The 1,153,433-nt window shown below is 37.4% G+C and overlaps 1 non-coding gene and 2 pseudogenes across 1 annotated transcript; all 3 read right to left on the reverse strand.

The window, feature by feature from the left end:
• Positions 1-283,741: 283,741 nt before the first annotated feature.
• On the reverse strand, positions 283,742-284,526 carry LOC143408826 (adaptin ear-binding coat-associated protein 1 pseudogene; annotated as a pseudogene).
• Positions 284,527-360,655: 76,129 nt separating this feature from the next.
• Trnaa-ugc (transfer RNA alanine (anticodon UGC)) lies at positions 360,656-360,727 on the reverse strand. The gene has a single exon. It is a non-coding gene; the product is annotated as a tRNA-Ala (tRNA).
• A 158,334-nt stretch (positions 360,728-519,061) lies between these two features.
• LOC143407893 (cell division cycle-associated protein 4-like) lies at positions 519,062-519,750 on the reverse strand (annotated as a pseudogene).
• Between the last annotated feature and the right edge of the window lie 633,683 nt (positions 519,751-1,153,433).

The following is a 1,153,433-nucleotide window of genomic DNA, read 5'->3' on the forward strand; positions in this document are numbered from 1 at the left end:
ATAAGGCTTTTCTCAGGAGGGGAAATTGAATATGAGGATTACAATAGGACTGGGGGTTGGGTGGGAGGTTTCCAGGAAGAGGAGAGAGGATGTGCAAGGTCCTGGGGTAGGAGGAAGTTAGGCTTATTGGGAGAACTTGGAGAACACCAGTGGCTTAGAGCTCCAACAATGAGGGAGGGTGATATACCCTGAAAATGCCAGATCCTGCAGGACTCTGGGGCCATGTTGAGTATTGGACAGTTGGCTGTTAGTGACAATGTGAAGCAAGGGAGAACATGATCAAGTTTAAAATTTGAAAACCACCCACCTTAAGATATTTTAAAGTGGAACCTGTTGCTGGAGGAGCACTATTGATATGCACAGGTTAAATAACTGGGCTGCTGGCGCTGGGAGGAAGGGTGGGAGTGAAGTTAGAGAGCTGACTTGGCATGAATTCTAGATGAAGAGTGAGAAAATAAGGTATCGGGATGTCTCCAGGGTTTCTGTTGCGAATGACGGAGTGTCTCTCACTGAGATAATAAATGGCGGAGAGGGCACAGATCTAGGAGAGGAAACTGACCCTAAAGAGTTAATGCAGGGCTGGGGTTGTGGCTCAGAGGTAGAGCGCTCGCTGAGCATGCATGAGGCACTGGGTTCGACCCTCAGCCCCACATAAAAATAAAATAAAGATATTGTGTCCACCCATAACTAAAAAATAAATATTGAAAGAAAAAGTTAATGCAAATGGTTCACCAATGAGTGAACACATTGACTTTCACCCAGCAACAGAAACACCAACATCCTCTGATCTCTTGAGGCAGAGGGGTGGTTATTATCGCTGATTCGTAGCTATTCAGTCAATAACATCTATCGGCACATACTTGAGTATTTGCTATCAATGCTATCAGCAAATGCAGACGTGCCATATAACTCAGCCTTCAACAAAGAGACTCCCTTGGGTCTTAGGTCTCACTAGAGGAAGTCATGACATTCAGGATTCAATTAGTAGAAGAATTTTAATCTCATCCTGAATAATTATCACCTCTGAGCTGTGTTTTCTGATATCAACTTCCATATATTTTTATATGGGCTCCCTTAAATCACCTGGCATAAAGCCAATAGTCTTTTTCTGTTTTTCATATTTGTAATTGTTTTCAGTCTGTTTCCATCCCTACTTTGGAAGCTTCTTGAGTACAGAGACCATGACATGTGTGCCTAGTATGTGCCAAGCATATGTCATATATTCAGCAAATGATTGTTGACTGAATGTTTAATATCATCAACAAGCTTTAAGTTTTGTTATTCTTTAGTCCTGTTTTTGATCCCACTGACAATGTTCTGTAATGAACATTTCCTAAAAAGTAACAAGGAGGAAGTCTGAGTTTTAAGCTGAAATTCTTTAGACTGTATTTGCTAAAATATAAAGAAAATATTTTTAATCCTTCCCTTCTGAAATGCATACCTGAAACTATTTAAGCTGCCTGATGTGGAGAAAGAGTATTATTTGCCATAAAGCCATTGGAATGTTTGGTTACAGAATTTGGGAGAACAAGACTGGGTCTTAGTGCTTCTTCCACGGTTGCTGTTCCTTGGTGAAGCTGGCAGGTGATCTTTTATCTGTGGCTTGTGTAATTACAAGTCACGCTTCATTCACCATTGCTTTAGCCTTTCAATTCATTTAAAATATTTAACATTTTGTTTTTCTTTCAAAAATACTTTGTGAGCATTATTGCTCTTCTCGACTTTTCAAGTTATTTTTGATGACTCTTCATGGTGATCATTTGTGTATTTTCAACATTTGTCTCCACCTAAGCTCCTTTAGAAGCCCTTCTTCTAAAATTGGTTACCCATTCTGAATGTCATCCAAATCGATCCATCAACCTGGTTACTGCGTGGGCCGCAGAGGGGAATGAGCCTTTGGTGTTGTGTCAGGTGTTTCTACAGTTCCTGGGGCTTGGTCCTAGATATTCCTATTTAGCTGCTGAAAGGCAAGGTCTAGAAAGGAGAGTACAGATGGTTCTTTGATAAGAAAGACAGAAATCCCTAGTGGGCAAGAAGTAGGCAGGAGTTTGAGTCTAGCAAAAGGAGCAGAATTTAGAAGCTGGCCCTTTAAGATGTAAAGTCAACATTCTGTGTGGCCCAGCATTTAAATAGTTAACTAACCTTTTAGATAGGCTATGTTTTTAAAACATTAATTGATATATATTTATATGTAATTGACAAACAAAATTTATGAGGTACAATGTGATACGTTGATCTATATATACATTTCAGACGCAGTGAAGCTTATTGACATAGTTGTCACCTCATCAATTTATCTTTTTTTTTGGTGCTGATATTAAAATCTATTTTAGCAATTTTGAAATATGCAACACATTATTATTAACTGTGGCTACCATGCATGCAGGAGATCACTAAGCCTCAGTACAACTGAAACTTGGTTCCCTCTGACCAACCTCTTCCCTTTCCCCATCCCACTCCCTTCTCCTTAGCCTCTGGCAGATTATCTTTTGAGTAATGTTATTATGTCCTTTTACGTGGCATGAAAACAGATTAATCAAATATGTTTATTGATTGAAAGTTATCTTCTTTGCCATACTGGGAAGGCTAGTTTCAAGGAATTATGCTGTTTTCAAAAAGGCATTTGTTCACTGGCCTGGTGTCCCAGCACAATCCTCTTGATTCCTCCGAGCCTCAGGCATGTGATGAGGAGTAGAAGGGGAAGGTGCGCAGCGTGCCAAAAGTGTCACAGATAACAAATGGGAGGTTTTATTTGTACTCATATAAACATTTTACTGGACATCACTGAATCATCTCTGATGGTGGAGTTGCCTCTTTAAACCTTCCTCTTTGGTGATTAACTTAATACTTAATTCTTGTATTCCAACCCCCTCCATTAATTCTCAGGCTCTTAGTTTGTGGCTCTCAGTTAGAGCCTGTTTCTGGCTTTTTGCTTAGGATAATAGACACAAAAATAATTCAAGAAAATTTTTCAATTTCATTTTTTTTAAGGATTAAGTGTAACCAGTACTAAGTCTAACATGTCAATCATGTCACCTAACATATACAATGCTCAGAAATAGATTGACTTTAGATATATGCCATGTCAGATGCACCATATTAAGATGTGGAAACAGGTTCAAAAGACCCAAAATCTCCACCAGAAAACTTCTAGAACTCATAAATGAATTCAGTAAAGTAGCAGGACATAAAATTAACACCCATAAATGAATTTCATTCCAATACACCAGTGACAAATCAACTGAGAGAGAAATTAGGAAAACCACCCCATTCACAATAGCCTCAAAAAAATGAAATATTTGGAAATCAACCTAACAAAGGAAAACTAACAATGAAAACTACAGAACACTAAAGAAAGAAATTAAAGAAGACCTTAGAATACGGATAGATCTCCCATATTCTTGGATAGGCAGAATTAGTATTGTCAAAATAGCCATACTACCAAAAGCACTATACAGACTTAATGCAATTCCTACTAAAATTCCAATGACCTTCTTCATAGAAATGAAAAAGCAGTCATGAAATTCATTTGGAAAAATTAGAGGCCCAGAATAGCCAAAGCAATCCTCAGTAAGAAAAAGGAAACAGCAGGCATCACAATGCCAGACCTTAAATTATACTAAAGAGCCATAGTAACAAAAATGGAATGGTATGGCACCAAAACAGACATGTAGACCAATGGTACAGAATAGAAGACACAAAGACAAACCTACATAAATACAGTTGTCTCATACTAGACAAAGGTGCCATAAACACACATTGGAGAAAAGATAGCCTCTTCAACAAATGGTGCTGGGAAAACTGGAAATCCATCTGTAGCAAAATGAAATTAGACCCCTTTCTCTCACTCTGCCCAAAATTCAACTTAAAGTGAATCAAGGACCTAGGCATTACACCAGAGATCCTCCGCTTATTGGAAGAAAAAGAAGCCCCCAATCTCTATCATGTTGGCTTAAGAATTGAATTCCTCAACAAGACTAATGTGCAAGAAGGAAAATCAAGAATCAACAAATGGGATGGTATGAAACAAAAGCTTCTTTACAGCAAAGGAAACAATCAATAATGTAAAGAGAGAGCCTTCAGAAAGGGAGAAAATCTTTGCCATCTGTACCCCAGAGCATTAATCTCCAGGATATATAAAGAACTCAAAAAACTTAACACCCCATCAATAAATGGGCAAAGGAACTGAACAGACACCTCACAGAAGAAGAAATATGAATGGTCAACAAATATATGAAAAAATGCAAATCTCTAGCAATTAGAAAAAATGCAAATTAAAACTACACCGAAATTCCCTCTCACTCCAGTCAGAATGGCAATTATCAAGAATAAAAGTAACAGTAAATGTTAGCAAGGATGTGGGGGAAAAGTTCACTCATACACTGCTGGCGGGACTGTAAACTGGTGCAATCACTCTGGAAAGCAGTATGGAGATTCCTCAGTGAACTTGGAATAGAACCACCATTTGATCCAGTTATCCCACTCCTTGGCATATACACAAAGGACTTAAAATAAGCATACTACAATGACACAGCCACATCAATGTTTATAGCAGCTCAATGCACAATAGCTAAACTATGGAACCAGTCTAGGTGCCCTTCAACAGATGAATGGATAAAGGGAAATGTGATATATATATATATATATATATATATATTCAATGGAATATTACTTAGCCATAAGGAATAATGAAATTATGGTATGGAACTGGAGACTATCATGCTAATGAAATAAGCCAATCCCAAAAAACCAAAGACCAAATGTTCTCTCTGATATGCGGATTCGAACACACAATAAAGGAGTGGGAGAATAGAAGTTTATTGGTTTAGACAAAGGAAAATGAGGGGAAGGGAGGGGAGGTAGGAATAGGAAAGATAGCAGAATGGATCAGGCATAACTTTCCTATGTTCATGTATGAATACAAGACCAATATAACTCCACAGCATGTGTACATGATTTCCACAAGAAATTGGAAGTTATACTCCATGTATGTATGATATGTTAAAATACATTCTACTGTCATATATAACTACTTGGAAAGGTCAAGCTGTTACCCTGTGAGGTGTGAAGGAGCCCCAACCTGCACTCACAGTTTAAACTGGACTCTTTACTTCTAAGCCAGGACTCCCTGGAGGGCATTTTGGCCCCCACACATGGGTTGAAATGGACATTAGGCAGACAATCTGCTCTCATTTATATTCAGAGAGCAACTTGATTTGCAGATTTTAGTTCTTCAATTGTCATTTTCATTCTTGCTGGCTTTCCTCCTCCCCTGTGTTGGCACACTGGAGTGACATGTATGTTGGTTTGAGAACTTCGATCCAGGCCATCTCCTGGGCCATTTGGTTCTGCCTAAATTCTGCAGGGCTGGCAGGCATCAGACTGGATGCTGCACAGGTGTAGACTACTTGTCTCCCCTAATGTGGCTTCCCCATCTCTCTGCCATATTGCCATGCAATAGGCACTTTTCAACCTTATTTGAGTGGTTTTTCAGAATGATACTCAGGTTTTTGGGGAGTGACATAAACAGGCATCTTGTTCAATTCAGACAGGAGATTCACTAAGAAGGTAAACTTAACCCCTGAATTTTAATCACTATCCTTTGATACAGAGACAAAACTTGAAGATGATATTGAATATCACCATATCACTAATATCAGTGAAATCACCAACAAAAATTATAAAAAATGCAAAAAAATGTGGCACTAAAAAGTCTGTGAAAAAGATATTGATTATAGCACAAAGGCTGAAATAAGATGGCAGAGTGTTGCCCAGTTGAGCCTGGGCTGGGAATGTGTACTTCAGGAGACTCAAGCTCTTCACCTCTCTGCACACGCCCTTGGGTGACCCTGAGAGTGCTTGGAGCATGATTTTAAGATCACAAATAAATTTTTAGCAAGCTGGCAAATTTGTAAATATAGAATCTGCAAGTAATAAAAATCTACTGCATTTTATTATCTACCTCCAACAGAATCTTAAAAATATAAGAATATTATTATTTCACCAAAAATTTAATAATTGCTTTATTTTTTTGAATACAATCATATAGTCATCATTGTATTTTACCAATTGCTGTATTTCTCAGATTTCTTTTAATCTCTATCATCCCTTTTTGTTCTTCTTTATCTCTGTCTTTTGTTTTTACCTTGAAATCCTGGGTTGAAGAACTGATATTTGTTTCCGACAGTTTGGTTTTTGCTGATTGACCCTCTGGTGTTATCAAACATGGACCTCTGTCCTCTGCATTTCTTTAATATTGATAGATCTGTAGGCTTAATCTGATTCAGGTTTTATTTGTGTTTATTTTTTGGCAAGACTACTTTATGGGCTGTGTTTTGTACCTTCCCCAGAGAGCACATAATGTCTGTCTGTCTCTCAGTCATATAAATTGCCATTGCTGATCATTTTCTAAATCAGTGGCTTTCTAGCAGGGACAGTCCTCTCCCTGCAGGGGACATTTGACAATGTCTGGAGACATTCACCTATATTGATAGACCAGAGATAATAATCCACCATTGTAACATAGAGTAAATACTCTACTGATGGGGCTCAGAATGTGAATTCTCACGGCCCAGTGCCTTGGTTTGCTGAGTATTTTGAACTTTCTCCCATCCACATATCTCCTGCCTCTTAAACAAGTCACAGAAGCCAGAATTCACCAAGTTAGATCATAGAAACTGGAACTCCCCTCTCCCAAAGCAAGTCACAAAACCTAGAAAGGTCACTCTCTACCTTCCCCCTTTACAGAGGATCCTGCCCCATATATGAAGAGAGGCCAGGAAGCCCCTAAGCACACAGGCCTTGCTGGATTTATCCTCAGTTTATTGCTATTGCATCATATCACTTTTTCCCCAATCACATTTCTATATAGCTGTCCATTATTCATTGAATCTGAACATAAAAACATACATTTTTTTCCCCTGAGTTTTTGGGTCTTTATTTCTGAAGGCTCCTGTGTCACATAAATTTTTAATTAAATAAATGTTATGCTTTTTTCTTGTTAACCTGTCTTTTGTCATAGGAGTTTCAGCTGTGACCCTCAGGATGGATGAGGAAGTATAGCTCACACCTTTCTGCTCCTGCATTACAGTGTACAGGACAGCACACCCACCACCACAAAGAATTTCCAAAATGTTGGCAAATTCTGTCATTCATTTTTCACTGATAAGCTGAAATACTTTTATATATATATATATAAATTATCTTAAAGTTTAATCATAATCTTCTATAATCTTGAATTAAAAATCATACAGAAGTGGCAACCTTAAACATGGTGATGTTTGCTACTGTCCCATATTCAAGTAAGTGTCCATCTGGGTCTGTCTGTCTGTCTGTCTCTCTTTCATATCCACTCTTTCTTTTCCCTACCTTTTCTATCTTTTTCCTTTCTATCATTTAACAAAATTATGTCTTTTAACTAAGCATACAACAATATATGTATTATATGTTGTATGTCTTCCCTCACTAAAGCAGGAATACTTGATTATCTTTTGATGAATATACTTAAATGTCTGAAATAGTGTCTGACACTTAAATATTTGTTAAGTGAATGAAAATAAGTGAGTGACTTGAAGTTGTGGTGCATAATATAATGCAGATGGTGAATTATATAAAACCTGAATGATGAGGAGGTAGCAGTCATGTGAAATTTGGGGAAAGAGTATTCTAAGCAGGGGGGAGGCTGAATGCATAGGTTCTAGTGCAGGAAATCATTTGGTTTATTTGAAGATTAAAACAAGGGCCATTGTGGCTGGAGAAGTGTGGGCAAGGAGACATGTTACCAGGTCAAGTTGAAGAGGTAGGTAGGGCTGAGATGCCATAAACTAGGGTAGAGAGTTTATATTTTATTTTTTCATGGAAAAAATTGAAAGGTCTTAAGTAGAAGACTTGATTTGATTTACATTTTGAAAAGGAGCACTATTGATGTTATGTGAAAAAATGACCTTTGGACGCCACGGGTAGAGACAAGGAGACCTGTTAGGAAATTATTGAAGTAGTTGAGATTGAATGGGTGATGTATGTGTGTGTGGTGGGGAGAGGGTAGTGACAATAAAGATAGAAAGAAGCAGATCAAAAGATGAGAAAACTGAAAAATTCAGATATATTCTGACTTAATAATGCAGTTATCATCAATGTCTAGTAGGTTATTGTAATATGCACTTTTCTTATGGGCAAGGTATGCAATTTGATAACTTTTAGATAGTATGGAAACATCAAAGTACAAATTTCCATACCAACACATGATTGTCATTAGCATTGTTCAAAATATTTTCAGTTTCTAACTTTTTGGAACACGGTAGGTTTGTCTTACTGGTTTCCGTGTGGTTGGTGAGGACCATAAGTTGTGAGTGGAACTGTTGTGTGTCACACTGAGCTACAACATTTAGTTGTGGATGAGAGAGTCTATAGAGCTCTCTTTTCTACTAAGATGGTGAGATAATGGCTATTTATCTGACTGTATACCTTTATCAATGACTACAATAAACAAATCTATCAACCAACAACGCCTGTTCAAGGAATAAATTCCTGATATCTTAAGCCAGTGAGATTTTTTTTCCTATAGCATAATCTAATCTACTATTATCGATACATGACACAAAAGACAAAGGAAATGGAGCAATCTTGCAGGAAATGTCTGGAAGTAAACATTATGCAAAGACAATCTCCTTAGTCTGTTGAAATACATACAACTAACAAGCTGGAATGAAGCCACTTGTGAAATGTGCCTGGAAATGGGATTTTAAAAAATACAGTTCACTCCGAAAGTGGTAATTTATTAGGAGAACTTTTTGAAGGAATCTTTGATCTGGTTGAATTTTGCCCAATATTGACCTAGTTGAAAAATCTCATCACACAAAATACAAAAGTCAGGAGAGCAGGAAGCAAGCAAGAGAGTGGCTGAAAAAGATAAAGGATTGCAAGATCATGAATTGTGCTGGAGATTAAAATTAAAAAAAAAAAAAGTAAAAGAAGGTAGAGAATGAATGAAATACTTGGCTGGATTTTGCGCGGTTTGCAGCTGCTGAACCTAACTCTTGGAGGGTACAATCATTTCAGCCATCTTCCTAATCAATACTGTGAGATGGGATCAAATTGATTGTACGGTACACGAAACACAATCTAGGAGAAGCTGCTGAGACCTGGACACCATGATATATTTGGTGTGACTCTCTTATTTACTCTGTTCCACATTCTGGTCAGTTTCAATAAAAATACAGTACTGGGGAACTTTTCTTTTTTTCCTTTCCCCATGCCTTAGCATCTCCTTTGTTAGCAAACCTGACTAGCACTTGTTTTCTTTTACAATGCTTGCACAAGGTTTTCTTACCTGGTACCACATTGGTAACTTCCTGTTTGTTTACTCTATATTTGACCTTTGGGAAATTATATGATAGGCCAGAACACCACACATTTCTCCTAAAGAGTTAACCATGGCTATAGATGCATTTACAGACCAACACTTGATCCCTTGATTCCCCATGCTGAGAACAGGAGATTAGGTAAGCTTTCAGGAAAATGAGATAAGTGCAAATGATGAAATAAGATAGCATTCCTGAGTAACTTTCCAGGAGTGAAGAAGTTCTCAGATTAATGCAGGGTGAGATACCAAGTTGGAAGTGTATACACACTTTTAAAAATGTGTATGGAGTGTGTCCCTATAGAAAAGGTCACTTCGAGGAGCATAATTGTGACTTGGAGGGAAGGTAACCATCCTGTACATAAAGGCCCACGCCAGGTAGAGGAGAAGGTGGATGAGAGAGTGGAAACCTCCTAGAGCTGATGCCAAAGGGGATGGGTAAGTGCCTCTTGCAAAGAGCCAACAGGAACACAAGTTCATCCCAAAGTCAATCTCATTTCTTTTGTTTCTTGGACAGACAGTGCTAACATGATTCATAACTTGGCTTAGAAATAGTCACCCGTTTGATGGTGTCATGAGCAACATTGCTGGATGCCTCCTGCATGACAATCCTTGGGTGAAAAATAAGCAATTGCATTTCCTTTCTGCAGTTGCTTCCCCTTCTCCTTGGCCCATTGTATTTCCTAAAATAACCTCACTGATTCAATGGAAACATTTTGTGGATACAAATATGTCTCTAATGTCCTCTGACTGCCAGATCTAAAGATTATGAATGCTGTTAGGGTCCATGTCTAGGTCACTCATTTTTATTATGTCTGATACCCGTCCAATTTCTTTAATAAAAATCACAGTCAGGAGACTGATTGGAATGAAAGAGAAATTTTAATATGCACTGATGTTATCAGAGTCTATCCCAGAGCCTGGTGGGAAGTGATGACTCACTAACAATTATGGGTGATGAATGAATGAATTCACACTTTACCAGTTCCACACATAAGACCTGTACTTGCTTTCCAAGTACTAACAGCAGACTGCAAGAAGCAGACACATTATTACGGGGTATCAGCATGCTATGATAAGTGCTGTGTATCTATTGTTAGCAGTATATGTAAAATGTAATAAGAGCTTATAAAAGTGGCATTTAACTGGACCAGAAAGGAGTTGGATTAATTTCCTATGGCTACCATAACAAATTACCACTGAAAGTGGCATAAGAGAACCTAAATATAGGGGGTAGGGTTGTGTCTCAGTGGTAGAGCACTTGCCTAGCACGTGTGACGCACTGGGTTCAATCCTCAGCACCATATAAAAATAAATAAACAAATAAAGATATTAAAAACAAACAACTACAAAAGAGAATATAAATGTATTCTCTTATAGTTTCATTGCTCAGAAACTTGATATGGTTCCTATATGGCTAAAATCAAGTTGTCACCAGGGTGCCTTTCTTTCTAAAGACTGTAAGAGAAAACCATTTCCTTGTTTTTTTCCAGCTGCTAGAGGTTGCCCACATGTTTTGGTTCCTGGCTCCCTTCTACCATTTCCAAAGCCAGCGACACGGCATCTCTATGAGCCTTCTTCCTCAGTCACGTCTCCCTCTAACCACAGACAGAAAAGGCTGGGGACTTAAGGACTTATGCAATTAACTTGGATCCACTGAATCACACAGAATAATCTCCCTAACTCAAGATCATTAACTCAATCATTAACTTGCAGAGTTCTTTTTGTCAAATAGGGGAACTTATTCTCAGGTTCCAGGGTTAAGATATGTACCTCTTTTGAGGCCTACTATTCTGGTTACTGTAGTGATCAAAAATGACATGAAGAAAAGCCTCCCTAAAGGGGGCAACATTTGTTTGGAGTCCTAACGGTTAAACTGGTATTCTTGAGGGGAAGCGGAATAGAGGAAAGATGTAGGGAAGGAACTCTTGGCCAAATAGGAAACTCAGGTTTGATGGGGCAGTATGTACTGAGGCCAATCTGAGACTCAAGACATTGGGAGTTAGAATAGGCATTTACTTGGTATTTCAGAAGTATATGGGTATGTCCTGTTACTTCAGAAACACTTCCATAGCCAAGAGTTTTTCATCATTATCTTTATTAATTATTGTTTAATCAGCAGCCTAATAAGGGAGGTAGGTGGCATTATTAATGACAGTAGAGATTGTAATTAGTTTGATTTGTACTTTCCAACCTGTGGCTGCTAGCCAGTACAGTGATGAAGGTGTGATCATGACAGAATGGGAAAGTCAAAGGGAAAGAACAACTGGAACTGTAATAAGAGAGACAATCCATCTTTTCAGTTAGTTGTGGGAGAAATTAATAAAGTAGTTGTAGGCTGTAATCTTGAACTACGTGGGATCAACATCTCATATTATCATAAGTGAACATTTTATGTTTGGTATGTAACAGTAAGGTTTATAGAAGCCTTTCAACTTTGAAATTTTGAGTCAAATGCAAAAGTGCTAATAAGTGTCTGTTTCATGGTATCACTTGTTATCATAAAAGACCATATAATAGACTCTGGTCTTTCGTCTGTGGCAACAATTTCAACGTTCTTCAGATTAGGTGTATTATAAAAAATATCGATGGAAATATTTGAAGAAAAACCCCTACCAACAGAGAATTCTATAATCAGTGAAATATCTGTCAGGAATGAAGTAAAATAAAAACATTTTCAAATAAAAGAAAACCATAAGAATTTGTCTCTAGCAGACCTGCTCTAGAAGAATCAGTTTTTTTTTTTTTTAAATCTTCATTTAGAAGGACAATGATACCAGAAGGAAATATGGACCATCAAGAATGAGGAAAGAGCAACTGAAATGGTAAAATAGTAGATGATTCTTCTTTTTATGAATTCCTTAAATATGTTTAATGGTTGAAGGCAAAAATTAGAATATTATCATTGAAGTTTTCAATGTGTGCAAATATAATATGTCAATAATTGTAAAGGGGAGGATAAGGAGGTCCATTTGGTATTATGGTGTTTACATTTCATTCAAAATGGTAAGATATTTGTTCTATATAGAATATTTAAAGTGTATGTATATTGTAATTTCTAGAATAGTGACTAAAATTGTATGGTGTGATATAGTTTAAAAAGCACATTAGATGTATTAACGTTAAGCACTAAACATGTTTAAATATCTCGAAAAGAGGCAGGAAATAGAAAACAAAGGAAGAGATGTAGAGGAAGCAGATAGAAACAAACAATGATAGATGTAAATTCATAATTATTACATTAAGTGAAAATGATCTAAGTATGTCAAATAAAATCCAGAGAATGTCAGGATAGATTTTAAAAATGAACCAACTACATGATGTCTACAGGAAACTCACTTCAAACAAAATGATACAAGTAGGTTAAAAGTCAAAGGGTAGAAATTAGATGTCATGCCAACAGGAATCATAAGAAATTTGAGGTGGCTATATTAATATCTGACAAAGCAGACTCCTGAGAAAGATTAATTACCAGCACTAAAGAGCTGTGTATTTCATCCTGATAAAAGGGTCAGTTCACTAAAAATAAGTGATAGTTCTTAATGTTTAAGCACTTAACAACAGGTTTCAAAATATATAAATCAAAAAATGAAATTGATTTGACATTACAAAAAATGAAATTGATAAATTCATAACTATAGTTGGAGATTTTGAAATTCTATATCTCAGTGATTTATAGAAATAGTAGACAAGAAATCAGTCATGCTACAGGACACCTAAACAACACTATCAACCACCATGATCTAATTGACACAGATCATCCCACTCAATGACAGACTGGAGCACATGAGGTCTTCCTGTTTAAGTGCTCATTGGAAATTCACTAAGATAGGTCATGTTCTGGGTCAAAACAAATGTTAATAAGCTGAAAAGATCTGAAATAATACAAATTATGTACTCTGACATACTTTCAGAATTAAAGCAGGATATATCTAATTTGAAGATATTAGGGAAAAAAAAACCCTATAAACACTTGGAAATTAAAAGACTCTTCCAAATAAAATTTGCCTGTTTTATAGGTTGAGAACTACAAAACACTGATGAAAGAAATAAGAGAAGACAAAAATAAGTGAAAAGACAGACTATGCTCATAAATTGGAAGTCTAAATCTAGTAAAGATGTCAATTATCTCTGAATTGATTTGTTTAGTGCAGTTCCAGTCAAAATTCTGGTAGGAGATTTTTAAAGATAGAGACAATCTGGCTCTAAATTTTATATGGAAAGACAAAGAGTAGCTAAAACAATCATGAAAATGAAAAATAATTGGAGGAATTATATTACTGACTCACTATAAAGGGATAAAGGGATATAAAGGGATAAAGACTCACTATAAAGGGATAGTAATGAAAACGGTCTGATGTTGGTGAAGGAATAGACACAAAGGTACATGGTACTGCATAGAAGGTCCAGAAGCTGATCCATGCAAATATTAATATAGCCAAGTGGTTTAGTTTTACAAAAGTATAAAGACAATTCAATGGAGAAAGGATAATCATTTTAACAAAGGTGTTTAGACATCAGAGGAATATATGCATGTATATTTTTAAAAAGCCAAAAACAGAACCTCAATTTAAATCTCAGGCTCCCTTGTACCAAAATTGACTCAAAATGGATGGTAGGTTGAAACTCACAACATTAAATTGTAAACTTTTAGAAAAATAACTCAGGGAAAAAAATATTGTTAGCTAGAATTAGAGTTCTTAGACTTGACACTAAACTGATAAATTACATTTTATAAGAGAAGGAAAATACAAGCTACAGATGGAGGAAAAATATTTGTGAGTCACATATCTGACAAAAAATTTGTATTCTGCATATATAAATAACTCGAATTTCAATAGTAAGAAAACAAACAGCTTAATTTTTAAAATGTTCAAGCAAAAGGCTTGAGCAGACACTTCAAAGTAGATATAAAGATGGAAAATTAGCACATGAAAAGATAAGTCATTAGCCGGTTTGGAAATATGAATTAAAAACCAAGTTGAGATAGTAGGACCCATCTGAAAGGCTAAATTTGAAACATACAGACCTGATAGTTGAAAGGATATGAAAAAATTGGAACTGTCATACATCATTGGTGGGAATCCAAAATGGTACACCTCTCTTTTACAAAGTATGGCAATGTCTTACAATGTTAACATATAATTAATGAACCACTAATTGTGTTTCAGGGCCTTCATTTCTAAAAAAAAGGAAAGCTTATGTCCACATAAAAACTTATACACTAATGTTTATAGAATAGTACTTATAATAATCATAACTAGAACTACCCTCATATCCTTTCAGGGATGAATGGACAAACCAAAGTCATACATTCATTTAAGGGAAAACTATTAGGCAACACAAAGGAACAAACTATTTACATATACAACAAATCAAATGAATTACAAATCAATATTCTATTTGAAATAAGCCAGACTCAAAAAATTGCATACTCTAGGATTTCATTTATACATCATTCTGGAAAAGGAAAAGCTACAGGATAGTGTTTGCCTGATGTTTGAGGGAGGGGCAAGATTCCGGTACCAAGGTCAGAGGGAGGAAATCTGGGGACCAGAGGGAATTCTGTATTCTGATTATGGTAATTATATGCATCTATGTATGCATTAAATTCATAGAAAACATCCAAAATAAATAAATAAATTAAAAAGTCTATATTACCATATTATAATTTTTTTATGAGAAAAAAATATTTGGTTAAGATGGTAAAACTGACACGTCTGCTGCATGTCTCCAGTTTACAATGGTGTTTTTAATGTTGCACAAGAAGAAACATAAAAATTGTGAACTTGTTCCACTTGAAAACCATAAGCGTTGCTCAGCCAGGTTTTGTAAGAAAAGAAAGAAAGAAAGAGAGTCAAAAAGCAAAAGAAACCGTACTTGGAGAAGGAATATGGTGAAACCAAATACTGCCCACTGCCCATGATAGCACGATTAATAGCTTTTGAAGTGCCTGAGAAGCCCAGAGTAGTCATAAAAACATAAAAGCTGTCATCTAAGTGTTATAAGCAAGGTCCTCTCTACCTGGCTCCTAGGGATCAAAATCAAATGTTGCATCACCACAGACAGAAGAGAAGAATCTTGAAATGGAGTCCCCAGGAATGTTCAAAGCTCATGCAACTCCCTTGTAGTTAAAAGACTCAAGTGAGAGGCCAGCCCTGACTTTAGCCTGCTTGGAAAAATGCCAGCCTCCCCAGTGCAGAATTTGGTAGGCTGAAAGGAGAGAGTGTTGATACTGGGTCATTGTGAATGAAAGAATAAGGCATCTGTTGGAATGCAAGAAGCTGGATTAAGCTGTAAAACATTGCGCTTCACAAACAGCCTTCGTGCAGAGGGAACTGATGAAGTCCAGCCTGCTACAGTGATGCTTATGAAAAAGTCACTGGGCTGGGCTGTAAGCTATAAGACAGCACTTCAACTCAGGGGTCCACACAACCTTTAGACGTCCAACTTTCACATCCAAATGTCACATTAAATTCACTCTCATTAACACTTGGAAGGTGGCCTGCCTTCATGAAAGAACAGATAGCATTATACTGAGGACCTCAAATCTGTAGCTGTAAGCTTGGAGGTTTGCATTCCTATAATGCTAGTAGGACCACATATTCGGTTAGATCTGTAAAATGCCTAAGGGATACAAAGAAAAAAAAAATCAGATTAAAGCATGCTGTGGTGCCTCACGTTACAACTCCCTGAGATGGTGTGGCACAGTGGAAAGAACCTGTGAATTGTTCTAAGTCTTTCCTCTTTTCCCACCTAACGTGGCTTTTGAGCAACCTCTTACTGTATTCCAATTTATAACTCAGCTAATCTGTGTTACTTCTGATCTCATATCTGGAAATCAAGGCCCCCAAAAGATGAAATGAATTGCCTGGGGTAACACAGTCATTTTGGGCCATAATTAGCTTTAACTCAGATCTGATTCTAGGCTCAGAGAACAGATGAGGAAGGGATCTTGATCTAACTAACTTCTGAGAATAAAGGTTACTTCCTTAAGGGGAAAATGAGACAGATTTATATAGAGAAAAATTAAATCTCAGGTACTTAGTTAATTTTTTAAAATCTGAATGTGGAATTATGCAATAGAATGATACCTACTAGATAGGAAATTATAAAAAAAAATATATTTCTTAGGCACAAAGCAAAATGTCACTACTATATCCGAAACACACGAGTTGGAATTTGCCAGGTACTGTTGTGACCTGCTATTTCCACAGAGGAGATCAGAGTTATATACTATGGGGCTCAGATCAGAGACTTCTGTTAGAAGGATAGCAAATGAGAAACAATAAAATTACTGGGAAGGCAAACTCTATTTACAAATGGATAGAGCATATCTATTTATCATTGATTAAAAAGAAATTGTTGTCAATGTTAAAGTCAAATAGATGAAGTCTGGAAGAGGACGAGAGTTTAGGAATGATGGTTTCACTTTGGAAGTGTCACTAAAAATAAAGAAGCCTTTTTTTTTTTTTTTTTTTTTTTTTGGTAACCAAAGATTTCAGATCCAACAAAACTTCTGAGTCTTCTTTTGCTTCCTGGGTAAGTTTCCATCACTAGCCCAGTTGGTCCACACTTTCCCCAGGTTGTTCTGAGTCTGTCTTACTCATCTCTGTTATCTTTTCGACTAGTAGAGTGCCTGATGAACAGCAGGTGCTCAATAAGTGCTTACTGAATAAGCAGATAATGTGGTTTTTGCAAGCTCTAAAGGGCTACAGAAAGGGATGAGATGATGCCTCTCTGAAGTTGCTGTAATTTCAGGGTCAGGAAGCTATTATCATGCATGATGTGAACGGATATTTCCTTCTCTTTCAAAGAGTTGAAGCAAACCTAGGGGAGCTTGGACTCTTAGGCTATTACTTGGACAGTCTCTGAATTGTAGTTGTAGGTCTTACATCATTATTTGGAGGGACTGGGAGCGCATTCCTGGCAAATCATAGTCATGGAAGGGAATCAATGTCAGCTTGGAGATACATGATCAAGGAGCCCAAGGTATGCAGGAAAGGTGCTGGGCAGGATGTGAGGAGGTCAGAAACGGAGAAGAATGCAGAGCAAGGTCAGATTAAGTCAGTAGTTCATGTACACAGTGAAGTTGGAGGCCCACAGTGGAAGCAGGTTGCCAGCTAAAAGTTCAGATGAAACTAGATACAAAAACTAAAAACGTGATAGGAGCATGCTGGGTTTCTTTCACCTCAATTTTCCATTTATACCTGGAAATACCTTGATGTTTACATCTGTATGTCATATGTATGCATGCATATAATATACACATATATAAAATATACATGTTTATATATGATCGCTTATATGTATTAGGAATATATATATATATATATATATATATATATATATATATATATATATATATATTTAATATATATGAAATTTACCCAAACATAAAAACAATATAAGCCTAGCAAGCTGATAATTCAATTTATTCCAAAAAGTGATATTTCATGTTTTTAAAGTAATACCTAGAGAGAAAGACTGACTTTATTTGTATGAGCCCCCCTTGCTAAATGAACCAGTTCTGAAGGATGAAGGGGGTGTCCCTGGAAGGTCTTCAGACTCTGACCTGGGATCAAATACAACCTTCTACAAAGAGTTCTGGGCACTGTACTAACTGATATGCCAGTGTGTGGGAGACGTATGCCCCCGAGATGCTCCCAAGGGCTGTGGGAAAGCTTATTATGCCTGGGGCCCTTTGTTAAACCATGTAACTAGAACTGGGGATGACAGGAAACAAACCTCCATCAATTAAATACACACAACATCTGAAAAATGCCAAGTGTATACAGTGTTTAATCAACAATCACCAAATGAATAAAGGCAATTCCTGACTGAGTATGAGAATGAATTCAACTACAGTAGCATGGTGTTCAGATAAACTACATTTCTAACAGTACTGTCTTTCTGACAGCCATAGTGATACAGGTCTTAACTTGTCCTTCCTTGAAACAAATGCTGATCCTAGCTGCAAACCATTTGCTCAAAGACACACACAGACTATATAAAAAAAAAAAAAAATGGGCTTCAAATGAATGGTGTGTGCAAAATTCCACATGAACCCACAAAAGAGATCTTTCACTATCTGTCTCCAACGACCACCAACCTTCTGAAACAGACAGACAGACAAAGCTGTATTTCTGCTCTTTCACATCTCTTCTACCCTCACGAATGGAACCGAGTGTTTAGGAGTTAAACTCTCTTCTGTGGCTTTTGCAATCCCCCTAGAATAGAGCTCTAAAAGGAGACAGACAGCTGTTTCAGAAAAGCATGAGGCAATAATCAGCCAACATTGCTTACCAAAGCACAAAGCTCTTGGGAGCACAAACCGTTATTCAAATCAGCCCCAAACTCCTTCTCTCTCTTTTTTAAGCCTTCAAATTGGAAAAAGTAGGCTGGCACCTTCAAAATCTCTGTAATTTACTTCAAAAATAAACAAGATAATCTTTTTTTTTTTTTTTTTTTTTTGTAATACATACTTGCCAGGGCGCACATATCTTATTACCATTTAGGATGAAGAACTTTGGAAGGCAGCAGGTGTTTTTGTTTTGTTTTGTTTTGTTTTCTAGAAAGAAGTGTAGTTCTGCCATGATTTCCATGGTCAGTCTCTTTTCAGTTTCTCAGAGATCAGATCCAGTTTCAGGGCAAAAATGTTGCCAAAAGCTGATGTGCTATTAAAATGAACCTGAATTTGACTGCCACACTACCAGTTGAAGCTTTGCTGGAGCAGAGCTGCCTACTTGCTGGTTAACAAGTGCAAACTCTGAATTGACTCCCAAGGTCCTTTTTATTGTGACTGTAAAGGACAGTCCCAAACTTGGCTCACTCACTTCCACCTGCCATGCTTCTCACCGTTCACTAGCTACACAGTGCTTTGTCCTGGATCCACTGTCTGTGCCAGCCCTTTTCCCAGGTGCCTCCCCCACTCTCACCGGTCCTCCCAGACCTAGTGCAAAGCCTCTTCCTCTGTGAGGCATTGTCTGGATATCTTGGGAGGAGATGGCGCCTCCTTTCACTCACCCCCAGGTCCTGATCTCCTCTGCCCTCTAGGGGGCACTCGTGCCTGTCTGAGGGTCTGTCTGTCTCCCCAGTGAGCTCCTTCAGGGCAAGGACTGGAGCTTATGTCCTCGCAGAGGATGGAATACATGGCAAGTCACAAGAAATATTCACTGGATGAATAAATGAATAGATGTTGAAATGAAATACAGAATAAGTCTACAAGCAGTAAGCAGTGAAGAAGAAATAGTTTGCCTGGTGTTCCGTGTGTGTGTGTGTGTGTGTGTGTGTGAGAGAGAGAGAGAGAGACTAAAGAAAGGAAGAGGCAATTTAAGCATAATCATGAATCTTCTTGGAAAATTAACATCAAGTTTTTCTGGCTAGCAGCTAGTTTTTTGGAAGAGTTCCATTTCTCATGAACAATAGAAAAATGTGTGGAGACCTTGAGAGTTCAATGAAATAATTACAAGAATTTCATATACGAGGAAAACTTTTATTTTTCTTAAAAAAGATAAGCAGACTGTCATAAGGCACAGAGACAAATGCTTCCTCCACAGGGTTAATGAGTACTCTGCAAGCTTCAGGGACTCTCTCACTTGGGAATGTCCATATAGGTTTGCCCCACAGAACTAAAACGTTTATAATGAGGGTCATTCTCAGACCACACCAAAAGGTAGCTTCCATTAAGTTGTATCACCTGGAGGCAGTGTTGCCTGAAGGTATGACAGAGTGTGATTCTCAAGTGGCCTTACATGGTACCACTGCGAGCCTGGGGGAGTCAATCTAAGTGGTGCAGAGCCTGTGTGTGGGGTGGGGTTGAGACAGAGGGCAGGTGAATGAGCAGGAGGAGTCTATCCCAAGTATGTTGCCCCCAGCTGGATGTGAAACTTTGGACAAGGCAGTTGATATCTGTGATTTGTTTCCTGTGGCTCTCTAAAGTGAGCTCTAAGAACTATTTTTTTTTTTTTTTTTGTCTAAGAGTAGGTCACTTTAGGAGTAGGTAAACCCTGTCTTTAATTTTAAGCTGCAATATTACTTTCCTTATTTTGTCTGCCCATGGAACACTCATATAGATCAGCTTTACAGAGCTTGTTCTGTATTGCAATGAAGACTAACTTGACTCCACAAGTTTCCCAGGAACAAAATGCAGTTTCTCTGAGTATTTGCCCATATGCAAAGTGAAAGAAAAAAATTACAAATCAAGAACTGCAAAATGAAGAGGCACTAGCATTCACAGAATAACCATTCCATGCTGATCACTGTAGATTCTTCCAGAGCCTGTACGGTAACTACAGCTTTATCCTGATTGTACGAGAGACTGAGCATTAAGACCACTTAGCTCAGTTCATATTTGAACAACCTCTTCCTCTTTTGTCTAATTAATGTGTATGTGTATGCAGTGGAAATAATGCTAAAGAATATAAAAATGTTTAAAAAAATGTGGTTTCTTTCCATTCCCACTAGAACCGAGTCTGCCAGTTGCTTCACCTCTAGTTACAGTTTCTAAAATGGTGACTTTTACTATTTGCTATTTCTGAATCAGAGATGTTAGAGAGTTCATATAATAAAATATAAAATATCTCTGAATAATATAAAGTAAACCACTCAAGGCTCCAGGTTCTATAGGAAGGGAGTTGGCACTGTGATGAAGGCAGAAATCTCCAGAGCCTGAATCTGGCTCTGATACTTATCCCATGTGTGCCCTTGGGAAAATTACTTAACCTCTTTGTGCTTTAAGTTCCCCATCTGTAAAATGGAGATAATCAGAACAACTGACGCTGTGGGGTTCTTAAGGAAATGGCATGCATCACAAACACCTAATCCTGCAGTGCCTTGCATAGCATGCATGCAGTACTGTCAGTTTCCATTAGTAGTATTTCCCTAAAGGATTGAAGTGCCCTGAGATCAAGGACCCCATCTGCCTTGTTCAATATCATCAGTACCCAGACCACCAACAGGCACTTGGGAAACATTTAATAAATATGTATTGAGTCAATATGGCATCCAAACTTATTCACGTCACCACCGCCTCCTTCTACTAGACTGTGCACACTATTAACAGAGCCATATTCTGAGGCTCTCTTGTGATAGATTTCCAAAACAACATGTGAATTTTTGATCAGTTCCAAGTTCTATCTATTATATATGATATCTATAGATTATGGCCTCTAGGCAATTAGGTCCCTTAATAAATATGCTAATTCCATTATTTTTTTTTCCTCCTCTTGGAGAAACAGGACATGAAGGTGGCAGATCCACTATTCAACCCCTGGTGTGAACAGGCAGGCTAAGGTTGAGACATTTTAAAACTTACTTGGCACTGTCAAAGGGTTATACTGACAACATTGAAGAAGACAACACAGATCTGAATTCTTCCTCACAGTGACACCAGCAAACATCTGACGCAGAAAGGATGGAAATGAGGGAACCTACATTTGTTGCCTGTCACCAGAGACTGGATAACTGATCTTAGCTAACAGCCAGAGCAGCACAGCATTTCACATCTCCCATTATACAGACACTAAATCAGAGGGTCAGAGAGATTAACTCACTGTCCCAAGGAAACATAAGATGATTTGAAAGGAGGTCATGTCTTATCTGAAAACAGTGTTTCTGTATGAAATCAAGCGTGACACATAAAATATTAAAGAAAAATTGATTTGAACTCCATTTCTTCCGTTTGATCAGAGATGATGGTAGAAGTGATGTTTGGCTTATGTTTCATTGTCAGGTGGAATAGGTCTGGACTATTCGGAAGACTCGGTTTGCTCTTTGGGATGAATGGGTTCCCTGGAGGAAGGGGCTTTGCTGGCTGAGATTCCTCCCAGCTCCATGCGAGCCGAGCAGGTTCGCAGCCCTTTTGAGTTCGTATTCTTTGTCTTCCGACAGGCCTGCCCTCGTGGCTCCTAGAGGATAGGTGGAAATCTCTCTGGAGGATAAGAAGGACAAGGCCAGGAGGAAGATGGTCTAGGACCATACTAAGGGGTCTTGGGTATGATAGAAGTTTCGGGAACTCAGAATTATTAGGTTCTGTCTGTGTGGAATGGGAGAAAAAAGCAACGGTGGCAAGTTCAATATTAAGAATTTTGCTTGTTTTATGGTATTTAAGCTTCACAAGTCAAAGGCTTGCAAATAATACAACAATTTAAATAGAGGCAGTGTGGCAGGGTGGTATTTGCACTCTGGAAGACGTAGTTTGGAATTTTTACTCACTTTGCCATTTCCTCACCGGTTTTGCTGCCCATAGAAAGGATTTCATCACGCCTTGTTGATTGCTTTGAGAATTGAACGCAATATAAGTTAATAAGCTCATGATGGAAAGGTATTAGTGGAGTTCTGGAAATAAAGTAAATGCTCAGTTCATGTCCTCGTGACAGCAACTTCTACAAGGGCTGGACGTGTGTCCACTCAGTTCATTACATAGGAGGTCATGCAATTCAGCTCCTTACATAGTAGACACTGAACAAATATTAAACATGGGTTGAATAAATGAATGAATGTGTAATAGACGCAACAGAGGATATATTAGAAGGGCAGGACCTCAGACCGAGAGGCTGAATCATAACATCAGTACTATAAAGCCATCTAAATAAAATTAATAAGATTCTCAGGGAAGGCTTTACACTTTCAAAGTTGGCTTCCTCCTGTAGTTACTACTGGGGAGTATTTAAGTAGGTTGATGAGTTTCATGTGCACAGTGGCTCTTCTTGGGTTCACTCTCGTACACACACACACACACACACACACACACACCCCTGATTTGGGAAACCTCTGAAAACAACCTTAGTTCCAGACCTTGGTCCCAGTCATAGCCCCAGAGAACAAAGCTGTAGGCAAGAGATCAGGAACACACATCTGATTTCCTCCAGCTGAAGGCAAATCTTGAATTGGGGATTATTTGGAATGAGGCACCTGAGAATTGTGTCCTCCTGATAAGTTTTCTCCAAAGTCCTGGACTGCCCTCCATTCCCTCGCCTGGTCTGGACATGAGTGGTTCAGTGATTAGATGGGGAAAGGAGAAACCTCAGGCAAGTCTGGAAGTGAATGTAGTTCTGGAGTCTGAGAAAGGTGTACGCCGAGCCTGTGCTGGAACTGGGCTCTGCCTGACATCTATAGCTAGAGGTGTCTTTTAATTCATGCCTGGGATTCTCCTTCTAGTGGTGTTTTTGGTGAACTATATTCTGTCAGACCCTGGAGGCCACCTTCCCTGACTGGGAGGGGACCTGGATGGGAGGAGGAACCATGGTGGCCAGTTGAATAGTGAGGCTCTGTCAGGCTACAATGTTTAGAAGAAGTAAGTATGCCAGTCGATTGTATGTTTTCTTTTGAGAAGTGTCTGTTAGCCCATATATTATTATTTTTTTTTTGGTGTTAAGGTTTTGTTTTTTTTTAATTTATTAGTTCTTTTTATATATCCTGGAGATTAGTGCTCTCTCTGATGTGTATGTGGTAAAAATTTGCTCCCATTCTGTAGGCTCTCTCATCACAAGAAGATATACATCAAAGCTACTCTAAGATTTCATCTCACTCCAGTCAGAATGGCAAGCATCAAGAATTCAAGTGACGATAAGTGCTAGCAAGGATGTGGAGGAAAAGGTTCACTGATTCATTGCAGGTGGGACTGCAAAATGGTGCAACTACTTTGGAAAGCAGTATGAAGATTCCTCAGAAAACTTGGAATGGAACCACCATTTGACACCAGACATCCCACTCCTTGGTCTATACCCAAAGGACTTAAAATCAGCATGCTACAGAGAAGCAGCCATTTCAATGTTTATACCAGCTCAATTCACAATAGCTAAATTGTGGAAATAGCCTCGATGCTCTTCAACAGATGAATGGATAAAGTAACTGTGGTATATATACACATGGAATATTACTCAGCCTTAAAAAGAACAAAATTATGGTATTTATGAGTAAAAGGATGAATTAGAGAGTATCATGCTAAGCGAAGAAAGCCATTTCCAAAAAACAAAAGGCCAAATGTTTTCTCTGATAAGTGGATGCTGATCCATAATGGGGGGGGGGGAGAATGGAGGACTTTGGATTGAGCAGAGGGGAGGGAGGGGAGGGGAGGGGAGGGTGTATGTGTGTAGGGTAAGATGGTGGAATGAAACTGACATTATCACCCCTACATATGGGTATGATTACACGAATGGTGTGACTTACATCATGTACAACCACAGAAATGAAAAGTTGTGCTCCATTTGTGTAAAAAATAAAATAAAATTAATTCTAAAAAAATGTAAGTATGCACTTCTAGGGCTTAGGCTGAGATTTAAGCACAAGGTAGAAATCACTTTTATCCAGCGTTCCTCTGAAGTCTTTGGTATATAACTAGGAATTCCAAGCAGTAATCATATTCTCACAATCTCAGATGCTTTATCTGTAAGAATGATGAAAATACTTTTCTCTCGGAATTGTGCTGGGAATGAAACAAGATGTACGTGAAGTACTTTAAACGAACAGTACAAATAAGATCCTGGGAAGACTGGTAAACAGAATGGCTTAAACTGGTGTATCCACCTGTCAATCAAAAAAAAAAATCTCAACTTCCACTAAAATATCATTTTCCTTGAAAATTTCTACTTGAAAATTTTGTTTGAAGTCACTGAACAACTGAATGAACAAAATTATATTCTTTAAAAATATTCTGCAATTTATTTTTTGTACTACTTCAGAAGTGCCCTCTCTGATGTTGAAGGAGAGAGTTTTATTGTATAAAAAAACTGAGCTTCTAAAATAACCACATTGTATTAATCCATCTTTGGCTTTTGACCCAGCACTGACAGTGATTGCTGCTGGAGGCAAGTGTCAGTAAACCTGTATAAAATCAAATGTCCCCTCCATGGTTCTGTTTCGACACTTTGTCACAGCCTGTGTCTGGAAGTTTAATTCAAGACCTCCTCAGAGCACAAACCCAGGTGACTTAGCCTTGGTGCCTGGGAAAGCAGGAAGACTGTTGCCTAGCAACCAGAAACATTCAAAAAGACCCAGTCCATCTTCTGTTTAGTATGTTCACAGCCCTCTTGATTTTCCAATACACATAGCAGATGTTAAGCCTCCTGTTTGAATTTTAAAGGCATGAAACCGAGTGGTGAAAAGTGGAGACAGCATTTTCATTTGCAAACTAACAAATTGGCTTTAGCTCCAAATCTTCAGGAATTTGCAGAGGTTCATTTCCTTCATGGTGATTTTTCCCCTCTTTTTTTTCCTCCCCTGAACAGAGCTGGTACATGGTTATATTTTCCTCCTTTAACCTGTGAGAGGAGTTTAAGCTTCTTATGAATGAGGGACACTTGCTGAGAATGTTGATTTTATAAAAAAAGACAAGTATAGAAAAAGACATCAGAATGTCAATTCATTTATTCATACTTTCTTTCACTCATTGGTAAAATAAGAAATAAGATGCAGTGCTATTTAATAATTATGAGACAGAAATCGGAAAGGCTTTAATTCAAATGCATATCCTCAATCTGAATGGCCATGTTTGAAATTGTTTAAGTGCTGTGTTTTAATTTTTTTCATAAAAAAGGAAAAAAAAAAGGTCCTTAGTCTTCCTTTATAGGGACTTTATGGATGAGAACTCATTAGAATAAAGTAAGTAAAGAGATCAACATAGCTCATGGTGCAAAGTAAGCTCTCAATAACTTGTAGGTGGTACTGTTGCTGGTAGATGTTGTCATTTTTGTTGGTAAATGCCCACTCTGAGACATGGAGGCTTCCAATACTTAATGGAAATGAGGGTTGACTCGCAGTTAGACTACCTATATATCTGTAAGCAAACTTTCTCAGGTATAAAGTGAGATGAACAATAGCATTTTACCCCACAGATTGCTGTGAGAAGTAAATGAGAATTAAAAACAAAAAACAAACAAGCAGTCTGATTCCAGACACATATTGTTAGTGCTTTGTCAAAGTTGGCTACCATCAACGTTATCACTATTAGGCATCAATGTCACTGGGGTTACCATGGTGGATAGATCATGGCCCCTGTCCTTGAGGAGTCTTGTGGAGGTACAAATGTTTGTTGGAGCACCCCTAAAAGTAATTACTTAGAAGAAACTGGTGTGATAATGGAGGTATAAACAGAAGCCTGCAGAAGCCTCACTGGGGCATTACCCTCCTTAGGCAGCCATTGGACTAGAGTTGTATGGAAAGATAGACTTTCACATGTGAACATTTCAGCAGATAGTGAAGTGGTTAGCTTCTAAGTGGGAATAGTTAGGGGCTCTGTCTAAGGAGAATGAGCAGAAGGCTTTTCTAGAGTAAATGCTAAGGCAAAGTAAAGAAAGGATCTGATTGGTAAAAGTTTAAGCAGTTGCCTTTCTTGGACTATCCCAGTGCAAAATGCAAGATAGTTTAACTGAGGCCTGCTTGGCTGCCTGCGATTGGCTGAGCAGAGTTTCAGTCTCTTTTAAATTAGCCACCTGGGTTTCCATTTGCTTAGACTGGAGTCCAGGACATTAGAACCACCTTATTCTGTTGGCCTCCCATTTAACTATTTTAATAGTCTTCTCACTTGGCTACACATTAGAATCACCTTTAAAAATTACTGATGCCTAGATTGTCCTCCCAGAGATTCTGAGAATTGGTGCTGGGAATAATGGGGCATCAGGAGTTTCTAAGGCTCTCGGATGACTTTAGTGTGCAGCCAGGTGTAGAATTACAGCAAGGTAATCACCACTTACATTGATCATGTTTACTGCAAAATTAACACAAGTATTTGAAGAGAGCCATGAGGTTCTCCTCTTTGTCATCCTTTCCTATGCATTTTAGAATAGGAACTGCAATAGCAGCACTATAATTTGTATCTGGAATGTCCCCCAAAGGCTCAGGGATTAATGGCTTAGTTTTCAGCCCACAGTGTTACTGGGAGGAGGAACATTTAAGAGGTGAGGCTAGTGACAGGAAGTTACGTCATTGTACTTTTGAAGGGATATTGGGATCCTGGCCCTTTCCTGTGTCTCTCTTTTGATTCCTGGACACCATCAAGTGAGAAGCTTCCTCTGCTATGTGCTCCTCCCATGATGTACTGTGCTGCCATAAGCCCCAAAGCAACAAGCCAACCTTGGACTGAAACTCCTGAAACCAGGAGCCAAAATAAACCTTTCCTCTTTATAAGTTGATTCTCTCAGGTAATTTATCACAGTGATGGAAAACTGACTAACACAAATAGCAATACCTGATTTTCCCAGGTAATCATAATGGCATTAATACTAATTCTGACAATACTTTATAATTTTCTTGAAATATATTATGTCATTTAATCACCTAACAACCCTTAGAGTTAGGTACTTTTATCTTCTTTTTTAAAAATTTGTTCTAATTAGTTGTACATGATAGTAGAATGCATTTTGACACATTATACATAAATGAAGTATAATTTCTCATTTTTATGGTTGCAAATGATACAGAATCACATTGTCATGCAGTCATATATATAGTTAGGGTAATATTGGTCAGATTCATTCTACTACCCTTCTTACCCCTATACTCTTCCCCTCTCTTCACTCCTCTCTACCTTCCAAAGTAACTCCATTCTTTCCTACCCACCCCCTTTATTGTGAATTAGCATCTACTTATCAGAGAAAACATTTGACCTTTTTTTTTTTTTAGGGATTGACTTATTTTGTTTAGCATGATATTCTCCAACTCCATCCATTTACCAGCAAATGGCATATTTTTTTCTTCTTTAAGGTTGAGCAATAGTTCATATATATATATATATATATATATATATATATATATATATATATATATATCTCACATTTTCTTTATGCATTCATCTATTGAAGGGAACCTAGTCTGGTTCCATAGTTTAGCTACTGTGAGTTAAGCTGCTATAAACATTGATGTAGTTGCATCACTGTAGTGTGTAGATTTTAAAAAACAAATAGCCCAACATAGTACTCAGATCTTCTTTACAGATATGAGAAGAACAATGATAATATCATTTAACTAGATTATCTGGGATCTTACAGATAATAAATGACTGATGTCTTTGTGCCCGTCAATTCAGCTCTAAGTCATCCCTTCATACCCGAGCCCTGAAATGGGACCCTGTAAATCAGTACCGTTCACTACTAGTCACATGCTCCTGCAGGCCTTTCTCCTATAACCACTTGCAAATGACAAAGACTAGGTTAGTTAACTTAGTAAGATTCCAGAGCTGGGTTTTATGTGGCTAGGCTAAATAAGTCAAGTTAAGTGTAAGACATTTTTGGTGGGACAGAGCCTGGGATCTCGCTGGGGATGTAGGAGAATCGGTGTGGACTGCAGGATGGACTTGCAGACGACAGGATGGGGGATGGGCAGGTGCTGAGAGCAAGTTACCATCAGAGTTGGGGAAAATCTGGATGCAGAATCATTCTTATGTATCATGAGAAGCAGTTGGGGCCTGGCAATAGAGACCATGAGCCAGGAAAGAACAACTTGCCCCTTTCTGGAAGTTTCTGAGAGCTCAGAAGTGCTGGCCTGGGTTGGGAGTTGAAGACTAGGAGGTTAGTAAGATAGAGGAGATGGCACCAGACTTCTTATTTAGTCAAAAGTCCTCTGCACCTCTTTGTAAGTAGTGTAGGCCTGCTTCGTGCTTCGGATTATTCCTGCACTCTCAACAGGTTGGGCCAGTGAGAGATGGCTGATATGGCCTTACTATACAAGGGGCTTCTGATCACAGAAAGGAACCACAGCTGTTGTGTGAGGAGGTCCTGCTTCTGCGCCAGGCATTTTGCATATGTTATCTCACTTAATTATAATATTCTGATGCACTTTGAATCATCATTGGTCTTGCTACAAACAAAACACATTGACCCACGAAGAATAGTATTTTGCAGAAGATGAAGCAGATGGAAATTTCAAAACTAGAGAAATGCCTCCTGCCTCTAGCCTGACACCAAAGACAGAGATTGGATCATATATATGGGCGATCCCAGTGTGTATCTTAGAGTGGGGATGATTCCACCTCAGGGGTCTAACGGTGAGATCCTAGACTGAGGCTTCCCTCTCTCTCTAAACACTTATCCTGGGTCTGATGTGGTAGTGGAAGCAGGGTATACATAAATCTAAGATCAACACATGTTTCCCATGTTTGCAGCCTTCCCCCTCTGCAGCATTGCCTATTTTTCCATTTAAATTCTTTTTATCAAGAGGGAATGATGCTGTATTCTTCCTACCAGTAATTCCCAGGTACTCAGCAGCCTATTTCTTGGAGGAGTTTGGACTCTGATTTTAGTGTTTCCTTTTAACTATAATTATTTCAGATGTGCTTATTCTAAGTGGCAATTCAAAATCTTAGGGATGAATGATAATAATAATGTTTTGTTAGCAAAGACAAGACTGTCATAGACAACTATAAAAAAAAAATTCTGTTTTTAGTCTTTCCCAAAATACAAACATCATAGTCCTTCTGGGGTGTGCGTGTATCTAGCACTCAGTCTCCAGCCTTCTTTCCTGTGTGATTAAGCTCTAATTTGAGTACTTCTATAATCATTGATTTTATGAAAATAAAACCTACTCATAATTTCATATCACTTGGAAGTAGACAATGAATCATCTATACACAATGTCACAGACTCTCTTACATGTCTTTGCATGGGCTAGTCTCAGTGCATGGAATGACTTGAGGGGAAGGTGATTACTGACGGGTGTCTGCAATGCCTGGATGATACCTCCTAACCCCATGAAACGGCTGCACAAGAAAAGCATGGCTTTCACAGACCTGGGATACATTCTCTTCTTTGCTGCTTGGAACAGGAAGTGACTGCGGAGGAATGTGTCTAAGGAATCACCTGTACACAGAGAATGCTGGGAGGAAGGGCCAGGGTCTCAGGGTGGGTCACTGCTCAAGTGTCTGAGGTGGAATCTCCAGGGATCTGTATAGGGATCTAGTTAGTTGGGTTGGTTCCCAGAATGTGGGTGGTTTAGGATCCCAGCTAAGGTGAATCTCTTAAGCAGTAAAGGAAATGCCTTTCTTTATAGACCAATCAGCCTTAGACCTGGATCTAGAAGGGAATTCCTTCAATGCACAGCACTGAAATTTGAGATACACAGCTTTAGTAGTTGACAAAGTATTTTATGTCTAGATCATTTTATTAAAATCTCCATCCTCCATGGAAAACAAGTAAGTTCTGAGTGCCCTATATTTAATTTGCTGTGTAAATTACACTCCCAAACAGATATTCTCTGGTGGTTAAAAATAGTGGTGGTAGCCCCCAGGGAGAGAGTTCATCTAGTAAAGGATAGTTTCTTCTCAGTTTTATGCTAGCTGTCAAATATTTGAGACATCTCCCTTGCACACATTCCACATATAAACACATGCTATGTGTGTGTTCATAGGTATTCAGGGCTGTCCAACATGGTAGTTATTAGTGTCACTCACTACATCCAAGTACTGAATAACATGCGTTTTAGTTTTCCCATCATAAAATTAACTACTGGAGAGTTCAGAGCTGGGGAACATTTTCATCACTGCAGAAAGATTCTCCTGGACAACACTGCTCTGAACCAGTCCCCTTGTGAGAATCAAGAGACAAACTGACTTTCTCACGTCATAACCAGTTAATGAGAGAATCAAGATTAAACTCCCCCTCCTTTGCATCCTGCGCAGCCCCAGTCCCTTCACAGGTTCTTTTAACTGAATGGTATTTGAATGACCAGAGCATCTTACCACCACCATCAGCTCCTAACTCCTGTAAGATGAAATTAGCCTATGTCTGTTTGCCTGTCTCTCTCTCTCTCTCTGTCTCACTCATATTTTTGATAAAGTTGAAGAAACCAGCTTTGACAAAGCTACTTAAGCAGAAATAAAGTAATAAAGGACACCATGCATCTGCTTTGTAGGAGGCACTGGCGTTAGATACTTTTAGTAAGGGAGGAAGGTGTGGTGTATCTATCCTAATTCCATCTGCTTTTGTGATCAGAGATTTGACAGGGATGGTCTCAGGCTGGGTTTATATCCCTTGATTAACAATTTTTAGCACTGACATTTATGTAGAAGGGAATGCCATTGGAATTTAAAGAAAAAAAAATCATCAGATGGAATCTATTTTTTGCCTTGAAAATCCCCCATCGATTGTAAACAGCATTACATGAGCTCAGATTGGCTGTCACAGTAAAACCCTGTGAGGGAGGACCTTTGGCTCTCATTTCATACTTAACCAGGAAAGCTCTCTCTATTGCTTTAAGACTTTGTTTCAAGTATTTTAAATCATGAACGTTTCTAGAGTTTCTTTTTATAACACTTCTCATCAAGAGGATGTTATTGGTTAGGGATGAGTTGCAAAAAGAAATGAGTTCTTATTTCTGTGTCTTGAGTGCCATTTGCTGCAAATATCTTCTCAGAGCTCTTCCTACATCTCAGTCATGTCGGCTGTGGAAGAACGTCTAGAATTCTTATGTTCTGTAAGGAAACGGCCATGTAATGACACTGGGCACGTCTCTTTATCTTGTTGGACTTGTTTTCTTTTTCAGGAAAGGAAGATGTGGGACTAGCAGTGCCTGATGGGGTAGCCTGAAAGTCCTTTTGCTGAACCTGAGTTCCAGGATCTAGTAATGTAATTACCCATCCTGGGTGGGGGATGAAAAGTTGGAAGGGAGCTTGTTCATATATTTTTCAAAATATTAGTCTACTAATTGAGGATTTATGCTTAAAATGGAATATCAGGAATTTGATAAATGTTATAGATAGAGAAGTGAAATTATTTAGTTGGTAAGGAAAAAAGTACTCAATTGGGTGAGAGAGGTATCTGTTTTTTTTTTTTTAAATCTAGTTTTTATCTTCAATTAACATGTGCTCTAGTTTTTCTGATTATAAATTAATTATATATGGTCACTTTGCCAGTATGTTTTAGAGGAGATCCTATAGACCACCTGCAAGTTGGTAGAAGAATGGCCTTTAAATTTTATTACAACTTTAAGCCTACTATGAAATCAAATCTTCCTTGGGTGGACTATCCAAAGTGCTGAATCAGAGTGCATTAGTTTATGAAGGAAGACCATATTTTGTGTTAGTGGTCAGATTTTCCTTGCTGTGACAAAATACTTGAGAAAAAAACTTAAAAAAGAAAAGATTTATTTTGTTCAGCCTCAGCAATGATGTGGTGTTAAGCAACTCAGTGAGACCCTGTCTCTAAATAAAACAGAAAAGGGACTGGGGATATGGCTTAGTTGTTTAATGTACCTGAATTCAATGTCCCTTGTTCCAAAAGGGGGGAAAAAAGAAAAAGAAAAAAGAAAAAAAAAGAAAGTACCTTGTAAAAGTGTCGAAATTTACATCCACTGTGGCAATTCCTTCCTGATTTCCTATCTCTCCCTGCTCCTTCCTTCTCCTTCTCTTCTTATTTTCCTCCTCCTCCTTTAGTATTCTTCTTCCTCCTGCACTCTGCCCCTCATTCTGTCTTCTTCTTCAAAGATGACTTTATATGTCTGGGTTGAGAATTAGCTACTCTTCATAAGATCTTATTCTCTCTCCTAAATCAGCAGCTCATTATTTCATGGCATTGATTTGTTCTTCTTTGAAGTGTTTTATCATATCAAACCTTTGTTTCAAAATTATTCATTTCAGGGATTTCTTTTTACACTAGTACTGTGATTTGATAAATGATTAGAAACTTTGTTATAGAGTATTAAATGGCTGCATATAATCATAACAGTGAGTGTTAAAATAATACCCAAATAGTCACCAGAATCATCTGACAAAGTTTTTATACCTACAACCATATGGTTCCCATAATTCTATCAAGCATAATAGTTATTGATGCCATTTATTGATAACATAATATAGTTTATCATTCACTTGGTTTGCTAACTTTGAAATTATATGGTTCTTGGTTTAAAAACATAGATTTTAATTGTGTAAAATTTTCCTTTTTTTTTTTTTGTATCAGGGATTGAACTCAGGATCTCTTAACCACTGAGCCATATCCAAAGCCCATTTATATATATATATATATATATATATATATATATATATATATATATTTTATTTTGAGATAGGGCTTCACTAGGTTTCTTACAGCCTCATTAAGTTGCTAAGGCTGGTTTTGAACCTGTGATCATCCTGCCTCAGCTTCCTAACCTGCTGGGATTACAGGCAAGTGCCACCATGCCCAGCTTCATTAATATTTTCTATATTATGCTATTTAAAATTTGCACAAAATATCGATTATACTACATTCTAAGTAATATGTGCGTGCGCTTATCACTCTTCTAATACAGGTTTCTTCTATTGTCTGCTAACACTGATTTACAGAAACTTAGTTTAGTTAAGCTTAATACTTTATAAAAATAACAAATGCTATAGCATCTAAGACGGTAAGTGCTAAGTAAATAGATTAACCTGATTTGTTTTATTTGTGAGCTTAATATGATGTCCAACTACACATAAGCTAATAATTTAACTGCTGTTGGAGTCCCTGATGTATCTACCCTCTTTTCCTTTGGCGAGTTTCCTGGTCATATTTCAACTTTTCAATGGAGCTATTGTGGAATAGTGGTAGGAGCATGTGACTTGAGAGAGTGGGCCCAAGTTGAAGTCACAGTTCCATTATTTATTCCCTTGAGGACCTTAGAAAGATTCCTGACCATGCATCATATGTTTTCTTTCCAGACAAAGGTAGGGAGAGAGAGGTATTTCCCAGATGTCATGGTCTGGATATAGAGAGTTCTTCATACTGTGTTGAAGATTTGGTCTCTAATGCAGCAATGTTCAGAGATAGGGCTTTTGGGATATTATTGAATCATGATAGTTATAAGCTCATCAATGGATTAATCCATTGGTTGATTAATAACTTGATAGCATTATTGACAGGTGGTAGAAACTGTAGGTGGTGGGGGCTAGTTGAAGGAAACTGATCACTGGGAGCCTGTCCCCCAAAGCTCTATCTTGTCCTGGCCTCTTCCTGGTTCTCTTTCTCAAGTTTTCAGCTACCATGAAATAAACAGTTTTCCTCTGCATACCCTTATGTCATTGGACACTGCCTCACCTCAGATCCAGAAACAATGAAATCAGCTGACAATGAGCTGAAACCTCTGAAGCTGTGAACTAAAATAAGTCTTTTCTTCTTTAAGTTGTTTTTCTCAAGTATTTTTTCATAGCAAGAAAAATCTAACACCAGAATATCTGAGCATTAAATGAAGTCGTTTGGATGACTTTGTTTTATAATTCCTAAAGTACTACACAAGTTGCTAGGTGATTATTATTACCAGTAAACATATTTTCTTTGATTACTATACAGAACATGAAAAATAAGAGAAAATTTATTAATATGCTCACTATTATTAGATCAGCATATATAGTTGAGTATCTGAACCCTTGGAATATGCATCCAGGGGTTGAACCAAATATAGATGGAAACTATTTGTAAATTTTGCATCTTTCTTCCTGCCATTATTCTCTAAATAATATAGTATGACAGTTATTTACATAGTATTTGCACTTTATTAGGTTTTATAAATAATATGAAGATGATTCAAACTCTATGGAAGGATGTGTATAAGTTATATGCAAATGTTTTGCCATTTTATATAAAAGACTTGAGCATGCACAGGCTTTGTTATCCTTGTAAGTTTCTGGAACCCACCTCTGTTGACTAAGAGGAACATTATTTATTTATTTTTGTAGTGCTGAGGATCAAAACCTGAACCTTGTACATACTAGACAAATGCTCTACCACTGAGGCATCTACCCCCCTCCCCAGCCTGTATTTAATTTTTACTATCGCTTTTGAGGACAGAATATCACAAAGTCACTATAATAATAGAAATTTACATTATAATGTATTACATGTAGCATTTTCTTTAAGGATTTTCTGTCACTTCATTTAAAACTGCATATGTAGAAATTGCTCTGAAGAAGTGATTTGACTTAAGCATTTGTCATAATGATTTAAGGTTTATTTTTATGTCTTATAATTTTAATCCTCACAGAGTATTTTTTTTTACAGTGAAGTACTTACTGAAACGTTTACTTTTCAAATAAGAATAAGCACTAATAGCAAATCAGGTACATAGTGATATTCAAATTCTTTGATAGGAATATAAAGAGGGTTTACCACATTAACTTAAATCTTATTTTATTTTTCTTATATTTATCAACTTTATTTTGTCCCTTTTACAAGAATTGATTAATATATAAATATTAACAAATAAAAGTTCACAAAATGAGAAATTTGAGCTAGAAGTTCAATAGTAAAAAAATTAAGTCTTACAAATTCTATATTTAGGGATAATTTCTTTTTATTTTTTCTTTTCTTTTTTTTTTTTTTTTGCTTCTCCTTTCATTGTTACTGAAATTGCAGACAGTATCTGCAATAGTATAAACATAAAAATATAATTTTTTTCAAGTACAATGAACAAATTGTAAATAAAAAAGCATGGTTGTGAAATCTTCAGCCTCAAATTAGCACATTTATTTGCATTTATGCTAAATGAGTTCTATATCTTTGTATTCTTTCCACTGTAAATTCATCATCATCATCATTTTTTTTCATCAAAACAATTGTTATTTTCTGTGTTCTCCCTTAATTTAGAGCCCATGATATCATAAATCAATAATATTTGATGACAAATTTTATAAAATTGTCATAAAAATACGATCATATACTTGCATTGTTCAAAATTAAGGCTACAACTTCTATAAGCAGCTTTATCTAGACTAGAGATGAAGTAGCAAAATTTGTGTCATAAGATTAAGCTCAAATTACTGTCCTATAAATGTCTGTCACCTAAGCCCTCAAAATCTCATTAGTTTCTCTATCTTTCCAAGTGGCTAAATTCTGAGAATTCTTAGTAGAAACAAAGCAAAAGAAAGAGTTGTCAGTAGCAATTCTCCCACTTTATTCTTGATTCCCAGTTTTTCTCACCCTACCATAATATTTTTCTTCCCCTCATATTTTATTAATAAGTTCAGGAATGTTATCCAAACTTTGAGTTACCTCAGCAACAGTGGGCTTGCAGTTGAAGATGTCAGTTGTGTCAGGCAGACGTATTTTACCTTTCAAAAATATTCCTCTGTAGTTTCTCCTTTAGGAAGAAAGCCTATTTAAAATGAGTACTTTATCAAAGTCTTCTGTTTCCAAAGGCTTTTGCATTTTCCCCTTTCTTCAAATTTTTAAGAGTATTTTTAGAAAAGAAAAAAAAATTATGAAAGTAGTGAAAATTTCAGTATTCCTGTTATATTTTTCTAATAGTCTCTAAATATCTCTAAAACATCATTCTAGTATAGTGCTTTCCTAATAGTCTTTATTGATTGTTTAGGAACAAAAACAGCAATGAAACTATTTTGGAAACCTCTGGCTACTTCTACAATTTTTGAATCTCTGCTTTGCAGTGCTATTGGCACACCCTCCTAATTGTTTTACTCACATGATTCCTGGGCATTATGCTAATTCCCACAAACAGCAGGACACTTGAGCATTCTGCTAGATGCATGCCTCTCTTGCTATCTTTGCTAAAGTCTTTGTTTAGTAAAAGGCAGTTGATTCCCACTGGGCAGCTGTGTAGATACTTGGACCCACAAGCAGGAGGTATATTACAAAAGTATGCTGAGACTCAGTGAGGAAATTTTTGGATATGAACATTAATCTTCCTTTCATCAGGAGATGAACCGAAAAAAATCTGATCTGACTTTCCAAATTGGTATTCATGGAGTTCATTCTAGTCTCGTGGAAGTAAATCAGGGTCAGCCCTTTTGAATGGCCCTGCCTTCATTTTGGAAAAGGTTATGGCTGAAGCCAGAGATATAGAGGTCTCCTTAGTTCTCATTTCCAAGATCATCCTTGTGCAGATTCCTGGAGGGGAGTGAAGGACTCATCTGTGTTTTCCTTAGTCACCTCCATGGTCACTTTGTCCTTGAATGATGTTTGTTTTCCCAAGTTCAAGAGAAATTCCACATCCATTTAAATCTGTTCACAGATTCAATAGAGGGATACTTGCTAATTTTCTTTCATGGTTAAAAAACAAATAAATGGAAGCTGTCTGCACTTTGCAGAAATTTATGATCCACAGTTGGTTGGGACACGATTTGTTCCTCTCTTAAGTGCAAGGTTTCCCGAATTAAGCAGATATAGAATATCTAGCTATCACCCTGATCCATCAAGGACTCTTGTTAGTAACTAGCTCTTCTTCTTTGATGATTTGGGTTTTGTGAAGTTTTACAATTAAAGGAAAACAAAGTTGAAAGTGTTACACTACATACAGATATGGATGTAGGGACATTCAGACAAAATGATTTGAGGGACTCAGGGCATTCTGTCCCTAAATACAACACCTTGATATTTGAGAAATGGCAGAAACAAGAAGGACCCTCTCATCTTCCCTCTCCTCTCATAGAACCCAGGAAGGATTTTTCTTCTCCAGAAGTAGATGGTAAGACTTGGAGTTGAGAGAATAAACCTTACCATCTCTGAAGATACAGAGACACAGAGAAGAATCTGAACAACAAACCTGTGATGTCTACCCTAGTTTATTACACTAGACTACTTATCCGATCATACTTCTCCACAACTACCCATTTCTTTGCCAAACCTAGCATAAAAAATACATAGGTTTATTTATTTATTTGGGTCTTCATTTCTTTATGAAGGCTCCTCTATCATGTAAAGCTTGAATCAAATAAATTTTCATGTTTTTCTCTTGTTAATTTGTTTTGTGTTGTAGGGGCCTCAGCCATAAATCTAGGATGGGTGAGAAAAGATATTTCTCATTCCCTATATATTAAAAGTAGTTTCCTATTTGCAAAAGTGTGAGACCATCAAGGATCTCTTTCCTTCGCTCTCAATAAAATGATTGGGAATGAGTTTTGGAAGAATACTAGTTGAATTTGTAAATAATATTTTGTAATAATTTTGTGAGTGTGTGAGTTTGCAGTAGTCAGTGCTTTTTATTGATGCCTGGGGGCATTTACTTTGAATAAGCAGAATTTGCTACTTGGGTGGCACTTATCTCTAATTTGAAAGGGTAAAGAATATTTACCCTTTAATATTTAATATTTACTTAGAAATATTAAATGGAATATTAGATGCTTCACTAGGTTTTCTTCGTTTAGGTTCTACCTATCATGCTTATGTTTTCAGAATGAAATTGTTTAAAAGAGGCATCCCTGGCTGGACTATGGAGGCATTATTAATAGCTTTGTGTTGAGGGGGTAAAAACTGTACAGTTTTGGAGTTAAAAAGTTCCTAAGAAAAGACTTCCTACCTGTATATCAACAGTCCTGCTAGGGAATAGGATGGTGTTATACAAAAACAAGGTTAATAAAATATTAAATATTAATTTCTTAAAAATGGAACCAGTGCTGATGTGGCTGGCTGATTTGGCAAGGATGAGCAATAATTAGCAGCCTTGATCTCTGGATGCCTTTTGATGGTGCTTAGACCCACAGGCTAACATGTGCTAACCCCATGCCTCAATGTCAAAGGCACTCCTGGAGTCTGTGAAAGCTTTACTAAAAGAATCATCATCAACTATGGTTTCTTTGGGCTAAACTAGGGCATTATCATTCTTAATTATGTCATGTTTCATGGGTTTTTTAAAGATACTGACAACTACTGTTCTTAATCCCATGTCCACCCCTATCTATTAAGGACAGCTAGTGACAGTCTGCACATAAATATAAACTCAGGCTTACCTCACTTCAGATCCCTTATTCCTTATGAGATCACTCACTATCTTGTTATCAATAAACCTCTCTTCTCAATCTGTGACCTCATACCCAGATAGAATTAGGTAGAGGCAGCTAAGTCTGCCCAACACTCAAGGTGCTGTCCAACATTCAAGGTGCTGAAAAAGTCTTTCAAATGGATGGAAGATCTGGGTATATGTTTAAGTAAAAAGGGAAGAATATAGCAGCTGAGTGTTTTTGATAAGTATTTGATAAGGCTGATAAATAAGAATCATTCAGAGAAGTTGGTGGATGAAGGTTTAACAAATCTGGGCTGCACCATTCAATATAATAGTCACTAGCCACATAAATCTATTGTGCATTTGAAATGTGTCTAGTGTGAGTTGAGATATACTGCGAGTGCAAAATAATATATACCATAATTTAAAGACTTAGTATAAAAAGGAATGTAGCATATTTCATTAATAATTTCCACATAATTACATGTTAAAATGATGTTAAAATATTTTGAATTACATAAAATAAATCATCAATATTAATTCCAGCTATATTTTTGCTTTACTTTAATGTGGTTATTAGACAATTTAAAATTACAGCTATGGCTCACATGTTTGGTCTTTATTTCTATTGGACAGTTTTGATATAGCATTTAAACTTAAGGGGACTACTGCTTAGGAGATACCGAAGGAAAGATTTGAATAGGTAAATGACAAAATAAAACTTGTGCTTAAGGATTGTGTTCTTGTGGCTGTTGTAACAGAAAAGAATTGCAAGAAAAAGTCAACAAATGAAGGGCAGATATGACCAATAACAATTATTGTGCACTGACTATGTACCAAAAATGCTTGTCTATTTTCTCTCTTAATCTCCACCACAACCTTGGCATGTAAGTATTCTTTCTATTTCACAGATGAAAACCTGAGGTTTAGAAATGGTAAGTAACTTGCCCCAAATTACTTAACCTGGTGAAATGAGATTTGAGTTTCAAACTCAGATCTCTCCAGGTTTTTCCATTTGACTAGGAAAGTGGAGAAAAATGGTAGAAGTTGCTGGAGACAAGACTCTAAGGACAGGAACCACCTAGAAAACACTCCAGCTGAAGCTTGGCAGGCTCTGAGGAAAGACTAACACAAACAGTTAAGAATAATGATTTAAGCAAACCTTAGACTCAAGACACCTGGGGATATAGAGAGGAGTGAGATAAAGTCCTAATTCCAAAGTTAGGGTTTTGCTGATGAAAAAACAAGGCTCCCCCCAAAACTATTCATGAATTCATTCCAATAGAACATGTCTAGTGAACTCCCACTGCACACAAGGCACTGTCTAGGGTGGGAGGAAAAAAGAACTACAAAATATAGTCCATAGTCTCTTTTCTACTTGGGAAGGTAAGAAATAAGCCTCTAAAACTGCTGAAAGGTTATAAGTCTGGGGCAGTGGAAATAATGGTACCTGAGTAGATGTTAGGTCTAAGTTATTTCTGACCCTGGGTCTTCAGTATGGCTTTGTAAAAATTACTTAACTCTCTGCTAAGTTTTCTTATCTGTAAAATTGGCATACTATTATGTCACGGTTGTTTTGAGGACAGAAATCCGAATGGGATAATATGCAGGTGATTCTGAATTTATGATGAGGTCATGTCCTGATAAACCCTTTATAAGTTGAATATAAGTAAAAACAATGCATAGTACACCTAACCCATTGAACATCATAACTTAGCAACACAGTTCAGAGTGGAGTATGATTGTTTACTTTTGTGATTGATTGACCGTCTGGGAGCTGTAGCTAAGTGCCACTGCCCAGTATCACAAGACAATCCCACTACATATTGCTAGCTCAGGAAAAAAAAATTGAAATCCAAAACTCAAAGTATAGTTTCTACTGAATGTGTATCACCTTCATACCAATGTAAAATTGAAAAATTTTAAGTCCAGCCATGTAAATTGGGGAATTACTGTGTATGAATAAACTTTGCAAATTGTAAAGTGTCATATCAGATTTGAAAACCCACTCATTAACTGTTATGGGGCTAAACAGATATAGGACCATTATTTCCAGGGGACCACTGCTAAATCCACAGATGTTGTCAGGCTTCTATAATTCATTCCTGGTAGCACCCAAATGTGAATTCTATTGACTAAGTTAGTTATTCAAAAAGTTATTGAGCACATATAATTAAGCCATATTTTATTAATGAGAACACCATAATTTTAAGTGTGAGTCACTCTATCAGCAAATGTGAGAGGAGGGTCTGAAGTCCATGTTCTTGACAGGTTCTGTGCTGTCTTCCAACCTCCAGAGCCCAAGTGACTGTGTATTTGTGAAAACTTCAGAGATTGCAACAAGCAGGTACGCTCAGGAACTGCTGCATTCAATGAGCTCTTGAACATCTCAGGTGTCTTGTGAGACAGCCCAGGGATCTGACTGTGAGAACATTCCCAATTTGCATCCTGGAGCTTCTACTGATTGGCCCCAATCTTATCCTGCCAGAACACAGAGGTAACCTAAAAATCTTTCAGTGACAGCCCTTCAGCCACTTGAGATGTTTTTCAGGGGCATTTGTTGAAGAGATCTGTTGAAGATACTCTAACAAAGTCTTCAGACTCTGAGGCTATTCTTTCTTCACTGGGACACATTTTGCTGAGAGAATGGGGAGGAAAGGCTTAGAGACTGTGTTGCTGAACAAGGGGAAGGATGCGACTGAGGAGTTAAGAAAACCAGGAGAGAGCGTTGTGCCTTGTGGATGCCTCGACTAGGTACAGGTACGTATGGAAGCCAGAAGAGAGCCTGGTGGGAGATACCACAGCAGAGACTCCAGCAGCTTCGAGAGTCACGAAGCAAAGTTACAAATTCCTTATATTAGGATTAGATTCTAATATTTCTTTATCCAGGACATTTTGTTGAAAGTATGGTAATTGTGCTCTTATGTTCTTGCATTTTCACTTCTCAAAATGCTAAAAAAAAAATCTTCAAAAATAAAGAAAACCAAAAAAAGATTGGATAAAGAGCTCTTGTGAATAACAGTCAACTTCCAGATAGCCCAGCGAGGAGGTGAGAAGCTGTCCACGCAGCTAGAGGAAATGGGAGATATGTGCTTCTAGCCAGACAGACCTTAAAGAGGCCTCTGGGCCTCACTAGGCAGCTGCAGGTAGACTTAGATGAAAGGAAAAGGCACAGCCCCTCCACCCCTCCATCTCCCCTCACCTTATCTCTCTCCCACAGGCTTTGCGGCAATGTCACTGGGATTAGGAAAGCTGTGCACAGTCTCATCCCAAAAGAAGAGAGAGTGGGAGGCAGAAACAATCAGCTGCTAATTTGTGTGCAGGGGGATGCTGCAGGGCTCTCTGAGGTTTCACGATCTATCCACTTGCAACCCTGAAGTCTGTCTCCTCTTTCTTACTGTTACCGGCCAAGGTCAGACTCCATGCGTTCGCCCATCCATATGGGGACAACCCCTGAAATGTGTCTTTAGATGACATTTCCAATGACAGAGGAATCTTGTGAATGGAGGCATTTTAATCCACCTTGTCTCAAATCTTTCTTGGAAAGGAATGAGGGAAATATATACCCAAATAAAATGGTAGATGCTCTGGAATGGTGGTTATACTGCATTACACTGCATTAGGGAGCTTCCAAATCTCAAATCTCTGCAAGTACTTGTCAGACTATTTGTTCTGGATTTTAGTCATCTTTATTTTAACTGGCATCCCCAGAGGTGAAGAAGGGTAGAATGAAGTGGGCTGGGCATAAATTTGGGAATATATTACCTTTGCTTCCAAAAGTCCTTGAAATATATATATGTGATCTCTCCTAGCAGACTTGGAGATCTCTCTTGAACATAATCCTTACCACCAAATATATTTTTCCTCTGACCTAAGTCAGCATGCACTCAGTGTGCCTTGTGTAGAATTATGTATCCGTGTGTCCACATCCTCCAATATCCTGTGGGCTCTCTGAGTTGAGGGAATTCCTACTTAAAATCATGCACTGTGTTAGAGATTTTAATACTCATTAATTTCACTGATATAAACTGAGCTTTTCCTTAATAATATACCACACTTGTAATATGTGCTAATGTATCTTTTCTTTTTTGGGTGGACCCAAAATGAACAAAGTGAACAAAACAATTACAGCATTGTTAAATGTTAAGAAAGGTATAATTAGGGTGCTGTGATGGAGAGTAATGGAAGGTCAGGGAAGGTCTGTAGGCCTCTTCTAAATTGATTCTTGTTAAGTGGTGAAAAGGTCACACATATGCTAGTGACAGAGGGAAGCCAGGATGCTATGTGTTTCCACAATGTTCCAGGACATGTTAGTGTCTCTCCTGAGCTAGTTCAGTGCCTGACACATAAGAATACAAAAGAGTTTGCAAGTATCTCTGTCCTTTCTGATACAGGTGGTTAGACGAATGTCCAAGGGATGAGGTCTTCTAAGTCTCTGTGTATAGGTGACTCTCAGTGTTGTTGTGGATACTGACTGGACCATGTCAGAAAAGAGATAATAAGACCACATAAAATGTTTTGCAAGGTAACCTCATTTAAATCAGCCATTCCCCTAAGATTGAAGATGATGTTCTGGTTTTCTCCAATAGGATCGCCAATTTTTTCTCCCTTCTATTACCTTCTTCCCATTTCTATGACTTTGTGGCTAATTTCTTATAAGCCAAGGTTCTCTTACATAGCATAGAGGCTCTTATGTTCTTGCATTTTCACTTCTCAAAATGCTAGTGGCACATGAACTCCTAGAAATGAAGCACAGAGCTCCTTGTGGCAAGAGGAAGCAAGTAGGACCAGGGAGGAGGAGGAAGAAGGGACACCAGTCCTCCTACATGTCTGTGTGTGTCTCCTCACCCGTCTCATCTCTTGATCTCTCCATTATCTTTATTCTCTATTCCATCTTGTTGTTCAAAGTCTAAAGTTGTCCTCTGTGTAAATATTCTTCGTATGGCTTCCGTTATTCTTGGTAGGGAAAGTCATGTTATTTCCTAAGTGATAAATACATCTCTAGGATAGGGAGAAATCCCTGATTCTGGAGGCTCTCTTTGGATCGATGTCGACATGGGAGGGTTGGACTTTTCACTTCCAGAATCCTGGCAACTGTTTTTGTTTTAGTTTGGTTTTACATATATCAACTGCAAAAGTTGCAGCATGAGAAAATGAAAAGGCTAAAGAAGCCTTCTCTTCTGGGACAAGTTGAACCGTTCTCTTTTGCTGTGATGAAAGGGCCAGGGCAAGAAGAGGGACAGCTGTCTCCATCCAAGGCTGAGACTTTCTGCAGTGCAAGGGGGGACACTCACCTCCTCTCTGTCTGTTTCCTCCTCTGACCCAGACCTCTGCCTTTAGCACTCTTGAGAGGATTCAGGGAGGGAGTGCTGCTGAAATCGGTTTGTGACCTGTGAATCACTCAGTGAATGGGAGGTATCATCTCCCCGTGTTAGGGAAAGGTCAGGAATAAGTGAGTGTCGGGCAAAACATGAGGAAATTGTGTAGAGTTACAAGTATGTCGGCTCTTCTAGCCAGGATCTGTGTCAGGCCTCAGAGAGAGTGTTTTGAGGACATTTACTGTGAGAGGTGACTTTACTGTCAAGTGGCTTATTTTTCTGCCTCTTTATGGCTTATATCACCTGGGTGCCAGTGAAAAACTCAGGCTTATGGTTGAGCGGCAACCTCGGGCGGAGGGGGTTGGTGTAGCAAAACCCAGTAGGCCAGATGCTCCTTTGCCGAAGAGCCAAGTTATGCTTTGAGAGAACATGGAAGAGAAAAGTGGAGGCTGAGGAGGGAGTGAAGACAGACTTTGGATATCAGGGAGAAAGGAGAGTGAAGAAGGATCTCCTTCTGGTCCCACCTGGTGTTGTTCCTCTGTGTGTCTGTCTCCATGTGTCTGGGCCTCTGTCTGCCTCTCTGTCTGCCAGGAACTGGACTAAAGCCCTACCCCTGGTGTGACACCTTTGTCATTTGTGCCTACAAGTTGGTCTTGAGATTCATGAAAATGGGCATGTCCAGGCTCTTGGGCTGGAATTGTGCCCTGGGTGGCCTTTGGTTCTTCTTAGGGCCTGTGCCCGGCCATGATGCCAGCCTGCTACCCCTAACCTGCTTTCGTTCCCAAGTATGAGCGCTTCCTCTGAGCCTCTGCTTCAGTCTGACATAAGGGCATTAGCATGGGCTGGGGTCAAGGACACTGGAATTTGGATACTGACCTTATCCGATTCTCTCTGGGTGACTTTAGGCAAGCTGATTTACCATTCTGAGCCTCAGTATTCTTATCTTTGTAATGGGGATAAGTGTTTTGAGCACTTATGAGATAAATATGAAGTACCCAACAAACCTGACACAGAATACATGGCTAAAAAAATAGTTGATATTATTATGATTATTCCATATGTCGAGATTTCTGAGAATAAACATGCTCCTATCTGCCTAACAGAGGCCAGAGACTCCTCCATCTACTGGATCTGAAATTTTAGATATAAGCCCTCATTTTATAATTATGCCATGGACCTTATAATTCATACTCTCGCCTGTGTTGCTCATGGCTATTTCTAAAACTGTTCTCCTGTGTCCAGAAATGGTCTAGAGCAGAGCAGATCATTTTAGGTTTGCTTTTCCAAGAAATGTGTGAACACTGACTAGAGATTCCCATGTTTGTCAAAGCAAACTCTTCTTCTTTTTTTGATGTCTAAGGAAAAAGTGCTCAGATGCTAACTTGCACTTTTTATGTACCTGTGCTTGCCCTGGCTCAGGTTCTGTCCTGAGTCTACCCCAAGCAGGTGTGTCAGAAGTTCTGACATCTACAGAAATCAAGCCCTGTGGGAAAGCTGGCAAGTCATCCTTCCAAACTGAACCTCACCTTGGTCTCCTTGAACTGTCCTCAGAAACATGGTAAACACCTAGCTTGATGACACATCATTCCATTATTTTAAACCCCATCATGTTCTGGAAGTCCTGGCTGATGATTACTGCTCATTTAAATATATCAGACTTTTCACAAAGAATTATTAAATTGATCATTAGCCTTTTAAATCCTGAATAGCTTTTATAATAGAACACGTTGATGAGTGAATTAAAAAATGAATCAAAATAATAGTTTAAAGTTATATTATTTTCCATTCAACATTTAACAAATATTTACTGCTGGACACATAGTGCTGAAGATTTGAAACAATAATTAAAGAAGACATCCCTGCCCTTGTAGAGCTTACTTTCTATTGTAATAATTACAAAGGAAATACACAAGGTATGTGTTGTATTTGAACATACTATGCACTATAGGGAAACATTAGGCAGGGACCGAGGATAAGAAGACTAAGAACAGTAATTATGATTTAGTGATCAAAGAAAGTCTGGCTGAGAATTTGAGAGCGAGTCACATGGAATTATGGGAAAAGAACATTCTAGGCAAGGAAATGTAAGACCCCTTGCTAGCCAATGCTCATGTTGTTGCAGGAATAGACAGGGGATCATTGTGTCTGATTGGACTGAGCAAGATGAGAGCAGTAGATGAACTCAGATGGTGGCAGCCAGATCCTGAAAGGCTTGGGAAGCCACTATAAGCAATTCAGCTTCAATTCCAAAAATAGGTGAGTTTGGGGAAAAGGAGGACCATGATTTGATTTGCCGGTCAACAAGGTTACTTTGACTGCTTTGGTGGGAATCGACTGTAGAAGGTTGAAAGGGAGGAACAGAAAGACCTGCAGTAATCAAGGTGACAGATTAGGGTAGTTTGGATTAATGTGGTAGACAGGGTGGTGTCAGACTGTGGCTCTATTTTAAAGTGAAGGTCGATCTGACTTGCTGATGAACTAGATGTAGAGAGAAATCAAGGATTCTTCCAGACTTTTGGCTTGAGCCACTAAGGAATTATAATGAATTGAAAAGATTATGAATGAAATTGGTTTGGAAGAAAAAAGAATGAAAGAAAGAGACATTCAAATGAACCTGCTGAGTTTACCATACATAGTGGAAAGCCAAGTGGAGATGTTGAGGAGGCAGTTGGAACTATGTACCAACAGTAAAAATGTAAGGATGTGAGAGTTCAACAAAATTATTTAAAACCATGACATTAGATGAAGTAATCCAAGGAGTGAAGGTAGGAAAAGAGAAGAGGTAGTAGAGGTGAAGGGGAAAGAGAGACTGAGAAAGAGTACTGGCTAGTGGGACGAAAAGAAAATCAGAGGAGCTTGGTATTCTGGAAGCAACTGGAGAAGGATTTTGAAGGCCAAAGGGAAGGATGGAATCAGCTGTGTCAAAATAAACTAGGGTAAAAAAAGTGAAGCCTGAGAATTAATATTATGTTCTAATAAAGCCAAATTTTGACAAACTTGGTAAAAACAATTAGTTGAGTTATGTGGGCAAAAGTCTAATTACAGTGAGTTTAAGAAAGAAGAGGAAAGAGAAGAATTGATGAGTGATAAAAGGATCTTTTTTAAAAAAGCATAAAAATGAGGCAGTTCCTATAAGGGAGCAGAATCAAGAAGGCAGGTTGGAGAACTGTTGCCTAGCTTTATGGGAATGGTAAAGGGTCCATGGGGAGGACAAATGTACTAATGTGGCAAATCACCAAGACTTTGCTCCACTCCCAAGCAGGTCACTCAGCTGCTACCTATCCACAGCACAATGCCATCGCCTGGCTCCCCCAACCTCACCAGACACCCTTGCGCTGAAAGCAGACCAAGCAGACCTCTGCCATTTTGGTTCAGCATTCTCACCATATTAGGTGAGGGCAGTTCCTAGATCAGATCTCCAGGGGCCAATGAATTTTCACATAAATCACCAGCGCTGCAGACCACTCACACAGAAATCAGAGCCTCTGGGCTCAAGTAAATCTCCAGACTCTGGACCCAACCTGCAGTTCTAGCTGACGCATGGCTCAAAAGCGGCTTAGCAGAAACACCTATCAGCACCTCTTCAGAACTCTGGACTGTGCCCACTCCCACGCAGGTCACTTGGCTGCTACTTATCCACAGCACAAGGCCATCACTCAGCTCCCCCCACCTCATCAGACATCCCAGCACTGGAAGCAAACCGACTCCATCTTGGAAAACCTTCTCACCATTTTGTGGTGGGCATGGCTATCAGATCGGATCGCCATTTGAGCAGGTACCTGATTTCCATTCCTCCCCGTCCCCAAAGTCGTTAACTCAAAACAGTGGCCACCCGACACAGATCAGCTCTCAGTTGGACAGGAGTGCAGTGCGAACAGGGTGCCGCCCACCTGGTGTGAGCCTAGGGGTGAGAGGTCCCACAGTTGGGATTTGATAAATGAGAGAGGGGAGGGAACTAAAGTCTGGAGCATAACAGAGAGATTAGGATCTGGGAAATCTCCAGGCAAGAGAGGGAGACGATACTGGGGGCTCAAGTCAGACAAGTGGTCACAAAAAAAAAAAAAAAAAGAAAAAAGAAAAGCCCCGTGAGGCGCTATTTCCCTGCTGGGACTGGTGGGCAACACTCCCCGCTTCCAGATGCTCCACACCAGGCCCAGTCTTCACACCCTGGTTATCTACACCATCCTGAGGGCAGAGACACCTATGGATGGGACAACCCCACCTATTGGGTGAAAAGAGAAAGAAATGGATCTCTAAGAATTTTTTTTTCTTTTTCTTTTCCTCTTCTTCTTTCTCTTCTACCCTTCTATCCTCTGGCCCTCACATCCCCAACATGTGTAAAACCAAGAACTTTGCATGAAATAGGACTTTGAGGACTGAGTCACCTGAATAATATTATATAAAGGAATTGCACAAACCCTTTCTTTTCTTTCTTTCTTTTTAAATTTTTCTTCTCTCTTTTTTCTCTTTCTTTCCCTTTTTTCCTCTTTCTTCTTCCTTCACCCTCCAAATTATACTATTTTAACATCCTGTAATTTTCTAAAAACATATGTGTGTTTGTTTTATGTACTCTATTGTCTTCCCACATAACTGTCTACCCCAAATTACCTACCTATTTTCCTGCTACCAACCCTCTTTACTAGATTTCTCCTTCACATTTCCTAAGATATATTAACTCTATATCCTCACATCTTCTCCCCTCAAAGTGTTCACCACCAGAAACTGTAAACCTTTTGATGAAACTGCTGATTGTATTTTAAATAATAATCGAATCCACATTTCTGGACATTGAGACTAAACTGTAATAACAACAATTTGTTCATAGGTGATATATTGTTGATATTGGGATCTGTTAACATTCTCCTTTTCCACAGAGGAGACATCTTGGAACTCTACAAGGGCACTACAATTCTACAGGGTAAAAACAATAGCATATCATAACCACAGAGCTGGAAAGGAAGACACATGAGTAATATGAAAAGACAAGGGAAGAAAATATCACAAACAATTCAAGACAACACATCATTAGAACCATTGGCAGCTACAGTAGAAAAAATGAGAGAGGAATATTTCAGGATATACCTCGTTAAAATGCTTTGTGATCTGAAAGAAGACATAATATAACAAATACAGGCAGTGAAAGATCACTTCGACAATGAGCTACATAAACAAATCCAAGAAGCAAAAGATCACTTTAACAGGGAGATAGAGGTTCTATAGAAAAAAAAAAAGAAAACAACAAAGAAAAACAGAAATCCTTGAAATGAAAGAAATGATAAACCAAATTAAAAACTCAAATGAAAGCATCACCAACAGAGTAGACCACTTAGAATATAGAACATTAGACAATGGAAGATCAAATAAATTATCTTGAAAAGAACATGGACCACACAGAGAAAATGATAAAAAACCATGAGCAGAACATTCAAGAAATATGGGATAGCATCAAAAGACCAAATTTAAGAGTTATTGGGATAGAGAAAGGTATAAAGGTCCAAGCCAATGGAATGAACAATCTATTTAATGAAAAAAATATCAGAAAATTTCCAAACACGAAGAATGAATTGGAAATCCAAATTCAAGAAGCCTACAGGACTCTGAATATACAAAATTACAACAGAACCACACCAAGGCACATTATAATGAAAATGCCCAACATATTTCATAAGAAGAGAATTTTAAAAGTGACAAAGAAAGGATCAGATTACATATAAAGGAAAATCAATTAGGATAACTGCAGTTTCTTCAACATAGACCCTGAAAGCAAGAAGATCCTTGAACAACACATATCAAGCTCTGAAAGATAATGGGTGCCAAACAAGAATCTTGTATCCAGCAAAATTAAGCTTTAGATTTGAAGATGAAATAAAAATCTTCCATGATAAACAAAAGTTAAAAGAATTTATAGCTAGAAAACCAGCACTACAAAACATCCTTGGCAAAATGTTTCATGAAGAGGAAATGAAAAACAGCAATGAAAATCAGTGAGGGAGGTAGTACACTAAAGGAAAAACTAATGGAAGAAGAAAATCAATTCAAGTAAAATAATAAAAATAAACAAATATGGCTGGGAATACAAACCATGTCTCAATAGTAACCTTAAATGTTAATGGCTTAAACTCACCAATCAAAAGACATAGGCTATCGGATTGGATTAAAAACAACAACAACAACAACAATATGCTTCCTCCAGGAGACTTATCTGATAGGAAAAGACATACACAGACTGAAGGGGAAAGGTTGGGAAAAGTCATACCACTCTCATGGATTGTGGAAGCAAGGAGGGGTTTCCATCCTCATATCAAATAAAGTAGACTTCAAGCCAAGGTTAATCAAAAGGGACAAAGAAGGACACTACATACTGCTCAAGGTAACCATACATCAACAAGACATAACAATCGTATATGTATATTCCCCAAACAATGGTGCAGATATATTCATCAAACAAACTCTTCTCAAGTTCAAGAGTCAAATTGACCACAACACAATAATCTTGGGTGACTTTAACCCACCTCTCTCACCACTGGATACATCTTCCAAACAAAAGTTGAATAAAGAATCTATAGAACTCAATAACATAATCAATAACTTAGACTTAACTGACATATACAGAATATTTCAACCTGCATCAAGCAGATACACTTTCTTCTCAGCAGCACATGGATCCTTCTCTAAAATAGACCATGTACTATTCTACAAAGCAACTCTTAGCAAATACAAAAAAGTAGAGATACTACCATGCATTTTATCAGATCATAATGGAATGAAATTGGAAATCAATGACAAAATAAAAAATAAAAATTTCTCCAACACCTGGAGACTAAACAATATGCTACTGAATGAACAATGGGTCACAGAAGACATCAAGGAGGAGATTAAAAAAATTCTTAGAAGTAAATGAGAACATAGACACAACATATCAAAATCTCTGAGGCACTATGAAAGCAGTACTAAGAGGAAAATTTATTACATGGAATTCATTTCTTAAAAGAAGAAAAAGCCAACAAATAAATGACCTCACACTACATCTTAAAGCCCTAGAAACAGAATAAAAAAACAGCAGCAAAAGCAATAAAAGGCAAGAAATAATTAAAATTAGAGCTGAAATCAATGAAATCAAAACAAGAAAAAAAAAACTATTGAAAAAGTTGACAAAACAAAAGTTGGTTCTTTGAAAAAATAAATAAAATTGCCAGACCCTTAGGCACACTAATGAAGACAAGGAGAGAGAAAACTCAAATTACCAGCATATGTGATGAAAAAGATAATATTACAACAGACACTACAGAAATACAGAGGATAATTAGAAATTATTTTGAAATCTTATACTCCAATAAATAGAAGATATTGAAGGCATAAACAAATTTCTTAAGTCCTATGATTTTCCCAGATTGAGTCAGGAAGATATACACAATTTAAACAGACCAATATCAAGTAAGGAAATAGAAGAAGCCATCAAAAGCTTACCAACCAAGAAAAGCCCATAACGGGATGGATACACAGTCGAGTTCTACAAGACTTTTAAAGAAGAACTGATACCAATACTCTTTAATTTATTTCAGGAAATAGAAAAAGAGGCAGTAATTCCAAACTCATTCTATGAGGCCAATATCACCCTGATCCCCAAACCAGACAAAGACACAGTGAAGAAAGAAAACTTCAGACCAATATCTCTAATAAACATAGATGCAACAATTCTCAATAAAATTCTGGCAAATTGAATACAAAAACATATCAAAAAGTTTGTGCACCATGATCAAGTGGGATTCATCCCAAGGATGCAAGTTTGGTTCAATATACAAAAATCAATAAGTGTGATTCATTACATCAATAGACTTAAAGATAAGAATCATTTGATCATCTCAAGAGACACAGAAAAAGCATTTGACAAAATACAGCACCCCTTTATGTTCAAAACACTAGAAAAACTAGGGATACAGGAACATATCTCAACATTGTAAAGCTTCAGGCCAACACCATTCTAAATGGAGAAAAATGAAGGCATTCCCTCTAAAAACTGGAACAAGACAGGGATTCCCTCTTTTATCACTTTTATTTCACATAGTTCTTAAAACACTGGCCAGAGCAATTAGATGAAAGAAATCAAAGGGATGTGTATAGGAAAAGAAGAACTTAAATTAGCACTATTTGCTGATATGATTCTATACCTAGAAGACTCCCCCAAAAACTCCACCAGAAAACTTCTAGAACTAATAAATGAATTCAGCAAAGTAGCATGATATAAAATCAACACCCACAAATGAAAAGCATTTCTGTATATCAGTGACAAAGCCTCTGAGAAGGAAATGAGGAAAACTACCCCCATTCACAATAACCTCAAAAGAAAAAAAAAAGATACTTGGGAATCAACTTTACAAAGGAGGTGAAAGATCTATACAGTGAAAACTACAGAACCCTACATAGAGAAATCAAAGAAGACCTTAGAAGATGGAAAGATCTACCTTGCTCTTGGATAGGCAGAATTAATATTATCAAAATGACCATACTACCAAAAGCACTATACAGATTTAATGCAATCCCGATCAAAATCCCAATGGCATTCCTCATAGAAATAGAAAAAGCAATCATGAAATTCATCTGGAAAAATAGGAGACGCAGAATAGCTAAAGCAATCCTTAGTAGGAAGAGTGAAGCAGGCGACATCACTATACCAGAACTTAAACTATACTACAGAACAGTAGTAACAAAACCTGCATGGTATTGGTACCAAAACAGACTGTTAGACCAATGGTACAGAAGAGAGGACACAGAGACTAACCCAAAAAATTACAATTGTCTTATATTAGACAAAGGTGCCACAAACATGCACTGGAGAAAAGGTAGCATCTTCAACAAATGGTGTTGGGAAAACTGAAAATGCAAATGCAACAAAATGAAATCAAATCCATATCTCTCACCATGTACAAAACTTAATTCAAAATGGATTGAGGAATTAGGAATTAAACCAGAGACTCTGTGTATAATAGAAGAAAAAGTAGGCCCTAATCTTCATGATGTGGGATTAGGCCCCAACTTTCTTAATAAGACTCTTCTAGAGCAAGAATTAAGACCAAGAATCAATAAATGGGATGGAATCAAACTAAAAAGTTTTTTTCTCAGCAAAAGAAACAATCTGTGAGGTGCACAGAGAGCCTACAACCTGGGAGCAAATATTTACCCCTCTCACATCAGATAGAACACTAGTCTTTGGTGTGTATAAAGAATTCAAAAAGCTAAGCACTGAAAAAACAAATAACTCAATCAACAAATGGTCCATGGACCTGAACAGACACTTCTCAGAAGAGGATATACAATCAATCAATAAATATATGAAAAAATGCTCATCATCTCTAGCAATCAGAGAAATGCAAATCAATACTACTCTAAGATATCATCTCACTCCAGTCAGAATGGAAGCTATTATGAAGACAAACAACAATAAGTTTTGGCGAGGATGTGGGGGAAAAGGTATAATTATACATCACTGGAGGGACTGCAAATTGGTGCAGCCAATATGGAAAGCAGTATGGAGAGTCCTTGGAAATCTGGGAATGGAACAACCATTTGACCCAGCTATCCCTCTCCTTGGACTATACCCAAAGGACTTAAAAACAGCATACTACATGGACACAGCCACATCATAGTTTATAGCAGCACAATTCACAATAACTAAACTGTGGAGCCAACCTAGATGCCCTTCAGTGGATGAATGGATAAAAAAAAAATGTGGTATATATACACAATGGAATTTTACTCAGCAGTAAAAGAGAATAAAATCATGGCATTTGCAGGTAAATGGATGGCGTTGGAGAAGATAATGCTAAGTGAAGTTAGTCAATCCCCCCCAAAACAAAGGTCGAATGTTTTCTTTGATATAAGCAGGCTGACTCATAGTGGGGTAGGGAGGGGGAACATGGGAGGAATAGATGAATTCTAGATAGGGCAGAGGGGATGGAAGGAATGGGAGAAGGCAGGGGATTAGCAAGGATGGTGGAATGTGAGGGATATCATTATCCAAAGTACATGTATAAAGACACAAATTGGGTGTCAACCTACTTTATATACAAACAGAGATTAAAAAAAACCACAAATGTACTGATATGCTGTTGAAACACTGTTTTGGTTGGGCATGGTATCTAGTGCACAAGGCAGTGATGCTTTTGCATGGGAACTGGACAGTTCATGCATAGTAAGAGGAGGAAGGTGGAATTTATGGGTGGGGATATTGGTTGGTGGGCGAGCATGATAAATGGGAACCTGAAGGAGCTGTATTATTGTTGCTTTCATTCCCCCCCCCCCCAGTAAAATTGGAATTAAAGTCATCAGGTTAGAGTGGTGATACACAAATGGGGCTGGAAATAAGAGAAATAGTAAGATACAAAGCAGGAGAACATTACATTTTGCAATGGACCAGGGAAATGTAATGTGTTTGCCCTTAGGCCTGCTTGAAGTTTATGGTTATGAATAAAAAGAGGAACTATTTTCCATTGTATGCTTGTTTCCAGCCAAATCCAACTACATGGGCATAAGTGCAAAGTAAATGCAGAGTTCAATTTAACCAGGGTTGAGGTCGTGCCATACGAGTGTGATAAAGCATGGAAGGGGCAAGGGAATTAAAGACACATGCAAAAATATGACAAAAGAAAAACAAGCAAACAAAATAATTAATACAAACTCTAAGGGGCAGGAGAGAAGGTAAAATAAAGACAAGAAGCAGTGGAGGACCATGAAAGGTAGTATGATGAATGAATGGTGGATCTTGGTGCCATCACCGGTATTTGGTAAGGTGAAAGAGAGAATGGGCCAGAGACATAGGGGATGGTGGTTTGAGAGTTGGATGCTGCAAATTTAGATTCTGGGTATGTTGCAGACTTTGGAGGACAAGTCAAATCCTGAGAGAAAGAAGCCAACACAGGGAAAAGAACAACATCATTGAAAGAGTTGCAGGAATTGAAGGACCAGGATTGTGGAAGAATCAGTAATGTAGGTATTGAAATTACTAAGAATTTAAGAAATGCCCCTAATTTAGGTAGAGATATCAAGGCATTAGTTTAAGATGCATTATTGACTTCTTCTGCATACTCAAATCAAATGTTGTTCACAATGGAATTTTACTATGGGTATATGAAATCAAAAAGTCAGCATTACACTACAATCATCTTTTTTCTTATCTGCTCTCCCGACTCAACTACAAGCTCATTAAAGACAAAGAGATTATGATTTGTCATGTTGAACTCAAAGGCCAGCACAGTGTTCCCACTGGTGCTCAATAGCTCTTCGTTACCTCTAGCACATGGAGGTCAAAAACACGGATTCTGAAGCTCAGCAGACCTGGGTTCTAGCACCAACTTCCTCATATTAGTTATGTACCCCTGGAATTGATATGTGAGCCCATTTCTTCATCTGTACAATGGACACCATTACTCCCCATATAGATGTGTTGAGGAGCCAGAAAGATAAAGCTTTAGATGCAAAATGTTAAATATAATTCTGGCATATGGAAAAGGCTTAACAAATGATAGATGCACAAAGTAACAAAACTTTATTTTGGGGTGATTTCCAGTGTGGTGCCCTCTTCCACCAGCCAGCCTGGGTTTCATTTAGTTCTTTAGAGAAAAGAGGATTGAGAGGAAGCTCTCTAGTCTCCAGTGATCCTGTAACATGTCCAGGGAAAGTTGATGAAAGAATAATTCTGATTTTTATTAGTAGAGCAGTCTTCTCCAGTTCTCTGAGCCAAAGGTATACCCCTCTCAGTTATTACAGCCCAGGACTGTAGTGTCTCTGTCTCCATGGTTACCCAATGAACTGCAAAAATGTTGGTAGTTCCTGCTTCATGATTACATGATTATATTACATGTCGATTAAGTCAGAACACAGAGATATGATAAATCCTTATTTATAAGCATAGAAACTACTATTTCATGAAAGTGTACTTAAAGAATTATTCCAAAGCTCCTTCTTCTCGGGAAAACAAGAACAGACACAGACAGGATGCAGTGCGCTAAAACATACACTGTCTCATGAAATGTATCCTTTCTCTCCTCCTTATTAAGCCCCTCAACCTTTGACTGACCAGGAAACTGTGCTGTGGATCATCAGTTTCACCTCCCTGTCTGCATTTTGTATTTCCTCCCTAATCTCAGAGCTCACTGCTCTGAGGCTATGGGGGCTAGATAATGAGCCTAGACTGCTCATTTTCTCTGCCTAGCAGACGGGAGCACCTGTTTTGTGGACAGACGGCCTCTCTAGAGGTGGGGCAGTGGTGATGTATTCAGATCCTCTTTCTTTTTCTAAATGCCACAAGGTTACACAATTAAGGGAGAGCTTGAATCAAAACATCTCATGTCAACTCTCAAAGAAACTGAAAAGTGCCTCATCTTATACTCTAGGTTGGAATTTTAGAATTACCCTGAATTGGAAACTCAAATCACAAGAATCTTTCAGCAGGCTTAGAAGTTTGAGCTTAAAAGTTTTGGGAAATAATACACGTGTTTTTGATACTCTGTAGATCTCTTCACCCTCAACCCACATAATCAAGTGCTCTATCTATTTCCTTGCAACCTGGTGGGGTATGCGTGCAGTCTTCAGGAGTTAATTCTTTGAATGTAGGAATCAGATTGAATATAAAACTGTTTTCTATTCCACAGCAGATTCAATTGGCCCCGGTTATTTGCTCCCACCTCTCTATACTGGAGGATCCAAGTATAGGAACCAATCTCCTTTCTGCACATCCCTAGAGGACTGTAAGTATTGGGGAAAGCATCTGCAATGTGAGTTAAAAGACTTGGACTTTGGCCCCAGAGCAGTTATCAACAAATTGATGGCCATGGGCAGATCATATCACCTCGATCAGCCTCAGCTTCCTACTTAGCAGAATAACCAAATTGAGCTGATTTATAGCAGAAGCTACCAGTGACTAGGTCTTTTGACTAGAAGCCAGATTACTTGGTTCAAATCCTGTATTTAAACCAAAAGAGCAGAATGACTTTGGGCTTCAGTTTTATTACTTGTAAAATGGGGATAGTGACAGGCACACTTGCTTTTTGAGGAATAAGGTGATCTGCTCTACAGCCTTCCCATGGGTTTAATAACAGGCCAAGTTCCTCAAATAGGTTTAGTCAGCCCATTTTAAATCCACCCAGCACCAGTACAATAAAGACTTTAGAACACTGGCATGTAGCATGGAAATCACTAGCTGTTTGTCATTATTGTTTTTATTAGATCTGTAAGGCGTTTCCTAGTTTTAGATTTATCTTATGTTTTATCTAATATCCCTCCTTTCTTTAATCCCTTCTCTCTACCAGGTCTTCCAGAAGCTCTTTGGTTGTCACAGCTGGTGTTAGTGAGAGGCTGTAAGACATCCTGCAGTACACAGGACAGCTGCTCTAGATTGGATGTGGAAGGTCCCCCAAAGCCCATATGTCTGAGCTTTGGTCCCCAGGGTGGCATGACTGGGAGGTGGTGAACCTTGAGAGGTGGGTCCAAATAGAAGGTTTTAGGTCATCTGGAAGTGCCCTTAAAGGGGATCCTGGTATCTTGCTTTCTTCATCTCCCATTTGCATCAAAGTCATGGGTGAACAGTTTGCTTTGCCATGTGTTCTGGGCCATGCTACCTTGACACAGATCTAAGAGAAACAGGGCCTACTGAAATCTCAGGCCACAGATGGAAACAAAACTAGAAGCCAAAATAAACCACTTCCCATTATCAGATTATTAGTTCAGATATTTGTTACAGTTGTGGAACACTGACTAACTCAACAGCTGATAAAAATTACCCTGCCCTTGAGGAATGCCATGGGGGTGGGGGAGGATTTGAAAGGCTACTTTGAGAGAGTCTCTTTTATTTTCTTTACTGAAGGAATCTCTATTGGCAGTGGTTGATGACTCTGGTTCCATGTGGCCAGATGTGGAGGAGGGCAATGATTCCCATTTTGCATCCTTAACTTTTCAATGGGAAAGTTCAACTTATGTTCCCCTTCTTCAAATCAATAATTTTTCCCTCTAGTTTAGAAGAATTACCAAAAACGTGCTCTGGCTACTTACAAATAAAACTTTTTTTTTTTTTTCTTTTTTGCTACATTTACATTTCTTGCTCTTTTCCTCATCTCCTGTGGTTTCTATTACAAACGAATTCAGCCTTTAAGATGCATATCAAATATGACTCCTTTCATGATGCTTTTCCAAATCACCTGTTTCCTTTGAACCTCTGCCTTCTAGAACCTGGTGTTTTTATGGCTCATGATGTATCTCATACCCTTGCCCTGTATTATAGGTATTGATATATTTGTGCAATCACTTCTCCCTAACAGCCCCTGGAACACAGGGATTGACGTTGAGCACAATATGTTGCATACAGGGAAGGCTCAAATAACACTGGTTGATTTACAATATTGTACCTGTCACAAAATTCCACTGCCCCAGCCCCCATGGGCATTGCAGTTGCCCATGAGGTCCCTAGATCAGCATTAGGACTCTGTTGTAATGTTCCTAGCTATTACCGTCAACCCCCACACCCCTCCCCTCCCTTCTGTCTCCTCCCTGCTTTTTTGTTGAAGGTTAATTGTTTTCATTGACAAAATCTGCGGTGCTACACTTCATTTGTCTGTTCTCTTCTGTTAACGTGTGAGCTATTTTAAGAATGCAATAGAAGGTGGCAACTGCTATTTATAAAACAAGAAGCAGTCCTGAATTCCCCTGTGGGTCACATGCCCATCTATCTTCATTTATGTTTGAAAGAGGTGTTTCCTACAAGCCTGTGAGATTTCCTTTTTTTCCTGTCATACCACCCACTCTATTCATTTCCCAATCATTTTATTTTTACTCTGGCTTTAATTTTACATTTGATTTGGATTCTTCTCTTCTTCTTCTTCTTTTTCTCATAAGAAGCAGAGGAGAGGAAAACCCAACTAAGCTACATAAATATCCTTTTATGAATTGGAGCTCTAGAGATGAGAGTCTCGTTACTAAAGAAAAAATGAACATTCTGCTCCTGTGATTTGGTAATAGAAATGTGCCATTTTATAAAGTCTTAGGTGCTTTTTAAAAATCATGGTAATATATAAACCACTTAATATTATAATCATTTGTTATGAAAGGACAGAATATATGGGCAATGGCACTAAATTACTAAAAATAAAAATAGGTTTATTTGTAGTGCTGGTGAGTTGGATTAAACTTGGGTCTGCTATTATATGCTGGTGTCTACACACACAGATAACAGTTGTAATTTAACCTCATACACTGTGGTATTGCTATTAGACTGACACACAGATTCATAACTTCAGGATCAAGAGAGTAATGAGATTCATAACTTGAGGACTTTAAAGAACTTCCAAATGTGGCCTCTTGACACTTTTCCTTCCTTACTACTGAGCAACCTCACTTTCAAGATAATCCCATGTCTCACTTCCTCAAAAACTTTTGTAGATTCTCTGTTATGTACAGCATGGGGTCCAAAACTCATCATGGTCTCAGAAAAGATGCTCATACTCCACTCAACTGTATCTCTAAATTCAACACACATTTACTTGAGGCATAGCAAAATTCTTCCTCTTCCTTGAACACATCATGGACCCCTCTGTGCCTTTGATCCTTTGAACAAAAGCTTCCTATTTCTTGAAAGGCTCTGCTTGTCCCTGTCCCCATGACCTCTTGACATAATCCCTACTTCCTTCTGTGAAGGGATAAATGTGAAAGGGACTAGCAGAAGTTGATGCAGATCAGAACTCAGTAAACAAATGCTCAGTGAATGACTAAACAACTGAATTTGCAAATTCCAAGGTCTTATGAACAGATTCTATTCTGAATGTTTGAGTCAGTTTAACCCAGTAGGACTAATGATATAGAATTTCGTTTTTACATGAAAATAGATGCATACCTTCTCCCCTTAAAAACTCAGTGACAAGAGAAGGCCCTTTTCCTACAACAATTCTTACAGTAATCCTCCCCTGCCCCTGAGGCTCCTGCTCTATCAGAAACTCCAGAATAGGGGAAAAAAATGGAAGTTTGGGCAAGAGAGCTGATTCTAAAGAGGTGTGGCTTTGTGTGGCAGAGGCCTGGGATGGCAGAGGTTTTGTTGGGGTGTTAATTTATAAAGGCTACTATAACAAAGTGCCACAAACCAGATAGCTTAAATAGTAGAAACTTATTTATTCACAATTCTAGAGTCTAAAAATTCAAGACTAAGTTATTGACAGGGCTGGTTTCTTCTAGGGCCTCTCTCTGAGGTGGTAGATGGTCATCTTCCACCTATGTTTTCACATGATGTCATGTGATAAGCTATACAACAAAATACTGAGACTGGGTGGTTCATAAACAATAGAAATCAATTTTCTCATGGTTTAGAGATTTGGGAAGTCCAAGTAAGTGCACTAGCATTTGGTGTTTGGTGATGACCTGCTTGCTACATCCACACATGGTGGAATGTGGAAGGGCAAAGGAGCCCAACATGGCGCGGAGGACTCTTTTGTAAGGACCTTAATCTCATTTATGAGGAAGGAACTCTCATGGCCTAAGCACTTCCTCAAGGCTGACACCTCTTAGTTCCATCACACTGGCAATAAGACCTGAGTTTTGAAGGGAACACATTTAAGCCATAGTAATTAGTCCCCTCTCATTGGTGTCTGTGTCCTGATCTCCTCTTCTTAGAAAGACACCAGTCATATTGGATTAGAGTCCACCCTAAGGACCTCATTTTAACTTAATTACCTGTTCAAAGACCCTATCTCCAAATATAGGTTGGAATGTAAACATATGAATTTTTTTGGGGGGGGGCACATTAAACCTATAGCAAATTGGTACTTGGTACAGCAGTGGCTACTCACAGGAACCCTTGGGAGGCAGGAGTTGTGAAAGCCTTGACGTTCTTTCACAGCAGCTCATTCTTGGGGGGCATCTAATAGATGTTTTGGAATTGAATGACAGACTCTTCTTAGAAATGGAGTAAGATTCTGGTTATGTCCCTTTAACACATGAGTTTTCCCTCTCAGCCTTATTTCATATGTGAGTTTTCTCAGCATTTTATTGATGTGGTTATTGAAATAATTGTTGAAAATACGGCCCAGGATCAAGAATTGAGGGCTTCCATTGTATAGCCCTCTTGTGAATGGGCAATAGCTATGATTTTGGGAAGGTTTATTTAGCTAATTTTAAATTCATTTAACTATATTGCCATACAGGCTACCTTTCTCTACAAAGATTTTTTTTTGGAGGGGGTGGGTACTAGAGATTGAACCAGGGACACTCTTTACCACTGAGTTACATCCAAGCCCTTTTCATTTTATTTTGAGACAGGGTCTCAGTAAGTTCCTGAGACTGGCCTTGAACTTGTGATACTCCTGCCTCAGCCTATCTGGTAACTGGAATTATAGGCATGCCACTGGCCCCAAGTATGAACATTTTTTTTCAGTTAAATATTTTTTCTTTCCTGGGCATTCATGATATTTTTATTTATATGTTTATTACCAAAATAATTCCTAAAAAAGATTTTTGGCTGCTCTTAAAATGCAGACACAGTATATCTATACCATCATCTTCTCTATGCTTTCATGACCTGGTTGCAAACCTAAGTAGTGTGGATCTGCTGGCCTTTTTTCCAATGAACCAGGCTGGGCCCTAGAACTGTCATTTTCCTAAGTGTCTACAAATTTCATTTAAAAGTGATATTCCATGAACACTGAAATCTACTGTTGCTGTTGATCTGCAGCAATATCACACATCTATCAGCAGTGGCTGAAGTTACAACAGAAAGAGATAATGGGGAATGTTGCTACAGGACAACCACTCAGTAGTTTTTGTACTCACAGGAAGATTCTAGTGAAAACTCTGAGAGATCTGAGACAGTTGACTTTCGTGGTCTCAGTCTCACATTTTTTTTTTTTTTGGCATTATATTACATGCTTGGGTGTTCACATATTCAGCGGTATCTCATGTAGAAGGCAAACTCTGTGATGGTAAGAACTTTGCTTATCTTGTTTGCTGCTTTATCGCCAACAATCAGAACAGTTTCTTATACTAAGCAAGTTGGTTAGATTCTCAGAGGCTAAAATTGCTCATATGTCAGATGATACCACTAATATTTGTTTTTGTATAATGTCAAGGTCATTGAGAACATCTAAAGAGCTGTGAAAGCAATTTGTAAGTTGTAAAGTGGCTTGTAAAGATTCAGTCAACAGTTATAAAGGTAAGTGGTTTTTAAATGACAGGAAACAGGAATAGAAGACACCATATAATGAAGGGCCTTAAAGTTACATAAGGAGCACAGTCTTGTTGGAACACAAATCTTTAAAGCAACCAGTTTATTCTCTAGACCACCAATTCAGCATTTTTAATTGTTTTTGTTGTTTTTAAAACAAATTTGTTTATAGAATCCTAAAATAAAAAAAAATTATATTTGAAAGGGCAACTTTGTTAAATTTAAGCGTGATGCATGTACCTGTTTTCCCTTGTTAATATACTCTCCCCAACTTTTGACACCCCCTCAGATGAATCCTTTCTATGAAAGTGTCCTTTGGTGAAACCTTAAAGGTTGCTGAGAATTCCTTGAAGCCTTTGTTTAAATAATCACATGAAAAGATCCCTCTTAAACTCCTCTGTCGGCAAACAAATGCCACAAAGCAGAATGAATTTTATACCTTTTGGGAACCCATTAATTTACTTTCAGTGGCATTAAGTAATGAACAGTCTTATAGCAAGGTCACAGTTCCATTTTAAATCAAACAACTATCCTTTCTCATGTATGATACATGAAGCACATTTCTCGCTCAGGGCAAAATGTTTTATTAAAATTATTTCCTTTGTTCTTTTTTTTAATAGATGGTCCTTGTGACAATAAAGATTATCTGCATGATGTCTCTTTAGGACATCCATTGTGTAATTATAGTAATAGAGCTTCATCTAATGCTACATTAATTTTCTTCCATCATTTGCACTAAGAAGCTTGCCTTTAATTGCTAACACAATTTCTTCCTTCCTCTTTCCTTCTTTACTTCTCTCCCTTTTCTTTCATTCCTCCCTGTCTTCCTTCCTTCTTCCTTCCTTTTAGGTATAGGAGATTTATATAAAGGACAGTAGAAAAAATAAATTTCCTGCATGGGGAAGCCTTTCTCAATGCTCCCAGTACAAAGGATCCCTGATAGCCATAGATCCTACAGAGAAAATAGGCCAATCTTCATGCCCCGCCCCCGTACTATGATTCTGTTATTCAGTCATTATTGATAGAAGGAAAAAAATCACATGTGGTAGCAAACAGGAGTGAATCTTGCCTCTCAACTAGATGACCATAAAAATCTCTCAGTTGATCTCCCGCTTATCTTTGCTTCCTGTAACCCACCTTCCCCTCTGTTGCAAAGGAGATCTTTCTAAAATGCCAATCTGATCATGTCATTCATTCTGTAATCCTAGTAAAATTCCAGTCTTGGCCTGCCTTCCCCATCTCTGATGTTTACAAGACTAGCTGCAGCATGATGCAGAGGGTCCCAGCGTCCACGTGGAGCTTCTCTGAATAGAAATGAGGATCCTTGTTCATCAGGAAGTTCTGATATGAAAACACTATGTACACTGAAAGGTGACACTTAACAGGCCATACAAAGTCATCAAGGCATTACCTTGAACACCTCCCACTTTTTCTTCCCATTCTACACAGTCACCAGGACAAGTGAGATCATTTATCTTGGTCTTCTCTTATCTTTTTTGGTGGTTGTATCAGGGATTGAACTCAGGGCCCGATTTCAGATGCCCATTGGGAAATCCCAAATGCACAAGTTTTATATTCACTGTGACGGTCCTGCATTGACAGTAATGTGTGACACAAAGTGAAGTAGTACTGCTTTCTTTGAATGCAGTGATGCCACTTTTGCTTTCATGTAGGTTCATGGAGACAGTTTATATCGAGTTCAATCTTTTTAATAATATGAATGACCTAAGGAATGAAAAAAGAATTTGCCTTCAATTTGTACTTTGTTAAGTACAAATCCATGAACCATAAGGTTCATGGGATCTTCTGTCAGAATGAAATCATTTGGAGATAAGATTAGGAATGGTCTTGCTTTTCCAGGAGGCAGCAACTTTCAACTCTTAAAAAAGACAGCGTCTAGAAAATATTAGAGGAAATTTCCTTGGTGGTGAGGGTGGTGTGGTGGCCAAGAGCCTGGGCCTAAATTCAGGTTCCAATTTCAAACTCTCTTTACCTGAGAGCTTATTACAATAATGAACCTCAGGGAATCACACCTCTTGAATCATACCCTTGTTGATTTCTTTCCATATTGATCCTAGACTTGAGACCTGAGGGGCATGACACAAGCAGTGGCTTGAGAAGTGCTTCTTCACTGAGAACTGCCCTTTTATCACCAAGTGAAGAAACCTGGGTTAGCCTCCATGAAGGGGAGAAACCACATGGAGAGAAAGGCAGGGCTGTCCCAGCCCTCCAGGATTCCAGGGAGCCCAGCCATACATGGAACAGAGGCGAACCATCCCAGGTGAGCCTAGCCTACTTGATGACCAAAAAGCTGGGAGCAAAGAAATGATCATTGTTTTAAGCGACGATTATCATTTATTCTGTTTCAGGATGGATGTGTACATGGCAATAGCTACCTGATAGACTAGAGCGACTTAATTGCTCTTATACCTGTTTTGTCATGTCCAAATAGGGCTAGTGATTACTTGAGTTTGGGAAAGGGTGGGAAGAAGAGAGAATGGAGAAGTTTCAATGATAAGCCTTAAAATGAAAAGAAGGAATACATTCTACTGTTGTACAGCACAGTGGGCTGATATAAATCAAAGTAACCTAGTCATATTTTATAAGAACTAGAAGAAAAGAGCTTGAAGCCTTTAAACAGAAAGAAATGCTAAGAAGATGGGAATTGTGATTATCCTGATTTGATAGGCACATGCTGTGTGCATGTATTCAATATCACCTTGTACTCTGTAAATATGTACCATTGTTACATGTCGATCAACCAATCAATGGTGCTCATTTTAGTAATTTAAGGTTGTTGTAACGATGAAAGGAGATAATCCATTCAATGATCTTGGTATAACAAATAATAAGTGTTAGTTATTATATTATAGTATAAAATCATCATGTTATAGTATGCTAAAAACCATTAAGTTTGAGGTGAAATAATATAATCTTTTATGTTTCTGGATTAGTCTTTTCCTTTGTGGTGCTGGGAATTGAACTGAAGACCTCACAAATGCTAGCATATGCTCTACTACTAAGTTAGAATCCCAGCTATGTTTCATACTCGAGAGTTCTCTGTTAGATATTATCATCCACATTTTATATACTTGAAAAAAAGCAGAGATTAAATTGTATGTTTCATAAGCAAGTGTTTTCCAAATCTGGGCTCTCTGTATCATTAATAGATGATCCAAATTCTGGTTATATTTTTAAAGTAAAATGTCACAGAAAGAATAATAGACCTCTTGGTGTGCATTTTGTATATGGCCCTCATCCTGGACCATGGTTTAATAGCCTTCAATAATCTGCATCATTGTTTATTTCATTTTTATCTTGCATTTTACATGCGCCTCTAAGTTACTTCAAATCCTTTAAAAATTTTTTGATGAGAGCTGGGTGCAGTGGCACATGTGTCTAATCCTAGCTACTGGGGAGGCTAAGGCAGGAGGGTAGACAGTTAGAGTTAATCTTAGCTACCAGGGAGGCTAAGGCAGGCGTAGAAAGTTGGAATTCAGCCTTGACAATTTAATAAGACCCTCACTTAAAATAAAAATATTAAAAAGCCTAGGGGTATGTCTTGGTGTTAGAGAGACCCTGAGTTCTATCCCCAGTATTTCAAAATAAATAAAATAAATAAAATAAAATATTTCTATAAGGCATTTAAAACAGAATATAAAAATATAAAATATACTTAAGTAGTGACCGACCCTTGAAGAATTTATGATGTCAACTTTGAATAAATGGCAGTACATGAAGAGAACAGTTTGGTAAAGGATATTGTACCTTGAAGATTATCTACAAGAGTAGAAATTTATTTCTGCATTTCTGTGGCCATGTAATGATTTTAATACTTTAGGATGGAAACACCTATGTTCATGGTTATGAGAACAGTACAGGCAGAGTTAGTGCTTCTGGAATATTCTGTGTATATTGGGGCTGAATATTGAAAACAGATTATTTAATTTGCAGCTAAATCTCAGTACCATTGGTCATCTTGATTTGTTTCATGCATTTGAGTTTTTGTTTACTCATCTGTAACGTGGCATAGGAACAGCTACCTTGTTTCATTCCGAGGATTGTAGATTTAGTAATACATACTGTGCCTGGAAAATGCTTGGAGTAAAAGAGGTGTTCAATGAGTCAAAGACAAATAAAGCAGAACAGATTAAAGTTCAGTGTATGTCTGCATCACCTGGGAATGTTGTTAAAAGTCAGCTTCTGATTCAGCAGATTTGCAGTAGGGTCCAGGATTCTGCAGTCCCAAAAAACTCCCAACTGATGGTGATGCTGCTGGTACATGGGCCACACTTGGGGCAACACAAAGAGCAGGATCTGGCAAACTATGGCCCATTGGTCAAATCCAGCTGGTGGCCTAGGCTCATTTCTTTATGTATTGTCTACATCTGCTTGCACACACAGTGGTAGAGTGGTTGCGACAGAGTGTACAGTCCACAAAGCCTAAATTAGTACCTGACTCTACAGAAAAAATACAGATATAGAGCACTGTAGGTTTATAACATCTTGAAGGGCCAACGCAGTGCTACTAAAGGGAGATGAAAGGATCTATCAGAGCCATTATGTTATTTTAATGGAGCCCACAGGGATCACTAAATAAGGAAAAGAAAATACCAGGATTGGATGGAATGTGGTCTGTGTAAGGCTCTGTGCATGTGAAGCAATAGGGAGGGGGGATAAGTGAGCAGCTTTAGAGTCTTGGCCCTGCTTTTACCAGCTCTGTGATCCTGAGCGGGTCATTTTTAACCTTTCTAAATCTCACTGTGCTCATCTATAAAGTGGGATTCATCAAACTAGCTTTTGGTTTCTCTTGGAAAAGAAGGGATCATGTGTAAAAGACATTTAACCCACAACTTGCCACAGTAGATGATAAAACAACTGTTATTAGGACAGGCCAAGAGAAGGGGGTTTTGCCAGATGTGAGAGGCGTGATACTCGGAGTTAAGTAGGTAGCTGTTTCCTGGTTCCAGATGGTCCTCCCTGGGAAAAAGCCTTGGTGAGAGCCTGGTCCCAGCCAAATGTATTAAGCTTCGTGGCAGCCTGCCAGTCCTGATGGTAGCGTTCCAGAAACCAAGATGTAAGCCTTATCACAGAGGGAATATTCATAATAATAAAAATAATGACTACTCTTCGTTGATTGTTTACCTATTGTCAGGTGCTTTTTGTAGACATTACATTTTTCTACAAATTCCGCAGTGTAATTACTATTTCTCATATCATGTAGGACATGAGAAAACTACTGTTTGGTCAAATTAAATAATTAATCCAAGGGTATTCATCCAAGGTCAACCAGGTACCAGTGGCAGAACTGTCTTCAGATCCAGGATGATCTGATTCACACCTATGCTCTTTCTACTTGGCCACAGGGTTCTGAAGCTGTAGGCTGGAGCTTCAGCTGGGATGGCTGAAGCTTAGTATAGAGAAAAGTGCTCAGGGGCTCACCCTGGACCGATTGGGGAACTAGCCTATTGTAGGAACCCCAACTTTGCTCTATCTGCTGTTGGAAAGTGGTCTCTTAGAAACACAGCCAGGCTCCTTTGTGATTACATGGGAAACTGTGTGAGGCTTGGACTGTAGATTGGATGGCAATAACAGTGATGAGGGTGTTTATAGCAAAAATTACCATGTATACCTTGATGGGCCATGTGGCACACTCACTATCTCATTTAATTAACTTTCCTATGAAGTAGGAGCCATTCATTTTAAAAGTAGTTGAGTAGCTTGCTCCTGAAGCCCTTGTGCTGTTCATTACAGATCAGAGCACATATGTAAACTGAACTATGGAGCACAGCATTTGACCAAGTCTTTCTTTCCATACATTTGATCGGGATGGGATTCTAATGTGCCAGTTCCAAGATGCAACTAATAGCAATAGCGTTTGACCAAGTCTGTCTTGGTTCTGATATTAGCTAATTGAGAAAGCTTGGATAAGTCCTATATGCCTCTAAGTTTCAATTTCTTTATCCCAAACAGGAGATTGTACCAGAAAATAGCTTGTGAATATCCAAACGCTAACATTGTGAAATTGACATCAAAGTTGAGTAATATTGCTATTTGGGAGAATATTTAACTTTACATAAATTACAGTGTTAAGGAAGGTGTTGAAGGCTCTAACTTTTAAAGTTCATCACATTCATACAAACATTTGAAGGTGAGGGACCTTCATGTCTAAATGTGGGTTTGTTCTTCACAGATGTTTTGTCTGGCTGGCAACCTGAGGATGTAGAACATTCTGCTTTGAAGTCAAATTGCATAATATTATGCTTCTGTGATTTTCACCTGGCAGTTGTCACATTGGATCTGGCCTCCGTTTTGGAGACACGCACAGAATTCCAGAGTGACTGCTTCACGGATGAGCTGAGTTTGCTATTTGAAATGTTGAAAACATCCTTAGCCTATTGCTTTGGGAATGCTCCTTTAGCAGAAGAGAGGCCAGAGGGAAATGTGTATCTTTTTGGAACACCTTCACTTTTCTGTTTGGATTTCTGTCAAGGCTCAAACTCAGGCATCTGCTTGAAGAAATCACTTGATATTCTCAATGGTCTGATGGAGGTGGGAACTGTCTCCCAAGAATGTCACTCATGCTCACTAAGCACTGTGCATTCCAGGTTAGTGAGAGAATCCTAATTCAAGAAGAAAACATTCTGGGCATGTTGTAAGCCTTTGGTGTAGTCATCTGAGCAGTCCTTTAAGTGTGTTATTATTCTGGGCATCGTTTACTGAGCAATACATGCTATGCATGGTATGGTACTAGCTACAGGGTGCTTGAGATGCAGTAAGGAAAGTGAAGGCATGGCCATCTGTGTTCTCTGTCCATTGGACAGCATGCACTCCATCTAGGGTGGGAGGCAACCACCATACATTAATTAGTCAGCAAAGAAATTCAGTTGTTAAACCAATGCAGTAGAATGGGATGCAGATGTCTTAGCTCAGAGAAAAGGAAAGTAAAGGAAGAGAAGGATCAATGCAGGTGTTAGGAACAGCTTCTTAGAGCAACTGTTTCAACTTTCCCAGAGAGTATAAAATTTGGGTGCCAGAGAAATGGGAGGAAGTTATATTAAGACAGGTAATGTTACCATGATTCAATAATGAAGGTCTATTGTCTTTCATGAGCAGATGGTTTTGACTTCAATCCCTCAGTGATGAAAGGCCAGCAGCTGGTTGGAGCAACAATTTATTATTATGGAAAAAAAAAACTCTGTTTCTTAAAGTGGATACTTTGCAATTTTGACAAGTGGGCTGAGAAAATGGGGCTGAAATAATAGCATATTTTTGACAAGATCTTGGTGACTATTATGTCTGCTTCCTTCCGGTCTTCTTTCTTTTTCTTTTCTTTCTTTCCTTATTTCTCTTTCCTGGACATTTCCATACATTTGAGCAGGATGGGATTCTAATGTGCCAGTTCCAAGATGGAAGTAATAGCAAAATAGGGCTAGGTCAATGTCAGAAACTTGGAGGGTGTGCAGCAAAACATTAACCATGGGACAAAAGCGTAACTGGTTACAGGTTGCAGGCATGGCAATCATTTCACCCCATGATGCAAAGAAAGCTTGCTATGTGCTCAGTTATTTCTTTTAAACTGAGTCTCTGGGAGGTAGATGTAGCTATCCCCATTTCACAGGTAAAACCCAAGATTTAGAGAGATGATGTAGCTTGATCAAAGTCACATGGGAGTAGAGGTGAGGTTTCCCAGGTCAGTCCATCTCCAAACACTAAGCCCTATTCTGAGAGAGAGACCTTGAATCCAGGCTGGAGTAAATTCAGAACCAGTAGCTAAAGACAATGACTGGCATCTTTCAAAACAATTAGAAAAGAACACGGTCAGCCTGGAAAAATGAACTCAGAGACCCGTCCTGTGTGGCGCAGGACCTCTTTGGGGGTAGCATAGCAGAAGGAAGAGTATGTGGGCTCTGGAATAAGACTAAAATTTGCTATCACTTCTGTCTATTACTAGATGTGGAGCTTTGGGCAAGTTGCTTCCACCAGATGAAGCTTATTTTCTTCTTCTTACAAGGATATGGTGACAACAGAGGTTCTGAGAGACAGAGCAGCTAGCAGACAAGCAGTAGAGGGCCAGCACATAGTAGGTACTCAGAGAAAACTCTGAAAGGAATGCTGTACATATTGCTCGACTGAGGGACTCTTTTTTTGGGTTTGTTTTTCCTTCTTTGTTTCTTTTACTCCAAGGGAAGCACATTTGAGTCATTTTGATATAGGCTATTTAAGCTTCACACAGGAGACTTAGGATCTAGTCTGCCACGAGTACAGCATCCTTAAGATGGTTGAGAGAACACCTTGTCACCTTTTTTATTAGACTGATTAACGCATTCCTGACATATGCTATACTACCGTTATTCAAGATGAATTCTCAGGTGTTAATTCCCACTTTATAGGAATGTCATTTCAATTCAGCATCCATTAGCATTAATGCTTATTAATCTATGAAAGAAAAGAGCTTGCCTGTTCCTGGAGAATAATTTTTGAAAATTCCTAGCTTTCATCCTGCTGGGGTTTAGTTATCAGAAAAAGACTTCTATTTGCATTTAAGAGACTGAAGACATCTCAGTGGAAATTTAACACAAATTCTTATTTAGACTAATGTAATATAATTGAGGTCTTATTTAGCACTTTCTAGGTGCTATTTACATGTAAGAATGTTTTTTCATATTTACATCAATTTACATGTCTGACTAGGAAATGGTTGTCATTTTCAAAGGGAAATCATTTGTCCTTTGTGGGCTCTTTTTTTTTTTTTTTTTAATGTAGAATATACACAGCTCCACTTAGTTTCATTACCATTATGTCCCTAGTTGAAAGGGGATTGATGTTGCTGTGCTCAAACCTCTTGTTCTCCTGGGAGGAAGGTCAGTTCTGACAGCAAGACGCAAAATTCAGGAAGTCTGAGAAGCCCCCGACGTTACCTAAATTACTTCCCAACATCAGTTTTAAAGGAATCCTCAGAGGACAGGGTCCCGGGTTTAGGAGGTGTGGGTCCTGAGACAGGGGCAGGCAGGGCACTATCAGCTGGCCCACAGGAGCCAAGGGTCTGATCTCTGCCGCCTCTGGAAACCTTGCTCTTCAGACCAGCAAATAATACCACTATCGCCACTTCTGTGCGTTACTCCTCTTCCCGAAGTTTCTTTTCATCTCATTTTGTCTTTCCTTGGGAATACTCTTTAGAAAATATTGGGGAAACCTGAAGGAAAAGCAACCAAGGGAGGGTCTTTACTCTTCTTGCAGGTGTTTTGCTCTTTCTCGTTACTCTGAAAGGCTTTCCTTTTCAATTTCTCAGCACTCCATCTGTGCTCCAGCTGCGATATTTTATTTCCAATTCCTCTTTCTACTCCTTGTGGATGAAATCCAGAGACCATTCTGCACCAGCCATTTGTCATTGAATTTCTCACCTTTGGTTTGCAATTTCCTGACACCACTTTAAGTCTGGAGTTGGGTATATCCTTATTTATACAGAGCTATCATATTTATAGGAGAATTAAAGTTAATACTCTGGCATGCAATATTAGTTTGTCCAAGATTTTATTTCCCATGGGAGTATTTATATAAAATACATTTTATTAAACCCTTCCCTCTGCAAGAGAGCTAATATTTAGTGAACATTGTGCCGAGCACAATTATATACTTAATTGTACCCCATTTAATTTTCTCAAGTGCTGTCTGAGATAGGAAACACTGTATTCCCCATATTGCAAATGAGGAAACGGAGGTGTAGAGAGCCTGTGAGGTCAAAGCAAAGGGAGTGCAGGGGCCAAAATTGAACACATTCTGTCTGACTATAGAGCTGATCCTGAAATAAGTGTGCTCCAACACCATTCAGAAAGACCAGCAATAAAGCTCAACTAGTTTGCTAGTTAAAATATTTTTGCCTCTCTATGGTTTTTCTCATTAAAACTCTCAACTTTTAAAGAGAAAACCAATACAATCAAACAAATGAAAATCCTAGCATTTTTTTCTTTTATCCCAAGTACTAGAATACAGTTTAAAGTAATATCCCCAAAGATACTATGTATATAAATTGCTTTGAAAAGTATTAATGGTCAATTTTGGCTTTTTGTTGCTATTGTTGTGGTTCTCTATCTCATTGATTTTTGCCATTTTAAAAAATCATTCTCTTCTTTTTATTTATTTGGGTTTATTCTATTGTTACTTCGAGTTGAATATTCAGTTCAAATTATTGGACTTTCTTGTTTTATGCTGAATATATCTCAAACTGTAAATTTCCCTGTAAATTCTATTTAAGCTGGGTCCCTCATATTTGATGTGAGGTGCTTTTATTACTCTTCAGCTTAAAGTATTTAATAAATATGCCTACATAAAATCAAAATCTTTGAAAAGGCAAACTATAGGTATCAATGTATAGCAAGACTAATTTGAAAGAAAAGGTGGAAATACATGATTTCCAGAATGAAATAAGGGAACTAGTCACTGATATAAAAAGAGTTGACAATATAATTAAAGGAGTAAGGTAAATCATTGCAGGCCAACAAATTGGAATAGAACAGAATAGACGAATTTCTAAAAATGAACAGAATGCTAAAACAGGCCCAGGAAGAAAGAGGCTTATCTAGATCTGCAAGCTAAAGCTTCTAGATGTTAGTGTATATTACAGAATGAGCTGAACCAAACTTACAGGAAATAATTTCAATCTTACAGAAAAATTTACAGATATAGGAAAAAAAGTATAAATTTGTCTAATTTCATTAGGCTAGAATGATATTGAGACCCAAGGCAGATAAGCACAGCATACACATACATACACAAATTATAGGCCAATTCCATGGATAGTTATTGATGCAAAAGTATCAAAAGAAATAATAGGTAGCCAAATTCAACAATGTATTTTATAAAACCTATTATCAAGCATGGCTTAATCCTGGAAATATAAGGAAGATTTGATATTAATAATATATCAATATAAACTCATACATTAATATAGAGAGGAAAATTATATAACCATCTAAATTGTTACTTTTGCTCAAGAAAATACAAAACACTTGATAATTTTGTTTATGCTATATGGAAATCTCCTAGAGAGTGAGGCCTTCCTTAACTTTCTAGAAGCTGTCTGCCAAAAAGATGGAGCAAACATCACATGTAATGGAGATGCTTCAGAGTCAGGCACAAAGCAAGCAGCTCTGTCTACCACTATTCAGTGTAGAGCTCATTATCCTTGATGTGCAATAAGAGATAAGATAAAAGGAATAAAGGTTGAAAGGAAGAGGAAGAACTGTTATTTGAAAATGGCATGAACATTGCCACCAGACATGTAGAAGGATTCATAAACAAACTAAGAAAACTAATGAGGGTGTTTAACAAGTTTACTGGAAATGAGAAACTTAGTATTTTTTATATTAGCAAAAAACTCAAATATATAATATTATATTATCAAAGGGCTGTTTATGTAAAAATATCTCTATATAAAAATTATCCTAACAGAATGCATAGACTTATTATGGATAAAATATAAAATTCCACTAAAGAATATGAAAGAAATCTGGATAAATGGAGTGACAGAATTATATTTATAAATGAGATATTGTAATAAAAGGTGTCAATAATTCTAAATTAATGTATCAATTAATCTATTAATGTAAATTCAATTAAAATGCCAGCAAGATTTGAAGGGGAATTTAACAAATTGACTTCCAAAAATATATGAAGAGGGATGGAGATGTAGCTCAATGGTAGTAGACTGCTTACCTATCATGGGTTCAATCCCTAGCATAGCAAAATAAATAAAAAAGTAAAATAATGAAAAATTAAAGGTCCAGGGAAAGTTGAGAGACTTAAAAATAAATTAAATACAACATTATTAAGTTAATTAAATCCAGACATTTAAACCATATTCGTGTAACCACAGAAGAATACTATAAGTAACTCCACAAACCACTAGAGAAAGGTTACATTATTTTATAGATAATAATGGGATAATCATTTCATTATTTGGAAAAATGAATTGGAGCTCTACCTCATATCATATGTAAAAAGTCTCTAAATGAAAAAAAGTTCTAAATCTGGATGTGGTGGCATGTATCTCTAGTCTCAGCTACTCCGGTGACTGAAGCAAGAACACTGCTTGAATCCAGAAGTTGGAGGCTAGCCTGAGCAAAAAATAAAAAGAATCCTCTCAACTCCCTCATCTCCAAAATAAATAGCAAAATAAAAAAAGAATTTCTAAACAAGAATAACAAAAGTATGAAGATTATAGAAGGTGATGTTTGAGAATGTCTCCAACTTTTAGGTGGAGAGGAGTTTCCTATACCAGTCCAAAAGTGCTCAAAACATAAAGGGCAAAGGTGACAGATTGATTTATGTTAAAGTAGATTATATACAATAAGCAAAGTTATCAGAAAATGAGCAACTGAGAGAAGTTTCTTGTGAAGTGCAAAACAAATGAAGAATTGAACATCTAAACAACATAGAGGATTGCAAACCAGTAATAAATGGCAGAATACCTAGGAAAGATGAGCAATGCTATGATTAGGCAATAATGAGGACGTGTCTATGTGCCATGTGCTGAGGACCATGATTAATCTCATAAAAATATTAAAATATGAGTGATATTGCAATTATTTAGACAAATGCAAATTTTAAAAAACAATGAAATAACACTTCACATCCACTGGATAGAAAGCACATCAGCACATCAAATAATGCCACGCCTTGACAAAGATATAGAGAATTGGAAAATGGCTGCAGCAATTTATCAGTGACATAAGTCTGCAATTCCTGGTGCCTGTAAACATATATAAGCCAAAAAACTAACAGATTCATAATGAGATATGTGCAGTGATGTTGATTTATTTGTTATGGTAACCAACAAGGAAGGAAACGACTTAGATATCTACTGTTAGAAAGACAGATAAATAAAATGTAATCTGTGCATATAATGGAATGCTAAGTGGTGTTTGGAAGTAAGTCAGGTTCAGATGGAAATAGAATGCTTCACTTAAGAGCACTGTTAAGAGAACAAAGAAACAATTCATTTATAACATAATACTTTCATATATGTCACATACTGTGTTCATCAGCTTTCCGCTACTGTAACAAAGTATCTAAAACAATCAATTTAAAAATAGAAAAGGCATTTTGGAGGTTTCATGTTTAGTTGTCCCCCTAGCTTTTGGGCCTGTGGTGAGGCAGTACATCATGGAGGGGAGAAAGTCAGTTCACACCATGGCCAGAAATGAAAAAGAGAGGAAGGGACCAGAGCCACACCGTTCCCCTTGAGAACTCTCCTTCAATTACCTAAAACCTCCCACTAGGCTCCTTCTTCTAAAGGTTCCAGCACATTCCAATAGGGGCATGGACTGGGCACCAAGTCTTCAAGACATGGGTCTTTGGGGAACATTTCAGATTGAAATGATAGCAAGCACAACGCAACATCTGTTAAAGAATACATATAGTCCTAAATGAGTGTAAAAGTAGAATGAATAAACTTCTTTTAAATTATTTAAAGTAGAAATTCCCAGGAGTATGGGAGTATTGATAAGATACAAGGCAAAAATAGAAGAAAAATGTATCATATGCTGAGAAATGTGAATTATTCAATTTGTGGCACTTGAAGTAAAAAAAAATTAATACTGTAAACATGAAATAGTTTACATATTATTATATCAGAATACTACTGATGCATATTTAGAACAGTAACAAATCATTCTTAATCATTTGACTTAAAATGATTTACTCTTCATGAATTATTAGTAAATAATTGTTTAATGATTATTTTCCCTACTATATTTTAATGAGGACAGGACTATATCTACATCATTTACTTCTACATTCTCTAAAGTCAGGACTATGTCTACATCATTTATTTCTATATTCTCAGGACCTAAAATGTTATTGCTGCCTCATGATACTGGTTCAATAAAGTTTACTGAATAAATAAATAAGACTGACATGTTTATCCCAAAGAACCCAAAGTTAAGTCTCTTTGATGACGAGTCCTTAACGTGCTGTAGGTGAAAAACACATTTTCGTGTGATCATCAAAATATTATGCTGTAGGCTTGCTTTCCCTTTTGGATATTGTAGATGATGAAACTGGGGAACCAAAAATTTAAATAGCTTTTCTAGGCTTATAAATTATGGAATCAGGAGTTTTAATACTGATTGTTTTGACTCTATAGTTTTTTAAAAATTACAATATATTGCTAGATTCTGCTAGAAAACAGCTACACATTTTTTCTTGTATATTTGAGTGTCCAAATTTTGCTGTGAGTGCATTTCTAGAATATAAGAAAGGAAAGATAGGTGAAAAAGAAAAACAACCAACCATACAGGTTGTGAGCTTCAGCCATCTGATAGAAATCTGCTCCCTTTACTTATCCTTAACAACTAGCATTGGCTTGCAGGAGAAATACAGGAGACGTTAAGCTAGGAGTTAGCTTAGAATTGGAGAGATTATAAATTGATGCAGGAGGATCAAAACATAAACATACTTTATAGCTGTCTTTTTTATTACATCTATTTTCAATTACAGTATAAGATCACGTTTGTGTTCCTTAAAGATTTAAGCATTTATCCAATAATAATACTTAAAGAGAACTTGATTCAGGAGTATTAATAACGTGAATATGTAACAAATTTTACTACTGAAAATGCCTTTGTAATAATAATAATAATAATATATCTGTGGAGCTGGCATAGTTTTTATTGAAGTCATTTTTCTCCTTATTGAGTGGAGAATAAATGTTCTCTAATGAATTCTGTCATCACGGCCAGACCAAGTTCATTAACAGTGTGACACACTATTAACTTACTACCCAGAGCTGTGGTGTGGGAGACAGATGCCACTGAGTGCTTCTTCCAATCTCTTTTCTGCAGTCCTGATTGGGTCTTAGAGCCACTGTCCCGAAGGATGAACTTCGACAGTGCTTCCAGTAGTAGACCCTGACTTCTTGACAGCAAATGTCATGCTTTCCCTGGGCTACAGCATCGACGCCCCTTGTCCTATAATCGTTTCCTTTTTACTCTTCTTTAAGTCAAACAGACAGATGCCATTTTCCCTTTAGAGATTCTAGTCTACTACTCTTTTCTGGCGAGCATACCTAAATTATACTTAATCTAGGCCCAAATGAATTAAACCAAGCTTTATAATGTGGAGGAAACAAATTAACATCCCCGATTACTCATTACAACCTGTGTCACAGATATTGAGCCACAGCCAGGGACTTGCCTGTTTTCAGAGCCTTTAATAGAGTCTATAGCCCTGTGCAGGTGGTAATGTGCCTTGGGCTCCTCCCTACAGCTGTTTGATTTCCCTGTGATCTTGAAACTGTCTCTGCAGTACTATCATCTAGGCAGGGACACAGATGCCCTCAGGAAATAAATGTTCCCAGGCCCACTTCTCTGAACACTGTCACCTTTTGTGATCCAAATCAGATTTTCTTGTGTTTAGATCAGAAGTTTCTCTTTTGAAAGTGATAACTTTGAATGCAGGATAATGAGTGCAGGTGGATGCCTATTTAACTCCTACCTGCAGAAAACGTGTCTTTGGAGTATGGTTCCAAGAGGACCCCATAAACAGTGTGTACCTCTTAGAAGATGACAAAAATTCTCTTAGAGCTGTTAATTGCTTAGTACTTTTTCTTCTGTTAAACATTAAATATATACACTAAGATACTGACATTTTTGGCATATGTGTTTCTCAGGCCCTTTCCCCATCTTAGAGAACACCTGCTATCTAACTGTCCTGTATACCTGTCCATCTTGCCTGGAGTTTGCATGGGCCCACAGAGCTACCAACTCAGCAGGGCAAGAGTACAATTAATGCTCCACCAGGAGCATGTCTAACTTGTGATTAGATAGATGGTTCTTCTTTCTCTAAGCTGTCCCTTCACTTGGTCTCCTGGGCTTCCCCAGCTGCACTCCACATCCAAGGTCTGTGCTGGCAACTGGGCTTGATAATGCTGCCTTTGCTGGCTGCTTTTTTCTTCTGGGTCTTAATTATTTCCCTCTGGTAGGTGTTTCTTTCTCCTCCCCAAGAAATGGCTGGCACTGGAATTATTGTCTCAGAACTTTGCTTTTGGAGAGATTCCAAATAGGAAAGGCAGGGAGAGAAAATATGAGAATCTTGGAACTTGAACAAAAGAGAGGAACTACCATTAGAAAAAGAAAATGTTTTTGAAACAAGAACTTAGCTCTTAGGGGCTAAGGTAATAGGAATTTTCACGTGTATTTCTCCATTTAATCTGACAACTCTGTAAGGTGTATTATCATCCCCACATTGTAGGCAGGTAAACTAAGGCTTTATAAAGTGAACTTGCCTTAAATGCACATAGCTTTTATGGGACATAGAACTTTTGTTCACATGGAGATCATTTGGTTCCAAGTTTAGAACTTGGAACTAATCTATAAGACCCTGTTTATCTGCTACCAACTGACTGGGGTAGGGTGCACATCAAGGGGGACTGTCTACAGCAGAAACTGACATAAAGACAAGTGATGTGCACACATAAGCTTAAGGGCAGTCTGTAAGCAGCCCCTTCCCAGCCTTCCCCCACCAGCTCACTGCTGCACCACAGATGAAGAGGGCCTGCCAAGCCAGGCAGGACAAGTTCCAGGGTGCCTCAGGAGGGCGTAAGCCTTAATAGGACAGGGTGCTGTGGTTCTTGTAAAGGGTGTCTGAGCATGCTCCACACAGTCACATGGCACCACGGGGGCTCTGGACCTCAAATGTTGGTAAGGTGAGTGAGTAGTGCTCATCCCCACCACCCACCTCACTTCAACATCAGTAACTCCAACAATGAACTACTTCTGTCCCTTGGCCACATGTGCTCCCTCAGCGTCTTTGCACAGAGTTTTCCTTTGTCTGGGATTCTCTCCGGGCTCCTTTCATCTGGAAGTTCCTCTTTTACCTTCAGTCAAGTACTGCCATCTCAGGAACTTTCCCTGATGTAGGTCTTTTTGGTTAAGTACTTTTTTCTGCCTTGCTTATCTGAAGCCTCCCAGAAATAATAGGGGGTGATTCTGAGGGGATTAGGCTGGAGGACATGAAATTTGAGGCATTTCTTTGGCTGGAACCTATTGTTTCCATAGGCTGGAGAGATGGAGGAGACTTTTTAGTTCTTCCATCTGGAGGGCATGGACTTTATCTTCTTTGAATTTGTTTTTTTAAATTTTGAAATAATTATAAATTCTCAGAAGATTGTAAAGAAATGTGCAGGAAGTGTTCATGTAGGCTTTTCTCAGTATCCTCCAATATTAGCATCTCACACAACAGATGTACAATGTAAAAACCAAGATATAGATATTGCTACAATCCAGGGTGCACTCCAGTTTCAGGAGTTAATGAAGCACTTGTGTATGTGAGTATGTAGTATGACCTTATCACACACGTTTAACCTTGTGTAAATACTACCACAATCAAAGTACTTCACTGTGCCATCCCCCCAAGACTCTCTTAGGTGATATCTTTAAAGTCACTGCCACATCCTCCACTTGCTTCCCTAACTCTTGGCCACCACTAACCCATTCTCCATCTCTAAAATTATGTTATATCATTAATGTTCCATAAATGAAGTCATGTAGTAAGTATCCTTTTGAGATTGGCTTTTTTTTTTTTTCACGCAGCATAATTTCCTTGAGGTTCATTTAGGTTACTGACTGCAGAGTGTATCCCTTCTTATTGCTGAGTACCCCAGGACCTGACTTTCTATTTATGTATTACCGACGTGGTACATGATTGGAGCTCAGTGTCAGTTATGTGAAAGGAATGGACTCCGCAAATAACTCACTATGTCAAATATCTGCACAAGTGGTGAAAGCACAGCTGGTTGTTTTCATGCTATTTAGAACAGGCAATATTTTGACCTTCTGATTCAAATCCACCATCATGAGTCCCTCTGAATCGGGTCACCTCATTTGACTTGATAAGAAGTGGATCACATTAGGCAAACTTATTTTGTATGCAGGCATGATCAGGACAGGTTTTGAATTGGTGATATCACTGTAAACCTCAGTCTTGGGAGTCTTGTTCAACCCACATTATTTTTATCTCACCCATGAAGTTGAAAAAAACCTTGAAATTCCAGAAAATTAAATTGTATTAGTGATGGAGTTTAGTCATGAAAATCTGATGATAGGGTCTCAGAGCATCTCCTTCTTAACTTATACTTCTGATAACCATAATGCTTCCATTTCTATTGCAGTTTTGCATCTATTATTTTAGTTAGCCAAAATAATACCCTCAGGTGGATGAGGAGTACATGGTGATGGTGGTGGATGGTATAATCGTCATTGCACTTGATAAACCAGACAACAGAACTACAGTGGTGTCATCTAATTTCCCCCAAACTATACAAGTGTTTGATGAATGAACGTGGTTACAACTCTGATTTTTATTCTACATTCGCCCGATTAGACTGCTATTTCTCATGGGCAAGTGAACTATTTTTAGAAAGGAAAAAAATTTTTTTTTCTTGGAGACTATTGTCATCATTTGACATTCACAAACTCAATGTCAAAGAATCCCATATATGTATTTCTGCAGTCTTCACTTGCTGAAAGTCGAGCTTGTTAAAAACAAAGGCTCTCTCTATCTTGATTGTTTTTCTCCAAACAAATCTTAGAGACATTAAGAATAAACTACTGCATGTTATTTCATATGATTGCTGTAATTTATTTTACCTGGGGGCAAAATCTTAGCTATTTAGGAAGACTTCAAAAATTTTCCAGATGGCTTAATTATAACATTTTAGAAATGAAGGGTACAAAAATAAAATGGAGAAATAAGCATAATTTAGAAATAGATGAAAAATAAAAGTTACAAAAAAAGTTTGAGTCTTTAAAAATGAGATCTTCTCATTCATTATAATAACACTCAAAAAACTAGGAATACAAGTGAAATTTCCTCAGCTTGATAAAGAACACATATAGTTAACATACTACTGAGAAACATAACACTTTCTTCTTAACATTGGGAACAAGACAAGAATTTTCTTTCTCACTACTCTTATTCACCATTGTGCCAAAAGAGTTAGCTACAATAGTAAGACAAGAAAAAGAAATAAATTACATTTAATTTTATATAAAAAGAGAAAACTTTATTTGTAGATATTATGATTATGCAGAGAATCCCAAAGAATCGATGAAAAAAAAATCTCTGAAATTTGTAAGTCTCTATAGCAAGAGCACATGATACAAGGCTAATATACAAAAGTTAATTTCTTGCACTTCTACTGATGAACAAGTGGAATTCGAAATATAAAGCAGTACCACTTACAAATGTACCATGAAAAGAGAGAAAGACATGTAGATGAGCTATTTGTGGAAAGAAATAAAAGATAATATAAGGAAACAGAGAAATAGTTCATGGTCATGGGTTAGAAGATATGATATTGTTAAGATAGCAATTTTCCCCAACTTAATGTATGTGTTCACTTATCAAGTTAACACAATCCTAGTCAAAATCCCAAAGTATTCTGTATATATTGATAAACTGATTCTCATATTTATATGGAAAGGTGAAGATCCTAGAGTCTTAACACAAATCTGGAGAACAAAGTTGGAGAACTCACCCGACCTGATTTCAAGACTGCTGACAAAGTTATCAAGACAGCACTATATGATGAAATAGTAGACACACAGAGCAATAGAACAGGATTGAAAGCCTGGAAATAGACCCAAATAAGTACAGTGAACTGATCTTTAGCAAAGGATCAAAGACAGTTGAATGGAGAGATGGTGGTATTTTCAACAAATGGTGCTAGACTAACTGGACATCCAAGTGCAAAGTCCAACCCATGATAGAAGAACCAATATGTTAGCTTTTGTTAAAAAATAAGAGCTTTGGTTTCATTATAAATATGCTCTTAGCTCTTGGGTCTAACGAACATATCCCCAACTGCTATCTAGCCTTTTTGCTGATAGTTGTGAAACTTGCCCCAGGATATGGTCCTTTTCTTGCTAGCATCCCTAAGGCTCAATAAATCTTTTTTGTTTCAGAGAAAAGAAAAAAGAACTTTGCCTTATAAGGCGAAAATTAATTTTGATTGTAAGTAATGTTAAATTTCAACCCATATGAGTTTTCAAAAATATATAAACAAGAGAAGGAAACATTTCAAGGCATTGAGACAATAAAGTAAGATTTGTACCTATTACATTGGGTTGAAAAATGTGGTGATATGTAAAGTCCACAAAAGCATGAAGCTTTTTTCCCTTAATACATGGTGCCATTTTCCTTCTGGGGCAAGGAAAATAACTTTAATTGGCTGAGCACCTGTTCTGTGTCAGGTATTATGCTAGACCTACATAACTGCAAGAGGAAGAATCTTCCTCTCCCACCTTCAGTCACGTGGTTAGTACATGCTCACACTGCGCAGTGATCCAATCCCTCACTCCATACAGAAATAATAGGAGACTCTTTTGCAAGTCATTCAAACCAAGAATTTGGTCAAAAAATGGAGAAAACCATTAGGTGTAGGTGTATGTGTTCTAGTGCCTCCCTTTTATCAATATTCTGAGAGACCTTAGGAGTGAGTGATGACTAAGAGATAATGGAAGAATCAGAAGGAACATGAAAGAGGAGAATGAAGAACCAAGGATCAGTTTGAGAAAAGTCCGTTTTTCTCCAAAATGAAAGCTATTTCTGAGGGTAAGGGGTTGGGTAGCTTAGGGTTGGGTTATACAAATATTATTTAATTTATTTCTATTAAAAACTCTGACATACAGATATGATCTTAACCATTTTATAGAGGATACAAGACTCAGAGAAGTTAAATAATTTTCTCAAGGCCATACAACTAATAATAAACAACAAAGGAAGAATTGAACCCTCATCTAACTCCAAAGTCACTGTTCTTTCCTCTTTACCAGAGACAGTATGCTATAGTGGTTATTTGGGTAGATTCAAGTGTCAGGTTATTGTGGTTCACTTTCTGGGATTTCCATTTGTTAACTGTGTAACTCTGGATAATTTGTTCAACGTACCTGTGCCTTAACATTCACATAGGAAAATCATATGAGATAATTAATGTAAATGAGATAATTAGTGTAAAGCTTTTAATATATTACATAGTGTTTAATAAAGGATCAATTATCCTAACAATTATTGCTTTTTTCATAAATGCAAACAATATTTTAAGATGTCTTCTGGATTCAGAAGACCCAAATAAGTACAGTGAACTGATCTTTAGAAAAGGAGCAAAGACAGTTGAATGGAGAGTTGCCTCAAAAAATATCTACCCAGAATTCAAATCTTGAAAGGTCCACAAGGAAATTGTTCACTAATGCTATTATAAAAAAACTTGCATGGAAAATATTCTAAAGTAGCTTCGTGGTTTTTACCAGAATAATCCATCCAAAACATCCTCTATTCATGTGCTCTTTCTACTATCTGATGAAATGTATTTTTGTTGTTGTTGTTGTTGTTTCACGTTGGTCTCCTTTGATGAGACATTCATCAACTTGAAATAGTAATGATTTGGGGCCATACGATATACAAAGGACTACATTAGTTACTCAAGAAGCTTGCATTCTTTTCAAGTGTTTTTTAAAATAAATATTTTAACATAAAAAGTGAGAAGTGCATAAGAGAGGTGTAGATTAAGCACCGTGGGTGTCAGGAGACAGAGGATTGCTTCCTGCAGGAAGATGTAGAAAAGCTTTAGAGAAGAGAAGAGGTGGCAATTGATTAGTGTCTTGACACAAGAGTAGATTTAGGCACGTGGAGATAATGGGGAGGCAATCTAGAGGGGAATAAAAACAGGAAAAAAGTATAGTGGAAGGAAAATAAAGTTCAGTTAGTTAGGAGTGTGTGTGAGAAGAGATTAGAAGGAAATGAGCAATAATAACAACAACAAAGGTTGGTTGGCATCAGGCAGTAAGAACCTCAAAAAGCAGTCCAGGGAGTTTGGATTTTATGCACAGGTTACTACGAGGTACAATTGAATGTGCTTAAGAGAGGCTCTGATCTGCCCTTTGGGAAATGACTCTGGTGGCTATTTACAGAATGGGCTAGAAGTCAGAAGAGGTGAAGAGGTGAATTAGGTATTGTGAAAATCCACAGCGAGGTCTGAAGTAAGGTGCTGATGGTGAAGAGGACATGTCTGCAATGAACTGTGGGAGTAGGATCAACAGAATCAAGCAAACCCTATTTGGATGGGTCTCTGAAGAGGAGTTTCTAATATACTTTGAGTCTGTAAAGCTAAAAGGTTCTGGGAATCCTCTGTAGAAAAACAGTAGAAGAGGCAGAATTAGCAAAAAAATATTGAATTATTATGGAACATAGTAAGTTTGAAGTCCACTTTATAGAACTTCTACAAGTTGCTGGAAAGTGGGAATTGTGTATCAGAGATGGAAAATATCTACCATATATAGGCTTCATTATGAGCCTTGAGTTTTTTTCCTACCATTTTTATGGTAGAAAATTCACCTTGTGAACTTATCAGTGGTTTCTTCCTAAGCCATCTCTCCCACGTGACCTACATTTTACTTACGTTAGATCCTTTCTGTTCAATGACCCACGGGGTTAGAAATTAGAAAATTTCTGTGGGATCTCAGAACTTTTCTCATCCTATAATTTCACCTTATAGATGAGGAAACTAAAGATGTCACTAAGAAGCCCATAAAGGTTATTAGATATTGATGAAGACTTAACTTACCACTCTTCTGCCAATATCCAAGTTCTGCTGTGTCACAAGATACCTTGCTCCAAAGATCCTATGTGTCATAAGATACTTCTGCCCACCCCTGTGTCACTGGACACCTTTGATATCAGGGAAAGAAAGAAACAGTAATGCTCAGAAAAGACCTAAGATAGAGAAAGATGGTTCTTGGAAAGAGGTCCCAGGTGACCTGCTCAAGTTACCAGGCTGGTTCTGCAGATTTGTTCCACACAAAGATGAACAGAACACTGGAATCTTCAAGGTACCAAGAAGCTAAGGGAGTGGACTATTTCTTCTTCTTCTTCTTCTTTTTTTTTTTTTAAAGAGAGAGGTGAGAGAGAGAGAGAGAGACAGACAGACTTTTTAATATTTATTTTTTAGTTTTTGGCGGACACAACATCTTTGTTTGTATGTGGTGCTGAGGATCGAACCTGGGCTGCACGCATGCCAGGCGAGCGCGCCACCGCTTGAGCCACATCCCCAGCCCTGGACTATTTCTTCTGAATACGTATTTTTAAAGTTTCCAATACACAGTGTATCAAAAGGCATGAATTAGAGCACAGTTTCCTCTATTTACTTTCTCTAATGATATGCCTGTAAAACAAATTCATCTACACTGAAGAAATACGTTGTGTGAGAAGAAATTTTCTGTGATACCTGGATGGGGTTGGAAATCTTGGAAGAAATGAGACATTGATTTATTGTCATAGCTGAGTCACAGATTTCAGCCATGCTAAGTACTCAAAAATGAGTTATATTTATTATATCTAATTTAAAAATCTTAGGTCCAAAATTAGTTTGGCAAAAAGGAACAAATCATATGCAGTACGAGCTATGTGGACTAGACCTTTCGGGTCTCTAATAACTGTGATGTCAATTAAATTATGAAACCCCAGCTCTTCAGTAATAACAATTGTGTTATTATACAATTAATACACTAATGATTATGAATTAGTAGGTAATAAGCAATAATTGAATCATTGAATTTTTATAATTGTAGTAATTTATCACTCATTAGGCAGTGAAGTTGATAAGGATAAACTAAAAGATAATTCTGTGATCAAATTTTTAAAAATGTGACCATACACACTCGAAGGTAAATGAAGAGTGTTTGAAAGTGACACAGAATGTGTATCTGGTTATAGATTTTTTTTTTTTTTCAGCTCTCTGCCTTGACTATGCAGCCAGGATGAAGAAGGAATGTGACAGAAAAGTGGGCAGAGATGTGCAGGGACACTGTTGGATGCCAAAGATCCTCGTTTTAATTTATAGAAATCTGTGACATGAGGCCTCTCAGTGCTACTTTACCGTAGCCTTATCTAACTTTGTCTCGTGTTTATCTCCCTACCTGGGGTGAAAACTGAGCTCATTGTGAGGAAGGTGTGTTTTTGAATGTGTGTAAGCGCATCTAAGGGCTATTATAATTATTGCAAACCAGAATCCCATGTCTGTTGGAATCTTGGCTTTGTAACCTGTGTGTCCCTGCCACCCCACCAGCCTACTGGTGGGGAAGAGAACAAAACAGTATTTTTGTGTCCAAATTGTGTTCATTCTTTGTTGTTTCCCATTCGAGCAGAGTAAAATTTCCTCTTCTGGAAGGCTCTTGGCTCACTTCCAGGGCTGCTGAACACTTGCTCAACCAAGTCTTTCTAGTTGGCACTGCTGGCTTCCCTTCAGCCTTCCAAGTTACCAGGCTCAAGTAGGCAAGAGTCCTATCTGGCCAAGCATGCCCTCTCCTGCTATGTCCCAAAGCTGACAATTCATATACCAAAACAATTTATTTTTTAGTCACAGTCCAGGCACCTCAGTGCATTGCTCACAGGGAAGGAAGAGGGTACAGTTCCTCTCAGTCTGCCCTCTGTATTATCTCCATCTTTCCAATTTTTTTCCAACTCTGGGACACCTCTTCCTCAGAGCTCACAGTTCAACAGAAGCCTGCAGGGTCACAGATATTTATAAACTTAACCTCAGCCACTCGTCTCCTGCCTTCATAAACATTTCTCCCTGAGATTGCACAAAAGAAAGATGGCAGCTATGTATTTAGTCTATTGAGGGAGTCTAGCACTGTGTTCTGTACCCTGGAGACAGACTATCCTCTCAGTTTAATATAAAGAGTTGAAAAGCATACTGCCTGCTGACTTTAACTTGATCTACTCACTCTTTTTACTACAATGCTATTGTTTGTTATGGAGATAAAAACAGAGAGACACACCCAATAGTCAGACAGAGCCCTGTGTTTTCAGCCTCTTGTTGAGATGTGTACATTTCCTGAGGCATCACGCTATTCCTGTTTCCAGAAGAAACAAAAGCAGCAGAAGAGCCAGGTCTTGCCTCCCAGATGATGCAGAATAATTCATAGTTCAATTAAACTGCTTCCAGACCTGTTGCACTGTCTACCTGTTGCAGTGAATGCAAATTAAGTAGCCCATATTTTTATTTTAAGTGAAAACATTTCATAGGAAAGCTGAAACAAGGCAGGACATGACGCTGTGGCTAGAATTGCTGCTTTTCCCACATGAGAATTCACATCTAGATCACCTGTACTATGTTTACATGGTTTGAGAATGGTATTAGCACATTTAACTCAGGAAATCCAAATTAGTTAGCCAGAGGACTGGCAAGATAAACTGAAAGCAATAAATTAAATTTTAGTTAATTGTTTTTGACTCACTTTCCCTCACCAAACTTTTCAACATGGAACAAACAACACAACTGAGATGTGAGTTTCTCTTTCTTACTTTTTATCTACACTAGGTCTGTTTCATCCATCCAACCAAACATCATCCATCCATCTACTGTTTGCTTTGTGCTAGTTGAACCTAAACATGAACAAAAAAGAAAAAAAAAATTAAAAACGTGGCAGGGGCACAGAAAGAAGCTGAGTAGTTTTGTCACCTTGAGACCTGGGTCCCCTAACCTTTTCTCTCACGGTGGCTGTGATTAACAACAGTAATAACCTGCCAGTTCCTTTTTGGCCTGTGTTAGGCAGGCATCACCACAGTGAATGACATCCTTACCAGAAATCTCAGAAGGTACCGAGAGGTTTATCAGTCACAGAGAGGAAGGAATTGAAGTGAGAAGATGACCAAGGGGGCTGAGCCTTGAGCGAGAAGTAATTTTCACCTCCAAGGGCCACATTAAGAAGATTGAAAAGGGTCTCTGCCTTATCTGAAACTTTTGAAAGTTAAGCTTTCAGCAGGAGACGGCGGAAACACCTCCTGTGTATTAGGGATGCTGTTTTACTGAGTTTTATGATTATTTGTAGTTTAATTGAATTTTAGGTTTATTTCTTTGGTCATGACTAATACCTCATAAACTGAGCATTATCCAAAAAGGTGTTTCACATAAATTACTTTTCCTAATAATTATCATTTGCTTCCTAAAACACTAAAGCTAATTAGGTTCTGGTGAAATCTTCCTGAAAACTGTTCAAGCATTTCTTTTCTCTGCTTTCCTTCCTCCCTTCCTTCCTTCCTTCTTTTTTATTTGTTTTAAATATATACCAGCCTTGCTATATGCCTTTCTAAGCATTTTATTGAATCTTTTTAAAAAAATTTTTAGTCCAGCATTTCTGATTTCAAGAGCAGAGTTCACTAAAGTAATAGAACATTTTGTTTGGAAGACCTGAAGCTCAGACCCCCATTCCCCTATCAATTTCCATCTACATCATACATAATGGCTTTTTCTTTATACTTGGGAAGAAAGAGATAGGAAAGGAGAAGGATGGGGGAATGGTATGGAGTCTGTTAACCTCTTACTTCCTTGGATTGACTGTGGGGCAGCCCATAGCATGGTCCTAAAGACCAAATGCTTGCAAGTCTTACTTCAAGAAAGAATTTTTGATATTTTAGACACAACCTAAACCTAGTTGAGGTTCAGGTGACAAAGTGTAGCCAAAATAATGGAAGAGGTTTTTCCCTCTGACTGATGTCAAGAAAACTCAACAGTCTTTGACTTTGGCATTACTTGTATTTCCAGAATTCTTTTCCAGGCTGGCTTACAGGTGGCAATCTTGTTGAAAGAGATGTTGAAACACTTGTTTTGGAGTTGACATTTTGTTCAAGCATATATTTAACTTAGATTGTATGTTTCTTTGGCAGTGAGTAATAGGAGAGTTCTGATATAAATTGTGGGGAAGAGATGGGACTGAAACCCACTCAAATAATTTTCTGACACCATATTTCTGTGATGGTCTTAGTATGAACAGAAATGACTCACTGTCATAAAGACTCTTAAAAATAGATTTGTGGAAGTAGACTTTATGGCCATTCATACTATTGGCATAACTATAGCCAGATCCTTTCTCCACCTTCACTTTATGAATACTGTTCTTATTCTCAAGAAATAGGAACTTGCTGGTCTCTATTCTCTCCTTGAGAGATAAAGACTTACCCTTCTCTGTTCTCAAGAAACAGTAACTTGCCTTCCTCCACAAAAATCAGGTGATGCTTGCTATACCGGTAGAAAGGGCTAACTCTGCCCCTAATGGGCGGCCATGATTCTGGCCTATAAAAGGTAATGCTCCAAGGGGAGTTGCTGCTGCTCTCCCTCTTGTGCTGTTCCCTCTGTGCGAGAAAGCCTTCTCAGGTGCCTGACAACAAGTCTGCTTCTGTCTCTGTCGTTGGTGAGCCTGTGATTAATCCTGCACCGGTTTTCTTTCATATACATGGAAATAAGGACAGGAGAGAAGCAAAGCAGTGGACACTGGGATTGGATAAGATCCTCCCTCACCACTGGAGACTCAGAACTCTCATGCAAATGGGAAACTGTTGCTGAGGCTTGGGAGTACCAGCAATATATTATACATTATCTCATCTCTCCAGATTGCTCACAACCATCACCCATATACCCTGGCTACTGCACACCAGTGTGTAATGCAGAATTGCCTTTGAAAAGTACAGAGATTTGGGGGCATTTAGACCCAATTCAAAATGGGTTCTGATTTAATGAAGAGGTTCAGTTTGGAAACTTCAGGTTGACTATTTCCATGAGCCTAAACTTATCACTTCTCCTCTATGACCTTTCATTTGTTTCTTGAATTAATTGTGTTTTATGCATATTTCTTTGAGGTCAAAGGATTTGTTGGTTCAAGGATTTGTTTGTCTTATCAATCTTTGTATATGCATCAGTGTCTGGCAGAAAGCGTTTCCCATAGAAGATGCTCAGTAAGTGATAAATCACAAAGAGTGGGATGATTGTGATTTAGGATGTTGACAGCCTTGTTCCCAGGGCAGGGCCTGTTTGCATGGTTTTGGGCATCTCTGATACAAGACCAGTCCCATCGGGATTTCATTGTCTGTTTGCATCTCAACCCTCCCATCCTCACCCCCATCAAATCACCCTGTAGATAGGCTTGGTGCCTGTGATTGCTTTTTAACTTGACCCTTCTCCTTAGAATGTTTTGATATTGGATTAGCCCTTCACAACTCTCCCTTTTAAGCCCCTGTGCTGATTAATGTTTCCTACAGAATTGCTTTTAGCTCACCCTTGCTTTCTCTATGCATAAACTACTATTTATGATAAATCCACAGGGAGGAAGTGTAGAAGTGTTAGGAAAATTTAGGACTACATATACAGAGAAGAGTAACTCAATGTGGATGGAATTAAAACTGCAGAAAGTGAGTCCCAAAATAGAAGCTTGGGAAGCTAATTGGGGCCTGACATAAGGAGTTTGAGGTCATCATGCAGATAATTAGGAATCATTTAAATTACTGGGGAATAGAAGTAATCTGAATGAAAATGTTCACAACATACATTAAATTAAATTAATTAAGTTTACTTCAGTTAAACAAACACATATTATATTGGTAAGATAATGTTAGAAAAAAAGTGCTTAGGTAGACAGAGATCTTATAGTGAAAATAGTCCATATTCTTGAGCTATGAGCAATGTAAAACTGGGTGTGTATTTTCTTAGATACAAACATGATGGTTGTGATATACACACAATTGGAAGTCTTGTTCCAGAGCAACCCAACTAGAATTTTTTAGAAAAAAACATAGTCATTTCATCACCTCCTTCTATCTGGAACAATTTACCTTCTCTCAGATTCCAGGAGGCTACCATGTGCCTTAATACAAAAATAAGAATGTTCTGCTGTGGTAGAGTCTGTGACATGTGCTTCTAGAATCTTTTGAGGTTGCCTCTTCCAGGAACCTTTCTTTAATTCATTTGAATCATATCCTGTACTGGATACTTGAAAACTCCCCATCATTTCTGTATCATTTTAAACTATAATTCCTTGAGAAACTCGCTAGATGACAATCATCAAATCTATTCTTTAACAGAAATGATGGCTACTCTACCCTCTGCTGCATGTTGATTACATTTATTCTCTAATTAGCCTTCCATATTGTAGGAAGTTAAATGACAAGTTAAATGTACTTTAATTGGTGGAAACCAGAATCATTAGTTTTCCTTTCATAGGGTTTCTTTTCAAGAAATATTTACTTTCAAAGTCAAGTGGGAATGGAGTCTGGTATTCACAGAGGAAATCCAAGTGATCTTGACTTACTGGGCTCAATGTCCCTTGCAGCAGAGACCAAGAACAGAGCATTTTTGGAGAAGGGAGCAGAGAAGAAGTTCTGGGGCAGGGCTAGGAGAAAGTTGCAGTTTGAGACATAATGACCTAACTCTAAAATCACTCACGTGAGAAGTTTGGGTTATGAGTATATTTTGCAACTGTTAAAAATAGGAGGAAAATCTCATGCAGTTAATTTAGGGATAAGTCATTTTCTTAATTAAAGCTGGGCTAAGTGGTTAGTTTGTACTCATCGGCATTAGCCAGAAGAGTCATGCTAGTCACTTCCATAGGATCACATCTGGCCTCTTTAGCATTTTCTGGATGTTCAAGTTTCAGTTTGCTCCTTCCATCAAAATTTATATTCTTAGCTCTTCTTTGGAAAATCAGTGACTGAAATACAAGAGCAGAATATTTGATTGCACAGGTTGCTATCTCCATAATATCATTTGCTTCTTGGAAAAGCAACAATGTATTCAAATACAATGTTATCAGATTAGCACCATCAGGGTTGAAATGGCTCATAAAATACAGGGGGTGATAGAACAGCATAATCAGCAGCTGCAAAGGCCATTCTCTCCCACCTGTGACTGTAAATCAAATGGTCACCGTGACAAAAAATATTAACAAAAGGTTTTCAGGGACAAAGTTGAGAAGGTGGCTGAACATTTTGGGGGAAATTTGTTTCATGAAGAATGTTATTACAAAAAATGAAAGAAGTCAAAATGAGGTGTCATTTCTCTGATGGCCTGATGAGAATGAATGTCAAAGTTCCCTGTTAAAAGGGGACAGGGGGGACTTTGGATTTCAGCATCAATCCAGTAGTGAGGCTCTAGAACCATAATGCCTTCTGAGGTTATTAATTCTAACTCCCTAAATGGATATTCAGAGCCACATATCCGACTTCAAGCTTTCTTTTCAAGGGCAAAATGAATGTAATAATATAGCATAAATCAGTCTTAGAATTTTCTTTCTAGTTGTACACTTAAGAGAAACTATTACCAGACAGAAAACCAAAAGATAAAGGCTATCATGAATGAATATTAAGAATTGCAATTTTTCTTTTTGGTCACATCAGAAATTTTGGCTTTTAACAGAGAAAAAAAAAATAAAATAAATTTCAGAATTTAGAAATAATCTAGACAGCTCAAGCTAGTAAGCCTCAATGATACTATCAATAAGAGGGGATTCATTTTACAAAAGAGACATCAGATTTTTACTCTCATAATTCACTTTTATAATCTTGGATTTTGCCATTCGACAGTGTAAGGTAACACAATTATAGTAAATTATCATTGTTGAATGTTTACCATGTACCATGGCCCTTTGCAAGGTATTTTACTTACACAGTTTGTTTAATTCTTCTCACTCCCCTCTGAGGGAGATTTTATTATAATGTTCACTTTACAGATAAGAAGCCAATGATCAGAAATGTTAAATGAAATCAAGTCTGACAGTTAATAGGTGACAAAACTCGTGTTTAAGCTCAAGTCTCTCTAATTCTAGGACTTCTTTGCTTTTTTGCAAGATCTCTTACATTGTTGAGCATATGTTGCCAGGAAGAAAAGTTTACCAAAGCATTTTACACTATTTTCTACTTTCCTCAGTGGTATGCTAGATTGAACTCAGGCATCAAAGAGTCTTCAATTGGGTGTCCATCAAAATAGTTTTTCTGGGGCTGTAGCTGTAGCTCAGTGGCAGAGCACTTGCCTAGCATGCATGAGGCACTGGGTTTGATCCTCAGCACCACATAAATATAAAAAAATAAAATAAAATAAAGACATTCTGTCCAACTACAATTACAATAAATAAATAAATAGAAATAGTTTCCCTGACCAGTTTCTTTTAAGAAAACCATTCATTTTTTGGCAGGCCTATATCACAATCTGATAAATGAGGGGGAGGAATATCTCCATAACACTAATATTTGTGGTAAGATCAAGTCTTATTTTATAGGACAAGACATGTCAAGGTTTCACATGTCAAGATTGATACATTTGAAGGGATATGAACAGAACATTCGTGATTTATGTGAGAAGAGGAGGAAAAATGCATACTGAGTGAAAACTGCATACTGAGCACATTCTCTGTGCCAGGCCTATAGGCACAGTATCACTTTTAATCCTTGTGATGGTCCACCGTGCAGACCAGGAAACAATGCGGAAAACTGAAGTCCACCTATGGAGTAGGTGAGGCATTGGGGTTTGAACCCTGGGCTGTTTGACTCTGGACTCCCTCCCTTCTCCTCCCTATTCCATTCAGTCCTAGGCCACATAATAACTCAGCACTTCCTTTATGGCAATGCCTGCTTTTTATCTTCCAAGTGGAGACTTTGTTATGGATTAGAAAGTGAAAAGCTGCTCAATCCTTCCAAGACACCCAAATTCCAGACATTATGGAAATTACTAACATAAAGGTCGAGTGGATCAAACCTGATAAATGATGTATTGTCTCAATGAACATATTTGAAATGGAGACATGTTAATTCTATGCAACATTACACATCACCACAGTAAGATTCAGCCATTTTCTTCAGTACAGACATTTTAGTATAGACATTTTGCAGCTCTAAGAAATAAATTTCTGTATTTGCAAAAATCCAAGGCAATAATGAGAAACATTTTTTTTTTTTTAAGAAGATGACTTGTTCATGGGCTGGGTGTTAACCAAGCAAGAGGCACAAAAGAAACAGTTACCCTTTCAGCAGAATGGTTTTTTGTTTGCTTGTTTGTTTGGGTTTGATTCTCTGAGGCTTGATTAAAGAAAGGCTGGGATCTGTTCTCCTTGAATACCCTGGCATTGTTTAAGTCTCCTATGGATTAGGGGCCTTGGGTTAGCTAACAGCCCAGAAAGAAACCAGTAGGTGCAAATCCAAATAAAACTTGAGGGACTAAAGGGGCAGCTATGTCTGATGTAATTTCTCATCCTGCAGTGCTGTTGTTTTTAAGGCATCTTGTGAGCAGGACATCTCTCAAGACAGCTCCTGGGCAGGTATTCTACCTTTGAGATTACAGCTGACTTTGTCCTGCACTCAAGGAAAGGGCTAGATGGGGTATACCCTATCACATGGTTACAGAGCTGGGGTCTTCCAAGAAACCAAGGCAGTGTGAAGACTCCCCTTCTTCAAACCCCAATTCTTGCGACCAAGTCAGAAAGATTCCAGACATGTCGCTCAGAGTAACAGGAATGAGTTTATCTTTAATAATAGGAAAAAAGGGAAAGAGTGGGTCCTCTCAGACAGAAGAGAGATAATGTGCTTCTCCTGCATCTAGTCTTATTGGGGACTCCAGAGAAGTTTCCAGAGAGTTCCGCCCAGGTCCATCTCTTGACTATTGACTGACAGCAGGGTGATGTCGACTTTCAAGTCCCCACTGTCATGGTCACGTCTAGGTCATCTTGGCCCATGCTGATTGGTTCTAATTGTGTTTGTAACCATATGTTCTTACAGATTTTGTGGAGGAACTATCCTTATCTCCCAGATCAGGATATTGTCTCCTCCTTCAGGGCAACTTGAGTTCCTCTTATCAATATTATTTTGGGCCTGCATTTCTCCTGCAGAGAACAGGTAGTTTGCTGAGGAATGTAACATAACCTGTCCACTGAGGCCAAGCAGGGCTGCAGGTAAATTGCTTCTTGGCAAAGAAAGCATGTGGAGTCAGCACAGTGGGCCCATTTTATAGAAGTATTCTCTTAACCTCATGTCCCCACCATCCTCATCTGTTTGTTCCCTAACAACATCTTAACAACATCCTGGGTAGCTCTAACATGTTGTTCTACATTGAAGTCTTCAATACAATCATCAGAAGCAATTTGTAGAAATCTCTGGGGCACTTTTCCAATCAGGAATTGGTGTAGAGGCAAATAAAGAACAACAACAACAAAAAAAAAAACTGGAATGAATTAAATAAACTTGCTTAATTTTAAATCAAAAGTACACATTATTATTTTTATTTTCTAATGAACTGAGAAATGAAACAATGTTTTAGAATTATCATCCTCATATCCACATGAACAAGTTTGAACTGGTAACTGATCTATTGAATGGGAAGTAGTCTAAAAATCAAACTGTTTTCTAAATCATACATTAGTAAACTGAATGTTATTCAGATAAAATCCTTCATGATGAACACTTGTTCCCTATCAGAAGCTTTCCTAAAAATGTGATTTGGAGATGATGGAGATTAATTTGTTTTTGTGGCTCTTATTTTCATATGTAATTGTGGATTGATTGGCTTTGGACTTTTCTAGCCTAGATATTCTAAGCAGAAGTAGCTTTGGGTTAAGTTTTTCATACGCTGATAAACTTTCATGTAAAATATATCAGAGGTGCTCTTATTTTATGCCATTATTTCCAATATAAATATTTTTTTTTAAGAGAGAGGGAGAGAGAGAGAGGGAGAGAGAGAGAGAATTTTTTAATATTTATTTTTTAGTTTTTGGCGGACACAACGTCTTTGTTTGTATGTGGTGCTGAGGATCGAACCTGGGCCGCACGCATGCCAGGTGAGCGCGCCACCACTTGAGCCACACCCCCAGCCCTCCAATATAAATCTTTAACAATCACATATAACAAGTCATCTTTTACTAAGAGTTCCATGTTTAGGACTTTGAATGTTACTTTAGGTTCTTTTTTTCCTTGGTGACAACTGAACAGCCTGTTTGGGGACACCTCTAGTCTCGTCATTTCAATATCCACATGATGTCTCCTTTTAAGAAAATGAGCATTTCCTTATTATAAATATCTGCTGTCTTTGCTGTTGAGGGAGAATAGGATCTGAGGCCCTCTAGCTTTGCTATCCTTCCCCCACTGGACTGCAGACTCCAAAGCAAGAGCCATAGCTCCACATAGCTCCACATAGCTCCACTCTGTCACCCCAGAACCTAAGCTGTGTCTGACACATAGCAGCTGCTTAGAATGATTAATGAGGACTATATTTTCATCATCCTGACTATTAGAGAAACATTTTTAGGATGTGGAATTTGAGATCCCATTATAGCCTATATGTTCCTGGACAGGCCATCTGCCTCCTCATGTCCCGATTTCTTATCCTTACATTGGGAAAATGATTTTTTCCTTTTCATAAGGACTAAAGGTGATATATGTGAGAGGTCCTGTCTTAAAATCAAAATTAAAAAGGGGATGCAGGGTAGCTTCGTGGTAAAAGTTGTGTAAGGCCCTGGGTTCCATCCCATGCACCACAGAAGAATTATCATCATCATCAACATCATCATCATTGTCGCATGACAGCCTGTGTTTTCCCCTAAGTACTTATCATTTCTGTTGTTTTCCTTACAAGTTTGTTTTTCTTAAAAGTTTTTCTTTTACCTCTCTGTAAAACTCTATCCTGTATCTTACTTTCCCATCATTGTATATTTTCGTGTTTGTTTAGGGTCATGTGTATCATGGGCCTATGCTTTAAAGTATTTCTAGACGCTGTGGACTCTCTGGGCTCTCCCAAATGTTAAATTTTTGTTTAAAGGAGAACTTTCGGGCTACCACAAATAGCATTTATGCTAGCTGAGTAGGAACACAGATCCCATGCACTCTGGTTTGCTCTTGCTCTTTTCCTTCAAACTTTTAAAGCAAGTCTGGTTTTCAAGGGTTGTATTAACAACATAAGAGCATAGAAGGAAATTACTCATGTTAGATATTCTCTAGTTTGACCTGAGGAATTATGAACTTGAGAGTCATGAACTAAGGATTTTTTTTCAATATTTGCTAATAAACCAGTGATCCTGAAATATGAATTTGTGAGTGATTATGAGCATACTCTCTCTCTCTCACACACACACACACACACACACACAACACACATTTTCCGTGTGAACTTTGATGGACTAAAAATAGCTGAAGTGATAATCACATTGACTATTCACTACCTTGACAACTTGATATATAAATTTTCAGATAAAATATCCCATTACTGAGATTGAGAAACACACAGCTCTAATGTGGTCTTCAAATTTGGGCACTCCAGAACAAATAGTTATTAGGCTATTATAACCCAAAGCTTGAAGAGGTTTGAAGGCATTTTTTTAAACAAAAAACATTAGTTTTAAATGGGCAATAATCCAAACCTTCTTGTCATTTGACTTTTTAATTTATTATCCATTTAATGTTCCATATGTTTCAAACTTTTTAGAGCTCAATCCAAATATCTCCCCCCCTCCCCCCGGGAAATCCATCCTGTCCGCCATTGAGCTGTTTCCTTCCTTGCAGCTGATTCATGCCCAAGTGTCCTGGCTCAGTCCTTACTGCCACCTTCTACTCTCTTGAAGAGGCATACACTCTAATGGAAATAGTGCTGACCTAAACCTGACTCTGGAACTGGTCCTATCTTAGTCTGTCCAGGCTGCTGTAATAAACCACTATAAACGGGTAGCTTATAAACAAGGGAAGTTATTCTCAGTTTTAGAGTCTGGGAAGTGTAATTCAAACACTGCAGATTTGATGTCTGGTGAAGGTTCACTTCCTGGGGCACGGACAGTCTCTTCTCACAGTGTCTTCACATAGTATAGGGGAGAGGGAGCCCTTCAGAGCCTCTTCTATAAGCACTGAATCCTACAACCTAATCGCCAACCTCCTGATGTTACTATATTTCAGCAAATGAATTCTGGGGGCACACAAACTTTCAGCATAAAGCAGGTCCTAAGAAAATGATTTGACCTTAGATAAGGCATTAAATATTTTGGGAGCTTTTAAAAAATTGATCAATAAAACACATGTGTTTAATTTGTTAACACCTAAACTGTCATCGACTTAACGATTCCTGAAGTCATAACTATTATATTATAGTTGTCAGCAAATATGTTAAGCTGATAGAATTTTTAGGCTAGCCAGGAATTCAAAGATTATTTAATTAAATTGAGTAGTTTTATTTACTAGGAAACTCATAGATTAAATTATTTATGTTGTGTGAAATAAGTTAGCCAGCAATAGAATCAGATAGAATCAGACTCTGGGCCTTCATATATATGGCAAGTAACTTCAAAATATGTGTAGTTCATGACCAATAAATTAGGTGAATGATTTGGTAGGGGAAATGCTAGCAGGTATTAATTAAAATGAGATTTTCTGGATTTGTGTACTTAAAAAAAATCAAATCTTATCATTGCAAACTTTTAAATTACATCACATATCCTTAGTTCATTTAAAAAGTATCCATAGGCCATTTAATATTGTATTTAATGCTTGAACTTATTAAGGTAAACTTTGGTTTTGAAGAGAAAGTGGTGTCAATTTCAGACATTTCAAAGTGCTGCTAGCTGCAAGTTATAAAAAATTCATGGTTACACTTTCAACCAGGTTTAAATGTTTCTTTCAGCAGGTTTTCTGTAGAATAGCACTCAGTTAACCTCCACTTATGGCATGGTCTTTTTTGTTTTGGGATTCATTCTATAATGCCTTCTCCCTGTATGACTTTCAGGTTCCATTTCTGTTGTTGCACGTTGGTCCTGTGGTTGAATTTCCTCTCCCCAAGCCCTGAAGAGTGCTTATATTTGTCAAGGAACAGCATCTTACTTCATCTCAGCGGGTGAGACTATTGAGAAGAGAAGGGAAGGGAATGAGGACATGCTGACGATGAAGTGATGAGGGGAAAAGATCAGAAATGGGATGCCCTCTGGAGAGAGAAGTGAGCAGAGCTAGCCTGCTGGGCTTCTCTAGAAAAATGCTACTTCAGTTGCCTTGGGATTGCTCTGTGTCTCCTTGGCGTGAGGACTTGGGTTCCAGGGCTTTGAACTGTGTTACTGTCACTCTTCCTTTTAGACCAATGTAAGTGCAATATCATTTTCACTTACCTGCCTTCTTGGTTGCTTCTCCACAAAGAAACATGTACATGAAATTAGGGTGCTTAAAGTAGAGAATCAGCAGTAGAATTTTCCATTCACAATAGAATTTCCAGCACCATCATGCTGGTACTGCATCCGGTTACTCTTCTTATCAATCACTCAAAAGCTTTCCCTAAGGTCATATAGTACCACCTTGTTTCTGAGCCAGGTAATCCTTTGACCTCTCTGGTGAGTCACCTCTGCAGGTGCAGGACACTTTCTCCTGGAAAGGTTCACCCAGTCTGTTCATTTCTTGGGCACTTCTGACTGCCTCTATGAATTTTTTTGTCTTTTTTTTTTTTTTTTTGTCTTTTTCTTTGCCTATTCCTCAAATTATCTTTCTTTCTTCCCCAAGATTTTGGTCTGGGGCTTTTCTTTCATCTGCATGTTCTCTCTGGATCAATTCTGCAGCTGTGATCTCTATCACTATACCCTGCCAGGATGTGAGCCTGTGCCTGCAGCTCATTTTCCTATTTCCTTTATCTCCTAAATAATATACATTTGATTAACTACTTTAAACTCATTTGATACATACATTTGAAATAATGTCCGTTTGATGATTACTTTCTACTTCTGAGTTTCATAAATAATATCCTCAGGACCCAAATACCATTTTCTTCCCCCAATATGCTCCTCCTTTGGCCCCTTGCTTCAGTAAGTAATGCAATCCTTTTGGTTCTGTACTTCGACCCCCACTTCGTCACCCTCCAGACCCAGCCAGTCATTGCGAACTGTCAGTTATACAGCGTGGCTCACTCTATCATCATCCCAACTTCTCATCTAGGCCATTACCACTCTTACTATTAACTGCCACTTGTTTTATTTTTGGTGGCAACAGATTCCAATATGCTCACTGCATGGGTGGTTAACTTCAATCCTATCTGACCTCATCTGCCTTGGCCCCACACTGCTTTCACACTCCACTTCCAGTGCACGCCAGTCCTATGGTTTAATTTCCTCTCTCTCCCACCCCTGAACAGTGCTTACATTTATCAAGGAACAACATTCTTATCTGCTTTGTCCCAGAGGGGTGAGTCTATTGAAGAGAGGCAAGCAGCACACTTCAATATACTCTCTGCATTGGCACTTCTTAATATGTGGTCCCAGACCAGCTGCGTCAGCATCATCTGGGAGCTTGTTCAAAAAGTGCGCTCTCCAGCAGAGCGTCAGAAACTCGAGGGGTGGGCCCATCTGTCGGTGCTTTAGCTAACCTTCCAGGTGGCTCTGGTGCTTGCTAAGATATGGGAACCTCCCCAACCTTACCTGACTCACTCCACAGTTGTCCTACTTTACTGAGGGCTTTGCCCAGCACATCAGCCCCTCCTGCCACAAGGCCCCATGCATGCCATGTTCCCGCTCTTCCTCTTCACCTGGAAGAGTCCTTCTCCAACCTCAGGCTCTGTTTAGATGCCAGTTCTCCTGAAGAGCCTGTAGCTGTGGTAGGATGTGTCCCAAGTGTCTCACTGCACTCTGAGGATTTGGACCATGTTTATTCATGCACTAATGTTTGATTTCACTAAAGCTATAGAAATATCCTCAACACATAGTAGAAGATGCACAAAAAAAGATTTTTTTTTTTTTTGATGAATGAATTAGTTGGATCCCCCTATATTACTCTGGCCTCATGCTGCTCTCTAACCAAAACCTGTACCTACCCTAGGCTGACAATCTCTTCTCATTCCTCAAACCCACACTTCCCTGTATTCCAGGCCTTGGCTGCACCACTGAGCTGGTGGCCAAGGTTTTATCTCTGACCCATTCATCCCTTCTTCTGCCTCCCTCCTTTTCCATATCAAGACTGTCAGGAAGACTGTTGAGGAAAAGTCAGGCAGAAGGCTTTGTTGTTTTGTTTTTAGGTCTACATGACTTTTACCAATACCCAGAGGTCTGGTGATTCAGGCTCTCAGAGGGCCCTTTCAGTCAACCACTCTCCTCCATTCTTCCTGGAAGTCCTCAAGGTTTGAGGGCAATTTCTGGCCGGATAATTGCATAATGGCTTTTCTTTTGTTGTCTTTGTTCCTTTGTGGTCCCAACTAATTGCTTTTGAGTACCACTGTTAGCTCTTAACTTCTCCTAGGACCCCTCTCTACTGATGTGTAAAACGTAGTAACTGGCTTTTGCAAAGCACAAGTCAGAATTTATTGGTGGTGCTCTGACTTTTGGAATATTAGAGGAAGAGAAGACTTGGCCAAATAGAAGACTTCTTTAAACTTTCTTTACTCTGTGGTTTAATAAGAGGACTCTTCCTGAGAAGAGGCTAGGAAAAATGATGCAATTTTAAGTTTTTCTATATATTTTTAGAATCTTTCCCTGAGTTAGCTATAGACAGGGACATTCATTGACCCCAAGATGATGCTATCCAAAGAGTTTTGTGTTGTATTTTCCTACACTTTAAGAATCCTCCCAGGTCCACCACATTTTAAAAGAAGCCATGGTAGGGCTGGGGTTGTGGCTTAGTGGTAGAGTGCTTTATTTTTTATGTGGTACTGGGTTCCATCCTCAGTACCACATAAAAAAAAAATAAATTGAATAAAGTCATTGTGTCCATCTACAAATAAAAAATAAATTTAAAAAAGTCATGGTATTTGGGGTGAGATGTGGGGGATCCCTGAGGCCTTAGCAAAATCACCAGCTCTGCCTCTGATCCATCCCTATCTCTGTCATCATTTCTACAGTCCTTGCCCTGGAATTTCCAGTTTCCTTCTCCTTTTTTTCCAGAGCAGCAGGACCCTCTGCACCCTTTGTGAAATAAGTTCTTAAACAGAGTCCTGTTTAATAAAATAGATAAAGCTGCTTTTTTTTTTTTTAAAAGGGTACATTTTTCAATGTGTAACTTTTGCTCATTAAGTCAAAAATTAAGTCAAAGTATTCCTCCACAAAAGGTAAAAATAGAATTACCATATGATCAAGCATTCCCACTTCTGGGCATATGAATATCCACAAGAATTGAAAGGAGGGTCTTGAAGGGATCTTTGCCCAGCTGTGTTCCTAACAGTGCTATTCCCAATAGCCAAGAAGACCCCATACCCCAGTATCTGTCCATGGATAAATGTGTAAACAAAATATGAGCTATACATATACAATGGCATATTCAGCTTTCAAAAGGAAGTTCTGACCCATCCTACAACCTGCAGAACCCTTGAGGACATTTTGCTAAGTGAAGTAAGCTAGTCACAAAAAGACTAATACTCTCATTTGCAGAAGCTAAAAGAAATTGACCTTAAGTACAGCAGTAATTACTACTAGAGACTGACAAAGTGGGGAAGGGGTGGTGGAAAAAGGGAGGTTAGATTTGATCAGTGCACATTGTGTATACTTGTATGAAAATATCACAACAAGCTCCATTAATTTATATATTTAATGTGTTAATCAAAAATAGATTGATAGAATAAATAGGCAAATAGATAAATAAAAATGAAGCATGTTATGCATGCTATTTTTAGTTCAAATCATTAAACTTTTTATAAGAAAAAAGACAATACTATATGATTCCAAGTGCGTGAACTCTTTAGAGTAGCAAAAGGCACAGAATCAAGATAGAATGGTCATTGTCAGGGACTGGAGGAGAATAGGGAAGTGGAGAGTTGTTGTTTGGTAGGTACAGAGTTTCTGTTTTGCAAGATGAAAAAGTCCTGGATTGGCTGTATATTGTGAATATTCTTCAAACTACTGAATCTTACACTACAACATGGATAAGATAGTAAATTTAAGTTATGTGTGTTTTATGACAATTTTTTTAAAGTAAATGCAAAAGATAAAAAAGAAGTCAATGTCTGAGAAAAATTAGTTTGGAGAACTCAAAATATTTGAAATCTGGGGTTATGGGTAGCCATTTATTTTCTATATTCCATGTGTGCTGTTTTCATCACACTATATTCTTAAATACTCCTCTTATAATCTACTGTTCATCCTTTTCCTTTTAAAAAAATATAGCTTGCTGTATAATTCTAGGCTACTCACCACCTAAAATCTCAGAAGAATTCTTATTGTATAAATTAGAAACATAAAGTCAACCATTGTTGATGTGTTAAAATTTGGTCTATATCATATTCAATATTTGTAAGGCATTCTTTTTAAAAAAATTTCTTGTTTTAGTTGTAGGTGTACTCAATAACCTTTATTTTATTTTTATGTGGTACTGAGGATTGAACCCAGAGCCTCACGTGTACGAGGTGAGCGCTTTACCACTGAGCCACAATCCCAGACCCAAGCATTCTTTTTAACAAAAATTAAATGGATGTTTAAAAAGAAAATATTTTATAACCTTGCAAAAACGCCATAAAATCTTAGAGTTTTGATGAATCACAGTTTGAAAACAACCCACTTGAGTAGACTATGTTAATATCCTACCTCATTTCCATCTCTCTCCATCAACTCTCCACACATCTGCTGGACTTGTCTTTGTAAACACAGAGCTGACCTTGACATTTCCCTGCTTAAATACCTTCAGCCTAACTCCATCCCTCTAGTGCAGTGCTCTGTCCCAGCTGTCCCTGGGTAGCATTGAAAATTCCAATCTTGAGAGCTTCTCAAAACAAACAAATCCAAATTTCTTGAGATGGGGTCTGAGTATGTTTCAAAAACTACCCAAGTGAATGAAATGTGAAGCCAGAACTAAAAATCACTGACTTAAAGGAAAGAGCACCAACTCCTTAACATGACACACAAGACCCACGGGCTTTGATCTTTCCACAATTATGCTTGACTTCAACATGGTCCCATGCATTCCAGGTCACTGAGGTTTCCTGAGCACTTGTGCATGTGACCCCTTCCTCCTGCTCAGGCTGTTCCCTTTGGCTCTGTCCTTTTTCATTCAATTCCCTGATAGATTATAACTTCACTTTGACAACATAGCTCAAATATCACCAATTTCATGTTGCTTAGTCTATATTCCTTTCCTGACTCCTTCTCTCTTCTGAGAAATTAAGTAATTATAATCATAACTTTTCCCCATTGTCTCTCCTTCACTAATGTCTGACTTATTATTGATGTTTATCATGAGTAAGTTTCCTTGCCAGAACGAACGAATGAATGAATGAATGAGTGAATGAATGAATGAATACAGCATCCTCTAGATTTAGGAAGTCTGAGTATTCTAGTACTACATAATGATTCATATTCTGTAGACATTTATTATCTATAATTTGCCTCAGGAAAGTATGGCTCTATAGCTGCCTCTCAGATGGACTCAAACTCAGAGAGTCCTCTCCAAATCCTCAGCCCAGGCCACCAAACACTTTCTACGTGAAATTTGTTCCAGATTCAGATGGTGAGGTTGTAGTGAAAAGGTGAGATGATCTGAGTTCAGGACTGTGTCCTAGGGAGAGATTTGGAAGCTGGCTAAAATTTCAACTTGAGGTTTGTTTACCTTGTCTTTTGTCTTGTGTACCCCTATCCTTGCTGTCAAATTTCCATCTAAAAGTTTAAAAATCCTAACTCCTTTTAAGGCTCCATGATTCACTCTTCTTGCTATTTCTACTCCTCCAACATTTTATCATTTGGAATATTGTAGAGTCAACAAAACAAAGGGAGTTTTCACTAGTATAGCTCCATTGGAGAGGGAAAGGTGAAAATCACTATCTAAGTACCTTGCCCATAACCACGTCAATCACAGCCCATGGCAGGTAGGAGAAGTGGCGAATGGCACATCATTCAGGTATATTTATGTGAGATTACCGACACTGTGGTACTCCAGCACCTCCATTATTTCTGCTTCAAGAGTCTTAATGCAATGCACGGTGAATGCTGTTTGTTATGTCACTGTGTCAGTAAATGGAAATGACAATGTGACTTTGTCCCCACTCTCATGCTTTGCATGCCAATTTTTTTTTTTCCAATCAAAACTTTCCCTTTGATTATTCAGTAGGTCTGGCTGTGCCAACTCAGCGCTATGCCCATGTCATGAGAGAGGAAGCTAAAGAGAGGCCAGCACACTTAGAAGTCAGAGTTACTCTTCCCAGCCCATGTGTCCTATGGGTCATTTTCTCCTTCATAATGATAATATAGGAAATCAACTTTAAACTAGATGTTAATGGAATGGTTACTGAGCTGTACATTGTGTGTCTTTGTACCTATTAACATCCCAATCAACATAACATTCTAAAGTGCCCCTGTAATCATAATGGATTCAGCAAGGCAATGATTTCCAACCAGCTGAGGAGCCCCTTTATGATGTGATAAAAATCCATAATGGGCAGGAGCCCTAAGAATGTCAGCTTGTGACTTTAACTTCCCCCCTATGTTGCCTGCTTAAGGAAGGTAGCTTCAGATTGTCTGACTCCTCTTGTTGTTTTGTGAGTCCCCTCAGGATTCGTGGCATCTGTGCAGAGAACAGTGTCAGGGACACCTGGGAAGATGGGGCCTCAGGAATGGAATCCCCACTGCTGCTCTGCTCTTTTCTCCAGCCATCTGCCATATAGAAACCTGGACTTGAAGCCGACAGTGAGATGAATGTGTTAACTGAAAGAGGCTCTCCAACAAGTCAAAACTTTGTATTTTGGTACAAATTTATGGGATCTGCTTTAGAAACAGATTTAGTATCTGGTGCAAAATTGGAAGTTTTGCCTTTTAGACACATGGAAGTTCTTTTCAATCTGGGTGTTAAGATACCTGCTTCATTCCTGATTTTTACTAATTGTACCAAGTTTTTCACAAATTCCCACAGTGGCAGAAGTGGGGAGGTACGGGGAGAAGAAGGTAGAAGACCAGGGAGGGTTTTAAATCTTTAAGGCAGAAACAAGAAGCAATGGAACAAATCCAATGGAGAAAAATAGACTAAGATTTGGTGATGTTGGATGAGGATGACTGGGTCATGATGAGGGGAAACAGTTTAGGGAAAGAGCAAGTCTTTGGAATTATAGAGACCTACATTCATACCTCATTTCCTCCAATTATTCAGATAAAACAATTAGACCTTCTGAGTGTGTTTTCTCATTTGTAAAACAGAAAAATATATATATTTCTGGTATGGTTGTTGTTCAGCCTAGATTAAAAAGATAAAGGTCAAGGGTGTAGGTAATATAACATCAATGGGAGTTGTTCTTATTCTGAACTATCAATTGTTGAGGAGAGGTCATTGAAATTGCAAACAAGTCATGAGTCTGGGTGCAGAGCACTGTGTGAGTAGGTCTTTGAAACTTAGTTCATAAAGGAAAAATGTCTAAGGGGTTAGAATGCTGTGTCAGGTCGAGGATGAGATGCCATCTTCAACATCTCTCAAACAAATCTAAGCTCCAAGGCAGCAAGGACTGAGAAAGGGGTGACTGGACATTGAGTGTAGACACATTCTCAGGGTCATGGCTCCCCTCCTCTATCATGCTTCTTTGGAAAGTTCAAGATCCAGTGTCTGGTGTGACGTACTTCTGGGAATTAAACCCAGATCCACAATACAGTCCAGTTCCCATACTGAATGGTTTCCAATAAGGAACATTTATTTTCTGCTTCACTTAGAAATATAAAAAAAGACTCACGCTACTTGTCAATCTGTGAACATTTTATTGGCACCAAAACTAAGGAGGGTGAGGACTCTAGGCTCCTAAGGGAGGTGACAAGTGGAAGTGGGGCCAGTCACTCCGACTACCATGATTCATTCAATCCACAGTGACCCATTCATCAGCTCAAGTAAATCGCTTCACCTCTTGAGCCTCTGATGATCAAAAGTTAAATCAGGCCTAATAATGCCAAACTGCCTATTATGTGGGTCTCATGATCAACAAAGTGAGAGAGATAATGGATGATAAAGCACCCTGGGAACTGGAAATCATCGGGTGAGGATGTGAGAAATTTTTAATGTGCCCAAACACCTCTTAGCTGTGATATCCATCTAAAACCTGACAGCCTCATCAGATTGATGTATTGATTTTTGTGTCTTTTTGCAAATATATGACCACTAAGGCACAGAATAAGAAGACACGATATGAGTAATTCAATATTACAAGCAATTGTATTCACTGTGTCTGTATTATCCTAGTAAATAACTCCATTATCAGTGTGTCCTTGCAAAGAGAATTGCCAACACATTTTCTATAAGAGAAAGTATTGAAGATGAAATTTCCCAAATGGTATTAAAAGAGACTTGTATTCATTTTACTGTGCAAATCTTGGTCAGTATCATTCATTCATTTATCCATTCATATCACTTAAAAATTTTTTTAATGTGTTCACTTTCCTCTTTTATAGCTATACTCACTTATAGATAATGTGTATATGTTAACAACTTTCAAATTAATTTCTCTAGATAAAACTTCCTTTCTCAGTTCCAGACTCAAGTACCCAATTGCCTTCAAGGCATTCCTTCTTGAACATCCAACGGGCATCTTAAATTCAACACCCCCAGGTTTGAAGTTCTCATTTGCTGCCATCCTTACCAACATGCTCCTCCTTCTGTATCACTCAATGGATACTGCAATTTCCCAATTGCTTTGAGCCAAACTTTGAGTATTATCCATCATCTCTTTTTCTGTCTCATTGTGCATCAGTTCATCAGCAAACTCTATCGACTGTGGTTTCAAAACATACACAGAATCTGTCAACTTCCCATTATCTCCACTAATTCCACACTGATTTCTCACTCAGATGAGTGTAATTTCTTCCTAACTGCTCTCTCCACTCCTGATCTTCTCATACTTCCCACTCATACAAACATTCTTACAAGGGCAGCTAGAATGACCCTTGAATACAAAACAGACCATTCCAGTCCTTTGCCATCCCCCTTCCACTGACACGCCATTCCACTCAGCATAGGTCCTACACCATCTGCTCCATTTGCTGCCTCTGTTCCTATCCACTAATATTCTGCATTTTATTTTTGCCTCAGTGTCTTTCCTGCTGTTGATCAAATGATTCAGACAGAGTGGGTAAGTAAGGAGGAAGAGGAAAAGGGGCATGGGAAGAAGAAAACTGTATCTTCAAAGACATGGTTCTCAAAAGAAGTTGGCATGCACACAATTCCCGTGCCTCTGGGGATATACAGACATTATTATGAAGATCAAGTTTTAGCCAGTGAATCTTAGGTCATGGTCAGGTGGTCAGATTTTTAGCTAATAGGTAATCAGTAGCCAATGAAGAGATTTAAGTACAGGAGTGACATCCATCAGATTTGGATTTTAAGAATTTAAGGTGGAAGATGCATTGAAGGAGATAAGAGATAGAATTAGAAGGGTAGTGGAATGACATAGGCAAGCAGTCTATGGTAGGGGCATATTGGTAGCAGAGGGAGGAGGATGATCAATAGTTTTTCAGGATGTAGAGCATGACACACTATTGGCATTGAATGATGGTTGGTTCGAAAAATATGGTCAAAATCAATAGAATAAAATTTTGTTGCCAGTTGAATTTCAGAGTAAATTGCAATGGGGAGCATTCAAATCAGTGATTCAAAAAACTACCTAGAAATAAGTTAAAGAAATGTAAGTTATTCAATGAAATTGCAGAGTCAGAAAGAGCTGAATTATGTCTGATACAGAATTCTCTGGCTAGACTCTGGCATATTTAATTGTGGATTTCAGGGCAGGAACTGATTCAGGTGATACATGACTTCTTACTGGTTTGCTTATTTTATTAGGCCCTTTTTCATTTCTGGTACTTGTTCCCAGATGTATCGTTTTCCATTTCACACATCATAAATATGTACATAAATATTTTAAAAGTTTCTGTTTCTCCAGGTTGAATATGTGTCACAAAATTGATAATAGCTTTAACTGAAAAGTACTCTGGTAATAAACTACTCTGGCTTCCAAGTTTAAATTAGTACAAAACTCAGGAACAGTATATTGAGGTTGGCAGGGACTTCAGAGATTATCTATAAAATCCTACCCCAAACCAGAGTCTCCACTGTCCCCACCTCATTTTAAAAATAAAGAAATTGGGTGATGAAGGGACTTGCCAAGCCTCATATATTTGGTGGCCAAAATATTTAGAATCTATCAATGATGCTTTCTGAGACCATGATGCAGCAAAGAAGCCCGCCGCCCCCCCCCCAAAAAAAAAACTTTGGTGAGCTTTAAAAACCCTGGAGAGCAGCTAAGTTTATCCAAGCCCTTCTCCCAGAGATTCTGATTCAATATAAAACATCATTTCTCAAGAATAACTCCTTGCCAAGATGCTAATACAGCTGGGCTGCCTACCATACTCTGAGAATGACTTAAATGAAGCAAAGCAGACAGGTACAAATGAGTTTACCAAAACATCTAGTCCTGCCATTAAAAAAAAAAAAAAAAAAAAAAAAAAATCTTTTTTTACTAAAAGCTCCTTTTATGGAAAACACATATAAATCATCAGAGTGCCCCTTGTGGCTGGGACCAACATAGCATGATCATAACAAATCCAGCTGTATATTTTCAGCAATTTGAATCAAAATTCTCCCAAATTTGATGCATTTCACGTAACAATCATTCCTTAGGAGAGTTTGGAGTAAATCAATATTAAATGGTTTCTTTGTCCTGATGACCCTCTGCCTTATGTAGAGTCATGGTGGCTCTCTGGTGGGAGGCAGAGGCTGAGCAGTCATGGTGGCTCTCTGGTGGGAGGCAGAGGCTGAGCAGTATTACCTGTGATTACCTGTGTTCTACATACTACTCTTGCTTTTTCATGGTCTGAAGTAATATGGCCAATCTATGTCTTCAGAAGTGTTTTACTTGAGAGGTGATGCTGGTGTGGTTGAGATAATTCTTCTGACCCCACCCCATAAATATTGCCCATAATTGCCCAAAAAAAAAAAAAAGAAAGAAAGAAAGAAAGAAAAGCCCATGGGGGAAAAAATACATCCTGCTGATATGCATTCTTTGGCTGTGCATGGAAAGATACAAACTTGAATTGGGTTATTACAAAAAATTGCATAGGGATGAAACAGACTTTGGGAATCATCTAATCCAGTAATTTTTACAAAAAAAAAAAAAGTAGTGGCAGAATCCTTTTTTTTCAAACAAAGTTTTATATAGAACCTCCAAATATAAAAAGATAAAGGCAGAGCTGCTCTGAATGAAGCTAGAGGGGAAAGAGAGAGTTGGGCTTGATCTTCTCAAAGGGCTGACGGGCTGACATGATATTCTACCTCAGAGCCCCAGGGATTCACAGGAAAGCACTGTGGGAGACCTATCCCATCATTTTAAAGGGCAGTAACTATGCCAAAAGAAGTTAAAGGATTTGCCTACAGCAGAGAAAGACTGGAGCCTTCAAGTGAGATCAGAGTCCAGGACTGGAGGCCAAGCTGCCCCATCCCGGATGGGGACACAGGATTATTGCAACACTCCCCCCACCCCAGCAGTGGAGGCCCAGGTTGCATGGGTAGCTTTTCTGTTCTCATTAGAAGAACTGGCTTCAACGTAGGTTTCCTTAGAGGAGGATTGGTCCAAAGCAATGATAGATGAGGATTGTTATGTGCTTCCCTAGGAAGATTTAGGAGTGAGCTCAAGGAGCCCATCTGGGGAAGTGGGAGCCTATATGTTCCTCATTTACGTCTATCTTCAAGCTCATTGAGTGAAGTATTTGGTTGCAGAAATAGATGGAATGAGCCCTGAAAAATGGGAAAGCAATGACAATCTGGGGACTTTTGCAAACAAACACAAGGGTGGTAAAACATCACGGTCATCTCTTCCTTTTGGCAGTTCCATAAGTACTTTGATTCTTCAAATGAACATTTAATTTTAATTATTCAGTATTAATCACATGTGGAGAGGGCCAGGATTTTTCTCTGGTGGTGTCAGTTCTTATGGACTGACAGTGAGAGGATGAGAATGAGTTTACATGAAGACTCGTTAAAAGGTGATTTATGAGATGTTAATTTCTTCTCTGTCCCAGATTGCACCAGGCCTTACAATTTTCCTGGGTAAAATTCTGAAGAACTTGATTCAGTCACTAATCAATGCTTTGTTTATTTTAGTGGCTCATGGCTCATGCAACAGTATAGGACACTTTGAAATAAATTTAGTAGACTTGTTTTTTTTTTTCTTTTATTCAAATAGTGACTAAGAAAATCTCTGCTTGGAGAGAAGAGAGTACACCACTCCTGTTCGAAAATGTCAAGAGCAGTATAATTCTTATTCTATTTTAAAAAGTATTTAAAGTGTTAGAGGAAAATATGGTGTCAGAGGTCAGGAGCACTTGAATCAGATACTCTGGGTTTGGGTAATGCCTTCACCAATTATAAATTGTGTGGCTCTAGGCAAGTTACTTAATTATTCTGTGCCTTAACTATACAAGGGAGGTCACAGTATTCCTACTTCCTAATGTGGTTGAGGATTAAACAATGTAATACAGACAGTGCTTGGAAAAGTGACTGATTCATAATGTTGTTGGTAGGATGTGGACATGGGAAGATTATATGAACTCTAGATAGGGCAAAGGGAGGGTAGGGGAAGGTGGGAGGCATGGGGGTGGGAAAGATGGTGGAATGAGATGGACATCATTACCCTCAGTATATGTATGAATACACAAATGGTGTGACTCTACTTTGTGTACAACCAGAGATATGAAAAATTATGCTCTATATGTGTAATAAGAATAGTAATGCATTCTGCTGTCATATATAACAATTTTTTAAAACATTTTTTTAAAGGAAGAGAGGAATTGAAAAATGCATAGTAGAGCTGTTTTACCCACTTCTCTTGCAAACACCCACCTTTCCATTCTGCCTTCTCAACTGACCATTTGTCCCTATGATCTTTTAGCACCAAACAAAAGAGAGAGAGAGAGAGAGAGAGAGAGAGAGAGAGAGAGAGAGAGCTAAAAGAAGAAGAATGAGAATGTTTAGATACAGTTCTCTGGTTAAACCTTCCCAAATCTTACAGTGTTGACATTGTCATCTCATGATAACACCTCCCTCTCACTGTCACCCTGCTGGGTCAGTAAATTTCAGTGTATTGTTATAGACACAGATCTGTCCTGATCTCACCTCTTTGTAGGATACTCAAGGAGATTATACAAAAGATTATCTGTCCTGGATGAACAATTAAAAATGTTATGCCTTTCACTAGGGAAAAGCAGCAAGGAGTTCTGAGACCTAGATTTCTCCTGGGCCCTGTCACTTCTATCAATTAACAACAAGGATTTGATGACTGGTTACTTGGGCCCAGGCTGTATGGAAGGACAGTTCACTGCCCTTCCATATTGGGTTCCCACAGTCTCTCTTCAGATGTGAAGGGATGCTGTCCAGGCTTGGGCTGAAGGGCCACTGTAGTCTGAGTCCCTCTGATCTGTCTGCTGTTTCTGAGTCACTGGGAGCATCCATGGGGATGAGGAGGTGGAATATGGAGGCAGCGCCCAGTCGAGTCAGCACAAGCTATGGCACATGTTGATGGACTCAGGCAGAACCCAAGGGGCTATGGAAATTTAGTGATTTTTACCAGGTACTGTGTGTTTCTGTCAGAAATCTGGGGTCTGGAAATGTGGCATTTTCTGACTGGAGTGCTTAGAAGGAGGAAGGTGAGCCGTTGGGATTGTGGAGTAAAACACTCATTCCATTTGCTGCATAGTAAGTGTTTGTTTCAAATAATTTTCTTTTTAGATAATCTAACCCTTCTCTTTACTAAAGGGTTTCTTTTAAGGCCATAGAAGATGGTTTAAAACAAATCCTAATAAGTATTTAGTGTTTGATTTGAGCCTCAGGGGAATCTCTTAATTCATATTGGCTCAGTTGGGCCACTTAATAGTTGTGTGACCTGAATATTTATTACTGGTTGAACACTGTCTATGTGCCAGGTCCTTGCTATGCATTTTATAACCATTATATTGTAAATTACTCAAGATATTCCTTTGAGTGCATCTTCAAATTTTCTCCACAAGAGGAACACGAGGCTTAGGACCCTGAAGTCATTGCCAAAGTCCTGGCAGTGGTATGATGTTGGTGGGCAGCTGAGCCTTGGTGTCTCAGGTGTGAAATGAAAGTCATAATAGCTACCTCCCAGGGTAGCTCAGGAATAAACTTGTATGTGTGCATACATTTATTTATGCAATATAAAATGTGTATATATATATATATATATATATATATATATATATATATATATGATGGATAATAGATGTACATAAATAAAGCATTAAATTAAAATTTTAAAATTTTATGTACATGTGTATCTGGTCCATATGAAACCTCTGACAAATAGCAGTATCTTTGCAGGGATCACCTTTCTACAAAAACCAGCTTGCTTCTATAAAGCAATAAGAGGACATAGGAAAGGTGAGAAGTAAATGAAGAAACATTCATTTGAGATTTGCTTTTATAGCACTCCTAGGGCAGAGTTCTGGTTACTATCTACCATCTTCCTGCTTCATATTCCCTGAAAATTGTCTATCTCCTGCTACTCAAATGAATCATTCACTAGTAAGAGTCTTCTACTTTTATCCTAGCTTCTGGTGATAGGACTTCTTACGTCTCATTGAACTCAGAGTTGAAATGGGACTCTTCACCTCAATGGGTGCCTTTCCTTGTTAGGCCAAGGGCTTCTTAAAAGCAGTGACTGACCTGGTCAAGAGTATGTCCCCTGGTCTGCCACAGTACTGTTGTAATGCAGGTGCTGTTCCCAGCATCTCCTCCTGGACCCAGGTACAGTGCCTTGGATACCTAATAGAAAGATCACCGAGCCAGGCATGGAGGTGCACATCTGAAATCCCAGTGACTCAGGAGGCTAAGGCAGGAGGATTGTGAGTTCAAAGCCAGCCTCAGCAATTTAGTGAGACCCTTAAGCAACTTGGTATAAAAAGGCTGGGGATGTGGCTCAGTGTTTTAATCCGTGGTACCCCCCCACCCCGCAAAAAAAAAAAAAATCACTGGAAAACATGATTGACCCACTGAATCGTTTTTATTGAGGGAGAAAAATCCTTGAACTTTAGGGGTTCTTCTTTTACCCTCGGTTCTTAACACTTCCCAGACTTTACTCAGCCTGAGATAATGCTCTGCCGAAAAATTTATTAGGGGTTATCTATCAAAAAATGGATAAATGAAGACACATAAGGAAGATTTTCCCTAGTAGATAGAAAAATATAGTATAAAAACTGAAGTCGGCACCCATATAATACCAGTAGGGGAATAGGTAGAAAGACCAATGGAGCAGAAGAGGATTGAGATTATGCCCTGTGTCCCAACTATTGTTAAACATGATAAATGTGGCATTTCATATCAGTAATGGAAAAAGAAACAATTCTACCATATACATTTGGAGAAAAATAAAAGAGTATATTCCTCTTTGATATAAAAATAAAATTTAGGTAGATTAAAATTCTAAACATAAAAAACTATGTTGTACTATAAAAAGTATAGAAGAATAGTTCTATAATTTTGATATTAAACCCAGAAACCATAAGAAAGAGATTGGCATATTTCACATTATACATATGTAAATATAGAGAGAAAATTACTCATTAGCATCCTAGCAGTGGTTAACTCTTGTGAATGTAATAATGCAAACAAACAAACAAAAAGACTCCCATATGATTATATGTTATGCCGGGTATTAGAAAAACATTTTAAAAATATCTAGAGAAAACATCTATGTATTTATCATATCTATGTGTTGATCTGTTCATCATCCATCTCTCTCTGAAAATAGGGTGGAATCTTTAAACACTATATAATTTTAACTTGCTTCTGTCCTATTTCTTTTATTCCTAGTGATTACTTGTTTTATCTTTATAACTTGCTTCTAGAAAACTCCCTTCTTCCATTCCTTTTCCCTTTTGTGAAAAAGATAATAAGAAACTGCCTTTAAAAATTGACTTTTAAAGACAGATTTTATTTTAAACTGAAATGTAATGCTGACTCAGCACATTTTTGGTCTCCTTGGCAGGTGTGATTTGTTGCCACAATTACTATTTTGTTTTTTTCTATTTGGTGGCATATCACAAAATTTCTTTAAAAATAGTTGTTTTTTTTTTTTTTGCTGGTGTTTATGACTGGAAATTATTTCAAACTTCTGTTTCAGAGAAATTCAGGATTGGAAGGAACCTTAAAACCTACGTACTCAAATCTCCCATCCCAAACTTGAAAATCCCCTACAAAATCTCTCTATAAAAATCCCCTTTTTGATAGACCACTGCTCTTCTATCATCTGCCCCAGCTTTTGTGAATGAAGCAAAGATCAGAGAACAGGGCAGAGAAACAGGGTGAGGGGGAGCTGTGACAATCTCCACACCCCAGAATCCAACTAGCCCTACTAATTTTCTATAGCTCAATACCTTACCAAAATAATAATAATAAAAAGTCAGTTTAGATAAGTTTTATAAAAGGCCCCACTTTGGAGTGAGACTGATGTTCTACAACGCACACCACGTCATGAACTTACATGAACACATAAGAACATTTATGAGAATGAATTATTCCTAAATTATCAGCTCACATTATCCTAAAAATGATTGCTTTTGCTTTCTCTCCCAATAGTGCAATAATCTCTAATAAAGCAGTTTATACACGTTTTAAGTGGGACTATAATGCCCCAGAAAACTATCATTATATTGCCTTAATAATACAAGAGCAAAATTATTCAGGAGTCTTTATCAGACACCATGATTTCTGGATTATATCCAAGTCAGCCCACCCTACATCTATAAAGGAAAGGAATCAGGACCCCCAGGATTGTGTTGTATGAAGTATCCCAGGCTTGACATATTCAAAGACCCAGATCAGATCATAGAATCTGTTGCCAGTCTCTGGCTCTTATTTTTTATTAATGCAAGAAACAATTTCTATAAAAATCAGGGTCCCTAACAGAGAAAATAAGGGGGAAAATAATGATCCTACCTTTGATGCATGGTGCTCATGATACGGAAAATAAAAAAAAAAGGGATGAAAGGGATGGTTAATATAATAGTTTGTATTTAAATGAGGCAGATTGGCTCTGTGTGGAAAAAGAGAGAGAGAGAGAAAAGAAATGACCCTGAGGGAAGAACATAGACCATCAGTTTCATCACGCATCATGTGGGATGGAAGAGCCATTGAAATTAGAGTTTGTGGAAGTATGTTATGCTAATGCCGTTTGCAACAAGTTCTGCCCAGGTCTTAAAACCACAAGCACTTTCAGAGTTGATAATTGCCTGGAGAGATAATCTACTTTCTGTTCACTGAAATCTAAGTGAAGGAAAGAGGATCCTGTCCAGAGAGTTTTAATTTGCCTGGAAGCTTTAATCAGATGACAATTCTTTCCTCTGTGGACCCCTCTCTAAGTCTGTCAAAAACAGCTGGGTTGTTGAAGTCAAAGTGTTGGCAGACAGATGCTCCTTGTTAGAAGAGAGTGTCATAGGAAGGTGCACACAATATAATATACCTTGGATGGTTTCTGTTTGTTTTTTGAGGGTGATAGAAGGAGGTTATCACAATCTTTGCCAGTGAAAAATGGCAGGTATGATAATACTTAAAACACCCTTGGATCAAGAGAGTGAGTTTGAATGGGTGCCTTTTTATCTGTTATTCATATAGTATAAATCAAACTATTTGGTCCAAAAATCAAGAAACAGGGATGATTTTTCATTCTTACTGGTTCTTGGGGTGGGAGGGAGGGAGGGAGGGAGGGAGGGATTGTGTACAGGAGACTGGGCAAGATCTGTCCTGTAACATCAGAACAACTATTGCCTGCAGCAAAGTACCCAACAGTGTCTCCCACTAAGCCTCACCAATTTATCTTAGTCTATAAATGTAAGAATCCTTTTACACTCCAGCCTTGGACCAGTTTCTCATTCTTGTTCAGGGATTTCTGTGGCAGACAGTGGACTGCTCTGGAGCCACTAAGCTGTCTGTTGGCTGAGATGTCAAAGCCATGCCCAGATGCCCTGAGCCATCCCTTTCCTGGCCTTTTAAAGTAGAGGTTAGCACCCATCATCCAGGGCAATCCCTTGACCAGCTGCCATTTCTCCTCTGCACATCTTTGTCCTCTTGGAGAACTTGAACATCACAAACGAGACAGGAGTATACCTTTTTTGATTAAATAAATAATTTTAACCTAGGTTTTTCTGTGTGGGTCAGAAGGTTTAGGCTGGGACTTGATAGACCCCATTTCTTCCCTTCCCCTTACCTTTGTATCACTTTGAGTCCCCAAGAATAAATAATTATGCAGCATATTGAACGGCCTGCTTTGAACTCAAGGGAAGGAGCTGCTAACTCTGGCCAAGTCCTCCTTTCCTTTCCCTTTCAATGTTTCAGAGCTTTTTCGGAGTGCTTTTATGTGCATTATCTCATTTGTTCTTGAAAGCAGCTCTGTAAGGAGAGTATGGTAGAAATATTACCCCTACTCTTAGAGAGGCTGAGCCTTGGAAAGTTTAAGTAACTTGTCAGGATTACATAGCCAGTGAGTTTCAGCCAGGGGAAGAAAATTTATCTACTACTTCCAAATTCTGTCCTCTTGGTAAAAGATCCAGTCAAAGGCAAATCCTTATTGTTCTACTAACTCAGTTGTATTTGAAATAATTTGAATATCTCTATCAAATATTCTGACTTCAGAATATAAAATCTCTAACTACTGAATTAAATGACATTTTTAATAAATTCCCAGTCAAGAAGAGACTGAAACTTGCTTATTATTAAGTTTCCTTTTAAATATCTGACTAACTTAATTCTGGTATAGATGAGAAAATAAAATTTACTCAGTAATTAGTATAACCTAATGCTCTTCCTTCTGAAAGGCAAAATAGCAAATGGATCATATTTTAAATAGCCAATTATCCTATAAGTACAATAACATTTATAAAAACTTTTTTTTATTTGTGGAACATGAATTTTAATATGTAGTAATAACTTCAAGATAATCCTTTTTTTTCCACTGAGTAAATAATGTGTACTTTAAACCTCTTCACTTAAAAATCCTAAACCATACATTGTATTGATCTCAAAACAAACATATATTTATTTCTTTCTACAATCAAATGAATATATAGAAAATTATTCTATTTTAAGAGGACTAATATCATTGAAACAGTATATTGTGCAGAATCATCCCTTTCCATCTTTAATTTTATATTTGGGGACTTAGTCTCAGACAATTTAAGTAACTTGCTCATGGACATACAACTGTTTTAGTGGTAAAAGCGATATTCAATTCTGGGTCTTTTTTTTGCACCATGCTGCTTCACAAAGTGAAATAACTGTTTAATTCTTACAAATGTGCACATAAATAAATTCATATACAAAGTCTTCCTATCTTGGGGAGACATAGTGGAAATATAGAAAGTGGATATAGAAAAAAGTTCATTCTCCAGGGGAAATCTCAATGTAAATGAACTTTTAGAGAGGAGTTAGTGATGGATGAAGAAAGAGATCAATAAAAAAAAATATGACCTATTGAATGTTTTCCACCTGGTATTTGTAGACCATATAATTCTTTATCCTTTTATCATGTGACCACGGTTACAGGAAATGAATTGAAATATTTGTCATGCTATGTACCTGATTTTATATGATATAGAAAAAAATGTGGCAAGTCTTGAGAATGGAGCTCAAAATATAGGACAAACATCTGACTTGAAAAATATATTTTTGTGACATCTTGTTGTGGAAATTATAAAGTAGTTAGGCTAAATAAGCGGTGAAGTGAAGAGACTTTGATTTTAAATAGTGTTTCAAACAGTAACATAAATATATGTATATAAATGTTCCAACTCCCCACCTCCCCTGTCCCCAATAGAATTCAGGCTTGGTAAGGTGCTTTCTACTGAAAATCACTAGCACTTTTGGATTACTCAACATTTCTGGAAAATAAGATTGGTGACTGCCTACCCGGACTGGGACTCACTGTGTGTCCCTTTACTCTAGTTTATACTAGTCAAATAAAGTCCTGCTTATTTATAAAAATTCCTTTGGTTCACAAATGCTTTTATATCTTTCATTTCACATTGGCTTTTACCCTCTGAATAATCCTATGTAGTAGGAATTGCAGCAAGTTAGTGAATTTCCTCACTATCAATTAATAATCTGTTTATTTTCTCAGTTTAATGCCTTCTACATATTTGGAAGGTGGTTATTCACAGCTTATACTAGATAGCCCGTACAGAAAATCCCATGGTCACTCAATTTAGGATCTTTCTAACGTATGATGATACGAAAATGAAACACAGTCAATAAAAACCCACATTTCCAATTTTGAATTTCAGTTTTTCTCTGGGAGAGCAATCATCAGCACCATATCCTCTCCCCATGCTGGGCAGCAGCAGTGAACCAGACCTCCCAATCAACCTTGTGAACAAAAGTAAACAGTCAGTACTCTACAGGGCTGCCAAGCTAGGTGAGTTGTACTAAATGCATTGACTGACAGTATTTTTAGTTTATGTGACGGGTTTATCTGGGTATAACTCCGTGCATTGAGAAGCATCTATGTATTCTAAGCATGGTATGTTAATTTTAACCTTAGCTTGGGGAAGTATTGGTGTAATAATTCAGCAACCTTGATACATTTTACTTGTGGTGTTATGACATAAACCACTCCCACAGCACCCTGCTTACTCTGTTCTCCTTGCAGGGTACCCTCTATTCTGTAACCATTCAGCCAAACCAGCATCTTCTTCTCTCTGCAATCCTAGTATTTTAATATTGTCTATTTTAATATATCTAAAGCATTTATTACCTGCTGGATTTGTCTAGTTTGTTTATTTTTGTCTCTCCCAACTGGAAGAAAATAGCAGTAAGATACAGACTTAAAAAAAAAATCTTGTTTGCATTGTATCATCCAGTGTGCAAAGCAACAGTATTTGCATGAGTGTGTGTGTGTATGTGTGTATGAGATAAAAAAATCTAAGTTGGCCCTGATTTGAATTTTGTGATCCTGTCTGTCTGATCAAAATGGATAGACCAACTGTTGAGGATCTGACTCGAGGGAAGGCATTCTTAAACCTAACAGAGTTGTCTAATGTGGGCTGATATAGGGGAAAAAATAACAACAAATAAACAAAAACCTGTTACAGTTAAGTTACCTACCATGGGAAATTGAATCAAGACAAAAAAAAAGAGGATCAGCATCGTGTGATGCCTATGGAAGCAAAAACATAGAGAGAGCAGTCCTCAGATAGAATCTGGGGTCAATGAGGGTGAGGATGAGTTGAATATGAATAAGAAATGATCCAGAACCAGAGAGCACAAATATACGCAGGGGATGAAAAAGCTCACGTGGTTTTGTAGCAAGAGAAGGAAGAGCTATTGGCGGAGCCAGAGAATGAAGAGGTGCCAGCTGGGCCATCTGGGTGTTCAGTGTAGCCCCAGCTCCAACTAAGCTTCCATGTCAGGCGCTTCCTCCATGGGGACCTATGCTGCTTGGCATTTCCTTGTTGCTGATATTACATGTTTCCCTGGTTCCACCAAGAAGTGGACTGCTGATCTTACATCTAAAATTGCCTAGTTCTGCTACCCTTCTTAATGGCTAATTCAGAATGCAACACGTTCCATTCTGTTCTTAGAAAAGTCATCTAACATTAGAAAAGAATTTAACAATTTACACATTATTTTAATATCTGTTATGGCATTTGCTTCTTGCAGTGCCCCCTTCTTTCCATGAAGTGGTTCATGAATTCCTCTAGGTGGGAAATTTCTCTCTTATGTACTTGGCTATAACTGATCTCTCCTTTAGCATGCATCATAAGCTTCATTTGTGCAAATGCCTTTACTTTTGCTACTGACTCTGAGCACTTTGAGGCAGTTTCTATCTCATAATGTTTAGTTTCACATCTTATGCAACTTTGTTGCTAAATAAAATCTTTGTTCAAAAACTGAAGCTGTTTGGAGCCTGAATGTGAAACAGTTCTACAAATTCAGAATGCAGTTCTCTATACTACAGAATTAGACCCCCAATTATACACTTTTAGAACTGTTATTTAAAACAAATTTTCCCAAAATATATTTGTAGTTGTATGTGTATTTGTCCATAACAGCCTCTGGAGAATCTCTTTGTAATACTCGTATGAATTTGTAAGTAAAGTTTTAAAATCCACCTAAAACAAGAAATCAATTATAAAATTAGTAAACTTAGTTCCAGATATTACTTTTAGTTATTCTGTTCCTTTACTTAGGTATTTGGTCTTTTGAGTCCTGACCTCTCATACTATCTCCACAAGGTTCTTTAGGTTTGGCCATTGCTTTCCTTCCTATGTAAATGATATTCTGAGGACTGGGTCTGGAATGAATACTGTCATTATCCAGGGGATCTCCATTAGCCTAAAAAATGCTATATTTTTCCTTTGTTTCATATTGTAGTTTTATTTTTAAAGATGCAGAATAGCAGGTAAGGGGGTAAGCAAACCAACAACTAAAATGCACAAAGTTCCAAGTCTTCCTCCAGGGCAGTAGAAATAAGTCTAGAATTCTGCATAAGATTAGTAAATCTCCTCTGTTATTCTCAATAGATATAAAGTTTCAAGCAACTTTGTACCCTTAATCTAAGGTGATATGTGTGAGATCTTCAGTAATCTTATATTAATATTAATTGGGAGTAGGGTCAAGAGAGAACCAGAAAAGACAGCATTTGGTCTTTGGTTCTGTCCTTGAGAAAATCTGATTTTCTATTTCTTTAGCTACTCTGGTAAATGGGTGTTCACACTTTCATTGCCATCTAGTAATCATGTATCGAGCACCTGCTTTATCTTGCTATGCACTGTGCTAGGAAGAGGGCAAATAAGATGACACATTGAAGGGGACGTAAAACAGTTGATTGTAAAATCTTGTGGTAGGTGCCAAGGTATAATCTAATAATTAACTCTAATTACTACGTGCATAAAGGAGAGAATCGTAAACCTGTTTAGTGGAAGAGTGGGAAGATACTAAAATAATTTTATAAACAGATGTCCAAGCTGGGTTTGATATAAAGAATAATGTTCAGACAGAAAAAAACAACAACCACAAGATGGTCTTTTATAAAGAAGGGAGATGATGGACTGAAGCTTAGTGATGTATAATGAGCAATTGCAAAATTATTGTGGATAGCTGGAAAGAAAAAGAAGAGAGTTGGGAAGGAGTTTAGAAAGGACAAAGGGAAGGTCATCTAAAGCATACCTTGTCTAACCTAAGGGCAACAGGGAGCCATTGGAGGGGTTAAAGAATAGAACAGCAAGACCAGAGTTTCACAGTGAGAATCCCAGGAGCAGGTTTGGGACAGGGAGAGATGTTACAAGTTGATATGTGTTGTGAGGGCACTTTAGAGCAATGCTTGCAAATGAAACAATATTGTACTATTATTAGCCATTATATTCCCTGACACATATACTGATTTTGAAGTTCAGAAATTCAATATTACTGGCCAAATCAAGTTTAAGTATATAGTTAAATATATTCTAGAAAGCACATTATGCCTTCCTGTCAGTCTGCCTGTTCATCTCTCTATTTCACTTTGGCAGTGGGAAAACAAAGTGAAGATACACTGCAGATTACAGCAACACAAAGGATAGAAGAAGCAAGTGGATTAGGACCCAGGTGCATGGAGCAGGTATGTCTGACAGGTATGTAAGGAATGGTGGTATAGAGCATGAGTCAGAGGAATGGGTTGAGACCTAGTTCTGTTATTCACTATTCACATGAAATTTAAAACAGTAATTGATTTCTCTGAACCCTTGTCTTTTCATCTTTAAAATAGGGTACTGATTCCTGCCCTATTTTATACATTTTCCATGAGAATCTATTGAAAATAGTAACTTAACAACAATTGCTCAATTTATGTGTTCTTTAAAAGTCAAAGTATTCATGAAGAGTACCAATAGAAAGAAATCATAAAACAATTAATTATATTACTATTGAGTCTCCAAAATGCCCTAACTACAAGCATGAATTCTAGAAATCATCTTACTATCTTCAGGTTTTCTCCTGTCTGATCTGTTTTCCATTCTAAATTGGTATACAAGTATAAGAATTTACTTTTTGGATTAAATTTACCATTCTGAATATTATACAGTGATCATTTTCTCCAACGAAAAACCCTCAGAACTAAGGGCATAGCCATACACAAAGGAAAAAACATGGTTGGCCAATGTGTGTGTGTGTGTGTGTGTGTGTGTTAGTGATAATAACTTAATACCAAGGAAAGAGAATTTTAGGTAGAATCATATCGTTTTACTTAACTATTTAAGTTTATACTTAACTATCAGTTTACTTAACTATTGCAGTTTATAAAATTATATCATAAGGTAAAGGTCGATCCACAGAGGTTGCCTTACTTACAAATATTCCTTCAACATTCATTCTCCAAGTCCTTTGTAATGCATTACTGGACGTTTCCTGGGAGGATACATTGGCAATATTAGAATTGTGACCTCAATTTCTGGGCTATTTCAGGGAACTGAAATGTATACCTTTAGACCAAAACAGGATGGGAGAAAAGGGTTGTCAGAAAAAGGAAATTCACACAAAAAAATTCTTTTTCTTTTTGTTCTTACAATCCCAAGATTTGAAATTCCAACTACTGCACCATGTTCCTGGCCAGTAGATGGCTCTCTCTCTTTTTTTTTTTTTTTTTTTTTTAAACCAGTGTGCTGTCCAATGTACTGAATTGAGCAATTCAGAGTGGCCTGTATCACTCAGGATGATTGTAATAATCATACTTGTGACAGGTAATTATGGGAGTAACAACTGTAGATTTGAAGTTACTTCTTCTCTAGTTAAGCAAAACTGGAATGGAGAGATATCTTGAATCTTTCTAGTGCATTTTTTTTTCTTCATAATTGAGTTGCAAGCTTATGGAAGTCTCTTATGCTTGCACGTCTACACAGGACTTTGCTTCTGCCCTCAGTTCCCATCTATATTGCAAGTTGCTGGTAGAGCTGTGTTAGAACCAAATTGCATGACTGTAGGCAATGCCTACAAAGCTCAATGAATAACACACTTTATCAATGCCTTTTAGGCCTGTTAAACAACCAACCCAAGAAAAGACTGGGCTCACTTTATCTCATACAAATAAATTTACATCTTGTTCCAATCCACATTAAATAAGTTATTTGATGTTTTATATATATATATATATATATATATATATATATATTCATAAGATGCTGGTTAGAGGGAGAGTTATAGAAAAATGATTAAGGAGTAAACTTATAACTTAAGAATATACAGTGGGGCATCTAAAAAAAGTAGAAGCATAATATTGTGATGAATTAGAGATTATATTTAGAGGACACAGTATTTAAGTGATTTAAAAATAATGGTTAATTTGTCAGAGAAAATAGGAACAGCTTTGGCATTATGTTAAAACTTCAAAATGCTTAAATAAGAAGACAGCTAGCCTTGCTCTCTAGGGAAAACCTCTTAAAGTCTAAATCTCAGTTTCCCAATTTGAGAAGTGATGAAAATATAATCTCAGAGTTTTGTAGAATGGTTAAACTCTGTGAGGTAATGCAGGTAAACTTTCATGTAAATTATAAGGTAAAATAGCACTTTTAATGCCAAAGCTCCTTTTCCAGTTACCAGACTCCATGGATTCTTATTTATTTCCCTTTCACTTTGTAGAAAAGGAAATTGCTGTATTTCATATTATTCTTGACAAGCAGTTCTTTGTGAAGTTTGGGCTGCTTTAACTGTCACCTTTGCTCATTTTTCACTTGTTCTTTGCTCTATATAGAGTCAAGTGTTCAGTCCCCCACCCTTCCAAAAGCTAGTGACAATTATGTGGAAAGAACCGAGAAATAAAAGCCTTTGTTATACTGAGTTATTAACAAAGGAAACTTTTATTTTAACAAGAGCAAAAAGGCATCATCATTGCTATTGGTCACTGTCCAGAGAGAGCTTGGGAATATTTTAATTACAATGAACTTCTATTGTAGCAGTGTTCATTTTAATGAGATGACTTTCTGGTCTTATCTTCCCTGAAATATTGTCACATTTTGTCCTCTCCTGTTCTCCCTTTTCAGTCTTAGTAAAACACATTTTTGGGAGTATTTTTTGAATGTGGGCACCGTGAATGATTAATAAAGGATGTGTAAAAGCATAGTCCTCCTTTGTCATTTTTCTCCCTAATAATATTGCAAATACAGGAAAACCAGAAAATCTTAAGGAAGTCGCTTAGAAATGAAATTTTAGAAAAATGGATGAGAGACATAACTTTCAAGATAGTGATAACATATGACTGCAAATAGATTGGGGAGCATTGACGCAAACTACTTCATTCTGAGTAGACCAAGAAATAGCATCTATAGGGGAAAGAGTCAGTGCCGACCAGATTAGATGTGATAACTAACAAAGAAAAAAAACTGTTGTGTCTAAATTCCAAGTGTCTTGCTCAGTGCCAGGAACAGAAAAATCACCTTACGATGGGTACGATAGGAGTTATACTTCAAGGTGGTACTATGATTCCTCATTTCATCTTCAGCCTCTTGTGACTTGCATGGCTAGGGGGAGGCTGACAATAAAAAGATACATGTTGAAGAAAGCACTGGCTCAGAAGTCATCACAGGAAGAAGTCCTGTGTCATTCTCAGGATCACTGATTTTTACTTATTTTATTTTATTTTTTTATTTTTATTATTATTTTTTTTGGTATCACAGATTGAACCCCATGGGTACTTAACCACTAAGTCACATCCTCAGCCCTTTTTAATATCTTATTTAGAGACAGAGTCTCACTGAATTGCTTAGGGCCTCACTAAGTTGCTGAGGCTGCCTTTGAACTCATGATCTTCCTGCCTCAGACTTTCCAGCTGCTGGAATTATAGGCATTCACCACTGTATCCAAATAGAATCATTGGATTTTGAGATAGGAATTTTGAAGTTTTTAACTCTCTAAGAAAGTCAAATACAACTAAATCCATTTCTCCAAATATTTACATGTATAAATTTTTACAGGTTACAGAGTGGTTTTGTGTAAAGTATTCGTTTACATCAACGAGTGCTGTGGTCCTCAGTGCATCACATTGTGAGGTAAAAGCATGATTTCCTATTCTGAGGGTATTTAAATCCTGAGGAGGTCTAAGGCATGTAGACAACTAACTACAATATTATGGAGGCTCAGGGAGGCATCAACAGAGGATGTGAAAGTAATGGACAGTAGGGGACTACAGGTGACATCTGTTATTTTGTCTACATTCTTTTCTTTGGGAAATTGCTCCTTTCTTTCACCTAAGATCCCCATGTGACTATCAAAGGGCACTACTTCCCTCCCCTGGACATGTTCATGTGAATCAAGGTGGCAAATCAGAATGTGCTATCCTTCTAAGCATTGTGAGTGGTCACAAGGTGAGATCTTACTGGTCATATTGAGGAGTTTGCTCAATATTCTAAGAGCAGTGGGAAGCCGTCAAGGTAGTTATCAGGACAAGACATCTGCTCTCTGTAAGGGAATCTCTGACTCCAGTGTTGTGATCAAAATAGAGAAGAGCTGTAGAGGATACCCAGAAGCCAGCTGCAAGGTTGTGGCAGCAGTACAGAGAATGGCAGCCTGGATGGGCAGCAGCGAAATGGCAGACAGGTGGCCAGAAGGAGACATGTTTAGATGGTGATGAAGTAAATGTGAGACTGTGGACAAAGCAGAGGGGTTGGCAAGGATAAATGTAGATGTCTGGCATGAATAACCAGCTAGATGGTGAGGTTCTGGAACAGGACTAGGATTTCCTTTTCTGAAAAAGTCTTTTGAAATTACAGCCTATAATATTCACTGCTTCCACAACTACCACCAACCCCCACATGTTTTTTCCCCTTGACATCCTCTTCTTTTTTGATTTTAATTATGTTTAACTGTTTAACTTCCCACCTCCTACCCTTTAGTTATTTCCTATTGTTTCTTTGCTGGATTCTTTTTTCCCTCTCTTATTTTTCTAAATTTTTTTTTAGTAATTGTGAATATCATCTGTTGCACTAGAATCCCCAGTCATGTCTCCAGCTGTGACCTTGTTCTCCAACTTGAGTCTTGGGTTGCACTTTACTTAGTAGACATTTCCTGGTGGCCACCACATTTAAAGTTTGAAAGTCAGTTGACAAAACTAAACTGTTGTCAAGACCTAAGAATTCTACCCCTGTCTTCATGTGGAGCCAATCAGATCCAAGTAGGGTCACTTGAAACCCCCTTTAAGGTAATTATTTGGATGTTTGAAGAGAGAACTTCTCTGCCCTTCTGAGGGCCCAGTCTGATGCTGCTGGTGGCTATTTTTTCCTTACATCTGGAGAAAAACTTTAGAAAATGTAATTGCTCCAAAAGAAGAGCCAAGAAGTGAAGAGAAAATTCACAAACAACTGGACTTAGCTATGTCAAAGCAAGTCAACTTCTGGTATTTTTTAAATTTATATTTGCCAATATATTTCATGTCTACTTGGTTGTTTTTGAGTTGTGTTTCTGTCATTTGTAATCAAAAGGATGGTGGAATGTGATGGACATGATTATCCAAAGTACATGTATGAAGACACAAATTGGTGTGAACATACTTTATATACAACTAGAGATACGAAAATTTGTGCTCTATGTGTGTAATAAGAATTGTAATGTATTCTGTTGTCATTTGTTTTAAAAAAAATCAATTAAAAAAAGAAAAAAAGAGTTCTGAATAAAACAGAAACTCAATTCTTTTGAATCAGTGCCTTGATTTTATATCTCTATCAATCATCAATTTACCTATCATCAAAGAATTCTCTGTGTATACCAGTTAGGAAAATGCAGTGATTGGTTCAATAGTTTGCTCCTTCAATTCTTTGAAACATTGAAGAGGCTACTGGTTATTCTGTACTTGTCTCCCTTACATTTTACCATTTCTTTACAGAGCTCTAAAATATTGTGAATATTAGGCTGTTTGGAAATCCCCACCATCACAGTATGAATCTCATCAGAATATTTTGTATTTTTCCAAAGAGGGATTCCTTTCTCTGACATTGTGGGTTTTCAAGATGTCACTGGCATTTATGAGGATATATTCTGGAGGCATCCACATTTTGTCTGTGATTTCAAATAGATAAACAGGCAAGTGCCATTAAAACAATGCAGCAGAAATATATTTTAAGCTGTGTAGTCACACGTAGAGTGGAGTAGTGACTGGTTGGTCCTGTTTCAACAATTACTCAGTAGCTGGGCTTGAACTCAGATCTTCCTGACCCCATAGCTGCTACTCACAACAGTGTCATCATTAAGAACATAACGTGTGCTTTGCAAAGATTAAATAATGCTTTGGCTGGCTACAAAGAGTTTGAATTATCTGTCCTGCTGCAAGAGTTTCCACATGGCTCTTTCTTTTGAATTGTGTTTGCCTTTTAGTATTTTTCCTCTATTTTACCCTTATTATTAGAATGAGAAGTATAACTCTTTGCTGTTGTAAGGGGGAGTAAAATAGGCCCTGTGTTTCTTGGTTGCTTCTTATCTGCTTAAATGCTAAATAAATGTGCTGGGATAAATGATCTCAGGCCTTTGTGTAGCCATGTGGAGACGATAACGATTATGATGATATTAATACAGTAATCACTCATTAAATATCTTCTAAGAAATACCAGATGTGGTCTACTTACTCCTTGTAACTTTTAGATTTTTCTATTGTTTGCTCAGGACTTCACCCCCACTTCTTTTCTAGGTCTCAGGTAAATTTCAAACAGGTGATATTGACTGATAAATAATACCATCCTAAATGAGTTACTTAGACATACACAAACACACCCATACACATGCACATTCACCCATTGACATACCCAAATATGGGATACCCAAGGACAGATGTCTATCAACATACAAATGAATAAAAAAAATTGTGGCACATATACAATGGAATTTTACTCAGTCATAAAAAAGAATGGAATTATGGCATTTGCTGCTAACTGGATGAAACTGGAGAACATCATGCTAAGTGAAATAAGCTAGACCCAGAAATTCAAGCATTGAATGTTTGCTGTCATATGTAGAAACTAGACCAACTAAGGGGGCGAAAAGCAGGGGCAGGGGAGTCCCATGAAAATAGAGATCAGTGTAGTAGAGAAAAGAGATTGAGAGGGAGGAAGGAGGGACATGAAAAATGGAATAATGGAATGAAACTGATAAAATATTCTAAATACACACATGAATATACCTTAGTGAGCTTTATCTTTATGCATGTCTATAATGCACTAATTTAAAATAAGTAAATAGAAGAAATACTGGTAGAACAGAGAAAGGAGAATGGGCAGGGAGGAGGAGAAAGAAAGGAGAAGTACTGGGGACTGAATTGCAGCAAATTATATTCCATGCTTGTATAATTATGTCAAAATGAACCCCAACATATGTATAGCTATAATGCACTACTAAAAAATAAAAATAAATATTGACAAGGATAAAGATGGGAATGAGAAAATCCAGGATGGTGATGTGCCAAGGGTGCCTTTGATAGAGTCACAATATGCTGGTTTAGAAATAATTTAACTACTTCCATTAATTGCCAGAAGGTTTGAAGGCATCTTATTAATTCATGTGATTACTCATTATTATGCATCCTCAGTGCCTAAAGCTACAAAAGATAGGAAGTTTATCTTTAAACAAATGCTTCTCAATTATACCAGCACCAATGTGTGTTGCTGTAATAGTTCCCTTGGTGCCATTAGGTGGCTAATCTGTAGAATATGAGTACACAATTTAAAGCACAAGGCTACCTGATAAATCTAGGAAAGTTTTTCGCTTTAAATGTATTCTTAGTAAAGTGTATTCTTTTGCTTAAATATTCCCATCTGAGAAACATTAATAGGAAGTTTTGTACATTTACCTAAATGCAAAGTAAGGGAATGGATTTTGGGGATGTTTGTCTAATTTTCAAAAAATAATTGGCGGGGGATGGGGGGAGCCTGCAGGTACAACTCAGAGGTAGCGAGCATGCTTAGTATATGCAAGACACAGGGTTCAATTACAAAAAAAAAAAAATGTTTACCTAATACTTTTCTCCTTTCTGCTGACTTTGAGTTCAAAACAGAAAACTGAGATTGGTTTTTTAGAAGGAGACAGGATGTACTAGCCAGATAGACTCATTTATTTGTTTTGGTTTGGTTTTGGAGAAAGTTTTTTTAGTGACTTGTATGTCATGATCCATGTGAATTTTCTTTGAGCCGAAACTTCCAAGCAGGCATGTCAAGTGTATGTGCTTGTGCGCATGTGTGAATGTGTGTACATCATGCATATGTGCTTGTGATGAAGCTAGAGACTTCCTACACAAATGCTGAGATCACTGAACTTTACAAATGTGATTCAAGTTCATATTTAGATCTGAAAGTATCTAATAGAGAATTAATATTTAGTGATGTGTATTTTATGGATTATTTTCTTTTGCCTTTTAGGAAGCAAAATAAAGGTTTTAACGAAGACTGCACCTTGGGAAGTTAAATGACTACAATAAGGATTAGCAAGTAAGCCTTAAGTATTTTAATTTAAATACTCCATATATTACTATTTGGATACTTTGAGAGGAGTGCTTATAAGAGAAAGAAAGACCTTAAAGAAAACTATTCCGACTCTCTTTAGGTGCTTCAATTTATTCTCATGATATCCCTTCTACCAGTAAGCATCTGCCCTGCTTCAAGGAGACAATTTATTATCACTTAGTTTAATTTGTCTACTTCCAGTATTCTTGGAGCTTTTGACCAATTTTTTGAGTTTCTTACTTTTATATCCTATTCCGTCCTGATTACCTTGTTTCAAGATCTCATTAATGACTATAATCAACAGTCTTACTATTAATTGTAGTATTTCCAAAAATTCAGCTCTTCCACTTGCCATGAGATTCATACTGTGAGGGTGTGATTTTTAGAATCCCAATTCTCAGGAGAACAATACCTGAAGAGATGCTGAAGGTTGGAATTTGGATTTTCATACTCATCAATAGAATCATTGCAAATGATGTCACCAATGGTAGCTGTTTGAACAGGACCCTACTTGCCGAGCTAACTAAACTGAATCGTGAGAACTGTGGTGAAGGGCTACGCCTTTAGGAAAACAAACTGATGTGACACAACCTTGTTTTGTATCATCTTCATGTCTAGTGGTGACTGTTCCCTCTTTGGCAGAAGAATGTGTTTACGGTTGCTGACATGGCCTCCATCCATGCTTTAATTGATTTTCCTTGGAAAGCTTTCACTGTTTTTCTCTCAGGTAATTCCATTATACATCACTTTCCACCCTAAAGGGAATGAACTCATTTTGGGAGGGAAAACTCCCAAACTATAACTAAGAATTAGATTCTGGAATAAGAACTGTGGCAAATCATGAGAGCCAGTGGCTGCTTGTGTGACTTTGGGTTCATTATGCCCTTCCACCCTTTTTAAATGGAAAGTACATATTTACTTGGAATAGTTGAAATAATACAGAAGAGCAGAAAGTAGAATGTGGTGTCTCCCACTCCAGCCCTTCAGTTTCATCCTCTGGATGTAGCTACTGTGAAGCTCTTTCCAGATGTTTCCCTATATTCACACACACACACACACACACACACACACACACACATATATAATATTTATTTTATATATATAATATTTATTTTATATATAAAATGTTTATTTTATATATATATAAAATAAAAAGTTGATTTTACTATATATTATACTTTTATCTTGCTTTCTATATTCAAAAATATTTCTGACATGAGTTTAGTTTTGTACATTTCAATAGTTTTATTTCAAAGTATTCTAGGATATAGACACATCATAAATTATTTTACCCCAAACCTTTAGATTGTCTCCAAACTTTTACCATCACAAATAATGCTGCAATAAAGAAAATTGCACATAATATCCTTGAACATTTGTGAAAGTACTTCTGAAGGAATAAGTGGCAAGAAACAGAATCGCTGAGGCAATAATTTTGGTCCTTAAAATTTCTGATAGATTCTTCTGAATCACTCTTCAAAACGTTTTTATTGATTTGCAATTCATCAAGTTTATGAGAGTTGAGCAAATTTATTAAATTGATCTCTAATTTTCTTGTGTAGAAATGGGACTAAATTACATTTTTTTTCTCAAGGTTAACATGAGAATTGGATAAGGTAACACGTGTAAAGCCCCAGCCCTGTGTGGGACCAAGAATGGGTGCTTGATAAATCTTCATTCCATCTTTTCACTTCTCCAACTGCTCAGCTCTACTCAGACCACCATGATGGAATTGTCAGTTGTGTCTATTTTTTTTTTTTCTATTTTCCAGCTAGATTAAATGTACTGTTTACCACACTCTGATATTCAAATTGACATCAGTACTGAGTTTCTCGTTAGTTAGTTTTGGTCACTGCTGTCTTATATTGGTCATTATCCTTTGGTGACATATGGCACCTATCATAATCAGAATCTCAAAATTTTTTTTTTTTAAGAGAGAGTGAGAGATGGAGGGAGAGAGAGAGAGAGGGAGAGAATTTTTTAATATTTGTTCTTTAGTTCTCGGCGGACACAACATCTTTGTTTTTGTATGTGGTGCTGAGGATCGAACCCAGGCTGCACACATGCCAGGCGAGCGCGCTACCACTTGAGCCACATCCCCAGCCCAGAATCTCAAAGTTTTTAACAGAACTTGGAAGATGTCTACACATTTTTCTTATTGTGATTATTCATTTCCCTGTTTTTTTGTGGGGGGGAGGGTGGTTAAGACATGGAATTCTATCCTGAATGATTCAACATTAAAGTCTCCACATCTACTTGATCTGACCAAAGGCTGTGAAGGTGTCTCTGAGAGCTTTGCAGATCCTGGATTCTGGTGTTCTTCATCACCATACCCATGTTGCCCACTCCTTTCTTGGAGGACTCCAGTGGCACTCTGATATTTCCTTTTCAAAGTGCTCACATTTCCAATGGCACCACTCTTACTTTCTAGGATTGTATATACCTTCCCAATACTTTCTTTTTTCATGAGGACTTACTTCAAAATGTTGTGTGTTACCTCAATGCTGGGATGAGTTCCTCTGAGAACTGAGATATTATATACAGGACCATTCAGTAAAGGAGAAATGTCTTTTGCTTCAAATATTTGATGCACTACAACTGATTCCCAGTAGTACAGGTATTCTTAGGGAGCCATCCTGGAAGCTCAGAGTCTGGGTCGGCTTTCTAACCACGAGAATGCTGCCCCCAAACCAATTCATGAATGCTTCCTTTCCAGTCACTCACCATAGAGACAACTCATTTAAGCTTTGGACAGCATGGAATCCGAAGTCCATTTCATTTTATTTGATGTACAGTTCTGTAATGCTTACTCTGTGCCGACTGTTCTGTGTGCTTTACAAATATTTACTCGTTTAATCTTTAATGGCTGCCCTATTTTTCTGGCTCCACTCATTAAAGGAAGATAAAGCATTTCTAATACCTTTTCTGTATAACAGTATTCACATACCTTGAAGATAATCACTAGGTCTTTTTCTGAAATTATAGACCCCAGTTTATAAGTCATTCCCCATGCTACTGGGTAGTGAGTTATTTCACATCCTGACCACTCTCTTCTGAATGTCCTGTGATTTGTTGATGTCTCTTTTAAGAAATTCTGGCCCAGGTGTGTTTTGGTTGGCACAGTGTCTTTTTAATTTGTTTTGCTTTTAAATAAATAAAAAAGAGAAAAAGAAATTTGAATGCCTTTCTGCAGGGCATGCCCTCTCCAGTCCCGAGTTTTCATCAATACTCATTGTCTTAGTTCTAGCTTCACTAAATTTAATCTGCAAAGGTATCAGAGTTTGAGATCTCTGTAAACATGTCCAGAACTGAACCTAGATGCAATCTGTTCAGCCACCGTCCTGTTAAAGGGGCTTTTAAGGCTATCATGCTATCAATATTGCAGAGTCAGATCTCTCTTAGTCTGTCAACAATTCCTTGCAGTGCTGTGGTGGGGAGGAACAGAGGACCAAACCTAAGACTTTATCACTGAGCTTACAGCCCTTTTTTCTTTTCTTTTGAGGCAGGATTCTCTTCTCAGAATCCTCTCTCTGAGGATCTCTATTTTCTCCTTAATTCTGCAGAAAACTTAATACTGGCTTCACTGTGCCAAACTGGTGGTCATACCTATCATCTCCTTAGCCAACAAGATACTCTCCACTTATCAGGAGCTATGTTCCATAGAAGGCAGCAAGTGATCATAGTAACTGGAGCATGTTTTTTCCTATTACTATAAAACCACTTGTTTTGGATCTAGGCAGCAATTTTGACCCAACTCTCCCTTCTTACAGATGAAAAAAAATTCAGATCTAGAGAGATCATACTAGTTAACTAAGATAACACAATTAATAGAGAGGTGGGCAGAAGACCCAGAACTGGGGCTTCCCAGGTGTATATACAAAAATTTGTACCATATATGATGTTACTAGAAGCTCTGTATATACACAAGCTCTCTCTAATTGTAAGTGTGGTAAGTTCTGGTGAACAGTATTTAGATTTGACCTTTTGTACACCAAACTGGATAACTGAATTCAAGGAAGTTTAATCAAGATTGTGACTGTATAGGAAAGTTCTAAAAAATGCCTGAAATTCCTCTGATTCAGTCTATGGATCTTATCATGTTCTTTATCATGTCCTCGCTGGTCTGATGTTGTGCACTGTTGATGGTTTTCTCTTTTGTTAGTGTCATTGGTCCTGCACATATTGTGTGCATCCTAGAGATTGTACCTAAAAGGAACTGTATTCCTTTCCCTGCTGAACATTGTTATAAAGAACCTTTTGGCTCTTCTGACACAGATCATTTGCAAAATTTATTTCAAAAACGTGCAGTGAGCATTTCCAGCTATTCTAATATAGGAATCTATTGCACTGATATTACAAAGTAGATTTTAGAGAGGGAAAGACCTTATGAATCATCTAATCTGATCCTCCCTTACTTTTAACCTTGAGGAGATTTAGACCTGAAGAGGTCAGCCTTTTGCTAAAAGTCATAATAGAGCCATTTTGTTTCAGAACCAAGAACAGAACCGAGCTGTCCCAACTCCGGTCACACAAGTCAGTACAGCTTTCATGTAAAAGCAAATAAAAAGCCTGTTTCTCAGCATTGTTTTGTTTTTATTGATAGGGAAGGGGATCATGCACCACTTACAGTAATCTCTTAAGATTTTATAATAATCCTTGCATTATCCTGTTAAACTGTTGCTGTAGCTCTGTGCTTAATAGATTGGAATCTATTATTCATAATGCCATCTTGTTCCTGTTCAAATAACATTATCCTTATGACTAAATTTTATGGATTCATACTTAATTTCATAGCAGAGTGAGATGATAAATCATTAGAACAAATAGCTTTTATTTGTGTATTTATTTCAGAAGTATTTTTCAAGTACCTGCTTTGTGCCTGGCATGAGTAGGATTCAGAGGCAATACAGGAATGGCTTTTAGGCTCAGATCACTGATATCCTGTTGTGAGTTTTGGAGAGTCCATGAATATCTGGGAAATAAGGCAGTACTGTCCCTCAGGAGGTAGTATAGTGTTATGGACAAGGGCACTAATTTTGAGGTCAGACAGTGCTGGGTTTGCATCTGGTTCTGTTATTTACTGACTGTGTTCTCTTGGGCAAGTAACTGTGGTCAAGCTCAGTGTTCACATCTGAGGATAAAAATAGCACTTACTTCATCGAGTTATTTTAAAGACTGCATGAAAAGACAAGTCAGAAATCACTTAGCACATGTCTGACACATAATTCTCAAAAATGTTAGGGAAAGTTTAAATCCTTTATCATTTTATGTCACTGACATTTCTATCTCCAAAGAACACTGCAGAGCAAAGCCAATTACCTTAATATGTTTAGGGGAAGAGAACTTTGGCTTTGGCTCTGAAATACATAGATTTTATAGATTGATGGACTATTGGTTGATTGACAGATCTGTTTGTGTGGCTCAGTGGAGCACTTTTGCCTACAATATCAACCTCAAGCTTTGAAGAAGAGACCTAAGGGTGAGATAGGGAGGGTCAGTCGGAGGATAGCTAGTGGCTTTGGCTGGGCGTTATCTTCCATTTAATGAGAAGTATCCTCGGATGGAAGTCACCTCCCTTTGACTCTCAGTGTTTCCTATTCATCTCAGGTTCTCAGACCAAGGCCTCCTGATTGGTTGTCCTACCTAGACAACCTCTAGCATACTGTTGTCACCACTGACTTAACCCCTCAGAGAAAGCAATTGCACCAAGGGTCTGTAGTATTTTGGAGAGATCTGAAATACTCTATTGGGTGATCTAAGAAAATCAAATGAACTCATTACTTGCCAAATTCTTTCTCTTTCTCTCTTCCTTCCTTCTTTCTTTGTGGTTTTCTGTCTTTCTTTACATATATATTCCCTTTTTGAAAAACAGGGAAAACTAAATATGAGAAAAGAAAACAGCCTAATGCATCTGTATAATCTGAAAAAATAAATCATGGCTAATTTGAAATGAAATGTTTCTTAAACAATTTTGCAGTCAGGCTATTAATAATCATTTTGCAAAGCGCTTGACATACACCAGAGCATATTGGAATATTAGGGGTCTGTGAATTGCTGTCAGTTTGAATTTGTATATATTTTCTCATCACTAAAAATATTGCGATCTAATTTTCAAAGGAAGAAGAAACCATGCAAAATAACAGCGTTGTTAAATGTTTCTGTGAAACAATTTCTAGGCCTGCAAAATTAATTAGAGATCTAAACTACATATTGTATTTGTATAATTAAGATCAGTGAAGACTCAGGGCTTGTTGACTAAAGTAGTCAATTAAGAGGATTTTTTTCCTAGAGTCATCTAGATCTTCATATCCATTCTCTCATGCAGTTCGCATGTCTAGACAGAGCTTCTTTTAGAAAATTTATCAAACAGAAGAATATTCTGACAGTAAAATAATTGAGAATTTGAGAGGCTGAGAAAAATCACAAGACTCAAATATATTAGAGTTGAAACAAAGACTTGTGAATTACCACTGCTCCATTTTTTAAAATACAAGAAAATGTACACTAGAATCAACAAACAACCCTAAGGCAAGTGAGACTTTCTTTCCTTATGAAAGAAAGCACTCCCACAAGTTCTCATGTACCTCTGCTCCTGAGTTTGCAGTCATGCAGATTGTCCCAAAGCCAGGAAACATTGCATTTTGTATGATTTTCCATCTTACAGCCGTATTTTGAAAAATCCAACTCAGAATCACTCTCTTTAAGAGTAGCATTTGTCTGCATAGCAATCACCAAGCCCTTTACTAGTTTAAAAGGAGGAATGTAAAACATCCACAGTGCTCTAGGAGATTCAGCCTACCTACAGTGCTTTACCTTTCAGCGTTGTTGTGCTCACTCTCTCTCTCTTTCTTGGCATGTCCCTGGGCTCCTGGGATGACCGCAAGAGTACATCGTACACTTGGATAGGAGAAACGGATAAGTGAAGGTTGCCCAGCCACCTTTGTGCCATGATACAAAGTTCATTGGTCAGTGCCAGTCCTGGCACTGCAAGGCATAGGGACAGAGCATTCAATCGTGCAAAGTAAACAGCAACTAGCCTAGTGTAACCAACCAAAGGTAGTGAAAAGTCCATTGAAGCGCAGAGATTAGTTTAGAATATTTATGTCAACACGTTCCCATTTTGCAGGTAAATCATCTGAAGCTGAGACATAAATTCACTTATAATTGAAAAAAAATTTTTGGAATTATAATTCATGTGATTGTTTTTACCATTTTAGAAATTTTGGTAGAAGAATGATGGCAAAAACTAAAATATAAAAAGTCAGACATGAAAGGGACTGAAGAGGTGATCTAGTTCATTCATCTTGTTTTGCACAGTTAAATCACTGTCCTTGCACTCCTGCCAGGCCGGGGCGGAGACCCAGTTGATGTTGTCCCCATATGCACTGCCACTTCTTAATTACCTAGAATAAATTCTTTTACAGGTTTTCCAGGCTCTATTTTGCTGGTATTGTAGGCTTGAAAGTTTTCATTTTTCTCTTTGTTAGGATTTCAAACAAGTACTGAGTGTGGCAACTGAATTATTACAGTCGATTATCTGTGTATTCTATAGGCAATTTAAAATTGGGTTAGCTTAAAATGGGAAACTTCACACTAGTCATAAGAAGTTTTTAAAAATTCATTCCAGTCCACAAGTAATGGCAATAAAGAAGAAATTGAACAATTTTTTTTTCTCTCTTGCAAAGAGCTCAAAACAATTATGTATTTTCTTATTAATCCTCACAGAAGAATGATGGCCCTTTTGTTAACCGGGAGCCTCCGTCACAGAGGTCAGGAGCAGAGTGTGTACAGGAACTAACTGCCTGGGTGTGGGAATCAGAAGGCTTGATTTCAGGGTCTCTGGGTGCTACTTGCTGTTTGGTGGTGGTAGAATTTCAGCATTTCTTTGAATCTCAGTCTCTTCATAATTTAAATGGAAAGAATTGGGAGAGTGATCTCCAAGACCCCTCCATGAGCCAGTTCACAGAGATATGAATCCACAGCTGAGATTTTCTTCCTCTTGATAACCCTGCTTAAAGTTTTCCCTAAAGCTCTATAGCATTTTTCCAACTCTCCTTGATTATACCTTTTCCCTTTCTTTTTCTAAGAGGAACAAAGAAAACAGTAATGTCCCCCCTCCTTTTTTTTTTTTTTTGGTCAGCAGTACCACTCAATAAAGGAGAGAGAATAAAGCAGTGATTGGACACTTGTCTTACTTATCCTGGTGGAATCCTAATAGTTTTTGTTTTTCTTCTTTTTATTTGGCACTATGGCCTCTTGCATGCCAGGCAAGTACTCTACCACTGAGCTACATCCCCAGCCCAAATCCTAATAGATGGCTCAGAATGTCTGATGTTTCTTTTATGACCCAACCTTACTCCTGCTCCTCACTTTAAACATCTCACCTTCTACTTTATCAGATGGAAGCCATCCATAGTGAGTTCTTTCAATATCCCTCCTTCAAAATGTTTCAGCTTTTATTTAATCTTATCTCTACTTCTCCATCCTAATTTGGATGTCCTCATCTCAGAGGAAGAAGGTAGTCTTTGTCATCCCAAGAAAACCTTCAATAATGGCCTTAATTCAATGCCCAATTCTTCAAAGTTGGTGATTCTCAGATCTAGATGCATGGTAGAATCACCTGGGGAAATTGTTAAATAAAACCAATGCCCATCCTAACAAAAACTGTAATCTGAATCTCTGCAGATAGGGACCAGGAATTAATATTATTTTAAGTATCCTAAGGTGAGTCTTATATCAAAGAACATCAATAACCAGTGCTCTAGGGACCTGAGTCATTAATTAACCTTTGCTTATTCTTTAGTTTTAATCCATTTTTCTGGCTTCTTCCCTCCAAACTATGAATGTACTCATCCTCCCTTATTCTTATAAAACCCCTTCCCTTGTCCCTTAGGCTATGATTCTGTGCATGTTTTTCCTTCTCACTTCACCTTCTCAATGGTTCTGCTCCTGTCAGTCCTGAAACTGTTCTCCTTGCTATTACCACATGTCCAACAAAGTCTCCAACTCTTCATTCTCCCTGAACTCTCTTTAGGGCCAGATGTTCCTGTTCACCTTTGCTTTTGTGAAATTATCTTTTCTTTGAGCTTCTGTGATTTTGCAGCCTGTTGGTTTTCTTCCATGTCACCAAGGTTTCCTTAAAACGATGAGTTCTCAGAGTGTTAGTTGCTTCTCACTGTTCTATCCTATATAAACACACACACACACACACACACACACACACACACACACACACACGGAATTGAATCCAGGGGTACTTAACCACTAAGCTACATCCCATCCCTTAGGGTCATGCTAAGTTGCTGAAGCTGGTTTTGAACTTGCAATCCTCCTGCCTCCGCCTCCCAAATTACCGGGATTACAGGTGTGCTCCACCCCAAAGTGATGGCCTAAGTTGAAATGATCACATCTGTGAAAATAGCTGTGAAATCTGCATTCCTCTGTATTGCAAGTTACACCTCACCAGGGGAGACCTTCATCTGGATGTCCTTCCTCCACCTCAAACTAAAAACATCCCACACTGAGTGCTTCATCCTCTGTGGATTCTACTCCTTCTCCTAGAACTCTGGTCAATACTGTTCTCCCAATTTTCTGGACTTCCAAACTCTGGTTATCTTTCATCCTTCTCTCTCCATATCCCCCATATCTGTGGGTTTTTTTTTTAACCTTTGTAACTTTTAACACATCTCTTTCCTTCTTTGTAATTCTTATTCAATCCCTGCTTCAAGCTAGAGATCAAATATTCAGTCTTTCATGAAGCCATTTCAAATTCCCAGGCAAAATTAGTTTTCTCCTCCTTGGTGGTCCTTAAACACTCAAGTATAAAATTTAACACATTCTACTTTTTAATATATCATGACGTATGTAGTCTCCATCACTGAATTGCAAAACCTTCAATGTCAGAGACCAGATATTCTTCATTGGTGGGGTTAGTATCAAGAACAAGGGGCTTATAATCTACTTGAGGTTATGGTTTGGATGTGAGGTGTCTCCCCAAACTCCTATGTTAATGCAGGAATGTTCAGAGTTGAAATGATTAGAAATAAGTGCTGTAATCTAATCAGTCCATTCTAGTTTGAAGGAACTAACGGGTGGGTAACTGTAGGAGATGGGGTGTGGCTGGAGGAAGTAGGTCACTGAGGGAGTGCCCTGGAAGGGTTCAACTTCCCTGTGGCCCCTTATCCCTTTTTCTTTCTATGCTTCCTTGATCCCTTGAGCACAGCAGCAGCACTCTTCCACCATACCCTCTGACATGGTTGTCTGCCTCCCTTTGGGCCCAGAGCAGTGGAGTTGGCCATCAGGGACTGAATTTCTGAAACCATGAGCCAAAATCAACTTTCCCCGCTCTAAGTTGTTCTTGTCAGGTATTTTGGTTAAGGCGATGAAAAACTAACAATCATACCAAGTAAACAAAATTATCTTCCTTTCCCCCTGGCCCCCTGCAGCTATAATGTAGTGGAAATGGGTATTGCCATATAGTACAATAGTGGCATGGGGTTTGTGAACATAGAAGATGCTTTTATAGCAGTGGTTAGTTTTGATTGGTCACCCATCATATCAACACACATTTTTCATATGCCATTTTGTTAAAACCTCCCAACAAATATGCAATATTGGTATTATGAGAACCCATTTTAAAGATGGGAGAAACTGATGCTCAACACATTAAGAGACTTGCTCAAGGTGACAGTACTGGAAGAGTAGGGGACAAATTCAGGTGTGAAAGCTTATGCTCTTAACACCAGGTGATTGCAACAGATTAAATCAGATCTTGTGTCATATGCAGGAAGTTGGTGGGACAGGGAGGAAGATTCTTTGGTAGGGGACGTTTTACAGACAGCAAAGAACTGTTTTGTTGTTGGAAAAGAATAGAATGTTCTGTCCAATCTTTCTTTGGATTCTCATTGTTCTTGGAACTTTCCACCTGCAGAGCCAACCTGATCAGCAGGCAGCAGGTAACTTCCAGTTCGAACACAGGAGGACACTCTTCCAATGTGCCAGCTCCTCTGTGGGTCTACCATTTGTAGCATCTCTCCATCCTGAAGGTGTTGTCTTTAAGAAATCCCAGATAAAATGACAAGGACCTTGGACTTGGTCACATGTTCTCACCAGCTAATTGCTAAGGAAGGGTAGTTAGAGGCTTCCAAAGTCCTTTTACAAGACTCCCAACCATGAAAAGTCCCCTGCAGAGAGCAGAGACCCATGTCCTTACACAACATCCATATGCTTTTAGGAACTTGCTGCTTTCTTTTGAGCAGTAATCAATACCAATTTGAAAGCAACTTGAGGGCAAGAGAGCATGTCTTCTAATCTCTGGTATCAACTTTAGAATCTCACTAGACCACTGACTCTGAATGTAAATTGTACTTATTTCATAAAAATAGTGTGAATTTAAGTTCTTTATTTTTAAGAGAAACAAAAAGCATAAATGCTTTCTCATGAAAGGGGCCCAGCAACTGGTTGTTAAAAAGAACAGAGTTAAATTGATTTTTATTTGAGTTACTTGTTCACACATCAGAAAATTAAAAAGGGAAGGAGTTGTCATGTGTGAAAAAGGTTCTAGGTTATTCTGATAAGATGAAAATCATTATTTAATTTTAACCATGAATTCTTTGGAACACTCTCAATGTCACTGTGAGTTGAAGTTCCATTCTATAATAATGCATAATAAATAGGCATGGGGTTTTGGTATCATTCGTAGTTTCAAGATTTGTCTCATAAATATGTCAGGTTTGAATTCTTGTTAGATGTTCATTCAAGAGCTGGGGTTGTGGCTCAGCAGTAGAGGGCTCACCTAGCGCGTGAGAGGCCCTGGGTTCAATCCTCAGCACCACTTAAAAATAATAAATAAAACAAAGGTTTTGTGTCCGACTACAACTAAAAAATAAATATTAAAAAAATAAGTCCATTCAAATTTAATCATAGTCACATAATTTGAAGATTATTATTTTATATGCTTAGTGTTTGGAATTTCTTTGTAATTGTGATTTAGAGTACAGACTCTGGAATCAGAATGAGAACAATGAGTTTGAATCAAGGTCTTTACACTTAACTCTGTAATACAGGACAAGTTGCAGGAAATCTTTTTGTTTCAGATTTCTCATCTGAAAAAAAATTGATGAAAATAAATGATCTTAAAAATCCTAGACATTACTTTGTCATCAGGAAGAGATAAGATAATAATAAAGGGTGCTTAGTATAGCATCTAACACATAAATAAGTGACAAAAATATTAGCTTTCATTTTAATACTTTTGTTGAAACAATTGGGCTCTGGTATATTGATCTTCAATGATTTCTCCCAGTTACCTAGCCTATTTTTTCTGCTTAGGCTCATTGCCTCTGAAGGTTTTGTTTTGGGGAAAACCAACCTGAATCATTACACAGTACCACAAGAATCCCTGAAGCTGGTCACAGAATGCTCTGTATGGAAAGACATTGCTCTGCTCAACCAAGAGCTGTGTCTCCTTCCCCCTCTTTTCTGGCACCCCAGTGGCTTGCCCATGTGTCTTATGGTTTTCAGTAGGCATTCCTAAAAGTCTGTGTTGGCCGATACCTAGTTCATCTTTCAAATTTGTTTTTCATCAAATCTTATAAGCGCATCCAGATCGATACTAACCCCAATAAGGGTTTTCTTTTGTTTTTGTTTTCTTATTTTATTTTTCTTTAGCATGATGCCAGATGGTACTTAGGTAAGATAATAAAGGAAATCTGTTTCCTTGCATTTTATATATCTTTCATAAATCTTGACTTGAAATAAATGGCAATTTAGAAGTTCAAGTTTCAGGTGAAGGTTCAGCTTGAATTCCACTTTCATGTTTTTATTAAAATTGATTTACTTGCATGAATATGAATTACTGCAGTATCATTATAGGAAAAGTTTTTTTGACAAACAGAGACAAAAATCCAACCAAGATAACACTTCACAGGACATTTCTTTTTCTCTGCTTATCTTTATTGAAGCACTACCAGTAATAAGCCCTTAGGTTTTATTATGCCTTTGAAATATGGATAACATCTAACTCTCATCTACTTAGCAAAGAAGAAAGAAATATAAACACCATTATGGGTGCTGTCAGAAGTGACTGTGGTATTTATTCACAGATCTAGCAGACTACTGAGGCTTAAAATGTGTAATGTATTAAGTCATTGCTTTTGAATACAAATTATAATAATTTCAGCATAATAGGGTGTTTGAATTTCTATAATTTAAGGAAAAGCAAAAGCAAGGGTAATTTTTATATTTGCTTGAGTTAAAGCAACTACCTAAAACAAACACTCAAACAAACAAACCAACCAACCCCCAAATATTGTACAGAAATGGAAACAACTGTGATCCAAATTCTACCTAATCTAGGGAAAGATGATTTTATAGGAAAGCAGCCCATATATTACATGGAAGAGATAAAGACTAATTTTGGGAAAATGAGAGGGAGAACATAAATTTTATTGTGCCACCGATATATAGGGGGTTATGGGAAAATATTGGGCAAAGAGCATTGGGACATATTAATATTTTATCTAAAATGGGTTTTCAGCCTGAATTTTAGAGATTGGTGGCAGACGAGCAGAATATTCTTTGTTTTGTTTTGTTATTCAAAAGATAAGACTGTAGAAAAATAGAGAAACAATTTAAGGATATGTTAAGGAAAAATTGTGAAATCTGTTACAAGACATTCTGCTTATCTGCCTAAATCTTCTTTCTCTTTCACTGTTTCTCAGTGTGGAAATTTGTGCTAGGAGCATTGTTAAATAAATCATTCTTCACTGGCGCCATTTAGAATCATATCTGTAAACCTTGGTCAGCATCTGGTAAGGACCAGCAGCATGCATCCGCAGTTTGCTTCGTGGGTATGGAGAGAGCAAAGATAGAGGTTAATCCATAGGAAAGCAGATTGCCTGGATCAGCTGCCCAAAATTTTTGTGCACTCGTCCTGTTACTTCTTTCATTCCTCAGAGCTCCGGGCATCTCCTCGTTGGGATCTCACAATCCAGGTCTAAACAGCTGGGGCATGTGCCCCCGGGCACCTAGCCAGAAAGTGGGTCAAATAACCAGCAAGTGTCAAATGTGATGTTTGAAGGCCTGGAGGTCAAGTGGCCTTTGCTCGAACCCCAGCTTGACCACCAATGAGTTGTGTACCTTGGACAATATGATCACACTTTTGGAGTGAGAGTTTTAGGGCTGTTCTGAGCATTAAACCAGAGCATGCATGCAAAGTACTCAATGCAGTTCTTGCATTTAATAAGGGTTCACAAGCTACAGGTGATATTGTCATAGAAAGTGACTTTATCCATACAGTGCTCTATAAATGTGTACTATCGTTGACATTTTCCAGGTCTTATTGATAATGAGTAACCACATGAAAATGAACAACTCTTTCCCCCATGGTTTTGGCTCTACATACTTTCTGGAAATGTGAATGTCTTGGTGAATCAGGTTCCAAAGGCAGAGGTCATGGGTCCCTGGTTAGGCCAAGCAGTGTGGTCTGCAGTTGAGGGATAGAGAAATTGGGAAAGTGGTACTGGCTCTGGGACTTTGAGTGTCTTGGGTTTCTCTACTCCTAAAAGGGGGGTGATGATGTCCATCATACAGAGTTGTGAGAATGGCAGGTCAGGAAGTAAAGCAATTCAACTTGAAATCTACAAAGCAGGGTAAGATGCAGCTCATCGACTACCAAGAGGCCCGCTGCCAGGCTCCTCAGAGAGCAGCTGTGCCATTCCTGTGTTCTTACTGGCCATGTGTCAACTGTCCTCACTCTTTCTTTTGGGATAAAATGTTCCTTTGCACCTGCTCAGTCCTTTAATGCCATTGCACCCCGTTTTGATTTTTTTTTTTTACTTTGATTCTGAGAATTGAACCTGGGGGCACTTTACCACTGAGTGACATCCCCGGCTTCTTTTATTTTTATTTTTATTTATTTTTTTTTTTTTTGAATTTTGAGACAGTGATTCTCTACGTTACTGAGGCTTGCCTCAAATTTTCAATCCTCCCATCTCCGCCTCCTGAGTTTCTGGGATTACAGGTGTGTGCCAGGATGCCCTGGTGGGTTTGACTCTCAACTTCTTTGTGCAAAATGATTTCCCACATTTGCCACTGGATTAGTAAACCCCCAAAATACAAAATCCAAAGCCCTTCCTCTTTAAACTCTATAAGATTTGACAAGATGACCCACTCCCTCCTTGACAATGACAGGCTCCCTTACCGATCAGCTCTTCATGCTGCACTGTGCTGGCCATCTTGTGTACATGATTTCACTGAACTTGCACAAAGCTCCCATGTGCTAGGGATTACAACCTTGTTTATCAGAAGGAGAAACTGAGGCACAGAAGTGTCAGTGGCAAAAAAAGAAACTCAAATCTTGTTAGTTCTGAGACTCCTTCTTGGACTTTTCTCATTTTTTTACTTTCTATTTGTAATTTTTCTCATCTCTTAAAATATCCAAAGCATGTGGACCTTTGTTAGGGCTTTTGTCCCATTCCTAACTCATAGGAACTTGATACACCTTATGAATACTTTGTAAACACTGAGGACTTCTTTCAGCTTAATATCGTGGTGGGGCAAAGTGATTTTTTTAATAAATGAAGCATTAGACAAAAGAGTATTTCCTTGAAATGGCAAGTTTGAAGTGTTAAAGTAAAAACACAAGAACAGCATGGACTCCTTCCTGTCTCATTTACCTTTAATTCAGCATAACTCTGACATTCTGAAGTTAAGAATTTCCTTTTGAGCCAGGTGTGGTGGCACAAATTCAAGGCCTCAGCAATTTAGTGAGTTCCTAAGCAACTTAGGGAGACCCTGTCTCTAAATAAAATATAAAGAAGGAATGGGGGTGTGGCTTAATGGTTAAGCTCCCCTGAGTTCAATCCCCAGTGTCAAAAAAAAAATAGAATTTCCTTTGGGTTCATTGGTCATAGTTGTTTAATTTTTTTTTTTTTAATTAAAAACAAGGGAGAGAAATGAAGTACAGTAGATGAGGTAGAGAGAGAAAATGGGAGGGGACGGGAGGGGGGATAGTTGAGGATAGGAAAGACAGCAGAATACAACAGTCACTAGTATGGCAGTATGTAAAAACGTGGATGTGTAACCGATGTGATTCTGCAATCTGTATACGGGGGAAAAATGGGAGTTCATAACCCACTTGAGTCAAATGTATGAAATATGATATGTCAAGAGCTATGTAATGTTTTGTTTAATTTTTTTTATTTGTTTGTTTTACCCTAGTACAGGGGAGAGAAAGATAGATGGACACAAGATATATAGACTTTTCTTAAAAGTTAGAAGAAAAACCGATGTGATTCTGCAATCTGTATTTGGGGTAAAAATGGGAGTTCAATAACCCACTTGAATCTAATGTATGAAATATGATATGTCAAGAGCTTTGTAATGTTTTGAACAACCAATAAAAAATAAATAAAAACAAAAAATAAAATCCATCTTATAAAATCATATCATGAAATAATCCAATGATAGTAGAAGCTTATTTCATTTTGCCAAATAAAATATTTAATGTTTTCTAAAAAAAAAAAGTTACATTTGAAAACATCATTGGTATTCAGATTAATGAGAATGAATCCTACCAAGGGTGGAGTGTAATGTGATTTAGGTAAACTCTTAGTAAGGCAATTCACAGGAGAGAAATTTGGGAGATTTGCATGATGCCCGGGTGGAACATAAACAAGAAACAATGAGTGTTGCTGCTTTTCCTGCTGACCTTTATTTAACAGAACTCTCTCATTAGAAAACAGCTTGCTTTAGCTTATTGTTAACATTGCTGTTTGTTCACCTGCTCTGAAAAAAAGAACAGGCAAGGATCAGCAATGAGATAGATTGATTGTTTGCTTGCGTGGTGTCGTTGCTGTTCTCTCTCTAATTCAAATTCTCTCTAATTCTTTTCTCTCTGCAGGGCAATAATTGATACCATTGTTAAATTCAGATACAAATCCAGTGGGCAAGGGGCTGCTATGCAAAGTCAATACAAAACACAGTATGGGATGCAACGATATTTTAAAGGAAATTGTAATAATATTAGAGCATAGCTAGATATAATAGAATGGCCAACTTTGTAGGTGAAAATAATTAAACATTAGTCATTTCAGGTGATTTATATTTTTGTAAGACTCCTCAACTTATACTGTCCAAAATTCTATAGGATAAGCAACACCATCCCAGTTAACAAAGACAGATAGTTTGCCCAAAGACACATATTAGGTGAATTTGAAACCCAGCTCAACATTCCATCAACTCATTATTTTATAAAGTATAACTCCTGTTTTTAATATGTAATTAGAAGAAAGAAAAATAAAAAAAATTATTTGTGTATAGTTGTGTGATAAATTAAGTAGCAAAAAGTAAAATTGATAAAAAGAGTTCAAAGATTGGAGAGGTCTCTTCTGTCCTGGAGGGCAATCAATAGAATGGGAAGAGGGAAAAGGGGAAGAGAATGAAGGAAGGTTTTATTAGGAAAGGACCACTGAAGGATAGGTGGGATTTTTACAAGTGGAAATAACAAGGGAATGAGACAATGTTAGTCAGCTTTTTGTAGCTATGACAAAATGCCTGAGAAAAGCAACTGAAAGGAGGAAAGATCTGTTTTGGCTTATGGTTTCAGATGTTTCTGTCCATGATTGACTGGCTCCGTTGTTTCTGAGCTTGTATTAATGCAGTACATCATGGCAGAAGGGCATGACAGCTGGGAAGAAGCTAAGAGAAGGAGAGAGGGGCCAGGGATAAAATATGTCCTTCAAGGACATGCCCCCAAGACCTACTCCATCAACTAGGTCCTGCCTCTACAGTTTCCACCACCTCCAAATAATGTCATCAAATTGTCAATCCACTGATGAGGTCAGAGCACTCATGAACCACTCACTTCCTGAAAGCCTCACCTCTGAACATTGCTGCATTGGTGACCAATCCTTCATCACATGAGCCTTTGGAGACATTCCAGATTAAAACCATAATGAAACTTTCCTGAATGTGTGAAATCCATGGGCAGAGGGACAGAGGTGTGAGTATGTGATGGATGTGTTTGAAGGGTGGCAAGTGGTGTCCTTCAGTTGTAACCCAGGGCAGGAGAAGTAGGTGGAATAAAGAATAGGCTGGAAATTTATCTGGACACCAGAAACTGGAGGATCTTGAGAGACTTTATGTGCTTGGTTCAGTGAAAGCCAAGGGTCTGTGCTCAGGGAAGATCCACAACCAAGGTCATGCTTTGAAACTATTCATGTGAAAGGTCTGTGTAGAAGAAAAGGATTGCAAAACAGTTTTTCTCAAAACATAAAGATGATGGATCTATCTATGGTGTTTGGTAATTTTCAGGCCTACTCCAAAAGCTTCTTATTAAATAGAGGCCACACGAACTGATCTTTTTTTAAAAGTTCCCCTGATAATTCTTGTGCAGTTGATTCAAGGACTATATTTTGAAAAATATCAGACTAGAAGTGAAGAGGTCAGTTAGCAAGCTATTTTATAGTCAAGATGTGCAATCAAAGGGGTTTTATTTGGGAAATAAAAGGGACCAGATACAAAAAAAAATATTTTGAATGAAGAATCAACAGGACTCAGTCTAATTAGTATATAGTTGGAAGAGGAGTCAGCCACTTTAAAACCTGGGAGATTGATGGCATAATGAATAGAAGGATGAGACATGGCTGGAAGTATCAGGTCTTGACAAGAGTTTAGTTTTGTCAACTGCCTTTTGAAGTCCAAAGATGGTGCCCACCATGAAATGTCTACTAGGTAATGTGCAACCCAAGATTCAAGTTGGAGAACAAGGTCACGGCTGGAGAGATGGCTGGGGATTCAAGTGCATCAGATGATATTCACAATTACTAAAAAAGTTTAGAAAAAGTAAGAGAGGAAAAAAAAGAATCCAGCAAAGAAAAGATAGGAAAGAACTAACAGGTAGGAGGGGGGCTGGAAAGTTAAACAGTGAAACATAATTAAAATCAAGAAAAAAAACAAACAAATAATAAAAATCTAAGAGAGAGAGAGAAAGAAGAGAGAGAGAGGAGTGTGTGTGTGTGTGTGTGTGTGTGGGTGTGGGTGTGTGTGTGTGTTGGGGGGGATGGAAAAAAATTAATATAGACTGCAATTGCTAAAGGCTTTTTGAAGTAAGGGAACTCTGGTCCTGTTCCAGAACCTCACCATCTAGCTGGTTATTCACGTCAGAGATCCACATTCTCCTTGCCACAGTCTCACATTTAGTTCATCACCAGCCCTATGCTATGGCATCTAAACATGTCTCCTTCTGGCCACCTGTCTGCCATTTCGCTGCTGCCCATCCAGGCCGCCATTCTCTGTACTGCTGCCACAACCTTGCAGCTGGCTTCTGGGTATCCTCCCGGGCTCTTCTCTATTTTGATCATAACACTGGAGTCAGAGATTCCCTTACAGAGAGCAGATGCCTTGTCCTGATAACTACCTTGATGGTTCCCACTGCTCTTGATATTGGGCAGGCTTCTTCGCGTGACCTGTAACATCTTACCTCGTGGCTCTCTGCTGCCTTTCCAGCCTTCCCTCCAATCACCATCATCTGCTGTGATCCTCTAGCCACCCTTGGTCCCTGCCCTCAGGGAACAGTCCTCATCTTTTCTCTGTGTCCAGATTTCTTTTCAATCTAGTTTATTATTATTATCAATATTTGTAATGACTTCTCTCTCTAACAGTAGCTCCATGAGGGCACGAAACTCTGTGTTCTCTTTTCTCCCTTCCTTTCTGTCTCTACCTCTGTCTCCCCATCTCTGTAAATAGGTAGACATGTCTGCTTGTCTCTAGCACGCAAACATGGACTCAGATACAGCACTCTTGGTAAGTGCCAAGCCAGTGTGCCAGGGTTTGGGTCTGGCCTCGGCACATGCTTTTCCTTGGCCTGGAAAGCTTCTTCTCTGGCGCCTGCTCCTTTTATGCTTGCTCTTTTTTCCACTTCTCCACTTTACCACTTAGCATCTCCGTCATCTCTTCCTCGGAGAAGCTTTCCCTGACACCCTTGACTACATTAATGTCTCCAATTAAAAAGCCTCTCAGCGCTTATTACAGCTGTAATTGTATATTTATTTGGGAGAGTATTTGAATAATGTCTTTCTCCTCTAGGACTAAGACTCCATCACTGGAGGGGGCGATTACTTCTTATGTGGCTCAGTACTATAAGTCCAGTACTCATCATGGTTCCTAGCCCACACTGGATGTTCAATAAATATTTATTGAGCCAATGAATAAGTAAATGCAAACGTGAAATGAGGACTATCTTCAAGTATAACAGGTTGGAGAATAGATTAAAATAACAGGCATCTGAGCACATTCACAGGCAGAGGGGAAGAATCTTAGCAAAAATACTAACCACCTTCGTATGCCTGAAATCAAAATTACACACAAGACAACTTGTCACACTGGCATATAAATCAGAGCACATCTGCCTCCTTTATATCTTTTTTTTTTTTCAATTTCAGTTCAGCAGATACTTAAACCACTTATCAATGGGGAAATAGACCTAGGAGATTGAGAAGTAGATTATAATAGACATTCTCTGCCTAGTTTTGTCTGTACCAGGGATACTGTTATTTTTTCTACCCTCAAAAATAATTTCTTAAATTTAGTAATATGTCATCTAAACCATCCTCCTTTAGCTATACACTTTCTCTCTCTCAACAGTTCTTTTGATTCATTCCAACAGAGAAGTGGCTCCTATGCTGTTCTATTTTTATATTTTAAAAGCAAATAGTTACCTTGAGTTGTCTAAACAGAGAGCCTCACAGGCTGTTCCCAAGTACCATACAGGATCAAATAAAACCACTAGGAACCAAAGTTAATCCAGTCACTGGTCATCCTCACAGGGAGGAAGAAAATGAACTGATCCTCTTATTTTCCCTCTAAGGTTAGGCAAAAAAATTTCTTCTGGAAGTCAGGTGATTATTTTTTTCTTCTAGTTTCTTCATTTGGAATATACTAGGAGATGAACAAAGAAAATCCAAAGATAATCAGTTATTCCAGAATTACTACAGAAGTACAAGCCCCCCTGAAGAAGTTTTAGCTCACAGTGATGGAGCATACATTCTTTATGTGACCTGAAATTTTCTGATGCTTATGCAAAACCAAACTTGGGACTTTAAAGACTTTCTCATGAGGGAGAGCTACCAACTGCTCTGTCTCTTTCTCATAAACTGGCTTATACAGCATGTCCAGAATGAGTCTCTGCATCTGATGCAAAGTAAGAAAGAGTCTAGATTTGCATTTGAATTGATGGCTATTTTTAACTTTCTCAGAGTTTCACTAAGAAAGATATTTTGCCTCTGTGGATAAGAGTTATGGAGTTGGGTACTTGACCTTGACCAGCATCCTGGTGAAAAATTGAATGAAAACAAAAAGTCTTAAAAAGTCTGATTAAAAACCGAACCTATTATTTATAAGGTCTTGAACTGTATCTCACAGCTCAGTGGAATTCCTAGACACAAGCAGCCTAGTAAGAACTTGATTTTGAAAAATTTCTAAATCGAGTCTGCCTTTGTAGGAATTCTAGAAGGACTGGTTTTGTAAATTATTTCGAATCATGGAAATGCCTGTGAGTAATTCAATCCAGAAACAAACAGGAAACATCATGACTCTGGAGTGAGCGTCTCTTCCTTCCTCTTCCCTAAGACCCCCACTTACTGCATAGTGCACAAAGTGATTTTATGGAATTAAGATTTATGTAGTTTCTAGACCACTAAGTCCCCATTCAAGTAACTTGGTAAATGAAGAGAAAATATTTGCCTGATTTCTGTAATATGGCCTTGCCTCAGGGAAGGGGTGAAGAGGAGATTCTCTATTAGTAAAACTATTATTTTAAAGAACATATACATATATGTGTATATATTTAGCATAGTTCTATTCAGGCATGAGTTACCAAAAACAGTGTCTGTTCTCAATAAGTTTGTAAACTTTTTATCTGAACTCAAAATTATACTAAAAAGTTTTAGTTACTTATTGTGCTACTTGTATAACTATACTTCTTTACTCATTGAGCGGGTCTGTTGAAAACTGAAAATGAACTCCCAGGTCCAGAGTCTTTTGGAGGTTTAATTCCACAGTCGCGGAAAACACCAAGGTGGCAAGGAATCTGCATGTTGGGATTCATCTGACATTTTCCCCATTTAGTTCAAATGCTGGCAAATGTAAACCAAAGCCCTCCTGTCCAGCATTCTAAGCACCTTCTCTTTCTTTCCTGAGAAGTCAGCAGGCTTGACATCTTGACAGCTGACTTATCCCCCATCCCCAGCTGAAATTCTCACCCTGGCTCATCTGTCACCCTGGGTTTGATGAGGGAGGGGGCTTAGGCATTTGCTATCTGAGCTGTCAGACTCCAAGGCAGCTTCAGAGTGAAGTTCCCACCATGTGCTTTACAAAGATAGGGTAGCTGCTTTGGGCCAATAGCAGAGAGGAAGGGAGAGGAAAACAGTCAGAAGGAACATCAGATACGGATGGAGAATATGAAGAGGTGAGAGGCCAGGTGAGTGAGAGGGTTGTAAGCACAGAGCAGGTCCAGGGCTTGTTATCATAAGATAGTCCTACTTAGCATCCTGTATCTGTGTATAATTTATTTGTCCACATGGTCTTTTACCCTCTTTAGGTCAAACTGGACACTGAGAAAGCTAGAATACAGATCGTTGATTCATTCAAGAAACTTACTGAGCAGTAACTACTACAAGAACTCTGCTAGATAACTGCAGCAACCATGATACAGTTCTTAAACTTCCAGGGCTTACAATTTAATGGGGTGGGTGGAAGGACAGAAATAAATGAGTCAAAGACCACAGCATCGTGTTATAAGGTCATGGGGGAATTATGCATAAGGTATTTTTAAAACAAAAAGAGCAATATCTTATTAAGATTATTTAAAAAAAAAAAAAAAGACTTAAACTGTGACATTTTTTATGACAATGGCACCCATCCTTTTGGAGAGAGACACTACTGTTGGTTCTGGTTGCTGTGACAGAAGTAGATATGGGAAATATTAAAATCAATCTCTACAAGAGTACAATCATTAGCTGTAGAAATGAAGCTCCAGGGATTCAAAATACAGGAAGTTATCTGGTGCAGGCTGAAGTTCAGAGTTGAAGAGAAGGAAAAGTTCGCCTATGTAGTTGATCAGTATTTGAGAGTTTCTTGATAGTTTAATTGGAGGCACTGCAATTTTTATTGGGCAATTAAATGAAACACCCTTTGCCTTCACAAATTAGTCAAGCTAAATCTGGAAAAATTGATGATGCTAATTGCCTATTTGATGTACATTGTGCACTGAAGTCACATTTTATGATTGTGCATGTGGCTGGCCGATGTGGTCAGACTATGGCCAGAGTGAAGAGGCTGGAAATTTTAAAACTGGAGCCTGAAAAGGCTGAGGGAAGGTTCTTGGTTGAAGTTTTGTCTCCAGTATCTGTATCCATAAAATTGGGCTTGGTATCTCAGAGAGGCAGTCATTTTCCCACAATTACTTCTTTTTGGGGAGCCCTAATAAGAAATGTCACACTTTTCAGGAAAACCTGTCTCTTGTTCTGGTCAGATGCTCCACAGCCTCAAACTCCTCTATAATACCTTAATGCTAATGACTCAAATGATATCTATTGAATGAATTTGGAGACATGCAATACCAAGAAATAAAAGTTAAAGAAGGGCTGGAGCTGTGGCTGAAGGTTGGAGCCCTTGCCTACTGAGTGTGAGGCCCTGGGTTCAATCCCCAGCATGGTAAAGCAATACAAAACAAAAACTAGAGGTGATCTTTAAACAAAACCTCTCAGTGTCATATGCAATTAATGCTCACAATTTCATCTTAGGTAATTATAGTTAAGTACAAATAGATAATACATAGTATGTACTCAATTTGTACTAACACCTAGTGCTAGATTATTTTATTTAATCCTCATGACCTCATAAGTTATATGTTATTTCTATTTGCATTTCTGCAGAGGAGAAGGAAACTCAGCAAGCCAAACAACTGGCGACAGGCAAAACTGGTATGTAAACCAAGGTGTTCATAGCTGTGAAGCTGGTTCCAGTGTTCATTTATTCTGCATTTAGTTTGTTTGTGGAAGTTGGAGTCTACGTTTTGTCAAGGGAAGAAGTATGTTAGGCACCCAGGGTGGTGGTGGTGGGGGGGGGCTCTTCTTCAGTTTCTCCCTTAAAAGATTCCCCTAATTACAGGCAGTCTTCAGTCACATAATACATTAAAGATGGTTCATCTGACACTCTGTTTGTCAAGAGCCTCTATAAATGAAGGGAGAGAAAACTTTGATAGTTTACTAGATCTTTGACCTTGATCAATTTGATTAACTTCTACACACCTAAGTTTTCTTATCTGTTCAACGGAAAGTATAATATCAGCAGCTGAGACATGATCTGAGGATTAAATGACAGTGTCAATGGAGAAACTATTAACTGCTTAGGCTTCTCCTCTTCTGCCAGGTACTCTGATAGGGAAGTGGCATACAGATCACATTTAATCATTAACCCAAAAAGGTCAATATTACTGTCATCAAGTACCAAATAGGAAACCAAGGCTCAGTAACATTTTAACAACTTGCTCAAGGCTTCCTACCTATCAAGCAGAGAGAGTCAGAGTCAGACCAATTTTTTGATTCTTAAAGCCTGGGCTTATCTCAGATGATGTGTCTTTTTCATAGTGCACCACTTCTTTGACTATAAAACATTCTAGAAATACTGGACTTTGTCATTTATACCCAATTTGGAAAATAAGATTATTTTATTACACTTTATTAAGTATTTGAAAACAAACACTTTATGAATGGTATAACATCTCTGTTAAATTGATCATGAAATTGTTCCATGCTGATTTAGGGTGAATGAAAGTGAATGGTACAGTTATTGATTATTATGGTTGGTTCTTATTGCCACATGCTACTTCAGGCTTGATCCTGAAAGGCATATTGATGCCAACTGCAACTTTCAACGTGGTTTTGCCATTCCTTCCCTGACCAACAAGGGAGAGCAAAGAAAATATAGACTATGTTTATATCCATAGTCATTTTCATAGGAGATCTGTAAAGATGTCCTTTTTGAAATAGAAGTCATCTTCCGGATAAGATCAAATTCAGGCAAATTGAATTTTTATTTACTTTGACATAGATTGGAATCAGTGATGTGACTTTTCCCCCCATCCTGTGCAGAGACGAGGAAGAAAATCATCTTACTAAATTTTCTTGACTTTTTTGAAGGTGTTCAGTATCTTTCTGTTTTGGAAAGAGCAACAGGGTGTTATGACACTGAGCTCTGACTCTACAATTGAAATATTTACACTTAGAATCTAATGCTCCTAATGAATTTTGATAGGGCAAAACATTGAATTCCTATGTTGAACAACTTGTTCATTCATTCGACAACTGTGTGTTGTGTGCCTACTACATAAGAGACACTATTCTAGATGGAACAGCAGGAAAAAAGCAAGACCACTGTTTTCATCAGGCTTACATTCTAGCAGGGGGAAGATAGACAAAGAAACTTAGCATGTAACCTGTCGGGGATATCATGGTTTGCTGTAGAGATAGGAAGGCATGGGCTGGGAATGAGAAGTGAGCAAAGTGGAGTGTTTTAAAAGATAGTTTTCAAGGAAGTCTTCTCTGATAAAGTGACTTTTAACAGAGACCTGAAAAAGTGAAATGGCTACCTACGTGAAGAGCTTCCTGGGTGTCAGGATCAGCAAAGTTGAGGGCTGTAGGTTTAAAGTGTGCAGTGAGTTTGAAGAATAGCACAGGAGACTGGCGTGGCCAAAGTGAGGTGGGAACAGGATGGTGTTGACAGAGGAGGAAGGGAAAATCAGATGACTCAAGGGCCTGAGGGCCATTGCAAGCTTTGGGCTTCTGTCTGCAGTTGGATGAGAAGACTGGAGGCTTGTTCGCAGCACTTATGATTTAATTTTAATTTGATATGACCACTGGTATTGGGTACAGAATTAAATGCGTATACTAGAGCAGAGGGAGACAAAGAGATCGATTGTGAAAAAAAATACAATACGTTTGGGAGTTGGTGGTCAGTAGCGGAAATAACAAGAAATTGAATTTCAGGTATATTTTAAAGGTAGAGGCAAAAGAATTTTCTATGACATGGGAAGGAAAAAGAAGTTTCAAAGAAGACTCCCAGATTTTTCTTCTAAGCAAGTGGAGTAATAGAATTTCCAATTACATACATAGAGAAAATGTGGACAGAGGATATTTTGTATGGAACATGTTAAGTGTAGAATGACTATAGGACATTTAAGTGTAAATGTTATGTAGCAGATTGTGTAAGTATGAGACTGGAAGGTAAGTCTAAGTTAGGGATTAGAATTTCTAAAGTTTAAAGACTGGATCTGACTGATTTAGAGCTTAGTGTAGATAAAAAAGAGATTTCCAGTTATGATATAAAACACTCCAACATTTTAAGATTTAGCAGATAATGAAGAACCAGAAAAAGAATTTTTGAAAATTATCTATTTATACACTAAGTAGAAATCACACACACACACACACACACACACACACACACACACACGAGTCTCCTTTCCTAAGAAACCTGAGTGAAGAGGTAGAAGACACTCTCTGAGGAAGAATGATACTGAGTTTTTCATGATCTATTAAAAACTCCAAGGAAACCCCGATAGAGAAATGGCATCTCTGCTCCGTCTGGCTTGAACAAATAACTCACTTTGGAATTTGGGGTGAAGCACATGATCTGAAATGGGCAAAGATGGCAATGCAATTTAAAAAGGAGATACGGATAAACTTTCATGATTGTCTTCTTGTGTCTGTTAATACTCTACACGCTCTTTGAAAAATAAAAACTTTAGCAACTGTGCAAAGAGAGAGTACAGAATGCATCTATCATTACACCAATGAGATACCTGCTGTTAACATTGTGGTGCACTTTTTTTTTCATGCACATGGGTATATTAACAACATTTAGGATTTTATTGTATGTACATTATTATAGTCTGCTATTTGATATAATATCAAAGATTTTTTGAATATTCATTTTTCATGGTGTTTTGGTGAGAGAAGGGAGATGATTGGAGAGAAGATTGCGCTAGTGTGAGCAATGTCTTGTCCAATGTCATTGAATAAAGTGGGATGGTGACAGTGTGTGTGTACAAGAGAAAGAACAAAATGACTCTGGATTCTCAGTCGTGGTAACTGATGTAGTGACTGAGTTGCCCATAGGACCAAGATGGTGATACTGACTTTGCTTATTTTTTATGTCGGGATGGATTCCGGAGTTTCCTCTTATACAGATGGGGGATGGTTTGCTTTCCTTACTAGATATAGCAGCAACCTCAAGGGAAGAATGTTTGGGAACATTTTGGCTACCCATGTAAATGGGCAATGAAATTAATTTGTGACACAAAGTAGATTGTTTGAATAATTTACTTTGCTTGGCTTTCCTCACAGCTGACAAGAAAAATAGTCATCATTCTCCTCTAGTTTGCATTTCTGTGGGAGATACAGTCAAAACACACCAGCAAGATTTCATGTAGCAACTTTCCCCATAAGTCCGTGAAAATGTTGAAAAATCATCCAAATTTACCAGTAAAATACTAAGAGCATAACCACAACAAGATCATTTCTCCCATTCACAAGTCTCATGGCACGAATCACCTCTAAAGAAAGTATTGGATATGATTAGATTCAGAAGATATTGGTAAAACTAGAGCCAATGAAAGTCCTCTTAAAATTGATAAGATCAATAGAAATATTATCCCTTTATAAACTTTTGCCATCGTTAAGTAAAATATGTCTGTGTGTTTCTGTGTATCTCAAGCTCTCTCTCTTCCTACAGATAGGTTCTTGACTAGTATGCTCAATTGGCTGGAGAATGGGACTTGACAAGGTCAAGGTCACACTTTCTGCTGGCCACAAAGAAGCAGAAAACTATGTCATAGCCATCAATAGCACCAGGAATCCCACACAGTCGTTTCGTGGATATGTGCTCTTGGTCACATAGGAGATTTAGAGAGAGAGAGTTTAGCTGGTTCAGTAACATCCATTACATTGTTATGAAAAGCAGACACACAACTTCAGGCACAGATGCCACCCGCTATGGGGCAGCGATTTCAACTTTGCATGAGAATAGCAGTATATGCACAGAAGCTCATAAATGCACAAACTTGATTCCATCAGAGAAAAGCAAAAGCCCCACTTAGCCTTAATTCCATTATTTAGCTAAAAACAAACACGCTGCAATTATCTTTCACTTTTGTTTCTAGTTAATACTGCATTAATACCAAAGTTGTAGACTTAATTGAAGAATACTACATTCTTTTACAAAAATGCTAGTATTTTTTTGGTATCTTTACCATTCAATATAACCAAATCAATGCATAAGAACACAAAGTTTTTCAAAATAGAAAGTGATATCTTTACATCTCAGAGTTTGTGAAGCCAATCGGAGAAATAAGACAACATTACCGAGGATTCATTCACTACGTTGCTGCCACTTCACAGTGAGGGTCATGTGCAATGACAAAGATTGAAAGTTGCACCACAGATCAAGTTAGGGAAACACAGGTTTCTGATCATTGCACTTTTGCTTCAAAGATCTCAGCCTGTGATTTCCTAACATTTCCTATTCCGATGGAGCTCTACCAATCCCACATAAAGTACAAAGCAGTGTAAGTGCCTCTGCAAATCTACTCATTAGCCACTGGACTTAGGAACCCAACTGCCCCTCTCATCTTTCAAGGAGAATTGTGCTTTTCTGCTGTTCATTAAAAAAAAAAAAAAAAAAAAAAAAAAAAAAAAGGTAAAAACGTCAAGACCATAACCTCTAACGAATCGCATTTACATCTGCAGCCCCGGCAGTTGTTCAAAAGCAAGAACAGACACAGAGAGAAAGCCCCTTCTTCGGTCTAAAACTCTTAATCTTCTTTAGCAAAACCTTTAATACAAACAGTGTGGATCAGCCTTTCAATATGCAAGATGGACGAAGGTACCCAATTTCCTTCTATGATAGATTAAACCCCAAATAGTTCTTTATGAGGGAAATCCATCCTAATCTTCCAGTTTCTCCTTTAAAAACCACACTCTGAGTACTAAAAGCACATTGACCATGGCACTAAAATATTTACCTAACAGGTTTCAGGAGCCTCCTCTTTATTTTTTTTTGGACCTTTAAGCTTCCCACCCGCCAAAGTCTTCACTCAACCCTCCCACTAGCCCCGGTGGCACCACAGATAAGAAGCAAACTGTTTTCTCCGTGACCTCTAAGCATTCTACTCGATGGGAAAAGCAACGTGGAATGCACACTCAGCAGGCTATGAGCCAGCCTGGAGCCGGTTCGTCCTCGAGGCATTTCTGTCATAAAACAGAATACCCTCCACTGTGTTTTGCTCTAAGTAGACCGTCTCCCACTCCCCTTCCTGCTTCTCACTCGCACCTGGCTGCAATTCGTGACCCACACAGCACAGAGCAAACAAAAAGCACGGAAACAGCAACAGATTCCTTTGTTTTACATGCAAATCCTACCTCCGGTAGTTGTCACATCTTCCTCAAAAGCCACGCTTAATTTTTAATGACAGCGATCCAGTGCAGTCTTCCAAATAGCCACGGTAATCATCATTACCTCTCGTGCCTAAAGCCTTTGTAGACCATTAATGTCACAACCCTTGCTAACTCATAGCTTTAATACTCCTTGCTCAAAATGTCTGAAAGAGTTTGGAAGGACAATAGGAGTGACAGGCACGCTAGACAGCCATGCTTAAAATTAGTTGTCGGAAGCTCCGTTGAAGCTGCTTCATACTGTTTTTAAAGCGTGCAGGAGGTAGGATTTATTAGCCTATGATAGGCATGCTGTTTCTGTTTTTATTAAATACTGTAATAGGCTGTCTGTTAGCAATGCTGTGATAGGTCCAGCATCACTTCCCCACTGCTTTCGAATTCTCATATTAAAAAGGGAGAAAGGGCTCAGACTTCCTTCCCACAGACAACACCCTGCCTACTGGATCAGATTTCCAAATCCTCTGTAACTACAGGAGAAAGAACTTTTGTAAATAGGTTTTTCTACATGGAAAGTGAACTTGAGAATAAATGCTATTGGATTTTCTTCCTCCTAGCAAGGAGATCCCCGCTCTTCCCAGTTACAAAAATAAGTGATCTCTAGAGTTAGGTAAGAGAATCAATCAAATAAGAAAAGTTCTTATCAATTACTGGGGTATGATTTATGAGATATGTTTACATGAAATCTCAAATTATGTATCAAATGGACTGAATAGACCAATGAGCGCCTTAAGTTATTATTACAAGCTGATTTATGAAACTTTTGCTTCTCATTTGAAGCATGCACTACTGTCAGATAGGAAAGAATGAGGGGTGGGTAGAAGAGGTGTGGCTGTGTACACTACCTGGATCCATTTTGTACAGTCGTGATAATGGTAGATGAAAGGGGGATTTCTTACCATTGTCCAGCGAAGAGGGGATTCTGTGTCTAGAAATGCTACTCTGAAAAGTTGTAAGCACCTTTCCAAAAGGGAAGCAGAAAAAGTTCTTGGTAACATAGAAAATGCTTTATATTCTAAGTACCCATATATAGTCCTTTCTTTCTGCTTTTATTTCTCTCTTCCTGCGACCCCAAGTGCAGTACTTTTGTAGTAGTTACTATGGAAACTGAGTGGTCTGTTCCTGGGGAGGGGCTTAGAGAGAGTGGCAGATGTAATATGAATGAAAATGTGGTGTACTGTCCTATAGAACTGAAAAAGAACAGTGATTAACAAACAAACAGAAAACCTACTGCAAATAAACTCCTAGAACAAAACCTCAAAGGGAATGATTGTAAATCATGGTTATTTAATTACTAGTAGCTTTGTTATCGAGACATGCTGTAAGGATTAGATCATAGCATTCACTATTTTATTATATGCAAGAACTGAACATCTGAATTGCTCAGATGTCTGATAAAAGGGAGGCACTATTTTTTCCTTTTCTCTTTCTAAACTTCTGGTTGTTAGTTTGAATATGCCCTGATTGTATATGACTTTTAGTTGTTACTTGACTGGTGACAATTTCTTCTCAGGAATAAAATGTGATTTAGGGGGAAAAATCTTTTTGTATCACAAACCATAGTCATATTTCATTCTAATTGGGTATCCTTATAGTGATTTCCTTGGGGACAAATCAAGTCAGAAAACACTTACTGCAATTTGAATTTCAAAAAATAATCTGTGCCCATTTAGTTGGTAGGACAGAGAACAATTTTCGTGTTTTTCATTCTTTAAATAGAAAATTATGTTATGTGTTTAAGACCTTCATGACCTTGTGATCAGGCAAGAGAAACGATTTTTTTACCAGAGTAATTAAATTTTCAAAGTTGTAAAGAGGACGAGGAATATAAAATTATTATCTTTAGTACCTCAGTTTCACAGTTTGTAATTGGAGAAATTCGTACCAGCACAGTGAGAGCACAAAAATCCCAAAGCAAAATTGCGCAGAGGTAATTGTTTAGAATTTTATGTAAATCCTATTTTTTTTTATAAGCAAGCATATCATCCAAAAATTTGTAATGGAATAAGGATTATTTCGGGGGGAAAGTATTTATGATATTATCTTTTAAACTGATGGGACAAGAATATCTTAATTGCATATCCCCAATTTTTTTAATGTAAGGGAGTATTTAGATGATAAATTAAACACCTTGTAAGTACCATATATATGATTTGGAGAAACAGAGAGACAGAGGAAGAGGAAGAGAGGAGAAAGGGAGTGGAGAAGGAAGGAGGAAGAAAATACCCCAGTTGGATACTAATCCTATTTGTGGTAATAAAACAAGAGATGAATGCATAAGATTTTAATCCTGGGATGAAATGAGAGGGTAGGACGGGGTCAGTGATCCTTAGTTGAGCTTTGGGGAGGCTCATTCCTGGAAGAGCAGAAAAAGTGGGTCTCTGGACCTCTGAGAATGAAGGAGGAGGTGGCTGCTGCTAGAGGCTGCATTCAGAGGCAGTGCTCTAAGGTGAGATGGAGGAGCAGGAAATGAGGAAAGGAAGATGAAGGGGAGGGAAGAAGAGAGAAAGATAAGAGATCTATGAGGAAGAGAGAAAGGGAAGAATTTCTCCAAGTTGCATGGTGTTGCAAAAAGGCCCAGACTTTGGAATAAAGAGACCTGACTTTGAGACTTGGTTCCATTTGCCCCTGTGAGCTTCCCAAGTTAAAATCCAATGACGAAGAATGGCTGTTGTAAGATGGCGATAAAGTGAAGCAGGGCACATGATAAGGTGGAAGTGAAGTTCTTTATTGAGAAAAATGCTAAAATAAATGTTATTACTGAGCAGGAAGAAAGAGAAGGAATAGATAATTTGAGAGGAGGCAAGAAGAGGATAAAAGAAATACGAAGAAAAGGAGGCATGAACAGAAAACAGAGAAGGGCTGGCGGGAGACAGAATTTCTCCTATTGGGTCCTCTTGGAGAATATTCTTCTTGTTTCTGTTTTGCTTTCTGGATTACATCCCAATAATCGTTCCTTTAGTTCTACCCCTTCGATGAAGTTGCAGAAGATCAAGCATCTTTAGAACCCACACCTTCTTCAACGAGAGAGAAACCTAGGTTGAATTTGTTAAAATCTTGTTCTACCATTTTGAACACAGCTGATCTGAGGATTGAATTTAGTAACTCTTAGCGCTGCTTTTCTGTGGAGTTCTCTGGAGAAGGAAGTTTGGTTAGCAGAAGGCAGGAACTGAAGTGATATTTCAGAGCTATATTACCAAACACATTCAGCGAGAATGCTCTGTGCATCTGTAACTTGATAACATTTCAACAGCATCCGCTGTCTGAATGCACATAAGAAAACTTGTTCTGGAAAGAATTTGTGTGTGCTAACAAATATTAGGTTGAGAACTGGAGACTGGGTGAGAGCGATGTGATCGCACACGCACAGAATTTGCGGTTTCCGTGCACAGCCGGCAAGTGCAATGGTTTAATGAATGGAATGATGAATGCATAATTTCATTATGAGTCATCACGATTAAAATGAAAATCTGATAGATACATAAGTAGAAAATGTAGCTATCTGTTACAGACACAAGTGATAATTATATTTTGGAGCATGTAATTTATGCTTTGAATAATACAGTGAGTAAGTGCATTTGCCCTGTTGTGCTATTTTCTAGGAATGACAGAAAAGTTTGTTCAGAAACGGCTTCCTTCCTGTTGTTTTCCTGTGCATGCTGAAGCTGACTCACCCTGAAGTGGTCTTCAGTACTACTTTTGGTACACAAAAGGGCTTTCTTTAGGATAAATCCAAATGCTTAGCCCTAGAAATTAAAAGACAATCGTTGAAGAAAGCCTTACAGGATAGCAGTATCCAACTTCTGAGTTAGAAAGAAGTGTGGTCTGCATCCCTTTTCATAAAGCTCTTCCTTCTGATTTAAGATTTTTAAAAAGTATTAATGAAACCTCAATTTCTCAAAAGTTTACATTACAGAGTATATTCACCCGCATCCTAGTTAATCCTCAGTACTTCCTGGAAGGCTGGGCAAATATTGCTAACTCCATTTCCATCTAGGGAAATGAAGCATGAGGAAGGTTCAATGATTTCCCCAAGATCATGCAGCCTGTAAGTACATCTTCTAATTCAGAATCCAGGGTTCTTATTTCATGAAAATTTACAACTACCTGGTAATCTTTTTTCGGGTTAAAACTTTTCTTTGTGTGATTCAGAAGATGGATTCATTTTTTTCTTTAAACTTAAAAATGGAGAATAGAAAGAGGAGCCACAACCCAGGAGAAAATGTTTGTGAAAGACATATCTGATAAAAGATGGTTATCCAAAATATTCAAAGAGCCCTTAAAACTCAACAATAAGAAAACGAACAACCCAATCAAAAGTGTGCTTGAAGATCTAACAGACACTTCACCAAAGAAGATTTATAGATATAAATAAGCATCTGAAAAGATGCTCCAGATCATATATCATCAAGGAGATGCAAATTAAAACTACAAGTTCCACCTACTCACCAATTATAGTGACCAAATCACCAACACCGACAACAGCAAATGATGGCAAAGGTGTGGAGCAATGGGAACTCTCATTAGTTGCTGGTTGGAATGCAAAGTGGTGCAGCCACTTTGAAAGACAATTTGGCAATTTCTTATAGAACTAAGCAAACTCTTACCATATTGCTAGCTTTGAATATGATCCCCCAAGTTAATGTGTTGGAAGCTTAATTTCCAATGCAATAGCATTGAGAGGTAGGACCTTCAGAAGGGGAGTAGGAGGGCTCATGCTGCTATTGTTGAAATGGCTTAGTTATGGCAGGAATGGGTTTCTAATAAAACAAAACAAAACAAAACAAAAACAAGATATGAAGTGACATGGAGGAAACATAAATGCATATTAAGAAATGAAAGAAAACCAATTGGAAAAGGCTACATACTGATTCCAAGCATATGACATTCTGACAAAAGGCAAAACTATGGAGACAGTGAAAAGATCAGTGTTTGCCAAGGGATGAGAGGGGTGGGGTGGGATGAATAGCTGGAGTACAGAACAATATTAGGTAGTGAAAATGCTCCATAGGATGCTATCGTAATGGATAGATGTCATTACACATTTTTTTCAAACCCATATAATGTACAACATCAAGAGTGAACTTAATGTAAATTATTGATCTTGGGTAATTATAATGGTATCAAAGTAGATCCATCAATTATAACAAATAGAGGGAGCTATGCGTATGTGGGGGCAGGGAGCATAAAGAAGGGACTGTGGGAGAACCTTTGCATCTTCCTCTCAATTCTGTTGTGAACCTAAAAGTGCACTTTAAAAAATAAAGGCGTGGGGCTGGGGATGTGGCTCACCTGGCATGCTCGGGGCGCTGGGTTTGATCCTCAGCACCACATAAAAATAAAATAAAGATGTTGTGTCCACCGAAAACTGAAAAATAAATATTAAAAAAATTCTCTCTCTCTCTCTCTCTCTCTCTCTCTCTCTCTCTCTCTCATAAAAATAAAAGTAAAGGCTTATGGAAATCAGTATGGAGATTTAGCAAGCCTACTCCTGGGTATATGTCCAAAGAAAATGAAATCAGTATGTTAAAGAGACATGTGCACCTCATGTGTTTATTGCAGCCACTATTCATAATAGCCAAGAAATAGAAAGAAACTAAGTGTCTGTCAAATGATGTATGGATAAAGAAAATGTGGTACATATACACAATAAATACTATTTAGTCATAACAAAAAATTAGATCTTGTCATTGCACAAACATGAATGGAACTGAGATCATTATGTTAGGTGAAATAAGAAAGGCAAGTACCCAGGAGCTCATTTATATGTGGACTATAAAAACATTGATTCATAGAAATTGAAAGTAGAGCTGTGGTTACCAGAGGTTGGGAGAGTAGCAGAAGGGAGGGATGGGAAAGCTTGATCAATGGGTACTAAGACAGAATTAGAGAGAAGTAAGAAGTTCTGAGATGCTATTATACAGGAAGTTGAATACAGATACCAATAATGTACTATATATTTTAAAAAGCTAAATGAAGGGGTTTTGCATATTTTCACTATAAAGAAATGATGCATATTTGAGAAAGGTAGATGTGTTTTGAATATAGATGTGATTTGAACATTACACAATTTATACATACATCAAAATATTACATGGCACCTCATAAATATATAGAATATTTATGTTATCATATATTAATTAAAATCAATTTAATTTTAAAAAGTAAAAAAAATAAAATAAAGTCTTTAATAAAATCATAAAAAGTATGAAATCAAGATAACTGGCACTTCTTTTTCCCTTTGCAAATACGTGTTTGTGTTTTTTAAACCTTTTCTTTTGTAGCTATTTATGTTTTCAAGTAGACTAGGTAAACATTTTAAAGAGATAAAGCACAGGTTTTCACAACTGACTTAATTACAAAATTTACTTTGACTAATTCTATATTAATGGGAACTTAGCAGGATTTCTGATCTCCTAGCTATAAGCACAGACCCATCTAGTAAGGCCATGATTTGGGTCATCTTCTTGGACTCTGGTTGCTTTTCTGTCTGTTTTTAGAACAATTAGGAGAGTAAATCCTTCAGGAACCTACCTCACCCCCTGCCTTGTAGCAGTTAATCTTTCCTCAAGGTTTCATGCAATGTATTTCCATTTGGTGTACACACGATTGAAATGGGGAAAAGGAGGCAGATGATACTAGGACATACATACGAATTGACCTGCATTTCTAGAGTAGTAACAGCACCCTCCCCGACACTTCACCTCTACCATACACAGATAGATGCTCTGGAGCCCTCCCTCCAATGCCTAGGGGACAGTACTCAGGTGAGTTAGTCTAACCACTTTCAGAGTCATCATTCTCTGACTGAGCCATTGCATTTGGCAGACACGTCATTGAGGCTGCATAACCATCCTTCTGAAGCCTGTCAGAATATTGGACATAAGTCATCTCTAAAATAAAATATAAAATAGAGCACTGACAGTTGTTGGAGTTTTATTTCATTTGGATCCTCTCACTTCACAGGCCTAGCCACAATATTCGTTCTTACCAGGAACATGGACTTCACAGACCTGGTACTCCAGGCTGCAATTATTGAGTACCCTGTATACAACATAGCATTAGCAGGCTACCTGCTGCTTTTAATATAATAAGTTAATTAAAAGACATCTGTCTTCCAACACAATAAAACAAAAACAAACAAACAAAAATCCATGGTATGCAGAAAGCCCCAAGGATGGATACAAAGGAACAGGATGTATATTGGTGTTCACATTCACGTATATTGTATTAACTCACTTTAAGCTGCTGATCCTTCAGGTGAGAGAAGAGTGTTGGACAAAATGTTTTCTAGCCAAGTGTGAACATTCATCATAAGTGTCCTTCTCTATAAAAAAAAAAAAAAATCAAAATCGTGATAAATCTTATGTCTTTGCTACTCGGAGAACTTCTCAGAGTTTATTTTACTCTAGAAATCTGGGCAAGTCTTAATATGTATTTCCTCATTTCATAATTTAATTAGAAAAAAATCTGCAAGGTGGATGTAAACATATACATTTGTCTACTGAAATGTACTTGTAAAATTATTTTCATCAAGGGTATATGTTAGATAAGGTGGCAGCTGTACTGCCTGCCTTTTTCTCTCCTTAAAAATAAAAACTAAAACAGGCCTCCCAAATTCTGTTTAATTCTAAAATATAAAATGATATATGCTCATTACTGAAAAATCAGAATATACAACAATTATATTTTTTGGAAAATATAAAAATTAGAGAATACAAAAAATATCCAGAGATAATTTCTATTATTAATATTTTAAAAGTGAGGATTATATCATATATGTAGTTTAATGTATTAATTTTCTATGGACAAAATAATTGGGTTGTTTGAACCACTCACACTGTCGAAGACTTAGGTCATTTTTATTTTTCATTAGCACAACATGTTGCTGAAGTACTTGTACATGATTCTTTGCCTACATCTCTGAATATATTTATTTAGGATAGGTTTCCATATCTGAATGGAAATCAGATATGAGCTGACATGTCTGAGCTTTCTGAGGACTCTAAGTGACTGGCTCTGGGGGTTGTAACCTTTTATCTCCTCCCTGAGGCAAAACCCGACCCTCACTCTGTACTCATCGTGATGGAAGAGGAAGCTTTGTTTCTCTTTCACACAGAGAAGTTTATATCACTTTCTTTTTTGCTTTTGGGATTGCAATGGAAGTCAGGTGTCATGCAACAAGAAGGGAGAGAGAGGAGGCAAAGGAAGAGGGTAACTAATGTTGGCATTTTAATTGCAGATTCCTGAAGTCATTATGCTTTTGTTCCCATTGTGGGGAGAAGGAACGTGAAAAACTGTGGCAAAGTCTGGGCCCTACATCCATGTTGCTCCTATTGCTGAAAGTGGAATCTCTCCTGCATGGAGTCAAAGGGTTCTGGTGTATGCCACTCCCACACAAATCTGCAAATTAAGTCTGCTGTGTCTTCCTAAAACATTAATTTGCATAAAGATTTGGGGGACAGGAGTTTTGAATTGTTGTGGTATATAAAGTTTTTTTTTTCCCCAACATCATTAAACCCAGACTTTTTCAGGTAAGCTCAACAAATAAAATATCTTTACTCTGGGAAGTCATTGGGAATATGGAAGTTTCCTTGTCTTCAGGTAACTCTTGTGGCATTAGTCAAAAGGAACGGAGAAAACTCTTCAGTGAGAACTGGTACAGAAAGGAGGTGTGTGTGATTTCTTGATAAGTTACAAGAGACCTACTCTATTATTATAATTGTTTCCTACCATTCTATGATTCAGCAATTTTGGATGTGACACACACAGGGACGCAAATCAGATTAATATCCTGTCAATATCTTAATAAAGTACTAATTTACATGAGCTCACATTTTAATTCCTGCCAGTGAAGTAACTCAAATTGTGTCTGTGTGTGTTATTTGAATTCCATTCCTAATCTATCAAAAGATGATATACTAATATAATAATATACTAATGCTAAAATTATGTTTTCAATTGAATAGTTAAAAACAGGACTTTTTTTTTAAACGAGCTTGAAATATAAGAAAATTTTCAAGAGAGTGAAGAAATCTAAGAATAACCTGAAATTTTGAGATACTTGTCAAAACTGACATCTCTAAAGCTCTTTACAAAGCACTTGATAGCAACAAGTTTGATAGCATGATTTAGTTATGCCTAGAAAACCATGTAATGGGAGCCAGTGGCACTTTTCGAAACAGTATAGGAAGTATCAACATGTTTATTTAAAATATAGATTTATTACTATGAAAATGGAAAATGATATTTTTTTTCTTATATAAGAAAATACTGAATGAGTAAGTATTCCCTGAAGCTATCATTCTGCAGGGATGTTTAAAACCCTATCACAATTTTTGAAGAAAAAGGGCCACCAGAATTTTGTCAAAAAAATAAAGTCTTGGTTAGAAATACTGTAGTGGATTACAAAATCAAGCAAGGCATTAAAAAATTCTTGACATCAAGTTTAAAGTGTTATCTTTTCCATTTCCTTTGGAAAATGAATCTCATAGAAGATAGGTGAAATCTTAGCCATGGATATAGTCAGATGGCATTTTGTGAAAATTAGAAAAAGCCATCTTTTCATCAGACATTTATGAATCTTCTGTTAGAAAATGTCCCAAAAAGTAGGAAAAAAAAAGAAGCTGTGGAATCTATGAATATGAATGGCAGTCCTGAAATTATAAAGTAGAAAATCTGCATGACTCCAGGTGGTAGGATTGCATATTTGAACCGAGAAGTGGTAGCATAGCCCAAAATAATACTGACAAATTAGTGTTTTGAAGACACTGAGATTCACCTTACTCTCTTCTTATGTTTTCATCATAACTTGGATGCTAATTGTCAAATTGTTTATTTGATACTCCACTATGAATGATCATGTCTATGATGACATTAATTTGCAAGTTACTTGATGTCAAATAAATAGCAAAGAAATATTTAGTGATAAATTTAGCAAAAATGATAGCAAGTGATAAAATGTACTGATGAAGAGGAAACTCTAGAATAAAGTAAATTGTATGTAGCTTATTTCTGCTCCTTTTCTTTCTCCAGTCAATTGATAGCTCTGTGCATGAGTGGCCTTAACCTCTGTCAGACGTCCTGTATAGAAAACTTTAAGGAATGAACAAATGCCTGGAAATTGACTGCTGGAAATCATGCTACAAGGAAAAGAAAATAGCATATTATTGGAAGGCTTGACCTATAGAATCTATGAATTTCTTGGGAAACTTCTTATTAGAATTTGTTTAGTTTTTATGGAATTCAAAAAGGAGTGAATTAGCAAAGTATGTGGGCTAATTTCTTTTGTGCCTAAGCCTAGGAATATACAGATATATCTGAAAACAAAGAGGCTGCTTTCAGGTGCCCCAGGAGGGGGTTGACACTTTCACCACTACACTTAGTGCCCCAGGGAGTAGGGACTCAGAAGGCTGCAACTGGATCCTCCAAGGATGACATGTGAGCCCCAATCAGACAACAAAGAAAATAACAACCCACCTAGGGGGATTTAGCAGCTAAAAAGAAAAAGGTCACCCCAAACAAATTGAATACATGGCTAGCAAAACAGAACTTCTAGAAACAAATGACAACTCTGTGTGTGTGTGTGTGTGTGTGTGTGTGTGTGTGTGTGTGTGTGTAAGAAAGAGGAAGAGAGAAAGAGAGGGAGGGAGGGAAGGAGGGGGAGAGAGAGAGAGAGAGAGAGAGAGAGAGAGAGAGAGAGAGAGAGAGAGAGAGAGAGAGAACAAGGAAATTCAAGCTCTGGCCACAATTTTTAAAGCTGAATATATGGTTTTCCCACTAAACTAGTTTGTTAGATATTGAAGAATAGAGAATAGATATTGAAGAAGAAGCTGGTCACTGTTGAGCTGGAAGATCAAGTGCAAGATATATTCAAGATATATTTTGAGGCACAGAGCAAAAATATAAAGATGCAGAAAAAGATAAGAGACTTGAGGATTTAATACAAAAATCCTAGCAGGTAAAAATAGGAACTACAGGAGCAGAAGAAGGTAAAGTTAAAGCGGAAATCGTGGAGGGCAAACTGTGTCATGCACTGGAATAGCAGGTTTCAGGTTGTGCTCTGCACCAAGCTATTCCATTTTGAGTGTCAGTGGTAAGGCAGGAGGACTTGGCAAATTGTCTGGGCAAATAGATAGCCACCAGATGTTGGACACACAGAACTTAGGGAAAGGAATATCCCCCAGCTGCCCAGCCCAATATAAAGCACAAACTGATAAATAAATTGATCGTGCTAATAAAAAAATGAAAACATGTTAATTCACCAAATTAAATCAGAAACACAAGGATGCATGGGTATATCAAACTCATATCAGAAGAGCCAGGCCCATGAGCTTACAAATATCACCAGATGTCACCTGCTTATGTGGAAATCATAAAGGGAGAGGCACCCAATACAGCTTAAGGTGGTACACAATGATCTGTTATCATTCCATCTGGTGAAAATTTCACATAAGTGATCTACAGGCTTCAACCAGCCCAGTCTCCCTGATTCACATGGCCCATTGCCTGTCACAGGGACTCTACTCTGTAAGCTGATAGCTCTGTACCTTTATTAAGTTCTTGGGCTGCTTCCTAATCTTATCTGGCCACCTGTAATAATTCATTTGCACTTAGATCAGCTCTCTGCCTTTGCTTTCAATGCACTTTACAGAAATCCTATGATGGCCTTCACCCTTTTGTAACCTTTCTGTAACCTATATTTATCATGGAGTGAAGTATGATATATGACCTGAGTGCTACAGAAATTAGAAATTGAGATTTTTATAAAAGAAACCGTGATTGCCCAGGTTATGGCTACCAAGTGATCCATGAGTACTTGTTGAATTGCAATTAATGAAAGTGATGAGGCTTGTGAGTTATTGTTACTCAATAACTTTTTGATATTATGGAAAGACACAAACATGCTCGGTCTACATTAATGGCATAGTTCACTCAAAGCAGCAATAATTTTTTTAAGTTAACCTAGAAATTTATTTTCTCTGAGCAGAAGAAAGATTGAAAATATGTTGCAAGCAGGATTTGCAGTATTTTCTCAACACAGTTGTCAAATAACAGCACACCAAGTGGCCATTGTTTACTAAATGAATATGAAACACCCAGTGAACATGTGGAGGTGATAAGATGAAGACATGCTCAGCAATGACTCTTACCACACACATTTTTACCGTCAACATATATTCATAAACATTGGAGAGGGACACTGGATAAGGAAAGGCTGACTGACGGGATGTGTCACAAATGTTCTCTGTAAGCACTCCAATATAAGGACTCCTAGATAGAAAGATAACAAAATAATAAGATACATAATAATAAAATACATAAATAATAATTAATATTAATAATAAATAAGTGATAAAGCAAAATTAAGGTAAAAACTAATGAAAAAGGAAGATTAAGAAGTGGAAAGAGATACCAAACAAATGTAAGCTAAAAGAAAGTTGCAATATTAGTGACAGTTGATATAAACTTAAAAGCACTACAGATAATGTAAATAGACACTATCTACTGATAAAATTGATAACATTTGAATAAGCTAAGATGATCACAAACCTGTACTTACTCTCTCATCAATTAGTTAAATATATAAATCAAGTTATTAGAAATTTAAGAAATGTTTAAAAAATATAATAGATGACATTATTTTGTCTGTCATCTATTATAATTAAGAGACAACTATATCCAAGAATTGGACAGATTGAATAGATAAAATACAAGTGACATCATAGGAGAATTAAATATCACACAAATAAGTAACTACAAGAGGATTCCATATTTTAAATAGTCACCGTAATAATAATGATTAAAATTAGGTGCTTGACTAAGAAAAGCTTTTCAAATTTTCTAAAGTTTGAATTTCATGAGCCATGTTCTTTGATCATATATAAATAAATATAGAAATAATACAAAGGTGACCAAAGAAAAAGTGACTTAGAAATATAAGAGCAAAAAAGAAAAAGAAAAAAAAAAGCCACACTCCTGAATTACCGTTTAACCATTGGGATCCAAAGGTAAATTCTTACTTATATGGAAAACTACAAAGGGAGACCCCCTGATAGCATTACTTACTACTCTGAAAATGTGTGGCCTTAGATGTTTTTACTATTAAAAATGAAACACAGAAAACCAAAGCAGGTGGCAAGTCCTGGAAGAGATTAGCAAAGCAATTAAAAGAGAAGCAATAATTAATAAAGTGAGAAATAAAAATGGAATAAAAGATAAATCTAAAACATTAAAATGGAACTGGAGGGTATACCTCAGTGATGGAACACTTGCCTAATAGTTACATGGGTCTGGGTTTGATTCCCAGTACCAAAGAAAGAAAGAAAGAAAGAAAAAACACCCAAAACCTTAAGATATTAAAAAAAAAACTAATAAAATACACATACTTTCCCTTAGCATGATTAAAGAAAAAACACTGATCAAAAATATATGGTGAAGCAAGATATAACTACAATATAGAAGATTAAAATAACTATAAGAAAATTAGAAATTTTGAAAACTTAGATGAAATTGATGGTTTCCAAGTGAAGTACAGATTGTGAAAGATGATCTCAAAAGGAAAAAAAAAATGCTTTCATCATAACAAAACCAACCATCACAGAAGAGATCAGTTAGAGACCTAGGTATGTGTAAAGTCCAGAACTACATGTGTTTACCACTGACATTTTATCTAAACCTTAAAGAACAGATAGGCCTAAACCTATTTCTAATTCAGACCATAAAAAATAAGAACTCATTCAAATTGATTTTTATAAAGTCAGAATAACTTTAGTACCAACTTGGATATAATTACTCTGAAAAACAAAGCAAAACAAAAATAAACAAACAAAAAACTAGCAGAAGAACATTGCAAGGAGGGAAAGAAAACTATAGATTAGGTTCATTGGTAACAACAGATCCAAAGATTGTAAATAAAATATTAGAAAACAAAATAGCAATTCATGAAAATAATAATATATTGTGAAAAGTAGGATTTATTTAAGAAATATCTATCGATCTGTCAATATAGCCCTCGACCAATTCAAAGGGAAAGCCTTATGATCTTATTGAAAGATGTAAATAGACATTTGATAAAAGTTACCATCCAATTAATCCTAATAGAGTTTGAAATAAAATAAGAAAAGATGAAAACTTCTTAAATATAATAAAGACTATTTACCCAAAATTACACAGCGAATATCCTAAATGTGAAAATCTAAAGGAATTTTAGTTAAAACAAATAGTTAAGGGATCCTCATTTTATACCTCTTTATTAAATAGTTCACCATAGTTCTATTTAAATATTTATTATTCTTGAAAATTTAAGCTGTTCTTGCGTGGTCCTTTTCCACCTTTTGAGTTTTAATTTTCTTCACTTAATAACACAAGGTTACTATCCATCTGGATTTATTTTAGCTGCTCCTTTCCATCTAAAAAAATCTACTTCAACATTTGTCATTTCTTTATGGTAAAAACATTCAAAATCTTTTCCATGTTTTTTAAACGTATAGTCTGTTCTCATCATTTATCATTACCTTGTTGTGCAACAGGACACCAAAACTGATATCTAACAGTAGCTTAGTACTCATCGATCAAAATTTCTCCTCCCTTTCCCTTATTCTCTCAGCCTGGTAATTTCCATTCTACTCTCAATTTCTATTCGACCAACTTTGTTTTTGATTCCACAGATAAGTGAGATTATGCCGCACTTGTCTTTCTGTGTCTGGCTTATTTCACTGAACGATCTCCAGTTCCATCCATATTGTCTTTATCACAGGATTTCATCATTGTAATGGCACCAAAGTATTCCATTGTGTATCTGTACCACATTTTCTTTATGCATTCATTAATTGATGGACACTTAGGTTGTTTCGTCTCTTGGCAATTAAAACAGAGCGGCAATAAACATGGGAGTGCAGATCCCCATCCCTGCCCCACACTCAAGGTTGTTTTATACCCTTTTGTATCTGCTCAGGCTGCCATCTTCCCCTTTCATGCCCACTCATGCCTCTTCTCTCTTTCATCTAGGGAGTTGTCCTTTGGAAGACCTGGCTCTCACTCTCCTGAAGATGCTCAGGCATTTCTCTAACATTGCTCATAGGAAATGCTGCTTAAGCACAGAACTGGGGTCCTGTTTTCCTTTGTACAGCCAGTATCCAGTACTGTGCTCGACCCATAGAACATGTGCAATAAACATTAACTGAATCAGTGTTGAAGAGATGAGGGAATTCATGAATACTACAGGCTCTGTTGCCTCACTTCCTTTGGTTTTACTCTTCCTTAAAATGGTGATGGTAGTAACTGCTTGCTGAGAGGCCCGCTCATGATGATGATAAAACCTGTCTACTTCTATATGCATGAGTTCTCTTTTGCTTTATGACCCGCATGCACACATGGCAAATGGTGCTGTTAATGGATTTGACTTGCGTTCTGCTTCATGAATTGCCAATCCTGTCTGTATCCACTAGACTATTTGTTCATTTCTTTGTTTTTGCCATTGTGTCCTGACAGTATGGGTTGAGTTGGGGGCAGAAGAGATGTTCCAGAAGCTCTGTTAAGTGACCCAGAAGAAGACTTCACCTTGTGGATGGTGTTTCATGCAAATTATCTGATGTCATGCAGGGGTGCATTCTTTGGATGAGGACTCCCTGGATACTTTTGACAGCCTTTGCTTGTAGAGTATGTACCTTTATACTCTAACTATAATTCTTGAGATTGTTTAGGGGGAAATTTCTCCTGAATGTATTTAGAAGAGTTCAGTAGGTGAGCTTGATCCTCCAGCTGCTAGAATTTGCTGCTTCTTGTAGATTATTTTTTTTGCCTTCCACTCCCTTCTTCCATCTGCCATCCTTGCAGGTCCAGCTGTGCAGGATTTTCTTGTTTCCTGTAAACATGTCTCTGTCATTCCCCCTCATTTGTCTGGCCATTAGTTATCAAATTATTGATGGTCTGACTGACCATTCCTCAAAGCATATGTTCCATAAACTTCTTTCTCCAAGGTGAATGAAGAATAGCTAATATACTTTGTGACTGTTGGCTTATATTTAATTGCTTTTTCCTACTTTGTGTTAACCTGTGATTTTTTTAATATGCTATATAATTTATACTCAGTTGCCAAGTTTATTTGGGTGTTTAAAATATACCATATAGGAATTAATACTATACTCCTCAACCGTCAAAATTCATTTCAAGTGCCATATTCTCAGGGATGTCTTGGCCAGCCTTACCCAGAACAAGTTAGGATTTCCTTCACTATGCATGTGAGTATTTTATCATGTGCTACCTTTTATTTTAATTATTTGTGTCTCTTTTGCTAAGGGGCAAAGTTGAATTAGATATATCTTTTACTCTTATAACCTCACTTAAGCACAGTTTACAGGTTCTTAGAAGTTAACAGGTGCTCTGTAAAGACATGTAGCCTGAAGGACCAGCTACCTTCCTTTGAATTCTTAATAGCCATGTTGATTTTTCTAGCAATACTTCTCTAGAAGCCTGACTGAGAGGCAAGAGCACTGGACTTAACAGTTCGAAAAGGTGAATTTCAGTATCACAGTGGCTGTTTTAAAACTTTGCATGTTGCAATTTTGAATGTCACCTTGGAAGAGTCCTTTGCATTCAACTTTCCCATCTGTACTATGGGATATGAATATGTCATGGCCACCTTGCAGGAGTGTTGTGAGAACCAAACTAGAGCACATTTAAGGGTATTTGATAAACTGTAAAGCAATAAACAGGAAAAAAAAATCTGTTGAGGCTGCTTCTGCTCATTTTGACATATTCAATATACACAGATAAGTCTTATGATATGTTTAGTACACTTAAACGTCACTTAACAAATGATTTGTCACAAAAACCATGTAGAGCACTTTTAAAAAGACAATGAAAGTGATTTTCCTTTTGGTTTTAATCAAGTCTTTGTAATTTCGCCAGGATAGAAATACGACAGGCTACAAACAAACAAACAGAAAGCATATACATAATTGAAGATCTTTTTGCAAAATTGGTTGCTAACTGCCTCTTTAGTTCCTTTCTAAAACTATATGGCATCCCTTGTCTTTGTATATGCAGGTGGTATCTGGCCAAATCAGGCTGTCTATATTAGAACTTTATTGAGTAATTCCAAAGGAATTTCACACTCGTGCTCTCCTTAAGATGAGGTCACGGAATCCACTTAGCTTCAAATAGACTCCTGTGGGTACTGGGAAGTTGCTTCAGCTTCCCCTCCCTCTACATATTCTGCTGAGATTCCATTGATGTCTGCTGGTGTTCCATTTGTTCAGTGGTAGATTAGTGATCAAAGGCTATCTGTCTGACAGAGCCTACAATGACCTAGACAACCTCGACCTTGACTTTCAACTGGGGTCTTGCAATCCCTACCTTCTCATTTTCACTAATTCCTCCAAAGCCTTCTAATAGTTATTACCACTGTTCCTTCCTTGGGGGTACTCAAAAAGAGCATAGAAATGAAATTATTCACACTATCTACCTATTTTCTGGAAAGTTCCTTACAAAGGGACCTTTATTAGTTTCTGGAACTGCTTACTTCATCACATAGCACAGGCTGAGGTTTTTGTTGTTGTTGTTTTTGTTTGTTTGGTTTTGGCTGTGACCTTAAATAAATTAATTTTATATCAATTGGTGGCACCTATCAAAGCAAAGGGGGCTAATTTGTTCATTTCATTTTTAAGAAGATGCAAGTTCTATTTATGCTTTAAAAATTCCATGTACTTTAATTTTATTCTCTTATTACCTTTTTATTTTCAATTACAGTTACCTAGTGTTTTAGAGCTGACATGCTAAAAACTGAACATGATAAAAAAGAAATACTGACTAGCTTTTTGGAAAAGGGCAGACAGAGAACCAAAGGACAGAAACAAAAATAGAGTAAAGAGGATCCAAAATAAATTTTGTAAAAACATTGAGGACTTCCTTACTGAACTCTTTGAGATGTCATTGATTCAAATATTACTTACCCTGATCACAAGACTTCATTCCACTAAATAGCACTGGCTACACCCAAGGGCTAACATTTATTTATTTTCAACCATATTTTCTTTGATTATGTTTCTTATCACAAGAGCTGAGCTAATTTACATCCTATGATGCTAAAATAGTTGCCTGTTGTTGCTGATGGGGTATTAGCTCAATTAATGGGAATTAATAAAAATCTGGGAATATTCCTAGAGATTAAATAGAAGATTGAAGAACTGTAACCACAACTTTATAACAGAAGTAATTATGTAAAATTAAAATTTTCCAGAACCTTAGAGTAGATTCAGGGTTTAACGTGCAAATATCTGCCTTTGCATCTGAGTTTAACCATTTACTTGTGTGGGAATTAGGGCAAGCCCTTTATCCTCAGTGTGTGTCAGTGCTCTCATCTATTATAATATGGGCCTTACAGAGCTATCTTTAGATTCAGTTCTGTGAAATTCCTTTGAACATAAAGAATGCAAATGCCAGTTAGTGTTCCGGTTATTGCCTGTCAAGATCAAGCCCTATCAGAAAAACCCAATGTCATTTAGATCAGAATAGTTTGGGTTCCTATAGATATCAGTTCTCTTGACCTTAGAGATGTTTCTGAATTGATCTTTAGCACATCAATCCTTATGGAAATATGGCTAAGAACATGTGAAATTCCTAGGTTTGTTTCTAACATTTCTAACATCTGTCTAGCATAACATAATCTGCAAATGATCCTTAAAAAAAAATGGTAAGCCAGGGACGTAACACATGCTATTCAGTAGGAAGAAGTCTTGGGACCAGAGTAGGTCAGTCAATGACAGCAGAGTTCTATGAAGAGTATTAAGTTGTTTAAACACACCAATGAGAAGGTTGAATAAACCGGATTCTATGACTTTGATGAAAGATTCAGAATTCAAAGTGATATGGGTGATATAGAAAAGAGATTAGCAATAGACACGACAAAGACATTTCCAACTAGGAACAAAAGTAGACACGGATGTGAAAAGGTTCAGATGAGCCCATATTTATGGTAGAGGGGGAGCCCTTGTTAAGCTTGAGGACACAGGGAGAGAAAGTGGTTCTGGGTAGTTATCAGATTGCCTATGAGTCAGCAATGCGGCACTGCAGCTAGAACAGCCAGCCGAGCACTGCAGGGCCCGGCAGAAAGGTGGCACAGAGCAGCCTGAAGGTGCAGCTCCTTCAGAGGACGTCTGGACTGCCCCGGTATGGGAAAGTAGTTTGGAGAATATAATTATCCAAACAGTGAATGCTGTCTCCCCAACTATCCTAAGCCCCTTCATGAAACTAGTGTTTGTCAGTTGTTACAAAGTTTCAGAATAGTTTAAAGACATACTGACTTACAAGCGATTCCAACTCAATTAGGAAATTCTGCAAGTTTTCCACATAAAAGGGTGCTATGCAGGCAGACCAGGGTACCATGAGTCTTGTCTAAACTCACATCTTTCGCCCCCCCTTCCCCCCATACCCCCTTTCCCCAGCCCAGGTCTCAGCTGAAGCCTCTCTTTTGCATGAAGCCCTTTTTGACCTTCCTGGGTAGAGTTACATCCTTTGGGCTCGCCTACGCTGCATCCTGTACGTTCCCCTGTTAAAAGCTCATTAATCACTCTGGGTAGGATTAGAATGTGAGCTTCTTGAAGGCACAGATCAAATCTTATTCATCTCTGTACTCTCATTACCTAGGAGAGTCCCTGGCATATGGTGTGTACTGTATAAATATTTATTGAATCGTCAAATGGAGAATGAATGAAGGTAAGGATATAAATATGAGATCTATGTGGTTAGATTTATTTAAAAAGGTCTGGTGTTTAACCAGTAAAAGGAGATTCCATTTTTCTGCAGTTCATAGTATACTACACAGGTGTGAAATTGTACTTAGGCAGAATTTTAAGAGTTTCTAGAGACCTATAAAAAAGAAATCCTGGGCAGTAACAATCCTCTTTCCTGCCTGTACTTTCAAGAGACGATCTTCTCTGTAGAAGTGATTCAAAAGTTTAAGTAGGAAGGATATTTCTATTGTCACACATTCACTTAATAGTGAAAAGGAAGGTGAAGTCAGAACTTGTACTTTTTCAAGGCAAAAACATGTCTTTCTGACTCTGTTAAGTCTTTTTTCTCATACTAAGAGTGATCAGAGGGAAACAAAAATCTTTGTCATAACATTGCCATCAGATGTTCTGTGTCTTTCCTCTGAGTGAAGCATTTGATGCCTGTTGAGGATTTTAATGATCTGATCTTGACTGAAGTTGCTGATCTCTAGATGTGATTTCCACCACCCACCACTATTTTTGTTTCAGAAACAAACAGAGCAACATAAAACAGTTTGTTTGCCCAGTGGCATGTGCTAAAAACCAAAAACAAACAGTGAATGAAAAAATTGCTCCCTCTTTTCCTCCAGTTCATTTTTAATATTTATCTTTCCATGAGTTCATTCAGCCTGTCTTTAATGTTGTCAACATGTTAGCAAACATTGTCAGTGGAAAATCTCCAGCCCCTGACTGCTAGAGAAGACTCCCCTCCAAGAACTGAGTTTAAAAAAATCACATATTAATTTTTTAAGTCTTAGAACTCTCAACAAATTTATTAATGTCATGATTTAATTATCTGTTTAAAAATGTTATGATTTTCACAGTGTCTCATGATTCTCTTCATTCCTTTTATTAACAAATGAGTTATGGATAGTTTAATTTGTAGCCAAATCCTTAAGTGTCTAGAGGATGTCATTCATCAAATAGTCATAGACATCAAGCTCTGCTCAGCGAGGGATCTTGTCGGTAGTGATGAGTCTACACTCAGAGACCTGGAACTGGACTCCACTGAATCTGAACAATCGCTCTGCCATATCCTAACTTTATGATTGAGGTCTATGTGGATAGATTTATTTAAAAAGGTCTGGTGTTTAACCAGTAAAAGGAGACTCCGTTGGTTTCCCCATTTACATAATAAGGTTGATATTATCATCTTTGCAGACTTAGCGTTAAGATTAGAGTTTTGGCATGTAAAGCTCATGGCACAATTTCAGCTACGTAGTAAATTCTAGACAAGTGTTGGTAATGATGGTGATAATGGAGTTAAAGATGAAGTTTTTCAGCAGGCAGAGCTCATTTATCAGGCACATTCCGCAATTCCTTTGGAGAACTAAAATCCTATTCATAAAAATGAATTTCATCTTTTTTGGGGGGAGGGGTAATGGGGATTGAACCCAGGTGTGCTTTACCACTGAGCCACATCCCCAGCCCTTTTTATTTTGAAATGGGGTCTCACTAAGTTGCTTAAGACCTTGCTAAATTGCTGAGGCTGGCCTTGAACTTGAGATGCTCTTGCCTCAGCCTCTGGAATCACTGGGATTATCAGTGTGTTCTGTTGCACCTGGCTAATCCCATCTTTTGGTGGAAAAGTTCTAAAGATTTTAAGATGCTTATTTTCAAATTTCTTGGAAAGCATAAACAACTAAACGATGTTCTACTGGCAGCACTGAAGACAGCTCAATCTATGTAAATCTAGAAGATGCAATTTGTTATTTATTCTGTGAATCTCCAAATGCATGTCTTATTCCTTTAGTTTATTTAAATACTTGGGTGATAATTAGATTGCAGGAGTATAGTATCCACCGGGATGTGTGGTTGAATGGTCTTCTCTTAGTCTCTAATACCCTGGAAACAGTTTCTGACAGTAGAATAAAAAGGTGTTACTATTTTAAGGTAATTAATGTTTTGGTTTCCTTTGGCAGTAAAAATAGGACTCAGCCAGATGGCACGTGTCTTTTTGGTTAGAAACGTCATATAATATTTTGAATGAAGAGATGTGGGGGCGGGCATGGAAGAGCTGTCGAGAACAGCTTTTTCAAATCAAACCAAAGCATGCAATATGGGTTTGGGAATGGAGGAGGAAATGAGTAAACAAGTATGGTATTTTTATTACCTAAAAGCATGAACTTTATTCTCCTGGAAAAATGTGACTTAGATGAAATTGGCTATGCCAGGACTGTGGAATTTTGTGTGGGTGTATGCATTGGTCACATAGCAATGTGAAGACAATAACGATTCTTGACATGTGGAAACTGGGGTCTGCAGGGTGTCTTAGGAGAATGCCACCCTGAGAAGCCTTCCAGAAACAGACAGGACAGGTGGGAGGCAGGTCTTTCCCATGCTGGACTTCCCTGCCATGTTCTTCTCCTTTTATCACCTCCTGATTGATTTGACACTCTTATAAGTCCCCTGGGGGAAAGCAGCAGGGTGACAGAAGTATCCCCACAGTAGCTGAGAGCCTCCTGGGGATGATGGACTATAGCTCCCTTTTACAAAAGGGAGCCAAGGCTCAAGCAAGGGAAGAATAAGGCCAAGGTGTCTCTCCTACCTGTGGTAACTGGTGCAAGTTACACTTGAACCTGAGCCTTTCTCAGGCTCAGGCCTCTGCAAATGGCCTTGTCAGGTTGCCAGGGAACTAGATGGCTGAGCCATGAATGATCCTCACGGGTAATAAGTTAGTGGCATATCTTGAACACCTACTATGTGCTAGAATCTTACATGGGTTATCTTTGTTCCCTTGGTAAACCTCAAGACAAGTATTATTTCAATTTTATTGGAACCACAGGAAACCAAGGCTTAAAGTGGTTGCATAAAAAAGCCAAAGATACACTGATCTGTTATTTAAACCTGTATCTTCCTGGAGTCAACGTCCATGTTTTTCTTTGTGACACTGTGGGATTCTTTAGGGCACGCCTATGTCTTCTGGCCTGTTCCCACTATTTCTAACATCAAAGTGAAGCTGAAAGGAAATAGTTACATGATAAGACTATATGTACAGATTTTGATATGCCCCAGTTGCATAAAGTGCTTGTCAATATTATTCCTAGCTTATATTGTCATGGTGAAGAAGTGTGTGGAAAGAACATTAATTTGGAATCTATGCCACACAATGTTTAGTCCAAGTTGTGCAAGTATAAATCTGTGGTCTTGCTGAGAGCCATAGCCAAGTAGGAATGATGCATGGCATTTTTGGTTGAAAGGTGACCCTGCTCAGGGATTAGGGTGGCTCCAGGTTTAGGGTGGATCCTGCTGGGAATAGGGCGTATCCTGCTGCCTCAGGCGCCTACTCCTTGAGTTCCCGTTGAGTTCTCCAGGGGTTCTGAGAGAATTGGTACGCAGAGCCCGGTGGAGGGAGTGTATTTTTTTTCCCAGAACGTGCGTGTAGAATGCCGGTGAGAGTTCGTGAATAAAGAGTTGCTGTTTGAATCTATAAGGCGTTGTGGTGGCTCGGTTATTTTGTGCCCAGACAGACTGCGGCATGGTCTTGAGGAAGTCATTGAAACTGATCTATGCTACAGTCATTTCAAATGCAAATGAGAAGAGGATTAAATTATTGATTCTCTAAACTTTCCTCCAGGTCTAATATTACATGATTTTTAAAGAGCCTCAAAAGACTTCACTAACCAGACCTGCACCCCACCCAACCCCAACTCCCCTTTTTTTCATATGAAATGGTTCAAGTGCACATACAGCAGGTAACTTATTTCCTATCCTGACTGAGAGAGAATATTGCTCTCCTGATTAAGTCCTCAATGTTGCTGTGAGTAGATCCGGAGCACACTTTCCAAATAGTTACCAATACGCATGAAGATAATTAACTTGCACAGACATTTGGAGCCATAATATGATGCTTGGAAATATTGTCTGGTGCCAGGAATGTTTATTGAAGATTCATTTATTTCCCCAATTGGCTGAGGTGTGAGGGAGAAAGAAAAGATACTTTCATGGTTTTATATGCTCTGTGGGTACATTCTTAGAAATCTCCCTAGTTTTATTGTTTGCTTTCTAGACTCATTAATTCTGCTGAGATTAAAGAAGCAAACGTTAGTGGGAGAGAACTGAAAATTCTGCAAACGGCCATGCTAACACATGTTTTGCCTAGAGAGTATTCATAGCTGCTGATTTGCTGAACTGTCCTGAGGTCGGCTTCTCTATGCAGATGGTCACCCTCCACAGAAACCTTAAAAGATAGGTATTGCCATTTCTTTAAAATCTATTTTATCAATACATCACTCACACTGTCACCTTCCTTTTGCCAGAAAAGTAATAAACCTCACAGAACTTAAGTTTTGTGTTCAAAGGAACTAAGTGTTTATGCAGAAAGTGTGACATAAGCCTGGATCAATCTTATTAAAAGACCTGTTTGTTTTCCATTCTTTTCCTTCTGAAAGGGAGAACATCCACACGGGAGATTGTGAAGGGGTGACTGGTGAGATTAGCTAATCTCTACCACTCAGGATGCTTACCCTGGGAGGGGCTTCTCATGCCTGAGCACTCCGTGCCTGTGAATGGGCTGCATTGGTGCACCAGCTTCCGGCTATAAACCAGTTCTCTGCAAAGATTTCTCCTGAATTCAGTATACATGGCAATCCCTCCCGCCACTCTTTTTGCTCACTCTCTACCCACTGTTTCAAAATCTTAGAACCACCAAAAATTAAAGGTCATCTAGTTCACCCCTCAATTTCACAGATGAGAAAAGGACACTTAGAGTGAGGAAGTAATTTTCCCAAGGTGGCACACTCATCTGAGGTTCACTTGAGAAGAGAGTCCAGACAGACATAGTTAATTTGCTGCACTCTGTATCCTCCTCCTCTCCTCTACTTTAACCCGTGATCTGTTTGGGTGAGATTAGCATAAATTTGGGCCTTTGGAGACAGGGGAATCCTGAAATTTATCACTACCATGCAATAAAAGTATCACAAATAGAAATTTTGAAGAAGTTGCAGTGTTATAGGAAAAAATGTTTGTGGCATTGGATTTGATCCTGACACATTTTAGAACAAAGAAAGCTTTTTCACTAATGCCTCTAGAAGACTAAGTTTAACATGAAGTTTGTAATTTAACTGTATTAATCGTTTGGGAACATGGTAGTTTCTGTATAAAGCAAAACTCACTAGATTGTTTATTTTCTTCTGTATTATGAACATTCAGAAAACCAACACTTAGTCCATGCTTTTGATATTTTAGGAAAATATTGATATTTAGGAAAACATTGTTATGCTTCTGATAATCCTCCCATGTACTTATCTCTGCCTCTTTATTTTTGCTCTGGTCTCTGCTTTTATTTTACTTGTTTTCTTAGAATACAAGATGTTTCTTAGATGTTTCATTATGGAAGTATAAATAATTTGAGAATTTCAATGTATTAGTTTAGAAGTCTAAGTGAAACCTTTTTAAAGAGTATGTTTTACTCTTCCGAGTATGCCACATTATTGCTTAATATTTTCAGGTTGATGTTTTATTAAAATAACATTATCACTAGTTGGCTTCTCTAGCAATAAACACTGAGAAAGAGTTTGGGAAATGTATTAATTTTCCAGGGCTGCCATAAATAAAGTTATCACAAACAGAGTGTCTTAAACAGCAGAAATTTTCTGCTTCGCCATTTTGGAGGCTAAGTCTGAAATGAAGGTGTAGCAGGGCCCCTTCCTTCTGAGGGCAGCAGGGGAAGCCTCCGTTCCCTGTGTCCCTCATAGCTCCTGTTGGTTTGCTGGTAATCTTTGGGATTCCTTGACTGACGGTGGCATTGCCCCAATTTCTGCCTTCCTTTTCACATAGAATTCTCCCTGTGTGTGATTATGTTCAAGTTTCCCTTTTCTGTAAGGCCACCAGTCCTATTGGATTCAAGTCTGCCTTATTCCAGCATGACCTCATCTTAACTAGTTATATTGATAATGACTCTATTTTTGCAATAGCATCTCTTCTGAGGGACTGGGGATTAAGACTTCAACAAATGAATTTGGGGGGGGAGCATGTAATTCAATTCATAAAGTATATTGGATGCATATCTATGAGGCAAAGAGGGAAGGAGCCTGGTTAGGTAGAGAAGATGTTAAACTGTGACAACAGGTCCTGCAAAGCATGGGTTCATATGGTGGCCAGTGTTGGAACACATATTGCCCATCAAAGCATCCCTCAGTAGGACACAGTGGCCTTTGCACCTGGCCTTGCTCAGTCTTCAGGTTTGGGCTGACTAGGAAGGACTTGACCTTGGGTGAGACATCTCTCTGAACTCGAGGCAGACTCAGAAGGAGCTGACAGCTAAAGGCAGGCATAGACCACATGCCTCATGTGTATACCAAGATGTTCCTTCATGGGGACATCTCCCTCCTCTTCTGCAACCTCTCATTTCTGGGAACTCTGAATTTTCTTAACGCAGGGTATGACAGTCCCATTCTTACCTCTGGTGCTTTATATAAGTGGAACTCCTTCCTTAATTTCCTCTGCCGGTTGAGCAATTCAGAGAGATTGGAAAGGTGAATTTCAGTCCAACTGGAAAGGATTGGGAGCCTAGACTAAGAGGTTTGTAACTAAATCTATAACCTAATCCTGGAATTGGTAAAATATAATTTACAGTTCAAATCCAGTTCACCATCTGTTAATACAAATAAACTTTTATTGGAATGCAGCCATGCCCTTTGTTTACATATTGTCTGTGGCTGCTATCACGCTGCACTCTGCTTAATGGCAGAGCTGCACAGTCACACAGGACCATATGGCCCACAGAACCAAAAATATTTACTATGACCCCTAATTCAATTTTTCCCCTAAGCTAGAAAAATCACCACCTTTCTACTGCGGCACTCTAAAAAATTCCTACTGTTACTGGTCTCTCCAGCCTCCACACACATAATGCACAAGGCAATATTACTATAATGGGATTTGTGCTTCTAAATTCTATGTGGTATAGGCCTAGCCAGAATGTGAACAGAAACAATGCCCTCATTTTATTTTGGGGTTTCCATAGTGCTTACTGTGGAGCATCTGTTGCTAACATGGAGATTAGTATCCCTTGCTTGTGAGGAAATTTGTTGCCCTGTGGAAAAATGGGCTTTGGAGTCCAATAGACCCAGATCCTCCATGTGCCACCTTTGGAAAGATACCTACTTTCTCTCAGCCTCAGACCACTGCTAAGCTTTGCTATGGTTTTCACAATTTTGAGGCTAACTAGAGTGTTATGGGTGGTATTTAGCCCAGAAAAAAAAATAGCCATTTGTTGCATGCTAAAGCCAGTGAGATACACGAAAGCATGCTCCTGCATTAAAACACATTGCGTAGGAGGCGTTGCAAGGGTGACTCATTTACCTCACACACACAGACATGCAAGAACAAGGAGGAACAGAGAGGTCTCTGAGATCTATCAGTGAGGATGTTAATAGCATTTGAAGCATGATAGATGGTTCTCTGAGGCAGTGAGGGAATGAGGGAGTGTCCTTTGTGTAGCATGTTTAGCTTTTCTGATTCCTTCCCAGCAAATGCCAGTAGTGATTCCAAGAAACATTGTGATGGCCATAATGTCCCACTCACATCCCAAATGCACTGTGAGGGTTACTACCACTTTGGTTGAAAACTACTGAACACCCTAAAAAGATACTGTGGGTTTTGGCCTCTCACAGACTTCTGAAGAATTGAGAAGACTTCAATAGAATTTTTACTTGTTTTTCATCATTAAGATTTTGTTTGAAAAACTGCCTATAGCTAAAATTTTGAAAATTAGATGGAATTTCAGTTACATTGTCGAAGTCAAATATTGTTTTATAATACACATTTAATTCTGAACAGTTTTAGATAAAAATTGACAGACATTTAACTGAGGAGGCATGGAGCAGGCAGGGTAACAAAAAACTATTCTATTCTATCAAGTCCTATTCTATCAAGACCAATACAACCCATCCCTATCAGTGAGATATGGACACAAAGATCAGCAACATGATGTAACCTAATGGTGACAGAAAATGAGTTTTATATATGCACATATAATGGAATATTATTCAGTCACAAAAAATAGTGAAATTCTGTCATTTTTAACAATGTGAGTGGAGCTAGAGGACACTGTGTTAAGTGAAGTAAGTCAGGCATGGAAAGGTCCATGCCCCATGTTCTCACTTAAATATGGATGTTGAAGTTAAAAAAAATAATAATAATCTCGCCGGGCCAGGAGGTACTCACCTGTAATCCCAGTGTCTCAGGAGGCTGAGGCAGGAGGATCACAAGTTCAAAGCCAGCCTCAGCAAAAGCAAGGTGCTAAGCAACTCAGTGAGACCCTGTCTCAAAAATGCAAAATAGGGCTGGGAATGTGACTCGGTGTTCAGGTGCCCCTGAGTTTAATCCCTGGCACCAAAAAATGAATGACTTTATATAAGTAGATTAGAATGGTTGTTACCAGAGGCTGGGAGGTTAGTGGTAGGGGTGGTAAAGAGAGGAAGATTAATAGACTCAAGGATGTAGATGGATAGAAGGAAGAACTCCTAATGTTCTATAGCACAGTGGAGTAACTGTGGTTGATAATTGATTGCATATTTCAAAATGGCAGAGAACATTTTAAATGTTTCTAATACAAAGATGAGACAAATGTCTGAGGTGGTGAATGTATCATTGCACTGTGTACACATTGTTGGAATACCATGTTGTACTCCACAAATATGTACATTTGTGTCAAAAATTTAAAAAATAAAAAATAATGTATAAGTGTTTTTTGTCACTATTAGGAACTACGCATTACATACATGCTATTTCCACACTTAGAGCACATTATCATGACAGGCCTTACAGAGGCAAAAACAGTCTCATGAAAGTTGAACAATGTCACACCCTCACATAGTTAATTAGTGACTGAACTCGAAGTCAAACTCATTTTTCACTATAAAAACCACATACTTTCTGCTTCACTAAGCTATTTAATATTATTTGTAATTTGTTCTTCATCTAACATAACAAATTAACAAATATTTGTATTGAGCATGTTGCTATGTTTGCAAAGCTTATGTTTAAATGCCAAAAAATTATATGTGGCATATTGCATATGAGAATATTTTTTCCTTCCAATCAATTCACATTTTGTCCTTATAAAGATTCCCTTCAGGTAGTTACAAGATGTTTGCATTGGGGTGACTCACCTACATTTGCTCTGTCCTGGAGCCCAGCTCTAGAAATAGATCCAGGGGACCTCTGTCTGTGACACTTATTACTCTGGATTGGTACAGGTCGGGGAGAAAAGAAATAATATACAAATCAAACATCTCTACAGGGGCCAGCTTTTCTTCCTAGTAAGAGTGGTTCTGGGAAGAAAATAAAGCACTGTTTGAAAATGAAGGACTTTTGATTTCCTTAGCCAGAATAAATGTGTGACACTTATAAAAGCTCTGAGTCAGACCTTCGGATAATGGAGTGTATTGCTATTGTTAAATAAACAGGACAAGTTGATTGATTTTTATCCATGAAATACGTGAGACTATTCTGCAAAATCAGCTAATGCACCTAATCATGCACAGGAGTTAGACATGAGATCTTTATGTGGACATCAATAACATGCCATCGTTATGGAACTCAGAGACAGGGTTTCCCATTCTTTGCTTTTAGCACTTTCTGCCCGTATGTTTCATCTCTGACAGCACAGCAGAGGCATGTGATATTTCTTACTTATTTTCTGTTTTGTCACATAGATCAATTGCTGGGAAATGCCATAAGGAAGTTTCTCTATATTTACTTAAATTGCTTAGACAAATTGCTCCATCAGTTCAGGATATGAAGTTCCATAGGAACTGTAGATTTATGTCTGTCTTTTGGTTGATAGTGTTTTGAAGTTTCATTGTCTTCTTTCTTGAAGGATGTTATAAGGAGATTGGGTTAACCAGTTCTAGACAAAAAACGATGTTGACTTAAGCTTCAGAGGTTTAACAATTTTCCCCTTGGTTCATTCCACTGCTTGTAGTCCATTTCATATGGTCATAGTAAAAAGTGGTCTCACAAAACGTAATCAACTTCTGCTGGGTGCGGGGGCACACATTGTAATCCCAGAGACTTGGGAGGCTGAGGCAGGAGGATTGCAAGTTCAAAGTAAGCCTCAGCAACTTAACAAGTCCATAAGCAACTTAGTGAGACCCTGTCTCAGAAAGAAAGAAAAGAAGGAAAGAAAGAGAGAGGGGGGGGAGGGAGGGAGGGAGAAAGAAAAGAAGGAAAGAAAGAAAGAAAGAAAGAAAGAAAGAAAGAAAGAAAGAAAGAAAGAAAGAAAGAAAGAAAGGAAGAAAGAAAGGCTGGGGATATGGCTCAGTGTTTGAGCACCTCTGAGTTCAATCACTGATACCAACCCAAAAGCAAAATACCCCCAAGATGTCAACTTTGGATGTGATTGAATGTGTACTTGCAGCGTGAAGTGCTGGGTATTTTTTGGATTTTCTTTGTCTGATCTCTCCATTGACTGAATGGCATTGGGCAAACCCTGGTCAGTCTGTGCTCACGTCTTCCAGGCTATAGATGAGCATGTTGGAAAGGGGATGATAGTACCAAGTGCGTCATCCCAGCACTGTCCTGCATCATGCTAAGGGATGTACATCAGGCATGGCTCTCGTGCCCACAGAATCCATCTGACATCACTGTCCTTCTCCTCAAGGAGTTCTAGGCAGAATTTCCTAATCAGTGCAGGGTAAAACCAAATTGTCACCACTTGTCAGATGACTGATTGGGTCTTCCCAACTCCCATGGAAGAGTTGAAACGTTAGACCTTCCTAGGGATTTTTACATATGCAAAAGATTATGGGTGGAACTTCCTATTTCATGAAAAGCAGTGATTTCTTTACAATAATACCCAATGCAAAGTTAGCAGAATAGGAGAGAAGATTTGGGTAAGGACCAATGATTGGTTGAGGAGTTCTTGATATTCTTCAAATCACGTTTCCTAAATATTATCCTATACTATCTACGTTCCAAAATTCACTCAGTTTAGACATTTGAAAACTAAGTGCAGTGTTTCTATTACTTAAAAGACTGAATGAAAATTGGCCACTGCTTGATAAATATACTAAGACTTCAGTTATAAATAACCATATTCCACCCCACTTATTTTGGGTAGTGGATGTGAGAAGAATTTTGCAAAACTTATAAAGCCAGTAAAAGAGTCATTCTTTAATATTTAATTTTGCCTTTTTGCCTAATGTTCTAATGATATGGAAAACCCAATTGAAACCCTTATGAATGATTTATAGTATCATTTAAATCATTTTATGAATGAAAGATGGACCATTTCTAATCTGGGCATGATGAATATCTCTCATACTAACTAATAAATAACAAAATAGTTCTTAGTGTTGTACAGTATTTGTGACAGAAAAATATTTTCTAGTATACTTTTATTACTTTTTCGTTTATTTAATCAATCAGGGGTCTGCCACACTTTACAAAAATCACATTTATAAAGAAAGAAAATTATGAATACAGTGGTCAAGCTAACTGCCCAAGGTCACATCTGTAGAATGTCCTGAATCTGTTTCTTGACCCTGTGTTCTATGTTCATTTCCCTGCATTTTATTTCTCTTTTAAAAATTATTTTTAGGGTTTATTGCCTGGTAAAAATTAAATATGAATAGGAAGCAGGGTTATGAGAAAACTGAAGAACTATTAGAAAAAAAATTAAGAAATTTTTATCAATGTGTTCACATGTTTTAGTTTAAGAAGACTTGAAAACTGGCTTCAGATTCCCAATATTTTCTTATTTTCAGAGGTGACTTGCTTTGTATTTACTATTAACCTTAAAATATGTTGGGAACACACACAGAAGGTTCCCATTTCCCATTTCCAAATGCTCTCTCTCCCTCTCTCTCTCTTCTCTGTGCATATGTGTGTGTGTGTGTGTGTGTGTGTGTGTGTGTGTGTGTGCATGTGTGTGTGTGTATGTGTGTCTCATTTTCTCCAATCCTGACTCCTACTCTCTGTCTTTAGAGAATGGTATTAGAGCCGATCACAAGAGACACATATTTTGGGGCTACCATTTATCTTATACATAAAGGCAGATTTGTTCCTTTTGATGGGATTGTGGCCTTTTGTAAATTATAGGCAGGGCCAAAGAAAACACCTGTTGTTTTTTCCATATGCCTCTTTGTTTTTCTCTGACTCTTCAGTTTAGCCAAATGACTCACGAAACATTAACGTAATATCACTCCAAACATGCTCATCCTCACAATCATGCCAAGATCCCTGTGGCCAAAGCCCTGTGAATTTTCCTGTATCCTCATTGGGATTTATTTCATACCACCTACCGGCCATATTTGTTAACTTTAATATGGCCATTTGTCATAAAGCACATAAAAGAGTATGAGAAAGGATAGCTATAGTAAAAAGAGCTGAAGCTTTGGAATTGGACAGATTGGGAGATTTTTTTTTTTCCTGGCACTATCATTTACTAACTTGGCTTGTGCAACCACCTTGACTCCTCTTGAGACTCAGCTTGCCATCTGGAAAACAGGGGTAAGAATCTTACTCAGTAGCACCTAGGAAAGTACCTGATACAGAACAAATGCTCCAAAGTAGTTGTGATGATTATTATGTTATGGTTATTATTCATCTGATATTAAACAACAAAAATCTCAAATATGGAAAAAAAGCATAGAATGTGGCTACTTTCGTTTTGGCAGAGTAGGAAATTACACATTTCTTGTAAGGAAGGGTTGTCTTTTATTTTATTAGGTAGAAAAGAGTCCTGGGGCAGTGTATGGGGGCTATTCTATTCAGAGTGTTATATGGGTTAAATTTATACCGACCCATAGGTTTATTCTGCCTCTTGGCCTTTCTCCAGGAGAAGGTAAGCACAAGCCACACAGCATAAACCCATTAGCTCCAATTTTAATCTCAATCTAATGTCAAAGTCAATAAGCAAATGGTGTTCACTGTATGGAATTTTGCTGCACATACTACACGACTGAAGTGAACTATTTATGTCGGCAGATGTAGCATGAGGTCACTGGAATTTCTTTTTGTGGTTTATTCTTATACAGTGATGGACAGTATTAGGAGAAACACTTAAACCCAATCAGGAACTCGGACTCTTCATTGATTCAGTCTTGGCTTTCAGAGACCATCTTTTTAAATCTCTACAACAATAAAAAATGACATTTTGGGGATGATTACCTTGTTCTCTATGCTAAACACTGGAGAAAACAAGACAGCTTGGATAAAGGCTTCACATCCCCTCCTGTTGTTGACTGCCTAGTGGGGAAAGACAAACATAATTAAATGAGATGAATAATCTTTGCAGACAATCTGGTGACATCAATTAGGGAAATGAGAGAGCCTGAAGGCAGGGGTGGGAATCCCAAAGTCCTTAGTAGGATATTCAAAGCATTTTCTGATATTGTACCAGCCTAATACCCCAGCCTCTTCTGTTTCCCTTTCTCAATGCCCACTCCCCATCAGTACACAGGGTGATCCATAGCATATTGAGCAATACAATATTATATTAATTATAATACCATGTATTCAATTATATTTTTGTATACCCATGCACAGTTGTATTGTTTTAATTTAAGGATAATCTTGGAGTATCTCTAAACTTGTTTTAAGTCTAAACCTAGGCTGTGATTTAAATCCAGCTGTCAGTGAGGAAAACAAGAACGACAATTAAAATCTTGCAGGTAAGAGTTTAATTCCTCATTGAGCATTTTGTAAGTCACATTTCTAAAGTAGCTTCCTGATCTCCTGAAGGAGAAGCCTAAGGAACTCCATGTTATTAGCCAATTCAGGGAGCTGGCAAATGTCTTCCCTGGAGAGCTTTCTAAAAGCGAGGGAGGGAGGGAGTCTCAGTGGTGATGAGCATGAGCGCACTCACTTTCAGGGTAACGTTTTCATGTGTGAAGATCAGCCTGACAGCCACATTTATGTCCTTACCACCACAGACTTGCTTCTTGGGTCTGATGTGAGCATGGCTGAGAAGCTCCAGGCAACGACTTTACATCCTGATCTCCGGAGGCATGTTTTGCAGAAACACAGTCCCAGAGGAACATGTTTGTAACACCAGTCCTCTCTCAGGAGAAGTCAAGCCTGGCAAGTCTGCTTCTTTCTCTCCATTTCATTTGTTTCTACATGCAATCTTTGGTGGCTTGCATTAGGTCACCTGTGAAGAAATGACCCAAGCTGCCTGTGTAAACATGGAAAACTCTCGCACACATTCGGCTCTCACTCCTGGGGATAGCTTGATGATGGCAGTGGTCCGGTTTTGACAATCAAGTCCCCTGGTGCTGTCAGGAGTGATGCACCTGTTATGGTTCTAGCCATTTTTCTCCAGTGAAACAAGGACACTTTCACATCATGTAAAAGGGTTTCTTTTAGACCGTTATTGAATGTGGTTCTGATATGAAATTTATCAAAGAAAGCCAGTCTGGCTGAAATTTTCCATTACCTGAATCATGCCCTCAAAATGTAGTTTGACCAAAACAAAACAAAAAAAAAATTTTTTTTTTTACTTAACTTTTAATCATGACCAGAATACAGTATCAAACTTGACAAGGATTAGGAAGGATGTCCCCAAAGTTGTGAAATGAAAAAACAAAACAAAAACAAAAACAGATCAAGAAGTATTTACTTTATGTGTGTGTTGTGTGTAATTTTCTTTTTAATTTTTATTTTTGTGGTGCTAGAGATCAAACACAGGGTTCCAAGTGTGCTAGGCAAATACTCTACCACTGATTTATACCTCTAGCTTAATAGTTACCTTTTATTCAGACTGAATCCCTAGATGGGAGAAGTAAGGGCCAAAGAGAAGAATGTTTTAATTCAATGCAATTACTTAATTATTCTTATCATTATTATTAGTAGTAGAAAAGAAAAATGATTTAATGAGAGTAAAAGCACATATAGGCATACCACCCCAAGAACTCAGCAGACTGCATCCATGCTTGGTGGGTGAAGTTTATTTCTATGCTCTTCTCATAACAAGGGAGCCTAGCCAGGTTGGGGAGGGGAGGAAAGAGGTGCTTTACAGGTTTTGTGCCTTCAACGTGGAATGCAGGGTAGGCACAGGACAGCATCTGTGAGAGCTTTGAAGGAGATTTGACGGAAAAGGTTGGCTTTCTGGAAAGTGATGTACATTGAATTAGGCTGCTTCCTGAATTTCTCTCATAATACAGAATTGACAGCAAAAAAAGGGAATTCTGGTGTTTTTTTTTTTTTGTTGTTGTTATTTATATGCCTTTAATCAAGAGATGTAACCTTTGAGGAGCTCGGTTTTCTCATCTACAATATGAAGAGATTGAACTAAATAATCTTGACGATTTCCTGAAACGCTGACACCTATGCGATTAGAAGTATTGATATTGAAGGAGATTGCAAATATTATGTATTCATTTCTTTTCTCCCTATCATCAACAAAACAAATGAACAAAAATTGACTATATCCCAAGATAGGAATTCCATGCTCAGATAGATTGATAATGGCTAAATGAATTCTTCAAGCACTCTCCTTGCACTTAGAAAAAAAAAAAAAAATCTCAGCAGGGCCAGAATCCTGCAGGTCCACCTTGGATTGGATGGTCCAGCCTACCCATCCCGCCTCTCTCTGCCCCATGCCTCTACTGTTCCGGTATCCTCATGGAAAAGCTGTGGTTCTCCCACAGCACAACCCTCTTCCTTACCTTAAATGCCTTGGCAAACCAACCCTTTGCCTGTCTACCTCTTGTACATTCCTCAGGACCCACCATGACAAGAGATTCTAGACACCCTTTTCTCTACCACTAAAAGCAAAGTCTTATTTAGCTGATGCTGTTTTTCCTCCCTCACATTTGAACATATTTCCCTCATTTTAATTTTCAATTGTTTATCCACCCTTCTCTCCCACTAGTCTGTAAGCTCCTGGAAGGCAAAGGTCTTATTTATCTTTGAATTGCAGAGCTGAGCATTTTGCCTGGTACTAGAAAATACTTAATTAATGTTGCTGAATAAATGAATGAATAAATAATTTAACACTATTCAGGAGGAAAACACAGAGACAAAACAACATCTTTACAAGACAGTCCAGACACATGTCTGCTTTTTCTAATAGTCTATTGCAAACGAGTACTCTGTCACCTTCCCATTGGGAAGAGTCTAACAGCAGAGGCAATACTAATCACTTCCATTTGCATGCAATTGTCAATTTTCCTGAGCCGCATTCGGCTGGTAGCAATGGAGTATAATCTGGTCTCATCCATTGGAGAGCATTTGGTTCTAATAGCTACCTTGCCATAAGTAGGAAATGCGTCACGCACAAGCTACTTATTTCTGCATCATAAACTTCTAATGTTTCTTTAGGCTGATGGGTTTTGTATTTCTTGAAGTTGGGAGATGATCCAAATATTCTTTTCTTCTAGGCAATGTCTTAGATTGTCCTCTTCCCTTGTGCCACCCTCCCGTCCCAGTGCTCAGTGGAAACCTGGGATTTCTGGAGTTAGCAGAACTTCTTTTCCAAGATACTTCTCCTTCTTTAAAATCAAATAAAGGTTTCCAGATGCTGACTGGAGATTAAGGTTGGCCATCCCTGGAGCTTAAGCATCAGAGGTGTACAGGTCTCAACTTTGGGATACACTTGAACCAATAATCCATACTACTCCTACTCCCCAACAATAGCCTTCTGATATTTGTTCCTCTAATTCTCTGGGCTGGGGAGCAGTGGGTGGGGGAGGGGGACTGTAAACTCATGATGGTGGCAGCATGTGGCTTTAGCACAGAATCACTGGTGCCTCAATATCAATTCTGAGGTGAGGTATTAAGACGATCCTGAGAACACAGAAACAAATTGGATTTGATCCTGAACCCTATGGAGACCACAGTCAGGTGAGGAGACAGATAACTGACTTGTAATACAGTGTGATAACTGCTAACAGAGGAGCGGTCGTGTACTGGCATTATCTCCCGATGCCTCAGAGGAATGGGTGGCGGGTGCAAGATATGATCCCTTAATTCTCTTGAACATCTGCTTTATATATATATATATATATATATATATATATATATATATATATATATATATATATCTGTTTCTTTATAAGGCAGGGGCCAAGCTGTTCTATCAGATGACTGAGTACATTTATGAATGCAGGGCACGTGAAGAGGAGGCAAGAGCTATGGCTGTGGAGTTAGAACCATCCCGAAGTCAGTCCCCCTCTACCTATAGGAGGTATGGAGGTCCCAGGGAAGAGACTCCGTGTTTCTCCGAGGGGCTCACACTTTGGTGGGGGTTACAGATATTCAACCTGTGTACAATCAAGTTTTTCTTGATATGGTACAAATATGTGTGGGGCATAGTGAGGACAAGATGGGAGTCTGAATACGTGGACAATGTGTGTGTTTTTGTGTGTGTCTGTGTATGTTGGGGGTGTTTTTTCAATTGAGACTTGGAGGAGAACTGATATTTACCAGGCTAACAAGGAGACGAAACAATATTCTAAGTAGGATGGACCTGGAGTTCCAAGCCTGGTTGCTCTAGTGGTCTTTGGTGGGGAAGCTGTAGACAGGCGGGCTGGGATTGTTCGAGAGGACATAAAATTTGTAGTCTCAGCATGGGTAAGTGACAAGCATTAACAGTCTGAAGTCCAGGGCTCTAGCAGGTGGTCAGAGCACAGAGGTGCTAATCTAGGCAGTTTTCACCCACCCACGAGGCAGCACAGGAAACTGAAGGGCTTTAGACATCAAGGTAACCTGCAAGGTAAACATCATCTTACCTTGACAGAGGGAGGATAATGAGACCTTTAGCAATCAAAGCTTTTAGGTACAGGATACAGGGATCGTCAGCAAATCCCACATCTTTTGGCAGGTTAGGGAAATTTCTGAGATCATAATGATGTTGCAGGAAACAGACTGGTGGAGAAACAGCAAGCAACACTTGGAGAGGAGGAGAACTCCAAATTTGATTTTACTCTGGAGGGCCCAGAGGATATGAGACACCAAATTCCAAGTGTCCATCACCAGTTTTTTACAACATTTATAGGCTATCTTGTGCCATAACATTTTTTAGTCTAAAACACATGTGGTTGTGTGCAGGGTTTCTAGTGGGAAGCATGTTTAGAGAAGCAGAGTGTGATAAGAGGAAGAACTGGCTCCTCTTAAAAGGCTTTGGATAAATCTCTAGCCTTGGGCCAGGAGCAACACATGGGGCATTTACATTTCAAAGAAGTAGTTAGAGTCCTAGAGGAAGTCATTTACAATCCAAAAGGTAGGGGGTGGGTGGTGTTAATCAGGTTCCCTGAAGCTGGGCTGAGGAGAAATGGGAGGAGAACTCTCCCTGTCGCAGGCACTAATCCACTTCCAGCCCTGGGTTTGCCACCCATTACAACACTAGATGACGGAGACTGTGATGGAGAATATTGCTGAGATTGATTGATTGGGCCAAGGACACAGCACCAGGTGCAGAAGTTCCTGAACTGGTTCAGCCGGGATGGGCTTGGGAGCTGCAGAGAACTAGTGATCCGCTCAAGTGAGGTGCTGAGGTCACAGGGAAGAGATCTCATTTTCCTCTGACAGAGAGTGAGTTTTCTGGAATTGCTACTGCAAGTGTGTTGTTTCCTCTCAAGGACTTGGCATGGGTCAAAAGTGCCTTCCACTCTCAGCCTTCTGCGTGGCCAGTTGGGGCCTTCAAATTGAGTTCATGTTTTCTCAATGGTCTTATTTCTTACTTTGATAAAAAAACAACTAAGACATGTTCTGCTCAAAGCTCTTCCCTGTCTCTAGAATTTGGTTTTACATTTCTTTTCACTTGAAATAGCAGGAATGGCTTCCTTACATTTTATGTAAATTATATTCACCACTAAGGAGCTGTTCAAGCCCTGTGTCTCACCCATTCTTACTCTGGCTATTTTCCCAAATTCTTTCCAGAGCAGTCAGGCCCATGTGGACTGCACACATTTCCCTCTTCCTTTATGCTGAGGCATTTAGAGTCAGGGTCACACCATTAATGTGGAAGTATTCCTGGATACTTTTGAGGATATCGGTTTTATCTCCTCAGATAATAAACTGCCATAGTGAGTTGTTATCCCTCCCAGATTTTCACCCATTCTTTAGCATCTAGAACTGCATTGGGGAACCACATGAGGTTAAATACAAGTGTGTAAACTAGCCAGAAACTTGAAATAATTCAGAGAGGTAGATTTCTGAACATTTAATGACTTATATTTGTTTCAACATTGGTAGTATCTTCTTTGTATTATAATCAATCATATCAGTTTTCATTGCTTATTATGAAGACTTCTTTTCTAGCCAATGATGATAACATTTTTACGGTTCCTATCATATTTGGGGTGGGTTTTGGGCTTTCCATCATCAGCAACAACAAATTTGGATTAGAGTAGGTTGGGAAATAATGAAGAATAACAAAGATAAAATTCATTTCTCCACGGCAATCCAAAGCATTTGCTCTCTTGGGTTATCAAATTTGGACCTCAAAAGTCATCAGGGACCCCAAGAGTTTAAAAATCATTAGCATTCTTTGTTGGAGTGTTGAAACTTTTTCTAAATGAGCAAGAGAAAAATTTTTCTTTATGACGATTCCAGGCCAAATTAAAAGGTCTATTAAAAACTATAATGGTATTTTAAAAGCTTGGTCTGTGAAAGTGGAATGCTCATGGTCACTTTTTTTTCTGAACTTTTATTTCACCAGAACTCTGGATATAGATATTGTTACTACCTGTATTTTATAGAAGTAGTCTAAAATCTATCAGAACTGCCTGTAACATCAGGTACAAAAAGTTAAGAATGACACTTGGTAGAGGTGGTAAATGTGGCATCTTAGTCACATTCATCAAATAGCATCAGGGTTAGCTGCTATCAGTTCATGGGGAAGCATGAGACAGCTAGGGAGGACAGGTCTGGGATGCAGAGGTCTAGTGGGAATTTCACCCCACTACTCCATAGCTTTGTGACTGACAGCAAATCACTTAACCTTTCTGATTGTCAGTGCAGTTGTCAATGTAATTTATGTAAGATGATGATAACACCCACTCTGCAAGGGGACTTGTGTTTGAATGTGGCCCTACACAACATCAAGCACTAGTAGACACTAGTGTAACTGTACCTATTATTTTAAAGAATATAGTTTATAGAGCTGGGTTCAAAAGCAACATGATATGGCAGGGGGTAGGAAACAGGCTTTAGAGAAAGATCTGATATTCAGTTCTGGTTCTTCCACTTATTACTGGCAAAGTTTGGTAAATTACATATCAACTCTGAGCTTCAGTTTCCTCATTGGTAAAATGAGGGCCACAAGAGCATCCACCTTAAAGTATTGTCATGAAGGTAACAAAGAGTAAAGTACATAAACCCTGAGTACACTACCTGGCACCTGGTAAACATAAAATATGGCTATTTTTGTCATTATTTAATTTCATGTTCAAATATTAAAGAAAAAAAACATACGGTTATTCTTAGTCCTTTTTGATGTGTCTGGGGAATCAGAAGTGAATATATTTCTTACCATGGAGGCAGAGGATTTCACCAGTGTAATATTGGTAGATCAAAACTGACTAGACCCTACTGCCACCCCATACTCTGGCTAATGTCCCATCTATAGTGTTTGCTGAGTTCCAGGGTACAAATGTCACTAGTGGCATCAGTGAACACAGGGCTGGGAAGAGATGCTCATAAGAGGTTCTTGTAGCAGGTCGAAGCCTTCTCTAGCACATGGCAGTGTTTCCTCTTCCTGGGAACAAAAGCTGTAAAGTCCCATTAGCTGGCTTGCCCCACAGATATACTGATGATACACGTTTATCTAAAGTCTATGATCATGAATTTTAACTGTGGTAGAGCACTCATAAGACTAAGAATCAGGTTTCTTGGGGTCTAGTCCTGACCTAGTCACCTTGGAAAAGTCACTTAACCCTTTTGAGATTCACCTAAATCTGATACCTGGAGAGTTTCTAAGACTTTTGCTACATCTAACAGCCATTTCATTATTCAGTGACTTCAAAGATGCATTTTTTCCCATTGCTTTTTAAAATTACATGTCTCTTTATCTTAGGATAAATGGAAAGACCTTGGATTTTAACAAGCTCTGTGGAAAAAAAAATTAAAAGTTCTTTATCTTTATAGGTCCTGGTGAATATTTATTCTCTGTGAAAGGAATTTTATTGATCATTACAAGAGTGCATTCTGAAAAGACCTGTGCCAGGGATCAGATGGTTGAATAAAGTGGGTTTTTACTTTCCTTTCAGGGCTGTTATCTTAATCTATTTTATATTGCAATGATAAGAGTACCTGATGTTTAGCAAAATGTAAAGAAAAGAGATATATTTGACTCACAATTCTGGTCTAAACAGCATGGTGCTGGTATCTGATTGGGGCTCCCTGGTTTTGTCACAACATGGTTGAAAAATGGAAAGGAGAATGGCTGCCTGAAGAAAGCCAAGTGTATGGGGTAGTCTCACTTTATAGCAAACTGCTCTCTTGAGAACTAACCCAGTTCCCAACACCAGCATTAAACCCTCCATATGATGGTGCCCCCATGATCTAATTACCTTCCACAAGGCTCCACCTCTTAAAAGTTTCACACCTTAAAACCAACACACTGGGATGAAGTGTGCAGCATTTGAATCTTTGGGAGACAAACCACATCCCAACCTTAGCAGCTATTATATGGTTAAATGATATCCTACCATATGGGAAAGCAGTCTGAAGGGTATAAAGTGCTGCCCACTCTTAAGGTATTATTTTAAATCACTGCTAAGTCCTGTTGTATATAGCAGAAATACAGTTTTGTTAAAATAAAAAAAAAATTTAGCGTTTTACTTTTTAATATCTACTACAAGCAGCATCGTGTGCTATTTGCAATATTTGCCTACAAGTTAAATGATGATTTTATACAAAACAATGCCATATTTTAATTAATTAATTATCCAGATGTAAAGTGTAATCCTGATAGTAATTATTAGGAATATACAAATGTGAAGCTTTGCAAAAAATGTCTTCAAATAGATGGAATTCAAACTAAAAAAGAGGATATTTTATTTCATGTTGTATATGAATAATGCCACCAGATATTTTAAAATACTTGGCATTAAAATATTTAGAATACAATTAAATAGAAAAAATTGTAATTGTCTAAACAAAGAATTAAAAAGGATATAAAAGTTATCATTAAGTAATTTGTCTGTTTTAGAGTTTATGCCAGAAATCCACCACTGTTTCCCTTTCCTTTCTGCATAAACGATGTTTGTAAGCTTTATCTTGGAAACACCAAAGAAATCCACTGATTATGTTATTAGTGAACAAGCTTATCAATAAGTAATTTATCTGTTTTAGAGTTTATGCCAGAAATCCACCTCTGTTTTCCTTTCCTTTTTGCATAAACAATGTTTGTAAGCTTTATCTTGGAAACACCAAAGAAATCCACTGATTATGTTATTAGTGAACAAGCTGTCAACGTTAGGATGGAACTAGCAGATTATTTTACTGGTTATTCATTCATTCCACAAATATTTCTTGAGCACTTACATCTGTTAGACACTGTTAGGCATCATGGAAATGGAAAAAATGGATCAGACTGAATCCAGTAGTGGGTTGAAAAATATGTCTACCAGACCCCAAAAGACATATCTCTGTGCTAATTCCTGAAACCTGGGATGTTACAATTCTTGGAAAATGTATTTTTATAAATATAATTTAGAATGTTAAGATAAAGAAACAACTTTGGGTTGACCAATAGTCCTTAAATTCAAGAACAAGTATTTTTATGAGAAAAAGGCAGAAGGAGATTCAACAGACAGAAAAAGAGGAGCAAAGTGACCTCAGAGGCAGAGAATAGGGTGAGAAGGCCACAAGTCAAGGAATGCCCAGATCCATCAGAAGCTGGAAGGAAAATTAGTTTTACTCTAGGGCCTTCAGGTGGAAGGTTACCCTACTGACACCATGATTTCATACTTCTGGCCTCTATAACTGTGACAGAATGAATTTTTGTTGCTTAAGGCACTGAATATGTGGTAATATATTTGGTAGCCTCAGGAAACAATGTGGATCATGTCTCCAAGGAAGATGACTTGTGTCCCTTTATATTATATTGCCAAAAAATGGTTTGAATAGGCTTTGAGAGGAAAGAGAGTTAAATTTCTATCACGGGTAGCAGAATGTGTTTACTAGAGGAAGATGCCTTTGAGAATACTCTCAGAAGTGACTAGGGTTTGGGTTTAGAAAGGTGGAGCTGATGGAGGTGCTGGAGGGTGGTGGGTGGGCATGCATTTGGTACATGTCTGGGGTGGAAGTGGAGGTGGGCAGTGAACTCCAGGAAGGAGGAAAGTTGCATTCAAAGGCCTTCAGGCTATAAAGTGTCAGTCCTTAGAAGGTAGGGCCTTTAAAACATTTTTGGTACATTAAAATTATATAGAACAGTGGGTTGTGGCATATCTGTACACACACATAATGTAATTTATAATCAAGTGAATTCTCTAGTTCCTCCCCTTGCCCTCTGCTCCTCTCTCTCTCCTTAAACCCCTTTCTCCATCTTATTTGTCTCTCTTCTATTCTCTTTAGAACCTCTTTTTTCTCCCCAACTTCCACATGTTTGAGAGTATTCATAGGGACTCTTGGATTTCTGAGTTTGGCTTATCTTCCTTAACATGATTGCTGTCCAGTCCCATCCATTTTCCTGCAAATGAAATATTTTTATTCTTCTTCATGAGAGAATAAAATTTTATTGTGTATATATACCACATTGCTTTATCCATTCATCTGTTGATTGATGCCTACACTTTTTTAAAGAGGTAATTGAGGTAAGATGAGATCACATGGTTGGGCCCTAATTCAATATGGCCGTGACTGGATCCTTTGTAAGAAAAGGGGAGTAGGACACAGATAACACACAGACTGGAGACATCCATGTGAGAACACAGAGAGGTCTACCTCTGGAAGTCAAGGAGGGGCCTCAGAAGGAATCAAACCTGCCAGCACCTTAATCTTGGACTTCTAATCCTGGAACCATGAGAATGTAAATTTCTATTGTATCCGCCATCCAGTTTGTTATATTTTGTTATGGAAACCTCCACAAACTTAAACAGAGAGTTTGTACTAAGCATGTTTTGTGATAAAGCACAGTGTTCTACCTGGAGAATTTTGATGTGTGCCAGCACTTATTCTCATGGATAAAGTTGAGGTTTACCTTAATATAAGATACTAAGTTTAGCTTCATGACATCCCCAAAGGAGGTAGATCATTGCCATGTTCCAACTACGAAATATTGGTGCATCTCAAAGCACAAGAATAATATCAATTTCATAGTTGCTATTATATTGCTTTTTTCCAGGATATTAAACAGATTTTTTTTCTGGTTCGCAAACTCCATGCATTTGGCTCCTGCCTTCCTCATCATAAATAACAATATGGGACAGATGCTGCCTTTAGGTGTTTGTTGACTGAGTTATAAAATATGACCATTGCCTGAGCTTCTGAGTATCTAGACACAGTAATCCATATTGCTCTTTTCCTTCCTATACCTGTCCAAAACTTACCCATCAGTCAAGCTAATGTCTGATTAAGGGTGGGGGCCTTGCCCTGAAGGTGAATAGCAGTTGGGAGGTGAATGAGAAAGATACACACTCTCCCTGTAGTTCATCCTGCATGTTTCTGACTATAAGACAATATTGTTGGGTCATCAGGATTGGTGGTATAAAGTGACTCAAAATACTTCTGTAATCCTAATGGATGCCCAATCAATTCTCCCAGAAGCCAGTGTGACATTCTTCAGTTTTCTCAATGGGGAAGGTGCAATTTGTGGAGATCAAAGGAGCTCAGAAAACTCAGATTAGGATGGACTTTTTCTTTTTCTAATTCACACCTTTCTTTGCAGGTACTATGGAAAACATAGAGAAAGAAAGATCCAGGTTTTTGGGAAGCTGGTGATTGACCTGGAAAGCAGGTCACATAATTAACAGCTTATCAATTATTATAATTTAGTGTGGAAAAAACTGAGATAAACTTAGCTGACTTGCTGTGGGGCATGAGAGAGCAGGTTGTGGTTGAGTCTATTAAATTTAACAAGTGCATCTGATTATTTTTTGAAGTATGCTGAACAATGAGTCAAGTGAGATGGGAGCTTTTTTTTTTTTTTTTTAAAAAAAAGGGATATGACCTTTCTGTCTGTCCCAGAGAGCTTGTGGTCACCTGAGTACACAAGACTTGGATAAAACAACAAGGTAATGAGAAACTGTGCCCAAATGGATGGTGTTATTATGCTTGAGAATTCTTAAGCATTTCAGAAAAATTAAGTCTGTTTAATCCTGTTTTGTTGTAGGAAGCTTTGTGGAAAGTAGAACTTGGGATACACATTCATTCATTTATTATTCATGAATTTTCCATTCTCACAGAAATATATAAGTTTGTATATGATGTCCCAGGTTCTGATAAAATAGTGGAGAAAATAGACATGGTTTCTACCTTCATGAAGCTTATGGTCTAGTAAAAGAACGAAACAATAATCGTATAATTGCAATTATAAACTGAGCTAAGTGCCTTGAAAGAAGTAGTCTGGGGAAGTAGGTAGACTGATGTTTAATCAAATGCTTAAAGGATGAGCAGGAGAGGTCTAGGTCATGGAGAGAATCCTAGTATAGGATAGAGCATGTGCAGAAACTTGAGTTGGAGAAGAAAGGCCCCTTCCATCTGCAGAAAGGCAATAAACTAGTAAAACTGAGCACAGGGGTGTTGGTGGGGATTCTTGTTCCTGATGCTTTTTGAGCTCCTGGGTATCTTCAAGGATCTGGTGAAAGCTATGTATCCTCTCTTCAGAAACATACTCTATGTTCACAATTCAGAAGGTTCACAGGTTTCCAGAAGCCTAGCCATGAACTTCAGGTAAAGACTCCTTTCTTAGGGACAGATATGATTGGGATTGGCTCTCAGGAAGGGAAAGGATTTTCAAAGCATGAAAGAGTTTTGTTTGATTGTGGGGGACTAGGTTCTTGCTAGGCAGTTTTATTAGTCTTACCCTTGTTCCACTGAATGCAGTCAATTCACAAAAGTTGAGGTGAATAATAAAGCAAGGGATATTTCTTTGCTTGTGTGCCTCTGTGAATTCTGAAATAGTTTGCAATGCTAATGGTGGCATTTGCCCTTTAACTAATAACTTCTCTTCTTCCCCTGGCTGCTTGGCTCTGTCTTTCCAGAGTAGTTCCCATCAGAACCAGTGAACTTGCACAATGTGCAGGGCTGTGGCAGAGAAATAGACTCCATGACATTGATTTTCTGACTCAATGGGCTTCAAAAAACATCAGTAAGAATATTAGCAAAGCTGTTGAATACCAACTATTTTCTAATGCATTTTTAATTAGTATTTGGCCAGTTAAGCTAATCAATTTGTAAAATATATTGAAAGAAAGGCCCATTAAAATAGACTTCATGTTTGGTATGCTAAACCTTTCCTAAACTTAGAACTCCATACTAGATACTTCCTCCAAATGGGAAATGTGGGTAGGCAGGTATGCAGATCCCCTGCGGAGACTATTCTCAATATTAATTATCTTGCTGTGCCCTAAATGGTTTTTGTTTGGGTGTTAAGAGGTTTGTGAAGATTAGATTATTTAAATGGCAAAAATCAATTTTCCTGAACTTAGACAGTCTTTTGCAGTCAACTGTAAAAAGCCAAAGGGGTGGAGAAAGGGGGAGTTTTGTGTGTCTTGTTTGTTCTTTTCCAAATGTGAAAACAAACTGAATTGTTAGAACAAACACAAGCACGATGTCCATCTGAGGCAAAGCAATTGGTTTGGAATGCATTTGTTTTTCTTAGGCTGATGGTCGACTCCACTGGGTAGTGAGAGGAGCCTGACAGCCATGGCCAGACCTGGAAACCTCATCAGGCAGAAAATATGAGGTGATTGTGTGCCCAGGGGGACTGCTCAGAAGAGGAGCTGAAGGGTGCCCTTAAGAAAGGAATATTGTGTATCATACCACAAATGTCTTGGACTTCCCAGGCAGAGCTAATGTATAACCTAAGCAAAATTTGTTTAAATCCAGTAGATAAGTAAGCCTGTAGTCATAAAAGACCTGTGCTGAGTTCTGTGCTGGGCCTGTCCACAAAGAGTTTCCTTTGGATAAAGGAGAGATGCCCCAGGCACCTATACAATGGATGCAGAGCAAGTCATGCTCTAGGAGTGCTATGGTCAAAAGGCTGAACATGTGGTAGGCTCCTGACACCTGTTTGGTAAGTGTGTTGTCCTGTTCAGTCTGCCATGGCAAATACCATGAACTGGGTGGCTTCAATGACAAAAACTTATTTTCTCACTGTTCTGGGGCTAGAAGTCTAGGATACAATAACAGTAGATTAGCTTTCTCTGGAGGCCTCTCTCCAATGCTTGTAGATATCTGTCTTCTCACTGTGTCCTCATGTGGGCATTTCTTTGTATGCTTGGGCAGAAATCTCCAGTGTCTCCATCTCTTCTGACAATAACACCAATCCTACTGGATTAGGATCCCGCCCTTATGCCCCCATTAAACCTTAATTAACTCCTTGAAGGCCCTGTCTCCACATATCGTCAGTCATGTTGGCGTTAAAGCTTCAATCTATAGATTTTGGGGGGAACATAATTCATGCAATAGCAGCAAATGAATGGATAAAGGATAATAAAAATGTAAGTTCATTGTGCTATGAAAGTAAATGTAAAGATTGATTTTGACTTGAAGTACGGACACTGTTAGAGGATTTGTGACTTGAGTGCATCTTGAAAATGGCAAAAGCATTGACACAACAGTCTGGAGGGGAGCTGTCTGTGCAGAGGATGTATTTGGGGAATATCAGAGGCCTGAGAGGCAGAGGAACCATGTGGAGAACAGTGACTGGGCCATGGGCACACACGTCTGCACGTGGGAGTGGACTGTGCAGGGAAGGATAGAGAAGATTATGGGGTCATTCATGGAAATCCCTTATTATTCTGACGGCAGTCAGGAGACCCTGGTTTTCGAGTCTGGAAGTGTCATGACCTCATAGAGATTTGAAGAATATCACTTTAGCAGATGGGATTGTTGCCATGGGGAAAGAATAAATGGCAGGAAACCCAGCTAATCAATATAGGTATCACTAAATGCTTTTTTCACAGTTTTGGATAACACTGTCCTCCTGTTGCCCTCCAGGTATCCATATAAACTTCCATGGTCTCCTGCCTCTTCTGGACTGGGCATCAGGCTGGGCATCTTTAATCAACAAAGAAGTGGTAGGGATGGAGGTTAACTTGGTAGAGAACACTGGAAGTTCCAAACAAGGAGACTTCAAAATACACCAGCCGCCTGACAGTGCTCCCACCCTCCTACCCGATGCTCCCAACCTCACCCTTGGATTCTGATGTCTCTTTCTGGAGGAGTTTGTGCCCTTCCCACTTCTCAAGGGGGATCCCTGCATGGACCAGCTGCATGATCCATGGGATGGTGCCATTCTCTTGGATGTGACTGGAGCCAGGAGAAAGTGGAGAATCAGTCCACTAGAATGTGGAGTGAAACTCAGTCTTCTCTTCCAGTCACACCCAAGGAGTTCTGCTCTTGTGATTGAAGGAAGAGAATAATTTTTTTCCTGGTGTTCTGTCTTCCATTCAGAATAGCCTTTTAGGATTTGAGGAAGAAGAGTTGAAAAACTGTTATCACAAGTTAACTAGAGGATATTATAATTTTTTTTATATAAGACAGCAGAATGCATTACAATTCTTATTACACATATAGAGCACAATTTTTCATATCTCTGGTTGTATTCAAAGTGTATTCACACCCATTCATGTCTTCATACCTGTACTTTGGATAATAATAATCATCATATTCCACCATCATTAATAACCCCTTGTCTTCTCTCTTTCCCTTCAACCCCTCTGCCCTGTCTAGAGTTTGTCTATTCCTCCCATAGGGAGAGGGAGCATGGGAAGAATAGAGGCTATTTTTAAGAATGGTACTAATCCTCCTTACCTTGTCTTTCGAGAGCTCATGGAAACAATTGAGGACCTGTAAGAATAATTCAGAAAATGAATCTGCTGCTTGGACCAACACTCTGCTTGTAATCTGTTCAAGTCTTCTCCCTTGCCCTCTTTTTCCTTCTCAGTGTTCCTTTCAAGTATCAATTTCTGTATCTCATCTTTTACTTTCCCCACCCCTGTTCTTCACACATGCTTCTCTCGGCATTTTCATCCAATTTAATAACAAGCATCTGAAGATTAAAATAATATGTAACATTTCTCTTTGACCTAAAAACTATCTTGTGAACAAAATCAGCTAAGATTCTAGAACACCATTTGCCTGGATAGAGAAACTAGATGTACATACTCAAGAGGAATGAATGGTCGAGGAAGAAATGAGCTTTCTACCTCCTTTCACAGTTCCAAGGACGGCAGGATGCCAGGGGATAGAAGGATCTACTGTCTCTCTGCTTCCTTGGTGCATTTCTCTTCTCTCCTTTCTGTGTGTTTGTGCTATATATTTCACTGTTTGTGCTATGTATTTCACTATCCTTTTTAAAATTTCCATTTTCCAATTCTTCATCGGTTTATATGGGACTAAAAACATTATTTCAGCTATTTTATACACGACGAGGTTTTATGTTCATTTTGTTCACCTTATACCTCATAAGGTTTTATGTTCATTTACGAGTTTTCCCTAAATATGTGGAGAGCGCCATACTAAGAGTTTTAGGTAATAATGCTTTTCAAAAAGTTTTGATACAACCTTGACCTTCAAGGAACTTTATACCTAGCGGGGGATTTATCATGTAAGTATTCTGATTAAACTGAGAAAATCTGTAAAGTAGAAGTCCTCATAACTTCTATTTCTCATCAAATCACAAGGATGTTCTCTTGACTACTTTTCTGTCAAAACAAGATAAAAACAAGTCAAAAGCAAAAACAAAGGAATCAAAAAACTGTAACTTTGCCTCGGAGGAAAAGTGCCCTGTAATAATGGCTGAATAGAATTAGCAAAGGTCCCTAAAGACTTTGGCTATTGTGGGAGGCTTAGGGCTGATTCTATCTATAACTGCCCCAGGTTATTACCCCCAACTGGTAATACTTGGACCCAATCTATTTCTTCCTGGAAGCTGCCTGCTCATAACTGAACCATGGCTCTTCCTGACGGGACATGATCACAGCTGCCATGTCTAGGAATATTCCTAAGAACGGATCAGACCAATTGGCTAATCTGATCCACTCACTCAAGGGCAAGTTGGATAATTGGAGTCTAGGTAGGAGAAGCATTAGATTAATAGCCAGCACTTACAGGAGAGATTTCTGACTAAGAAAGGCATTATTTGTTGAAACAATAGATTTTGGGGTGGATCGAGAAGGTTTCTCTGTCTCTCTCCATTTTTCTATAACACAGATGTTGGCTTTTCCTGATGGGGCTATTTCTATTAGTGCTGCATTTTATTGAGAGCAGTGCTTCTTACCAGCAGGTTAGAGCCATTAGTGCTCCAAATTTTAGCCATTGCGACCTCTCATTACCCGAACAGTTTTGCCTCATGATCACATAAAGCACACAATAATAGAACCACTGGCATTTTAGATTTCATTACAATTCATATTTTCTTTAGCACTTTCCCCACCCTGTACACTTTAATTTCTGTGCATGGCTGAACTGCCTCATTTCGAAGAAAATGAAGTTAGCCCCAAAGGCTGCAGGCAGTGGTTCTAGAAATGGTGTTTAATTCCTGTGTTTCCTCCTCTTTTATCCCACTTGGGAGAAACGTGTGTGTGTACATACACAAACACACACAGCTCTGTTTTTTCCAGACTTTACTGTTTTCATTATCTTTTCTAAGAGTAGATATGGAAACAAATCTTTGCTTCATTGTTTTTAACACCAAGGGCCATGAGATGTCAGAGAGCAAGCATATTTGAGTGTGTTTTGGGTGGACGTGATCACCAAAAAGTTGGTGATTATGTTGATATTTCCTACTTTTGAGTACTTACACAGACACATACAAGCTCATAATTTAAACTACTTTTTTTTTCTGAGTTGACTGTTTCTTCATGGGTCACTTAATTGATCAGTGTATACTTGCTGAATGAAGTGACCATTTTTTTTTCTTTTCCATTTTTGACTTCAATTGATTTACCAATAAAAGCTGTCACATGGATTTGGGAGTATGGACAATACTTTAGCTGCATGTTGAAATTATCTCTGCTTTTATTATTGTTTGTGTGATTGTGACAAGGGTCTTGATTTGTCTGAACACAGTCCTTCTGAGTGACGTCAAGTTAATGGCATTGTGGGCTGTCTTTATGAGAAATGATTTTCCATTTCAGCAGCTTGAGAACTTTGGAGCTTCCTGCTGCTACTGCATTTGGGTCAGTCTGGGGAAAGGCTCTGAATTTCTTTTAACATCTCCTAGTAAGAACCACACATCTGGAGACCAAACGGAGCTGCCTTTATTGCAGCAACAGGCTCAGATCTTTTTCTTTCCCGTTTCATGCTACTGTTTCATCTCACTCCTGGATTTGAGGTCATTTGCTTGCTTTGTCTTCAGTTTTGTCCGACTCTTTAGATTCAATCTGTTTCCCCTCAAGCTTTCATTCAGTTTTCTACCCAATCCTTTTCATCTTGTTGAACTTCCTTAACTCTTGGCCTATTTGGACCTCCTACATCTTCTCCAACCCAAAACAATGCCTGGGTATTTGAACCTTTTCCACCAAAAATATAAATTCAGTAAAATGTGAAAACTAGTTTAAAATACTGAGAGGGAAGAAGGGGGTTAGTCAAACTAAAGATTTTAATAGATTTCTGGAAGATGAAAGGTAGGTAGGAAAGATTGTTGGATGTGGGGAGGCAGAATGGAGAGTATGCACAGGAAAGTTTGTGAAGGAGATAAGAATCATCTACAAGGGATGGCTCCCTCCAAAGGGTGATGGATATGGGAAGCCAAACTCAAGTACCAGAAAGAGATTAAAGTGATTGATTAAACTCTGTCTCTTAGATGGTCACACGAATGAGTTTTCTAACCACAGCATTTGGCTTTTGTTAAAGCCCAAGAATTTCTCTCTAAAAGAAACAGATGGGTCTACTGCAGGACCAAAGTTCCTGGACATAATCCCTTCTTTTGGGTCTTTTGGGGGTTCTCTGGCATGCCTGCCTCTTGACCACAGTGTGCCACGATGGAGGCCATTCATCAGGTCCTGCCACAGTCTTCTCCTTCAGGGAAGGACAGAATCTTAGTTCAAAGGTGGAGATAGAAAGGACCTTTCTGGGATTTGTGATGGATGACGTGCTTTGAGGATGAGTTTGGAAGAGATATTCATCTGGGAATGCAGAAATGGGTGAGGAGAATGAAAAGGCAGTCCAGCCATTTGGAGACCATGATTGCAAAAGACATGAGTCAGGGGTGGGTGGGGTAGTGGCATAAGATCAAGGGTCCAGAGCTCAGAAATATTTCAGGTTATAGGAGAGTGGGCTTACAACTCTCAGTGTTGTTTAAATAGTGGAACTTAGATGTTTAACATTAAAATATTATACTTCATATATTAAATGGAGTTCAAAAGAATATAAATATGAAATATAATAAATAACATTAGGGGCAGGGTCTTGCCTGCCTCTCATCCCCTCTCACCTTGATAGCCCCTGAGATGGACTGTGAAATACTGTGGTTCTAAAAAATTCCATTGGTAATCTACTGGGCACGATGGCGTAGTATTGATGAGGAGGAATAAAGGATGGGTTAGTATCTACTCTGAAGAAATTGAATGTCCATCTAAAAAGTTTTTATTTTATTCTGAAGACATTTGAAGGTGTTAGGCATTTAAAAATTCGAACATTTGGAAATAAGTGCTTAACATATGAATACGGAGCTGTGTATATATATATTATGTGCTAAAAATACATAGTTTTGCACATTTATTGATAGATATACATGTTTGAAGAAGGTACACATCAGAACAGAGATGTTGGTGGTGAGTGGTTCAGGCTGGGGTCAAGTTAGTTTTCAGGAAGAGGACTGAGCCAGGAGGGCGGGAGCAGAAAAGCATCCTGCATTGTGGGTTGAGAGGAAGAACTGATGGGACTTTGATGGAGTGGGGTGAGTGGAAGTGGGGGTAGAAATGGAAGTCAAAGACACCTACCAGGTTCTGAATCAATGACAATCGTGCGATTAGCAGAAACAGAAAATGCAATTCAAAGGAAGCAGCATATGCTTTGCTTAGGAACTAAAGGTGTTGATTCCAGAGTCAAACCTAGTTAGGGATTACAAGGTAGGCTAAAACAAACTAAACACATTGATGGATTAAGAGATACAGCTGAAAGGAGACGCTAACAAAAAAGAGACGAAATTCTCTTTGCTGAAAGAAAGAATACCCTCTGGTTTGATAAGATGACCCAGTGGAAAACCTCTATAAACTTTATTCATAATCCCGATTTCAATCCATGTTGCTCTATTCAGGTATTAGCCCTTCCCAAGAACTCCACTTTTATGATACTTGGTGCCCTGTTGAGATCAATTCAGGAGTGCCACTGCCCTGGCTATGTGGGTGGTAAGGAGAGCTGCTGCCCAGGCAGGAGTATTTCAGAGAGTTTGTCCAGTGGCATAAGGGAGCTGCCACTTTCTATCCAGATGGAAAACCCAGGATGTGATTCACCAGGCATGCTTCTTCCCCGACAACCCACAGACCCTGCTTCTTATAAATGGTCCATTAAATTGGATGGCCTGCCAACTTTCTGAAAACTGTCTTAAAAAACCTGGGATTAAAAGTTCAAATTCACAAACAAAACCCTCCTTGCTTCCATAGCAAGTGATCATCATTAGTCAAGCTACTCAGGAAACTGAAATCTCCACTCTTGCTTGCAGGTGCCTTGGCTGGACTCCCACCAATCTCAGAGTCCCTTGTGTGTGCCTGGCTGCCCTGGTGAAGGGGACCATCAGAGTACAGCAGGGAGCAGATGCTCTCAAAGCTCCTGAGATGCCCTTCCTTCTACTCCCCTTATTCTGATGTGTAGGATGTGCTGGCAGAGGCAAGCCTCCAGCCCTGCTCCTGACAAGGGAGGCAGAGGGCAGGCACACCTGGGCCTTTTGTTTCTTCTCTTCTGCTGATTGACATGACTAGGCTGCATTTCATTTGCAAAGGGCTTTGGGATAAGGAGCCCATAGAAATGGAAATAATTTTATCACTGAAAGGAAAACATGCAAGTATGCATGAGACAATGAAAGAAGGTTCATCTTAAGCTTTCAGCATTATTTCTCATGTACATCGCTCACGGGGTGTGAATAAACCACGACAAATACAGGCCCTGCCCTGGATCAATACCCATAATACTTCATTCTTGGATTATTTCCATAATTCCCTAATAGGAAACTTCACTATCATTCTCTTCAAAATACCCTGCAGGTTACTGCCACACACTCAGATAAAGGCTAAAGTGAAAAGGACAATACCAAGGTTGACAAGGACATGGGGAAACCAGAGCTCACAGATTGTCAGGAAGAGTGTGAATTGCAATAAGTCTTGGATAAATGTTTAACTGTATAGACACTGGGCCACTTATGAAGATAGATTTGTGATTTTTTAAAATTTTATTTTATGATGGTGAGAAAGCAATCCATATTCAGTAGAAGCTGTATTTCAGATTTTGAATTTGGATCAAGGCAGGTCAAGGCAGTCACAAGAGCACCAAGGTGAACAACTGGTACTCAACAGGGTGCTGTTACTAAACTACGAGACTCAGTAGGCTAAGTGGAACAAATGAATTTTCAATTTGTGATACTTTCCCTATCTACTGGGATTATTGGGATGCAATCTCATCATACATAAAGGACCATCTCTTCCTGAAGTTGAATGCTAGCATACTAGTTGATCCAGCAAATTCATTCATATTATAGGCACTCAACAGAGATGCATACAACTACTCATCAAAAGACATGGCTGCAATGTCCACGGCATCATTATTTGTCAATAGTTCAAGTGTGGAAATAACTCACATAACCATCTTTATTAATCCACTTTTTTTTATTACTTAACAAAATGCCTGAGGCTGGGTAGCTTCATAAACAGTAAAGGTTGATTTAATGCACAGTTTTGCATGTTCAAAGGCATGATGTTCATAGTGACTTGGCTCTTACGAAGATCACATAGTGAATGGCACCATGATGCCAGGAACTCGGGCAAGAGGGAGGAGTCACATTGCCAGACAGGAGGCAGGGCAAGGGGATGTGGAAAACTTGTGTGAGACGGCCAGAGCAGCATTATTTGTTAATGACTCGAATCTGGAAATAATCTTGAACATCTCAATATTCGAATTAATAAATTGTGATATGTTCACACAACAATAGGAATTAGTAAAGTCCACCACACACCACAATATGGATAAATTTTACAGGTGTAATACTGAGGAAATGCCCCAAACATGCACATCATATTTTTCCATTCCTTTGACAACATCAGAAGTCAAGGTTACATTTGTGGGGGTGGGATGTTTATGACCAGGGAGTTCCAGGGAATCTTCTGGTGCGTTGGCAATGTCCTGTTTCTTGACCTATGTCCTGGTTACATGGGTGTTGTTCATTTTACAAAGTTAACAACTTTAACACTGATTCTAATCTATATTATTCTTCAATGAAATTTATAAACTAAAATCTCCAAACCCCTGTAATTCTGATCATGTCACCCTCTATAGCTTTCAAGTTAAAGATCAAGCTCTTTAACTTTAGATATAAGCTTTTATAATGTGACCCCATGTATTTTTCTGGCCCTGTCTTATACTTATTGAATTCCCTGTGCTCCAGCTATACTGGATTTTATGAAACTATGACTTCAGTCTTCTGTGGACTTCTACGTCTTCAGCACTTTGGTGATGCCATTCCTTTTGCTTGGAATAGTTTTTCACAATTGCTAATTTGATGAACAAGTCAAATGAAATGTCATCAATTTTATGAAACCTTCCCTAACTTACCTGACCAGGTGTATGTGCTTTCTCTGTGTTCCTATTGCTATTAAAACACATCTTACATATCTTCTTACGTACTTATTAAATTAATGATTTCTTTGTGAGCTGGAAGACCTGAAATAATGGGATGCATATTTCAAAGAACCTTCTGACATGGATAGATGCAGAGACTGTCACTAAGAATTACGGGCTTTACTGTTTCTTATTCTGTTCCCTTATTGCTGCTTCCCCCACCTCTGGCAAAGGAGGAATATGTCTGTGGGTTTCAAAGCTTTTTATGTAGTTACATTATTTACTAGTGCTATCTCTTGATGGTTCTGGAAACAGCTGCAAACTAAAGATAATTTTATTTTGCTCTTATCTTGTGGGGAGGGAGAAATAAGAACTATATGTATATTTGTTTATTTCAAGTTAAAATAATATTTTAATCTATAAAGTATACACGGGAGTAAAATAGGGTCAGATTCTGCCATATTCTTAGGACTCTTTATGCTTCTTGGGCTACATCTCATTCTTCTGGCTACGTCTCAACACAAGTTTGTGGATTTCACGATTTTATTTTGGTAGGATTTAGTTCTCTGCATATTAAATCGATCATGAAGTGTGACTCAGAAATAATCTTCCAATGTTATAGCCAGTTATCAGATTAGCAGTAAGTGCATGTTAAGAGATTAATATTGTTTGTGAGGATTCCCTCTTACATCAAAATACACTAATATGAGTATGCAGAGGAGAAAAGCAGTAGACTGTGTTTGTTTATGAGTCCCCAGGGTTGTAACAGAGAATCGGAAACAAGTGAATAAAAACTCATACTACTGTAACTAGACATATTTTCGGTCTAGTTTTTCTCTCTTTATTTTATATCTACCAATCCAAAGCCTCAGAATTCTCTAGCTTCTGCAATTACAGCCGCCTAATTCTGTGTCTACCCTAGAGATACAAATGAGCTAAAAAGAGACTTTCTAATCAACTCTTATAATTATGCAGTCTGATGGAAAATACTGATAACTTAGTCATGGGCTTTGCATATTTGGAGGTGGGCTGCAACACAAATCCTTGCATTTGCAAGTGACCCCCTTGAGCAAATATCTTTACAAGCTGGGATCTTCACAGGAAGTCTTAAATTTTAAAAGAAAAAAAAATGCATTAGTGTTCATCTAGTGGCGTGTGTGTGTGTGTGTGTGTGTGTGTGTATTTCAGACTTAAGATATCCTTAGTTCATTCCCATTGGGTTAAGACCTTTGTATAACCTGAAGCATAATGTGGTGAAACTGCTTCCCTAAGCAGCAACTCATGGGTAAGGAGCCAGTTCACAGCTGGATGGCATCAGAGCAGATGCCTGGACTCAAAACCAGGTGGTTGGCTGCTGGCCATGGCTGCTCCCACTGACTCACTGGATTCTTCTGCCCAAAGGCGTTAGATGAAATGCATTCCCTTTGAATTCAGAGTATGGTAAGATGCTGGAGGCCTGGGTCTCCCGTGTACAAATACAAAGTAAACATCTCCCCAGTCTCCTCCTGCAGCCCTTGGTGCTATGATACTGGCTTCTGGTAGTCCCTCCCCAGAGTGATTCCAAGGCTCCACCCACACTCCCCAAAGACCTCCAGAACTAACCACACTAATTGCCACAACCTACTAGCATTTTACTCAAGTAACTCATAAGAAGTCCTCTCCCTTCTCCCAATTATTGTTCACGTCTTGTAAAGGAAGTAGCTTGGGGAAGTGGAGAAAGTTGGACTTTGAGCCTCTTGAGCCCTAGATTTAAGACTCATCTCTGCCAATTGTGTATAGCAGCTTGCATCTCTGAATCTCAGGCATCTCTTGAATGATACTCTTCCTTTTGGTTATTTGGGAATTTAGTGATAGCTCATATAGTTGTCTTTTCCACAGTAATAAACTCAAAAACTAGTTGAAATGAAAAGTTGTGGCCATCAGGCTTAAGAATATCAAATTCCATGCAGTTTAAATGCCTTCCCATTAGCAATTCAGAATTTGTTGAAGCAACTAAACTAGTGTCTCATCTTTCCCCATATAATTGCATCATAATGCCTTGTAATTCCAATTTGATACTTTTTTTTAAAAAAATTTTTACTTGTAGATGGGTAGCATGACTTTATTTTATTTGTTTATTTCTATGTGGTGCTGAGGATCGAACCCATTGCTTCACACATGCAAGGGAAGCTCTCTGCCACTGAGCCAGAGCCCCCAGCTCCCAGTTTGATATTTTTTTTTTTTTTGTCAAATGTACCTTATGTGTTGGATCTTTCTCTATGTAGAAAAATCTGTTTTTATTCACTTTGTAATAATCTATGATCGTGGCCGTTAAAAAATCTTGGGGCTACAGGAGGAGAGAGCCTGAGCCAATTTTTTCTTGTTGTATTTTGATTACTGAGCTAGCAGAAAAAGGAATGAATGAGTGACTGGGTTAGAGGATGCTAGTGATCCTATGTATCTTCATCATCTAAAGGAAACACAATTCACAAAGGCATCATCCTTACATTTAAAAGGCCCTGGGTCCATTTTGGTCAGTTGTCAGGGTTCTGAGTTCATGTTTTAGCTTTGTTGCTGGCTCACAGTATGACTTTGCACAATTAAACTTAGCTTTCAAGTTGAGGGGCGGTGGTTGATATTTATTATGGGGGATCAACTAACTAATTAGCATAGCTCATGCTAGGCCAGGGCTCTACACCCTGAGCCTCATCCTAAGTCCTCTATAGCAAAATTTTAACATTAAAATATCCTTAGCTTTCTAAACATTAGTCCTATATTTTATAACATTTAAGGTAATACAGTGAACTGATACAATTGGTCATAACTGTTTAAATTGCAGGTGTTTTAGCCTTGTAATCAATATCTAATTATGTATTTTCTTATGGAAATAATTATAAAGGCCTTAATCCTACCTTTAAGCTATATGGCCAATGTGCCAATCCAATTGTTTTTACCTAACATTTTTTGGTCTCGAACTAATGGGCTTCAAAACAGTACTGAGATTTTTGGTTTAGAACATTGCAGGGTGCTGAGATGAATAATAAATATACATGTACTATTTTTTCCCTATGCAGTTTTATTTGCTGACCTTATATAACACAATATATTTATAATCAATCTTACATTTTTGATTAACTTATCCTTTAATGACTTTCTTCCAATTTTCCATAACAGCATAATCAGGTAACATTTTGGAAGAAAAGATCTAATAATAATGTCACACTGGTAGAGCTTCACAGGAACAGTTTTAAGCATGTTCCACGAATTTAATTAACTTAGATCTTATAAACAATATAGTAGCTGGTAGTATAATCCTCAGATGAGGAAACTGAGGTACAGGAAACCTGGCTAACCTGTCCAAGAAAATTCAGGTAATAAGTGATAAAGCAGGATGACTTGGGAACATTGGTTGGCAAATGTTCTTTAGAAGAATAGATCATAAATGCATTTTTGCTTTTGAGGGCCTCCTTTGCAGTTGCTCAGCTCTCGGGTTATAATACCAAAACAGCCATAGGCAATATGTAAGTGAATGGATGTGGCTGTGTTCCAATGCATTATTTGTGGATACTGAAATTTGAATTTCATACAATTTTAACTTGTCTCAAAAAATATTATTTTCATTTGACTTTTTAAACTGTTTACAAACGTGATGGACCTTCTTAGCCTCAGTGGGCCACAGGCCATAGACTGCCCACTGCTGCTCTAGAGAGTGGCATCTTAGCCACTGTGGTCCTACTGACACACACACCAAAATCTTATAAATTAAGGGCCCATCACTACTAATGGAGTTACCTCGTAAAGATAAGTTTTTCTTCTTTCATTTAGGACTAAGTTAATAACATGCTTAGAAGATATTGTTTATTAGACCTATTTTCTTTTGGTTTGGAAGTTAAAGGTTGATCAATAGGACTCTTTTAAGTTCTCCTGGGGGTTTGTATTTGTTTATCCTTAATTGTGGGTACTGTCTTCTTCAGGCTGAATCTATACAGTTAAAGTGGGGGATGCAGTCATTACTGGATTGGCTTTGATAAAATTCAAATTTAATGGAATAAATCAGAGTGAAGGAGACACAAGCTAGAGTTCAAATCTATGTTATCTTACTGCCTCCATCTATAAATCCACCTGATGCATCCGCAAAGCAGTTCTCCATGAATAGACCTTATTTACAGTACCACCATCCAACATGGCTTCTTTATTATGGAAAATAAATTTCCATTAAGCCAGGGCTGCATGATCAAATTGTAAAATAACATTGGCATTGTGGCTACATCATTTTAATTGTCCTTCCTGCCAGACTAGTTTATTTGCGTGGCAACCACCTCATTTGTTACACCTACCACCTGTCCAGAAGGCTCTCGGTACACCATCTCCAGGGCAGTTCCAAACAATAAAGCCAGTTATATTTCTAGACGTGTCAAGTTGATACAGAATGACTGTGAACCAATAGCTTTCTATTGCCTGTAACTGAGTCATGGGACTATATTTTAGAAGGGGTAAGCCAGAGATTGGAGGGCTTGTGGAGCAAGAGGGGATATCAAAGTAGTTTCAGAGACAAGCTTCTTAGCCTCATGAAACCCTGCATGGTGTCTTCGTACCAGAGAATATTAGAAGACCACTGATGAACCATACTGAGCAAGCTGGGCAGATTATCTTGAGAAAATCAAGGAATATAGGAGCTTTTCAAATCAGAAGGCTTTCAAATGCATGGTGATAGGGTAGCCAGGCACTTTGGACAGAGCTTTGCAATAACCAGGCATTATGGCTGCAAATTCTAGATTTACTTGTTTTCCGGCCCTTAATTGTTGTCAGCTGCTTTTCCACATATGATCACTTTGGGCCTTTATAGTCTAACTCAGTCGGGCAGAGTAGAAGCTGTTTTCCCCCTTCACAGCCTGGGGAAGCAAGGTCCAGGTGGAGTTCAGTGACCCACCACCAGTAGCTGGGAGTGCAAGTCAACAGGGCAACTGGTGTGCTGCTCCCAAATCTGGGTCATTACTCTTCCTGCTGTGGTACGCTGTGTTTATCACCTAGGAATGTGAAACATTGCCAGTGCAACCAGCCATTTAGACATGGGAAAAGAATGAAATATAAATTTGTGAACACATCAGCAAAAATCAAAACAATAATCTAGGGAGGGCCTTGATTTAGGAGGCATAATGGATTACTAGGCATATAAAAATGGGCTTGTCAGTTAAAATCTGAGCCTTACTTTCCTCTTCTGTAAAATGGGAATAATATAACACTTAAAGTCAGCAGAGAAAATAATGAGAAAATGTCACAAAAGCATCTGATGTAGCACCTAGCCTGCAAGTGCTATTAGTTCCTTTCCTTCTCTTTGAAATTATTTGTTCTCTGAAGCCAGGTATACATGGGTGAAGTATTAAGGTTTTCAATAATCTATGCAATCTCCAAAGCAGTTTCTGAAGGTTGAAAGAGTTTTGTATATGCCACTCTCATTTTTAACTTTTTCTTATTTTTAATACCTCCTTTTACGCTTAGTAAATTGACATTTGCAATTCAATCAAAAACAAAATAAAAAAACCCCAGAGTTATTTAGAAATAGTGGGGACTGGTATGAATAGTGTTTGAAAAAGCTAAATATTTTTTATTGTGGTTTAATACATATAAAATGTATTACTCTAACCATTTTTACACTTTTAGTTGTACAATTCAGTGGCATTAAATAATTCATTTTATCAACCATCACTACCATTCACTTCCATTTCATTACTGAAAACAGAAACTCGATGCATTGAACAATTCCCCAGCCCCTGATAAACAATATTCTACTTTCTGTCTATAAATCTGACTCTTCTGGGGACCTCATATGAATTGAGTTGTATTACTAACTGTTCACTCTCACATGTTGTTCCTTTAAAGTAAAATATCTGGAAATCTAAATTCAATTTTGGTGCAATATTATGTAAGCTAAATATGAAGTAATTTGGTTAACTTTCATCTCCAAGGAGACCCCAGCATTTAAAATTATGACTTTATTGAATCAAAAAGTAATCTTCCAAAACAAAATGACACCAAAAGTGTAAATAATTTAAAAAGCAATTAAAAATGTTTTAGGAGCAAACATTGCTAATTATAATGTCTTGGTTATAACTATGATGTTTACAATATAAACACTGTAATTACAACTAAGACAAAATGTGTACACACACACACACACACACACACACACGCAGAGGTTGGGTGGGCATATAAAAGAAAAAAAAATTCTGTTGCATTAAATATCCAAAGTTAAATAATACTAGATCTTACTTTCATGTCATCAAATTGCTGACATTTGTACTTATAAAAACCAAGTCATAACATTTATATTAGTGAACAGAATTCCATTTTACATTTGAATATTTTCTTTTATCATAAACAAAAGGCCTTCCAAATATACTTGTTTATTCAGCATCAAAATTTGTAGTGGCCTTCTGATCTTTCTTAAGACTGTTCTCAAAATGAAAACAGAAATAATTACTAAATGTTTTCAATGACCAAAAAAATTCCACTTCAGACTCTCAACTACTTGCACTTCAAAGTCAACTAACACTGGCTTGACAAACATTATATCAATTACGTAGCAATATTGTGAAAAAGGATTACCATTTCCATTTTATAGCTGACCACAAGGAGACCAGGGATGCTGAGTGAGGTACCAGTGCTGAACATGACTGGCCTGGACTCAGACCCACATCCTCCACCTCTAAGTCCTGGTTCTTACTCTCAAAGGCCACCATGTTGCTGACTCCAGTGGCATCATGGGCTCTCCGTAGCTGTCCCCTTTCTCCTTTCCATCATCACTTTCCTTGCTTCAGTTGATACTCTGGTGGTTTATGAATGTGTCTGTTGTATTCTATGAGACTGATCCCCTGAAGTCTCAAGTATTCTTAGTTACTTGGTACCTTCTACAGGACCTCATATGTCACTTAATAATTTTTTTTTTTTTCCTGAATTGAGGCAAGTGTCGTTGCAAGTGCAGGGTATATCAGGTGGGGTTATCTTCTTGGTGCCAAATTATTAGGGACAAAGTGAAAACTTTAGTCAATTAACCACATGCTCTTCTCACTTATAAAAACCAAGTCATAACATTTATATTAGTGAATTTTTTTTTTCTTTAGAGCCGTCCATGGGCTGTGTGTAGACTGTGTTGTGCGTCATAGCCTAGTGAATAGGATAATCTGGTGTCTGAGAACTTCCAGTGGACATTTTCTCTGGTTGACTGCCCAGAGACATGTGAATTTCAGTTCCACTCTGTCTGGTCCCGCACAGCACGAGAGATGGTGTGACCTGCTGTAGTCACACAGAGACTCTGAGATGGGTATGAGATGCCAAGATGCCAATCAACCTGCTGACTACAAGAGGTCATGAAGCAAGAGTCCACCCTTGAAACTTGACCCCTGCCTTTGATATACCCCCTTAAATAAACCACCGGAGCCATTTGCTAATTGGTCAGCTCCAGTTTCTGTGTGGGCTGGACCTATCAGGAGCTCCCCCTTTAAAAAACCATCTCTTCTGACTTTATCTTTTGTTTTTTTACTAATTATTCAAGGCTTTAATTTCTCAGGTGGCTCACACCATCCTTGGCAGGAAGAAGAACCCCCAAACGAGGCGCTGGCTGCCTCTCCATACTATTTGGAAACAGTTATGTGACTGTCTCTTTCACTTTTGAACAGCAAGATTAATTTCATGTAGCAGCCTCATTACCACTAGTGCAGTTCTTGTTGTTCTGTAGGCTAAGTTATTTTCATGACTATTTGAATTAGTTTATTGTAAGATTTCAGGTACACTACATCAGCTCGGGGTAAATTCATTTTTATTGTTGGTAATGAGTTGATCCTCATCCATAGACCCCCATCCAGCTGTAATAGCTGTCAGATTTTGATTTTTATGTTTTAGTAAAGAGACAGCCTATGAAAACAGGGTATCAGTAATGGGGCCAAATGTCAAGTCATTATGACTTTCAGTTAGAAGTTAAATCCTGGATAATTTAAGATACTGAGGTCTAAAAGCTTTTATTTTTAGAGTGTTTTGTTTTTTTGAGTATGTAATATAAATTTGAAATGTATTATTTTTAGAATAATATATTTATGATTTGTCCAAGTAAATAATAATATATTTATGATTTATCCAAGTAAATATAGACTTACTTATTTATGTAAGTCTATATTTACTTGGATATGGTACACTATTGAAGTTTTAGATTCATCTTTCCTGTATGGTGTAAAATAAATTGAAAGTATCAGCATAATGTGTTGCAGAGATGGCCCATCTGCCCAGTATGTCTGTTTTCGGCATCTCAAGGATAGAAAATTCACTCGAGATCAATTGAAAGTCTGTAAATCTTGTGTCTGCTATTTACTATTTGAGCCTATATATTCATTTAATTAAAATTTCATAAAGCCTAAGATTATACTCTCTCCCTGGACTATGAAAAATATGTTATTTGTTGATTTCACTGCCACTATAATTGTATCTCCTTTGCCAATAACAATGCTTTATGTTCTTTGGGTTTTAGACAGGCTTTAATATGAACTTTCTCCCTGGATATCTTACAGAACCATATAACACAATTAATGAGCTAAATTGTATAAGCAGTCTTATAGAGGAAGAGAAGGTGAGAACTATTAGCCTCGAGGGAAAGAGATGTTTCTGAGTGAGCTCAGAAGGAAGACCAGGAGTCAATGTGATGTCTGTCGCTTCAATATCTACAGATGTCAGCTCCAGCTCCAATTAGTATTGACCTGGTAGAAGTACAACCTTCTAAAGGCTTAAATGGCCTTTGGAGAAGAGAAAGTTATTAGCAATTGTCCAATCAGCAGAAGTGGAATTCTAACAGACTGAAACTAATTGGGGCTGAGGAACTCAGCACTTCTCTGGACTTCTTAGACTGAAAGTGGGCAGCAAGGAAGCTGCACGTTTTGGGATTTTGTATATGATCCCACAAGATGAGTGCCTCCAATGCCTTTTGCCTATTAATGAGTCCTGGGCATGGTATGTTGGACACTACAGGACAGTGTGAGGGGAGGAGCTGTTGGGTGGGTGTAACTTCTTTCGTGACTTCTGAAAATATGCACACTGTCCAAGAGTTTCATCCTGCATGTTGCTCTTGATCTCATTTAACTCTTATATTCTCTTCCCTTCTTCCTGTCTCAGTCAAATTTTCATTCCATAAAGTTTCCTAAAAGCTGTAGTAATAGTCAGGAGGGAACTGCACTTAGCATGGAGATAGTCAGGTTTAGTATAGAAAGGGAAAAAGGAACCATTTTTTTTTTTAAATTTTATAGTCCAACCCTCAGCCATGAAAGCATCTTATTGAGGTTTCTGAACATGGTACTCCTTGGGTAGAATAACTTGCATAATAATAGCAGAGATGGAGCATGACCATCTGAGAGGAATAAGTCATAGTGAAGTAATGTCCACCCAACAGTCTTGGGGCAATCTCCAGATGTAGTGGGTGCTGCAATCACTAAAAACAAAAACAACAACAACAAAACAAACAAACAACAACAACAAAAACATAACACCATGATAAAAACACCTTAAAGAAGGCAAGATTTATTTTGACTCACAGTTTCAAAGATCTCAGCTCATCGCTCATCGTTCAGCCCTACTGCTTTGGGTCTGAGGTCAGGTAGAACATTATGGCAGAAGGGTGCAGCAGAAGAAAGCTGCTCATTGCGAAGCAGCCAGGAAGTAGAGAGGGAGGAAGGGGCTGGGGACATGATATATCATGAAGGTAATCAGGAGCATGCCCCCAGTGACCTAATTCTTCCAACTAGGTACTATCTCCTAAAGTTTTTAACAACTCCCAATAATGCCATCAAATTATTAATCTATCAATGAATTAATCCACTAATCACTTCCCAAAAGCACACTTCGAACATTGCTGCATTGGGGACCAAGCCTTCAATACTGAGACTCTGTGGAACATTCCAGATCCAGACAATAACATAGGCATTAGCTCATGTTTCTCTGAACTTGAAGCCAATGTGCTTAAGCCCTCTGCTGTACTGGCTGGTTGTGTGACTTTGGTGTTTATGACCTGGCATCCATTTACAGCTTCTCCTGTCACTAGTATCCTATCAGTCGGGTATTATTATCATCGGTACTTTCAGTATTGGGTTTACCACCCTTGATTTCATGTGAGACCCAACACTACTGAAGTTCTAGCACACAATTTTATTTACCTTGCCTATCTACCTCTACCACCCAGATCTGGCTTTGTGCAAACCAGCTCCTTGAGTGGAGATGGGAAGAGTTGCAGATCACACAGCTCTTCCCTCCATTTTGGGAACGCCTGTCCTTCCAGGAGCAGCATGGTGGAATGATCAAGCATATTCTTTTCTTTCCTAGCTGCATGGTAGGAAAATACTCAACTAGGCCCACTGACCTGTCTCCTTAGAATTAGCACACAGGGCAGAAAAGATAAGACCCCCCAAATTGTGGAGTCCCAATGATAGCAACTTATCCCCAATGTGTTTTTCTCAGGAGATCTTTTGGTTCTTTGGTTTTTGACTCAGTGACTTGCCCTATGATATACCATTAGTTTTTTTTTTTTTTTTTTAAAGATTGTTAACTCCAGTTTTGCTGTTTATTAAAGGGATGAAACTTCAAGTGAAATAGGTTTAGCAGTAAGAGCCCTGAATTCTCCAGTCATACTATTTGGGTACTTGTTTAGTTTCAGTAAGTGAAGACCTGCACTTCTCCTGCAGTGTTCACATTGCACCTGTGCAAGGTAAGTAGGGACAAAAGGTTTTTCACTAATCAATTCTTTCTGGGAAATGGACAAAATAGTGCAGATCAAGTTCATGGGACATGCATTAGAGGGGTCAAGAGAGATAAAAAAAATTACAACTGAGAGAAAATAAAGTTCAAGAAAAAGAACAAAAGATGTGAAATAGATATTTAGATGCACATGTCTTCCTAAAAATGGCTTTTCTAGTACATTTGTCACTGATATGTATGTCCTGTTCAGTGACATTACTAATGCCATGCTGTGTGACACTTATAATCTAATACAATTTGACTGGCCTAATCCATCAGAAATGACACGTCAAAAATGGGTCTGTCAGTTTGAGTAATTGAAAAAGAAGCAGCCCTTTTGAAATTTCATTTTTAAATGAACTTTGGAAATGTTAATAAACTTGATTACCAACATTAGAAGAAAATTTCTTTTTTAAAAATTTCCTCTTTCCTGTTTGCATATAAAACCTGGCGCTCAGCCAACCAAACATTTAGAGTCACTGATGATGTTCTAGGCAGACTGGCTACTTCTATGCTCAGTCCCAGTGATTTGCATGCTGGGGATCACACTCTTCCAAGAAGTTCTCTGAATTCATATATTTAAATTTCTATATTCAATGTAACCATCCAGCTGTTTTCTTCTTCCAGCGAAACTTCTTTTGGAGAAGAAAATTGCCAGGCAAAGAGAAAGCATGAAGCTGTCCTCTCTGAATAATCTCCTTCTTTGAGGTCCAGTGTATAACACCCATAAGAGCCACACCCATTTCTCAGGGATCCTTCTCACTTTCTGATAAAAATGACATTAACTGTTTCCTCTGCTCTGTTTGAGCAGCAAAGTCAACATGGGTATACCTATCCTTTGCTTCCTCGAGCCCAGCTCATCTGGGGTCTCTGTCTGCACAACTCTTAGACTTCTCCAGAACAGGGAGGACAGTTCATGGCAGTGTAAAGAAGCTGGCTTTGGTCTTAGTTGCATGACTATATGAAAAGAAAATGATGAGAACCTACATACTCCCTTATTGTGCCATAGTCTTTTGGCAAAGTCATGTGAGTCCACCCTAATTAGATGGCCCTCCCCCTCAGTATTTTTTCATTGGGTTTTCTGGTTCCAACCATGACCACAACTCTGTTCTCATAGCCTCAACCCACTTGGCTGAGACCTGGTTTTCAGACTTAATCTTTCTCTTCGGAGATTAACTTTGTACCCCCAGTCACCAGATTGGGAGCAGGACCAGTCCACTACTCTCAACTGAGAGTAGCATGGTCTTCTCACCCTTCTGCTGCCTGACTTCAAGAATCATGCATTATCTGTTCCTCTGGGCTTTTGCTCCACTCACTAAGCTGAACTTTATATTGCTGACAGTACACCACGCAGGGGGACCACAAGTAGCTGCTGACCTTCACAGAGCAGCTCCAGAGCTTTAGCTCTGACATCACTGATGTATGACCCCTCATACCACACGTCCTGAACAACATTTTCCAGAAGCACAGTCATCTTAACAATCCCAGCATACCTCATAGCCATATCCCCACCCTGAGTTACTTTGGGTTTCTTTGTATCCAGAGGCAATCATGCACTTCAGAATGTTAAGAATGTGCCAGAAAGTGGTATCTGTGGGGGAAATTCCAAATGGCAATTAAGAAGGGTGCATTAAACACAGAAAAACATAGCACCTTATAAGCTAAGTGTTACAAAATCACATTTTACAAGTGAAGAAAATGAAGCTTTCGGGAATTACACCACTGTAGGCTGTGCACTGGCATTGGAACACGGGCTTTCTGATTCCAAATTCCTTAATTCTGCTGCACTATTTTGCTTTTGTGAGGCGAAGACCTAAATCCTGCAGTGTCCCAGGAGATCCTTCCATCCTTCATGCATGCCCCATATCCAAAACTGCCCTGCTGTTGGTCTCTGCATCTCTCATTCAAAGAAACTGTCACCTTTTAAAATGAGAATAGACCTTAGCACTTGCATAGTTAATCGCCCCCCCCCCCCGATTTTACTGATGAAGAACCAATGCTCTAAAAGATGGAGGGATTTTCTCAAGAAAATGAGCTTGATTAGTGTCAGAATCAAGACTGAAAACTGTTTCCTGATTCAAAGCCTTTCCTATTGGTCCCCACATTTCTCTGCCCATTTTAACAATTGGCTGGCAACATTTGTGACATAAATGAACATGATAAAACCAAAGAGAGAATTGCCAATGATTTCTGCTGGACAGACAGACCCAGGAATATTTGCATTTGAGATAAGTCATGGGAAAGACTTAGGGAAGTGTATGTACAGTACTTTATCTTCTTTCCTTCCTTATTCCACTGGAACAATACTGAAAGATCTCACAAAATATAAACCCATAAGGACAAATAAAACAGAAAAAATAGTAGTGGACATTAGATCTTAATCGTTTAGATGATGGAAAGCAGACAGCGGGAAGAATGGTAAAATCCAAAGGACTTTAAGGGTGACATGCCAGTGACAAGCACACTTATTCATCTTGAAAAATGTTAGGATGATTCAGGAGTGGAGGCACCGGGGACCATGCCGAGTTAAAAGTGTGGTGACTGTAACCTACACATTTGATCCATAGGCTTTAAACGTACAGTCAGACCCCGCAGGTCCTCACCTCTAACCCACGGCCAGGTGAATGCCTTTCCCCACTTTCACAGGAGATGGTGGGCTTATCTTTTGTAGAAATTTGATCAGAGACCCGAATGCAGGGGAATTAGATTAAGAGTATCAAAAAATGAAATCCCAAGCTCACTTCCTCTGATAGGTGAAAAAAAGTTTCCACTTCACCAGTTCTCTCAGGCAGAGGCACACTGTTCTCTGGAAAGATAGGACTGTTTCAAGGAAAAGACCTCCAGATACGGATATTTTGGGGGTCCCAAAGGAAGAATCATCTTTCTAATGGCTCTTAAAGTGTCATTTTTTTTTTTTTTACATCCAGAGCTTCTAATCAGTATTTAAATGCTTTGTTTTTAATTAAGAACACACAGCCAAGACTGAACAGGCATTATCGAAAAAGTATGTATCAGGGAAGACAGAACAAGACAGAATAAAGCAAAAAATGGGGGAAAAATTAACTTGCAAAAGATATATGGGAGACAAGTGCACAAATCTCGACTTTATGAAATCTCCAACAAATAAATATGAAAATATAAATCTCTGTCCTCTGGAGCTCAGCCTGGAGAAAGAGCCAAGTAAATAATATGGATTAGCAATTTATACAATGCACATAAAAATAACCTACAAGTGAAAGAATGATCAGCTCCAATAGTGTGTGGGAAATGTTATTTAAGACAACAAAAATGCTTCTTAAGCAATTAATTTTTTTAAAAAATTATTAAAATTGATAAAGTCCAATGTTGATATGAGTATATGAAGTTGAGACTTCCCATACAGTCCTGGTCAGAGTGTAGGTTGGTAAACTATTTGGAGAAATAATTCATTACTATATATGTACATTTTAAATTATGTATTCTCATTGCCTTAACAGTTTTATTTCTAGCAATCATCCATCAGAGTTACATATGTATGTACACAGGATATAAATACAAGAGTGTGCATGGATGGCTTCTTGTTTTACAGAAAAATTGAGAACATCCTAAATATTCATTATTGAGGGAATTATGGAAATGAATGTGCTAAGTAAGTGTAACATTTTTATAGCTATTGAATGACATGTGTGATTCATGGATGAATGTCCATATTATGTTATTGATGAAAAAATGTTGAAAAGCTGTACACATAGTCTAACGTTAGTAAAAGCAAATAACACTACTTATCAGTCTGTTTAAATACACACACCCACACTCTCCCACATGCATACACACAGCATGCAGAGAGAAAAATCACTGGAGAATTAAATGGATTACTCTTAGCGGAAATGGAGCAGCGGCCATAGGAAATATATTTGCTTTTCTTTTTATCAAGTATTTTTGAACCATTTTTAAAAAATAAGCCTGCATTGCTTACTTGTTTGTTACTTTTTAAAGTTCAATCCATATGCACAACTAGCAAATAGTGTTGGGGTAGAGATCAGTGCCTAGCTCAAAGTAGTAATCATAGTTATTATATGAACAAAAAGCCTCTAAAAAACTATCACTGTTTGTAAATAATTTGAACCTCTGCTCAAAAGCTATTATTTTTTAAAATTTCTACTTTGGGCTCAGTGGCATAGTGGTACAGCACTTGCCTAGCACATGTGAGGCACTGGGTTCGATCCTCAATACCACATAAAGATAAATAAATAAAGGTGTCCATCTACACCTAAAAAATATTTTTTAAAAATTTACACTTTGCATTTCTCTTATAAGAATGCCAGCTTAGGGCTGGGGATGTGACTTAAGCGGTAGTGCGCTCGCCTGGCCTGCGTGTGGCCCGGGTTCGATCCTCAGCACCACATACAAACAAAGATGTTGTGTCCGCCAATAACTAAAAAATAAATATTAAAAATTCTCAAAAAAAAAAAAAAAGAATGCCAGCTTTATCTGAATTCTCTGTGGCCTGTAGAAGAACTCTGATTTGGTCAGATATACCTATCTGTGTGAGTGGCATCATTAAAACCAAGAGAGCAAGAACAGTGCACAGGGACTGAAGCTTCAGCTACTATGGAACCAGTGACAGGTCAAGGCAATCATTGGTTTCCATACCTGCACAAAGGCTGTGCACAGTCTTGGGGGTTGAGATGTATGTATTCAAGTGATGAATGCCAGGTTCTAGATAGCACTTGGTTGGGGTCTGAACCCAGCATGGGGATAGCAATCAAACGGTGTACCTAGCAGTCAACTGATGCCACCATTTGCAGTAAGCAACTCCAAAACGAGCCGTCCACAGCCCGTGATTTTCCCTTTCAGCCCTGCTGTGCTGCAGTCCTTGGACCAGCTGCACTAGGAGGAGGTAATTGATGGCTCTGATTTACTGAAGAGGAATAACCGTGGGCAGTTGTCTAGTCCAGGGACAAGCCCTTGTGAATGTTAAAACTGCCCTCTCAGGAACAGGGGACTGTTGTAGATTTTTAAACTGTCATTTCTTCTGTGAACTAGCCCAGACCAAGTACGGGCTTTCCTCTGGGGATTCCTGTCCCTGATTTATTCCCAGAACAGTTTAGAAACTCATCAGTTTAGAAACTCATCTCAGCTTAAGGTGGCCCCAACTCACCTACCTGCCTTCTGTCTCCCTTATGACCTGTGACTCCATTTATGTTCTATTATTTTGCAAATTTTAATTCATTGTTTTATATTTCCTTCATGGTGTGTCAGGCATGTACATCTAGCTTCCCACCTTAGAGACAACTTGACAGAAGGAGGAAAGAAACTGTACTGATGCCAAGAAGACTGCTTCCTTTCCCAAAATTCTTTTCACCAAAAAAACCAACAAAACAAAACAAAACAAACACCACCACTTTACAGGCATGTGTAGTTTCTGTTTCTTTTGTTTATTTTCTTTTGTAGGAGAGAAAATATTTTTGTGTCACAGCAAAGGAAATTGCTACAACCACCAAACCTTTGGAAATCCTGTAGTTCACTTTAAAAACACTTCTGAGTTTTGCATTCTTATCCATTATCCATGCCTTTATTTTACTAAATGAAAAACAATCAAATTATTTAACACAGAAAAAGTGGATGCTGTGAGAAGATGGAACTTTGTCTCTCCTGTGTCTGGTTTTATGCCCAGGTTATATGTTCCAGGATGTGCATAATCCTGGAGATTTGGAGAAGTGATCAAGCAACAGCCCTAATGGGAAAACACTGCTATATCTGTTTTAGAAACAAACTGACTGAACCTCGGGAGTATTAAATAATTTGTCCAAGGTCATGAACTAACATGTGGCAAATCTGGGGACCAAATACAGTCATTTCTATCAGACCCTGCTATAAAGATTCTATTCTATTAATTCGGTTTCTTCTTTTATTTTTCCTCTCTTCCTTCTGGTACCCTACCTTAGCCCTGAATAGAGTGCTCTTCATATTAAGTTCAAAATACATTTTAAAAAGTACTACATGATGAGTTTTCTGATAAATTGTTTATTTTTTTGGTAGCTGTGATGGGTTGAGGTAAAGCCAAAGTCTCATCAAGAATCCTATACAAAATTTTAGGAAGGGTCCAGTCACAGACCTGTGCTGGGGCCGCCGTCTTCCCAGCTTACAGATTTCCCGACAGAGGCTGAGTAGCAAAACACCAGACCCAGCTTCTAGTTCATGATGTCACAAATGGCTTCCTGTGTATGCGAGAGTCATAAACTTTTATGATCTTTGATTGCTAGTACTATTGAGGAAGTCGGAAGTGACATCAATGACCTTTGAAGTCCCCACACTTTTCTTTTCCCCCAGAGGAAGAACCAGTTGAAGATGTTGAAAACCCACACCCACTGGCCTCCTCATCACCTTGCTTTGGCTGATTTAAGGGGTGGAGGATTTTTTAAATGAATGCTCTTTCTTTAGAGTAACGCTGGGGGCCTATTCCATACTTGGTTTTCTTCTCTCAGGGGGCCCTGTTGTCCAGTGGTCTATCATACCTGTTTGCACCACAGACCAAGATTGGCCGATCTTTCATGAAGCATCCCTCTCTGGCAGGCCCATTTCACTCTCTGGCTCTGCTTCTCCTGGCTGTCAACTGTTCTGGCCACACGGAAGTCTTCATCCCACCTGTAGCAGGAGGCCCAGTGGAGGGTTGGTTTGTCTTTGCTCAGATGTAACCCAGTGTTATTTTGACCACATGGAAGTCCCAGGTAGAGAGAGCAATTCTCCCTCCATCAGCTACCAGCCACCCTCCCTATCCAGGAACCTTTGGTCCTTTGATGATTCAGAAGGTAGCAAAGTATACAACGTAGGCAGTGTATGATCTCCTCATCTAGTTTTTCAGGATTCTTCACTGTAGGGGCTACAGCTCTCTGTTTCCTATTCTTTTTTCTTCTGATTATTTTATTTAGTACTCTTTTAAACACTGAGCCACTGCCAGGGGTTGTTGAGTAATGATGTGGATTTTACTGTTGAGATTTATTTATTTATTATAAGAAGCGTGTAAAAATCAGTGCAAAATAATCTCAGGGGAATCTCATTAAGCTAGGTAGTTTCATGCATTTTAGATTTGGGTACAAACTGCTGAATGACAATAATTAGTTGGAAGTCGAAGAAACAGCTGTTTCTGGACATTCTTACTAAGTTCTTCAGTCAAACTTTTAATCAACATTCACCTATAAGATTGGTGTCATCCTCAACCTCTTCTTCCCTGCACTCCCATTAGCAATATCCAACCATACCAGGTGGAGGTAATTTTATCTTTTTATAAAATCTCTAGTATCAATTTATTTATAAATTCAGGAGAGATTTATTAAAAAATAATGGGCATGCTATTTGAATATCTTACTTCCAAAAGATACATTAAAAATAAACAATAAGGAGAAAAAGTGTTCAGCATCACTAGGGAAATGCCAATTAAAATCACAATGAGTTAACCACTGAACATCTGTTGTAATGACTTTCAAGATGAAAATACTGAATGTAAGACTGTGGAGAAACTGGAACTCTAACATACTGCTCTTGGAAACAGATTTTCCTCATCTTAACAAGTTAAACATACACTTGTCATATGTCCCAGGTTTCTTACACATAGGTGTTTACACAAATGCATAAAAAATTATGTTTACACAAAAATATCAATGATCTGTAACCTCCCAAATTGGTCATAACCCTGATGTCTTTCAATTGGAACATGAATAAACTATTCATACCATGGAATACTACTCAGCAGTAGAAAAAAATGAACTTCTGATTTAATTATAAGGACATATCGCAATGATGGGGCTATTCCCTACCTCAACAGCAGGAGTGATCACACTGTGGTGTACACAATCTTCAAAAATTCATGTATCAGGAAAATTATACTATACACAAATTGCTACTTAATACTAAAATAAAAAAATGATTGAGAATATGCAACATGTAAGAAATTGTTAGAGTTCTAGAAATGGAAAAGACAGACCAAGTCCTGGCTTCCTAGAATCTTCTATCCTTATTTTGTATTCACTTAGTTCTGTGTTCACTATCAGCACTAAAGTTCATGATCCTTTCATCTCTTGCTGAAACCTTCCACATTGATCTCTCTGTCCATCAACTCTCTTCCCCTCCAGTTCATTTCCAATAATGCTGCTGAAAGAATCTTCCTATGATGTAAATTCAATGATGGTTTTCCTTATGACAGTGGACAGTTTCCATGATTTGTGGTCGTTAGATTCCTTAGAATATCTTTTCTGTGTTTGAAGTTCACCATATCATAGGTCCTCCCTGCCCAGGTAGAAGCTAGAAACTCATATTCACAGTCTCCCTTGCAGCTATGGTGCTATCATTAGACCTGGGTTCTGCCAAACCGAAGGTGTGTAAGACTTTTATTTGAAAGAGAACAATGTGAGGAAGGAGGTGCTATGTGGAACTCATTTCTGTTGAGAGTGACAGAAATGGCTTTCTTGAAGCACTAGTGGAGGTTTTGCCCATGTTTGCCCCAGGTCATTGTTGTGGTTGCTTCTGCCTGTGTGGACATGATGGTGGTATTTTGCTAGAGTCTCTAAGTCTGAACTCACTGTCCCTCATAGGCTGTCTCTGAACTACTTCATACCTTTGAATAGATTTTTTTTCTCTTTAATCTAGAGTGGTTACTTGTTTGTACTTGCTGAGTTTGCCTGTGAATCTTAACTGATACACCTGCCTATGAGCCTTCCTGTCACCTTGGGAAAAAAATCAAAACATTCAACCATGGTATCCAAGGCCTTTGACATACAGGTCAAATGTACTTCTGGTCCACACTGTCCCTGATGTGTTCTAGGTTTTAGCCACCCTGAGCTTGCTTTTATCCAATGCTACATTTTCCTCTATACCCTTCATGCCTTTACAAGTGATGTTCTGTTTGTTTCGTATGACTTTTACTAATGTTTTCTCACTATTTTATCATCCTCTTCTCACATTGTCCCTATTCACCCTCTTTCCCTACTGATCTTTCCAAGTGCATTTCAAATACCCTTGGTGAAACCTGCCTCCACAGCCTTACCACGATCTCACTGTCCCCAGGCTGTTTGCCTCTTTTTCTCAGAGAGCTTTTCATTTGTATCATGACCTTTTGTTAATATGTTCATTTATTCAGTAATACTTATTGAACAATTGCCATGTGCCAGACACAGAGCTAAAACCCCAGGATGAGCAAGAGTTAATTAGGTAAAGAAAGGAAGACAGCATGTTCCCATAGGGATCAGCACAGACAGCCAGTAGTACAAGTCCTCATGGAGAGTCTGCACATCCTCAGGAGGGCCAAGTAATGGCTGGAGCAGGAGAGCAGGAATGTCCCTTTTACCCTTTTGAGGCAGGAGCTCAGTCTTACGCATCTGTGTCTCTAACACAAATGAACCAGGCACAGAGTGGAACACTCAATGAGGCTTTGTCAGATTAATAAAAAAATGACCAATCCTATCTCTCCCCAAGACTTTTGTCTGATGCTTGAATCAGAGGAAATGATTGAGGCTTAATTTCTTGTTCATTAATTCAAGGCCAGGATATGGGAAAGGCTTAATTATCAAGCAATGTCTTCCATTTCCTCACACTAATAATCCGGTGTTGCATTGATATAATATTATTAGACCAACTTAAGGAGTGTTTTCCTTGGATAATTATTCAGGTACCATCAGTTTACTCATCTTTAGAAGCCTATTAACACAGCAAAGTTCTCCAGTCTGCTTTCTTATCTGATCCTGTCATCACAGAAACCTCAGAAATCAGCTCTCTGATGTGTTCTAACATTACAGATTGGGCAAAAAAAGAGGCAAACTCATTTTCTGATCATGACATAGGAAATCAGTGGCATAATTAGGAGTCGTTCCTTCTCAGACCTCTCATTCACAGCCAAAGGTCATCTTTTGGTAAGAGAAGTATCAATGAAGACAGGGCTACGAGTTTAAATAAATCTGTGTGCAGAAGTATGGGCACCTTCAATAGTCCTGTTCCCACAGGGTAATGAAGAGTGGCTTGCTGGGTATAACTGGAGGCATTGAGCTTCAATATTATCTACAATGCTTGGAATTTAAATGCATGCCATTGCTGCCTCGGACAGTTCTAAAAATCCTCCCCTATCATCAGATAGCAATGCCTTTCCTTTGATTTGGTACCAAAGTTAAGCTGAATTTTAATCACCTCCTTAATGCTTAACTTCACAGAGAAACAGAATGAGTATTAGGGATATCTTTCTGATGTTTTCAATGAACCAGAGGCACAGACTTTGCTGTCATCTTCAGCCAAGGACAAATTGTAATTGGCTAGACTAGCAAATTGCTTCTTCTGGTTGGAAACTGCCAATGGCACATTAGATTGAAAATAAAATTTTTACTGTATGAATGTGATGTGGTTCTTTACCGTGCAGCTGTAAGTGAAAAGTTGTTTTTCTAAACTAATTTTTCTGGAAATAATTCAGTTTTTGATACTGAGGGATATAAATTTGGGAGATTACTGGGGATGATTCAGCTTTCATTTCTTTCCCCTTGAACTTCTGCTATTGCCTTTTTTCTCCCTCCTTAAAAGTGTGATGGTACATTCATCTTGTTAGGAGCATCCTCAGAGATACAAATGAGCAGTCTTCTTAAGAGGAAAGTGAGAATTGAAAGGAGGAAAATGCCATCATCTCAAACACTGCCCAAATGACAGACATGGGACTTCATATTGGCACCATTAATTATGATGGGGCCCATGGCTGTCTGCTATCCAGTTCTCAGCTAGACACACTTCCATGAGTCTGTGAGGCTCATTTCTAGATGTTAAAGATGATTGGCAGTATGATCCATTTTAGTGGAGACTTTAGGCAATGGGATGCTCTTAACTAGCTTGAACTCAAAGTACTCAAAACTATTTTCTGATTAACAAGCAAGGAATTATAGTTTCTGAAGTAAAATAAAAATATTCTTAAGGTGCAGCCATTAATTCTACTCCTTGATGAAAACAACTTGCTAAGTTTAAGAAGCTGTGATGGAGGAACTTGAGCACGTATTCTGTATGGCTCCATTGACTTTTATAACTCTGAACTCTCCTCTCTATCTACAGCAGAGACAAGTGTTATGAGCTAGGATCATGATATAGCAGAAACAGCAGAGTTTGGAAGCAGATTTGTTGTGCAAATCAGGTTCTGCTAAGATTGGGATGAATTCGGTGACTAATGGACATATCCAATGACACTTGGTATTCACCAAGATCTGAAGACAATTCTGTCCTCAAAAAATATGAAGAGTTAATTCAACAGTGTAACCCTAAGATTGTGGGTTCAAGTTTCTCTAACTATGGGCTGATCAAATCACATTGCTGAAGTTTTAGTTAGGTCTTTACCACTTACTCAGTCCCGAGCAAAATATATGCCCATTGCTTGATATCTGAAATGGGAAGGAGAGGAGGTGTCTTCCTCATTTGGGAGAGGACTAAGCAATGCCTGTTACATACTTAACACAGTTCCTGGCATATGATAGGACCTGGATAACAATGATTCTTCACCTTGTAGCATATCTACAGGTAGAAGATTCATGCCCCTAAACCCCTGTTCTAGGGTTGGGGTGTGGTTTAACCATTGTCAGACTTCCTGATGTCCCAAGCTGCCTATTTGATGCTAGTGTTCTGCAGGTATTGGGTGGTACATGATCTCAATGTCCATCACTGCTCATTCTGTGAGATCTGCAGGTTGGAGACTAAAGAAGCATTCGAGTGGTCAAGAGGTTCATTTGTCAGATGAGCTGAGAGACAAACACGTCTGTGTGTGAGTGTGTTTGTTTGTGATTGTGTGTGTGTGTGTGTTAAATTCCTGTAAGATGTGAAATTGAATATCAATAACTTAGGTCATCTTTGTGGTAAAGGATTGATTATTTTAGTTAAAAGATAGGCATTGTTGAAAAGAATCATATAAGGTGTGAAATTATTAGCCTTTGAGCAGATAAGCTTGAATTATAATGCCAGTTCACTAAATCCATAAAGGGTTGAAGGTTGGTCAGTGCAATCTGCCCACCAGTAACACAGGCATATATAGATATGACTGGAGCAGTGTAATTACTTGCTAATCTGGCTAACTGATAATTTTTTTTTGTTTGTTTGTTTTTGTATCAGGGATTGAACTCAGTGGTTCTGAACCACTGAGCAACACCCCAGGCCTTTTTATGTTTCGTTTAGAGACAGTGTCTTGCTGAGTTTCTCAGGGCCTCGCTAAGTTGTTGAGGCTAACTTTGCACTTATGATCCTCCTGCCTCAGCCTCCCAAGTTGCTGGGATGAAATGATTGATAAGATTCTTGAGAGAAGAAACATTCTTTTGTCATTGAATCCCTAATGTTGGCCTAATGCCTGACATACAGTAGGTGCTCAATAAGTATTGGTTAAATTAATAAAAGACTAAATAAATGGGGTATTTTAGTCAGCTTTGCATCATTGTGACCAAAATGCCAGACGAACAACTTAAAGAGGAGGAAAAGTTTCATTTTGGCTCATGGTTTTAGAGGTTCAGTCCATGGTCTGCCTACTCCATTGCCCTGGCCTGAACTAAGGCAGAACATCATGGTGAAAAGGTATAGTGAAGGGAAGCAGCTCAAACCAAGGCAGCCAGGAAGCAGAGGGAGAGCTCAGTTCACCAGGGACAACCTATAAACCTCAAAGGACACCCCTCAGTGACCTAAGTCCTCCAGTCACACCCTATCTACCTTCAGTTAATCTGTACTGTGGAGGAATCCACTGATAAGGTCACAACTCATAATCTAGTCATTTCATCCCTGAGCATTTTTGCATTGTCTCACACCTGAGCTTTTTTGGGGGGACACCTCATATTTAAACCCTAGCATGGTGCCTGAGAGAAAGAATTCACTGTAAGTCAGAAGGGCTACCCGGAGTCAAGGTTTGTTCTATTCTTGGGTGAACTCACACTTTCATCACTACCCTTGAGGACTCTAGATAGAGGTAAGTCTTTCTGTCTTTGATGTCTGTATTCTTTGGGAAGTGATCGACCCTGATTTTGTGAGTAGAGAATCTTCTGATTTGGAAGCAATTCATGAACAAATCTGGAAGTGGAATAAGTTTGCACAAAGGTCTGGAGCATCATTACCACATTGTTAGTTATAACTCTTCCAGTCGGGGATGGTGTTTCCTTGTGTTGGTGACTAATTCACTGAGTCAAGGGTATGACCAGAATCTTGTTTTCTTAGTCAATAATTATTCTTGGCACGGGTGGTTCAGATGAAGTGAGTATATATGGAATTGTTTAAATTTCTCAATAAATGGAACAGAATTGCTCAAGGACAGAAATTACAGGCAGGGTGCCAACTCCTGTGAGCAACAATTTAAAGAGGTTGAAGCTTCTTGTGATATTGATAAGATAATTCTGAACAGTGAATCAGTGGTTCTTCCACAGTACATTGTCAAGGGGACAGTTAAGGAAGTATTTTTATACATAAACATCTTAAATTGCCTGGATCTGTCTCCTTAATGATGAAACAATGATATTAATGAACCAATCCAAGATGGCACAGAAATTTCTGACTCTCCCAAAGTGTCCATGTCCTCTAGAAGTAGCCGTACTTTAGGAACACTGCTAGGTCTAACATGATAATGAAAGCTACTTCAAGTGTTTTTATATAGGTCACAGAAGGGAAGCCAGGATTTGCCAATGCACAATGGTATAAAATGTCATAGATGATAAGTTGGAAAATTTTCACGTATTTCTCTTCGTTGGATCATGTGGCTTTCTTTGTCCCTTTGGGTTTAAGTTAAAACTTAATGATTACTTTCTTTAATTTGGAACTGGTTCAATAATTCAGAGATCAAGAACAATGGGCATTTTTAAAATAATGATGATCACGTTTAAAACCTGTAATTTCCTATCTCTGTTTTTTATAATAATGAATATTCATATTTATGAAGCTCTGCTAGAGAAGTTAAGGCCTGTCTGGAAGAACCCATGCTGCACAATTTGGACCATTCTCTCATCTGTAAAACGAGAGAGCTAAACTAGATGATTATCTAATGTCCTTGGCTCTGATATCCTAAGGGTGTAGGATTTTATGTCCCATGAATATTCATGTCTCAGAATATCTGAAGAACAGATATTCACAAGGAAAATATGCATTGACAAGATGTGATACAGTCACCTTTGAAAGACTGAGAAGTCTTTAATTGGTTAACTGATTGATTTAGGATCCGACTACATTCTCATTAGTTGGAAACTCTCCGTTGCCTCTGGTGCTCCTGACAGTATACTGGCAAACGTGATGGCCAAGTAAGGCTGACACGGTTGATTTGGAACATGTCAAAGGAAAGTGCCTTGAAGATCTTCTCTCTCCCCACCCTCAAGCTCTTGCCATTTTATCCTTACTATGCAAGCCTGACTGACTCTTCCAGAAGCAAGAGCCTTGTATTACAGACTTTCCTCACCACATGAGCAAGTTATAAAGCTCAGGTCCACTTAATTTAAATCACTGAGTCTTGAGCCCCAAACCTGTAAGTTAAGAAAAAGGGAGATCATCTGTTGGGATATATTACTCTTTTAGACTTTCTTTTGAGTCAGAGCATACAGATCAAGAAGACAGACGCTAGATGAACTAAGGCTCCACCCCTGGGTGCTCCTATGTACTGGGCCTGGGCAGTGAGCTATTTCTGTAGATGGGTGAGTCTTTCCTCCAGAGTCAGAGGGATTGGACTGCTGCTTTTGGGGGGAGCCATTTTATATGCTAGATGGGTGAGAGATCAGATTGAAGTGGGGAGAATGAGGTCTACTGCATGATGACATGAGACTCCACTAAGTCTTATGCAAAAGGCGGACTTGAGCCACACAAAAGTCTGCATGAAAAATGTCCAATCTGGTTCCCCTCTGCAAATCAGACGCTTAGTTGTTAAGAAAGACATTTTAGATCATGATATAAAGGACAAAATATAAGTATTACTGTCCCAAGGTATTGATTTTACTTAAAATGACAAAGTCTAAAAATTGAGTGACAGAGGACACACTATCAAAATAAACACAAATCCTGAGAATCTTTTTAGAAGGTAGAAATAAAGCATACACTTTTCTGTTTTGGACACTTGGTTATGATTTTTTGAGTAGTAGACAACATATAACCAGAAAGTCTTGGCAGATTTGCCTAAGTGAGGCAATATGTACATACCTTTTTAGTGTGTTTGAACACTAACAAATGTGTACATAAGATGGTAAAAGAAAACAGAGCAAGTGTCATTGCTAGCCATGTTTTCCTTTTCTTGTTGCTAAGAAATATCAGAATATAATTATGCATAGGGTTTGCATAAAGTAGCAAAATGCAATATTTGCAATAATGATGAAGATATATGTGTCAAAGTGTAGTCAAACATGACAGCCATTAAATGCTTGGCTGCAAAATGATCATTAATTACACAGGACATTAGATGCAGTTGGATTAAGAATTATTGGCCAAATCAACAAAATTATTCTCAAGGCTAGATTCATGATATTTATAGCAGTGAAAAGAATCAAAATGTGCATTTTCAGGCATACTCAGATTGTAGGCACCACCAGGTTTAAACTTCTCCTTCCTGTCTCTTGTGATCCCTGACTCACTCTGAAGGAGACATGGTCATTGAGGCCTTGGGGGGTGTGAGCTGTCAGAATGGTTACTGATGCTTAAAAACAAAGAGTTGTCAGAAAGAACCTTCTTAATAGGATGGCTGATAGTGTAGAAACAAGCAATGTGGAAAAAGAGGCTGGGAAGGGCCTTGACTTGGGTTTCAGGCTCTGGGGCAGAGCTTTTCTTCCTTGGAAGGGTCTGGCAAGAGCCGGGCAGCCCTCTGGTTGTAGAAACTCTGGAAGTATTATGGGCTGAGTGAATACTAAGGCATCAAGAGCAGTGATATTATCAGCTAAAATGTATTATCCTTTGCTAAGCACTATATACATACTTCATTTAGTCTTTGCAATGACCTGGTAAGGTGAATATTAGCGTTTTTCTTACTTTCCATATTAGGCATTGAGACATTAGGTGATATGTTCAAGGTTGCATAGTTAGGGTGCAAATGACGGTGGCCTACCAGCTCAGTTTGACTATGATAGAGAAATTTCCTGGCTAAATGGATTTGCAGTGCTAAAACCAGGACAGTTCCAAGCAAACCGGAATGGGGTTGATTATTGTAAAACTGACTACCACAATTTCAGACTCAGAGCCTGATATAGTAATCCTTATGCTAGTTAACATCTACCTTAGTCAGGGATTCAGGTGCAATGCCAGAAGGCATTGGATCCCAATGATAAGAGCCTGGACAAAGAGATTTGTGTAAAGCTTCACTATAACATTGACCAGAAAAACCAGTAAGGTGAGGTTTCAGTTGAATCACCTGTATAAAGCAAGAATTTCCCCAAAGCTTCAGAGGAGAGAGGGTTGAGTTCTGGTCAAGAAACTAATAGAGAAAGCTTCTGACAGTAGAAATCCCTGGAGGTTTCCCAGCCAGGAACATCTGGAGGCTATAGTAGTATTAACGTCCATGATTTATTCCATATGTCACTTTTGAAACTAAAACTAATGCAATGTTAGATAGAAATAATAATAGATAATGACCATAACCAATGATATTTTATTGCAATGTCCTTTGTCATGGTTTGGATATCACTGGGGTGGCCCTGTATCTACAAACAGGCGAGGGCAGCAGCTAGGCCAATGCTTACTGAACCCAGAATGGCACTTCAGAGCCCTAAGCTGGTGGGGAATAGACCTGCACAGGAGAGAGATCCAAGAGTTGTTGGGTGTCCACTCCTTTGTCTATTTTGTTGACTTGATGAGTATAATATACCAGAAATTGCATAGGATTTGAGTTCAGATAATTCTCTTTTGGAATACTGACTCTGGAACTTACTATTGGTATGTCTTGAGAAATTGATTAAACTTCTATGAATGTTAGGTTTCTTTTTTTTTTTTTTAATCATTTTAAAAGAGGGAATTAAATTCACTATCGAGTGTCTTAGTCATTTGAGTTGCTGTAACAAAATGCCATATACTAGGTGGTTTCTAAACAACAGGAATTTATTTCTTATAGTCTGTAGGCTGGAAATCCAAGATTAGCATGATAACAGATTCAGTGTCTGCTGACTATTGCCTTCCTTATAGATTGGCCCCATTATCACCCTGACTTTCCCTGGCAGAAGCAATGAGGGGTTTCTCTTGGGTCTTTTTTATAAGGCACCAATGCCATTCATGATGGCTCTGTCCCAATGACCTAATCACCACCCAAGGATCTTACCTCCTAATATCATCATGTTGAGAGTTAAGACTTTATCTTATGAATTTTGGAGGGACAAAAACATGTATATCATATCTCATGATTAAAGATAGATTAAGGATTAATAATGTATATTACGTGCCTAACACCATGCTAGACACACAACAAATAGGGGGTCTCTATATTACCATAGATTCCGGAACAGAATTCAAAATGGAGGCTTGAAATCGTCATCTTTAAAAATTAAATCTGTCTCCTAGTGTTGGATTTATTATTTTAGCCCAAGGCTGACACCTTGTGGAATTCTCTGATAATGGTCAGTTTATCCTGATCTATGAACAGTCCTAAATCCTTTTTGAAGGCTGAACAAACAATACATATTAAGGGAAACTTACTGGCTATTTAAGTTGAAAAAAAAAAAGGCAAAGCAAAAATCAGATGAATTTAATTTTTTGGAACCTTTTCTTGGGAGATTATTTCAGAATTTGATTTCAATTCATTATGATTTATTTGTTTTTACTATTTACCTAGCAAAAACATTAATACGGAATTTTAAAGCTCTTTTTCTTTTTGCATAAAAGTTTTCCTACTCCCAAATATTATTCAAATCCTGGAATAAATCTTTCTTCTTCACTTTCATTTCCTGACCAGTTGTGACTCAATGACTACCCATTTGAGGACTCCCAAACCACTCATGGGCACAAGCAGTGACATAATATGCTGGGCTTAGTGCTAAATGAAGACGTGGAACCCTTTGTTGCAAAATCATTAAGACTTTCAATATAGAAGCCATAGAGCATTTAACTAAGTGTAGGACCCTTCAAAGCACAGGCCTTGTATTATGGACTCATTATATATTAGAAAACAAACTTACCCATCAAGTTTGTATAAAATTTTTGCTAGCAGAAACAAAATATCTTTTTTATTCCCTTTGTTCTAATTGCTGAGACCATTTCTCCCCTCCACAGAGCTCCTTATTGAAAGAAAATAAGAGAAATTCTACTCAAGCAACATTTCTATGGAGAGAAGTTTAGAAACAATGATCTGGCTGTGAGGGAGGTAGTGACAGTGACACTTTTTCTCAGGGATGTCCTACCACTGAGCTATATCCCCAGCTCTTTTAATTTTCTGTTTTGAGACAGGGTATTGCTAAGTTGCTGAGGCTAACCTTGAACTTGGCAATTCTCCTGCCTCAGTTTCCTGAGTAACTGGGATTACAGGTATGACTACTGTGCCCAACTAGACACCGGTCTTGAAGTTTCATCCATGTAATAAGCATTGTTTTTACATGTATTTGTATGTTTATTTGGGGGAAGCTGGGAGGGCTATTGATGCTGATTATGGAGAGGCTACATTATCCATAAGCCATTCTTTGTCTGGGTTCATATCAGTATAGAGCCCAGGCTGTACTCTGAATCACATTGATCTAGATGCTTTTTGGATTCAAACTTCCTGGAAGAGAACCAAAACCCAGTTCTTGGAAGGGACACCAGTGGTGGAAATTGGCCAGTGGATGCATTGACCTTGGTTCATAATGACTACCTAATTTGAGTCAAAATTGCATATGATTCTGATAGGATCACTTATTACTGTGCTTAGATGTATAACAAGTACTAAAATAACTATTGATTCAATGGAGATGGGAATCCCCAGATGGTGGCTCATGGTTGCTTGGTCAATTGAGAATCTGGATATTATTGATTATGGCTCCTTTCCAGCCCCAGAGCTGGCAGACATTTATAGAGATAAAAGCTGGTCCATATGGCTAACGCAGACATTTCAAGGTGGCAACTTGGGCATTAACCTTCTTTTCTGTTTTCCCTCAATTTTAGCTTAATCCTTACAATTTATAAGGCTAATATGCACGTAGCTTGCAGGGTACCCCAATTTTTTCTCATTTCTAAGCCTGGGTTTGCATTGTTCAGCCTCTTCCTAAGATCTGTCCATCTCTTAAGACAAAGCACAAGTATCAGTTCTAAATTCCTCCTTTGTCACTATTAATATTATTAGACCAAAAAAATGAAAGATATTTCTTTAGAACTCTTAAAGATTGTGATCCAAGGAGCAATAGACTCAAGTGGTTTTGAGTTTATACTCTGATGTTTCACAAAATGAAGGCCATAGTTAAAGCTTAACACCCTCCCCTACACACCAAAAAGGGAAGGAAATTACATCAGTTATTGTCAGGATATTGGATTGGTGCTGGCAAAGGCTAAGTGGTTCTGTTAGTGGTTAGCAGTCTCTGGGCAGTTTCTCAGAAGGAGAGAGAAATGTTTCAGTTCAACAGTTTTTCAGAAAACAGCAAATACCGTTGCAGAAAATGGTAATTTGGGTGTTCCAGGAAGTCAGCCTATGTCCTCGTGTATACATGTCTGGTAGGAAGTTGGGGTGTTAGGTGCCTGAGATCCCATCAGTTCACCACCTCTGACTCCATTTTGAGTGCTCTGAACCAACATTTTTCCATTCCAAATGTATTTCTTAACAACAGACATGGTCAGATTAAGCAAAAATTTGTCATCTAACACACATGGCTGAGCTTGAACAAGGTGATGTTCTATCTTCATGTTCCAGCTCATGCTGTAAACAAGTGTCCTTTCCACAGTCTACTCAGAGCCACGTTTTTCAATTTTTGTACTTTTTGTTGGTGATTGTGCTATCTTAATATGGCCTCCACACTTAATGCTGAAGTAGGGTCTACTGACCCTAAGTAAGTAGAAGCCGGAAGACACTCACACCCTTGATCTTGGAGTTCTCAGACTCCACGACTGTGAGAAATGCTCTTGTTCTTTATAAGTTACTCATGATGATATTTTGTTATAGCCATAGGAACAGACTTAGATATTCACCTGAGGAAAATACAGGAAGTGGACTGTTTCCTGGGGCACTTGCTCTTCCTGATCATCTCTCTTTTCCTCCTTATTTGTGGTTAAAGAAGATGGCTCTTGGAATCACCTAAATTTATTCACTTTTACTATCTTCAAGTAAAATGGATGCTCTCTAAAGACTTGCTATTCATAACCTGCTCTTTTGCATCCATGCCACACAGAATTGGAGCTATGCCGCCACTATGAGAAGTGTGTAGTAATGTAGTGCGTGGAGATAATCTGATAACATGGCATTGCTTGGTCCCTGCAACCTGGAGAGGTTTGGGAACCTCATTGTTATAATAACAAAAGGAAACTAATTACTTAAGATTCTCCTTACATGTGATATTGGGATAAAATGCTTTCCTACCAGTTTGTACCTTTACAACTGTTCTTATAGCTTCTTTCCTGGTGAGCTATAGGAAACATATTAAAAAAGGATAATGAACTTATTTTTTTTTGATAGGGAATAAAATGAATTTATGCAATATTAATATGTCTAGAATCTAATGAACTGTCAAATGAAAGTTTTATTAGAGGTTTTAAAATATCCCTTCCAACTAGAAACTATGGTTCTGAGTTTCTTTGAAGTTTTCCCGAGTGACCTAATTTTATGTGGAATGGTTTTATGTTGTGGCCCTTATTTACTTTATTATACATTTATTTAACTCAACCAAGTTCAAAGCATTATTTGCACATTGGGAACCGTAACTATCTGCCAGAAGATGTGTAGTGAGCCGCGAATGGCAAAGAGGGCATCTTTAGAGTGTCCACCAGCTGCCTCCTTCACGGAACTTCCACAGGCAGCAAAATAACAGCCAGAAGCAGGTGAAAGGCATTTGTAACATAATCCAGTCAAAGCCGCCCCTGGAGTACTGGAAATCAAGGCAAGCATCCCTGCCTGATGGAGGTCCCTGTGCTGCTGAGTCCACAGTGGCTGCAGTGACGCCGTAAGGCAAGGATGAGAGGTAATCTAAGATTTTGAAGGCAGTCTTGTGTGTATATGTGTATAACCTGTGTTTCATACACCCCCGAAACTGCCTTAAATTACTTTTTGAAACAATGTGCCACATTCAAATGAGATGAACTGTAGATAGCTTCTTGAAATCTGTATATAGAAATCTGTTTACTGTCAGGACTCCGTAAGACATAGCAGCATACTCAAGGTCTAGCACGAGCAACGCACCATTTTCCTCAGTAGGCCTGAGCAGCAAGAGAAAAGCCCCAGGTGACCTGAGTGATGAGAGAGGTTCTGCTGACAGAAGCTGTAGCCACAGAGGCAGGGAAGGCGCAGGGAAATACCTGCCCCCACCTACCTCTCCTCCTACTCTCTCACCTTCCCCGGCACCTCTCACAGGTCAGCTGTGATCAAAAAGTCAGATGAAAGGAAACCCAGGTGTGTAGTTCAGATATTAGATGTCAGGCTCAGAACAGGACAGAGAAGTGGAGGATGGATGGGGATGCAGGAGCAGGTGGTGCTTCAAGCTGCCTCTAAGCAGCTGCAGAGAGCTATTTGGTAAGTTCTCCACAATTCTGTTGATTTGGTTGGGAAGCACACTAGGAGCCCCCCTGGATTTAGACAATTTATTACCCAGCTCAACCGTCAGCAAGAGCTTCACGTTTACATTTGTTCCCCACATCCCCTCCCAGGGTCCCTAGGGCCAGTGCAGAGGCAGGTCCATGAGCTGTAAAGAGAAATGAGCTTGGGAAAACCCATAGTGTTAGGGCACCACAGATGAGGACGGTGGGGACATGAGGTTAAGAGAAAAATTCCACAACATGGGCCCACTGTGCTGATCCCCACATACTTTCTTTTCCAAGAAGCAATTTACCTGCAGCCTTGCTTGGCCTAAGTGGACAGGATCTGTCACATTCCTTAGCCAACTACCTGTTATCTGCAGGAGAAAGGCAGACCTGGAATAAATGTCCATGGGAGAAATCCGGGAGACTTTTGTGACTAGATCCTGAAACTCTGGAGATAAGGATAGTTCCTCTTAACCATAAAATCTGTAAGAACTGGTCAGCATGGGCCAAGGTGACCTAGAGTTGCCATGGCAGAGGGTACTTGAAAGTCCGATGTCACCCTGCTGTCAGTCAAAAGTCAAGAGGTGAACCCCAGGAGGGACTCTCTGCAAACTTCTCTGGAATCCCCAGTAAAACTGGAGTGCTGGAGAGGCATATTGTCCCTGTCCTCTCTGAAAGGACCTACTGTCTCCCTTGAGAGTGTCACTTTTTCCTTTTACTATCCCTCCATTACACTCATTCCTGTTACTCGGAGTGATGTGCCTGAAATCCTTCTGATTTTGTAAGGGGACAGATAGGTAAGAAAGGTGGGAACATGAGGTTAAGAAAATAAGTCTATAAAATGAATCCACTGTACTGATCCCCCACAAGCTTGCTTTGCCAAAAAGAAATCTGCCTGCAGCCCTGCCTGGCCTAAGTGGACAGGATATGTTACATTCTTCAGCAAACTGAGGCAAGTGTGAGGTCAGACAGTCAGCATGGGTTATGAATGATGGGGAGGGAGAGAGGGTGAGGACTGATTACCAAATGAGACCAATGGCTTGTTAACCTCCACCATCATGCTCCTGGGCACTCTGGGTTACTAACAGTTAACCTCCTAGTCCCTGCACTTGGTCACATATACAGGGAAGAAAGAGGGGACAATAATTAAAGAGGGGATTCTGGGGTGTATAAAAGAGCAATATGCACCCCACTCCCCTGCAGGCTTTTCAGCTTTGAAGTTCCCTTCTCTTGGAAGAATGTCTCTATCACTTAAATAAAACTTGCTTTTTGTGCTTGACTTGGAGTTTCTTGGGTATTTAATCTTCAACACTGGGAAACAAGGACTTGTTCCTGATCTCCAAGATTGGTAACAACTTGATGGCAAGGAGCAGGATTGGCGGGGGGTATGTCTTTGCGTTGCCTAAGTTTCTCAGAAGGCTCCAGCTAGAAAACATGCCCAGCCATTGACCTTTGGGAAGACATTATCTGCATTATCCTCGTCAGAAAATAAATCTGCTCTCTGCTCTAGAAAGGGACATGAGACTATCTCTACCTTCCAAGGCTGTTTGTTATGCCCACATCCTTGAAATCTGAATCTTGAAATCCAGAGCTCAGGCCAGAGTGGGGAACTGCAGTGGTTAATCACCTGGTGGAAGAAAAACAGTCAGATGGTGTGATTTGTTCCAAGTCCCTGTGCTTTTTACGATAGCCTTGAATCCTTCAGTTCAATGGCTAAGAAGCAGAAGGCTCCAGGAGTATTGCAAAGTGTGGGTAATGCAACACAGCGGGACTACAAAGGTCCCCCATGACTTGGCATAAACTAGAGCTACTATATTGCTCCTAGCAGATACACATGTTGCCTCAATGCCCTGTCCCTGCTTTCCACCAAACCAAGGAAAGAGGAGGTCCCAGAGGAGTTCTTATTCAAGTGCGTGAGCTTGGATTCGTTTTAAGGGAATAAGTACACATTTTAATAACCCTGTGGATTTAGTGAGAAACAAACCCAAACTGAAGAAAGAAAAAAAAAAAGCAACATACATTTGTTCAGGGCCTAATGTTACACTATTTATAGGCATTTATGAAAAAAAAATTGCACCTAGGGATTTGAAATCAAATAAGTACCAAAAATCTTTTCATATTGTGAATCTCGGTGGGCTGAATATAAAAAGAGGTAGGTCTATCTTTGCTTAATATTATTAATGACTTGGAAATTCCCAGATGTTTAAGTTTTTCAAGATAATAATTAATGGAGTACTTTTTTTCTAAGTCATGTGTAAACTAATGTCAGAGATCAAAAATAAAGAAAAAATGCCTATGAGTATTTATTAGAGAGGAGTAACTCAAAAGACTTATTTAAAACTAGACAGATGAAATACATTTCATTTAAAAAATTTGGCTAGATGCAGAACATTGAGTCCCAGAGTGGAGATTTTCTGATCAAATCCCCCAGCCTGATTTCCTGGCTTTAGAGACAATTACTTATCACACAGCACACACACCTCCACGAACTGTCTCCATTTCAAGGTTCTGACCCAGACAGTCTTATGGCTCCTGTTCCTCTGAATTGTTGCATATGGCTGAATAATTCCCTGTTTCCTTTTGTTTTTCTTCCATGTAAGGCATCTTTCAAAGCCTGGCACATAATAGGAAGCACATAATAGGAAATTAATACACATTTGCTAAATGGACCAATTCATACATTTATGTGAGTTGTAATGATTTTCGTAGGTATAGTCAGAGGAGCTGTTGGATGGCATTTTTTTTTTAACCCAGTAGCCTTGAAGTCAGTTCCTTGTACAGATCATTTGAAGTTTTGCATCAATAGATACTTTAACATCCCATGTGAATTATATAGTTTGGTAACAATGGGAGTAGGCCTTTGACCCTTCCCAGGTGTTCAATAAGCACTGAATGAAGAAGTACATGTATCATTTGGAAAACTATTTTTCTCCCTCTGTATCTCACAGTTAATGTTATGGAGAAAAATGTATTCTTACTTGTAAATGAGTAGTACTGTTTCTGCTTGAATATCTTGTTGGTGATCTGAACAAGAGATTTGAAAGCTGATACTGGAATGAAGGCATTTGTGATACTTTACTCATTATAAAATTCTGTTCAACTCTATTCTTACCCTCACAACCTCATGAGAATCATGAGGCTATAAGCAACATATTTATGATTTTTAATATTTTTCTTTACTTCATGCAGATTTATGTATTTCAAATCAGAGAGAAAGAAAAGAAAAAGGAAGCTGTTAATCTTATTATTATCTTTCCTCCTCGAGTCCCAGAATCTCAGGGCTGGAAAGGGCACTGAATGTGGTACCTATTGCTGGACTAAGTCATTCTGGACTGTGAGCATTGTAGCCCATTGCTTTCAGAATAGTAATTACATATAAATCACCTGAAGATAGTTTTACAATGCAGCTTATCGAGTGAGGCACAAGCTAAGGTTTACTCCTAAATGTCCTCAGGGAAACCCCTTTTCCTGCCTCCTTTTCTTTAACTAATGAAAATGCAAACAGATGGAGGCAATAGGATAGGGTTGCCAGATTAAATCTAGGAGATGTAAACAAATCAAATTTCAATAAATATCAAATATTTTTTTTTCAACATGTCTGAACTATCACATAGTTTCTGCAGGGGGTGGGGTGGTAGGTGAGGCGGGGATTATTGCTCAAGTCTTATGTCTCCATCTTGCTCTGCCTTTCTCCTGGGCATCCTATATTTTTTGTTTGCTAAGTCTGGCAAATCTATCTGGGCATAAAGAAAAGTATAGACTTTGATGTCAAGACCAAACTGACTTTGAGTCCTGGCTTTTCATTTCCTAGACTGGTAATTGGAGGCAGTCCTGACATGAGAGCCTCTGTTTTCTTATCTATAAAAGAAAAGAGCACTAGCCATGCAGAGTAGTTGTGAAGATTAAATAAGATGATTCAGGAAAGGATGAGGCCCATAGCAGGTGATTAATAATGAAAGCAACAGCGATGGTACTAATGAGGTTTGCCCATGCTATCAAATTTTTAAAAAGAGCAATGCAGTCATTAGGAAATAACATTTGTGATGTTCAGTTATACATTACCCCAATGTTCAAACCTGTTTGTTTTTCATGCAATTTTGACATTTATGAACAACATTTTAGCATGCTACAGAATCATCTGAGTGACTTGTTAAAACACAGATTGCTAGCCCCCACCTCTAGAGGTTCTGATTCAGAACAGAGGGAAACCAAGAATCGCCGATTCTAAAGGTTCACAGGTGATGTTGGTTTGAAGACCAGCATTTCAGAACCTCTGTTCTATACCAACCAGCATTACAGCCTTTCCAGAGTTCTCTTCCCAAACTCACGGTAGAAGTGGTGCCACCTACTGGGCGAAACAGAGAAGAATTTGCAAAAGAAGTTTAAGGCATTATTAAAAAAAAATAGTTACATCTTGAGGGGTTCTATCAAAATCTTGTGCTTTTTATGAATTGGGAATAGATTTTTATTGTGATACAAAAAATAACATTTTGCTTGTAGTGTTTCTAAATAAAGAAAACATTAAGAGCATTCTGAGTTCTGTTTATAGCTAAGTGTTTAGGAGCTCGCTGTCGCTGAGTACACCGATTACTTTTGATTTCTAATCCCTTCAATTTCAAGGCAGGAAGGAAGATATTCTAGTGCAATAAGATACAGTTCTTTTTGAGCCTCTATCTATTCGTCTATATAATGAGAGGAGGTGAGATAAATAAGAAAGCATTCTTTAATATACCGTTATTCTCTCAATAGGTATTTTACTTAGCTCTGAAAGGAGAGAGAATTACATTTGGAGTGTAGGTCTGTTCTTTGACACCATAGAATATTTTCATTTTATAAAACTAATGAAAATGGTTTTTTTTGGTTGGGGGGATTCCCATGTACTTCTTTCTTTCCTTTCTTTCCAGGTCACAACTTCTATAGCAAATTGACAATAACTGTGATACCAATTTCCTTTACAGAATGACTTTAAGACCAAAGTAGGAGTGGAAACAGTCATTGTATTAATCTGCTAGAGCCTCCATAACAAAGTCCTTAACTGAGTGGCTTAAGCAGAAATGTTTTTTTCTGAAGTCTAGGAGGACAGACCAAGTTGTCAGTAGGATTGGCTTCTTCTGATTTGCAGGTGGCTGTCATGTCTCTGTATCTTCACGTGTTTTTTCCTTTGTATGTCTGTGTCCAAATTTCCACTTTACAGGACACAAGACTTACTGGATTAGGGCCCACCTTAGTGATCCATTTTAACTTAATTAACTTTTTAAAGACTTTAGTCTCCAAATATAGTCATACCCTGAAGTCCTGGGGATAAGGACTGCAATATATGAATTTGGGGAGACACAGTTTAACCCCAAATAGTTATGTTTGAACACTGTGGAAGTATTGTTTAAAAACAGAATTATATCTCATTAGGCTTCATTTTCCACATTTATGAAAATGGAAAAAAGGTTTGGGAGGGTTTGGAGTAAATCCAACTTTAAGATTCTGTTTTGCTCTCAGGTCTCCGCCCCTCAGAGTCTAACATTTGGGACAGGTTTCTCTAGGAGCCACTGTATACTGGATTCCAAGGGAAAGGACCATTTGCACGTAGCAGTGTATAGAATAGAGTGAAGAGTATTGGAATAAAGCATTCCAACTCTTATTGAGAAAACTTGGATACAACACTCAATCTCTCTGGGTCTCAGTTCCCTCCTGTGCAAAATGGGGCTATAACACCTGTCTAAGATTGCTGGGAAGTAAGGAAGGTAACATGCATTAAGCACTGAGCACAAAGTTTGCTTAACAATAGGCAGTTATCTGTTGTACATTCAACCTTGCTCTGTTTCTTCTAAGACAGATAAGTCTTGTAGAAATGCTTCAGTGGTATTTTGAAGACTGTGCCTCATGCTTCTTTGAAATGCCTGCAGTTATCGATGCTTCCCTCTGAGCTGCACTGCTGATATAGAGAGCTAAAGGCAACCCATGTTTCTCCCAATTGCAAAATCACTTATCCTCTGTAGGAACCAGTGAGAATAATGGTTATCCTGACACCTATCCAAACCTCAGGTGCTTTTTATGCAAGCTCTGGAATTCTAACGTCAACATTCCCTTTTGAGTAGCTAGTCTTATAGCATCTCACGGAAAGGCAAGAAGTGCTGCAACAGGTCTAACCACAACGTAGAGAAAACCAAGCTCTAGAAAATACCCTGGGCAAATTTTCCCAATGCCAGATGACTGGGTAGAGCTATGGGGAATCTTCAGGCCCTTTAACCTTCTTTCTCTACTTCAAAATCACCCAGAGCACAAGTAATCCAGGTGCTTTCTATACAAGTATCTCTTAGAAAGGAAGGCCCTTGTCACAGATAATTACAGCCTTATATAATATATGAAAAACAAAAAGCAGTGATAATCCTAGCACCCTGAAACAACTATGTCCATTTGTGCTAAAAATTAGTTCATGTTCATATGTATATACATTTATACATATTTTATACATCAAAGATTATACTAAGCAAATATTTTCTATTATTGCTGTTTTCACTATATCTTGCCAAGAAGCATTTTCCATAGCTATCACTTTGATGGTTGAATATGATTTCTATAGGTTGGATGGAAAACAATTTCACCCATTCCCTTATCTATAGCATTTAGGTTGCTTCTAATTTTATAAACAATGTGGCAGTGTTCATGTTTGTACACATATTTCTCATTTCCTCCCCTCAAGTCATTTCCTTAGGATAAATGACTAGAAATGGGCATGGACATTACAATATAGACTTTAGAATGAGGCTTTCTTCACTTTCCTGCAAAGTATGGTAAACTTTGATTCTCTGTAAAAGTGCTTCTCCTATCATGACAACCTTTAGACTGAGCCAGGGGGTACAGTGCCATCTGCTGCCGTGCAAATGTTACTTCCTGCAATTTCCTGTTGTAGTATTTTTTTTTTTTTAATCTGAGATCATGGCCAGTTCCCTGCCAAGATAGGATCTGCCTCAGGTTGGGTATTATCTGATGGAAAAGTGTTCATTAAGTAAGGTCATATTGCCAAGTAACTGACCCAGGGTCACTTTTATTTGGAGAGCAAAGTGCGGCAGGCAGTTTTTTTTTTTTTTCCTTCTTTGAGGAATCCCAAGTCCTAATAATTGGTTGATGAGAATTTAGGATGCAAGTCACTGCAAAATGATTCATGCTGTGCTCTGAGATGTTAATTACTCTGTACAACCCACCTTCCTTTCATTGATACCAATCTAATATCTAGATGATTAGAACAACCTTCTGACTCTGCACTGTATTGCTATACCTGTGAAATGATTTACCCTCTTTTCTCAGTGACTTTGAGTCCTAGTTAGTTTTTGAGCCTCATATCAATGGTCCCTTTTTCCCCCGCAGGAGTTTTCCAAGATTTCTCCATTCTAAGATGTCCCTACCACCCTACCCCTCATGGCTACTCTTTGGGATTTTTAAGAGATTGAATTGGAACCACTTCCAGTGTCACAGAAGGCTTTTTATGATTTGGTCTGTGACTACCTATTCAGCCTTTTCTCTTATAATTAGTTCTTGGCTTTTTATATTCTAGGGTAGTGTTGTCCAATAGAAATATAATAGTACAAGGCACCCATATAATTTAAAATATAAATGAAGTAGCCACATTAAAGTAGGAAAAATCAAACAAACAACAAAATACATCCAAACAATAATAGGTAATCCAGAATATGACCATTTTAACACCTGATACTACATATATTTCAAGTGTTCAATAAGCACAGGTTTTCTGACTTCTAGGAGTCCCAGTCTCCAACAGTAGCTGTGTTTCCACCCAATGCCTTTGAGTGTTCTCTTCTTTCTGCCTGGAACAAACTTTTCCCCATCTGGCAAATTCCAAATCATCTCTTAAAAAACCCAGCACAAATATTACTTTCCTCATACTTCTCTCTTGACCTTTTGCCAATGTTATTCATCACTCTCTTCTGTTTTGCTGCTTGACTTTGTACGTTTCTATTTTATATTCATCACTCCATTGTAATATATTGATGTAAATTTATAAGTAATTACTTGTAGTTTCATACTTGATTCTGAACTTCTTTAGGGCAGAGACATTTATTTACCAACTTTGTGTCCTGGGAGCCAAGAACAGAGCATGTTCTCACCATCTATTGATGTGCAGTAAACCTATGAACGGATGCATAACTGCTAATTGAATTACGGCTGCCTGTCTCTGTTGAACGCTCACTCTTTATTCCCATGTCACCTTATAGGCCTTAATACAAGTCTGATGGGAAGATTTACCCAGACAAGCCATTGTTTCTTTGGTTGCTCCCTCTCTCAGTCTAACAGAGTTAGAAGCAACATGAAATAACTGACAGAAAGAGAAGAAAAGGTTGGCAGCTTGATTTTGATATCTGTCTCCACACTGATTTCCTGGGTGTTTTCTGAGATAATTGGCTTTTCAGGTTAAACTGAGAACGCTCTTTTAAAGTATTCAAACTTGAATTCATGATGTGAAAAAGGTGCTTCTCCAAGAAAGGTTCTTCCTTCACAGAATTGGCTTAGACATGTATGAGATGTGAGGCTTAATCTCATTTATAGTGAGATTGAATTCCTTTCTTCTTCTTAACTCTCCTACAGTTGTGTTTCTGGTAGAAGGCTACTGAGAAAGGCTTTCAAAGCTTTTGGAAAATATAAAATGATTGCCATTTTAATTTTATTTAAATCCATTCCATTTTATTTCATTGCATATTTTTAAAAGAAAGTGTTTTTTCAAATCGTTTAATTGCTGACAATTTATACAGAGAAGCAACAATCTGGTGGGTCTCATTGTACACATCAAGCTGTCCCTATGTAGTTATATGTAAAAGAAAACCATCATCTCTGCACTTCAAAATGTTATAAACCATAGGGGAAAAAGCTGCCATTAGCACACTTAGCAGTTGTTCTTCTTAACACTGGAAAGTAGTTAACAAAGACCAGGGAAAATAGAAAATAAAATATAGCAAACATAAAATACAGCAATTTTAAGGTAAATATGATAGTGTACCTGACCTGAATTTAATTCTTATTATTTAAAATCAGTCAAACTGTCTACCTAATCTATCATCTATCATCATCTTTTAAGTGAGACCATGTTATGCAGTAGCTAATGTGGATATGTAGTTATGATGCCAAATATTAATGGCTTTTTAGTGTTATGATTAAAATGTTTGTGACTCAAGGGATAAAATACATTGGTCCTCAAATTCGAAAAATCATGATAAAATTAGATTAAAAACTCTACTCGTCTAAAAATGTAACATTGCACAAACTTGATCAATAATTTATTAATGTCCCCAAGCATATTATTATATTTGAAAATAATTTGTTGGCTAAGTTCCTTCTCTTGACAAAATTCTCAAGCATGTGCCATGATTGCTTAATAATTAATAATCAAAAATTTAATGAGTTAGTCATATCCAAATAACTTGAAATCAAAACTCTAAATACATTTTTTATATTATTATAGCAAAAGTACTATTTACTGTGGGATATGAGAGCGTTCGAGTAGATTTTAAGTTATTATTTTATTTTTAGTTCCATTTACCTGGTGCAGTTCTTTATTTTATTTATTTATTTATTTATTTATTTATTTATTTGCAGTTCTTTTTTTTAAATCTTGCCTTACAGTGGAATTATCCTTGGTCTGTTCTCATGGTGACTATTTTAATCTCTTAGATGTGTTACAATGTTGGAGACTTACAGTGACATCCCATGAGTATCATTGTTACTGTTTATTCAGGACATCTATCAGATATTGATTATTTCCTTTCTGTGGTCCTCTTCTGGTTTGGGGTCCTTTTTTTTTTTATTGTGCTCTAGTTTAGTGTTCATAGATTATTATCTCCCATTGGATTTTTTTCTTTTTAAAAATTTTTAATTTTTAATTTGTTCTTTTTAGGCATACATGACAGTAGAGTGTATTTTGACATATTATACATGGAGTATAACTTGTTCTAATTAGGATCCCATACTTACACTTATACATGATATGGAGTTTCACTGGTTGTGTGAACGTAGGAAAGTTATGTTGATTCATTCTACTGTCTTTCCTATTCCCATTCCCCCTCCTTTTCTTCATTTCCCTTTGTATAATATTTTGAATTTATAGTCTCCTCCCCATCTTATTGTGTGTTAGAATTTGCACGTCAGAGAGAACATTCTTTGGCCTGTGGTTTTGGGGATTGTATTTCTTTCTTTATAGATATCACCCTGATAGCCCAAAGACTTATTTCTGTGGAAAACTGTGGCTGTTTTACAGTTCTTGTCTTTCAGGATAGACTGATTGTTTAGCACTGAATGAGACAGAAATAAGACATCACAGTGGAAATAACAGTGGACTTGAAAATCAGAAGTAGATTCAAGCTTTACCTATCACTGAGCATCAAGTCCTTAAGGATGGAGAGACAATGATGACTGATCTGTCTTTGAACTTTAGTTAGTCTTTCTGCTGGAAATACCTATTCTCCTCAGGCTTCCCATTAGGCCTTCATAACCCAGTTAATAGGTCAAACCCTCCATGAGGCTTTCATTGCTTTCCCTGAGTCTGATGCACACTGTTACTCACTGACATCTTTTATTTTATGTCAGTCACCATGTTTGTAAGAATAAAATGAGATGTGTTCATAGGAATGTGTCATGAACCATAAACTTCCTACAGATTTTTTTTTGTTTGTTTGTTTTTGTTAGTGGACATAACACCAGTTTGCCAAGCTGTGGTTCTTGTTCTGAGTCAACATCTAATACATATCTGGCAGCACAAGCATGCGTAGTAATTTGTTTTTTCATTCAAAAAATATTTTTGAGGTACCATCAAAAACTATACATGAAGTGTATAACAAGAAAGACAAGAAGTTTCAAAAATGTCATAAGATTTAATACTTATACATTAAGATTGAGAAACTAAGTCCAAAATCGGTAACAAGGCCTCTGAAGTCCAATACATACATCTAGGTTTCTGACAATAGAAACACTCACAGCTTGGAAGCTTTTAGAGGGCCCTAGCCCCTCCCCTGAGCCACTATTTATCATTTAGAGTTTATCATACACATGTATACCTGATAGATCCTCATTAAAAAGTGTGGTTCCAATCATTCTTAATAATCCCTGTGTCATAAAACTCCTGGTCAATAATCCCTTTAAATTATATGTGGTGGATTGTGAAAAACTGGGTTGGATGGCTCCTACAGGTTGGGGCTCTGCACCCACATTGGAAATGGCAGTGAAAGGCTATTTCTGTCTTGATATATATCACATAATAAAATTCCTCCTGGGCCTTGGCTTCTTCATTTATCTTATAGCATCCTAATATGACCAGCCTGCTCTCCTCTGTCAGCTTATTGATCAGCTCTTCATTCTCTGCCTAAAAGTGATTTTTCAGCTGTCTGACCAAGGTGCTGTGTTCACCCTTCAGTATCCATTGATGAGTCATTCAGTCCATCCTCTGGTTATCTATTTGTGACATGTCACATACGCACTGTCCAAAAACTGATCCAACCTGGAGGAGTGATCTACAGCTGACTAGCTTACTAGCTGTCTAATTCATTATGTAGAGTCACCCATTAGTCATTGTTTAATTGCTTATTCATCTATCCAACTTTTTTTTCACTCTTGGTCCCTATGCTAACCCCTGGGAATATACAGAAGAGTGAGTTTCCTCACTTCTCTACTGGAGTTCTGTCTTAGGTGGACCAGATAATACCTGTAATCCTGTCAAGCAATTTTTAACTCAGTGAAAATAATTGTGATGAATGTGCTTTCTTTCCCTTATCCTTTGATTGGTGGTCATCTCATGGCCTTTTGGGATTCGTTACCTACATATCCAGGGAATGTAAGTCAGGCTGGGTGGTGGTTTCTGAGGTGACTCCAGGTCCTTGTAATCATATGGTGGTGTGCAGCCTTAGAGAAATCAGCTGGACTGGAAGCTGTGGACCACATTAGGGAGACTGCAGATAGTGCATGCATTGGTTAAGTTTTTTTTAATAGCAAAAATACAATTTCTTCATTATACCAAAGAGAAAACTTTCACTTCCATGTTGATTGCAGCACTGCTCTCAATAGCAAAGGTAGGAATCAACTGTGATGCCCATTAACTGATGGTTAGGAAAATGTGTTATAGACAAAATAAAATATTCAACCACAAAAAGAATGAAACACTGTCATTTGTAGCAACATGGATGCAACCAGAGTTTAATATGTTAAGTACATCAGACACGGAAAGACAAATACCACATATGTGCTGGGTATAATGGTAATCCCAGCAGCATAGGAGGCTGAGGCTGAGGAGGATTGTGAGTTCAAAGTCAGCCTCAGTGACAGTGAGGCACTAAGCAACTCAGTGAGACCCTGTCTCTACAAGAATAAATACAAAACAGGGCTGGGGATGCGGCTCAGTGGTCAAGTGCCCCAAAGTTCAATCCTCAGTACCCCTCCACCCTCCAAAAAATACCACATATGTTCATTTATTAGAAACTAAAAAGTCACTGTCAAAGAAGAACAGAGTGGAATCATGATCAGTAGTGACTGGTAAGGGCCAGGGGAGGAGGAGTAGAAAGAGGTCAGCCGAAGTGTGCCGGAACATGAGAAGAAGAATTAGTTTAGTCATCTGTAAGACAGTAGGGCAACTATTGGTTATAACTAATCCACAATATATTTTAAAATAACTAGAAGAGTACAAAATTCTCAGTACATAAAAATGATTAACTTTTGAGAAGTTAGTTGTTCTTATTATCTTGATTTGATTGTTACATGTTGTATATATATATTGAATTACCACAATGTACCCCATAAAGAAATATAGACACTATGTCTTTTTTTTTAAAGAGAGAGAGAGAGAGAGAGAGAGAGAATTTTAATATTTATTTTTTAGTTCTCGGCGGACACAACATCTTTGTTTGTATGTGGTGTTGAGGATCGAACCCGGTTCGCACGCATGCCAGGCGAGCGCGCTACCGCTTGAGCCACATCCCAAGACCGACACTATGTCTTAATGAAAAAATATTAAATGCAATTTCTTATTGTAGTTTCTGGTTCACAAGTAGTTTCAGTATTATATTTACTGATCACTTTGTAGATACAATCTCAGATTGAAGGTATATGGGTTAAACAACAGAAGTACTTTTCAACACATGTGGTGAAGTCAAACAAGTGTTGCTTGTGCTATTTGGATTCCAGTCTTTAATTTTAGAATTTTAGTAGAATAAAAAATTATACTAACAATGCAACAGAATGCAGTTTGGATCTTTGCTGACCATAAGGCTTTTTCTTCTTAGACAATCTGTTGTACAATTGATTTGGAGGTCTCTCTTCCATGTGCAGAAGAATTTCCAGTCTCTTTTGAATCCCTTTTATCTAGACACTTGATTCTTATCATGGCACAGTTGTGGTAGTTAGAGTTCCAGATATCAAGTGGTGTGTTCAGGACAACCTGGGATTCTTCTTAATGTGAAAGGCCATGAAAAGGAATGCAGTATAGCTGGTAGAGCAATATTTGTCTCCTTTCTTATTTTCCTTTAAAGCCTGCTGGTCCATACTCCAAATCTAATTGATATTGCTACTAACATTCGAGAAATACTATCTGCAACAGGGACTTAGAAATCACTTTACTTATGGAGCATGAGGTAGTGCAGTGGTTAGACAGAAGCATTTGGGAAGCTATTGTGTACAATATTTCATCAATGACCACATGGACTTTTCCTTGTATACTTAACATTTCTGGAATTGAGGCACAAATTGCAATTTATGGCATGTTGTTGTTTAATCAGCCACATTTTTGTCCCTTATGAGTGGTGGATAAAACAATAATGGTACTGTCATCTTAGATTAGATGATATGGCATTTGCTTTGTGAACCATAGAGAGGGTGCTTAAGTGTTCTTTGCCTTACAACCCATGTTGATATAATAGGGCAATTCCTACTTTATGGAGTTGCTAGGAAGATTAAATTAAATAAAGTTTATAACTCTCATTCTACAATACTTGGCACATAAAAACTACAGAAATAAAATTGTTGCTTTATGCTCTATATTACATTTAGATTTCTCCTTACTCTATCTCTCAGATACAGGGTGAAACACAAAAGAGATTCATTTTAATATTCATAATAACATTTATTTTGAGATTGCTTCTTGTTAATATTATTTCTGCAATTATCGTATGTTTACTTATTTTGTTATGAAACAGGATCAGAGAACAGGGAAATAAGTATAAAATAGGATAGCAATATATATTTGCAAAATAACTTATGTTTTCAAAACTATTCTTTGATGTATATACCCCACTCTATTTTTATACCTTTCCTAGGAGCTAAAGAATAGAACTATTACCCTTGATTTATGGAGGGGAAGAGATTGTATGCCTTAAGGACACTAATACTTTTCTCGTACCTGGTCTAGGGCTCTTTTTTTTGTTTGAAATCCTATTCACATAGCATCAGCTCTCACTGCTTTTAGAGTGTCACTTATGTGTCCAGAAGTAACCTCTCATATTTCTAAGATATCTCCACATGTGTCTTGCCCAGCTCCACATGTATTACAGGAACTGGTCATCTTCCCCGTAACAAAGCCTTTAGAGTTACTCCCTAGACTTTCTTCCTTCACTGGTACAATTAACCTCCCACAGAGATATAGAGCCATATTTAACTCCCTCCCTTAACTCACCATCCTGTCTCAGAGGTTGTCGATGACGTTTCTTTCTGTTCTTCTTCTCTTCCCTTGCGTGCTTTCCAGTAAAGCTCCACTGATATTACTTTCTAGGGAGTTGCTTTTTTTTTTTTTAAAAGATTGCTCTTACCACTCCAATTCATTCTGCACACAGCTAGATAAATCTTTATAGAATTCACTTTGAATATGATAGAGAACTCTCCACCAGCTTAATATCAGGCAGAATGAAGCCCAAGGATTGATACTGAAGGATGATCTCAGATCTAATTAGTATTATCCTTTGATCACTGAAGTTGGAGGTTGACCAAGAGAAAGTGGGATCCTGAGCAAAGAGAAGATCATTCTAGTTGAGGCAAGCAAGGCCCTGTAAGTCTGACCTTTTCAACTGACCTTTTATTAACCTCAACATGAAACTCTTCTGTGCAGCCAGTTCTGTCAATAAAATATGACCATGTTGTGCTTATTTATATGCTGTGCCTTTGCTTGTATTGTTCTCCAATCATTCAAAAATGCTTTCAACATTGAACAACTTCAAGGCACTGGGACCCTAAAAATGAAGATCTGCTCTGTCCTTTGGAGGCTCACAGGGATGAAAAGCCAGGGGGGTGGGGGAATGGTGGGGGGCGGGGTGAGGAGAGAGGGCAAGAAGTAAACCATCAATGAGAACAGACCCAACAAGTCAGGTGAAGTCATTGTATACATGTCAAGCATTTGATGGCAACACAAAGAAGCCATTAGCTGTATCCAGCCAAGTTAGGGAAGACCAAAAAATGGATGTGACGTTTTAAACAATCCTCTTCCTTTTCAGAACCTGTTTGGGCATCTATCCAGTGAGGCAGTTGCTCTCAATGCCTGAGGCCTCTGTTGAGGCCAACCTACAGTTATCACCTTCGGAGACTCCTTTGGAAATTGCTGTTATCTCTTGTTTGGGTATTAATCATCACCTGTCACTCCTGTATTTCCATGTACATACCTAAGTCCCTCCAACTAGATCAGAAACTCCAAAATGCCTATGGTTCTTTAGGGATCACATTGTATGCTTCTCAGTATCCACATCAGATTCAGAAATTAAATCCAAGTTTATTAAAAGATTTTATTTCATCTTCTGTATATATCTATTATTCAAGAGGTCTCATCTTAAGAAGTTTAACAGTCATATATTTGCAGTCATACAATAGCAACTACAAGCTATAATAAGAATGGATTTTTCCTAAGAGAAGAATGTACTATACTGGAGTTATAATTTATACTGGAAGGTGCATTAATAACTGTAGTTGCATATAATAAATCTTAAGCCAATTATTATGTTGGTAATTGTTGGGTGTATGGGAGACTCCCCACTGAAGTTAAGTTTCCTAATGGCGAGATCATCATGGAATCTCTTACCCCTCCTCCTCCTCTCTGAATGCCGCAAAGCCAAAGAGCACCAAATTCAAAGGTTTTCTTGACCAATCTCCATGGGACACAGTGTCCACTTGCGATTCCTGGGTCACCCTGTCCATCAACACCCACCACACTGCCTACGCTGAAGCTTGTGAGCTCTGGCTCTCTGCCCTCTTCCTCTTCCTTCTTTCCTCTCTCTGCTCTCTTTCTCTCTGCCCTCCTCCTCTCCTCTCTCTGCTCTCTGCCTCTCCTTTTCTTCCCCTTCAGACAGCCCCCAATAAATCTCTTGGTTGAATCTCTGTCTCAGGTGAGTCACTCGCCTTTCAGTAATGAGTCTGTTATTTAGTGTCCAAGGAGAAATGTACATATGTTTAAGAGAAACACTGCAAGCAAGGAAAAGTGTTAGTGTATGGTCATCAGTGTTCTTAGATATTCTGGGTAGGTTGTGGACTTATTTTTAATCTTTAAGTAGGACTTCAGGTCTATAAAATATTTAACATTGCTGATTGGGATCAGATTTCCTTGAGCAAATATTGTGACAGCTCTTTCCTGATGCTTTTTTGCCCATGATTGCCAGACTGCCACCATACTGCATGCTCTTGTCTTCTTCCCTGGGTGCATAAAGAGTGAGCTGTCACCTTTTGTTTACAGTCATTTAAAACAAACAGAAATTGCAGATAAAACTGGACCAAACTGAGGAATTTTATGTCTAAAGATGTGCGCATGGCTGAAAATAAATTATCCATTGAAAATTGAGTCTATTTGCTATTTTGGGAAAATCCAGTCCATCTTTCTATATTTGGATTTTCTATTGGTGCAATGGCACAATACTTTTAAGATATTTGATAATGCATGAATTTTATCACCACCAACAGTTATATCTCAAGATCCGTTCCATGCAAACACCAATACGACTTTAATTAAAGTTTATACTTTAACAATAGTTCATACTGATTGCTAATTTGGGGATTTAAATTTATAACTGACTTCTTTATTAGACATATTAGATTTAAGGAATAGATTAAAAATAATTAAATTTCTGAGTAATTATAAATTATTACAGAAAATAACATCCTGTTTTCTACAAAACATTTCTATTTTAAAAAGCACATAGAAGAAAACAGGAAACTATTGGAAAAATTCAATAAATGATATCCTGATTTTATCTTGCACCATATTACTTTAAGATTGCTCAGAGAATACAAGTATCAGAGAAGTTGTTTTGTATGTGGATTACAAAGGAAGCATAATTTCAAACACTTTCTCTGGTAGTAAGACTGGACAGTGGAAGACCCAAATAATAACATTACAGATATTGAAGTAGGGTATAATAACTGTACTGGCATCATCTCATTTTATAAGAAAACACATACAAAAATGGCCATATTGTATTTGATATAAGTTATTAGGAGATTTAAGGCAACTCCTAAGTATATGTTTTCTATCATTTTCATTATGCTGCATTGTGCACATCATAAGTACGCATTTTTGTGTAGAATTTGCTGATCCACATCAATCACTCTTTCTGTTCACCCGACACCTTTATATGTTGAGGTTGAAAGCAAATGGTCCTCTCTGTTCCCTGAACACTTGACTGAGCAGATTTTTACATCATCGAGGACAGACTTTTACTTTTAAAAATGTCAAGAAAATTGAAAGAAATAATTTTGCTTGGAGGATTTATTTAAACAAATTTTTATGGCAATTTCTAATAAAATGTTAGTTCCTTTAACTTCTCAATATGGTATCAAACATTAGCTAATTATTCAAGATGAATCAGAAGGTAATAATTTTAACTAGTTGAAAAACCAGGTTGCTCAAATAAACCTATTCTGAAATTTATTTGTCAGGCTTTGGCATTTTTACTATTTACTTTCCTGATAACTTAAGTTTATTTTCATTGCCTGCACCTGATTCTGATGTTAAGTGATAGGATATGCAATCAAGGTTTTGGAATAAAAGTTCAATTTGTTGCCAAATTCACTTTTACCTAATACAACAGTAAATAAAATGTTGGAAGGCTAACTTATACGTTTGGAGTGTACATAATTAATAAATTTGATTGCCTTTAAGTTTTTAAAATTCTTTTTAGTTCTTAAATGTAAACATGGGAGAAAAACCAAACATGCACATACTATTTCTTGTCTTGATAGTAAGTCCCTTTTCCTATTGAACAGTGTTAAAAGTTAGGTCAATATTCCAGTTGGAACATTTTTACTGTACAGTAACACTACTTCTTTAAAAATCATTGTACTGATCTTTTTTTTCCTTCTTTCTTTCTCTCTCTCTTTCTCTCTTTCTTTTCTTTGTTCTCTTGCCTCACTGTGTCTTTGTTATGTTCAGAGTTAAAGTTCACTTTTTTTTTTTTTTTTCCTGGTAGCCATGAGGCTTCTGTGCTGCACATATTCCTAAGCAGAGGCAGGAAATCCGTAAATAAAACAAACACAGAAACTCAGTAGAAAAAAGTGCTCTGGAGACCTGTGTGAGTGGTGACAGAGGGAGCGAGGGCCCCTCCTCTGGTCCTTCCTATGATTGACAACTTGTGTCAGCCCCAGGAGCTGGCTCAATGACACACTCTTTAGGTATTGAAATGGTGCTTTAGTCCAGAAATGCACTAAGACTAGTTTTACTTCCCATGTATAAAAAAAGCATGCCATACACTTACACACCAATATAGCATGTGATGTGCAAAGATAACAGCTTATTGACATCTTTGATCTCATGTAGACTTATACCAACGGCTTAAAACTACAACCTGCTGTAACTATTGAGAAAGGCTTAATTTGGATTTTTGGTTTGCAATGTTAGGGATCAAACCCAGGGCCTCACAAGCACTAGGCAAGCCCTCTACCACTGAGTTATACCCCCACCCTTAGTTTGTTGTTAAACTCAAGTTACAGAATAGAGTTTCTGGGTTTTTTTGTGTTTGTGTGTGTTTTTTTTTTTTTTTTGGTGGGGCGCGTACTTGAATCCACCAGCATTATACCTCAGAGCTGCATGTCCTTTCCCCACCTTTTATAAAATGTCAAACAGGATCTTGCTAAATTGTTTAGGACCTCACTAAATTGCTGAGGCTGGCCTCACACTTGAGACCCTCCAACCTCAGCCTCCCAAGTTTCTGGGATTACGGCATGTGCCAACAAGCCCAGCAGTTTCTGTTATAAAAGCTCATTGTTATCGTTATTTCTGGCTGAGAGACCTGGTGAAAATCATGTAGGCAAAGTACATTGGTTGTGAGAGGAGATCATTCAAAAAAAAAAAATTTTTTTTAAAAAGCCAGTTTTACTACTTTGAAAGCATGGACATTTTTGATAACTGCTTCCATGTATAGTAAATTGAAAAGTGATATTTTTAGACTCGAGAGCACAGAAATAGACCTGCATGAATATATTCAACTGATCTTTGACAAAAGAGCAAAGATGATAATAATGAAAAAATAGTGGTCTTTTCAACAAAGGTGCCAGAACAACTATATATCTACATTCAAAAAAAAAAAAAAATGGATCAAGACAGGCTTTACATCCTTTAAAAAAGTTAGCTCAATTGGATCACATTCCTAAATTTATAACTCAAAACTATGAAGCTCCCAGAAAATAAGAGAGGCACAAATCTAAATGACCTAGAATAGGGCAATGATATTTTAGAGACAACATCAAAAGCAGAGTCCATGAAAGAAAGACTTGATAATCTGTCCCTCATTAAAATTAAACATTTCTCCTCTGCAAAGACAAGAGAATGAGAAGGGAAGCCACAAACCGGGAGAAAATATTTGCCAAAGACATATCTGGACAAAGGATTGTTTTTCAAAGAATTCTTCAAACTTAATAAAAAAAACAACAGAAAATTCACTTAAAAAATGAGGCTGGGTGAGGTGGTGTGCATGCCACCTCGGGACGCAGAGGCAGGAGGATCAAGAGTTCAAACCAGCCTCATTAAAACTGAGGCACTAAACAAATCAGTGAGATCCTGTCTCTAAATAAAATACAAAATAGGATTGGCAATGTGGTTCAGTGGTCAAGTGTCCCTGAGTTTAATTTCTGGTTCCTGGTATACACTCCCGCCCCTACCCGCTCACCAATAAAAAAGGGCCAACACCTGACGGACACCTCATCAGAGAAAATATACAGATGACAGATAATGATATGAGAAAATATATTATATCACATGTCATAAGGGAAATTAAAAATAAAACAATAGTGAGATAGGATGCTATAGTAGAATGGCCGAACTCCAGAACACCAACACCAAACACTGCCAACAACATGGAGCATCAGGAGCTCTCACTGGTTGCTGATCAGAAGGCAAAATGGTACAACTGCTCTGGAAGATAATTTGGAGGTTTCCACAAAACTAAGCATACTATGATCCCGCAATCCTACGGAGTTGACAACTAATGTCTATGCAAAACCCTGTACACAGATGTTTATAGCAGCTTTATTCACAATTGTAAGCAACCGAGATATCCTTAACAGAGGCATGAATAAACAAATTGAGATACACCAAAAACAATAGAATATTGTTCAGCACTAAAAAGAAATGAGCAGTTAAGCTGTGTAAAGTCATATGGGAACCTTGAATGAGTGTTACTAAGAGAAAGAAACCAGTCTAAAAAGATCACATACTATATGATTCCAACTACCTGACATTCTGGAAAAGGCAAAACCACAGAGAGATGAAAAAGATCAGTTGTGGGCTGGGGATGTGACTCAAGCGGTAGCGTGCTCGCCTGGCATGAGTGCGGCCGGGGTTCGAACCTCAGCACCACATACAAACAAAGACGTTGTGTCCGCCTAAAACTAAAAAATAAATATTAAAGTTCTCTCTCTCTCTGTTTCTCTCTCTCTCTCTCTCTCTCTCTCTCTCTCTCTCTCTCTCTCTTAAAAAAGATCAGTTGTGCCAAAGGATGTGGTAGGGAGGGATAATAGGCAGAAAAATGAAGACTTTTAGGGCAGCGAAACTATTCTGATACTTTAGTGGTGTTACAAGCCATCATAAATTTGCCCAGGACCACAGTCCAAGAGTGAACCATAATGTAAATAATGAATTTGGGGTAATGATAACTTATTCTCTGAACATTTTTGTCCTTTCTTCCCAACCTCTCTCCCTCCCTGCTCTTTTGTGTTTATGAGTATGTATGGTTCAGCAGTATCTCTCAGGTTCATTTCTGCTTTACCCACTTAAGATGAAGAGTCAGCCCCTCGCCCCTTTATAAAGACGTTATTCCTTTTGGATAATATTGGCAGTTTGAAATGAAGATCTGAATGCTATGTATCTTCATTTCTGTCAGGATGCCCTTGCTTCTAGTCCACCTCAGTCCACAGAACTAGGAAATGTATTGTTGAGCATCATGACATAACTTTCCTATGTATGTATCTGAATACACCACAGTGAACCTCCACATCGTGTACATCCTCAAGACTAGGATCCTAATTAGAATAAGAAATACTCCATGTTTATATAAACATTTCAGAATTTACTCGACTGTCATGTGTAAGTAAAAAGAACAAAAACCATGAAAGAATCATGAGGTTCATTTCAGTATTTCTGATTCAAATTTAATATATGAGTTTTAATATGAGTTTTCCCCCATGGACTTTAAAAAAATCATATTAATGCGTTATAGTTACATGTAATAACGGAGTTCATTTTGACATTCATAGATGCATTGATGTGGTGTGCTCAATTTCAGTCCCCAGTACTTCCCCCTTCCCTCCCCATCTCTGTCCCTCTGATTCCCTTCTGGTCTCTCTCTCTCTCTCTCTCTCTCTCTCTCTCTCTCTCTCTCTCTCTCCCTCCTCCCTCCCATCCTTCCCCTTCCCTCTCTCCCTTCTTTCTTCCTTCTTTCCTTCCTTCCTTCCTTCCTTCCTTCCTTTCTTTCTTTCCCTCCCTCCCTTCCTTTCTTCCTTCCTTCTTTTTCTTCCTTCTTTCCTTTCTTTCTTTCTTTTCTATCAGTGCATTATAGTTATATACAATAGTGAAATGCATCGTGGTATAATCCTACATGCACATAGCATAATTTGATCAACTTCATTATTTTATTCTTTTTTCTCTTTTTTTTTTTAACTTGGAAAAATCTTGTTTTGTAATAAAACGTATTAGTTTAAGCACATTATTCTACAATATCCGTAAGAAGCTTCAAACTACATTGCCAGCATGTTACTATTAAATATAACTACATAATTTAGATATTTATCTGCAGTTTAAATTTTTTTTTACAAATTGTTTTGGTGTATAGAAAGTACTCTATAAAGAATGGACATTTGGAATAGTACTTGGAAATTATTCAAAATAATACTTTTGTTTTAGTTATATTATCAATTTTATATGTAGATTTATTTGTTTCTCAAATTCATTTTTGGGTTTATTATTGTTCTTTTTTTTTCTTTATTTTATTTTTAGAATGTTTAAAACATTTGCTCAATTCAGGTCAAAACTAAACTAAAAGATGTACTCAAAAAAATAAAATTTCTATTTCCATCTGCTCCATATCATTTCCATAGCTGTTTAGAGGTAAAAAAAAAAAGTGTCATTAGTTTCTGGCTTATCTTCCTTGTTTCATATAAAATACTAAGTTAGTGGCTTATAGCTATACACAATATTGGGGTTCATTTTAGCATAATCATACAAGTGTGGAATGTAATTGCTCCAATTCTGTTCCTAATACTTCCTGCTTTAAAAAAAAAACTATGAAATTTGTATAGACAGATTAATTATTTTGCTTTTACTTTTATGCTAAATTTAGAGTCTACTAAAATTTTGTAAAATTGTATATTACAATTTTGTACAAATTTAACATATACTAAATTTTGTGTAAGAATGAACCAATATATCTTGCCTTTTTAAAAATATAATTATCTCTTGTAAGCCATTCTATCTTAACAGATAGAGAAATTTTCCTCATTCTCTTTTATAGTTCTACAGCATAGACCTTTATTATATCAGTGTTTATTAAATACATTCCTTATTAATATCCCTATTATCTAAAATTAAATAGACTTGCTTTTACAAGTGGGGTCTTCTGCATAAGTTGTTTATAGTCATATTCTACCACCTATGCATAAGAAATTCTGTTCTCTATATCATCAAAAAAGTACTTTTTAATTTTAATTTTTAGCTGTCACATGAAATCAGTTTCATTTTTATTAAACTATTTGTGCCTAGAAAAACAGATATCATAAGAAAAAAATATTTTAGCATCTGTGATATTAACTATAAACTATCAGATTAGTCAATGTGAATGATTGAAGACATTGTAGGTGAATTTTTGACAAAAACAAAAAATATTTACATTTTCAGGATTTCAACAACGTACAAAATTTTGCATGCTACAGAACATTTATTTTATTTTTAAATTGGTAATACTTTTAAGTTTTCTGTCACTTGTTTTCTTTAGCATGGGTTTTAAATTGTGTAAAATATCCTATCATAAAGAAGGCTAAAAATATGAATATATCAAAATTTGAAGTGACAACCTAGTTTAAAGTGAAATACCTTTTTATTGTAGTTAGATTTTTTGCAAACTGGCTATGCTTAATGATGATGAAGATGATTTTTATTGATTTTATTTTTTAAATACATTACAGCAGAATGCATCACAATTCTTATTACACATATAGAACAATTTTTCATATCTCTGTTTGTATATAAAGTACGTTCACATCAATTCATGTCTTTTTACATGTACTTTAGATAATGATGTCTATCACATTCCATCATACTTGCTAATCCCCTGCCCCCTCCCTTTCCCTCCCACCCCTCTGCCCTATCTAGAATTCATCTATTCCTCCCATGCTCTCCCTCCCTACTCCACTATGGTCAGCCTCCTTATATCAGAAAAAACATTCAGCATTTGTTTTTTGGGGATTGGCTAATTTCATTTAGCATTATCTTCTCCAACACCATCCATTTACCTGCAAGTGCCATGATTTTATCCTCTTTTATTGCTGAGTAAAATTCCATTGTGCATATGTGCCACATTTTTTTTTCATCTATTCATCCACTGAAGGGCATCTAGGTTGGCTCCACAGTTTAGCTATTATGAATTGTGCTGCTATAAACATTAATGTGGTTGTCTCCCTGTAGCATGCTGATTTTAAGTCCTTTGGATATAGTCCGAGGAGAGGGATAGCTGGGTCAAACGGTGGTTCCATTCCCATATTTCCAAGGAATCTCCATATTGCTTTCCATATTGGCTGCATCAATTTTCAGTCCCACCAGCAATGTATGAGTGGACCTTTTCCCCACATCCTCGCCAACACTTATTGTTGTTTGTCTTCATAATAGCTGCCATTATGACTGGAGTGAGATGATTTGCATTTCTCTGATTGCTAGAGATGTTGAGCATTTTTTCATATGTTTGTTGATTGATTGAATATCCTTTCCTGAGAAGTGTCTGTTCATGTCCTTGGTCCATTTATTGATTGGGTTATTCATTTTTTTTGGTGTTTAGCTTTTTGAGTTCTTTATATACCCTAGAGATTAGTGCTCTCTCTGATGTGTGGAGGGTAAAAATTTGCTCCCAAGATGTAGGCTCTTTATTCACCTCATAGATTGTTTCCTTTGCTGAGAATAAACTTTTTAATTTGATTCCATCCCATTTATTGATTCTTGGTTTTAATTCTTGTGCTATAGGAGTCCTGTTAAGGAAGTTGGGGCCTAATCCCACATGATGGACATTAGGGCCTACTTTTTCTTCTATTAGACACAGGGTTTCTGGTTGTACTCCTAAGTCCCTGATCCATTTTGAATTGAGTTTTGTGCATGGTGAGAGAGAGGGGTTGTTTCATTTTGTTGCATATGGATTTCCAGTTTTCCCAGCACCATTTGTTGAAGAGGCTATCTTTACTCTAATGCATGTTGTTGGCACCTTTGTCTAATATAAGATAATTGTAATTTTGTGGGTTAGTCTCTGTGTCCTCTATTCTGCACCTTTAGTCTACCAATCTGTTTTGGTGCCAGTACCATGCTGTTTTTGTTACTATTGCTCTGTAGTTAGTTTAAGGTCTGGTATAGTGATGCCACCTGCTTCACTCTTCCTGCTAAGGATTGCTTTAGCTAATATGGGTCTCTTATTTTTCCAGATGAATTTCATGATTGCTTTTTCTAATTCTATGAGGAATGCCATTGGGATTTTGATAGGAATTGCATTAAATCTATATAGTGCTTTTGGAAGTATGATTCATTTTGATAATATTAATTCTGCCTATCCAAGAGCAAGGTAGATCTTTCCATCTTCTAAGGTCTTCTTTGATTTCTTTCTTTAGGGTTCTGTAGTTTTCATTGTAAAGCTCTTTTGCCTCTTTCATTAAGTTGACTCCCAAGTATTTTGTTGTTGTTGTTGTTGAGGCTATTGTAAATGGGGTAGTTTTCGTCATTTCCATCTCAGAGGATTTGTCACTGATATACAGAAATGTCTTTGATTTATGGGTATTGATTTTATAACCTGTTACTTTGCTGAATTTGTTTACTAGTTCTAGAAGTTTTCTGGTGAAGATTTTTGGATCTTCTAGGTATAGAATTATATTGTCAACAAATGGTGCTAATTTAAGTTCTTCTTTTCCTATACACATCCCTTTATTTTCTTTTGTCTGTCTAATTGCTCTGGCCAGTGTTTCAAGGACTATTTAAATAGAAGTGGTGAAATAGGGCATCCCTCTCTTGTTCCAGGTTTTAGAGGGAATGCGTTCAATTTTTCTCCATTTAGAATGATGTTGGCCTGAGGCTTAGTGTAGATAGCCTTTACAATGTTGAGATATGTTCCTGTTATCCCTAGTTTTTCTATTGTTTTGAACATGAAGTTCTGCTGAATTTATCAAATGCTTTTTCTGCATCTATTGAGATGGTCTTATGATTCTTATCTTTGAGTCTAATGATATGGTGAATTACATTTATTAATTTCTTATGTTGAATCAACCTTGCATACGTAGGATGAATCCTACTTGATCATGGTGCATGATCTTTTTGATATATTTTTGGATTCAATTTGCCAGAATTTTATTGAGTATTTTTGCATCTATGTTCTTAAGAGATATTGGTCTTTGATGTGTCTTTGCCTGGTTTTGGAATCAGGGTGATATTGGCCTCATAGAATGAGTTTGGAAGTGCTGCCTCTTTTTCTATTTTCTGAAATAAATTGAAGAGTATTGACATTAGTTCTTCTTTAAAGGTCTTGTAGAACTTGGCTGTGTCACTCTCTGGTCCTGGGCTTTTCTTGGTTGGTAGGCTTCTGATGGCATCTTCTATTTTATCACTTGATATTGGTCTGTTTAAATTGTGTATATCTTCCTGATTCAGTCTGGGCAAGTCATATGACTTAAGAAATTTGTCAATGCCTTCACTATCTTCTATTTTATTGGAGTATAATTTTTCAAAATAATTTCTAATTATCTTCTGTATTTCTATAGTGTCTGTTGTGATATAACCTTTTTCATCACGTATGCTGGTAATTGGAGTTCTCTCTCTTCTTCTCTTTGTTAGCATAGCTCAGGGTCTGTTCATTTTATTTATTTTTTCAAAGAACCAACTTTTTTTGTCAATTTTTTCAATTGTTTCTTTTGTTTTGATTTCATTGATTTCAGCTCTAACTTTAATTATTTCTTGCCTTCTACTGCTTTTGCTGTTGATTTGTTCTTCTTTTTCTAGGACTTTGAGATGTAAAATGAGGTCATTTATTTGTTGACTTTTTCTTCTTTTAAGGAATGAACCATGCAATTAACTTTCCTCTTAGAACTCCTTTCATAGTGTCCTAGAGATTTCGATATGTTATGTCTATGTTCTTCTCATTTATCTCTTAAGAATTTTTTAATCTCCTCTTTGATGTCTTCTGTGACCCATTGTTCATTCAGTCTCCAGGTGTTGGAGTAATTTTTATTTTTTATTTTGTCATTGATTTCCAATTTTATTCCATTATGATCTGATAAAATACATGGTAGTATTTCTGCTGTTTTTGTATTTGCTAAGAGTTGCTTTGTGGCATAGTACATGGTCTATTTTGGAGAAGGATCCATGTGCTGCTGAGAAGAAAGTGTATCTGCTTTATGCAGGTTGAAGTATTCAATTTATGTCAGTTAAGTCTAAGTTATTGATTGTATTATTGAGTTCTACAGAGTCTTTATTCAAGTTTTTTTTTTCTTCAAAAATCTATCCAGTGGTGAGAGAGGTGTGTTAAAGTCACCCAAGATTATTGTGTTGTGATCAATTTGACTCTTGAACTTGAGAAGAGTTTGTTTGATGAACATAGCTGCACCATTGTTTGGGGCATATATATTTATAATTGTTATGTCTTGTTGGTATATAGTTCCCTTGAGCAGTATGTAATATCCATCTTTATCTCTTTTGATTAACTATGGCTTGAAGTCTACTTTATTTGATACAAAGATGGAAACCCCTGCTTGCTTTCGCAGTTCGTGTGAGTGGTATGATTTGTCTCAACCTTTCACCTTCAGTCTGTGTATGTCTTTTCCTATCAGATGAGTCTCCTGGAGGCAGCATATTGTTGGGTCTTTTTTTTCTTTTAATCCAATCTGCTTGTCTGTGTCTTTTGATTGGTGAGTTTAAACCAGTTTAACTTTCAGGGTTACTATTGAGACATGGTTTATATTCCCAGCCATATTTGTTTATTTTTGTTATTTAACTTGACTTGATTTTCTTCTTTGATTAATTTTTCCTTTAAGGTACTACCTCCCTCTGCTGATTTTCATTGTTTTTTGTTTTCTCTTCATGGAATATTTTTCCAAGGATGTTTTGTAGTGCCAGTTTTCTCGCTATAAATTCTTTTAACTTTTGGTTATTGTGGAAGGTTTTTATTTCATCTTCAAATCTAAAGCTTAATTTTGGTGGATACAAGATTCTTGGTTGGTGCCCATTTTCTTTCAGAGCTTGTAATATGTTGTTCCAGAATCTTTTAGCTTTCAGGGCCTGTGTTGAAAAATCTGCTGTTATCCTAATTGGTTTTCCTTTATATGTAATCTGATTCCTTCCTCTTGTGGCTTTAAAAATTCTCATCTTCTGTATGTCGGGCATTTTCATTATAATGTGCCTTGGTGTGAATCTTTTGTGATTTTGTGCACTCGGCATTCTGTAGGCTTCTTGAATTTGGATTTCCAATTCATTCTTCATGTTTAGAAAGTTTTCTGATATTATTTCATTGAATAGATTTTTCATTACTTTGGTCTGGACCTTTATGCCTTCCTCTATCCCAATAACTCTTAAATTTGGTCTTTTTATGCTATTCCATATTTCTTGAATGTTCTGCTCCTGGTTTCTTACCATTTTCACTGTGTGGTCTATATTTTTTTTAAGATAATAGTTTTTGTCTTCATTTCAAGGTTATCTGTTTTTTTTTTTTTTTAGTGCCTTTATCTCCCTTTTGAGGTGATGTTTTGCTTCCTGTATTTGTTTATGTAACTCCTTGTCAAAGTGATCTTTCACTGCCTGTATTTTCTCTCTTATATCTTCCTTGAGTTCTCAGAACATTTTAACCATGCATATCCTCAATTCCTTCTCTGTCATTTCTCCTGCTGTGGCTGCCAATGATTCTAATGATGTGGTGTCTTCATTTGTTTGGAACACTTTCTTCCCTTGTCTTTTCATGTTGTTTGTGTGTCTTCTTTTCTAACTCTGTGGGTCTAGATTGTTATTGTTTTTACCCTACAGGTTTGTAGTGCTCTTGTAAGGTTCCAAGACCTCTCCTTTGTGGGGAAGGAAAATGTTAATAGATCCCAATATCAACAATATACCACCTATGAACAACTTGTTGTTATAAGACATTTATAGTTTAGTTTCAATGTACAGAAATGTTGTATTCAACTATTGTCTAAAATATGATCAATAGTTTTGTAAAAAGGTTTACAGTTTTTGACAGTGGATAATACACTTTGGGTGGGGCCTAGGACGATATGCTGAGGAGGTAGGTTGTGAGGATATAGAGTCAGTATATCTTAGGAAGTATGAAGTAGAAATCTAGTGAGGAGGGTTAGTAGCAAGAGAATAGACAGGAAGTTATTTAGGGTAGGCAAGTATGTGTGAAGACAGTAGAGTACATAAAACAAACACACATGTGTATTTAGAAAAATACAGATGTTCAAACTAAAATTTGGAGGGTGAAAGAAATATGAAAGAATAAAAAGGAAAAGAAAAAAAGGGCATATATAGCACCTCTGTATTATATTATTCAGATGACTCAGTCCTCAAAGTCCTATTTCATGCAAAGTTCTTGGTTTCATGTATGTTGGGGATGTGAGGGCCAGAGGATAGAGGGGTAGAAGAGAAAAAACCAACCAACCAACCAACCAACCAACCAATAAAAAACTCAAAGGAAGAAAACAGGTTTGTAGCTAGCATTAGAGATCTTTCCTACTTGTCTTCTCAGCCAGTAGGTGGCATCCTCTGTTGTAAGCTGGTGTCTCTGCCCTCAAGATAGTGGAGGTAACCAGGGTGGGAAGCCTTGTCCTGGTGCAGTGTGCCTGGATGCGGGCAGGGGCACCCACCAGTCCCCTGCAGAAAGACTGCTCCTCACAGTCTCTTTTTAGGACCACTAACTCATATGACATGAGTGCCCGGTACTATCTCCCTCTCTTGCCTGGAGATTTCCCAGTTCCTGGTCTCTCCCTCTATCCTAGCAGTTCCCAATTGAGTAAACTCTCACCCTGGGGCTCCCGTGGGCAGCTCCCTTGTCACACTGCACACCTGTGTTGGGCAACTTCTGTGTTAGGTTACCGCTGCTGGAGAGAGGGGAAGGTTGGAAATCTTATACCTGGCCGCTGGAGATCTGATCTGGGAACTGCTCCCAGCTAAATGGCAAGAATGTTGAGTCAAGATGGCGGCGGTCTGCTTTCAGCACCGGGTGTCTGGTGAGGTGTGGGGGGGACTGATGATGTGCAGGGGGGACTGATGAGGTGGGGGGACCTGGTGATGTTGGGGGGGCTGGTAAAGTGGGGGGAGCCTGGTGAAGTGGGGGAAGCCTGGTGAGTTGGGGGGAGCTGGGCGATGGCATCGTGCTGTGGGTAGGTAGCAGCTGAGTGACCTGCATGGGAGCAGAGCAAAGTCTTGGCGATCTGCAGATGTGTTGATAGGTGATTCTGCTAAGGCGCTCGCTGAGTCTTGCGTGAGCTAGAACTTTGGGCTCTGGTTCCTGCTCCAATGCCGGGAGCTTAGCGCCTCAGTTTTAATGAGGCTGGCTTTGAACTCTTGATCTTCCTGCCTCAGCCTCCTGAGGTACTGAAATTACAGGCATGCACACCACCTCACCCAGCCTCATTTTTTAAGTGAATTTTCTGTTGTTGTTGTTTTTTATTGTTAAGTTTGAAGAATTCTTTGTAAATTTTGAAAAACAATCCTTTGTCAGATATGTCTTTGGCAAATATTTTCTCTTGTGGCTTCCCTTCTCATTTTCTTGTCTTTGCAAAGGAAAAATGTTTAATTTTAATGAGGGTCAGATTATCAAGTCTTTCTTTCCTACTTGAATGCTGAGGCCAGGAGCCCTGTGTGGAGTCACAGCGCTGGTGATTTCTGTGGAGAGCAACTGGATGGGGTCCTCTAATGCTCTTGGAGATGGAGTATTCTGACTAGGCGAGATCTATGGGTCTGGCTGTGCCGACACTGACACCGCTGCCATGTTGAATGAAAAGTAGTTTTTTGAACTTCTAAATTTCTGCTAACATGATAGACAACAAAGGTTATTTCACTGATATTTTAATTAGAATTTCTCTTATTTTTTAAATAATGTTAATTCTTCCTTTTTTGAGAGCATTTGCCTTTTTCTTTTATTTTTCTGTGAGTAGTTCTTTAATGTCTTTTGACTCCAGGTTTTAAAATCATTTTTGAATCTTGAAAAAATTAAGATTCACAAAGAGTAGTGAAGATAGTGTACAGAATTCCTATACACACTTCATTCAGCTTCCCATAATGTTAGCATTTAATGCTACTACTGTACATTTAAGATTGAAAACTTCACATGGTACTATTAAGTACTTTTAACTGAACTAGAGACTTTATTCAGATTTCACCAGCTTCCCCATTAATAATGTTCTGTTCCAAGCTCCATTCCAGGATGCCATATTGCATTTATTTGTCATGTTTAGTCTCATCTAATCTGTAATTGTTTCTCAATTTTTGTTTTCCTATGACCTTGATATTTTTGAAGAGTATTTTTGAGGGTATTTTGAAAAATTTCTCTTGATTTAAGCTTGTCTGATGTTTTCTCCTGATTAGTCTAGGGCTATGGAGTTTGGGGGGAAATATAACAGATTGGAAGTTCCGTTCTCCTGGCATCATTTTAGAGATATGTGATAGCAACATGATTCATATCTGATAATTTTAACTTTAATCACTTAGTTAAGGTGATTTCTAATGGTTTCTCCATAACCAAACCACTCCTCTTCCTACCACTTTTCATATTCTATGTGTTAAAAGTGAGTTACTAATTTCAGTCCATACTTGGATGAAGTAGTTCATACTCTATGCCTTGAAGGGAGAGTATAAAATAATTTATAAGTAGATATTAAAACCACCAAATTAACTTTTAAATTTTTTTGTGGGGAACTACTTTGCCAATGTTAGAATATCCTTTTATTACTTAAAATTTTACCAACTAATTATAGCATTTTCTAATGAGTCTTGTCTACAGTAGTAATTATCAAATAATGTTCTACTGATGATTTTCTATTTTTCTTCTTCCTTCTGTATTTATTATCTGGTATTTTCTCTAAGGAAGAATCATCTTAAATGCTACTTATTTATTGAAGAATTTATTTACATAAGTCTGAATTTTTATATATATATATATATATGTATATGTATATATATGTGTGTGTGTATATATATATATATATATATATATATATATATATATAAAATCTAGCTTATGATTCAACAGTATCATTATTCTGTCAATCAAATTATTTCGGACCATTGGGAGTTCTTTCAGATTAACTTCTGTATCTTTTTTTTTTTTTTTTCACAACCTGTGTCCTAGCATGACAAAATATTTCAGGTTTATCTTGTATTTTGTATCCAATGTTCTAAGAGCACATAGAAGTTTTTTAAACTTTTTAAAAATTGTTGATATTTTTATGCTTACATGGTATTTGCAAAAAATGTGTAAAATTTCAATATAACTGTCACTCAGCTTTTTAGAGTGACAACATTTTATGCAACCATAGTACAATATTTCAGAAACAGTAAATTTAAAACTAGTTGTAAAATTGTCGTCTATTTCTTTAATCATTGAATTTCCTTTTACCTGTTTTTTACACAGTACACCATTTCTTTATCTTTTGAAGTTTTTTTTTTCTATTTATGTTTTGTTTATGCACAAATATTCTCATTTTTTTTTACTATCTCTGACCTTTTTCAGGGGACCAAGTTCACTTAGATGTCAATGAATGTTGAGAATAAAGAGCTTGACGGTCTGTATAGAGACCTTTGGTGGCTTCAAATTCAACTATAATTCAATAAAGAAATAGAGGTTAGTATGGGTATATTTGAGCAGTAATGAGAAACTGGCAGTGATTGGTTCTTGTTACTCAGCTCTGTTTGCCAATCACATGATCAGTGCTTTACACACATGGTCTAAGTTGACCCTTAGGACAGCCCTTCATACAAACCCCTGATACATCCCTGTTTACCAGAGCCTCCAACAGACTGTCATTTGCCTGTGCTCATCTAGTTAGCAGTGGCTCTAGAATTTCAATCTATTAATTCAAAAGTTGAAATTCTTTGCTTTTTCTTTACGTGAAGCTACTGTCATGAGGGTGCTGGGATGAGGACAAGAGTGTGAATTGGAATAAGGGGACTGAACAGAGAGTTCTTCACTTGACAAATGTTCCAATGATTGGAAGAGACTTTTTCAAAACATAGATTCCCAGGATCTGATATTATCTAGTGTGAGACTTCAATAATTCCCCCCTCCCTTTTTTTGTACCAGGCATTGAACCCAGGGATGCTTAACCACTGAGACACACCCCTAAAGCTTTATATATTTAATTTTTAGATAGGGTCTTGCTAAGTTGCTTAGGGCCTCACTAAGTTACTGAGGCTGGCTCTGAACTTGTGGTCCTCCTGCCTCAGCTTTCTGAGCCACTGGGATTCCAGGCATGTGCCACCATGCCTAGATAGTCATTAATGATTTACAAAGTCACCTAGGTGATTTTCCTCCATGGAAAAGGGCTAAGGAACCACGGAAACATATTAACAACACATTTGAGTTGCATTGCATAGAAAGACAAGGACATTTGTCCTTGGAGAGAGAAGATATATAGACTTAAGAGTAAGATTGCTTAGATTCTTTATAGAAAGAAGAAATAAAACTTAAGGGAATAGAGATAAGTTGTGATTTATTAACCGGATCTCCTATCTTCTCAGACATTGCTTTGAATGACCTTTGATGGTTCCAAACTATGCATCTCACAAGATTGTAGTGCACCATCTCTGAAATTATTCAAAATAATTTGCTAAGACTCTCAAAGGCATTTCCAAAATAGGAATTTTCAAAATCATCTAAGTGATGGCAGTTTTGTGTAGTTTCTCAAAGGACAAGGTCAAGAATTACCTGCATAGGTCTGATAAAGGCTTAAAAGAGTTTTTCCTATTTTTAAAGCAAATGTGTTTATAATAGATAATTTTGTGTCAAAAAGTGAGTCATTAGTACTTAAATCAAAACAAAAAAATGTGACCCCATGGTAGAAAATAACAACATAAGTTTGGACAGTCAATTGAAAGGAAATAAAAGAAATATGGCATTGTAATTAAAAGACAATAGTTATGTTTTAAAATGAGAGTTCAAGATTTTTATTTCTCTCTATATCAAATGAAGGGTATGATTTATAGATATCAAGTCTGGGAAGATCTTTGCTTTCTATTCCAACTGCTCCTTATTATTTGAAAGCTTTTTATAACATATTTGCTGTGAGGTGAGGCAATATGTTATGGGACAAATCCAGTGATGAAAATTTCATTGTTTCTTGAGCATCTCATTCAATCTCTACTTTTCCTTTTCCAGATTTTTAAATATCATTATTTCACCAATACAGCATATGCTTTATATACATATACCTTAAATCTAATTTTCAATTTTCCAGCAATTCAAATACATAATATATTATCATCTTGAGAATACAAAGAACACAACATGGAGGAAGACTGAGAAAATAGGTTCCCAATAGTTAGTCACTAGATACAGACTTTCCTTTTAGTGTTTTCTATTGGAATTTTAAAATGTCCTGCCATGGCTCTGTAAGAATAGAGCTGCCTAGAAGGGAAGGCAATGTAAAACCTGGACCCAAAGTTAGAAAAAGTTAAGAGTGAAATCCCAGAGAAACAATATAATTTGATACTAAACATAAGGATCCACCTTCATCCAGAATGTACATATCCAAATAGGTTCTAAGAGAAGAAATTTTATCTTCCCATTTAATTCTCAAAATTTCCCATTAACAAACAAAATAAGTAGTGCCCACTCATCAGAGGAGGCGAACTGTCTTCACAGTATGGTGGAGTGAAAGGCAGGCCAGAGGAAAAGGGAAGTGATGGCAGAGCAACTTATTAAGATACCCTAGCTGGGGGGCATCAAAGTCTAAGGCAACATCTGTCACACATAAAGCTGTGACTCTCCAACTTCCTTCATAAATGACAATAAATGTAGTAGCTCTTCTATTGAAGAGCTAGATGGAATGGAAAAGAAATATTATGGAAAAGGATCAGACACCCAGACAGTAAGGCAATGTGGGTACTGAATGGGAGTTAGGTGCTTTCAACCCTCTCTGTTCTATAGGTCAGGTTAAAAACACAACTCTTCAAATTAAGTCAAACAAAGGGTGAACATAAATTAATTCTGTGCTTCAAATGCAGCAACTAGATGGAGCTGTAGGAAATTAAACTCTTCTTTAGAACATAACTTGGAAAGCACAGCCCCTTGGACTGATCAAAGATGTTGCACCCTTCAATAAACAGAGAGTAGCGGTGCCAATGCTACAACCCTCTTATAGCAGTAAAATACATGTAAACACCTAAGAGGGTGAAGGAGCTGCACCTAACACTGGGTGTTCATTGACTAGGACAAGCCTGAAAGAAGCTATATAAAAGAGACCCAGGACAGCCATTTTTCTCCAAATCTACCCTTATCAAAATTCTGAATTTGTAAATACTGAGGGCAACCTGCTAATTTTTAGAATCTTCGGTTAGTGGAAAAGAAAGTTCCAAGGCTTTGTCTTCCCTGACATTGCCAAATAGGGTTTCACAAAGAGGCACACACAGATCATAAGATGATTCTGAAATAAGTTCAAGAATTTAAAAGATGGAGAAAAAAAATTTACGGATTAGAGGTCATATCCCCTCAAAAAGACACTGGCCACAAGAATGGTAAAATCTACTGTTCTCCCCCATTTGCAATCACCAGGAAAAAACAGATTCTCTCTGGAAAAAGATTGTCAATTACTTTTGGTTTGGGGAGTGGGATGGGGTTCCTAACTTCCTCCTTAGATTGGTGCCCTCAATGTCATTTTTAATCTTCAGGTCTGTACTTTCTGTCTTGCCAATGTTATTCAAAACTGGATCCAGTTGGATGGCTGTGGTACCTGGTTTGGAAAAGAGCTGGATGCAGTAATCAAATCTCCCCACAAGTCATTGCTTGCAGAAACTGGAGCTGGTATTAGTGTTGTGACAGGTGTCGGAGAATCCAAACCTGAGAGGATATCTGAGTCACTACCTTCAGGGTAAGATTTTGGAATGGGTGGTGGCAACTGAGCAAGAGGGTGGGAGAATAGTGACTTTGCCTCTAGCGGGAGGAGGAAGTAAGCATAGGCCACCAGCTCCTGCAGTTTTGGGCTTAGAAACATCTCCTTTCTTGGTTATAATGTTCCTAATACTCAACTTGATGGTCTGTCCTTCCTTGAAGCCTTGATCCAATTTGGGACGAGTGTCCATCTCCTGAGATTCTTTGAAAATCTCAGATTCCTGCTTTACCCACTTGAAGTGATCTTGCAAGGAGACATTCAAGTCAAAGTCATCTCCCTGATCTGTGAATCCAATGCCAATGAACACACTACATCCAGTATCATCCTGGATCTGAATTACACAGTAGCAGCTGGAATATGTCACTATCTCCACAGCAAAACCAGGATATTGTTCTATTGGAGTTGAAGCAAAGAGCTCTTCTGAAACTTTCTCTTCAAGTTTGACATAGTGATCTTACGACCAGTCCCATCAGCCTGATGTAATTTCCTAGCAGGTGCTGAGTAACTGGATTGGAGTCCAGGGGCAGAATCTGGAAGACACTGAGGTCTAGCTTCACACACAGCAAAGACTCACATTCCAACTAGGCCATCATCTTGGCTTTCCCCTCATTCAATATTAACGCAATCTTGAAATAGAGAAATTTCTTTGGAGATAGAATCTGTGGTTTTATCACTTCTACCCATTGTCCTCTGCTCAACTAAGTCTTTACTTACCAGATCATCTTTCTTTGCTGAACTCTAGCCTTAAGTGATGACTAGAACGTTCATTCCTCTTCTCTAGACTGATCATTTTCATTCCTTTAATTGCTCTTAGACAGCACGATTTAAAATCACCTTGGCATCCAGGGTGTGCTCCCTTAAAAAGGATTCCAGTATCCCTGTATTCTTCTCAATTGAGAGCATCTGCAAACATTCTGACATTCAAAAGTGTTCATTAGCTACTTGTCATTATATGGTGTTGTAAGAATGGAGTGCAATGTAGTAGGATGACTCCTTATTTGTCTAGATAAAGATAAGTTTTTGCTATTTATTTCTTACTATCTGTCTTCTTCTATTGGGTTGTTAGTTTTCTGAGTAAGGAAAGAAGATTTTTTTTAAAAAATCATCACTCTATTTTCTATACCTAGCATAGTGCCTGTCTGATGCATAGTTAGTATTCTATAAATACCCATTGATTAAATAGATGGATGGAGACGTGTTAAAGTCTATAGTATCATTTCAATTTTGATTCAATAATAAATTATTTATCTATAGTTTCAGTAGGGCTCTGATACAAACAGGTTCATGATAATAAATCTCATAATCTATTTTCTCCAAGAGCTATAAAAGCTTTCTAGCATGAATTTCAGCAAAGGAGAAACCATCACACATCAAGAGGATGTATCAAAGAGGATGATGTGATTTTGACCTGTGGAGTAACCAAGTTATTGATGTCTATTTTCTCTTGTGAATTCTTTTTATTAATCTCTCACTTTGTAGTGAGATAAAGTGCTATAGGATATGTTAGTCAGCTTTTTGTCGCTGTGACCAAAATACCTGACAAGAACAACTTAGAGGAGAAAAAGTTTATTTGGGGCTTATGGTTTCAGAGGTCCAGTTCATGTTTGGCTGACTAGATTGCTTTAGGCCTGAGTGAGGCAGAGCATCATGGTGGAAGATCATGGTGAAGGATGATGTGTTCCCACTTGGAACACACCTGCATTTCCACATGAGTTTTTTTGGGGGATATTTCACATCCAAACCATAATAGATGATCATTTAATTGATCTGGATAGCCCTGATACCACACCTTTAACCTTTTAATCAAGGTTATGAATGAGGAAAACTATGAGGAATGATTAAGTACAAACAGCATGATCTTGAACTGAAATATTAACTCCCAGTTGATCTCAGCAGATTACACTGATGTTGGAATTTCCTCTTGTTTAATCTAATGCTTAGAAAATATATTAGATAGGCCATAATTAGAATTAGACATCTAAACTTGAACACATGAACTTGTAGCAGAACAGAAGCTATAAAGATATTTAAAAGACAGTTAGGAAGCTACTTTGCTCGGCTGGATTTTCCACAGCAAGCTTTTAGGACCACTGCGGAAAGTACAAAGGTCACTGCTGGGATAACCTTATCTTATAAAATTGTACACAGTCAAAAACAGAAAGAGACACAAAAAGCCTAAAAATTTTTTTTTCCAATGCTGAAAAGACAAGCAATTCTGTCCTAGGTCATATTATTTGAATAAGATAAAAAGATAGTCCTATTTTTCTATGGATGTACAGAATTCCAGATTTCTTATCAGGTGTCATTACTTGAAAACCAATAGGTTCCAAAGAGCAGCAGTTCAGACAGAACAGATATTTTAGATGTTATCATTTGAGGAGGGACTAAGGAAATTCAGGCAATGGCTCTTAACTGAACATGCTTCAGAATCAGTGAAGTTTCTGTTTTGTTTCTAATACTCATAAGGATACCCCTCCCTGTAATGATTCTTACCTTTTAGATATGGAATTGTGATAGTAGAAGCAAATGTGACTCCATTTTGTTTTATGACTTCATCATGTAAAACAACCATGCCAAGTAGAAGGGTCATGACTGGGGCAAGATGTTCTTTTCCTTTTGCTATAGAAACCTTTAAGAACACGGAACTACCTAATGGGGCATTGTTTCTGTAACTGGGGTGACTGGGCTCTGTTTCTGTAACTGGGGTGACTGGGCTAACTGTGATTGGTTAGGCTTCCCTCCGCTTGACTGCACTCTCCCGCTTCTGTAACCTGGCTTGCTTGCATTGGCTGGACCCCCGAACATCCCTTTTGCGGTTTTCAGGCTTATAAGGAGCGCCCTTGCAATTGTTCAGGGCTGATCAGGGGAACAGCTTTATGTTCTGGTCAGTCACGACTAGTGTGCTTCAATAAAGGCTTGATTTGATTATAGGTGAGTGATCTGGAAGTCAGTTTATGAAACCCCGGGACAAAGCTTTATCCATAACAGAATGAACAGAGTATGGGCATTTTTGATAAACTTTAGCAGAGGCTCAAATGCATATACCTCAGTATTAAAAAAAATCATCAAATTAGAAATAAATGTAAAAATAGAGCTAAATAGGATATAATAGCTGCTTACAAACACAAAGATGAAAACGATCCTACCCACTGAATCCCCTGGGAAAGCCAATTGTTGATTCCCACCAGGCAACCATTTCTGAAAGTAATAGTTAACCAGATGTAGGTTAACAGAAATGCCTTTTAGGTAATTATATTAGCATAATGGGCTGGGATTGATACTCCTAGTATAGAAGGGTTATGCTTCTTTTTCTCTGTTTTATACCTACATGTTGAGTTTGGATTTTATTATCTACTTTTCACTTCTCTCTCAACACTCATCTTGTTTCAGGGTAGCCCAGGCCCTTGTGGTTGCAATGACTCCGAATTAAGACTAGACCTTAGAATGTACATGGGTCTCTCTCTCTCTCTCTCTCTCTCTCTCTCTCTCTCTCTCTCTCTTACTTTCTCTCTTTCTCTTTCTCCTTATTGGCTCAATAGCATGAGCCTTGCAAATAAATTATTCAGAATAAATTTAGTCTTTTTTTGTTCCTGCAATTTGGGCCATGTGTTTGAAAGGTAAGCTAATTTTCTGCTTTGAAAAATTTTGTGAGCTTTTCTATTTATTACAGAGTGAAGTCAGTCACCCAAGCTCACAGCTTCTTCAATATTCTGTCTCTGTCTATTGTACTCTACTCTCCAAATTTGGTGGCTCATTCATGGCCAAATGAGATTTTTCTGGTTATGTTTGTGGTTATTGGACCTTGAAAATGAGACCAAGTAAATAAGGCTCAGTTGTATTGGAAATTTTCTTCCCCAAAATACTTGTAATTGACTCCCCTTGGAAAAGGGTGGCGGAGGCCTTACAGTGTCTAACTTAGAATGAGGGTGTGTTTTGGCTTAAATTATATGATGATCCCAACATAATTTTATTGCCAGTATCCCAGACCTGTCTATAAGAACGTTTTACTGGCTTGAACACTATCTCAACCTTTCTCCTAAAGCGAGAGAAAGCAGTTGAATTCACAATGCTGTGACAGCCTCAGCTTCTCATGCAGAGAGACAGATAAAATTTGGGAGCCATAATAAGTGTGTGGAATGGACTTGTCATACTCCATGTCTTCAGGGGAGGTCCTAAGACTCAAATATGCTATAGTGCAGGCCCCAAATGGCTGTAGTTAGGCTTATTCACTGGGGTTTCTGGCAGACTATATTTTCAGCATGTAGTCAAGGTCATAAACACTCTGATTCAGAATATGTACTCAAGGTCATAAACATCTGCCTGTGAGCATGCGTCCACTGGTGCAACCTGTTGGCAGTGTGCCTTCTTTGTCTGGCCTGCATATAAAAAAGAAGTTATTCTCGCCCCCAAATAAAGAATGACTACTCTCCCAGATGCACCTCACACCTTCTCTCAACTGCTGGATCCTGGAACTCTGCTTCCAGGACTGAGCCTCGGCCTCAGTACAATTGGCATAGTCAGCAGGATACTTCACAGATAAGAGATGCACTGACTCCAGTGGACAGGAGGGACCTGTGGCCCCTAAACAGCATGTAGCACTTGGATGCCGAGGTCCTATTAGCATGAACTCCTGTGCAGAGTTGGAATGTGGTGGATGGGCTCTCTGATTGCCCTGTAGTAAACATGGACCTGGAGGGGTGAACTGTAAACTTGAGTAGCAGAGCCCAGGCTCCAGTCCTTGGTCAAGGACAAATTTGGCAGGGACGATGCAAACAGGACTGAGCAGTTGCTTGTGGAGCCACACAGATGGCTGCTGGAGCCATGGGACGAATGTTTCTTACAGCTTTGAGAACAGAAACTATGCAGCTTCATGAGAGACTGCCAAGATGAAGAAGTTGCCAGATGAGGAAGAGACTTTGGAAGCCAAAGTACAGTCACTGAAGGAGTATCTCTACACCTTGAAAATAACCTCTGGCCTCCCCGAGAGTTCTGATGGAGTCTGAGGAAGAAGAGGAAAATTATCACCTCCAAGTCTGGACAATGATAATGCAGAAAATGAAACAGCAGCATCTGCTAGCTCCAAAGGGCAGCCTGTGGCAGGGCCAGCCCAAGTAACCAAGTTCACTGTGTTGCATCAGTCAAGCCGAGTTGGTGGACTTGAGCAAATAATTTACATAGAGGCCAAGAGAGGACCTGGCCCTGGCAAGACACCCCACGTCCTACATGTTATAGATCCTGCACAATCTTGTGACTTAGATGTGCTAGGAATTGGCAGGGGCCAAGAGAGCCCAAGTTTGCCAGGAGCCAGCATGGGCCAAGAGAGAGAGAGCCCAAGTGTATAAGGAGCAAGCAGGGACCAAGAGAGAGTCAAGATGTGCTAGGAGCCGGCAGGGAAACGAGACTTCAGGAACTGCTAGGGCCTATGTAGGTGAACCAGAAAAAAATCTATACCTTGAAGGTGAGGCGTCAGTAGTGTCCAGTATTGGTACACTGATAACTCCAACCAGGGACAATTGCTTGTGTGGATGGCAGTGGCTCTGGAGCCAGAGAGAGACACTATCTTGTTTGATACCAGTACAAGACAAAATAACCAGTGAGCTGAGCTAAATAGTAATAGCAAATGAAGCATCTCCCACGCTGATATGTACTGACAGTTGTGCTGTGTCTTGGGGAAAAGTTCTGTGGCAAGATCTCTGGGAGCTAAGTCATCAGGAACAGTTGACTATAAGGCATGTTACTGGCTATGCCTCTTGACTTGCCCAGGGAATGAAGAAACAGATGCTCTGGCTAGAGTGCTGTGGTTAGAGGAGGGGCCTCCCCCTGACCTGGCAGCTTGGTTCCTTTGCTACCTTCAGCATGCAGGTGTACAAACTATGTGGAATGTAGTCAAACAATGGGGCCAGCCTTTAAGACAGAATGCCCAGTTAGAGGCCTGCCAGGCATGTATGGTTTATGCTCACAAGTATTCAGACCCCGGATATATTTTGGGGCCATGTAATGCATGGGTGCTTCCCCTTGACAGGATGGCAGGTTGACTACATTGGTACTTTACCAAGTCAGAAGGGGCCACGTTTACCTGAATGGCAGTAGATATGGCTGCAGGCTTATTGTTTGGCCCAGTGGTCCAGTGAATCAGTGTGTTATGATTCACACCCTGACAGTGTTGTATGGTCAACCCATTACAATAGAAGGTGATTAAGGTACTCATTTTACAGGTCAAGATGTGCAGCCACAGATGTACAGATTCAATGGAAGCTTCATGCCCCATACCACCCACGGGCTGCAGGCATGATAGATAGACATAATGGCCTGCTTAAGCAAGGACTTAGGACTGCAGTCAACTCAGCTTCTGTGAAGAGGTAGGGACAGGCTCTGTAGGTGGTTGTGAGAGCTCTGATTTAGTGTCTCTGATGAGGGGGACCAGCTCCTGCGGAGGCTTTGCTACATTACACAGTAGCCTCAATACAGGTCCAGGTGACAACAGAGGATGCTGTACTTAAGCTTGGGTTTGAGAAGCAGGGGAATGTTCTGTTTGCTCCCACTGGGTTGAATAGACGTCAAACTGTGGATTGGACATGGACTTGGATAATAAAGCTTCTCTCCTTTAGTTGGTAGCCCTGTTAGCCCCAGAGGGAAAAGATTTGTAGTGTGGTCTCCTTGTGACACCATGTGAATGTCCTCTCCCCTCAGACATGTGACTTGGCTCTTGGATCTTGCAGATGGGACAGGGTTTCAAAGGCACACTTGTTATTTCCATTTGGCCAATTTTGAGTCCTCTGGTGCCAATGCACAGTGAACCTCTTAATGCTCAGGACCAAGCTGCATGAGTGGGATCTCTCTGCCCAGGGAAGCTGCCACAGGCCGCCACTGTGCTCTCCTGGGACTCAAAGCTGGCATGCATTTTCCCAGGTGGTCATGACTTACCTGTACAAGTGCCTGTAATTGCTTTGTCCTTTCATCCATAGGTGTGTCCTCACTAACACCATTGTGAACTGGGCACCTACATATGCTAGAGTAGTAAACATCTCCACCTGCTGGTGTGCACCACTGAGTTCTGCTGCTAGACTAACCTGGTGAATCCAAGCTATATCTCTGAACAATTGGACAGGGCTGGAAAAGACTTTTATTGCCTCCTCAATATGCGATGAAACTGGCAGATGATTTTTAATAATCCTAGGTGATGGGACTTGTCCTTTGATTGTTGCAGCTTATGTTGTGGTCTGTGGGTGTAGGGCTATTTCCTCCTTGCTAAGGGATCATTGTGAAAAAAAATATACATATATTTTTATTTATATATATATATTTATATAAAATATTATTTTATATAAATCTCTCTCTCTCTCTCTCTCTCTCTCTCTCTATATATATATATATATATATATATATATATTTAATCCAGCTATTCCCCTTCTCGGACTATACCCCAAAGACCTAAAAACAGCATACTACAGGGACACAGCCCCATCCATGTTTATAGCTGCACAATTCACAGTAACTAGACTGTGGAGCCAACCTAGATGCCCTTCAATAGATGAATGGATAAAAAATGTGGCATATATACACAATGAAATATTACTCAGCACTAAAAAATAATAAGATCATGGCATTTGCAGGGAAATGGATGGCATTAGAGCAGATTATGCTAAGTGAAGTTAGCCAATCCCCAAAAAATAAATGTTGAATGTCTTCTCTGATATAAGGGGGGTGGTGAGACTCAAAATGGGGAAGAGAGGAAGATCACAGGAAAAAGATTATCTCTACATAGGGAAGAGGGGTGGGAGGGAAAGGGAGAGAGCAAGGGAATTGCATGGAAGGTGGAAGGAAACCCTTATTGTTATACAAAATACATGTATGAAGATGTGAGGAAAAAAAAAAAGAATAGCATTACCCTAGATTAGGTAGAGAAAAGTGATGGGAGGGGAGGGGAGGGTTTGGGGAGATAAGAAGGACAGTAGAATGAAGCAGACATTATTATTACTGTGTGTATAATGAAGCAGACATCATTATTACTGTGTGTATATATGTGAATGCATGACCTATGTGATTCTGCCACCAGTACACTCAGAAAAATGAGATATTATATCCCATCTGATTCAAATGTATGATATGTCAAGTTCATTGTACTGTCATATGTAACTAATTAAAACAAATAAAAAAAAGAGCACCCTTTAAAAGCATATTAATGGCATTGATCTTCTACCACCAGCTCTATTTTCCTATGGACATTCCGCCACCCCCACCCCCCACCCCCGACAAATCTATCTTGTCACTTCTAAATGATAGAGAACTTTCTTGTTAACAAGGTCACAGTGTACAGTGACTTTGAGTTTGGGTCTTGGAACCCAAACTTGAATTCCAGTCCTTACATGGATAAGGATGACCTAGGACAAGTTACTTAACCTTCTTGATTCTTAGATTATGCATCTGTGCAAAGGAGATGATACTCAACTTCCCAGGGGGGAGACAGACTATCAAGACTGCAAATAAAACATGGCTAATATTTTGATGTCAATCTACTTAGTAATCAGGCTCCTTATTTCCTCTCTTCTTACTATGTAAGCCAAGGCATAAAAAGCAATAGCAATGATGATTATAATAGTTATTGATAATAATCATAATTTTATTTCACTTTCATTTCAGTGGTAAATTTATATGTGTTGCCTGAAACATCATAAATAATATTATCTTTATGTTTCTTATGGGGGGAGCAAAGCCAAAAGTTAAGACTAAATATTCAAAGTATATTTCACACCCACACACACTGTCCTATCCAAAAAGAAATCCTCCACTCTATTTTTGAATTTCCATCGTTCTCTTTTCTTGGCCCTTTTCCAAAATGAAGCCATAAAAATCCAACTGTGATACAGTAGTGGAAGAGATAACTTTAGGGGGCAATTTAAACTGTAAACACATTTTGTTTATAGCACTCACTTTATCCCTGGGCATTTTGGATAGAATGAGGGCTGCCTCAGGCCACTGGCTTCTCAGGTATTCATTAATCCTGAAGAAATCTTCAGGTTAGGGTCATTACCGCTTAATTACAGTTTGTGATTACTGGCACATTCTTCAGTGACCTTATTCTGTGCACTGGCCTGTTTGTTCACAAGAGAATTCTTGCAGCTGGACATTTTGGCTGACTAGAAAGTTTAAGTGGGAATTTAATTTTTGGCTTGAATTGAAGGCTGTGTTCTTGCTGAAATGTCAACACATTTTTCTTCCATCTGGATATGGTTAATCACAGTGCTTGCTTTTATATGCTTTTTTTTTTTCATGTGCTTTGCTTTTGAGGTGTGCCTGAATTTATCAAAATGCTGTTTTAAAAGCAGAGCCTGGACCAGAAGTGCTCCTCTCCTTATTTACTCTTTGTGGGCATAACAGGAGAGGCTTTCTCATGAACACACTGGTGAATTCAAACCTGTAGTTGAGGGACATCCAAGATGATGTGTTTGGAAGGAGTTTTTATTCTGTAATTAGTCTAAGAATAACAATATTGTAAAATCACAAGAAAGGAGGACTGATAACGTTTTGCTAGGAATTGGATTCTAGTACTGAATTACTACAAATTAACACCATAAATACTTATTGGGTGCTTCCTCTGAACCTCACCCTTGGGGAAGATATTGTAGGTACTGAAGTCTGTGAGAGTAGGTGTAGGACTATCTCTTTCATCATTGCATTTCCCAGTGTATAACAATATATGAATAAATGCGTGTGGTTGGGTTCTAATAAAATCATATTAATGGACAACAAAATTTGAATATCACAATTTTTATATGTCACAAAATGTTTATTTTGTTATTTTTTTCAACAATATAAAGATGTAAAAATTATTCTTAGTTTGTGCAGTGTACCCAGACCACAGTATACCACAAATAAAATAAGAAGCATTACAAACATTTAGTGATAGATCCTCCAGGTTTTATGGAAGCCTATGGAACTCTTGGGTGTCTGGTATTTTCCAAGAAAATGATGAATTCTACACAGGAAACTGAAAAACCAGCTTCTACCTCAGAGCAAAGCCTGTCCAAGGAAGGGACATGACCTTTGTCCTTGGAAAAGCCCACAGAGCACTCCTAGGCACATTCCCACCCTGCTAAGTTGTTTATCTACAAATAGCAGGAGAGATCTGCTGTGTCCCTGACTCAGTCAGGCTAAGTGGGGATCCATAGCAACCCCCTAGCAGCCACCAATCAGCATGAGACAGGGAAATACCTGGGATGCCAGATGACCCTCCCAGTAGTTTATGGTGCTTGATAACATGTTGGGAAACCATGTAGTTCAGCATGTACACCCCTCTTGGCTTAAACCAATCAGTTCAAATGAATACCCCTTTTGTACTGACCAATCACCCCTACCTAATTTGTTCCCGCCAGTGAATGTGCTAATCATGTTTAAGAGTTGTCATTTGATTTTCCCGTGGTGTGTGATGATTTACTAAGAGATGCTATGATGTATGTGAAGTACCTGCCTTCTCCAAAAAAAAAGGTATAAAGCTGCTGCAAACCCTGGGCTCGGGGCCTCTCAGTGTCACCAGTTGCTGTGTGTGTGCGCGGAGGACCGAGCTAGCTTGCAATAAACACCTCTTTGCTGCTTACATCGATCTTGGGTCTCTGGTGGTCTTTTGGGGGTCCCGAATTCGAGCATAACAGAAAAAAAATGAGAAAGGAGAAGCAAATTGAGGTTAAAGAGAAGAATATGTGCAAAGGCCCAGAGGCAAGAGAGTATGATATGACTGTAATACCAGAGTAGAAGATGGGGAATTGTGAGAAATGTGGAGTCTATAGGTAAACTGTGAGTGGCCTTGTTTGCAATTTAAGGGTTTTGGAGCTGTAGGAAATTCTTGGAAAGTTTTAAGTAATAAGAAAGCACAAGATTAAATTTGCAGCTTAAACCATCCCTATAGATGCACATGGAAGATGAAATAGTCATGCTGTGTCTCAATATAACTTCACTTACAAAGATAAGTAACAGGTCAGAGAGCAGTAATACAACATGGTATGTGGGTCATGTTTTGCTGAATCTTATTCTATAGTCAGATGATCTGATTGAAATTTTATTCTATGACTTATTGCTTTTTTGGCAAATAACCAAAAATCTTTACTGTGTCTATCAGGTTCTGATGAATTCTTTTCTTTCTTCAAGGAAAAGGCAATCCTAAGTTCATAAATATCAATAAGGAATGAAAAAGCTTCCACTTATTGTAATGAAAGAAAGCAGCAGCACGGGGTAAATGTTCAGATAATAGCAACTTTATTTACTACATTCACTATAATCTGAGAGTATTAATAAAATGAATATGAGCAAACATTTTCTTTTGTCAAGGTACTGAGCACAAAAAACCATAGTTAAAAATTTGTCTACAGGAACAAAAATTAGAAGTTTGGATGATGATGATGAACTTGGCATGTTTGATATTCTAAAAAATTTGTAGAATCATATATCTTATAAAAAAGAAGGAGAAATCCAAGGAATCTCTTCAAAATACATTAGCATGTATAGTGTGTAGTGGAAAGATTCCTGAACTGGGAACCAATAATATCTGTGTTAGTGTCTGGTGTTCGACACTCACTAGCAACTGTTTAACTTTGACCAGGTGTTACTATTCCCTGTGAAATGACAGTAAAGAGGATCTCACTCTCTTCCCTTCTTCCTAGTTCTGCCCACTCATGACCCCAGAGGAGAGCCAGACTACAGCAAAGTTCTTCAACATTAGTCCACACATCTACTTAACCATATCATACTAGTATAATTATAATAGTGACTCTTCCTAAATTAATCACTCAGGTGTTTTATTATAAATCATGTTGATTGAAAGATTCATGTTGTGTGCACTGGATTATTTTAAAATTGATCTGTAGATTTTAATCGCAATCAAAATTCTAGCAGATAATTGTTTCTACTTATGATGCCAAGATCTGCAAAAGAACATTACTTCTATTCTAATGATGAGAAAAAATAGAATCTACAAAACCATTACTTTTATCAAAGCTATCAAAGTGTGGAGGTCACAAAACAACAAAAATACCAAAATTCTGAGAAGTAGCAGATCCTTTGGCAGAGAGAGGGCTGACAAAAACCTTTTCAACTTTGACAGGGGTGGGAGGAATAAATGGCTTTCTTAGAAACATTCAAGAAAAAAAAATCAGCTAAAATTGTAAATGCTTCACAAAGGTCAAGAGTGGGCTAAGATTTCAGTTTAGAAAAAAACGGAGATCCCCAGAAGTAAGGGCAGTTTTCTTTCACTCATAAACCTCTCCATGGGGCTTGCTATGGTTTGTATTTGGTCTCCCCGCATCCCTCTGCAAAGCTCATATGTTGAAGGTCTGTTCCCCAACCCTGCGATGTCCAAAGCTGGAGGTTTTGGAAAGTGAGTGGATCATGAGGAAAACATGGTGGGCCAAGAATCCTTTAATCTCCTCAGTGGATTAATCCATTGATAGCTGAAAAGACTACTGGGAGGTGGTGGAAATTACAGGCTGGAAGAGCACGGTTGGAGAAGTAGGTGTGTGTGGGGGGGACATGTCCTTGGGGAATACATCTTGTCCCTGACACAAACCCTCCACTCCTGCCTCAAGGATGTCAAGATCGGAGCAGCTTTCCTCTTCCAGGCTCCTTTGCCACCATGTTCTGCTTCATCCGAAGTCCAGAGCCATGCAGCTGACCAACCATGGACTGAAACCTCTGAAATGATGAGCTACAAAATAAAATTTTTCCTATAAGTCAGGTGGTTTGGACACAGTGATGATGTGTTCCCAGAAAGACTGGGTGCCAGGCAAGAGACTGAAGGACACCCTCACCCTCAACCCCTGGGGGGATACATATGCAGGAGGTGACTAGATGCCTTTGGGTGGCATGGACAAACAATTACCCACTTCCTTTGGTCCTCCTCCCATATAAAACAAAAGCCTTAAGCTATGTAGAGAGGACAGGGATGCTGATACAGGAGCTGGAACACATGGTGGGCCAAGAGTCCTTTAGCAGCACAAAGCAGAGACATGATACCACTCGTGGAGGATCAGGAAACTCTCTCTAGCCCAAGACATTTAAAAAACAATTTTGTTGTTATGGGAGGGAGATGAGGAAGAAATGCTAAAAATGCTTGCCCACGAAGCCCAGGTTATGCCAAGGGAACCAAGAACTGGCCCACCTCCAGCACAAGACCCGGGCCAAGTAAGGGGCAGTAGAAACCCCACATGGCAAAGGGCACAGAGAACCTGCCGGGGACTCAGGCATTCAGGAATTGCAAAAGTGGAGGGAGAAGAACACTGAAATCCCTCTGGCAGTCCTCTGGCCCCACACCAAGGGACAATGACAATCCAACACTGGAGGCATTGGAAGCCTGTAGAGCACTGAGGATAATGACAGCCAAGAGCAAGCCAAACCTGACTCAATTACTGACTGCATGGAACCACACTCTCCCTCTGCCAACAGCCCGAGGGAAGGAATTTTTATTTATTTTTTTTCCCCGGAATTAATCGTATTTGCTTCAGACCTGCCTTTCCTTTGACAGATGCTGTTCAAGATTTAATAAAAAATTGTGCAACACACAAAAAGAAAAGAAAAAAAAGGAGACTTGCTGTAAGAATATAATGAAATCTACTTAAATAGATTCAGGGTTTGTTTTGCATATGAAGTGTCCCTCCAAAGTTCCTGTGTGAATGCAGGAATATTCAGAGCTGATATGCAGGTGGGGTGTGACTGGAGTACATGGGTCCCTGGGGACTGCTCTGGAAGGGTTTATCTTCTCTGCAGCCTCTTCTTGCTCCCTCAGCTTCCTGGATGCCATGAGTGGAACAGCTTTCCTTCACAGCCCTTCTGCCATGATCTTGTTCCCAGAGCAACGGAGTCATCTAACAATCAACTGAACCTCTGGAATTGTGAGCCACAACAGACCTCTTCTCCTCTAAGTTACTCTTATGTCTTTTGTCATTGGACACAATGACAAAAAGCTAGTACACACAAATAATCAAGATATTATAACATAGTAGTTATAAATTACTATGATTAATATATTTAAAGATGTACCGAAAAAGGTAGACAGCATGCATAAACGGGTAGGGACCTTGATAATAAAGATGAAAATCACTTTCAAAGACAAAAATAGAAATCAAGGATAAAGAGGTGAATATTTTTTTTTTCAATGAGTTGATTAACAGATTGGACACACTTGAGGACAGAAAGAATGAGCTTAGAGATAGGTCAACATTAATTGTCCAAAGGAAACAAAGAAGAGATATTTTTTAAAATACCAACATAACATCAAAGAGCTGAAAGTCAAAATAACATAGTATAAAATATTAAATCATCAGAATCTTAGATGGAGAGAAGGAATAGAGTTAAGCAGAATACATGTTTGTATAAATAACAGCAGAGAATGTTTTCAAAGAACAATGACCCACAGCTCTATGTTGTTCAATGTTAAATCATAAAATGACGAATAGCAAACAACAGATGTATGAAGCTAGAGTTCCCCTCACAGAGTATATATCTGGATATATCACGGGCCAACTGCTAAAAATTGGAGATAAGGTGAGGTTTCTGAAGGTAATTGAAGATACATGAAATGACATACAGAGAGGTACAAAAATCAGAATTATAGCAGACCTGTCAACAGAAACTGCATGAGGCAGAAGTTAATGAACTGACAAACTCTTTAAAAGAGTAAAAATCTGTCAACCTCAAATTTTGTACCCACTGAAAATATATTTAAAAACTGAAGGCAAAATAAAGATTTTTTTTCCATGTAAACAAATACGAAAGAGAACTTATTGTCAACAGAAGACCTGTATTTACAAGTAATACTATGGCAGATCTTTCAAACATAGGTAGAGTTAACACCAGATGGAAAGCTAGACCAAACAAGAGAAAAATTGAAAATGAAAGGCAAAAATTTTTATATTGAAAATTAAGGAAGGTCCAACTATCCAACGATATGCTATCTACAAGTTAATCCACTTAACATGGGAAGATGTAGTCCATTAAGGCTACTATAACAAAAGGCTAGAGACTGGGTAGTTTATAAACAATAAAAATTTATTTCTCACAGTTTGGAGATTGGGAAGTTCAAGTTCAAGCTATCAGTATATTTAAAGTCTGATGAGGACCCATATATGTGTCAGTGTCTAGGTGTGTTCTGACATTGCCGGAGAGGCTCCCTGGGGTCTCCTCTATGTGAACACTAATTCTAATCATGAGGCTGCCAACCTCATGATCCAAGCACCTCCCCAAGGCCTCCACATTCTATTACCACCGCCTGGGGAGTTAGAATTTCAATATATGAATTTTGCAGCAACACATATTAGTTCATTGCAACATAGGTAAGTTAAACGTAAAATGAAGGTCATGTTCTATGGAGTCACTAGTCACAAGAGAACCGGAGTGGTTCTAGGAGTAGAAGAGTACACTTTAAAACTGGACTACTGTCAGATAAGAGAGGACGCTACACAGTATTAAAGAAATCAGTTTATCAAGAAGACAACAACCTTAAATGTTTATGTGTCCAATCACAGAGTTTCAAATGTATCTTTAAACCTAATAGAATGATCCAAAAGGCTAAAGACAGACAAATCTACAAAAATAGTGGAAGAGGTCAACACTTCTTAGTAATTTGAAAAAAAACAAAACACAAAAAGTAGAAGATTGATAAGGCTATAAATACCTGAATAACACTATTGACCACTTATCTTAATTGACATTTATGAAAAATTCACTTAATAACAGCAAAATACACATTTTTGTAATAGGCATAAAATATCCAATAAGGTATGTGTTTGATATCCCTGGCTATTAAACTAAGTGAAATAAATTGCAATAATGAACTTAAGCTAGAGATAAGTGACAGAAAAATATATGAATGCCCTGCATATAGTTGGAAGTTAAACCAGATTTTTCTAAACATTTTTTTTTGTTCAAAAAGGAATATATAAGGGTTATTAGGGACATTTTTTAGATTAAAGAAAATGAAAATATGTTCTACTTTGTGGTAGGAGGTTACAGAAGGTACTTAAGTGGCTTTAATAGTACAAAATGATTACGTTAGAAAACAAAAGGGCTTTGAATTCAATACTCTAAGGTAACATCTTAAGATAGTAGCAAAGTAAAAGTAAACTAAATTCAAAGCAAATAGAATAAATCCAAAGCAGACTTCCCTTCCCCCTCCTCCCTTCTAGCTGTGGCCGGGGTCTTTCCACCTGGCTGAGGACACCTGAAATGGCCAATCAGAAGCTGACACAGCAACTGGACCCCAAGGACCAGGGTTCCCCAGGCTGAAGCAATTGCCCTGTCAACTCATCTCAATCTGGAACAACAAGCAACCGATACCCCTAAACTCTGCCAACCTGCTGTCAGTAGTGACAATTTAGGTGGCCTAGGCCCTCCTACCTCCAGCTTCCCTTATAAGCATTGTTCCTGCCTTGCCTGTGACTCCCCAGCCCTCACCCTTTCCAGGTCTGATGAACCTCGCCAGGGAGCGCCCCCCAATAAATCTTCTTTTGGTGCTTTATTCTTGTTCCATGGTTCCTGATCTCACATGCGTTTTCTGCTTTACAGGAAAAAAAAAAAAAAAGACATAAGGAAGTTAAGAGTTGAAGTAAAAGTAACTTTTTTAAAAAGAGTAAATTGATAAAGTCAAATTCTAGACCTTTGGAAAAAAATAACCGATAAGCTTCTAGACACAAACTTTGAAGATATCACAAAGGAAATATGACAACCATATTTAAACTTGTTGGTATAGATTAAACAGAAATTTTTAGAAAGTCACAATCTACCAAAGTTAATAAAAAAAGTAAGAAACTTAAATAACCCTCTTCTTACTAGAGATAACCGTTGCACCAAAAACTCCAGGCAGAGTTAGCATTGCTAATTAATTCTTCAAATGTTTCCATGCAATGAAAACTTCTTCCAATAATTAAAGGAGGAGTACTTCCAATTAATTTTATGAAGTAATTATTACCCAAATATATTACAAGAAAATAAAATTAGAGATCAATATTCCTTATGAAGGAAGATGGAAACATTCTTAAACATAAGCATGGTAAAATGGAAATTAACAAATAAAAAAATAATGCATCAGGTGCGAGCAGGGGCATAACTGAAGAGTACAAAGTTGGTTCAACATTTAAAAAAATCAATCAATATATTTCATTCAAGCAGATATGTAACAATCTGAGCATGTTCGTCTGTAAAAATTGGTAAACTGATTCTAAATTTTATTTGGAAATGCGAGAGGTTCAGAATAGTCAAATCTTCAAGCCAATTCAAGAAGAATAAAATTGGAGGTTTAACAACACCAGGTGGCAAAATTATAGTAAATAGGGTGATATAAAATTGACACCTGGACAGACAAAACAGTATTGCTAAAGAAGTTCCAGAAGCAGGCCAGCACACATAAAATCAAATCTGTAATTTGATTTGTGACAAATTTTACAGTGTAATACTGTGGAAGAAAGGTTGGTCTTTTCAATAAGTTTTTGGTTAGCTGGACCTTCATATGAGGAAAATGAATGTTGAACTATACTACCTGGTGTAAACAAAAATAAATCTCAGATGGATACTAGATTGAAATATATGTTAAAATAGAAAGCTTTCATTAAAAACAGAAAAAAATATTAGGACCTAAAATGAGCAAAGATTACCTAAAAAGACAAAATTCACTAGCCATAAGGGAAAAAATAAAAGCCAAATCAAATTAATAGATAAGGATTCTGTTTCTAAACATGTTCCATTAAAAGGATGAAAATACAGGTCACAGAATAGGAGAATATATTTTTCATACATGTATCTGGTTGTGAATCCTTATTCAGAACTTGTAGGGAATTGTGCCAATAGAAAAAGGGGCAAATGATACAACAGGGAACTGACTTCAGTGGGCACTTCACAAAATAGAATACCAATTGTACAAGACGTATGAAGAGATCCTTAGCTTTAGTAGTAATCAGCAAATGCAAATTAAAAACTTCAGTGGGATAGCACCACCCTCTCAGGAAAGGTAAAGGACAGAATAAATATTTGTTTAATAGTCTGATAGAAAACAATGTATAAATACATGTGTAATTGAATGCACACTGATACTTTGATATCACTCTTAGCCAAAGGCAGTTATTTTAGGCTAGCTAATGATAGATTCTCTGTAAACATACATACACCTTTTGTTATAAAATTTTAATTAAAACACGTACCAAAAGTGTAGAAATCAAGTATATGGCAGAATATTTTTTTTTGCAAAATAAAAAATAAACCCACATGACCAGCACTTATTAAAAATGGGACATCACTCGAATCCCAGAAGGGCTCTTCTTTTCTCTATTTGCCGAGAGAAACTGCAGAATTGTAACACCATAGACTGTTTTTACCTGTTTTGGGGGCTTTCATTAATAAAAGGATAACAATTGCACTCTTTTGAATCTAGATTCTTTTGCTCTACATTATATTTGTAACTTGTACCCATGTTGGTATATAAGTTGCAGTTCATTCTCACTCCTAACTAGTATTCATTGCATAAAATGGCACTATTCATTTATCTGGCTTATCTGCTGCTGTTGAATATTTGGATAGTTTTTTACACAGGGATATTATGAAGAGTACTGCAAGGAACACTGCTGTACATTGGGGTATATGCTTATAGATTTCTGTGGGACTTATATCTAGACATATGCCGCAGTCCGGCTGCAGCAAAATAACCGGGGGGTGACGAACAACTTGAGTAGATTGATACAGCAGGAGTGGGAGCCGTTTATTGTAGGACAGGAGGGGTATATATACATTACACACAGCTTATCTTAATTAACATAAACTAGATACAGCAGTCAACCAATAAGGAATCTCCACACTTAATGGCTCGCTGGAGTTACTTCACAAACCACTCCCTATGGCAAAATGCCAGGCGCCATTCTGACTTGTTTACAGACCCTAACAGACATACATAGGTAGGTCAAAGATGTGTATTATCTTAGCTTTAGTACATACTGACAGTTTTTCAATTTATACTCCCACTAACAATTTGCAAAAGTTCCAGCTATTCTACCTCTGTATTAATACTTAGAATTGTGACATTGTTTACTTTAGCTTTTTTGGTGATATTTCTTTGTGATTAAATTCTCATTTTCCTGATGATTAATGAAATTGATTGTCTTTCTTGATGATTATTTGCTATGTCGATATGTTTCCTTATGAAGTGCTTCCGTCTATCTTTTGCCCATTTTTTTTTTCTTGCAATTGGATTGCATCATGCACTTGTTGATTTGTAAAGGTTCTTTGTATATTATAGCTTTAAATATTTGTTGGAAATATGTGTTGAAAGTATTTTCTCTTACTTTATGTCTTACCTGTTCACTTGCTTTATAGTATTTTTTAAATGTGACTGCCAAAAGCTTACTTAGTCTTTTAGAAACTGTTCAGGTTTTAGTTTTCTGCCTGATACTGCTTTAGAATTTGTAACCACGATGAGAGGGGAAATTAGAATATACCTTTGACTCCCCATATCTCTATCGAAAGCTTATTTTTTTCCCCCTCTATCCTATTATAGCATCCCTCTCTGAGTATAAAACTCGGTTTTTATTATATTAGTCAGGGTTCTTCATAGAAACAGAATCCATAATATAAAAAAAATAATAAAGTTCAGTGTCATAATTCAGTCTGAGTCTGAAGGCTTGAGTAGCAGGGGAGCTGGAGTGCAAATTCTCATCTAAGTCCACAAGCCTCAGAGTGGGGAGAAGGAGATGTCTGGCTTCGGTTCTGCAGACTAAAAACCCAGAACCAGGACCTCCAATGTCTGAGGGCAGATAAGATGCATCTCCCAGACCAGAGGGGGCGGGTAATTTTCCCTTTGTCCTTCTTTTTGTTTTTTTCCAGGCCCTCGATGCAGGTTGGGTGAGGCCTGCCCACATTGTGAAGGCAGGTCTTGACTTTGTCTACGGATTCACATGCAAATATCTTCCAGAAACACCCTCACAGACACTCAGAAATAATGTTTAACTAGCTATTTGGGCATGTCATAGTCAATTCAAATGGACACCTAAAATTAACCACAATGCTCATCCTTGTGCCCACATACAAAATAGGAAATGCCCCCAGGGTAAAAGTAACTCTTATGTTCTTTCCTCTTGGGAGTTATGGCCCTTTTAATTCTTTTCTGTTGTAGCAGTCTGCTAACTTCAAACAGATGATTATTACTGTAGTATCTGGCTCCTTTTGTTCTGTTCTGAGGGGCAGCATCAGTTTGCAAAATCTACTTCTTCCCATTTTGAACAGGAATCTACTAATTTGAATGTGAGATGCAGGTAGCAGATATAAGATATCACTCTCAAGGAATACCAGTTCTAAATATTTTGTGTACAGTGGACTTTCAAATCTTGCTAACCCACTTTGTGTCAGTGGGTGACTGCGGATCTGAAGAGGAGCATTTTTTGATAATTAATGATCTCAGTGTTATTTGCTTTGGGGGAATTGAGCCCTGATTTGCAGCATTGGAAAACTAGAGTGGAGTTGATGGTCCTCATAAAGTGGGAGAAGTGAAACAGAAACAGATCTAAGGGTGTTTGAACACATTAGTAATGCTTTTCTTGTGCATGACTAGCTTCCTTGCCAATTCAAGGAATGTAACTAATTGATGGGTTTGGTGTTTCTCAGAAAACCGTGAGAAGAAACTGAAAAATTACTTGGCAAACCACACACAAAAGTGTGATTTGTTCTGAAATGAATTCTTGAGCTAGAACACCAGCCTAATTCCTGCTTTTGTGCCAACAGTGGAATTTGAACATAGTATGCCATATTACCATAGGGAAGGAAGAAACCCTCCTGAGGTTGGCACACCTCAGGGCTGTTGCTCACAACTAACACCATGGGCTAACCTGGTCCTTTAATCAACACTGTCTCCCTTACTGGTATTTTAACTGAGGCCAAGTTTTTAATTGGACTTTTTAGCAGTGGTTGTGTACTTAAACAAACAAACAAACATCTAAACAGTTGTTTCATAGCAAAGCAGAAATCTTAACACTTAGACTCTCCCAGGGGAGGCTTTTGGACTTTAAATTTAGAGCTTACAGATTTTCTCAAAACAATTAGAAATAATATTTGTTTATTTTTAAAAGAAAAATTAATGCCCAAGCAACACAGTAAGTGCTGGCATAAACACTGTCACACTTGGAAAAATAGTGGTTATGTATATGGATCATAAATATTTACTCTGACTATAACTTTTAAAGTGACATTTGAATTTTTCTAATATTGATGAGAAATTTTTATGTACAAAACATAAAAAAAATTCATTACCATTTCATCCAGGAAAGTATTTGAGTTTATGTAAAAAAGCTTATCTTTTTACAGGATACACAGTATATTTAAATTGCATTTATACTTTATACAATCTTTGGTAATCTTATTTTGGCATTTACATATTTTGAGAAATTTCTCTTGTCATTACATTTGCTGTAAAATGTGATTTTAAGATATATGATGTAGCAAAATATGTATACACTAACCTAATATCGCTGATGGACATGTAAGTGGTTTGGAACTTTTCACTATGTTACCTGGACTCTATGAATTTTTTGGTATACATCTGGTCATTTTATTAGAATAACTTGTTACAAATAGAAATACCAGAAAAACATCAAACTTCAAGGCTCATGAATCATAATATCAAATTATCCTCAGAATGGTGGTCAGCATACGAAAACATTATTGAACATTTGCTGATACTGAGAACTTTGCATTTAGTTACTTTCCCCATTTATAGATGAGAAAATGGCATTTTATTGTTCTTTTTAACATTACTTACCATTTTGATCTACTGGAAAGTTCAACATCTCTTTAAAATGTTTACTGTGTACTTCTGTTACTTGTATCACTACTGCATGTAAATCTGCTTGTACTGGGAAACAGATTTTTCTTAGCATTAATGAGGCCTGTTTCAATATAAAGGTTGTTAACTATTTGTCTGCATCCATGTTTCAGAAGTTTTCTGTTTGTAACTCGTCCATTAACTTTCTGATGTAATGACACTTTTATTATTTACATAGTAAAATAGATCATATCTTTTCTTAGTGGTTTGTGATCTTATGCTTAAAAAGGCAAGTAGATGCAAATGCAAGTAGATGTTTACTTTTATTTTCTTTTGCTTTGTAAGGGTCCGGCGAAGCGTCGGAGGAAGAGACCACCAAGAGACTGACTTTATGCAATAAGCAGGAGGGAGTTTATTGAGGATCCGATTCAGCGCGCTGAGGCTCCAAGCAGGCTCGCTCAAGAAGGGAGAGCAGCCCAGAGCCCCGAGCAGAGGTCAAGCAGTGCTTAAGTACACTTTTGGGGGAGGGTGGGGACTTTGCATACATCAGAACAAATCATCATGAGGCACAGGAAAATTGAACAACAACTTTGAGACATGATTAGTACATTCATTGGCGGGAACAGATTGGGCAGGGGTGATTGGTCACCCCTAAGTGGGGTACACATTCAAACTGATTGGTTTAGGTCCTGCAATGCCTACGTGACATACTACACAGAGTCCCAAGTTATTAGGCAACCCGGGAGTCAGTGGAAATATTTACTGGGTAATTTGGGTATTGTCCTAACAGCGACAGGGATTACAGGTTTTGGGGGTAGCAGAGGAATTTAACAATACTTGGTCTTTTACTCTTTAACCCAGGCCTCGAAGCTTTACAATGCCGGTCTTTTACACTTTAACTCAGGCTTTGCAGTTTAGAAGCAGCTTAGAAATTTTACCCTTACAGCTTCTTTTGTGGTTTAATGTTTTTACACTTAGGTCTTAATATCATTTGGAATTGATTTGGTATGTGATACTTATCTAATTTAACATTTTCCAAATATCCAGTTTATTGGATAGCTTTCATCTTATGCCAAATTGTTTAAACTTTATTTTTTTCTTTTACCTTAGATCTTTTCTAAGTGCTTTTTTGTGGTCTTACACTAATAGTAAATTATTTTGCTTTTTGCTTTAGAATATAGTTGAGAATCTATGCAGCTTGGTGAACTCCCTGTTTATTGTTAATCTTTTTTCAAAATGTTAGAAGTATTTTCACCTGTTTGCTCTCACATATTAAGCCAAAAATAGTTTTGTAAGGTAGAGAAAATAATCTCATTCAGCTTTCCAAAATGAGTAAATTTTGTTGAAAATTCTCATATATGGGAAGGCCTTAAATTCTTGATAAATAAAAAAAATGTGAAAGCCATAGGTAGTAAATACCTTTGATATTAAAAAATGAGTATAGGGGTTGGGGTTGGGGTTCAGTGGTAGAGTGCTTGCCTTGCTCCCAGTGTGCAAGGCACTGGGTTCGAGCCTCAGCACCACATAAAAATAAATTAAAAAAAAATAATAACATAAAGGTATTGAGTCTGTCTACAACTAAAATTTTTTTTTTATTTGCAAGTTTAATTTTCATCTTTTTAAAGATATTATGTAATCTTTTTTATTTGTTTTAATTAGTTACACATGACAGTACAATGATCTTGACATATCATACATTTGAATCAGATGGAGTATAATTTCTCATTTTTCTGAGTGTACAGGTTGCAGAATCACATTGGTCATACAATCACGTATATATATATATACAGCAATAATAATGTCTACTTTATTCTGCTGTCTTTCCCTTCCCCTCTTCCCCTCCCTTCTCCTCCCATTACTTCTCTCTACCCAATCTAATGTGTCACACTTCTTTTTTTTCCCCCTCACATCGTCATATACATATATTCTGTATAACCATGAGGATCTCCTTCCATCTTCTATTCAATTCCCCTTCTCCCTCCCTTTCCCTCCCACCTCTCTTCCCTATTTAGTGGTAATCTTCTTCTCATGCTCTTCCTCCCTACTCCATTTTGAGTTACCCCCCTTATATCAGAGAAGACATTCAGAATTTGTTTCTTGGGGATTGGCTAACTTCACTTAATATAATCTGCTCTAATGCCATCTATTTCCCTGAAAATGCCACGATTTTGTTATTTTTTAGTGCTGAGTAATATTCCATTGTGTATAAATGCCACATTTTTTTAAATCTATTCATCCATTGAAGGGCATCTAGGTTGGCTCCACAGGCTAGCTATTGTGAATTGTTCTGCTGTAAACATTGATGTGGGTGTGTCCCTATAGTGTGCTGTTTTTAGGTCTTTTGGGTATAGTCCAAAAGAAGAATAGAAGAGGAACAGAAGAGGAATGAATAGCTGGGCCAAATGGTGGTTCCATTCCCTGATAGCTAGAGATGGTGAGCATTTTTGGGGTATTTGTTGATTGATTGTATATTCTCTTCTGAGAAGTGTCTGTTCAGCTCTTTGGCCCATTTGTTGATTGGGTTATTTGTGTTTTGTTGTTGTTGTTGTTTAACTTTTTGAGTTCTTTGTATACCCTAGAGATTAAATCTCTATCTGATGTGTGAGGGGTAAAAATTTGTTCCCAGGATGTAGGCTCCCTACTCACCTCACACATTATTTCTCTTGCTGAGAAAAAACTTTTTAGTTTGAATTCATCCCATTTTTTGATTCTTGGTTTTAACTCTTGTGCTATAGGTGTCTTATTAAGGAATTTGGGGCCTGACCCCACGTGATGGAGTTTAGGGCCAACTTTTTCTTCTATTAGACGCAGAGTCTCTGGTTTGATTCCTAGCTCCTTGATCGATTTTGAGTTAACTTTTGTGCATGGTGAGAGAGAGGGATTCAATTTCATTTTGTTGCATATGGATTTCCAGTTCTCTCAGCACCATTTGTTGAAGATGCTATCCTTTCTCTCTTGCATGCTTTTAGCACCTTTGTCTAATATAAGGTAGTTGTAATTTTGGGGGTTGGTTTCTGTGTCCTCCATTCTGTACCATTGGTCTACCAGCCTGTTTTGGTGTCAGTACTATGCTGTTTTTGTTACTATTCCCTGTAGTATAGTTTAAGATCTTGTATAGCTATACCACATGTTTCACTCTTCCTACTTAGAATTGTTTTAGTTATTTTGGGTCTTTTATTTTTCCAGATAAATTTCATAATTGGTTTTTCTATTTCTGCGAGGAATGCCATTGGGATTTTGATCGGAATCGCATTGAATCTATAAAGTGCTTTTGGTAATATGGCCATTTTAATAATATTAATTTTGCCTATCCATGAGCAAGGTACATCTTTCCATCTTCTAAGGTCTTCTTCTATTTCTCTCCTCCTAAGGAGTTTTCATTGTATAGATCTTTCACCTCTTTTGTTAAGTTGATTCCTAAATTTTTTTTTTTTTTTTTTTGGATATTGTGAATAGAGTAGTTTTCCTCATTTCCATTTCAGAGGATTTGTCACTGATATACAGGAAAGCCTTTGATTTATGGGTGTTGATTTTATATCCTTCCACTCTGCTGAATTCATTTACTAGTTCTAGAAGTTTCTTGGTAGAGCTTTTTGGGTCTGTTAGGTATAGGATCATATCATCAGCAAATAGTGCTAGTTTAAATTCTTCTTTTTCTATACTTATGCCTTTAATTTCTTTTGTCTGTCTAATTGCTCTGGCTAGTGCTTCCAGAACTATGTTAAATAGAAGTGGTGAGAGAGGGCATCCCTGTCTTGTTCCAGATTTTAGAGGGAATGCCTTCAATTTTTCTCCATCTAGAATGATGATAGCCTGAGGCTTAGCATAGATAGCTTTCACAATGTTGAGGTAAGTTCCTGTTATCCCTAGTTTTTTTAACATAAAGGGATGCTGTATTTTGTCGAATGCTTTTTCTGCATCTATTGAGATGATCATATGATTCTTATCTTTAAGTCTACTGATATGGTGAATTACATTTATTGATTTCTGTTTATTGAACCAGCCTTGCATCCCAGGGATGAATCCCACTTGATCATGGTGCACGATTTTTTTGATATATTTTTGTATATTTTTAAAAATGAGTATAAATTGCATTTTCTTGAATATGCAGAGGATTTCTCGGAAGAATACATAAGGAACAGTGGTTAGTTTTAGAATTGAAGCATAGGAGTTGGTAGATTTACTTCTCACTGAATACTCTTTTGTACTTTGGATTTTGTAATGTACAGGTACATAAAACAAATCTTAAAAATTCAGTGATGAAATAACTGCCTTGAAGGCAGCTTTTAAATTATCCTGAGGTTTATACATCAGGAGAATTAAAGTTGAGATGATAAAAAGCACTTCTCCCAAATCACATGCTAGATGTAAAGGGTCAGGCAGGACCCCCTCATCCATACCACAGTGTGCCTTCCACGATTCACTCAAGGATGGGAGAAAACAGGGCACCCACTATCATATTTATCCAGGAAGCACATTCTTACTGCTTCCTAGTGTTTTGCTTGAACGTAAGATTTTTAGCTTGAATATCATTCAGTTTCTGAATGTAGCTTGTGTATTTGAAAAATTGTTCAGGATAGGAAGCTAATTTGGGGAGGGGCAGGAAAGGTGTAAAAAAAGAAAAAAAAAAAGAAAAATCCCATGTAAAGAAATGTGGCTGAGAGAAAGGAGGCACCTAATTACCTGTATAATATCTGGTGTGAAAAATTATGCTATTTCCAAAGCTATTGTTGTGAGTTGGTGTTTAATGATTATACATGCAAAGTGAAGCATTCCTGAACAAATGGGTACCCCAAGGAAAGACACCAACAAAGGGCTAAAGGTGCATCTCAATGGACAGGGAGACGATGGAGTCCAATGTGCAGAACACTGAGAAGTCAGGAGTCCCACTCAGATTAGAGACACTGGTGGAAAGTTCACAGATTACACTGGGAGGAAAGCAATGCGGTTCCCAGCAATGGGCTTTATTCCTTTGAAATGTCTCCTTTGGTTTTGGAATTTAAGTAGAACTTTGTTATTCCTCAGCCCCTAAACATACTTGCTGTGTGATCTGGGATAAACTAGCTGTTCTTTGATAACTTTGAGGCAGGGCAATAATATTAAGACTTTTTTTATCTAATATTTATTATAATACCCTAAACATTCATTTATTCATTCATTCACAAATTACTTTGCAGGCACTATTCCAGTCACTGGTGATCCAGTGGTGAGTAAATTGAAAATGTTCCTGTTGTCAGGGAGCAGGTGTTTTATTAAGGGAGAAGTAAATGAAATAAAAATGATACAGTGTTTTCTTTCAACAGAATAATCCCTGAATGAATAATACACTTAGACCCCATTATGTATATATATATATACATTTTAGAGTATCCATATATATATAAGGAATATATATAAGGATTTTATATATATATATATATATATATATATATATATATATATATATATATTCCCTGAATGAATGATACACTTAGACCCCATTTATTTTTTTTTTCATTTTTTTTTCATCTTTCATACATTTGATTCATGTGAGTTATGCTTTTCCATTTTTACCCCAAATACAAATTGCAGAATCACATCAGTTATACATTCACAATGTTTACATAATGCCATATTAGTGATTGTTGTATTCTGCTGTCTTTCCTATCCCCTACTATCCCCCCTCCTCTCCCCTCCCATCTTCCCTCTCTACCTCATCTGTTGTTGTTCCATTCTCTCCCTCCCCCCCCTTTCCCCTCACAACCTCATATATGTGGTTTCGTATAACGATGTGGTTTTCCTTCCGTTTCCATGCAATTTCCCTTCCCTCTCCCTTTCCCTCCCTTCATTCGTCTCAGTTTAATGTTAATCTTTTTCTCATGCTCTTTCCCCCTGTTCAGTTCTTAGTTGCTCTCCTTAAATCAAATAAGACATTTGGCATTTGTTTTTTAAGGATTGGCTAGCTTCACTTAGCATAATCTGCTCTAATGCCATCCATTTCCCTGCAAATTCCATGATTTTGTCATTTTTTAGTGCTGCATAATACTCCATTGTGTATAGATGCCACATTTTTTTTATCCATTAATCTATTGAAGGGCATCTAGGTTGGTTCCACAATCTAGCTATTGTGAATTGTGCTGCTATGATCATTGATGTGGCAGTATCCCTATAGTATGCTCTTTTAAGGTCCTCAGGGAATAGTCCGAGGAGGGCGATAGCTGGGTCGAATGGTGGTTCCATTCCCAGCTTTCCCAGGAGTCTCCATACTGCTTTCCATACTGGCCGCACCAATTTGCAGTCCCACCAGCAATGTACAAGAGTACCCTTTTCCCCACATCCTCGCCAGCACTTATTGTTATTTGACTTCCTAATGGCTGCCAGTCTTACTGGAGTGAGATGGTATCTTAGGGTGGTTTTGATTTGCATTTCTCTGACTGCTAGAGATGGTGAGCATTTTTCCATGTACTTATTGATTGATTGTATGTCCTCTTCTGAGAAGTTAGACCCCATTTATTATAAAGTTATATATGGATACTCTAATGCGCGCTCTCTCTCTCTCTCTCTCTCTCTCTCTCTCTATATATATATATATATATATATATATATATATATTTTTTTTTTTTTTTTTTTTTTTTTAATGAGACCTAAGCAAAGTTTCAGTATGAGTTGCAAAATCCTTGACACAATCCCTATAGAAAAATGGTAACATGGGTCTGGGATTGTGGTTCAGTAGTAGAGCACTTGTCTAGCATATGTGAGGAAATGGGTTCAATTATCAGCACCACATACAAATAAATAAAATAAAAAATTTCATCAACAACTAATAAAAATATTAAAAATAAAAATGGCAACATGGCACCCATCAAGGGAGCACTAGACCGAAGCAGAACCTAATTCCTTAACCTCATTGGTGAAAGAGTTGCATTTGTCCTTAACAAAGTGGTATTGAAACTCAAAATCAACCTCATAATCTCTCAGTCATGGCCTACATGTTATAAGCTGTGTTCGGTCCTCATTGTATGGCAGCTTTCAATTTTTTACAATATATTCTTCTATTATTCCTACAAAGTTATTCAAAGAACCCTTTTAATATGTTTTATATAGATATCTAGATCTGGAGATCGTGATTCTGTGCTGAGTGGAAAAGTGAAAGGAGAAATCTCTCTTAATGAGACTACATATTCTCCTGTTAAAAAAAAATTCCAGTTTGATGGTTTAAGAAAATATACCTCTTTCAAAAGAAATTATGACCTTTCTCCGACCTTTATTATTCATTTAACATTTAAAGAGCAAGTCTTTCAAGGGCTCAGAAAAGAATAAGAAAAAGGCGAGGCAGTGCATAGAGTTTATTCTGATTTTCAAAAGCCTTTTGATATGGTCCCTCAAGGGTTTGTGTGGAGAAATTGATAGTCCAGTGGTGGAGTATGAAGCACGGGCCTTTATCACTGAAGATTAACAATCACTAAAATTGTGCTGGAAATCTATTGAGTTCTCTTCTTGAATGAGAAAAATGGTGTTTTCAAGAAATAGTAGAGAAGGATAAATTTGCTTGGATTAATTATAAAATTACAATATCAGCATTAAAGAGTCAAAGTACACTTAAGGAAATGGTGATAAAGAAGGGCAGTGGTGATATTTTGGAACTCCCACTTACCAATCCATAATATTTTTCATTCTTAATAAGGGCTTTTGACCGTTCATTTCCACTCAAAAGGCTCAGACATATGGCATTAATCATTGCTCCTCAGGCATTTTCTTAATTGGAAAACATGTGCACTTTCCTTTTAGGTTTATCAGAATACTGTGGAGAAAACATTGTACCATCCATGGACATTCACGTCTGTTCTTAATTCTCATCAAAAGTTCTGTGTAATAAACCCAGTTGCATTTGTGTGACAATATTTACTTTTCTAGTTTGATTAGGTGTTTGGGCCCAGGGTGGGAAAGGGACAACTCTATAGAAAAAAGAAAGTTTTACAGTCTTCACTGTATTCATTTCAAAGTAAAGAAGAAAGTTGATTTCAAAGAACCCCACATTTACCTAGGATTCATTGTAAATAAAAATGATACAGGGCTTCTTTCAACAGAGTAATCCCTGAATGAATGATATACTTAGACCCAATTAATTATAAAGTTATATATGGATACTCTAATGTTATGGATATTTTTATTTTAATGAGGACCTAAGCAAAGTTTCATTATGAGTTGCAAAATCCTTGACACAATCCCTATAGAAAAATGGGATCCGATCTTTCAAAGAAATGGAAACTACCTCCCACTCCCTCTCCTACCATCTAGAGATGGATTCCAAAGGAGATCCTTCCATCACAGACAAGTGTTTGGGGGTATGGGGGATGATGGTCTCTACTAAGGAAGCCTTCTTGCTGTCCAACATCCTCTTCCTTTAATCTCCCAGCAGCTTCTCCCATATGTCATACCATTGCACCCCAGGAGAACTGCATACTAGGGAACAGAGTTTGTAACTCTTCTTTGCTAGTGTGACCACAGAAAAGTTAATCCAGGTAGTTTGTATTGAAAGAGTTTCTTGAAGTACAGACAGGTAACAGATAAAAACTCTCACAGCACAGAGAATTTCTATCATATCTCTTACCTCCCCAGAACCGACTGCGTTTACTCCAGTTGGATGTTCCTGTGATCAATATTACTGGATTTTTTTAAACTTCCAATGTCTTTCACCTCAAGGCTATAGGAATTGAAGGTCCTTACGAACTTACATTAAGTTTCCCTTTTAAGGACTCCAAAGCAAATTATCTCATTTTTCCACTTGTCTCCTTCTCCCCCAATTGGGTAGTGCATATTTATTGTTTTAATACAATTCAGGGCAATGGAGGATAGAAAATAGATAGTATGAAGAAGTTTCTTAGAGAGATTGACCATGCAGAAACCAGTGTGCATGGTTTTTATCTTCCATTGAGCCCTCCCTGCAGTGCTCCTTTTGTGAGAGTCCCCTAGGCAGTGTGACAGAATATAGCATGTGGGGTCAACCCCCCTGGGTTTGAATCTTAACTCCACCTGATAATGCATGTGTGTAGCTTTGGAAAAAAGATTTTCATCTCTCCGTGTTTCAGTTTTCTTTTCTGTGAAATGGGTTATTAATAGTTGCTACTTCTTAGAAAGGTTAAAATAATGAAATGAGTTAATACATGAATAACATTTGAAACAGTACCTGGCACAAGTTGCTGCTATCTAAGAGCTTCCTGTCATTATTAATTGTTCAGAAGGGTTTTTTTTTTTTTTTACCAGTATGAGAGTCAATTGTCTTATAAACCCCTTGGGATTGTACACAGAATTTAGTGTGGCTTCTCATATATACCATTTCCTGGCAGAGTGTTTAAACTGTTCATCAATGTCATCTGTGAACTAAAAAGTATAAGAATTACTGTGATAGACTATATAGATCTCCAAACACTCAGAGCTAGTTTCTATCATTAGTAAAACTCCATGGACCATTATGAATTTTGGTTCCTATGACCAATATTAAGCCTTCAATTAAAATAATATTTAAGAATCTACTTACAAGACATATGGAAGTTATTGGTTAGGTATGCCAATTCTGTTTTCTACTACTTTCATTGAATCATATTTTTAAAAACATAGCTCTCAGCAGGAGCTGGCTAGTGAAATGAATGAGCCAAATTCATTGATCCAAGATAGTGCACCACACAGAATATTCCAAAGCTTGGAATATTCTCCCAAGCTTTTGAGCTGCCCTGCATTAATGCAGTGACCCACTAGATGTCAATGTTTCCATGAGAATGAGGAGAGGCATTCTGTTGTCATCCTTGAAGCCGAGGATTAATTGATTGCTATAAAAAGTTAGATGAAATAAAACGTTCTCCTTGCTCTTCAAACTAAGATAAGCTAATAACTTTAGGCACAATTTCACTCCTCTGCATTCACCAAATGTCTAATTACATATCCTCTCTGCCTGGACCTTCAAAACAATATAAAATTGAATGAAGGTGATGAAAAATAAAAAGTCACAGGAGGATTTCTGCAGAGCTACCATCCTTCAGAAACAAAGCAATTCAATATGTGTCTCCACAATTTCTAAAAGCAGTGACATAGTAATGTTCTTTGCACATCACCCCCATGTTCTTTTTCTTTTTGCTTTATTTGAGACATTTAAAATTTTTCTCTTTATGTAAATAATGTTTTAGCCATCTTGCTTCATGTAGCCTTGCTTAACTGGGATAAAGGAGATTCTATTTGAATCATAAGCCTGCCAGGAATATTTCTGTGATTTCTGTTTTCACTATTGGTCTGGGCACAACGTTTTAGATGTTGTGCCCCCACAGTCACCTCAACAGTCAGACACAGAGATACAGACCATCAGGAGAGCCACAGGGGTGATCTAAAAAGGTAAGAAAAAAAATTAGATGGGATATAAGAAAATTATATAACCAGAATTATGGAAATGAAGAAGGAGGATGCCAAACATGTTACTGCAAGGAAAATAACACCAAAGCTTCCTAATTCCCCTGCCCTTGTGGTTTGATTTTGTCCACATCCCTATCCCTTGTGAACAGGGTGAATGTGGCTGGAGAGCATTCCATTGTCTATGCACTAAAACTTCCCCAATGTCGAATATCACTTACCTGGGGATTTACGAACTCCAACCTGGGAAGTTTGTCAAATATCTACTTGAGTTAAAACACAGAGATTGATTAGGATGGAAATTTTTTTTTTTTCTAATAAAAGCAGTGGGGAAAATGTGTTCTAAGAAATTAGTTATCTCTAATTATTCTGGGACTTGGAAGCAGATGGCCTCAGAGGCTATACTGGACACTGGTTCAGAAACATCACACAAGGTTAATGTCAACATATGCTGTCATTCATGGGTACCAGAGTGCCAAGAAATATGTTAATTATCTCAGTTGGGTCATTCTCTGAAATATTGTTTCCTTTGTGAATTTTCTAAAAGTTAATGTAATCAAGGTTTAAAATCACTCAGAGAAAGGGGTCATTTTATTTCCCTACATCTAGCTAGGGAACTCCCCCCACACTCAGCACTTGTACTCTTTTACATTTTTTTTCTGACAACAGGTTAAAAGTAAAAGAAGTCATTTGTCAATGATGACTTTTTATCTATATATTTAAGACAGTATTTCAGTGCAATAGCCCAAACATTTTTTCAAAACGCAATTTTTTATTTTTAAAGCAATATAGAAAAATCATGAACCTAACCCTAGGGTGGTAGACTTGGAGGTATCCCCCTAATTAATATAGAGCTAGCAGTTGCATGACTAACCATCCCCAGTTATTTCCTCTTGCTTCTTGTCATGGATGTCTGAAATGACCCCATTAGAGATTCACAAAAGATCTACCTTTGCCTTCAGAGAAGTCCATTTATCAAATTACTAGTAATATCTTGGTGTGAACTCATTTATTTTCCTCTTTCCTGTGTCATGGGAAAAGAAGGCCAAAAAAGAAGTGTGGGGTGTTCTTCCTAGAGAAGGTGGAGCTGGGGAGGCTGCACTGAGTAGTGACAATCTTGGGAAACACAGATGTCTCAAGCTACAAGGGAAAGAGAAGTATCCACAAATTAAGAAGGCTACCTAGAGTGTTAGCAATAGAAATTCAGGGAATATTTTACATTTCCCCTCCACTTTTATACTGGGGAGACCCTAAGAACAGGTATGGAGTCATTAAATTCTATCTTCAGTCCTACCTGAGAAGTGCCATTTCTAGTGGGAAATACAGGATGCCAAGAGTCATCGATAGGCTTCTTACTGTGCTGATACATTGGGTTTGGCACATCTCCTGACCTCCACATGGTCATGCTGGGGCCCCAGGGAAGACTCTTCTGCCTCCTCCTTTTTCCCTTTACACAGAAGCAGGGTAATCGTAGCTTTAGAGGCAGACACACGGTTTTCAAGAATTATTTTACCATTTATATGCTATGTTAACCTTTAGAGTTTCAGTTAACCTTTCGGGACTTCAATTTTCTCCTCTTTAAAATGGTGGGGGGGAAACACCATAATCTGCTCCCATAAGTCACAGGGCGGTCTAGCCTTTGAAACAACTACATGTAAATGGGTATTGTGAACTATGATGGGTTTTACATAATCTCTTGAGGGTAATTGTGAACATAAACAGTGTAATCATATCCTCCTAAAGTCCTTCGGTCAGGAAATCTGATGTAATTACAGGTCAGAATACATCTCTTGTGAACTAGGTTAGAAAGCATGGGGATGTGTGTGATGAGATTAAAAAGGTTACTCCTCCAAGAAAAGAAAAAAAGAAAGACACGTTGTGGGATTTTTGTTGGACTCCTGACAATGGCACAAACTTCAGGATGTGATATTAATAGGTTTGGAGGGGATGGAGCAAGCATGTTGGAGTTGTGACAGTCTCCTTCTGGTGTTTTCTTTGGAGATGAAAGAAAGAAAGCAACTTTTAAAAACCAAATCCTAAATGCTGACTTGGCATGTGACCCTTTCAAAACATTTGTGACCATTCATTTTGATGACCTTTATGATATGACTAAATCTTATGAGTTATTTTTATGAAGATCTTGCAAGGTTGCCAGATAACTAATTGTGGTGGAAAATAGCCAAGGAGCAGGGCCAGAGTGGTCCACAGGCAATGTGGACTGTCTCTCCAGCCTATTATCTGTCTTCCTAATCCTTCCAACAACCAACCCCCTTTGACGCAGAACACACGTCTTTCTGTACACTCTCCTTTTGTTTGTCTTTGTGTCATGTTTGTGTTTGCAATTTACTCGACTCCTGTACTTTGTTGTCTTTGAGACTACCTGAAGAGTCTAATATAAACTTAGGTATGTGGGTCTTTCTCTGATCCTTTCAGTTCTAGGGGACAAAAGCTTTGTTCTAGATAGACTGAGCTCCTTACTAGATGTACATATTTTATAATATCTTTACAAAATTTCTTTCTCACCTTCTCATGAGGCCCAAAAGTGGAGAAGAAACTTAACTTATTGCCTCACCTTAATTCACACCTCAAACACTGTTGATGTCCTATTGCATGCCAAGGTCTGTGGTGGAGACGGGACGTACCAGACAAATGTGACAAGTCTTCTGTTCTGAGAACAGTACAATAGATTTTCAGAGAATGAGAAACTCTGTGAGGAGAATTTCAACTGAATGTGGTTCCAGGAAAGGTGTCCCTGACTTCTGGGCTTTGAGATTCAGTTCTATTTGTAGCTGGCTGATTTCTTCTTTTTATTTAAAATTTTTAATTAATGGTTTGATTTTTAAATTAATAGCAGTAATTGGACATTTGATATTATTGCAAATTCTGGGTGATCCTCATTCTTCAAAAAATCTGGTTTTCCTAAAGACTTGTTAGAGTGGTATGTAGAAGGAGCATTCTCAACCAGTTAGAAGGATGCATGAAGAGCAAGACTCAATCATCAAATGGTGCACAAGTTACCACAGGTATGAAAGCTTCCAATAGCAGCACACAGGTAGGCTGGGTAAAGTAAAGCAGAGGTTAAGAGGTAAAGGAAGAGTGTCAATCCTTAGCCTTAGTTTTAGGCATTGAGATGTGTTCTGGCTACTGTGGAAAGGCACTGCTTAAACTTCCCCCAAATATCCCATGTCCCTACTACCAGAGAGAGCTGAAAATAATTCTTGTTTAAGAGTTAAGACTAAAATTAAGGGACTAATACTGACAGATGTTCCCTTTGAATGGAGTTGTGTAAGATAAGCCCATAGTATTGAAAACACATCAGTCAAAAGGTATTTAGTGCACCTAACCTACGGAGCAGGATAGCTGAGTAACACAGTAAACTCTGAGTATTAGTTGTTCACTCCATGATCGTGTGACTATTTGCTGTTACACTCAGCATCTGTGCAAGTCAGGGAAAAGATTAAAATTTGAAGTATAGTTTGTTGCAAATGCATATTGATTTTGCACCATTGTAAGCTAAAAAAAAAAACCCTAAGTCAAACCATGACTAAGTTGCGTACTGCTTCTATTTCAACATCTTGAGAGATGGGTGTCTCGGTGGGATGCTCTCATTTTGGGCTAAAGGTGGGATAATGGAGGGGTGTTTACAACACACTATTTAAACAGTCTGAAGTGCATACATAATAGAAAAAATGCCTCTCCCATATTTACACATGTGGTTGAACTGGTTTATGGTCCAAATACTAATACCATGTTGTTGACTCTCCCTTCACCTAATGACTATGGCTCAGAGGGCATACTGGCAAGCACTCTCACTACACCATTAATTCCAGATGTGGCACTGTATACTTTACACACATCTAACTTTTTTATTTAAGTCTAAATTCCTCGAAAGAGAAAGATCTGTGCCAAAGAAAATACCCATATTAACAATTCAACACATTTTATAATCTGCATGCCAGTAAGGCTTTAAACATTTAATCAATCGAGTGATTAATGTTTTTAAAAAAATTATACTTGTACCAGGAGAGTATAAAAGTTCCAGTTTCTTCGCCTCTTGGACATGGGCATTTTTTCCTTCACTCAGGTAGAAATTGCATTTCTTTTTATAATATTTCTGTATTTGATTGTCAATATCTTTGAGCATTCAATATTTTTATTGGCCACTTAAAATTCACTTTTATGGGTCATTTTTCATATCCTAAGGCTATTTGGGGGACTAATTTTTCTCTTTTTTGTATTCATTTTGAAAAATTTCTTACATCTTATATTGCAAACCCTTTTGAAAGTTTGTTGTTGGCAATAAACTGATTATTTCTCTTACAAGGAATATTCTAATATTTAGGTAAATGCACAGAAATTTTGCTCTTTTGGTTCTGGTTTTGGTGTTGTGCCTATAAAGACTTTTCCCACAATAATGTCATAAAAATAAACAATTTTTCTCCTACTATTATTATGGCTCCATTTCTTTACCTATAATTCTTTGATTTTGATGAAGTTTTTAATGTCAAAAAAAGTAGGAAACTATCTTTTCCTTCTACATAGTCAGTTTTGCCAATACCATTTTTGGGAATATCTTCTTGATCATATTCTACATTTTTCGTATGCCTCTGTTTTAGACTTGTGAGTTTCTGCACTAGTACACAGTTTTCAAATATTGCTTCATTAAAATCTGATAGATGTTTTCCTACCCTGTCATCCATTTTCATGTGTTTATTCTTTATTTTTTACTCATTTAATAACAGGAAGAAGCTACACTGTCAAAAAATAACAATATAAAGGATTTAGTGATAAAGAACTAGCATATCTCTTGTAAGAGGGAGACAAGAGTATGAAAGATATGGTGGTGATTCCAGGAGGATGAAGGTTACCAAGCAGAGGTTCCAATTCTGATCCTGCTTCAGATTTTCTAGTCTCTGCTGATCCAGTTAATTCTATAACAACTGCCACTTCAACGGATTTGGAAAGCAATTTGATAGTCTGCAGAAAGCTGCCTTGTAAAACTCAGAACCAAAATAACAACTGGCTGACCAGACATTCAATTAAAATAGGTAGCAGTCACAGAAATAATGCATTCTTGGGCATAAGGTACTCAAGCCATTATTTTCATGTTTGGTAAGTGGGAATGAGATATTTCTGTCTAAAAAAGAAACGTACCTGCAATGACCACGTGGTCCCTACTGTGTCAGGAGGCCTGGGCCTGTCCTTGAAGGTTTATCATTTTTACCCTGTCTCTTTGTTCAGACTGAGACTTTGTGGTACAACTATGACTACTGGATAAGTCATATCTTTAAATATTTGAAGAGAGCGCTCTAGGCACTGAAAGGATCTCAAGCTGACCATTCTCATTCCTGTAGCTCCCACTCATGTGATGCTCTTCTTTAGACTTTTCTAGTTTTTTCCTAATTTACTAGAATCTGATGCTTCAAACCAAAGCAGACAGTGAGCCACATTCCACCAATATAGAGTATAAAGAGATGAACCATTTCTGGAAATCCACCATATTTCTCTTCATATTCCTAGTGGCTAGACGTGAGCTCAGCCTGTATGCATTGTAGGTGCTCATTAAATACTTGAAGTCATAAATGAATGAAGGAGATACTTTTGGTCCTTCGCATGACCATTTTAGTGGTTGTACCAAGTGGGTTCTGTTTTCTCACCAGAATGAAATTCTTTAGCACATATATGCCCACATCCCTTGAAGTGTGAGAAATGTCACACTTGGTCAGTTTCAATAAATTTAAGGTTTACAATTTGCATAGGTAGCTTCAAGAGTTATACAAATTTTATTTTGTTGCTGTTTCAATATAGTGCCAGGATCCAGAGTGGAAGTCTGATATATGGCAGCTCTATGTATTCATAAAGTAAGATTCCATGTGGAGAATTCCTGTGATGTCTGAGGGCATGGACGTTGGCCTATTTTAATGTGCTGGTGCTAAAGGGTTGTGCCTCTTTGTTTAACAATCTGGCAGTTTGCTTCTTAGATGCAGGTTGTTTTTGTTAGTGTTTCTGCCATTGCCAGAGGCATTTCTGTTGAACCTGGCATCTGTTAGTGAACTTTGCCTGAAACCGAACACTAATTTAGACTGCAGTATGAGAAGGCCTACAGGTTCTTTTTACTTCTGATTTTATTTCAGCCTTAAATGGCAATTATAAGGAGGGCATTTTTTGGTTTTAGTTTCCCACTTATTTATTTTTCCTAGTGAATTTCTTTCCCTTTATAATCTTATACCTTGGACACATGTGCTTGAATTTTGGGGGGATCACTTCCTATTAAAATTCCATAATTTCTGAAATTCTCTTCTTCTTCTTCTTCTTCCAAAAACTCCCTCCTCAGCTTCTTGGTCTAACTGTAGTATAAAATTTTCATTGTCCATTTCTGAGAATTGGGTGTCTACCTTACAGCCTCATAAGTGGCATCATGTGGGTTTTTCCAGAGTTGGACAGTACCCTTTCCTAGGAAGTGAAGAAGAATTAGTCACAATATAAATGTACAAAACATCTCGAAAAAAGTGAGTCTCAACATCTATGTGGACAAATTTGGCTGTTATAATCTGGTTGAAAGAACTGGAGGAAGAGTGTGGTTGGGTGTTTGCACTGAAGCTGCATTTGTATATGAAGCAAACTTTCTACTTTGCTTCTTTACTGAAGGGAGGAGGTGCCAATTAGTGCAGCAATTAAAGTCACCTGTAGCTAACCCTGTGGTCCATCACTCTGCCTTCCATTCAGATACTAAAGTGATCTGAGAGGGATTCCTCCTGGTGCTTAGCATCTCCCACTTACTCCTTTCCCAAGATTCCCCTTGTTTTATGACAAGACTAGGATGAATGGTGGTTCAACAGTGGAAATGAGAACTTGGGCCAGAATCAGTTTCCATGTTGTCTGGGAGAGAACAACATAGGAGGAAGATGAGCAGGGATATTAGATATCTTTTCCTCTCCCCACTTGTATGCCTTTACGCCCATGTGTATGCATTTCCTGAAAGACCACATTATACTAATAAAATATGTGATTAAAGATTTTCTGGTTTATAGAATGTAAATAATATAGTGCCAATAATATACCGCACCAAGATTTGCACAACTCCACATTGTAATCAGTTATATAGTAAATGGTCAGATCTACAAATTAGGATTCTTTTTTTTTAGAGTAGAAATGTGCCCTAGGAGGAAATCACAGCCTCTTAAGCTAGCTTTCGAGGTGAGTGCCATTTATGTGAAATCATATATGGACTCAGAAAATTTATATCAATATTTTAACAAAATATGTCAATTTTTAGTCTATATAATATCTGGCAAATTTGAATTACTACACCACCCTCACCTACTAAATAAGAATCTGAAAGTGGTCAGAGAAATCTTAAGTTTCTAATTAGTTTTCATAATGTAGTTTATCTGTATAATACATCGTAAACAGCTAGGTAGAGTCTGTCACGGCCAATTTCCTTGATATGTTAAATATTCTGTGTAAAAACACAAAATACTGTTCTAGGTTCCCCTGGGTTTACCTTTCAATCTTTATACCATTAATGTATTTAGATAGTTTGATTAAATCAGAATTGAGGGTGACACATGATAGCGTTAATTCCAATTTCCCTGTATTTCACACAAACTGGTAGATGTTCCTGCACCAAGCCAAGTGAGTAGGGCTTCCAGGTGCTATTTCTTCAGTAGTCGTGACGACTAATATGCCTCCCTTATAACGTGAGATTAGAAACAGTGACTGATGTCTTTCTAAGCTGGATCCTGAAATGTGGACTCCCCCGGCTCACAAGGCTATTGGAGTGCACTATGAAGCCATGGACTATGGCAATGGTGTTTGGCATGTGATTTTATACAGCAAGATATGAAGGTGTGGCCATGAGAAAACCTTAGGTAGCCGTGGCCTCGCCAACTTCGGTTGAATATTTACTGTGTGTAAGGCACTATGCTAGGCACAGCAGATCTTTGTACCACTTACAAATCCCAAGAGGTAGGTACTACTATTCATTCTACTTTATATACGAGAACCAGGAGGCTAGCTTGCTGAAGTGATTTTCCCATGGCCTCCTCGAAAGTGAATGTAGAACACAAATTCTCTGAATTTAGAATCATGTCTTTATTGTGTTTCAGGTTTTTTTCCCGCTTTGCCTTTGTACGTTGGAACATTTGATCCATTTGCCTAATAATCTGGTTTAGCTTCTTAGACAAAGAAATCTATCCATGAGTAAACTGGCTCTCCACCCTTTCCTGATACAGAGTGCCCACTGTACATTAACTCGAAGCCAAGAAAAAAACACAACTTAACAACACACACGCAAAAATCAGACTTAACTCTTGGCCTTGAATCAGGAATTGAAGAAGATGCATCCTGTGCTTTCATCTATTTTGCTTTATTCTGGAACTTCTTTTCCATTTCTTCACGAAAGGATGTGCAAATAAGCAATTTTAATCAAACAGACCCCAAAGAGATAAAGTTTTCTAGGCAGAAAGCCATAGTTTTTAGGAAAATGTGTGCTATTTAATATATAAAAGTAAGTTTGGACCTTGATACATTATATTTGGCATAATTTGCGATTTAGATACTTAAAAATAACTAAAGCCTTGATATCATGCAGTATAATAGAACATGTAAAATCAAGGGCTTTGGAGTCAGGTGGTCTGGATTCAAATCCCAGATTGGTTCTTGGATTGTGTGTTCTTGAACAATTCACTTAACTTAAGCTCTTGCTTACTCCTGTATAAAATGCAAATGATTTTATTTCTACTTTGAAGTGTTTTGAAGAATAAAATCCTCAGCATTTGTGAAGTTCTCAGCCCAGCTCTTGTATCATAATAAGCACTTGGTAAACAATGGCTTTTATTGTTTAGGACTGCTGAGCTTCAGAGATGTCTGGGTTAATGTTGAGACATGAGGTTTTAATTATGTAATCATGAAGGTCTTAATTATTGCCATGAGTTTGGCTTTGTTCCTTTGGGGGTTCTCATGAAATGAAAAGAACAGAAGTAAGGGTAAATCGTTTGGGAGGGAAGAATAAGGAAGAAACAGCTCATGAGGAAGATTAAGGGGTGAGTAGAGAAATAGAAGGAAAACCAGAAGGTTAGGAAAGGGAGTAAACAGGAAATAGAGATTAATGGTACCACGAGAAGTCCACCAGACTGTCAGGGTGAGGAAAACCCTTGAATTTGGCAGTTTGGTGTGTTATGACAACTTAACTATTTTGACCTGTGGTAGAGAGAAGCAACATTTAGAGCCTAAATGGCAAGTGAAGTTGTGTCACATGAGGAGTGTTGGCAGCTAAAGGGGTCAAGGGGAAGATGTTCTTTTGCTTTTGTTTTTGTTAGTGGTTGTTAGTTTTTTTGTTTTTCAGATAAGCAACATATATATGCTGAGAGCATGGCTTAAAATGGAGAAAGTGACTTGTGAGTCCTTGAGAAGACTCAAGAGCTGAGATATAGGACCCAGGGTCATTCTGCATACCTTTATTATCATTCTACATGCATTTATTTCTTGTTAGGCAACAAAACCAGAATTGGAGACATCATAACAAATCAGATGCATGTCATTCTTGTCCTCAGGGAACTTTGAGTTTACTCTGTAGGTTTTATTCTATGTCCAATGAGAAGTTACTAAAGATCTTAATTAGGGAAATGGTGCAGCTTCTATAAAGCCTTATTGCTGAAATAGTTCAGTAACACAGAGAAATAGAGTTGTATGTTAAAATGCACCAAATAGAAGCAATCAGATATGCATGCAGATGGGCCTGGGGAGAGATCATGGTCCAGTAGGGAGAAGCTGGCATCTTTTCACTCTCTGTACTTTTGCCTAGGACTCTCACCCCCATCAGATTTGCAATGTGGATCTTTTCTGGAATTCATCTAGCGGTTCAAACTTCACTCTCTCAGAGGTGCAGAGAAGCCTTTCCTGATTTCCCCAATTTAAAAGAGTTGCCCAGTTGCTATCACCCAATCTTAATAAATTGTATCAAATTCATCAAGTCTTATATTTTCTATGCAGGTATTTACAGTAATTGTTTTTTATTGTTTCTATTTCTCTATTGAGGTCTAAGTTGCACAAGGATATTGTGTGAATTTCATCACTTTGTCTCTGCATCTGAAATAGGCTCCTGTGCATTAAGGGCTTGATGAGTAGATATTACAAAGAAATTCATAAAAGCATAGTATAATACAGCTGCCCAAATGAAGACATGCACTAAACACTGTGACAACACAGAATGAAAAAAAAAGTACAGAGACCTAGCATCACTGGGGTGTCAACATTCAACATCCAGGGGACAATTTTTCTCATAGACTATAAGACTGTGAGCAATGAATAACTTGCCAAATCACAAGAAAGTGATAGAAGCGGTATTCAAACCCAAGTTTAAGTGGGTCCAGATGTGACCTTTATACCCCTTCAAACTGGACTTTCCTTTCCACCGTGGAGAGTGTGAATTTTAGAAATTTGCTGCAGACAAAAGGAACATGGTCCTCTAGTTATTAACATGGATGGCAATTTGGGGTGATCAGGCTTGAAAATGAGATCCCCTTGGTTATAAAAGCTGACTCAGCTTCCTACCAGCTGTGTGACCTAACTTAACTCATTAGATTTCTCTGTGCCTTTCAAGGCTTCACAATCACTGTAAAAATTAAGTCAGATAATACACCTCAAGTGCTCAGCATAGACCCTGCCCCATAGAAAATGGTCTATAAATGTTGGATATTTTGTTATAATCATTTCGTTCACATTACTAGTAGTGTTAGGACTTGCCAAACGTTGAAAGAAAAGTTCCACCTCTAAGAAGAGAGGGTAGGCTAACTGTATCTAGATTCTTCTGTCATTGTTAACAGAAGCCTTGGAACTCAGAGGAAACATTCAGAACTTTTCCTTAGTGAGATCTTAAAGACCCGGTTTTGTGTCATATCAAAACATGACTCTTGGAATGAGGTTGCTAGTTATTAAGTATAAACAAGATGCTTAGACCTTTGAGAGGAGGGACATAATACCATGAACCAGATAGAGTCTTTTCAGGCCGAGTGCAGCAAAAATAAAGGCAGGGAAGACACCAAGCTCAAGCTGGTTTTCAGTGTGAGTAATGAGATTTGGCCAGAGTGGGAGGTTCATGCTGGAGAGCTCTAGTTGGAGAGGCAAAGATAAAAGGCCAGGAAGGAACGATCTAAGTATGTGACATTATCTTCTAAAGCACAGTACACCAGCAACTGCTGTACCTGCTTTGAAGAGTGTTCTTTTCAAGGAAAGTTGTGCCATTCTGCAACCAGAATGTAAATGCAACCTTTTTCTTAGCTCTGTTAAAATGTACTTTGTAAAGATGTCATCTAAAATGTATCCTCCTCATCAACAAAGTGTTCCCTCTGTACACACCCCAAAAGAGTCCACTTCTTTTTCTTCCATGCTTGCCCCAGTGAGCTTTGTTTGTTTTCTAACCCTACAGGCCTTATTTAGGCACCATTTAAAAGCCTCCAATTTGTTATATTTTTTATGTAAGAATCCTGCCTCTTGCAGAGATGTGCCAGGAGACACACCTAACTATGTTCAGTGCAGTTTTGTTTGTAACTACATAAAATTAGGAAATAAACTTATAAATCTACTGATATGTAAATTAATATAATGACATTTAATATATTTATATAATAGAAAACTATTCAATAGTAAAGTGAAGATTAAATCAAAATGACTTAAAAACATGATTTTGAATAAAACAGCAAAGTGTTAAAAGACTCCTGGGATATGATATTATTGATATAAATCCACACAAAACAATAATATATACTCTTTATGGGTAGATATGCTAAATAAATGCATCAAAACATGGAATAGAAAGATACAGATGAACTTTATATGATTATGTGATTACAGTTGAGTCTGGGAAGAGAGTATGGTTAGAATTGGGAAATAGATCAAAGAGGCCATAAATCTTATCTAAAATGCTTTGTTTCATAAAAATCAAGTAAAAATGATAAAAAATGAGCTTTTTTTCATTCATTCAAGGGGGGTTTGCTTGTGGTTGTATTTTTGTCTGGTTTTCTCTGTATTTTTCATCTTAAGAATAAAATTTAAAGATGAAAATCATCAATATGGCATGGATTGGAATTAAGGTTTGGAAGTGTCCCCCCCAAAAGCATTTATTGGGAACAATCCCTCACACAGCAGTGCTGGAGGCAGGACCTATTGAGAGCTGATTGGGTCATGAGGGTCTGCCCTCACAAGTGGGGATTTGTGCCCTTACCCTGGGAGGGGCTCATTATGGGAGAGGGTTGCACATAAAAGAACAAGTAGGCTTCATCTGATTTGTTTGTTTGTTTTGGCTCCCCCACCCTCAATATTGGGAAAATGTAACAAAAAAGCCCCGCCAGATGTCATGCCAGCCCCTTGGAATTCCCAGCCTCCAGAAATGGGAGCCAATACATTTCTTTTCACTATAAATGCCCCAGTCTGTGGAATTTTTTCATAACACCACAAAACACACTAGGATAGGTACTGACAGTATCCCGTGGTTATTTCCAGGCCCTTATCAGTGAACTTTGTATTTTGAAAGACTTGTTTCAACAAGTTACATTTATTTCGTACAATTAATTTCCTCACTTTCTTTTTTAAAATGAAAATGCCCACAAGAGCTCATTGTCCGTCTGAGACAAACAGGGTGTGACTTGAAGTGTCACAGAGCGTTGGTGGCTGAAGATGCGGGCACCCACAGAGGTACACAGCAGCATGGCCATCGTTTTGCCCAGCTTTGTGTTTGCTTCGAATGTTGTGAAGTTGATGAATGGGCTTTGCGGAGTCTGGGTGACTCTCAGCCCCTCATCTCCAAGCAGCCTTGCTGCTCTCTGCTCTTCATTAACCAATTAATGGCTCTTGCAAAGGAATTACAAACTGTGTTTTTTTTTTTTTTCACACACTCATCTATGTTCAAGGTTAGTGTTATCCTGACTGTGGCATACCATGTAATTTGCATTTTTTCCTGTGTGTGTGTCTGTGCATGTCTGCATAAGAAACCAGGGTGGAGATAGGGGGAGATTTAAGTTATTAGGTCTGGAATTCAACAATTATGCATATGTAGAAGTGAAATTCATCTTCACTTATAATGCATGGCATTTAAGGAAATATTAGGCACTACTGTAATCAAGGGGTAAAAGAGTCATGAAGTTGCTGAGATTACTTTGGGAGTGCCAAAGTGGTGAAATAACTCCAGTCAAAGCAAAGAAAGCTTATATTTTAGAGGGTTCATAAAGCCTCACTGGGCAAATACATGAATCCTATTTTATTTTTTGAAATATTTAAAGTAACTTAATGTTTCTCTTACTATCTTTGTCAGCCTCTAGGTGGTAGGGAGTTCAGTTGGCAGTACTTTCATAGGAAACTGGTTGTTTTAAGGAATTTTTTTTAAAAAAAATTTTAGTTGTTGATAGACCTTTATTTTATTTATTTATATGTGGTGCTGATAATCAAACCCAGTGCCTCACAAATACCAGACAAGTGTGCTACTGCTGAGCCCCAGCCCTAGCCCCAGGAATCTTTTTTTTTTTCCAATCAATGAAATTATAACCTTTCATCCCTAATAATTTCAATCACTTTATAAGCATGACTATTTCTTTAGTTGAAGGTCTAGTAAAGCAATAAATGATAAAAATACAAATTCTGGTATGAGACAATAGAATATGGGGCACATGAAGAATGCATCATCTATATAAAAGAATGACAGGCAAGTGGTGGTGGATGTCTGGGGTTGAAAATCCATTAGTACAATAGGTTCTGAATTTGAGAGAAGTATTACAATTATCCAGGTATAACTATAAGGGAAGACCAAGAAGGCTGAGGACATAATTTTCCATAGAAATCTCAACCTAAAGTAAGGAAAACATTGCTAACACACATTTGCAAGTCACCTTAACTTATTCATCATTCACATTTCTGGTGCATAGTTGGCAATGCACAAGATGCTTTCCAAACATGCTGGCTAGAGGAGGAAATATTCATGCTAGTGTTGAAGTACTGTGCCAGATTTCAGGGGTAATTTTAGGTCACCAGTCCCAAGCCAAATATCTTCCAATTTTAAAAAGACTGTATTGGGATGGGAGGATGGGGAATGAGGTCTCCTAATCCTCTAAACTCTATCAGAGCTCATCTGATAGTCATTACTTCAAAGTTAGATTTCTCTCTATATTACATTCCAGAAGGCTGGAATGAAAATCTGCCTACTAATGACAACTCATTTAGCAGAATGACAGTTGTTTGATGCTCACAGGGAATGAAGCAAGCATTCCCTGATGATGCCATATCCTCTTTCAACAGCCTCCCTGCTGAGGATCTTTATTATAATGAGCATTAGAATAAAACGTAGGCCATTAATGAAGGAAACTGTCTCCCTACTAGATAATAGCCTAAAAAAGTATAGAAAGCAGAAGAAAACTGAGAAAGAGTATGATGCTTTATTCTTGATTCCTACAACATTTAAATCTATGGGGTGCCCACGCAGAAGGGGTTTTGGGCCACAGTTACATCAACATAAATCCTTATTTACATTCACTTAAGAATTCATAGGACCAGTTGTCATGGGGAATATGGCTCTTTCCGGCTGCCCATCTGTGTGTAAGCACACTCATATACACAATAGCATTTGTGTGATTTAGAATTTAGATAGCAGTAAGTCTGGATTCTGAATAGCAGCTTATGTAACCTTTAATAAAAATGAAAAAAAATTCTATAATATCATTTTGGCTACCACATTGATTGATTTTCTTTGATGAGATTTTGGAGACTAGTTTGATTTATTATTTTCTTTCTTCCTTTTTTTTTTTTTTTTATAACCCATCAAAACAGGACTGGAGATGAAAGGATAGCAATTACTGACATTGCTGCTGCCAAGCTTGTTACAGTGATTTGCTCTGTAAACAGAACCCTGTTTTGTTTAGCTGCTTGAGAGATAACGATTACAACGCTTTTGCAAATGGTAAAAGAAAAAAAATTCATTCAAATTTTATATTTCATGGAAGAGTAATTTGTTCAGGAATTTACATTTTGGAGAAAAATATGTTGCTTTTTTTTTTTTTTAAGACCTTGGATTCCTTTTTATAGCCATGCACAGTTGGCTACATGGGCATAAACAAATGTGAACTACATACTGAGAGATGCTACATTAAGAAATAAATTCAATATGCATTCAGGAAATATCATTCTCTGTCACCCTCTGAACAAAAGGATAAGATAACTCGTTGTGCCAGGGATCTTTTGGAATAAAAAGGTCTAAAATACCTCTTTGGGCTGTTCATTACTTTTTTAGCTTTGAGCCCTTGTTTGGAAACCTGAGAAAATTATTATTTTTTTTTTCCTGCCTTTCTTTGCTGCTTCCTTATTCACTCAGGTATTTTTCTGAAATTATTGAAAACCAATGATCAGATGTAGAGGATTATTAAAGACTATAACATCTTCCTTTTGAGAGAGTTACCAAAGATACCTTTCTGCTTTTTAAATCCTGTTAGATTTTTCCCTGAGCTTACCCTATTGAGGGTAAATTTATTCCTTGATTAAAAATGAAAACCTGTGAGAACAAAATCAATAGAGTGTGGGTCTGGAATCCCTTAAAGAAAGATAACTGTCCCTGTTCTACCAGCAAAAAGTGACCTGACTCCTTCCTCCAGGTGAAGCCTGCTTCCCCTGTGATCTCGGTGGCTTCTTTAACCTTCTTGGAAGGCTGTGGAGGCTCTGAGCCCCCATTACATGGCTCATGGTGAGGACAGATAAATACAACAACTCTGCCAGGTCCCTGTTACCAGGATCTTGTCACTTATTCTTTGTTTGAAAGACCCTCCTACTTCTCTTCCCTTCTTTTAGTTCATGCCCACTTTACAGTTAGATTTTAATTAAATGTCACCCTTTCAGGGAAAGTCTTCACCAATCTCCAATCCAGGTTATGGATTTGTCCTTGTTGTTTATTTGGTTGGTTACTCTATATAGAATCATATTTTTCTTTCCTACATGACACTTCATTTTTTACCTGTGCACTCATTTGTGTTACTATTTGACTCTAAATTTAATGAGACTAAGGATTGTTTATTTTCATCCATTATTATTATTTTAGAAACATAAACATGGTTCTTGGTACTTCAGTAAGTACATAATAACATGTTGAATGAAAATATAAGTAAATTGGCAAGACTTCATTAACAAATAATTTTTCTAGAAGTTTCCGGTCAGTGATTTCAGATACATTCACAGAAAATGAAACAAATTTAGCTTAGAATTAGAAGCACTGATTGTGCCTACAGAATGAGACTCTTTCGGGCTTCATTATGTAAAAGGAGGGTCTAAAGGACAGCATTTCACCAAACAATTATAATAAGGCCATTACTTAGTTGTTAATTTCTTTAAAAAAGACTCAGAATTACATCGTTGGCTCTTCCTACTCATTATGTAAGTGCTTAACCAGCTTTTCAATTTACATTGGATGGCAAACACTGGCAGGGAGACGTCTGCGGAATGGAAAGTGCTCTGACACCCAATCAGCTGTTCCCAGGTTGAATTTTACTTAATTACTGTCAACACACTCAGCCGTGGCGGTGGGGGGAGTCGGAGGGTGGAGGGAGGGGCTGCTCTGTGAGGAACTGTGGGGCATGTAAGGTCACCGGGATCTCAAGCTGCTACTAGGGGAAGTAACAAAAGTCTCTCTAGTGTTAGCCTAGAATCCTCCTCAAGGATCTTGTCATTTGCTTCTTCCCTGAATATGCTGGTTTCTGAGCTATACCTAGTGCACACACCTGGGGCTCCAGCCACGCGGAATTTCTCACTTGACCTCAAACACAGGCCCCATCACAGTCCTCCTGGCGCCTTAGCACAAAGCCATCTCCATCCTACACATTTTTTTTTAACACTCCTTTTTGGTAGGCACACTATTTAATCCTTCTATTTTAATTGCCATTCACATTGGATACATCCCTTTAAAAAACAAAACACTTTGTCCAAGGCCCCTATAGGTCTCACCTTTGTGTCTCAATGTCCCTACCCCTTTGAAGCAAACTCAGGTTTCTCTCCATGATCTTGGTACTGACCCCAGCTGCCTTTCTCTCCGAAAGTCATTATGTTCAGCCTTATCTTCCTCTACTTGGAATCATCAATCTTTTTTGTTGTTCCCTGCTCTCAAAGCCTATATGGTAAAAATTAGGTTTTTCCATCCAAATTAAAACAAAGGCATTTCACTCACTTTGCTGTACTTTGTAGCCATTGATCTACTTTATTATCTTGGCAGCCTCAAATCTGGTTCCTGGCAGCTGTTTCCTTTGGTTCTGCCTCGGCCATTGAATTCAACACAGTCTTCCCAGTGTCATTCTGAGGCCCTTCTAATCAGATTTAGAAGCTTCTCCTTAGTGCTCTTCTTCCTTGAGATCTCAGTGGTATTCGGATTCTTGGCAACATCAGTTCTTTCACAAACTCCCCCGTCCTTGTCCTCTCCCTGGTCAAGAGAAGTTCCCGTTCCTCTCCTGCTTCCTCTTTCTTCCATCCCCAGCATCTCTTCTTTCTTCCACTCTCCAGACTTTCACTCTTTGACTTTCAGGTCTCAAACTTTATCTCATTAAAGTTGCTATTCTCTATTTCTGTTGGAAATCTTCGTCTATACACTGAATGCTTCCAACTACCCATCTTTCCCCAGATTTCTCCATCTAGCTACAGAGGACCTAGAAGAATGCTTCTCTTGAAGTCTCCTTAAAATGGAAAATTTAGTGTGACTCTAAACAAACCTCTTTGTTCTCAAAAGCCTCTTTTCTTATCCTCTTTGAACATGTGCTGCTAGTGCTCCTCAAAATCCAAACGCTTGGTATTAATGACAAAGCCAGTGCACTTTCACATGTTTCCTTCTGGTTTTATGGTCTTCTCCAAGTCTCCTTCCTCAGGGGACTTCTCAATTTCATGTCCTCTCACCTGCATTTTCTCTCATGTATCTTCCACTTTCCAAAACTATTTCTTACCTTTTTCTCACAACTCTTAACCTTTCTCTAACTTCTTTTTGGTTTGAGTCCCACTACCACACAATTGGAGCCCTTTATTAGATACAGGCTCTGACTATTCAGAAACCCATTAGATAAAAATAATACAATAATCATGCTACACTGTCTCCTTCCACTTATAATATTTTCATTGTCTTTCTTTTGCTTACTATATATAGGAAAGTTAATATTTGTAACACACCAAAAAAAGAAGCACAAATAAAACTGATGTTTGGTAAATAGAGAGGAAAATGTTATTGCACAACTGTTGATGATTGACATGTTGTTCTGGCACTCAACTTTGCTCCTTTTTGTGGGTGTTTATAGGGAGAGAGTTTGTAAGAGAAGCTTTGGTAACATCTTATTAACTGTACTATATGCTTTAGCACTTTATTATAGAGTTTGCTATTATTTTGGGAATTTTAGTCTAATGCCCTCATATATATGTATACAAATTATGATGTCTACCAGTTTGTCTGTCCTATCTAGCTTCCTAGTAAGAGAGAATTCCAAACGACAATGGAAACTGTAACCCTATTAACTAATTTTTATTATAGACTATTTGATTACTAATTCTAAAATAAAATTATAGGGAAACTTTATTATACTCAATGTGAAGATAGAAATTCAAGACAAGTAGTGACTTGGTAAAGTATTCTTCTCAATCACTAGATGACAGGAAACACACTTGTTAGTTTTGATTAAGTCATTAAATGTGAATATGTTGGGAAGAATTCAAAATACTGGTATCTTTTTAATGAGCCCTACTGTTACAGTATGGATCTAAAATGTCCCTCCAACAGCTCATGGGTTGAAAAAATGGCCTGCAATTTGCAGAGGTTCAGAGGTGAGGTTTGTAGGCAATGATTGTATCATGAGTGGTCTGACCTCCCCAGTGGATTAATCCACTGGCATCCCATATGTTAATCCATTGATATTTGAATGGACTACTGGTAGGTAGGACTTGGAGGAACTAGGTCACCGGGGCATGCCCTGAAAGGGTTTATCTTCTCCCTAGTCCTGCTCTCTCTCCTTTTGCTTCCCTGCTGTAGTGAGCTTAGCAGCTTTTCTCTGCCACACCCTTCTACCATGATCTATTTTCAAGAGAGTTGGCCAAGCATGGACTAAGACCTCTGAAACCAAGTTCTTTCCTCCTCCAAGGTGTTCTTGTCAAGTATATTGGTCACAGCAGTAAAAAACTAACACACTGACATATTCTTTAAATGATCTTAGATCTAAAATGTTTTTTAATGAGATCTAATATGATTTTTTAAATTTGAGAATTATATAACCATCAAAATGTTTGATGAGTGCTGCAAATAAAAAAAAAATCCATACTCCCACTAATTAAACCTGTTAACAATGTTCCATATTCCCTTCAAGTCCTTTTTTCCTTGCCTGTTCTCAAAGTATGTATGCTACTTTTTCTCTGAAAGTTTAAAAAAAATACTGTGTCATAAATATTTTTGCTGCATAGCTTCCATGCTTCTCTGATGATTTTTAATAACATGATCTAAGGAGTGAGCTGGAGAGTCCAGGGACTCAAGCCAAAGGCTTTCCTTGGTAACAGGCCCATGGCCCATTAGCTCTTCTCAGCTTCTAGCTCACTCTCACACACAGTTATATGATATTTGTTCTAAAATTGTTAATCTGTAGGAGCAATTAAGCCTATTGTTTAGAGATTTGAAAAAATTCAGAATTGGCTCTATATGAGAGATTCTCCTTAATGTTATGCAGACTGAGAGAGCAGGGTAATACTTCTATCTGTGAAACAAATTCTCCAACAATCTAAACATCCTCACGCGGAGAAGGAAACATTCAGCCATTTCAGTGTTTAGAGATGCAAGAAATTTGATCTTTTTCCCTTGACATTTCTGTCATAGGCAGCCATCAGCTTGGGCTGTCAGCACCTGTCCCATTACCAACAAATCCTGTTTGATCCCTGTGCCGTCAGTGCATCAGAAGATCTAACTCTGAGTGAGCGTGAATGAATTAAATATAGAAGAAACAAAGCCTTGGTTTCCTTTATTTTGTACAATAATACTTTCCCCTTACATTAAAAAGTTATTTCCTTTGCCCTTTTGATTTGCTTTTCTCCCCAAAGCCCTATTCTGTCTATGTGTTTCAACTTAACGTTTTGATTCTTAATTTGGGGTTTAGAGGAACTTGGTTTTACTTTTAAAGATTTTATTTTTTTAGAGGAACTTGGTTTTACATTTAAGGATTTTTTTTTATGGTGATGGGGATTGAACCCAGGTCTTTCCTTGTGCATGCAAGGTGAGCACTCTACCAAATGAGCTATATCCCCAGCCCTAGCTTTACTTTTAATACTACTAACTATTATTTCTAATTTTATTTTAATTTTTAGAATTTCCTAAGGTAATCCTAGACTTAGTACCAATTTTGACACAATGATGTATTAACATCCATCCATTGATCTTTCCCATTTTACATTTATTTGTTCTTTATTGTTAGTCCTCCCCTGTGTCAGGCAAAAGCCAGTTGGACTACTTTTATTGAGTTCATTCACTTAGTTTGGTTTACAGGAAGAGCCAGTTTAGTCAAATAACAGTTGTGGTCCATTGATTTTTCCAAAATATTGTGCACGAAGTTGAAATCTAATTCCTTGAAGTAGAGTTTTATGTAGCATATCCTATTGACAACATAAAATATATTTTCTCATACCATTTTTAAGATTTTATTTTTAATGACTTTAAGAGCTCACAAGTTTGGCTCCTAAACTGATGCATTGGGAATAAACTGATAGTGTTACTTAGAAAACAAACAGTTTCTTTTTGGCATGTTAGTTGTCTTTATGCTCCATTGTACTTACTGGTGCTGATAATTGGTCAATGAACACACTCTGCAATTTCAACTGATTTGATTGTCTTTTGCTTATCGAGTGTACTAAAACTTATTTTCCTATTTTTTTTTCTGCCTCATTTTCATAGTTTTTATATTTCTGGCTTGCATGTAGAAGCAATTATTTTATTTTATTGCACTCTTCAATTCTTTTTGCAAAATACTTTTGATGTTTTCTTTCTTTGGGGTTATTCTCTAGATAGTCTTCAGATTCAGATTTAAACAGTTATTTTTAATCTAATAATGACTGATTAATTGCCTAGTACTTTGGTGCCAGTTTATTATATTTTAAATTAGACTATACTGGATTGAGGCCAGGTAAATATCATTAGTGATATTACAATTTTCTCTTCTCTGGAACACCATTTGTGGCAGGTCTTTTGATAATTGCTTTCATGCAGGGAAAGTGTATTTCTTCACAAGAATACTTTTAAGTTGGGACCTACCGACCATTCTTTGCCACTTTTATTGCAGACAGGTCCTCTCTTCCTAGTAAACATTTTTTGAAAATGTTGCCATGAATAATTATTTTTTCATATATTAGCCATTCAATCTCCTTCAGAGTTATTCATGTACATCTAATCTGCTGAGAATGAAATTCTATTTTAAGAATTTTTAGTTATCTTCATAGCAATGAATGATTCTTGCTAAATGAAAACTAAGGAAAGAAAATAAAATCAATTAAATTTTCTGTATTTTTTGATGTATGAGATACTTTATTACTCAGGAGGATAATTCCCTGCCACTCCCTTTCAAAATGCATTCATGATATGACTGACATATGTTTCATAACTGTACAACCTCTCTTTGTTTACTTTGCATCAATTTTGGCATTTTATGAATTGATCTTACCTTTTGTGTTTTTAGCAAATGAATTTGATGTGACAGAGCTTGGATAGCAATTACTGTCCAGAAAACATTTGGCTCATAAGCCAGAGGTCTTTTCAAATAACATTTTTTTTCTATTTTCTTAATTCACACTTGCACAGTTTATGAGAACATCCATTTTCTCCACTCTCTTACTAACACAACCCTTTCTCTCTGTTTTTGTTGCTGTATCTGTTTCCCTTGCTAATAGTCTTAAAAAATCTCAAATAATACACATGGATGTGAATAAAATGTAAATTTTACCTTTTACTCTTTCTCCAAGATCACTTCTATCAATAGTTTTGTTAGTATGAGTTTTACAGATCCATCTTAAAACACATTTCATTAATAGGTTCATATATGATTTTTTTGACATATGCATATTAAACTATTGACATTCTTCTGTCTTATATTTTCTTCACTTAAAATATTCTAACAACATAAGACTATTTCTAATTCTTGGATTATATTTTTTTTGAGTTAAGATTTAGTGTGCTTCTATTTTTCTTTATTATAACATTTAAATGATTATCTGTAATTGACCATATTGGTTAAAAATAGGGATATATCTATCTTTATTAGATAGTGCAAATTTGTTAACACTTGCTCATTAGTAGCAAAATGTCCTTAATCATTTTTTTTTGGTTTTATCTACCATTTTCAGAAAGAAGTATCTAAAACATTTCCTACTTTGATTTTTTTTCAGTTTCTCTATAGTGTTAATTTTTCTTTTACAGACTATATTTTCATGGGCATACATTTATGATTATTAAAACTCTTGGTGGGTTCTTATTTTATTATGATTTTTTACTGATTAATATTTGTGTAACACAAATATATCTATTTTGTCTACTGTTAATATTGTAGTGCCAACATTTGTTTTCTTTTAGTTAGAATGTACTTATGTTACCCTTCTGTACTAGTTAGTGTTCTCCCAAGAAACAAAATCAATGGGAGATAGACAGACAGACAGAAAGGTAGATGGAGATAAGAGGTGACATCGGCTCATTGGTGACATTATGGACATTGGCTCGTGTAATTAAGGAGGCTGAAAAACATGCCATCTGCAGGCTGAAGTCTGAGCCATTATACCTGAGTCCAGAGTACTGAGAATCAAAGGAGGTAATGGGAGAAATTCCAGAGTCTCAGGGAGGGAGAATCAAGAGCTCCAATATTCAAGGATAGGAAAAGATTTATTTTCCAGCTGTAGAAGAGGAATAGAACATTTGTCTTCTTCTACCTTTTTGTTCTCTCCGAACTCTTTACAAATAGAATAGTGCACACTCACATTGGATCTTCTTTATTCAGTTTACTCATTCAAATTAACCTGTGAATCATCTATTCTGGAAACACCTTCTAGACACACCCAGCCATAATGCTCTCCCAGCTATCTGAGCCTCCTTGAGTCCAGCCAGATTGACACATATGATTCACTAGTGCACATTTTTTTCTTTATGAATTATATGTGTGTAAGAATTAAAAAAATCATAACTCAATGTTTCCTGTGCACTATAATCATTGATAATCCATTTATTTAAACTTATATAATCTTTAAATTTAATTTTTAATATTTAAAGAAAAGTATATCAGTATGTACAAGTTTAATGTTTCAAGTTATAGACCATATACTTTTTAGGGTCTTATTTATCACTCATCATCAAGACATGTTTTTAATACTTTTGAACATTTTGATTGACATCTGATTCATTCATCATTGATTTTTTTGTTTTTGACCTAATGATGTGACTGTTGAAGAACATACGTCAGGAATAGAAGTGCCAGGTCTTCTACTTTATTTTTATTTGCTTGTGCTTTTTGTATATTTTTTAGTATTTTGTTTCTTTGAAGAACTATTTAAAGATCATTTGGTCACCATTTTTTTGTGTGGGGATTTGCTTTGTGAAAATGCATAATAGAATTGGCAAGTCCACTGGATATCTACCATAACTCAAACCATTAAAAGACAAAGGAATGAAGGCACTACTGCCAGCTCCTGTCAGCTAAGGAAATCTCATTCCTCCCTTAGGGTATGATAAAATATTATGCCTAGCAAATAATCATTTGACAGGCAAAAATAGTGGTACCAATGTCCATTTGTGTCCTAAATACAAGTAAAGCTTAAATTCTTTAAAATAAAAGTTATATTTCAAAGAAAGTATAATATTTGCCTTTCTCTGTCACACAAAATTAACTAATATAGTGATTTCTCAAGTATGGTCTGTGGACCTCTGGAAACTCCTGAGACCAGACCCTTTCTGGAAGTCCATGAAGTTTAAATTATCTTCATAATAATACTGAGAAATAATTTTTATTTTGCAGTGTTGACATTTGCATAGATAGTACATACTCTGTGGTAGGAAAAACTGCTAGACTTTTGCATGAATCAAGGTGTTGAAAACAAACCGTTACTGGTAGACATTGTATATTTTATTGCCATGCAACATACAGAGAAAACAAGTATATCTCCCTAACAAATATCTTGGATAAAACAAAAAAGAAATATTAGTTTGATGAAATCTCAACTTTTTAGTACACATCCTTTTAATACTCTGTGTGACAAAGTAGGGGGCAGAGATAAAGTGCCCTTGCTACATAGAAAGTATGGGGCTGTCTGGCAATGCAACTGAGAGCTGAACTAGCCACTATTTTCAAGAAGTTTTTTTTTTTTTTTCTTAAGAGTCACTGGTTATTCAGAATTGGGAATCTGGCAGATTATTCTCAGAAAAGAGTGAAGTGAGCCTGTCACTTCAAGGAAAACAACTGACAGCATTTGTGGTCAATGATAAGATTTGAGCTTTCAAGCTAAAATCGGAATTGTGAAAATGTGTATCCACCACCATAAACCTGACAGTTTCTCAATACTCAAAGACAGGGCCAGCTACATAATTTGCAGGGCTCAGTGCAAAATAAAAATGTGGGACTCTTTGTTCAAAAGGCAGGAAAAAGGTACCATTAAGGGTACTAAAATTAGAGCTTTATTCTGTCTTCCATGTTTCATTTCTTGACTTGTTTTGGTGCTCTGTATTTGTTATCTCGTGTTATTAGAAAATTATAATTTTATATTGTTAACACAAATTTTGCTATTTATCTTTATATTGTACAAAGACAGGTTTGTATACACATGTAACAAACTTTATTCACATGCAGAGTCACAAAATTATACATTTTGAATTTCATTATTATGAGAAGACTGAAAAGCTTATTTTTCAAAGGTTTAATGTTTGCCCTCTTTAAAATTCATGGTGAAATTTAATTACCACTGTATCAGTAAGGGGGAGGACATTTAAGATAAAGTGTTTAAGTCATGAGGGTTTCAGCCTCATCACAGTGGGTTGATGTTGGGTTATCTTGGAGTCACCCTTCTTGCTTGCTGGCATTCTCTCTCTCTCTCTCTCTCTCTCTCTCTCTCTCTCTCTCTCTCTCTCTCTTTTGCCTATCCCCTTTCCACCATGGGCTGATATAGCAATTAGGCCCCTGTAAGTACTGATACCTCAGTCTTGGACTTCCTAGCCAATACATTAATGTTCATTATAACTTACTCAGGGTTAATATTCAGTTATGAAGGAACAAATTGGATGACGATACTCACCTTGTGCTTACTTTGAACCTCATGGAACTCAAACATCCTGGGTTCACCAGATTTGTGGTTGTGGAGCCTTGGGAACATTCTATGCAAAGGAGGTACCAAGGATTAGGAGACATGCTGCATGTTACCTGTATCTCTTTGGCATCATTGTCCCATTGGACTTAACCTACAGAACCAAGTTTAAAGGTAAAATTATTAAAACTTTCAAGAATGCACCTGCAGAGCAGTAAAACAAGCATGAGATCCTTCAGAGTATGGGATCTTCTGAGGCTATACTGATTACACTCCCATAAAGCAGTATCTGCTTGAAGACTTCAATGAAACAGTGGTGATATTCATGAATGTAAATTGTTGAATTGTGTAATAAAATATGTCAACATCAGAAAATTTACATAAGCCTGTGAATAAATGATTTCCAAGTGATCAATGCATAATATAAAATCTGAATGAGTAAAATATTCACTTAATGTGCAGAATATACCAATAGACTTTAAGGTTAACTGAAAATAAAAAGTCCATTGCTATGGTTTCAGATTTCACATTGCAGCTAACATTTGAGAAACTTTCATTTATTGATTTTTGGTGCAGAATCAAAGAATATCCACAGTTACCTGAAAAGCCTATAGAGATGTTTCTTTTTTCCTTTTCTCAACTACATTTCTGCATGAAGCTTGGCTTTCTTCATACACCTCAATAGAAACATCTAATCACAACAGATTATTATTGTAGAAGCCAATGTGAGAGTCCAGGTGTCTTCCAGAATGTCAGATTTAATTTCAGAAATTTGTATGTCCAAAAAATGCCACTATTTTGCACTGAAATTTTTTTTGGTAAAAAAAAAATTCATATTATATAAAATTTGTCATTTATGTTCACATATAATGGGTTTGTTTTTTTACTTTTAAATGAATTTATAAATTAAACATTTAATAATCTGTTGTCATTTGGAATAGAGAAAATACAACAAATACAATCAATATAAGAAAAGCTCCTCAAGACTCTCAATAACTTTTAAGACTGCTTAGGGCTCTTGAAGCCAAAACTTTGAAAAACTCTTATGTAGTATATATTAGAAGTATCAAGAAATTCTTAAAAAAAAAAAATTGGAACTCACTTTAGTGAAAAGCAAATCTATGATGATACTTTTAAGAGGCAGTATCTCTTAAAAATCTTAATAGGGTGTTTTAATAGGGTCTTAAATAATTGAAACTCAGACAGAAAGAACTGTACATTTTGGCCAGGCATGGTGAAACAAGCTGTAATCCCCGTGGCATGGGAGGCTGAGGCAGGAGGCTGAAGGTTCAAAGCCAGCCTAAGTAACTTAATGAGACCTGTCTTAAATTACAAATAAAAAATGGGCTAGGAATGTATCTCAGTAACTAAGTACCCCTGAGTTCAATCTATGGTACCAAAGCAAAACAAACAAACAAACAAAAAAAATAGAGTGTTATAATAGGGTTTTTACTAACTGAAACTCAGGCAGAAAGAATGATATTTTTACTGATTCTAAAATATTTTTATCATGTTCCCCAATATATACATCCTAGCTTTTGTTCATCTTAGCTTTCTTCCACAATGTGTTTTTATTTACTTATTACAAAATAATATATTTATTATGAGATAAACTATGCAGATACAGAACATATAAATATACAGAATTCTTCTATTTTAAAGGCATTATCAATTTTGTTACATTTTCTCTACTATAATTTTACTCTGTAATACAAGTGATATTTTTGTAATAAAGTTTTATAATAATTTATGTAAAAATATTATAGCTATATGTACTTATTTTTCACTTAACATACAATGAACTGTTATATGAGATTTTTTTGTGTCTTATCATATAAAATCTACCTTAAAATGTGTGAATCTTAAACTGTATGATTATACATGAAGTTTGACTGTTTTTTTCATTTTGTAATGGGCCAGGGGATGTGACTCAGTGGTTAAGTATCCCTGGGTTCAATCTCTGGTACCCAAAATAAATCAAAATTTTAAAAAATGGTGATATGAAATAAGTGAGTTAGGATAGATTCATTGTTTAGGTGACAGAATGTATGATTGTTCAGCATGTTTATGAGTGGGTTTTTCCATCCTGCAATTTACCATGACCAGAAAATAGTAATTTTTTAATAAAATGACCATTTTTAGTTATTACAAGTTAAAATATATTTGTAGGTAAAAATCAACATGCAGAATCTCTGATGTAAAGAGTGGTACAAAATAGGGGAAATACCAGAAATATCATACATATAAATAATCATGATAATAATTAATGTGATACAAATCTACTAAAAAACAAGGAAAATGTCATATTCTAGTGACCTATGTGAGTCTGTATTTTGATGAGCAAAATTAAATTCTAAATCCAGATCTTACAGTGTAGTGCATTGTACTTGGAATTGAGACTCAGGTTGGAAACTTGACTCTCTCATTTATGTATGTGTGATTGTAGATAATAACCTAATTTTGTGAACATTAGTTTCAGTATCAGTTAAATATAGAATACACTGGTCCTTCAGGGTTATGAGATTAATTAAGATGAACTATATGAGGAGGTCCTGTAAAGCCCCTAAAACATAGTTGGTATTCAGTGCATTGTAGTTGATTCTAAAATCAGAAAGATTTCTTTTCCAGTGTCTTTAAAATACTAATAAACTTTGCCAAAAGGCTTAACATACGCTGGCCTAGAGAAGGGTATACACTTTGGGAATTTTACTTGATAACTGCACTTATTACTTTCAATAGTTTTGACTGCCTGTGCTTGAATGATTTTAAGTAGCAAATCCATTTTTACCTTCAAAAGCCACTTATTGTCCTATCTATCTACAATGATAAAAAGAAAGTCAGACGCAGGTGTGTATTTAGTTTAGACAAATGCTTTGCTTTATCAAAAAAGCAACTAATCTCGAGTGAACTTCTGCAAGGGGACTTTCTACTTCAAATTTTAAAACTATTTAACATTGTACAAATAGTTGCAAAGGATTATAAATTGATTGGTGTTATTTGAATGCAAGATTCTGTGGAAACATCTACAGACCACATTCTGGTATAGTGGAAATAGCACAAGAGTGGAATCTGAGAGAACCATATTCTTTTAAATTGAGCTTCATCCCCTTCCCCTTCATCTGTAAATTAGGGCTTGCTGTCATTACTAATTATTTAAGGTCTTTCCTCATTATTCAAATTCTCTGATTCTGTATAAAATCTATTCATTCTTCCACCCATCTGTCATAGATCTTAATGGCCATGATACATTTCCTTTTTAAACTTTTATTTGTTCTTTTTAGTTATACATGTCAGTAGAGTCTATTTTGACATATTGATACAAACAAGGAGTATATCTTATTCTAATCTGGATCCCAGTCTTGTGGATGTACAGACTGTTGAGATTCACTGTGGTGTATTCATATATGTATGTAACATAGAGAAGTCAGTTTTGTTATGTTTTTGGTGCTGGGAATTGAATCAAGGGCCTTATGCATGGTAGGCAAGTGCTCTCTTAATAAGCTACATTCCCAGCCCTAGAGTAGGCACTTCATAAAAGGTAGTTATTGCATTATTTATCAAACAACAGTGTGTCCAGATGCTGAGAGCCAAAGCCAAGTAGGAATGACGTATGGCATTTTTGGTTGAAAGGTGACCCTGCTCAGGGATTAGGGTGGCTCCAGGCTTAGGGTGGATCCTGCTGGGAATAGGGCTTATCCTGCTGCCTCAGGCGCCCGCTCCTTGAGTTCCGTTGAGTTCTCACGGGGTTCTGAGAGAATTGGTTCGCAGAGCCCGGTGGAGGGAGTGTATTTTTTTCCCCAGAATGTGCGTGTAGAATGCCGGTGAGAGTTCGGGAATAAAGAGTTGCTGTTGGAATCTACAAGTTTTTGTGGTGGCTCGGTTATTTTGTGCCCAGCCAGACTGTGGCACCCAGAAATACTAAAATACCTGCATTAAACCATGTTTTAAAGTTGCAAAATTCCTTAAATAAGATTGTCTTGAAGACTAAAGTCCCCCTCTTTGGATATTTACTAATAGAGAAAACATCTAAGCCATTATTTTATGAGTGCCTACAATATTATAACATAAGGAACAAGTCAATTTGGGGAGGGGCCTGAGGTTGATGCTTATTGAGTATTTATTGTATTCCAGATTCTTTAAAACACTTTGCATGCATTACTATATTTAAAACCAAAAGTGATATCCTAGGTAAATATATAAGGAAGTGTATATCCAGAGAACATACAAAAACCTTCCTCAAGTTCATCCCATTCAATAGAAAAACATAAATCGGGCCACTTTTGTCCAAGGTCTGAGTTTCTTTGGAGTGTGCTGTACTATCTTCTAAGTGTAGCTCAGCTAGTGGTTTTCTCAAAAGCTTTTCTTGTTTTGAATTATGCCTTCATAGATATCCAGAGGTGTCCTTCTTACAAACAGAAATAAAAATGTCTGTTTTAGGTCCTTCTTACAAACAGAAATAAAAATGTCTGTTTTAGGTTCCAGGATCCCCAGTTTGCCAAGTAAAAAGAATGGAGAATGAAAATATATATAATTTTTTTCAAAAGATACTAGAAATGAACAGCTATACTAAAATGAAAAATTGGAGCAAAGAAAAATAAGCAGAAAAATGACAAAAAAGTTGTGATTGAAGGTACACTTATTGAATTATTAGACAGGATGGAGGAGAAAGGGGGAAAAAGATGTTTCCACTAATGATGACTGATAGTTGGCAAAGATATTTCTGAAACAAGATAACCCACTTTCCACAAGTCAAGTGACAAGACCAAATCCAAATTTTAAAAGAAAAATGTGGCTATGATGGAGAGCACTAGTATGAACATCACAGGCATAGCTCTGTCAATTGATGTTTCCTGCAACTAAAGCAAGATATTACTGAAGTTGCACGTTCATCACTTTCTAAACTAGATGTCAGAGATCTTAAAACACTCCAGAAGGAAAAGTCCCATCTTTTATATTGTGAAAGAGATAAAGCACGCAGCAGGAAATGTAATTCTCTTGAGGATTCTTCTCAACAGATTTGGCAGAGTGTGGTATTCTTATGTGATATCAAGTAAATACCCTTCACAGAAACTTTAGCTTTGGGGCTCAATAAAACCATGTTTTTATGTGTGTGGTTAAATACATGTAAAGATAAAACAGATTGGAATACAGACCATTGCCAAGCACCTGAAGCTTGGTAGCAGAGCAATGTCAATCAGCAGGCTTCATATACACCAAAGATACTTGTGTGGAACATTTCAGTGAAGTATGGTACTGGAGGATGGCACCATGACCATGAATTTGGTCTACTTGTGGAATAGTGTTTTGATGGCCATAGATTATACACTTATCCAGTTCACATCTTTAGTTTCCAAAATTAAATGTTCTCTTCCTGATCTCAAGAATGGATAATCAGATTTCTTACCATCTCTGGAGAAATGAGCACCTCCCATTTCCCTACCAAAAGATATTTAAGACTTGACCATAATTTTGTTTTAAACATCTTAGTTTAACCATGCTCTCCTTTTCTATGTATTACCTTGTCATTTGAAATTTTAATTCATTATTTGATATTGGTTAGAAAGAAATGAGAGGTGTACTAGTTATCAGTTTCCCGTTTTACTTTAAAACTTAGTGCCCCAGAAGCAGCAATTTGGAAGTGGTTTAGCAGAGCTGTTCTGGTTCAGAGTCTCTAATACGAGTGCAGTCAATGAGCTGACCAGGTCAACTGCAGGGGAAACCATTTCTGCCACCAGGCATACAGGTGTTGGCAGGGCTCAGGTCTACTTTCAAGCTAACTCACGCATGGCAACTAGCTTCCTGAGGAGCAAGCAACACAAAATAAGTAAATAAATAAAATAAAAATAAAAATAGACTTTGAAGGTGAAAAGGGTGAAGTAAGTATTTTACCAACTATCTGAAATGACACATTTTACTTCTACAATATAATCTTAAAATCTCATGCCCATTGGGTGTTAGTCATAGGTCAAGAGTGTCAGAATATAAACATTAGCTTTCAAAGCTCATCACAAATTGAAACCAACTTGTATATTTTTGTTGAGTCTAAAAAATTTGGAAAAATATCCATTCTAAGTTTCCCTTCAGCTACAGTATACCAAACTTTATAGTTGTAGACTCTTTAGAAATTAACATTTAAATATAATAAATTAGTAAGGCAGAAGAAGAAAATAATGAATATTTGTTTGTTTTATTGAATAAAATTTTTTCTAAATGAAAGGAAAAAATGAATAAGGCACACCATTAGTAATATAATAATAATTTATGTGGAAAGATTTTTATTGTAAAGTGGGCATATAGTAGTATAAGTCATGGTATATCTATATAAAAATACTCTGTAAGAATATTTAGTAATGATGCTTTTAAAATATTCTTATGAGAATATTTTACATTGTTCAAATACTTACAAAGAATTATCAGTGGTTATCTGTAGTATTAAGAAACGATGCTTTAGAAAAAATTCTCATGGGAATAATAAATAGCGCTTTTCAAATTTAAAATTTTTTAAAGAAGCACATAGATTTAACGGTTATTATTGTTAATTTTTGTGGTGCTGGGGATTGAACCCAGAGCCTTGTGCATACAAGGCAACCACGCTACCAACTGAGCTATATCCCCAGCCCATAGATTTAATTATTTTGACCATTGAGAAGAATAGTTGTTTCCATGACATGCTAGATTTTTCCAACTGAATGTTATTACTTTCGTAAATATTAAGTTGTCCTCACAAGTTGAAGTTTAAAAATGTTTAACTTTACCCTTCTTATTCCTATAAGGGCAGATTTAGATAAGTCTTTCCAAATCTCCCTTTGAGATAAAAATAAAAGTTGGACAATACATAAAAACTTTTGCTTAAAACTATGCTATGTAAATATATGACTATATCATCATGGATTTTACCTTGATGTGTGTCTATAAAAGCACTAATTAAGAAAAACTCATATAGAAATGGAAGAAAGACTGTAGAGGATGCACTAGTTAAAAAGAAAACTTTGCTTGAAAGAAAGCAATGGAGAAAGAGTGTGATAGGGAAGGATCACCAAGTTAGGATCCATGGAAAAATTGAAACCTGGGGAAATGAGACAACCTTTGAACTATATTTCATCTAGAGGCAGGAGTGACATCTTCAGTGCCAGCTGAAAGGATGGGAGGATGGGTGGCTCATTTGACAGCCCCATGAGTTGGGGGTAAAGGGGCTTGGAGTTCAGGTCCTCCCCTCAGAGCCATAGTGGACATTCCTCACACTGAGTTGGAACTCCAAAAAGACAGACCAGAGTCTGAGTGACCAGAAGACAAACTTCTGCAAGGACTGCAGTTCAGCTCTGAATAATCCCAGATGGCGGTCATATTCCTGTGCACATTTAAGGGAAACTTCTAAATATTTGGAGGAAGAATAAAACGATTTTAGTACTCAAGTCTTTCTTCAAACAGTTTTAAACATATAATATTTAAAAAGTAATAAAAATGTTGTTTACAAAGGTGGCGAGAATAGCATGAATGACAACTAGCTTCAATAATGACAATATTAGAAATAAATCCAATGGGACACCAAATACCAAAGATATAAAATCCAGTTTTTAAAATAAGCATGGTTATTGTATTCAAGAACTTCAAGATAGGAATAAAATATTTTAAACTTGAAACTAGCAAGAACCACACAGAAAGTTCTGTAAGTGAAAAATACCCAAATTAGCAACTCAATGGATGAAATTAGTAGACTAGTCTGGAAAAATTGGTCAACTGCATTATGAGTTAAATTTTTCAGAATAAAATAAAATTACATAGAAGTACAGAAAAGAAGAAGAAGAAGACGATGACAGAGGAAGAAGGAGGAGGAGGAGGAGAAAAAGAAGGAGAAATAGAAGAAGAAAATAAAAAGAAAGAGGATGAGGAGGAGGGGGAGAAAAAGAAAGCAGGAGGAGAAATTGGAAGAGGAAGGAGAAGTAGAGGAAAAGGAGGATGAAGATGATGATAATGATGATGGTGGTGGTGGCAGAGAAAAGAAGGAGAAAGTACCTACATCTTCTTGCATGTAATTTAATACCAGATTTTTAAAAAATCAGATAATTAGACAAAAGCACGTTATTTTTGATGTGCTAAAGGAAATAATTTCCAATCTAGCACTAAAAATTATTGAAAATATTCTTCAAGAGTAAGAATGAAATAAGGACACTTTATGATAAACAAAATATGAAAAAAAAATTGTCAGTAAACCAACACTAAACAAAAATGCTAAAGAATCCCAGACAGGAGTTCAGAAATATAGAGAGGAATGTAGTATATTAAGAAGGGAAAATACAAAGGTAAAGTTACTCTAGAATTGAAAGCAAATAACAATGAGAATAATGTGCTGTAGAATTTAAAGCATAGACATAGTTGGAAAGTATGCTTTTGTGGCATCCAGTTCTGCAAGTGGATAACTAGAAGTCAGTGGTGCTAGGTAAGGCCCTTCCTGCAAGATGAGTGGAAATTAAGCAATTGATGAGACTTTGTGTTTCTTGTTCGGATAAGTGAGTGCCAATCAAGTTGATTTTCCCCACAAAAAAAAAAAAAAAAAGTTATGAAATTTGAAGAAAGCAACAAGAAAACAAGAGGATTTTGAATGATGATGGAGAAATTCTGGATTGGAGTAGGAATTTATAGTAAGTGGTTGACATTGAAGAATTTCCTTGGACTTTGTGACTTTGCCCTAAGAGGGACCACAGTTGATGCTTCAGCTGTGAAAAACTGCAGACCTGTGATGGAGAACCCACATTTTTCCTGACCAAGATTAGAAGACCAGACAACTAGAGACATCAGAGTGCTCAGTTTGACTGCCACCTCCAAGTTCAATTGCCATTCTAACAGTATGAAGAGGTAGGACCTTTTAGGGTGTAGGATATAAGGGCACTGTTTTTCTGAATGGACCGAGGCCATTGTGTGGCAGTGGATTAGTTATCATGAGGGAGTGCTTCTGATAAAATTGTAAGTTTTGTCTGACTTTTCTCTCTACCTCACATACACACTACCTTGCCACGTGATGCCCTCTATTGTGTTATGATGGGATGAGAAGGCCTTTGCCATATACTAGCAGTATGTTCTTGGACTTCCAAGCCTCTAGAAGTATAAGAAGCAAACTCTGTTCCTTATAAATTACCCAGTCTTTTGCCATTAACTTGGCAAAAAATAGATTAGCACACAGAGAATGAGGGGAGGGCCCGGAAAGAAAAGGGAACAGAAAGCAGAGAAAGGGAACATCAAGTCTTGTGTTTAAGTTCAGCCTGTCTCTGGATGCCTCCTGACTCAGAATAAAATCTAAAATTTCTTGAATGTGTCTATGAGGAAAATGTGGCCCCTATCTCAAAGAAAAAGCCAAATGAGAGGTATGGAGGACCTAGACGTTAAGATTACATAAAGGATGGTGAAGGGTGGATGGATAAATGGAAGGCATTTTTTGAGACTTCTATAATCTTAACTCTAAATAAACTGAGGAAAATTTAGCACACATTATGATCCCTAAAGTTACCACTAAAAAGATAATACAAAGAGGTATAGCCAAAACGCTGAATTTTCAAACACTCCATGGCAACCAAAGAAGAAAAGAATGGAAAGACAGAGAAGGAAAGGTTACACACAGAAAACAAATAATAAAATAATAGTAGATCTAAATTAAACATAGTCAATAATTTCACTAAATATGGACAGAATAAGCATTCTATTTAAAAGGCAGAGGTTATCATTAAGAAGAAGCAAGATCTGACTACATTGTCTTTAATGGAAAAGTACTTTAATATTAAAAACAGGTTTAAGCTAATGGATAGATAAAGGCAATCCATGCAAAAAAAATATAATCATAGAAGGCATGTGAAGTTGTGTTAATATCAGATTAGATAGACTTGAAATAGAGTGGTACTAAACACCTAAGTATTACCAATACAAAGAATATTTTTATTTTTTATTTTTTGATAACTTTTACATTTTTGTAATTTTTTTTATTTTATTTTTTCCATCTTTCATACGTTTGATTCAAGTGAGTTATGCACTTCCATTTTTACCCCAAATACAAATTGCAGAATCACATCGGTTACACATCCACATTTTTACATAATGCCATATTAGTGACTGTTGTATTCTGCTGCCTTTCCTATCCCCTACTATCCCCCCTCCCCTCCCCTCCCATCTTCCCTCTCTACCTCATCTGTTGTTGTTCAGTTCTCTCCCTTCTGCCCCCCTTTCCCCTCACAACCTCATATATGTAATTTTGTATAACGATGAGGGTTTCCTTCCGTTTCCATGCAATTTCCCTTCTCTCTCCCTTTCCCTCCCATCACTCATCTCAGTTTAATGTTAATTTTTTCCTCATGCTCTTTCCCCCTACTCAGTTCTTAGTTGCTCTCCTTAAATCAAAGAAGACATTTGGCATTTGTTTTTTAAGGATTGGCTAGCTTCACTTAGCATAATCTGCTCTAATGCCATCCATTTCCCTGCAAATTCCATGATTTTGTCATTTTTTAGTGCTGCATAATACTCCATTGTGTATAGATGCCACATTTTTTTTTATCCATTCGTCTATTGAAGGGTATCTAGGTTGGTTCCACAGTCTAGCTATTGTGAATTGTGCTGCTATGATCATGGATGTGGCAGTATCCCTATAGTATACTCTTTTAAGGTCTTCAGGGAATAGTCCGAGGAGGGCGATAGCTGGGTCAAATGGTGGTTCCATTCCCAGCTTTCCCAGGAATCTCCATACTGCTTTCCATATTGGCCGCACCAATTTGCAGTCCCACCAGCAATGTACAAGTGTACCCTTTTCCCCACATCCTTGCCAGCACTTATTGTTGTTTGACTTCCTAATGGCTGCCAATCTTACTGGAGTGAGATGGTATCTTAGGGTGGTTTTGATTTGCATTTCTCTGACTGCTAGAGATGGTGAGCATTTTTTCATGTACTTGTTGATTGATTGTATGTCCTCTTCTGAGAAGTGTCTGTTCAGGTCTTTGGCCCATTTGTTGATTGGGTTATTTGTTATCTTATTGTTTAATTTTTTGAGTTCTTTGTATACTCTGGATATTAGAGCTCTATCTGAAGTGTGAGGAGTAAAGATTTGTTCCCAGGATGTAGGCTCCCTATTTACCTCTCTTATTATTTCTCTTGCTGAGAAAAACTTTTTAGTTTGAGTAAGTCCCATTTGTTTATTCTTGTTATTAACTCTTGGGCTATGGGCGTCCTATTAAGGAATTTGGAACCCGACCCCACAATATGTAGATCGGAGCCAACTTTTTCTTCTATCAGGTGCAGGGTCTCTGATTTGATATCAAGCTCCTCGATCCATTTTGAGTTAACTTTAATACAAAGAATATTATTTCATAATGTGGAAAGTTAATTGATTGGGAATTTGTATCAACCACAAATGTGCAGGAACCTGATAAAGAGAGGCTGAAAACATTTTAAGAAAACATGACAAAATTAAAGGAAGAAGTAGGTCAAGTGACGATTATTTCAAAACCTTTCTAGGAAACTGAGAAAAACTAGAGAAGCATCCAAGTGAAAACATAGAGGATCTGAGCAACACTATCAACACTACATATTTGTATAACGCAAATCTAACAGCTCCAGAATATAATTATTTTTCCAATATACGTGGTATACTTACTAATAGAGATACTATATCTATATAGACCATACAACAATTCTTACTATGTTGAACTGGACTAAAATCCTACCATGTATCTTTTTCTAATTGCAATGAAATTAAATTGTAAATTAATACAATGAAATACTTAGGTTATCCTAATATATGGAAATAAAACAATATAATAATACACAATTGAAGGAAGAATCATAAAGGATATGAAAATATTTCAATCATAATGTTTGAATGATAATAATATAACATTTACAAGCATAATATGTGACTATTATAAGCAGCTTTATACTATCAAATTTGAGAATTTAAATGAAATTGGACAAATTCCTTGAAATACAAAAAATACTTAATGTGACTTAGAAAGAAATAGGTAACTTGAATACCTCTATATCTACTAAATAAATTTCATTAGTAGTTCCAAAGGTTTTAATGAAGAAAGCTTCAGCCCAGATGGTTTTACTGGTAAAAATAAACACTTGACAAAGAAATAATTACAACTCTAGACAAATTCTTCCAGAATACAGAAGGGAGAGAACACTTCCACACTCTATATATGAGGCCAGCAGGATGCTAATACCAAAACCAGGCAAAGATGTTATAAGAAATGAAAACTACAGAACAACTTCTCTCCTGAACATAGATGTAAAAGTCCTTAAAAACATACTAACAAGTAGAAACAGAAATAGATAATTTTAATACATCATAGGGCATTTATTACATGAAGGCAAAATTGGTTTGTCATGTTGGAAATAAATGTAATTTACCATATTAACTGAATAAAGAAGAAAATATATATGATCATTTCAATCAATGCAGAAAAAATCATTTGACAAAATTCAAAATCTGTCTATGGTACAAATATTAAGAATATTGAGGATGGAAGAGAAATTTTAAATTAGATGAAGTATAGCTACAAAAACCTAGAGCTAATATAATACTTACTAATGAAATACAAAATGATTTCTTCTTAAGATTGGAAACAAGGCAAATATGTCTACTCTCATCTCTCTCATTTAGATTGGGTTGGAGGTACTAGCCATTTCAATAACACAACTATTTATAAAGATTGGAAGAGATTGAGTAAAACTGCCTCTTCTTGAAATGGACAGGATCTTTAGTTAGAAAGTCCTCAGAAAAGTACCTGACAAACACTAGAACCAATAGACACACTTAGCAAGTTCATAGATAGAAGAGAAATATTCAAAAATCAATTATTTTAATATATTAACATCAGGCAACTAGAAAATAAAAATCCCATTTATAATTCAATTTAAAATATTGCCAACACTAGAATTCTTAGGAATAATTTTAATGAAAGATATGCAAGTTTTTTTTTTCTTTACACTGAAAAAGATTTAAACAGATACTTAACAAAGAAAGGTTACACAAAGTAGCACACCAAAGATGCTCCCCAATATGCATTAGGCAGATACAAAGTGAAAGCACTGCATGCCTCCTAGAATGGCTAACAACCAGTGACATCTCTAAGTGCGGATGAGGGTGTGCAGGATCTGGGGTACAGACCCTGCTGGTGGTTGTGTGAAATAGAACAGACATGTTGATACTTAGAAACCCCAAGTGAGGGCTCAGCATCGTAATGGGAGGGAAACTGAGAATTAGAGAAGTGATGTCATTCATCCAAGGATACTCAGCTTATCGTTTTGATTAACTTTAACTTCTAGTTAGAGAAAAACATGTTTATTGATTTTAAATTTCTTTGATTCTCATTTTTTTCCCAGTTTCCACAGAAATAAGCCTTTTGAATTTGCTTATAGTAAAGAGTTCTGTAACAAAAGTGTTTTCCCTAGGCTTCACCCATGTAAAGGTCACTGGGCATTTCTACCCTGTGATAATTAACAAGAGGAGATTGTCTTTCATCCCGCTTTATTTTAGAAACCCCAAACATCTAGAGAAAAAAATGTCTTTCATCCTTACCAAACACGTACAGAATTAAAAAAGAAATAGGGATACGATGGGCATTGTGCTCTCCTTTCCAATGAGGCTCTGAAGCCCTTTCTAAGGCTTTCCCCCTTCAGATATCTACACTGATTGACAGGGAATTCAGTCAGGAGTGAGATGTGATATGATATGCCAAGGCATTATGTTTAAGAAGAACCCACTGACACCAAACCAATCATTTTACAAACTAATTGAACCTGTATGTGTATTTTGAAATACTTTCTAACATTTTAAATTTCATTTGTAAGTGATAGAGCAATAGAAATAGCAATGTTTTCTCTTTCCCTGAAAACTGAATAATATAAAAATAAAAAGTAAAATAAACTCTTGAGGCATCAATTCCAGCCATGGATCCATCTCTAATATTCCTAAGGGAATAGAAGATGCTCTCCTCTAGGATTTTAATTCATTTGAATTGAAATACTATTTAGAAATAAGCTAAATATGTACATCACAGCAATATTTGGAATCCTACCTGTTTTTTTTTTCTTTTCACATGTAATCTCATTGTTTAATTAACAAAAAGGAAAAAAACCTTTGAAGTTTGGAAATAAATGACATCAAATCCATTTCTTAGGCATTTTGAATTCACACCATCCAGGCGATCAGATGGAAGTATATTTATCTTGACACCTAAAAAACAATCCTATTTTGAAGTTTCTCCCCTTCTCAGCACTTTTAGCCTTGAATGCCATGCTCTTGGCAGCTTTTATTTTGTGATCGCAGAACTTCCTGTTTTAACCTCATGTTTCAAAGCACAGTTTTGAGGGAGGAGTAACCCTGTTCAGAAAACGACCCCTCTGTCCAGAGTCACTGCACCATTCTCATTTCATTTCTAAAAGGTCATCATTCAAGTTTCAAGATCGGGTGGCTGATTTTTCTGCCTGTTTTGCAGTATCAGGGAGAAGTTTGCTGGTCTCCTTTGTTCCCAGTGGACACTAAACAGAAGAAAACTATTCCTCATGCTGCAGAATCTCTGGCTAGTTCCAGATTCTTATTTAGATATACAAACTCACAGCCTTTAGGGTCCCAAAAAATCTTAGATGGAAAGCACTAAGGAATTATCCAATGCTTCTGGAGGCAATAGTCTCTACTTAGAAAATAAGAATGAAAAAGTGTCATTACTACCTCTGCAAACTGTACCGCCTCCAATATGCAAAGTTTTATTGCATTCAATTCCTGTTGGAGGCCAAACCCATATTCATTAAGTCACTGCCTGAAGTTCAAGGTCCCCTCCAGTGCTGAGCCCAATTATCAGGAAGCATGAATACAAGAGGGTCCTGACATTTGCTAGGAACCACACATGCTTTCACTTACTTTTCAGAATTTTGCTGGGTGAATAAATATCAGAATCTTTGTTTGCAAGCTAGGGAGATGAAGCAGCTTGCCCAAATGCACAGAAAGATCAGACTGCTGAGCTTTTGTTACATACGTGCTCACCAATTGCAGACTCATCCAATATTCTTGGGACCAGTTCTGCTTGGTTTTGTTTTCCTAAGAATCTTCACCTTGATGCAGATCTTCAAAGGATTGCAGCCACCATTGGTCCTATTAAAATAATATAAAGCTTGACTTCATGAGTCTCTCCTCAGGGGGAACTTTGACAACACAGGCAGGGGCAGACTTGAAGCATTTAAAGTCAGAGCTGTGTCCCTTCAGTAGGTGACTGTTGTCAGTAACATCAGCACGAGGCACTGATATGGCTTGTTTCCATCATTGAAGGGTTTTCAGCTTAAACCATAAGCAGTAGGCAGAACTGTTGTGCAGTCTAATTGGTTCTGTAGATTGTATTCTTTAAGGAACAGCAAATGTTGTTTGGGTCTAATGTGAAAAGAAACAAAAGAACAACTCCTACAAAGTGGGAGTACCATATTTTCTCATCTACCTCTCCAGGATGTTAAAAGATTAATGAGACTGGGTGCAAATCCATAACATAGTTATAAGAAAGTTTTTATGTATGCCCCAAATCTCCTTTTCCTGCTTAGTTAATGCTCTCTCTACTGGAAATAGCATAGGATTTAAACAAAGTTCTAGCCCTGAGACCTGACTCTGCCTATAATTACTTGTGAGACTTTGAGCAAGTTATTTAATCTCTCTGGGTTTTTGTTTCCACATCTTAGAAAAGAATATTGTAATACTGACCTTATAGGGTAATTTGGAGAATTAAATGCACGTAAGTGCATGAAAACTCATTGTAAGCCATAAAAATGTATACAAGCAGTAGTTACTTTATATGTCACTAGGATTTTTAAAAATCATATCCATACAGCCATACATGAGGTGGGGCCCCTTGGAAAATATTGTGGTCAGTATGTCTCTGTCTTCCTGAAAGGATTAATGCCATTACACAAAGGGCTGTAGGAGTGGCTTCTTCCTCCTTTGCTCTTCTTCATGTCAGGAAGGAGCATTTGTCCTCTTTTGCCCTTTGGCTTCCTGCCATATGATGATGCAGTAAGGCAGCTTTTACCAGGTGTCTGGATCCTGGACTCTCCAGCCTCTAGATCTGTGACAGAGAAATTTCTATTATCCCTAAGTACCCCATCTGTGCTCTTTTGTTATAGCAGCACAAAAAGAGTAATAGAGCCTTGCTAGATGTTTTTCTCTGTTAATAATGATCTATAGCTCATAATTTTCTGTTTTATGAGGCTTATGGTCATACAATGGATGTGACTTTGACTTCTTTGTACCAAGTCCAATTTCAAGAGCATGTGTGTGACCTTACCTTGGGTGGGTCACTGTTGCACCTTTTTACTCTTATGTTTTCCTGTATTAAGCCTCAGCCTACATGGTGGCACCTCTCTCTGAGTGTATACACATAATGTGAGGAATAATAATGGATATGAAACTATTTGGTTTTTCCTAGTCATAGAAAAAGTAGTAAAAAGAACAACTAAAGCTGCAGTCTATTGATTTGTTTTTTACCCAAACAGCCCAGTTTATTGTCGGATTCTTTTTTTTATAGCATTTTCAATAATATTCTCCAAAGTTGCTCATAAAGGACTTTTCTAACTTCTCTTATTTTCCCAAGTTCTGTCAATCGCAGGTCCTTACCTCATGAGTCTGAAAGTTATTTATCTTCTGGGTAAAGATCTTTTTATCTCTTTTTAAAAATACGTTTTGCTTCTGAAACTAACCTGGCAGCATTTCAGATGTAGAAGACAGACTATGAAGGCTAGAATCCTTTTTATTAAAAATCAAGTACTCTGGCTTGCACTTGACTCTGGACAAGCCACATGTTCATGTTCTAAGGCTGGACTAAGATGCCTCTGTTTCTATGTACAATGTTATATCTACTATTCTACAGTCTAGTTCTACTTGGGATAACTCCACTTGGGACATGCTCCAATCCTAAAGTTAGGATGTTAGAGCTGCAAGATCATTTAGCCTATTACAGTGTATACCAAAGAAGATGTTCCACGTTTGTATTGCCTTTAAATGCATTTCCTCTGAGATCCTCTGAAGTTTTCAAGAAAGCAAATATTGTGAGCTGTGAATAGGAGACTGAGAAGAAGGACAAGGAAATCTGAGACTAGATTCAGTTAACCTGTGGATCAACATTAAGCAGGTCTTAGGTGATTCTATAATTAATCTATTTACTTTGTTCAAGTATTCATTTATGTTTTTAAAGACAAATGTGTGCCAAACACTAAGGCAGCTAGGTATCACACAGGTCCAGAAAACCCTATTTGCTGCACACAGGGACCTTTAGCTTCATCCTGATCCAAAGACAGAATCAGGAAAATGATTCTTTCTCTAGAGGCCTACTGTGAATTCTTCTCAGCACCATGTGCCCATAGCCATTGTACTCAATCAGAGCTAACATGCAGGAAACATTAGCCACCTCTGATGGGGCCAAGAAATCTGATAGCTATTGAACCATCGTGCTATGCATTTCATGTAGTTTATCCTAATCAGTCTTCATAACATTCCTATAGAGTAAGTTCTATTATCACCCCTTCCTTACAAATAAGGGGACTGAGGCTCAGAGAAATTAAATCCCCTGACCACAGTCATGACACTAATCAATGACGTAGCTTGGGTTAAACCCAGGCAGTTTAAGTCTAGAATCAACACTTGGCAAGACAGTGTTAAGAAAATTTTTCACAAGCAAGAATATCAGCAGAGAAACTTCCTTATTTACTTAAAGGTGGCACTGGTGAAATACGGTTGATTTGAAACTCGAGTTCCATTTGTAACGCCAACATTCAAGGCTGCACAGTTCTTAGCAAGTACGATAGGGATGAATTACCTCTGCAGCAGGTTTGAAGGAAGATCAAAATGAGATGAATTAGTTGGTACATATGGCAGAGTTATTAATAGTGAATGATGTGTAATGGGCAGTCTATAAATATTGGGTGGCCCAATCTGTCCTGAAGTACACAGAGGATGAATGAAACTTCCTTGTCTTTGCTCTGCCTTCTAACTCTCAGCTTACAAATAAATTATTTTCTCCTTCTGGACATTTTTAAGGCCACAGCAGAGCTTGTGTGCTCCATTGAGAGGATGAGGGAGAATCTACACTGCACAAGAGGCCAATAAGACCTGTAGCTTGCCATAGAACAAGCCCAATCACCCTGATGGAATTCTTCTTGTTTACCTTTTTCTTAAAGACTTAAAACCTGTAGAATATATATTCTCTTGGGTTAAGTAGAATTTGATGATGTTGCTGCCTGCCATTTATGTTTTGGTGTACATTGAATTTTCTATGAGATTGTGTTTTGGGGGTCAGTACCAGATGATCTTAGTTAACGAGAACTTAGGTGATGTAAATAGGAGAGAGAATAAGCTGAAGATGATCAAAGCAAACATCTGACCCACTTCTGGTCATGCCCAGCATTGCCCTCATCCAGAGTTAACTGGTTGAAGGTGGTAATAAATAACTCCAAGGATCACATGTGTGTCTGGTAAATGGCAACATGGGTATAAGGATTTGAACTACGTGGAATTTTATGAATGGGAGAAAAAGGGGGAAACTCAGTCTGTGGTTTTACTTAAGTCCAATATACTTCAAAGCTATGCTTCATTCTGAATCTGACATCATTTTGAAAGGCAGTGGGTATACTGACAGGTTTCTGGAACATTCTTGGGGTGAATCTATGGGAAATGACTTCATATGGATAATCATCCTTCATTCCATCAAAAGCAATGGATGATCCAGTAGTTTAGGAGTTTTCCAGTGACCAGTGTCAAGTCTAGTAATTATGAACGGTTGTTTAGAAAGAAAAACAAATTTCACTACCACACAAGTCATCATTAGTCATAAGTCTTACAATGAGAAATACTTCACTACTAAAGGAAGGGTGAGTGAACAGGATTTAAAATGAGGTAACATGGGTTAAAAAAAAATAGTTTTGCTATTTCAAAGCAGTGTGAAGCCCATCTCTGAACATTCATTTATGAAACAAGGATACTGATGTTTATTTTCCTGGTTGTTGAAAATATGAATAGGCTTAGAACATCAAGATGATATATACAAACCTTCTCAACCAAATGGCACTTATAATTTTCTTGTCTATTTCAGAGGTATTATGCATGAAAGTACTATATGAAGCACTTCCATAATCTCTTCATCACTTTCTGGCTCCTTGGGAAAAAAGACTTAACCAAATATGCAAGTTGAGAAAGGATGTAGTTGGCCCTAGTTTCATCTTTATGTGGTGTTTTCCTTTTTTTTTTTTTTTTTTTTTGGTGGTGCTGGGGATTGAACCCAGGGCCTTGTGCATGCAAGGCAAGCACTCTACCAACTGAGCCATATCCCTAGACCTATGTGGTGTTTTCACAGAGCACCATGAGGCTAAATCTTCATGTCAGCTACCCATTCTCATTGTAGTTAAGACCACCTCTCATTGTCAACAGGAAGCTTAGTAGTTCTTCTGTTAGTTATCTTCCTAGTAAGAGAGACTGCATTATGCATTGAACAGACTAAACTGGGAGTCAGGACATCTGAGTTTTCACATGTTGAAAGCTTCTTTGGGTCTCAGACTTCTCACTTACAAAGTGGGGAATGGAAAGGAATAGCAGCAGAAAGTATTTTCTCCAACCTACTTTTTAGCTTTCTCATTCTGTTTCATGCAGTCTTGGCGATATTAATTTTTCTAACTCATTTTACTACCTTTCTTAATATGTCTGAAAAATTAGACATTTTGTTCTCATTAAGATATAGATTTTGTTTGGAAAAATAACACTATATAAATTTGAAATAGAATGCTTTGTTTATTTCATTCTACCTTGTTTCAAAAATATATTGTAGCTAGACTTTGCAGAGCCCCTTTGTATCTATTTTCCATGTAAATACATAAAAATTCAATTATTTATTTCAATTATGTATTCACATAAAATATGCTCCCTTAAATGAGTACTTTTCTAATGAGGATTACTGGAGTTTTTGAAGTAAGCCTTTCCATGTTAATTATTCTTGCTATTTTCTTTTGTTGGTGCTATTCAACTTTTGCTACTCTAGAGGTCAGTATAATGTTAAAAATGGAAGACTTTTTTTTCCATGATAAGATCTTAAAAAAACAAAGTCCTTAAAACTGAATATCCCATAAAACTGAAAAAAAAAAAAAAAAAAAAGAAAGAAAAAAGAAGAAATCTCTAACCCCAGAAAGGTACTTGTAAAAGAGTGATAATCCAAAACAGAAAGACAAGGGTGAATAAAACAATGATTGAGGTTGGTAGCTGAGTTAGGTACATGAAAAACCTCCTCCAACTTATGTCATCTTAGAATCGACAGAGGACAAATGCAAGATGGCAAATAATAAGGGGAAAACGATAAAACAAAAGAAAGCTATGTTGAAGCATCAGACAGAGTAGGAAAAGATACTAAAGGTGCTTTTAAGAAGGTCACTTTGCAAATTCTAAAGGTGCTTCCATGATAAGAAACAGGACATGCCTGGCTCTACATTTGGAGTGTCTACATTTCATAAACGCCCCCATTGCACTTCTACCTTTTCACTCTCAGCCAGTGACCTTGTCTCCTTCTTCATCTAGAAAACCAAGGCCATGCCTATGATACCCCCTCTGTACTTCTCATGCATAGCCCTACAAGCTAGTTTATATCTGCCATCAAATGCAGCACCAGAACAGAGAATCCCTCACTTTTTGTTCAAACCAAAACTAGTCCTATGGCCCCTTCTCCTCCCAATTCTGCTAAGATATCCATTGGCTATCCAGCTTTTCCAAGGAATATCTTTCACTTTTTTTAACCCCACCAGACTCCTTTCCTGCAGCCTTTAAGTATTTCTTTACAACCTCCTCCCACAACAAAGGAAGAAAAAAAAAAATCTTGTTTTTGCATCTTTATTAAGCAACTGCCCAGTCTCACTTCTGTTTCTCCTAATCTCTACTAAGAATAACCTATAATTTATTCTGAAGCCCTCTTCAATATACTGCAGTCTAGTGTTTCACCTTACCACTCCCCTGAACCTGACCTTGCTGAGTCACCAATGACCTTCTTTCCATTGTCCAATCCAATAGATTTTTTTTTTTCAATCCTTGATTTATAGGACTTTCCTGTTGCATTGGACAATACAAACTATATCCTTCATTTTGAATTTTCTAACTCCCTTTCTTTGATGTCATTTTATTCTTTTTATTCTTCCTGCATATCTCTGGCCTTTCAGACTCCTGTTCATCAACTGACCCCTTCCCTATGAGAACCTCCGTCATTCACAAGTCTGAGAGTCCCCAGTGGCTCCCCATCATCATCAGACAAAAATGAGCCTCTTAGCATTCGTAAATGAGTGCCTTGCCCAAAATAGTACCCTGAGCACAGAATTATAAATGTTTGAAAAATGAATCTATTTAGGAAAAATTGAAAATAATTCTCAAGTTTTCAGAGTTGTTATCTGAAACACTAATCTATCTTAATGTTTTGTTTGTTTAGTCAAACTTGGATCATAATTTTTGCCTGGAAAAATCTCTGAATGTTTGGCTGATTTCATATAATATCACTGCAGTGAATCAGGCCAATTGCTTAAATATATGTCATTCTATATTTCAGCATATAGACCTTTTGGGGGTCCTTACCTCTTATAACAACATATGGATAAGGTTTAACTGCAGAATTCACTTTTATCAGTGTCAATATGATGGTCTAAGTATTTTTTTTAGAAACAAGAGCCTAAAATATTTTATTTATTAAATCTGATTTTTGGATGATCTCTGAAGATGTTTATTTACATTGGTTTTTTCACATGTTGTTCAGCCTTTGTCCCAATTAACTGCACTCTTACGCAAAAGCAGTCACTGACAATATATAAATGAGAGTAGCAGTTTATTTCTCAGCAATGAAATTCAAATTTCATATCATTTTCATGTATCACAAAATTTATTACTGTTTTTATTTTTTCAAACACACAAAAAGCCTAAAAATAAACAAAATTCTTGCCTTAGAGGCTATGTAAAAATTGGCAGTGGTCAGGTGAGTATTAGAATCAAGTAGCATGATATCAAATCTGGACTCTATAATAAATGGACTGGATTTAGAAAAAAAAAACAACACTTAACCTTTCTGAATCTTTTCCCTTGATTTTAAAATGGAGCTGATAATATCCACCATACAGTGTTTTTATGAAAAATAAAAGATAATACATGAGGATATGTCAGCATAGCACATTTCTTGATAATTAAAAAAATCTGCTTCCTAAGTTTTTTTGTCTTACCTAAATCATAGTAATTTTGGTAGAGAGTATAAATATCTATTTTCCTTTGGTACAGATAGCAATAGATGTTTAAAATGAAATTAAAGCCATCATGCTCCTCTTAACATTCCTTGAGTTTGCTCTTCTGAGTATCCTGCAGCATTCACACCTAGCTGCCATTTCTCTTTTCAGGTCTTCCATCTTGTAATGTTCTCTTGTTTCTTTAGAAAACAACTGGCTTGGGCTGGGGTTGTAGCTCAGAGGTAGAACACTTGCCTAGCATGTGGGAGGCACTGGGTTCGATTCTCAGCACCACATGCAAGTAAATGAATAAAATAAAGATCCATCAATAACTAAAAAAAATTTTAAAAAAAAGGAAAAAAGTGAAAACAACTGGCTTGGTAACTTGTGGGAACTTCATAACTTTATTTATAGAATGAGGTGAAATCCAGCAATAATGCCTTCTCTACCTCAAAGATTTATTTTTTTTACATTTTTTAAAAAAGGATCCTAATTTTTATCATTTTTGAAATGATTTCTGATAGTAACAAACTTTAAAAATGAGTTTATAAAAGTATTTTTATAATCACTTTATTAAGAAACAGTGGAATGGCAGCACCTGAACCTAGAGTTCCCTGTGGGGCACTGGGCACTCTGACTTCTTCTCCATCCCAGCTTTGCTTTCCCTGGCTCAAAAGCTTCATTATTGTCCTTCCTCCAGTTCGCAGTGGTCTAACTTACACTTCTGTCCTTAGAACAGTGATTGCTAACAGGCAAAAAACCTGACTCACAGGCAGAGCATGTGCAAAACTTTCTTAAACTCTAGACTCCCTAGCAACCCCGTCCAGAAATGGTTGTCATTTGCACAGCTGTATCCTCAGGGACTTCCGAAAACTAAGGCATTGAGAAATGGCTTTGGTTATCTGTATCGACACTTTATTCTCAACCCTGAGCATGGGGTCTCAGATCCAGCTATGAACTTTCCCACTTGGGTGTTCAGATACTTGAACATTGTATATCTTGTCACACTCATGGTCCAGTGCTCAGCACAGACACTGTAACCTCTAGTCCCTCACATGCTAGCTCTTGTTTTTAGAGCCTTCTTAGAATTCTTAGATATTATCCTACTCTGAATTCTTCTCCCCCTGCTCTTTTTTATCCATTGTTTGCTGCCAGTATAACATACCTGCTTCTGCAGAGCTTTCTTGACCTCAACCCTCTGTCCCTCCAGATATGAATTAGATGCACTGTTCTGTGTTTCATTACATCACATGGCCAGCATTGGTTAAGGAGGCTAGCTCTCCCACTAAACAGTGAATTTGAAGGGCAGGAATTATGCTTTTTATTTGCAAATCCCTAAATCTAAACACAGATCTGACCCAAAGCTGGAGACTTATTATTCCTCGTCTTGGTGTTTGTTTGTTTTCACTGAGCTCATATAAATAACACATTCAAGGAGGAAATTGCATTAGTGTCTTAGTGATCCTTTCATAATTGACAATACCATTAGTTCAAATCTTTTTTTTTTTTGCAATTTGTCTGACTCGGTCAAGCCACTTATTTTTCTCTGTGCTTTTGTTGATTCATCTAAATTAAAATAACAGCATTTCCTTTGGTGTGAAGGTAGATATCCAAATGATATATTTACCTAAACAGTAAATTACATGCAAATGCAAGATGTTTCCATTATCAACACTGATTGTTTTTGTCTTTTTCTTATTGTCTTCCAAGAGAGGAGAATGGGGTGATAGTTGTGAAAGACAGTCACATGGGTTCTTTCAGAACTGAGAGAAAAACTGAAGATAAATCTGCCAATCTCTAAAATCTACAGATGGGAGAAGCAACACCTTGCATAATAGGGGGGCTGACTGAAGTGATGTGGATCATTGGTAGCAAAGCCAGGAGGAGCGCTTCCTGGCCAGTTGTCAGCCAACTATAACAGCTGATTGCTTCCTCCAGCAAAATTAGCACTTGATCCCGCGCAAATAAATGTTAAAAAAAAAAAAAAAGTACCAATGATTCTATACCTGCCAATCATTTTCCAGGGCTGGAAAGCTGGGAGGTCGGGGAGGGTACAGGCTCAAGGCGGGGAGAAACCTTCCTGACTTGTAGGCACCAGTAACTTTCAGATTGTTTTCACAGGGGGAGGGCTCCATTCAGCCTGCCACAGGGAGAAGGAAGAAGCAGCAAAATTCTGACATCTCCTATTCCCTGCTATTCTTTGTGTCATGTTGGGTAGAGAGGCATCTCTCCAGATGCCATCTACCTCCATGGAGCCCCCCTGCTGAGACTCACTGACAGTCCTGTGAGATGAAGATTTTATCCTGGTATCCTGGCCAGCTTCCATCTGGCCAAAGGTATTTCATCTAAATATTTCCAAGGCACCTATCTCTGCAGTATTGAAGTGCTCAATTAGATATGGCCTGAGTCCTTGTAGCATATCAGTGTGCTCTGCTGAACAGCTGCTGCATTCCAACAGAGGGTGAAGTCATCTCTATATATAGAGCATGGCAAGCTGTTTGGAACAGTGGCAGATTTAAGCAGACAAATGCACACCTGAGCTATAAGTCAGTCATATGCCCAGAGTGACAGAGGGTCTGGAAAAATCTCTGCTTCCTTAAGGGGCAACCAGCAAGGAGACCACAGAATATTTTTTTTTTCAGCATTTTATTTTTTCCTGCTGCAGCTTACAGCATCTTCTATACATTTTTTTTTCTGTCACCTCCACACATAATAAAAATCACTGCCTACAAAATTGGCTTCATTTTATTCTATGATTTATCTCTTAAAAACCTATGGTTTGTTTTTTGATAAGTTCATCACGTACAAGCTGGTATCCAGGGCACTGTCATTTACTAATATTACTGTTGGAATTAATGCATTGTGTATTTATTCACTTAATGTCTGTGTTCTCTATTAAATTGTAAGTTCCTTGCTCCTGGCACAATGTGCTTAAATATATCAATAATGAGTGTTATGACAATTCATAACTCCTCATGGAATGTGATACTCCCTACCAAAAGACCATAATTATTGCTACTTCCAAAGTGATGGAAAAGATGTTAAAATCTACTTCTAGATTCTTGGTTTGGTTCTCAGAGGGCTACAGCTATTACTGCAGTGACTGACACCTGGAATTGAAGGATCCCATTATTTGATTGAATATAGGTTGCTTTGATTTAGAGGCAGAGACAGGATGGCTAGCTTACTGTGGAAAGATACCTGGTAATAGAGACAAGATAGCTTTGGCATGGGAGTTCCATCTTAGCTCAATCATTTACTACCTGGGTTACTCTGGGTAAGTCAGAGAAGCTAAATGGATCTTAGGTTCATCATCGACAAAAATGGAGATAATAATCCCCACCTTCTTCTCTCAGAGGGAAGGGGAGGATCTGCGGTAGGAATGTGTCTAAAAATGCTATACAAATTCTACCACATTAAGACATGAGGGGCATATCTCATTACCCCTCTGTGAGCAAGGGTCAGATAGCCACAGGAAAATACTGATTCTGGTCACATCTAGAGGCAGTATCTCCAACATTTCCATCTCTCCCTTTAAAGACTATAATGGCATGTCAAATGAGCAGGCAGGTGAGAGAGATATCGGGGAGAGTTAGGTTCCTGGTTTCCTGATATAGAAAATTACCTGAGCAGATAGCTGCTGAGAATCCTCTCAGCCTTCTTCACTCTGGCCCTCAGGAGGTAGTGGTTCTACCTCATTTCACAGACTCAGGAGTCACTGAAGGTCAAAAAGCACCTAAATGAGGAACAGCAGAGTAGAACATTTCATTTATGGCCAATGCTGTCCTTATCCCACAGCCCTGTTATCAGCTATTAAAGCTACAGCATGTCTGTGGGAAGATAAATTACTTCCTGGGGTTATAAGCTATTCTTGCCAACAAACTTGGATCCTTCCATGATAAATTTATAAACTGAACTTTGACTTCTACGATGTAAGCAGGATGCAAAGTCTTGTCTAGTGCTGATCTATGGGACACACCTAGTTTTTCATTGATTAGTCATTAAATAGAGTCAGAATGATATAAGCTCACGCTTCAAGAAATGTGGATCAAAGAGCCCAGAGCAAAGAAGGCCTCCCTGGATGAACAACTTCCCTAAATCAGTTATAAAATTTTGCCATGGGTCATGAAACTCTATTCTCAGTGTAGAGAATAACCCAGCGTAGGTAAATGTCTTGCTAGAGCTAATACATTTTTTTTTTTTAATTCCCTGAAGGCGTAGATGACAGCATGTAAGTCCTTGCTGTCCCTTAATTTTCCCCTGCCCATGCCTGTCAGCATTCAGCCTGTTTGGGTTCTTCCAAGTCACCTAAATTGCTGCTATGACAGCTAGATACTCACAGGCAGGAGGTGTGTGTGTGTAGGGTGGGGGGCGGACAGGGAGATTCAATTGATTACCCATTAACTTCAGCCTGAATTAAATAGATTTCCATGTTTCTTTAAAATTCACAGTTCTCTCTTATGCATCCCCCCTGGGTTTCCATGCTCTATATATAACGCGGCAATGTGACAAATTCCTTTGCCAAGTCTTGGATGTTGGGAACTCGGAGTTTTTATTTAATCATGGTGCTGAGTTCCTGTCTGGCCTTGGAGATACTGTTTTACATTTCAAATATTCCATCTGTAAAGGATGAATGATAATTCTTACCCATATCGCAGGGACTTTGGAGATGACAGATTATTCAGTGTTTTAAAGAGCTTTGGGCACACCAAGTGCTAAATATCTGATATTATTAGACTCTCTCTAAACTGGCTAAGGGTACTGGGAAAATTGAAACTGAAACATTGACCATCTGACCTATTTTGGTATCAGATCTCTTGATGTTTCTTTTCATATCACTCATTGTTGATGATTCTCTGCATATCTAAAAATAAAAGGGCCGTTAACTTGGATTGTTGAAATATTTCAGCTCTTTATTCCTTGTCCTATTTTATTTTATGAGAGCAAAATTCTTAACCATCTTATCAGTAGAGAGACCATGATAAAGTAAATATGCCTCAAAAAATCATTTTTTCAGGAAATGTGCTGGATTGTATCTTGAAATGATAGTTGGTAGTTAAGGTAAGAGGATTCTTGGTCAATGCAAAGTTTTGGAAGCAAACTGCAATTATCTTTGAGGTTTACCTCTTCTGTGATGCTTGCCAAATCTTTGAGATTTGGGAGAATCTTCTCCATTCTGAATTTATTTTTATAGATCATTTATTTTCCAAACATATATTGAATTTCTATAAGGAGTGAGGTCCTAGATCAGGTCAGAAACATAAGCACATACGTCGCACATGTTGTTTCCATCATCAAAAACTTCATAATATTGAGAAAGGAGAGACATTTAGTGAGAAGTAGAATGTAAGGTGAGATACAAACCGGGTGTTGTATGAGCGTGGATAATGGTAACTATTGCCTTAGGGAGTCAGAGAAGATTTCTCAGACATTGGAAGCATTTAAATATTCACATTTAAAGAAGACATTCCACCAGGTAAAGAAAAAAGAGATGATGGATAAAGGACTTGTTTTTGCCGAGGATGTAACATGAATATTGAATGCTTTGGGTTCCCGATACACTTTTCTGACAGGAAATGAGAGATTGGTGCATAGATTTAACTATTGAGTTTCATTTAAACATTCTGGAAGAGGTCCTTTTAGCTCTATTGATCATGGATTAACATCTCTTACAGGAAGATCTCCATTTGGGAGTACACTCCAATAAAAATGTTCCTGGCTTTTCTGATGAGAGGGAAAGATAGTGGCCATAGAAGGTCACACTACTTACAATGAGCCAGAATTGCTCTCCCTTGCCCCTTGTGCCTTCAGGTTTTGGCTGGAACCATAGAAATCCTATCCATGGATGGTGCATGGCAGTTCCTAATCCAGCCCACATTTCCTCCAGCATGAAGAGCTTTGCACATGTAACTGCAGGGAGCAGGTGTGTCGGGGGCACGTGTGATCAGTTTCTTGAGGTAGAGGGAAGAGAGAGCTACTGCAGTACCATCAGGTGGTTTTCTTCAGACTTCATGAATCTCCGAGAGCCAGGTACTGAAGAAGCTCATTGTGGTGAATTATAACACTGTAAATTGAAATTAGTGCTTCATCTCATTCCACTTATTCTTACTGTACTTACATACATGTCAGTTGCTGTGCTTGATATCTTCACGTATTACCTCATTTTGTGTATTTATAGCAATTCAGTGTGGTCAGGTATTATACTGATCTCATAACCTCTTAATATGTACCTATTATATGTCTATTTTCTCCTCCTTTTTGGTAGTATTGAGAACAGAGATTTTTTAAAAAGTGGTGTTAGCCATCTATTTGGCAGTTAGAGTTGATGTTTTGCTCTGTAAAATCCTCAAGTTCTTTCCTTCACTGACTTCCTAGAGCACACATACCAAAGAATCAATGTTGTGTTGCTGCAGTTTTGGGGTACTTCCTGGTTTACAGTAAGACTGTAAGCTACTTGAGTGTAAAATTTCTTGCTTTTGTTATCCATCATGGCTAACCAATAAGTGTGGTGATAACAAAGTTATCAACCTGAGTTGGAAGGCACATCGCAGGAACTCTGCATTAGGTTGTCATGAGGACTTGAGGATTTGAGACTAATGACAACCTAATTGTATTAAATTGTATCAGTCTCTTATCCTGCATTGGAAGTTACCACAAGCTTAGTAGCTTACAACAACAAATATATCATCTCCCAGTCTCTGGGGGTCAGGAGTCACAGATTGCTTAACCATGTCCTCTGCTTAGGATTTCACAATGCTACAATTGAAGGCTTAATCAGGCTAAGATCCTTTCAGAAGTTTGGGGTTCTCTTCCTCGCATAAGTGGTTGTTGTCAGAATTTCGTTCCTTGGGGTGATGAGGCTGATGTTCAAGTTACCTTGATGGCTGTCCCCAGCTCCTAAGGCTTCCTACAGTTCCATGCCATGTGACCCTCTCACAGATGCTCCTACAACATGGTAGCTCACTTTGTCAAAGCCAAAAGAAAATCTCTTTCCAGTTACTAATATGGAGTTGTGTATGTTGAAACACAATCAAGGGAGTGAATATCCTATCATATTTTACATATTTCATTAGCAAGATATAAGTCCTAGATTCCTCCTCTAATCAAGGGAAAGGAGCAGTGTGTCTACTGGGGAGTTACCTAGGGTACATCCACCACTTCAAGGGTGAGATCCAGAGCAATGCTTATATTCAGCTAGTAAGTAGAAGTTTCTAATTCCCAATTATCTGGGTTTGGTAGAATCAAAAATAATGAAGTAACCATTTATGTCCCAGAAGAGATAAGAAAGACACCTATGTTTAGATTGATGATTCAAAAGGAATATAAATGGGACCTGAACCCAGATTTCAGCATCATTAAGTGAGGGTAGAGGAAGCCATTATTAATTAAAGATGTGAAAGGCACACTCTCAAACCTGAAAATGATATACATTGGGCAAGGTAGATATTATGTTACAGCACAGAATCTCTGGGACAAAAACAAGAACAAAAAGGATTTTGATGGTCTAAGTATAAACTAAACCCCATAAGATGCACATCAATAGGAATAAATAAAACTCCTTAGCCTGTTCCCTACTCCCCACCACTAATATCAACTCTTGTCTCCAGAAAAGAATATTCATCAAAAAAAATAATGGAGAAAATTAACCTTTGGAGGAAAAGTTGATACCAAATATATGATGATATCAGATAGCAGTTGACAAGCAGAACTTGAGTGGCCAAAGGGATGAGAATCTCTCTGACATCTGTTCTAATCATACTCCCATCTGAAGCCCTTTGCTGGGAACAGCATAAAGAGACTACATTCAATGAAAACCAAACCCAGTGTTCGGCTCTGCAGGTATAGAAGTGGAGCCATGAGTGGAGATTGATATGGAAAGCTTGTCCTCAAAAAATGTCTAAGAGAAATTAGGTCATATGGCCTACAACTCACATCTACACTGTCTAGACTCAGGAAGGGTGGTGAGTCAGACTTCACAGAGTTGCTCATAAAGATTCTCACCTAATAGATGAAAAGGGAGGAGAAACATTTCATGTGGAGGTGAGAAACTGTGAGAGAATAGAGGCAGGAAGGATCTTGGAGTTTGTCAACAGGAAGGGATGATGACAGGCCCATGCTGAAGGTGAGACAGGACAGAAAAGTGGCCCGCAGTAGGCTGCTAGGAGGCTTTTGTGCCATTCTAAGATGTTTGGGAAAAGGTTTTCTGATCACCTGAGAAACAACCAAGACCATTTATTTGGAAGCAGAGAGCAGTGCTTGCTCCAACTCCTGTAAGAGGCTTGTATATATATCTTCCTTAGACAGCAAGGCAAAACTTTTCTCTTCTTTATATATAAATAACTTTTGTTGCTCATTTGAATCACAGGCTGGATTGACTGTTTCAGAAAATAAAGAAATAATTGCTTTTTATCTTCCTCTCTTCCCGAAACCCCCAAAAGGAGTAAATGCAGAAGCCCCCAATCTTTGTACCACTGCCTTGGCAGACATCTGAAAGCCCAAACATCTTTCCCTTCAGTACTCTGCCCCGCTGTGAGTACTGATTCTAACTTGGATTGTCTTATTTAATTCTCTCATCCTTCAGTCAGTTGGATTCTATTGTTTGGGTTCAATTTAAGACTTCTTGCCTTGCCAAATCCAGAGAAGGCAAAATAAATCACAATAAGATAGCCCAAGGATTGGAACTGAGCACATAGGTAACTGAGGCCGGTAATCAATCTGGCTCTAGGTATGGAAAGAAAGTTTTCTGGATTTAAGACCTATGGAAAGGAATCTTGCTCGGGGCTAGTGGAGAGCCAAGGAGAACGTCTTGGGTGTTGCCTGGAATGTTCACCACTATAGGTGACTTGCTTTGCTTCCATGCCCCACCATGGGACCAGTACCCAAGGAGTCAGGAGTGGGTGGGCATCATTTAAAAGGGGGGAAAAAAAGGCATTTAAATCATGGACAAATGTTCAGTTTTAATTTTCTCACTGACTTATAGTTTTCATTTTGAAAGGGGAAATTTAAACCAGAAGTTAGAAGTTTTAATTTTTATATGATATGGATCTGGATCTCTGAGCAGAAGGGTGAGGAAGCTTGAGGAGTCTAGAATGAAGTGGAAAATATTCTGGGAGTCGAGTCAGGCCCCACATGGACAGATGTCTGCGTCTATTAATGGAGGAGAGATGCAACCCAAGACCTTTTTGCTTAAAGCCCTCTAGCTAAGAATGCTTTTTATATTTTAAAAAAAGAGATGTAGAACACACACACACACACACACGCACGCACGCACGCACACATATACACGCTTGTGTGTGTGCTCTTGGGTAATACCTAGGTAGCCTAAAGTAACTATCCATCCAGACCTTCACAGCAAAAGCTCAGTGGCCACCATTCCACTGGACACACCCTTGCAGAGGTCACGTATCTTCTCCCCCGGTCCCATCTCTTGGTGCAAGCCTTTCCATCCTGGCTAGTTTCTGAGCTCACCATTGCTGTGCAGCAGTGTTCCTCAGCCTATAAAGCAAATCGGCAGACTTCATTTCAACCCTTAATGGGTTTTGACACGAAAACCACTAGTGCAAATGAGGCCCTTTCTGGAAGTCCCTGCAGAATTAAACAGCCCATGGAGACAAGTCCCCGTCCTTCCTTGCTGGGAGGCGGCCGTCACCGGGGCCTTAGAAGTTTAATTGCTGATGCCTTTTCCCACAGATAAACAGTTGCTGTTGCTGTCAATCTGTCACCTGACACAGCACTGAAATCATGAAGAATTCATGGGAAGCTGCTGCAAATGTCAAACATGTTCAAAGAAAGATTTTTAATCACTTTTAAAAAATAATGTGTACAAATCGAAACTTGTAAGATTTACAAAATATGAAGAAACTATTATCAATGAAGAAACTATTGTCGATGCTTGAATTACTTCAGTTATGAAATAAGAGTTGACAGTTAATAAAGAGCAGTAGTTCAGAAGTCAAAGATAACTTGGAAACTCAAATCTTTGTTTTGTAATTATCATCATCATCAAAACCATATTATCACTTTATATTTCCATAAAATATAGGCTTTCAGGTATCTTAATCTACACATTTCATCAATCCACTCAGGGCCCTGTAAGTCATGAACAGCAGCAGCTGATTTTAAATCTATTTCTCAGTAGAGAAGTTGTATTTAACATGATCTAATAAATAATATAAAGTCAGAAAAATGGCAGAAAAGGACAAGAATGAAATTATTTGGACTTTGTTCATGATACTTCTATCACCATGACACTTGCTTAACCTCATAAGGGATTTTCATGTTTAAAAATCATAATCATAGAATTAGTAATGACTGAGATGCACAGCAATTAATTTTTTTTTAAATTGTAAGTGATAGCTATTGCTACAGTTAATGATCACTTTCATGACTGAGAAAATTCAATAGGTCTAAAAGATGAAAAGTAGATTCTAAAAATGTTCCATGTAGATCAATTCCAATTGTTTGTATCTGGCAAATATTTTTCCTTCTTTCATTCCAATCCTTCAAAGGACAGAAAAACAACACTTTTATTACTTCTCTAGCTGCCTATTCATCTTTCTCAGAATCACCTGGGGCTGTGATCCTGGCTTAAGAGATTCCTTTCTAATAAACTTCAAAAACAGTTTTCAAATCCTGTCAGATTCCTTAGGAATTTGTTTTTGAGTTGACTGTTCTGTTCCACAGTTAATAGAAAAAGTGAATATATCATAAGTTGTGAACTCAAAAATTAAAACTGAAAAAAAGGAATATCATTATTTTAAAGGTTATCCACAATTAATCAGAAGTGAAATCAGTTTCAATGAAATATTCCAGTAATTTGTTGGAGTTAACAAAATGTACATATGTAAGGTGAAAATGCTTTACTTTATTGTGTCTCCACTTAGTAGTAAAACTTTTAAACCAAATGTTAACATGTGGTTGCAAACAAAACATCCTATTTTCAATTGTACATTAAAAACAAAAACAAACAAAAAAGAACTGACTGAGAACATATAAGGGAAAGAGCAAAGGATTGGGGGCATTTTATGTAGTATGAATTCAGACAAAAGAATATTCATAACACTAGTTTCCACTTCCATGGAATATGTTAAATTTATGAGTTTTAAAGGGTGAAGAAAGAAACAAACTCAGTTCCTGCCTAAGCCAATTATCTTTGCTTCATTCATGAAACCATTCTTTTTTACATAAATTAAAGTTAATTTCTAAACTCAAAGTAATTCCCAATGCATCTTACTTGGAAAATATAAAAACATAAGAAACAAAGCAACTATATCATATTAATTACCCTATTAGTGTTTTGTTATTTTCCCCAGTCTTTTTCTTAAATTAATCTTTTGCCTATTAATATACTAAACTGGGAAAATCACAAGTGAAGTTTTCTTAGTCAAGTAATAGATGCTTGACCCAAACTAGATTGATCTGACTTTTCTGGACACTTTAATTTTTAATACACTGACTTAAAAGGATTTAATTCAGACGGTAGTAAGCAGATGAGGCTGACAATGAGCTCCCACTCTTTGGATCCCTCAAAAACCTCTTATGATCTGATTCTTTAGCTGTTCTTCTACTTCCTTCCTCTCCTGCTTCCCATGTTCTATATCTGTTGGCTTACCTAAGAAACATTCTGTTCTGTTGCTTACAATCTAAGAACCATAACTCATGCATACGTTATTATATATCCTGTTTTGTTATTATTACACTCTGTTATTATAGTGTGCAAAAATGTTTAGTGCTTTAATAAAGTTCCATTACATGGATGTAAAACCAAACCTCTAGTATTAGGAAATAACATTTTAGTTTACTGTTCTATTTAGATCCATGTCCACACATCTGTTTTTTGAGGTTACATTCTGAGATAAAAATTATGGTATCAGACATGGTGAACTTGTTAAGAATCTCTTTTTTAAAAAAAGTTGGTTAATGCCAATTCATTCAGACCTACACATATTTTTCATGTTCTTACTAACATTGCTACAATTTAAAACACATTTTGTTAATCCAATAAGAAAAATGACATATCTTAATTTGAATCTGTATGTTTCTTTCATTCTGAATGGATACTATCTTTGAACCCTTCACATTGAGTCTGAGCAATAGTATGCAAAGAAATATTTCATTTCTGATAGTGTGATCCAATGGCTTATCAATGAGTCAGTCTTATAAAATACTTGGAATTTGTATACGTGCTGCTGAAGTGAGCACTGAATATTTGGAACTTGATCTGAATGTTATATTTTAGGTTGATTTAGATTCATGTATTTATCTAAATGTAGAATTCTTACTATATAAGCACCTTGTGTATTTAATATTTCTATTTATATAATAAGAATGCTTATATTCATTTTTTATACCTCTCAAAATGGTTTAACAATATTCAGTAAGAAAATTGCTTTGAATTCTTTGGGGAAATGTCTTGTTGTTACTTTGCATGACCAACTTGCTCTAGGAATCACTTCTATAGTTTAGTGCCCCTGATTCAGTGTATGAATTTAAAATGTAATATAGCCATATTAAGGGATGACTTGGAAATCGAGAAAGATGGCCTTCCATTTCCTATGGGTTTTTCTTTCTTTCTCATTTGCATCATAAGAAGAAGACGTTATTATTAAACTATCTGCTTGAACACTTATGTCATTGAGGTGTTTATTGAGGTTGTAATCAGTGGACATGATACAGCAGATAATCAGTTTAAATGTAGTCATGCTGAATCGGTTGTTCTTGTTTTTTTTTTTTTTTTTTTTTTTTTTTTAATACCAGATCCAAATTTTATCCTGTCAAATAACTAGTCAAGGTAAAGAAAAATTCCATTCACGAAATAAGTTAAGGGATAAGATTGTAACCAGTTTTCACATTGGTGTTTTAAGATGATGACTATGATTAGATCTGAAACATAAATGGGATCTATAAAAGTCTAAAGAAAAATATAAATAAATTGTGATTAAATAAAAAGTAATCCAGGATGAGAAAGCATCCACATGATTTACTTGGATGTAAAATGAAGATAGATTTAGGAGTAGGTGGCATTATTTTGCAGTTTGATTTAGATACAAAGTTGTGAGAGCAGAGCAAGTTAAATCCTTCCTATCTGAGCGTTATGATGTGCTTGGGTGCAGGGAACTTAGATACTAGCACCATTGTCAGGAACTGTTTGTTTTTTCTTAAATCTTAGCTCACCTGCTCTTTAATTCTTGTGTTTATACTGCAGTTATAGTAACTGGATTTTTATTTGTAATTGCCGGGTTTCTGTTCTCTCAACTAAAAGGCTCAGGGGTTACTCCAGGGAAACTGGGTTAACTGGACTGCACAAAATAACCACACAAGAGACACAAATACCTTTTTCTTTGGGGTCCATGTGACGGCTCCTCCTACCTTAAGGGTCCACAGAAAGAGAGAGAGCGAGAGCACGCGCTAACTCCTTTTATTGAGGAGAAGCTATTCAAATGAGGCAAGAGATCAGGTTTCAGGGGGCTGAGTCCATCTCCATAATGTCCACTGTCAGCAGGTTGACTGACACCTGAGTAGGCCACACCCAAAGGCACAGTAAGAGAAGGGGCCATTTCCATGAAAGATTCTATCCTATACAGGGCAAGGGGTTATATCACAAAAGAACAGGTGAGCATAGCTCCACTCATGGGGCTGTAGCAAGACACACCCATGCACGAGACACCGACTCCTGAACCCAAGAAGGGTGGGGAAAGCTCTGCCACATTTCTGTGACTGAGCGCTTTAGCACCCAGCCGGGGAGTGTGACTCAGTTACGTGCAAGTTTGGTCTCCCACATGTAATCCCTCATCGAGGCCTTGGTATACTTTCCTAAAGTCCAGAGCCTACTACACGTATAGCCTGAGTCTCTGTCCCAGACAGGAATTTCACCCTTCCTCAGCCTGATGACTGGCCTTCTCCTACACCCTTACCAAAGGACAGCACTCAGCCCTCCTGCCTGAAAAAATTCCTAAAAACGGTCCTGCCAGCCCAGTCCCCATGGATTCTTCCCATCTTCATGCAAGACATCTTGCAGTTTTACTTTAGATTCTTTACTGTTTACTTTTGCATGCCCACTTTCAGGCTGAGCTTGGTCTAATGGCAATTATAACAAGACAATTATGAACAAAGACAATTATAATTGGTCTTTGCACAGATTCAATATCTTCTACATGGTTTGATGTAGAGTCACCTCCACCAGAATTGCATAGCTTACAGAAAAGTGGTATGGCAAAATAAAATAGAAAAAGAAATTGTGATCTTTTGGCTTTAATGATACTCAGCACAATAAATGGCTTAACTACTCAGTATAAATAACAAAAAACAGCTCTCTTCATGACAGTACAGTAAGTTCAACTTCCTTGTAGATAGAAATATATATATATATATATATATATATATTCATGCCTATATATGTATGTATATATATGCAAATATAGTAACATACATCATACATGAATACATGGAAAGATGGGTAGATTTTTAGATATATGTATGACTAGACACTAATCAAGGATGTTGGTACTTTTGATTTTCCCATCTCTTTTATTAATTGCCTATTCCTCAACGATGGGTCATGGATATCTTTGCAATGAGTTTCAAACTATTAAGAAATCTTTTGAATACCCACAAAAGTCAAAAGCAGTAGTCAACATGACTTGACTTTATTTCTGTTATTAAGTGATTTTTTTTTTTCGTTTTCATATATATACTGTACAAACATAGACATGTGTTGAAATAATAGAAGAAATGATTGGAAACCTGCTGGAAACATTTTGAACTTTCTGTGAAATATAAAGCTGGTAGCCTGATAAGGTCCACAGAGAACTAGACAATGAGTCCTAGTACTTGAATCATCCCAGCCTTAACACTAACTAGCAATGTGACCTGAACTAAATGTTTTCTTATTTATAAATGGGAAAGTTAGTTTTAAAGTGTTACACTGAATTTTGTAATTCTGTGATCTTTACATATTGGTTAATGTTTTAAACTTTTATTTTAGGATCTCACAAATCAAGTACTTGAAGAATATCAATATTTGGAGGTACATTTAAAACATGAATCTCATTTTGTACATATTGCTTGAGCTTTGTGTTAACTGTGCTTTACTTTCTCTGAATATAATTCTTGGTATTGAGCTGGTGTTGTCCGTTATGGAAAAAAAGAAATTTTAAATTTAGATTTGACTTTATAAAATATGCTATCAATTAGAATCGTACTGTGCCACATAATTATATTTCCAACAGATGTTATGTAAAATATAGTACTATAACTACTGAATATTCAGGCACATATAGTGCAAATCTTGCAAAAATTCTTAGTGACACTTTGAAAAAAAATAGAATGTTTATAAGGAGCAATACACATTAACATAAATTCTTTCTTCCAATAACTACAAAAGTAATATAAGACCGTGACTGTATTTTTATATTATGTATATAAACTGTGTAATAAGCTGATGTCTTTAATTTAAGGTAAACAGAAAAGTATATGATGTCAGTAGCATCTGCACTTCAAGTTTTTTCCAGCATAAGCAATGAAATTTCAGTGTACTATCCACATTTCTCCTAGGCATTCTTTCTTATGACAGAGTTATGACCATAGATTGTAGGCTTAGAACAGGGAAAACATCATCATTTAAGAATGCAGTCAAATCTATGATTTTGTAAGTGCATCATGTTCTAACTAATCCAGTGAAGTGGGTAAAGGAAAGTTCAGGATAAAATACACCCTTGACATTCACAATAGTACATGCTAAACCTGTTAAAAATTCCTAAATTTATAAACACAATTATCATAAAATATATTTTCTTTCACAAAATTCAATAAAATAAGAACCAATAATGAAATATTTTGCCCTCTTCTTTCTAACACTGTGCAAATCCTACTCATTCTTCATGTCTCAACTTTCCTAGGAAGAAATTTCCCAGCCAACACCTGGGTTAGATCTCAGAGCTCCTGGATAATGACCTCTTAAAACGCTCATTTTATGTTCATACTAATTTCTTACTTAATGACTGTTCCAGAGCTTCAGGCTCCTTGAGCTCATGAATTGAGTTACTGCTGTTCACCACTGTATCTCTCACATCTAGCCTAACACTCATCACACAGTTGCTTAGAAGGTAGTTTTGTTGGATGAATGAATGAATGAATGAATGACCCAGGACATGTGTATCATATATTTAGATCCTTACAAAACTAGCAGTAAGTAATAAAGGATAAAAATTAAGTTGAGATGCAACAGATGGACAGCAACCAGGCCCACTAACTAGTAACTGAATTACATCTAAGTAGCAGCCTCAGCCCATGTAGTGTTTTCAAAGCCTGAAAAAGAATTTGATAAATCTATACAAGTCGTGTTCTTTCTTAAGTACCCATGAGTAGCTAGAACTGTGATCTTTTCTTGTCATCATCCACACCAATTTTTGCATAATTATGTAATTTCACCACTGATTAATATATGGTCATAGGTAAGCTATTTAGCTTCCAGAAACCTCATTTTCTTTATCTGTAAAATGTATATCATAACTTCTTCCCTAAATTATATGCATTGTCCTTGGGAACTGAATGAAATAATTTATATAACAGTTTATTGAGAAGCACCCTATAACTGTCTGGTGTGTGTATAGACTGTGATTAGACCATGATACCATAATTATTTAAAAGAGAATAGTAGTTCTAATGTTGTTAGCTTGAGGAAAAAAAATATTTCATAGCTATTTCACTTCAGTTTTCAACAAACTATTGATGATTACAATCAAGGAATCTCCAAAGATACCTGAACTACAGAATATGTGAGACAGTTTTACCTGGCTGGCAGTCATACTAAGAAGCAAATTTTGAACAGGTTTGCAGATCCAAAGGTTCTGAAGGAAGGAAAACCTTCTTAGAAATATAATATTGCTGTTCCTACTTGAGATTGTGATGTCTCCCATGGCATCAATTTTAACTGAGCACAATCCTCTTTAAAAATTCTTTGAACATGTATGCAATTAATTCAAATGCAGAAACCAATTAACTGTGTATCCCATAATCAAATCAGTTTCAAGTGAGTGCCCCAAATTTCAAGAGGCTTTCAAAGCACTACCAAAGCGAAATGGAACAAATGAAGTATTTGATGCCAGTATAGGAAACATTTTCATTAATTTTTCAGTCCAAAATACAGCTGCATAATATTATGCAAGTTACTAAATATGTCCTTGTTATACTAATCATTCTATGTTAATTCACCAGTGTAGTTTTTTTTTGGAATGTACGAAGGTAGGGGAATTTGTTGGCAAAAGACACCATAGGTACTTGAGTCAGGTAGAGTTCTGTCTAAATGCCTTTTAAAATGAGCTGTGGATTCTTTTGGTAAATTAATTAAACCCTTTAGGGTTTAGGATTGTCTCGAGAAAAATGTCAGGAGTCGTTTTTGAAATCACCCCATGCTGACCTCATGTATCCACTTGTGAGCTACACAGAGGCATCTGCTAATAAACCCAATACCTGAGCAATGCAACTGATTATAATAATAATCTTCTCTTAATAATAGTTTGCATTTCTCATTATAATCTTGTTCCCCTGTTATAGAGTGGGACACAGTGATGGCTGGGGTGCTAAGTCAACTGAATGCTAAGGCAAAGGGGATCAGACTCTGTGTGTGACTTCAGAAGCCCTGGAAATATGTTTTTCTCTCTTTGGACAATTATGGATGTTCTTTCCTACTTTATTAGTATTTAAATCTATTAGTATGGACAAGTATGTTTTCTTGAGAATGCAAATACCCTTCAGGGTCCGCTGTGGAACAATTTATTTGTGATCAGTACACATTAAGAATCTTTGAGTAGGTTTGGATGAGAGTGTAGAAAGAAAGACTGTGTGTTGTATTGCAAGAAGAAGAGAATCTGCTTAGGAAACCAGTGTACAGTCCACAGGGCCTAGACCAGTAAGGGAAACTCACTCAACTTTTCAACAAATATCAATGCCTATTAGTAATAGCTCCACAATTTTCTAGCCATGTGCAGTGAGTTTTCTTCTTTGGGCATTGATTTCCTTATATTTAAAATGACCGATCTTTTAGAGGATTGAGAGAACTAATTGAGTTAATACAGATAAGATGATTAGAATAGTGCTTATTGCATAGCAATTATGGGGCAATTACACATTTTTAACAACTGATGTTTTAAGAAATGTTTAATTTTCACAGCAATTGTTAAGTTGTCAAGGTACTGTCACTAAGAACTGTTTTCACAGCCAAATTGTTGGGTAAACAGATAAAGTTTTGCTTCTCTTTAATCTTTTATTCCCAAAGGTAATTACCTTTGTAACTACTTTGAAGACATGCTCATTGATAGTAGTACTCATCAGTTCATTAAAATGAGTGACATCTTGCAGGTAAAACTTTTAATGTACATTATCTACTAATTTATTGATCTTCGTCAGGCATTGTCTGTAAGAATTTAGTTAGCTGTGCACAGTTTTATTTTGTTTCATAACAGTGAATTTATTTTGGCACTTGGTACTGAGTTACCTATGGTTTAGGCAGTTGTCACCTTCCTATCCCAAAAGATTGAGACAATTTCTTCCACCATTGTTGGGCAATTGTTTGCAGTTTAGTTTATACTGAGAAGCCATTAGCAAGACTCTTTAAGTGGTGTGATAAACAAAACACTTTCTTAAATGGAAAGATCAATGTTCATTATTGCAAAAGCCTAAAAATAAAAGTATCAGAAGGCAAGATAGCAAAATTAGCTTGTAGTTAAATACTGGTGATTGGAAAGGGCCAGCTGACGGTGCAGCAGAAGATGGGCCCCTTTTCATTTTTACTTCACAGTATCCCAGCATTGAGACAGGAAAATACAATGCTCAACCAAATTAAATATAGGATTTTTCACCATTAAACAAGATCAAAATGTACACACTGAGGAATAATGCAACCATGTAAACATTGCTATCATATGTAGTTTAAATTCTGTATTATTTTGTCTTAAAAGTATTTTTTTCTTCTTTCATCATTCACTCCTCCCTCTCTCCCACCATTCACTCATTAATCTATTCATTCATAATAAAAGATTTATTGATCCAGAAGCTGTAGATGGTAATGAAAATAATAACACATATGATTCATGCCTTCAAAAAATCCATGGTCTGTGAAATAAGAGAGATGTATTAGATACATAGTGAAAACTCAGGATGACAAGTGGCACAAAGGAAGTACAAATAGAAGTTGCCTCTTAGAAGCAGGGACTCTGCCCTGGGCTGGATAGTGGCTTTGAGGAAGGCTTGGTGGTGGAAATTATTCCTGAGCTTTTGATGTGCTCTCTCACGGAATGGTCTACTACACCACAGTCCTCTGAGCATGAGATGGGAGTTGAGCATTTCTGTTTGTGTCTTGGTTCTTATTCCTTGACTACAGTTTGAACTGGACTATTGCTAACATCCATTTGCTGGAGGTCACACAACCATTATGTGATAGAACCAGGAGCATAGTAGCTAAGATTTCCTTCCTGCCCATTAGAAGCTCTTTGCTGCATTGCAAACTGTTTTCAACTTTCCCTTTGGTTTTGTGAAAAGCATGTTTTTTTTTTTCTTTTGAACAGTCAGGAAATAAGAAATAGCCCTTTAATTGTTTTATATAATCACATAGTTTAATTTGCTTGCTAAAAAATTGTTCATTGTTTGGTGCATAGAACTTAAGGCTAAGAGAGAAGACCGGTTTTGTTCAAGCTCACACAGTGGCCAAGGAAATGACATGTGTCAAGTTGCAAGGTCTTTCTCTGAGATTTGTACCTTTCAACTTAATTTAGCTGCCTGTTCACATCAAGATGAGTCATATGGTTCCTGCTCTTAAGGAATTCATAATCTACAGGAAAACACAAACAAACAAAATGAATACAAGGAAAAGAGACCTCTCTAACCATAATCCATCAAAAAAGAAGGGGATTTCTTTAACAATTTAAGGAAAAGATGTGAATTGGGAGGTGGATTTGTGGAAAAGGTGGCATTTGCATTGCTATTTTAGGAACTTACATGATTCAGACATGTGGAGATGACAAGACTGAGAGAGAAGATTCTGAAAAAATTCTGAAACACAGTGTTTATATCCACAGAGGTCTTAAATTATGATGTTTGCAAAGTAAGAAGCTTCACTTTAGTGACATGTTGGTGAACATAAAAGATGTGTGGAGGCTAGAGCAATAAGGACCAATGGGACAAAATGATGGAAATGGAGGGACATTCAGGTACAAAATTTGGACGTTTTCCCACATGCTATTGGAGAGCCCTGTAGCTATTTACCAGAGAAGTAGAGTAATCCTAGTGGAGCTTGATTTTTTTTCTCTCCTTCACCCATCCCAAATTTTAAAAGTGTGATTTCCTCTAAAAGGTTATCTTCTTTTAGGTCAATTTCTCAGAATCTGCTTTTAAAAATTCCTTTGACTTATTAATCTATATGGATTTGATAATGTGTTTAGTATCTTTTTTCATAATTTTGAATTTAAATTTTGATCTACTTTCCTCAGAAGGACTCAGATTGTGTTTGCAGAACACAGACAACAGAGTTAGCAAAGATGTTTAGTTGACAAAGAATTGTGATTTGGTCAACATTGTTCACCTAAAGTTGACAATTTGTTTTTCTTTTCTTTTTTTTTTTTTTTTTTTTTAAGTGATCAAGAGAATATGATCTCAATGGGATCAATTATGAATTACTAAATGTAGTAATTCAGAATTACCAAATGTAGTAATTTATAATATTGTTATCCAGTTGTATAAAGTTGACAGAATGAAGAAAATTACTTGGCTGTATATGAATGATAATAAATAATTGTTGGGAGTTTTCTGTAATCTGGTCTTGTGATGACAGCCATACCTACACTGATATTGGTTCCATGTAATCCTATTATTATTAATGCTGATGCCAACGAGGAAATAGACATCCTGGGAAGAAATTATTTGCCAAGTTTTCATTAATGGCAGTACAGGAGGCTGAGGCAGAAAGATCACATGTTTAAAGCTGTCTCAGCAAGTAAGCAAGGCCCTAAGCAACTTAGCCAGATCCTGTCTCAAAAATTAAATTAATTTTAAAAAGGGAGGATGGGAACTGGGGATGTGGCTCAGTGGTTAAATACCCCTGGCTTCAACAATTCCTGGTACCAAAGAAATAAGAAAGAAAAAAATCCATTTGGGCCCAATATGCCCATATGTCTGAGTTTGCAGCTACTGCTATAGTGACTATTTCACCCGATGTTATGATTATTATTGGAAATATTTTCTGCTTTGTATTTTATTGTGCACATGCACACAGCCATCTTCATAATTGCAGACTATTTCATAGAAGGCTGAATTCTAACAACCAGATTTTTATTATATTTTACATGCTTGATTTTCGTGTTTAAATGTTAAAAAAATAATCATCCCAGTGAATAGCCATGGTCTGATTTCATTTTGACAATTGTCACCTTGAATTTCTAATAAAATAAATGAAGTAACCAAAAATTTATAATCTTTGAGAGATGTCAGTATATATATTTAAACCTCCTTACTTGATTGTACAAGGAACTTCAGGTTGGGTTTGAAAATATATAAATTGTTATACCCCGTGGCATTTTCTGACCTGTCATGATGCCACTCAGTTTCAAAATAACTATTCATAGATGTTGAGGATTTTTTTTTTCTGAATAAAGAGGCCATTTTGGAAATGTGTGGAGGTTAACATTATGCACATGAAACTGTTCAGCTCTCTCACACCCTGTCAGATCTGAGCAATTATTCTACCATCTCGCTGCCTGTCCCCGCCTCCACATCATTTCCTTAAATTGCTATGGAAATTAAATCGTGAGAGACACACTCTTCTTGCAAAGAAGCCTCCTTCAGAATCCTCTGTGCTTTTCCCTATCCAATTTGGAATGAAAAAATCAGCCCACATTTCCATGGAATTTAGAAAGGGCCTGGCCACACCTAAAGGCATAATTTGCCTGACATCTGTGTGCCAGAGTCATGTTGTATCAAAACAATCTCTGATGCTCAGATGAAGGTTAGCATCCTGCTGTAGCATTTAGCAAGCTAATGCACTCACTTTCTACGCTGTCATCTATAGAATCACATCTCATAAGGACAATTATACTTGTAAAGTGCTCTTCTCCCATTACATTATCTCATGACCACATTGATATATTGAATATATTTTCCATTTTGTTGTTTTTGTTTTTTCTTCCAGTGGGCATTTGGTGCAGCACAACTAAGGAGACCAGTTTTTTTTTAATCTTTATTAAAAGAGATTAAATATATAATTAATAATGTCAAGAATAACAGGAGGTGGTAGCCCTTTGCCACTCCTACCCAGTGTCACATCAGTATCATTAGTCAGGCCTGTCCTGTTCTCATGCAGGTTTCGAGCAATGACTTGATCCGAAGGGTTGAAATGGTCTTTGGGAAACAAACATCTGGGTAGACCATTTTTTATTCTATGTTTATGGACAAGATATTGTTTCTAAAATTTTGGAAACTCTCACATCTGTTGCTATTCCTTTCATAGTAACTGGCATACATTCAAATTTTTAAATGCTGAATGATCTTGATGTTCCAAATGCCTCCCTCATACACCTTGAAATCTAAAACATGAAACAAAAAACAAAAAAACCAAACCTTTTATCTAATATAGACCAAAGAAACTGTAATCTAGTATTAGAGAGATATCTATGAAAGCAGAGAGTGTAATCATCAGACTCTATAACTACATGGTATAAATGACTGTGTTATGGAAATATTAAGAGTACTGCATACTAGAGGTGCAGACTGGAGAGTAATAGAAGTGAAGGTAACTTAATTTTGAGTATAAAGAAAGAATAGGATAAAGCAAAATTTCTTGATGGTCTCTTCCAAACTAGTAACTACTGAACAACTGGCAGGTGCTGCACTTGTATCCACACTTGTCCTTTTGGAAAGGTAATGATGCTAAGTACCTGCTGAGTCTCAAAGCAAGCTTCTAATGCTAGTTGTGACTAAAAACAAAAAATAACTTTCTTCTCCACATATACAGTTAGAAAATGGATTGTTCCCTTTTGAGCTGAGAACACAACAAATCCTTTACTTCTTTTATTTTGTTTTTTAAAAATTATTATTATTAGTTGTTCAAAACATTACAAAGCTCTTGACATATCATATTTCATACATTTGATTCAAGGTGGGTTATGAACTCCCATTTTTACCCCGTATACAGATTGCAGAATCACATCAGTTACACATCCACGTTTTTACATACTGCCATACTAGTGTCTGTTGTATTCTGTTGCCCTTCCTATCCTCTACTATCCCCCCTCCCCTCCCCTCCGCTCCCATCTTCTCTCTCTACCCCATCTACTGTAATTCACTTCTTTCCCTTTTTTTTTTCCCTTTCCCCTCACTTCCTCTTATATGTAATTTTGGATATGCACCTTACCAAATTCTCAAATTGGGGTTTTGTAAAATTAAATCTTGGCTGAATTAAGGATTCGTCTTCTAGGTTCGACTGCTTAATTATATCCACTCTATACACGTTGGACCACTTTTTCCATAACAAAACACACCAAACTTCAGTGACTTTTCAATACATGTTCTTAGGTTCCCCAAATACAATGAGCTACAAGAAAAATAAGGCTAACTGTGGTAACTTTGCATAAGTCTCTCTCCTAATGTGATCTTCTGTCCCCAAATGGATAACTTTCATGATTGCCTCTATTTTGCTGTTATCTGTCAGGCTTTCAAAAACAGTATGAAAATAACAGCTTTTTATTTATTTTTTGGGAAGACAAAGACACCCCCCTTTTTTCCTCTTATTGGCAATATTGTTTAGAGGTCCCTGAAAAGACTTTTTCTATCCAACACCCACTGTCCAGTAAGAGTTTGTGTCCCAAGCAGACAAGCTTTTGGCTCATGGAGCACCCTGGGATCTGTCATGCAGGTACTCATCTAGCAACAATAATAATGCATACAGACACTCAGGAATTGTGATTTTAAATTCTGGTTTCTTAAATTGAAGTTGGAAACAAATATCATACCCAGATAATACCACATTTTTGGCAATCACACCACCAGCAAGAGTCCTGTGGAAGGTTTTTTACTCTCTGACATAGTGTTTTATGATGACACTTCATAGAGTTGTGTGAAGAAAAAAAGAGTCAAATAACAAGATTTAAACAGTTTTCTTGTAGGTAGATCAAAGCCATCTTTAATAGCTCCAAAACAATATGACCACCACAGAATCATGGATGAATTTTGATAATGGAACTAGTTTTACGGTAAGCATTTATTAGTGAATATTAATGCCAGTTTTGCATTATTATTTTTTCATACTTTCTTTGATTAAAATGACTTTCTCTTTACCTTCAAGAATATTTAAATCAATTGACACTGCCTCATGATTTTTTCTAATATATATAATTTTATATATTTTTCTTATTAACTTTAGTGTATTTATGTTACCAAAAATCTTTTAAAATTAGTGTTTAATTTGGGGGTGAAAGAAAAGAGGAGATACTACCAGCAGTCTAGTATCAGCTTTAGTAATAATTGGTTTTATCCATTTAGGAAAATTACTTCAATTCCCTAAGCTTCAGTTTTCTTTCCTGTAAAATAAGAAGCTTATAATATGTGAAGTCTAAGATTTTTCTTTTTTCTTTTCTTTTGGTACTTTGGATTGAACCCAGGAGTACTTAACCACTGAGCCACATCCCTGGTCCTTTTTAAATTTTTTATTTTGAGACAGGGTCTTGCTAAGTTGTTTAGGGCCTCACTAAATTGCTGGATTTGAACTTAGGGTCCTCCTGCACCTCTGGGATTACAAGTATGGGCCACCATACCCAGCTAAGATTTTCTAATGTCTCTATTTGTAATTCTTTGTTGAAGAGCTTCATTTTCACCTACAGCATTTTGTGCATACAATTAAGAAATAACAAGGGCAAAAATATAATTGATTCTGGTAGGTGGGAGATAAACAAAGCAGAAGACAAGTAGGACAGGCAACAGGAAGGGTTGTTTTACCCATGTCCTGGAAGAGAACAGTAGCAAGCCCTTCGTAATAGAGTGGGGACAAATTCTAAATATAATGAAGATTGCTTCCTTGTGCTAATTGACATACTAATTGATACATTATGAATTGTATATTCTTTTAATAAATATTATTCATTTTATATTGTGGTAGCATAAAAAGAACAAAAGATCTACTTTCCTAAATTTGTTGCTTAAAGATTTTGGTGAAATCAGCTTAATTACATACACAGTTTTCTTTGATAAAATAAGCAATTTTGGACTTAATTATATCTAAGCTTACTTACACTTCTGAAAAGTTTGTTATGACTTCCAGCAATTTATGGGATAAATTTGTAGAGTGAATTTTGGAGCCAGGTCGACCTGAGTTAAAAATGCTAGCTGTTTCTTTTCTCTAGCTGTGTGCACTAGGCTAAATCATTGGTGAAACTGAGGTCACTGGTAAATTTTACAATTGTAAAACTTTCAGTAAAGATTATTCCTCATTTAACAATCAAATGCAGGTATTCCTGGTAAGGCGACTGCTCTTTCTCTGTGCATAAAGCAGTAACTTGGTTTCCTTTTTTAAAATTAATTAATTTATTAATTAATTTTAATTTGATATGTATGATAGCAGAATGTATTTTGATTCATTATACACAATTGCAGCACAACTTTACATGTCTATGGTTGTACACAATGTAGCATTGCACCATGTGTGCATCATACATGTAATTTTGGATATGCACCTTACCAAATTCTCAAATTGGGGTTTTGTAAAATTAAATCTTGGCTGAATTAAGGATTCGTCTTCCCACCATCTTTTCTGCCCCCATATCCTCTCCCCTCTCCTCCTTCCCATTTGCTTAATCACAGTTACTCCATTTAAAAAAAAAAAAATTTCCATGCTCTCCCTCTCCCCCATATTATGGATCAGCATCCACTTATCAAACATCTGGTCTTTGGTTTTTTGGGATTGGCTAACTTCACTTAGCATAATATTCTCCAACTCCATCCATTTACCTGAAAATGCCATAATTTTATTCTCTTTTAATGCTGAGTAATATTCCATTGTGTATATATACCACAATTTCTTTATCCACTCATCTATTGAAGGGCATCTAGGTTTCTTTCATGCTGTAGTTTCACCATCCTGGGACCTTGGTATCTTCTAGATTCAGATCTAGAATAATAAATACAGTACAGATGTCTCATTTCCTTCTTTTAGAGTGGGTCTGGAAGTGGCACACGTCACTTTTGTTCCCATTCCTTGACAATGAATACCCGGCTTTTATTGCATGCAAGATTGGCTACAAAATATAACCCTGGTGTCCTCAGAACTCTCCTGGAAGTCATTCCAGAAAGAAAGCAGAAACCTGTGACCAACAAGCAGATCCTGCAGCAGTAGGCATTCAACAGCTTTTCATTACCCTATCCCCACACTAGAGTGTTGTTTTACAGGTGTTAGCAGAGGAATGAGAGGAAATAACAAATGCACTCTGAACAGGCAGAATCGCTTCACTCTCACACATCATATTGTAAATGGCATGTATCAGACCATGGTACCTGCTGATATTCTAACGTCTAGTCAGTGTAAAAAATATTGTACTACTACAAAGTGGACTTGAAGCAACGTTTTCCTTCAAAATGCTTCTGTCATACCATGAATTTCACTTTAGCAAAAGAATTTCTTGATTTATCATAATTTTACAAAGCATTCTGCATTTATGAGCTTTCTACTGTTTATAAACTGTTATTCATCTATGTGCTCTTGAAAATAAGCAAATGTCTCAAGTCCTGTATGAATAAATTGAGAAGCCTTGTGTGTGTGTGTGTGTATAACTATTTTCAGAGGTGTCTGAGCCAAAGTTGGTCTTCTTTTCTTTCTTTCTTTCTTTCTTTTTTTTTTTTTTTTTGATATGTCACAAGAAGAGCAATATGCTTATATGCTTCAAGAATTTCATTACATTTCTTGGGGATTACTGCATACAAATAAGCCAGCCTTTAGCCTTCAGCTTCATGCTGTTTTCAAGGAAATAAAATACACTTTGTTATTCCCTGGATGTTGTGTTTTACTCTCTGATTATTGTCCACATTGCAGTTGTCTGTAGTCTCCGTTAGCAAAAGTCCAGATGGCTGAAATATAATTGATGAAAACCACTTGAAGCTTTCATGTCACATGCAAGTTTTTCTTTGAAATATGTCTCAATATCAGGCAGAGCCGACCCCCAGCCTACATCTGCCTTCAGCGGGAGCAGACCACGCTGCTTTTCCCTACTGTGGCGCTGTCATTCTTTTCTACGTTCATAATGCCAATGGCAAACTGATCCTCTAAGAAAGAAGAGGATGCAGGCAGATGCTTCTGGGCTGACTTCTCCACTGCAAGAATTGCCAGCAGTAATGTGTTTGATTCCATTATAATTAAAACGCATTTATCGAACATAGTCACTGAGTTAAATATGAGCCCAAATATAACTAATAATATAACGCAGCCTTTCCTCAGGAGTTTATCCTAGGTGAAGAAACACATATAGACAAGTGATCATCTCTTAAAGTGGCTATAACTTTAACTTTTATATGAATGATATAAGAAATTACCTGTGAATTCTAAAAGCTAAAGAAACCCTGTAAATTATTAGCACAACGAGATATTAGTAAACACACAGCAGAGTGGCAAGACCAAAAAATATAAAATATTGGAGAGGATTTGGGAGGAAAAAGAACAGATGCCTTATGGGTGGGAGTGTAAATAGTACAATTACTTTGGGAAAACATACGCCTATTTCTTTTAATATACAACTACCTTAAAACCCAATAATTCTGCTCCAAATTATTTATGCAAGATACATGAAAAGTTATATACCCCCAAAGAGTTATACAAGCATGTTCATAGCAAGCAACTTTAGATATACTAGGTGTGCTTATGGGGCAATAACTAAATAATGGAAGACTGCTCAGTAATAAAGGTGGAGAGGAATGAAGGTTCTGTTGAAATACCTAGTGTTATGAATGACCCTTGAAAACATTTTGTCAAATGAAACAAGTTTTATTCAAATGAATCCATACTGTACTAAACCATTTATACGAAGTTCTAGGTCAGGAAAATATAATCTACATGGAACAATATAAGGGTGGTTATCTCTGGGAGGGCATGGATGTATGCTGACAGGAAATGGAAAAGAAGGAATTGGAAATGAAGGAATTTCCTGGAGTGATAGAAAGACTAAACATCTTGGAAGAGATTTGGGTTACACAGATGTGTGAATTTGTCAAAACTCAATAAATATACATGTGAGATTTTACCTTACATTGCATGTAAATTTCGTCAGGAAATAAAAAATATTGTGAACAAATATTGAACTCTAGTTAATGTAAGGCACATGAGAGATTTTAAGGGAAAGTGCTTATCATTAAAATATATGAGAAAATAAGGTGGTTTAATGCAAGGATCCATCTATCCATAAGGCATAATGGATAGTTGCATATTAAAGGTAGAACATAGTGGTAGGTATCCACCATTTATCGAACACAGTGAGTTAAATATGAACAACACTGTCAGTGAGTTAAATAGGAGGTTTTCATAGATAAATTCTTTCTACTTACCCTATGTTTAAAAATTATCAGACAAAATAATTGTCATCAACAAAGTAGAACATAATCTTCTTCTTTTCACTTATGTCAATAAAACTCTTCATTTTTTCCCTGTTAATTCTTCCTTCTATTGTTTTTGTTCCTTTCAACTTAAAAAATTGCTTAGCTTTCCATCAACTTAAAAATATTCATCCCTAAACTGATATCTCTTCAAAATATTGTTGTTGTTTTTTCTCTCAGCCAATTTTTCTTTAGAGTAAAAAAAGCGTCTAGGTTTGCCATCTTGCCACTTCCCTTTCTCACCCTCTAGCAGTTTGGAGTTTGTTATTCAATTAAAGCTGCTTGTTCCTGAGTCACCAATAGCCACCTAATTGCCAAATCTAATGTTCCTTTCTCAGTCCTCATCTGTTGCCTTTGAGGTCATAGCAAAAACCAAGGCAGCTGGTTTGGCTCAGAACATTATTATGGTCACAAAATGACATAACCCGCTACGTTCTGCTTCCTGTGACAGACAAATGAACTGACAGCTAACCAAGCACATGGAAGTCACAGTGTAATATCTCCTAGAATCCAATTTTTGTGCTTCTCTGTTCTGAATATTTGCTGCTACTGACCACCTGCAAATGGAAAACGGTTTCTCCAGTTTCTATGATTTAGATTGGAGTTACTATTCTTCCTTCTCCATTCTTTTAGCAAGTTTCTGTTTGCTCTCCCTTTTCTTTTTTAAAATTTCCATTTTTAAACAAATTTTTATTCTTTAAATGGCATCTGTGTATATTTTTAAAATAGTGTGATGTGTTAAAATAAATAGAACTGACACTTCATATACAGTGTGCATGTGTGTGTGTTCCTGAGAGAGAGACAGAAAAAGAGAGAGAGAGAGAGAGAGAGAGAGAGAGAGAGAGAGAGAGAGAGAGAGAGAGAAAGAGGTGTCTAGCTTCTGGACTGGAAAATACTCTAAGGGTAGTTTTGGATTCAACAAAGTTCTGTTTGTTTCACTGAGTGATGGTTTTAAAAAATTCTCTAAGCAACAGATTGCATTTTTAAAGTTTGGCACAGGAATCTCAGTACATAAAAAAATACAGGCAAAACCAAAAATGCTCTGGTGATGGAAGGATGGGAGGGACCCAGAAGATCCACCTTTGCCTTCCATCTTGCACAGACTGTCACTGTCCCTAAGAGTTTTCTTCAGCACTCTCAGACAATGACATTTAAAACTTTTGTGCATACTAATCATGTGGGAATTTTTCTAAGGATGAAGGATCTGATTCAGCTGGTCTGGGTTGGGGTCTAGCAGTCTGTATATCTGGCAAGCTACAAAGGGAAGCCATTATGTGATCCGCAGACAACATTGGAAGAGCAATTTCCTCCATACCAAATTTGACTACCAATTTTAAGCTCATTATACACTAGAGAACATTCTGATTGTTTTGTTCTTTAGGAGATGGATATTTGTTTCTTCAGAAATCAAGAAAGCAGCTACATTATTCTCTATAATGTGTAATTATCCCCTAATGTGTGTGTGTGTGTGTGTGTGTGTGTGTGTGTGTTTTGTTTGGAGCTGGGGATCAAACTCAGGAGCACTCATTTACAGAGTCACATCCCCAGCCCTATTTTGTATTTTATTTAGAGACAGGGTCTCACTGAGTTGCTTAGTGCCTCGCTTTTGCTGAGGTTGGCTTTGAACTTGCGATCCTCCTGCCTTAACCTCCTGAGCTGCTGGGATAACAGGCTTGCACCACTACACTCGGCCCAGATGTGTTTTTAATTTTGTATGTTCTTTTGGAACTGAAGACTGGCCAGAGAATGACAAGAAGTTTGTATCTTACGTCCTTTTTAAGGAGTCAAAATTAGTAAATAGAAGAGGAAGACCTAAAGACAATAAATTGCAAGAACAAAACCAAATTCAAATTCTTGATGGAAACTCAACCCATAACTGGCAACCAGCAGCCACAGTCATAAGAAGACTGGATGGGTCACCAAGACTGTAGTAGATAGTTAATGGCTCCACCTGGATTCTGACATTTCTTCCCTGTCTTGCCATGGCAACCAAGAAAACCTTTTCAGTAGAGAAAAACTCTTGATACAAATAGACTTCAAGAGTCAGAGGTATGGGCTCATGTCTGTCTGGATGGTGAAACCAGTAGAACTGGTGGATTTTGTATGAGACTACAGAATGAGGGCTCTTTTACTTCCTAATGGAATAGGCTATTCCCAAACTTGAAGGCCTGCTTCCTGTCTTTCTATATAACCTTTTACTGTTTAATTCACAACTCCATTTTAAATTCTAAGTAGATGGCCTTCTTATCGCTATCATCCATTTTTATCTTTCTTTATTTCTGTTTCAAAAGTTATTTATTCATTTCCTTCATTTTTTCTTTCATTCATGAATTATTAATTCTTTCAATGAAACAAAAGAAGATATAAAACATAGATCAGTTTTTATAGTGCCTGGGGGGAGGATGGAAAACACATCATCACAATTCATTGTGTAAGGCTTGGCTCCTAATTCCCCTAACCCTTGGAGTCACACACTCTAGAAAAATGACTTCAACCCCCCACTCCACAGACTGTGGGATCTGTGTTGACACCTCTGCCCTCCCTGTTTTGCACACTTCCAGGGGCTCTTTTATAAACTTGGATAGTGCTTGCTTCAAGTTCCTTCCTAGGAATTCTTCATCCTGGATTATTGTCTTTCCTCCTGCAGTTGCTGATCTGCCCTCACATAGTTCTGTGTTAGGGATAGTTACATCTCTCTTATTTCGCATACAGTAAGAGTAACCAGAAGAGAGACACTGTGCGACACTGGTGCTTGGCAGGCAGTTTCTCACTGGTGTCCTTCTCCGTAGGTGCTGCCTGCTAGTCCACCACCATCACCTCCCCACCACAGCACAACAGAGCAGTAGAGCACCTCTTCTTCCTGACCTTGCACAGGGTTCTCTCTGGACCAGCTGTGAAAATCTCATCAAGAATGGAAGTACTATAGTTCTCCATAGCAGAGGTAAATCTTGAAAATACCACATATAATGTAAATGGAAGTTACAGAAAAGCATTGGATTCTGTTTTGTCTTTTCTTTTTCTTGCTTGGTACTAGAGATTGAGCCCAGGATTGATTTATCACTGAGCCATATCCCTAGCCCTTTTTATTTATTTATTATTTTTTTTTATAAATTTTGAGACAGGGTCTTGCTAAATTGATTAGGGCCTTACTAAGTTTCTAGGTTTGGATTTGAACTTGTGATCCTCCTGCCTCAGCCTTCCAAGCAGCTGGGGTTACGGGCATCCACCACCGTGCCGAGTTGGAGAACCAATTCTAGTGGAGATGTTCCAGGTCAGTACTTAGTGGGAGTAATGTGATTTTATTCTTATGCTTTATAATTGCTGCATGTGGTACAAAGATTGTTTTTCTGTTTTGTTTTGTTCTGTTTTGTGGTACCAGGGATGGAACTCAGGGGCACTTAACCACTGAGCCACAAATCTAGCCCCTTTTTTTAAAATATTTTTTTAATCTAAAAAATGGTCTTGCTAAGTTGCTTAGAGCCTCACTAAATTGCTGAGGCTGTCTTTGAAATGGAAATCCTCCTGCCTCAACCTCCGGAGCCACTGGGATTATAGGTGTGAGCCACCATGTTCAGGCAAAGGTTGTTTTTTATAAAGTCTTATGATGAGTTATGCTCATGGGCCTCTTATTCCACAGATGTTCAGTTCAAAATTGGAGTGGGGAATTAGAGGCGTTTCCATGACAGGGTGGTGTATCAAGCTAATATTAAGAGTCAATAGTCATTTCTCTATGTGAGTTCCATCCAAAGTTCAAATTCAGTAAGTTTGGGATAAACTCATATTTGATTTTATTTCAATCCAAGTCAGTGTCTATCAAAACCTGTCTCCAAAAAATTTTACCAGAATAAACTGGTGAAATAAAGAAGCTGTTTGGTGACAGTGCTATCTCAACACTCCTGGCAGCATCTCAGAGCAAAAAAGCCAACTTTGGAAAATGTTGTATGTATGCACAATGGAATATCACTCAGCCATAAGGAAGAGTAAAATTATGGCATTTGCTAGTAAATGGATGGAACTGGAGACTCTCATGCTAAGTGAAATAAGCCAATTCCAAAAAAACCAAAGGCAGAATGTTCTTCCTGATATCCAGATGCTAACATAAAATAAGGGGAGAGAAGAATAAGAGTTCATTAGATTAGACAAAGGAGAGTGAAGGGAAGGGAGGAGAGATAGGAATAGGAAAGACAGTAGAATGAATTGGACATAAATTTCCTATGTTCGTGTATGAATGCATGACCACTATAACTCCACATCATGTACAACCACCAGAATGCAAAGTTATACTCCACGTGTGTATAATATGTCCTAATACACTATACTCTTATGTATATCTGAAAAAAAAACAAATAAAAAATTTTTAAAAAGTAGGCCAATTTTGGGATATTTATTGCTATTCTGAAGTTTAGTACAAGCCAGGTGGCTCAATGTGAGATATGGGAAAGGTATGCTTGATTAGAGTTTGATAAATATCATGATGAATAACTTAGGTTTGGTGGACGCATAAAGAAGCATCTTGATGCATGAGTTCACAAAATCTTGGGATGTTGAACTGTTGTCAGATGCTTTCAGTTAAAAACTTGAAGTTCCTGCAACAAATAGGGAAATAATTTGTAACATTTATCTTCCTGGATAAAAGTTTCCTGGAATACTAAAGTTGTGTGAGAACAGAGGAATAGGAAAGTCCTGTTAATGTAGGCAGTATTAGTAGACGGTTTCAATTCCCATTTATTGTTCCTAAAATATTCAAAGACAGCATTAATTTTGCAGTGGAGAGAGGGAGATAAAACTTAGAGTCAGAAGTTTTACATGTTCTTCCTATTCTGGTTTTTGTAACTTGTATGTACCTCTTTGAATCTCAAGTATGGTGCTTTTGTAAAGAAGGGCCAGGTTTCCCTTCATGGATTGGCTCTGGAATTTAAGAGAAAATATCATTAGCACTGCCATGTAGGTCCCCCGGAGGTCCCAGCCACTCCCCACCTATAAACCAGTCAGAAAGTCTGCCCTGAATGGAGTAGTGTCTCTCAACAGGGCACAATTTAGTCCAGTTTCACATATAGTGTTCAGAATTTCGTACAAAATGATGACAATTCTAACCAAAAAAAAGAACAACAACTCAGTCTACTTACTTACAACAGAATTTAGAGCAAAATTTGGAGCAAAGGAGATTGATTTTTAGATTTAAATTCTACCTGGAATTAAGCATCTGTGCCAATGCACTCAGCTTTTCAATATTATAATTGACTGAGGTTCTCTTTTCTTGCTTTTTCTTTTTTTTTTTCACAGATGGGTTTAGCATTCAGAATGAGCTAATTCTGCTTCAGTCACGCTTGATGGGAACTGGTGATTCAACTGTTGCAAAACTTTGAAAGTGTTCATTAATTCAGGCTTAATTAATGCAGAATGACAATTAAACTTTTATGGAGTATATGTCATCAACATGAACACCATGCATTCATTATACTCCCGAATACTGAGATGCATACAAATGAATTCCAATGACCAAAAAACTTAAAAATTACCCCAGTTGGATAGCTGTGGATATGTGCAATATGCCTCATGCTACTGAAAAAGATTCAAAATTAGATTGTATAATCTATGCTATAAATAGAGAGAAAGCCCCACATTTTTATTAATGTAATGATAAACTTTCTTACAAAACCAGCCTCTGGAGAAAAGACATAGATAATTTCCTTAACTTCTTGCTCAATAATTTATATACCCTTGAAATGTGAGAATTCTAGATTCTGATATTAAAAATTAAATCTGTGATTTCATGGATATTGAGTGTATCACAAACCCGAATATTCAAATATCTGCTCTTTTGTGTTAAATAGAAGAGCTGTACATGCTAGAATCTAAACCTGCATTAGGTGAATGACTGTAAAATTCGCCTGTTCATTTCAAGATTACATAGTTTCATCAAATCCTAGGCTTATGTACCAGGTTCCAGCGTTCAGTCGAGCCAGAAATTTGCCATGGCAACGCTGCAGCCTTTTTTAATGTATAAAACTACAGAATAACAGGAAAGACCACATCACATTCTCTTCCAATTCACATATAGCTATATTTGGTTGATGTTTATTTATGTAATTTTGATAGCACGTTCCCAAATTTTGTTTTTGATTTAGTTTATAATCATTATATGGATACTATGTTATTATAAAGAATGATGTACCAAATTTTTCCCAACAGTAAGACATGTGTAATAAAAATTTACCATTTTAACTATCTTAAGTACAGTTTAGAGGCATTAAATGCATTCATGTCGTTGTTCAGGCACCACTATCATCCATAGCCATAATTCGTTTCATTTTTAAAATTGAAACAGTATAGAGGTACTTTGATTAGACAGAGAGGAGTGAAGGGAGAGGAGGGGGGATGGAGGTAGAAAGGATAGAAAAATTGGACATTATTACCCTATGTACATATATAACTGTATGACTGGTGTGATTCTACATAATGTACAACCAGAAGAATGATAAACCATACTCCATTTAGTTATGATGTGTCAAAATGCATTCTACTGTCATGTATAACTAGTTAGAACAAATAAAAAATTTTAAAAACTCTGAAATTTTATATCCATGAACCAATTACTTCCTATTCTTCTTTTCCTTCGGTTCCTGGCAACTACCACTCCACTGTCTGTCTCTATGATTTTGATTACTGTATGATGCACCTTTTGTGAGCAGAATCATGATCTTTCTGTAAATGACTTATTTCACTTAGCATTCTGTCTTCAAGGTTGATCCATATTGTATCATATGTCAGAATTTCATTTCTTTTTAAGATTGCATAATGTTCCATTATACGTACATGCCATATATTGAATATACATTCACATATTGATGGACAATTGGGTTGCTTCCAATTATGCTTCCAATTATGGATGATGCTTTTAGGAACATGAATGCTTTGAGGTACAGATATCTCCTCAAGACCGTGCTTTCATTTCTTCTTGCATGTACCCAGAAGTGGAATTGCTGTATCGTACTGCGATTCTAGTTCCAACTTTCTCAGGAACCACTCTTTCCATAGCAACTGTATCAACTTATATTTTTCACTAACAGTACACAAGGATTCTATTTTCTCCACATTCTGTTTTTTTATTTTGTGTTTGAGAGCTGCCATGCTAATGGGTATGAGGTAGTATCTTTGCAGTTTTGAATTGCTATTTGTTAATGACTAGAAATTTGAGTACATGTTCACATACTTCTTAGCTATTTGTATATTTTTTTTTTGTAGAAATGTCACTTTAACTCCTTTCCCCTTTTTTAATTGGGATGCATGGTGTGTGTGTGTGTGTGTGTGTGTGTGTGTGTGTGTGTGTGTGTGCATGTGCACATGCACACTGATTTTTAAGAGTTATGTATATATTCTAAATATTAATCCCTTATCATATACACAATTTACAATTTTTTCTTACCTTCTTTGAGTTGCCTTTCTACTCTGAAAATTCATTCAGGTAGAAAACCCTATGTGAGAAGTCAAATTTAAATAGTGATATAAAAAATAAGAGATAGTTATATTGAGTGATAACAATCTGTAAGATCCTTACTTAAAACTCCATAGTTAAAAATAACTATATTTTAAAAAGATAACTTTCAAAATTTAAGTGTGAAGGTGATTCTGCATATCCTAGCTACAAATAACTAAGATCCTTATTTCCTTATTTCCCCAGAACTGCTATTTAAAATCATGCTGGAAGTTGTAATTAGCACAATAAGACAAGAAAAGGAAATAAAAGGCATATAAATTTGGAAGAAAGAAATAAAATAGCCATTGAACACATATCACAGACTTACCAATGTAGAAAATCTTAAAGACCAGACAAAAACTCTTTCCACTAAGAAGTCATTATAGTAATGTTGTAAGATCCAAGGATAGATACTATTAAAAATTTAATTATTTTTCTATATAAAGCAATAGATAATTGGGATTTGAAATCAAACCCAATAGTATCTGCAATAGCACCAAAATAAAACAATATACTTAGGTATAATATAACAAGGTTCAAGCTTAACTCTTCTTGAATAGGTTCTTGATTGCTACTTTGATTGTTTGAGGACATCAGACTCCAGATCCTTCCCTCTTCCAAAGAAAACTCTGAATAGTGACTCTCCAGGGAGTTTTTAGGCCTTCAGTTCCAGACTGGGGAGGTATCTTTTTTTTAATTGGTTTTATTTTTTAAATACATGACAGTGGAATGCATCACAATTCTTATTACACATATAGAACAATTTTTCATACCTCTGTTTGTATATAAAGTATGTTCACACCAATTCATGTCTTCATATATGTACTTTGGATAATGATGTCTATCACATTCCACCATCCTTGCTAATCCCCTGCTCCCTCCCTTACCCTCCCACCCCTCTGCCCTATCTAGAATTTATCTATTCCTCCCATGCTCCCCCTCCCTACCCCACTATGAGTCAGCCTCCTTATATCAGAGAAAACATTCAGCATTTGTTTTTTTGTAATTGGATAATTTTACTTAGCTTATCTTCTCCAATGTCATCCATTTACCTGCAAATGCCATGATTTTATTTTCCTTTACTGCTGAGTAAAACTCCATTGTGTACATATGCCACATTTTTTTTTTTTATCCATTCAACCACTGAAGGGCATCTAGGTTGGCTCCACAGTTTAGCTATTGTGAATTGTGCTGCTATAAACATTGATGTGGCTGTGTCCCTGTAGTATGTTGTTTTTAAGTCTTTTGGGTATAGTCTGAGGAGAGGGACAGCTGGGTCAAATGGTGGTTCCATTCCCAGTTTTCCAAGGAATCTCCATATTGCTTTCCATATTGGGTGCACCAATTTGCAGTCCCACCAGCAATGTATGAGTATACCTTTTTCCCCATATCCTCACCAACACTTATTGTTGTTTGTCTTCATAATAGCTGCCATTCTGACTTAAGTGAGATGGTATCTTAGAGTAGTTTTGATTTGCATTTCTCTAATTTTAGAGATGTTGAACATGTTTCCTTATACTTATTGATTGGCTAAATATTTTCTTCTGAGAAGTGTCTGTTCATGTCCTTGGCCCATTTATTGATTGGGTTATTCATTTGTTTTTTGTTTGTTTGTTTGTTGGTTGGTGTTTAACTTTTTGAGTTCTTTATAAACCCTAGAGATTAGTTCTCTATCTGATGTGTGAGGGATAAAAATTTGCTCCCAAGATGTAGGCTCTCTATTCACCTCACAGATTGTTTCTTTTGCTGAGAAGAAACTTTTTAGTTTTATTCCTTCCTATTTATTGATTCCTGGTTTTAATTCTTGTGCTATAGGAATCTTATTAAGGAAGTTGGGGCCTAATCCCACATGATGGACATTAGGGCCTACTTTTTGTTCTATTAGATGCAGGGTCTTTGGTTGTATTCCTAAGCCTTGATCCATTTTGAATTGAGTTTTGTGCATGGTGAGAGATAGGGGTTTAATCTCATTTTGATGCATATGGATTTCTAATTTTCCCAGCACCATTTTTTGAAGAGGCTATCTTTTCTCCAATGCATGTTTTTGGCACTTTTGTCTAATATAAAATAATTACAATTTTGTGGCTTAGTCTGTGTGTCCTCTATTCTGTACCATTGGTCTACCAGTCTGTTTTGGTGCCAGTACCATGCTGTTTTTGTTACTATTGCTATGTAGTATAGTTTAAGGACTGGTATAGTGATGCCACCTGCTTCATTCTTCCTGCTAAGGATTGCTTTAGCTATTCTGGGTCTCTTATTTTTCCAGATGAATTTCATGATTGCTTTTTCTAATTCTATGAGGAATGCCATTGGGATTTTGATAGAATTTCATTAAATCTGTATAGTGCTTTTGAAAGTATGGTCATTTTGATAATATTAATTCTGCCTATCCAAGAGCGAGGTAGATCTTTCCATCTTCTAAGGTCTTCTTCGATTTCTCTCTTTAGGGTTCTGTAGTTTTCATTGTATAGATCTTTCACCTCTTTTGTTAAGTTGATTCCCACGTATTTTATCTTTTTTGAGACTATTGTTAATGGGGTAGTTTTCCTAATTTCTGTCTCAGATTTGTTACTGATATACAGGAATGCCTTTGATTTATAGGTGTTGATTTTATAACCTGCTACTTTGCTGAATTCATTTACTAGACTTAGAAATTTTCTGGTGGAGCTTTTTGGGTCTTCTAGGTATAGAATCATATTGTCAGCAAATAATGCTAATTTAAGTTCTCCTTTTCCTATATGTATCCATTTAATTTCTTTCATCTGTCTAATTGCTCTGGCCAGTGTTTCAAGGACTATGTTAAATAGAAGTGGTGAAAGAGGGTATCCCTGTCTTGTTCCAGTTTTTAGAGGGAATGCCTTCAATTTTTCTTCACTTAGAATGATGTTGACCTGGGACTTAGCATAGATAGCCTTTATGATGTTGAAATATGTTTCTGTTATCCCCAGTTTTTCTAGTGTTTTGAACATGAAGTTGTGCTGTGTTTTGTCAAATGCTTTTTCTGCATCTAATGAGATGATCATGTGATTCTTATCTTTGAGCCTATTGATGTGATGAATCACATTTATTGATTTCCTTATGTTGAGACAACCTTGCATCCCTGGGATGAATCCCACTTGATCATTGTGCATGATCTTTTTGATATGTTTTTGTATTCAATTTGTCAGAATTTTATTGAGAATTTTTGCATCTATGTTTATTAGAGATATTAGTCTAAAGTTTTCTTTCTTTGATGTCTGTTTGCCTGGCTTTGGAATTAGGGTGATATTGGCCTCATAGAATGAGTTTGGAAGTGTTGCCCCTTTTTCTATTTCCTGAAATAAATTGAAGAGTATTGGTATTAGTTCTTCTTAAAGGCCTTGTAGAACTAGGCTGTGTATTCATTTGGTCCTGGGCTTTTCTTGGTTGGTAGGCATCTGATGGTGTCTTCTATTTCATCACTTAATATTGGTCTGTTTAAATTGTGTATATCTTCCTGATTCAGTCTGGGCAAGTCGTATGACTTAAGAAATTCTTTGATGCCTTCACTATCTTCTATTTTATTAAAGTATAAGTTTTCAAAATAATTTCTAATTATCTTCTGTATTTCTATAGTGTCTGTTGTGATTTTACCTTTTTCATTACGAATGCTGATAATTTGACTTCTTTATCCCCTTCTCTTTGTTAGCATAGCTAAGGGTCTGTCAATTTTATTTATTTTTTCAAAGAACCAACGTTTTGTTTTTTCAATTTTTTCAATTGTTTCTTGTTTTGATTTCATTGATTTCAGCTCTAATTTTAATTATTTCTTGCCTTCTACTGCTTTTGCTGTTGATTTGTTCTTATTTTCCTAGGGCTTTGAGATGTAAAGTGAAGTCATTTATTTGTTGACTTTTTCTTCTTTTAAGGAATGAACTCCATGCAATTAACTTTTCTCTTAGAACTGCTTTCATAATGTCCCAAAGATTCCATATGTTCTGTCTATGTTCTCATTTACTTCTAAGAATTTTCTAATCTCCTTTTTGATGACTCCTGCAACCTATTGTTCATTCAGTAGCATATTACTTAGTCTCCATGTACTGGTTTAGTTTTTTATTTTTTATTTTATCATTGATTTCGAATTTAATTCCATTATGATCTGATAAAATACATGGTAGTATTTCTACTTTTTTGTATTTGCTAAGAGTTGCTTTGTGGCATAGTATATGGTCTATTTTAGAGAAGGCTCCATGTGCTGCTGTGAAGAAAGTGTGCCTGCTTGATGCAGGTTGAAATATTCTATATATGTCAGTTAAATCTAAGTTATTGATTGTATTATTAAGTTCTATCTATTCTTTATTCAACTTTTGTTTCAAAGATCTATCCAGTGGTGAAAGAGGTGTGTTAAGTCTCCCAAGATTATTGTGTTGTGATCAATTTGACTTTTGAACTTGAGAAGAATTTTTTTGATGAACATAGCTGCAACAATATTTGGGGCATATATATTTATAACTGTTATGTCTTGTTGGTGTATTGTTGCCTTGAGCAGTATATAATGTCCATCTTTATCCCTTTTGATTAACTTTGGCTTGAAGTCTACTTTATTTGATATGAGGATGGAAACCTCTGCTTGCTTCCGCAGTCCATGTGAAAGGTACGATTTATCCCAACTTTTCACCTTCGGTCTATGTATGTCTTTTCCTATCAGCTGAGTCTCCTGGAGCCAGCATATTATTGAGTCTTTTTTAAAACTCCAATCTCTAGCCTATGTCTTTTGATTGGTGAGTTTAAGCCATTAATATTCAGGGTTAGTATTGAGACAAGGTTTGTATTCCCAGCCATATTTGTTTATTTTTGTTATTTAACTTGACTTAATTTTCTTCTTTGATTAGTTTTTTTTCTTTAGGGTACTACCTCCTTCTGCCTCTTCATGGAATATTTTTCCAAGGATGTTTTGTAGTGTTGGTTTTTTAGTTATAAATTATTTTAACTTTTGCTTATGATGGAAGGTTTTTATTTCACCTTCAAATCAAAAGCTTAAATTGCTGGATACAAGATTCTTGGTTGGCACTCATTTTTTTTTTTCAGAGCTTGTAATATGTTGTTCCAGGATCTTGTAACTTTCAGGGTCTGGGTTGAAAAATCTGTCATTATCCTATTTGGTTTTCCCTTATATGTAATCTGGTTCCTTTCTCTTGTGGCTTTTAAAATTCTCTCCTTATTCTGTATGTTGAGCATTTTCATTATAATGTGGCTGTTGTGATTTTGTACATTCGGCATCCTGTAGGCTTCTTGAATTTGGATCTCCAATTTATTCTTCATGTCTGGAAAGTTTTTCTGATATTATTTCATTAAATAGATTGTTCATTCCTTTGGTTTGGACCTCTATGCCTTCCTTTATCCCAATAACTCTTAAATTTGATCTTTTCATGCTATCCAATGTTTCTTGAATGTTCTGCTTGTGGTTTCTTACCATTATCACAGTGTGGTCTGTAGTTTTTTTCAAGATTATATATTTTTGTCTTTGTTGTCTGACCTCCTCTCTTCCAAGTGGTCTACTCTGTTGGTGATGCTTTCTTTTGAGCTTTTAATTTGGTTTATTATCCCTTTCATTTCAAGGATTTCTCTTTGGTTGGTTTTTTTCTTTTTTAACACCTCTCTTTCTGTTGAGGTGATCTTTTGCTTCCTATATTTATGTAGCTCCTTGTTGACGTGATCTTTCACTGCTTATATTTGCTCTCTTATAAAATGTTATACAGAACATTTTACCATGTATATCCTAAACTCCTTCTGTGTCGTTCCTCCTGCTGTAGCTGCCAATGATTCTAATGATGTGGTATCTTCATGTGTTTGGAACACTTTCTTCCCTTGTCTTTTCATGTTGCTTGTGTGTCTTCCTTTCCAGCTCTGTGGGTCTAGATTTTTATTGTTTTTACCCTACAGGTTTGTAGTGCTCTTGTAGGGCTCCAAGACCTCTCTTTTGTGGGGAAGGACAATGTTAACAGATCCCAATATCAACAATATACCATCTATGAACAATTTGTTGTTATTAAGACGTTTACAGTTTAGTCTCAATATACAGAAATTTTAGAGTCAATTATTATCTAAAATATAATCCGTGGTTTTGTATAAAGGTTTACAGTTTCTGACAGTGGACAATAAACTGGGAATGGGGCTTAGGATAATAAGCTGAGGGGGTAGGATGTGAGGATATAGAGTCAATATATCTTAGGGAGTTTGAAGAAGATATCTAAGGAAGAGGGTTAGTAGCAAGAGAATAGACAGGAAGTAAATTAGGGTAGGCAAGTACATGGGATGACAGTAGAGTACATAAAACAAACACACATATGTATTTAGAAAATCATAGGTGTTAAAACAATAAAATTTGGAGGGGAAAAACATGAAAGAATAAAAAGAAAAGAAAAGAAAGGGCATATACAACACCTCTATATTATATTATTCAGATGACTCAGTTCTCAAAGCCCTATTTCATGCAAAGTTCTTGGGGATAGATATGTTGGGGATGTGAGGGCCAGAGAATGGAGGGGTACAAGAGAAAAAACAAACAAACCAACAACCATCAAACAAAAAACTCAAAGGAAGAACCAGGGTTGTAGGTAGTTTTAGAGATCCATATATTACCTGCTTCTCTTCTCATCCAGTAGGTGGCATCGTCTGTTGTAAGCTGGTGTCTCTGCCCTCTGGATGGTGGAAGTAACCAGGGTGGGAAGACTGGCCCTGGTGCAAGGCTCCTCTTTTTGGGACCACTGACATGAGTACCGGGTACTATCTCCCTCTTTTGCCTGGAGATTTCCCAGTTCTTGGTCTCTCCCTCTCCCCTAGCAGTTCTCAATTGAGGAGACTCTCACTCTGGTGCTCCTGTAAGCAGCTCCCTGGTCGCACTGCACACCTGTGTTGGGCAACTACCATGTTGGGCTACTGCTGCTGGAGAGGGTGGAAGGTTGGAAATCTGGTACCTGGCCACTGGAGATCCAATCTGCGAAGTGCCCCAGCTAAATGGCGAGAAAGTTGAGTCAAGATGGCGGAGGTCTGCTTTCAGCGCCAGGGTGTCTGGTGAGATGGGGGGAGCCTGGTGAGGTGGGGGGGTCTGGTGAGGTGGGGGGAGCCTGGTGAGGTGGAAGGGGCCTGGTGAGGTGGGGGGGCTGGTGAGGTGGGCGGAGCCTGGTGAGGTTGGGGGAGCCTGGTGATTGCATTGCGCTGTGGGTAGGTAGCAGCTAAGTGACTTGTGTGGGAGCAGAGTGAAGTCTTGGCGATCTGTTGATGTGTTGATAGGTGATTCTGCTAAGATGCTCCCCGAGTCTTGCCTGGACTGAAAATTTGGGCTTTGGATCCTGCTCCAACGCTGGGCGTCCTACTTGAATGCTGAGGCCTGAAACCCTGCATGGAGTCACAGAGCTGGTGATTTCTGTGGAGAGCAGCTGGATAGGGGTCCTCTAACACTCTCAGAGATGGAGTATTCTGACTAGGTGAGATCTGCGGGTCTGCTGGTGTGGGCAGATTTTCCACGGTGTCTTCCATCATTCAGAAAAAAAAAAAAAAATTTTTTTAAAAACCCTTTGAATTAAAAATAGATACAGTTCATTTTTACTTAAAAACCAACTTATATAAAAGTTAATTTTCCTAAATATCAAATACCGATTTACACATGCAAATAACGACACTCTAGATTAAAATCTGATTTAGTTAACTCACCAGTTTTCACATAGATTTAGACAATTCAGCTTTCTGTGAGCTTTTGTGGGTTTTTTAAAATTGTAGTTTAGGAGTACTTTTCTATTTTTCTAATTTTGACTATTTCAAAATATTACAGAATTTTGGACTATTTCAAAAACAGGCTGTGTTTCACTTGGGCATGAAATCTACTTCAATAAATAAATATATAATATAATAAATATTTAAATAAAACATTTTGGTACATATTTGCATGTTATTTTTACTTTTTTCATTTTGTCTACATCTAAGTAGCTTTTTAAGGCTTTATTAAGATATAATTGAGAAAAAATAAATTATATAGATTTAATTTATAAATTTAATAAGTTTTAATTGATATTTGCATCCATCTGTGAAAATACCTTATTTTTTCAGAAGTTTTGTGGCTCTAGTTTTTCATTGAGGTATATGATTAATTTTGTTATGTTTTAATAATAAAAATATGAATCAAGAAAAAAAGAAGCCAATCTTAAGAACTCAGCATAATTATATATATATATATATATATATATATATATATATATGTATGTATATATATATAAAACTGTGTCATCACTAACCAGATTAATAAAAAAGACATGATTTTTTTACAATTTTCATTCCTTAATTTGTAATTTTATATAAGAACCTACTTATATAGTATAGTCGTTAGAGAAGTTTCTCAGAATTTAATGAGCAAGTGAAAAAATAAATTATATAAATCGTAATATAGATTCTGATTCATTCCATCTGAAGTTAAGATGAAGACAATGAATCCCTAACAAGTTTCTCAGTGATTCTGGTATGGTGTATTTATTAGGACTCCCCAGAAATGATAGGATCTGTATACATATATAGAAAAAGATTTATTATGAGAAATTGTTTCATGTGATTACAGCCACTGAAAAGTCCTATGCTCTGCCTTCTCCATGTTAAAAGTCTAGAAAAGTTGGTGGTGCCACTCTAGCCTGGGCCGTGAGGCTTGAGGACCTGGGTAGCCAGAGGTAGAGTCAGAGCCCGAGTCTGAAGGATGGAGACCCAGACCCAGGGTGAAAGAAGATGGGTGTCCTAGCCTAAACAAAGAGCAAATTTGCTCTTCCTTTGTCTTTTACTCCTTTTCAGGTCCCTAACAGTTGGATGTTGTCTACCTACATTTTTGAGAGCTTCCTGCTTTCTCTGCTTATAGATTTAAATGCTCATCTATTCCAGAAACCCCTCAAGGTCACACCCAGAAGTAATGCTTTCCTAGCTACCTTGGCATACCTTTACCCAGTCAAGCTGACACATAAAATTAACGACTATATTTGCCACTCTATTAGCTACACTATGAGTAGCATTCCTTTAAAACCTAGACATATAAATTAGGAAGGGACTGGATTCACATTGTGGCTCTGCTACTTGCTAACTACATGAATCTAGAGTAATTACTTAACCTCTCCATGACTCACTTTTTTTATTTGTAAAATAGTAATACTATCTACTCTGCCAGGATTGCTGTAGGGTAAAGAGATAATGCAGTACGTATGGAAAGCATCACTATTGATGTATGTGGCCGTGGGACATTAACAAATACTTAACATTACAAGGGGAATTTTCTTATCTGTAAGGTTAGAAATACTTCTGAGTTCCTTCAATCATAAAAACTCTAATTCTCTTCCAGAAAATCCAAAGATGCTTTGATTGGAGATAGAATCCAATCAAATCCAATTGAATATTAGGGTGATAGGACTAGAAACAAAGAATAATCTTTAAACGAAGATGAAAGAAGTAAAGGATCCAATCAATAAATGTTTAGAGGCTGCCTTTTTGGAGTCAGGCTTGGTTGCAGCACTGAAGCCCAGTAGAGAGGTGGAAGATAAATATTTGAGGTAGTAGTCATTTGCTAGGGGAACTAAAACTCCGGGAAATCTTTCCCATTCACTCTGATTTGAAACATTATTTATATGTCAGGCCCAGCAGAACCAATAATATACTGAGACCTGAATAGATCTCATTTACTTTTGTTTCTTTGCCCATTTCTGTCAATTAAGTGCAAGGTCTCAGGTTCTTTTTTATTTTCTCAATTAGGTTAGTAGAGAACACTAACTATCATTTTTGGAGTAAAGTACAAATTCCTCAGGCTGCAACCAAAGCAGTTCACAGATGGACTCCTGCCCTCCTCCGTCACCTGATCTCCTCCATGTCCACTCTATACAGGGCACAACTTCAGCATCAACTTCCATTTCCATAGAAAGGTCATCTTCTCTAAAACTGCTGAGTCAGCATATTATTTCCTTGGCTTAGAGGTCCCACCTCCATAAGTCCTATAAGAGTCACATTAAGCATTTTCCCTTTTAGAATGTTACCAAATATCCCAATTTCAGTTACATGTCCCTCTTTCTTTTTTGTATACTTACAGCACAACACTCCTCTTCTACTCTAATCATGAGCTTATTAATAAACCCTCTCCCCTTCATGAAAGTCCCCCACTTAGCTGAAGTATACTTGACAAATGAAAGTTCTATATTTTAAAGTGTATAATGTGATGTTTTGATATATGGATACATTGTGAAATGGTCACCACAGTCATGATAATTAGCATGATCATTTCATATAGGTATCATTTTTATATTTGTGACGAGACTATTTAAGACCTATTCTTCAAATTTCAATTATATAATGTTATTACTAAATATAGTCACAATACTGTATAATAGGTTTCCATAATAAAATCATTCTGCAAAAATAAAACTTTTGACCAACATCCTACAGCCCCTAGGAACTAACATTCTACTCTACTTGTGAGTCTGAACTTTTTTTTCCAAATATAAGTGTGATCGTGTAGGATCTATCATCCTGTGCCTAACTTGTTTCAGTTGGCATAATGACACCCAGTTTCATTCATGTCATTGTAAATTACAGATTTTTTTAGGGTATAATAGTATTCCATGGTATGTACATATCATATTATATATACATATCACATTTTGTTTATCTGTTCATTCATTAACAGACATTTGGGTTCATACCATATCTTTGCTATTGTAATACTGAAATGAACATGGAAATGTGGATATATCTCTAGGCACATTGATTTCAATTCTCTGGATTGGCGAATCATATAGTAATTTTGTTTTTTAATTTTTTGAGGAAACTCCTTATTGTTTTCCATAATAGCTGTCCTAATTCATATTCCCACCAATGATGTAATTTTCCTTATTAAAAGTATTACCTTTAGTGGCTTTAAAAATACCCATTCTATGGGTATGGCATAATATCTTATTGTGGTATTGATTTACATTTCTCTCATGATTAATGATGTTGAGCAGTTTTTCATATACATAATGGTATTTGTATATCTTATTATAAAATGTGTCTGCTCATGTCAATTTTACATTTTCTAATTGGGTGATTTGTTTTCTGGCTATTGAGTTGCTTCAGTTCATTTATATATTCTGGTTATTAACAACTTATTAGATGCATGGTTTATAAATATTTTCTCCCTTTCCTTAGGTTGTTTCCACACTTTTGATTTTTTTTTTTTTTTTTTGCTTTGAAGAAACTTTTCAATCTGTTGCAATATTCTTTTTATATATTTGGAAATATTTTTGAAACTATTATAAATGAGATTATTTCCTCAATTTTAAAAATAGTTCATTGTTCATGCACAGAAACACTATTATTTTGTATATTAATTTTGTATTTATGGATTTCTTTTCTTTACCATTTCTGATAGCTTTCTGGTAGAAGCTTCAGAATTTTCCATGTCATCTGGAGACAATTTTAACTTTTCCTTTCCAATTTGGATGCGTTTTTATTTATTTTTCTTGCCTCATTTCCCTACCTGCAACTTCTAGTACTATGTTGCACTGGAGAGGCAAGAGTAGACACCTGTCTCTAATTGTTGATCTTAAAATGGTTACAATTCTGAGCATGATATTAGCTGTGGGGCTTCTCATGAATGTTCTTAATTATGTTGAGGGTATGTTTGTTTTAGAACAAATTTATAGAGTTTTTATCACGAAAGGATGCTGAATTTTCTAAATTGCTTTTTCTGCATCCATTTAGATGATCATGTGATTTTTATCCCTCAATCTGCATATTAACATTCTGTGAATGTGGTTTATCACATTTATTGATTTGTGAGGATTGAACCATCTTAACATAGGGATAGATCTATTGATCCTGGTATGTTATCCTTATTATGAGCTATTGAAATTCAGTTTTCTAGTACTTTTACATAATTTTTACATTTATGTTTATTGGTTTATTGGTTTTCTTTTCTTGAGTTCCCTCCTCTGGCATTGGAGTCAAGGCAATGCTGACCTTGAAAAATGTGTTTGTATATGCTTTCTCCTCTTCAATAATTTTGGAAGAGTTTGAGAAGAATTAATATTAATTCCTTAAATTTTGTAGACTTCATCAGCATTCTTTCTATAATTTCAATCTTCATCAGCTTTCTTTGCTAGAAGGTTTTGGATTAGGGATTCAATCTCCTCAGTCATTATTTGTCTTTTCAGATTTTCTATTACCTCATAAGTCAATGCTGGTAGATTGTATATTTCTAGAAATTTATCCATTTCTTCTAGGTTATCCTACTTGTTTTCACGTAATTGTTCAGAGTATCCTCTATTATCTTGTATGTATATGTGATATCACCTTCTTTTCTTGATGTAACTACAGATTTGTTGATTTTTTTGGTTTTTATAAAAAATACATTTTCGTTGATCTAAATTTTACTATTTTTTCTAATTTCTATTTCATTTATTTTGCTTTGTTTTATTACTTATTTCTGTGGTTTAAAGTTAGGTTTATATTTTTCTTTTCTCTTTATGTAGATATTCATCACACTAAACATAACTCTTCAAATGACTTTAGCTAATATTCCTGAAGTTTTGGGATGTTGGCTTTCCATTTTATTTGTCTCAAAGACTTTTCAAAAATTTTCCCTTTTGTTTTGATTGCTTCCTTTTCCCATTAGTTGTTCAGGAGTGTGTTATTTGATTTCCACACATTTGTGAATTTTTTCAATTTTTTTCCTGTAATTTTTTTCTTATTTCATATTGCTTTGGTTAGAAAAGACATGTAATATAATTTCAATCTTCTTAAATTTTTGTTGAGACTTTTTTTTTCTTTGCCCAACATAATGCTCTAGCTCAGAGAATGTTCTGTGTGTGCTTGAACAAAAGGTGTATTCTGCTACAGTATAGTTATATTAGGTCATTTTAGTGTTGTTTGAATCTGCTGTTTCCTTATTTTTTTTCTGTATAGATGATTTATTCATGTTGAAAGACAGGTATTGAAGTCCTCTATTATTTATTCTATCTATGACTTCTATCAATTCTCTTAAAATTTGCCTTTATGTATCTAGCTACATTGCTATTGTGTATACATGTATTTACAACTTCTAAATCCTGTTGATGAACTGAAAACTTTATCATTATATGGTGACCCTATTATCTCTTAGGACATTTTTTAAAAAGTTTAATGCCGATTTTAATTTTTATAAGTCTTGTCAGATTCGCTTTATTTGGATTGCCAATTTAATAGAAAACATGTTCCCCTCTCTTCACTTTCAGTCTATGTGTGTTTGCAGGGTTAAAGTGAATCTCTCATAAGCTATCTATATCTGAATATTACTTTCATGAAAAAAATCCATTGAGCTTCTCTATGTCTTGAAAATTTTATCCATTTATGTTTAAAAAATTATTGATGGGTTAGGACTTACTGCTGCTATTTCTTTTCATTTATGTTCTAACCCTTTAGATAGTTCTTTTGTTATTTTCTTCCTCTATTGCTGTTTACTTTTGTATTTGGTGGGTTTTTGTTAATTGCATGCTTTAATCCTAACTTGGTTTATTTTGTATATTCACTATGTTTTATAATTTGTGGTTACTCTGAGGCTTACATAAACATTCTATGATTAAAACAGTCTATTTTAAGCTGATACCTTAACTTTGGCCACACATAAGATGTAAACACTTTAATTTTTCCTCCCCTGGCATTTTATGTTATTGATGTAATACTTAACATTTTATTATATCTTTGTTAAAAAATGATTGTAGTTTTACTAATTTTTAATATTTTTGTTTTTTTAAAGATTTATGATAGAGTTGAAGTTATTTTGTACCATTATTAGAGTGTTCTGGATTTGACTATATTTTTACCTTTATTAAATTCAATATTTTCATTTGTTTTCATTTTGTTGGTAAGTGTCTTTCATTATCTTGATGAACTTCCTTTAGGTTTTCTTGTAAGGCAGGCCTAGTGATGATGTATGTACTCCTTTCAGTTTTTGTTGTATGAAAAGATCTTAATCACTTATCTCCGTTTGAAGGGTAGCTTTGCAGGGAATATATTCTTTGTTGGCGTATTTTTTCTTTAATAATTTGTACTGTCTTGCAAGATTTCTGCTGAGAAACCTACTGATACTTTTTGGGGGGTCATTTTCCTTATATTTGATGAGTCACTTTTCTCTATTTGCTTTCAAAATTCTTTGTATTCAATTTTTGAGAATTTGATTTTCTATCTCAGTTAAGATCCCTTTATGCTTCTCTTTCGTCTTCTTTGGGTCTCTACTTTTCATTTCTCTCTAGATTTTAAAGCATCTCTCCAGATTTGTTATTTTATGTTTCTTTAAGTGAGGCCGATTCCCCCTCTCTTTCTTCTGAGTCTACTGTAATATGAATATTGCTTTCCTTGATGATGTCCCATAAGTCCTAAGGGTTTTATTCACTTTTTAATTATTTTTAACTTTTGTACCTCTGATTGGATCATTCCAAATGGTCTGTCTTAAAGCTCACTACTGTTTTCTTCTGGCTGATTGTATCTGTTAGGGAAGCTCTTTACATAATCTTTCAGTTCTACCATGCATTATTCAGATACAGAATTTCTATTTACTCCTTTAAAATTTTTGTTGAACTCACAATTTTTAAAAATAATTTTGTTTAGATGTAGATGAACACAATACCCTTATTTTATTTGTTTATTTTCATAAACAAATATCAAATCTAGCACCTCACACATGCTAGGTGAGTGCTCTACCACTGAGTCACAACCCCAGCCAGAGTAATTTTTAAGTGTATTTTATTCTTGATTTCATTTAGTTGTCTGTATGCACAATTTCACATCGGTGAGCTTCTTAATAAGATTAACTTGAATTCTTTGTCAGACAGCTTAAAATTTTCATTTCTTTAGGGGTTTATTCCTAGTGCTTTTACTGTGTCTTTAGTAATATTGTGTTTTTCCTTGATTATTTGTGATTCCTGTGACCTTCTGTTGATGTCCATGCGTTTTAATAAGTATGGACCTTTTCCAGCCTTTATAGACTGGCTTTGGAGGGGAAAATTCTTCTCTAGTTAGTTCATTCAGAGATTCTGAGCAGATTCAATAACAGGTTTTATGGCTAAATTTGCTCCAGGAATCCTTGGATGGATAGCTTAGTGCCTGGGTCACTGGGAAGGTAAACCTGATATCTAAATCCACAAAGTTAGTCTGGTGCCTAGGTCTATTGGAATCTGCTCTCATCCTGCATCTACAGGGATAGACTTGGCACCTGAATTGTTTTAGGTGAACCAGGCACCTGCATTCAATTGTGGCTTTCTTAGCATTAAGGTGGGCTGGGTCCTGGGTTCACAGTGGTTGGAAGACCATCTGAGAATTAAAGTTCACTGTGGGACCTGGTACAAGGGTTTTCAGCAGGACTGGGTGATCACTTCACTCTTCTTTCACCATATAAACATATCTCTTTTCAAGTACCATTATGGACTTGAGGAAGGTGTGGCACAGGTAATATGAACCTGCCTTCCTTCCCTCTTCAACACATTTTTTTCTTGTTTCTATGTTCCAACTAAATGCCATAATCTCTCTGGTGGATTCCTTTGTTCTTGCAGAGGTACTTCAGGACATGGCTGAGTGTTCAAATAGATGTTTCTGTGACTGGATGAGTCCTAGACAATCCTTTTTCATCATCTTGCAGATGTCACTCCTTTGAGTAACTCATAACTCTTTTAAGTATAGACATGAGTCTTATAATTCTGTTGTCCATTCAGTCAGCAATGGATACCACACATGAACATTTTGCAATAATATCTATAGAAAGAACTAATAAATAAAATTTGTTCCCCAGGTATGATGTTAGAAGGGAAGTCTTGGATTTTATGTGCTTCTCTCTCGAACTCTTTTACCTTAAATTAAATTCTATAAAAGTTTATGCTGCCCATTATATTGTTACAGAGAGCCAAGATGAATGTACTGGGAGTGTAGGTCAGAGGTAAAGTTCTTGCCTTACACATGTGTGGAAAAGCCTGGGTTGAATCCCCAGTACCACATTAAATACACACAGACACAAACACCCAATGACACAAAATATTCACTAATGAACTCACCTAAGAGTCTCCACTTTAACATCTCTCATTTAAAACTGGCATATGTTTTTTTTTTTAATTTTTGTTATTTTATTTAATCTTTAAACATTTAAAAATTATCTTGTCATGTCCTTGGCCCATTTATTGATTGGGATTTTTTTTTTGATGTTTAGCTTTTTGAGTTCTTTATATACTCTAGAGATTAGAGCTCTATCTGATGTGTGAGAGGTAAAGATTTGCTCCCAAGATGTAGGCTCTCTGTTCACCTCACAGATTGTTTATTTTGCTGAGAAGAAACATTTCAGTTTGATTCCATCCCATTTATTGATTCTTGGTTTTAATTCTTGTGCTATAGGAGTCTTATTAAGGAAGTTGGGGCCTAATCCCACATCATTGAGATTAGAGCCTACTTTTTCTTCTATTAGACGCAGGATCTCTTGTTGTATTCCTAAGTCTTTGATCTATTTTGAGTTGAGTTCTGTGCATGGCAAGAGATAGGTATTTAATCTCATTTTTTTGCATGTGGATTTCCAATTTTCCCAGAACTATTTGTTGAAGAGGCTATCTTTTTTCCAATGCATGTTCTTGGCACCTTTGTCTAACATAAGATAATTCTAGTTTTGTAGGTTAGTCTCTGTGTCCTCTATTCTGTATCATTGGTTTACCAGTCTGTTTTGGTGCCAATACCATGCTGTTTTTGCTACTATTGCTCTGTAGTATAGTTTGAGGTCTGGTATAGTGATGCCACCTGCTTCATTCTTCCTACTAAGAATTGCTTTAGCTATTCTGGGTCTCTTATTTATTCAGATATTACTTTTTCATTAGTTCATCTCAATTATACAGAATGGTGGTTTTCATTGTGACATATTCCCTCATATATAGAAATACAACTTGATCAGTTTTTCCTCCACCCTTCCCTCCTTCCTCCCCATGAACCCCTTTCTCTATACTATGGTCACCTTTCTACTTTTATGATGTGTCTTTTCCCTCTTTATTTTCCCATATATGAGGGAAAACATAACAATACTTTTCTTTTTTTTAAATTTATGAGAGCAGAATGCATTACAATTTTTATTACACATATAGAGCACAATTTTCCATATCTCTGGTTGTATACAAAGTATATTCACACCATTCATGTCTTCATACATGTACTTCGGATAATAATGACCATCACATTCCACCATCATGATGTCTAGGCCTTTAATCCCAGCTACTCAGTGCTTAAGGCAGAAAGACCAAAAGTTTAAGGCCAGCCTGGGTAGCATAGTGAAACCCCATCTCAAAAAACAAAGCAAGGGGTTGGAGTTGTAGCTCAGTTGTAGAGTGCTTGCCCAGCATGTGTGAAGCACTTGGTTTGATTCTCAGCACCACATAAAAGTAAAAAATTAAATAAATAAATAAAATAAAGGTATTATGTCCATCTACAACTAAAAAACATATTAAAAAAATCAAAAGTGAAATAAACCAATCCCATAAAACCAAAGGCTGAATGAATGATCTCTTTGACATGCAGATGTTAACACAAAGTAAGGGGGACAGGGGAGGAAAGAAAAGTTTATTGGATCAGACAAATTGAAATAAAGAGAAGGGAGGGGTGATGGAAATGGAAGAGGCAGTAGAATGAATCAGACATAACTTTCTATGTTCATATGTGAACACACCACCAGTGAAACTCCACATTGCTTATCACCACAAGAATGGGAAGTTGTAGTTCATGAATGTACAATATGTCAAAATACACTCTGCTGTCATGTATATCTAAAAGAAAATAAATAAAAATATTAATAGCAAAAACAGACCAAAACAACACACTAGCATCGTTCTATTCCATCAATCTCACCAGCAATGTAAAACATTTTTATAATGACACCCTATTACAAAGTGCCCCTGGGTTCAAATCCCAGTAGCAAATACATAAATTCCAGTCACTGCATTGGGGGTTGAAAGCACACGGCAAACAGGATGGCCAGCCTATTTGAAACTAGCAGCAGCACAAGGCCCTGAGCACCATGCAGAGTGGCCAGGGTAGAGCAGAGAGAGGGTATCATGGGAAAAGGGTAGACAAACCAGCCCAGAGCAACCAGGTATATGCAGAGAAGACGTCAAAATAGTTCAGTGGCTAGGACAAGCAAGAGGGCATGTCCACTCCAGGAAGAATAGTCTGAAGAATGTCTGCTGGCTTTGGCCATTGATGACAGCATCTTCATGATACCTAGGGCTGGCACTGGGCTGATATGGGCTAGGAAGTAAAGGGTGGGGCTAGTGAGCATGGTCAACTGTTTCATGGAATAAGGCTCAGAGGGGACAATGGATAGAGTGGAGGCCTGGCATGAAGGGCAGAGCTTGCTGGCTTCTAAGATGAGGCAAAACATGTGTAAATGACCATGGGAAGGAATGGTAGTAATAATAACAGCAGCACATAGGGCAATTTCTGGTACCACCCACTGTTCTATGTGTCTTCTACAAATTAACCCATACTTCCCTCTTACCTATCTGAGTGACCCAGTGGCTAAGTACCATACCCAATGTCTCCCTGCTGGTATGTTCTAGAGCTGTGATTTAGACTTACGTGGCCTGACTCCAGAGTCCTTGCCACCAACCACCAAGCAAGTGAGTCCAGGAGGAGCTGAAGTCAGGGAATGGAGTAGGGAGGGAAGGAAATTTGGAGCATGGAATCAGAGCCTGAAATGTGCTGCCAGTAATGGAAAGGAGCCCTGTCTGGTGAATCCCAGAGGGTAGACCACATTTAGATCCCTTGAGAATGGGAATCCTGGACATATAGGGCCTCATTCTGAGAAGAATGATTTCCCAGTGAAGAACTGTGGCCTGGCCCCGCCCCTTGACATTACCCCGCCCTTCCTGCCCCTCTCCCCACAAGGCACTGTCCCCTTACTCTTCCTCCCTGGACAGCACTCTTGGTCCAGTACACCAAAAGGGAAACCACACTCCATCAGGCTGCCCTCTTGACTGTCCCTTTTCTAACTTTATTACGTTCATTACCCTTCTCTGTGGCCCTGCTAGATTCTCAACTCCATAGTGCATCCTCCTCTCCTATCTCCCTGACCCTACTCACCTGCCTCACACCCTCCACAAGTCCTCCCAAGGGCCTTTTCCCTCCAGCCCCACCCATAGCAGCCCTGCCCCTGGTTACCTCATCCCCTGGCTCTCTGTCCCTACCTTCCACAACCCCTGTTCCCCCTGTGGGCCCTTGGGACTGTGTGACTAGCCATGGCCTTGTGGTATCTTTCTGGTACATACAAGGAAGATGGCACACATTACCAGCAGGGCACCCAGGTACAGGCAAAGGGACACAAGCAGCAGCAGGAAACGCCTGATGTTATGGTGCCCCATGCAGTTTTTTACCCAGCTATAGTGGTGGTCATACTCTGAAGGTAGAGGAGGCAGGCCTCGAGGTTCTATCTAACCTGGCCTCCATCACTCCCAAATGATCAGACCTCCCCCAACGCGGCCCTCTAGGCTGCCTGCTCTTAGCCTTATAGATGGGCTCCCATATCAGGGAGAACCTGGCATTTCCATGGTTAGAGCACAGTTAGTATGCCATGGCTCATCAGGTCACCTGTCATAAGTCAGGTCTTTAGACAAGACTTGCTTGTTGTCACTTGGAGTAGGATATACAATAACTCTGGGCCTCTATTTTCTCAGATACTGGAAAAGGATGGGAAGAACACACTTGCCCATCCAGCCTCTGCACTTGGAAAACCATGCAGGGTGTGCACATGAGACATGACTCAAAACCAGGAAACCTTCCAACGTGGACACCCAGATGAAGACAGGAAAGGATCACCAGAACAGGGCAGCACTCAGAGCTCCCCACAAGGCCAGGTTATCTAAATATCCAGGCTAGAAACAGACCACAGAGACTCCACCAAATGTCACCAGCATTACCAACCACCCACAGTTCCTTAAATGTGTCAGGCTCTCTAGACCTCTGTGCTTCTAACTTTATATCCTTCTTCCCCTCCTGACCCTCTCTCTCCACTTTCCTGCCTCTGCACTATCATTGTCTAGTTTCCCTTCCATCTCTTTGTAGGAAACTTGACAGCTTGCATGGAGACTCACGGGAAGGTGAAGAACACAGCGCTCACATTCAGCAGCAACAGCACGTTGAAAGTGGCAAGAAGATTGAGTATGAACCAAGCATATGCAAGTGGACATTGGATGAGGGGCATCAAGCCACTGGAGAACACCATGACTAAATGAAATGAAGCCACAAGTGGTTTCTTCTGAGTTGCCACCCAGAGTGCCATGACAACAGCAGGAAAGGAAAGCAGTATCAAGAGGCACATCCCTGAGGTTCTGGAATAGGGGCTTTGGCTACTTCCAGTGACTTCTGAGAGCAACCTTTCCTCACCTCCATATAAACACGTGTTGTACTGGGACATCTGCTCTTGGCTTTTTTGAAGCTTGTAATGTGTTGTGGGGGGTTTGTTCCCCAAAGGTTCATAGGCTGGAGGCTTGGTCCTCAGTGTGGCAGTGTTGAGGTGGTAGATCCTGCAAGAGGTGGGGCCTAGTGGGAGGTAATTTGGCCACTGGGGATAAGGCCCTTGGAAGAGAGTAATGGACTTCTCATGGTGCCCCATTAGTTCCTGTGAGAGTGGGTTTTTTAAAAGAATGAGACCCGTCCCTCCCCAGTTTCTGCCCTCTACCCCTTGCATGTCCTCCCACCATGATCCTATTCGCCATGTTGTGATGATCCTCATCAAAGTTCAGTCACTGGGGCTGCCAAATCTTGGACTCTGAGCAAATAAACATCACCTCTTTACAGACTATCCATTCCTGGGTATTTTGTTAGAGCAACAGGAAGCAGGCTAATATAGCATCCAGGAAGACGGCACGGGAAGTATGGCTGATTCTTATCCCCCTTTCAGGCCCAGTGCTACTTGAAGCAGACAGAGCTCATTGCTTATCCTATCTTCACTTCTTTCTTTTTGTTGTAACAGATTCCAGTTTGGGGAAGGATGGAGCAATCTACTCAACTAAATAGCTTCCCAGTTTCCCTTATTTCCAGGGTGGGCTTTAATTTTAGTTAAAGAGACGTGTGCAAATGTCTATAGAGGTTTTTTGAAAAAGCTTTTCCTTTTTCAGTAAAAGGGAAGATGATGCAGTTGGCAGAGCTCTTCCTCCCCTCCACCTTCTTTCTGTATTGAAGCTAGTTTTGGCTGGGGTGCCACCTATCACCCTTGAGGAAACAAGTCATCTATCCAGAAATGACTTGTGACATTGTTGAGTCCCTGTCCCGTCCCTAAACTGCCTTTCTCTGAGCTGCATATTATAAAAAAATAACTGGGTTTCCTCTTACATTAGATATGTGTCATTGGATTGGCCACTGAGCACTTGAGATCCTCTGTTTTCAGCAGATTCTGCCCACCAAAGTCTTGATGAGGGGCAGAAACCATTTTTCCATCCTAATTAGAGCTAAAGATGGCCTAATACTTGTGGCTTCTCCCACAATGATTACAGAGCTCTGTGACTCAGGTGACATCAGTTTCACTCTAGAACTGCCACCACCAACTGACTGAAAAGTTTCTGCTGAGATGCAGCAACTGCATAGATGTCCAAAGCACATATGTATTGTCCTCCCCTCCTTTTAGATTGAGGATTGAATCCAAGGACACTGACCTACATGCCCAGCCCTTTTATTTTGGGACAGAGTCATACTAAGTTTCTGAGATTGGCTTTGAATTTGTAATCCTCTTGCCTCAGCCTCCCAAGCCACTGAGATTTCAGGCATACGCCACGCCACCATGCCTGGCCAAGAAAATTAAATTGATTATAAATAGATCATGACTGGTGGCATTAAGACGAGGGCAATAGGACAGTCAGGGTAGATAATAAATGATTGAGTCAGGAAAAAGGGGACTGATTCAAAAAGAAATAAAATGCTAATACCTCCAGAGCACTTTCCCCTCCTCCAACCTTTTGCCAAAGTTACCTGCCTCCAGGGAATTGTACCTCCCAGCAAGGAGTTGTTAATGAGTACCCCCTGGGTGGTTCCATTCTTGCCTTTCTGGACAGATATGGCTCTGGGAGCTAGAGGCTCAAAATGTTTTCTTCTGCTGCCTGGTCTAGGAAATGACCTAATCACAGTTGGACAAAGGAGATGTCTCATAATTTTCTGCACCTAACCTGGCCTGATTACCAACTGGAAGCACCAAAACTGGTCTCTGGAGGAAACATAAACTATAGGACCACATCTTCAGGGATTTATTTTAGAAAAGAAAAAATTGTTAAAATGCCCAATGTATGAGGTTTTGCCTCTCAAGCTCAGAACAGTAACTTCCCTTACTTCTTAGCTTCTGCTAGATCTCTGTCTCTCCAAGGCTTACAAACTGTGCAGAGCTTACAAGACTTACAAGGCTCACAGAAGACCAGTTTGGGACCAAAGTAAATAAAAAATGTCACTTTTAAATTCACTTAGCATAATAATATTTTCAAGGTTTATCCATATCAGAGGCTGTGTTAGAATTCATTTAAGGCTGAATAGTAGTCCATTCTATATATATGAATAGAATGAAGAATATTCCAAATGGTAAAATTTGAGAAGACTAGCACTTAAAAAATAAAATAAATAACACTGAAAGAAACTACCCATGTGGAGGTAGGAAGATCATATATTTGACAAATTTGGAAGGTTTCTAAAACCAATTATACTACGTGCACTAGACATCTGTAAATCAGGTAAATAAGCAACTGTGAGTTAAGAATGCAGTTGTGTCAGGAGGGGCTTTGAACTGGGTTTTCAGAGTATGCGCTGGGGATGTCCTATTTTCTTTTTATTTTTGAATGATTTTTGGCCAGAGGGGCTCTTTAGGTTGAGCCCAGAGGAAAGTCAACTAATGAGCACAAGATGAGGCAACATTATCTTTCCTTCTAGCCCGTTGAGACTAGACCTCCAGAAAATGGTCTAATAGTAAGTAATGTGTCATCCTCTTTGGTTTCATTTTACTGGGTCATTTGTCAAACTGAGATTTAATAATAGGGAGGTGAGAATCCCCATGTTCTTTTGTAGAGTTTGGTCAATGGCCTGCCATCCAATTGCTTCCTCCAGCCTCCTTTTGCAAGTAAAATTTTAATGAAACCAAGCAACATTTATTCATTCAGATTTTGGTAGGTGCAGAACAGGCTGAACTATGTAATCTGCAGGAAAGGCTGAACAAATGTTAGCTGCAGGATGGCCCATGCACTCAAACCCCCCTGTCTGGTCCTCTATCACCTGTTTGTGTCAAAGCTGAACATTCAACCCCCACTCAAGGCTGAATACTCAACCCCACCTTGTGCCAACAAGGCAGCTTGCAGACCCAGAGGCCCCATTAGATTTGGGCTATAAAAACTCCCTCCTGCGGGCCCCCTCTCTCTCTTGCTCTCTTGCTCTGTCTCTCTCTCTTGATCTCTCTGTCTCCCTTGTGCGCATGCGCTCTGCTCTCTCTCCTCTCTCTCTCTCTCTCTCTCTCTCTCTCTCTCTCTCTCTCTTTCTCTCTTTTCTCCTCTGTTGCACTGCTGCAAAAGGATCTCTTGGTCGCTCCGAGTGTTGTGGTCACTTTCCTTTCAGATTTCATCTATGATTGCTTTCACATTGCAATGGTTCATACCGAACCATTGTAGGAGCGAGAGATATTATGTGGCCAGCAATGACTAAAATATTCATTTTGCTCTACAAAAAGTTCACTGCTCTAATCTTAGACCTTTCTCCTTTAGCAATGAAGACTGGATGATGTAATCAAACTGATGAAACAGAACTCAAGTCTGGCTCATGTGATATGTTTCTGTATTTTCAGTTTTTGAGAAACATCCAGTAGCTCATGGAAACTCTATACTTTACATTTACGTGGTTACCAAGAACAAATATTGTGCTGTTCCATTTTACCATTATGAAGCATTTAGATAAAATGAAGATCACTATATGGGTTTGATTGATAGATATCATTGTCAGGAAAATTCACAGTAGATAGGCATTTTGAGGGATTAACTTTGAATAGATAGCAAAACTAAGGTGGAAGGAAAGTTAAAGTTACATATTTTTTCCCAAGGAAAAAATATGAAAGGTTTATTAAAGAAGATTTAACCATTAGAGCATTTTAATATACAATAAATCATTTAACTACTCTAAATAAAGGATTAAATCAGTAAATTAAAGTTTTCTTACATACTAAAATTGAAATGCATTAGAAGATTTTAAAATAATTATTTATTAACAGAAAAACACTAGTTATCAACTCACTCTTCATTATTAGGGAAGACATAAACCTGGAAGGGAATATAGCAATATATTAATAGGCATTATCTGAAGATTGCAAAATTACAAGTCAATTAGTATTTCCTTTTCTAAAATGTTTCAAAGTTAATATGTGCATTTGAAAAGTAATGAAAAATTACTATATATATCCATATATATGTATATATACATATATATATCCCATTATGATCATAATAGTCTCAAAGAGAGAAAATGTCCACAAAAGGTACCCTGAAGTTTATACCAAATTTTCCAACTGCTAAGATTTGTACACATTGCTAATGTATAGTTTGAACAAGTGCACATACATACACACACACAAAGAAAGAAGTATCTGTTTATTGTTCTCTTCATCTCTAAAGTTCTGACCCTAAATTCTTTTGTATCTTTTCCCCCATGTCCTCACCTACCTCTAACTAATAAACGATTGAATGTTATTTTCTTGCTTCATTGTTGTCTAAGGAGTCCTGAGCTTAGTCGGAAAGCCAGATTTCCATTTTCCATACTTTCTAAGCCTAAATCAGTTTTGTTTTCCATAACTGAATGAGATAAATCTCATAAATTATTATCTCATTTAAATATGCTGGCAAAAATTGAAAACAAACCAACCAACAAAAACCAGCACAGAACCTAACTAGAGATGAACAATATTAGGGAGAAAGGGAGAAGTTTGGGGTAAAATCTTTCTACTTTTCTAGTTGAATCATATTATCTTTTCAAAAATTTCCTTGGTACAAAGCAAGGTGTCCAAATATGACTTTCTCATGTTAATTGTTGTGACATTCTTCAGTGAAAAAATAATGTTTTCCTTGTGTTTAGTTTTGTAGCTGTCTCTGTGCTTTATAAAGTATTTCTTCCAAGTGAAGGTTTAAAGAGCCTTCTTAAAAGTTCAGCATTCATGAAATAGCCTCATATTACTCTTGCTTCAACTTTTGAATATTTCTGTTTACCTGCATTGATGTTATCGTGAGGATTAAATTAAAGGATGCGTATAAGATGTTGAAGATATTGCTTAACAGTTATGGCATTCATTGTACAGGACATAATGTTGTTGCTCCTCATTTTTGATCAAATGTATTATTCTGCAAAATAAAAACAAATCAACTTACATGTCGATGGACATTTTTATTCCCAACTGTTAATTATGGGTAACAGAAGACAACTTGGATGGCTTCTTGGGAACAATTTCCGGGTGGCAATTTGAAAGCTGAGACTTAGCTCAGTGTCCTCTTGACCCTTCTTTCTCACCGTGGTAAATATGGAGCCGCCCATTCCTTGCAATAGGCCAGGAAGATTGAAATGAGAAGCAGGATATGATTCTAAGTAACAGGAATATTAGTTTCTGAGGGTGTGTGATTTCCTTATGCTTTTGAAGTTTTGTGCTTTCAAACAGCTGCAGGAGAATTCCTGCAAATCATCGTCACCAGTGCCTTTTTATTGGAGAAGCAAGCTTGTTTACCAGTTTCTAAAATGAAAAACAAGATGTTCTTGTTCAGGATTGCAGGGAATTGCAGTTCCCATTTGAGCCTGAACCTCAGCTTTTTCCACCCACGTGAAGTTTAGACAGTCTTACAACATCAAGTTCAAAACAGAAACACCAATCACCTCCACACTTTAATGGCTTGTTTTGCTCTACCACAAAAATGTTCACCTGGGCTGTAATACCTTTTATCCTGAAGCTCAGGATTGCTACAGCTGCCTCAATCTCTGCTTGTTAAATGCTTTTTGTAATTCCTGGATGAATATGGGTACAGCTGCATAATATAACATCACTTGAAGGTTGAGCAGAAAAGTTTAAGTAGTGGTACAGAAAAGACTTATTTCCTTGATGGCTGGACACATGGAGTCAAATGGATTGCCAAGGGAAAATAATCCCAACTCTGATTTACTGCCCCAAAGTTATTAATGGTTTGAGTGCCCTAGTTCCTTTAAGATTTTTCTGTGTGTGTGTGGCTTTGAAGCTTTTTTTTTTCACATTGCAATTTTATCTTTATAATTAAACTGATATGAATTAGGGGAATGTGTAATAAGCAACCTACATATTACATAAAAGAATTGTCACCCTGGCCTAAAAATGCCTAGCAACTAAGCAGGGCACTGGAAAGGGATCAGAGAATGTTACAGAGAACAATATATTAATCCCTTCAACATTCACCTAAAAAAATAAGGTTTGAGAGGAAAAGAACATTGAGGAGCAAAAGATCATTCATTGGAAAACAGGTACCAATAACCATTAAGGAAGAAATAGCACACATGGAGATTTGAAATTGTTTGAACAGGAAGTGTCTATATGCAAAAGGAAACCTGAGCTATGATAACTGTCTCAATATATAATTCATTTAGATAGAAATAAATCTACTTAACACTACTTATTTTTCTCATATAGGAATTGAACACGTGAGTCATGATTTTTTCTAGGAGTCATGAATCAAGGATGTTCATGTTCTGCCAAGTCATTCTCCAAAAAGGAGAAGGCCATTCTCCATATAGTCAGCTTTCCCTAGATCTTAGCTACTAAGTCAGAGGTCCTATGATGTCTTCTCTCCAAAACTCTTGAATTATTTCAACACTTCAAAGTCTTTGCTTAGAGCACTATGTTTTTATTAGTACATTATAGTTATGCATACTATTGGGTTTCATTTTGACATAATCACAAAAGCATGAAATACAACGTGTTCCGCTTCAGTCCCCAGTAGTATTAATCATTCTCTATCGTGATTCATTTGTTTATCTCTCCACTAAAACAGTAGGCACCTCACAAAAGGAACTGGGTCTCATTCACCTTCTCTTTGCCCCATATCAGAGCTTAACATACCTTAAAATATTTGTTGAATGACTGAATAACATCATATGAATGTAAGAGAGTAAATAAATGCAACTTGCTAGAAAATGTGGTTATTTACTCAAACTGATAAAAAAAAAAATTAGTGTAGACTCTTTGTCAGGCTGTGGAAGTTAAAATATATTCACAGAAGGGAAAAATAAATATTGTCCATGGAGAATATTTGAGAAGAGTTTGGACAACAAATAAGTAAATAAATAGACAAATGTAAATTTTACCTTATCATACACATATGAAAGTAAAGTGTAGGATGTTAAGAGATAGAAAAATATACCAGAACTATTTAGATTGAAAACAACAACAACAAAAACCTCTGTGAAGAGATGATCCTCAAGCCCAGATGTGAAGGAAGAGATAGATCAGGCATGGAATATCAGGGTTGGCTGCTAAGCAGAGAATGAGCAGCTAGAGAAAGAAGGTGACAAGGTGTGAACTTCAGTCCTAATGGAAGAGGAGATGCATGGTGCTTGGTGTTTAAATATGAAACTATGGGAAAGGGAGAGGGAAAGGATTATCCCAAAGTTTTTTTTGGCTTTATCAACTGAGTAAAATAAGAACTTTTACTGGATTAGAGTCGATTTGGGTGGGGGAAAGGCAGTTCCTTTTTAGACAAGTTTGAGGCTCCTGTGAGACTTGCAAACAGCAACACCAAGTAAGGTGGGCTGAGAGCTACAGGGCAGCTTCTGAGCTGGAATTAGCAACTTTCAAGCCATGAACACATAAAGGGCTCAGAATTGAGTCCTATGCCAAGGGCACACAGGTTTAAGCACAGCAGCAGCTCATATGCCTGAGAACCTTCATTGTGTTGCCCCCTGAGCTAGGCATCGTGCATACCTTACTCGTCCTTATTTAATGCAACTTTACAATAGAAAGCTCACCATTAACATTTTACAGATTACAATGTGTGGATCTGAAGTTGTTAAGTGACTAGTCCAAGGCCTTACTGCTATGAAGTGGCAGAAATGGAAGTTGAACACAGGTCTGTTTTGTCCCCAAACATTTAAGTCCATAAACATAAAATGTCTCTGGATGATTTCTATAATATTCTCTTTGTGCCCCACACTTCCATCTATATGACATCATTTATTTCTTATAACTACTCTGTAGGATGACATTATTAACTCTGTTTATATGCTAAAGATCTGAGAGTCACATAAATCCAGTGGTCCATTTTAGGTCATATGGCTAGTTATGGGGGAATGGGATCCCACCATTCCTCCTAGCCCCCAGTATATCACATTGCCTCTCTGGCATAAAGAGGATGGGGTTAAGATCTTGCAGGTACTTGTATGGAACAAGGAATTCCTAAGCTGAGACTGATGCAAAAACTTCTTAGAGGTCTCAGGAGTCAAAAAAAAAAAAAAAATACCAAGGGTATATGGATTAGAGGGGAAAACTTTCCTGATTCCATCTTGAGGAAGCAGTGGATTTGTCAGAACTCCTGTCTTTTGAACAACACTAAAAAATAGAATAGTTCCAGGAATCAATAGACAAATGAATCCAGTATCTGGGCTTTGTTATACTGTTAAGTGTGAAGTTTCCTCTATCTTATAATATCTAAAATTCAGCTAAGATGCCTCTTATTACATTCTCAGTTTACTGGAGCAAATATTCTGTTCCAGATGTATATGATCCTACATATGCACACCAGTCCAAAAACAATCACAGAATCAGGATTAGCACCACTTCCCTTTAACTGTTCTAATTTCTAGATGACTCTATTCTCTTGTCTACTTAGAATGCCAGGTACTGAGAGAGAAGATGCAAATTTAGACTGTAATTGCTGTTAATTTCCTCCTCCTGTTCCTGAAGAAGCAATGCTGAAGTTCAGAATGCATGACTTCAATCTGTTTCTGTGCCATGGTTCTATAAATTTCTAACCCTGTAACATGATGACGGATCTTGCTTAAAGTCAGGTTTAATTACCTTCGAACACCTCAAGGAACTGTCAGATGGCAGACATTTGTTCCCCATTTCACTCAAAACAGCTAGGAGGAGTTTAAAAAGATAGGAAGCTGAATGTTATAGACAGTTGCTACCTAGCAGGATAGATAGATGATAAACCTGCCTTGTTTTCCAGTTGAACTGTAAAAATCATATAATCTATCCCTTGACAGAGATTCACCAAATCAGTCTGGCAGTCTTTGGATAGCTTTGAACCTAGGGTTACTGGCAGGATAAATGAAAATTGCATGTGGCTGGGATTGATCTATTGACCCTCATTCCCAAGCCTTTCTTTGAAGACAGAGAAACTTTTATTAACAACAACAACAACAAAACAGTAGCTTTCCAAGGACCATTTTCATGCAGAAGACCCTGATATTGATCAGGTCAGAAGATCTATATTCCTTATGCAGAGGAGATATTTGTAATAAAACTTATATTCTAAAATGAAATTGAGATTGGAATTTTTTTAAAATGAGATAAATATTAATTTTTGTTTGTGTACATGATCTATTAAAGCACTTTATTTCCATTCTGAGTATATCACATTTCAGTGGCATAATTTTCAATATGGTATTGGATATGGAATTGGTAATGGAAGCGAAGACTCTCTGAATGCTTAACCTAAGCTCACATATAACTAATATGTAAGTTGCTAAGACAGATTTTTAAGATTGTACAAAGCATACATATGATGATTTCTGAATGTAGCCACTGTTTAATATGCATATGCATTTGAACTGTTTTTGGTACCAACTTCTGCCAATCAGGACTTCTGATTTCTTGTCTATCACATTTTGCTTCTTATTAAATGCCACAGGCATGTGTTTTATTGTTAGTTATTGTTAGTTATTTTTATTATGTTTACAAATTGTAGTCATTCAAATCTTAAAGAATGCACACAAAGGGGAACTGCACATTGTATATGGACTGTTGCCCATACCTGTATGGGACTATGCTTTTTTTATGCAGGATGGAGTTTAAGGAATCTAACCACTGTTTTACAGTCAGTAAATGGTGCAGTCATGACCAGGTGGAGCCAGGATATGAGTCTCTAGATCTCATGTGCTTAACCGCTATGACTCAAATGTTTCCCATACAATATGTAGATGAGATCCCTACATGAGGATAAATTAAATGCTTTCTTTATTTTCCTTGTACTCTACTTTCCATAGCATTTTTCACTTAATACATACTATATTGGACATCAATGTAGTTAGAATTCTCTTAAAACCCTCTAATGGCCCATCAAAACTGATCTGGACAATGACATGAATTACTTTTATATTGCTAAAGACAAAAGCTATTTCTTAGTTCTTATTTTACTTGACTTTGAAAGCAGCATTTAACATAGTTGATTTCTCCAATCTCCTAATATACTCTTTTCACTTGGTTTGAAGACAACACAGAATCACAATTCTTTCACATAACAATTTATTTTTCAGTTTCTTGTGCCAATCCTTCCTCTTCCTCTCTATCACTCGATTTTGGAATGCCTGGGACTCTGTACCTAGAACTTCTCCTCTGTCTGCACTCACCCCTAAATTTATGCATGCTATTAATATGTGGAATAGTTCCACATTTATATTTCATCCAGGCATCTTTCTTAAAATCCAGACTTGAATTTTCAACCGTGAGCTTCAACTCTCTACTTGGACATATGGTACAAAGCTCAGACTTAAGTCCAAGGCTAACTTTCTTGACCTCAAACTTGTGGCCTGTGCCTCTGAGGCCACCCCACAGTGCTCAGGCCCTGAAAAGACCCTCTCATATTCTCATTTCCTGCAGGTGACCCATTGGCAAATCATGCGGGGTCTGCTTTCAAATATACCCCAAATCCAGGTACTTCTCACTCCTCTCCTGTTGTCACCCTGGCATAAGTTATCATCTCTCACTTTCTTTGAGGTCCTATAAAACTTAAGTCAGACCATGATGGTGTCTGTTCAGAGCATAAAAGCAAGGCCATTACACATACCTGAATAGCTGTGTTACCTGCCCTTTGCCCTCCCACCGCTGAGGAAGTTCTTCATCGTCCTCTACTGCTCTTCTTGCTCAGGAATCACCTTACTCAATCCACAGCAGTCTCCCAGCACTTGGCTCTTCACACAGATGTCTCTTTGGTTTCTTCTCTCTTGCCTTCTCCAACTTTCTTGTCAAATCTTGCCTTCTTAGTTCTGATGTTCCTTATCTGCTTCTATAATGACTTTGTTTTCCATACTATTGTCACCTCTAACATGCTACATAAGGTACTTGTATGTCAAGAAGTTGATGATTGATTGCTTATGATTCACAAGAGCAGGGACTTTAGATTATTGGTGTTGCTGACAGATGTAGTCTGGGTATCTAGAGCAGGAGAACTATATTAATGAATAACCATTCATTCATAAAACAATTCATGTGAAATACTGTTCCTGGGTAATATAAATGCTCACTAAGTCAATTACTATTACTTAGCTGTTATCAATGGGATTTTTATATCTTACACCCCTGAGAATTCTATGAGACTTGCAGGAAACATTTTGAAAGGAATGAATTGTAAAATATATGGTAATACACACCGTTACTGTTTGTTTCCTGCAAGTTGGTCACTGGTTGGCTTGCAAAATAGGAGACATTTTTGAAAACTCTCATATATCTCCCTCCATCTACTCTCTTTTTTCTATTATACACCTGTCATCTCATTGTGCTGGGAATTGGATGAGATTGTATGCTCTTTATTCTTTTATCACCAAGAGAAGTTGTCATAAACTCGTATGACAGACTTATTCCTAAGGAACATATAAAATACTGATGAGGCTTAACTTGTCTCCTCTTCCAGAGCTGTTCACTTTTTATAGGAGAACTGAGTGTGGACTATCAAAGTGGTAGAAAGAAACTTTGGAGAGGGAGGGTTCTTCTTTTCTAGGCAGCATTTAACTCTGCTTAGACCATCAAGTCAAACCAACATTTAAAAAAGCAAATAGACAAATATTGGGGGGTATTGTTTGTTACTATTTCATCTTCATTTTGTTCAGTACTTTTCCTGTATGTCTAGATTCACACTGCTGTGTCTGCTTGAGAGAATCGTCTTGATGAAAGAAAATGGTTGGCAACCCATTCTGAGCAAGATGGAGATGATGCTTGTTGGCAGTAGGGAGTTATCTAATGACATGGAAAATGGCCATGTCTTCTTAAAGACGCTTCATAGCTTCCTTGAATCTATCACCCTTTGGCAAGTGAACTCATCTTTCTGTTAACTGCCTGTCACCCGAGAACAAGGGAAACATCAATTGAGATTTAAATTTTAGAAACTTGTTCATATTCCAAGGAGCACAAAAGCAGTTGCCACCTGTCTAGTAATGCAAAAAGAATTGAACCTAAATTTAACAGATGCAAATGTATCTCTGCTCATGTCCCGGCTGATTGAGAAAAACTATTGTCATATGAAACTTGTCGCCATAGAAACTACAGTATAGGGAGATAGTCCCATGTTTTCATTAGTGCAGATATTTTTAAAAAATTAACTGTTATTTTAATTGTATAAATTTATGGGTGCAGTGTAGTCATTTGATCCATGTATATGATGCATAATGATCAAATAAAGGTAATTAACACTACCATCTCCTTATCATTATACTGTATTTGGAGACTTTGAACTCCCCCTTTTTAGTTATTCATAAAATGCATAATAGCTTATTGTGCACTATAAGTCACTTTATTGTTCTACAGAACACTAGAACCAGTAACTTCTAGCTGACTGTGTTGGGGTGCCTGTTATCCAACCTCCCCAGCCTCTAGTAATCACTGTTATAAATTCCAGTTAACTTTCTTTATTATTTATGTATGATGCTCAACATACAGTAAATATTTTATTCAGTGTCTGATTTATTTCACTTACCATAATATTGTCCAGTTCCAACCATTTTTTCTGCAAATGATAGGATGTGATTTTTTTTTACAGCAGAACAATATTCTATTATGTGTATATATACCACATTTTCTTTATCCAATCAACCATTGATTGGCATAATTGATTGATTCTCTCTATCTTAATAGAAAAAAATTTGCAAAGTTTTTCTGTAGGTTATCTCTTTGTCAACTGTTTTCTTTGGTTTGCAGAAATTCTTAATTTGATATTGTCCCATTTGTCTATCTCTGCTTTTTTCCCCGTGTTTAGGAGATCTTGTTTTAAAAAAATCTTGCCCATATTGATATCTTGAAGATTTCCTCTGTTTTCTTCTGTTAGTTTTAGAATTTTGGGTCTTATATTTAGGCTTTTTATGTATTTTGAGTTTACTTTCGTATGGGTGAGACATAGGAGATCAAGCTGTCTGCATGTGAATATCCAGTCTTCCTATCAGAATTTATTAAAGAGACTGTCCTTTCTCCAATGTTTGTTTTGGTGTCTTTGTCAAGAATCAGTTGGCTGTAAGTGCTTGGAGTTATTTGTGGCCACTCTATTTTGGCTGTGTGTCTTTTTAATGCCAGTTTCATGCTGTTTCTATTACTACAGCTCTATAACATATTCTGAAGTTAAGAAATATAATACATCTTCTTTTTGTTCAAGATTGCTTTGGCTATTTGAGGTCTTTTATGCTTCGATATGAATCTTTTTAAAAAAATATTTATTGTTTAGTTCTAGGTGTACACAATGTCTTTATGTTTACTTTATGTGATACTGAGGACCGAACTCAGTGCCTCACACATGTAGGCATGCGCTCTACCTCTTAGCCACAACCCCAGCCCTCGATATGAATCTTACAAATTTTCTTTCTAGCTTTCATTGATATTTTGATGGGGATTACATTGAATATGTAAATTACTTTGCATAGTATGGACATTATTCTGGTTTACATATGAGGTGTCCCCTAAAACTCATGTGCAAGACAATGCAAGAAAGTTTAGAGATGAAATAATTGGGTTATACAAGGTTTAATTTAATTTGATCCTCTGATAGGGATTAACTTGGTGGTAACTGTAAACAGGTAGGGTATGGCTGGAGGAGGTGGGTCGCTGGGGGCATGCATTTGGGTTTTATAATTTGTCCTTGTTGATCAGAGCTCTCTCTTTCTGCCTCCTGGTGCCATGTTCCCAGCTGCTATCCTCTGCCACACTCGTTTGCCATCCTGTTCTGCCTAACCTCAGGTCCCAGGAATGGAGTCAGTCATACGGACTAACAGCCCCAGATAAACTTTTCTTTCTCTAATTGTTCTTGTCAGGTCTTTTTATCATAACAATAAAAAAGCTCACTAATATAGACATCTCAACAATATTAATTCTTCCAATCCATGAAAATGGGAGGGAGTTCCATTTTGTGTGTAGGGTGTGTGTGTGTGTGTGTGTGTGATCTTCAATTTTTCTCATCAGAGTTTTATTATTTTTGTTGTAGAGATAATCCACTTCCTTGGTTAAATTTATTCCCAGGTATTTTATTTTATGTTTTTTCACCTACCAATAAAATTGGGTTCTTATGATTTCTTTCTTAGTGTTTTGTTTCCTAGAACTTTACTGAATTTACTGACCATTTCTAGTGGCTTTTTTAGTGGCATATTCAGTGGCTTATGAATATATCATCAGCAAACAGAATAATTTGACTTCCTCCTTCCTATATGTTTGTCTATTATTTCTTCTCTTACCTGATCGTTCTAACTAACATTATATTGAATAAGAGTGATAATAGTGAAAATCATTGTCTTGTTTCAGACCTTAGAGGAAAATATTTCAACTTTTCCATGTTCAGTATGATGTTGCCTGTGGGTTTGTTATACATAACCTTTATTATGTTAAGGTATATTCCTTCTGTTCAGGTATATTCCTTCTATTCCTAACTTGTTCAGAGTTTTTATCGTAAAGGGATATTGAATTTTATAAAATACTTTTCTTTTTTTCACTTCATTTTGCTGACTTAATGTAGTATATTTATTGAACCATTCTTTCATTCTTGAGCTAAATCCAAATTGATCCAAATATTGCTAAATATTGATATGATGTTGATTTACTATTATTTTGTTGAGAATTTTTATATCTATGTTCTTTAGAGATACTGTCTATAGTTTGTTTTGTTGTTTTCTTGTCTGGTTTCAGTTTCAGGGTGTAGAATAAGTTTGGAAGTTTTCCTCCTTTTCAATTTCTTGGATTAGCTTATTAGTGCAGAGATTTAGGGGAAAATCCAAAGTCCTGCTATTTATGTAGCAGTAATGAGAATCAACATAGGGAAATGCTGTACTTAAATTTGGGTAAATTCTTTTCCAGTGAATATTTTGCTTTTTTTTTTTCTTTCAAGCTTCATTCAATAAATTTTAGTACAGCATCCATTGAGACAAGGCACAGAGTTGGGTAATGTGTTTGATACAAAAACATTTGTTTGAATTAAATAGATTCTTGTGAATTTCTACAATGTTCCAGGAATTTTAGCAGGTACTAAGGATACAGTGGTGAATGACATGGTCTCTCTTCTGAAGAAACTGACAGCTTAGTGAGATATTGATGTACAATTAAGTAATTATATAAATTATGATATTTCACCAATAAAATATATGGGAAATCTACCTGACATTCATGGGGAAGAGAAATTTACTATGATGTTTGAGATGACTTCATAGAGGAGAACAGATTTGATCATATTTGGAAGGATCTATGGGGCTCTCTTGCCAGGGATAGGGAGAAATTTTTATTTTGATTTGGAAAGGTTGAGTGCCAGCCATGAAAAAGGGCAAAAACAATACAATACAAAAAAAGTATGGGAAGGAGAGCCATGGATGTCCACATCAAAAGATATAGTGATATAAAGATACAGACCAAATTTGTATTGCATACTATTTATATGAAACAAAGTGTGCCAGCCACCTTGATGTATCCCAAACTAAAAGAGACATATACTCTTCCTTCAGTCATGCCAGAGATATGAAAAGGATTACTTTCAAAAGTCTTAGGGAATTTATGGTCTAATAGGTAGGAACATAAATTACATTGGAACTGGGTTGTTCATTGTATCTTGGAAACAACCCAGAGATAACAGTCTAAATGATAATGCTGCATCAGGGCTGAAATATTAATATATGCTCAAGTCAAGGCCATGAACTCTTGGATCTCAAAGAGCTTTTCTGCCTGTTTATAAAATGTGAACCCATATATTCCATTGTGTTCAAATGTCTTCCAAGAACAAGAATCCTATCTCCTCTCTCACACTGGTTTTTCCTTTTCATTAACTCTGGCATTCTGGATATTCTTGGTCTTTCATCTTAGTCCCCTTTATCTTACAGTATTAGGAGTTTTGAGACTTTGATCTATTTCACTAATAACCTCAGAGATCCCCCTAAGAGTGCTAGGTATGATCTGTTTTACATTCCATGACTAGCTCCATGAAATACCACACTCAAGAAAGGGATTAAAGAATCTATGCTAGAGTTCGGCAGTCATCATTGGATCTCAAAATAATATGATGTAGGAGGGTGACTGATAACAATCATGTAATCTTGCAAAGTTTATTTTCTATGGTTTCATCTTTTATCTTTCTTTTCTTTTAAATTAACTATTACTTATAACTTTCAAAAAGTCCTGGAAAAGAGCACAAAATCTAATAAAGCATAAACTCTGGAAGTATTTCCAGACATGCATCTTAATGTACTAAATGCTCCAGAAGTGATTCTAATTTCTAGAGATCACAAGATCCGTACCTTAACTGCCATGAAATATCACCTGCTGAAATAACTTCTTTCCAAACACCAAGACTGGAATCTAAGCCTATATCAGGGTGGTCACACAGACTAACCAAATTATTTTAATTTTGACTTCATATTTGAAACCCTGAGAGTTTAAAATAAAGTGGACTAATGTTCAGGCCTCATGCCAGATCTATTACATCAGACTGCAGGATGTGCCCGGGTTTAACACGTAAGAGAGCTCTAATATGCATGCAGCACTGAGAATCACTCATCATTTAAAATCGATATTTGTAGAACAATCAGACAATTAGCTAGGGAAATAATTTGAGCTGACTTTTAAAGGTAGGTTATATACAGATGTCAGATTTGGTAAGGCCAGGATAAATATTTTTAAGACAAAATGATCAAGAAGTGCATCCATGCATAAATGGCTCTAGATAATTGGGTGAATGGGTAAATGGATAAACAGATACATTGTTGATGGAATTTCAACAAATAGGGATCAAGATAGATACCATTGCAGTTTGAGGTCATATGGAGATAGTACAAGCCTTGGGGAAGATAAAAAGTCAGGGTGGCTGGCATGTAAGAAAAGCATAGGTAAATGTTAAGGCCTTGCTGTTTGTTGTCCCCCAGATCTGCAGTATGAACTCCTTTTTCTTAGGAATGCAGAATCTAGGACCCCACTTCAGACTGTGCTAGGATACACATCTTAAAAGATGACCTCTGTGCTTGTGAAGGAAATACCACCAAGAACTGAAAACAGACTGAGTAAAACTTTGATTGCACTCTATTGATATTCCATGGGAAATTCTGTAGATGAAATGTTTTCTCACCCCACACTTCCAATTCTTACAATGCAATCTTAAACCTCAATGTGTTGGTGTTAGGGAATATGACCTATGGAGGTAACTAGATCATAAAAGTTCCTAAATGGAAGTAGAGACATAAAATAAGATAGTTCTGGCTGGAAGTATAGCTAGGTGGTAGGGCATGAGCTTAACATGGGCATAGCCTTGGGCTCAATCTCCAGGAAGAGAAAATGATAAGGGGTAGGGGGAGAGGGAGAGGCAGCTCTCTATGATCACTCCCTCTCCCCTTCTACCATGTGAGGATGTATTGCCTATAGCAAAAGGAAGTGAATCCTCATCAGACACTGAATCTTTGGATGCCTTGACCTTGGACTTCCCAACCTCCAGAACTGTGAGAAATAAATTCTGTTATTAGTAAAACACCTAGTTCATAATAATTTATTAGAGCAGAACAAACTAAAGGCCTGCAATGATACAGTTTTGTGCCAGGCAATACAATATCGGTTGCTTCCCATATTTTGGGCATGTAAGGCATGTATTAGAGTACCTACTATAAACGGAAGAATTGCTACTGAGAATACAGGAAACAGTTTATTTTTTAATATTTCTTTCTTAGTTTTAGGTGGACACAATATCTTTATTTTATCTTTATGTGGTGCTGAGGATTGAACCCAGTGCCTCATGCATGAGGGGTGAGCACTCTACCACTGAGTCACAATCTCAGCCCCAGGAAATTATTTATAAACCTAAATCTGTGTGTGTGTGTGTGTGTGTGTGTGTGTGTGTGTGTGTATGTGTGTTGTGTGTCTGTCTTTTTCTCACTGAGGGACTTTGAGTCATTTAACTTTTGGATATCTTTTTCTGAAAAGAAAATTATTGTAATAGCAAATTTTCTTTTTACTCGTAAAATACTAATTACACATAATCATCAAAAATATATTTTATATATTAACTAATGAAATTGGTCATAGTCCCTAAATTCTTGAACTTTCCATAGCATTTCCCATTCTCACGTCATTCTAATGCTAACCTGTTTACAGTTTAAGTTTTCCAATTTAATTAGGTGAATTGTAATTTAAATCTGGTTGCTCAAAAGGAATTTCATTTAAATCCAATTAGACATTTTATTATATAATGTGCAAGCCAAATGTTAATTAAAACATATCTAATAAAGTTTGTCATCCAATTAATTATATATATATATTGCTTAAATTAGAAAAAATGTATATGAAAATCATCATCAATAAGCACTCACTGCTGAGCTACAACTCCAGCCCCTCGCTTTGTTTTTTGAGATGGGGTTTCACTATGCTGCTCAGGCTGGCCTTGAACTTCTGATCTCCCTGCCTTAACCACTTAGTAGTTGGGATTACAGGTTTAGCCACCATGCCTGGCTCAAGATGCCAGTTTTAAATGAAAAAAAAAAATTTGAGTGGAGACTCTTAGGTGAGTTCATTAGTAAATATTTTGTGTTTTGGTGTGTGTGTGTGTGTGTGTGTGTGTGTGTGTTTAGTGTGGTACTGGGGATCTAACCCAGGGCATTGCCTCATGTGCTAGGCAAGCTCTTTACACTGCCAGTCCTTGTATGGTGTTTTGTTTACTATACAACGTCACAGCTGTGTGGATTCAGATGATAACAACTAAGAATGCAAAAAAGTTCCTATTATTTGAAAACTACAAAAAAAATCAAAATATGTGGAGCTAAAATCAATAGATTAATGAAAGAAAACCTCCCACATGCTGACTCTAAAGATCAACATGCAGGATGTTTACTGAGCATGATCTGGGGATCAACACCCATGAAAGGTAGGGAAGGGAAGGGGAAGATGCAAGACTGAGCAGAGGAGAGTCACCTGAGGGAGGGGCCCAACAAGAGCTCAGCGACCTCAAAAGTTACGTGGCTCTTTAAAATTGCCCTGCTTTGAGTCAAAGTGGCCAGGTCTTTATGCCCTGTAGTGACTGCTCCTTGGTTGCAATCTGTCCCTGGATGGAGGGGAGACAGTCCACAAATTTGGGGCTATCTCCCACCCACACTCCAGCAGCTGGACAGGTAAGTTCTTCATTCCTGGAAGGAAATGTGGGAGTTACCTCATAGGGTCCCCTCCACAGATTTAGCATATATGAAGAACTCATGTCCATTGTGAGTGGTGGTCACAAATCAGGGAAATGAAATATTACTTGATAAGTGATGTAGGAACCATTTATTATTAATATATATGGGGAACACACATGGATTAGACTGTTTTATCATGTTGCCCAACATTAATTTCAGAAACTGAAAGAAAAAGGAAACAGTATACCTAATTCTTATCAGCTTGAAGGAGAGGAAAACACAAGTAAACTTAGATGATGCTAATAAAATAATTAAAAGATTCGACTACATAAAACAAACATTTGACATTCACAATTTCACACAAAATTAAAATGCAAACAACAAAACTGAGAACACATTTTCAATAAACACACTGAAAGTATTAATTATATTAATATATATTTGATTGGTTCTTTATGTTATTCTATTCTTCTCTCCCCCTTTCCTGTATTTTACTCTGGCTTCTGCATTTCACAGAAAGCATTTGACTTTTGAATTTCTGAGTTTGGCTTTTTTCATTTAGCATGATATTCACCTTTACTATCCATTTACTGGCAAATGCCATAATTTTATTCTTTTTAAAAAAGCGATCCAGCAAATAAAAAAGAGAAACCAAACACTTACCTCAAAACTACAATGAGTTTCCACTTCACATGCATTAGGATGGGTATTATAAAACAAACAAAGAAACAAACACCAAGAAACAAAAAGTGTTATCAAGGACAGGGAGAAATTGGATCACTCATGCATAGCTGATGGGAATTTAAAATAGTACAGCTACTGTGGAAAACACTATGCCAAGTCCTCAAAGAATTAAGCAGGTAGTTACCACATGATCCAGCAATTTCACTTCTGCAAATGTATCCAAAAGCATTAAAAGTGAAGACTTGAGCAGGTATTTGTACATCAATATTCACAGCAGCATTATTTATAGTAGCCAAAAGGTAGAAGCTACTGAAATGTTCATTGACACATGAGTGGATAAGCAAAATGGGTCATAGAATGGAATATTATTCATTCTATTCACATATATAGAACGGAGTACTATTCAGCCTTAAATGAATTCTAACACAGGCTCTGATATGAATAAACCTTGAAAATATTATTATGCTAAGTGAATCTAAAAGTGACACCTTTCATTTTTTTGGTCCCAAACTGGTCCTCTGCAAGCCTTGTAGTCTCGCAAGCTCTGCACAGTCTGTAAGCCTTGAAGAAATACAGATCTGGCAGAAGCCAAGAAATAAGGGAAGCTACAATTCTGATCTTGAGAGGCAAAACCCCATACAGAGGGAATTTTAACCCTTTTTCTTTTGTAAAATTCATATCTTAAGGTGTGGTCCTATAATTTATATTTTCTCCAGAGGCCAGTTTGATGCTCCCAGTTGGTAATCAGGCCAGGTTGGATGCAGAAAATTATGAGACATCTCCTTTGTCCTACTGTGATTAGGTCATTTCCCAGGCCTGGCAGCAGAAGAAAATGAGGCATTTTTTGAGCTTCTATCTCCCAGAGCCTCTAGCATCTAGCAGTTTCCATCCCTCCTTTTTGAGGATAAGCTAGTGGTGAACCTGGCATAACTGTTGAGAACAAAGTTCTCATCTGAGTACAAGAAAACAAACTCAGTCACCTTCTCCAGAGAAAACTCCATTTTTTTTTTTCTTTAGGGATGTCTCCCTATGAGCTTCTGATGGTCAGAAAACTCTTCTCTTACCACATGGTTCTGCCAAATCTGTTCCAGGCAACATTAGCAGAATGAACACGGGTCTTTGTTTTTGCCTCATGCAAAAGACCCTGGAGAGTTCAGACTTAGAGATAAGATTGATGTCTCCTGTCACAATAAACTTGGACAACATTTCTATACTCTATGGGCCAAACGAGGGTAAGGAGGACATCTAATGGCCCTTAGATGCTTACCACCCGTTTCCTAGAGGACTTTACAAAATGGGTGAATTTAAGATGCCTCCTTTTTGCAGTCAAAGAGGCTTGTTGGTGGAAAGAACATTGGGGACAATCCCTACAGGCTTGTAAAGGCTTCATATGCAAACAAAGGGAACCCAAGTATTTCTTTATGAACCACTCCATGTAACCTGTCCCTCTCTCAATGGCTCCAATCTGATCAGCCAGAGGAGGGGAATGCTTAGGAAGAATGAATCCAGGAGAGTGCAGTTTGGCTCATCCCAAGGTATGAATCACAGGGGCTTTCGCAGAGCACATTTTCATCAACCATCCACTACCGGGTACCACATAAGGGTGGTCAGGAGAGGAATATAGGAAGAAACCTTTCAGGGTCACTGGGGAGTGGCCCTGACTAAAATCTCACAGTTGTTCCAAACCTTTGTTCATCTCCACACATTGAAAGACAGACTGGGATACAAGATCCTGGTTACTTATGCCACACAAGTTCCAAGCATGAATAGGGTAATGAGAGATGGCTTTGGCAGAAGCCAACATGCCTAACCTGCACCCCAGGTGATTAGGAGCCACAAATGCCATGAATCCTGGCACATGCAACCTATAGAGGGCACTTGCACTAGCTGCCTTTAATTAGCTGACTAGTGTAGATTATTGTCCTCCAGAAAAACAGATTCACCTCAGAAAGATGTGGTGTGAAGAGGAGCTCATCTTGGTGATGATCCCTCAGAGGCCCCATCTGAAACCAGTCTTCAAAGTATGGATGGGGTCCATTCTCTACCCCCATGTGTTCAAGATTAAACACCCAAGAAATGTCAAGGCAAAACCAAATACTTTTATTTAAACAATAGAACAGGGAAGAAGAGAAACAGAGGGGTGGGGAGATTTGGTGTCCCAGCGAATGGGGGTGTCGTGCACCTTTTATAGATTTCAGGTTTCCTTTCTTCCCCCTCCTCCAATCCTGCCTCTATGTCCCAAAGGCAGGATGGGAGCTAATTTAGTTCCTCTCCCCATTTTCTATATCTTCCCCAGAAGGGCAGGAAGGGAGCCATCCAGGAGGTCCTCACTGACAACTCCTTGCTGGGGGGTACAATTCCCTGGAGGCAGGTAACTTTGGCAAAAGTTTGGAGGAGGGGAAAGTGCTCTGGGGGTATTAGCATTTTATTTCCTTTTGAATCAGTCCCCATCTTCCTGACTCATTCATTATCTACCCTGTCCTATTGCCTTGGTCTCAATGCCACCAGCCATGATCTATTTATAATCAATTTAAATTATTTCCTTGGCCAGGCATGGTGGCATATGCCTGGAATCTCAGTGGTTTGGGAGGCTGAGTCAAGAGGATTACAAGTTCAAAGCCAGCCTTAGCACCTTCGTGAGACCCTGTCCCAAAACAAAAGGAGGGGAATGCTCAGGAAGAATGAATCCAGGAGAGTGCAGTTTGGCTCATCCCAAGGTATGTGTCACAGGGGCTTTCGCAGAGCACCTTTTCATCAACCATCACTACAGGTACGACATAAGGGCAGTCAGGAGAGGAGTCCAGGAAGAAACCTTTCAGGTTCACTGGGGAATGGCCCTCACCAAAATCTCACAGTTGTTCCAACCCTTTCGGGGCGTAGCTCAGTGCCCTTGGGTTCAATCCCCAGTTAAAAAAGGGGTGGGGGCAGTACATGTGTGCTTTGGACATCTGTGCAGTTATTCCATCTCACCACAGACTTCTCAGTCAGTTGGTGGTGGCAGCTCTAGAGTGAAACTGATGTAACTTGGGTCACAGAGCTCTGTAATCACTGTGAGAGAAGTCACAAGTATTTGGCCATTTTCAGCTCCAATTGGGATGGAAAAAATGGTTTCTGCCCCTCATCAAGACTTTGGTGGGAAGAATATACCAAACACAGAGGTTTTCAGGTGCTCAGTGGCCAAAAAATGGCACATACCAGTGTAAGAGAAACCCAGTTATTTTCTCATAATATGCAGCTTAGGGGGAGGCAGTTGAGGGATAGGACAGGGACTCAACGATGTCACAAGTCATTTCTGGGTAGCATGACTTGTTGCCTCAAGTGTGACAGGTAGCACTCCAGGCAACAGGTCTAGCCTCAAGACAGAAAGAAGGGGGATCGAGCTCTGTCAACTACACATCTTCTCTTTGTTGAAAATACAAAAGCTTTTCTAGAAATCCTCAATAAACATTTGTACATATCTCTTTAACCATAATTATGTCATAAAATCCAGCGTAGAAATGAGGAAAACTGGGAAGCTATTTAGTTGGGTAGAATGCTCCATCCTTCCCCAAACAGGAACTCTGTTAAACAAACAAAATGGAAGAAGTGGAGATAGGATAAGCAATAAGCTCTGTCTGCTTCAATTAGCACTGGGCCTGAAAGGGGGATAAGAATCAGCCAACTTCTCCCCATGCCATCTCCTTAGAGAACCTGTATTAGCCTGCTTCCCGTTGCTCCAGCAAAATACCCAGGAATGGATACTCTGTAAAGATATGATGTTTATTTAGCTTAGAATTCAAGATTTGGAAGCCCCCGTGATTGAACTTTGATGAGGTTCATCACAATATGGTGAATGGAATCATGGTGGGAGGACATGCAAGGGGTAGTGATTGCATGGCCGAAAACTGGGGAGGGGCGAGTCTCATTCTTTTTATAATAACCCCCTCTCACAGGAACTAATGGGGGCCCATGAGAAGTCCATCACTCTCTTCTGGGCTTCATCCCCAGTGGCCAAATTACCTCCCACTAGGCCCCACTTCTTGCAGGTGCTACCAGCTCAACACCTGCCACACTGAGGATCAAATCTCCAGCCTATGAACCTTTGGGGGACAAACCACAACACATCACCACAAGCTCCAACACAGCCACCATTGTAAGAGCAGGATGTCCCTGTACAACACGTGTTTATATGGAGGTGAGGAAAGGTTGCTCTCAGACGTCACTGAAAGCAGCCAGAGCCCCCATTCTGGAACCTCAGTGAAGTGCCTCTTGATACTTCTTTCCTTTCCTGCTGTTGTCATGGCACTCTGGGTGGCAACTCGGAAGAAATCACTTGTGGCTTCGTTTCATTTAGTCACGGTGTTCTCCAATGACTTTATGCCCCTAACTCAATGTCCACTTCCATATGCTTGGTTCCTACCCAGTCTCCTTGCCACTTTCAACGTGCTGTTGCTGCTGAATGTGAGCGCTGTGTTCTTTATCTTCCCGTGAGTCTCCATGCAAGCTGTCAAGTTTCCTACAAAGAGATGGAAGGGAAACTAGACAATGATACTGCAGAGGCACAGGACTGGAGAGAGAGGGTCAGGAAGGGAATAAGGACATAAGTTAGAAGCACAGAGAGCCTAATGCATTTAGGGAACTGTGGGAGGCTGGTAATGCTGGTGACATTTGGGGAATGTGGTCTGTCTCTAACCTGAATATTTAGATCTGTCCTTAAGGTCTGTGAGTCTGACCTCATGTGAACTTGGCCTCATGGAGAGCTCTGGGTTGAACCAGACTAGAACTGATTCTACCTAGGTTTCAGATGCAGTTGGCGTTCCCTGAACGGGGAGAGGGGCTTTGCCCTAGTTACTGGGGCCTACTGTTTCTCATTACCTTCAGTAGCTTGGTGTTCCTTAACTTCTCTGGCTTGTCATCTTGCATTGAGGTAAGGCCTCAGGCCCCTGGAAGAAGGAGGTGCCCCTCAAGGGTTGATGCCTACAGGAGCGATTTCTAAAGTGCTGACCCCACCTATGGCTCAGGATCTCTTCTCCCCATGTCATTACTTAGGCCCTGGCACTTTGTTTCACAAGTCCATGAGGTGAGACGAAACAGAATCCTGGAGGTTTACCAGTTGTTTCATAAGGGAGGACTGAGCAGGTTGGCAAGAGAGGCCAGCAGGCTCTTCCAAACCACACAGCTCACTCTTCCTCCTTCCCATTTCACACATGACTTCAAGCACTGATCACTATTCCAAAGAGGGGAGCTAAGTGGGGAGCTCTAGTGACTGGGAACCCCCTTCTTTTTGATTGCCAACAAATCAGAGTAGTCAGCTTGCTCAACAGGGACCAGGATTCCCCTGCCCCCTTCCTCCCCACCCTTCTTGTTGCCCAGTGATGTTATGGGGCTTCCCAAGCAAACGCATGATGCAGGGACCTCCTGCCACTGCCCAAACCTCTTCCCATGCCAGACTCCTTCAAACAGGATCCTGAGGTGACATAAATAGCCTGGATATACTAAGGGCCTTTGAAACGCCCTGTTGCCCACATTGCTCTTCCCACTGCCCACCCAAGATATTCCACGGTCCCAGAATCCTGTGTGGAGGTAAGTACTCCTCCTTCCTGTCCACTCACCAGCCCATCACCAGGCTCCTGACCAGAACCAGGAACCTCACAGCATAAGTGGACAAGGAGTGGGTATGACACTATCTCCCAGACTGCTAACAGTGGCTCCCAGCCGCTCTTGGTCACTTACATCTCTTATCATCTCTGTGTCTGCTCCTAGCCAGAGAGGCTGGCTCTTTTTGCACAGGTGCTGACATGCTAAGGGCATCACATCCTGCGGAGCCTGGTGGAGTCAAAGGGAGGAAAGGCAGAGCCTGTCCCATCCCCTGGCTTGCTGATACTAGACACCCAGACCCTTAGGCTAACTGCTGCCTTGTTCTGGAGATCCTTTCCTGTCTTTTTCTGGGTGTCCATGCTGGAGGGTTTCCTGGGATCTGAGTGCTCTTCTCTCATGTGCACACCCTGCATGGTTTTCCAAGTGCAGAGACCTGGCTGGGCAAGTGTGTCCTTTCCATCTTCATCCAGTATCTAAGAAAACAGTGGCCCAGAGTTATTATATATCCTGCTCCAGGTGACACCAGGCAGGTCTTGTCTAAAGACCTGACTTATGACAGGTGACCTGATGAGCTATGGAATCCTGTGCTCTAAACATGTTTTGAGATGGGAGCCCTTTTGTGTAGAGCGAAGAACCAGGCAGCCCAGTGGGAGGCACTGGAGGAGGCCTGAGCATCCATCACTCTGGGGAGGTGAACTGCCGTGCTTGGATCCCCTTGCTTGTACCTGGGTGCCCTGCTGGTGACGTGCATCATCTTCCTTGTGCACAGCAGAGAGATGCCGTTTTTCTTGGACAAAGCCATGGCCCATCCACAAGTCCCAAGGACCCACAATGGGAATAGCAGGGGTTGTGGGGAGGAAGGGGCCGAGAGCCAAGGGGTGAGGTAACCAAGTGAGGCTGCTATGGGTGTGTCTAGAGGAAAAAGCCCCTTCAGAGGAACTGTCATGGACACGTTGAAGGTGATTGGGATCAGGGAGCTAGGCAGGGTAGGATGTACTGTGGAGTTGAGAATCTACCTGGGCTACAGTAAGGGGTGATGAAGGTAGACGAGAGACAGGCAGGAGGACAGCGTAGTGGAGTGAGGTGTACCTGACCAACGGTCCAGTCCCGGGAGGTGGGGCCTAGTGTGGGCGGGGCTAGGGAAGGTGAAGTCAGGTCACAGGGCGGGGCCAGTGAGGAACTGTCCAACTGTTTGGCTTCTTAACCCGAGCACAGATTCCTAGTGGCTGTACTCGCCACAACCGCCCTGCTGCCACTCATCTTGGGCCTGCTGATCCAGGCTATAGCGGTGAGTACTGCCAGGTGCCCCTACTAAGGACAGGTAAGTGGGGCCCAGTGCATGTGCCAGAATACCTGGCTTTCTGGAGGCAAAACTTGCACTTCTGCCACCTGCCACTCTCTGTGCTTTCTCCTCTGCCCTTGGCCCTGATGGTGCCTCATTAGTCCTTCCACACCCACCTCTTTAGATGCACCTCAGATCTCTCCTCCTCTTGGAGCTCGCTGGTCCTTCTCCCTCCTGGGTGCATTGCTTCCAGAGCCTACTGAGCACTAGGTGTGCTAGGCTGCGGGTTATTTGAGGGATGGGTACAGAGATGAGTTAAGTACATTGTGCACTTGTGTTGATGAGCCACCTGCAAACACAATAACACAGGAGACACCCAGGAACATTCTGAGCAGGATTGGTCCCGAGTGGTGCAGCCGAGAGGAAGGAGCTCAGAGTGTGGCGAGGCCTGCGTGGTAGATTAGGATGTGCCGCTCTCCCAGTCCTAGGTGTGATTGTGGAGAGGCAGAGGACAGGAGGGCATGGCCTGTGAGAGACACACCAGTGCAAAAAGGCAGGGAAACCAGAAAGTAGGATGTTAAGGGAATGATGAGGATATGGCTGTAAATCAAGAACAAGGTTACATGGGCAATGAAGTTAAACCCAAGGGGGTCACATTGAAAAAGGCCCAGAAAATCAAGCATGGAATTTATTTTGGTTGAAGTAAAAATCTGGGAGCCATGGTAGGATTTTTTTTTTTTAAAAAGTTGTCTCTTAAGGAATAATTTACACACAGCAAAAATTACCCTTTATAGTTTATGGTTAAGGATTTTGAAAAATGAATACGTCCTGCCCTCTCCACCATGATCAGGTTAGACAACTTTCATTAACTCAGAAAATCCTTTCATCATCTTCTGTTGTCAGTTTCTCTCCCTATGTCCTTCTGTTTTTCTTTTTCCAGAATAACAAATAAATGGAGTCTTTCCCTTTTGAATCTGGCTTCATTAATTTAGTACAATGCATTTGAGATTCATCCATGTGTTGCTTCTATCAATAGTTTATTTCCTTTTATTGATGTACAGTACTGTATGGATGCCCTACTGATTATTTATACATCCACCAATGTATGGATTGTTCATTGTATCTAGCTTTTCTACAGTGTTTTTGTTTCATTTTGTTACTTGCAATCCTCCAGCCTCAGCCTCCCAAGCTGCTAGATTCAGGCATGGCCCACTGTGCCTCCCTAGTTTTTCACAGTTATAAATAAAGCTGCTACAACATTGGTATACAGGGATGTGAACAGAAGTTTTCATTTATGTTGGGTAAGTTCATAGGGTGGTGTTGCTGAGTCATGTGGTAACCATGGGTGGAAAATTATAGCAAATTGCCAAATTTGTCTTCAAAAGCACTGTGACATTCCTAATTTCTACATGAAATATATGAGAATTCCAGTTGCTCCACATCCTCACCAACATTTGACACTGTCATTTATTATTTTGTTTTATCTTTTCATTGGAGCCTGTCTAATGAATGAGTAGTGGCATCTCATTAAGGCTCCATGTTGCGTTTTCCTAATGAGCAATGATGTTGGCCATTGGTATGTCTTTGGTAAAGTATTTGCTCCAATCATTTGCCCATTTAAAAAAATAGGTTGTTTGCTTACTGAGTTTTGAGAGTTCTCTCTAGAATTCAGATCTATGTTTTAAAATTTTTTTCTTGCACTCTGTGGCTTGTCACTTCATTTTCTTTGTATCATCTTCCAAAGAAGCTGAACTTCCAGTACTGGGCATTGATAAGGGGATGCTCTACTGCTGAGTGTTGTTGTTCATTCTACTTGGAACATCATGTCCTCTGTGAAGAATGTTTTCATTACCTTCTTTCCAATCTGTGTGTCTTTATTTTTTTTCTTTTGAGTGTTGACTAGGAATGATAGGAGTGGGCGTCTCTGCCATGGGATTCCTTTATTATGGCAATCATTTGACTAAAGGCTCTTTCAGGAAGACTGGTGGGCAGCATCAGTGGGGGCGGGGGGAGCTGCAGACCCGAGACAACTGAACAGACAGAGGAGCCTCTGTGCTCATCACCTCCCATCTTTTTAGTGTCCACCCCACCACTGTCATATTGGTTCCCTCCCACCTGTGACTCCTGTGCTTGGCCCTTATTCCTCAGCCCTGTGGTCTGCCTGTCTTCTCCTCTCTCCAGCTTCAGTCCATTATTGAGTTTGCCTGGCAGCCTTTCCCTTTCTCCATCCTGTGTTTCTTCCAGCCCCAGGTTAGGTCATAGGCCATTGCCCTTCCTCCTCTGCTCAGAATGAGACCCTCCAAGTCCAATAACCCAGTCTCATGGGACCTAAATGTAGTGTGCCCTCTGGGATTCACCAGGCGGGGCTCCTTTTCATTTTCTGCAGCACCATTTCTGGCATTGACTCCATGCTCCAAATTTCCTTCCCTCCCTACTCCGTCTGTTCCCTGACTGCAACTCCTCCTGGAGTCACTTGCTTGGTGGTTGGTGGCAGGGACTCTGGAGCTAGACCACATAAGTCCAAATCTCAGCTCTATAAAATGCCATCAGGGAGGCCTTGAGTATGCTACTTAGCCACCTGGTCACTCAGTTTCCTTATAGGTAAGAGGGAAACATGGGTTAATTTTCAAACACACATAGAACTGCGGCTGGTACCAGAAAGTGCCCTATGTGCTGCTCTTGCTATTATTACCATTCCTTCTCGTGGTCATTTACACATGTTTGTGCCTCATCTTAAAAGCCAAGCAAGCCCTACCCTTAACATCCCAGGCCTCCACTCCACCTGGTGTACCCTTTGTGCCTTATTTCATGAAAGAGTTGACCATGCTCACTAGCTCCACCCTTTGCTTCTTGGCCCATATCAGCCCAGTGCCAGCCCTTGGTGTCATGAGAATACAGTCTTCAATGGCCAAAGCCAGCAGACATTCTTCAGACTACTCTTTCTGGACTGGACACAGTCTCGGAAATTGGAAGTGGCTGAAATAGCCTCTTGCTTGTCCTGGCACTTAACTCTTTTGGCTTCTCCTCTGCATGTACCAGGGATCTTTGGGCTTGGTTGCCTAAACTTTTCCCATGATATCCTCTCTCTGCTCTACCCTGGCCTCTATGCATGATGCTCAGGGCCTTGTACTGCCGCTGGCCTCAGCACCCTGAAAATAGGCAGACTGTGCTCTTTGCAGTGTGCTTTCAACTCCCAGTGCAAAGACCGAACTTTATGGTTTTGCTACTGGGATTTGAACCCAGGGGCACTTTAACACTGACCTACATCCCCAGTCCCTTCTATTTTTTAATTTTAAACAGGTTCTAACTAAGTTTCTAAGGCTGGTCTCTAACTTGCCTTCCTCCTGCCTTAATCTTCCAAGTAACCTCAGATCTTAGGCTTGTACCACCATACCCGGCTGGACTGAAGCATTTTTAATGCCACGAAATATTTCTAGCTGGGGGTGTATCTGAGTTGAAGACCACGTGCTTAGTGTGCGTAAGGCCCTGGGTTCTTCAATCCCTGCACACAAAGAAAAACATCTGAATAAATGAGTGAAACAACAAACAAAAGGATCAACATTTGGGGATAAGAAGAGAGAAGCCTGATTCCCTGATTCCCCCAGGATAAGGAGAAAGAGGAGATTTAGCAGGAGGTTGGGCAGATGATGCGGCAAGAAAAAGAGGGCACTAGATTTTAGTCCTGTGGAATGTAAGAGCATTTGAGGCTGAATTAGAGCAGGAGCCCCAGGAGTGCAGCCAGTGAGAGAAGCTGGTCTGGTGCTTCAGAGCTATTTTTGTGTCTGATAGGGTTCCATGTGGGGAGAAAAAGGTATTCAAATTACTGCTCAGTTCTTAAAAATGTATTAATTATCATTCCTTTAAGGATTTTTCTATGACTTATATACAATCAACATTTTCTATAGTTTATGAACAACCAATCAAAATTTTTTTCTCCAAATTTAAAAATTCTGGAAAAAAAATTTTTTTAATATACTATTGCTAAGTGTTTTTTTTTTTTTTTTCCTAGTACTAGAGATTGAACCCAGGGGCACTTTACCACTGAACCTGCTTCCCCAATTTTTGTTATATTTTGTTTTGAGATAGGGTCTCACTAAGTTGCTGTGGATCTTGCTAAGTTGCTGACTTGGGCCTTGAATTTGCAATCCTCCTGCTTCAGCCTCCCAAGTCACTGGGATGACTGGTGTGTGCCACTGCACCTGGCCAGTTATTAGTTTCTTAAGGGTTGTGAACACATTAAAGAAGGCAGAACCTTATAGAGCAAAATGGTTCATGTTTGGAATATTCCAGAGCTCTCCTGGAATATCTTCATGTGTGGGCCCTGGGAGAGTTGGTGTGGACAGAGGTGCTTCTGGGCCACTTCCCATTGGGACAGGATATTCACTAGCTAAAGCTCATGGAGTTGGATGAGATTCAACCTGGTCTGGGGTGGGGAAGGAGGGGCGAGGCCAATGCATGGAGTGGGGGTGAGGAGAAAGCGGAATAAGGGAGAACTTGACTTTCTAACTTGACCTTTACTCTTTGTGTAATGAAGGCCTTCAGCCCAGATTTTCCTGGGCCATGTGATTTTTGACTGGGAAAATATGACAGGGCATTCCCGCTGCCCCTGCTCTCCCAGATAGTGAAACTCAAGGAAGGCACATATTTAGGGAAAATAAGAGGTTGGAAAGTGAAGTGGGAGTGGGGTGGTGACACTGCCTTTGGAGCAGTTGTGCAGCCCAAGGAAGAGCTGATAAAGTATCTGGAAGGAGGCCAGGTGTGGCCAATGGAGACAGAGCAGGGACACTGCACAGGGAGGCACAGGGTGATGAGGAGCCCTGAGAAGGCAGGAGGGGTGGGTGCAGGGTCAGCAGTGTCTGGGGAGAGCTGCTCACAAGGGGGTCAAGAGATCCCAGGAAGGCAGGATGCCCTGGGTCACTCTTGGGCTTCCCTTCCCTTGGAGTCTGGTTTGAGCCCTGGCTTAACTGACCAATTTAGGAACAGTCCCTGGGAGAATGCCTTGACCAGTCCTGCTGTTATGAGCTCTTTTGTGTGGCAATATATTATTTCTGTTTGCAAACTCTTCCAACCCAGCCTGAGTTATGAGGCCTGGAGTGTTTTTCTCCAATCATGGGTGTGATTACCAATATTGTCAAATCTTGAAATGATCTGATGAGACATGGTCTGACATTATCTTGCATTCATTGCAGGAGCATGTGTCCACCAAGGTGAGATCCTGCATGATATTGCAGTCAGTCTTGGCCATCTCCCCAGTTCCCAGTTTGGTGATAAACATCTCAAACTATCTCCTACATGACATTTGGGGGTAGAGGTGATGGATGACTGGGGATTTAACCCAGGGATGCTTTACTACTGAGTTTAATCTCCTGACTCTTTTATTTTTATTTGTTTCAGGGTCTCATTAAGTTGCTGAGGACTTGAATAAGTTACTTTGGCTTGCCTTGAACTTGTGATCCTCCTGTCTCATCTCCAGAGTCACTGGAATTATAGACATGTACCTCCATGCCCAGCTACAGTCCATTTTTATGTGTTAAATCATTCTTGCATTTTGGAGATTAATCCCAGTGGCAATGATATATAATCTTTTAAATGTGTACTGAATATCATATTTATAATATTCTACTGAATTTGGGTGGTTAAGGTTTTCTTTAAAAGGATATTTGCATCTATACCCATAAAGGGTATTAGTCTTAGTCTTCCCCTGTGGTATCTTTGCCTGGCCTTTTTATCAGGGTAATATTGTTCCAGTAAAATGAGTTGGGATTTGTTCTTTCTTATTCTACTTCTTGGAAGAGTTTGAGAAAGAGTGGTGTCTAAAGATTTGATAGAAAGTACCAGTGAATCCATATATTTTCTTATCAGAGCCAACTAAGTTGCCAATCTTGATGATTTCCCCCTCTTCAACTTTTAGCTGTTTTACACAAGATTATTATTAGTTTCTTGGTTTTTAAGTAATTTAAGTGGAATTCTAGCATCAGTTTTATTGACATCGTGAAATACTGCCTTTTGCAAGAATTCTGATTTTACTTTTAATAAGTTGCCATTGTAAAAATGTTTTACACTGCTGCTGAGATTGATGGAAAAGGAAGAAGCTAGTGTGTTGTTTTGCTTTGTTTTTGTATTAATATTTAAGATATATATGGCAGCAGAGTGTATTTTGAAACCCACTTGATCATGCTTCACTATCTTTTAAGTATGTTTTTATATGTGATTGGCCAATATTTTATTAAGGATTGCATGTACGTTTATCAAAGATATTGGTCTAAACTTTTCTTTCCTTGCTGTGTCTTTGTCTGGTTTTATCAGGGTGATATTAGCTTCATTGAATGAATTTGGAAGGGTTCGCTCCTTTTCTATTTCATGGTATAATTTGAGGAAAGTTGGTGTTAATTCTTCCTTTAAAGTCTGGTAGAACTCAGCTGAGAACTTGTCTGGTCCTGGGCTTTTCTTTCTTTATAGGCTTTTGATGGCATCTTCAATTTTATTGCTTGAAATTGGTCTGTTTACAATGGAATATTACTCAGCAATAAAAGAGAATAAAATCATGGCATTCGCAGGTAAATGGATGGCGTTGGAGGAGATAATGCTAAGTGAAGTTAGCCAATCCCCAAAAAGACAAATGCTGAATGTTTTCTCTGATATAGGGAGGCTGATTCATAGTGGAGTAGGAGGGGGGAGCATGGGAGGTATAGATGAAATCTAGATAGGGCAGAAGGGTGGGAAGGGAAGGGAGGGCTCATGAGGTTAGAAATGATGGTGGGATGTGATGGATATCATTATCCAAAGTACACGTATGAAGACATGAATTGTTGTGAATATACTTTGTATATATCCAGAGATATGAAAAAATGGGCTCTATATGTGTAATATGAATTGTAATGCATTCTACTGTCATATAAATTTTAAAAATTAATAAAAAGCCAAACATTTAATCATTAAATATAAATATGCATATTAGAACTGTTGGATTCTATTAAATATATGTGAATCACACAAAAAAAGGAAAGAAAGAAATTGGTCTGTTTAAATTTTCTATGTCTTTTGTTTCAACTTGAGTAGATCATATGTCTCTAGAAATTTGTCAATGTCATCAAAATTTTCTATTATAGAGTATAAATTTTCAAAATAGTTTCTGATTATTAGGAGTATTTCAGTAGTGTCTATTGTAATATTTCCTTTTTCATCATAGATTTTAACAATTTGAGATTTTTTTCCATCTTCCTTTGAGATAGGTTGGCTAAGGGTTTATCTTTTTTTTATTATTTCAAAGAACCAACTTATTGTTTTATTGATTTTTTTGAATTTTAAAAATTTCAATTTCTTGAGTTTGGCTCTGATCTTAATTATTTTCTGTCTTCTAATAATTGTAGAATTAATTTGCTCTTTTTTTCCCTAGGCCCTTGTGATGTAATGTTAGATCATTTATTTGGGATCCTTCTATTCTTTTACTAATGAGATCAATGCTATGAACTTTCCTCTTAGAAACACTTTTTTTCGTGTCCCAGGGATTTTGACATGTTATATTGCTATTCTCATTTACTTCTAATTATTGTGTTTATTTCTTCCTCAATTTCTTCTGCTATCAATTTATCATTCAATAGTGAATTATTTAGTCTCTATATGTTAATTTGTACTTAATTTGTCTTATCATTTATTTCTAATTTCAATCCATTATGTTCTGATAGAATGCAGGAAATTATCTCTATTGTTTTGTATTTGCTAAGAGATGATTTGTGGCTTAAGATATGGTCTATTTTAGAAAATTTCCCATTTGCTGCTAAAAAGAAAGTATATTTAGGCATTGATAGATAAACATTCTATATATGTCTATTAAGTCTGATTATTAACTGTATTTTTTAATTCTGTAGCTTTTTAAATTTAATTTTTGTTTGGATGATCTATCTACTGTTGAGATAGGCATGTTAAAGTCATCTAGTATTATTGTGTTGTGGTCCATTGAATTCTTGATTTTGAGAAGGATTTGTTGGATATTTGCAGATGTTTCATTATTTGGGGCATAAATATTTTTGACTGTTATTTCTTGTTGTTATATGATTCCCTTAAGAATTATAAAATGGCTTTCTTTGTTTCTTTTGATTAACTTTGGTTTGAAGTCCATTTTATCTGATATGAGAACAGAAACCCCTGCTTGTTTGCAAAAGCCTTGTGAATGACCTATTTTTTTTCTTTCATTTCACCTTCAGTCTGTGGATGTCTTTACCAATGAAGCAAATCTCCTAGAGACAGCATATTGGTAGGTTTTGTTCTTCAATCCAGTCTGCAAACCTGTAGCTTCTGATTGATGAGTTTATACCATTTACATTTAATGTTATTATTGAGAAATGCTTTTTATTTCCTGATATTTTGAATAAGCATGTTTTAATTCCAGCTTTCTAGTTGTGATTTCTTTTAACTTTAGTTTTATCATGAAATGTTTTTATTTCATTTTCAAATCTGAAGCTTAATTTTGCTGGATATAGTATTCTTGTTTAACATCCATTTTCTTTCAGAGCTTAGTATATATTATTCCACATCCTCCTATCTTTTAGTGTCTGGGCTGAAAAATCACCTGAGATCTGGATTGGTTTACATCTAAATGTAACCAGTCACTTTTCTCTAGTCATTATTAAATTTCTATCCTTTTTTGCATGTCAGATATTTTCATAATAAAGTGTATTAGAATGGGTCTATTGTAATTTTGTATAATTGGAGTCCTGTATGCCTCTGTATTGATTTTTCATTTCATTTAATGTTTGGGAAATTTTCAGATATAATTTCTTTGAAGACTGTGCGTTCCTTTGGTTTGTATTTCAGAGCCTTCACTTACCCCAAAGAATCTTAAATTAGGCTTTTAATTTTATCCAATATTTCTTAAAAATTCTCTTAATGGTCTCTTCTTTTCTCCATTGCCAATCTTATCTTCAAGATTATATATTTTCTCTTTGTTACTTGAAACTCCATCCTCCAAGTGGATTAGTCTTTGGTGATGTTTTCCATTGAGTTTTTAATTTCTTTTATTAATTTCTTCATTTTGGAGATTTCCAACTGATTCTTGTTCAAAATATTTATCTCCTTATTCAATAATTCTTGTATTTTCTCTCTGATTTCACTCCTTATGCTTTTACTTCATAGATTGGATTAACCATGAACTTTCTAAATTCCACCTCTGACATTTCGTCCAATGTGGTGTCCATAGAATTTGTTATTAAGGTGTTCTGTGTTGTTGGGGATAGTTTGTTCCCTTACTTTTTCATATTGTTTGTCTACCTATCTATCTGGATGGATCTGAAGCTGCAGAGTTTCTACCCTATGAGCTTATGGTGTCCCTGTGTGATTTCAGTAATTCACAGATAAGGGGGGAACCCAATAATAGCAATAACCTATGCAAACATAGCAATAGACTAGGTACTCTATTCCTATTAGGATGTCTACAATGTTAATTGGCACAATAAGCAGAAATAGTAGGATCAGCAATTTCTATCAATAAAAACAGTAAATAAATAATCATAAATTATATTCAGCATAAAATCAAACAATAGGTCTTGACAATTACTTCCATCATATTAATTGGTGTTGAAGCCTGGAATTATGTAAACCAACTAGTGTTAAGAGGTGTTAAGGATAGAGTTGATTAAGCAGGAAGAAGAGGAGATAGAAGGTATTTTAGTCAGCTTTTTCATTGCTGTGGCTAAAGGACCTGAGCAGCACAATTATAGAGGAGGAAGAGTTTCTTTGAGGGCTTACAGTTTCAGAGGTCTTAGCCCATAGAAGGCTGGCTCCCTTTCTCAGGGCTCGAGATGAGTTTGAACATCATGGAGGAGCATGTGACAGAGGGAAGCAGCTCATATCATGGTGACCAAGAAGAGAAACTCCACTTGCTAGGTACAAATATATACCCAAAGCCATGCCCCGATTCCCACCTCTTCCAGCCATACCCTACCACGTCAGTTACCAATCAATTAACTCATATCAGGCGATTAAATCATTGATTCCATTAAGATTCTTACAATCCAATTATTTCTCCTCTGAACCTTCTCACACGGTATCACACATGAGCTTTTGGAGGACATCTTACATCCAAACCATAAGAGAAGGATTAAAAAAAAGTTTGGAATTTTGAAGGGTGAATACGGCAAATGTAGGGGTGATGTAGGATGTGTGGCTTGTGAGGAGGGAGGAGAAAGTAATAGAAATAAAATTTAATGGAAGAGTGGAAGATTGAAAGAAGAATTTGGCTGTTAGTAAAAGAAAAAACAGAGAAGCAAACAAGGAAAATAGACGAGTGGAAAAGACAATGAAAGTAAAACTGAAACATACTAATCAAAAACCCTAACCCTCAAAAGAGAAAAAAAAATGATAGAAATGAGAAGATCGAAATAAATATGTATGTTTATATGTTTAATCAATTAGTACACATTTTTTAAAAAAGAAAGAAATGTCTTGGTGAAATGTTAAGGATTCATGTCCATTATGGTGGACAAAATAGTGAATGAGAATACATGTTTTCTGTGTCCAGTTGATTTTTTTTTTTCATTTCTTCTTGGGGTATGAACTGAGCATGGCAGTATGGGTCATGGGCTGTTGAGTTCTTCTTTTTTATTGTGTCACTCACCAGGTTTCCAGTTGGAGTTTAACACTTCTCAACTTCTCTTTTTGGCAGAGTGGTGTGGGAATGAGGAGAGGTGTAGCCTCCACTTCCAGGGTGTTTGCCACTGGGTTCTGTGAGAGGAGTTCCTGCAGGTGGAGTTCTGGGGTGTGGGGCTTAGGTTCAGTGAGGTTCCAGGTGCCTTATTGTGCGGTGAGTGGTCTGGCACTGCTGAATCAATGTGCCTCCAGAGCCTTATAGATGCTGATCTACATAGGGAGACTAGACCCTAGGAGTCTACCTAGGGTTCTACTCATGGGCTAGGGGAGCTTACCCTTCACTGCTTCCTTTAGCAGAACATATAAAACCTTTTGCTTTCTATCCCCTTATTTTTGGGGCTCCTTGAAGTTTTCAAGTAATGTCCTTTTCTTATTCAAGGATCACATCCAGGATATGTTATAGCTGTGTTTACTAGCCATGCTTACCCATTATGTCTCTTTAGGGTCTTCTTTGCTGTGATTGTTTTAGACTTTCTCAAGAAAAAAAAAGCTTTTCAGAAATTTTAATCATAAGATAAATTTTCTCATAAGAATCATCTAAAATATGTGCTTTCTTTTTTAAGGCCTTTAATCTTTGTTGACCGTGTCATGAGTTCAATGGGGAAAAAGTGTAGAAACTCACATAGCACATCTGACAAACCTTTCCACCCTGCACAGTCAAATTTAAAAATACTTGAAAATAATAGGTAAAGATTTGTTTCCAGAGATGCCTTCAAGGGTACTGAGTTGATTCTCCATTTCAATGCTTAGGGTCACCACATTTTGAAAAGCAGATTGTTTACTACCCAAAAGACCTGACCAAGTTTGGGATAATATCCAGACCACTCTACTCCACAAACTGTGCACCCATGGATTGCCTCTTCCTCTAGGAACTGTTTTTGTCTGAGTTGCACAAAGGTAATATTTGGACTGAGGGTGGTTGGTATTTCCAAGTACAGTCAGTTGTACTACACAATTGTTTCTTATATTACAATTCTCTAATGTCCAACTCAGTATCATCATACCCCTTACTTATACTACTGGAATCACTTGCTAACTGCAATACATACAGAAATCCTTTAGCATAACATATAAAACCTTTTTGCTGTCTGTCCTCAACTTACCTAATTGATCTCACCTACTTTTACTATTCAAAATGTAGCCATGTAAGGTGATTCGAACATATACTCTTTTGTGCCTCTAGAAAATGGCACAAAAGATGACTAAATGATCTGGAGAATTTGAGGCCAAAATGAGCAGTGATTCAATTTTTACATGCAACTAATTTTATTTTGTCTCAAATCAACAATGAATTGCTTTCGGGGGAGGGCATAAGAATCATAAGAATTCTCAGACAGTATTTTATGGGTAACCATTGCATCTGCAGTAAACAGCAATAAAAGAGCAACTGAATGTTGCAGAAGGTGATAGAAATATCTAAGAACGATGTAAACACAAAAAAACTCTGGGCTTAGCTATAAGAGCTGATTCATCATGACTTATGAGAGCCAAAGTTCGAAGAGCAGACAGAAACCAAAAGCATCTTAGCTGAAGACTTTATAAAGATAGCTTTTAACATGGGAATCTGCTAATTAGGCACATCTTAAATTCTTTAAAAGAGATTCAACCATGTAGAGATGTTAGTTTACCTAAATGTATCTTTTCTTTACTGGTTAAATGTGGTGACATGTAGGACTTCATCTTTATGAGCTAGTGGAACTATCACCTGCTCTGAGGGCAAAAAAGATGACTTGGCACAGAATTTGTTTTTCAAATCAGGTCTGAACCACACAGAATCAAAGCCCAGATCTGAAATTTCCCAGTCAAATGAATTGAAGTTAAATGGTTAAATCCCCAAATTTCCTTTTACTCATCCTGAAGTTCAGATGTTACCTTTTACCTCCTAGACTTGATACCTAAGTATTAAGTAAGATATATGAAATGTTCCCAAGAGACATTGTAGACAAAGGGTGTACCTATTGTTATCATTACTGTGATCATTACAGAAAATCTAAGCTAAACAAAAATGTGGTTATATCTAAATAAAAGTACTTATCCATAATGTATAAAATACACTTTTTGGGGTGTATGTATGTGTGCTTCATTCCAGTTATTATTTATTCATTGCTTGTAGCAACTGCTCAAGAAACAGCTTCTGATTTGTTGGTTAACTTGATTTCTAATAAATCTTTATTTTCATGACCCCATAGAATGTCTATAAAGTGATGATTCACAATGCAAATATGGAACTCTCCATTGTTTTGCAATTTGGATTTTTATATAATAATTTTTCACAAAGTAAAGCATCACAGGCATTCTTTCTTCGCCTGCCTCTTCAGGCGCAAGTTATTATTATCTCTAATTTTAGTTTCCAGCTTTTAATCCATATTTACTGAAAATACCTCACTGTCATTACCTTGCTTCTTAGCATCTTAACATCTTTCCTGAATTACTTTCTTGTTCTCCGTTCATGGATGAGAAGCAGAAACATTTTATTTTGTCTCAAATCAACAATGAATTGCTTTGGGGGTGGGGAGGATATAAGAATCAACTTGTAATCCCCCTCCACATACACCATCCACACTATGATATAGAAGAGTAAGTGGGAAAAGAGTTAAAAATTGACTTCAGAAATCTAGTCACTTCAAAAATAGACAGATTGAAACTGGATAGAAAATAAAATACCAATTGTCTGCTTGATAGGAAACATGATGTTAATTACTCTGTTCTCATTCACTGTTTCAGAGAAATACCAAAATTTATCTGTTTACCAGTTTTACTAATTTCTAGTCAAAATGAATAATGATTCATGTTACTTGTTTATTCACATATTACAAATATATGGACCTTTTAATTAATTGTGGAGCTTTTGCTAAAATGTAGACAACTGATCAAAGCTGCAGAGAGGGAGGTGGATTTTGGAAAATAGGAGCTAAAAAATATCTAGTCTTTGCCCTTGTAGAATCTTGTAGTGGAAAAAGAAATACAGTTGGAGGATGACAGATCCGGCAAAGTGGCAACATGGATTGATGACCATGTGAGGTCAGGGCCCGGCTGGTGTTTCCTCTAGTGGAGCTTAGGGCCCATGCTTGAGATGGAGGAAGATGAGGCTGGGAAGGTGATTTGAAAGCAGGCTGTGAAAGTCCTTAAACCACTCACAGCTTAAAACAGTCTTCAAGACTCAGCTGTAGTAATTAGTGATCAGAAATTACTACAAGTATCATTAAGAACAGAAGAACCGTATCCTGCTTCTTGGGAGTTATGTAACTGATGCTCAGCAATCTGAGCAATATCATATTTCAGTTAACCATTAACTCAGGCAAACTTCAACTTAGTGTTGTTTCTTCTTCTTCTCCTTCTATAAAATAGCTCTCGCTATTATTCTGATGTAGATGGCCATAAACTGGTATTTGGCAAGGTCTGCAAACATATGCACACAAACCCCTAGAATAGACACTTCTAAAAATATAAAGTTGTATCTCTTATTTCTTTAAATGATTTTTAGAAAAAAAGTTGGTAATAATGCCTCTGAGAGATGTATCTCCTAAGAATGTTAGGTATCATACCCCAAATACACTAATATCCACTAATTCTTAGGCATATGCAAGTATTTGACAATCTTCTGATTAAATCTTTGTATTTCTCCTATTTTGGTGAAATGTAAATCAAAATATTGACAGAAACAATTTCAGAAGGGAAAATGGAAAAGTACATAGGATCGGCAGAGTCTCATGTATGTCTGTATTTGCACAATTTATATTCTGACTTCTGTAGTGCAAAATAAATAATAGCAAACCCCTTCTCACTCTGAACTAGGATTTCGGCAAGGCAGAAAAAAAAAAAAAAGATTTTACCAGATAAAGTGGTAATGTTTTATTTGGTAATATTTTATATTATCACACAACCCTTCACCATATAATTGCATGGACTCTTACAATAGCTTTTCTAGGAGAAAAGTCATTATTAAATGAAAGAGCACTTAATCATTAAGCTTCCTCAAGAATAGGCACATAGACTACTTGTTATATGTCAATATCCACCCTTTTGTTCTTTCAACAAGCAGGTAGGTACATAGACTGAGTCCATAATTATAAGAGAAACTGAACTATAAGTGATACATCAAAAAATTAGATTTAAGAAAATCAAGGAAGAGTCTGCGGGACAATAGCATGGCTTCACTGTCATTACAGAGTTGTCAGCTCTGTGTCACAGCTGTGCCAATCCCTATTAAAAACTGAACAAAATCATGCACTACAGAAAAAAAATGAAAAGTACATTACTTTGAGCCCATAAACATAGATAATTATTGTCAATTAAAAATTAAAATCAAAAATTAAAAACAACAACAACAAAATACAAGACACTGAACCAGATATTCTGGGCTTCTTGACAAATGGCCCAACTCCTTTACCCCGCCCCCCCCGCCCCCACTTTCTTATCTGTTAATTTAGAAAATTATCCCCAATTCATAATTGTAACCAGAATGAAATGGGGTATTGCCCACAAAAATAGTTTTTAAATGATCAAGTATCTTCATGTATAGATTGTCACTGCTGTTCCTCCTCCATCTTAAAAAAAAAAAAAAGAAAAGAAAAAAGAAAAAAACAGTGTTTAAGGGGCCAGGGATCAATTCCTGAGCAGGCCAAAGATTTGCAGAGTTATCCTTTGTAGGACAAACTGAAACCAAAATAATGCTTTAGGGAGAGGAGAGAGGACTGGGCATTGTGAGAAAGGCCATGCCAATGATAATAATTCCTATTATGCTGAAAAATACATGTTCAAAGGGCAACACAGAAACAGAAGGCAGAGAATCAGTTTGTCTAACTTGTCTTTTTAAATTTTTTATCAATAGTTACTCTGGAGACCTATCAGTTTGCCCATGCATTCATTGAGCTCCATGCATAAAACCATCCCTTCAGACATTACAAAAGCATGAACAAAATCTGTATTCTGGCAGTATTAGTGGCATTCAGCTTGATAAGCTGCGTGGGAAGCTACTTGTCAAGGCCTTGTGATAATGAAAATGGCTCTCTTCACATTACAAAGACATTACTTATCTCCTATAGTTTGAAAAGCTATAAAAATCCTTACGCTTTTCATATTTACATTCTAGTCTTCCATACACCATTTAAGTGCATGACATTTTGTTTCTGCTGTTCTTGCCAAAATATATGAAAGGATGTGTGGGTTGCTGTTACACTGTTACGTTTTGTTTTAGGAACAAGTCAAAATGTGGTTGCCTGCAACTTTAAAAGACTTTGTAAAACTTCAGACTGCTTAGTCGTGACTATTGACCATTTCTTCCTCATCCTGGAGAAAACGATAACAAATTTCAGATGTTCACTGGGACACTGATAAGGATGCTTCCAGAGAGTAGACTTAGAGAAAGCAGTCTCTTCACGTCCTGGGGTCATAAGGGTATCTGTTAGTTTATTTGAAAGTAAGCAGCGGTAAGAAAGAAAGATCAAAGGAATAGACCCATAAAAGAGACTTTATTTTGCTCTTTTAGAAAAAAGGGCTTTTTGTTTCACATGGTTACCTTTCCTAAATAAGTAGAGGAGTGAATTATTTAAAAGAATATCATTTAATTCAATGCCTCCCAGGTAATGATTGCACAGACTGTCACTGTTTCATTATGATCCAAGTTGTAAAAATCATTGGCAAGAACACATAGGCAAGCCAGGCACGATGGTGCATGCCTATAATCCCAGAGGCTCTGGAGGCTGAGGCAGGAGGATCTCAAGTTCAAAGCCAACCTTAGCAAAAGCAAGGCGCTAAGCAACTCAGTGAGACCCTGTCTGTAAATAAAATACAAAATAGGGCTGGGGGTGTGCCTCAGTGGCCAAGTACCCCTGAGTTCAATCCCTGGTACCAAATAAATGAATAAACGCAAATAAAGGTTTTAAATGAACACTAAAAATGAGTCATACATAAGTCTATTTCTTTCCTTTATGAATAGATGAATGTATTAAGCATTACCAAAGTAATTAGACTTTACTAGATGCTCACTAAGTGCTATTAAATTATTTTCATTAATGTATTTATTACTGCATTGGATTCTAAAAATACCCTATGGAGTAGCACAAGAGAAGGATGTAGAAGCTCAGGACAGAAACTGAGTTAGTCTTTTAGAGTCATGCAACATCCGAATGGTAGACTAGGAATTAGAAGCGGGTCCCACAGACAGCAAAGACAAAAACCACAGCCAATATTAGTGTCTATATGGGCTTACAGGACACTTAAAGCACAATTTTGCACAGCATTAAAATTTTTTAAATAGCGTATTTTAAAGACAAATAGTACTTTCAAGTGGTTAGCATCAGTTGTGGTTTTTAAATTAATATTGATGCCTAGACATACATACATATGTTCGATTACATAAAATAACATTCTACTGAAGCACATTCCTAGTCCCAATCTTCTCCCTTTCCCAGCCAAAACAATCATCTATAATGTGTATTGTTCCAGTCCATTGATAAGTTTTAAATGCATTTATATATATTCATAACCAATTACAGTATGCTGAGAGTGGGTATTTAATAATATTAAATAAATAAACTGTTTTTCCTGTTTTGTCTTGTTGCGATTTGCTTTTAATTTTTTTAAATTTTACCACACAGTTCTGAGATGTATCTACACACACACACACACACACACACACACACACACATACACACATATAGTTTTGAGAAACATCAAGTTTAATAATTATAACTGTTCGATAATTAGTACTCTAGTAAACACCCCATTAAAATTTTTTCATGTTCATAGTGATAGCCCTTTCTGTTTGTTTTGTTTCTTTCAATTATAAGCAGTTGTAGTGACTATCTGTGTACATGCCTCCTTATATATCTTCCTGAGTGATTCTCCAATACATGTAACTTGGAAGCAGAATTGTTAGATCACAGCATAAGCACATTTTAAATTTTACTGGGTACCACTGAAATGCTCTTCAAAGAAATGGTGTAAATTTATATTGCAGCCATTATTTGACAAACTGATGACTGCGGCATCTTGCACAGGGTTTTATGTTTTCTTTTTTAAAAATGGTAAATGTGTGGATTAGAATGGCTGGATCACATGGCCCTTGTGTGTTTGTTGGATTTTTTAAGAAACTGGCAACTATTTTTCAAAGGGATTGTATTTTACATTCCCACCAGAAGGGTGTGGAAGTCTAATTCTCCATATTCTCTTTTAGATCCTCCAAATTCTCACCAATACAGGATATGTCCATCTTTCTTATGTTAGTGGTCTTACAGATGTGTAGTGATAGTGAGTTGTGGTTTTAAAATGTATTTTCTGATGACAAATGATATCGAGTATCTTTTCATGTGAGTAATTTTTGGAATTTTTTTTCCTTTAATGAAACATTCTATTTTAAAATAATTTTTATAGATTCATAAGCAATTTTAAGAAATCATATAAAGAGATTGTAACTGTCTTTTGCCTAGTTTGCCTTAATTGTAACATCTTGCAGTACGATATCATAACCAGGATATTGACCTTGACTTGGTCAAAATAAGGTTTGGTTTCATTGTCACGGGGATTTTTTTTTTTTTTTTTTTTTTGGTACCAGGGATTGAATTCAAGGGCCACCAACCATTTTGTTGTTGTTGTTGTTGTTTGTTTGTTTTTGTATTTTATTTAGAGACAGGGTCTTGCTAAGTTGCCAAGGCCGGCTTGGAACTTGCCATCCTCCTGTCTCAGCCTCCAGGGTTGCTGGGATTACAGGTGTTCACCACTGTGTCTGGCTCCATTGTCACAGGGATCTGTCATTTTGACTTTTGTTTTGTTTTTTGGTACTGGTGATTGATCCTGGGGCTGCTTAACTAGTGAGCCCAAGCCACATCCCTAGTCTTTGTTTTTATGTTTTATTTTGAGACAGGGTCTTACTAAGTTCTTAGGGTTTCCCTGTGTTTTCCCAGGCTGACCTTGAATTTGCAACCCTCCTGTCTCAGCCTCTTGAGTAGCCGAGATTATAGATGTACACCACCACTTGGCTCATTCTGCCTTTTATAGCCATGCCAACTTCCTTCCCATCCCTATCTCTCCTTAATCTACGACAGTGTGTAATCTGTTTCCTATTTTTTTTCATTATATGGATGAAAATCATAAGGGGATGAAATCTTGGAGATTACTTTCCTGAGTATAAAGTCAGGGAACTCAGTATAAAATCAGGAAAATGATACCCAAATTCTCTGGCAATTCATCCATGTTGTCTGTATGGACCAGTAGGTTTTTCTTTTTATTGCATAGTGTGGGTGTACTAAAGTTTATTCCTCAATCAGTTGAAGGAAGTCTAGCTTGCCAATTTTTTAATTATTAAGAGTAAATCTACTATTAAAATTTGTGTACAGGTTTTTTTTTTTTCTTCTTCTTCTCTGAAATGAAGCACCATTGCTGGAGCCCATGGCAGTTGTATGTCAATTTCATAAGAAACTGTCAAAATGTTTTCCAGAGTGGCTCTTCTGGAGCTAATGATGCGTCTTTTTTATATGCTGATTCAGCATTTGAACATCTTCAGAGAAACATCCTTTCATGCCTTTGCCCACTTTCTAATTGAATTGATTCCTTTTTTACTATTGAATTTTAATAGTTATTTGTATATTATAGATTCTAGTTCACTGTGGAGCATAAATATTTTCTCCCATTTTGTAGTCTACCTTTCTATCCTTTTAACAAGATCTTTCACAGAAAAAAAATTTAATTTTTTTGATGAGTACAATTTATCATTCTTTTCCATTTATGGATCATACCTTTGGTGTCAAGCATAACTATGCCCACGCCACTCTTCTATTTTTTTTTAGGTTTCATGGTTTGCATTTAAATCCATGCTCCATTTTGAGTTAATTTTTTTGTATGAAGTGTGCGACTTGATATTCAAGATTTTTATCTTTTCTTTCATTTTTTAACCCATCAATATACAATTGCTACATTGTCTTTTGTTGAAAATACTATCTTTCCTTTTGTGTGAGACAGTGTTTCATCACTGTAACCAAAACAACTAAGAAGAACAACGTGAAGGAGGAAAAGTTTATTGTGACTCACAGTTTCAGAGGTTCAGTTCATAGTTGGTCAACTCCATTGTTCTAGACCCAAGGTGAGGTGAAGCATCATGGCACCAGGGCCATGGTATCCAGGAAGCAGAGGGAGAGGAAGCCAGGGACCAGGGACAAAATATAAAATTCCATAGAAACACTCCATCCCCCCAAGATCTATTTCCTCTAGCCACACTCCACCTACTTGGCTATAGTTACCACCCAGTACAGGAGTCCTTTAAAATGTTAATCCATCAGATGCATTAATCCACTGATTGAATTACATCTATCATAATCTACTCACTTTATCTCTGAACATTCCTGCACTGTCTATCACAAGAGCTTATTGGGGACTACTTTGTATCAAAAACACTTATACTTCCACTAAATTGCTTTTTCACCTTTCTCGGAAGTCCATTGGTCATACTTGTGGGGATTTATTCCTGACTTCCCTGTATTCTGTTTCACAAATCTATGTATCCTCAACTCATCATTACTGCATAATCTTGATTACTATAGCTACATAGTAAATCTTAAAATCAGGTAACCTGATTCCTTCCACTTTTTTTTTTTTTCCTTTTAAATTGGCTTGACTAGTCTAGTTCCTTGTATTTTCATTTAGATTTTTTTGGACACATTTTTTTTCTAGGACTTTGAGAAATATTAAATTAGTTCTGTATATTGGTTAAGGGAGAATTGTCATCTCCAATATGACGTCTTCCAGTCCATGATCATGACAGATTCCTCTATGCATTTTGATCTTTGATTTCTTTTATCAACATTATGAAATGTTCACTATGTAAGACCTACACAAGTTTTACTAAATTTTTACCTAAATATTTTATCATTTTTTTCTAAACTCCTTTGGATCTAAGCCTCAATATTTTATTATAAACAATCTGTGATTTTAATTTCTGTGTCCATGTGCTCATTATTAGCACTGGAAATACAATTAATTTTTGTATATTCTTCTGTTATCCTTTGACCTCACTGAACTCATTTGTTATTTCTAGCAGCTCCTTTTGTGTGGATTTCCTTGGAGTTTCTATGTTGATAATGCTGTCATTTGTGGATAAGAACAGTTTTACTCACTTTGACTTATCTCTGTGCACTTTCTTTTTTTACCTTAAGGACCTGACAAGAACTTTCAGTAATATGCTAGACAAGGGGGGTCAGGTCATTTCATCTCATTCTCTTCCTAGGGAAAATTTTTGCAGCCTCTTTTCATTAAGTATTATATTAGTGGTAGAGATTGCTTACACATTCTTTTTCAAGTTGAAGAAGTTCCCCTCTGTTCCTATTTTTTATGAAGGTTTTTTTTTTTTTTTACCATGAATGAACATTAAATATTTTTAAATGATTTTTTTCTGCATTGGTTTATATGATCTGTGATTTTCTTTTTTAGCCTAATATTATGGTGGTTTACACTGATTTAATCTGAATATTGAACCTGACATGAATCCTGAAATAAACCTCAGGTTACCTAGTTACTCTTATGTATCATTGAATTCTGTATAATAAATATTAGGAATTTGTGTACGTATACTATGAAAGATGTTGGTCTTTCATTTTCTTTTCTTTCTTTGACTTAATTTGGTTTTAAGATAATACTAGTTTCCTAAAATGAATGGGAAATTGTTCTCTCACCTTGTTTTCTATAAGTGATTATGTAAACTATATTAATTCTTCCTTAAACAATTGGTATAATCCACTAAACCAGTTGGTCTTACATTTCTTTCAGGGGAATTTTAAATTACACATTTGATTTTCTTGATATACTATTCAAGTTGTCTATATCAAAATGAAAGAGCTGTGGTACTATCTTCTGAAGAATTGTTCCATGTTGCCTAATCTGTCAAAGCTTGTACCTGTGGCCATGTTCACAGCATTGTCTTATTGTGTTTTAGGTGTCTTGAGGGCTGTAGATATACTCCTCACTTCATTCCTAATACTGGTAACTTGTGTCTTCTCTCTTTTTTCTTTATCAGCATTAGTAGAAGTTGGTCAATTTATTGATCTTCTCAAAGAATCAGTCATTAATTCTGTTATTTTTCTATTATCAATTTTGTTGATTTATTCTTGTATCTTCATTATTTCCTTCCTTCTCTTTGATTTGGTTTTATTCTGCTCTTCCTTTTCTAGGTTCTTGAAGTGAGAGATTAAACTCTTCAAATATATGCATTCAATGCTGTAATTTCCTTCAGCATTATTTTAGTTACATCGCCTATACTGAAAAGTTGTATTTTCATTTTAATTCAATTCTATGAATGTTTAAAATTCCTTTGGAGACTTCTTTAAGCTCTGAATTACTTAGAGGATGCTATTTTGTTTGCAAGTGTTTGGAGGACTTCATGTTATTTTTAAAATTAATTTCCAGTTTGCTTCCATTATAATTTAGATTAAAAAAAAACATACCCTTTTGAGGTTTGTTTATGATTCACAATATGATCTGTCTTAGTATATGTTCCATGGGGACTTAAATGCAATGTATGTTTTTCTTCTGTTGGTGGAATATTCTACAAATGTCAAGTAGATCCTGTCATTTGATGGTGGTGGTGAGTTTTTCTGTATCCTTGTTGATTATCTCTTTGTTCTATCAATTCTTAAGTAAAAGGTGTTGAAATCTCCAATTATAACTGAAGATTTTCAATCTCTCCTTCCAGTCCTATTAGTTTTTGCTTCACATGTTTTGTAGCCCTATTTTTAGGGCATACATATTAAGGATTGCTATGTGTTCTAGATGGATTGACACTTCTGTCATTATAATCTGTACCTATCTGTCTCTGGTAAGTTTCTTTGCTCTGAAGCCCCCTTTATCTGTATTAAAATAGCTCCTGCTTTCCATTGCTCAATGTTTATGTGGTACGTTTTTTTCCATCCTTTTCTTTTAATCTGCTTCTGTTATTACATTTCAAATGAATTTCTCGTAGACAACATATAGTTGGCCTGTGTTTATTTTTTCAGTAAACTCTGCCTGTGTTTTAATTGGAATGCTAAAATGATTTATACTTAAAGTAATTTTTGATATGATAGGGCTTAAGTCTGTCATTGTTTTTCTATATTTTTTTCTGTTTTTCACTTGTATTTCTTCTTTGCTACTTTCCTCTAGTTACTTTAATGTTTTTTTAATTTCATGTTTTCTAGATCCATATTGCTTTTATCTATCTTGCTTTTGAGTGTGTGTCTCTTTATAGCTTTTTTTCAATAGGGGTATTGGCTGTCTCCTCAATTCTAGGAAGAGATGGAAGTTCAGCTTCCCCTTTCTGCCTCCATTGACGGCCAAAGGAGGATGGAGGGGAAGTTCTGGCTTCTGGGTATTGTCTCCACGGTCCCTGTGATCAGACATCTCCTTATCACCATGCTGACTTTGTAGAAGCCTCCTGTGGCACCATCATGGGGAGTGCTAGAGTCACATCACCCCGGTGCTTGTGGAATTCCAATTTGCTCATGAGTTCTGCACTAACACTGAGAAAGAGCTGCTGCTTGTTTATGGGCTAGTGGAGATGGAAGTCCAGGCTCCCTAGGGAACCTTCCCTTACTCCAACCTGGAGGGTGCTGGGTGGGTTGGGGGTCTCGCTGTAGCCTCCTGACAGGAAGTTTAGGCTGTCCACTTGGACTTTAGTTTTAAGAGTGCTAGTGGGGCATAGCTTTTTCAATGGTGTTTGATAAAAGCAGAGCACTTTTTATCTAAAAGACTTCTGTCTGCCTCTTGCCTGGGGCTTTCTGTATTCTTATTTATTTTTTTTTTAAATTTTCTTGCCTGTTCTTGTGGGTACATCCAAATTACCAGGTTGCTGGTTTCTTCTACTCCATATATGGGATATTTGAGGCAATAAGAAAAAACACCACTTTCTTCTTAGTGCAGGTTGCTATTACAGAACACGATCAACTGAATGGCTTAAACACCACCCTGGACACTGGGGGTCTGAGATCAGGGTGGCAGATGGCAGGGTTTTAGGTGAATGCTTGCTTATCCATTCATAAATGGCTGCTTTCTTCCTGTATCCTCACTACTTGGCTGAGAGCACAGCAAGCAAGCAAGCTCTTTTTTGTCTCTTCTTACAAGGGTATTAACCTCATCATGAGTCCACTGTCATGATTTAATTACAACCTGAAGGCCCCATGTCCAAATCCCATCACACTGTAATTGAGGATTGCGAATTTATGAAACTGGAAGAAAACAAACATTTAGTCCAGAGCTTTCCATTCATTCCACAGGTTCTGGAATTTCTAGCAGAGCCATCCTAGAAAAATAAATCTTTTATTTATACTCCCCAGTATTCTTTTTTTATTATTTATTTTTTAGTTGTAGGTGGACACAATACCTTTCTATTTCATTTTTATGTGGTGCTGAGGATCGAACCCAGTGCCTCATACCCAGGGAAGTGCTCTTCCTCTGAACCACAACCTCAGCCCCATCTTGAGTATTCTTAGTTATACTTAGCAAGAAGATTAGGGAAAATGCTCTGTTTTGTCTTACCAGAGTGAAAGTTCCAGTTTTATCATTTTAGATCTGCCATTTGTATATCTTCTTTGTCCACGATATACTTTTCAAAATATATCTTTTCAAACCTTTTGCCTATTTTTAAGTTTGTCCATTTTCCAGTGTTTTCTTTCTGATAATTCTTCATATGGATATGTCTTTTGTTTTATATAAGTTGACACATTGTATTTCTACCTATGGTCTACCCTCATATCTTTTCTTCTCTTAAGAGTGCATTTTGAAGAACAGGCATTTTATATTTTGATGAAGTTTAATTTTCAAAAAAATATTTTTATGTATCATGCTTTAAGTATTGCAAAGAAACATTTACCAAATTCAAGGTACATGTCATTTTTCCTGTTTTTTTTTCCATAGAAGTGTTATAATATTGGGTTTTACACTAAGATCTATTATACCTTTTGAGTAAATTTCTGCATATGGTGTGTGGTGTAAATTGAGATTCATTTTTATACCAAATATTCCAGCATTATATGTTTAAATGTTGATTCTATTCATTAAAGTAATGTGAAATTTTCACTTTGGTCAAAAATAAATTTTCTAGAAGTTTTTACTTTGTTTCCACTCTCAATTTTCTCCAACTCATCTATTTTTCTATCTTTGTGCTAATACCATACTGTTTTTATTATCATAGCTTTATACTAAATCCTGAAATCAGTTGTTAGTGATTTGACATTGTTCCTGTTTTTAAAATATTTTCAACTGTTCTTTTTCTTTTGTATGCCTATGTGAATTTTAGAATCAATCATAATTTTTGTTCCAAGGTTGTTTTTGCACACAAATAACATACACACTATATAATGTACATATTTTAGGACTGGGGTTGTAGTTCAGTGGTAGAGCACTTGCCTAGCACATGCAAGGTGCTGGGTTCTATCCTCAACACCACATAAAAATAAATAAATAAAATAAATGTATTTTGTCCAAAAGTACACACTTTTATATATATATAAAACTACACAGTTTTACAAAAAAAAAAAAAAAGAGAGAAGTCTGCTTTATGTTTATTATCAGGATACAGTTGTTTCTCTGTTTACTATTGTAAGGTGCATCCTACTCTTTCCTCTTCCCTTCTGGATTCATTTTTTTCCTTAGCGATGTAAGTTGTTAGTAGTTCTTTTGAAATGAATGTCTATTTTTAATAAATCTCCTAGTCTTTAAATGTCAGAGATATTTTTATTCACTCTCGAAATATAATTTTCTTTGGCACAGAATTTGATGGCTAATTTTAATTAGCATTTTGAAAATATATTCCACTTTCTTCTGGAGATGTTTGTCACAGGTATGAAGACTGTATTTGATAATGATGATGTCATGTGTCATCAGAGGTCAGAACGCAGAGGTGAATCTGAACAGGGATAGTTTAATAAAAGGAATCATTACCTATGACAGGGGATTGGACTATCAAGGCACTGGACAGTGAGAAGTAAAGCAGAAAAATAACAACAACAAAAATACAGGAATCACAAGTATTAAGAAGCAGATGCTGATACTAGGGCTAAGGTAAATAGTCGAAAAAGTGTGTGTGTGGGGGGGGGGGTCCCCCACCCCCAGGGCTGAGATTCAGACTTTGTTGAACTGAGAACACTCAGGACTCACTCAATAACAAGGAAGTTTTCCACATCAGTAGAACTTGCTAGAAATCCACCCTCTGAAGTGCTGAGGAAAGTCATTCATGGAAGCTATATCACCAGAGGTATGGTGCTAGGAAATCATCTATTAGTGATGATTTGACTTCACCCAAAAGAGTTCTGGCCTTTGTTCTTGGACATTGGGAGGTATTCTTTATGACCTTGGACTGTCATGAGGGGTAAAATATCTTTGTTTACCACATTTGATAGTCTAACAGTGTGAATTGGGTAGGGACTCTGTGTCATGTGGTATCAGCTTAACCCTTGGAGGGGTTAGCTACATTTAATGAGTGACTTACATGACTACATCTGTGAGACCGAGCTCCTGTATAGTCTCTGGATATCAATGCTCCCATGAATTTTCCTGGTTGGAAACACTCAGAGCATATTGTCACACATTGTTGCTGGAAGAAGTTAACCTAGCAGGATTCCACTGTATAAGGACAACTGGAAACTTTGTTGGGAACTCTATGCATCTCTCCCCTTGCATGATTTTAATCTGTATCTTTTCACTGAAATAAACCATTTGTTAGTCTGTTCCAGCTGCTATAACAGAATGCCTTTGACTGGGGGCTTATAAACAACTGAAGTTTATTTTCCACATTTCTAGAGGCTGAGAGATCCAAGATCAGGTGCCCGCCTATTCAGTGCTAGTGATGGCTCACTTGCTGGTTCATGAAAGGCTCTTTTCAACATGCCTCCCAAAGTGGAAAGGGTGAGGGGTCTGACCACAGTCTCTTTTATAATGGCACTAATCCCACTTATGAAGACTCCATCCTCATGATTTATCATCTGCTGAAAGCCTTACCTCCTAATATCAATACCTAGGGGATTAGAATTTTGACATATGTATGGAAGTACATTCAGTCTATAGTGAACCATAACCATGGGTATAACAGCTTTCAGTGAATTCTGTGTGTCTCTCTTGTGAATTATAAAACTGAAGTTGACTTAGAACTTGCAATTGGTGTAAGAGTAAAAGGTAGTCTTAGGAACCCCCAAATTCTACAATTGGTTTCAGAAGTTAGGGTGGTCTTATGATTGTTTCCTAATGTTGTACCACCCCAGAGGCATGATAAAAGAAGCTGCTGGCTTCCAGGTATTGCTAAAACCTGGACACTGCAGAAACGGGGTGCTGGTGAAGCCATTTGTACTGTTAAGTGCCTGCTATTGCTCACACTATGCTGTGGAAGCTGGGATCCAGGAAAATTCAACTAAAGCAGAAACAGTTTTCTGTGGGAACCACTTATTTGTTGGAAGTACTTGGGCACGTGCTAAAGGATCCTGAAGAGACAGTGCCCTGATTCTCTACTTCCTCCTCTTTCTCTCCAGAATTATTTTTTTTTTAAATATTCTTAAGTTTACTTATTTTAGTTTACTTTTTTTTAGTTTACTTATTTTTTAGTTTATTTACTTATTTTTTAGTTATTTCATTTTATTTACTTATTTATATGTGGTGCTGAGAATCAAACCCAGTGCCTCACATGTGCCAGGCAAGCGCTCTACCCCTGAACTACAACTCTCACCCCGCCAGTATTCTTAATGGTAAAGTTTAACATATTTCCAGCTGGCAAAGGAAAATATTTAAAAGACCTATCTTGGTTTTTGCAAAGCAAGCAATGAAGGGTGAACTTGGAATTGAGAGACCATAAATTGATAGATGATACAATAAGATTTTTAATTTCTGTCAAGGTTTCTATTTTGTGCGTGTGTGTGAGAATTAAGATTTTTCTTTTTTTCAAAATATTCTGAAGTTTTACTACAGTGTGTCTATGACTCGCCTTCCCTTTCAATCTTTTAAATTTCCTTGTTTAATCTTGCTTGGCACATGATAGGCCAATTCAATTTGAGGATACATGTTCATTTATTACAAAATATGCATAGGTATTATTCTTTTTCTTTAATCTTAATTTTGCTGTTCATTTATTCTTGGATTACTATTTGAAATACTTTAAACTTCTCTATCTTAAATGTCTCTTAAGTTTTCTTTCTTTTTTTTCAAAATTTTATATCTCTGTGATTCATTTTAAGATTTTTAGTTCTTAATTCCAAACCCAAGTTTGTTCTTCATATGTATTCATATACTAAATGTAACCTACTGAAGTTTTATTTTTGAATATTTTCCACCAGACTTCATATTGGCTCATTTTTAAAGCCACCTAACAATGTTTATATATCTAACATTGTCTTGGATTTCAGTTCCTATTACCTGTATAGTGGGCATTAGGGTTTAAATAGACCTCTTAGTTTAAGTTCATCAAATTATTGCTATGGGATGTTTTTAGGGCATTTGTCTTCTTTATGCATGCTATGATTTTTGTTCTAGAGTTTAATTTCAAAATAATTTCCCCTTAAGTGATCTTCCTTTAAGTTAATTACCAATTTGTTTCTATCTTGACCCACAGGATGAGCTCTTATGCTTAAAGTTTAGTTTGGACTCCCAATTGCATATGCAGAGCATTGTTTGTCTAACCTCTTTTTCTTCCTAATGGCATATCAACTTATTTAAATGCATATAGGAAAATGCAATAATCAAATAACTGCACTTTTCTTTATGAAGAAGATGATGAGATGAAGCTGCCCCCACTTTACTTTTCTAACTTACCTCCACTGAATCCCAAGACACTTCTTTCCATTAGTCAACAGTTCTAAGGAAAAAGCTTGTAAACTACTCTCTAAAGAATTTTGAGTACTTAGCAAAAAAAAAGTTTACTAAATATATGTGCAAGTTACTGTGTTGATGTATTGAAATGTTCTGAAATACCTGGATGACAGGCATCACGATGAATTATGTGCAGAGGACTGTTGTTAGGGAATCACAGGAAGGCAGAATATTTTTCAGATATAAAGCATACTTCTTAAAATGAATTGTTGAAGGGATAGATGTGACCAGTTGCTGAGTTTACAAAAGATATTCATGAACCTCCTTTCTCAGGGTTACATATTAGTGAAGAAAAAAAACTCAGAAAAAGTTGCAAAAATTGTGATCAAAACATTTAGTCAATAGTTTTCATCAAATCTATAATATTGATATATTTCTTCATTGTGACTTTGTATGAACACAGTATAAATACTTCTGTATTCTGTCTAGTTATAAAAGCTGATATTAGGTTTTCCAAAGTAAGGACACAGGTGCTTCTTTTGTCTGATAGGGAGTAAAATTTAGTTTCATTTTGAGAACTCTCTCATGTGGTCATTAATTATGAGATACCTAACTAGTGGATTAGATTCAAATAGTAAATCTTTTAAAAAATGTTGGTGAGATCTCAACTACATAATTTTTTAGTCCAAGTGATCATCTTTTGCTTCGATGAATGTACTAGGATCTCAGTTATTCTCCCTGTCACATGTCCTACCCTGAGTGCATCAGTCCCCTTCCAAGAACTTAGTGTTTATTAATATAAATATATTAAATGTGGATGAAATTTTTTAACATAATTTTAGTAAATAAATGAATACTATTTCCATGAAAAAATTATATTTTTATTCAAAATATTTTCTCTAGTCAGTCAATGTAAATGAACAAGAAATGTAGAAACTTTGCAGCTTAACTCTCAGCTGAAACAATTTTCTAAAAAATTTTTCCTAGACTAATTATTCTTTAATTTTTGCTTTTTTTACAATAGAAGATGTGCTTATTTTTTTTCATTCTGATGCATGTTTTTTGCTGTATACAGAAGTCTGAATTTGCTAGTTCTATGAAGAATATTTGGGGGATTTTAACTGGAATTGCACTAGATCTGTATAATGCTTTTGGTAGTAGGGCAATTTTGAAAATATTATTTTTGCCTCTCCAGGAGTATGGGAGTCTTTACATCCTCTAAGGTCTTCTTCAATTTCTTTCTTTATTGTTCTCTAAGTTTCATTGTAGAGGTCTTTTACCTCTTTTGTTAGATTAATTCCCCAATTTTTTTTTTGTGATGCTATTGTGAATGAGGTGGTTTTCCTAATTTCTCTTTCAGTAGATTCATCACAAATGTATAAGAACATGTTTGATTTGTGGGTGTTGATTTTATAACCTCCTACTTTCATGAATTCATTTATGAGTTTTAGAAGTTTTCTAGTGGAATTTTTTGGCTCTTCTAAATGCAGAATCATATCATTGGCAAATAGTGAAAGTTTGAGTTCTTTTCCTATTCGTATCCCTTTAGTATTTTTCCCCTGTCTAATTGCTCTGGCTAGAGTTTCAAGGAGGATGATGAATAGACGTGGTGAAAGAGGGCATCCTTGTCTTGTTCCAGTTTTTAGAGGGAATGCTTTCAATTTTTCTCCATTTAGAATCATGTTAGCTTTGGGTTTAGCATAGACAGCTTTTATGATGTTGAGGTATATTCCTACTATCCCTAGTTTTTCTAGTATTTTGAAAATGAAGGGATGCTGCATTATGTCAAATGCTTTTTCTGCATCTATTTTCGTTTGATCATATGATGATCATTCAATCCAGAATAGCCAAAGCAATTCTTGGCAAGAAGAGTGAAGCAGGAGGGATCATAATACCAGAGTTTAAACTATAGTACAGATGTATAGTAACAAAAACAGCATGGTATTGGCACCAAAACAGACATATAGACCAATGGTACAAAATAGAAGACACAGAGACAAACCCACATAAATACAATTATCTCATACTAGACAAAGGCATAAAAAACATTCATTGGAGAAAAGATATCTTATTCAATAAATGGTACTGGGGAAATTGGAAAGCCATGTGTAACAAAATGAAATTAAACCCCTATCTCTCACCCTGCAAAAAAAATCAACTCAAAGTGGATCAAATACTAAAGCACTAGGCAAGAGACCCTGTGTCTAACAGAAGAAGAAGTAGACCCAAATCTTCACCATATCAACTTAGGATCTGACTTCCTTAACAAGAGTCCTAGAGTGAAAGAAGTAAAAACAAGAGCCAAATGGGATGGATTCAAACTAAAAGCTTCTTCTCAGCAAAGGAAACAATCAATAACATGAAAAGAGAGCCTACAGAATGCATGTGGAAAATCTTAACAACATGCACCTCAGATAGAGCATTAATCTCCAGGGTTATAAAGAACTCAAAAAACTTAAAACAAAAAATCAAATAACCAAATCAATAAATGGGCGAAGGAACTGAACAGACACTTCACAGAAGAAGAAATACAATCGATCAACAAATATATAAAAAATGTCCAACACCTCTAGCAATTAGAGAAATGCGAATTAAAACTACACTGAGATTTCATCTCACTTCTATCAGAATGGCAATTTTCAAGAATACAAGTAAAAATAAATGTTGTCGAAGATGTGGGGGAAAAGGTACACTCATATATAGCTGGAGGGAATGCAAATTGGTGCAACCATTATGGAAAGTGGTATGGAGATTCCTCAGAAAACTTGGAATGGAACCATTATTTGACCTAGCTATCCCACTTCTTGGTTTATATCCTAAAATCAGCATATTACAATGATGCAGCCACATAATATTTATAGCAGCTTAAATCACAATAGCTAAACTATGGAACCAACCTAGGTGACCTTCAACAGATGAATGGCTAAAATAAATGTAATATGTGTGATAATGCGATATATCACATTGTTTTTAGCCATCATCTATATATATGATGGAATATACATATGTGATACATATCACATTTTTAGCCTATTAATATTAATATGAATATTACCCAAAAAGAGAAAATTATGGCATTTTCCAGTAAATGGATGAAGCTAGAAAATATCATGCTAAAGCAAATAAGCCAATCCTCCCAAAACTGAAAAACATGTTTTCTCTGATATGTGGATGCTAATTCACAGTGGTCTAGGGGCAATAGGTAGAGGGGAGTGAGGGAAGGGCGAGGGCCTAGGGTAGGAAGGATAGTAGAATGAATCAGACATTATTACCCTGTGTACACATGTAACTTTTCAACTAGTGTGATTCTACATCATGAACAACCTGAAGAATGAGAAGTTATCCTCTTTTATGCATGATGTATCAAAGTGCATTCTACTGTCATATATAACTAATTAAAACAAATTATTAAAAATGTCTGAATTTGCTTTTTTTCTTCTTCAATAATGATATTTCTTTTTCATTTTCTGTTTCCTCCACAATTTCTAATGAAAATTCTGAGGTAATTTTAGCCATTATTTTTTAAGTGTATGTGAATTGTTTTCCAACTTTGAAGATGTTTTCTTATCTATGCTTCCTGCCAATCTGACAAAATACACTTTGGGACTATTTTTTTTTTTTTTTTTTGGTATTTATTTGTTTGAGTCTTGCTGAGTTTCTTAAATATGTTTCACCAAATTTGTGATTATTTCTTTATACAAGTTTCTGCCCCATTCACACTCCTTTTCCTCAGGGACTACAATTACACATGTTAGCTCTTATGACCTACCTTTAGGACTTTGTGTGTTTGCTTATTATTTTATATTATTTATTTGAAATTAATTTTCTTTCTTCAGATTAAAAGATTTGTATAGATCAATTTCACTGAAATTCATGTTCTTTGAATCTCTGTCATCTCCATTTCTAGTCTTAGTAAAATTTGAATTTCTAATACTGCACTTTTTGCTTCTAACACTTCTATTTGGTTATTTTTTTAAAATATATTCTATGGCTATTATTTCCTGCCTTTTCATTCAATGAGAGTATATTCCTTTACCTCATTATATATGTATTTAGGTAAATTGCATTTTTACAGTCTTATGATACCAACTTATCATCATCTCATAGTTGGACTTTGTTAATTTTCTTCTCCCTTCAAACTGACTCATTTTCTTGTATGTAAAATAAATTGGGTTGCATATTAAACACTGTGAATGTTTTATTGTGTGTACTGTGGATACTGCTCAATGGCTTAAAAAATGTTGATGTTTGGTTTTGCATGCAATTAAATTGGTCAAATCCAGACTGCTATTTCTACCTGTTGTGAGTGCAATCACACTCTCAGTTCAGTTATTGGTTTATATCTTAATGGTCACTGATAGTTCTCCTTGTGTATGTGTAATTCCTGAATCAGTTGGGGCTCATCCTTCTCTGGATGTCTCCTTTCTATGATTCTCCATCTTCTCTGGTTGCTGGCTTCCTTCCTTGATTCTTTGAGACAGATAGATGGTGGCCTTTCTATCAGAATGTCAAACCTATAGCTGCTTCTCATTGAGTGAGGCCATCAGAACAGAAAATAGATGTCATATTGTTCTTAATGTCAACTTCTTTCTAGTATCTAACTACCTGATTTGCCCTCTAGGACTCTCAAGATACTAGTTTTAGTATTTTTATTCAGAGTTTATAATTGTTGTCATCAGAAGAGCTGTTGGAAGCACTTGAAGCTGTCCCAGGAAGGGCACCATCATGTGTGTATGAGTGTGTGTGTGTGTGTGTGTGTGTGTGTGTGTGTATGTAGATTGATGAAGCATTGGTATCATATGGATTTTTTTTAACAAATAGGGATGGTTAATTCTTGTGAAATACTTCTTATCTCTCTAGATAAGGATACAGTTATTTTAGTAAGCTATTTCTTTTTTTCCTGCTAAATGCTTCTTTTTTCAAATTATGTTTGGAATTTTTGGGATGTATTTTTTATATTTTTTAAAGTATTATGAATTGGCATATATCTAATGTTTTCATTCACCTCAAGAGCAAATTTAATATTTTTAGATAGGCAAAAAACTACTCAGGATTATATTAAATAAATAAAATTTTGGCTAGGAACTGAATTGTGTCTGCCAAAATTTTCGAATTGTATTCCTAACTCACAATGTGACTATATTTGAAGGTAGAGCCTTTAAGGGGCTAATTAAGGTGAAATAAGATAAAAACATCAAGGCTCTCATCCTGTGGTAGGACTAGCATTCTCAGAATGGTAGAGAGAGATACTGGAGAAATGGCCTCCAGAGCAGAGAGAGATGGAGTCACCTGACCGACTGGAAGTGAGGCCTCATCATAAACCAACCCTGCTGGCACCTTGATCTGGTACTTCCAGGACACTGAACTGTAAGAAAACAAATTTCTGCTGCTAAGGCCCCCAGTCTGTGATATATAGTTAGGACAGCTGCAGCATACTCTAACAAATGACACAACTAGAGGGAAACGATATAGACCAATAACTAGCAAGAGATCAAAACATTAACAAACATATCCACATGTAGAAGATCCAAACCAGATCCCTATTTTTCATCCCTCCCCAAAATCAACTCAAAATGGATCAAAGACCTAGGAATTAAACCAGAACTTTAGCAACTGCTAGAGGAAAACAGAGGAAACACTCCAAATACAGATGCAGGCAATGACTTCCTCAGTAGGACTTCTAAAGCTCAGGAAATGATACCAAGAACCAACAAACAGGATGGCATCAAATTAAAAAGCTTCTGCACAGCAAAGGAAACAACTAACAGAGTGACGAGAGAGCCTACAGAATGAGAAAATCTTTGCCAGTTACTCTCCGACAGATGCTTAATATCCAAAATGTATAGCAAACTCAAAAAACTTAACACCAATAGTAATAATAATAATAATAATAATAATAATACCTAATAACTCAATCAATAAGTAGGCAAATAAACTAAATAGACATTTCTTAAAATAAATACAATGGCAAACAAATATATGTGATAATATTCAATATCTTTAGCAATCAAGGAAAGAAATCAAAACTGCACTGGGATTTCATCTCATTCCTGTTAGAATGTTAATCATCAAGAATATAAATAACAGGACTAGGGATGTGGCTCAGTGGTTAAGTGCCCCTGTGTTCCATCCACATTACCAAAAAAAAAAAAAAAAATATATATATATATATATATATATATATATATATATATATATATATATACACATATACATACACACACACACACACACACACACACACACACATATATATATATAAATGCTGGCAAGGATGTAGGGAAAAAGGAACACATTTTCACAGCTGGTAGGATTATAAATTAGTACAATCACTATGGAAATCAGTATGGAGGTCCTTTAAGACTAGGAATGGAGCCATCATATATCACAACTATACCACTTAGTATTTATCAGAAAGAATTAAAATCAGCATACTTCAGCCATACATGCAGATCTATATTGATAGCAGTACAATTCACAATAAGCAAGTTATGGAACCAGCCTAGGTGTTGGTCAACAAATGAATGAAAGAAAATGTGGTATATAGACACAATGGAATTTTATTCCACCATGAAGAACAAAGTTAACATTGCTTGCAGAAAAATGGATGAAACTGGATAGTATCATTTTACATGAAATAAGCCAGACTCATAAAGTAAACAGTTACATGTTTTCTCTTCTAGGAGTGAGCTAGAGAAAAAAAAAAGGGAAATATGGGATCTCATGAAAATAAAAGGGAGGCCAGTAAAATATAGGAAGGAGATCAAAGGGAGGGGACAAGGAGGAGGGAAAGGGGAAATTCTGGGGAATGAATTTGGTCAAATTATGTTATTTGCATGTATAAATGTCACAATGAATCCCACTATTATGTATGATTATAACATACCAATAATATTTTTTTTAAAAAAAGAGAATATAATCCATGGTTTGATTCAAATCAGAGGTAAAACACATAAAAAAGAGAGCCACAAGGAACTTATTCTTTAAGAAAATATTGGGGAAGGTGTTAAATGCAAAATCATTTTGTAGGATGGCAACATATAAGTCAGCAGAGCACTCAGGAGAGCGACATTGAGAAGGTGTTATCTCCATGTTGACTGATCTGGGCACTGAGAGAAGGAAGCAGCCTCCTGATTTTATAGCTATACCTTCTCCATTATTTATTCCTTTGGTATTGCTTTGTTAGACTATTCCAAAATGATACATTTCAATTTGTTTTAGACTGCAGAATTGTTAAAAAATCAGTTTGTAGCTTTGTTAATTTCATTTCCTTGCAAATTTTTGACATGTCTAAGTTTCCATTTTAGTCAGATATTATATTACCATATTTAGAAACCTTTTGACCTTAAGGTGAAAAGATATTATTTGCTTGGCTTAAATCCGTAGGACTGTCATGAAGCCACCAGAGGAGTTACTTATAGAGCTTAGGAAAGATAAGAAAACGATCACTCATCACGCTGCTGTCTAACAGCTGTGACCTCAGAATTGTGTGTGTGTGTGTGTGTGTGTGTGTGTGTATCTGTGTGTGTTCAAATTTGCTAAAGGAATGGAACAGTAGATCAACAATAACAGGAGGATCGATACTCTCCCTTACCTCTTTTGTGAGATCTGGAGCATGCCCTGAATCTGTCGGATGGAATTAAAGGACTCAGGGTGTCAGGGAGGATGCCTACAAATAGACCTGCCATGCTGTCCATTAACAAAAGTCCCAGATCTCTGCCATGGCTATTGTTGTCATTTTAAAAGGGGAACGTTTGAGATCTGCCACCTTTTAAGTGAAAGGTGGTCTGGTTATTTACAACAGAGATTACTTGCATTTCTAAATAAAGTGTGAGACAATTCAGTGATAATGTTGAATAAACTCTGTGAAAGGAGGAAACATTGTGTTTTACCATGAGAGGGAAAATAACATTTCATCAAAAAAAACAGAGGAGCTTTCTGTGAGGCACAGGAACACAGCCCAGGGCTTGCTTGAAAGTTTCCATCACGTGTGCAATCTTTCCTTTGGCAAAGGCTAATGCCTAAGGCTCTCTGGGTTCTTTTGTCTTTGTACAACAACAGCACATCATGCATCTGGCCAATCATGCAGTGGGGTACCACAGGGAGGGCTTCCATCCCAGCACCAGCTGGTGACGATTTTATGGCTACCAGCACGAGGATTGATAACTTCCATAAATTCACATCCAGCGAGTGTATCCACAGATGCCATTCTTATTCCTGTCTTGAAACTTTACTAAATTTTAGCCTAAGAAATATCCTGCAGCAGTGAATTCTGAAAGCTGATTATGCACCACATAAAAAGTCTTTTTATCCATTTTCAATCTGTTGCCTTTTGAATCCCATCCAGTTTCTGCTCTTTCTCAAATTAAGGTGAATGGGAGTATGGTATATAATTAGGCTGTGTTATACTATTCATTACTTCATTCACCTTAATCTTATTATCTCTGCAGACATGCTAGGTCAATTCCAGCAGCATCTGAACAGAAGATGTGGTTAATTTTAAATGAACTGAATATAACTAATAATACATTTGATCGAGATAAACTCTAAATCAAATGAAACTGTCATAGGAACTTTATTCTGTTATTAACACTAGCAGGCATTTCACAGGCACAGTGCTGGTGGTAGGGTATCTCTGTATTTGTTAAAAGATTTGCAGACACGGGAAAATATCTAAAGATCATCCATTCACTTTGCCTAAGTTGTTGGTGAATAATAGGTTTTAAATTTTCAATTGCGTAATTATGAGCCTTCCAAAGGATAAACCTGCAGGAGACCTTTGTAATAGATCAAAAGGATGTTGTCAGCAAGTTAGAGCACTTGGCATTTCCAGAATGGAATGTTAGCAAGAAAATAAATGGAAGAGTATTAAAAAATAAACTGTACTGTGAAAAATACAATAAATGCCTATACATTACCATAATGGAAATAGAATATGGATTGTTCTTTTCCTAAAACAATGAAGGCAATATTTTGTACATAATAAGCATTGTGTTTACTAAATACATATAATCTAGGGATTCACATAATTCCTTTAAAATGAAAGGTCATGTGCTTGTGAATAAGCCACACTGTAGATTCTCTGTGGAGTCCCAGTACCTGGTTTCTGTACTAGTTTATTTTCTCCAGTAATTGTTGACAATCTTAATATTCTCTGTCACTCTCTTTCTCCAAGCTGCTGTAATGAAATATCATAGACTGGGTGGCTTATGAACAGCAGAAATTTATTTCTCACAGTTCTCAAGACAGGAAAGTCCAAGATCAAGACATCTGCAGATTCAGTGTCCAGAGAGGGCCTGCTTCTTGCTTCTCTTTATAACTCACATGGAGGAACAGTAGAGGGATCTCTCTGGGCCTTCTTTTATAAGACCACCAATCCCACTTATGAGACTTCCACCCTGATGACCTAATCATCATCCATGGGCCCCACTTCCATTCCTTTGGGAGGTAGGATTTCAACGTATGAATTTTGGGGAAAGATAAGCAATCCATTTCTTTATCTCTTCCTCTGCTTTCCCTGTGTTCACACTACCTCCATCATTTTTTTTTTCTCTAGTGTCAGCTACACCACACAGTCATCAATCTGTATGCCATCTTTACCCATTTCTTGCTGGGTTTGTTGGTTTATCTGGTTTCTTCTGTGGATTCTGAACTGTCCAAATCCAAATCCTTAGATTTATTTCGATTCCAGCACAGGGTATATATATATATATATATATATATATATATATATATATATATATATATATATATATATATATATATAAGCTTCCTGGTTAGGGAACACCCTCAAATACTCCTTGCCCTTGGTATTTTAATTCTTTCCTGGGTTCTGGTTTTATACTTGAATATTTCATGATATCTTGTGCTGTCCTTTGATGTCTCTATGCACCTCATTTTCCTTTGCTTACAGTTCTTTGGTGTGTTCTTGCCAGTTTTATGTCTTCCCTAAATCTTGCATCTCTGGGGCTCTGGCCTGACTAGCTGTATGTGCCTGGGACTCTCTGGTCTCTGGTCCACCATTGCTCCTTGTCTTCATCTTCTCATCTATGACTCATCATTGCAGCTGCAGACTTGTTCATCTTTTTCTACTTTTCTCCTCCTCCTCCTACTTATTATAAAATATACATGCTCCTTGTGACATATTTACTATTATCCATGTGGAAGGAATCAGAACAAAATAGAACAAAACAATAATTAATTTCAAAATGGAGAGGCAATCAGTATGAACATTTTGGCATTTTCTATTCACCTGTTTTTCTCCTTTAACATAATTCAGACACTGTTAATGGAAAAAAAATTTAAATATTATACATGGTAAACATTTTTATATACTTTTAAGGTTTGACACATTTCAATGGTTATATTGTTTCATTCTGTAAACTTTTCAAGGTCATTTAATTATGCCATTGATACTATTTTCAAAACATATGCATATATAAAACTCTGATCAATAACATTATGTTTTAATATTTATCTATATTTTGTAGGCTTTTTTAAGGCTAAATAAATCGAGTTGGAATCTTTGTGTTAACACATGCAAGTATTTTAAAGAAATATATATAGTTCTACAAATGCAGCAGGGGTCTCATTGGAGAACTACCCCCATTAATAGATAGGTGAGGGTGTTTATATATGATCAGCAAAGGGGAGTAATGGGGAATATGTGCTTCTTGTATTATGAAATATTATGGGACGCACAGTTTGTGCAAATACAAATTCAGACTTGGTTTTATGACAATGAATATGCCAGTCTGACTCATGACGGAATTTTTCTCCAGTGTTCCATTTTTGTCCTGTGTTTGGCTGTATCATGCTGTCTTTATTATTTAATATTTTCCTTATTTTCTCCCCTGTGGCTCTGATAAACCACTGCATTTCCTCTTGCCTGTCCTTTGCTATCCATTTTTGGTTCTGATAGTTCTACTCTCCCTGTCTCCTCCAGGACCACCTTCTTTACATGGTCAGCTGCCTTTGGGCCTCAATCATTTCTGATGAGAAGTCAGTATTTAGTTGAACTTTTGTTTCCCTATACACAAGGTGACATTTTTCTATGGCTACTTTCAAGATTTTTAAAAAAAAATATTTTGGCTTTCAGTTCACATAGTGTACTTGGAGGCATTTATTGGAATCTGTTCTGTTTGAGTTTTCTGAAATCTTAGCCAATTTATGACTTTCATCAAATTTGGAGAAATTTTGACTCTTGTGTCTTCAAATGTGTTTTCTGAACTCCTCTCCAGGATGCCAATAAGATGTATTTTATACTTTTTGTGGTTGTCCCACGGATTCTTACAGCACTATTAAGTTTTAGAGCTTTTCTCTTGTACTTTTTCATAACAAATTTCTGTTGGTGTTATCTTTAAGTTTTTGGACTTTTTCTTTGGAAATTTATATTCTGCTATATCCTTTTAAAAAATTAGATTCTGTGTTCTTTCTTTCTTTTAGAAATTCCATTTTGTTCTTTTAAAAATATTTCTAATTCTTTGCTAAGATTTCCTATTTTTCACATATTTCAAGCATATTTTTTCTTACTTTATTGAGCTTATTCAAAATAATTGCTTTAAAATCCTTATATAGAAAGTTCAACATCTGTAATATCTTTAGGTTGGACTCCATTGATTTTGGGGAGAGAGGACTAGAAAAATCTGTTTCTGGTTTTAATATCTCATGTAGTTTTGGCTATTATGAATCACATATTGTAAAGATTTTGGATCTTGGTACATTCCCACAAAGGGCACTCAGACTCAGATTCTGAAGTCATAGTTCAGGTTTTCATTTGTTGGTCAATTTTTTTTTTTTTTTTTTAATTTGGTTCCTTGCAGGCTGCCTCTTGAATGTGTGGTTCATGAACAAAACAGAGTTGAGCAAAGTCGTTTATTGAATTTGAGACCTTCTCTGTTACTCTTCTTTGCAGGGCTTTCTATTTCACTTTCCAGTTACTATAGATGATCCATATGCTATCTTCCAGTTCCTTAATTTGGGGGTCTCTTAGTTGTAGACATTTCGTATTCCCACTTGGCCTACCCTTTGGCTAAAAGCCACGGAAAATAGGAAACTTACTTCATGCAAATTCTTCTTTTTTTTTTTTTTTCTATGTGATCACTGCCCTCCAGAATTTGGGCATTTTTATTTCCTCTTCAGTGCTTTTGGTAGTTATTTTCTAAGTTCTGTCCAGAGTTTATAGTTGTTATTTAGAGGAGATTGTTCTGGTGGGACCTCCTCAGCTATTACCCAAAGGAAACTTAGCCATATTTTCTGAAATAAATTCATGGTTGTGCCTGTCTGACTTTCCTGTATCCCACAGGTGGAATGACTGCCCTGAGAAGTCGGATATATGAATTGTCAAGGAAGAGCACCACTGGCATAGTTGAGTTTATCCATCTGTTGCAGAAGATATTGCTTATCCTCATCCATCGTCTACCAGAGACACTAAAACTGGGTCAAAATGTTGCTGCCGGAATTTTAAGATAATTTCACCTTCCTTGTCTATTCAAATACAGGTGGACTGGGGGAGTTGTAATACCCCCTTTCCCCACCGATTTCCAGAAGATGGGATTCTTGGTGAACTGTCTCACAGCAGTCAGAATGATAGTTTCATCCTGTGTCACAGTATCTCAAAGTGTCCTCATTGAGAAGTCAAAAACAGCTGGAGTATTTGTTTAAAAACAATAGCTCTGGCTCAACCCAGACCTGCTGAATAATAAGCTCTGCAGGTATCTGTATTCACATGTGGGTGATGCCTCCATTCATTAAAGCTTGGGGGCCACTGCACTGTGTCAGTGATTCTTAAGCTTGGCTGCATATTAGAATCACCTGGGAAGCTTTTAAATCTTACAGTTTCCCGGACTCATCCTCAGAGGTTCTCTTTTAATTGGGGTGGCTTGGGACACAGGCATTGGTGTTTTTTAAAATTTGCCTGAGTGATTTTAATGTGCTCTCAGAGTTGAAAACCAGTTCTTTCTCAGTGTTGAAAAACAGTCAATTTCTTTTACTTTCTAGAGGGCCAACAGAGTGACTTCTTCTAAGATATTGAGGATAACACAAAGAATGATAATACTAATTAGTAACTCCCAGAAATTTAGGCAGAAAATGCACCCATGAGTATGGCACCAACTTCAGGGTACTCTTGTGGCACATTTAGAGGCTGAGAAGATGCTCTGAGGTCATTTTACAATGGCATTACTGATTTGGGAATGCTAAGTCAAGACAGAACTTTTTTTTTAATTATTGTAAGAGTTTGCAGAATTCAATTTCTATGTATCCTAGGGAGAGGTATGGTGTGCACATTTCTCAAACTTGTTTAATTATGTAATCCTTTTACTTGTGCAAAATTCATTAACATCCTGTACAAACAGATCTGGGAGGTATTTGTTCTAGGAGGCATTCACATACAATAACAATACTAGTAGTTAACTCAACCTTGGAACATTTTTATTCATAATGTGACTGCTTAGTTTTTAATATCTGCATTTTTTCCCTTGGAGTTATCTGGATCAGAGATAGGCAAGTAATTTACTTACATAGCAATCTCAGCAATGGTATGCATTTCCCCTTTGGAATGACACAATGAGGGCAGATGTCGCCTGCATGTGCAAAGGGGAATTTTGCATTATAGGTGAGGAACTTCGAAGTTACAGATTTCAGAACTTATATAAGAACTTCTCTCTCAGCAAGAGGGAGAGAAATGTACTGCTCTCTAATGGAAGAAATTCTATCTGGGAATAGATAGGGAAAGATTCCTCTATGTTTACAAAAATCTTAAACAAATAGTTCCAGGTTTTATCATTTTTTTATTACTGAAATGCAAACACAAATCTTCATATAAATATAGCTCTATGTTTTTCTAGAGCTTCCAACTGATCATTGTTATTCATTCATTCTTTAACCCATGTTGCTAGCAATCTTTTCTCAGACAGGCAAAACCGTGAAAATATTTATGTTTTTCATAATACCATCTACTATCAACCTGGAAAATCCTCAGAATTCCAAATTTGTTCTTAATTCAACAATATTTTCTGGTGTCAGTCCTAGAAAAGTTCTTCCTTTATGAGATAATTACCCAGAATAATTCCAGGACACACAAGGAGACTTGCAAAGCACCTTTTGACATTTAAAATAAATAAACAAACAAACAAATAAATAAATATAGATTTCTACCAGAATGCAAATGTTTACTTGCTGATATTTAATTACCATTACCAACCTGCCCTATCTCTAAGACTACCCCTCACCTTAAGAACATGGAATTGCCTCAAAGTCTTTATGTAATGAACTACAATTTTAATTAATGATTAATTAATTTGTTACCAACCCTATGACTTTGGTGTTTCACTTAGGTTCAAGGCTGTGTCCCTTTAATACCTCCTTTATCAATGAACTGTCACTTTTCACTACCTGGAGCATAACACTTCCTACTTACTTGCTATGAACAGGAATCTCTACTGTACATCAGAATTTTTAAAAGTTGTATCTGTGGATATTTGTCTTGCTTTGAAGATTAAAATTAATTAATCATTAATTAAAATTGTAGTTTATTAAATAAATGTAACTAAACAATATATCTGCAAAATAGACAATCACTTCAATTTTCTCAACATGTTGGAAGCTTTCTGAGAATCTACATATGTGTTGTTAGAGATTCTCTCATTCTATTCAGTCTAAATAAGGGTAACTACAGACTCATCAGAGTTACTCAGCCTAATTTCTTTATGAGCACATAAATGTGTAGTTATGTTAATAATCCATCGATGTTCTTGTAAAAGTATACGTTGTAGTGGTTATTTACATGTTTTTCTAATGGTACCATGAATTTTCCTTAATGTTTTTCAATTTTCAATAAAATCTCATAGAACATAAAGGAAAATGGGGTGATCTCTAATCCTAAATTTCCTACTTTCAAATCCTTGCTCTTTTCTTCACAGTATTAAGTGTATTAGGTATATTATTTAACCTCTTTGTCCTTTAGTTTTCTCATTAGTAAAATGAAATTATTGTTAGTTATGGAGTATTAAATTACTTAAAACATGTAAATTGTTTAAGTTAGACAGTATCTCTTCATATTTGATAAATATTATCCATTACCAAAATCATTAATAACTTAAGTCTCGTTAATTAATTTTATCTGAATATACTGTTTTCTTACCATTTGTGGATCTGTGTCTATAGCACTTCTCCAAGATTATGTGCCATGGAATTTAACAAAGTTATAGTTTAGAAACTTGAAATATAAATGGAAACCAGTCATGTAAATGGCAAATTGGGCATCACTGTGTGAGAACTGGTTAAAGATGACTGAAGCTAAGGATAAGTAATTAGTGGAGGTTAAACAAGCCAGCAAGCAAATTAGTAATAGACTTTCATGGAAATTAATAGAATTTAAATAAGTTGAATAGTAAATCTCAAATTGGGACAAAGGATTAAGCTGGGACAAAAGGGAGTCAGATAAGGCAGTGGCTATCCATGTGGGACTTTGTTGATAAATGCTGACAACTGATAATACTGATAGTTGTGCTTATTCTTATTGTCCTAATAGTGCAGCGGGTACTTTTGCCTGTTTTCTCACAGGTAGGTGTTTGAAAGACTTAGCTAGTTGTAAAGATAATTTTGTCAAGAGGCTTTTTAATATTTTCTCTCATAAAGAGGAAAGCATTCACACTGCCTAAAATCTATATCCCAAGGCACTTTGCATGCTCTGATACTTTCCACATCTATTCTCTGTCTGATGCTCCCTTTTGCTTTCATTTAAAAAAGCTTTTACCCACCTAGGAGTTTGTTCTGGAACAATCCTCAATTTTATTGTAATTTTTTACTTATTTAATTATTGCTATTTTAATTCTAGTTTTCCTTTGATTTTAATCAATTTGGAGGAGTCCCTCTTCTCTGTGGCTAAGTATTTTTTGAATTTTTAAGCTTTTGTCTCCAAGATCATCTCACTTCATTGACAGTCTATGTGAAGCTGTTTTATGATTTCTTTAGGTTTACTTATCATTTAAATTTGCATATTAGTGTTTACAATTCATACACCACATAGATATGAGGGTCTCCAATACAGATCCTGGAAGTAATTGCATTATTTCTTATGTATTCTTCACTTTTTAAGTAGTGTCCTGTTAGGTAATGTAGTAGAGCAAAGTAAATTGATGTTCACTGGAATAATTTAATTAGTTAATTGTTCTCAAGTAAGTAGTTCACTTACTTGATAAATATAGTATAATAAATTATATGCATAATAATTTATTAACTTTACACAAAGAATTTACAATGCATTAGTACTCTATTTAATGAGTATTGTGAACTATCTTTAAACTCTATGTGTAAATAGTTAATAATATATATTGTAGCTAAGAAAGTGATTGAAAATTATATTCTGGGCAGTGGTAAGCAAAGTAGTCATTAATTAGATTTATTTCTGATGAGGAATGATCTACGACTGTTTTTTAAAGGGCCAAAGTTATGTCACTATTCTCAATATTCATGTGACACAAAAAGCACAGATTGCTGTGTGTTGATAAAAGCTACATAGGACTGCAGCTGTTACCTTAAAGATAAGTGGAGAAAGGCTCTTATTTTGGATGTAGACTACCAACACATGCTGTGCATATTTCCACAGACTAGCCACAGGTGACCCAGCTGGTTCCTAAGTGGTGTTAAATTTAAACTGTAGACTGATTAGCAACTGGATGTGTAGGAATACATTTGCTGTGCATGTGGCTGTGTGGGTATGCCTGTGGCTATGTGCACGTCTCAGGGGAAGAGGGCATGGAAGAGATTATAGTACAGCTGGCCAAAGAAGTGTATTTTCCATGAGTGCTTTCATCTGAGGGATGAGGTTTTACAACCACACCCTCTAATGGATCTGGCCTGGCAATTTGCTGGAGACGATTTTTCCATATCAGTTTAACTCTGTATCCCCAAACATTTGTGCTTGCCTCCTCTAGTTCTAAATAAATCTTCTATTTTCATACCTCCACCGAGCAGTTGGCCAACTGATACTTCAGAATAGCATTCGATGGCCAAATAAGTAGCACCATCTGCTGCAATTTAGAGGAATCCTCAGTGGCGCTGTGACAGCTGTCTGGTTCTAAGTCCTGAACACCAGAATTCATTTGTCAGGACATATATTCAGTGTTAGAAGGGCCACTTTCTACAAAAGGATTGGTTTTTCTAGCAATGCAATACCCTATTTTTATGGAAGTCAGATTTCTGGAAACTATTGTCTATGTTTCAGAATATAGCTCCCAAATGTGGGTGCTGACAAAATAGTCCTTTTGAGCAATCAGATTTAAAGCCCAATTTTTTTAGCCATGCTTTAATGTATTAAAAGTCATTACACCCTCCCTAAGAGCCTAATTATTTTTTATTTAATACACAGTCCTTAATAAGCTTGATTATTTGGTTTGTGAGCATAGAGTATCATAGAAGCTACAAGCTGGAATTAGATATGGTAGGATTAAAACTGACTCAAACTCAATAATTGAAACTAAGTAGAGAGTCTAGTGAATTATTAGGTAGAAAATATTAAAACATAGCCCATGATTTTATAAATATTACAATGACATTTATATGTTCATTTAATAAAATCTATTTACTACAATGCAGACACTTTTCTAAATGTTTTCCTAAATTCATACAAGGAAAGTTAAGAGATCTTTTTTCTTAAAGAGTTTGAAGTCTAGTCAGATGAGATATCTCATTAATAATGTAAGGCAGCTTATACCAATATCACTAGAGAAACAAATAGTTTAATATTAAAGCACAGACTAACCTGAGATTATTTCAAGCTGTGGTATTTAAAATTGATTGAAAAAAAAAAACACAGAATATAATTTGAGCATACAAATGAGGGGAGCATGGCATCCTATGTAAATGAGAGTGTGAGCAAATTAGAATGCCCAATAAAAATGGGAAATAGAGAGGTCCATCCAGGGACTGAAAACTCTACAATGGTGGAGGTTGTCTGTCTTGTTTATTGCTGGGTCCCCAGCAAAAGCTTGGCATGTGGTAAGCTCTTAATATTTTTGTAACAAATGAATAAGTAGCTTACTTGTATTTTATATACAATATCTAACATTAGATTAATAAGTCAAGCATATATGACTGTATAGTACCCAAGAAAATTTAACAAATGTATATATATATACAGCTATATAACCACTAGCAATATAAAAATACCAATACCAGATGCTATCTTCTCCTTAAAATGTTTCCACCTACCTCTTTATTATAAATTTCCTCAATCCACTCTTGGCTACAGCCAATTCTTTATTGTCATTTCAGGTTAGATTCTTCCACCCTTTTCTGATCATGTTTCAATGCTTACATTCAAAACAGACATGTAGATGACCTATTTTTTTGGGGGGGGGGAGTGAACCAGTATGAATATTCACAAAAATTCTAGTATATTCAATAAAGTACTTAGCAGGATACAGATTTTCCTCAAGGAACTAGAATTTAAAAAGACTGAAATGAAAATTCTAGAGATTAAAAACTAATGCATTGAAATTAAGAGCTCAATATGAGTATCTGCTGCAGACTGAAATCAACAGAAGAAGAGATTAGCAAATAGGAGAACAGATTAGTAGAAAATACTGCTGATGAAATGGAAAGAAAAGACAATGAAAGATGCAGAGATGTGAAGTGTAGTAAAAAGTCACAGGCTTTTGTTTTAGGCTTATGAAATGAGTGTTTACAGGATCATTCCTTTGCTCCACATCCTACCCTAAGAAGGCCTCCACTTCCAATGGCATGGCCCCAGGCATGCAGGGAGAAGTGACTTCAGTATTTCTCTTTAGCATGAAATAAATTTGAGCCAGATAATTGAAGGTAAAGTTGAGGGTAGAGTACAAATGAACCTTTTCTAGAAGATGAGGTAAGTTAAAAAAAAAAAAAAACTTATATTTCTTTAGAAAGATCAAAAGAGTAATTTTTATATATACTTTATTTAAACAAATTAATAAAAAAGTAGTTCGTATACAATAAAGTGTGTGCATTTAAAAGTGTACGTCAATGTGCTAAAAAATGTATAGAACTTTTCCATCATTCCTTAAAGTTGTCATATGCCACCTCGTTTTGGCCACAGTCAACCAATGATCTGCTTCCTATTGCTGTGAATTAGATTCCCATTTTTGTTTCTTCTTTACTGTCTAGCTTTATTCCCTCAGCAGAATATGTTTGGTATTTATTTATGTTGTTGTATTTATCACTGGTTCATCTCTTCTTATATACTTGTCACATTTATACACACACACACACACACACACACACACATACACACACTTGGTTAGGTTCCATATTTTAAAAGTTATAAATAACACTTCTATAGACATTAACATATGTCTCCATTTCTTACAAATATATTCTTTAAAGGGTCATCTAAAGCATGTATTTTAGAACAACTGTTTTCCAAAGGGATTGCACTATTTATACATTCCCACAAATAATTTGTGAAAATTATATTCATATAACATGAAAATTACAACTGGTGATATATCTAATTATTCATTTAATCTACATTTACCTGATGTCTAAAAGTGTTGCCCATTTTTTTATGTGTTTTCTGGTCAGTCTTATACTTGTGCCACTTGATGAATTTGGGAGGAAACCGCCTAATTCCTGATTCCCTCATTCTAAAAGGAAGAGTAAAAAATCTGGAATATTCTGGCCCACCTATGGGCTACCCAAAGAATTTGTTTCTGAGTTGTGTTTTTCAAAAGTTAATTGTTCACAGCATGGTTTGGATCTCAGGTTGAAAGTCACAGAGGCAGTGATAGGCATCACAACTATGAAAATTTCAGGAGCTCTGCAGACCTGTGAACAGTCTAGTGAAAGAAAAGACAGGCAGAGGTATACCTCAGAGCATCAGAGGCCCTAGGAAGAAGCTGGAGAGAGACTTTTAGGAAAATTAAGATATTTAAAAATAGTCATGTATGCAGGGGAATTAGAAAAACAAACGAAAAGTTCTGTGAAGACTTTAGGCCTTTACATGCAATTGATTAGGGAAGGTTTTCCCATCACAAAACTATTCTGCAAAGACTGGTTGAGATGACTCTTTGGTAAATACCCAGTTTTCCATGAATGATCACAAGGCATAGGAAAAAAAATGGAAAACCATTGCTTATTCAAAGGAACAACTTGCATAATCAGAAACTGACCTTATAGGTACACAGAGTTTTTGACATTTCTAGATCATTATCTATAGAAAAAAAAACCTCTGACATGTGCACCAAGTCCTAAAGGTGAGCTCAAAAAACTAAAGGAAGACAGAAAAATTATAGATGAATAAACTTATAATAACACTAAAGAAATATATATATATATATATATATATATATATATATATATATATATATATATATATACTTAGAAGAGCCTAGTAGAAGTCATGGAGCCAAAAACCACAACTGAACCTAAAAATTTCTAGAGTGATTCAAGAGCAGATTAGGATAAGCAGAAGAAACAATCAGTGAATTTAAAAACATGTCACTTGAAAATATGAGTTTAAACAGGAAAAAAAAAAGAATGAAGTAAAAGTCTTAGAAATCTATGGGCCATCAAATGGACCAATAAATGCAAGTTAGAAATTTCAAAAGAAGAATAGAGTAAAATAGGAAGAACACTTATTTGGAGAAATAATGGCCAAAGCTTCCCAAATTTGAAGAAAGATGGGGATTAAAAATATGAGAATTTCAACAAGTATGAATGGCTCTGTAGAGATCTGTACCTAGATACATTATAATCAAACTCCAAAAAGCGAATGACAAAGAGTACCTTGGAAGCAGCTGGAAGAAAGAAACTCATTATATACAAGTGCTCCTCAGTGAGATTATCAGTGGAGTTTTTAGCAGAAAGTATGCAGGCAATTGGATGATATATTTAAAGTGCTGAGAGAGAGAGTCAGGGATAGAGACAGAAGCATACACCTGTCAAGTTATAATTCTATATTCAAAACATTGTCTTTCAGAAATGAGGGATAAAATAAGACACTCCAAGATAAATAAAAGCTGCATTTGCAATAATAGGTAAGACAACCTGGTAGATTATCAATAAGGAGAGAGAGAAGCTAAACAGCACTATCGACCAGTTGAACTTGTACAGAACAGCCACCCAGGAATAACATATTATTTTGAAATATTTTTTGAAATATTTTTTTCAAGTGTACATGAAGCATTCTCCTTTGAAGACCATATGTCTTCTACAAAATAAGCTTTGATATATTTGAACAGATTGAAATCATAAAAAGTATTTTTTCTGATCACAGTGAAATGAAGCTAGAAATAAATAGCTAAACAAAAAGGAGAAAATTCACAAAAAATGTGAAATCAAGCAACATAAACAAAAGTAAGCTAAAGAAGAAATCACAAAGAAAATTATGAAACAATTAGAAACAAATGAAAATAAAAATGCAATACACCACTATGTATGGGATGCAGTAAAAGCAGTAATAAGAGGGAAATTTATTATTTTAAATATTTACATGACAAAAGAAGAATTTTTTTTTTTGTACCAGGATTGAACCGAGGGGGACTCTACCACTGAGCCACATCCCCATACTTTTTTGAAAATATTTTATTTAGAGACACAGTCTTGCTGAGTTGCTTAGGCTGGCTTTGAACTTGCAATCCTCTTGCCTCAGCCTCCCAAGCCTCTGGGATTATAGGCGTACACCACTGCGCTTGGCTAAGAAAGAAAAATGTGGGATCAATAACGTAATCATATATCTTATGGAAGCAGAAAAGGAAGAATAATCTAAACCCCAAAACATTAGGATGATTATTACAAATAAATGGGAAAAAAAGGCCAGAATTCACAAGTGTTGACAAGCATATGGAGAAACTGTGAGTCTTGTCTACTCACGGACAAGGGGTAAAATGACATGGATACCATAAAGTAGTGTTGCAATAGTATGGTTGCTATAAAGTAGTGCTGCAGTTCCTCAAAATTACCATATGTTTCAGCAATTCCACTTTTGGCTCTATTCCTCAAAAAGAATTCAAGTCAAGCCCTTGAACAAATATTTGCATATCTTTATTCTTAACAACACTATTCATAATAGCCAAAAAGTAAAAGCAACTCAAATGTCATTGATAGATGAATGAATAAGCCATTAGCAGTCCATTATTCAGCTTAAAAAAAAAAAGGAAATTCTGACACACATTACAATATAGATATGCTAAGTAAAATAAGCCACTCACCAAAGGACATCAAACAACAGAATTCCATTTTTATCAGGTATATAGAGTAGTCAAACTCATAGTGACAAAAAGTTGAATGGTGGTGTCCAGTGGCTGGGGAATTCAATTTTACCTTCTTATTTGCATTTAAGATTTTTTTCTTTCTTTTTCTGTTTTTTCCTTTTCTAGCTTGTTAAGAGGGCATCTTATATATTTGCTTTTAGAGCTTCCTTTTTTTTTATAAGTATCTGCAACTACAATTTTTTTTCTTACTACTATTTTAGTTTATTCATATGAATACAATATTGATATATTTCCTCACTACAAAGTATTTTCTACTGTTTCTTATTTGATTGTGTTTTCTTTGAATCCATGGCTAACGTATAAAAATGTCATATGATTCAATATATTTTGAGACTTGCAGATATATCTATATAGATCTAAGTCTTTCTAAATTAAAAAATATTACTTTTTAACTTATTCTACTATAGTCAGATACTATAGTTAGATAATGTATAAGCTGAATTGCTTTAAAATTTATTGAAATTTATTTTAGGACTCATTCTGTTATCTAGCTTAATAGGGTTTCATATTATACACTTGAAAATAATATAAATTATCTTGTTGAATGAAATGTACCATGAAAATTCATTAGGTAGGTGTTGGTGAAGGGCAGCTCACCTATATGCTGACAGCTTTATTATCTGTATTTACTTTAGTTTCTGAAAAAGTATAGTTGAAGTGCGTTTGACATTTATTCCTTTAGACTCTACTCATATTTACTTCATAAATTTTAGAACATTTCTGTTAGATGAATAATTGTTTAAGGTTGTTATTACATTTAATAAAATGACTAATTTATAGTTTTTATTTCTTTTTAGAGGCAAGTCCTTGAACCTAACTCATTTTTAAAATAGATGTGCCATATATTTAAATGTATTTCTTATATACAGTATGTTGATAAATGTTGTCTTCTTTCTTTCTTTCTTTCTCTCTTTCTTTCTTTCTTTCTTTCATTTTTTTATTTATTTTTGGGTACTGGGGATTGAACTCAGGGGCACTTGACCACTGAGCCACACCCCCAGTCCTACTTTGTATTTTATTTAGAGACAGGGTCTCACTGAGTTGCTTAGCACCTTAGTTTTGCTGAGGCTGGCTTTGAACTCAGCATCCTCATGTCTCAGCCTCCAGAGCCGCTAGGATTATAGGAGTGGACCGTCACCCCAGCCCCCAGCAGTATTGTCTTATTAATAGTCTATCACTGCCTTCTTTTTTTGGGGGGGGGTAGTACACATTTATATTTAATTTTTTAATGTGGACGTATTTACCTATGCCATTGTTCCATTTGCTTTATGTTTCTTGCATATGTTCTTCATTTCCCCCCTCATTTTCTTGTCTTTTCTTTCAGATTGATTATTTTTAATTATTTAGTTTTATGCTCGTTATTGACTTATAACCTATATCTCTGTTTTGCTTTTTAGTTATTGCTCTAAGAAAGAAAGCAATTTTAATGTATCATAGGATATCTTCAATCTATCTTAAATAGAAGCAGAGCTCATAGGACACATGCACACACACTCCCATTTGGATTCCTCCCCCCTTAATTAAGGAAATGAAAGGAGATATTTAAATTTGTCATGAATTGAATCTTACTACATAGGTAGCTTAAAAGATGTTTCTGGTGACACAATGAAGACATATTTGAAATGTTTAATACTGTTCAGTTGGAATCCCAAACCACCCTCAATCTCAAAATACATGGAAAAGAAAGCTATTTGTGACATGATTTTATAATTCTAGTTCTAGTTTTAATTTATCCTGAAAGCAGTTGGTGGTTGGCAATATGCCATCTATTAGTATTATTTACTCTTATTAATTACTTGGTTGACAAAACAAAGAATAATCTCTTCTGACAAATGTCTGAAGCCCACTCTGGTGGTTTGGGAGATGAACAGCACCTTCCCCGTATTGAATTAATCTCTATTTTCTGTCCTTTGGGGTAGGAGAGGGGTTACCATGCTTCCCTGCCAAATCCTAATGGTTTTGATGAACCCACTATACATGGAATACTGGGACATGCTAGCATTGTCGTTAACACCCCCCTGCCAAAGGTTCAGATTAAAACCACAACAGGCCCAAGAGACTTAACCTGACAAATTGCCTTATAAGGATGACAATTTCGTGCTTGCATCATTTATTAGCTTCAGGAAAAATCTAAGAAAAGTTGCTGATTCTGAAAAGGACTTGTTTTTTTCCTTTTAAAAAACACTTCCTACTTGTACTCATGGAACTCATTTCTTATTTCTTCAAACTGAAGACTTTTTAGTCTACTCCATAGTCAGTCAGATATTAAGCTTCAATCCAAACCCTCGGATTGGTTTCTGGTTTGCTGGAAACTCTTAATTTGGCCTAGAAATTGCCGTTAGAAAAGTTTGAAAATCCATGAGCCCTGGACCTTGCCAAAATTGGAAAGAAAATGTGAAAATGAGCCTGGTATTTCTACACTTATGCTTTGAGAAATCTAGATGTGCTTTAACAAATACTGGAATAGGAAACGCTAAACTCAAATCCCTATTATAAGTTTTTCTCTACCTAATGAAATCTGTCCTTTATTGAGTGCTTACTGTATAGGCAGAGAGAAAGTACTTTGAATATTTTTCTTGGTCTTCACATTAGTTGTAAGATTAGATGCTATTATTATGCCCATTTTAGGGGAAGACCAACTGAGGATAGTTACATAAAACACTTATCTAAGAGAAGAAGTCTATAAATGGCAGAGTAAAGATCTGAATCCAGGATTATCTAACCCCAAGACCCATGATTTTAAGATTACATCATATTTCAACATCTTGATTAGTATTCTCTCCAATGATAGACTATGTCCAAAAGATGTACCACCAACTTCTGTTCTGTCCAAATACTCTGCCCTGACTTATGAAAATGTATCATGAACCTTAGTAAATCTTTGAATAAGTAATTTGTCTGGGTTAGAATATCAATGCTGCAGCCTCATATGATAGATCCTTTGTTTGACTTTCCTTTCCATTTCAATTCCTTTTGCTATCTACCAGATTTGGAACACAGGTCTATAGGTGGGGGTCATATTTTCCTGATAATATTAATTCCTTTGACCGCTCTCTCTTCCTGTGCTGCCCAGGTCTGTAGTTCTGCCTTAGACTTTCCTCCTTATTTTAGCTATGGAACTAGTCAGCCCTCATTTGAAGACTGAGTTGTCATTCTTCATCCAGGATCACAAGTGTTTGCTTGGCTTTTTTATTTTGACTTTAAAGGACTATATTCTACTCTCATGCTTTGATCCATTTATTTATTTTGGTGGTGGTGGTGCCAGAGATTGAACCCAGGGCCTTATGCATGCAAGGCAAAGCACTCTACCAACTGAGCTATATCCCCAGCCCCCCATGCTTTAATTTTTTACTGTTAGGCATCTTTCATACACAAATTGTTTAAGGATTGCCACTACTCAGAGTTCCTGTTGTTATGATCGGATTATTTTCCTTGGGGCTGTTTGATTGGATACCCTTGAATGAACATTTTCTCAGTATTTTATGAATGCAGGCTCAGTGTTGGGAGGCCTCAAATAAACAAGTATATTCTCTGTCATGTTGTTCACTGTCAATTGACTCTACCCTAAAAAGTATTAGGTCAGAGTCCTCATTTCCTTTGGTGAATTAGAATTGTTAACTGAATTTTCCTTGGAGCAGCTTTCCTCCAGTCTCCTCGAGGTAGGACTGTCTCTGCTTGATCTGTTGTAGGTCTGTGTTCTGGTCTAGGTTTGCTAATAGCTCACCGTGCCACATGCATGAGAATACAGGAAATGACACCTCCTGTCTCAGCTCTTTCCTTCCTCTTTTCTGGGCCACTAATGAGACATGACATAAACCTGACCATTCCAACTGCTTGCCTTCATCTCTTAAATATACGCTCTAGTGGTGTGGACTTTCATGCTTAATCAGCCATTAGAGAATAAGCATTTCTGAAGTGCCTGGCAAATTCCTTGCTAAGTACCCACTATCAGTGAAGGTCATAGGAAAAAGTGGATGAAATCTCTTACAATGTGGGTTGGCAGACTATATCTCATAGGTCAAATTCAGTCTGTTACCTGTTTTTTGGTAAGTAAAGTTTAATTGGAACCCACCACGCTCCTTTATCTATATGTTGTCTAAGGCTGCTTTTGTGTTAAAATGGTACGAAAAGGTAAGCAGCTGTGTCAGAGAACCTATGGATCTCAAAGCCTAAAATATTTGTGATCTTTTACAGAAAAGATTATTTAAAGAAATTCTTCAAGTCCCTAGGAACAACATCAAATAATAATACATCTTCATTTTAAGTGCTCCAGTGATTAAAAGAGTACATTGGGGTGGATATATACTGAGATGGATATGTTCTTATAATCCTTGTTTCTTTAGCCACACATCTATAGCCTGAGTATTAACAAAGAAGGTATTATGCTTGAGCTCATATTCATATTTCTCTAGTTTCTGGCCATACTGGTTATCTATGGCCCCACATCATTCTCTTTTTCCAGAGAGGGTACCCAACAGCCCCTGCGGAGCTTTTCGTGAAGTGGTACCAGGAGTCTGGTCAACGTGCTGTTGCTATGTTGCCAAACATCTATTCAGTGCTTGCTTCATTTGGTCCAACTCTTCCTGACTCTGTGCGTTACCATGGATCTGTTTCCTCGTTCTAAATTTAGTACTTGTATATTTGATCTTGTCTACTAATTTGTTTCATAAATATAAACCATTTTTGTGGGTCCTTGAAAATGTGGGTTTGCTCTTTTAGTTTTATAATTTCTTCTGCTAAACAACTACCATGTTCCCCAGGAACTAAATTAATTTTCTAAAAGAATGATAATACTATTAGATGTGAATGCTTATTATATACTATAATAATCATAAGATAGCAAGCATCATAATCAGCTATAAGAGTTTTTACTACTTATTATGTGCTCCATGTAAGATATGGCTCCAAGATCTGCACATAGATTAATTCATTTACAACATTTCAGTAATCTGGTGCCACTGTCCATGATTTTAATAACCATGCAAAAGACATATTAGTAGGCTATTTTTATTGGTTGTTCAGTATGGGAAGAACGTAAGAAGGTAGAATTACTAGTTGAATATCTTTAAGAGGATTCCCTAAAAAATTGGGGATTCCCTTAAAAATAGTGTATATACACATACAAATATGCGCATACCTACTTCCTATGCATATTTACATGTAAAGTAATAAGTACACAATAAGTGCTCTCATCCAGCTCAACAGTAATGCCTGGCAGCCGGGTTGGTGTTCATGTGGCATAGTAAGGAAATAAAATCCCTGAGATCCAGTCTTGAATAGGATATGAAAGGTTGAGTAACAATTTTGCTATGTACAAAACAAATTGACTTCTTTCTTTTTCACTGAATGCCTAGGCGCTGTAGTAATATTCCATTAAATCAGGTAACTATACTTTTAAAGGCTGCCAAAGATTCTAGGAAACTCCCTTACCAGAGCTAAAGAATCCATTCAATGTGATAAAGCACATGATGTTCCTACACCTCAGTCCTCAGGTAATGTACCTCCCTGACATGGCTCTATATTCCCGTGTCTGCTTGTGATTCCAGAAAATGTTGAAGAGATAGCAACAAATGTCAGGCTTTCTGGTACTGCCTATACTCTCATAAATTCTAGACTCCTTCCTTCCCTCCAAATTGCCAATCAGTGTACAATCTACAAAGATTAGTCAAAGTGTACAAAACAAGTTGAAAGTAATCATTTTGCATGTGAGCTCCAGACCTGCAGAAATTATAAAAACCAGGCTACTCAAATGAACTGGTTGGCCCTGCAAGGCCACAGATGTGAACAATTTGCTGCTTCGTAGGCAGGGTTTCAGGCGCTAATTTCCTTTCCTCATGACTCTGCGTAAGTCAAGTGTTGGATCTGAAAAATCACATTGACTACTATGAAAGAAAATTCATAAGGAGATGCTCAAACAGCCAATGAGTAGCTGGAATCTCTCCACCATCAGCTTCCCTGATGTAAAAAAGTCTTTTTAAAATATACCTTTTAATTAAAAATAAAATTGTTTCTCTTATTGGAGTGAGTGGTAGTTAGGATTATTCGTTGGTTTTAGCATATTCACAATTGAGGAAGATTTATCCACATGATGTGGAGATGAAAAAAAGTGAGACAAATAGTACAACTAAGCTTAATTCCTTAAAAAATAATAAGAATTAGAAGAAAAAGTACATGCTTTTGGGTAGAGATTTCTGTGTACCGCAAAGACATATCATAAGTATATGACTTCACAAGTATAGAGTAGTTTAAAGTAATTATCTCAATTGCCTGAATGCTTTTTTGTCACACAATTCTCTCTGAGTCCAACAGCTATCTCCTTTGCAAGTTTTCAGGACAATGCAAAAGAGCAGAAGTGATGTATATGGATCTGGGGATTTAACTCTGGAATTTGATCTTTAAAAGTCACTATATGAACTTATTCTGTTTCTGCATTTCATTTTATTTCAAGTGCTAGGCACTAACATTTTGCAGATTTGATTGATCCAAATGGAAAGAGATGTTTCCTCCAGAAATATGAAATGTGGAGAATTGTTTCAGTATTAACTATCTTGTTTCTCAAGTAAAAGTTTGACTTGCCAAGAAAGTTATATGGTTTTATCTAAATTTATTGGTTCTTGAGTTTGGCTGCACATGAAAATCTCCTGGGGGTTTAAAACCATAAAAGGCACAGGACCCACCCCAGAGATTCTGACTTAATTTGTCTGTGGTGTTCTCTGGGCTTTAGTACATTTTACATAAACACAACAACTTGTTTTAATACTTTCACATTCACAGAAAAGTTGCAAAGATAGTGTAGAAAGAGCCCATATGCTTCTCCCTTCTTGTTAACATCTTCTATTACTATGTCACATATTCATAATTAAAAAAACCAAACAGTGGTAGATTACTGTTAACTAAATCCCATTCTTCATTCCATTTGCTTAGCTTTTCTACTTGCTTTTGATTTCAAAATCCTATCTAAGATATTATATTTTACTATTATGTGTCTTCTTCATCTTCTCAGGTCCGTCTTATTAAATGTATTTGACACCTTTGAGCATATTGGTCGGGTATTTTGAAGAAGGTTTCCAGATCACAGTTTTTCTGATGTTTTTCTCATGGTTAGAATGGAGTTAGGGCTTTTCAAAAGAATACCACAGAGGTGAAGTGCCTTGATTCTTCATGTCAGGGAGTAGTGACTTAGTGAGGACATTGACATTGATCACCTGCCCAAGGGCATGGCTTTCTCTTTTTTCACTGTCAAGTTTTTCTTCTCCTTTTACCCACATAAGTATTCTATGGAGATGTTAAAATAGGAGGAAAGCAGTCAGGTTCACCTTCTGCAGGTGAGAATATCTATACAAATTTTTTTCTAATTCTATTTGTCTCTTCTCTCCATCCATTTACTTATTTAATCATTTACTTATATAAATGTGGACTCCTGCATGTTTATTTTACACTTTGGTTATAACCTAAAACTGTTCTTTTATTACTTAAATTGTTCCACCTTTGGCCACTTGGGCCTCTTTCAGGTTGGCTTCATTGATATTTTAAAATTCCACCAGGTGGTTTTCAAGTGCAGCCAAAGTAGGAACTCTAATTTAATTGCAGTAGAACCATATTTCTTGAAGTGTAACCCCTAGACAAGAAGCAGCAACAATACCTATGTTTTTGTTAGAAATGCAAATTAAGGGGCCTCATCCCAAATCTTCTGAATCAGTCAGCACCAGGGGTGGAACCCAGGTGAATCTGATGGGATTAATGCTTGTGAAACACTGAAATTAGGTAATAATCAAAATTACCTTCTAGTCTCTAAAAATATACTAATAAGATTGCCATAGTCATTGCTCTGAAGTGCACATGTAGTTTAATATGAGCACTGCATGTTGGGAGCAGGGTTGCAAGACTAGCACCTAGGCAATGTGCACTGATTCAGAAAGCCTTGACTAAGACCTTGTCCCTCCTAGCACAGGACCCTCTCTCAGTCACTGACAATTGTGAAGGGAAGAGGCACATGATTGAACATTTTCCCCCAAATATGCCTCTTTATTTGTGATATCATAAATATTGATGCACTACTAATTATTAAAATGTGCAAAATTACTGTGAAGAAAGGAACCTCGTGTAACCCCAGGCGCTTCTTATTATTCTCAAAGCAGAGCCATTAACTTTCTCTAACTTGTACTTCAGGTGTTGAAAAGCTAATTCACAGCTCCCTGGCTGCCTACTTGTGGGGACAGCTTTCTTCTGCTCCAGGCAGTAATTGCCTGGCTGCTAGTCTAAATTGCCCTAGAGAAGAAAGCATAGCTTTGCTTGCTTTATCCTGTGGATTTAAAGCAGTGCCTGTACTTGCTTTGCATACAAGAGAACTTCTACAGATAGTTTTTCTCTAATCCATGCAGCTCCTTCCAGTTCAGACATGTGAAACAAGATTATGAATGCATTCACTAAAATGTCTTTTGTTTATATCGGTAATGTATTAAAGACAAATCAAGAGACTAGCAGGAGTTACCTTCACTAGTATAGGGTGGTGGAGATCAGCTTGATATGTATGTGGATAATAATTCATGATCAACTGAACGGATCAATCAAAGTTATCTTAATGCTTGATAAGAAGCATTTGATTTAGTCAAACAAGCCTGTCTTAAAGCCAGAAAATTTAAGTACTATACCCATTTTTCCCTCAGAACCAACCATTTTGTGCGGTAAAACTAGGCACATAATAAGATTAATAAATAGTATTTCACTAATCCTTTCCTGATACCTTGAATGGGCTTATTGTTGAGTTGGTCAAATCAGATTCACAAATCCTACTGCATATTACACTTTACTGTTAAGTTCTAGAATATAGGTAATCAAGGGGCAAAGATGAAAGCAGAGGAAGGGCTGGGACATCCAGGGCAGAAAGCAAGGTCCTTTCTATATTAAATGTCTACCTCTGACTTGGAATAATAAGTGAGGTCTCCAAGGAAATTTTTGGGCTTACTTCATATAGCATATGAAAACTCCCACTTTTTGTCTCAATGTGCCAGAGTTTCTGTGAAATTCTCAAGGCAGTCCTCCCTTACAAATCCAGAGATTCCAGGTGGATTTATCATAGACACAACTTTAGCCAGGGACAGACTTCCAAGGACATTGTGAAGCTAACACCTCTCCCTTATAGCATATACTAATAGTATATATACTTGGAAATTCAGTGGAAAAAGTATTAGACCAGGTGACATTTTTTTCTGAGAGCCTGCCCCAGTAATAGGAGTAAATTAACTTAATGTCAACTACTATTTCTTCTCCTCCCCACACTGCACACACACACACAGATCTGTCAGTTCTTCTGATGAATCATGAATCCCAGAGTAGTTTTGTTTCTTCCGTGAGGTGTACAACTTTTCTTTCTTTTTGCTCTGTTTTTTGGCAGTATCTGTTGTGGAACCTTCACAAGTGCAGGGCATGGGCATCCACATTTATAACAGAGCCTTTGTAATTAATGGCTTCTGATGCTTAAAGATGTTGGCATCCATGTGAAGGCATCCCTGTCACTACTGTTTTAGAGCACCAACAAATGCCTTCACCCATTGTCTTTCTCCTGTGGGTTTATTCAAGGATCTCCCTTTATATTCAAGCCCCCAATTCTGTTCCCCCACCATCTGTGTATCACACTGTATTCATCTCTTCTTTCTGATATACAAGAGACTTTGTGTCTTTCCTAAGGTTAAATAAATTTAATGGCTCCGCTGTGCCATCTGCATAGAAATCGGTTCTGCATACCTATTTGGGAGGTAAATAATGATCATTACACATGTCCGACTTCATATTTTTTTCAGCTGCACCCAGATTACTGAGCTCTCCTTGTTTTCATGGCTCTCTGCCATTGTACTTGCTGCTCACTCTGCAGGGGATAATCTCTTCTCCCCCTTATCATCTGGACTATTCTATTCTTGCCCTGCTGGATATCACTCACAATCCCTGGAAGGATACGCTGGCCCCAAGACCCTAGGGCAGATGTTGTAGAAAAATAACATGGACAGTTTCCTGTGATGGTTCTTTTGTGTATTACCACCCATTGAACAGGTGTTCTACACTTTTTGAGGTTGAAACTTCAATACTCACAGTGGAATACAAGGACGGATGCCATGAGGAGCACACATGGAGGTTTTACCATGAAAGAGGGGTATGGCACCTTCCTCTTGGCTGGAGGTAACTTATACCTGATCTTGATATGGAGATAGTTGGGCTACTTGTTCAGAGTATCAGGAGGAGGACTTGAAGAGAAAGTTTTATGTGTGCACTAAGTGTAGAAAAGGCTGACTGTTGAAGGTAAATAAAAGGATTTATCAGAAGCAGGAGTACCCAAGGTGGATTGCAAGTGGATACTCTCTGGAACAACAGGGGAGTTGAATGAGGTTCTTCTGTAGGATGTTTGCTTGACCTTCTGGGACAGATAATGAGAGTCAAGGAGGGTAGGGATTTGTGGAGTTTGCAGTGTGGAAGGACAAAGAGCTGAAGGGTTCAGAAGATTGGAAAGAGAAGTCTTAGGTAGGGGGTTGAGCCTAGAGAAGAAGAACTGAAGGCCAAGAGGAAGCTGGTAGTTTGTGCGAAAAGTGTGGAGTCACTTTACACCCTTGGCTTTTGCTGTAGTTAAATAAAATAAACTCTCATTGCCAGAAGAGTCATAAGATTCCCCAATATGGGAACTGTGTCTTCCCTACTGATGTCAGAGCTCTACTTTGGATATTCTGAAAATGTTCAAGGCAAAAGAATAGCAAGTCTTATATTTCATGGGTGGGAGTATAGGGGGAGCTAGAACTAAAATTAGTTCTCACGAAGAAAATTGTTAACATCCTTACAGTCTAGTTGTTCTTTTAGCTATCTGGGTGTTATCAGGAACAGGGAAATTAAATGATAAAGCTTTCTCTGATTCTACATTACTTTCTTAGGCTTTAATATTTTTAGTTCTCTTGTCTCTTGTGCTAATTGTCATTATAGAAAAGGGCTCTGGCTGCTTAGTTGCTTGCCCAACACCCTGTGTAGCAAAAGATTAAAAGGTAATTGGATCAAAAATTTCACAGGAAAAACACTAAGATGAAACATTTCTCTGTTAGTCCTATCCTCAGGAGGAAGACTGGGATTAAGTGAGCCACAAATAGTACATGACGACCTCACCAAATGCTACTTACTGATCCTGAGTAAGACAGTTATATAACAAGGAGACGCTGCTTTGCTTGTGATGAAATTAAAAAAAAAAAAAAAACTGTTCACACTCTCCCATCTCATATGCCAGACTGAATCTGAGTGTTATCTTGATCCTTATAATGGGGGTTGATTATAATGTGGTAATCAGGACCATTTTAAGACCTTTATAGGCCCAAAGTATTCCTACTCTCGGAGACCCCAGTCCAATGCTGTGATAAATCAATTTAAATGTGTGAGGGTCTTAGATTAAGTCCAATTTGCATATTTAATTCTGTAAGAATTATTACAGTTGTTCAGTTATATTGCATTTTATCACGATTTAATTAAGTCCCTTATTATTTTAAATTTTGCGATGTTTTATTATTAAGTGGCTAGTAGTATTTTCCAGATCTCAAACATTTTTGTGGCCCTTAAAATATTCATAGGTTACAGGCATTGTGCCTGATGACACCAAGAGATGAAGTGGCCTGATGATGTGGTAAGAAATTTGACTTTTGAGGAGATATTATAAGATGAACTCATATACTCTGAGAATGGTTTCAAGTTCAAACTTTACATCTATTCCAGGTAGCCCAAGTAAAACCTTTTGTCTCCCTCTAAGTCTCATTTCACCGGTGCCACCACCAATGCTGTTTTTCTCTGCATTTAGTAGAAACAGATAAACCATAAGGCAAATACATTAAGGTGATCACACTTATGAAGAACATAAGATTTCTGTGGAAACACATAGAAGGGCAGAAAGTTCAAGGAAATATTTTTTTTGGTTTGTGAAAATATTATACAATACATGGACTTCCTAGGTTTTTTTTTCAGACTTCATGTGGGAAATCAAATAAGATAATGTTGCCTCAGAAAACTTCCTTTAGGGTATGATGGAAACAACCAAGGATGGGTGTCAGGAGATCTGGTTTTAAATTCCAGATTTAAATGATCTGGTACAATTGCTGAGCCTATCTTGACTTGTCTGCACATCCCTAAAATGGGAGTGTGCTGGGTTGAATAGTGTTAAAATTCTGTCCAGAATCTGTGGGTGTGGCTGTGGTGAGCAACAGAGCCTTTGCAGATGCCCTCAAGTGAAGATGAGGTCATAGTGGATGAATAATGTGTATTCTTACAAGAAGAGGGAACTTTAAGGGAAAATTTAAAACATAGGGGGAAATGGCACATAATGATGGACACAGGTTATAGTACTGCACCTACAAGGCCAGGAATACCAAGGAATGCTAGCAACCACCACACACTAGAAAAATCAAGGAAGGATTATTCTGTCAGGGCTTTAGAGACAGCATAGCCTGCCAACACTTTGAATTTGACTTCCAGTCTCCAGAACTGTGAAAGAATACATTTCTGTTGTTTTAAGTTATTCACTGCATAGCAATTTACTATGGAAACCCTTGGAAACTAATATAGGATGTTGATAATACAGTGACATTGCTCTGCTTGGAATCTGACCTGGTACAGTGAGAATTAACAAGGGCAGGATTCCAGGATCCAGGATCCAGGAGATCTATGGAAGGGCAATTGTATATAACACTTCTGTCTGCCTTGTTCACTGTGTTGTCCTTCTCAGCTCCAATTTTCCTCTGTCAACTTCTAATCACCGTGCTGTTCATTGCTCATGATTTAAAACTACTTCTCTTAGTATTGTATGACAAAAGAATCAGTGATTACATTTTTTTTTTCTGAATTGGCCTTCAGAATCATTATTTACATCTCCCTGCATTGTTTCAGTTGTCCAGAATAGACATGCTAGATGAGACCAGAAAGATGAAAACGCTTTGTATTTTGTAAATCTTCCTATAAATGTCAGATATTTGGATAAGTTGCTTATAGACAAAGTTAAAAGGGAAGTTATCTGGGCCATGCACACCCAGGCAGAGACACAGCAGAGAAGACTCTGGCTTGGATTCTGGTCTAACACTGAAACCATCTAACATTGCCGTGTCATATGACCAAAGGCACCTGAATTTACAGGTTTATAAGGTGAAATGGAAGCCGTGTAATATGTTAATGTCACCTCCAGCTCTGATATTGCCTGAATTCAACTTAAGATAAATATTGAGAATTATAATTTTTGAGTGTTTATAGAATTCTATGTTCCTCTTCCTAAATCAAAACTTAGCTTTTCAGGTAATTTATAAAAGTGATTAAGAATCCAGAAGTTGGGCCTAAGCTTCTTCACTTAGAGTTTCATGAATCCAATAAGTATGGTAGCTCTAAATCATGCCTCCAAATTCTTTGACCCTTCTGTCATCAAGTGGTGGGATCTTTGTCCCTTGAATATGGGTTCTGTGTCCAATAAAGCACCATGCAAATGGCACCATTCCCATTTCCATTTTCCCCAACCTTTGTGTTACTTCAGCAAACACTGCTTGGAGTCAGAATGGACTGTCCCCACCAAGCACTCCTCAAATGACAGATTTTTAAACAAAGCAAACGTTGGTTATATTTTAAACCACTAAGTTTAGGGCAATTTGTAATACAACAATATATAATGAGAATGGTAAGTAACTTCCTTTAAAGTTAATTTTAAAAATAAAAAAGAGACCTTTTCATGATGTTGTTATAAAATTTAAAAGAAATAGTCAAAACACAGAAGTTCTAACTCCTTTTAGACTCAATGGATATGAGCCACTATTATTAGGCTCAATATTTTAATGATTTTTGATGCATTAGTCAGCTTCACATTACTACAATGAAATACCTGAGGCAATTAACTTATAAAAAGAAAAGATTTATGCAGTCTCAGGTTTGAAGGTGCAAGGCCCCTGTTCCTGCACTGATTTTGTTCTGATAAGGGTGGTGGATGGTGGCATAGCATGGAGGGAGCACTTGTTGAACAAGTTGATCACATTTCAATCCTGCATCGTGAAAAAGAGAGTGTATGGGTGGGGTCCCACAATCCCTTCTGGAGTTACATCTCTAATGACATAAGAGTCTTCCTTTACGCCCCATCTCTTAAATATCTATAGTACCTCCTAACACTGCCACCCTGGGGACCAAATTTTATATATGGACATTTGGGAGACACTACAAGTATTCAAGTTACAGCAGCTGTGACTCTCAAAAGCCTCATAATCCTTCATAAACAAGTGCTGCCAAGGAAGAAAAGTATAAATGATAACAATATGCAGAGGAAGATTGATGGTCACCAAGCCACCCATTCTGGTCTTTTCTTCCTCTGTTTTCAGTAGAATGAGAGAAAACACTGAAGCCTCCAGTATCGGACTCTGTACCCTGAAAAATTCTCTGTATCTTGAAGGGTACAGACATATGGTATAGATAACTGGTTTGAACTTGGAAAGTCTCAACCATTTTGAGTTCAACATTTGCTAACTCTCCATCTTCCCATAGGAAAACCCTCCAGTTCAAAAGGCAGACCTGAACTGCTCCAGTCCCTGCTGGGAGAAAGGAAGAAATCTAAAGGCATCTCCCAATTACATTATAGAGTTATTTTCCCCCATGGTACTACGACATCTCTCCCACCAGTACCTGTCCCACATTTCAGGAACATCAGAATCATTCACTACTCACTGCTATTTCATCTGCATAGATAACAGAACTTGTTGCTGTCATAAAAGTAAAGGAACCGACTTTAAAAATTGCTGCATGAAGGAGCTCTTCTGTATCAGTGCCATTAAATTAAAATTTCTGCTCTGGATAATGCATAAAAATGGCTTGTGATTTTTTTTTCCTTGGGTGACTCATTTTGTTTGAACTCCAAAGTAATTCCTCAGAAATGGAAAGAGGCTATTTAAAAATGAGCAGCAAGATTGTCATTTAAAAATCATTTTTTTTAAGTTGACGAGATCTTTTCTACTGTGCCAAATGATAGAAGAGAAATTTGAAAATCCTGAACTCAGTTCTCAATGGTATTACCTTTGAAAAGGAAGTTTAAAAAATGTTAAGTAGCCTTTTAAAAAGCAATTTGAAGTGGAGGAACGAGAATAAAATCTTAATTTTTTAAGTGAAAAATCATGTCTGTATAAAAATGAAGAGTTTCATGGTACCTCTGTGTTATATCCCACTTACAAAACTACTGGCATTCCACAGTAAAATGTAATGCCTTAATTTTTTTTCCTTAAATAAGAAAATAAAGAGATATCTCTTAAGATATAAGCTGCTTTTGCTGCATTTTTGGTGGTAAGAATAATAATGTTTGGATTTTTTAATAGGCTTTAAGGCCTTTGAGATAATATGATGGCAAAATACAATGTTAAAGGTTACCAGTAGAATTCGAATTGTGCAGTTTTTCTTTGTGAAGTCTACTCTCTTTTTCTTTAAAAATATCATGTAGAGAATGCCCCTCCAGGGAAGGTCTCAGAGGATTCTGGAGGGCTGCAAGTTTCTGGCTCTTTGCTGTAAATTTCGACCCTATCCTGCTGTCTTCCAGCTCCATTCCATACACAGCTTCAACTCCCTTGTCCCATTAGAAAACCTGTGCATGAAATTATTCCATAAAGCCCCTTTTTCAATCTTATTTCATCTGCATTAAAATTGAAAGATCTCTGCAAGGAATAGGATGGGGGACAAATGACTTTCCTACTTAAAAAAAAAAAAAAAAAAGTTGTATGTTTTTTTCAGCTGCGTTAATTCAAAGTTCAAAAGAAATGTTTTCTGGAATTGCCCCTGGGAGAAGCAAATCTAGTGAAAGGAGACTCAGGACATGTAGGAGGGAGGCAGGGGGTTACTCATCGCCTCACATTGGAGCAACAGAGAGGCCTGACGATCTCTGTTCAATCCAAGAGTCCCGGAGGGGGCCAGCAGTCTATCTGTGGAAATTAAGGTAAAATTGACATAAACCCTTCTTTCCAATCATTCTGGAAATTCTGGAGGAGGTGAGGTATTTATGATTTTTTTTTCTTGATCTCTTCTGTCTTTAAAACAAAGCTTATTTGCTTCAAATTAAGCCAATCCATAGATTATCCTGTCTTTGCTCACTGGCTGTCCATGTTCTACGGGTTGTAACCTCGACTTGCTTCTCAGACCCATTTTCTTCATTTCCATACATGTGGGGAAAAAAAGCACCCTGTGGGTAGTTTTATAGCACAATAATACGAACAGTTGAAAATGCATATTAGATAGCTCAGGTTTTAAAAATGTATCTGTGTCATTTCCACCAATGTGAATGCTGACTTTCCTTAGACATCTCCTTCCCTCCCACCTCCCCAATCTCTCCTTCATCTCAGGACTTCATTTCTTTGAAGAACAGTTTTCAACTCATCTCCTTCCTATCTAATTCTTTCAGTCCTCACCTTTCTTTTCTCAAACATGAAGCCAAAAAATATTCTTTTCTCAGAAGGAATTCTGGTGCCAAGTTGTAAAATTATACTCTTTTCAACTTATAAGTTTATTTCTGTCTTAACATTAGCACCAATAATGCACCAGAGAACAGTTTCAAGCTCAGGGTAGCAAGGAGACAGAGTCCTTAGTGGGATGGAGTGTGTGGAAGGCAGAAGGGGGACCAGATGCGGGGGAAAAGGGTGTGGAAAGGGCACAGTCGCTCTGGAAACAAAACATGCCACTCAGCACAACGCAGCTTAGACTTGTCCCTGATGCCTGCAGCCACTCTCTATTTCCTCTTATGCCCATTAACTCAGGTTCTTTATTTCAAGCTTTTTTTTTTTTTTTTTTTTTTAATGAGAATTGTGTCTTAACAAATTTTATTTTGCTCCTGTCTCCAGGTCCCTAAGTGTCGCCTTTCAGAATGACTTTTATCACCTCCTCTCCACCAGCTAATAATATTTTCTCTCTACAGATTCTTGCATTATGACTCAGGATCATAACCTCCTGTGAATCGTGTATTATTAAATCTCTTTTCCAGCAGCTGAGATTAGAATAAAGGGAAGTTAATAAGTTGCAGGGAGTCACAAAATGAGTCATTAGAATCAGGGACAGAATTCAGACACCGTAGCCACAAGTCCTGCTTCTCCAAAGACCTGTCGGCTGCATATTAATTTTAACTTTTGTGCAAAAAAGCCGAGTCATGCTCTTCTCTTCTGTCATACTTCCTGCTCATGCAGGAGTCAGTGAGTACTTCTTTGTCTTTCTCTCCTATTTCTGTCTGTCTTTCCTATTTATCTAAATAATTTTTAAAGGAAGTTCATGAATGCTTCTAGAAACTTCTGTTTTACATGAAGATCAAATGTGTATTTTTTCAAGAGTGAAAAGGACTGCATCTGAAACAGCAAAATACTGCTGTGTCAAAATACTGCTGTCAGCAGCTTACAAGCTGCTGATATGCATTCTTTCAGCTTAAGCCCATTACCGGATGCTTTTTATCTCAGGTTCCTCCATCTAAGGTGCCTTTTCTTAGAAGATGATTTGGAAAGAGAAAGCTGGAGCCATACTCATGGGTATGTCCAGCACTTGGAGAATGGTAAGAAAGAATGAACTGAATTAGAAAGAGGGAAAAAAAAAAAAAAACACTCAAAATATGCCAAAGCCAAAGTTTCCTTGGGGAATGTTTATTTCTGAACCTCTACTGGTCACATTGTATGAAGAGTATTATATATCAACATTTCTCCTTATTACTCAGTATTATGTTTCAGATCTAAGGTGTCCCCAAAAAACTCATGTGTGAGACAGTGCAAGAAGGTTCAGAGAAGAAACGATTAGTTTGTAAGAGTCTTAACCCAATCAGTGATTTAATCCCCTGATAGGGATTAACTGAGTGGTACCTGAAGTTGTAGGGTGTGACTGGATGAGGCATGGAGGGACATGGCTTTGGGTGTATATTTGTATCTGGTGAGCTGAGTCTCTCTCTCTCTCTGCTTCCTAATCACCATGATGTGAGCTGCTTCCCTCTGCCTCCCTCTACCACCATGATGTTCAGCCTTAACTAGAGCCCTGAAGAATGGAGCCAGCTTTCTATGGACTAAGACCTCTGAAATCATGAACCCTCAAATAAACTTTTCCTCCTCTACAATTATTCTGGTTGGTCCCTTTAGTTGTATCAATAAAAAACAAACTGACTATAACACTCAAGAAGCAAATGAAATAACTGGCTTTTTGAAAGTGATATTGGAGACAGCATTTAAGGTACAAGTCAAGAGACAATACAATTACAGCAAAGAAACGTGAACTAGAAAGTGTAGTAGGAGAGGCAGTGAACAGCTAATACGAGTAGATTGGACATCCTAGGGTTTAATTCTCATGATGATCACCATGCGGTAGTCATTCATGGGTACCAGAACACTCATATACTCACTCTGCAGCTCTAATTGATATTGGGTGGGAAGGAATCTTAAAACCTATAAAGTACATGACTTTACTTCTCCCTCACATATTAACTCACTCTAACATAAATGCCAAACCACGTTTTCTGAATTAGGCAAATTGGCCACTCACAGGAGTCTTGACTAGGTTAGATGACCAGGCAAATACAGGAAGCGCAGTTAAATTTGAACTTCCGATAAAAAAAAATGGTTAATATTTTTTTAACTGTGCTCCAAGTTGTTCATTGCTTGTCTGAAATTCAAATGTAACCAGACATTCTATATTTTATTTGCTGTGTCTGGCAAATCTACCACTGGGGAAAATGTATTTGGTTAAGAGCTGTCAGCAATGCAGCTCGGAAACTTGATGTTGGTACAGGCTGGAGGCCAAATCATTTATTATTTGTTGGAAATTCAGCTGTGAAGAGATCCATATATCTATACCAGTCTATCTGTACTGGAGGCAAGTTAAATATGAAGCCACTTTAAACACCTAACGGTTTCTTGCTAAGCAAGTTTTTCCCTGCCATAGGTATGCCAACTCAAGGAAATAGTGGTGCCTAGGTGTCTGGGATGAGCACTACAACTGTTTACTTCTATAATTCTTCCTTTTCCTCAGTCTCCATGGATGATTAATCCGCCTACCCTGTTCTGATTTACACATTATATTCTAGATTCTAAATTACTGCTTGAGAACAACCCTTTCTTGTCCAATGTAAAACAATCTATTTCTCAAATTTGACTCTGTACACCTCTGCCATGATTTTATACCTTGATTATTATTTTAGTATTTCATGTTCTTCTTATCTTTCTTTATTTAACCTTCATGGTGGTGGTCTTCCAAATGGTCTGTATAATGGAAATGGATGAATAAGAGGTATATGATAAAAAGACACACCAAAACATAAGGCAAACTTTTTTAGAAGTCCCAAGAGAATAGTAGGAACAAATAGTACATTTTTGAGAATTAAAAATCAATTTATTTTTTTCAAGCTGATTTGCTTCAGGAAGTACATGGAGATGACTTTTAAATATATTCTACAGTTCCAGAAAAATAATAAGCATTTGGCCACATTCCTACTGCTTATTGTACCTCACTCTTCATCTCAGGAAACAGGTAAGGTCATATGCAAGAAGAGGAATTAGAATTTCTTTAGATGTCTTTCCAAGACAAATCTGCAGACAAAGTGGAATAAGTAGTGGCCTCCTGAACCTCAGAGCCATCAAAGACAATAGAGACCGTCGATTTCTTAGGCAATTCTCTATAGAAAGGAAGGTGTTTGTTTTTCTGTATATTCTGAGAGACAATTATCCTTATTAGACAAAGTCATTCAGTAGGCAAAAACTTCTCTATTGTAAGGGGTAGTTTAGACAAGTCTGGGTGATTACCAAAGCTTAGCCACGAACACCTTAAGGATTCGATTTTGTAGGTTAAAATTGGTCATTTTTAAACAAAGTAAATTCCTTATTATGGAATGTTCTTATATAACTTTTGGAAATCTACATAGAAAATAAATGATGCGCTGATACAAATTAAAGGCATATCTGACTCTTTTACTTCAACTTTCTATGTCCTCTATTATTTGTTTATAAAGGAAAATTGTTCTTGAATTATTCTTAAATGATATTACATATTCTCAAGATACTCTACCTGAAGAAAGGATAAATCAGAAATACTTAAAAGAAAACTCTAATTCAAGAGAATTAATAATTGATAATAAATTGACTTTCAGTTACAAGAATTCTTGTGTGTGTGTGTGTGTGTATGTGTTGGGTAGTTTTTTTAATAAAGTGAGGTTTATATAACTATACTAAAAAATAGTCATATACACAAAGGAAAACAATAGACATTTTAGGCTTAGAGATTGAAGTCAGAGAGGCACAAGGAAACCCTTGCATGGAAAGGAATAAGGATCTGCAGATGCAGGCAACCTGGGCGCAGGGGCCACACCAGCTCCCTCCCTGGGGCAGCACATCATGTGACCCTTAGGATCAAGGGGACATAAACTATATGGAGTCATAGTTCTTTCATTCTACATTTAAATTTAATCTTAAAATTCTGCTTTAGCACCAATTTAATGGAGCAAATGTAAGCATTTCCACCCCAACAGCATAAGACACCCACCCTTTCCAAACATGCATGTGCCTGGCACACAACAGCCTCCATCTGTATGCGCTCTGTAGGGCTGTGCTGGAAACCAGACAGAGGGTGTCCTCCTGGAACATCACTCGAAGGAAGGCACCGCCTAATACTCTACAATATCTGAAAATCAAAGAGTACCTGTGATTTCTGCACAGATACTTGACCCTTCCCTTTGGTGGCATTTACGTATAAGTAGGCATAAATAAAACCCTTTGTCATTTACACAGAATTCTAAAAAAGATAGAGTCTACAAAGCAGACCTAGCAAAGAGTGTAGTAGCTTGCACAGTGGTTCTGTCGTAACCCAGAACATGACAGAAGGGTTCTGCATCCAGCTGAAGTAGAAAACAATACCCTTACACTGCTGCCTCAGAGTGTAGTGGAGCTCACTGAAAACAAAAAAACAAAACAAAAAAAGCACATTTAAGCCTTTAAGTAAACACATCAACTACGATTGTTCAGGTCATACAAGTTTCTAATGTAGCATCAGAGAATGTTTATACAAAAATTAGACTTTAAAAAAAAATAGCTGCAAAACTCCAAAGAAATAAAGTATAAAAAGTTTAAGAAACATATCTTAAGACAAAATATGACTACAAACATGTAAGACCTTCAAACATGTTTAAACCTACAAACATGTTTAAACCTTCACCGATCTAGATTTAAATGAGGTTGAGTGCGGCTTGTGGCTTGCCATCTTCCACAGGAGCTACAGCCAGGGCACAGCAAGGAATGACAGCCTGGGCTGTGGAGTGCCAACCAGTTCCTTCAGAGAGCTCCCAGCTCCCAGGGGGGACCTCTGCCCTGCCCTCCTGAAGAAAGAGGCCCAGGCCTGGCACGTGAGCCCTTGCCAATGACAATCTGTCCTAGATTCCAGAGACAGTCTCTGAAGCAAGAGACCACCCAACAGGGCTAGGATGTAGGCTGCCATGGTGGGGATTCTCCAGGATTGAGTGTGAGTGCCCTGCTTTTCTATGTGGGCCACAGTACATCAGCTCAGCTCTCTGGGGCATGTGGCTTTGTCCATGTCCCACTGGGAGCCTCCTCTCGGGTCTTCACCAAGGTCTCCACCCCTGGTCTGGATTGGCCAGGTCATACTTGCACCTGGAGGCGGGAGGCCTGACTCTCATCCTGAAGAGGCCTGGCTTAGAGCTGCCCATCATTCCTGCCAGCACTGTGTCTAGGTCATAGTAGAAACTGTCCACACCCAAGAACAGCTCCTCCACAGTACTGGCATTTTTGTTCTCCAAGGCCTCGACTATCTGATCTAGAGACTTTTGAAAGCTTCCTCTCTTTTCTCGAGGTTTGCCTTTTTCCCTAAGGATGCTCTGAAGGTTTCTTGGCACTTGTGCTGAGCTAACTGGAAAGTTTGGAAATGGCCTTATTAGAGGCCATCTTCCAGGTCAGGAGCAGGCCCTCCCTGTTCAGGCCCCCTCACTGTGCCACACAGGATCTCTGTGCACACCAGGCAGTTGAGCAGCACCCAGCCTGCACTCTGGGGTGCTGCCGCTGGCCCTGCACCATCCCAGCTCATCTCTTGGATTTGCACCACTGAGGTGATGAGGAGCCAGGTATAGAGACTGTGCTCCACCTGCATGTGGCAGAGCTGGAGCTTGAGCAGGGGAATGCTCAGGAGTGACTGACACTGTAGGGTATAGGAAGGGTCAGTGCCAAAGCCCACCAGGGCACCCTCCCAGTTTTCCTCCTGGTCAACACATTTCCCCCTCAATCCTCGTGCAAACATTGTGCCTTGCACCACCAGGTTGGCCATAGATCTGCTCAGTCTAAATCACAGACATTCTTAAACTAGTGTCAGTTGACTAGAACTACATACCACCGTGTACAGGCCGTCCTTCCCTCTTAAAAATTTAGGCAATTCAGAGTTCACATTGAAAGCGTTTCTTTGTGTCATTTATACTTTTAATTTTCTCTAGCAAACAAAGGCAGAAGGAATTATCCTAATAGGAGAAAAGAGGACTTCCAGCCCTTTTGTAGCATTAAAATTTATAAACACTTCAAGGTTCATTCACTTTTCAAATTTCCTTTCTTTCCTTCCTTCCCTCTGTCCTCTTCGACTCCTCTTCCTTTTCCCTCCCACCCTCTCTCCTTCTCTCCTATGTGTTCTTTCTTTCCCCCACTTACATGGTTAGTTTTATGTCTAATTTAAGAAATTCTTGATACTCAAAAGGAATAAAGATATTCCTCCTGTATTTTCTAAAACCTCTGTACTTTTGCTGGTCACATTTTGGTCTTTCACTCAGCTAGAATTGATTTCTGTGTACAGGGTGAGGTCAAGGCTCAGTTTGAGTTTGTTTTTTTTTTTTTTTTTATGAACAGTCTCATTGCTCTTGTGAGGGGGGAACCATATATGCAAAATATGAAGTGTGCATAAGTGTGTGAATCTCTTGTATCACTATAACGCTTGTCAGGTATATCTGGTTATCCTTATCTTATAATCATTTTGAGGAACAAGTTTTTACATCCAGTAGAAAAGTTTTTCTGACTTGTTGTTTAAGAATAGTTTACCTATTTCTGGTCTCTCTTTCTATCCATATTTATTTATTAATTTATATTTTAGTTGATCAAGTTAAAGTAACCAAACTTGAGTATTTACTTGGAATTGCAATGAATCTATAGATAAATTCATGTAAATTTAAAATTAAAATTTTGGTGCTTCCCTCCAAACTTTATGGCTTGTAACTATAGGTTATAGGATTTTTTTTCTGCACTGCACTGCTTAGGTTCTACAATAAAATGACAAAACCCATTAATTATAGTGGAAACTTTTTTATTTTTTCTGCTCTCTGAATATTTATTTAGTAAAGCATAGGTACTCTTTATTAAATCAAAGAATTTGTTTTATTCTCAGTTTACTGAGATATGTTAAAACTATTAATTTTTAATTTTAAAATTAATAACATAGTTTTGATGTTATATGCATTTGTACATGATGGTTACATAATTATAAGAAGTTATTATCTGATTTTTAATTTTAATATAATAAAGGGCATTAATTTATATGCCTATGTCGTCTGCCTTGCAGTCCTGGAAATACTTAACTTCATCATCTTGCATTATCCTCTATATGTTGCTGGATTTATGTTTCTGAATTTTATTTAGCACTTGAACATTTATGTATAGGAACAACTGATCTTTTACTTTTCATATGATATTCTTGTAAAGTTCGGAATTAAAGTATTGTTAGTTTCATAGCAAGAATGGGTAGCTCTTTTGTGTGATTCTCTGAAAATCAGTCCCTGAGACTCAGATTCAGATGTAAAAAAGTTATTTGGGACGTTCAGTGAATCTGGCCAAGAAATAGGGGAATTATACAGGTAGGGAAAAAGCCAATAAAGAACGTGTTGTTATGACAGATTCCATAATGGCAACTGAAATTTAATTCTGCATGAGTAATCTAGGAAGCCATGTAATATATAAAATAGAACCACACAATTCCAGGTGCAGAACTGGCTTATTTTGGTACACAGTTCCATTTAGTCATTGCTCCAGGGCTGCTATGCACATGAGGTGTGGTGGGGAAGTAGGGTATTAATTCTCTACATTTCTGGATGACCACACAGCTGAAAAAAATCTCCTTCTAGAAAAAGCCCCAAAGATACAATTACTAACTCGTGGAAGTGGCACTCTGTCCTGATAACAGGTAAGGAATGCAGGTGAGACCCTGACATATCTGCTAGCAGACTGTTTCCTGCTGTACCCTCTAGTAGAAGAGTTGAAATTTGAAATTATTTGTTCCTTGAATTTGGGGTAGAAATTTCCATAAAGTCATTGGGTTTAGTTGTGTGTGTGTGTGTGTGTGTGTGTGTGTGTGTGTGTGAACTCTTTATGATTATGAATTCAGTTGCTCAGTGGTTCTAAGAATACATATATATTTTTTTACTTCTAAAATATATCTTGCTAACTCATATTTTCCTAGAACATTTCGTGTAAATTTTAAAATTTATTGCCATATATGTATTATTAACAGACTCTGATTATTTTTAGTATCTACAATATCTATAGAAATGTCATTCTTATTTTCCTGATGTTGGTTATTTATGCTTTCCATCTTCTATCTTGATAAGCCTTTACAGATATTTGTTTATGTAATAGCAAATACTAAATAGCTAAATGTGGATTCTCTTCAAAGATTTTTAGTTTTGCCAATTATTTCCAGTATATGTTTATTTTCTTTGCCATCAATTTCTGCTATTTATTTTTTACCTCATATTCTCTGAATTTATTTTGACATTCTTTTTCTAAGCTCTTGAGATATGTGCAATTTCAGCCTACATTCCACTTTAATATACTTAATTAATTGTACAAATTTTCTCTTAAGTAACACTTTAGCTATACGTTTGGTGCATTGATATATTTTTTTATCATTCAGTTTAAAATGTGCTCAGTTTTTACTATCGCTTACTGATGACTCCAATGTTAAAAGTGTATTTATTTACTCCCAAATACAAACCTTTTGATTACTGAGTTGAGGCTTCATTGTTTCAGAGTTAGAGAACACGTGCGCCTGCTGTCATCAAGTGTCAGAAACGAGAACTGTCTTCTCTTGGCTTCAAACTCATCTTTTTACCTTCTGTTTTCTAGTGTTGCATTTCCTCCTTTTGTTCTGTTAGGACATTGTAAGAGGGGGAACTGGAAGTCCCCAAGGCGAGGTCAACAGATTCACTCCTAATTTTCTTGCTGTTTTTGTCATGGCCCCTCAACCACAGCTGCTCATCCCAATAGCAGTAGCTGAGTAGCTGGTTCCAGTCTCTAGGTTGTTGTTTGTTTGTTTGTTTGTTTGTTTGTTTGTTTTTAACAACCAGTCTCATCATGAACCCTTCAGAAGCATCAACTAGAGGACTCTTCCTTGGTGACAGGTTTCAGCCCAGCACCAGCCTAGGCGAGTGTCAACCCCCTGCAGTTAGTATCTTGATGATTCTTCAGTATCTTGTATTAGTTTTCTCATTTTTCTGACACCCAAACAGGTGATCTAGCGTGATGTCTGCTTTCCTGACCAGATCTTGATTACTAGACTACATTCTTTCAATCTTTCAAAATGTGTCAAAAAGTATTGATGGTTCAGATTATGGATTAATTTTATAAAAGATTAATAGGTTTGTGAATTCCACTTGTTCAATTTAGTCCACTTTGTTATTAAAATCTGTTCTATCCTTATTCATATGTTTGCCTCCTTGTCCCATGAATCAGAGAGAGAGGCTTTGGAACTATTTCTTGATCTTTGCAAATTTGTACAATGTTATTGATTTTTGCTTTATATAAATCAAGACCATATTATTACATAAACATAAGTAAATTTTTTAAAATAAATTCTAAGTTGAATTGAAATTTTTCTTATTACAAAGTGTATTTATTTATCTTCTGTATTTTTTTTTGGCCTGGACTTTATTTTTCATAATAGGCTAAATAATGATGATAGGAAATGGATTATCAGATAGCCTGAATTTATACTCAGCAGATTTATAGTTTTCTGAAAAAATGTTGAGAAGTCCAGTAGTGAGAATGAAAGAAAAGCAAACCAAGATTGATTTGATAAATATGATAGATTTTTAACTGCTTATTTATTCCTGATTTTAATTCCCTATTGTTAATTTTTAATAAAAGCTTATGCTGAATATTCTTATATGTCTTGCTTTAGCTCAAAATATGTCATTAAACATAGTTGAGTTTTCTTTACTTTTATTATTGTATAGCATTACTGTGTATTATAATTTAATAGGGTAATCTATGATAATGAATTTTGACAGTTTTTTACTACCATTAACAAAACTTTTATGAACATATTTAAATATGCATTTTCGTACAATGCATAGGAGTTTCTTGAGGGTAGATACCTATGAGTAGAATTTCTGGGCCATAGGATATGCACATTGCTAGAAAATACCAACCCATATTGTACAAATTTATCTCCCAACCACAAGTGTATGAACTTCTGTTGTCTCATTGTTCATTCCTCACAAGTATCACTCCTGGGCTTCTGAATATTTTTTGAGATATCATAAACTTACTGATTCAAGCTATCTGATTGTATTTGTTTGTTTGTTTGGTAGGGGTGATTGAACCCTGGGCTGCTTAACCACTGAGCCACATCCCTAGCCCTTTTTATATTTTATTTTGAGACATGGTCTCGCTAAGTTGCTTAAGGCCTTGCTAAGTTGCTGAGGCTGGCTTTGAACTCAAGATCCTCCTGCCTCAACCTAAGCCATTGGGATTATAGGTGTGCACCACTGCTCCCAGCAGGCCATCTGATTTTTTTTATTATCTATCTATTCTAATTTGTTATGCACGATGGCAGAATGCAATTCATTTCATATTACATGTATAGAGCACAAATTTTCAAGTCATTGATTGTACACAAAGTATTTTCACACCATTCTCATCTTCATACATGTACTTAGGGTAATGATGTCTAACTCATTCCACTATCATTCCTATATTCCTCTCCCTCCCCTTTGCCTTATCTAAAGTTCCTCCATTCCTCTCATGCTCTCCCTCCATCGCCATTATGAGCCAGCATCCTCATATCAAAGAAAACATTTGACCTTTAGTTTTTGGGGATTGTCTTACTTCCATTATATTCTTCAACTCCATCCATTTACCTGCAAATGCCATGATTTTATTTTCTTTTAATGCTGAGTAATGATTTTAAAGGAACTCTTGTCCATGTTGTCTCCACTTCCTGTACTCTCTATTTCTTAACAAGTTCTATGGTCCACAGATTGAGTTCTGGTTTTTGGATAAATGACTGAGTAAAGGAAACAGTCCCTGAGCTCCTACTGTTCTATTGACTCTATTGAATAGATGTTGGAAGTGACTCGGAATCTAACTGTACCCATGGTATTTGTGTATATGAAACAGATCCCAAAGCAGCTTCATCATATGTTAATTCAACTGCAGTTTTCCATGTTTTCTGAATAGTGCATAACCAGCCTGATAAAACATGATGGTCTCAAGCTCAGTATCACCCTACTTTCATTACCCATCCCTACAATGTGTGTAGAATGACAGGTTTCTAGAATAAAAAGAAGTTGACTTAATGTCTGTCGAAGCTTATTGATACCATATTCTGTTTATAGTACCGTTATGAAAAATTATCCACTGGACTTCAAATAATTTCCTCCCCTTTCCTAGTGAAATTCATGGATTTCAACAGATGATAACTGGTCATCTACCAGGACACTGAATAATGGGTATGATTCAGAGATGCTTAAGGGAAATTGCATGGAAATGAAAGGAGACCCTCATTGTTATACAAAATTACATATAAGAGGTTGTGAGGGGAAAGGAAAAAAAAAACAAGGGAGAGAATTAAATTACAGCAGATGGGATAGAGAGAGAAGATGGGAGGGGAGGGGAGGGGGGATAGTAGAGGATAGGAAAGGTAGCAGAATACAACAGTTACTAATATGGCATTATGTAAAAATGTGGATGTGTAACCGATGTGATTTTGCAATCTGTATATGGGGTAATAATGGGAGTTCATAACCGACTTGAATCTAAAGTATGAAATATGAGATGTCAAGAGCTATGTAATGTTTTGAACAACCAATAAAAAAAAAAGAAAAAAAAACAAAAAACAAAAAACAAAAGTTTCCAAGGTTATCTTCATTCAAGGAGGTAGGAAAACACACTCCTGTGTGCCCAAAAGAAGACAACAGGAATATTTGGTGACCAACAAATGCCAACCACACATGCCTCTTGATGTGAAGGAGAGCCTTGTCTTTTAAAGATGATGATGCCCCCAAATTTTTAACAGTTTTCTTGGAGAGAGGAAGAAACTAAAGTCCCACATTGAAAACAGGTAAAAGTCACCTGGGGAGCTGATCTTTGGAAAATGAGCAGGATTTTTACAGATCGAGATGAGAAATTGATCAATTTAAATACAAAAAAGAGAAGAGCAAAGGTGAGACATCAAGAATCCATGGGTGATGTTGTGGAAGAATGAGAGGTCCTTCCTGGGGTTCCCTGGGAAATTGACTCTAGGTCATTCTGAGGGTACCAAAGCTGAGGGCACTCAAGTCCCTGCGATAAAATGGTGTAGCATTTGCATATAACCTATGTACATCCTCCCACATACTTTAAATCATTTGCAGATGATATAAAATACTTACTACAATGTACATGCAATGTAAATAATTGAAAGGCTATATTGTTTAGAGAATAATGACAATTAAAAGTCTGCATGTGTTCAGTAAAAAAAAAAAAAAAGAAAGAAAGAAAAGCACTTTTTCTTCTTATTAATAGGAGGACATAAGTCTACTAAATTAAGGAAGACCTGGATTTAATTCAACAAGCGATCATAACTGAAATTAGAAGATAAGTGTGTCAAATAAGCTTATTAAGAGTTATTTCTAATTTGTAAACACATGAAAACATCCAAATCCTAGCTGAATTTCAAAATTGTTATCTACTGACTATTCAACATTCTGTAGAGATTGTCTGTAATCACCATCTCCTCATTCTTGCTTCTTTTACTTTGTGTGAAGCAAATTGAGTTGGCAGTTATTTCTGAATGCTAGCCTTGCCTCTGCTACAAACTGGTTTTGGTTTATGTAATACATCTTACCCTTTCTGGGACTCTTGAAAAAGCATCAACAATTTAAAAATATTCTTCTAAGTATATCTTCATTGAAAAATATACCCAAAAGGTAGAAGACTGAAAACCCTAGTGTGTTATATAACATAACTACTTTTAAATAAGGGACTACGTAGTTGCAAGACAGTATATTTATAATTAGAAGATATAGAAATCTATATTTCTATATCTAGGTTTGGTCTGAAGTTTCAGATAAATTACAAATCTCACTCCCTTGGTAAAGTCTTATCACTTTTTTACTGCAATGTTTGACAAATTGGGATCAACAAGATGGACCCGTAGCTACTTTTCAGTGAGCTATTTACTCTGGGTTGTTAAATCTGACAAATGATGGAGGGTACTGCAGAGGCTCAGCTGCTCAGTGGAAAAAAAAAGAATTACCATTCCAAAGGAGGGATTACTCTCACTGCACATAAATATTAGTCTTGTATTTTAATTCATATAAAATACAGCCCTAATTGCAAATCTACACCCTATTAGTATCTCATAAACATTTAAGAGAATTGTAGATGATTTTTCCTTTGAGAAGCTTCCTTAAATATAGTACTTAACCAATTCAACATTAAAAAAAGAGAGATTTACTACCAAATATCAAATTCAAATGAAGAGTCATAAAAAAGGATTTCATGAGAAATTCACCAAAGAGGTCATTTCAATTACAAATTCCGAGTTTCATGACAGAGAAAGGCTGGACTTTGTCTGTTTCTTTCCTTCTCTGCTCTTTCCCTTATTCACATCCAAATAAATTTTGAAATTTCTGTCTTGAGAATCTCAACAACTATATATAGAAATCTCAAGTCAAGCAGGCCAGGGTTTAACTATTTTCTGTCAACTGTATCTATTCCTGAGGAAGGTAATACAAAATGTAGGGAAGGAACCAGAGAAAGTAAGGAAGTTGTAAAGCCACCAATAATTGAGAGATCTCCAGCATTGTTGGCCCAAACTTCCATTTGCCATGAAGACATTCATTGAAGAATATCTAAAACACTGAGGAGGGTTCTGTCTTCCCATTTCTTATTTTCCCTTGCTAAGATTCCACCATTGCTTGTACACTGGGTCAGAGAAAATAAATTTGCAAACTTATATGTAAGGAAAGTAGTTACGGTTAGAAGAGTAATTTAAAATGTGACAGGAGAAGGAGACAAAGACATTGTCTTCGGACAATTTCCTGAATAAAAGTTTACATTAAACAGTGTCTTCAATGAAAGAGCTGTAGTATTTAGGACAAGTGCTTTAATATATGAAGAATATAAGGAAACAAATGTTTTTTTGAGAACACAAGCACTCAAAAAGTTAGAGCAATTTGAGTTCAAATGATAATAGCTCTATCCATTAGTAATTGTGTCATGTTGGACAATTTATGTAACTTCCCCAACTCCTGTGTGTTTTCCCCTGTGTTGAAGAAATAGTACCAGAAATATGACAGTGTTGTGAAGTAAATGTGGAATATGATATATAAAGCATGCAGGATAGAAATGAAAAATGACATTTATAAAAGTGGGTATGGTAGTAAAATTAAAGAATTAACAATAATAATGGGGTAATACCACAATGTAAGAGAGAATATTTGTACCTTTTACTATCGGTTCATTTGTTGATTTTTTTGTTTACTTTTTCATTATTTATTCATTGATGAACTGGACTGAGATCTGGGAACATGAAAGCAAATTAAGATAAGTTGTTATCTGTGAAAGACTAATTGTCCTATTGTAGAGACCAGCAGGTTACTCATAAAACACAGTAACATTGGGATGGGGTTGTGGCTCAGTGGTAGAGTGCTTGCCTAGCATGCGTGAGGCACTGGGTTCAATCCTCAGCTCCAAGTATAAGTAAATAAAATAAAGGTATTGTGTCCATCTTCAACTAAAATCAAAACAAAACAAAACTCAGCATTGCAATGGCTGTGAAGAGAAAGGGAGTGCAACATTGGGCCAGGGAAGACAAGCTTGATTCTACCTGGGGTGGCGAGAGGAAGACAGGCAAGACTTCTTAAATGGTGAACTGCATTTTGAACTGCATCTTTGAAAATAAAAGGACATTTGTTCAATATAAGGAGTGGGAAACATTTCATATGGACTTGGTAGGATCTAGGTGACAAGGACCAGGCATGGGAGCGGCCGCAGAAGGCAAGGGGGAAGATCTCAAATAGAGCGAGTAAGAAGGGAGAAGCAGAAGATCACCATTTATGAGCCAACACTGTCACGCCTCATTCAGGAAACAAAGAAATTGCAATCTAATGTTCCTTCCATTTTCCTAGCAGGTTTCACAGTCCAATTAGCTCTGTGACATTAGAAAACGTTTAATCACTGTAAACCTCTGCTTCCCTGTCTATAAAATTAAGCTAAAATACCTACCCCACCGAGCGATTGTGACGATTAATTAGGTACTATATGTAAAGGATTTAGCAAAGAGTAAGTGTTCAAAATGATTGCAAATATGCCATTATAAGTGGAATAACAGGCTGTGACTCAAATGGCTGGCAGGCAAGAACGCAGGAGTGAATCACAAATGTTCCGGATTAGGAAGGAAGAGGAATAAGGCTGGCTGTGAGGGCTCTGAGGGTAGGGGCGTGGAGGAGCAGAAATTGTGCAAAATGAACAAATGTTCAAAGCAGGTTGGCTGCATAATTTTCAGTGAAAAATGAAAATATGGGTCCCCTGTTCAAAAAGCAGGAAGAAAGTGCCACTTCAAGGCACTAAAATATAAAGCTTTACTTCTAAAAATATTTTATGACAGGGGAGGAAGAGAGGAAGTTCTGGGGAGTGATATTGGCCAAATCATATTGTTATATTGTGTGCATATACAAATATGTAACAGCAAATCCCACCATTATCTATAACTATCATACACTGATTTTTTTAAAAGTGGGGAAAAAAACCTTCCTAGTATCAAGTTCTATTCAGTCTTCAATGTCTACATCAATCTCTCTTCTATCATCTTATAGTGATAATGAAAGAATCAGCACTAAAAATTTTATTTATTTTGTACCATAATGGGATCATGGTGATGCATGAATAACAACATATACAGATCAATAGCAAAAACATAATATTTTGGCTTCATAATTTTATATAACACAATAAAAATCTTAACATTTTTCTGCAAATTGTTTTGGTAAAACATCAAAACACGTAGCTTTAACAATTTTCAAACTATATAATTGAAAATTACATCTGTGCTCCCAGCAAAGTTAAGATCACAAATAATTTTTGATAATTTTTAAATTTAAGAAAATTTGTTCTGTTTAAGTAACCATTATTCCAGCTGTTAAGACTATTTCGCAAATTCTGACAACTTTGGGATACATATGATAAATTATCTCAAAAATATAAATTTTACCATCTATGGAGTTAATGATTCTTTTGGGACAATTTTTCTTTAAGGATTTAATTCTTCATACAAATAACTTTCTTGCAAATCTAAATTTACTTTTAAATGAAAACATTTATGATCAAATTGTGAAATTTCTGCTAACATCTTTTGTAACTTACTATAAAAAAGTGGCTTCCAAAAGTGGTTTTGTGATCTGCATATAATTTCAAACAATAATTCATGCATTCTGTTGCTGTCATTTCAATTATCTTCCATGTTAAAAAAAATAGTTCATTCAAAGCTTCACAGGGCCATAGTTTTCTTTCAAAGGAAACATTCTCCACAATGAATTTCTCTTTTTTAGCCTGTGGATATTTCCTTTGCAAGGTTACTGCTATTTCAAAAACCATAGATTCAAAATTCTTTGATGAATACTAATAACTCCCCGCCTGAGGAATCAACACATGCAATGTCTTTGTATATGCTTTTATTTTAAAATAATTTATCAACAAAGTGTATTGTCTAGGCATCAGCAGTTACTGTTATAGTGCTTAGATTGAGGATTAATGTTTTTCTACTGCTCCTGTGGGGACAGACTGCAGGGCTGGCCTCTCTCCATGAGTCCTAGTGCTGCCCCACACAGAGAACCTCCTCTGTCCTATGGCATGGTTATTATGCTTCCTCTGGTGCCATTACTATATTGACTGCCCTAACCACTGCGATTGCTCCACCAATCTGGGTCCCCCAAGTTACTCCAGATGGCCCCTAGACATGTACATATGTGTAAGTAGCCATTTAAATTAGGTGGTGCCTGATACTGCCTGGTGCACTGTAGGCCTGAGCCTGCATATGTGCACACTGCTGTTTCTCTCTCATGTTCATGTCCCTTTGTCCTATCAGGTTTCACTTAGAAAACACAAGGTCAAAGATAAAATGACTTTAAATTTCAATATGTTGGTAGCTGAGCACTTCACCAATTTGGAGTACTGTGAGACTACACAGGCCACAGTCCATGATGGTGGGCATCATTTAAAGGGAAATGTAGCCTTATGTCCCTAAAAGAGATGCAAGTTTGCAAGAGAGGCACATGCTAAATATAGAATGCAAGTCATGATAATTGCCTTAAGGGGAAAAAAAAGTGCTACTGAGAAAAGATGCATACAGGTTGCCCTCCTGGAAAAAACTGTCAGTTATGTTTGGCAATAATCTCATTGTTCTGATGTGGGTAGACATAGGGCCATTAGCAAGGTTATGGAGTTGTATCCGCCTTTCCATGCAGTCCTGCTCTACTCCTCATACATAGAGGAAACTCTCATTTATCCAATTAGGTGTTCACAGGAATTAGCCAGTTTTTAAATAGGTTCTGTGAGTGGATCGAGCCTCCGGAAAGGAGGTATAGGGCCACAGGAATTCTAATCAAGAATTTGAACAGGAATACAAAATGAGGCCTGGCAGTTTAAATGTGGGAATCTAGAACTTGGAAAATTTTCTACCTCAAATTGAGAGAAAAATTGGGGGTTACAGAAAAGACTGATTGAATATCCAAAGAGCCATGAGCAGTTGGAATGCAGAAAAATATCCACGAACCATTAAAATAGAGGAAATGCCCATGAACTACTGAAATGCAGGAACCATGAAGGGTTTCAACTCCTGAGCAACCCAGCTCACACCCTTGACAGACCCTTGACCTATGCCCTTGCCTGCAAAAGGAAACATGAAGGTAATGCACAAGCCAGAGAAAAATGGTATGAAATTGTGTAAATCTGTCCTGGTACCATCTCTAGTCCAGCCCTAGGAACTGTCTCTCTCTCTTTATATGAACACTCCACACCGAAGCATAACTAACTATCTCTCCCTCTTGAGATGGCCTGCATTCTCCCTTGAATACGTATTCTTTAATTTATCAGAATCTTTTGACTCTTGAGATAACCCACATTCTACCACATTTTCCTTTGAATTTGCCTCTGCTTTCCTAAATAGACCTTTGTGTCTCTGATGAGTGCATACTGAAATTCTTTTCTGAAACGGAAGCCAAGAACCCTACTTGTCCTAAGTCAATGTCCCCTCTTTTGGAACTCCTTGGACCTCTGGTGACAAAATGATTGAGGTCTCTGTCACAGTTTTCCAAAGTAGTCCTCACAGATATGTTTTATAAAATATATTGTATAAGCAGTGATTTTGGAAATTGCCCTACCTAAACTAATAAGAGTTTATTATTTTGTTTGAAAATGCATTTATGAAAGTTGGGAATTACATTGTTTTTAAAACGGATATTTCTATGGCATTGTTTTGAGAGGAATGTTTGGTCATAAATCTCCTTGGCTTCTTTTCCCCCTTTAAATAATTTAAGCTTTATTAATGATTTCTTCAATCATATTTGCAAATCCTCAAAAATTTTAAATAGGGTCCCTAGGGTATGATATGCATATGCAAATTACATGCAAATTATGATCCTAGCTTATTTCCCAAAAGCATATGAAACAAATTCTCTTTTTTAGTTTACTAGATGAAACTCTTTTAGTAGAAGTGGAAAATTTTTAATGTATTCCTGAATTATTGACTAATGTTTTAACAACTCAGCACATTTTTATGAAAATATGTAACTCAAACATGCCCTTAGTTTTATTGAACTTAAACCTTAGCTTAAAATGACAGTTTCTGATAGGTTGGAAAAAAATGGTTCAAATGGAATGATGCAGTAATTTCATTGCTGTGTATGTAAATGATCCATCAATGTTTACTCAGAAAAAAATGTTCCCTTTGAAATGTCACATGCAAAAAGAATTGCTATAATGCTATCATTAGCATTTAAAATATAGTACTCTCCAAAACATTACATCTGAAAAAGGGTCTGAGTCAGGTTTTCTGTAGAAAGCATAACACATCATTCCATATTCAAATTGCTCTTTGAACCCAATAAAAGGTATATTTGCACCTGATGTCAGATTTGAGTGATGCTGTCAGCAATTTCTATTGGTTCATGGGCATATGGATCTTGGGCATAAATGGTATTGCTCCTAGCCTGTTCTATTCACTCCTTCTTCCTCATCCAAAGAACCTCAGTTTTCTTAAAGTGCATCTAGCCCAACAAACTAACACCTTCCTTCAGTGCCCTATAGTAGGAGGTGGGACAGGAAACACAAGCAGAAGATGATGAATTGCTGGGAAAAGCTTTGCTTTCCTGATTTAGGAGGTCCCCCAGGCTCCTTCATTCTTCATTTTCCTTCCTGTGTGGAACATTGTTATGAGACCAGATACTGAAGGTTCAAGAATGAGAATAAAGATGCTAAGAATGGCAAAGCAGGAAACTCGGGGGTGGGGGGGTGGCAGGGCGGTGGTGGTGGGAACACTGATAGCTGCAAATGGAGCTTCTGCAGCAGCCTTGCATGTATATCCTAGGTCTAGACTTCTTGATAGGTGTGAAAAATAATCCCTGTTTATTTTATTGACTACGGGGAAGTTAGTTTGACAAAAAGTAAAAAAATTATTCTTACGTAACTCAGATTTTATATATAGCTAAATTTATTCCTAATGCACACAACCAGAAAATAGCCTCTATAAACAGTTAATATTCAGTTTACTTACCAATTCACTGATGTATTAAACTGTATATTTTAATATCTATTAAAATAAATTTAAGTCTAAAGTTCTAAATTAATCAGACTACTCTGCCCTACTTTGACACAAATGGAAACATTTAGCAAAGAGAGTATGAACCTGGATTCCGAAACTAGCATTTTCAATGTGTGTCAATTAGAGCTCCAGTTCATAATAGACTAGTTCCATATATGAATAAGCAGACTGAACTGAGTTCTATTTTAGCACAGAAGTCATGTAGGGACATTCTATGATCTTCTGTTTTTTAATAAATATTTTTCTTACTGCATGGCGTCTGTTTGTGGGTGTAGAAATCACCTGTATACAGCTTGATGGCGTTTTCCACAGTAAACATTCCCCCATAACTATCACCCTGATCACCTCGATCAAGAATTACAATTCCAGCAGTACCACAGGTGTGCCACAGCTACACACCCCACTCCTCCCCAAAGTTCACCATTATCTTGACTTCTAAGACCTCCAGTCAGGTTTGTTTGCTTTTGAAACTTTTATAAATATTTAAGTATATATCCTCTGGGTCTGGCTTCTTTTTTTCAGTATGTTTTTGTGTGTGAAATTTACCTATATTGTTTCATAGAGCTGTAGTTTATCTATTTTCATTTCTGTATAATATTCCACTGTTTGAGTGGACCATAATTTTTTATTCTGTTTTTTATTTACATTATATTGCTTCCTATTTGGACAATTATGACTAGTGCTGCTATGAACATCTTCCTTTATACATTTTGGCAAAAATGTACAGATTTTTGAGGGATATACCACGTAATGAAATTGCAGGGTGAAAAGTTCCGTATATATATTCAGCGTTAAGAAATAATGACAGTTTTCCAAAATAGTTTCACCATTTTATATTCTCCAAAGTAGTGAATGAAAATTCACGATATTATACATCTATATTCTCTTAACAAATTTTTTCCTTTTTCTTTTTCTCCTTTAAGATAAAAATTTATTAGGCAAAATTTTCTTTAGCTTTAATTTATATTTCCCTGATAACTAATGGTATTGAGCACTTTTTATAGGTTTATTGATCATTTGCATATCTTCATTCATGATTGAATGTCTAAGACTTTTCTCATATTTCTATTTCACTGGCTTTTTATTATTGATTTTTATGGATCATATATATTTGGGGCACAAGGACTTTATATATTGCAAATATCTTCTCAAAGGCTGTTATTGACTATTCTCTACATTTTTCTTTAATAAAAAGAATATTTTAATTTTAATGTGTTTTAATTTATAAAGATTTTCTTTTGGGCTGGGGTTGTGGCTCAGTGGTAGAGCGCTTGCCTAGCACATGCAAGGCCCTGAGTTTAATCCTCAGCACCACATAAAAAAATAAATAAAAATAAAAATATTGTGTCCAACTACAACTAAAAAATAAATATTTTTTTAAAAAAGGTTTTCTTTTATGATTATTCTATTTAATAAATCTCTGTCTACCCCATAGTCTTTTCTCTGTCACGGCCAGCATTCTTCTGTGATAGCTATCATGAATCTATGACATTTAAGAAGTTTGTAATTTAGATCACCAATTCTTCAAATATTCATTTTTGGATTCACTGTGAGATACAGCTAAGATTGTGAAATAGATCATTGAGGGTGATAAATATAATCCACATATATTTTATATGATGTGCATATACAGGCATACATATGCATATTATAGACATATACATACTATAGAAATGTGTTTATCTGTATGCGTATACATACATGTATCACATGCATTAAATGTAATATATGTATTGGACATATAACACTGCATATATATATCATATATATATATATATATATGTATATATATATATATATATATAAAATCATGTGCCATGTAACAGTGACATATTACACATATATGATGGTGGTCCGCAGAAGACTATAAGGAATCTGAAAAATTCCTATTGCCTAGTGACATTATGACCATTGTGACATCTTAGCACATGTATACAGGCACTCTCACCACATCACTATTATGTGATGCTGGTAAAAACAAACCTACTGTGTGGCTAAACATAAGTACAGCAATTCAATTATTTGCAGTACGTCATACTTGATAATGATAAGAAATAATAAATAACAGTTATTTGTGTATATATTTACTATGATTTTTGTCATTACTTTAGAGTATACTCCTACTTATGAAGGAAGCTTACTATGAAACAATATGCTGTGTAACATAGGTGGCACCTTATACATCTCTTGTGTTTCGGGGAAGGGGTACCAGGGATTGAACTCAGGAGCAAACAACCACTGAGCCACATCCCCAGCCCTACTTTTTATTTTATTTAGAGATAGGGTCTGGTCTCATCAAGTTGCTTAGTGCCTCACTCTTACTGAGGCTGGCTTTGAACTTGTGATCTCCTGCCTCAGGCTCCCAAGCCACTGGAATTACCGGGGTGTCCCACTGCTGGGATATGCGCCTAAATCATTCAGGGTCACCCCAGATGAATCTGGGTTGGCACGACATAATTACACAGACACAGAAAGTACCTTTTTCTTAAGGTTCGGTGTCGACTCTCAACCTTAGGGGTCCGTTGGAAAGAGCCACCCAAATTCTTTATTTTTATAGGGGGCGCACAAGAGGAGGTTCAATGGAACATTCCATCCAAAAAAGGTAAGGGGTAGTATTACAAAGGAACAAGAAGGCAGCCCACTCCACTGGGTAACCAAAGCTTTGCTCCTCTGCTGAGAGGAGATGGGGATCCACCTGCTTCCACGCGTAGGGAAGCCAGTCTGCACATTTCCATGGCTCAAAGTTAGGGGCACTCACCTCCTATGTGGCAACTCCCTACACCATCACCCAACCATGCCTGGCGATAGGGCTCTTGTAAACAGTCTCTTGATGACCTCTAGTGACCATGTCAAGTGGCTAACCTACACTATTTTGGTTCATGTAAGTATACTCTATGACAAAATCAACATAACAACACAAATCTCAGAGTATAACCCCCTCATTAAGTGGCTATACTTACTACATATTATATGTGAATTGCATCTCTGCATGTATATTATACATGTTAATCCCTGGATTTCATTAGCAGAAGGTAAAATATTAATTTCTTTCATATTCTTGACATGTGTGTTCTAGTGATTTTCTAAATTTTTCTAATTCTTTTTTAAAGCTTTTTTGTTTTATTTATTTTTTATTTGTTCTTTTTAGATATACATGACAATAAAGTGCATTTTGAGATATTATTCATACCTGGAGTACAATTTATTCTAATTGGGATATCATTCTTGTGATAATACACAATGTGGAGTTTCACTGGTGGTGTATTCATATATGAACATAGCAAAGTTGTATCTGATTCATTCCACTGTCTTTCCTATTCCCATCCCATTTCCCTTCCCTTCATTGCCTTTTGTCTAATCCATTGAAATTCTCTTCTCTCCCTCACCCCCTTGTTTCATGTTAGTGTCCACATATCAGAGAGAACATTCGACCTTTGGTCTAAGTTTTCTAATTCTGTATGTTTGTTTCTAATGAACTTCATTATCTTTTACATAGCTATAGGACCATAAGGGATAATTTTCCCCCAATTTTGATATTGGTAAATTTTTGTTCTCCTTCTCTTTTGCCCAATCAATCTTGACATGAGTCTATCACTTTTATGAGATTTCTCTTCAACAAATGACTTCTGACTTTGTTGAGCTCTTTCAGCATACTGTTTTTTTTTTTTTTTTTCCTATTCATAAACTTCTCCTTTTGTTGTCATTATTTTCCCTTATATTTTCTTTGGGTTTAACTTACTCTTTATATTTCTTGAGAACTTGGTAATATTTTCCAAAACTCACTGTTCATAAAGCAAATCTCCACAAATATCAAGAAGACTTGATATTTAAAAGTCGATGATCTAATTATCTATTTGAAGAAGAACAAATTTTAATGCCAAATTTTCATTATCATTTAATTTAAAATATTTTAAAATTTCATAAGTTTTTTTTTTTCCTCTGACTCACATGTTTTTTAGGAGTGAAAGTGTTTATTTTACTGTTTATTTTACTTTACTTGTCTTTTTTAGGTAGGGGTATAGAAGATTGAACCCTGAGTCATATGTATATTATGTATTTGCTCTATCACTAGGCTACATTCTCAGCCCCTAAAGTAACTTTTATTTTTCAAAATTTAGGGATTTTTACTTGTACTCTAGTTCTAATTTATGAATTTGTCTCAGTTTTTATCTTGATCAATTATAATTATCTTGTATTTTGAGATAATGTTATTAGATGTATACAAATTTAGAATTTTGAAATTTTCTTCATGGACATTTTAAAATTATGAATGTCCCTTTTCATGTCTACAAATATTTCTTTTTTAAAACATGCTTCATAAATCTATGTTAGTTTTGTTTTGTCTTTTTTTTGTAAGATGTAGCTTTTCTCATTTTCTTCCAAAATTTTATATCCTTATATTTGATTCTCTTATACATGGAATACAGAATCTTAAAACTCTAATCTGACAACTTGTATGATAACTGAAATAGTAGTTCAATTATATTTAGTTATTTCTATTTTAAACTCTTAAAATAATTTACTCTAGAAGTTCAAGGAGAATAATTAAATTCAAATAAATCTAGGGAATACCTCTCAAAGATGGAGAAATGTCAGAATAAACTGCCTGTTAAACAGTCCATATTGCTAACCACTTTGCTAGAGGTTGGTTGGCTCTGCTTGGCATGCATTGTGGGAAAAGCCTGGACCTTAAATTCAGACTTGACTTCAAAACTTGCCTCCCACACTTTCTAGTTATTTAACTCTAAGAAAGTTATTCAGATCCTGGTCTTCAATTTCCTTATCCAGCAAGTGAAGAAAATAAATAGTAGCTGAATCACAGAGATGACATGAAAACAACTAGTGTAGGTCCTCCCACATAGCAGAGGTTAGGACAGCAGCCGTTTTTAATATCGTTAAGTGAAATCCTCTCATATTTGTTTTTCAGGCTAACTTTGTTTGTGATGAGAAATGAGTTCAAACAAATTATTTTCTTTGTTTTTCAGGAAAGTTATTTTATGTAGTTATCACAGCAGCTTGAAGACTAGACAATGTAGAGTTGTTTCATTATATTACAGAAGAAACTTTGAACCAGAAACAACATTAAATGATGCTCAGTCACTGCAATTGTCATGACTGTTGTTAATGAATTCTTTGAAAACACTATTCTTTACCAAAGGACAGGGAGAAGCAGTTAATCAGAACACACCAATCTCTGACATTACAACTTTTCACTTAGAGGACAACCTAATATTCAAGCTTTATGTTCACTTTCAAGTCTCTTGTATAATTCCAAATATCCAAGCATTGTCTGTCTTTGTTTTGTTTGTTTCCTATAACTGATTAATTATTCTTACCACTGTCTATGGTATAGCAGACAAAAACATAAGCACACTGTGGTGATTAAAAGGTCTAGAGTCTAAATTTGTCTCAAACAATCATTAAAAGTCATGAAAACTGATTTTTGTGTCTGGGTTTATATGCACTTGCCGATTAAGTATATTTTCAAGGTCTCTTTCTAGATCCACAAATTCATGATTATATGGACCCAATTCCTCTAATGCTAACAATAAATTTATAGGAGAGTTGTGTCATAAATTTCTTTTCAGTGCTATTGGATTTACTATTAGGTAGCTCATCTCCAGCATGAATAAGGACGTCCTGCTTTGAGAACTCTGTAAATAACTCATCGAACCACTGCAGAGTTCTCCCCATCTACAGGATGTTTTCTGCAGGAATATTCAATAAATAGTTACTGATATATCCTTGAGTACATGAAACCCCAATGCTTCTTTCTATTTCACAGTGGGAGCAATCAGGATGGAGTCTTGAAATTGCTTTTACAGTTTTATGACTTGTTTAGAACTCTTCATTCCACTCTCAAAGAAAAATGGGCATATTTGAGTTCACCTAAGACGAACTCCTGTAAAGCTTACCACTCAAATGATTGAATGATGTTTAGCAATATCATGTACAAGAAAAGAACTTTGGCAAGATATTTGCATTGATTGTCCTTGGAGTGTACAAAAAGGTAAGGTAATGACAGAACAGAAGAGTGTTGGATTTCCTGATCATTGATAATCTCCACGGTATACAGAACAAGGCTGATTCAGCGAAATGTGGTAGACAGTACTAAAGAGATGTGAAAACAAGATGCAAAAAGTTTATATATTTTTCTTTCTTTTGTACAGGACATTGACAAACTGATTATGCTAATCTGAATAATGATGCATATCAGGTATTCTTTAAAAGGTGAATTTTATTTTTTCAGTCTTACACAGTAACTAGAATAACGAGACAACAGAATTATTCACAGTGATTTAAAGGTGATGTTCCTAAAATCACATTGTTCCTATGGTAAGTAATGTTCGCCTGTGATCAAAATAAAGAGTGAAACTGGATATCACTAGGAAGGGAGTTCTAGTTCTACATTGCTGAGTAGGTGAATTGGTAATTCATACAACTTGTGTGTACCTCAGTTCTTTGAAAATAAGTGAAGGAAATTGGATTAGGTCAATGGATCTCAAAACTGTTTTCTCTAAGATCCTTGGAGGTTCTGAAGCTATCGTTATCATAAAGTGACTGAGATAAATGTGCTGAGCATTGTGTATTATACCAACTATCATAAATAATTGTTATGTTTGTATGCCTATGAACTACAATGTGTAAACAAACCTAATAAATATCGTAATGATAAGGTTTGTAATAATTCCTTACTAGCCAGGTGTTCGTGAAAATAGTTATTTAATTTTGCCTCAGTTTTCACATCTATAAAATAAGAATGCTAACAGCAATACCTTCTCTATAGTATCTTATGACTATTGAATAACATAATTCAGGAAAATTCTTAGAAGAGAATTTTACACATAAACAACAACAATAAAGGTAAGTCGTTACAATTGTCATGATTATTATTACTAGAATTCTTAAAAGTATTGATTAATTAATAATGATAACTTCTTATCATTATGTATTTTTTCAGTGACTGAGTGTTAAAAGCACCTTGATTATGAGGGCTCACATAAAATATTTGAATGTAGAAAGGTGATCGTTCTGGTGATTATTGCTGGCAAAAAAAAATCACTCCCAGAGGAGCCATCTTGTGTTGCTAATGATCTTGTAGATTACAGATTCAGGTAGGGCTCATCTGGGTGGCATATCTGATCCACAGGGCATCAGCCGAAGTTGCTAGGGCCAGATTCTCCACATCCAGCTCATCAGAACAGATTGCACAGGGCTATGAATTCCAGGAGGCATGGTTTGCTGAAGAGGAAGCAATTTTGGAAACTGAGTCTCTGGTTTATCATTCTCTCAGTCGTTGAGAATGACTGGTATGATCCACATTTTACCCCTCTTTAGCTCTTGGTTTCCAGAATTTAATGGGTACTTGTTTAATGGGCAGCAGAATGTTTTGATTAATACCACTGCCTCCACCATCAGGCAGTCTTAATGCTATTTCTGTTGGCACATTTCTCATTCTTTCCCAGGATATGAAAACAGTGTGTTCTTCCCACTGCAGGCACATTTGGCATTTACGAGGCTATAAGTGTTATTTCATCACTCCTTTCCCTTTGTGTATTAGATGGTGGTTTTTTTTTCATATTTACAATTTAAATATTGCCCTGGATTGCTCCTCCAATATGTCAGATTTTGAAGATGAAAGTCAGCTAAGATTTTTGCTGTTTGAGTTTGTGGCAATAGACATCAGAAATAGATTATGTAGGTAGATGAGTGTAACTTTTTTTAAAAAAAACACAAAGCTTGATGGGTTATATTGAATTTCATATCATCTAAAAGTGTTTTTTAGTGAGATAGTGGGTTTTGTCAAAACTTAAACATCTTTAAATTTAAAACTAATCTGCATAGAAAGAGAGAAGGTGACTTTTTGCATGACACAGGACTTCAGACCTAGTTTTCTCAGCTCAAGTTCATACAGAGTTTAGGATGAATTATTTTCATGCATGGCTTTTCAGCTGTGACAACTCACTCTCAACTTTTTGACCGGAAGGGATTTTCAAATTTTGCTCCAAAGCTGAATTATATCTTCTGGGATCCTCCCCGTTCTCTACTGGCTGTTCCAATTCCCTGGTCATAATATGGAAATGTTTCTCTTTTTGTTTATATCTTGAGTTTTGTCCTTATGCTATTTCATAATGTAACAGACATCATCTATTCATATTTCATCAATTTGGATGATTGTCCATTGGTAATCATCTTATTCATTCCAATTAGATGTCTTTTATTTTGGCTGGGACTGCCAATCAGACTTGTTTTATTGAATTTACTTTCTATAACCATGAATATTCATCACAGCACATAGATTTATGATATTTTAAACTCAATAGGTAAGACACAGATGACCAAGCAGATTTCCCAAATTATTGTAGGCTATGACTATAGATTTCCAAACAAAATAAATGGTCAAACTCTTATAAAGTGTGTTTTTTTTTTTTTTTTTGGTGGGGGAGGAGGCTGGGAATTCTGAATAAATCTAGCCAACTCATTTTCTGAAATTCATTTCTATTTCCATGATATTTATTTACCTTGTTTGTACTTCCACTGAGAAAAAAAGCTCGTGTCAGGAACATATGAATAAAATTTACTGTTTTGAGCATATCAGTAATGTCTTAGATTTAATTTTTATTACCTTACTATGATCATGAAAGAAAATTATTTCATACAATGCACCCTCTGTTGGCCCTCTTACTTGATAAAGTGAAATCATTATTTTTATTTCACTCCAAAACTTTTAAGAATGGACAATGAGAGTTTGTGGATCTATTTTAAAACCATTAGAAGTCTTGATAGTTAGCTTTCTTTTCATGTCATAAAAAGAGAGGTTGAATGAGTCATGTCAAGTGATCCATGAGATTAATATAGACAAAGATGTCATATCCTCATGCATGCAGCTGTGAATGGCATATCTACTTTGCCATCTGGAAACTTAATGGACAAAATGTCCCAGTGACTGCTTCAGGGTTTAAAGTAACTCAGTTATCAGCAGTCACCATTTCCTGTCTCCTAATAACCAAATCCAATTCTGTGAGGAAACTTCAGTCTGGCTCTTGGAGTAGGTAGAAAAATCTGCTAACCACATTTTGCTCCTTCGTAACCACAGTGAATTGTACTATTAGCTAATACTGAGAAAATGCAAATACCACTTTGAGAGAATATGTGTTTGAGATGGATTGATACTCATTCTCACTGCATATGTATTTAAGCTCAGTAGTGAAATTAAGCAATTCATGGAAACAGAGCAATTATTACTTCTGTGTTAAACAGTATCTGAAGATAAAGCATTCTGTCAAGTAAACATACAGCATGTTTAAACTCAATTTATATTATGTTATTTTAAATAATAAATGTTATATTATTTCCTCAACATTGAAAAAATATTAGCATTTTTCTAGGGTTAAGTTTTACTTTTCCTGACATATGTCAAATCAAAGTCTTAAATTATCTGTTGTTTCTGGTATGAATCTCTTCATTTATAAAATGGAATTTATTTTAGTACACTTCATTTATAAAGAAACTTACATATATCAAAAAATGGAGAAGATGACACAGAAAATTTTCACGTACTCCTCCAGCAACAAACATATGTCCATATATATTTCATTTCTTTTTGGTACCACTTACAGGTGTTACAATTAGTGAAATAATATTGGCACATTATTATAAATTTAAGTTCATATTTTACATTCAGATTCCCTCTTTGTGTTATAAATTTCTACAGTTATGATAATTCGTAACCTAACTTATCTGCAACTATAATTGTCATACAGAATACTATGTCCCCTAAAAATCCCCCGTGTTTCTTCTATTTGTTTCTCCCACTCCACGCCTCCTACTCTGGATTCTTGGGAACTATTGACATTTTTTTATTGTATCTATAGTTTTTCATTTCCCAGAATGTCATACACTTGTTATCATTCAGTACATAGCCTTTTCACATTGGCTTCTTTCATTTAGAAAGAAGTACTTAAGTTTTTCCTATGGCCTTTTTGTAGTTTCAAGGTTTATACCTTTTAATACTAAATAATACTCCATTATACAATGTATCATAGACTATTTATCCATTCAACTATTAAAAGACTCCTGACAACTTCTAAGTTTTAAAAATTATGAATAAAACTGCTAGAAACATTTATGTGCAAATGCTTATGTATATAAGTTTTCAACTAATTTGTGTAAATACCATGGATCATGATTAATGCTCATATCATAAGTTGATGTTTAGCCTATCAAACTGTCTTCCAAGTAGCTGTACCATTTTGCATTCCTGACAACAATGAGTGAGAGTTAAAGTAGTTTCATATCCTCACCAGCATTTGGTGTTTTGGTGTCATTGATGTTCTAAGAGGAGTTAGGTGAGCAGTGGTATTTCATTATTGTCATTTGCCATTCCCTAATGACATGATATGTGAAACATTTTATAAGCTTTTTAAATATCTGTATGTTTTCTTGGATAAAGTGTCTGTTCAGATATGATGCCCATTTTTTAACCATATATTCATCTTCTTTTTATTGAGTTTTAAGAGTTCTTTGTATATTTTAGACACAGCTCTTTATCAGATGTTTCTCCTAATCTGTGGCTTATCTCTTTATTCTTCTAGTAGTGTCACAGAGAAGATTTTATTAGTAATTCCAACTTATTAATTTATTTCGTGGGTCATGCTTTTGATGTTGTATCTAATAATTCCTCACCAAAACCAAGGTCCCTGTTATTTTTCCTAAGTTTTTTCTAGAAGTTTAACAATTTTTCACTTTACATTTAGATTTATGAACCATCAAGATTCCTTTTTTTTTTTAGAGAGAGAGGATAGAGAGAGAGAGAGAGACAGAGAGAAAGAGAATTTCTTTTAATATTTATTTTTTAGTTTTTTGGCTGACACAACATCTTTGTTTGTATGTGGTGCTGAGGATCCAACCCGGGCCACACGCATGCCAGGCGAGCACGCTACCACTTGAGCCACATCTCCAGCCCAAGATTCCCTTTTTTAAAAATATTTATGTCCAATTGTTTCACCACCATACTCTTTAGAAGGTCATCCTTTCTCTATTGAATTGATTTTCTTCTTTGTCAAAGATCAACAGACCGTATTTGTATAGCTCTTTCCTGTTCTATTAATCTCTTTGACTCTGCTTTCACTAGTTTCATATTGTCTTGATCACTACAGCAGGACAATAAGTCTTGAAATGAGATAGTGTTGCTCTTCCTACTTTATTCTTTCTTGGTACTGTATTGCATATTCCAGTCTTTCCCCCTTTCACCTATGGTTTAACTTCATATGTATCCACAAAATAACTTACTGGGATCTTGATTGAGATGGTATTGAATAAACATAAGTAGTTGGGGAGAACTGATAACAGATCATACAATATGGACACATTGGAATTTATATTTAATCCATGAATACAGAATATCTTCATTTTTTTAACTTATCAGAATTTTAGATTTTTCCTCATATAAATGATGTACATGTTTTATCAAATGTATGCCTAGGAACATTATTTTGGGTACAGATTTAAGTGGTATTGTTTTAAATTTCATAATTGTTCATTACTACCACATGGAAAACTAATCAACTTTTGTATATCTACCTTTCACTGTGCAGCTTTTCTAAATCATTTATTAGTTACACGAGTTTTTATTGTTGATTGTAATTTTTTATTGTACGTTATTTTCTACAATCATGATAGCTGGAAACATAGCCAGTTCATCTTTTTTTTTTTCCTATCTTGATAAGTTTTTTTGTTTGTTTGTTCTTGTCTTATTGCATTATCTAGAACTAACAGTACAGTGTTGAATAAAACTGATAAAAAAATAGCTATCCTTGTTTTATTCTCAATCATGGGGAAAAACATCTATTTTTCTCATTTTAAATATGATGTATCTGTTAGGCTCTTTAAATTTTTTTTTTTAATTGAGGAAATTTTCTTTTATTTAACTTTCTTACAGTTTTAATTATGACTTGCTGTTAGATTTTTTCAAACACTTTTCATGAATTTGTTGATATTTGACCTGTGATTATTATTCATCATATAACCATGTGATATTTCTTCTTTAACTTGATGATGTGATGGATTATATTAATTGATTTTTTTAATGTGGAACCAGTTTTGTATACATGGAATGAATCTGAATATACTTCCCTTTATGTATTATTAGATTTGATTTGATAATATTTTGTTGAGTTTTTCAACTATGTTCATGAGAAATATTGGTGTGTAGTTCATCTAATTTTTATTATTATTATTATTATTATTATTATTATTATTATTATTGGTTGTTCAAAACATTACAAAGCTCTTGACATATCATATTTCATACATTTGATTCAAGTGTGTTATGAACTCCCATTTTTTCCCTGTATACAGATTGCAGAAACACATCGGTTACACATCCACGTTTTTACATATTGCCATACCAGTGACTGTTGTATTCTGCTAGTTCATCTAATTTTGGCGTTAGTGGAATAATGGCCTTCCAATTAATTAGGAGGTATTTCCCTACTTCCATTTTTTGGAAGAGACTGTAGAAAATTGGTATCATTTCTTCTTTAAGAATTTGGTAGAATTCACTTGCATCTTAGTTTTGTTCTTTCTTTTTGCTGTTTATGTTATTACATAATTTATTTAATAGGCATAAACTCATTTTTGTTATGTATTTTTCTGTACTTAAGTTTTGGTAGTATATGTCTTTCAAGGAACTGGTCCACTTCATCTAGGTTTATCAAATTTGTAAGCAGAGAGTTATTCAACATTTTCTTTTATTGCTTTTTTAATGTCCATGGGATAAATAACAATGTATCTTTATCATTTCTGATATATTAATTTATGTCTTTCTTATGTTTTTCTTGATTATTTTTTTCTAGTGAGCTAGTTTTTTATTACATTAAAATATTATTTGATTTTGTTTTGAATATTATTTGTGTTTTCATTTTTATTATTTATTTAGGTCTTATTGCTCTTTTTGTTTGTTTGTTTGTTTTTTGGTACTGGGGATTGAACCCAGGACCCTGTGCATGCAGGGCAAGCACTCTACCGAATGAGCTCTATTCCCAGCCCCTACTTTATTGCTCTTTTTTCTGATAGTTTTCTAAGGTGGAAATTTAAGTAATTGATTTAAGATCTTTTAAATTTTTTCTTTCTTAACATATATAATCAATGCTATAAATTTCCATATAAGCACTGCTTTTGCTGAATTAATAAATTGTCTCAAATGTTTAATTTTTATGTAGTTCAACATATTTTAATTTTGTTTTGCTACTTTGAATTTTGGCCATGTATTTCCTAGAAGTGTGCTCTTTAATCTCTATAGGTAGGGATTTTTCTAACCATATTTCCATTATTGATTTCAACTGTAATTCCACTGTAGTCTCACAATATACCTTGTATAATTTATATTCTTCTAAATTTGTTAAGATGGACCAGAATGTGGTCTCTCTTAGTGGATGTTCCATGTGACCTTGAGAAGAACATGACTTTTTTTTTTTTTATTGAATGGTCTGTAAATTTCAATTAAGATCAGTTGAATAATGATGCTGTTGAGTTTAACTGTATCCTTACTTCTTTTCTATCTTCTGGATCTGCCAATTACTGATAGAAGGATATAAAATTCTCCAACTAAAAGAGTAGATTTTTCTTTTTTTCTTTGAACTTGTATTAGTTTTTGCTACTGTCGTTAGGTGCATACACATTATAAACTACTAGTTTTCTTGGACAATAGATCCTTTTACATGCATTCTTCAATACTCCTATGAGTCTCTGATAGTTTCCCTCATTTTAAAGTCTAAAATTAATATTGGTACCCCAGTTTTCTTTTGAAAGCTGTGAACATGGCATATGATTGTCTATCCCTTTATTTTTAACTTATCTGTGCCTTTGTATTTAAAGTGAGTTTCTTGTAGGCCACTTACAGTCAGTTTTGATCCACTGGAAGTCTCTGTCTCTAAATATGTGTATGTAGATGACATACCTTTGAAGTCCTATTGATGTAAATGGGTTGATATCTACCACATCATATCTTTTTTCTATTCATTACATTCTTTATTTGTCCCCACATTCTTTAATTTTAACTGACCATTTTAGGTTCCATTTTCTCTTAGTATGCCAACTATACTTTATTTTTTCAAATTTTAAGTGATTGGTAGTTTACAATAAAAATTAAAAGCTAACCTGTATTCACTTTCAAATAACACTTGCTTCATGGATAGTGCAAGTACCTTATAATTGAGTATGGTCCATTTCTCCTTCCTATCCCTTATATAATTGCTGTCACTTCTGTCACTTGTCCATATAATCTTCCAACACAGTACTGCTATTACTGCATTGACACACATTTAATCATCAGTTCAATTTAAAATGATAAAAATAAACTATTTCATTCCTTCTCCAATGGTTTTCTGTTCTTTCTATTGATCCAAGTTTCTGAGCTGTATCATGTTCCTTCTTTCCAAAGAACTGTTTGTAACATTTCTTGCAAAGCAGATCCACTGCCAACAAATACCTTCAGTTTTTGTGTGAGAAAATATTTATTTTATCTTCACATTTGAATGATAATATTCCTGTACACAGAGTTCTAGGTTTATGGTTTATTTTTTTCTTTTAACACTAAATATTTCACACAAATTGGGTTTATTATTCATTGCAGCAAAAGGAGAATTATCCAATAGGGAGCTATGAGACATTATAGGATTTTTGTTTGGCTGGGTAATTTGGGGAAGACTTAAAGCAAGTAGGGATTTACTCTTGATTAGGTGCTATCAGAAAATTGGGATAATTTTATAATTGGTTATCTCAATAAATCTCATCTGCAGGCAGGTCAAAGTAGTGAAGACTTCATCCATAATTGGTAACCGTGCGGTGCTCACTCATATTAGCTGGAAATGGGAGATGTTTGGTATCTTGTTAGTTGCATACACATGAATCTTGTTTTCACCTTTGCTTAGACCAATTATCAAACTCTTGCTTTGTCTCACTCTGTGATAGTCTCCGAGTGACCTTGTCTGATGTTGTTGTTCTGCAGGATTTTTTTTTTTATGTCCAACTGGAGAACAAAGTGATCTCACTGTGAGCACCAAGTCTGCTCTGACACAAAGCTTAGCTAAAAGTGTCAAACCAGCTCCCAGATATCAAGGGATGCTTCTTTTTTCTTTCTCAGTTATTGATTTCTTGTTTATTTTTATGTGGCCAGGGAACACACTCTGTATGATCTCAGCTGTTATATCTGTTGAGACTTGCTTTATGACATGGCCTGTGGTCTATTTTGGTAAATATTTCATTTGTGCTTAAGTAGAATTTTTATCCTGCGTTTGTTGGGTATCATGATCTGTATTTAGATCTAGTTTGTTAAAGTTTTTCTTATATATTCTGTACTATCCTGATGATTGCTGCCTGCCTACTCTATTAATTATAAAAAAGAATATGTTGACCTCTCCTAATATAATCATGGAAATGTATATTTCCCCTTTTGGTTTTGGCAATTATTATTATAGAACACAAAAAAGAATATTATATATTCCTGTTGAAAACTTGCCTTATTATTATTCTGAAATATACTTCTTTATTAACATTTTTGTGTTAAATATATTTGTCTAATATTAGCTTAGCCACACTATCTACTTTTTAATTAGCACTTGCAAAGGTGTATTTTTATTTAATCATTGCACTTTCAACCTATCTGTGATACATATATTTCATATAATAGCACACAGTTATGTTTTGTTTTTATCTTGCTGGCAATCCTTGTTTATTAATTAGAATTTTGTTCTATCACATTTAATGTAACTACAAGTATACTTAGGTTGAAGCCTGCTATGTTGTTGGTTGTTTTCCATTTTTTGTAATATCTCCTTTGTTTAATCATTTCTTGCTTTTTGAATTAATCCAGGAATTCTTTAGTATTCCAGTTTTTCCTACTCTTTTAGCATCTTGTTTAAACCTTCCTTTAGTATTCTCCTAGAAATTACTCTGAGCAATAAAATACTCAACCTCCACATATTAGAGTTTTGTTTTTTCTTTATTTATTTAGAGTCAGAGGCTCACTGAGTTGCTTAGGGACTCATTAAATTGCTGAGGCTGGCTTTGAACTCATGATCCTCCTGCCCAGTCTCCCAAGCCAATGCGATAACAGCTATGTACCACGGCACCCAGTTAGTTTTCTTTATGTTAGTACATTTACTATGTCTTAAACAATACAATAACTATGTAACTGTTTAGTTCATATCTTCTATATTTCAAAATGTTTTTGTTATCTAGTATAAATTTAAAATCAATGTCATTTTTTCATTATTGGTGTTCATAAACAGTCCACGTAAATGCATCTTTGCATAATCTTTCTTTTTTTCTTTTTTCCTTTGTGAATTCATAAAAAAAAGGAAAAAAAATATCCTTTTCCTCCGCTCAGAGAGATTGCTGCTTTCTGCTTGGTCTAATTCTTTAAAGCTATTATTTGAAAAGGAACATGTCAATTGGTTGAAAGAAAGGGTAAATGGACATTATTTGTGTTTCTAACCCAAAGTAGCTCACTCCATCATTACCAGATGCCCACAATTTTACATTAAAATGACTTTATCTGCAAAACACCAGTAACTATATTCCTTGTAACTTTCTACACTTATGAAGACAATGGTTAGATGTCATTTAAAAACATCTGAGAAGATGACTTGACTTGGGGGATTCTTTCAGGACCTGCATAATCAAGAATACTGGAGAAGGAGTTCCAAAAGGACCCAACATATCTACTGTGGGAACTGCCTTGGATACAGCTGCTTCCAAGGAGGAACATCTGCTTTTCTTGAGTCAGAAGTAACAGCACTAGCAGTTGCTGTTACAAGTAGAAATATGGTGGCAATAATTTTGTGTCCAGGAGGTAGATCATGGGTTCTGGGGAGGCTGTAAATGCAGAGAGGTTCAGCAATACAGGAAGTGGGTGTGGAGGGCACAGAGATAGGTTGTTTCCTTATGTAAGTGTTAGAGCATTGGTGAACAAGAGTAGAGCCTAGATGGAAAATAAACACTGGCGCACAAAGACTGACAGTGATATCTGGCAGCATTTATCTTATGTGCTGTGACTCTTTCCTGCCTCTTCAATGTCAGATGTTGAAAACAGTATTATCTAGAATCATTCAAAAGGGGAACCGAATGGGCATTTGGGCTATGCATATAAACAGCATTAAGGATTCATGGTAAGAGTTAGAGAAAAGGAATTTGTGGGCATAGACTGGATTTCCTAGTAAGTACACTGTGACCCTGGAACATTGAGATTTGTAATATTAATATCACATGACAAGGAAGGTGACATTCAGGATATGTTAGTCACATTACGATTTCTGTGCCTTATTTTACTCTAATCATTTATATAAATGTATAACTTTTGAGTATAAGGACTATATTTAATTCACTTTATATCCCTCAATAAATGAGTGGAAGAATCAAACAATTAAAAATGGCAAAAATGTAGAATCTTAGTATTGTAAGATTGGTTGCTACCTTCCAGCTTTGATCCATTCTCTGCATATCTACATGCTACTCCCTGCTCACCCTTGCTAGACTTATTATCGGGATTGTACTAAGTTATTGTTTCTACTCTGGCCAATGAGAGGCACCTGCTGATGAGAGGGTGTGAGGAGAAGTGCAATGAAATGTCTTTCTCCTCTGCTTCCCTCCTTCAGTGCACAGTTGTACTATGACTTCTGTCCTTTTTCCAAAGCCAGCTCTTGCTAGATTCCACCTGCACACTTCTCCCCCATCTCGGCAGGCTTGTGGGTGGTGATGGCCTCTATGTTGGTTAGAGCAAGTATGGCTTCTTAACATTTCTGGTTGGTTTCTTCATCCCTTAACATGTCTATAAACGCTCATTAAATTATCTTTAAAAGTCCCAGCTGGGTGTGCCTCTGTCTGTGAAGATACTGGTTCTTCACTTGGAAATGATGAAAATCAATAGCATTTGGTGGCAATTGAGTTAATTTTTTATACATGGCATTTTGAAATATTGCTCCTTTAAACAATGTCATTCTGTCCACTTTCAAGCTTCTCCAGGGAAACTATTTGTTCACGACGTGACAATGAAGTGGTAGAATTGATGTTACCAAATTAGGATACACAGAACTTAGTCTCTGTAGTTACTCCAGGAGGTTTCTGTAAGTCTGTGCTGAGATACCACTGGGGAGACTGATTTGTGGTTGTTCTCAAAGAGGAGTTTATATTTTTCTGAATACTCTCAGTGGTGGCAAAAACCTTCTTCTGAAGTTGATTTTGGTACTAAAACCAGAGTCTCTCAGAGAAAACTTTGTAGATTGAATTAGATGATAAAAAAAAAAAATGTAGGTTAAGGATCTGATCTTCCCCCTACAAAAATGTATGATTTATAAACTACCAGAGAAAGAAATTTAAAAGAGTTCCAGAAATGTTTGAAAAAAAATAATCATATCTTAGAAAGATATGTATAGGTTCCCAAAGGAGCTCTTTGAAATCCATTGTTATTTGGATACATAAATTCCACGAATGTTAGTCACTACCACTGTCAAAACATTTTCTCCTTATGTAATAGCCACACCATATACATAGCCATTGATTATTTTGGAGTGAATGTGACACTGAAATAAATGATGCTAGAATTTTTTCCTGACCTTACACCCACGTGCAATGCATAATAAGGTACTTAATAAATATTTCTGATGAATAAATAATATTTATCGAATATCTAGATGTTTGTAGTAGCGCTGCTCAATATAACACAATTCAGCCAAGAGTGATCATTCTTATCCTTCGTAGGACATTATATCTTTCCTCTTTTTATCTGAGGAATCAATATTTTCCCCACTTTTAAAAAGCTATATTTCTTCTCTGACATTTGCCATTGGGGGAGAGGGTAATTTCCTATTTAAAAGAAGATTAGTGAGAAAGGGATATGTATGTATGTATATGCATGTATTAAATTTCCATGTATATTTAATTATATAACAATTTTTAGATGATGACTTACATTTAAAATTTTTATTACTCACCTTCATAGTCTTAGAATAAGATATCCTTGTATTTTAATAAATTCTTTAAAGCATTCTAGATTTTTATTAAGAAATGAAAATTAAATAACATTAAATATCTATACAAATATAAATAATTGAAGCAACCAGAAAAAGCTATTTTAAACTGTTTTAAATCATATGGTGTTAAAATTTATCTTATCGTTAAAAAAAATGTAGTTTGTTCCTTTTCATTACCACCCCCAAGACTTCCTGGAGGCTCAGAAAGAAGAATACCTGGATCTGTTGAAATTACTGAGGTAAAATTGCTTATCATTCTTTCTACATCTCTGTGGCTCCTTGCCTCTTTTAGAGGGAACATTTTTATCTAATTGCTGATATGGTGAGAACTTGGCTCCCATGGATGCATGTTTTTCTATTTAACACAATTAAGATGCTAAACATTGTGATCAACAGACCGAATCTTAGAGCTTCCTAACTGAAAGGGACATTTAAAAACACCATCCAGTGTAGTATCTTCACCTTTGAAATCGAGAAAAGTGATGCTCAGAGAGGTTCCTTCATTTATCTACAGTCATGCATATTTCAGTGTAAGTTTCCATGATGGGTGTTTGCATCTTTTGTTTTTCCTTTTAAAACCAACAGCCATTGTCTGTGTCTCTGTTCCATAAACAGCAACCAGAGAGAACATAGGGAGCAACTTTCTGGGCAGACTTGCCTGTCGGTCCATCTGTAACTGCCGTCCACACTGATGGCAGTCACCCATGTACATGCTGTAGAGAATCACTTTAGATTTTTTTTTAAAGATTTCTGTGGGAGTTTTGTCTCCAAGAATATTTAAGCTTTTCTCTCTTGTGGAAAATGATTTTTCCCTGACATTTCAGTGATCACAAGGCAGCTGGTCTCATCTAAAAACAACAACAAAATACAAGTGACGGGATGACTGGGGGAAATGCTAGTCTGTGTTCGAGAGAGCCGCAGATTGTCATCATTTTTAAAACCTTGCAGAAGCTAAAGTGATGAATGTCAGTGATTGTAATGATTTTTTTTTTCTTTTTGGCAGTAACTGCCATCAAAAGATGGCACTGTACATATTTTAATGTACCACCCAACTCAAAGGGTTGCTCTAGAGAAAAGATGAAATTCCGACATTACTTAGATGAGCTGAAAATACATATGTGATCCTCTTGTTATAATAAAATCCACCAGTGTTGAAAAAATAGAAATAATCAATGCATGGCTTTAAAAATTCAGTCTCACACATTTAGCAAAAAAATCTACTGCATTCTGAAGGAAACTGTCTGATGGGTTCTGAGAAATAAGGAAGGTATAAGAAATATTATCTAGTTTTAGTAGATAGTCAGAATTGCTCATTACAAAGGGCACAGAATAAGAGGGGACATTAGAGTTGGAAAATGACATTTTGGCTCTTCAAAATATCTGAATGAAAATTGGGAAATCAGTTAATCAACTATATATTTTAGATAGTTCACAATTAACAAATGAGTTAATATTCTATATAGCATGACATCTGTTAGTAAATTCATTAATCACTGAAACCAAACCAAGTATTTAAGTAGAAATATTTTGACTAAAGAATCTAGTGCAATATCCTCAATTTTGAACCACAAAGTTTCAAGGTAACTACCATCTGCTCATTATAATTATTCAGAATAAATATCACCCCAGCTTTAGAGCAGAGGCCTCTTTCTCTCTTTAAGACACGATGGACAATTGGCTCTATTTCATTACCTGTGCCCTGAAACCAATAGTTACTAGCCCTATGATCAAGAATGACAAAGTCAGGCTCTTTTTTAATCTGTGGGATGTGCCCTCTTTTTGCCTCTCCAATGTCGTTTGGAAGGCAGGCACCTTTTCTTTCTGCCTAATCTTCTTGGTATTTGAAATTTCTAAGGATCCTGAAAGAGATTAGTGGAAGATCCACAAAGGACAAATATTGTCAATGTATTGAAGCCTGCTCCCAATGTCTTTCTTAGAAATGTTGTAAATTTATACCAACTACCTAGAGAAAGGACATTTTCTGAGACTGTTTTTTTTTTTTTTTTTTTTTTTTTTTGTTTGTTTGTTTGTTTTTAGAAGATCTAATACTTTAGCTGATGGGAAAGTCAGGCAAAGGAAGGACAGGAGCTGTAACTTGTAGGATGGTGTCCAGCTGGTGCAAAGAGATCAGGCCGAGATGAATTTCACAAACTAGAGAGGCCACATCAGAGAAATGGGAAGAGTGAATAATGTGAGGCAGGAAGGTCAGCAGGAATCTAATTTGGTTGATCCTTGTAGAGGATAGCATGGAGATTATACTTCATACTAAACACAATGTAAAACCATTAAATGATTTTAGACAGAACAGGAACCCTGTCTAATTATTTCTATATTATTTCTGGCTCCTGTGTGACTACAGAAGTGGAATTGGGGCAAAAATGGAATAATAAGCTTTTTTCGGATGCTGTTTTCAAGCATGTGGTGGGTGCTAAGGGACTGATGATAGGGACATAACCAAGGTTAGTTATACTGAGATGTAGAAAACTGGATGAATTTGTGGTACAGTTTGGAAGTCTAGTACACAGGACTTGGCAAGACAGATGACACAAATGAGGAAAAGAGTGAAATCAAAATGATTCATTTGTTGAGATAGAAATTCTGAAGGAGAAACAGGTTTTCTATTCCTGTCTTAGATTATCCTCGTCCCCATTAGGATTGCATATCTAATGTTTGGCCTTGTTTGGTTCACATGCAGCTAATTCTTATTTTCCATGGTGCACTCCCTGACATTTTTTCTAGTGTGGCTTCCTGGCAATGTATCCTATGCTGTCCACAGACAGACTCTTAAGGCTTTACCTTCAGAGCACCTCATGGGTACTGGCTCCTTCTAAGATCCCAAGAGGAACTCTAACCATGGACATATTTGCACATATCACATAGTCTTATCATGTTGATTAACACCATCTTATTATTTCTTCAAGCCTCTTTACAGTGTGTGCATGGCCTTAAAGGTCTCAAGGATCCACTTATTGGAAAGTTAAGGTAGAGGTATGTTTAATTTAATTTTAGTAAAATAAATAGTGACTTGTGGCAACTTCCATGGGAAGCTCTAGTTAGAGGGATAACCTCCATAAATATTGCTAGTTTCTGCAGCACAAGAAAGTGCAGGAACAATGGTGATTCTAACAACTTGTACCAACATCTGCCATCAGATGATGAGGATAGGGGAGAAACAAGGTATGAAAGACTTAGAAATGGAGGTCAGTCTCTGGAAAGCCTTCCAAACTTACAAGGGGATAAATTGATTTCTATCATTTCTTAGACAAAACAATTTCCCTCCCAGTAGGAATTTGTTTGATAATGTAGCACCACATAAATCTAAATGTGCCATACAATTGCTTTTTCTTTTTTTTTTTTTGACAGGAATTAAGGACGCTAGAATTTATCAGAATCCCTTTGTTTGTAAGATGCAAATCTGTAGCTCTACCACAAACAGGGAGGACATCTGTGTGTGAAGCCACATGTTTTATGCATCCCATTTATCTACAATAAAACCAAAATTTGGTCAACTGTGTCGGAGAAACGATTGAGTTAGCTTTATCTTCTCTCTTTACAAAATTTTATAAAATCCTCGTTCTATAAAGAGCCAATCATGGAACATTCAGTCGGAAACATAAATAAACGCACCATAGAGAGTTTGGGAAGTAGTTATTCAATGAAAATATATTCTTAAAACTTTGTGAGATTTAAGGAACTTTTCAGCTTCAATTGTTGGGTTCTTTTTTCTTCCTAAATAAATTATTATTCTGGAATCTCATTTTGTTTTTATAACTGTATACTTTTTAAAAATAGTCCCTCTCCCCCGAATTGTTAATGCATAGGTTTTATAAAACTTAGATCTGCTGTGCTTCCATTTGAAAACAGATAACACTGATGAAATTTAAGGAAATTGTCTGCCTTTGAGAACTACATATATATGGATATATTAAATAAGCATATGGCTGGTGTTGTACAAAGGCAATTATGGGTAGATCCAGAGACAATCCTTTCCCCTTCAATCTTCTTACAACAGACTTATGTAGATAATGCCTAAACCATCTGTTCTATTTCTCACTTATAGACTTTCCTCAGCTCTTACATGAATCTCAAATGTTCTGATTAGTTACCATGTTGTGACCCAGAAGATTATCATGGAATACCAAAATATTTAAAATTTTCTTGCTACTTGTAGTGAGATGAATTTAATATTCATGTTTGTTTGTTTGTTTATTTGTTTTAAGAATATTTAAAAGCAGTCTTGGTTTTAGATTAGCCAAAGCTTTATGCCCAATGTCACAGGGCACAAACATGTTTTTCTTTCAAATTCCATTCTTAAATGTCTGGTGATTGCCTGTGGAGTAAGTGTCTGTGAGATGGTTCATATTCCCACTCCTGATGGATTTTTGAAGCAAAACTCTTCTCAAAGATCTTCAAGTCAGCACTGAAATGTAAAAACTAAATTGGATGTTATTCTGGTTACATTCTATCAAATAAAATGACAAATTATGATTGTCAAATCTTTATCACTGGCAGTACTGAAAGAACCTAATTTAATTTTTCAGGTACCCTGATGTAGTTCAGGAAAAATCTTAGAAACACTGTAACAATGGGATCCAGAGAATATTTATCTTAAAATACCTGAGTGTTACGTCATTCCCCAAGTGCTACTGGGTATTTAAACAAAATCTTGACTTCACAAAACTTACTATGCAGTTTGTGAAATTATAAAATATGTGTAAGTATGTGTGTATATGTGTGTGTATGTGTGTGTATGTATGTTTCTGTGTGTATGAAAGAGAGAGAGAGAGATAGAGAGAGAGAAACAATAAGATCAATTGTGAATAGCTAATATTGTCTAGAATGCTCTATACTTGAATAACGAAGAAGCAAAAGCCTGCCAAGTTTTTGGAGGTAAAAAAGTGAATTTCTTAAGGGGTGTGTATTTTGTGCTAAGTCTTACAAGATGTAATGGGAAAAGATTGTTCAAAAAATATAATTTAAAAGACTACATGAAATAGTACAAATGAACAAATTTCGTCAATTTAAAATGACTGAATTTATTATCTGGGGGAATAATCATGAAAAGGAAATATCAAAAAGAGAGAACTACTCCAAGGTGAGTCAATTTGCCCTTCTCTTATTTCAATCCAGTTTCAAGTCATGTCTCACCAGCGATGTGTTGGGAAATTTGCAGCAACCAACTCTGGAGAAAAAAGTCCCAATTTGTGGTGTTACCATTCCCTTGATATAAACACAACCACAGAACTCACATCAAGCTACTAGCTGACACAGAATTGAGGAGAGAAGTGCAGGGGCACATACACAGATAGAATTGCCACCTTGTGAATTGCCACCTGTCAAGTACAATAGATGTAAATAGCATCAAGAATAAAAAAAAAATATAAAAATCATTAGGAAGTTTTGAGTTTTGACTCTTCCTTACTTGTATTCTTATGTGATTTACCTAATTGTACAGTGAGGTAATTTAATTGCAATCACGATCATGTTTAACAATCAGCTCACAAAATTTAACAGTTGGCTTTCTGGAGCCTGTGTAAGCCAGCTCCAACATAACACTGCTTTAGGCCACATAAAGGATTAGGCTTTATCCTAAATGCAGTGTGGAAAGCCATTAGAAGGCTTTAAAGAAGGGAGAGAATGTATTATATTTTCATTTTCCAAAGCTCATTTGTGCAGCTGTGAAGAGAATGGGTTGGAAGGGGATGAGAGAGGAAATGCAAAGCCAATTAGAAGATTATTGGGTCTGCTCTCCAGAGACACTCCGATGTCTGATGGAATATAGGCTTCAAAGGATGGAAAACATTTTCCTCTTACTTCAATGAAAGCATAGTTATACATTAACAAGAAAACCATGAGAAAAACACAAAACAAAGCAAACCCAGAAGGAAATTAAAAAAAAAAAAATACACCCATGGAAACTAAATGATCTTCCAGAGAATTTATATTCTACCTACCAAACCACTAACTTTTAGCCACACACAGGCTTAACTTCTCAGATCAGTTTCCAGAAAAAAACAAGCCTAATCCTTAAAACAAACAAACAAATAAACAAACAAACAAAAACAAACAAACAAACAAAAAACTTAATTCTTCTTTACTTAGTTTGCTAGATGCATGTTTACTTCCTGCTTCTGCACCTCTAGTCCTGAAGGGACATATTTTCCCTTGGATACTTAGGTTCTTATGTCTTCCTGGACCTCAGCAGCACATTGCACAGGTCTTAACTCTTCTTCTTCTCTTTCACAAGGCCAATTCTTTCATGTCATGACGTTTTAATGGTGCTGTACAGTTGACACAACACTTTTATCTACTTTATCTCATTTACTCTTAACACTATCAGGTTGTGGTGGGGCAATCTGGTATGATCCCTAGTATTTGTAGGAGTGTCAAAGTTCAGAATCCCAAATAGAATAACATTTCAATCATAAAATTCAACATACCAAATTTTTTCCAACAAGGGTAAAAATGAGTGCTACAGACAAAATCATTAAAATATGCCCTGTCATTAACATTTAGCTTACAGTGAAATTCTTCACAATGAAACATAGGACTTCCCCAGGGCTATGTGGTATTTGGACAGTTTCAGAAAAGACTTTCTGTAAGATAAGATTTCAAATATACTGTATTCCAAAATTGATTTCCCTGAGCATTTATTTCTCAAACAGATCTTCTTTCCGACTCCCTCTTTCATGATCATTCTTTTTTCCTTTATAAAAGAAGAGCATACTTTTCACCTACTACTGATGTCATCATGACACGTTTTCCTGGGGTTGAAATATCTCTTAGTATCTAAAATTAGGGCAATTAAAAATATTGTGATAGGTGTTGGGAAAGTGAATGATCTAAATTAATGGGCAATAAATCGTGTGCAAGTCCTGTACTTTCCAATTGCTGAATTTCAGCTGAATTGAAGGAGCTCCTGATTAAGTTGTTGGCTGATATATTATTAAAATAACTTCCATATGATAAATCACCAGAATATATAGATTGGAAAGTGTTCCAAGAGTCTTGGAGTCTTGTGTCATTGATATAATAAAACTACTTTCATTTCCATTTATATCTGTTATGTAGACAACACTTTTTAGCACTCTCATCTATAAAAACAAAAATAGAGAGAGGATCAAAGCTGAATCTTGGCTCCTCTAGCACCAAGTCACATTCATCCATGGAAATAAGCTTGATGTATCTTATTAAGTGATACATTTGCAGTCATTTTTTTCCCTTTATGTTAATAATAATTTATCAAAATTTATAATATGGTTATGTGGTTGCTATTGCATCCTATCATAAATTATAATGACAATTCAACTCAAAAAGTTTTCTAAACAGAACTTTATGGTCACAGGAAATTTACAAAAAAAATTAAATTACAGAGAACATGATAGGGTGATCAATAATAGTAGGCTTTAAAACATAGAATATAAATACATGTTATTAAGATAAAAATTCTGTGGGGTAAGTGGAATGGAAATATGAGTTTAAGGAGGCAAAATTGATGTAAGTTTCTCTTAAAAAGAGCTTGTTCATGTATTTTTGTAATGGATAATGGTGGTTATCAAGTCACTATGATAAATGGAGCCTTTGGAACCAATTTAAGAATGATGTAATAATTTTATTTAAAATTGCCAATATTTATAGCATGCTAGGAATTGCATCATTTGAAAGTATTTAAAATTATGACAGAAGATTTTTAGATGCCATACTTAAAATGCGTGAGGGAGCACAGACTTTTTCAAAGTTCTTTTAGTGAATACATGGTAAAAAAAAATATTAAAGACTTCTGCTTTTACTATAAAACATTAGATTGGACATATTCGTGGGGTTTTTTGTTGTTGTTGTTGTTGTTGTTGTTGTTGTTGTCTTCTCTATCTCCTTGACATAAGCAACTTTGTTTTTCTCCACACTTCTTTTTTAATTGCTCCAGGAGGGTTATTGTACATATGGGTCAAGCAGAAAGCAACAAACCATGTGGCTACTTGCCTGCTGAGCAGTTAACAAGGCTCATGCCCCAGCTAACTGGCTCATTTCTGTCCAACAGGCCTCTAGGACATGAACCTCAATTTCATGCCTGAGTAAAATTACAAATCACCACATGTCATGGTCCTTCATGGTCACTTGCACAGGGTTGACACCATGAACATTAAATTTGTAAATACTATGGATCTACTGAAATTACCCATTTACAGATGAAGAAACTGATATTCCAAGGGACTAGGTGATTTGTTTAAATTTACAGTGCTAATAGAAGGCAGATCCAGGTCTTAAATCTATAACACTCAATTTATATCATATAAAAAGTATTTCTGTATATACATATTTTATATATATACAAATTGGCATATACAGATACATGTGTTTGTGTGTGTATATATATATGTGTGTGTGTGTGTGTGTGTATGTGTGTGTATATATGTGTGTGTGTGTGTGTGTGTGTATCTTATAGGTAGTTATTGGTGTGACTGTGGGTGTGCATAACATAAGTCAAATTTCATATTACACTATTGGGGCTATTGTGCTTCAACATGTTCTCACCTCAGAGACTATATTGCAGGCCTCATGAACAGAAGATGGTCTCCTCCAGTTGGGCTTTTTGTACTGCAGGAAGAGAAAGATGGGGAACTGGATAGCAACACGCTTTGTGACCTCCATTAATCCCTGAAGTTTTTCTAATGAAGAAGAGGCTGTGTAGGCAGAGACTAAGGAGCTGTTTTTCATGAGGGACTTTATCAGGGCACAGAGAAGTTCATTAGGACTTCCAGAAGCCCACATTTGGGCCAGGGGAGAAGAAGTCACTTTCCCCATCACAACACAGAACCCACCACTACTTTGGCTCTTTCAACCATGGCTGCTGGGGGAACATCAGAGAGGGCAACTTGGCCTATACAACTGTCATTCTAATGATGCACAGAAGCAGGACCCAGTAAGGTTATCCTCAGAGGAGTTCATAAGTAGAAGAGTAACAATGGTGAGCTAAGAGAAAAACAGAAGGACACAGCACATAAACACATTAAGTGCTGGACTGGCTCAAGACAATGGAAAAGACTCCAGAATGCTTCCAAAAATTTTTCAGTGGCCTAACATTTTATTCCAGGAGGTAGTTAATGACCAAACAGAAACAAAAACAAAACCTGGATTATTGGACCTGTTTCATTCCCATTTGTATCCACAGGCTAGTAAGGCCTAGATATTTTCTGGTTAAATATGCATGTGTGCCTGTGCCTACAAACATAAATTCTCATAGACACATACATTATAATGAATGTATATTATATGCAAAAATGAATTGTGATAAATCAGTGAATGCCTCTCACTTTCCTCTTTTGGCCTTATCTTCATCACCAGATGTTCCTTCACTAAACAAATATTTATTGACTATCGACCAGACTGTGAATAACATGATGAAGGAAACATCAAATGCTTGCTACGATTGAGCTGATATTTCCATGGGAAAGACGGACAAAAGAACAGGTTGAAAGTGGTAAGATCTCTAAATAATGATAATATGAAAGGTGGGCCTTCTCTACAAGCACATAAGAAAGGTCTGTGTGGGAAACTATCTCAGAAGGGACCTGAAACCATCATTTGAAGATCTAACAAAGTATTCCTTCACTCTGACTGTAAATTAGCATTAACCCAGAGGCTTTTAAAAACTGACATATAGGCCCTGTTAAAAATCATTTAGATTGAAATGTCTAGTGATGGGGCTTACACATTTGTGCTTTTAATAATTCCCAGGTGATTTTAACATTCAGCCATAGTAGCAGACTTTTTACTTTGATAAAGAATGGGGCAAGCAAAGAAAATAGTAACCTTATACCTCTGTGTCCAAATACCTATGTTAGGCATATACCAGGAAGACCACCGAAGGAAAGGGAAAAATGGAGGCAAGGTTAGAAAGAGAAGATCATGTGGCTCTGTGAGATTATGGTCACAGGTTTACATTTTAAGTACAGTGGAAAGCCATTATGTTATCCCTGTTAAGTCTTGTGATAAAAGCAGGAAAGCAGAATAGACACGGAAAAGATTCTCACCCCTCCAATCTTCTCAATGTAAAAAAAAAACAAAGATATACTCTCTATGTTTTTAATAACAAAGTCATACAAATGAGTAGGTTGTTCCCATCAATTAAATCAGAGAGAAATGAAATATTAATCTACTGGTGAAGATGAGTCAAAAAATCACTCTGAAAAAAGAAACAAGTGGAATGATACTATACCACTGAGTGCTGTCACACACACATACACAGAATTTTTAAAAAGGCATAGTACAGGCTGGGCTCGGACAGGGGAGGGGGACCATGGGAGGAATAGATGAACTCTAGATAGGGCAGAAGGGTGGGAGGGGGCAGGGATTAGAAATGATGGTGGAATAAGATGGACATTATTATCCAAAGTACATGTATAAAGACACAAATTCGTGTGAATATACTTTGTATACAACCATAGATATGAAAGATTGTGCTCTATATGTATAATAAGAATTATAATGCATTCCACTGTCATATATAAATATTTTTAAAAGGAATTGTACATATGTGCACACACACAGGTTTGAAAAAAGTATGTGTGCATATGTCTATGAGCCTTTTTAAAAATTCATTTCTTTGCTAAAATGTAAAGAAATGCCATCTCAGCTAATAGCTGCTTAAAATCGTTATTACTTGACGTATTTTTTTAAACTACCTAATTTTTCCATCTCAGTGTATATCCTTTTCCTACTGTGGTATTCTGATTAGTCCTGTCTGTTGGACAGAAAAATGTAAAGAATTATTTATCCTCAAGATGAAATATTTGCACAATTGAGGCTAACATTTCTGAAAATACAGAAACTGAAATTTATGTGTTTTTGGAACACTTAAGAAAAAATAGCATGCTAATCTACCACATATATAAATGCACAGATAAAGTTAGCCATAATTTCTTATTTTATTTTATTGTAGTGATTGCAAATGTTATGAAGGAGGAATTTGTTTCCTCTGGTATGAAAATAAAAGTCCAGTCATTCCATTGAGCTCCATGTAGCATATGGGAAGATCCAATAGAATTCCCACTACTATTTGAGTGCATGATTATATTTTTCTTTGGAAAGGGAAAAATATTTAGCCACTCCCCGTAACAAGTGATTCTGAGCTTTTTGTGATATATGTAGCTGTTGGGAAGCATATTCCTTTGGTCATATTTTATGCAACTGATGTTTAGTGACCACCAACTAAGGCATTGGAACCCTGTCTTGCAAGAGATGCTCATGGCATTATTGTTTCACTTTATCTCAGCTTCTTCAGAGGCAAAATTAATCCATAACATAGAATCTGATATTTGTAGTAAGATAAAATCTGATTTTGAGTCTTGGTTCTGCTACTTGCCAGTTAACTGACAATGGATGGATGTGCTATTGACACTTCTGACCCTCTGGGTTCCCTCCACGGCACAGTATGATTAATAGCACTTGCCCTAATGGATTTTTTTTTGTGGTGATTAAAGGGGAAAAGCCACTTTGTTTTGAACCTCACATCTAGTATATATCATATTTTCTTATTAATTTAGCACAGTATGCTGTCATTTGACATATATATTTGTAAAAATACTATGGAAAGTATAAGTGTTGATCACTTAAAATCTCAACAATGACTTCCTCTTTCGAAGCTATGTTAATGAGTTTATCTAAGGAGAATAAATTAGACTTATTTATCTTTTCAATCTTTTCTCTCCTATGTAAAAGTATAAAAATAAATTTTTATTGAAGTTTCAGGGCATCTTTGGTGCCACAGTAGCTCATGAAGAGCCTTTTATTTTTTAAAATAAATTTGTGATTAGATTTATTCTTCTTAGATAAACTCATTAACACAGGCTGGAAAGATCTCTACCATCAATTCTTAATGTATTCTACCACAACAACATTTCCTACTACACATTCCACCATTTATTCTGATACATGTAAATAGAGCTATTCTACTACTTACATTTTTGGCTCAAATACACCTGTCTTACTTTGTTTTTGTTTTTGTTTTTTTTTTGTTTTGTTTTGTTTTGTTTTTGTTGTTGTTGTTGTTGTTGTTGCTATAACAAAATACCTGAGACAGGGAAGTTTATAAAGAAGAGAGGTTTATTTAATGAATGGTCTGGAGACTGGAGAGTCCAAGACCGTGATGCCAGAATCAGCATCTTCTCTGCATCTTCTTAGGGCTTTTTGGGGGGCTTTACATAGCATATCAGAGGGCATCATATTCTGAGACAGAGCAAGCTAGCCACAGAGAGCCACTCCTGTGATAACCTACTAATCCATTTATGTAAGCAGAGTCCTACTGACCCAATCATTTCCTAAAGACCTCCCCTCAATCCTGCAGAAGTGAGAAACCAACTTTCCAACAAAGGCACTTTTGAGGGACACATTCAAACCAGAGTAATGCCAATGATCTTTGTGTCCGTGTCTTTGATTATATTGTTTCTTCATATCTAGATTTCTTCCACAGATTATTCAAATCTATGAAAATTCAATTCATCTTTCAAAATCTAAAGCAAATGACTACTCAATGAATTTGTCTTTAATTTCTGTAATGAGAATTAATAGCTGTTTTCTATTCCTCCATTATAGAATGCAATGAGGCCCCTACACTACAGCTATTTGTATAACATGGCTTTGAGCATCTCCCTGCAAATTTCCTGGGGAAATAAATTTGTCATGGGTCATCTTTGTATCAATACTTTTTGTTGGGTTGAATTCATATAAAAAGTCTTAAATTGTCAGTGTTATTAAATAAAGATTTACATTTAAACCAGGTCTCGCATTCATGGCTAATTCTCTCCTCACTCTATGTTTGCTTATTTAACTCAAGATCAGTAATAATCTAGCCACTCCTTTAGCACATTTTTTTCTATTTGATTATCCAGGTCAAACTTTTGGTCTGAAGCCCAGCGGTGGGCAATTTCACTACATACTCCCAACTCAGGGATTTACTTAATTTCTTTTGATAGGGTTCCTGCTCAACTCCCAAGTGTCAGCAGCTCTGTTTTTTTCTCACACCCTAAATTTCTATTTTTCATTCTCCACATTCCATAGAAATGGCTGAAGGTGCAAATTCCAGGCCTCCCACCCTGGACAATATGTGTGAACCCATCTTCAAATCAACTGTGTTAAAATCATGTTGTCCCTATTAAGATTCACAAGTTTTTGTAGGAAGGGAAGTTTTATCATAAGGTTGGCCCCTTCCTATGCTCCACCTTTGCTAAGGAATCAATGTTAGAAAAGGGAAGATATGTTTTTGATTAAGATTATTTCACCTTTCTTCCTGGCCAAGAAACATCAATAGGGAACATGTAGCTAATGTAGAATGAAAAACACAATCATCAAATTTAAGGAGTTGGATTTACCCATGGAGCTCAGTGGTGTGTTGCCTGAATCAACTTCAGTAACTGGCAATTCCATTTGTGTCCTTTTCAGAAACACCTATTCAAGATATTTACAGCTCAGATATGCAGGTTGGTTCTGGCATTATATGCTCTATATATTCTTTTCAATCTTTTCTCTCCCATGTAAAAGTATAAAAATAGATTTTTATTGAGGTTTCAGGGCATCTTTGGTGCCACAGTAGCTCAAGAAGAGCCTTTTATTTTTTAAAATAAAATTGTAAATGTCCTAGGACTGTCATGTACAGGGGACTAAGCTCTTACGCTATTTAAAAATTTTATGTGATCATAAATCTGTTCCATAGTCAAGTTACAGTTTTATAATACATTGTAACCTTTTCCTTTCTCACTTCCTCCATTTTTTCCAAGGCATACATGTGCATTTATTGGCTTAATTTTGTTTATAAAAAACATGGCATAGTTAGTTTGGAAAAAAGACCATTCTATCATTTTGTTCCTTAATGACATTTGCATGAACTAAATAAAAGAATAACATTTTCTTAATGATCAGTCCTCAAAATTCGAACTGGAATTCAAGAATGCAATTAATAATTACTTGAATAAAGCAGTACTTCCATGTAGTCCTTTCTGGGGAGGTGCCCTGTACTCGTGGTTATCTTACAATGCACACAAGAGGCTATCAACTGATCAGTGTTTTTCTCCAGATTTACCTTCAGTTTAGAATGAACTTTCTCATGCAGTTTCTGCATATTGTCCACTCTTTCACGCCTAGTGAGTGAGTTTGATCTGACCTGGTGGAAAAAATCTTTTTAAGCTAAGAATGCAAAAACAGTTATAGGATAGCCTTTGTGCCACAGAACTATACCATGAGAACGCTTTTCATCTACTTTAGACCATTGTGTGTTTTCAGAGATTTTGGGGTGCTTCAAGTCATTGTTGCCATGAATCTGTTTAGCTTGTCTGGTAGGAAGTGGCAAGGAATAACATACCTGTTTTCTAACTGAGGATGCACATAGGCTGGAGTGGGATAATCTGCTCAAGGACATGCAATATATTTTAAAATAATATGTATGTGTGTGCATCTGTGCTGGAAGATAGGAGAGATTAAGTTTCTTGAATAGTAAGCCTCAGTTGCTTAATTACTATAAAGAGAGATTTTATCATCCATATAAATGTACTCTTTGGGCCTGTAATGGTCAATTATCTTTTTTCAATTTAAGTTTCAAAAAAAATCTATTGTTTGATTTTTGTTGCACATTAGCTAAGCCAATGGGAGTAGATATTCCATCCCAGTGAACCAGCTGGGAAAAGAACAAAGAAGGCCGAGAGCCAAACACAGGGTTCCTCCACCGGGACTCTCCCTCAGAGGAGAGCTGCAAGGACTTAGAGGATGTTCCTGGTGCTGATGAAGGAGAACAAAGAACAACCATGAAGGCGGTGAAGAAGTGGTACGGTCAGCAATTCATCCTGACTGGGCTTGTCAGGATGGGGAGGCGGGAGGGTGCCTGTGGTTTGCTTCTCCACTCAGTAGCCAAGAGAGGGTCCCAGCGAAGACCTGAGTGTGTGTTTTTATGCCTCTCAAATATTTGGATCTTTTCAATACATTCTTGTTCTACTTGAATTCAAATTGGTTTCTCTAATTTAAAACTCAGAATCCAGTCTGGAACGTTTTACAGAACAGTATTGGCATCTGGGCCTCAGTAATCACACATATAGAGGAGTTTCCAGGGGCCTTACGGAAAGGCCTCCAAATAGAAATTAAAGCCACACTTGGAGCATGTGATATGAGAGAAACCCTGGGCTTAGATCCAAAGAACTTTCCACCACCCACTTAGTTAGCCTGGTGACTTCAGGTGAAGTGCATTCTATCTCTAGAAAATTGTCCCTTCATCAGCACAAGATGGATAATACTAGCCACACAGATTATTTTACAAAGTGGTTAAAAGGATAGAAAATAAACATAAGGTTAGCACATGAAAGTATGATTAAAGTAGCCTAATGAGGGCTGGGGATATAGCTCAGTAGTAGAGTGCTTGCCGCGAATGCACAAGGTCCAGGCTTCAATTCCCAGCACAACACACACAAAAACAAACAAACAAACAACAAAAAAAAAACCCTCATGATGATTTTTAGGTTGATATTGTATAAGATATAACTAGCAGGCACCTGATCTCATTCCAGTGTTATCATGACTTTCCAGGGTGATTCATAAATGCCATATTCTTGACCAGCTCCCAGAGTGGTCTACCTATATTTTTGAAATAGAGGTAGAAGCTTAGCCTGGTGGGAAAAAGCTAGTCTTCACTGTCAGATGGGCTTGAGTTTGAGTCTTAGATTTACAGTTTATTACTTGTGTAGTTGGTAACAAGAAACTCAAACTCTCTAAGCATAAACATATGGAACAGTATAAAACTATTAATATCAATTTCAGGAATGATAGGATAACAATATGTATATTTTAATGTAGTTCATCAATGTATGTTTAAGTAATAATGGATAGTGAGTTTATGTGAGCTAGTTTTGTCATTTGTTAGCTATTTGACACAGAAAACTCATGCCCCTTCTTAATTCAGTTTTCTCGTGTGTAAAATGGGATTCATTGGAGCAACTATCTCTTAGATTTGTTTAGAAGATTAAATTACTTAATATTGTAAAAACATTTACAACATTGCCTGGAACATCGGATTCTGTCAATAACTATTAGCTATTAAGAATATTTTAGGACAAGCATCCTACACAGTATCTGTTATTTATTAGACACTCAATAAGTGATTATGTTCATTACTAGATTTCACTTTTTCAAGTCAATTGATCACAATATCCAATCAATTTATTTCATGAAACCAAGAGGATAAAATAGAATACGTATACTCCTCATTTATCTTGCCTTCAATCTACTTAAGACGACAAGGACTTTTAAATTCTTACCCTGCCTAGCATTTACTTTCCTTCACCAAGATTAACCTTAAAATTCAGTGGATGTCACAGGAACCAGATATTTCTAGCTGCTTGACCATCAGCACTGAAATCGTTCCCTCTGTCCCATACTTGCCTCCACACATATCAGCTTTGTGGTCTTAAGTGAATAAAAATAAAAATATTTTATCTTGTTCCATCTATGTGTGGAAACTTGTCTCTAGAGTTTCTACTCCTGCCTGTTTCAGAATTCTCAAGAATTCCTGTGCTAGGAATCAACTGTAGATTTACCCTCAAGATAACCTGCTAGACCACCATAACCAGCCCCTACTTTTAAGCCATTCAGTGAGACAGCACAGCAGACTTTTTTTTTTTGCAAAAAAAAGTTCAAAGACTATTTGACTGGGTTAATAAATAGAACAGATGGAAGTTGTCTAGGATGTCAAGCTAACCAAGCTTCTAAAACATCTCTAGAGATGAGATAGAGAAAAATGTAGAAGAAATTGCTCCAGAGACTGTTTGTGTTTTGAAGCTACACTATGGTTAAGAAGCTATAATCAAAATAATTAACAACTATGTCTGGAATATTAACCAATCATAAGTAGACAGAGCAATAAAATGGACACTGATGACTAACAAGATGTTTAGATGAACCAGCTAAATAATACACTTATTAACGCACCTGTTTTAAGAGGCATCTCCTTCAAGGGACACAGATCATGTTTTAGAGCCAAAAAAAAAAAAATGGTTACCAAATTACCTTGGAAAAGAGATAATTCTGAATAATTGCAGAAGTTCTGTTTGCTTAGTGGAGTCTGCAAACTTTGAGCCATAGCTAAATCACAGCAATATAAAAGATACTTATTCCTTGGGCATATACAAGAAATAAACTATAGTTTTTCACTAGTGAGAATTTTATACCCACGTTTTGTTTCAAGTACAGACATAACAAAAATATGGTTAAAAACAAAGCTAAAACACAAACAAGTGAACAATGAAAAACAATATAGTATGTTTATATGCATAATAGATGTCAAACTGGATGTCAGATTCTGGGTTTTCCTGGAAATATATGGGATCATCATTTTCCTGAATATTTAGATGAAAAGGGTGTGCATTCCATTCTATATTTATTGGAACACCACATGGGAAGGAAGTTTTCACCTCTCTTTCCCATCTGCAGAGACTCCATTGGGAAGAGACTGGAATCTTGGGTTCTGGTCTCCTTTCTCTACTGAGTCTGCTGTGTCACTTGGGACTTACCTGTGTGGCTGATTTCTTCACTCTGCTCAAAGCTATCCCAAAAGTGAAACATCACCCTTTCAACTGTTCTATTTTGCATAATTTTCTTCATTATGGTATTTGAAAAACAGTGTATGATTTCAATTTTTACATGTTTATTTTCTATTTATGTTTCTTCTTTTCAATTATCTGATTTTTGCTTAGTTTTCTATAGATGTATTTTGCTTTTATAGTATTATATTATGTTCTTTACAATTTTAACATGTCACTAATATTTTGTTAATATGAGTACACAATTTGATTTTTTTTTTGTAGTACTTAGGATTGAATCCAATCCACTGAACTACATTCCCAACACCCACTCCCCCTTTTTTTGAGAAAGGATATTGCTAAGTTGATTATTTTAATTTTAATTTTAATAACTTATAAAATGCTTATTTTTTCCAGGAGTTATATTTTTTCAATCTTTTAATTTGAGTTATTCCTTTTTTTTGAAAATCTTGCCCATCTAAAGTCTAGACAAAACATTAACAACTTTTTGTTGAAGCAAAGAGACATAAAATGTAATAAACAGAACATAAAAATCATGTAAAGAACTTTTCTCAAAGATAGCCAATGAATTTTATATATATATGTAATATTTTAAAAATGAAATTCAAATTGCAACTAACATATAATTTTATGTTCTTGGTTTATTTAATGTAGTATCACAATCATTTTCTTTCAGCATATTCTCAGCAAGCTTGAAAATACGTTTTATTTTTATAGAATATATTATTTTTTAGCTACACTTCCCAGTGTCTCAGTATTATTACAAATTCTTTTAAATATGATTATTGCTGTTATCTTATATTTAGCTGCTGCACAGGACTGTCACTATCAGAATCTGTCAATAATCAATACTTTTTTTTTTTTTTTTTACAGAGAGAGAGAGAGACAGAGACAGAGAGAGATAGAGTTTTTTTAATATTTATTTTTTAGTTTTCGGCGAACACAACATCCCTGTTTGTATGTGGTGCTGAGGTTCGAACCCGGGCCGCACACATGCCAGGCGAGCGTGCTACCACTTGAGCCACATCCCCAGTCAATAATCAATACTTTTAATTGAAGCATTAGCTGTTGCAATTCATTACATGGTGAGTGTGAGCATTGCTTTGTTAAAAAAGTATTGGAGAGCCAATTTGGGGAGGATAAAATCTCATACTCTACATTTTAAAAGGAAGAAAAAATGCATTCTGATTCTATAAAACAATGAAACACTTAAATATTGCACAATGTATTAATTTTCCAAGAATTTCTGCATAATATAAATCACACATAATACAAATAGTGAAATTATTTAAGAGTGAGTATTGAATAGGAAGCATTCCTGTGTAGTACACACTATCAGTTTCACATTTTCTCTTCTATAATGTAGCAAATATAACTGGGCTGCAAATATAGTAAAATAATAAAGACGCAAATCAATCCAAATTAGCTTAGCACAATAAAATAAACTATTAGGCAATTAAAAAATAATTACCATTGAAGAGTTTCCTGAGTGAAGTGTGGTGGTAATAGAAAGGAGATAGAAGAGGCAGTCAGTCACTGTGCCTCTCCATGGGTTAGCAAGGGGTTACCAGTGAGGTAGAAAAGGAGTGAGTGTCCAAATACAAGGGACAGATGGAGTTGTTCTCTTTATAGAAGTAGAAAATCAGAAATTGTATGTTAAAAATCCATCCCTTTGAAGCTACAGGTGAGACCATGGGGAAGAAAAGGTCTCAAAATAGGGAACTTCTGCTTCTGGTCCTAATGGAACAAGGAAGACCAGATTTACTCTCCCACCTTTAAAATATGGAAAACTAATACAATGTATAAAACAGCAGGAATCAGACTTTAGAAAATAGCAGGCACAGAACTCTGATTCCTGAGAGAGTAGAACAAATGATGTGATTCCTAGAATTGCACAGACTTTCTGACTGCCAGCAGTAATTAAGGCCACTGTGGAGAACAGGAGAAAATAAAAAGCCTTGCCAACAAACCCGAGACAGAGAATAGTGTGAGGAGCCCAAGATTGCTGAAGTTCATCCTGTAATAAATTTCAGAGTATTTAACCTGTACTCTTAAAGACTGATACATGAATGAATGAGATTGATTCATTTTCAGCTATTTCAATATTCAAAAGTGAGACTACTGTAAAGAGAAGCATAACACAATTAACTCAATTTTTAAACGCAGGTAGTTTTTATGGCAGAAATAATCAGAACTTCCAATATAGTTCTATTCTTTATCAGATATTTTCCATGAATTATAGCATCTAAATTCGAAGCTCCAAAGTTTTTTTTTTAACAGTTTAGTCAAATTATGTAATTCGCAAACCATAAAATTAACTCATTTAAGGTGCATAGTCTGGTGTTTTACAGTATATTCACAAAACTGTGTAATCAACAATACAATCTTATTTTCATCATCTCTAAAATTAATCTTGTACCCATTAACAGTAATTACTGATTCCTGCTCTGCTTACTTTTCATTTCCATAGATTTGTCTACTTTGGACATGTCATATAAATGGAATCATGCCGTATAGGACATTTTTATGCCGAAATTCTAGCATGTTTTTAAGGTTCATCCATTTGTAACTTCTGTTAGTACTTCCTTCTTTTTATTGCCGAATATTATATAGATATTTATTATATTTCTCCATCAAATGGTATTAAATCATATCATATTTATTGATCCATTCCTTAGTTCATGAAGTTACATTGTTTTTATGAATATATGTTGTACATGTGGTAAAATAGGCATTGTTTTAAAGTCATGTGTGTAAGATGTTAACCTTATAGAAGTTATTTTCTCAACTATTTTTATATGGTAAGCTAGGTAAGTTGACTCCAACTGAAAGAGGAGCATTATAGTTAATAATCAATTGATAAGGTTTGCCAGGGGTACCAGGGATTGAACTCAGGGGCATTCCACCACTAAGTCACTCTCACAGCCCTATTCTGTATTTTATTTAGAAACAGGGTCTCACTGAGTTGTTTAGCACTTCGCTCTTAGGCTGGCTTTGAACTTGCTATCTTCCTGCCTCAGCCTCCTGAGCCACTGGGATTACAGGCCTTTGATAAGTCTTTATAAAGTGTATTTGTTGTTTCCAGATATTAAGAAAGTGAACCACTCTACTGAGTGGGGAACACGTGTCTCTACAAGTCAGGCAATTTCCGTATTTCATTTCCAACCAAATTGAGAAAGGATTTAACTTAATTTTCAACATATAGATCTATATTAAATATAGTTCTGATATGGACCACTTCACATTTATGGACATATAATTCAAAATAAGTTCAAGCAAGTAACTAATATTGCATAGTAAAATTCTTTTCCATCCTTACTTATTTGTCTACTTAACACGGACAAATTTTTCAATATCATTTGTTAAAAAAAGAAGAAACATAAGATTAGAATTTATTCTAAAAGTGGTCTCATTCATTCATTATAAGTAATAATCATGCATAATAAGATATGTGTATATTTCATCTAAAGGTACATTTTTTTATTAGTTACACATGACAGTACAATGATCTTGACATTTCATACATTTGAATCAAATGGGATATAATTTCTCATTTTTCTGATTGTACAGTTTGCAGAATCACATTGGTCATACAGTCACATATATACATACAGCAATAATACTGTCTATTTTATTCTGCTGCCCTATATTTTATATTTTATTAATAATCAAATTTTATGTTATTTGGGTTTTTTGATCATTGTATACTAATAACCCTGATAAATTAATTTAGAACTAAAAGCAATTCTAATATTTAAAGCCTATGTTGGTGGCAAATTAAAACATTTCAGTATCAAAATTTACAATTATTTGGTTTGTTGTTGCAGAGATTATGAAAGGAAAACTGGTAAAAACTTTAAAAAATAAAATATTATAGAAACCCTACATGTGAAAAATAAAATGGACATATAAGCTTAAAGAGAAGGAAGAATGATGCAAAATTTCTGCCTCAGAAAGCACAGCAGCTTCTGTTTTTAAATGGATAATAGTTTAAGGAATTTGGATTTGATTTACTCTATTCTATTTGAATATGTTGGTATTATTTTAAGTGTGACACAACAATTTTATTTTAAAATTTTATTTCCAAGTCACTGGAAATTATATTTCCTTCATCTTACTACTAGTGATAAAACATTTTTAAATTCATTAAAAATGAGTTATGGGTAGTTTCCATCGTTCTTTCAAGGATTATTTGAGCAAAAAGTTTTAATGACGATGGTGTATATAGCATATACTTACTGTGTTTAGTCTATTTTTTTTCCAACAATATCCTCCAGAATTAAAGTATATTCATACAACTTTTTCCATGTAATGTGGTAATAAAATAGTAGGCATTTTTTTTCTAAATTATTTAAAATTTTGTAAATATATGCATTATAAATCAATTTAACTTCCTCAATTTGAAAATTCATTTTCTGATTATAAAAGAAATATATAACCATTGAAGAAAATGTTTCAATATTCAAAAGAAAGAAATAATAAAAATAATCTTTCATTCCTACCTAAAGTTCCTTCATTCCTCCCATGCTCCCTACCCGCAACCATTGCTATTATGAGTCAGCATCCTCATAACAAAGAAAACATTTGGCCTTTGGTTTTGGGGATTGGCTTACTTCACTTAGCATTACATTCTCCAACTCCATCCATTTATCTGCAAATGCCGTGATTTTGTTCTCTTTTAAGTCTGAATAATACTCCACTGTGTGTGTGTGTGTGTGTGTGTGTGTGTGTGTGTATGTATATATATATATATATATATATATATATATCATATATCGCATTTTCTTTATCTGTTCATCTACTGAAGGGCATCTGTGTTGTTTCAACAATCTAACTATTGTGAATTGTGCTGCTGTAAACATTGATATGACTGTGTCCATATAATATGTTGTTTTTAAGTCCTTTGGGTATAAACGGAGGAGTGGGATAGCTGGGTCAAATGTTCCATTCCAAGTTTTCCAAGGAATCTCCACACTGCTTTCCAGATTGGCTGCACCAATTTGCAGTCCCACCAGCAATGTATGAGTGTGCCTTTTCCTCCACATCCTTCCTAACACTTATTGTTGTTTGTATTCTTGATAGCTGCCATTCTGACTGGAGTGAGATGAAATCTTAGGATAGTTTTGATTTGCATTTCTCTAATTGCTAGAGATGTTGAACATTACCCTAAGTACATGTATGAAGACACAAATAGTGTGAAAATACTTTGTGTACAATCAGTGACTTGAAAAAGTGTGCTTTATATGTGTAATATGAAATGAAATACATTCTGTCATTGTGTATAACAAATTAGAATAAATAAATAAACAATTTAATTTAAAAAATCCTTGACCTTATGATCAACACATAGGCATTTAAATGCATGTTTGTGTGTGGGTGGCTGGGTATTTACAACCATACTTTTAATAGGTTATAACCTATTTTAAATATGACTGTTTGTCATATTTATTGTCTGATTTTGTCCTTAACACTACATCAGAAGCTTTTTAAAATCATTAAAGGGCTGGAGTAGTAGCTCAATGGTAGAGCACTTGCCTTGCATGTGTGAGGCACTGCATTCAATCTTCAGTATCACGTAAAAATAAACAAATAAAGATATTGTGTCCATCCACAACTAAAAAAAAAAGTTTAAAAAATGTATATCATTAAATATTCTACAAATTGTAACACCTTTAAATTTATGTACAGTTTTAAGTTTATTATAAGAAAATTCAAATTATAAGAATTCTCTGAACAGGTTGCTTCTATCTGCAGTGAAAATAGAATAACACTGCCATCAAAATGCCTAAAGAAGAATGTTTAAATTTAAAATGATATAATATCTGAATACTAATCCGTTTATGGTTATCTCCAAGTTTTACAAAAGCCATATTTAAACATTACTTATTTTTAGAGTTCAGAATGAAATTATCCTTTGGCTTCACTGCACATAAGTAGTCTAAACTATTTTTTTATTAACCTCCTCTAAGTTTTTCAATAAAGTCATTGTGTTGTGTTGATGATGTTTTCTCTTGCCTTGATCATGAAGATCAAATTGCCTTACAATAAAATGCTTAACTGTGACCTTTGTAAAAAAAAAAAAAAAAGTTGATTTTTCTGAAAAGTTTCTCCATAATAATATTTAGACACACAGTTGCAAAGAAAAATATCTAGTTCAGGTAAGTGAGTTTTAATTAGTGTAACGGTGACTTTTCCTATTTGTTCTATATGAATATTATAGAATTCTATCTTTAACTGAATCACAAAAAGTTGATAAGGAGCATTGAGATGTTGATCTCTTGTCATTAAAATTGCCTGAAAAACTGAATATGTGTCATCTTATCTCCACAGTCAGATACCCTATTCTCTGTTCTCACACTCTGGCCTGCCTGCCTTCTTGTCTGCCTTCCTCCATCCATTCCTTCCTTTCTTCTTTCCTTACTTATTTCCTTCCTACTTTCTTTTCTCCCTCCCTCCCCTTCCTTCCTTCTTCTTTCTAATAATTATTAATTTTAGCTAAAGAAAGGTTTTTTTAATTCATATGTTTATAGTTGGGTTTTGCCTTATTTTACCTAGCCTACTAGATAAAATATAATATAATAATGAGGAATACTTATAATGTTTGACTTCAAATCTTTTTTGTTTCTTCGATTTTCTGTTATTATTTTTATCTATTTCTTCTTTTCATTACTTCGGGACTTCATGATTTCCACATAACTGATTTTTTTCTGTTATGATAACTATAATTTTTATGCAGAATTTTATTCTTCTGCTGAAATTTTGGTTCCAGTCTCCTTTAGCCTTCCTCTTTCTTTTTTCTATTTTTAAAATTTTTAATCTCTATTTATTTGCTTTGCACTTCTTACTGTCTTTTCTCAATCTGATCTTTCTCCATTCAGTTGACCATGTCTTTGCTCATCATGTTGTGAGTATCCAGGTTTCCTTCATGTTCTTTCAGCTGAGCAACCTCAGAGATCTGTTTTTCTCTGAATCATCAGGATAATTTTTTTTGTCATAATGTTTGCATTTTTTTTTTGCAAACCTCATTGGTGCTACATCTTTTTTCTCATCTTTAAAACAGAAAAAAACTCATACAAAAATGATGTTTACCAATAACAGATAGTGTGGATCTTCATGAGCTCCATTCACCATAGGAAGTATTTAGCATGGTACAGGGGAGGGGACAAATGCATTGTGTCTACCCTGCTTTTCTCTGCTCTCCCCAACTTCATTGCTGGCTTTTTAGATACTCTGAAATTAGAAAATAATTTTAAAAACTAAACACAATACATGATTAGCCACCAGCAAACAGTATTTATTATAGATTTATTTATATATATATATCATATAATATTTTGTTGACATTTGTATTGAGGATCCTATCACCAATTTGGTCTCTCTTTCACATTGTATCACACACACACACACACACACACACACACACTTAACTGGCCATTATTTTATTTATTAATTATTTTGTACATTGATATTCAAACAGCAGCTCCTCTACCATGGAAAGAATGTCAATGAGTTATAAGGTTGATTTAGAAGGCCATTTAAATGATATTATCTTTGCAGATAAACAGTGTTTTAATGAATTCAGGTGCCATAATTCTTAATCTAAGAACTCACATTTCCAAATATTTTGCCATTTAAGTTATTTCCAGCATTTCTTCTGTTTAGATCACCATTCATGCTAGTCTTATAATAAAGCTCTTCATAACATAATTGTGGGTCCTGTTTGATTTCCTGGAGGAGCTCTCACTAGAGTGAAAGGAAAGGTGTGCACGGAGAACATGCTCCTGTGGCCCCATTGCTTCCAAAAGGACTCTCCTGGGTCTCTGCCAGGAAATGAGCTGTCCTGTCTTATTTCAAAGTTACTACACTTAACAACACAATTCCAAACAGCTTGTCTTCTCTTTCCCCATGAAAATCTATGAACCTATCATTGCTGTCTAGCACTTTTAGGAGAACTATTGCTAGGACAAACAAACAAATGTGTTCACCAATTCCAGTAAAATCCTTTCTTACTCTTGGTTTCCTATAGTTTAGACAAATTTCACAGAATTTTCTGAGGCAGTGAAAGTGGCCATCTTGGTGAAAATAGCATAGTGCACAATAGACTTTAAACAGAGAATACCATTTAGAAAAAAAAAAAATGTTATTTGTGCTTTGAGTCTAGGAAAATTAAAAGCAAACACACATCTGATTGTCCAAAGGGGAAAGGTCTGCCATCCTGTTCCCTCAGCAACCTCATCAATACCATCTGCTGCTTCCTGGTACCACACCTTCCTGAGGTATGCTTATTTCCTTTACCTGGTTGTCAGTAAATCCACAGTAAGTTGTTAATTGGTATGTACTTGATCCAAAAATAATATTGCAACAAAACACATTAAAGCCATTTGCTCCTCAGCACCACCTTCCAGCTCTCCCCACGCATCTCCCAGTGCTTGGAATTTGAAGGACTTTATAACTATTGCAGTAATGTATTTCAGTTGGGAAATCCAAAGGAATCCATCCATACAACTTTTTAGATTATATTGTTAAGGAAATCATCTTTCTCTGCTCTCACTCTGTCTGAACAGCTTCAAAAATTAAGTGGAATCTTCCTTGAAAGAAACAAAGAAATTCTCTAACACAGACAAAAATAAAAATTGATTCATTTTATATATGAAACTCTGAGTCCCAGAGAATTTCCTTCATTAACATTGCTTGTAATGTAGGAAGGCAAATTAAAAAATCCAACTCTGTCGAATTGAACTTCTTTTTTTTTTTTTCAGTGTGTATCTTCTAGGTAACTGTCACAGCCTCCTAAGTGACCCATACATCATTTCAAACACCAGAGTTAAACAACATAAGCTAAATAAAGTTTCATGCACTCTGTTCTTAAATAAAAATTCAGGTGACAGTAGCGTGTTTGGTTTCTGTCTCTGGACAAGATACCTAAATTGAGATGTTCCCTTGCTCAACGCCCACATTTGATTCTTTTTATGGATCCTGGCATGATGTAAAGATCTGGGCCTTTGCTTCCTTGGGGAAAAGACAATATGCCTTTATCATGTCAACACCTGCTGTTTGGGCAATTTCGAACATAGGAGGTAATTTTGTTCCCAGCACAGTATTTGATCCAGGTTGTCTGGAATGGAAAGTAACAAATTCCTTAATATGAAGAGTAGGCCCCCAATCCAACTCAAGCAGCTGGTAGGGCAGAGATCTTCCAGGTACATGGATTTTCTCCTAAATTTGTCCTCTAATTCTGAACCTAATGGAAAATTACTTTATGTTGGACGCAAATGAGTGACCACCTGAGATATTTTTTTTTCTTTAACGAACACTTTCAATTCAGGTTAGGAAGAAAGGTTATAATGAAAAAGTACTTTGATATAGTAAAAGAATTTTTCATTTGTAAATGGTGTCTGTGGAGTCTAATGTGGTAATAACATAACTAACAAGGGTGTTGTATTTTAAGTTTTCGCTCTGAGTTCAAATGTCTTCAGAGCTAGTACATCAGTGCATAATAAATAAATAAACAAAAGGGATTCTTTTGATCATTAACTTGCCTTTTTCTTAAGGATCCCTATGGCTGTCACTGTATTCTACTGCTTAAAATCCTTCACAAGTTCTCAATTTCTATGAAAATATCAAAACTACTTAACACCACATGTGTAGGCCTTCATAATTTGTCATTTTCCAAGCAACACAGTTTCTTTTTTTTTAATAATTTTTATTTCTTCTACTTAGTTGTACATGACAGCAGAATGCATTTCAATTCACTGTACACAAATGGAGTGCAATATTTCAATTCTCTGGTTGTACATGATGTAGAGAGGCACCTTTTGTGCAATCATACATGTACCTAGGGTAATGATGTCCATCTCATTCCACTATCTTTCCTATCCTCATAATCCCTCCACACCATCCCCTTTGTCCAATCCAAAGTTCCTCCATTCTTCCCATGTCCTCCTCACTTCATAGGCCAGCATACTCTAATCAGAGAAAACATTCAGGGTTCAGTTTTTTGGAACTGACTTACTTCACTTAGCATAATATTCTCTAACTTCATCTGTTTACCTGCAAATGCCATAATTTTATTCTCTTTTAATGCTGAGTAATATTCCATTGTGTACATATACCGCAGTTTCTTTATCTATTCATGTATTGATGGGCATCTAGGTTGGTTCCACAGTTTAGCTATTGTGAATTCATCTGTTATAAACATTAATGTGGCTATGTCACGGCAGTATGCTGATTTTAAGTCCTTTTTATATAGACTGAGGAGTGGGACAGCTAGGTCAAATGGTGGTTCCATTTCAAGTTTTCTAAGGAATCTCTATATTGTTTTCCAAAGTGGCTGCACTGATTTGCAGTCCCACTAGCAATGTATGACTGTACCTTTTCCCCGACATCCTCTCCAACACGTATTAATGCTTGTATTCTTGATAATTGCCATTCTAACTAGGGTGGGATGAAGTCTTAGGTAGTTTTGATTTGCATTTCTCTAATTACTAAAGATGTTGAACACTTTTTCATATGTTTGTATATCTTCTTCTGAGAAGTGTCTCTTCAGTTCCGTAGCCCATTTATTGAATGGGTGTTTTGGTTTTGGTGGTATTTAGTTTTTTGAGTTCTTTATATATCCTGTAGATTAATGCTCTATCTGATGTATGTGTGGTAAAAATTTGCTCCCATACTGTAGGCTCTCTCTTCACCTCAATGATTGTCTCTTTTGCTAAGAAGAAGCTTTTTAGTTTGTATCCATCCTGTTCATTGGTTCTTGATTTTATTTTTGCACTTCATGACTCTTATTAAGGAAGTTGGGGGCTAATCTGACATGATGAAGATTTGGGACTATTTTTTCCTTCTATTAGGTGCAGGGTCTCTGGTCTAATTTCTAGGTCCTTGATCCACTTTGAGTTGAATTTTGTGCCTGGTGAGAGATAAAGTTTAATTTTATTTTGTTAAATATGGATTTCCAATTTTCTCAGCACATTTGTTGAAGAGGCTATCCTTTCTCCAATATATGTTTTTGGTACCTTTGTCTAGTATGGGAAAACTGTATTTATGTGGCTTAGTCTCTGTGTCTTATATTCTGTACCATTGGTCTAGTGTCTATTTTGGTGCCAATACCGTGCTGTTTTTGTTATTATTGCTCTGTAGTTTAGTCTAATGTGCAGTATTATGATGCTTCCTGCTTCACTCTTCTTGCTAAGGATTGCTTTGGCTATCCTGAGTCTTTTATTTTTACTAATAAATTTCTTGATCCCTTTTTTCAAGTTCTATGAAGAAAGACATTGAGTTTTAATAGGAATTGCATTAAATCTGTATAACAATTTTGGTAGTATGGTCATTTTGACAATGTTACCTCTACCTATCCAAGATTGTAAAAGCTATTTATGCTAAGCCCAAGGCCAATATCATCCTAAATGGAGAAAAATTGCAAGCATTCCCCCTAAAAATTGGAACAAGACAGCAATATCCTCTTTTACCACTTCTATTCAACATAGTCCTTGAAATTCTAGCCAGAGAAGTCAGAGGGACAAAAGAAATTAAAGGTTTATGCATAGGAAAAGAAGAACTCAAATTATCTCTATTTGCCAATGACATGATTCTATATTTAGAAGATCCAAAAATTCCACCAGAAAACTTCTAGAACTAATAAATGAATTCAGCAAAGTAGCAGGATATAAAATCAATACCCATAAATCAATTGCATTTCTAAACATAAGTGAAAAAGAAATTAGGAAAACTACCCCATTCAAAATAGCCTCAAAAAATATAAAATACTTGGGAATCAATCTAACAAAAGAGGTGAAAGGCCTCTACAGCAAAAACTACGGAATACCAAAGAAGGAAATTGAAGAAGATCTTAGAAGATGGAGAGCAACACAGCTTCTTATTTATCACTTCCTCACATAGCAAAATGGAAAGATGACTTCCAGGACCTCTGGGCTTCCTGTGCATCTCTGCCCTCCTCTTTGCTCAATACTCACATGTAGAGAGTCAAGCTACAGAAGCTCACAAGGCTTACAAGCAGTATGTGAACTATCAATAATGTAACATACCTCACTCACTTGGCTATGAAAAATTACACTGAGACCAAGTCTGCTCAGCTAGCCACTGTCACTCCCAGTGTCCAGGACTGGTTATGAGCCATTCATTACTATTACTTCATATTACTATTACTTCACTGTTGATGGGGTGAAAGTAATATATATATATATACATACACACACATACATACATACACATTTACACACATGCACACATAATATACAGGTTTAATTGAACAAATGAAGGGTAGAGCAAATAGCAAATATCATTAGTTGCTCCCTCAAATTTTATGATCTTCCATTCTATTTAGGATAACCACAGATTTATCTCTTCAATCACTTCTCATTTTTTTTTCCTGATTAGAATGCAGACATGACCCCAAGGCACAGCAGCCAATTTGCAATCATCAGGAGACCAGCATGAGGTGGAAGCTGAGAGGAAGGAGGTAAAAGCCTGGTTCCCAGAGGGCATCCCTGCACTGACACCAACTGGGTTTATCCACACTGGTGTTTGTGATTGTGGAGATGAATTAAATCTGTTTGAGAATTCCAGTCATTGCAGGTGAATACATTGCTCACTGATATAAATAGCTAAACAGGATTTAGATATTCTAATTCTATATAACTGTCAACAACCTTCCTTTATGACCTATCATAACAAAAAAGAACAAAAGTTGGGGTATCTATTGTACTGTCCTCAATCCCAGGGAGGTACAGGGAAAAGGTCAGTGGACCAATAGCAAATTTTCTCTATTTTTTTCCCTCTGATTTTACACTTTATGCCCCTTTACCTCTCAAATATCAGCATGCAACATCAAAAGAACTTCAAGTGGGTAAGTTTTTGTATCTGCTGTTCCAGACCATCAGAATAATCCTAACTAACTAAAGCAAGACTACATAAACTGAGTGAATGGCCAATATGGGTATTCTTGAGTTTTCTACAGACCACTGCTCTTTCTTTGTCTGTTACCCTACCCCTTGTTCTCCAACTTCCTCCTTACATAGCTTCTTGCCCGTCCAGGGTCACTCATTGTCAATACTGTGTCCCTGCCTCAGTTCCAGTCCTTCACCTAATCCCAACTGAGACTTTTCCTACTTCTTTTGACTCCTACCAGCTCCAGGAAACAACCTCCTGAACACACTTATCAGTTCCCTACCTCATTTCTCCTCCTTTTGTAAAAAGAACCTGGCCCCTCCTTTGACATATGGGCCCTTTGATCACTTCACCTCTCTTGATCTTGTTGTCAGAAAAGGAGATCAATCAGATTGAGGGACAAAAACAATTTCTAATCTTGCTTTCAACACAACTGACATTTAATGGTCAAAATAACCTGTATTTACAATAGAGTAATTAATCTTCAGCTTTAAACGCTTGGAATCTAGGTCGTATCAGTTGTCCTCTAGCTTATGGAAGAAAAAAAAATGATTCCTTATATTTTCTAGATGATTCTGCCTTCATTTTAAGATGAAAAGCTATTTCAGGAACTGATTTGGTGACAAAAGTGATCTTTTGCCAATTTCAAAGATAAATGGTGTCAAGGAGTTAAAATGATTTCATACGTTTTTATTCAAAGCTATTAACTCTGACTCAAGCCCTTCAATAGTGATGGCTCCAATGATTGCATTAACCCATCTAGAAGCAAATGGACAGTATTTAAAATATTTTTAAAGTACTAGCAGCTATACAAAATGAGAGAGTGTAGTAATTTATGGTTCTTTAGAATCTGCAGATTGCTTCAAATATCTAGCCACTGACATAGGCACACATTAGGTTGCCTCCAGTTCTCTGATGGAGCTACTGCTTCCCAAATGTACAAATGATGATAGACATCTCTGTTCAAGCAGGGAGCCTTGGTGCATGCTCATGTGCATTTTTGAGAAGTACTTCCTCCAAGAAAAATCTAATAATATGACTCTGCTCTCTAGTCAAAGAAGACAACTTAAAAATGGTCAGTTGTCTACACCAGATACTTTAGAGTCCTTTCCTGGGAATGTGAGTTTATAACTTAGAGATTTTAAGTTGCATGCAATTGCATAATAGATAATCCTTAATAGGAAACGTGAAAATTCTAAAGTTGTTATAGCCAAGGTGCATAATATGGGTTGAAGACCAAAAGGATCAGCTGAGAGAGAGAGAGAAATCAAGGCTATCAGACACCCATAACAATGATATATGCAAAATGGAGAAAAGTGACTTTTCAGTCTTCCCACAGTGAACCAAGTTTTTTGTCCATCCCCTCAGCCCTGCTAATTTCCAGCTCTTACAGTACTTGAAACGTCTTGATACTACTCTAATAAATTAATACTTTTCAGGGCTGGGGATGTAGCTCAAGCGGTAGTGCGCTCGCCTTTCATGCGTGTGGCCCGGGTTTGATCCTCAGCACCACGTACAAACAAAGATGTTGTGTCTGCCGAAAACTAAAAAATAAACATTAAAAAATTCTCTCTCTCTCTCTCTCTCTCTCTCTCTCTCTCAAAAAAAAAATAATACTTTTCGCCATATTTAGTTCCACTAGATTTCTTTTCTTTGTCTTTTTTTTGCAATAATAAATTTCTGTTTTCTGAAACAAATATTCTTTCAGCAAAGTTCACAGAAAGAATTTATAATAAGACAACTATTTTTTTTTTATTCACACATTGAAGAACCTGTTTTCTACAAACCATTGTGTTATTTTTCTCTTCAGTAATTCACAGTTGCATCACATAGAAGTCCTGAAATCCAGGAATCTATGGGCAGAAAAATTCATGCATCAGAGGGCACAGAGGAAAGGCACTGGTGATGGCCAGGCAAGATACTGAGTCAAGATGCTTTAGAAAGAGATTAGATTCTGACATTCCAACAGAGGGAAACATAGAAGCAACAGTGCAGTTTGACTAAAATGAAGGTCTGCAAGTAGATATAGTGATTACGACTGGAAAGATAGATTTGGGTCAGATTAATAGAGCGCATGAAAGCCCATGAAATAAGTTTGGGCTTTATCATGTTAGCCAGAAGAAATGAATAAGGAACTTTTAGCCAGACAATAATATCAGGAGTTACTCGGGAAATTGAATCAGCTGGAGGACTCCAGAGAGCAAGCTGATTCAGTGGTTCATTCATGGTAAGGAGGGCTGGCGAAGAAACAATCTTCCTCAGCCACATCTTGAAGGGTTCAATGTTATTACGGAAGAGCAAATTTTCCTTCCAAGTGAGGCAGCTAAGGTGCTCCAAGGAAGGAGAGTTTGCTCTCAGTGATGATCCTACCTGGGATCTGGGGACCTAGAAGACAAGAGCATGGATGTGTAAGACTGGACTGGAGAGGGAATAAATGAAAACCTGGAGGATGCAACAGAGGAAGGATTTTCATCTAAAAGAGAAATTGTAAACAATAGAGTTAAGGAAGCAGAGGCAGAAGTTAGACTGAAGACACGGGGTGCAAATCAATATAATTGACATTGGTTGGGGGCCTGTAAGGTTTCCAGGTATCTTTCCAAATGGAAACACATTTGAATATTACCTACATTTTATGGATCTAAAAAGGTTGAGAAACTTGCTTTAAATAAGTGCACTTTGAGAGATACAACAGATGCAACAGTTTTTTTTATTATTATTATTATTAGTTGTTCAAAACATTACAAAGCTCTTGACATATCATATTTCATACATTTGATTCAAGCAGATTATGAACTCCCATTTTTACCCCGTATACATATTGCAGATTCACATTGGTTTCACATCCACTTTTTTACATATTGCCATACTAGTGTCTGTTGTATTCTGCTGCCTTTCCTATCCTCTACTATCCCCCCCTCCTCCCCTCCCCTCTCCTCCCATCTTCTCTCTCTACCCCATCTACTGTAATTCATTTCTCTCTCTTTTTTTTCCCCTTTCCCCTCACTTCCTCTTATATGTAATTTTGTATAAAAAGGAGGGTCTCCTTCCTTTACCGAAACAGATGCAACAGTTTCCTGGTGTTTTAATTCTTTACATTGGATCACAATACCTTTAATCATGTTTAGTGACGATAAAGGGAAATAAACATACAGTCAAACTGTTTTAATAGGAATGTTGGTTTCCTTGAATATTCAGTCCCCTTAAACCAGCTTCCTCAAGAGTGCTAAACCCAGATCAAAGTAATTTCCAGTTAGGCCACTGGCTGTCAATAAATAATTCATTACATGAAATTACTAAGTAAATGCCAGAGGTAAGAAATTATATATTTTGATGTTGTGACAAAAATCAATAAAATGCAGCTATCAGATTTCTTTCCTTAGTTATATAGCTTGTTAATTTTGTGACTATTCATTTGAGTAACTATATCAGAAATATAAGAGTAAAAGGCTAGTGGCCATTTATTCATGTTTTATAAATGCCAAGGCTGGGAGAGTGTGACATCTACATGAATATAAAGCAAATTTATTGTAATTAATGTTATTACCATGAATAGGAAATAAATTCATAACAGCCAATATGTAAATACTAAGCAAAGCATGCAATTTGTCTCTTTTTGAAATTAATCTCACATTCACATTAATATGATTTATGTTATTGTAATACATCCTATGCCTCTGGAATCAGAGAGAGAATGATTCACTCTCTATGTGACCTTACTAACAAATAATGTGCTAATAGCATCATAAATATCAACTAAAACTAATTGGTATTTTTGATATTCTTAAGATTAGCTTCGTGAATCTGAAGTTTGAATAGTAATAGAATGAATAAGTATCAGCACAAGTACCGTGTCATATTAAAATGTCAAAATGGAGGACACCTATGGTCATAGATCGAGGAATAGAGCTAGCTCTCCTCCGAATGTTAGATGCAGAAAGGACCTTAGAGGTCATTCAGTTCAATCACTCCTTTTAGCAGATGAGGGAGGGGAAGGCCAGAGGTGCTGGGGACTTCAGGGTTCAATGCACAGTTACAAAGTACAGAGCTGTTCAGGCCATCGTTCTTTTTGCTACATCATACTGCCTGAAGAACCATTTTTCATCATCTTAAAATGCTACCTTATTATTGCATTAGCAAGTGAAAAATTAATGGGTGTGTATTCTTTCGCTTTTTAAATGGGAAGAAAGCACTTCCATTAACCACAGCAAAATAGTATTTACCATAAAGTGAGCTCAGAGGACAGTTTTATTTCCCACACATTCTACAGCAAATCAACTTTCTAGATTATTGTCACATTGATGTTTTTTTTTAAATGAGCTTCATTTGTACAAAAATGAACTATTAGACTTTTGATTATGAATTTTCATGATATAAAAGAGAAAATAATGATAGAATTGGTGTTGTAACAAATTTGGGAATTAAACTAACACCTTTTTTCCCAAACAGTTACTAATATGGCAGTATGTAAAAATGTGGATGTATAACTGATGTGATTCTGCAATCTGTATTTGGGGTAAAAATGGGAGTTCATAACCCACTTGAATCTAATGTATGAAATATGATATGTCAAGAGCTTTGTAATTTTTTGAACAACCAATAAAAAATTTAAAAAAAGACCATTCTATGGGCTCTGACACCAATGTAGCCGACACTCAGATGGATAAACAGGACATTTTTAATTCCAGAAAATTCCTAGTGCTCCTTCCCAGTAAATAAGTGTGCCATCTTCCCTAAAGGCAACCATGGATATGCTGTTATTTTTAATTTTTTTTAGTTTTGAAATGTTTTGATAGACACCCTAACTATTTTTAATTCATCAAGTGTTTCATACTCTATTTATAAGGGTTCTTCATCTTTTAAAGTTGTAAACCAAGAACTGTACTTGCTGCTCATATTTTGACATAAGTAGTTTCTGTATGTTTGAGTTATAGGAGTTTTGTAGGTTTGGAATATAAGTCTTTTGTCATATACAAGCATTACAAGCATTTTCTGTCAGTTTCTTGCTTATCTATTTCTTTGCTGAACAGGGTCTTTTGAATAGCATGAGTTGTTTAATTTTGATGGTGCAACAATTTTTTTATGGTAATTGTTTTTTATATCCTAAAAAATACTTGTGTATCTCAAGGTATATGAAGATATTATTTATTGTTTTCTTCTGAAAACTATGTCATTTTAGTGCCCCAATGCATTTCTAGCTAAATTTTATATATGGGGTGAGATATAAGAAAAGGTTGTTTCTCCTCCATTTTACTGTTGTCTTAGCATGATGTGTTGAAAGATGCTCCTGTTCTCTCTTGGACTGAATTGGAGTCTAAGCTGAAACTTATTTCATGATGAAAGTATGGGTTTATTTCTGAATTCTCTGTTCTCCATCGAATATAGTAGCTTTATGATGTCTTCAAATCACTAAGAAGTACCCAAATTTTGTTGTTGTTGTTGTTGTTACTGTTTGCTTTTGCAAGACTAAAAACAATTTAGTCCTTGTGTTCACACATAAATTATAGAGTCGGTTTATTGACTTCCATTTTAAAAAACAGATAGGATTTTGATTGGGATTGCATTGTTACTATGGTTCAATTCAAGTAGATTTGACATATTTACAATTCTAAATTTTCTGAAGCATAATATGCATGCTATATTTTTCCATTTATTTATGTGTTCTTTAATTTCTCTTAACTGTGTTTTATAGTTTTCAGTGTAAACACTTTATACTTGAGTATTCCAAGTTTTCTGAACATGAATGTAAATACTATCTATTTTTAATCTTTGATTTTTAGTTTTTTCAGTGCCATGATATGGAAATAAACTGATCTTGTATTTTATAATTTTGTTAAACCTAATTATTAGTTGTCATAGCTGCTTTGTGGATTGCTTAAGGATTTTCTCTAGATACTGTTTACTGTCATTTTTCTATAATTAAAACAGCTTCGCTTCTTTGTTTAATCCGTATGATTTTCATTTATTTTTCTAGCCTTGTTGCACTGGCCACACCTCCAATTATGAAGCAGGGTAGTGGGGGCAGAAGCAGGCATCCTGGCCTTATTCGCTATCATAGAGGACAAGTGTTCAATCATTCACCACTGGTATGATGCTCCTGCTAGTTTTCCTGAGATTCTCTTCATCATTGGGAAGATGTCCTTTTCTTTTTCAAGTTTAGAAAGAGTTTTGATTCAAAATGAGTTTGGGATTTTTCTGAGATTGTTTTATGTATTAATTGAGGTGTTTAGATAACTTTTTCATTAATCTGAATTATTCTGTTAAAGCTCTGAATTACATTAACTTTGGAAAGTTGAATTACATCAACAAAAGAAACTCCACTGGTGTCTGCGCTGCTATTATTTTTTATAAAGGTTTTTGCTTATGAAGAAACAAAATCAGCCAGGCATGGTGGCGCACACCTATGTTCCCAGCAGCTCAGGAGGCTGAAGCAGGAGGATCACAAGTTCAAAGACAGCCTCAGTAAAAGCAAGGCACTAAGCAATTCAGTGAGATCCTGTCTCTAAATAAAATAAAAAATAGGGCTGAGAATGTGGTTCCATGGTTGAGTGCCCCTTAGTTCAATCCCTGGTACTCCAACCCATCTCCCCCAAAAGAAATAAAATCTCTGGCTTATTTTATCATAATGCCTTTATCCATTAAGGTGTTTAGACATTAGGGTCATGCTGACTTTATTAAATGAGCTGTTAGTATTCCCTTCTATTTTGTGAATGAGTTAAAAAATGATGGATATTATTTCTTATTGAAATTGTTAGTAGAATCCATGAGAATCCATCTGATCCTGGGATTTTGTTTTTAAGAATTTTTTAAATTCTTTAAATTACTTTTAAGAATTAAAAGTATAAGACTATATAATTAGCTTTTTAGTTACTAATTATATAGTTGGTAGTAGATATTAGATGACTCAAATTTTCTACCTTTATTCAGTTCAGTATTGGAATTTGTCAATTTCATCAAAACTATTGAACTTATTGATCCAAATTATTCTTAATATTTCTTTTTATCCTTTTAATACCTGCAGGAACTATACTTGCTTCTTCTATTTTATTCTTGGTATTGGTAATTTGTGTATTCTTTCTTTTTTCCTGGTCAATAATCGTAAATAGTAAAGGAACTTATCAATTTTAACAATCTTTTCAAAGAATCACATTTGGTTTCTTCAATTTTCTCTGTTTATCTGTTTTTTATTTCATTATTTTCTGCCCCACAATTATTTTCATTGTTCTACCTTTTTTTTTTTTTTTTCTGGGAATTGAACCCAAGGGAGATTTACCTCTGATCTACATCCCCAGCCCTTTTTAAATTTTATTTTTTTTATTTTGGGACAGGTTCTCAATAAGTTTGCTAGGGGCCTCTCTAAGTTGTGTATATTGGCCTTGAACTTGTGATCCTCCTGCCTCAGAACCCCTGAGGTTCTGAGATTACAGTCATGTTCCACACATCTGGCTATTTTAATTTAGTTTGATTTTGATTCTCTTTTTGAAGTTTCGTATGTTGGAAATTTAACCATTAATTTTAAATCACACCTGCTTTCTAATATAAACATGTATAAATTTCCCTCTGAGCAGTATTTAACTGCGCACCACAAACTATAATCTTTTGTCATTTCATTTATCTTAAATTATTTTGTAATTTTCTTAGGGATTTCTTTTTAAATGCATGGATGGCTTAGGCATGTGTAAATTAATTTCTAAGTATTTGAGGCTTTTCTATGAATTTTTTGTTGGTTTCTACATTAATACTACAGTGGTTCATAAATATGTTCAATATGATGGCAATCTTTGAAAACAAAGCTTTTTAAATGACCCAGGACAAGTCCTGTTTTTGCAAATGTTTGGTGTACATTTGAAAGAATTAGTATGTTGCAGACTTTTAGATGTAGTGCTGTATAAATATTTAATGAAATCAATCAAATTGTCTGATAGTTTTTCAAACTGTATTCTTTCTGATATTTTCCCAATCAGGTCCCTCTTACTGAGAAAGAAGTTTTGAAATTTTCTACCATAACTATAGGTTCATCAGTTTCTCCTTTGATTTCTGCGAATATTTGCTCCAATTATTTTGAAACTCTACTATTAGGCATATACATATATGTTATTGTTGGGACTTCTTGATGACCTGTTCTTTTTATCATTATGAAATATTCTTCTTTATCACTGGTAACACTGCTTTCCATGAAATCTACTCTCTCTGAAATATTAATGTAATTACTCTGCCTTTCTTATAATTAGTATCTGCATGAGATTATTTTTTTCTACTTTCAGTTATTTTTATTTTTTAAGAATGACAGACTTATTTATAATTGGCAAATAATAACATTTATTTATGGGATACAATATAATATTTGACATAATTATACTTTATGGAGTGATTTAATCAAGATAATTAATATATATCCCTTATCTCACATATTTATCATTTTTTATGGTGATGAGATTTAGAATCTATTTCTCAATAGTTCGCAAATATCTAACACATGTCTACAGTAACCATACTGTACAAGAGATCACAAGAATTTATTCTACCTCTCTAATTAAGACTTTATAATCTTTGGGATCTGGAGATTATTATGCTCAATGAAATAAGCCAATCACAAAAAATCCAAAGGTGGGATGTTTTCTCTGATATATGGAAGCTAATCCAAAATAAGTGGGGGAGGAGAATGGAAGTTCAGTGAATTAGACAAAGGGGCATGAAGGGAAGGGAATAGGAAAAGGAAAGACAGTGGAATGAATGGGACATAACTTTCCTAGGTACCTATATGAATATTGAACAGTGTATCTCATCATTATGTACATCCACAGGAAATTAATTTAAAAAAAAAATACAGGTAAATGGCAGAAAGTTCAATAGACAGAAGAGAGCAAGGGGTGAGAGAAGAAAGGGGAGGAGATGTCCTGGGGTCAGAATTGAACAATGATACATTCCTAGCTTACAGAAAGAATTATGTCAAAATGGATTCTACAGCCATGTCTAACTAAAAAGAACCATGGGGATGGGGAAGACTCTGTCCTTTGACGAATGCCTCCTAATTACATGGCTCTTTAAAAAAAAAATCTGTATTTATATTTAATGTGTTACTCTTATAGACAGAATAATTCATGCTTCGCTTCTTTATTCTTTGGATAATCTGTCTTATATATGGGTATTTAGCTTACTTATATTTTTGGAAAGTAGTGTTAACTTATTGGCTTTTCATTTATACTTCTTTTCTTTAATTCTTAGGAGTGTTCGAAGAGTTTCAATACATATCATTTACGTAGAGTAAATATTGTACTAAGTCTTGAGAAATGTATAAACTTGCAAATTATAGACCCATTTACTTCTTCCGATTCCACTACACTATAGTTGCCATATGCTTTATATCCAATTCTATTATATACAACATAATGGTATAATTTTTGCTTTAAAAAGTCCTAAGCATTCGTAAAAATGAAAATGAAAAGATAAGAGCTTTTTTGTATCTGCCCAGATTTTTGTCATTTTTAGCGATATCAATTCTTTTCTGAAGATCTGAGTGTTCATTTAGTATTATTTTACTTCATCATGAAAATACTTCCTTAGCATTTCTTATAGTGCAGATGTCCTGATGATAAATTCTTTCTTTTCCCTATGCAAATATATATTTTTTTTCCATTTCATTCTTGAGAAGCATTTTGTTTAATATACAATTTGAGGTGGAAAGTTTTCTTTTTGTGTCCTCCCCTCCCTCCCCCCCACCCCCCACTGCCCACCCTTCAACACTTTAAGGATGTTTCCCTATTCCCTCTGGTCTTCATTTTTTCAATTATTACAGAATTTTTTTTTAATTATGACATTTTAGGCTGTGAATACAGCTCAGAGATATAGCACTTGCCTAGCATGCACACAGCTCTGGGTTCAATCTACTGCAATAAAAAAAGTGTATTATAAATAAATAAATATGTATATGTATGTTTAAAATGTGTATTGTTTAGTTCTACAACTTATATCTGACTGTCTTTCACATATTTTCTCTATATATTAAGATGTGTTATCTCTTCATAAACTCTGACCAAGTATTTATTTATATCTCTGGTGTTAATTAACATAATAATGGGTTGAAATTGGGTAAGCTGAATCACCTCTGGGTTGGCCTCCCATGACTGCTATTTTATCTTGCTAATGAATATATTTCCTGCAACTTTGTAAATTGAGTAATTTGTATCTTGGTCATTTGAATATTATTTTGTGGACACTTTGGTTTCTGGAAATTTCTATTTGGTCTCAAATTGCAAACTCTCCTTCTTGGTAGCAGCTCAACTCTTAGACAATTTTTTTTTTTTTTTTCTTAACAGGATGCAGTGGAAAACATCTCTAATCCCAGCTACTCAGGAGGCTAAGGCAAGAGAATCACCAGCTAGAGACCAACCTCAGCAATTTAGCAAGACTTTGTCTCAAAATAAAATTCAAAAAAAAAAGGACTGTAAATGTAGCTCAGTGGTAGAGCACTCCTGGCTTCAATCTCCAATATGGAAGTTGTTTTTTCCTTAGATGGAATCTGTTTTACTCACACATGTTCTCAGAGATGAATTTGATTTGGGCAGAATTTACACAAAAGAAGTCAGAGATCCCACTCTTTCTGTTTGTATCAGGACACACTATAATTTTTCCAAATTCTGGTCTGATTAGAGAGGTTGTGAATTTTTCAGTTAAAAAGTCAGTCATCTCACACAGTGCTAAGTTTCATCTGCCTCAGAATAAAAGGTCTAAAACCAGTAACATGAGGTGTGCTGTTGCCTTTTTTTCCAAATGTCTATGTCTTTTCAGATTCTGGTTCCTTTAAAAAAAAAAAAAAAAATCATTGTATTAGTCAGCTTTTCATCACTATGACAACATACCTGAGAAAATCAATTTAAAATGAAAAAAGATTTAGTTTGGCCTACAATTTCCATTTGGTGTTGCTTGGCCCAGTTGCTTTGGATTCATGGTGGGGAACTCATGGTGGAGCAAAGCTGCTTATCTCATGGCAGCCAGAAAGCAAAGAGAGAGAGGAGAGGATCAGGGTCCCAACACGTGCTTCAAGGAGAAGTGCTAATGACTACTTCCTTCTACTGCCCCACCTCCTGACATTTTTACCTCTCCCGTTGGCCACATCAGATAGGCAGCAACCTGCAGCATGAGTTCTAGGGGAACACTGAAGATCCAAACCATAACACTAGCTCTTTGTTGCCTTCAATCACTGTTTAAATTTTCACATAGAACTTCTAGTTGCAATCCTTGAAATGGTAAGAACTACTCATTCATTTCAGAAGAGCCACTAATCTATTTACATTTAATGCAATTGTTGATCTGATTAGTCTAAGCCTACAATTTTCCTGTTTGTTTTCTATTTGTACATCTGTTATTTGCTATGTCCCTTCTTTTATAGCTTTTATTTTTCTGCATTAACAGTATTTTTCAATATTCCATTTTATTCCTACACTAATTTTATTCCTTAATTAGTGTATTAGTTGTGGCTTTTTATTTGTTTTGACTATTGTGTGTGTTTTCTCTATTATTCATAACACACATGTATTATATTGCATCTTCATGTAATATTCATATAATAATACCTATATAAATTCCATCTGCATGTAATACCCCTTCAAATGTAACATATAAACTCTACAACAACCCTACCCTAATTTTATTTGTGCTTTTTTTGCACAGGCTTTCTTTTGTGTATATTTAAAGCTGCAATGCATAGCTATTTTTTAAGATGTTAGTTCTCTTTTTAAAAAAAAATAAAAATACTTTTAAAATCTATATAATTTTTACTCACATGTACACCATTTCCAACACTTCTTGGTGCAGATCCTAATTGCCATCTTCTGTACTTTTACTTCCACCCGACACATTTTTTTAACACTTCTTTTTAACATTCACATTCTATCCACAGAACCTTTCAGCTTTTATTTGTCTGTAAATGAATTGACTTTGCCTTTGGAGCTAGGGAATACTTTTACTGGATATAGCATTCCAGGTTGACAGGCTCTCTTTTCATTCAGCACTTTAACTATGTTATTCCATGATCTATCTTGGTCTCTGCTGCCCCCGGCCCGCAGGGGCAGCTGAACTTAAGGTGGCTCTTATGAATTTCCAGGGACACCAAATAAAACACAGACACACATTTTACCTTTAAACAAGCTTCAGGAAGGCTCCTCCACTCTAAGCCTCAAGCTCCTCAAATGGGAGAGCGAGGAATAGTCAAGAGAGGCTAGAGAGAGAGAGAGAGAGAGAGAGGAGACAGACAGGGGGGGGGGGCTTTTATTGGGAGGACCCTAATTCTTAGAAAATTCCATCCAAAAAAAAGGTAAGAAGAGATGGAGTTACTAGGCCCATGTGAGTGTAATTCAACCCAAGGGCTGTAGGGAGCGCCTACATCTGAAGATGCATCCTCAAACTTCCCGGACTGGGGCAGTGTCCAAGTCACTAGGAGATGTAGTGACAGTCAAAGCCTCTCTGTTCCGGGATAGAAGGTGCAAATCATTCAGAGTGGCTCCCCACAGGTCTCCATGGTTTCACATAAAAGTCAAGCCCTCACTTGAATTATCGTCCCCTTATAAGTAATGTGTCTTTTTCTTTCTTCTTGCTATTTTTTAGTCCCTCTTATATATTATAATTTCAGAAATTTGATTGCATTGCATGCTTTATTTTGAATTAACTCAAATTGGTTTTTGTTTAGTTTTTTTTTCTTTTTTATTGATTTTATTTTTTTAAATACACGAAAGTGGAATGCATTACAATTCTTATTACACATATACAGTACAATTTTTCATATCTTTGTATATAAAGCGTGTTCACTCTATTTCATGTCTTTATACATGTACTTCTTTTTTCACATTACAATTCTTATTACACATGTATACCACAATTTTTCATATCTCTGCTTGAATATAAAGTAGGTTGACACCCAATTCGTGTCTTCATACATGTACTTTGGAGAATGATGTCCATCACATTCCACCATCCTTGTTAATCTCCTGCCTCCTCCCTTTCCCTCCCTCCCCTTTTCCTTACCTAGAATTCATCTATTCCTCCCACGTTTCCCCTCCATTCCCCGATATGAGTCAGCCTCCTTATATCAGAGAAAACATTCGGCATTTGTTTTTTGGGGATTGGCTAACTTCACTTAGCATTATCTTCTTCAACACCATCCATTTACCTGCCAATGCCATGATTTTATTCTCTTTTATTGCCGAGTAAAATTCCATTGTGTATATATACCACATTTTTTTTTTTTATCCATTCATCCACTGAAGGGCATCTAGGTTGGCTTCACAGTTTAGCTATTGTGAATTGTGCTGCTACAAACATTGATATGGCTGTGTTCCTGTAGTATGCTGATTTTAAGTCCTTTGGTTACAGTTTCTTAAATTCAGTTTTTAACATTTTTCATCAAATTTGAAAAAATATATGTATAAAAGCTAAATCAATGGCCAAAATTCAAAATATAGAATGCCTATAAAACTGACTTATAATTTTAGCAGAAAAGAAGACTAATGATTGCATCCAGTTTCTAACTGAGGTGGTTCTGTCTGAAGAGTATACCAAGGTTTAACTGACCATGCTTTTGTTAGTGTGGAAGAGAAAACATAACTAGAGATAACTAGCCAGACCTACCTCAAAAATCCATGTCCTGCTTAAGTCCATGCTTATTTTTTGGGATAAATGAACACAAAAGAGTGTGCTTCCCATAAATACCAACCTTTAGAATACAATAGCCATGCTCCTAATAAGGTGTCTTCAACAAGTCCTAAACTCTGAACAATCACATTAGCAATTTCTCCCTTAAGCGCTGATAAAAATAATTGGAAGAGATGGGGATTAGTAAGAAAAAGTAGAAGTTTCCATGCTAAGTAACATAGGCTAGGAGTAACTGAGTCATAAAGAGACTGCCACCAACAGAATTCACAGGTCATACCGTGTTGAACCAGAGAAAGGTGAGGGGCATAGTAAAAGGAAGTGTGAGAGGGCCTGGGTAGAGATCTAGTCTTGTTGGGGAAACAACTTGATTCCAAAATTTCCTTAACAATTGGAGAGAACAATGGTCCTACTTTTCTACAAAATACAAAATGTATTATGAGGGCTATTCTAAACTGAAAGGATGGCAGAAAAAAAAAAAAAGTCTGATTAAATTTGTTCAGCATATGTTCACTTTCTTAAAAAGAATAGGTGGCAATGACCTGAACTGAGCTGATAAAATCCTCAAATTAAATAAAACCAGGGGGAAAATCCCATATTGGAGAAAAGAAGGTTTGTTTATCTCTGGGCATAATTATTTCAGAAAGAAGCAAAGCAATTTTTTAGAAAAATCCAAAAAGTTGTTGGCTGTTTGTATTCAAGAATGGTTTGAGATAATGGCCTGAAATACAGTGTTAGTTGAGACTCTGTGAGCAAGTGAATGATTACGTGAATACTCAATGAAATAATGGGTCAAAGTTTGCTTTAGAGTTAGGTAAACTGAACTTATTGGTGGGCATTCACTTAACATTTCTATACGATTCGTCTTCTAATTCAAAACAATAATGATGAAAAGAGAAATTGTACAAGATTGCAGCCAAAAATATATATCAATTTGTCTATAAAGTTTCCTTCCCTTTGGGAGCATAGGTAAGAAATCTACTTCTCTGGTATAGAGCAATATCACAGTTCAATTTTTAAGATTTTCTCCTGAGTGATGTATGACTACATCCATACTGTGGTAGTGAACATTTGCCACTATGACCAAAATACCTGAAATAAATCACTTGGAGGAGGAAAGGTTTATTTTGGCTCAAGGTTTCAGAAGTTCAGTCCTTGTTTAGGGCCTAAGATGAGCCCGAACATCATAGTGGAAGGGCATGGTGGAGGAAAGCTGCTTAACTCTTGGTAACTGGGAAAGAGGAGGTGGGGAATGGTCTGGGACAAGATACACCCATCCAGAGCACACCCCCATTGACCTACTTCCTCTAGCTAGGTGCCATGTTCTAATAATCCACTCAAACGATTATTCCACCAAATAGGTTAATCCACTGAAGAGATCAGAACCCTCATGAACCAATTATTTCCTAAAAGCCCCATCTCTGGATATTGCTGCTTTTGGAACCAAGTCTTTTAATACATGAGCCTCACGGGAATATTCCAGATTCAAACTGCAACACATACTGTGTTTGCATTTTAGGAACCTGCAAATACTGAGAGAACAAGGTTTTAGAGATGTATGTGCACTTATACACTACTCAATCATATGGAGAAGAAATTCTGGACAACATGGGAAACAAATTGTATTATCTTTCTGGCTTAGTGATTTGGGGGAAAGTTATCACTCTGGGTCTTAATTATTCTCATATGTAATCTGAAGATTTTGGATTTGCAGAATGTGAATGTCTCTTTCAGCTTAACACTATCATCTATGCAAAATTAAAAATCTGGAAGCATTTTTTTACAGTAATGCATCCATGTGGTTCAGTTCACCAGGTATTTGTTGTCTGTAATGTGTAATTTTGGAATTATAAAAGCAAGCAAGGAAACCATCTTTTCTTAAGAATCCCACAGTCTAATGATGAAGACATGTCATTAAATACAAAGCAATAGGATAGTTAGGTGTTTAGTGGGCAGTATCAAGGCAGAGAGAAAGGACAACCCTAAATACACCCAGAGTATCTAAATGGTTTCTTAGGAGAAGTGAGGCATGAAATAAGTCCAAAATGACAATGCACCAGTAGAAATGTGGGTGGAGTAAAATCATAGCACATCAAAGGCATTTAAGAATCTTGCATTCAGACAACCACAAACACATCTAAAAGACAATGATCAGTACATGTGTGGTGTCATGGAGACACATGATACCAAGGAGTAACGTAAATGTGGAATCATGAAGGGTCGTGACACTAAGGAATTCAGACTTCATCAAAGGCAACAGTAGTCTCTGAATTTTTTGGATTTGAAACCAGTAAGTAATATTCTTGAACATACCATTTATTTTCTTTTTTTAAACTTTTAAGCAAAAAGTTTTTTTTAAACTTTTGTTACATATGCTTATAAATAACACTTTGTAGTAGTCAGAGTTTTGCAGAGAAGAGGAACCAGTGGGATGGATGTATTTCACAGAGAGAAAGATGGGAAAGATTTTAAGGAAATAGCTCACATGACTGTGGGGCTAGCAATCTAAAGTTTATAGGGCAAGTAGATAGGATGAAGACTCAGGACAAGTTGATGTTGCAGCTCAAATCCAAGGGTAGTTTTCTGGAAGAATACCCACTCTTTATGGGAGGTCAGCCTTTTTTCTCAAGGTATTCAACTGAACAGATGAGGTCCAACCATGTTATTGAGGGCAATCTACTTGACCCAAAATCTACTGATTTGGGTGTTAATCTATCTCATCTTAAAAGTAACTTCAGAGTATCCGGTTGAATGTGACCAAATGTCTGGGTACTATAGCCTAGGTCAAGTTGACACACAAAATTAACTATCACACATATGTGATATTTTACTATTATATCACATATATTACAAAGTGTAAGCATTATTAGCATACACCAAAATATTTTTAGAAATAATAAAGTCATTTTTTGGAAAGATGGCAATGAACTTTAAGTTCTAATACTTACTTCTAGAGCTTCCAGTGATTTTTTTTTTTTTTTTTTTTGGTACATGACACAAAATGCATACAATCCAAAAAAGACCCTACAATATAAAACAGAGAGAAGGTAGAAGGAGTGGTAGAATTAAATAAGTACAATTATTCTCTGTCTTGTCTTGTAGCAGAGTTGTTTTTTTAAAAAGAAAAATGGAGAGGTGAGAATAGAGGCAGGAACATCAGTCAGCAGAAACCAATAAAGAACAAAGAAGTCTGTCTGAAAATTTTAATTACTGGCACATCCAATAGCCATCAACTCCAACAGAATATAGAGCAGGTGTAGGTAAGCCTGCACCTCCTTTGTGCTGCTTTTGCATCTCTACCTCTATGAAAAATTGACTCTTTTCTTGATAAGAAAAAAAAAAGACGCAGTTTACCTAAGACAGTACCTTCATCTCATCTCTAATATTCAATGTGTACTTTAAATGGGAGAAAATTATCCCTTAAATCCACTCTTGGGGAAAATGAGCCTCTGAGAACTTTCAGTAGCACAGTTCCAGGTCCTCCTGGACTTTCACATAAAATTCCCTTTAAATGATGCCTTCTTGAAGTTGTGCAATGCAAATGTCTCTGAATTGGCCCCCCTGGGTCTTGGAAGGACAGAAAAGATCACTGAAGTGTATCCGTGTTTTATCTCTACTCTATGAGTCTGTGCTTATATAAACACCCACTCATCCACAGGATAAAGAACCAACCATAGGTCCATACCTGCAAGAATATAATAAATGAAGAAAGGAGTAGTTATGGGCTGCTTAGATGTATATAATGAGCCTCAGTCTTTTCCATTTCTCTTGCTTTATGCAGAAAGCCACTTCCCTCTCCAAGTAACTGCATTTAGTGACTTCTTAATGCAATGCTCAAGCAATGAAGAGGAGCCACACAGGGCCAGAAAGACAAGGCAAGCCCAGCTGACTCCACTTCTTTCTTTCGGTAGCACATTTGTTGAAGAAGCAACATTCAAATTATATAATATTAGCAAAACTGGCTACAGTGCAGTCAGAGCTTATCACCTTGAAGGCATCCTGCTGAATGCTTTGTGTATATTAACTCTTATGTAGAATTAAAATCATCTTACTACAGTAATACATGCATACCATGTTGATAGAAGCACAATTCACAATAACCAAACTAGATGTCCAATAACGGGTGAATAGGTAAAGAAAATGTGGCATATCGTCAAAATAGAGCTTTATTCAGACAAAGAAAAATGAAATTATGTCATTTGCAGGAAAATCGATGGAACTAAAGACCATCAAGTTAAGTGAAATAAGTCAAACTCAGGTTAAAGATTGTTTATTTTATTTTATTTTTTTTCATATACAGAAGCTAGAGAGGAAAAAGGAAAAAAAAAAAGTTGGGAGTGAATTTCCTAAAACTCAAAGAAAGATCAAGAGAAGAAAGGGACCAAGGAGTGAGAGGTAGAGGAGTAGAGAATGGTGGGGAGTGATATTGGACAAATTATATTGTGTGCATGTTTGAATATGTAACAGCAAATCTCATCAATATGAACAACTATAATGCACCAATAAAAATATGTGAGTGGGAGGGGAAGAAAGCCTAAAAAAAGAAAGAAAAAACTACTTATTTAAGAATCATCATACCCTTTTTTATAGACTAAGACACAGATGCATACAAGAATTTAGTAATTTTCGCTAGATCACAGCCTGTGAGAGAAAGAGCTGGAATTAACACTGAGGTTTAGAGAAACCCCAAGCACCACAATCTTAATTACTATATAGTTATCACCCATTTAAGAAGCAAATTGAAAAAGAAAACAGAAGTGCTGTACTTGCCACCTGGCGTGGAGAGAGCTCATGGAGGAAGAGATGGAGTAGTATGGTCATTTAGAAGGGTATTTCTTTGTATAAAAACCTCATGGAGTAAATTGCTTAAAAGCCCAGGTTTGGGAGTCATGCAGATTTCAGTTCAAACATTTCTTTGAAATTTATTTCTTGACATGTGAAGTTGGGATAAAAAGCAGCATCATATACTTCTTATCATAATTATATTAGGTAGTTTATATATAGTGTCAGCGCAATATGTTGTAATAATTCTTTTATATTTCTCCACTTTGTCTGATTGTGAGAAAAGAATGTCCTTCAGAATATAGCAGAGGACTACAGTCAGTGGATATTGTGACACCTCAAAGAGATTATTCTAAGAAGTTCTATATATATACATTAAAAACCTATTTAAAGGTGCTTCTTTTGTGGTTTTCAACAATATATGCATTGGCAGTGAATAGCTGAAGAGTCTCTTTAAGGCTGAATAAATTCTAAATCAGATTTCTCCCTAACCAAACTAATAGAAAAAAATTCAGAAAAATCACAAACACTAGCAAATGGGACTTGAAAAATCACAAAGTATTTCAGCAGGCTCTCAGCAGGCTCTTGGGACCTCTGAGAAACGTTAAAATGTACCTCCAAAAGGAATCACAGTAGTCTGATTGCTTGAGATTGCTGTTCATGTAAATATGGAATGACAGGATGAGTGACAAGGATCTCTCATTTCTAGTCTGCTGCTCTGACCCCAGAAATGCCCAGTTGGGGAACTAGTATATCTGTTGGGATGTCTGGAAGAACCAGGTGAGTGATATCAACATGCTGGGCATAGAGGGAAAGATTGTCCCCCTTCCTCTCTTTCTACCCAGTGCCTGTTAGTGAGATACAGAGGACTGACTGCAGAACCCATTCCCCTGGAGTAGGAGGGACACTGAGTTCCATAATATATTACTAACCCAAATAGACAGAAAGCAATTGAACAAAAATACACAAAATCATAATAGCCATCACAGCATGTTAATTCCAGGACTATTCTGATGGAATACAGGCCAGCCCATTAGATGTTTACTGAGCAAATATCTACTTGTGTTAATTAACAAAATCTTTAACTACAAGAATTTGATGGTAGTCCAATGTATGATTTTCTATTTAGTAGTGAATTGTCTTTTCTTAACGACTCTGAAATTAATGTGCTTTTTACCATTTGTAAATCTGTATCTGTTTGTTTGTTTAAATACAATGAAGCAATCCAGGAAGGTGTTATAAGATTTTTAGTGTAGATAAAAGTGAATTGCTCTCTAGAAAGCAAGGCTTAAAATTTCAGGAAGCTGTGTTTACCATCCATCCTAAATTGGTTAGAATGGGGAGCATAATCTTCTCTGACTAACATGTTTTCCTTAGTGAAATCTGAGGAACTCACCATAAAGATGCAAGGTAGAAAAAGCAAAGAAAGGAGAACTTATGCACTTTTCATTTGACTATAATTATTAAATTGCAAAATTATAGAATACAATGTTTGGTATCATCTTTTATTGGAACATGTCAGCTCCCCCAGAGAAGATGCATCACTACAAGTAATCATTTGAGACAAATCTTTCTATAACATCTGAAGGTCCTCCTCTGTGAGGTTGTCTTCATGGCTCCAAGACAGCAGTCTCCCAGTGCTAACTTCATTCGGCCAAGCAAACAGAACAAATTAAAGAAGTGCTCCTCCAAATTGTGTTTGACCTGTAATTCATTTTCTGTCATTGCAATTCTAAAATGAAAAAGGGCTTGAGAGAAAAATTCCACCTCAAATTTTGTATTAAATGTTCATTGCTGAGCTAACCTTAGCTAGCTATTCCTTGGGAACCACAATGCAGTCCTAAAATCATTTAGTGTTCTTAATTTAGCAGTTGTACAGTGATGGAACTTCCAGATTGCTTATTTATAGATCTCTGAAGACTGAAAGCATGCAGATGTCATGGCTTTGCTTCCTCAGTTCGCAATATAATGCTCTTATTTCCATGAGGGACAATATTGCACAGCAAAATTATTGATAGTCAAATGAACAGCCAGTTTTTGGGCTTTGTATACCGGCCTCTGTATTTTCACCACCAAGAACCAAACATAAATTTGTTACAGACTTGCAAAGGCAGATGTGGTTAATATTCTCCCACTAAATGAAAATGAGTTTGAACATTTAGTGAGTCATAATTGTGCTTAGTCCTGTTAATGCACTTCCAAAATAATGTGGTCTTGAATTGTTGTAAATATCTCTACCCTTGGTTTCAATACAGCAACTCACAGTAAAAGTGAAGCCAAAGAATCCATTTCATTGGTCTACTGCATCCTGAATTCATTTCAGGTCATTATTTTTATTATTAGAAAATGAGTGAGCCATTTTACCTTGTTAGGACAATCAACAATTACAAAAAGTTCAAATGCCATGGGGATTTCTGTGAATTGAGTTTTGCTCAAGGAAGTCGTGGCGAGGAATGAAAGAGAAAATAAAACAAATGGGCCTTCCTCACTTAAATTCTCTACTGAGTAAATACTACCACATTCCCAGCTCTGAATAATTAACTTTCATCCACTGTGCCAAAAATGAGGCACAGTATTTGAAATGCATCTTTCCAATAAATACCCCTTAAGAGAAACTATCACAGAAATCATGACAGCTGTCATTGCACTAAACTTTTACTTACTCAAATCATTTTCTGAAAACCATCATTAGATTCAAATTAAAATAAAGCTGAGGTTTTCTAAATAAAACTGTCAAAGAAGATAAAAGTTTTTACATTGACAGTAAAGCAAATGATTTTTTCCACTCTGTTGAGGTTGCATAATAGTGCAGTATATCTGAATGACTTATGGTCCATTAATGACAGATTAACAGCTGGAGGAGGGGAGGTCTTTCCAAGAATAGTTTTCAAATGAATGAAACTTCAGGCCCAGAGGCAATGGGAAATGCAAAGTGAGGGGAGCCAGGGGAAGAAGTGGGTGGAGGAGACTTATAAGATCAGACTTTCATAATTCATTAAAATCACTGAGAATGATAGACTACAATCTGAAATGAATTTTCCATATTCACAGGGGAAAGAGGTCATAGTAAATACTCAGTCCTTGAAGATGACTGCAGGAGACAGAGAGCCTTGAGAATGTAATTGTGCAGCATTCCTGAAAGAAGCAGCTTTGCTAAGGCAGAATTTGATGAGGGATTCCACGTACATGATTTTTCTCATCAATATACTTTTGATGCAATAAAATGCCAAACACTACTATTAGATGCAATAGGGGTTTTGATACTAACAAAGTATTTTACATATAAAATTGACTTGTTTAGAAAGATAAGTCCCACACTCCTGATTGAGAAATATATTTTTGATCTCCTTCAGGGACTGGAGGTGTAGCTCAGCAATTGTTGATTGTCCTAACAGCAAAGAATCATATAAAATAAATTCTATAAAAGAGGACTAATACCAACTCCATTTTCTTTTCTAAATTTACTAAATGCATAGCCAAATTTTAATATTTTTCCACAAAAAACAATTCATGCTTTTCTAGATATTACAAAATATTGGTATACTATATGAAGAAGAAAGTTAAAATCCCTTTGCAGTAACATTTAAATATTAGTATATTTTCATCAATCATATACTACATTTATTCTTAATTTTTCTAAATAAAAGTGGCATTACGTTGACTGTGCATAACATTTTGTCCCAAACGTCATGAACACAGGAGCCACTTAGACTTCTTTTGAAGTCAGTAATTTATTTTGAGGTATATCCAGGAGTCTTAACAATCTGTTATGGTTATTATACCAAGACATATTTATCTTTGTCTCTTGCCAACACTGGATTTGTTTGTTCAGTACCATTAAGAATATCATAAATTATAGTTATAGTAACATATATTTAGTGCATAGGAATATGATTCCAGTTAAATTCATTATTTGTATAACCAAAGTTTAATATTCTATCCCAAAACCTTTTATCACTAAAGTAGCATAGAAATCTTGTAGATCTCAGAATCAAAAGACCTGGTAACTATTCTTCATCTGATTTTCTGATGCCTTTGGGATCTCAGCTTATATCATTTTATTCTTAAATAAAGAACAGTCTGATATGGTGAGATGTAGCACCACCAACAACAACTAATACTCATACTTAAAAAGCATTAGGCCACTTTGCAAGGAAAAATTTTCATGGATTGGACTAATTACAATGAATTGATAACAGAAATACCACAAAAATGATTAAAATTGTTTCCACATAATATAAGCATTTTCTTTAAACACAATTGATTTTATAATAAAATCTTCTGTACTTATATTTCTCTAATTCAGAAAAAATGTCAAAAATCATGTAAGTCTCTTATAAGAAAAAAAAGTTGGAAATAATTTCTTATGAGGTTATAAACTTTATAAAATATTGTTTAAATATGCATCCTCAGATATAAATCTGTCTCATTTAAATCAATTCCTTAAGAAATGAAGAAGTCCTTCTTTATGCTTTTTAATCTTTGTGAATTAAACTTAAATACCTAGTAGAATTTATTGTTATAATAAATATTATTAGAATCTCTAATTCTACAGCCCTAATAAGACAATGTTTTGTTTTGTTGCCTTGCACTTTCTTGCCTATTTAAAAAGCAAAACTTATAGAGTTGTGTTTCTATGGAAACAAGTCTCTGGATTCCATTTTTTTTTTTTTAAGTTTTATACTATACTATGTGGTACATATTTTACCCTGTTTTAACCTAATCTTTAAAATAGTAATTTTAGTGGATACATTGCATGAAACAGAAGCATGATAATTAACAACTGTTCTCCTGTTTTGTGCTGCTTAAATTGTTTCAAGTGTTTTAATTTGTCTGTATTTTATTGATTTATTTTAATCCTGTCTTGGATATTTAGCTTTCATTTTTCTTGGTTCATTAATGTATGACTCTAATAAGCTATGTGTTTTTTAATAATTTCCTTTGATATATGAGGAGCCACTTTTCCCAAAGTCTTCATTTTTTTATATTTGAAAAAACTACTTGAAAGCCAGGCATAGTGGCTCACACCAGTAATCCCAGCAGCTTGGGAGGCTGAGGCAGGAGGATCCCGAGTTCAAAGTTAGCCTCAGCAAAAGTAAGGCGCTAAGCAACACAGTGAGACCCTGTCTGTAAGTATAAAATACAAAATGGGCTGAACGTGTGGCTTAGTGGTGGAGAGCCCCTGAGTTCAACCCCCAGTACCCCTAAATAATACTTTAGTTATGTTTCTTCTCTTAAGTAGCACGCTAACCAATTGCACCACTGGAGCTCCTATATTTCTTCTTGGTGGTTGATTTTATGTATCAACTTGACGAGGCCACAGGATTCCCAAATATTTGGGTAACTATTTCTGGACATGTTTAGGAGGGTGGTTCCAGAAAAGATTATCATTTGAATTCCTGGACCAAGTAAAGCAAATGGTCCTCCTCAATGGGGGTCCACCTCACTCAATTCATGAGGGCCTGCACAGAAGGAAAGGGTGGGCCCAGATTGACTGTCTGCCCATGTTCAAGAACATTGGTGTTGGTGTTCCTCTACCTTTGGACTGTGAATTACATGGCATCAGGTTGAGGCTCAGATTTAGGAAACAGACTCGGGATCCAGCAGGTGGAAGAAGATGCAAGACACAGTTGGGATGTAGACATGCTTTATTCAGAAGTGGCAATAAGACCTAGCCAGCCCGCACCTCCATCTTCAGCTCCCAGTCAGTATCATTTTGCTCCCTAGTCTTCTCCATAGGCCTTTTTCATACCCAGACCAGACAAAGAAGGCACATTGCCAAGTTTACACCAGTGGGTGCATACTCACAAGCAAATGTTCATGACCTTGAGTACATATCGTGAATCAGAGTGTTTATGACCTTGACTACATACCAAAAATATAGCCGGCTGGAAGACTCAGTGAGGGGGCCTAACTACAGTCATTTGGGGCCTGCCTACATGTGGACATGGGTTTCAGGCCTTTGGACTTGGACAGAAATTATGCTACCAGCTTTCCCAAATCTCTATCTTGCAAGTGGAAGTCTGCAGAACCCCAAAATCATGTGAAAATTTCCCTTATAATGAGTTTAATTCTAGACATTATTATATATGTACATATATATTTATGTATATATGGGTCATATACAATACATCTCATATTAATTCTGTTTCTCTAGAGAACTCCAACTAAAACAACCTATTTTGTTTTTTTTCCAGTAATTTTTTGCCTTTCCACAAATTATGCTTCCATGTTTCATCTTCCATATTTTTTCAGCTTGCTTTTTATTGTGTTCCATTGTGTTTCTTGAGATTCTGTACCGTATTTCTAACAACTATTGAATCCAACAGTGATCTCAAATATCCAGTTTTCATAGTTGTTTTGATCTGGTTAAACGTTGATCACTTAGGTTAGACTAGGCTATGCTGAAGTAGAAAACACCAAAATCTCAATTGATTTAAATAACCAAATGTATTTCTTGCCCACTTTTACGTGCCCATCTTGGTTTGGCAATGAGGCCCTGCTCAGTGTAGCTTCACAGACTCAGAATGATGAATCTGCAAGGGTTGCAAAAGTTAGTCCTTTGCTAGAGTAAAATGTGAGCTTTTCAAGTTCTGTCACTGTCAGTTAAATTCTCTAGCCCCAAAGTAGCCCATATCACTGCTGAGCAGAATTCATTAGCCCAATCTAGCTCTACCAGCTACATTCATTTTATTACTTAAAAGTACAGCCCTACCACATGCATAGGAGGGTGAACAACTGAAAATACCTGGCAAACAGAGCTAGTGGCTGCTGCATCTGTAGACAAAAATAGCTTCTACCTTTCCATGTTCTCCATTTTGCCATAAAACAGTGTTTTAGGGTATGGAGTTGCCTATAGTTACCTTCATTCTTTCTGGTTTTATTTTGTGTTGAAAGTCATTTTCGCATGTCTGTTTGTTTTTCTTTGGATAGCTTTGTACTTTCCACGTGATAAATTTGCTAATCTTTCAAAAGCAGACCAGATGGAGAATGACTTTAAAGCAGAGTTCTAGCAGCCTGACTATATTCTGACTGAGTGAGCCTCTTTGATCTTAGGGCTTGAAATCAGGCTTTAAAAAAAATTTTTTTAAGGCTATTTTCTTCATATCCCAATAGTTTATTCAATAGTTCACTGTCGGAATTGGTCTTGATGAAGAGTTAAGGTGTAGAAGAGAGTTTTCTTCAATTCAAGGACTTCATTTTATAGTCTCATGGTTTTCTCTTTTTTTTTTTTTTTTTTGCTTTTTTTTTTTTTTTCTGTATCTGGAGTTAAGAAGCACACCACATTCATTTCAATCTTAACCAGTGTGAGGGCAAAGATATTGACACACAGAAGTATTAACTGAGGGACTTGAGGACTTGGGAGTTGGAAGCCGATTTCATTAATAGTCTCAGATGATAGCAGAGAAAATTACTTGAATTCTACACCAAAAGCTATTACAAATTGTATCCATCACTGAGGAAGTCTATAGGAATTCCTTTTAGTATCTACACAATGTCTATGAAAAGTAACTATATTACTTCCAGGAATGACTTATTTGGGCAATTCAAAGCACTTTATTTTATTTTATTTATTTATTTCTTGCCTTCTTAAAAAATTTAGGTCTATTATGAATAATAAGTTTTCTCATTCCCATTAATTATATGATATTTAAGAATATTATAAATAGTTTAAATTTTACCTGACTTAAAGAAGAAGTTTGTCTAAAATGCCAATTGAAGGAAAAAAAAAACCATAAAATATACATCTATTGTTAACATGGAATCAGTAGTGCCTTTATTGGATGGCTTAAAAACTATTCAGTCTTCTGTACATTTAAATTTAAAAAAAAAAATCTATGTTATTTTAACTGATACATAAAAACCATTAAATTTCTACAAATCAATAGAGCACAATGTGATGTTTTGATACAGGTATACATTGTATAATGCCTACATCAAGTTATGTATATCTTATCAAACATCATTTCTTTATGGCAAATGCTTTCAAAATATTTCCTTCTAGTGTGAAATGTACAGTTCATTATTGTCATCTGTGGTCAACCTACTGTGTAGCAGCACACCAGAACTTCTTGCTCCTATCTCACTGTATCATAGAAACCATATCAACCTTTTCCTATCTTTCTCTCCTTCCTATACTCTCCAGCCTCAGGTAACCTCCATTCTACTGTCAACTTCTATGAGATCAACTTTTTAAGATTCTACATATGAATGAGACAATATAGTACTTGTCTTTGGTGTGTGCCTTATTTCATGTAACCTATTTATCTCCAGTTCTATCCAAATTAACACCCATAACAGAATATCATTTTTTATAGCTGAATAGTCCTCCCTTGTGTATATGGAGCATACTTTCTTTATCCATTTATCAGTTGATGAACACAAACTTCTATTTTTTAGGTATTATTGAATAGTGCCGCAAAGAACACAGGAGTGCAGATGTCTTCTCAACATACTGATTTCATTTCCATGGAATATACACCAAGGTGTGGAATTACTCATATACATCTGACAAGGGCTTGATAGCCAGAATGTATAAAGGACTCCAAAAACTTTAGAGGAAACAAAGAAAAAAATTTTTAAATAGACAAGAGATCTAAATAGACATGTCTCAAAAGAAGATCTACAAATGGCCAATCCTACTACTCATCAGAGAAATGCAAATCAAAACAACAATGAGATATCATCCCACCCCAGGAAGAATGACTATTATCAAAAAGACTGAAAATAACAAGTGTTAGAAAGGTTGCAGAGTAAAGGAAACCCGTGCATATTATTGGTAGGAAAGCAAATAAATTACTACAGTCACTAGGAAAACCGTATGCTGACTCCTTCATTTATTCAAATATATAACTGAAATCTTACTTTATTTTCCTTTAAATATGTTGAATGTTAATCATACTTTATTAAAACAAAGTATCTAGAATATAGTGTTAAAAATTTGGATCCTGAGCTGTATGAATATGGATTCAGATCTTGATTCTATTATTCTGTGTGACCTTGAGTAAGTAACTTGAATAGTTCTCAATATTTAATATTTCTCATTTGGAAGAAATAGACCATAATAATGCCTAACTCACGGAATGATCATAGGATATATCAATAAGCAATCAGTAGTTTCTCAAGTCATGATTGGGTTTGGCCTTAAAATACCTAGTTTTGAGAAAAGAGAGGAAAGGTATGCACAAACATGACAAGATTTAAGAACACAGAACACATCCTAGATTGATTGACACTTTAGGACTGTGGCATATAGTTGTGCATAAAGATATCATACCAAAGGAGCCAATAGAGCCAAAGCTCATATTCTCCTTGTACAGAACATGCTCCCTGACATAGGTTCAATTGCCTTTGGAAGCAGGTGACCCTAAGTAAATCAGAATAATAAGAAACTTGAAAAATGCTTCTGTGGGCATAACCCTAACCAGGAAAAAGAATTCCTGAGGGCTTTCTCCATTATATATAGTGTAACATCCCTTTTGCTTTAATTAAAAGTCTCTTTAGTAATTTTCATTTGTTGATATTCAAAACTCAAAGCAAAAATACCCATACATTTCAACCATTTTTCCTTCCCTCCCAATCTTTCTTCTGACAACAGTTTGCAGGATATATGGGACCTCTGACTCTTTACTTTTCTGTAAATAATGATGCATTTGCTTTTCTTGTCAGAACTGCCTCAAAGATTGAAAAGAATTTTCCATGGTTTGATCTCCATGGTTTGGCTGAGACGCATTGCAGGACCAACTGCCTCGAATCACAGCCTCTCTCCTTTCATGCCAAGTTCATCTGGAAGGAGGAGTAGAAGAAAGGCGAGAAGGGCCACAAGGAGAAGGTGCACAGTGTGCTTTGGGGTGTTGGAATCTGCCCCTAGGAAGCTTCCCAGGTTATTTAATGTTCATATGCATCCTTTTATCACTTCTTCCATCTGCTGTCCTATGAGACTACAGGGCTCTCGGGAGCAGATTCCCTTGGAGTTTTTACATGCTCTATAATATGCAGAACAAGCAGAGTGCTAACAGAGAAGCTTTGTAGCTACAGGAAGAAGGGACAACATCTGTTCTGCATTGCCTCTTTCAATCTTCTTTCCAGTTTCCAGTTCCTGCATTTCCTTTTAACTGGGGAAATGGGAAGAGGACAAAAGTTTGTGTCAGGTAATAAAGGATTCTAATAAGAATCCATTTCATTTATCCATAAAATAAAACCAAGATTATATTCTCTATCTTTTTTATATAATTATTACAATTTATTAAATTTTAATATGTTCCAGGTGCTTTACATACATTATCTTTAATCCTTATAAAAACACGGTAAGGTAACTATTTTTTATCTCTGTTCCATAGATAAGAAAACTTTGGCGAGAAAAGTTAATTAACTTATTCAAATATACAGAGCTAATAAGTTGCAGGGTTAGTATAAATCCCAGCTATATCTGACTATATAGCTCTCTTTCCCTCCTTCCTTCCCTTCCTCCCTCCCTCTCTTCCTTCCTTTCCTTTCTTTCTCTAAAAACATTTTTAAATAGCATAGTGTAAACATGAATACATTTTCATTATATATAATTAATACAATACAAAGTATATACAGAAAATGTAATCCCTCTCACATAACTTCACTCACCCAAATATATCTAGTCCAAATAATTCCTCTAGTGGGGGCAAAGTTCTAGAACTTTATCAATGCTTTTTCAAACACACACATACACACTCCCCACTGTATTTATAAAAACATACATAGCTGGCAGTGCATCATTCTAGGAGTTGTTCTTTTAGTGTAATAATACATTTTAGAATTATCTTCCAATGAAGGTACTTTGAGACTTACTCTTTTATAATGGTCGTTTAATACTTAAAGTTAAATTTGTCTGCCATTTCATTCTATATTTTCTTTTTGCCAAGCTTCTTGAAATATGTACAATTTTCTGAATACCTTGATTTGCATAAGTAAACAGAGGCTAAAAGGAGTATTTAGAGGATGACATTTTTCCTCAAAGAACTCTGACTTTTTTTCAGCTGAGTTTATCCTTATTTAATGGATAAATATCAGATTATTGCAAAAAAAAATCCTTCTATTTACTGCATTAATATGGTTACTTGGGGATCAGGTTTTCTTTTTGGTTGAATATGATGATTTTTTTTTTCTCAGATTCCTGCTCTTCTTGGCTGATAATTGGACGTTTTAAGCAACCCTCAGTCTACCTCTATGACATTACACTGAGGTTCATCTTATTATACAATACTGCAGTCTGTCTCACAGCTGAGGAAACCAAAAAGCAGAGAGAACAAATGACAGCCAAAGACATCACACTATGTAGTGTTAGAACTGGTCATAAATCCCATTTAGTTGCTGACTTCTGGCTTACTACTTTTTCTAAAATACAGCATGTTATTAGCAGGAAGTCTCCGGGCCGTTTGTTGGCTTACTGGTAAATCTGTGCTTTTTCTCTCTTCACGTTTCCTGTCCTATTTGTGGGTACACTTGTTTAACGGAAAGAGTTTGACATACTTATGTGTCCTTGGCAGAGTACTCTGGAAAAGACCACTTAATCTTGTATTTTATCTGGAATTGTTTCTGGAAGAATCTAGTACTGGACATGCTCAACAAATACAATGTTAGAATATTATGGGATGCTGGAGAAAATAAAACCCAGCCCCTTATTTTATGAATTCATTTAACAATCTGTATTTTGTGTTCACTTAGTAGATGCTCATAAATGCTAAAATAAGTGAAAGTACATTTTAATATAAACTGGGAAATAAAAACTAATACACTTGAAAATCTTCATGTGCTAACTCAACAGCCACACCAGGGGATGGCTCTTATCTCCTGATTCAAAATCCAGTGCTAACCTCCCAAGCAACTTACAAGGTGCTATTGTGTACAGCCAATAAAATACAGACTGGTTCAGTATATGTTAAAATGTATTCATCATTTATTTTTATGGTTTATAGGAAAACATAGTAATAGTCATGCAATATATAGGGTACTTATACCTTTTAAAGCTAAAGACTTTAGTTTGCTTTCACATTTGTAGTCACACATAAATAGCAATGTTTTGAGGCGATGAGCTAGCTCTAGTGGCCTCCATTGATTCTTAAGGCCACATCAAATATTCCTGAAACTAGCATTTATATTCAAATTTAATAAATCATACTGTTAACATCTTGTGACAATTCCTGTGGAATCCTGTTGAATACTTTGTACAAGCAAATTCTAACTGGGCTGTTCAAGGATAGTATATTGAAAAGGATAGAATATTTTTAGTGCATTATCAGATACTTCAATCTCAGGTTCAGGAGTAGCATTTACTAATCATGCAGCTTTATTACCATGGAGAGAAGAGTCGATGTTATGGAAGGAGCATTGGATTTGTTATCAGATACCCTGAGTTTCAATGAACTATTATTCTTAGCCTTCCCAGGGTCTTGGCTAATGTATCTTAAAGGTGGAGTAATAATATCCATTTTCTTTGAGATGTTTCAAGATTTAATTGAACTAATACACAGTCACTGTGCCCATACAAGGGGTATAATAAAACCTAACTTCCTTTCTGGTTTGCTTAATATTTGCTACGTTCATACCATTGTTTCTCAATAATGTGAAAACTGGCTCTGACAGTGGTAACAGAGCCTCACCCAGCTCACACATGCTCTTTTCCTGAAGACCAGGTTTCTCCATTAGTATATAAGCCTGGTGAATCAAAATCCTTCCTAAAATCTTCTAAGTGACTTTGCAATCCCTGTGTGCATTAGCCTGGATCACTTGAGTGTATCTTGCACACTTAATTAAACCTGTTATTTCTGGAAACAAAAACAAAACATTTGAGAAAGAAGGGCTGAGAGGAAGCACTGCTTTTCCAGTATGCAACACGTGAATAATTTTAGCAATCTCTTAAAGCCGTGCTTTATTTTAATTGGTTTCTGAATCCATTCATTTTCAGGCTGTGCTTTTATTTTCTTCATGTACCATTGCTTTGTGCCACTTCTCTTTGAGGATATCTGTTAGCCTTAAAAAAAGGAACTGGATGGGAATTAACTTGCTTCTGACTATATCCATTTATCCACTTGAAGATCACCATGGCAAACTATGAAAAATGTGCTAGTTTTGAAAAATGACAAAGCTCCCAGGATCGAAAAGGTGCTTATCCTCTCACAGGAATCTATTTGTTCTGTTATTCTCCCTTCCTTGGCAGCTGGGGCTGGATTCTTCAAAGGGAGATGCAGATTCTATTTTTCTTTATCTACCCTGAAAATTATGTCTTGCTTCTGCAATGGAAAGGTTTTGGATCCAAAGTCCTCTCCTATTTGCACTGCAAATAAAAAACACAACCCCCTTGTAAATTGCTGTAACACCTTTTCAACAATCTAAACCTTTCGAGGAAAGATATGCTGGCTATTATGTGTACATTACCGGTGCTGCACACAGGTGTGTTTGTCAGGAGGTTTTTGTGTTCACTGTCCTCTTCTTTAATCCTTCTCTAGGCAATCTCATCAAGATGGGGAAGTGGAATCTGTCTAATCTGTCCAGACATTGAGTATACAAACATATTTCACTTTTAATTTAAATTGTACCAGAACGTTTGTCTTCGTAATAGAAAGGTAATCATCTGTCTTTTTGGTCCATCCTCTTGTGTTACTTCCACACGATCCAGGATGATGCTTTTATTTCACTTTGGACAAGTGCATGTCAAATGCTGCTGCTCTTCAAGCCCCTGGCTTGCTAAATACCACCAGAACCAGGCCAGTTTTCCATCCTATGATGACACAAGTCTTGTGAAAACCCTCCTACTTGCTTTGAGATAAAGAAGAGTGAGGATTGGGGAGGGTAATGCTAAAACATTCACATTAGACAATCAGTTTCATCACAAAAAAAATAGCCTCTTTTTATTTGAGCAGTCTCTTGTACCTAGACTGTAGGTCGATGATGGGGCAATGGTCATAATATTGGGTGCTGACCACCTCTTGGCAAGTCCTATATAGATGACCGAGCATGTTTCATTAGAATGTGGGGCTTTTATCATCCCTCCCTACCAACATTTGGGTCTCAAATGAGACTTAAAAATGCCTGTTTAACATTTTGTTACTCATGTATAACTTTGATAAAATAAAAACTAAACTGCAAGAGATCTGTAGAGTATAAAATGAAGAATGATTGTAGACATTGGTAGAAATTTCCACTGTGGCACAACTATGAGACTGACTCTAAAGTATTTTTCCCTTTTGCTTTGATTAAAAGTGCAATTTGAAATGAAAAAAAAAAAAAAATAGTGTGCTATTTCATCTCCAGTTTCCAGGGAGGCTCTGTGGAGCCTGTCGTTAACCAGTGTGGTCAGGGAGGCAGCAGCTTCACTGATTAGTTCCTCCTGCTGTGCACTAGAGACAAAACCTCAATCACAGGACATTCCAGAGAGCTGGAGTGTCCATACTCCAGCTGTGCTACCTAGAGAACTGTCAAGTGTCTGTAAATATTTTGCAGTTCCTTAGGAAAAAGTGTTAGCCTTCTGAAATAGTGCAGAGGGAGAGAGTTCTTGCATCTGGCCCTGGCTCTGGGCAGATTTGGTTTGCTTTCTGTGACTCTGATTAATCTTATGTCTGTGTTGCCATCTGATCTCTTTATGTGATTTGTGCTAAAGAGTATTATTCTTCTGACACATCTTCTTCCTCCCAGAGTGTGCATAAAATCACTAATTGTCCTTGATTGATTCATGCATGACCTGAGAAGACAGGTGACTGCATAGGACAAACAACCCTGAGTTTGCAGTAGAGACCGGGGGAGGTAATACCATCTACATCATAGTTTTCAGAGTTGTTCATCTTAATTTTACATTCCCCCTCTCCCCTATTCCCATTGCTAAAATGAAATAAGAAACTTAGTCATTGTTACATTAACTCCAAGGGTTTTTCTGATCATCTTGCCATTTTAACATGCTTTGTCCCATTTTCTTTCCCCAGATGGTGGATTTGCGTCTTATGAGAGGAGTAACTAGGCAACTTTAGAGCCTGAAAATGTGCATCCACCACACAAAGCTATCCGTAAATACATTGTTTGTTTTGAACAAACCTCCTGTTCTTGTTCTATTTGATTAACAAGAATAATCAAACATCTAAATAAAAATCATTGTCTGTTACCACTGGAGACTGTCCAACCTACTCATAGACAGCTTGGAAGGCTGGCAAAAGGCAAGATGCATTGTGCTGGGGGACATCCAGGCTGGCATGGAGGGACCTGTGTGCCATCTGCCCTCACCCCTTCTGCTAGGATCTCTGTCCAATCATTTCAATCTCATTACAGTGAGATTCTCGTCAAGCCAAGAGAGGAGATTTAGCTGCAGCTCCCAATTTTACAAGCTAAAGGAAGCCTGGCAGTGAGAAGGCCAGCTTCTTCAATCACCTTGAATGACCTCCAAGCTTGGAACCTCCCCATACCAAATATGTATTCCATAAAGGGTTGAGCACCCTTTCTGTGAGTTTCACTTTTCTACACCATGAGACTTGGGAGGAGAATAACCTTTCCAGTGAGAACTGTATATAATGGTGTATGTTCCCTGGGCACGATGCTGAAAGTGCTGGAAGATATTATGTGCTAATTGTTTGTTGCTTTTGAGCAAAGTCAGCCCACTGAGAAGCTGTCCCGTTTTATATTTGTAGAGCTGCATTTACCAGGAAGCAAAGTTCAGTAAGAAAAACAATCTGAAAGCCTTTCTTCACAAAATAAGAAACATTACTGACACCCTATTTAATGACAACATTCAACTGTTTCTTTTCCATCTTTATTTCCCCTCTAAGGTTCAGCTTATTGGCTCATTATGTGCCTGGAACATGAAGGATGACAAGGAGATGGAATTCTGGCTCAGCAGTTTCAGAGCCCAGCCCCCCTGGCTCAGCCTGCTCCCCTCCTCCCCCTGGCTCTCCTCTCCTCCCCCAGCTCTCCCGCCTCCTGCTGCAGATCTCTTTCTGCTGCCTGGCAACCGCACCACAGGCAATGTCACACAGGATTGCTTATTGCAGCTTCAGAGAAATAAACAGGAGGGGGAAAATTCTTGCTGTTACATTAGAACTGTTTTGTACAAATGTACCAAAGCCACATAATTCTAGGAGTGATACCATAGCAGAATTTTGCACCTTGGTGCCTAGGTCTTCCCTCACCCAGATGGAGAGGGGGTGGGGGAAAAGGAAAAGGGAATTTGTGGATGGCTTCTGGCCAGCCATGTATTAAATATAACCATTCTGCTGGCATAGACCTCAAAAATAACTATTTCTGAGCTTTAAAGATTTTAGCCAAAAAAAAAAAATGTTATTGCTGAATGTCATTTGAAAAGTGCAATGTGTGTGTGTGCAAAGCAAGGTTCTATTGCTGAGCATTGGATTCTTATAATTAGCATGTAGCTGGTTTTATCAGGACATAAGAACATCTCATCTAAAATCTATAAGGAGGTCAGGACCTCTCTTTTCTTCAATATCATTTATTTGCTAATATGAGGGTCTTTTGTTCTTTCAGACATTGACTCAATCTATTGCTTCCAGCACCTGACAATGATGGAACATATTCTTTGTGTCCCCTGCTGGATACATGACAAGCAGGAAAGAAGGGGTAGCCCTCCTAAGGATCACATTATCCCAGGAAAGACTGACAATTAAACAAATCATTAAAACAAATTCTTCCAAAGAATAAAATGGAAAAAGCCTTGTTCTGTTTCCACTCAGGGTTTTCCACCTCTTATAAAACAGGAAGGTTTTATATCAGGATTTCCTTTTGGGTCCCATCTGTTTAGTCAGGTGATGGAAGGAAGCAGGCTTCTTCCCAACTCCTTTTCCTGAGTAAGATATCCAGAGAGCATAAACACTGTTTGAAGTGTGTCTCCCCAGACATTTGCACTCACCTTTAACCTGATTATAAAAGCCTTTCATGTTCCAGGCCACAACCCTGTGGGCCTCAGTAATCAACATAAGTAAGACCAGCCCTGTTTCCCAGGCCAAAGTAACTATAAACCCGAAGACCCCATTTTCTGCCCTCTTGCCTACATACAGTCTTGAAGACCTGGGTGAACCCCAGGGCAAATCATAGTACTTGACAAAATGAGGGAATCTTATGCAGAGCCGGATGGGACATATGCTCTGATCATATAAGACAGGGGTGATATGAAGCTTTCTAAAGGAGCTTGTTAGTGACAACAAGTGATGTCCAAGGTATGAGTGAGGGAAATGAGTACAGAGCAATTTGATATAATATTGGAATCAGTGACTGTCACCTTCTAATTATAATCAAGAACTAAGCAACATTATCAGGTAACCAGGATTCCCACCTAGAGTTGTGTAGTAGGCCCAGTTTTCAGAGAGAAAACAAATTGGATAGAAAAGGACAAAGCAATCAGATGTCCAGGTAGAGAGACTGACCAAATACTGATGGACTAGAGACAGGGGGCCTCCGCCTTCTGCCCATTTCACCAAACAGGCTAGAATATTGACCTTCAGTAGAGTCTCAGCACCTCTGATGGATGAGACCCCTCCTCACTCCTAGAATTCAGTGGTTCAGGGACTCACAGGACCTCTCCTGCAGGGCAGGATTTCTGTACTCCCAGCTTGTGGCACAGGGCATAGCTGGCAGATGGTGGGGAACGGAAGCCAGGCTGGATGGCTGGCACTGAGCTCAGGAAGCCTGTCCAAGGCACTGACCTTGATCAGACAGGCCTAGGTTTGAATCCCAGTTCTGAAATTATATATGACCTCATTGGAAAAATCATTCAAATTCTCAGAACTTCAGTTTCCTCATCTGTAAGCATTCAATGAACATCACTGGAATCACTATTACACTTCAAAGGGCCAAAAACAGATATGCAGGATATCTGCCATAATATGAAAGCAAAATTAAGAAGCAATTAAAGTGTTCCATCTGAATTTATGGCGTTGGAACATCTATAAGTGGTATTAATGACATTAAAATAATATGCCTTCAAGAATTAAAATTGCAAAAATACATATCAAACTCAAAAAATTCTCTTTCTCTATCTCTCCCTACCTGCCAGTCTATCACACGACAGCATCTGCACAGGCTGCAGGTATCAATGATGGAGTCTGTTCAATTCTCACACTATGTGATGTGGGAATTGTTTTAGGTGGGGAGGGCTTGTTGGCTATAACAGAAGTTGCCCTACACGGTTATGAGAGGCACAGCAAAACTGAATTTTCCCTGTGTCACCAATGAGGCAAGTTTAACCTGTCCCTAAACGTCAAATGAGGCTGCACCAGGTAGTTTCTGAGAAATTTCAATTTCCTTTAGGAAAATCTCTGGTCACATTCTATGCTTCCCTTTCCCCCTCATTTTCTTCCTGGGCTGCTGGCCTATTTGACTGTGTCTCTGCTTACCTGCCTGTGTTTTCCATTTGGAATTGACAGTAGAATATGTCAAGAAGGTTTCACTTCTGATTTAAATTCATCTCCTGCCTTCCCAGTGGTTGACAGATATCTCTCATGACTGAACTATGGTCCCTGGAACTCAGCATCACGCACCTAAGTGACAAATTCTAGTTCTCTGCTGGAAGTAAATCAGTTGGACATGTGTCTATTTTCCCCAACATTATGAAAAGAATTACAAAACCCATGGCCTAGTATTTCTCCAAGCAGTTAAAGGAGCAGCTGTGTCAAGGCCACCTGGGGGCTTATTAACAAATCAGGATTTAGAATCTAATCCCAGATTTACCAGCCAACTCCCCTAGGTAGTTGTTATAAACATTAAAATCTGAAGCTTGTTGCCTTTTCAGGTGAATACATGACAATATAAATTCAATTTTTTTCCACAAAAGTTTTCTTTTTTTTTTTTTATTCATCCAATCTATTCATACATTCAGGAAGGGTTTCTCTGTTCCAGTATAGATTTATTCTTTTTAAAGTTAGCAGACCATTGGGATAAAAACAAACAAATGAAAAATGATTCACAAAGGGCAAGAAAACAAATTGCATAATGCTTAAGCTATCCTGTTTGTCCAGGACTCCAGCTGACCACCCAGGTGTTATTCTAGGTGTGGGAGACACAGGACCTGTGTCTGAACAAGACAAAGTCACTGTCCCTGCTGAGCTTCCATTCTAGTGAAGAAGGCAGGAATGGAAACCACAGCAATACCTGTTTCTAGATGGAAAGAAACGTCACGAAAAAAATAATAAAGCATCTTGGAGTTTGAGATCAACTGGGGATGGGAGGGGAGCCTGCTTGAAAGGGGGGCCAGGCAAGAAAAATGCTCTGAGGTGATATTTCAGTAGAACTCTGGGTGATGTGAAAGAGCTGATCGTTCTGGGGAGACACTAGGGAGTGATAAGGCAGGAGGCTGGGACGACATTGGTGCATTGGAGGAGAAGAAAGCAAACTAGCTGTAGCAGTGTGACAGCAGGGCCAGGGCAGGAAAGGAAGGGACATGTGCAGGGCTTCCTGGACTATGGTGAGCAGGTTGCATTTTACTGGACTTGTAATGGGAAGCTTTTACAAAGCTTTGAACAAAGAAGCTGCATCATCATCATCATCATCTATCATTTTAATCACTCTTGTATAGAGCAGAGATCCCAGAAGGGAAAGATTGAAGACGAGAGATCAGCTTGTAGGCTATTTCAATAGCCATCGGGGAGAGACGATGGAAGCTTGGGTGACAGACAGTCATATCCATGGAGACAGAAGATGATAACATGGGGCTGTACTCTGGAAGAAGAGCTGGTAGGACTTGTATTTGGAAAAATGAAGGAAACAACAATCAAGGATGTCTTGTATGATTTTAGCTTGGCCAAGGGATTGGTGGTGCATTTTACTAAAATGGGAAATCTAGAGAAAAGTACTTTGGGACACAATATTGAGTCCTCTGGTGGTGATAAGTTTGCAAAACATGATTATAAGAGTCATGATGTGGGCATAATAATCTGGAGCTTGGAGCTCCAAACTGAAAATACAAACTTGAGAACCATCAGTGTCTAAATGTGTAATGTCATAGAAATGAAGATCTCCCAGGCTCAGTGAGTAAGTATCTAAGGAAAAGAGAAGATATAGAATTAAGCCCTAAATTACCCTAACATTTAGAGCAGAGAGGAGGAGGAGCCTGTGAAGGAGGCCAAAAGCCAATGAGATAGAAGTAAAATAAGTATGACTACGATTGGAGATATGGCTCAGTTGGTAGAGTAGTTGCCTTGCATCTACAAAGCCCTGGGTTCAATCCCTAGCACATAAAGTATAAAAAAATAAGTCAGTGTGGCAATCCTGAAACCAAGTGAAAGTTTTGGGCCTAGGACACCATATCATGATGTGCACTAACACAGATGGCTGTTTGGTAGCATGAAATAAGCTGAGGATCCAAGAGTAATAACTATTTGGATGTTAATAGCTCTCATTTATTTTATATTTTAATAAATAAAAGACATGAGAAGACGTGTAAGTAGACTCTTCCAAAGGACCTCCATAACGGAGAAAAAAAACTATTGAACACACTCTAACCATGAAATGCAATGCAATTTTTTTTTTTTCCTGAGGGACACAGAGACATGTTCAAAAGCTGGTGGATCTTTTTAAAATTTCCTCTGGCAGTAAATCAACATCAAACAGCCTATTGAAAAGGGCAAAGTAAAATATGCTGATTAGACCTGCTATAACTTTTTGGCATTTGGGAGAGGAAAGGTTAAGGTTTAATAAGTGGTGAGTGAGGACTAATATTCTTAGGTTTCCAGTAGATTACACAGCTGTTTAAGTCACATGGGGAAGAGGAAGGGGGGAAAGCTTAAGATATATTTCAAATTTTGGTGAATTATGTTTTTTATGTATTCACTAGCTCGGAGGCTTTACAGAAATAATGACATTCTGACTAGACAGGAAAGGAAATTGCTGCCTCTGGTTAGTGTTTACTGAGTACCCAGAATGAGAGGCATTTGGAACATTTACAAATTGGGTGACTAGAAAGTCATGGGACAGATTCCACATTTCATTACTTTGTGGTCAAACCTGGTATGACTTCTGTTGCAGAAGGCTGGTTTATAAGCATCTAGAAACACAGGTCTCATTCCCAGCGTTGGGACATCCATACCATTAAGTACTTCTCTCTCATTCTCACTTTTTTTTTTTTTTTTTTTTGGAATATTTTTTATTTTTAGTTGTAGATGGACACAATATCTTTATTTATTTATTCTTATGTGCTGCTGAGGATCGAACCCAGGGCCTCACAAGGGCAAGGCAGGCACTCTACCACTGAGCTACAGCCCCAGCCCCTCATTCTCACTATTGATCACTTTCAAGATTAATTTTGACTTTCTGTTGACATTTAATTTAGTTCAGTCATGACTTTAAAAAAAAAAAAAATGGTCTCCACTAAAGAGACCAACTGCTGGCCATTTTTTAGGGGTGATTTGTATTTGAAATCAGTTAACTCAAAATTTCAGAAAGGATTTTCTCTGTAAGAATATGGACATATCTATTTTTAGCTAACAAACCACTAATTTACAGAATCCATAATTTTAAAAAAAAGAAACTCAATTCATGAGATATTATGTCATAAAAATAAGAAATAATCTGTACTGGCAGATTGAAAGAACAGACCCAACTAAATGCTAAAGCTATGATGAGACTCATATTTAGTTAAGTTAATAGCTTCCCTTTCCTGATTTATCCTCTGTATAATCAGGGTAACTAACAATGATATGTCTGTGCTGGATTAATCTACATCCTCTGCAGTATTAGAAGTAGAAGAAATAAGCAATTATCTTCACTAATGGAAGGGAACAAAAGTATATGCAATCCACTATGGTGGCAAACTCCCGAATCATTCCCAGTTGGCTTTGGGATGTATTTTGTACTTAAGTTTACTATGGGTGTGTCTAATTTTCTGGGAATTTATTTCAAAGAGAAAAATGAAATGACACAGTGAAAACTTGGCTCCCTTTGAGCTGGGAAATGCTCCAGTTTTCCTATCCTAATCCTGTCCATTCAGGAAACAGACATGACCTTGCTCAAAGTTCTCTGTGAGCTGGGAGGAAAAAAAAAGAAAAAAAAATCTGTGTACTAATTCTTTGGATTTCAAAGGGCTACTTCACAAAGATTCCAGTTCCCTTAAGGCCAGAGCAATAATTAAGCTGAATGTTAGAAAATGCTTCAGCTGAGAAGGTTGAGCTGACAAACACTGACATGTCTGTTGGGTGGATCTAAGAAAGAATTGCAAGAGAGTAAGTGAACTCCCTTTGCGTATCCAGTTTTGTCTCGCAAAGCATTGTAGTGCACGTGACAAACCCTCAAGTTCAAGTTTATGTACAGATTATTTCTCGTGATAACTGAAATCTTTAGCAAAATGCTTACTTCTCTTAATCTATAAAATGGTCCCCCATGGGCTTGTTTTGAAGATTAAGTGAGCTAATACTCAGTGCTTAGCTTCACACAAGATGCATAGGAAATGATGAGAATCACATTAACTGTTAATAGAGTCTCTGGACTGAACTTCAAAATATCTCATACAGAAAGGTTGTATTGTTTTTTAAATATGTTCAGCTATGATTGTGCTTAGTGAAATACAATGTTACTTAAAAACATCACTAAATTTATGTATTCTACAAAGAAATGTTAGACTACAGTGTGCTAGTGTTCTTATTCACTCATATACTTATTCATTTCTTTTTGGATTATCTCAATCAAGTGATCCTAAATAAAAAAAAAAAACCTATCATAATATGAAAGCATATGCAATTTATGACACTACAAGTTGCCTTGAATCATAGCTACTTGTAATGCAAGAACCATGACTGGGTCTCCGATAGGGGTGGGGCAAGAGGAAACTAGAAAATTCAATTTGAAGAAAAATGAGTGCACTTGAATATGTTTCAGATAAGAGAAAGTATTAAGCAATTATTGTTACTTTTTTTGTGTGTGTAGTACTGATTGAACCTAGGGTTTCTCTGCCACTTAGCTTCTTACCCAAATTTATTTTTTGTATTTTAAAACAGGTCTGTCCAATTTGCCCAAACTGACCTTGAACTTGGTATCCTCCTGCCTCAGCCTTCAAATAGCTGGGATTATAGATGTGCACCACTATGCCTAACTCTTATTATTACTTTTTAAACTTGTATTAAAGTAGTACAGTTATGTCAGATAACATCTTTATTCTTAGGAGATTCATGTTGAACTATTTAAGAGTATTGTCATGGTGTCTGCACTTTTCTTTCAAATGGTTCATAAAAAAAAGAATGTGGAAAAATATTAAGGAGCTTTTAATCTTATCATTGTTATATTCTTTATTTCTACATACGAAGATTTTTCTTGGTAAAATTATGGGGGAAGACAAAAGCATGGGTCTCATACATGTTTAAAAAATTTGTATGAACATAGAATATTCTATCCCAAGTAACTTGGTTGAGAGGAAAGTGGAAGCCTAATAATAACCTATTGAAGTATCAGATGATACCAGAGCCTGGTTACTTTCTGTCTTAGAACATGGCGACACTCACCTACCTAATTTGCTCTTTTGCCTTGTCAGTGTTTCAGAATTGGAGCCTCAGTCATAGGGAGACAGACCAATAAGAACCTGAAAACGGATGAATGCAAATCCATTCACCTCTAATGGAGAAAGAAGTAAGTGTCGCCTGTGACGGGAAGGCAATAGTATCCTCTTCTGCTAATAGGAAAGCCAGAAGACTTGTCTTCACTGTAGGGAAAAAGAGATAGCAGCCATTGAGTTCTAAAGGTAAGCAAATTTCCCAGAGAAGTCTCTTCAAATATCCCAACACTGTCAACATGAAACTTAATGAAATATATTCATTCTATGCACTCAGGCAGCAGAATACCTAACTATAATCGTTAGTAAATGTCACAGGGCAAGAAATAAGTTTGTATAGCTGAAATATAAATTGTTATTTTAATTACAATTGGTGATATTTTTTTCTGTACAATGTTTGAGAAACTTCAAAATGGCATTGGTTGATGTTGGCAGCATTTTATAAGTATAATTACAGAAGATCACCAATTCTCTATATCTCAGCCAGAATGAACCCTACTAGAATCATGGACAAATGCAATCTTTGAGGTAGGACTGCAAGGAAGCCACTGTGCACTTTATGTTATCTCTTAAACTTTAAGTATAGAGATCAGTATTTTTCAGCTACCCAGACAGCTTTACAACATCGCATATGCTTTCTTATTTTACCTTTTCAGCAGTGGCCCTGGTGGCCGGGCCATTTCCCCATTTTCTGTCTCACTTCTATGGCCTTTAGGGTAGTTTGGAAAGAGACACTTGGAATTAGGCTACTGGACAAAGTCATTACTGTGAGGAAATTTAAGTTCCCGAATCCTTCATGGTACAGATATAATCTTATATTGCATACCATAAGGTAGCAGAAAAAAACAATATGTTGTGCTTCACCATGTACAAAGAAAGGGATGTACATCTCCATGCTGAGTCATGGTCTGTAGCTTTTTGTTCACAGAAAGAGCAATAAAGTTCTCACCAATAACCTGGTTACTTGTTCAAGCAAAACACACATTCCCTTTTCTGAAGACTCCAGGTAATTGAGGCCCTGAGGAATCTTAGGCAGAGAGACCTTAATGCATCTTCAGTCAGTCTCTCCATATCCACAAGTTTCCCTGCTACCAATCAAAAAAATGTTTTGTTTTTTTTTTAAATATGTTAGTGCTCAACATGTAAAGTACACACTTATTTTCTTGTCATTATTTTCTAAATGATACAGTATAATAATTGTATGCAATATATTTACATTATATTATGTATTATAAATAATCAAGAGATGAATTAAATTATACAGGAGGGTTGTGCAGTTTCTAAGCAAATACTATTTTATTTTGTATGAGAGACTTGAGCATCTGCAGATTTTGATTGCCGCAAGGGATCCTGGAACAAATCCCCCACAGATAATGAAGAATGACTCTATCTGTGTATATATATTTTTTCTTTCTCATATTTCCAGAATTTCAAAATGCACATATATTTTGCCTCTGTGTGGTAATGAGAAAGAAATGCCTTATCTGCTTTCTGTAGTCAGCCTTGGTCCATCCTGCCACAACACTCAGGCAAATAACCTCCTGTTGTGGAGGTACCTCTCCTGGGTTTGTGTTATAGTGAATATGAATGCACTGTAAAATAATCACATATCCAGAATCTCGCTTATTTGCTTGCTCTATGACAAAATAGAAGATAATTCTTTGACTCCATTCTTTATTCTTAATTAGTGAAATTTTATGAGTGTTTTTCTTGCAGGAGGACTTAATTTTATATCATGCAAATTTGCATCCCAAACAATCCACATAATAATATGAAAGTACCCTCTTTTTTTTTTTTTTTTTGGTCTCAATTTTTCCACTATTTCAGGATATTTTACACTAAAGAAATAAATAAAAAGCTGGCTTCTAAACATGATTCATGAAAAGTGTGCCTAGGGAGGATATTATCAAAACTAAATACATCATATACCATTTCCCATTCTACTGAACAACGCATGAAAGGCTTCCGTTTTAATCACCCACTATAGAATACCTATTATACAAAAATATGGGGGCAATGGCATGCTTTCTGCAAAGAGCTCTGAGCTGAATGCAGATATTTTGGCTAGCAGCACAATTCTGCATAATACAGCATTCTGCAATGTGTCAGCAGTTCAAAGCAATACTCTATTCTTTGGATCACTTATCCATTATTACTTCAGACAATGAGTATCTGATACAAAATAAAAGTGATGGATGCCGAGAGCACTGGTGAGTGTGTTCTGAGTAAGAACAAACGGGAAAGACATCGTGGTTCATCGCCTGATGAAATTACTTTTGGGTATTTAAATACATCTTACATTATGTTATGCATGAGCTGTTGAATGTGAACTCTGGAAATCAGCCTTGAAAAATTAACTGCTTCCACTCCACAAAACGTATTATTTAAATTTCCTAAAGTGTAAATTGGAAATAATTGTTAAATACAGTTTCTTATATTCATACTTGAAGCCTTTACATTTTAGACTCATTATTTTGAAATCCATCTGGCAATCATTGCTATCATTTCTCCCAGCTCCCACCCCACCCCCGCTCTGTCTCAAAATGAAAAAGAAAGTGTACCTTTAAAATCAGTAATAAATATTCCTATTTGAATTTGAAATAGTGAAGGTACGATTAAAAAAAACGGCTCATCATTTTTTGGAAAAGCAACCTTTTTTGAGTTTTATTTATTAATTGTATACACCTATGCTCTTCTCGGCACGTGGTCACACAGACCTGTATCTCACAGTTAGAGTCATGCAGCTGATTGAGTTGGCATAGCATTCCTGTCCCCCCGTCCATGTCCTCATCATAGCAAGTTTATAAATTGTCTCCCAAAATGAACTTTGATGATTTCACTTCTCTACTCAAAATGTCTCCGTGTCAATCTCCCACAGTTCCTACAGAATGAAGACTCCTTCATTCAGAGTCAAGGTCTGTCATTAGGAAGCTCTGGGGGAGGACATCCTCTGAGAAAAAAAAAAAAAAAGTTATTTTTTTCAAAAATAAATAGGCAAAATGCATCTTCCATTCATTCAATGACTAGCATAAGGGAAGAAATCTACTAAATTTTTCAACAAAAATATTAATAACAATGATCATAATGACCCACTTCTGAAATGACTAATTAGAACACTAAGAGGTAACTTAAATTTGGGGATTAATCTGACAAGGGAATCAATATGTGATGAATGTATTTCTACTTGCCAGTTCAAAATAAGTTTCCTCAACAGATTGAAAATTCTCAAGTGTTAGCTTTGCTAAGTACATTCATCTCAAGAGATAAATTATAATTAAAATATTATTAACTGTCCAATTTGCCAAGTTAGCTATTTATAATGAAATATTTTGTCTCTATTAAGGAAAGGCTAGAAAAGTTTTGATACATTCATATTTCAAGGTTTTAAATGTGTTGCAGATGAATCTCATAAACTTTAAGACCCCAAGTTTCATACTTCTGGATTACAGAAAATGAAGTCTTGGGTAAAAAAGCAGACAACATTTTTTAGTCTGAATCTATTACCAAGGGGATCTTGGCGGAAAGAGCCAGAAACCCTCAGGGTTGGGACCATGTAGAGCAAGACAAAAGAAGAAGGAATTCTCCAGGCTATGATTTTCTCAGAGGAAAGATTTGAGGCTCAAATGTTGGGTACAGAGTCATCTTCCCCTGACATTTAAAACCCTTAGTAAAATTTTTAAGTTTGGTGTGATTACATTAGTGGAAGATTGTGGGAATGACGTATGCACATTCAGTTGAGAAGAATGACCTTGCGTAACATTGTTGTTGTTTTTTTTAAAATTATTCTTATTTTGTTATATATGACTGAAGAATGCATTACAATTCATATTACTCATATACAGCACAATTTTTCCTATCTCTGGTTGTATACAAAGAATATTCACACCATTTGTGTCTTCATCAGTGTACTTAGGTTAATGATGTTCTTCTCATTCAACCATTGTTTTTTACCCACTTGGCTCTTCCCTGCCCCTCCCTCCCCTTTGCCCTATCTAGAGTTTGTCTAATCTTCCCATGCTCCCCCTTCCAACCCCACTATGAATCAGCCTCCTTATATCAGAGAAAACATTCGACATTTGTTTTTCTGGGATTATATTCAAAGAACTTAAAAACAACATACTACAGGGACACAGCCACCTCAATGTTTATAGCAGCACAATTCACAATAGCTAAACTGTGAAACTAACCTAAATGCCCTTCAGTAGATGAATGGATAAAGAAAATGTGGTGTATATATACACAATGGAATATTACTCAGCAATAAAAGAATAAAATCATGGCATTTGCAGGTATATGGACGGAGTTGGAGAATATAATGCTAAGTGAAGTTAGTATAACATTCTTCATTGTCCATCTCTTCTGTTCCACCAGGGGCTATTTATGTTAGGAGCTACATGTTTTGTGTCTGCATCTGTGGTCTCTTCCATTGTGCCAAGCAGCTCAACAAATATTAGTTGGATTGAACTAAATCTATTAGTTGATAGGTAAGACCCTTTAGTCTGTTTTCATTTTCTGTTTTGCTGAATGGGAGGTTCCTACTAACAGCCATCAAGGAACGCCCTTAGGTAGCAAATTTGAATGGTGTCAGCTAAAATATGCAGTGAATACATCTTTCCCAGCTCCAGTTTCCTGCCAGCTTTTCAAAACACACAGGCTGTCTTTCTCATTCAGGAGAAGTTGGGGGAGGTGGAGGAACAGACTCCACCCTGTCTGAGCTGTTCACCTTGTTGGATATCTGAGAACCCCTGGGTAGCTTGAGAGATGCCACAAGAGAGAGTGTCAATTCTGTCTAGTGTTGTAAAAGAAAAAAGAAAAAAAAAAAAAGGGTTTTTTTCTGAGCCCTCTTGCCAAGTGTTAGGTCTAACATTTGGCGCCAGCTAACCTGCAAAAAGATAATAGAATGTGTTTGGGGACTTGTAGGCCCAGAGATGAGGATAATTTGTAGACCCAATTTCTAATAGTACAGGGGGAAACACTTTCATCTGAATCACTGATGTGATCAAATAAATATGAGTGAGTACCCGCCAATGGCTAAAGCAATTTATCTCTCCAAATGTATTCGAAATGTTAATTTTGTCAGGGTGCAAGCTGCTAAAATGCAGCTAGTAGATCATTAAATTTCAATAGGGAATAGACTTCATATTTAACATAAACAGTCAAGGCATTTTGGCTGCCTGCATCTTGTGCCACATTTAGAAAGCCTTCTGTGTAACCATGGGAACGGTTTTGCTTAAGCACTGCTGCTTGTGTAAATCCGATTCATTCTGAATTAGCTGAGAAAAAGGGGGAGGTTTGCGTGATTTGTTTCTGTCCATTGCTTCCCAAGTTGCCTCTTAAAAGATGTGAAAAAAAAAATTTAAATCATGGGTTTGTTTTCCTCTCTTTGTTGGGGGTTGTGGTATAGATAAGATTGAGAAGCAGAATCCCCATCTCCTGACAATATCAGCATAATGAAGAATACAAAATAATGAAGCAGTCTTCAAGAGTTTAGACCCTTTGCTGCTTAGTTGGGCATTTTTGCCATTTAAAGATATTTGCTATTCTTATCATTTTCTGTTCCAAGGAAAGCTCCCTTACACAAGTGACTTTGGAACAAACTCTTCTTGCACATAATTTTACACGTGGCATTAAGTCCCATTAGAAATATACTCATGTTAAGAAAGTCTTCTTTTTCATCCCAGGGTATGAGCTATCAGCTACACATGTCATATAGTGAACTTGATTAATCATATCGTCAACTTTCCAGTACCGAGTTTAAAGCAGCTAATTTTTTTCCACATGGAGACTAACCATGGAGCAGGTTTGAATGGGCTGCACACACAGGAGAAGTGTTTGGGATGTCCAGAGGGAGGTGGGAAGATACTGGATTTCTTGAGAAGTAAGAGCAAGCTTCCCTCTGTGCCTTTCTCTTCTCTGGACATGTCTTTTAATGTCATTAAACCATTGACATTCTTTTTATCTTCAAGGTTCAACTTAAATTTCATTGGGTTGAACATACTTTCACTAGCTCCTACCTCCCAATATAATTACTAATATTTTTATTAACCCCCTGTGCATTATAGATGTGTCTATGAAAGTTGTATACTATTCTTCCTTTCATTACAAGGGATTTATTTTGATTTTTTTTTTTTTTTTTTTTTGTGTGTGTGTGTAGTGCTGGAGATTGAACCCAAGGCCTCATTCATGCTAGGCAAGCATTCTACCACTAAACTATGTCTCTGGCCCTATGAAGGACTCTTTATCCATCTCTCATACCAGAAGGAAAGCTACCTGTAGACAGAGAATTTTTTTTTCTTCTTCTTTTCCAAATTGCCCAGAGCCTAGGACATTGCACCTGGTAAGCCATACATGTTGTTGACCAGTAAATGCAGGGAAAAACAGGGAATGCAGGAAAATGCCAAGGGCAAGCATAAGCTGTTTCATAATTATATCTATTTGGGATAAGACATGTTGCTATGGAAGAGCATTACAGAGACTTGGAGGGAAACAATAGGAAAGGAAAAGGAAAGATAAAGTTATCAATTGTATAAAATAGACCCAGCATTGTGCGATGGATTCTAAGGGAACACCTGTGACAGCCTAAAAGCTGGTTCCCCAGAACATATTCATATCTTGATTCCTGGATTCCATAAGTGTTCCTTATTTGAAAAAGGCTTATTTGCAAACATGACTTCACATTAAAAGAGTGACTTCACAGACAGAAGAGAAATAATGTAAATATAGAGACAGATATTAGAGTGAGGTACCCACAAGCCAGGAAAGACCAGTAGTCACAGAGGCTAAAAAAGTCAGGAAATGATTCTATCCTAGAGTATCTAGAGGGTGAGTAGTCTTGGTGACATTTTGATTTTAGCCTAGGGATACCCATTTTGGACCTTTGGTCTGTAGAACTCTGACAGAAGAAATTTGGGGATTTTAAGCCACCAACTTTGTAGTAGTTTGTTACAGTGGTCATAGGAAAAGAATACCAAACCTATAGTATCTGCATTTATTAAGGAAAAGAAAATTGGAATTGAGGAGAGGTTGGTAACAGCTGAGTTCACATAGATGATTACTGGCAGAGCTGAGAATCAGACCCAAGTCTGAACAACATTGGAGCTGTTTATTTTTTCTCATCCAGCATGTGTGGGGCAAATTTCACTCCAAGCCAAATTCTGTTTTATTGACTCCACGTTGGCTCTGTTCTGAGGGCTGAGATACTATCGCTGGATTGTTCCCTGCAGCAAAATAAAAAGAGATTTCAATTAGTTGACTGACTAACTTAGGTAGACCTGTAAGCCTCTTTTAACATTACATCCCAAAGTAGCAAACTGTGTAAATGACCTTTTAGAAAAATTTAACTGTAGATATCAAACCAGTGACCTTGACAGTTCTGTTTTGCCTAGACCTTTGTTTTTTTCCTAATAAATGTCAAGTGAGAAATGGAAGGGATTTTTGTTGTTGTTGTTATTTTTTTTTTTCCAGCATCTTTGAAAGTTGACTTGTCTACCTCTTAAGCAATCATTAACAACTCAAGATCATACTGTGTGCCAGGGCCTGCTCTGCGGGCTTGAAATACATTCCTTTATTAAAAGGCTGAAAATTCCTTCACTGATTGGATTTACATGTTAGTAGAGGACAGGAAAGACAAAACAAAATAAGTATTCAAACAAAGAGCAAGATAAGTATGTCAAATATTTAGATTTTGAAAAAGTGTTAAGGAGAAAAATCAACCCAAAGGAGATGAGAGAGGACAGGCATCCGGGTGGACAGCAGATACAGGAAAGGCCAAGGAAGGCCTCCTGAGAAACAGCTGGCTCAGTTCCTGAGGGATGGCGGGGCAAGCCATGGGGCTATGGAGTTGGGGAAGGTGGTCTACGTAGACAGATGAGAGAATTTGAAGATGCTAAAGAGAGAAAAGGAAAGCAGAAGGCCATGAGATCAGAGAGAAAAATGGGGGCAAAATGTAAAGGACCTTGGAAGACCATGGAAAGAACTCTGGATTTTTTTTTTTCCCCTCCTAAAATCATTCAGAGGTTTTGAGCTGAGGATATCTGTTTTGTCTTGCAAAAAGCTCACTCAGAGGACTCTTCAAAGAATAGACTTAAACAACATAAGCACTCAAGCAAGGAGGCTACAGTATTTGGAAGATCATAATTGTACGTGGTTATAGAGAAAAAGGCAAACTCTCCGATTTCTCTATATCTTGAAGTTGTTTCCACCACTGAGTCTCTTGGAGACACTGATTATTCTATGTACTACACTCTATTTTACTTTTGCCCTTTTTGATTTTCATAATGAAACTCAAAACACAAATGACCTACACAGTCAAATGTCTAGCTGCAATACTGTCTGTTTCTATCTGAACAGATACAAAATAGAGAAAATTAATTTTTTTTGAAAGCTGGCCTTTTCTTAATGCCCCAAATTTCATATTGCCAAAACCAAGAACAGTTTTGCCTTTGCTTTCTTTAATATTCTTGGAATCTTTTTTTTAAAAAAAGATATAAAATAAAGCATTCACCCACCTTCCTGTTCTACCAAATGGATCTGTAGCTTAGAGTTTCCCTTACATACAAGTATAGATAAAAGGAGAGTTTATTTAAACATTATATTAAACATTACCATTGTTTTAGCACATAGTATGAATTTTCCACACATGAGATGTGAGACAGCCAACAAAATGTGGAAAAACCAAGAGTCTTGGAGTGAGGGGGACAGGAAAAAGAGGGACCGGAAGTAAAATCATCCATAGGGCACTTGTTCCCAGACAGCAAAGGGCATCAAAATTTGCTAGTGCTCAGGTCCCTCATAAAATGATGAAGTATTTAACCCACACAAACCCTCCTGTATAATTTAAATCATCTCTAGATTTCTTATATTGCCTAATACAATTTAAATACTACATAATAGCCCTTTATAATGTATTGTTAAAATAATTAAAATAAAAAAATCAGGACTTGTTTAGTACAGATGTGATTTTTTTAAAAAAAAAATTAGTTGTAGATGGTCACAATATCTTTATTTTATTTATTTATATTTATATTATTTATATTTATGTGGTGCTGAGGATCAAAGCCAGTACCTCATGCATGCAAGGCAAGCGCTGAGCTACAACCCCAGCCCCAGTCGCAATTTGAAAAAAAAAAAAAATTTCTTTCCATAGTTGAATTTGCACGTGGTTTGACTATACTCAAGATTTCCAAGCTGTGCTTTAAGTTACTCAACTATAACTTAATAGTAACCTAAGTGTGTCATATAGTCCATAAACTTTATCACCTCAGCTTAGTGGCTCCTTTCTCGGTTGTTATGTAGCACCCAGTTTTTCGACCAACCTCTTGCATGTAACAATGTGCATAATCTATCCAGTGTTAGTGATAGAAATATCTCAGAGGGTTTGAAACTTTAATTTGGAGACATGTGAAAATCAGGATGAGAATTTAAAAATATTGTGGGAATCCTTGATCATGCCAAGAAGTTTTCATATTAGCACTTCAAGCAGCCAAATAGCCCATTTTCTTATTCTCAATCAGGAAAAACACCACAAGACCATTCTTAGGATGGTCTCTCTCACTTAAGAGGAGAACATGACAATTTATCTCATGGATGAACAGGACACATGAGGGATTCTTCAAACTCAGCAGAACTGCTCTCTTCTAACCCAAGTCAGTCTGATTTTACTTTTGATTTGAGAATGAACTTCTGGCTCTTTTATCTTTTATCTGTGTCAGATTCCACAACTTCAGAAATGCTTTTGTAAATAAAGATTCCAAAATGTCCTTACAGTAAAACAAGGATTTTTTTTTTTTTTTTTTTTTTTGCTTTTTGATTTCTACTGAGAGTAGAAAAATTTTTGAAATTTACTGTTGTTTAGATCTTTAAGTCCTACTTTTCTTCCCGTGTACAAAACAAAATATTTACCACGTTGGAAATTTTGATTGACATTTTCTTTCATTTTTCTCTGACAGCATTGCTAGCATAGTTTCCTTCTATGTTGCCTTCATTTTTCATAATATACTTGCTGTGTTTGTTCTAAGCCAGGAAACAAACTGAAAAGAACAAATGTTAAAAAAAAAAATAGGAGTTGATTTTAGTAAACATTTTCAAACTATGTTAGCAGCTAATAACAATAGTACTGGAATTTCTGAGTGGGTTTGTGTATATTTTAGATGCTGTGAAAAGGATTGAGTTTGCCATGAACACAAAGGTGGTCAAAATGTCAATGCTGAGGGCTGCAGCTTGTGACACATACTGCAAATTTGGAAAATAATTCTATGTTTTTTGACTCTTAAGTTGTGTTTTCATGGACATGAAGGTTTTGATATGAATAAAACATCAAATCCATTATACCTCAAGAAGAGGGATGTGGGAAGAAAGTCTTTAATTGCCATACTAGTTGAAATACAGTGAGAAAAAGAGCAGAATGCTCAATACTTTGCTCAGCATCTGGCACACTATAAATAATTCGATCCTCACCAGGATTAATGGCGTAATCTCTAGGGACGCTGTGTTTAAACCCTGGCTTCTGACTTACTAGGTCTGTGACTTTAAGCAAATCGTTTAACTAGTGATATTTCAGTTTCTTTATCTGTGAAATGAAAATAGTAATACCTACCTTAAGGAGTTATTAAGGTAATGAAATGAGTAATAAGTTATTGAGCCAATTAAGCAGGTAAAGATATATAAAGAGCTGAGGGTGGAATAATAATAATAATAGACACAGAATTAGCACTCTTCAAGCATAAAGTAGTGCTTTTCTTAGGCATAGGGAAATAGAACTCAATATACATGTTTGCTGTTAAGAGTTACGAGCCTACAAAATTACAAAAGTAACTCAATGTAAGAATGATAGGGTTTTTCAATAAAGGGTACTGAGATAATTGGACATTTATTTGCAAAAAACTCACATTTTAGATAAAATAAATTATAGGCTAATTTTTTTAGAAAAAAAATTAGAGAAAAATTCCAGCCTCTAGGGCTAGACTTGAACCATAAAAGAAAAAATTGATAATTTGAATCTCAACAAAATTTATAACCATTTGAACTCCAAAAAACCCCCTTAAGAGGATGAAAAGACAAGCTACCTACTGAGAGGTAATATTTTCAAATTAAATACCTGACATAGGATTAGTAACTATATAACTCAAAATTCAACAGTAAAAAAATAATAATAACCTAATATAAAAGAGGGCAAAGGCATAAATAAACATTTAGCAAAAGAGGATAAACATATGACATTCACATAGCTGAGAGTATGCTTAACTTTATTAACATTAGAGACAGGCAAAATAAAATCTCAATGAGATAGCAATATGCACCAATAAGAATGACTAAAATGAAAATACTGACAACAGCAAATGCTGGTTTATACAGATGCGAAGAGACAGCATCACTCCAACATGGTTGGTTGGAATATGAAAGGATGTAGCCACCCTGGAAGACAGTTTGGTAGTTTCCTTCAAACTAAATGTGCAGCTACCATATAACTCAAACCTTTAGTTCTTATCCCACAGAACTAAAAACTTGTTTTTGCATGAAAACTGTACATGGGCCATTATGATTGCTTTTGTCATAGTAGCTAAGAACTGGAAACAACGTGATGAATGTCGTTTAAGGAGTGAAGGTTTATCAAACTGCAGTCCATCTATCCTACAGAATCCCACTCAGCAACCCAAAGTGAATAAACAATTAATGTACATATTGTTTTAGTCAGCTGTTTTGCTTCTGCGGCTAAAAGACATGACCAGAACAACTGTAGAAGAGAAAGAGTTTATTGGGGGACTCATGGTTCCAGAGGCCTCCGTCCATGGACAGCAGGCTCCATTCCTCAGGACTTAAGATAAGGCCGAACATCATGGCAGAAGAGTGTGGTGGAGGGAAGCACTTTACATGATGATCAGGAAACACAGACAGATTCCACTCACAAGATACTAAATATATACCCCAAGGGCATGTCCCCAGTGACCCACATCCTCCAGCCACAATCTATCTGCCTTCAGTCACAGCTCAGTTAATCCCATCAAGGTATTAATTCACAGATTAGGTTAAGACTCTCATATCCTAATTATTTCATCTCTAAACCTTCTTACATTGTCTTTATACACAAGCTTTTGGCGGACACCTCACATCCAAACCATAACACATGTGGAGTTGTAAATAACCAGGGAATATGCTGAGGGGAAAATGTTATATCTCAAAAGGTCATATACTGTATGATTCTGTTTACATAACATTTTGAAATCAGAACATTTTAGAAACCTAGAAGAAATCTGTTGTTACCAGGGGTCAGGCACAGGGAAGGAAAAGGAAGCTTAGTATGGTTCTGGAGGGCAACAGATGCTTTTGTGATGATGAAACGGATAGGTATCTTCCCTGTATCATAATGAAGATTCTGGTTGTGAAATTGTACCATAATTTTGCAAGATGGTACCACAGAGGATCGCTGGGTAAAGGGTGGTACCACACTGCATTATTTCTGACAGTTGAATGAAAGTACCAGGATCTCAAAATCAAAAGTTTAATTTTAAATAGAGCTATGAGTCTAAACGATTTTTACCAAAAAAAAAAAAAAAAAAAAAAAGTCTTTTTCAATTCTACCTCATCAGAACTGCCACTAAATCCATTCCAGAAGGAAATATAGCCTATTTTTCAAGATACTGAGCGAAATTTCCCCCCAATCATCTGGCATTCTTTCCTTAAAAGCCTTCCTTACCCACATCTAAATCATTGTGCTCTCTCAGCTTATTTCTCTGAGTCTAATGGGAAAAAAAAAGTCACCATCATCAGAATTTTATTCCTCATAAAGGAATTATGTCTTAAAAGAGAAATAATTTAATTTTTACTTTTCAACTGACAATTCACAAATTGAATGTTTGACACCTAACTTGTTCAACTGGTAGGTAGGTAGTATTTCATAGTCTCTGGTTTTCTGGGTCTTAGGGAAAAGAGACCAATCAAAAACCCTGGATAGTCCCTTTTGGTGATGACTCTTTCAATGAAGGGGGATGGACCATGTTTACTTTGTCAATATTTCTACTTCATTACTAGGATTTGGGTGGTGGGGAACATTTTGATTCTAATTATATTGATGAGATTTTCCCATTGAAGAAAATATTCACTGTTAATGCCCACATATGCCTCAACTTTCTGGGTTTTTTTTTTTTCCCAAAAATCTTTTTCTCCAAGTCTTGGTGAGTCAATTCCCATTTTAAAAGGGAAATGACTGTTCCTGGAGCCTTGTTGAATCCTAAGACATCATCAATATTAGGAGAAATATGGTTTCCTGACATGGTGTCATAAGGGCGTATGAAACTCATGGTTCAAGTGGTTGGGAATTTATCTTTAGTGTCTGTGCCTAGTGAGTCACCCCCTGCTCCCTTCTCAGAAGAGGCTAGTACAGCCAGTCCCAAGAAGGCAGACATTAATCTCCTGTCACTCCTCTGGGCCTTAATAAAATTTGCTTAACGGATTCTTGAAGCCATAAGCCATTCTCTCAAACACAATCAACTTTTATCCTAGAAGAAAACCAATTTGGATACTTTTTTTGATAGGAAAAAAAAAATGCCTGCAAACATGCCATTTATATGCACGAGATTTTCCTCTCTCTATCAAAGTTATTTACCTTCTACTTTCTTAAAAACAACAACAACAACAAAAATAAACACCACAGAAATTTGCTGCCCTGCTTTCTCGGTTTTATTGATGACAGTTGGTTACAGTACAGTGCAGGAATGGCCTGAGGTGCAGCCTCTCAATGGAAAACAGCATCACAATGAGAAGCTGAGATCTAGCTTGAAAGAATCTTGTGGTTGCAAGGTCCCTGTTTTTTTAAAGTAGGAGATAGTTTATTTTTCCCTTAGGCTAAGAGCTAAAAATGGAATTGGGGTCTGATTTACAACAATATAGAAGGCTTCTTAGGAATTGCTTCTTTTAATGGCTATAACTAAGGAGCAGCCTTTTCTTCAGGCCATCAGCTGATCTTAAATTAGAATGACCTTCCATTGGTTGCTTCTAATTTCTACTAACTATATGCAAGAAATAACAAAATGTGTTTGGACTTCAATATTAGCATGATGCTGGTTGGGGACGTATCTTGAAAGCAAAATGAAGCAATAAAAGAGTGGTAAAGTGCTCTGTAAACTGTCAAGTGATATGCACTCAAAAATTACCTTTGTGATATGTCAATCAAAATAAATGCTGAGTATGGGTTGGAACAAAATTCTGCACGTTTTCCCTAAAAGAAAATGAATCCTTTGAAAACAGAGACTTGCTATTACATTCATCTTTGTAATTTCCTTTTCCTGAAAACCACCTCAGTCTTCTGATCCCTATCCAACTTGGTGGTATCCAATATACAAATGATGCTCACTGAAGGGCTGCTTGGATTGATTCTGGCAAATGAGAAAGATGACGTATTAACCCACTATCAGCACCACAATTTGGGCTCTGTGGTACCTCTCTGTCCTATTGTGATATCTTTGAAAAGAAAAAGGCAGTACTGTCACCCTGGAAACCATGAAACAAATAACTGACCTGCATACACAACTGCCCAAGGCTCAAGTGACTTGGCTTTTGTTCTTTCATTACCTAGGAATTTAAAACAGCAAATAAAAATATTTAAATACTTGAAATAGAAGCTGCATGTTCTAAATGAGATTGAATTCAATTCCACAATCTCTTCTCAGCTTATCATTGGATTTTGATAAGGCCATGAATAAGATACGAAAAATTTCCTCTGAAAAATCTGCAGAGGCCAAGCATGGTAGCACATCCCTATAATCCCAGAGGTTCAAAAGGCTGAGGCAAAAGGATGGCGAATTCAAAGCCAGCCTCAGCAAAAGTGCTAAGCAACTCAGTGAAACCCTTTTCCTAAATAAAATACAAAATAGGGCTGGGGATGTGGCTCATTGGTCAAATGACCCTGTGTTCATTCCCAGGTACTTCTCACACACACACAAAATCGTAGATAGGCATAGCAAAGGAAGTAAGTATAAACTGTAGTAGAGATGTCAGTAGAGAAGTACTTAATTCTGACTTTGTAAGCAGTGTAGTTCATGTAAAAGTTTACTTAGGGAAGATGGTAATTGAATTGAGCCTGGAAAGGCAGGTCAAATGATGGGAGGCAAAGACCACATCATTTACCCTTGAAGAAATTCATTCCCCCAGCCTCTTCCCTTTCATATGGGAACAGAAGCGACTCTACAAGATGGGTCTTAGCTTCACTGAATCCTAGAAGAGGCATTTACATTTATACAAGATGTTAAAGTACAATCCAGAGACAACCCAGCAACAGATTTTCCATCTCTTGCATCATTACATTTTGAAGAAAAACAAGTATACTATGATCAAAAACATGGGGTTAGCATCAGGCAAGATGTGAGTTCAAATCACAACTCAGTTACTTGATCAAGTTAGTTGACCTTTATGAAGTTTCTTTTACATTAATATTTTTTAAATTTTTTTAATATGAGGATTATAATGGTATGTAACTCATTAGAATTTGTTTAAGATTAAATGGCATCATGCATTACGTTAAGTAATGCCTTTCTCTCAGAAAGCACCTAATAAACATAAGCTATTATCATTATAAGGAATTTCACCCTTGATTATTATATTTCTCATCCATGCACCCTCTATTGTGCAAGCAAACACAAATGTTCTACTCTAAAGTAAATATTTACTTTTAAAACATAGGCTTGATTTAAGAATGCTAATAAAAGAAAAAGGTGATTGAAATGTATCTGACTCCTTCATGAGTGGAATCAATGCTGCAAGCTAAACTGTGTGTACAGTGGTTCCCTCAGTCACTGAGAAAGCCCAGTGTGGCTGTTTCTTCTTGTTCCCAGCACTGGGTTGCAGCTTGGGCTGATTCATTGGGCCCCAGCATAGCACAGGCCATCTGGAATTGCTGAGGAAATCATCAGGCCTGGGCGGGTCACTGTTTAGACTTGAACAATCTGTGTGAGCTTGGACTCCACACCAGAAATGTGGCTTATTATGCTGCTGGGCTATTAGCTATCAACTTTCATTTCAAAATATAAATTCTGCTCTCTTGGCTGCCCCACTGATCTGGTTATAATGTGCTGTGTGTAATGGAAAAGTACAAAGGGAAAAGATGGAAATGTAGACTTGCAAACACTACAACAATAGCAGATGACGATGCTGATTTCTGCATACAAATGAATTCCTTTGCCAAGTACTAATGTTCCAATTTAACCCATTGCTCCAATTTTAAATATCATGTTTAATTAGGTATGTAATGCTCCTTTTATTATTTATTTCACTTTTCTCCCCTTTGTCCAGAAACTTATTCTCATTGTGGTTTTTTCTCATCTTTCTATTTGCTTCTCCAATTTATTTTCCCTGTTCTTTCATTTATATTTTCCCATTTTAGTTATGTGTATGGGGTGGGGAGAAAACAAAAAGCATTTGGAAGGATTTTACATTAAGATTTCAGATTAGCATTGAGAAGAAATCATTACAACAACCCATTTCATGGCACTCACACCTATAAACAATTCCCCCAAACAAAGGAACAAACAATAATTACAGTGTCATGCTTGTGGCACCCAGGGTAGAAAGATACAATGGCCTCCTATCTTGATAGGACAGTCCTCACTGACTGACTGCACCTATGCTTCCCAGTCTCTTTGTATGAAATCATGCTGGGAATTTGCATTGTTCCTTACTTGAAATGGGTGGTATCTACCATTTTTCCAATAGTCAGGACTTTCTGAGGACTAATGTGATAATGTGTTAACCATTTATTGCTGAAAACTAGCAATTTAATTAGGTGAATAGTATTAGATTTAAAGAAAGATATGCAACATTTCTATATTGCATTAATTCCATGGATTTAATAGCATTTGCATATTCTAATAGAGCTGTGTGGCCTTACAATACAGCTTATTTTGTAACTGCTTTTTCATTTTTAATTTCTTTGTAAGCCATGGACCTTCTATAGCTTGCATTATTTATATGGGTCTTAGCTTAGCTTCTCTTTTCTCTCTCAAAAGTATTTAATCCCTCTCATCTGTAGGGTCCATCCTATAGTTTGAACCAAGAATCATTCTGGCATGTCTCTGTCTTAACACATCCCTATAATATACTGATTCCTGGTTACATCTGTTAAAGTAAACATTCCTATTTCCCAGAGCTCCCTTTACCACCACATGCCAGAACCACCCTCTTTCTCTACATTCAAAGAATTCTGACTCTGATTTTGGAAGAATGTAAAGAACTGTGGTAGAAAATTCATACTTTTCGAAAACTACTCAATTTGGGGGATGGAGGATACCTGGGATTAAACTCAGAAGCACTCAACCACATCCCCAGCCCTATTTTGTATTTTGTTTAGAGATAGGATCACACTGAGTTGTTGAGTGCCTCACTGATGGTGAGGCTGGCTTTGAACTCCTGATTCTCCTGCCTCAGCCTCCTGAGCTGCTGCGATCACAGTCGTGAACCATGCTGCCTGGCACCGAAGCTACTTTTTATATACAGTTAGGGAAGTGTCCTCCATTTATCTATGAATCTCTATTTCAGTATTCCATTTCTTTTTGAATACTACCCACTTATTTTACTTCTATTTTTAAAGTACCTGGTAGACCACTCCAACTCTAAGAACCTTCTGAACAAACTTGATCTTATTAAAAAGTTAACTTTGAATTATTTTGTACATTTAGGAATACATCTTGCCTATATGTTTAAAAACTTCATTTTTTGCACTGTCCCAGTAGAAGTTCATATCTGTGACTGGTGTGCCACTGGAGACCTTCCATCCTCACACTTTGAATGAAGCCATTCAGGAAAGCTCTAGGCCTGTTAGTCCTCTCTGATAACCAGTCTGCCAGAGAATCCAAGAGGGCCTGAAAACACTCCCTGTTATGCTCCTGTCATTAGTTTTATTGCCAATATCACTGGAACCCTAAGGAGTTGTTTCAAAGATGTAAATCATAATTTCTTAAAAATTCAATTGTTCTTTATGGAACTATCTGTGGGCAAGGAAAAACATGTGCCTTGGAAAATAAAAAAGAGAAAACACTGTCTCACTAGCCAGAGAGTAAAGATTATTCTTTTAAATCTGGTCCAAAATTTTTACAAGTTTTACACTTAAGGAGATATCAAGCTCATCACTTCCCCAGGACTTGGTGATTTTTACCAATCACATTACTAAGATTAGGGGAAACAGCTGCAGTTCTTTAGATGCACTGCTAGTAATCTCTCTCTTTTTTTTAAGGTCTATATTTATTTATTTATTTATTTTTAGTTGTAGATGATCACACAGCATCTTTGTTTTTATGTGGTGCTGAGGATCTAACCCAGTGCCTCACACACATATGGGGCAAATGCTTTACCGCTAAGCCCCAGCCCCAGCCCAAATAATTGTCTCCCTTTTTATAATCATATCTTTATAGAAGAAGTAATCAAGACAGATCATAAAAACTGGAATGAGGCAGAAAAATATTTTTACCTGCTTTTAATGAAAAACTAATAAAGAACAACCCTTTCTTGGGGTTTATAATTTCCTTCTAGTTCTTTTCTTACAGGGTCCATCTATTTCTTCCTGAGCCCCAACTTTTTTGACTCTGCCCTACACCACTTTCAGTGTTATCATACTGTCATCATTTGCTACCACATGACCTATAAAATATCTTCCAGAAATGCTTCCATAGAATCTTATGAATCAAATGAGACTGATGTGGAGAAGGGACCTTGGTGGTACCTTCAATTCCTTCTTACAGGTAGGTAGGAAAGTAGGTAGATACAGATCCTCAAAAGTCATTCTTATTTTCACAATTTCTATGTTCAATATCACCACTGGCCAAGCCCTCTCACTGGATGGATCTCCACTGCATGTAAAAGGCTCTTGTGTAGTATCAAAACTAACCATTGTATGTCAGATGTGCCACACCTATATTATTATTGCATGATTTCCATCTTCAAGAAACAGCCATTCTTAAATATATTGAATCTTTCTAAAGGAGGCTTTATATTTGGGGATGATTATTCAGGACCTGTTTCTCAAGCAAAACAGCTTTAAATTTGTAGATTGTACAAATTTAAATTTGTAGATTGTACTTGTCGTAAGGTGTTTTCTACTTTGTTCATCAACTTCTGAAAGTCTTCTCATGTGTTTTACCTGATACTTTATTTCTGAAGGGAAGGGAGCAAAATTTTATGGCTGTTAATTAACCCTACAAGATAGTACGTGCTTCTAAGTAAGACTTAATTTAAAATTTTCCTCAAAACATCACAATATATCTGATTTTTGTACTCCCCACTCCCTCACACTTACAAAAGGAGTTTAAAATACAGTTTTATAATAAATATTGGTGGTCTTTGCAGTACTTTTTGCTTAAAAAGGAAATAAATGATGAAAATTTCTCTCCTTCATTAATAAGGAATGCAATATTTTTTTATGCTTCCTCAATGAGGCACACATTTTTTCCCCCCTGAGAGCAGAGTTATAACATCAAACAGAGAAAATCAGAGAAACATCAGAGTGAGACCAGGAAGCATTCCAAAAATGCTGGCTTTGTGCATGTTGCCTGGGCTTGCTGCACACCTAATGTATACCTCCATAGTGACCAGAAACTCCCACAGTGATTAAAAGAATAAGAAAGAAAGAAAAACTTTTTTAATGTTATAGAATAATAACGCTTTTTATAAACTATAGTGCAGGAACTACTTACATTGAAAACAACAACAACAACAAAAAAAAAAAACCTCAGATTCTTTGACATCATTTCAGATCTAATGAATCCCAGTCTCTGCAAGGAGTCTTCTGGAATCTTTATTTTGGCAAGCTTCCCCAGTAAGTTATAAGCATAGCAAAGTTTACAATGGGTGTGGTTACTGTGTGACACTATGGTTCCTGAAGAAGGCTGGGCTTGACACTTGTTAATAATGTTAATAGGTAATAATAGGCAATAACATTTTCAAGTAGTGTCAATTATGGGTTATTAAAAGATCATTGGAAGCAGAGAAATAAAAATGATTATGCAAACTTCACTGTGCATACAAATCAGCTAAGGATCTTATTAAAATGAAAATTTTGATTTAGTTCTTTTGTGTGATTTGAGATTCTGCTCTTCTTTTTATTTTCTCTTTTTAATTTCTTGTTTTTGATTGACACCTAATAGTTGTACATATGTATGAGGTGCAATGTATTGAAGTAGTTTATTTGATTCATATATTGGTTTGCAATCAACTTGAAGTAGTTAGCATCCATCCCCCTAAATTTTTATCTTTTCTTTTTGGTGAGTACATTGAAATTCCTGTCTTTTACCTATTTTGACATATATGATGCATTATTGCTAATTTTATTCCCCAGGATGTGCCATGGAACACCAGAACTTATTCTCCCAATGAAACAACAACATTATACCCATTGACTGACCTCTTAACCTCCATATCCCCCATCTCTGGAAACTGCCATTCTGCTCTCAGTTTCCATAAGACCAACCAACTTTTTTAGATGAATGAGATTATGGGCTACTTATCGTTCTGTGCTTGACTTATGTCACTTAACAAATATCTTTCTGGTCATCCATGAGATAACAAAGGACAGGTTTCATGTTTTCTATGGCTAAATAGTATTTCATTGTATATATATATATCTCACATTTCCTTTATCCATTCGTGTGTTGATGGACAATTAAGTGGTCCCATATCCTAACAGTTGTGAATAGAACTGCAATAAACATAAAAGTGCAGGTGTCTTTTTGACATGTTAATTCTTTTCCTTTGCAAGTAGAACCAGCAGTAGGGTTGCTGGATAGTATGGTAGTACTCTTTTTAGTTTTTTGAGAAACCTCCATACTGTTCTCCATAATGGCTATGCTAATGAGAGTCTGTGCTTCTAATAAGCTCCCAGAGGATGCTGGAGCGGCTGGTCTGTGAATCAAAGTTTGAGTAGCAAGAATTAAGAAGGCTTACAAAACAAACTCCTAAGAATCTCTGGTGAATAGTTACTTCAAACATACATTTTACTGTGAAGAATCCAAATTTTCTAGCAGAAACCCCAAAAAGTTAATGCTCAATTTTAGACCCAGGAAATATAAATATCTTTGGAACTGTTCCTTTAATCTGTGGAGTGTGTATTCTATTTAACTTCCTACCTGAAGTGATCCAGGTTCAGTGAACTATAAATATAAGCTGTTTTCCCTTCCAGAGAGAAAATGAACCTGGTTGAAGAATGCCGTTATTTAGTTGCATTCATTTATGGAGATGAAAATAGGAGACGGTGTGCGAATTAATAGAGGAAGAATGCAATTCCAAGAAGATAGAGGTAACTGGCATCCAGAAATTGACGGCTTGACCAATATAGCCTAAAATAACTACCAGGGAATTAAACTTCTGTAAGAACTACTGTGATAAGAATTACATAGGGGTTTAAAATTTAATCCTCAAATAGCAATATGAACAAAGTATACTTTCTGACATTGTATTTCTTATGAATAAGGCCCAGAGATGATTTCCAAGATTACACACTGATAATGGCAAAACCAGGACACCCATATTTCTGATTTCCAGATCTCTTTCTATTAAATCAATATGACTCTCCTATTATGGAGCTGGGGTCTTCTGAGAAACTGAGGTAGTGAGACCTCCCTCTTCAAACCCCAATTCTTGCAACCAAGTCAGAAGGATTTCAGATATGTCGCTCTCAGAGGAGAGGAACGTGTGCCTGTCCTGCACTCCAGTTTTATTGGGGGGTCTCAGAGAAGTTTCCAGAGAGCCACACTTAGATTCACCTCTTAACTTTTGACTGACAGCAGGGTGACATCAGACTTTCAAGTTCCCACTGTCATGGCAACTCTAGGTTACCTTGGCCCATGGTAACCAGTTCTAATTGGATTTTTAAATTATTATTATTATTTTTAGATGTAGATGGACACAATGCCTTTATTTATTTTTATTTGGTACTGAGGATTGAACCTGGTGCCTCACACATGCTAGGCAGGCGCTCTACCACTGAGCCACAACCCCAGCCCCTCTAATTGGATTTTTAACTTTACATTCTTACAGACTTTATGGTTAGGAGAAACTACCCTTATCTCTCAGAGTTTCAGTATCTGGTCACAAAAATCTCCTGGATTCCTCCCGTTGACATTATCTTGGGCCTATATTTCTCCTGCAGTGAACGGGTAGTTTGCTGAGGAATGTGACATATTCTATCCACTGAGGCTAGGCAGGGCTGCAGGTAAATTGTTTCTTGGAAAAGAAAGTATGTGGGGGTCAGCACAGTGGGCCCAATTTATAGGATTATTCTCTTAATATGGTGTTCCCACCATCCTCATCTGTCTATTCCTTAAAACCCGCAAAACCCGCAAAAAGGAAGAAGAAAGAATCTCATTATAATTGGTCCAGACTTTCTTTTCATGGAGTGAGAATTCTCTATGGGGATTGTTATAAAAGCCTCCAAGGGTAAGACTAGTCTTTTAGTGGAAGTGGGATTGTGGGAAAAAAAAATCTTATGTATTACAGAGGTCAGTGAACCATGGTTCATAAACAGATACATAGCATATTCATGCTATTAAAATTTCACAGAGCAGGAGGGAGGTGACTAGGGAAGGAAAAAAATAACTAAAATGTTTTCTGGGGGAGGTGAGTGGGCAAGAAGGGGAACAAGGTAATGAAAGGAAGATTGGAACATCACAGAGGGTGAAGTCAATCTCAGAGCAAACACTGATTTCTTTCAGCATCTGCACAGACAATAGTGATAGCCACAGATTCTAGCATATGGAAGTTATCCATCACCAACCAAGGAAACAGCAACTCACAGGGTGGTAGATGACTCCATATTGAGGCAACTGTGTTAACCATTCATATGGCTGACAGGGCTAATGGGCAATTCTGCTGCCTTGAACACACTACTTATTCAGAGAAGAAAAATATAGGATGGAGGGAAGGGAGAGCAGGGAGGAAGAGAGGGAGGGAGAAAATCAATAGCATCCTTCCATTTACCCAGCATAACCTGCATGTTGTCTGCAGTTCTCATTTAGAGTTCATCTGAATCAAGTATGTACCCAAACACCATGAATCACCCTCAGTACTGTACAAGAAAACAAAAGAGATTAACTAATTGGTAGTAATTGATCCCACATGATAGAATGCACATCTCATGCAGCTTTTTAAAGTTTAGCTAAATATGAGCTGGTGTGGCTGACCATGACAGGAGGAGAGTGGAAAAGCCCTTGGCTGAGTTGCTTTCTGACAAAGAAACCCTCTAAAGAAGGAGGGACCCCATCATATGCCCACAGTCCATCCCATAGTGCCCCCATGCTGGAAAAAGATTGCTGAGTACAGGAGATCATCCGTCCTTCAGCTTATTCTCCTAATGAGGATTCTTAAAACAAAACAAAACATGATTAATCACAGATTCTGAGCAAAAGGGTTTTGTCTGGGGAGAGAAACTTGCTAGTCAAACAAAAAGAGTTGTTCTACAACCAGGCACAGAGGCTCAAGCATATAATCCCAGAGACTCCAGAGGCTGAAAGAGGAGTATCATGAGTTAGAGGCCAGCCTCGGCAACTCAGTGAAATTCTGTCTCAAAACAGGAATGGGGATATAACTTAGTTCTCAAGCACCCCTGGGTTCAATCCATAGTCCTGAAAAATCAGCTGCTCTCTTAAAAATTGATAGTTCAGGACAAGTGTTTTAGGATCCATATGCAGTAGTGTATGACACAGGGTAGGAAGAGGAGTTTAGCAGAACACACAGGCTGATCCTGCCTCTTCAGGAGAACTGATGCATCTGGCATACAGCAAAGCATACCGGCTTCAAAACACCATGGTGTTAGCACAGCATTATTTTGGCAGCTGCTGTGGAAAATGGTGTGAATAGTAACGTTTGCAGCGGTGGCCAGGCCCTTTTGAATTGATTCAGAGGCAACAGACATCACCTGGGGAAGGCGGAGGTAGCACAACAGAAGAGAAGAGCATTTGCCATGAGAGCCGGGCTTGTGGTGCACAGGATGAATGAACCACCTCCCGGGACTTCCACAGGACAAATGGGAGGCGCGTGGGGAAGCTGGAGCTGCGGTCATAAAAGAGGCTGAACACATTATCCAGAATAGAGATGTGACTGCTCATCACCCCTCAGGTGGGGCTGCCCTAGCCATGGACAATGTGAATTATAGATAAAAATAAGACACGAATAATCTAGAATTTGTTTCAGGGGTGAATTTCCCATCTCTCCTGGGGTTATGAGTCATGAGCTGGAGTATGCATCTGGCTGATCCTGGTCTATGCCTTTCATCATCCAGCGTTACAGCATCCGCTCGCAGTCCTGGGTTTCTAAGAGGTACTCCTGCTGCAATGGACCAGCAATCTCTAGTGCAAAAGAGGCACAAGAAAAACACCAGCAAAAGCATGGGTAATCCTTCCTTCCTCCCATCTGACCCTCTCACCTTTCAAAAGAGGGCACGTCTTTCTCTGGCTTTGCCATTATTTACCTTTGCTATGCTCACCCAGATTCAAGAAAAGAAATCAGGTAGAAACTGAGAGCAGACAAAGCACCACACCGTTCATGTGAACAGATGATGGAGAAAGAGAGCAGAGAAATAAGGAAAAGGAGCAAGGGGAACCAGAGAAAGGAAGAGAGATAATGAGAGAGAGACGTTAGGGGCTGCTGCTAGGAGTGGGTCTTTAGAGAGTAGGATATTTCAAAAGAAATTCGAGGAAGTCTTATTATATGGAATGAAATGTTCTCTCTGCTCTCATTTTAAGAAAGCTTATTTTGTTTCCTTGATATTTTGGTTTCCTTTGCATTCATCACCAGGCTCAGTCTGTTTGCAAGGCATCTTTTTGATGCTAGAGGAAAAGAAAAAAAAAAAAAGATGAACAAAGCAGATGAATTCTGAGCTCTCATGTCACTTGAATTTTCATGGGAAATGCAGATAATACAGAGGTAAAAATAAACAAAGTAACAATAGAGTATGAGCTGGCATATAGACAGATATATCAATGAAAAAGAATTGAGTGCTCAAAATAAGACTCACAGCCATAATATAATAGCTTCTGGTAAAGGTGACAATGACCTAAATAGAGGAAGGAATGAGTTTTGTTTTGTTTTGTTTTGTTTTTTCAAAAATAGAGCTGGAAACATTGGATGTTCATATGGGAAAACATGGATGTGGTGTTTCTGGGATGATAGAAGTGCTCCACCTCTTGCTTGAGGTTGGAGCTGTTCAGATGTGTGTGTCTGTCCAATTTCATCAAACTGTATACATCAAGTATGTGTAATATATTTTATGTCAGTTACATTTCGGTCAAGTTCACCTAAAAACACAACTAGCTAATTTTAGGTAGTCATAGGCTGTGAAGGAATTTTTAAAAGCCATAAAACCGAGAATGAGAATGGAGGTAGAGAAGTTGACATCAGAAGACTTGGTCAGGGAAGGCTTGGAGTCAAAAGCTAGTGACAGTTATCAGCCAGTGAGGCTCAGAGCTGTGAGATGAAGGCGATGAGAACTCTAGGCATGCACAAATGTCCTGAGGCCCAAACAAGTTTTTGTGCTTCAGAAACAGACTGAGGGCTAGTAGTGAGGTTGCGACCTAGTATAAGAGGGAAAGAAGATGAAGTCAGAGAAGCAGGTAACATCAAAAGGGGTATCACAGACCTTCTAAATAATATGAGTGGTCACTGGAGGATGTTAACCAGGCAAATGATGGAAGTCGATTTACTGTTTTATCTGACTGTGACTTATTTGTAGGAATTTTGCATTAGGTAAATGTTTGGAGATCAAGAGAGAAACAGCATGTAGAATTTGGTCAGAGAGGCAGCAGCAGACACAGTGAATTAAGTGAGTTGGGCATATGCTAGAGTAGCTTCGATGATTGGAGCTGAGGATAAAGTAGAGACCAGACATGACCAGCACATTCAGTCCTTGATCCATTGGGAGTACAATGGTATCATTGGGAGAAATAATGAAGATTTGGGGGATGGTTGGGGAAAGTGTAAATTAAGTGAGCATTAAAACGTGTGGGCTGACATCTCAGAGAAGCCAGGGCTGAGTGTATTCATGTGGGTGTCACCAGTCGCACAGATGGCATTTGAAGATGTGGGACTCAAAGAATCTCTTGCACAGAGAGAAGTGAAGAGGACTCAGACATGATAATTACCAAGAACTCTTTTGATGTGTTTTTCTTGTGCAGATGGGTGGAGAAACAGAGCCAATATTTCTGAGACCCACAGATAGATGGTAAACTTGGGATAGAAGAAGCACCAGGTATCAGGGAGAGATGACGAGTCCCGTTGTGAACATACTGCATTAAAGGTATCTAAAGATGGAGAGGGCCAACTTGGAATTCACTATGTACCCCGAGAGATGGATTTTGGAATCACAGACATATAAAATTTGGTTTGAGCCCTGTTTAATGGAATAAGGTCAATCAGAGAGATTTCATAGTAAAGAGAAGGGGAAACAGCATCATAAACACATTATTACCCTGGATGGAAAGTTACAACATGGAGAATCGAAGCAAATGATTTTGGTGAAATATATATATAAAATCCCATTGGGCCTGATCTAATCACGTGAGTCTGTATCTTGATTTTATTTTAGAAGCACACTTCAGAGGGATGAGATAAAAGTAAATGATCAATAAATCACAAAACTGGTGCTGAGGCAAGGTGAAGTAGCTCCAACTATCAATACAGCTGCTGGAGGCTTTATTCTGCCAGAGGAAGAGCTAGGAAAAGTTCCTGACAGGCCCTGCTGATAATTTCATTGCTCAAAAGGCAGAGGGTGATAAAAGAAGCAACGAGAGAAAAGGCTATTGGCACCTAATTCCGTTGAACAATGAGAACTGATGGATGCAGAAGAAATGAGGAGGACCTGCAGAGAAGATGATTATGTCATCTTTGAGTTTGTAACAATGTAGAAAGAGATAATATCATGTACTTATTAAAAATATGCCTCTGGAGTCCAACTGCCTAGGTTGAAATTATATTCCTGACACTAGCTGAATTGCCTTGAGCATGTTAGTTGATCAGTCTGTGCCTCAGTTTCTTCTTCTTAAAATAGGAATGTCAACAGCAAGTAGTTCATTGGGTTACTCTGAGAAGCGAATGAAATACTACTTATAGAACATTTAAGAGAGTGGTTAGCATAATCAAAATATTCAATAAATGCAAATGATAAAAAGTAATATTATCATTATACTATTTCAAGTGTACCTTAGATATCAAGAAAGTTATTTTTCAAAAGTGATATAAAAATTGCATTCTCTAATGCACAGAGAGAATCGATGAATGAAGCTTTCAGAAGTGATTCTCTTTCACTGGATGTCAGTATATTTATTTATGACACTATCCAGGTCATTTGGCACTGAAATCAGGATTGGCATAGTCACCTGCAGTCGTCAAGAAAAGCAAGCACCAGAAGGTGATTTAAAATCATGTCCTGTACTCCTGTAATCCCATCAGCTCTTGGGGCTGAAGCAGGGGAATCACAAGTTTAAAACCAGTCTCAACAACTTTGCAAGGCCCTAAGCAACTTAAGGAGAGCCTGTCTTAAAATAAAAATAAAAAGGGCTGGGGATGTGTGACTCAGTGGTCAAGCTCCCCTGGGTTCAATCATCAGCACAAAAATAAAATAAAATAATCATGTCCTTAGGAAGGACTAAAAGAGGGAACAAATTCATTTACAAATTTCAAGCTCAAGGTCAGGGAGGCAACATAAGACAAAATTAAACAACAATGACATATACTCTGGAGCAGAAGAGAAAGTGCAAACGAGTTGGGAAGGGAAGCTAAAGAGCCCACAATGACCATGAATACCTGAAGCTTTGGTTTTCCAAACCTAATTTATGTCATTATCCAAGTGGTGTGACTGAGGATTAGGTAGATTTTGATGCTCAATAAAAGTAAATTCTACTATATGATCACAAAAATCCTCATTCAGAGCAGACGACACTGTCAGGGAAACAAGAAAAATTGTGTGAGTGAGTGTGTGTGTGTGTGTGTGTATGTGTGTGTGTGTGTGTGTGTGTGTGTGTGTGTGTGTGTCTATAAATGTACCTATACATATATATCTACATCTATATGTGTGTGTTTGCTTTACTTCACACATATATGTCAACACACACACACACACACACAGATGCACTGTGTCTATTGGTGACAACAAGGGGTTGTAGAACTTAGATCTGGGGAAGATATTTTTAAAGGAATTTGAAATTCAAAATTCAAAAAGAGAGGATAGTGCAGGAAAATGAAAATGGTAGGTATAAATGAAAGAATAAAAACAGGCCAGGTGCAATGGTGCATACCTGTAATCCCAGTGACTCAGGAGGCTAAGGCAGGAGAATCACAAAGTCAATGCCAGCCTGGAAAAACATATTAAACCCTAAGTGACTTAGTGAGACCCTGTCTCAGAGTAAAAATTGAAAGGAGCTGTTGGTGTGACTTAATGGTAAAGCCCCCTGGCTGTAATCCCCAGTTTCAAATATAAAATAAAATAAAAACAAAATTGGAGGTCTAAGACTGAATTCATCTTGCAAATTTGATTTTTGTTATTGATTTTATTATTTGATATTTGTTAAATTTATGTGGAATAAATTGTTTTTAATTAACTTATAGCCAAGTGTGGTGGCACAGGCCTATAATCCTAGGGAGGCTAAAGCAGGAGTATAGTGAGTTCAAAGTTAGCCTCAGCGACTTAGGGAGGACTTAAGCAACTCCAGGAGACCCTGTCCCTAAATAAAATAATAAAAAGGGTTAGGGATGTGGCTTGGTGGTTAAGCACCCCTAGGTTCAATCCTCAGTACCAAAAAGAATTTTTAAAGAATCTATTAACATATATTAAAATTTCCAAACAATCTCTTTTTCATTTTTCCTTTCTCTCTTCCTCCATTTCTCTTTCTTATCTCACTAATAGACTGACTCTCTCTCTCTCTCTCTCTCTCTCTCTCTCTCTCTCTCTCTCAGTATTCTGGGCATCTTTTTAAAAATCAGAGGATTTTAACCACAATGGCCTCTCCATTCTGCATGGCTTCCTCCGGGAGCTGGGTAATTGAGTGGACAGCTGCCCTGTCTGTAGAAGGACTCGGGAATTTCCAGTTCTCCACTTTGTCCCAGATAAGCCATTGCAAGTATTTGAAATTTTTGAACCATAGTCAAGCAACAGAGTTTGGGAAAAGAACACAAGACACAAAAATGACTGGCCCAATAGGAGATTAAAAGAGAGAAAAGCAGTTTGGCCACTTGACATGAGTGTGTGAACCAAAATGGTGCATGATGGATAAAGAACAGGCCTGGCCTACAGGGCAACAGAGGAAAATCTCCTGTGACTGGAAAGGACACTCGATGGGCTCAGATTTTCAAGGAACACAGGAAGGAGAGTCATGGAGGAAGAAGGGACATGAAACTAAATATTAAATCAGAAGATTGGCTGGGATTTCTAAGAAGGGTCAGTTCTCAAAAGCAAGTTCAAGTTTGCAAAACTTTCTGAAGACAAAACAGTGGACCTTTCTTTCCTTTTTGTTAAGTTCAGAGCAAGGAGATGAAGGAAGGCCGTCTGCTGGCACCAGATGGCACAAAGCTAACAGATGACAGAGAGAAAACAAGACTGATCAACTCCTATTTAGTTTCCGTCTTCTCCAACCAGGAGAAGGATCTTCAAAGTGGCAAAAACAAAGCAAACATAGTTAGGAGGAAATTGAAAACCAAGACAGGTGAGGAGAGAGTGTGAAAATATAAAGCCTTTTTAATCCTCCAACCTCAGAAAAATTACATCTCAGGGGAGTGAAGGAGCTAGAGATTCAATTACAAAAAGACCACAATCTCAGACAATGCTAAAAGAATGGAAGAAATTGGGAGCATAACAGTGAATATTTTTTTGCTTCTCAATTATTTATATTTGGTTCTCCGTTCATTAAAATGTACGTTAGAGATAGGTAATTTAGAAATTGTAGAAAAGTATTAAGAAGCAGAAATCACTGATAATTTGGCATTTCAGAATCACCTGCATCCACCACTTTGGCATATTTTTTTCCTGAGATTTTGTACGTGTTTTTCCATAGTTGTGATAGCATAGATTACAGTATTACTCGTCAGCTTTTACTGACTTTAGCCCTAAATCATAATCGTTTTTCAACGCAATGATAACTTTACATACATCTCTTTAATAACTACACATACATCTCTTTAATAACTACATATCATCATATCCCATGTATAGAAGGTAATTTCTTTTGTTCTTCTCTTCTCTGGTGATATTTCTCACCAATTTTACATTCATACAAATAAAGTATGATGAACAAGCTTATATGTAAATATTTGTTGCTTTATAGATTTTGCCTTAGCCTTCATTTCTTCATTATGGCTTGGGCTAAAGTGACGATGCACGCTCTCCACCTGCTTTTCAGAGTTTGAATCAATGTACGTATATGAGAATTCCCTCTAGTAGAATCCTCAAATGAGTCAAGTATCACACTTACTTAAGATTCTGCAATTTCAGGGTGAAGATAATATATTGCTATTTTCATTTGTGTTCTTTTGAATTTCAGTGAGGTAGGATTTTTATATGCTTATTAGCATTTATATTTCCTCTTATTATCCTTTTGTATAAATCAATAGGGTTTTCTTGGTAAATGTCTCATATAATGCTTTAAATTTTTATTTTCTATTTTAAGATAGAAAGAGTCATCAGTGTAAAATAATCCTCCAATATTGATTAATGACTTTTGGCTTAGATAATTTATGTAATATCAACAATTAATTTTGTACTCAATTGAATAGTCATACTGTGGTATTGCTACCCAATTGTATTTCATTCAGTTAGTTTGCTTTAAATATCACAATTAGCTCTTTTGTATTAAAAAATGACTGTTCTTAGGTTCTTAAAGCAACTGTATTTTTTTTTAAAGAAAAGATAAGTCTTATGTTCAATGGAGTTTTTTCAAACCTAAGAAATCTTCTGTTTTCTTCATTTTGAAATGACCTCTTAGATGAGCATATGAATCTTGAGTTCCTACCACTTAACTTCAAAAACATTCAATATGAGATTCTTTTTTCTATCTTGAGTTATTCTCTTATTTTCAATTGCAAGGAAAAGGAAATAAATAGGATATTTGTAGAGCCCCTAAACACATAGCTGTTCCTTTGCTTACAAACTAGATTGACCATTCTGTTGCACATACACTTCTTGGATTGCAATTTTTCTTCTGAAATTTCTGTAGGCATTGTTATTTACAATTTTGTACCATATAATAAAAGTCTGCAGCTATAGTGATTTTGTTCCTTTGATGCTATTTTTTATTCCCCTGTCTAAATATGTATAAGATTTAACTGTAAAGGGGTGAGTCTCCATTTATTTCTCATGGAACATATGGGGTCACTTAGAATCTCAACACTCATGCCCATTTTATCTCATGGAAATTTTCCTTTTTTATTTATATATATATTTAAGTGAATAAATCTTTAGTTTGTGAATGGAAACTATTCTCTTAAATTATCTAAAAAATTTATTTGACAGATAAAAGTTGTATATATTCAAGGTATACAACTGGATAATTAGATATATGAAGACAGCATGTAATGATTACCACAAATTCCCACATCCATTACCACCAAGAGTTACAATTTGTGTGTGTGTGTGTGTGTGTGTGTGTGTTTGTACATGCAATCAGGATGATAGTAATTTAAATCTGTTCTCCTCAAATTTCAAGTAAATTATGCAATATTATTAATTATAGCCACTGAAGCTATACATTAGATCCCTACAACTTATTTGTCTTATAGCTGAAGGCTGGAACCCTTGATCAACATCTCTCCAATCTCCCTCACGCCCAATCCCTGGAAACCACCATTCTACTCCTGCTTCTATGATTTTGACTCTTAGATTACACATGCAAGTGAGATCTCACACACACAGTATTCATTTTCTGCCTGGTATACTGTACTTTCTAGTGTTTCCCAGGCTTATCTGAGTTATCATAAATAGCACGGTCTCCTTTTTATGGCTAAATAATATTTCCTTGTGTTCTTATACAACATTTTTTAAAAATTCATTTTCTTCAGCCATTTGATGAATGCATAGGTTGTTTCCATAGATGAGCTGTTAGAAATAATGCTGCCATGAACACAGGAGTGCAAATATCTTTCTGAAATACTGATCTTGCATCCTTTAGAACTGCTGGATTGTACAATAGCTCTACTTTAAATTTTTTGAGGATCCTTTATACTGTTTCCCCACCCACAGTGTACTAGAATTCCTTGTTCTCCACATATCCACACCTATTTTCTCCTGTCATTTTTGATAACAGTCATCCAAACAGGTATGAGATGATATCCCATGCGATTTGGTTTGGGTTTCTCTGAGAATCAGTAATGTTGAGCACCATTGTCGTCTTCGGAAAAATGTCTTTTCAGATCTTTTGCTCATTCTTAATTAGGTTATTTATTCATTGACTATTAAATTATGTGAGTACCTTATATATTGGATATTACCCCCTTATCTGATACACAGTTTGCCATATTTTCTCCCATTCCCTGGATCGCCTTTTCATTTTGTTGGTGGTTCTGAGTCTCACGTAGGCTCAGTAGTTTATTTTTGCTTTTGCTGCCTGTGCTTTTGGTGCCACTTCCAAAATAATTACTTTCAAGACTAATGTTAAAGAAATGCTCCTTGTTAAGCCTTTTATTAGCTTTTCATCCATTTTTTTCTTGCTTAATCTTAATAAGTGCAATGTTAGTCTTTATCCTCTGCCTTTAGTACCTTTACTTTATAACTCTCTGAAACGTCTTTGCTTTTCTATTCAGTACACTGAGGTTAATATGTCCAATTTAGTATTTTCAATTTCTTTACTGTTTCAAGAGTGGATTTCTATTTTTTATATTTTAAGGCTATCACTCCTGTCCTTTTTTTCCCCCTCTCTTCCTATGTCCCTGTGATGTCTATCATACACACATCGCTCTTTCCCACCTCCAGGTAATTTTCTAAGCCAGTCATAGCTGTTTTGTTTCCCACTTCAGGAATTGCATGAGGATAATTCCTATGATCCAATTCAGGTCAATGAGAAAAGTTGACTGGGAGATTCTACACAATGCTCCTGTGCAGAAAAAGATCTGGGAGGAGAAATCGCTTTTCATCATGTGTACATTCACTTGTATGGATGTGACCTGAGGATCTACTGCGGCCATCTTGAGAGCATGAAAACAAAGAATCATCATGAGGATTTGAAAAACATAAAGAGTACTAGTGGTTACTCCACATCTATCAGGAGCCTGCAGAGCAGCTGCACTGCCTCTGTGCTTCTGATTATGAGAAAACCATGTACTTACTGTGTCAATAAACCCAGATCAGAATTATTCCTTGCAGCTAAAACTATGGTGAGTCCCTGTTTCTTCTTTATATTGGCCATGTTATTGGACTTTTCTTAGAAAAATCAGGGAAATATTCTAAATCATTTTGTTGTTATACTTATAGATAAATTATTCTCAGAAGGATGCTTTTTCCTCCAAACCTTCAAGGCAATTCTTTGCCTTTATGCTCAGTCACCTTTCTATGAACTCCTTGTCCTGTAGCTAAAGGCTCCCTGGTTTAGCCATTCTGAGACCTTTATACTGGTGCTTTATTTTACAGAAGACAGTCCTCACCTCCCCCTTATCCAGACATGTAGCTCTGGTGTACTAGTGAATGCTTGCTTTTGTATCTAGTCCTGCCCGAGTAATATATTTAGTATGGGGTAATGTTTTTAGCCTTTGGCGCAGATGATAGATAGACACACAATAGTGTCATATTTTCTAATTAGGAGACTTATTTTTCTCTACTTAGCTGATTTAAATACGGTGAAGAGTCAGACTGTACTGTAATTCTTTTCACACAAGGAAAGCATTTTAGAAACTGTATTTAGCTGAACATGGGGGCACATGCCTATAATTCCAGCTACTTGGGAGGCTGAAGCAGGAGGATCACAAGTCCAGGTCAGCCTTGAAAACTTACTAAGACCCTAATTTAAGATAAAAATTTAAAAAAGTTAAGAATGTCCCTTGGTAGTAGAACATCCTGCATTCAGCCCCAATACCACAAAAAAAGAATTCATAAATAAATAACAATAAAAACTATTTATCAGTACATACAGATTAAATAAACTTTCTTTTTCCAGGAGGGCAGGTACCAAGGATTGAACTCAGAGGCAATCGACCACTGAGCCACATCCCCAGCCCTATATTTTTTTGTATTTTATTTAGAAACAGGATCTCACTGAGTTGCTTAGAACCTCACTTTCACTGAGGCTAGCTTTGAACTCTCGATCCTCCTGCCTCAGCCTCCTAAACCACTGGGATTACATGCGTGTGCCATGGAGCCTGGCAAAATGACTTTTCTTATTGTTCATCCAGCTTCAGCTTTCCTGAAGTAACCACATAATACAGGACATAATGCAAAACATGCTTCTTTATCTATTCTTCGTCCTATTGCAAACTGGAAATTTGGAAGAAAGGCTTGCTGAGAAATTGGAGGTAGGTGCATGGCCCTACCACATTAGCAGATCATTCCCTTGGAACAGCAAGGACTTGACCTTCTCCAAACTAATGTCATTTCCAATTTTAAGTAAATGCCAAAAGAATAAGATTATGAAGAACTTGTCCTGGCATATAAATATGGGAAATAAGATCTAAAATCTGGTAAGAAATAAATTCAAAAGCATGTGTCATAGAAAGCTTGTTTTAATGAAAAAGATCATCTAAGTCAACTGAAGATTAAATTGCAGTTATCTTCTCTCTAGGTTTACATGAAAAATAGGGAAAAAAACCAACAAACTTATCTAGTTAATATACACTGAGCTTCTATGTGTCAAAACAGACTGTTCACTTGGACTCTTCCTATATCTTACCATCATCACAATCCCTAATCTTCCTTCAGTTATTAATGATATGGTTTACATGTAGATTTTTTTTAAAAAAGAGAATTTTATTAGATTTGCAATTTATATATTTTCTGGTGTTAGGGTCCTGGGTGAATTATCTTCAGCTACTGTTCTTAGGCATTAGGATTTGGTTGGCTGCCAGATTTTCTGATGAACATAATCTTTAAGTCACAAAATTAGGAGCAGACACTGGGGATGCAGCTGTCCAAGCAATTGTGGTGCTGTGGGTGGCGGGGTCTCCAACTGGAATTTGAACAGAAAGCCATAGGAAATTCCCCTCACGCCATAGCATATGGTCTGTCTTTATTTTTAGTTGCTGATGCCATTGCAATTTTCTTCTCTTAATAAATCCAAGTATTTTAATGAAAGTTATAATAAGATGCGACAGACACAATTATTTAACTTCTGCATTAACTGTAAGGTGGCACACGCCTGTAATCCCAGAGGCTCGGGAGGCTGAGACAATAGAATCAAGAGTTCAAAGCCAGCCTCATTAATGGCAAGGCACTAAGCAACTCAGTGAGACCCTGTCTCCAAATAAAATACAAAAATAGGGCTGGGGATGTGGCTCAGTGTTCAAGTACCCCTGAGTTCAATCCCTGGTACCCAAATAATGACAACAATAATAATAATTTCCTACTATAAAAGAAGAGTATATATACCAGTAAGTATTTCTTAAATATTCTATGGTCTAATAAAAGTATTAAAAAGATTTTTAAGGCATACTTCCAGCAAAGCAGTGTGCCCCACAACATGGGCATGCGTTCTCTGAGTGTGCACCTTTCCTAACTGGTTTCATTTCCTTTAGGATAGAGCTAACTCTACTGACAGAGATGATGGGAAGCTGAAAATCAGTGTCAAGGTCTTCTTATGAGCCCTGGGTTTGGAGCTGCCATGACTTAGAAAGGGTTGAGAGGAATGGGGTACAGAGAGTGGAGCACCAGTCCTGTCTTTCTATTAACTTCCCTCTATAAATTGTGATTCCATGTAAGACTATACAAGAAAAAGAAAATTATATTGTTTTTATCTTTTTTAATTTTTTATTTGTTTTAATTAGTTATACATGACAATAGAATGCACTTATATACTTTGATATATCATACATAGATGGGATATAATTTCTCATTTTTCTGAGTGTACATATTGTAGAATCACATTGGTCATACAGTCACATACATACATAAAGTCATAATGTCTGTTTCATTCTACTGTCTTTCTTATCCCCACATCCTCTGCCTTCCCCTCCTTTCACTTTCCTCTACCTAAATGTGGCATATATACACAATGGAATTTTACTCAGTATTAAAAAAGTACAAAACCATGACATTTGCAGGTAAATGGATGGTGTTAGAGAAGATAATGCTAAGTGAAGTCAGCCAATTCCAAAAAAAACAAATACCGAATTTTTTCTCTGATATAAGGAGGTTGATCCATAGCGGGTTTGGGAGGGAGAGCATGGGAGGAATAGATGAATTCTAGATAGGGTAGAGGGGTGGGAGGGAAAGCGAGGGGCAGGGAATTAGCAATGATGGTGGAATGTGATGGACATCATTATACAAAGTACATGTATGAAGACTTGAAATGGGTGTCAACATACTTTATATACAAACAGAGATAACAAAAATTGTGGTATATACGTGTATTAAGAATTGGAATACAAAAAAAGGAATACTGTTTTTAGGAAAACAGCAATCATCTGAAAGCCTTCCTATTGATGAAGAATTTTATCTGCAGAAAGAGATATAACAAAGTCTCATAATATTTTTGAGACTATAATACGGTGCTGCCTGGATGGGAATACTGTTCTCTGGGTTGTAGCTAGTTAAACAGCCAAACTGATCAACTCCACCTGGTTCTCTCTAGGGATCTGGCAATGAAATCTTGACCAATTCAATATTTTGGCTTATCAACTTCAAAGAAGCTAAAACTGACATGCTAATTAAATTTGCAGCTAATTGACTGAGTGAACCAGGTAATGCATTGAATGGTGATCAATATTTGAAATTTTTTCAACAAACTAAAAGCTAATAAGGTTGAATTAGAGATACATTTCAGATTCACCCTTGAGCTTTCAAAATAATTTTCTCAATTAGAGAACAGATGAAGTGTAACTTCAGTAGTTCAAAAGCTATTCTAAAAGAATAAACGTCATTCAGATCTACAATCTGTGTAGAACTTACAACACCCCAGGTAACCTCACAGTGACAGGTCTAAATCTGGAAACATATATTTGATTTGGACACAATCTGTCCATCAGAAAGGTAAGGAAGAGGGGGGAGAGATCAGCTACCTTACCTAAGAAGAGGTCCCGGGGTTTTAGGTTGTTGGGACTAGAGAACAGAGGATAGGACACAGGACATACCAAACTGGCTTCAGACACCTGAAGCCCTGCCATAGGGAGCAATACTCTTTCTGTATTTCAGAAGAACAAAACCAAGACCAGTGGGCAAAATCCAGAGGTGAAAATTTGTTTCCGTCCCAGGAAGAAAATTGTTATTAGGACCATTCCGAAAGGAAAGGTCAGGCTCACAAAGCACATGTAAAGATCTTTATGAATCTTTGAGCAAAGGCATTAGGTGAAGGACTGAATTACAACATCCTTCTGTAGGTCTTTTGGACCTTAGGCTGCTATGATCCCCTACACAACAGAGTCTGAGAATCTTAACTTCTCTGACCTGCACTTTACCCAGGAACCGAGAAGGCTGCATGATTTATGCTTATGACATGGGATAGCTCCAAGGAAAATAAGCTACTGGTGAATATTGATCACTTTACATCTTTTAAATGAAAATAAGACATTCTAAACTACATTACTTTGAAAGAAAAATAAGTTTATGATTAATGTTTTCGAAGTGTCTAAATTATTTATAACTGTACTTACCTATTTTTTTTACTTTTATTTTGTCAAAAGGTGATAAACTAACTATATTATATAAGAGTAAGAATTATTGTCTTTAATTCAAAATATTTTTTTACATCACTTGACTTTCTTCATCATTATATATTCCTGTTTTTACATTTGCCATTATATAGTATGACATTTTGCTTCTACAAACACCATTAAAATAATTGCCACTATCCATTATTGTATAATATTTATAATATATCTAAAAATAACTGATCAATAGTCTCTTTTCATAATGCTTTATAAATGAATAATCTATCTTTAGGAATTCTAACACTATTATACATAAGAGAATTATACATATTATACTATTATAATTATAGTATTATACATAATAGTGTTAAATAGTGTTAAATAGGTAGATTAACTTTAATTTTTTTTGACTACTATAAGTATTTACAGTTCCAAAATTTTAAAAAAATATATTCTTTAAAGCTCAAAAAGATTCCATTGTAATTTTGACTTAAATTTCATTGCAAATATAAGGCAATTCAGAATAAATGATATTTTTAGAATACTGACTTTCTATTTAGGTGCAAGGGGCAAGATATTATCTTAAGTTAATTAAAATCTTTCTTTAATGTCTTTTTCTTATAACTTGATAACTGTTCACGTAGGTCACAAATATTTCTCAAGTTTATAAATATACTTTTGATTCTATTAATATATACATAATTTTTGTGCAATATTCTAGTGGTTTCTTTACAGAAGGGCAAACATAAATGTCTTCTTGATTCAAAAAGATAACATAAATCATTTTGTCCTCCTTTAATCTATTAATGTAGTAAATTTTATTAATGATTTCCTACAGTTGAGCTGACCTTGCATTCTTGAAATAAAAATCATAATTACATTGTTCTATTAATGTTAATTCACTTAGTAGTAATTTTGAATATTTTATTTAAATTTTACTCCTACATTCATAAGCCACATTGTTCTGTGTTTTGTCTGCCTTGCTTTTAAGGTAATTCTATTCTTTTTTTTTTTTTGCCAAACTTTTGTTTGATCAAATTTTCTTTGACCTTGTTGTTTTCTTCAAGGGATAGTTATCTCTTATTTTTATACTATTGTATTGATAGTTTTTGTTAAATTTATTAAAAAATATTTAAAATGTTTCTTCTTAATTGCAAAAAACATATACTACATACAGTTTTCCCATCTTTTTATTTTTATGCCGCAGTCTAGCTGGGCACAAATAACCGAGCTGCCACAAAGCACTTGTAGGTTCAAAACAGCAACTCTTTATTGCCGATTGGCTGTGGCTCTCAACATTTTTATTCATTTTTTTAATTATATATAACATTAGGATAAATTTTGACATTGTCACAAAAGTATGGACTATAATTTGCTCTAGTTTAGTCTCCTCACTTCACTCCCCTACTCTACTAAATTTTTCTGTAATTTATTTCATTTCTTTAAATTAGTATCTTCTAAATATACTTTACATTGGGATTCACTCTGCTTTATTTCTTTATATACATAAGAAAGTTGAGTCAGATTTGCTCCACTGTTCTTCCCTTTTCCTGACCCTCCTAACTCCCCTCAATCCTCTTTGTCTACTCTATGGGTCTTTCTTCTATTTAGATGAAATTCCCTTTCCCCTTTTTCTCCTTTTTCTCTCTTTCTCCACCCCTCCATTTTGAATTAGCTTCTGCATATTAGTGAGAACATTCAATCTTTCACTTTTGGGGACTGGCTTATTTCCACTTAGCAAGATAATCTCCAGTTCCATGTATTTACTGGCAAATGCCACAATGTCATTCTTCTTTATGGCTGCGTAACACTCCATTGTGTATAGATACATACATACACATTCTCTTTATCCATTCATCCATTGAAAGGCACCTAGGTTGGTTTCATAGTTTGGGTTTTTTGAGTTGTGCTGCTATAAATATAGATATGACTGTGTCACTGTAGTATGCTGATTTTAAATCTTTTGGATATATACTGAGGAGTGGGCTAACTGGGTCATACTGTGGATTCATTACTAGATTTTTGAGAAATCTCCATATTGCTCTCTACAGTGGTTGCACTAATTTACAGTTCCAATAATAATATATGACTGTATCGTTTCCTTCACATCCTTGCCAACATTTATTATTATTTGTGTTCTTGATTGTTGCTATTCTGACTGGAGTGAGATGGAATCTCAATGTAGTTTTAATTTGCATTTGTCTATTTGCTAGAGATGGTGAAACTTTTTTTTATGTATTTGTTGACCATTTATTTTTTTATTTTAAGAAATTTGGTTATTTTGCCCATTTATTGGTTGGTTTTTGGTGTTAATTTGTTTTTTAATTCTTTGTATGTTCTGGATATTAATGCCCCATCTAAGGAGCTGGTAGCAAAGATTTTCTCCCGTTCTGTAGGGTCTCTCTTTACACTCTTGATTGCTTCCTTTGATGTCATCCCACTTACTGATTTTTCATTTTGCTCTTTGCCTCTTATGTGTCTCATTAGGAAAGTCAATTCCTCTGCTAACATGCTGCAGTGTTGGGCCTATATTCTCCTCAAGCAGTTGCAGTCTTACTGGTGTAATTCCTAGGACTCTGATCCACCTTTAGTTGACTTTTGTGCAGAGTGAGAAATAGGGGTCGAATTTCATTCTTCTACATACAGAGTTTCAGTTTTCCCCAGCCCCGTTTGTTAAAAAGTCTACCTTTTCTCCAATATATGTTGTTGGCACCTTTGTCTAATATCAAATAACTGTATTTCAGTGAGTTTGTCTCTGTGTCTTCTATTCATTTCATTAGTCTTCTTGCCTATTTTGGTGCCAGTATCATGCTGTTTTTGTTACTATAGCTCTGAATATATTTTGAGGTCTGATGTTGTGATGTATCCAGTTTTACTCTTCTCATTAAAGGATGCTTTGGCTCTTCTGGGTCTCTTGTTTTTCTCAATGAATCTCACTACTATTTTTTATCATTCTGTGAACAATGTCATTGGACTTTTGATTGGGATTGCATTGAATCTTTATAGTGCTTTTAGTAGTATGGCCATTATGACAATATTAATTCTGCCTATCCAAGAACAAGGGAGGTCTTTTTACCTTCTAAGGTCTTCTTCAATTTCTTTCCTTAGTGTTCTGTAGTTTTCATTGTAGAGGTCTTTCACCTCTTTTCTCTGATTGATTACCAAGTATTTTATTTTATCTTATTTTATTAGGTTATTGTGAATGGGATACTTTTCCTAATTTTATTTTCAACAGCTTCATCATTAGAATATAGAAAAACAAGAAATTTATGAGTGTTGATCTTATATCCTGCTGCTTTGCTGAATTCACTTATCAGTTCTAGAAGTCTTCTGATGACAGTTTTTGAGTCTTCTAAGCATAGAATAATGTTTTCAGGAAACAGAGATAATCTGAGCTCTTCTTTTTCTATTTACATCCCTTTAATTAACTTCTCTTGTCTAATTGCTCTGGATAGAGTTTCAAAGACTATGTTGAATAAAAGTAGTGAAAGTGAGCCTCCTTGTCTGGTTCTTGTTTTTAGAGGAAATTAAAAAAAATTATTTTAGATGTATGGACCTTTATTTTATTCATATATTTATATGTAATTCTGAGAATCGAACTCAGTGCATCACACATGCTAGGAAAGTACTCAACACTGAGCCACAGCCTCAGTTTTTCTCCATTCAGTATAATATTGACTATGGGTTTGTCATACATAGTCTTTATGATGTTGAGGTAAGTTCTTCCTATCTTTAGATTTTCTACTGTTAATACATATCAAGGAAAGAAAACTTCAGACCAATATAATTGATGAATATATATGTGAAAATTCTTCATAAAATATTGTCAAACCACATGCAAAAAAACATTAAAAAGATAGTGCACCATGACCAAGTGGGTTCATCCTAGGGATGCAAATTTGGTTTACCATACAGACATCAATAAATGTTATTCACCACATGATAAGAATCACATGATTATCTCAATAGATGCAGAAAAAGCATAGCATCCATTCATGGTGAAAACAATAGAACAGTAGGGCTAGCTTTTCCCATCTTGCAAAATAAGAGCTCCAGCAAAGTCATGGTCACTACTTAGACCCCATAGTTTGTTCAAACCATGTAGAACTCTAACCTCACTGCCATGTGTGTTAAGTTTGCTGTCCACTTTACATATTTCAGGCATTCCACCTTAGCAATCATTTTAAGCTCCATGGTCCCATTATCAGCAGTTCTAAATTTAATTAGAAGTTTTACTAAGTTTTACTCTCCTCAGTGCTTCTTTCATCCAAGGTCACTCCTTGGGATTCACGTTTGCTTTGCCTTTGTTTTATTGCAGCATTATTTTGAATATTTTTTCCCATTAAGTGCCTGGAAAGCACGTTGATTTTTAGTCATATTTTGGTTTAACATTCTAAGATCAAAATTCTTTTATAAAATAGTAGGTGTTTTGCCATTAAGCATCCAGTTTAACAGTTAAAAATTCATTTGCAAAGATTCTCTTTATTCTCTTAGATTTTCTTTGCAATTTGGAATTCTTGCATTTTATGAAGATTTATCAAATTTGAGTCCTTTTCTCTCTTCCACAATATTATCTTGAAGTATTTGAAAGGTTGTTTGAATCTCTGGAAGTCTTGAGCTTTTTTTCAGCTTAGAAACATTTTCTTCTAATACTTTGTGGTTTTTTTTCTCACTTATTATATTTTACAATTTCTGTTAAAGAGTTATCAGATAGTTTAGATCTGTCCTTTATTTACTCATGCAATAATAATGCTGTATTATTGAACTCATACTCAATATATTTGCTTCTAGAGTAATTAGCTTAGCTCTCAGCCATTTCCCTCTTGCTCTTGAAACTTTCCACTGACTTCTTTAAAAGATAATAGCTTTTGTTTCATGCATTGACTGTTTAGGCATTTGTCCTTTTGTTTGTTCATATGACTGCCTTTTCTTTCAAGTGATTTTTATGGTTAGCTCTTCATATATACTTGTCAGCATTTAAAATTTATCAGTATAGTAACTGATGTTTCCTTAGTACTTGTGAAAACTCTTCTCTCAATGACAATGATTCAAATTTGCATAAGTTCTATGGTGGGAGGGAGAAGGATGCAAACAGATAGATGAGCTTCCTCTCATGCCCATAAAACTTTGTTGACATGAATGTCAGAAGCTAGGAGTTACCAGCCCTGTTTTTTCTCTAACCCTGATGTCCAAGTTGGGAGCCCTCTGCAGTAGAGTCTAATTTATTTAGAAATCTGTATTTGCTAGCTATAATTTGAAAGCAAAAACCTCATCTAGATATTCTGCAAAGAACTGGTGCTACGTTAGAAATATTTCAGTGATTTAGTGGCCAGTGGTGGTCTCAGTCTCTCAGCGTTCCTTCAGGAAACTCAGCCCTCATGTTATCAGTGCTATCTTGCAACTACTACAACTCTCCAATCTTATCTGTTTTTCTTTTCTATTATTTGCCAGAATTTCTGATCTATTAATGACATTTTTCCCAGTTCCTTAGGATTGCTAAGGATTTCTATGTCACTTCCTTGGAATTTTACAACAGAGTAGAGTTATGGGTATAGGTTCAGACCCCCATCTTAAACCAGAAGTTCTCAGGGAGTTTCATCTTTGCTCTGAGGACTTTGCCTATGATCCCAGGAACAATTACTTGCTGTCACTGTTTTCTATTACCTCTGTTCTTATTCTATCACATTACATGGTAACTGTGTATGGTTTACAAATTTACTATGAAATTTTTTAAAGGGCATGATAATCTTATGGATGCTTGCAAAAAGTTTCTGGTGTAACATAGGTACATAGTTGCTACTGTTTTTTCATCACTGTGACTAAAAGACTTGGTAAGAACAATTAGAGGAGGATATATCTACTTGGAGGCTCATGGTTTCAGAGGTCCCAGTCCATTGATGGTCAGCTCTCTTACTCTAGGCTAGATGGGAGGCAGAACATCATGTGGAAGAGTGTGGGTGGAAGAGAATGGCTCAGGACAAAATGTGAAGAAGGAGAGAGAGAGAGAGAGAGAGAGAGAGAGAGAGAGAGAGAGAGAGAGAGAGAAAGTAAGTTGTGCTCAATGAGAACAAAATATAAACCCGAAAGGCACACCCCTAGTGATCCACCTCCTTTAGCCACACCTTACCTGCCTACAGTTACCACCAAGTTAATCCCTATGAGTGGATTAATGCCCTGATGAGGTTAAATCTCTTGTAACCCAATTATTTCATCTCTAAACTTTCTGGCATTATCTCACTCAAGAGCTTTGAGGGATACCCTAATCTAAATTATAACATTCCACCCCTCTCCCCACAAAACTCATGCTCATTTCATAAAACAAAATACACTTAGTCCATTTCCAAGAGTCCCCGTAGTCTTAACAGTTTTAGCTTTGACCAAAAATCCCAAATCCAAACTCTCCTTTGAAACTCAAGGCAAAATCTCAGTGTGAGTTCCTATAACATTCAAAAGCAAGTTTATATATCCAATATATAAAGGTACATAGTAAACATTTCCATGAGAAATTACAGGAGCATAAAAAAAAAGGGATAGGATCAAAGCAAAACTGAAATCCAGCAAGGCAAACAAGTCCTGAATCTGTGGTATGTAGCATCATGATGTTCTCTCCGGGCTTGTGTAGCTCATGAATTTTCTGGTTGTGGCCCACACCCACATGCCCTCTTTCTTGTCTTGTTTCTGCCTGATTCCTGCAACTTTCCTCAGTACATGTTCCATGTTCCTGGCATTTCTTAATCTCTGGGGTCTCCACAGCAACTTCAGCCACCTCCTCACGTCTCCACACATTGCCTTTTCAGGGGTTGCCTGCAGGGACTCCATCCCAGTAGCACTTTGCCTGGCTTCTCAGGCTTTCCTTTGAAATGTTGGTAGAAGGTTCTATGACCCCTCTAACTCCAGATTCCTATAATCCTGCAGAACCAACACCATGTGCTTCACATCATGGTCTGCCACCATCTGGAGCAGTATCCAAGTCTCCAGGCACCAATGCTGCAGCAGTCTCTGAGTGCGGGGCAGCTGAGCATGGTGAAATAGCTTTGTTGGTCCACCAGTGAAAGCAGTGTGCCTTACAGACCTCTCAAAAAGAATTTTTACTTTTCACCCTTGAGCCTGAGATGAGTATAGTCTTGCTAATTTCTGAGATGCCTTGGAGCCATGTTTCTCATTGTTACTGAGCAAAGTCTTCAGCATTTCTTTAGTGGCTGTAATGTCTTTAAGGACCACACATTCCTTAGCCCTAGGTTTACTCACAATTTTTTGGCTAAACTGGAAGCTTTTCAAATCTTTCAGCTCTGTTTTTTTCTCCCTGATTATCTCAATAAACTTGGCTAAAAGTCACAAGCATTGCCCACGTCACCCCTGAAGGCTGTGCTGTCTTGAAATTTCCTCTGCCAGAGAAGTTAGTCCATTGTTTTAATTTGAGCCTCACACAAACTCTCAGGACAATGGTAAAATTTAGACAACTTATTAGCCAAAATGTAATATGAATGACCTTTTGTCCAATTTCCAATACAGTCCTCCTTCTCTGAAACCTCACTATCCCCCCTTTACTGACAACAGTGGTATTTGGTATTCTGGATTTCTAAACTCCCCCCCAGAATAGCCCATTAAACTCTGTTTACAAAAATCTAAAACTTTTCCAGCTTGCATTCCTAAACTTTCCAAATTTCCTACCACAAATTCCAAAAATCTCCAAAATGGAGAGGGTTCATGTTCCTTAAAGATACACTTATAAATTATATTATTTTAAATGTAGAAATTACTCAAGCAGCTAATTAAAATTTGTTTCCAAAAAATTAGAATGTTTGCCTGGAACACAACCTTTAAGAATCAATTATTTACAAACCAAAGTTTGATTCTAATTAATACAGTACATTACATGATACAAGAAGAAATACTAAAACAATTCATACATAAGAAAAATAGCTAATAGACATTCATTTTAATCTTTGTGTCAGCTAACCCATCTGTATATACTATAATTCAAATAATTACAAAGAAAAAAAAACAATATAAAAGATATCACATGTCTTTTGTTGATAATGATGATAACTGTGATGCCAACCCACAGAGGACAATCAAAGGAGCCATTTACTTCTTCAGAACATATACTTATTGTTAACATTTTTCTACCTGAAAGTAAAATAACTTACTAATCACTATAAAACAAAATGTCTTTCAAAGACCTTCAACTTACATGCAACATTTACATGTGACACTTATGATAAAAAATGTCATTGTACTTATTTCAATTTAAAAGAAAAAAAATTAATAAAGATCAACTTCTTTATGTTTTCTACAAAGAAAACTACACTTGTATATGATCTGTAATAAATATTTTCTATATTTGTTTACAATAAATCCTAGTGTAAAAAAGAAAATTTGCTCTCTGAAAATGGATCATTTCTAACTCTACAAAATGGTCTGTGATTTCAATGAAGCATGCATGTTCAGCTGTCCTGTGCTCAAAGGTCTTAAATTTTTCCATTAAGCCACAATTTCCAACTTGGTAAGCACCTCCAGAAAATTCTAGGATTCATTGAAAGAATGATAATAAGGCTGCCAGTACTGTTGTCCCTCTTATACTATCTTTGACTTTGAGATCTTCTTTGCAATTCATAAACCCAGTTTTAGCTGGTATGTCTAAGAACCATTGTATAGTTTTTAGCATTATGTGCAGAGTAATAAAATTTTATTCTAATATCACTGCCTAAAGGGAGCTACATTGGTATTTGACCATATTGTATTTAATTCATTAGATTTTTTTGTGTGTAATTTTCAAGCACATTTTTCTTAAATAATCAACTAATTAATTAACATTCAATTGTTTGAGGATGTAATTTATTATTCAAGACATTTTATAAAATCTTGAGCTATTTCTCCTAATAAAGTTTGTAAGTAAATTTATTCCAACTATTTTTCACTCAGTAGTTTATTCTTCAGATGACAAATTAAATTCTAGGGCTTAAAAAATAAAACAACTTTTACTGTAATCTTCATTCAACTACATTTGCAGCAAATTATACCAGGTAAGTAGAAAATAAATCTTTTTATATTCTTCTTACAGCAACATAAATATGTACACTTTTTCTACAAACAGGCAAGTAGACAATTAGTGGGCAAGATAGGAGGGAGTGGAGGGATTTATTTAGTCAGCTATTATGAAGAGGCAATTAAAATGCAGAACTTTGCTCTATAATATCCACAAAATTAAGTATGAAACTGGAATACAAATCCCTTTTATGAGAACAAACAGAATTTTGTTATGACAAAGATGTATCAAGTATAACTAGCTTTTCTAAAAAGATTATGCTATAAAACTTCAGGGATCTCTCTAGTAACCAAAAAAAAAAAAAAAAATCCAAATCTATCTTCTCAACAGAGGTATAAAAATAGATTATATAATCTACTATTTAACTCCAATATTTCTTTGTTGATTTCCTTTCTTTTGAAAGTGGGGTTTTGAAGTTCCCTATTGTTATTGTATCAGAGGCTATCTCTTCCTTTATATTTAATAATATCTGCCTTACATATTTAGGTGCTCTGGCATTGGGTTCAAATATATTTATAATTGTCATATCTTCTTGCTGAATTGATTCATTTATTATTACGCCATGTTCCTCTTTGTCTCCCTGTACACTTTTTGATTTAAAGTCCCTTTTATCAGTTCTAAAGTAAAACTGTAGCTCGTCCTGTTTGCCGATATATTATTAATATCATCAAGGGAATGTAAAAGTCATATAAATATGGGGCTATATAAAAAAACACCTCGTACTAAAAGTTGCATATCCATTTCATAAAATGCTATTTTTAATTAGTTTTGTGTGAGAATGGCACACCTCCTAAGTCTCCCGCACATATGAAATATGGTTTATACCGCGCATAGGAATGCTTATATGATCCCAATGCCAGAAAACAATAGTAGCAATAATAAATCGTAAGTCTTTGATTGCTATTGATACTAATCTGATTCTTTCATTTTGTTTTCTGGACATCTAGGCCACTGCTCCAAATAAGACTATGTTTTTTGTTTGTTTGTGGTTTTTTTTTTTTTTTTTTTTTTTTTTTTGTTATTGTTTGTTTTGTTTTGTTTTGGTACATCCCCAGCTCTTTTAATGTTTTATTTAGAGACAGGGTCTTTCCACTAAGTTGCTTAGGGCCTTGCCAAGTTGCTGAGACTGGCTTTGAACTCATGATCCTCCTCCCTCAGCCTCCTGAGCTGCTGGGATTACAGGCTTGCCCAGACTGTAGAGCTTTGAGTAGAAAAATGAAAATAAATGAAAATGAAAATTTCTGTAAGGTTATATAATTGTGGAGAATAAAAGCAATTGTGCTAACAGAACTGTGTTTTAAAAAATTGAATGTGACCAAGTTACAAACCCTCACTAAAGTCTCTTTATAGGTATATACCAATATTTGATTAGACTCATGTTAAATTAAGAGAAAAAAAGACAGACCTGCCACAGAACAACCAGTGTGTCACTTAATCAAGCACTCAGTGTAGAAAATATCCCTGACTTCCAGAAATGGAGCTCTTCGGGGGGCTCTTTTGCCCAAATTAGAAGAGTCAGTTATGTTTTAGCCTTTTGCATTCTGAAAGCATAGAGTTTGAGAAGAAGCATACTAGTGCATATCAAAACAACATTCTTGCTGGGCATGGTGGCACATGCTTGTAATCCCAGCAGGTCAGGAAGCTGAGGCAGAAGGATTGTGAATTCAAAGCCAGCCTCAGCAAAATGACTCAATGAGACCCTGTCTCTTAATAAAATACAAAATATGGCTGGGTATGTGGCTCAGTGGTTGAGTGTGCCTAAGTTCAATCCCTGGTACCACACACACACACACACACAAATTCTTTTCTCAAAGTATCTGAGTTCACCTTTGCAGCCCCTTGACATATACTTCCATTCCAGGCCCACTGGGAGTCAGCAACATACTCTTTAAACTCATCCAAAGGAACTATACTCATTTGTCTCATTTGTCTTTGTAAAATCCAATTTTACTTGCTTTCATCAATAGCCCCATACAAATCCTATTTGACAGGTAGCACTTCCTTAAGTGATAAGATGGTGCTGTGGTTTGGATATGGTATTAGTGTGTTCCAAAAGGGTTTACCTATTGAAATTTACTCTCTCTGGTAAGTTACTAAAAGGACAGAATTCAATCTAACCATGATGTTTACAAGTGATGTCTTTGTGGGGTGATTAGGATGAGATAAGGTCATGATTGGATAGCAGTAGCCAAAGTAAATTCTTTTCTTTATAAGTTATCTAACATAAGTGTAAGAGGGACTTAGAGGCTGATTTTACTAAAAAGCACTGACTCTTCACTCAGGCCTACAGACAGCCAATGGGTAACTAAAAGCAGGACAAAAGCCTGGCATCTATGTCTTTATTTTATATCTGTCTCCTTGGCTACTTTGAGTCAGATTCCAGCTCAACTCTGGTCATAGACATGATCATCAATTAACAAATATCTGTCTAAAAACTAGTAATGCAAGTGGTTAGTCCTGAGTTTACCTAGCCTCTCTTATCCCCCTTGAAGACTGAAGACACAAAGATTAGAGTAACTAAGTATATTTTCAAGATTCCAAGAATCGTAAGCCTTGCAGGTAAATCATCACCTCAAGATGGGAGGGCCTCCCTAAGCAGGTGGGATCACCCCATGTAGGGGAGCAAGATACCCCTCTGCAGAGGCTATCATATCCTGTGGGAACTGAATAGTCCCATCAAACAATAGCAATTTCCCTGGAGCCAGCAGCAGAACTACATCTGAGAAAACCATCAACCAGACCAATCTTGGCTAAGACTGCATAGCTATACATACTTCTTGCCTCCCTTTTGTTCTTTCCTTACATGATCCTGAAGCTCTTGTTGTTATCCCCAAAGACAGGGTTTAGGACACTACTCCCTGTACTTCCAGGTATGGCTACACTGAGAAGAAAATTACTTTCTCATGTCACCACCACTCATCTATTATTCTCTGATAAGGCTCTCAAGGTGGCAGGTGGCAGGACCTGGTCTGTTGGTTGGGATCCCCAGAGTCTCAAGACCTCCCAGCCTAGTACTCTGGTAATAACAAGGAATTTTTACTATAGTAATAGAAAATGGACCGATACAAGTGGACAAATCACATACTAATCAATTGGTTGAATACTACTCTCATCCTCTCCACTGTAGAGTTAGAAATCACCAAGATAGCATCATTTATCAGAGAGTAAATTTATTATGGGATAATTGGAGAAGGAGTTTAGCTAGCAAAGAATTTGTGAAAGAGTGAATTCTGACATATTTGTAAAGTTGGTTAGTAAGACCTACTTGAGAGGTGGGATGGGGATCAGGAAGCCTTATCATTGAATATTTGCATTTACACAGTGGAATGTATCAAACAAATTTTATCTAATGAGGCAGAAAGTCCAACTTAGGATGAAATATTTGTGTTACCCCCTTGTAATGACAGCATATGTAGGATAGAATAATGAGACAAAAATGTATGCAAATAGGATAAATCAGGAATTCGGGGGCAATGAGATGATCTAATACACTTCATAAAAGGTCTAGGGAAAAGTATTGGAGAAATTTGTACCATAAGGAATGACATCACAAAGGTTAAGGATCTGATGTATATAACAGAAGTCTTAATATAAGTGCCCAGTTCTGGGTATTATTTACTTCTGTCTCCTTCCACTGACTGTAATCAAGTCATACAGGAATTAAACAGTTGTTTATTTGCCAAATCTGGTCTATCCTACTCTTCTTCTTGACTATCCAGGAATTCAGAATTGGAGTATGTGGAAGCTCCCTTCCTCTTCTTCTGCCCTGGGTATGTTACACTAGAACCATGGCAGTCCTTAATATTGTTCTCAGTTTTGCTCAAAAAGGTTGAGCCCATCCAATCAAACACAGCCACAGAAGATGATTCTGAAATGTATGTTCTTAAATCCATTCAACAGTTGAATCTTAGCTTAAATTATGAAATTTGATTTGCTTATTACCTGGGTTTGCCCAGCTCTGATCATGGAGCCATGAACAGTATATGGCCCTATAAGGAAACTCAATCAGGCGTCCTACATAAATGTCATTATATTCTTCAGACCATCCTTGGCTGCCTATGGCTTACTAAATAGAGTTGATGTTCTTTGTCCAAGAGGACTAAATTCAATGTAAGTTACCTTTCCAACATTGTATTTCTCACCTTTGGTCTTGACATTTTTGGTCACAGATATCCTTAAAGAATGTTGAAAAGCCATATATTCCCTCATGCATTTTGAAGTTTGTATTGAAATTTTTTATTATGAGTTTGAGGAGTTATTAGAATATAATTCTAAATATTTATGTATTTAATAAACATGATGATAATTTGATTATATTATGACATATGCATCCAATGAAATCCAAATAGCAGTAATTGAATAGCCCACTATAGCCTATTTAAAACACTCTTGGATATTATCATCTGTAGCAGAATTTTTACATTACTCCCTTTTCTACTCAAACTTACATTTCTATTCCTATTTTCCCTTGGAATTTTATCCTAATGTAGTTTTACTTTCAAGTCATTTATTGATCATCTCATCATATGTCTTTGCAATGTCTGTCTAGATAGGTAATTATAGGCAATTTTCCCCATGACCACAAGGGACTAGGCATTAAAGTATCCAATGAACTGATAAGTTTTGGCAAATGTAGTAGGCAATATTCTTCTGTGAGTCTCAATAACTTCTCAATGAAATAAAAATGTTAATTTGACTTTCATATATATTCTTTTTATTCAAGTATGATAATCTGTTGGAAGTAAAGTTTCAACTTTTCCTCCCTTTTCTTGCAATCATCCCAAATATACCCCTGAGACACAGGTGCATGAAAGTGTTCATTCTACTTTCAAGACTGAGGTTGTCAAAAATGCAAAGAAGGCATTTTAAAGAATTGGTATTTATCCACATGATTTTTACACATCTTGATTATTCTGACTCAAAGATGAAGAGATATTTGGACATGGTCATGAACTTGTTTACCTGATGGAACTATAATACCTAATTTCTTACCATCATGATTGACCCTCAGGAGAAATTTAGCATTTAACAAGATGCAGAGAATGAAGGACACTTGCTTCTTAACCCAAATGTGCCACCATCAATTCTCTTAGCCAATGTCACAATATTTCTGAGTTTCTCTTATCATGATCTAGGCCCTAATATTCTGTTTCTAATTCTAAACTTTGCTTAACCCAAAGAGATATAAGGTAGAAAAAGATCTGAAGCCCAATCACAGGCTGACAATACCTAGAGACAGGAGCATTTCAAACATTTTTTTCTTTTGTTTTCTGATTGGCATCTGGGAGGATTTTCAGCCCAGGGCAGTATACTGGAGTAATATTCAGAAAGAGTCAGATGTGACCTTTCTTTGTTAAGATGGTGGGAGGGTGATCATAAGAGAGGAGGCAAGGGAGAAGAACCAGCACACTTTTAGATAAATCAGTTTCAGAAAAGACACAAGATTTGGGGATCTGGGAAATGATTCTATTAAAACTGTCTGTGGTGTGACCCCCAGACAACCTTTGTCTACTCCAGAGCACATGTATTTCAGTTTGAAGGCCTTGATACAATCTATATCTGAGAATATTGGTTTCTGTTGCTGGGTAACAATTTAATACAGGTTCTGTGGGACAGGAGCCTGGACAAGGTCTGTTCAAGTCTCACAGGCTGCAACTGGGGTGTAGCCAGAGGTGCAGCTCATCTGAGACCTGGGGTCCTCTTCCAAGCTCAGGTGCATGCTGGCAGAATTTATTTCTCTGCTGTCAAAGAACTCAAGGACTTGCTTCTCTAAGGAAAATAGGAGAACTGCCATGCAGCTTTGACTTTCTAACTCTAGACTTGGGCTTTCTTGAAGAGCTCACCTGAATAGGTCAGATCCATCCAGCATTCTTTCCCTTTTTAATTAACCAATTGGTGACCTTCTCCATAAAATGTAATCTAATCACAGAATGTCACTATCCCACTTGCAGGCTCCATCCATACTCACAAGAAGGGATCATATAGGGCATATTCCCCAGGGAAGAGAAATTCAGTGGCCATTCTGAGTTCTGCCTATTACACACAACCAGGAAGAACTTCTTACATTTCAAAATTCAATTCTCCAGTGGTATTCCTTGGCTTCACACAGGTCCTCTTTAACTAATTGTCTTTTTTTTTTTTTTTTTTTTTTGGCTTAGCTTTCATACTTTCTTCAAAGTTACAAAGCATTACAAGCTCTCCCTCCAAAACAGGTAGGTAGAAGTCACTTCTCCTGGTTTTAAAACTTTCGTAGCCCTTGATCTGTATCTCCCCCATTGTAATTTTATCAGTTTATTATTTTTCCAAGTAATGCCTTCCATCACAACTGACTCTGTATTGACCACAGGATGCATGCAGTGTCCTGATATAGAATATACTAAAAGATTTGAATGGATAAATGGGTAAACATTTCTCATTGTCTAAACTAGATGCTTACTAGTTTTTGTGATTGGCTCCCTCCCCTTATTTTTCTAAGCACCTGTAGATTTACATGAAAAAGTGAATAAATTTGACATAAAAAAAAAACCCTTACACTGAAATCCTTTAACTTAAATAGGCCACCCTCTGCATTAGAGCAAGTTGCATAACAAGTCAAACTCCTTGAGAATAAAAAAAAGAAGCGTGCATGCAGGATTTAATTGCCAGAGTCTAATTAGTTTTAGACTAGTGCTATAAAACTTAGAGAGGAGCAAAGATAAATATTTCAGCTAATTTCCCTATGTACTGTGAATAAAAGAGTGGAAATGATTCTCAAAATTGAATGTTATGAAGTCATTTGCAAAGTATATTAAGTCAGTTCTTCTATGTAATGAAGTGTCCTTTACAGTTTAAGAGACTTTCCAGGGGCTGACATTTCTCTCGTAAAGAACATGGCTCTTGTGGCTTCATTATGACTTCTTGAAACAACCTGAACTTTAGACCTTTCCGTCTGCCAGCCAAGGACACATCTACAAACTAGCTGACGTCTAATAGCTGTGTGGAACACCAAGGCTCAAATTTATTTCAACTGTCATGACCTAAATCTCTGGGCAGGCAACCACGTGTTGAAAAGCCTCCTTGATAACACCTGACTTCTTTTTCCTCCCCAGACTTGCCAAGAGAGTTGTGCATTGTGCTGGATTTTTTTTTTTTTTTTTAATCAGATGGCGTGGTGGAAGGTCACTGAGAAATATGAATGTCATTATGAAGCCATTCAATGCATCACTTCCTCCCCTTTGACAGGCCTGATTCTCTTCGCTGGCATAATGTGTGTGTGCATGATTACTTTGACACATGTGAATGATGTTACATTAAGGATACAAGACACAGCAAATATCAAAACCAAAATTACTACATATATGCTTGCAAATGAGTTCAAAATGTTGTCTTTGCCACCTTATTAAGAGGGAAATGTGCTAATTTTATTTGGAATTGTAAAGAGTCTGTTGCTCTTATCTTCAGTAAGCTGGCTGGTGGATGATCCAACATAGGATCTCCCATTGTATAATAGCTATTTTTACTTTTTTGGTAGTATTGGGGTTTGAACCCAGGGCATCAGGCACACCAGGTATGTGCTTTACCTCTGAGATTCATCCCGAGCCCTTGGATAGTAGTTATTTTTAATGAAACTTTGTAGCTCTTATATTGGTTTGTAGATTTATCCCTAAATGTATAAAACAGAGGATGTTTACTCCTCTAATTCAAAAGGCATCCATGGTGTCTTTATCCTGGAATATGTTTGTTTTATAATGAAAGCATTTTCTTTCATTATGTATGTGTACATTTATAATTCTTTGACATCATCTTTTTCTCAATGCATAATTTGTTATTTTTATCTGGAAAAGAGAATAAAAGAATATCTTCCTAAGCTATAAGTTCCTTAAGGGGCAGGCATTTAGTCCCTAATGCAGTGCTCGGACAGAAAGTTCTGGGCACAGTCTTTGTGAACAAATAAATGGATTAAAGTACTAACAACACTGAAGATTGTATATTTGAATATATACATGATTTTCACAAAGTTGAATTCACTGTTTTGAGTGAATTTTGTTTTAATTTCAGAAATTAAATACTAATAGCAATTGAGCAAAGATTAGACCCTTATGTATTTGGAAATATGAAATACAATCCAGGGATAATCAAATGCTATTTTAAAAAATTAAGAAAATAGAGAAAAAGTTAAAGAAAATATGGTATACCTTCCAATAATGGAAGTGTATAAAATCCTGCCATGTTCTTCCTAATATGGTAACTATTTCACTTTTATAATTGCACATTTGTTTGTGACTGTTGTAGCCTAGTGTAAAAATTGCCATCAATGCTAGGATAATTTAATTTAAAAAAAATGTATTACCATCATCCATTCATTCATTCAATGTATTAATTAAATCTTATTGAAACAAGTTATATTAAACTGCCTTTCAGTTTTGAGCATCCATGATTCCAGGGTTCTGTGATGTTTTTCCCCAGTCACAGATTTTTTTTCTTTAAATAATAAATGTCTTAAGACCTAGTAACACACATCACTCATTCTTATACTCCATCTTACTCCTGAATTTTTATTCAAATAAAATGGTACAATATTTATTAATTTTGAGAATCAATGAAAGTAACGCTGGTCTTCCTATATAAACATGTAATTAGAAAAATTATTTCATGATTTGTAAATAATATATGAATATATGTATATTCATATATTATTACTTATTCAGTTTACCTAGAGAAGCATGAGGATTATGACTGTTGTTGTTTAATTGCTTACGGAAAGAATTCTCTGGAATGTACTTTCTGGTCAATGGAAAGAGATCCAGCATGGGGGACTAGAGATCTGCCATCTGCTCAGAGTTTGAACACTGTCATGGTTTGAATGTGTAATGTCGCCCAGAGGCTCATGTGTTGAAGGCTTGATTCCCAGTGCAGCAATGTTCAGAGGAGAAGCTTTGGGGAAGGGATTGGATCAGGAGGGCTCTGACCTCATCCGTAGATTAATTTATTAACTGACTCATCATTTGATGGCATTATTAGGAAGAGGTGGAACTTTGGGAGGTGGGCCCTGGTGGTAGAAGGTGGGTCACTGAGGGCATGTTCTTGAAGGGGAAGTTCCTGTTCCTGGCCCCTTCTGTTAGGTCTCTCACTGCTTCCTGGCCACCATGATTTGAGCAGCTCTGTTCTACTTGTCCCAATATTGTGCCTTATCATAGACCCACAGGTGACTACTGACCACAACCTTAAACCACAATAAATGTGTTTTAGTTTAGATATGAGGTGTCTCCCAAAAGCTTATGTGTGAGACAATGCAAGAAGATCTAAAGGTGAAATGATTGGGTTATGAGATCCTTACCTCAATCAGTGAATTAATCCTCTAATAAGGATTAATTGGGTGGTAACTATAGGCAGGTATGGTGTGTCTGGGCAAGGTAGGTCATGGGGTTATTCCTCTGGGGTATATATTTTCTAGCTGGTGAGTGAAGTTCTGTCACTCTGCTTCCTGGTGGCATGTCCCTTTCCTCCATCATATTCTTTCACCATGATGTTCTGCCATACCTGGAGTCCTATGAAGTGCATCTGGCCTTCTACGGACTGAGACCTCTGAAACCATGAGTCCCCAAATCAACTTTTTCTCCTCTAATTGTTTATGTCAGGCCTTTTGAAAATGAAAAAGCTGACTCAAACAGAATCTTTCCCCTTTTAAGTTGTTTCTCTCACATATTTTCTCACAGTGATGAAAATCTGATTGACACAAATGATACTTGTGTGAATCTACGTAACTCTTTAAGCCTCTATTTCCCTGAGTGGCAATTGATGGATTGAACCAGATCCACCCAATTTAAAATCACAGTACACTTTGTTTAAACAAAATTGGAACTTATGCATAAGCAAAGGAGGTAATGGCTGAGATACTGCTATTGAAATGGGGTGAGAGTTCTAAAGCCCTCTGGATTCACTCCACCTTTATTTATCTACCTCTTTGGATCTTAAGAAACCACTGAATCACTGAAATCCATTCTATTCCTAAAGTTTTATTTTTAAGAATCAGTATTAATGTCAGCATAGGTTGTATCTTCTACATCTATATAAAACATGATGTAGAATATAGGCAATTATACAACATGATGATTTTCTCTCCTGATATTTTTAAAAAAACTGTTTAGCTATATACACTATATCTTGACTATTATTAGTGGACTAATGAAAAAGTATATAAGAATAGAGGCAAGTTATAAGATTCTGATCTCTCTTTTTTAGTTTTAATGACTTGTTGATAATGACTATATATTTCCTCACTTTTATCATTTGAAGAATAATTAAAACTGGCCAAGCTGGGCCACCATTCTGGGATGCTCTATGTTATTCACAAGTAGAATCTGAAATTCTCATCAAGAAACAGACACTTAAAACTTAAGAAATTAATATGTAAAACTGCAATTGTGCTAAGGTTCAAGATGATGAGAGAAGATCAGAAAGATCATTTGCCTTTGTAAGACCAGAGGCTGAAATCAAAGGATAAATTATGAAGCAAAAATCCAGGGTAATAAGGGACAAGAACAGAAAGAAAATCAGAAATGAAAGAATCAGGAGTTCTTGAGATATTGAAAAGTCATGAGCTAGCCCTAGTGAGTTATCAGTGGGCTGGGCACAGGGGAATGGTTTGACTTGAAGAATCAGCAATGCAGGGAACAGCCTGAATTTTTGTATGTGACTGAAATGATTATCATGGTATTCTAAGTGTCTTAATATTCCCATTGCCCTTTCATCAATGATAAGTAATAATGGGTACTTATTAAATAGACCTATAGAAAATGCTCTGAAAACAAAATTACTATTTAAACAGTGTTTACTCATGGAGAAGGGGACCAGGAAATGTATCATCATTGTTCTATCAAGGTTCTTAAAAAGGAAAATTATACATAGTTTTCTTGAAAGTCTGTCTCTTGAATTTGGAGATTAGAAAAGGCCAGTCCTGACCCTTGGTTATAAAATCCCATGAACGACTAACCTAGAGTTTTACACTGGGTTAAAATCTAATCATTTGGGCTGGGATTGTGGCTCAGCGGTAGAGCGCTCGCTTACATGGGCGGGACCCAGGTTCGATTCTCAGCACCACATAAAAATAAAGGCATTGCGTTGTGTCCATCTACCAAAAAGACTCTCTCTCTCTCTCTCTCTCTCTCTCTCTCTCTCTCTCTCTCTCTCCTTTAAAAAAAATCAAAACCTAAAAATAAAAAAAAAATCTAATCATTCCCTTGGCTAATAACTTCTCTACAAAGTTCACATTGAACGTTGCCACCTCTCAAAATATCATTTAGCCTCACAGAAATTTAACCAGCTCAGTTAAAAATGCAAAGTAGAAGTGGACAAGAAGACATATTTCAACCTTCAAATTAAAATGATGTAGTAGAAATTCAAAATAAATAAAAGAAAATTGCACAAAATATAGCTCATTTTCTCAGAAGGCAAATGCTAAAGGCTGATTTTTTTTTTTTTTAAACAGGTGAAGTAACTCCTTTCATCATATATATGTGCTTTTGCAAGTCTTTAATCTCCTCTAGCCCTGGTTTTCCGGGTTGAAAAATGGAAAATCAAAATTGAAATAGTAAAATCTCATCTTTGATAAGGAGTCAAGTTCTCTGGCTTAACTGGGTCATGGACTAGCCTGATGACTGCCTCTGCCAGACTTGTCTAGCCACAGGGCCACACACAGAGAGTTTGTGACAGTGTTATGGTTTATATATGAGGTGTCCCCCAAAAGCTCATGTGTGAGACAATACAAGAACATTCAGAGGTAAAATGATTGGATTATGACAGCCTTATCCCAACCAGTGAATTAATCCCCTGATAGGGATTAACAGAAGTAACTGAAAGCAGGTAAGGGTGTGGCTGGAGGACATGGGAACTGGGGGCGTCCTATTGGAGTTTATACTTTGTATCTGGTGAATGGACTCACTCTCTGCTTCCTGATCAGTTGTCACATCATGAACCATTTCCCTCCCGACATTCTCCCACCATGATGTTCTATCTCACCTCAAGCACTGAAGAATGGAGCCACCTATCTTTGAACTAAGACTTCTGAAACCATGAGCCCCAAGTAAACTTTTTCTCCTTTAATAATCCCCTTGTTGGGTTCTTTTGTCACAGTAGTGAAAAAGCTGACAAAAAGAGTGTCCAAATGCATCACCTGCAAACAACTTGCAGAGACATTCTAATATGAATATGGCAAGTATCAATTGAAGGAAAAAATATTAATAGCCTCTTTCCTGGGTTTTAATTATGTTTTGTGCCATAGAACTCATGTAGGATTTTAATCCCCAAAGTCTTATGCTAATATTAAGAGGGTGGAAACTTAACCTGACTATGGATTTTAGAGTTGGAGTCTTTGGAAAATAATTAGGCTTAGAGAACGTTATTAGGCAGAGCTCCCATCTTGGTTGTTTTATAAAAAGAGAGACAGAGATCAGAAACAGATATAAACAGGTAGACTCCCTGTCTCTTGCCAGGGTATGTCATGTGGAACTTAGAGTTCTGCCAGCAAGAAGGCTATCAGAACTGAGACTAACCTGTCACACTCTTGGAACCTTATTCATAAAGCAGCCTATCTCAAGTATTGTGTTATGACAAAAAGTGAAGTAACTTTCTTTTGTCTTTACCTCCAAAGCAGAACATACCAACATTACTGAAAGAAGGTAGAATACCCATTCCTCTTTTCCTATATCAAAAGCCCAGGATCTTTACTAGTGACCCTCAATCTTGTCACACATTAGAAGTCCCTGAAGATGGCCTGAGTTGGGTAGAATTCTAGAGACCCCCCCTCCCACTTCTACCCACAACATTGCCATGTCGGGTTATTTGATTAAACACGAATCCATTGTTTTGAAAGGATTTTATAGGTGGCATTAAGGCTAGTTACTAATTCACGCATGTCAAAATAGGGGAGCTCTCCTGGACTATGTGAGTATGCCAACATAATTACATGGGCCCAAAAAAGCAGAAGAATTAGAAATAACATGGTAGAAGGGTAGTTAGGAGAAATGAGGCAGAAGTGGAAGTCAAAGAGATCTAAAGCATTAGAAGGACCCAATCAATCCACCATTGCTATTTTGGGAGACAAAGAGGACGTGATCCAAGGAGGTCCCTAGAGGCTGAGTATGTTCCCTGGTCACAGCCAGAAAATATGTAGGGACCTCAGTACTACAGTTGCATGGAAATGAATTCCGTCAACAACCTGAATGAATCTGGAAACAGATTCTCCCTGAGAGCCTCCAAAGGGAGCACTGCCCCTGTCCATGATTTCATATAGAACTTGTAAACTTGAAGCAGAAAAACCAACTGATTCTACTGGATTTCTGATCTACAGAACTATGAAATAAAGAATGAATACTGTTCTCAGTAAGTTTTGTTTTAATTTTTTTATGGCGGCAACCCAATACTAATGCTAAGCTTCACTCTAAAAGAACTTTATTAGTATCTCTAGAGATAAAACCAAGGTACCAATAGTTTTCAAAATCTTCCTTGGTCACTGTTTATAACATTAATAGGCATAGAAATCCCAAACATCTTGTAAAAAAGTAGGTCTAGGGTGAGGCCTGAGGATTTAAACAGCTACAGGTGAACGCTGATGTACCCTTATCTTTCTACATTTATTTCAAGACTGCAAGTTGGCAGAGTAGAGCTGGAAGCTAGATGACACAGAAAGTGCTGGTGGAAAGGGACAGAATATACTCTGATGCTCTTGAATCCAACAGGCAAACCTCAGCAGGTTGGATTTTCAAAACTGAACTTTTTATCATGGTGCAAGCTGAAAAATCCTCTTTTTCGAGTCTTAATTGGTATCTAACACCACAGAAAATGCAGAGGAAATAGCAAAAAACAATCTCACCACTCTAAGACAGAGAGATAGTAAATGAAGAATTATTAGCTGATTATTGGATAATCAGCTAAAGACCCGATCAACAAGCAGGTAGCCTTTAATATTAAGAGCTACAGAATATCCAGATAACCTATCTCAGAAAACTGTTTGAATTTCCTCATTTCCTAAAAAAAGTGGAAAAACTATGATAAAACACCCCTGGAAGAGGAAAAGGAAATGTAATAAACTTAGCTAAAGAGCATATCTCCGAAGATAAACTAGTGCAGGACCCTGGAGAAATTTTAGAATATTATTTTGCAAATTGCCTGAGATATAAGAAGACATAACATTTGTAAAGAAGGAGGAAGAGGAAAAGGAAAAAGAAAAGAAAGAAAAAAAGAAAAAGAGGAGGAGAGGAGGAAGACTAGGATATAGTAGTAGGACAATATGGTGACATTTGAGGTGAGTGGTGACTGGAAAGGAACATAAAGAGAGTTTCTAGAAACTGGCAACGTTCAGGATCTGGTTTTGGGACTGGTTATGCAGGTGTATGTAGAATGTGATGTCTTTACTTTCTATTACTTCTATCATCTTTCCTCTGAAATTTTTTATGAATTTTTTTATTCATGCTTCTACTCTGAAAAAACTCTAAATACTATTTTACATAACTCATTGGATTTCTGGGTGTCAATTTTACTATCCAATATTTCATTTTTAGGTTTTATTTCTACTTGTGTAATTTTGTTTCAATGTGAATTTTTATTTCTACATTGAACCCTCTTTATAACTTGCAAAATATTATTCTAAAACTTTCTCCAGGGTCCTGCACTAGTTTATCTTCAGAGATATGCTCTTAGCTAAATTTATATTACATTTCCTTTTCCTCTTCCATGGTTTTTTTTTTTTTTTCGTAGTTCTTCTATGCTTTTTAGGAAATCTATTCTGATAGGCACACTCTTCTATACATACATTTTGTTCACTATCTAAGTTAAAAGTTACAGAAATGAGTGATGATTCAAGAGAGAAAAAATGATGGGAAGAAATGTAGATGAGGGTTCAATGTAGAAATAAAAATTCACAATGAAACAAAATTACACCAGTAGAAATAAAACCTAAAAGTGAAATATTGGATAGTAAAATTGACACCCAGAAATCCAATGAGTTATGTAAACTAGTGTTTAAAGCTTTCTTAGAATGCAAGCATAAATAAAAAAAAATTTAAAAAAAACAGAGGGAAGATAATATGAATACTAGAGAGTAAAGATGCAACCAAAAAATCCTAGGTTCTACTGGGACAAACTTTGAAAAATTGAATCATAAGTAGAACAGTCTGAAACAAAAAGGATTTTGCTTTTGTCATTTGAAGAAAACTGCCTCAACTTCATTCTAAGCAAATAGGAAAATAAAGTTCAAACAAGAAAATAATAAGTATAAAAATAAATTTTAAGATCATGAAAACATTTCAGAGCAAAAAAAAAAAATGTAATCCCAGGAGGAGGACATGAATGTTTGTCTATTTTATTTCCCACCATGTCCCCAGAGACAAGATTAGAACCTGACCTACAGTAATCACTCAAATATTTATTCAAGAAGTGAATTTAAAATCAAAAAAGCATTAGACTTTATAATTTTAAAAAGAAAAAACTTCAAATTTCTCCTCATCAAATGAATACAAAAGAAGATGAAATTACATGTACTCACATCTGTAAGGGGTGGGGGACTCTTACCAAAAAATTTCACAGTCAATTAAGTTTCTTCGAATAGATAAAGCCACTATAGACACTTTCAGATATACACAGACTCAAGAAATAGATTACTCATCACTTGTTGGAGGAAAACTGTCTTGACTCTGTGCTCCAATGTGTTGAAAGATGAGCAAGGTAAATATGAAGGTTACAGTTCTGCTTAAAGTGACAGCGCTAAGCACTCCAACATGTAAAACGCAGGGCTCAGCATGAATACGTTTTCAAAACGTGATAATAAAATAATATGAAAGAAATTTTTAAAATAAAATCTACAAAATATGATTGCAGTCTTACCAGTAATTACATGAGCCTTAATTACATAAACAAATACTACAAAGTGAAACAGGAATCATGGGGAGAGGAGTGGGACAGTAAGAAGGAATTAAAGTGAAATAAGTGCTTAATTTTAGTTGTGAAATATTTTAACATGTATTATTTAGTTCTTGATTTGATGATTATAGTATATAGAAAATAATTATAATACCCAAAGGCGACATCTGTCTGAATTATAAAGCAGAGCTTCCAAACCAAAGAAGAAAGTAAAAGTATGTAAATATGATGCATATATAAGAAAAAATAAAAATATAAATTACATAGCATTAAAAATATGAACAAATAGACCAAAATATCAAAGAAATTAATAATCATGAGTAGGTTGAAAGTCATATAAGACAGGACTTTCCACATTGAGTAAAAAGCAAAATCAAATCAGCAAAAATGAAAGCCTTGTACAACATAATACATAAGAATTAATGTGAGAAAAGAGAAAGAAAGATAAAATATCAATATACCAATGATATATATTATCAATGAAATATATACAGAAGGAAAATGAAAGGGGAATATTAATTCATAGAATATATTTCAAGGCCAAAACAATAATTAAATTTGAAAACAGTTGTAGGTAAAGAAAGAATGTAGAAAACTGTAAGGAGCTGATTAGGGCACTGGATGCACACTAGTGAATCATCAAAAGAAAGAATAAATAGCGACTGTTTGGCTAGAATATTCAAGGGAGAGAATTGTAATGCAGTGCGGATAAAATAGAAAAACTATGGAACATGGAGATTTCAGATGGCCTGGTGAGGAAGGAAACAAGGTACCTTACAACAACTATCCCACTGCCCCAGTCCAGACTAGTTTGAATCTGGAAAAGTCTTAAGATGGAAAAGAAGTAAACAAAAGACTGCCAACAGACTTCATTGTTACCATAAACAGCTGAAGTTTCTCTGAGCTTAGTTAAGGATGATGTTGGGGAATGAACACCATTTTACAGCAATAGAGGGGAACTCAGGCCTTCTGTACCTTCTCCCATTCAGACTGGTGCTGCATGGCACCATTTGGATAGCAAACTCAATTGCACCCCACCCTTGTACCCAGGCCCATTGCACCTAACCAAATGGCTTCACCTCAGTGTAGCCCAAGGAGACTGAAAGTTGCATACTGTGCCACACAGGCATCTTGCTTTTACTGTTATATGAACTTCAACACAATGCTCAGGCCACTGGAGTGAAGCCACTAGGGTATAACATTTGCCTAAGCTGCTAGAATGACCCCACCCTCTGCAACCCCTAGAAACTGACAGGTAGATGGGTGCCATTCTGCAAAGGTGCCCTGGCCCAACTCTGCATAATCAATAACATACCTACCTGCCTTGGAATGTGGCCCCCTTTTCTGAATGACCTCTTGTGGTTTACAACCCACTACCAATGAAGCATGTGCTATATTACACCCAGCCAGACAACGGTTGCAGATACACATTCCTCTCATCAGCACATGAAATATTCTTCAAGATATAGCATGAGTTAGGCCATAAGACAAGTTTTAGCAATTAAAAAATAAAGAAAGAAATCATACTATATATTTTCCCTGAACACAATTATTAAATAAAATAAATTTTTAAAAAAGGATCTTTAGAAATTCCACAAATACAAGGAAACTAAAAACTACATGATTTTGAAGAGACAATAGGCCACTGAAGAAATCAAGAGGAAAATTTAAGATTTTCTTGAAACAAATAAAAGTGGAAACAGAACATATTAAAAATTTTGGATATGCAAAAAGCAGTACTAAGAGGAAAGTTTATAACAATAAGTGTCTAAATTAAAAAAAAAAATCCAAATAAACAACCAAATGATGCAACTCAAGGAATTTAACAAAGAAACAAGAACAAACCAAACCCTAAGATTGCAAAAGAAAATAAATTAAAAAGATCAGAGCATAAATTAATGAAATAGAGAGAAAAAGCAAATTAAAAATAACAGCGAAACAAAGAGTTGTTTTGTGAAAAGATAAACAAATATTGACACTTACCTAAGTTAACTAACAATAAATAAATAAAATCACATTGATACCACAGAAGTACAAAAGTTCATTAGGATCTATTATGAACACTTATGTGCAAGTAAATTAGAAAATCTTAAACAATTGGATAAATGTCTGGACACATTACAACCTACCATGAAGAGGTAGGAAACCTGAAACCATCACTAATAAGTTATGAAATTGAAGAAATTATAAAAGAATCTTTGAACAAAGAAAAACCCAAGTCTGGATGCATTGACCACTGAATTTCAATCAAAATTTTAAAGAACTAACACAAATTCTTCTCAAACTCATTCCAAATAAATTAAGGGGAGGCAGTTCTTCCAAACTTATCATATGAAGCTAACATTACTCTGATAGTAAAACTAGACAGAATATAACAATAATGAAAACTATAGACCTATAACCCTGATGAACATAAATGTAAAATTTCTGACCAAAATACTAACAAACCAAATCCAACCACACATCAAAAATATCATACACCATGACCAAGTGTAATTTTATCACAGGGATGAAAAGATGGCTTAACATAGGCAAATCAATAAATGTTAAAAAAAAACACATCAACTGAATGAAGGATTAAATTCATATCATCATTGCAATAGGTACAAAAAAAGCAATTGATAAAATTTAACAGCTCATGACAAAATATTAGAATAAATTAGGATAGAAGGAATATATTTCAACATAGTAAAGGGAATATATGTCAATGCCACAAACAGTATTATCCTAAATAGGGAAAGGCTGAAAGTGCTTCCTCTAAGATCTGTAATAAGAAAAGGATGCTCATTTTCATATCTTTTATTCAACATAGTACTAGAAGACTTAGTAAGAACAATTAGGAAATAAAAATAAAAGACATACAAATAAGAGGGAGGAAGTCAAATTATCTTTCTTTACAAATGGTATGAGTATATAGAAAAACCTAAAGAATCCACCAAAAGACTAATAGAATTGATACACAAATTCAGTAAAATTTTGAGACAAAGTCAGTATACAAAAATCAGTAGCATTTTGAAACCCAAGAACAGACCTGCTGAGAAAGAAAACATGAAAGTAATTCCATTTACAACAGCTAGAAAAATATAAAATACCTAGGAATAAATTTAATCAAGGAAGTGAATTAACATCTCAGTGAAAAATTCTAAAACACTGCTGAAAGAAATTGAAGAAGAAAAAAAAATTTGAAAGATCCCCAATGTTCATGGGTTGAAAGAATCAATATTGTTATATATACTGTTAAAATGTCCATACTACTCAAATCAACGTACAGATTTCATGTGATACCCACAAAATGCAATGGCATTCTTCATAGTCGTTAAATAATAATCCTCATATTTATGTGGCAGCACAAGGGACTCTAAATAGTCTTGAGACAAAAGAATAAACCCAGAGAAATGTTCCAAAGCTACAGTAACCAAGCAGCATGGCACTGACATAAAAAGGATCACATATAACAATGGAACAAAACAGAGGTTCCAGAAATGAACTTATGCATCTATAGCCAACTGATGCTCCATATAGCACCAGAAACACATTAGAGAAAGGAAAACAGCCTCGTTCATAAATGGTGTTGGGAAAACTGCACACACACACACACACACACACCCCTACGGCAGTGGGCTTTGGGCATACTGGGGCCATGGAACCAGGAGCTACAGGAGTTTCCTAAGGCAATCTAACTTTCAAAAAGGAGGCCTACTTGAGGTGGGTTGGAAAGAAGGAAAAGGCACAGCAATTTCTTCCTAACACCCTAAGATCAGACAGGGAAAAGTTTTTTATTAAGATCCTCAAAACCACAGGCAACAAATGCAAATATAGACAAATAGGAGTATGTCAAATTAAGGGGCTTCCTTCCAGCAAAGAGAATGATCAACACAGATCTGGTATGGGAAAAATATTTGGAAACTATTCATCTGACAAGAGATTAACAGCAGTAATACACAAGGAACTCAAAACAAACAAACAAACAAACAAAAACCTCAACAACAAACAATAAATAATTCAATTAAAAATGGGCAAATAATCTCAGTAGACATTTCTCAAAAGAGACATGCAAATGATCAATGAGGATTTGAAAAAAATGTTTCCTCATCACTAGCCATCAAGAAAATTCAAACCAAAGCCTCAACAAAATAGAATTTCTATCCAGTAAGAAGGGTTATCATCTAGAGTTCAAGATGGTGGACCAGAGGGAGGCAGCATACTGTGGTGCTCTGTGATCCAGATCTCACCTTGTTGGAATATTCCATCTCTGAGAGTATCAGAGGACCCCTATGCAGCTGCTCTCTGCAGAAATCACCAGCGCTGTGACCCTGCACAGGGCTCTGGGACTCAGTGTTCTAGCAAGACCCAAAGCCCAAAGTTCCAATCCTGCAAGACTCAGGGAGCATCTTAGCAGAATCACTATCAACACATCTTCAGATCGCCAAGACTTCGCTCTGCTCCTACGCAGGTCACTTAGCTGCTACCTACCCACGGCACAGCCTGGCTCCCCCAATCTCACCAGACACCCCAGAGCTAAAAGTAGGCCACCGCCATCTTGGCTCAACATTCTCGCCATATTAGGTGAGGGCAGTTCCCAGATGGGATCTCCAGGGGCCAGAGGATTTTTGCAGAAATCACCAATGCTGCTGTGGACCACCCACACAGAAATCGAGCCTCTGGGCTCCAGTAAGTCTCCGGACTCTGGACCAAAGCCCACAGTTCTAGCTGACGCATGGCTCACAAGCAGCTTAGCAGAAACACCTATCAGCACCTCTGCAGGACTCCAGACTGTGCCCGCTTCCACGCAGGTCACTCAGCTGCTACCTATCCACAGCACAAGGCCATTGCCCAGCTCCCCCCACCTCACCAGACATCCCAGTGCTGGAAGCAGACGGACTCCATCTTGAAAAACCTTCCTCTCCATTTTGTGGTGGGTGTGGCTATCAGATCAGATCGCCATTTGAGCAGAAGCTCCACACCAGGTCCAGTCTTCACAGCCTGGCTACCTACTCCATCCTGAGGGAAGAGACACCTACTGGTTGGGACAACCCCACCTACTGGATGAAAGAGAAAGAAACGGATCTCTAAAAATATTTTTTTTTCCTCTTCTTTTTTCTCTTCTACCCTTCTATCCTCTGGCCCTCACATAACAAACATATGTAAAACCAAGAACTTTGCATGAAATAGATCTTTGAGGACTGAGTTACCTGAATAATATAATTTAGAGGAATTGCATAAGCCCTTTTTTCTTTCTTTCTTTTTTCTTTTATTCTTTTTTCCTTTCTTTCTTTCCCCTTTTTTCCTCTTTCTTCTTCCTTCCCCCTCCAAATTATACTATTTTAACATCCTGCATTTTTCTAAAAACCTATGTTTGTTTTATGTACGCTACTGTTTCCCCACATGCTTGTCTACCCCAAATTACCTACTATCTATTCTCCTGCTACTAACCCTCTTCACTAGATTTCTCCTTTACATTTCCTAAGATATATTAATTCTATACCCTCACATCTTCTTCCCTCAACATATTGTCCTATGTCTGACCCCCAGTTCATAGCCCACCACCAGAAACTGTAAACCTTTTTATAAGACTACTGATTATATTTTAAATAATAATTGAATCCAACATTTCTGGACATTGAGACTAAACTGTAAGTGTCTTAATAACAACAATTTGTTCATAGGTTATGTATTGTTGATATTGGGATCTGTTAACATTGTTCTTCCTCACAAAGGAGAGATCTTAGAAGCCTACAAGAGCACTACAAATCTATAGGATAAAAACAATAACACACCAGATCCACAGAGCTGGAAAGGAAGACACATGAGCAACACAAAAAGACAAGGGAAGAAAGTATCATAAACAAATCAAGACAACACATCATTAGAAGCATTGGCAGCTACAGCAGAAAAAAATTACAGAGAAAGATTTCAGGATATACATGGTTAAAATGTTTTGGGATCTCAAAGAAGACATAAGAAAACAAATACAGGCAGTGAAAGATCACTTCAACAATGAGCTACATAAACAAATCCAAGAATCAAAAGATCACCTCAACAGGGAGATAGAGGTTCTACAAAAAATCCAAACAGAAATCCTTGAAATGAAAGAAATAATAAACCAAATTAAAAACTCAAACAAAAGCATCACTAACAGAGTAGACCACTTAGAAGATATGACATCAGACAATGAAGATCAAATAAATCTTCTTGAAAAGAACATAGACCACACAGCGAAAATTATAAGAAACCACGAGCAGAACATTCAAGAAATATGGGATAGCATAAGAAAGACCAAATTTAAGAGTTATTGGAATAGAGGAAGGCATAGAGGTCCAAACCAAAGGAATGAACAATCTAATCAATGAAATAATATCAACTTTCCAAACATGAAGAGTGAATTGGAAATCCAAATTCAAGAAGACTACAGGACCCCAAATGTACAAAAACACAACAGACCCACACTAAGGCACATTATAATCAAAATGCCCAACATAAAGAGTAAGGAGAGAATTTTAAAAGCCACAAGAGAAAGGAACCAGATTACATATAAGGGAAAACCAAATAGGATAATGACAGATTTTTCAACACAGACCCTGAAAGCTACAAGATCCAGGAACAACATATATCAAGCTCTGAAAGATAATGAGTGCCAACCAAGAATCTTGTATCCAGCAAAATTAAGCCTGAGATTTGAAGATGAAATAAAAATTTTCCACGATAAACAAAAGTTAAAAGAATTTATAGTTACAAAACCGGCACTACAAAACATACTTGGCAAAGCATTTCATGAAGAGGAAATGATAAACAGCAATGAAAATCAGAAAGGGAGGTAGTACACTAAAGGAAAAACTAATCAAAGAGGAAAATCAATTCAAGTAAAATAACAAAAATAAATAAATATGGCTGGGAATACAAACCATGTCTCAATAGTAACCCTAAATATTAATGACTTAAACACATCAATCAAAAGACATAGGCTAGCAGGTTGGATTAAAAAAATAAAAGACCCAACAATATGCTGCCTCCAGGAGATTCATCTGATAGCAAAAGATATACACAGACTGAAGGTGAAAGGTTGGGAAAAATCATACCATTCACATGGACTGCGGAAGTAAGCAGGGGTTTCTATACTCATATCAAATAAAGTAGACTTCAAGCCAAGGTTAATCAAAAGGGATAAAGATGGACATTACATACTGTTCGAGGGAACCATACACCAATAAGACAAAACAATCATAAATATATATGCCCCAAACAATGGTGCGGCTATGTTCATCAAACAAACTCTTCTCAAGTTCAAGAGTCAAATTGACCACAACACAATAATCTTGGGTGACTTTAACACACCTCTCTCACCACTGGATAGATTATCCAAACAAAAGTTGAATAAATAAACTCTAGAACTCAGCAACTTAATCAATAACTTAGACTTAACTGACACATATAGAATATTTCAACCTGCATCAAGCGGATACACTTTCTTCTCAGCAGCACATGGATCCTTCTCTATAGTAGACCATATACTATACCACAAAGTAACTCTTAGCAAATACAAAAAACTAGAGATATACTACCATGCATTTTATCAGATTATAATGAAATTGGAAGTCAATGACAAAATAAAAAATAAATATTTCTCCATCACCTGAAGACTAAACAATATGCTACTGAATGAACAATGGGTTACAGAAGACATTAAGGAGGAGATTAAAAAATTCCTAGAGAACATAGACACAATATATCACAATCTGTGTGACACTGTGAAAGCTATACTAAGAGGAAATTTCATTGCATGGAGTTCATTCCTTAAAAGAAGAAAAAATCAACAAATAAATGACCTCACACTACATCTCAAAGTCCTAGAAAAAGAAGAATAAATTAGCAGCAAAAGCAGTAGAAGGCAAGAAATAATTAAAATTAGAACTGAAATCAATAAAATCAAAACAAAAGAAACAATTGAAAAAAATGACAAAACAAAAAGTTGGTTCTTTGAAAAAATAAATAAAATTGACAGATACTTAGCCACACAAATGAAGAGAGGAAGAGAGAGAACTCAATTTTACTAGCATATGTGATGAAAAAGGTAATATCACAACAGAAACTACAGAAATACAGGGGATAATTAGAAATTATTTTGAAATCTTAAACTCCAATAAAATAGAAGACATTGAAGGCATCCACAAATTTCTCAAATCATACGATTTGCCCAGATTGAGTCTGGAAGATATACACAATTTAAACAGTCCAACAGAAATAGAAGAAGCCATCAAAAGCTTACCAACAAAGAAAAGCCCAGGACCAGATGGATACACAGCCAAGTTCTACAAGACCTTTAAAGAAGAACTAATACCAATACTCTTCAATTTATTTCAGGAAATAGAAAAAGGGGCAACACTTCCAAACTCATTCTATGAGGCCAATATCATCCTAATTCCAAAACCAGACAAAGACACATCAAAGAAAGAAAACTTCAGGCCAATATATCCTAATAAACATAGATGCAAAAATTCTCAATAAAATTCTGGCAAATCAAATATAAAAACATATCAAAAAAATTGTGCACCATGATCAAGTGGAATTTATCTCAGGGATGCAAGGTTGGTTCAACATAGGGAAATCAATAAATGTAATTCATCACATCAATAGACTTAAAGATAAGAATCATATGATCATCTCAATAGACATAGAAAAAGCATTTGACAAAATACAGCACCCCTTTATGTTCAAAATACTAGAAAAACTAGAGATAACAGGAACATATCTCAACATTGTAAAGGCTATCTATGCTAAGCCTCAGGCCAAGATCATTCTAAACAGAGAAAAATTGAAGGCATTTTCTATAAAAACTAAAACAAGACAGGGATGCCCTCTTTCACCATATCTGTTCAACATAGTTCTTGAAACACTGGCCAGAACAATTAGATGAAAGAAATCAAAGGGATGTGTATAGGAAAAGAAAAACTCAAATTAGAACTATTTGCTGAAGATATGATTCTATACCTAGAAGATCCAAAAAGCTCCACCAGAAAACTTCTGGAACTAGTAAATGAATTCAGCAAAGTAGCAGGATATAAAATCAACATCCATAAATCAAAGGCATTTCTGTATATCAGTGACAAAGCCTTTGAGAAGGAAATGAGGAAAACTGCCCCATTCACAATAACCTCAAAAAAAAAAAAAAAGATACTTGGGAATCAACTTAATGTAACAGGTGAAAGATCTATACAATGAAAACTACAGAACCCCAAAGAGAGAAATCAAAGTAGACCTTAGAAGATAGAAAGATCTACCTTGCTCTTGGATAGGCAGAATTAATGTTATCAAAATGACCATACTACCAAAAGCACTATTCAGATTTAATGCAATTCCGATCAAAATCCCAATAGCATTCCTCATAGAAACAGAAAGAAATCATGAAATTCATCTGAAAAATAAGAGACCCAGGATAGCTAAAGCAATCCTTAGTAGGAAGAGCAAAGCAGGTGGCATCACTATACCAGACTTTAAACTATACTACAGAGCAATAGTAACAAAAAGAGCATGGTATTGGCACCAAAACAGACTGGTAGACCAATGGTTCAGAATAAAGGACACAGAGACTAACTCACAAAATTATAATTATCTTATATTAGACAAAGTTGCCAGAAATATGCACTAGAGAAAAGGTAGCCTCTTCAACAAATGGTTCTGGGAAAACTGGAAATCCATATGCAACAAAATGAAATTAAACCCATATCTCTCATCATGCACATAACTTATCTCAAAATGGATTAAGGACCTAGGAATTAAACCAGATAATCTGCATCTAATAGAAGAAAAATTTGGCCCTAATCTTTATCATGTGGCATTAGGCCCCAATTTCCTTAATAAGACTCTTATGGCATAAGAATTAAAACCAAGAATCAGTAAATGGGACGGATTCAAACAAAAGGAGTTTTTTCTCAGCAAAAGAAACAATCTGTGAGATGAAAAGAGAGCCTACATCCCGAGAGCAAATCTTTACCCCTCACACATCAGATAGAGCAGTAATCTCTAGGGTACATAAAGAACTCAAAAAGCTAAGCACCAAAAAAACAAATAACCCAATCAACAAATGGGCCAAGAACCTGAACAGACACTTCTCAGAAGAGGACATACAATCAATCAACAAACATATGAAAAAATGCTCATCATCTCTAGCAATCAGAGAAATGCAAATTATAACTACACTAAGATATCATCTCACTCCAGTCCAAATGGCAGCTATTATGAAGACAAACAACAATAACTATTGGCGAGGATGTGGGGAAAAGGGTACACTCACACATTGCTGGTGGGACTGCAAATTGGTGCAGCCACTATGGAAAGAAGTATTGAGATTCCTTAGAAATCTGGGAATGGAACCACCATTTGACCCAACTATCCCTCTGCTTGGTCTATACCCAAAGAACTTAAAAACAGCATACTACAGGGACACAGCCACATCAATGTTTATAGCAGCACAATTCACAATAACTAAACTGTGGAGCCAACCTAGATGCCCTTCAGTGGATGAATGGAAAAAAAATGTGGCATATATACACAATGGAGTTTTACTCAGCAATAAAAGAGAATAAAATCATGGCATTTGCAGGTAAATAGATGGTGTTGGAGAAGATAATGCTAAGTGAAGTTAGCCAATCCCCAAAAAACAAATGCCAAATGTTTTCTGTGATATAAGGAGGCTGATTCATAGTGGGTTAGGGAGAGGGAGCATGGGAGGAATAGATGAATTCTAGATAGGGCAGAGGGGAGGGAGGGAAAGGGAGGAGGCAGGGGATTGGCAAGGATGGTAGAATGTGATGGACATCATTATCCAAATTACATGTATGAAGACACGAACTGGGTGTCAACCTACTTTATATACAAACAGAGAATTAAAAATTGTGGTATATATATATATGTGTAATACGAATTGTAATGCAAAAAAAGTACATGTATAAAGAAAGACATGAATTGGCATGAACATACTTTATATACAAAGATATGAAAAATTGTGCTGTATATGTGTAATAAGAATTGTAATGCATTACACTGTGTATATTTAAAAAATAAAATCAATAAAAATGTAAAAAAATGGTTATTATCTAAAAAACAAAAAATATCAAAAGCTGGTGAGAAAACAGAGAAAAGGGAACTCTTATACACTACTGGTAGGAATATAAATTTGTAGAGCCATTATGGAGAATAGTATGCAGGCTCATCAAAGTACTAAAAATAGAACTATATATTACCCAGTTATCCCAAATGTATGTATTTATCTAAAAGAAATATAACTAGCACACTCATATTTATCCCTGCATTATTCATAATAGCCAAGATATGGAATCAAATAAGGTGTTCATTGACAGAAGAAAAGATGAAGAAAATGTGATATTATATATGTGTGTATTTGTATGTATATATAATGGAATTTTATTCAGCCATTTGCAGAAAAAATGTATGGAACAGGAGAACATTATATTTAATGAAATAAGCCAGGCACAGAAAAATAAATTCTGCTTGTTTTCCTTCATGTGGAAGCTAAAAAATTTGGTCTTAAAGGAGAAGACAGTAGAATAATGATTACTAGAGATTAGGAAGGGTTGGGGTAAGGAGCAGTAAGAACACAAGGAGATTGGATAATGGGTACCAGAATCTACTATAGTTAGAGCCAAAGAACAAGTGCTGGTGTTCTACAGCACAGTAGGGGCACCATAGTTTTCATTAAACATCTATTGTATCCTTGATTAAAAAAAATGGAAGAGTGTAAGTAGGTCGAAGTCTCCAAAGATAAAGAAATGATGATAAGATGGGAACCCTAATTACTTGATTTGACCATTATACATTATATATTACACTCTACCTCAGAAATAATTACAATTACCGTACATTAATGAAAAAGTGAAATTTAAAAAGAACTACCATTAATATTCATAAAGCAATTAAAATAGCAACAAATTTTAATTTAGAAAGTCAAGAACATGTTGAAAGAAACAATTGTACAAAACATTAAATTAAACACGAAGTGAAATAAATTTTAGCTAACCTGGAACACTTTAAATTGAAGTCAGGCCCATGAAAAATGTATGGTTCCTCATGACCTAGTTCTTAAAGCAAACTCTTTCTGTCCTTTCAGTTGATGGATTACCCACAAACATGCTGCTATCCCTGCCACACTGGGCTTCCACATTCCATTCCCTAGAGTTTCTTCAGGGCATACTATCTGGAAGCTAGGCTGAACTTGCCACTGTTACACTTTGCAGGCTGGGCCTATTACCCACAGCTTTGTCACTCTTCTCAGACACAGGTCTGCCTGCAGCATCCTTCCACACTGGCTAGTGCATTGAGCTTCCTTCCAGTGCTCGCAAGCCTGTATCTACTTGGGTTGTCATCAAGATACAAGAGGCTGGAGTTGTATATGTCAAACAAGCAGGTTTTGAGACATGGGAAGAGACAGCATAAATTCTGCATGTTTTCCTTCATATGGAAGCTAAAAAATTTGGTCTTAAAGGAGAAGAGAGTAGAACTATATATAAAGACTAAATCTAAAGGAATATATATATATATATATATACACTAAATCTACAGAAGTGAAGTGGTCTTAGAATCTGATTAACAAGAAGCCACTGGAATTGCCAAAGATGAAATCAATTACAACAAAAAACTTAGGACATCACATTGGATAAGACATAACGTCTGTCCTCAAGACACTTCCAGAAAAGGAATAAAAACACTTAACCTTATCATTTAAAATTCATTGAATATTCTTTCTGTTTTTTTGTTCTTTCATTTATTTAGGAATTGTAAGCACATGAAACAGTTGAAGATCTCAAAGAGTGTTATCTTTATTTGGTATTTTATCAGCATTAGAAATGAAAATATTTTTATGAAACAGAATGCCAGGGGATTAACTGAAAATAAGAACAATACCTGTGTCTAAGTCAGTAGAGTTTTATTATAGCTTCCTTTCTTTGAGTCTGCATTTTAATTTCTCATCAGAAATTATATTTCATGTCTACATTCAAATCATGGTATTTTATTGATCATATTTCATTGTCCTTTCTCAGTCTGTGCCTTTTTTTCATATGGCTCCTAGAAACAAGAGATATAAAAGAGGGATAAATTTATTATTACAGTATTTATATTGAAAAATTGAATGGAAAATTATATAGCTTTTTTATATCTTTATTTCTTTCAAGCTATAAATTCTGTTTCTGGGAGCAATAAAGCATTCTTACATGCATGCTCACCTTTCATGCAAATCCATCAGTTTCAACAGCTATTATTATTAATATATTACTGATGAGGAAACTGAGACTCATAATGGTTGAAAGATATACTCCGATCACATGGCTAAGTGCAGAGTCAGGAATTGTTCTGACATATTCTAAACCCAAATGTAGCATCCTTTTTAGTTTTTCCTACTGCCTCCTAATATACACCTTAGGTACAATGGTTACCTGTTTTATTCCTCCTTTAGTTACATTTTGGAAGTCAACAGTTGGAGCAGATTCAGAGGCATTGCTGAAGATGATTGTTGTGTCAGCAGCCGGTCATAGACCGGTAGCTTTGTGACAGCTCAAGGCAATGACAAGCACAGTACTGTGAAATCATTCCTTCAGTCTTTTAGAATAAAGGGCCTTGTCTGAAGCCTTGGGGACCAAAAGGAATTCTACAAAGATTCAGCTCAGCTTAGAATCAGTCTGTGGCCTGTAGGGTAGAAGGACACATAGTTATGATCTGCCTCTCTGCTTCAGCTGAGAGGACCAGCTCTGTCCCATCTGACTATGAGCATGACAATCATATGAACCCCATGTTCCACTTGTGTCTTAACCCCCTGCCCTGGCTGTGTCAGCTGGAGGCTGAGAATGTAAAGACTGATGTTCACTACACATTTGGATGCTGAGCACTTCTTAACCTTTTTTTCAAATTAGGAACATTATTAGAAATTTTAAATAATTATATGTATTGGTGAGTAAGCCTCCTAGTGAGTCTGTAGTATTTAAGAATGTGGAAATGGCATATCTCTTGGAGATTTGATACCCAATTAAGATCAGTCAATTCTCTTAAGCACTGATTCATTTGTAAATATCACCAAAAGTGAAACTGTTTAATTAGGAGCTTAAAGTCTTAGATGTAAGAGAAAGGCTCAAAAGAAAGGAGCCCAACCAGGTTTTTGAACCTGAACCAATGATCACACCAGGTAAAGCACCTGGGAGAATAATTAACTAGTTTTAAACATTCTTTTCAGGTTGTTGGCCTGAATATATCTTAAATCCAAGAGGTGTTTCAATTTTTTTATCTTTCTCTTTTTAAGAATTCTTTCAAAGAATACAGTGGTTCAGCTTCTGTTTAAAGGGCCAGGGAATTTTTTTAAAGAGAAAGTACTGCTATGTTTTTATTCTTGAATTTTAAAAATAGAAAAAAAAATTTAGATCAAGGACCTGAAAGCAGCTCAGATTAGCTAAAAAAAAAAAAAAAAAAAAAAAATACTACAAAATATTTGTTTCCAAACTACTGTGTTAATTATCTGAAAGAAAAAAAAGAAAAGGGACACAGACTATTGAGAGTAATTTTTTTTTCTTCCTGTATATTCTAATGAATGTGCACACATTTGCTACAGGAATAAAATATGGAGAAGAAAGAAGAGGACTTGATGAGAACAATCCTACTGTTATCTTAAAGGCAACTTCAAGTGAAATGTGGGGAATAATCATTCAGAACTCCATGTGATAAACATGTGGAGTTGACAAGTGTATGCAGTCAAAACAATTTTGTTAATATTCTTTTATCTTTATCATCCAGGATAAGGTTTAGAGGACAGGGACCCTGATCTGAGGTCCACACTTTAAAGAGCCCTGAAACATACAACAGAAACACAGGTAAGATCTGTTCATGCAGCTAACACTATACAGACCCCAGGAAATGCTTGTCTACGTTTCTTCCTCTTGGTCTAAAACCAAAAATAGCTGGGTTTAAAATCCCATGAATATTTGCTGTGCTGCAAACAGTGGACAGATGCTGCTTTGGAGGGCCAAGAAGAGTTGAGTGATAGAAACACACAGGTAAAAGGTCAGACAAATTCATCCCTCCTCTCAGAGCCTGTGAATGCAATAGATTGCTGCATAATGAAGAGTAATTTCCAAGTAGTACTAAATGTCCACTCTGTAGCTTCTCTTTGTGTTCAAAATCACATTTCGGGAATTTTAGATCATCATGGTATTTGCAGTAGGCACACATAGTGGCTCAAAAGCATTTTACAATGTTAGACAATTTTTATCATTCTAAATTTACTCATGTATGAATCAGGATGGAATAATGTAATAAATAGAATTATAAATAATTAATATAAGTAGTTTTAGTTTTACCAAAATATTTCAAAAGATTAAATTTTGAAATTTATTGAACTTTAAAATTCAGGTGTCAATTATTTTGATTAAATTTTAACATATATTAAGGATGATTTATATTTTGTCTTTAGTTTTTACAGAGATTAAAAATTTTTAATTGGTTTGAAAATATAAAAAATACTTTCAATATTTTACATTTGTTTAAATTTACCTTTTGAAGAATATATGTTCACATTTTAGAGTACATGAAACTATTTTCTTCTAATCTTCCAGGATAATGTGAATTAATGCACATAGTCATGATTGATATAGAAAATATACTGATGCCAAGAAGAGCAAAAAAATCTGTAAAGAAAAAATGTGAAAACAATGATCTGCTTGACTTTTTAAAAACTGACAAAAACAAAATTAAAAGATTTCTGGTGAGTATAAACTATATGACAGTTCAAAATAAAATATTACAAAATCTTCCAGTTTTTTATTTAAACATTAAGAACCAGGGCTGGGGTTGTTGCTCAGTGGTAGAGTGCTCGCCTAGCATGCACGAGGCACTACGTTTGATCCTTAGAACCACATAAATGTAAAATAAAGATATTGAGTCCACCTAAAACTAAAAAATAAATTTAAAAAAATAAAAATTAAGAACCAAAGAATAATAATGAACAAGAAAATTCTTCACAGCAAATACAAAATGAATGAATCCAGTGATTTTCTTTACCAAATGAAGAATTTAATGGCTGAGCAAAGAATGGAAATAAAAAAGGAATTACTTATGTCAAATTTCCAACTCAGAAGCAATGCATGCAAATCTGGTGTGCCCATTAGAGCAAATTGTATTCATGAAATCAGAAAATTGGATTTAAAAAAAAAACTTTGGAGTTTTGCTATGTTCATTAGAAACTTATTCTAGAAAATGAACATCAAATGCTTTGGACAATGTGAACATTTTCTAGAAAAACAGTTTGATTAGAATTTTTCTGGTTTTAAACACTTTTTAAAATTGGTGCATTATAATTACATATCATAGGGGATTATTTGTTGCATATTGGTTCGTCAATAACATAATTCGGTCGATTTCATTTTCCTGTATCTCCTTATTTCCTGCTTTCCTCCCTTGCTATGGTCCTCTTCCTCTACTGGATTAGAATTTCCTGCCATGATTTTTCCATTGAATGTGTGCTGCAGAAAATCTTATTTGCCCCACAATTTCTTCAAATGGAAAAATGAAACTATGCTAACTTCATTTTCTATTCTAGGTTCAAAGATGGTATACTTTGCTATAACGTGTTTCCAACCAATCTTTCTAGATTAGTTTTGCCCAATGTAATATCTGTGACTGAAATTTAATTTGTTGATGACAAACACATATACACACAAACCATAAAATACAAAATATCACTTGCATTCATGAAAATACAAGGGTAGTTACTAAAAAGGAAGCATTGAATAAACAGCAAACAATGGACAGTTTTAAATACAGAAAGTAAATGCTAATATAGAAAACCGGAATGATGTTGTTCTGTGGTTCTATTGGTGTAATATTGCATACAACAGTGTGGCATTCTAAATTCTATAGAAGTCAATTCAAGGTTCATACTACAATGGCCAAACATATAAAATAATGTAAGAAAAATGCAACAAATGAGTCACTACTTAGAACTGATTATTTAGAAAGTATTCCAATAAATAACTGTCAATGCCTGTTAGTGGGATTGGCTCAATTTTTGTTCGGTCACCTAGGACTGGCTGTATGAATTATAGAATTAAAACCATACACATTTAAGATATATTCTTCAGCTAGAAACAATAAGCCATTATTTATATTTTAATTATATAATTGCATTATTTACAGTCACTGTAAAATGTATGGAGATAAAAATGGAGATAGAATTTAGCATGTAGAATTTTACAATATATTTATCACACCTGAGTGAAAAATCTAGATTATTTCAGTTTTCTATTTTAAAAGATATCTTATCAATTCACACACACACACACACAAAAAAAAAAAAAAAAACATAAAAATGACCTTTAAACACACGGATGAATGTACATTGCCACTCAAAATAGGAGAAACAAGAAATGCAAATCAAAGTGACACTAAGATGCTGTCTCTCACCTATCAGATTGGTAAAACTTAAAAGAATAACAAAAGTCTATTGAAAGGCTGTGGGGACACTGGCACCCTCACATATTGCTAGTTGAAAAGGAAATTGGTTCATGTCTTGTAGGCTGAGATTTACCAATACCTAAAGCAGCTGGATATGTGTTGACATTTTCACTCAACGATCCAACTACTGAGAATTTTTCCTGAAAATACACTTTCTATAATAGGAAGATACGTCTATACAAGATCATTCACTGTCATTGAAAACACCCATGCATGCCCATCCATAAGATAGTGATTGAATGAACAATGGAATAGCCACACAAAGGGCTTTCTTTTAGTTTTTTTAAAAAGTGTGAAAGATATTTATCAGTTGATGTGAAATCATTCCCAGGATATTGCAAATATTGCTAAGCAGAGGGACTGTTAATTAATAATGATGTTTGTGGTAGTTTTAAGCTTCTTTAAAATGCATAATTTGTATTTACTTTTCTTAATCTTGGTAAATATTCTCTTTTTAAAACCCAATTTTGTCTTTATAATTGTGTTTTCTTTTTCATAAAAATTTCCTTGATTTGCATAAACTGCTGGCTACAAAAAAAAAAACCCTTCAGTTTCTTCAGAATTGTGGACTATGGTGCATAAATAAAGATGTACTGATTTTTAGTTGATTTTTGATAGTCTTTCCAACAACACTAGCCTAAAGCATTTTTCTGAAGCAATAGTTCTTAAACCTAGCTGAGCTTTAAGGAAATATAGATGTACAACTTTAAGGAAATAGAGATTCCTGGACAATACAGAAGGCTGGGTGTGGCTCAGAAATCTATATATTCTAAAAGCTTAGTAAATTCTGAGCATCATCCAGGTTAGGGAACCTCTGCTGTGAGCACATTTACAAAATAGGAAAAGAATAAAGGCATTATTGGTGACTGGGGTGTGGCTCAGCAGTAAAGCACTTGCCTCCCATGTGTAAGGCACTGGGTTCGATGCTCAGCACCACATAAAAGTAAATCAACAAAATAAAGATGCTGAGCCCATGTACAGCTAAGAAATATATATATATATATATATATATATATATATATATATATATATATATATATATTTTTTAAAAGTAGTGTTACTCTGTATTTTTTTCTTTTCAGTTTGAAAGTTCATAGTTATTCTCAATAATTTAATAGGAAATTTTTTATTGGACAAGAGTGTCTCATCTTGAAATTTGGTAGATCTTAAGGCCAAACTAAACAATAGGGAAGGGTCTGTCTGCCTTTTGCAGCGTGGGTTAATGGGATGATGACTGAATTTGGAGCCGTTCCACAGGAATTGATTCCTGATTCTCATCTTGCTGTGGTCTATGACTCAGCAAGACTGCTAATGCTGGTATCTGGTTTCTTTTCTGCAAAACCTGTGCAGCTTTCCTTTTAGACAGTCGGGAGGATCAATGAAGATACACAATGCAAAATGTTCTCATAAACTAGCCAGTGTTCTAGCTTTGAACACAATTTGATTACATATTTAAAGTCTAAATGTGTCACCATTTAATATAATGTGTAAAGCCGGATTCTATATTGAATGACATCACTTTTGTATGGTAACAACAATCTCTTCATGTATCTATGTGTCTGTCCCTCTTTCCCACCATCTTCTCTGTTAATTAAAACAGACATGGACTTCACTTATTTGGGAGTACTGTGCCCTTTCTCAAAAAGACAGTGTCAGTATCAGGTGACTCATGACAGATTTGAGATGGAGTTGAAACAGAAATCTAAGGCGCTTTGAAAATAACTCTCCTGAGGAAGGAGTTCCACACATCTTTATAAGGCAGATGAATAATTATATTCCATATGATCTAATATAAACATTTACATCTGTTAAACATATATTCCTCAAAAAGTCTGGCAGAATCAAATACAGTTCACAAATAGTTTTATTATTATATAATTGCCTTATTTTCTCGTACATATTGTGTGCTATTATTTCAGAAAACATACCAAGTAACATCATATTTATCTTGGATAAATACATCCTGCATATTTTCAATAAAGTGATAGAAGTCACCACAATAAATTGAAAACCACATATGCTTGAGAAAAATGCCAAAGGGGTGGAAATAGTCTTGATTTTGGAGCTATGATTCCTGAGTTGGAACAGAATCCTGCATTTCTGGTGGCAGTCGCACCTCTCTGTTAATGCCGTTAGCAATTCTTTATCTACTTCTGGAGTCTATAAAAGCTTAGTGTAGCAAAGCGATGCCAAGTGCATACATAATTCCTGGTACTCTGTTATGAAAAAGATTCATTAGTAACACGCAGCCCTCCGTGACGAAGTGTGGAGTCCATATCAGAGTGCAGAAGGCCCATGCCAATATTATTTTTAGATATCTTCAAAGTAAAATCATGACTACTGTATTTCTACAGCACATTCAGACTAAGAACATTATGTTAATTGACGTATCCATTATGATAAGTATATATTCTTGGGTGGGTGGCTTTCCTGCCCCAAATAAGCCATTTTTATTGTTAGAATTTTCACCTGTTCCTACTTTCTTCTAATCTATCTTTTAAATTTTTAAAATTTAAAATCAGTTGCTCAATTAAATTGATTCAATGACCCAGCAATATGAAGCAAAAAAAAAAAAAAAACAAACCTGTCTGATCAGTAGTTTCAAAAATCAGCTGGCGTGCTTGCTTGAAGCACATCGTGTTTGAGCACATGCACTCAAACTGTAACAAGAGAGAGAAGAATAGTAGAGCCCCTGATAAAAATGATGTACATTTTTTAAAGAAAATCACCTGGGAGAAGTTTCCATCTGCAGAAGAATAAATAAACAGAATGTGTTCTATACATGCAATGGAATATTATTCAGCCTTGAAAAAAGGGAAATTCTGACACATGCTAACAATGTGCATGAACCTTGATGACATGAGGCTGAGTGAAATGAGAAATTTCAAAAAAGACAAATATTGCATGATTTCACTTACATGAAGTGCCTGGAATAGACAAATTCATAGTCAGAAAATAAAATAGTGGTTGCCAAGACATAAGGGGGAGAAATGGAGGACTATTGTTCAACATGCATAGAATTTCAGTTTCACAAGAAGTAGAGATGGATGTTGGTGATGGCTGAAAAACTATGTGAATTTACTTAATACTGTTATGCTTGAATTCAGGACCCCCAAAAGACCATCAGAGACCAAGATTGATGTAAGCAGCAAAGAGGTGTTTATTGCGAGCTAGCTCGGTCCTCTGCATGCACACAGCAACTGGTGACACTGAGAGGCCCCAAGCCCAGGATTTGCAGCAGTTTTATACACTCTTTGTGGAAGGCAGGGACTTCACATACACCATAGCATCTCTTAGCATATCATCACACACCATGGGAAAATCATAAAACAACTCTAAAACATGATTAGCACATTCACTGGCAGGAACAAGTTGGGTAAGGGTGATTGGTTAGTACAAGAGGGGGATTCATTTGAACTGATTGGTTTAAGCCATGAGGGGAGTACGTGCTGAACTACATGGTTTCCCAACATGTTACCAACCACCATAAACTACTGGGAGGGTCATCTGGCATCCCAGGTATTTTCCCTGTCTCATGCTGATTGGTGGCTGCTAGGGGGTTGCTATGGGTCCCCATCTAGCCTGACTGAGTCAGGGACACCTGGTGCAGCAGATCTCTCCTGTTATTTGTAGATAAACAACTCAGCAGGGTGGGTATGTGCCTAGGAGTGCTCTGTGGGTCTTTCCAAGGACAAGGGTCACGCCCCCTTCCTTGGACAGGCTTTGCTCTGAGGTAGAGGCTGGCTTTTCAATACCATGGAACTGTACAGTTAAATGGTTAAGATACAAGTTTTATATATATTTGACAACAATTATAAAATAATGTCTTAAAAAATATCACCCAAGAATACACAAACCCCAGTTATGTGCTTCAGGTCTACAGAATTAGAGATGGGGACACTGCACGTGGGATTTTTAGGAGATCCCCAGCTAAATTGGACACAAAATTGTTTAGGAAACACTGTTTTAGAATACAATCATGACTTTATTTTGCATCATTCATTTTTTTTTTTTTTTTAATATACTAGGAATTGAACTCGGGCACTTAACCACTGAGCCATATCCCCAGCCCTTTTTTATTTTTTATTTTGAAACAGGGTCTAGCTAAGTTACCGAGGCTGGGCTTGAACTTGTGATCCTCCTACCTCAGCCTCCAAAGTTGCTGGGATTACATGTATGCACCACCCACACTGACTCAAATCATTTTACTGCTTGTCTAAGAAAACCAGATAGTGTGCAGCAGGATCCAACCAAAGTCTAACTTTACCCTAGATCAGAATTGAGGAGGGCGGGGGAAAGGAAGAAGACTACAAATCAGAGAAAGAAACTTTTCCAAAAGAGACAAAAGATAACATTAAAAGACAACATTGAACAAATGTTGATGCTTGAAGTAGCATTCAGGGTCTTTTCTCAATTAAAAAAAGAAAAAAAGAAAAGAAAACAATCCCTTCCTTTGCCTTTGCTTACTTTTGCCTTTTATAGACAAGTTCTTTACAGATGTGGCTTTATTCAATAGCACAATGTTGTTAAATGAGAGTTTACATTTTTATTTTACTGATAAAGAAACGAAGGCTCAGAGATGCCAAGACTTTGCCCCATGTTACATGCTCATATATGGTGAAAACTATGTCTACCTGACATCAGAACCTTTTGTCTTTTCAACAGTGCCCTGCTTCTCTGCGTGACTTCATTCCACTCCTTCATAGCGCAGTGAGGAGGACCTCATTATTGCCATTTTTAAAATAAGGAAAGAACCTCAGGGAGACGAGTTTATGAAGGTCACACAGTAAGGCTTCCATGTTTTGATTTGATTTTCATCCATAAAATAGAGCTATTTCACCTTTGAGAAATATATTGAAGAAGCCAAATAAAATTGAATGTCATAAAAATAATGCAAGAAGAAGTAAAATCTTGATTAATAGAAAGTGCCAGGCAGCTATGGTTAATTGAAGGTTAACTAGAAGCTTCTTTTTGTTTTAACCTTTAATGTTGAAAAATCCTTTCAAAACAGATTGAGACACATCCTGGTTTTACATAAGTTTAGTGCAATGAACACAATTAAATCTTTTTTTTTTTTTTGAGTGTTCTTTTTAAACTTCTGTCTATCCCTGCGATATGGTTTATATAGGAAATTTTTTTTGAAATTTTTTCTTTATAGTTTATATAGAAATTTCATATATAGTTTATATATGAATTTTTACGAAAGCCAGGAAAAACTTAAAAAATGGTCCTTTTGACCAAGTCTTTACTTGGAGCTTACATGACTTCTTTCTTTAAAACAAAGCATCAAAAAACTTCTTTCCTAAGACCATTTACAGGAAATAATTATACATTTGGTCAATATTTTATGCTCTTCCTCTTAAATAAAATTGTAGGCTAGAGAAGTATCATCAATTTTCTACTTAAATAGGATATTCCCTTATATAAAGGAAAAGATGCATTATACTTGTATGACTTTCTCACTTATTAGGAAAAATATGAGATATACAAGTTTGTCATATTATCTAGTGTTATGTTTTAGATATGAAGTATCCCTCAAAAGCTCATATATGAGACAAGGCAAGAATGTTCAGAGGTGAAATTGTGAGAGCTGTAACCTAATCAGTAAATTAATCCACTGGTCCAGATTAACCATGTGGTAAGGGTAGGCAAGTAGGGTGTGGCTGGAGGAAGTAGGTCACTGGGAGTTAGCTTTTAGAGTTTGGAGTTTATCCTTGATGAGAAGAACTCTCTCTGCTTTCTGGTTGTCATGTCCTGAGCTAATTTCCTCCATTGCACCCTTCCACCATGATATTTTGCCTCACTTGAGCACAGGGCTATGGGATTAACCGACTGTGGACTGAACCTCTCAAACCATGAGACAAAATAAACTTTTCCTCCCTATGTTGTTCTTGCCTGATGTTTTGGTCACAGCAATGAAAAACCTAGCTAAAACACCTTGTGAAATACCCACTCTGAGAAGTTGACTTATTCATTTATTTATTTTTGCCTAAACTGATATTCATTGATCTTCTCTTTATGTTTCATGCATTACTGTCACAATTTTCATTGACACATACCTGCTGAAACAGATAGTTAAAATAATTTGAAATAAGAAGAAATGCCAGAGTTGTCTATGACAAGAACTTAAGGTATCTATTGGCCAGTCAATGTTATGGCCTTTGTAGATTAGACAAATAATAGTAGAAATAGATGTCCATTGTTGAAATTATGATTAGTGATTTTTCCAAGTAGAGGCTAAAATACTTTAAATCACTTTCACACTTGCCAGAATACAATATATGAACCTAGCTAGTTTGTTACATTTTACCTAGAAGAATGGTACCCTAGATTTCATCCCTGCAAAAACCTCTGGCTGGACACTAGATTATGAAATGGTTGGTCACCCAAGGTTAACCAGAAACCCAGCTGCAAATACGTTGTATTTGTTGTATTTTTTTTTTTTTTGAGTGAATCTTCCATGCTAGGTTCAACTGTAATACTCTTAAAAAAAAGAATACAAAGACAGGAATTGGAAGAATAAATAGGACTTGATTATGTCTATACTTGCTAATAAATGTCTATTTTCACAGGAAAGTTTCATTCTCAGTTACTTAGAATGTTTGTTTTATTTACTCAGAAAGAATCTTACACCATCTACACTACTGTCTATTGTTTTTTACTCAAGGGAACCCAATATTTGTATATCCAAATTGTTTAGGTCAGTTTATGGCAATAGAGCCCCAAGTAAATTATATGCATTCTTAAAGATATTCAGGCAGTGGATTCACTAAATGATCAAGAAATTCCCTTTCAGTGTACAGAAACAGAACTGCATATGGGCCTGCATTTAGAATAGTCCTGGAAAAGAAATCATTTATCTGGAACATTCTGATGATTAGAAATGACTAGCCAAGAAGAATTTGCTCATTCCCATTTGCTTGGATGGATGGTTCTTTTTGGAAGTCAATTTTCTGTAACACGGGCAGAACATGTGGGAAGACGTTCAAATTCGTATGATAAGCCCAGGCCTGGCATTTCACATGGGAGTGGTTGTAGGGTCAGAGTCCAACAGATGGGATGGTGACAGAGTGTGCTCACAAGAAGTGAAAAGTGACCTGAAGTCCTGATACACAAGATTGTTCTAGAAACAGGAAGAAGACTTGCCTCTTTTTCCCTCACTACAGCACTATCAGGCTTCCTGCATCCTGCTTCCCTTTTAAGATTTCTTCTTTCAGATATAGCTTAATCTTTACCTGAGTCTCTCATTATAAGATTTAAGAATTACGAGTAAGATGGCAATGACGTAGCAGAAAGATCCACAATCACACTCCAAATTTGAACAGGCTTGGCAGAAGTCAGATCCTCATTTCTAATACATTGTCTGAGAAAGCCCAATGCCCTCCCTGTAGAGTTAGTTCCTGGGTGTTAAAAACTCACTTAAGGGGCTGGGGATGTGGCTCAAGCGGTAGCGCGCTCCCATGGCATGCCTGAGGCCCAGGTTGGATCCTCAGAAATATTAAAATTCTCTCTTAAAAAAAACAAAAAAGGTAAGACTCAAAATGTTCATTTTCCAAGAAGAATATCTGGCTCCATGTTTGTGGGTGATATTTGTGTTATTAGAAGGGCTGAATGTCCCTTCTATTTATTATCACATTTGTGAAGTTGGATATCAGATATCTTATTCTCCAGGCTTGTTGTTAGAGTTTGTGGTGGAGACACTCCTCAAACACTTGCAAAAGTGATAACAGAAAGAAAGCTGACAAAACCTGATATAATTTTGTTTCCCAGATTTCTTCTATCTCATATAAGCGAGTCTTGAGTCAGCACCTATCTTTCTTGCTTTCTTCCATCTGCTCTCTTTTTGCACCAGCACAATTTACCATTTGATTGATATTCTGGCTGTTTACCATGTGGTCCAAAAGACAATGAAAATTTTATATCTTTAAATATTTAACAAAATGGATTTAACTAATTATGAACTCAGTATCTTTCCAGGACCATAGCTGGGGCTGCACAAAGCACGCAGGCTTCCTGTCTAATAGTCACTCACCACCTCAGTAGTCTTGCTTCTGGCAAGTTTGAAAAGGAAAGGACTGCAAGCTTGGTGGGAGGGGCAGGTGGCCTAAGAAAATAATAAAAGCATGGTTTCAGAAGCCTTTTATGCAACTCCCAGTGTCCTCTCATTTACTTCAATGTCACTTTTCTTCATGATGTTGAAAGATGCAAAACCTCTCTCCTTCTGTAACCTCAGGAAAGTCATATACTCTACAGAATAATTACTTTTCTTGAGCCCATCAGAGAGCCGAGTCAAAAGGTATCTTGGTCCATTTGGGTTGCCAATAACAGAGTACCATAGACTGGGTGGCTTTCTCACAGTTCTGGGGACTTGAAGTCCAAGATCAGGCAGACTAGTCTGGTAAAGATGCTCCCCTTTCTGGATTGTAGATGGCCCTCTCTTTGTTGCATGTTCACGTGGTGGAGAGCAGATGAAGAGTATGCTCCCCTGGATCTTCAGTTAAGGACACTCGCACCATTTGGAGGCTCTACACTTACAACTTGATTACCCCGCAAAGCCCTACCTCGTAATAGAACATGCTCACTTCAGCATATGAAATATGGGATGCATGAACATTCAATCCATAACACAAAGCAATCAAACACACTAAATGTCAATAAAGAACAAATCTTATCCAAAAGAAAAAAGTTAAGATACACAAACTGGCTCACCTTGGGCACAGCATGAGACATACAACACATGAAGGGGGAAAAAGAAATTGGCAAAAGTTTAACAAACTCTCAAATACAAAGGATGGCCAAGCATGCCAGTTTAGAAAAGATGATAGGATCAGACCCAATTTTCTATTTCACAGGCCTGTATTTTGTGCTTATAAGTACTGAGACTAAATTGAAAAAAGATATATTTCATTTTTTTATAGTTATATAAAAATGGATTCTACTGTGTGTATAACTAAAAAGAAAAAGACTGGGAAAGGACAGGTGACAAGCTAGTATCCTACTACATACTGCACAGGGGGATATTTCAGGTACTAGGGACCAGGTCAAAGCTGTGCCTACATCCTAGAACCATTCTGTCCTACAAGACAAGCTTTACTCTTCTAGGTAGGAGCCATGAACTCTCACTCTTAGAGCATGGGTAAATATGCAGTGCTCCTGGTTTAGGAATGGAGGCAAACCAGTCTGCCTCAGAAAAAGGGTAGGAAAGCCTCTCAATCTGGAGGACACAGCCAAATAGCCATTCTTGCTTAACTAAATGTAGAAGCAAATGTCCTTCTATTTAAATTTTTGCACCCCACCTCATATGCTGCGTCTTAATTCCTATTGTGATAGCATATATATAACAATGTGGTATTCAGGAGGTGAGTTGGTCATGAGAGTGGAACCCTCATTAATGGAATCAATGCCCTTACATGAGACGCCAGAGACATCCTTCGCCCTCTGCCATACAAGGACACAGCAAGAAGACAACCATCTATAAACAAGGAAAATGCCCCTCCCCAGACATTGAATCTGCTTGTGCTTTCATCTTGTTCTTCTGAGACTCTAGAATTGTGAGAAATAACATAAGGTCATCCAATCGATGGTATTCTTCTATAGGTGTTCGAATGGACTAAGATATAGGGAGAAGAGCAAGAGATTATCTTGAACCTAGTATCCCACACTCATAACAAAAGTGATCTATCATTACAGGAGGAAGGGCAGGAAATATTTCCTAAGGCCACCTAGAAATTGAAAGCAGAGTCTGGGTGCTTTAGGGAAATGGAGCATGGAGGTAGGGAAAAAAAAAAAAAAACAGAAGATCTAGATCCTGACTAAAACTGACCAAAAACAAAGTAAAAGAGTGTCCTAAGGGCTAAGGACATAGCTCAGTAGGAAAGCACGTGCCAAGCATGTGAGATGCCCTGGGTTGAATCCCCAACACTGAAAAATTAAAAAAAAAAAAAAAAAAAAAAAGCACCCAAATCTTTGACAAATCTAGTACTGACTAACACATATAACTCACGAGGTAGGAGAGAAACTTCCTATGCTGCACAGCAAAGCCTGAGGATGAACCAGGACACTGAGAGAGACCCTCCTGCAGCTCCCCAGGAGGTATGTTAAGCCAGAGTTAATGAAAGTCAAACATTGGAAGACTAAAACCTGTGCCGTACTACCTAGGAAAACCTTAAGCCCAGGTCAACTATTGACTGTGTGGAATCCACTCAGCACACCACCGAGAGCTGCACTGAGGACAATACAGGTCCTTGTCCAGGCCTAGATGCTATTCACCTCAGACTCCATAGCTGTTTTGCACACAGTGTTAATTATTCAGTCAAAAACCCTAAGGCACACAGATAAGGAGAAAAGACCCCCAAACACCAACTGCAAATAGTTCAAGAAATCAATAGAACCAGACAAATGATCTAGATACTAACGCCATCAGATGGGACTTTAAAATATCCAAGATAAATTACAGATACAGATAATCACATACAGGAACAGATGGGACTTATAATAGAGAAGAAGAAACTATTTGTTCAAGTGTATATGCTAGTAAAAAAAAAAAAAGAAAGAAAGAAAAAGCTATCAAAAATGAAAATTTCCTTCATGGAGCTTATTAGTAGACCAGATACTACTAAAAATATCAGCTAAGTAGAAGGTAAGTAAATAAAAAAAGAGAAAGAATAAAAGGAATGGAAGAAGTGGGGGGAGGGAGAGAGGGAAGAAGAAAGGAAGGAGAGAGAGAAGGGAGGAATAAAAGGAGGAGAGGGAGGGAAGAAGCGAAGAAAGCATCCGAGAGTAATGGGGTAGTATTTTTTTTTTTTAAAGATAGAGTGGGAGAGAGAGAGAGAGAGAGAGAGAGAGAGAGAGAGAGAGAGAATTTTTTTTTTAATATTTATTTTTTAGTTCTCAGCGGACACAACATCTTTGTTTGTATGTGGTGCTGAGGATCGAACCCAGGCCGAACGCATGCCAGGCGAGCGCGCTACCGCGAGAGCCACATCCCCAGCGCATGGGGTAGTATTAATAGGCCTAACATGCATGAATTAATTGGATTCCCAGTAGGAGAAAAGAGATGGAATGGTCTAGAGGACATATTTAAAGAGGAAAAGATTGAGAACATTTGAATTAAATGGAGAAAACAAACCAGAGAGTTAGGACAAACATCAAGACACTTGCCAAACCACTTAAAACCAAAGGAAAAGAAAATATCTTGAAGATAAATAGAGGATCAAAAAACATTGCACGCAAAGGAAAGGAAGAATGCAGCAAGAGAGAAGCCAATGAACAACATGTTTAAAGTATTTAGAGGAAAAAATGAAATTGTATGGCCAATTCCATACTTTTTACACTAACAAACAAAGAGAGGATTCTTTGCCAGCAATCTTGTGCTAGAAGTTTTAAAGGAAGTTCCCCAGGGTAGCTTTGCTAGATTTATACAAATTAGTGGAGCACTAAAAATGGTAAAACTGAAAGTAAAGTGTTTTTCTACTTTTATTCACAGGATAGTTGATCATTTAAAGTAAAAAATAAATAAATAAGGCAATGTATTGTAGGGTTTTTACTATGTATTAAAGCAAAAGTATTCCAATAGCCATAGTAGAAGAGAAGAACAGAAGTACAGTATGGTAAGGTTCTTGTACTTACGTAAAGTAGTATAATATTATTGAATGTACAGAATGGTAAGATGGTGTATGTTATAAACCTTATAAATCATGAAAAGAAAATATGTAGTTTATAAGCATTCTTATAAGTGAAGGTAAAGTAGAATAAAATACTCAATCCAAAAGATTGAGAAAATAAAACAGAAAATAAAACAGATGAGGCCAGCAAAAAGCAATTACTACAATTGTGGATTTGAATCTAGCTGCATAAATTATTATGTCAAATAAAAAATTCTGAAAAACGACAACTAAAAGGCACATATTTTCAGATTGCACACAAAAGTTACATCCAACTACATGCTTTATAAGTTTCCTTTAGTATAAATACATGTATAGGATAAACATTAAGATATGGAAGTTATTTCATGAAAAAATCTATTAAAATAATGCTGGGATGGGTACACTAGTATCTGTAAAAGTCAACCTCTAAACTGGAAATATAATAAGGAATATGAGAGAGGCATGACATAATAATAAAATTTCACCATCAATTCACCAAAAGATGTGACAATATTCCATGTGCATATATCCAAAATAGGGCATAAAAATTCACAAAACAAAACTAGTAAATTGACAGGAGAAACAGATAAATCCACAATTATCGTTGGCACCTTCAATACTTCTCTCTTAGAAATCAATAGAACAGGTTGATGGAAAATCAGTTAAGGGTATATAAGACCTGAACAACACTGTCAAACAATGTGATCTACTAGATATAACGTTTCCATGTAACAGCAGAATTCACAATCTTTTCAAGTGCATATGCAATATTCAGAAAAATAGGCTATTTTGTGACATAAAACCAATTTGAATAAATCTAAGCTAACCAAAATCGTTCACAATATGTTCTCTGACCCTGATATCTTGAATTAAACAATGAGTAACAGAAAGATATATGGAAAATGTCCAAATATTTAGGAATTAACACAATATTACATAGTTCAAAGAGGAAGCCACAAGGAAAATTAGAAAATATTTTGAATTGAATAAAAATGAAAATCTAACTTTTGAAAATGTGTTAGATGCATCTAAAGCAATGCTTAGAACAAAATTTCCATTACTAAAAGCCAACATTAGAAAATTACAGATTACTTTGAATTCCCTCTGGAAACTAAAAAAAACAGGAATAAATTAAACTCAATAAAAACAGAAGGAAAAAAAGATAAAAATAAGAGTAGAAATAAACAGAATTAAAAACATAAAAACAATCAATAAAATGGATGAAATCAAAAGCCGTTTCCCTGAAAAGATAAATAGAACTCAAAAATATATCACCATGTATATCAACAAAGGGAAAAATGTGAGAGAAAAAAATAAATCAATATTTTGAAGTAAAGGAGAGGACATCACTACATGTTCAACAACAATTAGAAAAGATGGTGAAGAAATATTACAAGTGTCCTTCTGCTAGTAAATCTGGCAACTAAGATAAACTAGCAAATACCTTGATGTGTACCCATTAAGAACACTCAAGAAGAAATTGATGAGCTGAATAGTTCTATATCTATCAAAGTTAAATTCAGAGTTAAGCTCTTCCAATATATATACTGCCAGGCCCAGATGGCTTTAATAGTAAATTCTACCAAACATTTGAGGAAGCTATATTCCAAAGTCTACAAACTTTTTCAGAATATAGAAGAAGAAAAAAACATTTTCATGCTTGCTTTATGAGGCCAATGTTAGTCTGATACCAAAATCTGACAACTTCAAACAAACTATTACATTTTAAAGGTTTAAAATGATTAGACTTTAAAAAAACAAAACCAATAAGATAAAATTTTAACCCTAAACCAATAAGATACAATTTTTCAAATGGCAAGCAGATTTTAAATATCCAAAACAACTGAACTAAGAAATTGCTGTCTGTTCTCATCAAACTTATTCTTATGGTGACAGACATTTTAAAACTTAATATTTAATAGGCCATGTAGTGATCAGTGCTAAGAAAAAATAAATTAGGATAAGACAATAAAGACTGCTGAAGAAGGAGGTGATATTTAGTGTAGTTAAGTGGGTTTTAGGAGAACTTCTGTGAGGAGGTGGATTTAAGCATAGTCCCTAAGGAAGTGAGAAAATGAGGATGTGAGTAAGTTGACCAATGAAAGGTAAAGAAATGAAAAATGTGAAACAGAAATTAAGACATGGAGCACAGAGTAAATGTCTTATATGTATCTAACAGGAATTACAGAGAGAGAGAGAGAGAGAGAGAGAGAGAGAGAGAGAGAGAGAGAGAAATATAAATAGAAGGGTTTGAGGGGACAATGTTCAACTAGATCTTGGCTGAGAAATTTCCAGAATCAGTGAAAGAACTTATATCCTCACATGAAAGGAATACAAGCCCTAGGATACCCTATACAAACAGGATACATAAAACTCAATCTCAGCAAAATACATCTTCATGAAATGGCTGGACACAAAAGATAATTTTATAACAGTAAATGGTACATGAAGTATTGGAAAAACTATGTAATATGCTCTTTCGGGTCACTGGGCTATCATGTAAAGGGGAAAGTTAGGTGAAAGAGAAGACAAAAAGGAATCAATTGCCCTTTCTGGTTTTTATTCAGAAGAAATTTGAATATGAAGAAGGCATTTGGGGAAGATATGAGTGAAGAGAAATGAATGCAGATGGGAGAGAGAATGGGATGAGATAAATTTTAGTGGAAAGAAATATGACTCAGACTTACAATGGAGATCTAAGCCCGGTGGACAGACTCCCGAAATAAAAGGAAAGCAATAAACTGGGGCTACATGCAGAGGATTGTGGGTATTGTAAGAGCATCCTAGGGCCCCTCCTAGATTTGGTTTTAAATGTACCATGGTTTTTATAAATAAGTTCTGAAGAGTTGAAAACAAAATGGAAAAGTTGCTGAGTAACAGTTGAATAATAATAATAATAATAATAACAGGCACAAGAACATCAGTCTCTGAAGACAAAAATCGAAGAGAAATGATCTCCTTCATATTGTTTCAAATGCATCAGAACCACAGACATAATGTTTCCTGGTTCTTGGAGAAGCACATTTTTGTTACTTAAAAAAGTCTTCATTTCTTGAAAAAATAAAATAAAATAAACGGTCTTATCTACTTTGTAGGTCAACATAATGTTAAAAAAAATCTACATTTTATCCTTAGATTTTAAAGCCCACTCATTCAATGAGAAGGAACACATATGGCTAAGCTGTGTTAACAAAAATCTCCAAAAATTTCAAGAATATTTGATTCCTCTCTCCAGATAACCTAATTTCTTTCTCAGATTTTTCCAAATGAAGCATGACACATCATTGTTATGACACAACTAGGTAAGACTTCAAAGTGTGAGGGGGTGTTAGGCAGAAGAATATTGCTAACAAATAAAAAAAAAATGTAGGTTGGAGTCCCACATACCATTTTAAAAAACAGTCGTGTCTGTTGCACTCAATCACTTATTGCTAAAAATGAAATATCACAGGATATAAAGTGTCAGAGAGGCAGTCAAGAGACTTCCTTCAGATTTTTCATTGCATAAAATTAATTGGTTCAATTGAAGTTGGAGGATTGTCTAGGGGTTTCTGATAAATGCTCTTTAAAAACCATGTAGCAGTAGGTTTTGAAGTGAGAGATCTATCTATTAGTACAAGCTGTTCCATTGGAGGCATTTATAATTTGGTCAAACTAATTCTAGAAATAAATGTTCCCATCAGAAGTTGCATGCGATTGCCAATAAAATAAATGTGAGATAGAAATATTGTTCAGAAGAGAATATTGCCCTTGGTGGAAATGCAATTTATTTTTTTTAGGTGAGATCAGAAACATGAGTACATCTATGTTTCCTGTCATGTAAAGTAAACATTAGGCTCTCGCTCTGGTCACAGGGACTCATTTAACAGGAATGGCCCTTTGAGGTCATATGGTACTTCTTTGGTAGCGTTTGATAAAAAATATGTTGCTTGTCTTTGATTGTAAAATCAAGAGACTAAAAATTCCAACACAAACCACAGGAACAAGAAATAGCTGGGAGAATCATGATTCCACCCTCTCAGTAACAATTTATAATATGATATCACTGTATCTGAAATTTAAACAGTTCTATAGAGCTGAACTGTCACTGCCACTGCCTGAGTGTCATTGTTCCAGTGGTGATGGTATGGTGAGCAGCCTGGTGCTGGAGCCACCTGCCAAAATTCACACCCCGAGACAGAGGCTTTAGAACCAAGTTGGCCTAGTTCCCTTCTTGAGGCCCTAACTTATGCCTGAGCCACACGAGAATGATAAAAACTGCCTCCATTGAAGAGAGTTGTTGAGTGAATCATACAAGAAAATGTATGGCAAAGCCATCCATAAGTTTCAAGGATCCATATCACTTTGAGGAATTTTTATTATTGGGTAAGAGCAAATATCACTGCTGCTCTAGATTATGGGGCCAAATGTCAGTATGAGAAAATCTTTTTTGTTTTCCAAAATATTTTTTAGGGGGCTAGGGTACACTGGGTTTGATCCTCAGCATCACATAAAAATAAATAAATAAAGATAGTGTGTCCATCTATAACTAAAAAAATTAAAAATATTTATTTTTTAGTTGTCCGTGGACCTTTATTTTATTTATTTATATACAGTGCTGAGAATTGAACCCAGTGCATCACACATGCTAGGCAAGCACTCTACCACTGAGCCACAACCCTAGCCCTGAGAAAATTATTCTTGCGTGTTTGCCTAGTATGTGTGAGGTACTTGGTTCGATTCTCAGCACCACATATACATAAATAAAATAAAGGTCCATTGACAACTAAAAAATATTAAAAAAAAGAAAAAGAGAATTTTCTTGCTTTCGTTTTGTGAAATCTTTTCATCAGTCAAAACAGCTTTTGCCTAACAGTTTTAATTCTGTGTGCTTCTGCAGAGTCTTTGACCAATAATATGAATCTTTTTAAAGAACAGATTTTCTAATTTTAGGACATACTAGGACTTAATGAAGCACAGTGATCAAATATGCCTGATCATTGTTCATAGTTGTTGTGGGTCTAAAAAAAGGCTTATTCACTGGGACAAAGAGAATTACAGATCTTGTTTATCAGACTCTCATACCATGTTGGCCACAGAGTAAGAAATGCAACCAGTTAACTTCGTAACTGAGATGGAGAATAAAGAGCCAGAAAATAATAATAAAGGTGCTCTTGTTATTTTTTTTTCTATTAAACATTGGGTCCCTGACATCAAATACTGATAATTTTAACACATTTAAAAATTATTTTTCAAAATATTTTCTTTTCTGACTTTTCTAATGTTGACAATTTTTTCATACTTGGCTATTGTTCAAGATGCTTATCAATGGAGGTTGCTAGGATAAAACAGGAATCAGTTTTTTGGTTCACAGTTTTTTAATGTTTTTATGTGTAAAATCATAGAAATATGTTTTCTTGTTTCCCCCTGCTAAGAGGTTCCATGTTGGCATGTACACCTGTCCCCATGCAAAGATTTTGTTGCAATGAATGGGGGACTGGGGAGTAGCTCGATGATGGAGTGCTCTTCTAATATCTGTGAGGCTGGATTCAATCCCTACAAATAAGTAAATAAAAATTGTTGCAATGAAGTAGTTAACTGATATAATGTGCTTCAATCTTCTAGTGAGGGCAGAAGAGTGCTGATCATCTAATAAGCATTTGTCATTACTGAAAAGCACTAGCAATGACCAAGAGTCTTTGGAGTTTGCTTTTGACAGTGTAAATGAGGGTTCAGGGAAAAAAAAAAAAAAAAAGCTTCATTCTCAGTATTCTGTGTTAAAAGAACTAGTTCATTTTAACAAGTTTTGATTGTATTAGGCCCTGGGTTCAATCCCTAGCATCACCACAAATAAAAATACAATAAAAAATAAAACTACATGTTTGCACTTGGACCTCACTGGTGAGAAAAAGAAAAAGAAAAAAGAAAGAAAAGAAAACCCCGAGCAGAGGCTTATGATATTCTGTGATAGGAGTATTGCAGCAGATGTGATGCAGACAAAAATGATAGATTTCAGGCTGGCATGAGGAAAGCATAATTCACACCGAGGACAATTAAGTTGCATGTTAAATGATGAGTAAATATTCACCATAACTGGGGAACACTGATAAAGGAAAAGCATTTGGAGCAAAGGCTCATCAGCATTGAGATGGAAGGGCTAGAGAGAAAGTTTAGAGAAATGAGAAAAGTCTTTGTGAAAGGCTCATTTTCTGTTAAGGAACAAGGAGCTTGGACTTTAAGTGCAAACCTACCTATAATCAATTTGATCTGAAACAGTTCCTTTTCTTAATATACATTCCTTTCCAGTCCCTTACTCTCTAAGTAGTTATGAATTCAGCAGTTCTGGTCTCCAGGTCTGCTTCAAAGCTGTCATTTTAACATCACCATTGGTTCATCCCAGGGCTATTTCCTTTATCTTGAAATAGCCCCCTCCCCCTGCTTTACATCTGATGCACATCCTCAAATAAGTTTCTCAGAAAGGGTAAATGAAATGTGAAATTTATTCTTTGTAAAACTAAAAATCTTTCATAGGCTTTCAATTTTCATCAATTGTTCAGTTAAATTTAAAAAAAAAACAACTCTTGTTTAAAACGTTTCCACTTAGAGGAGATTTTTTTGTTTGTTTTTTTGTTTTTGTTTTCAAATCAACATCTAATGTTAATATAATGAAAAAGTAAGTATGGTACCAGTTTCCTTCCTTGTCTTTTTCATTTTAGGTGAACTATGGGTAGGTGGAGGGAGTGGGGAAGGGAGAGCACATGGCTGAAAGACAGAGTTAGCAAGTCCTGTGTTTTTAAGTATGTAGCTTTTCTTGCCTTTAACCAAGCAGATTCTCGCTGCTCCTGAAGTTTCAAGTGCATATTGTGAAATATGGCCCACCATTGCTTTACCATTCAACACGTGAACATGTTTCCAAGTGCTTTCAGTCTTCCAGAAATTTATTCATTGCTCTTCCTTCTCACTTTCCAACCTTGTCTCATGGCTCACTTCCTTTTCTTAGATTTATAGTTTAAAATTTTTATTTCTATGTAATATCAGGAGGAATAAAAAGTGAATGTGTATTATTTGTTTACTGTCTCGAGTTAGAACTTCACGTCACTTTTTCGTCACTTTTTAAATGAATAAGTGAGTTTACAAAGGGACAGTCCATTGTAGTCACTTAATTATTTTAAGATGATATTGTGATCTGGAGTGTAGCTCAGTGTTAGAGCTCCTGCCTAGCATGCTGGAGGCCCTGGGTTCAATCCCTAACATCACCACAAATAAAAATAAAAAAGAATCAGAATAGATATTACTATCACATATCCAAACTTCTCCTTATGATTTCTTATTCTGCTTTTTACTATGCCATTTTTGTTTGGTTTCTGGATATATAATGAATGCAGGTTAAATAAAATGATTTTGACCTTACACTTTCTATGCCCTCATTTTTCCATAATACAGACCAGTAGCTTTTTGTTTCTCAAAGAAGTTCAGATAAAAGGTATCCACCAAAGACTGGGCATAATTTTAATTTTTGGAATCTCCATAAATTCTTCAACAGAGATGAATTTATGATGCCTTTAATGATTGGCACCATAGAATTGAAAGAACTTCAAAAAATCCACTGTCATCAATCATGCATGGCACTTCTTTACTGAGGCACATGTTAAAGGATTTAACGGTTTCTTATGATGTGTGCACCTTGAGATTTTCGAGTTTGATTTAAAAGAGCTCACTAGGATATAATTAACTCAGAACTTACAGCCTTGTGCATAATTTAGAAGCAATTACAGTTCAAGGAAATAATAAGCTAACTTTTCAAATTCAAACAAAAAACAATCTGGAAAAATAGAATTAATCACTGGCAATTACTGAGTTAAAATATCTAACTTATTACCTAAAACACCCCCACATAATCATGCATTCAACTTTAACTGAGCCTGTAATTGTAATCATAATTAGGGATGTGCAGGCATTAAAAACTCAAAAGATCATAAAACACATGAAGTTTCTATTTAAAAAAAAACTATTTAAACTTTCCTCCTACAAAGTTTGTAATGCAGTTTAAAGTCCTTAGTTATGCCTTATAAAACTGAAACTTGTGACAATTTGAAATGGTTCTTAGACAAAATATAATTTTACACAATTTTGGAAAATAGGATTGAAAAATCAATAGTAGGAATCCTATTTGTTTTTTAAGTTCTTTTAACATTTCTTCTGAAATCTTATTTGATTATTAGTTGCATTTAAAATCAACAGCAGGCTACAAATCTTTTGCTATGTTTCATTGACAGAGCATGGAGTTAGCCTTGTTAACACATTTGAAATAACAAAATAATTTCAGACTTCTCATTAAAGTCCAATTCCCCCCTTGATTAGCTCAAATAAGTGGACATTTTACTATACCTAACATTGGTTTTGAGGTCATCTCTTGTAAAAATACTCATTAGGGCTATGAAATGGCATCTTTTCCTATAATGCAATGATAAGAAAAATTAAAAGGTTCAAGGTTGATTCATCTAGGTACCACATGTATTTCATTTAAAAAATCCACTATACAAATGCACGCAAACTGAACAAAGTGTCATCCTTGCTTATCTCTGAGGTTCTGTATAACTAAATCTCCACTTTAGGTATATCCAAGATGCTTCTGCAATGTCTGAGCTTGTTCCTTTTCTTCTCTGTTATTCTATAAACTCCCTTGAATTGAATTGTGGAAGGTATCTTCTGATGATCATAATTAAACATTAAAAACAACAACTGTAAAAACAATAGTCAAAATTTTTTAAATGAAAAATGTACTTTTAAAATATCAGTTTTTGAGTTCTATAATAATATTTGGCAAATTGCAAGCGTCACTGAATGGCTCAAGATACTCAGGATGAAAATAAGAAAATCTTAACACAAAGGATGAGATTAAATCTTGATTAAAAGAATAGAAAAGCAAACAATATATCAATAAAAATACTAGAATAAATATAGAGAACTATGAGATTTGTAAATGCCTACCTCTAATAAAGAATGACCAAGTTGTTCCCTTAGAACTTGAATATAGTCATAACAAGTAGAATCTGAGTAATGGTTTAGAGAAAACAATCAGATTGCTTGCATATATGGTCCAGTAAAATATACACTGTCACCAGGAGAAAGACTGGCTCAGGACAAACTAGGGGAGGGGGGATAACTGGATTGCAGTTTCACAATCCTGATATCACTAATCACAAACATCCATTTGTTCCCTTTGCTCTGATTGCATAACTATCAAATTAATAAATACCTTTCTTAGAATAATTTGGCTTTTTCTAGACTTTTCCAAAAAAGGAGAAGATGTGCTAATCAAAATATGAATTGTCTTTTTATATATATAAATATCATATCCAAAAGAATTTCCTTTAAATATGTACCAGTAATGGGATTGTTAGATCATATGATAGTTCCATTTTTAATTTTTGAGGAACCTCTGTACGGTTCTCATAATGGCTGTACTAATTTACATAATATACAATTATTATATCTAATCCAAAAGAATCAATATTTTCTTGACTTTATAGTTATCTCTTGTGATTCTAGTTGTGTAAAACCAGTATCATCAAATCAGCTCAATCAAAAGACAGACAAAATGTGTGTTTCCTAGCCTACCAGGGTTAAGGTTTTACCCCAACATCATTAATTTATGAGGCTCATGGATGGAAATTACCTAGAATCCCTTGTCAACATCCCAGATATCAACATTACACCTTTAATTCCTAAGTTTGAGATGTTATTCCAAGAAGTAATTAAGTGTTCACTTTTATATTTGTATTGTTATTTATTTGTTTACTCCACAAATAGTTGTTTAGGAATTATACAGTCCTACCAGGAATTATGCTAAACTCTATTGTATTCAACAGATTTATTCCCTGATACATAGTTACATTCTTTGGTTTTGAAGGTCTTATCTTGTTGCCCATGTATTCAAGTGATCCTCCCACCTCAGCCTGCTGAGCATCTAGGACTGTAGACACATGCCACTACACCCAGCTTCTGAAACCACTGGATGGGAAATTCTGTAAACATCTATTAGGTCCTTTGATCTAGAGTGCAGTTTAAATTTTGGTTTCTTTGTTGATTTTCTGTCTAGAGGACCTTTCCATTGATAAAATTGTGATATTGAAGTCCCCTATTATTATGGTTTTGTAGTGTATCTGTCCCTTTCAATCTACTAATATTTGCTTTACGTACTGAGATGCTCCAATGTTTTGTGCATATAAGTTTATAATCATTGCATCTTCTTGTTGTATTGATTTATTCATCACTATATAATGGCCTTGTTTATCCCTTTTTATAGTTTTTGATGTGGTCTATTTTATCTGATAAAGTATAGCTACTCCTGTTTTCTTTTCTTTTTTCATTACCTATCTGAAAAAGAAATTTGAAAAATCAGTCCCATTTATAATAGTCCCCCAACTAAGGTAACTAGAAATAAGTTTAGCCAAGGAAATTTTAAAAAATTCTACAATAAAAACTATAAAACATTGATGAACGAAATTTATGAAGACACAAATAAATTTAACAATCTCCCATGTTCATGGATTAGAGGAATTAATATTGTCAGATGCTGGGAGCCATTAGCCAAGTAGGTATGACAATTTCCTTGCCAGCGTACCCCATGTTGCTTAGTGGAAGTACTCCTGGAAGGTGACCTTGATCAAGGACCAGGGTGGATCCGGGTTTAGGGCGTTCCCGGTTTAGGACAATCCGGGTTTAGGGTGATTCCAGGTTTAAGGTTATTCCTGCTGGGAATAGGGCGTATCCTGCTGCCTGAGTTCCTCTTGAGTTCTCACAGGATTCAGACAGTATTTTTGGGAGACAGAAGCCCAGTGGAGGTGTGGATTTGGATTTCCCCAGAACGTGTTTGTAGACGGCTGGTGTGAGATCGGGAATAAAGAATTGCTGTTTGAATCTACAAAGCTGTGAGTGGCTCGTGATTTGTGCCCAGCCAGACTGCAGCAGTCAGACTGTCCATACTTGCTAAGGTAGTACACAGATTCAAAATACCAATTTTTTGAGCAAAAAGAAGAAAGCTAGAGGTGTCACACTACCTGACTTTTAAACATGACAAAGCTATATATTTTAATTAATAATTAAAACAATATGGTACTGGCATACAAACAGACTCATAAGCCAATGGAACAGAACAGAGATCCCAAAGATAAATTCATGCATTTTTAGCCAATTGTTGTTTTTTTTTTTAACAATTATGCCAAATACACACAATGGGGGAAAGAACAGTCTCTTCAGTAGGGGTACTAGAATAACTAGATATTCCCATGCAGATGAATGAGACTACACCCCTTTCACTACATACAAAAATCAACTCAAAATGAATTAAAACTTAAATGTCAGACCTGGAATTTTAAAAACACTAAAAGAAAACAGGGGTAATGCTACCTAACATTAGCCTGGGAAAGAACTTTTTAAATAAGACCTCAAAAGCATAACAACAAAAACAAAAATAAACAACAGGGATATGTCAAACTAAAAGTTTACACATTGAAAAGGAAACAACCAACACAGTGAACAGGCAACTTACACAATGGGAAAAATAACTGCAAGTTATACATTTAACAAGGGGTTAGTATACAGAAGGCATAAGAACTTTAAGCAACAAATTTGTTAGCCATCAAACATATAATCCAATTTTAAAAATGGGCAAAAGACCTGGACAGATCCTTCATTAAAGAAGATGTGTAAATGGGTATTAGCGATAGAAAAATGTTTGATATCATTAACTATCAGCAATGCAAATAAAAACCAAAATAAAATACCACCTCACCCCAATTATTTGATAATAACTATTATCAAAAAGACCAAAAAAAATGCAAGTTGTCAAGAATGGGGAGAAAATGGAATCCATATATTGTTGGTGGAAATGTAAATTAGTATAGCCATTATGAAAACAGCACAGAGGTTCCTCAAAAATTAAAAATGGAACTATCTTATGATCTAACAATCCCATTACTGGTACATATTTAAAGGAAATGGAAGCATTATGTTGTGTGCATGCTTTCATGTTTGCTGAAGAACTATTCAGTAAGAACTGAGATATGGAATCAACCAAAGAGCCAACAACAGATGAATGGATAAAGAAAACAAAGAATTTATAAGTAGTGCAATATCATTTAGTCATAAAAAGGATAAAATCCTATTTTGTTCTATTTTTCCAGGATGGACCAGGCTAAAGGACATTTTTTTTTTTTTTAAAAAGGAAATAATCCAGGCATAGAAGGACAAATGCTACATGATCTCACTCATAAGTGGAATCTAAAGAAATGGATCTCATAGAAATTGGGATTACAATGGTAGTTTCCAGAGGCTGCAGGGAGTAGGAAGGAAGGAGAGCTGGAGAGACGTTGATCAGAGGGTACAATGACACACCTGGGAGTAAGTTCTGCTGTTCTATTGCACAGTAGGGTGACTATGTCCAATAAGAATGCATTGTTTATTTCAAATAGATAGACCAGAGAATTATGAATGTTCTCACAACAAAGAAATTGTAAAATTTTAAGCTAATTAACATGCTAACTAAAGAGATTTGATCATTACATACTGTAAGCATATAAAAGATCATGTCATACCCTGTACATATGTATAATTACGAGTTAATTAATTTTTTTAAGCTAAGGTAAGAAAAGACCACATTGGAGGTGGTAGAGATGGAGAAAAGTGTGCTGTTTTGAGTATTGACAATTAATATCAACAGAATTTGTGGAAGGTTAAGAGCAAGCTGTATGTCAAGGAAATTTCTAGAAATCTGACCTGTCTAGCAGAATGGATTGTAATGCTATACCCCAAGACATAGAAAAATAATCACACCTTCTAAATTGTTTGAAAATCCTTTCTAAAATTGCATTTCTTCAAAAGTGTCAAATCATAGGCAACTGTTTCTTCACTTTCTGACAGACAAAACGTGTATTTTAATTAAGCCTTTTTCACAGTTTCACTCTCAGCCTATGGTCTTCCTTGGACAGAATTCACAGGGAATCATTTCTGAACTACTGTTCCTGTTTTTTTTTTTTTCCTGAACCTTGAAACATTCCTTTTCTTGCCTACTAGACTATTAACTTCATTCATATATACTACTTGAGGAGTTAATATTTGCCAGATATTGTGCACTTGAAATCCAGATGACTCTTCAATATCCCACTCACTAGCACCTCCTCCAGAAACTCCTATTTCATAGTTCTACCTTCTTTGTAGTCCCACAGATCTTTCCTTCAACCTATGTCATTAATATAACTTCATTTGTTTTGAATTTAACTACTTGTTCTACGTGCCCCACAACACCCACACATATCTTTAAGAACTTGTCTCTATTTTCCCTATGCCAAGCATGGTTTGTTTTACACATATTAGAGGCTGTGTTTTCTGATAAAATTATATCGATTAGAGATCCACAGTGAACACTGTAATACCTGGGTAAGTGTGCAGATTTGTAAAAACAACAACAAAAATGTTTTGACTGTTGGTTCAAATATATTAGAAATCACTATAGGGAATGTAATTGTAGAAATTAAAGATGCCCATTTTTTTTCTAAGTGCTGATGCCTCTATAACATGATTGTTTTAATGTTCCACATATTTCCATATCATTGATTAAGTGGTTCCATTTTGCACTGACTCAGGGAAGCATTCAACCAAGGCAGAACAGCATGCTTCAATAAGGGAAAGAAGAGCTTAATCTTCATTTCAGATTCATGCCCTACATTTTCTAATAGCAGTAATGACCGTCTTCTTGGCAGATGTTTTCTACATTTTTTTACCAGCTGATCTTGAGTGGTATAGTTCTTGAAAAACATAAAAACTAAAATGCATTTCCTGAAAACTATAAAAAATAGGATGAAATGCTAGTCAAAACCAAAACAATCATCTGTAAGTGTCCTATTGTCTGCCTGGCACTAGAACTATTACCAGTCTCTGAAATGAAGGATCAATTACATTAGTAGTTCATCATTAGCCCTGAGACTGCCCGTGTCCTCGCGGCTGATTGAAGTTGAGTGGAGGCAAATCAGAGAGAGGGCTGTCGAGGACCATTTTCTGCAATTTTACACGATATTTGACTATAGATATATCTAGATTCTATTACAAATGAAGCTCTGGCACTTCAAAAAAAATCACCCCATTAATGGACATTAATTCAGTAAACTAAAATGGGGGCGGGGTGCACAGTGATTATTGCTAAAGGAATAGAAACGTGACATTTACATACGCATTTAGTGACCACAGGAAATTTCCCCTATCTCTGTGTTTCCATTAACTCCTCTGTAAAATGGGAGTGGTAAATAAATAATGGTTCCTACCTCACAGTACTGCTGTGGGAATTAATGAGTTAAAAAAGACAATTTTGCTTTGGACACTGGCTGGCACTATCATTGTAGCCCTCAATATGTGTTCTTTTCTTTTTTGCTTTTGACATACCCTCTCTCTAAGTTGCCCAGGCAGGTCTCAAGTGATTCTCCCACCTCAGCCTCCCAGGTAGCTGGGATTATGAGCCACCACACTGAGCTCCAGGGCCTTGTGCATTCTAGGCAAGGGCTCTACCACTAAGTTATCCTCCCTCAGTGAATGTTCTCGTGTGTTTTTATTCCCTGAGCTGCTTTCAACTTAATTTAGTTAATCGCTTTTAAAATCATCCAATCCAAGCAGGATCTACTGTAGAGTGGAGGCCAGGATGGCTTGTCTACTCTTTCAGTTCATCCTCCCTCATGGCTCCTCAGTAAGTTTGGGTTCTTATATCTCTGCTTTTTATGGCTCTTCTAAGATGCCTGTCTTCTACATTTATTACGAAACAATACCCCTCTGGCTGTCTTCTCTTCCTTTTAATCCTTATTCCCCCAGCCCCTAGACTTCCACATTTTTCTCTTCATTTCCTGATATGAAGTGATACTCATTTATTTCCACTGGATTCCTATCTAGATAGATAGGCCTGAGGGATGTGCCTCAATTAGAAGACCATTCCCATTGTTGAGTTGTGCTTTCTCTTACTGTTGCTAAAAGTATTTCCATCTTTTCTTTACCTTGATTCTGTTGAACTAGTTTTAGGGTCTGCCAAATGCAAGAAAAAATGGCCCTAGGAGAAGGATGATGCTAAAGGAAAAACAAAACAACACCCCTCCACGAAAGAAAAATAACTCTTCTTCCGAAAGGTCTAAAATAATCTTGAAAAATTCAAAGCAAATCATGGTACCTGCCATTCAAAGCACACTCAACAGCTTCTCATCATATTTAAGATGAAGTTCAAACTCCACAGTATGGTGAGATCCTGCAGGATCTAGAATCCCCCCACTGTTCTTGCCACATACATCTCTCTGCACACTTTCAGCCTCTCCATGTCACTAACCTTCTCTCTGACCCTGAAAAGTTTCATCTCTCAGCTGTTTCAATGCCTGAAATAATCTTCTCTTGACTCTCCCTGAACAAATCCTTTGTCTCCATCAGGCTTTAGCTTAATTGTCCCTTATGTGGCAAGGCCATCTTCTCTTGACCTCTCCAACTAAATGTGTTTTAATAATACCTTATATTTTCTTCTAGAGATTTATTCATAACTTGTAATTATATGTTTTGAACTTGATAGATTTCTGAATGACCGTCTCCTCCATTAGACTCCACCTAAGGACATTGGCCTTAGGCGGCTGAATCTCCATGGACTTGGGTGTATATTTATTGAACTCATCTATTCATAGTATTGAGGGAAATGCCTATGAAATAATGTTAAGAGTTCAACAGACCTTATTAGCTGTGGGACATGGGGATGTTATTTTCTGAGCCTCAATTCCCCAGCAGTAAAATGTAGCTGCATTCCAAAGTCTTATGATAAAAGCCTGGGACAGGTGCTCAGTAGACACTCAGGGATACTCATCTGACCTTCCAGCTGCTACTCTTACCTCCCATCGTCACAGCCAGTGCGAAGATCCTCTCCACTTGCAACTCCTCGACATCTTATTTCATTCTGGGTTCCTCGGAATCACAGAGACCATCTCTCCACCTCCCTCTCCCTTCCCCTCCTCACAGGCTCCTCCCCTATTCCTTCTTCCCCTTCCCTCTTCCTCTCTCTCTCCTGAAGCAGCACTTGCCCCTTCCTAATCTCAGAGCGCAGCAGGCCTTTGCCTTGGCTGTTCCTTCTGTTGGGAGAAATCCCAGATGTTAGAATGGCTGGCTTTCTACCCTGTCCAAGAACAGTTCTCCTGCCCCAGCACACCCCATCATCCTTATCCCACTTCCTTTTGTTCCATTTCAGCATTCATTCTTCAAAGCACTCTTAAGTTACCTATTTATTAGGTACCCCACCAAATCGTAGACCCTATGACAGCAGACCAGTTCATCTTTCATGTCATTGGTGACTCCTCAATACCTTGAATGGGGTGGAGCCTATAATAGATTCTTCATAAACATTTCGATTCATAAGTGTAGCTATCACATTAGCATTATTATTGTCACTCTATGGAGATGGAATCTATTTTCCCAAGGTACCTCCTCTTGGATTCTAACACTATTTTCATTTTTTAAAAGAAAGCCTAATTATTTGCCATCATGACAGCTTCAAAATAATCTGTCCCTTCAGAGAGTTAAGGGCAAATAACTTAGCCAAAAATCACCTTATATTCTGAGACAACTTAGGCCTTTTGTCATATAGTCACTCTTATTTGAAATGTTCAGCTTGACAAATATTTTCATTGAACTTGTTTTTCTTTCTAATATGGCATCTTAGCCTTTCCTTACCAATTTATTTTTCTTTTATTTAATTATTTATAATTTAATTTTATTCGAATTGACCAATGAAAATGAATCATATTAAGAGAGTAATGGGATGTTTGGATATATATATATATATATATATATATATATATATATATATATATATACATATACATATACACATACACACACACACACACACACACACACACACATTATGTAATGTTTACACCAGTTTAAACTTCTCTATTTCCCAAACATTTATCACTTCTTTATGATAAAACTTTCAATGTCTATATTTTACCAAAACTAAATATTTGCACTAGGCCATGGTAGGGAAAACATCAAGACCTTTTCATTCTTCCCTGTCCATCTGTTCCTATCCTCAGGCTACATTCTATGATGACAGGGCCTGCACCCTTCATCTGTGTGTCTGATCCACTGTGCCTCACTAGATCTTGATTTCCTGACTTTCCCTTACATAATCCTGCTGCTTCTCAATTGCTCACACTGATTTAGCTACTTGGCCTGATTAAGACTTTGATTGACATCAATATTTGCCTTTTGATCTAGCTTTTCACTCTGCCCTATTACACTTTGCTATACTTTCTAATTCCCCTTTGCGAATGTCTTGAGGCTTAAGATTTGGGGTAGGAGCCAACAAGGGGCTATAATTACAAAGATGTGGATGATGGGAAAATAACACACATACCAAAGGATTAATATAAGACTTAAGTCACCTTAAAGCCTTCCCTCGTGGCATTGTCACATGGGAAATACAGGAGACAAAGATCCCTTTGGAACACAAAATAATGGACCAGAAGGAAATCTGGTGAGAAATAAAATGAGACTTTAAAAGAATTTTTTTCATTTTCCCAGGGTAGGAAGACTTCGTATTACTTTACTTAAGCATTTCACATAGTGCCTGGTAGCAGGCATTGAACAAATATTTCTTGGTGAATATGTTTGTAAAGACAAAAATAGGCCACCGACTTATTCTAAATCTGTAGTGGGTTACTATTGTCACAATGTAGTTACTTTCTGTCAGAATTATATCATGAGTAAGCAGTTACAAAATCTTAGGATATGAAAAAAATGTATAAACAATACATGCAAGGTCACTTCACTATACCATATATGGAAGAAGGGGATGTGGATGTGGTTGAGATAGAGCCATCTGGCTTACTAGTGCTTAAATCTTTGGAAAAAATCCTCCAGGGTTGTGGGAGTATGAACTAAGTTAATCCATGAATAAAACTTAAAAGAAGAGTGACTTAAGTTCAATAAATGATAGCTATTATAAAGTTTGTTATTATTTTTATACTGATAGAGATTAAAAATATCTATTCCTGGTTCTGACATACAAGACTTAGAAAGCCCAGGCTTAGAACACCAGAGTTTTAAAAATCTCATCTGTTGATTTCAAAATCTTTCCCTGGGAGGTTGATGTAACAACCAAGTAAGTGAAGATGTGACTGTAGAACTCCAAGCCTGGTTCCTACCCGGTACATCTTGGTACCACATCAATTTCTGTCCTGTGGCCAGAGACAGAAAAAAAAAAAGAAAAAAAAAGGCATATGCCTCTTCCAGTTTTGGTCTGAAGAAATTCTCAAACTTTTTTCTCTTAATGTATTCCAGAGGTGGCATGAACCAGAAAGAGCTTAAAGAAACATAACCATATGCTAACTGTCCCTGGTGCTGCCTAGGAAGGAATTTCCAACTCAGTGTAAATGAATTTCATTGTGTCTCTTCCTTATCTTGATTCTGTTATATACTCCCTTTCTTGGTTAAATGGCCCTATAATCCAAAATCAGTCTCCCAATCTAGAAAATTAGAATTTATCTACATCTGTTCCATCCTTTACCCTATTCACTCCCAAACAGCATGATATTCTTCCACAGAATATCAATTTCTGCTCCTTAAGACCCACCTTGCTCCAAGCCCTGCTGCTCTCTTGCTGAGTCATGAAACAGTCCCCTGCCTCTATCTCCTGACCTGCTACATGGTCCTCTTGATTGCATCATTCCTTTGCCCAGAATCTTCCACTGCCTTCTCAATGCCCACAGGATCATGTGCAAAAGCCTTGGCAAAGACCAGATGAATCTCCAAACACATGCTAAGAAGTTCAAGAAATGGGGTTTTGGAATCCACAGAGCTGGTTGAATTGTGCTTTTATTATCTACCAGCTGTGTAAACTTAGAAAAGTAATTTTTCTTTGGATGGGGGGGTACCAGGGGTATTCAACCACTGAGCCACATCCCTAGCCCTGTTTTGTATTTTATTTAGAGACAGAGGCTCACTGAGTTGCTTAGCACCTTGGTTTGCTGAGGCTGGCTTTGAACTCTGGATCCTCCTGCCTCAGCCTCCCGAGCCACTGGAATTACAGGAGTGCGTGATAGCAAAAATAAATTTTCTATGATTAGTTGTGGTATAATAATCTGTCTCCAATCTATGTTGTTAAGCTGTCTTCCTTCTGCCATTTTTCTTCATCTCTCCACTTCCGTGTCTGAACTCCGAAGCCCAGTCACCGAGACTTCTCCCCATTCTCTGAACAAGCCTTCTGTGTCACAGTTCCATGCCATTATGTCTGCCTGGATTTTCCCTTTCTATATTCTCTGGTCAGCAAATTCCAATTCTTCTGAAAGATCTGATTCAAATAGCACCTCTTCCATATGGCCTCTTCATCTTGTCCTCTCTGTAATTGCACTCCACTCAAGTTCCCATTGTACTATAAAAAGAGAGCATAGTATTGTCAGGAATGTCTACTTTATCAAAGAATGAATTAACTTCTGTCAGGAGTAAGAAAATTAACCATTTCAAAATAAATACTCTGTAGAATTGCAATAATTTCTATTGCAATTTAGGAGAATAGAGACCTCTAATAAAAATGAAAAACTTGCATTATTTTTATGGATAATCCAAAACAAATTCTTCTACTCCCACCCAGTTTATTTTGGAGGTTATATGTTATCTTAGAATCTGATTTATCAACAGATAGTTACTCTGCATGCATATCTGCAAAACAGTGTTCCAAATCCTATTCAAATCATTAAAATGCTACACCTAATAAAACTGCTTTCAAATCACATTGACAGATGGTTTTCCTATTGGAAATGGGAATTATTAGTAACATCTTCCAGAGACACAAATTTTGAATAATAGTGATGTGTCAGTATATCCATTAGCGATTTTTCTATTTTTGGTGTCATGATGTCATAATTTGGAATTAATGATTCAGATTTGACTTTTTAAAGCTATTCTACAAAGTCCTTGTATATAAGCAATTGATGAAAATTGTGAAAAAACATTCCATTTGGTTTCCACAGTTTACAACAGTGGATAAAACCATTAGAGCCAACTCAGAACTTGGCCATGGACATGGTTTTGCTCACTCCACCTATACCAGTGGACACGTAATTATCTTCAGAAGAACACCAAGAGGTAAGTGCTAAACAGAATCATTTTCCCAGGATGCAAAGGACCTTCTCAGTGACCCAACTAGCAAAAGAATGGTTTAGGGAAGCTGCACTGTAGAAACTGTTCCCCCAAACATTATTTTAGTAGATTGCCCCCCCTCCCTTTTTCTTTCTTTCCTTCTTTACCTGCCTGCCTGCTTTCCTTCCTGTCTTTCTTTTTGAAATAGAAAGTAAATATCTGCCTAGGGAATTTAAAATTTAATTATGTTCAGGGTTACTAAAGACCACTTTCTCATTTCTTGTCAATATGAGAGAGAGAAAGAACATTCCAAGGAGTTTTCAAGGACTAAACTTAACTTTCTTTCTTTTTCTTTTTTAATGACCAAGGATTTAGAAACAACTTGATATGTTTTAGGAATATCAAACAACAGTTGATAGTAGCCTCAAAAGCAAGCTTAGGTTATCTGTTTTGTTATATTTACCCAGCATAATAACGTGGTTGAGAGCTACTGACTCATCAGTCCATTGTAATGTGAGTTTTAATGGAAAGAAGCACAGTTGCTTCAGTGGCCCGTGGATAACACTGATATAAATATGTCTTCCTTGCTGCATTTAAAAAAATGAGAGTAGTTTTTTTAAAAAAAAAAAAACTATTGATGCATAATAATTATAAACAATAGGGGGTTCATTGTGACACTTTTGTATATGCACATAATTTGGTAAATTTCATCCCCCTGTACTACCCCTTTCCCTACCCTTCTACCTTTGATCCCCTTTCTCCACCCTTCTTGACTCCCTTGTAGTTTCATGGGATCCTTTATTTTTTAAATTCCTTTATTCCCTCTATCTCCCACATATGAGAGAACATTTGACCCTTGACTTTCTGCGTCTGGCTTATTTCTTTTAACGTGATGTTCTCCCGTTCCATCTGCTTTTTTTGCAAATGACATATTTTGTTCTTCTTTATAGCTAAATACAACTTCATTATGCATGTATGCCACATTTTCTTTATCCATTCATCTGTTGGTGGACACCTGGGCTGGTTCTATAGCTTTGCTATTGTGAATTATGCTGCTATAAACATGAGTATGCATGTCTACTATAGTGACATAGAAATATGCTGACTTTACTTATTTAGGAAAACTACTGCAATTTACTGTAGTTGGGTCATATGATAATTCCATTCCTAATCTTTTGAGGAATCTGCATATTGATTTCCATAGTGGTTGTACTAATTTTCAATCCTACCAACAGTGTATAAGCCTTTCTTTTCCCCCACATCTTTGCCAGCATTTACTATTACTTGTATTCTTGATGATTGCCATTGTAATTGGAGTAAGATGAAATCCACTGATTGCTAAAGATGTGCAATTTTTCATATATTGGTTGGCCATTTGTATTTCTTCTTTTGAGAAATGTCTATTTTCTTCGTTTGCTGATCAGAATATTTGGGGTGTGTGTAAGGTTTTTGAGTTCTTTGTAAATTCTGGATATTAATTCTCTATTGGAGAGGAAACGCAAAGATTTATGTAATGCTGTAAGCTTTCTCTTGATGTTCTTATTTCATTTGCTATACAGAAGCTTTTAATCTGATGTTCTCTCGATTATTAACTCTTGGTATTATTTCCTTAGTTTTAAGAGTCCTATTGAAGAAGCAATGCTCTACCTATATGTTGAAATGTTCCATCTGTTTTCTTCTAGTAGGTGCAAAGTTTCTGATCTAATTCCTAGGTCTTTAATCCATTTTGGGTTGACTTTTCTCAGGATAAAAGAGAAGGATCTAGTTTCATTCTTCTATACATAAATATCCAGTTTTTCCAGCACAATTTATTAAACTTACAATTTTAGTGCTTTTGTCAAAGATCAATTGACTGTATCTGTAGATTTGTCTCTGTGTTTTCTGTTCCAATCCACTGGTTTGCATGTCTTTTTTCTATACCAGTACTAAGTTAGTTTTCTTACTATGGCTCTGTAGTATAGTTTTAAATTGGGTATTATGATGGTTCCAGCCATGTTCTTTTTGTTTAAAATTGCTTTGGACATTAGGGTTCTTTTATTTTTCTATATGAATTTTGGGGACTGTTTTTTTCTAGATCTGTGAAGAATGTCATTAGTATTTTTTATGGGGATTGCATTGAATCTGTATAGCATTTTTGGGAACATGGCCTTTTTAGAAATATTAATTCTGTCTATCCGTGAATAGGGGCGGTCTTTCCATCTTCTCTGTCTTCCTTTATTTATTTTTGCAGTGTCCTTTAATTATCATTGTAGAGGTCTGGCATCACTTTGCTTGGATTTATTCATCGACTTTTGGGTTTTATGTGTTATTGTTATTGAGGCTATTGTGAATGGAATTATTTTCCAGATTTCTCTCAGCAGATTTTTATTGGTGTTTCACAGAATTATTGATTTTTGTATGTTTATTTTGTATCCTGCTACCTTGCTGAATTTGTTTATCAGCCCTGGTAGAACTTTGGGGATCTTCTAAGTATGGGATCATACCATCTGCAAACAGAGATGATTTGATGCCTTCCTTTTCTATGTCTCCCTTTTAAAAAATATAATAGCTTTTTTAAATAAATACTTGTTTTCTGCTAATAAACTACATCATGTACTTTATGTGTGTGATTTAAAAAAAAAAAAAAAACATTCAATATTGTTCTACTGAAGGCTTCCTAAACTACAAACTGACTTAGGTCATACAGCAACTGAATGCGGAGCCCAAGTACATTGGAATTCAAATTCCCCACTTTCTGACTAGCTTTCTGACTCATAAAGAGAAGAGAATTTTACCTTATTTTAAAAAGAAATATTTATTTCATTTTTAAAAGTCTATTTTTTGGTGGTTTTTTTTCAGCCTATATCCATCCATTTGTTTCCCCATGGACATTTCTCTCTCATGAGTTACAAAGAAATAGCTATTAAGAACAGAATATAAACCAAGTAGTTCTGCTTTACTGGAAAGAGTTTTCTTAACATCTCAACTTCCTTCTCATGGCTTTTATTTATGAGAAAGCTAGGACTTACTTATTCACAGTTTAGCTTTTATGTTTTACACTGTACAATGGAGTAGAACTCCAGGAACTTATCTGACTATGTTCCAAACAAAGAGCCTTATGTCATACAGAATCAACAAATATTTGTGGATAATGTTGACAATGATGCTTTAGTGAATAAAACCAAAAAAAAGACATTTATAGAATACATTTTTAAGAAATAATTTGATCTATATTATATCTTTTAATATTATAATCATCTTAAGAACAAGATACTATCTTGTACAACTTCTTACTATACTTCTAGTCTCCTATTTTAAATATTTTAAAGTAACTCAAATACATAAAATAACTTCTCTAAGATAACACAATCAATATGAGGCATAATTGGAATTTGAATCTAAATATGTCTGACTGCCAATAATTTTTCCCCCATATAATTAATTAAGTAGCCTATCGGTTAGCAACGCTTGGACGTGGTAACACAGACCAAGTCCAGAGTTGACCATTTCAGCACTCACCTGGTGAATCAAGGGAGTTATTCTAGAAGGAAGCTTCTTCTAACTTCTTATTAATTCCCTTTAGAATGAGTCCTCAGTCCCCATGATTCCAAGATGCAGCTCCCCTGATTGGTCATCAGTGCTTGATTTACCCAAGAAGTGATGAAAGGTGAAGGCCTAAAGGCAGGGTCTAGTTAATCTGTCCGATTTTATCAAGACAATACTAGCCATCCCAGCAGATTTGTCCAGTGAGCTTTATTTTCTCTGTAGGACAGTGTTATATGTGCTTCCTTCATTATAAGCCAGCCTGGGAAACTGCAGTGGATTTTAGCTTCATGCATTGATACTGCAAGCAAAATTTAGATTCTGCTAAAATGAAAGAATAGATGTGGTGTTGACAGACAGCAGTATCCAGCACAAAAACAGAAACTCTGGAAAATAAGGACTGGAGGCTAGTTAAAAATTGAGACATTCACAAACACTAGAAAGAAATGATTCATTATTTCCCATAGAAAAATATATTGGACAACTAGATAAAAAAGATCATAAGGGAGTCATTTTCTCAACAACTTAAATATATTTTCTGTTAACCTCCCTATTGGTCTAATTATTAGGACACCAAAGAGCAGTATCCTACTGGCATCCAGACTATCCTATTTATACTCTGAGGAAAGATCCATTTAGTTAAGACACTCAAATACACCATAAAGATCCAATTGAACTAATAGTCCCTGGCCTTCAGGGTGATTTTAGAAGTAATCTATTGGACAATCCATACCTAAGTCATCAGTAAAGCAGACAAATCGGGCCTTAGATTCTCCAGACATTTTTAGATGGAAATAATTGTCAGAGTGCTTTGGAAATCAAACATTTGCACCTCTTAGGCTGGAAAAAAAAAGGAAAAAAAACCTTCAGATGACAATTTATACAATCCACTCATGTTAAACTGGACATGGTTACTCTGATAAACAATCTTCACAGCCATCAAACTTGAAACATGTTCAACTTTTCTATTCTTGTCCTCTTCAGCATAAACCTAGAGAACTATTACAATTGTTCTTTACCTATTATGTCCATAGGTCTGTGTACATCTATATGGGGGAGAAACATTATAAAGAGGAGTTAATGATGGGAAATCAGAAACCCATTCCCTGCTTTCCCCTCCAACCAGTGAACAAAATAAAGGTCTTATAGCACATGTACTAAAACTGGACTTTCACAACACTGGGTATACAGCCCATGAAAATTCTCAAAGCTTTTCATGTTTTTCTAAGATTCCCTTGTGAAGCTGTCAGAACCTGTTCTCCTACAGCAGTTGTTAGGTTCTATCTTAACTGTACAACTTTATACCTACATCTTCTAGCTTCTCTAAAACACTACAGAATCAACCCAGTAATTATTTCTTCTCTCCCTTCTTGTTTTTTTAAACTGTGATTTCCTCAAAAAGGACCTCTCTGTAGAACTATATTCCAACCATTCTAGTCATCTGTAGAATATCTCTTTCACTTCTTTTTGAGTAGTTTCTGCATTTTATTTACCAGTACGGTACACTGGTTGGCAATGAGAACATTTTCTGACTCACAGTAGGTACAATAAATCATTGTTAAATAAATGAATAAAACACAATAATACATGCATATATATATATATATATATATATATATATATATATGTGTGTGTGTGTGTGTGTATGTATATATATATACATACACACACACATACATATAATATGTTTAATTATTAATAAAACTACCACAACCACAAAGGATGGTGGTAAGTATTATATTTCTATAATCAATGAAGATAGTGTTGTCTAAGACAGAAAAGGAGGGGAAAGTAAATGTTAAAGAGATATTTAAAATGTCAGCAATATATTCAACACCTGTAAGCATGATATAATTGGTTTACAACTCTGAGTGCATGGGAGATTTAGAAAATACTAATGCCCGGATTCCACTCTCAGAAATTCTAGTCGGATTGCCTACAGGATGGGCTGGTTAGAATGATTTCTAAAGATTCCATGTGCTTTCAATGTGTAGCCAAAGTTGAGTACCAGTAGTTTAGAATCACTATCTAATCATTATGAATTGTCCTTCCATGAACAGAAATTCTAAGAGTTTCATTTTTCAGTTGAAAGGGTTTTGTGATGATTTCTGGAATTGAGTAGTGAAGAGAAGAGAGGGTCTTCATTTGAAACTCCAATATTAGCAGGATCACCAAATACACCCATTTCCATGAGAGTGCATCTTCCAATAGACCTCACTTCATCTCTACCCTTTCCTGCTACCCTCAAAATCAAATGGTACCAATGGCTTAAGACTTGTTTACTATGTAAGTGAACACTCTTAACACTGCAAATTACTTCTATGATGTTAGATATTTAGTGATTACCAAGAGGGCTGATATTAAAGTTGGTATCAAATAATATTATAATCTATCAGGTAAATAATGTAGGCCAGCCTGCTATTGTATCTTGTTGTAGCCATCTCCTTTTAAATGCATTGTCCCTGTGCTGACTCTTGGAATTTAAGGGGGATCAGATCAAGTAAAATTATTATGGGGTAGAAAAAGATGACCTACCTGGAAAAAGAAGGAGAGACAGGGTTACTTATAACAGAAAGGGCTATCTCAGTGTGCAAAGAACTCTAACACGAATAAAGATCGGCTGTTCTCATGCAAGGTAAACAAAAACTAGAACAGGCTATAAACAAAGAAAGAATGGGTTAGACATAAGGACTACATAGGAAATAGAACTTGAAAATATCATACAAAGAATACTCTATCTTTAGAGATTTAAAGGATAGTTTTTGGCATAGGCATATTTAGAGATAAGAAGCTAAATCAGAAAGATGACCCTTTCAAAACTCTTCCAGATCTGAAAGTCTCATTTAAGAGGAATTCCTTTAAAAATAAAATTAGAAGGTATCTTTTTGGTTATCCAGAACGTAATTTCATTTTCTCTCTCTACTACTTAATTGGCTCTTTTGCCCAAAGCACATTTAAATTTTGAGTCTCAATAAAGCTATGATGGTAATCATAAAAGATTCAAGAGGATTCATTTCTCATTTCATTACAGTAAAACTACTGCCTAAATCCTACCTAATTCTATAGGCTAAAAATAGTTACTATAGGCAAAATGTCTACTGTACTAATATTCACTAATAGCTCTTAACAGGATTAAGAGTATTGAAAAAACATGTTGTGATATTGCTGGATACACAGAATAATATTTAAAAAACTGTGTTAAATCATGTATTTCAGAGGTCTTTTCTTAGATTAATGCTAAGGCCTACTCTTACAATGAAATAGAAAAAGAGCTAAAACTTCTATGGGTTGTGAAAGCAGGAGGCTATGAAATAACTTGGAAATGAGAGAATGAGACTTGCTCAGAGAATTAGACTGAGAGATCAAAGCACTCCATAGCAGTATTATGCAAAATTGCCTCAAAGGGACAAAATGACTCATAGGCCTATAGGAGTTGACTAAGATTAAATGTATGAACATTTCTAAGAACAGAATATTTTACTCACAAGGGGGTTTGGTTATAGAAGGTCGGAAAAAGATAGAATCTGGAGGTCCCTGGGAAATGGCCACATTATCCTAATGTTCCCTTTCAGAGTTAGGAAGGTGAGAAAGTGTGCTCCTCATTCCCATGCTGGTCAGTCACTGAACTGCAGCTCTGGTGTATATTTGAGGCTTGTGGTTTTTTATTTAGAGTGACTTTACGTGATCCAGCTCTCCTTGTTCACCTTCCATATCACCAGTGCCCAGCATAGCACCAAACACAACGGAAGTGCAGTACTTTTGTAATTGAATTAATAGCCCTGACATCTGACAAGAGTAAACCAACAAACCAGAATTTCTGGAATACAGGTCCGGAATTAGACCACGGATTATTAAGATTATCAATAGAATAATTTGGACAGGACCTTTAAGTAACCCCATGTTATTGGATCAAACATATTTTGTCTTCAAAAAGAATAGTTAAACGAAGAAAGGAGATTCAGAAAAGGAAATTGCCTTCTAAAATAGGTTTTAATGACTCTTATCAAATGGAGAGGAGCTACGTAGTTACAACAGGAGCGGAAAAATCTGGATTCAGTTCTTCTCAGTACCTATCAGCTTTGATGTCTTTTTAACATTCTGAGGTTTTACTCATAATTAACTCAGGCATTAGAAATAGATCATTTCTGATGTCCCTTTCAGGACCAAGATATTTTTATTTAAGACAAAGGAAATAAGTACTGATAGGTCAGATAGATTTAAAATCAAGGTTTCCAGTAGCAACGAGTACAAATTGGTAACAAGATTTCTAACAGTGTCATAGGAAAAGTCTGGTATATAAAATATCGCTAATGGTTCCATCATTCATAGTGTGTGTTTTAATAAAGTTTTTTTTTATAAATGCACCTAAGTATGTTTATATTGAACTATAAAAACATAATGTGTAATCACATTTATATTTAAGTATATTTATTTTAAAATATATTTAGTAAGTATGTAAATTACAGATAATACGTGCCCAGAAATGTTTCTCAGTGTACAGATAATGCAAATTGTCTTGCTTCTGAAAGTAAAAGTATTTCTAATTTCTTCAATCTTTTCTGTTAATGTCAATTATTTTTATTCTAAATTATTTTTATTCTAAACCGTTTTGTTGAGTACAAAAATTTCAGCTTTGTATGAAATTATGAAGTCCAGAGTTAGATACAATTTTTGGTAAGAACCGAAACAGCCAAATATAATAATGGAAATACAATATTGTACTGGTGTTCTTGTATGTTCACTCAAATCTGAGTATCCAAATATCAGACCAGTTTATAATTTGCCCCCCACTCCCCTTTTTCAGGCCTGGGGATTGAACTCAGGCTGCTCTACCACTGAGCTATATCTCAGCCCTTTGTTTGTTTGTTCATTCAATTTTGTTTTGTCCTGAGACAGGGTCTCACTAAGTTGCAACAGCCTCCAAAGTAGCTTGAATTCTATGTGAGTGCCCCTGTTCCCAGGTACATTTTGTTGCTTCTTGAAATACTACCTCTTTTATTTCCAACCTTCATAACAGCAATATTGGTATACTTTCGCTGGAATTTTACATTTCACATTATGAAAAGTTTTTCTAATTGTTTAAATAGCTAAATTATGTACCCTAACTTACTATGTTCTTTTTTTTTTCCCCCTTTTGGAAATTTGGCTGTTGGGCAGTGGTGGTCTTTGCTAGCCAAATTAATAAATAAAACCAAAACACAAATAGTATGAATAGTTTGTGTAAATCTCTTTTCAGTTGTTTATTCATAAAGGACCAAAAAGGTAATAATATTTGAAATCTCTTTATATTTATTGAAATGTTATTTCCAGTATGTTTTGCTTACAAAGATATTTTAGGATCCCTCATAAAACCATTTGTCAAATGTCATCTATGTATGGTTCCTAAACATACTAAGGAAGGTACTATAAGGTTAATGGTATTTATCCCTTGGTGGTGATATTATGAATTATTATAACAGTTTTGCTGAGAAATCATTAGTATAATACGATAAGCTACATATTTTTAAAGAATACAATTTTATAAGTTTGTTGCTCTGTTTTGTTCTGTATGCATGCGAGGGATCAAAACCAGGGCCTTACACATAGTAGGCAAGCACTCCACTCTACCCTGAGCTGTGCCCTTACTCAGCCCCTGATAAGTTTTGACAAATGCATTTACCCATGGAATTATCCAGCAATCAAGACAACAATGAATATATCCACCACCCAGCAAAGATTCCCCTGCTCCTGTGCTGTTTCTTCCTGCTACCCTTCCCACCAATATCCAGAAAACACTTGCTTACAACTTTCACTTTAGTCTACAGCTTCTATAATTGCATATAAATGGAACCATACAGTATGTGATCTCTTTTGTCTGGCTTCTTTTACTTGGAATAATTGTATTGAAATTCATCTAAGTTTCAGCATCTATCCACGATCTGGTAAGTTATATCCATAGTGTGGACATACAGGTATTTTTATTCATTTATTTATTGATGAACTTTATTTGATTTGGGGCTATTGCCAATATAGCTCCTTGAACATTCATATTGACATTTATATGGACATTTGCTTACATTTTTCTTCAAAATGTAGTAAGAGGTGGATTGTAGTTCCTTATGGTAAGTATAAATTTATCTTTTAAGATGCTGACAAATTGCTGGTAAAAATATGTATTAAATGGTACCTTAGGAAAGCTTTATACAGCTCTGTCAGATTATTATTAACATTTCATAGTTTATAATATTTTTAAAATAATTGCTAGTGAGGCATGGTGGCTCATGCCTATATTCCCAGGAACTTGGGAAACCGAGTAAGGAGGGTCACAAGCTCAAATTCACCTTGGGCAAATTACCAGGACTCTCAGAAATTTAGTGAGATCCTGCCTTAAAATGAAAAGGGCTGAGGATGTGGCTCAGTGGAAGAGCTTCCCTGGATTCAATCCCCACTACCAAAAACTGAGAAAGAGAAAGGGAGAACTGTTACAATTAGAATTTTGGAGTTCTAATTATTTATACATAGAAATATTGATCTGCATGTTGATATAGTTTCTTGAAAAATTACTAAAGTCATTATTTGTAGAAGTTTGCTTGTAGTTTATGTAGGATTTCCTGCTAGAAAATTATGTGATCTGCACATAAAGAAAGTTCTAGTTTCTCCTTTCCATTCATCTGAGGTGTTTTTTTTTTTTCTTTCTTCTTCTTTTTTTTAACCCCTGTTGCACTGGATAGTAAGATATTGAACAGAATGAATAGTGTTACCTTGTTGCACTTCTTAGTAGAAACCATTGAGTTAAAACCATTCAGTTTTTTCATTTTATCAAGGTGAGATGTTTCCTTTCTCTTCCCACATTGCTGAGAATTTGTAATAAATGTTGGGGTCTTTCAAAAGATTTTTATTAAAGTTATTTTATGGGCTTCTCTTCTTTTGATGGTCTGTTAATATGGTATATTACATCAATTAATTTTCAAAGGTTAAACCAATTTAGTTTTTGAGATAAACTCTATTCAATCATGTTACATTATGCTTTTTATATACTGATGGATTTTATTTGCTAAAACTTTTTTGTAAGACTCTTTGTGTCAAATTTCGTGAGGAATATTGGCCTGTGATTTTTCTTTTGTTGTAATATGCTTGTTTCTGGTATTTGTATAATGTACTTACAGAGTGAGTTGGAAAATATTTTTTTGCTTTTTGTTTTACGGGACAAGTTATGTTAATTGATACTATTTCTTTATAACATATATTGAAGATTTTTTTCAATCAAGCCGTCTAAACCTAGAGTTTTCTTGTGAGATAAATTTTAACCAGAAATTTATTCATTTAGTAGATATGTCTATTCAAATTACTTATTTCAGAGAGCTTTGGTAGTTTGTAACTTTCGAATACTTTTTATATTTAACTTAAGCTGTCAAATTTAATACCATAAAATTTTTAAAAATATAGTCAGTTCCTTGACTATAAGGTACTATATTGCTTATTTTCCTATCTATGTAATCTATATTGATCTATCTCTATCATTTCTAATACAGGTGCCTTCTTTTTGTTCCTAATCTCTGTGGATAGTGGTTTATTAATTTTATTTACCCTCTCAAAATTTGACTTTGGGGTTCATTAAGTTTCTGTATTGTTTTTTCCATTTTCTGTTTCATTGATTTCTACTCTGATCTTCTTTTGCTTACATTGAGTTTTGTTTGATCTACTTTTTCTGAATTATTAAAATGGCAGCTGAGATCATTAATTTGAGCCATTTTTCTTGTCCAATAATCAGCATTTAATGTTATGCATTTTAAAATAGTACTCTAAGGACTATTTTAACTATGCCCATAGGTGTTAGAGTACTGCATTTTCATTGTCATTTAGACCAAAATATTTTCTAGTGTTCCAGTTCATTTATTTTTTTTTTGTTGTCAAGGGTTACATTGAAGTACATTTTTTAGTTTCCAAATACTTTTGATTTTCCAGATGTCTTTTATTTCCTTTAACTTAACTGTGGCCAGGAAGTACACTTTGTTCGACTAATGATGTTTTTGTTTTACTGAAATCTATTTTATGTCCCAGAAAATTGCCTATCTCAGTAAATATTTCACATATATTAAAAGAAATGCATTTCTGCTATTGTTTAGTAAGAGTGTTTTATAAAAAAAAAAAATCTTGTCAAGTTGGTTGACCATGTTTTGCAAGTCTTCATTTATTTTAAATCAATTGATAGTATTGTAATTTTCTGTCAATGAGTTCTACCAGTTATTGAGAAACAGACATTGGAATCTCTGAGGAGGGTGAATTTGTTGTGGAGAAAAATAGAATGCCTGGCCAGACATTATCCAATATAATCTAGGTTCCTGGAACCAAGAAGTCAGGGGTGTGAACTCTGAAAAAACCTAGAAAAACAATATTTAAACTCCCAAATACTGAGCCAGAGCTGGGAGTCTTTCAGAGGATGTGTCAGGATGACACCAGGTCTTGACTTCGATTCCTCATTCTCTTCTGCCCTCCTACCATGACCTTTTCCTTCTGATATTAGAAACCCAAAACACCAAGTGAATCCTAATTCAATAAAAAAATATAAAACATGGATTACACATTACTTTGGAAATTTGAAATTTTATAATACATTGTTTTTAATATTTTATTCTAACACTTATTATTAAAATAATATTATGCCTGTTATTTGCTTCAAAATAATTCAGTGTAAGAGTCTGTAAAGTTCATAGGCATATGAATGAAATAATATTAATCATGAGTAATAACTATATAAATTGTGTGATAGATATATATTCACTTTACTCTTATAAATTTTCTACAATAAATTTAAAAATTCATTACCCTCATAACATATGTCTTATAAAACATGTATTATAAATTATCTATCTCCTATACGCATTCTAGTTCTATGATTTTTAAAGGTGGCTTTACTTAGAATTTCTGTATCAGTCAGTAGTTCTGTCTGGATAGCAGTAGAGTATCCATTTCTTCATGCTTAACTCTATAAATTTTGAAAACAAAGATGTGCTTTTTCCTTTTGTTGTTTTGGATGAAGGACATTCTACCTTCAAATCTTTGCCACAATTACTACAGACTTAATCATTTACTAGATGCCTTTGAGGTCCCACAGGAGTCAGTTCCATGACTATAAGGGACTATATTGCTTGATTTATTGCTAAAGCTCTGTGATCAAGAGCTGTAGAATTACTTAAGTAGTATGAGACAGTTTGTTGATAGCTATGTTAGTCAAATCAATGTAATTCATTTCAAAATTTTATGGAAACTTGGCTTACAAGCAAATACTGTAGTAGAAAATTTAATACCAAGATAAACAGAAAAAATCCCTGCCCTGAAAGGTCCTATTAGATAATGGAGAATTTGGACACATTTTGATGATATCAAAAAGGAGGGAAATAAAAGTGCTGTTCAAAAGCAAAGGTGGGGTGGGGGACAAATACAGAGGAAGAATTTCCAAAGGGTAAATCTAGGGAGGTATCAGTTGAAGGGGGTAATGGCTCTAAAGTCTCAGTTCTTACGTCCTTGGAAGATGAGTAGGACATCAACACTTGAACCAAAGCCTGCAGGGTTTTAGGAAAGATGGGAGATGATTTCAAAGGAATGACTTTTTCTTCTTCTAACATGAAACTTTACTCTTTCTCAGGTCTACTTTAAATACAAAAGAGTCAGGATAATTTATCTCTTCTACTATAATTTATTACAGTGATATTTTTATTTTCATGGTAATATAGTAATATATTAGCTTCATGACAGTCTCAATATTTTTTTTTGTTTGCAAATATTGCAAATACTTAAATCAAGGGTGACATTTGGTCTTTTGACATTTTGTATTCAGCCACCCAGGAAAAGACAGTTTGCACCATTAAATGTTGCTGTTTTAAGCATCCTTAATAGGAAGTGAGGGCAGAAATACTAGGCTAAAATGAGCAATGAACCATCAGATAAATCTTAACTTTGATCTTTGAAATAACATTTTTAACAATTTAAATATATATTTTGCATTTTATTTTTATTTCTCTGTGGTATTATAAAATCTTTTAGAATGTACTGTAACTCAATTGCTAGTATATTCTAAGCAGCCCTTCTGGGAATTCTTAACAGAAACAGCATGAAGTGGGTGCTCAGAACACTGCAGCTTGCTCTATAATTTACGATGTAGGTGTAAGTCCTTTATCTTAAGAACACCACAAAATTGCCATTTAATTCACTTCAGGAACATTTAAATTAGAAACATTTATACTTTAAAATAACACTTTGTATTTTCCTCAAGTTATAGCTAAGTGATCTGTTCACCCAAGTGCCACACGTGTATAATGCATAATCAGTAAAATGCCATATGATGCCAATTGTGTAATAAATAAGAACAAGCCTGACAATTGATACCCTGGTTAAGCCTGGAATTTCATTCAATGAAGTACCTCCCAGTGTCCTCAGAACCTCTGATTCAAATGGTCATCATGAACCACCTAAGTTTTCTTTAAAAGATGAGTCCATGGTGGTAAAGACTTATATGAGAGAGAAAGAAAAAAAATCTGAGACTGTGTCCTATTTTTAGATCTTAGAGAGATGCTAAAAGAGTGCATGTTTCCACAGAGCATACAAAAGTCATGAAGGCAGATGAAGAGAAAAAAGGAGTAGGAAAGTGTAAGCATAGCAGGGGTGACAAGAGAATAACAGGCATTGGGAACCTCAGCAGGGGGGGAAGTGCACAGATGGGGGACTGTGGTAAAAACCAAAAGTAGGCACCTGTACAAACAGGTGCACTTACAGTAAAAAAGTGTGACCTCAGGGAAGGGTGAAACTGTGATGAACATCTCAGTTTTGTTTTGCTATGAAGGAATAATATTGGAACAAATTAAATGTTTAATATTCAGGAAATGAACTGTGACTCTATCATTTTATGAAATCATCAAGAAGGTTTGTAAATAAAATCGAACCAAGAAAACTTATCCACTATAGACATAAGGCATTGACACTCAGCATATTAAGGAAACTTTATTTTGATTTGTTATGTATTTATCTATTTCAAACCTTTTGTCATGATCCCAATAATTATCAAGCACTGTTCTAAATATTTAGCATACAGCAGAGATAAAAACAAGTTCTGCACTTTTTGTTTAGAAGCTGATAGTCCAATAAGGCAGGAAAAAGACTATTCATACATTCAAATACAAAATTGCCTATAGTGATACTTTAATACTAATAAAAATTGGCTACTGTGCTAGAGGTGGTGGGCAAGTGGATTAGGCAAGTACTCTCAGAGCAGGATGCTGAGAGAAAGCTCCCTGAGGGGCTGAGGCCTGAATTACACACAAGAAGGGGCCAGCTGGTAAGGGAACAACTGGTGGCCAGACAATAAGACAGAGTCCGGGCATTTCCATGGGCTGTAAATACTATGGGTGTAACATCTTACAACCAAAGTGAGGGTGGTAAAAAAAAAAAAAAAAAAATCTGAAACGTGTTCAGATTTTGAATACTCTTGTTGGCTTTCATCAATGCTGTCGAAAGGTTGAACATGACGAAGTCAAAAGGTAGACTACAGGCTTCTACCAAGTGGGAAGTCATTGCTACCAATCTTAATGAAAGCTATTTTGAGGCAGTTCTGTAAATGCAAGCCTGAATAAAGTGGGCCGAGAGGACATGGAAATAGAACTACAGGGGCACATGGCTGTTTCTAGAACTGTGGCTTTAAAAGCAAAAGGAGAAAAATAGGTTAGTGGATGGAGAGTGGAAGACATTTATAATGTCAAGGGGCTGTTTTTATATTTCTTTTTTATTGTTTCTTTTAAGATGGCCAATATTAAGGCATGCACATATGCCAAAGAGAGTAACCCTGAAGTGAGGAAGAAATTAGTGCTGCAGGAAAGAAAGGGAATAATTGCAGAAGCAAAGACCTTGAGGTACTGAGAAAGAATGACCCTAATTTCCTCAGTGATGCACTCGATATTTGTTTGCTGTAAGTCTTAGCTAAGCTACTGAATAAAGTGATTCTAATTTAATTGTTCTGGGCTGGGTACTAGGCATCAATATTTTTTAAAAGCTCCCCAGTTAATTCTAATGTGCAGCCAGGTTTATAAGAAGTAATCTAAACAATAGTGTTCTGTGCCTTTCATTCCTTGGCTTTTCTTGTTGTTTTATGACATATATATGAATCCTCAGAACTTTACAGTTCAGTGGTGTCTGAACATTATATGAATAGAATCACACTGATATATATATCTTAATTTCTTTTATTTTATATTATATTTGTTGGGGTTTATACACGATGATATGTGCTTTCTATCTCATTCATTTTCACTTGCCCAGAGTGTCCCAGCATATGAAAATATACTATAATCCATTCCCCTGCTTAATGAATATTTGAAAAACATTTTTTCCTTTTTTTTTAATTTTGAGAAAAAAGAAAAAGAAGGTTTATTGCTTTGCTAACAAAGGAGAAACACAGGAGACTCTGGTCCCAGAAGCTGTAATATTGTCCATCAGGAGGAACAGGGGGCTTTTAAAGAGGTGATTCAAAGGCTACATTCCACATGTTCTCTTTAGGAGTTGTAATTCACGTGTTAATTTGGGAGATAGTTATTTCTGAGCTCTTCTAGATTCTCAAAATCTGGATTACTTTATTCTTATAGTGGATGTGCCCAAGGACAGACAAATCTGCCTCAAATGGTGACGAAAGGTAGTCCTATTTCCTGTGAGATTAGGGAATGGGAGAGATTATGGAGGATCAGGGAGAGAGGAAGAGAAAGAAACATGTCCATTTTAAAAATAAGTTGCAATAGCACAGCAGCAAGGGGTCTATCCAAAGCATAAAGTGGACCACTGTTACATTTCCCCACTGTCAATTTCTACATTCTATTTCTATGGAAAGATGAGTGATGATGTCTCCAAGCTGCTTCCTGCTGAAAGAGGGTAAAATTTGGGGAAGTAGCCCAAGTCCCTGTTCTGTATCATGTGGGATGTGGACAGTTAAGGGTATTCAGCTTTAGAGCAGTCCAGAAGTTCATGGTGGTAGATGCAAGATGAGTCAACAAGGCATACTAGGACAGGTCTTTCACTAAGACAATATAAACAAGACAGCAAAGCATTACTTTTGTGTAAATAATTAGCCAAAATCAATTAGTATTTCAGCCAGTCTCTGAAACGATGAGGGCAATAAATCATAATCATATCATTGGAAGACAGATGAAGTTTATCAATGTAGGAGGTTAGGAAGATTTGTAGGTCTATGAGATAAGGCTCAAATTAACTCAGGACAAACTTGTGACTCCCACACAAGAAGGGTTGACACAAGTGTACATCTTAAATTATATTAAGGAAGAAACAAAAACATGTTTTTTCTTTTACATGTTCATGTAGTACTGTGCTTAGGCTACACTCTCTCTTGCCAGGTGTTTAGGACCAAGTTGGTCAAAACTGACCTTGTTCCTATATACTCTTTAAGAGTCAGCTATGATTCCTCTGAGATCACTCTTGGGGACATGTGTGAAGCCTCTTGTCTCCTTTAGCTTTCCTATACCAGTGTTGCCATCTGCCATGCTGGGTCAGGGTCTTGCTGACCATATGTGGATTCTCTTGAAATCATCAGGGATATTTCCCTCTCCAATGAGCCTCCTCTTTACAGAATGTGCATTAGTTGGCTTCCTGTTCTCTAGGGTCCTCTTGATCTCCCTGATCAGCATGTCCAGTGACTCACCAGAGTTGCAGGGCCCAAGAGAGATGCCATCATTCTCTGGGTCTTGGCTGACCTTAGAAGGCAAAGGCCAAAATGTTGGCAGCTTTTCCTTGGCCCTTTTATTTATTTATTTTTTTTTTGACTTTGGTCCCTAAGTTTTTGGTTTTAAAACATAGCTAATCTGTCTCACAAGTCTTAAAGTGGAAGTAACGGGTTAAAACCTCAATGTCTATAATTTTACAGTTTCCCCTTTCATTTAATCGGGACCAGTATTAGTACTGGAAGCCAGCATTATATCCAATCTTTTCCATTGGTAGCTGCTTATTAACTCAAATTAACTTAGGTTGTTTTATTAGAAGCAGTATCTGCACAAAACACTAACAAGCAACAGTTATGAAATTTACAATGTCACCTTTAAACAGATCAGGCTGTCTTTATTACCTTCCAAAAATACATTAATTTCTAATTCCATATGAAAAGTAACACAAAATTGTATATATAACTTTTTAACAACAGGTTACTTTATCCATCTATAAAACATCAAAAAACATGAATCAAAGCTGTTATTTCTATACAATTCTGACACTATTGCTACAGATAATTTTAGTTTGGAGAAAACCAACTTGGTAAGGTGCTTTCCATTAAGCTTTATATTTAACTAAGTTCAACTATTAAAATACAATTTAGAATGTGTTGTGTATGGTAACAATAATTACAGGTCTTCATGGGTCAACAAAAATCAATTGATAGCCTCAAATCTCTTATACATGTAGGAAACAGCATTAATGATCAGAAAATTGACTTAATCAAAGCAAACATATATAAGATAGATCTTCAAATGACAACATGACACTTCTATGTCAGATGCATTGTATAAAAGAGAGTACTTATTGGTTATCTTGCCAGTAAAGCATACATATACCTAGTCACATATATTTAGAGTGTCAACTATATTGTTAGAACCTAAATAATAGTTTATTTTAACCAGTTACAAAGTAAGCATCTAAGACTTTAAAACAGGTACAAATTCTAAGATTTAGTTTCCCCAAGTAATAAAACCTAACAAATACAAACACAAGAAAGTTTTCTTGATAGATAAGAGCAGATCAAAGTTTCAAACTTTGCTTCATATCAGTACATTAAAGTTCAAATAACTTTAACTGTGCTAATTATAGCCAATTTAATCACTAACACAAACTTTTTGAGATTTACTTTCCGCAAATCATCTGTGACTTACTTAAACATTCACAATTTCTTTAAATCCTTAGTTTGTTTGTTTCTTGAGGTGCTGGGGATTGAACCCAGGGCCTTTGCATGTGAGGCAAGCACTCTACCAACTGACAATATATTTAACAGACAATATATTTCTCATCCAGAAACATTTCTTTTACCTTCTAGTTTTCCATACTGAGATATTTCCATACTTATGACTTTCTTTTATCTTTTTGGGTTTCAGACCCTTTCTTAAACTCATATTCTGAAACAGACCTTATGAATATTATCTGAGCATATAATTTATACAATAAATTCCATCCCAGGAGAGGGATCAGACAATCTGGCATATAAAAAAACTGTGAATTCATATTTTCTCTCCCAGGTGGCATTCAGGGATTGGAGTACAGGATATTTTTGAGCCTGACCTGTCTGCCTTATCATTATCATGATAACAATAACTCAAAGTGAGTTCCCCACTGTCAATTGTACCCAGAGTCTCCTTTGTGCCTTTTTCTTGTATTAGGCATATTGATATGCAATGCAGGAGGCCCTTTACAGAGGCTGCCTACAAAACATAGGATAGCCTTACTTTCTGTTTTTTTTTTTTTTTAAATGGGTGAAGTTGTTTATTCTTCCAGTCTCCCCAGCATTTAGTTTGATGGGATGCTGCTATAGCAAGAATTGTGCCGCAGTCTCTGGCTGGGCACAAATCACGAGTCTCCACACAGCTTGTAGATTCAAACAGCAATTCTTTATTCCCGAACTCACACCGGCCGTCTACAAACACGTTCTGGGGGAATCCACGTTCTCTGCCCAAATCCACTTCTGCCCAAATCCACACCGCATGGGCTTCTGTCTCCCAAAATATACTGTCTGACCCTAAGAACTCAAGAGGAACTCAGCAGCAGGATACACCCTATTCTAAAGGGGGAACACCCTAATCTCCTATTATGCTAAACTGCCCTATTCTAAAGGGGGAACACCCTAATCTCCTATTATGCTAAACCACCCTGGTCCTTGAGCAAGGTCACCTTTCAGAAGTCCTTCCACTAGACAGCATGGGAGTAAGCTGGCAAGGAGATTGTCATACCTACTTGGCTGATGGCTCCCAGCAGAATTGCTTTGACCCAGTTATGGATATCCCTTGGTCAAATGGGGTGTTCTATGAGATCTGAAAATGGAGATATTCCTATCCTTAGGTCATAAACTAAGAGTTCTAAAGCCTACTGCCACATTCTTTGTGGCCATCAGCCTCCACCCTCCAAGGGCAAAAGGAGTTGGAAGGCAGGGCAGAGGCCAGGTTCTCTTTGTCCATTTTTCTATAACCCAGGCAGCTTTTCTAGGACTTTTTATTTCTAGTTTAGGGCTAATGTCCTTTACAACAGTAAAATAATCTGTAGCTTCCTGGGGCCAGAATGAGAAATGGATTTAAATCTTTTACCCCTTTCTTCTGGTGTCCTGCTACCCTTGCACACCAGAGGCAGTGCCTTTTGGCATCTTTAACTCAGTTCCTGACTATTCTGACCCTTTTATCATACAACAGCATCTCTTTCATAGACTTTACTCCTGACAGACCAATTTCAATGTCAATATTATATAATAATCCAGAAAAAATAGTTAAAGGCTAGATTGTGTTCAGTAAACCATCTTTCTCTTACACAGATTTATACCTACATGTGGCTCATTAAACTAAGATCTCTCTGCTCAAGAGACCATTGATAAGAAAGTGGCATGGCCCATTCTTAAGGACCAGTAACAGATATAAAGCAAACAAACAAACATCAGACAAAAGAGTATTACTGAAACCAGGCTGACAGATGGGAAACTTTAAAACAGACAGACCTACACATACAAATTTCTTCCACTTACTTTACCTTTGAAAAACCAACTCCAACTGCAAGATTATATAATAATCCAGAAAATTATTCAAAAGCCAGTTCATTATCATAAAACATTATCTTATACAGACTTATACCTATAGGTGGCCCTTTAATTTACTACCTCTGACAGACCAATTCCAATTGCAAGGTTGTACAAAAAAGAAACACAGAGAAAGAAAACCAGAGAGGAGCCCCCAAAATCATGGACAACAGACAGGAAACTTTAAATTGACCAGCCAAAATTTTTCTAAAGAAACTACCTATAGGATCAATGCAGTATTGGCCATGTCTTAAAAGGGTCAGTAGCAGATACAAACAAAACAACAACACAGACAGACAACCAAACGGAATGCCCAATCCCAAGGCCAAAAAACAGATGAGAACCCAAACAGGTAAAAAGGGAGTACATATCCCTAGGTTCAAGAGTTTCAGTTTTACACTCGTACCACAGAGGTCCTTAGAAAGATGAACCATATATTCTTACCAAGAGGTACTACATGTGTGGAATCCAGGGTCTTGGCGTGCACACCAGGGGAATTACTAAATGGCCAAGGGTGTCGTGACTTTACTGCGTTCCGTTTTGTTTTTCTCAAAGTGTACCATGATGGAGCAACCTGTTCCATTCTGGGAGAGAAGGCAGGAGTTCCTGGAATCAAAAGGAGCTTTGGCAGCTGCTGGGATGGTCCCTCAGGAATAGCTCCTCTCGTTGGACCCAAAGCAAACTCACCCATCTCCTAACTCTTCTGCAGTTGGCTATCAACAAGTTCTCTAGCTACTTTGCATCCTCAGCATGGAAGTGGGTTTCCTTGGAGATCCAGACCTGCCCAAGAAATCTGGAGTGGGGGTGCTCTTGGTTCCTATCTAGGGTGCTAAATTTGTTGCCAAAAGCTCATTCCTTGTCGCTGATGCTAACCCAATAAGAAGGATATGATTTTGAGAAAAAAAAGAAAAAGAAGGTTTATTGCTTTGCTAGCAAAAGAGAAACACAAGGGACTCCTGTCCCAGAAGCTGTGATTCTCTCCAGTTTTTAACTAGCATAAGTCGTGCTGTTATGAACACTCTTGAATATGTAATTTATTCACTTTATAATTGTTTCCTGGAAAGTGGGAATATAAACTAGTATAACTAATCTGGGAAAAAAATAACACTACATGATTGTTTTTCCAAAATGGTAATATACTTTACATTCAGTTCTGTAACTGCTGCTTATCATATACTATATTTTGAAATTGATTTGGAAAACACATGTAGCTCAATTTGCTGTTTCTCTTCATTATTTCTTTTATTACTTTATGCTTAGAACATTCTCCAACATCCAATACCAGTTTAAAATTTATCTAGGTGAACTAATAAAAAAAAAGAAAAAATTATCTAGCATTTTCCCAGTCCCATTTATTTTACAGTTAGTTCTTTAAGATACCCAAGAATTTTATTAAATAAAATTAAAAAGTCAAATCATAAATTGGTCAAAACTTTATATGAAAGAAGTCAAGGTACATGGAGTCAATTAGAAGGAAATCTACTGGGAAATATGAGTCAAGTCATGAAAAGAAAATTTAACCAAAAAAGCATAATTGCTAATAATCATGGACAATGTTCTACCTCAGTAATTAAAGAAATAAAATATCAAACCATTTGTAAATATTTGCACTTGATAATGTTTTAAATAAATGTGTTTAAGTCAGTCTTCCTCATACATTGCTGGTAAAAACTTAATTAGTATCCAATTCTTGCAAAACAATTTCATAATATATATCAGGAACATTTAAATAGCCACAATTTTATGCCTAAGATTCTAATAAAAGGAAATAGTTGAGTATGTGAACAAGAGTGCATATTCAAGGATGTGTACCGAAGTATTATTTATAAGAACAAAAGAAAAAATTGTTTGAAAACATTGTGAATAATTCCAAATATAACTAGCATTAAATTGTTTGCTCCTACAGTGGACTATTGTGTCATTAAAAACAATTTTTCAAAAAAAGATAATGAAATAAAAAAATAGCCATAACTAAAAAAACACAAATTAAGTGTATAATAATATATTATCTCTATTTTATTAAATGTTTCTATTTTTCCATGCAACAATACTTTCCCCCTTTCTTTCTCCCCCTCTTTCTAACCATATATGCCAGAACACTGAGTGGTTCTCTATGTAAGTAAAGAATATAAGTGCATTTAATATTTTTCTTTAAAGAGTTTTATATAGTCTTTACAATGCTAAGATGCTCTCTGTATGTTTAATTTAGTCAAACAGTGTTTGACTTCCTAAAATACAACAAATTATAGATGCATTCAGTTTTACTCAGTAAATGCACATACACATCTCTTTGTGGACACTCAAGTTTATCAAGTCAAGCTTTTCTGATACTAGCTGTTTTGCTTTTTTCTTGTTTTGAAAAAAGCAAAACAGCTAGTATCACAACCTCATATCCATCTCTCCAGCCACCACCACCATTTACACCATCAGTCGAGTCTATGGGGGCTGATCACCTGTTTCAGACTTTGCCCACTAATTTTGCAAAAAGTGGAGTGAAAGTGGAAAAAAAAATACAGAAATGCGATGTCACTGCAGCCATCCTGAGCTAGAGCTTTGAGAATACTGGAGCTAAGTAAATGAGGGACCAGGGACAGTGGTGTGCTGAGAAAACCCATAGCCCCATCAAAATGTCTTCTAATTAGCATTGACTTCCACTGAAAGTTCTCTGTGAGACCTCTTCAGCTGTCAAAAGGGGATGACAAGACTTCCCTTCCAGGGATGTCACAGAATTCAATACAAGTGATTTGAGCACAACACCTGTCATGGGTGGTCAAAAATGAAGGAGGGTATCATTTCTTACCTCACTCCAGATCCTCTTGTACAAGATTCAAAGAATATCTCTTGATGGAGACAGTTGAGACCTTTTAGCTAAATATATTATAAATGATGAAGTGAAGTCACAGTGTTGATTTCCCAGGACATATCGATCTGCTCTTATAACAACAGCCTTTTTTGCAATAACTTTGTTTTTTTTAATGCCACATTATTGACACACAGATTTTGTGAGATGAATGTTGATGCTACAAATCCTTTTTCATTCTTTAAAGTGTAGCTAACCATTTTATTTTTATCTGGATGCTTTCAAGATGCCAGTGAGTATCGGTAACCTAGTAGTATTTTTCTCTAGAGACTGGAGAATTTAACTCGTGTCAAGCAATTTGCTTGATGTTTATGGAGAAGTATGTGGCTAGAGCTAAAAGCTCTGTTTTCCCCTTGGCACATAGAAGAAAACCCCAGGCCCTGTGATGCAATTGGCAAAAGACTGGAGCTAACTGTGGTCCATGAAGGAGAGAATGTTTCTTTAGGCAAGTGAAACCAGAAATAGGGAGCAGATGAGGTCAGTTTTTCAATAGAGATTCAAGGAGGGAGGCAAAGCTCAAGGTAAAGGGCAAAGCAAGGCTGTGATACAGCAAAATTAATTACAGAAACATCTATGGAATATCTTAGTCATAACAGGGATTGCGGATAAAGGGCATGAGTGAGGAGGATGCCTTCTTATTCTGAGCTGGCAATGATGACCAGAAATGCTGGTCCTGGCAGAAGTCACACACCTGGGATCTCTGCATTGGGTGCAATCAGGGCATCATTTCTGTTGAAAGACTGAAGCCCCATTTCTAAGACTTCCTCTTGTGATCCTCAGAACAATGTCCTTTGTGTGTCATTTGAGGTTCCACCGTAAGGAAAAGAACCCAGAAGATGAAACCTGTCCTCAGCAATGTGGGCTTTTCTGTCTGTGACTTTCTGCCTCTAACAGGCAGATGCTTCCACCTTATCCTTCTGCTAATCGCTGTACTCCCTCCCCACCAATGGCATAAATCATGGGCTCAGAAAAGGGATATCCATGGACACCCAAATGTCCACTTTAATGTTCCTCCTGGTACGGACCACCAATGGGTTCATTCCCAAGTCCGTGATCATGAAATAATTTGGGAAAGCTGATGATTCACACGTGGTAAGCTATCCACCGCCAGGCCAGTTCCAGATTTAAATGTTTTTATGAAAACTCCCCTTCTCAAAATTATCTCTGCCTCTGTCCGTGCTCTCAAGAGTGTAATTCCCTTTTGTTTGAAGACATTGAACCTTCCAGAAAAAAAGCACAGAAGGCACCATCACTTGGCCCCACCTTAGCAATACGTATTCCATCACCACTCCAGCAAACAACCGGTACCAAGAGCTGGGGCAGTGAACGCGTGGAAATTGGGGACTAGAACCATGGTTCCAGCTTAGTTGTGTGGCCAAATCCTAGAGGAAGAGTAAAAAAAAAGGATGGTTTCCTGACTTCACTCCAGACCTGCTGAATCACAACGTTTTATCATGAGTCCATAGTGTTTCATTAAAAAAAAAAAAAAAAAAAAAAAAATCCATGGGTAATTCAATGCACAGTCAAGACGGGGAACTCACCATGAACCAAAAAGATCTCAAGTAGAGATTGCAGTAGCCAGAAAATCACTAGCTTATGGATTTCTAAATCTACCTGAGCCATGCTAGCTTCAATGCTCATCAGGGTGGTAGTCAGGCCCCTGATACGTACTGCCTGCCCAAAGTTGTTCTGTGCATTCAGGACATCTTGAATCTAACCCACTCCACCTTCTGTGAGCATGGGCAAGAGAGAGAAACCTCAGGTAATGAATCATTATTTACTCCAAATCTGTGAATTAAGTGTTTGAAGTAAAAAAATAAAAAATAAAATAACAAAATAATCAAACAAGATAAAATGACCTAAATATCCTGCAGTGGGAAGAAATTAAGTGTGGTATTTTGATACAACAGAGATGCTTGTAAGTTACCATGGATAAAGAACATTCATATACCAAGAATATATCATAATACACAGTAGATAAAAAATTAAATCATGATATTACATAACATTATGTAGTATATAGTTTATATATATATATATATATATATATATATATATATATATATTAAAATTATACATACCCCCACACCTACTGCTAGGATTTGGGCATGAGGTATCTTGCAAAAGTTCCTGTGCTAATATAGAAAGTGAAATGGTTAATTTACGAAAGCCATCACCTAGTCAATGGATTCATCCTTTTGATGGATTAATAATTTGAAAGGACTACTTTACTGGTGATAACTATAGAGACACATGTGTGGCTGGAAGAAGTGAGTCACTAGGGGTGTGCCTTAGGAGTTTATATTTTGCTCCTGCATCTCTTCTTCTCTCTGCTAAGTGGCCACCATGAGCTGAGCAGTGTTCCACCACCACCCCTTTCTGCTATGATGTTCTGCTTCATGTTCGGCCAGAGTAATGGAATAATAAACCACTCATGGATTGGACCTCTGAAACTATGAACTAAAAATAAACCTTTCCTCCCCTAAGTTGGTTCTGATCAGGTATTTTGGTCACTACAACAAAAAACATAACTAACATAAATACTGTTACAGCTGAAAACATTAGGAACAAATTTTGATAAAAATATTTCATGATATCTACAATAGTTATTTCAGAGTAAGGAGTTTTAAAGGAGATTTTTCTTTCCTCTTTTCCATTATTTTCTGACTTTCTTGCCAGGAACCTGCATTATTAGAAAAATGAAAGAAGGTAGCACAACATTTTCGAGCCTCCACAATGAGCTCATACTCTCAGCAGCTCTTCCCCCAACTAGCACAATAGACTCCCCTCAAATCTCTTCACTTCTGATCTCTTGAGTATTCAGTATAATTTTGTCAATACCCTGAAATGCAAGTCAAGTGGTTTCCATCCTCTCCAACTTGAATGACTTCCCATTAGCTACCAAACTGAGTCTAGGTCTTTCATAGACCACTCCTGTTGTTGATGGATTCTTTCAGTTCAGTTTGTCATTTTCATTGCTCCATCTATTTATCCATCTCTCCATTTCTCTATGCCTCAAATCCCATACGAATACGGGGTGGGGGGGCACTCCCAGCACACAAAACTGTTTTAATGCCAGATGACTTTCCCACTTTATTTTTTTATCTTTTTAAATTATACCTACTCTTAAAAGACTGCTCAGAAATTACTTCCTACATTAGGCCTCCCCAGGCACAACTTCAGAATTTTTTATTTATTTTTCAAAATCTTATTGACTGTCAACAAATTACAATTGCATATACTTATGGGCACAAAGTGATGCTATGACATATGTGTATAATGTGGAGTGATTTAATCAGCTAGCAAACATATTCATCATCAAAAATACTTATATCCACTGCCCACATCCTACTCATTGCTGAACACACACATACCACGTATATTTATTTTTTCTTGTTCATAACTTACAGGTTTGAATCCACTGGAAATTAAAGGGTCCTTGAGCAAAATTATCTTCCTGATCACCTCTTTATCTTCCTTAGTTCCCAACTTAACAAACTGAAGACTGTATTCAAAGGAAAATGCATTGTAGCAATTTACCTAAAAGATTAAAATGCTAACAATCCAAATAACATCTTCTCCCTTCATATGTGCTTCTTAAAATGTACAGGACTGAAGAAACTGAATAGCCTACACATTGCTTGAGCTAATGGAAAATTACTATTCACATTGGAAAATAGTTTGCCAATTAATATAAAACTATACATGCAACTGTCATATGACACAGCAATTTTATTCCTGAGCATTTATCCTAGGAAAATAAAAATTCAAGTTCACACAGGAAACTTGTATTGACCATATTTTCTAGTTTCTATGCCTAATGTTTTGACATTTGGGCCTTGTCGACTAGGGGGAGACTCCTTCCCAAGGTGTTAGCAGTTGGGATCCCCAGAGTTAGCAAAGGATTCCCTACTCTCACCAGAGTGTGCCTGTTGTGTGCAGTAAACCAACCTAAAACCCAGACCCCTGATCACTTGCTTTACCCGGGGTTCTTGCACTTGTAAGACACTGTTTGGCTGCCCAAACCACCTGCCTGCCAACTTCAGGCAGCCTCTACACCCAAGAACATAGTGAAATTATTCATCTCAAGCAATTCTAAACTTGCTCAGGCCATTTGTACTACCTTGTCCATTTCTTCCCAAGAAATCTACAGTAAAGACTCTCCAACAGCTTCCCTTGCCCACTCTCTCTCTCTCTCTCTCTACCTGTGCCCTATCTCAGATCTCCTCCCCACTGTCTCCTAGAGTCCCCATGTAGTGTGGCATTGTCTTCTCCAGCTGGGCACTCTGAGCAAGGCACTGCCTTCTCAATGGCAATGTCTCCTGATCTGTTGGCCTCCCTGTACCTGAATAAAAACAAAATCTGGGTTTACATTTTAATACAAATCTATACATAAATATTCAAAGCAGCTTTATTTGTAATAGCCCAAAACTGAAAATAATCCAGATATACTTCAGATGAGTGGTTATGTAAATTGCTATATCCAATCGGGGTTATTTCTCAGCAATAAAATGGAACAAACTTTTGACACATATGACAATTTGGATGAATTTCTAGAGGAGTCTATTGAATGAAAAAAGTCAATTCTAAAAGGTTATATAGTTTATGATTCTATTTACTGTGCATAACTTCTTAAAGGGACCAAATTATAGAAATAAACAGGCTAGTGTTTTCCATGGGTCAAAAGCATTGGCAAGGATAGAAAGGAAGTAGATATGGATATAAAGAGCAACAGGAGGGATTCTTGTGATGATGGTACAATTCTGCCTCTTGACTGTATCAATGTCAAGATCCTAGTTGTGATACTATATTAGATCTTTGAGAAATGTTACCATTGGGTGGAAACTTGACACAGAGTGCAAACTTGTATGTGAATTTTAGTTACCTCAAAATAAAAAATGTCATCAGTATAAAGCACAAAGCTGTCAAGAAATAGCCCATAATGGTGACTATTAGTATCTTTTACTAAATATGATCTTCTATCCAAAATCACTTACTCCACAGATAAGTTCTACTCAGATTATTATCTTCTAGACCAAATGATAACCATGTTATTAAAACCAATACATATAAAACATGCACGTGCACACACACACACACAAACACACACACATTTTATGCAATCCTGCTTGTCATAGGTCTTCACAGCGCAAGGAGAAAAAGGATAATGGAAGTTATCTACATATCATATCATAGCATCTAATCTTAGAAAAACTTAAGAAGAATAATATATAGGTGTGACTAAGAGTATCAAAATAATTATTCATTATGCATTTACTTTAGAAAGAATCATTAAGATAGGATTAATATATCCAACTAAAGATTTTAATTACAAAGGGATGTAATTATCATAACCATGTAATCAAGTGACCAAGCATGACTATGATGGAGTGGGATACAATGATCAAGGGCAAAATTATGTACAGAGAGACTGCTTATGCACCTCAGTCCATCAAAGTCAGGTTCAAAGCAAAATGTGTGCATACTGATATCAATCAAAGAAATTCAAGTGAACACTGGAGGCTAAAAAAAAAAAATGAAAGAGGAGCAATAAGTGATGGTTGCAGGAAGGGGCGAAAACTACTGAACAATTCTAAAGAACAGAGCTGAAGCAAGCAGAGAACTGTGAGGATGGGATGCTGACAGAGGTGCCTGGGGAATGTGAAGGCCTTGGGGGTCAACTAATGGGAAGTGAGGGAAGTCCATGAAAATCAGTAGCAAACACTGAACAAAATATAAGGTCAACTGGGCAATAAGTGACCCTCTACTTTATGGCTTGTTGGTGAGATAGAAATGGGGAGGGAGGTGGGGCCAGGCAAGTATCAGAAAGCCAGTTCAGTGACAGCTGCTTTGGTTGTTGCTTTCTTCTCTGGGAGGAAAGACTTATGAATTTGGTAGTCAGCATCTGGTGCACACAATTCTAACTACCTCCCTGCAGATACCTGCTGGAGACACAAGCCTCGTGAACATGCATGGAGGAGCATTTGTGACGGTTCGGAGCAGAAGTCAGGAAAGTTGTTAGACAAGTGTCTGGTTTACCTGGGTTATGAGAGGGCTGGAGCATGTGCCTTGTTAAGAAAGGTGTATCTTAAGGCTTAACTCCCTGCTACGGACAGCTGTACCAATGTTAGATTTGTTTAGAGATAACAGTGAAAAGTTGCAATTTTGTTTTTGTTGTTTTATTGTGGCTCTTGGCTACTATAAGGGAGTTTGGCCTCATAGGGAGAATTTTCTGGAGAATGTCAAACTTCCATCATGTATTAGTTTGTAAAAGCTGCTTTAAAAACCTACAGAAAACTGGAATGCATTAGCATCATAAATTTACTAATGGTTGTGGAAGCTTGAAGTCCCAAATAAAACTACCATGAGCTTTGGTCCTCCTGAAGGCTCTGATGGAAGGGCCTGTTCCAGGACTATCTCCTTAACTTATAGCTGGTTACCTTCTCTTGATGTCCCCTCATATAATCTTCCTTCTAAGTGTGTCTGTCTGTGTCTAAAAGTTCCCTTTTATAAGTTCACCAGTCAAATGGGATTAGACTTCACCTTAATGCTCTCATTTGATGTACCTCCATACCAACCCTTATCTCCACATAAGGCAATGAGGTATCAAGGGTTAGCACTTCAACATATGAAGTGAGACACAATTGGTAAGATACAATTCAAATGATAATCCATAGGAAGTTATAGATGAGATATTAACAATTATTTAGGCACTTACTGTCCCAGATTGAGTTTACAATATAATAAATTTGACCTCATAGATAATAAAAAAATTGGCTCATAGATTGGTTAAAGGCAGAGCCTTGGACTATTTTGACTCAACTGGAGACAGAAAAGCCAAGTCACTGTCCTACCAGAAGTTGAAAAGGTATGACCCTGGAGCCTGTTAATGGGGTTTGGGCAGTGTTCATGGTGGGAAACAAAACTAAAGAAGCTCTGTGGGCGGGGTCTTTCAAAGGATTTGATGCATAGTTGTTTTTCTTTCTCATTTGAATGTCGAGGAATGAATGTATTGCATGTTTTGCTGCCTTGTAAGTACCACAGGGTGCCCTCCATTTCAGAAAGGGTAGAAGGGTAGCAGTGTGACATACAAATTATATCCCAACTCACATTGGCATCAAGATATGCCCCTAGACATACCCCTAGACATACATAAATTGTCTGACCTTTTGCCACTGGTGAGTTGGTCTGGATGTCACCCTACCCAAAGCTGTCACTTAGACAGTGCCCCAAGGATTGGATAATCAGAAGTCTCAGTTATGCCATCACTAATGGCAGTGTTACCAATGTTAGGGTTTAGATCTCAAATGTTCCCCAAAGACTATGTATTAAAGGCCTACTCACCAGCCAGTAGCACTGTTAGGAGGTGGTGGAACCTCTAAGAAGTGGAGCCTAGTAGAAGTTAGGTCACTGGGGACATGCTCTTGGAGGGGATATTAGGACCTCTGGCCCTCCCAGTCTCCCTCTTTTTGTTCCCTGGCTGTTATGAGGTGAGGAGCTTTTCTTCGCCACACACTGCCTGCCATGTGGCCTAAAACAAAGTAGCCAACTGACTATGGAATAAAACTTATGAAACTACGAGTTAAAATAAATCTTTCTTCCTTACTAGTTCGTTATCCCAGGTATTTTGTCACAGCAAAGGAAAGCTGAGTAACACAGCAAATCTCCTCAAAATATAAACAGAATTATGTAAACACATTGTATGACCAAAATAATATTTAGGGGCATGCTCACAAAGGGAAGTTTCTTGAGACTATGGGGGTAGAATTGCAAGGTCTTTGGAAGTCAAGCAAAAAATCTTTCTTCAAATATCCACCATCCAGAAAGAAGTTGAGCACATTATTGCACCTACTGAATACCGAAGACAGCACATGCCTTCTTGGGCATTCTACTTTGTCTTTTATATCAGTTAACCTGAAAATAAACATCTTTGACTGTGAGGGAAGCAAGCTGTGACATACTTTCCACCTTTGCGTCCTCATAGCCCTTTAAACTAAAAGTCTCTGTACTGGTGATTTCACCAATTTAATCCTCAGATGAAAGGAGGCAGCCTCATTCGGGAGGTTCTCTATGAGGCTGCTTCCTTGTCATGACTACTAGGTGCTATTTTTGAGAAACAACTATTAGTGTGCTTTGGGAATTTTCTGGATATCTGAACGTCTCGCCAATGGAGGCCTGTGTCTCTAGTCTGATATTCCCAATTGGTGTGGCTGACCTCATATTCAATCACAAGATGGGAAGGTGCCAACAACCTTCCTGTTCTGTGAAAATAAACCAGTGATATCTTGGCTTACATGAAAAAGTGGCATCTGTCTCTTGGGGGAAGAAGTTTCTCTAAACACTTGGGTCTAATTCACTGATGGTTCAGCTAAACTAAAACTTAACAGCATCCACTGGCCAGCTCTGACTACTCTGCATCAGTACCAGCTGTGCAAAACTGAAAATTGAAGTAGTGTCTCCTCTCAGTGAGCAAAACTCAAAGTCATTCTCAGATATAATACTTTCACTTGATGAACCTTCTTATGTTTTGACTTATTCTTGCTTTGTTGCCCATAACAGCTATTGCATTTGCCACTTGGAAAATTAAGATTGACAGGTGAAAGACACCCCTTATTTGGGACCATGAACTCTGGACATGAATCACAGCTGCAGATCAACTATGTGGGTCATTCATGTGGGCACCCACAATAAACAATGTACATGGATGAGACCAGGTTGGAATAAAGCTGCTGATTAAGCCAGCATCACCCAACTGCAACAATTGCTATCTGATCATCATTACACTGGGCATGTAAATATATCCATCACCACAGACTAACACAAAGTCAAGCACTTGGAATTTGTGATGCAGGGGCTGCTACTGCATGAATTACTGGAAAAGTGTTTGCCTTGAGGCAAGAGAGGACACATTGCTTAGGATATCATCCCTGATTGCTCCTGGTTGATGGAATTTGAGCTTCTTTCGACAGTGGTGCTTCACCACTGTGGACAATTTTTCTCAGTCTATGGCTTGTCTTTCTTTGGTCATCTTAATAGCACTTTTTAATGAACAGAAAGAAGGGTTTAAACTTGATGAAGTCCAATTTATTAATATTTCATGGTTTGGACATTTGTTCTGTTATTTCTTCAACCATTTTTTAACCACAAAATCAGCAATTTTGCATGGTTCAACCTAATACATGTATTAATTTATTTAGTTTACACTAACAATCTATAGGTTAGACAGCCCATTTTATAGATTATGAACATGAGGACACAGTGATAACTTCTCAAAGGTCACATAGTTAATAAATGAGAGAGTAGGATTCAGGCACAAGAAATCTGACTCTAAATTCCTTGCTCAACCACAAGTTTATCCCATTTGGTACTGAAGTATCAATTGATATGTCTCCCCTTTTAGTCTATGTGCTCCTTCATAGCAAACCCGCTTTCTTGTCTTTGTAACCCTTGCACCCAGTTCAGTTACCTTGTGTATGATGGATATCGATTAGTACCTGAGGAATGAGTAGATGAATGAATGAGGAGGTCTCCACCCCGCCCCCATCCAGGGATTCTGGTTTGACACTGCAGAAGCAATAGTCATGTCATTTCAGCCTGGATGCATTTGTACAATGTGCCTGCTAACCTTTGAACATATATCAGATTTTCTGGAGCTATTCATTTTCAGGGCTTTCCTCTTACATTAAAGCATTGGATATTGTAATATAGATATTCATGAGTCATGGTCCCGGAAACGGGGATCTTTAAACTATATGGCTGAAGAAAATTCTATTGCATAAGACTCTAGATATTAAAAAAATATTACCTCATGGATAAAAGAATGGTGCATATGAAGGATTATAAAAACTAAATTTTATTCTCCCAATTCCACTGGAGAATCATGTTCACCTCTTCACAAAATATCTGCATGTCCTATTATTATATCTATTATATATACAGAATATTATTATGTAGATAAATAGGATGCAATTCAGCCAGAAATAAATTAGTTTGTCACATTTTAAATATTATTATTATCAAATTCATCAAATAAATTTGGAAGAATACTACCACCTCTTTTTATTTTTGAAAAATTAGTCTTTGTTCACTCTTGGTATTGTTGCCTGCTACACTAGCATACTTATTTAGGTGAGAAAATTTATGTGAGTTTCCCTAAAGCAGTTCAGTGACAATGCATATGAATTATGTTATAATTTTGGTAATTAGCATTCATAAAAACAGGAACATCCTTTACATATAGGCAAGGTATAAAATTCCTTCTCACATTTAAAACTGCTAAATAAATCACTGCTAATTTGTGCTTTATAGTTGAATGTCCATTGTGATTTACCAATTCTAATTTATGTCAGTCTTGGTGCAAAGGATATTTTGCAGAAATTTTAGCATTATAATCTGACTTAAATATCATTGTAAGTTGGGTTTACTGAAGTCAGATCTGATTGTTGAGAAATAAATATAATTTTATTTGTTCTTAGTAGTTCTTGTCAAAATATTTTAAAACTATTTGACTTTATATAAATATAAAGTCTTATATAAATATAAATATAATTTAAGCCTATCCTAATTTTCTAATTTTTATTCATCTTTGAAATAACAATTTCTTTACCACATGGGTAGCATGAAGGTGAATATGTTTCTTACAAATAAATAAAATGATTCCAGCTTCCTAGAAAAACACTTAGGAAATGTTTTTCAAAACAAGCTCATATTTTTTCATCAGATTTGGGCTCATTAGAGAAAAATGACTTGAAAATTCCAAAAGTTTCTGTTATTATTATAGTTATCATTTAAATTGTTATTAGCAATATATCATATTAATTATCCTTAATGAGAATAATAAATAATTACAATAATAATGATGAAAATAAATCACTGTTCATGGAATGAGTTGAATTTCATAATGTTTTTGGATGGGTATGATTGGCAACATAATTAAATTTTATTAGTAGGCAATACTATTACACACACATACACACACACACACACACACACATATACGCACACTTTTTTTTTCCTTTGATATGGGCTCTTGTTAGTTGCTCAGACTGGCTCAAACTTGCTGCCAATAGAAGAGATGGGACTATAGGTGTGGGCCAAAATGCCTGGACAAAAATATATTTTTTATTAGAATATTAGGAAGTTCTATAGTCAAAATTTTCATATGCACAATACATACACTCTCAGGCAAATTCTGGGATAATGTGTTATAAATCTCTCTGCTAAAAGAGAAAGGCACAACTATTGTGCTGTATAATACTTCCCCAAAAAAAGTCAGGGTGATAGTAAAAATGGCCAGAGATATCAATGACAGAGAGATAAGGGATTCCAAACGTTTTAGATCAGAGAATCTGGGGGGATTTACAAAACAAAGACTTGACTCAGCGCTTTTTAAAAATGTACTTCTTGAACACTAGCCCTAGAGATTCTGATCCACTGGACCTGGATACAGGCACATTATCTACATTTTTCATAGGCACCTTAGAAGACTCCAGTGAGGGATGTCCCATAACACTGAGAAACATGCTCTGGGAAGATGAAAATATCAGGCAGGTTGCCACAGTGGGGACTCTATATGTAGAGCAAGGTTGAAACCAGGGTGTCCGTCATATCACAGGTTTAGGGCTAGCCTGGAAATGATGCTCCAGGGGTCCCATGAACAAAGTCAGTCTTTGTTCACTCGAACTGGTCTTAGGGAGTCAAGTGGGGCTGAGGCTACAACCAAGAGTGCAAACAGTTCTGATGGAGGACAGGAAAAAGCCCAAGGGACAGGAGGACAGTTCTGGACCATCAGTACCTCTTCCTCCTCGCCCTCCTGGACATTCTGTAGCTAAGTGGAGTAAGGCTCTCCCTCTCAAAAGAGCCCAGACTTTGGGTGTGGAAGGAGCCATTCTCTCTCTTCTCAAACTTGAAAGGGTGGCCCTGACCCTAGGAAGATTTTCTGAACAGGTTCCAAGTGTAAACAAACAAACAGGAATGAAAAGGGCAGAACAACCTGAGGCTGGGATTATGGAGACACACTGAGAGGTGACACTTTCTGGATGTGTGACATTTGCTCTGCCTGTGTCACAGTTGTGAGTAAAGTGGCTTCCTGGAGTTCACTTAAAGAAATGAGTAGAGTTGTAATAGAACCAGAAAATTCCAGTTCAGCTGCCCATCAAGATCATCTGGGGACTATTAAAATCCCTCCCCTGAAGATCTCATTTAGTAGGTCTTACACAGAGTTTAAGAATCTGTTTTTAAATAGTGATCCAGTTAATTCTTATTTTCAGCCATTATAATTGTGAACCGCAATACTAAAACATATCAGAAAGTTAGCAAGTATCTGAACATTGACTTCGGTTTATCAAGAGTTTATTGCTTAAAATTTCTATGCTTATTTTTTCTGTGCCTATTAATTAGTACAATCAAGTGTACAATTTTCCATGAATATCTGAAGTGTTGCTTAGGGTTTTCATGCCTCCCATCATAATTCACATTAAGATATTTTAACTAGAGTCCATCAACAATCATTAAATCGGTGTTTTGTGGCTATGTGACTATTTCTGTTTTACCTAATGATCTGTGAAAGACAACTAGAGTGTGACTAAAACTTTCACATCAAACAACAATTTTCAGAAAGGAAAAAGGTCAAGGCCTGCTTAAGCATACAAGATCAAAGGGAAGAACCCTGGTATTCCCAAAGCCCACCTAAACATAATCTTTAGCAAAATGCCAAATTGTAAAAGGTAGATTTTTGTGCAATATATTCCCTTCGGGGTAATGAAGCATTCATTAGGAAGGGGAATTGAGCATAGAACGACATGGCGCGACCATGACAGGCTGTGACCCTTAGATCTGAGTGGAGAGTGGCAAGGCTGACATTAAGTAATGACCACAAGGTTTATATAGAAGTTTCCCTACATTAAGGGGAGATCGTAAAGCACATGGAGAGAAAGACAGCCAGGAAACTGGGTTTTGTTATCTGTCTAAAAAGAGAAAGAACAGCTAGCTGAGGGAGCTCTGTTCTTGAGCTAATTATGAAAGCTGAAGACACAAAAAAATAATATTTCACTTTCAAAAGGCACAATGTTAAACAGCTCATCTAGCAGAAATGTAAAGCAAATAGCATCAAACCACTGGATTTTTGGCCACTTTTAACACAAAGTGGAAAGGCCTTTGATTCTGGAGAAAATCAAGTAGTGAGCAATTTAGAGAAAATGCCATAGAGTGCTATGTAGAGGGCATAGCCTCTCCCCTGGGACCCACCCCATCTTTTTCTGCAAACTAGTACTCTCTAACTTCCTAAATGCATTCAAATCCACGTGGTCACTGTGAGGCTCCCCTGACAGTACAGTGTGACCCCATCTCCTAATTGCATTTGATTAGCTCCTGGGTTGGGCTTCCAACCTAGGCTGAGCAAATCACTTTTCTTTTCTGAGAACTTGGAATGGGTCTAAGAGATTTTTACTCCTTTTGGTTAGACTCTTGAAAAGAAAAGGTGAATTCCGCAGAAATGAATACAGAAATCACTTTCTATCATAGCAATTATAAAATAACAACAACAAAAATCAAGTCTGCAATGTGAGAGTAGATGTAGATGTGAAAAGAGAAGCAGAGACTGAGAGAAGAACGTCAGTGGTGATTTATCACCCTGCACTAATCACCCCTGTGGCCTGAGTGCACTGTTTCACCCCACACTAGTCTAAAGTGGGTGTTCATGATTATAACCAAGGGAATTCTAAGTGATATAGAGGGAGAAAGCTGTAGGGTTATTCAAAAAGGACCATGGCCAAATCTCTTAGCGATCCCTGTTGTCTAATCATTGAACATGGTGATACTTGCCTATAGAAGGATTATGAAAGTACAGGTGTCATCAACAGCCTCTTCACCTTGATGTAGGATAATAACTGAAAGGGAAAACAGACTTTGGGAACAAACAAACAAGCCAATAACAACAACAACACCCCATTACCTAATATTACCTAATCCGTTATTAAAGAAATTTGTTTAATTTTTTTTAAATTACAAACGGAGGATGAGAAGATCATGGGTGACTATATTCATGAAAGCTGGCAATCTTAAGTTAGAATAAAGAAAAGGACACTCAACCAGCAAGGAAGGGAGGAAGTCTAATAGCATTCCAATTTCCACAATATTAAGGGCCTCATGTCCTATTGTGGTTTCATATACCCAGACTCCTTTCGTATTTAAATGTTCCTGTGTATGTATTGTTGGAGCAGGAAAATAATATTTGCTAATATACAAATAATATGTCAGCAAACATCTTTAAATTATTTTTCTTGACTGTTTTAGAAGAATGGTTGTCATTTTTTCCAGACTCATTTGTAGTAAATTTTCACAACAGATCAGAGTAACTGGCACATTTCTGGTTGACACTTGGTCAAATATAGTCCTGTCACTATCATAAATTAGATAGAAACCCGTGGACCTTCTTCCTATGGCCCAGATGAAAGTGTCCTGATTCCTAGAGTTTTAGATACATTTATTTGCTGAGATGTCAGGTTTTTATACCTCTTTGCTTTTCACTTTCATATATAATTTTTCTTAGACAAAAGATAAAAGCCCTAGAGGACTTTTTGCTTGTTCTCTTCTGCTTCAAGAAAATAAAATTTCGAAAAATATATAGTTTGCCCAATGGAATAAGGAATGTGTAACTTACAACAGTCACAGTTCTTCTAAACATTGTAGCAATATCATTATTTACATTCAAGTTAAAAAAAAAATTGCAGAGCAAATAGAACTTAGAACCATCGCAGGTAAAACATTTCATTATGTTTTATTATTCCCAAATCAATTCCTAAAGCAATGTGTGAATTAAAATGTTTTATCCAGCATCTTCAAGAAACCAATTTAAAGTTACACAGCTTATAAGAAATTGCCAGAAATATTACAGGCAGACATTAATTTACTCAAACCAATTAAATTCTACATTAATACACGCAGTAATACACATGCAATTGTTCTTAATTTCCTTTTGTAATTAAGCATACAAGGTATAGCTTTACTTGATAAAGAATTTTAATCCCCTCCTTTGATCTCCCCCTTGTCTTCTCTGGCCCCTATCTCCAAGTAGAAAAAGTCACTTTGCCTGTACCACCCTTTTTTCACTTTTAAGAACAGTCTCTTTCATACACTAATATACACTCTGCAATAAGTTTCTAGGCATCCTGAAATTGCTTTTGTATTTGAGAGAAATTCCACCTTCACATCCATGGTGAGAATTTCCCAGAAGGTTAATGGAACATAACCTTCCGTACATGCATAAGTGTTCCAGAATTTAATGTCAAGAACACGGAGAGAATAAATGCAAATTGTACCAGTTCATGGTCAAAACTCAGTTCATGTGCCATTCTTAGCTTCACATCTTCAATTGTATATGGAAATTAGCCTGACCTACAATCCAGGATATTTAATACTCTTGTAAAACCCGTTCAGACATAAAAATTATTGACCAATTATGGGAGTGCTCTCATTACTCTGTAATTTCTAAACATTCACTAAAAATTCAAATTTGAGTAAAAAATAAAGATTGAAATATCTATAAAAATTAATCAAATTGAACAAAATGTCTCCATCTTAGGAAGTCTCGGACATTTATTAAAGTGAAAGGGATTGGTATTGGGCTTCTACTGTGTCCTAGACTCTTGAGTGGATTTGCTCATTTAACTCTTACACACAAACACAAAACTTAATAAGGACATGGATGGATGCTCAGAGAGAATTACGAATTTGCCAGGGTCACACAGCTGTGGAGGAACTGAATTTAAACCTGGCTGTAACCTAAAGCTTGCACTCTTTACTCAATGTGAACATTTTCCTCAGTGAAATAACTCTTTCCACATAGGCAATGGTACCACCCATACCCAATGAATATTTCACCCACTCGAGTACAAATATTGCGCTCTGCTTTTCTTATTCACTTGGCATTATGATAAAAACATTTTCCAAGTATGTATAAAAGCTCCAAAATGCTAGATTTTAACATCTTTCTGATGTGTTTTTTTAAGCATTTCCCTAATATCAGGCATCAAAATTGCTTCCAAGTTCTTTTTATTGTAGGTAATTCATGCATAAAATATTCATTTCCTAAAATTTTTTTTGTATTGAACTATTTGCTTAATAGTTTTAGTTGCAGAAGTCATAGGAGTAAAGGATATGACCACTTACTTACTTACATAGCTCTTGGTATGTGTTGCTTTTTATTTTTCTCAAACAGATTCACTAATTTAAAATGAAATATTGGTACTTTTAAGAAAGGAGACATCTTCAACACTGACGTTCTACGATAAGGTGAAGAACATCAAGCTCCAGGGATGTATCATGCAAAACAATGCTGTGAACAAGATGGGTGGTGAACTTCCGCCCCTCCCTTGAATTATATGACGTCTCAGAGGACTAAAATTGTCATTAATTTTTAATATTATCTCTTCTGAGTGAGGAGTATAATGAATTTTCTTTTATACAGTCTTGTAAGATTGAAGTCCTGGCAATCCTTGAAAGATCTCAGGGCATCTATAGTAAACCCAGAAAATGTTAACCAGCTGCTAAGTTCCTATAAGAAGGTACATATCAAAAATAAGAATAATTATTAAATCACCTACAACATCAACTCTAATAATAAAGACTAATGAATGTGCAATGAATTCCTGTTTAAAGAGTATTTCCTCATATGTTCAATTCTGGGCAATAGTCGATTAAACTATTGGTGAGATACAGGGAACTCTGTGTCAGGATATAGTGTCTCTGTCTTTGTTGAAGTTAACATTTTCATTGGATTAAAAAGACATCATATTAAAAATTAACTATTGATCTCCAAAATGGTAATATTAAATACCTCATAAGTAAAACATATGTGTCAGAATATAAAAGAAGGAAATTTAATTATTCTGAACTTGAGTGATCGAGGTAGTTAATGGTGCTGAGGTATGGAAAGTACCTTTCAGAAAAGTTATATATAATGAGTAAAGTTAGGTCTTAGTTACATTTTGGCCCTTTTGCTTTCTCACATCACCTCGGTGTACCTGATTCAAGGTTTTGGGGACATCCTGAGGGCTCACCTATCAGAAAAAAATGTATATGACCACTTTTCTTTGGCCATCTGTGGAAGTAGAGCCTGGTAAAAACTCAAGAGCAAAAAGTTATACCAGTGAGCCATTCTACTCCAGAGCAAAATCTCTCTCCTGCATCAAAACCATCCGTGTTTAAAAATCTTACTCAAATTTGGGTATGGAAAACATCAAGCTACAAGAATAAAGAATAAAAGGAGCAATTTACTCAGGCAGATAACTAAATACATTCATTTTTTCAACAAATACTTCTAACCACTTAGAAGGTACCTGACCTGGAACTGAGTGTTTGGACACATTATTGACGTAAGGGGAAAATAGCATTTCATTCTGATTATAGGACAGAAGAAATTCATTTAATTTAATCATAGTAAGAGAAATTCATCTATTCTAAATTCTTTGTCATGAATATCAGAAGACCACCAAAAGCAAAGGAACTTCCTATAGGTCCAAAGGTGGTTAGTGTAAAACCCAGATCCTAAACTCAAATTGTCCTACTCTTTACCAGTTTATCTTATGCAATAGTCCCACAAAAACGCTTTTTATCACCTCTGTCTTGTTAAAATGTTCAATACTCTTCCCTGAAAGAAACTGTGAAAAAACATCTCCCCATGCACAAGTAGTTGTTATCTTTCTTTTTGTTACTATGGTTTAAGGGGAAGGTCTTCATCATCTAGTATTTAGCCTTTTATAAAATGAACTTGAGTAACTAGGTATACATCTACAATGCTTCACAAACTATTAACAGGGTTTTAATAATGATAAAACTATTAAAGCTGCATTGTCCTACATGATAGTCACTGCCTATATGTGGTTACTGTTTCAAAATTAATTATTCAGTAGCTCAGTAGCATTACCTTCATTTTACATGTCCAGTAGCCACAAGTAGCCAGTGGCTACCATGTTGAACCGCGCAGACTCAAAACATTTGCATGATTGCAAAAAATTCTAATGCAAAGTACTACACCTGGCCCTGTAAACAATGTAAAGAAGGAATTAATACACAAAATTCATTTTTTTAAAAGCATTTAAAAGCAAGATATTTACATAAGGAATGCATGCAGAAAGAGATTTTACTGAGAAGTAGTACAAGAAAGATACTATCATTTGTTTTTCTGCTTCCCTACTTTCAATACTAAATGCTTAAATGGCATTCTTTAAATACCTCAGATGCTGAAATTTTTCTCTCCATATGACCAGAGTTTCAAATTTTTCCATAAGATAATTGAATGTCTGAAATGGAAATGTCAGTAATATTCACTATGGTACTCATTCTATTACACATATATTACAATTTTATTAGAAGAAAAGCAAATATTATTTAGGAAGGAAAGTTATTTCCAAATAGATACTCAAGTGATATGCCATTAAAGAAAAAATAGTAGCTTTGACTACATTATTAAATTGAGCACATCTGATTTTTAGAACTAGAGAACTTTGGAGAAGATCATAGGAATAATAAAATATTTTCAAATAATAACATTTATAATAGTGAAAATATTTTAAAAACCTACAAGGTCATTAATACAATATCAGGAAAGTAAAATAATCATTCCTATGTAAGGTAGCATTATTTAGACCTAAAAGAGGCACTATTTAGACCTAAAAGTGAAAATATAGTCTTCACCCAAGCAAGAACAGTATAATTTCATATAAGAAAAATGAAAAGTGTAAACTTACAAACAAAATGGACAGATAAACACTGAGGTACTAATATTGGGTACTTGGGTTGATAATATTTTTAATGTCATTCTCTCTGTCCTTGTCCATCTTTGCTGACAGGGTTTTTAAATTTTGTGTGTTAAATATAAACTATTATTACAATGGGAAGGCTACAATAGAATTTTTTAATTAAAAAGTTTTCCCTACCTCCATGCTGTAAAAATGCAGAGTTCAAATAATAAATACCTGAATGTATAAGCAAAGGAATAAACAGATGAATAAATATGGCTTTCTTTCCCAACACACTGGGAATACAGGGGTCTTTTTCTCATAGTTTTGGGAGGCCTCTACTAAATGACATAGTTTGTTTTTCAGTTTATTATACAATAAATCATTAAGGAATCAAGCTTTCACTTAGTTGTTAGCCATGGTTGAAAGTATAAAAGGGCCAATGGAAAGAGCAAGGAAAATTTATTCAAAAAAAAAAAATTCGAATCTATGGTTGGAGATTTATCTCAGTGGTGTGCACAAGGCCCTGGGTTCAATCTATAGGACAAAAAAGAAAGAAGGGAAAAGGATATAGAACCTAGAATACACAGATGTACTGTACCAATGTACCCTGACTATTCCCAAAATTTGAATTTTAATTGAATTTTTAAGAATTTGAAAGGTGAAATGTAAATGAATCAATAGTGCTGAACAAAGCAACCTACATATCTATTGTGTGTCATCAGCTCTTTCTTTCTCTTTTTTTAACTTACTGTGCAAATTATAGGCAATGTATGAATTTTCGAAAGGCCACCATTTTTAAAGAAACTGAAAAATTATAAATGTTTCTCCTCTTTTACTCTGAACCTTAATGAGATCAGTATACGTGAGTACTACAAACAGAGGAGGGAAGAAAGAAGAATAGATGAAGGGGCGGTAAGGGGAGAGAAAGTTCTAAACCATTTCAGTGGAGTAAAGATCAATTTCATTTTAATATAATTTTTAATGGTTGTTCAAACTCCTATAATGCACCCACACAAAAGGCTTCAGTTAATGTGTGTGTATTTTGAGCAGTTCCCCTCTTCGACCCTCGATTTTAATTTCCGTCCTTCAAATGAGATGAATGGAGCGTGAAGCAGGTCATATCTCAATGCTGACACATGGGTTGCAGATAGAACTCACAGCCTAGAGAAGCAGCCAGTTTGGAGATTAAATCAAAGCAGCTCTGAATAGATGGGAGGTCAGCCAGGGCCAGCTTTGACATTTGATAGGACCTTGCGCTCAATCAGGCCTTTCTTCACTCATCCAGGCATCCTTGTGACAGTGGCCCTAAAAAACAGATGGGATATGTTACAAAGTGCAAGAGAAGCACTAGATTGAGAAAGGAGATAGGTATCAATATTATCAAAGGGACAACTGTTATTTGAAGCAGCCAGCAAATCAGAAGCCCCTGCTTTGCTGCAATTGTTCAAGTTTGCCTTTCATGATTGTGAAATCTGGACCTTGGGGATGCTGAGATAATTTGTAAATTGCTTTTAAAATTTGCTTCTATCCAATGCATTAAACTGTAAACTTTGAACGTTCTTGTGTCATGAGATTAAATTTTAGCCTGTGTTCACTTGGCCCATAAACAGTGTTTCCAAAAAGCCAAGCATAGGTTATGCTCTGTTTGTTTCTTTGTTTGCCTTTGGGAAACACACACACACACACACACACACACACAAACACACATGCACACACACACATACACACACTCTCTCTCTCTCTTCTACACACACACACACACACACACACCAGGATAATCTTTGCAAGTGAAGAATCAGGGGCGTTAATGCAAGCACTCACTGTGCAGGGACCTGTGTGTGGTTTCAGGAAATCCCAGTCACGTTGCCAAGAGGATCATGAAAAATAAATGGCCCCAGAGCACTGCAGTGACAGACCGTTTTTAGTGAGTGGTAATGGGGCCATCTCTAGGATGAAAGGCAGGCTACCGGGTGTCACACCATTCATTATGCCTGCCTGATTTAAAGGAGATGCCTTTTACAGGGGTGACATGGGAGCAAATTATTTCCAGGAATATCACAGCTCTCTTCACCCCCTCCTCTCACAGCTCTGTCTTGCTGACTCTCATCCCAGCCATAGATACCTGCACTTTCTCTGAATTTTTCCTGTCCTAGGCTATGTCGTAACTGGAGTTGACCCCTCCAAAATTTACCCCCTCCATATTGGGATAAGCAAGCTGGATGCCTGGCCTGAGGAAAGCTTAGATAAGGACGGAAGCCTTGCTCACACCCCCACTGCCCCTCCTTTACCCACTTTCTGGCTGGGAGCCTACAAGCCCAGGCTACATGGCCTTAAGACAACAACTGGACTCATAAGCAAAGAGAGTTTATGAAGTCATATTTTTGCTTGACATGGACTCCATCATCAGGGAAGGTAGTGTTTGACTCACATTTTATTCTTTCATTACAGTGGTCCATCAATAGTCAACTATGTGAAATTACTCACCTGAGGTTATTTCTGATGAAACATTAACCAATTCATAAAATTTCTCTAAGTTATGTTCTAACACTAATGCTTTATTAATGCTTGGAATTCTAATAAGAGAGTTACATAAAATACCCAAAAATTCCAATGAGCAAATCAGATTAATTATTAAAATTAATTATTAAACCTAATTGATCTCAGAGAATTTGTGTGTAGAACTATCTCACTTAGTAGAAATATGCAAGTCTCATTTTGAAAAAAAAAAGCATTTAAATCTATCAGAAGAGTTATCATAGGATAAATTGTAATATATGCCTTAGCTCATTTAAGGTATAACATTAAAAAAATTAACTTCATATTTCACACTGGTATATTGAGGGAAAGATACATATAACCTACTTGAATCCTAACTAAGTTAATTTAGCTGCCACTTTAATGTAGCAAAGTTCATCCATAGCTTAAAATAAAGTCTCTACAGGCATGCATTCAGTCTGTGTCACAGGTCTTTGTGAGGAGATAGCACAGTGATACTGATGAAACTTTCCAGAGAGGATCAGAGCACATAGAGAGGCCTTTGGATTATCAGATGCATACAAGTCCTGTGAGTCTCTGTGTGTATGTTTAATTTATGCAAATTGTGCCCTGATTCTGGCCCCCAAAGGCTCAGATGTTTGTGAGAATTTAGAGAATATTTACAGAGAAGCATTTTTTTCTGAATAATTTTATCATTGAAATGTGGCACAAATCTTCCAAAATGGTAATTCTTTCTAGCAAGCTAATCCTTCAAGAGGTTTTTATGTCTCAGAGAAAGCTGTGCATAATCAAAAGACTCTACAAAATACATATTGCTGTGAGTCACTCTATAATTCCATTTAACTATTGCCAACTCCAAAAGCAGCCACAATTTCCCTGTATCTTGTGCACATCAGATGAGGAATGCAGAATGAATTGGCAGTTGGCCATCGAGTAGCCTAAAGAGGAAAGAAAAAAAAAAACTTTGCAGGTCTTTTCCAACTAATTTTCTTTTCTTTTTAAATATTTTTAGTTGTAGATGGACACAATACCTTTATTTTGTTTATTTAGTTTTTTTATGTGGTGCTGGGGGTCAAACCCAGTGCCTCAAGCATGCAAGGCAAGCACTCTACCACTGAGCCACAACATCTTTTCAAGGGAAAGTTTGAAAAGAAAAGAAAAAAATAAATGGGAAATGACTTTAGAAACACTGGTTCAATAAGATAAATTTTGACCTGCCCATCTTTCTATGACTGAATGTATAGTCCAGTTACCAGAAAGATGACAAAAAAAAAGAAAGAAAGAAAGAAAAAGAAATCATAGAACGTATCTTTCAACAATTAATTTTTTAAACTATGCTGACACTTAAAAATAAGAAGTTAAAGAATTGAATATTGAAAAAATTAAGTCTGTTGGAAAATTAATAAGAAATAAAGCAAATAAATATGTACTTAAGAACCTTAACCAAACTTCCATTTTCAAAAATTGTGCTAATTCCAAGTAATAAAGAAAAGATCTGGTTGTTCAAATAGAACACAGACACTTGTAAATATCATAGAATATGTTTTATTTCATCTTGCAACTTTTTAAAAAAATATAAATGAGTCATTGACGTTCGTCAGAATGACCTAGAAGCATAATGCCCTGGTACATGTCCTGGCACATAACAGTTCACCATATACACCAGCCCTTCAGTGAGAAGCAAATTACTAGACATGGTTACAGGCATAACCAGGGAGTTTTTGTTCTACTCAGTCAAATGTTCTGTAAACTCCCTGATTTATCCCTTATAGTTGTGTACTCCTGAGCCTGGAAATCGATATAAATAGCCAGTTCAAATATCACCCACATTCTGAACAACATTTAAAATCAGTTGAAGTTTTCTTAGGGGCAAAGGCAATAATCTGGTAACAGTTTATTTCAGCTTGGGCATTCACCTCTCTCTCTTCAAAAATATCACAGGCTCAGATTTAGGGAAGAGAACTAAGGATTCAAAACCCTCTCAGATGGCATCCATGAGAATATGAAAAGGATGGTCCTGGTTCTGTAGTAAGCATTGGGTCATGAAACAGATCTACCCATTGCAGTTTACTGTTCTATCTGTGCAAAGAAGCCCCAGAGGACTTTGCCTAGAGGGATTAAGGGCTTAGGTCTTCCTTGCAGGTGGGCAGGTCTGGACTCAAATTTGAGACCTGTGTCACCAAGGTGTGACATTGGGCAAGTCTATTTTAAGTGCAGTGACAATGATGCTTATTTCAAAGGACTAATAGACAATTGTCTAAAATGATTACATAAAGCAATTTTCACAGTTCTTGGCACAGATGAAGCATGCGACTGTTATATACAAATCCAATTCATCTTATCTTTGAGCTTTCTAACCTGAGAGGATTCCAAGAATACAAGGACACGACATGTCCTCATGCCCTTGTTAGTAATCATTTTGCAACTAAAAGAAAGAATTAACCAAAAAAAAACAGTTAAGTCAGTGGAGAGATAAGAAACCAAACTTGAAGATGGTGCTCCTCAAATGGTAAATAAAAGATTCATTGATAATGGCATCCTATTAAACAGATTGGAATTGCTTTTTCAGAGAATGCTGCATAATAACCATTAGAATATTATAGCACAGTCTATCCTGTAGAGTATTAATGCATTTTTTAACCTATTTCTGCATGACCTATTGTCTCATCTTTTTATAGGTGAAAACAATAAATGTTTATTTTCCAGCAGTTTCTGGCAATTGTGAGTCCAAGAGGAGCTTAGCTGAATAGTTTGGGCTCCAGTTTTCTCATGAGCCACAGTCAAGACTTTGGATGGGGTGGGGGGGGGGGGAGGGCGGGGGGGGGGGGAATGGCTTCCATTTTATCTCAAGGTCTGGCTGAGGGAGAGTCTGCTTCCAGGCTGATTCACAGTGCTGTCAGCTGGCCTGGGCCTCTGAAAGCCTACTTCCATGCTCACTCCCCTGGGACTTGCCACAGGGCTGCCTTATGGCATGACAGCTGTCTTCCTCTAGGGTAAGCCATTCAAAAGAGGGGTTGGGGGGAGCCCCTCCTCAATGCAAACCACAGTACCTTATAACCTAAACCTCAGAATTAACATCCTGTTACCTCCACTGCATTCTATTTGTGAGATGTGAGGCAGTAAGACCACTCTACGCTCAACGGGGAGGAATCAGAAAAGAGTGTGAAATCCAGGCAGCAAGGATCACTGGGGCCATATTAGAGGCTACTCTGCTTTCACAGTCCATCCTCTGGCTCCCAGTGACTTTTGTCCATCACCAATGGAAAATATACTCACTGCCCCCAAACACCTCAAAACTCTCATCACATTGCAACATTGACTGAAAAGCCAAAATCTCAGCATCTAAGACTAGGTCCAGATGATGCTTTTCAAGGATAGTTCCTTAAGAAAGACTCCTCAATACTTTTCCTTCCAATCCATAAACCTTGAAAGAATTAAAAAAAAAAAAAATTGTGTTCTGTCTGTCAATATACGGTGGGATAAGCATAAGATCCATTCTATATAGTCCTGTTCCAAGTGGGGTTGTAGGACAGACACCAGAATTACCGATCCATAACCATTCTAAACTCCAGTCAGGTAAATGATAGAAGACCCTTGATTAGGTCTCATATAGGAAATAATCTTTTGTTTCTCTACTATGGCTTCTGTACTCTTGGTTCTACCATTTAATCTTCTTCCCATTTTTGGAAAGTAGCAGGTGTTAAAATTTTCTGAATTCAAAACTCCATTTTTATTCTATTCTGTCTGTCCACTCCATCCAAATGGTAATGTTTCTCTACATATCTCTTTTGAGAACTCTGTAGACTTCTTGTGAAACTTTCTGGGGTTAAATTCATTAGACAAAAGCTATATCTACAAGTCTCTTCCAGATAAACCCCTCCCTACCTTAAACCTGTGCTAAAATGACTAAGGACAGTGTCCCTCAGCTTCCTGGAAGCCCTATTATTTATGGAGAAAATCTGTGTGGGACATTCTTAATCTCTTCAAAGGGTCTTAAGTCTGAGTATTCTCTAAGGCATCACCTTAGATCTTTTTGAGCTCTCAATAAAAAGATTTTACAGTTACTCTCTGGTCTTTTCACTTCACAGAATGTTTTCTTGGCATTACCCTGGATTTGATATTTGTTAGGAGCTTTTTAAAAAAATATTTCTTATTTGTTTTTAAATTTTGGCCTCTTTGATCTTCTGAATAGTCTGAGAGCTTTCAAAACCCTTAGTCCTGGCTTTGTTTTGAAGTTTTGTTTAATAGTCCTTCCCTTGCCTTGTCTTTCATCTTACATTTTGCTCTAAGCAGCAAGAAGAACCCAGGCAGTACCTAAATGCTCTGCTTGAAAATCTCTTTATCTAGGTCCCCACGTTCATCGGGCACATTTCTACTTTCCATGTTACTGCACGTACGAGTGTTGCTAGATTTCTGCCCTCTCTGCCAGTGTCAGTAAGATTTTTCTCCCCTTCCTTTACAAACTCACTGCCTCGGAATTCAAAATTCCATGGATAATGGGCTCAATGTACTTGTAGCTTTTACCAAGACTCTCCTCAAAATTCTTACTGTGTTTCCATTTTCTATATATTGCCAAGTTCCAAAGTGATGCCCACATTTTAGATTTTGTTACAGCAGCTCCTCCATATCTGTGCCAGCCAGGGGTCAAAGTTCATTCAGTATTCAGAAAGACAGAACAACCAGGAGATGAATATCTCCTGGGAGAGGGAGGAAGGGTTTACTTTAGTATTTGTGGGCTTTGAAAAACAGAATTTGTGGAAGATGGGTCATTAGTCTATGTCAGGCTGTTTCTTCAGTTTGATAGGCTATAGGCTGAAGTCCAAGGTAAGCAGTTGGAAAGAGAAGACTGACATGAAGGGGATGAGATCAAAGATGGGATTCCATCAGTTTATGACTGGAACCCATGAGGACAAACCACAAAACATGTGTGTTCTTATTGCTTCTGACTTTGGTGGTGTGAGTGTCCAGAGAAAAGCCTGTGCTCCTGGTGATGGAGCTGAAACACACCCCTGGTCTAGGAATTGGTGAAGCTAAAGGAAGAGCACAAAAAGATGGTGCAGTTGCAGGCCTGGCTCTTGCTGGCACCAATGGGAGGATCCAGCACATAAACACAGAGATTAGCTATAAAATAGCTGCTGCCTCATTTCTACTCTCCATGCCAGGCCTCCCATGGGGATCTACCTCGTGGCTCATACTCATTGAAAACACACAGGAAAAAGAATGTTGAGGAACACAGTTCAGCCAAGCCAAGATGACATGTTAAAAAGTCACCACAATAAGCTCCTTTAGTAAAGTATGTATGTACTTTTAAAAAGAATCCTTTATCTCTTATATCTGTTCAACCGATATCAGGCATTACTCTAATTGGTCAGAATTTAAAAAAAAAAAAGAACAAATCAGACAAAAATTCCTGCCTTCTTGGAGTTGATTCCTTATTTCAAGAAGATTGATGGTTTAGTCATATTTTCATTGCTGTGACCAAAATACCTGGCAAGAACAACTTAGAGGAGGAAAGAATTACTTTGGCTCAGGGTTTCAGAGATTTCAGCCCTTGTTTGGCTGGCTCCATTTCTGTGGGCTGATGTGAGGCAGAACACCGTGGCAGAAAGAGCAGGAAAGCAGCTCAGGTCATGGCAGTAAAGATGCAGAGGGTGGAGGAGGGCCTGGACAAAAGAAATACCCTTCCAGGGCAGGTCCTGTTGACTTACTTCCCCTAAAAATGCCCCGCCTGCCTCAAGTTTCTGCCACCGCCCAGTACTCCATTTGGCTACCAATGGATTAACTCACTGATGAGGCCAGAGCCTCATGATCTAATCCCTTCCTGACAGTCCCACCTGTGAACACTGCCACATGAGAGACCAAGTCTTCAACACATGAGAATTTTAAAAGGGACATTCCAAAATCAAACTGTAACAAGTGACAATAACTAATTATTTTTATCATAAAAAAAATAAATCACATAGTACCTGACAAAAGGAAGGGTTCTGTAAAAAACAAAAAAAAAACAAACAAAAATTAGGACCAGTGGATTGGAAGTGTAGTCTGGGGAGATCACAGGTCTCATTGTGATATTTACTCAAAGACTTAAGGGAGATGATTCGAAGGAATATGCAGATATTTGAAGGAATATTGTCAGTATGTTAAAGATGGTAATAGTCAACAAGCGAATGAATAAAAGAATATATAATCAAATAAATGAATAAGCAAAGAAAACTTAGACAAATCCAATGGAAAGAAATTACCAATACATGAATTCCTGATACTGGGGACATTATCTCCCTACAACTTTTTTTACCCAGTTAACTTTCTAAGACATGAGTCAAATTGAGAAAATATTTCCACTTTTTACAGTTAGGTGGTTTTGGTTGTAAACACTCTGGCCAACTTAAGATCAAATTAATAGCAATTATATGAATTAACCAATGGACCCCCCAAAAAGAAGTTCATCAGCCAGGCTTTAGGAAGAAGGCATCAGGACAATTCACATGGTGTAGGTTTGAGAAAGAATGCATTGACGAGGACTCTCTTCCCGGCACCACTAGCAAAATGAACCAGTGATCATGATCCTTGTTTGTGTCATCCCACTGAAAACTCAAATTCGTGGGAGAATGTTTCACTCTTCAAACTTGGATCACCTGTCCATTTACTGGCCCAAAGAAAGACAAGCCAGCTGGACTGACAGTGTCACCAAGATGGGCTATGACAAGAGTGGCTGGTTCTTCAAAAGAAAAATATGGACATAGAAAAGGATCCTGGAGCTTACAGAAGCAAGTGATACTAACCACTTCTTTCAAAACTCATTGTAACTGGCTTATGGTTGGCTATATGGAAAGAATGAATAAGAAGACTCCTTAAAGTATATGAATCCTAAAGGTGTCTGTGTGACTTAAAGATTTAAAGACAAGGGAAGGGATGAGATTTTACTTGTGTCCCCAGCACTAGGGCCATCTTCTATATACAGGTTGGTTCATGCTGTCTTGTTGATGGTATTGTATAGGAAACAGGTAGTTCAAGGTAAGGAAGAAAAGAAATGCCCTAAACCACACAGGATGATTAGAAATGCCTGTCTCCTACAGACATGGCCTTGGGTGATAAATTATCATTCTCAGATCATAGAAAAGGCCGGGGGCATTATAAACAGGATAGAAATCCAGACCTTGGGTCTGCCATGACTATAGATAAGGTTGCGTGTTTCTTCTCAGTCTATTCATGTCAGTTTCTTCCTGTTCTATTGCTCACCTTTCTCTGCCGGTATATTTTAAAAATATTAATTCAGAACATGAATCTTTCCTTTCTCCCCTAAAATGTCTTTGGGTATGTGATATTTTCACACAAAGGAGCTATTTTTTGGTATTCAAAAATTGCCTTTCTTCCTACTGACAAAAAGAATTCACTCACTACCTACTAGTGCATAACACATATTTTGCTAGAGAGAGAAAAAGAGAAAGAAAGAGCACGCTCTAAATTATATAGGGAAAAAGAGAGGATATTAGATTTTAGAGGGACAAAATTATCCGTCCTCTTTGAACATTTTCCAGAACAACACAGTGCTGCCTGCCCATTGTTTTGGAGCTAATTGTTATATAAATGTCTCTGTAACAGCACCTCTCCCTCAGCACTCTTGTAGGCTATGGAATAATGACTCACTTCAGAACCACACCCTTATCTCTATCCAGTACTCAGGAAAGAAGAGAGAGTGCATTCTTTAATTTTCTGGTTTTTAACTCCTTATTTCCTTTTCTAGTCCTTGTAAGGTTCTGTTTTCAATGTGTGTGATTGACCCCCTATGTCAATGCTGAAAAAAATGGAGAAAGAAAATTAGGACAAGAATCAAGATTCTCTCTCTGTTCTAATATCTTACAGAAAATTTGGGCCAATATTTTCACCCGAGAAAGACAAAAAAAAAGTAGAGATTTTATAAACAAGATTTTCCCAGTTTAATGTACAAATGGACATTATAAGAATTAGATTAAAAGATCTTTTTATTTAACCTCTTTTTTAAATTCTAGGTTGCATGCTAATTTAGATAATATCACTCTTTGCTAGGAAACTCAAAGAAATGTAAGTAATTGGTAAAAATAAGCTTTTTATTAAATTTTCTCACTGAATTTATGACATAGAATGACATCCCACTTTTGTCAGTATTTGTGTTGGATTTTCTTGGAACTTAAATTAGAAAATTCCCCAAGCCATTTTAGTTCTTAAAAATTAAGAGTGTACCATTTAGAGCATTTAAACTCTTGGGATACCAATTAGAGAACGATTGGTCTGGAAAATTAAAGATGTCTTCTAGAAAGTGTTTTCAGAATAGAGTTTTTAAAAAGCCTTCGTATTGGGACAACTAGACTCAACTGATGAGCATTTGAAAGGATAAGTTATTATTCCATGAAAGTATCACCTATAATAAGAAATATAAAATGTTACTCTACTTGGCATTGTAATACAATACGATAAAACACCGTGCCACAGGTAATGGCTTCCACTAACCAAATGAGCCAATCAGATATGAGATCAAACTACTGGAGAGGGTAGAAAAGAACCTGTCCTGAGAGGCTATATTTTGTCCTTTGACTCCCTGGGATTTGTTTTCTCCTATGGTAGAACTTAGAGCTGTATGGTTTTTCAGAGGCTACAGATTTATAATCTCCTCATAGACATTTTATATCACCTGCTATTTATTTGCACTTCAAATTTTACCTTTCCTCCTTCCTCCCACTGGCTTCTCACTGCTAGTTACAATCTTCTTTTCTCATCTGTATTCCTAGTATCTTGCCTGGCCTCTTGCTTTAGAAACTTGATGACCAGGATCTTTCAGGTCAGCAACCATGTCTCTTTCTACTCAGTATCTTCAACACTAGAACTGAGCAAATTCCTAGCAGAAATAAAGTAGTATTTGATGAATGAGTGATATAAAAAGAAAGAAAGAAAGGGAGAGAGAGAAAGAAAGGTGGATGAGTGTTGAAAGAATGGTGAGTGTCTATGATAAAAGATTCATCTTCCCATCACTGAAACAGTGGGAGATTCATTTTTGCAAAGGATTGTTTTTTTTCAATGAAAACATAATACCATAGACAGCCTCTGTATTTTTCTTTTTCTTTTTTTAAATAACATGGTCCTCTACCTCATGAACATTATAGATAAAGTGGACTTTTTGTGGACCTGTTTTCTCCTGTAGTGAGAGCTTAATAACCTTGTAAATTTCAAGTTGTGTTCACATCTCCAAAAACCTGATTGATAATGCATGTCTTATATGTTGGCTTATTGTGTTTATAAGTTGGAGAGTCTCAGAAAAATAAAGCCAAAGTTAACTTTCACAAGTCCAAGTTTAATACGATTTGTAATTTTATGGAGGCTTTAAAGGCTGGAACTCACGGGCTGACAAACAGAGCACAGACCCCCATACCACCTTGGCATCTGACATGCTGCTTATAAAAGTGCTTCCATATGTCAAAGGGAGGGAAGTGTTCCGTAACTCCCAAAGCAGAATCAGGATCCAAGGGAAGAGGCAACAGGGCCAAGAACTCAATTCACTTTAAAGAAAGACAAATTTTGCCACAAGAGAATGGAACTCCTCTGGGAGGAGTAAGCTGGTTGCCATTGGTCATATTCAAGAAACAAAACTACTTGGTTTGGGCCTAAAGAATTCTGAGCCACCCTGAGGTCTGCTCAGCCCATTGAGCAGCCACCAGAAAGGAGACCTTGTCTGATGGTTTTCTTTAAAGGCAAGTGCAGGGACTCACCTAGCATATCCATGCATCCATCCAGCTGTCCAGTCATCCACCTGTTCATTCATTATTCTCATAAAAATTCTCTCTGAATTTTCTTGAGGAGTACCATCCTCACAGTGTCCATGACACTGACTTTCACTCTGTGTTCTTCCTCCTTGGTAATCTTCGCTTTCCTTCCCTTCTCCTGCTGCTCAGTCCTCATTACACTAATCTAGGACCCTCCCCTACAGACACTATAGGATGTGCATATTCTAAAAAAAAAAAAAAAAAAAAAAAAAAAAAAAAAAAAAAAAAAAAAAAAACTAACCACTCACTTTGACTTCTTTCCTCTCCATATGATCAACTCCTTAGAAATCTAGGAGTAACTTCCTGCTCTTTGACTTCTTTCCTCTCCATATGATCAACTCCTTAGAAATCTAGGAGTAACTTCCTGCTCTTATCACTCACATTTATTATTTTTGAAACACCCAATGAAAAATATGGCATTGGTATTAGTATTCCCAGTTTGTAGATGAGAAAACTGAGGGCCAAAGAAATTCCCTCACTGCCCTGAGTTTACACAGGTAAAATGATAAAGCCATCATTTAGACCTGGGCCCTCTGGCTCCAAGCTTGGTGTTCTACTCACTACTTCAACTTGGACCACCAGGTGTTGAGGCTTTGAATGGGGAATTCCTCCTTGTTGAGGCTAGAAGTCTCTATTTTACATATATATGAATCAATTTTTTAAATGTTCTTTTTCTATCAATAAAACTAATATGGGGATCTATAAATGTTCCTAGCACCAATCTCTTTTTTATGGAGTACATTGCAGCAGTCATAAACTGAGGGTACTATTATTTAAGTTAGTTTAAGATTATACAAAGAGGCCAATTTTATCACACTGTTACTGCTATTGTGTCACTTTAGCTCAGACAGGTTAATTTAAGAAAAGAAAATGATTTCAAAGGCAGTAAGCCACAATGGTATAGAAAAGCCTTTGCCAGCTGGATATAATGCTCTGAAAATTAATGAAATCATCACCCCTTAAACTTTTCTCTAGAGCGACATTGTCAAGAATGTTTTTATTTCCCCTAAATTTAGCCATTGGCAAACAGCCTCTTTGAAAACTAATAAAATTTAGTAATTTTTTCCATACATGTATGTTAGGGTGAATAAAATTCACTGAATAACATTGTAATCTGAATGACTTTTCCTCTGTGGCATAAATGAATCAAGATGAGTGGTACTGAGCTAAAGAAGCAAGTCCAAGGAAGGATCCCCAAATATTTGCAGGAGTTAATTCAGCTTGGGTTGGAGAAAAACCAGGATCTTATGTCAGCCTTACATTCATGTACTGCAAGCCTTTAAGTATCCAAGTAGGATGATGATAAATGTCACACAGGTCCAGGCAGAAGGAGGCTACATAGATCATCAGTCCTCAATAAGATCTTGCTGAAGGCCAACTTTTGGTGAATAAAATAGTTATGAACCCCATAAGTTCAGGAGCATAAAATGTGCTACATTTGCATAAAATTTACATAACCCTACCTAAATGATTCCAGCTGCCACAGAAAAAAAAAATATATATGGGTGTCTCCTTCTATTACCTTATACCTTGAAAGTGAGAGAAGTGCTGAAAAGTTGCTTGCAAGGTTCTCTGAAGAATGCTGCCCCAAAGTTTAATCGTAAAAGCTTGATTTAGTGGAATAACTGCAGGAAGGGAATCTGTTTGGCTAATTTAATTTAAGTAAATCTGTTTTTTAAAATGCTTATTGTTGGGATTGGGAATATAACTCAGTAGTAGAGTGCTTGTCTAGCATGCACTAGGCTCTGGGTTTAATCTCCAGCACATGTATGTGTGTGCACGTACACACAGACGCAGACAATCCTTATTGCTGAATATATGATGTGGAACATTATTAAGAGAGCAAAGTCTTTTAGGGGACTACTCAGGTGGGCTCTGATCATCTGCTGGCCTTCGGATAGAGGCATACTTTAAATTAGTTTATCTTCTCTATTTTCTCAGCCATAGAATAAAAGATGGGGGCGTATTCAACCTAAATGGGAATGAAAATTATCTGAGAACTTTGATGAAAATTAAAATCCCAAGATCTATTCTGAGAGATCCCAGTTCCAGGGTGAGGAGAGGAGTCATAAATCAATACCATGATCAGGCACTGTAGATGATTCTGAACAGTTGTTCAGGTCACCAGACTTAACCTTGCTGGGCTGAAAGAAATCAAAAAGTACCTAATATTCATGGTTTGTGTCCATTAAACTCCCAGTTTGAGGGTCAGCATCTTGAAATCCCTAAGTTCTATGAAGAATAAAAACTTGAAAAAAAATTTGTTGTCAAAGTTAGCCTTGGATCAGAAGTCAAGAGAAATCCTGGGTTAGAATCCTGGTGTCTTCCTCTAATTTTCATTATATTTACAATCATTTTAATCTCTCTACATGTCTTTGAGGTGAAGACTAATTCATTTCCAAAGTCTCCCTAGTTTAAAACACTATAAAGAGTAAAAGAATTTGATATGAAGCTAAGTTCTTAGGTACATTTTGAAATTTGTGAGGAAACCATATCCACCTCTAAATTGACTGCTCTTAAAAAACATTTCACAAAAAAAAAAAAAAGAATCTCTGTTCAGTTGACATGTAGCCCATAGAAGGAGGCTTCAGCACACCTTAAATTTGACTCAAAGTGAATTCTCATCCTCTGATCCTTCTCTGAGAACTTTCCAAAATGTCGCATATTCCTATTTTAAAAACTTAAACATAGGGAACAAAAGAACAAAAGAGAAAAAAGTGAAGTTTGTTTAAATCATTTAGCTCAAAAGTTAATTATAAAGTAACACCCTTATTCAAGACCTCAGCCCCATGTTGTGCAAATCTAGACTAACTTTCTCTGCTATGGGTGTGTACAAAGAATTGGATGAAGCATATATGAAAACTTTATAAGTCTGTTTGCAGTGGTCAATAATCTAGAGGCAGTAGAAAAATAGGTTTTCTGATAAGGCATCAGTTTTGCAATGAACACAATGAAATATGTCACTTTCAAGTTGAGCCCATTTTTGAAATCTCAGGCAAAGCCATCACAGCCCCTGTCATGGATACTGGATAATTGGGATTCTTTGCACAACCTATATTCTCTAAGAAATGATTGACATCCCTGAGGTTTATGCTGTGTGAAAGTGGCCACATTGTCAAAACCTGGGCAAACACAATCTTCTCAAAAGGTTAATTGAAATTCAGTTGAATACAAAGGTATAGAGGGGTTTTTTTTCATATATTTTAATACATAGATTTAAAAGTTATGATTAGAATGAAGTATTTTATCTAAACTTACACAGTCTGACATGCTAGCTATAAGCCATGTGCGGCTATATAGCACTTGAAGTGTGTGGCTAATCCAAAATGAGGTTTGTTGTAAATATAAAATACACACCAGACTTTTAAGGCTTGATTTTAAAAAAGAATGCCAAATATGGTGAATCTCAATAAAACCTTTTATGTTGATTATATTTAAAGAAATTATATTTTGGATATGTAGAGTTAACTAAAATATAACAGCAAAACTACTTTGACTTTTAAAAAGTTTTTGAATATGACTAGTAGAAAATATAAATGACATATATGACTCATATTACATTTATATGAACAGCTTTGTTTTTAAAGAAAGATCAAATGTACCTTCTCAAAACAGTTTAATTGATGCTATTGATTACTCATTTGAGCATGTATAGCAGGTTTATGCTATAGGAATGTTACTCAATACCTGTTTATTCGTATTAGAATCATACTGATTCCTCTAAGATATGAAATCGTAATTTCAAATTTAAATTTCTGTCTCAAGGGACCTTGTTATGACATAATGCCCCACAGAGCCTTGGAACATCTAGATGTTGTACTAAAAAATCATTTATTGAATCCTACCTTTCGAGAACTCAACAAAGTCTTAGAGTTTAATCTCCTTTTTATTACTTGAGAGAAAAGTAAGAACTTAGAACCCAGATCACTGAATCTCAAGCCACAATATTTTGTACCATCACTACTTAAATTTAATTCTGTTTCAAAATGAGAATAACATTATGTGTTTTTTCACAATGAATAGTCTTATTTTTACAAAAGATAGACATGTTTTTCAATCCAAAAGCTATGTTTTTAAAGGTTGCCATAATTGAGACCACACTTTTTTTTTCAAACAAAGATATTTGACTAAAGTAATTCAATGATATCCTTTCATTGATGTTCTTCCCCAATAAATATGGTCTGGTCTAAAAGGATTTTGAGATATTAAGCAGTCAAAGCACAAAACATAAAATCATTAGAAGCAAAATGTGTCTGAACAGAAGTGAAGATGGGAAGGAGAAATCAGCTGGACTAAAGGAAGAGCCTTAAAGCCCTGGAGCAAAGTCAGATGCCAGGCAGACCTCCTGCCCGACAAAAATAAAATCAGATAAGGGCAGCGATTCCCCCAAAGGGATAAACTTGGGTAAACAAAAGAACACAGATCAATTTACAGGAAATATTTTTTTTAGATCTCATTAATTTTATACATAAGGCACAAAGGAAGAGCAAAGGAAAACTGTCACTTCTCTCCTAGATAGGGACAGAAACCCACCCCCTGCCCCAGTTCTCCTCCATGCTGACCTGGGTTCCTTGGGGAGCACTCAACCTCTTCATGGCCTCAGGAAGTCACTCATTTGAAAAGCAATGAGTCCCATCAAGGCTTTCATTGATTCTCCATAACTAACTATATTTTAAAAATATAGCTGCATATGGTGGCCACATCTCAGTTACTAGAGTGCCTGAGGCAGGAATTGCAAGTTCAGTCTCAGGCCCCCCCAAAAAAAAATTTAAAAAAAAAATTAAAAGTACTGGAAAGGTAGTTCAGTGGTAGAATACCCTGGATTCAATCCCCAATAGTGGGGAAAAAATTAAAAATAATAATAATTAATATTCCATTCTGTAGAGGTTGAGGGGGAAAGGAAACAGAATGTATCTTTTAAGATCATTTAAAAATAGTCTCATTATCAGAGGAAAACAGTCATTCTAAAATACTATTTTAACTAAATTGGCCAATTGTTTTTGGTCAAAGAAATATAATAAACTTTAGGGTGCCAAATGCCTACCACAGTGCCTGCCCACCCAAGATACCCAATAAATGTTCAAATTATTTGCATCACTCAGAGAGATGCCAGTGTGAATATAAGGGTAGAGATGATTAAGGACTGGGGAGTATCAAGCATCAATATCCTGTTTCTTTTTCCTTAATTTTTTTGTATAGTTGTAGATGGACAGAATGCCTTTATTTTATTTAGTTATTTTTACGTGGTGCTAAGAATTGAATCTAGTGCCTCCTACATGCTAGACAAGCACTCTGGCACTGAGCTACAGCCCCAGCCCCAAATCCTATTTCTTTTTAACATCCTGATTTTATTTTACTTAACATTTCAATTATAATGCATTTTCTTGTATTTTACCTGAAATATATAAATACATAATATTCAAAGTATAAAGTTTCATGAAAATCCTTTTCATCTTTCCTTTTTCCTTTTTTTAATCTTACCATTTCTCTTCTTTTAGTTTTGGCTTTTTTCAAACAAGGTTTGTGTCACTCCAGACTTTCTCTAATTCTATTCTCTTCACTGGGAAAACACTTTACTGAGTTTGAGAATACTTGGTGATCTCTTAGAGCAAGATGAAGTGGCATTAATGTCAAGACAGTTTCCTAATCACCAAAGGAAGACCCAAGATGGTCACTATGGGATCAACAGCACCTTAACTTTTAAATGCTATATCATCATTTTAGAGTGCCAATCAAATTTTACCTCGATCTGGGGAACTGCTTCCCACTAATCCAACCATTAACAATCTGATGTTCAAACCATCAGGTATTTGTGCATTACCAATCAATATCCAAAGAAAAAAAGATGTCCTGAGAAGACATGAACATTCACATCAGTTCATCAATTCCAATGTTCTTTTCCCAGAACACAATATGCATAGGAAGTTACATTTACTCAGTAACTTGCTAAGTAAAGGTAGATGGTCTTACTGATGAGTGTCATTGAGCTATGAAGGTGAGATATACTTATCCACACTGTAGAATGTAGAATTTGCCTACCTACTTGCAGGAATAAGGAAAACTTTATTTTCCCCTAGGGATTATTGGCAATATTCTGACAAATATTAGTTTTTAACACTTCTTTTTAATTTTTCTAAGCAAGCCATCTTTCTTCTTTTAATATTGATTTTTTTTACAACTGTGTGTCATAAAATTAATCAAATTCGGTATACTGCATTGTATTTTTTTCCCATTCTGCTTTTCTAAGAAGTCTCCTTGATGGGTTTTTAGCTGTTATCAAGAGTTTATAGCCCTTCTTTTACAATTATCTATTGGTTTACCCAGAGAGAGTATCAATCAAATCTGTTATGTGGATATTTTTACCAGATTAACTCACTCAAAGTGCTTCTATTTCCAAGTTTTTGGTTTATATCTCACTCTTGTGCCCTGCATTTACTGTGTAGGCACCCTGAACATTATCTTTAGCAATGGAACTACCGAGCCTTATTCTAAATAATTTAGGACATGTCTAAACATATTTTTCATGAGTGATGTTGACCCACATGATTCAGGCACTTCAGAGAACATTGTATCATCATATAAAAATTCCAGATCTAGACAACTAGATAACTTTCCTTTTGAAAGCAAATGGTTCTCTATTTTAATTCCTCCCCAGCCTTCCAAGGCAAATAGATTTCTTCCACTATTTTTCTAAGCTAACTAAACATCGTTAAGTGGGCCTTTGGCATAGCTTAGGTTCATTAAGTGATGTTTCTATCTGAAATTAAAATATAAAAACAATCCTTGTGTCCTATTTGCTTCCACTCTAATGGGGAGTCTAGGCATTGGCTTAAAATTTTAGTGTGGATGCAGGATTGTGTATTCCACTTTGAGCTGCAAGAATCTCTACAGTCACATGCCTATGTAATTTCTATGAAAAACTCACAACAAATTTTTGTATAATAGTCACTACACAATACTTATATATATTTAATTCTTACATTAGCTACAGCTCTATAAGTATAGAGATCATAATTTTTGTTACATTTCTTGGATCCATTGGGATCTCTATTATGTCAAACCAGATGACGTCTTTTTCCCCACCATATTGTATACATTTTCCAACCACCAGTGTAGTTGTATTACAATTATAATACAAAATTGTCTTACAGTTTGCAAAGACAAATGAAGATAAAAACACCTCTTCCTCATACTACTGAATTCTCAATTTCTGGAATATCTTTGCATTTTGTCCATAAAGGCCAGATTGCTGGCCTTGACATTTCCCATCTTTCATTGAGTCATAAACCAATAACATCACAATGTGTAAAGGGCAGGTATGTGTGGAGGGTGGGCAGTGGAAATCAGGAGTAGGACCTGGACTGCCAATCCCTTTGAATCTTGTAAAAGTCCAAAGGAGTTGTAGTTGTTAAAAACAGGAGAGAAAACTTTTAACATTCATGAATTTACATCAGTGAATGGTGAAACATGTTATTACTAATATACTTGAGACCTGACTGAAAACCTCAAAAGTTTTCTTCTTACAACACAGAAAAAGAAACAAGAAAAACTAGGAGCATACTGCCACAAAGTCTCTGTTGACAAAGCAGCTATTCTGTCCCCTTGCCACCATCACAGATGTGACTCTTTATGTCCACATTTTCCTATGTTTGCAATATCTGGACAACAAAATCTCGTGATTCCTTACCATTGTTTTGAATAATTGATGATGAAATTTTCGTTTGGGTAACTATGCTTCTCTGAAAGCAACATCAAAACCAAGGTGTTTCTCTTCCATTCCAACCATCTGAATCCATTTCCTATCTCTGTCCTGCACTTTTTCTTCCTTTTCTCACATTTCTGCATATTCCCTCAACAAGTCCAGAATTTCTGAAAGAGGTTTGGCAAAGATACATACAGTCTAAATAAACAACCCCACCATGATGAAGGACAGATTCGGGCTACAAGGAGGGATCAGTCTGCTTGCTGCTGTCCCAGTCCCGCCCGATGTCATGCACTATCCTCTGATCACAGCTTCTCTCTTTGGAACTTTCTATACCCTCCTGGCTTACTGCTGCCGGTGATGCTCTCTGATTTAGTTCTCAGCTTGGCAGTGTGCCCTAGCGTAAGCACGTGGTCTCTTTGCTGCACAGTTCTCCACAGCATGCACCATGAGTTACAGCCGTATGGCCAGCCAACTAGCACCAGCTTTAAAGTCCCCCACGATATACCCTGGCGACCCACAAACACCATCTAGGAAAAGAGAAGGCAAAATTAGGAGAAATTCTAGAATGTGAAAAAGGATGTAAGTGAACCGCATTACCAAAACGATAACAATTTTGGGCAACAGCCTGAAACACAAGTGAAAGAAAGGAGGCAACTAACTAATTTATTAAAATGTGCCCTTTCCCATACTCACACTGCATCCATACGTGCTTTGGCTTTCTTTGTTCTCAGATCCAACAACAGCTATGGAATACTTTGGTGACAGTTCTTACTTCATAAATTTGGTTCCCTGGTCCAATTTTTCCTTGCAAGGAAAAAAAGAAGAAAAAGAAAACTTAAAGATCTCTCCTCAAATGAGATTCTCTTTCCCCCTGGGTTTTCATTGATTTATAATTGCATCGATATTTCACATTTCTATTAAAAACACCGTGTTCTAATGCTCAGTCTGGCAGAGGCTTCCCTTTGCATTTGACAGAACATTCACCAAATCATCTTATTACGGACAGAGCTCGGGTTTGGGGAAAATCAATACGTGTTTAGCTCTCAGGAAGGCAGAGGAGCTTCAGAATGTGAACAGGGGCCACCAGCAATTGCTGGGATGGGAATGTTGCTAAAGAATGAAATGAGGCCACAGGGCTGTGGATTGTGGAATTTCAGTGGTTATGTAACCACATTTTTAGGTTAATTATTCACTCTCTTCTGCCCCTGTTTCCTTTAGGGTAGCTGCTCCTGGGACAGCAACATTGTCATTTCCTGTGAATTGCTGCTTCACTGACCACTGTTTTTGTCTGAAAGGGAAGGGGCCTTTCAGAGAAACCCTATTTGTTTAAGTTTCTGAATAATAAATCCTTGGCCTCTGTGCTTCACATTGCTTTGCTGTCAATCGTGGACAGTGTTCAGTTATACATCAGGGTGACGATGGGGTTTCTCTTTTAGGCATGTGCCCTGGAAAATGCCTACCTCCCTGCTACTTACAGTGGGGGTTCCCTTGTAACAGTTCTGCCTTTTCCCTCATCTCTGCCCCCAAATCAAAACATGTACTCAAAAGGCAATGAAAGGTCTCAAGCTGCTAAGGAAGCTAAACAAATCTGCTAACAATAGTAACAGCCTTACTGAGGTGGGATGTACAAGAAATTAGGTCTATATTCCTCAGAAGGCATTCTGGGAAATCTCCCCATCACACCAAAGCCCTCCTCTAAAATGTGAGCAGTCATGGCGCCAGGCAGAGGGTTGGGGGTTCATGCCTGGTGACTAGGGCTGATGGCTCATGTGTAAAAGTACAGCATTCTCCCTGCTCATGTCCCATCCCAAAGCTACTGGGAGTGAGATCAGCAACTAACTGCTTCAGAGTGGTTGGGCTATTGTCTAACGAGTTTCTATTCATCATAAAAGCAAAGACCTGAGCCTTACTTGAAAAATGTTTTGAGACTAAGGCTTCCAAGCAGCAAACCTTACCATCAAGGAGAAAGAACAACCTCCTATGGGAAACGGCTAAACTTAAAATAAAATTGACCAAGCAGAGAGTTATAAATAATATTATTTTAACAGGGTTTTGAGGTGCAGCCAAATATTTTGGAATGTTCTCAGTCTGAACAAAACTAGCATATTTTTCATGTTTTCCAACCTCATGACTGAAACAAGAGATAAAGGGAAAAGAAAAAAAAAAAAACACCACAGTTTAAAAATGTAAATTGAAGGGAAAAATCAATCTGGGCAGTCATAAAATCCAGGTGGCAGGCAAAATTGAACTCATTTATGAAAAAAATGCAGAGTTTCCTCTAACAGGCCATAATTAAGGTGGAATGAAAAGAGCAAAAAAAAAAAAAAAATTAGAGGCAGAAAAAATTTCAAATCCCAAGTTTACCATTCATAAAATGTTTGCATATGGGCAAATTCTTTAGCAAATGTGAACTTCATGTTACTCATCTGGATAATGGAAAGTATAGCACCAATCTTGTAGAGCTGTGAGGATTTAGAGATTGGCTATGAAAGCATCTAGCACAGCACTTGGTGCGTACGGGCACATGAAATTTATGCTGTGTACAACTGCTTCCCACATCCCTTCACCTCCAGGACCCCAGAAGAACAGAAGATTTGACCTCAATTAAATTCTTTTAAATAGTTTGTTTTTTGTTTGTTACTGAAAATGATCATTTGGCTTTTAAAAATAAAATTAAATTAGAAATCTTGTCTTTTGCTGATTCTGCAACTGTGGAAGAATTAGCTATGAGAAGAGGCCTCACTTCTTTAAACTTCAGGTTCTTGTCTTTAAAGTAAAGGGGCTGGAATCATCTATTTAAAAAAAAAAAAAAAAACCTTCCAGTTTGGCTATCCCAGGAATGGATCAGGAATGGATGGGATCTATGCCTATTCAAATCATGGTTTTTCTGTTTTGTTTTCAGATGACCTGCTCCTGATAGGCTATTTAAAATTGAGTTTGGGTATAACTAGTACTGGTGTTTTTCTTTGTATGTGGAGATCTTCGTGAAGGCAAAGAAGAGTCTTGTTCTCAGAAGATGTTCAATACATGTTTGCAGAATGAATACCTTATACTAATTAAGACAAAACAGAATGACACTCTTAGTATAAAACTTTGGTCCAATCCCAGTGCATGGCTCTCCCTTATTCAGAGCTCCCCCAATCTTTATGGAAACATGGGATGCACCATCCATAATACTGTCAATGCAGCAAGCAGCAGGTGTTTAAAGAACTTTTGCATCCAATCCAGTTTTTTTTTCATTTTTATTTTAATTATTTTTTTAATGTTGGTGAGTAGCTTATGAGCTCTTTATTGTTACTATAAAGTTCAGAAAGTTCCCAAAATAATGCAATTATCTGTCTTTCAAAGTAAAGAATTTATAAAATAAATAACAAAATAATTGTAAGCCATCCTTTTCCAAACATTCCTAAGAGGAGAGAGAGGGAAAAAAAAAACAACTAAACATATAGGTTCTGACTTAAATGCCTATATTATGTCCACAAGTTGCAGTGTAGCCTTTGTCTCAGGTGTAAAATAATCCAAAGAACAAAAGAGAAACTCCTTCTTCATCAACAGGACTTTCTGACCCTAGAGGTTTTTTGTCAAGCATATACCAGTCCTATAGGACATGAAAATGTGTGGGTTTATCTGTTAATCAAATTAATTTATTTGTAAATTGGAAATATTTAGTCAGTGGAAACAAAACTTTAAAATCATGAATTTCTGTGGGAGAGGATTCTTCTGCTCTCAACGTTTAACCTTTGAGGGGTTGAGGAGGAGGACATATTTCCTCACCTCCATTGGCCTTCGGACCACTTATTGGTCAAGATTAGAATTTAAATTGGCTGTAAGGAGAATGAGGCATTGACTGGAGTCTCCACCCGTCTGGCTGCAAGGTCTCCTCCTAAACGTGTCCTCACTGCTGCTGCTGCTGGAACTTGTTATCCTCAGATTCAGATGTCCTTGGGATTCGTGACAGTGGCTGGCATTTGGCTTTGCTTCTGGGGTAAATCTGTTCTAACTCTTCATATGTCACCTTATAATTTTCCACTTTCATGGATGTAGTTTAAATTTCCACAGTAGTCAGTTCTTCTACTGAAAGAATGCAGTAAGTCAAGAGAGAAGTGTTTGCCAACTCAAAAAAATTTAGACAATTAATCATGAGATGTTTCACTAATGGGATGTCAGATGTTGGTTTGGCTTTCAAGTTTACATGAGTATAACCGTGGACTCTACTACGTCTGTCGAGTTACTGGTTTTAAAGAATTCCTCTACCTTTTGAATATGTTCCAATTATGATTCCTTGTATTTAGTTATTCATTTTCTTTTCTACCGATATTTTGTGATTAGGCAGATTGTTACATAAAAACCATAAAGTTTTCACCAAAACTTCTCTGCAATATAAAGATATGTAAATTTGGAAAGAATGTAACAAAAAAAAAAGTTTTAGTGTTTAGAGCCATGTGTTTCCAAGAATATAAGAATATTCTTGGAAAACAGAGGAACATTGAATTTGAATCTCCTAGGTCATTGATAAAATGAGTAAGCAAAGACTTTTTCAGAATCATATACATTCAATTATACCAGTCAAAATTCAATAATGAGGCAATCAGTACTTTAAATTTTACTCAGGAATTTGTTATAAACAATTATGCATCATGTTAGTGCACAGTGACCTTTGAGGCCCTTCACAACCTGCTGGATGATTGACACCCTTTGTCACTGGTTCCCATTTCCCTTATCTACATTTGTGCTCCTCATGGTCTGAGCCCTGAAGCTGCATTCCCACCTCCACCTCTAGCTTGATCCATGTCTGGGATTATCTGCACTTCTCTTTTTCTGTGCTTGGCAACTTGATTATTAATCAAATCATACACTTTCTTAAGTTTTCAAGGCCTGACATAGTCCAGACATGCACCAAACTGATGCACGTAGCAATTAGAATACTTCCTTTCCCTGACTGTGTGAGGCAGTCTTACTACGTACTTCTTTCATTTCTAAGTCTGAATAGACTCCCTTTGCTCCACCATGCACACTGTCTCAGAATACTATTATTATACTAATAATCTATTTCTCCCCTCAGATCTGTTAATATTTGCCTTTTATATTTAAGTGTTCCAGTGTTGAGTACAGATGTTACAATTGTGATGCTCTTTGGATTAATTGACACTTTTATGGAATAGCTGTCTTCCTTTTTTACAGGTTTTGAATGAGGATCTATTTTATTTGATGTAAGCTTCAGATCCTGCTGCTGTCTTTTGATTTTCATTAACATGGAACACCTTTGTCCATCCCTTCACTTTCATTTCATGTGTGTCCTTGGGGTTGAAGTGAATCTCATAGGCAGCATATAGGTGGGCTTGTATTTGTTCTCCACTTAGCCACCGTGTTTTTTTGATTGGAGAATTTGATGCATCTATATGTAAAGTAATTATTGCTAGGTAAGAACTTACTATTGCCATTGTGCTGTTTTCTGTTTTGTAGCTCCTGCCTTCCTCATTTGCTGCTCTTCCATAGATTTGATTTTCTTCCTTTTTTTTAAAAAAATATATTTATTGGTTCTTTTTAGTCATACATGACAGTAAATCCATTTTTATATAAATTATACAAGCATGGACTATATTTTATTCTAGTTAGAGTCCCATTTCATGTATGTTTGTGATGGTGGGATTCACCGTGATGTTTTTATATATGTACATGGGAAAGTTATGTCAGATTCATTCCAGTGTCATTCTTTTGCCTATCCCCCGCCCTTTCCCTCCATTCCCCATCGTCTAATCTACTGCGTTTCTATTCTTCCCCTCATCCTCCCCTCTGTATTGTGGGTTAGCTTCCTCATATCAGTGAAAACATTCAACTTTTAATTTTTGGAACTGGCTTGCTTCACTTAGCATGATAGTTTCCAGATTCAACCATCTGCTGGCAAATGTAACAAAGTCATTCTTCTTCATGGCTGACTAACATACTCCATGGTGTATATATTCCACATTTTCTTTATCCATTTATCTATTGAAGGGAACCTAGGTTGGTTCCATTAGGACTGAAAATTGGTGCAACCACTCTGGAAAGCAGTATGGAATTTCCTCAGAGAACTTGGAATGAAATACTTTTGACTCAGTTATCCCACTCCCACTCCTCACCCCAAAGAATTTAAAATCAGCATACTATAGTGACACAGCTACATCAATGTTTATTGCTATAAACAATAGATTCAATGATTTTAAATACAATAGATTTGATGATTTCCTACAGTGTTGTACATTGATTTCTTTCTCATTCTTTTGTGTATCTATCATAGGGTTGTGCTTAACATGGAGCTTACATAAAGTATCTTATAATAGTCTATTTTAAGCTGATATCAACTTTGCATACAAAAAGTCTGTATTTTATTCCCCTCCCATGTTTTAAGTTTTTGATGTTACAATTTACTTCTTTTATATTTTATATCCATTGTAAATTTTTTTCACGATTATTATATCTAATACTTTTATCTTTTTGCTTTATACTAGACTAAAATTGTTTTCTACACCACATTATAGTATTAGAATATTTAGAATTTGACTGTACACTTTCTTTTACCAGTGAGCTTTAGACTTTCATTTATTTTTCATATATTAATTAGCTTCTTTACTTTTCACCTTAAAGAGCTCCCTTCAGAATTTCTTGAGGCAGATGTAGTGGTAATGAACTCTTGGATTTTTTTTTTTTTTCAATCTGAAAATCTCTTTATCTCCTCTTCACTTCTGGAATATAGTTTTGCCAAGTACCATTTTCTTGACTGGCATTTTTTTTTTCTTTCAACCCCTTTGAATATAAGTCACTCTCTCTTGGCCTATAAAATTTTTGCTTAAAAATCTGATTATGATCTAGTGGGGTTCCTTTGGATACGACTAGTCTGTTTTCTGTTGTTGCTTTCAAAATTCTCAGCTTTTGATTTTTATGATTTGATTATGATATGTCTCACTGAAGTCCCCTTTGGGTTGAACCAGCTTCAGTACTTTGAGCCTTGTGTACCTGAATGAGTTACGGGACTTCTCTACTGGGACCCCTAGACTTCTGCCAAAGGACTGTCCTCTGTAGGTGGCTATCAAAATCAGTGCATGGTGGACAAATGATGGTAGAAAAATCCTATTCAAAATCTTTCTCGTGTCACTCTTTTCCATGGATTTTTATAATCTGTATCAAGTTCCTCAAATCAGTCTGAATAAAATAAAACAAATCAAATTTAGTATTCAGATAGCAAAATTTCTTCATGTTTAGAGACCACGATATCACCATTTCTGTGCTCTCATTTCCCAAAGTGTGTTCTTTGGGTCATTAGTTCTGTAGAATATACCTCAATAGAATGAAGATAAATTCAATCTTATGACCAAATATTTGGGAAAATTCTGTTAAGCATAAAAAAAGATTTCTGTATTACAAGACTCTAATATACTAATAAATAACATGAATTCTCAAGAAAAAATATATTATGCAATCTTTCTCAATTTTTTAGACTTACTTGACTGTGGTTCCCCTTCCCCATGTCCTCACTGGGGTATCTTAAGAGACTAAAGGTCAACAGGCACAGCTTTAGGAAACATGTGTTTTATACAAGTCTGTGATTTAGCAATCCATTGTATGACAGCTGAAAGATACAATCAAGTGGCTGGATGTTTTCAAAGATATGAGTTTATAGTATTAATTAGAGATATCTAAATCATGTACACCGAATACATAGAATTCCTAAGCACATATTTGCAGAAACATTAAAGACAAGCCTAATCCTTGAGCTTACTGATATATTGTTATTTCATACAGTTTTCACTTTTGTTATTTAATATGTTATACCTATAAGAATTTTAATTTGCCCTTGATCATGGGAAAAGTCAACTCCTTAAATAAGCTAGGTCCTGTGGGATAAGAAAATAAAGCAGTGTTATATTTTTAACAGTAATAATAGTTTATTAAGCACTTGCATGAATTAGGCTTTAAGACTCCTCTTAAATGTACTGATTTACTTAATATTTATGAAAACCCTAAATAGTAGATACTACTGTTAAAAAATGAGAGATACAGGAAAGTCAAGTAATTTTTCCAAAGTCATCCAACTAATAATCTGGTGGGGCAGAACTTGAGTTCATACAGTCATCCCCAGAGTTTGTGCATTTAACTATCACATTAAACTACCTTTCAAGCATTTAGATATAGAAATATAACCTTTCTGAAATTTCTATTATTGCTTCTCAAAATAGATAAAATAATTCAAGTATATAAATCTCTTCCATAACTTCAGATTGAAAGAAGTGCTTTTGTTCAGCTTGATAATAGGGAGAGAATCAAACCCTAAAGCTTAAAGTACTTTTCTCCTTATATTAAAATCAACTTTGACATCTAACCCTATGTGAACCAATGAAAAATCACATAGAAGATGCTAGCAGGAGGCATCAGTTTGGTCTTATAAGAGACATAGTAGAAATGGAAATATTATTTTAAGGCAAAGGTATGTGGCTGAATTTTTATGCCTTTGTTGAGTATAAGTGACATATACTAAAAGAGTGTTTTCACTGAGATCATTGACATGTGGCTTAAAACTCATGAATCTAAACTAAAATGGGAGGCGGGGAAAACTTGGATAGAAAGTGGTAGTTAACCTGAAAATTACTGGTCTCTAAGATGTACCCTTTAATCATTTCTGAGATGGGAACTTAAAATGAGTAACATTTATTAGTGAATTATTTTTAGCTTTGAAGTGATCCCTAATGACTTTCAGTGAAGTCCTGATTTAACCTTGGGATATATTTCATTATCACATCTATGGACAGAGCTTTTTCACACAGCAAATTGAAATAATAATTTTTAGTAGATGGTCTCTATTTAATTAGATCAATCTCATATTTTTGGGTAATTTCAAATTTTGGTGGCTATAAGGTCTTAACAATAAGAATAATACTAAGAGTACACAATTCAAGTTTAACACCCAAAGCCTATGAGTTCTTTCCTGCTTAAATGCAAGGACATTATCCAATACTCTTCTTCTTGACAATACCCTTGAAATCCAGGCAAATGACAGGTCTCATTCTCCATATTTTATAGAAAGAAGATCTGAGTTAGAGAAAATGGCATGACTTATTTAAGGTCAGGCTAATGTTTTTTTATGGTACTTTTTTTTCCCCCTTCAAACTGTACTTCTTCAAGTGACAAATGGAGGGATAAATAGGAAATATTTTGTGTAGTACCTTCCCATAATTTAATAATGATTTATTTATGTGTCTACCTACTTGTTTACTTATACTCTCTACCTTAGCAAAACAACTTACGGATGTTATTGAAACAATAATGTTTCTCCTATATTCATATAATAAGGTTATAGAAATACAAAGTGCTGTCATTTTTCTAAAGTAAATCATCTGCATCTCATTGTTTACTTTAACCATGGTGAAAATGCTGGTGCTTATATATAAGGTCACAAAAATATAGCTATCTAAAGAAAGTAGATAAAGGACCTTTCATTTCTTTCCTACCTGTAGTTGTTTCAGGGTGCATACAATAATCTTGTAAGTTCCAGGCACCTCAATAAAGGAAATCAAAATTATTATAGGGAATCTTAAGCAAGAAGAGATTCAATACATGAATTTCAAAATTATTAAAAAGACCTGAAAGAGTGGATTTTAGGCTGGACCTCCAGGAATTTCTCCTAGAACTACAGAAAATTCACTCACCAGGAGAGCTACCACCTATGATTCTACCACTAGGGCTACTGGGTGTTAACTCACATCCCAGAGCAGTGGTCTAGGGAGCTGAAATCAGTTTCCAGTACAGCTACCGCAGCTATTCCATAGTAGCTGCTGGGACTCAGAAAGCTGAACAAACACCAGTGTTATAGACCAACACCCTAACTTCAAAACCTGCTTGCCAATAGTACACACCCTCAACAGAATGGCATCTTTTGTCTCATTTCTACTTTCCAAGTTGTATATGCTCATCTCTTTGACAAAATCAAATTTCATCCATAATTTTAGCAACATTGAAGTCTAGAAATTTTTAAAACATCACAACTTCTGCAGTACAGAACAGCACAGCAAAAGGATAATGGAGTAAGACTGAATGAGATGTCATGTAATATCTACCAAACAGGAATTAAAATTTTAACCATAATTAGCTTTAAATTACTGTTCATCAATTCTGAGAAAATATTCCCCTATTCTGTACAGTAAGGAAAAGAAAGATACTGTCCATTACATCATGAAATAGTGATGGATTCAACTGTACAATGCAGCCAATTTCAAAGATATTAACACATAAAAAGATATGCATGGTAGGATCAATGAAATATAGTACACATGTCATAATAGATTATAATGATATGGTCTTTTATGATAGCATGTGTGAGATACTGAGCACTTCACCATTTTTAGAGAATTATTGAGAGTTTCAAATAAATTAACATTTCCTTTTTAATTGGCATTCTAATGTGTAAAGAGAAAAGAGCCAAACAATAATCAAATGATGATAGACTGGAAGAGATATTTATAATTTGTCAATACACAGATAATTTATCAAATTAAATGGACTATTTAAACTATTTATACCATTCTAGGTCAAGAATAGATTATATTATAAATTTTCCTATCCCTGTTTAGAAATGGAAAAAGAAATTTATGGGTGAGACTAAAATACAGGAAATGCAGCCACCCAGAGTAACTATATTCTATCAACTTCAGCCAACTACAAATGCTGCACAGAGGGTCACCTTTCATCTTGAGTAAGTCAGCACTTTCTCAGGAGGACACAGAGCAGTAAAGAGCCAAAAACACATTCAAAACTGTAACTTGTCAGTTGTGATCTCACTGGAAACCTGTAAGATAAACAAGACCCTAGGCTATAACTCCATCCAGATGGGTATAGCAGGATCTACACCTGGTATAAAACCCCAAAGATTGATCAAGCTGCAGGAGTAAAAGCCATAAGTCAACAGTGTTGAGAAAACAGGTAAATGGTCTGATTAAAGCATGATGTAGATATTTGCTGAGTACCTACTGTGTGCTGAGCACTATTCTAGCCACTGTTAGCAGAGAGGGAACTCAGAGTTTCAGAAGATCAGAAAAATAGTATTTCAGGGATCAGAGTTCTTAGAACAAAGCAGCTCCTGGCAAAATTTTTTGCTGAAGTCTCCATTATCCCACATTTGTCTTAAGATGTCAAATGAGCCTGCTGACCTGAGATCAGAACTTAAAGAGCTGTCCCCTGAGTTGCCCAGAGGTCTGGATATGTTCTGTTATCACCAACAAGCACAAGTTTTTTCTTCATAATAATAATCCATTCTTGAGTACCAGCACTCTAATGTCTAGTAAAGTTGGCCTGTGATATTTATGATTCATAATATATTTTGCTGTCAGCTCAAAGATTGCAGATGTCATTTGCCAACATCTTGCTTATTTGATTTATAGAATAATTAATTGTATGTAAGATAAGCAGTGCACTGCAGACTGGCAGCTATAATTAATAGATCCTTGCAGCAAAGAAATCTTTATGAAATTGTGAATGCAAGTTTGTAGACCACAAAACCAGCGTCTCTCAAATTGCCTGATGTCCCATTCTTTGGGTGTGGGATTAAAGGGCCCTTTTTTGCAGTCAGTTAGGATGTTATAATTTACAAAATGACTTCTGACACATGCTATTTTGTTAGAAATATCACAATATACTTACAATGAACATGGAAAAGGCATTGTTACCTGTGCAGAATAAACCCTGAGAGGTTAAGTGATGTGCCCAAGTCTACTTTGTGTCAGAGCCAAAGAAACCCAGTGCAGCAACTCCCAATCTTCCCTTGGTAATTCCACAGGTCATAGAATGGTTGGAAGAGCACACTTTGAAGTGCCTGGATTTAAACTCTGCCTCTTCCATACATTACCTATGCAAACAAATCTCTCAATCGCCAGGAGACTGTTTCTTCACATGTAAAAGGGGACAACACAATTTCCATTAAAGCGGGGCAGATCTTTTAAGTGTTGATCTCAAGTCAGCAGGTTCATTTGGTACTTTGTGAGGATTAAGTAAAATAAAGCATGAGAAAGGTCCTCTCTCCTGATGCCTGGAACACAAGAGCTGCCTAAAACTGTAGCCTCTGGCTGCTGCCCACTCTGCAGTCTCCCTTCCCAGCCCAACCCACTGTTATTTTCTAGTGCCAGACTTAGCTGGGTGCTCCATTCATTAAAAGCTCTCCATGATTCTGTCCGTGACAAGGGAAGATCAGACAACCTTAACATGTGTCCATTTTGGTTGTTCAGTATACCTTTTGGAAATAACTCAAACAGATCTACTCCAATTAAAAAAAAAAAAAAAGACTGCTTCAAATAAAACAGTATTGGATCCTAGTTTGCATTTATTCTATGACAATAAGTGCCCCATGCACACAGAACATGGAATGTTAAACATCATCAGTGCAGTATGGCCATCTTCAAGGAACTTAGGATCTTAAAGGAAAGACATATGTAATAATTTGCATGGATCCTTAGTTATCTTTTTCTTTCTTGTATGTGAGAGCAAAGCTTCTCCACCTGTCAACCTTAACTCACTGCAAAAGATCACATTTTTATTTCCTTAAAAAGGGGGCAACAATTACTGGGTCACTGTGGCACACTCCTGTAATCCCAGTAATTTGGGAAGCTGAGGCAGGAGGATAGCAAGTTCAAAGTCAGCCTTAGCAGTTTAGCAAGACCTCATCTCAAAATAAAAAACAAAAATGTATGGAGGTGAAATGTATGGGAGTGAGAGGCCCCTTGGTTCAATCCCTGGTATTAAAAAAAAAAAAAAAGGAGGCAAAGGGGCAACTGTTATAATATCTTCTGTTCAAAATACCAAGAATGCTTTTCTTAGGAACGGATGGAAGACTGACCGATCAAACAGCAACAACTGCTTTATCATTTTAAGCGGTAAATTGCAGGACCCTAACTGAAATCTCTGGTTCTCTGGTTCTCACTGTGTCCAGCTCTCCTGGCTGGAGTACTTCCTTTCTCTCTCTCTCTCTATCTCTCTCTCTCTCTCTCTCTCTCTCTGTGTGTGTGTGTGTGTGTGTGTGTGTGTGTGTGTGTGTGTGTGTGTACATCCTAGAGAATGGGAAGAGAAGTTGAACATGTTGAGACATTTTTACTGTAGAAAACTAGCATGGAGTGCAGTTCATGAAATGGGTCAAATAGCCCCTGATTTATTGCTCTCTCTGAGCACATTTTCATGCCCATCAATAATACTTCTTGGAGCACAGTATCAGAGTATGTGATTTTCTCTCTAGTCTGTGGACTGTGACTGAAGACTCCACTTCAGAACGATTTGCCAATGCCTTCCTAAGGTGACTTCAGATCGTATGCTCAATAGGCGAGTCCCCTTTTCATCTGAGGCCCACAAGCATCAATTTTTTGGATCACCCCTGTGACAAGTGTGATTTGTGCTAATCCATTTAACAGAAAGTAACAAGTGAGATGTGAACCAATAAGAATAGCCCTGCTACTGATTTTCTGTGTATGAGAAAATGAACCATCACCCGAGCAGTGATTGGTTTGTGGTCTTGTGTCCTATTTAAACATGTTGAATATATTTTTCCTGGATGACTCTGAGAGTATTACACTTGTTTGAGCACAGAAAAGAGATATTTAAAAGAGAAATAGCATATGGATGTAAAATATCTGAGTTACTTTTATTTAGAGTGAATCTTATTTTAACAAACCCATAACCAACACCAGTCCTGTCCCAAGGAATATTGATATAAAGATAAAAAAAGAGCAAAGGATCATCATGGGAGGGCAATATCCTGGTAAGAGCTATAATGGAGCAGTCACAAAAGACTGAGGACATATAGAGGGGGGCTCTAGTGGAACGTGTCCTAAGATGTGACTCTTTTACTGAGACTGAAAGACAAAGCAGGAACTAGCCAGGAAGCAAAGTGGGAGGAGAGGGATATTTCAGAAGGACATAAAAGCCAATGAGAGCATCCTGGTTAGGGGAATAGGACACAGTCCTGCAGGTCCATATGCTCATGCCGGGGCTACAGGAGGGAGAATGATGAGTGGTAAGACTGGGCCAGATCTTCACAGGCCTTGGATGACCTGCAAGAAAGAAAGCTTTCAGAAAATTCCAGCAGAGGACATGGTCTGCTGTCTGATGGCAAAGTGGAGCCTGGGTTGGGAAGGACACAATAGTCTGCAAGGATGCACTCAGAGCCTATGGTCATGAACTTCACTGCTCAAGGCTTCATTCTTGATATAGGGAGAACATTTCATTCTTCCCTGGCAACACTCGGGAGTTAGCACCTGGTCTGTGCGTGAGGATATTTAAGTTTTACAGTGAATTCAGCATTTGGGTTTTTATTTTTTATTTTTATTGTTTGTTTGTTATGTGTGTGGGTGTGTGTGTGTGTGTGTGTGCGCGCGCACACACTTTGTCATCACTGTGAAATCAACAACAAAAGTTTAGAAAGGGAATTCTTTGACTTCCTTGAGATAACCAAGAAAACTGCCAGAGCCCTTTCATTATTTACTACAGAAGAAATTAGAAATGCTATTTTCAGCAGTTAACATTATACATCAAAGACACCCTGCTTTTATTATGACTGCTATTAAAGGAAACAAAAGCTGGAGTGTCAATGTGAGCTGTCAAGGGAAAACTGGGAGATGAGCCACATCACTCAACCTGTGGAGTGTTTTCTGAGAATTAAGCACCAGCATTATAGGGGATATAGTTACTGAGCTTCAGCCCTGCAAAACAAATCATAAAATATTCTGCCCAACATAAAACGCTCATTTACTATATTGTCCTTCAAAATTAATCCTTGGATTCATCTTTAAAATGTGTCACAAAAGACTGATTGCATTTCCACCTTGGTTGTTTTGCCCAGAGAGCACTAAAGGCTCAAATGTACATAGTTTTGCTGTGTATAGGACAGAAGCTGTTTAGTTTTTTTAAAAAAATATTCATATTAATTTTTCTTCCATATTCTACCAAGTGTAGCTAAAACACATTTTCTTCTGAAATATACAATCTTATAGTTTTATTTTCTCTGCACAGTTTTATGGCATAGTGAAAGGATTATAACTGTTTGTTATAGAAAGATGCCATAGATTTATTTTTCATCCTCACTAAAGACTATTCTCATCTATAGGATGTTGTATATTGCTTGTCTAAATCAGAATAAACATAGTTGAAGCTTGTTTATCCTTTATGTTGTTTATCCCATCTATATGAGGATGTGAGCACATGTGTGTTCATGGGGATGAGGAGGTAATGATTGGTGCAAGGAAAAAAATAGAGATCATTTAGAACTTTAAATCATAGGTATAAGAGGTCCTCCCATTATTACACAGATAATTTTTGTGCTTTCCTATCAGGCTTCCTTTTTAATATTTCAGTGATAAAATAATGCATCTCAGACCTCATCGTTCACTACACTTTAATAAAACTTGTCTAAAATAGTTGTGGCATACCTGCTGTGTTCAATTTGTGGTGCCATAGGTTAAGGGACACTAAAAGAAGAGAGACCTCATTCCCTTGAGACCCTCATAGTCCCAGAAGACATGTAAGATAATTATAGACATTTATAAAGTGAGCCAGGTGGAGGGCCGGGGAGAGATGAAATAGCAGTTCAATGAAACAGTCACACAAAGGGAGGGTCATGCTCATTTACAGGAATTCAGGAATGCCTCATGAAGGACACGATCTCGCTCTGACCTCCAGGATGGTTAGTCTATGAATGGGAATCCAGATATCTCATAAGAAAGAAATGCATGCTCTAGGTGAGTTTTCCCCATAGGTGGGTGTATAAGGGCTTGGTCCCCAGGGTGGTCCTGTTGGAACTCGGTAGAAGCTTTAGGAGGAGAGGCTTTCCTGGGAGGTTCTTAAGTAATTCCCTTGCAGATGTGGGACCCAGTTTCTTCCTCTTCTTGTGTTTCCTGTGAGCAGTTTGTTCAACCACACATTGCCCAACCATTACCAACTGTATTTCTGTCAGAGGCCCAAAGAAATGGGAGCACCAAATCTTGGATGGGAATATTCACAACTATCAACTAAATGAAATTTTTCATCCTATAAGTTCTTACCTCATGTATTTTGTTGTAGTAACAGAAACCTAACTAATACAAGGAAACAAGGAAAAGTACATTGTATTGCACCTGTACCAAACAGGAACATTTGACTGAAGTGTCATGTAGAGGTTGGTAGAATAGAAGTCTAGAAGGCAGAGTTGAGCCACAGGGTGAAGTCCCTGAATCAGAAGGACACATTTTAATAAGAAATAGAGAGCCATTGGAAGTTTTGAGTAAGATAATTGCTATGGAAATCATGTTTAAGAAAAATTTATCTGGCAATTATGTGTGTCAAGGAAATGGAGAGAAAATGGCAGTTATATATTTGAAGACATTGAATACATTTTGAAATAATGAAATTAGGAAGCTACCTCCTTAGAAAAGAGATTCTGAGTAGGACCTGAAGAGAAATAGTTAAGACTACAAAAAGAGAAGGTAGATATATGCTCCTATTTTCTGGGCCATGGTTATTGAATAATTTTTGTTACTGGGCAATCTATTCTTTATGTGTGAAAATAAGACCCCTTCAAGTGATGGTCCACTGTAGAGTGTTTTAAATTCAGATGAATTAATCAATGCCAATCTACCAATATATTTTGTTTAAGGGCTGGTTCACTTATGAGAACTCAGGTGTCTATACTACAAAGAAAAAAAAATAAATTAAATCATATTGGGGAGATAAGAAAGAGAAATCCGAATGAAATGAATGGCAAGGTAATATAGAATGTGGACAGACAGAAAATTGTTGAGAATTAAGAGTCAAAAGAACTTGTCCTTTAATCAGGTGTTGTAGGTCCACAGAAATAAGATTCTGGGGCCCAGAAATCAAAGTGTTACTCGTTAGCGTTTGATGAGATAGGAAGGGAAACAAAACAGAACTTGTGCTGAGAAGCCTGGAGGGCACTGTACTGGCCCTGAGGACAAAGGGTGGGGACCATCAGGACCTTTAAAGAGGACAAGAGTGAAGAATTGTGACTACAATGAGGAGCCGGTAGGGCTAGCATGACTGAACACATTGAAAGCACGTTTGAGTGCTCCAACAGTCAAAAAAGCTGAGACACGGGCTTGGAAGTATATATGAATATATTTAGGAGAAGATTCTTCTATAGGTACTTTTATTTGACCACCATTTGGATGAGGAGATTTCATTTTGTGTCTTAAGAATCATAGCCTGCCAATAATGGAAGCCTGTTATCTGACAGAAGGCGGGAGTCACTACTAATGCAGAAAGCATGGAGCTGGCATGATGAGGAAACAGGAACTGCTCAAGAAGCCCGACGTCCTGGAAGAGCCGTCCCAGGGCAGGAGCGATGTCACGGTGGCTGTGTCCTCCCTCTCCAACACCTCTGAGAAGAGCTCACCCATCTCAGTGGCTTCACCTCCCTTTTTGTGTGCCCTGTCCGAAACACACATTTAGCAGGTGATGAAAGAAGAGATCAAGGAGTCCCTGTAGGTTTAGCTTCCACTCACTCAGAATTTAAGCCAAAGACACTCAATACAGCAACCAAAGTGCTGACTCCTCTTTTTATTAAAATTCCCTTCCTGAATTAATCACATCCCTCTCTCCTTAGCCCCAAACCCTGTCCTTCCTTAGAGTGAATTGTAGAGAGTGGCCATGCCACATTAGTTTACATCCTTCTTTGACCCAAGTCTTGTTTTTTTTTTTCCATTTGTAAATGTAAATTAGAGCCCCTGACCCTTAACTTTTGCCCATATAGACTTAATAGGTGTACACCTCTAAGTTCTCGGTGCTTCTTCATGAGAATTGCTGTGCAAGGACATTTTAGTCCAAGAAGAGTAAGTTTTATTTTTCTTTATCTCTGCCTTACCTCCCATGGTAACATATTAAATAAATGACTTTCCAGCAGAGGTTTTCAACCTTGGCCGCGCATTAGAATAATTTTGGGACCTTTTTAAAAATCTCAATGCATAGACCATACCAAGGACCAATTAAATCAGGATCTCTGGAGATGAAACCCAGGCACCAGTACTCTTAATGCTCCCCAGACGATTCCAATGTGCAGTCAAGATTGAGAAGCACTGATCAACAGCAATACCTAATTACTTCCAAATCCCCCAATTGGTATTTACTTTCATGATCCTTTTGCCCATGCTATTTTCTTGGCATCAAATGCCTTTCTGTATTTTACTAACTGAAACAAAACACAATCTGCACAGCCATTAGAGCCCAAGTCAGAGCCCCTTCTTGTTTCCCGACTCACTTCCCTTCCAAGCAACATGTATCTTTTCCTAACAGACAGACATCGGACTTTGATCTCTAAATAATGTCAGTCATGTTTCTTTCCCAGATGGATTTTAAGCTTCTTAAAAATGGGGATTTAGGATTATTCATTTATACAAAGTGAGCATTCAATTAAATTTTTTGAAATAGAATTAAAACTTCCAAAAATGAAAGATATATATCTATACCCTTCCCTTATACAGTGTGGGTGATGACTTATGCCTTCTATTAAAAAGGAGTTCTTCAGAAAAGCCATAATACCATTTCTTATAAAAAGTGTGGGATGTGATTTACTATTCCTGGTAACAGCTGCTGTTCATCAATGATGAGTTCAAAGCCGGTGATAACATAATTCAGCAGCCACAGTGGTTCTCAACCCTCAGATGACACCACCTGGATTTCAGCACAGCATTGCTTCCTGCTCACACAAATACCCTCCATGTTTTTGTTTTGTACTTGAATTGGATTAAATGAGTATTGGCTAGAGCATCCAACTCCACCTAAGACAATGTCTTTGGGTTAAATACTGGAATATGTGTGTGTCATAAGTGTAAAACATGCACAAAACCAGCCTCTTCTGGAAGAGACAACTTGGGCACGACCAAGACGTCTTCCTTGTCTTCCAAATGTCCCTATCTTTCTTATCTGCTCCCATTTAAACTCTGGCTTTAATTCTATCTTAGTGTGACCTGCACCTTTCACTAACAAACGTGGAGCTAGTTGGAAGTAAAAATATTTGACTCACTTTTTTCATACATAGCATTTATTTGTCCAGTTCCTATCACACAAGGAGTCAAAAAGCATTTCTTGGGTTGTTAACTGAACAAAAGAAAGAACCCTAAATACAGAAAGTAAAATCAGTATAAGCAGCTCTCTGACTCCCAGAGTTCCCTGGCTTGCCTACAATGAGCAAGCACTTTTCATACCACATCCAGAGGTACAGGGGCTTGAGTGGGTCCCTGATTAGATTAACACCCAGAAGAAAAATTATTAAATGCACAAGTAAAGAATCAAGCAAATGTTATTTAATGAAGCAATACTTTGTGCAAAATTTAATGTATAAATTTTACTTAATTGTCAAAAACCTTAAGAAGTTCCATTTAATTTCTAAAGCCAGAGCTAAAGTGAGATAAGTCAGAGACCTACCTTGAATGCAAAAAGACTCAGTAAGCAAGAATAATAATAGTTAATTCAATAAATTTGAAATTAATGCAAATAAATACATAATGAACAAAATATAATAAACATCAATAACAGGATTGAAATATTATATATTCTGAAAATATTACATGAGAATTATATCATGATTGGTATTATATCAAAATATTTTAAGAGCATAATTACATAATACTCTGAATAAAACTCCAAGCAAACTAACAACAGACCACAGGTTTCAATGCGCATAGATTTGAAATTATAACCAGCTATGCATAGACATGGGCTTCTTTATAAAAGGAAATAGTTTAATACCCAAGGCTGATGTGGATTATTTTCCATAGGAAGCAATAAATAATTTTTCATGCTTAGATTTTAATTAGTGGTCAAACTATCTAATGTGTTGGCAAAGAAATTGATATTTCCCTCATTATGGAGCTCTTTAAAAAGTATTTGTCTGTTGAAAGACTTGTATTTTCATTTAATTATTCACTCTTTTCTCATTTCTTAAGTGCCTAGTACTGTTCTAAGCACTGAGCTAATACTCTGGCCAGCCTGGGGCAGCCATTCTTATGAGCAGACACCGTGATAGAATGCTGAGAAAGATCCAAGAGAATGCATGAGGGTTACCATGGAGAAGGGATGGCTTTTCCCTGGGGAAAGAATGAGGAGAGAAGCTGGAAGAAATTTCAGGTCAGTGTAATGTGATGTTAGTTAACATGCCCTTTTCAAAACTGCAATTTTTTCTACCTTAATGGCTGGTTATTGTGTCCAATGCCTTTCAATTTCAAATAATTTGGATGAAGCACTTTCATTTCAAGGAAATTTCCTCAAAGAAATGTTAAGGGATGTGTGTAAAGATTTCTCTCCATAAACATTCACCATTGTTGTTTTCAGAAAATAAGGAATAAACCTAACTAGCCAATAACACAGCAGTGTTGCAATATACACATTGCAATAATGGAAGACTTCACAGTGGTTAAAAATACATGCATAAGGAATCAGAAATGATGTGGAAATCACCTGCAGCTCAACGTGCACCCTAGGCCAGCAGCATGGGCCTCACAGGGAGAGCTTGTTGGTCATGCAGAATCTCAGTCCCCAGTCAGAGCTACTGAATCTGCATCTGCATTTTTTAAAAGGTTCCCAAATGCTATGCACATTATTGTTTGAGAGGCACTGCTATATGCTGTATATTTTGAGAAAAAAAAAAGAGTATGGAAATTATAATTTCATGTTTGAAATTATAATAATTTATGATCCAATCATAAACTGGGCTATTTTTTCATTTTCTCCTTTTCGTCATATATTCTAAATATTCAATTAGAAATGTGTATTACTTTTGTTGTTAAAAAAACAAGTTTTATAAATTTTTTTTTTTTAAATGATTGTTCTTGGTTAATGATTTTTTTTCTAAATGATAAAATTCAGGTCAATAGTACATCAAAAGTTTGTAAAAGTATAATTTCCATCAATAGGTTCTATGATCACATATTTAGTATGTGTGATTTAGAATATTAAAACATTGCTTCCATAAGTATCTTTCGATTCCTCTATCTTGCTCTTAAGTATATAAATTTCTTTCTTTCTTTCTTTTCTTTTCTTTTCTTTTTTCTTTTTTTTTTTTTTTTTTTTTTGGTATCAGGGATTGTTGAATCCAGGGGCTCTTAACCACTGAGCCACATCCCCAGCCCTTTTTTATTTTTTATTTTGAGGCATGGTCTTGCTAAGTGGCTTAAGGTCTCACTAAATTGCTGAGGCTGACTTTGAATGTGGGATCCTCCTGCCTCAGCCTCCCATGCCATTGGGATTACAAGTATGCGCCACCTCACCTGACTATGAATATGTTTATTGAACAAGTCTCACCCATCGGCAGGTTACACACTCCCTCAAATAGTTCTTGGTTTCTTTGGAACTTTTTACTCTTTTCTGATGCCATCCTAAAACTGCTAAGAAAATTTAAAAAAAAAAAAAAATTTTTTTTCCTTTTGTTGTAGGTTCTTTTGAACCTTCTTTCTAAGACAGGTGTAATTAGCATACCAGCTGTGATTAGCATAATCTCCCTTATTTTATCCTATCTCCTTCCTTAGAGCATTGTGGGATTAAGGCACATTGGAGGTGTTTGGTAAGTAGTCAAGATGAGAGAGGAAAAGCTTTTTCCCTGGAGAATTGCTCTGGTGGGCCCTGCTAGCCACGGAACACGCTGGAGCAGACAGAACACAGGGAGGTGGGAGATATCAAAAAGAAAACAAAGCAAATAAACAAAAACTTACCTGCAGCAGTTCTCAGTGCATCCCAAGACATTTGAGGACTACAAGTCAAATCCCATTCTGATGCAAACCCTCTTAATATAACATTTTACTAATGAATTAAGGCACATGACCTCCCAGAAGGCAGGACGCAATTGTGCTCTGCTTATCTCATTCCATAGACCTTATAGAACAAGTGGAACAACGAGGCTTGTCCACGTAGCACCCTAATGAGAGGAAAAGCTCGCCCTGATGGACATCTGTGCTCCTCTATTGGAGAGACTTCTAGAGAATATAATGGGTGATGAACCAAAGAAAGAGGCTGCTTTTCAGTGGAAGAGATGAGAAGTATTATTGAAAACATACTAGAAGAAGAAAACAAAATGGAAAATAAGTTGTTATTACAGAGGCTATCAGGTCAGGCTTTCTCAAATACCATTTCATTTTTACCTCAAAAGAGATAAATAGTGCATGTGAGCTGGCTGAGATGTGGTGAGGTTCATAATTTCCCCAAGTTCACCCCCCTCGTGAATGGCAGAATGAGAACAACAGCCTTCCAGCTCCTCGCCCACTCCAAGAGGATGTAGAGCACCAACACGTGTTTCCACCTTTACAAAGCTGACTAGCTCGAGAGCTCTCATGCCCAAGCCAATCACCTACTCTAATTGCAGCGGAATTGGAGTTGGGACAAAGAACACCTTTGCATGACTCCAGTAAGCAGGCAGCCCAGCTTCAAAGAGCAGCTGAGGCTCCCCAGAGGAACAGGGGCTCGGCATGTAACCTTCTGTGTAAATCATCGCATATGCACTGCTACCAACCACCATCAGATGACAACGATATTTTAATGCAAGCATATGGATAACCCAAAACAAATTGAGCTTTTTCTCTCTGTGTATTTGGTGATCATTTGAGTATTTAAAGGAGTACAATAAAAGTTACCAAAGCAAAGGAAAATGAGCTTCAAGCTTCTTTGAAGATTTTTACCTTGGGCATGGTTATAAAGCTATACATTTGTGTTGCAGGCTTAACAGCTTGGCTAAATAAAGTCTACCTTGGATAGTAGTGGATTCTGGTTGAAAGCTCATGGGCTAGAAAGTCACAGAGTGGATTCAAATCCTGACTCCATCATTGCCATGTGTGGGTCATATCCTCTTCCTTGGTTTCCCCTGCTCCGAAATGAGAATGATAACTTACCTTGAGGGTGCAAATGGAATAACACTAGTAAATTACCAGATAAATGGCTGGTGGGTGCTAATGATTTCCATTTTATTATAGGAATTTATAATTTTATTATGAAAATTTAATTTATAAAAAATATAATTATGGTTATAATCCTGGGTTCACTATTCGTATCATCTTTTCCATTTGTCTGTAACCTTGAGGAGTATGGGAACTTTCCTTTATTCAGTTTTACAACCCTAGCATGAAGCACATTCTCTTGTGTTCACTTTCTAATAAATGGGTATTGAATGAATGAGAAAGAGAATTGAAAAAATCTTGAAACCAGGCTATCCCAGGTCATTTCCAACTACTCCCAAAGTGGACCTGTATATTCCTATCAGTGCCTGAACTCTCTTCCCTCTTCCTTCTTACATACCACACTCAATACCAAGAAAAAGAGAAATATCAGGTCAGTTTCTCAGAAACTAATCCTAATTCCCTACTTCAAAATTTGCTGGGAAAAAAAAAATTCTACAAATAACAAACAAGCTATTTGAGTTAAAAAATCAAATGATAAGAAAGTGTCTTCTTAGCAATAGGTAACTTGAATCTCCCTACTTCAAACCTAGTTCTGCTTGAGGTGAGGGGTCCATCGATGTTTCAAATTGGTCTAGAAACAAAAAAGCAAGTTTAAATTTAAAAAAGCAAGCAAAAATAATTAAAATTAAAAATTTGATCTTGCTAAAGACGGTTTGCCATATAAAGTTGGTTATTTAAATTCCCCAAATATACACTGATTTTTTTTTTCTAATGTTCCAGGTGATTTGGGGCACCGAAAAATCCAAGATGAGTAAGACATGCTCCTTTTCCAAAAATATTGTCCTGGCCACCTAATAAGACTTAATATTTTCCTTTTCCATTTTTATTTCTCTAAATTTGTAAAGTTCTTGTTAATTCATTTAAAACTGTTATCTCCACCCCCTTTCTCATTAACCCACATTTATAATTAAATTCTACATGATATAAATTATATTTATGTTTTAATTTCTTACCAATAAATAAGTATTTTCTTTAGAACTGTGTGCTGGGAGTCCAGATTAGTTCAAATATAGACATGTGGTTTACATGTGCCTTGAATACCTGAAAAACATCTAGGTACTAACCTATGTATTTTTACATATACTCCTGGTGTCTGAATTAGAACAAGACATATTCCATGCTTTTATAATGATGTCAAATTGGATTCTACTGTCATTTATAACTGAAAAGAACCAGCAAAGAATAAAAAGAGAAAGAAAGTGCATGTAGTTGTAAGCAAAGCAAGAATTATTTAAAAACATGCCAAAGAGAAATGAGTTATAGTAGATGAGGTAAAGAGAGATGATGGGAGGGGAGGGGAGGGGAGAGGGGATAGGAAGGGTAGCAGAATACAACAGACACTAGTATGGCAGTATGTATAAACGTGGCTTTATAACCAATGTGATCCTGCAATCTGTACACGTGGGAAAAATAAGAATTCATACCCCATTTTAATCAAATGTATGATATATGATATGTCAAGATCATTGTAATGTTTTGAGCAACCAATAAAAAAAAGAAACCATGGCATATATACACAATGGAATATTACTCAACCTTAAAGAAAAATGAAATTATGGCATTTACGAGTAAATGGACAGAGTTGGAGAATATCATGCTAAGCAAAGTAAGCCAATACCCCAAAACCAAAGGCCAAATGTTTTGTCTGATAAGTGGATGCTGATCCATAACAGGGAGGCAAGGGAAGAATGGAGAAAGTTTGGATTGAGGGGAGGGAGAGGAGGAGAGGGTATGTATGGGTAGCGGGGTAGATGGTGCAATGGGATGGACATTATTACCCCTATGTATGGGTATGATTGCACAAATGGTGTGACTCTACAACATGTATAACCAGAGAAATGAAAAGTTGTGCTCCATTTGTGTAAAAACTGAAATAAAATTAATTAAAATTTTTAAAAAATGCCAAAGAACAATGTAGCATTTAGTTATTCAAGTTAAAGAGGAGTTTTTCATTAAGATATAATTTACATAGTGTATGTAATTTGATGAGTTTGACAGATGCATACATACACTTGTGTAAATGTCACCTTCCTTGCAGATGTTAACCTTTCCATCACCCCTCACACCCCATTCCATCAATCCCCACTCTCATACCCACTCTCATCAGGCAACCACTAAATTGTGATATTTATCACTTTATATTTTCCTTATTTATTCCAGAACTTCATATACATAGAATCATACAATATGAACTATTAGAATATTGTTTTTTTCACCTCAGCACTATGTCTTTGAGATTCATTCATGTTTTTGCCTATAGCTGTAGCTCTTCTCATTGTTGAGCAATATTCCACTATACGGATATACCACTATGCCTTTGGCCATTCTTCTCTAAATGGATGTGTGATTATTTCCTATTGTGGGCTATTGTTAATGAAGATGCTAGAAGTATCCTAAATGGAGCTTTATAGCAGGCTTTGAAATGAGATGGGATAAATGAAATAGTGTAGATCCTTTCCAAAATTATTTTGGCTATTTTAGGTCTATGCACATTTCAAAATCAGATTATCAGTTTCTACCTGCACCGCCCCTCCCCCCCCCCCCGAAAAAAAAAGAGCAGGTAGAAGCTGGTAGAATTTTGATTGTAATAATATAAAGTCTGTAGAACAACTTTGGAAGAATTTACATCTTAATAATGCTGAGTCTTCCAGCTAACAAAATTGTATATCTTCCTCTTTGCTTTATGAAATTCTTCATTTTTCTTAGTAGCATCTTATAGTTTTCAATGTCATACTTTTGCGTATATTTTCATAAACTTGTTCCCAAGTAGATTATGTTTTTGATGCAACTATAAATGATATAGTAAAAAAATTTTTGATCATTTGTAGAAGATATATAAAATACAGCTTGGTTTTTATATATTGCTTGTTTATTTTTCTTGCATTTAATAAAATGCACAACTGAAACTAAGAATGAGGTTTTGTCATGGGAATGTTATTACATAAGATTGCACAATCATTGATATGTACAGATTTATTCAGGTTCTCTAATTTTTATTGTACCAGTATTGATATCAACATATTTTAAATATTTTTTTTTCATTTCATCTAAATCATTTTATTTTTATCCAGAACACTCTATTGTTATCCTTTTAGTACCAGTAAGGTCTATATACTTATCTCATATTCAATTCTGGATATTTACAATTTATATTTTCTTCTTCCTTTTCTTAAACACTGTAACCAGTGTTTTATCACTTTCATTGAACTTTTCCAAGAACCAATTTTTTGTTCCATTGATTTTTCCCTATAGTTTGTCTGATTACAACTTTATTGATATTTTTTCCTCTCATCCTTATTATTTCCTTCTTCTACTTATTTTATATTTAATTTGCTCTTCTTTTCCTAGCATCCTAAAGTGAAAGCTCAGACCATTGATTGTATTCTATTGCTATTTTCTAACATGAGTACTTAAAATCACAAATTTCCCACTAACCACTGTTTTAATGATATCCCACAAATTTTGATATTTTAACTAAACTTTAATTTAGTTAAAAATTTTATTGCATATCCTTTTATTTAAACTTTGATAAATGGGTCATTTAGATATGTGTCTTAATTTAGAAATGCCAGGAAAGTTTGGAGTTTTTGTTATTGATTTCTAATTCCATTCCATGAAGGTTAAAGAACTTTTAAACTTATAACTTGTCTTTTGACCCATCCAATTTTATCTTTTGAATATTCAATGTTTGCTCGAAAATAATATGTATTTCTCATGATTGAGTATGGTTTTCTAAAATATTAATTATATTAGTTTAATTAACAATGTTGTTTAACTCTTCTGCATTCTTGATGATTATTTTTATGTATTTATTCTAGCAATTGCTAAAAGGGGGCTATAAAAATCTGGAAGTCGTGTGGAAGCTACAGAAGATAAAGGAAAAGAGATGGGGGAATCTTAGGAAAACCAAAGGGAGACCAGTAGAGTAGAGGAAAGGGACCTGGGGAGGGAGAAAGAAAAAGAGAGGGGAAATACTGGAGAATGACATTATGCAAATCATATCATTATATTGTGTGCATGAATGAATATGTGACAATGAATCTGATTTGTAATGAACCAATAAAAATATGGAAAACAATCTGGAATTCAAATGGTGGATTTGTCTTCCTCCATTTAATGCTGTCCATTTCTGCCCCAAGTATTTTGAAGTTCTGTTATTAAAATAGTTGTGTTTTATTATTTCCTCTTAATGATTTGATTTTTTAAGTGGCCGAGTTTATTTCTGGTCATTTTCTTTGTTCTGAAATCTATTTTATCAGATACAGTTATTCCCACTTTCTTGTGATCAGTCTTTACACCTTGTGTTGTTTTTCTTTTTATCAAAGTCTTTATGGTACCTATAGTTGGGTCATGCTTTCTCAACCAGTCTGGCCAACATCGACATTTAGTTACAGTGTTTACTTTGATTAAATTTAATACAAACATAGTTAACTTTAAATTTTTTACTTGGTATTTGTCTCCTGTGTGTCCCATTTATACTTTTCTTATTTTCGTTCCTACCTTCTATTGGATACATGAGATATTTTGTAGGTCCATTTATTCTTCTAATTTATTTATGGTTTGCTTAGTTTCTGTATAGATCATAATGTGAATCGTTGGCTTAATCTGTCTCAATCAGCACACTCCCTCTTCACAAACATAACAACCTCACAGCGCTGGGCTGCCACTTACTATCTGCCATTTTTGGGTTGCTATTGCCAAGTATTTCATTTCTATGTTATAAAACTCACTTCACAATGTATTTGGTTGGCTTTTTTGTTTTAAATATTAGTTTTCATTTAAAGTAGTTTAAAATGAAAAATTTATTTTTATTTTCTAGATCTTTATCATTTCAGATGCTCTTCATTCCTTTCTATGATCTGAATTTCTGTTCTCATTGCCCTTTGGTGTAAAGAACTTTGATTTTTTTTTTCAATAGCATAGACCTGCTTGTGTTAAATGCTCTCAGCATTTATTTGTCTGATCATGTCATTATTTCACCTTCAATTTCAAAGAATATTTTACTGTACATAAACCAAAGTGCAGTAGAATCTATGATGGAATTCCTTGAAGATCATGCTTCCCTGCCTTGTGGATTGTTTTTTTTAATGAGGGCCCATGTTCATTTTCACCTTTTCCCACTGTCTGCTTTAATATTTTTCTCTTTACAGATGGTTTTCTTCAATTTGATTATGAATGGTCAAGTTGCACTCTTTTTGTTTATCTGCCTTGGCAATCATTGAGCTTCCTGAATTTTTATGTTGATTTTTTTTCCATCTAATTTGGTTAATTTTTCCCATTAACCCACTCCCCCATGCTCCAATTTTTATTTATTCTGTTTCTGTAGTCTCAATTACATGTAGGCTACACTGTTTGGAATTATCCCATAGGCCTCGGAGGACCTCTTTATTTTTACTTAACCCTTTTTTCCTTTCTGTGATTCAGTTTGGATAGTTTCTTTACACTTCAAGTTCACTGCCTTTTTTCTTTTTTTTTTAACTTTTTTCAATGTTGATATGCTGTTAATCCTATTCAATTGTTATTCTTTCAGATTCACATTTTTTCAGTTCTAGAATTTTCCCTTGGGTCTGTTCTTTTTATAGCTTTCATTTCTTGGTTTGGATGCCACATCTATTAATTTTCAATTCGTCTTTCAAATTTTTGAATAAATTTAAAATAGCTATATAAAGTTATTGTCAGCTAATGCCAATATCTGTTATATCTCTCTATTTCCATTGAGTTTTTCTCCTGGCTTTGTGTCACCTTTTCCTGCTTCTTCCGATGTGTAGCAATTTTATTGATATTCTAGATTTCCATTATCTTCTTTAAATAGTTTTAAGTTTTGCAGTACTGGCCAATTAATTTACTGGTGGATTACCTTAATCCTATGGAGGCTTAATTTTGTTAGGTTGGGTCTGGAGTCATCCTTACTATTTATAAGGTGCGCCATTTCTGCTGTCCCAAATGAATTCCTAAGTTTCACTCTGGTTAGTTGGACTTCAAAGTCTCATAGCACAGTGAAATCTTTAGAATCATTGGGTTCAATTCAAACATAGCCATTCCCCGCCAGACCTCATAACATCTTTCTTTATGTACACTCATGCTGGTATATAGCCAAAAACCCTCAAGGCAGCCCCAATGCATATTTCTGGAGCTATTTCTCTATTTTTCTATCTTCTCTGTTCTGTTCCACAAATGAGGTCCCAAAGAATATTTTCATGCTGTTTTTCTGTGTGTGTGTGTGTGTGTGTGTGTGTGTGTATGAACATATGTGTGTGATGTGGTATTGTCTGTGTGTTGCTAGGGATTGGACCCAGGACCTCATACATAGTAGACAAGTGCCATATTATTGAGTGGCATCCCCAGCCCACACTCTGTTTTCTGTATCTCAAAAGACCAATTTACTTTTCTTGAGGTTGAGCTCTTCCACCTGAAACTGCAGTTTTGAAAGTTTCTCACAGAAAAAGCCTGAGTGAAAGTAGTAGTCACTCCATGCATCTCTTCTCTCAGTAATCATAGTTTTATGTTATATGTTGTTCAAAGCTTGCTTCATGTGGCTACACTAGTTTTCTATTTGGAGGGTAAGTCTGAAACATTTTAGTCCATCATTACCAGAATTGAAATCCTATGTCTACACTATACAGTTATAAATAAAGGTGAAATAAGAGACTTGAGCAACAAGAACCCTATGATAAAAAGTTACTATTATCACCTTTAATAATGACAAAATCCTAAAAAGCACTATCATGCCAAGAAGAGAAACTTAGACTCAGGTTACACAAGGTCACTTGGTAAATGGTAAAGCCAGCATTTACCAATCAGAGCAAGTCTTCCTGCACAGTCTTCATTTCCCCTGCTTACCACAATTTTGAAATCACAATGATTAAAATCATAGCAGGTGTTCTGGACTGCACTTTGAAAGACCAAGGGCCTTGGGCTGGGAAACAGGTTAGAGGGAGCAGAACATATTCTTGGAAGTGGGGAGAGCCAGACTAGAGTCAAGAATTTGTGTGGAGAAAATGCTGAATTATTTGGATGATGTCAGTCAAGATTTTTAGATTGCATTTTATTATATCATTTCAGCCACAGATTTATTTTTCAAATGCAATGGTAACTACATAATTATATACATTTATGTTATAGACTCTTCCATTTTCTGTGTTTATAGTCTCATGAATACTGAAGTGCCTGTCAATCTTATTTACACAGATGATTAAAGAAGGTGAAAGAGAAAAGAAAATAGGAAAAGGTAAATCTTTTTTTCTCTCCATTCATGTCTGGTTGGTTTTTATAGTAATGTAAGGAATTTCTCCAAGCCTACTCAAATATCAAGGAGTCTTGAATTGCTAAAATTCCCTTCCTGAGATCACAGGATATATGTGGCCTTTCCTCATTTAGCTAAAATTTTATCTACAAAGTCTTCCTTTTGGCTCATGACCTCCTCTTCCAGGAGGCTCATAATCTATTTAGAACTATCATTTAAGCAGTCTCTCTGCTGCAGGCAGGGTCCTGGACCTCTAGTTCCAATCCTAGCTTTTGAAGAGAAAACCCACTTCTTCAACTGTAAAGAATTGCTTTCTTTGTATGGAAATGAAAAGCAGATACTTGTTTGGTTCTAAATTTATTTAAATGTTTACAGGGTACTTTGATTTTTTTTTCTTTATGATATTTTGAGTTGAACTGCTTTAGCACCATATTGCTTGGTGTCTAGTTAATGACACAAATATCCACTAACACCTGAGCACATTGGCACACCAGGAACTGTGGGCCGTGCCAGAATTTTTATCTTACCTGATCCTCACCATAGCCCCATGATGTAGGTTCTATTATTATCCTCCCATTTTACAGATGAAGAACCTTAAGCTTGGCACACTTGAAAAATGTGTCTGAGACTACCTGGCAGTAATCATCTATATTATGAGTTGAGCTGAAAAACAAACAAAAAAAGAGTTGAACTCAAAAATTTAAGCACTGGAAGAAGACAAAATTCAATTGTCAAGCATACATGAAGCCAGGAAAAAAAAAAAAAGAATTTTCTGTGAGGAATTCACACATAACAAATAGCTTTAGAGTCAGGCACATATATATTCAAATTAGGGCTCTCCCATTTCCTAGCTAAGGGGACAGTGGGAAAATTACTCATTCTGGATTACTCTGTTTTATTTTTATCTCTATAATTCAGCAAAATTAACAGCCCTTGGTGAGTCATGATAATTAAAAAAGATAGTGTCTATAAAGTAATAATAGTAGCTACTACTATTATCCATTATTATTTTACTGGATGACCCATCTTGACTCAAATTTAAGAATCTGGTTTCCCTGAAAAGCAATTTCACCACTCACTAGCTTCATGGCCTTGGGCCTATATCTTAAACGTTTGAGGCCTCAGTTTCTTTATCTGAAAAGGTACAGACAATACCGATTAGCTACTTCTAATCGGTGTGTGTGTGTGTGCTCAGAGTGCTCTCTATATGATACTTGTGATGATGGCTAGAAAAAATAATGGACTTGTTCAAAATCCAGTACACATGGAGAGCAAATCCATATCAAATTGAATTAGGAAAAATCCATAATCTCTGAAGACTTCTGTTACTTGGATTTGTCTCCTGCCTGCATCCTATGTAGAGCAACAAATTCCCATGGAAGAGCTGAGCCATAGCTCATGGATCCCACTTATAAAGAAGAATTCAGTGGGGAAAGCATCATTCTTCTGTGTCCACTTCAGCATTGAAGAGCAGGGTCCTTGGCCACAGAGTTGACTCAGTGTCTCAGTAATGCAAACTGGGTGTACAGTGAAAACAATCCACAGTGCCCAGGAAGGTGGTAGCAGACAAGACAGTGGAATAGGTTATGGTCCACAGAGAAATATTTAGAGAAGCAGGATCTAGCAAGGAAAAACTTGGTGAGCACAGATAAGGTCTGGCAGAAATAACTGAGGAAGACTTTGCAGAGAATCCTACTATACCGATGAAAGCAATGAGACAGATTATTGAATAATGATGAACAAGGTGACCTCATTTTTATCCACAGTGTGGTAAGGTCTAGAGAAATTCAGGTTGCATTATAATAGAACTGGTAATTATTATCATTATTATGGTATAATTTCATTGGAAGCATAGATTTTGCTAGTAGTTGCCTGCTTGACATTTGGGGTTGCACCAATTTTTAGGAGGCATAGAACCAATTTCCTAGTGGTTTGAGATTTGACTTTCTTTTGACATTGCTTACTGGGTCACCATGAGTAAGCTTAGAAGAAATTGTGTTTGTTTCTTAAGTATATTTCCCTTTTTAAATTGCTGGTGTGTTTTTCCATATCCCTAATTAAAGTTTGTAAAAACCTGCATGTTTGTATTTTCCCTTGCATCCCATGAGAATAGAGTTATTTTTGTAAATGCCCTAATTAACATAGGGACAATTAGAAATAGGAGTCCATGAACTAGTGAATTTCTCATTATTAACTAAAATCTAAAAAATATTTCTCTTAAGAACTTCAATTCCAGACACTACCATCTCAAATATGAATGTCACAGGCCTATGTAGTATGATTCATACTACAAACACATCAGAGAGATTGGAGTGGATTTTTATCTTTTTTGTTTGTTTAGTTTTTATTTTTTCAGAAAGTCACAAAGGAACAGTTATTTTGTGAGACCTCATAAACATAACAAGTAGGAACAAGAAGATAATTTAACCAAAAAATTTTATATGCCCAGTACTGCTGAAGTAGGATTCTTTTCTCTAGTTAATTTATCTTTAAAATAAATCTATTCCCTCAACAAAATTCTTCAAAAGGACAAATAATCTGTGAACTGATCATGAGCAATCTGATAGGGAGGTTGCACAAGGAAATGAAGCATAAGTTTTTAGGAGAAAATGACAAAATGATATGCCTTTTAGTATTTGACCTCAAAAAGTAGTGTTTATTTGGCAAATCATCCAAAGAGATAAACTGCTTCATATTGGAAAAGCAAGGTCTCCTTACCATGAAACTAATCTTCATCCAACTCTGCAATACAGAGAGTAGTGAGAATATGATCAGTTGCCTGGCTGATTAGAAAATGGGCTTCCCCCAATCTTTTTTATGAATTCATCTTTCATATGGAAAATTTGTTAAGCTCAACATCCAACAAAAAGCTAATGGCTTATTGTTTCTGACACATGCTCAATCTTGAGGATCATAAACTCTTTCAAGACAGGTAAGTTTTCAGCATATCAGTAACTATTTCTAAGCAGGGGCAGTTACTATTATTACTTAACAACACTTACAGCTACAAATGATACTGCATAGATTATATTATTTATTTAATTAAAACTGTGTGAGGGAGGTACCATTATTATTCCCATTTTACTGAGATGAAAACCAAAGCTAAATAATTTGTCCAAGTTCACATGATCAAGTTTTAGACACACAAATCTAACAAGTGAAACTTGCCTAGACAAGCTTGTACTTATCCACCATATTACTGGTGTGACATCATAAGAACAGCTAAATGAGAAACAGAAGATCTCCGAGTCTGAGTTGCTGCCTCAAGTTGTTGATAATCCCATAACTAGAAAACAGGAACAATGTCATAGGCAGGATCATTCCAGCTGTGATGCATTTGTTCCAAGAGCCCTTTCCTTCCAGCACTCCACTCATCCCAACACCAGGTACTTGGATATTTAGGGAGAGAAACATGGAGGTGCTCCAATACCTGGCCTTCAGGATAAACCAAGTGGAAAATTAAATTTGCTTGGGAGAATTATTATAGAGTTTTACTAGAAACTTTACCTGCCCCTAGATATCAAGATTTAGGAAAGTACCATGGGTTTTGGAGGAAGGAGGTAGAAACACCTGCTGTAAGGCAGGTCAACTGGCAGCAGAGAATTAACTTACAGTGGAAAGGAAGCAAAATGTGTCCACTTGAAGACTCAAAATTCCTCTGGTTCTGGAAGGATCAGTGTGGTTTCAATGCCTAGTTAGAGAAAAGCTAGCAATGGAAATATCCCCGTTCTCTGTTTGACACTAGTGAGATTTGGTTTGACAAAACCATTTTTATAAAGCAGAATACCAACTTGTTCCACAGGTCACCCTATTTGTATGCTATTTTTCCAAGATGAGTAATAGATTCATTCTCTAGTGAGAAGAAGAAATTTCTTCTCACTATATTTTGACTATCCTGTGTAGAAGTGACCTGAATTAAAATTATCTAGTCTATTACTGATTTTTCCCTCTAAAATTATAGTTGTGCTATAATGTGCAAATTTTCATTGCTCTTCAACATGAAATTAAAATTACATAGTTATTTAAAAAAAAGAACCTCAATTTACAGTTTTTGAAAAGAAGTCTTGGACTTCAAAGTATAATTACCTAGAGCTCATTAAAATGCAGGATTATTAACCCAAGAGCTGAAGTTTCTAGTAATAGTGGATCTTTTATAAGAGTAATTATAAGAGTCATAAATATTAAGCATGAAAGTAACACTCTACATTTAAAGGGAAAGTGTGTGCCCTCATCTTTACTGAACTCAATGTAAAAAGAAGACAATGTGGAAGCCACCAGAATGTTAAACAGCTAAGCAAAAGCGCTGTATTTGGGCTCTTTATTAAAGTAAATTATTATAACACAATGTCCTGAAATGTTTTATGATGAAAGAAACAATAGATAAAATATGTCCATCAGTGAAAAATATTTGTAGTAGCACCTTAAGTGGTCTTTTCCCTAAACTGTCCCTGAAGAAAAATGTGAGTAGAAATAGTATATTTAGTGTGATAAGAATTAAGTAAACAAATGAAGAATAAATGACTACAGTGAAATATGCTTATATAATCACAGCATTAACCTGGGTGGTAGATTTATGGGTTATATTTTCACATTTTTAATAACTCTCAATGATTTCTCAGCTTTCTACAGTAAAGATGCATTTCCTTCAGTTTGATCTATGTTTTTGTCAATTATAGTTTTATTTCCAAAATTTATAATTCTTTTTTGTAACTGTTCTTTCTTTACATTTTTCCATTATCCCTTACATCTCTAGGGACACTAATTGGGTTTATTGTATTTTGCCATTGTTTTCTCCTTTCAATTATTTTCTGCTTATTTTTCCACCTTGTCTGAAGAGAGGGTTCTAGTTACTGCAAACTTCTATTAGCACAAGAATTGGGGTATGTGTTTGTAGGTGTCCGGGAAAGGCAGCTGTGCCATTGGGTTGTGTACCTTTGTGAATAGTATTCTGGGAATAATTCCTTTCCAGCTTATCACCAGAAAGTAAGGGCACTGTCTTGCCTATACTCAAGTCCTACACTCCTCACTCCCATTTGGAGAGAGCCAATCTCATTTTTGTCCCTGCCCTGATTCCCTCCTGACTTTTGCTTCTACAGACTGAGGTCCAGAGTATCTTTGCTCTTCTTCCTTTTCCTTCAGCATTTCCCTGACTGGGATTGTGATATCCCCCTCCTCCTAGGATTTTTCTAGTTTGGGAATATAGCAAAAAATGTTTTGAGCATGAACTATATATTTAATAGCTAATACAAAAATCTTTTCTATTATTGTTAAATATTTGGATTGAAGAGGGCAACCACAAATTGTGTTTAGTCTGCCATTTTGAAGTTGAAAAGGAAAAAAAAAAAAACCACAATTTTTAAACATTACTCTAAAACTACCATTCTGGTAGTGTTTTAGTTTTGCTAATTAAAGAAAAAAAATAAAGAGAATATGAAAAACTGAGTGATACCAAGGAACTGCAGTTCAAAGGTGTGATGTAAATACCTCCACCACCCCCAGTCCTGGTTTTGTTTTGTAATATTTCCCTGGTGCTAAGCGTGATCTTATTTCCTCCTGATTAACTTCCTCTTTTCTTTTTGATAAATAAGTAAAGATTCCATGCTTAAAGATTGACTATTTTAGTGTAAAGTTGAAAGCACAAAATTATAGTCAAAGAGTCAAGTAATAATACAGTTAAAATTTAAAATCTCTTTTGATTTTAAATGCATGTCAAACTTACCAACGACTTCAAACAATAAAACTTATAAAAGCTTGTTCATGAGGCCTACTTGCAGACATCACAAAGGCTAGGTGATTCCAAGAAGTTGGTATGTACTCAAGGAAAAATGTCAGCCCGCATTTTGGAATGGGCCCCTTAAAAGTGCTACTAATATAATTTTACTTTGTTCTCTCTGATATCCAAGAATCAAAAATTCATTCTTTTAATTCTAAGGTATTCTTTATGACTTAGAGTATATTTGATGGACATATTTTCTATAAAACTTATTTTTTAAAAAAAAAAATGAGAATCAAATAAAAAATCATTACAGTCAACAAAATGAGATTTCCTGATTCTGTAAAAAGGGGAAATCCCCAAATTCCTTTGGATATTAAACATGTTTTAATAAATCGAATTTCACAACTTAAGGGTAAAGTGATAAGAATCAGGCAGATTAGATTTCTTTTTAAATACACATAGGTTATAAAATAAAGGTGGAGAAACTTGGCACAGAATACTTTGGTCTTGCCAAATCCTGAAATATTTATGAAAAAAGAAAAAAGTTTTGAGTTACTTTCCAAGTTCCAAATATGTTTTATAAAAATACTGGTATTAGCTTTGCCTGAAATTAGCTTTAGTTGTTGACTATAGGATAATATAGCTGAGAATTTCTGAAATGGGAGTAATAGTTAATAAGAATTGCAATATATTAGTGCTGACTAATCTTTATTTGGATCTAACTCAAAGAATTTTAAACTTATGAAATTAGATTTGGGGCAGACCACTGGCAAAGAATTCATCTCGCTCTTTAATACATTGCTTGGGTGATAGGGTTGGTAAACAGAAAATTTGCAAGAAAATATACTCATTCGTAGTTCATCATTAAAAAATACTAAAGTGAAGTAAGGAAATTTTATATTTGATAATTTTTACCTATCAGATTGGTAGAGATTGCATATATTGATGGAACCTAGTTTGACGAGGGAATAAAGAAATAGCATTTTTAAAAAATATTTTTTTAGTTGTAGTTGGACACAATATCTTTATTTATTTTTATGTGGTGCTGAGGATCAAACCCAGTACCTCACACGTGTGAGGTGGGCGCTCTACCACTGAGCTACAGTCCCAGCCCAAAAATTAGCATTTTTTTTTATAAAACTTTTTGTTATAACTTTTATGGAGAGTAATTTGACAAAATCCAACAAAAGATGCCAATAATTTCACTTCTAGAAATTTATCTTTAAAAATTAAAGGCATATTCTAATATGCATCTATAGGAATTTTCATTGAAAATGTTATAATATGCAGTAACTGTAAGCAAGGAAGTTGATAATGGGGTTGATGCACTTTTTATAATACATTCATAAAAGCTATTAAAATAATATTGTGGAATCTATTTAAAATAGGAAAATTTACATGATTAAATTGCTAAATGCAATAGAGCTAGCAAAGCCACCATGTTAGGAGCTGATTGCATCAGAAAGTGTATAGGTGAAGAGAATCCTCTTTCATTCTATTTTCTTTCTTGGAGAGAGTTCAATGGCTCAGCACTCCAGCATCCCCTTGATACCAGTGTCTTTGGTGGTATTAAACAAGCTAATGGCTTTAAGTAGTGTGGTTAAGCTAACTCCCTGTACATATTTCCAATCTAGACTTCTTTCTTTATATTTATCAAACCAAATCACCACTTGGATAGCAAATGTCTCAAACTTAACATATTCAAAAATGAACTCTTGAGTTCATTATAACTATCTCATCTCAACTAATGTCAAATCTATATTTCAAAATACTCAAGTCAAGAGACCATAGAGCCATCTTTGAGTCCACACTAGTTTTTATTTCCTACTTCCAATCCACTGACAAATTCTTTCAAACTTCCTTTCACAAAGAGTCTGATCCCTTATCTCTACCTCCATTTTATCTGTACTCTGATCCAAGTCAACATTATGGCTCATCTGAGTTATCAAAATAGCTCCCTGTTTTTACTCTTTCTTCGTATTGTCTGTTATCTAAATAGAAACAAGAGTAATTGTTTTAAAACAGAAATCAAAACACATCACTGTTCTACTCAAAACCATTCAATAACTTCCTATTTTACCCCAATTAAAAGTCAAGTCATCATAACGGGCTATAATGCCCCCACTTGGTCTGACCTGTCCTTATCATTACAACCCCTTTCTACCAATCGCCCCATTGCTCTCCTTAGCAAAATTTCCCTCATTTTTGTTTCTTCTATCCCAGGTTCCCAAACATCTACCTGGCTTATTTTCACTCTTCTGGATCTTTCCCCAGTGGTCAAAATGGAAGATTCCCTAAACATTCTACAACCACCTTTTATTGAATTACCTCCATATTCCCCTTGCTTGTATTCTTTCATAGGATTTCTTAAAATCTAAGATACTATATAATATACTTATTATTTTGTTTATTCTCTGAGCCCTGCTTCCACCCCAGAATAAGGATTTTTGTCTGTTTGTGTAGCTGCTACGGATCCAATGCCTAGACTTATGCCTAGTAGATATCGTAAGTGCTCTATGAATAATAAAGTGAATGGTAGAGCTGTATACTAAAGTAAGAGTAATTGTCACTGGATGGTAGAATTTGGAGTGATTTTTATTTCTGCTTTTTGCATATATATTTTAAATAGACGATTTTTAGAGCAATTTTAATTTCACAGAAAAATTAAGTAGAAAGTACAAGAGAGTTTTCATATGACTCTGCCCCTTTGGAGTCCCATACACTCACCCCCATATTCTCTCATTATCAATATTCCTACATCAGGGTGGTACATTCATTACAATTGATGAATCTACATTGACATCATTATCATCTAAAATCCATAATAGATATGAGGTTCACTACTCTTTTTTTCTCCTCTACTATAATTATTTTAATTTATTTTTATTAGAGTTTTATAGTTATGCACAGTAGTTGGGTTCATCCCAAACATAAATGCATGAAAATTGATTTCAGTTCATAATCCCGCCCCTATCCCTACCATCCTGCCTCCCCTCTTCCATCCTCCTTAGAGTTCTTGAAATACATGCTATGGGTTTTTACAAATGTAAAATGACATGTATTCACCATTTTAATGTCTTACAGAGCAATTTTACTGCCAAGGAGTTCTCTGTATTCACCTAGTCACCCCACCCTTCCTTCTAATTCCTGGAAACCACTATATGTTTTTACCATTTCCTGGTTCATTTTGAGTTTTAGCAATTATGAGCAAAAGCTGCTGTTTGTGCATTAAGTTGTTCTGTGGACATAGTTTTCAACTTATTTGGGCAAATACTAAGGAGTATAGTTGCTGAATTTTGTAGTAAACTCCTAAACTGTTTTCCAAAGTGACTGTGCCATTTCACATTCATACCAGCAATGTAAGAAAGATCCTGTTGCTTCTTATTTTCACCCACATTTAATAATGTCGGTGCTGTGGATTTGGGCCATCTGACAGGTATGTGGTGGATTCATTGTTGTTTTTATCCACGATTTCCTGATGAAATAATTTTTAATATCTTTTCATTCACTTATTTTCTAGATATACATCTTCTTTGGTGAGTTGTCTGTTCAGGACTTTGGTCTATTTTTAATAAGGTTATTCATTTTCTTATTGAGTTTTAAGAATTCTTTGCATAGTTTGGATAAAGAACCCTTTATCAGATATTTCTTGCAAATATTTTCTCCCAGTCTGAGGCTTGTCTTCTCATTCTCTTAAAATCATGCTTTTATTTGGAGTAATGTTCACATTTTTAAACAAATGTCTTAGATCATCTGATAAATAAGAATAAAATCATTTTAACTTATAACTGGGTATCTGAAATCTATGTTTTAGTTACACCATACAAAGAATACACAAATCAATAAAACCTGAATATTTATAACTAAGTAATTGTAGCCAATGCTGAGATTCCTCATTCCACACAGTTCATGTCACATCTCGAGTTTTATAGGCACAGTAAAAGGATAGGTCCATATAGATCACTTGCTCTATTTCTAAACAAAACATCGGTCCTTGAGTCTGGGATTTTCCACCTGGTGGACTGACCAGCATGCTCTCTGTGTGGACTCAGCTTGACATGACTGCAGGGATCTTGAGTTGTTACTGCCACGATTGCCCCTGGGTAACCTTCCTCAGGTTTTCCCTCATAGTTTTCCAGTGTACTATGAAAAGATAAAACCCATCAGAGTAGATATGTGGAGATTTACAGCTGGACCCTGGCACCAAGGATGTGCCTAGCTTCTTGACATTGGCTTGAGATAAACCAGGTAATTCTGCCTGGGGTGAAGTCTTTTTTATCCTGACCACTTTATGAAAGCCCCCATTTTTCTGATTCAAATAATAGGGATCCACTTGGTCTTGCTGCCACCCAAAACCAAACTTCTGTCAGTAAGTCCCTCAATTAAATTTCACTTTGTGCAGTCCTGGATGTGTCTGCCTCTTTCTTTGATCTGAGCACACCTTGGGGCTACTCCCCATACACTGGGACTGGGCTGTTCTAGTGTACTCTCTTTACCCTTGAACAGAAGGTGTCTGTTAGGGTTTAGATAGGAGATGTCCCTCAAAAGCTCCTGTTACTGCAGAATATTCAGAGAGGGAATGATTAGATTATGAGGGTTATAGCCTGATGGGTCCATTCTAGTTTGAATGGAAACTGTAGGCAGGTGGGGCATGGCTGGAGGAGGTGAGTCATTGGAAGTGTACCCTAGAAGACTGTGTCTTCCCTGTAACCCCTCCCCTTCTCTTTTGCTCTCTGTGCTTCCTGACCCCTCCATGAGTTGAGCAGCTTTCCTCCTCTGGGTCCTTCCCCCATGATGTGCTGCGTCACCCTGAGCTCAGAACAATGGAGTTGGCCATCTATGGACTGCGATCTCTGAAATGATAGACCCTAAATAAACTTTCCTCCCTCTCAGTAGTTATTACTGGGTATTTGGGTCACAGTGATGCAAAAACTGACTAAAACAGTGTCCCAAGCAGATACTGGAAACTGCCTTACCTCTTGACCCATCCTGTTCTGTATAAACAACCCTGACTGCCTTGTCAGTAGCCTCTCTGGCCCCAGAGAAATAGGATACCCAGCCGCCCCACCGCCCCCACACAAGCTCACGGGTGTCCAAGGAGCTAATACTCTCAGATGCTTTCAAATTTCCAAACTAATGGTATGTGATTAGAACGTCAAAAGGCCAAAAGCCAAAAGTCTGTTCTTCCTCCTTTAATGTCCAACTCCTGAAACAGTTCTTTGTCTATAATCTCTTCTTTGCCTCTGCTAAAACCTACTAGAATGGTAAGAGGGGAACAGATGATTATTTCTCCACTCTCTGGCGGAGAAACTCTCCCAACCAAACTTTTTCTACACCTAATGAAGAAGGAGCTCTCCTGTTACTAACTGAACACCCATAATCTTGCTTCTTCATCTCTATCTGAACTTCAGCTTCCATGTCTATAAAATGGAGATTAAATTGTCCTTTCGGGGCCAATATGAAGACAAGAAATGGTGTGTGTAAGTGCATATTACAAAATCTTAACCACCCAACCAAATTCTTGGTTGCTACTGTTGTTTCCTGTGGTTCATTCTCACTGGCCGCTCTGTACCTTTGTTCATAATTTGCTGGACACCCAAGTCCATGATGCATCCCACAACTTTTCCTTGGGAAGGAACACTTGAGAGAGCAGGTTACTGAGTCTGTATGTTTGGTTTCTGTAAGATGAACTGTCCACATTTCTAATTCCTGACTAAATAAAGGAGGAAGATAAGTCTTGGCTCTGATGTCTCACACTGACACATGGAGCATGATTGGGACATAGGTTTAATCTCTGACCTGATTTTGATTCTATCTTTGTGACCATTGGAAAATGTTTGACTGTTATAGAATGTTAGAACTGAAAATGAACAAAAGCTTAGAGAGGTCTCCACCCTCCCGGCCATGAGGACTTTCCTCATGTCACTCAGTTACACTCACTACCCTGTATACACTACTTGCTCTGGTTTACCACACTACTCTGACTATTCCAGATGCTTAACCCAGAGGTATAGCTAGGTTGGAGGGATGTACTCTGGGTGACTAGACAGAAATAAACTAGAAGGTAGAAAAGGATGTTGCACTTTCACTACTTCATGGCCACATCTTGTTGCTGTAGTATAGCATCTAAACCTGCCCCGTTATCATTTTGACAAATGGCATGCCATCCTATTTTCCATTTTAAAATTGTGAAAGAAGAGCTATTTTTAGAGTCTACCCTTTCCTTTATCTCCTTGCTGCATTTCTAATGTATTCCCTGTTTTTGCAATGGTTTATTATGAAGGAAAATATTTAGAGATTCGTTACAAGATTTATCTTCAATTCATACAGTAAGGATGTATTATGGTTCAGATGTGGTGTTCCCAAGAAGCTCACATGGGAGACAATGCAAGAAGGTTTGGAGGAGAAATTACTGGGTTATAGCCTTAACATAATCAGTGAATTGATCCCTGAGGGGATTGACTGAGGGGTAACTGGAGGAAGATGGGGTGTGGCTAGAGGAAGTGGTTCATCGGGGGGTATGTATTCTGTATCTGGAGCATGGAGACTCTCTCTCTCTGTTTCTGATCATCATATAAGCTGCTTCCCTTCTACCACACTCTTTCACTGTAATATTCTAACTCACCTGGAGTCCTGAGGAATGGAGCTAGCCTTCTATGGACTAAGACTTCTAAAACCATGAGCCATTAAATGAACTTTTCCTCTTTTACAGTTTTTCTGGTCAGGTTCTTAGTCACAGCAGTGAAAAAGCTAACTAAAACAGGATGGAACGACATCTCTCCCAACAGGAACACAGTCTGTAGTAGAATGGGCTTAGAGAGTCAGCTCCTGTTTATCTGTACTTGGTCAACAAGCCATAAACCAAGGCTTAGTTTCACATCTGTACAGGAGGATAATAATATCAAATTTGTAGGACTATCAATGTTGCAGCCGTTTGCAAATAATGACCTCCATAAACCACAAATGCCATCTGTGATTTTGTTTTATTTAATTATGACTGAATAAATTAAGATAATAGGTGCACTGTTTGGCAGACAAAGCTGGAAATCACCAGTGAAAGGCAACATAGCCTTAAGATGATTCTGGAGTCTTCTCAAATGCACTGTCCAATTGAGTGATGCATTGCAAAGATGGAGGAACCAAGAGTTCTTAACCAAAATGCAGTGATACTGTTAAAGATTGTGACCATTACTAATAAAATGTTTGCAGAGAATAAGAATCTTCCAGCTGTCAGCAAATCAAATATCAGAGTGGCAGGAGGTCACCTGGTATTTGAAAGACAAACTATGATGGATCAGTGGTAATTAATAAGGAAGCCAATTAGAAGATGAACAAACAGAAACTGATCTGATGTTGTGTCAGTTATTATTTAAAAGTTAAGAATTTTAAATTCAGAAGTTAGGATCTTGGAACTCCTCTAGCTAGTTCTTCCCTGAGGCCCAGAGCTGTGAAGTCGTTTGCCCAGACTCACACAGAAAACTTTAAATAATGATCTCTAGGTAGTTCCAGGTAACATTAAAGCTCTTACTTTTTTTTTTAAGAGTTTAAGGTTGTTTGTTGTTACATAATAAGCTGCCAGTTATTCAGTGTTTATTATGGGTCAGGCATTATAGAAAACATTTTACATACATCATGTTATTATTTCTCAGCAAAGTGGAAATAAGTGTTTTCCACTTAAGACTGGGAGAAACAGACTCTGAGAGGCCAGTGAAGTGGTTCAGACACAGAACTGGCATACAGTAGAGTTACGTTTCAAATCTAGATGGTACTCTTTGCATTATTCTCTAACTTTGCAAAGATTAGATATTGAAGATATCAGAGTAACTAACCTTCTTGGTATTTCACAAGAAAAACTTAGAGTGTTCTGAGGTTAAGAGCTCTTCCGACACATTATCACTGAGCCCGAACTGCAAATCCCAGCAAGACGGATGGGCAGCTTTTCCATCTTGATTCCTTTCCTGAGCTATTGGTGTGTATAGATCTTCAGCAAGGACATTCAAAAACTCATCAAGGCTGTAGAACAAAGACACAGCCCTCCCCAGACACATGAATATCTGTCATGTTTCTACAAATATTGATAGAAAATTCAGCTTGCAGCCCCTATGGTGGCATGAAGGATGGTTCCAGGGTTGAAGCCAGAGGAGCTGAGTACACACTGGACATAGTGATACCAAGGCTTGCCTATGTGACCTAAGCCCATGGCTCTTACTCTCAGTGAGACAAGTTTTTTAAAGGATTAAATGAAATAATTCAAATATCCTTTGAAAAATTATGAAAATTAATTATCAACCAAGTATTTACAGAATATATCATTCTGTTAAAAGATATTACAATGTAGAGGAATCCACATGGGCCATGTCTAAAACATAGCCTCTACTTTCAAGAAGTTGGTAAACTAAGGATTAAAGCAGAGGTGACTGGTTATCAAGAGAAAAAACAAACCAAAAACCACAGCACTTGAATTTCTTTCCCCATTTGTTCAGGTAATAAGCAACATTGGTGGATTTGTATTATAGCATTTGAATTTTTCTTAGGATAAATTCCTAATTTAAAATATATCTGTATTTTATTGATTTAAGATATGAATCTGGTTATCTATTGAGGTAATAATAAATCATCCCCAAAATAAGTGGCTTAAACAAAGGACTTTTTTCCCCCATTGTTCCTCATTGTGCTAGGGAGGGACTGGTAGAAGACTTTCTGGCTCACATACCTGATGGCTGATGTTAGTTGTGTACTAAGACCTCTGCTTAGACTTCTGCCAGAATTCCTGTTCCAGGCGAACTCAGATGTGCTCCCTACATCCTCATGGTAGGTTGCCTGGGTTCTAAGAGCAAGCACCCCAAGAAATCCAGGCAGAATACTATGCCCATTTATGACATAGTATCAGAATTCATATAGCATTACTTTGGCTGTAGTCAGAAACCCACTCGCACCCAAGAAGAGAGAATATCATCCTTTCTCTCATAGGAATGTCCATATCTTATTGGAAGTGGAACATGATAAGCAGAAACAAAATATTCCATAGGACATAAGAAGCAGAATCCAGGGCTCATTATTACTTGTTCTCTGTAATGAAATTATTGTGTGTGTGTGTGTGTGTGTGTGTGTGTGCGCGCGCGCGCGCGCGCGCGCATACCAGTAAAAGAAAAATACAGAAAAAAAAAATCTCTGTTATACTAAGATGTTTCAGTAAAGGAATCAATTAATTATCCCAAATTTCTGTTTAGCTACACTGTTTTTCTCTTTCAAAGCGCTCACTCATGCTACCATATCATTCGTGTGCTAGAGTTTGGCCAAGCTGAAGGAATCTGGTAGGGGATTAAGGGACATCATCTCTTGTGGCAATTGGGGGACCTTAGTGGCAGATTGAGAGGTTGAGTCTCTGTGTTTGAGGTGACAGAAGACACGGCAGCTGTTAAAAGGGTGAGTCAGTGTAAGGAAGCATTTTGAGAAGATGCATCTTGGACTGGGTGGAGAATGGGGACCCTCGTGGATAAAGGCAGTGGCTCAGATTCCAAAGAGAGAGACCAATGAGAGAACATGAGGAAAACCTTTTAAAGAAGGGTGGGAGCAAGAATAAGGACAGGGAGTGGAAGAACTCAGAGAGAGAAGAAATGAGATCTGGAAAATAGAAAATGATTCAGGGAGGAGAAGGAATCAAGGACAACTCCAGGGTTGCCGGAAAGGACAATTGGGAGATTGTATGAATCACTCAGTGACCTAAATGGGAAGGTCCACCAGGGGCAGGGAGCAAATACCAAGGGAAAGAATGAGTAATTCCTTTTTAAATTTTGTTTCCACACAATCCTTTACTAATAGTTTTTGAAGAAACAAGCTGAGAGATGTACTCAATAATCCACATTAATCTTGCTCAAGGCATCCACTCTTCATTTTCAAACTTGCTCTGCCTTTGGCACTCTGGGCTTCATCTCTCAATCAGCATTTCCTTATGCACTCTTCACTAAATCATTTCTACTTATTTTTCATGTCCCAGATTAAAAGTCCCTTTCTTTTTTAAAAATTTTATTTTTTTTCTAATTTGTTACATATGACAGCAGAATGCATTACAATTCATATTGCACATATAGAGCATGATTTTTCATATCTCTGGTTGTACACAAAGCATATTCACAGCATTCATGTCTTCACACATGTACTTAGGGTAATGATGTCCATCTCATTCCACCATCTTTTTTGTCCCTTTCTTGGGGAAGATCTCCATGGATCCTAGACTAAATTTGATTCTCCAGATATACAAAGGGACTGCACACAGCAAGGCTCCTTCCCAAATCTTAGCAGACTTGCAATGAATTTAGGCATTTGTAAGGTGATGTCCATGCCAGTGTTTCGCACTAGAATGTGAACTCTACTGGAGGAAGTCACATGCAATATGGTATATGTAGTGTCCCTCACTGTGCCTGGAGTATGTAGGTGCCCCATAACTGTTACCTGCATGAGGGACCAGTTCTGCTTTCTGAGTTACCTGGGAGAGGCATTACCCACCCAAACACCTCTGGGGCAGGGAAGTCAGGAGTAAAGCTGGCCAAGTGATGATGACTGTGGTGAATCACAGCAGGAGCCCATCCAAAGTATTGAAATTCTCATTAAACGCAAAACAGCAACAAAACAAAAAGTAACTCTGTACTGAATAAAACATGTCTTCAATTGTCCGCAGCTCACAGGCAATCTTCCAGCTCCATTCAACCTGGGTTTTCCCAAGCAAAACCACCTCCTCCTAAGTTAGGGAACAGTTGATTGCTAAATACCCATGGATCTTCCAGAGGGCACTCGGACTTCTCACAATGAACTTCATTGTGGGAAGTCCGAGTGCCCTCTGGAAGATTTAATATGATTTAATATGAACTCTGAATATTAGTGAAGGATGTTATTTAAGCCCTATTCCCACATATCATCTACTGCTTCTTTCTATGACTCTCTTCCATTCCCTGAATATAGGATCTATAGAGAAACATAGGCAAATTACTCATTCTAGTTCACTCATTTTAAACATAAAGGGCCTTGGGTAAATATCCCACTTGACAGGTCACATAGCCTGTTGTTGGAGATATATGGCTATGGAGATAAGAACCCATACCCACCTAAGTGTAGTCCTGTGCTTTTCTCATATCGCCACCATCATCTGAAATGAAGTTCAAATTGGCTTTTAGAACTAGAGCACTATGAAAACATTAGATGCAGAAATAATTTCTATCACGTATCTGTTTTAATATAAAATGTAAATATGCATGTGAATAAACATCCTCAACACGTTGCTCCTCCTTAATTCTGAGCATGACCTAGATTGAGATCTGAAATTGATCCCTTGCTAATGAGGGACAACTAAAAGCAAAGATTTAATGATAGAAATTGTTTATAGTTGGCCATAAATAATGCAGTAATGGAATATTTATTGATCCCAGGTTCAGGAACTCAAATAAGCGATGGACTAGGAAACGCCTGACACTTTCTGAAGCCTTACACGTAAGTGCAGTCTACCCCATTAATGGAACATGCTAAAAGACAAAGCCACAGATGTTTCTTTTCCTAGATTTCTCAGGATAGAAAAGATTTAGCATTAGTTTCTTACATTGAGGGAAAAAGTGATATGACCTTGGTTTCTGTTAGTGCCATCAAGCCAAGGAAGACAAGGAGGAGTGAAATGGCCTGAAATTTAAGTTCATTTCATGGCCCATCTGGTCCACCAAGCCCTGGAATCCTCCTCTGAACAGCCTCAGAATCCCTGTGCCTCTGCGCTCTGTGTGCTTTTTAATTTCCTCAGAGCTCTAGAACAGATCAAACCTGTAGCCTTGATGTTTTTATCCCTCCCCCATGCTTCCCTGGCACAAGTGCCAAACAGAAACCACCTTGCTGTCTCCGTTTAATCACAGAATGACAATATTTCAACATAACGGAGGGGCTGTTTGTGCTTTATCTTTTACTACATTTTTATGGGGAGCAATATATTTTCTTCCTTTCCTCCCCTGATACTGTAACAATCTTTCCTAAATTAAATATGTAACAAATTTCTCCTACGACTTTATTCCCAGGCTCTTTTTAAACCATCATTAAACATCTTCATGCTGTTTGACAGTTATTCCTCATCAGTGCGTTACCTTAGAGATTAACTGGTATAAATGGAGGTTTACAGTATCTAGAGAGATACAGAGAGGGAGAGAGAAAGGAAGAGCCCAGAGCAGAACCCAAGGGGATGGCCAGATCTCTCCATGTTAGGAAGGGCAGTCAAGTCTGGCCAGCATAAGGCAATGGCCAGAGAAGTGCATGTTTGCAAAGCAGAGTATATGCGCTGTTCAGCTCTGGGTCCCCAGGATCTAACTGTGTTCCAGGCTCAGCAACTTTCTGTGAAGATACCTGATGGAAAAGGGAGTGGAAGGAAAGGATATAGAAGAAAGGAAAGAAAAGGAAAGAGGAAGGAGGAAGAGGCTGAGAGTTAGGAGATGCTCAGTGAGGAAAAAAGATAGGTGTAAAACTCCAACCCGAAAGAGAGAGATAGCTGGAGAAGGCTTGGATTCATTCATCACTTGATCCACAAAAAGATGTGTATAGAGATAGTAAAATGCGCTTCCTCAAGGGCTGCAACTGCAGAAAAGAAAAACAATCTTCAGAGCAGCCCTGAGGCTGGAGAACACGCTCTGCACTGCACACAGGCAACATGGCCAAGATCCCAACCAGTGCAGGAAACCTCAGGACAGGCAGGAAGTGGGCTCACGGGAGAGGATGCAGGCTGAGCCACATATCAAAGATGGAGGTGGATGGCCCTGGACCAGCAGCCATAATGTCCCAGAGGAAATGTGGATGGAGAAGGAAAAGGAGGAGGAGGAGAAAGGGGAGAAACAGGCTTCACTTTTTTAATAGTTGCAATTCTCTCAATTTATCAATCATATCACTGAGCTTTTCTGAAAGACAGGGAGGCAAACTTGGATTCGATGCTGGCTACAGTTACACCTGCTGTGTGTCAGTTTTAATTGGCAACCATCCTCTTTGACACATAGTCTCTGTGGTGTTGAGCTACAATTGGCAAGACTTGTAAGTGGCTCATGCATGTGACTTCAACAGATATGTGAACCTCACCTAATGCAACATTTAAAAAAAGTACCTAGACATTTGAGCTATATTCAAGCCTTTAAGGTAACAAAATCATATACAATAGTGATGTTTTTGCACCTTTTAAATTTTGTGTAGATCCAGGCTGATAGATGCTTATGAAATTAATTATAGAAGAGGGGAATATTTTGATTAATTTTAAGTGAATAATCTAGTTCAGCCAATATTTCTTGGCAATCATGTATATTACTGCCCACAGGGTTATTTCCTGTGTTAGATTTCCCAACAGGATCTGAGAATGTATGTTATAAAGGATGATGGTCTGTTTATAGTAGAATGAACTATCACCAATGATGTTTTGGCACCAAGCTCACTAGTTCAACTCTCAGCTATTTAAAGTGTCCAGGAAGTAGCTTGGAATGGAGAAAATACCTTATTTGAAGTCAAGACACCTGGTTCTACTCCTGGATTCTCTGATAACTAGGAACATCATCCTATAAAATACCTTCATTTGACAGTCCTCAGTTTCCTCATCTCTGAAATGAAAGAACTGGATGAGATGATCTTTAAGAACCCTTCCAATTCTAGCATCCTTAGATCCAAACACAAAATAAGAAGCAACAATAAAACCCACAACTAAAATCCTGAGTGGCATGAAAAAGGTAGGATCATTTCTACAAGCTCTTTACTCCTCCACCTTAGGATTTACAGCATTGACCGAGATTACTATGGTCATCACTGGTTCTCATAATCACATGACATCATGTCCAGATAGACAGCCTTTGACATCTGGAAATGGTGGAGTAGAATGGTAACTCAGGGGTCTGGGATCATTCTGGCCACCATCCTGTTCACCTCAACCAATAACTTTCATTGGGAATGATGAAGCAATGAATAAAGACAGCATAAGACACAGAAAGTAAGGCAGAGCATAGCCAAGGCCTTGGTTTTTTTGTGGTTTTTTTTTTGGGGGGGGGGGTGTTTGGCCTCTGTCTTTTTTTTTTTTTTTTTTTTTGGTCATTTTGGATGCATAGAAGAATTGCAAACTAGTAGAGTTGTCCTAGACCCTTCACCCAGTTTCCCTTAACGGTAGCATCTTGCATGGCTGTGAGACACTTTTCAAAACCAAGAAATTAGCATCAGTACAAAACTGTGCACTAAACTACAGACTTTAGTCCAATTCCAGGTTTTCCATTAATGTCCTTCTTCTATTCCAAGAGCTAATCCCCCAAAGAATGGTTTTAGTTTTGAAAATATCAAGTTGTCGTGTGTAGCAGAGGAACTGGAGTTCTTCCTTCCTGTGGTCCCCTAGGCATGAAGCTCTGTGGCAGCCAAGACTTCATCAGTCTTCTCTGTAACTCAAGCCTAAGAATCATCCTGGGAACATTGAAGCTCATTTTTGCTGAATAAAGGAATGTAGGACTCGATGACCAGTAAGAAGACCTTACCTTCATTTTATTTCCCCTTAATTTCTGAAGTCTATGGGTTACTTCAAAATTTTCACATCACTTAGACTAGAAATAGAATTGAACTATTAACAATGCTGGAGATAAGATCCCAACCTTACTACCTACCTGTGGCCTCGATCCATGAAGTTAGGCTAAATGCCCTCATCTGCATTCTGTTAGGTGTAGTTTGCAGCCACACTGCTTATACTATACCATTGTCAACTGCACATACTAAAGGGGAGTTCCAGCTGACAGAGGTTTTTCATCTGATCATATGAAGTATCTAACAATACTCAGTAAGACTTATTAAGTAAATCAATGGGTGGTAACTTCTCTTCAGTACATCAACATTACCTATACACCAGCACTAAGCACAGAATTCTTTTAACATGGCTGAGGCTAATAATTGACTATGGGTTTTTACCAATAACATAATTTTTTTTCTGAGAGAAAATTGAATTCCAGGTGAAAATCCTTCCTCAAGGGGAAGTTTACTGGATGACTGACTAGCAGACCTCTGACCTTTCTTTTTATCTTCTAGTAAATTTCTGACTTACCACAAGTACCTTTCTGTTCTTCACGTGTTTGGTTGATTTTATCACCAGACAGACGGAGCTAGCCTTCAAGTACTTAAAACACTGCCACACTCTATAAGCGACTCAATAAAAAGCTGTCCTCGGTGTAATCAAAAAAGAGCAGAGAATATGAAAGCCACTCACGGCCAGGCTCCCAATGCTTTGTGGCTGCTTCTTCAGATCATCCTTCACCCTGGCACATGGCAACTCATGCCACCCCACGTCCTTCTCTGTGACAGGCCCAGTTGCCCTCCTGACTTTATCCTACTGGGAGGCAGGGCCTCTTGGTGGGAGTAAAGATTTGAAGGAGTTTTCCATCAGCTGCTGCTTAGGACAAGCTCTAAGTAACAAAGGTAATCACTTGTGGGCACACTTGTATTGGCACTGTAAGTGAACCTGCCTCTACATCAAAAATACACTAAACTGAAAAACACATCATCACAGAGGAGCCGAGCTGAAACAGAAAACACAGGTTCCACTAGAGGGAAAGTGACTCACCCAAGACCACACTTTGAAAGCCCCTGTTGGCAGTCTCAATATTTTAAAATGAAAATCTTTGCACTGATTTTTTTCCAAATCACTGCTCCCAAACTGGATTCTAAAGGTAACAGCAGCAGGTGTAGCAAATCAGGCTATGTTTTTCCCTTGCTTGAAACTTTTTGATGGATTCTGATTGTGCTCAAGGGCTGATTTACAAGCGTGGGATGCTCTCATCCTTGCCTGCATGCCAGCCTCACCTCGCCTCATCCCCTTTGGCCAACGCAGGTTCCTGTCAGACTGTCCTATCTGTAGTTTACCTGTGATGTCTGGTTCATGTTGCACGTTTTTTTTTGACCCATTTCCTCTACTGAAATCAATATCACCTACTGTCAGATCCCTTTTTCTTCACTCCTATTGGGCTCTACGGTTCCCTGCATTATACTGCTAAACCCAGAAAAAGTATCTGGCCTGTTTTCTTCACTGTCTTCCTCACAAAATAAGAAACTTGGAAATACCAATCACGTCTCTGTGTTGCATTGCTTTATTTTCAGGTCCGTATGCAGGGCCTGACTTACAAGTAGTAAGCAGATAATTATTTCAATGAATGAATACACTGAAGAAGAAAATCAGCATTCCTGTTAGTTATCTGCATGTGATTACTAAGCAGTCCATGAATATCATTTTCCCCTTAGGAACTTAACACTATACAATTCTAAAACCAAACCATATGATATTTTATAAGGCTTGGTTTGCTATAAATAGAAAATCAGTTATTATCATTATAATTATATCTGAGCATCATGCTATATCTATCCCCTTTAATCAACTAGGTTACCAAAATGCAATATCCACCCACTCTGTTCCCTGTAAAATGATGTTTGGAAGGCAATTTCAACATTCTGGGTCCTTAGAGATCTGCTCTAATTTTGGATTTGAAGTCATCTTCACAGTTTTTAAAGGAGAGAACTTTCCCTTCTTAGCACTTGCACACCACATATCTGAATACTGGACATTATGCCCCTTGATCCCACGTACCTTGCTAACCCCCAGGAAATAAGTTTGCATTGCCCCTTGTATACCTTCTTTGTGCTGTAAAATCTCCTGTAAAAGTATATTTTATAACACACTGGCATTTTATACATATAAAAGTGCTAAACTTTCATTCTTTTCATATTCCAGTTATTTTTTTTTCTGAGAGAACCATGTGACAATAAAGCTGTCTTTCTACAAGTATTTACATCTCCTGCCTTCTGCATGTGCATAGAGGATTGCAATGGGATCTCTGCCAAAATAAGTCTTAATTGATTTTTTCAGGTGTTTCCTGCTGCCATAGCAACCATAATCAAATATCTTTTCATGAATAGCCTTGTCAACTGCAATATAATATTTTCACTGAATACCGGCTCCAGTTCTCTTTCTGCAAAACTCTCTGGAGCTTTCTCTTTTTGACCTAACATTTCCTTCAGGCCCCGAGGCCTCATGAAAATAATATACTTAAATACTGTGCATGATTTTTTTAAAAAATAAGAACCTGTTATGATTTTCATCAGTAACCACATACACACACACACACACACACACACACACACATATAAAAATAGATTATACCTTCACAGATAATAGATATTTTATTATCAGCCTGATTTATCAAATATATAGAATCTCTCTCCAATCACCTTTAACAGTGTTGTTTCATTTTATTTTTCTTTTTCTCTCCCCAGAAAAATCATTATTCATCTTAAGGGAGAACATCCTGTCAAGTGTTGCAGTTCAACAAAATAAGGAAAACATCTCTGCCAAAATGCAGCAAATGTGATTACACAAGGCCAAGGAGAAGCCCATAATTAGATCATCACCATGGAAACAACCTAATTACATGGGTAAAGCAGTGAAAGCTGAGTTGCAGATCTGAATATGCTAATACCATTGTCTATGTTATAATGTGCCTGCTACTTAGCTTCTCCCAAGTATAAAATACAAACCATATAGATAAATCTCCACTCAGTTAAGTAAATGAAAATCTACTGTGCAGTTATATGAATGGAGTTTAGGGATATTCACTCTCTTTATTATAAGCCCATACCTGTACCCTGAGATGAGAAAGAATGTTTCATTGTACATATTAATAATAAATGTACATTAACATGTAAATAGCTGAATGGCCTTAAGCATGCATTCTGAAATTTCACACTATGAAAAAAATTATTTATAGGAACAACCAAAGATAGGGCAAAGCATTTTAATTTTCCCAACCAAATGCTCTTTATTTATACTACAGAATAATTTTATATGGCCTGCTCTTAGTCATTTTGAGGCCTGTTGTTTTTTAAGGTGTCATTTGATCTATGAAGACTAAAATGTGAATGTTCATTTATTGTTCAGGCAATAGTCAAAGGCATATGTCACTCCCAGAGAGGCAGTAGAGGGGCTAACCAAACACTTTTATTAATATAGGGGTGTGTTTACTTTTTAAATCATCAAGTCCAAATAACTGCTCCTAACTGCTATTTAATGCTGTCTGCAAATGCTTTTGTGTTGGAATTTCTTAAAGATACCTTCTTTTCTCTATCCTTGCTCTTCTCAACTGTGCCATTTGGAAAGGTAAGCTAGTCCCAATCTTCCCCATATCTCCCAGAAATAACGTATCTTCCAGAGTTACGAGTGGCAAAAGATGAGAGCTTGCTGAGGCTTTTCTGTGCCCACCTCTCGCCACCATACACTCATGATCAGGTCAAAGGGAGAGCCCTGGAGCAGAGAGTGGGGGTAAAGTTGTGAAAAAACTTCCATTTTGACTGGTCTGCATTTATCATGCCATCTGTGCCTGTGACTTAGCAATGCCCATCTCCTATTTTCAGTCCCTTCCCTACAACCACAGGAGCTCATCTCCTGCTTGGGAGGAGGAAGATGGTAGGAAGAATCGAAGAAATGGTTAGCTCTCTTAGGGTGAGGAAACAAACTTATTCTGGAGCAATCTTCTGCATGCTTCTCTTACCTTCTTTTCCCAGGGCACCTTCACACACACACACACATACAGCTTCAAAACTAAGTCTAAGGAGAAGCAAGTTCATCAGAAGCTCCTTAAATAACTAAGCCTCTCTCTAGCAAGGTATGTGGATCATGAACAGGAAACTAGCTGGAAACATCAGAGCCCGTCAGCATGAGCAACATGAAAGAGGATGGGAGCTTGATGGAGGGGAAACAACTGGGCTGACGATCAGGTCTTTGTTCTGCCATTGGATTGTCATGTCCCTTTTCTTCTGGGCCCTCCGCTGTCCCTCTCCATAAAGCAACAGCATGGGGCTGGGTAATGCTTGGGTCTTCTATGAACCTAACACTAACCTAACATGACTATAACACAGTCTGGGTCAATCTCAGCTTCCAGCCTTCCCTCCCACACCCACCTGGAAGGAAGGTCTCCTCCCTTGGCTGTCTAGCCTCCCAGTGTGGATCTCTCTCTCTCTCTCTCTCTCTCTCTCTCTCTCTTTCACACACACACACACACACACACACACACACACACACACACATTGTGAAGAAGGACCCTGAGATGGTGAGAAGACCACTCTATTTGGTCTTAAGCAGATGACATAACCTCTTTAGGCCCACACATTCTTTTGTTTTGAATGGTGGCAGCAGGAAACATTTCTGATCAAGGCAGATAGCAAGGGGACCTCTGAGTCCCTTCCAGATATTCTGCTGTAGCCCATCCCTGGGGAAAGCCAATTTTCTTGATGTGCTTTTCTCAGCAGTTCTATCCCATACTCAAAAACCTTCAGTCACTTCTCATTTTCATACATTCCAAATACCAAAGCTACTGCCCAGCCTTCAGAGCAACTTTGATCCTGCAGCAGTGTTCTTGCCTAATCTTGTTACTTCTTTCCAGATGTCAATCACTCCCAGCTCACAAGTCTGGCCAGGTTGTTCCACAGCTCCACACATCCTCAATCCCAGGTTATTTTCCCCCCTTCTCTAGTATTGTATCTCTGTTCATGAACCTGACACATGGTAGGCACTCAGTGAAGATTTGCCACTGGAAGGTTGAACCATTCCTTCTCCCACTATCCAAATCCCAACCCAGTTTTCAAAGAACAAATTCAGCCTTACCCCTTTTGCAGGGCTTTCCCTGATCCCTCTGCATCTGCAGGATGCAGTTTTTCTCTAACCCACAGAATCTGTGACATAACACACCACCCAGGACCTACAATCATGACCTCCTAATCACTGTTGAAAGTGTGTGAAAAATTACTACCGGTTGCCAAGCAAATGTTTCAAAGAAGAATAGCAGGTCTTTGACTTCTTCATAATTACTACTCCACCTAGAGACACACTGATTCTTGATTGATACTTAGGGAAATATTAGGTTGATAAGCTGGGAGTGCCCAAGTGCATTTTCTCCCCTTGGATGAATATCACCCTATCATGCAATCTCTGTTTGGTGAAAAGCTCCTATCTCAAGAAGAAATTTTAGCTCAGTGTGGCCTTGTCTCTACATGCCAGGTGGAATTTATGTATGTCTGCTGGCCTCTGTCACATTGCTATAGTTATATCTTTATACATTCATCTCCTCACCTACACTGAATTAGTCTCCTTAAGGAAAAAATCAAATTTTATTTTCATTGTAAACCCATGCCCATTCACATTCCCATAACACAATAAATGTCCAATAATATTGAATGAATATATGGGATGAATGCTCATACCCTTGAGAGGAAGAATGAATTTTTGCCTCTCTCTCTCTCTTTCTTTTTCTCTCTCTCAAATGCAAAACCAGTTGTTGTTGTTGTTGTTGTTGTTGTTGTTTTTGAGAGAGAGAGGAGAGAGAGAGAGAGAGAGAGAGAGAGAGAGAGAATTTTTAATATATTTTTTTTAATTTTCGGCAGACACAACATCTTTGTTTGTATGTGGTGCTGAGGATCGAACCCGGGCTGCACGCATGCCAGTCAAGCGCGCTACCGCTTGAGCCACATCCCCAGCCCGCAAAACCAGTTTTTGACAATTTGATATAAAGAATGAAAGTTAGTCTTGGCATCCAGTTAGTCTATAAGTTCATGATCTAAGTCATAGGATCAGGTAAAAGAATTATCCATAGGCTTACAGTATTTATGCTAAGTCTCTCCTACCACTTTTAGTTCTCTTGTTGGCTATGTATTGATACTACACTCTGTGGCTTTTGAAATTCACATTAGAGAATCATTAAGTATTTAAAAACCACCATTAAGAAATTAAGGTAGTTAATATATTTAGAAAGTATAAAAGACTTAACTTATTGCAATAACTTCTCCTGGGGTGATCCATAGATTACTATGAGACAAATTGCTTCTTTTAAAACCACATCCATACCTCTCGTCATCAACACCTCCTTGGAACTTGGTTTATTAAGGTATTAATTATACTCCCTCTTGGCCACATGTTATTGCAGAGCAGGGAGAGGTTTAAATAACTGTTCTCTGCAGCACCTAATACAATAATTTCCTTGGGTTGGGGGCTCAGTATGCAGTTATCATGTGAATCTATTAAACGTATTTCACGTTTCTGATGAATATTAAAGCTGAGCAACATGAGAGATATTACTCTCATCACAGTGTCAGTAATGATTGTCCTTCTCCTAAGGAACCAGTGAGTTTGACATAATGATGTTGAAGAATCACAGTACTACTCTTATTTCTTCTCTTAAATTTGTCCACCAGACACCTAAGTTGCCAGCTTGGCAGACCACTTATAGCAAGCACATGGGACTACAAGTTACGATTTCATATCCTCAAGTCTGTCCCTTTCTTTTCCTACCTTTATTTTCCCTTTATCTAATTTTTCCTACTCATTTCTATTAATATTGTCTTTCTGTATAATACACATTCTGAAAATATGTCCAATTGTTTTCTAACCAAATAGGTATTTATGAATATAAACATTCACATAGATGTAATAATTATAAATAGTAAATATAAAATTTTATATTTTCTTGATTAAATTTTTTAAGTATCCTCATATTTGATATGGAGAGATTTCTTTCAGCCATTATTACTGAAACACAATTTTAATCATCCTATAGATTATTTATAATTTGGATCATGCTTAAGAGGTAAGTTTTCTTTTTTTTTCCATGTAATCATATGGTCTTCTTGTACACCTCCAACTTGGTTAGTGGTTTTATGAGAAAGATAGTGAGAAGATGAATAATTGTCTTTAAGATTATCTTCGTACTTTAAGAGCTGGGATGAAATAATGGCTAACACATATAGCACCTACCAGGGACCAGAATTGTGCTAGGAACTGATCATCAGTTAATCCTCACAACCACCCTAAGAGATGGGATACTATTGTTGTCATCCTGTATAAGAGATAAGGAAACTGAGACTCTCAGATGTGACTTGCCCAAGATGGCACCATGAGTACATAACAGAACCAGAATTGAAACCCAGGCCCAATGGCTCCAGAGTTATGTTACTAACCACTTTGCTACCAGCCTTAACCACCGTGAGTCTTAAATCCTTAAAGGTGTCATGGTGGAAGGTTTCCATGATGGATTAGCTTCTAGTATTGTCCAGAAGTTATTACCAACAATAGGGGGAAATGGCTCTATGGGTATGTTTTAGTCAGCATTTTCAATGCTGTGACTAAAAAAACCCAACCAGCACAATCATAGAGGAGGAAAGGTTTATTTGAGGGCTCATGGTTTCAGAGGTCTTAGTCCATAGAAGGCCGGCCCCATTCCTTTGGGCTTGAGGTGAGGCAGAACATCATGGCAGAAGAGTGTGGCAGAGGGAAGCAATTCATATGGTGATCAGGAAGCAAAGAGAAGGACTCCACTCTCCAGATACAATTATATACCCTATAGCCACACCCCCAATGAACCACTTCCTCCAGCCACACCCCACCTGCCTCCAGTTACCACTCAGTTAATACATGAAGGGATTAATTCAGTCATTATGTTAAGGATATGACCAAATCATTTCTCCTCCAAACCTTCTTGCGTTGTCTCACATGTAAGCTTTTGGGGGGCACCTCACATCCAAACCAGAACAGGATGAAAGACAGTTCCCCTCCAAACACACTTTTCTTCCCCATGATGACATTTCCTTTCCCCTCCCAGCCAAAATATTAATGGATGGTGCTTTAATATAAACTTGGATTCTGAAGAAACCCAAATGTTTAAGTATGAGAGAGATTCAGCAAAGAGGAAATTTTCTTTCACTCTCAGTAGCGAAATTATTCTTGCCTCCTGCTATCATAACTCATTGTTGCTTCAGTCAATACTGCCTGGGGAAGGCCTGGGCTTTATTCTCCATCTCTGTGTTTGAGCCCTGAAATTAGGTTATTGATTTATGATCAGGGTGACTCCTGGATGACTCCTGGATGTTATGATACACTTAATATAGGCGCTGGAGGAAAAGCACCTGCTGCCCTTCAAAGCAGGGTCTACATCTTGTTCATTGTTCATCACTCCAGCGTCTAGCACATAATAAGCACTCAATAAATTTATACTGGATTTATATATTACTCTTTGGGTATAAATTTTAAGTTTATAATGGATAAAGACTCTTTCCCACCTTGTGTAGGGCTAAGGCTAAATAATACAGATACAATCAAGTGAATGAACTACCAGGGAAATTGTAAGACAGACTTATGTTTTGCTGAAGTCATATGCTAGGACACACAGAAAAATAAAAGGTCTGTAAATTACAAAAATTTATTTTAAGTCTCGTGAATCCTGTCTCAAAAGAAGCCAACTTCCTCATGATTCGTTAACTAGAGGTTTTACTCTTTTTTTTTTCACTTCCTTAGCAACATTAAAGAATATAAAGCTTTTTATGCTCTGTATTTTAAACTTTCATCTCCTTAAATATAGTGACTCCCAGGTCTTAGAAAAATAAAAGATCCATCATAAGATTTCTGTTCTTTTGTTTAACTGTAAAAGGTCTGTTTTGATCCATGCAGAGGAGGTTTCACAATAATAAATGTGAATTAGGTGAGAAGAGAGAGTCCGTGTAATAGCCTGGAACAAAAACCCTGATATTTGGGGAGCTTGGCTTTAGAAGAAACTGCTGTCCATTAAAGTGTTGGTGAGTTGCATTGTAGATGAAGAATATTCTAAAAATTTCCAAGTTCTATTCCCAAGCAGAGATCAGATCTGTACAGAAAATATAGAGGACTGAGAGTGGCAGGGAGACCCAGGAAACAACGTGCCAGGACTCCAGAATTCCTGAGAGGAGGTGTTCCCAGGAGGATAGAGATGGGGTGCCTCTGCCTGGGGGCTGAGGGTTGGGAGCAGGAGGGCATGCCAGGACACCATCGGATTCTGCTGCTGCCGCAGCACTCTACCCCACCCTGCTCTGCACAGGATCTCCACTGTTCTCTCCACTACAACTGGGTGGGGGGTGGGGGGAGTCTGTTTAACCAAGAGTGACAGCAAAGCCAGGAAGCTGTTCCCTTCCCACTTCCCAGGGATCTGCAACTCGTGGGCTATGAGGCTGCTGGACATGGATACTCTTCAGAGGTGGAAGCCAGTGGAGAGCATTAGGGAGTGGTGAAGTGAGTGCTAGGCTAAATCTGTGAGGCCACCCAAGTCACCAAGTGGGGCCCACGGGAACACCTGGGATGGAGTTTGCTGGGATCAGCACGCCTGCGTGAATGACTAGAGTGATCAGCCAACAAAATGTGCTTTTATCCACTGCAAAATACAGGTTTAACACCAAATGTGAAATCAGCTACTCTTGTATATTGGAGAAATCTGAAAATATTCAATTTATATTCTCTGAAATAAAATTATAAATGATTATATAGCCTTATCTGGCATCATGCTCTATGATTTCATAAACCATCTAACTTTTTCTTAGATTCACTTGGCAAGAAAAACAGCAGGCATTATTTCTTTCTAACAGATGAGAAAACTGAGGTTCAGAGAGGCCAGAAATTTGACCTTGACCTTGACCATATAGCTCATATAACTCTAACACGAGAGTTCTACAAATCAAGAATCTCTGCTTGTTACACTATTGCCTATCCATAATGCACAGTCAGTTGTTCTAAAGTTTATGAAAGCAGATAAACCAAGATGCAAAGCCGAGGGACTACTTGGGGCCCCGTCAAGGCTGCCATTCCAACACAAGCACAGAACTGAACTCTTCCTGGAATGGCACATGTTATGCTTGAATGCAGATTGTTAGTGCCTCCCACTTTTCTTTTCTTCCCTTCTCTTCTCCTTTTCCCTTTCCCCCCTCACATTCTCTCTCCCAATAGGCACTGGGGATTTCCTGGAGTGGGTGGTGTTTAGAGCAAGGTGATTGCTTGAAGGAAGATGAGCAGAGAGCAGGACAGGGTGACCAAGTCCTCCCCCCCTCCTCTCCTCACTCTGTGCTCTTTAAAAACATTCTTGGAGTCATTCATTTTTAAAGATCTTATTTAGATAAAATGTGTAAACACAATTAACCAAATGCAATAATGTACTTATTGGATAAAGAAAGCCATAGCAGTTTTCAGGGTTGTTTTGTTTGTTTGTTTGTTTAATAATGCAATCCATGTACCGGCTAGCCAAGAAAAAAAAAAAACTAGGAGCTATAAGACTCCATAGACTTTTCAGTATACAGTGGCTTGAGGGATTTTCTTTTCCTTTTCCCCCTTTTCAGAACCAATTGCCCCCTCCCACATCTACTCTATGTTCCTGTGGACACCAGTGTCCACCAAAACTCAGGCCCTGCAAGGAGCCAGGGCTACCAGCCCCAGCCCAGGCAGCACTCAAAGGCCCATTCTGCACTGGTACTCTGGTCAGGGCTTGAAGAGGCCATCCAGAGAAATGCCTTTGAGATGAAGTTTCTACCTTAGAATAAGAAAAAAGAAAAAATGAGGGTCACCAGGAGTAGCTAGATTGGCAGAAAGAGCTTGGCTCCTAACTACTTGCAGTGAGAGGTCAAGCAGAGAGCCTCTTAGTTTTTGAACAAATGAAAATATTGTCCCCATTCTAGCATTCCCTGGTCAGGCCAAGGCCACCAGCCTCTGCCTCCTCCTCCTGTGGTACACGTGATCTCACCCACCCTATAGGGAAGTCAGAGGTGCTGGTTGCGTAATTCCAATTAAAGAGTCTGGAAAAGCACCATGAGTTCTGGAGAGTGAATCACAGGTGGTCTTTACCACAGCTATTCAACAAATCCTATTTCTTAGAGATTTATGGAGGGCCTGCTATCGGCGAGTTGTTGTGTCATGAATTAAAGGGGTTTTTTTTTTCTTTTTTTTTTTTTCCTATGGCAGCATTTTTTAAAAATTTTTTTTAATTAATTTTTATTGTTGGTTGTTCAAAACATTACATAGTTCTTGATATATCATATTTCACACTTTGATTTAAGTGGGATATGAACTCCCATTTTTACCCCATATACAGATTGCAGAATCACATCAGTTGCCCATCCATTGATTTACATATTGCCATACTAGTGTCTGTTGTATTCTGCTGCCTTTCCTATCCTCTACTATCCCCCCTCCCCCCTCCCCTCCCCTCTTCTCTCTCTACCCCCTCTACTGTAGTTCATTTCTCCCCCTTATATTTTTCCCCCTTTCCCCTCACTTCCTCTTGTATGTAATTTTGTATACCCCTGAGGGTCTCCTTCCATTTCCATGCAATTTCCCTTCTCTCTCCCTTTCCCTCCCACCTCTCATCCCTGTTTAATGTTAATCTTCTTCTCATGCTCTTCGTCCCTACTCTGTTCTTAGTTACTCTCCTTATATCAAAGAAGACATTTGGCATTTGTTTTTAAGGGATTGGCTAGCTTCACTTAGCATAATCTGCTCTAATGCTATCCATTTCCCTGCAAATTCTATGATTTTGTCATTTTTTAATGCAGAGTAATACTCCATTGTGTATAAATGCCACATTTTTTTTATCCATTCGTCTATTGAAGGGCATCTAGGTTGGTTCCACAGTCTTGCTATTGTGAATTGTGCTGCTATGAACATGGATGTAGCAGTGTCCCTATAGTGTGCTCTTTTTAGGTCTTTAGGGAATAGACCGAGTAGGGGAATAGCTGAGTCAAATGGTGGTTCCATTCCGAGCTTTCCAAGAAATCTCCATACTGCTTTCCAAATTGGCCCCACCAATTTGCAGTCCCACCAGCAATGTACAAGTGAACCCTTTTCCCCACATCCTCACCAGCACTTGTTGTTGTTTGACTTCCTAATGGCTGCCAATCTTACTGGAGTGAGAAGGTATCTTAGGGTGGTTTTGATTTGCATTTTTCTGACTGCTAGAGATGGTGAGCATTTTTTCATGTACTTGTTGATTAATTGTATGTCCTCCTCTGAGAAATGTCTGTTCAGGTCCTTGGCCCATTTGTTGATTGGGTTATTTGATATCTTATTGTCTAATTTTTTGAGTTCTTTGTATATTCTGGATATTAGGGCTCTGTCTGAAGTGTGAGGAGTAAAAATTTGTTCCCAGGACATAGGCTCCCTATTTACCTCTCTTATTGTTTCTTTTGCTGAGAAAAAACTTTTTAGTTTGAGTAAGTCCCATTTGTTGATTCTAGTTATTAACTCTTGTGCTATGGGTGTCCTATTGAGGAATTTGGAGCCCGACCCCACAGTATGTAGGTCATAGCCAACTTTTTCTTCTATCAGACGCCATGTCTCTGATTTGATATCAAGTTCCTTGATCCACTTTGAGTTAACTTTTGTGCATGGTGAGAGAAAGGGATTCAGTTTCATTTTGTTGCATATGGATTTCCATTTTCCCAGCACCATTTGTTGAAGATGCTATCCTTCCTCCATTGCATGCTTTTAGCCCCTTTATCAAATATAAGATAGTTGTAATTTTGTGGATTGGTTTCTGTGTCCTCTATTCTGTACCATTGGTCCACCCGCCTGTTTTGGTACCAGTACCATGCTGTTTTTGTTACTATTGCTCTGTAGTATAGTTTGAAGTCTGGTATAGCTATACCGCCTGATTCACACTTCCTGCTTAGCATTGTTTTTGCTATTCTGGGTCTTTTATTTTTCCATATGAATTTCATGATTGCTTTCTCTATTTCTACAAGAAATGCCGTTGGGATTTTGATTGGCATTGCATTAAACCTATAGAGAACTTTTGGTAATATCGCCATTTTGATGATGTTAGTTCTACCTATCCATGAACAGGGTATATTTTTCCATCTTCTAAGATCTTCTTCTATTTCTCTCTTTAGGGTTCTGTAGTTTTCATTGTATAAGTCTTTCACCTCTTTTGTTAGGTTGATTCCCAAGTATTTCATTTTTTTTGAGGATATTGTGAATGGAGTGGTTGTCCTCATTTCCATTTCAGAGGATTTGTCGCTGATATACAGGAATGCCTTTGATTTATGCGTGTTGATTTTATATCCTGCCACTTTGCTGAATTCATTTATTAGCTCTAATAGTTTCTTTGTAGACCCTTTTGGGTCTGCTAAGTATAGAATCATGTCATCTGCAAATAGTGATAATTTGAGTTCTTCTTTTCCTATTTTTATGCCTTTAATTTCTTTCGTCTGTCTAATTGCTCTGGCCAGTGATGGAATTCTCACAATCTGTATTACCTGAATAGGTAGAGCGACTCTTGGTGCCATATGATAAACTGAGGCCTAAAGAAGTTGTATGAGGTAAAAGAATCTCTACCCCTGTAGGAGGAGTCCAGCCTGGCTACCAGAGGTCTATCTATGAGGTGGGTCGGCCAGATGATCTCTGTTAAAGACTCTGTGCAGTGGTCCCTCTTTCTTCATGAGGGATCCATTCCAAGGCTCCCCAGTGGATGCCTGACATCACAGACAACACCAAAGCCTCACTTTGTACTGTGGTCATAACTTCTGCAGTTTGCGGTACTACAAAAAAAACTAGCACAAATATCATTTTCCTTCTTCATAGTTTCATGCATAGAAGATTTGTTCTTATCATAGATCAAACTGGGCATGGTAGTATGTGCCTGAAGTCCCAGCTACTTGGGAGGCTCAGGCAGAAAAACAGTTTGAACCCATGAGTTTCAGGACCAGTCTGGCAAAAGAATATGAATCCTCATTTCTTAAATTAAAAAATAAAAATTGTATAAGACAATGCAAGGAGGGTTAGAGGAGAAATTAATATGTTAGAGCCCTAACATATTCACCCCAACCAGGGAGTTGGTGCCCCGATAGGGATTAACTGAGTGGTAACTGAAGGCGGGTAGGGTATGGCTGGAGGAGGTGAGCATTGGGGGAGTGGCTTTTGGGTCCACATTTTCTATCTGGCCAGTGGAGTTTCTCTGCTTTCTGATCATCATGTGAGCACTTCCCTCTACCACACTCTCCCACTATGATGTTCAGCCTTACCTCAAGTCCCAGGGAATGGAGCCAGCTGTCTATGGATTGAGACCGCTGAAACCATGAGCCCCCTAATAAATTTGTGACTATAAGTCACAGCAGTGAAAAAGCTGACTGAAACAAAAAAATAAATAGCAATTCTGCTTTCAAATTTTTCTTTCCTTATACAGCAGAAAATTTTCTCCCTTTCAGTATAAGGAAGTACTTTAGAGCTTCTCCTTGACAGATCCACATTGCACATCTCTACCTTTGTGCTTTGGAACTTTTATTAAGTAAAATAAGGGTTACTCGAACACAAGTTCTGTAATACCGTGCCTGTCAATCTGATAACTTAGATGACTACCAAACAAATAATAGGCAAATAATGTAAACAGCATGTACACACTGCACACATGGGTGATTTGTGTCCTGGGCAGGATGGAGCAGGATGGTGTGAGAGTTCAATAATTATTTATGAAATTTTTAATTTAATATTTTCAGATCACAGCTGACTGTGGGTAACTGAAATTGTAGTAAACAAAACCACAAATATGGGGTTTTGTTATGTCATTTATCCCTCTCCTTTGTAGCTAATATTTGTTGACTACCTATTGTATAAAATGGGTACTCACTGATGTATAAGGATATTTCTAACATTATATGATTTGTAAAGATCCCCTAATGTTAGAGCAAAATATCACACAAATTTTACAAGGAAATTTATTCACATAAAAGAAATAAGAAAAAAACTAAGCACTATTTTCTTTTTGCCCCTCTATTGGCATTTTTGTCACATTTTTTTTCATATGATATCTTACCTTTTTAGTTTTATAGGTAATATAGAGACTAAGCCAGATTTGAAGTCATTTTTATTGCATTTATTTGAGCTTTTGATGCAGAAAATAATTGCAGAGAAAAGACAAATTCTCGTCCCTCCTAGGAGTGCCTTGGAAGGTTATGCAAGCTTTCCAAAAGTATATATTACTCTGTTACTATGCATGTCTGTTGCAGTTTGCATTTATAAATTATTTTATAATTATTTAGTCAACTCTGGTGATAACCTTCTAAATTAAAACTCAGCCTCAGTAATGGATGTTTTGACCCCACTTGCCAAGTCCATGAACAGGAAATGAGTGAAGACCTCTGGTTGGGAAAGAACCTTTCTTTGTGTTTCTAGCAAGTAAACTGTCATCACATTTAATTGAGATTTGAGAAATGGGTAGCAAAACAGCAGTGAATGATGGCATTTGCAAATTAGTTGAAGCCAAGTGAATTTTTGCCTGGAGTGTTCAGACTGAAAAAATAAATATAAGGAAAATCAATGTTAGCCAAGAGAATCTTTCTTGTTTCCCCACTGATTTTTTCCATAAAGCAAAATGCACATATTTGATTCAGCTTGGAAATGTCCTTTTTTTTTTGACCTTTTACAAAAATCTGTCAAATTTCAGATGAGATGTTGTAGTAAAATAATCTTTGAACTTACTGTATTGATCAAAGTAATAGTTCAACCTGTATCTTCCCCTACTCAGCCCTTAATGCAGATTTTTCTTTTCCAGGGAATTATTTCAGATGTTTCCAAAGGGGAAAAAAGCTTTTCAATTTTCCTAACTTTCAACTGTGATATGAACAAAATCATCAGAACCTATTTCAGTCAGTAATTCACACTCAAGATGAATGAGTCTACCCTGAACTCTCTTCTCAGCACATTTCTGTTGAGTCTTTATAAAATTTGAATACATGAGATCTGTGCAAAAGTAAAAAGTGGTTAAAGAATGTTACATAACATGCTTTATTCTAAGCAAAATTTATCTTTCATATACATATCTAACAATCTGAGTTATAGACCCATTCTTTCTATCCAAGCATAACTTCTTTAATTTAGATTTTTTGAGAAGTTAACATATGAGAAAGCATTTTATGTTTTCCAGAAAACATAATATAGTCTGTTTTGGCACAATAATCAGCCTAACCCATTTCTATATAGAAACATGAAGAATCTATTTCTCCTCTTACATTTACACATATATAAAAAGATGTACATAAATAGCATACACATGTACAAGGGTTAATATTTTCTCTGATCATTATTGAATACAATTAATTATAGTAAATATTAAGCTTCAACAAATAATGGTATTTTTTCCTATGCTAATAGTAATAAGAAGAAAAAGAAAAGATAATCCTGTCAGAAATGACAATTGATCTTTCAGTATATTTTTCTTTCTTCTTTTCTTGCTTTCTTTCAGGTCTGTGACTAAATTCTAGAAACGGCTACATAGATAGTTTCATAGATAGTTTCAAAATTTCCACTATGGTTCCATATAAGTTTTTCTAGTTTTTGCATCAGATATGTATCTTTATAAAATCAAATATGTTTTCATTTAAAATTAGAATTATTTCCAAGACTGACATAAAAGGCCTTATAATTTTCAGTGCAATTTTTTGGCATGGAACTTGAAGAAACACTCCTAAACTGTATATCATGTTAAGTACGTAGATTGGTCATATCTTCAACAAAAATAAGGGGGAAATGGATTTCAGGGAAATAAACAGAAGTGTTATTTCTATAAGTCAAAGTAGTTTTTATCTTCTGAAAATACTTCAAAAATATTGCAGGCTATATAAATTATCATACTTCTTACCTAACCCCATGGGAGAAAAAGGAAGGAAAAGAGAAAGAAATCATTAAAAAAATCTCAATGTGCTGTATTCTTACTTCAAGCATAACCTCAGTTGTTTTCAATTCCTGCATGATTTCCCAGCACTTCTGCACTGCTCTTACCCTTATTCTTCTCTAATATGTTTCACATTGATTTTTTTTTTCTATTCTCTGCTGACTGTACAGTCTGAAAATGCTTTGACCTTAAAGTCAAGGTCAAGTTTGCATTCCTGGAGTAAACAAGAGAGAAAGATGAAAAAGAGAACTTAAAAGAAAACTATCTGACCAAAAGAGAGAGAGAGAGCGAGAGTGCGCGCTATGGAGCAAAATACATCTCCTATTTAAAAAAAAAAAAAAAGGAGAAAACAATGTCTCACTTCTGAGGTTTCTTTTTCTTCTAAATTTAGTGTTCAAGGTGAGGAATATTAATATAAGCTGCCAGTGGAAGGAGTGAAACTTTTTTTTTTCAAGTACTATTTGTGTAGGAGCTAGTCTGGCATTAAATATTCCTATCACTATGTAAAATAATGGAACTGAGAGAATGAAATTTCTAACCATACTATTATGCTCAGACACTATATTGGGGAAACAAGAGCTACACTTTATGGTTCCAAGAAAGTTTAAATAAATTACTGCTTGAGATTTTTGTTTAAAAGTCCTAAGCTTAAATAATCTTCATGAATTATTACAGTTTATACAAAAACTTCAGCTGTCTCAGGACTTAGCTACAGTAACCTGACAGTTAACTGTTTAAAAAGATAGTGCATTTTAAAATGCTTATAACAGTTATTTATGACAAAAGCAAAAAAAAAAAAAAGTTGTACATAAAAATACATTTCTTCATTTCCTATCCTCGTCTGAAGCAAAAGTCTGACAATGACTAAAAGAAGGTATTTTAAAAATTCAGCAGCACATAGCACATGAGGACATGCTCATCAAGGCAAGGCCTCTGCATACTCCATATCTTATTTTTGATGTGGTCTGATGTGGTATTATTTATGATGTGCGCTGCCCAGTTTGGCTGGGACATGCACACGCTGTCACCCAGTGTGTCATGGATCACTGTTCATTAAAAACCCATGCTCCTCAGGATTAGAACCCTCCATCTAACCTTTGGAGAACAGTACTAGTGCTTTTCCAGCATCCATTCCTTTTTTCTTTTTAAAAACAGCACTTAATGATGTCTAGGTATCCATCTTTCCTCTTTGCAGGCATGAACCCCAGCCCCCAGGTGGTCCTCATTGGAATATGGGTGATTCTTTAATCTTGCCAGTAGTTGAGTCAGACATGGGCATGTGATCTATGTCTAGACAATGAAAAATGAAGAGAGACTGCAAGAGGGATTCTAGAAGGTGAAAGAAGCTTGAGAAGAGAACTTTCTTTTTCTCCTGGGTATATTTGCCCTTCAATATACTTAAAACTAAAATAGCCTTTTTTGCTACGAGTCAGAAGATGAAATCAATTCAAAGGAGAACAGACTGAAGAAATATTAAAACAAACAAAAGATATCACTGAGGCAGAGCATCAACCAACCCCACCTGGGGCTTGGCTATGTGAGACATTATTTTTATTGTCACTTAAGACTTGGCATCTGGGTTTCTGTTATTTGCATCCAGTAGCAAGCTAAGCAGTTTCTCTTGGCTTCCTTCAATTGTATCTACCTTCCTGGCTCAGGCCTTTCCAAAGAAGAAAGTCTAATGCTAATATGTTTTCCCTTGTATTAACTTGGAACTTTCAATCACAAATATAGGGAACAAGATAAATTTAGAGGAAGAAAAACAAGATGACTTAAAAATGTCAAAACATTAATTTCTGAAATGTATCTTGGAGGAGTTGCTTTACATCATCTTGTCAGTGTCAGCTTGCTGAGCAAAAATGGGAAGGACAAAGCATTTAAATGACCTGCCCCATCTTTTACACACACGGGACCGCTAGTTTTGTAAACCAGATTGGACTAAAAAAAAAGTCCCAATCTGGCTCCACATCTTTTCTCAAATCTGCTATCATATTTTTCTTCCCCACTCTTCAGTGATCCCTGAGGAAAACCAGAAAACCCCACAACTCTTTGCTTATTTTCAGGTACTACAGACTTCTTTTTAGAAACTAAAACATGCAAGCCAATCAAATACCAAAATAATTTCTTCTCCAATTCAAAACTACTATATCCCTCCCAGTTTTAGGACTATTTATGGATTTTTCTTTGTTGTTAAATGTCTCTATGTAGAAAGGATGTTCCAACCTGTCCCTTTTAGGAGGTTCCCTTGTTATTTCTTCTGACTCCTTCAGGAAGTTATAAATACAACAATTCTTGGCATATATAAAACATTCTCTGGCTAATCTCTTGCAAGACGCTGAACTCTTGCTACTGGATGGTAATTGGGCTCCTGTTATGATTTGAATTTTAAATGTCCCCCCAAATCATGTTCTGAAGGCCTTGTCACTATCCTGTGGTGCTACCAGGAGGTAGTAGAACCTTTAAAACCTAGTTGAAAGAAGTTAGGTCATTGGAGAAGAAGATTTTAGAACTTAGCCTTCTCTCTTCTGTCCTCTCTCTGCTCTCCCCTCTTCCCCCTCCCCCTGCCCCCCTATCCCCGTTTTTCCCTCTCCCCCTCTCCCCCTATCTCCTCCTCCTCCTCCTCCCCCTCCTCCTCCTCCCCCTCCTCCTCCTCCTCCTCCTCTTCTCTTCTTCTTCTTCTCCTCCTTCTTCTTCTTCTTCGTCTTCCTTCTCCCCACCCATCTTTCTCAAATCTGCTGTCATATTTTTCTTCCCCACCCTTTTGTGATCCCTGGGGAAAAACAGAAAACACCATAACTCACTCTCTCTCTCTCTCTCTCTCTCTCTCTCTCTCTCTCTCTCTCTCTCTCTGCTTCCCTGCCACCATGAGGTGAACAGACTTCCATTGCCATGTACTCCCACCATAATGTACCACACTGCCACAGGCCCAAGGCAATAGGATCAAGTGACCACAAACAGAAACCTCTGAAACCATGAGCCAAGAATACCCTTGTCCTCCTCCTAAGTTGTTTCTCACGGGTGTTTTAAAAGTCCCCCAAAATCATGTCGCAGGGATGGAAACCTGACTTACTCCAATCCCATCAACGCAGCATCTCCCTTGTTTGAGGTCCTTTAAGATAACGTCTGCTCTCATACACGGTAGGCACTTGTCCCCCAGGAAAACTCACACGCCTTTTCTTCCCCCACTGTGTCCTCAAACTGGAGGCACTATTGTCCTCCTGGCCTTGTTCTGCTATTCTATGCATCTTCTGTCTTCCACATACCTTCTGGTTTCTCCCCCAAAAGAATCAAAAACCAGTCCCTGTGCTGTCCAAACCCTAGAGCCATCTGACCAAATACTAAATCCATTAACTATAGGTGACTATTGAGCCCTTGAAATGTAGCTAGTCCGAATGAGTACCAGAGAGAAAGAGAGAAATGCCATTACCAACCTTATGTGGATGGTATGACAATATTTTAGATATATTGGTTTTAAATAAAGTATATCATTAAAATTAACATCAGCTGTTTCCTTTAGCTTTTTTAAAAATATGACTTCAAGAAAATAAATTATGTATGTGGCTGACATGACGTATCTCTTGGCCTGTACTGCTCCTCCTTATGCAGAGAGCTGCAGAAAGAGTACTGGAGTCAGCCGGGATCCTCTTGGAAATGAGACGCTTAGGCTTAGATAGCACCCAGTTCTCCAGGTAAAGCTGTGCCATAGAGCGGTACTTAATCCAAGGACCAGGCTCTCCATGCTGATCCCTGAACTCTCTGTTGCCAACTTATGACAAAATAAGGACCGAAATTGAGAATCCCGTTTAGAAATCTGTAGAGCAATTTGGCGTAACAACGTAGGATTGTGTGATCTGTGAACAGTCTTTTATTTCAGCTCTCTAGAAATTCAGCTTTGTTAATCTTATAGAACTGTCAGTCTATGATGGATTGGAAATTGGAACAAGTTGGTCTTTATTGTAGAAAGTCTGTGATGTGCTGCTCTGAGGACACATTTCACAAGCATCCCAGACGCCTCAGGTCAAAGGCAGAGTCTTCCCGCTGGTCCTCACCTCCCTCACTGCCTCTCCCCCACAGGGTTTTCCTGTAGTCTCCTCCCTGGGATTCAGCTGAGATTACATGGCTGCTCACCCTCCCATGCCCCAGCCTCTTCTCCTACAAATATCCTTAAAGGAATTATCCTGTCATGAATCTCTAGGCTGTTAAATGTGTTCCCGAAGTGACAGTAGTTGACAGTTGGGCCACACCTTAGCACATCCAATGAGGAACATTTCTAGTGCCTCTCTTAAGAATGTGAAACAGTTGTCACAGTTCCTTCACTCTGGGACTTTAGCCCAAATTCCAGTTCCAAAGCAATAGGAGACTTCCCATTCTGAATCCTATCAAGCCCACGTCTCCTAAATTCTCTCGAGAAGTTATTTGGGGCTTTAGCCATTTCTGTCTTTTTTTTTTTTTTTTTTTTTTTCTGTTGAAACACTCCTCCAGTTTCCTCACATTGGTTAAACTTGTGATGACAATCCTAATTTAAAAGTTTTAGTTGGAATAGCATGTTGTCTTTGTTTTTCATGCCCTATGCTTCTTATAAAGTTTAAGGAAAATCCTGCAGGCATACCCAATGCATTCTATTACAGATATGAATACATTTAACTTTGTGCATTAAAATACTCCTGGCAAAGATGAATTTAAACTTCTTTTAGACCAATTGGATATCTATAAGCACTTTGCCATTTCAGGCAATCTTACAACTTTGAGTAGACAAAGACCCCTTTATTAAATGAAGAATCACTTCCTAATTTTCCATGGTAACAAACAGAAATTTCCAAAATTTCCCAAATTTACTTAAAGAAAAATGCACCTGAGTTCTCAATGTATACTCATTTTAATAGTTTAACAATTTTAATATTAAATGGAAAACACATGCCCTCCAAAGAAGAAAAAAAACTCTCAAATTCTTTTTTTCTTTTGGCTTTTTTGAGTTTTGTTTCTTACCTTTATACTATCAATAGATTGATAAGTATAAACAACACAGTTCAATTTTAAAAGAAATTTGAAGGATATTTATTGAGCTTTTAATTTGCACTAGACACCCTAATATACCATAAGAGATAAAAATGAATAAAACGTGGTTCTTCTCTGTGGAACTCAAAGTCTGTCAAAGAGACTGCTTCCTACACTGACAGTACCACACAATGTCGGCAGAGAAGATAGCATTACACGCAGGATGCCGTGGGGGTAGAAGGGAGGGGACCAGCTCTGGGGGAGATTCAGGAGAGGCTTCCTGAGGAGGAGGATGCCTGGACTAGAACTAGAAGAAACTAGAAGGAATCATAATAGTTTTTTTCCATTAAAAAAAAAAAAAAGTTGAAAGCATTTAAGTCAGCAGGTACTATAAGATCAAATATGTTTGTCCTCAGTGTCTGAGAGGGATTTGTTCCAGGACGCTCTGTGGATGCCAAAATCTACAGTCGAGTCCTTGACATAAAAAGGCATAGTATTTGCATATAACCTAAGCACATCCTCCCTTTATATCATCTCTCTAATCTTCAAATCATTTCTAGAGTTCTTACAATACCTAAGACAATAAAAATGCTATGTAAATAATTGTTACACTGTATTGTTTAGGGAATATGACAAGCAAAGAAGTCTATACATTTGCTACAGATGTAATTTTTTGAAAAAAAAATAATTTCAAACTGAGGTTGGTTGGATCCTGTTGAAGAACATGTGACCAGGGAGAACTGACTGAGGAGGGTTTGAAACAGAGTCCAAAAGCTTTGGATCTAAGGGGGATAAAATGAGGCTGGAGAGCAGAGACAAAGTAGGTGGAAGACACCCTAATGTTGCACCCAAGAGCGTGAAGGTGTAGGTGTCACAAGCTGTGAAACTGGTTCAAACTCCTAACTACAGTTGTGATAAAAATGAGAAAGAATGGGAATTTCAGGGAAGCAAGCAATAAATAGGAGACACAAGCAGGAATATCCTCCAGCACGGTTCATTAACAAGAACTTGCCTTAACTTTTTGGCTTACCCCTTTCTCAGGCGGTGCTCCATTTCCTAGAGCAAATTGGAGCCATACATAGGCAGATGTCACCCTTTATTTAGGGCTGAAGAAGTAGTAGTAAATGGGAGAGGAAGAAGGTGGAATCGGCTCTTTAGGCTGCAAATTCTTAGTTCTTTTCCTTCACCATGAGAGGAAATCTATGCAAAAGAAATTTTTTTCTAATTTCAGAAATGATCATTGATAATAAATGCCATAAGTAACTTTAAGCCTAGGTAAGTGTTTTGTAAATCTATCTACACTAGTTTTGCCAAACTTCCTAAGTAGATCATGCCATTAAACTGATTAAACACTAATAATTTATTGGCATCAGGAGCTGATGGAGTTCTAATTTTTCTTCCTTTCTAATGTTTGTATTTTACTCCACAAATTTTCCTCTAAAAATCACTTAGGCTGGGTCTCAGAAATTTTGCTATGTTGCATTTTCATTATCATTTAGTTCAAAATATTTGCTAATTTCTTTGGTGATTCTTTGACTCGTGGGTTATTTGAAAGTATGTTGTTTAATTTCCAAATATACAAGTTAGAAAATATACTTGTTGCTTTCTTTTTGGTTCCTAATTTAGTTACACTGTGGTTGGGAAACATATGCTATAAGATTTTTAGTTTATTTTAATCATTTGAGATTTATGTATAGGTCCAGCATATGACCCAAGTGGATATCCCAGGAGTTCTTAAAAGGAATGTGCTCTTTGAATTATCACTCGTAGGGGTCTATAAATAGTGATTAGGTTCAGGTGGTTGATGATGTTGTTCAGAGCTATGATTGTAATTTTCCTGAATTTTTTTGTCTATTTATTCTATCAATTACTGAGTGAAGACTTCTAAAATATCTAAGTGAATTATAGATTTGTCCCCTACCATTATGTCAGATTTTTACTTTGTGTATTATTAAGCTCTCTTCTTAGGTGTCCATACACTTGAGATTTTTATGCCTGCCTTATGAATGAGGATCCTATCATTCTGGAAGTACCCTCTTGACCTCTGGTAATGACCAGGGTTCGATGGACCACTCCAAAAGCAATAAAGCCACATCAGATTTCTTCTGCTTACTTTTGGCATGGATTGTCTTTGGTAGTACTTTCTTTTCAATTCATGACATTGCACTTAAAGTGCATCGATTGACTTCCAGATTCCACTGAGGATGTAGAGTTGGAAGGAGTTTTGCTCCCATCCTTCCTACAGCGACAGTAATAGCAGCAAAGCACATATTTATCATTTCCAATACTGTTCATTCCATCCTGTAGATCTGATTTCATTTCCTTTCAGCTGGAAGAACTTCCTTTAGCATTTCTTGAATCTTAATTCTCTGGGTGACAAATTCACATTTTGCTCTGTGAAAACGTCTCATCGTGCAGGCCTGCTGAGGATGAGTTTTGAATTTGCTCCATCTTTCTCTCTGTGAAAACCTCTTCATTTCACCTTTATTTTTGGAAGATACATTAATTTCATCTTGCTGCCATAACAAATTGCCACAAATTTAGTGGTTTAAAACAACAAAAGTTTATTATTTTTACAGTTCACAAATCCAACACGGGTCTGGCTAGGCTAAAATCAAAGTGTCAGCAGAGCTGCATTCTCTGTGGAAGCTCTGGAAGAGAATTCATTTCCTTGCCTTTTCAAGCTTCTGTAGGCCACCTGGATTCCTTGGCTCATGGCCATCTTCAAAGCCAGCAACATTCCATCTCTCTGACCTTTCTTCCACTGTCACTTCTCCCCCTCACCACCACTGGGAAAGATTCTCTGGCTTTAAGGACCTATGTGATTACAATTTGTCCACCTAGTTAATCCAGAATAATCTCCCCCACATCAAAGGATGCAAACTTAAATCACATCTACCAATCCCTTTCATCATAGAAGGTATCATGTGCACAGGTTCTGGGCGTAGGAGTTGGGAGGCATTATTCTGCCTACTATAATGTTTAATCTTAGTACAAAAATCTAGATTCCAAATCCCTCCCCCCTTTTATCTTTTATTGGTGGCACTGGGGATTGAGCCAGGGGCACTTTACCACTGAGCTACATCCTCAGCCCTTTATATATATACTTTATATTAGCCCTTTTTATATATTTTTTTTGAGTCAATATCTTGCTAAGTTGGTGAGGCTAGCTTCAAACTTGCAATCCTCCTTCCTCAGCCTCCTGAGCTGCTAGGATTACAGGCATGTGCCACCATGCCTGGCTCAACACTTTTAAAGTATTGTCTCATTGTAATCATGTCTCCACTCTTCTGGGGAGCAAACAGATATCATTTATGTTATTGTTTGTCAGACTAATACATTTTTTCCCTGAACATTTGTTTTGACAGTTTGAATCTGATTTGCCTAGGTATGATTTTTACTTACCCTATTAGGATTTGTTCAGCTTCTTAGATAATATATATTGGATATATTTTGGTTGTTAGTTCATACATGTTTTCTACCCAATTCTCTTTTGCTTTCTTTGTCTGAGATTCCGATTCCACATATATTCGACTAGTCACTATTTAACCAGTCTCTGAGCCCACCATGCCCCTTGGGTCCACCTTCCTGCACGATGGCAGAAGCCAAGGAGCACCCAGGGTTGGCCCATCATGGTGCCAACCTCACAGGCCCTTATACCTACACTGACTGTTTTTTCCTGCCTGGAAAATATTACCTCTTGCATTTTGTTCAGTTTTATAGCTGTTTTTGGCAGGAGATCTGGATTGGTACCAGTTATTCTGTCATGGATGAAAATAGAAGTTACTAAGGGTAGTTTTTAAAAAATAGTTTACACACTGATTTTTAGGATCAGAATAAGAAATCAACTTTTCTCCTACATTGTTACCTTTGATTCAGTACACCCCAGCAATCTTTCCTATTCTGTAATATTGACAGGAAATGCCATAGATAAGTATATGTTGAATATGGGTCTAAAAATAGTAATTTCATGGCAATAACAGATGAAATTTTTTGCATATATTTTATCCAACTCCTCCATCAAAATTATTGCTCTTCCTCTCATTCCAGGACAAAAGATAGTTTTACAAAAATCACTCATAACAAATTTAGAGACAGCCAAATTGTTGATTCATCTCATCTCTAATTTGTATCTTATGCTGCCAACCTACCAAAGTACATTTTTATCTCTTAGGTTAAACAAAATGAAAATCTAATAAAATGCAGTACCCACCTTTCAGATAGCTTATGAATAGAGTCAAAAGATTTTCTGAAAAGAAATCAATAACATAAAGTTGATTTATTCAATTTATCAAACATTGTTACCCTCCCCAGCTAAATACTACTATCTTTCAGTCAATGTGCGATTGGTAAGTGTCTGTAGTTCACAGAGCACGTTGGTAGGGACAGCGGAGCACATATGACAAGGTCTTAACCAAAGGAAAGTCTCTGGAAACAGACCCTCATTTGCACACGGGTTTCATTATTCAATATAACCTTGGACCATGGACTCTCTGAGCTTCCACTTTCATATTTGTCATATATTGACCTAAATGCAAGTGCCCTGTACCATTATGGTAAAGTACATCCACTCTGCAACACCTAGGGTGCACTGCAGAAGCTCATTATGACAGCTCATCCTCTTCCCCTTTACCTTACCCTCTTCATTCACTACCCGCTCCTACCCACAGTCCCCTACGCAGCATGATCAAAATAGTGAGTTTCAATCTATTTTCTGTTGAATCCTAACATTCCTCTTAAGTGTTCTTCAGCCACTGGGGCTGAGGGATGGCAGAAGATGCAGGTGAGGCATAAACCTTTCACCTCTTTTACCTATTGTGAGTTGATGCAAAATTTCTTTTGAAAAGTCGACTCTAATTTTTTTAATCTTTTTCAAAAACCAGAGTTAGAGAAGTTCTACTGTCCTCACCATCATCCACTTTTTTTTTTTTTTTTTAAGAAGCGAATGCTTGTAGAAAATTTGGAGATGAGAGAAAATCATCTTCCTCCTCTTCACCTCTGTCCCAAACTTTCCTCTGCTTCCTTTATGGGTAGATCATTCTGCTAGAGTAGATAACTTCTAGAGGCTTCTCATGACTCCAGTAGTAATAAGTAAGAGAGGAAATGTTAGTCCAAGAAGAAGAAGGTAAGAGATCACCTAGTACTAACAAAGTCCAGTGCACTCCTGTAGTTTGTCATGTCTCTAAAGGTGATCATGGACATCAATTCAGGTGAGCCCTATAGCCAATATTACTTTGAAAAATATAGAAGGCATTATCGCTATTGAACAAATGAGGTAACTGAAGTTTAGTGGGGTCAGCTGTAAAACAGAAAAGGGAAGGAAGTTTGTTCTTTCACCATTGAAGTTCTATCTTTGGCATTACCACCAAAACACAGCCCAGACAATAAAAGTATTATCAATTCAGTACCCACACCGAGAAAATTCTAGAAATATTTCTGATGAATACTTTGCATCATTTTAAGTATTTATCATTAGACCTCAATAAATATAGGATCTTTGCTCTGTTTCTCCAGAATGAGAATTATTCACAACAAACTTATCTTTAAATTCTTTTGTAAAACCATCAAATAACCTCCCAACATTATTTGTTGACATAGCTCTTGAACTGTTTTCTTCTTACTTTTCTGTGGAACTCACAAACCAGAAAGAAAAACAAATTTGAACCAAAATCCTTAATTTACCAACATAGATTTTTAAAAATCATATATATATATATATATATATATATTTGTTTATATGTTCACATACATCACACATATATAAACAACACTGTGCAAAACAACATCAGTCAACCAACCAAGAACCTCAGTCATTTGGAGAATATTTTGAAATAAGAGGAAATGCTGTCTTTGGCATGGAGAGGGCTTATTAAATGTTCCAATTTCAGACAAGGTACATCACTGAAGTTTTGGTCCTGGTTTATTGCAGCTTGATATCTTTTTAATTAGGTAACTTTAAGTTTATAGTTTTGAATCATCGAGGGAAAATGCAGCATAATCTGTTTAGAGCTAAGGCATGCTGCTGACACATTCAAAAAGTCCTGAACCTTTATGAATAAACACTGCCAGTGTTTATTTCAAAACATCTGAGAACAAGGAAAATACAGCAACTCTCTGAGTGCTTCAATTTGGAATGTTTGTGCTGATTCATCATTATCTGTGATTCCTTCTGAGATACAATGGAGTGTGTTCAGTACCTGCCAAATATACAGATATGAATAATTCTGGAAGGAGAATCGCATTACAAAACATTTTTCCCCTACTAAAACACTTCCAAAATATGTGGAAAAATAATTTTCTCAAGAACTGAATAAAATGGTCTGTACCTTCAGAGCTCACGCAAGCTTCTCTTTCAAAAAGAAAAATTATTTAAATTGAATCTGAAATCTTGCTTCCTTTCTCTTAAATTTTGAGGAGACTTTTTTAAAAACTTACCATGACTTTACAAATTGGGTTTACAAGGCTAACTTATGTGCTTATTTCTCTCCATTTCATAGGAACTGATTCAGTGGTTTTCACCAGGTACATGGTTCTGATGATTTTGAGTTCATGGGCTAAATGAATAGATATACCTTAGACTTGATGAAAGGGAAAACAGCAAGCATTTTTCTGTTAATTATATATTATTATATAAGAATAGCTTATTAAAGTTGTGAAGTTTGTCTATCTGTAATTAGAAATTTAAAATATTTTGACCTAAAAGCATTTATGTACAGGCTCACAGATTTTTTAGTGTTATTTCTCAAAATATTATATCTATGTCCAGTAGAAAATAAGACTCCATACATTATGAGTTTTTTCCTTTAACTCATTTCTGCAAAGATAGATAGATGCACTGCTTGGGACTCTGGGCTTGGGACTTGAAAGCAGCTAAGGTGGATTTCATTCTCCTCACACAACCCCACATTCCACAAACGTCTCCTATTAGTTAACATGTGATAGACCTGGAAGTAGAAAATGGGGATGTCATCATTGCCATCAAGAAGGTAACTGTGCTACAACAGAGAGAGAATTCTAAAGGAAAGTGGTAAATATGTGTGGCATAGGACACAATGGGGACCCAGAGGAAGGGGATTTGGGGTGTATTGTATATTCACTGACTCCAAGTACAGTAGAATGACTTTCTTTCTCAATTATTTAAAAAAAATTGTTTATTTATCACATTCTCAGAAAGATTACTTGAGGCAATAAAGCTCTGTTGGTAGAGTGCTTACCTCGCATACACACCAAGGTCTTGGGTTCAATCCCCAGCACCAACAAAAAATTAAAAAAAAAAAATTAAAAAAGATTATTTGAGTTGGAAATAATTTTAAAATATGACAAAATACAACAAAAGTTAAAATTTTAGCAAGAACCTATAACCTAAAATTACATCATGTGCTACTTCTATTTTATGCAAAAATTGCACTCCTTTTAGAAAAGATATTTATAAAATAGACTTTCATTTGTATATGACAGGGTGCCCTGTTTAGGGCCTGTCTCACAGAGTTGGGGAATTTTCCCATAAGAATGATACATGAGCTGTGTCTAGGAGTTTGGAGGAGAGAGAGCTTGGATAACATCCCGGATGGAGAGAACAGTGATCAAAATCAAAGAACCAGAAAAAGAACACTTAGTTCAAGTAACTGCAAATTCATTTGTCCTTTTTTTTTTTTCCTTTGCCTGTTAAGGTTCTTCACACCAGATACTACAAAATATCTATCCTGTCCTTGCTTTTCTTTTCTTTGTCACAATTCATACCTCATAGGAAAAAAGAAAAGAAAACCCACATCATGGTATGACTATTTAGATGTTTATAAAAGATCTTTGGATATAAATCTTTCTTTTAATCTAAGCAGAATATTTTTTTCTTTCATTTTTCTTTTGTTTTGTTTTGATGCTTAACTTTTTCTCTGAATTTCTGAATTTAATAACAGTTTCATTTCCTCAAAGATATCAAAATGTAAACGGTCCCACCAGAATGATTTAAAATTTAAAACATTGATCATACTAAGCATTGGTGAGAATCGGGAACATCTAGAACTTTCTGACAATGCTCTTGGAGTGCATAATAGTATAACTACTTTGAAAAGATGATTCGGCAGTGGCCTAAAAAGTTAAACATAACCAGGCACATTGGCACATGCCTGTAATCCCAGCAGCTCTGCCAAAAAAAAAAAAAAAAAAAAAACAGCCTCAGCAAAAACAAGGTGCTAAGCAATTCAGTGAAATCCTGTCTCTAAGTAAAATACAAAATAGGTCTGGGGATGTGGCTCAGTGGTTGAGTGCCTCTGAGTTCAATCCCCAGTACCATCCCCCGCCAAAAAAAGTTAAACATAACCTATGGCTCAGCAATTCCACTTAAAGATACAATCAAGAAAATAAATGTTTGTGTCCACTAAAGAAAAAATAATAAAACTTGTATGAAGAATGCTTATAGCCGTTTTATTCATAGCAGCTTTATTCACAATCCAAATCTGTTCCATCACTAGACAATGGGTAAATAGTGTACATTTTTATGCAGTAGGACACTATTCATCCATTTAAAACAGAGCAAATTACTAGTGCACCAATGCAGATGAGCTTCAAAAATTCTGAGTTGAATAAAGATGCCAGAAGAATGCTTCATGTTATTATTTCATTTAGGTCACAAAGAGATAAAATTGATCTATGAAGACAGAAATCCAGAAGGGTGGCTTCCTGGGAGATGGCACTTCACCTTGAAAGGAGCATGGTGGGTCATTCTGGGGAGTTGGAAATGATCTGTTTTCTTCTCTGAGAAAATACTATTAATTATAAATACATATTATCTATTAAGCTCTTATTTAAATGCCTGGTAACTGCAAAAATCATAAATATTTTTAATGACTTTCATACTCTAAAACATCTAAAAATAATAAATATAAAAACTGACAGAAATTTCAAACAAAGAACAGACCATTTCTCTATGGCAGGCCCAACCAATGACCCAAGTGAAATGCAAGAACTATAGTTACTTCCTCTTTGAAAACAAATGCTTGAAAATTGACAAAGGAATCAGAATAAAGCATTAAGGTGAACATTATGTTAACCATTTATTTAGAACTTAACTGAACTTACAGATAAACTTGTCTTGTTTTCCATCAGAGAAGCTAGCTAGCTTCAAGTTAGTTAAGGAAAGTGGCCTGAAATGTCCAGAAGAAAAAATTATCCGAATCTTGCACAATAATCTAAAGAGGCCAGTAGTGGCACTCAGATGGAGACCAAAATAACACAAAGGAAGGGAAAAATTCTGAGAGACACCTTCAAAATCATTCATGACAACCTTGTCTGAAAGGAGAGTTGAGTAGGTAAGAAGCCAACCTTGGCTACGCACAAAAACGTGTGTCTGTCTTAATGGGACTGTCAGAGACCTTGAGGGAGCAAAATTGGAGGGTTGGTGACAGGAAGTTTTATCTTTCCATTAGAAAAGCTTTATCGTTGGATATAATAGTCTGAGTAGATAACCCAGGCAATTATTATATTTCATGTATATTTATCGATACAATCCTATTTTTCCCTGGAAATTCAAGGCTATTGTCCCAGGAAACCAGAAACACCTTCCACTTCACTCCACTCTTTTCACATTCCACCAGACTAGTAGCATGGGAACAAGAGGGCCACTAGGGAGTCTCATTTTCCATGTGGTCGTGTTATTTCTGACTCCTGGTGGCAGCATTCTTCTATTGGGCACAAAGACCTCTGAGTCATGGGGATGGGGAAAAAAATTAGAAAAGATTATTAGGTGTAGTCAGCAAACACATCACCCATTGTTCCATCCATTGTTCCCAGATCCATCCTTTCTAGCTATGGGAGGAAGCTACACAGTTCAGTCAAAGGAGTGATTGAAAATGAGTAAGACTTGGGTTGTGGAAAACAGTCAAGTTCCCCATGAAAACAGTCAAGTTCTCTCTTCCCTGAGCCACCATGTTTTTCCATCACTGTCACATTGCACAATGAACCAATGGATATGTGGAGGAAACAAAGGGGCCTGCCATTTGTCTCTGCCAAGAAGAATCTAGGTGTAAAGATTAGGAGAAAACTCCAGTGGAGGTAGGAGCCCACCAGCCATGTGAACAGCTACCTCCTGACTCTTTAGAGGGAGAGAGAATGGAAGAGATTCAGCATTCAACCCCTAGACTGGGGAGAATAAGAGAAAAAGATTGGGCAGCAGCTAGGGTAAGATATATATATATATTTTAGAGAGAATGAGAGAGGGAGAGAGAGAGAGAGAAAGAGAGAATTTTTTTAATATTTATTTTTTAGTTATCGGCGGACACAACATCTTTGTTTGTATGTGGTGCTGAGGATCGAACCCGGGTCGCACGCATGCCAGGAGAGCGCACTACCGCTTGAGCCACATCCCCAGCCCTAGGGTACATATTGACAGAAAGCCCTGCAAAAAAAAAAAAAAAAAAAATCATGGCCGGACTCTATGGTACAGGTTATGATTTAAAATATCCTAGGTTTAGAGAATCATCATGTGTGATGGACAGGAACTATGGTCCAAAGGACAAATCTGCCCTCACCTTGTGCAGACTAGCCCCTACCACATGTCTCTTCCCAGGGACTAACTGCATCAGGACCAGGGCATGTGACCAACACTCTAATCCCACCCTAACAGCAACACGCAGAGCCTTGCATACTGGGCTGCGGACTCCGTGAATATGTCACTTCTACTCTGCTCCAGATTTTCGTGTTCTCTCTAACAACATGCTTTTACCCCAAATATTCATGTGGCTTCCTTCACATCTTTGAATCTTGGCTCAAATGTCACATTCCCAGGAAATTCTTTCTTAACCACCCTACTTAAAATTACAAAACCTTTGCTTCCCATGAAAATACCCACTTAGCACAGTTGTCCCCCTTCCTGTGCCCTTCTAAACCTTATTCCATCCTAACATACACTGGAATATACAGTGGAATTTAGTTTGTTGGCATTTACATTGTATTATGTATGGTAAGTAATTTAGAAATGCTTTAAAGTAATGGAAGGTACTCACAGGTTACATACAAATACTGTACCATTTTATAGACGAATCTTGAGGACCCTCAGATTTTGGCAACTACAAAGGATCCTGGAACCAAACCCTCGTGGACACCCAGGGACAACTGGATATGAGATGTTGTTAAGGCTTAATAGAAAAATTAAACAGAAATGGAAGTATCAGATGTCATAATTTAAAGAATGTGCTACTTTAATATTTGATGTTATCAAAGAAATTGGTAACGTTAAGGAAAATTTGCCAGATTTTTTGTAAGACTATTCAACCTTGAGCTCTATTTGGCTGTACAAGATTTTCTTGTTCTTAAATCAAAGCTAGCAGTTCAAGAGGGTGATGCACTGTGTCTCTGTACTAGAGACCTCTTCACTGATTGCTCTGAGCTGAGAATAATAGCACAACTCCAGCCAATTTCCAGAATAGTGAGAATTGGGGGAAAAGAAGTTTCGTGTTTTTTGTTTTGTTTTGTTTTAACTTATGTCCTAAGAAGTCATCACAGTTGGTAAAGAATAACAGTGCTTCATCAAGACAACCCAAATTCTAGCCTGACCACTAAGTATCATTGTGGTCTCATTTGCGTAGACCTATGTCAGAAAAAGAAGAAAAGAAGCAGAATAAAATGCAGATCATGAGCAGCAGGCTTCATCACACTTGATATGTCATTTCTAGAAAATTACTCCATTAAGGAATGTGGGGGAGCAGAGTAGCAGATGTATGAGGAGTTCAGAAAAACATCTTAGGTAGGGCTTTAACATTAGTTAGGAGCTTAATAAATATTGACATCTATATGGACACTATCTCATGGTTGAAAAGTCAGCTGAAAGATTGAAAAGGCTGTAAACAAATGAAAATAAATGGATGGCAAGTCCTACTGGGAGGAGTTCTCGGGGCTGACATTTGAAGAGCTTTTATTTAACGTGGGAGCCCGATGACTAAGCTATTACATTGGGATAAATAGATTGGGAATGAAATGTGAAAATGAACTGAACTGGCAGGAGTCTTTGGAAAGGTAGCAAACTGTCTGCCAGGGAGTGGTTTATATTCAGATTTAGAGAAGAGCTGAAAATTTGTTTTCAGAATACAAAGTGGTGTCACTTCGGCTGGAGAGCCAGGAGGCGGGCACAGTCACAACTGAAGAACAGAGACGGGTCCAGGAGGGGACTCAGCTAGATGGGGCTTAGCAAACTGATGATTAAGAGGGAAGCAGTCTACAAACACATAAAAGATGTAGACACCAAGTGGCTTCAAAATCACTTATCCTAATACCCTAGGAAAGAATAGCAGCAGAGACTTAAAGAAAGGGCCATTACAGCCAAGCACTTTCTCTCAAAAATTGTGAATTCCGTTGTTCATTTAGACTGAAAAGTGATTAGGGTGTATTTGATCTTACTATTTCAAGACCCTGTTTGAATGTTAACGTTTAGGAGTCTTTGATTCCTTCTCTCCTATGCATGTCAAGGCAGGGTTGATCAGCCATGAAACCCCTTTCCAAGGCATTCAAGAACTGCTTCTGATAGAGCATTGACCACACTGTACTTTAGGTGTGTTTGATTTTTATCACTGGGAGGTGAGTTTCTTAGGAGTGGGTTTATGCACTTCTAGCATCTAAGATATTGACTGGTATGTTAAATATTTAGCGCATTGAATTTCATGCTTATATATTCACTTGGGATTTAATTACTAAAGTTACTGTTTATTACCTTTGATGAGGCTACGTTTCCTTAAATGTGTACACACAGACATACACACACACTGATTTTAGAAGTATTTTATGTGCCAATATGAAGAGATTGCCAATATATTCATTTTCAGTAATAAAAGATAAAATGGCAAGCATTAAGTATAACTTGGAGTGAGGGAAAAATAAGGATATGTTCGTAGTTGCTATTGTTTTTATAAATAAGATCTGGAAAGATACATTAACATCTAATTTCTGGTTACATATGAGAGGGAAAAGATGGCATGATGGGGCAGTGGTAAAGGCAGAATTTTTTTTTTTTGCTATGCATATTCTTATATTGTTCTGACTTTTTAAGCATTGTTCATATGGACCATCTATTCAAAACATTAAAAAATATCTTTTACAAAACTAATCACATGGGGAGTAAAAACAGCAGCAATGATAAGACAAAAAGTCTGCATGGGGCTCTGTGGTTAATTAGCTTCAGCAGGAAAGTACTATTATTCGTTTGTTTTAACAAATGGACTCCATTCCAGTTAGGAGTCAAGTTGTTGTTTAAGAAATTGAAGGAAATTTCTGTTTTCTAATGCAGGTCATGGTACTCAAACTTCTTTTGAAAGGCTCATTGGATAAAGGTGGTTGCTTCACTGTTTCTTTTAATTGCACTTCTAAGAGTAAAAGTAGCACGCCTTAAAAATCTTCCAGCTATTGCACTGACCCCAAGACAATTCTTTAACATATTGTTAGAAAATCAATACTTTAAATAATGAGATCTGGTATGTCCTTGAAGTAGTGCTTGGTACTAAAATAGATTTATATGAAGTTATCATTCGTCCAAACTAATTACTAAATGCTTGGTTGGCTTATTACTTTCAAGCAAACCCTCCTGTGTGTGTGTGTATGTGTGTGTGTGTGTGTGTGTGTTTGAGTAGCATATGTCCAATAATCATTTTTAAGAAGTTATAAAATGTAACTTGTACAAATATAGAATAGGTACAAATAAGTACTTGTACAAATAAAGATTTATTCAATTTCTTAATGAGAGAACCAGCTAGACAGCAGAGCTCATTCAGAGAAGAAGTAGAGAAGAGGGATTGTATAAAATTGGGAAGAAAAATGTTGGAGTATGATAGGGTTATATACAGAGCAATCAAATCATAACCTTTGGAATTATCTTTTCTACTAGGAAGAAATCATTTCCATTTTTACCAAATGAAAATCTACCATGAATATGAAACAGAGAGTGGACTTTTGTTTAATCACTGATTAGATATAATCAAACAAAGGTATAATCACCTGAATAATTATACAACCGTTGGGTGGCCTATTAAGGCTCTGATAGGACATTGAAAAGACATGCCGTCCAGTTTTTGCTCTTCTTTAAAGTTAGACTGTGCTTCTTACCATATGTTAATAAAAGTTAGAAGAAGAGTGGTGGGAATATGCCTCCTACGTTTACTACCAGGACAGAAGTGAAGAAGTGACTCAGAGAGAGACAACAAGAATGTAGTGGGTATTTAAAAACATAGGTCTCTTCTAATGGGAGTCTCTCCATATAGCTAGGAGGGGGAAAAAAAGAGTTATTGATTAATGCATATCACAAGGTGATGGGGATGAGGACAAGGTTGACATCACTTATAAAAACAATAATAAATGTCACTTTACTCAGCGTGAATCATCTATCATATATCAATCATCTTATGTTTATTCCTTGACTTAGGGAAGCATCATAACTTACAATACTACCCTGAATGATAGAAGAGCAGTTTATTTTTCTGTAGGCTGAGGATGCAGTTTTAATACCAGGAAAATCTCTGCAAAAAAAATCCTACTCTGTTTTTTCCTAGTTAATTGGGAAGTCGAACAACAAATTTCAAGCTATGTGGGTCCAAAGTAAGCCATAGGGGTTGATCACCAAAAGACATAATTTTTGAAGCTTTCAACCCAGGCACAGTCAATTCTCTGAACTGTGACCAAGAGAGCTGTATAGTAAACGGGAAAGGCTTAGCCTGACTTTTTCAGAAAAAGTAAAGGACCACACCAGAAATATAGAGATCCTGCTGACAAAGATAATTTTTCAAGGAATGTAGTCTATATTTTTCTAGACACTAATATAAGATACACCTCAAGGGTCACTACGTAAAACTTCATGGCTATTTTTTTTTTGTAATAATAAATTAGTTTAGGAAAATTCTTAGAAATAAATTAAACAGACAATTCAGAAACAACCTTTTCACCCTTAAAATCAATGAGCTAAACCAGGAATATGAACAGTCCCATTTATCTTGGTCCAAGGCACTTACTACTGATTTTTCTACTTTCTTTTCTTTTTGCTTTGCTTAATATCCTGAAGAATTTTAAGTTAGAAAGTCTACAATTGGCATGAGTATTCCTTTTCTACATTCTCATAGGATGACCAGACATGTTCTGTCTGCATAGGACATTTGCCTTTAAAAATGAAGAAGAAGAAAAAGGGAGAAGGAGAAAAGAAGAGGAGGAGGAGGAGGAGCTGGTTATCCAAATATTTCTATTATAATGGCCAGATGACTTAGAAAGGGGAAAATATTATGAAAAGAAACATATGCAATTTAAATTATTTAAAAGCCCTACAGCTACTATTGAAAAGAGATCTGGCTCAAACAGAAGTGTCTCCAAAACTACTTGCTACTTTCTTATCTACTAAAAGCCAAGGTACTTAATGTTTGGGGAAAATGAGGTCTGGGAAAAAAAGAGGACTTCACATCTTCAAAGTGATGCCATCAGCCTTTGTATCCCTCTGTGCCTGAGGCAGACTTTTTCTTTGTTCTTTTCTCAATTGGTCTCAATAAAGCCTTAGGTGGAGAGACTTCTTTCCCATCAAGATAAGACTATTAATTAACTAGATTTTCCAAGAAAAGAGGAGGAAAGCAAAGTATTAAGCAGGGGTCAAACTCAAAAGCTGCAAAGTCATCACTCTGAAAGAAAAGCAAAAGAACTGTCAATGTTAGAACTGTTCTGGGTGCTTACTTATGTGTGGCTAAGGCACCAAGATTATTTTCAGATCTGATTGCTGGCAATCATAACCTAGACTTTGGGGACAACTCATGATGCACGGTAGAAAACTCCATGTTTTTTCAGTCCCTGGGGGGAAAATAAAACAAACAGCAACAAGAAAAAGAAAAAACAAAACAAAAAAACCTCAGTATGTGGGCTTGACATAAAAACCAAAATATGAACAAACAAATAAGCAGGAAAAAAAAAAATCTGTCTGGAGAGAGACTACAAAGAACTCAGGAATGCTGCTTAATAATTCTAAGGAAGTGGAATTTCCCTTCTTGGGCTGAAGAAGAAAGGTGTGGAAGAGTTAAACACTGATTTAGCATACAGCAGGAATAGAAAAGGAAACATCTCTAAGAGAATTTCTATTCACAGAAGTAGGTGGAGGTAAAAACTGCCTGGTGCAGATCCCTGTTCTCAGAGGCAGTCTGGAGCTTAAAAGCTACAAAGAAAGTCCACCAAACAGGAAAAGAAGGAACATCTGAGTGAGAAACTAGGAAAGACAGTGTAGAAGCTGATCAGAAAGAAAAATGTGAAAACAACAACGTTTTCCCCTAAAGTGGAGGGGACATTCAGATTCTGAGGTACCACTCAAAGGACCAGCCACATGAAAGGAAAATAATATTCCGGGTCATGCAGATGAGAGGCTCAGATTTGCTTTGTGACCTTGAGGATGAGAAACTGAAAATGTCCTAGAACATTAGAAGTTTAAGATAATGTTACAAATATATGAGGGATTGAGTGCATTTTTTGAACTCTCAGACATTAATTTTATCACGCTTATCATAGCCTTTGCCTATGAAATTTCATTCCTTCCTCCTATTTCATGGTCCATCACACTATCATGTTCAGTTACAGGCAATGTGTTTTGGTGGTCAAAGAAATAAAGACCGGGGGTCAGATTCTTACCCTGATTCTACTTTTTAAAGTCACCTCAGGAGACCAATTCATAAGCTCTTATTCTCTTTTCCTTTCCTAGTGCCAAAAATCCTCTACATTTTATTTTTAAAATATTTTTAGTTGTAGTTGGACATAATAACTTTATCTTATTTATTTTTTTATGTGGTGCTGAGGATCGAACACAGTGCCTCACACATGCCAGATAAGTGCCCTACCACTGAGCCACAAGCCCAGCCCAACAGTCCACATTTTAAACAAGTATTTTAATCCTCAAGTTGAAAGATTTTCAGCAAAGTGGAAAGAACAAATTAAAATTGTTTTCTGAATTTCTAAGGCAGACTAAAGGGAAAAATATGGCAAATACATGGGATGAAATTCTAAAACAAAATTAGATTAAGGTCTTTGCCCCATTGAATCACTAATCTTGGAAAAACTAAGATTTTCTAAGTTATTCTTTAATGGAAAGAAGGATCTTGCATCCACTAGTACAAATTCTATTTCAACTAAGCGGAAGGAAAAAGAACTTATTCCAGAATGTTGGCTTTTTCATACATAAAACTTCTTCATCCTAAAAGAAGCATTTGAGAGAAGTTTTATTGTATACCAGGAGATTGGAATTTGCCTGTTGTGAATTTGTGAATGAAGAAAAAAATATTTATCTAAATCTAACTATATCTTACATAATATTAAAAAATCAATTGTTTGGGTTCCATCAATTTTGGGGGCAAAAGAGAAATAATTCTTTTCACATGGATCGTAAACATAAATTAAATAATTCCACCCAAGTTTTATCTAAATGTAAAGATTGGCTTAAAATAATAACAAAAGGAGGAGGAAGACCAGGAGGAGTTGGAGAAGAAATTAGAGAAGATGAGAATAAGAAAAAGAGGAAGAAGAGGGTAAGGAGAAAAAGAGAGGAGAAGGGAAGAAGGATCCGTTGAATTTTCAAAACAGACTGTGTGAATGAATTCATATTTTCATTCTCTAAGCTGGTTTTTGTTAACATCCACATTACCAGAGGGGGAGAGAGTGAAGAAGAAAGGCATGGAAGAGTTAAACACTGATTTAGCATACAGCTAAACATTGTTCATGAAGTATATCAATGTTTTTCCCTCATAAATCAGTCATGGTGGCCAGGGGAAGCCTCGCTTGCAATCATATCTGTCATCCCCAGGTGCATGGTACACAGCAAGGGGGAAACACTACATTCAATAGAGCATTTGGGGGTGTGGTCCTTAACACCCGTGATAACACTTATTGAGGCCATCCATTATTGTCCCAGTTGGAGGAGAAGGATGAAGAGGCCCAGAGATGGTGTTTCCTCAGTGTCCTATGGCCAAGTAGAGCCACAACTTAAAACCAATTCACCTTGACCCTGCAAACTCTTCTTTCTTGCAACCACTTGTTGCCTCCATGGACACAGATGCTTTCAGTAAGCATTTGGCTTCATCTAGGTTTGGTGAGATCAGCCCTCCTCCATTGGCTGCACATCCAGAAAAATTATTATAGAATACCAAGGCAAGCCATTCATATGAAGAAGGCATATTATTGGCCTGTGATTCCTAACAGTCACCTCTACTGATAGAAATGCCTACCTACAAGGAGGCATGGTGTACATTCTGATACATGTCAAGGCTTCATTACATTGAAGATAGGCTTTCAAGTCAAAGACAGGTGAGTCCCATGAACCTTAAAAACTTATGCAGACTAGTGTCTTACACACAGTTTTTCCTGTGAATGCTCTAAGCATTTTCAAATCCTGTTTTAAAAGCCTTAGTGACACCCCCTGCCCATCAAACTGCCAAACAGATAGATGACTTAGTAAATGCCATCTAGAATAGACTTTCCTATCCTGTACATTCTATTACTTGATCTTTTTTCCCCCAAGACTAATTGCATCTGCTCGTACTTCTCAAAAGTTTGGAAGGGTAGGATCACTCTTAAATAACTCAAAACCAAATGAAGACCAGCATCGTTTATCAGTAACGGTCTCATAAGAAACCCCAAAGATAATCTGGATGAAATATGAATACTTCTGAAGATAGTAAGAAAAACATTAATTCTACCTGGATATACAAGATGCATGGTGGCAGGGAGACTTTTAGCCATCCCCAATGAAAGATTGTAAATATTGTGACTCCTTTAACTTCAAAAGGAGATGACAACTGCTTCAGAGAGGGTTACGGTTCAATTTATTTCACTTTACATCTCCAGCCATCTGTGGTCTCTGGACCAACAATATCAAAATCACTGTGGAGCTTATTAGAAGGACACAATCTCCTCCTTCACCCTCTACACACCATGCAGAACCAGAATCTGCATATTAACGAGATCTTTCCTTCCTGTAGTTCATATACACATTCATATACAGTGATCTATTAAACCTTGGCCCAAAGAGAAATATTATCTTTCTTGGAGATTATACTAGACATAATAATTGCTAAAAATTATAATGTATAGAAATAGTGATGGAATAATAATATAAATAATAATACTAATAAAACAATTTCACTGAAGTTACATCCAACTATAAAGACTAATCCTTAAAAAGGAGTAAAAGTGATTTTAACTTATTATTTTCAAAACAAGTTGTGTGACTGAATTAAAATTTTTGTTTGCTAAACTGTGTTGTCAACACTGATATAACCAAAGGTTGAGTGACTGTATTCCTTCATGTGTGAACAGGGATAATATTGCCTACTCCATGGGATTGTGGTGAGAATTAAATAAGGTAATATAAAAACAGAACCTGGCACCATGCAGGAAGTAAAAAAAAATGGTATTATTAGCAATCATTATTACTAATTTTTGTACCACAGCCAAAGTAGAATAACTGTCCAATTTAACTGACCTCTGAGTCAATTTTATTTTCTCCTCTGCCCTTTAAGGAATGTGTGGATTTATAATCACAGCAAAACTTGGCTTGATATCCATTACATTTTTTAGAAATATAAATGATGTGGTCAGATAAAAGAAATTCTCCAAATACACCAGACACTGAATAATGATTCATTCTCCTGTGACTCAACAACAATTGTACTGTATTCACTTGCATAATGATAATTGAAATAGGAAATGCTTCAGTTAGACTTTGTCTCGTGGCAGACGGCATTATCATTGTCATCAGGTTACCATTTGCTCAGCATTCTCTCCTGTGACGGGCCCACCACAATCTATCACCGTCAACATGGTTGCCACTTCTAATCCCAGCCTCTGAACTGTAAGCCGTATAATTATCATTGTGCATATTAGCATTGTGGATTCCCTAGGTACTAATGGGATGCAAAAGGTGACATGTATATGGATTGTGTCAAGTTGTCACACTGCACAAAAACATGGTCCCAATCCCACAGGCTGTAATATCCAACTAATGATACACTCATGTCACAGAAGTACATAAATAGCATCCTGCTGCCCATTATGGCTTCTGTGCAGGAGGATGAGTTCCGAAGGGTGTATGTGAATGAGTGATCACATGTCATACGAGATGATTAAAAATGAGTGGGTCCCTTTCAGAGATTAGTGGATGTTAAATTATTTCATTCACTTGCTCTTCATGATGAATAATAAATCACTCGTGGAGTCTGCTGTTCTATTCGTTTATTACATGAGGATGTTTAGAAGCTAATTACTCTAAGATAGCCTACCCAGCAAAAAGGAGTGAAGGGATAAGGAATTCCAACTCTAATTGCAATATTTTTTTTTTATTCTGAGCCTGACATTCAGCAAGATTTTTTTTCAGTGTTATTCATTATATATTTATCTATTTCCTAGCTTCGTTTGTTTGTTTTTCAAATTTCTGCTTAGAATATCCTAGTGTTTTAAATGCTATTAGAGAGTCTTTGGAGATCAAAAAGTCCATTAATCTAAAATATACTGTACTATAAATTGTATCATTTCTCCTCCTATTTGGTAAGCGTCTGGGGGATTCATTTCCTTATTGAGCATCCATTGAATTTTTGACAAAATGTACAACACAGTCAGCCCTTTCTCACTAAAAATGCAATTAAATCTATTCATTCATCCAGTGTTTATTGAGTGCCTACTACATGATCAGCACTTACAGAGATTGTGGGAGAGGATATAAACCATGTTGCATGTTGCTGGCTCTGAAAAATTTTGAAATCCAATCAGTGTGTGTATGTATGTATGTACATATATGAAAGCTAAATATATATACATAAAATATTTGATAAATGTCTAATGTATGTAAACATTGGAAAAAATTTGAAATACAATCAGGATATATACGTGTGTGTGTATGTGTGTGTGTGTGTGTGTGTGTGTGTGTTTGTGAGAAAGAGAGAGAGAGAGAGATTTGATAAATGTCTATTGTACATAAACTTTGAACCATGCTCTGTGCTAGGCATTTTTTAAAACATTATGTCATCTAATTTAAGTACAACAATATTTTGGGATGAATCTGGTCACCATGTTACAGATAAAGAAATTAAACCTCAGAGATGAAATTTATAACATTCAGACAGCTCTATGGAAGAACAGAGATTCAAATCTGTCTGAACTCTAAGACCAGTACATTTTGAACAATGCCATATGTTCCAAACACAATATGTGAGATAATTAAGAATGAATCTGTGTAGTAAGAAGACTAAATTTTGTAATTCAGGAAAAGGGACCTGGTGTTATCAATTAAGCCTCTGTAGATACAAGGCCTTCACTGATTGGGACTTTGAAGGTTGAAAGGTACACAAAAACACTATACTATTTCCCCTCCCTATGAATATTTGTTTCCCTAGCAAAAATTCTAAGCATAACTACAAAACTCAGTTCAAGACTGTACCACTTGAAGTAGTCCAAACCCCTCCTTTCTTGATTTTGATAGCATTTGATGTTGACTGTGATTGTAGCCCTGGTCATATTGCAAAGATAGTGTTTTATTTTCATTTGCATCTTTACCAGCTCAGTGTCACAGTGGGTGTCTGGTTGGTGTTGGTGCTAAGACCAGCATTTGCGACACAACACAGATTCAGCCAGTCACATAAGTGCCTCAAAGTGGAGAGAGAAAAATATGAGATAAACAACTAGGACAGTTTGTGATAATGAGAGCTTGTGTTAGCATTACAGTCGTAGGGAAGAGAGCATTTTTATAGCAAAATCTACAGACTTGTTTATCTGTTTGTAGCATTATATAGAAGTAAAAGCAATTGATGTACTCAGCATGTATTAATCGTCCCTCTTCTATGGACTCACCACTGCAGAGAGGACATGGAAGTTTTCAGTCTGATAACTCAGAAAACAGGAAGACTAGTGACAGGAACAGGAACATCCTACTAGAGAAGTCATTTGTTTGGGAACATGTATTGAAAAAAAGAATTAGGTGTTCCAATTTATGATTTACAAAATCTTCATGATGAAGACATCTGCATTATCTGTTTTGATTGGATTTTTTGTTTTCTTTTTCTCAAAAAGAGGAAAGATGTATTTGTCAATCATAGAATAAAAGCTCATTTCAGCAGAGCGTTTTCCGTAGGTGGCACTGTAGGAGGATGGTTTTGAATGAATACTGGTTTGGTAGCTGCATAATCAAGATTCAGTGTTATTAATGTTCCAGGGCTCCTGGCATAAAACCTAAATTGTTTGCTATTTTGCATAAATTTACATGCCATATTAAAGGAATTTTAACCCCGTGTAAGGTGGGGGATGGAAACAGAAATTAATACAGTCTGTATAATTATATTCAAGCCCAAATTAAGAGGTTGTTATGCATATCATATGCAGAATAGTTTAGTGAATCCATCCATCTAATCAAATCCCGGTGAAGGAACATGAGCTTCAGTCAGTGGGATCTGGTGAATGTTTAACAACCTGCTCTCCAGGAGGAGAAAAGTTCTGATTTGTAGGGTTTGCCAATTTCCTAAGTGGAAATGCTGTCACCATGGACAATTTCAAGCTACTTATCAAACATCCCTGACCACTGCGTTGGGAAGAGAGCCACTCTACACCAGCTCCAGCACAGCACCGACTTCCTTTGAACATTACAACTTCCAACACCTCATTTATTGAGCTTCTGAACTTGAGCTTTTTCTAAGAGATGGATCCTCTAACTGGCAAGAGTGATATCAGTATCCATGAAAGGAGATATTGTTCAACAATAAGCCATATGTCTCTTGTGTTTCTGGAATTTGTGGCCTCTTTGAGATACAGCCAAAGTTCTAAAGTAAAGAAAAACAATTATTTTCCTGCCGAAGGACACTTGCTGATGTACTAAGGACTAAATGATTCCACTCCTGGAATGAGGTATGGCCCAGGTAAGGGGTAGAGGCACAGGCAACATGGAAAAGAAAGCAAGGACCTTATAAGTCTGTAATTGTCTGCTTCCACGTCTGCCTTCCCTAGATTCTGTGCCCCTGAGAGTAGCCACCATGTCATTCCGCATGGCATCTCCATCAGTCCTCAGACCCAGTGAGGTGTACACTAAACAAATAAATGAAGGGACTTGCAGGGAAAGCACACTCCCAGGACACCTCCACAGCTTATCCAGCAGGTACACTGTGAGGCAATGCAATGACAGGTGGGAAGCATTTTGAAAAATGAAAGAAGTAAACAAATGCTGGGTATTATTACTATTATTACTGGTAATATCATTATTATATCTCAGAAGATTCTATAAACTAATTAGAGCAGTATAAGTATTTTCTATTCAGGGTTCTTGACAATAATCTCTTGTAGATATAGAAATCTCCTGGTGATGTGGCAAATACCTTGAAGTGCTGCCTTCTAGATTATTGTCAAAACATGACAGATTACCAGTTTCAGAAGCTCATGTGTGTAAAGCATCTCACTCCCTGGGAAAACAAGAAACTTGGAGATGGTGTTTCTGAGATCCGTATTCTGACAGCAGTCATACAGATGGAGTAGGTTCCTTGTTAAATTTTTCTGCTCAGATTACTTTCAGCTATTATTTTTCAAGCTTCTACTGAATATATAGTTCCTTTCTGCTGGATCTGTTTTACCCCACAGCAGAATGTCTGGTCTGTTGACCTTTACTTACTGCCCTGTCATTTTGTATTACCTCAGAGATTTTCAAAGTGGGTAGGTCTCAAGCAGGTGTCTGGGAAATCTTTTCAAGCTGCACATTATCCAGGAATTCCAATAGGCCTAGCATGTGATATGTCCCCTTCCTCCCTACAGGCTGAGAATCATGGTTTAACAGGGACATAATTCCCTTCAGATATCATGGAATATAGCTTGAGGACCCTGCTCTGTAATAATTTGAAGTGAGTGTTTGTAGAATGGAGTTATATGTAAAGTAGAATATTAAAACTATGAATTCTTAAAGAAGATGCCATATCTCCTTTCACCTTGGCATTGAAAAACTGAGGCCCAGGAGGTCAGGCAGTTTGTCCAGATCCAGGACAGGGGTAGAGCTAAGAATGCTGATTCTTTGCTTCCCCAGCCAGTGTTTTTACCCCCACACTGTGCTCTCCCAACTTACTGAAGGTTTCACTGTAATGTCAACGTATTTGCCAGGGTATGATATTCAAGATGATATTTTATCTGTTAATACCATCTTAGTTGGTGCTCAGGCTATTCACACCTCTTTTAGATTATTCATAATTTTATGGTTTGATGTTGACTTCTTTGTCTTTCTTTGTGGTTCCCACATCCTTCAACCCATTTCCTATTTTCACAGAAATGTTTGTGTCACATACTGACGAGTTCCAAACTTCTATTATTCAGTGAGAGTATGTTTTTCGTGTAAGAACAGTGTTATTTGCTAAAGATACAGTTGTGCACAAGGCAAACATCTTTGCAGAATCTACAATCTAGTGAGGCAGACAAATAACAAGACAATTACAACATGGAATGGTGGGTACCATATTGGGAGCACTACAGATTTCTGTGGGAACTCAGAGAAAAGATTCTTAATTTGTTACCTGTGCTGTGTAAGAAATTACCCAGCTTAGTGACACAAAACACCAAGAATCTGTTTCCTCAATTTTGGGGGGGTCAGGAATCAAAGCATGACTTTCTGAGTTCCTCTGGCTCAATCTCTTAGCCAAGCACTCACTTAGGACTTCACCCCAGGGTTCACTTGGCCAGGAAGGGTCATCTGGCTTCTAAGCTCAGTTATATGGCTTTTAACAGGTATGAAAAAATATTTGTTTTCAAGCTTACTAACATAACAGGCTTGCTGTTGGGCTTTGTTTCCTCACTACATGGGCATTTCTATAAATACATGAGCTCCTCTGGCACTTGAAAGAGTTAGAGAAAAAGAAAGAATGCCAGAGATAAGAGCCTTAGTCTTCTTGTAACCTAATCTTGGAAGTGACATCTTAAGTAGAAAATGTGCATTACTTCTGCTGTGGTCTATTCATGTGAATCACAGGTCCAGTGCACATCAGAGGGAAGAGAATGTGCAGGGACATAAATACCTGGAAGCAGGGAGCACTGGGATCAAAGGTACTTGAATGGCACCTCGGTTGGTTTCATAGTTTAGCTATTATGAGTTGCGCTGCTATGAACATTGATGTGGTTGCATCACTGTAGTATGCTGATTTTAAGTCCTCTGGGTATAAACCGAGGAGTGGGATAGCAGGGACAAACGGTGGTTTTCTGAGGAATCTCCATACCACTTTCCATAATGGTTGCACTGATTTGCATTCCCACTGACAATGTATGAGTGTGCCTTTCCCCCACATCCTCACCATCATTTATTGTTGTTCATATTCTTGATAACTGCCAATCCGACTGGGGGTAGGAAGGACAGTAGAATGAATCAGACTTATATACATATATATGTGTACATATATAACTATATGATTGGTGGGGTTCTATATCATGTACGACCATAAGAATGAGAAATTATACTCTATATATGATGTATCAAAGTGCATTCTGTCAGGAATAACTGATTATAATAAATTTAAAATTTTTATAAAGTTAAAAAAAAAAAGGTTGGGACAGAGAAAAAGGGGGAAAAAGGTATTTGAATGGGCCAGGATTGGGGTATATGTCAAATGAGCCACTCACCTCTCAGGAAGTGGTATCTGAATGAACCTGAAAGAATGAAAGTTGAGCAGAAGTTGGCAGGCTAGCGAGTGTGTGTGTGTGTGTGTGTGTGTGTGTGTGTGTGTGTGTACAGAGGTATGTTCACTCAAGGAAGTAAAGGAGGTGTTCTGGGGAAAGGATAGTCTGCAAAAGAGCAGGAGAAAGCAAATTTGGTATTCCTGGAGTACAAAGTATAGCAGTCGGAGGAGGTAAAAGAGGGGTCTGATTGGTGAGAAAAACCAAAGAATAAGTCATAAAGTCACTCGCTTTTTTTGCTCCCTTATGATGGTTTGCATTGTCTTTTTTATTTGGATAGATATATGATTAGAAGATGCATCAGTCAAGATGTTTTTTTGTCAGCAGGCAAAACAAATCCCAACTCAAATAGATTTGACCAATAAGGAAATACACTAGCTTGCATGGAACTAGAGTGTTCCCAAGGTCAACTGAGTTTGTTGCCCAAAAAGAGTGTTTTCCACATTGCTACTCTGCCATCTTCATTGGTTTTATTCCATGGCATCATCGCATCCATTATGACAGTGCCCCGTGAAAGAAGAGAGAAGCCCTCTTCCTGCATTTCACTCTTAAAATGGAGAAAAACTTTTCCAGAAGTCTCTAGATTTCTCTCCCCTCACTTCTCAGAGAGCCAGGTTTAGATGACCAACCTACTCCAGAGTGAGTCATTGACAAGAGAATGGAATTACCTTGACTGGCTTACACTGACCAACTAGGATGGGATGACATTGGCGTATCAACCAGAAACATCCACTCAACTACGAGACAGATTAGTTTAGTCCTCATGGAATTCTTTTCACTGGTTTGTGATCTCACTTTCATGTCCTGAACTTTAATCAAGGGCAGTTCAAGGCTCAGCCACATAAAAGCTATTTCTACATTGACTGAAAAACCATTTTGAAGGCATGTTTGTCCTATATCACTTTGGGTCTTTTGTGGAAAGACTTGTATAAGAAACTCCTTCCAGAATTAAGCTTAGATGAAAAAAAATCATTTGAGAATATTACACGTCTTCCTCTCTGAGGACAAGAAATATGAAATTGACCAGTTTTCCTTCTACAATTCCGTCAGGAAACTCCAAGCCAGAGTTATAATTAAATCACAGGCCTCTGTTAACAATTATAATTATTTGGTGATTTTATTTCCCACCTATTTTCTTGAGCTGGATTTTCAGTTTCTATAGCTCTCTTACCTGGAAATCAACTAAAGCCTTCAGGCCTCTCTGGCTTAGCATCTTCTTTCTTTCATCCTCTGATATCCCAGATTCATTTCTATCACTGATTGCTACCAGAAACTTACAATAATAATATTTGGAGACGTTTATACTACTCAAGATTGCTAGAGGATGATGAAGTCCCCTTCTCCATCAATTGCTCTCTGATTCCCACCTCACATTCCTTCCGTATCTTGAGAAGCAAAAATTTCTCTCTGTACCATGTGCATGACATTTTAAGGATCAGCTCTTGTTAGTTAAACTTGCCTTTGGGATTTGTCTTTTCACCCTGGGCAGGTTGCCAATGCACTGTCATCACAGTTCTACCCAAGAGAAAGTTTGGCAAATAAAATGTTTATTTATTTATATTTAACCAAGTGTGACTATCATTCTTTTTAAGTCACCCAAAATCCTTTTTGGAAAAAGAAAATTCTAAATAAGTTTAGTAAAGATTTATGAACAATGCCACAAAGGATATTATTGGCTATAAAAATAAAGTGCTTGATATTAGAAAATGTATAGCTAAGATATCTACAGAAGATCTTGCTATGTCATATAAGGATCTCATTTTCCTACTCTTGTTTTAATGCTTACAGCTAAGATGAGAAATTAGAGGTTCTGAATCCAAAACACATCTCTTCAGTATTTATATATCAAGACATAATAAACATTTTAATATAATAAGCATGCATCCCCCTGCTGCTATGCAGAATGACAGTCCAGACAGACTCCTTGACGTGATATTGAGTGGCCATGTGATTCCACCATGGTAGAAAGAAAGGTTTTTAAAGATGCTGAAAAAGATACCTAACCCAAAACAATATTCATGAATTATTCATTTGGGAACAATGCAGTTGGAAACATATCCCCACAGGTCTCCTTTCCTCTGCACTCCAACCACCTTTCATTGTTCCTTTGGAGAGTTCAGCTCCAGTCCTTGCTATTCACAACCCTTTCCTGGAACCCAGCATGAGCAGGCAAAGCCATCAATAATTCATTTTTTTCCACTTTGGGTGGTGATGATGTTACTGTATCAGCACAAAAATGATCCAGGTAGATAATACAAACAATAAGAGAGCTACCTCGGATGTCCCTGACACATTTCCTCCCTGGAGCACAAAATGTTCTCATATCCACTGGCTCTTGTGTCCTTTCAAAGAGACATACTCTGTTACATTATTAAGTTAGTAAAGAAGCAAAAATGTTTATGCCACAGTCATCATCAGAGATGGTAGATTTAAGTAAGAAAATGCCGAGTTCCTAGTGTCTAACTTAAAAGTGATCATACACTGGAGATAGAATCATATTTCCTCCCTGTTTTGAAAATACTTAGTTGCACTGTGAAAAGTTAATAAATGCAAGAAATTAAACTGACATTGGCACGCACTTCACAGTTTACCATGACTCCCTCCATACTGTCATTTCTAATCTTCCTGCTACCCTGTGCCAGGGTATTCTTTATCTTCACTTTCTAGATGAAATTGAGGCTGAGAGAGGTGAATTTACTTGACTCAGATTGCAGAACTAGTAAGTGGTGAAGCCAAGACTTAAATCAAGATCTTCTGACTCCAAATCAAGTTCTTTTGTTGCTACACTTCTGACTAGCAGTTGATAAGAGGGAATTTTATCCACATTTCAAATCAGACAGGAACTCACAGTGCTTTATATTGTTGTGTAGGATAAGAGGAAGATGGAAAATAATTCGCTCAAACCATTAAAGCTTATGGCTCCACTGGAAAACATGAAAACCGCTAACACACAAGATTTGGTTTTATTTGAAAATAAAAAATTTATCTACATAACATCATCAGATGTAATGGACCCTGAAAACATCTTTGAATCTCTTATCTGCTTGCAAGTGGTCAGTCTGACTCCAAGAAAAAGAAAGCTAGAAATAAATGTAAGTCAGGTGTGAGTATGACTTAGCCAGGTAACAATTTAAGCAGAGACATACATACCATCAAGATGTTAAATATTCATTATATTAGGAATGGACAGATTCAACATTTGCTATCCCAGAGAGTTAAAGTGGAGGCAAGTTTTAGCATTAGGGCCCATAAAGCTATAAGGAAGAAAAATAAATACATGCTATCCAGGTGATAAGGCTTTTGTGACGGACTTATAATTACAGGGCTATGGTGGAATGGCCAGGGGATATTGAGTTAGAAAGCGTGGGCCATAAAGATGCTCTAACCATAATGTTGCTCCAACCATCCACCAGGAACCCTCAGAGACAGGCAGCCATTAGATACTTAACACAGATTACTTCTCCTCATCCTTACAACTTCCTTGAGAGAAGTTTTGCAACTATGAAAATTGATCTTCTGTTTCAGTCAGCTCTTTTTACCACTGTGACCAGAAGATCTGACAAGAACAATTTTAGAAGAGGAACAGTTTATTTGGGGGCTCATAGTTTCAGAAGTCTCAGTTCATAGGTAGCTGATTCTATTCCTTGGGGCCTGAGACAGGACATCATGGTGGAAGGGTGTGACAGAGGAAGCAGCTCAGGACATGGCCACCAAGGGGGGGGGGGAGCGTGGTGGGGGAGCAGTGCTCAACAAGGACAAAATATAGCCCGAAAGGCACACCCCCAGGGACCCAACTTCCTCCAGTCACACCTCACCTGCCTACAGTTACCACTGAGTTAATCCCTACCAGGGGATTAATACACTGATTAGTTTAATACTCTTAGAACCCAATCATTTCACCTTTAAACATTTTTGCATTGCCTCACACATGAGTTTTGGGGGGACACCTCATATATAAACCATAACACCTTCAGAGAGGCTAACCCTTGTCAAATGGCAAGCTGGCAAGTAGCCAAGGTGGGAAATTTCACTTTAAAGCTCAGCCTCTTCCTCACCACACCACTGTGTCAAGGTGAGGTGACCTTGTTCTACTGCAAAACAACACTCAAAGGAAAAGTTCAGGGATGAAGAGAGAGAGAGAGCGCAAGGAAGAAGAGAAAGAACCAAGAAACCTCTCCCTGCTCCCTGCTTGCCCACAGCCTCAGTCACAAACCAAACCCTCCTCCTCCTCCTCCCTCTCCCACAGTCTGGAAGGAACAGAGGAAAAAACAAGGTCGTCATTATTCCAGACTCTGGCCCCTACTAAAAGTCATTATTCAAGACTGGTTGGGAACACTGTGACTAGATCCCAGGTCACAGCAAGGTGGCTTTCTAGGGGGGCCACCTTGGCAATTATCCCCCAAAACTCTGCAAGTGGGCCTCTCAAGCTTCCAGGCACATGTGGAATGGATTATGTTTCTAATCATAACACTGCCCCAGCCGTCTTCAAATAAGGAACTTGTGAGAGAAACTACCCAAATTAGGAAACCAACGTGGGCACGACAGGATTGGCCTTCAACCTCTCCCACACTCTGCCAACATTTTTTTCCTCTCGCCTGATATTGTTATTTAAACATCCCGTAACAGACAGAATTTTTTCACAAGGCAACCTCTGTTTCTGGAGAATGTGTACTAGGTTTATTTATAATTGTCCTATTTCCAAGCATCAATTTTATTGTTTGTCACTGCTGCCTTTGTTATTGGGAAATATTCTCCCCCCTCCAACCCATTTTCTAGAAAGATCTCCAGGCTCCAGTACCTCAGACCTCAGATTGGATGATTACATGTGTCACCACTATCCCCACTGGTTTCAAAGGGGATATTTATGCATGCTCTCTTATTACTGTCTCCTCTGCTTAGTCCTGATCCTTGGATACGGTATGTGAAAGATCAGAAAGACCTTCTTCCATGGGGTATCTCATGCCCCTTCAGTTGAAGTCCTGGGCTAGAGATTTATCTCAGTACCCTGCTTTGTGCCTCAAACCTCAAAACTCATTTAGTTCTTATCTCCAAAGGCAATAATTAACACTTTCATTAACTCCTACTGAACAAAAATCCTAGGGGGCAGGGACTATTATTTGAACTTTTCCACTTAAGGAAACTGAGACAGAAAATGTTTGCATAACTTGCTGAAGATCACATAACTAGTTAATAATCAGATTTTGAACTGCAATTGTCAACACTCACTGATGTACAAATTCTTCTCCAAGTCCACCTCTGTTTTTAATTTGTAAATAATTTGAAACTTAAAAGAATGACTAAGAATAGGAATAATACAAAGAACACTGACATACTCTTTGCTCAGATTACCTGTTATTAAGATTTCCACTATTTGCTTTAAGGCTTACACACAGTCTCTCATATGTATCTAACTATGTATGAATACATTTTATACTATATGCTATATAATAGATACTATATTTACTATTTTTACCTGAGCCATATGGAAATTGAATACATCATGTACCTTTGCCCTTAAATAATTCCACGTGTATTTCCCAAGGAATATTCTAAGATATTCCCTTACATAACCACAGCACAGTTATTCAATTCAGTAGACAACTGATATCATATTAACATTAATACAAAATTTTAATCTAATCTACATTCATTCAAATGAATTTTTCCAATTTAGCCAAAAATATATTTTATATCATTGTTTTCCTCCCATACAGGACTCATTACAGGTATTGGATGTCATGTTTCTTTTGTCTCATCTGTTTAACAGCCTTTCTTTTTCTTTATTGACATTGATGTTTTATAATATAGTTTCTTCCTCCTTTCTTCTAATAGAAAATGTTAATTTGGGATTTATCTGGAGTTTCCTTATGATTAAATTTAGGTTATGTATGTCCAACCAGAATTTTCTGAAAGTAATATTGTGTTCTCCTCCTGGTCTCACATTATGAATAGAAACAATGCATATTTGCTTCTCTCTGGTGGTTTTACTTTGTCTTCCTAATCATGGTGTTGTCTGATATCTGTATTATACTGATATAATTACTTTCCTGGAAATTAGTAAACAATGTGTGAGGATTGACTTTATGAACATGAAAATATCATGATCCTTGTCAAAATATCCCCCCTCTAAATTTAATACTCATTGGTAATTTCTGCCTGAACCAATTTTGACTACAATGGATAATCTTAAGATGAGCTAGAACTGCTCAGTGGTAGAGGACTTGCCTAGAATACACAAGGCCCTAGGACTGAGAAACTAAGGAAAAGGAAGGAAGGAAGGAAGGAAGGAAGGAAGGAAGGAAGGAAGGAAGGAAGGAAAGAAGGAAGGAAAGAAGGAAGGACAGAAGGAAGGAAAGAAGGAAGGAAAGAAGGAAGGGGGAGGGAGGGAAGGAGGGAGGGAGGGAAGAAGAAAGAAGGATGGATTTCTAACTTTAGCAGTCTCTCCATATCTGCAGTCAGCACATTAAACACAAGCCCTCCCTTTTCTTCCATATATTTACAGATGTATTCATTTATTTATTTGATAAATTAGCATTGAGTCATAGACTCTTATTTTCTACAGTGGCTCATAATCACACTGCTTTATTTATTTTGGTATTCAAATTGTGTCAGCTTTGGATAAGAGTCGCTTCAACTGAGCTCTTATCCTTATAACACACAGTCATCATTTAAAAAAAAAAAAAAACTTAATTATTTCCTGACATAACACAATGTCCAGAATCCTCTACAACTTTTCCTGCCCCCAACCTACATTCACCCATGTCTCTAAGGAGCTCTTGTTCTTTCAGTAGAGATTAAAGACCAAGATCCAACCACTAGGTGTGCTCATTACTATGGGGGTGTTTTCTTTTAGGTCTTTATTCAGAGCAAGCAAGATACACACACACATGCATACATGCGTGCACATTTACATGAGCATGCCTATACATATAACGATATTTTAGAAACCATTAGCTTATACCCATGCCTCTAGTTTGGAACATACTTTCTTAATCTCTACACAGTTGTTTCTCCTATACTCCCATATGGTTGAAATAAGCATGTAGTTTCTTTTTGCAAAACTGGTGAAGACAAAGGAAATGGAGCCTTGAATTTCTCCAAGAATTTGAATTTGTTACTACCAAGTGCTGTATTTTGAGGTAACTCACATAAAATATATCAAATCCTAAGATAGCAGTGAGTCCATCCACCTTGGACATAGGCTTATACCAAGAAGTTGATAAAGAAAAGTTCAGACATGCAGACAAATCCTTTTTCAGGTGGGAATGCAAGATTATTGGTAACAAAAGAAGGAAGGATGAGCTCCCCCAAATCTCTCTATGCTAGAGTGAGGGAAGATACAGTTTCCAAGGATGGGTACAAGGTGGATCAGGACCCTGTTCTCTGATACTCCAGATCCCCCTAAGAAGAAAAGAGTAACTATTGTTCAGGATCAGGCAGGCATTGATATTATGGCAGCTACACAGCAAGTCCATGCCAACCCAGCAGCAGAGCTGAGATACAATACGATAAGCCAAGCTCAGGGGTGATGACCCGAATCTCCTAGACCATACCTGGCTACAGGGTAAGCCCTCAAAGCAATCATGCTCACTCTTACTCAGTGGCCTTAGCTTTCCTTGTGGCAATGGTGAAGAGGCAGCAGTCTGCAATAATTTTAGAAACAGACAGACCTGAGTTCTAGTCCTAGCTCTCCTGATAAGTGTGTGGCCATGTATTATAACTTCTCTGAGACTCATTTACAAAATGAAAAAGTGCAAGATTGTTATGTGAGTTTGACCTAATAAATGTAAAACCCATAGCATTCTGTTTGCTCTTGGAAAAATTATTGGTCTTATTTATTGAGAACAATAAAAGAGATCATAGTAACCTGATGTATGTTAAGTCCTAGGTACGTCTCTAAGCAAAATAGCCTGAGGTGCCTTAGAGTCTTATAGCTTGATATCAGGAGAGAAATGAACTAGGCCAAATGCACACCCATTCTTTTTTAGATTACCTCTCATTGTGGATTGGCTAACAACAGAACTGTTTTGTATATACATCCGCCTGAATGTTACAGCAATGCAATCATTTGGATTCATATTCTTTGTTATTGAATTTTTAGCTGCTTTCATAACTGAAAACATACCAGCTCTTGGTCTGTTGTTATCCTGAGAACACCTGCAATATTACATTTTCTTTGGAACTTAAATCTCCAGATATGGTGCAGCCAAGGGCTGAAACTCAATGCCAACAGTTCCTTGCCAAGTTATGCTCTAACTGGGCCTGATGTCATCCAGGCAGCATCTCTCCTTCAAAGGGTTTGCATCCCTCCAGGTTCCCCTGCCGAGAATTACTTGTCCACAAACCACCCAGAATAGCCAGTTCCCCCTATCTAAGGATGACTGACAAGTAAAATACAGCTTCTGTTCTTTTCCTACCTGTGCACTCAAATACCGGATCTGCTGATGGACAGTGTAATGGAAGACTAACATTGGAAACCACGTCTCCTGGCAGTGCTACACAGGAAGGGAACAGCTTGAGCCATGGCCTGAAAATCTCTCTACTCTGCGAGCACCATGATCCCAACACAGATGCCTTCAGAGCTACACAGGACTAGTATGTCTGTCATCCAGGGACAAAGGGATCGAAGTGGAAGGGACTAGGAGAACAGTGGAGAGCAAGTCCTGCTGAAGGACACTGATGTGGGGTTATTTTTTTGAACATTGTACTCGTCAAAACGCATGAACTGGTTTGTGCATGATTCTGCCCTAACCCAGTGCTTGTTCTTTGCCTTTGACCTTGATGTGAAGACAAACCAGGGAAGTGAGAAATAGGGTCCTGCTCCATCAATAGGCTCTAAAACCTTCAGGAGAATTTGACTTCTCTGTGCCCAGTTTCTCCTTCAATAAGATGAAGACACAAAGCCTCCAGGGGACATGCAGGCCATTTACTGTTTCATGGGTCTTAGATTCCAGACTCTTCCCATCCTACCTCTTCTAGCTCTGCTCCTACCTCTTGGCTGACATATTTGGGGGGACCTGAAGCTTATATGATTTGTGAGACTCCAGTGAATTTTTTTAAAAAACCCTTCAATAGATGAATGGATTAAAAAAATGCCCTTCAATAGATGAATGGTTTAAAAAAAAATGTGGCATTTATACACAATGGAATATTACTCAACACTAAAAAACAACAAAATCATGGCATTTGCAGGGAAATGGATGGCATTAGAGCAGATTATGCTAAGTGAAGCTAGCCAATCCCTAAAAAACAAATGCAGAATGTCTTCTTTGATATAAGGGGGGCGACTCAAAACAGAGCAGGGAGGAAGAGCATGAGAAGAAGATTACCATTAAATAGGGACGAGAGGTGCATGGGAATGGGAGAGAGAAGGGTAATTGCACAGAAGATGGTAGGAAACCCTCATCGTTATGCAAAATTACATATAAGATGGTGTGAGGGGAAAGAAAAAAGAGAGAGAGAGAAACGTGTCACAGTAGATTGGGTAGAAAGAGGGGAGGGGAGGGGAGGGGGGGATAGGAAGGGCAGCACAATACAATAGACACTAGTATGGCCCTATGTATAAACGTGGCTGTATAACCAATGTGATCCTGCAATCTGTACACGTGGAAAAATAAGATTAAGATTATGTACCCCATTTGAATCAAATGTATGATATGTCAAGATCATTGTAATGTTTTGAGCAACTAATAAAAAATTTAAAAAAAAATAAAAATAAATGCTAACTAAAAAAAATATGAATATATAAATAGGTCTATATTGAACATTCAAAATGAGAAAAAAGTCACAAAAATATCAGCTTTAAAAGTTAACAAATACTGGAAATAACACAAAACAGAAAAAAAATAGATTTATTTATATTAGGATATTTAATGATGTAAAATTTGTATTTATTATCTGAGAAACCTGTACAAGTGTTTGTATTCTACATTTTTCAGCTACATTCTCTTTGATTGCCTCTATTTATGATAAAATTCTATAATATCCTTTCCTATAGATTGACTAGGAGGATAATTTAGATTTTTTATGTAACATTGATGATTGATGATAATTTAGAAAATATATTTCATTTTCACAAGTGACTCTTAGAAATGCTATATATTGGTACCATTGTCGAGTTTGGGGAAATCTATCAAATGCCCTTCATGTGCAAACAGTAAGGTTTCAGACATTCACAATTCACTGGACAGGGGCTAATCTGAAATGGTCTTCAACTTGATGGTACTCTTTAATCAGTGAGGGCTTTGGGAGGGCATCTCTTTATCACCAGGTGACTACAGCCTACCCTCACCCATGCTGAACTTCTTCCCTCTGCCTGACACATGGCTCTGCAAATGCTGACCTCTTCTTTTAAAATGGCCCTTTTTCCTCCTCCCACATACCCCTTCTCCAAGGCCAAAGGAGATGCAGCCCCAGACTCCTGCTGTCCTGACTTTTGCTCAGATGACTGGAAGACAATGCCTCTGTGGTGTTAGTGTTTTGTTTATTTGTCTGCCTTCTCCTCTAGACTCGGATTCCCTTGAGGGAAGACAGTGAGTCTTTCCATCTGCTTAGCATAAGGCCCACCTGGGAGAAAAAAAAAAGTGCTCAAAAAGTGTATCACAAACAGAAACTGCTCCACAGCACGTACACAAGAAGTGCCCCAATTCTTTACTTCCTTAAACCTAACGATATTCTGCTTTGATTTCACAATTATCAATTGATGATTAAAAACAGTGTCATTCACTTATTGGCGCCTCTTCCTCCTCCCTGGGGATCAGGCAGTCTGTGATAATGGGAACTTTCTCTGAGACCACCAGTCAGCTTTGAGGACCCTGGACACTGTCCTTCTGCCAGGAGACTCATGGAGTTGTAGTCCTCTCTAATTCACCTTTGGCTAGCCCCCAGGGATCTCTTCCCTGCCTTTGAAGATGGTGACGTTTGGGGGGCAACCTGAAGTCACCTAGATGCCCATCTGCTTCTGAAGTGCCACCACCTCTAGAAGGTAGCAATGTGAGCTGGGGCAGGCCTGCACCAACTGTGAAAGGTTTCCGACTCGTTTCCTTCGAGGGCTTAGAAATCTCCCCAAAAGTAATGAATGAAGATGTCATCAGATTTGTGAATCCCCACCAGTCTCACAAAAAAAAAGTGAAGAAAAATTATTAGAATAAGGGAAGAAGGAAGGATCGAAGGATAAAATTACAATTCAGGATCTTAATCAGCTTTATTTGTGCTTCTAAATTTGGCCAACAACACGTCGATAAAACAGAGTCAATGTTTCAATGAACCAACCAGCAGACTTTGGTATAACAGACAGAAAAGGGCTGAAGAAAGCAGAAACAAAACACAAATAGCATACAAAGGCATTTCAAAGCTGCATTCCTTGTAAGGCCAGGACAGGGAGACAGGACAATAGAAAAAATGTGTGGTTAGCTTCAGGTTACTCCAAGTTACCATTTTTTGTGTCAAGATTACAGCAGAAGAAACTTTCTTATGTCAACTGAAACTGCTGTTTGAGAAATTTGACTCTGTTCTCTATAATCTTGATTTCTCTTCTCAGAAGTAGAGATAAACAGCTTAGTTTCAGCTTGGTGACGTGAAAATTCAGCACAAGTGACACCTTCTTCATTTTTTAGCCTAGTACATTGAGACCTAGAAACTTAATTTGTATTTAATAGAAGAAGGAAGGGAGGAAAATAGAAGTTTGGAGAGAGGGCAGGAAGGGACAGAGGGAGGGAGGGAGGGAGGGAGTGAAAGGAGGAACTGTCTTGTGCGAAAATTCCCAGAAACTCCAGATCACCAAACTCTGCTTGTCCTTCCTGTATGGCTGAACAATACAGTTGCTTTATGCATTTTCTAATGAATCTGCTCAAGCAAGAAAATAATAATAAAAATAAGGCATACACAGGTTAATTTCTACATTGATTTATTAATACATTAGTCTGTCACAAATGTTTATTGAATGAATCAATCAATGAATGAATTTGTTCATTATCATGAATCTGTTTTTTTAAAGCTACATTAATATCATTCAGGGGGAAACGTGTCTCTTTCCTCACACCTACATAATTGTGCAAAAATGAACAATGATTAGAAGCCATTGCCTTCCTACACTAAAAAAAAAGACCAGGCTTGTTGGCTTGTTTATCTCTGTTTTGATGATGGAGTTTCCTCCCCTGGCTCAGAAAAAGACTTAAATTTATTTTGCATTTTATGGAAAGTAGCTAAGGCAGACAAGGTCTTTTTCAGGCTCCCAGTGGCTTACTTCCAACTATATTATTACAGGGTGGGGTGGAGGGGGTGGGACTGGAGAGGGACATCCACATAAAATAAAGCCATTTTCCCCTTAATCAGAACTTCTTTAAGAGAGGTTAGATTACAGTGCCTCAATGTCCCCCATCAAATTCACTAACATATTTCCAGAGCAAAGGACACTCCCAATCTAATACATTCTTCCAGGTAAGGTTGATGTTTGCAGTCTGAGGGAGAAATGGAGATTTCACTCCCTCACATCATCTGACCAGGAACTGATCTAGCAGAACAAAACGGCTCACCAAGCTCTTTTCTAGTTAGCAGGACTTATTTAAATTCCTTCCCCTCCCCCAGCCCCCTTTTTATAACCCACAGCAAATTACCAGTATTGATAAACCATTAGAAAATAAAATAAGAGACAATTTTATTGACAGCCAAATGAAGTAATGCCTGGGTTGTGTTGGTTTTCAGCAATTGAGCTTTTTGTATTCATTAAAACTCTGCAAGCAGCATGTGTTAAATTTTTGATATATGCAGTGTGCACTGAAATCTTTATCTACATTAACTGAGACACCAATTTGCACCCCTGTTGCCCCCTAATAGGCTGATTTATTGTGGTTTCCCAAGGCCTATTAATGAAAGAGCTTGGAGTTTTTTAGTGGCCTAAATCAATTTCATTTTTGGATGCAGCAGAACTTGTCAAGGTCCATGTCTCTCATTTCCTCTTTTGTCAATGCGGATGGATGGTGTGAGCTCCTGCGTTGTTTGCAGCAGCCAGCAGCTTGACAGATTGGCATGTAGGCTGGGGACTACTTGGACATCTGCACAAACTCAGTGAGTGGAATGACAAAGAAATGCCACGGGATTCCCAACTGTCTTCAAGGGGAGAAATGCCTACAAAAAGTTTCTGTGCAACTAAAGAAGCGTGCACACGCGTGCACGCTCACACTCACACAACCCGAAATAAACTTCAAGAAGCTGCCAATTTAGAGTGGCAACAAAATCGTACTCCACTGTTCATACCCAAGATCTTAACCACCTCCTTTGATGGTATCGAATTCTCCTCTACTTAAACTGCAGCCTCTGGGCTGAAGGCATTTAGTTTTGTTCACTGAGGCATCCTATGCACCTAGAAGAGAATCTGAGCTAAGTAAATATAATCAGTAAACAGACTTTCACACAAGGAGAAAAGAAAAAAAAACATTGAACAATTACTTTTTCAACCAATGTTTGCTACCATGGGGGTCAGGGCATCTTTGAGGAAAAAAAAAAAAAATGCTTGGCTGTTTATAAACATTAAATTTCTCCATGCAATTTCAGACTTTCCTAAAATCCCAAGGACTTTTAGAGTAAGAGAGGCTTTGATCCACACAGTGCTGAGACACTGGGTAGTTTAATTAGGGTAGGGGGCAGGGAGGCAGGAGCTATGCAGTGTGGGAGAGAAGAGATCAATCCAGTTGGATGGAATGATCCGTTGCTTACTCTTCCTAGAGGTACCCTAACACAGCCAGTCAAGCAAACCATCCAAGAATTAATTTGATATACTAATCACTGTTCACAGTCCAGAAAATATTAAAGAGATAATGAGTGAATTTGTCAAAAGTCACAAAAAAAATTGTCCTCCTTTCTCTTCCAAATGTGTTAGTTGACTTGTTCCCTAGGGTGACCAAGTTAAAGAGTTCTTTGAGTTTTCTTCCTCCTCTGGAAGGGCGTTCAGAACATTCAGGAGCAGATCTTATTCTGTAGCGGACATATCCAAGAATAAGCTAGCCCCTTATTGGCCATCTTGGAAGAGACGTTTCTCGCAGAAATCCCAAAGGCCTCTGCAGCTCACCTGAAGGTGAGGAGAGACAGGAGGAACCAGCCGCTCCCCACCCCCACCCCCACCCTCAGGGATGAAGAGAATATTGCTGGATTTCACAAATATTGGTTAAGTACACAGCTCCTGTTATTATCAAGGTGTATTTGAGAGAATTCATCACTCATTCAGAGTGATGGTAACATTTGTGTATCGTACATTGGATAAGTTGGGTTTATTTTTGGTCTATGTTTTGAGTTCTCAGAAGCCCATGAGACTGTGTATTGACTGTTGTCCTGTTTCATCTTCATAACAGAAAAATCTGATCTAGAGCCCAGATTTTCTGTCAGATTATGAAACGATCTGTCACGAAATCCTGACACTTTGGCAGAATTTTGACAAAAAACACCCTGACCCAAAAAATAGGGGAAAATTTAATTGAAAAAACTCTACCCACCCTTTAGGAGACTCTGAATGTAACATTCGCAACAAAAAGGAGTTGTGCACATTCGGGCAAATGCAGTTGTAAATTTTAGCTTTGCCACTAATTGGAATAACCTCATGCCTGATTACTTTGGCTTGCTTACCTTTAAAACAGGGATAATAGTAGGTATCTTTAAAAGCAGTGGAAGGATTGAACAGGGTTATGTCCACAAAGCACTTAGATGGGGGCCAGGAGCACAAAATGTGCATTCAATACCCAGCAGTTGTTGTCTTGAAACTTCCCAGGACACCAAGGGAGAACTGGATAGGATAGGCAAAGAAAGACCACAGGCTGCTCAGGGGCATAACAGGACACGGGGTAGACTGTGCCGTCTCCAAATCTAAATCCACCTCTGGGGAAAGAATGTTCTTTCAAGACAGTCTCTTTTGTGGGTACTGGGGGGCGGGGGGCGGAAGGGCACTGGCAGCAACTGAAAAAATAGCAACCCAAATTTATGACAAAAGAGGCAAAACAGTTGAAGAAACAAACATTAAAAATGAACTCAGGTTCCCACTTGTTTGGCAATAATAAAATTTAAATAAGTCACTTTAGAAGGAAAAGCAAGTACTATGAAGGCCAAGAAAGCTACCAATATGTTTTCTCAGAAGGACAAACAGTGCAGCAAAAAACTTAAAATGAATGAAACATGTATTCAGTTCACAACCAAAGAAACATCATGGGCCCAAAGCCAGAACTATTCTTGAACCCTCAATTTTTCCCCCCATAGGAGACTAAATTTAACCAACTGGAATTCTTTTGTAAAAAAAATAGCATTCCCTTCAAACTTTTCAAATGAAGAATTTGCACTTAAGAGGAAATGTGTACTTTCTCACTGGGCTGGAACCCCTGAGCTCGGCTTAGCTACTTCTGGAGGAGCAAGACAACATCATGGCGGCTGTTGCTCAGGTGCCAAGAACGGATGCAAAGGCTTTAGAGAGCAGGAAACATTTCTCCTCCCGATAGGGAATGCTGCCTGGTCAGTCTCCTCTGAAGGAAGAACACTAATCTTGTCTCTAAGGATGAAATCCATCAAAAAATTTTAAAAAATGTATAGTTGTAGAATAGATGACTGGAATAATTAAGGTTATCGTTAAGGAAGAGCTTAGGATCAGAGTCAGCAGCACGTTTAAGCAATGGAATGATGTGCTAGGGGCAGTTTCTCAAATTCCTGCTTACTTTAGGAAATTATGATGGGCTCATCAAAGAGCATCTTGATCCTATAATAGACTAAAGGGAGTCATGAAGGGCAAAAAAAAAAAAAAAAAAAAAAAAAAGCCCAAATAACTCATTTTTAAGACAACAGCTAACTCTGTGGCTGAGAGTATCAGCAGGTTAATTAAGAAGTCTGTTGGCAATGAGGACAGCATATATCCATCTGCAGAAGTTACTGCTCATTAACACAGGAGCCTAACCAACAGTTGCAGAAGAGCAGCATGCCTTCTGCAGAGGGAGAATGGTCTTCAGAGATCTCTTGGCTGGTGGGGGCAGTGGTGGTGGGGGTTTCCCCTTGCTCCTCTCTCCACTGTATTCTTGTACTAACAAGAAAGCAGCTCCATCACTACTTGTATCTGTGTCTACCTATGAAGTCACAAGAAACAGAACTCAGACTCACACATTTCATGGATTTTAACCTATTTTAACCCTTTTCCTTTAAGACATTGGAAAGGAAACTATTGACAATAAAAGATTCATAAGCTGTATGTCATTCTGAATGCTTTGATTGCAAGAAACATAAAGCCCCAACTTAAACAATAAACAAATTTATTTCTGATTCCATCAAATATAAGACACTAGTTCTAACACGACCCATTATTCTGTGAACCCCTAAGAAAAAAGCAAAATACTGGCAATTAAACTGACACAATATTCTCTAGTGACAAAAAAAAAAACCTCTATTCCTATTGAAAGGGAATTATAAAGCTGATTGAGATGTATATCTTATCATACATAAAGTGCATACTATAAATATTATATATCATAAATGTGTTTATAGCTATAGTCTTCAAATAGATTGCTTCATATTCATAAAACGTCTTCACATTCAAAGTCTGGATCTTTAGAAGCACTTTTTTAAAATTCAGAGCCATAATAGCCATGTTTTTTTTTGCTATTCAGTATTATCCTCTGTGATATCAAAATATTGACGATGCAACATTTCTTAAAAGACTGAACCACTCTTGCCTCTTGGATTTCCTTCCAAGCACGGACACTCATTATGCAAGCTTTGATGATGGCGCTTTTTTTCATCTTTTCAGGAGACATCAAAGGAAAGTTCTTAAACAGAAAATAGGATCTTTACTCTAATGCCCTTCAACAGCTTGTTGACTGAACTGTCAAGGGGCTTTTGTCATCAGTCATGTCACATGGCATAACAATCAAATTGACACATGTACAAGCAATGACAACTAAGTCAGGACTGCTCCTGGCCAATAGTGATTGCAAGATATGATCATGGCAAAGTACACTCTGATTTCAAAGATGTTGGATGAAGAAAAGAAAGAACAACTTAGAGTCAACAGAATGCATTATTTTACTTTAAAAAAAAAAAAAAAAGAATGATACCATGGTTCCAGGGTAGGTTAATGTCATTGGGGACGCGGATTCTTTCCACTTTTCTACTTAGCCATCCCCAGTATGATATCCAGTGCTCAGTCTGATGTTTTCATGGGCTCAGATGGTATTAAAGTTCTAAGAGTCACAAGCAAATATGATATCCAAGGAATAAGAAGGGACATTTTCTCCCAAGTGTATCTTTTTATCAATATGCAAAACACCCCCCTTGAAGGATATTCCAGTCACACAGAAAGAATAAAAAGAATATGTGTCATTGCTCAGTTCTGTCTCATTGTCTATAGGGTTGACCACCTATAGACTGGGACCTTTTAAACCATGAGCCCCAAATAAACTTTTCCTCTTCTAAATTGTTCTTGTTGGGTATTTTGATCTTAGTAATAAAAAAAAAAAAAGAAAAGAAAAAAACAGGGCTTACTGTTGACAGATTTTCTAGTTTGTTAAAAAAAAAAAAATCAGAAAGGTGTATTTTCCTATGGAATATTCCAATTCTTCAACTATGTCTCGAAACCATCCTTTTCTGTACTGTTTCCTGATTTCTGTATGTAGCTTGGAAACTAATAAGGCTTTAGTCAGATGGCAGTTTCCAGTAACACAGGTCTGGGGGCACCACTGGAAAGCCACACCTGCAGCCGTGCTAGAGATGGAGCTCAGACCTAGTGGCATGTATCCAAACGAGCAGGCCCTGCCCACAGAGACAGAGGTGCCTCCAAACAGCACAAACAGCTCAGCCTTTACCAATGGGCGGACGGCACCTGGGGGAAAACCTGGAGAAAGTCCCTTGAGGCTCCACTTAGAAGTTCTAACTGCTGACACCACAAGAATCACTAGGAGCCCTTCCAGCAAATGACTCAGACTCCAATTTCAGAGTCTGCCCTACTTCAACCTGCTGACCCATCTCGCATCCACCCCGTCAATTCCGAGGCATCCCTCCAGCCTCTCCCTGAACAATGCGCCTTCTGTGGTTTAGCACACCCTTCATCCTCAGCTCCTTGTCCCTTTCTGGCTCTGCCCCCCTTCCACATGCACTTTTTCTTGCTCCTAATGTATTTGGGCCACAGTTGTGAACGGGGCCTGTTGTGTGCTTTAACCATTCCACCATTGTACCTTTTCCCATGGTGTCTTATTTAAGATACCTGTCAGTTTGTTCCAGATTATTGTAGCTTCCCTCAGGGCTTCATAATCCCCGCCACATCTGGGAAAAACTTGGCAATCTCAGAATTCAAATTGACCACCTATGCCAGGCATGATGGTCCACACCTGTAATCCCAGTGGCTGGGAGACTGAGGCAGAAAGATCGCAAATTCAAGGCCAGCCTCAGCAACTTAGTGAGGCCCCCTAAGCAACTTAGTAACACCATGTCTTTTAAAAAATAAAAAGGGCTGGGGATGTGGCTCAGTAGTAAAGCAACTCTGGTACCAAAAAAAATAAAATAAAATAAGATAAAAACCTTGAGCAGCTATGAGTTTATGACCTAAACAGCTAATGTGGTTATAAGCATGAGGCAGAAAGAGAAATACCTTTCATAAAATATTTCCTTCCTTCCTTTATTTTTCCATTTTTCCTTCCTTTCATTCTCCCCATCTCCCTCTTTCCTAATCTCCATTTCTCCTTCATCTCCTTCTAAAGAATTTTTTATATTTTAATATGAAAAAAAAAGAATGAAAACCCAAACCACCCATGTTTCCATCACCACAAAAATGTTACTATGGATATTTTAGCATAGTATTTTTCATTTTTCTTTTTCTTTACAGTCTTATCAATCCATTGATTTAATTAAAAATTTTGATGATGGTGTTTATTTTTGTGCAATCAAAATCATCAAGTGTTTTTTCTAACATTGAAACAAACATTTTTCTTACAGACACACATACCCTTGAAAATTTAGTTGTAAAAATTATATCATTAATAACCATGTACATAATTATTTAAAATATTTATATATATATATATAAATTCAGACAAATCAAGAATATATATTCTTCCTTTCTAGACTATAATGAAAGGCAGAAATAGTTTCATCGTTTTGTTGTAGTCTTGCAGTTCTTTTTTTTTTTCGGGGGGCGGGGGGTGGTACCAGGGATTGAACTCAGGGGCGCTGGATCACCAAGCCACATGCCTAGCCCTATTTTGTATTTTATTAGAGACAGGATCTCACTGAGTTGCTTAGCACCTCGCTAAATTGCTGAGGCTGGCTTTGAACTCGTGATCTTCCTGCCTCAGCTTGGGATTGCAGCTGTGTGCCACAGCACCAGGCTCCTGGGCAAGAAGTGTTGATTTTGAACTCTCTTTAGGAATCTGTGCTCTTGTTATTTAATGACCCAGGCTCTCTGACTCCCAGTGTGAAAAAAAGAAAGATGATTGAATCCATGCTTCCCCTGAATGAAAAGATACTTAAAACTTGCAGCACTTTCTATCAATAGTCTAAACTCTGACAGCAGAAAGGAAAAAAAAAAAAAAAAAAGATCTTCGCAAAGAAAAGACACATACATATTCTCTCTCTCCTTACAATAGATATTGTCACATCCCGGCTGTTTTCACTTCTCATGTTAAAATAGACACTAAAAATAGTTGTTTCAAACAATGCTTAGCATTACAAAACCAAGTTATCCAGAGCTCAATTTTTAAAAATTCATTTAAATCAAGATTAATAAGATTTTAAAGGGAGATGAAAACAATTTTTTTCTCAGTATCTTTCTTTGGATTTTCTTAAGAACTCTTACTTTCAGAATTAATAGCTTTAAATTTTTTTCACAAAGATATCTATAATTCACACCTCAATAAATGCCCTCACATAGACAATGACCATCAGCAATCAGACTAGCCCATGGGTCTGGTAGGCACCGCCATTCTTGTCTCCGTGGATTGTTTGTTTGCCAGTCTATTTAGCTCCTAGGTATTCTCTCCATTAAACTAGACTAGCAGACAAAAATGGCTTTGCAGTATCTGACAAAGTGGTAACATGCATTTATTTGATCTGCTAATCCCAAAGCTAATGTTTGAGTGTAGAGGGTTTTTAATCAAATCCTCAATATGCGGAGCAACCAGCCCCGTGCAGTCTCTCCTTTCTGAGTCACAAAGGCCTTGGTTTCTAGCTACTGACTCAATTTCATGAAACTATAGAATTTTAGAGCTGGAAAGGACCTTAGATTATTTGTGACTTGACCTCCTAGCCATTTTAAAACCATGGCTCACAAACAGTGTACTCTGTAACTGTTCTCTTGCTAAGTCCTTGTGCTCTTTAAAAGAAATGAAACCTCTCTTCTAGATGCTTTTATGGGGCCGCTTGTTAAAGGGTGGTTTGTTGGAGTCCTTTTATACTCACAAACTTTGAGTGAAGTTTTGATCCTTCTGACCAACAGGGGCTGCTGTAGCTTGGCTCCTGAATGTCTCCCTAAGGTCCACATTGAAGACTTGTTTCCCAGTTCAGGAGGCTATTGGAAGGGCATGGAACCTATAGGAGATGGGGCCTGCTACAAGGAAGATAGATGATATTGGAGGGTCACACAGTTAAAAGAGATATTGAGACCCTGGCTCCTTCTCTTAACTTGTCTTTGATTCCCAGCCACCAGAAAATGAACCACCTCTTCTGCCATAGGCTTTCACCACGATGTACTGTGCCAAAGCAATGAGCCCAAGTGCACTTGGAACACCAGAAACTATGAGCCTTTGAACTGATTCTCTCAGGTATCTTGTCACAGTGACAGAAAGCTGACTAGCGCACTAGCCAAAAATTTATTTTCTGCAAGTGAGGAAATGTGGAGGAAAAAAAAAAAAAAATGAAAGAAGCCCAATCTTCGTTGAGTGATTAACAAGTGCCAGGCGACTTACAATATCTATTTTGATACTGGCCTTTTAAGATAGCTCTTGCTCCCATTTTACAGGTGAAGCACCCTGACTGAAACCCAAGTGTTTCAAAAGAACTTGCTCCATACCTCAGAGTTAGTGAGTCACAAAATGGGATTTTCAACCCTGGTCTATCAGGACCCAAACATTGCCCATGTTCTGTTTACTGCACCAAACTCATTTCCTCAAGCTTTTTTCATATGTCTAGACAGAAAATCATTTCATGAATTCCACATGGTTGTCTGGGGAGGGTAGACACTCCTCTTTTGGAGAAATCTTCAAAGTAGTGTGTTCCAAAATCTAAAAAATAAATAAAAAATAAAAGGCTCATTTTTTACTGTGTTTGGCTCATTGATGATTATAATTTAAACATTTTGAATGATGGTTCTTTTATGTTGGATTGCAATGCTTATTCCCTTTAAAGTTGACTAATGATGTTGTTCTAGATTCTATCTGGTGTACTGGTATAAGAATACTTAGATGTCGAAAGTACACAAAGATTTCTGATCATTAGGCCTTCAAATCAGATAGGCAGGTTGATGGCTGGAGGGTTTTCAGGCAACCCAACACCCAGAAATAGGGTTTCTCTGAGGGTCAAGATAACCCTGAGTCAGTATTATCAAAACAGTTTGGCCATTCCTCAGATAATTTACACCAAGGACTGAAAAATCTGCCAGAAATAAACAGGAATGAGGGGGTGGATAGAAGGAGAAGGAAAGAGAAAGAAAAGCAGAGATGAATGGGGGGAAAAAAAGAACAAGAAAGAAAAGAGAACAGAAAAGGCAAAATTAATAGTATTTCCTCTTTCTGGATCTAGAATCTAGAAACAATCAATCAAACAATAATAATGTTTGGATTATCTTAAAGTACTCTGCCAAACTGATGTTTCCTTGCAATTTTATTAGATTGAATTCTACCTTGTATCTTTTTGACCCACTTCTTCCTCAAATTGGTACAATTGAGAACATAAGGTTCAATGCAGATGGTTGCACGGGAAGTGTAAAGAGGTTCAGGTATTGAAACTGGTCTCCTAACTGGCTCTGAAAATCAAGAGTTATTGTGAGGTGGGATCCTGCCCAACAGTCACTGTCAGATAGCCACTTAATCTTGTTTTTTGGTTCTTGTGTGTGTGTGTGTGTGTATGTGTGTGTGTGTGTGTTTTGTTTTTTTTGTTTTTTAGCTTACTGCTCTACTAAGACAAAGTCATACCTCATGATTCTTAACACTCAAAATAGATTGTGCTATGTCACTGAAAAATGATGTCGCTTCTCGTTTAATCATCTCTTCATCAGCCTGTTCATTTAGCACCTCCATTCCCTGCCCTATTCCATTCCTGGGCTGTCCCTAGCCTCATTTTGGGCTTCATACCTGTGTGATCATTTCAAATCCTCATCTTTGCCATGTTCCAGTGTTAGTTTTAGTCCCCTCGAAAGACAAACATCTTCATTTTTCACCCGGGGAGAAAAATGCCATGAACACGGGGCTCTGTCTCCTCCTGGGACCCAGTCCCACTCTCCCTCTCTCTGGAAAGGTTACTCTGTTGCACTCAGGTGAGTAACTGACCTCACTAAGGATGACTTGTTTTGCTTTTCTTTTCTCCTTTTAATTACTTTCTCAATCCATCCAGGCAAAGTCAGATCATGTTATTAAAGAATCTGGGATGTGTAGCTAGTAAGCAGCAATTTATTTTTCTCACCCTTTGGAAGTGTTTCTTGTTGACGGTTTTCACTCAGTGACCCAAATAATACATGTTCCTGTTATGCAACAGAGGTGACAAGCCAGAAAGATCTGCACTCACACAGTAGCAGGTCTGGTCTTCATCAGACACAGGCAGGGTTTGTTTTTATTTAACTACAAAAGATGAAGTAGAGAAATTCAAGGAAAACTCAATGGGATGCCAGATAAGACAAACCATTCATTAGGGGAAGAGAGGGAATTTCTTTTTATACATTCTTGTTAAACCATTTTGACTCTGAAATGGAAGCAGGACACCAGAATATGGAAATTGTCACATTTGTGGTTTTATTAGGGTGTATTTAAACTTTTCAAACGGTAGGCCAGCCTTTGAAAGTTCTTGACTCAGCAAACTAGGGATGCATTTGGCCAACCTCTTTTTCTTCCTCCAATTTAAACCCATTTGTATTCCAAGGGAAACTTAATCTGTACATTTATGATTCATTTGTGCTTAACTTGTCAAAATGTTAAGAGCTGTTTGAAATAAAAGAAGCCTTTACATTCTGATGCTTATATAATTTTTATCCTTAGAATCAGAAAGCTGTGCTTTTGCAGAGCATCAACAACCTGATACCCTATAGGCATATACATCATATATGAGAAAATGCAGGACTCAAGCAGACTGAAGGCATACTGCTAAAATGCAGGACTCAAGCAGACCGAAGGCGTACTGCTAAAATGCAGGACTCAAGCATACTGAAGGCATACTGCTATTACTTTGAATATCAATCTACAGGCATACATAAACAAGTAAGCCTTAAAGCTCATTTTTTTAAAGAAAATTATATCACTTTAAATGGTGATGTGTCCTAAACTAAATTGCTAACCTACCCTTTTCCTTGCAGAGACATTGTGCACTGTTGATCAAGTTACATCCTGCACAATTCTGGGAAGCACACTCTCAAAAACAACACCATCATTCATAGTGAGTCTGTTTCCCTGCATTCTTTTTTTTTTTTTAATGGAATTTTGTCCTTATTTTTTATTTGTTCCGATTGGTTACACATGACAGTAGAATGCATTTTGACACATCATACAGAAATGGAGTATAACTTCTCATTCTTCTGGTTGTACATGATGGAGAGTCACAAATCATGCATTCACATATGCACATAGGGTAATAATGACTGATTCATTCTACTATCGTTCCTACCCTCTACCCCATGTCCCCTCCCTTCACTCCCTTCAGTCTAATCCAAAGTACCTCTATTCTTCCCTAGGCCCTCCCACCTAATTGTGAATTAGCATCTGCATATCAGAGAAAACAGTATTTGGTTCTCTGGAATTGGCTTATTTCACTTAGCATGCTACTTCCAGTGTTATCCATTTACCAGCAAATGCCATAATTTCATTCTTCTTTAAGGCTGAGTAATATTCCATTGTGTATACATGCCACAATTTCTTTATCCATATATCTGTTGAAGGATGCCTACGTTGGTTCCATAGTCTAGCTATTGTGAACTGGGTTACTATAAATATTGATATGGCTGCGTCCCTGTATTATGCTGCTTTTAAATTCCTTTTCTCAATTCACAACTCAGGCACAAGCATCATCTAGGAGTATCACTAAGCTATAATATCTTTATTGACTATGCCAAAAATTCTACCTTGACTTATCAAGTTTGCAAGGACTTCATGCACTATTCTAATATGGTTGCATGTGCTTATCTATAATCAGGCTCTCGTTTTAACTCCATATTACTAGGTTTATGGCTTGGAAGAGGTTCCCTTTCTATCTTCAGATAGAAACCTAGGATATCTTGACCTCAGAGGACATGAGTTATGTGTGCTCCCAGAGTGGGAGAGAAAAGGGTATCCATGCTTGGAACTGTGAGATGGAAGGAGAGAGGAACAGATCAAAGGCTGTTGAGGGATGACGAATCATTGAATTGTCGTAACACAAGAGTTAGGCTGCCTGGTAGTGGAATAGAGCGGAGATCAAGAACAGTGCCAGGCTTCAAGGGTCAGGGGTGGGCACTGTGAATGCTGTGAGCCTCCAGGGCTCTCCACCCACAAAAGACCTAGCCCACCTTGCTGGGCTGATGATAGGCTCTTACAACAACATATCGACCCATTTATATTCCAAGGAAAGTAGTAATAAGAGTTCAAGGTTATGATGCATTTAATATTCCCAGTATTGTTTTTATTTAACTACAAAAGATGTGCCCAACCTAATATGATATCAACAAATTTTGGTTTCCTTTAGCCCTTTGGGGGGCATGGACCAAAAAAAAAGCATTATGAAGAACCTAACTCATGAACTGCCACTTGCCATGGGCATTTTATTGGATGCTTTGAGCTTCCCACATGGCTTCATTTTGGAATCTGTTTTCCCTCACTTCATGTCTTTCTAGAGGGGCCCACAATCATGGGGCCCCTAGGGAAAAATCCACAGGATCCAAGCTGACCAGAAGACTCTTTTTCACTGGAGACAGGAATTGATCTTGGAATGGATCCAACCCAAACAGGACCACTCAGAGTATTTTTTCAGGAACTAATTAGATGCTGAGAGAGAAAGGATCTTTCTGATTCTGAGATTATAAGAAAAACATCCACCCAGGAGTTGCTGAAGGCCAAGCAAAGGGAAACAGAATCAATACCTTAAAGAGAGACAGAGATCATCTAGACCCTACTGTGCCTGAAGCCCTAGACTTTTCAGTTACAGAAAATTAATTCTTTTTTCTTTTATTTTAATTCAAATTGAGTTTCTGTCCCTTACAACCAATGGACCAGACAACTCCCTCGGGATTATTCTTAGGGAATTAAACTTTGCCATAAGACACATAAGAAAACATCATCCACTCCACCCCACCCCAGTTTTCAGTATAGATTTTGATCTAAACTATTTAAAATTGTATTTATTTATTTTTATTTACAGTACTGGGGATTGGATCCAGGTGCACTCTTCCACTTATATACATCTCTAGTCATTATCATTATCTTTGTTGTTATTATCATTATTTTTGACACAGAGTCTCACTAAATTGCTGAGGTTTGCCTTGAACTTGAGATCCTGCAGCCTTAGCCTCTGGAGGTGCTTTGATTATAAGTGTGAGCCATTGCCCTTCTCTAAAAGATATATATATTTTTTTGTACTGAGGATTGAGCCCAGAGGCTCTTTTCCACTGAGCCACACCCCCCACATCCCCATCCCATCTTCATTTTTATTTTATTTTATTTTAATTTGAGAAAGAGTTTTACAAAGTTTCTGAGGCTGGCTTTGAACTCACAATCCTCCTGCCTCAGCCTCCCAAGTTTCTGGAATTACATCATGTGTCACTGTACCCAGCTCTAATTTTTTTTTTTAAATTAGGCATTTCTGTGCTAGTACTGTTAGTTATGATTTTTTTCAGAGGTATCCTAAAGAGACTGTAGACACTCCCACTATAATAATTTTTCTGTTCCTATAAAAAATGAGGGCACAGAGAAATGGTGAGCAATATCCTAGCAGGTGAGAAGACTCCTGATGCTGGCTCCGGCACTGTCTGCTCCCACATTCTCAGCTGCCATGGCAATCAAAGGAGCACAGGGAGTGGCAATTCAGTCTTACAAGAAGGCAGCAATGCTCCCAGAATCAACAAGAAAAGGGTCTATATGACATGTCTTAACAAAGAAGTGGGCAGAAACCTATAGACTAGATCTAAGGCATAGAGCCAGAAAATTGGAAAATCAAAAAGTCAGCCTGGGAGGTAGGAAGAACAGAGTTGTAGGCAGAGCACAAGGATAGGCCTAAAATAAAGCCACATCACTGTTGGAGCTATGTGCTACCCAAGCTACAATGTGCATTGAGGACAGATGAGGGCAAATACTTACTGGCTCTATGTTGTCAGCCAGCCTGTAATCACAGCATAACCACACAAATAGAACAAATAGTTATAGGGAGTAGAGGTTCATCCATTTACTAATTTATTTGTGAACACAATGTTTTGTTGTTGTTGTTGTTGTTATAATCAATCTTAATTACAAATATCATGGACAGAGAATGGTGCTAGTGGATGGGATGGAGAGAATCCCAAGTGGTCTTTGCCTTCAAGGAGCCATAGCCTAATTAGGGTTGTCTGAGATGGGTGCATAGATAACTAGCATAGGAAGAATTGTGTTGGTTAAATATCACCCCCAAAGGCTTAGACTGAAAGGGGATAGAACTTCTAGGGAGATGGACATTATTCCTAGGTGGTCAGAAGGGTTTTTCCGGAAGTGGGAGACCAAGTGGAATTGGTAGTCACTGTGAGAAAGGGTCCATATGAGTTGGAAAGTGAATTGGGCTTGACCACTTGGACTTGTGAAGCTAGGGGGAGGGTTTAGCTACCTTGAATCATGTTTTCCTCCTTTGCAAATGGAGATTTCAAATATCCAGGCTTCAGGTTAGGATGAAATAAGATCACTGAGGTATGGCCAGAGAGCAGCCCAGAAGAGGAGGAGGCAGCACTACCCGTCACCCTTGGTTCCATGAGAAGAGGGAAAGCAGCGGGGTCCCCAAGAGTGCCAGGAGGCAGGTCCAGGCTCAAATAGCCTCAGAGAAGTTCCCACACCCCATCTTTCTCAGGAGAAGCAAGAGAATCAGTGGAACTAAAAGAGATCCAGTGAGTGGGCATAAGGGACAACCCAGCATCTTGCTGGGTAGAGGATCAACAACCTCTCTCATTTCATTGTCAAGTTCAGATGGGTCCTCCAACGTCTCATGCTCTGCAGTGCCAGCATCCTCCTCAAGAGCTCAGACACCATGCCAGGGAAATGGGGCAGAATTCCTGAATCAACTGGGAATAAGGCCCTGGCACCAAGCAGGGGCTCAAAATAGGAGTCAAACTGTTCTAAAATGTATGGACAGTTATCTTGCTTGGAGACCTTAGATTATATGTTTTAATGTCTGCTAATTACACCAAGCCCTCACAGGCATTCAGCCAGTATTTGTATTTATGCTCTTCCTCCTTTCTCCTTTCCCCAACACTTCCAAGAACGGATGGGATTCTGAATGGAATCGATGGAAACAGAACTATCAGGTTCAGATTGCCTTTTACAGATCTGCCTTTAGAGCTTTAAAAATAATTCAAAGCACATGTTTCTCCTGATGGCAGGAAAGTCGTTTTACTGCCACATAGAAAGGACATCACATTTAAAAAAAAAAAAAAATCATTTCTAGATGCCTCCATCTATGGCTTCTCACATCAGAGAAGTTGACACAATTGTGACTCATCTGTGACCAATTTTTGGAAGCTGTGAAAATGGAACCAAGTGTCCACTTAGCCACAAGCAGAGTGTGTGTGCTCGAGGGAGGTGGAAATGTTGCTTTCACGGGTGACATTTAAGAAAACGGCAGGGACAGCTATCACTTGGTGTGGCTTGGCTACAGAGCCGCCTGAAGGCAGTGTCACTGTGGCTGAGAGCAGGGACAGCTCCCAGGGCTCTAGGAAATAGGTCAGGGTTGACAGCAGCAGCTGTTCCGCGCCATCTTCCCACCCCCTCCACCCCGACACTCCTTTGGGTTCCCTGCCTCCCTCCTGTTTGCCTCGGCCCCTTCCTTCCTTTGATTTCCTCCATTCCCCTCTGGACTCCAAAGAACAGAAATCCAAAATGCCTCCCCGAATCAAAGAACTAAGACTTTTCATCGTGCAAGATAATGGGAACATTAAAACCCTTACTCCTGATTACCCCAGAATTTAAATTTTTTAACTCTCCATGCCAAGACTTTGTGCTAAATCTATGGACAACTTAGAAAGCACGTTTGTTTTCTGAGCTTGATTTAATGGAGGCAGATCAATATGAAATTTTTTAATTCTGTATTTATCAAGCTGATAAAAATCAAATGTGATATCATTAGTTAACTTTGTGCATAATTATATTTACTCTTTGAGCATGAAGAGTTGTTTTACATCTAAAATATATTTTATTTTCCACTTAATAAACACCCTCTTCTAGTGATTATCATGTTTCCTGGTCATCCAGGGCCACAGATTTGGGCCTCCATGACTGATTTTGTGCCGCGGAGGAGGACTGGCTATGAGGTCCCCACACTGACTGCCAGTCTCAGGGCTGGTCTACTGTGGAATTGCATGGACAGTCAGCCACCTCTGGGTCAAGTCCACATCAAGCCTTCTCCCTGACAGTAAGAACGATGAACCATTCCAGGAGAAGAGTAGGAGAGTGACTCTAGGGCAAAACCAGCCCAAGAAGCAGAACCAGGAAGATGAATGATAGCAAAGATCCAGAGATAGGTCTGAAACCAGGGCAGGTTTGGCAAGATAACGAAGGCCAACAGCCTGATGAAGTCTGGAGATCCGATTCGATCCCGTCTGTCTGCAGTCTGCTGGACTAACCAGTTTTAATTGGTCTTCTGCTTAAACAGTCCCTTCTGCTCTGAGGGCGTCTTAAAGGGCCCAGGTGATTTGGGCACTGTCATTGACACTGTCCTTATCCTCAATCCTCATCACAGGTTATGGGTTCTGAAAGTTGGGTTCACTAGCAATCTCCCTCAATCCTCGCTGCTTCCAACCCAACGTGGGCTGGGACACAGAAAGAATGCAGGATGCCGGGAAAGCGCTCACTCGTACCCACATCTGCAAAGGACAACATAGGTTCCCACTTGTTAAATCAGCTGCCCTAATTTCACCTGCACACTTCTGACTGAGTGCATCAGCTGCTGGCCAGGTTCCTCTCATAGACCAAGGTACAGGGCCTTGGAGTCAATTATTTTCCCCTCACTGTACCAAAGAATATTCCACTTGTTTATCAAGTCACAGCTGTGTTCCAGGTGGTGTGTCTGGAGATTTTTCAAAACAGAACAAATCCATTCTCCACACTAAAGTCAGAGTGGGTTGTTTATTTTTATTTGTTTGTTTGTTTTATGTTTGGGGGTGTTTTTTTTTTTTTTAAACTGCAAATCTGATCAAGTACCTTCCCCTGCTGAGGGGGGAGGTACATGATCAAAATGCTTCCCAAAATGTTTCACCCTCTTATGGGGGACCTTCCTTCAAGCCTCCCCTTCCCTCTCTGCTCAGCTGCCCTGGGTTACTCTGTTTAGGCTCACAAACCATCCCAGCCCTTCCCAGAACCTAGACACCAAATTCCCTCCCTTATTAATGCAGCTCATCTCTTTCCAAAAAGCCAAAACCCAAAAAGCTACCCATCCATCTTTCAGAACTCAAATTAAATGCCAATTCACTGACCCCACACACACACACCCCTTTAAAAAATTTAAAAACAAACAAACAAACAAACAAACAAAAAAAAAAACGAATTCCCTTGCTGTAGCTACCCAGGCCTCCAAACCCCTCTCTCTTGAAATCACATATTTAATGCTTGTCTTCCTTTGTGGACTCTAAGCTCCACCAGGATAGTGACAGTCAGATGCAGAGTTTGTGGTTCCTGCAGCTCCTACAGGGCCAGGCAGGGTTTCCTTTAAGATACTATGTTTTGCATATTTCCCGCCCCCCAAAAAAAAACTGCATTCTTAAGGCTCCATCCAAGGTCTCAGAAAGCTGTGATATGAGGAGACCTGAAATTCATGGTCTTTTGCCTCATGGTAAATCTAGACAGGGACTAGCTTCATCTCATCACTGTCATCTCCCACACCCAATGCAAAATTTTATTTAGGTGATTGCTGTTTATTGTTTATTTGTTTTCTAATTACTAAATGGTGATTGTTGTTTATTTGTTTTCTAATTACTAAATGAGGGAAAATAGGAATTATAGAATCTATGATTTTTAAATATTAAACTAGCATCTATTTGCCTGCAGAGCTATATGATCACACTGGGGATGGAAGAAGCACATTGGCTCTCTGAAGGTTAGGCAGATCCCTTGTCCCCCAGGAGAGAAGGTTCCTGTCACATAAGTGTGCATGGCTGCCCTGATTTCAAGCCAATCCTATCTTTAGCCCTGGATCTAGGTGAAGAAATTTGATATTTTCTCATCATAAGGGTCTTGATCAAGGGTCCGTGAGGAACTCACATTGTTTTGAAAATTAAGGACTATTTCCTTTTATGTTTGTATCTCAGTGACAATACCCTGGCTTTCATCAAATTCTGAAAATGATAATAAGCTCCCCAAAGCATTAAGAATTACCATAGATCATTCAAGGAAGTCTACATGAAATCTAAGAGATGTGAAAACAGCTCAGACAAATCAGTAATGTCTCAGCCTTTCTTCTTAGTAGATGAGAATCTTCACAATTTATTTAACCAGTTTTGAGTTTACTCAAATATAGAGCAGGCTACATGTGCTTACTCACAAGGTGACTATAGGAGTACATGTACACACCCATTCATGTGTTCATGCACATACATGCATACAAATGATACATACTGTCTTGACCAGTTCCTGTCTTAAAGCACACACCCAATAAATGTCTGCCATCATCTCTTCTAAGCAAAGAGATCTTCATTGCTTTAGCATAATCTCTGTACTAAATTATTTAAGAATAACCTATCCCTTCAGCTGTCCATTCATTTTAAATGAGTTTATTCAGTACTTATCATGTGCCAAATATTGTGCCATGAACTGGGCAGGGGATAGGATGGAAACCAAAGATCACTAAAGTGATTTGAAGAAGTAAAAACATATTTTTTAAAAAAACTGGAAAAAAACCAAAAAGTAGTTTGAAAATCTCCTACCTCATTATGATGATACATTCTTTCTTGGAGATGAGCCTGTTTGGCTGTCTAGATTATTCCAAAGTATCTAGATAAAAATGGAAAAATGCACTCAGTCATGTGGTTTTTATTTAAAGTACACCCATCATCCAAATGTTTCCAAACATTCATGTGTCCAGTATTATCAAGATAACCATTTCAGAAAATTGAAATTTTCATTCTTAGTGAGATGGCCTCACTTTGGGTACATACAGCTTTGAGCGTTTCATATGAAAACCAACAAATATCCTATTTCTGACATGGGCCAAATACACTGGCTCTTACAAAACAGTCACACACACACACACACACACACACACACACACACACACACAAACACACACACACACACACACATGAGAAATTAAGAAAATAAGTGGGTCTCAAAACCTACATAAAATTATTCAGGATTAATCTCTCTTTCTCCCTATGTCTGTCTACACAGGGAGAGTGTCTCTGTCTCTCACACACACTAACCATCCTACTTTATCTCCCTCAGTCTCTCCTGTCATCCCTCAGTCAATCTCTCCATCATTTCCAGATTAGTGAGGATTCCTCAAATGCTGCCCAGTGCTCCCAACCCACCCCCAACACCCCCAACACACATACCTAACTTTGCCATATGCAATAGAGATGTTCGGTTAAAGTAGAATCTCAAATAAGCAACAAATAATGTTTGCGTTTAAGTATACCCAAGTAGCACATGGAACATGCTATCCTAGTATTTTTTGTTCATTGGAATTTTGAATTTAACAGGACCTCCTGCATTTTAGTTGCTAAATCTGACAGCTCACCTCCTCCCCTTCCTGGAGTCATGGCCTGTGACCAAATTGCTGCCACTGTCACTCAACTAGATGCAGTGCTCTTTCTACCCTGGCATACCCTGGTTCCCAGGATGACACATGATTCCTGGACCCGGATCCAAAGCCCTACCCTACCAAGCCCTGTCTTGGGAACTGCACCTACTAGAATTACCCAGCATCAAGTTTTACAGGACTAGCTTGCCCTTGTCAAACAGCCAGAACTTTTGGTCACTGTTCCCTTCTCCACTGGTGACTTCTGGTATCACTGGAGCCCCACCTTCCCTGGATCCCCTCCTCCCTGGTGGGACTTCAATAGGACCCTGCTACTCCCTGTAGCTGCCCTTGTTAACTAAAAATAAATTTCGAAAACTTGATCAACCAACAGGGTAACTAGCACCTCTATACTCAAGTTATACTGTTTCTGACATAATCCCAATACACTGGCTCTTACAAAACAGACACACACACACACACACACACACACACACACACACACACACTTAGATCATTCCTAAGCAAAAATGAACATCAGAAGGCCAAACGAAGCAGCCAAGAGACAACTTGTTTCCTAAGAAGAAATGTAGCTAAATGCAAAAATATCTAATAAGCCAATCAACAAATTAATAGTTGCACAAAACACAATTTATCTCAGAGCCTGAATTCAACCACATAAACACTCATAATATCAAAGCTTTTTTTATTTCCTCTAAATTTATCAAGGTCTTATTTAATTGCTATAAACACCTAAAGACATGAGCAAATTAACACATAAAATTGCAGGATTTTAGCTGATACATATTCATGAATGCATGTTGTTGTGATCAGGCAAATAATGACCCAAGACATTGATAAATTTGGTAGAGGCAAAAGAAAAACACTGAGAACACTGTTAGAATTCTCTGCAGATCATAGAATGGAATCTTTGAGAAGCCTCGCTCTGGGAGACCATTCATAACAATTATTGTATTTCTGTAAGTCTTCCAGGAGAGAGATGAGCAAATGTTTAACCATAGGCTCCATAAAAATGCTGTCCCCCAAATACTCGAAGGCTAGGTCAGTGCTACAGATCACTGGCTTCTTGGAAGGTGATCCAGATTCTGCTTCTCAGAAACTGTCTCACATTCTTACTGGCATCCTTGTTTGGATATGTACCACCACTCAGGTAAGATGGACAGATTTCCAAGCATTTGTGGGAATCTCAAGTTACAGCTGTTGTAGGATCTTCAAAAAGAATGTCTTTTATTTAGATGGAAATCTACATCCTGTGTTGGTTCACCCAGGGTGGCTGCACTGCAGTTATTTTTGAATGCCTGGCCTGCTAACCTCTCTTGTTAGAACCCATCCATACATAGTTCCTATTTATTAAATTCTTTGTTCTCACCCAAGCAGTCAGTGCCCCTATGAGCTGGAAACTACATTTAGTGTGAACATAGCTGGACCACTCCTGAAAAAAGAATCAGAGCAAATGCCTAAGGCAGACTGGGAAGCTGAGGGGCACAGCATGGACTATGGCAAGCCCTGCAGAGGGCTCTCCAGAAAAGGGCACGATCATACAACACCCATGTAGAGATGCTCATCATTTCACCTGGGACCACAGTAAACCTCAGAATTTCCTTCTCAACACAATTTTCTAGTTAGCCATTTCCAATTAACCTGGAGCAGGAAGCAAATTTGCCTTCCCTTTCCAGGTTGAAATCAACAAGGAAGTTAAGCGCTGAAATCAACAAATAATGTCAGTACTGAAAGGTGAGTGACTCACAGAGGTTCAATGGAGGTGGGGGGTGGGGCTACCCGAAGGGGAAGAAAAGGAGAGGCAGAGAAGAGGAGGAGGGCAGAGAGGGAGAAGGAGAGAAAGAGAGCAGAGAGAAAGAGGGGAAAAAAAGGAAGAGGACAGAGAGCATGAGCTCTCTTGCAAGCTTTGGCTTAAGAAGGGTTGCCAAGGCCACACAGCAGGTGCTGATTGGCAGGGTGACTCAGGAACGGTGAGCCTTGGGGATTGGTTGAGAAAATTTTTGAATTTGGCGCCCTTCAGCTTTGCACCCTTCGGATAGGAGGGGGAGAGGTAAGGGATTGATTACATGATGTTCTTCTCTCCAGACAGAAACTTAACTTCAGCGGGGAGTCTCCCACACACCCAACAAGAACCATCAAGCCGATACTTTTATAGTATTTACTACGCTGTATATCAACTCATTTATTCATCACAATGACTCTTGACAAAGGTGCTGGTACTGTCCCAATTTGTAACCAATTGCTCAAAGTTACAGGCAATGACGTTGCAGATCAGTATTCAAATACAATCCTCTATCCCTCTACTTCCTGTGCTCTTAGCTGTTGTGCTCTGACAGCTGCACTATGTGGGGAGAAATTGACAGCAGTTTATGTTTTGTGACTTGAAGAAATAATGGGGACATCTTCTCTGCTGGCCACATCATCAAGCTTCCCCTCCTGACACAGACCCACCTGCTTTCACATGAGGACAACTGGTGGAAGGGAGGGAACATGAAATGCAATGTCCCCCACTCAGCCTCTGCCTCTGCCTAGCAGTTTCACTTTGGGTCAGTAACTTAGCATCCCAGGTTATAATTATGATGATACCTACCTCACAAGGTCCAGGCAGCATTAAATGAAACATGTAGAAAAACACATCTTGAAAGGGAAATGGTGTGTGCAAGAGTTAAATACTATTAACTTAAAATCCAGAATTAGATCAAAGCACCTGATTCCTCCCAGAAGCATTTGCATTTAGACAATATTGTCGACACTGAGATTCTGAGAGCAGGTGGGAGAGGATGGTAGTGTTGCTTTGGGTGATGGGCTAGATGGGGGTCCTGGAGAAGCCGCATGAGGATATCTGACATAGCTGGAGACCCTGGGGCCTGAGGCTTCTACTTCCCAGCTCTCACCAGTGACAGTGATTCAGCTGGAACCATCATCCCCAGACACGTGGTCTAGATTTGTGCACTACCTCTGTCAGAAAATCCCAGACTATCAGACACTTTCTAATTAGCTCTTGTAAAATGTAGATGTGATAATTAGAGAGTAGTTATTATCCGTGGAGATGAAGACGTAAACACAGGATCCTTTAGGAGGTGCCTAGGAGTCTAAAGGGAGCCAGGAAGAAACACAAGTGTCCATATTACAGTCCTTGGCTTGGTCAGTGACAACCTGGCATGGAATTCTTGAGGTTCTCCCACATTCTCATCACCACCACTAACCTCAAGGTCACCATATAGAGTTCACCTCTACTGTAAGATTCGGTCCAGGTGAGCACGATGGTGCACACCTGTAACCCCAGCAGCTGGGAAGGCTGAGGCAGGAGGATCACAAGTTCAAAGCCAGCCTCAGCAACTTAGCAAAGCCCTAAGCAACTCAGAAAGACCCTGTCTCTAAATAAAATATAAAAAGCAGGGCTGGGGATGTGGCTCAGTATTAAGTGCCCCTTGGATTCAATCTCTGGTACCAAAAAAAAATAAGAAGAATAAGATTAAGTCAGTCCAGGTGTTTTGCAGCTCTGTCAATCCCTTTTCAGAAGGTAACAGGGACTTAACTTGAAGTTCAGTGGCATTCCTCCTCATTAGGCACTTCTCACATTCATGGGTACGTTGGTTATTTGGGCACTCCCCTAGTCCAAAAGATGACTATGTCAACCCCAAGGGCCTTTTATATTTCTCTGGAGCACTCGCAGCCTTGGTGCAGGTGTGAGCAACTCCTGGCCCCTCTCTCCCAACATGCTCATTCTCCTTTTGACATCAGTCTCTAGGCTCCACTCAGCCTTTCTGGACAATCATCAAAAGCTTCATTTTTTCTTCATCTTGCACACATTCATCCCTGCAGCCTGAAATGCTCTCCATCTGAACTCCACCCATGCTCTCCCCATCTACTTAACTGAAATCAGTAAACACGTTCTTTCTTCACATTCCATCAGATTCTAGAGCTAGTCACTCTCCTGAAATACTCTTCTTCCTTCCTAAGGCATGCCAGAATTTGTAAGTATATTTTTATCCATGTAGTTAGTTTTCTCACTAAGCAACAAGCACTCTGAAAGCAGGGACCTTATGCGCTGTCTTACTATGGTCTCTGTAAGGACTAGCATTGGGCCTGACGTGTGTCAGGGAACAACCGCCACTTGTCACATGTTGAGAGAATGGATACTTATAGCTCTTTAAGCTGCAGAACGATGACCCACAGAGCAGGGAAATGATGAGCTGATAATCATCCGCAGCGCCACCTCTCCCTCTCCTCCCATGTGCAGAGTGTTCATTTCTGCTTCAGAAGTTTGGGGTTTGCAATTTGCAGTGGCATTTCCAAGGTGGGCTGACAACACTATAGGTCACAGAGATACTCAGAATGACTTTTGATAAGACTTTATTGTTGTGTGGGGTATTTTAAAATAGTTCATTACTTATAGGGCAACATTGGGAACAGTCCCTGTCACATAATCGTTGAAATGATGACCCTAAGGGCCAGTATTTCCCATTGCATCCACTGGCTTCTATAGCAGGCCAGCACAGAGGCTTCCTAGCTCTGTTTAAATGCCTCCTCCATAAGACATACTCAGTGGTCCATTCCAATGTGAAACAGCAGCCATTGTTAAAAAGTTTGGCCTTAACTTGTGCTGATATGTGCCTTACTGTAACTTCTCCTGCTGTGGTGTAGACATTTTAGGTATACACCCCTCCCATTCATATTTTGAAACCCTTCTACTGAAAGTAAAAGTTTTAGAGAACTCGACTTTCAGAAGGTGGTCAAATAAAGAGGATGAATTCTTCATGGTGGGGTCAGAGAGCCCAGAAGATTGTCTAGGCCATTCCACTATGTGAGGACACACCTAAAAGGCACCTGTATGAGCTAAAAAGTGGTCCCTCACCAGATACTGAATCTGCCAGTGCCTTGACCTTGGACTTTCCAGCCTTCAAAATGTAAGAAATACATTTCTGTTGTTTATAAGCACCCCAAACAGACTAATACCTGCCCATGATGCTCTTGGATCCACATAGCAAATAACCCTAAATGTTTTCCACCTGACAACCCTTCAGTTATTTGAAGACAACTAACAAGCCACATCTGAAGACTTCTCTTCTATACTTTATGCTTTTTCCAGCCTTGATTTTTTTAAATTTATGAACCACATCTTTCTATTTTATTGCATGCATTCTTATAAGATACCTTAAATCCTGGGTAGAATAAGGCCACATAGAAATAAATCTTTGTTTCTTTCTTTAGGCAACAACTCAAGGTCCCCCCTTGACAGACTTCTTGCCAGCATTATATTACCACCTCAGTTGCATTCTGCAATCATTCGGACATTAGAACAGGGTTATCTCCAAACTCCATATTCATCTTAGTGACTGCCACGTCCATGGTAGGGTCTCTGAGTACAGTGTCTTATGACCAGTAGGAGGGCTTTGGGGAAATGAGAGTAAATCCATCACTTTATTAATGGTTTCTTTCCTTTCTTTCTTTTTGCTTTCCTTCCTTCCTCCTTTCTTTCACCAGGGATTGAACCTAGGAACACATAACCACTGAGCCACATCCCCAGCTCTTTTTTATTTTTTTATTTTAAGGCAGGATCTCACTAAATTTCTTAGGGCCTCACTAACTTGCTGAGGCTAGTTTTGAACTGGCAATACTCCTGCCTCAACCTCCCAAGTTGCAGGACTTACAGGCCTGTGCCACCACCATCCCGGCCTAACAGTTTCATTTTGCTCAGTCTCTGGAAAACGCTAAGCCCCCTGCCCTGAAATTTGAGTTGGTAACCCAGCCTCCTAGGACACTAGGTCACTGAGGCCTCAAAAATAGAACTCCTTCCTGCCCGCCCCACCCCCAACACACACTGACTCAAAATCCACTTCCCTTCTCCATGGCTCTCTTTGAAAGCCATTTTCTCCACTCTGTCTTAACCCATTTCTTTCCATTTTCATAAGGCCTCCAAAAGTATCCCTTTTGCATGGGTGTTTCTATCTCTTCAGTAGAGCTAGCATTTTTCTGATACACATAAAGTGCTCAGGTTATCACCTACTCTAAAAATGAAATAATCATGAAATATTTAATATCCTTTGCCGACATCCTGCTTCCTTCTGATCTAGCAAGACAAGAAGCACTACTGCTTCTGTGACCCAAGGGCGGGTCCAGGTTCTGTAGAAACTGAAGCTAAAATTATTTTCAGGGGGAGTGGAATTCTTTAATATTTTTAAATTAGATTTTTTTAAATGAAAAGTTTAGATTTTAAAAAATATCTATTTAGAATGAGGAAAATGCAGTACATTATTTTTTAAAATAGGTAAGTATCAAACATTAGAAAAATCAATAAAATAATATAATATTTTATTTCTTTTCTGTCTAGTTTCTAACATTTTTCCCTAATTTTTTTAGCTGCATTCTCTTAGTTTATTTATTTATTTAGAAAGGATTCAACTTGCCTTTCACTCTAGTTAATTTTTAAGAAATTTTACATATTTATAGTTTTAAAAGGTTTTAACTATCTGAAAATCTGTGGGATTTATTTTTCATTTTGTAAAAATTTCTCATCCAGTTTCTTTCATATCTGAGTTGAAAGATTTCAGAACATTTCAAGTCTTTATGTGCTGTGACTAATCTTAAATCTTCTTTGAACTGACAACACCCATTAACCAGTTTGTCATTGATGTCTCATCGCAGTGGTATATTACGAGTTTTGGGTCACCTTATCTGATAGGAGACGATTTGCATTCTGACTGGGACTAGACAAGAACTGGATCTTCTACTTGTAATTTTACACATCTCGTGATTGGAAGGACTTTCCACATACCAGCACCCGGCTCAGTACATTTTTAACCTTCACCTCCACGACCCACAGTTTCCAAGTGCCAGGTATCAAAAGACACATCCACACTTGGTTTCAGGGCTGGGCAAGTTGGCTTAGTGGGTGGAGGGAGAAGAGTACCTTAACTACACGTTAATCATATGCAAAGCGTGCAGTACTTTCCCTTAAATCCTGATTCAAACTTCCCTAATCTGAAGTCTGAAAGCCCAGCAGCTGTTCTATTTTCCAGTCAGGAATACCTGAGTAGAAAGGGTGCTCTTCCCTGACTAAGTGTCTTACACTGGGAAGTTTTATAGACCACATGCCCTGCGAAAGCACTGCCCAGGCCTGATAGGAGCCTCGGGGGCCTGAGGGAGGCCTCCCTAGTTTTGTGATAAATCTGCCTTCACTGTGATAGTGTCCTTTAAAAAAATCTCCAAGTCCTGTCCCCGTTACCCATATACTCTCTCCCCTGCCTCTAGCCCTTGGAATTTGGTTTTTGCTCTATCTTCTAGCAACTCAGCAAGAATTAACTAAACGCTTAAGAATAGATCCTTTTCCCAGTCTTTGTTCTCAAACTCTCTGCCTTGTTTCTCTGAACCAGCTGATCTCTTGCCTCTGGCCAGGACTGGCCAGACTCCTTCACCTCTGTCTTGCTCACCCACCAGCCCGTCTCCTCTACACTCTCCTTGTCCCACTTTGTGCTTCCTAAATGTTAGTGTCTTTCCAAGTTCTGTCCCTGGGAACTCCTTCCTTGTCCTTCCCTGGAAATTTCATTCCCTCCCAGAATTCCATCACCCACCTCACATGCCTGCTCCAGTGTCCTCTAGAGTCAAGGTCATTGCCAGCTGGCATGGACACCTGTAAAACCCTCTTGCCTACTCTCTGTTGGGTGATGAGAGATCACCGTCGACCCAGCTTCCTTCCCCACATATCCCTTCCCCCCCTTGCCTACTGCATGGCCCATGTCTAGCCTTGGCACCCTTAAACTGTCTCCCAAACATCCTGGGGAACTGTACATCCTAAGCGTTCTCTCATCCTTTCACCCAGACGGGTTTTCCTTCTCCCCAGAATGGCCATTTTTCTTGTAGCATTTATATATTTCATCTTGAATTTATATAGCAATAACCGATACATGCTTATGAGTACCACATATTTTGCATATCTCAATTAATTCTCACAACCACCATGTTAATGGCTACTATTAAGATGACTATTATCGATAGTTAAATGAAGAAACTGAACCTCAGGGGGAAAAAAAATGAGAAACTTGCTTAAGGTCACATAATAAGTGGCAGAACCACTTAAAGTATACCTGTCTGAATGCAAATAATCATGAGCTTATTCACCCGTAACTGATAATAATAACTATCAAATACTATGTATCTACCAGGTGCTCTATATTTCTTAAAACTGCCCTATGAGCTTATACTATTATCATCCTGTTTTTGTAGAGGGTTAAACTGGACCCCAGAAAGTGTGTGTCATCACCCTAAGGTCTCCTTCCTGCTAAAGGCAGAACCACAACCCATAGATGAGCACTTTGGCTCCACAGCTCAGGCTGTGTCCCTGACACCAGCCTGTTCCCCCTCTGCCCTGCTGGTTCCATCTCAAGTGTCTTGTTCCTTCTATTACACACTGACACCTTTGAAGGCAGGAGCTACTTCTTCTACATTCTTTTTCATACTAAAGGTAATTTTATTTTGAATAATGTAAAATTACCAAAAATTTACAAGAGTAGAGACGTCTTTTGTCCTGAATCAATTCAGTATAAATTGCCCACATGCTGCCCTATAATCCCTGAACCAAGTAGTGTAAATTTTCTAGAAGATTCTCCTACATAACCACATCAAAACAAGGAATTCAACACGGATCCCTCATCACTACTCCATTTAATTTTCACCAGGTTTCCCAGTCTTACCCTTTACAGCAAAAGGATTCAATGCAGATGCAAACAATTGGCAATATCTTTAGTGTCCTTCCATCTGAAATACTTCCTCCATCTTCCCCTCATTATCCATGACCTTGATACTTTTGAAAACAGAAGATAGTTATTTGTAGAATGTCCCTCAATTTGCGTTCGTCTGATGTTGCATTATGATTAGATTCAGGATACATATCTTTGGCAGAAGTTCTTCTAGGTCTTCTTATCAGGCAGTTACAATTGCTTTTTGTCCCTTTTCTATAAAGTTAGCTTTGATGATTAGATTAAGATATTATCTGCCAGAATTCTTTAAAAGTCATACTTTTTTCCTTCTTAATACATAAATATTTTACAGGAAGCACTCTTTTAGGCTATATAAATATCTTCTCATCAAACTTTCATCCCCTGACTTTTTAATTGATAGATGTTTTTGGCTTAATTATTACTGGAATGATTGCCAACTGGTGATTTCCTAATGTCATTATTCCTCTCACATTTATTAGCTATCATTCATTCCTCACAATTTATTTATCCATTGATTTATTTATGTTATTATGGACTTATGTATCTCATTTCATTCAGTGAATTATAATACTTTATTAACATTATCTATTTTGAAGCTTGAATTATCTTAGATTTGTGTGACTACCCTCAAAGAGGCTCATGTGTCCTTTTATTGTGTTCCCCTCATTCCTCTTGTCTTGGGACATGAAGTGTTTTCTAGGCTATTCTTGTGCTTTCCCCTCCCCAGTCCTAGTGTCAGCCAATTCTCCAAGCAATGAAGGTTGTTTTTAATACAGAGTAGTATTTATAAGTCAAGATTTAGCCTCAAAGGGTGATTATTGTGATTGTGGTGTTACTACTTCAGGACTTACTTGTTGACCAGAGATAGAAAATACAGTCATCTCTTGGTATCCTTGGGCAATTGGTTTCAGGACTTTGGTGGATTCCAAAATCTGAGCATACTCAAGTTCTTTATATGTAAAATGGTGTAGTATTTGCATATAACCTACAACATCCTCCCATATACTTTTAGTCACCTCTAGATTAATTATAATGCCTAATACAATGTAAATGCTACATAAAGAGTTATTATACTTTATTGTTTAGGGAATAATGACAAGGAAAAAAGTCTAAACATTTTAGTACAGATACGATATTTTTTCAAATATTTTCTATCCATGGTTGGCTAAATTCATGGGTGCAGCACTGTAGGTATGAAGGGAAACTCTATGTTTATCTATCTATCTGTCTATATGTACATATATTCATCTATATTTCTTTCTCTATGATGTCTCTCTGACTCTGTCATAAAAAACATTAAATTCATACTAATTCTTATCTTACATCACTTTGGTTGATTCTGTTTTTCTACTCTTTGAAATTTGTAACTCTCTTCTTAAATGATGTGAGTTGTGGGTGACTCCCATTATTCTCAGTATTTATGTAGATGGTCAATCTCCCCCTGTATCCAATCTGCTGTCAGTGTCACAGCTTGCCACCCTCAATGACGCCCCTCTAGCCCTACTCAGGCATTGGATTTCCCATGCCAGCTTGCCCCCAATTGCATTTCCCCACCTCGCCTTCCTCTTCTTCAGAAGATAGTCTTGCTCAGTCCCACCTAATTGTCTCTGATTATTCAGGAAGTCACTAACTTTATAATGAACTAATATAATGTCCTTTGTCCAATGGGTCCTCCATTTACATTTTCTCAATAGAATAAGATAAATATGTCCCACTTAAGGTTTCTTACATAAAAAATTAGTCTTTATTTAGAAAACACAGCTTACTTATTATAAATTTCTTAGTATAAAAAGATAATGTCTCAATAAACACAAAAAGTAATTCCTTAAGTCTAAATTTGACTTACTTTTACAATATCAAAAGGTCCTTGTTTTCCCTCTATGTCTGGCCTGCCACTGTCTCCTTGAGGGTGCCTGACCTTTGCTTTTTCCAGTCTTTAGTAAGAAAAATAATTTTAATTATTTTCTAAAAATGTCTCAGTCATTTCATGAATTTAAACTGTTTATTCTTTGACTCTCTGCCCAGGCTGGCTAAAGTCTACTGTCTGGAGCTTAAACCCCAATCATGTGTTGAAACATGTGACTGGGGATGGTTATCTGCCGATGGGGCCTATACCTTCCTAAGACAGTCCCTGTCTCCCAGCCTATCCACCTAGAGCTCAGGAGTCTGAGAATACGGTTCCTCCATAAACAGATCCAGGATCGTTTTCTAACTCTTCAAAACTATAAACATATTATAAAAGAGCTTATACAGCTTTCTTCACAAAAATTATATTTCACCTGATTGATTTGTGTTCTAATGAAAGTACAACCAGATGTAACGTGGTCATAAAATAAACAGATGTGTGGCTTATGAAAATAGGTCTCACTACTTTGAGAGTTTACTGTAAACATGTGAATAATAAAAATATTTTTAAGAAATATTTGTTTTTCACAATTTCCAGAGAGTTTAAAGAGCATGGCCACCAGCAAACAAAGCTACAGCATTCAAATTTCTTAGGCTTAATTAAACACTTCTGGGGACAACTCTGAAGGCCTGCACTGGACATTTCCATCCCTTTAGGTCCAAGTCACCCGGATCCAGGTTAGTCAGGAGTCCAGTTTCTAGTGCCATTGACAGCAGTAATAACTCACAGGTGTTATTACATCTATTCCTCACAAGAACCCTTTAAGGTAGACAAAACAAAAGCTGTCACGTGACTGCACAAGCTCACACATCTGCCAAATGGCAGGACTAAAATGCCAGCCCAGGTCTTCACTCAACCCACACAGCTCGCTGCCTCTCCAGACTAGATTCTACTTGTGATAGGTTTCCAATTCCTCAACCGCATCCTCTTCCTCTGCGCATCCAAACTCCCTTCTACCTAATGAGATAGATAAATCAACCCAATCAAGTCTAACCTCACGGGAAAATGCCTTCTGAAAAGATGTTTTGTTAAGATAATGGGCTTATTCAAAAAATTATTTAGCCTTCAAACTGAAGAGCAGAGTATCCAAAGAAGTTCACAAGCAGGTTATATTCAGCAATCAGAAAACTCTTCTGACATTAATTATGGGCAGATTTTTTTTTTTCACTAACAGCATGAAATCTTTTTCTTTTGAACTATCATTTTAATGTGAAGACATGGTAGTATATTCCACACAGAGACTATTTCTCAAGGATGGCTATGCTACAGCCAGGAGAATGTAGGAGAGAAAAGAAGGGTTAGTTATTTCATCATCATTGCAAAGCCCCCAGATCACTGTTTCCATTTCTAATTTTGCCTGCTGAAAATTCAAAAAATTCTGTCACTATAAGCATTATTTATTGTGTCTTAGGATTGTAAGCCTAATAGATGCTTATTCCTGAAATATAGAAAGTTATAAAGAAGAAAATTTTAATTACATATACTTTCACTGCCAAGCATTAACAATTAGTTAATTGGTTCTCGTAAACTGGTTTTTTTTCTTTTCATGCATTTACATGTCTGACTTTGTTTTTATAAAATTTGGCTTATATAGTAGAGATACATTTTCTATTATTTAAAATTTATATTAATAGCATTTTCCCATGATATTAAACTCAGTAATGTGACATCAGTGGAGAATAGTATATGGAATGTATCCTACTTTATTTAACTCTATTATTAGAAATGTTGACTTTTTTATTTTCACTATAAAAATAGAAATGCAATAAATGCTTTCACATATAAATTATTGTCCTCAACTTTGGATATATTCCTAAAAAGAAAAATTGTCTTGAAGGACATGAAATCTTTTTAAAAATGTTGATTCATAGTAGTAAGTACACCAGTTTACACTCCAACCAACAGATTATCAAAATCTTTTGATAGTATTTAATATTTTGATGTTGTTTTGCCAATATGCTAATTTAAAACATCATATATTCTTATTATCTTAATTGGTATGCACTTAACTATAAATAAAACTGAACATTTTTACACTAATTTAATATATGTGTACATACATGTGGTTTGTTTTGTTTATGTATGGTTACCTTGTGTCTATTTTTCCAATGAGATATTCACATTATTGTATTGAAATGTATATGTATATTTTCATATTAATAATGTTTTTATATTCAATATAGCTCTTGATATGTATGTTGTCAATATCATTTATTAGTTCATTTGCTTTAAATTTTATGCAGTCAAATCTTCGTATTCAGGTTTATATTTAAAACATACTACACGTTTTGATAAGTAGGATAGTCTACCTATCAATCAGCTTAGTTGTGGCTATACAGTAGACATTAAACCAAGCTGCTTTGGGAGTCAAGCAACCCCTAACCAGCAATCTCTACTGGCAGTTTTGGAGAGTAATGAATTACACAGAAGTACTCCTCCAAACTTGGCCTTCCATAACCATTTTGAATGGAGCTCTGAACTGACCTGGGGCCCACTGGGAGCCATGTTTTTCTCCAGACATATCATTATTTCCCAGATACAAAAACTAAATCTTATCAAAAGCACCTTGAGAATTTTCTAGGGGACATCAAATACCTATTGCCAAATAACATTTTGATGAGTTAAGTATAAATAAATGTGAAACATATGGACTATATTTCTTCTAAATAAACAAGAATATAAAATGAAAAGGCGGTTGGCCAAATAGATTCGAAAGTGTTTGGAAGGAAAAATGATTTTAATTCAAGCCTAAAATACAGTGCATTTATCATCTGTGTATCTGATCTCAAAATAAGCAGGGTCTGTGCTGACCCCAAGTGTCAATGATCTGTGAAAGAAGATAGGAATTCCAAGCACATTTCTCTTCAACCTACATAATTCTTTAGTCCCTTTGTGGCAATATTTTTTAAAAGAAAAAGAATATACAAAGTATATTACTTCTCCATTTCAGTTCTTCCACTGTGAAATATGAAGTTTCACATCAAGCCAGATGAGTCCTCCACATCCCACTCCATGCTGAGCCAGTCCAAAGGAGTGTGGGAGAGACCGACACCAGTGCCGAATTACCTTCGAGGAATGGAGCGGATCCCAGCCAAAGCTGCCATCTGTCCACAGTGAAATCTGTCAATTGTGGCTATTTATGAAATCTCTAGTGAAGTCTATAATGACTCCGTCTTACCTGGCTTCCTCTCTCATCCCAAATCATGCAGTCCGCCACTTACTTTTCTACAAGAAGGTATGTGTAGAACATTCACTGAAAATATTCACGAAATATAGTGTTGTAAAGAAAACTGAAGGGAGGTTGGGCTTTGGATTCAGCAGTGCTACCCAAATCCTGCTAACGTTTGCTGTGTGACATTGGATTTGTCTGTAGCATCTCCATGCTTTGGTTTACTTGTCTGTGAAATAGGAGAAGTGATATCCCTCCTGCCGTGTTCACTGGTGATAGGAAATTCACTGAGAAAACAAACATTAACATGTCTGACCGCCCATAGCAGTTTCTTAAGCACTGACACTTGCATAGTCTTTCCTCATGACTTTCCAATAAAGAGTACATACACAAAAAGGAATTGTAAATGAAATTGTTGTGGGGCCTGAGTTATAGACGAGGTTAAAGACATGAGAATGTTTATCCTATCTTTATTTTTCAGGAATAATCTTTAACATGATACCATCCATAGTGCATAAAACTACAATTCTCCAATGGTTGTCTGACTTTTTAATTGACTATTTTTATTTGAAATTACTTACTTCTAACTAGAATTTCATGAGCTTTACCAGACCTGGAAGCAAATGAAACCCAAACCATCAGCAGTTTTCAGCTGGTTCCTTATCCAAAGCTTAACAATTGACTATTCTAGGTAAATCCTTAGCCAATATATTTTTCCAAGACAAAGTCAAATTCAAGTACCAGATTTATTCCACTCAAGTTTGTTTTTCTTTTCATAAGTATACAAGGTTATTCTGCTTAGGTAAAGAGCATGAGCTCTAGAATCAGATAGAATGGAATGCTCTCTGGAATTTACCCTAAATTATTTGTACAGCCTTAGGGAAATGATCTACTATCTCTGAACCTCAGTGTCCATATTTATAAATTGTGTTAGGTAGGTGACCTTTGGCCTAGAAAACAGAGTCATAATAATTATTGTACTTTACCCAAAAATATGTGAACTATGTTTCACATTAATAGTGGTAAAAGTCTACAATGCACAGAATATTCACACAGACATTTTTTTGCTCTGCTTGGATTTTTTTTTCCCTTTAAACACACACGTATTTCTCAAGATCTCTGGAGCTAGTAATTCTTCTTCATTCTGTTTCCCTCATTTAAGTCATTTCACTACCTTTTAGCACCTCATCTGAAGGATCACAAAGTGAAAAAAAAAATGTGGGTACCTCAAATAAGAGCCCCCTACAAAATACATGTTTTTCTTGTGAGTCAAAGGTTTCCTTATGCATCATCTTGGAGAAGTTATATCCCCTAATCAGACTCTTTCTTTTTTTAATCAGCTTTTTCAAAGCTAGATAGGTTTGATTGAATGATGGCTGATATCTTCTCTGAGTCTGTCTCCAAGGATTCATTTTAATAGTCAAAGCATCATATAATAAGTAAATTCATTAAGCTAAAGTGAAGGCCTAAAATAAGATCTAAAATTCTCTTCATAATTTAATCATTCTTACCATCTTTGACCATGGCAACAAATAATCTCTCTTTTTTTAATAAGCAAGCCTCACTGTATTTCTCATAAGATGAAGTTCACGATGAACCCTGCTTAAGGAATGCGAGTTCTGTTTCACTAATAAGCTTGGTCTTGGCTGTGGGCTTTTTGGAAATGATTAAATATTACAAATGTATAACACATGGAGGAGCACATGAAACAACCAAGTAGCAAAATTTCAGAAGAAACAGAGAGAATATTTTTTTTAGCTCAAAAGTAAGAGCCAATGTGGGTTGGGGGAGGGGCTGAGAGCTTAGGGAGTAACTGAGATATTGGGGTGAAGGAAGGAATCTGAAGAAAGTATTTTTAAGCAATGTGGGAAGACTCTTCAGGGACCCTTAGACCTGGATCCCTCTCCCCCTGGGTCTCCTAAGAGCCAGGAAGTTTCTAAATTCCTTCCAACCAGAGTTGAGCAGGCATTTTGTAAGAGGCTTTTTTTTTTTTTTTCCAAGAAAGAAAAATCAGTAGACATCATCTTTAGTGGAAGAGAGCTACAGCTGCAGGATTATACTGATCTGTGAAATGACAAATGAAAGAGAAAAGAGTTAAAGCGACAGACTCCGTGGCTGGAACTCTGTAGTTAAGGCAGAAATGCTTTGCATTTTCGAGACTGAAGAGAGAAGAGAGCAGATCAGAAGCAAGAGAAAGCTGTTCAATCAAGACCTATGTTCTGAATTAAGAATGTGTCCAAAGTGGGGCATTAAAAAAGCAGATCAGAGGATGCCAAAGAACTGATAAGATGAAAGAGGGATAAAACAAGACAGTTACCTACCAGGGTAGCTTTTTTTTATGAAGCCAAATGGTATGTGGTAAATGCAAAGGTTTTGAGGGCAGAGAGCCCTTTCCCTGGGCTCCCCCACTCATATGCATGTGGTCTTGGTCAGGTCAAGCTTGGAACCCCTGCTTCCTCACCTGAGCAGAGGAGTTAATGTGTGACCTTTGTGTGAAAGTGTGAACTCATGACTTAGTGCTGTGAATCTTTCCTCCACCAAAGTCAATCCTCTCTCCTAAGTCAGTCTGTGGGTGTGGTGAGCAGACACCATCCTCCTCCTTGTAAAAACACTTTCATTTCTTTGAAGCAGTTTATTAAATCACCTCTTGGAACTGAGGTATCCTTAGAGAAAAAAACCAGGAACAGTTCACAGAATTCAAACTACTGTTTTCATCTTTCTCCCCTCCCCCAAAGATTCAATTAACAAGAGGGAAAAGGTGGTGTGTTTTTAACAAGTTTTTCACGCTGAACTGCTTAGAGATGTACATTAGGCCTCCTTTTAGTAATAGGAAAAAATTATCTCGTCATGAGTGGGCTCTCTTTCCCACCTCCAGCAGAGGATTGCAATCAATCAGCCGGACAGCAAGATTGATTTTCTAATTAAGCTTGCATTTGTATAGGTGCACAGAGCCATAGAAGGCTTCCCTACAGTATCTTCCCAACACATTCCTATTTGTATTCATTTACCCTCACACTTAAAGCCCTTTTAAAGTTGTGGGGGGAAAGGGTTAGTCACTCTCTCCATGCAAAAATCCGAGAGAATCTCTGGCTTCAGCAGGAAAGAATTACATCAAGTTATTGAGAAAAAAGAACACATTGACAGGCGTTCATTTGGACTTGATTTGGCTCCCACATGGATGAAACTTGCCATGGTGGCCCTGCCTCCCCGCCCCCTGCCACCCCCAGGGCCCTCCCATGGTCGCAGCTGGGCCAGCCAACACAGATGGCTGGAGGAGACAGGCTTTTAGCATTCCTGAAAGCTCCATTTCAAACACTGCTTTGCCAAAAGGGTATAGGAGGCTTTTGTGTAGGCCCTGTGATGAGATGTGCTCACGATTTAATTTACTTTGGGAAAGAATATGAAACCTTGAACAGCTCAGCCAGATTCTGCATCCTCCGGGGACTCCACCAGAGGAGAAAACTTACTTTAGCAATTCTGGATCCAACGTGCCGGTGCCTTGTTGCTCATGACCTTCCTTCAGCGACAGTCACTGGGGAATAAAGCTGAAATCAGGAAGAAAAGCTTGCATCTTTTTTAGTTCATTCCTGGTACATCCATTACCTAATATTTTATTTAAAAGCTCCGTCTTTCACTAATTCAAAATGCTAAGTTCAATTTGGGAAGCATTCTGACCTGAACTGGGATGTAGTCTACTTATTGTTCAATGTTTAAAAAAAGAAAAAGGGAGAAGGAAGAAAAAAAAAACAGTAGGTAGAAAGAAAGAAAGAAAGAAAGCAAGAGAGTAGGCGACTGAAAAAAAGTGACTAAGGGGGTGGATGTGTGTGATGGTTGATCAACAAAGGATTTGTTTTAAAGACCTTTAAAAACTAGCTTTCAAGTGGCACCATTCATATTCATTAAGTAGCCTCTGGTTTTGGTGGTACCACTTCAGTCATTCCTGTCCCCCTGTGCTGTACAAATACAAAGTATTCCAGACTGAACTTGCCATCCTTTCTAAACCCTGATCCTCTCTCTGATTTCCCTCTATATACTTATGGCCTCACCGTGCTGCTAGTCATTAGGTTCAAAACCTGGGCATTGCTATGGACAAATACTTCCTTGAGCCCCATATCCAGTGAGTTCCTTTTTCTATAAAGCAGATCTCTGGTTAAACCAGCGTAATTTGTTATCATTCCTTACTTGGAATATTGCGACAACTTCTTCATAATTACTAACAATTAAGAATTAGTAGTTTTCTAATTATTTCTCAAGAGTATTTGGATTCTGGCATCCCACATTCAAAGACATTCAGTAGCTGTCCACTGAATCCTACCGTGGCACAAACTCCTCAGGTCAGAGGCCTTTCTGTACTTCTCACATGACATTGATGGTTCAGTGATTTATATAGAAGGCTGACGATACCTTCTTCGGGAGTGACAAAGATTCTTTGCTTGATCAAACTTTAGTTAGGTTCCTAAACCATCTTCTAGGCCTGTGTATTTCCTTGTAAAATCCAGTTTCAGAAAGAACCCTCCTAAGTCAGTTCACAAGAAATCCCTTGATATGAAGTCACCCTCACTATCTAGCCATCCTTGATATCTGTTATAGTTTGGATATGAGGTATCCTCCAAAACTCCTGTGTTAATGAAGGAATCTTCAGAGGTAAAATGATTCGATTATGAGAGCTCTGACCCAATCAGTCCATTTTAGGTTGAATGGATTAACTAACTGGGCAGTAACTACAGGCAGACAGGTGTGGCTGGAGGAGGTGGGTCTCTGGAATGCACCCAGAAAGGGTTCATTTTCCCTGTGGCCCCTTCCTGTCTCAGCTCCTTTTCTTTGCTTCCCAATCATAATGAAGTAGCAGCAATCCTCTGCCATGATGTTCTGCCTCACCTTAGGCCCAGAACAATGGAAATGGATGATTATGGACTGTGTTTCTGAACCTATGAGCCAAAATAAACTTTTCTTCCTCTAAGTTGTTCTTTTCAGGTATTTTGACCATAGCAATGAAAAGTTGACTAACGATAGCTGATCAAGCACTTCATCTTCATCATCCCCAGTTGCTGTCTGATCACCCTGGCCTGTCTTTATCAAGAATGCTTTTAAACAGATTTAGCCAGAACCCTCTTTCCCCCTGATGTTACCTCTTAGCAATTTTCCACTCCCACCTGCTCCTTGATAAATTCCCACTTACCCATGCTGTACTTGGAGCTGAGACCAATCTCCTTACACCCCACCCATTGAAAAATCTCATTGTCATGGTCCCTGACTTGTTGCAGTGGTACAATGTTAAATCTTCCTTACCATGTTTTAACAGTATCACTGATTTTTTTTTCTTTACAGGGCATCTGGAAACTGTGTCCAGGTGGTGTTTATATGCTTCAGTGACTAGAGATCACAACTGCCATTTACTGAGTGGGACATTTAGTATCTTAGGAGTAAGAGAGTCACAGCACACAGGACCCTATTGAAAAACACTACCTCAATTCTGGCCAAATTTAACTTCAGTCTTTCTCCAAACATATATCACCCTGGTTACAATCCTACCCACTTTCAAATTATCCCCTGTACTACCTCTTCTAAACAGGTGGTCCTGATAACAACCACCTTGTGTGCATATGCGTGCACAAACACACACACACACACACACACACACACACACTCATACACACAACTACACTTTCCCCTGTTTGCATCTCAATTAATAAGACTTTGAGAAATGAGTTGGCTTGACAATCCCTCTATTAAATTGTAAGCTTCTTGAAAATAAGATCTTATAACGATCATTTTTTATATAATTGATGTAAGCTATATGTATAACTTACTTATGTAATAAATATTCAACATGCAGTTGGGAAATCAGTCTGGGAAAAGGCCCAGGGAGTTAGACAGAGCCTGAAGACCAGAGCAAATCATATCTTCAGAAAGGGGAAGACAGAGAGCAGAGGGAAACTATAGGTCTAAAGAAGAGAGCCCTGCATTACAGATGAGAGGCAGGGCCTCAGTGGTCAGGCAAGAAAGGGTGAACCAGTCATTAATGAGCAGTTTAAAGAGGCATAACAAAAGAAAGGATAATTTAGAACCAAAACAATTTCATCAAGTCATTGAGAAATTGGGTGGTCGGTGGTCTTGACAGGTTCTGCAGGGGAGTCAAAGTCGCTGAAAGGGAGCAGCTGTGTAGCAATGGAACAGGGGACACAGCTGAACTCTTGTGTTGCCCCAGGCTCTGAGCTCTTATGTGGTTCCTCTGAGGGTGAGCATCAATCCTAGCTCCATTAACATGAGCTCTGTAGGAAGGAAGAGACCACTGGGAGCATTTGGCCTGTGCATTTGCAAGAGGCAACAATGGCTTTTAGAAGGAAAAGCTGGGGCAGGACCATTAACTATCCAGCTGTTTGCCAGAAATGGTTGCAGATGGAAAGGGAAAGAAGAAACTTTTCCAGAGCATTCTCAACCACATACATCAGGCTCTTGATTGACGCTGGGAAAGAAAGTGACTTGGGAAGAGAAACAACACCTGAAGGCAATTTTTGCAGAAGAAAGAAAGGTTGAAACAAGAGGTCTATGGAAAAAAACACTGAGCTATGTGCTAAAACTGAAACCAGGGAAATAGTAAAAATGTGCAATAAGGAATTTTCAAAGGGAAAAGTATTGTGATCTCAAAACATGGACAGAGTCTCACTGCAACAGAGAGGCCAGAGTTAACCAGTCATGGAGAAAAATTATGGAGAATAGAAGTCCCCTGACCAGACAGAGCACATTCAAATGGTACAGACCATAAGCTAGTAGAAAGAGTTAGAATAAGAGTTGGAAGAAATTGAAATTACACTGAGGCTCTATTTTGGAAAACTAATAACCATTAATAATGGCAGAAATCTCCAAGAAAAAATATCAGTGATTATGTATTTATTGGATGACTATTTTTTTGGAAGCATCTTATTAGAGGAGGTGATTTTTGAAATAGGTCTCAAAGAAGAGAAAGAATTTGCACAAAGAGGGGGAAAAAACGAACCTTCCTAGATATGCAAGCACCATGAACAACACTGTGGAAAAAGCATATATCAGAATATGGAGAGATGAGTCATATCAGACAAAAGAAAGAATGGAGGAGAGGAAGGGAATGGGAAGAGGGTACTGGCACCACTGAGTTTTGTCATAACCTATCCTGTGAGCCACTAAGTGCCAGGGAAAGAAAGACACAGAACCCAGGGACATAGTGAGGAAATGTACTCACTGGTCTATAGAAGAATTATTTATTGATATGGAGAACGATAACACCCAAAAAACATGTATAAAAACCCCTTTGCCTCTCTTGCCACTCAAATCCCCATAATGATTTTTGCTTTAAAATCCTGGGAGTGAGAAGGATTCTGTGGGCTTCCTGGACTTGGGCTGTTGCCATCCTCAGCATGCTCCTTTAACTTTGAGAGTCTCAGTTGCATTCACAAAGGAATGGTGACAGAGTTAATTAGAGGAAAAGTTAATTAGAATCTAGGTCTTCTAAAATTTCTCCCTACCTTCAGCAATTCCTCAAGTTCCTAAAAGTGCTGCTGAGAGCAAAAGATTTGCATGGAAGCAGAACTTGGTGACTGCGAAAGTAATTCTAATATGATTACAGGGAGTCGGATGTGACTTGCACACATAGCATAGTTACCAGTTGGCCATTTGGGGATAACTGGATGTCAGGAACAGAGGGTCTAAGCTGTGTCTCTTTCAGTGTTTAGTGAAACACCCAATCACTTTAGGTGAGCAGAAAAGAGGAGAAGGGGAAGAGAGCAGGCACTTGAACAAAAAATTGCTATCACAAAAGAATACAGAATCCATCCTCAGGTATTTTTGTTGTTGTTGTGTAGTTGTGTAGTAGTTGTTGTTGTTATTGTTTTATTTTTTGGTCTCATCCTGAAGACAAAATTTAGATTAGGGATAAGTAGATGGAAAAAGAATTGCTATAGTGTATGTGCGCAAGCCAGGAGCAGGAGGAGAAATCTGGTTAATAAGGATCTTTCATAAAATAAATGAAATGAAAGCAACTACTGGAATCTTCACTTTATCCTTACAGTTGGAAGTCTCAGACTGCAGTTTTCATGTCTCTAAAATGAGAGCAACATTACCTACTTCTTATGGTTGTTGTAAAGACAAAAAAGACCATGTACCAAAAGCTTGACCCAATGCTAAAGCCCATGCCTTATGGATTCTATGATGAAGAATTGTGTGGGCAGGAACTGGGAAAGCTTTAGGGACACTTTTCATTATGTGAGGTTCCAGTCAGGGTGTGAATGGTGGCAGTAATAGCGCTGTCATAAAAATCAGCTGCCGTATAGCCAGATTTACATGCTTGCTGCTCCCTGAAGTGAATTTTTGGTCTGGCACCCAGTGAAATGAATCGCTGTGTACCAAGATGAGTGCAAATCCGGCATCTATTATTGGTATCTTCCTTAATGCCTTCAACACCATTAAAAAAGTGAACCAACCAGCCAACTGGAGACTGTTCAAGACTAAATAAACCTTTGGAATTGTTCCATGCCTTTTGCAAAATTACAACCTACTTAAAATAGATGGCCTCAGAGGTCAGTTTCAAATATGCTCTGTTGGATGTCCATATTTGTTTACTTCCATCCAAAGGCAATTTGGGGGCAAGTAATTCAGACAGCTGCTTGGGGCATCCAGCACTAAGTGCAGACACTGCTATTCCTTGAACAAGACGTGCTGCGCCACTGCTTCTATTTTAAATGGGCCTCCCATCTAAGATTGGAGATGGCAGGGGCCCGAAACAAGAGTGCAGGCCTCACAAAGGATATTTAGGGAGGCAATGAGGTAGGAAGGGGTAGAAAAAGGGCTCTGCTTACCAGGTTCTCATCTGGAACCCTACTTGGTCTATAACCATTCCTACCCCAAGCCAAAAGATTTCCTGGTTGTCAAACGGAACAATTAGTAATTAAATGAATAAACAAACAGCCCTAAAAGCTTACTGAAAAGTTATACATCTCAAAAATGGAATAGTTTCCACAAAGCACTATTTAAAGTAAAATAATCAAGAAGAAAAGAACTAATATGTGCACAAGATGAAAAAAAAAGGAAATGTGTTTATGACAAAGCTTTCTTTTGGCTTTCAAAAAACTCGAAACAATCAGTTTTATATACATCTCCCCCTCTTTTCATTTCAATAATACAATAATATTAATTATTAATAGTAATGATAATAATATCATTATTATTATAATATCACTTTTATGGGCAGAAAAAAAGACTTTTGTCACCAAGAAAATCTGCAGACAATGAAAGTATTGATAAATTAACTATCAAGACAGTTTTAGAAATCTTTAATATCAATTGTGCTGTATAAATTAGTTCTGATTCATCTTAAAATAAGGGGAAAATTTGATCTGGATCTAGCAAGTCAGAATTTTCCTACACATTTTGAATATTTTGTTTAACCAAAGAAGAACAATAATTCTGAGAAATCTGCCTTGACTACCAAGCCTAAACTGATTTTTTGTTTTATTCGGTCTTTCATAATTAGTCTGCTCCACTCAAGAGCTAATTATACACAACATGTATTTTTTATCAATTGTTTTATAAAAGTTTGTTTCCCCAACAAGATGCTAAACTTTTTGACAGCTTTTTTTTGTATATGATATGTGATATATATCATATATGTATGTATACATACATATGTATATGTAAATACATATATTGTGGTGCTGAGTATTTAGAAAACCTTCAGAAAATATATGTTGAGTGAAAAAAGTTCTGTTTACTACAGTTTGGAGTGTCACTAATATGAGATACTACTTCAATTAGCATTCTAGTCAACATGCAGGTATACTAGAATCACCTGGCTGCATATTTGATTTACCTGGGGAAGCTTTGAAACATTCCCATACCCCATTCTAGATGTTGATATTAAAACGGGGGGTGGGGGGAGAGTAATGCAGACAGGGAATGGATCTCAGTGGTAGAGCATTTGCCTAGCATGTATGAGGCCCTGGGTTCAATCCCAGCACCATGAAAAAAACAAAAAAGCAAAATACCATTACCATCAAGTCACTTACGAATCTAGGATAGAAGGCAGATATTGCAGATAGTAGTAAATAAATGTGTCTTAAAATCATTTTAGGCAGACAAGTCACACTTTAGTTTTTCATGTTATAGCTTCTTTAGTTATTATTAATACCCGAGTATGCACCATGTCATCTCAGTTGGACCCAGGTATTCCCACAAACTTCTCCAACAACGTATTTACCAATCATCCTCTTAAATGGGTTATTTTTGCAGATATTTAAATTCATGTGTTGTGTGCTAATGCTGATGAGTTTTGCTTAGAAAAGAAAGTCCTATTTATGAATTACAGGGGAAGATAATATGTGAGAAGCAACTTCCTAGCTTTGGACATGATATATTATATTAATATCATGTATTCCAACAATGATCAGGGGCCAGATTTATCTTCCTGCTTTAAGCAACTAAAGAGCTGAACAAACCAGCTTTCAAGATAACAAACACTGGGCACAAAAAAAAAAAAAAAAAAACAACACTGATCCCTAAGACATGGCAAACAGGGGAGGTGAGTCCTACAAGGACCTCAACTGACTCCCTGGAAAGATTCCAGACTATGGAACAGAGAAAGGGAGACCAACCAAACAGGAGAACTCCCTGAGGGAGGAAGTGGGGGGACGTTCCAGGGAGACCAAAGTGCCTACAGTTCAAGGAGGACTAAAGAAAGAACTAGAAGGACTTACAGAGGGTCTTCCTTACCTATTCAGCTAACTACTGATGAGTAGATGAGAACGAGAAAATTATTCAAAATAACTGGAAGGACAGTACCCAGGACTTCCCCAGAGCTAGTACCCGTGCCGATTTCCCACAGCCAGCGTAAAAATCTCACAGATCATGGTTTATCCACTGGAGTGGCCAAATCTAGTCTGCCACCATTTTTATAAACACAGTTTTGTTCACAGGACGGGCAGACCATGTAAAGTGAGGAGGTTTAATTGGAACACAGCCACACCCACTATTTTATGTATTTTCTTTGACTACTTTTGTGCTACAGTGACACAGTTAGGCAGTTGGGATGGAGACCAGAGGGTTCACACAGCCTAAAATATTTACTATTTGGGTCATTAGAAGAAAAATATGTAGACCCCTAAGTTAAAATACTACGTGCCTCACCTCAATAGTAAAAAAAGAAATTAATCCTAGACTAAATGCTTTTCTGGTTCCATTTAATAAAGCTTGCTTTTAAAGCTAGATTGAATTATTTCCAAGTAACTTAGTTATGCTATAGAATAATGTAACACTACGTTTTGAATTCCTGTATAATTTTTTTTAAAAATCCAGCATCCTAAAATGTAAAATACACAAAGTCTAGCATGCAATCAGAAGTTACCCTGCATGCAAAGAAGGGAAATACAATCCATTATATAGGGGCAGGGGAAGGGGGTTTGGGGTTGTGCAGGGGAGTCACAATCAATTGAAAGAAATTAACCCAGAAATTTTACAGGCAATAAAATGTATAGACAAGGACATTAACAGTTATCATGACAATACTTTATAGATTGGTATTTCAGAAAAGACTGTACATGTTGAATATTTTTTGAAAGACCCAACTCAAACAGCCATTTAAAACAAAATAGTAACAATGTATTTGGGGATTTTCATATATATAGAAGTAAAAGTATGGTAAAAAGAGCACAAAGAATCAGAGGAGTGTAAATGGAATTGTATTGTTGTAACATTTTTACATTATTAACTAGTTATATATGAACTGTACACGTGTATATTGTAACTTCTAGAGCAACAACTAAAAAAAAACACAAAGCATTCATTTCTGATATCATGGTGCCATTGAAGTCCTGGTTGCATTTTTCCCATTTCTCCATATATTTTTCACATATTTTACAAATTTTCTATAAAATACTGGACATTATTTGTAAAAAAAAAAAAAAAAATAGCAGAGACTGAAGTGAACAAAACTTACATACCCATCCCTGCACCACCCAGAAAGGATACCTTCCTCCCTCTATCAGGCCAGCAGTATTCTGTGCTGTTCAATCTAGACTTTAGTTGGGTTGGATGCTGCTGCAGTTAGCTTTGGTTCCCCACCGAGCTGGGAAGGGTGGCAGAGGGACCTTCCTGTCAGCCATCTTGAGATCTGAGCACCTCTGAGACTCAGGAGATCTGAGTGAAGTTATTGGGTAGATGAGAAGTTGTTGGGTAGCTTGATTTGCTCTCCAGCCACACCCTCAGCTTTCTGTGCCAGGAAATCTTGGCTGTTTTTCCCTAACGCTTTCTGTGTCAGATTTACTCCACCTTCTCCTCCTCCACCAGCAATGGAGATATCTGTGGTCCTTCTCTACTCCTAGGAAGAACATATCTTTCCTGGAATTTGATTCATTGAAATTTCTTTGAATCCCTCAAACCCTTGCTAGGTTAAAAAAAATAAAAAATAAAAATAAAAATCTTTGATTTTTGTTGATACCCAATTTATTTTCATTGTTAGGATGAGAGCAAAATGGTCTCTTGGGAATTTTTCCATTCCCAACTATAGACAGATGCTGTCTCCAGTTAGGAGTTTATACATTCAAATAAGCCACACAAGGTGGCCATTTGTTGAAACAAACAATAAAGGTGGAAGCAGCAGCAAACCTCAGGAGAAGGTGTATTAATTCAGACTTCAAATTAGTTTTAAGAAAACAAGACCTTAAACCACTGACTCATGAGATGTGAAATCAAACTACTTTAATAAATTATTGAATAAGTTATTTATGTAATTTTTTTTAAAAAATGAATTTTAAAATAATAAATTATTTGCATAATCCCCAATTTTTAATCTTTAGGAGGAATTTCCCATAAATTCAAGTTAAATTATAATCTATCTAATCCAGACGTTTTCACACCACCAACTCCAGGGAACTCTAGATGTCCCTAAGACTATTTAGAGCTGCCACAGGGCATGAGTGGAAGTCTAGTCTGCTCTGAGTCTCATTCTCCACATATCAATATTGCTTTTATTAGGTTTTTTCTATATTGAGTTTCAAGTCAGATATTATTTGAGATGAAGGTTCTGATTTTTTCAAAACTCTGAAAATCACAATCTCTCTCTCTCTCTCTCACTCTATCTGTACACACACACATCCACACACCACCCACACGATCACCAAAAAATAAAAACACATCTCCACACATAGATACACAGATATCTTCTTGGTGAGAATGTGAGGCAGTGATAGAACTGAGTCCTCTAAGATCACACAGCTAACTGATAGCAGAAAGGACACTAGAACCCCTCCCCACCCAGCACATTTTCTTCTCCACATGTTTCTTCTCCTCACTGATCAATCTTCCTGTCCTGGACCACTGTAATCCCCCCACCACATTGGTTGATTTTAATGTGGAACCATGGATGAGCGGGCCTAGTCGGGTTGATGAATGATTTCTAGAGCTTTGGAGGCTCTCCCATGACATCGGTTGGACCCAGGTGAAATGGTAATCACCAGTGTATAAATGATTTGGACACTGTAATTTCCCCCTGTGATTTATTTTGCTTTCTTCTGTTGATTTATTTGGAATGTGCTCTGCTACATCTTCCAACCTTGCTACTCTTTGAGCACCAATAAACGTCAAACAGATTAGACAGGCCCATTACTCAATGGGCACATTCCTAAAAGCGGTACAAAGGTGAAAGCCCAGCAGTTTCAGGTGATTGGAGTATTTACAGGATGTTAGGAAAACATCTGCTTCAAAAATTCAGAGGTTTGAAAGTTGATGTAATGTTTTATTAGGAGCCTACACCACCACTAGTCACTGTACAGAAAATATTAAGCCATTATAGAGTGAATGAGCTTTGAGTACCTATTACATAGAATGGGCTGTACAGAGACTGGCCCTCTAATAGCCACTTAGAGTGAATATGTTTTGCTTTTATCAAAAGAGAAGAGAATGGAGCACACTTTTATAGCTTTGCTCCAAGACAAATGTGGGTAGAAAGAGGATTTTTTTTTCTTCAGTAGTGACCACTTAGGTTTGGACATATAGCATCCTTGCTCTGGTATAAAGCTTCAAAAAGCAGATAAAAGGTGGCAACAATTCACTTAGAACAGATTTTGAATTTTTGTTTATCTTCATTGTTACCATAGTGACCATTAGTGGATCACCAGTTACAGAGCCAAGCATTGCATACTACCTCACTTAATCTTTATAGAAATACTAATGTCTTAATGCAATTATTCCCATTTTACACATGAAGAAACTGAGGCTTGGAGAGGTCGAGTAACATGCTCTTGGTCACATGTTTAGGAAATGGCAAAGCTGGGATTCTAACCTAATCATTCATTCCAAACCCCTCACTTCATGTCACTCTTATTCTCAGTTGTACAGAAAAAAACCAGCTTAAGGTTGAAATAATAGCAACCAGAATAAGTTGTTATGGTTATTTTATACCCACCAGTAGTTTATAGTGTCCTTCAACGATTGGTCTAGAATAATGTCTATTGCCTCGGACACGCCACAGATACTAATGGACTAGTTCCAGAATCATATTTATATAATTTCCTTTTCTCTAAGATTTAATTACATCTCCAGCATTTTGTTTGTAATTTCTGTGGCTAATGGGGTAGTTGGTAGGGAGTTTGCAGATGAGGAAGCTCTATGACTGAAAAAAGAAAAAAATAATAATATATGAACTTCACATGGCAGGAATCAACTAGTATTTCCAGTCCACAATGCAAAATTCACTGTGTAGTTTCATATACATACATAAATGTACAAATGTGCATGCTCAGGCATGCACGTGACAGAAAAAAAAAATGGGGAGAGGCGGGAGAGAGTGCTTTTTTCTCTTGGCTTTGCATTTCAGAGAGAACAGCAGTTGGATTCATCATTTATTAATCACAAGTTTTGGTGCTATGACTTTAGAATAGAAACGCATTCCTTGATTTTCAATGCATATTCTGCTAATTGGTAGATTTTGCCTCTCAACTAAACTGTAGAGGGAAAGGGTGCACACTAAACCGATTGCCCTACTTAGGCAGTTTCTGGCAGGAATGCTGAGATGGATTAACATGCATAACAGAAGGCTTATGTGACCCTGGGAGACAGTAGAACCTGAAATAACCTTAATATCCTGTCAACTTTCATTACCAGACCCCACTGAACAAGAAAAGCCTATTTAACAATCTGTCTGGGAAGAGGAAAAAAAAATCCATATTTTTTTAACCAAGATCTTTCATCCTGTTGTTTTTTTATCCTGGGCATCTTCCACTTCATTTCTCAGACCACCGTTGTGCTGGACCAAGTTATATGGTGTCCTGATTTCATCAAATTTCACAGTGTGGAGGCCACTCCACTGCCCTTGCTGCCACGGTCCTGGCTTCTATAAACATATATTTGGTATACAGGGTCACTATTGAACGACTGGCAGTCTGGAGCCCAGCAGTTGTGTTGGTTCAGAAATAACTCTATTCTGACAGCTGGCCAGGATCAGCCCTAGGAAGGTGTGTTCAGCCTTAAGAAGGAAGGGAAGAAGAAGAATCCGTCCAGCCAGAGATTCAGAAAGCAAGAATATATAAGCACCTGGGCTTTTTCAGACATACACAAACCCAGATGTCTTGTCAAGTTGTCAATTGCATTTACTGCAAGCATCTGAGTTACCTCGACAGGCCAAGTGCTGTATGCTCCTCAAGGGAGGTGTTTATGGGGAATTCTAAAAATGCCAGAGCACTAAGACAAATCCAAAATAATTGTGTTTCCATAGCTTTTTAACAGTGCTCTCAAGAAATTCTTTCAGTCTCAATAAATACTTCCCCAAATTTCCAAGTTAGGTGCAATATCTTGAGGTTCAAACCTTCTTGTGGATATAAGACAAACCTAGAGTTATTGATTTATTCCATTTAATCATCAAAAATTGAAATCATGCTTTAAAGACATATCACTGGGCTGTATACAGAAATCTGGGTTCTCCAAAATTACAGTCATGTTGTCTTGGGCAAGTCACTTCTCTCTCATCTGAATCATTAAAGGAAAAGTTTTAAAATTTCTTGAGTTACTGAGTACTTTACCATGATTTCCTTTGATAAATGGTTTCAAATATTTCTCCCAATTTTAACTTCCCGTCCTGTATATTGACTGCTTAGATTGATTTCTTACATTTATTGAGAGATCTCTGGCCCTGGCACAGTGCTAAATCTTACAAATGTCATTAAAATCGGAAGGAGATTGAAATATTTTTAAAAAATTTTTAAATTTCTTTTATGGAAAACCAGGTTTTGGATTTTCTTTTTCCATAAAATTCATAAGAATGGTTTCTTGTCACACTGGTGAAACAACATGGTGACATAATCCTGTCAGGAAAACTCACTTTATTCCTGGAGAAGGCTCTCAGTTCCTCCCACTATGATACACGCTGACTTCACTGACCTGAGCTCCAGTATCTTTATCTACAAAACAGATAAGTTAGTGGGATATTTAATTGAAAAGAACAATGGACTGAGAGTCAGAACCAAGTTTGAGTTCTGGCTGCTGAAGTACATGTTAGACAACTTAGACGTCTGAGTCTCATTTTCCTGATAGGAAGAATTTGGGTTAGATGATTTATGTTGTTTTTAAAATTCTCCTACAGCTTTGGAGAAAAGGAGGAAGAAAGAGAGAAAAATGTATCTAAACCTGCATGCTGTCCTGGACAACAGCTACTAGCCACATGGGGAATTAAATATGGCCAGTCCAAACTGAGATATGCAACAACAAAAGAAGCAAAATTCTTGTCAATCACTTTTAGTATTGAATGCATGGTAAAAATTATAATACTTTGGATATATTTAATGAAATACAATAAAAATCAGCTCCATGTCTTTTTTAGTTGCATGTGTTTATTAGAAAATTATAAATCACACATGGGGCTCACATTTGTAGTTTGCATTGTGTTTCTGTTGGACAGCACCAGGCTAAACACAACTACCTACCTATTGAAAAGTCATCAGCTTGTAAAGAGTTAAGTAAGTTGTAGCATTGTTCTAGTTTCTATTAAAAAAAAAGAAGAAAGGGGGAAAGGGGAGAAAGGGGGAGGGAGAGGAGGGAGAAAGGAAGGAAGGAAGGAAGGAAGGAGGGAAGGGAGGGAGGAAAAAATCTGAAGGGTAAGGAAAATAATGAAGCAAGTTTCTGTGCATTCTGAACACTCAACCCATCCTTTACCACCTGAAGCCACAAAGGAGTTCTATTTCTCCTTGCTGCTCTGGGGCATTATTTTGCAAATTGGAGTAAGAGCAAGCTGAGAACCAGAGAAATGGCAAGGTCCACTGACTTTGTATTAGAAAAGGCAGACAGCTACTGACAGGAGAAAACCATGAGCCATTGAAAGGGCTGAAAGGGAAAAGGGCTCCAGAGAAAAAGAGTTGGGGAAGTCTGGAGTTGAAAAAGCTTAGGGGGAGTGTGAAGTGAGAGAGAAGAGAAAGACCTGAATGACCCACCCTCCTCTTTTCTTCCCCTTCTGTTCCTCCCTTTGCATCTTGCAATTCTTTTCATAAGCTTTTTCACATGTGTATCTCATTCAGTTGCAATGTGCTATGAGGCCAGTATGATCATCCTCATTTTAAAATGAAGAAAACTGGAACTCAATGAGTTACATAACTTGACCAAGTTTGAACAACTAGCAATTATTGTGAAGCCAAGATATGAGTTCATAGCACCAGATTTCAGTGGCTGGTATTTTTCCACAAAACCACATCACGTTGCATGCACCTCAACTATTCTTTCTTAATTAAACTGTGATGTATTATAAACTCAGCTAATTCTCTAATTGCTCTATGAAGACCCGGTATAGGTTATCCTACTTCTTAGGTTGCATTTTCAATCCTTTTCCTAATATATGGCAGGGCCAATTTTTCCTTTCTTGTGGCTAACTCAACATTGTCCAGATATTAATCAGATTTCAATACTAATCTAAGAAGTTGGCCTTTGGCTTGTTTGAATAGCTCAGGCAGCCCTGTGAAGAACCAAAATTAGTTGATATCCTGTCTGCATCTCAGTAAGTAACAGATTTGGGTGACAATCACATTGAAAGGTTTTAGCCAAATGAATCAAAATTAATTTAGCTGATTATGAGAAATCTATTAATGTAGACGTGTGAAACCAACCCTTTAAAATCATGATCACATAGTTTCTGTAATTTAATTTCAACAGAAGTAGCTGAGCATTTTTCTTTTCTCATCTTCATAGACCACAAGAAAGAATTCAAGTGAAATACATGCATTGTGCGTATTTGAAATAGAGTTCTTTCCTGTTCCATCTGTAATCCCCCAAATGCCAGCATTAATCCATCCCTAAGTCCACAAAGCTTTCTGTTCAGACCCCAAGGAAGGCATAAGTAATACATACAGAAACCATACCAGTTCAAAACCACAGCAGAAGCCACAGCATCATAAGACTACATTTGGAATCTGACTTCAAACAAAGCCTCAAGTTGGGGACTTAAACATACATAAGAGCTGACTTTTTTTTTTTTTAAGTCTAAGTATAGCCTAACTATCAAAATCATGTCATGCATTATTTCCTTTCAACCTACATTTTTTTTTTCATCTGTGTTATAAAGTCCTGTAAAGGAAAAAAGAGTTAGCTATAATCTGCCCTCATAAATCCCAAGGTGGAATAGGAAAATTTAAATACATCAATGCAGGGGGTGAAACTTGTTATCATTACCTAATAACTTTATTTGCAAAATATTTCTAAGTTGTTTAAAATAGCATTTCTTCTATTGCATTTAAAGACAAATGTATATTGTGTGTAGATTAGGATAATTATCAGAAATCATATCTAATAGAAAATCAATTAGAAACTAAGACAAAAGATCTAAAAATTAATGTGAATTATACATATAATTTGATTTAGAATATTTCGCTCTGTGCTGTGGCACAGTCTCTAATACCAGCAGTTAATGTAGCTGAGACGGGAGGATCATAAGTTCAAAGCCAGCCTCAGCAGCTTAGGGAAACTGAAGCAACTCAGAGAGACCCTGTCTCTAAATTAAATAAAATATAAAAATGGGCTGGGGAATGTGGCTCAGTGGCAAAGCAGTCCTGGATTCAATCCCTGGTACAAAAAAAAAAAAATTGAAAATTTCAGTGCTTAAGAAATTTCATAAAATTTGTAAAACATGAAAGAAGGTATTTCCATGTACTAATAAGTTATAGGGAGAGAGAGAGAAGAGGAAGGAAGGAAAGAAAAGAGGTACAAGTAAATTTTTCTTTCCTTTTCAAATCAGGAAAAGTATAATAAAGATGCATTTCAAGCTACAAAAAGTCATAATTCAATTTAGCACAAAATAATTGCAGGTGCACCTTTTATCACAAATAAACTCTTAAAATTTCCTATATAAATTATATTTATGAGAATTAAATATGTTTAATGACCCAAAGTGTCATCATTATCTAAAGCAAACTTCTGATGACTTACTTAAAAAAAAAAAATTAGCTGCATACTCATTTATCTGTGTTGTAAATTCTTCATTCAACAACTACTGAACTGAACAGGGCAGCATGCTTCTACCTTCAAGGAACTGAGAGAATACAGAAGACAGACAAGTGAATTAACAAGTTCACCTCATGAGCACAAAGTGTGCTGAGTGTCATCAAGGAAATCAGCATGAGATGTGATGGGGAATCACTGAGGGCCTGTTTCACACTGGAAGACGGAGGAAGGTGTCTCCAAGGAAGTGACACTAAGATCTGAAAGAGAAGGAGCTCGCCCATGCTCAGGGAGAATGAGAGCAAGGATATGTATTTCATGGGGCAAATTGTGGTAGGGATAATAGAGGAAAGAAGAGATGGGGCAAGGGGGTTGGGCTGTGACCAGGAGATGAGTTCAAGCTGATACGTGTTTCTGAACAATTACCCATGCTTGCCTTTGGAGAACTGATGGAAGAGAGGTAGCATGAATTTCAGGCCACTTGTGTGGAGGCTCTTACATAACTGGAAAGCTGATGTTAACTAGACGCAGTTGGAAATAGAGACAGGTCACTGTGCTTGAGAAAAGAAGCCACTGGCCTTCCTGATGAATTGGAAATGAGGCTTGATGAAGAGTTTGCATCAAGTCTTCCAGAGATAGATAGATAGATAGATAGATAGATAGATAGATAGATAGATAGATAGACAGACCCCTCCCCCCCAACACACACACCAGATCTTAAAATAAACTCTTCTTAATTTAATGTAAGGATTGTGTTCTGAAAGTATTTGCTAGTCATTGCTTGTGAAAATTCACTGTTTCCATAATAATTTATTTGAACTTCACATACATATCCTCAATACCATTTATAACTAAATTTCTGTGGGAAAAACTTATTGAGTCAAATATGTAAATCTGTAATTCCCTCTTCCATTCATAATATATACTTAACAGGAGCCTTTAGTTCTTCTTTATTCCTCTTCAAAATTTTTAATGTCTTCCATCTATGTTGTTGTTGTTTTATAAAGATGACTGTAAACCTTAGTAGTTTAGCCCAGAATGATCAAAGGAACCCATTTCCCTAGGCCCCCACTTGGAGTGGGGCCCAAGTGTACTTTTCCTAAGTCTGAGCTATGAGTGCCAATAAACTAGAGGAGAGTCGGGTTAATAAGAGTGATCTAGAAAAACCATTTTCACAAAATAAGAGAAACAAAGAAATAAGAACAGTATGCACATTCTGTGAGACTAGTGATTAGGACAAGTAACTAAATTTCTGAACTAACTAGAAAACTCTTAAATTTCAGAGAGAGAAAAAAAATGACACACACAAAAAATTGCCCAGAATGCTCAATTTGTCCACTAAATTGTCTTCCATTTCTTGCAGAATGTTATGACTTCACTGGGTTTCTAGCTCCTATCGAGTAATGCTTAGAATTTAGGTTTTCAAAATGTTCAAGCCACAAAACAAATCTCTTATAAACTTGCCAATGTCTACTGAGTCTTTGTTTCAAACCTTTTCTTCTACTGTCATTTTTGTCTGTATAAACTCTAGGTTTTTCTCCCACTATTTCCAAGAGTTTCTCCTGAGCATTAGGAGCATGTGGAGCCACCATAGATGCTGTGGTGTGGCAGAGGAGGCAGAAAAATATCAATAACCCACTGTGATAACCCCAGACGACACCGTAAGAAGAGGCAAACTGCTAGGAAAGAAGTCACAAGAGTTTTCATTCTCAGCCAGAGGCCTGGTTCGTATTTGGTACTGCGTTGACCTACATGTAAAATAGATGATTTTTTCCAAATCTACTCCAGGTAGAGTTTGCTCTGAGGCTTACTCTCTCATCTGTTGAATTTTTACTGAACTTTTATGCCTCACACACAAGTTCTTTGACTTTTAGGACCATTGTGACTTTTTTTTTTTAATCTGCATAAATGTAGGTCAACCTTATGAAATTCTGAATATTCCATATGGGAAGAAACAGATTCCTAGGGAATACATTCATACCTGGTTCCCATTTGAAAGTATTTCTTCTCATCCCTTTTAGTGTCTAACTCTCTAAAATTTTCATCCTAAGCACTTTGAAGAGCACTTGTCATAACTAAAACAGGCCAGGCAGGGATGCCTGTCAATAGCCAGCCTCTTAGGTCTTAGAGCCATACTCTCCTTCCACCCCTTACCACCCACTGTCCCCTCCAACCACAAAATCTCACAGTGGAAAGGGCTAGGCATTGAGATTCAAAGACTAACTGTTAAACCTAATTGACCACATAGTTTAGTAAGAGAAATGTGAGGGAGCTTTGTTCTTCTGTATATCTGGGTTCAAATCTTCTACCTACCAATATGGGAACTTGAGCAAATCATTTTTAGCAATTGAGATTCTCAATTCAATACAGTATAGAATGGATATTACCGTTTCTCTCTCATGGGTTTATTATGAGGCATCAACTAAATAATATCCCTGAAAGTTCCTGGCACATGATAGGCTGCCAATGAATCTTATCATAGCAGGAATCCCAGCTGCGTTGTTTGCTACTGATATTTAGCGGAGTCTGGCTGCCTAGGAGCGGGGGTCTGCCAGGAGACTGTTTGCTCCAGGAACTGAGGAATCTCCTGGGAAAGAACTCCTACAGAATGAGACTGTCAGACAAGCTTGGCCTGAAAAGAAAAAGCCTCAGTTATCAGGGGGAAAGACAGGCTTTGACTCTGGGGGGATTCCAACCCCTACCCCAGTCCCATTCAAATGCACTCACAGCCCAGTCCTGGGGAGAAAGGAGGCTCTGAACTAAAACAAAGAGAGCTGTTTTCTCTGAAAACATCTGGCCTGCCCTTTTTTTATTGCTTCCACTCCTCTTTTCAAGATCACTGGGAAGAATTCTGGCTGCCCCTCCCCCCTTTTTTTCACTACCAGGGACTGAACCCAGAGGTGCTTAACCACTGAGCCACATCCCCAGCCCTTTTTTATATTTTATTTAGACACAGGGTCTCACTAACTTGCTTAGGGCTTCACTAAGTTGCTACAGCTGGCTCTGAACCTGCAATCCTCCTGCCACAGCTTCTCAAGCCGCCAGGATTATAGCACCACTGTGCCCTATTTGCCAGGAGATTCTTTATTATCTTGGGTTGGTGGATTTGGCTTATCAAATCCAACTCAAAGTTGCAAAACTGGGGTTCTGTTCTTGAGTCACTTGAATGAAGTAAGCAGCTGGCTTCCTCACCATCCTTCCAGCTACTGCCTTCTTTGGATGAAGTCCCATTTACAGGGATCTCTAGAGGGTCTTAGCTTTTCTCACCAAAATATGCAAGTCTGGTTCCTGATTAGGGCACAAGGCAAACCACCTGTCACATTAACAAGCACACTTCTTGGTCGGCCTCTATTCTGAGGTCCTCCCCAGCTCTTCCCAAAGAAGAAATCAGATGCTCAGAAGAAGTGTGAGGAACTAACCTTGGGAGCTGGCCCCACTGAATGACACTATACAGTGCTTAAGTTCTACAGGCTGAAAATAGCCAAACCTGGTGTACCCAGGGGTAGACCTACCCTTTCAACAGAGACCACCATTATCTCCCCCACCCCCATTCCACCGCCTGAACTGGACAGTTCTTTCAGTAGATAAAAGCACTTAGACTCTTTAACCCTATCAAAGCTGGATCTTCTCTGCTGTGTTTTCCAGTAGAATTTTCTGCAGTGATAGGAATATTCTTTATCTGCACTGTCCAACATGAAGGCCACTTGTGCTTACTGAGCACTTGAAATAGAGCAGTGTGACTAATGAACTGAATTTTTAATATTATTTAATTTTAATGAATTTAAATTGCCACTGCAATTGAGCCATGCATATCTAATCACTCCTTAGCAACATGACACTGCTGTCCTTCTTATCATCCAGTACATCCATAAGTACGTAAGAGCCCTGGATCCTAACTACTCTCTTTTCATTGGATGAATTTAAGTTCCTCATGAGGAAGTTCACAGACAACAAACTCTGGTGGAAATAGCTCCACACAATCTTCAAACATTCCTGAGAAGGCTAGATAGAAATTGAACCCTAGGTGAATTACCTTGAGCTTCATCATTTGCAAGACCTAAATATAGACCCAAAAGGATAAATACTAGTTTTCTTCATTATTCCAGAAGGTTTTCTGAACTTCCTTGGTTCCTTAGAGTGTTCCCAGTGCATTATCTATCTTTCATCCTACCTACTTGTCAGTCCATGCCCACCCCTCAGGATACGTTGGGGGTTACAGTTCTAATTCCTAAAGACAAACAGTGTATTCATAGAGTAAAAGTATTTCCCTATACCCCCGAATGCTTTAAAACTTTATTACCATTTAGAACATAACTGGTATGTATGTACATATTATATATATGTGTGTGTGTGTGTGTGTGTGTGTGTGTGAATATATGAGATACGTATCTCATCTACATAATATGTGTGTATATATATAAATTTCATATATATATAAGATTTATTATTGTGAGATTTAGAATTATTTATTTATTTGTTATTATCAGAAGGTTTGCCTGGTTGAACAAAACTAAATAACCTTCAAAACTCTTTTCAAAATTTCAGAGTACATAAGACAAGGACAGATTCACTGCTCCCATTCTTGACATTCTCATTTAATAGGTCTCAGGGCACAGAAATCTGCATTTTTACAAGTACTCAATAGGATACTGATACAAGTAATACTCAGAACTCACTTTCAGGAGATCTGAATTAGAACAAGTAATTTAAGCTTCTTAACTCTGTTGGTATGCCAAAAGAATTTGATGGCAAAGTTAAAAGCAAAATGAAAAATGAAACCTGGAGCATCTTTTAATAAACATGAACTGAGCCAAAGGAATATTCTCTGGTCTTTGGCTTTCTCCTGGAACTTTCAGATCACTTATAATTTTGCAATGATATGTTTGCCTCTTCTTCAGGAATCTAAATTGCCTACCCCTGAATCCTACCTCAGAGATGGTTCTACTCAGAACAATTCCACAATCCACTCACTTACCACTTCCTGCCCTAGTCATAAGCAGGGTCCATTCTACACAGGTATAAATCATTACTACTCATCACATTTAATCATTCAGATGGAGGCCTATCAGATACCTGTGATATCTGTGTCCATCTATTTCTCATACCCAAAGGGGCCCATGCTTAAATTATCTGTCTGGACTGTGATTCCTGTCCTGATGCTAACTTGGAGTCTTTAAAGCTCTGACACATAATGACAACAGAGCTGTGGATGGCAGCAGGCTGCTTCAGGTAAGAAAACACTGTACATTAAAAGTGAGATCAGAAAGATCATGGGCTACTGAAACCTTTATCCCTATCCAAAACTCCCAAAGGTTTCCTTGCCTCTAGAACATATTATTTTCTGCCTCCTAGGAACAAATTCATTTGACACATATTTGTCACTTACACACTAGTAGGATTTTAAAACCCTAGCACACTAATAGGGTTTTAGCATCTTTGAATTTAGACCAACTTTAGAAGAATACGGGAGGAAAGAGGCTAGGAGGAATGGCAGATGCATCTAATTATTTAGACAGAGTAGGAGTTCCTGAGCCAGTCACAGTAACAAGCTCTGGGGACTGCTGGGAAGATAAAGAGACCTGAAGGGGCAGAACCCAGTATTTGAGTATTGGGCTATTTGAAGGGCCAGTGATGAAAGATCCAGGTAGCAGCAAGTCATCCAGTGAAGAAGGATTTAGGGCTAATGCCATGCGTAGAATACAATTCTGAAATCAGTTGGTTTGAAATAAGTCAATAAATTAGGGTTCAGAAATGCAAACTTGGACATATAGGCAACAGTGGCCAGCCTGCCAGACACGAAATGGAGGAGAGGGTAGCAGGAAGCATGGTGACTCATGGGTTGCTCAGCCATTTGGAGGTTGGTGCAGGTGATCAGCAGATTAGCAGTTGTGCAATAGGCACCAAGAATGATCAGGGTCACATCTAAGCCATAGCTAGGTCAGTGCACCTTCAATATGGAAATCATTCCTAGGCTGGGGATGGTAGCAAGGGATGTGGCTATAAGAAAATGTCCATTGCTCTGGCACAGTTCGAGAACAAGTGTGGCACTAGTGGAATTGGTAGGAGTTTTGTGCAATTACTACTCAAGACAACTGAGTCATACCTATTGGCACTTATTTTCTGTTATAATAATACAGTATGTATCATAAAACCCACTCTTTGTATGGTCGTGGGCTCCTGGATATGCCACCATGTGAACTTCAAGTCACCATCCCAGTTAAAGATACTCCTCATACAAAACCAAGAGGTTTCAGGAACAATATTGATTAAATCTATTGTTATATCAAGTGTATGTATGCATATGTAACAACAAATCCCATTATTATATATAATTATAAGGCACCCATACAAAATGTGGGGGTTTAAAACAAAAAAACAAGAGGGCCCAGGCTGATGTTCAGAACAGTGGTATTATCAAACCCAATTGGTTGGTCATACCCTCCATGAAATCCTTCAAGGATACCTGTCTTTCCCTTCTTCTCTCTCTTATCTCTGTTTGTTTGACTGTACCATCAAAACATGTATATTCAAGCCTACTATAGCCGGCCGACATTTTGGAAGTGAAAATAAAAGTATTTCTGAAAGTGTTACCAATGTCAACCAATGGTAACTGAAATCAATTTGAAGATATAAGATTACCAAGACAAAAGATAACAAGTTTTAACAAAAGATAGAAGTTTTTTTCATGCTTTTCATAAAAAGAGAAAATGCCAAAGAAATGGAACAAACAATACTGGCAGAATTGGAACCCCAAATGTCTTCAACCCAAAGGAATGTTCTGTTCATGATAAATAGACATTAATTTGCATGTGTTTATTACTCCTAATTTTCAAGCACATTCGAGGTCAATTAAGAAATTGATAAACCTCTTTTCTGAAAAGATTAAAGGAGGAAAATATTAACACACCATTAATATGCTCACCAGAAAATAGAACTTGGTAATCATTGCTGAAAGTAAACATCCATGTTAATACTACCAGATGGAAGACTAATGAAAATGTTGTCCTTCTTTTCACACTTCAAATAATGAATGAAATGGAATCCTCATCTCTAATATAACAACAGACATACATTAAAATATTTTATACCTGGGTATAACAAGTAAAGCTTAAAAGAAAACACCTGTCAAGCTCAGAAAGAAAGGATTTCTACTGTTTATGCTTGAAAGTTTCAAGACTTAAAACAGCTTAATAAATTAATATTGTATTCATTAAATATTTTAAAATGTCAAGTTGCTTGAAGGATACACATATTATCTTTGCAATGGTTAATTATGTGAATGGTTAATTGAATGGGTCAAAGGACAGCTGAATAGCTGGAAGAACATTATTCCTAGGTGTATCTGTGGGGGTTTTCTTAGAAGAAATCAGCATTCGAATTGATGGACTGAGTGAAGCAGGTGGCCCTTCCCAGAGTGGTTGAGCAATATCCAATATGTTGGAGGTTTGAATAGAACAAAAAGATGGAGAAATCTTGCAATAACTTTGCCTGATGGTAAGCTGGAACAGGGATTCTCTGGCGTCAGCACTCCTGGTTCTTGGGCCTTCAGACTTGGGAGAACCATGGAGGCCTTCAGACTTGGAGAGCTCTCTGATTTTCAGGACTTTAAACCACCAGTTTTCCTGGGAATCCAGCTTGCAGACTTTACGTCATGGGACTTCACAATATTCACAGTCATGTGAACCAATGCCTTATAACCTTATAATAAGTCTTTCCCTAAATCATATTTAAATGTATTTCTTATTATATTATTTTGGTTCTATTTCCCTGCAGAACACTGACAACATAATATGTGAGAGATCATCAGGCAATGTCTAAAAAACTTAAAGTGATTGGAGGCTATTACAACAGGTTTTGAGGGGTGGGGGAACCTAAATGAAACTTCATTTCCATCATTATATGTTTACAATTATTGGGAAAATAAACTATACCTCTCTGCCATCCCTAAATTGAGATATTAAAACTTTGACCTTGAATAGAAATAAAGGGAGCCAGCTTTCAATTGTCCATTCATTTAGCAAACCTTTGTTGAGTACCTATCAAATATCTGGTGCTATGCTAGGCAATTGAGATTCAAGTGATTTGATTAATGCATTTCGAAATGGTTTTCCCTTTTCTTCTGCAACTTCCCCATTATCAGCTAATGTTGTGAGAACTATAAAACAGAAAATAGAACCTGGAAGTAAAGGAAGAGCAGAGTGAGAAGAGGAGTGGCAAGATCTTGAGGGGCAGATCTGAAGAAGCCTTCTGTGCGGAACACTGCTGATGCACATTCTGGAAATCACTAAAGGTTTCACACTTGGCAGTAACATGGCCATAGCTTTGTTTTAGAATATTTGGAGATGGGCTGGGATCAAACCTGGTTGCAAGTGCTCAATGATGAACTGTTACTGTGATCAGGAGAAAAATGTAAGAAGGTTTGGTCTACAGCAGCAGCAGTGGATATATCAAAACATGAAAAGATTCAAGTGATATTTAAGAATTAATTTCAAGTAAGCTTAGTGACAGGTTGATGAGGGGAAGAAGGTAAAGATGGCATGTTACTTCATGTTGGACTCCAAGGTTTTTCATCTATAAAAGAGATTTATTGTCCTAACAGTACATATATTACAGGTTGTTGTGGAGATCAAAGAAAAAGCAAAAAATAAAACCATTTTGTAAACTGAAAATCTACATAAATGCTTGTTAAAAGTAAAAAAAAAAAATGTTAAAATGTTAAGGGGAGAAATTCTCTTTTTGGATTCTCCATTTCTTCTATGAATATGGAATCATGGGTATGCGTTCCAGTTCTAACACTCTATGACTCTGTGACACTTCTTGCAAGATGGAATAATTCATCCAGTTCCTTGAGATGGGATGGAGAGGCAAACCAGTAACTAGTCACTGTGATTTCAAAACCAAGGCATTAATTCTGTCCTATGACAAGCATTCACATTTGCAATAAAATCATATGTTCCATCTCTCTAGGCTACACCAGGACATGAGGATGTGCTTAAGAGTTGGTTCTAAGATGAGCCGCTGATACCCTAAGACAGCTTCTATTTTTTTTTTTGTTTGTTTATTCATTTATCATGCTCCTGCAAAATGCAAGCCAGTCAACCTTCCTCACAAGCCCTAAGATAAATGCCCTATGACTTTCCAGAAGTTCTAACTTTTCTCTAAACCTACTCATATTTAACTTCGTTTTTAAAGTGACACCTGAATGTATTCTTCCATCAATCAAGAAATTTCTACAAAATATATGAAAGCCAAATTCATGACTGTGTATCTAAATTGATATAGTCATTATAGTTATGTTTCAAGTTTGGCCAGTTAGTCAATCCAATCTCTCATTGATTTACCCAAAATGAGGAAACAGGAAAAAGAAAAAATTTTAAAAATTAAAAAAAAAAGAGACAAGTTTACCTTCTTACTCTTGCAGTCATTTAGGAACAGCCAGGCATGGTGGTATACATCTGTAATACCAGCTACTTGGGAGACTGAGGCAAAAGGATCACAAATCTGAGGCCAGACTCAGCAATTTAGCAAGATCCTGTCTGAAAATAAATATAAAAAGGACTGAAAATGCTGCTAAGTGGTAGAGTGCCCTGGAGTTAAATCTCTAGTACTGGGGAAAAAAAAATCCAGTTTTCCCCCCAGTTTTTCTTTTTCCCTTTATATCTATGGTCTAGTATTGAAACTTGTATGATCTTTCATCTCCCTGGACTTACATTATCCTCAACTTTTGTTTCGGAAAATAACATACTTAAAACATTACAGTTGTTTAGCCTTTCTCTACAGGATCAATGGCTGCATGCCACTCTAATCAGGGATAAATTTAAGCCTTTAGATTTTTTTTTTCTGGCTAAAAATATAATTATCTACATTTGGATCACTCTTCAAAGCATTAGTTTACACTTTGATTTCAGCTCAAGTTTAAAAGCCACCAACCAGTCTTTCCCTTAAAACTATTTCTTGGTTAGCAGCCGTAGTGGAAAAGTTACAATCCATAGGAGAGTAAAGAAAAAACTTCTACTTGGAAAAACATGAGAGCAGAAAGTCTTAAAGAAGACTAATTGGTAATCCCACCAACCAGGATAATTCAGAAATAGATCTTTGAAGACATATATGAAAAGGAGAATTAAGGGAAATGACTATTCTAATCTTGTCCTAGGTTGTTTTCTTTTTTTTAAAGGACAGCATCCGTTCCAATTTTTTTCTTACTATAGAGCTCCTTATTGTTTCTAGCTCATTAACTTTCCTCTCTCTCTCCCCGAACCACACATCTCACCACTGTTTTGCTTATAAGACGCATAAACAAAAGCATGACATTTTGAGGCATGATCCCATGGGGCCTTAAAGAAGTTTATATTTCATTGGAAACTCTGAGACTCTTTTGCCTAGTTCAGGAGAACATCTGTTTCCTCTTAGCAACTTTAAATACACTTTGATCCTAATGTCCTTCAATATCACCCACACGACGTATTTGAGGTTTCCCTGAGCAAAATGGGAGAGGAGACATTCAAGTTGGGGGCAAAGTGCCACTTTCCAGGAGGCATTTAACTAAAGTTTTTGCTCAGGAATCAAACAACCCGGTTTTAATGCCACTTATGCTTGGATTTTCCTTAGAAATCTCTCTGCAATAACACTTAACATCTATGAAGCATTTTAAAAATGTTAAACAAATTACTGCTCAACCAACCCTTTGTTGGGAAGTCAATTATGTGTATTTTGTAGATGTAGTATAATTTGTAGATGGAAAACCAAGAAATGAGTAGGCTAAATTAGAATTCAGATGTATACTCCATGTTTTCCATTATCCCTCTCCCCAGACCACTGAGAGTTTCCACATGTAAGCACAATTTTATTCCAGAGCATCTAGTAATATTACTGTGTGATAATCATCTATTTCAAATTTATAATGCTCCAATGAGTACATTACCATGGGTTCCTTTATTTATTAGTTCATTGCAAAACACCTATTGAGTGTAGGGTAACCTTTTGACACTGTAGTTCATTTTTATCAAGGTGAATAATTATCTACCTTAGAAGTCAGCAGACTACAACCCCTTGCCCCTCTGGTTATAAATAAGTTTTATCGGAATATTTCCACATTCATGTGTGTACATATTGTCTATGGCTGTGTTTGCACTGTAACTGCAAACCTGAGATTGATGCTTCGTTCAGTAGTTGTGAGAGACAATGTAGAGTCCACCAGCCCCAAATGGTGACCTTGTGGCCCATTACAGAAGAAGCTTGCCTGAACCTATTCTTGCTCAGTGATTTCCAAACGCCTCACCTAACAGCACAGGGATCTCCAGAAAACCTGATTCAAAGCACAAATCCTGTACCCTAGTTATCCTGATCCACTTACTTGGAGTAGAGGTGGGGAATAGGCATTTTTAAAAGCCTCTTCCAGGTGATTAGACTATAAACTCTATGTGAGGAATGCTGTTCCAGGTAGCACGAATTAAAGGTATTCACTAGGCAGTAACCATAGGATGATATTAAGGAAAACTTCTTTGAAAATGATAGTATTTCCAAATATTGGTGGATTTGGATTGTTAATAACAAAGTCCAGAATTTATTCCAAGCAATAGAGAAAATAGTATGAGCCAACAGATGGAGGTGGGAAGAAACAAAGATGAATAAATGTGTGCAGTAAGGAAACAGAATTAACCAAAGATAGGGTGATACTGCAGAGTGATGAAAGACACAACTTCAAAGAAAAAACTTCATTTGTAGGGAGTCAGCAATCAAAACAATAGATACCCTGAAGGCTTATTGGAAAACACTTTAAATACAAATTAATAGTTTGAGATCTACAAGTTGCAATAAAGCTGATCGGGAACAGTATTGTATCCTAATCCATTAGATGAACAATGAATGGAGGACATTTATCATATTGGGAGTTGGGGTCAGGGCACAGAATTAAATCAGTGGCCACTTCAGAGTTTAAACCTGTAACTTTAACCACATGAGCAATGTTCTTAAACTATAATATGCATTAATTACCATCACCTGTCACCTAGAAGGCTTGGTAAAACTGTCTCATTCCCTCAGTGTCTGGCTTGCTGGGTCTCAGACCAGGTCTGATATTCACAGCTCTAACGAGTCCCCAGGGGATACTGACAGTGCTAGCCCAGGAGCCACTACTGTAACCAAATCAGACAAATGTCCAGAAAAGAGGGGTCACATTCGTGCATCCAAAACCAGGCTTTGTGACGTTAAAGCATACTCAGTTCTGTAGCTTTGAACGCTACTATTCTTCAGGGTTGAACTTGCAGGGCTCACTGCCAGTTTGGATGAAAGCCATACTGAAATCATAGGTTCATAAATAATAATAGAAGTAATAATAGAATAGCCCTTAGAAATGATTTAGTTCCACCTTTATTGTATAGAATAGATGGGGAAACTGAAAATCCAAGAGGTTACATGGCTTCCCGCATGCGGTTCCTGATGGCAACCCAGGGGTTCCAGCGTTCAGATGAAACCTACATGATAAAAATGGATGATATTTAATATTGAAAAATAAGTCATGTTGCCTGAGTTCATTAAACAGCCTACAAGTGGCAACAATATCTGATTGAGCACCTTAGCAGTGATGCCAACAATAAAATCCTTGTTGAAGGGACACCACATTTGCAGGAACAGTCCAAAGAACATTGGTTAAGATCAGAAATCAATTTTGGCTCTTCAGTCATGGATCCCAAACCTTCACATTGCTAAAACTGACTGTTTTATTCAGTTCTTTGTTGTTTCATTGATTTTCATTCTCAAAAAAATAGAAGCTTGATTCCGGTTCAAGTCCTATTCCCTGATTATGGGTAAATGACAACTTAGGTACCAGCTGCCATTGATTGAGAATGACATCTAAGCAGAGATGCTCTTAGCTACCTCTGGGCGCCCAGGACACTTAGGCATAATTCAGGTATGGTTTCTTATCAGCTCGGTATTAGCAGCCTGTAAATTTGTACCCTCATTCAGCATAATGGGTTCTGACAGAGTAAAAGCCACCTGGAAAATATTTAAATGTCCTTCCTTAAGAGGTTGTTTAGCTACTCTTCCCCCAAGGGACAACCAATCAACAATACATTATTTTAGCTTGTTAACATGTGAGATGTGCCAGGCTTCTGTTTTACCTTGTTTAGTTTTGTTTTCTGTTTGTTTTACTTTGTTTGCTCTCTGTGTTCTTCATTTGTCTTTCAAATGTGGAGTAAAAAGGATCTATTTCCTCATCCAATCTCATGTCATATGTAGATAAAAATGAGTTAATGTTTAATGAAGCAGAAAGTGAGTTATATAAAGGCAATTTCCTTCCAGGCTTTACATGATGGCTCTTGTTCATTTTATTGGGTTCATCAACCAAATGGTTATTTATTCATATATCCATCCAGTACATATCGAACACTGCTACGCGGAAGGCATTTTGACGGACTTAAGTGTTTCTTTTCCCTCTTGTAATTATGGGGAAAGAGGAAGGAGCAAGCCTACACTTCCCCATGCCAGACCCAGTTGGAGTCCTGTTTTTCCCTTTGTTCTGTCCTGGCAGAATCCCTGCCCTGTTTGTTGGTTAATCATTTTACCAAACAAAGATTAATCTACCGTTTCAGCATGGTGAAATAAAGGATTTAATGATTTCTTGTTTTGAAAAGTCTAGGTATTATGAAATACTCTACTTCTTTGTGAGTTAAACACAATTTTCCTCTGCCTGGTATTCTGAGGTGTTCTTTACTCTAGTGTTCTTGCCAAACTCACCCTAATCTTGAACAAACCTAGCGTTCAAGTCAGGCCTGCCTAGGTATTAACTCTGAAGCAGGCAGCGGGCATACCTACTCTGGTATGTGGCTGCTTTCCTTCAACCTAGAATGAACTCCACCTCCACAAAGATCAAGAAGGCTTTGAAGACCAAATTGAAGTTCAACCTCTTCTGCTGGGCTTCTTTGGGAGCTGTGACAACCCACACTGAGGTCTTTCTCTTCATTCACAGGACACTGATTATTCTTAACACTAATTTAACACATAAAACTCTGCCTCATATTATGAATTATTGGTTTATGTGTACCATAAGCTCTTTGCAGACAAAGACACAGGGCCTACATTTCCTTGTGTACATCAAGGAGCTTCACAAATAATTACTTGGTCAGGTTTGCTTGTCTAGAAGGAGGGTAGCCTAAGGAATATTTATAATAATGGTTATTATCAGAGAATATTTATTGGCAACTGTCTTCAGCAGAAAAAGTGCTCATGGAATCAATCTAAAAGCAAAAATAAAAACCTTGAGTTACCAAGGTTAGTTATTTAAAAGGTTAACAAAATGTTTAATGTCACTGCAGCTGAATTTAAATATGTTTGGTGTTTTGTTTTGTTTTAAGCTTGAAGAATTAGATGATCTTCTTAATGTTACATAATGCAGCCTTTGCAGTAAGTCCTGTGTTTATTCTTCGAAGAGCTTTAAAAATCTTTGCTAATTAATTAACTCATTAATCACTAGCTAAGCTGTGAGCTGGAAAGAAGTTTGCAAGAAGGAAAGCTAATGGTTGTAACAGTAGCAATCTTAAAACTAATCATATTCTAGACAGTTGAAAAAGTGGGGGATGTTGTTCATTTGGGGATAATTTGGGGCTGGGGTTTCCATTTTTTGTTTGGTTTTTGGTAGGGAGAGAGTTTACCAAGCTTTCAGGTTAGTGTCTCACTGAATATTACCTTTTCTTGCAAATAGCTCACAAAGCCGGCTTTTCACACGCTGGATGCTAGAGTTTTTCATTTCATGTTGCTGAATGGGAAACAAAGAAAACATTATATAGTACCATGTAAGCTGAAGCACTAAAATGTGCAGAAATGGACAGAAGGGAAATGGAAGAGAGGTGATACAAGATAGCAATTTCCCATTTTAATAAATAAATCAAGTTCTAAAATTGGAAAGAAAATATTGGAAGCTAAACACATCTAACAGTTTAAACTCTAGGATAATGGGAAATTACAAAATTTGTTCTTAAAAGAAAAAAAATCAACATTTCCTGATCCCTCGACTTATATTTTGAAGGGCATCTATCCAGGTGGTTTCTAATAACTCTGCCGTTGACACAAACAGGGCAGTGGGCGTGGGCACAGACAGACTCATGCTAATGTATGGTGCTGATTTACTCACCCTCAAAGCAATTTTAAAATCAATTCAGTATTTCCTGGATAGGTTGACGTCACCTCTCTCATATCAGAGTGAAGGACTGAGCTGCTTGCTTTGTGCTTCATTAAAATTCTGTGTACTACGCTATGAAGGAGCTGATGTCTATTTTCAGGGCAGCCATAAAACAAAGCAATAAGTGTTCTTGTCTCTGGGGCCAAGGTGGGGAGAACAGAGAGGAGCATGAGGGATGAGATTCATAGAGAGGAAAAGTGGGAGGGAAGAATTAATCCGTTGATGTTTACCAAATTCTAGCCATTAAACGAAGCATCAGAGCCATACACATTTATAAAGCAGCCAAAACACAGGCATGAACTCAAAGGTACTCCAAGAATTTTAACCTGAGAAAGACCAGCAGTAAGGTAGTAACTGACTATGCAATCTTAGAAAAGGTCTTGCTACCCAGGAAATTATTCTCAAGTCTTTTATTATTTTCATTAAGTAGTTTTTCTTTTCATAATTCATTTATAAAGAAATACATCTGGGCTGGGGATGTGGCTCAGTGGTAGAGCACTCGCCTCACATGTGCGAGACCCTGGGTTCGATCCTCAGCACCACATAAAAATAAATAAGTGAAATAAAGGTATTGTGTCCAACTACAACTAAAGAAATAAAAGAGAAGAAATATATCTGTTACCCATCTTGGCACTATTTGCATAGAAAGGAAACATGGTTCTTCTGGATATGTATTGTGTACAGGGGAGGGGTATGCACAATACACATTTGCATATGCAAAAGAGGTATGAATATATATTTGTTAACAGGATCTGAAGGTCATAAGTGCCATGGTGGAGGGACTCTGAGGATTGGCTTCAGCTCTGCTGGATCTGAGAGTTGCTTTTGATTTTGCTCTGATGCGGGAGGTAGGGTACCAACACAGAGCATTGGAGTTCTGCAGAGCTGAGGGAGCAAAGTTGCTATCTTTCCCCATAAAAATGTCCCTTTTGTATGATTATGTCATCTGGGTAGTACTGCAAAGACCCTGCAGTTCCTCCTCCACCTCAGATGAATAAGCCTTGTACATGGAAGGCGCCTGGGACAGACGCTGTCTCAGAACACGCTTGGAGAAACTTACATGCTGTGCTTTCTTCATAGGCCCACCGACAAAGAAAGGATGACCTCAAATTCAGAACAGGACATTCACTCCGTTTTTGAGCATTCCATATCAAGGATTCTTTTTACCCAGACAACAGACAGACCCAACTTCAGATATTATGAAAACATTCTCAATGAGGAGCTTGCTGCTGCTTACATTACACACACACACACACACACACACACACATAACCCAGCCATGCGTACGGTAAGAAGCAAGTCTTTTATTCTAAGAAGGGCAAGCTGACCTTTCAGAGTTCATTAGAAACATACCCCAGAATAAATGCTCAGACTCTCATCTCCCTAGAATAGGACTCAGTGTTCAAAGTAATGAGGAATTGCCTGGAGAGAGCCTCCCTCTCACTCTGGGTCAAGGAGAAAGGAAACCGGGTAGAGTTCTTCCAGGGCGGACTGGCACTGTGCCTGCTTGGCACAGCAGAGAGTCAGCCGCCTCCCCGCGCACGTCCTCTGTTTTCAGAGACAGTTTGGTTCCAGCCTGAGCTGTGGCCTGGCCCAGGAGCAGCCAGGAGGAAGGGACCTTTGCTGTGTGGGAGTGTTTGGAGGTGAAAGCACACCACTAGAAATCATGCCACAGGGGAATTCAAAGGGGATGCCCAGGTCCTTTGTCCTCCTGCCTTGTGAAATGACATGGAGGGGGGTAGGGCACAGAATAGTGCTCTAGGACACAGGGAACAGGGAGGGAGCTCTATGCCCTCTCTTTCTTAGACCAATCAGGTTAAATCTCAGTCCTGCCCATTTCCAGCTCTGTGACCTAGGACAAGTCATTGAACCTCTCTGTGCTCCAGTTTTCTCATCTCCACAAATTTGAATAGTAAGTCTCTATGTCGTAGGGCAATTACAAGGACTAAATAAGGCACATTTTCAAGGGGCTAAGAAAAAAAGTGCCTGGAACAGGAGATAACTGTGTGTTAGGCATGGTTAATAGGCACACACACACCACTTGATTTCCCATCAACCTCCACTTGGACTTTGAAGGGAAGAGCAAGGGAGACCCAGGCTAGTGCACTCATGTACTCGCCCTTGGTCCCTGGCAGCCATTACCTGGTGGGGCTGGCATCACCTTTAAAACCCAAGTTTGCATGCACCTGGGTTTATCTGGGCCCAGTGCAAGCAGTATTGTTGGCTGACTCAGTTGAAAGGCACAGATGTCCTCATTACTCTGAAATAACTTAATTAAGAGAGTATCAAAGAAGGCTCTGGCTATGAGGAAAGAACCTTGTTCACTTACTGAGTACAGAGCTGAGGCTCTGGAAGCACTGTTGAACCAAATGCTGGCCTCATTTACTATTAGCAACACGAGGGAGAAAATGGAACCATTGTGCCTTCGTTTTCCATTTTATTCTGAGCTCTTGCTGCCTGTACAGAAAGTGCCCCTCCTGGAGAGGATATGCCAATCATCTGTAACCTGCTTGCCATGTGCAGGAGAATTGAGCAGCCAGTCATTTCTGGATCTGAAACCTTACTGAATTATGTGTTCTTATAATTCAGACTGAAGATTTCAGTCTTGAGAAGAATGTGTGAAGCCTGTCTCTAACCTAAGCAGATATTTTTTTTCAAACTGAAAATCAAATCCAGTTATGTCACAGATTCCTGTGTGTCTTTTGGGACTGCCCTTAGGTCATCTTTAAGGTTTGAATGCCAAAATTTTGGCCTTTGAGAACTATGAATGAAAAAATAGGACAGAATATCTGACTAGCCTGAAAAATATAGGCACTCTCCATATCCATTCATTTGGCAGGCAGGAGAAGAGCAGCAGGCAGGCAACTATGTTTTTTAAATGGACACCCATAGCTACCATGTATAAGGGTTACCCTCTCGTCCTTATCTTGATCTGAACAGTCAAGAGAAACTCCAACTTCACTTTGAGTCTCTACGGTAACTACCAGACCGCTTGTGCTCATGGGCAAAACTGCCAAAGGAAACCAAAACCATTAGCTCCCTAATTTAATTCCTTTTCTATTCTCAAAAGGGACAATGGTCTCTGGACCCGATTTCATTCTCCTTTGCCCAGGTCATCCAAAATGACCAAGTATCCACTTAAGCACTTTGATCTATTCCACATGCACCTGGGTGTGAAGTCAGAGCCCAAAAAAAAGCTGATATCCCCTGAGCCTACCAGAGCTTTGCTAGAGAGCCATTCTAGCATACAGTAGTCTTTGCAGTCAGACCACCTGGATTCAGATCTTAGCTTCCTGGCTGTTACAAGCTGGGTAAACTCTCTGGGCCTTAGCATCAGTAAAAAAAAAAAAAAAAAAAAAAAAAATGGAAATACTAACAGACACCTCCCTCACTAAAATCGCTGTGGTGATGTAAGCAAAGAATTTGGTTCATGATAAGAATTTAATGAATATTAACATTGTCATTAGGAAAGGAAAAAAATAAGGTAACAATCAATATTAAACTAGGCAGTTAATGGTCTTCTAGATCTAAGGAGTTCAAGAAGAATAAAAATGCAGAGAATTTATCCTCACATTGAATCAGTTTAATATGTCAGAATGGAAAAAAAATGAGGGAGATAATTTTTTAGAAGAAATTAATGGGCTAATTTTCAATGAGAGAGAAGCCTGGAGAGGAAATGGATTGGCCATGCCTGCCTTAATCTGGCCTGCTGGCTCATTAATGTACCAACAGCCACGACCCACTGGGAGTCGACTGAAATGATGGTCCTGAAAACTGGAGGTTTTCAGAGTTTGTAGTTTGACTGACAACCAAATAAACTACAATATAAGCCAAACCACATGTGTATCCGGTGATGTTTTTATCCGTTGGATTTTTAAAACAAACTCTTAAATTTCAAAATTAAAGGTGTATACTTTAATTATCAAATTGTTGGACACTGGTGTGCACTCTGCTTTCTGAATTCTTTGCTTTATTCCTATGTGAACTTGAGATTTATTTTCAATTTATAAATTAGAAGGCCTGAACAAGATAGGCCTTCAAGCCATGTCTCCCTTTAACATTTTATCATCCCACAAAATTTTCAAATATCAAATTCCATGTTCCATTTTTAGCAATTAATGAAAACAGTTTTTGAGAAGATTGGGAGGAGATACATCACTAATACTGAACATTGTTTATCCAAACTGCAGGCAGAGCTTCTTCATAATTTTGTGAGCCCATGCCTCTAATCCCAGTGGCTTGGGAGGCTGCAGCAGGAGGATTGCAAATTCAAAGCCAGCCTCAACAATTTAGCAAGGCCATCTCTAAATAAAATATTTTTAAAAGGGCTGGGGATGTGGCTCAGCAGTGAAGCATCCCTGGGTTTGATCCCGGGTACCAAAAAAAAAAAAAAAAAAATGTGCTCATGGGCCACAAAATAAACAGCCTCAATTCTTTGTGTCATTTGTAAATAGGGGACAATCATGATTTAAAAGAAGCCATTGAGGGCAGCAGGAAGATTCTAGAAGGCACCAGATGTGAGGCACAATCCTAGAAGCAGATATGTGTTTTGCAGGGGAAGATAAGGAAAGGGTTAAATTTATTTTCTTGTCTGAAGCTTGTCAACAATTATAGTAGTTTTCCATCTTCCCCAGTCTAGCTTTTTCTCACCTCCTCTCACACATCCTGTGTTCTTCATGCATACCACAGTCAGATTATGATGTGCACTGTCCACCACTAGCCAGGGCAGTGTAGAAAAAAAAACAGGCCACTTAATGATTACCATTTACAATTCTAGAGAAGCTGCTTCTCTGTGAGTCAATAAGCAGCAGGCTGACTCTGGTTTCTCTCTGTGCAAAAGGTTTCATTATCTCTAAGGTTGTATCTTTAAATAAATAAATAAAAAGTCTGATATATTCTACTTCACCACTTGGCAGATCCCTTTAATTTAAATATGAAAAGAAAACATCCATTTACGAAACCACTGCACTAATGTGAATGTTTGGCAATTCTTAACTGTCCTGCCTATGGAGTAACTGTCTTGAAACTGAAGACAGGAATGAATTCAATCTAACAGTGAAGACTTTTTAGGAGCGTACCACTCAATTTATTTTATAGGTCCCAATGAAGCCCATGACATATTCTTCCTGTTCTTCAGAAGGTTTACAATCCGACTGAAGGAAACTTATTTTAGTTTTTACTTATGTAGCAGTGTAAAATTATACGAGGACAGTGGCACAAAAAACATTCACTGGCCAATAGGTGGTACAAGGTGACAAGAACTTAGAAGGAGCCAAGCAGGTGTGTTGGTGCTGTGAGAAGGCTTCCAGCAGCAGAGGGACCTGCCTTGCACCTGAAAAGGCATGCATGGTAGACTTTGGCCTGTCTGGAAGGCAGAGGCCAGGTTTCCAAGGAGCCCAGAGTAGGGAGAGCACCAGGGACATGTCAGAGGTGGCTGCTTGCAACAGCCTTGTGCAGAACCCTTGACTGGCTAGAGTTGAGGTTTCCTGTAAAGGAGCAAGAGATGGTGATGATAAGAAAGTATCTAATTTGGGGACATTTGCAAGAAACCTGAAACCACCATATCACTCTAATTATATTCTCTTAGCCAATTTAAATATATATATATACACACACACACACACACACACATATGAGCCCCCAGTATATGTAAGGTACTGCTGGGGGTGAGGGAAGGCAGAGAAACAAAAAGGAAAGATCTAATTTGAGCTCTGAAACCAGACATAAAAACAGGAAATGTTAACAATGCCAAATATACTAAAAAAAAAAAAAGAAAAGAAAGAAAGGAAAGGTGAGTTGGCAAATTAATTGCTCCATCTGTAGAGGAAAGCAGTTATTTTGCCTGCTAAGTATGCTTTCCTTTCTTCTAAGAATAAAAGAGGCTTCCTTTCCTCTCAGTGTCCTTCTTCCTACCCCAATGGCCCTTGCTGTGCACCTGTACCGAGCTGCCACACTCTCATGGCCCCTGCTCCTGGTCATACCTGATAATTGAGGAGCCAGTCTTGGCAGCAAGTGAGTCCCCTTGGTCTCAGTTTCTTTGTGTGTCAATCATACCTTTTCTTAACTCCTGGCTTGGTTTTTCAATCATTTTATCAATAACAAGCATCTGGCTAATAAATTCCTCCTTTGATAATGCTACTTCAAAATAGATGCCTGTCACTCGCAACGCAGAGTCTTATTAAACTTCTAAGTGATTAAAGTCTGTCCTTTATCATTGTTTGCCTTCTTTCCTTCAAATTTCTAGATCATAGAGCAACAACTGTGTCTCATTCATCTTTGTGTCATCTCAGGAGGTTAGGTCTGTGATTTGTGCTAAGTACGAGGTGAGTAATGCTACGCACACTAACAGATGAACTCCTGATTCTTACTTTTTCCACCCTTTACAATTTTCTTGCCTCACATAGATGGGTGTTCTTAAAGGGGAGGTGCATTGTCTAGGTGGTATTTCAGGCTATCAGGTTTCTTTCAATGTGTGGTTCCATTCACCATGGCTGCATCTTCCACAGTTGGGAACAGAGGTTTAAGAAGGCCTTCTGCTTTGTAACCACCTGAGTCCTGAAGTGACATATTTGTTTTTGCTCTCATTGCATGGGTCAGAAGCAGCCACGTGGATACAAAGGCTGGGAATGTGGTTCCTGGCTGGGCAGCCAGTGCGTGGCAACAGCCCTACCCTGTGAAATGCAGGTCAGGAGCCACCATTCATGAAAAATTAGCCATCTCTTCCACAGACATAAGTACTGTTGGTTGAATTGACCACAGAGAAAAAGAGAAATAAAGGGACTGGGGGTGGGGGGATACCTATAGGGCAAGCTAAAGAGAAATTTCCCTGTGAGTTTGAGATGAGGAAGATTGCTTCAAAAATGGAGAGATTTATCATTTTGTTTTCATTTCCTTAATTACATAAAGCCCACTGGAAAACATCACAGATCACAAATTTTAAAATGTAGAAATGGCAATACATCTAACATATTTTTAAAAATTCTTTCAAATTATTAACCTCGGATCTAAACAGCAAACGTCAAAGCTCATGACACAGCAGCTTTCCTTGTCTAAATACTCTTCACAGGAAGCAGCTGCTGTGAAAAAGCAAAGTGTTTCCTTAATGGCTGGAATTCCAAGGATACACACCTGGTGGTTTCTTCTTGAGAACTGAATCCCAGCACCACTCCCCCCCAACACCACCTTCTGTAAGGACAATGAAGGAAAATGTACCACCTTTGACACAAACAGAAACACTTTCAAAGCCTCTGGGGAGTCTCCAAATCTTTTTAAATTAATTTCCATTTCTCCTGAAGGCATCCTAAGCCCAATGCCATAATAGGATAGTATGGTTCTGGAGCAGATTCCCAAGCTCAGGGAGAGGGAAGAGAGTTGGGGAGACAGGATATCCCCCTTGTGGAGTCATGGAGGAATCCAGGAACTGCAGGGAGTGCCTAGCAAGTTCTTCACACTAAAGGGAACTTGTGAAGGTCAGTGACCATGTGCAGATCATCTCTGTGTTGTCAGCGCCTCACAAGGTACCTGACACCTTGCAAGCACTGAGGAAATATTTGACAAGTAAATGAATGAATGGAGCTGGTATTTACTTATGATATCTTGGACACAAAGAGAGCCTTTGGGATCAATAACAAAGAACAAAAATAATCTAGAACTGGAACACAAGACTGGAGTGAGACGGACAAAACACCCTCAATACTGAGTTTCTATCACTGCTTTTGTTTAAAAACCTAAGTGTGATCTCAGGGTCAGGGATAAAGAGGACTCACCGTGAAGCCAGAAGAACAGAGCTTTTTCAGTGGGACGTTTTGTCAGGAAGCCAAAGGAGTTCTTATTCATCAATTAGGGTACAACCTAATTGGAAAAGGTCAATAATAGTAAAAGATCCAGTTTCTTTCTTCATGAAGTTTATTTTTTCAGTCGGGCATTGTGGCATGTGCCTGTAATCCCAGCAGCTCGGGAGGCTAAAGCAGGAAGATGGCAAGTTCAAAGCCAGTCTCAGCAATTTAGCAAGGTCCTAAGCAACTCAGTGAGACCCTCTCTCTAAATAAAATATAAAATAGGGCTGGAGATGTGGCTCAGTGATTAAGCACCCCTGGGTTCAATCTCTGGTACCCCCCCACCAAAAAAAATTTACTCTCTCTGTTACTCCAAAAAGTGGAACCAATCTTGAACAGAAGAACCATGGACTAGGCCTCACCCCTCCCAGGTCTCCACCTTAGTCATCCTCCTGCAGTCAGCAAAGAGACCTTGCTGTGTCCTGTGGCTTCATATTTCACAGACCCCTTACTGACTCTTGCTTGAGACTTTATCATCCTAACTGTACCCATCTTGTGTCTCAGTCCTGAGACTCTCGCTGGTGAGAATTGCATAACTCAGCCATCTGCTGGTATATTCAAAAAGGGCATGAGTGGTAAATTTTGGTAAAGTACAGGCTTGTTCATCAAGGCCTTGTAGAGACAAAGCCTTTACCTACTCATGAAAATTTCCAAGTCAAGGCAGGCTTCTAGGGAGGTGAGCTCAGCTGGACTTCCACTGCAAAGTCACGCCAGGGAGACTCTTTCAGTTGGGGCAGCCTGGCCATTAAGCCATGTTAAAATAGCGACTGCCCTGATTAAATTCACACCAAAAGGCCTCTCCTGGCAAAACCCTCAGCCCTGAGCCCGTCCACAGATGACGGTTGCGTTGAGATCTTTTCAAAATGATGCCTGAGTCATTTCCCTTTCGTCCATTCTGACACCTTTCTTTCTGGTTATCTCAAGACTCTTCTTATAAATTCATAGTTGAAAGCACAATATCAGTGGTCTGTGGTATCCCTTACATATGCTTTTGAAAAAAAAAAAAAAAACCATCTAAAGAAAAACACTGAACGTTTCTCCAAGACTGTAACTGTAACCAAAGCACACCACCCTCAACAGTCACTCAGGGTTGGAGGAAGGCCCTCCCGTCACCATCCAATGAACAGTTTCAAATATTTTCAAAAAGCACAACAAAATTCCAGGCCACCATGTTAATAAAAGGTAAATGTCATCAGTTTTTATGCAGGGCTATGAATTTTATCCATTTTTCTTTCCTATTGTCATTACTGCTGCCTTAAATCTTTTCAGAAATACTATAGAGTATAAGTGAATTCACACAAATATATATTTATACATAAATACATATGTACGTATACACACATATCCAATCATGTAAAGTCACAGTTTCTAGAAACATTCCCAAAGGAAGCTAACTGCCTCTTAACATATTTTTTTCTTCCCAAATAACAGAGTAGGTTACGATCTTTGTTGCAAATTATTCTACTCTTGAAAAATCAGCAGACAACCCTCCAGAAACTCAACCAAATACATGTTCCCAATGACAAACAAACCAACAAAAAGACTAGCACTGCTGAGGAACTTACTTAAACCAAATTCATACGCTTTATAGAGGAAGATAAATGAGACCACCCTGGAGCCCATGGGCCGGAGATAATTGACACATCCAGGTGTTCTTACTGAAGTTAATTTAGCCTGCTTATTTATCAATTACCCCACAAAACCAATAGAACAGCCTTGACCAACAGAGGACATGAGATTAGACACACAACCTACTATGTTGTGTATGTATGAAGCAAACCCAGGGAACCCAGTCAAATGATAGGATATGGCAGAGGAGGAATTAAAAGAGAAATCAAGCAGACAGCCACAGTCCTTTATGAGCTCTGTCACCTGAGGATACCACTCTGCAAATAACAGTCAGACTGACAGTGCTGAGTCATAAAGAAAAGGTCAGGTCACATCTGATAGACTCTGCTTATTAAGACAGGGAGATGAGCAATGCATCCTCGATAATTATCCATTTGCAGTGGTTTTTCAGAAAGCTGTGATATATACAATGTACCTTTAAGAACTTCACATTGAAAGTGCTTGATTCCTCAATGTTAAGCAAGAATTAGTGTGCCAGACAGCCAAGTTCAAGAACTGAGAATAATGGAGGGAGAAAGTGACAAAAGGCTTCCCTATCATGTTTTAATCCACTTCTGATACTTTCATGTACATAGAGTGTTTTCAATTTTAGAGGGCTGTTGTGATAAACCATAATTAGAAAGCATGTTCCCAGATTATCATACTAAACATTGAAAAATAATGCTTCGGAAGAGCTTCCCAACACTTATTTAAATCACTTTTTCAAGTATGCCTGGCACACTTCTCCAGTCAGGTAATATGCAGGTGAAAAGTTTTTGTCTATCCAAGCAGAAGCCCCCCGCCACAGCCCAGTTTTGCTTTTGTTAACAGTGTGTGTAAAAATCCTTTGCCTGTCATTCCAATTCTTGTAGTTTCTAAATTAACTATGTTTATATAAGTTAGTAATTGTGCCAAGCAGCTATAGCCTCAAGAAATATCCAGATCAACCCAAACCTCTACAGGTTACAGTAGCATCTCTAGTTCAGAGAGTTATGGAAACCCTTCAGAGAGGGAAAACCAAAAATCATTAATCATTTTTATCTCTTTCTTGATTATTAGCGTGTCAGTGTCCTTTAAAGTCTTTCTGTGCTTGCCAGAGTCCAGAATAGTGTTTTTTCTTTTACAATTAGGCCAAAGACATTGTGTTCAGGAAGTTAACAAGGGAGGGGTTCAAAGACCTTAAACACACAGGTATAACCCCAAAAGATCAGGAACAGACATTGAGGTAGGGGTAAGAGCACTGGCTTTTCTGGAAGCTCTCCTGAATGCCCAGATATTTTTAGATTATTTGCAAAATGGAAAACACACACACACACACACACACACACACACACCAAAAGGCATAGAACAAACACCCAGAAATATTTTGCTTTGATTTTACATGGGTTATTTTTACAGATCCGTCTTGCTGTGTGAATTTCATTGTGAATGAGATGAATCCATGATATTGCTTCCATGGAAACCGATTTCTCTGTGATTGGCTGAGCGGTATCCAAGCACTTCAACAATACCTCAGAAAGTACAAATACTGTTAATATGTAGCAGCCGCAGTAAACCTACCAGTCCCGTGGCATTTGTTATATAACTCACCATTAACAGAGCAAAGAGACTGAGATCCATCTTAACATCATCTCACCCTCTAAATATTCTTGTCAGCTTTTTTCTTTGTTAAAACAGGACATAAAGAGAAACAGGAGTAGGGAATGGAGGAGGGGAAGTCAGGGCAAAGAGGAAAGTGCGATAAGATAAAACCTTATCATACTTGTAATTGATATGGCCTCCTTCTCATTTGCTCCTTTTCAAGATAGAACAGGTTTAAAAAGAGAAAAGTGATTTGCCAGAGAGGAATGTTTCTGCCATTTTGCATTTAATCATGATTAGGAAAGAAAGTATCTTGCCACCTAAGACAATTGATGTAATCAGGAGCACACTGGTGTGACTAACCAAGCGAATTGAGGCAGATGATATAAATTAAATAGCCCAGAGGAGGCAATATGTATTTTACCAGTGTCCACCAAAAATTAAAGGTGTTTTTTAAAGCATATAGGATTGGATACTCCCAGGGTACCTTGAACTGTAACTAAGTGGTTAACAGACCCTGAGTTCAATTCTAGTAGCCACCTCCCACCCCCCCGAAAAAAAAAATCTTAAATTTTTAAGAATTAATTTCCAGGTAATCATTTTTTTCTATAACTTTACACTGCCTGGATATTTGAGAACTTCGTGTGTTTAAAGTTTTTCTTACAGCCTATCATGAGCCGATCGATCAATCACTTAATAGGGGGAAATAGTACTGAAAAGCAGCATGGTTTTTGGCCTCTGAATATATTAACATTCCACTTAGGATCTTTTTATTTGAATACCTTATTTGAGATCATTTGAGTTTCTCAACTTCTGATAAAGGATACAATTTGAAAGTGTGAAGTTATATGTCCAGGTTAAAAACCTTAAAAATGATATGGGACAAATTACTATATTTTGAACTTACATATAAATGATTGTAAAGATAACTTTATTTTCTGTATAAACTCAATGAAAATCATTTTAATAAAGGACTACTGTGTTTGCATATAAATACATATCTAAAAGCTGGACTATATCTAAAGTTGATTTGGGTCATAACTCAGAGAGATGGCCACCCTGTGCTTCCTCTAAATTCTTAAACAGATATGAAATTGAATGAGGTAGGTTTAAAAATGTATGTATAATAATATCTCAGATATGATAAATTAATGTGAATTTACAAACGACTGAGAGATCATACATCAAAACATTAACCATAATTACCTTTGGAGGCTTCTAGATCTTCATGGGTTTTATCTTTTAATGTATACTTTATTATCTCTACATTTTCACACAAAGTAGGTGTTATTTTAAGAAGAAAAATTATATATTTTAAAGAAACGATCATCACTCTTTTTTGTAAAAATAATGAATCTTTCAATGTAATAAAAAGTCTTACACATCTTGATTCAGACACTCAGTAATTCTGGAAAAGGGTATTACAGAGAGTGGAGTCTTGTTTTCAAATAAGGAAAATAAAAGCTAAGGTCAGTAACTTTGTAGATGGCAAGGGATATAAGAGTCAGAGCTGAGAGAGCCTCGCCAGAGTTCTGAGGTCATATACTGATGGCTTCCACATTATTTTAAGTCAAATTATAAATCCATTACCAAGTCTTAATATTTTATATTCTGTTCCCGAATGTAACACATTGTTAAGAATCAAGCAGATGCTCAATAAACATTTGTTAATTGATTTATAACAATCCTTTCTTCTTGATGTTTCTTAAAACTCATTCATCTATGTGGTTAAACATACTCCAACAAGAATTAAAACATTTCAAATTTTCTTTTAAATCCTTTTCCAAAGTTGGAAACTCTGGGGATTTGAAAAATATATACTGTCCTACTTGTCCATGTCGTTTTAGGGGAAATGATACAAATAAAAATAACCTTAGATATGTATCTAAGCAGCTTATGGCAGAGCAATGGCTGACCAGGGCCGAGGCACTGAATCCTAGCCAGCAGGTGCAGTGGATAGGAGACAGAGGGAGAAAGGACGGCGGGTACTGCCCAACTAGCCACCCTTCCGTGTAGTCCCAGAGTGAGATCAGCAGTCAGGACAAATGGAGTCCCAAGGGACAGCTCCAAGATATATGGGTGAAAAGAGAAAAAATAAAGAGGCAAAACCCTAGAAACCAGAATGGAAGACCAACTACCTGGAGTTTCAAAGTTTCTTTCTGAGGTTGTTTATTTGTTATTAGGGATCTGTATTGGCCAAGTAAATTAGAAAGGGGTGTCTCTTCCTGGTGAACACAGCCTTACACCAGTGTGTCAGCTTGGTGAGTGAAGTCTGGATTGGATTACATTCACCACTTGCACCCTGGCCAGGAAGCTTCATGTGGGGAGCAACCTGCCCAACTGTGTATTGTCCCTGTTCATAAACTGGAAACATAATCCAGTTGGGTCTACCTCTAATTGGAGGGTGTTTTTGAGTCCTTGCCAACAAAGTGTCCTTTTGTTGATAAATACACACAATCACATGTCTGATTTTTAACAAACATGTAACTTCTAGAGTCCAGAGATAAATGAGTCATTTTCCTAGTTGTGCATGCACGCACGTGCACACACACACACACACACACACACACACACACCTATACACACACACAAACATGGAGTATTATAATGATTGAATGAGATAATATATGCCAAGCACTAATCATCCAACAAAATGCTGGTTCTCTGCCATTTTTCCATCACTGATACTGAAACTATTTAGATAAAGGTGATGTTATTGGGTAATTTTAAAATCTAGCTCTACCTTGCCATAAATCCTAAAAACTTCATATTTCCCCGAATAGAGAATAAACTCTATTCCCTCCCCCACCACCATCCTCTGCACCACATGCATTTTAGAGCAGCAGGCAAAATGCCACAGACACTGAACCCCATCGGGAAGAACTGCAGATTAGTTTTGTGCAGAATGTTAGTGCAATATTCAAAGCCAGCTCTGACTTTACATTTTATAATGAAACTAAAATTTGGCCCATGTTTGCAAAAATGTTTGCCAGCATTTGCTATGGGCCTGTGAGCAAAAGATTCCAGACTTGCTGAGAGCCAGGCAGAAGTCAGGCATATCTCCCAAATGTCACTTTGAACACTGACCCTGAAAAAAAGAAAAGAAAAAGAGCAGAAGTTGATGCACAAGACTGTGCAGGAAAAATGTGCCGAGTCATATCTGTCAATGAACTTGGGTCACAGCCTTCCTGCAGCAATTCTGTCTCTTCCAAGTCAATGCCAGAGACAGATGAGCTGTTCCTGAATGTTTATTATGGCTTCTAGGGGAGCAATGAATTTTCTTCTTTCTTATAGCTTTTTAGTGAAGAAATTATAAATGCATACAGAATCCACCTGCCAGATTTGACCAAATTAAAAGACAGTGCTAAGAAGACAGTCATGCTCTGTTACTATTCCAATCTTGGCATTGATCATGCTGGCATAGAGTGACATTGCTTCAGAAATGCCCTTCATCCCTTCTCTAAGGCAACTACAACCCTCTCAGAATCTCTGAACCCTAGAATTCACAAGTGGACAATGACCCCTATGATGATTATTATTGAACAAAATGTCTTGTAGCCAGATCTTTCTGGTAAAACTTGAGCCAGGAACAATTTCTGAAGGATGGAACTCAAGGTCAATGATCTAATATGTGGTATGAATAGGAATTTGTACAAATCAAAGAAATTCTAGCCAGACGTGATGGTGCAATCCTGTAATTCCAGAGACTCAGGAGGCTGAAGCAGGAGGATCATAAGTTCAAAAGCCAGCCTCAGCAACATAGCAAGACCCTGTCTTAAAATAAAAAATAGAACTGGGAGTGTAGTTTGGTGGTAACACCCCAGGTTCAATCCCCAGGGAAGCTTAGGAATAATGAAGGACATTATGCCAAATATAGGTCAAAATACTAGAATGAAGCAAACAAAATTAAAATTAAAAAATGTATACAAAACAACAAACATTTAAAACAAACATTTTAAAGCTAGTGAAATAAAAATTTCCTTAACCTTCTAATGTCAAGAAAAAGGTGAAGGAAGAATTTAAAAAAAAAAAAAAAACAGAAAGCAAGTGAAAACTTTATGTTCTCTGGTGTCCTCTGAATTGTACGGATGGGAAATTTTGCCCTGGAAATGACTTTAGAAAGAGGGTGATGGTGGAACTCTAGATCAGGAATTATCAGCCTCATTCTGTAGATCAAAAGAAAGACCTTTGGGTTCCCAGAGGACATGTGACCACAGACAAAGAATTTATGGAGGATGCTCATAGTCTTCTTCATTCAGGGATTTTATCAAGTTTACCTGTCCATGCAGGTGTTCTGAATTTGCTACGTAAAGGAAAAGTGGGCTGGAATGAACAACTTTTGACTTGAAGCTCTTTGACTAGCTAGGCTATGGCAGCATATGTATGCATGATAATTTTTTTCAAAGACCCCCTGCTTCCCATTTGGACTTTTCAGGACAAGAAATCCTCCTAAGAGATAGGCAGGCCCAAGAAAAATCTCCTTATACCACCTGAGCTCCAAATGAGACAGTCCCCTGAAATAAGCTAGGGGCATTGTCTGAATCTTCTCTGAGCTATTCCCAGGACCTAAACAATGTCTGAAACCTAGCAAACATTCAAGAAAAATTTGTTGAATGAATAAAGAAATGAATGAATCAGGGAAGAACCTAAAGCAAAGATTATAAGGAGGAGGAGACTCCAAACATAGATCCAAGGCCAAAGTGAAAAGAATTATTTTACCTTTCATCATATTGCAATTTTCACCATCAAGAAAGGACCTCAGTTGGGTATTTCTCCATGGAGTGAATGACAGGAGGAATCACAACCCCTCCTAGATATAGGCGCATGTGCAATCACTTTATTTTTAAAATATGCTCAAAATATTTCTGGGAATCTAGTGCATAACAGGAGAAAGCACAGGCTTCATTCAGTCATGAGGTTATTTTGTTGGAAATGGGGTCATTGGAGCTATTTACATTCCATGTGAACCACAAAGCCTGACCTTCAGAAGAACTCTGTACTTGGACTTAAAGTGGAAGCAACGAGAAATAACTTCACGCATTCTGAAAGAAGGAAAAAAAAAAAAACACAACAACACAACAAATATTATCACAGGCATTAAAGATTATTTTCTGGCTACATGTCCCTGAACTTATTTAAAATGCTGGTAGCTAACTCAGCAGTTCAAGAAAAGGGAAAAAAATTAAGAAGACATCAAGTATGGTAGGGAAAACAGAAGTGAATTTTATGACAGCATGTCTGTAGGTTTACTGTAAAAGAATGAAAGCTACTCTTCCTGGCTCCATCTCAGAGGGAGAGTAGGGTTTTGAGTGCTGCATGTCTAAGGCATGACTCACCCCAAGGAAGAGAGATTTCAGAGCCACAGCTCCCAAAGGAGACAGCTGATTTGCTTAAAAAGTAAGTTCAAAGTCTCAGAAGTGTCTAAGAGATATGGCCCTATCCCAGTGGCTATATGCCTCATCCCATGGAAGGCTACTAATGAAGTGACAGAGCCTCTGTCTAAACCCTGTGTCCTGTGATCCAGCAGTGAACAGAGATCCCCATGGCCAAGGTGGGCATGGCATCCACTGGTATTCCAATGAGCTACTTGCACAGAAAGATCCCAGGACTATCCTCATAGGGGGGTTTCTGTAAGGTATAAGATCATAAGTTCCCTCTAATGACCAAAGGAAATTACAGGGCAAAAGTGGGTGAGATTAAATTTCCTTCCAACCTTGCAAAGGACAGGAGGAAACAAAGCCAGATTTATTTGAACACGAGGAAATATAACGACCTCCCCCTGAGTTGAGAAACAAATCCATATCCATTTTACAAGTATGGCCAAAGTTCAAAGTTAAAAAGAAAAAAACTCCAGCCTCTGGATCTCTGTAAATGGACAGCAGAACTCCACATGCCCCAGGTATCTGTATTTACCTCAGACATAGCAAGTCAACCAGAAAACCAGCTCAGCTTGGTAAGTACACTCCATTGTGAACTTTCTCATAGCTGAGCGAATGTCTCAAGAGGCTTCAGTTACTGGCCTGAGATGACCCAAGGACCTTCTCCCTCAAATAGTTCTTTGAAAAGGGATGTGTGGTGGTAGTGGTGGTGGTGTGGGGGATCCACATACTAAAATCACTCTTCTCTGGCCAATCACCCACCTCACTTTGTAAATAGGAACAAAGTGGCTAATGTTGAAAAGGAACCGTTACAAGTCAGTGTTAAAACTGGTTTCTTCTTTTGTATTTTTGCCCCCACAGTATGTATCACCAATGTCCAAGGGTAGCAGGAGTTTGATAGGCACATTTCACTTTTCTAGATAGCAAGCACGCATGGGTTTTTGAATGTCTCGCACAAATCAGAACTTCTAGACTATTGTGTTTGAAAGAAAGAAAAGCATTTTTGAATCAAAACAGAGGGGGGACTGCAAGATGAATTCCAATGAAACATGAGCAAGCAAGCGCATCCAAGTAGGTTTTGTTATGACTTATCAGCATTCAAGGGATGGGAGAAAAAATAAAAAGCAACTACTAGATTGTTAAATCAAGACTTCTCAGCTCCCTGTCCTGTAGTCAATTTGCTAAATGTCTTTTCTCTTCTGTAATCCCGTTTTTCAACCTCTCATTACTCTAACCTGATTGATCACTTGGTCACATCAACCCAAACTCATTAGGCCAATTAAATAAGAGTGTATGTGGTGGAGAATCTAGCCCATGTCGCTCTGGCAGTGCCACCAGCAACTTGGCCTCTAGACATTCCACAGTCTTATTTCAAGGGGTGTGATTTTGCATGGGTGGTTTGATTTATTAAAGGGGACATGCTGCCACTCAGAAGGACTTCTCAGGACACTGAAGGGGAAAAAAACCAGGGCAATGTGACAAAAATAGGATGCCTGTCACCCAAACCCTGAGGCAGCTCACACACATGGTACTGTATTTTAAACATGAAGAAAATAGTCTGTGTCTTAAGAGTCTCGTTCTCTTAGCAGGGCGGCTCCAGGAGAGCCCTTCTTTCCTGGTGAGTGTGCTAAGCAAGACTCTGAATGTGTTTGTTGGCAAGGAAACTGGTGTGGTTGTGCAGGGCGTTTGCCAAGGGTGGAAGAGACAGCTGAGACCTGCCATGTGCTCTCACTGCACCAGGTTCTTTGTCAGGGGCCACTGGTCTGCAGGAAGTGGGGGTCGTTCCCTAATTGCTACACAAAGGACACACATCTATGCTATTTGTCTGGAGGGGATACATTTCCTCATCTGTAAAAAGGTACATCGGGGACTTCAGTAACAAATAAATTTGATATTAATTTATTGTCCAAAAATCTGACAATGCTGAGTCTAGAACTGTCACCTTTAAGAAGTCACTTGAGCCTCGCGTAGTGACTCACACCTATCATCCAAGTGACTCAGGAGGCTGAAGCAAGAGGATCATGAATTCAAAGCCAGCCTCAACAACTTAGCAAGGCCCTAAGCAACTCAGCAAGACCCTGTCGCTAAATAAAATACCAAAAAAGGGCTGGGAATGTGACTCAGTGGTTAAGCTCCCATGAGTTCAATCCCTGGGACAAAAAAAAAAAAAACAAGTAGAGGTCACTTGAATTCACTTAGACCCCCAAAAGTGTCTGTGTCACAACCCTGAGACTTTTGGAGCTTTTAGGAAAAAAACAAGCAGAGATCTGGTCCCAGCCTGAGTTTCCTGCAATATAGGGAAAGAGTGGGAAGAGGAGGGGACACTGACATGTTTTGTGTCTTAAATTCTCAGGGTGTTTGATGGCAGGAACTGTGTCTTATTCACACACTCAATAAATGTGTGTGGTAGGAATGCACTTCAATCCATCTAACTTTTCAGATTGCCCTTGTCTTTAGTGAAAGAGAGATGGTTTAAAACCATATTTGCTTGTTATGTATACAAAATTCGATCCTATGTGAACTTGGAAAGAAGGTACCTTTTTGGAACATTTTTTCAAAAACTATTAAATATCATATGACCTTAGAGTTAAGAGTGCCTGAGTCTATCCCACTTAGTTGTCAATGAATCAGTGACTTGACCAGTTGGCGACCACCATGCCAGGACTTCAGCCCCCAAGCACAAAGTCTTTTTTCAATGCTTCCATGACTCGGAGAGCAGCTACCCATGCCTCTAACATGAAACTTTTCCCCCATTAGGCACTGAGAGCTTCCTACATGCCAAAATTGTACACCACACCTGTGGGCACTTTGCAAGCATCATTCTCACTTACTACTGCTGTCTCTGGCGTTTCCCAGTCAGCTGCATATTCTTGTACCCTTCCACACATTGCTAGACCCGTAAGTGGGTAATCAGATTATTAATTCTATAACATATATTTATATGGGCCCCAAAGAAAATACCAACCAGAAGCCTATCACTTTCAAACCCTTTTGAAAATGAGTCATAGAATTAAAACAAAAAAGATGATCACTGTGAGACTACAGAGCAGATGAATGAATGTGTCCTAAAGCATGCTAAACACCAGAAATGCTAAGCCAGAGCAGCAATGAACCAGGAGACCCCCCATGGAGTCAGAGGAGAGAGGCCTGGCTTTGCAAACATCATACATAGATCAGACCCTGTAAGGAAACCTAACTCAGGACATCCAGGATGAAACAGAAGAACAGTCCACAAAAAGTGCTGGCTCCTTGCTTAATTCCACTCTTAAAGAAAGCATCCCAGTGACATCTACTAAATAACATGGAAATCAGCCCCCAAAAGCAAAAGGTTTAAGTCAACTAGGGGAACAGCATTCAAAAGGGTAAATCTTTTAAACTTTTACCTTTCAAATTACAGATTTTCTAAGCTTCCTTTCTAATCACCAGAGTGGTTCTTGTGACTACTAACTCTGTAGAGACTAATATGATGGGGCCATTGTAACTAATAGAATATTTTAGTCAAATAATAACCAGCCCTTCCTTCCTCAGGCAAAAGGAGCCAAGTGATTGAATGTGGTATGAGAGTGAAAATTCAGAATCTGCATCACATAGGGTCACATGGGCCTTTATGGCTCAGGATTAACTTTAAAAATATTATAAAGGAAACGCTACAATGCGCAACAGATTTATGGGTTTAACATGTAGATCCTTTTGACTCTATAAAGCCTTCTGGGAAGAGATTTTTATTATATTGTGGACAACATGATTTTCTATGTTCTAAATCTAGAAAGTTCAAATTTAACCCACTATGACAGAAAAGATAATTTGACTATATTACAACAACTTTGTGTTTGTATTTAATATTTTCTCAACTGAGAATGCTTAATGCCTTGGATTGATGAGCATTTCATATTTATGAAAGGCCAGGCTCAAGACCATCATTAAGAAGATGAGATGAAAGCTACCTGAGTAAGCGAAGTAGAACACAGGGTAGGGCAGGAATGCAGTGAATTGGGGCAGCTTCCTAAAACTGGAAGCATTTCCACCAGCCAGACCCAGAATGTAGGTTATTTTTGCAAATGTCTTGGGACAAGGAAGAAGTAAAGAGGATCTGGAAGAAAAATCTTTGAAAATAGCTCTGTAGAATCGAGTTGATGAACTCTCTAGACCTTACTAGAAGCTTATGATCATTGGGGATGTTAAGGAAAGGAGTACATGGGAGTGACAAGGTACTCCTAAAAATAAAGTTGGTTCCCAAGAGCATAACAAAATAAAGTAGCATTGGGTTATATATACACCCAAAGTATAAAATAAATTACAATGAGTCCATGCTGATAGTTTTTAAATGACTACAGGAATAAATAAATGGAGAACAGACAAAACCCCTGTGCAGAAGAATTCCAAGTAACTTATGTAGACACTTTGCCTTCAAGGAGGTAGAGCACAGCTCCCCATTATTTAAGCATGGGCTGTGGCTAGCAACTTCTTTTCAAAGAGTACAGTGTGGAAAACAAGGGAGAGAGTAGTTTTTCAGTGGAGAAATCTGGCACGTACTACCTCAGGTTATCAAGGCAAACATCAGCAGTGAGAAGTCCCATTGATAGCAAGCACCTTGGGTATGATGGGATGAGTGAAGCAGTTACCTCTGTGGTCTTCCTTCTGAAATCCACAACCCCAGTCCAATCACGAGAACATCAGATATATCCTAACTGAAGACTACGGAATACCTGATCAGTACTCCCCGTATAATATATCTGTCCATATATTTAAAAAGTAAAGGAGTTCTGAGAAAGCATCAAAGCCAAGAGGAGTATAAGGAGACATGACTATGAATGGAATGTGCAATCCCGGATGGAGTTCTGGAAGAGAAAAAAGAGATTATACCAAAGCCAGGGAAAGCCAAGTAAAGTATGGACTTTAGTTAAAAGTCACATATGCTGGTAGGAATATTTGCAAGACAGAAATCCACAAGTGCAACCCATATGGGCCTGATTCAGTGCTATAGCTAAAAGAGATTAGAAACCAATGGATAGAATTTGCCCAATGGTGAGAAATAGACAAACAGTAGATCCGAGATCACATGGCATGATTACTGGGAAAGGGTTGGTAGATCGAGAAAGAGTCATAGTCTCTTAAATCATAGTTGAACTGCAAATGTAGGTCAGCTACACTGTGGTATAAGAATTCAGTAAAAATTGATGCAAGCACTTTATTATAACCAATCAGCTGTATATTATTTAAATAAAGAGTATTTTCTAAAAATAAATCAGGTAATAATATTGACTCATTTATTGACATAAAAATGCCTTAAGATGCTAATAATAGGGGATACTAAGTGATAGGTTTGTGGGAATTCCCTGCACTATCTTCCTGTGTTTTGTTTTTTTCCTGTATTTTTCTAAATCTATTAAACTAAAAAAAATTAATTAAAAAGTTTAAAAAGGAAATTGACTATGGCATGAGAGAAAGAGACTAGAAAAGGTAAGTATTAAGAGGAGCTAGGAGCTGGGGAGATAGCTCAGTTGGTAGAGTGCTTGCCTAGCATGCATAAGGCCCTGGGTTCAATCCCCAGCACCACCACAAAAAAAAAAAAAAAAAAAAAAAAAGGAGACGGAAGTTAACCTTCAAAAGCAGGAGGTTTTGATCCAATGGAGACCAAAGTATATGCACTGGGGAGAAAAAAAGTTAAAATATAGGGTTTGGAACAATGCGTTAAGAATGGTTGTGATGGATTCGTAAGCACAAGTAGCATCTTGACTGAGAACCAAAAATAAGTCAAGGGTGGGGAGTGAGCAGGCCAAGGTCATAAACAGGTCCTGCGACAGCATCACAGTGAGACAAGGTAGCCCCAAAGAGGAAAGTGTGGGGTAAACAGAGGCCAGGCTTGTGACAAGGACTCCTGTGTTACATGTTCCCTTTGGTATTTCTAATTTGGAGTAAGAGTCAAATTTTATTTCTTCACATTTGTCATTTTGACATTTTTGTCACCTCCACAAAGGTTTTTATGTCTAGATGCAGGCAGCCCCTGCTTCTCACTACCTTGAATTTTGTCTAGCAGGAGAGGGTCTAAAAACAGTGTCTGGCAATACTGGGTCTGACCAGCCTGGTTTCAGCAGCAGATTCTTTATTTGGAGGGACTGAATCATCCATTTCTCACCTTTCTCACCAGCCAAGTATTTTTAACTTACTGTCAGCTATGGAGTAAATGTAGAGTCTATAAAGAAAAAGATACTCATTTTTCATTTTTTTCTGCTTTCAATTGCTGAATTCAGGAATGCATTACAAGAAAAAAAGGGTCTTCTATGTAAAAATAATATTGATGTGTTTAACATTTTACTCCATGTTTTCTGAAGGCCTAAGGGGAGTCTCTGCAACCCTGAAGAGGGGATGTGTCTTATCTAGTGACAGCTCGTTTGTACCACCCTAAGTGTAGCACAGTGTTCAGCAGCCTTGAGCTCCCCAGCAGGCTCCAGGGATAGAGAGGCCATAGAGGTGGCCGCATCCAGCTCCCTACAGGAGGAGGACCTGCCCAGAAGCTGAGCCTCTATGGCTCTGCTCTGCTACCACAAAGACCCTAGAAGACAAAAGAGACAGCTTGAACTAATGTTTTACAACCACTGTAAACAGTGATACCCAAGAAACTAACCCTCATGAAAACAATTTGTTCCAAAATCTAAAAGAAACAATCACAATTCCTTTCAGTTCTTAGGTCTAACACTAAGACAACGGAGGGAAAGAAGCCAAAGCAAATGATTGAAGAAGTGAGAGGCTTGTTTCTCTTCTCTGTGTTTGTGTTCAAGAAAGGCAATTCAAAGCATTGAAGCAAAACTTTTGTTTTCCTCTGTTGTTATTTGCATAATAGATAAAAAATGTATTCCATGGTCAAAGATAGAAAAGGATATGGATCTTATAGAATGATGAAATCCAGATAAAACATTTCTGTGTGGGGCCTTGAAAAACACAGAAGAAATTACGCCTTGGGATAGGAACACCAAGGGAAATGCCAAAGCCAATTAGGATAATGATTAACAAATATACCGTCTGAGCACATACTCCCTGCCCAGAACTGTGAGCACAAAGGACAAAGGAAGGAAGTTAAGGTGAGAAAAGGCTACCTGCAAAAGGTGACCAGACCATGACGCTAAAGGCAGAGAGGCTTGAAGACAAACACTGGACAACGGCTGTCCAAAGAGGCAGGGTAATCATCAATACAGAAGGATATTCCCTAAAACCTAAGCAGTGCATATTTAAAGAAAAGCCTACAGTCTCTGGTGTGTCCTCAGAGTCTTTACAGATGTTTGAGATAGACAAAAATCAAACTCAAGTCTAGCAAAGGAAATCAAGTAATTATATCAAACATCCATATAGCAATCACCATATGCTAGACACATGAAAATATATTAACTCACTTAATGCTTGGAATAATTCTATATGTCAGGGACTTTATTCTCTCTATTTCATAGATGAGGCAACTGAGGCACAAAGAAATCAGTGACTTTCCCAAGGTTGCACAATAAATAGTTGTGCTCTTAGCTGTCACACGCTGATTCCTATCACCAGGAAAAAGCATGCACATTCAGCTTATAGCTGTGTTGTGCCCAAAACTAATTAAACTGTTTGGAACAACTTATTGCATTCAGCTTATAGCTGTGTTGTGCCCCAAACTAATTAAACTGTTTGGAACAACTTGTTTCTCCATATTTGTTCTCTCACTTAATCATTCCACAATAAATATTGAATGCATACTGTGCACCACACACTATTGCAGGATTTGGTGATTCAAAACGTTGAAAAAAAAAAAATCCTTGTGTTCTTGAGGCATATATTCTACTGAGGACAACAGACAAAATAATTAAGAATAGTATACAGTATATATATTATATATATAATATGTATATATATATGTATATGTGTATATATTTATATGTGTATATATATATTTATATATTAAGTACATATACATATATATGTGTATATATATATTAAGAACACATACATAAAGTACATATGCAGATATATATGTGTGTGTGTGTGTGTGTGTGTGTGTGTGTATATATATATATATATGTAAAGTATGGTGAAGACAAAGCAGAAAAGAGGGATAGGAGTGACCAGCAAAATTTAAAATAGTGTGATCGTGGGTATCACTGAGATCTAAGGAGGTGAGGGAGAAAGGCATGCAGAGAACTGGAGGAGGGGAGCAGGGAGCATTGGAGGCAAACATAAATATCCTAGGACCAGAACAGGATAATTGTCCAAAGGCATTTTGTGCCTAGGATGGATCTATCATTTTTTAAGTCCCTAGGCCAAGCCTCAAGGTGTGTTTTACCCCACACATAAATGAAGGACAAGCTGTCTCCAAATTATATTGACTTCACATACTGCTCTTCTCCCTAGAAGGATTTCCCTTCATATCTAACAGCTACCAGCCCCCCCCCAGACATTCTTCCTTCATCTCTTCCTAGAAATGGTGCCTTTCTCATATCCCTTAGGGTATTTTCCAGTTTCCAACTTGCTTTTGATTAGAGTTACTTTTACACTTTACCTTCCCTCTATCTTTTACATACCACTGAGGGTAGGAAATGGATCTGGTTCATCATTTAATTATCTGTAGAGTATAGCCTTGCTTATAGTCAGTGTTCAATACATATTTATTGAAAATGTTTCAGTGTGTGCTTTCTACCAAATTAAACTCCAAATCATAATATTACTAACTTTACATCTTTATTTTATTATGGTGGTGAAACATATTCTTATCATGCTTTATCAAATTTTTGGTTGCTTAATAATCACAAAGTTTTTTACCACAATATTGCAACTCATCTACACGAAAAGGTTCAAGTTAATATTTTGAGCTTCAGTGATCTTAGGCATAACACTTTTCCTTACACAACCATAAATAAAAAGAGACAGATTAGATAAGGCCACTTTGCTGTAAATAAGTAAAAGTGGCAAATTGCAGAATATCTTTGCTTATATAATCAAAACATAATAAAGAATAATATTTAAATATCTCAAGTAGATAGAACCTTAAGAAATAAGTCCAAATTTCCATTTTTACCTAATCTGACTGTGAGCAACAGTTAGAACACTGTTATTTCATGACTGAAAAATTCATTAGTGTGGGCATGGTGGTATTCTCTTATGACCTAGCAACTCAGGAAGCTGAGGTAAGAGGATCACAAGTTTGAGGCCAGTCTCAGCAACTTCGTGAGACCCTGCCTCAAAATAAAAAATAGAAAACAGCTGGGGGTATAGCTCATTGGTAGAGCATTCCTGGTTTCAACTCCCAGTACAATAAATAAATAAATAAAAAGAACTAGTTAGGGTGACTTTCTGTTCCCAGTACAATAGATAGATAGATAGATAGATAGATAGATAGATAGATAGATAAAATAGAACTTGCTAGGGTGACTTTCTGTAAGAAATACCACAGATCTGACATGGGATTGTTAATATGTTACCACTAATGATTCACTACCACACTGCTTTAAAACACAAATACTATGTAGGATACAGTACTATAGAATTCAAAATAATTTTCCCTCATTCCTCTGATATAGTAAGCAGTCTAAAATGTCACATAACTGATTTGAAAGTGACCAGCTAGACATTTCAGCTCCACTGTTATTTCTGCTTTTAAAGGGGTAGAAAATAAATGGGGATATCGCCGAGAGCCACGGCATAGTGGAGAAACACAGCACTTATTTGAAATTGCTTCCTCCATCTGAGCCTCTCCTGGTGGGACTCTGGGGACATGACCTGGCTGGAATAACAGGACAGCTCAGAGAATAGGGCTCCTGCTCTGTGGCCACAGAGTAATCAGAACTTCACATCTGATTGCAGAAGGGGGTAAGAGGGAAGGCAGATGCAATGTTCTGTCCACAAGAAGCTAAAATCCACCCAGCCCTAAGTACAAATAATTCATGACTCTTTGTGCCATCCTGGTTTTAAAATACGAACCTCTGTAAATAGGAACTGTTTTTCCCTTTCTTCTCCTTTGCCAAACCCAGAATCATTCTTCCTTCCAAATCAAAGTGTCCTTAATTTTTTTGGACATATTTTTTTTTTCCCAAAGCCAATTCTAAGTATCATTTCCACCACTCTTATCATGCACACAATAGAAATATCTGGAATCTCTACCACATGACTCACTGCACTGAGTTTGGAAGACAAGAGGATAGACAAGAGAGCTGTGTCTCATAATTATTCAGGACAAAAGAAAAGAATGGGCACCCTGAATTGTAGGAAATGATGACCCGCCATCTACTTATTGATATATGATAGCATATTGATAAGAACTCATAGAAAGTGAGGTTCTAAGGAGAGGGCGAATTTATGTGGAAATCACAGCAGGAGATTTTCCAAGCTCCACAGCCCAGCAGGGCATCCACCCCTCCCACCTAACTGCTTCCCACCCAACTGCCTCCTACTCCTCAGATTTCAGCTTAACCTCACCATCTTCTCTCCTGCCCAAGATAATGGCCACGTTTGTACTCAACCTTCTCAGCAATTGTTTTCCTCCATACAATCTCTCAGGGACAAGTGGGCTGGGGGTACGGAGAACAGTACATTTTTGGCTTTACAATTCCATAATTGATTCATGACATTAGCAGAGGCGAGCACTTGAGAAAAAGAGAAAATAAAAAGCTTTTGGAGATTGTAAAGATTTGGCTTTGAATTATAAAAGCAAAATCCAGGAAAATACAGCAGAACAAAGGATTCATAGAGTAGGAAACATTTCAGAAGAAACTAACTATCCCAAGAGCAGTTTTCCTACCATTTGGATATGAGATAATAGTTTGAATGGTTCTCCTGTTGTGAGAATATGAAAAGTGGCCTAGCACACTGCCCTTTCCAGCTCTGGATGGAAATCAGAGGACAAAGTTGTACATATGCTAGAAGTTACATGTGAGAGAGGAGCCCATGTCCTGGCTTTTCACCCTGTGGTTCTAACTCTGCCCAGCTCACCTCAAAGCTCCAAGTCCGACAAGATGACCAGGTGTAGGTTCAAAGGGCTGAAAGGGATACAGATGGCAGAGCACTCCCTAATGAAGTCATCCCCAAACTCATGATTTCCACAGTGCAGTACATGGAAAACAGCCAAGAGTTCCTATGGAGGTACACTACCCTCCCTGAGAGTCACAGGAGAAGAGAGATGATCTGAGAAGAGAGATGATCCCTCATGGTCTGGTGCAGAGGATACAAACTGCATTACCTCTTCAAGAAGGGAACACCAAAGACCAAATGGAAGGAGACTCCATTGTGGAGACCAAAGAGATCACAGGAGGACAATGAAACCTGATTCCCTTCCCTCAGGCCACAGGGACTTGCCAGGAATTTAGGGGAATCAGAAAGAAAGGGAGAATTCTGATTAAACTCAATTTTAGACCAACTTTGGATTTTAGTTTAGATTTAAACCAGAAATGAATGTTGTCAAAGCAACAAGATTAAGTTCTATTAAAAGCAGAAATAGGGACTAGAGAGTTCAGTTATAAAGAAGGTTTCAGCTTTGCACATCCAAGCTTGTGGGCCATTATTACTTAAGAAACACCTCCCTTTTCATTGGAACAGAACAGATACTCCCTGAGCAAATCTATTAACAGTGTATGGCAGGATCAGGCCCAATTCCCAGAGACAGATCATAAATCCAAATTATCTTCTTTCTCAATGCTTCTTAAAAAAAAAAAATCTCAGAAAACTTCTGTACAAAGATCATAACAAGCTACTACTCAAGCCTTTCCCAATGAGAAACCACATTGATTAATTAATTCAAAGTCCATTGCAGGGTTTTTCCCATTGAAAATTTTTTTTTCACAAATGAATAATTTTTAGTAAACTCTAATATAGTTGCTAATTTCAACTGTATTAGAGTTTACTAAATAAAGAAAGAAAACTGAATAGTTTCTGTGTCCATGCTGGAAAAAGCAATATCACATGGCTACCCATTAGATTTTCCACAGGGAGTTTGCAGAAGCCAGGGATCAGAGCCCACTGGGAGCCGGAGCACTAATTCTAGCTCCCCAGTGGTAAGTAATACCGCAGCAAGTGCGAATCTCTCTCAGACACGTGAAGTCGGATAAGCGATAGAAGCTGAATTTAAAAGACTTGCATGCTTTATGATTCCATTTACAAGATACTCTGGAAAAGGCAAAATTATAGGAGTAAAAACAGATCAGTGGTTGCTGGACCTAGGGATGGGAATGAAGCTTGGGGGGAAAGGAAGCTGGGGCACCTGCAGGGACGAAGAGATGGAACTGTTCTGTATCTTGACTGTCATTTGTTATTTGTCAAGATTCTTAGAAACAACCACCAAAAAGCAGACTTTACTAGTTGTAAATTTAAAAATATATATATAATTTTTTTTAATTTCCATTTTGCCACTTAATGATCTTGCCCTGGTTTCTAGATGTCTTTGTGCTTCATTTCATTTACCACTAAAGATAAATGAAAGCACTCTTATCAGGGACCCTTTCAAGGAGGGATAATAGCTAAGACCCTTAGACAGAGTTGCCACCCAAACAGGCCTCAGTACTAGTCATCATTACCATCATCATCTCCAGCTTCACACCAGGTGTATACCGGGTGTAGTGGCTTCTTCTGGGATCTGCCCTGATCTGCTCTTCACCTAAGCAGCCATCCGCAGAGTCTGGGAAGACTGGCTGTTGTGCCCTCCCTACCCCTTTCTAGGAGCAATCTCCAATACTGCCTACAGCCAGTCATTGGCTCTCTGAGTGGCCCTCAGGAAAGGGTATAACCTCGAGTTGATACCAAGGGGATACAAAGGCCCTGCCTCCCCCAGGCTCTTGATCTGGGACAACTCCCCAGAGCCATTCCAGCTCCAGATCTCCCTGCAGGGTTGGTTCTGGCCTCAACCACAACCACATTGTGTGCCAGGCGCAGCCCATCCATGACATGTTCTTTGTAGGCAGAAAAGAGAGAAAGTGTGCAAGCTTCAGAGCCAGGCGGCCTGGGGTTATTTCCTGGCTTAGCTATAGGGATCTTGATGTCACACGTCTGCTCTGTGCCCATTTCCTCGTGGAGCTCTGGCAAAGGATGAAATGAACTGATGTATGCAAAAACAGTATCTGGCCTGGGAGAACACTGAACTGTGAACTGCTTTTCTTACCAGCTCACAGGGATCCAGCATCTGTCTGAAGTTCTGTGACCTGCAATGTCTCAGCATTCATTTACACTTAGCTTATTCTGGATTATTAGTTTTTAGTTTAATGTACAGATTTTTCTGTGCTTTATCTAAGCCAGAAGTGAGTGCTGGTCCTATCTCTTTCAGTTTGCAAAGTAAAGTACAGGGGAATGACATGATTTGCCCAGGACCATACAGCCAGACTGTGCCATACCTGCTTGTTTTCAGAAGTTGGGCTTTTCCATTGTGTCCGTAAGTTATACAAGGAGCTGTTGCAAAGCTGTTCCTTATACAGACTTATTTAACTTTAGCTTTATATAGTATATGCAATATAGTTCTTAATAAGGAGACAACAATTATATTCACATTGAAAAAACATCAAAGGGTGACACCCCCTCCTGTAAGCACTTGAACCCTTTCTGCATGTCCAACAGCTCTTTGGTTGTCTGCCTCTGAATATTTTCAGCCTTAAGCGGCTCACAGTTTGGGTTTGTGATGCTATTTCCATCAGACAGGGGTTATATTAAACCACTTTCCCTATCACTTTCCCTCATTGGTCCTACTTCAAACTACGGAACCACACCAAATAAAACAAATCCTTCATCCATATCCTAGCCTTCTGAATATTTGAAACCAATTATTACTTGTTTCCAAACTAAACAATGCAGAAAAATGTCCTCAACCAACCCTCTCACCACAAAACTTTTGATGCTCTCCAGCCTGTGCACCTTCCTCTGCACATACTTCAGCTGCCAGCTTCCTGAAATACAGCACCTGAACCCAAACGGATCCCCATCTCTGAGCTGACAGCAAGTCAGAAAAGAGACAATAAAACGCTCTTCCATATAAACACTGTTTTCACTAAATCAGCCAAAGAATCTAGCCATTTTGAGAAATTATGTCACCCCCAGGGACTCAAACAGAACGTAACTTTCAATTAGACTCACCAAATATGTGTTAGAAATCTCCTTTCCGATCCTCATATTAGCCTATCACTGTGCTGGTTCATTAGGATCAGTTGCTTAAAATCTTTTCTGGCTAGATATAACCCATTATTTTGATTTTTTCTGGAACGTTTTGTCAAATAATCTTCATCTAAATTATTAACTTCTCCCAACATGCCATTATAGACTACCTCTAAAACATTTATGAAAATAATGACTTGTCATTGGTTAAGACAGACACCTCCCTCAAGCATGCTAGCCACGTCTTCCTTAGGCCCCCTGGAGATTCTGTGTTCACCTAGGTCCAACCTGCATCCCTTCTCACTGTGCCCATAGACATCATGAATGACTTTGTCAGAGCCTAGCCAAAATCTCAATGTGCTACATATCCATCTTCCAAAACTTTCCTGATCTACAGCTCCATTTTGCTTTTTTCATACCTAGTTCCAACTCAAGGACAAAAGGTACCGACTGTCACTCTAAGAAGCAAATAGGCAATTACGGTGAAATTCACAGAACCTTCTTCAGATGTGCCCTGCCGACCATGAACTGCCCAGGGAAAAGACACAGCCCGTTTTCAGAGGTCAACAAGGAAAGGGCATATTTTTAAAAATAAAGAAATAAATCTGCTGGATGAGGTGGCACATGCCTATAATCCTAGTGGCTTGGGAAGCTGAGGCAGGAGGATCACAAGTTCAAAACCAGCCTCCACAACTGAACAAGGCCCTAAGCAACTCAGTGAGACCCTGCCTCTAAATAAAAAATATAAAAATGGACATGTAGCTCAGTGGTTAAGCACCCCTGGGTTCAATCTCCAGTACCAAAAAAAAAAAAAAAAGAAAGAAAGAAAAAGAAAAAATCCATGTACCAGAAGAAAAAAACATAAAGGAGGTGTAAGTGATGAGGTCTGAGCCTACAGAAAGAAAAGTGGGGCCAGACCTTGTAAGTCATGTTAGGGAATTGGGACTTTATCCTAAGGACAATGGGGAGCCACTGACTGATGTTAAACAAGAGAGTGACATGATCACATTTGCATTTTACAAAGATCACAGGGAAAGACTGTTCTGGAGACTCCAGCTTTGACAGGGAAGTGGGAATAGTTGACCTCAAAGGTCCCATCCAATGCAAAGGCTTTGGTTCTAACACTTAGATGATCAGGAAACCCAGAGGGAGGTTATCTTCTTCAAGGGGGATTTGCACTTTTCCTTTCCTCATGAGATTGTCCAGACTTATTACGCCCATGGAGTGTGTGCTGCTTGTGTGTGCTTATGTGCATTTGGGAGGGGGCACAGACATAGCTAAAATCACAGCACCCAGCTCCTGTGCATGTCAGGGTAGAACAGGTCCTCCCTGTCCTGTATCCTGCCTGCTCAGTAAGCCAGGCTGCTAGGAACTGGAGCAATCCAGGAGCCTAATTCTGGAGCTGCAAAGCACACACGTGCCAATGCCCAATGCTGAAAGAGTCAAGGAAGCAAGAAAAGTTTGACAGAGCCTCTATTAAAATTTCATCTTAAGAAGCATCATGTTTTCACAAAAATATAACAGATGATTAGGTGGTGAATTCAGGATTCCTCATACCACTGATTAACAAGAGTTAGCCATACATGTAAACAAAGAGGACAAAGCGTGTATCGTTTCTGTGTCACTGAGAAGCAGTGTTTAACAGGCCCATTCAAGGATTTTGTAATTTTCTAAAAGAATCTACCATTGCTTCCCATTGTGATTTAAAATATAAATGAAGTCCAGGCTCTATGAAGTTGAAGGTTACTATAAACAATATTTTCTGTCCAAGAGGGAAAAATATGGTCCCAAATTCTATGTTCCATGGTACTGTTGGAGATGAACCAGTTTGTTTCTACCTAGGAATCTGATTTAGCATTCATTTATTAAGTTTCCTATAAACATGCAGTTCCTCAAGTGCACTTTGAACCAGGTTTAGGATTTTCCTATTTCTTTCATCAGTTAATGAGCTGAGTAAAATCTTTGGCTCATATTTATTCTGTATTCGTGTGAGAATCCTATGCTAACTTTGAAAATTATGCTTTGACATTCTTAGTACTAGGATAATGTAGTGTTGTTCTTCACTATGCCCTATCCTGCTGGTGGGTTTCAAGGTCTGAAGGTTAAGGGGTGATGTTTCTTTCCAGAGTGGGTCATTCCTCTCATCTCGGCCTGTTTGTCAATGTTGAGCAGGGCTGGGCCAAACCGTACATCCTCATACATATCATCCTAGAAAACAACATGCATGAAAGGATGTTTACACCTAGTGCAGAAATAAAAGTAGATGAAATGTTTTCCTCTCAATTTCTCTCTTCCATTTTTTAAAACAATTCTGCCAATGCAAAAAAAAAATATGTATATTTATAGAAATATCTTTCAGGTTGTGAGGGAATTCTTGCCCAATAAAACAAATGAATCATATGCTTAAAACCAAATCACAATGCCCCTTACTGCTTCATCAGCATATTGGGGTCCAGGGCCACCCCCTAATCTGTTCTTCAGTGTTCTTGTGCCTCTCTGCTTCGTTTCCTGCCCAGTGGAGGTAATGAATCCCCTGCCCTGGATACTGTTAGAAAGCTGATCGGTCAGTGGTGTTTTTTGCAAGTATATCAAAACCAATAGGAACAACAAAAGACATCATGGGAAAAAATTCTCAAAACTTTGTGTCCTATGGAGATTTATTATGCTTTCCAGTGAAAATAAATAGTGTTATGTACATGACCCACCACCTGAAAACCGAATTTTCCACACCATTTTGAGACCATTAGGTTTTCTCCCAGTTATAAAAACCATTTTATGTCTTAACCACCAGATGAAAAGTACAGAGAGGAAATGAGCAATCCTGGTTCGTTAGCATCATGCTAATTCACAATTAAATTGCTCATTTTATCTAATGCCACTTAGAATCACTTGGTCTTCTTAAGGTCTGTTAGCTGGCTTTGTGAAGCTTCTTTTGGTTGTAATAATCCATAGTTAAGATTATTTGGATGTTAGCATGAATTTCATCTTCTTTTATGCTAAAAGCACTTCCTGTTTCAAAACCACTCAGCCAATAAGTATTGTGCTGCTCTTTTTGTGGCTTTTACAAGACCTGACAACTCCAGCAGCTGTCATCGAGGTACATTACGGCACGAAGTACAGTCTTCAAACACAGACTGTACAGAGACTACCATTAATATTTCAGCATGAGTCTTTTGTATTAAGCTGGTTTCTGCAAATATCTCTGACAGATGCTGCCAGGCCAAAGAGCTTCCCACAACCACAACTCCAGACAAATCCAGGGTGGATGTGTGTTCTCCTCGAGCAGTTGTCTGAGTCCCTGTGACAGCACCCACGGTGCAGTTGCCAGGCTTGGGGGTGCCCTTGGTGGGGACCACATGCATAGGAGGCAGTGGGGAGGCTGGGCTGTGAATACTGCTGAGCCAGAATCAGCCCTGTGGGAGAGCCTGGAAAGGGAATGGTGAGAAACAGTTTTCTTTCCTCTCGATTTTCTATGATTTCATTTGTTTCCTTATTTACTTTAGCCCCAACTCATTTCAAAAGCATCAGGTGAAAGCTTGGAGTGGTCAGAGCAGTGCCCCACTGAATGTGCACCCCAGAACCCATTGGCTTCCCCCTGCTCCAGGCCTGTTCTTAACTTCCAAACATTTCAACAGGAGCGTATTCACTCTCCCAGTCTGAGCCAGCACCCACAGCCATAGTCACCTCCCTGTGGGGGAAGCACGAGAAGGGGAAATTCAGTTCATCTTTTCCAGGAGCCAGAGGACAGCTTTATTTCATAGCTTTATTTTGGCTGGGCCAAAAGAAATGGAGGCTCCATGGTGTGTCCGGATATATCCTTCTGTCCTGTTGAGCACCTGCCATGTGAAGAGTAAGCTTCAGTCTCTTCTTTCTACAGCAGCTCATGGATTCTTCTTAATAAAACAAGAAACAACTAGAAGGTACAGGCAAAACAAGCAGCACAGACAGCCCCACATTCCTCCCACATGGACAGAAAAGGAATTGTTTGTTTCCTAGGGACAGTTCCAAAGACAGCAAATCGCACGCTCAGAGAGCACAGGATAGCAATTCAGAAATGGAAGGTTGTCTGGGTCAATCATATCTATCATAAATCTAAAAGAAGGGTGGGCAGGGAAAGGGCTATTCTGAAGCTGCAAAAAAAAAAAAAAAGTGTGGGGGGGGGATAATTTGTTAATTCAGCCAGTGTTTATTAAACAGTTCTATGTGTTAGGAGTTCTGAATACAAAAGATGAACAATAACGAGGCCTAGTTCCTGTCTCAGGGAGATCACTGTCTAATCGATGGATGAGTCAATGGAGTGGAACCACATTTAAATTGGGGATTTGTTCTAGAGTCAGCTCTAATGACAAAAAGTGCAGTGAACCCTATGCAAACTCCGGCTGGCAAATGCTTTCAGAAAGAGGCCAAGTTTCCCTGTGTTTTGGGAGTGATGGTTCTTTGATTGGGCCCCTAGTAAAGCACTCAGTTGTCTTGCATTCAGGATCATGGTATGTGAAAGAGCAAAATCTGAGTTCCAAAAAGTAGGCAAAACTGTGGTTGGTTTGAATCAGAATCAAAATCCATTCACAAATCACTAGCATCCACATACATTGGTAAAGCCACTTAATATCTGTAATAGAAAAACCAAGATATTGTCTGCAGTAGCAAAAAGAATCACACATTACTCAGACACAAACTGAACAAAATATGTATAAAATCTCTATGAAGAAAATTACAAATAACTCAAAGAGCAAAAAGAAAAATATGTGGTTAAATGGATAAATTATATAGGAAAATTATAAGAATGAAAATACTTTGCAAAATTAATTAATTCAGTATAATTTCTTGTTTTTTAATCTGGGCAGGGCCTCCTAGCTAAGTTCTTCCTTTGATGCCTCTTCTTCTTTTTTTTTTTTAATTGTTCCAATTAGTTATATGTGACAGTAGAATGCATTTTGACACATCATGCATAAATAGAGTACAATTTCTCATTCTTCGGGTGTACATGATGTACAATCACATGGGTCATGTAATCAGATATGTAAATAGGGTAATAATGTCAGATTCATTCTACTATCCTTTCTATTCCATATCCCTCCCCACCCTTCATTCCCTTTTACCTAATCCAAAATATCTCTATTCTTCCCTAGCACCACCACCTCCCTTTGTAAATTAACATCTGCATATCAAAGAAAACATTTGGCCTTTGGGTTTGGGGTATTGTATTATTTCGCTCAGCATAATAATCAGGAAATGCTATAATTTCATTCTTCTTTAAGGCTGAGTAATATTCCATTGTGTGTGTGTGTGTGTGTGTGTGTGTGTGTGTGTGTGTATATATATATATATATATATATATATATATATATATATATATATATATCACATTTTCTCTATCTGTTCATCTGTTGAATGGTACCTAGGTTGGTTCCATAGATTAGCTATTGTGAGTTAAGATGCTATAAATATTGGATGTGGCTGTGTCATTGTAGTATGCTGATTTTAAGTCCTTTGGGTCTATATATTAATAGTAGAGGTTCTCAAACTTTGGTATACATTAGAATCACCCATAAAGATGTTGATGCAGTAATAGGTCTGAGGTTAGGTCCTAGAATCTGTATTATTAAGTCAACCAGTTGGTTGTCTTTAAGATGATCTTTGGACCACATTTAAATAAACTGTGATTTATGAAATCTTCTGGCTGGGGGAGTCAGAAGCAATGTCACTGATGGCATCTTGGGTTGGGTTTTTGCAAAGAATTGGTTCCCAGTGTGCTGCTCCATGAATCTTTGCCATGAGTCAGAAAAGTCTGTCTTTTGAAATTAAAATATTCCCCAAATTGGGGTCAGTTTGAAAAAGTAGGGGGGGGACCTTTAAGCACTAGATTCTTCAGCATGGAGAGAGATTCCTTACCAAAGCCTAAACAGATCAGCTAACCCAGATTTAAAAGACTTATGTCTTTCAACTTCAACAGTCCTTAGTCAATAGGCATATGCTTTGTCCATAGAGTCATCTTCTTTGGTCTTGTTCTCTTTCCTTCTCTTTTGATCTCACCTGTTCCCTTGACTTCTTCCCTGTTCCTGTTCCCATCCCCCCTCCCCTTGGTTTATAGGTCAAATTGCATAAATTAAATGTATATAAAGATTTGGGACCTCACTCTAAACAGTATGATAAATATTTCGACAGAATAAAAGTTGAACCTAGATATTGTACATGATTTTAATGGCACATGCAGGAGTAAACCTCTATTAATGGGGTTAGCTGTCTTAATTCCAAAGAAACTATGATTGAGAACAACCAAGAACATTCCTAACTCATGTTTCACCTGGGAGACTGCCAAGACTTTTCCCTACCCTCCCCCACACTGCTGGATTTGGACTCCCCACACCAAAGGACTATGTGGGTCCACAGGCTCGCTCCCTTTATGAATTCCAGCACAGTGAGTCTTCAGTTACTATGACCATATTTGAAAAAAAATATGTTAATGTTTTTAAATCCTCTCAGAATAATTTCATTCTTTTCAATTTAACATCTACAATGTTTTTGGAAAGCTATGAGAGTGAAAAATTCCGCCTGGAGGGTAAGAGAAGGCATCACAGAATGAGCCATCTTTAAACTTCGCTTTAAAAGATGGTATAGAGAGAACTGGGAGTAGATAGGGGAGAGAATCGTGAATGGTGGCAAAGAGATGAGAATAAACACATATTTTAAAATTATTATTATTAAAGAAGAAAAACTCACAAAGTAAAAGAAAAGAAACCTGCCTTGACCGTGACCTTATCTGCTCTTTCTCCCTACTCTTCTCGTCCCCATTCTTTCATTCCTCTCACCACCATTATGTATCTTCATCCCATGGCCTGTTCCAGGCAGGAGAAGCCCTCATACACCAGCCAGTCCTACTTCATCTTCCTAGTCCTCTTGGTAAACAATAAAACCATGTAATTAGTTATTTTAGCTTAAGTTGTTAAAATTAATACGCTCTTAATGCCTCATCTATTCCATTGAGCTTTCCCCAATCTGTTCTCTGCCAAATGGACCCTTTCTCTCCTGTGTCCCACAGTGCTTTGAAGCTCCAATACAACACTGACATAGCACCCTTACTCAGTGCCGGGGCCCTTGTCTGTCTCCCCCACCAGGTAGAAGGTCCCTTTCAAAGCAAGGGCACCTTCCTGTTCACATTGGACTGGGCTGAACTGGCCTTTTCCCAAGCAGACTCTTCCTGTGGGAAAGCGTGGGAGAAAGACTGAGGAGACTTGTAGTTCTTATTAATAAGTGATGACAAGAGGGAACTGGCTTCAGAAAAGGACTCCTTCTTTAACTCTGTGCTCTCGGTGTTTTAAATAGCCTCCTTTTCACATTTTCAGAGATGTGCCTTGGTAAAATGGAAGTTTACGACAAGAAATGCAGAACCTGTTCAAAGGGATTGGCTCCACTTTAGCAAAACTGCTTTTCTAATCCACTCTGTTGTTGGCAAAAACTGACAGAAATTATTGTTGAAAAATAATCCAGATACTTCTTTAGATATCAAGTAGCTTTTACTTTGCAACAGTGCAACGATTTAAGGGCAAATCAGTTTAGGATATGTGGGTTAATTATTTCTTTAAAATACATAAAGGTTTGAAATATCATGGTCCTATATTATTATACTATGGCTTCCTATTGAAAACAGGGTGGCTAGACATAAGATGTAAATGTGTTCTACAAAAAGTAAGCCTCACTCAGCCATACTATTTTTACCTGAAGTATTTTTTCAATCTTTAGTAGTATGAATTAGTTGATTATTGAATTCATTAATTCATCCATTAAACCTGTATTATATGTCTTACATAAAGCTTTACCCTGTTACCATTCAGCATTATTCTCCTATAACTAGAGAGGGTTCACAAGTCTCTACAGCATCTCTTTTCACCTCTTTAGATGTTATTCTTATTTCTCCAGTCAGAATCTTCTCATTTAAATTGTATAACTAGAGATTGAGACCAGAAGAATGATCCAATTCTTCCTTCTGGTAAAATCATTTTCTGAAACCAGGAACTTTCTCAGGATCTGTGAAGTCTCCCAGAAATATATGGTCCCTAATTTGAAAACCCAACCTTAGAAATGACTAGCATGTATTAATGTAGACTAAAGTAAAACTATCCCAGTTTCTGCAAATATGTAGTGATTCTTTTAAACTCATTCATGGTGGGTGGCAGTTATAATTGTTTTTGGAAAGAGATACTAGATATCAAGAATCATAAAAATGTTGAATACAGCTGCATGTTCTGTTTATCAGATGCAAAGTCAACATGCGAAATTTTTACAAGGGTTTCTAAAGTCAGATTTTAACATGGTGGACCTTGACTCTGCCCCAAACAACAGAACTGTTCATTTAACTGTTACAGTATAATTATTTGGAGGGAAATAGAAATGATAAATTACTTCACTTAGTAGATAAGTATAAAGCTGTTCAAATACTATTTATTAGTAGTACTGATCATTTACATTTGACCACATTCTCAAAAGGAATTAAGTTTCCAAATATGGACTGAAAGTGTGAGCAAAAACAAATATTTCTAAAAAAAAAAAAAACAAAAAACAAGATTTGAGATGATATTACATTTCAAGATATATAAGGTATAAAAACATTTTTTTCAAAAATAATAAATGAAGAAATCAGGATTAATGGAAAATGAGAATGGAAAGTGAGATAAAGCCAGAACCAAGTTGAGCACAGTTGAGTAGATGCTTAAACTTGGAATTAAGCTTCTTGACAGTCACACAAAGGAGAAATATTCACTGTGTATGAGGAACATGATCTACTGGAATAACCATAGCCCGTCTGATATTGAGTCCTGAAAGAAATTTGCCCATGATTTTGCCAGAAGCAGAAAGACTAGACTACCACAGAATCACCTCCAATGGCAATATCTGTGTCAATCACTAAGGGACAACAACAGCCCTGCTTGCCCAGAAGCCTTGGGAGTGTCACATCCACACAGATGCTAGGAGATGGCAGCATTCCATTTCACGTTCATTGGGAAATAAGAGACCTTGTCTACTCTCTGTCCCTTTGATATCCTGAGATTTCCATCTCGCTGAGATGAAAGGAACCTGTGTACTCTGGCCCAGACAACTCAGGTAGATGCAGTTCAAAGCTTTGCATATTATAGTTAGCAAGCCAAATTTATAACAGATGAAGAACATTGTTCAAGGATTTGTTTATTTTCTGACTCCAAAGGGTATCTGGAAACAAAGGCCTACATTGAAATGTTATCAGGGAATAGTGGAAGTAGCCTTTAAAAAAAGTGTACAGATATTTCAAGCCTATCTCATCGCTGGTATAAACACCTACTGTTATTCACACATTATTTGTACTGGAAGGTACTGTTTATTCCATAACATTGGATCTGTGCCCACTAACACAGCTCCTTCTATATCAACCCAACCATGATTAAGGAACTTGCATCCAGTGTGTGGGTCTACTGAATAGCCGTAATGAAAGGTCAGAGAGCAGCTGGCTGGCAGGTAATACATGCCATAAGACTGGGGCTATGAGGAAAGGGAGCCAGCAGGCCTTACTCTGAGAGGAAATTTGAGGCCACGACGTGAAGGTGATTCTCAGTGGTGATCTGTGAGGGAGGATGAGAATCCATGGATTTAGCCATCCCAGCTGAAAGTCCCCGATTGGTCACTCCACGGAATGAGATGATGACTCACTCAACTTATTCTCACTTTTTTCCTCATCTGCAAACTATAATAACACTGAGTAGATGTGTTATAAGAATGAAATAATCAAATATGGAAAACACCTGTCAATAAGTATTTAGCTCAGTACAAGTGCTCAGTACATGGTAAAATTAAGGTCTTCTAGAAGAGACAGGACACAAATAGGCTTCAATGGCAGTAGAAGAGATTTGGGTCTGATTGGGTGATCACTTTATAACTAAGTGAAGAGAGGAAGAAATTCTGCTTAATCACCACTGTTTGCCAGTGCCTCATACAGTTCCTGGCAGACACTAGTAGCTCAATAAATGCTTTTCTTTTAAGGTTTTCATTCCCTTCACCTAATTCTCCCTAATGTTTATATTTCACATCGCCATAATACAATGATCAAAACTAGGAATTAATAAATATTTTGAATGACTACTGGATGTTCTTTTCAAATGGTCAAAAACAAGGTTATTATCCATTTATCTGAGATCATTTCTTTCAGGAAACATAGAATGGAAAATTTTAAAAGTCCCTGTCTTACATTCCTATGTATCAGAGTTCCAAAATTATTTTGGAGAGAAAAAAACAATTCCTCTCATTAAAGTGGTGAAGCCCATGGATGTGGGCTGCATAGCTATGAGACAGAAAATGCAGGAGGCAAAATAATTGATCCTTTGAATTCCTCAGATTTGGGGTTCAAGATTCACCGTGAAGCAATGAACTTCAGCTTATTGAGCAAACCATGATTTACAACAACAAAATATACTGGTGCAAATTATGTAGAACATGAGTTATTCTTTCTATTGTAAGCAAAGGACGTCTTTCAAATCATAGCTCTTTGTTATGAATATCTCTATATCCTGCATAGACGCTAATCACACCCCCACCAATTTTGTGGAGAGACGGTAAGTCAGCGAGTCACCTAATTTGTGACAGGAGCCGGGAAAAGATGTGTCAACAACAGCATTTTTTGCATCCTAGTGACAAGTGAACACTCCAACTGTTGCTGATCCCTTAGAATTTTCTGCTTCCTCATTCACTGAAATGTTTTCTTTTCTTCTGTTGAATTGGAATCAGTGAGGCAAGGTAGGGCACAACGTGTGACAAGAAATGGCATCTGAAATAACTGTCCATGGTGCACCATACATACAGGACCCAAATATTTTCAAAGATTCACAACAATAATTACAATTTTAAATCATAAAATTCTAAGTTGGAGGTGATGGCACAAGCCTGTATTCCCAGCAACTCAGGAGGCTGAGGCAGAAGGATCTCAAGTTCAAGGTCAGCCTCAGAAACTTGGTGAGTACCTAAGCAACTTAGCGAGAACCTGTCTCAAAATTTAAAATAAAAAGGGCTGATGAATATGGCTCAGTGGTTAAGCAACCCTCAGGTTCAATCCCTGGCACCAAAAAAAAAAAAAAAAAAAAAAAAAAAGAAAAGAAAAGAAAAAGAAAGAAAGAAGTAAGACTTTGGCCATGATATAAAATTTTTTAAAATGCTCAGCTTAGTTTGAGAGTTAAATGACATCTTGACGAACCTTTGACCATGAATGAGATGAGGGGTAGCTTTCTATTAACCAAAATAAACATTTTTAAACCTTCTAGATAAATAGCTGCTCCTTTTTTTTTTTTTTTTTTTTTTGGTACCTTCTCACACTCTCTTCAACCTATTCTCCCATTTGCTTTTCTTATCCTTCCCTGAGGTTGTGTTTCTTTGCCCTGCTCCCTGAGCCCCAGATGATCTGCAAGACACCATGATTGTGGCTGAAAACCTTCATAAACACTGGTGCACAGATGATGTGCTGAGGAGATCGGACTCAGGGAGCTCTTCTGAATTAAGTGCAAGGTTCAGGAACAAACATTGGCCCCTCGAGTGGAAGAGCTGGGGTCAGCTGCCACTTTCTCTCTCATCTATTATGAACTTAAGAGCACATGTTGCTTTTTCTGAGAAATAGAGATGATTCCACCTCTGTCTGAAGACCTTTTTCTGGATCTCATAAGATCTCAGAATTAGGATCAGAAAGAACTCAGCTAAGCCTCCTTTTTTCCTCTTTTGTTTTCCTTTCTTTTTCTTTTTGTCTATTCCTTCCTTCCCTTCTTTCTTCCTTCCTTCCTTCTTTCCTTTCTCCCTTCCTTCCTTTTTTTTCCTTTTTGCACTGACCTTGGGCTCTCAAAGCTGCTCTGTGAAGCTAACAACCAGTTGTGTCCACAGTCAACCATTTCAGTCATCATCTGGCTAAGCATAAGTCCAGAAACATATATTTCACTCAAAGGCTTGTTGACAGAGTATCAAATAGTAACTCCAGTACATGAAATTCACTTCCTTTCAATGACTCTTTAGTACTTTTCTCAAAATAAAAATAATAATAAGAAGAAGAAAAAGAAAATATTTTTTCTCTTGAAGATATTTTCTTCTTTACATAAATTCTGTCCCACAGTCAAATTTGACTATCTTTAACATTCTGTATGAGCACATTTTTAATATACCTTACATAATTTCTTCCCAATTATTAACTTGACAGCAAATTGCTCAGAACAAACAAATTAAGTCTCTAAAATCTGTTAAATATTTTATAGAGTACCTCATGTTGCTATGTGAAGATACTCAACAAATATGAAGTATAGTTTTTGCTTTCAAAGACTTCACAACCCACTTGGGGAGATAAAATGTGTTGGATTTTAGAATGAGAAAGGCTTACAAGTCCATCATCATCCAGACAACAAAATGGAGAAGAGGAAAGGATGTTTTGACCACCAGGAATTGCATTAAGATGCCCTCCAAAACTGACAAAAGGCGTATTGGATCACTATGGAAAAATCCAGGTAGATCTTCAGCAGTAATATTATGTTGCAAAGGTTATCAACATTGGCAACTGTGGTAACTCCTAGTGCATGTCTCGTGTATCTTGCCACCATCACACCTAAAAAGAAGGAAGTCAGAGCTTCTCAGAGAGGGCCCACCAGCACATGACGCATATGATAGAGGAAGGGGCAAAGCAGACACTGATGCAGAGGTATCAGAGGGGTAAATCAGCACATTTAGGCAGGTACAGTGATGACTATGAATCAGTGACTCCTAGACCCCAAAATAACCCCTCCTCAAGATCAAGAAAGAGTGAATGTTTATCATTTGGTTGGTTTGGGTTTTGGTTTTGGTTTTGGTTTTTCCAGGTATGAGTTGGCAGTTACTATGTATCACAGCCAATTTGTGATGGACACACATATTAAATAACATTTTCTGATAGTCATTTTATTATAACTGCACTAAAATATGCTTCTTTTATATTCCCAAGACGAGTAAAAAAGGAAAACTGTGTCACCTAACACTTTTCCATGAAAAAAAAAATCATTCGTTGGTCATACGTGGAAACATGTACCAGGAGAGAGACGGAGCGCTAGAAAGACTTGCAGATGAAGGAACACTGGGATGTCATATGACACAACGAGCCATAGTTAGATTAGTACAAAGGAGAGAAGTACATTCCAGCTGAGGTACAAGGAGATGAAAGGCCAACGCCCATGGAGAAAAATTAAGCATTAAGTGAGTGACAGCAGTTTTGAGTTCAATAGGTGTTGAGAAGCTTTCTTGGGGAGAGAGGGAACAGAACAAGCTCTGAAGAGAAGCAGGATCCCATCCAGGAGAAGCAGACAGTGCTCTGTGGTCCAAAACACATCACCGACTGAATGATGCCTGACACTACTCTCACATTAATGTTCTGGGTTCAGTTTCTATGCTTAATTAAGCACAGATTTGTGGGTTTCAGTGATGCAACTGTTCTTTTTCCCTGTCTGAGACAGGTAAGACTGAGATAGTCCTATTTGGGAAGAGCATCACCAAACCAGGAACCAGAAGACCTACCTAGACTTGAACACGACCCCATGAACGGTGATTTTGTGTGTCAACTTGAGTCAGTCACAGGACCCAGATATTTGGTCAAAAATAGAGTGGATATTGCTGTGAAAGTATCTTTTAGATGAAATTAACACTTAATTTAGTGTATTTGTAATAAAGCAGACTACCCTCCATAAAGTATGAATAGCCCTCATTCCACCCAATCCACTGTAGGCCTTAAGAGAACGAAAGGTTGAAATTCCTTGAGGAAGAGGAAATTCTGCCTGCAAATGTCTCCAAATATCAGGTGTGCTATTAACTTTTCCTTACATTACATCTTCAGTTTGCCATCATTCCTTGCAAATTTCAGACCTGTCAGCCACATGATTTTGATCTAGTATCTAGTTTTAATCTAGTATCCCGGGAACCCAAGCTTATAGTCTGGGCTCATGATGGTCCTCTTTCTTTTTCACCCTTTTGGTTTTGTTATCATCTTACAGAGTTTCTAAACCTGGTCCATAGGTATTTTCTATTTGTCAAGGTTTTGCTCCCTCTCCTGAAAGTCCTCAGATATACCCTCTGTATACATGCTCATTCTTGGCTGCTCTTTTCTTCAAAAGGAATGCACAGTGTGCTCCTACAACAGTGTACTACAATACTGGAAAGAACAAGGACTTTGAAATGCAAAGACATATGAGTTCACATGAGAATCTGAAGCAAGCACTCACTGTGTGAGCTTGTCCAGGTTACTTAATCTCTCTGATTTTCAGTTTCCTTCTCTCTCAAGTTTTTCAGAGTCGGTCAGTGAGCATATTAATTGAGGTCACAACCATCCAGAACCCTTGTGACACAACTGATCCCCTAGAAGTGAAAATTTCTTGATTTCCTCCCTTTAAAAGTCCCTGATAATTAAAAGTACCAGCAAACATGTAATTTAGGAAGTTAGTAATATCTCTTTCTTTTCCTTGAAAAGAAAGTCAAAGGATTCTATTATTTAAAGTCATCTAACTTGTGTAACAAGTGAACCCCAAATGGCTGCTGCTGAACACAATGGATTTTATTCCCTGCTCACCTCACGGCCTGGTGAGGGATGATGGGGGAGGGGCTCTTCCCGGAGCCATTGCAGGACAAGGACCGTGTAGTCTCATGACTCCCTGCTTGGCCCTTACAGGCCTCTCTCTCTTGGGCCAGCCAACAAGGAAGAAAGGCAAGGAAGAGAGTGATGATCACACCTGGACACTCTTATGGGTCCTTCCTGCAAGTGGTGTCTGTCACTCCAGCTCCCGTCCAACCAGCCAGGACTGCGTCACATGGTCTCACCTGGAAAATACAGTGTTGCCATGTGTTCAGAGAGACCAAAACAAAAGGGTGAGTGAACTTGAGCACCTATCTCTGTCTCAAGGGTCATAAAGGCCTATTATTAGATGAAGTTTTTTTTCACCTTTGTTTGTTCTTAACTGTTTATTTCCCATGGCTTAAGTATATGCTTTCATCTGTTTACAGGTCTTTGCATTTTGCATGAATTCCTAGGAGCACACGTCTTCCTATTCACAGAAGTTAATAAGTGGGGTGAGAGGGAGGCCAGCAGTCCCTTGGCATCTAATCCTGAAAGAAAAGATAGCTGATAAGAGGGAAGAGGGAAAAATAGGCAGGCTCAGAGTACAAAATAAGGATAGATTTTCTCACTGCCCCATTGAGATCATCCCAAGTCTGTAGCCACCAGAGTCACAAGAGACAGCTACCCGATCTTCAGTGGTGTCATCACTTGTAAGGCCCATTAGTCCCTACGTTTGCTGACTTCCCCAAGAACAGAACATCTACTTTAAAAAAAAAAAAAAAAGGCTGCCAATGTCCACAGCAAATGACAGTCATAAAGAAGAGTGCTTTCACTTGGACCCACTAGTTCAAACTCCAGTGAGAGGCTGCAGGAGAAACACAGGCCTGCTTTCCCCTAGTTCCCACCTCCTGTCCTTTCTTCTGGGCTTTACCCATACTCTGTGTCCATGAAAATACCCTGGTCTTCTCCTGCACCTGCCCTGAGTGTACTACCCAACCCTGTCCAGCCAGAGATTCTTTCCTGAAGCCAAGCCTCTGCCAAATGCAGCCACCTGCATGCCCAGTGGAGACCAGCAAGATCTTCCCACAAACCCCTTACAAAACTATCAGCTTCCACTCAATCGCTATAGTGTCAGGACTTGACAGATGAACCATGCATTGGGCTGAGGCATCAGATAGCTCATAAAAAGCATAGCTCTGATTTGACGGTACTGAGAGTTGGGACCACTGTCTACCGAGAGGCTGCCATGTGCTAGCAACTTGATACACGCATGTCATTAATTCCCCCATCACCCTAACAGTCACAGTAAGGTTGTAGTACTTAAATGAGGCCGGTTAGCCACCAGGTTTAGCAGAGGGTGTGACCCATGGAAAGATTGTGATGAATGTTAGTTATTCTTATTTTCATAGCAATAACAACCATCATCTGATGCCAGGTCTGCAATAGAGAAGGAATTGGGGTCTGGGGATAGGACTGTAAAGGAAAGAAGAAAAGTCACAAATCTCCCAGAGAGAAGGTTGTCACCCAGGAGAGTGACACAACACACTGGAGGGCTTTGGAGAGCCCACGATAGGAACTAGGCACCTGGTGGAAGAAGAAGAGAAGAGGGAACATGAGAGCTCCCTGGGGAAAACATTCTTATTGTCTTGCTGCTTAGATTTTTCAAGGCTGTTCTGAAATGTCCAAAAGAACTGAGTGGCTGAAACAGAGTGAGACCTGTCAAAGTCAAGAGGTCAAGGCCCATTCTAGGATTCAGGTGGCTTGCCCACTTGTGCCACCAGCCCATGTCCAGGTTGTGTGCATGGTTGACGGGCTAAGCAGCTCTGTTCCCATGAGCCTGTAAGGAGAGCTCATAAGTGAGGAGACAAGTTCAATGTCACTATTAAAGGACAAAAAAATCATACAAAACACTAAAAAAAAAAAAAATGCATTTTTCGATCAAAACCTCCCATATGAACAGGAATTTTTTTTTAGTTAAAAAAAGCATTCAAAATATTATGTGAGAAAGACTATTTAAATCTCATTTCTTTGAATTATATTCAGAAATACCATTCTTCTTTGCCCAAACCAACGTGAAGGACAAATAAACCTCACTGTATCTGAAACTTTGAAGGAAAATTTTGAAGGTAATATCATCTCCCTTCAAAGGACATTTTATTCTGGGGATATGTTTTTATTGTAAATGGATAGGAATCATTGAAGAAAAAAAGTTAATATGGGCTTAAAAAGAGGGATTTCTTAAAATTAAGAGCAGTTGAACTTCACCTGGTGTTTTAATTAGCTTTTTCACTGCTGTGACCAAAAACCCTGGCAAGAACAACCAAGAGGAGGAACTGTTTATTTGAGGCTCAGGTTTCAGAGGTCTCAGTCTGTAGATGGCCAGCTTCTTTGCTCTGAGCCCAAAGTGAGGCAGATCATCATTGCAGAATGATGTGGTAGAGGCAAGTAGCTCAGGACACGGCAGCAAAGAAGCAGAGAGAGAAACAGAGACCTCCACTCACCAGGGACAAAATATAAACTCCAAAGGAAGGTCCCCAGTGACTCACCACTTCCAGCCACACGCTCCCTACAGCGACTCCCTAGTTAATCCCTATTTGTGGATTAATGCACCGGTTATGTTAAGGTGCTCATAAACCAATTGTTTCACCTCTCTACTTTCTTGCATTGTCTCATACATGAATTTTGGGGAAACATATCATATCTAAACCATATCACCTGGTCTCTACTCTTTGGCATACTTATAAAGTTACCCCAGACCACTAGGACAACAGCATTGGAGTGGCAGTCTCAAGTCCACATAGATCAGTTTCACTCCTGAGCATATGTACGCACACACCCCACATGAATGGGGCGGGGTGTGTTTGGGTCGGGAAAACAGAAGCCATCTTTCTTTATCTTGTCTTTAATTTAAAATAATAATAATAATAATTCTGTTCCCACCAGATATAGTGTCACATACCTTCAGTTCCAGAACTCGGGAGGCTGAGGCAAGAGGATTGCTAGTTCAAGGCCAGTCTTAACAACTTAGAGAGGCCCTGTCTCAAAACATAAAAGACTGGTGATGTAGCTCAGTGGGTAAAGTGCCCCTGGGTTCAACCTCTACTACCATTCCTCTCAGAAATCAGCAGGAACTGACTCTAAGAATTATAGAGATGACTGAAGTCACATCATCCAGCCACATCACCCCGGGCCTCCGTGGGTGTGGTGCTCAGCGGCTGAGCACCCCGTCATTTCTCTTGGGTGCATGTTAAACTTTGCTCTATAATCGTATTCAGTGACTAGCATGCCTCAGTAAAGTGTTGAGTGACTTGAAAAATACTTGGCTACCAGACAAGAAAGTAAAACAAAGCAGAGTGTGTAATGTTTGACAAAGGAACATTCAGAATCTTCCTGCTGGCAGAATCAAAGCAGCAAAGAACACCCTCATCCTCTTTTCCCAAATTGAAATGGGGATGGGGGGGGGGCATCCTGAAAAATAAATGCCACCAGCCATAAGTCAGGGACTATTGAGAAACATGAAGTTTTAAACCATTTACTCTCATTTTGTTCTTCTAAATCACGGCCATTAATAATCTCTGAAAATGTCGATTAATTATCTTCTTTCTACTTGGCTGGTGTTTCTGTACCAAAACGTTCAGACGGGAGGGAAATAAAGGCCTGACAGCTCAGAATTCCAAAAAGTTTGAACTGGAACTCATTTATTTATATTTCAAAATTCTGAGGCACATTACCTGGAAGGCATCCAAGACCTCAGAAGCCAAAAGTTCTGCCAAACATTTTTCGGCTTGGCAATCAGCACTAGAATATGGCCAGATCATTAAAGAAATCCTGTTCTGGATTCCCTTGAAGTTTCTAAGGCAAAGTTTAAACAAAAATCATTTCCTTCAGAGACTCTTGTGCATGATAAGTTTCCATCTGTGCATAAGAAAACAGTGTAGTGGATTGGACGCCTTGACTCAGAAAAAAAAACCAAACATGACAAAAATAAACCTACAGTTCATTTCCCTGTAGAGCTGCATGGCTGTGTGTTCATGAAGTCAGAACCTGCCTATCTCATCTCTTAGCAAGGAGAGGTTTTTTGCCCTTTTGCTTGGTCACGGCTATGCCATTTTGTTTTTCAATATCATGTATTAAGAACCCACATGAAGAAAGTGATATGCCAGATACCATGTAAAGAAACCAGGACGAGGGGCTGGGAGTTGTGGCTCAGTGGCAGAACACTTGCATAGCATGCATGAGGCACTGGGTTCGATTCCCAGCACCACATAAAAAAAATAAAATAAAGGTATTGTGTCCATCTACAACTGAAAAAAAGAAAATATTTTTTTAAAAAAAAGAAAGAAAATAAAAGAAACCAAGAGGGTGAGCAGACCCTGCTCCCTAAGGGGACAACACACAGCAGTGGGTAGGGGAGGTGACTTAACAGTAAATGTTAAACAAGACTGAAAGTGTTATATTCCTTAGGAAAGAAGAAGTAAGCTGCTCTGAGCATTCGGAGAAGGGAGGTGTCAATTAGAATCCAGAGACCAGGGACAATTTCAGGAAGGAGATTGAAGGAGAGTTGCCCTTCAAAGGGTACGTGGGATTCGGACCAAGTGGAGAAATTCTTAAGAGTATCATGGTGTTTCAGGTTGTGCCTTGTTAACCGAAATGCTCTCCTCTGCTCATTTCCAGCCTGTGTCATATTTAAGGGTACTTATATCTTTAAACTCAAACTGATGACGCAGGAACACATATTTCTTCCCCAGACCCTAAAACCAAGTTGGATGTAATCTCTCCATTCTTTACAATCGTGGTTTATTTTATGTACTCTAATTTATTTTTTTTTTCCATCTGAATTGTCTCAGGGCATCTTCTCCTTCAATTAACGTTACCAGGAACACATAAAATCTAGTGGTGCAGTAGAGACAGCCACTAATTGAGACCAATGTGGGAACAAGAATCTGAATTATTTAGCAACATAAATAAGCCCCTTCTCATTCTGCCTGTGAAGGGTGCTTGTAATGAGAAATCATCTCTTTGCCACCATTCCAGTGTGACAATCTATGGAAAGATCAAAATTTGCTGATTTAATACAACTCATTTAAATAAGCATCTACCGAGAAGTCACTACCCTGAAGGCACTGTGCCAGTTTCTGATGACACTGAATGGCTGCCTCCAGGGATCTCAGTCTAGAGGGGGGCACAGTCACCCCTCCATGCAGAGTGGGACTGTAGGGATGAACACACAGACTCTCAGAAGCTCAGGGGACCAATATATCTGATGTTCACATTCTATTTTTAAGAAATGAAGGTCTCCCATTTGCATATGTACATTTATATTCCTATTATTTAGGCTTCTAATTGTAAGGTTGGCTGAAAATGCTCTTTAAGCTTTTTTGGAATGAGCCTTAGAGCTAATTTATAATTATATACAAGTCACATACAAAAATTATGTTTAAGCCCTCTCCTAATATTGACAAAATGACTGGTTTGATTTAGCAAAATTGGATGTGAATGATATTTCACTTTTTCCAACAGTAAAATATTTTTCAAATTCAAAGTTCTGTCACAGTTGATGGTATTAAAAAATGTGGCACAGACTTTGAAAGTACTTTTAAATATATATGTTGCAAAGGTGTCCAGCAACACTTAGTGGGAGGGGCATAATTTTGATGGACAGTACTTTCCTACCTCCTTCGTCTAGCAAATTCTTACTCAGTTTATTTTTATTTTTATTTATTTTTTGTATTTGAAGATGGACAGCATGCCTTTATTTTATTTTATTTTATTTTTAATGTGGTGCTGAGGATTGAACTCAGTGCCTCACACATGCAAGGCAAGCGCTCTGCCAGTGAGCTATAGCCCCAACCCTCCTAACTTAGTTTTTACAGGCAAAAGGTTGAGAAATTTTCTCTTCATAAACCTCTTAGTTTCCTTTTGTACTCTCAAACTATCTTGTTGAAATTTAGAACCCCATTGCTACAACCAAGTCTCTGATACCACTAATTTGTGCCTTAGCTTCCTCATCTGTAGGGGATAACAACAGATAATATTTTAAAAGGTAAAATAAAGTAATACCATGTACGAACAGCATATGAACCATGGAATGATAAAAGTCTTCAATACATTGGTCTAGGTAATTATGACCTAGTGGATATAGAATCATTACATAAAACATGTACCTGGTTTAAAAGATATACTGGAATTTATGCATCTCAGGGTGTGTTGGTGTCTTTTATCAGTTATAATCAGACTTAATGAGTTAAAAATAAATATTCATCGAGCCAAAGACATAGCTTTATGCATTGGAAACGATACCAACTTATTTACATAGCACTTTATTATTTTACAAAGCACATTTACAGGGAGAAAATTAATTTGATTTTCTTTCACTCTGTGTAACTCAGCCCCAGTGCTAATCCTAAGTGACAAGTGCTTAATATATTTGCTCATTTTTGGCTCCTCCTTCAAAAGTACCAAAGTATCTAAGTTGTAATTGAAATCTGCAGTGACTGTTTGATCAATGAGCTTCTAATGGTCTTTATTGCGATTATCAACGCCTGCACAAACACTGCTTTCTCTTCACCCCTCCCAGGCTGCCAGTCTCCAGAAAGGGCAGCTGTGTCTTGCTATTCCCTTTCTATACCAGGTCCAAAAGCTCCACGGAAAGGGGAGGGGAAAATAAACACACACATTTCTAACTTTCCAGGCTACTGACTGGTCTGCCCTTTCCTCTGGCCAACATCCTCAAAAATATGATAATGAAGTGGTTTGTGTGACTGAAAGAGTGAGCCCGAGTTCCTGGGCCACAGCCAAGGGAGAGAAAGGAGGTGTCTAAATGCAAACACAGCTGCAGTCACCTCTCCCTGCCCAGACGTTTCAGGGAAGTGGACTCACCATATCTGGAAGGAGGTCAAATGAGGGACAAAACAAAAGACTCTCGGTTGGTTGTTCTGTACAGATCCTGAAAGTGGGCTTGAGGCCTATGCTACAACAAATCCTCTCTCTTTGGTAGTAAAATGAAGGACGAATGGAACAGAAAAGACCAATGAAAGGACCAGTCAAATCCCAGCATCACAAACTCTCAGGAATCTGCTTAATTCCTTTCATATTTTCAATAGTGTTGCTCAGAATCTACATTGGGATTGGATTTGGATGGTCGCCTATGCTTTACAGAGATTTTTATGATCAAGAATTATTTTAAAGTTAGATTTTCACCTAATGGTAGGTTGGGAAAGAGATTTAAAAATATGTAAGTTCTAACAATTTTCTGTGAACTATATACAAAGTCAGTTATTTTTCCAGGGTTGACACTTCTGTTTTAAAAGTCACACAGTCAGAGAAATTAAGGCGTTCTCCTAAGTGGGCCCCCTCCGTAGAAAGAGCAAATTAAAGCACAGTGTGCTTTCTCCAAAATAATCCAGCAGTTAGGGCTGCCATTGTCCAGGGGAAGGTCTTTCTCATGTCCTACCTGGGAATCTGACACTGGCCCAGCACTCACTGAGCAGCCTATTTTCTATAACATTTTCATAAGATCTATCATAAACCTCAACACGTCCTTGCTGTGTGTATTTACTGTAGCTTTCTGCAGGTTGGTATGGAAACAATTAAATGAGAGTTCACTAGAGTGAGATAACTTGAACATCCTGGGGTTCTACACAAGCAAAGGAAAACCTAGCAGACTCATTTCCCTTGAGCAACCACTTTAAAAACAAAAGAAACTTGAGCTCATTGAATCACAGGTGGCCACTGGGCATCAATTATACTGTCCTGAACTTCCTATAGGGTAGCCCAAACAAAGAAGTTGTTCGAACTTAAACAATTAAATGATTTCTTTGTTAGGCTTCCTCATGGACCCTACAAAAGTTTCCTCTTCAACTACGTCTGGTGAGTCCGAACCACTTCTAATTTGGAGCTAATTCATGAATTCCTGTTTAACTCGAATAAACTGTAAAATTTCAATATGCCAAAAATTTACCTTTTAACATTAGTCCTCTCTTCCATATTATTGTAAACTCCTTGAAGTCTGAATCTGTGGCTAAACAATACTGAATCCTTCTACTTGGACATCTGCTGGCAAAAGTGCTGACAATTTAACATTGACTGAGCCTTTTTCATTTACAAATAGACTTAGGGGGGCCAAGATGAGTGATGGGCTCAACAGAGCTCTTAGCCCTTAAAGTTTAAAGTGAAGAAGACAAAAACATCTGAACAGGTCTGATACAGTCTCCTATGGCAAAGATAGAGATAATGTCTGTTTGAATGAAGGTAATGGGGAGATTCGTTTACCTAAGGTCATCTGAGTAAACCTACTCAAAGTGTGGTCCAAGGATCCATGATTGTTATAACTCCATGTGAAATCAAGTTCAGAAATTGAGAGTGAGCACTTGGAAATTCTTAGAGCAATTGACAAAGTAAAATTTATGATCCCTGAGTCTATTAATAAGATATTACAACTTGTGTTTTGTATGCTATGAACGGATTGGAAATTTATAAAAGGAAAAGAAGAAAGGAGAGAGAAAAAGGAAATTGGCCCTTTTCACAAAGAGGTTGAGAAGCACTGTCTTTGACCAATTGGCTTTGACTGGGTCTTACAGGTCGGGAAGACTTCCACAACTAAATATGTGGAAGAAAGATGGGACGAGGAAGCAGGCAGGATTAGCTCAGAAGAGGGGGTATAGGGAACAAATGAGGACTAGCAAGACCAGTGATGTTGGGAAAGAGATTATGCACATCCATGGGAGTGTGAGAAGAGAACTCGGCATTAGTAAATCACAGCAAAAGGTTGGGGAATTTAATTCCAAGCTGAAGATATTGGACCTTATTGGGTTGACAACAGAGAGCTATGAAAAGCTTTCGACTGGAAAGTCCCATAATAGAATCTGCATGTGGGTAGAGGACATTTAGTAGCTACTTGCTCATAGAACTACTGCACATTGCTTCAGGGATTAAACTCAAATGCCTGCCTAGGCCAGGCAGGCCCCATAGGCAGAAAGGTGGTGTTTGTCAACCTGTCCAGCATTTGCCTGCCTCATCTAAGGAAGGCAGACCTAGCCAATCTTTCTCTTTTGCTCAAGAGAAGTTGAAAAGCTGGATTAATGTGGCAACTCCTAAATTTCAAATGTTAACACTGATTCAAAAATTAATAGGTGCTATTAAGTAGGCAAACAAAACAGGTCAAGTTGGATTTGTTGCCCAGGTCCCCAATTAGCACACCTGTCAAATTGATCACAGGTCTTTCAGGACTTTTTGGTCCCCAATTCTTGCAAAGATTATTTTTAATGCTCATGATGTGATGTCTGTTCTGTCCTGTGGTCCTCTGTCTTCAAGGTTGATTGCTGACATTACTGATTACTACTGATATACCCAAATCTGCTGCATGCCTAAAGTTCCTTCTCACTTAGTTCAGCAGTAAAAGTTATGTGCAATTACAGCTACCCTTTATAGTCCTGTCAGTACTGCCATCATTAAAGGCAGAGCAGTATATGAATCTTAGTGTCTTCATCCCTTAAAACCAAAGCATTAGTAATCCCTGGACCGAGACTGGCTGCCTGCATCCGGTCTCCAGTAGTGACTCATTCTGCTCAAAGCATTTCACTATTTCCTTTTCTCTGGGGATCCTTGTGCAACTAATTTTGCCTGCACTTGATTTCAGCCAAGGTAAAAGCAGTATCAGGATGCAGCTGGTAGCCCCATTAGGATGCTTCCAAGTTATGGAGGAAGAACTTGGAAAGGGAAAGAGATTTTATTTTAGCAGGTTTCCAAAAAAGGGGGAAAAAAAAAAAAAAAAGGTCTGCCAGTAAATTTTAAATGTGTTTGTTGGAAAGGGGTGGGGGGAAGGGGGGAGAAGGAAATAAAAAGGACCAATAAAAATTCTCTTCCCAGCTGTTCTTTCCACAGTCTGCATAAAGAATACACATCTTTTTGATTAAAGTGAGGCTTTCATGCCCTTCCCTGGCAGGCTGCCAACTCAGGCTTAAGGTGAACTCTGCTATTTTAAGGTGGAATTGTTTGCATTGGACTTGAAAAGACACATTATTCCCATTATTCCACCAGTTCACTTTTTCACACTGCCTCAGAGAGGAAGCAGCAATCTAAACCTGAAGAAACAATATGGAGGAAATTACTCCAGCCCCTTAGGAATATATATATATATATATATATATATATATATATATATATATATATATATATAATATATATATATATATATATATATTTTTTTTTTTTTTTTTTTAAAGAAAGGATCTAAATGACCCAGTTCCACAACTTTCTCCATTCCTCAAGGCACTTTTTTTTTTTTTCCAAGTACTTGCCATTGAATTAGGGTGTTTGCATATGTTAGGCAAGTGTTCTTCTATTCTACCACTGAACTACAGACCCAGTCCTTTTTATATTTGACATCTAAACAGGGCCTTGCTAATTTGTGGAGGCTGGTTTTGAACTTGCGATCCTCCTGCCTCAGTCTCTGGAGTTGCTGGGTTTACAGGTTCACCATGGCGCTTGGCTCTCATGGCATTTTCTACTGTCCCAAGACGCTTGAACTAGACTTAATAGCATTAAAAGTCTGAGGACATCTACCTCATAACTCCGACCATGAAAGGTGATCATTCCATTATAAAAATCACAAAAGCCTCAGATTTATTTAGTCTACGTGGAGATTTTTTCATTCACTTATGTTATAAATGTACTCATACTGCATATAACTACTTAGAATTTGAAGTGCTTCCAAGGAATATAAATATTTCGAATTGCTACCTGAGGTGAGTGTTGTTTTGTTTTGCTTGTTCTGAACGCTGGCCATTTTTCTGTTTTTCCAATAAAATGTCTTGGTATTTTAGCTGAAAAAGCCTCTGGGTCACAAGTCACCTTGCACATGTGAACGTGGATGTGCCGTGCCCTTAGACCTGAGCCAACCTCTGCATCCTGTCCGTTCTAGAACACCTCTCTTTCCCACCACCATGTTGCCTAGGCACATCCCACCTCAGAGCAGCACTGGAGTTGCCTGAACTAATCACTATGTTTCATAACCCTCCCACTTTACAATTTCTGTTTGTCTGCCTCCAGTTAAAAAAAAAAAAAAAAAGAACTATTATTAATTACTGTTTGTCTTTGTGGACCCAGAGTTTGTGAAGCATTTAATACGATTCTTGACTACCCTTTAACAAAATTTCTTCTCACAAAAATAATGCAGTATTTTAAGTTTCCTTTTGTCTTTCTTTCCCAGATCTCACTGTTTTTTTGTCATTCTTAGCACTTAAAATTTATATTTGAGGAATTTTCTATTGGCTACAGTAATGTACGATAATCTCTATGACTGCTAGAGAATGATGATTTCCAGAAACAGAAAGATTTGCTTGTGATGTAATGTAAAGATAAAAATCATAAATTGAAAAGCCTATGTCATTCTTAATTTTTTTAAAGCAATAAAGCAAAATAAGGGCTCATAGTGCATATATGAAGTGAAATGGAGCCCTTCTCCCCCAACAGATTAGATGGTTTGGCTATTCTCATTTTCTCCAACCCCTTTGTCTCTTCTCTCAAGTCTTGGAGTTTCTTTTTTTTAAAAGTAAAAATGCCAAATTGTTCATTAGTTTGTAGGTAACATATGCAGAGGAGAACCTTGGTGTGTCTCCTCATAGCACACTGTGGAAATTACTGAGGTGTGGGGCAATGCTGGAAGAAATTTCTGCTAAGTGATGGAATAACTGATCTCCTTCAAAAAACTGACCTGAGCCCTGTGGACTCCCAGAAGGGTACACTCTACTTCAGCTAAAAATGTGAAGAGTCTTTGATGACGGGGACGTTAAACAGAAAGGCTTCTGTGTGAGAACCTGGAAATGATCCCTACAGGGCCCAAGTATGGTCTCAGCTTTAAAATACACATAATGTCAGGGAATCTTCAATTTCAGTATCAGGTCCCCTTTAAGAGTTTGAAAAGAAAAAAAAAAAAAAAGCTAGGAGTTTTCTTCTTATACAAATGCACCTATATCCACGTCTCCCCCCAAAAGCCCTTCCTGGATCCTACTGCTCAATTTTTAATCTCATCCACAGATGAAGTGTCTCTGAAGCTAGGGGTCATGCAAAACAACTCTGATTTACTACACCAGAATGCCAATTTATTCATTTAGAACTGGTGACACGGCTTGGTCTAGGAGCTAGGCCAACTGTCTGCACATTTCCTTCTGGTAGGTAGAACTACACAGGAAATCAAATTACATAGGCTTCCTGGTGATTTTAGAAATAGAACAAAGGAGGTGGATATTATCAGGCCTTAGCAGCCCCATCAATTTCCCTTCTCTGTTCTAAGGATACTGTGTCCACCTTCCAACTTCAGATCCTCCTCTCCTCTTGTCACTGTTCATCACATTCGCATTTGCAAAGGGGAGAGGACCCAGAAAAAAGAAGAGTCTGTCTGTCACCCATATGATACTGCTTAAGTCAAACCAGCTAAGTACAACCGAGGGCATTACAATCTCTGTACACTCCAATTATTTCTGTTTGGGGATGTATTCTTGTTAGGATTCTTGTACCTCTTGAGAATTGGAGAATTACAATATTAGTAATGATTATACAAACCATTTCTTCTGCACTTGGCTATGATGTAAATTCAAATGTTTCTAATTTGATTTCAAAGACAGAACCTGACCTTGCTTTGTCTTCAAATCCTGTGAGCTCAGCCTGGCTGGGAATTACCAGCTACCTTGCAGCAACTAGAGAGTCAACTGAGTGTTGATTTGCACTAACATAGGGCAATCATGCCACGGATCACTTACGGCAGCTGTTTAAATGCACGTATGATATTTTCCAAGGATGTTTGCCTTCTTGAGTTTCTCTTAGATTAGTATTTCATGGTGTTTGCCTTTGTTGAACCAGTCCTCGGAGCCAAGAAATGTGCTCAGCAAGGGAGGGTGTGGTATTCTTTTCTTTGGGCTTCACCAAAAGTTATCTATTTGCTTCCCTGCCCCACCCCACATGCACACTCCTACCCATCTTTCCTGTCTCTCTCCCTTTCTCAGTGAATCACATTCAAAGTTAAGAGTCTAGAAATTCTTCACAGGCATGTCAGCTACCAACACAGAAGTCTCAAACTCTGTTTGGAAGGCTCAAAATTTTCTCCTAAATTATGCTATTGAAACTTCATGCATAGGGATTTTTTTAAAAAAGAAAGTAAAGGAAAAGAAAAAAAAATAAAAGAAAGTATGCTTGCCCTGAGCTCTCCTGCTCATGAAGGACCAGGTAAAGAAAAATATGGAAGTTTTTCTAAGTGTAGAGAACAAAGCAGCAAACATGAGGACAGAGTACAGGATGAAGGTCAGGACCAACCCAGAAAGTAGGCAGCAAGCAGGTTACTGAACTACAGAACCAAGAAACAGATCTGCAGGATGGAACCAGAGAGAACTCAGAGCAGGGGGCAAGGTCAGAATAGGCAGAGATGACAAGCTAATCACTTTATGGGGGCTAAGACGATGTGGACAAAGCTAAACTAGGATTTGGGATGTGAACAAGTACTTCAGGAAAGCTGAGGGCAGCAACAGGTTAGGCAAGGCACCCCATAGTATCCACATGTTCACAGGAAACAGTGGTAGCTTTGCCACCAATGGGCTGAGGGCAGTCATGACCTGGCTCCTTTCTCACCCTATTGCCCCAGTTAAGACATTATGAAAATCAGCATGTGCTGTTATACTCGAATCAGGACCCCCAAAAGACCACCAGAGACCAAGATCGATGTAAGCAGCAAAGAGGTGTTTATCGAGAGCTAACTCGGTCCTCCGCGTGCACACAGCAACTGGTGACACTGAAAGGCCCCGAGCCCAGGGTTTGTAGCAGTTTTATACACTCTTTGGGGAAGGCAGGGACTTCACATACATCATAGCATCTCTTTGCAAATTATCACACACCACGGGAAAAATCATAAAACAACTCTAAAACATGATTAGCACATTCACTGGCAGGAACAAGTTGGGTAAGGGTGATTGGTTAACACAAGAGGGGCATTCGTTTGAACGGATTGGTTTAAGCCATGAGGGGAGTGCGTATGTGGTTTCCCAACACGTTATCAACCACCATAAACTACTGGGAGGGTCATCTGGCATCCCAGGAATTTTCCCTGTCTCATGCTGATTGTTGGTTGCTAGGGGGTTGCTATGGGTCCTCACCTAGCCTGACTGAGTCAGGGACACCTGGCTCGCAGATTTCTGTTTGCAGACAAACAACTCAGCAGGGTGGGTATGTGCCTAGGAGTGCTCTGTGGGTTTTTCCAAGGACAAGGGTCACGCCCCCTTCCTTGGACAGGCTTTGCTCTGAGGTAGAGGCTAGTTTTTCAGTGCTACTCTAGGGAAACTCATTATCCTCAAACCTCTTGATGAGGTATATTTCCTTGGAACAAGTGAATAGGAAATAAGATGCAAGAGCCTAGGATTTACAAAAGCTTCACCTTGGTTTGGCAGGACTCCTGGGTGTTATAAGCTTCCAGGATTCTGATTTGGTCTGATTTACTTTGAAAATAAGTGGAAGCCTCCAACAGATCATTCTCTCTGTTTCCAAAACATATTGAAGTTTGCCAAGAGTTTAATTTATATTTTGGACAAAATGGTATCACTTAAATTAATGTTCCTCAGTAAATACTAATTAAAGATATGCTCAAGAAAAGATTTGCATTTATATAGTACCAATGAAATTTTTCTTCTAAAGATAAATACAAATTCTACAAGAAATATTTTCCATTAAACTATGTTATGGTCCTTATTTTGTGGATACCCAGAGAAGCTAAATGTGTCCCCACCAAAACCCTCCATTAAATCAGGAGCAGTGCTTACTACATATATAGGTTTGTAGCTAAATCACACTGAAAGTGCCAAGTCATGAAACTTCCCCACCAAATGGTATATAAAAAATATGTTCACCTTTTCCTTTAATTGCTTTAAAAGGGAGCTAATATAACAATTGCATTACCAGGTGTTTAACGTCTTATAAATAACTTGAGTGATAGATGGCACAGAAGCTGTGTTGAATCTCTAAGATCCATCAGGAATCTCTGAAACCCCGTATCAATTGCACAAAGGAGAAGAGCTTTTTTTGCTTTTTTTTTCTTTTGCAAGGCTGATGATATTCTAAACAGAAATTTGAATTCACAATTGCCAGTTCCCATTTTCTTTAAGGAACTGGGCAGTTGCTATTTCTCTTAGTTCATTCAGGCTACTACAACAAAATACCTTAGACTGAGTAATTTGTAAACAGCAGGCTTTTACTTCTTACAATTCTACAGGCGGAAAAGTCCCAGCTCAAGGTGACATCAGTGGAGGTGAGGGTCTGCTCCTCATAGATGGCACCTGCTTGCTACGTCCTCCATGGTGGAAGGGGTGAACAAGTGCCCTCCAGGCTCTTTCACAAGGATTCTAAGCCCACTCGGGAGCATTATATCCTGATGACCTAATCACCTCCCAGATGCTCCTCCCCACAAGGCTGCTCTGGGGATTAAGTTTCAACATATGAATGGGGTGGAGGGGACCATGCACATTGGGATCATAGCTCTATTGCTGATTCACAAATCTTATTCAAAGCCTTGGCCCAATCCCAATTTATCATTTTATAAATTAATAAATAGTTCTATAATAAGCAAAAAATTGATTCCTTTTGGGTAAAACAATATGCCAAATGTTACATAGGACACAGAAGCATCCAGTGGTCCTTGCTTTATCCTTTATACCTCACATTTGTTCTCCGCCTTTTTCTGCCTTGCTTTGTTCCTGGAGAGGCTGACCTCTGCATACAACATGCCTGGCGTCTTTGCCCTCAGCCTTACCATGGGCCTCCACCAGGGGAAGGCCCTTACAAGATGTGAAGGGATGAATGAACAACAGTCAGGATCTGCATTTCCAGGTGTCTCCCTGGGTTAGGGTGGTGACTGCTCTAGGCTGCTCTTCCTGCCAGGGCCATTTCTCTTCTGAGACTCAAGTTCCTATCCGGCCCTTACAACATGTCCAACCGCCCCAACTCCTTCAGTTCCAGAGCTAGTGATGGTTCCATCTGTTAGCTTGTCTCTAGAGGCTTCAGGATCCTTTGTCAGTTTCCCTAACTCAACCCAAAATCTGTAAATGTGCCCTCCATAAAGTCATTTCTTCCATGTGGAAGCCATTTAGCTTTTGCTACAGCCCTGAGGGAAGCAGGACTCCACCCCTAGAGATTTTACAATTCATCTAAAGCATAAGTAATGTTCAAACAGAGCTGCTGTCTTTACAGAAATGGGAGTGTTCCCTATCTTAATCTTGGTGATGGGCAGATGTGCTTAAGATGAGATCCCATGACTATGTACAAAGAACATCAGCTGAACAATATGAAGCCAGATAAGCCAAGTGACAGATGAATATCAAGGATACTAATGGCTGTGAGTGTTTAGAAGAGGAAGACAATATTTGGGGACAAGGTAGAAGGTTTTAGAAAAGGTGAAATTTGAGCTGTCATTTAAAGGTGACATGTAGACCAGCAGAAGACACTGTTGCTGTTAGATGTTCAGTGTGCCCAGTGTGGAGGTGAAACAGAACAAAAAACACAGGTCATTTCAAAGACTTAGATCCCGGCAGATATTTCTTTCACCTCCATTAAAATATCACTGTATTCATTTCACTTTCCTTAGGTCTCAAACTTCCAGCAATCAAAGCTAAATTGGTTGTTACAGGACTATTTCAAGTCAATTATTCAAAGTAATGTTTTTATTCATACGACGTATCCTTTTCCAAAAGAATTCTTAAAAGTCTAATTCCTGAAGCATTCCTTCAGAATTTTCACGATAAGACATCATCTCAAAACATCTCCCAGAGTTGAAACTTTACAACACTCTTTCAATGAGCCTTAGACAACCATTTATTTTCCACTTAATCAGTTTAGTCCTTGGAGCCTGCACTTCACTAGGAAACCATTTGGGGGAAGGAGAGGTATTCATTCAAAATCTTTTGGTTCATTGAGCCAATTAAGGATCAGAAAAGATAGCCTCCCTCCGTCTTGTTGATGCTGTACAATGTTTGTTTTAGTTGAGTCAAATTTAAAGAGGGTCTCTGGCACTTGAGTGTGATATTCTTGTCTCTGTTCACTTCAAACATTGTTTAGACTACTCCTGCAGATTCAAATATCCTTATCCAGCTCTTACACAGGGCTTCAAGGGGGTTTATCATATCTCTCATGGAGCATTGTTTGTTTGTTTGTTTGTTTAACCATGGAAACGATAGGACAATGACAGGAAGATTGAGCACCTGAAATGTAGTAAGATGAAATGGAACAAAGCTGGAAGTTGAGGTTGGTTGAACTAAGGTAATAGAAAAGTTGCCAACAGCCCGGAAATAACTATGTAAAGTCAGCCACTTCCTGGCTTGCATCTTGAAATACAGATGCATTTAATATAGATGAATAGATGCAGAGAGGTACAGGGGTGTTTGGCTTTGGGGGCTATTCTGAATAAGGATAGCTAGCTGTATGTTGGAATGACACACTTGTGTTTGCCATTTTGAGATTCCTTAGAAGTTGGGAAATGTAAAAAATACTTCACTAAGTATCAACATGACTAATATCAGTCATTGGGAAAAATTCTGATAACTGGTATTTGAATTGGATACATGGAGATGAAGTTCTCTTATACATAGTAGGCTGGCTCAGTTCCCTGCAATCCCATGCCCGTTTCCCCATTCCATTTTGCCCTGTGTCTGTATTCGGGGAAAGGGATTATGGAAGGGGGCAGATCACTTTCCATGTACAACATGGGTTCTCTGAAGGTAGCTTTTCTCATTGTTTCCATTGGCAACAGGTTCTCTGGAATCTCCAGGCAATGACATGACTTGTACTCATTTCAAAGGCAAATTTGACTTTTCCCCTCTTCCATTAATAAGTACTATTAATTGTTAAATCTGCTAGCAATTATTTAGTGAACTCTTATCATGATTTCATCTGTGCTAGGGACTTTGGGAAAAAAAAAATATATAATATGAACCCTGACCTCAAAGAGCTTACAGAACAGTTTGTTGGAATAAGACCAAGGCCCATGAAATAAATCTAACAAAGATAAAGAAATCTGTAGGAATAAAATTCAGAAATTTCTCTAAAGAAGAGCAGTTCTCCAGTCCCTCCAACACTGAGACTATTTTATTAAGGAGTTCCCCTATGTACCTGGGAGTGGTTCAATCCTGTTTCTTTGTGGAAGCATCTCTTCTTACATTCCTACCATACTGCCATAAGATTACTGGACACCAGCCTGTTTCATGTCCTCCCTCTTTCTCGTGTCTCTCTCTGATGTGTGATTTACCCTCCCCTATAGCTTCCACCATCTGGATCAGAGTTTCTGCCTCCCTGGACCTAATTACTTCCCTTTTCTCTGGTGCTATCTCTTCCCTTTGCCTATGACTCATAACCTTTTGTTAATAAACAATTAATTTTTTGCTCTTCCAACATTCCGTTCCCTGCTCTGTTTTCCTTTCTTGTATTCTGCTAAGTACACATTGACAGGTGAATACAAATGTTATGTTCTTACCTATACACACACACACACACTCACTCAGTAAACCTTTCTTTAACCTTGCTGTAGTCACCATGCAAGTAACACTTGAGCACCAGAAATGGAAGCCTAAAATACCTCACAGAAATACCTTTAAATTTCAGAAGGCAAATAAGAAGAAGGAGCAAAACATAAATGAGTAACAGGACAATTTAACAATGAAGGAAATCAAAGTACAATAGGGATCTAAATATAAATGGCAGAAGAAAGTAGATGAGACCATGAGGAAGAGAAAGACTATCTTCAAAGGGGCAGAAGTGGAGATATATTTCTAGATATATTAATTTTCTAAATGGTAGACTTGGGATCTAGCAAAAAAAGAAGGTTATCAGTTCTTCATTTTGAGTTGGTTGTCAACAGGTACATTCTATAGCAAACCACTTAATCTCTCTTTATGTCTCAATTTCTATAAAACCATACGTAATAAGTTTAAACTACGACCCATGTACATAAGAAAATGTTCAGAAGTATTTGGTTACTATGGGAGAGAAGGTAGGGAGCAGGGAACGTGTAAACTGAAGGGGGAATTTTTGTTTCTTTGACATAGAGACTTCAAAGAAATACTCCCAGAGGAACACCATCTGGAGATTATATCAGACAGGATGTGTTCTCAGAGACCTCAGATGAGTTTCCCACCTACCTTGGGAGTGGTTAGGTTTTGGAGCTGTGTGGAAGTGTTTCCTTTTATAGTTCTATCATCCAGATGGGTTCATTCTGAAGAGCAGCATGCCGATAGTGTGTGTGTGTGTGCTGGCTGCTGTGGAGGAACAATGATTATTAATGAAGAAATCACAGTTCCTTGGTACCCAAAACATGCCTGAACCCCTACTCTGTCAGACCTCATAGCATTATTCTAATTGGTACAGAAAAGCTTCAGAAATTCTCCTACAACAAAATGGCTACTACTTCCTAGAGAGAATTGCAGCAAAGGGAATCATTCTTTGAAAATTCACCAAATGTCTTTGGACAATTCACCTAACAACTTCTACCATGAAAAATGGGTTCACATTTTCATAGGTAGATAGAATAAGAATACTTATTGGTTTGACACTTCTTCAGTGTTGAAATAGAACCTTTCTATATCTTCTCATTTGCTCCTTCTCTGTTCCCCTGTTACCCCAACAACCAGTGAGGTCAGCAGCATTATCATAGTTTACAGAAGAGAAATCTGCTGTCCAGATACTTTTGCTCATTTGACCCCATGTAATAAAGCTCTTAAGAAACCTAGCTAGAAGCTAGAATTAAATCTAGTATCTTACTCCAAGTTCACTGTTCTTACTGCTGCCTTGAAAAATAAACGTGTCAATTCAGAAAAAAAAAAAAAAAAAAAGTAAAGTTCAGGAAAAAAATTAAAGCTAAGCAACGAATGCCATGGTCCATCTTCTATCACTATGATAATATGCCTGAGAAAATCAACTTAAAGGAGAAAAAATTTATTTTGGCTTATTGCTCAGAGATTTCAATCCATTATTACTTAGCCCTATCACTGTAGACTTGTGGTGACAGAGAATCATCATGGCAGAGAGCATAGGGGGACCAAAACTGCTCACTTCATAGTGGTCAGGAAGCAGAGAAAATGAGAAAGAGGTCAGGGACAAGATAAAACCTTCCAGGGCATACTCCCCGCACCACCTTAACCTGTTTACTCCAACTAGGCTCAACCTCCTACGGTTTTTATCACCTCCCAATAGTCCATTTAGTTATGACTCCCTTAATGGATGAATTCACTGGGGAGGTCAGAGGCCTCATGACCCAATCACTTCCCCAAAGTCCCACCTCGGAACACTGATGCACTGACAACCATAAGCTGTCGGGGGACATTTACTATCCAAACTGTAACAGGATATTTGGTGCTTGCATAGAATCTCTAATTTGTGATATCAAGATTAAACTGACTGATTTCTCAAGTGATAATAACTACAAGTTTCTAAACATATACTTGGCTTCCCAAAATGACTAGCTAATTCCACTAAAAAAATCCTCAGCAAATATTTCATAAACATTTTAGTTACTTACAGCTCATTCATTTTTTTAGACTAAACTCTAGTCCTATTCACCAACATATAAAAATGTCATCAAAAGGCTGGGACTAGCCCAGCACCTGTGAGGTACTGGGTTCTATCTTTAGCATGCATAAAAATAAACAAATAAAATAAAGGCATGCTGTCCATCTACATTACCAAAAAAATTATTTAAATAAATATCATCAAAATGAACAGAGGGAGGGCATAACCATAGATTGACAAGATATACACCAATTTTTTCCCACATTTTCTTATTGGTGCAGTGCATGATAGTTGTACATACTGATGGGACTTGTTGTTACATATTCACACATGCACACAACACATAATATAACAATATAATTTGGCTGATACACTCCCCCAGCAATCCTTCATCCCTCCCCTCTACCCAGTCTTTTGACCCTTTCCTCTACTGATTTTCCTTTGATTTTTATGTGATTCACTACCACTTTTTTTTCCTTTTTTCTCTCTAGCTTCTGAATTTGAGAGAAAACATATGACCCTTAACCTGCTGAGTTTGATTTATTTCACTAACATAATGGTCTCTAGTTCCATCCATTTTCCTGAACATGACACAATTTCCTTTTACTTTATGGTTAAATAAAACTCCAATGTATAAATATGTACCACATTTTCTTTATCCATTCATCTCTTGATGGACACTTAGATTGGCCCTATAATGTGCCTATTATGAATTGTGCTAATACAAACATGGGTATGCATGTAGCTTTGCAGTATGATGACTTTAATTCTTCAGGATAAATACCTAGGAGTGTATAGCTGGGTCATATGGTGGTTCCATGCCTGGTCTTTTGAGGAAACTCCATATTGATTTCCATAGTGATTGTATCAATTTTCAATCCCACCAACAGTATAAAATGTTCCTTTTTCTCTCTGATCCTCTCCAACATTTATTATTATTTGTATTCTTGATGAATGTCATTCTGACTCTGTGAGATGAAATCTCAGTGTAGTTTTAATTTGCATTTCCCTAATTGCTAATGATATTGAACAATTTTTCATTTATTTGTTGGCCATTTGTATTTCTTCTTTTGAGAGGTGTTCATTTAATTCATTTGTCCATTTATTGAGTTATTTGACTTTTTGGTGTAAAGTTTTTTAGTTATTTATATATTCTAGATATTAATCCTCTGTCAGAAGAGTACCTACCAAAGATTGTTTCCCATTCTATTGGTTCTCACTTTACATTCCAAATTGTTTCCTTTGCTGTGCAGAAGCTTTTAAATTTGATGCCATCCCATTTATTAACTCCTGGCATTATTCCCTGAGCTTTAGGTGTCCTATTGAGAAAGCCGTTGCCTGTGCCTATATGCTGGAGTGTTGTATCTACATTTTCTTCTAGGAGTTGCATTCTAATTCCTGGGTCTTTTCTCCATCTTGAGTTAATTTTTTTGCAGGGTGAAAGGGAAGGGTCTAGTTTCATTCTTCTACATGTGGATACCCAGTTTTCCCAGCACCATTGTTGAAAAGGCTCTCTTTTCTTCAATGCATAGATGATTATAGATATGTGAGTTTGTCTCTGTCATCTCTTCTGTACCACTAGTTTATGTCCTATAGCTCTGCAGTATAATTTGAAGTCAGGTATTATGATGCCTCCAGCATTGCTGTTTGGGCTTAGAATTGCTTTGGCTATTCTGAGTCTTTTATTCTTCCAAATGAATTTTTCGAACTGTTTTTTTTTTTTTTTCCTAGTTCTGTGAAGAATGTTATTGATGTCTTGATGGGGATTGCATTGGATATGTACATTGTTGTTGGTAGAATAGCCATTTTAAAAATATTACTTCTGCTTATCCATGAACATGGGAGGTCTTTTCATCTTCTCAAGTCTTCAATGTTCTATAGTTTTCACTGTATAGGTCTTTCACCTCCTTGGTTAGATTTATTCCAAGGTATTTTATTATTTTATTTTATTTTTGAAGTCATTGTGAATGGAATTGTTTTCCTGATTTCTTTCTCAGCAGATTCACTGTTAGTATAAAGGGAAGGTATTGATTTTTCTTTTTCTTTTTTTCTTCAGGTATTGATTTTTCTATGTTGATTTTGTAAACTGCTATTTTGCCAAATTTGTTTATTAGTCTAGCAGTCTTTGGGTAGAATTTTTTGGATCTTCTAATTATGGAATCTTATCATTTGCAAACAGTATAATTTGACTTCTTCCTTTCCTATTTTTATCCCTTCTATTTCCTTCTTTTGTCTAATATAGTGCTAGAATTTCTAGTAGTGGTGAGAGTGGACATCCTTGTCCCAGATTTTAAAGAAATGCTTCCAATTTTTTTCCCATTTACCCTGAGATTGACTTTGGGTTTTTTATATATAGTTTTTATGATGTTCAGTTAGGTTCCTTCTATACTTTCTTCAGTGTTTTTATCATGAATAGGTGCTGAATTTTGTCAAAGGTTTTCTCTGCATCTATTGAGATGTGTAAGTGATTTTTGTCATTAATTTTATTTATGTGATGAACTACATTTATTGATTTGTATATATTAAACCATCCTTGCACCTCTTCAATAAAACCAGTGTGGCCATGGTGTACAATCTTCTTAACATGTTGTTGAACATAATTTGCTAATATTTTAATTTTTTTTCATCTAAGTTCATCAGGGATATTGGTCTGTAATTTCTGTTCTTATCTGATTTTAGTATAAATGTGACACTATCATCACAGAATGAATTAAGAAGTGTTCTAATAATTTGAGGGGTATTGGCATTAATTCTTCTTTAAAGTTTTGCTAGAATTCAGCTGAGAATCCATCTGGTTCTGAACTTATCATTGTTGGAAAATATTTTATTATTGCTTCTATCTCATTGCTAGTTATTGGTCTATTTAGATTTTCTATATCCTCTTGATTAAATTTTTGAGATTTTATTTGTCTAGAAATATATCCATTTCTTCAGAGTCTTCCAATTTATTGAAGTATGAAATTTCAATGTAGTCCCTAATGACCCACTGGATTTCTGTAATGTCTGTCATGATTTCTCTATTTTTATCTCTAATTTTATTAATTTGAGTTTTCTCTCCTTTTATTTTCTTTAGATTGGTTAAAAGTTTATCAATCTTGTTTATCTTTTCAAAGAATGAACTATTTGTTTCATTGATCCTTTGGAATTTTTTTCTCAATTTCATTGATAAAAGCTCCAGTATTAATTATTTTCTTCTACTGATTTTGGAATTGGTTTGTAAGGTCCTTAAGATGCATCATTGGGTTGCTTATATGGGATCTTTCTGATTTTCTTATGTAGGCACTCGTAGCTATAAAGTTTCCTCTTAGAACTGCTTTAATAGTGTTCCAGATATGTTGTATCTTCTTCTCATTTGAGACTAAGAATTTAACATTTCTTTCCCAATTTCTTCTGTCACCCATTTATCAATCAAACATATATTGTTCAATCTCCATGGGTTCATATAGTTTCTGTAGTGTTTTGTCAGATTGATTTCTAATTTTATCCCATTATAATCTGATAAGATGCAAGGAATTACATCAGCTTTTTTGTATTTGCTAAGAATTGCTTTGTGGCCTAAAACATGGTCTATTTTGGATAAAGATCCATTTGAAACACCAAATCTTTACTGTGGTTATCTTTGGAAGGTGAGATGATGAGTAATTTTGTTTCTTAATTGGGCTTTCCTGAATTTTTTCAAATGCCCTACAACAAGCAAGTATGACTTCTGCAATTAGGAAGAAACATATTTTTAATTTACTACAAGAAGGATGCCACGTTAGATGTTGAATGAAATATAAAATTGCAATTAAGACCTAGAGGTCATCATGCAAAGCAAAAATAGAAGAAACCATCTCTCTAGAACCTTTCTGCAAATCCCTTAAGAGCTTTGCCTTCCAGATCATTCTTCGAGGTTACAGAGGATTCTGAGGCAATCACACAGTCTAAATTTACTCCTCCCTCAACCCAGTGCAAACTTCAGTCTGACTTAAATAGACTTTTAAAAGTCATTCTGTACTGTTGCTTACTTATACTCGATATTTGAGAAACTTACTCTCAAGACGGAAATAAAAGCAAGCTGATGTCAGGTTTTGTGACAGGTACATTGTATGCCAGGAGTTATGAAAATTTTGAAGAGGTGTTAATAGAGCACCTACAGGGCAGTAAGATAGGCTGGTACAGAAAGGAAATAATGATTATATGGACTTTTACCCTAAGTAATGCCTGACCTCCCAGGGCAAACCCACACACAGCCTCCTAGGTCTTCTACCTCCCACCCTTCCTTCACTTTCTCCATTCTCCTCCACCACGCTTTCTACTCTGCCCTTTGTTTCTATCTTAGCTTCCCTTGTCAAGAATCATAAATGGGGATTTATTGTGTCATCTTGACGATTTTTAAGGGCCTATAGTGCTAAGATATAAATCCAACGAGAACAGACTTGTGTGCATAAAATATCTTTTCCCTCAGAAAAGGGAGTGGTTAAAAAAAAAACTTAATCAGCAGAACTGTTCCCAGCACCACTGCATTTGAGAAGTCAGGCTAGAGGAAACAAATTGGACTTTTACTTAACAGCCCTCACCAACAATGGCTTCAGAGAAAAAGCTTTTGGTTTTATTTTGCTTCTAGTCTACCTTGTCATAACTACATGAAGTGGGTTTCCCAATATCCTCTCTACCTTTACCCTGGGTCCTTACCTCATTTTTCCCTCACCTCATCTTCTAACAGTTGGTGTTAAGTCTCTCATGTGTGATTACTGGAAAACTTTCCTGTATTCGTTAATTGGATACCATTTCCCATAATACCCACATTATGAATTATTTTTCATATCTGATTGTAAAACAGATAGGTTTGAGCTTGTTTCAAAACACTGATGCTGTACAATGGAACTATTTTGGATGGGATATGCAATCTTTAGTACTATATGATGGTGTCTTACCTAGCCGGGTCAAACTCATATATTATATGAAAACATTTAAGTCAGGCCCTTAGCTCCATGAGGACCATTTCTTCCCACCTACTCCAGTGCCTATCTAAGCCAGACCTGGCACATAGAAAGCATCAATAATATTTGAATCATTGAAATGAAAGTTCAACGATACCTCTGACCTTGATAAGGCTGTTGTATCATTAAAAGCTGGATCCCAATCTAACAGGTTCAAAAAACCCTGTTGAATGGCTACTCATCTGCACAGTGTAGACAGACTACCACACTGACCACAGTGAAAGTAGGAAGGGGTGGATTTGCCTGTGGGAAGCCTACAGAGCTGGCACTCTCCACGACTGGGTGTGAAACCTGGTGCAGTTTGGCAGTCAGTCCTAGCCACAGGGAAAAAAAGTCATTCTATCTTTGAGGGCAGGCTTTTTGGAGAGACTGCTCTCAAAAGCTCTCAAAGACGTGATCAGTCACCACACAGCTATCCTTTGCTAAACGGTCTCCAAAGTGAAGTCAGGCGTAAGATGAAATACAGCCCAACTCAGGGGTGGAAATATTGCCACAGGATATTCGTAAAGGAGCCAGGGTTTGTACCTCATGCCTAGAAAAAGTTCAGCCTCTTCCTCTGCTTCAGGTCTGAGGAAAGCCGTGGTGCCTGGCTTTTTTGGGTAAATTAAGAGACTGACTAGGAGCCAATCTACAAAAGTGCAAAGTTGGGGTAATTCCCTTATCTCAGTTTCCAGCTGGGAGCATTTTCAATGCCCTCTGCCTCTCAGGATAAAGGCAAAGAGTGTACACCGGAAGTGCTCAGGGTCAAGAGAGGTCCTGGGGAGACAGTTAATGCCTTTTAAAGGCAGGGCAGGGTAGCCAGAAAAGAAGCTTCCCAACCCTGGTGCCCTAAAAGCTTTTACATATTCAACAGTTAAACAGTAGCTCCCAAAGACCTTTTTGTTTTGTTCTATTTTTTCCTCTCTCCCTCTCCCTCCTGCTCTCTCTTTCCCTCCCTCTTTTTCTCTTTATAAAGATCTTTTGCCCGGGCTGGCAAATGAAGTCATCTTTCATCATTTTAATGTGTAAAACACTTCCAGCCAAAATGCCATTGAACTGTGCCAGAACAAAGGTTCTGATTTTTTCCAAGTCACTAAGAAAATAGAGGGCTGAGCAGGGGGAACGTTCTGAGAGAGCAGAGGCAGGATGTGGTCCCCCTTATGTGTACAGGGTAAGAGGAGAGGGTGAAAACCTAGGAAAAAACAACTCCGGAAGGAAACAAGAACCTTCAAAGGCCCAGGAAAGAATAGTGAAGTGCTGGGGAAACCCCGGAGAGCATCTTATTAATGATGAGTGGCAACTGAAGAAAAGCTAAAAAAAAAAAAAAAAAAAAAAAAACTTTAAGGAAATAGAGGATGCTCGAAGTCAACAGGAAATGGACTGTGGGTTATTAAAGGTCATCTGAGAGCTAAATGTGCCCTGAATGTGACCCCAGTAAGGGAGGAAAGGTCTCTATAGAGGAAGCTAAGAGGTTGTCTGCCAGATGCATTACAATGGGTCTCAGAGTTTCTTGTCAATATCTAACCAGAATCAGACCAGAGAAGGCCCCCTCGCACAACCCCAGAAAGCAGAGATGCACACTGGGCTGCTGTTTGAAAGACCTGTAGATACACAGATCCTATCGCCCCTCAGCCTGGGTGTGTTTCTAATGGACTTCTCACAAGCCTCAAATGGCAACGTTCCAGCCATGGAGCATGAGGCTGGAGAAGAGCTTTTTTGTCTTTAGCAACCAAACATCCATTTCCTGTGAAGCTAGATAGATAATTAAGGGGAAAACAAAACCACATTTCAGGGTCATCAGTCCAGCCTCACAGCTTCTGAAGACAGATGAATGTGGAGTCAAAAAAAAAAAAAAAAAGGCTTGTCTGGATGTGCCCCAGTGGGAGTGGTGAGATTTCACCTGGAGCATTCAACAATGTCTGGGTCACTTCTTGAAGCCATCCCCCAGGAAAGGTGAAGGAAACCGTGCAAGGATTTTCGCAAGAGTTAAATCACCAGTCTGTTGGGTTTAAAATGGGGTGGGGGAGCCAGAGTACTATTCTGAATTTTGCCTGGGCAATACCAAATTCAGCTCCACTGTAACCCTCAACGGCCAAACTTGTGGAAACTGCTTAATTTTTTCTCTTGTCAGAACACAAATGCATAAAGTCTTCTCTCGCTTCCCGGGCAGAAACCAGTAAACCGGGATAGCTTGGAGCACACTGAAACACAGCAAACCACCAAGTCTAATTTACCCTGCCAGGTGAGTCCATCCAGTTCTAATCTGAAATGTGCCCTGAAGCGATGCAGACACGGAGAACAGTATGCCTCTGGTGTACTTAGCAGCATGGTGAGCCCATGTGATTAAAACTAATGATGTGCGTGTGAGCTGTCGGTGTGGGCAGGGGAGGTGTGACTTTGGATAGAATGTTGCTCCTTTGGTGTGGAACATTTACACCTCTGGTTCTCATTTGCACAAAGAAAAAAAAAATCAAAAGAATAAACAACAGAAAACATGCCTTTGGACGCTTGTGCCAACATCTTAGCCAATCTTGAAGGAGATTCCAGGCAATAGAACTTGGCATTGTGTTTCACAAGTTGCTATAAAAATCTTGGCGCCAAATGTTGTTATCCCTATGGCTGTGTGGGAAAACTGGCAAGGTCCACTCCCTTGCAACGGGGTCTTCCATGATGTCTTTGCCATTGAAATTGGATGGCGTTTCATGGCACTGAGGACTGGCACCTTTTCCTGGCACAGCACCTTGCTCTGTGCTATATGCATATATCCAAATGTCTGTCCTTAATGAGCATGGACTCAAATCCTATCTGACTCTCCTAGACAATAGGGTTTGGGAAGTTGATGATATGCTGGGGCCATCATAGCATAGTTTTAAGACAAAAGAAGGACATTCTCTTCCTGGAGGGCCTGTGGCAGTTCAGTACTACACAAAACATCCCCAATGGAGCCAAGGTCTGAGTCAAAGCCAGTGGCCTGTATTGGTGACCAGACCCCCATGGGCCTGGATGATATGGTCCCTGGATGCAGTTTCCCTTGGCAACTGAATGGCTCCTCTCCCACCTTAAACAGGCTATTGACCCTAGACAGCAAATCTGCCTTACATCCATGTGAGCATGCACGCTCATTTAAAAATGAAGAGGAGGGTATGATATGTCAAGATCATTGTACTTTCATGTGTAACTAATTAAAACAAATTAAAAAATTAAAATTTAAAAAAAAAATGAAGAGGAGGGACAGTAAGGGTAGAAAATCCCAAGATGATGCTAATACAGGGGTTTACATAAGCATACAATTCAGGTGCAATTAAATTCCAAATTGGGGTTGGGAGTTAGGATTGGTTTTCATCTTCATAGATACAGGTAAAGTCATTGCTCATCCAATTTACCCATTGATAATTGGGGTCCATTGCCAAGGCTCATAGGAGAAACTACGCTCCAGTATCACTGATCTCAAGAAACTTTGCAGTCACCCTAAAAAGTAATACTTGCAGAGATGTTTTACATGTTACAAATGCTATTGCACATATAAGTGAGGAGATAAACAAGACAGATCAAATGAGTAGTACTAGCAATTACCACTGCGATATAGCCGGGAAAGAGCTGCTTAAGGCCAAGAGGATTAGGAATGGAAGATTTAATGGGACAGAGAAAATGTGAAGGAGGAAGGAGAGAGACCATTCTTACTGGAGAATATAAGCATCATTTGTTTGGTTTTTTTAGTTAGATAATAAACTGTTTTTGAGCCTTTCTCTGTTCTAGGCACTGTGCCAGGTGCTGGCTTTGCAGCAGTAAGAGAGAGGCGACATCTCTGCATTTCCAGTGGGCAAGACAGACAATGTGCAAGTAAACAAGTAAATAGGCAAGATAATGAGATCATGTGATAAGGACTGAGAAGGGAAATAAGCGGTTCTGGGTGATGTGACAGGCATTTTTGTTTTAGTTCTCTTCTGTGTGTCACTCTGGACATAGCAAGTGCTCAGTTAGTTCAAACTAATGACACAAAGGTGCAGAACACTTCTTCAAAATAAAAGATTCAACGCCAAGCTCACTCACCCTTCTGCAGTCTGGAATCCACCAAGCATAAACTGACTTTGACCTGTGACTTCTCCTCAAAGCTGAAATTGCACCTCTCCTCACCCAGTGTTCTGAATCAAATGTTCAATCAAATTAGAACAAAATAATGAGGGTGGAAGAGTCAAATGATGAATAAAAAATGAGTAAAACATTGTTCTGTTCTTGTTAAGTGACAAAGTTATGATTTATATGGAAAATTCCTTATATATTCTCCAGTCATGCCTTTGAAAAGGCAGAAAAGGATGTTGGAAAGACAACCAAAAGATTGTCTCCTTCGGGTCAGGATGCAATTTTCTTCCCGAAAAATTGAAAAATCCAAATGAAATAGAAGTCATATAAGTGGGTACATGGTACCAGGAAAATAATTTGACTGCTATCTTGTCATTAATTGATTGAATAATTTTATTGGCATTATATGGTCACAATCAGGGTGCTAGACACATTGTACCTCATTTACTGAGATATATAAGACCCGGGAAGGAAGCAGGGATCAGTCAAAGGAGTCAAGGTGTGCTACCAGGGATCACAGTAGGACACATCCTGGTGTGTTTCCTGTCCAGGGTGAGCAAGTCTTCCTTCCAAGGCCACAGTGGAGAACCCCCCTTACAAAAGGAAAGCAAAGAGAAAACAGAAAATAATGTTCAGCTTCTGACATTCAAAATAGGATTTTTTTTCCACCAAGGCAATAAACTTGAAAGCAAACTGCGTCAAGAAATAGAGAGAGCATATTCTATAATTTAGTAGAATATCAAAAAGCAAGCCTGAAGGACTCAGGTCGCGTAGTATCCTCTATACTCAGAAAACAGAATCCTTTGATCTGTGGATAACTAGGCTTTAAGCCCAATACTTCATAGGAAGGAAAACTCCTGCAACCCTTTCCTACTGTCCTGAAAGACCCTAAGAGGGCTGTCTTCTCCCTCACCAGCTACACAGAAGCCAAGCAGGGGAAAAACTTCGAGGAAGCCCTGAAGCAACACTGTCCACTAGAACTTTCTGTAATGCTCTGATGAAGATTCTTTGTTTGCTTGAGCAAACTTCCGTCAGGCTCCTGCACTATCTCCTAGACCTATATATGCACTTTCCTGTAAAAATTAGTTTTAGCAAGAACCCTGCTAAACCAGTTTAGCAAGAATCCCATCCCCAGCCCTCAATATCTGATCTCCCTTGATATCTGACCAGGTTCCTCCTCAGCCTCCACCATCCCTCAGGTGATTGATATGCTGGCCTGGCCTGTCTTCAGCAACCATTCTTTAGATATGTTTAGACAGGATCTTCCTTAACCCGGATGTTACCTCTTAGTGAGTTTCCAGCCACCTACCTCCACCCTGCTCCTTACCTTGGAATTCCTACTTGCCATGCTCTATTCGAAATTGAGTCCCTATATCTTTTGCAATAGTCCCAAATGATGTCTTCCTTACCCTGCTTGAATAAGTGTCATTAAATTACATTTTATCTGGGCTGGGGTTGTAACTCAGTGGTAGAGTGCTTGCCCAGCACGTGTGAGACACTGGGTTCCATCCTCAGCACCCCATAAAAATACACAAATAAAATAAAGGTAAAAAAAAAAATTAAATTTTATTTAATGGATAGACACATGCTCTATGTGTGCTGTTCAATACAGTAATCACCAGACACACGTAACTCACAAGCACCGGAGGTGTGACTGGTCTAAGTGACTTTTAATATTATTTTATTTAAATTAATTTTAAAAAACTAAATATGGCTCCTAGACTATTAGACAGCATGACACCGGGAGGGGTTGATGAGGTTCCACAATGGAAGAGGCCTAGGTCCAATCACTGCTTCAAACGGAGCCACTTAGAACCTTTTATGCTGTCGACTGTGCTGTGAGTAAGAAATGACCACTGTTCTAAGATTTGGGAGCAGGTAGGGCTAATTACCTAAATAAAACTGGCAGGTGCTCTTACTCTAACCATTTTACAGATGAGGAAACTGGGGCACAGAGAAGTCAATTAACCTGCCCAAAGGACACAACAAGTACGTGGCAGAACTAGGAGAGAGCCAGGCAGTCAGACTTGAGAGTTCACCCATGCTCTTAAAATCTTTGCTACAGCTACACTGAAGTCTCACAGCAGAGATGCAAGCAAAAGAAAAGGGATAGCTTATGGACTAGACATCGTTGCTTTACATTTTAAAAAATGCATTTGTAAATTTGCTAAATTATCTAATCCCTTTTCCATGTGAGTCACAATAATCAAATCCTTAGACAGACTCACCAATTACAGAGGCGGCATGCACATTTCTCAAGCATGTGAAACCTGCTGTCTGGTTTCTTTGGAAATGACAAGACACTCTGCCATAGGAACACAATGAAAAGTGAGTCAGTTGTGCCCAGACTGAAGGGACAAGAAGTTCTGTAAACGTGAAACAGATGGGGTTTCCGGAGCTGTTCTCATGTGTTTGGGCAGTTTTCAAATGAGCTAGGTTTTTTTGAATGCCATTTCTTTATTTTTTCTTTTTCTTTTTTTTTTTTTTTTCTTTTTTTAACCAGGATCAGAGTTGATTTGAGCTGATCACAATAGTTCAGGCCTCTGAAGTTGCCCGCAGGCTTGCTCATCCTTCCTGTCCTTCACACCATAGGTACACTCATCTCCCTGGGAGGAACTATAATTTAGCCTGATGGCTCAATCGGGGCCCTAACTTATACATTGGCCTTGAGAAAGATTCAGATTTAGCTTCCTTCTTTTCCTGAGGTCTCTTTAGTATGTATGTAGTAAGTTTACAACATGATAATGTACTCCAGTGTCCACAAGGCTTATAAACATTCTTATGCAGCCAGTTCATCACAAAAACAAAGTTGGTCCTGGTTATTGAGCCTCAAATTTGTACCAGGAAAGTTACTTGTATCATCTTCTGTAAATCTTAGCCAGAACGAGGAAACAATATCATTATCCACTGTTTAATGTTAACAACAAATGGTTGTACAGTCTTTCAATGAACAACTACCTTTCCTTTCCAAGTGAATTAAAATTATATACTTGATCTTCATAAAAAGGATTTGAAAAAGACTACAATCATCCTCCCTGTTTCGCTGTTTGAAAACCAAGGTGAAAAGATGTTCAATAACTTGATTAATAGCACAGGAAAACAGAGCTGGGATTTCAAACCCAGGTCTTCCATTACATCCTCATACACTTTTCTGGACCACCTCTCATTTTGCAGTTAGGAAACACTTGCTAGAGCTGGGCACAGTGGCGCATGCCTGCAAATCCCAGCAACTCAGGAGGCTGAGGCAGGAAGACTGCAAATTGAAAGCCAGCCTCAGCAACTTACCAAGGCCCTAAGCAACTTAGCAAGACTCTGTCTCAAAATTTTTTTAAAAAGTGGGGGGGGGGGTGCTGCTGGGGATGTGGGTCATTGGTTAAACACCCCTGGGTTCGATCTCCGGTACCACAAAAAGGAAAAACAAGAGAAAAGAAAACACTTGCTTAAGACACAAAGCTAATGCAGAATCAAGCTGGGGTGAAAACTCAAGTTCCAGTGATTCCAAATCTAAGTCTCTTTTTTTCCTAGCAGTGTTTCACCAATTGTCCCATGGCTTCTTAATAGAAGCCTTTCTGCTGTGGGACACAGGAACTGCAAAAATTGCATGTCAAAAATGAGGCAGGTGGGATCCCTGTGGTTAGGCCAAATTGGAGACCACTACCCTGTCTCCCTCCTTTACTCTCTTGAATTCCTCATAGGACTGCAGACCCTGGAATGAATGTGCTGCACAGTTTGATGCTGCACTGGTGTGGGAGTGGCACGGTTTTTGTGGGCTCTCATCCACAAAATGTGGATGTGTCTGCACATGCCCCCGGTGAGCATGTCTCTCCATTTTCCTGCTGAGCCACTTCTGTCCAGTTTCACTTTCCTGCCACAGGGCTTGTCTATTCCCTATTTGGCCTCCTACCCTGTGTTCCTCTCCGGTGCCAGATGTCAGGAACTTGCAACTGACTAGCTGGCTCCATCAATTACTAGTCAGTACCTGCCAGTACCCCAAGGGCTAGAGGCGGGGCCTTAAAACTGACAAACCCTCTGGCTCCAGGTGCCGGTGTGAGAGGGAAAAAGAGAGGAGACAGCTGGCCCACCACCCTGGGCCATCCCAAGGGTGTACTTGAAGTATTAAAATCCATCACTACCTTGACTTAGTCAATGAAACAGTGGTATGTTGGTATAGATTCTGTTGTCTCCCATCCCTGGCCTTCCCAGAGGTTTTGGCCACATCCTGAGCGCTTTTTGATCCTTGTATACAGAGAATGCCCCGGGATGTGTATGCTAGAAACAACAGCACTTATTTAGAACAAACAGATGGAGGCAGCCAACCGAGAGCATCAGAGGAGTCAAGGGCAAACCTCACCAGCAGGAATTAGCGTGGAAAGTGCTTTTGAAAAAGCAGCCAACTGGGAATCAGGAAATTGGGTCCCTCAGACCTGACTCTGTGGCCCACGGCAAGTCAAATGTGTATTCCCTCATCTCCTAAGAGGGGGGCCTGGCTTGTTTAATCTCTTGGTTCTCTTCCCGTGCTAATGTTCTATTTTTAAAAGGCAAATTCCATTAAATATGGAGTGTTAATAACAATCGAAAAAATTCAAGTGCAGCATAAATTTAAAGGAGACAAAAATTCTTGAACTTGAACTAAGAGCTCAGTGGGTTCTGCACCAGAGTGCAGATGAGTACCAGGGAGGATTGCAGCAGCCAGGCAATGATCTCATCATCTGCCCTCAAGCATAGCAACCTCAGTCTTGGCCTCTCTACCTTCCCACCCACTCCCAGGACAACATCTGACCTGGATTACAAGGGAGACTTAGAATTTGCAACCTTATTACCTAGTAATGTGGCTAACCATTTCCAGAAATATAAATATCAAACACTGCATGGCAGGTCAGCTTTGAGTCAGCCCACAAAAGAAGCACACAATAGCTAGGGCGGGGAGGGCCACAGGACAGCCTGATTGGGAAACCTGAAACCTTTTGTCCACATCTCTCTCTCTCCTTCTCTGTGTATTCAGATCAGAATTGGTCAAGCCTGGCCTTGAAGTGGACAGGGAACTAATTCTCAGCAGCTGAGCTCAGTTAAAGTGAGTCTGAACTGGCTTGGCAGGCAACACAAAGCCCCAAAGAAATATCCTAATAAAAAGGCCTGGCCCTGAAAGCATAGATTTAAAGAGTTAGAAGAGAACTAACTAGCAATGATTTAGGACAAATGCTATGTCAGAGATGAGAAAGAGTTCCAAGCACCCAGAAATATACACCAGCACATCTTGCTAAGCCTTGAAATGTGAAATATCACTTTATACAAAATCCAGAATCTTGGAAATCTGTAGCCTTGGTGCATCACTGGTGGCCTTTGTTACATATAGAAAAACTGGAACTACTGAATCATCAGAACTAATAGCTCTATCACCTTCTTCTCATTATAAAATATCCCCGTATAAAAATCTCTTTTGAAGGTGGGTGTGGTGTTCACACCTGAAACCCCAGCTACCTCCCGAAGCCAAGGAAAGAGTATCTTTAGAAACTGGACTGAAAACAAACAAATCCTATGAAGTGAGTATTATTTTCCTTTTGGAGATGAGAAAACTGCCATCAAGTTGAACAGCTTGGAAATGACAGTCAGGATCTGAACGGAAGTCCCAATCCCGGGTTCTTTCTACTACTCCACAGTTCCTACTACGATACTGAATTGCACAAGTCACAGAACAAAGAACACACGGATCTGTTCAAATGATTTACCAAGATCAACAGAGCCAGTATCCACCCTCTGGCCCGACCGGTTGTTTCCTGACTGCATCCATTCTGATGAGGAAGAACCAGTTGTTGATATTCGAGATATCAACCCTGTTATTGGCAGTCATCAAGGCAGACTCATGCCAGGTAAATGAGTAGGTAGGCAAGGTAAATGAATACCCATCTCCTGGGTTTTATCTCACCCCACCCAGGCGCAGACATCTGAAAACCCACTGCCTGCTAAAATGTTCTTTAGCGTCAACTGGCTGTTGGCACCAGGTTGTGAAGGCAGGATCTGGGCTCTGACAGGAAGGAAGGAAACACAAGTTCCCTGGGGACCAGCAGTGGGAAAAGAGGAGGAACTGACAAAGCAAGGAGATAGGGAAGACTTGGAGCAGAAAGCCAGGGCTCCTGGGTGGGTGCTGATATTCATTGGCTCCCTTCAGCTGTGATGCTTTCAGAGGTGGATGCTCGGATGCTTTCTCATCCATCATTGAAGATTTATTGTCATGACAACCCTGTGACATTGCTACCGTTCCCATATTACAGATAAGCAAGCTGAGTCTCTCCTATCTCACACCTGTGTCAGAGGTCAGTCTTTCAATTTCCACTTCCTAAAAATATTACTTTTGATAGTCTTCATTAATCCCTCATGTCACCCCTGCAGAACACACTGAGTAAATTGAACATCTTGCTTTAGAGGTAGGAAGTGAGACAGTGAGACTAAGTTATAATGAGGGAAGGAGGACGAGCAGGCATCCTAAGAACCATACCTCATCTCGCTAATATTTTAAGTTTTTCTGAGTTCTATCACGAGGTGGAACTGTATGATAAAATGCTGTGCTGTTATTAGAAATGATAATGTGTCTGTGAACTAAATCCTCTTAAAGGGAGAAAGCAGTGAAAAAGTAAGGTAATTTTAATGATGCTGAAAGATCCTATTGGGGTAAGAGTCACAGTCTGACAATATGAAAATGTAACAAGAGTGTATTTTGGCATCAAAAATATAGGGCTCTTCTCCTGGGCTGATGAGTCAGGAATAGTTTTGGTTAGGTACTCATTCAAACAAATGTAAAGACACAAATTTATGCTTACCTCAAAAAAAAAAAAAAAAAAAAAGGAAAGGAAAAAAAAAAAAGAAAGAAACCCTGAAACCTTTCCAAATGCATGTGCTTTTTGTATTCCTTTATTAATTTTAAATAATTATTTTAGAGAAATGGCTGTGTATGTGAATATTTGTCATAGAATTTCTGAATACCTCTCACTATGTGATCAGTTGATAGGTTTTTATTAAGAACTATTACTTGCTTAGCTCTTCTCTGCCCTGATCTGATCATTGCTAGGACGTGTTCCCCAGGACTATCTCACTTTATATGAGGGAGAAGAGGAAACTTGACACCTAACTCTGTCATCACCACTGTGCTTTAGGAAAAGAGCCCTGCAATGATGTGAAAGACTTATTTTTACTTCTGAAACTACTGAGAATGTAACTCGTCAGCTGCAATGTGCAAAGAGGGTTTAAAGAATAAACAACAACGAGACAAAATGAAACAGAAACACTAATGAAAAGCTGTTCCATTTTGTACTTCCAAAGAGGCTTGGGGTAATAGAGAGAAATGGGTGGCTGCATTCAGAGAATCTTATTAAATTAAAATTCCTCGGAACCAAAAAGCTTTCTCTTGATTATTGCGTAAGTTACCATGAAAGATAAAGTCTAAGAGACAGTGTCTAGTCCACAGGTGGCTTGGAATCCAGAGGATTCTAGGAAAGTAAAAGTTATTATTCACTGACTTTCAATTTCCCCACAGTCACATATTTTCAGTGAGTTAAATTTGGGCTCCATTTGTATTTGTTTCCAGAAATACACACCTGGGAGTTTTGCTACAAAATTATTTACAGTGGGAAGTCTCAAAATTACTTAGCTGTTTAAAATCTGAGTGTCTGTCTAAATGCATTCTTGATGAAAATACCTTTCACCATGTTATACAATGCCTCAGGTGTTATTTGATAAACATGTTGAAATTAAATGGAATTGTTGATTTGGTCAGACCCACCTCCAATTATTTACTCAGGGCTATGCCAGGATTTCAGTCATTGAAAGAAATAGAAATTAAAAATATATTTCTTAAATATACAATAAACTGTTGACACTATTTGATGACAGGAGCTTCCATTAAATCAATTTGAAAAATGAGGAAATTATTCATACAAAAAGAATAAGAAACAATGAGAGGTGGGGGGAAAAAAACTACATGGAAAGATTAGAGATATAACTGATTTTCAGCATCAACTAGAACCAAAACCAGAATCTTAAACAATGCTAGTTCTCTCTTTCCAGCTTCAGTTCAACTTCTCTCTATGGTAGATTCATTCTCTGAACCCACGCTAACTCTGTCATTGGAATAGTTACCAAAAGATGGGAGGTTCTTCCTTTGGAAAAAAGGAGGAAGTTGATCTGGTACTGGCAAAGCAAGCGCTGAAGATAGATTAAAAACCAGAACAGTGGTGATCCATCCAAACCAGTCACTTTGGGAGGTAGTTATTTTTATTATTACTCTTAGAATAGTAAAATGGCAATGTGAATTTAGGCCTGTCGTGATTTATAAATAAAACTATAACATGTTCATGTTAAAAAATGTTTTTTTTTTTTTTACTAAGGTATTTTATTTCAGTTGAAATACAATAAGCTGTAGATATCGAACAACTGTAACACAACCCGTGCAAACAATGATCTCCTTTCTGCCACCATAGTTAGCAATTTCCAGAAGGTTATATAAGTGGAGACAAAGAATATACAGTCATTCCTGAATGATCTATTTTATTCAGCATAACTATTTCAAGGTTCATTCATGTTGTAGCATGTAACAATAGTTCTTTTTTTTTTTTTTCTGAGTAGAATTCCATGACATGGTGTTATATAGACTGAATTATGTCTCCCCATGTCAAAGCCCTAGAATCTAGTACACCAGGATATGACCGTATTTGGAGATAAATGCCTTTTAAGAGAGAATTAAGTTAAAAATGAGGCCATAATCCAATCTGACTGGAGTCCTTTGAAGAAGAGGAGCCTAGGTTACACAGAGACATCAAAGATATAGGCACCAAGAAAAGACCATGTGTAGGCATCAGAAGAAGGCAGCCAGCTGCAAACCAAGGACAGAGTCCCCAGGAGAAATCAAACCTGCCCACACCCTGTTGTCAGTCGTTTAGCCTCCAGAACTGTGAGAATACAAATTTCCATTGTTTAAGCCACCTGGTCTGGTAATCTGTTTTGCCACAATTTCTTTATTCATTATCCTGCTGATGGACATTTGGGTTGCTTCTAGTCTAGGACTATTACAAATAAAGCTGCTACAAAAATCCATGTACAAATCTTTGTACAGATCCCAGGTGTCACTTCATTTGAATAAGCATCTGGAATGTTGGGCTTAGTCCTATTGTAGGTATGGCAAACATTACAACAAACTACCAAACAGTGTTTGAAAATGGTCGTACTGTTTCACGTTCTTACCAATAAGAGTTCCTGTTGCTCCATATCCTCACCAAAACTTAGTATCAGCAGTCTTTTTAACTCCTGACATTCTAATAGGTGTGTTTTGGTACCTCATTGTGGTTTCAATTCACATTTCTCTAATTATTAATGAATTAGAACATCTTTCACAGGCTTATTAACCATCTGGGGTATCTCCTTCAATGGAGTGACTGTTCAAGTCCTCCACCCAATTTTGTAATGGCTATGGTAATTTTTATTAGATGCCTCACCTTGTAAATTTTACCTTTCTAGGAACTGAATTTTTTTTTCCTACAGACTTTTTTGATTTTTATTTGTTTGGGGATGCAGGTAAACTACATGGGGAAAGTTTAATCCTTTGGATATTGCTTTTAAACTTTGTTAGCTTCAGGGCTGTTCTGCCCTACTGCTAGGGCAAATCCTTCTGAGTACTCCAGCAGATGGCCCATTGAGGTTCCTACGCTAGTAGAAATAGGCACTATTTCTAGTTTTTTCTTGCATTAGCTATGGGGATTGTTTCCTAACTTTCTCTTGAACAGGTCTTTCCTCAGAGTCAACTAATTTCCTCATGTGGATGTGGTAACCAGTGCTCAACAGGTTTATTTGTGGGGAACTCTGCCCCTCTCCAGAGTTCTAAATACAGCTCTCCCAACCTTGGCCTCCTCAGGTACCTAGCTCTGTCTCTCTCCTCAAGTCAGAGAGGCTGCCAGGCCCCAAGCTGTTCCCCCCCAGACACACACATGTGCACAGGCACACACAAGGCCTAGAGAGTTTCCAGGCAGAGGGCTGGGCGAGCCCACAGCTCACCACTTGCTTCCAGTCTCTCTGAGATCACTGTTCATTGACTGATATTCAATATCTGGAAAACATATATTTAGAGGTTTAAAGGTTTGTGATTGTTCTAGATCAAAATGTAAAGTCAGTTGCCATGATTCCGTTTTTTTTTTTTTTCCTAGTAGTGGAAATCTATAGCTTTCTTTTTTAAACATATTTAAATATATTTGCACCCAAAAAGTTATATCTGTCATATAATTGGAAGACTTTCTATCTCTCTAGGACTCAAGGTCTCTGTCATAGGAAATCTATATTGGTTAAAACAGGAATCAGCAAACTTTTTCTGCTAAGTGCACAATAGCAAATATCTTAGACATTGTGGGTCACCTATAGTCTCTGTCACATATTTTTTTCTTCATTAACAAGCGCTCTACCATTGAACCGCAGCCCCAACCCCTCTTCATTAACACTTTTATAATGTAAATATCTATCTATCTATCTATACACACACACACACACACACACACACACACACACATATTCTCTTGTGTTACAAGAGCTAGATTTGACCCAGAGGTCACAGATTGTTGAACTTTGGGTTTGAATAATGTAGTCTCTGAAAACAGAAACCCAAAATCTTGGTAGGTAGGCTAAGACAATAGACATTTCTCACATGTGTTCAGAACAGTTCCTTTTTTTTGGTACCAGGTATTGAACCCAGGGGTGCTTAATCCCTGAGCCACCTCCTCAGCCCTTTTTGTTTTTTATTTTGAGATAGGGTCTTGCTAAATTGCTTAGGTCCTTGCTAAACTGCCTGGCTTTGAACTTGTAATCCTTCTACCTCAGCCTCCTGAGCCGCTAGGATTACAGGTGTGCACCATTGGGCCCAGCTTAGGTCTTCTTGGTTAGTAGATTTTTATTCTCACTTTCCAAATTGTGATTCAGGGACACAGATTTCTTCCATCTCCTGGCTCCTATGTTTCCACACAGAACTTCTAAGACGCATCTATAGTGGAAAGGTAGAGGGGATTTCATGTGGGAGGTTCTTACGGGGAACTTCTCAAGGTCTACGTTACTTCTAACCACCTTTCATTGTTCAGAACTCATTTTCATCAGCACATCTAACTGAAAAAGATGCCAGGAACCTGAGCTTTGCTGTGTGTCTGAGAAAAAGGGGAAATAGACTTGGGGAGCAGCTAGTTACGATGAGGCCAATGAACAAAGTAGTCGTGCCCCAACTATCCAAAGTATTCACCTTTTGCCAGGCTATTAGTCCCTTTGTCAGTCCAGTGCATAACATGCCACATGATGAGTTACAGAAGTCTCTGGGGATAATTGTATCCTATTATTCTTTCAGCCTCCTCTATAGCTCCCAGCTCCTCAACACAAGATTCACATTCCTCAGAAGTGAACTTGACACATCATCTTAGAGGCCCCATCTCTCCTTTTTCCCAATTGCTCCATCAAAGAACCCATTACAATGGGACTGCCAACCTCATTCCCTTAATTCATGCCACGATTTCATTAAGAATTCAGACTTCCTTACCACCGTGATTTTTCTATATTATCCTGTTGTTTCTCCCAGAAATGTTGAGATAGCTCCTTACTAGTCTGTGATCTCTTTTAGGAGAGAATGTTTGTCTTATTCTTTCTAGGTGGTGTCCAGAATACAGCTAAGTATTCAAAAATATTAAATTCCTACCCATGAACAATAAGTCATACTTCATTTTAAGAGTCTGTTATCATTGGTTGAGATTCATTTATAATCTTCCTACTTCTGCTAGGAACCTTTCTATAATGGCTTTTGCATCTCTGAATGTTTTAGGTGTCTAAATGTGTAAGTTTGCAAATTACCAAAACAATGAGTATATTTCAATTTAGCTAAAGCATAGAATGCATGAAAAGAAATAGTAACCATTTTATTTGGTAATTTATTTTTTTTAAAAAGCCCTCTGATATTACCAAGTTGTCTTCTGCCTTGAAGCTTTAGATATGATTGACTCAAAAGGTAAAATAGACCCAATCCCCCAACACACACATCCCATTTCAATCTGGAAGGAGGTCCCAATCCTTTCCCAAACTTCTAATTTGTGAGAACTTACATTCTCACGCCATATCCCTCACCCCACCTCTTGGTTCCCCAACCACATATGAGTAACTGCCTCTGCCTCACTTCCCCTCAACCCAGATGTTGTGTTCAAACCCTGCACTACTTCATGTACACCTTTAACACAATAGATTCTCTTAAATATGAATGGCCCATGAAGCTGATGAGCTCATGATGCTTAAACTTACCAACCTTCCTTTCCTTTGTTCAGGCCCTTCCAAGACTCTTTTCCTTTTTACATCTCTTGTGACTTCATGCTCTTTTTCATAAAGAAGGGCCTCTCCCAAAACATATTTGAAAAAAAAAAAAAGTGCAACATCTTTAGCAATTAGGGAAATGCAAATCAAAACTACACTGAGTTTCATCTCACTCCAGTTACAATGGGACACATCAAAAATACAAACAATAGTGAGTGCTGGAGAGGGTGTACGGGGGGAAAAGAACACTTTTTCATTGTTGATGGGATTGTACAACTACTATGGATATCAGTATGGAGTTTCCTCAAAGAATAGAAATGAAATGACCATATGACCCAGCTATACCACTCCTCAGTATTTAGCTAAAGAATTAAGGTCATCATCCTATAGTGATACACACATACCCATGTTTACAGCAGCACAATTCACAATAGCCAAACTATGGAACCAGCATTAGTGCACATCAACAGATTAATGGATATATATATATATATATATATATATATATATATATATATATATATAATTTATATGAAATTTTTGTAAGACATAAAGAAGAATGAAATTATGTCATTTGTAGGAAAATGTTGGGGCTTAAGGACATTTTTTTTTTTTTTTTTTTTGGGAACTGGGGATCGAACCAGGGCTTTGGGAAAGTGAGGCAAACATTTTGCCACTGAGGTACCTCCAGCCTGAGAAACCAGTTTAAATGAAAGAAGCCAAATTCAGAAAATCAAGGGTTGTATATTTTCTTTCATATGTGGAAGCTATAGAGGAAAAAGACAAATAAAGGTTGAGGGAGGTCTCATGAAAATCAAAGGGAGACTAATAGAGTACAGGGAGTGAGGAAAGGAGGAAAAGGGGAAATAGTGGAGAATGATATAAATGAAATTACATTTTTATATCATGTGCATGTACAAATATGTAACAACAAGTCCCACTATATGTATAGTTATAATGCACCAATAAAAATATTTAAAATTTTAGAAATTACAAGAAGAGAAATTGTATAATAAAAATACATAGTGAAAAATAATAAAATTAATGAAATTATTAACATTTAATGAAATTAGATGGTGACTATACGGACGTTCGTTGTACTATTGTGTATGCTTTCCATATTTAAAAGATTTCCCAAAAATATATTTTCAAAAACTCAGTGCCCTTCATTTCTAAGATACCCAAATTCAAGAGGCTATCATTCTGCAATCCTATCTACCAGCCCTCCTCTTCCTCTTTCTATTCCTTCTGTACCAGGATTCAAGATCCACAACTCTTAACTCACGTGCATATCCTAATTTCTTTCTTCCCTCCTAGGATTATAATGGCATGCTATTGTTTTGTATTCCTTTCATTGTACAAAGTATTTAATAATGAATAAAACAGATGTTTGTGAACTCATGGAAGGAAGGAAGGAAGGGAAGAAGGAAGGAGGGAAGGAAGGAAGGAAGGAAGGAAGGAAGGAAGGAAGGAAGGAAGGAAGGAAGGAAGGAAGGAGAAAACAAGTCTTGCCACATATATAGCCTCTGGCCCCATGCAGCAGGGCTGTTCTCACACTCAGACTGTTCAGCAGACATTACTAGTAGCTTCAGGAGTTTGAACTCACCAATTGGCTAAGAGTCTGCTGCCCCCTGTTGCCCCCTGTTGCCCCCCCCTTCTATTTCCTTTCACACATTTTTTTTAAAATCTTTTCCTTTCTTCTTGGAAAGGGTAGAGGAAGTCTTTCCTAATCTGATTGATAGAATCTTTTGTTTGAGCATGCCCCAACACCTCCATCTCCACCCTAAGCAATTTAAAAACATTTTTTTTTTCCCAAACAAACTCTTCACCATGTCATCACCCAAACATCTACTGAGAAGCTGCAGGCTGTACAGTCTCACCTGTGGTGTAAGGAAGAGCATGAGCTCAGAGTCAGACCAGCTTCAGTCTTGGTTAGGACCTGACCAATAAGTTGACTATGAACAGAACAAACTCTTGCAGCTTAGGTGTCTTCATCTCAAAAATGAGGCATTTGGTCTCATGTCTATCAATGTAATTGAGCTTTCTACTAAATGTAAGTTCCTTAAGGGCAGGACTCAATCATATGCACTCCCTGACATATGCCAGATGGTCAATTAACATCAGTAGAGTGATTGACTTTAAAATAGAAATAATAGTAATATCACAGATATTTTGTAATGATTAAATGTAAAATGAGACACACACACACAAAAGTTTTCAATTAATGAACTCAGTCCCCAGCCTCAAATATTTCATACACCAGCTGAAGAGAACAAAGTAATAGAAGCCCTAAAAAAAAGATGCAAGGACAATAAAGATGAAGGCTGAATTTTGCCTGCAAATCTCTTTTATTACAAAATAATATCTACCTCCTAAGAAACTCTAAAATAATTTAGTATCATTGCCTGAAATGTCAATTGGGAGGTATAAACATAACTGAAACTAGGCAACACAATAAAAAGAATAAAATGAGGGTTTTAAAACAGTATTCTTCATGGCAGTTGGTATCCAAATAACAGAATTCTGTTCTTAATTTATCCAAAAAATTATATTACCTTTCAATTTAAAGTGTAGAATACCATATGTATTTAAAGTGTAGAATACCATATACATCCGTATACACACACACACATATGTACATATATATAGCATGCTATGTAGCATATAATATATAGTACCATTCTTATGTGTGTAAATATATTCATTTTAAATCTTACAACAACTGATTCCATCCCTCATAGTGATATTTGACCTAACCCTGGGGGAAAATCTGCCATTTTTCTTGGGAAAAACTTTTTTTAAAATTTATTTTTCAGCTGTAGTTGGATATAATATCGTTATTTTACTTATTTATTTTTATATGATGCTGAGGATCCAACCTAGGGCCTTGCACGGGCTAGGCGAGAGCTCTACTGCTGAGCCAAGCGCTCTCCTGCTGAGCCATAACTCAGCCCCTTGAAAAAACCTTTTAAAGAGATTTCTGGCCATGAAAAAATGGAGACCAGGCCTAGAAGGAAAGGTGAAGACAGAAGAGTGAAGACGCCTGGTGGGAAGGATTGCCTCTGTTGGAAGCAACAGTCATGGTGCTACTTTGTGGCCTGCTCCGAGTGTGTCAGAGGCAGGAGACTTAGAGTCCTGAGCACTAAAGGGGGAAATCTGTAACAAAGCCCACTTCAGTTTGAGGAGGAAGTAGGCTCCAGGAACATAGCTTCAGTGTAAGGTTGAGGGAAGGAGATGGTCCTCCTGTAAGAAACCATGACAGGCTTGGGAAGCAGAAACTCTGAGACAGACTCTCCAATTTTCTCATACTATCATGCTCCTTGGTCCCTGGAAGCCATGAGTTAAATGTGTTATATATCACAGGGGCAAGGCGGTCCTTGGTGTCCATACTTGAGGCAAAGCAGGAGAGGTGAAGAGCAATACCTTTATGAGATGCCAAGAGGCGACCAAGAGCAAAACCTCTCAAAGGCTGGTATGGACGTGAATTCCTGGGAAATTTGTTAAAATGCAGATTCTAACTGAAAGGGCCGGGAGGCACCAGGAAATGAGTAACAAGAATCTATATAATTGAGTCTAGAGCAGCAATGAGTACGAAGCAGGAGGTAGGGATCTGGGGACAGTGGCAGGTGATGATCAAATCACTTCCCAGGAATCCTCAGACAATCCATATGGAATTGAGTTGCACTCAGAACAGACTCACTATAGAAAAATCTAGACTGGGCTTACATAAATCTTCACTTTTTTTTTTTTTTAATTCAGTGCCTGCTACAGCTTGTCTGTGAGCAAATTAGCAGACATCAGAAAGGAAACAGACAGCAAACACACATTAATAGAAAAAATATATTTGTGTGTATGCAGCTTGGGTTATTCCCATACTCATGGTCATGGATTCATAATGCAGGCATATAAGATAGTCATATTTCTTGACTGTAAAATTGTTCGTAGTCTAATGGAAACACATCACTGCCTTCTATAAACAGCATCAAGGCTCCCAAACGCTCTGCACCCTGAAGGTGTTGTAGCATTTTAGGTCACAGTGGATATTTGTATTCCTAGGGAATAAAAGGTTTTAATGTTTTCACAATTTCTTCTCTGAGAGTTTGGGCAGCATATGTCAATATATTTAACGTGGGTTTACTTAAGTAACATAGCTAAGATGTTTAAAATCTCATCTGTTTACACAGACCTGTCCCATCAGAAATTTAGCACTGTCTTCACAGAAATAAAGCACCAACCTCAACACACTAACACCATAAAAATCACTCCGATTCCAAGTTATCGGGATTGCTCCTGAGACCATTTCCACACTCCTGGCTACATCAGTAACCAATCCTCTGTTAAGTGAAACACACCCAAAGAAAGAATGCCTGTTTCAGAAAGAAATTGTGGACATTCACATCAGCATCCTATAGCATGCATGGCCAGAAAAAAAAAAAAAATTGTAAAACAGAAGAAGTCATATGATTGACTGTTTGATATGCAATGGGCTACTTTCTGTACAATTATAAACTGGTAGACCAACTGTTCATCACTATATTGATATATTTTACATAGGATTAACCAGCTTAAATAAAAGCAGAGACTATTGCTTGGCAAAACCTTTAATGGTCACCAAATTTGAGAGCTCAGCTGATGTTAGAGTGCACTCTTAACCAAGCAGCAGGGAGCCTGTGGGCCTTTACATCTAATAATGGGCGGTCCAGTCCAGTTGTTGGCACTTTCCTTAAGTAAAACCAAAATCTGTCCTCCTGTGCCTTCAGTGCATTGGTGCTAGTTCACCCCTCGTGAACACCTGAAAAATCCAATCCACCCTCTTTTACATGATAATGTTTGAGATATTTCAAATTTTGTTTTTCTGCTCATTATTCTCTTCTACATTGTGAATAATTCCTCCTAAAGTCATTCCCTGAGCCTCAAATGGCCCTGTGGTAAGCTCTTTGTAATTCCAGGTGCAACCATAACCTTTTCTAGGATGAGTAAGGCTGTCCCAAGCACTAGTTCCATGAGATGTTGGCAGAGGGCCCCTGACAAAAACTAAGCCCCATGATCAAATAAATTCCATGTGCAAACTCTAAGTAAAGCCAAGTACATTTTTTATTCTCCAGAAACTTTCAGTCTTTAATATTCTGATATGCCTTATGAAACTTTAAGTGGAGGAAATAATGTAAAATTCTCCCTAAATATACAACTCAGTAGCTTTCTTTAAACATGAATGTTTGGAAAGAACATTGACTTTCATGTTGGACAGTCTTGCATTCCCTACCCTTCCATTTCCTGACAATGTGACCTTAGGTAAATCCCTTAATCTCTCAAAGACTCATTTTTCCTCTCTTGTGAAATGCATAATAATCCTTACCTCAATTGTGAAATGGATAATAACCATTACCTCACATGGTTGTTGAGAGAAATAGAATTGCAGTAAATAACCTACCTTACATGATGTAAGCTAGTGCTTAATTAAGGGTAGTGACTGTAATAATTCATATATTCCAATGAACGCAAGCTCTTCCTAAATTAATCATAGCAAATACAACCATTTCCAGTGTAGAATAAAGAAGATTCCTCTAAGTGTTTGTGTTATATTCTTGCTTCCTCCTTTCCTAAATGAAATATACACTCAAAAATCTCCTTCCCCTCCTCAAAGCAATAAAATAAACTTGTGTTGCAGAGCATGCTGGGATTGATAGAAAAGGAAGAAGGAGGAAATGTAAGAAGACTTTGGAGGGCTGTGTATATTGGATCAGTACCAGATTAGACAGGTTGCCTCCCCAAAGGCAATAACTATCACCCTTGGAAATAAGAAGCAAAAAAAAGAAAAAAGGATAGAGTTGGTTAAGAATAAATATGTATTTCACAAACTCAGTCTTTGTAAATTACTGTAAATTATTTTTAAATGGGCCCTTTTGTGGGGTATTTGGAGGAAGAATAAAATTAGATTTAGTAGCCTGAAAATTTGGTGGATCAACTTTAGCATTGAATAAGAGTTATTTTCATGGTCACTGTAACGATTAAGAGAAACATACGTGAAAATTACCTAAAACCAAATCAATGGCAATTTTGCATTTGATTTGGTTTAAGGTACTTTTGCTTCATCACTGTAGGGAAGGGGGAAAGTACCTCACATTGCAGACAAATGGGCAGGGGAAAACTTGGCCCCATATCATTGGTAAGGCAACATCACCTGAGTTCCAAGAGGTGCTGGCCAAGCGTTAGATCCTGTACCAGCTCTGCCCCTATCTAGCTGGGTGACTTTGACCGAGTGGTGTTTTGAGGTTCTCAGCTTCCTTGCTTGTGAAAAGATCTCCACCATTCTCTCCACCTCTAACATGCTGACCTCAGAATCATGTGTACCCAGGTACTGACTGTGAAAGGCGGCGATGATTGTGTTTGGTATCAGGGAGGGAAACACTGATGACAGGGAGAGGGAGGAAGAGCCAAGTTATGGGCGTCTCCTCAGCTGGTGAGCTCAGAGAAGCAGACAGGAGATTCTGGGAAAGACCAACCTGGGGCAAAACACCCCCACAGGCCGTTCCCCAGGAAGCCATCCGGTGGCCAGGTGAACGTGTGATTCCTTTTAGTCTTAGCCAACAGTGCGATTCGGTATCCGGCATGAGAGTGAAGACTATAAGCACATACTTTATTAGTCTAGCCAGGATTGCCAGATAAAAGTCAGGTCGCCTTGTTAAATTTTAATTTCAAACATTGAAATTCTTTTTAGTATATCCCAAACATTACATAGGAGATACTGACAATTACAAATAATCCGTTGATTCTATGAAATTTAAATTTAGTTTGTCCCTTTATAACTTTATTTGCTACATCGGGTAGCCCCAGGATAGAGTTGGCTGCCCATAAACACGATATGTATAGATTTTATACAGCGGGGAGAGGGAGGTGAATCTCACCACTGAAAACTTTCCATGAGATCATCCCCTGGTGTACACACTTGACACGCACCTCTGGAAGCATCGACTTTATTTGATCAACTTGTCAGAGTCAGGGAGTCTCTGGACAAAACATTGAAGAAGATATGTGTGTGAGTCTGAAAGTGACTTCTCTCCCTATGCTCATGCGTGCAGTTAGGAGCTGAGTGAATGTCTTCAGCATTTAACTGACCTGAATGCAAATGTCAGCTCTTTGGTGACTCAACATGTGGCCTTATCCAAGATACCTATGTTTCATTAGCCTTATTTCCTTCATTTGTAAAATGGGGCCAGTAGCATCTAGTTCACAGGGCAGCCTTACCTAGATAACCCAGTTCTCAGGGAGTACACATTACAGGGAGTAAAGACCCAATAGGGGCATTAGAATTATTTTATGTATTTATGCATTAATTCCCTTGTCTCACCTAAATGATTTGTTTGGAAGAATAGAATAGCTATTATTCCAAACAAATCATAAAATGATTTGTTTGGAATAATATTCTATTCTATTTGTTGTTCTTTTTAGATAATCATGATAGTAAGAGTGTATTTTGACATAGTATACATACATGAAGTATACCTTATTCTAATTAGGATCCCATTCAGTGATGTGGAGATTCACTGGTTGTGTATTCAGACATAAGGACAGGATATTTATGTCTGATTTATGATACTGTCTTTCCTATTCCCATCTTCCCTTCCTTCTCTCATTTCCCTTCATCTAATCCATTAAACTTCTATTTTTTCCACCTGCCCCCAATTGTGTATTAGCATCCACATATCAGAGAGAACATACGTACAGGCTTTGTTTTGGGGGGATTGGCTTATTTCACTTGGCATGATAGCCACCAGTCCCATCCATTTATCAGCAAATGCCATAATTTCATTCTTCTTTATGGCTGAGTAATATTCCATGGAGTGTGTGTGTGTGTGTGTGTGTGTGTGTGTGTGACATTTTCTTTATCCATTCATCTCTTGAAGGGCACCTAGGTTGGTTCTATAGCTTAGCTATTGTGAATTGAGCTGCTATACACATTGATGTGGTTGCATCAGTATAGTAGGCTGATTTTAAGTCCTTTGGGTATATACAGAGGAGTGGGATAACTGATGTGTTTGTTCTTAACCCCATTCATTCTCAGAATGGATGATGCAAACAAAAAATACACAGCCAGGTGCAGATGCAGAAATGGTCTAGGGCAGGTGATCACGAGGTTATAGAAACAACTGAAATGGTGGGTGTAGCAGTGTGAATTTCCAGCTGAGCAATTTGCTTCCACATTTGGAGAAGGTGAAGAAAATACCTGGGCTTCTAAACCAATATGGAGATTAGACTATTTGTCAGCTTTAGGAACAGGAGAGGGAGAAAAACTGGCACCCAGCTCACTTCCCCTTCCATTCCTGTAGGGAAAGACCACCTTCTACTTCTTGACCTTCACAGTAAAAATAGTCGGTGAGTTGAGTAGGCATCACTTCATTGCCCTCCATTATTTTTGACAACTATAATATGAATTCCTGCCCATAAACTCAAACTGAAAAAAAAAATTATAACTTCATTTTTTTCTTAAATCTGCCTATTTCTACTCCGGAGCCCCTATTTGACTATGCCAGAAATTTAATCTGTCACCCCAGAGTTTTGTTGTCATCTCCTCTGTTGCCAGCGGCTGCTTCTCGGTTGCATCCAGGGGATGTAAAACAAGCCAAGGGGGTGAAGGGCACAGGAGGTGCCATCAGGTTCTGGGTCTCCCTCTGAACATGTAGGCCCCTCTGAGAGAGCCTCACCTGCTCCTCTGCAGTCCTGTTCCACTTCAGCTTTTCGCTCCGCAGGTTTTAAAACCACAGAGCATAGCAAAGAAGGGATTGCATGTTAATTGAATATTGATAAAGGAGGATGGGGAAAGTTAATTGAGTTAATTAGTTGCTAAGGTAACTTTTCCCCCAGTTGGAAAGAAATTGTTTCCGGATTTGAGCCAGCCTGCAGAGAAAGGGCGACGCTCTCAGCTCTTCTTTTTTCTATATTGGGGAAAGTCTGAATGAGCAAAGCAAGGTGGTCCTGGCTGGAAGGGGCAGTGCAGAGCTGGGTGCCCAGAGCAAAGGGAGGTGAGCCCTGGAGAGTAGTGAGCTAACTCCAGGCGAGAGCTGAATGCCAGGGACCATCCAGCTGGAGTTTGGAGTTTGGATCAAGAGACAGAGCTATAAACATCCTAAATCCTAAAGGACATGTGCCTCCCAGGAAAGCCAAGGGAAAGAGCCAGAGAAAGTAGATGTCCTCAAGAGGATGGAGGGGGAGTAAAGTGACATGGGGTAGAGAGGATGTTGGCAAGATTAGAGAAAATAGTACTTCATCAGCCTTTTAAATTATTTATGTAAATCTTGCTCTGTGATGCAAAACAGAACAGCAATGAGAGATCGTGAACTACCCAGCTACTTTAGTGAATTTTTTAATGGAGAAATTAAAATCTGTCAAATTGTGTGCTACTTCTGTCCCCTCAGAAAACCTTGTTTTTCCCATCACTGCAACAAAAATGAAATTAAATTAAAAAATAAAGAACTCAAACACCAACACCCAAAAGACTAGTAACCCAATCAATAAATGGCAAAAAAAAAAAAGATCTAAAAAGAACATTTCTCAAAATGAAAAATACAAATGGCTAACATATGAAAAGGGGATACAAATCAAAACTACACTGAGATTTCATCTCCCCCAGTTAAAATGGTAGTCATCAAAATTGTTGGCAAGGATATGGGTGGAAAAGGTCCACACAGGCATTGTTGGTAGAAGTGCAAATTAGTAGAAGTACTTTGGAAAGCAGTAAGGAGATTCCTCAAAAGCCTAGGAATGGAACCACCATATGACCCCACTATTTCACTCTTTTACTCTTTGCTATTTATCCAAAAGATTAAAATCAGCATACTATAGTGATATGTGCACATCAATGTTTATAGCAGCACAATTCACAATAGCCACGTTATGGAACCAACCTCGTCAACAGATGAATGAATAAAGAAAATGTGATGTATATACCCACACATATATATACACACACACACACACACACACACACACACACACATAATGAATTTTTACTTGGCCATAAAGAATAAAATTATGTCATTTGCAGGTAAACAGATGGAATGGGAGAACATAATGCCAAGTGAAATAACCCAGACTCAGAAATTAAGGGTTGAATATTTTCTTTCATTCAGACTAGAGAGAGCAAAGGACAAAAAAATATATATTTTTAACATTTTTTTTTAAAAAGTGGAGGGGTCATGAAGATCGAAAAAGGCCACTAGAGTAGAGGAAGGGGCTGGAGAGGGAGGGAGGAGGGGAGGCATGGAGAAGTGCTAGGGAATGAGATCCACCAAATTATGTCTATGTACAAATATGCCACGTGACTCCTGCATAGATATATAACCACTGATTGACATAACAACAATAGAAGAGAGATTAGAGCACACAGATCAGAGGAGCAGAGAAGGAAGGAAAGGCACTGATGAATGAAATGGATCAAATTATGTGCATGTAAGAATATGGTTTAATCAAGCTAACTGTTAGGTATCTTTATAATGTATTAATAAATATAAAAAAATGAATGAAAGAATCCACTCACTAGGCCTGTGTGCCCATCAGCAGGCTCCCCAGTCTTGATCACTGGTGGCTACCACATTGATAATGTGGCTAGTAGGAAATGACCTGCTGTGTGTTGCTTTGGAACCCCCGAGGCCCCGGGATCTTACCCCAGGCATGGGAAGTGGAGCCTGGACCCTCACCCAACCTCTTTGTTCAGTTTTACATTGGATTTCTCAATAAGGTGTGAGCTGCCTCCCCCAGGGCCCTGTGTATCCACCAGCCTGCTTGACACTTCTTCTTAGATGTCATTTTAATGTCAGTTCAAACACAGCTGCTCTCTTCAGCTTCCCTCCCCCAAAGCCATTGGTCCTCCAGGGCTGGCTCACAGCCTTCCCAGGCCAGGAGCCTTCATGCCTCCTGGGCCAAGTCCTCACCTCTCCTGTCAACCCCTCATTTCTATTTGTGTTTTGTTTTTGTTTTTCTTTCTCCAAATCTTTTTTGGGATGTCTCCTCTTCTATGGGTCTCCAGCCCTACCTCCCCAGTCTGAGCTGGGCCACCTTGCACACACCAGAGCTTTCTGTCTGACAGATGTTCATCCCGACTGCATTGCCCCGGACGGTCCACCCTCCAGCTAGAGTGACAGTTGAGATATGCGGGTCCAACAAATCGCCCTGGGGATAAACCCTTCAGTGGCTCCCTACTTCTCTTAGGAGTAGAATGCTAGGCCCAGTGCCTCTCTCAGGTCCTTGTGGTGTGATGGTGGGGAACCTCTGGGGCATTAGTCACCCTATGGACACCCCCGGGCTCCTCCATTCCAGTCACATAAGTCTTTGATGTTCTAAGCCTTCCTCTCCCTTGGGACATTGGCATGTGCAGATTGCTCTCCCTGAACCTGCTTTTCCCTTTCCTCTGAACCTAGTTTTAATACCTATTCAGCCAAGCATTATTTTCTGAAAATCCTGACCAAATCTAATCCCCATTATATGATCCTGCTCTCTCCTCTATGGTCTTTTTTCCTTTGTTATTTTGTATTTGTTTTTCTAATTATTTAACTGTCTGTCTGAGTCACTAGGGTAAAAACCTTGGTTTGCTGTGGGTTGCACTGAATTCCCATCACCAACCGGAAAAAAAAAAAAAAAAAAAAAGAGATGTTGAAATCCTAACCCCCAATATCTATGAATGTGTCCTTATTTGGGACAAGGGTCTTTGGAGATTTAAGCAAGATGAAAGGTGTCCTTCAAAGGTCCCTATTCATATGTATATGAATATGAATAGGGTCCTTCTAAGAAGAGGAAAATTTGAACACAGAAACTGACACACAGAGAAAGCCTTTGGAGACACAAAAACACATCATTTTGTTATTTGTTCTTTATAGTTCTCCATGACAGCAGAATGTATTTTAACATTATACATACATGAAATATAGCTTCCCATTCTTAACTGGGAATCCATATGTAACAAAATGAAATTAGACCCCTATCTCTCACCCTGCACAAAACTCAACTCAAAATGATCAAGGACCTAGGCATTAGACCAGAGACCCTGTACCTACTAGAAGAAAAAGTAGGCCCAACCCTCCATCATGTCAACTTAGGAGCCAAATTCCTCAACAAGACTCCTAAAGTGCAAGAAGTAAAATCAAGAATCAATAAATGGGATGGTGTCGAACTAAAAAGCTTCTTCACAGCAAAGGAAACAATCAAGAACATGAAGAGCGAGCCTACAAAATGAGGGAAAATCTTTACCACCTGTACCTCATATAGAGCATTAATCTCCCAATATATATAAAGAACTCAAAAAACACAATAGGAAAGGGGTAGGGATTGGGGGAGGAGTGGATGTTCACCAGACTGAACAAGGGGAATGGGGAGCAGGGAGGGGGATGGGAATGGGAAAGACAGTAGAATGAATTGGACATAACTTCCCTATCTTCATATATGAAGACACAACCACTTTAACTCCACATCATGTAAAACAACAAGAATGGGAAGTTATACTCCATGTATGTATAATATGTCAGAATACATTCTACTATCACATACAATGTAAAAAAGATAAAAATAAAAAAATAAGTTCCCATTCTTGTGGTTGCACATCATGTGGAGCTACACTGGTCATGTATTCCTATATTCACATAGGAAAGAAACATCCAATTCATTCTACTGTCTTTCCCATTCCCAACCTACCTCCCTTCCCTTCATTGCCTTTTGTAACCCAATGAACTTCTATTCTTCCTCCCCTCCCCCTTAATGTGTGTTAGCATCCACATATCAGAGAGAACATTCAGCCTTTGGTTTTGGGGGAATGGCTTATTTCACTTAGCATGATAGTCTTCAGCTCCATCCATTTACCAGTAAATGCCATAATTTCATTCTTTTGATATTCCTTTTCGAGTACATACCGTACTCACTTTATCCATTCATCTATTGAAGGGCACCTAGTCTGGTTCCATAGTTTAGCAACTGTGAATTGCACTGCTATAAACATTGTTGTGATTGCATCACTATAGTATACTGATCTTAAGACCTCTGAGTATATGCTGAGGAGATAACTGGGTCAAATAGTGGTTCCATTCCAAGTCTTCTAAGGAATACTGCTTCCCAGAGTGGTTGCACCAATTTACAGTGCCATCAGCAATGTATGAGTGTACTATTTTCCCTCACATTCTTACCAACATTTGTTACTTGTGTTTTTGATAACTTGAGTAAGATGAAATTTCAGTGTAGTTTTGATTTGCATTTCTCTAATTGCTAGAGATGTTGAACATTTTTCATATATTTATTAATCAATCAATTTGTTGATCTTCTTTTGTGAAGTGTTTGTTCAGTTCCTTTGCCCATTTATTGACTGGGTCATTCGGTGTTTAGTTGTTAAGTTGTTAGAGTTCTTTATATATCCTGGAGATTAGTGTTCTGAGATACAGGTGGCATAGATTTTCTCCCATTCTGTGGCTCTCTTCATGTTATTGATTGTTTCCTTTGCTGTGAAGAAGCTTTTTATTTTGATACCGTCCAATTTATTGGTTTTTATTTTTACTTCTTGTGCTTTAGGAGTCTTGTTGAGGAATTCAACTCCTAAGCTGACATGATAGAGTGTCGGACCTATTTTTCTTCAGGTAGGGGCAGGGTCTCTGGTCTAATGTGTAGGTCCTTGAGCTACTTTGAGTTGAGTTTTGTGCAGTGTGAGAAATAGGGGTCTCATTTTGCTACATAAGGATTTCCAGTTTTCCCAGCACCATTTGTTGAAGAGGCTATCTTTTCTCCAATGTATACGTATGGCGCCTTTGTCTAGTATGAAATAACTGTGTTTGTGTGGGTTTTTCTCTGTGTCTTCTATTCTGCACCCATCGTCTACATAAGACACATTATTAATATGGGAAAGATGTCCATGTGTAGACAGAGAGAGATCAGAATTATACTGACACAAGTCAAGGAGTATCTGGGGTTACCAGACCCTGGAAAAGACAAAAGATTCTCCCCAACCATCTTCAGAAAGAGGATGGCCCTACCAACACCTTGTCTTCAGACTTTTAGCTTCCAGAATAAGTTTCTATTGTTTTAGGCCACACTGTTTGTGGTTCTTTGTTACATCAGCCTCAGAAAACTCATACAGACTATTAGCCATCTGAGAGCAGGACCTTATGGATTTCTATTCAGCACTGACTTCCCACCTCCTGCACAGTGGTTGGTGGTGTAATAATAATGGGGGAAGGTGACTTTCACTATTACCTGGTGGACCTTTCACCAAGTATTCTTGCCTATTCAGGAAGCATCCACCCCCATGCCCATGCCACAGAAACAGTTTAATAAAAGAAAAAAGAAATCCCCTTCTCTACAAGTTTTCTATGCCAGTATCACCTGATTTATTCAGATAGGACTCCCTTCCCTCTCTAGGCAATTAACTGGGCAATTGTACAATTGTCTGCTTTACTTCAGTTGCACAGATATTTGGCTCTGCACATGGGTGTGGCTTAATTGGCTAGTGGACATAGAGAATAAAATGCATGGCTTCAAAGCATGTGCCTGCAGAAAGGACTCCATTTAAATCAAACTGAACTTATGGCCTGAAAGTTGGTTAGAAAAAAAGCTCTAAATGGTCAGTTACTGAGTGCCAAGCACTAGGAGATAGTGCTTTAAACCTAGTTGCGGGGAGAAAACAGGAACACATAAAATAAAAACAAACACAGGCACTGACCGTGGTGCACAGGAGCCAGATTCACAGAGCAGAAGTCCCATGGGGTTCAGAAGGCAGGACAACTGGAGTCATCTGCCATATATTTTTTGTTGTTATTGGAAGGAGAGTAGAATGAATCAGACATTATCACTCTGTGTGCATATATGATCACATGACCTGTGTAACTACATCATGTGCAACCAAAAGAACAAGAAGTTATACTCCATGTATGTATGATGTGTCAAAATGTCTTCTGCTGTCATGTATAACTAATTAGAACAAATTTTAAGAATTATTTTTAAAAAGCATGCACAAGTTATGATAATTTGTTAATGTGAACCTCATATCAATAAATATTTCTAAATAGAATGAAGTCAAATCTCCTATACACATGCCTATATACTTGTATAATCATGGAAGTTTAAAATTAGGAATGTGTATAGAGGCATGTGGGTAGGAGAAGAGAAAACTCAAGAAGACTTTGAATTATGTGACCTATATCTGTATCACTTGAACTGTTAAACAGAGATGACTTGTTAGGTCCTTCAGGTAACTGAAATTTTCAACATGACAAACAACAACGATAAAATAGTCAAATGGAATAAATTGAAATATTTCATCCCACATTTAGTCTCTCAAAATGAGAATAGCCGAAGATTGACATTTGGGGGGATCTATCAATTCTTCTATTGTTAAAAAGAATTAAGTAAAAAGGTAAAAAGAATTAAGTCCAGCGGGGGAATCTCACTCATTCTGGATGAGAGACCCCAACTGGCCATGTGAGGTGCAGAGGGCCTTATTGTAAATGGGTAGGTTTCAACACTCGGGCTGCAGAAAAAACAGAAAGTTGGGTTCCACTCCTTCCACCTCAAAAAATAAATACATAAAAAATACATTTGGAGCCAAAAAGAAAATCCTATCTCCCTGATTCAGAAGCGCACACTGGGCAGAAGGCTGCCGCAGTGTGAGATATCTAAGTGGTTGGTCAGGGTGACTAAAGTCTTAATGTGTCTGATAATGCCAAGTGTAAGGAATGAGTCAGAACTGGGCTTGCAAGCAGAGCATTTTAATGATTTATTGAATTTCTCTTAAGGTCAGTAGTTTACAATTTGCCATTTTAAAAATGCACTGTAAAAAAAAAATAGATGTATATTTTCTTTACAGGAACTGAACAGTTTTCTAAATGCATTTTTTAAGAGGAGAAAATTAGTACAGATAGCCACTGCCAGCATTCCCTGTGTCTAGCGTAATCACAGGAACTCCAGCCCAGATAAGCAGCTTTCTGAATTTTATTGGTGGAAATGCAGTTTTTGGAGGGTAAAGAGAGCACCCTTGGGTCAGGAAGTTGGTGTTATCGGCTGCAACATTACTCCTGTTGTATAATTTACCTCTGAGACCATTATTTCACTTCAAGAGCATTGGAAAGTCACCGTTAGACTAATCAGTCATCTCACTCGGGGGACTTCAAACGCATTTTTTTTTTTTTCATATTCTAAGATGCCTGTGTCGCATTTACTTTTTTTTCCATAGTAGTTAGGATCACGGGTAGAAAACATGAGAGTTAATCAAGAGCGAATGAGAGCCACCTCCAGAACCCCCAGCCAGGAGCCCCCTGCCCAAGGACCAGATTCTCTCCCATCAGGTGTGATCACTCATCTAAGGTGGAAAAGTAATGTGAAGTCATCATTAAAAATCAGACTAGGAGTAAGAATAATTTTTTTTAAAAAAGAAAAGGAAGAAAACTCATACCTTCTGACTGCCATTGGAAATTTCTCCCACAGATCATACTGTCTTCTAATATTTGTTTTTTGTATTTACTGCTTAAGTGGATGTGCATTAGGTGTCCATCATGTACCAGTGCAGCCAGATTTAAAGACAAGTAGTTAGTGAAGTTAGTGTAAATCGTGTCTGATGGAGAAAATGGAGTCTGACTTGAATCCCGGAAATTGGAAAACACCCACCCCCCCCTCCCTTGGAGACTGGAATGTTCAAGTCTCCAAAGCCCTTTGACACTACTCCTCTGAAAAATGTTGTTAATGAAGCAACTTCAGAGCAGACAGAGAACTGCCAAACAATCAAAGCACCCTGGGCTGTGGTTCCCTTCCTGCCTAGCACTTCTCCTAAGTCCTTCCAGGCCACCTGCTCACCTGCTGGCCATTCCACCAACATCCCCCAGTCACTATTCAGGATGAGGGGAAATGAACAAGAGAAGGGAGAAGAATGCAGGAGAACAAAGGAAACTTTAGGTGTACAAAAGGGATGGGACTTCCTTGTCCCATGGATTCCGCCTTCGGGTCCCCTTCTTCCACCCAGGAGAAGTCTGTTTTACTATCCTTTAATAAAGCTTCTCACTTTCTACTCTACACTTGCCTCAATGTGCTTCTCTGATATTACCCTTCAACATTTGAGGAAGCAGGACTCATCAAGGTAACCTGGAACCGGCAGTGTCACCAGGTGCTGTTCTAACTTTTGGGAACATGAGGCTGCATAGGCAAATAAGGCCTGTGTTTATGAAGCTTGGAGTCTTGACAAGAAAGCAATTTGAGAGCAGTGACATGAGCTGTGACATGATGGAGGAGAGGCAGGGTACACAGCAGGGGCGGCGACACCATGCTAGGGAGTATCAGCAGTCGATTTTAAGTAGGAATATGCGCACCATGGCGGAGGGAGTATTTCCAGGAAATGAAAGACAAACATGCGTTGGGTCCAGAGAGAGCCTGGAGCCCCAAGGAAGTGTGAGGACTCTGGAATGAGTGCAACAAAGACTATGACAATTGAATCAGGGAGAGGCGATGCTGGGGAGGAGAGAAAGATGCTGGAAAAGTTCTGGAATCATGCCTAAAGACAACCAGGACAACCGTAGTCATCATAGCCACATGTAATCTGTACAGGATCACGTCTGCATTTTAGTAAATGCCCCATCCTCAGAATGAACACCAGATTAGAATGACCCATTGTTGAAATTAAGAGGAGGCTTTAAGGTACTTAGGAAAGAGAGGCATTGAAAGGTGTATACAAAATCCAACTGATATTTAAGAAATAGAAACAAGCCTTTCTAATTGCTCAAACACAGTAGAGAAAGGCCAAACTTAATTTCCAGATTTCTGCCTTGGTCACCAGGGTAGAGAGATGGCATTCATTAACGTGGGGAACACATCCGGAGGGGTTAAACTTGAGGCAGAAAACCAGGTTTACATTTGTGTTAACAGGTTGCCCAAGGAGGAAGAATTTTAAAACAATTATGCTACTCTTTTACCATCTGGAAAGAGAAGGTCCCCTTGGGGAAGATTGTGTTGTTTTTCTTGGAAGAGTAGCTTGGCTGTTCTATAAAACTTAAAGTTAAAAGGCACCCCCTTGTTCTTGGGAAAGGTGTGTTTAAAACCTGCCCCTCGCAGAGGCTTGGGGAAAGCAGTCCCAACCCCACTTGCCCAATTTGTGAGATAAATCCAAGAATTCAGATGCTTTCTCAGAGAATCTTACTTAGATTTCTTTTGGGTATTAACTCAGACACAAAGATCTAGATACCACAGGTCAACAACAACGACTGGGAGCCATGACCAAGGGCTAGTAAAAATAACTTGAGGATCCCAGAGGCAAACCTACCAGAATGGAGGCTATGGTTTCACAATCCATCATGGTAGCTCAAAGGACCCCCTTGAGATGGCGTCCCCAAATAATGTTAAGCTGAAGTTGAAAATGATTCCATCCTGGCTGGAGGGTGGGAAAACGGTATCTGAGCATGTGAGGTGGTTCTGCTGGTGTCCATGACAAGACCAACCGAAGGTGTCCAACACAGTGGGTCCATCAATGGGACAGTTCAGGATGAGATTTCAGTGACAACATACGTATGCAAGAAAGAATCCCTAAGGACATCAGAATCCCTAATGACATCTCTTTGGGTCAAGTGAATTTGGGAACATTTGGACAAATAAGTGTTAGCAGAAAATCCAAGAGTGATGTATTAGAATTTATTTTCATAAACATGAGTGAGTATTCAAGCTTCTAAATTGCAAAGTAAGAGATCTGACTATATGCACTTAAAAACTAGTGAAGCAGAGCACACTGCCTACATGTTTGCTTTGTTAACACAAAGGCTCTACTTCTTTTTAATCAATACTTCAAATCTATAGCAGAAAGAGAGAAAGCAGTCAATGCTATACATTAGTATATTGTTACATGATTTCTCCAAGCACTTTTGTAAATGTAGGAAACATTACTCTTTCTGCCAGCTAATTATCCCATCTCCTTTATTCTGACTACAAAACTGCTCTTTTCTCTTAGCAGCCCATTCAATGTCCTTTAGATGGGACTGATCCTGCCCAGAGGACTGGATCTGATACTTATTTGAGGAAAAGATGGATATATGACCCAAGTCAATATGAATCTTCCCCATAACATTCCTCACCTGAGGATGTGCAGGGTGATATTAGTTAGGTTTTTTGTTGTTGTTTTGTTTTGTTTTTATCACTGTGAACAAAAATACTTGACAAGGACAACTTACAGGAGAAAGTTCAGTTTGACTCTTGGTTCCAGAGGATTAGTCCGTGCTGGGCTGACTCTGTTGCTCTGGGCTCAAGTTGAAATAGAACACCATGGAAAAGGTGTTGGAAGAAAGCTGTTATGTTCATGGTGGCCAGAAAGCAAAGTGGGGGAGGGTAGGGGCCATGGGAAAGAAAACCCTTCCAAGGCATGCCCTACCTCAGAGACCCCTCATGCACCCACCTGCCTGTGCTTACCACCCAGTTAGTCTATTCAAACTAGTATGGACTGATCAGGTTCTAGATCCATAATCCAATCATTTTACCTCTGAACTTTCCTGTGTTAACACAGGAGCTTTGGGTGAATACCTCCTCTTCAAACCATGACAGTGGGTCTCTAGAATCATGACCTAAAAGAATATTAAAAACATGGAGCTAAGTACCATGTGGGAGATCATGAATGATTGTAGGTTGCAAAGGGCTATCATTCCTGTCCCCAAACGTTGGAAACCACTAGATTAAGAAGAAAGACTCAGTTTTGGAGGGGACAGCACTGGGCTGAAAGATCACCTATTTCCCTATGGAAGATTAATTAGATGATGAGAAAGGAAGGTGGAAGGAACAGCATCCTCTCTTCTTTGCCCATCTTCTGCAAGGGTAATACATTCTTCCTGCGATTCTGGCCAAATGGAAAGCCAGACCTTCTCCTGGAATTAGTTTCCCTTTTCAAGTTTGAAAACAAAACCCAGAATCCCAAGTAAATGATGCAATAAAAATGGCATATTTCCTGGCAGAAGATACTCCACCAGTGATGTGTCAGAGACAGGGTAGCAAATGAGCTGACCCATTTCCTGATTTTTATCTTATTATGAGTATTTCTTTTTTATTTTGTTAAATTTTCTTGCAGATATTAACACATTGAAACTCATTAGATAAATGAAAAAGTGCTTTCCACAAGTATGTTTTGTTGTGCAAGCTACCACACATTCTACAGAAAGACCAAAGACTAAGAGGCACCTGGATGCAGAGCCTCAGAAAACATTTACTATGGAAATAGAGACAGAAGCCTGATTATTTGACTTGCTTTTCCTCTGCTTTAGTGGGTGTGTTAGTCAGCTTTCCACTACTGTGACAAAATACCTGAGATAAACTTAAAGGAGGAAAGATGTGTTTTGGTTCATGAGTTCAGAGATTCCAATCCACAATTATGGAGGCCTATTGCTTTGGATTTTTGTGGAAGCAGAACATCATAGCAGAGAGCACAAACAAAGTTTTTCCCAATATTCCCTTCAAAGTCCCCAGTGAGCTAATTTCCTTCCAAAAGGTCCTACCTTCAAAAGATTCCATCATCTTCTAGTAGTGTCATAGGCTGGTGACTGAGCCTTAAATACACAGATTTTAAGGGATACTTGATATACAAATCATGATAAGCTACAGTAAAACATAGATATTGTGCATACACATGTGCTACACCCACATATACAACGCCTAAGTATGTGGGGAATTTGTACTATATAAATATTCATGATACTCATATATTTGTACACATGAATATGTGTACAGCCAGTGAATACACAAATGTTGTTTAGCTGGCAATAAGTATTAGACAACAAACAAAGATAATCTAATCCATAACTCCTGTGCTGATACCTTTTTTTGCTTCAAACTACTCAGTTTTCCAGGTTTACTACCAAGCAGCAAATTAGCTTTTGGGTTTTATCTCCATTTATTTTTTCATCTTTCTCTCTGAGGAGGTAGAAGTGAGCTATAACATAGAGAAAAAAGAACAATAAAGATTCTAGCTAATCCACACACTGGATAATCCCTTTCTTGGTAATTGACTTAATATCCAATATTTATGTAGCAATCAATAAACAAGTGCAACCGATTAGTAGTAGATGATCTATTCACTGAGAACTGACCTGGCTCTTCCTCATCTTTGAATGGTGCAAGGTCCCTATACCACGTCCCTACACAGTAGACACTTAATACTAGTATTTAATTAAATTCCACAAATGACATGACCAATCTTGTTACTTCTCAAGCAACTTGAGTATCTCAGTTGACACTATAGCTAACAAGGTCTTTCTACCGGCTTCCCTGGACTTTCAACAGCCCACTGTCAGCAAGAATTATATCTGAAAAGGTCCTACTCATTTGCAACCCTGAGGCCTAGTGTCTGGATGATTCTTAAAATAGCATGCATAATGGAGCAAGTGTGCCTATGATTGGTCATCGACAGAAATTTTAGCATGCTCAATAAAGCAGCAACTAGAGGCAAGCCCTTGAAATTTACATCCATTGTTATAGTGGCTACATTATGTTAATCTCCAGCAAAATCAGAGTTAATTTTATTTAGTAAAAAATAGTCTTAAAAATAGCCTCCCAAGTTAGCATAGTTCTGCAATTTTACCATCCCATAGTGATAATGAAAAAATACTGTTCGTGAGTTTTCCTCTTTCATTTGGTTAAAACCCCCTCCTCCATGTAAAATTAGATTCTATACTGATAGTATAATTACTGTATAATAGAGTTTGCTCAACCACTCAACACAAAATGCTTTGCTTTCATAGCATTTTAATATGAGCAGCATAATGGGCACCAGCTTGAGAATCAGCATGCCGAGAAGGAATCTAGGACCCCAAATGAGCTGGAGTTTGTAAAATCTGGTTCAGCTGTTCAGCAAACTAGTTAATTCTAACTGACTTGACATGTGGATATCAAAAAATTTTCTGTTCCAAATCATGTGTCCTGGTTAAAGAGAAAATAGTGGGATGGGATTATTGTTCAGTGGTAGAGCGCTGCTTGCCTAGCATGTGTGAGGCACTGGGTTCGATTCTCAGCACCACATATAAATAAATAAAATAAAGGTCCATTGGCAACTAAAAAAAATATTTCAAAATAAAATGAGAGAGGGAGAGAGGGAGAGAGAGAGAACAGTCTGGCTTCAGACCCACCAAATATTGATATCTGCCCTGTGGGTCTTACAGGGCAGGAAAGAGTGGGTCTCCCCAGTTCATAGGCCGCAGCAGAATCTTATCAGCTCCACATTCACGTCTCTCAAGTGCTGAGATTGAAAAGTCAGAGCTCCCCACAATGCATCAATTTTAAATTAAATTGGAGTTTTCTATTTCTTCCACTAAATACTGCTTTATGGACTTAAGGACTCTGTGTTGTACACTAGACACTAAAACCATTTAGTCCTTTGGGGCTAAGAGATTAACACAAGTAATATAGTGAAACCCCCTATTTACATAATTGGAATTTTCCTCCTGCATAATACAGGCTTTTTTTTTTTTTTTTGACCTTTTAAATGTCCACTACTGCCAGAGTTAGCATAGTTCTCTCTGCATGTCTACTTTATTCACTAATTTCTCTGAAATACCTAGCATACCTCTTTACTGATTTCTTTTACATACTTCCAGTAAGTACTACAGAAAGCCCCTGTCAGGTTAAAACAATCAGTACATGAACTGGAGTAAAACAATAGGGAGTGGTGGTGTCTGTGCCAAACTGCTTAAATACGGTCCTCTTTCTTGGCTGTTGTTATTTACTACATGTTGATCTGGCCCAAAGAAATACTGCTGGGCTAATACAGCTCCTACTTACTTACACCTCCCCAAAAAACGATACTCCAAAATATAGGCTGTCACCTTTTAGTATATTTTCTGAACTAAAGTTCGAAGGACACTAAAGTGCTAAAAATTGGAAATCTGAGTATCCATCACTTGGGAATTTTGGTGTCTGGGGTAAGGAAATTTCATGTAATTATCTTATTTTAAATATATCTTATCTTTTTGTGCTGACTTGAGATTACAAGAAACAACCCAGGTAATTTAAGAATTCCTCTCTACCTGAATAACATATTTGCAACATTTTCTATCACCATTGTTCCAACAGAAATAGAAGGCATTGGTTGTATACACATATACAGGCATAAATGTGGAGCCCACAAGAATCCTCATCAAATATCTTCCTGTACACACTCCCTTCCCAGCCCCCTATGTCGCTAGGTAGGATCATGTAACTGGCTCTGGCCCATCAGCTATAACAGAAGGTGGCAGGTGCCACTTCTGGGATGAGGCAATGACAAGACTTGGGACAGTTTTCTAGTATCTTGTCCTGCCATGGCAACACAAAGGAGCAGATTGCTCCAGAAGTGCAGGTCTTCAACAGTCAGGTTTTGTGAGTGACTGTGTAAACAGACTTACTTCTTCTTTCACTGCCTTAGGCCAGTTGTGCTGCCATAACAGAAGACCTGTGACTAAGTAATTGATTTATTTTTATTTTTATTTTTTTTTAGAAGACTAATCTCATTTATATTAAATTTAATTTACTCATTTTAATTGTAAGAAAAACATGTTTGTTTTTTTTTAAGGTTAAGTTATTTCTATTTTTATTTTCAGTTCTGCACACTAAAGTTGGGGGGCAAGGATTAGTTATTGGGAATTAAACCCAGCGCCTTGTGCATGCTAGGCAAGTACTCTGCCATAGAGCTATTTCCACTTTTTTTTTCCCACATCTTCATACATATATTTTGTATAATGATGAGGAGTTTGTAAAATCTCCTTCCACCATCCATGCTATGAGTAGGTAATTTATAATAAGCAGAAATGTATTGGCTCACAGTCTGGAGGCTGGGAAGTCCAATATCAAGGCACCAGCATCTGGTGAGGACTGACTTCTGCATCAGCCCATGCCATGCCAGAAGACACCACGTGATAGGAGGGCAAAGAGAAGGGAGAGGGAGGGAGGGAGGGAGAGAGAGAGGGAAGGACAGAGAAGGAGGGAGGGAGAGGGAGGGAGGGAGAGAGAGAGGGAAGGAGAGAGAGGGAGGGAGGGAAAGGGAGGGAGGGAATGAGAGGGAGGGAGTGAGAGAGGGAAGGAGAGAGAGGGAGGGAGGGAAAGGGAGGGAGGAAGGGAGAGAGGGAGAGGGAGGGAGAGAGAGAGAGAGGGAGGGAGGGAGGGAGGAAGAGAGAGAGAGAGAGAATGACACTAGTTCCTCCCTGAGGGCAGAACCCTCATGGCCTCATCATCTATTAAGGACCCCACCTGTTAATTCTGTTATAATAACCCTTAAAATTCAAAAATTTTTGGAGGGGACAAACATTCAAACCACTCAAAAAAGGCCAGCAAGAAAGAAACTTCTATTACATGAAGCATTAAAATTTGGGTTTTGGTCTTTGGTTTGTTTTTTATCATTAAAATAAACCTAGCCTAGCTGGATTAAAGCAATAATCACACATCTCAGCAGTACTAGACTCCTTGCCTAAACTTCACTGGGTCCTTTCTACTTGTCCTTGGAGTCTATCTATTGGGTCTGCATCTCCCAGTTTGAGCGAGTAGTCCCCTCCCTGATCAGCCTGGCCTGCCTTCAATAAGGATCCTGTTTGGTCTATTTTATCCAAATCCCTCCTGGCCCCCGTTTCCTCTCAGTATGGGGATTTTCCCATTCATTGACTCCCACCCTGCTCCTGGGCCATAAATCCTCTTTTATCCAGGCTGTATTTGGAACTAAGCCCAGTTCTATAGTGAGATCTCTTTTCCCCTGTTATAGTAGTTCCTGAATAAAATCTGTTTGGGTTGCTTTATTGTCCAGCTCTGTTTTTTTGTGTTTTTTTTTTTTTCCTTGAGCAGCAGTGATTCTCTGTACTGTGTCTCTGTTTACGCATTGCACCTAGTTTCACTCAAAACTTCTAAGCTGGATCAATACGTAACCACAATTGCCCCAGCGATTCTGTAAAGGACAATTTTTACGAACCTTTCTGCTCTCCCAAATTTGTTTATCCACATTAAATCAAATACAGAATCCCCAAATGAAGTTTAGAGAAAAATGTTGCTTGAAACTGACTATGGGAAAGAAAGTGACTAGTTTTTCTCCTTAACATTCTACATATAGTTCTAAACTGCCAATCTTAATATACAATATTGCACCTGCACAGTAATGATTAATTATTACTTTATTAGGAGCACACATATGTTCATCATTGACACACTAACTACTAAGTGTGGAGGTTTGATTGATTTAAGAGATTAAGGGATAATTTTGTTTTCAAAATGCAATCTTCCATGGAGGCAGTGTCTGTGTGCTCAGGACACTGTATAAGGTGTCTCCTGTCACTGTCTTGTGATGAATGAACACTCTATTCATAACTCAAACTGCCTCCCCATTTTGTTCATAAGGGCTGGCGTTACAGACGGTTTTGCTGAAAGAGTCACAGAAAGTGAATTCCAGAGAAATACAGAACAATATGACAGAGAAGCATTTGGGCCTCAAATAAGGAAACCAAATTCAATAAATCTAGAAGGGAGTTTGGTTTTTTTGTTTCTTTTCTATTTTTTTTTTTTTTTTTTTTTTGGCCAAATACTACATTCAAATGTAGATTCTAACTGCAAGCTTGCTGGTTCTCTCCTCAGCAGAAAAAAAAAAAAAAATGCTAAATAGGGGTTGAGTTGTCTTCCTGGAGGGTGGGAGAATAGTCAAACTGAAAAGCTGCTTGAAGTTTGAACCAAAAGCCAATTTAGATCAAGCTGAGCAAACAGACGGGTCCACTGGCCAATTCAAAACCAAGTCATTAAAAAAGAAAAAAAAAAAAGTATAGAAGTACAAAAATACTTTATAAGCCCAGGAAAACCCAGAGAGCAATTTCATAGACTAATAGCATACTTCCCATTCAGATCCAAGGCCTGGTGTGCAGCCTGGGGCAGTTCCCACTGTGTTTCCCAGCCCCCATCTTTGTTCTGTACTAGTAAATTCAGAGCCAAATGAAAGTCAAGGGCAGCTGAGGACTCTGTGGGCTAGGGAGGAGGGGCAGTTCCACCCACTTGGCCCAGGTTAAAATGGAGGTTGTTACTTGCTGAGAGCAGATTTGCACTCTCTCTCTCTCTCTTTTTTTTATAACCACCAGCTGAGCTTTCTCTATGGCCTTCTGCATTGAGTCGCTAACCAGCCACTGGGCGTGGGATTCTAGCAGAAGTAGCTCTTATCTCTGACATTCTCTACCCCTGCCTCCGCCTGCTCCTTCCTTTCCCTCCAATGGCTTTCTTTGATAATGGAGAAAAAGAACTTTGAAATCCCTTTAGCAGTTCTGCACATTGTTTACAAGGGATTATTTCTGAAGGGGCAAGGAGTGCAAAAGACAGCCATGTGAGATCTAAAGCTTTATTCAATGTATTTACTGCTGTAAAAGATGCATACATATGAGGAACATAATTTTGCAGAACAGGAGAGTGTGTTTTTCGTGCTTCTGTCATGAGTTTACTGGAAATGATAAATTGTGCTGCATTCACGGACATGACAGTGGTATTTCTTCAAAATTCATCTTCTCCAGATTATTGCTATATGTTAACATTTCTAATTCTAATGTTCCAGTGAAAATACACTATACTGTATGGGAACAAAATAATGTATTTTCTCTTTTGAAGACATAACTGCTATCAAGTAATTCAGGATTTTACAGCTTCCTTCCTAAGTAACTGTGGCTCATAAGAGGCAGGTAAATTTTTCTTACATTTGGGGGAAGATGTATCTTACACACCTACAAACGCAGTGACGTCTCTAGATCTGAATGTCCTTATCTGCAAAAAGAAAGTTGAACACCAAGTACACAGCTCTGAAAGTCTACAGATGGAAAATGCCATACCACAAAGACAGAGCTAGGCAATTCAGTAGATCACTGAATCACTGGATTTGGATTAGTTTGGCAGGCAAAAGCAACCTTTAGATAGATCTCCAAAAAGAACCACTCTACAAATATTAACTTCTTATGAGAGAAAAACAATTATGGAGTTGAGGTTGGGGTTGGGGCTCAGTGGCAGAGCACTCACCTTGCACATGTGAGGCACTGGGTTCGATCCTCAGTACCACATAAAAATAAGTAAACAAAACAAAGATATTGTGAGGGGAAAAAAAAACAATTACGTATGCCTTTTCTCTTTGAATTACATTGGAAATTCCTTAAGGCTAGAACAGTGTTTATTAATAAGAATGAAACTTCCCAAAAGAAAATCAGAATGCATCTCTCACCCTACTGGATGAATAACTAACAATACAGATGTTAGATCCATCAAAAAGGACCCAAGTCGCAGTGGTGCCTGCCCAGAGCTTGTTTCTTTCCATTAAAATTTTCTGCCATCTAGGGTTTAATAGAAGAGGCTTCTTCAACGTAAGAAGCCCCACAGGACACAATGTAAGAGACGATAAATAATATTTGGGAAAAAGAGATCTGAGAGCATTGTAAGGATCCTAAAACTTTGGCACTAGCTTTTTTTTTTTTTTTTTTTTTTTACCAGTTTTCTGAAAGAAAACACCCCCACTGCTCCCTCCCATAGGCTGGAGGACTCCCAGGAGGAGTCCTGGCTGGTGGGGCAAGTTCTCTGATATTTGTGTTGAAACTCTTCCCTGGCAGAGCCTGGTGCCTGGTGGTACCCTGGTGAGCAGGATCTGAGCCGAATGGGGTGGCTCAGTGCAGTAGGGCAACCCTGGGCATGGCAAGTAGCACTTTGGGGAGGATCTGTGCACCACCTCAATTTGCCATTCTATTTTGTCAGAACCAAAGGGAAACAGCAGGTTCTGTCTTGGTCACTTTTCCAGATGATTTTTGACCAGGCAGGATCCACAAGAATGAAAATCTGCTTGACCAATGCAACAAAGAGGGAGAAACACGTTCTGTTTTCCCATTCCTTTTAGCTGGGATGTGGTCTATGAATTATTTTCAGAAAGCTGAGCGTAGCTTTTCTGTTTCCCTGTTGTCTGCGAGCAGTGCATCTAGCCTTTGAGTCTCAGGCTGGCTGGAGGAAGCCTTGGGTTTTCATCCCATCACCGCCATCTTGGCTCTGGACTTCCCAGTGCTTCACCGTGTCTATCTGTAATGTCATTTTTAATTCTTGTTCTTCCCTACCTCAAACGGATGCTGTGAGGACAAATGAGATGGCTCAGTATTACCTCCTTCCTGATCCATCTGGCTTTCTGATTTGCAACAACCACATTGGGCTCTGGACTAGGAAACAATAGGGCTGTGCCAGAAATGGAAGGAGCCAGAATGGAGCCAGGAGGAAGCCCCACAGGACACAGAGGCAGAGGGCCAGGCCAGAACTGGAACATTGGACTGGCCACAGTTTCACATATTAGGGTTATGCCCAGGCCCCTAAAATACCCACTCATGTGGTCTTTCAATAATTCAGTCACTGTTCAAATTCCAAAGTGCCAAAACGATAGGGCCTATACAACCTGGATTTCCTTCCTTTTCCAGTAGGTATTCTTAACTTGTGTGGATCAGGCCTTGAGACCCTCCTTTGTTGTCGAAAGTACCAAAAGTCCATTTGGGTCCAACTAATGCACTTTTTGAAGCAATTCCTGGCTTTGAGACGTCCAACAGATTTAGGGAGCCTGGCAACAGGAATGCAGTCCTCCAAAGGTCTGAACAGTGCTGGACCCTCCTCCCTTTACACCTGCTGCTCTCTGCTTTCCAGACTAACTCATCCCACCCCACCCCCACCACAAGTTCCCAGACAACTTCTTCACTCTGGACACCCACAGGGAAACAAATAGAAGGAGCAGGACCTGCAGTGATTCTGGTCTTTGTTAGTGTTAATTGTGAGCCAGTTATCTGATCTGCTCTGACCTGCTCTTTCTGGAAAGGTTTGCATAATTTGGCAATAGAATTCCAAGATTCTCATTTATTGCAAATTGTGCCTTTGCCAATTGCTTTTGTCAGGACTCCCTATTTCACCTCACGTCTCTGTTCTCTACTTTTGCAAATGCACTGATCTGTGAAAATGAATTAAACAGATTAAAAAGCAGCTTTTCTTATTCATTGGAATAAAAATGGCAAATGCAGACATGGTACATCTTCGTACATAACTCCATGGGGGAAAAAATTACTTCAGACAAGAGTATAGCCTGGCTCAAGGGGAAACAAGCCCACAAAATGCTCTGAGACCAAGTTAGGCCACTCCTCTAATCCAGAGTGATGTTCTCCTTAATGACAACCCACAATGATAATCCAATTATCAGACTTTCAACAAACCAATGCCATAACGACTTCATACATTCTTATAATTAAAGTTGATCTTTTTATAAAACTGTTCCCCTTTCTAGAGGGAGAAACACTTATAATGTTAAATAACTCTTGTCTTATAGACATCTCTCAGCACATAAATGTGTATGGAAAAAGAAGACAGCATGAAGGTACGTGTTACCTGTGAAGGGTCTAGGTGCTGATTTCACTCACCTGCCAAAGTAGGGCTAAGCTAAAAGCAACCTTCATTGCAGGTCTGGACCACGAGTACCTGAAAGCATCACCATGATACATCATGGGGTGGTGTAAGAGACTATCAGTTTAAGACAGGGGATGCAGTTGATTTCTGGGACTCCCACATTACACTACTTTGTTGGGCACCACTCACAAAATAGTCCTCGTAATCGGTGACCTCAGGAGATGGAAGGTGCACTGTGTGTGCAAACAAAATTGGTGGCCCTGAATGCTTTTACTAAAGAGGAGAAACTTTGGTTTTCCTGTTGATTTGATGTTATTTGTTTTGAGCAGAGGAAGGGCAAGTGGAGCAAAGTAAAGACAGGAAGTACATTCTGTTACCCAAGCAGTAAACCACCTTTGCCCTGCTTGCAGACTTTGACTCTTGATTCAGAATGAAATTAACAAGGGTTAAGAACCAAGGTTTTCTCTTCTCTGTGTTGGATGATCCCAGTTTGCTCCCAGGTTTGTTGGGAAGAATAAATGAGATGATGCATGAATAGCCTCTAGGCTCTCTACCTGGAGACAAGAAGGTTCTCATTAAAGAGTAGTTATTTGCATGGTGATTACCAGGATTGTTTTCTTAAATGGGTGTATGAAAATGAACTCATTTGTCTTTTATTTTAGCAAGTAAAATTTTCCCACTTAGGGGTTAGGGCTGTAGCTTGGTGGTAGAGCATTTGCCTAGTATGCCCAAGGTCCTGAGTTTGATCCCCAGCACTGGGGGGCTTGGTGGGGGGATTCCCTCTTGCAAATGAGTAGGATAACTGAAGCAAGCCTTATAGTAAGGAAATAGCTATAGGGGAAGGGCAGTTACTCAGAAGGGCTTTTTAACTGTACAAGAACCCCAGTGAAAAGTCACTGTCACAGCAAGTTATTACTAGTGATGAAAGTGTGCTATGTTCCTCAGGGTTTGACAAGAAAAAACCAAATGATCTAAAGTACTGATAAGGGGCTAGGGTTGTGGCCCAGTGGTAGAGTGCTTGCTTAGCACGTGTGAGGTACTGGGTTCAATTCTCAGCACCACAGGAAAAAAAATAAATAAAGAAAGAAAAATATTGTGTCTATCTACAACTATTTTTTTTTTTTAAGTGCTGATAAGAACTCCCTTATAGCTGGGCATAGTGACACATACCAGCAATCCCAGGGACTCAGGAGGCTGAGGCAGGAGGATGGAAGTTCAAGGCCAGCCTCAGTAATTTAGCAAGACCTTTGTCTAAAAATGAAAAGGGCTGGAGATGTGGCTCAATGGTCAAACACCCTTGTACCTGGAAAAAAAAAATCCTCAGTAGAAGGAGAAGGAGAAGAAGTACAACAACAAGAACTCTCTTGCATATTTTCTTTCTGTGTATCTGGCTACCACATTGAGAAGTAAAGGGGAGAGGAAGCTGGCACAGGAAGGAAGCCCCTATTCCAAAGCCTCTGAGTCCAGGGAAGGCCAATCTCTGAAGTGACCCCTTCTAATACCATCCTCGGGGTTTTAATACCTTGCCCTAATGATGACTTCACAAAATGATTTATATGGATTAGCATCTAGTTATAGTGCCTATAATTTGTAATTCTTTTAAGGAATACTAACATCCTATTTCTTCTCATTCTATCGTAATCTTATAGCCATTCGGAGGCTACTTTTTAATTAGGAGGCATTTTCCACTCTTTATTCAAACCTATGAAAAAGTACAGTTCTACATCATGAAATTACTATGCAGCCCACATGTGTTCCTAAACATGTGTTTTGAATAGGGAGAGAAGTCTGTGTTCAGGTGCGTAACTTCAACTTTGCCTGAAGAGGAGTCCTCTGGGGGACTGCACAGAGAAGGCAGCCGGTTTGGTCCAGTGTTTTATTTTAAGCCTCTGAATAAATTTTCTAGCTTGAAAGGAAACTGTGGCTTCCGCTGTGCTAGGAGCTCAGACTTTCTTTTGTGTAGGTCTTCAGAGCCAAAACCAAGATTGACCTAAAGAGCTCAGAGCCTTGACTCTTTCCTGTGTACTTTGGATCCTACATATAAAAGAACACCTGAGTCTTTGCAAAGGGAAATAGAGGCTTCTGAGTCCCTTTGTATGCCAGAGAAGGTTCAGGGGTTCAACTTCCATGCAGACGTGTCTAATATTAGGCTAATTTTTCCTCCTCACCTCCTCCCCCCAACTACCTATCTTTTTCGCTGCTTAGGGGAAAAAAGATTCAAAAGTATCCCAAATTGTAGATGTAATACTTAGACTCACAGAAAACTCTTAGAATGATTTTTTCGTTAATTTACCACACATACGCAGACCACTGGGGCAGAGGAACAGGGGAAGAGAAGGTGGTAGCAATGTCTTCATTTAATTCTGGAATTTAAAAATAATGTTCTAAAATCTCATGCCTGATTTCCAAGTCAAGAAATCTTTTTGGAATACCAGCCATGCGCCAGCCACTGGGCTGGGGAAGGGAGCTGGAGAGGACAAAAGAGATCAAAGGCAATTAACACCTTTCCTGAAATATGCAAGGCATGGTGTGTCCCTGCTAGGGAAAGACCAAGGACACCTCTTCCTCTGGCCTCCAGGAACCTACCTGCTGGCTAGCTGGAAGATAAGGAACAGAATTAGAAGCAACTTTGAAAAACAAACCACAAAAAGCACCTCATAGATAACAAGGGGTAAACAGGAGGCCAGAGGAAGCTTTCCTAGTAGCCATTTAGAACATCTGATGTTCAGCAGCCCTTCAGGAGGCCCTAATATTTAAGAGAAAGGAATTTAATGATTTTTTTTAGAGTGGGAACATGTATCACTTTTATAGAAAATCCTGTATTTATTCATTTATCAGTTATGGGGTACCCACCATGCCAGGCACTAGAGACACACTTGTATTCAAACTACTGACTTTATAGATTGAGTATCCTTCCCAGTCTTCACTCCTGTCTTGGGGAAGAAATAGGCATGCACATACTCCACCATATGACCCAGCAGTAATATGGCCTTAGAGTAAGTGGATTCTGTTTCTTTGCATCACTGATGTTGGGTTTGGCCTTATGACTTGCTTAAGCCAATGTTAGTGTATGTACCATGAGCAGAGGTTTTGACTACGTTTGTATAATTTACCTTGCCCTCTCCTGCTTCCCATTTCTATAGGAATAAATTATCCCAGAAAACATGAATGAAGAAAGAAGAAGCATATGGAGGAGGCTTGGATCCAATTTTTCAAGTTAGAGTCCAGCTGAGCCTAGCTTTCATCAGCCAAGCCACAACAGAACTGCCGAGCAAAAAAAGGAGAAATGTTTGTGGTTGGAAGCCTCTGAGATTTGGGAGTTCATTTTGCACCTTTATGATGACAAAGCTTTGAACACACTGATCAATGGTATTTCTCTCCTTAGCAAACAATGAAGCATGCAAAATTTTTGTTAGTGCCTTCTTGGGTGACAATATTTCCAGTTTGCCCCAGACTGTTTTAAAACTGAAAGTCTTACGTCCCAGGAAATCTGGAATAGGGTTATCCTAGGGTCCTCCCACATCTGGTTCAGAATCCTTTATCCTGTTAGTGTTAACCATAGCTCTGCTCTGGGTTGCCTGATTCTTCCTGCCGGCCCAGAACCCACCACCATTTCTGAAGGTCCCTACTATGCCTTCTATAGCCAATTTGCCAACTGCCAGACCCATGTATCCTGTCTCCCTTCAAAATCACCTATCTTTAGAGGTTACTAATTGCTGGGAACACTTATTTACCTCATGTAATATTCCAAAAAATATTCCTGTTAAACAATAAAGAAAAAGACCCCTGGGAGTAGTAATTCCTTAACCCAGGGTTCTCCGATATGGGTGCTGCTACTATCCCCAACCTATATCCATAAAAGACATCAGGAGTCAATTATGACACTCTTTCCCATTTAGCCCAGACATGGATTCAAAATTCTGCTCAACACAATGCTTTTGGTAAGCACTTCAAACATGTAGGTTTGGATCATAAAATGAACCCCATATGCCAAGCGCACTTAGAACAGGAAAAATATTGTAACGCTAATGGTGGGAATTTAGCCTGAACTTCTGAGAGGCAGGTAGAAGTATAGCACCAACAGTGAGCTGAAGACCAGGCAACCACACATCCTGAGAATCAAATCAAGTTACTGAAATATTCCTGGCCTCCGCTTCCTCATTTGTATCATAAACACACACACACACACACACACACACACACACACATTAATTAATTAATTAATTCCAGACTAAGATGTTTCTCTCTGAAATGTTACAATTTTTAAAAGAAAAAAACTGATTTCCCTGGCGTCTTCCAGCTCTACAGTTCTGTGTTTCTATAAACCAACATCGGAGGGTTTCCTTTAAATATGAAAGATCAAAAATAGCAATGTCGAGAGAATCAAATGAGATCATGATTTTAAAATATTTTGTTAGTTGTAATGTGTTTTAGAAAAGAGAAGGGAAATGATTTTATGCTGCCATTTGTCATTATTATCAGGTCCTCCTGCCTACCCACTTCCTATGATGGAGAGAGAGCAGCTCACTCTCTGTGGGACAGGGGTAGGGAAAGCTCATGAGGGCAATTTTTCTGTTACCCCATGAAATAAATGGCAGAACATTTCACAAGTCCAATTGCTACACTACAGTATCAAAAAACAAATTAGTTGACCTAATACCTTAAGCACTTCGAATTTCTACTTATGAATCCCCCAAATTGCAAAATCACACCTCACTTTCAGTAAGACCTCATGGAAAGGAAAGGACAATTAATTATGCTATCATGGGGTCATCATAACTTACCCCAAGCATTTATACTGTTGCCCGTCACATTATGGGTGGTATAGAGGTTACTTCAGCCATTGATAGTATTAATGCATAATCTCATCGATTGCCTTGTAAACTATCTCAAGACAAAGCCTGGAATAAGGAAGAGGACACTCTTGGCCTCTAGGAACAGGAGAGCCAAAGAGGGTTGTCTAGTCCTTATGTACAGGAGCTTTGAGCCCTTGTGAGAAGGCATGGCCACTGCGTTTTCCTCCTGGGTCAGCACCAGCTAATCCACCTCAATCAGTCACCTGGTTGGGGCTGCTCCCACTGCCTTCTGCTTGTCTCTACCTGGGAGGGATACTGGGCACAGGGGGAGCCAAGGGGTGGTCCTATGGTGGATGCAGGGGTTACCAGGAGAGTGTCTGTGTTCATCTAGCTCAGCAGGAGCATCAACTCAGAGGGTACCCGCAGTTTAAGAGTATGGGCCACTTCCATGTGTGTGGTCCTGCACTAGGTGGTCCCCATACCAGGACGATCCTGCCACTTCCAATGGCAAGCAGGCATCCCTCAAGACAGCCCTGCTTGGTTTCATTCATAGGACAGTCTGGGAAGCAGAACTACAGAAATGAATAAGAGACCAGTGTGGCCAGAGGCTGGAGACAGGGAGGGGACTGACACTAAGGGGCACAAGGGAACTTCTGGTACTGATGGGAACTGTTATAGGCTCAAGTTTGTGTCCCCGCAAGTTCATATGCAAAGCCCTAATCTCTAGTACCTCTGAATATGGCTGTATTTGGAGATAGGGCCTACAAAGAGGAAAAGTCAGAATAAACCAAACCAAACCTGCTGACATGTTGATCCTGGCCTTCTAGCCTCCATAATTATGGTAAAGTAAACTTTTGTTGTATAAGCTGCACTGTCTGTGGTATTTTGTTATGGCAGCCTTAGCAAACTAATATAGGAAATTTTTATATTTGGTGATTACATAATTGTTTATGTTTGTCAAGATTCATAGAATTATACATCTACAAGGTTGACTTTTTTGTTATTGTTGTTGCTGGGGTTAAACCCAGGGTCTTTTACCACGTAGCTACATCCCCAAGCCCTTTTTAAACTTTTTTATTTTGAGACAGAGTATCACTAAGTTACTCAGGGACTCACTAAATTGCTGAGGCTGGTCGAAAACTTGTGATCCTCCTGCCTCAGGCTCCCAAGTCGATAGGATTACAGTCATGCCCCACCATGCCCAGCTCAAAGGATGAATTTTGCTGTTTGTAAATCATATATACTGATTTTAAGATATGCAAAGTTAAAATTTTTAAGTTTGGAATGATGGTAAAAAATGATGGTACTAGTAATAACAAGTCCTCTGAAGAATTTCTTATTTCCTTGTTCTTTAAAAATTTATACTTCAATAAAATTAAATAACTAAAAAAAATAAATTATTCCTAAAGTTTTGTTTAACTTTTCAAATGCAAATGAATAGTTCTACAAAGACAGTAATTATGATACAATGCAATCTCTATTGTTATGGGGTTTTCTGTATTATTTATTTATCTATCTATAAACATTTGCTAGCTCAAAAAAGAAATAATCAGTCTTAAAGCTATGTTGCTAATATCCTTTCACTAACTTGTCAATCTGTAAGCCCTTAATTCAAACATTCTTTACTGTTTTGTTTGCAAGACACTCATAATCATCAATAACTACAATATTTTACTCTTAAAATAATAAACATGCATGTGTATTTTAAAAGGACTGATGGTTTCAAAATATAAAGCACATTACATGTGGAATGTTTATCTGTATTTTAATGTGATTATTCATATAGGCATGATTTGCTTCTATTACTGATTTTATTAAGCCAATTAGACATGAAGGTGTGTAAGGTAGCCACTAAACCATTGATCAACTGAATTTCAGAGATGCCATCAATAATTTTAGAGTGGGACATTTGTTTATTTATCCTTTAGAGGCCATGGCCAAAGCCAAATAGGCAATTTAACTAAACACTGTACTGAAATTGAAACCAAAAAAAATAGCATATTCCTATATGAACTGAATTGAAGTCAACAGAATTGAATCACAGTATAAGTTAATCAGACTAGAAATCAGAAGTGAATGTGTAAATACAACAGAACAGGCTCTATCATCTTATTAGATGAGAAAAATCTCCCACATTATACGTGTGTATTTCTCATTCTTTATAAACAGACCAATGAACCTGCAAATATACATGAACCCAGAAACATCAATGCAGAAATCCTAAAGGTCTAGTCTTCTGATCCCAAAATTCAGCCTCCCACGAGTGGGTGACCATTTCTGAAGATAGAGATCAGAAGCCACTGCAACTAGAGCTGCTAGGAAGTGACTTTGCCCTTTCCTTTTTCCTGCTGAGAGATTTCTTTGGGGAACTCCTGATGATTTACCAGACATTTTTGCAAGGCAGCTCTGCCTGCAGGACTGGCACCCTTCCTGGGCATGCCTGCAACTTCATGACAAATGCTTTAATAATCCACCTGCAAGCCGCCTCTCACCCTTCAAGGCTTTGCTCTAAAGACTGTGTTTTTAAAATCCAGTTGAGGAAAAAGCCCTGAACAGAACCGCTTTTCCCACGGTTCTGTTGCTGGCCTGTCTGTGGGTCAGCATTCAGCGGTGCCAATGCCTCCAAAGCATAATTACTAGATGAGATACTTCCTCCCAAGGCCGCACAAGCTGTTTTCTTGTTTCATCAGGTAAAATGTGTGGATTCATTTAAAATTAAGTAAGTGAGGAAAATCACTACGTAGCAGAGGCATATCCAGGAACAAGAACCCCACCCCCAATTAGTAACAATATGGATCTAAGTCAGAATGGCCAATTTGCCTGCATGAAAAGCTCCATCAGGAAAATGTTTCTTCCTTTTCTACCATAACAGCCCACCTCGTGCACAAATAACAGAGTGCCGAGAGTTAGAGGTCTACCTATTAATATTAATAATTGCTGCCGGGTAGAGCTCCTGTCTTTGTAGCCGTCACTATCTAAGGAAGTGCTGGGCAGAGAATGTGTGAAATTGCCCCAGCAGATCATGTAATAGGGACCATCACTGTGACATGGGGCCAGTTGGAGCAACCATAGAGGTCAAGTACTGAGAGAAAGAGCACTGAGGTTCAGCAAGCTCTAGTCTAGTTTTCCTTTTTTTTTTTTTTTTTTTTAATTTTTGTTCTTTTTAGTTCTATATGACAGAAGAGTGCAATTTGACTCATTTATACAAACATGGAGTATACTTATTAGAATTCCAGTCCTGTGGTTATTGTTCATGATGTAGAGATTCACTGTGGTGTATTCCTATATGTACATAGGAAAGTTAAGTCAGAATCATCCCACTGTCTTTCCTATTCCTTTCTCCATCCCTTCCCTTCATTCGCTTTTGCCTAATCTTCTAAACTTCAGATCTTCACACATCCTATCTTGCTGTGTGTTAACATTCACATCAGACAGAACATCCAGCCTTTGGTTTTTTTTTTTTTTTTTTTTTTTTTTGGATTGGCTTATTTTGCTTGGCATAATAGTCTCCAAATACATCCATTTACCAGCAAATGACATAAATTCAATCTTCTTTATGACTGAGTAATGTTCCATTGTACTTATATACCACATTTTGTTTACCCACTCATCTGTTGAAAGACACTTAGGTTGGTTCCATAACTTAAGATATCCTGAATTGAGCTGCTGTAAACATTGATGTGGCTGTGTCACTGTAGTATGCTGATTTCAAATCCTTCGGGTATATGCGAAGGAGTGGGATAACTGGGTCAAATGGTGGCTCCATCCAAGTGTTCTGAGGAATCTTCATACTGTTTTCCACAGTGAGTGCACCAGTTTGCAGTCCCACCAGCAAGGTATGAGTGTACCTTTTTCCCCACATCCTCACCAACATTATTGTTACCTTTATTCTTGATAACATTCTGACTGGAGTAAGATGAAGTCTCAGTGTAGTTTTAGTTTGCATTTCTCTTTCTACAGAAATTAAACATTTTTTCATTTATTTGTTGACCATTCATATTTCTTCTTCTGTGAGTTGTTTGTTCTGTACCTTTGCCCATTTATTGATTGGGTTACTTGTGGTTTTTTGGTGTTAAGTTTTTTGAGTTCTTTATATTTCCTGGAGATTAATGCTTTATCTGAGGTGCAGGTGACAAACATTTTCTCCCATTCTGCAGGCTCTCTTCATATTCTTGATTGTTTCCTTTGCTGTGAAGACACTTTTTAGTTTGCTATCATCCCATTTATTGATTCTTGAAAACACATTAAAAAATAGATGCACCGCAATCAAGTGGGGTTCATCCCAGGGATGCAAGGTTGGTTCAACACATAAAAATCAATAAGTGCAATTCACCACATCAACAGACTTAAAGAAAGAATCATATGATCATTTTAATAGATGCAGAAAAAGAAGTTGACGACATATAGTGTTGTTGCATGTTCAAAACATGAGGAAAAACTAAGAATTGGAGGAATGTAACTCAACATTGTGAAAGCTATATACACTAAACCCAAGGCCAATGTCATTCTACACAGAGAAAAACTGAAAGCATTCCCTCTAGAAACTGGAACAAGACAGGGATGCCCTCTTTCACCACTCCTGTTCATCATCGTCCTTGAACCCCTAGCCAGAGCAATCAAACAAAAGAAAGAAATTAAAGGGATACAAATATTTGCTGACAACATGATCCTATATTGAGAAGAACCAAAAGCTCCACTAGAAAACTACTAGATCTTAAAAACAAATTCAGCAAAGCAGCAGGATATAAAATTAACACCCATAAGTTAACCTGCATTCCTATACAGCAATGAGGAATCAGCCAAAAGACAAATTAAGAAACTATTCCATTCACCATAGCCTTAAAAAAATACTTGGGAATCAATCTAACAAAAGAGGTGAAAGACCTCGACAATAAAAACGACAGAACATTAAAGAAAGAAATTGAAGAAGACCTTTGAAGATGGAATTATCTCTATGTTTTTGGATAGGCAGAATGAATATTATCAAAATGGCCATACTACCAAAAGCACTACACAGGTTTAATGCAATTCTTATTAAAATTCCTATGATATGTTTTTCATAAATATAGAAAGGGCAAGCATGAAATTCATTTGGAAAAATAAGAGGCCCAGAATAGCGAAAGCAATCCTTAGTGATAAAAGTGAAGCAGGAGGCATCACAATACCAGACCTTAAATTATACTACAAAGCAATAATAACAAAGACAGCATGGTATTGTCACCAAAACAGGAATGAAGACCAATGGGAGAGAATAGAAGACACAGAGACGAACCCACATAAATACAGTTATCTCGTACTAGACAAAGGCGCCAAAAACACAAGATAGCCTCTTCAGCAAATGGTGCTGGGAAAACTGGAAACCTATAGGTAGCAAAATGAAATTGAACCCCTATCTCTCACCCTGCACAAAACTCAAAGTGGATCAGAAACCTAGACATCTACTAAGCTGAAGACCCTACATCTTCTAAAAGAAAAGATAAGCCCAACACTCCATCGTGTCAGCCTAGGAACTGAATTTCTCAACAAGACTCCTAAGCCCAAGTAGTCTAGCTTTTCATCAGTTTAGCTGTGACATTGAACAAGTTGCTTAGCTTCTCTGAGCCTCTGCTTCCTCAATGAGAGGTAGGGACCATGGCATGAAAGTTCTTCAGAAATTGAAGTGCTACACAATGTAGGAGATGTAGGAGATGATTAGAAACAGAATCATAGCACAGTTCCCCTTTGAGCTTTAAAGGTGGGTTGTGTGGGAATGGCTGAGAGTCCCTCAGTAATAAATCTCTGATTGTTCTTCACTCCTCAGTCCTCATGATAGGCAGCAGATTGACACAAACAGCAGAAACTTGTAAGGAGACACTGTGCTGGCCCCCTATTGCATGCCTACACACACACACACACACACACACACACACACACACACTTTCTTTGAAAAAAAAGCAATTTACCTACAGCACTCTGGCCCTACCCTGCCTTAAGTCAATAGGATATGCTACATTCCTCATCAAAAAACCTGTTACCTGCAGAACTATTGTCAGGAACTTCTTACAGATACGAAGAACACACATTACACTGAAGTGGGACTTTTATGACCTTTATACAGACCAAAGATCCCAGGACTCAGAAAGACCTACCTGATAATTCAAAGCAAAGACCACTGACCATAAAATAACAGTAGGAACTTAAAAATCTGATGCAGTCATCCTGTCAGTCAAAAGTTAAGAAGGGGTATCTAGGTGGCACTTTCTAGAAACTTCCCTAAGACCCTTCCAATAGGAAAACACAGGGGACACACTGTCACCCTCCTTTCTGGGAGGATACAGTCTCTCCCTTGAGTCTCTTTTTTCCCTTCTCCTTGCCCTTCTAATAAATTGCTATACTTTCACTAAGTTTTGTATCTTGCCTGAAATTTTCTCATGCGGGAGCACAAGAGCCAAGAACACAAGACAACCTCCTGAAACACTCACGAGAGAACTTTCCCTTTCTCTGCACCTCATGCCTTTGGAAATGAATTTTCCCAGATATCACTTGAAATCATGGAGAGAATTCACAGGTTGAACATACATACTGCTATTTCAGGTAAGACCCCTTCTCTTAAAAACATTGAATTTACGATCCAAGGCTCAAAAACAGGTGGAACTTCTTCCTCGTATTCTGTGGGGATCAAGAGGGACATCCTTCCCGTCAAACCACTCTCTGGCTCCAGTTAGTATAAGATCCAGATTTACAAATTCGTGTTTTATTTCTTCCAATAAAAAACATAGCAATACATAGTATAGACATTCTCCATTAAATATACTTTCGGAGCTTGCAAAAACTGAGTTTAAAGAGTAAAAGTCAAATATAAAAATTAGACCCAAGTCATATGACATAAAGAAAATTGGGAAGCATTAATTTAAAAAAGAGAAAATATGAAATATAGAGGTGAAGAAAAGTAACTTGAGATGAATGTATAGAACAAAGAAAAATGTAGGCGGCATTGAAAGACATATACCAACAACAAATGCTTGTTGAGAAAAGAATTAATGAAAAAGTCAGGAGAATACCTGACATTAACACCTTTAAGGATCCATAGGATCCAATTAATCAGGCCTTGTTGAAACTTATTATGGATAGAGAACTATTGTGCTTGCAGAGGATGCCGGGTTTAACTACTGAACTGCAGAAATCTCCACAAGGTGGAAAATTTTTTTTTCAAAATTTTGAAATCCAGGTGGTGGGATAGTCCTGAAACCTTGGAGTAGCTTCTGATGTTGGGTCCTGACCTTTTGCATGTCAGCAATCCCTAGAGCTCATGATCTGTGCCAAGGGACAGTAGCCTTCCTTAATGGCGCCTGGGCATATACATTGCCAGCCTGGACTGGGACCGTTTATAGTTGCAATCCTGAATAGATGTCCTCTTTCTCCCATTCAAGTCTTCATACTCCCTGTTTCTTTAAAGCTCTGCACCTGGAATGAAAAATCCAGTACAATATGTTCTCATTTTACTCTTCAATTTCAGTCATTCCATGGGTTGGAAAAAGGCACTTAACAATTTCAATCTAGCAATTGAAACTAATCTACTGTGATCTGAAGAACTAAAAATGAACTACCTCCCACCTCTCACGTGGTGCTCATGTGTTTATTTTAGCTTTCCATTCGTTCACTTCGCTTCCTGTCCAACTTGATTTCTATTTTATAATCAAATGTACATAGACTTTCCACAGTAATTAATTTCAAAGCATAACATTAAATTGTTCCCTTTGAACTGAACACAAGAAATAAAAATGCTCACTCTATGAGAATGCCAAACATGAAATTCTTGTAGCTTTTAGGCAAATCTGAAGGATTTCCTGCAAATATTAAATCTTTGTCTTTTAGCCCCTTTCAAAACTATTTCCATAAAAGAAAAATCTATTCTATTTTGACCACATTGAGCACAAACACAAGGTTAAAAATGTTTGCCTGACACTTTTCAATACCCCTGCTTTGAAGGCAGTATTTTTGCTGCCATATTTCTTTCAAATGATGTGCCTTGTGAGATTTTAGATTCATCAAAATACCTATGAGCAAGTTTTTTAGTAGAAAGTGTTAGCTAGCTGCTTGCATGCTTTGGAATGTGAGAGGTTTTACCATATGTTGTCATATCATTTAGATTATATCTCTGTGATGCCAAAAATCTGCAACAAGAAAAGGAGATTCTATTATCTACATGTTTTATTTGCAAGTCACCAACCAGCTAGCTGTTTCAGATCAACCAGCTGTGTGGCACCATATAGCTAAAACATCTGGATGATCAGCTGAATTATTCATTTTCATCAAGACTTTTTGTTCTCCTACAGACTATATCTGACATGCACAGTATATGTATCTGTTTACGTGTATACATGTGTTCCTAAGATGACAGATTTGAGAGATTGTTTCAGATAGGAAACGTAGTGTCAGACCCTTCCATCGTCTTCTCTACTAAACATTTCTATAAACCAATGGCTCTTTTCCATCTGTGCCTACCAAACCTCAGAGTGGGACCAAGGAGCAAACATGAGAGGCCAGCCCAGAAAGAGCCTGAGGAAGAGGGCAGATGTTCCCATCCCTTGCAATCTAGAACCAAGAATTGCTGACCCTGAGTGTGTTTGCAAATTGCTGGTAGATGAGGCACACATAGGGGAATGTAGCAGGGGCTGAAAGAATTGCAAAATAATACAAAACCAACGACCATTTAAGGAGTCCATGTTATGCACTATGCTAAAGACGAAATATCTTTATCTGCATTGTCCCATTTATTCTCACAATAACAGTATGAGGGAAGAATTATTATCCATGACCCCACCTTTAAACAAATAATAATTTGTAAAAGTAAAGTAGCAGGGAGAGTTTGCTTCTGAAGATAAGACTTTGAAACACACCTCTTAATAATGCATTTACCCTGGCTTATCTGGGTCATAGCTGACCACCCTCCTCAAAATAGCACTGGAGCACTTTCAATAGGTGTCATCCCAGGCTGGAGGATGGTCCTGGTTAACCCCCTCCTGCCAAGATGATAAAGCAAAGTAATGGTGACAGCCATCACTGTCTTGATCCAAACCTTCTTTACTGAACCCTTTGTCAATTCCTTATAATCTTTGGGCAGGGTTAAGGAATGAGAGAGAGCCAAAGTTATCCAGTTTTCACAATCAAAACATGCCATTTGAATCACTAACATGGAATAGGTCCAATATATACTGTTGCATTTCAAGCTGACATATTTCTTGAGAAGTTTATAATGAGTCCAATCTCAAACCTATCTCTCATTGTCTATCTATTGATTTTCATTTGGAGTTTATACAATTAGGACAACCATAGTAGACTACAACCTTGTCCATATGTTTAAACTATTTGAGTTATAAATGACTGCAATTATTTCGAGCACTCAGTATAGTACTTTTAATATATCTCTATTAAACTCTATTTAAGGGACCTTTCTCCCAGAAAAAAAAAAAAAATGCATGTTTTTTTTTGTTCTTGAAATCTGGGCAGGCATGATGTATCACACCATGGTACCATGAGGCAGACAATAGAAGAAATTAGACACAGAAAACTTTTGAAACCAAACAAGCAAATAATTGTCATCCCAATTATTTCATTATGGCTGACAACAGAATGACACAAAAGACTAAGTGGCTCCCTGGATGGCACGACAATCATAAAAGACTCAAGACATAAAGAGTATTTCTAAGAGGCAGCAGAATTCATCCAATATGCAATGTACAGTGAAACCTTGTTATTCTGATCACAGGTCTTTTTCCCCCAAGTAGTATGTCATTCAAAACAATTCCCATTCCTCAACTGCCTGCACTGTCTTATTGTTACTTTATTAAAATACAAGCTTATTTTAACCAGGCTAATTCAAAGTCAAATTTTGCCAGTCCCTTTACATGGTAACCAGCAAGATTTTACTTCAACTCTGTTTCATCTCCTGGGCTCTAACTGCTCCCAAATTAGTTTCACAAATGCAAGTGTTCCGAGCAAAAGAAAATCACACATAGAATGTAATAACATATGTGGAAAAATATATGTTGATTATCTGCTCTTTTGCAACATTCTGAATCCTCTCTTTCCTTTTTTAAAATTTCCCTTATGTTTAGACACCAAACTACAATCGGAACCCATTCAACGTATATGATTTGTAGAGAGGAAGAAGGGGAGGGGAGAAAGAGAAATTTTCAATTTTTCACTGCTAACCAAGTCCATCAACTTCTAAAAATAACATCTCATGTAATAATCCAACTTATTGGCACGACTACATGCAAAAACTTTAAATATATTATAGAGTCCTCACAGTAATTATGAATTCGCTATTATCAATCTCATTGTATTTAATTGGTAGAGAAAGAAAGGCACAGAAATGTTAAGCAACTTGCCCCAGACCATGAAGTTATTAAGTATCCAGAAAACGGACTCCACCTAAACAAGAGTTTAGGCCTCTGTTTAGGAGGCCAAAGATGAAACTGGCCAAGCCTAGACCCTGAACTCCATCTTTGCTCCTGCCTCCATGTTATTCTCACGGTTCATGGAAAAACTGAATCTCTACATTGCCTCTCCCTCTTCCATTTCCCCTTCCCCCAAACATGAGAGAATTACCAAATCCCAAAGCAATAAGTCTCCCTTTAGCAGCTAAGCGAATTCCATGAGGGTTTTATAGACAACACCTCCAGAACAGGAGAGAAAGACGCAAGTCCCCCTGAGTCCTCAGGCCCTCACTGCCGGTGCCCAGGGAATTTGTATCCAATCAGGGACTGGCTGATTGCAGCTGTTGAAGTCTGCTCTGAAGCCTGTTTGCTTAGAACCACAACAGGTCCCCATCCCCCTTTTCCACAGCATAATTTTGATCAGATACAAACTCTCAACACTATGCTGCTGGGTAATTTCCATGAACATAGCGAATGATCTGGTATCTGCCCATGTTCAGGTTTGATGTACCCAGCCCCCAGCTTCTGGACTGTTGGATACAAAAGACTCACAGCTGTGCACAATTTAAGAGAATTGCCTTCTGCCCAGTTGGAGCTGCCTCACCTTGGAAGGTCAGTGGCTCATGAATGACTACCTCGGGCACCAGAGCTGGCCCTGTGTTTTAAGGGACAGCCATCTCTGCAGTGCAATTGCCTGCCCAGTGTACCTCATAAGTCCAAGCTGAAGCTTAGCTCCTGCAGAAATCACATCCTTCTTGGCTTGGTTTCCTAACTTCTGTGTCCCTTTCCTCAAGGACACCTCCTCAATATATCAGATCCTCTAGAATCCTTGTCTCAGGCTCTGCTTCCACACACCAAGACAACCATCTTAGCTGCTCCCCAGACTCAGAACTCGTCACCTGCCCCTATCCTATGCACCCCCTCCAGAATATCCCTTCTCAAACAATTTTCACTTTACTCCTCAATATCCTACCACATCTACCTCCTGTTGAGAAACTCAACTTTTATACAAGGTATATTTCAAGTCACTATATAGTTTTTCCTATCAATAAAAATAGGAAACATTCATAACTTAGAATCGTTTTCCTGAGCAAGTGATGCCAAAAATATGGGAGATTTTGCTCTGCCAATGTAACTGTGGGCTGTGCACTGAGAAGAATGAATCTTCATTTGGGTTAGAAGCCTCCTGTATCACTTCATCTTCTTGTTGCATCGAAGAGCAGACCTTCCCCCTGGTTTGCATCTAATAAGATTGCCTGGATCAGGTCAATTGCCCAGCAAGGATTAGTAAGATTACCTTCGAGGTTAGGCTGGGTAAAATTTTATCAGGTCATAAGCCTCACCCACATTCTCAGCTCTGAGACCAGGGCAACCCTCTGATTGTAGGAACATGGACACTCCACACTTCTTCCGGAGGTTAACTGTAGCTGCACAAGCACATCTGTACACAGCCATACCTGCTCACACATACACGCTTTTCTGGCTGTTACATAAATAAATAGCTCAGCTTGGGAAGGGATAAATGCTAGCAAGGGCTAGATGGCTTGAACACTTAAATTTATATATATATATTTAAACAGAGGAGTGGAAATAAATGTGTCTGTTATCTAAGTAAGGTTTGGGTATCACACTGATTGGGATTTAGAAGTTTAGCCAGGCATGGTGACACACACTTGAAATTCCAGTGACTGTGGAGGCTGAGGCAGGAGGAGTGCATGTCTGAGGCCAGCCTGGGCAACTTAGTGAAACTCTCAAAACAAAGAAAGAGGAAAACAAAAGAAGGCCTAGGGATGTATCTCAGTTGTAGAACACCCCTGGGTTCAATCCTCAGTATTGAAAAAAAAGAAAAAGCTTCTGACTCTTGCTGAATAAAAGCACCATGATATTGTCACTAAAAGACTCCTGAAAGGATATTGGCCCCCATAGGAGAATGACCCTAAAATAGCAGATTTGGGGTTCTCACTCTGCCTTCCTTGTTTTGCCGATCCCGTTTCAGGGTGCACACACTACCCACTTCCCTTTGGAAGGGAATAGCAAGGCACCATCTTGCTATCTCCTTTTTAAACCAAAAGTAGGCTGATGTGGAATCAGGAAATACAAAAGCTTGTATGTGGCCTGGCCCAAGTCATTCTGTCTCCCTTGGTTTCATTGATCCTCATGAGAAAGAAGACATTGAACTGGGTTGACCTAAGGTCCTCTTCTAATGCCCTCTCAGGCTTTTTCAGAAGCACAAGCCTGTGGACTTCAGAGTATGGACTGTGGAGGTGAACTGATTCAAACTGCAGATGTCCAGCTTACTGTTTACATCTTTGGGTGAATTTCTTGTTAAGCCTCACTTTCACCATTTGTAAAATGAGGATTTAAGAACACAATGTATAGATGGTGCCTAGCATTGTGCCTGATCCACAGGGAATATTCTAAAAATGTTAACTATTGTTTTCCATCCTCACTTATATACCACTTCCCCATAAGGACTTATCACATTGATTTCTCCACTAGAGGACCTTGAACCTTGTTGACCCCAAACATAATGTTAACTCTTGTTTGTTAAAAACCATAGGCTAAGCACTGTTGAAAAAAATTATATAAACTATCCCATTATAAATTATACAAATTATCTCATCCAAACCACCGGAGGCCAGATATTTTCCCTCCATTTTAGAGATGAGGAAACAGGAATAAAGACAAGTTGCTGAGAGCCATATAGAATACATTTTGGGGGTGGAGTGAGTTTGTGGCATGTGCCTTTGTCTGTGGTGCTTGCTGTGAATACCTCCACTGGGATGATTCCAAGCCACCAGAGGAGCAGCACTGAAGGCAGAGTTGGGAAGGGTTGAGCATGAGCAGCTCTCTGTGTTTGCTCCCCTAGAGTACAGTGAGAATATTGTCAAAATGGCAGCCATCTCCAGGGCAACTCAGTTCACAGCACGTACCTGTCTTTCTCCTGCTTCTCAACACTACTCTAGAATGCCAAGCAAATGATACTCATAGTGCTTAGAATAGCACCTAACCTAAAAATTAAAAAGTCAGATGTTGTGTTCCCGTGTGCACAAGTGTGGACTTTCTTTCTTTCTTCCTTTCTTTTTGTTGGTACTAGGGATTGAATCCAGGGGTGCACTCAACCACTGAGCCACATAATCAACCCTTTTTATTTTTATTTTTTTAATTTGGGGACAGGGTATTGACTTTGCTCAGGGCCTTGCTAAGTTGCTGAGGCTGGCTTTGAACTGGTGATCCTCTAGCCTCAGCCTCCCAAGCCACTGGTATTATAGGCATGTTCTACTGTGCCCAGCTCCACTTTCTTTTCATCAGAGGAAAAGAACAATTGTTTCACTTCAAAGAACTTAGAACTGATTTATTTCTGCTCTCTGCTTCTGTGTGTGCTACAGTTAATAGTATAATTTATTTGTAAGCTGTATGAGACATAATGCCTTAAAAAATTCTGGATTTTTCTTTTTGTTTATAAATTTAATCTAACCTTCAACAGTGTATAAATTTCCTGGTTAGTTGGTAAGTTTAAAAGTGTTTAGATAGCAAAATGAGTATATGTGATGAAAAATAGATATTATGCATTCTTTCTTATTGAGTATTTGATGCAAAGTACGTTTCTCAATTGAAATTGATTCATTTCTGCTAGCTTATTAATAACACATTACCAGATTTTCTAAATCTCCCCTTACAATTCCAGTTCTTGATCGAGCCTGACATACAGAATTTCACCCTGAGAGCCTTTTCTTTCTATTCTTAATTTAGAATATGCATTGACTTAGCATTTTTAAATTTACTGTAAGAATAAATAAGCAAGAAGACTCTCAATTTCTAATCCCTTCTGGTGGCTAAAAGACCATTTTGTGCACCATAAAGCAGCTATTTGAATTTATTCACAGATCACACGTTGGTAGCAAGCAAGCAGTAAAAGTGGACTGTGAGAGGCGTATTCTGCCTCTGGGGCCTGCTGAGCTTCAGAAGCGCCAACGTGCTCTCCGCTGCATGGAGTTGGCTAAGGTCTGAGTCAGGGAGCACCCGCCTTCAGCAGTCTGTCAGCATGAAGCCAGGCCAAGTCCAGGCCCCAGGAGGTCTCTGGTGCCCTCCTTGTCCCATTCTCAGCTCTGCAAGTCCAAGAAAACAAAAGGCAAAATTGGAATAGTAGTAAAGATTGACTTGGGCACTTTCTTCTTCTGTATTCCTTTGGCACCGAATACTTGCCTCAGATCCTTGGCTAAACTAATTCAGGCCTAGTGCTAATATGTTAATCACTTGGTGTTGTCCCTGACTAGAGTACCAAATGTCTTCATGTTGAATGAGAACCGCACAGAGAGGGCCATGAATGGTCCAAAGAAGAATTTGTCCAAAGGACTTTAAGGACACTCACACCAGAACGGTTTTGATACAAAGACATCGCCCCTGGTCTTTGAAGGCACACCACTGGTGCAGCCCACTTAACATACCAACCCCAGCCAATTCCTCCCCTCTCCTCCTACCCTTGGTCTGCACCTCCACAAAATACCCAAATGGCAATTCTTTAGGCATCTATGGTAACCCTACTTTCTTCCTTCAGTGAGGAATAATGTCAGTGTGTTTTATAAACCATCATATTTTGAGAAGAAATCTATTTCAAATATATTAATTAAAGGAAAGTTTTTTTTTTTCATTTTGTTTTCTTTCTGCTTAAATAACTCCTTTTTTTTTTTTTCCTACCACTAAAATTAAGTTATATTTAGTGGTAATCACTGTGGGTTGGACTGATTTTGACTTTACGTACATTAAGTGATCTTGTACCCACTCTACCCTTATGAGTTAAGTACAGTCATCCCCATTTTATATGAAAAGAAACTGAGGCACAGGTCGGGCAAGTCACTAACTGGTGCCCACAGCTGACTCATAGCCAGGCTCTAGCAGTCTGGCTTCTACCATGCCACCCTGCCCTTTGCCAGAGGCATATGATGTTAGTCCCTGAACCACTCCTCAGTTTTAAACAGAGGAATTGAATTTGTCCCCCTAAGCCCCTTGCCTCTCTGATGCTGCATCCCTGATTTGAGTTTGTCACATGACCATCTTCATTATCAACAGCAGAAACTTTCGTTGTAACCATCAGCCTTCCTTGTGCTCACAGGACATAAATGTAGATTTTTCCACTATTGGTGAAAACTGTTGAGTATCTTTCACAACTCCTTCTTGTTTTTCAAAACAAAAACAAAATGGAAGAAAGTGTTTGGGGCTCAGCTTCATTATGAACCTAAGTTGCATCCAGAGATCTGTGCTCATTGGGCCTGAATGGTTCTTTCTCTGGGGCTGCAAAGGGCCTTGCTCTTCCTGAGGCTGAGTTCTCTCCCAGAGGAAAATTCAGGCAGAAGCAACCAGCTTCCAGAAATTCTAAGGAGATGACGGACGGCTAGTTTTATTCATTTCATAGTCACTACTTGTCATTTTTTTCTTACTATTCATATCTAAACAAAGGTAACATGTAAGAAAGATACAGCTGGACAACCTATTTAGAGAAGATAACATGAAGAAACATGGGCTGGGGTTGTGGTTCAATGACAGAGTGCTTGCCTGGCATGTGTGAGGTTCTGGGTTTGATTCTCAGCACTGCATATAAATAAATAAATGACTAAAGGTCCGTCAACAACTAATAAAAATTTTAAAAAATAAATAAAATAAAATAAAGGTCTATTGATAACTAAAAAATAAAATAAATTAAAAATGAAGAAACTATCTGGTTTTTCAGATCATTCAACTTTCGAAACAATAATTTATAAATATAGATGACTATAGTAAGATTCACTTTTTTCATCAACAAGTACTTAAAAATGATTACTGAGCTACTTAACATACCAGTTGCCAATTCTGTTGTTTAACAAACATATTAAGAACAAAAGAATGAGTAGGTGCTACATGTTCCAATTGTAAATGTTACAAATTGACTGAACTCTGATTTTGTGCTAGGCACAGTGGTAAGCACTGTTACGTAGATTATCTTATTTAATTTTCACAAGCAAACTTCTGAGATAAATCTAACTATCATTTCCATTTTACAGATGATAATTCACCTTGTGTTAGGTAATACATCCAGTCAGTTAATAAAGCCAACGTTTAGTCCAGATTTTTTTTTTTTTTTTTTTTTTAGTGTTTTTATTGAACTAGAAGTCACACAGATGCTAGTCAGGTGCTTTACTGCTGAGCTACATTCTCAATCCCAAATTCTTAATCATTGTGTCTTGCTATCCTCCAGAAAAGAAGTAAAGAAAGATAAATGAGAGGACATCCTACTCTCAAAGAGCTTACTGGTTAATAGAGAGATTTTAATACTTATGCAGAAATGACTCAAATGCAAGACAAAGTGTAATCCATCAACCAAGAGGGGAAGACACTGGCATTTAAGAGAGCTTGGAAGAGAGAAAGAATGCTTCCTGCTGGAAGGTTCACAGCCAGCTTCACAGAAGAGGTAGTATTCAAACTGAGTCTTAAGGGATTTCAATCAAGAGACTTGAAAAAGTATTGTAGCCAGAAGGATTGGTGGGTATCAAGTCCAGAGGCACAGAAACCCAGAGGGAGCGTCTCTAAGTTTGACTCAAGAACCTTAGAAAAACAGCACTAAACAAGACTCAGTGGTGCATACCACTGTCTGCAGTATTATAACAGGTGCTCAAAAATAGGCAAAAATAATGCATTGATTTGAGAAAGATTTTAGAAGCCCTTGAATGTTACAACAAGAGACTGGATATTTTTTTCACAATGCAAAATTATCAAGATGGACCCAACTGAGCTTTACATTAATAGGAAGTTAATCCAAGGGCAGACCAGCTTTCAGGTCAGGGCCCAATAAATAGTCCTGGCAAGAAAAGTGAAGGTCCAGACAAAGGCGGTGGCCTTTGAGATGGGAAGAAAGGATGCCCCAGATGAAATACTTTCCCTTCCTTTATAACCTCAACTTTCCTACCTCACATGGAGACAATAGAAAAGTCCTATAGAGGCTCCAATCCCACTGGATGTAAATAGTGCCTCTACAGAAGATTAAAAAATTAATTAATCATCTTAACACTTTTTTTTTATATGATTAACCAGTGTATAATCCCAAACATCTGCCTAGACGTTCCCAACATTCACCTGTTTGGCAATAAAAACCAAACATCCCAATAGTGGACAGGGCTTTTTGCTAAGAGCTCTGTGGTCTGATCAGGGCCAAGATCTCCATCTTCAAATTACTACCAAAGTAGCTTTTCATAAGTCAGTGGCCATCGATTCCAATTTTCTACCCTAACCAGGGGTTCACCTACCCGGGAGTCTAAATTTAAGAGTGTTGGTCATAGTGTCTGGATTTCACAGGAGTGGAAAATGTCTTATAGGACCTGACACTGTACCCCACAGTTTCATAGTTAGGAAGTTCTTCACTGTATGTGGTATCCCAATCCAAGTTGAAAGAATGAAACCTCAGCAAAACATTGCATATAGATAGGTTAGTGGTAATAGTAATGTGACTAAGTACTGGGGTTAGTAAGAGAACCTCTTGTCCTGTTCTTCCTGTAGAGAATCCAGAAGATCGTGAACCACGTGTCCCGTTCCTTCTCCTAGGCTCACCACTTCAATATTACCCCTCCAAAAAAAGTTCACCTTCTGGGGAGCAAAAGCTCTCTGTCAATGGATATGCCCTCAGACCTACCTTAGATAAGCACTTATTGATAGGAATTGTGTCCATACCACATTACTAAATCAAGACTATTTCAAAGCAGTACTGGGGGAGAGAAGTGTATCCCATCCCAAAGGGTTGACAGTGCTTAAGTCTCATAAACTGAAATTCTGAATGTTTTTCATCTTCTTTTTTCTTTACCTGTACTTTCTAACATTTATAATTTAAAAGATGAACAAAAAAATGTTTTTGCAGCAACAAAAAAAGCAATTTTAATTTTAAAAACCATAAAAATTACAACGAAAAACATGTTGACACAGCTGGACATCCTCAAGGCTTCAGGGCACAGTTTACCAAAAGGCAATGCCAAGCCACAGCTGGGTTTGTGACATGCTTCCACAGGTCCAAGGCCCTCAACTCCCAATGACACCATTCTTCACCACTGTCATTGCCCACAAATATGATACATGGATCCTCAACAGACATCCCATTTTCCCTTAGCTGTAATAGCCAGAAAGAGAGAGAGACGGTCTCCATCCTCCTGTCTCCCCTTATGTTTGTCTTCTTCCAGCCAAATTTTGTGGAGACCATTCACCACTCACCACATAACCCCATCAGAACCATGCCCAGCTGGTGACCACAGAGGCCACCTCCCCAGTACAGAGAGACCTAAAGTCTCTTCCTTGACTGAGTTGCAAGGTTCCTTGTAAGTGAACTTACCTAACCATGTACTGATCTTTCTCCCAATGATAAGTCTGAATTCCCCCCCACCTCACATCATGTATTAGGGCTATAGACAAGACAAAGGCACTGAAACAGACAGGAAATGGCCCACCCTTCAACTACCTGCCTTTTCTGCACCTCCCCTCCTCCCCCCAATCTCAACTATAAAGGACAGAATCGAAAACCTGTGAGTTTCTTTCACGGTCCTGTGTCCTTTGACACCAAGTCAAAGGGATGCATCTCAAATTTAATTTTCTGATGATATGCATTAGGATAAGGTCATAATGGGATTTTTCAAAATGCTAAATCATTTTGACCATTTTCCTACTAAAACCTCTTTTTAGGCTGTAGGTCCACTTAAAACTATTTCTTTAACTATTCTCCTTCAATAGCGAGGGTAATGACTGTAACTTAAATAAAAAGTAGAATATTGGCCGATAAGTCTTTTTCTCATAATAGTCCATTTCTAAAAGAGATCAAAGTGATTTGTATGTCAGGCAGAAAGACAGTGTATATTTTAGGTTTGAGATAGAGCTGTAGAAACAAAACAGAAGCCCAGCATATCTATTCCACTGATCCTTCTCTTTGTCTTCTTTCTTTGTACTGGGAGGGGGTGAGTGAGGAGCAGCTAGGCATCATGTCTAGATAAGCCCTTGTTCAAGATGGGACGAGGAGAACTAAAGCCACAACAAGAAGTTCCATGACTGCAACAGACACCCATCCAGAACACTGTGTTCAGTTTCATCTTCTCTAAACCTGTAGCATTTATTTCTCTCTGTGGTTTTGACTTTCATCAACAGTTAGGAAACTTCACCACCCTCGCAAACAGCCATCAGCCATATGTTCTTTTCTTTTTTTTTTTTTTTGTACCAAGGATTGAACCCAGGGTGCTTTACCATTGAGTTACATTCCAACCCTTTTTATTTATTTATTTATTTTATTTTGAGACAGGTCTCACTACATTGCTGAGACTGGCTTTGAACTTGCATACCTCCTGTTTCAACCTTCTGAGCAGCTGGGATTATAGGCATGCACCAACTTGCCTGGCTTTCCCTTTATGTAATTATTTCTTAAAGAAAGAAAAACAATTTAAAAGTAGCACTTCCTGCCAAGCTTGACAAGAAGCACAATAGTGGATTCTCTCACCTTTCAGTATGAACACATGAGGCATAAATATTATTTTATGAATGGCAATCACCATCTTGGAAAGAACAACTGTCAGAGACAGAAGGCATAGACTGCTACCCACCTCAAATGCCTACAGGAAAATCAGCAGGTAACTAGTGAGGCAAACTGACAGTGGACCATAGGGAGGAACATCACAGAGTGACTAAGACTAGGAGCTACCTTCAAAAAAATACAATGGGTGATTGTCGCACAGTGTGAACGGTGCAGTGCCGTCAAATCTTCAGAATTCTCCTTAATTGGAAAGGCTGTCATCTTTCTTATTTGCTTAATGATAAGGATCAGATTAACATGGAGGTTCCCAGATTTTGGAACAAGGATTCAATTGAAGAGTCCACACCCAGAAACCAGAGTTGAATGCTTGGAAGTGCTGGAAGAGGCAGCTCCAAAGATAACACAATATCCCGAAATTTCTATTTCTGCATGTTATCACGAAGGGATGAGTTTCAGAAAATATTTCAGGGTAAGAGTATTTTGCTATTCCTGAGCTTGGTGGTAAGTGTCTACACTGCTCTTACCATGGTGGTAACTATCTACATAGCTGTTCTAGGACCCAACTTAAATATGGTTCACTTGCCTCCTCTTAGGCAATGTACCAGCTACAACAGCTTAGAAAGGGTACCCACAATATTCAGGGAAACAGGGATTTCCATGTTTAAAGAACTTTTCTTTTATACATCTTTTTGATTCTAGACAGGCTTCAATTGAAAAGGACCTCGATATAGGTATTGTGTAAACTCCTTGGTTTGCATTACTGACACTACTACGGTCAATTCCTGCCAGATCTCTACTCCCTCTTCTGTTAGGTATGTCCAGCTACCCTGCCACTAAACCATTTAAATGGTTGATAAGAAGGATGATCCAATCAGAGCTTTCCTTCTGTAATGATGATGAAATTCTTAATATCCCAAGACCAGAAGTCATATAAAGTATTATTTCAGAAGTTGATTGAGTTCCTTCTATGTATCAGGAAGAGACATTGGACACTAGAAAAACAAGGACGGACAGGAAAAAGTCCTTGTTCCTTATGAAGACCAGTCTGAGCAGGGATCAGTCATGTAAACTAGCCAACTGACCATGTGAGAACAAGCATGTATATGAACAAAATGCGATGGTAATGCAGGCACAGGAATCCCTGATGCTGTCTGGGAAGTAGAGAAAGGGACATTTGAGCTGTCACAGAGTGACATATAGGATGATAGTGAAATATAGGAAGGGTTGTTCCAATACATGATACTTTGTCTAGAATTTCATACATATAAAACCCAATATCTGGTTACTAAATGACTACCAAGTACATTTTTTTTTTCAGTTTGGTCTGATCTTGGGTTTTCTTTTTGTTTTGTTAAGGCTACATTTTATGAAAAAAAAAATTACACATTCTCTTTTACTAAGTCCTATGTTGCCCTTGAGTTTATTTGGGGTCAAATTATAAATGTTTCTCATCTCTTTCTCTAGCTACTAACTGTCTTCAAATAGGATCCCATAAAGTGACACAATGACATTTAATAACAAACTCCATGCATAAAACTGCTGAAGTGTTTGAAAAATATAAAAACTTTATGATAATATGTATCAAATGATACATAGTATGAAAAATCCTGGAACATTAGTGGGATTGGCTAGAAATATAAACCAACATAAATTAAACTCAGATTTCTACAAGTGAAAAATGGCAAATATAAAGAATCAAATGTTCCCCAAACCAATACTTTAATGTGATTAGATTGATATGCAAACATCATGGATGATTCCTTGTCATTTGAGAACTAAACCAAGCCTATTCATTTTTGAGACCTTAATCATGGTACTTCCCCAAGAAATGAACTATAGGTAAAAATTCATGAGCTTTTTGTAACAAGCCAATCAGCCAAAAATAAATAAATAAATAAATAAATAAATAAATCGCAAAAAACTGAGACATTAAAAAATGAGAAAACGTATCATGTGTCTTTAGATTTATCATACCACATGCCTTTAAGATAATTATCATTTGTCATTTAGGTTTATACATGAAAAATCTGATAAAAGATAGACAAAATTAAATCAAATGCTGTTAGCAGGCACTAAATGAATTCCCCCTACTAATGTTTACATTGCCAGGTTATCTATTTTGTAGATCATCTGTCATTTGTTTCCAAAGGGTTCTGTCTTCTGATATGATACTTAGAGTATATTATGAATCAACTAATTATACAATAACCTTTACCAGAAGCAAAACCAGAATTACATGGATTTTGGAATAGTTATTTCTAATCCTCATCTTAAATTACATCTATCTCTTATGTCAGGAGAAGAAGAGAGAGGCAGTCAGTAAATAAGCTACCTGCAGCCAAAGCCAGTTGATAGGTTTTGTTTTGTTTGGGCGGTAAGTTAATGAGAGCTGCAAATCAGATTTGTGTATTCTTAAGCTAAATGCCACATACCCCACATCATTATCCTTCCTAGTTAAGGGTACAACTTGGCTCAGGCATATAGTCTTTACCCAGCAAGTCCCTTATGACATAGAGAATTCTAATGTGTTTCCGAATACTCTTAGTGAAAGGGACAGACAGGTACATATGAATAAATATGCCCCTGCTTTAATTTTTTGCCCTGTTCAACTGGGTAAGATTTTTTTAAAAAAATATTTCATTGAACAGTGGTCTTTGCAATTGGAGGTATTCTGCCTTGGCTTATTCTGTGACCTTTGGTAAAATATGTTAGATGATAAAATGTCCTCTCTCAGCTCCTTTCCTCTCCCCCTCTTCTGTAGCATGCTACCATTACTATGTCGAGCTCATTCAGGATTCCCAGAACATCAGAGAAATGGAGGTCAGTTGATGGTGACAAGAATGGGGAGGGCGGGGACAAACGGCTTCCTTCTTCCCATCACTCGTTAGCATATGGGGGAAAATGTACTTTCTAAGCTTTGGTGGACAGGCCATGTGGGTTGGCCCACATGTCGGTTTGTGAACTGATTGTTCCCATCAGATGAGTCAGTAGCGATGGGAATGTTAATTTCCTTAGGGGACATTTGTCAATGTGATTCTGAAAAGAAGGGTGCAGGGCTCTTTGCCAACAAGCTGCATGAGGAGGAAAGCACTCACTGTGATCTTCCTGAGGGCTGCCTGGCTCCTCACTGTCACCCAACTGTATCGCCCGACACAGTGTGTACATGAGTGCTAACAATCCAGTGGATGCTAGCCAAATACATCCATGTGTCCCATCTCCTTGGAAGAGGCGTTGAGGTGCAGAGATCTATTCCAGACTTGGTCCTTACTTTCTTCTCTGTGGTTCTGTCACATCTTTCACTCAGTCACCTTCTCAGCACAGAGCATGCAGTGATAACAAGCCACTCCCACAGATGCCACAAGCCTCATTCAAGGAAAGAGAAACACCTTTTTAAAGCCCCTCCTGATCCTTCTTTCAATCTGATTTATTTGCCCTGATTTAAGGAGGAAAAAAAAAAATGAAGTTTATTTTCTTTATATTTAGCAACCAGATTGCTAAACAAATTAGCTATCAGATCCCCTAATTGCCAACTTATTCTTAAGGGATGAACCAACTATTTACAAAGTGGGAGGCAAAGACAAATCCCTGGGTCTTTGATCACTAGGTAAATACCCTTAAAGGAAGAGTCAATCCAGGGAGAAAAGAACCAGCCTTTGGTTATGTCAAGGGCCTCAGGGAAAACTTGGGTTCTCTAACTACCTCTACAGCTCATTTTCTTTCTCTTCAGAGCCAAGTTTCTGAAAGACCATTTTCACCTTTCTCTCTTCACCTTTCCATTCACACTAAGGCCTCTTTCTGAATTTCTTGTATCTTTATCTTCACGTTCTCCCTACAACCCTCTCCCCAAATCCAACAGGGGCTTTTGGGTCCCTGTTTAGAAGTTGCTCTTTCTTTGAGTTGTCTTTGCTGTGAGTATGCTGACAAACCCTTGTCATAGCATTCATGACAGTCCTTTGCCATCACCAACCTCCAGACATGGCATTCGACACTAAGAATTTTGTGCAGACTAGAGTCTGGCCCTCAGCCCTAGACAGCTTGACAACAGATCAGGAGTGGACTCATCTTTTAATGGCAATCTCACAGAGACCAATGTATACATCAGAAAGTCTATTCATTAAGTTTCAATTAAAAAAAAAAAACCCTACTTTTGCACAGAGGATGGTGTATGCTGCATATATGAGAAGTCAGATCTCATTCACAAAGCTGCCTGGAGGGTGGGGAGCCAGAGGGTGGAGAGCCAGAAGTGGAGGGGTACGGGGGTGGGGGGGCGGTTTCTACAATTCAAATATTTCAGATTCCCATTAAACTGGCTTTCACCTCTACCAAAGTCATAGACCAGAATGAGACCCAAAGACTCCAAGTCTTTTGGATAATATTTGCTCCCTGGATGATGTTTAGATAGCCACTGCCAACATTTGTCTCTAGATTCTGCCTTCTATTTTCTATATTTTACCAATAGCCCTTCTATATAATAGCTTTTCTTTAGAAATTTCAGTATGGAAAGTCAGACCAGGCAAAGTCTTACTGAGCAGACCTTGGACCTATTCTCTTTTGCATACCTTTGATCCATTTTGTGTTGTTCTTAATCCATCTGTTCCCAAATTCTGGTCATTGTTCCGCCTTAACTCCTATAATGATCGCATGCTCCCTGGTCCCTTCTGCTTAATTTAAGCCTCACATCAGAATGCACTCATAGTCTGGAGGAAATGAAAGAATCCTAGCTTGACAGATTCAAGACTCAGTATCTAGTCAACTTGCTGTTAATCCAGGGCTCTGTGCCCAATTCTAAAAGCAAAGCCCTAGACTCAGCTGCCCATGTCTGTATCTGGGGATTTGTCTCATTCCTAAGTCCCTGCTTTGAGTACAGGTCTTTTGGACTGGAGTCTTGCTGGTTCTTTTTATAGGTCCCTGCTCCTTGCAGCACACCTGTCCTCTCCCACCTCCGCTTATGTGTTATCTGCCTCTCTCCTACCTATGAACCCATCTCAGGCACAAACTTGCTCTGACAAGTCATCTAATCTGCACATCTGAGCCTCCTTTCCCTCCTCATCTTCCGCTCAGCCCAACTTTCCCCGATGCTCATACCTGACAGCTATGGAAACACAAGAGATGAATTAACTTTACATTTTTCAACCTCTCATGTTGACATTAGGTAGTCACATAATAAAGAAAGAAACATCAAGATCTCACTTAGAAATTCATCTCTTTTCCTTTGAAATACACTGAAATGACATAAACTCATCCTTGGAAATAATGCTTAAATGAAATGAACTCAATCTACATTCATAGGCATTCCCAGATTCTAACATGGGAAAGAATACAGGTTTAAGAGGCAGAAAATATGACCTACTTAAAAAATGTCTGCCATCAACAGAACACGTGCCTTTGCCCTCTAGATCCCTAACATAGAATGATAGGGTTCAGGCCTGGGAATTTTGCTCAATGGTAGAGTGCTTGTGTAGTAAGCACACAAGGCCCTGGGTGAGAATGCACGTGCATGCGGGACACACACACACACACACACAGGGCTTAACTTGGTGACTTCTAAAGTCTTCTCCAATTTTGAAAATTCTATGACCACAAAAAGGATTAATTTTCTAGGTGCTGGGATGTGCCTTTATTTGTATGTTTACAACTCTCTATATTTTCTCTGGCAAAGGAAAGGGGATTCTACAACCATTTATGAATGATTAATGATGTGGCTTGTGAACTTGAACCAGAGACTGTTCACCAGAAGCATTTAGTTTGAGAAATTTCTATGATTATGGCCAAAACCAATGCTATGAAACAAAAGAAATTAGATAGTGCCTCTCCCTGCAGCCTGCTGACCTGCAGTCTCAGGCTGAGGTTAGGCCTGGACCCCCAGGAAAGGGCACAGCTGGGACCTGCTGGGATAGCACAAGCCACATCTCACCAGCTCATGTTGCAGCTGATTCAAGGCTGCCCAGCAGCAATTTGGCTGCCCCCCAACTAGATTATAAATTCCTCAAGGGCAGGGAACACATCCTTTATACTTTTCCTGTATCCATATGGTGCAGAGAGAGAGAAAAAAAAAAAAAAGATTTTTGGGCTGCTAGCCCGGCCAGAAGCTGAAAAATGTTATCCACCCCCAGCCCCAGTGAGCCTCCTCCCTTATAATCACAAGAGGAAGACATTCAAGAATAGCTTTTGGGAAGTGCCTCCCTCCTTCAGGCTCAAGAAGATATGCAAGTCTTTCCTGCTCTCCCCCACTGGAAGGGGAGACAGCAGCCCATTGATATATTGAATGAGACATTCCTGAGTCACAAGGATAATAGGGCCGCCAAAGCATTCTATTGTGTCCTCATCCCTATTCAGTGATCTGCTGAGCTGGTGGCCTCTCCCATGTAAGGCCAGACCAGACGCAGACCTGTCCAAGCACAACTGTGTGGACAGAATCTGTGTGGTGAGGATCATCCCAGGCAGAATCAATAGGGCCTTTCCTGGACACATTTATGGCTGGGCTGCAGCAAAGGTGGCAGGTGACAGCTCAGCCAATATCTCTGGGTGTGTGTGTTTCTGAGCAGTCCACTCAGGGCTTCAGAAAGAAAAGGATTTACTGAGGGATGAAAATACTGTATATCATACTCAACTTGTCTTCATACTTAATTTAGTCCCCCCTCAGGCACATTACCACGAGTAGCACCCAGCTGGGAGAATTACTTGTCACTAAGCAATTGTTAAATCATTCTAGCTTCCTTTGATTAGCTAGAAACAAGGTTTCAACATACATGCTATTCTCTTCCTCTCCAATTTATTGCTGCCTTCATCATCGTCATTGTTCTCACTACTAAAGTAACACCTGCTCGCAGTAAAAACAAATGCTAGCAGTATACAAGAAGAAAGAGTTTAAAGTTCCATTTTCTCATTCTCTTCTATCCTTTCCCAAGCCGACCCTCGCTGACCTCCTAGAAGAAATTGCTTCTCATGTATCTATGATCACTTCTAAAAATGTTTTATATATATAATATATATAAATATATTTTTATATATAAATATATATATTTATATATAAATACATAGGTATTTACATATAAATATATATAATATTATATCTAAATGCATATAAATACACACATGTTCACACACATACCCATACACTTTTTCATCTTTTTTCACAAATGGATCACAGTAGACTGTCTAGAACGTAGTGTTTTCACTTCAGATATACCTGTCATTCATACAAAACAATCTAAATATTCTTTTCAATTGCTTCATAGTATTCTATTATGCAACTGTGCCATTACCTATTCTGCGGTTCTCTCTGCATCATCTTTTCTCTGAAGTCCATGTTTATAATAGTTACTTCCAAATTTATTTAAGCTCAGTTTCCAATGCATCCACCGATGACTCTAGTTGTTCTGACACCACTGTTCACTGGTGATATTCCTGTGTATTTCATCTGTATCTCTTGATCTCTGTGCTTTGTATATTGCTTCATACTGCTGGGACGGTCCCCTCCCCAACCCCCCCACACACACACCTGATGTCCTCCCAAGGCAATTCATGCCTCCTTTGATGGTCTCTTGAACTCTGTGCACGGCATCCACCTGTGCTGGGCTCTTTCCAGAGAAATGCACCATCTCCTGAGCCTTGCTGACCTGTGACACTCCCTTCCCATGACATTCTTGGTTTAGACTCTTCTGGCTACATTTTGTCTTTGGCCATCTGTCCCTAAGAGATGGGTCTCAGGTCTTAGTCATTCTCTAGGGAACTATGCCCAGGCTATACAGCTACAAAAACTTATGACCTTATAAGTTACAACCTTCTAGCCCAAATAAACACATCTGCTGGGCCCCAAACGGCCTCATTCTATCATATTTCTCCCAACATCTCAGCTTCCCCGGAAATCATCATGTTCCAAAAGAAAGTAATTCATCTTGACCTAAGTTTCTGAGTACAAAATTTCTAGACAAAGAGTCACTAAGGAGAATCTCATCCCACCTGCAACCCTTTTACTCAGAAATAGAAGTCTCTTATAAAAAAAAAAATTATTGTTGTCTCATATTGTGGGCGTAAGAAAGAAAAGAAATTATGCTAATGCAAGAAACATAGCTTCTCCTCAAACTGCTGCAATCCTACCAGAAAAGCCCCCTCAGGGTTCTAAATTTAGCTAGCACCTTCCTACCATAGCATATTTGAATTACACCAGACCCAAACACAAGAGCATCTCTCTTTTTTTTAACTCTTTTTTTGTTCTTTTTAGTATTATACATGACAATAGAGTATATTTTGACACATTTATACAGACATGGAATATATCTTACTCTAATTAGGACCCCAGTCTTGCACAAGACCATCTTTAAACAGCAGACAACAACAGAATAGTTTTTTTCTTCCACAGGCAACTGGGAAGGTTGGTAGAACTGAATACAAAGTGCCTCTTCGGCACCTCTGTTACAGCTGTGCGGCGTATCATAATGACTTCACAAAGAAGAAAAAAAAAGCATGCAAGGTCTCCAAGAAGATGTCAATCACAGGGTGAAAAAAAAAATCAATCTGTAAAGCTCTTGACTAACCAAGAAATCCTTTCCTTGTTCCTTAAAGGCCCCAGACCCCTTTCTCCTGAGTGGGGCGCCCCTTGTTTAGACACAGCTTGATGGCTGCAAGGATCCAGCTGTTTAAGTGAAGCCAGCCAACATCTATCAGGATGTTAGCCGATTGCCAGGAAAACGCCTCGACATGAGCTCATTTTTCATCTAAGAATTCGATTGAAATGCTATCTCCATCACCCGTGCAGTTTAATTTAATCGATAGAACATTACACTATGTCACATTTAGTATTAAAAATAAATGATACAGACCAGATATTTGAAAACTGGGCATTTGTTTTTGCAGGCATTTTTGACTTTCCAGTGGCAAATATCCCAGCTTGCAATGCTGGGAAAGCCAAACACAGAAAAGTGTCACTTCACATTAAGCAGTGATGGCTTTACATTTGCTGGGGTTTAGTCCCAGACTTGCCTCAGACTTCGGGTCCCTTCCAACCCAACCAGAGTTCTCATTAATGATAGACCTACAGAGAAACGAGAACGCTTGAGGGAGCAGCCTTTCTTCCCACTTAGGAATTGCCATTAGGAAGGAGTTGGACATGACAGATGTCTTGGGTAGAAAAGAAATATTTGCCACTGATTATATCACCAGTGTTCATTCAAGTAAATTGAAGCGGCACCACAGCTCAGCATTTCAAACTGCAGTCGTTATTTCAACTTATTAGTGGACTTCTGAGTGATGATTTGTTGTCACAGGCAATAATCCCCAAGCATGAATCTAAATATAGGCTCAACTCATGGTTGCATAATGGATAATCCTTCCCTCCTCTCACCCCAAGAAACAGAGCCCTGTTTGTTTTCATTTAAGAGAGAAGCAGAGAATTTCTGGGTTAGAAGGAAACTTAGAGACTATTTTAACCAAACTGTTAAATCCCTCCTTTTTTTTTTTTTTTTTTTTTTTTAATGGGGAAAGAACGTGAGACCATACAGTCCTTGTGCTTTGCTCAGGGTCATGTGCTATGTGGCAAAGCCATCGCTCAAAATCAGTTCTGACTGGTTTGGATGGAAAGGTCATCTCTCGATGGTCTCTGAAACGGCATCTACTTTCCACCTGCTCAGGAACCCTGAGCCAACCTTGACTTTGAGTTCAAGTCCGGGCTTTCTCACAGACTTTCATTCTGTGTCCTTCATCCCTAGTCCTGCTTTGGATCTGCAAGTGCTTGGTGCGTCCTGTCTTCTCCCTGGTTCTCCAGTCCTGGCCCAGGCTGATGTCTGTTCAGATATCATGGAGGGATGCAGCATCCCTCCCTGGGCCTGAGATGCTCTCACCGCGCTCGCTGCCGCGACACAGGTTGTGGGCTTCCTAGAATTGATCTCCCATCTTCCGCTCGCTCTTCTCCCTAAACCTGCCAACCCCAGCCCTACATAGCTACACTTTCAGAAAACTTTAAACTAACCCTCCCCTGACACACCCAAGTTCCAGTAATGTGAGGCCTTCATGGGAGACTTCAGGGATGCAGGGTTTTATCTTGATTTTTTTTATGTGGTTTTTAGGCTTTTAAAATGACAATTTTTTTTGACACACGTATATAACAACACCTATTCATAGCACGCATTCGGAGAAATGGGAATTGTCATATGCCACTGGTGAGGATATAAATTATTACAACTTTGTAATGTCATCTGAAGACCTTAAAAATGCATGTCTCCTTATGCCTGCAATTCGACTACCAGGAACCTATCCAAGGAAGTCATCAGGGATGCACACAAGGACATTCCTGTGGCAGTTTCTGTGGATGCAAAATATTGGAAACCATATAAATGTCCAAAAATAAGAGCGGTCACATAAATTATAATATATCCTACCATCCCTAAAAGCATGAGAGCACAAGAATGTGTGATATGGAAAAATATTCACAATATAATGGCACTCTTAAAGCAGATTAGAAGATAGTATGTGTCATATTATACCATTTCTCTTCTCTCTCTCTTTAAATCTATGGTCACACATCTGGAATAAAGCTCTCTACCACACATATCGAAATGTTTGAAACGGTTTCCCTAGTAGTTGAATGATAAGTGATTTTGTTCTCTTCCTTTCATCTAAAATTTCTATGATTAACTTATTGCATTGTAAACAAAATTGTAAATATTTTAAAGGGTTACCCTGGAACAATGTTATTAAAGCTGTAATCTATTCATTTATTTATATCAATAATGTGTCAAGTACTGCTAGACACTCCCGTACATTTATTATTTATACAAAGATAAATAAGAATAAAGTCTCTGATCCCGAGCAGTTCCCAATCCAATAGGAAAGATACACATGCAAAACAAATCATGAGTATTCAGCGTGGTAAGTGCATCAGGAGCAGAGAGCGGGGACGGGATAGCTCTGGAGGATAAGGGGGTGATGGGAAGAGCTTATCAGAGAAAAGTGTGGTCAGAGAGGCTCCCAGGGTCAGCAGGGTGACAGCAGCCAGGCAAAACATGACCCTCGAACTTCCGAACCTTTTGAAACCTGTCTATCATCATGTCAAAGACCACCAATGAAGATGAGGGCTACAGATACCTTTGTTTTTGTGATGACTAGAAATGTTCATATTCACAGATCAAACCCCTCAACCTTGGTTATCTAAAGAACTGCAGAGAAAACCCCAACTCCTAAGACTGAATGACAATCAATGTTCAGCCAAGTAAGCCCACCTGTTCACAAATCACCACCAATTCCCCGTCCCTTTCACCTCTGCCTTGGCAGCAATACAACACATTGTGGTAAGCATTTTGAATCTTCCAACTGCCTATGATTATCCAGCTGTTTCTTTGTTTTTAGAGTAGGGGAGGGGATGAAAGAGAGAAGGGGAAGTTTCTTTATCAGAACAATTAAAGCTTTCTTTGGCACTACATATTTGAGCAAATATCCATGTATCATGCCCCATGGGGAGAAGAGGCAGAAAACTAAAAATGCTGCCCTCCTCCCAACTTCAAACTGAAATTTCCTCCTAAGCCAGTGCTTCTTAGAAGCATTATCCTCCTTCCAGATGGTTCCAGATGAGCCCTGAGAATAATGGTGACCAGGGTACGAGGACCTCCATGGCCCTGTCATGGGAAGTGCGGAGGCCCCTCAGGTGCCATGGGGCAAGGCCAAGTCACCACCAACCCAGGAGGCCGTCACGGATCATTGACAAGAACCTCGCCAGGGCTCAGCAGAAGTGAAGAACTTGAAGATCTCTACAAAATGCAAAAAAAAAAAAAAAAAAGCTTTGAAATGCCTGCGACATTTCCAATAAAGCTATTAACGGGGTCCAATTGGTAAAGCTAGAAAGTAACAAATTCCGTTGCTCCATTATAAGTTCAAAGCTTTTTTTTTTTTTTTTTTTACTCTGGGAATTAGCTTCCTCAACCACTTTATGTAAAAGTTCTAGTCTCATTTAAGCTTTTTTCCTCTAAAATTTAAAAATAACCTCTTTCCAGTTATTATCATTCCTTGCCATCACTGGTAAATGTCAGCAAAGGGCTGGGGCAACTTGCTTGATTCGTACTCGCAGTGAAACATTATGTTCTCAGGGTTGTTTATAATAGAAGGAAAACTTAGAATTAGGTAATGTTCGTGATTTATCAGTCCCCTGTGTTGCAAATACAGACAGACACTGAAGCTCACAATGTAACCTTTGAGTACACATGAAAAATACACGATAAAATTGGAGGTGCTGGCGTTGTATTTTCCATAGACATCATCGGCATTCAAATCTGATGATGCTTTTATGCCTTTTGAGCACAGAAAAATATAAGGAGTGGTTTTGCTTAATCTTTTTTTTTTTTTTTTAAAGCATCTAATAAAGGGAAAGCTTGCTAATAATTAACGGGAGCCTCTGGACTTCTCTGGAGGTACTTAACTACCTAACAGCCAGGTGCAGTGGTACATACTTGTAATCTCAGTGGCTGGGGAGGCTGAGCCAAGAGGATTGTGAGTTCAAAGCCAGCCTCAGCAACTTAGCAAGACCGTAAGTGACTTAGTGAGACTCTGACTCAACATAAAATACAAAAAGGGCTGGGGAAGTGGCTCAGGGGTTAAGTGCCCCAGAGTTTAATCCCTGGTACCAAAAAAAAAAAAAAAATCAAAACTATCTATGGACATATGATGGTTTTATAGGGCACATGGGATATATTTAGCATGATATAATTCAAAAAAAGAATAATGGAATAGCCCAGATAAGTATTCTTTCCAATACGTCAAAACTTTATAACAGGATTTATCTATAAATATGTTTCACAAGATTAGACAATTTTCACATATTTTCCCCTGTTATTTGTTTATTTTAATTACTAGTGGGTTGATACAACCTGCTGGTATCATCAGGCACCACCAGAGTTCTAGAAGGTTAATGTATGAACTGGCAACTTAAGTTAATACAAAATGAATATTTCCTATGCTACCTATTGTTGAATTTACACAGCTATGTTTTCAAAATGGACCTTGAAGAAATCCTGTAATAGTCCATAAAATATTGAGACTTTACAATAGAGTGTCCTCTTTTTCCTTTCCATCCTTTGACTTCCAGAAGGTTAAAAACATGCCATTATCTTAGAGTTCATGAAAATTTTGCCTCCAAAAAAGCCCTTCAGTTTGAACTTGCAAATTCTTCAAAATAAATTCCCCTGACAATAAAAATAATTTCTTCATATGTGATTAATGTAGTCATTTCATGATATAATCAAATTGGCATTCTTAAAAAAAATGATTGAAATTATATAAACCAGCATATATTTACAGGTTATTGAAGCCTGTAAAAGAGGTAGCTAAAGTTTTCTTCAAAAACTCACATGGCTGGATCCAGTGGCACATGCCTATAATCCTAGTGACTGGAGATTGTAAATTCAAAGCCAGCCTCAGCAATTTAGTGAGGTCCTAAGCAAAATGGCAAGACCGTGTCTCAAAATAAAAGGGTTGCTTTGTGGTTAAGCACCCCTGGGTTCCATCCCTACACAAGAAGAAAGACAACTCGTGGGATTTTCAGATACTCCAACTTATTATTAGATCTACATTCTTTGTTATTGCTGGGGTTGGAGTTGGAATAACTAGCAGTGGATTCTTAGCTCCTCACCCACTCTTACACTCTAAAGATAAAAAGTTAATGTGACTGCTACTTTAATGGGTACATATTAATATTAGATCACTTAAAAACAAGCAAAACTCTCTATGATAAAGTGTATCACCCTCAAGAATTTTGAAGGTTGTTACAGGTACCCATTTGCCTACATGAATAAGACTTGGTGTTATGCTTTAAAATAAACCAAGATCATACCAAAAAAGACATTCTCATTTGGTTCTATGTTAATCAGATAAGACATTAAAATTTGAGGAAAACCTTTGACTTTTCCACACATAATCTGCCGCTCTTCCTTTATGCCAAGCCTCAGTAAAATTAATCTTTATGGCTTCCCTCTTCCCCCAGCAGAGTGCATCTCATGTCAGTGCCAGGCCAACTCCACACTGAACAGGGCCACGGAGTCTGGAGTGAGAAGGGCTCAGATTTGGACAGGTTCTATCTACAGGATACTGAGCCAATTAGTCATCACATCTAAATATTGATTTCTCCTCCAGCAAAAGGGGGTTTCACCTGCTCTACATGCCTAAAAGAGGTTTGGAAAGGTCAAATAAGAAAAGTTTTGTCTGGTTGTTTTATAAGTGAATATTATCCCTTGTCAGTCAGTTCAAGTTAAGTTCAGCTGATGTGATAGACATACAAAGTGATCGCAGCTTAAACAAATTAAAACTTCATTCTTTCCCAAATGAAAGAAATATGAGGGGAAGCATTCCAGGATCAGTGAGATGGCTATAGCTTGCAGGGACCTGACTTCTTTCTGCTTGAATGTGTTTTTCCCTTTGGATGTTTCAAAGCTCTTAGCGCCTCATTTCCTAGTCAGGATGCGGGTTTGCTGCTTGAGCCCAGCCATCATGTCCTCATCCCAAACAGCAGGAAAGAGGAATGGAGGGGACATTCTCCCTCTCACTTCAGGAAGTTCACTCAACATTCCAGATGACATTAATCAGCAGAGCTCAGTTAAATGATCACTTCTGACTGCAAGGGAGATGCAGCAAACATGTACCCAGATGAAAAACAGGCATTCTGTCAAAAAGAAAAATGATGATGGGTACTAGAAATTGCTGTTGTTTGAACACTTGTACCCCCTCAAAAATACATATTAAACTCAGTTGAGAATATGATAGTATTGAGAGATGGGACCCTTAGGAGGTGATTAAGTCTTGGAGGCAGATCCCTTGTGGACAGATTAGGGCTTTTTCAAGAGAATTTGAGGGAGTAGGTACGTTTCTCTCCATCTTTTCTGCATTGGAAGGATACAGCATTCATCCCTGGAAGAGATGCCACCTTGGAAGGAGAGAGGGGCCTTCATTAGTACCCAAACCTTCTAACACCTTGATCTTGGATTTTTTAGCCTCCAGAACTACGAGAAATAGGTTTTTTTATTTATACATTATCTAGCCTCAGGTATTTTGCTACAGTACCACAAACTAAAACAGGAATCACTTAGTAATCTCTAACAGAGACCACTTTTCTAACTTCCTTAAGAAGACTCTATACTCCCATCTCACTTTGAAACCCTGTTAAAATGTTCCATGCCCACTGGAATATTACTCTGCCATAAAAAAGAATGACTTTATGACTTTTGCTGGTAAATGGATGGATCTAGAGACTATCATGCTAAGTGAAATAAACCAATATGAAAAAAAAAACCCCAAAGACTGACATTCTCTCTAATTGTGGATTCTGACACACAATAAGGAGAGGGAGGAAAGAATAGAAGTTCAATGGATTAAACAAAGGGGAATCAAAGGAAGAAAGAGGGATGAGAATAGGAAAGATAGTAGAATGAATTGTACATAACTTTCCTATGTTCATGTGCGAATACACAGCCAGTATAACTCCACACCATGTACAACCACAAGAATGGGATCCTAATTAGAATGTTATGCTCCATTATTTATAATAACGTCAAAATATACTCTATTATCATGTGTATCTAAAAAGAACAAGTAAAATGTTACATATCCAAAGTTACATTTCTTTCTTTCTTTTTTTAGAGAGAGAGAGAGAAAATTTTTTAATATTTATTTATTTATTTATTTATTTTAGTTTTGGGCAGACACAACATCTTTGTTTGTATGTGGTACTGAGGATTGAACCCAGGCCGCATGCATGCCAGGAGAGCGCACTACCACTTGAGCTACATCCCCAGCCCCTCCAAGGTTACATTTCTATTGAAATGTTTTTAGGTGGCACTTACCATAATCACATTAGGAATTTAAGAGTAGATAATGGTTTATTGTTACCAAAATCTCTCCAATGATCCACCTTTACAAATTGTTCCATCATAATCTATACATCTTATTAACATCAGAATTTCAAATTTATCCCTATACAGCATAAATTTAATTATAGAATTCCCTTGCCAAAAATCTTCAGTAGCACCCTATGGTTAAGGGAGACCATATGTTCCAACTTGCCCAAGACAGTCTTGGTTGACACCCCTTATCCCATTGTCCAATCTGATTTAGCATTTGTCCTGGGTTTTTATGTTTTTAAAAGTAATATTTTTTATATTTTTATTAAAATAAACCATGATGTATTTAATGGAATTCCACTTTAAGTTTCCACTTCCTGCCATGGTCTCTCCTATGGCTGTGTGAGAAGCATGTACAATGAATGGATTCCTTATTTTGACATTTGATTAAACCATCAGATGTGATGACTAATTTGCTTTCCACTGGAACTCAAATATCTTTTCTCAACTCCTTCAAGATTCAGCTTAAGTTACACTGCCCTTCCAAGGACAGCTGGGGCTCTTTGTTCATAATCCAGTCTTAAAGTGAAGTGTACTTGGATAAGGTGGGAGGGGTCAACTGACTCCTGTCCAGCAGCTCTGCCTGTAAGGTGCGGGAAGCCTGACAATTAATGAGTCAGATAGAAGCATGAAAATTATAAGTCAAATATAAGTAAAACCTGTGCAGGATATAGAGACTAACCAATCCTGTCAGCGTGCATAGAGAACAGTCTGAATGTTCTTACTACAAAAATGTATCATCTGTGTGCAGTGTAAATCTATATTTATATTTTTGTTCATTAATGCATTTTGGTTTGTAATAATCTTTTCATCAGCAGACACTGATCTCCTGAGGAACTCGTCTAAAGAGTTTTCAGAAACCCTTCTAAAAGTTTACAGAAAACTTTGCCAAACATTGGCGGGGGGGGGGGGGTCTAACACATGCAGCTATAGAAGGTAAGTCTCTATATCATGTACACGTGAAAAATGTGACTTTCATTAAATCAGATGGCTCTTCTACACGAACATTGCTCATTTTCTTATTCCAAGTTTTCTTGAAGTACGGAACTACAGTGATGATTGTCAATGTGCTGTCTCCATTAACAGAACTTTTCAGTTAAATGGGGCAAGATTTTACATCAGTCTTCAGCTTCAAAGAGAAAATCAGCTCATTATGAAAATTGCTAGACTATTTTCATCTGAAATAAGAAAATAGTTCATTCTGGCAGAGTTAAACCTCTGACATTTTGTTATTGTGAATTTAGCTCACAATGCTCAATATTGAAAGTCACTAGGTTCTTTTCGTATGTGTGATAAAGCAGAAAAGTTAATAGAGCCTTCTATCATGGTAGAGACAAAAACTTAATAAAATTAAGAAAAATAAGAACTATGGAGCAGAATTGTACTTGGAATCGGTTGTGGTACACATGTGAAATTCCAGAGTTTTGTCTAACAAGCTGTGATATTCTACTATTCAAAGTAAAAGCTGTAGTTCTCAAATTTTAAATATACATGTACACTTAGACACAGAATGATTTAACAACAAAGTCTGTATGGAAGACAAAAATTTATTCATTCTGGTTATACATACATTCTCCTTTTGCTGCCTGTGATCAGTTGAATGTGAGTCTTTGAAGAATTTTTTTTTTTAAATTATCAACGTAAGTATCCCACACTGGAATTGAGTATTTTTGAATAAACACATCCTCTAACACTTCATTGTATTTTGTTCAAAATTAGTTCCAAGTCTTCAATCAAAAATCAATGAAGAAATTGTTTTTTAAAAAACTTTCTTTTGAAGTTTTTAATATATTTTGATTACAAAAACAGGTTTTACAACAACAAAGTCATGGAAACTTATCCCTCCAGAAACCAAGGAGGAACTGAACAATTTCAATTAAATGAAAGAACTTAAGGGCATGTAATTTTCAATGTCAACATTCTATAATTGTCTTTCAGTATATATAACTTAAGAGAAGCATTTGATAGGGCTACTATTTAAATTGAATGAATTTATATTATATTATGAAATGAAATAAAGAAATTCTATTATTTTATAATTCTTTTATTTGGCAAAAAATCACAATAAAACAATTTATTTGATGAGTTTTATCTTATTAAAATATTTGTGGAAGGAAGGGACACTGAATAAATTGGAAAATGGCCTGAGATGTTTACACATTCCAAAATGAAAAAAAGAAAATTATACCAAGAATATTCTCCATTTAGCAGAATTTGTTTTGTATTTTCTTCTGACCCTGCAGGGAGTGTATTTTTTCAATTAAGAAAAAAAAAAGAATTCATTGCAGCTATCAAATATTATAATCTATGTATCATAAAATATACCTTTGAATATTACTCAATAATATTATTATAATAATATTGAAAATATACATTATTCTTCAGAAAAACACTAATAGCATGATATTAGAGATAGTATACAAGCAAGTCAAAATGTGACTACTTAACAAGAGCAATAATTTTGCTCGGGCTATTTTTATTATTCACATAATAAAGAGGGCTTTTTAATTTTTTTCAATGTACAAGATAATTTTGTTTTGTTTTCAGTCCTGGTGATCAAATTCAGGGTTGCTTTACCACTGAGCTACATCCCCAATCCTTTTATTCTTTATTTTGAGCCAGGGTCTCACTGATTGGCTGAGGCTGGCCTCAAACAGTTCATCCTTCTGTCTCAGCCTCCCAAATTGCTGGGATTACAGGCCTGTGCTACTGTACCTGGCTCAAGATAAACGTTTTCATATTTTGAGAAAAAAAAATCACTTTCAAAATGTTTTTAACAGAATCAACTTGATGACCAACAAATATTCAAAAAATTAAATTCCAATTTTTTGGGGCATTTCCTTTCACCTTCAAAAGTGTTCTATTTAGGACAATAAATCTCACAGTCACTCTAACAATGGCCAATAGAATAAAGCCAACTTCCTGATTGCTTGGCGCTCTGTTTCCTGCCTCATCTTCCACACCTCCACCTATCCCTGCTGTCCAAAGCCTCAGGCCTTCTCACTGCCTGGGAGCAGAGTCGTCCTTGCTGCCCAATCCCACTCTCCCCTCTGGCTACAGTGCCCTGTGCCCTTGTAAACCTGGTGACTTCTTTTTCTTGCTTTTTATCCTCCCATTGTCAAAAAAAAAAAAAAAAAAACCCACAAAGAGTTTTTGGTTGATTCACATGGAATTTGATCAAGAATGTTAAAAAGAAGACAACAAAAGCACTATCCCCACTCAACTTGGCCAAAGAAGTCCCTGAGGTGGTGCTGGCTGGCCAGAGCGAGGTCAGGGACACACCACACTCTCATACCCTTGGCTTGCAAGCTACAGCGACAGAACAAGGCATCTTCCCCGTGGTCCCAAGCGGAGGCCTCAGACTGTTTCACTCCGATGCCTTTCCATCGGGCCTTCTTGTATTTCAGAGGCTGGAGAACTAAAGACCAGAATTCACACACTTCCTTTCAGCGAGCTTCCTGATCTAAAACAATTCCCACCATTGTGTGTAAACTGCGTGGAACTGAAAGGTGGGCAGGAGGCGGGAAGCTGGGGAATGGCCGACTTTCCACCATTAGGGCGGTCTTCTGCTGGTAAGCAAGGTCGTGCCCTTACAAGGCTTCTCCAGAGCAACGGCTATTCCCCAGTCTGTTCCTCAGCTTCCTGGATGCTGAGAGGAGACTGCTGCACAGTTGGAGGTTGGGCCTCACGGATCGTGCCCAATGACCAGTTAGTGGATTTGCGGAGCAGCTTTAGTGATGCCAGTAGCAATCACAGGGTGATCTCAGGTTGGGGATTCTGCAGCATTAAAGACCCAGTACTTCCAGTGGCTGTATAAATACCCAATTCCCTGTATCACATCCATTTTTGCTTAACATACCTAGAGTAGTTTTGGACTTCTACATTGATATGCTGCATACATACCAGTGCGGTACAAGAGATGATTTTAGGTAAACATGTCATAGTACTTAATTTAATACATATCATGAAAATCGAATGTTCTTATATTTGGATGTATAATTAGACCACAAAATTTGTGATTTCACAGATGTTGAATCTTCAGTTGTCTAAAATATACTAACTAAATAAGATTATTGGTCTTTGTGGATATGGCAAAAATCAGAGGACTCATTCACAAATGCTGAATATAGGATAACTCAGCTATAATGACGAAGGGCTCTTGCTTTACTAGTCGGAGGGATAGGGTATACAGTGCATTTATGAGGACAGCCCCAAATATTTGGGGGAGCAAGGACTTCTGGCTGAAGTCAGAAATAACTCCAGGACAGAGTTGAAGAAGGAAAAAAAGAACTCACTTTCTGTTATGTAGACCTTGTACATGTTATCTCACTGAATCTCATACCTACCTCTGATATTGATATTTCTACCTTCATTTTTCAGATAAGTAAACTCAGGCCTCAGAGATGGCGTTTACCTTGCTAAAAGTCACACAGCTACTAAGTGTCCAAGTCAGGTAAACCTGGTGACTTCAAACCCAGCCACTAAGTTCAATCCACACATCTTACAGCTTCCCCTAGCCTCCCCTCCCACTCCCCGACACCCCACTTGAGTTACTACAGTACATACGGATGTCCCCTAGGCTTTGCATTCAATGCTGATTGTATTATTGCTCCACTGTTTTATTTCCTGTGTTCATCTCTGATTTGAATCAGAGAGCTGAGAAATCAAGGACTTTGACTTCTTCACCTTTGCACACCTAGGGCCTGACGCATTACCTGACACATAGTGGTCATTAGATAAATATTTGTCTAATGAAATGTGCTATATTGCAAAGGTGGCCTTTCAGAATCTCCTAGAAGGTACTGCCCACACATCTCCCAAATCTAAGCAGAGAGCCCTCCAGGTCTGAATCCACTAACTGTGGAGCCCAGCCTGGCCCGGTGTTCTCTGGGGGAGGGGGGGGGAGTGATAGGTTACAGTCATCTATTGGCATGCTCTTGCTGAGGCTCTAGGGTGAATAGATAATTAACCTCTGCTGCCCAGTGAATCATTTAGCTTCACAGAATCTGAGATGGTGATTGTGTGAGTGTGTGTGTGTTATGCGTGCTTGTATGTGTTTAAAACTAACACTGGCTTATTCAAAATAGACCACCAACAATTCCCAGTGCCTATATCCATAGCTTAGTAAAACTAACTTCCAGAAAGGTCATTGAGTAAATCTTACCTTATCCCTATTCCCTAAAGCTGGCCACTGACTCCTGTTTACTAAGCAACAGACCCTTAAGTAAGAAAATGCTCCAGCAAAGTGAGCCCATGGCGTACAAAAAGTGAGGGTCCCTGTTGCACTGTCTCATTCGAGTACAGCTGTCTTTCACTATGGCTATAAGTTAGAAGTTCCTATAGACCTACACATATATTTATATCATCAACCTTTGGAACAGATAACAGATGCTATCTCTCCAGATGTCCATTGTTATCCATAATGCTGAGAATTTGATAAGAGACCATTAGAAAGACCTGGATATTACATGGGCCTGTCGTAGAAGTTTGATTTCATTTTTCCTCGAATCCCAGTTTTCTTATCAAGAAAATTTGGATACTGCCTCCCAGTCCGAGTTGATGAAAGGATTGAGGAGGAAGGCAGGACTAAATACTTAGGTAATAAAAAATAAATTAAAAAAATGAATATTTCTTATTACAGGGTCCATGAGTGTGGGATTACCAGGGAACCTGCCAACAGGGCACAAGCCTCCAAACCTCAATTCTTCTAAAGTCCGGTGGAGCCAGTCGCCCTGTCCCCATGCTGCCAAATTCTATTTATAGAGGTGCTTTGAGAACAGCCAGCCTCCCCACATCTGCTGGAAATTGCCATGCCCAGGGGCTCCTCTACTACCTCTCAGTAGGCAGCTCCCTCAAGAAAGCAAGAGGTGAGCAGGTTTTGGTGGAGAGGTGCCTTCAGCCTGCTGACATCTGTTGAGTTGCTGAAGGAATTGAAAGTGTTGCCGAGGAACTACGCAGTCCCCAGCAGGTGGATGCAGACATGGCAGAATCATTTTCCTCGAATTCATGACAACAGGTATTGGTGACCACCAGGATAAAGGCACATTGGAAAGCATTATAGCCATATTTTCTTCATTCTTCAGAACCGACATCAAAACAGCCATGTCATTTCATCACTTTCAAATGTGTACAAATGCACAGAGGGAGAAAACTACAACAGATACTTTACAACCCTTTTCAGTGTGAATAGTAAATTAACTTGTATGAAACTAAATAGAACTGATGAATGATTACATTATTCATTGATCTTCACTTTAGACCTAATTTAAATCTTTCAAAAGACATTTCCTTTTCCTTATCAATTCAGCTGATTGTTTTTTCTCTGTGCTATTTGGGGTTGGGGGCGATTTTCTTATATTTATCTTCCAGTTTATTATATTTATTCCAGTTTATTATATTTATCTTCCAGCTTTAGCCCTCTTTAACCAGTTGATTAAACTATACAATGGATTTCAATTTTAATGACTATATTATGCAAGTCTCTAAGTTATTTTTGGATGTTTTTTAGTGTTCCATTTAAGTTTCTGTTTGGGCTATCCATTTGTTTTCTTTTCTCGTGGATGCCTTAGGGATAATAAAAGATATACCTTTTATAGTTTATATAAATGTAGTATTCTACCACTATAAGCAAAATATAGAGGTCCTAGAAACATAGAGGTCCCATCACTTCCTCCTCTTTATGGTACAGCTGTCATAACTTATATCTACGTATATTAAAATTCCACCAAAGGTGTAATTTTAACTCCAAACAATCATATATATTTGAAAGAACTTATAAGGAGAAAACTAGTTTCTATTTACGCAGATATTTACCATTTTTATTGTTCTTTCTTCATCCTTGAAGTGCCAATTTCCTTTCAGTATCATTTTCCTTCAGCCTAAATAATTCCCTTTAGCATTTCTTTTAGCAGGTCAGCTGACTATAAATCCTCTTAGTTTTGTCTCTCCTAAATGATGTTTTTACTGAACATATAATTCTGGGTTGCCTGAATATTTTTTCTGTCAGCAAGCGAAATGTATAGTCCCACTGTCTTCTGACCTCCATGATCCCAGCACAGAAATTTTACACGACTTAAATTGTTCCCCTTCAGTAAGGCATTATTTTTTTTTTTCTGGCTGCTTTTAAGATTTTTTCTCTTTACTCTTAGTTTTTAGCAGTCTGATTATGACATGTCTGGGCTTAGTTTTGAGTTTATCCTGTTTTAGTTTTGCGAAGCTTCTTAAACCTATAAAATTGTCTCTAAGTTTGGTGAGTTTTCAGTTATTTCTTTAAATATGTCTTATTCTTTCTTATTTTGGAATTCAAATAACAAAATATTAGATAGGTTGCTATTGTCTCCAGATTCTGTGAGACTCTTTTTATTTTTAAACTTTTCCCTCCACTATTCAAATTGGATAATGAATATTAATCTGTCCTCATGTTCACTAACTCTCTCCTGATTCTTCTGCACTCTGCTACTGAGCCCATTTAGGATTTTATTTATTTATTTATTTATTTATTTATTTATTTATTATTTACACTAATATTGGGTTTTTCAGTCCTCAAATTTCTACTTGGTTCTTTTTTACATTTTTCATTTCTTTGTATAGAATTCCTATATTTACATTCATTTCCAGTGTTTTTTATCTTTCCATGGAGCAACATTATAATGGTTGATTTAAATTCTTTGATAATTTCAAAATTGGGTCATCTTAGGGTCACTATGTATTGTCTTTTCCTTTCAGAAGCATTCACATTTTCCTAGTGGCTTGTGTTTTTCTGTTTGTTTTTGTTACGTTCTATAATTTTGAACTACACTGGATCAGTTTGAGTCTTATGTTGTGAGACCCTATGACCTGTTAAAGTCTTCTGGAGAGTTTTAAATTTTGTTGCTGGTGGTGTCTGTAAGCAACACATCGTAGTCGGATCTAGAATGCAAGTTCTGTCTCACTTCTAGGAGGCAGTGAGTTTTCAAGGACTTTGTCATACTGCTTTTGAGTCAGTCCCATGCTTGCATGTGTGCAGAGAGACAGGAAATTGTTCTAGTACAAACACTAGAACCCCTTCGTCAGCTCTCCCCTCGCTATTGTCCACCTGCTCCCTGGTGCCGCTTCCTCTGATCTAGTAGACAGAAAGACAAGGCTGATCTTTGAGCTTCGAATGTCTGCAGTCTGCAGCTGAGGCCTAACCTCAAGAAAAGCCAGGGAATTTAAAAGGGGAGGGGAGCGGTGTAGAGAATTCACTTCTGCGTAGATCATTCCTTTAAATTTTTACTTTCTTACCCAGTATTCTTGCTTTTGCTAAATCTTACTTACTTTCTGTATCTTGTCCAGAGTATTAGTTATAACCATGCAGAGAGATAGGCTACCCATCTTGATCAATGGCAGAATTCAAATCTTTGGTGGTACTTTCAACTCTTTCTATTCTTGTTTCATTTTGTCATGTTATTATTATATATTGCTTCAATTTATACTTTTACCTTACTAATTATTCTAAGCAAATAGAAATGTGACCGTCTCTATTACAGTATCCTATGATGTCAAGTTCTTAATCACGGTAAATTTCCACTTCATGGGTCCTGCAGTTTTGTATTCTGAACTCATCTTCTGTTGATATCTCCTAGAATCTTTTGTAACCTGGACTGTGAGTATAGATCCAAAGTGGCTTTGAATTTGCTTCTCTAGAGGTCAGTGGTAATTTACTTACCAGGAGTCTGTTTATATGTAAATTTATTAGTATTGTGATTCCTGAACCACACAAAGGGTACAATTTGGACTCAACATATGTGTGATATGTCAGGAGAGCACTTTAGGTTTTGTCCCCAGCAAGAATTCAATCAAAAACAAGCTTTCTTGTGGTCTCCCTGGAGTATGGACTAGTTTGTCTAACTTCTCTTTCAGAAAGGATATTAATTAATAGAACAGTGAAAGGTTAGAGAATGGATATGGAAGAAAGCAAATGAATGACCAATACTTTCTCTAACCCATAACAATTGCAACTAAATTATCTCTATTCTTTTAAGCAGGGCTCAGAAATTCATCTTTTCTTATTATCCTTCTGGATCTGCCACTACCAACCTATCACATGGGGTCTTGTCCCTCACACCAGCCATAGGGTAAATTTTCTCTTCCATCAATAAATAATTATCTACTCTACTTCACAAAGGCATTGTGAATGACACCGCTCAGAGTCTCAGTATAAGCATCAGAGTAGCCATCAGATCCCCAAGGCAATATTGAAAGCAGACAGACTTGAACTAAAAGGAAATTGAATGTTTTAAGATGTTGTCTTTTCTACCCTAGTGATGGAGACCATCCTGAAGTACAGAGAGAAAAAAAAAAATGTGTAAATCACCCTGTGGGACACGTACGCATCTACCGTCCTGGAAGTACACAGATGTCATTGACCCTTGATCACTGACCAAACTATAATAGTCACTTTGCAATTTCTTTGAATCCCCTGATATTGGGGTTATTGTTGGTAGACAAATTTCCATGGGTCTCTTAATATTTCTGCCTATCTTGTAAGCAGATATACTGACCTATCTGAACTATCTTTTCAAGGATATTTATACAGCAAACAGCCTTGAAATATAGACACTGTATGTCTCTCAGAGCAAAGGGCAGGCATCTTATCTAGTATAAGAAAAAAATATGCCCCCCCTCAACACACACTCTGAAGCAAAGGTTAAGAATGCTTACTGTATATTGTACAGGTTTCAGGTTCCCTAATTCAGGGTTTTTCTATTGACACAAACTTACTAAATCTGTTCCCTTTTTTGATATTTGGTACAAACTGGGGTTTGGAACTATACTATTCTTTTTTACCCAGAAGTCGCATGTCTCCTAACCTTGAAACTGTGGGAGGATAGTCTGTCAGCATGCAAGGACGCTCAGAGATCTGGGCAGTTCCATACTGCCTTTCTATGCCTGCCCAACTCTCTCATAGTATTTCTTTCTCCTTTAACAGTGAGACAGATGCCATGTTTTTGCATAGAATCTGGGCATGTGCCAGTTTACCAGATCCTCTCAGGATTCTATCCCAGAACTTGATTAATACACTCACACAGATGCCAAAAATGATCACTAGTTTCTTTGTTTCTTCCTCTTTCTCTTTGTACATTTTTCTCTTTGGTATGTACATACTGTATCATATATTTCAACAGCTGCAAGCATAAGCAAACACACATCAGATGATTATATTCTATGGCCACCATATGCCTCTTTGTTAAGCCTGTACAAATGTGTTAAAAAACTTGAGATTAAGGATGTAAAAAGCCCTCTGTAAGACCATTTATAAATATAAAGTTTTATTATTATGGGTTCCTATAATATAGGAGCTATGGTTGACCACCCCTGAGCTACCTATTAGAATTTCCTCATTCCTAAATAGAGGAACATTAGCCAAGATTACATTAGCGAGCACTCAGCTAAGACATTTGTAAGAAGCTGGTAAAACAAAAATTTCCTTTGTCAAAAGCTGAAAGAGATCAGGAGTCATGTTCTGTCTATTAATATAAAGTATCATTATCCCTCTAAATTTTGCTTACATTTTACTGACAATCTAGCTACTAAATGGTTAGATGCAGAATAAACTCCTGAGTAAATACTGGATCTAGCCACACATATTAACAAACAAAAAATTAGTCACAAACATTTTCTGGCCATCTTGGTTTTTGTATTATTTACTTGGCATCAAAATATGCTGTGGCCACTATGGACATATATCATATTACCCCAAAACTCAGTGGCATAAAACAGCAATGTATCATGCTCACTGACTCTGATTTGCTGGGGCACAATGGGGTACAAGCTTGTCACTGATCCATAGTATCTGGGGTCTCAAATGGAAGGGTTAAAGACTGAAGATAGACTCATCTGAGACCTTCATTCATGTGTAGTGTTTGATGATGGTTGGTCAGCTGAAGGCCTTGGGGCCTCTCCACATTGGCTTCTCCATGTCAGTTAGTTTGAACTTCCTCACAGCCTGGTAACTTACTTCAATGTGCACGTGTCCTAAGAGGGAACAGATGGAAGCTCTACTGTTTTTATGACCTAGCCTTAGAAGTCATAAGGCATAGTTTCTGCCACATGTGTGGGTCAGAGAAGTCACAAGTCTCTGCCCAGACCCAGAGAACATGTGAACTTCAAGTTATCAGTAGGATAAGGAGAGGGAAATTTGCTGCCATTTGAGAAATGCATGTGGCCCTAGCATGTGTATATTGGTATAGCCGTCTTTGGAAAATACAGTCTGCCACAAAATGCTTTCATGTTGAATTCTCAAAACAATCCTACAAAACAGATATTTTCATCATCCTCATCTTACAGGTATAAATTAGAATTCAGACATGTTAGGCAACCTGGCCAAGGAAATGCAGCCATTGGTGAACCCAATGGCCATGCTTCACGCACACCATGCCTAAACACTGAATTGGAAGAACGGCCATTGATAAACTCATCCAGATTTGAGCATTGTTTATACAGAGTCTCTCCCACAACCAAAGGGGATTTCATCTTCCACTCTAAGTCACTGTTTTCTGCATGTGATCTGGTTCTCATTGATGAAGTGTCACTGTCTACCATCTGCCACACAACTTAAGATTGACCCTTTTAAAGTGTCTCATTTCCTTTGCTTCTGGGATTGAATGGGAAGCAGGAGCATAGGGGTGCTCAGATAATACAGCAGTGACATGCAGAAGCTCTCGAGGCAGGTAAATGTGGCTTGAAATCCTGGCTCTGACAGTCCTTGTTTTGATTTGTAAACATGTTTTTTTAAACTTTGCTAGTGAAATGAGGACAACAATTTGCTTCCAGAAACCTGGTACAAAAGGGATATATTAACAGAAACAAAACATCACTGACTCCTGTCCCCAGATCCTTAGGCAACCCCCTGAGAACCTTCCTCTAATTGTGACTACAGGTTCTCAGGTGGTATCTCAGGCACCCCTACAAATGAAACACATGTGATGCTCCAAGTTGGCCTCTTCTTTTGATACAGACCCCTACAAAGGCAGATGATCTCAAAACGTCACCCAAGTGCAGTGCCTTGGCTACAGATGTTCCCCCAGGAAAATCCTGTCTCCTGAAGAAACAACAGCAATCCTTTGTAATGCTGGAGAAGTGTAACATTCATGGGAAGAATAACCCATGCACCATTTCATTTGGGTCATGTAGAAAAACTGTTTTGTTTTGTTTTTTTTCTGCTTTTTCTAGCAATTTCTTTCTCTCGAAGACTTTTCCATTGGTCCTTGGAGCCAGGAGCTAACATACCCTCTGCACCCACTAAGGCTTCCATGACCATTCCTCCTCGCTCAAATTTGCCTTTATTTCTTTATCCAAAAGAAAAGCACAATGCAACTTCTGTGAGTCCTTTCTTTTCAAATCTGTCCATACAGACTGACAGACACTCCTAGACCTTTATCATCATACCATCCTGCATGTGCCCACTTTTCTGCACTTCCTCCTTACCCTCTCATCTTATGTCCCAGTCAGCCCCTCTCCTCTCCTGCCTTTCCCATTTTCCTTTGCTTTTATAAATCAGGATGCATCTGGGAGGGAATTAGCTTCACTCAACTGCTCTCTCTAAGAGGTACTGTTACCCAGTTTGCCCACTCTCAGCACCCCAACTTTATTTTTTAGCTCCTCCCAGTGAAAATAAATATATGTGACATCATCAGGAGGAGTCTTAACTGCTGACTTCATAAGAGAAAAAAAAAAGTGCATTGAGAATAACCCAAACCCCATTGTGGAAAGAAAACCACATGCGATTTGCATGCCAACAACTGAAGCTGAATTAAATGCACAACAAACTGCAAACAGCATTCGGTGTTGAGCTGAGGACAATTTATCATCCCTCATTACTGAGAAGTTTAAAAAAAAAAAATTGGTGAGAGGTGGCTCAGGGGAGTATCTCTGCCCCAGTCCTAATTAGATGTCCTTCCTCCATCCTTCAGATCCAGCTCTACCCTTGCCTTCTGCTGAGTCCCCCTCTGTCTGGGTCTTACATCATCTGGATTGAAGGGGTCACTCTCTTGTGTCAAGACTTTTAATGCCAATTATTCCATGCCATTTCTTCATCTGTAATTACTCAGAGATCACTTTTAATTCAAATTCCTCATCAATTCCATTTGTCAGGAGGCTGCTTTCTCCAAATATGCTCTGCAAACTGTCGTCTCTGGCTGCTTGCTGCCATAAATAGAACTCAGTCTCTATATCCTGTGCCATTGCAAAGAGACGTGTTGTATAGCCCCAGGCTTTTTGGTGGGAAGACAGCTACTTCCAGTGTGGCTACTATAAGAAAAGCTTCCCTTGTTGCCCAGATCTCTGATACTTCCTGTGTTTCCATGGCAAACTTCCCTCTTGGACACAGCTGCGAGGGGGCAGAGAGAGAGAACTGTTTAACCATTTCCCTACAATCGCATACACTTGGTAACTTATTTCTATTCCCCCCCACCCCGCACACGAGCTATGACCTTCTTTGCTACCTTTTAAGCACCCTCCCCCACCTCCATATTCAAACAACACACATCTTTTCAGTTCTTTCTACATACCCCACCCCCCAGCATGAAAATACTAGGTTCATGTTTGTGCCACTAGAAAGACATTTTTTTTTTAATTATTCCATTTCTCGCCTCTCTTGGTCCCAGCACAATGAGTAGGTCCTTGAACCCCAAAGCCAGGAATGTTGGTTACCCCAGGAAGTTTTTCACCTGCTACTATAAAAACAAATGCATATAATGAGACAGTGTTTCTGGTCTTTCAAACAAATATATTTTCATTTCTATCTTAAATTGTGTTCCTTTGCAGCCTCGATATCCAAGCTTAGCCAAAAGGAGTAAGTGACCATCGAATGTCTTCAAGTCATAAATTTGACTTTTACAAGTCCACATCAAAACAATTTTCATGAAAGCCAAACTTTGGGTAGACAGAAAAAGACACTCCAAGCCTCCTTAGCCTCTATTTCCCACAGTAGGAGCCAAGCCTGGAAGGCAGATGGCGTCTCGGGGAGGAGGAAGCCAGGAGAAAGCAGAGAACAAGTTGCCTTTTCAGCCCCATTGCACTTCAGGAAGAAAAGGGGCAGCAGATGAAACCAAGCCTCAAGGCCTCTTCCCTGCCCTTCCCCAACCCAACAAATTAGACATCTTTCTAGAATGAGAATTATGTAGGTTTAGAGGAAATGAAAATACATTTATTCAAAACACCAGAAATACCGTCTCATTACATGCATTGGTTTTTACAGTAATAGGTGACTTCCTGGGGTAACAGAAAGAAAGAGGGACTTTTTCCTCATTTCCCATTTAAGACTCAGCAAAGGCTGGGGACTAGCTGAGTCAGAGGTCATGCAAGGTCACCCTGCAAAGGGAGGGCCTAAATTTAGGCCCCCCCCCCTGCCCCCAGAGGCTCCCTTGGCCTTTAAGCTTCAAAAATATCTGAAAATTTCCATAAACCAGAAAGGAGACTGGCTATGTCTGGGGGTTCTAAGTCAAGAGCTTACCAGAGTCTCCTGGTGGGGGACCTGCAGGGCTAGAGGTTCAGATTGGAGGAACTGCCTATTCTCAGGAATGGACATGACATCCAATCAGCAGAAACAATAACCAAACCCAGGTTAGCGAGGATATTGCAGAGCACAAGTTCACCAGATGCCAACTTGAGCTACCAAGCCACAGGGCAAGCAGGAAGCTGCACACAGAGGCCATCATGGCAGGGAGCAGAGGAGGCAGGGAGCACAGGCAGGATCTGAGGACTACCTTTCCCACTGTCACAAGGTCCAGCCACAGAGAAACCATCTGAGAAAAGGAGAAGGAAGTCTGGATTTTATTTTTTTAATTTTATAAGAAAAACTGCATACATTTAATATGTACAATTCGGTGAGTTTGAGGATAAGTTGCACCCATGAAACCATCAGTACCCTCAAGGCCATAAATAGAGTCATTGCCTCCCAAAGTCTTCTCCCACTCACTTTGTTGTTATTTGTGTGATAGGAAGGCTTAACATAGGCTCCACCCACTTAGCAAATGTTAAGTGTACAGTACAGCATCACCAGCTATGGGAACCATGCTGCATAATAGGTCACCAGAACAATTTATCTTGCATAACTGGAACTCCATGTCATTTAACCATCACCTTCCCATCCCCCTTCCTCCCTCCCACAGTGGGCACCTGAAGACCACCATTCTATTCTCTGCTTCTATGAGTTTGACTATTTTAGATCCCACATGTAATTTTGAGATCATAATGGTTACACCAAAAAGATCCTCTCATCCATATTTGCCAAATTGGGTTAAATTTAGTCTTTTTCTTCCACCAGCTCCCAGAGATCTCTACTTCTGGTGTTCGTGCCCTTGTGTAATTGCTCCCCTGGAGGGCGGCTGGACACAGTGGCTTGCTTCTAACCAATAAAAGACAACAAATGTCCTGGGATGGGACTTGGGAGATTAGGTTTGAAAAAGACAGGATCCCAATTTACTTCCCTCTCTTCATCTCTCGCTCATTCACTTTCATAAAACAAGCTACCGTGCCCTGAGCTGCCTGCAGACAGGTCCACGTGACAAGAAACTGAGGGAGGCTTCCAGCTAATAGTCACAGACAAATTGAAGCAAGTGATGAGCATCAGAACCTTGCTATGTGACACAAATGAGCTTGGAAGAGGATTGTCCTTCAGTCTGGAATTCAGATGATACACAGCCAAGAGAACTAATTCATGCCAGCTTGTCCCAGCCTTTCCCAGAGTTAGCACGGAAAGCCCGACATCCCTTAAAACAACTCAGTCTTGAGCAAACTCTGACAGCTGGTCACCCTAGACCCAACCCAAATGGTAACTTGAATGTGGCCTTCTGGGAGACCCTGAGCCCGAGAGCCTACTGAAGCCACACCTAGATTTCTAATCTGCAGAAATCATGAGATAATAAATGTTAACCTGCTCAACAGTGGGGTAATTTGTTATGCACCAATTGATACCTAATGTACTCTTCATTACCCAGTGGAGTGAAAATTCAAGGGAAACCCCTCAGATCAGTTACAGAAAAGTAAAGAAGCTGCATTTTCTCTGTGCATCTGCATGTATTATGAGTTCAGTTAGCAAACTGTGAGTGTACCACTCCTGAACAGCTGATTCCAGAAAACATCACTTTCAGTAAGAATGAAGAATTGGGTATGTCTCGTATCTTTGAAGAGTTTCAAATCATATCACAACACCCAGACACAATCACCTGACAGATCCAGGGACTTCGACCAGGGTTCCAAAGTTGCTGTCAAACTTCATCTCTCATCTGGAGAATGTCTACACAGCCATATTTTCCAACTTACATAGGGAATCCTGGAAGTGTGACTAGAACTAAGATTTCTCTTTACCTCAGGAAGCAAATATATCATCAAGCCATAACAGAAAATGGGAACAGGAACTCTTTATTATTTCTCCTGTTGCAGGAAATCTGGCTTAATTTAACCAGCTTACTACACAGAGGTCAGCGCTATACCATGCAGATGGGCTCTTAATAAATGCTAGTTCATAATTACGAGGCCTAGAATAGAACATATTAAAATCCCGAATATTTCCAGTGATAAGCTTCCCTCTGTCATAGGCAGTGGCTGAATGATTAGTTACAGGCATGGAAAAATATGCCATAAAGGTCAATACAAATGTTCCAGTCTCAACTAAGACAAAAATAGCCCCCATAAATACTTGTACGGTGTTTTACGGCTCAGGAACACTTGCACACACTTTATGTCAGAGATTTTTATACTTCAATCTGAAAGGTATTTAAGGCTGGAAAAATTCTTGTCATTCTCCTTTGATAAATGAAAACAAATTGGGGGCTGGGGCAATAGCTCAGGTAAAGCACTTGCCTTGCATGTGTGAGGCACTGGGTTCGATCCTCAGTACCACATAAAAATAAATAAAGATACTGTGTATTCATCTACAACTAAAAAAAATTATTAAAATAAATAAATGAAAACTTAAAGATTTAAATGATTTTTTCTGAGGTTTCAACACTGGGATCCCAACTCAGACATCCCCCAGCATCTAGTGCTACTTGATTTCCTCCCCATCAATGGAAAGTGAAAATCTTTATGAATATCCAGCTTTCTACTTTCACTAGGAATTATGTTGGAAGTCCTGTGGAAGACGGAGAAAATCTATAATGCATGTTTAAGGAAACAATAGGAATATTATATATTTTTTGTGGGAATTTCCTCCCCACATCCTGGAGTTCCTGAAACGTTGCTCTAGTAATGATTATAATTTGTGTTCAGACTTAGAAATAACATTTAGTTAAAGTGTCATATTCAAGAAAATTCAGATTTACTAAGAACAAAGTACACTAGAGAGTTAAAAACACATGCAAAAATACACCTTGTGGCATGTTACCCTGAAGAATGGTAACATTCAAATTCAAATCAGCATAAGATGATTGAGCCTGCCCCAGGCTAGGCACATAGCAATATTCTAGATCTGTGCATCAAACATGGTAGCCAATAGCCACATGTATCTATTTAAATATATCAAATATCCTGTTCCTGGTTACACTAGTCACATATTAAGGTATCCTATAGCCACCTGAGACTAGTAGTTAGATATAAAATAATTTCACTATCACAGAAAGTTCTAATAAACAATATTGTACTACTAGACTATCGCGAATAAGTAACCAACTTCCTCCAAAATGGCTCCCATTATTCTGGAGAAAACACTGTACTTCACTTTAAAAATTCAGAAGCATAACTCTGACCATGCTCTATAACAAGGTGTTATGAAAGGAAACATACAATAATTTTTAGAATCATTCTGATTAGACACAAGCAAATTTGAAGTTTTGCCTCATCTTTTGAATGCGTTATGACCTATGTTATAATGCCATGTTGTCCATTTTCCTTGTCTTTCCAGTATTTTATTGTGACCAACACGCTGGAGTTGATACCAAGGACTGGAGTGTCCACCCTGTAGAGATGTGCTTCCTGGCCACGCCCATCCCAGAGGATGCCCCAGTGGGCACAGAAACCAAAGGACAGGCTGCCTTTTATACCCTGAGAAAGGCCTGACAGATACACAGAGCTTGACCATGGACCCAGTCATGGCTGGACACACCTGAGACAGGAAGGGGAGCAGGAGGTGGAGGACAAGTGAGAACATGACTACGGAGCTGGCCATCTGACTTGCTGCGAGTCACGGCAATGAGCTCTCAGGACCCACCCTTCCTAACTCAGCACCCTGGCGATGAGCAAGTCTGTTTGGCTCTCACAAAGAGAGGAGGAGCAACCTCTCAAGCAGCTCAAAGAGTTCTTTCTCCAGCCACTCTCCCTGTTCTACAGATCCCTGTCCTGATTATCATTGTCTTAGTGTCCAGTAGGAATCAGAAAGGAAAAAGGAAAGAAGCATAGAGATCACCTATCCCTTACCTTGAACCTTATAAATAAGGAGAGCTAAAGGACGGAGAAGGGGGAGTGAAAGGCACCAGGCCACAGGGCACACTGGTCACAGCACCTGTTTCCATGTCTGAAGTGGGGATAATACTTGTTCCTGCACAGAGAGGTCTTGGCAGCAATCTGCCAGCAAACTGCATAGTTACCAGCATTGTGCTCCTGGGCTGTCCTGGCTCCCAGCTCCCCACACGACCCTGCAGTGAGCAGTGCCAGCCACCAGAAAGTGAGTGTGGTGTGATCGTTTTCCTTTGGCAAATGTATTCCTATTACTCTGCTCTGGTCTCAATCAAGGAATAGCTCTAATAAGTCCATGCTAGCCACTCTTCACTGAAAACACATCAACAGCCTAGGTGAGGTCTAAATCCCCTGGAGACCAATTCAATTTGGGGACTAAGGACAAAACTCATCCCTCCAAATGTTATAACTCCAACAAAAAAAATGCTGTCACCATAAATCTTGATTCATCCACACCATCCTGTCATTATCATTTCATTTTTCAGGGTCTTAAAACAGTTTCTAAATTTTAGTTGTCCATGTTTCAGATATAAATAGCTTAGGAATCTCTCTACGCCTTAAGAAGTGTTAGGGTATTGCTACTCAGTTAAGAAAGGGACACCAGGTAAGCTGATGATTTAGAAGAAAAAAAAAATTCCTATGGGTGAAAAGAGGCCTTCAA

This window comes from Callospermophilus lateralis, chromosome 10, assembly GCF_048772815.1.
Source record: "Callospermophilus lateralis isolate mCalLat2 chromosome 10, mCalLat2.hap1, whole genome shotgun sequence".
Taxonomy (NCBI): Eukaryota; Metazoa; Chordata; class Mammalia; order Rodentia; family Sciuridae; genus Callospermophilus; species Callospermophilus lateralis.